The sequence below is a fragment of the Saimiri boliviensis genome, chromosome 3 (genome assembly GCF_048565385.1).
Source record: "Saimiri boliviensis isolate mSaiBol1 chromosome 3, mSaiBol1.pri, whole genome shotgun sequence".
Taxonomy (NCBI): domain Eukaryota; kingdom Metazoa; phylum Chordata; class Mammalia; order Primates; family Cebidae; genus Saimiri; species Saimiri boliviensis.
In genome coordinates, this window is record NC_133451.1 from 74,581,563 (window position 1) to 75,537,500 (window position 955,938).

At 39.1% G+C, this 955,938-nt stretch overlaps 2 protein-coding genes, 1 non-coding gene and 6 pseudogenes across 9 annotated transcripts; 8 read left to right on the forward strand and 1 right to left on the reverse strand.

Moving 5' to 3' along the window:
• Positions 1 to 44,960: 44,960 nt before the first annotated feature.
• On the reverse strand, positions 44,961 to 667,998 carry RASGEF1B (RasGEF domain family member 1B). Of its 7 annotated transcripts, none has more exons than XM_074396343.1 (17): positions 667,626 to 667,998; positions 531,025 to 531,072; positions 440,268 to 440,321; positions 207,558 to 207,641; positions 77,771 to 77,953; positions 75,920 to 76,042; positions 74,417 to 74,554; positions 66,644 to 66,859; positions 66,092 to 66,166; positions 64,316 to 64,411; positions 64,099 to 64,201; positions 60,524 to 60,603; positions 59,089 to 59,184; positions 53,582 to 53,677; positions 52,803 to 52,926; positions 50,624 to 50,696; positions 44,961 to 46,392 (listed from the first exon to the last, which is right to left on the reverse strand). In XM_074396343.1, exons 1-17 carry the CDS (start codon positions 667,692 to 667,694, stop codon positions 46,368 to 46,370), a joined length of 1,683 nt encoding a protein of 560 aa, XP_074252444.1. In that variant the 5' UTR covers positions 667,695 to 667,998; the 3' UTR covers positions 44,961 to 46,367. The 7 variants fall into 7 exon arrangements, with proteins under 7 accessions (XP_074252444.1, XP_074252445.1, XP_074252446.1 ...); XM_074396344.1 differs by having other exon boundaries at positions 66,644 to 66,856; positions 667,626 to 667,995; XM_074396345.1 differs by lacking the exon at positions 207,558 to 207,641.
• Positions 98,546 to 99,028, forward strand: LOC120363553 (small ribosomal subunit protein uS8-like). The gene has a single exon (XM_039468026.1). The coding sequence runs from the start codon at positions 98,546 to 98,548 to the stop codon at positions 99,026 to 99,028; it is 483 nt and encodes a 160-aa protein (XP_039323960.1).
• LOC120363552 (zinc finger and SCAN domain-containing protein 5B-like) lies at positions 178,485 to 179,418 on the forward strand (annotated as a pseudogene).
• On the forward strand, positions 385,036 to 386,412 carry LOC104650740 (large ribosomal subunit protein uL3 pseudogene; annotated as a pseudogene).
• On the forward strand, positions 522,796 to 523,389 carry LOC120363605 (large ribosomal subunit protein eL29-like; annotated as a pseudogene).
• Positions 667,999 to 796,505: 128,507 nt separating the features above from the next.
• Positions 796,506 to 796,609, forward strand: LOC120363746 (U6 spliceosomal RNA). Its single transcript, XR_005579197.1, has one exon. It is a non-coding gene; the product is annotated as a U6 spliceosomal RNA (small nuclear RNA).
• Positions 796,610 to 817,115: 20,506 nt separating this feature from the next.
• LOC101034693 (prohibitin 1 pseudogene) lies at positions 817,116 to 817,932 on the forward strand (annotated as a pseudogene).
• An 83,674-nt stretch (positions 817,933 to 901,606) lies between these two features.
• Positions 901,607 to 902,899, forward strand: LOC101040098 (keratin, type I cytoskeletal 18 pseudogene; annotated as a pseudogene).
• A 24,504-nt stretch (positions 902,900 to 927,403) lies between these two features.
• LOC101035013 (chromatin target of PRMT1 protein pseudogene) lies at positions 927,404 to 928,689 on the forward strand (annotated as a pseudogene).
• The last annotated feature ends 27,249 nt before the right edge of the window (positions 928,690 to 955,938 follow it).

The following is a 955,938-nucleotide window of genomic DNA, read 5'->3' on the forward strand; positions in this document are numbered from 1 at the left end:
CATCAGCATTAATGTGCTCTTCTTCCTTTAGCTCTCTTCTTTTCCTTCTGCACAGTGAGCTTTCTTCATGTCTTAACTCCTATGTTGGCCTGGCAGGATGAAACCTATGGACTTCTTAGGATCAGGAGTTCCTGAAACTCAGGAGGCAAGAAGGAAACTAACATAGATCCCAGGGGAAAGCAGGCATGAAGATAGTGCAAATCTCTCATGTGTCCCTTTTATGGTAAGAATAGAAGCATCTGGTGGACATAGGCAAACGTAAGCAAAAGAGATCAGGGAGTCCCCACTTACAACTGTCTTGGCTTATACCTAAAGACAGAGAGGAAAAACATGTCCTCAAACAAGTCAACCCACTTCTGTATACCAAATTGTCAGATTTTAGTAAAGAGAGTGCATTAGTCTTGAGTATTCTAAATCTATACTATGGCCCAGTATTCAGTGACTGGGAATTCCAAGCCACTCCCCTTCCACGAAACAATTTATAGAAACTTTAGGAAGCACTGAGATCCAGTTTCTCTTGTCTATAGTTACCTTTATACAGGGTAATATTTAGGAGGTTAGACAGCCCTCACGTTCCTCAGTAAGAAGTCTGCTCCACCTTGAAATATCTGCTATATGTTATCACCCACATTTGACTTTGTATACAACTATCTCATCATTAAAACTCTCCCAATCAAGCAACCACTCTCCTCACTCCAAAATATACTTGTATACCCTTTGGTTTCAGCCTCCTACAGTCTGTAGCACAAAACTGACCATTCTGGAGGAGTTGCCTTATGAATTCCATTACATTGAGAATGAATAGGCAAATCTTCACTCAGGCTTCATATTAGTTCAGGAGACATTTATGAATGACATATGCTTATAAAACTTCAGGCATTGTAGAAGGTCTCACTACTCAAGTCACTCACAGTATAGATAAGAAAAAAGTCTTAGGGCCGGGCGCGGTGGCTCAAGCCTGTAATCCCAGCACTTTGGGAGGCCGAGGCGGGTGGATCACGAGGTCAAGAGATCGAGACCATCCTGGTCAACATGGTGAAACCCCGTCTCTACTAAAAATACAAAAAATTAGCTGGGCATGGTGGCGCGTGCCTGCAATCCCAGCTACTCAGGAGGCTGAGGCAGGAGAATTGCCTGAACCCAGGAGGCGGAGGTTGCGATGAGCCGAGATCGCGCCATTGCACTCCAGCCTGGGTAACAAGAGCGAAACTCCGTCTCCAAAAAAAAAAAAAAAAGAAAGAAAAGAAAAAAGTCCTGATCACATACAGTGCCATCATGGGGGAAGAACTCTGATATTGGGGCAGCAAAGGAGAAAATGACTGATTCTACCCTTGAAGCAGAGGAAGTGAGGCTGGAGGAAGGCTTCACGGAGGCTAGGCAAAAAAGAAAAAAGGAATTTTCTATCAAAGAACATTACATTAGGTTGATGCAAAAGTAATTGTGGTTTTTACTTTGCACCACAAAGTAAAAACCACAATTACTTTTGCACCAACCTAATAAGTACACGATGGGGTCATAATAGTAACCAAGACCTGATTGGGGAATGCTAATCTCAAGTGGCAGAGGAGAAACAGAGAAAGTAGATTAAGCCAAAAGTTTGAAAGACTCTTAATTCTCTATTAAGGAATTTGGACTTTATTCTCTAGGCAATGAGTAGTCTTCAAAGATTTTAAAGCAAGAATGAGAGAAGCAGATGCTCATATTTCAAGGACCTGCCCTATATTTATTGTTAAATCCCATAACTGGATCCCACCCACCAATAAAACTCATTCCTGCAGTGTTCTTGGAATGTATCTTTTATTGTCCCACTTTTCCAATTTTGCATACTTTCATCATTTCCCCTAGCTGGAATAACTTTCCCTACTTTTCTACTTTTCCAAAATCCATCCATCTGTCAAAACCCATGTAGATCCTCTTTATCCAAAGAGCCTGCCCAGACCTTCCCCATTTTGCCCCAAAGGGACAGAGAAGACATCCAGGACTATAAGCTCTGGACAGCAGTCAGCAGTTCTTTCACTCACTGGCTGTGGCTTGGAGGTATCCCCTTACCATCCTGGCTCTCTGGGCCAAAGTTTGTGAGTTCATTGGTGTGCAAAAGGAGGCAGGGAAGCAGGAATACTTAGATAATTCTCTAAGTTCACATCATATTCTACCAATCTTTCCTTTCTCTAAATTCATAGAACATGTTATGTACTTCACTCATTTTTCTCTAAACCTTGGGTCCTATGGTTTGCATATTCATCATTTTTAGCACACAGAAGTCAATAATTATCATTGATTGGGTGACTGATCTGTCTCCTAGGAAAACCCCTTTCAAGCAATTTCTTGTATCAATTCTTCTTTTCATTGGCAGCTTATTGTGTCATTTCAAATTGTGGAGCTTTCCTCAGAAGAAATAATTTCACTAAATAGCTTATTTTACTATTTTAAAATCAAAGGAAGGAATATTTCAAAAAGATAGATAATTCTTTTTAGGGTTGGGGAACTGAGCCACGTGTGGACCTAGTCTGGCTATGGTCTTTGGTGACTAAGCAAGGAGGTGCAATTCACTCTCTAGTGAACTCTAAGGATGTGCATAAAAATGGGAGCACAAGCAGCAACTGATCCCGGCCGTAGTGCCCTGGTGCTACTTTTGCTTTCAGTTCAAAGGTCCATGTATCTGTGTAAAAGCAAACATACTAAAACCTGAAGACTCACGGGTCATTAGTGAGCTTGTTTCACAGACCAAGTGACAGCTCCTCATGACTCTAGATTGGTCCTGAAAATGTCTAGAACTTTGTATTAAATTCCTACTACATCACTACACTTACTGAATATGTCCACTAAAAAAGAAAACAAAATGCAATTAAACTCAATGAATGTATTATTATATATCAATTATTATATATTTCCAATATTCCAAACACTATTAGGTACCAGATAAATTAAAAGTATTTTCACTGGAGCTTACCAAGATGGCTGAATAGGAACAGTTCCTTAGCACAGTTCCCAGCAAGCGTGATGCAGAGGGAGAGTGATCACCACATTTCCAACCGAGGTACCAGGTGCATCTCCATGGGACTAGTTGGACAGTGGGTGTAGGCCAAGGAGGGCAAGCCGATACCAGGTGGGGCACTGCCTCACCCCGGAAGTGCAGCAGGCCAGAGGACACCCCCTCCTACCCTACAGAGGCCATCAGGGGGCTTTTCTGGCCACTCCAGCACTCTGGTTCAGATACTGCACTTCTCCTGTGGTCTTTATGGCCCACAGACCAGGATATTCCCACTGGCTGACAAGCGCCATGGGTTTCCAGCACAAAAACCAGCACAAATCTGGGTGGCCATTTTAACTGGCACCTGCTATGCCTGCAAGACAGAGCCACACATTGCCCTGAAAAAGAGGGAGCTGAAAGCAGGGAGGCAGGTGATCTGGCTCAGCAGGTCCCACCCCAACAAAGATCAGCAATCTGAAACAAGTTTTGCAGCCAGCACAGCAGCTTGAGCTCCCTGACCCTGGATGGTCGAGCTCCATGGGCGGAATGGTGTTTGCCATTACTGAGGCAGTCTGCCATTACTGAGGCAGTCCACCATCACCGAGGTAGTTCTAACCTTACTTGTGTAAACAAAGCTGCAAGGATGTTTACACAGCAGCTGGGCAGAGCCTGCTTCAGCTCAGCAATGCCTCTGCAGGCAGACTGTGATGAGATTCTCTCCTTGCTGGGCAGAGCATCTCTGAAAAAAGGCAGCAGCTCATCAGGGACTTATAAATAAAGCCCTACCTTCCTGGGACAGAGCACCTGAAAAAAGAGTCATTGTGAGCTCCGCTGCAGCAGACTTAAATGTCCCTGCCCAGCAGCTCAGAAGAGAGCAATGGAGCTCCAAGCACAGCACTTGAGCTCTGACAAGAGAGAGACTGCCTCCTCAAGTGGCTCCCTGACCCCTGTATATCCAAAGAGGCAGATAATAAAGGACAGCTCTGGCTGACATCTGGCAGTTACCCTCTGGGACGAAGATGGCAGAAGGAATAGGCAGCAACCCTTACTGTTCTGCAGCCCCGGTGGGTGATTTCTAGGCAAGCAAGCTCTGGAGTGGATCTCCAGCAGTCCTGCAGCAGAGAGGCCTGGCTGTTATAAGGAAAACTAAAAACAGAAAGAAATAGCTTCAACATCAACAGCAAGGACATCCACTAAGAGATCCCAACTGAAAGTAACCAACTTCAAAGACCAAAGGTAGATAAATCCATGAAGATGGGAAGAAACCAGAAAAAAAAAAAGGATTAAATCACCAAAAACCAGATTGCCTTTCCTCCTCCAAGGGATCACAACTCCTCACCAGCAAAGGAATAAAACTGGATGGAGAATGAGTTTGACGAATTGACAGAAGCAGGCTTCAGAAGGTGGGTAATAACAAACTTCTCTGGGCTAAAAGAACATGTTCTATCCCAATGCAAAGAAACTAAAAACATTGAAAAAAGGTTAGAGAAAATGCTAACTAGAATAACCAGCTTAGAGAAGAATATAAATGACTTGAGGGAGCTGAAAAACACAACATGAGAACTTCATGAAGCATACACAAGTTTCAAAAGCTGAATTTGATCAAGCAGAAGAAAGGATATCAGAGGCTGAAGATCAACTCAATGAAATAAAATGAGAAGTCAAGATTAGAGAAAAAAGAGTAAAAAGAAATGAACAAAGCTTCCAAGAAATATGGGATTATGTGAAAAGATATAATCTACACTTGATCAGTGTACATGAATATGATGGGGAAAATAAATCCAAGCTGGAAAACACTCTTCAGGTTATGATCCAGAAAAACTTCCCCAACCTAGCAAGGCAGGCCACCATACAAGTCCAGGAAATACAGAAAACACCACAAAGATATTCCTCAAGAAGAACAACCCCAAGGCACGTAATCATCAGATTAACTAGGTTTGAAATGAAGGAAAAAGTGCTAAGGTCAGCCAGAGAGAAAGGCTGGGTTACCCACAAAGGGAAGTCCATCAGACATAGCAGATCTCTTGGCAGAAATCCTACAAACCAGAAGAGAGTCAGGGCCAATATTCAACAACCTTAAAGGAAAGAACTTTCAACTCAGAATTTCATATCCAGCCAAACCAAGCTTCATAAGTGAAGGAGAAATAAAACCCTTTACAGGCAAGCAATTGCTGAGAGATTTCATCACCACCAGGCCAGCCTTGCAAGAGCTCCTGAAGGAAGCACTAAACATGGAAAGGAACAGCCAGTACAAGCCACTCCAAAAATGTACCAAATGGTAAAGACCATCGACACAATGAAGAAACTGCATCAACTAACAGGCAATGTAACCAGCTATTATCAAAATGGCAGGAACAAATTCACACATAGCAATATTAATCTTAAATGTAAATGGGCTAAATGCCCCAATCAAAAGACACAGACTAGCAAACTGGATAAAGAGTCAAGACCCATCATTGTGCTGTATTCAGGAGACCCATCTCATGTGCAAAGAAACATATAGACTCAAAATAAAGGAATGGAGGAATATTTACAAAGCAAATAGCAGAAAAAAGCAGGAGTTGTAATCATAGTCTCTGATAAAGTAGACTTTAAACCAACAAAGATCAAAAGAGACAAAGAAGGGCATTACATAATGGTAAAAGGATCAATGCAACAAGAAGAGCTAACTATCCTAAATATATATGCACCCAATACAGGAGCATCCAGATACATAAAGCAAATTCTTCATGGCCTACAAATAGACTTAGACTCCCACACAATAATAGTGGGAGACTTTAACACTCCACTGTCAATATTAGACAGATCAATCAGACAGAAAATTAACAAGGATATCTAGGACTTGAACTCAGATTTGGACCAAGCAAACATAACAGATATCTACAAAACTCTCTACCCCAAATCCACAGAATATACATTCTTCTCATCACCACATTGCACTTACTCTAAAATTGACCACATAATTGGAAGGAAATCACTCCTCAGCAAATGCAAAAGAATGGTAATCATAATAAAGTCTCTCAGACCACAGTGCAATCAAATTAGAACTCAGCATTAAGAAACTTACTCAAAACTGCACAACTACATGGAAACTGAACAACCTGCTCCTGAATGACTACTGGATAAACAAATGAAATGAAGGCAGAAATAAAGATGTTCTTCAAAACCAATGAGAATGAAGACACAACATACCAGAATGTCTGGGACACATTTAAAGCAGTGTCTAGAGGGAAATTTAAAGCAATAAATGTCCATATGACAAGTGAGGAAAGATCTAAAATTGACACCCTATCATCTAAATTAAAAGAGCTAGAGGAGCAAGATCCAACAAATTCAAAGCTAGCAGAAGACAAGACATAACTAAGATCAGAGCAAAAATGAAGGAGATAGAGACACAAAAAACACTTCAAAAAATCAATAAATCCAGGAGCTGTTTTTTTGAAAAGATCAACAAAATAGATAGACCACTAGCCAGATTAATAAAAAAGAAAAGAGAGAAGAATCAAATAGATGCAATAAAAAATGATAAAGGGGATATCACCACCGATTCCACAGAAATACAAAATACTATCAGAGATTACTATGAACAGCTCTATGCATGTAAACCAGTAAATCTAGAAAAATAGATAAACTCCTGGACACTTACACCCTCCCAAGACTAAACCAGGAAGAAGCTGAATCCCTGAATAGACCAAGAACAAGGTCTGCAATTGAGACAGCAATTAATAGTCTTTCAACAACAAAAAAGTCCAGGTCCAGATAGGTTCACAGCCAAATTCTACCAGGCATACAAAGAGGAACTGGTATCATTCCTTCCGAAATTATTCAAAACAATACAAAAAGAGGGAATCCTCCCTAACTCATTTTATGAGACCAATATCATTCTGACACCAAATCCTGGCAGAGATGAAACTAGAAAAGAAAATTTCAGGCCAATATTCATGATTAACATCGACGCAAAAATCTTCAATAAAACATTGGCAAGCCAAATGCAACAGCATATCAAAAAGCTTATCCATTACTATCAGGTAGGTTTCAACCTGGAGATGCAAGGCTGGTTCAACATATGCAAATCTATAAACGTAATCCATCACATAAACAGAACCAAAGACAAAAACCACATGATTAACTTAATAGATGCAGAGAAGGTTTTTAACAAAATTCAACAGCCCTTTATGCTAAAAATAAAGGGTTTAATAAACTAGGTATCAATGGATCGTATCTTAAAATAATAAAAGCTATTTATGACAAACCCACAGCCAATATCATACTGCATGGGCAAAAATTGGAAGCATTCCCTTTGAAAACTGGCACTAGACAAGGGTGCCCTCTCTCACTATTCCTATTGAACAAAGTATTGGAGGTTCTATCCAGAGCAATTAGGCAAGAAAAAGAAATAATGGGTATTCAATTAGGAAAAGAGTAAGTCAAATATCTCTATTTGCAGATAACATGATTATATATTTAGAAAACCCCATCGTCTCAGCCCAAAATCTCCTTAAGATGATAAGTAACATCAGCAAAGTCTCAGGATACAAAAATCAGTGTGCAAAAATCACAAGCATTGCTATACACCAACAGAGAGCTAAATCATAAGCGAACTCCCATTCACAATTGTTACAAAGAGAATAAAATATCTAGAAATACAACTAACAAAGAATATAAAGGACCTCTTCAAGGAGAACTACAAACCACTGCTCAATGAAATAAGAGAGGACACAAACAGATGGAAAAACATTCCATGCTCATGGTTAGGAAGAATCAATATTGTAAAAGTGACCATACCACCCAAATTAATTTATAGATTCAATGCAATCCCCATCAAACTACCATTGATCTTCTTCACAGAACTGGAAAAATACCACCTTAAATTTCATGTAAAAACAAAAAAGAGCCTGCATAGCCAAGACAATCCTAAGCAAAAGAACAAAGCTGGAGGCATCACACTACCTGACTTCAAACTATTCTACAAAGCTACAGTAATCAAAACAGCATGGTACTGGTAACAAAACAGAGATATAGATCGATGTAACAAAACAGAGGCCCTGGAAGTAAAGCCACACATCTACAACCATCCAATCTTTGACAAACCTGACAAAAATAAGCAATGGGGAAAGGATTCCCTGTTTAATAAATAGTGTTGGGAAAACTCACTAGCCATGTGTATAAAGCTGAAACTGAACCCCTTCCTTACACCTTATACAAAAATTAACTCCAGATTGATTAAAGATTTAAACATAAGACCTAAGACCATAAAACCCTAGAAGAAAACCTAGGCAATACCATTCAGGACATAGGCATAAGCAAGGACTTCTTCACTAAAACACCAAAAGCAATGGCAACAAAAGCCAAAATAGACAAATGGTATCTAATTAAACTTAAAAGCTTCTGCACAGCAAAAGAAACAATCATTAGAGTAAACTGACAACCAACAGAAAGGGAAAAAAATGTTTGCAAGCTACCCATCTGACAACAGACTACTATCCAGATTCTATAAAGAACTAAAAACAAATATACACACACACAAAAAAACAAACAACTCCATCAAAAAGTGGGTGAAGGATATGAACAGGCACTTTTCAAAAGAATAACTTTATATGGCCAACAAACATATGAAAAAATGCTCATTATCATTGTCATTAGAGAAATGCAAATCAAAACCACATTGAGATACCATCTCATGCCAGTTAGAATGGTGATCATGAAAAAATCTGGAGACAACAGATGCTGGAGAGGATTTGGAGAAATAGGAACACTTTTACACTGTTGGTGGGAGTGTAAATCAGTTCAACCATTGTGGAAGACAACGTGACGATTCCTCAAGCATCTAGAAATAGAAATACTATTTGACCCAGCAATCCAATTACTGGGTATATACCCAAAGGATTTTAAATCAATCTATTATAAAGACATATGCACACGTATGTTCATTGTGACACTGTTTACAATAACAAAGACTTTAAACCAACCCAAATGCCTATCAAAGATAGACTGAATAAAGAAAATGTGGCACATACACAACATGAAATACTATGCAGCCATAAAAAAGGATGAATTCATGTGCTTTGCAGGGACATGGATGAATCTGGAAACCATAATTCTCAGCAAACTGACACAAGAACAGAAAACCAAACACTGTATGTTCTCACTCACTCAGTGTTGAACAATGAGAATACATGGACACAGGGAGGGGAACATCACACACTGGGGTCTGTTGGGGTGTGGAGGACTAGGGAGGTATAGCAGGGGTTGGGGAGATTAGGGAGGGATAGGATTAGGAGAAATACCTAATGTAGGTGATGGGGGGATGGAAACAGCAAACCACTATGGCATGCATATACCTATGTAACAATCCTGCAAGATCTGCACATATACCCCAGAACTTAAAGTAAAATTTAAAAAAAAGAAAAAAAAATTTTCATTTATGAGCTTTTATTTATACTATGGACTAGGGTTTGTACTAAGCATTTTGCCTATATTATATAATTGTTATAATATTTTATTAGTGACTTACTATCTTCATTTGTCATGGAAAAAAACAAGGGAAAGGAACTTTTTCAGGGCCACATAGATATTAAAGAGCAGGATTCTTACTTAGTTCTGACTCTAAGTGTGTGCTCCTAACCTCTTTGTCAATCCTCTTTCCACTCCTCAGGATGCTCTACCTAGCAAACGGGTTAAGGAATCTGAAATTTGGATTCAGGGTCCTGGAGGCTGAGTTCAGATGTAGGCAACTACATGAGTGGAAGAACAACCAGAGCAAAGAAAGGAAAACAAAAGCAGAGACACAGATGAGTTCACAGAGCATGGGTTCTAAGCTAATGAAGCCCAAAGTAGTTAGCTCACCAGATTCTAGTTCCTCCTTATCGGCCTCGTCAGGACTAGGGATGGGCCACGCTGCTCAGCCACAGTAGTTTGCATTTGGCACCAGTATCAAACAGGATCTAGAAAGGTCCTTGGACTATATATACAAAGCTGTTTTTTCTGGGTTGGCTCCAGGCATCAGAATTGAGGCTGATTTTGGGAATAAGGGGTAGCACATTGTCCAAAGTGAGGCCTTCTCCACAAATCTTTTTAAGGAAATATATTGACATGTGATATTCTTAAGTCAACAATGAAAAGGAATGAGAGAAGGAAAAGTAAGACCAGTGAGCAAAGGGACACAAACGATGGCCCCATTTTACCTACATTCTCCTCTAACCAACAGGCTCGCTCTTCTTTACATTAGACCTCAAGGAACCTGGGGCTGTAGGCTCTGCGAGGCTTGGCCTCTGCATATTCCATCTGCCAACCTCCGGCATGCTCCCCCTTTATCTCCTGACTGAGAAAAGCACGTTTCAATCTAGCCTACGCAACAGTCCTGACTTGCCTTTGAATCCGCCTTCTTCACTCTTCACAACACAGCTCTGACTCTGGCCTGCTCCGCTGTCTCTGCCCCTTAATCCTTTTCTCTCAGTCCTGCTCATGCCTGAAAGTGTCTACAGTAGCTTTTCCAGAAAAGTGCAGATTCTTCACCTGTTCTAAATAAGCGTCTGCTTCTAATTTGGCTAAGAACTGGGTTGACCTCAGGAAAATCAACGTGGGTGCAGCATATACAGTGAAGGCAAGAGGACTCATTGGATGGCACCACAGAGCTCCAGGAGAGAAACGGTGAGGGCTGAACCAGCATAGGACCCAGGGCATGGAACACGGTAAGAGATATCATGGAGGCCTAACTAACCTTGGCCACTCTACTACACCATAGGATCGAATGTGGATTAAGTGAGCTGATACATGTAACACACTTAGAATAGTGCCTGTTACATAAAAGTGATACAATAAATATTAGGTATAATTTTCATTCACCATATGTACTGCAGTTTGCCTTCGTGTCTGAATAATGTTCTCTATTACTGGTATTCATTATTGAGTCGGGGAATTATGTCTTAATCTCCATAAGAAGCATAATGTAATTTGCTGTAAAATGTTACCACCTCACTTACTGCCCCTACTTAATATCGTACCTACCATAGACCACAAAATTAATTCATATTCAGGTACAGGTTACAGAGACAATTTGCTATATTGCAGTAGAATTTGTAAAAACTAAATTTGTTCAGAGTGAGTACAGGATGGTTCATTCTGGAACTAACTTCCCACATTTTTGGCTTAAAGAAGTTACTCTAACCCGTATCTCTAGTCACCTCTGGCCGGTTATTCAGCACAAGCTCCATATTGTAACACATTATGTAATCACTGCACCACATTCCTGATTTATCTCTCTCTCTCTCCATCTTTAGGAGGTTTTTGTCATCTCCTCAGGCAAGTGACAGGATTTTCTACATTTCCTAAAGAGGTAAAAGGAAGTTGAGTGGCTATGCCATGCAATGCCTGACTTCCTATAACCTTTTGTTATCATTTAGAAAAACAAAAACTGTGGCTTTTGTCTGGGAATAGGGCAAGGATTTTTTTTTCTGCACGTCCTGAAGCCCTCATGTCTGTTTCAGTCAATATTTACCTGTCAGCCCAAAACATGTTGATGTTGAGCTCAGAGGAATTAAATCAATCTATTTTTCATCTACCTTGTTGGACCTTTTGTTAGCTATAGCTCTTTGTGAGCTGAATACTTTTAAATGACATGCACAGCAGAAACCCTTTATTCTACAGGACAAAGGGACTGGATTCACACTTGCCTTAGGAGCTCAACAACTGTGATTCATTAGGCTGTTATAATCTATAGTTGCAGCAATTCTGGGAACATCATTAGACTTACAGGGCATTGAACCCATGTAATCAATAGGTATTATGAGAAGATTCTTCAGTATCTGAGAAAATAATATTTTAAAATGCATTTAGGCAGCTATAACACTGTGTAATCAAACAATTTTTATTGATTTTGGCTCCTGAGATTTCTTCTCCTTTTTTTAGACGGAGTCTCACTCTGTTGCCCAGGCTGGAGTACCCTGGCACGATTTTGGCTCACTTCAGCCTCTGTCTCCCGAACTTAAGTAATTCTCCTGCCTCAGCCTCCTGAGTAGCTGGGATTATAGGTACATGCCACCATGCTTGGCCAACTTTTGTATTTTTAGTAGAGACAGGGTTTCACCATGTTGGTCAGGCTGGTCTCGAACTCCTGACCTGGTGATCTTTCTGCCTTGGCCTCCCAAAGTGCTGGGATTACAGGTGTGAACCATCATGCCCGGCTCTTCTCCTTTCTTTATTGGCATGACATATGTTTGACAGTAGTTTGTCTCCTCAGTAATACATTACATCTTGTATGCATGAATGGGATTCTTTTTTGAATGTATATGGTAACTTTAGTTCTGTTGGGGCTTTATCTTCACTTGTCCTCTTCCTTGGGGTTCTGCATGAATTTTCCAACTTCCGTTTGTTTTCTACCCATTGGCCCTCTGCTTCTTACTATAGTCACATAGTGGTTAGTTGAGAAACATCAAAACAAAATTCACTCCTTCCAGATTCTTCCCCTCTTAATGTTTCAATGAGAAGAAGATCCCAGCCTACCAGTAAAAAAAAAAAAAAAAAAAAAAAAAAAAAAAAAAAAAAAAAAAAAAAGCTACATAAAACCAGAAAATAATTTCCTGTAAAATCTCAGGAGAAATATTCAGGAGAAATTAGTATAGTGAGAAATCATTTCTAATAACTACGGATGTAACAAAAACAACACAGACCTTTCTGGGGTGGGTGCAGCAAAGTATCAATTATATCAATGGTAGTAGCCCTTTCTAATTGTAAAAGCGGTCTAGTTTTATAAAACAGAATCATACACATAAAACATATTCCACTTTCATCTTCCTAAGATGATCACCAAAAATAATTCACAGTAGGGCTCTCAAAATGGTTTTCCCTTGGTGCATCTTAAATGATTATTTTATAAGAATTTAAGTTACACACAATTTGAGAAACATATAACATTTGCTAAGATAAGGCCCACCTAACTGCAGTATAAGATGAGAGATGAACCCAATCTGGAACAAAGAAACCCGTACAACTACAAAAGCAGTAGAGACAAATCAGACAGTCAACATACAAGTGCTGAATGCCTGCTCTATGCTGGACACCTCTGTGTTATGGATACAGAATAAATATGAGAAGGAGAAGACAATGTTACTAATCTCAAGTTTAAATCAGTGGCTACATTACCAATAGAACATTTAATTTCTCATTTTGGGTTTGTTTTACTGTTTTTAATTTTTCTTCCAAGAACCAATGGTATATATTAGTGTTTAATGAAATGGGTCTACCATTAAAATATTTCTCTTTGGTTTTTAGTTTTGAATAAAACTAGAATAGAATAAAACCAGAATAAAAAGAATAGGAGGCATGGTGGCATGCACCTGTAATCCCAGCTACTTGAGAGAGACTGAGGTGGGAAGATTGCTTGAGCCCAGTGTTTCAGACCAGCCTGGACAACATAGTGAGGCCCTACCTCATAAAAAATATTTGGAATAAATAAGATAATATACCCCAAAAGTAAACTCAACCCTCCATTTCTATTAAGGCAGGAAATAACTAAAAATATATATTTTTTAATTTTCTTTTTTTTTTAAATTTGTACTTTAGGTTCTGGGGTACATGTGCAGATCATGCAGGATTGTTGCATAGATACACACATGGCAATGTGGTTTGCTGCCTCCATCCCCCCAACACGCACCTCCGGCATTTCTCCCCATGTTATCCCTCCCTCACCTCCCCACCCACCCCCGCTGTCTCTCCCTTGCCCCCGCCAACAGATCCCAGTGTGCAATGCTCCCCTCCCTGTGTCCACGTGTTCTCATTGTGCATCACCTGTCTATGAGTGGGAACATGCGGCATTTGATTTTCTGTTCTTGTGTCAGTTTGTTGAGAATGATGGTTTCCAGATTCATCCATATCCCTACAAAGGACACAAACTCATCATTTTTTAAGGCTACATAGTATTCCATGGTGTATATGTACCATATTTTCCTTGTCCAGTCTATCGTTGACAGGCATTTGGATTGATTCCAGGTCTTTACTGTTGTAAACAGTGCCACTATGAACATACATGTGAATGTGTCTTTATAAGAGAATGATTTATAATCCTTTGGGTATACACCCAGTAATGGGATTGCTGGGTCAAATGGAATTTCTATTTCTAGGTCCTTGAGGAAGCGCCACACTGTCTTCCACAATGGTTGAACTAGTTTACACTCCCACCAACAGTGTAAAATTGTTCCTATTTCTCCACATCATCTCCAGCATCTGTTCTCTCCAGATTTTTTAATGATCGCCATTCTAACTGGCGTGAGATGGTATCTCAATGTGGTTTTGATTTGCATTTCTCTAATAATCTCTAATAAGTGATGATGAGCATTTTTTCATATGTTTGTTGGCCTCGTGTATGTCTTCTTTTGAAAAGTGTCTGTTCATGTCCTTTGCCCACTTTTGGATGGGTTTGTTTTTTTCTTGTAAGTCTGTTTCAGTTCCTTATAGATTCTGGATATTAGTCCTTTGCAAATGGGTAGATTGCAAAAATTTTTTCCCATTCTGTTGGTTGATGGTTCACTCTACTGATTGTTTCTTTTGCTGTACAGAAGCTTTTAAGTTTAATTAGATACCATTTGTCTATTTTAGCTTTTGTTGCCAATGCTTTTTGTGTTTTAGTCATGAAGTCCTTGCCTATACCTATGTCCTGAATGGTATTGCCTAGGTTTTCTTCTAGGGTTTTTATGGTGTTAGGTCTTATGTCTAAGTCTTTAATACATCTGGAGTTAATTTTAGTGTAAGGTATAAGGAAGGGGTCCAGTTTCTGCTTTCTGCACATGGCTAGCCAGTTTTCCCAACACCATTTTTTAAACAGGGAATTCTTTCCCCATTGCTTTTGTCAGGTTTGTCAAAGATCAGATGGTTGTAGATGGGTGACATTGCCTCCAGGGCCTCTGTTCTGTTCCATTGGTCTATATCTCTGTTTTGGTACAAGTACCATACTGTTTTGATTACTGTAGCTTTGTAGAATAGTTTGAAGTCAGGTAGCATGATGCCTCCAGCTTTGTTCTTTTGCTTAGGATTGTCTTGGTTATGCAGGCTCTTTTCTGGTTTCACATGAAGTTTAAGGTGGTTTTTTTCCAGTTCTGTGAAGATCAATGGTAGTTTGATGGGGATAGCATTGAATCTATAAATTACTTTGGGCAGTATGGCCATTTTCACAATATTGATTCTTCCTAACCATGAGCATGGAATATTTTTCCATCTGTTTGTGTCCTCTCTTATTTCGTTGAGCAGTAGTTTGTAGTTCTCCTTGAAGAGGTCCTTTACAGCCTTTGTTATTATATTCCTAGGTATTTTATTTTCTTAGTAGGAATTGTGAATGAGAGTTTGCTCTTGATTTGGCTGTCTGTTAGCCTGTTATTGGTGTACAGAAATGTTTGTGACTTCTGCACATTGATTTTGTATCCTAAGACTTTGCTGAAGTTGCTTATCAATTTAAGGAGATGTTGGGCTGAGATGATAGGGTCTTCTAAATATACAATTTTTAAACGACATTCTTCTTGGTTTTTCTTCAGAGTTTCTTTTTTTTTTTGAGATGGAGTTTCACTCTTGTTAACCAGGCTGGAGTGCAGTGGCGTGATCTCGGCTCACTGCAACCTCTGCCTCCTGGGTTCAAGCAATTCTCCTGCCTCAACCTCCTGAGTAGCTGGGACTACAGGCATGTGCCACCATGCCCAGCTGATTTTTGTATTTTTAGTAGAGACAGAGTTTCACCATGTTGACCAGGATGGTCTCGATCTTGTGATCTCGTGATTCACCCACCTCAGACTCCCAAAGTGCTGGGGTTATAGGCGTGAGCCACCGAGCCCAGCCCAGAGTTTCTTAAAAACAACAACAAAAAAAACAAACAAACAAAAAGAAGAACAAAAAAAAAAACCTCTGAGCTCCAAATCTTTTCCAGAATACCTGATTATATTATCTCTGAAGAAAGGAACAGGACAGAAGAAATTAAAATGAGACAACTTTAGTGGCAAGAGGGCCCTTGTTAGAAATAATATTTTAAATTACGACTTTAGTGTCAAGAAACTACTAAACAAACACTAGATGAAAAGTCCTCCTCCGGGGGTTTGGCTGAGACAGTCAAGAAAGTCTAAGTATCTTCGAACACAATCAGGGCTCCAGCTCTTCTGGAACCAATTTGGAACACTCACTTTACCGTGGTTTGTGAAGGCAGCTCCAGGTTGGCTTTCTCAGTTTCTGCTCCTGGAATAATGTTACTGAGAGATACACTAAAAAGGCCATGTGTCTGCCGAAGTATTTGGTCCACACTTACACAAGGTATAGTCTCCTACATAGAAGTCCCAGAACCACTTGTTCTGTTTTATTGTGCCACATACAGAACTTCTTATCTGTTCAGCTAAATAAAGGAAACAATTTAAAGACACATATTCGCTAAACTGTCATTGCCATTTAAAGCTTCACCTTTTCCTAAGTGCACATTGGGTTATTCTTTTTCCTATTGAAAAACTGCTGTTTCAAATATCATGCCTTCAGGGAAGGAAGCACTGCATAGCTCTCTAGGGGAACATGGTGTAGAGTTCATTACAGTTAAGGTTGCCATATAGCAACGTTAGATTATACTGTACATTCAGTTGGCTAAAAGGGGCTAGAAAGCTGTTTCCACTTTTGTTGTTGAGTAGATTAAGCCTGGAAGAATGTGATGCAAGCTGGGGGCCCCCTGTACTCCACGCTGGCCAGATCTCATTTCTGTGATGCAGAGACATTTGGCGAGGCTTATAGCTGGAACAAGTGCTTCTTAATCCCCAAGGCGAGGGCTACAGATGTTCCAACTTGAGCAGCCTTCTGGGCATCCAGAGCTTGGTGGGTCTGATCCCAAGAAGGTCATATCTGAAAAGCAAATGAATCTTTGCTTTGGGTCTGGCAGCTACAATAGTCACAGGGCTGCACATCTAGCATATAATGCCTCTTAATACAGTTACAAGTGGAATGTGTCTGTAACACAGTTATAAATTGGTTTGTTTTTATTGAGCCAGATTCCTAGTCTCTGAAGGCAGTAACGGTTCTCTCATAGAGCTTTGGAGGATAAGAATCTGGAATCTGGCCTGGGGTTTAACCTTTGCAGAGCATGAGTGTTTGATTCCTACAGAATGTTGCAGTGGGACTTCTGAAATCCTTCATTCCCACATTTGGGGAATGGTGTTAACTTGCCCTTAGGTAGCAACAGCAGGACAAGCTCAGATCAGCACTGATTTCTTGAGGAGCTGGCTGTGTCACTGAACCATGGAGAGGGCTCAGTTGCAAACTATAGTTGGAGAGGATGGTGTCGAGTCAGGGAATTACACCAGTGCCTGCTCCTCACAGCTATTGGAAAGTTTAAAGTTCTCTGAACATCTCCGACATTAGCATTTGCTGTCATCTGTGGCATGACTTTGTCCATTTATGTCAGCATACCTGCATATACATCTGTGCAGCTTTTAATTCAGAACTATAAGAGAGGTTCAAGCCGTAACCCTGGTAACAACAAAACCAATAACAAAGAACCATACATAACTTTAAATAATTTTCACATTTATCATTCTTGCATAGCTCTGTATTTTTGTATATTTTGCAGAATTCGCAGAACACCCTTTGAGTTATAGTTATTGTATATGTACTCTCATCTGTTCTAGGCTTAAAGCCCCTTGGAGAAAGAAGCCATATTCTAATCATCTTTGTAGCAAACATGAGACAATGAGAAGGATGTAGCCTTTGAAATCAAACTGGCATGGGTTTGAATTCCAGCTCTTCCTAGGTTGATGACCTTGTGCAACGTAATTAGCTTCACCAAGCCTCGGTTTACTCATGCATAAAATAAGAAGAACATCATCACCATAAAGTTCTTAGTTTTTTCTTTACATTCTGCCCCAAAGTGTCTACTATAGTGTTTTACATGCATGTGGGACACATTTGGAATATCTGAATTGAATTCCTGAAAATAAGTACTAACATTTTCAAAGAAGGGGAAAATATCTTACTTAATCCTACACATGAATGAGTGAGAGGGAGAGATAACTAGAGGAACTCAATGAACTGTAGTGCACACTGGTTTCAAATTCCAGGATAAAATCAAGGCTCCTGAACCTTAGTGAACTCTTCAAGGAGATCTGAGGCCTTCTGCAAATGTTTGATTTCATGGTGAGCAATGGTTCATCAAGAAAACAGAAAAGAACTGGCAGGTGGCAGGTCTTCTGGGAATCCTGTCAGAGAGAGTGCACTTCCTGGATGTTCCACACATCAGCTTTGTAGCCTCAGTCAAAGGCATTAGAACAGAGACAGGCCCAGGAATGCCTAATAGGAACATTTTCTTGGCTAAGGGGACAATATCCACATATTCCCTTTGCCACTGCAGGCAAAGGGAAATGGGTTAAGATGAGCAAGAAGAAATTATAGTACCGATAATTTCCCATCCATATCTATTCCTCCATTTATTGGTCTTCCATTTCCATACCACACTGGAAAATGAAGAGGAGAACAGCAAATGCTTTCAGACTAATACCACAAATGATATTACTACAGAACTACTGAGGCGGCTACAGCCAAAGGATTCCCCCACAGGGACTTCTGGTTTAGGTGACAGATTACGAAAGGAGGAGCTCCAGCCTGGGAGCAACGAGCCCCACTGCTCCCTTGCTGTCTTCCTGTCCAACAAGATTAACCTATCTGGGAGCTCTGATACGTGAAAAAGAGTCTATCCCAGGGGTTCTCAGCCCCTTTGGAATCTAAAATGTGATACTTCAAGTAGCCAGTGTGTCTGCGGACACACTGATCCAGACAGTGATAGCATTCTGGTCCCGTGCTTTACCTTCGCTGCCCTCAGTGACCTCTGGTCCTAAAGTTTAAAATTATTGGACTAAGTGATTTCTTTACATGTATTAAAGTACATCCATTATGGAAAATGTAATGAAGAAATTTGTCTAGATAAATAAACATACAGATGAGAGTCACTACCAACTAAAGGTCAACCAGATATTTCAATCAAATATCTGAAGTAAGACATTTGTTTCCAGTGTGAAAATATGTTTTCATTCACCAAATTCACTGGTATGATACATGATTTAGGACACATTTGTTGAACGAAAAGTGGGAATTAAGACCACATGTGTCTGCCGGGCGCGGTGGCTCAAGCCTGTAATCCCAGCACTTTGGGAGGCCGAGGCGGGTGGATCACAAGGTCAAGGGATCAAGACCATCCTGGTCAACATGGTGAAACCCCGTCTCTACTAAAAATACAAAAAATTAGCTGGGCATGGTGGCGCGTGCCTGCAATCCCAGCTACTCAGGAGGCTGAGGCAGGAGAATTGCCTGAACCCAGGAGGCGGAGGTTGCGGTGAGCCGAGATCGCGCCATTGCACTCCAGCCTGGGTAACAAGAGCGAAAACTCCGTCTCAAAAAAAAAAAAAAAAAAAGACCACATGTGTGTAAAGTTAAACATGAGGGAATGGTGGCCACTTCCAGGGCTTTGCAGGTTTCTTTTCAGATATATGCCACCTTCTCCCTTGCTAAGCTTGACCTTCTCCTTTTAATGTCACTGTAATGAGTGGACGCAGCAATCCTAGAGAACTCAGTAAACGCACTTTTGGAGTCGAGGACAGGAACCTTTAATATTACTGTATCTCTCTAAGGCCATCTTCTCCTCTCATTGCCTGCCTCTCCAGACTGGTAAAATAGAAAAGGTGACATGTTGGAAGTTTACCATAATTTTTGTTAAATAAATTATTTGTAAAACAAATCGATCTTCCAATCACTTTAGCCTCAGAAACCTTAACTCAGGACCAGGATATTGGAAATCAAAGAATCAGATGCCCCGTGTCACAGAAAAAGCCTGCCACAGTGGAAGCACCACAATGTCCATGTGTCTTATAGTGTCGAGAAGATGGGGCAGGCATAGATAAATCAAGGTCCCTGGGCTGCGTTTTCACTTCCTCCAGCTTGCCTGTTTTGCTTTTTTAAAATTTATTTGTGAGGTTTTTTTTTTTTTTTTTTTTGAGATGCAATACAGTTGAGATAAAACTGGCAACACACTTTCATGTGTGTCAGGTTGTTCTTTTTCTTTTTAAGGGAAGCACGAGAAAGGCAATACTAACAGACAAGGGAAGCCCTAGCCGGGTTTGCCCTACTTAGTACCCTGGTCCCACAGCATTCAGACACGTAACAGACAGCATAGTCTCCAATTGTCTATCTTTGTCTTTAGTTCTATACTAGGAGAGAGGAGGAAGACAGCAGAGATTAGCCTGAGAGAGAAGGCAAAAGGAGAAATAAAAGCTGTTTATTCTAGGGAGAGAGATCCCATAATAGGGTGAATATGCGAGGCAGAAGGAGGGGAAAGAGGAAAGAAAAAAAAGGGAGATGCCAGGAGTTAAAATTCAGATGTCAAAGGCCCCCAGCTGATGACACAAGATAGGGATGCAGGGGCCAGAGAGGGAGTGGTAAGGACTGCAGGGAACTGGAGAACCCATGCCCCATCAACTCAGCCCCGTGTCCATTCATCAAGAGAGATTGTGGGCTTGGGGTTGCTAGATCTTCTGATTTTCTCAAGGTCAGTTTGAAATCCAAACTTTTATGTGATTTTTTTTCCAGTTTCTAAATATGAACAAAATATTGTTCATCATAAAGAAAATATCTGCAGGGCAGATTCAACCCAAGGGCCACCAGGGTCAAGGCTCTCTAACCAACAGGCTCACTCTTCCTTTACGAGCTGAATACTTTTAAATGACATGCACAGCAGTGAGCGAAGAAAGGGTGAGGGAAGGGGCAGGCACCTCTCAGAGGGGAATGGAGTGATTTTCACAAAGCAGAAGAATGGCTTAAGAACAAGAATGAAGAGACAGTTGGTTAAGAAAAAAAAAGGAGAAGCCAAGCAGGACAAAATACCATCAGAGCACTGTGGTGGCGGCTGGGACATGAGTGTTGAAGCCTGGCAATGCTAGTTTGAATGCCAGCTTTTGCTGGGTATGCTACTTGACCTCTGTGGGCTTCCACTTTCCTGTCTGAGAGCAAGGGAATGATGCTTTCCTTGCATGGTTGGTGAGATTATCAGATGAGATACAGTAAACAGGCATGCCTGGCATATACTCAATGCTTCATAGATATTGGCTCTGTTTCATTTTTTCCTTTGATAAATGAGATAGTTGGGTCCCAAGGGGACCAAATTCTTACACTCTGGAAAGCCATTTAGTAGAGATCTCAAACATTTTGAGGGACTACAAATCTTTTTAAGTACTCTACGAAATATGTGGACGTTCTCCTCCGAAATATAGACATAGCAAAACATACACATGCATGTGGAGTTTACATACCATTTCAGAAGGTTCCGGGTCCTCTGAAGCCCATCCATGAACTCCAGGTCAGGATCATTGGTTTACAGCAATTCTGTCCCAGCACACTGGAAAACAGTAAGCACACAGCAATTGGTCTCTCATGTTCATGACAACAGACCCAGAGTATGAGATTAAAACCTCGGGCATGTGCAAGCATATGTGTTACATGTGCCTTGCTCATGCAGGCTGATTTGTCCTGGCCCCAACGTCCTACAAAGGAAATTGTGCATACCTCCTTCTTAAATGATCCACATCTGATTGAAATGTTTCCAGGAGGCCAGAAGACCACAGGCTGCAGAAATGGAATTGAGTAGGAGGCAAACTGCATTTGTCACTAAATGACAGTGATCTGAGGAATGCTTCCCTATGGGACTTGTGAGTGACTGGGACAGAGTGGGTACTGGGCCCATGGGTAGGCATGCTGTGATGCTTGGAATATCACTCAGGAAGAAAGTAGGAAACTGAGGCAGTAATGGAGGCCAGGTTTCCCTGAGGAGGAGACCGCCTCTCTCCAAAGGCCATGCCCTCTATATTCTAACAAAGCACTACCAGGTAACAGGTGACAAAGCAGGACCACAGTATCCACTCGCCTTGCCCAGAGAATATTCTAACCTTTGTAAAGTAATTTTCTGAGATTTCACATATTCCACTTAGACACTTTCCTTACCTCACAGAAATTCCTATACTTGATACAGAAATGGCTTTAACATGCAACTGCTTTTTCTTCTGAACTTACCTAAAACGCAAGGCTAAGGCTTTCTACTTTCTATACGTTCCATATACATATATATGAAAGGTCTATGATTGTATAGTTCTTAGGTGTTGTCAGTTGAAGAGAAGCAACACTAAGAATCACATGGAAGAAAGATACTGTGAAAACAGAAGTGGGGGTGGGTCTGGGGAGATCCCAAGCTGATGGAAGCACTGGCTCCCAAGGAAGCACAGGCCTCCTCTGCTGGATATTTGGGTGAAGTGAAGAAGGGACATCTCCCAGGACCTCCAGAGCCCCCCAGTCAGTACCCACCAGACAGGGCTGATGTGGGGAATTGTGTTTTTTCTTAACAACCTAATGATGAAAGAAGGCAGCGCTTGAGACCTGTGGAAAATGAGGGCAATCTTTTGGGAAAGTTCAGTCCTGGAGGGATTTCTGGGTTGTGAATTCGGGGTTATCATCTTTAGAGTTATGAACCTTAGAAAATTGAAATCAATGGCCCTGTTTATTATCTGTTGTCAAAAACCCAAAATATCATGGGAGATATTTATCCACTTTGACAATCTATTGCTCCCTTTACCACTGTAAAGAAACAGGATGAAAAGTAATGTAAGCAGGAGTTCCATATTCTTCTTAAGTAGGTAAGATTTGGACTGTGTCCTTGGCCTCTTTATGGAAAATCTGTGTTTTGTGTATCTCGTGGCCTCCCCTGCATTCAGGATCTGCCTTGTGTGTATGGCAAGCATCAAAGGAAGTGGCAACCTGCAAAATGAAGCCTGCAGGGAGGAAGTAGAAGTGGAGGCTTTAAACAGGAGCTGAGTTAAATGAATCTTTAATTTGACCGAACTTCTTGGTTCAAAAAAAAACTAGAAATTGTCAAAGAGAGGGATGAGGAGGATTCAAGGTCTAGAAAAGTATGCTCCTTTACAAAAATAAAAATGTATTTTTGCTGCCCTGCCATGACTATGAAATAGCACAAGGATCGGCATGGTGGCTCACACCTGTAATCCTAGCACTTCAAGGCCAAGGCAGGCAGCTTGTTTGAGCTCAGGAGTTTGAGACCAACATGGGTAACATGGGTAACATCTTTAAGAAAAATACAAAAAAAAAAGTGATCTGTACATGGTGGCACACATCTGTAGCCACAACTACTCTGGAGGCTGAGGTGGGAGACTCACTTGTGCCTGGGGAGGTTGAGGCTGCAGTAAGCTGAGATCACACTACTGCACTCCAGCCTGGGTGACTGAGGAGACCCCATCTCAAAAAAAAAAAAAAAAAAAAAGAAAAAGAAAAAGAAAATGGTATGGCACGGTGGCTCATGCCTGTAATCCCAGCACTTTAGGAGGCCAAGGTGGGTGGGTCACCTGAGTTCAGGAGTTCGAGACCAACCTGGCCAACATGGTGAAACTCTGTCTCTACTAAAAATACAAAAAATTAGCCAGGTGTGGTGGGACGTGCCTGTAATCCAGGCTACTCAGGAGGCTGAGGCAGGAGAATTGCTTGAACCTGGGAGATGGAGGTTGCAGTGAGCGGAGATCGTGCCATTGCACTCCAGCTTGGGCAACAAGAGCAAACTTCCATCTCAAAAAAAAGAAAAGGGAGGCGGGGAAGAAAAAGAGAAACAGCACAGCAGTCATACACACTTTAGTGTGAAAAGGGTGGCAAATGATAAAGGCAAATTATACTTATTTTGTTTTATACATGCTATTATGTCCATTTACCCAAAGTCACACAGAAGTGACCAAACAACAATTCCAAAATAAAATATGCTCTTTGCCTACAAAAAAAAGAGGACAGAAATAGTAAAGATTCATTCTGCGAAATATTAAAGTTTAATTTGCTGGCTTGGCAGTTTTGCTCAGGGATAAATTCCTACTACAAAGAGTCCAAATTTCTCTTCGCAAAATCAATACAGGATTTCTCACTTGCTCTCGGTACTTCTCTTCACATCTCCCGCAGGTGGCAGCATTTCTCCAATGATAGAGTCATCCTCAACTAACGCGACAGGAATTGGAAGATAGAGCCAGAAGTAGAAATCAAGAGAATAATTAATATAGAACTTGTAAATACAGGAAAGGTTCCAAATCTGTGAAGGTACCCAAACTAAATATAGGCTTTTAAACCCAATGATTACTTTGACGTTGAATATCTTCCAGCCTCCTTGCCACTTAGAAAAAAAAATCATATTAAATTCTTTTAGCGCTATCCTTGTTTCCGCCACTTGATGGCAATAAAGACCCCTTAAATATCTAATGTTCATTTTCTTTTTGGAAAGTTGGAAGGCCTGTTTCAAAAATTCAGCAGTCTAGTCCTTTATCAATACTTTCTAGTTTCATCCTATTCAAGTCTGGAAGTAGAATGCCCCAACCATTCCCTGGGTCCATCGCCTTTGCGGGAATTCACAGAATCATACTTTCTCCTTGGTTGGTCTAATGAATTTAGTAATTTTCTACCTCCAATTCCCAACCTTCCACAATAAACTAAACTTTCTTGGATTCTTTCTTAAAATATCTCTACCAACTCATTGCTGTTTGGCCCTACCCCATTCACACATGCAACTCCTATATCTGTACCTATAGTCCAGCACAGGGCTTGAGACACTGATACTTTGTAAAATGCAGCTTCAGTTGGAGGCGGTTGTTCACACCTGTGATCCCAGCACTTTGGGAGGCCAAGGTTGGTGGATCACCTGAGGTCAGGAGTTCAAGATCAGCCAGACCAACATGGTGAAACCCAGTCTCTATTAAAAATACGAAAATTAGCCAGGCATGGTGGTAGGTGCCTATAATCCCAACTACTCAGGAGGCTGAAGCAGGAGAATCTCTTAAACCCTGGAGGCAGAGGGTGCAGTGAGCCAAGATCCCACCATTGCACTCCAGCCTGGGCGACAGAGCAAGATTTTGTCTCAAAAAAATACATACATACATACATACATACATACAGCTCCGAACTGAGTGTCTTTACTGGAGCAAGCAGCACCCAAACGGTTCCTTGAAAACGAGACTGTCTTGGCATTCTATGTGACACCAGCTTTTAGGCTACAGCCAAGAACCTAGCACAGTGCCAGCACTTGATGTGAGTTTATTGAATAAATGTGTGATTGTGGAATTATTATTTAATCCTTAGCCTCAGTGATGTTGATGGTAAATTTCCTAAGCAAAGGGATACTTTCAGTACCTCTACTTAGAAATGGGCTTACCACACTGTCCTGGTGATCCGTGAAGATGGTGACAGGAGGGGTGAGTCAGTATCACACAGGAGAAAGGGAGAATTTGTAAGTAATGGGGAGTCAATGACACAACTGTTGGTGTGCTTTTAGAGCAGTGGTGATGGACTGCACCGAACCACACTCACTCTCTAGGCTGGTATGCCTCCTCCAGGATCAGCAGTGGCTTTGAATGCAATGTCAAGGCTGCTGCGGATTTTTTTTTCCTGAGTTAACTTATACATCATGATGCTATTGCTTTGGCCTTTTTAGCAATAATTTTTTTTGGCTATTATTGGAAAGTAACAATAAAGATGATTCAGGAGGGCCACTCAGGCAATGAAGGAAAGGACAGGATAGAGGCTGAGGCCCCTGAGGTATGAATGGGGAAAGCCAAAGAGCTGGTTGCTTTATAACTCCTTAAGTACTTAAAGTTTACTGAAGAAAGGGATGGAGAACGGATGGATGGATGGATGGATGGATGGATGGATGGATGGATGGATGGGAGTTGTCCTAGGGAAGGAAGTGATCTTCATGAAATCATTTTGATATCTATTTATTTTGGGGGATTTTCTGTGATGGTAATTCAGGATGCTCTATTTTATCTACAGATTGTATCTTTGTGCCAAGTGAAGCAATTTGACGTTTTGGCATTCACATCACACACGTTTGGTGTTTGTAGAGAGTTATCATATCGTTAGTCATTGCCTAGTTAATTCTGCTTTCATGTTTCCACATAAATGAATCCCTCCCACTCCCTCAGTCATGTCTGTCCTTACTCTCTGATCTCCTTCCAGTATTTCTATCTCCTTCAAGCCCCCGAGCATCTCACTGACTACTTATTGTTTCAGGTAAAATACCAGAGTTACCCAAAACTAAAAAATAATGTGCTGTGTGAATTCAGGGGAGAGTAAACACTTTTTATATAGTTCCAAAGTCAGAATCAGAAACAAAGAAACTTCATAACTGGCTCTCATATTAATATAAGATGTCCAAATTGTTTTTAAGTACTTGGTTATTTGCTAGTTACACCCATAACAGAATTTTCGAAAGTATGCCTCCATAATATATTATGGTACATTTAATGCCTTTCTCCCCCATAATACTGAAACAGAGAACATAACCTTTTGTAACAGGAGTTGGAGCAAGATCCAAGAAGAGGAAAGGAAATGAGATGGTGATCACAGGAAGAGGCCTTAAGCTTGGACAGGAAGAGACTGCCCTGAGAACCCTAGGAAATAGTCATGGTGGGGGCGGCCGGAGATAAGGTGGGAAGGAGGGTGGGGAATAGATGGAGACAGATGGAAGATGAGTTAATTTGCCATTGTTGACGTCAATTTTCTTCGTGAATAAGGAAGCAAGACTGTTGGCTGAGACTGAGTAGCAATGAAGTTGGAAAGAGTTGAAGAAAGCAAACGCTGGAATAGCCATGGGCAGAGAGAAAAATGTAAGACCTAACTGAAACTGGAAACCCCCCCTTCGGAGTAGATTTAATCTAAAAATCTAGTGATTTATTTTTATTTGTTTGTTTTTGTTTTCGAGCGTGCCAACTATATTATCAATACATATTCGTTCTGTTAAATATTCTCAGTCCTCCTCTTTTCTCCATCCTACTACTTTCTTGTAACGGATGTCATTCTTTTTTGTCTGCACCTGATTTGTCATTAAATCTCACCTCGCCAGTGCGTCTTCCTCTAGCTGCTGGAGTGACAACTTTCACAACCAAATATTGCAGCCAGCACCATCATCAATGAGTTAAACCCAGCTGAGCACAGACACATGAACAAGCCTAGTGCAGACCAGGAGATGAGGCTGGAGAAGCAGCAGAGTTAGAGCTTACAGGGCTGCCCTGGGAGTGAAAAGAACTGACCAGCTGAGTTCATCCCAAAGTACTAACCCACAGTACCTAAGCTAAACTGTTAAGTTCTAAGTCTGGGACTAAGTTGAGGGAAGTGAAGCACCTATGGTGCAAAATTTAAGGAGGTCTCATTTGCCAGAAGAGTGAGCACCTCTTTAAATTGTATGCCCCTGTTGCCACACTCACCTCAGTGGTCTCACCTGACTCACTCACCACTTGCACGGCCCTGAGAAGTTGGTTCCACAGCATGAATGACTGATACAAGGTTTTTCTTCACCTGGCTCCAGAAAGGCTTATTCTGGTCAATCATGGCACATGGACTATGGCCACTACTCCCTTTCTGACTTTAATCTCCCTGGCATGCCCAGTAATGTATTAATCTATATTCCCAGTGACAGCTGATGGCCAGCAGGCCCAGGCTTTCCAGCAAATTAAGAAATGTGCTGATATAAAATGTTCTTCTCAGACTAGGTCAGTGATGGTTTGCTAGGTCAATCTCAGATTTTGAATCAGGAAAGGTAGAAAACAAAGTCTTCTAGAGAACGAAAATGATAACCCATTGATCCTCCAATGAGATACCTATATCACCTGGACCCTGAATTGCCATCCGGAAAAGCCTCCATGAAGTATCAATGTACTATAGACTTTTCCCCAAGATTTCCTTGGGATTCCCTTCTCTCCTGAGACAACCTACTGAAGGAGTTTTTCCTTAGTACCACAAAAGTTGACCACCTTAGCTCTTTAACGTTTTTCTTCCTATTCACACTTTTATTCCAGTAAAACCGCACCAGTCCCTCTAAGCACACATCATATTCCACACCCTTACTTGGCTGGTACTTTTGCTAGAAGACCTCTCTTTCTTTCTTTCCTTCTTCCTTTTTTTCTTTCTTCCTTCCTTTCTCTTTTTTCTTTTTTTCTTCCTTTCTTCCTTCCTCCCTCCCGCTCTTTCTTCCTTCCTTCCTTCCTTCCCTCCTTCTCTTCTCTTCTTTCTTTCTCTAAGACAGGGTTTTGCATTGTCAGTCAGTCTGGAGTGCAGTGGTATAATCATAGCTCACTGCCTCCTGGGCTCAAGAGATTTTCTCACCTCAGCTTCCCGAGTAGCTGGAGCCACAGTTGCATGCTGCTACACCTACCTAATTTTGTGTTTTTTTAAGAGACAGAGTCTTGCCATGTTGCCCAGGCAAATCTTCAGTTCCTGGCTCAAGCAATCCTTCCACCTTCCACACAGCACATTTTTTCCCCAACGTGCTGAGATTAGAGGCATGCACCACCACACCCAGCCAAGATCCTCTTTCTCATGTCCCCAGTAAAGGACACCGATGGTGTTCTCACCAGATCCCTTGAAGCATGTCATGTACTCACCCTCCAACTTCTTCATGCCTTGCTGCTAATGGCTCACATCCTGTACCTACGACCTTCAGAGCATTGCTCTGGAGATGCCCTGCCCCTTGCATGCCTGAGCATTTTGTATGCCAACCCCACTCCTTCAGGGTAGCCCATAACCATGGATAGACTAGTGTGGCAGTACAAAAGCTCAGCTCCTTTGCTTCAAGGGGAACAAACTCTGAGGTGTAAATTATGCTGCAGATTTCCCCATGGGATCAGGCTGAGTCTGGGACTTCATCTGAAATTGTACCCTGATATAATTGGTCTATGTCCCCACTGAAATCTCATGTCAAATTGTAGTTCCCAATGTTGGAGGTGGGGTCTGGTGGGAAGTGACTGGCTCATGGGGGCGGATTTCCCTTGAGTGATGCTGTTGTGATAGTGTGTGAGTTATCACAAGACCTGGTTGTTTACAAGTGTGTGGCACCTTCCCCTTCTCTCTCTTCTCCTGCTCTAGCCATATAAGACGTGTCTGCTTCCCCTTTGCATTCTGCCATGATTGAAAGTTTCCTGAGGCCTCCCCAGCCATGCTTCCTGTAGAGCCTGCAGAACTGTGAGCCAATTAAACCTTTTCTCTTTAAAAATTACCCAGTTCTAGTTATTTCTTTATAGCAGTGTGAGAACAAACTAACACACCCTTACTTGGCTTCTTCACATCCTTGTATGATATACTTAACTATTTCACTAGTTTCTCCAGGGAGCTTTCTGTACCACTTATCCCCCTGAAAAATTCTTACCTATGCTTCTAAGTTATGTTTAATTATCACTTCTGTGAAATATCCCTGACCACCTAGGGAGAGAGAATTAATCACTCCTTCCTCTGTGCAGCTACAGACTCTTACAGCAACTTCAGTGATTGCATTTAAGCAGGTCAACATTTATAATTGAGCTGTCTTTCTTACTGGTCAGTGAGCACTTTGAAGTTAGGGGCAGGGTTATGCAACCATCTACTGGAATATCTTCTGTAATCATTAGGGATGCAGGACATAATTGTCGATTTAAAAATATTAACATTTACTTGAAATCTGCTCCCTTGTAGTTTTCATATATTGGCCCCAATTCTTCCCTTTTACACAGTAGAGTAAGCTTAAATGAGACAATGATTAATTTTCCAACATCTTCCCTTCAGATTTAACAACTCTGAATCCAGGAGGAGTTTCTCATATGGTTTTAATTCCCCCAATTCACCACCCTTATCACAGTCTTCTTTGTGCTCTTGAGTTTGTAAATATTTCCTTTAAAGCTTGTTATTCATAAATGAAAACAATAGGATGACAAAACAATAGGATTAAACATAAGAGATACAGGCGGGGAGCGGTGGCTCAAGCCTGTAATCCCAGCACTTTGGGAGGCCGAGGCAGGTAGATCACAAGGTCCATAGATCAAGACCATCCTGGTCAACATAGTGAAACCCCGTCTTTACTAAAAATACAAAAAAAAATAATAATAATAAATTAGCTGGGCGTGGTGGCACATGCCTGTAATCCCAGCTACTCAGGAGGCTGAGGCAGGAGAATTGCTTGAACCCAGGAGACAGAGGTTGCGGTGAGCTGAGATCGCGCCATTGCACTCCAGCCTGGGTAACAAGAGCGAAATTCCATCTCAAAAAAAAAAAAAATATATATATATATATATATATATATATATATATATATATATATATATGAGATATGGTTTAGCAGCCCAATTCACCTCTATTCTTCCTCAATCTGAATGAGAGGTTTTTCTTAATGAGACTAGGATGGTTTCTAAAAACACCTGTGTGGTTGATGTCACACTCTGGGTCCACATGAAGAGAAAGGTCAGTTAAAATCACTAAGTTTCTTTACATGAACTTTGGTAAGAAATGTTCTTTCCCAGCTAGGTGGGGTGGCTAATGCCTGCAATCCCAGCACTTTGGGACGCCAAGACTGGCTGATCACTTGACGTCAGGAGTTTGAGGCCAGCCTGGACAACATAGCAAAACCCCATCTCTACAAAAAAATACAAAAACTAGCCAGGTATGGTGGCATACACCTGTAGTCTCAGCTACTGCAGAGGTTGAGGTGGGAGGATCACTTGAACCTGGGAGGCAGAGGCTGCAGTAAACTGAGATCGCACCACTGCACTCCAGCCTGGGCAACAAAGTGAGACTGTGTCTCAAAAAAAAAGAAAAGACAGAAAGAAAGAACTGTTTTCTCCCCACCTGAATTTACAAGATTGAGTTTTGAACCTAGCAAAGTTTAACTTCAGTCTGTAGAGATTTATCTGGTTTGATTTAATTCATTATTGCATTAAAACATTTTTTGAATATTGATGCCAGATCAGTTTTTTTGGCCTTTCCAGTCTTCTTCCTGGTCAATAGAAATGAGAGCAAGACCAGGGCAGAGCCAGAACACTGCAACACTATTATACACCTGTATCGAAGTGGGCACTGACTTAGTAATCCACACTCTTTGGGGTCCATTGCTCAGCAAGCTCTGAATTCTCCTAACTATGCTCTCAGACAGTCCAGTTTTGTTTGCCACTAGGATGATATAAATAATTATTTTTAAAATTGCCAAAATCCACCTTTATTATGTCTTTGGAATCTTCCTAATCTATGGAGCAGACTTACATAGCAATTAAGAAGATAGCTTTAAGAGTCTGACAGATGGATCCATCTGAGTTCTGCTGCTTACCAGCTTTGTGAACTTAAGCTCATTTTAATATCCCTAAGCCACAGTCGCTGTACGTTTTAAATAGGAATAATAGTTTCCATTTCATGGGTTACTTGTAAGTAAATGAGGTTATTTATTATATATGAAGAGTTCAACAGAGAACCGAACATGTAATAGTAACGCTTTCTCTTATTATTCCAAACTAATGGGAATGTTGAAAAGAGAGTAGCTGATTTAGAGGTGACCAGAGGCCTCATGAAGAAGGAAACATATGAGCAGAGAAATGATGAAGAGGGAATGAGCCACTGAGCTGCCTTGGACAGATGTTCCAGGCCAAGGAAACGGCAAGGAAAGGGCCGAGCATGTGCATGAGCTAGTGAGGAGAGTGTGGCTACACCCAAATGATCACAAAGCAGGATTGCAGGAGATGAGGCTGAAGAGGCAGCAAGGTTGGATCTTACAGAGCCTTGGGTTTCTCTTGAAGGGAGATGAGAAACCATTATAGAAATATGAGTAGGCCAGGCACGGTGGTTCATGCCTGTCATCCCTGCACTTTGGGAGGCTGAGGCAGGCAGATCACTTGAGGTCAGGATTTCAAGACAGCCTGGCCAACATGGTGAAACTCTCTCTACTAAAAATACAAAAAATTAGCTGGCCGTGGTGGTGGGAGCCTGTAATCCTAGCTACTCTGCAGACTGAGGCAGGAGAATTGCTTGAATCTGGGAGGCAGAGGTTGCAGTGAGTAGAAATTATGCTATTGCACTCCAGCCTGGGCAACAGGAGTGAAATTCTGTCGGGGGGGCGGGAGATGGGGCGGGGAAGAAAGGAAGGAAGGAAGGGAAAAAATAGAAAAGAAAAGGAAAGAAAAAAATATGAGTAATAGGATGAGTGACACAGGTGGACTTGTGTTCTGAACAGGTGTCCTAGCTGTCCTAGCTGACATGTGACAACTAGAGCATAAGAAAGGCAAGGCTTTGGAAGACTTTTGTGAAAATCCAGCAGAAGATGACAGTGACTTGACGTGGAAGTGGTGAGAAGTAGTCGGTTTCTAGATACATTTGTAGGCACAGTCTCTGGGACTATTGATGTGCAGTGAAAGAAACATAAATGAAGGATGAGATCATGTGATTTGGCCTGAGCAACCCAGAAGATTGAATTTGTGTTTACTGAGCTAGAAAGCCAGGAGGAGACACAGATTTTGGGAGGTATATCTAACAGGATAAGCTAGGTTATGCTGTGGTAACAAACAACTCTAACATCTCAATGGCTTAACCCCCAAAAATCTTTTTCTCGCTCATAGGACTTGTCCATTGCCAGTTGGGCAGGGGCCTTCACTCAGAGGATTCACTTAGGAACCCAAGGTGTCTGAGGCTTCACTTTGACACTGGTTGCCTTCACCACCACAGCAGCAAGAAGGAGCATATAAAATTGCACTCTGGTTCCCAAAATGTCTGCTCGGAAGTGAAGTTGCTTCCACTCACATTTCCTCAAACAAAGCAATCAAAGCCTAACTTCAAAGGGGTTAAATGGAAGCACAACCTACTACAGGCCTGCACATACTAAAGTTGGAAATATTTGGTGAATAGCACTAACGACTGCCACCAGTGAGAAAACCAGGAGTTTCCTTTTTGTGTTTTGGACATGGCAATTCTTGTGGAAGTGTAGTGTACTAGTCTGAAATTCAGGGGAGGACAAAGGATACATCCAGGCTTGTGGAGCCTGGAGTGTATATATTCTAGGGGGAAGCGCCTTTAAGATAAGGAATGCCAGACCATGTACAAAATTAAATGCAGTCTTAGAAAAGCATATGCAAACGAAAAATAAAATATTATACTAAGAAACATACCTAGCCAAGGAGGTAAAAGAGCTATACAAAGAAAACTATAAAACACTGCTGAAGGAAATTATAGATGGCACAAATGAATGGAAACACACCCCATGCTCATAGATGGTAAGAATCAATACTGTGAAAATGACAGTATTGCCAAAAGCAATCTATAAATTCAATGCAATTTCCATCAAAATGCCATCATCATTCTTCACAGAACTAGAAAAAAAAAAATCCTAAAATTCATCTAGAACCAAAAAAGAGATCTCGCAGCCAAAGCAAGATTAAACAAAAAAACAAATCTGGAGGCATCACATTACCCAACTTCAAACTATATTATAAGGCTATAGTCACCAAAACAGCGTGGTACTGGCATAAAAATGGGCACATAGACCAATGGACCCCAATAAAGAATCCAGAAGTAAAGCCAAATACTTACAGCCAACTGGTCTTTGACAAGGCAAACAAAAACATAAAGTGGGGAAAGGACACCCAATTCAACAAATAGTGCTGGGATAATTGGCAAGCCACATGTAGAATAATGAAACTGAACCCTCATCTCTCACCTTTTAAAAAAATCAACTCAAGATGGATCAAAGACTTAAATCTAAGACCTGAAACCATCAAAATTCTAGAAGATAATCTTGGAAAAACCTTCTAGACATTGGCTTAGGCAAAGACTTCATGACCAAGAACCCAAAAGCAAATGCAGCAAAACAAAGATGGACTTAAACTAAAAAGCTTTGCACAGCAAAAGAAATAATCAGCAAACAGACAACTCACAGAGTAGGAGAAAATCTTCTCAAACTATGTATCCAACAAAGGACTAATATCCAGAATCTACAAGGAACTTAAACAATTCAACAAGAAAAAAACAAACAAACCCATCATTAAGTGGGCAAAAGGCATGATAGACAATTCTCAAAAGATATACAAATGGCCAAGAAACATATGAAAAAAATGCTCAACATCACTAATGATCAGGGAAATGCAAATCAAAACCAAAATGTGATACCACCTCACTCCTGCAAGAATAGCATGATTAAAAAATAAAAAAATAATACATGTTGGTGTGGATGTGGTGAAAAAGGAACAGTTTTACACTGCTGGTGGGAATGTAAACTAGTGCAACCACTATGGACAACAATGTGGAGATTCCTTAAGAAACTAAAAGTAGATCTATCATCTGATCCAGTAATCCACTCCTGGGTATCTACCCAGAGGAAAAGAAGTCATTAAATGAAAAAGACACTTGTACATGCATGTTCATAGCAGCACAATTCACAATTGCAAAAATATGGAACAAGCTCAAATGCTCATCAATCAATGGGTAGATAAAATATAGCATAAATATACCATGAAATACTACTCAGCCATAAAAAGGAATAAAATAATGACATTCACAGCAACCTGGATGGAATTGGAGACCATTATTCTAAGTGAGGTAACTCAGAAATGGAAAATCAACATTGTAGGTCCTGACAAATGGGAGCTAAGCTATGAGGATGCAAAGGCATAAGAACGATACAATGGACTTTGGAGACTCGGGGTGATGGGGAAGAATGGTGGGGGTGGGGGTGAAAGATAAAAGACTACACATTGGATAGTGTATACTGCTTCACTGCTTAGACAATGGGTGCACCAAAATATCAAATCACCGCTAAAGAACTTACCCATATAATGAAACACCACCACCTGTTCCCCCAAAACCTATGGAAACAAAACAAAAACAAAAACAAAAACAAAAAAAAAAAAAAAGAAGTTGTGCAAATGAGAAGCCCTATAGTTTAAGCTCCATATATTTAAAGGTGAATTCAACTCTGAGTGAGAAGGTCTAGTTCTGTAAATGAGAAGTCATCAGGTAGTGGAGGATTTTAAAGTCACAGGAATGAATGAAGTCATCTATAAAGTGGATATAAACAAAAGAGCTCCTGAATCCTGGGAGAATCCTATGTTTTGAGATTGAGGTATAATCAGAAATGGAGATTGAGAAATGACCAATGAGATGTATTTGATAAAATAATTTTATTTTCTCTTTACATTTACCTCATGCTTGCTCTCCTATTTATTTTTATTGCACCTTTTAATCGGCTACAGGATGGAGAGTCTCCAATCATTTGACTTTCAGCATCTGTATTTAAAAACTGGGCATAGCATCAAACTAACTCAGTTCAGAATGAAATTCAGCATTAAATCAGCAGTATAAGGAGGAAAAAACTGTCTCCAGGTCAAAAGATTAAGTCTTAACTTCTAGCCCTGTCACCAGTTTGTTAAATCACTTGCTCAAGGTTACATAAATTCTCAAGACCTTTTTGTATGCATCAATAAAATGGAGAAATACACTGTTTTCTATAGAGTCCTTTCTGACTCTGCCATTTGGCCTAGGCATTCCATCTTGAGGTGGGCTGGGCCTCAGGACTAGATCACATCCGTTTCCAGGATGTGTGTTTAATTGCATTCATTGATTTAAGTATACATTTCAAATTCCCTATTTGCTTTACATTGATTAAGATGTGAAACAATTGAAGGTAATAAATGAAATATGCACTCTTCAAAGGATGTTTGGCAAGAACATGGAATGACTGTAGTTGAGGAGTTCAAGGTCAAGTGTGGGAAGTATTGTTTTTAATCCCCTTATAAATCTCCTCTTTATTTCATTAACCAAAGATGTTAGCTAATAAATAATGTATTCATAAAAAACAAACTGTATTAGCTTTTTAGGGCTGCCATAGCAAAGTACTACAAATTAAGTGGCTTAAATAACAGAAAGTCCCCATCTCCCAGTTCTGGAGGCCAGCTGTCCCAGAAGGTGTCTGCAGGGCCATGCTCCCTCTGAAGGGGCTAGGAAATTACCTGTCCTAGCCCCTCTTCTAACTTTTGGTAGTTCTTTGACTTGTCTCGGCATAAGTCCAATTTTCACATGGGTTCTCCGTGTGTGTTTGTGTCCACATGTTCCCCTTTGTTAAGAATACCAGTTGTATGGTTTGAATGCCCACACTAATAATCCTCATTTTAATTTCATTACCTCTGTAAAAGACCCTACCTCCAAATAAGGTCACATTCGGAGGTGAGGGGATTAGGACACCCACATACCTTTTTTTGTGAGGACACAATTCAACCCACAGGACTGAGAAAATGGCATTCCAAGCTGAAGTCCTCAGATGCATTTTCCCTCTGACCTCCTGGCCTCTTATCTCTCAACTCCCAGCCTCCCACCGGCAAGCCATAGAAACTAGAATCCTGTTCTCCAAAGCCAGCCATAAAACCTAAAAATACTACTCTAACCTTCCCCTTGCCTTCCTGTGCAACAGCTGACCATAAAGAAATTCAGACTCGCATTTCAGAGAGGTCCTCCTACCCCATACCCGAGAGGAAGAAATGCTGCACAGAGAGGTAAGAAGAACCTAAACAGACAGGCTTTGTTAAGTTTCTGGGCCCAGTCTATTAGATTGTTCTCTGTTGTCTAATCACCTTTCTACACCACCCTCCCTGCTTCATTGAACTGAAGCGCCAAATCAGAATCTTCCCTCTTACCTTTGGGGTTTCATTCTGAAGGCTCCTGTGTCATGTGAAACTATAATCAGGTAAATTTGTTATGCTTTTCCCTTGTTAATCTGGCTTTGTTAGGGGGGTGTTAGTTGTGGCCCTTGTGGTGAGGAGGGAAGAGATCACCTGCTTTGTGCCCTACAACATAGACCTACCTACAACGGCTTCTGCCCAGCCTCAATTCTTCTTCATCCACAGGGTACCCACACGGTCCAGTCCATCACCTTCACCCAGGGCTTTTATCTCTTTATCTCTACTGCCTGAACATTTTATAAATCCATTTGCTCCTCTTCATCCTCCCTGCTTTAGCTCAGACCCTCCTAGTTTATTTTCTGGTCTAAGATAAGACTCTCCTATCCAGTTTCTCAACTTATTCCATGACCCTCCTTCCCCAACTACCACTCATCCTCTACTGAGCAGCCAGTGCTATCTTGCTAAAATGTACCTCCGACTTTGCCACTTTACTGCTAAAAATCCTTGAGTGGTTTTACATTGATCTTTAAAATAAAGTGCGGTTCCTCAGCAGAGTCCAAATCTGAATACTAACCACCTCTTAAGCCTCAACTTTACTGTGTCCTCAGCCATCACAAACAACAGAAGTTCTTTCAGTAGAGCATTTTTTAAGTGTCCTTTTGCAGGGCTGCTGCTGGTATATCAAAAGTATTTGTGCCAATTAGGAAAAGAACCCCCTCAAGGAGGATGAATTACAATAAAGTACCCTCCCTCTGGTGGAGGCTGCCTCGGGGCAGGCTCAGTACGCAGCTGGAGGACTAGGGGATTGGTTGGATTTCAGTCCCTAGTTGGCCTCCTCCACCTTGGGCAGGATAAAACAATATGCCAACATGTGGCTGCCTGGCCCTGTACTCACATGCAGTAGGAGTTCCCAGGCAAACATTTGTAAAGTCTCAGGTTTGCCTCCACCATGAGAAATCCCTGACCTTCTAAGCCGAGGAAGCTAAGATGAGAGGATTCAGCGGCAGCACAAAGGAGAGATTGATTCTGAACACCTGCTGCACTGCAAGCGCAATTTCCTCAGGAGAAGTTGAGTTCCTCCAACACAGGAGCTGGGTGTTCATCACATTTCAATAGCTCTGACGCTATGCATTGTATGTAGTATACGTAGGTACTCAGTTAATCTCAAACGTAGTCCATTTTTTCTTGATAATTAGAGAATTCAAAATGCTGGAATAGGTGAAAACACTAAGCATTGCTTAGGAGAGTGAAACTGGGCAGAATCCCAGGCAGGCTGGCCTACATTGTAGGGAATCAGTCTGCTTAGCGCAAGAGAGCAGTCCTAGATTGTGGTTCTAGTCCCAGGCCAGTCACCAACCAGCCTGATGGCTAAATGAACCAATCGCTTGGTAATACCTTTAAACCTTTCATAATTTAGGGCTTTAGAGGGTCCTTCCATACACATTTCTCCCCTTGCTGCCTGAATTTTTAAATTTCATTCTATAATATGCCCTAAAACTCTAGCAGCTAGAAAGCTAATGTGAAAGGATTCTCAATCACATTACCTAATTTAGATTAACAATTTTAAAACACCAATTTTTTCAAATTCCTTGCTAAGATGGGGAGACCATGAAGAAACAGACATCTCGATTTGGAAAGAAGATTGATGGGAAGCTTCAGAACATAGAACATGTTAGGAAGTGGGATGAGAGCTGGGAACTTACCAGCCTCATTGGAAATGCTGTCCTCAGTTACTGGCAGGGCTGAGTTGTCTCTCTTTATCCCTCAATCCTCTGCAGATGTGGATGGGTACATGCCCACTGACCTCCTGGGGCCCAGAGCCAGGGAGCAAGTATAATAGATAGGACTCTTTGTTAAAGCAAAGAAAAGAGAGGCTCTCTAGCCATCATATCACACTTGGGAATCATGCTGTAAGGGGTAGCCAATCAGCAGCAGAACTCTCCTCCTTCATTCCTTTCATCTCTTGTAGAACGATGGAACTAGCAAGAGCCTGGAAATTGAAGTTACAACAGCCTACACCTGGGCTTGCAGAAAAACCAGGTAAAGACCTCTTCAGGTTCATTCAAGATTGAAAGAGTCAGCCAGGCTCAGTGGCTCACACCTGTAATCCCACCACTTTCAGAGGCCAAGAAGGACGGATTACCTGAAGTCAGGAGTTCCAAGACCAGCCTGCCTGACATGGTGAAACCCCATCTCTATTAAAAATACAAAAAATGAGCCAGGTGTGGTGGCAGGCGCCTGTAATCCCAGCTACTCGAGAGACTGAGACCGGAGAATAGCTTGAAGCCAGGAGGCGGAGGTTGCAGTAAGCCAAATCACGCCACTGCACTCCAGCCTGGGCAACAAGAGTGAAACTCCATCCATAAAAAGAAAAAAAAGACTGACAGTCAACCTTGAGGAGAAAAACCAAAGAACTGCCTTCACTGTGCTGTGAACTCTCTGAACACAAGAAGTTCTACTAATAAGAATATTTTGGTAACAGACCTGCATTCTGTACACAGCTGAAGGACTCTGTACACCTTCTTATAAAATTTAGTAATAGACCTCACTCTCACCTGCTCTCATAAAATCTAAGAGCAGAGCTAAGGGATCACATTTATTCCACTATAAACTTGGGCCATTGTAGGTTGGATTAATCTTTAAGGAAATTTTGTAAAAATATCCTAAAGGAACAAGCATTTTACAATTCTGGAGCCTTTTAGGGGAAGTGCTAAGAACCCCCTCAGTTATTCTTTGTTCTAAGTCTGAACTGGCTGAGAGAGCAAGCACTCCATCTAGTTCCTCTTTGCCCTTCACAAAGACCTTGCTAATTTTAGAATAGGTAGAAAGGGGTTGCTGACACCTAGTTTCCAGAATTTTATGAAATTCATTTTATTGAGTCAGTTCAATGACTTACTGTAATTGAAAATAACCCCCCTAGTTACCTAGTTCCGTTCATTTACCTAATATATAATTTATTAGCAAGTAACTTGGGATCTCACAAGAGAATATATGTCCTAGCTTCATTATTTTCTTATTAGATTTTAAATGAGTTCAAATGTATCAGATGCTTGAATACTACTAATGTCATATCTCTTCTTAAACTTTCCCTTGTCAAAAGCTATTTGATTTGTTGTTTACATTGCCCTCAACATTTTTCTTCCTCTTATTGATTTTTGTCTTTTCCTTTGATCATTTCTCTTTTGCAGAAAAGGCCTACCTGTAGTAGGATTCAGAGAGTATACAGTCCAAGGAAAGAAGGTGTTCACCCTCTTGGGACTGATATATGCCCTGGTTTCCTTCACTGGAGGACCTTGCCTAACATGTATGTCAAATTCAACAGCTTACCCTGTCTGGGCAGCCTTCAAGGAGGTCCCCGCTCTGGTCTAAGAAGGGAAAGTTGACAAAACGCAGAAGTTGGCTCTGACCATCACTACTCTTAAGTCTTGGTCCTCTGAGCCAAGTAGTGACTCATTTGCAAATGACTAGGTGTGAACAGGCAAGTTATGTGTTATTTTATCTATGTCAACAAGCACAATGACAACAGCTGCTATGACAAAGATGTAGTCTACACAACAAAGCTATTTTTGCAGTCTTCAGAGACTATGTTTTCTTCATCTAGCACCTTTGAAATCATACAACTGACTTTTCCCAAAGGATATTTTCTAATTCCTGGTCTGGGTTACAATCACCCTTTATCATGAAGAACTGTGTATTTTGTGTAACTGCCTGCAACTGGAGGGGTAGGAGTGAGTTAAGCCTTTATCACTCCTTTGTGTCCTACCGAGTAGCAGTTAGCCTCTTATTCCTTTTTCCTTCAAACAGAATTAAACAAAACAGAAGAGTGAGACAGGAAGAGGTTGGAGTCACACGTGCAGGATGCTGCATTTACTTGCTAATTTACCTTTTAATCCAGCAAGCTGAGAAAGTGCTTTCCCAAACCACAGACCCCTGAAGGCCCATTCCATCTCAATTAGTCCAGACGCATTACTCACAGATGAGGACCCAGAAATTCAGAAAGGTGGGAAGGCTTCCACAAAATCACAGAAATCAGGGGAGAGTGTGGTTTAGCGCTTCGTTCTCACATTCTTAGACAACGGTTCTCACAGGATATATTTCAGATTTATCCCATGACCCTAAACCATGTTGGTCCCAGGTTTTTTTTAAATGATGGCTTATGTCATTGTTAAGGTTGGATTTATCCTCTTGATTATTGGTACTAATTATAAACACAGAAGAGTATAACAATCTGGTTAATAATTATAATTTTTAAAAAACCCTCGGTGGCTTGGATTTCCTTTGTTGATTTCTGGGAATAGTGCCACCCATGGCAACTGATTGGATTCACTTACATTTATACTTATTTTCAAAATCCAGATGTTTCACGGGCACATTTGAGATTTGTTACAACATATAAAGTGAAATTTGTGAATCCTCAATGATAACCAGATTAATAATTGCCTTGCTCATGCATTCAACACATATTTACTGAGCACACATTAACTCCTCACCACAGCTCACCTGCACCTAGGAGTACTCCCAAATGCACTGCAGAAACTGTAATAATGCCAGTCTTCCAACTGCCTTATCTCAACCAAGTTAACAGCACATTCTGCTAAACTTACTTTCCCACTATAATTCATCTGGAGAAAGGTGATTTTATGCTGACTTTCATTTTCTCCAGTGTGGGTGAAGAGAAAGAAAGCAAACTTTGTTTCATTGTAGAAAACTCACTGGTTTGACACCCATCAAGAAGTAATTTTCCTTTTCATTTTCAGAAATATCAGTTTCCAGGCCAGGTGTGGTGGCTCAAGCCTGTAATCCCAGCACTTTGGGAGGCCGAGGTGGGTGGATCACGAGGTCAAGAGATCGAGACCATCCTGGTCAACATGGTGAAACTCCGTCTCTACTAAAAATACAAAACATTAGCTGGGCATGGTGGTGTGTGCCTGTAATCCCAGCTATTCAGGAGGCTGAGGCAGGAGAATTGCCTGAACCCAGGAGGCGGAGGTTGCGGTGAGCCGAGATCGAGCCATTGCACTCCAGCCTAGGTAACAAGAGTGAAACTCTCTCAAAAAAAAAAAAAAATTACATAAATAAATAAATAAATAAATAAAAAGAAATATCAGTTTCCTTATTCCTATTCCTTTTTTTTTTTTTTTCGGACAGGGTCACACTCTGTAACCCTGGCTGGAGTGTAGTAGGGCAATCTTGGCTCACTGCAATCTACCTCAGCCTCCCAAGTAACTGGGATTACAGTCGTGCGCCAACACACCTGGCTAATTTTTTTTTTTTTTTTTTGTATTATCAGTAGAGACGGGATTTCACCAGGTTGGCCAGGCTAGTCTCAAACTCCTGACCTCAAGTGATCCACCCCACCTCGGCCTCCCAAAGTGTTGGGATTACAGGCGTGAGACACTGTGCCCAGCCCCTTCTTCCTCTTTAATTTTCTAAAGTATAAGCTACCATTACCTAGAAATCCTGAACTGGGTTATGTGCACACTTTAAGTATTCCAATAGTTAACAGTATTCCAAGACAGTTTCTTCATACTGTCCAGAATGTGATTATACATATTTAGATATTTAACCTCCGGTTACGTAGAATCTTAGAGAAGTAAAGCAGGGTTTCAGCCTTGCAGACCAGAGTTTAATCTTACTAAGGCTGCTAGCAGTATAAAGAAAATTGGCTACCTGGGAATTTCCTCACTGCATAAATTTTAAAAATGCATCTTTTAAGAGGACTTCTTAGTACAAAATTAAGGCAGTATTCTTATTTTGCATGGGATCAGCCTTGTTTGCAGTTTTGAATGACAAGTCCACAAGCTGAAAGGTTTGGTTAATAAACCATAAACCCCAACATCTCTTTATTAGCACTGAAAGAGTCAAGTGATCTCAATTACATGGAACAGAGAATTAAGGCAATTATCCAATCATTCAAGCCCAGGGGGGGAAAAAACTCTTTGGCTTGAATTATACAGAAAGTGCCCCAATTTCCTATTAAAACTTTAGAAGACCAACTCTGACAAAAGTCTTTCCTTTTAAAATGTCTTAAGGGTAAAGCTAACGGAGTCGCCACCAGAGTATTGAGTTTTATATGTTGTTAGTAGTTTCCAGGTCACTTACTACATTTTTTTCCCCCAGGAAATGAATTCAGGAATTTCCTTGAACACTTAGCTCCAGTGGAAAATTAGTCTAAGCTTCCTTTTTATTCCCAGGCATGCATTCTTTATCGGAATAGTAAGACACCTTTGGAACAGGGGCAGATATTGTCTTTTGTTCAGATGAAGGGGTAAACAAAAGGCATCAAAGGAAGGTAGAGGATATTAACAATCTACAGCTCAAAATTCTTCAACAACTGAAACTCTAACTGTGGACTATGTTTTCTTGGGATTCTACACACAGGTGCCATGTGGACAGCAGTTGGAAAAAGAAAGTACAAAAAGAAGTTAAAAGTATGCTAGACAAAAAAAAAAAAAAAAAAAAAGAGAAAATGACAGAGGAGCCAGAGCCAGGTGAAATGGAAGAGGTAAAGCAAAAATCCTTCGAAGACAAAGACAATCAGCTTTCAGTTCTGTAGTCTGTTAGATGAAAGGTGGGCCACTCCTGTGTCTGCAAAATGAAGGGACATTTCAAGTACTAGAAGGTACATTCTCCTGGTATTTTCCTAAGCCCAACCAGTTCTGAACCCTGCCCCCAACTTTCCCTGCAGTCCTAGCTCCAAGCCTGCAGCTTTGAAATGCAAAGCTTTGAAATGAATGGCATGCCTAGACAAAACACATCCTGAATCACGGTCTATCAACTGGCATTGCCCGATGCTGTTTATGCTTGTATTTACCCAGGCTTCCACCCAGCCACATAAATTATAAATTCATCTATACACCCGCTGGGGAATCCAATGCACACATGGCACGAAATATGAAATATTTCCACGGGTAAACACAGGATTTAAATAAAGCTCTGGCTTACCTGGACATTAAAATGAATATGAGGATGTAACCCTTTCTGTAAAAACTTATTGCCTTAGAATCACTTTTTTTTTTTTTTAGGCCTAATACCACTTAATTTTTTCAATGGCTACATTTAGGTATCTAATGTCATAATAGAGCTCTCATAGCATTTTTGCAAACTATTTTTGCAATGCTTAAAAAAAACAGATCAGGGGTCAGTAAACTTTCCATCAACTCCCATAAAGTAAATATTTGAGGCTTTATGAGCCATGCAGTCTGTTACAAGTATAAGACACTGCAGCTGTAGCAGAAAACAGCCACAGGAAAATATATAAACAAATATGTGGCCACGTTCCATCAGAACTTTACATAAGGACACGGAAATCTGAATTTCAGATAATGTTCACATCGTGAAATCTTTTTATTTTTTTTCAACCATTGTTACCTTGCGGGCCAGATCTAGCCAGTTGTTTGAACCATAGCAGATGGTTCAAAGATAAACCTTGTTGCTGTCACAGCAATAACCGAAGTGGCAGAGGGATCAGGGAAAGGCAGTGTAAGGAGAAAGAAGGCAATATTGTGAAGTTGCATTAATCATGGTTTTTTTCTGTATCTTATGATGTTCTAATCTCTTATAAATCTTGCTGGCAGGGAAGAGACTCCAGCACTAGTTAATTCTTGTAGACAGCAAAGGACTGGGCCCCCGAGCATACCCAACTACTGCCAAGAACATAGCCCCAACCTTCCCCTATGTCTAACTCTCACACACCGAGCCAATATAGAAATTGTCCTAACTCACCCCAGGCACCAGGTACCGACAAATGGAGACCACCCCTCCAGCACAGACCCTGCTGGAATTACTCAGACTTGCCAATCTGAAACTCTTGGCTTTGCTCTGCCTTGCCTCCCTACAGAAACCTGTCAAGGCCTATGCTTTCTTGTTGCTCCTGCTTCTGCCCCCGACTGACACCAATGCTTCCCCTGTGGCCTGGCATAGCATGCCATGTGCCCTTCCCTCTTAGGAAACTGAGTAATATAAAGCTTTCAGTGGCATTGACCTGTGTCACCACTCAGCTACCCCCATAAATTAAAATCTCAACAGGTATCATGAGACGGAAGTGCCTTCCTACTCTCAGCGGATCCCAGGACCAGCAGCATCAGCATCCCCTGGGCCCCATCTCGGACCGACAGAATCTGCATCTGCATGTGAAAAAGATCCCCGGGTTATTTGCAAGGATATTGAAGTTTGAGATGCTGTGGTGGTGTGATTTAAAGCTTAGGGTCTGGAATTAGAAGGTCCATTTCAAATATTTGTGCCTCTCATTAGCTAGGTGGCCTTGCATAAGTAACTATTAATGTATACCCCTTTCCACCCCTAATAAGTAGAGATGAATCTATGCAAAACACTTAGAAAATGCCTGGCAAATGATACAATCATTCATTTTTAGAAAACAAATGCCCATGCACACACTGTTAAAGCAACTTCCTCAGATATATTCTTAGCCAGTTTCTTGAACTGATCCACTGTGATTATAGCCCATGCCCACCTCCAACAATTCCATCCATAAAAGCAAAGAAAGACGCCACAACTCCTGGCCGCAGAGTGTAAAATATATTGACGGTTGTAAAGGGACAACTTGAGGATATTTTAGGTCTGCTGACATGATGCACAGCATACATACATGCTCTAGTTTTTGGAACCATGTCATTACGTTTTCAAATACATCTGTTTTAAACATGGCATTTTGTTTTTTTCATTAGCACAAATTACTACTCTACAGTTTCTCCTAGAGTAAATAAATATAATGGCTGTTTGCAGAGCGACTACAGACTTACTTAGATGTTTAACAAGGTGAACGATTTCACAATTAGATAACCACTGAGTTAACAGCAAGGTGTTTTTCATCTGTTTTGTTTACTGCTATAGTGGGGGATGGGTGGAAACTTTTCCAATTTATTCTTTGTTGACATCTTTAGTTACCAACACAGACTCCCAAAAGTAATGAAAAATAACAGTCAGTTAAAAAAAATTAAATTGTTATTAAGCCATGAGTTTTCCCAAGATCCTTAAAGTCAGCTCATTTAAATTTACAAGAGAAAAAAAATTGGCATCATGGAAAACTAAGGAACAAAAAGTTACTGAAAAATACATCTGTAGAACACAGTGGTCAGTTGTAAACAGCTCAGAAGGGCAAAAAAAAAAAAAAGAAAAGAAAAAAAAGAAAAAAGTCCTCCTAGTGTGTTAAGCAGTCCAATGACAAACTCTGCTTTTTTTTCTTCCTAGTGGCTATTTTCCTACCACAGTGTTGAGCTTCATTATTATATTAAATAACTTACATGGGTAAAAAGGAGTTTGCTAACCAGCAGCCAACTCAAAAACCTTGTAGGAGGAGGGCGGAGAAAAATTTACAACACAGCACACACTAAAGGGAAACAAAGTCCACAGTTAGCTTCCAACCAGTCTTACAACCCCTGGTAATACTGATTGAGCTGAGGTTTGGAATCCAAACTGGGGGATGGGTGTTAGGGAGGTTTTGATCCTCTCCCTCCACTCCCTTCTTCATTTAAATTAACAAAAGGAACATGGGCTTCCTCAGAGCCAGCACTCAGCTGGGCAAGTCCCATTAGCAGCAAATGTTCAACCAGATTAACAAAACACACACAAAAGAAAACCCCATCCAGGTGCAGAGCTGTGATTCACATGGAAATTCCAGGAGATGAATCATGTGCAGAGCCGGGATGTTTAGAGGATTCTTTCTCAAGTGTCTTAACTGAACATTTCAGTCTCACAAAATCGGAGTCTATCTGTCAGCTGCAGGAAGTAAGTTCTCCATCTGGTCTTGGGCAAGCTTGCTTGCTTTGCTGACCGGGGCGCTCCAATGACTCGGGGTCTTCGTAAGTGTTCGTAGTACTAGATACCAGAAAACAAAGGCCAGCCCTTCAGTGATCTGCAGGAAGCAGCAGCAGCAGCAGCAGCAGCAGGCAGGCAGCTCCCATGTGTTAAACTCTGCCTAAGAGGCTCGACCTGAGTAATAAAAACAACACAGCCTAAGACAGAATGTAGCAGACTACTTGAACTAGGATGAAAATGCCTTGTGTGATACTCATTTTATCTTTCTTGTGTTTTAAGTTTGATTTTACAAAGTCAAACCAGGAAGGAAAAAAAAAATTCAAGCTTTTAAGTCCTATTGGCTCTCTGGGAAAACTGGTAGTCAGTTAAAAAAACAAACATTTATTAAGGGAGATGGCAAGAGGTTTAACAGATAAATCTTGAATAGGTTTATATTATTATTATTATTTTTTTTTTTTGAGACGGAGTTTCGCTCTTGTTACCCAGGCTGGAGTGCAATGGCACGATCTCGGCTCACCGCAACCTCCACCTCCTGGGCTCAGGCAATTCTCCTGCCTCATCCTCCTGAGTAGCTGGGATTACAGGCATGCGCCACCATGCCCAGCTAGTTTTTTGTATTTTTAGTAGAGACGGGGTTTCACCATGTTGACCAGGATGGTCTCGATCTCTCGACCTCGTGATCCACCCGCCTCGGCCTCCCAAAGTGCTGGGATTACAGGCTTGAGACACCGCGCCCGGCGAATAGGTTTATATTATAAGAAAAACAAAAGAAAGCAAAGATCATTAATAATAAAGAGCTTTCAGGTATGAGTTATCACAGATGGGTTTACTTGGTAGATATAAGCATCTTCACAAAACATTCCATGAACATTGGGAGAGTTTAATAGGTGACATAATGGTGTTTGCCATCAGAGGTGTATTTGTCATTGCTATTGATTAATCTACGTGTCTGCAATGAATGCCGCTAGGTCTACCAAGGAAAACATCTATGTAAATTACTGCCTTTAAAGCTAATGTATAAATGTTTTCAGGTAAGTACAATGAATCCAGAATACAGCCAGCCCTCTCTATCTGTGAGGTTTGCACCTGTGGATTCAATCAACTGCAAATCAAAAATATTTGTAACAAAAAACAAGTGTCTGTACTGAATATTTATAGACTTTTTTCTTGTCATTATTTCCCAAGTAATATGGTATAACAACTACGTATGTAGTATTTACATTATAGTAGATATTAAAAGTAACTAGAGTTGATTTATGGTACAACCACTATTTACATAGCATTTACATTACATTAGGTATTATAAGCACTCTAGAGATTATTTAAAATACAGGGGAGGATGTGTATGGTTATATTTAAGTATTATCTATTTATTTGTTATTTTGAATTTACCCTAATAGGTCATGTTGTATTGACTCAGTAAGATTGATAGCCATACAAAAAGAATATTTCTTAAAACAATCTATTTTATTATACCAGGGACTTGAACATCCTCAGATTTTGGTATCTGCAGGAGGTCCTGGAACCAATCCCCCATGAATACTAGGGATGATTATGCTTCATCTTAGTACCCACTTAACATACGTATCTTGTAAATTATAATAGGCTGTTTGATTTTGTTTTAACTTCTTTGTGGTTGCTATGCTTTGGCCAACACCTGTAATAACCCAGTACCATTGAATGACACTACGGGGGCATGGGCTGGAGAGCAAAATACTGTGTCCAGAGCTGGGCAAACATTAGAGGAAGGACCTGTGCTTGCCCTCAAGGGGCTTACACAGCAATCGGGAAAAGAACCACAAACACTACACAAACCACATGGCTGGTAACGAGAGAGGAAGATTGCCTCCTGAGTGTATGAGTTCTGGAGAAACTCTTTCTAGGGAAAAAACAGGCCAGGGATGGGGGAGGCATTGGAGCTGGGCCATGAGAACAAATAGGATGTGGAAAAGGCAGTGTGTGTGGCCTTGAACACCAACACCGATGGGAGCTATTCTTCAAGACTCCTTAAAAAAAAATTTTAACGTGGAAACTGTGTTTTATACCAAAGAATATAACTTTCATTTCAACCAACTGATACGGGAGTGCTGGCAAGGAAGAGCACAGTCCCTTTTAATAATATGGAATGAGGGAAGGAAGTGCTGGGTACTTGTCTAAAGGCGGGTCCCTGGCTAGGGCTCCACCCCCAAGGACCTAGGTGAGGACAAGCATTTCCTGCCCAAATGTTGCATTTCCCAAGACCACCCTGGACCACCACACCCCCATCCTGGGCCTGTAAAAACCCGAGACCCTAGCAGGCAGACACACAAGTAGCTGGACGTCATGAGGAACACATTGGCAGCAGAAGATGCAAGCAGCTGGTCGTGGAGAAGACATTGAGGAGAGCATATATTATGTTAACAGTACAGATGTGGGAAGATATTATATAGTTCAATCTTTAGCTTTTAATGTCAAACCTTTGACTTACGAACCTTTCCAATCTAATCACTAGTTAATAGTAATGTCATAAAATAACAGGAACTAGAAAATAATTTCATAGGTAGGTATGGATTAATTTAAAATATCTGGAGACCACAGGTAATGCAGATACCAGATATCATTTATGTGTAGCCAATCTGTCTGCTTACCAATTTTTAAAAGAATCTACAAGAAAAGTAACAAAAGCTAAGTTATACCCAGGGAGCCCACACAACTTAATGTTTTTAAAAATATATAAAGGATTAGAAAGAAGACATATGGAAGGCAAAATATATCAAAAAAGGATAACTAAAAGGAGCAATTCTCAAGTCTTATAGAGCAAGATACGCATTCTGAGCTTAGCTCATGTTTTGCACATGAATAATATGAAATAGTACAGTGAAATATTTTAATACAAATGCAAAGTAATATAAAATTTTAATTGAAATGTGCCACTGCTAGGCACAAAATTATATATTTTATTCATATATATATAATTAGGCATTAGCCTGTACATGTAGGAATATATATAGGCATCAGCCTGTATATGTAGGAATATATTATATGTATCAGCCCAACAAACCCATTACATTCCCATGGCTCTAGGCATTGGCCAAACCTTCTTTATGTTTGTCTGGGGATACAAGAAACATCTTCAATCCTTTACCAATCACCATGATGTCCTAAGGATAAGAATTCCAATGCCCCTTTATAACTTATCCCTCATCATGGGAAGGTACAAAGAAGGCCTAAGCTTTCCTTTAAAACAAACCCAACCACACAAAACCAAGTATATCTCAGATATCCTGGTTTGTAAAATCTAGCCTAATATCAAGTATAATGAAGGGTTTCAAATGATTCTTGGACCATAAAAGGAAGAGAAAAATGTGCTTGCAAACTCTAGTACAAAAAGGCATAATGAGTTTCTCATTAAAATATATAATGTGCTTGCAAACTCTAGTACAAAAAGGCATAGTTTCTCATTAAAAATATAATGATAAGGCCGGGCGTGGTGGTTCATGCCTATAATCCCAGCACTTTGGGAGGCCAAGGCAGGTGGATCACCAGGTCAAGAGATCGAGACCATCCTGATCAACAGGTGAAACCCCGTCTCTACTAAAAATACAAAAAATTAGCTGGGCATGGTGGCGCGCGCCTGTAGTCCCCGCTACTCGGGAGGCTGAGGCAGGAGAATTGCTTGAACCCAGGAGGCGGAGGTTGCGGTGAGCCGAGATCGCGCCATTGCACTCCAGCCTGGGTAACAAGAGTGAAACTCCGTCTCAAAAAAAACAAAACAAAAAACAAAAATGAAAATATAATGATAACAATTTTGATTATATTATACTATTTCTTGGGCTGCTTTCTTCCTATTAAAGTATCTCAAATGCTTAAAATACAAATCTAATCCTATTCTAGTTTTGTTCAAAAATACTCATAGAATAGCAAAAGTTGTAAATCTGAAAAATCTCTAGATTATGTCTGAAGTCCCAACTCTCTCAAAGAGGGGACTGAGATCCACCTGGAAGGTGGCAAACCCAACTATATAAAGCCTACCGGTGCATCTTTTTTTTAAAATCTCAGGTCAAAAAAATTTATGTTTGAATAACTATTTGGAAATAAAGTCTGAACTTCTCATGTTTTAGAGAAAGAAAATTAGTTAATGCATTTCTTTTTTTTTTTAACCATACTATGGTTCAGTTCCTCATTCTATTAAATAATAGGAGAGAAAAAAGAATAGTCACTATGTATCTGCCAGTATAAAAATGAAAGGTAATAAAGCAGAATGTCAGCAGTGAGAATTCTGAGCCACAAAGGTTTGGTGTACAAGAGATGAAGTACACATGAGTTGGAACAGATGACAGCGGCTTCCCATATAACGCATGTGGCTTTCTTCAAGTAAAACCAATTTCCTTCAGACTTGGGCAGCAAGGAGAAGAATGAGACCCACCTTAAAGACTTCCATCTGTCTTTCTCTATATGATTTTCAGGTCCTTCACTTTCATAAGAAGCCAAGTAGAGAGCTACAATCAACCAAAAGAAAGTGCAGTAACATTAAAGCCTTCTCCTGATATATTATCTACCACCATCCATCCCTTGTTCAACTTGAGCCAAACCCCACAGCAAAATACTCTTCAAAATATCAAATCATGACCAAGAAGCTTCAACACAGAATATCACTTTGCCTCTGATGGACCATGTCAATGAAATCCCAAGGCCTTTTAGGCCAAAAAGGCACTTAATTACCTAAGAATGTATGAGGCAAAAAAAGCGTATAAAATGCAAGTCATATGATACTATCATACACTCAGACTTACTTTCTTTACAAAGAAAGGCGTGGGAGTTGTTTCCTGGTAGCCTGAGTTGTTTTGTTCTTTTGTTTTTGTTTTTGTTTTTTAAACCCTTTACTGGGTAAAAAGCCAGGTTCTCTAGGCCAATTTTCTATCATTCTCATATTTTCCTTCCTATTTAAAGCAGAAAGACTCTTCATTTAAAAATTCAAATGTTTGTTATTAATCCTCTTTACACAGAGATTAAAAACAATCAAATCCCCTCTGGCATAGGTGATATTAATTCAAAATGTCCTCCTGGCTGGGTGTGGTGGCATAATCTCAGCACTCTAAGAAGCTAAGTTGGGCAGATCACATAAGCCCAGTAGTTGAAGACCAGCCCGGGCAACATGGCAAAATCCTGTCTCTACAAGAAATTAAAAAAAAAAAAAAAAAAAAAAAAAAAAAAGGAAGCCAGGCAGAGTGGCTCATGCCTGTGATCCCAGCACTTTGGGAGGCCGAGGCAAGCAGATCACCTGAGGTCAGGAGTTGGAGACCAGCCTGACCAACATGGAGAAACCCCATCTCTACTAAAAGTACAAAATTATCTGGGCATGGTGACATGCACCTGTAATCCAGCTAGTCAGGAGGCTGAGACAGGAGAATCAACTGAACCCGGGGGTACGGAGGTTGCAGTGAGCTGAGACTGTACCATTGCACTCCAAGCCTGGGCAACAAAGGCAAAACTCCATCTCAAAAAAAAAAAAAAAAAAAAATCAACGGAGCATGGTGGTGTATGCCTGTACTCCCAGCTATCTAGAAGGCTAATGTGGGAGGACTACTTGAGCCCAGGAGGTTTAGGCTGCAGCGAGCTGGGATTCTGCCACTTCATTCCAGCCTGGGTGACAGAGCGAGTTGCTGTCTCAAAAAAAAAAAAAAAAAAAAAAAAAAAAAAAGTTATTCAGTCATTATTGTAAACACTACTAATCTACTATGAGAAATTAATGGGTGCTATTAATTTCTATAATATTAGGATATATAACAAATCAAAATATCTATTTTATGAGCAGACTTCTGATGATTTTTTTCTGTATCTATTCAATCACTGTTTCTGCTTCAACTCCCTGTTAATGTTTTAACAGGTCAAAACGTTCCAGTACTTTCTTCAACAGCAGGGTATAGCAATTTACTATCTTTTTTTTTTTCTTCAAATTACATTGACTATCAACATAACATAAAATACCTTGTCTATTCAAGTAAGCCCAAACAAGAAAAAGAAACTTTTTGATAACCCCATTTGTGCCCATAACTTTGTAGATGTGGTATTATAAAGAATGCTTAAACACAGAAACATACTGTTCGTAGGTGAATATTCAGTGCAAATATTTTAGGGACAAATCATACATTTTCTGTGAAATAGAAAACTCTTAACATGGAACAGATCAGAGGACAGGCCTCATTAATATATGAGTAACCATCCATTTCTTTTTTTTTTTTTTTTTTTTTGAGATGGAGTTTCGCTCTTGTTACCCAGGCTGGAGTGCAATGGCACGATCTCGGCTCACCGCAACCTCCGCCTCCTGAGTTCAGGCAATTCTCCTGCCTCAGCCTCCTGAGTAGCTGGGATTACAGGCACGTGCCACCATGCCCAGCTAATTTTTTGCATTTTTAGTAGAGACGGGGTTTCACCATGTTGACCAGGATGGTCTCGATCTCTCGACCTCGTGATCCACCCGCCTCGGCCTCCCAAAGTGCTGGGATTACAAGCTTGAGCCACCGCGCCTGGCCTGCATTTCTATACTAATTTCCTAAATAAAGGATTTGGGGATGTTAGTGGTAGCTGCCATTGAATGGACTTACCATCTTCACTGAAGACTGGTACTGTGAGTAGATACTGCAAGATCTTCCGGTCCCTCTCAAATGGACACTCCACTTGTTTCCATGTCATAAATTCACTCACTTGTTTGGCCAGTTCCCAAAATTTCTGGAAGGTAATTGTAAAAAAGAATATAAAGGTGATCATAAAAAAAAATTATGAACTTAGGAGAGGCAATTTCATTTGAAATAATTCCTTTTTTCTTTTTTTTTTTGTAAACAGACAGTGTTTCATTCTGTCACCAAAGCTGGAATATAGTGGTGCAATCATAGCTCACTGCAACCTCAAACTCCTGGGCTCAAGCAACCCTCCAGCCTCAGCCTCCCAAGCAGCAGGGACTACAGGTGCAAATCACCACAACTAGCTAGTATTTCAATTTTTTTGTAGAGATAGTATCTCACTGTTACCCAAGCTCGTTTCAAACTCCTGGCCTCAAGCACTGGTATACAGGGTGAGCCACTGCAGTCAGTTCCTTTCTGGTATTTAATCTTCTGGATTATATGGTTTTCTTAATTTAATAAAACTATATTTGTGACATATAAATATTTACTCAAATTCTGCCAAATAGTAATCATCATCATCATAATGGTGCAGCTGCTCTCTTCTATTTGCTATTGTTAATTTCTTGCAAAATAATATAGAAAGAGATAATTTGTACTGAAACTGCAGAACTGGCTTTGGCTGCCTGGCCTGGAATGCAGTGTTGGAAAAGCTGCCCCTATCCTTGTGCTCGAATTTTTGTATCCTACTTTATCACACTCACCTCAAAATTGACATGGCCATTGGGAAGGCGGTTGGCACAACCCTCATTGAGGAAATAAATATCTTTGATTAAGAGACTGAAGAATGGTATCACAATCTAGGGGAAACAAAAGATACTGGTTTGTCTGGGCGAACAAATATTTAGCCTCACGTAAAAGAATACAGGAGATAAATGAACAACATTAAGTTCTGATTATATGAAAGGCCACAAATAATTAAGGTTCAGTGTTTTGTTTCTTACACAACTGCAGTTTCTTTCCTTATTTTGCTTACAATACAACTGCTATTTATAACCAAAGGACAGCAAGGACAAGTATTCATCAGGAAGTGAATAGGTTAGTACTTTTATTACAATTTTTCCTAATTTTTCTTAATGCAGTAGTATGCAATAAAATCTGAAAACTCTAGCTATTATAAAAGAAAAAAATACCTAAAAGAACTCTAGCCTTCATTTAGCAACCCCTCAGCAAGATGTTAATGGAGTATCTATCATTGCAGGCACCAATTTTTATTTTTTTAGAGACAAGGTCCTGCTCTGTCACCCTGGCTGGAGTGCACTGGTGCAATCATTCCTCACTGTAGCCTTGAACTCTTGGGCTCAAGTGATCCTCTAGTCTCAGCCTAAGCAACTGGGACTACAGACACGTACCACCACACCCAGCTAACTTTTTAAAATTTTCCGCAGAGATAGAGTCTCATTATGTTGCCCAGGCTAGTCTTGAACTCCTGGGGTCAAGCAATCCTCTTTCTCACCTCCCAAAGTGGCCAGATTACAGGCATGAATCACCAAGCCCAGCCATGTACCAATATTTTAAGATGCATGATCCATCTCCCTGCTAGAAGCTGTACTACTTATTATTACATGTCTACATTTAAGATAAATGGTTTTTTTAGATGGACATTTTATTTACTCTTGAAGACATTCCTCAAGATAATGTGAGAGCTCAAGGTTTTAGAATAGTTGCTACAAACTTTCTACTGTAAACCTGTCCGGTGTATGACAGAACAAGTTAGCACCTGCTCTCATGGGAAATCACCTAAGAAGTACCTTGCGCAATATGTTTTGAGACAAATGTGCCTCAGGTGGAGGAGGAAATACGAATGTATAAATTAAAATTAATGGTTGTTTAAAAACAATAAACCTTTAAAAATACTTTCCCATCTGAATTCTTTGACTTGATGAGGTGGCATTTAATTAATTAACCTAAAGCAATAATCTCACAGTAAGTACCCCAAATCATACTAAACCCACAAGAAACAGAGATAAAGGCTCACATACAGTAATTTCCACTTTCTCTCAAATTTCAACATATTTTTGAAGACTAAATTTCCTACAATGTAAAAATGCACTAAACACTGATCATGCACCTATCTTTTTTCCCCAAGGTCAGATCTTTGAAGTTTCCTAAGCTTATGACTCAGGTGCTACTTCTATATAAAGTGAACAGGAAAACATACTTTTGGGCTCCCACACAAAAATATTAAGTATCTATTCCCTTCTAAGGAAAAATTCAGATTTTCCCCAAAGTCATTTAAGAAACAAGTTTTGATTACTTTCGTTTCACTGATTTCTGAAAATAACCAAAATGCATCTTCAGTTTCGACATCTCACCTAAATATACTTTTAAACATTTATCTTTTAAAGTCTCTAAAGCCACATTAATAAAAATCTCATTACCTTTCCTTCTAATATGATTGTCTATTTTCCATTATGTTAGAACTAAACAGCACAGTAACAATAATGAAAGTACAACTGAACCTTGCCTCTGTGAAAGACTATTTGTGAATGGGAATGCTGGACTTTGGATGCTGTCAAACAACAGTAAAAAATTTGGCTTCAGAATTTACTGGTGGTATAAGCTAGGAGCTGGCAAACTGTGGCCCTCAGGCCTCTGTTTTATGACCTAGGAGCTACACATTTTACATTTGTAAGTAGCTAAAAAGTCTAAAAAGTATTTCAAGATGCATGAAAATTATATGAAATTCAAATGACAGCAGCCATAGAGCTTTACTGGAAGATAGCCATACTCATTCATCTCCATACTATCTATGTCTGCCTCTGTGCTACTGTATCCAAGGTGAATATGCACTTGGAGGATAAATAAGAATACATCATCGTAAGACAGCCCCAGGGAAACAAGAAAATTATTATCAAGGTGTAATATCTGTATATTGTAGCAGCTTTTAAACAAGAACTTTATTTCTGTTTTCCATTCTTTGGTGCTGAGCTGTGAGATCATGTGGTGTTTCTTATTGATATTTAAACTTCTCATAAATTCATACCATGTGACTATAGCTGGATTATAAATTCTAGGTGGCAGAGGCTATACCTTACATGATTTTTGCATTCAGGGGTGCCTGCAAGATGCTCCACTATTGACTATCTCAATCACTCGTTCACTGAAATAGAAATAAAACTAATCTTACTTAGTTATAACTTTTAAAATATTGTGTTTACTGTTCTGTTCCTTATGCCCATATGCAAGAAAGAAGTCTCACAAGTTTCAACTTCTTATTTATTCATGGATGACTGCCTTCAGATCTGTAGCCCCTATACAAATCTAATATGGTGAAAAATCAGATTTTAAGGACTCCAGATTTCCATGAGCTAAGTGAATGTACATATTATTAGTAGGAGAAAACAGAAGTTTATTTTTCTGAAGGTCTTGTCAATGATGTTTTTAGTGGGAGAACTCCCCAAGTAATAATATTTTCGAATTTCCTTTCAAAATATTCTTACTTCAGAAACCCAGCTACTATACCATAAGGGTTTTTATCAGTTCCACACCTAGAAATGAATGCTGATAAACAGGACCAAGTAAGTTAACAGGAGCAGAATTGGAATGGCAAGAATATTGAAAGCCATGTAATCATATGAGGAATGGTTAAAAATCTGGAGACACGAGTACCCACAAAAAACCCCCCAGCTATTTAAAGGACATTTAAGGGCTGCTGTGTGGAATACACATTTGATTTGTTCTATATTAAGTACCCAGAGATATGCCACTTTGACCACACAACTTGAGATTTAAAAGAATACCAAAGATTCTATTACTCTAGTTATGTAGCCTGCAACCCTGTAAAATAGTAAATTACTTTGAAATAAAGTAAGTCCTCCCTTAGCTTGAAAGAGAAAAAAGAATCTCAATTTTCTTGAATCAAAGACGGATTTAACTACAAATGCTTTCATTCTTACGTCTTTGAGACTAACTGTAAAAAGAGATGGCATTTTAAAAAAATATAGCTGTGATTTTTTTTTTTAAATTTTACTTTAAGTTCTGGGATACATGTACAGAACGTAAAGGTTTGTTACCTAGGTATACATGTGTCATGGTGGTTTGCTGCACCTATCAACCCGTCATCTAGGTTTTAAGCCCCATATGCATTAGGTGTTTATCCTAATGCTCTCCCTCCCCTTTTCCCCAGCCTCCTACTGGCCCTAGTTTTGTGCTGTTCCCCTCCCTGTGTCCATGTGATCTCATTGTTCAACTTCCACTTATAAATGAGAACCATGTGTTTGGTTTTTCGTTCCTGCACTAGTTTGCTGAGGATGATGGCGCCTAGCTTCATCCATGTTCCTGCAAAGGATGTGATCTCATTCTACTTTATGGCTGCATAGTATTCCATGGTATATATGTACCACATTTTCTTTATCCAGTCTATCATTGATGGGCATTTCGGCTGGTTCCATGTCTTTGCTATTATAAATACTGCTGCAATAAACATATATGGGCATGTGTCTTCATAGCAGAATGATTTATATTCCTTTGGATAGATACCCAGTAATGAGATTGCTGGGTCAAATAGTATTTCTAAATTTAGATCATTGAGGAATAGCCATACTGTCTTCCACAATTATGTAAATTACGTTGAACTGATTTACATTCCCACCAACAGTGTAAACGTATTCCTATTTTTCCACAGCCTCACCAGCATCTATTGTTTCTTGACTTTTTAATAATCGAATGGTTGTGATTTCATTTGTTTTATGAACTACAGAGGAAAATTTATATGTTTGTGTAGAACCTGTTTAAAACAAAACTAAACTAAAGCAGATACAATTTATTAAATGATGTAAAGGGTAAATACTTGGGACTTTTTCTAGAAAAAAAAAAAAAAACTTGGAATTCCACAACTGAGATATTTTGGAGGGGTTGCACTTCAGAATTTCTTTGGCCAACGCTGCAGCTCCCCACTCACAGATACGATTCCACAGCCTCCTCACTAAGGCAGAGCCCACCAAGCCCTCACTGAAGCCCATGCAGAGAGAGAGCCCTGCCTGCCCTGCATCACAGAGAAGGGGAATGAGCCACGTACAGCTGCTTCAGTGGACTTACTCATCAGTGTGCTGCAATCCTCCCACATGTGCTCATTGTCTGAAGCTTTAAAGACCTCTTATTAGATTTTTTTCTCAATCTAATCACAAAAGTACTGGGATTGGGCAAGTAAAACTTAAAAGCTGGCAAACGCTATAAGGCTACATAAGACTATCACCTCTGCTTCATACCCTCGCTGATCCTGTAAGTTTCTTTATTTAAAGAAAAAAAGTTGAAGTATTTACAATATCCCTCAAACATTATTAGAACTGCTATTTCAGATCTGATTGAAAACCACACTAGCATTTATAGAAGGTGGGGTTTTGTGTTTATTTTTCTTTTAGATCACTGAGGCTGAAGCTTTTTCAGGGGAAGTGATTGGGAAGCCGTGAAATGTTTTTTTTTTTTTTTACCTCATTTTCTTTTATTTGTGAAAGATATAGTTTAAGTTAAAAGACGGATGGAATCTAAATCAAAAATAACCTCTATCAAGCAACCTTCATTAACCCAGTTACCCTGACCAAGTATTCACTTCTCAAATAACATGACTGCCAAATGTTGAAACAGCTTATCCTTCCTCTGTAAGGAAATTTGACAACAAAACTGTGCCAAGAAACGACCCTCAGAATCAAGAATATGGTAGATGCAGATGGTACTAACTTAAGAGTAGGATAGAGTGAGAAAGGACCATTAATTTCTCAGACATTACCCCTGTACTTTTTCTGCTACCCCTATAATCCAATTAGTAACTGCATGCCTAATGCTATAGTAACTAACCTACTTTCTGAAAATAAATGACTTAACCATGGGAGGTAAGCTAATTCTTTTAAGAGAAAAGGTTACATTAAGTCAGCTACCTTGCAGAGCTTAAATGTCTATTTTCCATTAAACTAAATTACTCTCTAATGCTATTAGTCATCTTAACATATGACTTAATGTATTGCTTGAAACACAATTAAGAGACACTACAGAGTAATTATTTAAGTAATGTAGTAATAACACAGCAATATTCAGTCTAACAAACTTTCTGGTAGCATTCTCCTCTGTGTGGCAAGTGTTATCATATCTAGAGTATACATGTCTCTCTCTTAAATCTCAACAAGTAAAAAACCTTCCTTCAGTGTAGTTCACACAGCACTTCAGCATAAAACGTAGGAAGTCTACCACAAGAAAGACTACCCTAAGTGCATACCTTTTCTCTGCTACTATGAGCAGTTAAAGACCTTTGGGCTGCTCCACGAAGAGCTGTTCGATAATTATAGAAATTGCTTGAAGGGTCCATCTGATGCTATAGATAAAAGAGAGAAGAATATTAACTTATTTATTTATTGTAAACTTCTGTATCACACATTTAGCTATATATAAAATTCAAAATAAGTTAGGAAACTCAGTAGGAATATGATTTATCCTTCTCATACACACAAATGCAAATGACACACATTACACAAGTGTTTTCTTTCCTGAGTTTTGGTGTAATTATGCAAGCTGATGTCAGCTTCATTAATGTTAAACCACATTCTTTCCAGGCTAATTGTTGAGCTTAGACGTAAAACTAATAAGAGTCAAACACCAGCATCAGAAACATTTCCTGGTTGCATCTGAAGGTCAATGGGCCTGTTGATGGTTAGCCATGCATAGTGACCCAACCCTCTGTGGCCACAAATCAGACACAAAAAATCAAAGTACACAGGTTTGCAAGAAGGAAAATAAACATATTAGGTAGTATGAATAGATCAGATATAATATATATAATGATAATTTCCAATTTGGGAGAAAATTTGGGAAAGAATACTTCTCTATTATCTCCAAAGCTAGTGGTTCAAAGCACTGACACACCAAAGTAGTGCTGAGATGAATGTGATTCAAAAACACAAACTCTTGTACACAATTTTGTTTCTTTTTTTTGAGACAGGGTCTCACTTTGTCACCCAGGCTGTAGTGCAGTGGTGTGATCTTGGCTCACTGCAGCTTCCACCTTCCAGGCTCAAGTAATTCTCCTGCCTCAGCCCTGCAAGCAGCTGGAGCTACAGGCATGTGCCACCACGCCTGACTAAGTTTTTTGTATTTTTCATAGAGATGGGGTTTTGCCATGTTGCCCAGGCTGGTCTTGAATTCCTGAGCTCAGGTGATCCTCCTGCCTCAGTCTCCCAAGGTGCTAGGCGTAAGCCACTGCACCTGGCCCAAAATTCTTACTATCCTCAGAAGGTTAGTAAGGGAAGGGCTTTTTTTTACAGGTCAGCTAAATTTGCTGAAAGGATGATGAATAAATGTTACTACAGGGATAGGGAACTCTTGAAGATAATGAAGCTAATAGGCTCACAGTGAAGTAAAACTCTCAACTGCTTAGGACCAAAATTCCATTCTGGCATTTAAGGTGATGTGACTGACAGGTCACTATTTCCCCAGTCAATTAACCTTCAGAATGGACATGTCTACCTATGAAACAACTAGTACAAAACCTGATTTATTTTCCCCTCCAATTCTACCCACTTTCCTTTCCCTGAGTCTGTAAGGATACATGGGCTTTTTCCTCTGTTGTAGTGTCTGATGGAGAGGCAAGACACATAAAAGAATCCCACTTTCCAAGTGTAAAGTGTTACTTACAGAAAAACATCAGTTTTACATACCTCAAGAATGTCAAATTTTGCAGTCTTCACTTTGGCCCAAGTTTTTTTTAGTCGAGAAACTGGGCTCATATTCATACCAGCTTCCCATTTGAAATGGAGGGGGAGAAAAAAGGAAAATTGAAAGAGAGAAATAAGAAAAATCGTAAACATACACTTCTAAAAAGCATTCATTACTAAGTGAAAATTCTAAAATTTGTAAATAACAAACTCCAATTTTGTAACTTTTTTTTTTTTTTTTTTTTTGCAAATTCTCCCTGAATCGAAAACAGCATAAATGCTATCATTTACTCTATACAGAGGTGAACAGACTTTCTCTATGAAGGGAAAGATAGTAAGCATTTAAGGCTTTGCAGTCCATATGGTCTATGTCATGGCTACAAGACATCATCACTGTGGTGCAAAAACAGCCACAATCCAGTTATGTAGACAACTACATAAACAAATGGTCATGGTTGTGTTCCAATGGGACTTTATGTACACTGAAATCTGAATTAATCTTACAGTGACATTAGAAATATTAATACTATTCTTTTAATTTTTTTTTGATCATTTAAAAAGATAAAAACCATTCTTAGCTCACTGGCCATAAAGAAATCAGTGGTGGGCCATATATGACCCACAGGTTGTAGTTTGCTGACCCCTGACCTAGAAACTAATGTGTCAACCATGTTTTGCGTATATTATCTCATATATCCCCTCGACATTCCTACAAGAATATGCTGAAGTTCCAGGGAATTCCTACAAGAATATGCTGAAATTCCAGAAATTTTCCCAAGGATATCCAGTTAACAGGTAACAGAGATGGAAGCTCACACGGAGCCAACACCATAATCCACACTCACTCCAACACGCCATGCTGCCTCTCCTGAATGTTACTTTATGTATTATAACTATTCAGAAAAATATTACAGGGGCTGTTGTACAGAAAAGGATCCCACACTAGCCTAAATGAATACATATACTAATTCCACGCCACCCAACATTCATATTTTAAGGACCAGAATTGGGAGATTTCTTCCTGAGTTACAATTTACATACAAAAAAATATACAGATCTTAAACACATAATTGGATGAATTTTGACTAATGTATAAGACCGTGTATCCCTACTCCAATCAAGATATAGTAGCACATTTCATCATCCCAGAAAGCTCATTTGGACCTTCTTCTAATCAAGCTCCACACCTCCCCACCACCACAGAAATCAGTGGCTGTCTAAAACCACCAATTCTTTTCACCTGTCCTAGAACTTCGGATCAATGAAATCATACTGTACCTACTCTTGTGTCTGGCTTATTTTGCACAACATGATGCTGAAATTCATCCATGTTACTTATATGTATCAATTGTTCATTTTTATTGCTGAACAGTATTTCATTATATTAATATGCCACAATTTATTTAGCCATTCACTTGTAAATGGGCATTTGGATTGTTTCCAATTTTGGGCAATTATGAATAAAGCTCAGTTCTGTTACAAATTTTCCTGTGGACATGTGTTTGCATTTTTATGGAGTAAATAGGTGTGTGCAATATCTGCACTACAGGGCAGAAATGTTTAACCTTGTAAGAAACCACTGAACAGCTTTCCAAAGTAGTAGTACCATTTTTACTTCTGCCAGTAATGTATAATAAAAGCCCCACTTGTTCCGCATCTTCAACACTACTTGGTGTAACCAGTTTATAAAATTTTCTTCATTCTAGCATATGAAATGATGTTAATATTTTGCTTTAATTTGTATTTCTCTGATGACTAATAATGTGGAACCTCATTTCAGATACTCATTAGCCATTATTTACAGTATCTTCTTGCATGGCATATCTGTTTCAGTCTTTTACCCTTTTTTTCACTGGGTTATTTGTCTTTTTATTGATTTGCAGAATTCTTTGTAGATTTTGGATACAAGTTATTTGCCAGTTCTATGTATTACAAGTATTTTCTCTGATGCTATGGCTTGCCTTGACATTTTCTTACTAGTATAAAAGGGAAATTAAGTAATCTATTATCTAGACTGTGGGCCTTTCAGTCCCTGATTCAGATAATCTTTCCACTTGCTATTTTCATGAAGCTAGTCAGATAAATAATGAGAAAATGAGTTGAGACCTGGCCAGTATTTTTAATGGGGGGAGAGAAAAGGAAAATTATATATATATATATATATATATATATATATATATATATATATATATATATTTGGAGACGGAGTTTCGCTCTGTTACCCAGGCTGGAGTGCAATAGCGCGATCTCAGCTCACCGCAACCTCTGCCTCCTGGGTTCAAGCAATTCTCCTGCCTCAGCCTCCTGAGTAGCTGGGATTACAGGCACGTGCCACCATGCCCAGCTGATTTTTTGTATCTTTAGTAGAGACAGGGTTTCACCAGGTTGACCAGAATGGTCTCAATCTCTTGACCTCGTGATCCACCCGCCTTGGCCTCCCAAAGTGCTGGGATTACAGGCTTGAGCCACCGCGCCCGGCCCCGATATATATTTTTAAAATGGAAAAATAAATTGGTAGAAGGGAGAATTTATTAGGTCAAGATGCTTGAATTAAATTTGGTAGACTCTCTAGCTTCAAACTGATCCTCCAAAAAGACCTCAACTCCCTTCTTTTTTTAGACTGACTCTCAATCTGTCGCCAGGCTGGAGTGCAGTGGCACAATCTTGGCTCACTGCAACCTCCGACTCCCTGGTTCAAGTGATTCTCCTGCCTTAGTCTCCTGAGTAGCTGGGATTATAGACACGTACCATGATGCCCAGCTAATTTTTGTATTTTTAGTAGAGACATGGTTTCACCATGTTGACCAGGATAAAGTGATCTGCCCACCTCGGCCTCCCAAAGTGCTGAGATTACAGGCATGAGCCACCACGCCTGGCCTATTCTTGTATTCCAATGTATATTGGGCACCTACGATTTGTAAGATGGCCATATAATTGATCATACAAACTAGGACACTTTTTAATGAAAGAGCTATTATCAAAAGCTATTACCAATAATTATGGCAAGACAACAGGTATAAATTGGGACATCCAAGACATACCGTTACAACACATCTTGTATTTATAGAATGAAAGGAAAGAAACATGGCCTCTTATTTAAAACCTCCATGACATAGAGGTGTGAGTTTGTATACCAGAGTATAAGGTCTTTGGGTGATAAGTACCAGAAGGCCTGAACAGTTAGAAAATGTGCCAGTTTCTTAGCCCACCCTCTTGTCCAAGGAATCAGATAATTTTGTCTTGGATCATTATTTCTATAATACTTGATATGCAAGCTGCCCAAATACTTTTTAAAACTATTTGTTTAGACAAATATCTTACCTATAAGCCTTTGTAGATGATGAATATTTAGCTGAGGTTAACTTAAAACATTCCAGTAATTCTTGCATACTTTAATAAAGATTGTTACAGTTACTTGTGCCCCCTTGACTATTTAAAGCATTTTGGACATTCTGAAATAACTCAGGATTAAAAACTACAGTCTCTATTTAAAAAACCATATTATTTGCAAATTTTCCATTGGTCATTTTACAGGATCTGTAAAGATAAAGGACATGTATCCTCCACAAAATACTCACAGATTATCGCCATCAAGGAATTGAAGTTGCCAATGTTAAAACACTCCCGAGCTACATCAATGAAATACTCAATCATTCTTGCTCGGTGCTTTTTCTTAACGGGCTGTACAGAAAAAGACAATAGAGGGCAGTTACCCAATATGAAGGCCCAACAGTTCTAAAGTAAGTATAAAAATATAATACTAAGAGCTAGGAGACAGAAAACTCATTTCCTCACCATACAGATTTCTGTAGCAACCAAGTAGCTGAGGCGGTTAAACCATTCCACATAAGCTTCTAAGTTTCGTGTTTTCTTCCGTTCACTGTAGCAACTCTTTAGAGAAAACAAAGTAAACAGATGAGTTAGAGAAAAAAAAGAATGGATTAGGCTCTCTCTCATTTTGTAAAATACAAACCTGTATTCTCAGTTTATAGATTAGGAAAGCTTTTTAGAACAAGAGAAAGAGAAAGACAACCACTAGCATTCTTCAATATCCTTACAGAAATACCAAAGTCGTTTAGGATAGTCCAGTGAAACACCTGAGGTCTAGAAATGTACTCTGATGCATTTATAAAAGTGTCCTTACCTCCCTTCTCAAGAAACTAAGTTAGTCTGGATTGTGTCTTCAGAAACACAATTCAGAGGAAGAGTTCTGGCTGCATTCCAAAACAATCTTGACCCAGTTAATAGAGTGCAAATACCGACTGCTATTAACACAGCAAAAAGTGGCTAAGAGTACAGAGTAGAAAACTTTCTCTTAAAATTAAGCATAGGACAAAATTTTAGAACAGGATGTTGCAACAAACTAAATATCTTCCAAGTACATAAACAGAAGTCTATACCATTATGGTCTTTAGTAGGGTGAGTAACACATTGTTCAAGGGCAAAAAAGTTAATCTCAACTTGAAGTTCAAGGGTAGCTTGAAGAGGCTAATTACAGCCCTCTTTCCTTTCTTCCAAATGAAACAAACAAAAAGTCCACGAGCTTTCTACTGCAAAACAAATTCTTCACTTCCTGTATTAGGAGAAACTATTCTAAGGCTGGAAAACAGCTGTTGCCCCTATTCCCAGAAGGCGGCTTTCATCCGCGGGTGTTGGAGTCTTTGCCTAACAATTCAAAATGCTTCCAGGTCACCAGGAGAAAAACATTCTTTTTTTTTTTTTTTTTTTTGAGACGAAGTTTCACTCTTGTTACCCAGGCTGGAGTGCAATGGCGCGATCTCGGCTCACCGCAACCTCTGCCTCCTGGGTTCAGGCAATTCTCCTGCCTCAGTCTCCTGAGTAGCTGGGATTACAGGCACGCACCGCCATGCCCAGCTAATTTTTTGTATTTTTAGTAGAGACGGGGTTTCACCATGTTGATCAGGATGGTCTCGATCTCTTGACCGTGTGATCCACCCGCCTTGGCCTCCCAAAGTGCTGGGATTACAGGCTTGAGCCACCGCGCCCGGCAAAAACATTCTTATACGTATACATTGATTTGACAGTCCATGCCCAGCATTATTTTCTTTAATAGTGGGCTGCACCTAGGCAATACACCTCTCACGAGAGATTCAGCCTAAAACAAGAGGCAAAGCAGTCAAGCCCCTTGCTCAGCAAGCTGGATGTGCATCCTGTCTTTCCTGCCCCTGCTATTGTTGAATCATGGGCAGAACCTTCTCTCTTATTTTCTTTCTGACTTCATCTGCTAAAACCATTATGCTTTCATCGCCTACTTTAATCACCACAAATGCCTGCATCTACTTGCTGTAAAGGTCTTATTAAATTTCCCAATAAGGAGGAAGAAGAGGCTACAAGTCAGTGATGGGGCGATATGATAAAGGAGCTTGGAGATCTCACTCAAGAAAACTGTAATGAATCAGACACGGCTGATGGAAAAAATAAGTAAATAAACTTCCTGATTTTGAAATCTACAACAGAATGTAGTTCTAACTTCTGTCCCTTATACCCACTATCCCAGACTGAGAAATTCCATTTCTGGTTTCAGGGCTGACCTTTGGGTAGACCGATTACCTTGTCATTATCCAAAGGGTCCTTCTGCACGAACGCCTGAACAAATTCTTCTGGCCCAATATAATTGAGCCTCTCCTGAAACACAAATGCAGCAGGTCAATAGTATTAAAGAATATGAAAAGGACTGTCAACTCCCTCTATGACTTTTGGTACCTTTCCCATTTTTTAATGAAGATTATAAAATAAGCCTTTAATACTTTCATCACCTTCAAGATCTGAGCAGAGGCAATTTTCTGCTTGGGTCAGTGTTCCACAAAATAGTGAACGACTGAGTGGGTTTTGGAAAAACTGATTAGAGGCAGAAGGTTAAGGAGATCAATAAACTCTTTGCTCTTCAGCCTTCTTAATATTTATTTACAAGTGAATTACCTGAATATCAGAAGCCTTCATATTCAAATCCATAAACAAAGTATGTTTCGGCTATCTCAAATGATTTGCCATTTGAATTTTTCCGACCTCTCCTGTGACATTACTGCTGCATAAATATTTTGTCTGGTTGCCAAAGCAAAGCACATTTGTGGTTGTAAAGGGCAAGGATGATAACAGCCTTACCAGCTCTATATGAGTCAGCTGCTGGGCCAGCGTGTAAGGGTCGTTGCAGATGGTAATGATATCCCTTTGTATGGACTGTGGCTTGGTCTTGAGAACTGTGAGCCGATCTGTGGATGTGGAGCTGATTTTTGCCAGGACTTCTTCGTACTGACTAAGAGTAGCAAGTTTGCGGATCAGACACTGCATCATCTGCTGGGCATTCTTTCTGTATGTCTGCTAGGGAATAAGCGAAGAATTACATCTGTGCTCTGCATGTGGGGTTTTGCCACTATGCAAACTCAGAGACTATGTCCTCAGATGATGATGATTGTACCTGGACATTGGAGAATAAATTTGGCTGAGGGCAATTACCGGAAGATTCAGCTGGCTCTAACAGTTTGAGACACGTGCATAAGGCATCTGTTAAAACCTGTAAGGTTTATTTCTTCTTTGGGGTTGCCACTGAGAGTACAATTCAGGTTGGGCCACAAAAACACTACAGTGACAATTTAGATTACCTCTTGAGGGAATCCAGTATGATGAGTACTAACTATAGATAGTTATTCATAAGAGGTAGATATTCATATGTAACTAAATATCCTTTGTTCCAGCAAAGAAATACACCTAACCAGTTTACTTCTGGTGGGCTGGAATACACTGATCACAAGTCAATGCATCCTTTTCCCAATGCTTTTTCTTTAGGGCCACCCTCTTGATTTCTCAAGTCCTACCATCCCCAATCTCATCAGTCTGGCTACCTAACAGAAACACACCATTACCTCCCACTCACCCTTCAAACCACCTTCTTCGCTTACACATAAAACATATATTAGATTACCATGAGGAAGAGGTAGATATTCATTTTTGGCATTTGACCTCTACTTGGCTCATATTCATTTCTTTTGCATTCATGACTATTAATGTTCACAACCAAACTCTTCCACATGGCGCTTCTCCCTGCAACACTATTCTCAGGGGCCACCTTGTTTGCTCCTTCATAATGCTATAGCCACATGCTTAAGAGAAACTGGTTTAATAAAGCATTGCATGTAGTTTAGGTAACTGTCGACCTCCTGGTTCTTAAAACATTTGTTAAATCAAGAAATGACTTCACAGTTCATCAATCCCAGGGCACAGTTATCATGATATAAGTTGCAGAGTCCATTTAGGCTTCCTTTTCCAGCCAAAAATTGCCAAAACAATATTCTTCTAGGTAAATGATGATGCCTGTATCAGAAAAAGGTACACAGGCCGATTCAATGCTAACAGGGTCCTTAGGTTAAATCTCCAAAGGAGAATGGCCCCAGTAAACCTACAAAGGTAGAAAGGCCTATGTTTATAACCCCACTGCCTTTAACAAAAATACCACAATATCATTTGCTGAGATTAATTATCTGAAAATTAAGTGGCATTTACCTGCAAGTATAAGAGCCACAGTTTTGTTTTGTTTTGTTTTTTAGAGAGGCAATTTTATCAGAGCATATTACAAAAATCCTAATGAAAAGATACTTGCTTATGAGAATGACAACATATCTGGAAATGGTTAATTCTCTCATAGTCAAGGCATAAAAAGCATACACAGCCTTCTTTTCCTTCTCTTCTCCTTTCGTTAGTGTACATTCTGCTGAGTTCTTTCAACTTGTCCATTAGATGACCTCTAGTTTCCTGTACAGTGATGGACCACCCTAAAATCACTACTGAAACACCTGCATATTTAAAAATGGAACCATCAAACAGCCTACCTTCCATATAGCATTAAGGTTATCAGTTAAGAAAATTCTATTTGGTAATATGTTTGTCACTCAAGGGAAATAAGTCTCTTTTTTGGAATTCAAAGCTGTTCAAGGCTAAGTTGAGGGTTATCTTAAATCTCTCATTCCCATTTCCCTCTTCTCTTTTACTTTTATAAACTTGAGTTACATTAAAAATCTATGGCCAGGCATAGTGGCTCAGGTTTGTCATCCCAGCACTTTAGGAGGCGGAGGTAGGAGGATCTCTTGAGCCCAGGTGACTGAGACAACATAGTGAGACCCTGTCTCTACAAAAACTTATTTATATATTGACTGGTTGATTGACTGAGACAGAGTCTTGCTGTGTCGCCCTGGCTGGAATGCAGTGGTGCAATCTCGGCTCACTGCAACCTCTACCATCTGGGTTCAAGCGATTTTCGTGCCTCAGCCTCCTGAGTAGCTAGATTACAAGCGTGTGCCACCACACCCAGCTAATTTTTATTGCTATTGTTGTTGAGACGGGCTTTTGCCTTGTTGGCCAGGATGGTCTCAGACTCCTGACCTCAAGTGATTGCCCACCTTGGCCTCCCAAGATGCTGGGATTACAGGTGTGAGGCACTGTGTTCAGCCTCTACAAAAATTTAAAACTTGGCTGGGCACCTGCAGTCGCAGTTACTTGGGGGAGACTGAGGTGGGAGGATTGCTTGAGCCAGGGAGGCTGAGGCTATAGTGAGCCCTGATTGTGCCACAGCACTCCAGCCTGGGTAACAAAGTGAGAACCTGTCTCAAAAAACAAAACAAACACATCTACCAACTTAAAATGTTTTCTTCAGTCCATTGTCCCAAATGTCATAAAAATGCCTACATGAGAGTTAGATACTACTTGTAATAATTATGCAAATATTTCACAGTGTATTATATAGAATGGTTAATAAACAACTTGTTGGAGATACTTTGGTTACTGCATGTGCTATCCAGGATAGAATCGCTTCTCAGCCATTTGGCTAAGATCAAGTGCAGAGCAGAAAACACATGTTACAAAGTTGAAGTTTCACAGTCAGTAAAGCCTGTTTAAAAGACCAACCCACAACTGTATGTTACTACTTTACTAAACATAGTTTGATATGAAGAAGGGACTTATTTTCTATGCTAAGTCTTTCTCAGAAAATGCCTGAGATTTCTGTATAAACAAATTTAACTTGTGTCCAATAGGATAGTTTAAAAAAAAAAAAAAAAAAAAAGAAACATGGCCCAATCATATACTGGACTACTGCGAAGCAGCTGAAAGAAGATACAGCTACCTGCACTGGCGTGGAAAAATTTCCAAGACATACCACTCAGACAGCAAGCAGGATCAAGAACACGAGGTAAACACATACGGAAGCAAAAGCCATACACACTACTTTCTATGAACACCTGTATACATAGGAGCAGCTCTAGAAGGATACACACAAAACTGACAACAGCTGTTATTTTAAGAGAGAAGTAGGATTGGTGGAAGTTTTTTGGTTTCTTTTGCTTTGTGTGAATTATTTCTTTTTTAAAAAATCCAAGTGAATATATTCCTATATTACTTAATATGTTAAAAAGAAAATGTTTTTAAAACTTTTCCACAGAACGGGATTTCTTGGATAACACAGTATAAGACATGTAGAAGAAAGTTCTTTTCACTTAAAAAAGCCAACAACTCATTGAAAAATATTCATTATTCTGTGCCTCAGCTGCTATTCCATGCATCTTATCATTCCTACATCCTGCACCTTCTCCCTGCCCCTTCCCGGGATCCCCACAAAAAATACTTTATTCAGAAATGACCACTTCTTTTCAGGGTACCACCAAGGGTACCCACTGAGAAGCAATGAGCAGAACAAATAGCTGAATGGGGGCGGCCTGTGTTCCACCCCAGAGATCTTGATTGACTTGGTCTGTAGTGCACTTGGGTCACATGATCTAGATGCTCCTCAGCTGATCCTTGTACAAGCCAAGTGTAAGAAGCAATGCTCTGCCTGCATATCTGCTGAAAATTTTTATTCTGCTGAAAAGTTTTATTCTGCAATTAAAAAAAAATATTGGGGGAAGAGGTAGAGAAATGTATAGTCAGGTTGTTAGAAAAAAACTGCATCAAAACATAAGGAAAAATGTATGCAATAGAGTATGGGGAAAGTTATTCAACAACTGGTGTGTGAGCATGTGAGAGAGGGTATGTATGTGACCTCTTTTAAAAGTTTCCTGTTGCCATTTGATTCCATTTGAGAAATCAAGCTTTGTGTTGTTAAGCATAGTTCCCGAGTCATGAATTACTAAATATGCACTTATTCTTTTTTATAACTTCAAATGCCAGTGACAGTAATTACCTGGCAAATAAAGATAGAAGTTCTTATTATAAAGACCAGCCCCTTAAGGAAGAGAAAATTGCATTCTACCCACTACAGTCATTTGTCATGTAATTCAATCATTAGTTTCATTTCATGTTTCTTGCAGGCAAGTCCTAATAAACCACTTCATTTTGGGCAAATCCCCAGGGGGGAAACATATTAAGCCAAATTATGTAGAACTGTCCTGGCGGATTCAGAAGAACCTGACTAAATTATATATAGGGCACACCTGGATTCACTGACTGCCAAAAGGGGAAAAAATAAAAAAAGTCCCAGGCAAGAAGCAACAAATCCCAACCCAGGCCCACACTGCTTCCAGTAGAGGGAAATAATTTTTCCCTATTCCAGTAATTCATTTGTTCATTTACTCGTTGATTCACTCATTCATTCAAACACTACTGAGAGACTACTAGGCGCCAGGTACTGAGCTAGGAGTTGACGATTCAGTGGTGAACAAAGATGGTGCAGCATGGGGTCTAGAGGGGAAAACAAGCAATAAAAGTGCAAGTACAGTCATCCCTCAATTTCCTTGGGATGGTTCCAGGACTTCCCTCAGATACCAAAATCTGCTCAGGTCTCTTATAAGATGGTATGGTATTTTCATACAACAACTGCACATCCTCCTGTATACTTTAAACCATCTCTACGTTATTTATAATACCTAATAAAATCTAAATGCTACGTAAATCACTGTGATACTGTATTGTTTAGGGAATAATGATAAGGAAAAAAAAAGTCTGTATACGTTTAGTACAGATTTAATATTTTTTGAATATTTTCAATCCGAGGTTGGTTGAAACCATGGATGGAGACCCCATAAATACAGAAGGCCAAGCTGTAATTACTCATCACAGAGTGCTAGGAAGCACTGTGAAGGGAAAATCAGTGACAGCCAATAATGGGAGGGGGTATGATCATACGTCGGGGTGCTGAAGGAAGGTCTCTCTAAGGAGAAACACCTAAGCACATGACTGATAGGGAGGCTTACAGGCAAAGAGCTGGAGGAAGGACATTGATCACACAGTTTCAGAGCTGAAAGGGCATTAACACAAGGCAGTTACTTCTATGATATATAGAGATGAGGAAGGAATAAGGATTTAGAAGACTTGCCAAAACACACTTAGATAAACCCGCTGGCAAGTGTGGATTTGAAGTCTGAATACTAAATAGAAGCAGCTAAAGAAACAACATCTCCCTGTGAAACCCAAACTGATCAAGGCAGGTGACACCTCTCCACTCAACCCTTCGTTTAATCAATTCCTCAATTAGAACTGGCTTGTCTTCTTATCTCCTCTTTCATGCTCAAAACCATCTGAACTTCTCAAGGTTTCCATCAAGAATATGTTATTAACACAGGAGTGTTGAAAAGAAGCCAGGGTCAGAAGGCTGTTTGGCCCTCCTCTCTGTTCTACCCAGCTCTCAAATGGCTTGCTTCTGTTAAACACAAAGACCGATTCCCATCTGGTAAACACAGATAGAAATGATCTCCCCTTCGACTTCCACAACAAGAAAGACCATCCATTTGGTATTTTCAAAACACCAACATTTTATCTAAAAAGAAAAAGATTGTTAAGTTTTTTTTTTCTTAGAAGAACTAATTTATAAAGGCAATAGAGGGAAAATAAGATGACTGACAAATAATGCTAAGTAGCTGAAGAAAACTTGGCTGAAATGAAAACTGTCTGACTTAGGTCTCAGCCGTCATATAAGAAAAAGCCCTTATGATGTCACTAATCTTTTGAGCAGCTTCACATACATAAACCAAGGACACTGAGCCAGTATTGACCCTTCCAAAAAACTCAACAGCTAACCGCTCTAACATAAGATTTATTACAAAACTGCACTGTGATGCTTAACTTTTGTCTTTGTAAGCAAGGGACTTATCAATTCATACCTGGCTAGAACCTGTAACAGACAAACTGGCAAAATGACTATAATCGTCATAACTTGCACAGTGACTCAGGAAATGACTCATTGAGCCTGGCAGAAATAATGACTGTCTCAAGCACTTGGGTTCATAATAATAGAATGTCATAAAGTAACAGCAAAATGGTTAATCCCATTTTCAGAAGAATGTAATACAGGAAAGCCCATACAAATTTTTCAAGAGCTATCCTTATATAATTTTAGTCTGATTTTTTTTTTAATTGGGAGAAATGGCATTAAAATGTACTCACAAATTTATGGCTGGGTGCAATGGCTCACACCTATAATTTCTGCACTTTGGGAGGCCAAGGCCAGTGGATGGCTTGAACCCAAAAGTTCAAGACCAGCCTGGGCAACATAGTAAAGCTTTGTCTCTACAAAAAATAAAAAAAAAAAACTAAAAACTAGCCAGGCACAGTTTTATGCAACTGGAGTCCCAGCTACTAGAAAAGCTGAGGTGGGAGAATTGATTAAGGCAGAGAATTCAAGGTTGCAGTGAGCCATGATCACACCATTACACTCCAGCCTGAGGAACAGAGCAAGGCTTTGTCTCAAAAAAAAAAGGATAGGGTATCTCATTATACATTGCAGCATACCACTGGAAGAGTGCTCAAGAAAGCTTATTCATAATGGAAAACGAATTTTAAGACGAATGAAATGCAGCATCAGTACAAATGCCAAATGCTTCATCTACTTTTTCCAGGTGAAAGTGTATCTGTGCCTAAACAACTTGTTCCCAGAAGCCGACCTGCAACACAGAAACAAGGACATCCTTGCCCAACAAGTCTCAACACAGAATACTAGCCCTCTGGGCCTGCTTCAGAAAGGATAACACTGAATTTGTCACAGCTAGTAGTTGGTGCTTTTCAAAGGCTCAATTGAGGGAAGTGATATTTATGAAAGACTATCTCAGAGACTTACCTTTAATCTCCACCTATACTAGATTCTATCCTTAAATCAACATCTGGGCACTGGAAGACTTCCCTCATTTTCTCAGTCTTCTCTTCCCTCAAAAATTATCTTTGCTAATTTACACATGAATCTATGAACTCAGCTTCTGTCCAAGAACATGTGTTATAAACACCATAAAGAATAGCTTCCAGGATCTCATTCTATGCCCCCATACAAAGTTCTTCAGAAGATAGTTACTAAATTTTTCATTTAATTCCCTCAAGAATTAGTATACTTTCCATTTTCTGACAGGGAATATCACATGACCAGCTGTATTTCCCTTTCATCTGGAACTTAAACTCATTCCACAGCAGTCCTGACCTCCTCTACTGGTTCTCAACATGAGCATATTCATTTTCTTCCTGCCATGGCCCAGAATGTCTATTTCTATTTATGATTTATTAGTCTACTATGTATCATCTATTAATATATTAATGTTATTTACATTGTATCTACTAGTGTTTACCTCTATTAACATGGCATTTATTATTATCCACCAGCTGTGTCAAACCTTTTTGGAAGGAAAAAAGGTATCAGTAAAACTAAATCACACTTGCAACATAAATCCTGTGCAAGAGGTGACATGAACATAGCCCCAAACTAATCACATAAAACTCTAGATCACATCCCTTTGAAGTGGGATGGTATAATCATTCCCACTTGATATACTAAACAGACCAATATGTGATGTGAAGGGCTGGCCCAAAGGCAAAACAGAAAGCAGTGGAGATTATGATGCATAATTCAGCACCATTTCCGACCCAAGCTCTGCCTGGGAATGTCAGCGGCTGTGCTAAATTCAGGTTACGAACCTCTTCGCCACTGGCTATTCGGTGAGCCAGATCTTTTAAGTTTCTCATCATTCTTTCATCCCGAAAATCATAGGGAAATGTTTCCGTCCATTCAGTGAGGAGCTGAAGGATTTTGGGTGCAATTTTTCTCATCTGGTTCTAGGAAGAAAAAGCAAATCTAATTCAGTGATATTTATCACTACGGAAGACATCAAATAAATAGTAACAAATAGTTTCACTGATAAACTTCTAGTGTAAAGTCTTTAGAGATGAAGCTCCAAAACCTCTCCCTCCGTGTCAATGCCAAGTGCCACCAACTTAAGGCAGGACCTAGGGTTCCTCCACTGCATTTGATTTATTTTTTTTAGAACTTTTTTCTTTTTTTGTTTTTCTTTTTTTTTTTTTTTTTTTTTTTTAATTATTGTTACTATTTTTGAGACAGGGTCTTGCTCTGTCACCCAGGCTGGAATGCAATGGTACGATCTCTCCTCACTGCAACCTCTGCTTCCCAGGTTCAAGCAGTTCTCCTGTGTTACTCTCCAGAGTAGCTGGGATTACAGGCATGCGCCACCACACCTAGATAATTTTTGTATTTTTAGTAGAGAGAGAGTTTCACCATGTTGGCCAGGCTGATCTCGAACTCCTGACCTCAGGTGATCTGCCCACCTCAGCCTCCCAAAGTGCTGGGGTTACAGGCATGAGCCACCATGCCCGGCCTGCATTTGATTTACACTGTGTTCTTTTTTCTTTATACCATTCACTATTCCCCTTACATAGCCCCAATGCCATTTATGCAATTCAGCCTGAGGATAAGCCAGGGTTACTTAAAAAACCAATTCCCCCGGGCGCGGTGGCTCAAGCCTGTAATACCAGCACTTTGGGAGGCTGAAGCGGGTGGATCACGAGGTCAAGAGATCGAGACCATCCTGGTCAACATGGTGAAACCCCGTCTCTACTAAAAATACTAAAAAAAATTAGTTGGGCATGGTGGCATGTGCCTGTAATCCCAGCTACTCAGGAGGCTGAGGCAGGAGAATTGCCTGAACCCAGGAGGCAGAGGTTGCAGTGAGCCGAGATCGCGCCATTGCACTCCAGACTGGGCAACAAGAGCGAAACTCTGTCTCAAAACAAAACAAAACAAAACAAAACAAAACAAGCCGGGTGCGGTGGCTCAAGCCTGTAATCCCAGCACTTTGGGAGGCCGAGGCAGGTGGATCACAAGGTCGAGAGATCGAGACCAACCTGGTCAACATGGTGAAACCCCGTCTCTACTAAAAATACAAAACATTAGCGTGCCTGTAATCCCAGCTACTCAGGAGGCTGAGGCAGGAGAATTGCCTGAACCCAGGAGGCAGAGGTTGCGGTGAGCTGAGATCGCGCCATTGCACTCCAGCCTGGGTAACAAGAGCGAAACTCCGTCTCAAAAAAAAAAAAAAAAAACCAATTCCACAGAATCTAAGCCATAGAGTTAACATTCCTAATAAAACAAACTATAATATTAGAATATTCAAAATATACCATTACCTTATCACTATCAGGATCACTTAGTTGCTGGTGCTCAACACATAAGTGGCAAACTTTGGCCATTAGCTCATACGGATGCATAAATAACCGAGAACTGAGTAGGAAGGTAAATATGTATGTTCTCTGCAGCAAGAGAAAAAAAGTCATCATGGTTACATTCTCTCTGCAATTAATATCTTTCCTTTATACTATAAATCTTGTTTCATTAAGTTCTGATCACGTTAATATGCTGCAGTTTCAAAAGTAACGCCTACTAGTAGTAAAACAGTGTAAGCTAGATTTCTCCTTAACTTCTGATTATGTTTTCCCTTAAACCATACTAAAAATAACAGAAGTACAGGATAAGTTTGGCTCCTGGAATTATTCCGAGCACATTTTCACATCCATCCTCAGGAAGCCAGGATACCAAGACACATAACTCACTTTAGTAAAGAAGAATGAAATTCAGCCCAGAGAGAGAAATCTTACTTGAATATCCTACCCATACAGAACATGGTTCTGTGTCCAAATATGTTGTAACTCAATGAAAACCAAACAAAAAATAACAACAAAAAACCCAACCTACCCAATGCACATAACACTCAAGAATTCTCCAGTGTGGCTAGCATGTCACACTGAACTGTTTGTGTCAGAACATTCAAAGGCAGGCTTTCAAGTAACCTATTTATTTGCTTAAAGGCAAAGCAATTTAATAAAGCACAGTGTAACACTATATACTTTTCTTTAACCACATTGTCTTCCAAGATGCCAGTAATGAAGTAGTGCTTATTTGTTATAATAATTTCAGACTCCCAATGAAAAGAGAAATTCCATGGGACTTTTCTTTTTTTCCTTAGGCGCCTTTACTAGCTCATAAACACTTACAGGGCTGAACAAGGGGTTCCTTTTACTTTTGATTACAAGTTTTCCCTGTATGGCAACACATCTGAAAATGCCATGTAACAAAATACACAAAGAGAGATAACTCAGTAAGAAACACTGTGGTGAATTACTGTGGCAAGCACAAACTATCCTTTGCACACCAAGGTTATTATTAAATTTATAAAAACAAATGAATGCAGTCTCTGGATATTTTAATGAGATCTTTATCAATAACCAGCTGCTCAGTAAATCTCCTACTACTAAGTTCGATTCCATAGAGGCAGCTGTAGCACAAGGGAAGGGGGAAAAATCACTTATCCCAGAAAGAAAACCTGTGTTTGATTGCTAATGCTGGGAGTGAGACCATGAGCAAATACTCAACACTCTGAATTAAGTTTTGTCCTCCCTTCCCTCTTGGAATTACTGCAAAGACTGAGAAAATACACAACAAATTCCCTAGATTAGAAAGCGCTATCTATATAAATGTAGGTTACCAAGGTAAAACAAAGCAAACATGTCATCTGATGTCAAATCTACTAAAGAATTACATCTTAAGCATAAATCTTGTTTTCTCTTCCATATACTTTCCTTTGTTACATTCACTTTTCTTAGCATAGTGATGGTCTTGGAAACAACAACAACAAAAAGGCATTACATATTCTGGGAGCATCCAATGTTCTCTGACATTTCTATTTAAGGACTAAGCTATATGCATGAATCAACTCTACAGATACTTCATTTAGATAGTATCAGACTGCCTACAATGTGGTACCTAACCTGAAAAGAAATTGATATGCACAGTACACCAAAATCTGATCCTTATCCAGGTTCAATGTGATTTCAAAGCAATTGATAATCAATATGCAATTTCTTATTAGAAAAACTCTTGGAAACCTAGATATAATTCTGTATCATCTATGGTCCTTGCCTACTGTACTGTAATTTCTACTCACTGCCAAGGATGTGTTTCAGAGAAACATGAATACCTACATCTGGATAGTAATCCACATTAGGTACTAAGTGCTGGATGAGTGCTTCCAGGGATCCAGAGAGGAGGTTGTTGTCATGGTAATACAACCCTCCACAGCTGTCCTCTGCAGACTGATAGAGGTTTCGATTGTAACCACTGCTGTCAAACATTGCTGAAAAGGGAGGAGTCTGAGGCATGCTTTCCTAAAAGGAATAAAAAAGAAGAAAAACAGTGTCAGCAATATGCAGTATGAAAATAAAGGTAAGCTTTAATAGGCACTAAGATTTAATAGTAATGAGAATAGGCAATTAAAACAATGGTTCAGGTTCTAACACAATATCAGATCCCATCAAGAACCAAATTGCTCTCTGAGTACCACATGTATGCACACTTTGAGTACCACTCTCATTCAATCAAATATCAGACAATGCTTAGGCCAAGGGCCCCATCTGGACTTAAAGTCAAGTCTCTGGCTGTCATATTTAGATGTCACTCCTTCACAGCAGACTGTGGAAGCGGGCAAGGAAACTGAACTTGGATTGCTTTATTGCAGAGTCAAGTATTTTCCTAAGGTGAAAATGTGTACACTGTAAAATTTGGGTGGGAAAAGTTACCTAACACTGAAGAGCTATCCGAAGTACTGGAAGACAACCGAATTGAAGCTGAAAACACTAATTGCAAAATAGGCCTAAAATCAAAGTACACTGTGTGCATGTTTATATATGTATGTGTATACAAACAAGGTTTCCTGCAGATTCCTCAGTTTTCGCTGAAAGGACTGAATAGTCAGATGTTGATTTTTACCCCTTGGTGTTAAATTCTCCTGGGGATGTGGGATGGTTATCTGTAAAGCCTCAGTTCTCAATAAACACGCGGGCTGATAAGGCACCTGATTTGGAAAACAAGGAGTACTGTGACAGTCCTGAGACAAGTTGCTTCTCTCCATCTGTGTACTTTGTAATTCACAAAGGCCTTGTCAGAGGGTGCCTTGCAGAGGCCAGAGGCTATTAAGTTATTACTTGGATTCCTAGGGACAGAGCACCCGGCCCTGAGAACAGATTCCCGGTCTCTGGCACCACGTATGCACAATGGAGGTATTGAAGAGCTGCAGAGACTAGGGGCTTCAGAAGGCAAACAATGAGGGGAAGCCACACTCCAGGCCATGGACTGACAGAGACAGGGTGTGTGGAGGCAGCAGGAGAACACAACCTGGACTAATCTTTCTTTTAAAGATGCCAAAGGATATTTGCATCTCAATGTGGGAGGGGTGTGGAGCCCTGTCTGAGAGTCACATCCATCACTCCTTGAGCATCTGTTCCAGCTACAGCTGAGAGGGGCACACAGAGCATCACAACCTGTGCACATGCCTCAGCAGGGGATGGCCCGGGGTGGGGCGTTAAGAGAAAACACCCATTATAAAGCCAACCTGGCAGATGAAAACAGCATTAGAGAAAAGACGCATCAAGAAAAAGAAATAGGAAATAAAAAACCAACTTCATTTCTGTGTACTTTGTCCCATCCACAAACCAGTGCTGAAGGACAATTTAAAGGGATCCATGAAAATGCCACAAATGGGAAGAAGGTGATGACTAAGAAACACTCTATCCAGGGGGATTTGTCACTACCAGGGTCATTGGCCGCATGGCTCTCCTTTAGGTAGCACATGATCTTAAGAGCCAAAGTGTCAGGCACTATGGGATATAACGTTAACACAATGGTCTGCACACTCCCTTAGTTGGCAAGGCTTCGCCTATAGGAAATGCAGTTAAATAAATTATTCAATGTCAACATTTTATAAGACAATAGACAAAGTATGTTTTTTTCCCTCTACAAATTTTCTGTGCCAGGTTTCTGTGAGTACAATTCCAGTGCAATACAGTCATTGCAAACTGACCATCCTTGGTGGGAAGAAGAGCCAGTCTGCCCTTGCCCTGAGAAACTCATAATGTCCTCAAAGTAGTAGGCAGGGACCTGAGATGAGAAGCACCTAAACGTTCCTTAGGATAATGGAGAGAAAACCCTTTGTCTGGATTTGGTTGCCTCTGGCTTAAAAAAGCTTTAGATGGTTAGAACCACAGTGTCCTTCACATAGAGCATGAGAAGTGTCATGCTCTTGGAATTGGGATTTTTTTTTTTTTCTTTCAGGAACCACACACTTTCTTTCACTGTAGCACTTACTCATTGCTAGTGCAACCATTCTAACAAAGTGCTTTTGAAAGATGGTCGGCCAGGATTCGGGAATTCCAGAAAATCAAAAAATGATAAATATTCAAAGGAACCATAGAAATCACCTGGCCCAGGATCTAGAAAACATTTCTTTTCATTTCCAACTGCAATCAATTAAAGTGGCTGTCTAAAGTACGGATGAGCAAGAAGGATTTGGAAGCTGTAACTCCATGGGAGAATGTGGGTTCTAAGTGATTAGCAATGATTGTCAGGCAGTCACGGAAGGAGCCACAGCCCATGTGCCATAGCAATCTAGTCCAACCTCCTCTTCTTACAAATGTGCACACTGACACCAAGGGGGTAAGGTGAGCAGGCTAGGATGACCCAGCAATAACGCTACAGCACATCGCTGCACTCTTGCTGGATGGAAATCTCCTGCATCAACTACTGTCCCCTCATGGGCCAATTAGCCTAAGCACCAACCCACAGAATGATTATGGGTCACTCAGATTTCACTTTCAAGGAGTCAGCACCAAAAGTCACCAAATATTTGTACTTATTTATTTACTCCCGTCTTAGAGTAGGCAAGGATTCAGATCTGGACAAAGATTCAGATTTAAAGATTCAGAATGAAGCCCTAATGCTGACACTTAATGGCTGTGAAATCTTCAAACCCTCAACACTACCAGGTATGTTTTCCATCTGTTATTTCCAATTTTGCTTATCCCTTCCCAAATCCTAAGTATTAACAAAACTACTTATATTCTTTAGTGCAAGAATCTTCTTAGAGCATTATGATTAGAGCAATGGCAAAAGGCTTGTGTACTGTTCTTTGGAACTATATCACTCAGACTATTTCTTTGAAGAGGTGAGTAATATCAATATTTAGAAAACTTCCTTCAACAAGGCACCAAAAGAAAATAATGCAAATAGGGATAGAAACCAAATTGAGGTAAATGAATAAGGGTTATGGCTTACTGTACATAAAAATCAACTGTAAGTAAAGTTATGTCAAAGGCTATTTTCTGTCCTCTAACTAGCCTGAAGTTATGCTGCTAATTAGCTGATTGTATTTTCCCATGAAACCACCTTGATTGTTGAACTTGCACAGAGCAAAAACCAACTACTGATATTCAAGTCACTTCAGCCCCCTATTTGTTATGCACAATAGTCTTATTTTTCTACCTCCCTATATACTCCAGACAGAATCTTTTCAATTCCTTAATCCCTTCCCCCTTCATTAGTCATAATTCTTCTCACTATGGGATACTGTGTGCTGGAAAATGTCTTCACATTTCACAGATTTTTCCCTCTCTGAATCCCCCATTAAGGTCTCTCTCATGACATCTGTGATATGGAAGGCTCTCAGAATTTCACTGGCTCCATTTGTGTAATGCTTTACTGACTACAAATGCCTTCCTGGATTCTACAACCACCCCGTCTAGCAGGCATCCTCATCTTTTTTTGACTATGAAGCTGAGGTTCAGAAAAACTGTAATAATTCGCTTGGGGTTAGACATGGAGCAAGGGACAGATGGGGTAGGGTTTCAGAAATAAGTCTTCAGATTCTAGGTTCAAAATTTATTACACTACATCATGATATGATGCAAATCGTCTTCTTTGAACTTCTAATGTTTAATCATAAAATGAAAATCCTGTCAGTCTGTCTTGAATTATAGGCTATTAGAATAATTCATATATTTTACATGTTCTACATAAATCCTTGCTCCAAAGACATATTAATACCATTAATTACTCTTATTAAAAAGTCCACCTGTCAACAGCAGTATTTAAGCTACTGGCCTTTGCTATCAAAACATAATCTCATTGAGACATAGAGATTCCAGAGATTTTAATATGGATGTTAAAAAATATTACAATATCCTCAAAACTGGGATGCATGTGAACAGTTGAGAGGTAAGAAAACATGTTTACTTAACAGTCTTTTTAAGTGATATCTGCAATGACAGAACATCTAACAATGGATCGCCTCCTAGATTCAATGAAATACAGTAATATTTGCTTGTGTACTTTATAGATTTCCAGCAAAAAAATTTAATGAGAGAAATGACCAAGAGAAAAATCATGGCTCACAGTATTCGTCACTCATTCCTGGACAACATCTAACAAGTGGCCAGCCTAGCTGTTTCAGAAGCATCAACTGCCTGTGTAACAGAGGCGTTTGATAAACACAAGGAAAAATCAGCACAATGGTACAGAAAGTACTGATTGTGAAACAAGAATTTTAAACACCTACAAAGACAAACATAATAGTTTGTTTTCCCTAAAGTATCTTTTCTCTTATTGGCCACACCAAGAGCTACTGTTTGTTTGGTGTTACTCAGACTTGATGTTTGAGTCTTAACTGCTTCAGTTCTGGAATTGAAAAGAGGAACCCAAAAGATTAAATATTGGTTTAGTTCTTGTTAAGAAAATAAATCCAATATCCAAAGTACTGGACATGAGAATCCAGACAAGTATTTATCCCTGGGCACTATTAACTCCAGGAATCACTTCCTAATGATTTCTCCTGGGGAAGAAAGGCTCAGTGTGAGGCCACTCTTAACCCATAACTTCCATTTATTTCATTCAGTCAGTGCATTTCTCATGCCTTCTTTATTAGCAGCAAATCTTTTCCTTTCAGTTTCCAAAACTAATGTTTTCTGTTTCTGGGATCCTATAAACTCTCAACTTACTCCTCTGAACACTTTGCAACACAGCCTCAAAACCAGCCTCTCCACTGTCTGCCATCTGTCGTCAGTACAAATTCTCCTTAGCTCAATATACCTATCAACGGGGACCAGCTAACAAAAAATTTTGTTTAGGAAAAACACTCTTCTCCAAAATTAGAATATGTGGACAGAACAGCAAGTTAAATATTGGCATTAATTTATCATAAAGTCCAATTTCAAAGTAGCTAATTCCTTCAGAAAATAAGAGATCTGTATGAGATACAAGAAAAAGCTGCTGACTTTATGCAAATCCTTCCAATAAACATAGAGCAGAGAGCAAGTTAATCTCAAAAGCTATTCTCACCTTACAAAGTTTCATTTGTAAGCCAGTTTCTTACAACTCAAAATAAATTCAATTCAGTTAGTGGCTCTTAACTTTTTAGGGAGATTCACAAACCTCTCCCCATCACCACCCTCAGAAATTTACAAACCAGTTTTCATATACTTTCAGGGAGTTTACAGACCTGAGATTAAGAAGTCCATGTGCTGGCTTGTACAGAACCTATATATGATTTCTATTCCCCAAGGAAGGAGAACATGGTGGCTCTGAAAGTAACCTTGGTCTAACACTTTCAAGACTGGCTCCTTAGAAATCAAGGAATTCTTGTATTTTCAGGTAGTACCTATCAAATTGAGGTAGGAGAATAAAATAATCATAATTCTTTTGGTTTGGGTACAGCTATTGAAAGGAGCTTTTTCTTTTTTCTTTTCTGTGTAAATTGAGGCAGCACTTTAGGATGTGAAGAGATGCAGGGAGGTAATAGGAAACAGATCCTGGTTTTAAAGCAATGAACCAGGTGAAAAGAAAGTATAGAGCCACCAAAATTAGCATATAGATTGCATGTTATGCTGGAAAATCTTCCAACAGGAAGTCAAGATATACCCAACCCAGGTACACAAGATGAATGTTCTTTCTTAAAATTAATTTGGGAAGCTGAAAAGTTAGTTGACAGACAAGACATCTTACAGGGGCAGCTAATTTAGTCACAAAGACAGATCATGTTCTTCCAAGGACCCAGAAAAAGTTCAGCCTGACATTGATCCAGCAGCAAGGAAGCAAGTGCTGGGTGATTTACGAGATGAATGGATTTGAAAGGCATGCCTAATGGTTTCAAACCCACTAAAGCACCAGATGAAAAGCTGCCTTTTTCTAAACAGCAGACTGTGTTTGAATTAGCGACTGCTTTTGCACAGTGTTATTTATGATGAAGCAGGTGCACCAGGATAAGGTGGTTTCAGGTGACAATTAGAATTGGAAAAGGGGTTGAGGAAAAGATGAGTATGGGAACTAAATCAAAAGCTGTCCCTCAGTGTCTGTAATAGGTGCTCTGTAAATCTCTACCAGAATGTCAAGTCAGCATTTCCTCTACACTTGGAATGAGACAGAAAATGTAAGAGTCAAAGATAAAAAAGGTGTATTTTTTTCAATCCCTATTTCATCATATACAGAGTGCTTCACTGAAATATTTAGTAAATCCAGTGCCTTGATGTTGGTCATAATATTTTAGCTTCTGTTCAAATGTTGGGCCTGTGTCCCAATTAAAGAAGAAAAAAAAACACACTTAAGTAGACGCAGGCCTCTGTATCACAGCTGAACTTTGAAAGCATATTTGTTTAGTGGGGAGAGGTTTAATGTAATATTCCGGAATTACTGGTTCCTGAATTCCCATCTAGATGCCAGAGAAACTTTGCCCTTTGGTGAGATTCATCTTCAACAACTTGTTTCTTCCTTTTCTCCCTTGAAGTTGCACAGATCTGAATTAGGGGTTCACTTATCAGCTTCTCTCCAGCTGTTATCTTAAGTACTTGCAGCCTGCCTTCTTTTGGTCTGCTAGAACACAAAGATTGACTGCACCTTCCACAGGGTGTATCTAACTATGGATTTGAGCCAGGATGAAAGGCAAAAGTCAAGTTTCTGACACTACCTAAAACATGACTTAATTTAAGTTTGAAAAAGTCTAGATTTTCTTCTCATTTCTGTCCTCAGTCAGAGGAAGTGCTAAAATCAGAGATTTCTAACACCATCTCTGGAAAATGCAGAAATGCTATACCTCTGCTTACCTCCTTAAAAAAAAAAAAAAAAAAAAAAAAAAAAAAAAAGAAATATTGTATTGAGAGGGCAAACAACATAGAGAAGACAACTCAGAATCAACTCACTTCTTTGGTATGTGAACAGAAAGAAATTCCAAGACTCCAAGATAAGTACCTTCTTTGAAACTGAGTCCCAAATACTTAGCAGATTTCAAAGTTAAGGGAAAAAAAATTTAGTATTTTTTGAGGAAGGAAGATCCTATTTCTCTCTGCAATGAAACAGTGCTATTATTTCCTGATTTGACTTATTGGCATCTACACAAAAAGTGAATTTACATTCCGCTTGATTTGTCCTGGATTCTACTTAAAAATTTCTTAATTCCTAATTGATGGAGGAAGCGAATTCTGACTCAAATAGTTTACTCTCTTTGGTTTCCTTGGAAGAAAAACAAAGCTAAGATTTGTCATCTTTCATCTTGGAGATATGTTAGAGCAGTTTGTTAAAACACAAATGACATTTCAGCACATGACATGAACAGTCAATTAAAACTCTTCTATTAAATAAATCTTTACTGTGTGGGAACTGAACACAGGACATACTGAATGTAAAGAATGTATTGCATACATTCCTTATGCATTAACTTTCGAATCATCTACATGTTCCATGCAGTTCCTAAACTGGACGGTAGATGGCTCCTCATTCCTTGTCTTTCAAAGGGTTGACACTAGCAGTAACGGCTGATTTAGGAAAGCAAAGGGACAACTCGACTGATGGGGAAAATATATTGAAAAACTGGTGTTTGTGATCTTGGCATATTATTGAACTATGCAACTCATGTTGTACAGGTGAAGACGTACTGGCTAGTAACGCCATTTGGTCATAATGCCTTACGTCATAGGTGTTTGTCTAACGGGAATTAAATATTTGCCTAGAAGAATAAAAATGATCTCTGGATAATCAAAATCATCATCATCTAATTGAGTGTTGTCAAAAAGAACTTTCTGGGATACTGAAAATGTTCTTTTTTTTTCAATATCCAAATACAGCTATACTTAAAATGTAGCTTATTGCAACTGAAAAACTAAATATTAAATTTTGTTTAATTTAAATAAACAAGTTCAAATATCCTCATATGACTAGTGGCTACCATACTTAACAGCACAGATATAAGTAGCTGAATCATCCTTTATACATGGTAGATCTCAAGACAAATTATATAAATAACATCATGTAGAGAACATTCTTTAACAAAAGGTTTTATTTTTCTACACCTAATTCATCTCAGGAAAACAATCTGATACCTAATGAGGATGTTTATTAAAAAGTAGAGTTTTCTACTTATATTTTAGTATGTAACATGATTACTGGGATAATTTTCCAGCTGCAAGTTTTTGAAAAGCTATATTCATCCATCTCCATTTTTCTCTTTTAGATCAATAGAAAGATACTGTTGGTCCAGGCTAATTTGTACTTTCTCTGGGTCAAGCTAATTTTCTAAGCAGGGTTTCCTAATAAAATTTGAATCAATTGAATGATTTCCAGACATAGGCATACCCTAAAATGAAACAATATATAAACCTAAGAAAAAATGATTGTTCAAAATAAATTTTAAAACTTAGTGGATTACAAGTAATATTGACTTAATAGAAAAAAAATCTGACACATTTTTTATAATTAGTCATTTTTAATATTCATAGAGGAAAAACAAAAAGCAGTTTAATATTACATTTCTATATAAATTCATCAATAAAATGAAATTTCACTCTCCTCTTTTCATTTTCATGTACCCAGAAAGTAGGTGAACATTTAACAGCAAATCACTTCCCCTTCATTAGTCCATCCCTAAGATAGGGTGTAATTGCATGAAGTGATAGTACAACAAAATAATGCAGTTATGACAGACCTAAAGAAACTCATAAATCATTCCATTCGACTCCCCACAGTCGCTTTACAGATACTGTAGGAATAGAGAAAAAAATAAGCCACTGGTTAGGGTTCCAGATCGGTCAGAACCCAAGTCCCCTTATTTCCAAAGCAGAAATACATGCCTACAGCACTAGGCTACAACATCTATCACTTTAGGATAAGCAAAAGTTGCATGTATCTTTTTAGTACTTTTAACTGGAGAACCAAAAAAGACAACTATGGGTCTGAAAGAGTGAGGGGGCTGGGGTGGCAATACCTGACTTCAACTACTACTACTAAAAATCCCATAAATCTTTAACAGCATTTTCAACAGTGCAATTGGCCTCTTTAAGGAGTCACAAAATGTTTCCATAGCTTTTTCATTTATTATGTACGGCATCAGAATCAAGTTTCCCAATCCCTGCTTCAAGGATTCTAGATTCTTCTCCCAAGCAAAGGAAAAGACACCCCTTCCCCCATCTCCTTTCCAAGGAGGTGCTTTCCTGGGGCCACCACAATGTTCCTCCTCAGTCCAATTCTTCCAGGTACTCTGTGGATATTGACAAAGCTGATCCCAACACTTTCGGAGCCATAGGCCATACTAGGGATCCCAGCTTCTCCCCTTCAATTTTCTTACTATTTCTTTTTCCTTTAGAAAGGTGTATTGAATTGTTTTTATTTGGTCTATTGTACTCTTATTAACCAGCAGTTAATTTTAGAGTCTAAGAATAAAAAGTTATATAAGAACTGTGTATTATTCTAATACTTTGATTTAGTCATGTATAAATACATACGTATATATGTACATATATGTATGCATATACACACATATATATGTCTAGATGCTAAGCCGGAGGGGGTTAGCAGGAGACAACATGTGTGAATGTTTTCTGGTGTTTCTCTTCTCCAAAAGACAGTATGATTCCCAAATATCAGGTGTGGTAGTATCAGATAAAATACCTGGAGAAGCACATAAAATGAAGCAAGGCTGAAAATGCACCATAGGAGAAATAAATGCTAAGAATTTAACACTTCATTAGACAACTGGAAAGTACAAGGCCAGTATGCTTAATAGTCAGAAATGTTGCCACCTCCAAGAAAACAAAGGATTGGCGGACATGCGGTGGAAGAATGCCAACAAGAAACTTGTTAATCAGTGGCTGATCTCATCTTCACTAGAAAATCTGCTGGAGAGGCATAATATAACACCGCTTGTAAACCCTGATGTTTGTCGAAAGTGCCCTAAGGTTCTCCTCTCTAGCTCAACCACTGCCCCTCACTTAAAAAAATAAAATTACCTTTAATGATAGGGTTTAACAAGCTGCCATTCTTTTTTTCTGCTATGAAAACCTCAACAGCAAAGAATTTTTATTTTCATTTCTTTTTTCTAAAAGAAATCCATTCTGTATGTGTTTTAAATCTCATGTGACCACAGTTATTTTCATCAATATACCAGGTATACATAGTCTGCTCCGTAAACCTCCTTGTTTCTTAGCAGAGGCTTATCGCCATGGTCTAACTATTTGTTAAATTAAGCCACAGCCATCACATGCCAAGCTCTAGCTACTGTTTTCACGAGGAAAGGGCAATTATTCATCCCGTCTGAGTGTGACTGTGTCAGACATCATTCAAGAGTGCACCACCCTGATCCCTGGACTCTTCCCCTTTATGCACCCAGTTCAGAGACCCTCCCTCGGCCATTAGACCATCTGAGCTAAATATAGATCTACACACACAGTTCCTGATCATCATCACATGGTGCTGCTGACGAAGGACTCCTTGGAGACGCGTTCGACCCAAACATATACAGAAAATTTGTGTGCATATTCAGCTATATACACCATATCTACCGAATTCATCAGGGATGATGGACACATCTACGTTCCGAAGAAAAAAATCGCTGTCTAGACAATCTCCTCGTGCTATCTGCCACACTTGTGCCACCGTCGGCAGCGTCAGAGGACTAAGCTACGCTGCTTTTGCCTGAACTGCGCCGATTTGGCTGGGGCAAGACAGCAAGCAGTACTCAAATGTGTGTGTCCGTACACACACACAAAGGCCCGCGCACCCCAGCCCCCGTCGCGCCCTTTTCCCTGGTGCAGCACTGAAGTTGTTTACACAGCTCCCCTAGAAAGAGCCCCCATCAAGCTGACGTCCCGCGAGGCTCCCAGATACCTCTAGCTTATCTTAGAGTCCCCCGACAGGTGACCCGAGACTACTCCACTGAGCTCCGGCAAAAGCAAGGCGACTCCGTGTCTCCCAAGTTTGCCAGGTGAACACCGAGGGATGACAGCACATCGCCTCGTCGGAGGGGAGGACGTGGCTTCTGTTCCCGTGTCCCTCCCTAAGAGTCAGACTTCAGATTATATGGCACTGACAACAAAAATAAAGAGCTCCCCTACACACACGCGCGCACACAGAACTAGTCAAGAAGTGGAAGCACCAACCTAGGTATTCACACCAAGGAAAGAAGGGATGAAAAAAATGATGGACGCCGACTACAACTCAAGACAAATCCTCAAAAACCACCGATCTCGAGACAAGAAGGCCCGGCTGCGGGGTCGGGGAGAAAGAGGCACAACCCGCCCCGCCCGTCCCCGCCCGGGTCCCCGCGGCTCGGGCTCGCACCTGTTGGGGCCGCGGCGGTCCCCCGAGACCGCAGAGGCCGGCAGGGGCCCTCCTCCCCCGGCCCCGGGCTGCAGCCGGGCTCCCGGCGCCGGCGTCCGCGCTCGCTCGCCTCGGGGTCTCCGGCCGCCCCGGAGCGCACCCGGCCGCCGGTGCCGTCTCAGAACCCCGCTCGCTCCCGGGGGTCTCGGGGGGAGCGCGGCGCGCAGCAGGGTCCCGAGTTCCCGCCGCCGGGAGAACAACCCAGGCCGGGTACAACCTACCCGCAGGTGGACTCCGGATCCTCCGCCTCCCGGCTGCTTCCCGCGGGCCCACAGATGCGACCAAAGGACACGAAGGGAAAGCGCGCGGGAAGAAGAAAAACAAAATCCGCCTAACCAGTCGGGTTTCTTGTTTATACTGAAACTACGGCCGCCGCGGCCGCGCACGCCCCCTGCGCTCGGGCGCCGGCCTCCCGCCGCCAGCCCCGCCCCGCCGCCGCCAGCCCCGCCCCCCGGCAAGCGCGGGCCAATCACCGCGCAGCTCGCCGCCCACGCCGCCCCCCCTCCCCCCCCCGGCCGGCTGGCCGGCAAGTTCCGGTGGGTCCCGGACTCCCGCAGCGCGTCGGCCCCGGCGCCCTCCCACGCAGGGTGTTCAGCCGACTGGTTGCGCTGGCTCCGAGTGCGCGCGTTTCCTCCGGAGTGCACCTGCCTGCCCGTGGCTGCTGTGCAGTCGTGAGCGTGCGTGGGTGTGTGTGGGCGTTCGTGTTCATTCACGTGTATACATACTATCTGTAAATACCGGCCCGACTCGTTACACAGTATCTGCTAACATAATTGTGAGCTAAAAGGTGACTGTTCATGTAACTTTCAGAAGAGAGCGGAGAGGAACCACAGAACATTGACTTAGCAAATACCACTGAGATCCTGGTGCTAAGCACTGTGCAAAACGCTGGAGGCACGCTGTTGGCAAAGTAGGCTGGTCTCTGCCATCGTGAAGCTTACGTAGTCTAGTGGAGGACATACATTCAGCAAATAATCACCCAAGCAAACTGTGAAATTGCGGCTCCTAGAAGTTGCACGAATGAGAAGGGCTTGTTCCCTGAAACATGATTCCGGAGGCAAGGCAGGGAGGCGAGTCCTCAGCGAGGGCTGTGTTGTCATGGTAACCACGTACTCATTCCGAAACGGGATACTTGATAACTATTTCAAAAAAAAGTAAAAACCTCAGTACTTCACTTTGCACATAAAGGAGCCCAGAGGGTAGTAATGATAGAAACATAGGAAGAAAGAGACCTATGGAAAGAAAAACTTTACAGAATTAGGAGACTACCAACTATATGTCCTTGAGTAAGTGATAAAGCTTTTCTGAACTTCGGTTTTCTCCTATATAAAACAACACTGTTCACACCTGTCCTATACTGCTATAATTAAGATTACTGACGGGGGAGGAATCATTTCCCTCCTGCTCCATGGGCCCCTCCCACTCTCCTTCCTGGGATGGAGTCACCTTGAAGCACACTTTGTTTATTCTTAGTTGATTCCTCCTTCATTTCCTTCATTTATGCCTCCTTTTACTTTTCTTCCTCTTTAACATGCTCCTTCCCTCCCTTCTGTAAATACGACTCCCCTGATTGAGTAATTCACTCTAACCTAGCTGAGCCTTTGACTTAACCATCACTTCTCTGCAGTTTAAATGAGAAGCCGTAAGGCCAAGGGAGCTTGGTGGGCCAGCCATGCAGAGTGAAACACAGAGGCTGGGTGGCCCTGCCCTGCAGTTGTGGTTGTGCTGCTTGGTTGATTTTTGAAGCTTACTTTTCCCTGATTTTGTAACAAACGAGCCATATGACATTGGGCCAGTCACTTACGCTCTTGACATTACTTGTCCTGTAGCAAGAAATTAAGAGTTGGACAAAATCAGGATTTCTTAATGGAAATATCTGACATATCCTTTGTAACCTCTGGATATGCACACTAGACCAGAAGATTTTGCCCAGTTTTACTTTCTAAAGTATCCCCCAACAAAGATATTTAGATTCTTTTTTTCTTTTCTTTTTTTTTTTCTTTTTCTTTTTTTTTTTTTTGAGACGGAGTTTTGCTCTTGTTACCCAGGCTTGAGTGCAATGGCACGGTCTAGGCTCACCGCAACCTCCGCCTCCTGGGTTCAGGCAATTCTCCTGCCTCAGCCTCCTGAGTAGCTGGGATTACAGGCACGTGCCACCATGCCCAGCTAACCTTTTGTATTTTTAGTAGAGATGGGGTTTCACCATGTTGACCAGGATGGTCTTGATCTCTTGACCTCGTGATCCACCCGCCTCGGCCTCCCAAAGTGCTGGGATTACAGGCTTGAGCCACCGCGCCCGGCCCAATATTTAGATTCTTAAAGATGTAAAATGGATACCATGATAATATTAATGCATTGCTTTCCAAATAGCATTCCAATTCCCTATTCTGGCAGATTCCTCTGGGTTCATTCTAGCTTTCTGTATGCCAACTATTGAATAAAGAGACAGTTCTGGAGCCAGGCATCCTGATCCCTAATCCTATCTCTCTTACAGAGCCACCTATAAAGCCTTAGAAAAGGCACTGAAGGACTCTGGACCAGTTTACTCATCTGAAAAATAGCATCATGGTTAATCAAAGTAACTTTTTCATAGGGTGTTGAGAAGACTAAAATAAATCCTGTTAGCAGGGAGCTATTTTTTTATTTGCATTTTCATCAATCCTCACCAAAACTCTGAGAGATAAGTAGTATTATTTCCATTTCTGAGATGAAGTAATGAGGCTTAGGAAGGTGAGTCACTGACCAAGGCCAGTCATCTGGAAAGGCTATGAATTAAACCTATATATCTCTGATTTAATCCTCCAGCCTTTCCAATTCATAAAATTCATTCAATTACTGTGGGACTTACAAAATAGTGTTTAAAACTACTAGATATGTGTATTTAAATTAAACTAGAAGCCCGTTTTTTTTTTCTTTGCAAAGCAATATTATTTGTCTCAAAGACACAAGTTTACTTTTCTTCATAGACATGAGTTTAACACTATTATTTGTAGTTTATGGAACACTTGAACCTTCCATGAAAATCTCACAAAGTATTATTGTCTTCAGATATTTAAAATTTATCATTTTAAAGAAGAATGAGGCACCAGAATACCAGATAAGATTTTAAAGGGAATGGTATAAGGGAATGGATTGTGGCTTCAGTGTAAGAAAAACATTAAAAATGTCCAAAGCAGAATGGTATCCTTTTTCAGCATTGAATTCCTGCTCTGTGCATATTAAAGGGCCTTGTGAAATGGCCATGTAACTCCCAAAAACACTGAGATGAGCAGTTCAAGGATATGTAATCTTAGCCTCAGATTGTAAATGGAAAAAAACAAACGCATTGATCAAACCACCTACCAACAGTCAATCTGGACCCCAGCCTAGGACTTCTCACTTTCAAAGCTAAAAAACACACACCTTTTTTTTGCTAAGTCTGATGTACATGGCCTCTCTTGTATGATGACAAAAGATTATGGGGTCTTAGACCAATTAGATCAATCCAGCCACACACTTTAGAGAAAATCCCTTACTTTCCCTTTGCTATTTAAGTATGCTTTTCCTTGACTTCGCTTTCCTCCTCATCTGAGGGCCTAGAGAAAAAGGGGAAGAAGGCTGCTTGGTGTGTTTTGGTTTCATGCCCTCTTCCTGCTGCTAGCGTGAGTAAAAGGAAGGCTGTCCATGGGTCAGACTTTTTGGTTTCTTCTGAATGAGTTAGTTGGTCTTATAATGAATTAAGAACAGGCTTTCTTTTTTTTCTTTTCTTTTCTTTTTTTTTTTAAACAGAGTCTCCCTGTGTCGCCTAGGCTGGAGAGCAGTGACATGATTTCAGCTCACTGCAACCTCCGTCTCCCAGGTTTAAGTGATTCTCCTGCTTCAGCCTCCCAAGTAGCTGGGATTACAGGTGCCCGCCACTATGCCCAGCTAATTTTTGTATTTCTAGTACAGACAGGGTTTCACGATGTTAGGCTGGTCTCAAACTCCTGACCTCAGGTGATCCGCCTGCCTCGGCCTCCCAAAGTGCTGGGATTACAGGCGTGAGCCACCGCACCTAGCCAAGAACAGGCTTTTCTAACTCAGATTCTTATAGCCTTTAATATTAAGTCTGATTATTTTACTAGAAGATACCCTTGGTTTTCACTAATCGTCAATCTATCTCTAGCATATTGAGTAGGAAGGGACAAGGAAGAAAATGAGTAATAAAATAATAAAATTAATAGGGGACCATATTGGAACTTCAGAGTCATTTTTAAAAGTGTATGTATATGTTTAGCATCAACGTTTGTACATACATAGCCTTGAAATGTGATAAGGATGACCACAGCAGGACACAAAGACTTCGGTATTCAAAATTCCGAGTCCCTGTCTAGTGCTATCAATCCCTACATAAGTATAAAATGAGGCTGGGTGTGATGGCTCACGCCTGTAATCCCAGCACTTCGGGAAGCCGAGATGAGCAGATCCCAAGGTCAAGAGATAGAGACCATCCTGGCCAACATGGTGAAACCCATCTCTACTGAAAATACAAAAATTAGTTGGGCGTGGTGGTACACGCCTCAGGAGGTACAGCACCTCGTGGTGGTACAGCTACTCGGGAGGCTGAGGCAGGATAATCACTTGAACTCGGGAGGCGGAGGATGCAGTGAGCTGAGATCGTGCCACTGCACTTCAGCCTAGTGACAGAGTAAGACTCCGTCTCAAAAATAAATAAATAAATAAATAAATAATAAAATAAAATGAACTGATACTTACAAGGAATTTCTGTGATGAAACAAATGACTGAGTCAGCCTTTGAATAATTTCAATAATAATTTCCAACGTTTGTTATAGTTGACAGTGTTCTTTCACATCCATTATCTTATTTAGGAAGAACATGGGATCTGTGAGGGTCATTCAATTCTGACAGTGGTCATTATAGAAGACATATACTTTTCTCTTCTGGGATCACTAAAAATATTATAGATAGCCATTCATTTAAACTTGCTAAGAAGATACTCCTCAACAGAAGAGAACTGGCTAAAAAAGATCACTTCAGGAGGTCTAGTTCACATATCCAAGTGATTCTTCATCACTGCCACTTTTTATCTCCCAGGTCCTAAAGCTGTCTGAAAGAATGTAACAACCGCATGAAAAACCCCACAACAGATAGTAGGTTTTCAAGTCTCCTAAGAACATGGACAAAACTACTATATCTTCATTTATAGACAAGAACTGTTGAAGGCAACTTCAACTGTTGAAGAAAAAACTACTATTTTTTCTTTAATAAGCATCATTATTTTACTCATTTGCCAATACTTATTTACTCTTACAAAGTAATTATTTGTAACACCCTTAGGAAGGTTATTGATAATGAGAAGTAATATAACTTGGCCTGATCACAGGTCATGAGTAATATAACTTGGCCTGATCACAGGTCATGAGACAGTTATCCTCTTCACTGATTATATAATACATAGTAACTTATCTTCTCTGTACTGACAAATAAATATTTAATAATCTTAAACATGCATCATTTTGATTATATATGTTACTATTTTATGTAGAAATTCAAATATGTTTAACATGAATCTATTTAGATAAATATTATTCATCCTAAAAATCTTTACAGTATATATGCATATTACTTTGTGTGTAATTTCTCTCTCTAGCAGTTTTTGGTTTCTGAATGAGTTGGTCTTATAGTGAATTAAGAATAGGTTCTCCTAAGTCAGATCCTTGTAGCCTTTAATGTTAACTCTGATTATTTTGCTAGAAGATTCCCTTGGTTTTAACTAATTGCCAATCTATGTCTAGCACACTGTGTAGGAAGTGACAAGGGATAAAATGAGTAATAGAATAATAAAAATTTAGAGCTGGGAAAGCACTAATGATCATCTCTTTTAATCTTTCTCCATCCCTGTGCCACCAACCAAGGGATTTTTGAATGAGAAGTCTGAGTCCCAGAGAGATTATATGATCTCTCCTAGGCCAACAAGATAATAGCAAAGTTATGCTAGTCAAAGAGCACAGATAATCCCAGGACTTTGAATGCAACATGATTTTACTTCCTAATTATTCCTGCAGGGGTAGATCTATAGAGCTACTTTCACATTATAGAAGTATAATTTGTTTTCAAATATTGATCACAACTATTTTCTATTATATATATTTTGGTACAATAAATTCTCTAGATACTACATTTTATTAGAATGTTCTAAATGTTGCTAATGCCATTTATTATCTTATTTAATATTCAAGGTAGTAAAATAGTAAGCTCTTTAGTGGCTTTCTCATTAAAGTAACCACACTCTAGACTATGAATTAGACTTCATAAAGTAAATTCAAAAAATATGTCAATCAAAAAGCTTCTCTAATTAGCATTTATTATTGTCACCAGGAAAGCATATACCTAAGATATTCCATTTTGTATAACAAAATAATTTTCACAAGACTATTAGAGCATTTCCCTAAAGTCTTCGTATGATTTCTAAATGATTCTATGAAGTTTAAACTTGTAAAATGTCTAAACATTCATTTTGACACACAGATTATTTCAGTAGTAAAGCCAGAATTTCTGTACAATATATTTAGACATTGTTATAGAAAGCATAATGCCAAATCTATTTTCTACACAAAAATAAAGGGAAACATTATGTAATTTATTTAATTGCATTTCACTAGAGAGAGAGCATGGCTATCTCTGGGAATGGCAGTGGACCTTCAATTTTACCTGTAGTATTTGATTTCTTTCCTAAAGAACAACATAAAGCTGATATGACAAAATGTTCATTATTATCTTTTGTGCATCATAGGTAGATGGGTATTTTATACTTTTTTATTTTGTAAATTTCTTTAAAAAAATTAAAGAATTTTATAACCAAAATTGGATATTTTCACGTACCTATACTATATAACCTTAAACTTCTATATTTAAAACTTACATTTTAAGGCAATATATACTGATAATGTTATTGTTTTGCCTTTTTCTTCTCATTGATTGATCACATAAAGCATAACTGTCAATCAACAGTCCAGAGAATTTTATTTGGCCTCACTGTACAAAATTATACTCTCTGTGATATAAAGTTTGTTAAAACATGTTGTATATCTCACATAGCCTATCAGATTAGCCCCCTCCTGCTTTTTGATGTGATTGTGTGTGTCGCCTCTGAAACAGGGATGTACATTGTGACACATGGTTAACACACAAATGAGCTTTGATTCGTGACTTAAACCTGCTTTAAAGTCAAATCTCCCACAGACTAACACCATTAGCACATGATTAATGTTTCCAGGACCTGGATTTAACCAGTGATAATTTTAGAAACTACAATTATCCACATAATTGTCTCCAATTAGCTGTCTCCGAAGAGTGGTCAAGAACCAAAGCGAAATGGAGGTTGAATGTAAGGATATGTCTTCCTATTAGGGAGATGATGCATTTACTTTAGGTCTTTCGTGACAGTCAAGGAGTGTGTTTGGAGATGTATTTGGGAGAGGAGACATGATGGAAGAATATGACTGTTGCTTAAAGTGGAGTTTGGAAACTGTTGATGAGATGAGGCATTTTCTGACCTAGGCTATTGCTCAATAATTTGAAAGAGATTATCTCCTAAGTATGTAAGGAAATAAGTCTAAGAAAGACTAAGGTTTGAATTTAACACCTCTCACAGTAAGAAATTCATAGCCAAGAGCAAAATAAAATCTCTTAATCTGGGTAAGATTCCACAGATAAATAAAACATGTGACTTTAGTCTGTTTGTTTCTTCTTTAAGAACTCACAACAAACTCTTCAATGTCCTGCCTTCTTAAGTTAAAAAGTCAAACACCAGCTGTGTACAAAAGGCAGTCATGAACCCAAATTTCTAAATTCCAAAATGCTAAGAAGTTTCATTTTCCTCCAAAATAGCTGAACTAAGACATACTCTTTTAAAACATCACTAAATAGATACAATTTTGGTTAGTCCTATTCTTGCTCTTGCATTAAGGCTAATGGCAGATATATTGCCATCTTTTGATTCAGAACACACAACAACAACAAAATGAACGTGAATTTTGTTCTGTGTCTTTCCAATGGCAAGAAAAAAAGCATATATCCTGCCAGAACAAACCCTTCAAAGTTTATCACAATGAAAAACCCGAGGCATATCTCACCTGACAAGGTACCTAGTAGACTTCATACCTGAACACAGGAGTTTTTGGATCCTTTCTTAATTCTTATTTTCCTTCCTTCCATCCTTTCTCTTTTAAGATCTGCAAACTACATAGCAGTAGAAATTTTTCACTTCACATTTAACAGTAACAACCCATGCTTCAAGGAGGGAATGTTTGAACCTGTTAAACAATTATTTTAGGAAGAAACAACCAGCACATTGAAATGAGTCATTTGCACAACGGCTGGCAGAACTCATTCCAGAGCACACAGGAGGAGGGAGGAAATGCAAAACAGGACAACCTGTTGAGAGCAAACAGTGAAAGAGACTCATTGTCTCACCTGGGGAGCAAGAACCTTTGGCCGACATTTCAAAGAGACTCTAGTCAGTGTAGAAACAAATACAGGAACCTGTCATACTGGCTTTGCTGCGGGAGAAGCTAACATTTCAGATTCTTGGTGTTCTCAACTGTAAAATGAGGGGATTAGGCTGGATCCTTCTGGATACCTTAGCAGCCTAGAGGCTTGCAGAGCCCCAGAAGTGATAGATTTGACCTAACCACACTGATATTAGGGATTACAGGCATATCTTTTCTCCGAAGCTCAATATCTGCATTATTCTAATCTTTATGATGCCCGAAAGATCCCCTGGGGATCTGCTTTGACTTTTCCCTAAGGTTCTGGCCTATACTAAAGGCAGTGGCTGCAATTAGGTGGACCATCGTGTGATTTAAACAGACTTGAGATTCACCTTCAATGATGGAAGTTCTACTTCTGGACTAATATTTTTATCTCGCAGGTGCATTTCATACAGGGAAACTGACTGTCTTGATCTGCTTAGGACTGGTCTGATTTTAGTACTGAATGCATTATGTCTTAGGCAAATCCTCAGTTCAGACAAACTGGGATGGCTAAATCACCCTAATTACAAATATTTCTTAAGAACCTTCCATGAGCCAGGCTCTAAAAAAAGATATTGAGAACCCAACCAAACAGCCATCCAGGAGGTCAAGACAGACATTATACAAAGGAATAAATAAACAGCCAGTCATTACATATGATGACCATTACTGGGATGGAACAGGATGAAAAACAGCTGTGAGGACCTGCTTTGCTTAGAGGGAGTCAAGAAAGGCTTCTCTTATAGTAAGACATGAAGTGCTCTTTCTGCGCTACCACAATGGTGTGCATGAATGTCCTGGCTGATGTTCTCAAGAGCCTCAACAATGTCGAAAAGAGAGGCAAATGCCAGGTGCTTATTAGGCCGTGCTCCAAAGTCATCGTCCAGTTTCTCACTATGATGATGAAGCATGGTTACATTGGCAAATTTGAAATCATTGATAATCACAGAGCTGGGAAAATTGTGAACCTCACAGGCAGGCTAAACAAGTGTGGCATGATCAGCCCCAGATTTGATGTGCAACTCAAAGATCTAGAAAAATGGCAGAATAATCTGCTTCTGTCCCGCCAGTTTGGTTTCATTGTACTGACAACCTCAGCAGGCAACATGGACCATGAAGAAGCAAGACAAAAACACACAGGAGGGAAAATCCTGGATTCTTTTTCTAGGGATGTAATACATATATTTACAAGTAAAATGCCTCACGGACAAAAAATAAAGACATGGAAGAGGTCAGCCATGAATATTGCCAGGACAGATTAGTTCTAGGTAATTTCTAAGAATGAAGTGGCATCTCTGGAGCTAAGGAGGACATTGATACTCTTGCAAATTATGTTATTTATATATTTATACACTTAGAATACAAATTCTTTTTAAAATTATTATTATGCTTTAAGTTCTGGGGTACATGTGCAGAATGTGCAGGTTTGTTACATAGGTATACAAGTGCCATGATGGTTTGCTGCACCCATCAACCTGTCATCTACATTAGGTATTCTCCTAATCCTATCCCTCCCCTAGCCCCCCAACCCCTGACAGTCCCCAGTTTGTGATATTCCCCTCCCTGTGTCCATGAGTTCTCATAGTTCAACTTCCACTTATGAATGAGAACATGCAGTGTTTGGTTTTCTGTTCCTGTGTTTGTTTGCTGAGAATGATGGTTTCCAGCTTCATCCATGTCCCTGCAAAGGACATGAACTCATCCTTTTTTATGGCTACATAGTATTCCATGGTGTATATGTGCCACATTTTCTTTATCCTGTCTATCACTGATGGGCATTTGGGTTGGTTCCGAGTCTTTGTTATTGTAAACAGTGCTGCAGTAAACATACGTGTACATGTGTCTTTATAGTAGAATTATTTATAATCATTATATATATATATACATATATATATATATATATCCAGTAATTCTGGGTCAAATGGTATTTCTGGTTCTAGATCCTTGAAGAATCGCCACACTGTCTTTCACAGTGGTTGAACTAATTTACACTCTCACCAACAGTGTAAAAGCGTACCTATTTCATCCTCTCTAGCATCTGTTGTTTCCTGACTTTTTACTAATTGCCATTCTAACTGGTGTGAGATGGTATCTCATTGTGGTTTTGATTTGCATTTCTCTAAATGGTGTTGGGAAAACTGGCTAGCCATATGCAAAAAACTGAAACTGAACCCTTCCTTATACCTTATACAAAAATTAACTCAAGATGGATTAAAGACTTAAACTTAAGACCTAAAACCATAAAAACCCTAGAAGAAAACCTAGGCAATACCATTCAGGACATAGTCATGGGCAAAGACTTCATGACTAAAAACAATGGCAACAAAAGCTAAAATTGACAAATGGGATCTAAATAAACTAAAGAGCTTCTGCACAGCAACAGAAACTGTCATCAGAGTGAACAGGCAACCTACAGAATGGGAGACATTTTTTGCAATCTATCCATTTGACAAAGGGCTAATATCCAGAATCTACAAAGAACTTAAACAAATTTACAAGAAAAAAAAAACCCCATCAAAAAGAGGGCAAAGAATATGAACAGACACTTCTCAAAAGAAGACATTTATGCAACCAACAGACATGAAAAAAAGCTCATCATCACTGGTCATTAGAGAAATGAAAATCAAAACCACAATGAAATAGAATACAAATTCTAATAGGACGATTAGAATTAAAAGTACATGCTAACAATAATTTTGTCTAAATCCTAATGAGACAAAATATTTTGCATTTTTAAATCTACTACATGCCTCCCCAAAACTCACTTTCCAGAATTACTCCCTTTTTCTTTTTCTTCATTTCTTTTGTTTTGTTTTTGAGACAGGGTTTCACTCTGTTTCCCAGGCTGTAGTGCAGTGACACAATCATGGCTCACTACAAGATTGACCTCCCTGGGATCAGGTGGTTCTCCTGCCTCAGCCTTCTGAGTAGCTGGGACTATAGTAATGTGCCATCATGTCTGGCTAATTTTTGTATTTTTTGGTATAGACAGGATTTGGCTACATTACCCAGGCTGGTCTCAAGCTCCTGGGCTCAAGGGGTCTGCCTGCCTCAGCCTCCCAAAGTTCTGGGATTACAGGCATGAGTCACCACAACTGAACTTATTCCCCTTTTTTGTAACTACCCTATCCATAAAGAAGATTGAGTTATAGACCCTATGGGCCATGGAAAACCCGTAAGTTTTAGGGTAGGTGTTTTCTGGGCTAGTCTGTGCTTACTGACTCAGATAAACTGTGAAAGCCCTTTCCTTTGTTTTGGGTCCATTTATTGGCTCCTGAAGATGTTAGGTGCCCTGCTCTGCTACCTGAGATGTATCTCATTGTTTTAAGCCTTCAGCCTTATGATGACCTGCCTCTAAAGGTGGCTTTTAGTGTGACTCATTTTAAAAAGGCACAGAGGTAAGATCTAACAAACTCATCATTTCCATTAGGAAATGTCTCACCTCCCCCAAGCCAGGTCTCTCTTATGATTTTCTCATTTCTGATCTTGATACTTTTATTCTCCTGGACACACATGCTTGAAACTTCAGAGTCAGCTTGACCTCTTGTCTCAAGCTGCTTGCCTACGTCCAGTCAGTGGCTATACTCTCTTATTTTGTACCCTACAAAGTCCCCCTACTTTATTTTGCTATTCCTGGTCCCATTGCATGTTGAAATTAGAGAAATGACCACCTACTTGATTACCACACCCCACCACACACACAGACTCACATATTAATATACTGTTCTTTTAGACTACCACTGCTCATTTGCTGCCAAACTGACAGTGGTTTGCTATATTTAAGAAATCAAGATTCTTGGCCGGGCGCAGTGGCTCAAGCCTGTAATCCCAGCACTTTGGGAGGTTGAGGCGGGTGGATCACGAGGTCAAGAGATCGAGACCATCCTGGTCAACATGGTGAAACCCCGTCTCTACTAAAAATACAAAAAATTAGCTGGGCATGGTGGCACATGCCTGTAATCCCAGCTACTCAGGAGGCTGAGGCAGGAGAATTGCCTGAACCCAGGAGGCGGAGATTGCGGTGAGCCGAGATCGCGCCATTGCACTCCAGCCTGGGTAACAAGAGCGAAACTCTCTCTCAAAAAAAAAAAAAAGAAATCAAGATTCTTAACCAAACTTTCCAATCTTATTTATTATTTACACTTTTTTTTTAAGCAGTTTCACTCTTGTTGCCCAGGCTGGAGAGCAATGGAGCAATCTTGGCTCACTGCAACCTCTGCCTCCTGGGTTCAAGTGATCCTCCTTCCTCAGCCTCCCAAGTAGCTGGGATTACAGGCATGTGCCACCACACCTAGCAAATTTTCTGCATTTAGTAGAGAAAGGGTTTCACCATGTTGGTCAGGCTGGTCTCAAACTCCTGACCTCAGGTGATCCACCCACCTTGGCCTCCCAAAGTGCCGAGATTATAGGCATGAGGCACTGCACCTGGCCTCTCTTATTTAGATGTTTAGATACACGGTAATTCAATTGAGTGTACTTTGTGTCTTTGGGGGGGGGGAATCCTAAATTTTCCCATGTCTGTGACTTTCCTCATACTATTCCACTTATCTGGAATGAACTTGCATAGTCCCCAAATAGATTACTAATAACTATTTCTGCCTAAGTTTTAGAAACTCTTTGAAAATATCCTAATTTTAAGTTCCTAGAGGGAAAATTTAACACTTGACACAGCCTTAATAAATAAATAATGACAATCATATTGATGGTTTAACACTAATAAACACATATTTTTGAATAGTAGTTAAGTTCCATTGTAGCTTTCAGGGATTCAAAGCCATAGTCCCTGATGCCAAGTTGACAGTTAATGGTTGCTTCAAGTGACTGGGGGATCCAGCATTGGCAATCACTTTGAAGATCAGGGGATTTTCTGTATAAGCAGGAATTATTTATAGCCATCCAAATTAAATTTCAGGGAAGGTGGGGTGGGTGGGGAATGACTAACATTTATTGAGCACACACACACACACACACACACATATGTGTGTGTGTGTGTGTGTGTGTGTGTGTGTGTGTGTGTATACACACACATATGCGCCAGGGATTGTACTAAGTGCTTTCCACATATATTTATGTCATCTGCATAACAATCTCTATACAGCCTATGTCATCTGCATAACAATCCCTATAATACACCTAGTATTATTTCTATCTTCATAGAAGAGAAAACTGAAGCTCAGAAAAGTGTTTATAAATTGCTTAAGAACAGATATCTAATAAATTACAAAGCCAAGATTTGGACCCAGCTGGGCCTGATTCCAAAGATTATGTTCTTTGTATGATGAGGAGGACACAGTCTATAGAGCAGACACATAAATAATTAGGTGATTGTGCATTGCAGTAAGTGCTGTACTGAAGTAAATCCAAAGCACATGGACTTTCCATTACCTCAGTGCTTATGTGGCAGTTTAGGGTGGAGGCAATGCTGCAGGATGATCAAGATCACCCACAATGGAAACAGGAAGAACTTGGTTCAAATCCTAACGCAGGACGAACTTGAACAAGTGGTTTAATCATTCCAAGCTTCAGTTTTCTCATTCATAAGATTAAAATAATCAAGCTTATTTTTAAAATAAAATTAAATTATGCATATAATGTCATCAGCACATTATCTGGAACACAGAACTCACTCAATAAATTGTAGTTAATTAAATATAATTATCATCATTATTTAGTAGCCTCTTTCATCTTTAATACTTTGGCCTCTTCCAAACTCCTTTAACAAGTGTTTGCTTATCTATATGTGTGATTTCATTTTGTGTTGCTGAAGAACCGTTTGAAAACTGCAGACACCCATAAAAATACCTGTGTGAATCTTTAAAAATAAGGGCATTCTTAGCCAGGTGCCGTGACTCAATGCCTGTAATCCCAGCATTTTGGGAAGTAGACTTGGGCAGATCATGAGGTCAGGAGTTCGAGACTAGCCTGGCCAACATAGTGAAACCCTGTCTCTATTAAAAATACAAAAATCAGCTGGGTGTGGTGGTGCATGCCTGTGATCCCAGCTACTCAGGAGGCTGAGGCAGGAAAATTGCTTGAACCCAGGTGGCGGAGGTTGCTGTGAGCTGAGATCATGCCACTACACTCCAGCCTGGGGCAAGACTCTATCTTGAAAAAATTTTTTTTTTCAAAAAGGACATTCTTGTGCATACATAATGACATAATTGTCACCTAAGATAAGGCAACAATATCTCCTAATATCCTTAATATAATCTAATTTCTAGTACATATTTAAATTTTCTAAATTGTCCCCACAGACATTTTGAACCAGGATGCACTCAAGTTTCATCTGTTATATTTGATTGGTGTTTCTTTATTCTCTTTTAATTTATATATGTTCTTACCTCACTTCCAACCTTTTCTAGTTTTTCTTGACATTGTCTTTTTTGAAGAAGTCAGACCGTTTGGCTTAGTACCAGTTTCTAAATTTGTTTGATAGTTTTCCTCAAAGTGCCACTTAACTTGTTCTTCTATCCTCTATGTTATCTATACATTAAAATGCAGGTCTTTTGCCTCTATTGCTTTTAAGTGAAACATTGTGACAAGAATCTTTCCAAGTTAATGCTACATAGTTGATATTACTTCACATCAAAATTTCCACCACCACTTCCTCTTCAAAATATTGTGTGGTTTCCTAGCTATCTCTGAGGTCTGGCTAGACTGGTGCTTTCAACTCCGGCTTCACTTAGAAATCATCAGGGAGTTTTTAAAAAATATTTGTTCCCGAGTTATACCTCTAGAAATTCTTGACTTGGACAAAGGGATTGGTATTTTTGTAAGCTTCCCAAGTGATTTTCATGTGTTAACTGGAGCAAAAAGGAACTGGTTTAGAATATACGTTCTGAAAGGCAAGGGATATACCTTTCTTATTTACTACTACATATTCTCAGAGTTGAGCAGATGGCCTGGCTCATAATTACTACTAAATAATACATGCTGAATTAATTACTTGTTAATTAATTAACGTTCAGCATACAGGCAACCTCATCTTTCTCCTTTCATACTCTGACTTTTCTCTTTTTAACTACATGGCGTACTGTGAAGCCAACAGGTTAATTTTATAACATCTTTATTGAAATGCAATAGGCCACTACTCTGCAAATTTCTGAAAACTATATATCAAAGGGAAAAGAATCATTTTAAAACTTCTGAAAAAGGAAAAAGAGCAAACAATCATTTAGCTATAATGTTAGATTAGTTTTGCTGCAGACAATTCACTCTCTGTTTTGTTTTGTTTTGTTTTTTTCACACTACCAGTTCTTCCTGTTCTGATTTTAATGATGGGTAGAGTGATTCCAAAATTACTTAAGGTGAAAGAAAGATCAGGAGTTTGTTTTAGTTGTAATTGTTGTTGTTTCAAAGATACTGAGCAAATTTTAACCATGTGGAGGAATGCTACAGAAAGAGAAGGATTTGTGGTATAGTTATGCTTCTGTTTGTTCAAATTCAACTTTGGCCAAATCCTAGGAACAGAATGAAAAAATGTGTATGACTCATAAGTGATTGCCACAATTTTAAACCTGTAGCTTCAGATAAAAAGGAGTCAAGAATGACTACTTTTTTTAAAAAAAGAGAGAACCGTAGCAAATTGAGGAAATGATAACTATACACTTATTTACTGTACTGTTACTAAGTGAAAATCATTATTAATCCAACAGAAAATCAGAAAAAGACACAAACATACAGTTTGTATCTTTTCTTTTCTTTTTCTTTTTTTTTTTTTTTGAGATGGAGTTTAACTCTTGTTACCCAGGCTGGAGTGCAATGGCACGATCTCAGCTCACCGCAACCTCCGCCTCCTGGGTTCAGGCAATTCTCCTGCCTCAGCCTCCTGAGTAGCTGGGATTACAGGCACGTGCCACCATGCCCAGCTAATTTTTTGTATTTTTAGTAGAGACAGGGTTTCACCATGTTGACCAGGATGATCTCGATCTCTTGACCTCGTGATCCACCCGCCTTGGCCTCCCAAAGTGCTGGGATTACAGGCTTGAGCCACTGCGCTTGGCAGTTTGTATCTTTTCAAATGCATATATGTTTTCATAAAATAATACCAACTAAGGAAAAATATTGTATAGATATACTCCACTCATTATGTGAAATAACACATGAAGAATATTACTCATTCCATCATGAGAAAAGATTAGAAGCAACTAAATATCCATCATGAGTGAATTGATGAATAAATTTTATTCATTTAATAAATAAATATAGTAACAGAATCAAACACTTTGCAGTATAATAGGAAACCACAAGGACACTACGTATTGATATGGAATGCTAATACATTGTTTAGTGAAAATAGATAAAGAATCATTATGTAGAGTATCCTACAATATACATAAAAGAAAGAGACCAAGTATGATGGCTCACATTTGTAATGCCAACATGTTGGGAGGCTGAAGCAGGAGGATCGCTTGAGGCCAGGAGTTAGAGAACAGCTGGGCAACATAGCAAGAAAATAATGTTTAAAAAAATTAACTGAAAGCTGGGTGTGACGGCTTACACCTGTAATCCCAGCACTTTGGGAGTCCGAGGCAGGTGAATCACCTGAGGTCAAGAGTTCAAGACCAGCCTGGCCAACATGGAGAAACCCCATCTCTACTAAAAATACAAAAAATTAGCTGGGCATGGTGGTGGGCACCTGTAATCCCAGCTACTCAGGAGGCTGAGGCAGGAGAATCGCTTGGGCCCAGGAGGTGGAGGTTGCAGTGAGCCAAGATCACACCAACATGCCATTGCACTACAGCCTGGGCAATAGAGTGAGACTGTCTCAGAAAAAGAAAAAACAAACAAACAAACAACAACAACAACAAAAAATTAACAGAGCAAGACCCTGGTTTTTTTTTGTTGTTTGTTGTTGTTTTTTGTTTTTGTTTTGTTTTTTAAAGAAAGGAAACATGAAAAAGTATATATTTGTGCTGAATTATTTATACATAAAAAATTTGGGCCGGGTGCGGTGGCTCACACCTGTAATCCCAGCACTTTGGGAGGCCGAGGCGGGTGGATCACGAGGTCAAGAGATCGAGATCATCCTGGTCAACATGGTGAAACCCCTTCTCTACTAAAAATACAAAAAATTAGCTGGGCATGGTGGCGCACGCCTGTATTCCCAGCTACTAGGGAGGCTAAGGCAGGAGAATTGCCTGAACCCAGGAGGTGGAGGTTGCCGTGAGCCGAGATCGCGCGCCATTGCACTCCAGCCTGGGTAACAAGAGCGAAACCCCGTCTCAAAAAAAAAAAAAAAAAAAAAATTGAGGGCAGATAAATAAGGAACTGGTAAGTTAGTTAGCTATTTAGGAGGGGTTTGGGAACTTAGTTGGTGTAAGACAGTGGGTGGGAGAAACAGGAAGGAAACTTTTCACAAGACATTTTGTCATATTTTATTGTGTTTGAACTGCATGAATATAGCACATATTCAAAAATTAAATATTTTGGAAAAGCCCTACCAAAAGTTCTTGGAAATGTATGTTTTTAAGTAGAAAGTATTCCAGGCATTCTTACATCTCTTATTCTTGTTGTGAAGTTTTAGAATCAATTCTATTACTTTCCAGTTTTTCTAAAATTGAAACTGAAACACTGCATACTTCTCATATACTCAGTCCTAAAAATGGACTCCGGGAAAAAAAAACTCAGGAAAAAACCTTCTCATGATAATTTCCAATCTTGATTTTTGTTGCTCTACAGAATTTCAAAGTTTTATATTACACTTAAATATACACTATTTAAAGTCCAAACAGACCACAGTTGAAAGATATCCAAGGCATGTGCTTATGTAACACTGAAGTAAAGTCATCAAAGTAAAATTAGTGTTTTTCTCCCATCGACCTCTCCATGGAATCCACAAGAAAGGGGAATGATATCTCACACAACAACGGAGAAAATTTCATCTAAGAAAAGAAGGAATTATTATTTTTTTTTCACAGACAAATCAATAAGATAAAAGTGACTGTGGTTTACTCATTTGCCTCTAAGCATTTACCACTGTGGGTATCACTTATCTCTGTGCATGCATTCTATTACAAAAAAGTATGGAACTGTTACCATTAGCCCTTTGCCCACTGCAATGCATACAATAGGTGCACCATAAAAGTCTGACCTACCACAGTAAAATATATGGGTTCTCAGATCTCTGTGGCCTTGCCAAGTCAAACATCCTTCCCTGGCTTAACTCTCAATTTCTTTATCTGGAGGTGGAGTGCCTAACTTGGAATATCTCACAATGTTGATTCAGTGGCCAAATAATACAATAAATGTAAAAGGTTTTGGAAAGTATAACTGAAAGTAGTACTACGGTTACTGCAATTATGACACAGATATAAACAGATAGGGCAGAGGGAGGAAAAAAACTGATTCCATAACCTGTTGCATGGAGTCTTACTCCTACAGAAGAGCAAAAGAAAACCTAGGTAGGTTAAGGAACTTGTTCAAAATCAAGTAGCCATCAGAAGTAGAAGTGAAGACAAATTCTCATTCACATGTATTGACTGAATGACTCATGTTTGTACTACTGTAATTCTATTACTCAACCTTGAGAGCTCATGGAAAATGTGAAGAAGGAGAGGGATCACCTGGCGATGCCAGTCAGAGGAAGGCTGGAGAAACATTAAAGAAGTGATCAGAGAAAGCACGAAAGGATAGGAGAGCAGTGATCAAGTCTTGGCTGGGATGGTTATAAGAGAGAGTATACAGGTGGAGGGATTTTGCTAAGCATTTCTGATCTACCAATGTCTCCAGGGCTTTATCTCATGTAACCATCACAACAATCCAGTCAATGTAATCTCCATTTTGAGGAATAATAATAATAATAATTGAGGAAGTGGGACAAGAAGCAGCTACTAGGTGGCTGAGCTGTGATGAATCTGGAACTGCATAAATCCGTTCAGGCCCCTTATCACTATGCCTCATTCCACAACTATTGATAAAGATTGTAGAGGATGTGGGCCCAATGGGAGAATATTACAGACTTTTTTTAGGGAATATATGCTCAAAATGTAAACATTATTTATCTTCAGTAAATATTTCCTTTCTAAACTTGTAGAGTAAAATATTAGTAAAAATCTCAAGATGGATTCATGCTGGGTGTTTTCTTTCTTTTTTTTTGGTAAGACAGATCCTTGCTCTGTAACCTAGGCTAGAGTGCAGTGGCATGATCTCAGCTCACTGCAACCTCCACCTCCTGAGTACAAGCAATTTTTCTTCTGCCTCAGCCTCCCAAGTTGCTGGGGTTACAGACACCCACCACCATGCCAGGCTAATTTTTGTATTTTTAGTAGAGACAGGGTTTCACCATGTTGGCCAGGCTAGTCTCTAACTCCTGACCTCAGAATCTGCCCACTTTGGCCTCTTAAACTGCTGGGATTACAGGCGTGAGCCGTCCTGCCTGGCCAGTGTTTTTATCTTTAAAGAGAAAACACCTTCTTTAAGATTAACACCTTTAGGACCCTCCAACCAGAAGGACCAGAACAGGTGGTTTGAGTCAATGAATAAATGCTATAATGGCCAGGCACGGTGGCTCACACCTGTAATTCCAGCACTTTGGGAGGCCAAGGCGGGCAGATCACCTGAGATCAGGAATGTGAGACCACCTGGCCATCTCTACTAAAAATACCAAAAATTAGGTGGGTGTAGTGGCCAGCGCTTGTAATCCTAGCTACTCAGGAGGCTGAGACAGGAGAATTGCTTGAAGCCGGGTGGTGTCGGTTGCAGTGAGTCAAGATCACACCATTGCACTACAGCCTGGGCCACAAGAGCAAAACTTCATCTCAAAAAAAAAAAAAAAAAAGAGAAAAAAAAAAGAAAACGCTATCACATAGGTGTCTTTGAATGAAATCAGCCTGGGATATTTTATTTCTCTATACCAAGTAAGTTACTGAGTAATAACAATATCCTACATATACACAGAACATTCTACATACTATGTACTATTCTGAGAAGTTGCACATTCATTTAACCCTCATGTCTGTATAAGGTGGTTCTCTTATTATCTTTATGCTGCAAATGAAGAAACTGAGACACAGAGAGGTTAAGGAACATGTCCAAGACCAAACAGCTACATAGTAGTGGAGCTGGGATTCAATCCCAGGTAGCTTGATTAGCACTATTCAGTGTTGCACATTGTGTATTACTTTGTATATTTCCTCACCTAAGGTTTAATTTAAAAAGTAATTTTTTAATCAAAAGTAAAACTTTCAAATTTGGAAGTTAGACAGAGGCAGGTTCACTTATTAATTAAGCCATTCTACTATTCATTCATTCATTCAGTGTGTATTATAATCCTACTATGTAACAGGCTAAGTAATAGCAAAAGTAGAGATAGTTTCTGCTATCTTAAAATTTAAAGCTAACAAGGAAATACACTTAAATAATTGCAAATAAATATAAAATTACAAAACTCTTAAAAGAACTATGAAGGAAAGATACAAAAAGTTATGATAAGATTAAAAAAAAAACAAAACATGTAAGAAGCATATGTCCTAGCTGAGGGTGGTGGTTCTGAGGAAATGACCTTTGAACTAGAATTACTAATTTAGGGTTTTTATGGGTTTTTTTCTTTTTGTTTTGAGACAGAGTCTCACTCAGTAGTAGCCCAGGCTGGAGTGCACTGATATGATCTTGGCTCACTGCAACCTCTGTCTCCTGGGTTCAAGCAATCTTATGCCTCAACCTCTTCAGTAGCTGGGATTACAGGTGCTCACCATCAGGCCCAGCTAATTTTTGTATTTTTTAGGAGAGATGGGGTTTCACAATGTTGGCCAGGCTGATCTTGAACTCCTGGCCTCAAGCGGTCTGCCCACCTCAGCCTCCCAAAGTGCTGGATTCCAGGTGTAAGCCAACACTCCTGGTCTTAGGGCTCTTGAGTTGACATTACTAAACCCTAACCCCCACCTATGGAATAAGGGAAATGGATTGTCCTAAAGTCTTAGTAACATAATAAATGCAAATAGGTTATCCCAGCACTTCATAAGTACTTAATAAATCATAGTCATTGGCTTTGTGATATTATTTTTCTCTTTGCCCCTTGACAGCTATCTAAGTGAAGAATAGGATACAAGAAACATGAAAATCAAGCATAATAGCCATCATAACATTAGAAAGGATGGGGGCAAGAAGATAATATTTTTAGAATACTATAGATTTTAATTTGTAAAAAAAAATAGAGTGATTCCAATGGGTTTTAAGTTTTTAATAGAGTTAGTAAAATAAGCAGTAACCAAATGGGAAAATAAATGCACATGGGAAATGTAATTCTTCATTAAGCTTTTTGTGGCATTCAGAATTTTACCATGATATTGATTATGTCTACAGATAGCATGTTTTTCTGTGTTTTTAAGTATTTCTTTCAGTGTTATTCCCAGATTGACTGATTAATATGCTCTGCCTTCTACCCACAGCTTAATATTGCAGCATGTAGGGGAAAAGGTTAGGTCACCTGTAGTTGGTGTAAATGGAAATGGAGGTGGGCACTGAGAAGCTATAGCTCTAAGGAAGAAAGATATTTCAGAGCTAATGTGTGGATCACAGAGGGTTTCCAACCTGATTGTTCTCTGCTTCAGCTTAGCGAGAAAAAGATGGAAAGCCTTTTGTGTCTTCATAAAAACTTATTTACTCTTTTCTGAAATGTGAGGTATCTCTGGAAGAATTTCCCTGGGGCTAGATTGAGTCCTGCTACATTTTTCTCCCAGAAATTTGGTTATGCCCCCTTGGGGAGAGCACTTCAAAGGTACAGAGGACACTTCAAAAGGCCCGGAGCCTCATCCATGACTGGTGTAAACTGATAAAGGTATGCGCCCTGCAAATTCCATGAGTACACAGGCAGACAGGAAGCTCCTGGGGAGACGGCTGAGCTGATGTGGACCTGAGCACATTCTTATCCAGAATCCGAACTCCACACCTCTTGATCTGGGGGAGGAGAGAGGAACTGTGGACAGGAAGGGCAGTAGAGAGTGAAGCCATGGGAATCTGTCCAGGCCACGTATGAACTTTGGCTTTTACCACCTATTTCACCCAGCTGGTTTTGTCCCCAAAGAGACAATCAAGGCAGTGGCATCTTTCAGGATTCTGGTTGACCGAGTACTCTGTAAAAAAGTTCCCTGTCTGCTAGGCATGGTCGCTCACACCTGTAATCCCAGCACTTTGGGAGGCCAAGGTGGGCTGATCACAAGGTAAGGAATTCAACACCAGCCTGGCCAACATGATGAAACCCCGTCTCTATTAAAAATACAAAAAATTCTCTGGGCATGTTGGCTGGCAATTCTAGCTACTGGGGAGGCTGAGGCAGGAGAATCACTTGAACCCGGGAGGCGGAAGTTGCAGTGAGCCGAGATCGTGCCATTGAACTCCAGCCCAGGTGACAGTGTGACACTCTGCCTCAAAAACAACAACAACAACAACAACAACAACAACAACAACAACAACAACAAGTTCACTGTCCTTGATTCTTGTACTCTTGAGCACCATGAGCTCTGGATATTCCATCAGTATAATATTTGCTTTTCCTTGACTAGTCAGTCTAAAGCTAACTAACAAATGTGACTAACATCCTCTCTTTTATTCCTTCTGGGATAAATTCTGAACTATGAAAGGGAACTATGTTGCAATAGAAGTGGGACATTAAGTAATGACAGCCCTAAAAAAAAACCACCATTAACTATGAATGGAATCGCCATGTTCTCTCTAAATGCAAGGGTGTTTTTCTCATCATCAGGGATGAGTACTGGAGATGTCTCATGTTTCCAGGGCTGACTTCATTTAAAAGCTAAGTTTTGTAACTACGATTGCATCTTTTCCTATATAATTAGACAACTGCATCTGACTACTGACTAATGACAACAGTATTTTTGCTCCCTCCTCTTTCAAGCTAACCCACAGACCCACAGACTCCAGCTTAAGGATGGTTCAACTTAAAAGTTTCAACTTTACAACAGGTTTGTCAGAGTGTCAGTGTATTTTCTATTTATGACATTTTTGACTTATGATGGGTTAATTGAGATATAACACCATCATAAGCTCCTGAGGAGGCTCTCCCTGGAGGGATGAGGTAGAGAGTATAAAGACCAACAACAAAAAAAGAGACAGAAATAGAACTTTCCAGGTATAAGGAGGTAATAAATAGAATCAACATGGCGAACCTGGAACTAAGAAGGGCTTTTAAAGGCAAGATTGCCTTCTCCAGAAGCTCATCCTTCAAGTCCCTTCCGCATGTAAAGACAGGCAGGCGCTGTGAAAGTGACATGGGTGAGATACTACTTCATTCAAATTCTTCATCTTAAAACTGCACAGCAAAGAGGATGTCTTTACCCACCTAGAATTTTAAAAACGTGTTTTAAAAATTTATTTCCTGTGTACATTTAGTCACTGCATTACTGACCACACCCAGCACACAGTAGGTAGGTAAAGCGTTGTGGGATGACATACATAACGTATGGAACACCCTATGTATTGCTAATTCCTGCTGCCATCTCAGAAAAGAGCTTGAATTATTTGTCGGTGTCAAGCAACAAAAGCCCCCTTGTCACCCAGCTCTTATGTTTAAGGTCTCTAGAAATAGGAAATACCTTCTTGTTTATTTCTTGACCTGTGATTGCTGTATCTGAAGTTCAGCTCTAGAAATAAAAAGAAAAAAAAAAAATCTCTAAACAGTTTTTTGAAAGACCCTCCCCCAATGCTGTTTGCTGCCACCCTCTTTTTTCCCTTGGCTTCCTTCTTTCAGCATGACATCCTCTCAAACGCTACCTGACAGACTGCTGCAATCACCCTGTGAATGTAAGTAATTTCCTTATTGACAGCCTCCCATTCTCTCTGACATCTGCCAGCACTCCCTGACACTTGAATAAGCATTAAGACATTAACAGTCTGGCACAGGTTTAAGGGCTGGAATAGCAATGCTTGGCAGGCCTGCTGCACAAAGCCACATGCAAAGAGACCCCCACTCATTCAACTCTGCCGTCCTTCTGGTTGGAAAATGTGGCAGAGCCCACAGTAAATGCCGATTATTCGCTCGACTGCTCTGGCATTTCGGTGTCTCCTTAGACAGGCCAGATCGTACATTAAAGGAAAATAAAGGGAAAACACGAAAACGCCTGCTTGTGAGGCAGCATGAAAAGGGAATATTGATAAAAAGGCAGGTCTTTCTTTGCTCAGTGAGATGAGTTAATATATTATTTATTGATTTTTTTTTTGAGATGGAGTCTTGCTCTGTTGCCCAGGCTGGGGTGCAGTGGCGCAATCTTGACTCACTGCAACCTCCACCTCTCAGGTTCAAGCAATTCTCCTGCCTCAGCCTCCCGGGTAGCTGGGATTACAGGCACCTGCCACTATACTTGGCTAATTTTTGTATTTTTAGTAGAAATGGGGTTTCACCATGTTCGCCAGCCTGGCTTTGAACTCCTGACCTCTAGCAATCCGTCCACCTCGGCCTCCCAAAGTACTAGGATTACAGTCATGAGCCACCACGCCCCGCCAATATGTTAAAGAGATTGACTTCGAATAGAAGCAAAGTTAAGCTCCCCTAACATCACAGAACAATTTGCATCCTACTTTCTTCTGAGAATATCAGATTCTTTCCAAATACTGGCCAGCAAATGTCATCTTTGTGCCATGAATTTCTGAAAGCCAATTTGTGGATCTATATACAGAAAATTATTAGGAAAGAACATCATAGTACTCTTTGTTGCTAGAATCTGTTCACTGAGCAATGGCAAAGCTATTAACATGCTTGACATTAACAAGTGAGTCAGAGACTTGTTTCCATTCTGTTTTAAGTAGAGCTTGTTTTGGATCAGAAACCTGTAATCTACACAGGTAATGCTGAAGTTAACATCAAAATAAGAGGGACAGAGCTGTTCCTGTGAATGTCACACTTTTTCTTGAGTGAAAAATGAGTCAATATGACTGCACTTGGGAAACCAAAGAAGAATTAAAATAGGTATAATGGAAGTTCAAGGTAGTCTGCTGAAAGGGTCAGGAAGATGTTTCCATTGGGCACGTTCTATGACTCATGAATCTTCTGACATCTTCTGGGGCTAAGAGCCCACATCTTTCTCATTCCTCCACTGGACACTGTTAGGACAGGGAGGTGTCAAAGAGAATGGTTGCTAACTGCACAGTGATTCCTTCTGCAGATTGCCTTCATCTCCCTGTTGATCGGTTTGAACCTGAGGTCGTTATCTCTGCTTTGCAAATGAAGGAGAAAAAGAAGCTCAAAAAGGACAAGAAACTTTCCCCAAATCAAACAGGTAGTAAGTGGTAAAGGCCTAAAATGAACCCAGGTCTTGACTCCTGGGTTGGTGTGTTTCAATCATGTTAAACTCCTAGCCCCAGGAAGCTTGGCGAATATTACAAGATACCTGTCCAAGGCCAAAAGAGCTGTCTATGACCTCGATTGTGCTGACCGATAAGTATTTGAGCAGAAGCAGCAAAAATCTGTCCTAATCTACCAAAAGAGGCTGCTGAGATGGGCAGGGTGGTCCCCTTCAGACTGAACTCATGCAGGAGAATCAGGGCCAGCCTAGTGGTGGGTGTGGGAGGTGTTTGAAGATGGGTGGGCAGAGAGAGTTGGAGTTTTTAAACTAAATTAAGTGCCTCTTCTGGATTTGCTCCAAACCTTGAATGTTTTAAGAGCATGGGCTTTGGAGTCGGGGGACCTGAGTTCTGCACCTCACTAGCTGCTTAGGCTGGGCTAAGTTTAGTTAACTAAATCTCATTCTCTTCATTTGTAAAATAGTAGTGACAACCATATCTTCCTCACAGGCTTGTTTTGGGGACAAACTGAGATGAGTCTTGTCAAATGTTAAGCACAGAAAATGCTCAACATCTCTCTCTGGATGTCCTGCAGTTACTCCAAATGCATGTCCCAAGGCAGTTCATCTTCCATGTAACCATAATAATCACAATAAAAAGCTACTGGGAGCTGTCTGTGTTCTGTGCATTACACTTATCTATTTAATCCTGCAGTTAGGAATTATTTTTCACTTTCACAGATAGGGTAACTGAAGCTCAGAGATATTAACCAACCTGCCCAAAATGTCACAGCTTTTAAATGTCAGACCAGATTTTGAAGCTAGGGTTATCCGATGACAAAGCCCACTCTGGGCTAAACCACTTTGCCCTTACCAGAGATGAGGCGGCAAATCACTGGAACTTTGATTTTCTTTTTACCCTTGGTTTCACATTCACACAATGAGGAATTCTTCCCCTGCTCTTCTATCTCATGGGGATCTTTTACATCTTGTCCAACCTTTGCATTCCCTCTCCCTACCCTGCTTCAGGACCAGTTTTGCATCTGCTGGAAACCATGAACTGCTTCTGCATGGCAGGAACTGCTTTCTGAATGGCCCTTCTTCCACCCAAGTCCCTTTCTAGTTCACCTCCACCTACCACGGTGCTGCCTGATTAACCCCCAAAGCCTAGCTTTCATCATGTCCCTGCAGAAAACCTTCAATGACACCCCACTGTCTGCAGAAGAAAAATGATACTAGTTAGCCTGATAATCAAGGTCTGCTTCCTCTACAAATGCACAATTTAGCTTTTCAGTTCTCACTACTTCTCTGGCATACTCAGTAGAATGCAGATCCCACGATGACAGAAATGTGTACCCTTTCTTTGCTGCTACACCCCAACACCTAGAATAAGGCCTTGTTTATAGTAAGTGCTCGTTAAATATTTGTCAAAGTTTGAATTGAATGATTTTTCGCAGGCAAAATTATTGTATTTTCTTCCCACTGTGTTTTACTGTGAAGACACTGAAAGACATGAAATCCGCTGTCTTTTTTTGAAGCTGCTGGTATATTTTTTTAGAAATGAAGAAAAGCCAAAACAAGATTTTAAGAATTTGATATATCTTAAAAGATAACATTTATCAAATTAATGCTTTTAGTGTCTACAAAACACAATGTAATATAATTGTGCTATTCAAAGATAATTACAGGGTCTGTAAAAATATTCATTCCTAGTCAGCACAGGCAGTGTGATCCAGTACTGGAACAGTTTAAAATAGGGCGATGGAGGACTTCTTTAGCATTGCCCGTGTATGCATTACTGAGTCAGGGCATTAACTCTTCTGTGGACCTTCCTGAATGTGTGGCCTGGAACTAATGGCTCTGTGACCCCACCACGTGTCCTTATGCCCTATCTTCATGCATTCCTTTCCTCTCCTTCCATCTGCCCATTTTCATACTCCATCTATCCTTCAAAGACTAAACCAAGTATCTCTCTCCCATCTTTTTCTAGGGCTTTTTTTTTTTTTTACCAGAATAATTCTCTTATTCTTCTGGCTTTCCCACAGCAATTTAATTGTAGGTTCATATGTGTTTATGACTTATTCTTTTAGTTATATATATCTTCACTAGGTACATGGGAACAGAACCCATCATCTATTTCTGATGTATCTTTGTACCCACTCTCTGCCTACTGCTTTGTATCACGTCATGTCCACAGATGCTCAATATATATTTTTAAATAAATAAATGAATGTGGCAATGCAGGTAAAAATAACAGATGGCTAAAGTCTCAGCATTAGGCACTTGGCTGACTTTACCAGTTGGTGGAGGGAGTGGGAGAGAAGGGAACTGTGTCTGACAGAGGGTTAGCAGATGAAAGGCAGTAAATCATGAAAAGCAGCATGGCCTATTGATTAAGGGTCAGGATTGAGGCCTGGGCACAGATACTAGCTCTGTCTCTCATTTGTTGTATAAGCTTTAGATATCAGATGATATTTTTACCTATCTAATCGGTTTTGTTGTGATGTTGTGAAGATCAAATGAGCTAATAAATGTTAAGCGGTGAGTCCCATCATGGTAGATTGCAATATTGTTTCAAACATTTTGCTACTTTTCATGTTAAAACACACACACACCCATACATCTGTCTTAGCTGCTGTTCTGGCTGCTATAGCAAATTTCCATAGACTGGATGGCTTAAACAACAAATATTCATTTTTTAAAGTTCTGGAAGCTGGAAGTCTGAGATCCTGATGCCAGCATACTTGGGATCTGATGAGGGCCCTCTTCTGGGTTGCATACTGCTGACTTCTCTTTGTATCCTCATATGGCAAAGAGAATGAGAGAGATCTCTTGGGTCTATTTAATAAGAGCACTAATCCCATTGATGAAGCCCCACCCCCATGACCTGTTCACCTCCCAAAGGTCCCCCCTTCTAATATTATCATATTAGGGGTTAGGATTTCAACATTTGAGTTCTAGGAGAAATATTTATAAAAATAGTCTGCTGCATTATCCTAGGCAACTGTCATGTGACTTGCTGTGTTCCTTTCATTGACATCAGGCTTGGCCATGTGACTTGCTGTGACCAGTGGCATTTGAGTGGACATGAAATATGCCCTGCCTGAGCAAAGGCTTTCTGGGCCATTGTGCCCTTTTCTCTCTGCCACTGAATGAGGTATCTCAAACAGGGTCTTCTCATTCACCCTGATCCTGCATTGAAGAAGCCATTTGGAGAAGTCTCACCCATCACAACCACCTACAACCACTGTTATTGTCAACCACTAAGATTTGGGGGTTATGGTTATAACACAGTCTGGCGAAAGCTGACTAATAGCCCAATGTAAAGAAGTACTCAATCCATGTAAAGCCCTTAGAACAGCACCTGGAACATGATAAGGGCTCAACAGTGATTATCATGGTAAATGCATAACTTCTAACATACTTCATAATTTGCACTCGCTTGTCTTAAAGTAAAAGCCCCATCCTTGGCGTCTTCCAAATACTCTGTCACAGACAATCATCTGACTAGCAGTTGGAAGGCATGGGTTCCTGTTCTGACTCTGCCCTGTGACAGTGCTCACGGGACATGTTCTTTCTGGGGCTCTGTTTCCTCATAGATGATTGTCAAAGTTCCTTCTAGTTCAAGGAGTTTCTGAATCTAGAGACAGGCGGCTGTTAGAACCGTCCACATCAGAAAACGTGTTAGTTCTACCAGTCACAAAGCTGGGTGATTTGTGCACCTCAGCTTCTCCATCCTTTTCTCGCTTCAGAGGTTTGCACATGAGGCTTTAGCCATTGCCAGTTTGCAAGTCAGTGGCATTTTTATAGGCTCCGGCAGCAGGACAGTGGTTTTTTTTTCATTAGGTTGGGGAACAAAATTCTTAGCCAGAGGGAAAAGGTGGTTCCTTAGAAAAGGGAAATTCATGTTTTACAGGAGTTATGAAAAAATCTTTGGCTAACCAAGTATTCTCTACCTTAAAAGTACTTAAAATAAAAATTTAAAAACAGGGTACAATCAGAGAAGAAAGCAAGGCTGCCATGGTGAGCAGAGCTCCGGCCTGAGAACCAAAGTCTTGGGTGCGAGCCTCTTTCTGCGGTTAGTCGGCCAGGTGACCTTGGGTAATCACTCATTTCTCCCTATATGTAATACTAAAGGATCTCCAGATTCCTGTCAAGCACTAGCTAATATTTTATCACTATAACTCCATCAGAGTTAATTGACAGGGTTGTTTTTTACAGGCATTAAGTGGCAGTTCTCTTAATTTGCAGAGTAGGGAAAATATAATAAAGAGGAAAATGTTTACAGGGGAAGCCCAGCCCACACTAATCTTCTGAATTGGTAATAAATTTTGACCCTAAAGGAGGAATAAAAGAAAGAACTAGATTTATAATCATTTAACAAACAAGCATTATATGATTTATCAGAAGAACAGGTAGTCTGGTATCTTTTCCTGCCCATCCTTGAGGGATTTTCTGCTTCAACTCAGGAGAGCTGATGTCTGCCATATTTCTCCCAGCTCCATTGCAATGTATTCAAAGCATGGCTGAGATCAGCCAGAGGTCTGTCAAATAGAGTGTGGGTACCAAAGCTGGCCCACGGATTGATGTATTGTTGGCTTCAAAACCAGGTCCTCCTCCCATCCCAGAACCTTGGGATGGCAGGTTCCTGCTGTTCCCAAGTCTCTGGCTTCAGCAGAATTGACAGAGTCCAGCTTTTAGGCCCCTTCTTTTCCTAGATTTCCACCATCATGCTTCCTCAGCCTGGCCCACTCTTGCATGTGAGCAGAGGTGGCTCGAAGATTGGCTATGGTAAATATACAATCTAAATAAAAACATATGCTTCAAGACAAGTTCCTAGGGAGCCCCTACCCCACTTTAAGAACATATTATCTTTCCCACAATTCTATGACGGTCAGAACTTTGTGGAAGCCCACCCCCAGCCTCAGAAGGGCATGCCAGAAGAATGGGTCACAAAGGTGCCCTGTTTGAATCTCTCTGTGGGAGGGGCTGTTGTGTGGGACCTAGCTGATTGAGAGTCTCTAGCTGTTGTACCTTGGATTGACTGCAGTGTTGACTTCCAGGCCATACTTCCCCAGGCTGCCCAGTCAATGACTGGGTACAGTGGTGGGTGCTAGAGCTGGGCCATTCCTGCCTAAAGGGGGATTCCTCAAATGGGCATTTTTTGTTCAGGGACTCTCCATCCGGCCACAACTCCCAGAACTGTACTTTGGCCTGAAGCACTTCCTACTCAATCCTTTCTTCTATTTCTCCTTTCATAGGTCTAAGACCTGCATCATAGGCTGCAGGCTTCCTCCACCTCCTCCAGTTCCCTTCACTTTACCCTTTATCTTATCTATCTTACTAAGGTTCTTTTCTTAGTAAACCTCTTGCACATCTAATTCCAGTTGACACCTGTCTCTTAGAGAAGCAGGGTATGATGTTTTTCAAAGTCTGTATGCCTGGCCCACTGTATTATCAAGGGTTCAGAGAAATATAAGCAATATGATATATCTATATATGTAGATATAGCCTGTAGATATATTCACCTATCTATATATGTAGATATGTAGAGATAGCCTATTAGTCTACAGGAGATATATATATATATATATATATATATATATATATATATATATATAGACATACATATAGAGACACCACACACACACACACACACACACACACACACACACACACACACAATAAGGAATTGGTTTATGCAATCATGGAAGCTGAAAACTCCCTAGATCTGCTTTCAGTAAGCTGGAGACCCAGGGGGTCCAATGTGTAATTCCAGTCCAAAAGCCACGAGGCTCAAGACCCAAAAGGACCTTGTGTTTCAGTCTAATTCTGAAAGTCAGAATAGGCTAATGTTCCAGCTAAGGGCAATCAGGTGAGGAGTTCCCTCTCACTCCTGGAAGGGTCAGGCTTTTTGTTATAATCAGGCCTTCAACTGATTGAATGAAGCCCACCCACATCAGGGATGACAATCTGATTCCCTCAGTATATCAATCAGTTTAAATGTTAATCTCATCCCCAGAACATTCACATCCAGAATAATGTTTGGCCAGATATCTGGGAACCCCAGGCCCCATTCGAGGTAATGAATACAATTAATCATCACACTCACATAGTGCAACAGCTACTCAGTTAAATCACTTTTGCTGAAGTCATGCATACCAGTCAAGTTCTCATACTGCAAGATGCATTTATGTTTATATCTGTCTCTAAAAATTCTATGAATGCCTTGAAGGTGGGAATCATGTCTTATTCATTTTTAGATCCTAAATACTTAAGAGTTCAATAACTTTTCTTATTGAGTTCCTACTGTATGACATGCACAAGGTTCTAGGGGTATGGCAATAAATGAAACAAGCTAGGTCCTTGTCCTCAGAGATCTTACATTTAGATAATGGAGACAAACAAATATAAAACAATTGAACATACAATATAATGGACTGGTGATAAGAGTGACAAGAGGAGAATAAAGCCTGGCAAGGGGATAGAGAAGAATAGAGAAGTATCATTTTACATAGGTGTTCAGAGAAGGCTTGAATGAATAACTGAATAGATGACAGAATTTATGAATGAAGGTATCAGGAAAGTTGTGCAAGTGTGTTGGGGTAAGCAGAATCTGAAGGGAATCAGCTCAACTAAATTGTTACTTCTCCCAGCTGTGGCTTTATAGTGTTCTTTGCCTTCCTCACTCCTATTTTCATAACTTCTTTCCCTTTTTAACAGAGTGAGTACAGAGTGCCTTTTAAAAGGGACCTCCTTACTTAAATAAGTTTTAAGTCAATGTTATTGCTACATTGACCTTCTTCAACATGAGGGCTTAGGACCAGTTTCCACTTCTGAAGAAATTCCTCTAAAAGTAGTACTCTGGAGACACTTCAGTAAATGAAGATAGACTTGGCAAAGAAATTCCAAGCCTACAGGCAGATAATTAAGAGAGATTTTCAAAGCCAAGGGGGAAATCAAAGACCATTATGTATGTATGGTTTGCACTAAACCACTTTTATTACAAATTGAGCTCCATACAGCTGTGCAGCAATTGAAGTGGAGACTAAACAACCAGCGAAGGAATGACAGCCACGTGGATGCCAACTTTCTAGTAGCCTACAGAAGCCACACATGTTAGGTTTCATGGCTTGTTATGCGTAATTTCATAAACCAAAGTAGGTGATGTTATTACAAGTCTAGGAAGAAAATGATGATGTAGCAAGTGAGGGGGGAAAAAAAATCAAAATTTTCCCTTCCCCCTTAGACATCCCTATTCAATTCCTTACTCTCAATAGGGATGTGGTAAAAGGAGTAAAATTTTGTGGAGAGTGATCTGAAGTGTTTGAGAGGTTTAATGGAAGAGTCTGGGCTTTGGAGCCAGACAACAGAAATACAATTTATTTCTGCCATTTATGAGCTGTATAGCCTCAGGCAAGTTATTGAGTCTCTCAAGCTCCACTTCTCTTGTCTGTAAAATAGCTACTGGAGTTGTTGCAATGATCACATGAGACAGGGCAAGAAAAGTACCTGGCGCATGATAGGTGCTCAGTGAACAATTTGTTTTCTTGGGAAGGAAGTTACTTAAGAAACTCAAATGAGTACTTATTAGTTTCTCATCAAGAATAGGGATTACAAAATCAAGTGTCTTTGGTAAGTCTACAGTAGAATTTGTGATTTGCATGGGGAGGGAACAGCTGGGCAAACTGGAGGGCCACATCTATCTAAAGAGGGCAACTAAAGGATTTATGCCTCATAAAAGGGGGTCCCATCTCTCCTAAAGGTGGCTGCTGGAAGCCTTGCCTCATATAGAGGGGACAGTTGCTGCTAGCTCCTCTCTGGGAACAGTACAGACCCCATATTGGGAGATTTTCTAAAATGCAATTTAAAAAATTGGAAAAAAAAATCTCCAAATCCGTATTTCCATGTGAAATTTCCAAGTCACATACAATGGTTCCTAAAAATTAATAAAAAACATGTAACTGGGTACGGTAGCTCTTTCCTGTTATTCCAGTGCTTTGGGAGGCCGAGGTGAGATAATCAATTGAGGCCAGGAGTTCAAGACCACCCTGGGCAATATAGCAACTGTATTGGAAAAAAACTTGCTGGATGTGGTTGCACATGCCTGTAGTACCAGCTGCTGGTGAGGCTGAGGCAGGAGGATCACTTGTGCCCAGGAAGTTGAGCTATAATCATGCCACTGTACTTCAGCCTGGGTGACAGAATGAAATCCTGTCTAAAAAAAAAAAAAAAGAAGAAGAAGAAGAAAAGAAGCCAAAAACAGGCAGACCACAAAAAGTATCCCTGCAGGCGTGTGTGGGTTGCCAATTTGCAACTTCTAGAAGAGGAACATTTCATGATTACATTTTCGTTCTTTGTATAATAAAATATTTTAGTTTAAAAATAATTCTTCAAATAATTTCACCCAGAGCAAGGAAGTCAACATACAAATAAATTTCTTCTTGTATATTTCTATTTCTAGGACATTGAGGACCCAAAATAATCTTTAAAACCTACAAAGAAGTTTGTTGGTATTTATTCCTCCAGAGTCAGCTGATTGCTGATGGGAAGACAGTTCAATAGTGATGCATAGGAAAAGACAAATTGATCCCTGCTGATAAAGCTGTTTTCCAGGTAGGTGCTCATAAAATGTGATGTCCCCCCCAACCCCCACATTCTATGGTAGTTCAGAGGGGTCAAAGCATTAATGAATAGTCCATGAGATTGTTTCCTTCAGATTTTATGAGAGAGGGCAGAAATCCCCTAGAAGAAATTATTTTGTGTTAGAAAAATCTTCCTATTGGCTCCAGATTCACTTCACAATGACAAAGAATGCTCCAGAGAAGAGCTGACTGGAAGCTATCAGTGGCTGGAAAGTATTAAGCCACCAGTAGTTTAATTAACTTGTTCCACTCCATTTCTGAGCTTACCACAGAGGAAGAAAAGAAATTGTTTTTCAATATAAATAGTCACAGTAAATGTTAAGCTCCATGTTTGATTGACAGTCACCCGCACACCCACATACACTAAAACTAGCAGCTATAAATTTGGAGCATTTGTAAGACCCAAGGGATTTCTAGAGTGTGTGACAATCCAGCTATATGTGCCTCGTTTACCCACAGAAGCGGTCTCCTGTGGGGGAAATGTACTGTGACATCCATTTTGATAGGTAACAGGCACATTAAGATGGAATTACCTCAGCTGGAATATGACTGTGATAACAGGAGTAGAGAAACACTGGACCAGAAAAACTACAGGGCATCTTTAGGAAACACGCTCAGTTCCCTTAACAACATGTACAGGACTGTGTTCAGAATTGGCTGGGGTGAGTTGAAATGATCAATACCTCTTCCCAAGGTATCTATGTATTCTACAGACATATCTTTAGCAAATAATTGCTCAAAATATAACTGTCCAGACAGTATTGGGCAAGTATTGGATCTGAAGTCAGACTTCAAATTTGCAACCTTAGCGACATGAACACAAAATAATTCAGTATTCTGCTGCTCATTTTTCCATATATCCAATACTGAGTAGCAAACAAAGTCCATAAAGAGGGACCTGAAGAGTTTTGTGTTTATATCTATTCTAGGCATGATGGGATTTCTTTCCCTCTTAAATTATTAGGTTAGGAACCAACAATAAGGATCTACAGAAAAGAACAAAAAATTATTCTACCCAGATGATGTTTCAGGAATATGCTGTAACTTTTTTTTTTTTAATTCTCACTTATTACTGGCAAAAGGCATATTTTGGAAGTTACAAAATTCAGAACCTGAGACACATAAATGATAAAAAAAGGTGTTACTGGTAAAGTATATTGAGATCGTTGAGAGGCAGGCACGAAAATAAAATAGCACTTCTGTAAGGCAGTATGTAAATAGAATTTCTATTTGAAAAACAAATCCTCAGTTGCTTCCCTTGTTTGCCAGTCTTTTTCTTTCTCATGACTCCCTGTCTCTAATGTTATAATGACCCCAATAATTAAAGTATTTGACCTCAGGAATCTACCCATATGGATGGTGAATATATTTCAGTTATGGTTTTGAATACACTTTAGTTTGAGAAAGGCTTTCTGGAAAAGATGAGTCAAATTTAAGTAGATAAATTGGTTTTTTGGCCACCATGTTTCTTGGGACTATAACGTTCCCAAGATATTTAGTAATCTCAATTGAGTCAATACTACAATTGACGTGAATGGTAGAACTCCAAGGGAAGTTGCCATGCTGGATTTGGCACTTAATGATGCTGCAGTTATGTTTTCCCTTGAGAGAGTGCCCCATTATGGGAATGGAATCTCCAGAGTGGGATTTAAGGGGGTAGTCAAGATACCATTTTGCAATGTCAGTGAAGATTCGATTGGCCATTCGGGTGGAAGACAGGACACAAACTCTAACTGGGATAGTGTTAACATTCATTTCAGTGTAGATTACTACATTCTGCTCAAATTCCTGCTGTCATTTCAATTAAAATCAATAGTCTTCTTTCTTACCAATTCCCTCAAATGTGTAGGTTGCTGCAACCTGCCAAGAATGTATTAGATTTCCTTAATAAAGATAGATACATCACAGCAGTGGGTTAAGTGATACGGCCAACAGTTAATTCTTGCTTCAATAAGCCAAACCAAATAATTCTCATTTAAATGAAGAAACCCATCCTGCTTCTCAGTAACTATTTGGTATTGAAGTGGCAATGAGAACTCATGCCATGTAAACCTTACTTCTCTTTAGGGACTCTTAGGGCATTTCCACTAGCACCCCATTGAGAATGATAAACATTCCAAACAAAATGATACCTGTCCAAGGAAGTGTATAAAATAAGCTTTGTGAAACGTCTTCCTAGAGTTTATGTTTTTTAAAAAATGTGTGTGTTCACTCTCTTGTTCAATCATGAAAATGTGAGAATATCCTCCATGGGCCTCCCAGCCATTAGTATGAATTAGAAAATCCTACTGAATAATCTCTACAAATCATCTTGTGGAAAGTGCCTGCGCTTTACAGACTAAGTGCACATTATACATAGAAATCATTATCACTTTGGGGTTGATTAGAAAAGGGCAGGTATTTTGCAATCCTGGCAGTGTGTATGCCTGTAGCAACTGATTAGTTATTTCAAATTAATAGCTTGAAATTAAATCAAGCCTAGGGTTAGAATAAAGGGAAATGGTTTTTCTATGTAAGGAAAGCTTCAGCCTCCTGGGAAAGCACCCTCCTCCCCTTCGCCCTTTCCTTTCCTCCTATTATGCAGCCTCCGAATGATGTCTGTCAGCTAGAGGAATTACATGTGTGTGACTTAGCATGTGAGTTTCCAGATCTCACAGGCAGGAGAAATCATGGGAATAACTGGAAACGACGAAGATGTCAATAAAATGTATTTTTCTGTAGTCATCTCACTAAAGGGCCTTGAAAGTTCCTCAGGGGGAGTTTTCCTGCTGTGAGACAGGCTGAAACCTCCCTTCTGTCTCCCACAGCTCAGGAGATACAGTTGGCCTCCCCCAGCATGCCCGCTACACAGCACAGGTCTCTCCCATTGAGTGACAAACTGAAGAGAAAGAAAAACTTAACTGAGAAAAAAAGATAAAACAAATACTCTGTTCCCAGGGCAGCTGGGGGCACAGGAACAGGGAAATTGGGTAATGTGGTTGAGGTTTATAGGTAGAAAAGGGAACTGGATTTTAATGAACATTTTTATTAAAATTTGCTTTTTTGCTATTTTGACTTCTTAGTATACTGGGCCTAGATTTTGTTTTGGAAAGTATTAGGAATCAAACGTGCATTATCTTACTTTGTCTTCTAAAGTTAAGCAAGAGAGAAATGAAGAAGAACAATGTGGATCTTTGAAAGACACTATTCCAGGCAATAGAAAATATACCTTTATATTCTCGCTGCTTCTCCAAAATTTCTGGGAGCCTGAAGTTTGTCTAAACTCAGGATTTCTTACTTAACTAAGCTGGGCAAGGTTTTATTTCCCTAACTGAAGATTCAGTTTAATTGGTATCCTTAGAACACCTACTCAGTACAGCTAGGTCTGTGGTAGGCATTAGGAGAAATGATAAATAAGCAAAAAACCAAACCTAGGTCTCAAAACAACAGTCCTGTGTTTGAGCAGACAAGATGTATGAATAAAATGCAAGTGGGAAGTAAGTAGAGCACATATAGACAAGTTATTAGATGTTATAAACAGCAGATGCCAAGGAAGATTATGGGAAAGAGATGGGTTTTATATAGGCTCTTTTGAAACATAGAATTTTAATTGGCATAAGCAAAACGGACCACTTTAAAAACAAATAAACTCAGGAGACTTCTTTAATGGAAATAATATAGGTTAAGATTTGAAGGTAGAAATAAACAAAGGATTTGCCTTCAAGAAACTGATCTACTTGGAACAGAGAGCTTCATTGGGTGAAATGGCTCAAAAAGAGTATATTGGGACGAGTTGACAAAAAGCCTTGAATGTTATCCTAACTAATAACCTCTGATCTAAGAGCCCTTCAGAAAAAGAATGCAAGCATAATTTTGGAGAGGTTATTGCTATCTAGGATAGACTGGAGACAAAGTCTGGGGCCAGAAACTCTACTAGGGTCATGTGTGTGGAGGTGAGTTAAGCTGTTTTGTGCTACTTGGATGCTTCTTTCTAGAGTGTGTGTTCCAAGCCATAGGCTCATTGTTTCACCAATTTTCCTATATAGATGGTTCAATCCATGTTTACTAAACTCAGGAGAGACTTGCCTATAAAAGCTAATTTAATAATATAGAAAGTATTATTAAGAGTGGTGTGCATATGTTAGAGAATTTAGCCTATCTATTTTCTGTAATAGGAACACTTTCTGGAAAATCAAACCAGTGTCAGAAAGTTCATGGGACATTCCAGTTTATTGGTTATTGGCCATTCATGTTTATCATCAATTTATCAAATATTAATTAAGCACCTAATAAGTGACAAACAGCATGGGGGTACTAAGACCTACAAGTGGTTTAGTGATGCTGGAGAGGGAAGGAATGACATTAGAGAGTGGGTACAGATGGGAGGGTAGGAACCCTCATCAGAGGACACAGAGGGCCATGGATTTCCTGGTGAGGGAACTTGGATGTGTTTCTCTTACTGACACTAGCCGGTGAAATGTCTTGGTACATTTAGAAAACAAATAAATATATTTTAACTTTCTTTTTTTTTTTTTGAGACAGAGTCTCACTCTGTCGTTCAACCAATTCTCCCACTTCAGCCTTCTGTAGCTGGAATTATAGGCATGCACCACCACACCTGGCTAATTTTTGTATTTTTTTGGTAGAGATGGGTTTCACATGTTGGCCAGGCTGGTCTTGAATTCCTGACCTCAAGTGATCCATCCATCTTGGCCTCCCAAAGTTTGAGCCACTGAGACTGGCCTGTTTTAACTTCTAAATGTCACTATTTAACTTGATATAGCATTGACTAAATAGTCAGTATTTTACCCACCACAGAATACATGTGTTTGCCCCAATAATGCTACTGGTTTGAAATAAATGTATATAGAAAACACATGAAAGCCAGATACAACAACCTCTAGAAAGCTAAGTTTTGGTTACAAAAATTAACTAAAGGCTGATTATCACTAACATCCATAGGAGTTATTTATATAAATAAAATAATTGGATTGTTATGTTTCCAAGTCAAGGAACACATTAATTCCAAACTAGAGGCAAAAAAAAAATGAAATCAAATAAAATAAATATTAGAGGAATCATCATCAAAAAATTGAGTAAGCATATCTACTAGAAAGGCTTTAAATTTTATAGATTCCAAATTAAGCCTCATTATAAATTTGCAATTTCATTTTTTGACAGCTAATACATTTACAGGATTCAAAATCAAAACAACATGAAAAGTATGAATGGTGAAGCAAAGATCCCACCTGTCCCCAGCCTTTTTGCTAACATTTTATTAATTATTGCTTTGCTATTCTGATCTTTGTGTATACCCCAAACATGTTTTTGGTAAATATGAAATTTAATTTGGAATAAAAAAAGAGAAGGAAGCAAATCAACATTCACTGGGCAACCACTACTTGCCAGATGCTGTAAGGTGTTTTCCCACAAGTTAGGTCACTGATTTCTTACAGCAACTCTGTAAAGTTGGTCTACCACAAGATGAAATGTCATGGCAGGTGGGCGAAAAACCTCCCTCTTTGCACTGTGTGTTTGAAGTAGTACTTTCTCTACATTTCCTGCCTCTACAGTCATATTGAATAGACCTCTTGATTTCTGTATTTTAACTAATTGCACCACTTTCACAAGAGCTTTAAAATATCCACCTTTCAGGGCTGTTTTGAGGATTGAGTTGCTAAGTATCTGGCATATAGTAAGAGTTCTATAAATGGAAGCCATCATTATTATAATGCCTCTGGGAGAACTTCCTATATCAGGCTAAGCTCATTCGATATGTGTTGATTTCTGTTTAACTCATGGGGATGGCCCCTTTTTCAATTTAGTTTGTTCTGATGCCAACTTTACTCTTGGTTGAGTAACAACCATATAAACAGAAATAAATCTACGTATTAGGTGACTAGATACTCTTTTGGACAGCCAAGTTTAAGGCCTAGGAACAAAAATGACCACTTTCACCCTATCTCAAGGGTCAGCAAGCTTCTATAAAGGCCAGATAGAAATATTTTAGGCTTTGTGGGTCTTTGTCAAAACTGTTCAACCTTGCATTGTTGAGTTGTTTATGTAGCACAATTATGTTGAATTGTTTACGTTGCATTGTTTATGTAGCACCAAGCAGCCACATAAACAAACAAGCGTGGCCATATTCCAATAAAATTTTATTATGGACACTGACATTTGAATTTCATATTACTTACATGTGTCTGATATGGTTTGGATATCTGTCCCTTCCAAATTTCATGTTTAAATATGATCCTCGGTATTGAAGGTGGAGCCCAAGAGGAGGTGTTTGGGTCATGAGGGTGAATCCCTCATGAATGGCTTGCTGCTGTCCTCATGATAGTGAGTTCTTGTGAGACCTTGTTGTTTAAAAATATGCAGCACCTCTCTCCTTCCTCTCTTGCTCCCATTCTCACCATGTAACACGCTGGCTCCCCTTCACCTTCCGCCCTGACTGGAAGCTTCCTGAGGCCTCACCAGAAGCAGATGCTAGCACTATGCTTCATGTACATACAGCCTGTAGAACTGTGAGCCAATGAAACCTCTTTTCTTTAAAAATTACTCAGTCTCAGATATTATTTTTTAGCAAATACAAAATTGACTAATATAGTGTCACAAAATATTATTATTCTTTTGATTTTTTTCCCCAATTATATAGAAATATAAAAATCATTCTTAGCTCATGGGCCATGCAAAAGGTGGCGGGCTAGATTTGGCCTCCGGGTCATAGTTTGCCAATTCCTATTCCAAATGATAATTTGATAATCTGGTCAATCAACCCACTCTTTCCCCCCACACCCCAATTCCCCAATTATCATGAGCAAGCAGAGAGGGAAAACTGAAGGCCCGTTGGAAGGAATATTCCTACTTAACCAAGGAGCTACAATTTTCTTTCTTTTAAATGCAGCTTAGAGTTTTGTAAATATGAGTAAATTATTCATATACAAATTTGAGTTGCATTGATATCAACTAAATGACCTTGGTGCTGAAAAAATAGTAGAAAATATTTCCAGCTGCTAGGAAATCAAGCAACTTTGGAATCTGAAAGCATGTAATAATTTCATTCGAAAACCAAACTTCAGAATAAGTTAAGGTATTCTTGCTACTGGTGTCCCTTAAAGGCAGGGGGTTTCATGCCATTGAACACACAAGGAAATCCTCAATGCTGCAGGGATCTCAGGAATACCTTGGTTTGGCCTCTGTGGGGGCTCTACATTGGCACAGAGCTTAGAGGTCAGATTTGTTGGGGACACAGACAGCCACTGCCACCTCTCTGAAATGCCAGGCCGCATGCAGCCTCTGCCTGCTCCTAAATCTTCAGCTCTGTCATCTTCATGGCCTGCCTCCAACCACCTTCATCTCTCCCTTCCTCACTACCATGATTTCCTTAAAAGCACAGGCCACAAGAAACAAAAGTCAGGAAGGCAAGTGGAACAATTTTGCTTTCTTCAAACATCTCTCTCCTGAGACAAAGGAGCCCCAAACCTTGCTAATTGCTTGGAAATGGTTGGGGAAAAATACCTTAATAATTCCATAAATTATCCTACAACACAAGCATCTCCTTATCATCTGGGAAGCTGGCCATTCTAAAGAGGCAAATAATCAGCTCCAGTTCACTCAGGAACATTCCATCTGCTCCCGTGGGTTTTTCAGAGTTATGGAGTTTTTGAAACAAGACCTGGAATGCTGGGTTGACAAGGGAGTACTTCTGAATTCATTTTAGAATCTTTATTGTTAGCACAGAAACTAGCCTTTTACAGTGCTCAGAAAATATCTAAATGTTGGAATTTTGCTGAAGAAGTACTTGGGGTTAAAGAATTACAATTGGCAAGAGATGAGTGGGAAGTATGGAATGAACCAAAGCATAAAGAAGTGAAGGCATGAGAAGTTTTAAGCTCCAGAAAAGCAAGAACCTGTCTATCTTATTCCCCTTGATGTTCTTCACCACCAGCCCTTGGAAGAGTACCTGGCTCAGAGAATGTCTGTTTAGTGAATGCATGTAGAGAGAAGAATTAGAAAATATGGCCTATCAGTCAGGTCCCAGCAGAAAACAGAATTTCCCCCAGATAATTCAAAAGAAGAGACTTTAATGAAAGGATGACTTAAAGAGGTACGACAGGGTTAAGGGAAGAAATAAGAGATGCTGAAGCACCCAGATGCCAGCAACAGGAGGCCAATACCACTGCTAAGCCTGAAAGGGCATAAGTTGCTCCTTGGCCAAAAAAGATGCAGCTCTTTGGCCAAAAAAGATCCAGAGAAGTGAAGTGAAGTAGAGAAAACATGAGGAAGAGACCCCCTGACTTTTCTTCTCTTGCCCTTCATTCTCCTGCCAGTGCCTTCCAATGACCAAATCCTTCTAGAATCCAAAAAGCCTGGGAGTGGGGCAGAGAAGATTGGAGGATGGATCTGGGAATGGGAGCAAAGAAAACCACTAGTTCATGGGTGAACTGGAATGTAAAGCTGGTTTAAAAAAATATTTATGCCTTCACTTCCCTATGCCTTCATTCATTCCATACTCTCCAAAGATATGCTCTGGCCCATTCATCTCTTGTCAATTGCATTGATAAGGTACTAGCTATTGAAGGTTTTAGCTGAGCAAGTGGCAAAATATAAAGCTTTGGAAAGCTTTGCCTATGTTCACATTCCAGCTCTGCCACTCCTTAACTATAAACATAAGCTAGTTACTTAATTTCTGTGCCTCAATTTTCTTTTCTACAAAATGAGGGAAGTTAGGGTAGCCACCTCCTAGCATTGTTATACAAATCAAATAAGATAATCTAAGGAAAATGCTTAGGTCTGACAGAGTTTCTTTTTTAAAAGCTTATCTTGAATAAAGATTTAAGCAAATTTGTCTTATATTAAATAATTTACTATCAAATCAATGTCAGAGCAAGGTTTTACTGAATCTGACAATCATAAAGACTAGAGTCTTTTCCTGAGTACATAGCCATGCAATTTCACTCTGCTTTGGTCCACCCAGGCTAAGCAGTTCCCTTTCTTAGGCATTGATTTCTTTCTCCTTTAAGTAATACTAGAATATCATACAGGGTTTAGGTAACACTGGTGAGGTCCACCTACATGCGATCTCAACCTTCAGCTGTGATTTAGCTACCGGTGCATTTCTGAAAATTGCTTCCTTGGCATTTAAGCACATTATTTGAAAGAACAACTGAAGTAGAAAGAAAATCAAGCAACAGGAGCCCCTCATTTTTAAATTCATTACTTGGCAAGCTGAAAAATTTGCTTAGATCAGTTGGGGTTTCAAATGTAAGAACTGGCTTCTGATACAAAAACCAGTAGCTACAGTTAGCAGTCTGAAGCACATTTTCCCCACTCACTTCCTTATTTTTCTAACAAGAGTTTCACATGCCTTTTTAATAGGTGAGATGTGCAACTTATGGAATGCAGGGTATTCCTGCTTACTTCATTATTAAAATTTAAACAGATATACACTTTATGGAAAGATTGGCTCTAATCATAATTTTTATCCCCCTCCCCCATTTCTAATTTTTAAATAAAATTGCTATATGAGAAACATTATTCTGACTGAGTTCTTGTGGAGTATTTGTTGAAATGTCTACAACTTTAAATGCATTTACAATTCTAACAAACCAATTTAACTTGAGTAGGTTTAGTAACAAGAGGATATCAAAGTTTAAAATATTTTGATACCTGAACTTAAAGTGAGCCTTCATGATGGTTCCTAAAGGTAAGTTATTATCATAATATATACTTTATCTAGTAAATATGCCTCTAGTGACTTAGTTTTTTTAATGTACCTAAAAAATAGCGTCTTTTGGGTTATGAAAGCCCTTAAACAATGATTTTCAAGGACTTCCATCATTGCTTAATAATATTCAAAACCTGTAGATAAGCTTCAGAATTACATGTTAAAAATTGTACATGTTGAATATCCCTTATCTGAAATACTTCAGAAGTGTTTCAGATTTTTAAATTTTTTCAGATTTTGGAATATTTGCATCTACATAATGAGATATCTCAAGGATGGGACCCAATTCTACAATAAACACAAAATTTATTTATGTCTTATATACACCTCATACACATAGTCTGAAGGTAATTTTATATAACATTTTAAAACAATTTTGTGCATGAAACAGTTTTGACATTGTTTGGACTGTGACCCATCATATAAGATCAGGCATAGAATTTTCCACTTGAAGCATTATGTTGGCACTCAAAAAGTTCTGAATTTTGGAGCATTTTGGATTGGATTTTCAGATTAGGGATGTTCGACCTGTATATGCAAACTGTATATAATTACAACTATGCTTTAAAAAAAAAAAAGGCAGCAAAACCCATTGCAAAGAAAGATGAAAAGAAATTCACCAAACTCTTAATGAGAGACAAGAATAAAACAAAGGTTTTAAAACAATGCTAATCTCTCCTAAGAAATTCCTTATCCATTTTTTTATACCTCTATTTCACAATATGGTGTCAGAGGTTGTGAGGAAGAACAGGTTGTAATCCTGGTTCCATCACTTACTGTGTGACCTTGAACAAGTACAAAAGTCTCCTTGTGCCCTGGTTCAACTGTCTGTAGAAAAGAGATAATAACAATACTTACTTTGCAGAGTTGTGAGAGTAAATGAACGCAAATTACTTAGAACAGTGGCAGGAACTCACTTGAAATAAGTGAGAGCTATTATTTTGTTATTTGTAATGAATCTGCTTACAATTTCAACTCTACCCGTGGAATGTAACCTCTTGAAAGTAGTGATCACCTATTTATTTATCTTCTGTAGCCCTGGACCCTAAGACCATGTCTAGCAAATAAAAAAATGCTCAATAAAAAATTGTGACTACATTAATGGATGATTTCCTCAAGGCAAAGTGATAAGAGAGTTTCACTAACTATTTAATCAGTAATGATCTAATGGTAGTTGCCTGCCCCTAGTCTCTGATCCTTCTTTCTCTTAGCCTTCACCATACTTAGCTTCTCCTCTAAAAGTGTTCCAAGCCTATCTACACTGATCCAGGCCACTAGCAAATGGTTCAACTCATGATGACATATCTATAGACTAACAAAAAGCACTTCAGAGGAAGAGTGTTACTCTAAAATATATCAGTCTATAGTGTTAGGAACTTTAATCACCTTCCAGATTCTCGCATGGATCATAAACACTAGATCATATCAGTTCGATGGAGTTATCTATGTGTAAAAATCAAGGTTTATACGGCAGTCAGCATTTTTCTCTGCTCTTCAGCAGCTGTAGCCCACAGCCATTAGGCAAAGCTGTACTTGCCTCAAAAAATCTTCTGGGAAGACTAGGAGCCTACATAAATGGCTGGAGTACACCTTCATAGAGAATGAATTTGCTCTTCTGAATTTTCTTCAAACTTCATTTTTCATTGATTTTTAAAACAAATAGCATTTTGTAAATTTGTAATAAGCTGAAGACCTATTCTGAATTTTTTGTGATGAAACAAAAATTGTCATATTCAATTAATGTTCAATTAATATAGGGTAATAGCTAATATTTGTCTTTCCTTACAAGGTTAGTCAATCATAGAAAACAATCTCCTCAGCTTCCTCTGTGCGTGTTTCCACTCCAGTTCTTCCTCTCTTGCTTATGCAGAGGCTGTCCTTAAAAAATACTAAACACGGGCTGGGTGCAGTGGCTCACGCCTGTAATCCCAGCACTTTGGGAGGCCGACATGGGTGGATCACAAGGTAAGGAGTTTGAGTCCAGTCCGGCCAACAGAGTGAAACCCCATCTCAACTAAAAATGCAAAAAATTAGCCAAGTGTGGTGGTGTGCACCTGTAATCCTAGCTACTCAGGAGGCTGAGGCAGGAGAATTGTGTGAACCCAGGAGATGGAGATTGCAGTGAGCCAAGATCACACCATGGTATTCCAGCCTGGGTGACAGTAAGAGACTCCATCTCAAAAAAAGAAAAAAAAAAAAAACACTAAACACACACACACACACACACACACACACATGCACACACACACATACACACACACAAATGCCACACCTATATCTTTACTAATTTGAGTAAAAAAGACATGTATTATCATATCCCTTTTCTAAGATTAGGCACCCAAAAGGAGTGAATAAATCACCTTAGCAAAGTACCTTACAGATCTTCGAAGGGCTGTACCCTAGCATCCCTAACTGCCCTTTAGTAACCCATTATGGGTTATTACTTCATTAAACGAAACTATTAAAATACCCAGGAGATGAGGTGGGAGAAATGGGTTGGACAGAATTAGTAAATATGGTGTAACAGAGGGAATTTAGTACATGAACGAGAGTGAGTGACTAGCTCACATTGACTAATATTTATATAAGGTCTAATAATTTATAAAGTACTCTTATATAAAGGAGGAGAACAAAAAGACATAGTGGAGGAGAGGGTAGTGAATTAGACTAGGTAGGGAGGCTTCACTAACACATTTTCTTTAGACCTTAAAATTACCTTATTTTAAGTTCCATGGAGATAATGGAATTCATGGGGACTACAGGGATACTTACATATGCTTTTAATTACATTGAAATGTAAGAAATAGGTGGATCAAAATCTGGCTTAAAGTTTTGTAAGCTTTGACACCATGACTCCTGTTATTCAACTGAACAAAAAAGTTCATTCTGAATTTTATCTTTTTTTTTTTTTTTTTTTTTTTTTTTTTAAAGAGATGGAGATAGGGTGGAGAGCAGTGAAATAACCACAGCTCACTGTAGCCTTAAACTCCTGGACTCAAGTGATCCTCCCGCCTCAGCTTCCCAAGTAGCTGGGACTACAGGTGCAAGCCACCATGTTCTGCTCTGTTAATTCTAAATCTTCATAGAGTCAGGAGACAGGTTTCTAAGAGCTTTCATTCATCTGTTTCACAAGATTTCCCTGTACCACGAACATGGCAAACTCAGATTATCACACCAGAATTGTAGCACAAGGTAAAAATGACCAAATGCCCTCCAAAGCCTGGGGCTGACCAAGAAGAAAATCCTACTTCTCAGCATATATTCTGAGGCAGGCTTTGATTCAATCAACTGGATGAAGAAGCAGAGCAGTATTTCCGCCCGGAAGACCCACGTGGCCTTTAACTTCATGACAGCTTGTCTTTCAAACCACAAACCAGAGCACAGCCAAAATCCCATAAGGTGCAGTCTCCCTGCTCTGAGGTATGGCATTATTCTGTACGAAATTTAGAAGAAGGAAAGTGTGTTAGTCTGAGTGTCTAGCCTAACCCCAACACAGGAGGCCATTATGGACCATTTTCCTGCAGTTTCTCTCTGCTTTGTTTTTCCCAAGGATGCATTTAGCTACAGCATGTAGAGAGAAACCCTACTCAAGAGAGTGGGGTCATTATCCACACACAAAAGGCCATTTAGAGAAAGAACAGTGCAGTCAGTTCAAGCTATGGCTGCCAGAGTCCAGACCTATTAGAAAAAAAGGTTAGCTGTTTAAGTGGGAATATGAAACAAAATGTAATAATTAGGGCTATCTAGGCACCCTCCCCCATGCCGAGAAAGCTGCCTGGGATCATAAACTAATTCCCCGAAAGTTCTAAGCTTAGGGGAAAGCAAGTCATCAACACTAAGTGACAGTTCAGTTGTTAACCTTTACCCTAGAGGCTAGGTTTTGTTTTTTTTTCTTTCTTTCTTTCTTTTTTTTCTTTTTCTTTTTGGCATGCTTTTTATAGATGTCACTTTTATAGGCTTAGGCTGTTCTTTTTCTAGTTACCACTATTGACAGTTTCAGATCACTGTTGTGTGTGTGTGTGTGTGTGTGTGTGTGATTGTGTGTTAAAAACCACACAAGAAAAAATATAAGTTCTCAAATTAATAGTGGTTACCTTTAGTGATGAAATATACCAAAAAGTTGGGATTTAATTTTTCTCCATTCAACCTCATACTTCCTAATTGCTCTTTTACTAACACATAATGTAAAAAAGAGGAAAAGAGACACATATATTTAAGGCAAAATTTCCTACCATGTTTCACTTAAAAGAGGAAAAAACAATTAGAGTTTTGACAAGAATAATCATGCACAGATAGGAGGTATAAGCCTCTGAGAAGAGGCAGTGTCATGAAGTATGAGAACTGATATGCATGCTAGCCAGACTTCACTCTCTTTTCTTCAGCCATTTAGTGGCATCTGCATAAAAGTAATTTCAGACTAACAGATATTTCATAGTTGTCAGTAAGACAGCAAGTTCTCAGCATTTAGCATGCTCAGAGGTGCAGTGTTCTGGTTAATAAAGCAATGCTAGGATGAGCAAATGCTAGTCGTTTAACAGACATTTCCTGTTGGATTGACTGGCTGGAATATTATGGTTACAAGAGAGTAACAGTGTATACAGAGCATGGATAACCAATATTCAATAAATAAGATGTGGCCTAAAATGCTTTTGAAAATTTAACATGTAATGATTCAGAAGGTTCTTTCAGTTTTGCAGAGCCTTGACTAATCGTGTTGTATATCAATGATGAAAATAACAGAATGGTCAAAGTACAAATTCATAAGGAGTTCCCTTTGCTGGATTACATGGCAAATCTGTTTTTTATATGATATTTCTAAAGCGACTTGGAGATAGAATGGAGACAGAAATTAATTGCTCGGGAAGTCGAGATTCAGCGCTTCACTTACACCTTTACAGACGTTCATTACCACTTGCCTTCATTTTATTGCTCTCATAACAAAGTATTTACTGAGTGCAGGACATTTAATCCAAAAAGCATAATTACTGTGTTCACATTGCTTAATTACAAATTTAAGAATTATGTGTGGTAAGGGTATTTCCTTTAAATCACATGAGACTTCTTTTAAAATTTTTGCATTATAAAGTTTTGCCTAGGTGGAGGAAGGAGCAAGGGAGACTCCTTACATATATAATTGCCTTTTGCCTTGTGGGAGAAGAGTAAATGTGAATGAACAGGTATGGGCAGAGCAAGAGTGAGAAAAGGATACCTATATAATTCATTCATCAAAGATGTCTGAATTCCCACTCTGTGCTAGGCACTGCTGTAGGTGTTTGCAGTACACAGATTTTACTAGGAGAGAAAGACAATAAACAATAAGCGTTGTCAGCATACAAATAATATTAGAGGATGATAACAGTTATCAAGGAAATACAGCAAGGCCCAGGGGATTAGGAGAGAGGGTTGCTTCTAAAATTTTAAATAGTATGATTAGTAGACTTCATTGAGGAAACTGTTGAGTAAAACCTTGAAGGAGATGATTCAGCCCAATGGATATGGGATGGGAGGAAGTCATTCCAGGCTACAAATAAGAGATAATAGAAAGGGGGAAACTATTGGCTGAGAAAAATAAAAATAGCAGAGTACGGGAAGAAGACAGGAGGAGTCATTTACAGCAAGGAGGTGGCCAGGAAATTCTTAATATTATGGAAATTTAAAATGCTTGGCTTTAGAAACTGTGATTGGATGGAATAGTAAAAAATAATCTCTTTGCTCAAAATGTGATTAGCATATGTGACATGGTCATACAAAATAAATAGATAAATGTGGTCAACTAGTATACACCTGTACCTCTAGCTAGGGACTAACAAATTGAATGTATTCATTCTTTTACCAGGTATGTTCTGAGTACCACATATACCAGGCACTATGTTAAGGACTGTGGTGTAGTGCTGAGCAAAACAGACATGATTCCCCCATTCATAGCAGAGACCTACTTCAATTAAATGATGTATTTATCTATTAAAAGGGCTGTGGAAAATTACATAGAAGTAGAAAAGCATATTACTAAGTTACCTGACCTACTTTGAGAGTCAGGAAAAGCTTCCACTAGAAAGTGATATTTGAGCTGAGATTTGAGGGATGAGTTAGGAAAAGAGAAAGATTCATCTAGGTCGAGATGGAAGGAAGCACAGAATATTTGAAGAATTGAAAGGTCAGTGGCTCCAGGAGAGAAGAATGGCTCAATCCATCAGGAGCTGGCAGAAAACAGAGGGCACACTCAACTGGGGCAATTGAGGACACTTTAATAAAGGGGCTCTTTACAATGATGTCTGAATGGTTAAGGGAAAGGAACAAGGAATGAACAGTACTCCAGGATGAGCAAGAATGGAAAGCTACTTCTATGCCTAAGCATAAAAATGGAAGGTGGGATCATTTATCAGAGAAAATGGTAATAGGAAAGAGACATCACATCTTAGCTGTGACCTTCCATAAAGAGGTGCAGCCAAAATGTAAGAAGGCTCTTTCCAAAATGTAAATTGTCTCTTACATAAACATTGTTTCTTAAATATTGTTAAGCTGTTAATCATTTACAAACAAAAATAAAGAGAAATATGAATACTGATCAAAACTACTGAATACAATTTTTAGAAAGGAAAAAAATAATGAAAAATTAAAAATCTATTTAAAGAATTAGTAATTTGAATATTTCCAGTTTTTTTTTTTTTTTTTTTTTTTTTTTTTTACTAGAAATGCACTTGGTTTTGGGCATAGTGAGTATTTGAGAAAGCCAGCTATAGAGGATCTTTGCGGTGTTGCTTTCCCACCTGGAAACCTCTGTGGCCCATGGTGCTTTTGCCCAAGTTTTGCTTGGGCCTGCTCAGTTCACTCAACCCACTCAGCCTGGCAGGAGCTGCACTCAGCTAGCACTACTTGCCTGGATTGCATGCCTGTCAAGGGCAAGGCAGACACACAGCAGCAAGGGGTGTGTAAGTGAATGAGCATGGGGTCCAGCCACTGTGCTCAGTCACGGATGCTGGCTGCAGTGGGGTGAGCAGTTCCAGATGCTAGCAGGGATGCTGGCTCCCTGTGAGACTATGGCTGGACCAAGCATATGGCAAGCATCTTCCATGGCTGGCACCAGGGAATGCAGTGGCCCCCAGAAGCCTGGACATGCTAGGAACCACAGAGCTCCAAAGAAGGTGTCACAGCTTTGGCACAGGGAGATCTTAGATCTGGGCTTTCCAAAGGGCCACAGCAATTCTCTCCTTCTTTCTCATCACCCACAACATGGTGAGCAAGGGGACTGTTTCAGCCCTATTTGTGTTACAGCTCTTTCAGCCCCACCATTCTGCAGGTCCTGAGTTCTTGTCCTGTGTCCAGGAAGAATGAGGCACACAGCCAATTGGAGGGTGAACAAGGTGAAAAGGTGTTTTATTGAGAGACCCAACAGTTCAGAGGAGACCCACAGTGGCTAAGCTCCTCTCTGCAGGCAGGGCCTCCTGACCAGTGTTCAGCTGTCAGCAGAGAGGAGATAACCAGTGGGCAGCTCCTCTTTGCAGGCAGGTTATCCCATCATCTGCCCAAGTCTGGCTGAGTCTGGGGTTTTTATGGGCTTCAGAAGGGAAGGTATGGAGAGAGCCAAGGAAAAAGCACCATAATTTCTCACTCTGGTCCTTGGAACTGGCAGCCTGACCCCCAGGCCTCACTCAGACCATCCCTGGCCTGAAGGTGGGGTTTCACCAGGGATCCACTCCTTTCTACCCGGGAGCCTCTCTGCCTCCTCCCACCATTAACCAGCCATCCATGGTGCCCACAGCACCCAGGCTGTTTGTGCACAGAGTTGTCTGCAAGGCCATGCCAAGCTGCTCTTCGGCCCCCTCAGCTTCCCTCCTGTGCTCATCAGCACCCAAAGCCCAGAGGTGGCTGAGGCAGCAGGAGGGTGGCATATCAGTGCTGCCCCAAGTATGTGCACACCCAGCCAGATTGTGACAACACTTCGGCTTGGCCACAACTTTGCTTTGAAATCAGAGCTGGTATTGGGAGCAGGGAGAGGCCAAACAATGGGAGCAGGCATTTCCGAGCCTGCAGTGGAAGTGGGGTCTGGGTCCCTGAGAGTGCAGACATGCCCAAGACAGAAGCCCAAGTCCAGCTGGGTGGCTGCAGCTGCACCAGGAGGGCAGGGCTCCTGACCCTCTAACTTGGAATGGGTTGGGGCTTCTGCCTGTCCTGGCTCCTGCTAGCTCCATGGAACCTGCAGCTTCAGCCGCGCCTCTCTTACTGCAGCTGGCATTATGGCAGTGACTGCACCAGACAGGCCGCCACTGCCATCAATACCACACAACAGCTGTGACCTTCTGTAAAGAGATGCAGTCAAGCTGAGGCTAGGCAGCAGGGAGAAATTCAAGGGAATAAACACCATACTGTAATCTCAGCCACCTTCCCATCTCCCACGGTTCTTTAATCAAACTAATTGGAAGTCAGAGAGTGAGGGAGCTCTTTGATGCAGGCTAGAAAAATCAGCTCCCAGGGCACAGCACAAGGTGAAGAAGGATAAAGTGCATCTGCAGGGGTAAACGGAAAATACCCTGCAGAGTATGAAGCAGATCATACCATCTTATTGGCCAATTAAAGGATTCAGGTACTAGTTTTTCTGAAAGTGATAGACAGCCAGGGAATAATGTGATCAGATTTGCCATTCATAAAGGAAGGCTATTCTCACATATAAGCAGACTGGAGCCACTCATGGAGGATACAGGAAGCTCAAATGGAGGTATAGTGATGGACCCAGTGAGAGAAGGTGGTAAAATAAATTAATCTGGTGGTTGTGGAAGGTGAGGAGATAAAGAGTTTGCACTGGTTTGGAAATGGGAAATGTGAAAGAGGGTATGGAAGTGTCAGAGAATTCTAGATTTGGGTTTGTGTAACTAGATGGATAATGGTGCCATTTCCTGAAGAAAGACCAGGTTTGGGAGTTGGAAAAGGTCATGAACTTGGTTTTGGGCACAGTGAGTCCGTAAGAAAATCAGCTATAAATTAAATCATCACCTACACTTAAGTAGGTATTTAACAGCCTACTGTATATTACACCCCAACAAGGCTCTGTGTTAGGCATCTTATATATTTCCTCCAATCTTCAAAATACAGAGGCAGAGATTTTATTTTTCTCAGTCTATAGAGAAGAAAACTGAAGCTCAGGGATATAAAATTATCTGCTTAAGTTCATTACTGAAACCCAGACATTTTAACTCCAGCTGGAGTTCTTTCTCCTTTGTAGTGCTAAATCTGCAAGTAATGGATGCATCAGAGAATCCTGTAGAAAGGTTGAGAAAAAGTGAAAGGATTTCTGTAATGAGGTCTTGTTTCATATTGGGGAGAATGTAGGCCTTATCTCACTGAATTCTAAAGTAGGCTCATGTGAATTTCAATTAATCAATCAAATCAGTACTCACTGAGCAATTATTATATGCTTATCACTTTGTTGGCTATTGTAAAGAGATTATAAGTAAGATAAGATGATTCTTGAGTCAATGGCCTAAAATTTAGTTGGGGAAGCAAATATATACACAGAAAACACTCTTACATGTGATAACTTTATGTGCTGATATAACAAAAAGACAGACAGTAGGACTGACAGCTTGAGAAAGGATAGTATACATTATGATAAAGTCTTATTTAGGGGAGAGTTCCATTGTATATACAAAAGGAAATTGATGACAGGGAGAATACTATGTGTTGATGGTCTAAGAAAACAACATCCAGCAATTGAACGTTGCTCTGCATATTGAATAATAAGTGACATTTGTATGGTACCTTATGGTTGGCAAGGTACTTAATATGCTTTTTCTTATTTGACAACTAAGCACAACTGAATTTTCGCCAGAATGTAATACTGGATAACATACTTCCCCAGAGAGGAAAAAATAATGTGTTGGTTTTCAACATATTTATAAACAAATAATCAGTCTTAGGTACTTAGGCAGTAAGAGGGAGGCCATGGTTGTCATATTGTGTAACTATGTAGTTATGTAGAAATGATGACAGTTGTAAGAATAATTAACATGGATCGAGCCTTTTTAATTTATCTGGTACTAGTCTATGTACTTACATGTGTCAAACTGCTTAATACTATAAAAATCCCATGAAGAAGATAAAATTATTTCCATATTATAGATTAGGAAATTTAGGCACAAATGTCTAAATTGCCTGAGGTCACATAACTAGTAAATGACAGACCTGGGCTTTGAACTCAAGAAGTCTGGCTTCAGAGCTCTCATGGTTAAATGCTACTCTTTCCAAAATGTAAATTGTCTCATATAAACATTGTTTCTTAAGTAAAAATTGTAAGACTGCCAATAATTTACTAACAAAAATAAAGGGAAATGTAAACATTGATCAAAACTGCTTAATAAAATCATATAAAAGGAAGGAAGATAATGAACAATGAAAAATCTGTTTAAAGATTTAGCAACTGAAATATTTCTAGCTTTTTGACTAGTCTTCAAAAAGAGAAAGGAAGTTTAAAAAGGTAGAGATTAATTTATGATGTAAATCTAACTCAATGTTATCATAATTATAAAATTCTTTTTAATCCTAAAAATATTTCCAGCTTTACTTAGAGAGGAAACTAGAAGTTCTTTTAATATAGAATGATTCTATTTCCTAAGCAAGAGAGAGAGGGTCTAGAGCAGGCATCCCCAAACTTTTTACACAGGAGGCCAGTTCACTGTCCCTCAGACTGATGGAGGGCCACCACATACTGTGCTCCTCTCACTGACCACCAATGAAAGAGGTGCCCCTTCCTGAAGTGTGGCGGGGGGCCGGATAAATGGCCTCAGGGGGCCGCATGCGGCCCGCGGGCCGTAGTTTGGGGACGCCTGGTCTAGAGGCAAACAGAATATTCTAAGATCTCAGGCACCTCATTGAGGGTTCTAAATTTATTGATCCATTCCTCATACTAGGTGTGAGAGGAGCAAGGGGAAAGCAGCAGCAGAATAGGTTCTTTTAACTCTACTCTCTTTGAAGTGAGGATACCTAGTACCCAGTACCCCCAGCTTTGGAGAATTCTTTCACAACAGGAAGGAATGTTGTCCCTTGAGGCTTGAAGATACCAGTATTTTGAGGTAGAAAATGATCAACCTCCATCAGCTCTGATAAAATCTAAAAAGGAACTCTTAGGACTTCTTTGCTTTTGAGGTTAGATGAAAGAGACTTTTCTCCAATGTTCCCGTCAAGAAGCTAGAATATGGAATTTTCTCCTAAAGTGTCTTTATGCAGTCAAAGAGAGGTGGGTGTAGATCTGTTATCGGTACTTTTGTCTGCTACTTAGAGTTAGAAAGTCACAGGGGAGGTGACGCTCAGGTGTAAGATCTGTGGGTGTATAGCTTTCTTACTCCTAATCTAGAAAGTCACCTACTATTTCCTATTACAAAGAAAATAAAATTTATTTTTCTCATTATGATGACAAAATTTAATTACTTTCCAAAGTAACTTGAAGAATTATTTATCTTGTGCTGGACTTCTTCAAAATTCAATTTAGATAAAAAAGACTCCTAAATATGTGGAACTTTTTTTTCTCATTGAAGAGCTTCACTAATATGGAAGACAAGATCTTATAATCATAGTGATTGTAACAAATAAAAAACACTGTGCATAAATATTTTGTGCATTTTACTACACAGTTTTCTTCTAGTCCTAATAAAATTCATAATATTAAAAATAAGCATGCTATACATTTTTTTTTTTTTTTTTTTTTTTTACCTACTGGAGTGCAGTGGTGCAATCTCAGCTCACTGCAACCCTCTGCCTCCCAGGCTCAAGTTACCCTCCCTGCTCAGCCTCCTCCATAGCTGGGACTACAGGCATGCACCACCATACCTAACTAACTTTTGTTTTTTGTTTTTTTTTTTTTTTTTTTGTACAGATGGGGTTTTGCCATATTGCCCAGGCTGGTAGTCTGTCAAGGGATCTGCCCACCTTGGCCTTTTAAAGCATTGTGATTACAGGCGTAAACCTGGCCAGCATGCTATATTTTCTGACCTTGCAATTCATTTCTGACTGTAAGACTTAAAGTAGTGTTTTTCAATTTGTGATTTGCAATACAGAGGGAAAGAAATCAATATGGTGAGCCTCACCAAATGCTGGTTAAACACCATAAAGTAAAAATGAAATAGAATGGACAAGAATAGAAATATTAGAGTATTTCATACACAGTAAGAATATTATTTTATTAAACTTTGTTAAAATTATTTATGTTTGTATGCGTATTGGGATACAACATAAAATGTTTTGTTTTGTTTTTTGAGATGGAGTTTCACTCTTGTCACCTAGACTGGTGTGCAAAGGTGCAATCTCAGCTCACAGCAACCTCTGCCTCCCAGGTTCAAGTCATTCTCCTGCCTCAGCCTCCTGAGTAGCTGGGATTACAGGTGCCCACCACCATGCCCAGGTAATTTTTGTATTTTTAGTAGAGATAGGGTTTCAAGAAGCTAATCTTGAACTCCTGACGTCAGATGATTGGCTGGCCTCAGCCTCCCAAAGTGCTGGGATTATAGACATGGGCCAACACGCCAGCCAAAATGTATTTGCTTTTTATAACAGTAAAAACAAATTCAAATCCACTGTCCTAGAAAAATTCCTGGACAAGTGCATCAGCCTAGTCTGGATTATTTTTCCTTCACAAATCCAAAATGCCGCTGTCAAGATTCACTAATAAATTTTGATGTAGTCACATAATGGAAATATTATACAGCAGTGAATATGAGTAAATTACAGCTTAAACGACAGTGTAGATGAGACTTAGAAACATAATATTGGAACGAAAAACCAAAATACAGAAAAATGCATACACTTAAGATATCATTTCTATGCTACTCAAAAAACAAGCAAAACTTTTTTTTCATTTTTTCAGAAATAGGGTCTCATTCTGTTGTTCAGCCTAGAGGGCACTGGCATGATCATAGCACACTATAATTTCAAATTCCTGGACTCAAGGGCTCTTCCCACCTGAACCTCTCCAGTAGCTAGGACTACATAAGTGTGCCACTAGGCCCAGCTAATTTTCTTTCTTTTTTTTTTTTTTTTTTTTTTGGTAGAGGCTGGGTCTACCTGAACTCAAATTTCTTGCCTCAAGTGATTCTAGCAGCTCAAGCTCCTAAGGTGCCAGGATTACATGTGTGAGTCACTACCCTAGCCCAAATTTAATGTTTTATTGACTAGTGATACATGCTTATATGATAAAACTATTAAAATTAAGCCATAGAGTAGACAAACATAAAATCTAGGAGTGTAGCTACCTTTGTGTGGAGATTGGGGAGAAGGTGGAGGAGATAAGGGAAGAGCACACAAGAAGTTTCCATAGCGCTGTTAGTATTCTAGTTCTTGAGCTAGAAGATGGGTTTTATTGTTTCAAAACTTAAATATATTCTTAATTTTGTGTTATATTGTTTTGATGGTATCCAACAATAAGAAGTAAACTTGTTGAAATTTGTAAGCAAATAAACTTTTTTTTTTTTTTAAGTCTGGTAACTAAACTTATTCCTAAAACACAGCACCTTTCCCTATGATGGAGTGATCAATAAGCAATATCCCAGATAACTCTCCTAAAAATAAGATTGGCTTTCAACTAGCTTCCTGGAAATGACAGAATAAGTAAAGAGCATTTTCTCAAAATTACAGGCCCTCCTCTATGACTTTGCATAATGTTCTTCTTTTCATTGCCTTAGTTTCTCCAGCTGTAAGGAAAAATTACATGTAACTCTGGATTCTTGCTCTCTCTCTCCTGCTCTAGTCTTAAAAAAAAAAAAAAAAAAAAAAAAAAAAAAAAAAAGACTAAGCATTTCTATAGCAGTGCTTCACAAACTTGCTGTTTGATAGACCTACCATCAAAGGATTCTTGAATGGCTACCAAAATACCTAGCTCCAATCCAAACCCCCAGTTCATTTCACAGCTCAGCTCTTTTGCTATAATGGAGCAAAGTGCTTCTCGAATGTGTAGAAAAGCTGTCTGCAGTTTGCTGTCCTTACAGAATTAATTTCTTTTTAATGTTAATGTTAAAATTTTTTTTAAGCAGAGAGTCTTACGTACATGCAGCCTCTCTTCCTCAATGTAACTACACACAATTCTCAAATCAAACAGTCTGTGTCCAAATTTATTGGAGAGTTAGTTGTTTGGGATGCAAATTATCTTTTCAAAAGGAGATGATGTTAGAAATGATGGAACAGGTCTCTAAAGGGAAAGCGCTGATAGTTGCCCTTCTTGCCTCTAAGGCCTCAGCAGGGTGAACAGATTTGGTGGGGAATCTACAGTCAGCAGAAATGTCCTATAAAGAAAAGCTATTAAATGCAAGGTTGGGGCATGTCCCTCCGGGGATACTGCTCAGTGGCACTCAGCTCTGGGCAGCCTACAGTAAGAGTAGGGAGGATATGAAAAGGAGGGCCTTTCACTGCAGGATGCCAGTGTCAAGAGAGACTTTCAAAGGCAGGCAGACCAGATGGGTCTTCAGTGGGTATCTACAGGACCCGTTTGTACGTACCGAAGAAAAAGTAGCCTCCAGGGGTGTTGGAAATTAAAAAGTATGTTCAAACCTTTGTCTACTAAACTGATCAAAGCTCCCAGAGAGGGAAAACTACTATGTTTAGCTGACATGAACTTATTTTGTTGTTGTTTTCTTTTGCTTCTCTTTAATAAGGGGGTAAATATCCCTGGTACCTACAGCTACAACTCCAATCCTGGTGGTCAGACAGCCCAACACCACAGACCTAAACTAAAAGCAATGAAAGCATGGCCATAGCAGAGAAACAAGAGTGATCCTGATGGGGAGTACCATGGAGAGGACCTGCGGGTCATGGGAAGATTCTAAATACGTGTTAAATACTATTATTCATTATCACCAACATGAAATTGTCTAGCATAAAAAAGGTCCATTCGGTGACAGCACTGACTAAGCATATTTCAGATGCTGAGTACCAGTCCCGTGGCTGCGTAACAATGCCAGGAGATCCTGGGCATTTGTGGAAGCAGCTCTATGCCTAAGAGTTTGCCAAATCCACTTTTGGTGAAAAGGTCCAGGTAAATTTACACGGACAACTGAATAAATGTTAACAACATGCTTTTTATATTTTCTTGTAACAATTCAGAGTAAAACTGTGGTTACTCAATAATTTTCAAAGTTGTCATTTTAAAATACTAAGATTTTGACGATAAGGAAAGAATGAGAAGAACTAAGATAAAATTTAGGTCTACTTCAATACAATCATGCAAATTAGCAAAGGCACTATGATGAGAACCTGAAAAGTATTAGACTATGTCTTTAAAAAATATATTATGGTGAAAATATGTTTTTACAAATTCATTATTGTCTTCAAGCCTTGAGACAATTCTCTAGGTTCTTATTCTGAACTACCAACCAAGTCAGTCTCCCTTCCCCTCCCCGGCCCTCCCCTCCCCTCTCCCCTCATCTTTTCTCTTCTATTTCATATAATAATTACTGAGAATTAATGTAGTGTTTGGGATGATATAAAGAAATGAACAGCACCAGCAAGAGCTATACTCATTTTCTTAAATAAAAAAAGGTGGGCAAGAATTTTGCTGATGCATCTCCAACATGATCTAAAAGCCAAATGTGAGAGTGAAAACCACTGCTCAAGGAAATAAGAGAGGACACAAACAAATGGAAAAAACATTCCCTGCTCGTAGACAGGAAGAATCAACATTGTGAAAATGGCCATGCTGTCCAAAGTAATTTATAGATTCTATGCTCTTCCATCAAGCTACCATTGACTTTCTTCACAGAATTAGAAAAAACCACTTTAAATTTCACATGGAACCAAAAAAGAACCATATAGCCAAGGCAATCCTAAGCGAAAAGAACAAAGCTGGAGGCATCATGCTACCTGACTACAAGCTATACTACAAGCCTACAGTAACCAAAACAGCATGGTACTGGTACCAAAACAGACATATAAATCAATGGAACAGAACAGAGGCCTCAGAGGCAACACAGCATATCTACAACCATTTGATCTTTGACAAAACTGACAAAAACAAGCAATGGGGAAAGGATTCCCTATTTAATCAGTGGTGTTGGGAAAACTGGCTAGCCATATGCAGAAAACTGAAACTGGACCCCTTCATTATATCTTATACAAAAATTAACTCAAGATGAAGATTTAAATGTAAGTTCTAAAACCATAAAAACCCTAGAAGAAAACCTAGGGACTACCATTCCAGACATAGGCATGGGCAAAGACTTCATTACTAAAACACCAAAGGCAATGGCAGCAAAAGCCAAAATTGACAAATGGGATCTAACTAAACTAAAGAGCTTCTTCTCAGCAAAAGAAATTTATTTTCAAAACCAACAAATACCAACCAATTCACTACTCACCCAGTCAACCAAAAACCTTAAAAAATGACTGTATGTAAAGGAGCACAATTCACTGCTGAAATAAGGTTTTAAGAAAGACACCCCTATATTCAAAATGTGGGCCTTGGACCAACTGGATCAGCATCATGTTGGAAATGCAGAACCTCAGGTGCCATTCTAGACTCAGTAAAATGCATTTTTATATGCGCATTTTAGTTTGAGAGTACTACTAGATGTTCTTCATAAAAATTCAAAATGTATGTAGTATTATGTATTGTTTAATTTTGTTTAATTCAATGTTAACCAATGTTATTTGATCATATATTCTTTTTTTAATAGAATACACATTTAACATTGCATGGAAATTGTGGAACACAGTTTGAGTGATGTTGAGGTAATAACTAAAGTCCTTCCAAACAAAGCATGTTATGTCTCTGTTAACTATATAGACATAGATACATACACACACACACACACACACACAGAGGCGCACACGCACACACACACACACACAGGTATACATAGATATATATCAATTAAACTATTATCTATCTATCCATGTATCTAGTAAAAGTAGCCATAATTCTGTGTATACGTTTAATAAAACATAAAAGGAAAATGGATTTATTAGATTTGAGAAAAATGGTGGAATGTAATGTTAAGTTCTTGGTTAAGAGAAGAAATTTTGTGAAAAGTCAGGCAAGGCATCAGTGTCTACTGGGGAACGTTTCTGTGGGGCTGGGATTTCCTTTTACTTTTCAAGATCTTTTCCAAAACATTCATTTTCATTGATAGGGGCTAATTTTTATGTACTTTCTTCCACTTGTTCCTATTCAAATATGTTATTTTTAGAAGGCATGTTGTTTTTGGGGCCGTTAACATTTCCAAGGCTTTTAAGAATGTTAGTTTTTATGTGACGCTTCCTTGGGTAAGTTCAAACTTATGATCAGGATTTGGACTTAATTTGATGTTATTGGAAGTAATCTGAAAACAATCCTTCCTAGTTGTGGTGGTTCAATCATTTAAGCCAATATTTCAAACAGCAAATTATACTTTGCCTTTATATTCTCTTAGTGTCTATTGAAAAGCACAAGAATTCCACCCCTTTCACCCAAAAAAAGCACATGGATCTAGGATGGTGGCTCTTTTTATTCCAGAAACTAAAAGCTTGAGAATAGAAAGGGCTTTGTCATTGCAGATCTCACTTTATTCTACACAACCTTAGGAATGAGCAGGAATGAGAGTGAAACCATGCTATGGCTGTAAGAAAGCGTGGTAGATGAGATACTTTCAGGTGGTATTGGCAGATATTAAAACGGTCACGAATTTATGTGAGAAAAGATATAATCAGTACAGTCTATGTGTCACTTCCTAGATATTATCATTTAGAATGAGGTTAAGTTCAAAAAGTGAGGCCATTTTAGAAAGCAAATAACATTAGAGGTGTGTATACAATAAAAATTAGGACTGTGGTAATGTAAAGACTGCAATGTGGGAAATACTCCTCTAAGCCAATCCTTTTGTTCTGCAGATGGAAATGAAGCCCTCCACACGTGTAAGTTAACAGGATTAGGGCCCAGCAATTTTTACTTCTCAGAATCAAATTTAAATCCCTATAACAGACTCAGATAAAAATACCTTAAGTGTATCTAAAATATCTTTAAGATACAGAAGTCATCAATTACAATGAATGTCTATTTCCCCAGATATTAGACAATTGATTATATGCACACAGCTCATATTTTTCAGGATTCTCCAAAGCATTCAGATGCATTCTAATAGTAAAGTAAAATAACTTCTCCCTCCTTTTGAATGGGTTGGATTTACCTTACTTTAGATATGAACACTGTCATTGGGATTTGCCTCATACCTGTTGCTACTGCTCCGAAGGCTGGTTTTTCCTGACATTTGAAGATGGAAATAAACATGTAAGATTCCACCTCCAATTCATTATATAGAGCATACAGGCAAAGACTCTACGCCATTTAACTTTGCAGTGCCTTGGTTTCCCCATATGTGAAATACCACTTAATTAATTGATCTCTAAGGCAACTTCTAGCTTCGAAGTTCTATAACTTTATAATTATTAAAAAATAAACCCATAAATAGCTGGACTTCCAGAGAGAAATATGTTACTAGATATTAAACTATCATTATTTTAGTGCCCAAAATGTTACAGGTAATCAATAAACCTTGTCTCATTTAATCTGCCCAGCACACATACACAATTCCTATTTCACATATGCAGAAACCGAGGTTCAGAAGGCTGCAGTGACTTCTTCAAGATGACACAGTCAGTAAGTAGTGGAGCTGAGATTTGCAGCCACATCTCCTTTTCTTCAAAGTCTACTCCCTAACCTCATCATGCCAAATTACCTTGCTATGGTCAAAACATTATCATTACCTTTTAGGAAAAGCTACTGGGCAGAATTACAGAGAAAATATTTTTTTATTTGTCAGTTTGTCAATACAGCTAGAAAAACACCCTAAGGACTGCCTAATTGATAAACAATATTGAGAACATATGTCATTTTGAAATGACTTCCTTAAATATATGGAATAGATTATTGATATGAATGCTGATCAAATTTAATTTAGATGTGAATTTTCCATTTGAAAAACCCTAAGCTCTAATACTGATCCAGGCTACGGAGAGTAAGGGATTAAATCTTATTTGTTTGAGAAAGGGTCTTAGTCCATCACCCAGGCTGGAGTGCAGTAGCATGATCAAGGCTCACTGCAGCCTCGACCTCCTAGGCTAAAGCAATCCTCCCACTTCAGCCTCCCAAGTAGCTAGGACTACAGGCATGCACCAGCACACCTGGCTAATTAAAACAAATTTTTTTTAGAATGGGATCTCATTATGCTTCCCAGGCAGCTGGTCTGGAGCTTCTGGGATCAAGCAATTCTCCCAAACTGCTGAGATTACAGGCATAAACCACTGTGCCTGGTTCTAAATCTGATTCTTGAGAAGCAAAAGAATAGAAAACATATGAATATTCTAATACATATAAAAGTATTTCCATAGTTTCAAGGTTACATTATATTTTATTTCATTGAAAATATGCAACAAATATTACTACCACCTGTAAGAAAATAACTGTTTATGACAGAAAAATTGAAATGAATCATAAAATTTTTAAAATGTCTAAAATTATAACAATAATATTTATAAATGAAAAGCTCTATTTTATAGCAAAATAAAAATTTGTGTAGGTATGATTATATAAGCATATATTATATTTAGGTGCTGAGTCAAAAATCAAATATAAAAAAATGTATTAAGTAGCATCTATTTGTTGGAACAGACTTCAAATGTAAACTCAACACAGATTTTGCATTACCTTTTGAAATAACAACTTAGCTGAAATAAATTCTCTTTGAGACCAAACAGTTTGATCTTCAAGGTGATTTTGAGGTGGCAGGAAAGAGAATTTTGGGGGGATACACAGAATCAGCTTAAGATAATGACATTGGCTTTGAAAAATAATTTCAGGAGTAATCTTCATTTCTAGCTGCAGGCTTACTCTTCACCGTATTCCAAACTTAGAGCTCACAGAAATTAACAAAACATAATTTTAAATGCTTGAACTAGCACATTAATACCTCATGACAACAGTAGCTTGTTTATTTTAACTGATATTCATTTAAACAGCAACATGCAAAATGTCAGCATTTCAAGTGGATTAATCAGTTGATATCCCTAATATAATAATCCATTTTGGCCAAGGTGCTGATGAGCACATGCTCAGATTGAAAGTAAAATGAGGGTAACTGTAATTTTCCCAAGGGCCATAAGCTTAAGCATATGAATGAGATCAGGAAATAATCTAATTTTCACTGGCTTCACCTACATGAGGCAGTTTCTCAATAGCCATGTGAAGCATCCCCAGTGTCAAACATTTCTGGGAGTCCCGAGATACTATCTCGTGCTCTCATATGTAATCATGAGTAGATGCCTGCTGGGCATTGCGGCTCCTCTGACAATGCTCAGCAAAGCACCACAGCCTCTCCTACTGCTCCACAAGGCCCAGCTCTGGCTGGTGTGCTTCACTAATACCATATCACACCACTGTGCTGGCTTTTCCAGGGTGCACGACACTCCTCTGCCTCACCCTGTTAGGCACACTGATTTCCTGGGCCTCAACAGTGTACGAGCAGTATCTGGCTTGTATAGGAAATGAGATTATGATCCACCCTGACTCCCACCTGGTTACAATGGATAAGGTACAGACTCTAGGAACTGAAAGCCAGTTTATGATCACTTGTGGGTTTCTTAGTAAACCAGATTTATTTGCAATCTTGGCAAGTGCCCAAGAGGCCCTGAGAACCATAGTAACTTGGATTGGACGATGCAATTTGGATCCAAAGCCAAAGCATGTCATTTTATCCCCACTCACATTAAGGCCCTGGAGTCATCTGGAGCCTGGGTTGACTGGGAGGGTAAGGAAGAAATAGATCTTCAGAGCAAACTCGACATCAAGCCAGGTGCAGGGAACATCACAGTCCTGTCCCATTTGACCCCATTACTGGCTGGCCAGAGTGTAAAGAGGAAAGAGTAAAAGGTTGACTCTCTCTCACTGTGCTTTATTCCATGGAAGCAGAGGGCTGCAGAATGTGAGCACCACTGCTAGCACAAAAGTCATAAAGAGCAAGAGACTTGTACAGAAGCAGTCACTTCTTCCTAACAGGAGGCTGTCACCAGTCCAAGGAGCTACCTTTCTCCTTTGTAGGGAAGCAGGGATGGGGTTGGCAGAGAAGCTAGAAGCTTTCTTGCAAAGCCACAACCCTGAGGGGAAGAAGTTTCCTCTTCAGTAAAAACATGAAGATGGTAGATTAAATTTCTTCCTATGAGACTAGGCCATTGATGAAGTGCTGGTGAAGAAAGAGCAGAGGGAAAATGGCTGAGCCTACTTTGTGTTATATTCTATTTCAGGGATCCCAAAGCACTCTAGTCTATGCCTCCCAAGTGTTAGAAAGTTTATTAAGAGAGTTCTTTCAGCTTTGGCTTATCATCTTCCTGCCTTGCTGGTCTAATAGGCTGGCAGAGAAGACAATCCAAGTGGCAGCCACTAGTGCAGAGAGCCCCCTTTCCTTCCAAAGAAAGAAAGTTTGTGCCATTGGTGCATTCACTGACCTGTCACACTTGCTTGGCTATTTTTCCTTAGAATTAATTCTCTTCCAGTCCCCTTCCTCCCTGAAAACCTTTGCAGCAGACCAAGAATTTACCAAACACACACTATATATGTCTATAATGTCAGCAATAATTATCATTAGTGTATTTTCACCAAGAGTCTCTTCTTCACTCAATACAAAGACAACTTGTGGGTCTGTCCTGCGAGTTAACCAGACTTTGCCAGCCATGTCTACACTTAAGCAGAGAATCTGACCCAGGTCCAGATTGTCATTCCCAACTCTGCATAAATCATAATCTCATTTTGTAAGCAGGTATAGCAACAAGAACTGGTTTACTTAAGGAGAACTGACCTTCGAGACACTTAAAATGTGAAACTAACAAAGAAGATAGAGGAGTTCAAGAAGTCATTTAAATGGAAGAGTCTATTAATTCATCTATTCATTATTTTACTCAGTATTTATTTAATGCTTTTGTAAGTGCTAAAAACAGTGTGTAAAGATAAAAAAAAATAATATTTACTTCCTGTCCTTAGGGATCTCACAGTCTAGATATAAAGGCAGACATGTAAACAGGAAAATGATACCTACCATAAATCCTTTCCCACAAAATGTGGGCATAACACATTTTATAAAAATGAAACATGATAAATGCTAGAACAGACACATAAAGTGCTCTAAAGTACAGGAATAAATTAATTTTTGTAAAAAAAAAGGAATTAATTTTTGCTATAATTTTTTACTATTTTTACTAGAATCATTAGGCAGTCCCTAAATTGGAAAGATTTGTGAACATATAAAAAATGATAAGTACTTAGGCTTAATTTTTTCATGCATGACTATTCTAAGCCTGAATTTCTAGTATAGTATTTCCTGAGTGTACTTATTTTTTTTTAAGTTTATTTATGGAATAATTATGGTAGAAATGACTAGTGATGACCTTTGGGTTATGCAAATAGAGATTTTATAAAGTAAACTCATTTACTGAGAAGTCATCAGAACAACTTGGTCTTGTAGAAAAACAGACTCATTATTTATTGATAAAGTATTTCCTGCTTATGTAACTGACCTGCTGTGTTAAAGCATTAAATTAACATTTTGAAAAATCAAACAAATATCTTTCTACAAATAGAAAGGATCATTTTAAGGTTTTTAATTTGTTTGTTTCTTGCTTTTGTTCAGTTTTCTGAGATAAAAATTAAAGAATTAAAAATATTTCTTATAATTAATAAGTTTTATATTACTTAGAAGTCACTGTAGCTCATTTGATCTATATTACTTTTCTGAACTGGTGGGACAAATCTCTACATCCATACAGACAGCTCCTAAATATCAATGAATTGAAGGATTTGGGAATATGGTTTACTGATTGTATCATGTTGCTTTGCTTTTTACATTGCTTTTCTTTATTCAATCTTACTTTTCATTTCAGTTGCCTTTTTCCAGCCCTGTCTGTTCATGCCTTGGGCTCTTCAGTGGTACACTAGAATCTTGTTTAACTCTTTGGTGAACATCAGTTTCAGTAAGTGATTCTGTGTCTCTCTCTTGGGAAACCTGGTATAGATCTCTCCTTACAGACAATATTCACGTATAGAATAGACACATTTAGTATAAAGTAGAAATTGATACAAACAAAAAAGTAAATGAATCTAATGTTTATGGGAATTCATGTTTCATATAATTAGTGATCATGTATGGCAAAACATCTATTGTTTCTTCTGCTAGTAGCACCCTGGTTTTTCCTTGCAGACTTATCCATCCCTAACTCAGTTCATATTACCAGACAGCCAATGACAATGGTGTATCACAAGAACCACAGTGTGTGCACCAGAAGTGGTCACATGAGCCAGGAAGTGTGCATTAGAGCCAGCCCTGAGACTTCTGCAGGAACGAATGAGTTGGGGTTTCTGTTTGGGTGAGAGTAAGCTCGGAGCTGTTGGAACCAATCTGCTGCCTAAGAATAACACCATCACAAAGAAAGCAAAGTCAAGAGCTGGAAAGAGAAAGACATCCTGGTCCTGATAATATTGTTTAAGCCCCTAGATACAGCTGGTCCTGAGGCTAGTATCTAGCCTTATACATTTATACATGTATACATACTATACATGTATAGTAACCTTATACATTTCGGAATAGTGAGCCTATAAATTGCTAAGTTTATTATAGAATATTATCTTTATGCTTCAAGTTCACCTTTATCATATTGATTTTTTAAATTGTCTCTTATTTGTTTCCCCTACTAGATTTGAAATGCCTTGAGATCAGAATTCCCACTAGCTGGCAAATAACAGATGCTCAATAAATATTTATTTGACAAATAATTAAGAATCTATCCATAAAATAAAAATCACACAGCTAGATATTTAGCAACATTGATAATATATATTAACATTTTTCAGTAAGAGCTAGATTTTATAGTGATCAAATTATCATATTTGTGGGGGAAAATGGAATACTACTTAGCTTAAAAATACCTGGGAAAGACGCACCAATAAAAATTCTGCTAATAAAATTTCAAAAATAAAAGATATGTGGAGAAAAATCACAGCTTTCATTATAATTAAAGTTGCTGGTATTATAAATACTGACCAACAGGATACCTACATGAAGTCTCACAATCCAGTTTCTACTCTGTTTACTTGTATTAGTCCATTCTCACACTGCTATAAAGAACTACCTGCGACTGGGTAATTTATAAAGATTGACTCACAGTGCCATAGGCTTAACAAAAAGTATAACTGGGAGGCCTCAGGAAAATTACAATCATGGTGGAAGGTGAAGGGGAAGCAAGCTCATCTTACCATGGCAGAGCAGGAGAGAGGGCTGGAAAGGAGAGAAGTTGTGGGGGTGGGGAGAAGTGCCACACACTTTTAAACCTGCAGATCTCGTGAGAACAGACTCATTAGCATGAGAACAGCATGGGGAAATCTGTCCCTGGGATCCAATCACCTCCCACTAGGTGCCTCCCGTAACACTGGGAATTATAATTCAACATGAGATTTGGGTGGGGACAGAGAGCCAAACCCTATTACTACTCTAACAAATGAATGGCAACGTTATATAATATGTAACAATTCCAGTATACAATTTCACTTGACTCTATCTCTGTTGGGATGATGTTGCTATAATTGTAGAAATCACCCTTCATTCAACTAAATGTGTATTTAACCATTTGGAGAGTTTCCTTTTGTGTCCCACCCTGAAAAGTCTTTAAAGAGAAGACTAGAAATATTATTACCTGTCACTTCTTACACCACCTGTTGGTGGGGTCTATTTATCTATGGGATTTCTGGGTATATAAGGATTAATAACTAAGATCAGTAATTCACAGAACATAATTTGACATTCATGATAAGCAGTGTTTAGAGTGGCAGGTAGAGGTAGAGACTAATCATTAAACTTTCTTTGAGTGAGAAGTTCTTCATTTGAATATTATAGGTTTTTTCTGTTTTTAAATCAGTAAAAGAAACTGGTCCTAGAAGTTCCAGTGATCTAAGTGACCATGACTTTGTGCATTTTTTTTGTTGTTGTTTGCTTAAATACATTTAAATTAGTGCATTCTGGCACACCTCATTTGCATGAAATCTGCACCATACTTACTTACTCATTGTAGTAAAGTTATACCCCTTCCCGAGGTAGGGGGTGGGAGTAACTACTCTGAAGATAATTTTCACTGAAATCTAATCAAACTTCATTAAGTGGATTGTGACAAGATTATAAATGATATGAAAAATAACAATCTAGGGGCCGGGCGCGGTGGCTCAAGCCTGTAATCCCAGCACTTTGGGAGGCCGAGGCAGGTAGATCACGAGGTCGAGAGATCGAGACCATCCTGGTCAACAAGGTGAAACCCCGTCTCTACTAAAAATACAAAAATTTAGCTGGGCATGGTGGTGTGTGCCTGTAATCCCAGCTACTCAGGAGGCTGAGGCAGGAGAATTGCTTGAACCCAGGAGGCGGAGGTTGCGGTGAGCCGAGATCGTGCCATTGCACTCCAGCCTGGGTAACAAGAGCAAAACTCCGTCTCCAAAAAAAAAAAAAGAAAAAAGAAAAAAAAAAAGAAAAATAACAATCTAACATTTGTTCAACTTTAAGAAAATGGTTTGGCTATACAAATTTTTGTCATTTTTAAAAGATAGTATATTCTACCTTCATACGGTCCTCACAATTAAAGCATAAAGAATGCAACTGAGTGCTAAGGCAGAACATCTTGTGAGAAGTAACTAATGAATGTAGAGTATATACTAAATATCGAGTGCAGAATTTCATTGAGCCAACAGGTAACAGTCTGTATTTTTCTCTTACACAGGTGAGGTGGATTTTGCAATTACCAGCTGTATTAAATGCACCAAACACAATTTCAAAAATATACCTAAAACCTATAATAAACCTACACTCTACTTCCTCTATGATGAAGGACTCATTCCTCAAAGGAATAATTATACAAAAATGAACAAGCATACACTTCCCTGCAATACCCAGCAGATCCCCTTCTCACAATCAACACAAACTTTAGTGATGATTCAACAAAGAGTGAGGCTCAGCCATCAGTAGGTGTGGAATTATTCCAGTCTCTCAAGGTAGTTGACTCTGGGTTTTCTCTCTTCACTTGGTGTTTTTAACTGGAGTCTAACTGAAAGTTAAATGTTGAATGTCTTCTAAACAACAGACCTTCAAGATTGCCTTTAAGATTGCTTGGCTACATTTTGGGAAAGAGACTTTAAAGCATTTTTTATTATATGATTTCCATCATCTTTCCTGGTTTAGAAAGTTGAGTTCTGTGTGATTCTGCGAGCTGACATTTGGCATGCTTTGTTCTTTGGTGGTAAAAATTATTCAGCAAGTCTTTCTATTGTTTGCTTTCTGAATTCTAATTCTAATATTTTAACTTTGGAAGGCAAGACAAGCTTACTGATTTTTTTAAAGTTTCTGCTTCATATGATGTATTTTAATTTTTATAAATGTTTGTTTGCCTGTATGTTTGTTTTTGTGAAATTCTATTTGTCCAGTTCTTCTTAATCCTTTGGGATAAGTCAGTTATTTAGTAAGAGGCTTCTGTGCCACTTCCTTGCAATAACAAGCAGACACTTCTTTTATTATTTTGTTTAATGAATAAACAACACAGTTTCTCACCACCGTTTCAACTGAAATCTTAAAGGATGCATGTGGGTCTCAGTGATCCAGGCTAAAGTACCTTTGAAAATACTCTATGGAAGATGCTCTTATCCACATGAATAGGAAAAAAAAAAAGTCATAGACATCTATCTTGTTCTCCCAGGTATATATGAGTACTGCTGCAAATGCTGCAATTTCTAGGGGCACTTCAGCCCAGATCCTTTAAATATAACCCAATTCTCATTTCACAGTTATATCAGTAGCTAAGATGACTTGATATCAGGTGATAGGAACTGATATAAAGATCTGTGAACTTCATTCTGATAAATTTTGAACTGCATTTGATTTCTTTATGTGACTTTTATCATTAAAGTTAGAAGGAATTATAAATTTAAAAAAATTTACCTGCAATCCCAGCAATCCCTCTTCACATTTTAATATTTATATATCTAGATTTTCTTTATTTAGTAATCTATCTTTACCCTTAAATTAGGAAGAACTTTCCAAAATGTTGTGTTCTTTCAGACATACTGCTTACAGAACCTGCCTCCACAACTTTGAATGTATAAGCAGAATCTCGAGGTAACCTCTCATAGCCTAAGTAGGCAAGGTTATACTTTTTGGAATAAATCCCTCTTGTTTCCTGTTGACTTTATAAGCGCTTTCTTCCTACATATCATGGACAAAGTAGTTTGGAAGCTGCTTCTTGGATTTATGAGTCATTTAATAAAGTCATCTCCCCCACTCAGGTTTTTCCTATATCAGTAAAGTTTTCAAAAGTAATTGATTCAGCCAAAAGAAGCCACTAGAGAGCTTTAAAAAGGACTCTACATACAAGGAACTCTGTTGAATATCAATAATAGTATTCTAGATTCATGTGTGATTCAACTTCATAACAATACCAGTGTCTGGCACAGGGTAAGCCAGCAGTCGCTCCAGAATGAAAATCAAAACAAAATGAAATAAGTAACAAAAGAAATCCCAAATCTACAGTATCAGTGTTGGTGTTGAAGCCCAATAGGCTATTGACAGCTTTTTAAATTTAAGTCTTTGAATAATGTGAGATACTAATGAAAAATTATTTAATATTGTAGCAATTTTATAAAATAGCCTAGAACATTAGCAATAACCAACATTTTAAGGCACTTAATATGTACCTTACATTAATTATATATGACACTGCCCAAGTGGCAAGCTGCAGAGGAGGATAAATCAAGCTTTGTGTGACTTAGATGCCCTTTGCATCATCCTTACAATGCATGTGGCATTCTGCAGATATTTATATGACTCAAGAGCCCATTTAGTTTCTACTAGGTTAAACTTCCTGACCTCTAGCAAAGCAGGACAATTAGATACTCTAATACGATTCATATTTAGGTCCCACCAAAGATCTGTCCAGAGATGTACTTTTTGTGTGGTTCAAGGCACCAGGAAACCTCTAGATTATGAATCCCAGAATGCAAATCAACTGATATTCAGGTTTTTCATTGAGTACATGAAAATAAATTACAACTGCCTTCTCCTTCCTTAAGGAGAACCTTACCTGGCTCTGAAAACATTGTCAATGGGGTATATGAAATAGAAGAGGATAAAGTGAACTGAAATGAATTAATGGAACTTTATTAAAGCTAATATGCATATAACTAGTTTTAAAAGGTAAAGAAACAATGGAAAATGAGCTCAGCAATATATTAGGAGTTACCCAACTTGGAAAATATGACAGTGATAAAACTACTGCAACACTGAAGAGAGAGAGAGAGCATTTCTAAGGATACCCGATGAGTCTTTGAAACAGAAATCCAGCTGGCTCTAACCTTTTAGAAGATGGCATTTTTTTCTAAAATATGGCTAACAAGCTTATATGACTTATTCTCCATCAAAAATGAACTCTGAAGAGCAACCTGACTCTAAGAATAACTTCTAATATCTAGGATGAGCAACCGCAGTTCTGTTTGCTCAGTAACCTCACAGTGTCATTTCCTTTAGGAGTAGATTTGGCATTTTGATTAAATTTATTTTCTTTCTGCTTTTTTTTTCTTGGTGGTGGTGGTGGGGACAATGGGAATTGACCACAGACTATAGTTGCCAGCACCATTCTAGTACCTGAGGGGTACTTACCACAAGTACCTCTCAGGCTGTCTGAGAAGGGAAATGTCAGCAATTAGGACACAGTGACAAGCGCTGTGATGGGCCACAGGTGCTCAGATTTCATGGCTGCATGGTGAAGGGGAGCAGGGGCAGAGTGGTGGTGGGAAAGAAAGTTTCTTTAGAGATTTTGTAAAGCACATGTGTGGTCCAGGTGAACAAGGGGGTAAGGGTTGCTGTAGGCTAATAAGCTTATGAATGAAGGAACAAAGGTGTGACAAAGCGTCCTCGAGGAACTGGAGATAATTAGGTATGGGATGAGTGTTAAGATGCAGATAGTGAGTGCTGGGAGGTGAGGTCAAAGTCTCTCGTTAGCCAGATACTCTGTACCTTCTGCTATTCACAAGGGGATGAACCAACCATTTATGAATAAGTCCTTTTGCTGTTTTGTGCATGTGTTCCTTCCTGTAACTCAGTGGGGAGTGTGTGTGTGTGTGTGTGTGTGTGTGTGTATGACAATATTCCTGCCTACTAAGTTGTTAGCTCCTTGAGGACAGGGACCACATAAGTCAGGAAACATTTTAGACTGAGCATCATCCTTGAAGTCAGGGCAGTGCAAAAGTGGTACCCTTAAGGGAACATAATACATAAAAGCTGAGACCAGTTAGAAAGCATTTTTCAAGTCAATTGTTGAGTAAAAATGAAAGGAATGTAGACTATATTTTAAATATGTATGGATCACAAAACAATGTTAATTAAAAACTGTTTTCCAAAGGAGACACATGCAGGATTTACAGGAAAACATGGACAGAAGTTAACAATGAGGAGCGTTTGTAGTCACATGACTGGGAAGTCTCACACCGCTTGTGGGTGATGGCAGGTGGATTCACTGAAACGGTAGATAGGATAGTGTGACCGGATTAAGTTAAATAGATGGAAAGACTGATCCAGCTAATTCTTATAAAAAGTGTGTAGGGTATAAATCATAAATAAACAAATTAAGATGATAGTGGAAGATCCTGATCACCTGACGGAAAGTAAATAATTGGTTTGAAACCAAAGCAGCTCCTGAGTCTTAGGAAGGAAAAAATATTAGTATCATGATTAAAATAACGTTTGAGAAAGACCTTTCAGCAATAATTTAAATCTCGTCAAAGAATGGAAATACTGAATTAAAAGGGTGGAAGGTTCTTTTAAAAAAAAAAAAAGATCTTGTTTTTAATATGACCAATTCCATATAAAAAGCTGGACCAGCTATAACAAATAGACCAGAGGCTTTAGGTTCTATCCCTGATTTTCCCTGGGCTACCACTTCTCCTTTCCAGTCTGACAACTAGATTTATTTTTTCTTTTATCTTTTAAACTTATTTTTGTCATTACTTTTTTATGTTATCTGGGGCAAGTCACATTAGCTCTCTGGGTATCATTCTTCAACTGTAACATGAGGAGGTAGGTTCCAGATTGTCACTAATGATGGCTTTCAAATTTAAAATTCTAAAAAAGTTCCATAAAATTAATAAAAATACAATCCTAATTTTTCCTACAGTTAAGAAAACTCCCATTTGTCTTATCCAGGGAAAAACATGGGACCCAGAAAGCCTGAGATGAGCCCCCCAGTGAGACTTAGTTCAGTGTTCATTTTAAAAGCAACACTTTTAAAGAAAGTATGTATTTTTCATATTTTAACATGCCTATTAAATGTCACAGAATCAATGGGATTTTATAATAATAATTAGCAGCATTTTTTTCTTTCCTAGCAGCTCAGAAAATTATGGCGTTATACATTTAAATTCTCTTTTAACTCTCAAGTCCAGTTAAGATCAGAGCATATATAGAAGCAGATCTTTCAAACATCCAATGCAACAGTATTTAGATAAATCAGGAACACAGGTGGAATGAGACAAAGAGTCTCCAAAGTGGTTGTCACAGTTTTATTAACTTTCAGAAAATCCTCATATACTATAAAATAGTCCCTCTATATCTCCTGCTTAAAGTCACTCATAAATAACTAATTTTTCTAAAGAAGATCCAGGGTTCTGTTGGTTGAAGCCTTTTATTTTATTATTGTTCACTGTTGTTATATTTATCATAATTATTATTAATTTAGTTCAATGTTTTTTAAACTGTAGACTGAAGCCTATTTGTGGATTGTATCATCAGCATAGTGGGTCATCACAGCATTTTAATAAATAAAGCAACATATGCTAAAACAGGAAATCTCATCCCATCTGGTAAGAGTATCATTTCTTTCTAGATGTACTTTCTTTTTTTTCTTTTTAGTTCTGGAGTACATGTGCATGATGTGCAGTTTGTTACATAAACATGTGCCACGGTGGTCTGCTGCACATATCAACCCATCATCTAAGTTTTAAGCCCAGCATGCATTTGCTATTTTTCCCAATGCTCTCCTTCCTCCAACCCCACTACACAACAGGCCTCAGTGTGTGTTGTTTTCCTCCCTGTGTCCATGTGTTCTCATTGCTCAGCTCCCACTTATAAGTGAGAACATATCATGTTTGGTTTTTTGTTCCTGTGTTAGTTTGCTGAGGATAATGGCTTCCAGCTTCATCCATGTCCCTCCCTGCGAAGGACATGGTCTCATTCCTTTTTATGGCTGCATAGTATTCCATGGTGTATATTACCACATTTTCTTTATCCAGGTTATCCATAGGCATTTCTGTTGATTCCATGTCTTTGCTATTGTGAATAGTGCTGCAGTGAACATACACATGCATGTATCTTCATAATAGAATGATTTATTTTTCTTTGGGTATATACCCAATAATGAGATTGTTGGGTCAAATGGTATTTTTGGTTCTAGATCTTTGAGGAATCACCACATCATCTTCCACAATGTTTGAACTAATTTACATTTCCACCAGCAGTGTAAACTAATTTACATTCCCACCAATGGGAAAATTCCTATTTCTCCACAACCTTGCCAGCATCTGTTGTTTCTTGACTTTTTAATAATCACTATTCTGACTGGCATGGATATATGTACAAGCATACATTCACATATGGGAGTGCTGGATCATGGTTTAGGTATATTTCTTGTGTGGATTGTGATCAAAAACAATTTTAAAATGCTACTGTAGGCCCAGCCTTGGAGGAGGCTGTGGCTATTAAACAGCTTGAAGCATAAGCAACCATGCAGAAAGATGCTGAATTTGGGGCAATGTCTTTGCAGGAGCACCATGTCCGTAACCAAACCAAAAACATGCTTGGCAAAATAAAGAGGTGCTTTGGATTGCCTTGAACTAGCCACTCATTAAGAAATCTTTGGAGATTCTGTTCCCTTTACAAGCCATCTATATCTCCAGTCTCATTTGACAATCTTTCTACTTGATGGACCCTAACTATCTAATTACTAATAGTAAATTGATAGGAATTTATAATGAAAAATTTCAGTTGATCTCTGATAGTTGGTGAAATATTTATTTCTACTGTAAGAAAATTCCTTGGGAAATTCTACTTTGAAATTTGGACTAGATGTTTAATATCTTTTAGGCAATACATTCACCTAAGGAAGGTATTATTTGAGGAAGCAGACATTGTTAAATACCATTTCTTCCAAATTACTCAGAATGATAAAGAGCTAGGTCCCCTTGCAGGCATATACATTCACTTGGTGTTTCCTATATTGTCTGGAGTTTCTGCTTTCACTTCTATTTCAAGCATCCTTCCTGTACGTCAAAACAGGGGGTTCCTACAAAGGAGGACATGAAACCAGCAGCTGTAATCATGAAAATGAGAAAGTATTTTTTCCTTCCAACCTGTATAGGTGGTGGAGTCTACGTCATAGCTGAAGAATATTCTTCCTATTCCTTAGCTTTATCAAATCAACATTCTAATGTTGACTCTCTTTGAGATTCTATCCAGGAGTAACACCCTGTTGCTTATCTGCAATCTCCTCATGTAACCAAATCATTTCATTTTACAAATGAAGAAACTGAGGTCTAGATAAGCTTGTCACTAGCCCAAGTTCAGAAAGCATGTTACTGGGAGATCTGACATGGTAAAAATGTCCCACGGCAGACTGGTTATGTTACATTAACTTACTGCATTTAGACTCTTTTTCAAGGATGCCTTAAAACCTTGAGAGAAGTATAATACCTGACTCAGGTATTTTAAATCTATTATTTAGTTTCCACATGGAAGTTTCTCCTCTTATTGAAAATCATGCTAGATGGGTACAACTCATAAATCCTAATAAATTTGATAAATGACATAATCTGACTTTAAATTTCTTGCTGTCGTTTCCATGTACTTCAGAAACAGTGGAATAAAACGTATATTTTCTGTCTCAAGATATCTGTGAGGAAGATCAGTGGTGAGTAGGTTTCCCTCTAGCATGGACATTCTGTTACCAAAATTCTCTTTATCCATTTGGATGCTATGAAGTAACACATTATCAATAAATATAAAAACAATACACCTGGTTTAAATATAAGGCTTGAATCACTGCTACTTCAAAAGGAGTCAAATGATTTTATGTATAGGTTGGAGAATACAGAAAATTCAGAAAAGGAGTAGCCTTTTAAAAATCATTATTTTAAAGTGAGAAAAGGAAGACCAAGTTTAAAATAAGCAAGATGAGCAAGAGAGAAAAAACTTTTTGACATCTAACTAAGCAAAACAACCTCAGGTGTCTTTGACTAGTGTTCTCACAGAGGTTTCTGTCAAGAAGAAAGTTTCTGTCTAAATAAATTCTACTTTTCAGTTCGTATCTTTGTAAAATACATCTTGCTAGAAAAATTAATTTATCTTGTATAATTTATACAGCGTGGTTAAAACTGACAAAAGAAAATAAAGTATTAAGTCAAAATTAAAATAATCTGGTAAAAAACAATTATGTTCAAATATCAAATACATAAATTCACAAAATAAGTGGAATGTACAATGCCCAATAAATATACATATTGAAGTACACCCATTCAATATACTATGCAATAATTGAGCTGTTCATGGAGATTATGTCGCAAAGCAAAAATATTTATGATATGTAGAGACGTTACAAACTTGTATACAAAATGTACACCATATACACAAAATGATGAGCTATGTAATTCCGTCTTATTACTCCCATTTAAGAGAAAACCAGCAGTCATTTAAATGGTAGTTTCTGAAAGACCATATATTAATAGTGAATATCTTTGGTAAAATTTTTGAGATCTAAAAAATTTGTATTTTAAAAACTTAGTAAAATAGCCAGGAATTAAAGTTTTTAGAGTAATAATTGTGTTTTGATTTTTTAGAAAATAATCTGCCCTCCCTTTCCGCAGAATATTACTTCCACTGAAGTTTGTGTTCAATAAAGCTCAACAACTGGCTAGGATTTCTTCTATTTAGGTTAAAAGTACTCATTTTTCCTGAATTCACCTGGACATATCTGTTAATGACATCATAGATCAGAATATAAAACATACAAAATAACTATAGGCATCCAAATAATGCCGCGAAGTTCACACAGTGAAACCAACAGACTGACAAATCGGACACACTGAAGTTCAGGTATCTTGCTCACATCCTGATTTAGAACCTATTTCCTGTTACCTTATCCATAATTTTTTGTACACATAGCTACTTGACTTCCAAGCCTTTAGTAGATTAGATCCAACAAGTTGAAAGGGGGTTAAGGAAGGGGTGGAGTAGTTACTGATAGTGTGGCAACAAGGAAAGGAACAGAAACCTATAAAAAGAAAACCTTGAACGTTAATATACAGATTGTGCATAGGGGCAAACAAGTCTACATTCTTCAGTAGGTCCCAGATCATCAATACATAATCGTAGAGAAAAATAACTCATTTTAACAACAGTTAACATTGCATAATAAAGGAAAGGCAAAAATATAACCAGAATATACTTTTTAAGAAGCTGAAAAATGAATTACCTTGCTTAATGCAATTCCACATAAAAAGCTAACAATAAAATTAATATAGTGTTTCAAGGGACAAGTAATCAACTATGTTGAATGACTCAGCCCCAGCTGTTTTAGGATCACTTATTTTTATGGTAATTAAAAAGAAAGCTTTTGCTTACTTTTTGCATCACTTGAGAATATCTGCTTTTTTCTTAGTGTTAGCCCAATATTAGGACTATCATGTTAATATTTCTGCCCAACTGAAACTGTATAGACAGGTCATAATGGTACCAAAAGACAAGAATGGGACTAGCTTGTCCCATCCTTGCTTTCTGTGGATGTTCATCCCAGCATCACCGTAGACTAATACATGTCTTATGCTGGCAGACCAGTACATTCATTGTTCCTGTGCAGCTAGTTCTCTTGTTGCCTGGTAGAACTCGCTGGTGTCCTTTCTATGGCACAGCCAGCTGCTTGCAAAGAGCAGATCAGGGTTAGACAGTTCTAAACCTGGAGAATTGGGTTCCAGTTCCCAGATCTTAGCCCTAAAATTGGGGGATCTAGCATCCGGGTGGTGATAACAACACTGACAAACTGGTGACACAGAACCCCCAAATTCTTTATCATCACAGAATAAATAACGCTCCTTAAAATGAATCATAGGCAAACCCTTAGGTCAAAATCCAGTTGGGTGTATTTTTGACTTGTTCCTTTGAGTGAGGGCTCCTCTTCCTACCCTTGTTCCTCCATTTTGGTCCTCAAGTTTTTCTTGTGTAAAAGTGTCACTTTTGTGATTGTCAGTCCCCTCTTTGCCTTTCTCTCTCAACATTTCCATTTCCCTCATCTTCTAGTCTGGAGGTTGCTCTGCTGAGTCCCCACCTCCCACAGCTCTTTGGCCACAATCCGAGGCTGGTGGGTAGAACACTGTCAGGGACTGTCTGGGTCAGAAGTGGCTGGGCTGCTGCTCAGCTGGAGGGACAGACACAGTGTCCAGCTGCACAGCTAGCGGATAAAGGACCCTTTCAGCACCCTCTCTTCTCCTCACAGGATAAGGGATCACAGGAGCTTCTTTTTCCTTTCTTGCTCTTTACCTGCCTGTCACAGCATCCCATTCCCTAGCCTTCTGCCTCCTAGATGGAACATGGGGACAGAAAGTTAGAGAGACCCAACACTGGCACCTGGAAACTACGCAGAATTTATATCTAAAAGGAAAGAGTCTCATCTAAATCAAAATACTTGCTCTCTTATCAAGTGTCACGTCCCCCTCAGTTCTCACTGAATTTCTCTATGGAGATTTTTATTCCCATTTTTCTTGGAGCCAAGGTTAGCAATCCCTCAGTCACTTGCTGAGGGGGCTACTTTTCTTCAATCGACTGTTTTGTTTTCAGCCCAGTTTCTTGTTTCGGTTTCTGTTTTTCTTTCCCCTTTTCATTCCTCCCTAGCCAGTTGCTCTCTGACCCTGCACTAATTCCACCTCCTACTCTCCTGATTTCTTTCCAGATTGTTCTTCCCTCTGTCCCATTTCACATTCTGGCCTCATGCCCCTCCCACTCTCACCCATTCCTTCCTCATTCTCATTTGTTCCCCTTATTCTTTTGGTAATTTCCCTCCCCACAATCCTTATCTTTTCTGTCCTTCATGCTCTGTTTGTCTTTCTTTCCCTCTTCCGATATAAACTGAATCCAGTGAGAAGGAAAGACTCTTCCTGCTTGTGAAATTGTCCCATTCCATTTTAACAAAAATAAGCACTGCCAATAAAATTGCTTAACACTAAAGAAAAATAAATGTTTGTAGAAAGATAGGGAGCAGGACAAAAAGTACTTATTTGCTATGGTTGAATTTAAAATTTGAAACTGTGAACTAAAAAGGAAACATTGTTTCAATAGTTAATGAGACAAAGTTGGGAAACTCAGTGTTAATATGTCTAGGGTTTATTACCAATTCTGTCCTATTGAGCATTTTAATAAAATATTGGATAATTTATTACTTCTTTATATAATTCTTATTTTTAAAAATTATTAATTTTAATAGCATAAATCCATTGTAAAAAAATTAAAAATAGAAAAAGATATACCATGAAAAGTTATTTTACCCTGTACCCGAATCCCAGGCCACTTACAAATGTAAACACAGCTCATTCATAATAATAATGTGTATATGTATGTTTATATAACACACACATAAATAATAATATGTATTTATAACTATGTTTCTCTACATGTTTATTTTCCCCTTTCTATACAAATGGAAGTATACTATACATATTATAATGCAACTTGCTTCATTCACATAATAATATAGGATGGAATAAACATACATACATATAAATCTACTCACTGTTTTTCACTATTGCATAGCACCCCCACTTTTTTGTAGAGTTGTTATATTAAAATCTAGATTCAGGGGGTTGACGTACAGGTTTCTTACATGGATATAATGCATAATGGTGGGGTTTGGGATTCTAGTGTACCCATCACCCAAACAGTAGACACTGTACCCAATAGGTGATGTTTTTAACCCTCATCACCCTTCCATCATTCCCCCTTTGGAAAACTCTATACTATCAATATACCATAACTCAGCAATTTTAAACATTTTTGGTCTCTGAAAACTTTATACTCTTAAAAATTACTAAAGATTTCAGAGAGTTCTTTTTCTATCTATCCATCTATTTATCCATCTATCTAAATGTCTACGTATCAGAATTTAATCCTGATATATTTAAAGAATATATTTATTATAAGTTAATTTATAAGCCCATTGCATATTCACATAAATATAAATGAATTTATGTGAATGAATTTATAAATGAAATTCATATAAATGAATTTCACTTTTTGGTGAAAATTAAAATTAACATATTTTTCAAAATAAAAAGATTTAGTGAGGAAAAAATGGCATTACTTTATAAAATTTGTAACTCTCTTTAATGTTTGACCTAATTAAAGACAATTGGATTCTCATATTTGCTTCTGCATTAAATCTGTAGCAAGACGATGTTTTAGTTGCAGTAAATCTGGCCTAACACAGATATGGAAGTAGAAAAAGGGAGGAGTTTTTTTTTTTTTTTTTTTTTTTGAGACATAGTCTCACCCAGGATGGAGTGCAGTGGCATGGTCTTGGCTCACTGCAACCTCCACTTCCTGGGTTCAAGGGATTCTCCTGTCTCAGCCTCCTGAATAGCTTCGATTAAGGCATGCCACCACACCCGGCTAAGTTTCGTATTTTCAGTAGAGACAGGGTTTCACTATGTCAGTCAGGGTAGTTTCAAACTTCTGACCTCAAGTGATCTGCCTGCCTCGGCCTCCCAAAGTGCTAGGATTTACAGGGGTGAGCCACCTGCCAGAGGAGTATTTTAATAGGCTTTTCAGATAATTGCAAATGTTCTTCTCCAACTACATTGAAATTCAAAGTGGTAGTTTTTTTTTTTTTTTTTGTATTTTTTTTAGTAGAGACGGGGTTTCACCATGCTGACCAGGATGGTCTCGATCTCTTGACCTCGTGATCCACCCGCCTCGGCCTCCCAAAGTGCTGGGATTACAGGCTTGAGCCACCGTGCCCGGCCCAAAGTGGTAGTTTTTTTTTGTTTGTTTGTTTTCAGAGACAGATCTCACTCTGTCTCCCAGGCTGGAGTGCAGTAGTGTCATCATAGCTCACTGTAGCCTGGAACTCCTGGGCTCAAGCAATCCTTCTGCCTCAAGCTTCCCAAGTAGCTGTGACTACAGGTGCACGCCACCATGCCTGAATAATTTTTCAAAAAACATTTTTAGAGGCAGGTTCTCAGTATGTTAACCAGACTAGTCTTGAACTCAAGTGATCCTCCTTCCTCAGCCTCCCAAAGTGCTGGGATAATAGACATGAACCACCAAGCCAAAGTGGTAGCTTCTTTCTTTTTTTTTTTTTTTTGGTTTCTTTTCTTTTCTTTTCTTTTCTTTTCTTTTCTTTTCTTTTCTTTTCTTTTCTTTTTTTGAGAAGGAGTCTCACTCTTGCCCAGGCTGGAGTGCAGTGGCACGATCTTGGTGCACTACAATCTCCACCTCCCTGGTTCAAGCGTTTCTCCTGCCTCAGCCTCCTGGGTAGTTGGTACAAGGGTGGGCCACCACACCCGGCTATTTTTTGTACTTTTAGTAGAAATGGGGTTTCACCATATTGGCCAGGATGGTCTCAAACTCCTGATCTTGTGGTCCACCCACCTTAGCCTCCCAAACTACTGGGCATGAGCCATGGCGCCTGGCCAGTAGTTTCTTAAAAGTCAGTTGCACTACAGAATTTGAAGTTACCTCAATAAACTTTTCCTACTTTGTTATATTAAAATCTACTGAGCTGTCTTACATTTTGAATCAATCATTTACCTATACATGATTTTGTAGCATCATGCATTAACCATTTATTTCAAATGTTGACATATTTTACTATATCATATTACAAAATTATATACATTGATATCAATACCAATCTTCCTAGAAAGTTATTAAATATTGGGACTTTGTCAAGTTTATAGGGCAGATATATGCTTTTCAAAAAATATTTTGAGAAAACTGGCTCTTCACCTAGGCTAGAGTGCAATGACACAATCTCAGCTCACGGCAACCTTTGACTCCTAAGTTCCAGTGAGTGATTCTCCTGCCTCAGCCTCCTGAGTAGCTGGAACTACAAGTGAATGCCACTATGCCCAGCAAATTTTCGTATTTTTAGTAGAGATAGGGTTTTGCCATGTTGGCCAGGCTGGTCTGGAACTTGTGACCTCAAGTGATCTGCCTGCCTCAGCCTCCCAAAGTGCTGGGACTACAGTGAGCCACTGTACTTGCCTGCTTTTCAAAGTTGCTAATTTTCCTTTGAAAGCTCAAATTGTACCATTGTCAAGAAATACGGTCCACTGCTTTCCTTGAAGTGACAAGTTCACTTCATTTACTTTTGAGAAAGTATCTTTCAAATACTCAGTGCTGTCATTTTGTCTGTCAATCATTTTTTTCAAGTAAAATGTTACTCCACTATGGTTTAACTTCCAACAGAAACAACCGCAGAGTGCTTTTTCTTGAGACAACCCCTGCACTTTGATATGCAGCAAAAATGCTTTTTGCATACTTTCCATTTTGTCACATGGAATATTAAAGCACAAGTATTCAAGAGTAGAGTCAAGATTTAATGAAATTGGTCATTATCTATACTGCTTCATTAAGGATATTCTTAAGTAAAATTGGCCTTTTATTTTTTTCAAATGAAACTGTGGTGGTGAAGAATATGACAACTACTAGGATAGTTGGAGCCACTACCATGATTCATGCTAAGCACTGTAAGTTTTACCCTCCATTGCTTTTGCATTTGCAGTGGAAATGTCAAAACAATGAAAAAGGTGAGGAATGTTTTTGTATTACTAAGAAAATAGCTTTGTTATAGTCAACCCCAGAAGTCTATGGGTCACATTTTAAGAACTGCTACCATTATTTATTTCACCTGTCCCACCTTGTTGAACATAAACTGTTTCTGGTCCTTTGCTGATGCAAATATCTCTACAATAAATATCCCTAAGTCAACATTTCTTGATATTTCATTTTCTTTTTATTTTAAATTATTTTCAAATTCAAGGGTATTAAAAGACACAAAAAAATCTTTTATTTTCTGTCATCTTCTCGTGACTACCAAAGTATCTATTGACAGCAAGTATGATATCCTGTTAAACAGAAAGACCAACCAGCTTATGTTATTAAAATAGCATCCTTTGGTATATGAAGATGTCAGTTGTCCTGCATTTAGAGATTCATGGAATGAGTGGGTTTTATTCCATATAATTCTTCACAGAAAAAAAATAGAGAAATTTGAACAGAACTTTGCTATGATCCTCATCATTCTGGTACTTTTGGAAATTTTCAGACAAAATAGAAAATGGAAGTTATTGATTTAGAATATCTGTTATTTGAGAATAATTGGATTGATACAGAAAACAAATTGGTGATAAAAATCCATTTAGTCATTCACAAATCTTTTCTTAGGAATCTACTATGTTAAGTACATTGTACCTATGCCAGCCATTGCAGAGACAGTAAAACTGCATTAGGGACAGGCCCAGACAGCAAGGAGCTTACCAAGAGTTGAAAAGCTTTTGCCAAGTCAACTGAAAAGATCACATCCACTTCTTTCAGTTTAAGAATCATGGAGAGTAATGCATTAGTCCATTTTGTGTGTCTATATAGGAATATCTGAAGCCACATAATTTATCAAGAGGTTATTTGGTTCAGAGTTCTGCAGAATGTACAAGAAGCACGGCACCAGAATCTGCTTCTGGTGGGGCCTCAGGAAGCTTTTACTCATGGCAGAAAGCAAAGGCAGAGCAAGAGAGATGCCAGGTTCTTTTACATAATCAGTTCTCATGTGAACTAATAAGATGAAAACTCACTTATACCACAAAGGTGGCACCATGCCATTCCTGAGAGATCCACTCCCATTACCCAAACCCCACCAGGCCCCACCTCCAACACTGGGGATCACATTTCAACATGAGATTTGGAGGTGGCAAGCATCCAAACTATATCAAGTAGGTTGAGCTTAGGCAATGCAAATATATAATCTTTTATCTTCCAAATAATTAGGATGACTATAGATTCTTGGGCTTACACCAGCTGCCTTAGCACAATTATTAATAGCAAAGTGGACATGGTAGGGTGCTCCAGTAGTCCCAGACGCTTGGGATGCTGAGGCAGGAGGGTTACTTGAGCCAACAAGTTCAAGCCTTTAGTGAGCTATGATTATGCCACTGCGCTCCAGCCTGGGCAACAGAAGGAGACTCCATCTCTAAAAACAAGAAGTATTATTAGAACCTCCCTTCAATTCTCAAAAGTGTCCCACTTTGGACAATAAACTACACAGTCATGTGCTAATAATAGACTTACAGTTCCTCTCCAAGTCTCATTTTGTCACTCTACTTTTTATATAACCCTGGTAGAAAACTTTGGAAGAAAACTAACATTTACTGAATACCTACTATATACTGCATGTGTGTTCTATGCAAATTTTATTCTATATTTACAACAACCCTATGGGAGTATTATATCCTCATTTTACAGATAAGGACACTGAGACTCAGAAAGTGCAGGAACTTGGCTAAGACTACCAACAAATAAATGTCTAAATTAGGATTTGTCTACTTCTGTCCACTATCAAAATCCATGGTCTTTCCTCAATTTTTCAAAGGTGTTTCATGGAGCTGGCATCAAAATCACCTGGCTTCTTACTTTGAAGACAGATTACAAGGCCTCACTTCAAACCTACTGAACCAGAATGTCTCACAGTAGGGCCTGATATCTGCATTTGCAATAAGCCCATTAGATGATTCTCATGCACTGGAATGCTTGAGGAGCACTTTTTAAAAATTATACTATTTCTAGACCTCAGCCACCAATTATTTCTTCAAACAAAAGATATTTTTTTCTAATATTCAAACATTGGCAGTCTAGTTTGTAGACCAAAAGTAACAGCACAGATCCTACTTGGACGCTCCAGTTTTCTTAAATAATAACCAGGTAGTATATCTGTTGGCAACTTTGTACAATTGATCTCTTCTGGTTATTTAACTAAACATTCATTCTCCTTGTAAACTGTTTCCCTTTCCAAGAGATTTTTCATGGGTCCCTCACAAGGGTAAATGGAAGCTTTTCTCTGAGAAAGCCAATTCTATATGTTTACACTGATGCTTGAGCAATGCCAATTATGGCTATATAGTCTCCCAGCTTTAGCAAAGGACTTTGGATATATTATTTTTCTGATTGTTGAAAAACTATAACAAGAATCAACTTTTCCTGATACTCATTACAGCAGAATCGTTTAACAGCTATTACTGAATTTTTTTGAGACACACTGGGCTCTGTGCCCAGTGAATACATCCAATTCATATATTTTACATTACAGAATAATAAAGATTAACTAAGTCCATGTGATGTGACTTTTACAACACACTCCTGGCTTACAATTTAATAAATTTTGCAAGGCATATTTGTTCAAGCTTGACATGCCCTTGAATCTACAAACAGAATGTTAATGGCTACCTTCTGCAGTCTTTTATCTGTAAGAATATCTAAACTGCTCCACATAATTGAAGTTCTTGGAAAGTGCCCTCTCTACCTGTGTGTTATAATATGCATTTCTAGATTTCATATATAGCTTAGCCTAGGTCATGCTCTGATAGAAGCTTTTGCCTGGGAGGAAAGACTGAAGCAGTACTAAGTCAGGGCCCTTGGAAAAGCCCACTAGACAGCAGGGTAGCATTGTTAGATCAAAACAAATATTGAAGGAGGGTGTGAGAAACTCCAATCAAATCTGGGCTAGACTCAGTGGTCAGAGTAAAAAACGAATCTTAGAGGTGTCAGGAAGTCATCTTGCTTGTCCAGATTTTGAGGTATTTGCCCTCAGTAGCCATGGTAGGATTCTCCAATAAGCCTGGAAGCCCAAGGTGAAAACAGTGAGGAAGTCCTAATTCAATGAAAAATGGTCCCATAGAAACTGGCTGAGAAAGTAATGTAGGGCTGAAACGTTAAAGGGTGTAGGCCTGGTAGGTAGGTCAGGCAGGCAGAATTGCCATGTCACAAAGGTCAGGGGAGGCTGTAGCTCAGGGTTTACATGGGCACAAGGCTTCTGCTCACCTAGCAACGTAGAGGAAACACTGCTTTGAGACCGCACTTGCAAGTGAAAGGAGATGGGGAGCAGCCCTAATGCAAAACCTGTTTGGTTCTCATTGGCCAGTGCTTTTTGGTTCTCTTTGGACTGTGGCTTTGGCTGCTCTAAATTTGGAGATAATACCATCATTAATAGCTGTAAATTCATTGGCATGTTTTAATACAGTCTCACTGGCTAGTGCCTTTGGGTTATCAATGTCCTACTTAGATTCATCATTAAGTATGGTAAATTTTGGAGTCTTTTGTTGAATGCTTTATTGAGGTTGAAAGGGGTATTATATCCAAAGATGACATCCAGAACCATCTGGAAAGGTGGACTTTAGTTTATTGTATGCCAGCTCCAACAGATATTTTGACTTTGAAAGCCTCTAGTTCATCTTCCTATGATAATAAGAATGTACATTTAATTGGTAGAAACTCAAATTGATGCATGTCAAACTACGAGAAGACAACAATCAGAGTCCCTTGAAATAATAGCATGATTTCCTCCCTAGAATTTGTCGTTTATGAGCAAGACATTTATACTAATGGCTTGTGAACAATTTTAATTCCTCAGACGTGCATATTCTATCTTGGCCATACTATATGCAAGACTTCTGAAAACTATTTAAAAGAAGAAAATGTTGTAGTCAGAATTTATGACTAACAGTCTGGAGTAAAATTTGAGAAAAATATAAAGGTGCGGCACTATAGTACTGTAGTAAAGTCATAGAAAGTGATTAACAAGCTTTAGGCCAGAACTTACCTGGCTCTTTCAAGTCTTTAGAACTTCCTTAATAATTTTGCAAAACAGCATCACTGCTTCTTGCTCCATCCTCACATTAATAATTACAGCACTGTACATACAGGAGTGGTACCTGGGAATTTCCACAATAAATTTTGTAGTTCCTTCAGTTGACTTTCAGAAATTGTGGGTTTGAAACTTATCTGTGTTGAGAGTATCATGCTGGATGATATGAGCAAGGGCTCAGCTGAAAGGATGGGATCACCTGGTAGTAACAGCAGTACTGAAGATGTTCCATTACATACTAAAAAAGTGGAGTCATTCTTGGAGAGTTATTTACCTGGACCCCCCCAGTTCTGCTTGAGATGAAAACTTTTAAAACAAATAAAAGTCACATGGATCTTTTTGAGTGTGCTCTTATTCTACTCATTTTGACACACTGTTAAGTACTGCAAGGAACTGTGAGTAGATTGATGTGACCTCTGCTACAGTGAATAGTCACAAGCCTGTCTTCCACAAGAGCCAGAGTCCAGATGTAACAGCAGGGGGGACTATGAAGGCAGTCTTTCCAGCATAACCAGGCAAGAGTAGTAACACTAGAAGGAACTCCTCTAACACCGCTCGGCATGGGTATTTCAGCCAACCCCTGCCTGGGGATCACTAGGACTGCAAAGGTATAAATCAGTGCTTCTTTCTGGATCCCAGCCACTGCTGAAGACATCTAGTATTTCTACTTTTACTAATATACACAGACGGCTTTGAAAAGGGATCCTTCTCACATTTTATAAGATTGCGTTAGGTAAGCAGGAAGGTATCATATAATCTGGGGACACCGTAGTTCACCATTATTACTGCAATCTATCTGATTTCCCATAGGTGTGCCTGCCATTGGTGATGGAGCGTGAGTTTAATCAATGGTGACTTGTTTCAGTGCTGATACACGTTGTTCAAACAAAAATAGTATTTCGTTATAATGATTATTTAAAAACAGCCATTGGACATTCTGGAGTAAACCAACACGCAACTGTGTTGTCTTCTGCATTTAAAGGGAGGGGTATTCAGAAAAGTGGTTATTAATCTTTCTAAGAATATGGGTCTCATACTTGAGTCCTCAGAACACAGATTCATTAGACAGCCAACCCTAAGCAACAAGCAATGATGAAGATGTGGCCAGCTTGTTAAGCAGCCTGGCTTTTCTCCATAGGTGAATTAGTCTGTCTTGTCTTTTGCTGAAAAGATGACATTTCAGTTCAAAAGCGCACCATGCAGGAGGCAAGGAGAGGACTTCCTGCTGCCAGAGAGTACTGTCATGAAAGGTGACCCAAAGTCTCCAGGACTCAAGCAGACCTTGGAGAAGGATCTGAATGTAGACAGGGAAGAGAACCCAGGGCTTACATCTCCAGAGCCTCAGCTTCCAGAGGGTCCCACAGATCTAGTGAGAGCAACGGAGGGGAAGGAACCCTAAAAAAGAGCCTCTGTGTAAAATGTGGATGCTGACACAGCTTGTGCCTGCGTGGTGGAGAGAGAAACTTTGACCCACCATGAGAACAGAGGATACTCAGAATCTGAGAAGGCCCAAAAGAAGCAAACTAGATGCCACCTCTGTTTCCCAAGAATGGCCTCAAGGAGTAGCCACACCTGTGGGCAACAGAGAATCCCAGGAACCAGCTGGGATAAATCCAGTTAATTCCCCAGGCCCTGAGGATGCAGGCAGTCACCGCAATGGCCAAGAAGCCATGGCACTGCCGCCCTTTGCATGTGACGTGTGCAGTAAGACGTTTAAGTACTATGGCAAGCTAGTCATCCATAAGAGATCACACACAGCAGAGACACTTTCCATGTAATCTCTGTGGGAAGTGCTTCATGTAGCCCATAGGCCTCCAGCTTCACCAGTGAACTCACACTGGTGAGAAGCCCTACATGTGTGACGTCTACCAGAAGTGGTTCACCAGGAGATTCTCCTTGAAATGTCACAAGAGGAGGCACACAGGGGAGAAACCATACAAATGTAAGTCTGCAAGAAAGTTTTCACCTACAGGAAGAACCTGAAGGCACACCAGTGCATGTACTTCAGAGAGAAACCCTATAAACACTCCAAGTTTCCAAGAGCCTACAGCTGGCTGAAATCGTTAAGATGCCACCAGAAAACACATCCAGAAACCACTTCCTAGTGATTCCATAATCAGGTCTATGTCTTTTGCAGCAAGAAGAAGTGAATGATGATTTTTCTGCAATGTTATCAGATGACATATGACGGGACAAGGATGTCTGGCACACAGAAGGGGTGCCTTTGATATAAATTCCAAGGATAGTTGAGTAAGTATGTATGCTCCCCAGTGAGTTTTGTTTTCTGTTTCATTATGTCTGTTGTTTTCTTATAGGTTTATGTTGATTTGTGTTGCTGTTCTTTCTATAAACAATCGTCTTATTAGTTTTCAATATTGTATAATGAAAAATTGAGTGTCCTGATTGACATGCTGTTACCCACTGTTTTGCTGTAAAGTACAATTGTCCAAAGAGGGTGTCCAGATTAAATACACAATGTCTGGGTAAATTTGTGTTTTAAATAAATAATTTTTTAGTGGAAAAAAAAAAGTAGCAACATAGACTTGGTCAAGGACTTCTCCCCTAGCTCCACCACCCACCGAGCCTACACACCCAGATGGGAATGCGGTGGTTTGGCAAATTGAATGCGTTCAGAGATTGCTTTAAACAACAAAAACAACAACTTGATATAATTTGCAAAAAAAAAAAAAGAGAGAGAGAGAGACAGATACACAAACATACATATACACACATACATACATAAAAAGCAAGCAAGCAAGCAGCTAGCTGCAAAGTAATCAAAGAGCAAAAAACACTGGAACCTAACTTGCCAATTGCCTCATGTCTAAGTGGAAGTCCAGAACCAGTTGGATCCCACTGAAGCCTGCAGAGTTAACCTCCCATTTAACTCTTTTTTGATCTTAGTGCTTAATGCAGGCCAGCATCTGCTCACACATTAACTGTGGAATACTCCAGATCAAAGGGCCTCTAATTATCTGAGATTTCTTCAGAACTTACATTTCACTAGTTTAACTAGTAAGATAAAAAGATATCTTAGGTATAAGCACCTGAATAAACCTGCTAGATATTCAAAGATGGCAGCACAGAGGAAGATGCCTGTAATAAATACTGTTCACTTGTTTTCTATTTCACTTTAAAAGAATGTAGTAAAACCATTTTTCTTAACTGGCATACATTAAAGGGTTTCGCATGAAAGTTACTAAAGCGTTACAAATGGCTCACTAAGGTACATATGTACATGTACATATTCTCCTAAGGATGTCAAAGCATCTAATAAGATGGGGGAACATTAAATCAAGAAAAGTTTAAAATGGAAGTTCATTTTAGTATTAAGAATATATCATCCTGCACATCATTTGGGTTATAGCCCCAAATATACCTGAAAACCATGTCTTTTCCATGTTTGTGTCTTGGACTCTGCCACAGTGCCTGCCTAGTACATGGTAGATGTTCAATAAATGTTTGTTGAGAGAATTGTAAGAAAATAGTTCAGAGGTCTCATTGCACTTCCTCAGGTGTAAGCAAACTCATTACTTATGGAATGCATGGGGTCAAGCTTGACTGCTGGTGTTTTGGCTGTTATTTTAAGTCATTTTATTATCCATATTTAGCCAATATCTACCTTTAAGTAACAAGGCAATGATATATCTTGCAAAAAATGGTAGGAAAGAATATAAAACAATTTAAATGACTGTTAAGTTTTCTATGTACTGAGTCATATCATAGTTTTATGAGAAACCCTGCCATCATCTAACACATTCTTTAACCTCTGCTTCAACTCTTCTAATAATAGTGAGATACTATCTCACATGGTAACTCATTCCGGTTAGGAGGTAGCTTTGACCATTATATAAAGATCCTCCTCATTTGGAAGTGAATTCTGCCGCTGGTAAATTCAATGCTTTGTTTCTACATGAAAGCCCTCTAACTTCATGAAGATCCTTTAAATATCTGAGAAGTATTATTACGTATCTCTTCCCCCCTACCCGCCTCAAACTGAATATTCTCATCCAAAATAAATATTCGTATTCCCTAAGACATGGTTTGCAGCCTCTCGTCCCTATTTTGGGCATCTTCCAGTCTGCTTTTGCCATTTTTTCTAATGTGAAATACTAAAACCTGAAAAAAATTATTTTGGACATTTTTTTCTATGATCATTGTCTTGTGCATGCTTGATATTAACTAACACTTAAGGATGTTTTTATGGCCGGGCATGGTCGCTCATGCCTGTAATCCCATCACTTTGGGAGGTTGAGGTGAGTGGATCACAAGGTCAAGAGATAAAGACCTTCCTGGCCGACATGGTAAAACCCCATCTCTACTAAATGCATAAAAATTAGCTGGGCATGGTGGCATGCGCCTGTAGTCCAAGCTACTCAGGAGGCTGAGGCAGGAGAATCACTTGAACACGGGAGGCAGAGGTTGCAGTGAGCCAAGATCATGCCACTGCACTCCAGCCAGTCTATGGAGTGAGACTCTGTGTTTAAAAAAAAAAAAAAAAAAGGATGTTTTTATGTCATTACTATTACACAACATCAGCCTATCTTTATTTGTATGTCTACTTTTTGTTTGTTTCTGAGTTTAGAGTTTAAATTTATTTATATTTAAATTTTTTCATCTCAATTTTTTTGCGTATTTCAAGCTATCATTATAGACTACTGAGACTTTTTCAGTCTTGAGTCTGTCATTCATGTGACATACATTGTATTAGCTTATCCTCTCCTAAACCAATGGTGAAATAAATACTAAATAAACTGAAAATCAAGTCCAGGAACTTCTATCTGAATCCTATTTTCAGCTTCTCCAAGGCTCGATGCAGGGGAAATTTACCTGTTCTAAGCGCCTTTGAGCCAGAATTATCTTTGAGCATTTTGATGCCCAGAAATGAGTAAATGCCTTAGGGCTTTTGTTTGCTTTAGGTTAAGCTGGAGAAGTTTCAAATTGTGTAAGAAACTTTTTTTTTTTTTTTTGGCCAACTTGAAGTCCTGTTTTCGAATGGAAGCTTAAGAGACTTTTACCTTTCCTCTCCTTTTCTTCCACAGTGTAGATCTCATTTTATGCTCCTCCCAATCTCTACTTCACCCTGACCACAAAAGACTTTATTCTCTTCTGAAGAGATCATGTTAATCCATCAAGAGGAAACACACTGGAGAGTAGGAAGCCAAAACCACCCGGGTAGAGAGACAGACACAAGCATAGAGTGAGACTGTATTTCACATCTGGAAATTCCCTCATTCCTCTTTTGTTTCTCTACTGTTGGTATTATTTTAACATGAAATGAAGCTAACAATTTGAAGTGTATAAATAGAAGCCCTTAACAAAATGTAGCTCACAGCAAAATGATGGTATAATGAAACCTAGAGATTAGAGTTCTGCTGTAAGTCAACAAGGTGTTATTTTAACAAACTTCCAAGCTCTAAAGATGTACAGCACAGTTTACAGGTGCATGGCACACTCAAAGATCTGCTACCTACAGGCTCTGACTTGCAATCAGAGGCATTTATCTCATTTGGTTCAGGCAAGGCAGTATCATGTGCAGCTGAGATCCTTTAAGAATAGGATTGGAAAACTCATAGCTTGGCCACTCCCTTGCTCTGTGATTTTGGGCAAGTCATTTAATCTATGTGGGCTTGTTTCAACTTTTATAAATCAAGGTGGTGCTGAATTATATCATCCTGAAGTCTCTTTCAGTTTTAACATTATCAATCTTCTAAACATGATTTTGTGCATGAAGTTTATAATGTTTGTGATTATAAAATGATTCATTAAAGAAAAATTAGACAATGAGAAAAATCTTTGTAAAATCAATGATGTTACTATTTTTATTTATTTTTCTAATTCTATTTTTATGCATATTTCTACATACTACTTAAGTACTAGACACATGTATAATGTTTGTTAACCTAGGGCTCCTCCAGCCTGAGTGTAATACCTTACACCAATGTGACCTGATCTTTCCGGCCACTGGATACAACCACAGTCCATTCTAACTAACGAAGAACCTAGGAGTTATGGTTTGACTAAAACAAACAAAACAAAAAAGATGAGTTAGACAACACGATTTAGGAATTTGGAATTGGGATACTGAGAGAGAGATGAAATCAATTGGTAATGAGACTGAGATGAGCAGATGCATGGTATAATAGAAGCTAAGAAAAACATTTTGGACAATAAGCATGCTCAAGTTATGAAGACAGCAAAATTATATTTAAGGGGAAGAGGCTGAAGTGATAGAGAAATACGGAATAGGCATGCAGACAGAAGTCCCGAGAGGAAAATCTAGTAGCCTGAGAGAAGACCTTTGTATTCAGCAATTTTCCAGATTCAGTTTCCAAGAGGTCCATCTGTTGTTGACTCCTATGCTGTGATTCTCATAAGGCTCCTGAAACATACTTAAAAGTCCTTTTCTCTGAGCTGGGTCAATGTCACTGGCAACCAAAAGAGACCTGACTCAATTTAAATTTGACTTGAGATATTTTATTGATGATTATAAACTATTACCCCAAGTTATTACATATGCTTTAGATGCATAGTTTTTAATGGCTAAATAATAATTTATAGTGTGGATACATTGTATAAAGAACATGAATGACAGTGAAGCTGACTACTGTTAATGCTGTTAGAATTATTCCCAAGGTATTAAGAAATCTAAGACCTGCAGTTACCCAAAGGATTCTGGAAAAGCTCCAACATTCTTTCAAGAATCCTTTCACCTGCCAGAAGAGACCACACACACACACACACACACACACACACACACACACACACACACACAGCTTAATCAGTAGAATTTAACATGGAGAAATTCAGCCTGACTTAAAAAAATCTCTTGAGTGCTGTTTTCCTAACTTAACCCATTACAAATGTTTTTATGAGGGCACAGTGGGTATTTGCCAGCTTCCCCATGCCATCATAATTCAGACAAAGCCCCACCCTAACCTGATCTTAGTCATGGAACAAGAAAATCTGGGACAATGGCCACCGTGAAGTTCAGATGAGCAGGTTAGGCACACAGGAAGAACATGTGCACCTAAATGATAAATTTACATTTTCTTTCTGATAGAAAGATAAAAAGGATATGAAATGCCATAATTACCTTTATAAGAAAAGTCAAAATGGTATCAGCTCATAGACGGCACCAATGCTTGGCAAAGCCTCCAGCAAGCTATCAAGAATTTAGGCTTCATTCAAAATATGATATTAAATGTTGTGCAAACTTGGATATTGCTGGAGAAAAAGAAGTCTATCCCCTTCCCTTAGACAAATTTTATCCACATGGTAACTTGAAAATTCTCCACTAGCTCTTCTTTCCTAACATAATAGGACAATTAGTCTTTCTAATCTAGGTTTCTCCCAAACCCCTGAACTCACACTAATTCTTTCATAAAATTACACCTATTCAATATTCTTGAATACAGCAGAGAGACACTCACAGTTTTAATTAAAGAGGCAAAGGCATCTCTGAATAGAAAGCAGTCTTTGAGTGCTTTGCTTTGTGTTTTCAGGGAGTGGATGACAGACACTGTGATGTCGCTAAACTGCCTATAAGGTAAGGGATATAAAGTTTTTGTTTTATTTATATGATTTAGAATTTGGGTCTACTTAAACATTACTTCTGAAAAAAATGTAAAATAAAGTATGTACAAGCATGTTATAAAATTTAAATCTACTTACCCTCCAAATGGAGTGCTTTGCTTTTGCTGGAAGGACAAATAGGCAATGAGGTCTTTTGAACACATCAGACTGAAACATCACAGACTTGGCTTCAAATCCCACTACCTGTTTGATCCTTGGCAAGGTCCTCACCACTCCATGTTTTGATTTTCTCATCTATAGCCAGGCGCGGTGGCTCACGCCTGTAATCCCAGCACTTGGGGAGGCTGAGACAGGTAGATCACAAGGTCAGGAGTTTGAGACCAGCCTGACCAATATAGTGAAACCCTGTCTCTTTAAAAAATAAATAAATAAAAGATTTTCTCATCTATAATAGAGCATCATTGATGCATTATGTATTTAATCAAGGTTAAATGTATTCTGTATTAGTGATGCCTCCCTTACTAAGTTAATGAGAATATTAAATGATATTTGTAATGCGTCTGCCATAAAAAGTGGTCTTAATGGCATCAGAGTTAGATAGGAATGTCTCTGGTGTTGCATTATTAGCTATGAGCTGGTTTCTATTGTTTTCCAATATTATAAAAACTTTCCTGGAAAATCTTCCAGTCAAAATATAAAAGGTGAAATTGATTTTATCTCTTTTCTAGATATTTTATTTCTAGCTATACAAAGTATACATCTCTTTAGAAAGCCCAGGAGAGTGAAAAAAAACATTAGAATTAATGTTTTAAAGGTTCAGTGTGGTGATCAAAGTCAAAATGGATATTTAAAGTTCACAAGTTGTTCCATGTACTGTGAACCTTAAATAATGAGATGTAGAAAACATGATTTCTTTTTTTTTTTTTTTTTAGACAAAGTAGAAGTTTCACCCATGCAAGAGTGCAGTGGTGCTATCTTGGCCCACTGCAACCTCTGTCTCCTGGTCTCAAGTGATCCTCCCACCTCAGCCTCCCAAATTGCTGGGACCACAGATGTATACCACCACACTCAGCTGATATTTTTTGTATTTTTGGTAGAGATGAGGTTTCACCCTGTTGCCCAGCTGGGCTCAAACTCCTAAGCTCAAGTGATCCCCGCCCACCTAGGCCTCCCAAAGTGCTGAGATTACAGGCATGAGCCACTGTGCCCAGCCTGGAAAATATGATTAAATATTGAGTTTATAATAAACTCTATATTTAGTAGTCTTAATGGGCATTCTTGTGTCCCTACAGAGTTTATAAAAAATTCAATACTTAACCATCACCCAAAGCTTGAGAATAGCCACCTGATGGCATAGATATAAGTTGTCTTCAATACATACTCTCATCAGTGGTAGTTATAGGTGAGTTTTTTGGGAAAATAGAAGAGGTAGTTCTTAAGGTATTTACCAAAAATTTATATGAAGTTAATATAAACTATTAATTGACTATATATTGGTTGTTATATCACAATTTGCCGGAACATGAAGATAATGGGTGAGGCAGTTAGGAGAAAAAAATGACTTTAAACAATTGTCCCAAGGGATGAATGTGGGGCTGAATTCCCATACTCATGTCTCTGGGCCTAATAAATTTTATATATCCCAGCTCAGACTGCTCTGAGCTATTTTTCTTTTCTCAGTATCATATACTAACAGGGAATTAATTAACTTTCCAATGATGACATTAGAAAAAAATGGTATAATCTGGAGAAAAATCAACCTTGATTCTCACCTCATCCTATACATCATCAAACTCATTCATCCCATCATTGTTTCAGTGTTAAATGTCATTACTGACATTACAGAAAAATTGGAAGAAAGGTAGTGAGATTGGGTCACTCCAATGAACACATACATACTCCTGTAGATTTAACCATATAGAGACAGTATTATATGAGTATCTAATGCATATGTGTCTAATGCATATAATAGACACACATATAACATATACAGATATTTATCTATAATTTGATAATATATGAATATATCTATAATTTGATGTATATGATTTAGGAGTCAGAAATATAATACAGCAGAAGCATAATATAGTTAGCCCTCCATTTAATGAAAGCAGCAGAGGCATCTCTGAATATGAAGTCCTCTTTTTTGAGTGTGTAGCCTTCTCTTTTTTCAGGGACATAGAAGGCCACTGTACTATACCATTTTGTATCAGGGACTTAAGCATACAGCAGGGACCTCAGATTTTAGCATCTGCAGGGGTCCTGTTACCAATCCCGGCTGATACTGAGGTATGACTGTGACACAAGTGACCCAAGTTACCTGCTTCACTGGAAGGGGCCTAGAGGAAGGTTCCTCAAACATTGCTGTATTATATGTGTGTCTAATGCTATATATTTGGTTAAAGAAAATTTATTTCCTAGATAGAAGAGACCCATTTTTCAGTCTAAGTTTTATAAGTTTCTATATCCACCTCCTAGAATGTCCATGGCAATTCTGACTCTAAAGCAGTATTAAAAAAACCTTATTTTTAAAATCTCAACCAATTCATCTTTTACGCCAAGTTAAAAACATTTGCATATATATCATCTTCATAAAGTTTTATGAAAGCCTTAAAAGATGAAACAGATAATAGGGGACATATTTGGTTAAAAATATAATAGGATTATTTACATTAATTATGTGAGTTTAACTTAAATAATAAACTTGGGCTTTTCAAACTCCTGTTAAGGCTAATCCTAGCCCAAGGACACATGCAAACAAAGCACGAACCAAATTCTATGACCTCGAAGAGCACTGTAGATACTTTACTAAAGACTGTTTTGTTTTGTTTGGAGAAGTAGACGTATTAATAGCAGGAAACAAGAGGTTTCACTTCATGAAACACAGTAAAATTGATTAAAAATCCTCTTTTCCCATCCCTTTCATCAAAGCTTCATTAATCAGAGCAGCTGCTGATACTCTTTATCATCTTGTCCCCAAACTGTAGCCCCTTCTGGCTTTTTTCTTATCTTCCTCTTATCCCTCCTGCCAAGTAGCTCCAACCTCTTACTGTTTTCGTAAGTTTCACCCCACCTCTGCCACCAATCAGGTATCTCTATATTTCCACATCTTATTTTAAAAAATATATGTCCATGCCTTTTCTTATGTTTATCAATTTAGCCTGTACTTTCCCAATCCCACCTCACTCCAAGCAGCAGAGTTCAACATTCCTCCTTATAAGCAGGGAAATGAGCAACAGAAAAGAGAGAAGGGGAAAGGTGGAGAGATTACACAATTCCACAATTAAACAAATACATGATTTAATATCTTTTTCTTTTACCCCTGTCATATATATTTTTTTAAAAGCCAGTATAAAGTTCGAATAGAAGAATGGATCAAGGAAATGAATATATATTATACAGGTGCAGAAATAAAAAACAGTCATGGGAAAAAATAAACCTCACTAGTAAATAAAAAATAGGAGATGAAAACAATGGGATTTAATTTATTGAATCAGTAAAGACTAAAAATTATAATATTCAGGTTGGGCACAGTGGCTCACACCTGTAATCCCAACACTTTCGGAGGCCAAGGCGTGTGGATTACTTGAGGTCAGGAGTACGAGACCAGCATGACAAACACGGTGAAACCTCATCTCTGCTAAAAATACAAAAATTAGCTAGGTGTGGTGGCCCATGCCTTTAATCCCAGCTACTAGGAAGGCTGAGGCAGAAGAATCGCTTGAACCCAAGAGACATAGGTTGCAGTGAGCCAAGATCATGCCATTGTACTCTAGCCTGGGTGACAAAGTGAGACTTCTCCATCTCAAAAACAAACAAACAAACAAACAACAACAAAAAAACCCTATATTATTCAATTCTGATTGAGGTATAGTGAGATTGACATTCTTACATAGCACTAGTAAAAACACAGACTGAACATATTTTTAAAAACTAATCAGATAATACATATATATTGTAAAATTTTGTTTCTAATATTTGTTATTTCTAGGAATAATTATAAGGAAGTAATTTTAGAAACATACACAGATCTATGTATAAGTATGTTCATCATTTATTTTAACATTATTTATAATGACAAAAATTAGAAACTACCAGAATTGGTTTTTGGTAAAATAACTTAAACAAATTTAGAAGAAAAAAACAACCCCATCAAAAAGTGGGCAAAGGATATGAACAGATACCTCTCAAAAGAAGACATTTATGAAGCCAACAAACATATCAAAGAGAGCTCATCATCACTGGATATTAGAGAAATGCAAATCAAAAGCACATTGAGATACTATCTCACGCCAGTTAGAATGGTGATCATTAAAAAATCAAGAGACTGGAGAGGATGTGGAGAAATAGGAACACTTTTATACTGTTGGTGGGAGTGTAAATGGAAGACAGTGTGGCGATTCCTCAAGGATCTAGATCTAGAAATACCATCTGACCCAGCAGTCCCATTACTGGATATATACTCAAAGGATTATAAACCATTCTATTATAAAGACACATGCACACAGATGTTTATTGTGGCATTATTCACAATAGCAAAGACTTGGAACCAACCCAAATGCCCATCAATGATAGACTGGATAAAGAAAATGTGGCACATATTCACCATGGAATACTATGCAGCCATTAAAAAGAATGAGTTCATGTCCTTTGCAGGGACATGGAGAATGATGCAGAGCATCATTCTTGGCAAACTGACACAAGAACAGAAAACCAAATACCACATGTTCTCACTCATAAGTGGGTTTTGAATAATGAGAACACATGAACACAGGGAGGGGAACATTACACACTGGGGCCTGTCAGGTGGTGGGGGACTAGGAGAGAGATAACAGTGGGTGGAGGGATAGGGGAGGGATAGCATTAGGAGAAATACCTAATGTAGATGACGGGGTAATGGATGCAGCAAACCACCATAGCACATGAATACCTATGTAACAAACCTGCAGGTTCTACACATGTACCCCAAAACTTACAGTGTAATAATAACAAAAAGTAAAAAAATAACTTAAGCAATAGTAATACATTCCAATACTGGTTATTAAAATTGAGATCTTTGAAATCTATTTAATGATGTAAATGCTTTTGAATATGAATATGCTTATAATATGAGCTAAAATGAATTAGGTAGAAAACTACATATGCTGAATTATCTAAGTTATATAACACAAATAAATGCACACATAGAAAGAAAGTACAGCAAAATATTAACTATGGTTATCTTTGGATTGTAGAAATTTTCATTTCCTTTCTGACCTTTCCTGAATTTTCCAAATTACTCACAATGAGGAAAAATAAAATATTACTCCCATAATCAGAAAAAGACTTTTGTTTTTTTTTAAACCAAGAAAAGATATCCAAATTGTATTGTAAATAATCCAATTATATTTCTATTTTTCCAAACTCATGGATGAAACTTAAAGATTAAATTTCTTGTCCCTGGAAGACACTTTCTTGAAGATAAAAGATACCACTCTGGTCCCAGATAATTTGATAAAGTTGGTAGAGATTAGGGAAAGAGGTAGGAAGAGAAAATTATAGAGTATAATAATAGTTGTATAGTTTCATGAAAAGCCTTAGTTATTTATTCTAAATGATGAAGGCACTTAATTATTAGAAGCCAATTTAGATGAATTATTATTATACTTATATTTCCCATTTGTCTGAGACATTTAATAGGTTTTCTAAAAATAACTTTAAAATAGATTATCTCCACAATTTTATCAATAAATGGTAACATCTTTCTTTGATATTTTTGGGGCATTTTTAATCATTGTTTTTGCATGACAATGGACAACAAATTTTTGAGCACCTGATACTAAGAATAGGATTTGCCCTTGACCAGATATGATTGCTTAGCACATAAGCCTTCTGGACATGTCAATTACAAATTGCTCACCACATCATAAAGCTGAAAGTTAATGTTAGAGAAGGTACTTGCCTGATTTTTTAATATGATAGCTTAATCCAATCATCCATTGTTTTATTCAAGCCTCCCATCTTCCCCTGAAAGAGCTAGGTAGGAAGATTAAAATAATTAAGAATAAATCTATCTTAGAAAGTCATCTCAGAGTTTGCCTATTCATAGGAAGTCCTGAGGACAGTATCTTAATTTATCACATTTAGGGAGTTCTTCTGATCATTAAAAACATCCCATATGGATGGGATTTTAAAAAGAAAAAACAACTTCTCAGAGAATTCTTGGAGTACTATATACCAGTACTAATATTCCTGGAGTACTATATTTTAGAGTGGTTCCAGAATTGAATACCCACACAACAGCCAATAATGCCTCTGGGGAACCCAAATAGCCAAACATGAGTTAGGAGTTCCTCTTGGAAACAGCTTCTACCATATAGAGCCCTCACCCTACTGTTATGCTGGTCTCCATTCTAAAGCAGTTACGTCTACTTTGGTCACTCAGGGTGATTTGGAGCCAACCACCACATAAAGCCACTCAACTCAAGGGTGACCATACTTGTTAAAGTTTTTTTAAAAAATCTGTTTTATAAAATATAATGCATTTAACTAAAAGGGCATAAAATCTGTATGTACAGCTTAATAAGTAGTTATAAAGGAACACCCCTATGGCTATCAACCAAATTAAGAACATTGTCAACACCCCTAGAAACACCCTGTGAAGCCCTTTCTTGTCACAACCCACTCCCTGAGTTCATTTGAAACACCACCTCTCCGACCCAACAGAGATTCTTGGCTGGGATTTTATCACCACTGAAGAAGTGTTAGAAAGATGTTCCCAAAATAGTCCTTACTGTACAGCACATGACACTTTTTTGGCATTTAATAAGAAGGCTGCTACTATTTTCAAAAATGTCTCATTGATCATAGGAAATAACTATTCTCCAGGACATAATAGGCATAGATGTTCTGGAGGACAGCTTGCTTTAGCAGTTCTAAATAATTGAACTTGCTTTTTAATGATTATTTCTAAAAGGATATCTTAAACAATTTACTTTTCTGAATTCTGTTTATATCACTTAGCTATTCTTTTAATCAATCTGCATGTATATGTGTATGCATGTATGTGTATAAATACAGATGTTAATTCTTTGTCTGCCACATTTGTAACTAATATTTTCCCTAGCTTGCTGTTTAAGAAGGCATAGAAGTTATTAATGTCATTTAAATACAATATGTTAACCTTTTCCTTTGTGATTTTTTCCAATGACTGAAATAATTTGAATGGACATTTCCAAACATATACAAAAGTAGTGGGAATATTATAATAAACCCACATGTCTTACTAGTTAACACAATAATTATCAACACTCTGCAATTCTTGTTTCATCAGTTCTATCCCTTTTCCCGAGGGTTCATTTGCTAAAGCATTTTAAAGTAAATCTCAGATATAATGTCATGTCACCTATAAATACTTCAGAATATGTCTCTAGTGGATAAGAACTTTTAAAATACAATAAACACACTCATCAACTTTAATTCCTTCATGTCTGATATCCAATCAGGCTCAGTTTTTTCTGATTTTTGAAAAACATCATTTTATAATTGGATTTTTGAATCATGATTCAAACAGGATCCATGTGCTGTATTTGGTCGGTATGTTATTTAAGCCCTCCCTCCTTTTTTTATTACAGGCCACGTGAGGAATCTGGGTCTTTTGTCCTAAAGAATATCCCACTTTCTGGGTTTGGATGATTGTATCCTTGTGATGTTATTTACTATATTCCTTTATCACTAAATTTTCAATCAAGTGGTAGTCAGATTTACAGATCTGATAAACTTCAGGTTGAATATGTTTAGGCAGAATACATCATAGATGGTGCCATAAACTTCCTCCTGTATCATGTCATGAAACGCATAATTTCTGAGTATCCCACTTTCGGCAACATTAAAATTAATTAGTGATTTCAGGTATTGTTACCCTGATGTATTCTTTATAAAATTCCCAAAGAGCTAATGGTTTTTGTTTTTTTTTTGAGACAGAGTTTCACTCTTGTTACCCAGGCTGGAGTACAATGGCGCGATCTCGGCTCACCGCAACCTCCGCCTCCTGGGTTCAAGCAATTCTCCTGCCTCAGCCTCCTGAGTAGCTGGGATTACAGGCACGTGCCACCATGCCCAGATAATTTTTTTGTATTTTTAGTAGAGACGGGGTTTCACCATGTTGACCAAGATGGTCTCGGTCTCTTGACCTTGTGATCCACCCGCCTCAGCCTCCCAAAGTGCTGGGATTACAGGCTTGAGCCACCGCGCCCGGCAGAGCTAATGGTTTTAATAGTCATTGATAATTGTTGCCAAGATCCATTAGCACACTAGGGCTCCAACATTTTTCTTTTTCTTTTTTTTTTTTTTTTTGTACTTTGGGCTCTGGGGTACATGTGCACATCCTGCATCCTGCAGTGTTGTTGCAAGGTACATAAATGCCATGGTAGTTTGCTGTCTCCACCTCCGCCTCACCCCTCCAACTACATCAGGAATTTCTCCCAGTGTTATTCCTTTCCATCCTCCCCGCCCCCTGCTGTCCCTCCCCTCCCCTCCCCTTCCCCCTCTCACCTAGCCCAGTGAGTGTTGTTCTCTTCCCTGTGCCCAAGTGTTCTCATTGTTCATTACCTGCCTATGCATGAAAACATGTGGTGTTTGGTTTTCTGTTCTTTTGTCAGTTTGCTGAGAATGATGGTTTCCAGATACATCCATGTCTCTACAAAGGAAATGAACTCATCGTTTTTTATGGCTGCATAATATTCCGTGGTGTATATGTGCTACATTTTCTTTGTCCAGTCTATCATTGATGTGCATTTGGGTTGGTTCCAGGTCTTTGCTATCGTAAACAGTGCCACAACAAACATACGTGTGCATGTGTCTTTATAAGAGAACGATTTATAATCCTTTGGGTATACACGCAGTAATGGGATTGCTGGGTCGAATGAAATTTCTATTTCTAGATCCTTGAGGAATCGCCATACTGTCTTTCACAGTGATTGAACTAGTTTACACTCCCACCAACAGTGTAAAACTGTTCCTATTTCTCCACATCTTCTCCAGCATCTGTTTTCTCCAGATTTTTTAATGATCACCATTCTAACTGGTGTGAGATGGTATCTCAATGTGGTTTTGATTTGCATTTCTCTAATGACCAGTGATGATGTGGCTCCAACATTTTTAAGCTAAGAAAGTCTTACTCTATTAAAATATCAGATCATTCAACAATCACTAGTATTTTTTTTCTAGAATTTTACTTATTTATTTATTAACATTCAATTCTTGGAATTCATTTGGTGTACAAGGGAAATTAAGATTTAATTTGATGTCTTTGAGAAAGGATGTGTCCTAGGAAGGTGTAAAGACAAGTAATCAAAATGGCCTTTATCACACCATCCATATAGTGATGGAATTCTAACTAGCTATAGTGTTTTTCTAGGGGGAATCCTAAACTGTTTTCTAAGCATTTAAAAATTTTCCCAATGCTTTCAGCACTCTGGCATTAAAACATTGAGTAGAAAGAGGTTTCATTATTTATGGGGACCCTACACTAAGACTCAGTTTCAGTGAATATCTGAGAAGGTTGGGTGTATGTTGTGTTCTCTTACAGTGAGTAGGACTTCTATATCAGAATGGAAGACTAATACTTTTGTGATTACTCAGGGTTTTGTCGAATCACTAAATTTTTGAATCTTGAAACTGTCAGCTTTTTATTTTTGCAAACCATCATTTTGCCATGGAGGGAAATAACCTTGAAAAATCTGTCCACATGACATACAACTCAAATTTAAGCAGAAGTAGTTACATTTCCTTTTCCCCTTCTTTAAGAAAAGGAACACATTCAACTCTTTCCAAATGTTGGCGCTTTGTGCCTGCTCCTTAAGTTGATCAAAATAAAATTTATTGTGAAAGCAATTATTTGGGCCATTTCTTTTCTACCTTAGGGAAAAACAGTATCAGATGTTTGGTTTCAATTAAAAAAAAAAAAAAAAGCTGTAAGGCTTATTAAGAATGGTTTTCCTGACTCCAAAAACTTCCATTCAAATTAATGCTAGGTTAGTCTTGCAAAAATTTTAATCACATTATGTTTTTGCTCAAGAACTATCTATAGCTCACTACTTACCAAATCAGATTGAAATTCATGTTCTCTCCCTGTAGATCCCATACCACTCACTTAGCCATGCTTTCTTCTCCCACTCATTTTTCAGTTAACTCTCTAATCTTGTCATTCTAGCCCGTTCTCTGATCCTGTGTGCTTTTATACTTGCTAACCCCTAACCTAAACACCTTTCTTCCAATTCAGATTTTAGCCTTTTAAAACATCTAGACCAAGTTTAATCTCATCTAGAAGCATTTTCCTGATGGTGGCCCTGCAGATATTTCTGTCCTTTGAATTATGCCTCTTAGAAACAGAATATTACCATTAACGTACATTTTTTTCTTTTATTGTTACAGTGTATTGGTAAAGGTTGTCTAACTAGATTGTATAAGCAAAAGTGATATGACATAGGACTTTATTTTTAGACATTATTAAATTGAAATTGCTATGAAGTTTTAAAGGGGTAATTTTGATGGTATGCTTATCAAATCCATGAATGACATGATTCTAAGAGGGTGGCAGATTTCAAAAATGACAATCTTCCATGTCTTCCTATGTGTAGGACCTTTGAAAGTGATTTTAGCATATTCTTCCATCAAGAGATAGAGTTTATTTTTCCAGCCTTGAATATTGCTGGCCTTGAGATTTGTTTGGCCAATAGAATGTGGGGCAGGTGATGATGTGACTGTCCTGAGCTGAGGACTCAGGGGGCCTTCTTAGTTCATTTGCTGTAATGGGATCCCTCCCTTTCCCAGGCTAGCCTGTTGGAGAATGGAGGATGAAAGGTCACGTAGAGCTGAGACTAGCCATTCCGGCTAAGGTTCTTCTAAACCAGCTCCCATCTGACCACAGATACATGAGTAAGCCCAGTCAAGTCTAAAAGAACCATTGAGCTGAGCCCAAACTAACTGCTGACACATGGAATTAGAAGCAAAGTTGCGATTTTAAAATTCACTGAGTCTTGGGTGGCTTAATATATGGCCAATATTGATGGATACAAAGGGAATATAAAAATGTCATATGGCAGAACCTCAATCCCAAAAGGTTTCAGCATTCTAGAGTAATAAACCACACAATTAAGACAAAATTAACTGTGATAAGTGCAAAATTCTAAATTCAAATTAAAAAATCAACTTGTGAATACAGGAAAGCAGAGCTAGAGCTTACCAACATAAATGCAAAACATTCAGTCACTTTGACCGACCATAAGCATCTGACTCAACCTTGTGTTTCCATTCTTCCAACAAAACTAATTCTACATAAAAATTAATTTTATTTAGCATTAATTGTATAAGAGGCTAAAATAGAGTCAGTCCAGAGGGCAGTTACCATGATGGTGAAGGGTTGATAAACCATCTTACATAAGGAAAATTGGAAGGCAATGAACTGTAAATTCAGTAGAAAGATGGAAAGGGTCTAGTGGGTTAGATAGGTACCTTCAACTACTTTAAGGGTTACCATGTGGAAAAGAGATTGGACATGTTTAGTGTCAGCCCACCAAAAATTAGGATCCACGAATAGAAGCTAGAAGAAGGGAAGGTTAAGGTCAACATAGAAGGAAGTTGAGTTAGAGAGGCCATATTTGTAGACTGTTTATGAATGAAGACCATGTAGTCAAAACCAGGTCCTCTATTTACCAGCTATGTGTTGTTGAGTAAGCTGCCCAACCTTGCTAAGTATCAGTTTTATCCTTTACAAAATGGAATTAATAACTGTACCACTTTATAAGGTTGTGATAAAGATTAGGAGTTTTGAAGATGCACTTAACTTGGGGTCTGACACATAATACGCAGTCAATGAATTTTATTATTATTCATAATAAGATCTGTATAAATGGGAAATGAGCTGCCTCACAAGGCAGAAAGTTCCCCGTCACTGTAGGTATTTGCAAGAGGATTGGCAGATGTTTGTAGAACAGATTTAAGCAACAGATGGGGAGCTGGAGTAGGTGGCATTTAAATGACCTTCCAGCACTGAATAAGTCTGTCTGTATCCCTTAAGAATGGAATAACTTCTTTAGTATGTTTCAGAATACCTAGCCCTATTGAGCAAATGATATTCATCTAATACAGGCGTCCCCAAACTTTTTACACAGGGAGCCAGTTCACTGTCACTCAGACCATTGGAGGGCTGCCACATACTGTGCTCCTCTCACTGACCACCAATGAAAGAGGTGCCCCTTCCTGAAGTGCAGCAGGGGCTGGATAAATGGCCTCAGGGGGCCACATGCAGCCCACAGGCCGTAGTTTGGGGACGCCTAATCTAATACATCTGATAAAACTTTGTTGGTTATATCATTATAAATGTAGTTTCCCCATAGTAAGAGTTGTTGCATGCTGAAATTAAAGTATGTGAGGATTTTGATTTGTTTGTATCTCATACCCTCTAGAAGTATATCATTAAAGTTTGTTTTGGTAATTATCAGTTTTGACTAAAACCAAAAACTACACATTTTAATGCAATAAGCTCTTCTTTGTGTGATGTTTAAATTCATAGATGCAAAGCTCTTATATTTTTACACTTGGCTTTCCCCTATCAGAATACCTAACAATAAACAGGTCATATATTTTCAAGGTACAGGAAGCCTAGGTTTCTTCTGTGATTGGTCTCATATCAAAAGACCAAGCTGGAGTCAGTAACCATTTTTGCTTCTCTTTAAACATGCAGCATCTGGAAGGGCTAACCACATTTATCACTGTTGCCTACTAAAGGCACAACAGGCAGTTTGAAGTCCCATTGCAATTCTCTTTAATAAAATAGATTGGATAGAATTGTCTTTTATTGTTTAATATGCCTATCTTCCTCTATTATCTCATTGTTACCAGTTAATAGAGAGGAATTCACACTGGCCAAGGCTTGAGTCTTTATGGTGTCAACTGATAAAAATCTTTCCTTTCCTAAGATGAGTTTCAGCACAGTAATGGGCATTAATCATCTATAAGGAAAATAAGTTTCATTTTCCTCATTAATGAAGTTAAGACTCTGATACTCTGGCTGGAGAATGCAAAAATACGTAAGTGAGAAGAAGAGCTCTGAATTCTAGGTTTGAATGAGTTCTGCATTCTGAGTATGCGGTGATGTGAATAGACAAGGTATTCACAGGCACAAGCAGGATTTCTGGACCATACTGTGCCTAGCATGTGCCACACATTCAAGGCAAAGATTAGACATACTCATTATTCAGAGGAGACAATTACATGCTATTTCAACTGAGTGAGAGCAATGCTGTAATAAAAGAAAGTGCAAGGTACACTTTTAACCCAGAATAGAGGTTCTAGCAGTGGAGGAAAAGGAGTGGAAGTGAATTGTAAGATAGATTTTTTTTTTTAAAGAGAAAGGAACTAGGCAAGAACAAGCAGGAGCAGGATGAACGACGGCACCAAGTTGTAAAGTTGAGAGTGGGGTACAGTATTGGAGGGAATAGGCAATGGGCACTGAGGCCAGAGGGGTAGATACATCCCACATGCCTCCCTCTACCATCCAGTGATACAGACCAACTCAGTAGCCAATGGGATGCCATTCCACATCTTAGTGGAGAAATTAAGTTGATCATATTTACAACCTGTATGCAGTGTCTGGATGAGAGATGATGAGGGCTGTGAATTCTTAATGAGGAAGAAGAGAGCAAGATGTTAAAGACCTAGCACTATCTCAATTTGGTGACTGACTGAATGCATGAGAAGGAGGAATTGTGGATGACATGCAGACACCTGGGCTGAATTGCTGGGTACAAGATAGGACCATTTACTAAGGGAGAAACGGAACATTTGTAAAGCAGGAGAAGCAGAAGGAAAAGAGAAGCTAACCAGTTTAGTTCTGAACATGTTGAGTAAATGAACCAACAGAATAAAGACAACTGCTCAAAGAGAGAGAGTTGATTTTTTAAAAAAACACAAAGTGCACAAGGGATGGAACACTGAGTCAAGCAAAATTGAAGATATTGTTGTAAGAGAGAACAAGAAGGTCAGACAATAATTAGAATAGTCTGCTCTCATAAAAGCCAAGAGAGGAACAACTTTCAAGAAGAGTGCAATTGAATCAAATGCTGTGAAGATCAAGTCAGAGAATTGGAATGTATTCTTTGGGTTTGGCAGTTAGGGGATTCCTACTGATCCTGGCAAGATCACTTTCACTGGTGCTGTGAATGAAGGAAACAACTTCCTTTCACAAAGCATGAGAACATTTTCATTTTCTCCTTTCTCTCTCTCTCTTCTTCTTTTTTTTTTTTAAGAGATGGGGTCTCACCATATTGCCCAGACTCTGGAGTGCAGTGACTGCTTTCAAACGATTCTCCCACCTCAGCCTCCTGAACAGCTGGGATTATAGGCACACATCACAGGGCTCAGGTTCTATTTTCTTTTAATCTCAACATAACGTCTCTTATGGCTGATTCGTTTAGAAACGCCTTAGTGTAAAAATGGTAGTTTCTGACTTTTGCAAATGAATAGAGCCTTTTAAGACTTACCATTCTGTAAGCAACTCTCTTTTAAGGCAAAGTTAAATTTTCCAGTAAGGAATTCATTAGAGAGATTTTAGGAGACATGTAATACAAAGCAACCTGAACCCAGTTAATCAGAAAACATAGATCTCAGACTTGTCAGTTTGAGAGTTTCTTTCCACACCTTAGTGGAGAAATTAAGTTGATCATATTTACAATTTGTATGCAGTGTCCAGATGAGAGATGATGAGGGCTGCAAATTCGTAATGAAGAAGAAGAGAGCAAGATGTTAAGGACCCAGCAGCATCTAAATTTGGTGACTGCCTAAATGCATTTTCTTTCCTTTTTCTGCCACTCCCTCTCCTTAACAAGCAGCTACTATGTGGAAAGAATTGTGCTTGGTGCTTCGGAGACATTAATGAATAGGGCACGATCCTTCTACTTCAGCCCCTAGTCAAGGAGATTACAAGCCAGTGCAAAACAGATGTGCAATCAACCAACCTTAAGATAAGGTGGGCTGAAATAAATGTTCATAGTAGTGCAAGCAAAGTTCTATGAGGGCCCAGATGTAATCCCCCGTCTTTTATGAAATACAGGAAGTGACCTTTAAAAACACAGACACAACTGGGGAGTTCGTTGCTCCACTAATTACCTCCCTACTGTTCAGACCATAAACTTTTATGCGATCTGCTCTCTGTTCACCTCATTTGTACTCGTTTATTTTAACAGGCATCCAAACTGCCTATATGCAAAAACTTTACAGGCATTAGTGGTGAGTGGAGATTTTAGCTCCAACCTTGACTTTATTGTGATCCTTTCATTAAACTGAACTTTTAATGATATTTAATAATATCGCTTTGAGTCTTTTCATTGAGAGTGTTAAAGTTCTGAAAATTAAATGCATAACCTCATGGATTAGGTGAATACTAAGTCTTCTTCTCCCAGGGGAGATAAACTGGGACACCTAAATATATGAAATGGCTTCTGAAGAATACTATTTTGATCTGAGTAACCTCACGGTGACATCTTTACAGCTCATACCCCTTTTAAAGTTCTTTGTAAAGCAACTGCTTTTAAAGGATCAGCCTAAGGCTACATGCTCACACATTATTTCCCATTTGTGCACAGTTGCTATTTATAACTGGGGCCTTAGAAAATGAAAATCTAAGGTTGGTTAACTGTAGCCAAAGTGACCCATAATATAAGCCAGGTCGTACTTTTTTGGGCATCATTCTGTGTCCTCTCAGGAAACTTTGATTATATTTCAACTAGCAATATGAAAGAGATTGTCCAAATAAAAAAAATTCTCTAGCAGGTGGGTAAGACATAGGTTCTTGAGTCAGCATGTCTAGGTCTGAATGCCAACTTACCATTTATTAGCTATGTGACTTTGAACAAGTTGCTTATCAGCTAGGCTTCATCTGTCAGATGATTAAATGAGATACTGCTTATAAAGAACTTACGTTAGTGTTTGGCACAGAGTCCTCAAACAATGGTAATTGTTGCAATTATTATTGCTGTTATTATTTATACCAAATTGCCCTGGATTACAGTTTGTAGCACACTGTCTCACACATGGTAGGTATTGAATGTCTGTTTATTTCTTAGTGGATGCTTGGCTAGCTTTTAGCTGAGAGTGCAATATTTCCAAGGAGTGCTTCCTTTGGCTTTCTCAAGGGTACTGGGAAGATAACAAAAGGAACTCAAGGGCAAGGAGATTGGGCAGGTAGCAAAACTACCTTAATTCTATATTAATCTTGCTGAAAATTCAGTGGTGCAGCCTCACAGAGCTCAATGATATATATTTTTTCCTATCTATGTGAAAAGAGGGTATAAGCATCCTATGGCAGCCTTAGGTCATTTTTTTTTTTTTTTTTTTTCGTTTTCTTCAGTAATACACCAGGCTGTCTACTTAGCATTTTTCCATCAGAAGTTCCACATGATATTTTTAAGATGGGTTTTGGAAGAGACATTAGGGTGGTGTTAATGGACAGTATCAGGACATTGCAACAAGGAAAGAATAAACAATATCTCTGTAATACAAATGTAACTCTGTGCCCTTTGATAGTAGCATATTCCATATCGGCAAGGATCTGGGGATGGCGTATGTTGTGTTTGTGTGTGTATGCTGTTAACAAAACATTTATTAATATTTGAACATGAGTACATGGTGATGTGTGTGTGCATTTAGTCCATACATGTTGTACTATATGTTTTAACCTTTATGGAGAAGCAGTAAAGCAGGATCAGAAGAACAAGAATGATACTTGTTTCTCATGTTTACTGTTTCTCAGTTTTATAGGGAGGAGGCATCTATATACTTCTAAACTTAATCAATTTATAAGCCTAATAAATACAGATATTAGTTGTTCATATTTCATTTATTTTCTGTGGACTTTGAGAGCCAATATTAATATTTTTATCCTTACAGGAGGACATAAAATGAACTGCCACTGGCTTAAGCTCATTTGTTAAATTTTATTACAACTCTTCTGAGTTTAGTGTCTATTTATAGTGCCGTCTTGCCTATTAGGAATGTTAGGGTGGATAAACTTCTCACCTTTAAGCATCAGACTGCATTTTTTTACCCAGTTGAACTCTTACGAATGGAACTAATGCAGTAAACTTCAGTCTTGGTTATGCTTGGTTGGTAGTGGTAGTGAGAACTCAGGACTCTAAATTTAAGAGAACTATATTCTCCCCTCTGACTATTTAATATTTACAAGATAGTACTCATAATACTGATTTAAAAAAAATCTTTGTCTTTAGTCAAAATAGTAAGCTACTAACATAGACTACTACTTCAACAACCATCATGAACAAGGATAAGAAGATGAAAAGACCTAACTAAATAACAAACTAAAATTGGGCATTCATTTCACCATCAATAGACAGGCACTACATGCCTACTATGTACATTTCATGGTAGAGAATCCAAACCTGCTTCAGATAATGAAAGAGTAGAATATCATGTGAAATACAGACATGAAGATATTTGTGAATATCTCCAAACTAATGACACCTCCTACACACAGTAATTATCAATGGAAAAATTATTTGATAGACAATGGACTCCACTACAGTGGATATACAGTAAGTATCAATAGAAACATTATTTGATAGACAATGGACTCTTGAGTTTGAGTCATTGCAGTAGAATCTGTTTGCCTCAGTTCTAAGGGGAATTTATTTGAGACTAGATACCTGGGCTTACTACCTTCAGAACTCAAAGACAGGGTTCTCTGCTAAGCAGAGTCCTGCTCACCACCATGTTCTTCAAGCCAGAAGTCAGCTTCTTTGTCTCTTCTGAATTTGGGAAGTGGGTGCTAACAAGTTAGCATCTCCATTCCTTTAGCTGGTAGTTATTGTACCAGTTTCTCTCAGTGACTTCCCACAGAGCAGGCAGCCTACTCTCTGCTCTGTGTAACTGTGCAATAAGATATTATTGCTGCCACAGTAATAATGACCACAATAGTAGTGGTGTAAACCAGATGGAAGTGGATTTCTGTCTTAGGCAATTAGACAGAGCACAAGCAGCCAAGTGTTCTATGGAATCAGAGACCCCAGCTTTTCAATGTTGTCTCTCTGCCCTCCTCTCTTGGTCTCAGGTGGCCAGTCTAGCTTCTGTTATCAGATCTGTATTCCAGCAGACAAGAGGGGCAGGGCTTTCTTATAAAGGCCATGACTTATAAATTACATACATCATGTCCACCCACATCCCATTAGACATAATCTAGCCATATAGCCACATCTAGCTGCAAGGGAGGCTGAAAAAAAATGTGCTTTTTACTTGGGTGGACATATGCCCAACTGAACCTTCCATTATTTTAGAAGAAAAAAATAGACTGTTTAACTGGAAGGTTTTCTTCACCTCATCACAAAAAGCCCCAGAAGAAAATTACTTCACTTAATACATTTTGCCCCAGTGACCAGAAGCTAAATGTATAGAGAAAGAGTTCCAGCCAAATCAGAGGTACTCACACAGAAAAACTAAAATCATGTTCTTCTACACTACAGTAATTGTAATGGCTTGCTTTGCTAAGAATCATAATTTTCCAATTATTCTACACACAAGTTTCATTTTTTTTTTTGGAAGCAGCAGTAGTCTATACCCTAGTTTTTGAGTTGGCTTCTCCATCTTCTTGGGTCACTGACAGCGCTTAATAATGAATATTATGTCCTAAGGCACCAGTAGAATTAGTGATGTCCATCCAGATCTAGCCATAATATAATCATATAACATTCAGTGATTTTGAATAGCCTATGACTTACAAGACAACTCTTTAAATGGTCCCCATTAGTTAAGTTATTCATTCCTTTGCTAGGAAAAATTGTGTAGTGGTAATGGAAGCTAAAGATTAATCTATGAAAAGGATACTTCCATTTTTTTCTTCCCACGGATGCCTCCCAACTTTGAAATAAAGCAGCTCTATGTTTTCTTTATGCAAAGTTCACCAGTTCCTTTCTTTTTAATCTGTTGTTTATCCAGTTGCTTCCACCTGGCTTCTTCAGTTTCCCTTTCACTCATTCAGAAATACAGAACGCTTAGGGAGTCTTGTTTACTTTCATAGATGCTCTTTCATTTAATAGTATTGCTATCCTTCAAAGCAGTTTATCTCTACATTTCCTTCTGGTCAAATGAAATAATTTTATTTATTACTTTTTTTTATTGAGGACAAGTCAATCAGATTAAGCTGTCTCCTAAATTCTTTTGAGAAAGGCAGGTTGGCAGTTAAGGTCATGGGCAGCTCCTTATTCAAAACAGTTCTATCTGCTTGTGTATCTGGAGAACCTGCACAGTTTGCTGAGGTCATGGCATTTTGCTGGGTTGTTTTAACTTGGCATAATATGCACAATGCCTCACCAGTAGCACCAATGAGAATTTAGTGAAGAGCCTGGTAGTCTTCTATGTTATCCTCTAATGTTACCCATCTCCCTAAATCTCTGCTTTTGTCTTCATCATCATTGTCCAATTCCCTTTCAGTAGTCTACTTTGGGTCTTTCATTAATTTATTAAAATCCTGCTTTTCTTTTGCATTTATTGTTGGCCTATTCAACCTCTTGGGAGTAACATGTTTACTGTCAAATATCTTAAAGTTTACTTTGTCTTAATTCATCCTCCACTGTATCTCCTATAAATTACAAAGAAAAGTCTTCTAGTTGTAACATTGTGGGATTTGATGGGATAAGTTCAGCTGGAGATTTCACAACACAATATTTAGCAGCTGCAAAGGAAAGGAAGACAAAGCTGCCAGGTTATCCCCAGGAAATCCCAAGACACATATTTTTAACATTTGCATTCTTATTTACATAAATTTGTATACTCCATTCAAAAGGCACTGACTCCAATTATGTAAAATAAAACATTCAATTTCTCTTTATCTGACGGGTAGATAACCACATATTCTAGTCTTGCTTGCCTGTTGCCCAGAGTGATTTCGCTGGTTTCTTCCTCTCTCCTCTAAGAGTTCCCCTCCCTTATGCCTACCCAAATCATAACCATTAAGGAAGAGAATTATCATTTAGTTGTAAGATTTGAGTTGGCTCCAAAATATTGTTTTGCATTATGTGTTCACATTGAAATCCTCTGTTTTCCAATTGTGGGTTTTCACAAGACCCTCCCTGCCCCAACAACAACAAAAATCCTGGCCCCTGATTCAGCTTGGAGAATCATTGTTTGGGTGGTGAAAATCCCATCCTGAGCCAGCTTTCAGCCTTACACTCAAATTTTCTTGGTAGTGAGGAAGATAGTTTGGATTCTGGGCAGATTAACCATAGGTTTCAACTATCCACCCCAAATGCTGCCTTCCATGGACCCCTATAATTATAGGCTGACTCTGCTTACATTTTGTAGTATCATTTCTCACTTCCAGGTAGCTGAATATCAGAGCTAACTGTAAAATAAATCCATTAGAGTAATTTATAGCAAGCATATTAAAGCCCGGAAGCCAGAGCGATGAGAAAAGAGGAAAGAGAGTGAGAGCGTCCTTTGGGAGCGATCTCACTTGACCCAGAAAAGTCCTGGTGACACCATATGGAAGACCCACTTCTAACTCTGCCCCAGTGGGGAAGGAAGACCCGAGAATCACACGAAGAGACAATATCACGGAATCATGGATGGTCATACTGTGCTAACCTCACTTCCACCCTCTGAAAAGCATTTCAAAAAGTCAGTCACTCTCTAAGATTTGTATACTGTTGCTTCTGTTCTTCATCATGCCTAGGAAACCAGCGAGTAAAGTCAGGACCACTTACTGAATTGAAATGAAATTTAGTCAGGCGACTCCTGAGGGGTTCACTGACTTTTGACCTTAGCCTTTGAAATGGCTTCTCTGTGTCTCCACAGACAAACTGATGATCTATTTAGAGGTCATATAAACAATGTCAAAATATGTGGGGCTAGAGAGGACAGCCATGGAGGCCGGGCCGTGAACACTGGAATAGTTACCAACACATTCTGCGTACCTAGGATGTGTTTTGTTGTTGGTTGGTTGGTTTAATCTTTGGGTGAATGGCTATTCCTCTTACTTGGAACTGATGTCAGCAAAGGGGAAGTGCAGACCTCACCAAACACAAAGTACAGAAACACAGTCCCAAGAAACTTGGATTGCTCCCCTGCTACGCCTGCAAAAAATCAGCCCCGCTAAGAGTGATGGATGACAGGAGGCTTCTGCTTCACCCGGGATTTCACATTCCCCATGCAGCTGCCTTGGCAGGACTTGTGGCCAAGGCAAAATTACCAGGAATTAGCTAGGAAAACAGATTCATTTCCTTTAAAAACTGCAAAAATCCCCCTCTGGTTCTACCCACATATATCTATAAGAACCTTATTTGAAGAATTTTTATTTGTTTGTTTTTGGCTTTTCCTGGCAATGACGATGTTTCACACTAGATGCTGAATTGTGTGTGCTCCAGAGATGCACTGCGGTAGCAAAAGACAGGAAGGTGGTGGGAATCCCAGGGACACTGTGGTCCTTCTGTTAAGGAATACCTGGAAGGTGTGCTTGATCTACTCGCCAGAGTTTGGCTTCTCTTTCTGAAATACAATACCTCCTTCTATTTCTTGAGATAAGTAAATTGGGGATGTAGTCTCTCCAAGCTTACTAGTTAGCTTTTAATTTATTCATGTATTCAATTTATTTGCATAAGTCTTTCAGTGCTTGAATACATAGTGAACAAAATAGGTAAAAAATAAATTTTAAAAAAAGATTCCTTGCTTTTGTGGATTTATATTAAATTATTTTGGTAGGGTGTGGTGGCTCATGCCTATAATCCTAGCACTTTGGAAGGCTGACAGGGGTGGGTTGCCTGAGCTGAGTTTGAGACTAGCCTGGGCAACATGGCAAAACCCCATCTCTACTAAAAATACAAAAAAATGAGCTGGGTGTGATGGCACATGCCTGTAGCTACTCGGGAGGTTGAGGCACAGGAATTGTTTAAACCTAGGAGGTATAGGTTGCAGTGAACCAAGATCACACCACTGCACTCCAGCCTGGGCAACAGAGTCAGACTCTGTCTCCAAATATATATATATACATATAATTTTTGTTATAGCCCCATAAGGCAGATACCATTATGATGAGTTTTTATTTCATTTTTTTTTTTTGGTTTTGTTTTTTACAAGGGACTTGCTCAAGTCACATAGCCAGTCAATGGCAGACCTGTGATTTGAGCCCAGGTAGGATGGCTTTGGGGAGCCCCACACTCATCCCTTAGTGCTCTACACTCCCAGTGGGACTGATGGCTGTGACTGCAGGTCCAGAACAGGAACAGTTCAACCACGTACCTACAGTTTCTACAGGCAAAGTCTTTAAGTCCACAAGATTGTTTAAATGACAAATATTATATAGTTAGTATTGTGGCTGACTTCCACATGATGTCAGTGACTAAATGCACCCTCTTTCTTATAAGTTTATAAGAAAGAAGGTGGATCAGAGTGGAGAGATCAGAGGGGTGAAGGAAGATGGGGAGGATGTCATAGGGATAGGTGTGGAGGCAGTTGCTGAGGCCAGTGACTCTTGGATCAAAGTTCCTCAGGCTCAACATTTTGCCTGAGAAAGTCCTACTAAGGCCAACCAAATAGTGCAAATTTTGGATTATATCAGTTACTTATATGAGATCAATTTTATTATTTCACCCAAATAGCTCAAGACAAAAAGAAATAACAGCCAATTGGCTTGAATCATACTGTCTGATAAAAGGTTCATTCTTACTTTGCCTATTGGCTTCTCAATCAGAGGGCTTGGAAAGCAAACCGGAGTTATGCTGCTGTACACGGAAGGTTTCCATTGCTGTTCCTGCAAGAAAGGAAACAGAGAGAGGGAAATTTCAGGGATGTGACTGGCTTTCCTGCTGCATGGAGCCATTTTCCTCTTACTCACAACAGTGCCCCTCAAGCATTTAAATTTGATGGCTGTCACTTGAAAATCTTGAGTCAGCATTTTTGCCTGTTCTCCTTAGTTTGCAGCCTGTGCAAATCCATTTAACCTTGTGCAGGCACATCATTTATGATATTTTGAAGGAATTAATACACACATGCTGACATAAATTCAGAATACGTTCACCTCTTAAAGACATCTTCCTAGAACATGGATCAGACTATGTGAATCTTCTTAAAAATAACTTTACTAATATATCATTGCATAAAAACAATGACTCAGCTGTGCCTGGTGGCCCATACATGTAATCCCAGTGCTTTCAGAGGCTGAGGAGGGTAGAAGTCAGGAGTTCAAGACCAGCCTGGTCAACATGGCAAAACCCTGTCTCCACTAAAAATACAAAAATTAGCCAGGTGTGGTGTTGCATGTCTGTAATCCCAGCTACTTGGGAGGCTGAAGCAAGAAAATTGCTTGCATCTGGGAGGCAGAGTTTGCAGTGAGTCAAGACTGTGCCACTGCACTCCAGCCTGGGTGACAGAGTGAGACTCCATCTCGGAAAAAAAAGAAAAGAAAAAAAATGACCCCATGTAACCCTCTGTTTTCCAAATCTTTAATTCCATACTGGATAATTTCCAGAGTCCTCTACCTGCTATTCAGAGCCTTCTCAAAGAGCCTTTGTTTTTTCAGTTTTGACTCCAACTCTGCCTTATAGTTTACCCTAAATCTCAAGTCATATCAGTCCATGCGATTTTCACAAATGTCTCCAATTTATGCCTTTTTTATGCCGCTCCTGATTCCTAAAATAGCCTTTCTGCAATTTTATCTGCCTGTGAATTCCTACTTGTTCTAAAAAGCCCAGCTCAAATTCCCTAGGAAACATTTCACTATTTTCCTCTACTTCTTACTGGAGTCAGAATAAATTTCTCTCTACCAAGTCCCATGGTACTATTATTAGAATGTGCTATACAGTAGTTTGAATGTGTCCCCTATAAGTTCTTATGTCAGAAACATAATTGCCATTGCAAAAGTATTAAGAGATGAAGCCTTTAAGAGGTAACTAGGCGATCTGGGCTCTTGCCTCCTAAATAGATTAATGCTGTTATCACGGGGATGCGTTAAGTTATCTTTGGAGTAGTCTCCTGATAAAAGAATAAGTTCAACTTTCATTTTCTTTCTGTCTCATGTGCTCACTTCCTCTCACCTTCCATCATGGGAGGGCCCTCATCAGATACTGGTGCTATGCTGTTGGACTTTCCAGCCTCCAGAACCATGAGCCAAATAAATAGCTTCTCTGTATAAATTACCCAGTCTGTGGTATTCTGTTATAGCAGCAGAAATTGACTAAGACAGAGTACTTATCACGATCTGCTGTGAATGTGAGATACGGAGGACAGAACTCAGGCTTTAGTTATCTTGTATCCTTCATATCTAAAACAGGTATTATACAATGTATGTGCTCTTTTTTTTCAATTAATTTTTTCTTTTGTCAGCCAAATCTTTTTCTTTATATCTTTACTAATTTCTAAAATACCCCACTAGATCCAGCTCTCTCCAACCCCAGCCCCAATTCTCACTACACACATTTTCACCCACTTTTTTCAGTCTTGGTAAAGAAGACATCAAGAGACTTGTTATTAGTAAAAAAAATATAATAAAATAAAATAAAAAATTAATAGTAGGTACCAATAAACCCCATAAAATAAAAATGAACTTCAAAAATTAATCAACAAATATTGACCCATCCCCACCCACACTGTCCACTAATTGGCTGTATTTCTTGAGTAAAAGGACGATTTTTTTCCTGTGGACTTAGCAAGGAATGGAGTATGACCCTCTGGAATCTCTATCCCTGCTGTTACTAATTATCTTACCCCCTTTCCCTAAGGCAAATTATTTGTACTCTCAACCCGGGTGGCCCTGTCTGCAAATGTGGTTTGTGTTATTTACACACATCTCGCAGGGTATTTTGAGACTAATTGCAAAGATATCTGTGGTTTAGAAAGGCAAAGTATAATTCCTGGGGAACAGGCCCTATAGTTTACCCTGAGGAAAAGCCATTCAAACCGCTAACTTCTTCCCAGGGTCTGAAAACAAGGGGTATAGTTGGATTCTGAGAGATGTGGATTCCTGTCCATTAGGAGTTAAAGTGAGACCAGCAACTCATTTCACAGGTCATGTTCCAGCCATCAAAGAGCAATTACCATCAAACCCCACTGGCATAGCTCCCAACAATATTAGTGAATGCAAGCATGTAAGTTTCAAAGGATACAGTTACCAACTCCCACCTTCCAAAGATAAAAAGATACTGAATGGCACCAGAGAAAAAGCCAAAATATATCAACTTAAGAGCGTAACATTTTAAAAATGAAAATAACTGTTCAGTATTGATGACTGTGAAACATGATTGTTTCAAGGAAGTCAATCTGCAGAGGCAGTAGATGAATCTGAAGAACTCTGCCCTTCACTCAGAGGCTCCTCCAGTTGCTATGGCAACACATAACTAGCTTTCTTAGGGTGTTATGCAGCCTAATTTTCTTTAGACCAAACATTCCCCTGATACATTTATACTGGGTATATCTAAGACCAAAACAACTTAGCAGTTGCAAAGCATAGATTTCTTACCTATAAATTATTTATTTGGTCGGAAAATCTAAGTCTGGGTCACACATAAAAGGGAACTTCTGAAACAGTGGGTTCATATGCAAAACACAGAGCAGTGATGGACATATAGTTATTATTAAATAGCATTTCCCCTTTCCTATCCCCCATCCTCATTCCAGGCTTTTCCCACCTGCAGGGTTTTTTATGTACTATGTATGTATGTATTATATGCATGCCAGATATGTATGTACACACACACAGTCTGGGTGACTGGTGCTCAAAAGTGTTTCACACTAACTCACTATTTGCTAAATGTGGGAGTGTGGGTGCTGAGGATGGACTTGGAATAAGGAGACTAGCAGAGAATTAGAGGAAAGTTGTTGAAGCCTCTGACAAACCAGCCATCCTCTCCAGATCTCTGTAAAATGAGGGTACTTGCCCCCTTCTTCCCATAATAACTTCAGAGCTACAGAACTCCAAAGAGCTACAGAACTTCTCAGAAAATCTCCATATGAAAGGTATCTGGTGTTAACTTTCCAGATTGGAGCCCTAAAAGGAGACCAAAGAAGTTGTTATGGCCTTGAACTGTAATTACTACCTTCAGTGTTTATCCTGATGCCTGAAATACAAGAGCAACTTCTGGTGCAAAAGGAAAGAGATGGTCTAGGAATAGTTTTTAAGGAATAAAGATGTGAGGATCATCTGGCAAGCTCAGCTAGTTGACTGAGTGGTGGGATCAGACCAAGTAGCATCTGCTTAAGGCTGAGTCACCAGGCAGCCCAAACGATCCTAATAATTCTGAAAGAAAGAATGCCTCCTCTCGCAGAAGTCTTAATTTTATATTCCATATAAAACAAGGATGTTCACGTCCCTCTAATGCCTGTCCCTCCTCCCCACACTTCAAGGCTAGTAACAGTGTGTTCTGTTTTGAGATGGAAGCAGATTCTACCTTAAAGATTGCCATTCCCGACTCCACCCTCACCCTGTCACTCATTATTTAAGGAGCAAAAATAATTGCACCTTGCATTGGTAGAGTGCTTCCAACAAACTGGTGACAAAGCACCCTGGTCGCTCCTCAGGCTGCTCAAAGGCTACAAACTGTTTCTGGGGCCTAGGAGATGGAGGAAGCGGTGGCCTTTCAAATACTCAGGGGGAAAAGAAGAAAAAGAAAGTTGCTAAAGGGGGATATAATGTAGATAATCACCAGTGCCCTGGCCCCTGCTCTCTCTGGCCTCTCAACCTGGCTGTGGAGACCAACCAATAGGCATTTGGGCTGGCCCCTCCCATCGCAGCTGGAGTTCCTTCCTTGAAAGGGTCGAGCTTACAGACAGAAAGCTGAGGTGGCCTTGGGAAGGGAGGAGAACTGGGTGGAGGGCGATTAAATGTTGACTCACTCAGGCTTGACCAGACTTCCTCCCTTTTATACACTCGAAAATTTTGGTGAACTTAAGTAAACTGTGCATACTGCTACATTTTCCTCCTTCATTTTGGGCTATTATCACAGGCTTGCCAGCAGAAAGAAGGTCACAGGGGAGAACAAACTCACAAGCATTCCGGGTTTTCAGTTTTTTTTTGGCAGGATCTTGCGAGAGTCTGACCTGCTAATGTGTTCTTCAGCACCTCCCTCAGTACCCATTTCCCTTGAATGCTCTGCTAAACTTTTGCATTTAAATTTTTATTTCCTGGATGTTTTACATGCTGATTTTTAAAATGTCCCTTGTGCGGTCACCTTCCTTCTCCATGTTTCACGCATCTTCAGCACCACCTGTGCTCACCACAAGGCAACAATTACAAAGAACATTACAACAAGAAACACTCCACATTGATGGGACTTCTGAAAGAAGAAGGCACCTTCCCTTCACCATACGCACGTATCTTGGAGTTTTCTGCCAGGCTTTATCCAAATGCATGTGTATGAAGCTAGAACATCACTTTGTATTAACCTCTTGTATCCACTTAGCATCACGTGTCACATATTTTGTATTGTTGCATAGGGTCTCTAGAGTTACCATATTTAGTAATCATAAAATGTTCCATCAACATAGACTATAATGTATTTGGTATCTTGATACATATTTTTATCATTTCCATTTTCTCCCTGTAATTACATATGCTCTTATTTTTGTCTTTTGAGTCATTTATTTAGAATATATTTCTAAAAGGAGGATTTCTGGACCAAAAATATAGATATTTTTATGACTCTTTTTATTTACTATCCAATTATTGCTTTTCAAAAGGATTGAACTAGTTTATACAGCTATCTTAAATATATATGCACATGTACTATATATTTATATATACATATGTACATTCATACTATATATATATACATATATATGTATTAGAGGTATAGTACAAATTTATGTACTATATATATGTAGTAGAGATATAGTACACAGGTATGTACATACACACACACTCAACTCTTTTTTGCTTAACAGCAAATCCCTGAGGAACTGCCATCATCAACCTCATATTTATAAGTTAGGACACTAAACACCACAGCAGTTAAATAACTCAGTGTCAGATGACCAATGTCCCTTTTATGGGCTTCACTGGCTTCAAGTGCCTGTACCCAATATGTTCCTGGTTTCAATGAGTAATTGCTGACTATGACCCTATCCTGTAATTTCTTCAGCTTGTGTCACAGTGAAACAGTGAGCATTGAGTCGGAAATATGTTGGCTCCATAGCTTACTACCTCTGAGACCATGCATAAGTTAATGAGCCTTGCTAAGCCTCAGTTTCCTCAAGTGTAAAACGGGATGATACCTATATCTTAGGCTTGTTTGAAGGACTTTAAAATTCAGTCCAGCAAATGAACTTATGTAATAAGTTCTACTATTATATTTCATGTTAATAAAAAATGTTTTCTTGTAAGTCTTCTCTGGTGCCTTCTTCAGAGTAAAATAGCAGGCATCAGTTAATCTCTATTATAATTTACAAATAGATTTCCTCCCCTATCATTAATCAGCAAATATTTTCTAAGTACTGTAAGTTAGCTCTTTGCTAATACTATAAAAATTTTATGTAAAAATATTTATTTATAAGTAACATAAAAGTTTATAGAAATGTAAATCAGCTAGAAGCATTCCCCTTAGGAACAGGAATAGGACAAGGATGCTTACTCTAACCACTCTTTTTCAACATAGTACTGGAAGTCCAAACCAGAGAAATCAGGCAATATAAACAAATAAAAAGGCATACAAATAGAAAAAGAATAAGTCAAATTATCTCTCTTTGCTGACAATATGGTTCTATGCTTAGAAAAGCTTAAGGACTCTACCAAATGCTTCTACAACTGATAAGTGACTTGACTAAAGCTTTAGGCTACAAAATGAATGTACAAAAATCAGTCGTATTTCTATACACTAATAATGTTCAAGCTGAGAGCAAGATCAAGAAAACCATCCTATTTACAATAGCCACAAAAAATAATAAAATACCTAGAAATACATCTAACCAAGGTGGCAAAAGATCTCTACAAGGAGAACTACAAAACACTGCTGAAATAAATCACAGATGGCACAAACAAATGGAAAAACATTCTATGCTTATGGATTTCAAGAATCAATATTATTAAAATGTCCATACTGCCCAAAGCAATCTACAGATTTGATATTACTCCTATGAAATTTACCAATGTCATTTTTTGTGGGATTAGAAAAAAATTATTCTAAACTTTGTATGGAACCAAAGAGCCTCAACAGCCAAGGAAATTCTAAGCAAAAAGAGCAAAGCTGGAGGCATCACCTTACCTAACTTCAAACTATGATGTATGGCTACAGTAAACAAAAGAACATGGTATTTGTACAAAAACAGAAACATTAGCAGACCAGTGGAACAGAATAGAGAACTCAGAAATAAAGCTGCACACCTTTGAACATCTGGTCTTCGATAAAAAGCTGACAAAAATAAGCAATAGAGAAAGGATTCACTGTTCAATAAATGGTGCTGGGATAACTGGCTAGCAATATGCAGAAGAACGAAACTGGACCCTGCCTTTCCCCATATACAAAACTCAAAATGGCTTAAATGTTTACTTGTAAGACCTCAAACTATAAGAATCCTAGAAGAAAACATAGTAAACACCATTCTGGACTTTGACCTTGGCAAAGACTTCATGACTAAGTCCTTAAAAGCAATTGCAACAAAAGCAAAAATTGACAAGTGGGGCCTAATTAAACTAAAGGACTTCTGTGCAGCAACTGAAACTATCAACAGAGTAAACAGACAACCTACAGACTGAGAGAAAAGACTCACGAACTGTCTGACAAAGGTCTAATATCCAGAATCTTTTAAAAACTTAATAATCAAAAACTGAATAACCCCATTAAAAAGTAGGCAAAAGACATGAACAGACACTTCTCAAAAGAAGACATACAAGTGGCCAACAAACATGTGACAAAATGTTCAGCATCACTAATCATCAGAGAAATGTAAATCAAAACCACAAGGAGATACTCTCTCACACCAATCAGATGGCGATTATTAATAAGTCAATAAACAAGTGCTGACAGGGCTGTGGGGAAAAGGGAACACTTACATACTGTTGGTGGAAATGTAAATTAGTTCAGCCACTGTGGAAAGCAGATTAGATTTCACAAAGAACTTAAAACAGAACTACCATTCGACCCACTCATCCTTTACTGAGTATAGGAAAATCCTCAGTATTTTCAAAGGAAAATAAATCATTCTACTAAAAAAGACACATGAATACATATATTCATTGCAGCATTATTCACAATAGTAAAGACACAGAATCAACTTAGATGCCCACTAACAGCTGCCTGGATAAAGAAAATGTGGCACGGATATAACATGGAATACTACACAGCCATAGAATGAATGAAATCATGTCCTTTGCAGCAACCTAGATGCAGCTAGAGGCTATTATCCTAAACAAATTAACACAGGAACAGAAAACCAAATATTACATGTCCTCACTTACAAGTGGGAGCTAAACATTAGGTACCTATGGAAATAAAGATGGAAACAAACGACAGTGGGGACTACTAGAGTGGAGAGAGCAGAAGGGCAGAGGATGGAAAACTACCTATGGGGTACTATGCTTATACCCGGGTGATGAGGTCATTCTTACCCCAAACTTCAGCATTATGTACTACACCCACATATCAAACCTGCACATGTGCCCCTGAATCTAAAATAAAAGTTAAAATTATCTTCAAAATGCTTAAATAAAAAGCATAACAATTATAAAAATTATAAAAGGTACAAAATAGATTCATTTATTAAATAAGTTTAAATGAGTATGTTTACTTTTAAATTGTAAACATATTCAATAATTTTCTATTATAAGCCATAATTATAAATTTTAAACTCATTTAAAATAAAACATACAGTTAAAGTTTCTACAATGAGCAAATACTCTAAATATTTTTAAAAGTAATCAATTGAGTTAATAAAGTAAGCACAGTTTTATAAAAGTAAGTGCTTATGAAATACATTTATGTCTGCTTCTAAGGACCTTATAAATAAGGTAATGATATAGTGAAAAGCACATTGTTGGCCTTGTAGTCTGAAGACCTGAATTTGAAAACTGGCTTTGACACTTACTTGATATGTAACCTCTTTGGGGCTCATTTCTTTAGCAAAAAAAAGTACAGTATATAATTTGCCTATAAATATATATATAAAAGAAGATCCAATCTTCTTTGTTTGTCTGAAAACAAGCAACAATCTTTTATACATCTCTTTGGAATGTCAGACTATGACAAGTGATATTACAGTGCATGATAGTCCATTCATTTGTATGATATAAACTCTAGATTCTATAGGCGTTCAGAAAAAATAAGAAGGGAAATGAAAACAGCAAGTCATTTTTTTAGACATGCGAAAGTATCACATAGAAGAAGAAATAATTTTCCATAGCTCCCATGTATCACTGGAGGTCAACTTCATACATGAAATCCCAGAACTATGAGGTCCAAGGGAGTCCAAATGCAAACAGCTCGTAACAGTGCTTTCAACAAGTGGGAAAGAGGGAGGCAGGGATGCTGTAACCTGCATCTCCGAAGGTGGGAGCTGCTTGAGACTGACAGCAAATTTGGGGAAAGGCATCAATGGGTAAGAAGCACTTTATGGGTTATTTTTCCTCCAAGTTTATATGTCTTAACTCTCAGTGCCTCAGAATATGATAAATATTAACAGGACTGTATTTGGACACAGGGTCTCTAAAGAGGCAATTACTTAAAATGAGGTCATTACGGTGGGCCCTAATCCAATCTGACTGGTGTCCTCATAAGAAGGGGAGATTGATATGTACAAAGGAAAGACCCATGTGAAGACGTGGGGGAAAGACAGCCATCTGCAAGGCTTCAGGAGGAACCAATACAGCCCATGCCTTGATCTCAGACTTGAAGCTCTCAGAAACGCGAGGGAAATAATTCTATTGCTTAACGCCCCCCAGTCTGTAGTACTGTATTATAGTAACCCTAGTCAACAGACACAAGGCACCCTAGGGGGGAAATAAAGCCTCAGTATTGGTAAAAAAGGACTCAGGGCAGAAGGTAGTCAGCATGGGAAAAGTTTTCCAATGAACTGGGGAGAGGCTGTTGCAGTGACCAGCGACAAAACAGATGCAGACATGTAAAGGGGTGGGGATCTGCATGGCAGTGCTGAGCAGGCACTTGGGACATCATATGCCTTACCCTCAAGGAGCTTCCCACAGTGTAGTTGGGGAAAGAGATGAACAAATTCTATTTAAAAGAGGTGGTGCATATTAAGGCTAGAGGTATGCAGAACATGCAGGGGGAGCAAAAACAGGAGCAACTAACACAACTGGGAGAGAAACCCCCTGTTGCTGGCAGGCTTGCAGGAGGAGGTGGCCCCCAGAGCTGAGCACAAGGGGACAGAATAAAAGTTAGGTGACAAAGAAGTGGTGTGCGGTGGGAGAAGAGAGCAGGTCTGAGGATATGAAAAGAGATGTATGGTTTTTGAGGAGGAGGAAATCTCATGAGTGCAAGAAAAAAGGTATGGAATAAAAAGAAATGCTGAGTTTCTTTGTGAACTGCAAATAACTCTGGGGCTTCATCTTTCCAAGTGAGACTGGGATGGTGAGACATGGTGCAGGAAAGAAGTACAAGGCAAGAACCATAAGATACTTTTTAACAATGTTTCCATGGATTTCCTCAGTGGAGAGGAGGATGCATTTGAAGGGAAAAAGACTGAAAACCAGGCAACTATTTAGGTTGCTGGTACCACAACCAGGAAAGGTAGGCTAATGTCTGGATATTGGCACTAGCAAATAGCAGAAAGACGACAGAAGAGCAGGCAGTCTGAAGAAATCAGCAGAACTCACCCATTGGTTGGAAATGGAGGTTGAGCTAAAAAGGATTACTGGCAGGTTTCTAGAAGTGGAGGAGTGAGGAAGTATGCCGAAGAGTACAGAATCTTGCTAGGATTACAAGAAAACGGAAGGACATGATAAGAGTGCAGGTGGCAGGCAGGTGACAGACTGTAGTTAATTTAGGTTAAGGTATGGCTCAGAACCAAAAGCCACAAAGAGCACTCACCAAGTTTAAGCTCTGCTTTTAAATATATTATTATTTGGTGTAAATTTTGCATTGTATTTTGGCCTTAACCTGTCTTCCTATCTCAACTTTAACTTTTTGTTATAGCTAAAATTTTCTACTGTCTCTCATGCATACACTATACTTATTTATCCTTCTGTTCCTTCTCACGCCTTCATCCCCCCTTCTCATTGGTGTCGTGGTGAAAAATGTATTAGAAAAGCTGGAGGCTGTGTGTGGTGGCTCACACCTGTAATCCCAGTACTTTGGGAAGCAGAGGTGGACAGATTGCTGGAGGTCAGGAGTTCTAGGCTATCCTAATCAACATGGTGAAATGCCGTCTCTACTAAAAATACAAAAATTAGTTGGACGTAGACATCATGGAATACTACGCAGCCATAAAAAGGATGAGTTTATGTCCCTTGCAAGGACAGAGATAAAGCTGAAAATCATCATTCTCAGCAAACTAGCAAAGGAATAGGAAACCAAATACCGCATGTTCTCACTCTTAAGCGGGAGTTGAACAATGAGAACACATGGACACAGGGAGGGGAACATCATACATTGGGGCCTGTCAGTGGGTGGGAGACTAGGGGAGGGATAGCATTAGGAGAAATACCTAATGTAGATGATGGGTTGATGGGTGCAGCAAACCACCATGGTGCATGTATACCTGTGTAACAAACCTGCATGTTCTGTACATGTATCCCAGAACTTAAAGTATAATAAAAAATATATATATGTAAAAAAAATTAGCTGGGCATGGTGGTGCATGCCTGTAATCCCAGCTACTTGAGAGGCTAAGGCAGTAAAATTGCTTGAACCCAGGAGGTGGAGGTTGCAGTGAGCCGAGATTGTGCCGTTGCACTCCAGCCTAGGCAGAAAGAGCAAAACTTGGTCTCAAAAAACAAAAACAAAACAAAACAAAAAATAGAGTCTGAGGCTGGAGGCCCAGAGATCAGGCAGGATCCTGGGAGCTAAAATACAATGATGGAATCTGAGTTTACAAAGAGATCAGATTCAGGAGAATCAGTCTGTTTCCCACAGCTCACTGTAGAACAACATTAAAGTTTGCTTTTATGTGACTTGTCTCTGTGCCTGTGCTTAGTGAATGCCCTCACTTCATCTTCTACATGCATTCAGATCCATGTTAGTCTTGTGTCTTTGGAGTCCAAAAAAATAAAATAAGAAGAGCATGAAGGTGCCTTTAGAGTTTGGGTAGAGAATGGGCAAGGAAAGGTACCCATCAAAGGCACAGAAACCTGTACATTGATTGGAGATGCAGAGTTTCATCTTTTAGAATAAGGTGTGCTGCTTTTGTTCCATGCCAAAAGAACAAAATGTGCACAGGTGGTATGAATAAATAATCCAGATATAAATAAATCATGGCAGTATGTCCTTCTGGATGACATTTTGGCAACAAGTTATCTTTGCGATAGTTCATTCAAGGCCAGCTCTATGAATGTTTGATCTGCACAGTAGCACTGAACTTGGTCCTCAGAAGGGCTCCCACTTGGTATAATGCTATGCTGTTGCCATTTAAAAATTCTTAATAACTGCATTCTTAAAATTAGTTTTATAAGTGAAGGTGGATGGAACAATGGTGGATGCACAGCAGCAGAGGAGATGGGCACCACATGCATGTCTGTTGCTCCCTGCCACCCCAGATGCATTTAATGTGTGCAGTGTCCTGTAAGCATAGAACTCCAGTGAATTCACAGTGTGTGGGAGTTCAGGAAGGCTCAAAGTAAGTACAACGTTGTATCTTCAACTGAGTAAACAAGGATGCTGACAGCTCCAAGCGATCATGCTTTACACTTGAACCAGAACTGGCTTCATGTGCAACATGAAGGCAATAGCGTTATAGTAAACACAAACAACGAAGAAACCTTATATACTTTTTTTCATGTTATTTTCCTGTATTAGCTGCTTATGCTGAAAACAATGGCATAGAAGGTTAAAAAAAAAAAGATAAGGCAATCTATAGTCCTTTTCCTTTTAGTCCTTCTTTACTCATCAATATTAGGCAGAAGTAGAAAGCGTTGGTAGAATGTCTGTGTAACAAGAAGTGGAACAAACACCGCTGAGGTAGTTGGATAGTATGTTACTGTTCTGTAAGCATGAAATACAGATGCATGTATAAGCTACAAAATGTAAATTGTACAATTTCAGTGATTCTGGATGTGAATTAAATATTATGTTTACATTCAAAGCTGACATTGTTCAATATGAAGATGAATGATAAAATTCACATTAATAATTTAAATTTTTTCTTAGAATGACAACAAATCACACACACACAAAAACATGACATCCTGAGAGAGACTACAGAGGAATAAAAAACACTTTATGTCTCAGTATGTTGAACGACATTTTTTCCCTTTGTCTTTGACAAAGGATTCTGCATTTGCATTTTGCAAGGGGCCCTGCAATTAATGAAGCCGGCCCTGCAATTAATGAAACCAGTCCTGCTGAAAAGGAAAGCGTTTCCAGATACCAAAGCACGGACAAGACAATCACCAATCCTGTTGGTGAGCAGTTAGAAAAGTTACTGACAGAATTCCGTTTTAAAAACTGGTTTGTCTATATAAACTGCATTGGCATTCACGGTCTACCAAGTGACATGTATATTAATGTTAGAGTCCTGTGACAAACCGTACTTGACACATTGCATCACTTTTCCTAAATCAGGAGCTCAGGTAAAATACAAGTGACAGACATAGTCAAATTGGACCCCAAAATCACCGAAAACAATCTGTCTAAAAACTCAGCAGCTTCATGCGGTCTATGCACCTGTGAATACTCTACAGGCTGAAGTTAAGCTTTGGATTCTGAGACTATACGGACACACAGAATTTCTGTTCTCAAAGAGTAAATCAATCAGTATTAGCATAAATTTTAAGAAATGCTAAAATAATAAAAAACAAGAAATATCCATGCATCTTTTAGTTACATGCTACTTTTAAGGAAAAGAGAAAAAGCCTTTGCTCTCACATTTTCAAGGCTTTCTCTCACAAACAGAAGCATTTTGGCTGATAATCTTAAATCTTTCTTATGGTGACTCTTGGATTCATTTTTTGACTAACTTTTCTTATAAGACAAATAGCTCTGAATATAGTAGTGTGGAAGATACCTTAATTTCCTTGAAGCTAAAACATTGCTCAAAATGACTAATATTTCTAAGAAGCATGTATAGCAGTGACATTTCCAAAAAATATAGACCTTAACTAGTCTTCCTAAAAATTTCTGTGTTACTAGAAATTAAGTGGGGCAAGTTGGCAGATGACATGCCAAATGGAATGATAATCCATTGGCCTAATTCAACCAGCAAGTACAGAGGTGGGGCAATTATAAGTGTAAAGGTTAAAGATGCCCCACCCACTGATTACCTGCACCTGAACTTTCTTGACGGGAGGAGATACTCATGCTGTGATTAATAATTAGCAAAGGGCTTAATGTGCAAAATTCCCTGAGAGAGATAGCACATTGGTTTTTGTTCACAATAAGAAAGTAGCTGAGGGAGAATAAACTTTTATAATCAGGCTTTGGTAGGAAATAGAGCAGAGAGGAGTAACCAGTTACTACAGTTGAGAGGGCAGGTGCAGTGGGGAACCCAAGATTGCATCTGCTCTGTGACTGGGTCTTGGTATTCCGATTGCATATTCTATACCACAGTGATTTATAAGCCAAAAGCAGAGCTTTCCATTTTAATCTCCAGTCTAATAGGGCAAACAAGTAAGTACTCCTAAAAATATTGTCTATATAATTGACATTATTTTAGGTATATTTTAGGAGTGAAAATCGTGTTTTACAAGAGTACTTATTGACCTATTAATAGATGTGCTTCTCTTGCTAACAGGGGAGTCCTCCCTGGACTATTTTTAGAATAAGACTAGAGTCTCCAAAGACTCTGCTGTTCACAAATATACCACATTAATATCAATTAGTTTTAAACCCAAGAGAGAGTTGATTCAGGCCTGGTACAGTGGCTCACGCCTGTAATCCCAGCACTTTGAGAGGCCAAGGCAGGTGGATCACCTAAGGTCGGGAGTTTGAGAGCAGCCTAATCAACTTGGAGAAACCCCATCTCTACTAAAAATACAAAATTAGCTGGGTGTGGTGGCTCATGCCTGTAATCCCAGCTATTCCGGAGCCTGAGGCAGGAGAATCGCTTGAACCCAGGAGGCAGAGGTTGCGGTGAGCCGAGATCACGCCATTGCACTCCAGCCTGGGTAACAAGAGTGAAACTACAGCTCAAAAAAAAAAAAAAAAGAGTTGATTCATTTATAAAGGGTATTTAGAGCAGATTCTATTAACTGTTAATAACCTCAAACATCACTAGCCATGTTCCGCCTTTCATTTTTTCTCAGGTCTGTGTAGAGCAACCTAGGCAAGAGAGTAGATGTGTCATGAGAAAAACAGAACATTCCAGGGAGTGGAGTGCATGACAAACTGTTTATGAATATTCTTCATTCACTGCCAGCTACTGATGCTGCATTCCAATATAACTCAAAACAGAGTATTAGTTAACAAAGGTAACTCATAATCATAAAATATTTTGCATTTCTAACATGTTACAGGTCAGAATGCTGCTGTCACAAAAAACCATGCATTTCTTTACCCTCTACACTCGAGTCTTTTTTTTAAAAGATGCTGCTTTTCATAGGGTGTATGTAGAGAGGAAATATAATTTTGTTTACTGTTATGTTTTTATTTCATTCTCATAAATACAAAATTTGAATCAGCTTATCAAAATACTGTATACATTTAACCTGTAGGCATTTTACATGTTATAGTATTGATGCGTTTTGGTTGGTTGGCAGGTGCAGAAAGGTGCTTGGCTTTGTTGTTGTTATGTTGGTAATGTTATTTGATGTGTGATTGGCATAAAGTTTTACTGGTTTATGACCCCTGACAAATGCCTGAGGGACACTCTATTCAAATAAAGAAGTTCCCTTTGTTGGATGAGATTTCCCTCAATTCTCTTTTTGAGTTTCTATGATTTTTAAAACACATGTGACATAAAAAAGACAAATTTAAAAACTGACCAGATTAGAACACACTAAGGTCAATTTTGCATATCATGTAGCACCTATAAAGTCATGTTACATCAAAGGGCAGCACTGGAATCTACCTGGAAATCAATAGTTACAACCCCTAAGAAAGGAATTCCCTTGGCCAAATAGGAAAGGGTAAAGTAGGGCAAGAAGAGGAGGTTAAATATTTTCTCTTTGAAGCCTGTTTAATTACATTGTTTTATAAACCAATTCTATTTTGAAAGCCTCTCTGTAAAAATTACGATTGAACAGTTACAGTATCATCTGTTGCCTGCTGCTTATAATTTACAAGTGATTGCTACATGTAAATTGTATAATTAATCAGCCTTAAAGAGAAGCGATGACTGTGTCCTTCATTCAAATGCAAAGCTAACTTTTGGTGTTGGCACTGTCTAGTTTTGCAGTTTAGTCTGATGTGAGTGTTTAGCAGCCACATGTATACCAGCTGCTACTTCAAGGAGTGCCACTTTAAGTCTTCTGAATGTGGGCAGCTGACTCCTTTAGGAATGACACCAGGTGAGCCTCAACATCTTTTTTTTTTTTTGAGACGGAGTTTCGCTCTTGTTACCCAGGCTGGAGTGCAATGGCGCGATCTCGGTTCACCGCAACCTCCGCCTCCTGGGTTCAAGCAATTCTCCTGCCTCAGCCTCCTGAGTAGCTGGGATTACAGGCACGTGCCACCATGCCCAGTTGATTTTTTTGTATTTTTAGTAGAGACGGGGTTTCACCATGTTGACCAGGATGGTCTCGATCTCTCGACCTCGTGATCCACCCACCTCAACCTCCCAAAGTGCTGGGATTACAGGCTTGAGCCTCCGCGCCCGGCCTCAACATCTTAATATACTTCATCCTCAGTCACATTCATAGGCAAGGAAATGTCTTCCCACTGTCAGAGAAAGGCAGCCTCTTCTGGAGGAGGGCAGATACTCAGCAGATGCAAAGCCCAGTTGCGCAGTACCAGGAAAATGTACATCCCAGTAATTCAAGTTCTGAATGGACAGTCTACTCTTTTTGAGTGTCCCTAGCATTTAATTTATAATCATAATTTTTAAAAGATGATTTCTGAACCATGAAAATTCACTTGATAGCTAAAGACAGGCTGAGGTATAATTCAGCTCTTGATGGAGAACAATTCATTTAGTCCCTGAAATTTTTTCAAAAACTCAGCTAAGGAATTCTGAGGATGAGTCAACACTGCAGATCTGGAACCTGGTATTTGGGTGTCCTTACTGCCAAAGGTGTCTCCAACCTGGTATTTAGTTTCTCCGAATCACCTACCTTCTAATTCCCATTCCACAACGTATTTAGTGATTTTCTTGACTTAAAGTCTTAGAGAAAGCTAAAAATACAAATAACACATGACAACACAACCATTATATTCTTCTTAGCATTCTCTTTCTAACTTTACAATTTATCTGTTAATAATAATATATGCATATAAATAATTTAAAAAACAAAAACACAAGTTGATCCACTTTAGTTTATTATTACATTTGGTCTATATCTGGACTCTAGTTGACCCGATAAGAATTGAGAAGTTCTAGTACCAATCAAGAAATAACAGAAAGCATTATGACAGAATTCATAGAGTAAGGAAGAGTTATTTTACCAACTTTAATATAGGAGACCTCCCTGCTTTTGACTGAACTTGAACTCTGGTCTCTGTGAAATCTATTTGTTTTGGCTGAAAGTTGGAATCTAGCTAATGTCAATGTTAGCTTTACCATTAGTCAAGAATTAAGCTTAATATTAAATTGTATAATAAACTGAGAGGATTCACTTGCCTGCTTATTTTCTATGGGTGTCATCCACACATTTGAAATGTAGCTATCGATTTTGTTAATTTAGTAAAAATTATGTTGCAGAAGCAGCTGTTTATTTGCTTTTCATAACCTATGATATCAGTCCAATGCATGTGTCTTGATTTGGAAGGTCTGATGCACTCTGAGAGGAACTTTGATTTGAGAATACGCTACACCCAAAGCAGCTGTAGGCTATGGCTGTGCCCATTTGCTTCAGTGTCCTAAAGGTAAATGTGTGTGTGCAGAGAAAAGAAGGTCCCTCTTCTTTACAATCAGGAGTCAAGTCAAAAGACACTGATTTCAATTTCATCTTTAAGTGTTTAATAGTTATTATCTCTGAATAGTACTCATGGGGGCAAGAAGTCTGTTTTCCTCACTGCTGTATCCCTAGCACCTACTAGTCTGCCTTGCAAAACAGAAGTGGTGGTGAAAATATTTTTTGAGTCCTTCTTGGTGAGTTGTGTTCTGTGTGCATTTCTCACAGCACTTAGAATGGCGATCATTAAAAAATCTGTAGACAACAAATGCTGGAGAAGATGTGGAGAAATAGGAACACTTTTACACTGTTGGTGGGAGTGTAAACTAGTTCAACCATTGTGGAAGACTTTGTGGCACTTCCTCAAGTACCTAGAAATAGAAATTCCATTTGACCCAGCAATCCCATTACTGGGTATATATCCAAAGGATTATAAATCGTTCTATTATAAGGACACATGCACATGTATGTTCATTGCAGCACTGTTTACAATAGCAAAGACCTGGAACCAACCCAAATGCTCATAGATGATAGACTGATAGACTGGATGTGGCACATATACAATATGGAATACTATGCAGCCATAAAAAATGATGAGTTTGTGTCCTTTGTAGGGACATGGATGAATCTGGAAACCATCATTCTCAGCGAACTGACACAAGAACAGAAAATCAAACACTGCATGTTCTCACTCATAGGCGGGTATTGAACAATGAGAACACACGGACACAGGGAGGGGAGCATCACACACTGGGATTTGTTGGGGGGGACTAGGGGAGGGGCAGCAGGGGGTAGAGAGGTTGGGAAGGGATAACATGGGGAGAAATGCCAGATATAGGTGATGGGGTGATGGAGGCAGCAAACCACATTGCCATGTATGTACCTATGCAACAATCCTGCATGATCTGCACATGTACCCCAAAACCTGAAGTACAATAAAATATATATATATAAATTAGGGCATCTTAACATATTTCTCTTAAAATAAACTAAGGTGCCCACTATCTCAGAGGCACATGTAGCTTTAAAAAAAAAAGATTTGTAAAGACATGATAAAGTATTTATAATAAAATTAGCCAGATAATATTTTAAAATTCCAATAAAAGGTTTAGAAGAAGATACAATAAAATGTTATTCATTGGAAAAAAAATTAAAGTAGCGCCATATGCACTGCCATGCCAAAAAATGAAAAAGATTATGTAGTGTAAACTTGTTTTCATTTAAAATTACATACATATATGTGTATACTTAGAAAAATAAAAATAAATTTATTTCTGTATTTTCTTTAAAAAATTTATAACCTATATTTATAAAAATGAAAAGAATGGCATTTTATAATGCTTAATATTCTTTCTTAATATTCTCATATAAGTAAATTACGTTTCCTTATATGAGCAATTTATCTATTAGTCTACCCAGAAATTACAATTTTGAAAATTAGAGAGAAATAAGAAATGTCTAATTGTTTCCTGGCACTGCCTACTTTTACAACCACTGCCTACAGACATTTTATAAATTGAACCTGTTCCATGAGGAATTTATAAATTCACCGTGATAAAAACTGGGCCTGTTGACACTGTGCACAGCTTCTCTTCCCAGGCTTGAGTGTTCAAGGTCAGTGACTGGGCTGATATGACAGAATTTCCTTCACAATAAGATAAAAAAAAAAAAAAAAAGCCAGAATCTGTTGTCTTTAGAAGACAGGGGCACTTGCTTGTCTTGCTTAATGGGTCTTAGGGGGTCAGGTCCACATGGACATCTCTATTCAGAAAGATGGACTCTGCTGGAGCAACTTCACAAAAACAGGACCTCCTGCAACCCAGCATTGCATATGTTGTATTGACTTAAGTCACTGAGATTTTAGGGCTAAAATCAAATTCCTTTTCAATAAGGGATAAGGAAATAAGTACTGAAAGGTACTGGTTCAGGTACAAATTTTCATGGTAGGCCAGTAAGTCTTGATTGAATCACCTTAGTGGGCCAATGACTACATCTTTACCTTTGAGTGCAGTTGTTTTCCTTTAATTTATCGGGAAAAAAAAATTGCCTTAAGTACTGTTTATACATGTGCAGTAACATTCATGTAATTATAATTATTTAGTTTTCAGACAGCTTTTGACGTACATGTGATCACTCTTCATTCCTGTGCAAGTAGCTCAAATAAATTATGCAATTCATCCATTTGTTCAACAAGTCATAACTGAACTAGGCATCCTCTAGATGCTGCAAATACAACACTGAACAAAACAGAAAACGTTTTGCCCTCATCGAGCTTAGAGTCCATGGAACTTAGATTCTATGGGTGAAATGAAACATCAGTAAGTGTAATCGGTAGCATTTCAGAAAGTTAAAAGTGCTAGAAACAAAGATAAATCAGGGAAGGGGGAGAGGGAATGTCAAGGGCAGAGAAGGGTTGCCATATTCCTGATATCTATGACAGTGCCTGGCACCACGTCTTCAGTGAATGAGGGCCAGAACATACTAACTGCTTTTGTACAAATGCTAGGCTTCCTTGCAGATACTAGCCTCTGAAAATAAACAGATCAGCCTCCTTTGGTGATGTTTCTTAGACTCCTTCCCCTACTGCTCACTGCCTACTCCTGTCTTCCAAACTTGTCCTTGCTGCACTCTTGAATATTGGTTCCATTTTTTTCCCCAAGCTACTCTCGATTCTTTGAACTTAGTGCTGATAGTTAAACTCCTCAGTTAATTTTCACTCTCCCTTAAGAATGTGTCTCATTTCCCAAATTAGAGAAGTCATTTGATATCTGCTCACCCAAGCTGTCTTTTGAGATAACTTTTGTCCACTCTAACCCCCAATGGCTAAGCAGCCACATTTTAAACACACAGTCCCTTTTCCTTTCTTCCCTCCTCCCACTCTCATCCAAGCTTCAGGTAATTACACTAATGTCACCATCTGAGCCTAGCTAATCCTTGGCTTGCTGGTATTGAAAAAAAGATAAGGATCAGGCATGGTGGCTCAGGCCTGTAATCCCAGCACTTTGGGGCAGTCGAGGCAGATGGATCACCTGAGTTTGAGACCAGGCTGACCAACATAGTGAAACCCTATATCTACTAAAAATACAAAATTGGGGGCGGGGGTGGCGCATTCCTGTAATTCCAGCTACTCGAGTGGCTGAGGCAGGAGAATCGCTTCAACCTGGCAGGTGGAGTTTGCAGTGAGTCAAGATCATGCCATTGCTCTCCAGCCTGGGCAATGGGCAACAAGAGCAAAACTCCATCTAAAAAAAAAAAAAAAAGAGTTTGGACAACTAAGTTTTCTGTCTCCTAAATTTGAATTAAATTATGCAAGCAGACTATACCAGTTGGTGGTATAAATTAGAGCTGAAGGAAAAGCATCATGAAGCAGAAGTGGGTTTACAGCCAGGCACATGAAATCCAAAATCATGAAGCAACAGCAGAAAAAGCCTCAGAGCAAAGAAAGGAAAACAAATCTGACACTGGGTGGTGGAACCAGAAAGAAAAGAAAAGAGAGAAAGAAGGTGGATGAGTGTACTTTATTATTCCCTAGAGTTGTATCATGATAGCTTTCTAGTTTTAGTTCTAATTATGATACTAAATCAATATATGTCCCTAATGTTTATTAGCTGAGCATTGAAGGACTTCCTACCCCAAAGCATTTGCCCTTCCTGTTCCTTCTGACCAGAACACTCTTGCACCCCCTTCCCCATTCATCCCTTCAGCAAATAATGGAGACAAAAAGAAACAGCAAGGGTAAAGCCCCTAAGGCTGTGCCTCATGTTTCTGTACTGTTTCCTCCCTGCCTTCATTCAGGTCTCTGCTTAAATGTCACCTATGACAGAAGCGTTACAAGTTGATGGTTAGAAAATGACATCCTGCCTATCACTTTCTCCCTCTGTCTTCGTTTTGTTTTATTTTCTTCATAGCACCATCCCCACTTGACAAATTGTATAGTTATTTTTGTGTTTCGCCTGTTTCCCCAAGGAAAAGGCGAACTCGGAAAGACAGAGTGACACTGTCAGATTAACTACTGTATCTCCAGCGCCTAGGACAGTATGTAGTAGGGGCTCAATAAATATTTACTTAGTGAATTAATAAATCCAGAGATAGGTGCTAGAGAAGATGAAGCTGTGCTGGGTTACAAACAGTTTTTCATGTAAATATATAGATAGGAAAGGTATTCTAAGCACAGGAAATAGCTTTAACTAAAGCTCAGAATCAAGAAACAAAATAGTATACAAAGCCACAAAAATATAAATAAATTGACGCAGATATAGTGTAACTGAAATAAGGTGCAGGGACACAGTAATTAGAAACAAGTCTAGATAGGCAGGCCAGATTATGCAGTCTTAGATGCCATGCTAAGAAATGTGGGCTTCATCCAGTAGGTGAAGTGCATCCACTGAAATATTTTAAGCATATATTAGGACTATATGGTAGGCAAAATTCTAAGATAGTTCCCCAAATTCCCAGCCCAAGTGACATCCATATTTTCTCTTAGTTATTGAAGTAAACACAAATATATAACATAACATATATAATGATATATTATGATATTAAAATTGATATATGTAATATATATCAATTAGCATAGTATATTAGTATATATATCATATATAAGGATATTAATACACATTATATATTAGTGTATATTACATATAGTCCATATTAGTATATATTATATCATTTATATATATATGTATATAGTAAGGAGATTTTGCAGATGTAATTAAGGTCACAAATCAGTTGACTTTAAGATAGGGAGATTATTCTTGGTGAGCCTGACCTAATCAGGTGAGCCCTTAAAAGGGGCTCAGCTTTCTTTTTTTCATTTTTCTTTCTTTTTTTTTTTTTTTTTTTTTTGAGATGGAGTCTCACTCTGTCACCTAAGCTGGAGTGCAGTGGCACAATCTCAGCTCACTGCCACCTCCACCTCACCTCCTGGGTTCAAGTGAGTCTTCTGCTTCAGCCTCCTGAGTAGCTGGGATGCTGGGATTACAGATGTGTGCCACCACACCCAGTTAATTTTTCTGTTTTTAGTAGAGACGGAGTTTCAATATGTTGGCCAGGCTGGTCTCAAACTCCTGATCTCAAGTGATCCACCTGCCTTGGCCTCCAAAAGTCCTGGAATTCCAGGTGTGAGACACTGCACCCAGCCTGAGCTCTTTTGATAAGTTGGATATAAGGATGATTCTCCATTGCTGGCTGGGGCCATGTGACAAGGAATGGGAATCACCTATAAGAAAAGAGAGGGCCCTTGGCTAACAGCCAGCAACGGAATGGCACCTCAGTCCTACAATAGAAAGAAATTGAATTCTGCCAGCAGCCTGAATGAGCCTGGAAGTGAATCCCAAGTTCCAGATGAGAACACAGTCAAGCAACAGCATGATTTCAACCTAGTGAGACCCTGAGCAGAGATCCAGTGACTCTTTGCCTACAGAAATGTGAGCCAATAAATGGGTATTTCTTTATGACACTGTGCTTGTCTTAATCTGTTATACTAGAATAGTAGAATAGAAAAACTGCTAGGCTGTGTGGAAAGCAGCTTGGAAAGGGTTAAAACTGGAGACAGGGAGTCAGGGAGGGGCGTGCTGCAGTCAACCAGACACAGGAGGAATGCCCAGAATTGCAATGAACATATACCTCTGAAATTCATAAGGGCCTTCCTTCCCTGCTGAAGTGAGCACATCACTGCCTTTGAACTCTACACTTTAAAGCACCATGTAACTTTGGAGGAAGCTACTTTCCATTGATTGGTTGGCTCCACCAGCTCTAATCAGTCCATTCCCAGCTTTTCCATCTTCCTGCCAACATGCAGTACTAGGTATCAACAAGTTTCCCGTCCAAGACCCCTGAGTTATGAATATCAGCCACGCTTCTCACCAATAGCATCCTTTGGCGGCATGGACACATAATAATTCTCAACCTTGGCAGCCCATGAAAATGATCTTGAGAGCTTTTAAAAACATGATATCCAGCCCAGTCCCTCAGAGATTCTCATTCAACTGGGTCTCAGCCATTGTTTGTTTGTTTGCTCATTTGCTTTAACTCTTTCAGTGATTGTCGTGTTTAGTCCTGGTTGGAAACAACTGAAATATAGCCTCAGTTTGAAGGTACAGGATTTGAGAAATAATAATTAATAATAAAATGACATTTCTCATCTATCTTCAGAATAGCATTATAGAATAGATATTCTCTTTTCTCCTCCCTCTTCTCTTCATCCTTCTGCTTCCAACTTTCCCAGTAAGGAAACTATCATCATCATTATTATGTAAAATTTGTTAAATTAACATTTTATTATAGAAATGATTTCAAGTAGTTGATGAGGAAACTAAGGGTCAAAAAAAGTTAAATGAATTGCCTCATAATCACATCATTTGTGGGCTAAGCCCAATCTCAAACCATCTTCATGTCCCAAACCCTATGTTTTCTCCACCAACACCATTCCATAAAGAATTGTAAAGAACATATCTCTCTCTCTTTATATCAGCCACCATCTACTGAACATGTTCTAGATACTGTCAAGTATGTTTTAGATTTCATTTGATTCTCACATTGATGTTATGTGGTGAGAATAAATACTTCCATGGTGATAAAACTGAGGTGTGAAGTGGTTAAAGAACTAACTCAGGGTCAGACAACAAGGGAATGATTAATTCAGAATATACGTACCAAACTTCTGATTCCAAGTTCCTACTGTACTCACTTGATCCTAGAGATGAACGACTCTGGCAAAGGCAGAATATCCTTGGAAAGAACATTCTTCAGCCCAAATAAAATGAAAATCATCCCTACTATTTCTTTGCATTTCTCCTCCACCACTTAAGGTACTCACGTAAATCTCCACTTGATTCTAAGACTGCGCTTTATGAAAAAGCTTGCTGATGACTACAGTGATCCTAATAAGACATTATTTTCTAAAAAATCATGTGGCTATACAGGCACACATTTATACATATGTGAATATGAGTGATAAACACAAGACATCTATGCCACAGAAAGTGAATCATGATTATTCCAGGAAGTGAACAATGTTTTTCCTTCTTGCTTTCCTTCACTTTCTCTTTTTTCTTCCTCTCCCTCCTCCTCCTCGTCTTCTTTTTCTTCCATTTCTCTTTCTAAAGTTTTCACAATGAAAATGTAATATTTTGTAATTAGGAAAGAGTTAAATGATAAGAAGAGAAAAAATGGGTCTCCAAAATTCCTTTTTCCTGCCTCACCCATCCCATTGCTATGCATTAGTACCTAACCCGCTTCCGCCAAAGTTTATTTGGTATTTGGCTCAATTAACTCTCTCCTTATATATTGCTATATTCATTCTCTCACAATGGCAGCTACACATTACTGCTGAGTACTTATATACTGCCCATGGCACTAGAAAGATAAATAATACTCTTCCCTTGTTCCCAAGAACCTTGCATCTAGGGTGGCCAACTAATTGATGGGTTATTATTACATAATTTTGTTATTACACTATAAGAAGGAAAGAACTCCTTTATTCTCCACTTTTCATCTTGAGAAAAATGTTTTCATGGTTCCACTTATCTTTAGTTTGAAAGGGTCTATAACTTGCAGCTGCTCCATTATAGGAAAGTCACACAAATCAGCCTAGAAACAGCCTGTGTATTTACAGAAAGACATAGAAAGAGAAAATATCAGTGATGGAAGACTAGACCTATAATACTGGACTCTAAGTAGGGTGGCCTTAGCATTTATCATTCAAATCTTTGAGATGCTTGTGAGAATGGAAAAGGGTGGCATTAAGAGTTATCCTGGGGGCCAGATATGGTGTCTCACACCTGTAATCTCAGCACTGTCGGAGGCCAAGGTGGGCAGATCACTTGAGGTAAGGAGCTCCAGACAAGTTTGGCCAACATGGTAAAACTTCATCTCTACTAAAAAATACAAAATATAGGCTGGGTGTGGTGGCTCACGCCTCTAATCTCAGCACTTTAGGAGACCACAGTGGGTCAGTAATTCACGGCCAGCCTGGACCAGGAGTTCACGACCAATCTTGTCACTACTAAAAATACAAAAATTAGCTGGGTATGGTGGTGTGCACATATAATACCAGCTACTCAGGAGGCTGAGGCAGGAAAATTGCATGAATCCAGAAGGCAGGGGTTGCAGTGAGCCAAATCATGCCACTCCACTCTAGCCTGGGCAACAGAGAGACTCCGTTTCAAAAAAAAAAAAAAAAAAAAAAGCCAGGCATTGTGGTGCATGCCTGTAATGCCAGCTACTCAGGAGGCTGAGGCAGGAGAATCATATGAACCCCGGAGGCAGAGGTTTCAGTAAGCCAAGATTGTGCCATTGCTCTCCAGTCTGGGTGACAGAGCAAGACTCCATCTCAAAAAACAGTTATCCTCAGCAACAGGCATCAAACTCTAAATTTTTCCAAGAAAACTGGGACAAAAATTCATGCTTAAAAGGGATTAAGAGAGTCAACCCTTTTTTTCCCTTGCATTGAAATGACTTCTTGTGGAAAGTCAAGGATATTTACTAAGACTTTCACATTCAGTTTTGCAGAAATTCTGAGATAATTCCCATTCATATCATTTGCTTCATTCCACACTTGGACCACCTGCTTTAAGAATTTGGGCTGAAGTTGAGGCAGGAATTAATAGCCTATCAACCAAAAAAAGTCCAGATCCAGACGGGTTCACAGCTGAATTCTACCAGATGTACAAAGAGGAACTGGTACCAGTCCTTCTAAAACTGTTCCAAACAACATAAAAAAAAAGAATCTTTCCCAAATCATTTTATGAGACCAACATCTTCCTGATACCAAAACCCAGCAGAGACTCAACAAAAAAAGAAAACTTCAGGCCAATATCCATGATGAACATAGATGCAAAAATCTTCAATAAAATATTGGCAAACTGATTGTAACAACATATCAAAAAGCTTATCCATCACAATCAAGTAGGCTTTATTCCAGGAATGCAAGGCTGGTTCAACATATGCACATGTATAAATGTAATCTACTGCATAAACAGAACAAAAGACAAAAACCACATGATTATCTCAATAGATGCAGAGAAGGCCTTCAACGAAATACATCAGCCCATTATGCTAGGTATCAAAGGAACTAGGTATCAAAGGAACATATCTCAAAACAATAAAAGCTATTTATGACAAACCTATAGCCAATATTGTACTGAATGGGCAAAAACTGGAAGCATTCCCTCTGAAATCGGGCACTAGACAAGGATGCCCTCTCTCACCACTCCTATTCAATATAGTATTGGAAGTTCTAGCCAGAGCAATTAGGCAAGAAAAAAAAAAAGGTATTCAATTAGGAAAAGAGGAAGTCAAACTGTCTCTATTTACAGATGACATACTTAGAAGACCCTATCATCTCAGCCCAAAATCTCCTTAAACTGATAAGCAACTTTAGCAAAGTCTTAGGATACAAAATCAATGTGCAGAAATCACAAGCATTTCTATACATCAATAACAGACTAACAGAGAGCCAAATCATGAGGGAACTTCCATTCAGAATTGCTACAAAGAGAATAAAATACTTAGGAATACAACTAATAAAGGGTATAAGGGACCTCTTGAAGGAGAACTACAAACCACTGCTCAGCGAAATAAGAGAGGACACAAACAGATGGAAAAATATTCCATGCTCATGGTTCGGAAGAATCAACATCGTGAAAATGGCCATACTGCCCAAAGTAATTTATAGATTCAATGCTATCCCCATCAAGCTACCAATGACCCTCTTCATAGAACGGGAAAAAACTACCTTAAAATTCATATGGAACCAAAAGACAGCCCACATAGCCAAGATAATCCTAAGCAAAAAGAACAAAGCTAGAGGCATCAGGCTACCTGACTTGAAACTATACTACAAGGCTACAGTAATCAAAACAGTATGGTACTGGTACCAAAACAGAAATATAGACCAATGGAACAGAACAGAGGCCTCAGAGGCAACACCACACATTTACAACCATCTGATCTTTGACAAACTTGACAAAAACCAGCAATGGGGAAAAGATTCCCTGTTTAACAAATGGTGTTGGGAAAACTCGCTAGCAGTGTGCAGAAAGCAGAAACTGGACCCTTTCCTATCAGACCTTACACTAAAATTAACTCCAGATGGATTAAAGGTTTAAACATAAAACCTAACACCATATAAACCCTAGAAGAAAACCTAGGCAAAACCATTCGGGACATAGGCATAGGCAAAGGACTTCATGACTAAAACATCAAAAACATTGGCAGCAAAAGCCAAAATCGACAAATGGGATATAATTAAACTCCAGAGCTTCTGCACGTCAAAAGAAACAATCGTTAGAGTGAACTGACAACCAACAGAATGCGAAAAAATGTAATCTGCCCATCTGAAAAAGGGCTAATATCCAGAATCTACAAAGAACTAGAACAGATTTACAAGAAAAAAAAAACAACCAAACCCCTTCAAAAGTGGGCGAAGGCCATGAACTTTTCAAAAGGAGACATATATGAGGCCAAAAAACATACGAAAAAATGCTCATCATCACTGATTATTAGAGAAATGCACATCAAAACCACATTGAGATACCACCTCACACCAGTTAGAACGGTGATCATTTAAAAATCTGAAGACAGCAGATGCTAGAGAGGATCTGGAGAAATAGGAACGCTTTTACACTGTTGGTGGGAGTGTAAACTAGTTCAACCATTGTGGAAGATAGTGTGGCACTTCCTCAAGGACCTAGAAATAGAAATTCCATTTGACCCAGCAAACCCATTACTGGGTATATACCCAAAGGATTATAAATCATTCTATTATAAAGATACATGCACATGTATGTTCATTGTGGCATTGTTTACAATAGCAAAGACCTGGAACCAACCCAAATGCCCATTGATGATAGACTGGACAAGGAAAATGTGGCAAATATACACCATGGAATACTATGTAGCCATAAAAAATGATGAGTTTGTGTCCTTTGTAGGGACATGGATAAATCTGGAAACCATAATTCTCAACAAACTGATACAAGAACAGAAACTGAAACACCACATGTTCTCACTAATAGGCAGGTGATGAACAACGAGAACACATGGACACAGGGAAGACGGCATCACACACTGGAGTCTGTTGGCGGGGGCCAAGGGAGGGACAGTAGTGAGGGTGTAGGGAGGTTGGAGAGGGATAACATGGGAAGAAATGCCAGATGTGGGTGATGGGGGGGATAGAGGCAGCAAACCATATTGCCATGTGTATACCTATGCAACAATCCTGCATGGTCTGCACATGTACCCCAGAACCTAAAGTACAATTAAAAAAAAATTAATTAAAAAAAAAAAGAGTTTGCCATGTATTTACAGGACATTTCTACCAGCTCAGTCTTCCTAATGCGGCTCCCAGTTCCTCACCTGCATCCTAGGACAATTCTGCCCAGGAGTTTATTCTTCCAGGTCCTTTGTCTCTACATCCATGCTTCTGAAACTACAGCTGCTGGGCCTCTCTGAGACTCCATGTGATGGCAGAGGCAGGCCTAGTCGCAGCTGCAGAAACAAAGGTAAAAGACCCCCTGAAGCTGGATGCTGGGTAAAGAGCAGTGGCTTAGGCTTTGTTGCTGGTATAGATTTCTCCTGTTTACTGTGGAATACAATTTAGGGAAGTAATGAGGGAACCCTGTTGTGTTCACCATACAGAGGCCTCATCAGTGTGAAATTTCACTCAGCAGATGAACACAGACAGATGCACATTTTCTTCACCAATGAAATATTAAACATGACAGGTGTGTTACTCATCAGGAAAGGCTGCATACAAAATGCATGTGTAACCCACCAGGTCTTCCCCATTTCATCCCTCCTGCTAGGCTAGGGTTCTAGGAAATGATATTCCTCCTGCAACTACGTTCAGGTATTCAATTCCAAAAGTTATGGCCAGTGGTATCTTTGGGAAGATAACTTAAAGACTTTTGGCTTTAAATTAAGAATCCATTAAGATAATAAAATGTTGTCTTCGACTTTATTGTTATTCTGCCTAAGGGATCTGTGGGGGAACACAGGATAAAAACTATGGAGAGAAAGATTCCTGTCGCTATGGAAACAGATTCATTTATTTTTATGGGCTGATTTCTAATTCCTCTCCCTGGGCAAAGCTACCAGTAACTTTTGATGCTCATTCAAAAGAGATTTTGTTGCTTGGGGTTGCATTTCCTGTTTATTTGGAGAGAAGGGTGGTAGGAGAGAAGGGCTCAGTAAAGACGAAAGATGTAATATGAGTATCTTTCCAGTGGTTTGACTTAAATCAGAATAGCCAAATGATTGAAGTGAGAAGCCCATATGCAGAACTCACTTCCAATATAGGAAAAGGAAGCCCCTTAAGAGTTACTATCCTGACATCAACTCTTAAAAATGCAAAATACACAGAGAGCAGTTTCAAGCAAGAAGCATAACTCCTGCACAAAATTCTATCTATTGACTATTTCAGCCTAGAACCTCATAACTGTGTTTAGGGATCATCCCAAAGGGTTGCATTTTTTAGGAACCACCATATGTTTCCAGTCAATTATTTTTAACTACTCATTTCTCACTGTTTGTGAAGTTTACATTCCCTAATGGGATGCCAAATTCTCTCTCTTATAAGCAGGGATCTTGTGGATAAGGAACAGTGTCTTACTTCCCCTATTAGCAACTTCCAAAAACAAATAAGGATTGTGATTGATACCTGCTGTTAGGCTGTTGTACTCTCAGCCTGAGAAGTGTTAGGGATATAAATAGCACCTTGATGATTTAACTCAATCTGGTTTAAGAGATCATGTGTTGCTGTTACCTTGCAACAATGACATCATGCCTGGTTATTCAATGTGCTATGCAATCCAAGAAACTGAGGATGGCCAATCACAGATCTTTGCATCAGAATTTGGTCAAAGGTCTGGAATGCAGGATGAAATAGTGCATGCAGAACTGGTAGAAAGATGGGTGGAGCAATTCATCCTTCAATTCTGACCAAACAGCTGCCACTCCCCTTTTAGGCAACTCAGACATTAACCATCAGTCCTTGGTAGCCAGGGGAGCAAAGCCAGTTAAATCATGATTCAGCAAATTGAAGTTGAAGTAAAGTGCAGTGAAGCAGCGTGTTTGTGCACGTGTGTGGGTATACGTGTTTGAAGAAGGCCACAGGTGTGGTGAAAGTTTCCCTAGATTGGGTTCTCTATTTAATCTCTAATATAGAGGAAATAAAATTTAGAAATTGGTTTTAAAATGTCTATATGTTTCACAATGCCAAATATTTGAGATCAGGAAATACCTGGATGTTTGATCAACCTTCATCCCATATTTGACACAGATACGGTTCTATGTTTGCTTCAGAGCATATAGGCACACAGTCCTTCAGATACCGGTTACCCCATTTACCCCATTTGCCTACCTCTTATCCAAAGGATTCTAAGTGATATTGAAAGCAGGATTCAGAGGTGGGTAAAAATATCTGTAGAAGAAAACTAAGCAACTAAACCTGGGATGGAAGAGTACATGATGTATGGCAGGTGGGGAAGGGTGGTATATGATTTAAGGATTTTAACAAAAGCATAGGCATCCTTCCGTATTATAAATAAAAACTAAGAGATATCCATATAGAAAACTGGATAAATCACAAACTAAAATCTTTATTTCAAGTCAATAACCATATGTTGAAAGAAATGTGCAAGGTACTAGGCAGGAGACAACATTACCATACACAGGCCTTGCCCTCAATGCCTTTACAGTCCAGTGGAGGATTGAGACGCTGAACAATGAATCATTGTCAAAAGGAAGGGGGAAGGAGGAGTCTACCATTATGCTAAGGTTCCTACTTGAGTGACTAGCAAGAAATATGAAAGGATGAGCAATAAAACATTTTTTTTCAAATATTACAAAGGCAACACATGCTCATTCATCCCCACCACACCCCACTCCAGGAAACAACATTAAGTCAGATGACTATCCTTCTACATCCCATGTCCATTCAGACACACAAACACATATATGCAGGTAGAGTTTGTTATTTTTGTTTTTGTGATAATGAGATGATGTACATATTAATTTGCAAGCTGCTTTTTCACTTCAGAACATATCATAGATGTGTTTTCATACTGAAGAGCTACAAAATGGCCATAATTCATTGTCATCTATTCTGCTCTGATGGGAATTCAGCTTGTTCCCAGTTTTCCATTACTACTAACAATGAATATCCTTGCAAATATATCCTTATATAGAGAGGTGCTTTGAATTTTATAAGATAGTGTCTAAAAGTGAGATTGCCGGCTTAAAAGGTGTATCTATCCACTTTTTTTTTTTTTTTTTTTTTTTTTTTTTTTGAGACAGAGTCTCACTCCGTCGCCCACGCTGGAGTGCAGTGGTGTGATCTCAGCTCACTGCAACCCCTGCCTCCTGGGTTCAAATGATTCTCCTGCCTTAGCCTCCTGAGTAACTGTGATTACAGGTGCCCGCCACCATGACCAGCTAATTTTTGTATTTTTAGTAGAGACAGGGTTCACCATGTTGTCCAGGCTGGTCTCAAACTCCTGACCACAAATGATCAACCTACTTTGGCTTCCCAAAGTGCTGGAATTAACAGGTGTGAGTCACTGTGCCCAGCCAGTATATGTACTTTTAATTATAACGAAGTCTTTCAGATTTCTTTTCAAAGAAGGTGAAGCAATTTATGTGATAAATGGAAATAAATGATGAGCAACTCTGAGAACTGGAGTCCTGAGTACAGCAGAAAAAAAAAGAAGGGAACAGTATTTCATTTTATTTTCAACTAGTTAAGTCTAAGATGTCTGCTGGGTGTTTATAGGTTCATACCGAGTAGGCAGTGAGCTATTCAGCTCTGGCACTAATGGATTTACATGGAAGTGAGGGCAAAGGAGTGGACAGAATAGCTCTAAGGAAGAGAATAGAGCAGAGAAGCAGGGTGACTACAGATCCTAAGGTAACTCCTCCATCATGAAGCTGAGTGGAAAAATTCAGAATTAGCAAAGGAGGCTGTGGGTGTTTCTAAGAGGTAGGAGGGAGCAGAAAGAGCGCAAACTAAGTGAAACAGAGGAAGAGCCAGTCTCAAAAAGCTGAGCATGGACTATGGCATCAAACGTGGGGTGAGATCTTTAATCACACTGACCTGGATGTGGCTACTATATCTCATATTTAGGGCACAGAAATGGAAATTCCTATCTCATATTTTTTTTTAAAAATTAATCTGTGCCAGCTGTAAGGAATAGGAAAATACTGACATGTTAAATACAATTTCATCCAAAATCATCCCAGGGCATCCCAACTTTTAGGGATTAGATGCCACACCCGGCAGGAAGTTTTTCAGCAACATTGGAAATGAATTGGAAAAGGGTCATGTTTGAGTTTTATCTCATTTCCCCTCCCCATGCCAGCCCTTTGAAAGAAGCGCTGGCAGTCACAGAATAAAAGTCCCTAAATCATTCACTGAGCAGAAAAACAGCCTGTAAATTATCAAAAGCTGATTGCACTCATTTTGACAGCACATAAGCTATAAGGCTAAAATTTCACTCTCAGCTCTCTCTGGACAATGGAAATGGAGTCTTTACCTGCCTAATTCAAAAGTCCTCTTGATGACAAGATCTAAATATGTTGCTGCAACACATCATGTGATTATCTACCTTGTATACCTCGTGACATTGTCCTGTGTTTGCGGAGGGAATTCAGGGCAGGAAGTGACTCTGTCATAACTTACACACACACTTAAAATGTGTAACCTCCAGGGAACACTGACAATCCCCTCCCTCTGCTTGCTCATTTCTTTTGCTTAATGATGGCCCTATTGATAAGCAGCATATGTAGGAAACACTCCAGAGGAAAAGAACAGCCATTTTACCCTATGACTAGGCCATATCTGCACTGGCCTGATGAGAAGGACAGCAAGCTTTTCAACACTGGCCTCATGGAGTCAGGTGATGCACAGGTATCAAGTGCTATTCCTCAGACAGGTTTTAAAGAGGACAGTGTTTGCACAACAGTGATAAAGGCTACCATGGGAATTGCAAATTCGATTTGACTTACAGCAGTCATGCTTGCCTCTGGAGACTGAGAGGATTTGAGCTGCAGGGGGAAAAAAAACACCCAACTCCTTGCACTGCCTGAAAATTAGTATGGATTGACAAAATGAAATAGCATAGCAGACTGGCAGAGAGATGATAATTGCAGTGGGACAACCAGGGCTGGTCAAGCCCAGAGGAGGAAATTATCATTTTGATTATGTTCAGGAGAATCTATTTATGAGTACAGGTTTCCTAGTTGAGTCAGATTAAATATTTTTCAGGATCTAAAACACAAAATTTCTATAAAAATAAACTTAGGTAAATTACTTGACCCAGAATCTTTTCAATCATTTCTGCTTGATGAAAAACAGTCATACAGGGGAAGGCTCCTCATTTATCTCACAGATCATTTACACCTGCAAATTGGCAGCGGTCTTACCAAGTGTCCTCCTGTCCACATAGCCACCCACTATACCTGAGTCTCCTTTTCCTCATGCTTCTTTAACCCATTAGCTCACCCCACATGACAAAGAACACAGCCTCTGTAACAATGAGGAAGTAAAAGGACCGTGCAAAAGAAAAGCTGGTACATAAAAAGGCTGGTGCTAGGTCTGCAGGAAGCAAACCACAATGCATTAAACTTGAAATTCGGACAGATCTGAGTTCAAATCCATCTCAGCTACTTACAAGGTGCGTGACAGTGGGCAAGTTACATAACATTTGTTTCCTTATGTAAAAAGATAGGAAAAACAATATTCACTTCTTAGGATTGTGGTAAGGATTGGGGGGGGGGAATTAATAAGTAAATACATGGATCCAGGCATGCACATGTTTAGAGTCCCTGGCATATTGTAGGCACCATTACAATGTAATGACTCTGTGGAGAATCCATAAAATCCTATAAAAATTTGCCCGAGTTGTTGACTTCGAAGTAATAAACTAGTTATCTTTAATGTTAAATGCCAAAAGCATTACTCAAGACATATTCTTTCTTGTTTGTTTGTTTGTTTCCTCATAAAACCCACAACATTCTTTCCTATCAAGTTGGCTGGAGAGTTTTCAAAGTTGGGGACCCCACTGGATCCAGATTTTACTCTAATTTAATTGCATTAAGGCTAGAAAGGAATAAATGATTTAGGAAGCTATTTCTAATTCCATATGTGGCCCCAGGGAGTCCACACCACCACAGCTCATCTTGTCTTATAGACCCTGCGGTGGGACCACAAATTTCCTGCCTGCTTTCTCATGGAAACTTCTGCCTTCCTTCTCCACTAGTGCTGTTCCCCGCTTCAGGCTCTGCTCAAGTTCTCCACTGAGAGCTGGCCTGGCAGGGGGTCTCAATCAAGAAGGCAGGTTGTAACCAGAGGGCTGGGGCTAGAAGAAGGTATCCACAGGAGCCACTCTTGGAATGGGGAGAGCCAGAGGGGTGAGACCAGGTGCCTTCTTCACACCCAGAAGCATCTGTGTAACAACTGAATAGTGTCAGGCCACAGCTAGGCATCAAGGACACAGTGCCCAATAAGTCACAGTCCCTTAGCACCTTAGAAGAGGCATAGACACATGAACAGTACTTATAATATTGTCATTATTCCTAGTGATTGAGGAAAGAGAGGGTGCACCAAGATGAGTCTCCTAACCCTGAATGGGTTTCCCAAGGAAATGAGGTGAAAGATATAGTAGGAGTTAGCCAGGCAAAGGAGTCTGGGATAAAGGATCAGTTATTATTATTAATAGGAATTTTTCATAGGAACAACCAGATGGACATTAGGTTCAGCTGGCAGGAATGAGGCTATGGGAGGAAGATGACACCAAGAGACAGAGCTCAGCTGAATGTAGATCCTCAGGGAAGCAGGAAGGGAAATGAGCACCAAAGACCCAGGTGATGCTATGACTGCGTTAGACCATCCTGTGATTCCTCATTATTGATTACCAGACCCTCTCAAAATCACAGAGACGAGACTCAGGCTCAGGCAAATGATCAGTTTCTCAGTGCAGGGGGTCCTCTTCACATTCTGGGTGGGAAAGTTCTTTTTTGTGCAGTGTCTCATATTGAAAGCCATTTAGCATCTCTTGCCCATTCATCAGATACCAGTAGTCCCCTCAGTCTTTGTGACGGCAACACCGTTCTAAACATCCTCCAGGTGTAATTCTGCTCATCATTAGGAACCACTACAACAGCTTTTTATCCACATATATTTTGAATTTGAAAGCGTCTCCTAGGAAGATTGCACACTTTCAGCCTAGCAGGTGGAAAGGGATCTAGAACCTCAAAGTACTAGGCTCCAGTGATGGTAAGTGCTCTAGAATACATCCACGTTACAAGTTCAAATTGATAAATACACAGTTCTTCAATGGAAAATCCTAAATAGACAATACTCATGTTACTTGTGCCTTTCTGTCCTATATTCTATTGTAAAGAAGTAACCTCTGTAAGGATAGAAAGTTCTGATTTTCCAAGTAGGGATAAGCCCATTCTACGTCTCTGGCACATACCCAGAATGAAGCAGAAGTTGACACAGACTATGTAGATGGAATAATTATAGGTGTCTTTGAGAAATGTGTATAAAAAATTTCTCTGACAATTTAGTTTTTCAGACTTAGTGTCAGAGAAAACAACACTTAATTTCTTACATCATCTCACAAAAATGATTCAAGGCTGATCAGATTTTGTTTGTCTATTCAGTGCCCCTCCTGGGTCCATGTCCCATGTCCACCATGCTCCTTCCTGCAAGGGAAGGATGAGACACCATAGCCTCCACAATTAAGGAGAAAACCATCTTTTAAAAATTTACCAGTTAATTTTTAATTGACAAATAGCACACAAAAGCTTGTACACAACTGTTGATGGCAATACAATTTTAGGAGCCAAAAAGTGGAAACAACCCAAATATTCATCAGCTGAGGAATGGATAATGAAATGTGTATTCAATGGAATAATCCACTATAAAAATGAAGGCAGCACTGACACATGCGATAACATGGATGAACCTTGTAAACATGCTGCCAGAAAGACGTAAGACACAACAGGCCACATACTGTATGACTCCATATATATGAAATGTCCAGAATAGAAAAATTCATAGAAATGGAAAGTAGCTTCATGGTTTTCTAGGGCTGGGGTTGGGGGAGACTGCTGGGAAAATAGGAAGGGATTGCTAATAGTCCAGGATCTTAGTTTGAAAATATATGCAAACTTGAATATATCAATGATAGGTTTATACTGGGAGAGCATACAGGCTGGCTGTATATATACATGTTATTTTAAAGGGACTCCAAACTAACTGTCAATGTCAATCTCTGCATAAACCCTGCTGGCTGCCTCTCCTCACCCTGTCCAGTGACTGCTGCCACCATTTGTTCCCGCAGGGACTAGGCATGGGTATAGGGAGGATCCAGATCGAGTATGCGGGCCCTGGCATCTCAGGACAGGGCGTGGCTATTGCTGTCTCCTCTCCAGACTGGCAGGACCATGCATGCTTTGTGGGTGGCTGCAAGGGGTGGGGTGGGGATGGGCCAGGAAGTGAGAAGAGGGGAGGGTAGGTAAGTCTCTCACCCACCTGGATCCATGTACCTGGTTTGGAGGATGCAATCCCCTTGGGCCACCAGTCACTGTACCTTGAGATAGTAGGCCCATGGGAAGCGCAGATCAGCTCCTCCCACCCCTCAACCCCCAGCCTCCTGCCAGGACACAGCTGTTGGCAGGCCTGGCATCTAGAGAGAGAGGAAACCTGGAAGCTGGTGAGCTGAGTTGCAGGGTGGGATCCCTGGGCACCTGTGAGGGTCCAAATTATGTAGTCGGCCCTGCCCAGGGAGAGTATGATCTTGCAAATTGAGCACAGCAAAACTCCAGGGTTTGCCATAGATCATGGTGTGGATGGTGCGTAGAGTTGCATAGTGAACAATATGAATAGCCACACATGATAGCCCTATCTCAGTGACTCTACATCCTACTGATGTTAGGTTAGCACAGATTCTCAAGGGGAACTCTAGGTTAGAAAATCAGGAGTCCGAGGACTTCTTTGACTTTGAAGTCTAGTTCTAGAATGGGCTTAAGGGAAATAAGAATGCTCTTGAGCAAGGCCTAATATGGGAGAATTTCCTGAAGAATTATGATTTTCTGTCCTGTCGTCTCTTTCTCCTATTTCTATAGATGGCACCACTAGGCTTCTGTTTCTCCTTTGTTCCCTAAATAGCAATAGTAGTAATTCTGTATATGAAATGTGTTAACAAATTTAGTGCTTACTATAAGCTAGACACTATGTGTGAAGCAGGGGTTAACAGGAGGAACTGAAGCCAAACAGTCTTGGCCTGCTATAAACCAGTTGTGTGACCTTGCGCAAGTTACCGAACCAGTTTCTGTATCTATAAAATGGGGATGGTTGGAGAACCATATTAATAGGTTTGTGATGATTAAAGGAGCTAATATATGGAGACCACTAAGAACATTGGCTGGCACATCATAAGCATTGTGTGTTTTCTATTATTCTCAAAACTCTTGATTCATTAAATATTTTATTTGACAAACATTTAAGGAGCCTGTATTATGTACCAAGCACAATCCTAGGAGCCCTATGAGGTAGAGAATATGACTCCCACTTTATATATGGGAAAATTTATGTTTAGAGAAATTGTGCCCCTTATCCAAAGTCTATAATTATCAAGGGGCTGAGCTAGGCTTAGATCACTACTCTGTCTGCAAAGAGGATGTTATTAATCAGTCAGCTTTTAAAAAATTCTCTATAGAAATGAAAACATAGATTGCTTTTACTGAATACTTGCTCGCTGCCATCCAGTACTTTTATACGTGATCTCATTTATTCTTCACCATACCTCTGTAAGGTCAGGATTATTATCTCTATTTCCAGCATGGAGATCCCATTTAAAGGAGGAGTTAGAGTGCTTGCCCAATGCTGGAAGCTGGGCAGAGCTGAAATTCAAACCCAATTCCATCCACCTCCAGAATCTCCATTCTTCCTCCTAAATCTTGCTGTCTGTTTATCAGGTTCTTGGGATGATTCTTTAATGCATCTCTGGGACCTGCCCTCCTTCTTCCTTTATCATGGGCACAATGCTATCCCATTGCTCTGAAAACTCATGCCAGGATTTCTCTGCGGATTTCTATTCCCACTCATTTCCAGGAGCTCCACCCTTTCTCCAATCCACTTTCTATTATCAGCTTGCTCTCTCTTACAGATCACTTCCATTCTATGTTTCCATCACTTAAGAATATGCAATGCCTGTGGAACCAAATCTAAATTCCTCAGCTTTGAATATGTGGGTCTCCCCAATATACCCTCTAAATCTAGCTGTATACTAGAGCTTTTAAAAATCCCATTGCCAAGCCACACTCCAAATAAGTTAGAATCCTTAGGGGTGGGACCCAGGCATCAGTATTTTTTAAACCTCCCTAAATGATTCCAATATGCAGTCAAGATTGAGAAGCACTGAAATTAACCAGCTGACTACAACTTAAACCTTTCTCATAACTACTGGGCTAATCTCTATTGTCCTTCATATCTACCACCTCTTTCCACAATGTTAATCCTTCTGTTAAGATTTTGCTCAGGAAGAATGCCTTCTCCTTCCCTCTACTAGTTAAGTCTCCTAACCTGTCAGATCTTGCCCCATCTCTCCCCACTCCAGGAATACTTCTTTAAACATGCCAACTTCAAAACGCATTCTGCAACTAAGTATGCATTTACAGTCCAGACAGTTGAGCTGGGCACATGATATTACAATACTTTTTCTTGTTCTCTAACTACTTTACAAGTATTGGTCTACAGTTCCTCCAGTTGTATAAAATATTAGTGCCAAGATTTTTTCCTGTATACTTTGTTATCCCACGTATGTTCCCATTTCGGACTTCTCAGTACCTTGCAACCTTTAAGATCTAACTTGTGAGTGTGTTTCCCTTCTCTGAAATCTTGCCTACTCACCTTTGTCCTGGTGCCTCTAACTCGTTGCCACTAGACAGGTCATTCCTTCAACAGACTTTCATTTTCGCTCCTCTGTGTTGTTGCCTTTGCCCAGATTTCCCCACCCTTCAATCTGGCAAGATTCTGCTCTATTTATCTTTCAAGGCTTCCTTCTTTCTCACCTCATCTGTGATTCTTCCCTTATCAGGCAGAACTGATGGTGTCTCACTTCATGTTCCTATTGCCCATTATTTATACCAGTCATTTAGAGCTTATCACAATGTATTAGAGTTGATAGGCCTCTGTGCTGATTTTAAATTTAAAAGTATAAATGTGCATGTTATAAAATAGTGGATCATTCAAACATAAAAAAACAACTTCTGACACTTGGTTTTCCTTATCAGCCTGACAACAAAGTGCTGTTGATGTAGACCATTTTCACAAATCAGAACATCACTGGGTTGGGGTTAGTCTTTGGAAGGCCCTGGCCCAGGAAACCTGTTATTTTGTGTTCATGTCACGTGTGTAGGTGTGTGCTGGCTTCCTTTCACTAAAAGATATATAGAAAGGAACTGGCAGAAAGGGAAGATGTGCAAAATGTGTCCCTCTCTTTGAAGTTCACCACTGATCAGAGATTTAAAAATCATTTATATGGCATAGGAGACCTGAAAGCATGATGCCTTAATAAGCAGGTTCACATAGTCACAGTCTCTCTTTTTTTTTTTTTTAAATTCCAGATTCAAAATAACCTTGCAATAGTCAATTTTTAAAAGTCAACAAAAGAAGCTGTGAAAAATAAGAATTCCATACTCAAGAGGATTGTATCAATAAGGGACTCCAGATCTTGCCTCGGAGAATATGCTTTTTTAATAGAAGACTAAGAAGTTAAATACACAGTTCAAAATCAAATTGAGGCATGGTTGCCACTATAAAAGTGGAAGAGCTTTTTTTAATCTTGAATTTGCCACTCTTCCATCTCCATACTAGCACAATATAAGGATGATAGGTAGAGAGGAAAAAGCACATAGCATGTGACCTTAATTCTGTTGAAAATATTTTTCTGTTTTTTTGTTTAGATAAGGTCTTGCTCTGTTACCCAGGCTAGAGTGCAGTGGTGCAAACATGGCTCACTGTAGCGTCAACCTCCTGGGTTCAGGTGATCCTCCTGCCTTAGCCTCCCAAGTAGCTGGGACTACAGGCAGGTGCCACCAAGCCCAGTTTATTTTTTATTTTTTGTAGAGATGGAGTTTCATCATGTTGCCCAGGCTGGTGTCAAATTCCTGAGCTCAAGTGATCCCTGCACCTCAGCCTCTCAAAATGCTGGTATTACAGGTGTGAGCTACCACACCCAGCCTGTTGAGAATTACCTGATCGGGAATCCAACATTACACAAAAAAGTGTCCAACCAATTCTTCCTTTGAACTAAAGACTCATTTTCCAGCTTCATATGCTAAAGTCCCCTTAGGAGATCCCAGACTGAACTCCAAGTTCTCCTCAAGTACCCCCTTTGACATGTAACATGGATGAATTAACACGCAGGTTTTAGTAGACTTCAGATCACATTCCCATCTCTGCATGATTAAGCTTTCCCCCACTTCAGCCAAAGTTCATTAAAATTAAAACCCCAGTTTTGTCTAAACAAGCATTCATACTGTGTGATTTGTCATGATTTGTCTATAATATTTGTCCAGCTCTAATCAAGTTTTCCTAGGCTGACAAATCTTCAATGATAAAGATGCATGCGTATGAATGGAGGCAGAGTTCAACTGAAATGGGTGGGGAAGATGAGGAAAGGTAAAAGCGAAGACTCTCAGAGTCCCATTTGGATCCGTTTTGAACAGTGAGTGTATTTTAAATGCCTAGAGAGGAGATGATGATTTCCTATAGGAAGGAAAGCATACACAAGGGTTCAAGGGTGCGTAAAAGGAAACCTGTCTGTATGACAAGCAAAGCTGTTTGTCTATTGTTATGGGCTGATATGTCTCCTCTAAAAATTCATACATTGAAGTTCTAATGCTTGGTACCTCAGAATGTTACTCTGCATGAAGATATTGTCTTTAAATGGGTGGTTAAGTTAAAATGAGGCCATGAGCCCTAATTCAATCAGACTTGTGTCTGTATAAAAAGAAAAGACCACATGAAATGAGGAACACCCACAAGCCATGGAGAGAAGTCTCAGAAGAAACCAACCCTGCTGGCATCTTGATCTTGGAAGTTCGGCCTCCAGAACTGTGAAAAAATACATTTATGTTGTTTAAGCCATTTGCTAGGGTACCCCCAGTAAACTAATATACCTACCAAACAACCATTCCTCCCTTCCTTTATCCTACCTAGCAAAGCCCCACCCCTACCACAAAGTCTCCCAATTGCCTTTGAAGCCAGGGCATAAACAACTGCACCCATCCTGACACAAAAGGGTAAGGCTACTGATGGATTCTGAAAAAGGTTTTCATCCATCATGGATAAGAAATGACATACACGGGTCTGTCCTCCCTAGGACTAGGTCCCTATTCTGAAGGGACATAATCCTTGGAGTTATGGTTGCCACTTTGTACCATGAAGGAGACACACAAAAATTATAGAGAAGCTGCCCCAGCACCATTAATGATATTGAATCATTGAATGAACTCTATAACTGCCTTCCTTGGGATTCCTGTCATGTGACACAATAGTGGCTATTGTCAAAGCCCAGTTTGGATGGATTTATTACATGCTAGGTCCAGTAAGGAGAATGACCTGACTAATGGAAGAGATTAAGTTAGTGAAACCAAGTAGATCCAGGTCTAGGAAATAATCTTTGAACATTCTGTAGAAAGTAATGCAGGAATGTGGGCAAGAGAAAGAAGAGTTAAAGATAAATTCTGGGTTTCTAAACTGGGAGCCCATAAGAATGGAAAGACCTATGAAGAGTATAGTAACTTTCTCCTTTGGAGAGAATTTATTAGTTTTATAAGCCCATTGTATTAATCTGTTCTCACACTGCCAATAAAGACATACCCAAGACTGGGTAATTTATAAAGGAAAGAGGTTTAATTGACTCACAGTTGCAAGTGGCTGGGGAGGCCTCATAATCATGCAGGAAGGTGACTGAGGAGCAAAGTCACATCTTTTTTTTTGTTTTGTTTTGTTTTGAGATGAAGTTTTGCTCTTGTTACCCAGGCTGGAGTGCAATGGCATGATCTCGGCTCACCACAACCTCCGCCTCCTGGGTTCAGGCAATTCTCCTGCCTCAGCCTCCTGAGTAGCTGGGATTACAGGCACGCGCCACCATGCCCAGCTAATTTTTTGTATTTTTAGTAGAGACGGGGTTTCACTATGTTGACCAGGATGGTCTCGATCTCTTGACCTCGTGATCCACCTGCCCCAGCCTCCCAAAGTGCCGGGATTACAGGCTTGAGCCACCGTGCCCGGCCTGCAAAGTCACATCTTACATGGTGGCAGGCAAGAGAGCTTGTGCAGGGGAACTCCCATTTATAAAACCATCAGATCTTATTCACTATCACTGGAACAGCATGAGAAGAAACTGCCCCCATTGATTCAATTACCTCCCACCGGGTCCCTGCCACAATACATGGGAATTATGGGAGCTACAGTTCAAGATGAAATTTGGGTGGGGACACAGCCAAACCACATTACCCACTTCTCAAAATGTGTTTAGTGGATTAGCAAGAGTTCGGTCTATTGGGAGAGATTGTTCTCTAAGATGATGACAGTGAAACTGAGAATGGGGTAGCAATTAAGAAGAGACTAGGATGGGTATCCTATCAGTGGGCCTGTTAGATAGATATTAATATATACTGTTAAAGTAGGTATATTTATTGTTTATATCAGACCCCAAAGCATAAAAATGAGTGCTTGAAATATATTTTTGTGAGCGGTTGCTATCTGGTGCTAGTTTATAATAATTCAAGTAAAAATTGTTTAGAGCAGTGAAGCCTTGGGAACTATGAGTTTATACAAGTTTTGCAGTGATAGTCTGGGATCTGATGTCTGGGCCTAAATCTACCACTAACCAAAGACCTTAGACAAGTCATTTCACGTCTCTAACCTCAATGGCTTTGGCAATGGAAGGAAATTTGACAACAACCAGAGTCTTTTATTTCCCTTCCACAGTGGAACTCTTCATTGTTGAGATAAATCACATTCAAACCTCTAATATCTAATAATAAAAATGGTACTACTACTAATTCAAAGCTGTTATATAAATAGAATCTGCCAGGCTTTGTGCTAAGTGCTCTAGGTGAATTACCTCATTTAATTGTCATTCTTAATAATATTATAAAATAGGACATTTTATTGTCATTCCCCCTTTACAAATAAATATACTGAGGCACAAAGAAGTTAAGAATCTTGGCCAAGGCCACACAGCTAGAAGATGACAGATAAACTGACTCTCTTGCTTTGACTAAATAAAAGTCTTGTTTCGGTGTGTGTGTGTGTGTGTGTGTGTGTGTGTGTGTGTGTGTGTGTATTTGTACTTGGGGAGGAGGCATGTGAGGTTGTTTAGACATCACATTGCAGAAAATTGGGCCTTTCCTTCAATGGACTTTATGGCACCCTCCAGGGACCTGGAAAATCACAGAACAAAAAAACTACTAATTCATCTGATCACCAAAGCAATACTTTATTTATCGAGTAGGCAGAAGGGAGGGTATCTGAATGGGTTTTGTGAAGGGAGAGAAAAAATATGTGTTACAGGTTGAAAACAAAGCAGCATATTTTCCCATTGTTTTAATTACACTCGATTTTATTTTAGATTTCAACTAGCATTAATGTATTAACAATCATATGAGGATCACACACATCTATGTAAAGGAACATAGGCTATGCAAGTGTTAAGAAGCACTGATTCTGTGGCTCTTTAGATCTATGGATTTTAGTTTCCCTGGTTCTGCCATCTGATTATTTTCTACTCATTTTCACTACTCCTTTTCCAACTTCCTAATCTTATGACAGGGAACACTGGTTATACTCCCTAATTTAGATCAGCCAATAAAAGATGAACACCCATGTGACACATCAACCACTGGCTTCCATAAGGATCCTAATCATTACAAGAGCTACAATCCATTGCTCTTTACTATGTGCCAGAAACTACATATAAGCTGATTTAATTATCACAGAATCCCAAGCATATACTGCATGCTAGGTAGCATTTCTTCAAGGGATCTTTCCTAAACTCCTGGCTTGAGAAAAGTGGTATCCTGAGAGTTTCCATTAAACAGGGAGCTTACTTCTAACAAAGCATGTGCCTAGTAATATCAATTCATTTAACTCATATCTGCCTCCCTGAACAGAATATAAACTCCTAGAGGATAAGAACTTTGTCTTACACATCTCTATCTCTCTAACACTAAGCACAGGGGTTGGCATATAGTAGGCACTTAATAGGTGCTTGCTCAACGCTGGAAAACACTTTCAATTAGCTACTCCAGATGCTTTCCAAGCCTTCCCACCTTGGTTAACTCCAATCTAGAGACTGGGAAAACTGGGTATTTTTCCAGTTTGCTGGAAAGACTCTTGGAAAAAACTATTCTTTCTGACTAAATTATAAAGTTGTTTGACAAGAAAGTTCTGTTAGAATTTGATGCTTAGAGCCACTGCAGCCATTTTGTAACAATGAAAGAAAGACCAAGAGAATCACAGGAACCCAGGACAAGATCCTTGATGTCTTTGAGCCACTGAGTCCTTCCTAGAATCACCTCTCTGCAAGACTACCTGCTGTGCAAGACAAAGAAGTTCTGTTTGTTAAAACCCCTGTGAGATTTCCTGTTGCTGGTTGTTTAAGACTCTCCCTCTTATACATATGCATTTTGAAATCAATAAAACCTGGTCCCTAATCTTGACAAAAGACCTCAGAGATACAGTTTTCAGATTAAATACAGGATTTGTCAAAACAACAAGTCATTTTTTTAGGACAACAATGTCCATTCAATATTTGGGACATGTATGTTTAAACCAATGCTTATGTTATATCTAAAATACAAATTTAATTGTATAACCTTTATTTGTATCTACTAAAGCTGGCAACTCTTCCTGGATGGTAAAAAAGACACCTTCTAAGAGAAGCAGAAAACAGTCTTCAATCGGAACATATGATTTAGCAAACAAAACTGCTTTCCAGATGAGATAACAACAATAATAACTTAAATTGTATTGGACTCAATGATTTTCAGAAAACTTTTTTTTTTTTTTTTGAGACAAAGGTATGACCAGGCAGGAGTGCAGTGGAGCAATCCTGGCTCACTTCAACTTCCATTTTCCAGTTTCAAGCAACTCTCCTGCCTCAGCCTCCTGAGTAGCTGGGACTACACCAGCTAATTTTTTTTAGTTTTAGTAGAGACAGGGTTTCACCAGGTTGGCCAGGATGGTCTTGATCTCCTGGCCTCGTGATCTGTCCCCTCTCAGCCTCCCAAAGTGCTGGGATTACAGCACGCCCAGCCAATTTTCAGAGAACTTTCATTGGCATTACTTATTCACTAAACAGTTGCTGGGCTTATGCTGAATAAAAGACACTTAATCCTAACAAGCTATTTATTCAGGGTGGCACTTACTCCACTAAGTATAGGAGTGGAGACCTGAATTTTTCTCTTCTGGTTTCTGGCTTAGTGCTGGTTCTTAACAGCAGAGGTTCTTATACTTTAATATGCATCAGAATCACCCACAGGACTTGTTAAAAATACAGATTACTGTACCTTCAACCAGGAGTAGTATGAGACAGGGCCCAATAATATGCATTTCTTACAAGTTCGCAGATGATACTGATGCTGCTGGTCCTAGAACCACACTTTTTGGAAACCACTGCTTTATACTATACCAAGGCATCTATTTCTTAGTAGGACAGAATCTAGAAACAGTTACTGTCTTTGGAAGAAGAGAAAAACCAATGTGTTATATCAATGCCAAAGATCTTTTGACAACACACTAATTGTCGAGACAAATAGCTAAACATTTTTTTTTCTTTGAGTTGTATTATTTGGAGTTTGGAAGTTAAATGCACATGAGGAAGCACTTTGAAATGACTGTGATGCCTCTACTTCCCTCTCTTGAACACATTGGTTTCTATTCACAGATAGAGATGCTGTTCAAACCAGCTGACGGCTTTACCAAAGTGTAGGAGACAGGAGTGGAATTTTGCGCATGCTCGTGTGTGTGTGTGTGTGTGTGTGTGTGTGTGTGTGTGTGTGTGTGTGTGCATGCACAGCATTTCTGAAGGACGGGCTGCAAAGAACTTAAGGATCTCTACAAAACTGCTCAGGCACCTGGAAGTTAGAATGCCCAGTACCTTCATCTCTAAAATCACATTTCCTTCAGATCATAAAACTTGATCTTTTGAACGAAAAGCCAAGAAATACTCTTCTTTATCTAGAGTCAACTACATTCTCTTTCTTTTCTTCTTTGCTTGCCTCCTTCATACTCCCACGGCAACCACCTACCAGACAGGAAGATAAAATAGAAACCGAGAGGAGCAGCCAACTGTAAAACAGTCGAGTGTTGCTGCCAAACCACAGGCAGGCGTAAGGTGAGAAGGGGGATGTGGAAGAGAAGAAAAAGAGCTATTTGTTCTCTGGGTCTCTGACTGGTAATTTCACTGTCTACATAAACAGTAGCTGAGAGCATTAAAAACAAATACAATTATATTACCAACATGGTTCATATTCTTGGGGTCTCCACTCCATGGGTGAGTCCTGAAAGTCTTTTGAGGATCTCCTATACTCCCCAGCCAACCCCAGAACCCCCAGTCAGTAGATATACCAGTACCACTCATTGCACTCCTGTTAGCAACCACCACCTCATCCACCCAAATAGGGTTTCTTCAGCTACACAACAATGAAGGGTCATTGATTTCCCTTTAAAATTTTCAAAAGCATGAATATTGCAGAAAACCATAAAGAAAAATATAACAACAAGCAGTTGTAGCTCTGTGGTCCATATATAACAACTGTTAACATTTGATTGCATTTATTCCAGGTTTTGGTATTTTTTAAATGGAATAAATAACAGATATAGTCCAACAACTTTTTTAGCCCATCCCTTTTCCATTATCTTTCTCTGACAACAAATATCATAAATTTTGTATAATTCTATGTTTTAAAAATGGCACGTATATAACATGAATCAGAAAACAATATGTTACTTTTATTCTTTTGTTTATATAAATGATTCATTCTGAGTGTTTTTCACCTTATTTTCACTCAATGTAATATTCTTAAAGTGTAATCAGTTGATGTAGGTCTTTACTTTCAACTGCTCGTTTTATTTAACCATTCCTCTAAAAATGGACACTTAGATTGTTTCCAATTCTTTATTCTTACAAACAATGCTACAATACCCATTGTATTATATGACTATGTGCACATATACCAGAGTTTCTGTTGGATATGTATACAGAAGTAGAACTATGGAGACTTTAATATTAAAGCTTGAATTTTACTAGATGATGTTCAGTATATCTTGAAAGTGGGTCTATCAAATTACATTCCCAAGAGTAATGCAGGTGACTACCATTGTACCCACATCCTGAAAACTCTCAATATTGTCAGACGTCTTATTTTTTGCCAACCTGACATATTACAATAAAAGATGTCCTGTGTTGTTTTAATTTTCATCTTCTTGTAAATTACTGAGTTTGTCCTGGTTCAGATTACCTTCTTTATGACTTGCCTGGTCACATCCTTTGCACATTTTTCTAGGAGGTTATTTGTCTTTGCTTACTGATTTGTAGAAATTCTTTTAAAATATATTGTGAACTATAGTACTTTATCTACTATTTATAAGCATTACAAATTTCTTCTCCCTGTCAATGGCTTGTGTTTTAACATCATTTATGAGTAACTAGTTACTAATTACAGAAGCGAAATGTAGTGAGCACAGGCTCTGGACTTGACACTATCACATGAATCCTTCAATAAGCTAAAAGGTGAAAACATTAAGACTCAAAAACAAAGTTGTAACTAGAGGAACCAACATTTAAAGTTGTGTCTTTCTGAAAACGACAAATCTGGTATTCACCACAAACCAACATGCTTTCTCATGAGTTTCCTCTTGCAGAAACATTGTAAAGCCATATCACCATTAAAATGTGAAAAGATAGAATTTATGGCATCAGAAATATTTTGGAAAGCCTGCTAAAAATCCAGAGATTTTTTTATTCTTTAAAACTGGGATTAGTCCTAGAAACATGCATTGTAAACAAGTTTCCCAGGAGATAATGATATAGCCTGCCAGTGTGCCAGACTTTGAACACACTCTTGACAGACAGTTGAGAAACCAGAGTTCTTACTGAAGCTGGTGGAGGCCCATAGAAAGTCTGGTGGTCCAGCTGCCAGGATAAATATTTGATGTGCCGCCCTCCTGCTGATCTATAGACTCCATGAGGTCAGAGACTGGCCTCTTCTGTTTACTCCCAGCATATAGCACAGTGCCCAACTTGGTAAATACTTGTTGAATGAGGAAACGCTCTACTTACCACATTCTGTAAGCAACTGCCCATGGCTAGGAAGAGTTTTGGGAAGTCCTGAACTTTGCCTCAAATCCTCACCTTATCTATCCTGCTAAAAAGGAGACAGGCACCAATGATTCATTCCACATGCCAAGTGCTCTTGGCCTCAGTTATTGACTCTCTGCACTGACAGCCATCATCTAAAAGTACATATTTCAAAAACAAATCTTCCTAATTACAGTAGTATCTATGAAATGACCATCAATTCAGTTGAGAAGCAAATTTATCTAAACTCTTTACTCTGTGAAACCAAATACCCAGTTACTCTGTAAGCTAATGCTTAAAAGGTACTTATTGGTTTCCCTTCCATATCTCTCTTTTCACGTTATCCTGGTGCCACAAAGTAGAACAAGTTCCTAAGGGCCCCATACTTCATCATTTCTCTTTGAGGCAAGCATGATTCATTGGGCCTAACCTTTTAGCCCTGACAATTACCTGCATCCCATTTAGACCACCCATGTCTTTGATCACAACTGTCAGCATTTTCCTTCCTCTATGCGTTAGTCACACTCTATAGAGAAGATCAGTGGGTCTTCTCCCCAAGGCAGGCCAGCAATGATGCCTTTAACTAGGTAAGAACGTGCCATGGCAGATCTGGGTGTAATGCAATGTTCAGAGATGTTTAGCAGGGAAGATAAAAAGTAAGCATTTCTGAGAGGTTTGTCACCTCCACCCACTTCCAGTTGCTTAAAGGGGTAGATATCTCTGAATATTCTCAAAAAGTACAATGAAGAGAGGCCCAGAGAAGTATATCTGAGTGAAAAGTAGGATACAGCCATGAGGGAATACAGTTCAGGGAGGTTCATTTATCTTGGATATTTTTATTTTTAGAAATAACATTAAAATTTTTTTAAGTATAAAGATGTTAAAACTCCTTATAGGATTAATCAAGAAACACATGAAGATGTTACTGAAAGACAGAATGAAGTCATCTTCTACATAGCTAGAGGAGGTGATACTGGGACACTTATCTTCTCATTCCTAAAGTTTGCTGAGATCAGTGGCATGAGCTGCAGGTGGCAGCTGAACAGAGGTGGGTGGAATATCTTCTCTGGAGGAGGGTATGGAATTCATGCTTTCTCTTCCACAGGCCAGCAGCCAAGCACAACCCTCTTCTGATCTTCAGAACAATTGGCCTCTCTTCTATTCTTCCCTTAAAGAGGCAGACTGAAGGGGGATCCACATAGAACTGTTGTTTGGGCCTCCATTTACTGTGGGTGTGTGTGGGAGACACTTACAAACATAATGCACACAGAGTATAGGAATTTTTTGGCTGGTTTCATCAACTGACAGTAGTTTCTACAGCTCAGATGAACGAATCCAGTTTTTTGTGTTTTTTTTGCCTGAAAAGTTATATATAGCCTCCTGAAAATATTTTAAGACATATAATTCTGATTAATTTGCACCTGAGTCATAAAATCATTTTTTCTATGAGCTTAATATTGTGTGATAATTATTTTCTGAGCTTTTTAAAGATCATGGCCATGGAAACAGGAAGTAGGAAACCAAACTGGAAAATAAAAAAGTTCAAATTTAGGGCAAAATCCAAGAGTCATGAAAATTCTGGCACTACATATTTTCTGATCTTGACATCACAAATAATATCAGTTTTGCAGCAGTTGTTTTGAGAAGAAATAAAGACTAGAGTTAAAATGTCTGTGGGAGAAAAACATCATATCTCAATTGTTTTCTTAACTTTTTAATATATAAACTAGTGTTTGATGGGAAAAAAACAAGATGGAAAGGTGACTCTTGGTTTTCTTATGACAGGTTGACTCATACTCCCCTCATCTCAAAAGCTTCAAGCTCCTCTAGCCTCTTTCCCATGATCCAATCTTTCCCACCTATTATTTGCTTCTCCCCTCTTCCCACAAGTGCAGGTATGTGTGTATGCATGCATGCATGTGCATGCATGTGTTTGTGTGTGTGTACATATGTGTCCTTCACTCTTATATCTTATTTCAATGTTCCAGAAGCCAAGACATTGTGGCAACCCTTCTTGGACCAATAACTTTCTCTTTTCCCTGGCCCCACGCCATTCCCCTGCCTTCTGCCTGCCATCTCACAAATGAGTAATTATGATTTATGTGATCATAATTGATTGTCATATCTTGAGTGCTGCCTATACCCCCCAATATTGCACTTGGTACTTTACATGTCTCCCATTTAATCATGAACATACGCTTATGGTGTACACAATAACATCTCCATTATACAGCTAAACAACCTGAGGATCACAGTATGGAAGTCTCGCATCTAAAAAGGTTTGGTTTTAAGTTGTCAAACTCACGTCTCAGTGATTCCAAACCCCAAGATGTTTCCTCTACAAGACACCTTTAGGAAGAGAAAAGTCCTGAGAATGTAATAAACATTAAGGCACATTTTATCTAATTGTTTTCATCAAATTATCTGTAATGGCAGAGAAGAGTGAATGTATGTGGTAGAGTGGGTGAATGAATGTGTTGGAAATGAAAAAGATATAGCATGATTCTGAGGATGTTAGTCTGAAGCACTTGGTTGCAAGCACATAATTTCTTTGAAGACTTCTCTTTAACAATTTTATTCTAATTTTGCATTCTACTCTATAAATATTGATGTTTGCTATAATGTTAAAAAAAAGGTTAAAAATACTTGCCATTGACTAAATTAGTGGTCTAGGGAGATGTGCCATGTTTATCCTGCTAGTCTATGGGTGCTAGGCACCTTGCCATTGCCCTTGGGATTACTCTACCCCAGGCTGAAAAAGAGAAAAAATAAATCCATTTCCACTATGGAAAATATAACTAAAAAGTACCTTCCTTATAACAGGTGTGCCAATAGGGTAACATTTGCACCTAAAATGCAGTTCATTACTATTAAGGATCATAAGGTAGATTTTGAAAACTTAGAAGGTGACTACAGATACAATGGTAAATAAGAGCAGTAGAGCAAAAACAATGATGACAGGGAATTATTTCTGCAGCTTAAATCAGTTTTTAAAACCTAGGATGGAGACTCAATTAAATGTTCAATTCCCAGCAAGACACAAATAATTAAGATATACAGAGGCAACAAGGTAGCAAGAGAAGGGAACTGGAATGGAACTCAAGACCTGAGTTCTAGACCCTGATGTGCTACCAGCTAGTTTGGATATGAATTTTGGTAGGTGCTTAGCCCTTATGCTTTTTCCCTCATTATATGTTAATAATATTTGTTTTTTAATTTTTGTGGGTAAATAGTAGGTGTGTACATGTATGGGGCACATGAGATGTTTTCATACAGGTATGCAATGTGAAATAAGCACATCCTGGAGAATGGGGTATCTGTCTCCTCAAGCATTTATCCTGTGAGTTACAAACAATCCAATTATACTCTAAGTCATTTAAAAATATACAATTATGTTATTATTGACTATAGTTACCCTATTGTGCTATCAAACAGTAGGTCTTATTCATTCTTTCTTTATTTTGTATCCATTAACCATCCCCACCTCCCTCCCTGAAACCCCCACTCTCCTTCCCAGCCTCTGGTAACCATTCTTCTACTCTCTATGTCCATGAATTCAATCAACTTGCTTTTCAGATCCCACAAATAAGTAAGAACATGCAATGTTTGTCTTTCTGTGCCTGGCTTGTTTCACTTAATGATCTCCAGTTCCATCCTTGTTGTTGTAAATGACTGGATCCCATTCTCTTTTATGGCTGAATGTACGTCATTGTGTATATGTGCCACATTTTCTTTATCCATTCATCTGTTTGTGAATACTTAGGTTGCTTCCCAACCTTAGCTATTGTAAACAGTTCTGCAACAAACATAGGAGTACAGTTATCTCTTCAATATACTGATTTCCTTTCTTTGGGGTACATACCCAGCAGTAAGACTGCTGGATCATATGGTAGCTCTAGTTTTAGTTTTTTGAGGAATCTTCATACCATTCCCTATAGTGGCTGTATTAATTTACATTCCCACCAACAGTATACAAAGGTTCCTTTTTTTACCATACCCTCACCAGCATTTGTTATTGCATTTGTCTTTTGGATATAAGCCATTTTAACTCAGGTGAGATGATATCTCATTGTAGTTTTGGTCTGCATTTCTCTGATGAACAGTGATGTTAAGGACCTTTTCATATGCCTGTTTGCCATTTGTATGTCTTCTTTTATATTCAAATCTCTTGCCAATTGTTTGATTAGATTATTAGATTTTTTGCCTGTAGAGTTGTTTGAACTCCTTATATACTCTGGTTATTAATCCCTTATCAGAGGGATAGTTTGCAAATGTTTTTTCCATTCTGTGGTTTGTCTCTTAAATCTACTGATTGTTTCCTTTGATGTGCAGAACTCGATGTGATCCCATTTGTCCATGTTCACTTTGGTTGCCTGTGCTTGTACAGTATTGCTCAAGAAATCTTTGCCTAGAGATTTTCCACAATGGTTTTTTTAGTAGTAGTTTCACAATTTGAGATCTTAAAGTTTTTAATCTGTTTTGATTTGATTTTTATATCAGTATATAATGAGAGATAGGGGTCTAGTTTCATTCTTCTGAATATGGATATCCAGTTTGTCCAGCACCATTTATTGAAGAGACTGTCTTTTGTCAGTGTATGTTCTTGGCACCTTTGTAAAAAAAAAAAAAAAATGACTTCACTGTAGGAGTGCTGATTTGTTTCTGAATTCTAGATTCTGTTCCATTGGTCTCTGTGTCTGTCATTATGCCAGTACCCTGCTGTTTTGGTTATTATAGCTCTATAGCATAATCTGAAGGCCAGTAATGTCACTCCTCCAGTTTTGTTCTTTTTGCTTAGGATAGCTTTGGTTATTCTGGGTGTTTTGTGGTTCCATATATATTTTAGAATTGCTTTCTCTATTTCAGTGAAAAATGTCATTGGCATTTTGATAGAGATTGCATTGAATCTATAGATTGAAAATATCTTTCCATTTTTTTTGTGTGTCCTCTTCAATTTCCTTCATTAGTGTTTTATAGTTTCCACTATAGAGATCTTTTACTTCTTTGATTAATTCCTATATATTTAATTTTATATGTGGCTACTGTAAATGGGATTACTTTTTAAATTTCTTTTTTACATTGTTTGCTGCTAGCATATAAAAATGCTACTGATTTTTGTATGTTTATTTTGTATCCTACAACTTTATTGAATTTGTTTTTCAGTTCTAGTATTTTTCTTGTGAATTCTTTAGATTTTTTTCCAAATATAAGATCATATCAGCAAATAAGGATAATTTGGCTTCATCCTTTCCAAGATGTCCCTTTATATCTTTTTCTTGTCTGATTGCTTTAGCTACGTCATTCAGTACTATGTTGGATAACAATGGTGACAGTGGACATCCTGTCATGTACCAGATCTCAGAGGAAAGGCTTTCAGCTTCTCCCATTCAGTATATTAGCTGTCATATATGGCTTTTATTATGTTGACATATGTTCCTTCTATACCCAGTTATTTTTCTAAGAGAAACTCTCACTAGACTCAGGCTAGAGTGCAGTGGCATGATCTCAGCTCACTGCAACCTCTGCCTCCTGGGTTCAAGCAATTCTCCAGCCTCAGCCTCCCAAATATCTGGGATTACAGGCATGCACCACCACACCCAGCTAATTTTTGTATTTTTAATAGAGGCAAATAGGGTTTCACCATGTTACTCATGCTGGTCTCAAACTCCTGACCTCAAGTGATCTGCCCACCTTGACCTCCCAAAGAGCTGATATTTACAGGCATGAGCCACTGCACTCAACCTATACCCAGTTTTTTTAGGGTAATTTTTTTTTTTTTATCATGAAAGGATGTTGAAGGTTGTTTTTCAACATCCATTGAAATGATCATAGAGTTGTTATCCTTCATTCTTTTCATATAATATATCGTGTTGATTTATTTGGCTATGTTGAACCATTCTTGCATTCCAGGGATAAATCCTACTTGGTCATGATGAATTATCTTTCTAATGCATTGTAGAATTTGGTTTGCTAGTATTTTGTTGAGGATTTTTGCATCAATATTCATCAAAGATGTTGATGAGACGGAGTCTCTCTCTCTTACCCAGGCTGGAGTTCAGTGGCGTGATCTCAGCTCAATGCAACCTCCTCCTCCCGGGTTCAAGCGATTCTCATGCCTCAGCTTCCTGACTAGCTAGGATTACAGACATGTGCCACCACGCCCAGTTAATTTTTGTGTTTTTAGTATAGATAGAGTTTCAATATGTTGGCCAGGCTGGTCTCAAACTCCTGACCTCAAGGTGGCCCACATCAGCCTTCCAAAGTTTTGGGATTATAGGTGTGATCCACCATACCTGGCCTAGTTTTCTTTTTTGATGTGTCTTTGTTCTGGTTTTGGTATCAAGGTAATACTGGCTTCATAGAATGAGTTCAGAGCGATTCCTTCCTCCTCTATCTTTTGGAATAGTTTGAGTAGGACTGGCATTTTTTCTTTAAATGTTTTGCAGAATTTAGCAGTGAAGTTATATCAGGTCCTGGGCTTTTCTTTACTGGAAGACTTTTTATTATGGCTTCAATCTCGTTACTTATGATTGGTCTGTTCAGGTTTTGGATTGCTTCCTGGTTCAAGTTTGGAAGGTTGTATGTGTCTAGGAATTTGTCCATTTCTTCTAGATTTTCCAATGTGTTGGCATATAGTTGCTCATACTAGCCACTAATGATCCTGTGAATGTCTGCAGTTCTCAGTTGTAATGTCTCCTTTTTCATTTTTGATTTTATTTGGATATTCTCTTTTTTTCTTAGTCTAGCTAAAGGTTTGTCAATTTTGTTTAACTTTTCAAAAAACCAACTTTTTGTTTCATTGATTATTTTGTTTTGTTTTTTTTTTTTTTTTCATTTCAATGCCATTTATTTCTGTTCTGATCTTTATATTTTTCTTCTACTAATCTTGGGTTCAGTATACTCTTGATTTTCTAGTTCTTCAAGATGCACTGCTAGATTATTTATTTGAAGTTTTTCCTCTTTTTTGATATAGGCACTGGTTACTTACCAGCTTCCCTTTTAGTACAGCTTTTGCTATATCCCATAGGTTTTAGTATGTTGTGTTTCCATTATCATTTGTTTGAAGAATTTTTTCAGTTTCCTTAATTTCTTAATTGACCCACTGGTCATTCAGGGGCATATCGTTTAGTTTATATGTATTTGTATAGTTTCCAAAATTCCTTTTGGTATTAATTTCTAGCTTTATTCCCTTGTGGTCAGAGAAAATACTTAATATTATTTCAGTTTTTTTGAATGTTTTATTTTTGTGTGTGATGTAACATGCAGTGTAGCCTTGAGAATGATTTATATGTCAAGGAAAAGAATGTGTATTCTGCAGCTCTTGGATGAAACGTTCTGTAAATATCTATTAGATCCATTTGATGTACAGTGTAAATTAAGTCTGATGTTTCTTTGTTGATTTTCTATCTGGAAGATCTGTCCAATTGCTGAAAGTGGGATGTTAAAGACTCCAGCTATTACTGTATTAGGGCCTATCTCTCTTTTTAGCTCTAGTAATATTTCCTCTATATATCTGGTTACTCCAGTATTTGGGTGCATGTGTATTTAAATTGTTATACCCTCTTGCTAAATTGACCCCTTTATCATTATATAGTGACCTTCTTTGTCTCTTCTTACAGTTTTTATATTGAAATTTTTTTTTCTGATATAAATATAGTGACTCCTGCTCTTTTTTGGCTTCTATTGGCATGGAATATCTTTTTCCATCCCTTTATTTTCATCCTATGAGTGTCTTTATAGGCAAAGTGTGCTTCTTGTAGGCAATAGATCAATGGGTTTTATTTTTTCATCCATTCAGCCAGTCTATGTCTTTTGACTGGAGAGTTCAGGCCATTTACATAACCTTTGTTTTGGTTTCTAGAAAATGGGTTGAGTAGTGGGCTAGATGATTTCCAAAGTGCAATCCAAGGTGAACTCTCTATGAATCTATGATATTTGTCTAACGTATTACAGTGAATAGAATACAGGCACTGGGATCAGATAGACAGGATTTGAATCCCAGTTGGGGCATTTAATAGCTCCAGAAGCCTTATAAGTTCATTGTGAAGGATAACTGAGAAAACATTTGTAAAAATCTTCCATGGTACCATGACAGATATTTGGCACTCAATAATGGTAGCTATTATTTTGATGACATTATTACATATAAAAAAGAGATGTAGGAGAAGCATCCAAGTTTTTAGTTGCACTATAAATTCACATGTTATATCTTGGTTTGTATTAGATCCTGTTGTCATAAGCTCTTAGCACCATGTACTTTTCCTTCAAAGCATTTACCACAAGTTGTCACTTATTCTAAGATTATCTATTTAGTAGGTAGATTGTCTATTAGGATTCCAAGGCTCGAAAGTTATAATGTAATATCTTCCTCCTCATGCTTCTGTAAGCCTCATAGAGGCAAGAAACACATATGTTTTGTTCACATCTATATTATCAAATTCCAGCATAGCACCTGAGACAAAGTAAGTGGCCAATAAATATCTGTTAATTAATGAATGTATGGATGGGCCTGAAAAATTCTAGTCCTTAGGTCACCTACTCAACAGACATCATGAGAAGAAATGCACACATTACTTGGGGTCCAGGAAACTTATTTGTTCAGTCCCATCTCTATTATTGAGTCTGATTATTCTACAATAGGTCGTTTCCTATACAATATAAACATTCAATTTTAGGTCATTCTGCTATTGATTCATAAGTCTGCCAATGTTTGGAGATTGTACCAAACTTCTGTACCACATCCCACGTTCTGTCACACATACCCACCTACATGGCTGCCCAATAATACACTTTTCACAACTCATAGCTGCAATGGGGAAAGCTGTGTTTCTATTCTGTTTACAGAGTAATGACAGGGTGTTTCTTGCATTGTACTTTTTTTTAATGTTCTAAATGTATGGTCCTTATTCTACAAAGTATATCAGTGTCATCTAGGAACCTATTAAACATGTAGATTCCTGGATCCTACCTCTACATATTTTATTCAGAATATCTAGTGTGAGGTCCAAGGATCTGCATTTCAGCAAGTTCTCCAGGTAAGATACTAAAAGACTGGCCCATGCTTTGGGAAACAATGTTTTAAGTCTACAATGAAAATAATTACCACAGATTTTCTTAATGACTTTCATTCAGACAAAATATTTTGAACCAACATTCCTGAGATTTAAGTGGACACAATGTGTGTAAACTGTTCTGAACTTCTCAGTGGAATCCTAAAGGACTGACAGAGATAGAATTCTACATTAAGCAAAATAGGACAGAGAATTAAGATTTTTTATCTTTTTAAGAATTTGGATATAAATTTCTTTTGGAACCTCAAGGTATTAAATTATTGACTGTTATAAAAGTTGCGATTTAATTCAACAAAGAAGTGACCATTAACAAATACTCAGGCCTCCAAAGTGGCCATTTCCAATGACTAAGGACATAACACACAATACAATACTGAAGGCTTGCTCGTGTTGTTTTGAAAGGCTTTGAGGAGTAATGAGGGTACCTGAGACTCTCATACTTGGTAGAGATAATAAGATCAAGCAGAAAAAGTGCAGATCAAGATGATCATCTCACCCATGCCAATGGGACATTCCATACGGAATGTGGAGTCACAAAAGAAGCAAAAGTTCTCACACTTGAGAGAGTGTCATCAGTTGTGCCTAAATTGCTTCAAGAGGGCAAGGACAAACACCCATGTTTAGTTTGATAAGTTTAATAGACTGAAGGGAGTAAATCTCTGAAAACTCAAAGCACAAGGCATATTGCTCATTTAAAATCATACATGTGACTTATCTTTCAACTTGAATAGCTCCACTCTATAGGTGCTAAAGCCATTTTGTTCCAAACACTTCCCACACACCTGAGAATACATTATCAAGCTACATAATGGAATTCTGCCTCTAATTTAGAACCTGAATTTCACGTCTTTGGAAATGTATAAGAGGCCTATGTCAACATTTTGCTTTCTGCACAAATAATAATTTAGGCTCTTGCCAGACAGCTGTCTAACCTGTAATTTTTTTCTTACTCCATTTTATTTTGTCTCCATGAATATGCAGATCACAGTGGTTGCCAGAGTGCTAAAGTTCAGTACAAAGGAACATGCATTTAATTATTTAGGTGGAGGTGAAGGGAGGTGCTCAAAGGTGGTGAGTGCTAGCATTGGGATCAACCGTCCTTCTTCATTTCACCCAGATAATTAAAGACTATCTATTATACTTGGCATGGAAAGCAAGGATCCCCTAAAGGCAATTAGAGAAAGGAGAAAAAAGGATATTAATGTAGCTGATAAAAGAATAACAGGGACTGGCATAAAGAAGGCCAACAGAAGGTATGTTCATCAAAAGAAAGTCCTCAATTGACTTTTTCCCTCTCATTTATTCAGAAAGAGCAGCAAAGGCAATATTATCATCTAGTAATGTAAATGTTACCATGTGTATTAAGCAATGGAAAGACTCTCAGGTTCCTTGAGGTCTGTTTCAGAGAGATCAAGCAGAAGCACCCAAGTTGTTCTGCCCAGTTACCAGGTGCACTATAAATTTAAATGTTACATCTTGGCTTGTATTAAATCCTGTTGTCAATGTGGGCATTCATTCATTATTTTACTAATTTAGAAAAAGCATTTATCAAACACCTTTTACATAATTGGGATTTTCCTAGGCACACAGAATGCAGCAGAATAAGACACTTGCATCTACAATTAGTTTAAGTCTACTGAGACAAACTAGTGAGCAAGTAATTTCAACTCAGTATGTCTTCCAGGTAGGATCTGGGGGTTAAGGAAGGTTTCCTGGAACTGATAAGCTATAATTCCAAGGACAGCAGAAGTTGAGAGGACACAGTGAGGGGGACTATGGAAGAAATGGATAAGGATATTTCCAGGTAAATGCTTGCTTATAATAGAGAAAGTAGGATCAACAAAGACATGGGAAGGAAGGATACTGATTGGAGGTAATTTCTGCAGAAACAGAAGAAAGATCTGTAGAATAGAAAAAGGTTTTTACTTTTTTATCCCACTGTTGCTAGACACAGTAAAATTCATATTCCTTCCTGGCACCTCGAGCTGTTCCCATCAATCAGTCAAGCTTTGAAGACCGACTTATGGTAGTCTTGGATCCATTTACTTGTAGCCAAGGTAAATACAAATTATATTTTCTTAATCTACCTACATATATCAAACCCTAAGGCTCTGTTTCCATTTGGCCTTTCTTCTTTACTTCTTTCATTTCACACACAATGAACAATGATACCTACAGAATTGCCTTCCCAGACAGACTTCATACTATCTCTCTGTGTTTACATTGTCTAGATTAACTTTGTAAAAATGTATCTCTCCAAATTCTTCTGGTTTCATATTTCGTTGTGTTTATTTTCTTTTCAAAATTTTAGAATCTATTCGATGTTTTCAGGAGTGGCCTATCTGGCAAGCCTGGTCTCCTCACTCTTTGCTGTTGATATGATCTAAGCATTAAGTGCTCAAATGCCAGGCTTTCACCTGGCACTAAATAAAACACATTAAATGGACACATCCCTGCTCTGTAATTTATTTTGCACAGGGTAAGGGTTTATAATGACTTATAATTCCCTGTCTACCTTTTCAAGAATTCCCAGGGAATTAATAAACTTTAGTCCTGAAAATTTTGTGCAATGGTGTGCTGGAACCAGTCCATACTCGCTCATAAGAACCAACTGTTAAATTTTCAGGAATTTTGTGACCCAGTTGCTAAACATAACTGTCACTAAAAATTAAACTATATGAATGAACAAATGAATTATGTGTAAAACAGGTAACACATACTCAAAACTCATCACTTTCTAATTATTTTGCTACATTTTACTATTATCTATTTTCTTTTGTTGTTGTTTGTTTTTTGAGACAGAGTCTCACTTTGTCACCCAGGCTGGAGTCCAGTGGAACAATTTCAGCTCACTGCAACCTCCACCTCCAGGTTCAAGCGATTCTTCTGCCTCAGCCTCCTGAGTAGCTGGGATTACAGACGTACGCCACCACACTCAGCTAATTTTTGTATTTTTAGTAGAGATGGGGTTTCACCATCTTAGCCAGGCTGGTTTCAAACTCTTAACTTCATGATCCACCCACCTTGACCTCCCAAAGTGCTGGGATTACAGGCATGAGCTACTGTGCCTGGCCATTATCTATTTTCTTAAGTTTACTTACATGTATTGCTTTTGTGTGATGGAAAGACCATAGAATGGTGTGCTGCTGGACTTTTCCTCTCAACCTTGTGTTTAATGATGGCATGTTGGTAGCTTAAAAACAGCCATGGTGAGAGTATTCACCCCACAAAACCTGGAAAATCTCATAAATTAGGGCTCCTTTTTTTGTTTAGAGATATAATGGTTAAAGCTGTACCCTCACACCTGTGCTCATATGGAAAAGAGAAAAGGAAAATTGGTTGAGAAGGAGAAAGAACAAACATTGGCAGAAAAACAGTAGCCAGTTCCAGTAATATGAAGACAGTTCACTAAGTTCATAGTTCAGGAGAGGATCAGTTAAAATAAAATTGTATTCTCTCTGAAGATGTGTGGGTCTGGCCTCTGGAAGTTAAAAGATTTTCAGGAAAGTGCAACCATGACACATGACTCCTGTTTTTGTTTGTTTTTGCCTTTTACAAAACAGGTGAATGTCAGAGAAGAAAGTACAGAAGGCCGAAGGATGTAAAGTCTGCTTTGGTCACCTGCCAACACATGCTTATGCCCTGGTAGCAGCTTTTGTTGCTTAAATTATTCCAGATATTTGAGAAATCCCAAAGTGGGTAAACTTGTTTTGTGGATTTAGGTAAAAATTACATTAGTATTTCACATCCAAAATGACTTCTTCCAATTCTGGGCACTATTACTGTTATCTCTGTGCTTAAGAGAATACCTAGGACTCTTTAACATAAAAGCTCAGGGTAGGTAACAAGCTCGCTGACATCAAAAACGCTAATAACATGGTGAGTTTCACCAGATAGACTTGAAGGACCTCCTGGAATGTCTATGATTCCTGCAATATTCTTGAGGTAGAGTCAAAGGGCAGAACTAAATATCCCATTGTTTGAGAAGCAAAGTAGATATACGATGCTTTAGCAACTGGTCTAAATTTAGGAATAGATCCAGTTAAATAAAATAGGTCCAGAACCCCAAATTCCAACTGCTACTCAAATATAAAGTACACTGCCAGATGGTAATGAACAGTGATTTCAAATCACCAGCTTTAATTCAAGCAAATCAGCCTCACGGGTAGGTAGACAATGGTTCAAATCTTCAAAGAACCTTCTGAGGTTCTTAGGACCTTGGAATTCTTTATTAAATTAGCAGACAAAAGACAGATTTTTATATCTGAAGCTCTTCAGGGCACTTATAAATCCCAAGGCATAGAAGTCAACATTATAATTATATAGCAAACTTTCGCCTTAAGATTGGATAGCCTTGAATAATGGTATGACTTCTGCCTGATTTAAAGATCTCTCAGAGCTGACTCCATCAAATGAAAATTATAAAGTTTCCAGTTTACAACTAGCTCTAAGCTCTTCATACCAATGCATTACAAGTTGATGGACTAGTAAACAAAGTAAACATTCCATGTCCTGTCTAATGAGAGTGAGGAAGAAATGTCTGGGTACTTTCATTCATTCCCCAGACAGGGTATATCATCTGGCCATTTGTTCCAACTGGTTACAGATAATCAAAAGCAGATTATGAGAGGCTGGGCCAAAGCATTAGAAAGAATCAAGTTTCTAAAAACTGATCTTGGTCAAGAGAACTTCTATTTCTGCTTTACAAAATTACAGAATACTCTTGCAGCTTCTTCAGAAAGATGCATTACACTTCTCTAAAATAGAGATGAAATGCACCATAGAGTATATTTCTAGCTAAGGTTAATAAAAGGCATTCCTGCCATTGCCTATCCAGCACAGACATAGCTAATCAATTAGGATAAGCCTGGATCTGAATCAATAGATCGGGCTCTTCATTCCCACCATGCCTGCATTCAGTCTTATAATCTTTCTCCACACTCTCCAGCATACCACCTTCAATGAATCTGAATTGGCACTTGAGAGAAGTCCAGATATGATCTGATTTTATACCACTGAAAATGAGGGCAAGAGAGGTTAAATAGTTTGCTTCATGTCACAGTGGCAAACCAAGATTTGAAAATAAGGTTTCCAGTGCTCTTTCTATTGTGATGTACTACCTTACTTATGGCACAGTAGGTTTGGTCTGTGGGCTGATGCAAGTTGAATTCCCAGCCATAGGTCTAAGTATTTTTGGATAATACCAGGGCAGACTCTTTCTGAAAGGCAATGCCAGACATCTGGTAGATGGAACTGGTAATGAGTTGCTGCTCAGCAAAAAACTTTAGTCAAACAACATCCTTTTCTTTCCATACATGAATTATCAGTGTTTATGATACAAAAGTCAAGTGGAGAAATTAAATGTGCCAAAGACAGAGCTCTAGGATTAAGAAACTCGGCAATTATTTATGAGTGTATTTACTTAAGAAGAGCTATGAATTTAATTACAAATAAAAAATCATTTTACATCTTACAGGCTTATCCTTGCCTTACAAGCTGTGAAGACACAAGGTAGATACATAGAGAACTGGAAGAAAACATAGGATACAGAGATGCAGAGTAGTAAAGAGGGAAATTTGGCCTTGCTTTTGTTGGAAGCACTATCTGTGTTCATTTTGGGTAGGTTTCATCAGCAAAGTTCAATCCTCTGTTATTCTGTTATTCTCAATCTAAAGTTCAGATTCAGTGATGTGAGTAAACACTTTCAATATGTCTAACAATTCTAAAACAATCATTAGAAACTCTTGGTGTGAAATTACTATTTCTACTTCTCCTGTAACATGCTTTTTTTTTTTTTTTTGGCCTGTTTTAGGTTTCAAGACATGCATATGTGATAAGGAGGGACTAGTTCCATGCATCCAGCAAACCCAAGAGCAATAATTTTAGATATTGTTGTAAAAGGTCTAGCAACTACCAGATGCATGCAACTATGTGATTGGGACAGAGAAAAGGAGTCAATATTGCAGCCACAGCAATACTCTGAGAAGAGTTTCAATGTAACAGCTGCCTACACAATGTGAATAATACCCTGTTCGGCCTCAGAGGCACTGACCTAGTTTCTACCTCCACCCTTGGCAATAAACCTATTTTGAAAGTGCCATTTTGGTTTGACACTTGCTAACGTGGGTAAATATGACAGGAATTTCATATTTCTAAAACCTAGTTGAAATTCAGATGTTCTAGAACAAGAAGAATTCAGAAGCATTGAGGTCTCTACATCTTCTTCCATTTTAATACTTCAGCAGATAGTGTGACCTTCTTTACCCAACAGGTGACTTGAAGAGTTGTATTAGACTCTTGGTTAAAACTATGAATGTAGACATACAGCCTCATGGCCCCAGATTAATCTCATTTATTAGAAATATAACATTCAGTTGATATTTTTATCAATGGAATTATTGTGAATTTTATAAACCAACTATGGTAGTAATATAACTTACTAGTGCTATTTTACAAATCTTGTCCCTAAAAAAAAAAAAAATCCACATTTCATTCAGAGAATACCTTGGTAAATGTGATGTGGATCAGCCTCTCTGGCCTTCTCATTGTCTCCTTATATCTTAGATATTTTTATTTTGTGTCAGATTATGTATATTATATTCAGCTAAAAAAAAAATGAGTCCAGGCACAGTGGCTCACACCTGTAATCCCAGCACTTTCTGAGGCGAAGTGGGGCAAATAACCAGAGGTCAGGAGTTCTACACTAACCTGGCCGACATGGTGAAACCCTTTCTCTACCAAAAATACAAAATTGGCCAGGTGTAGTAAAACATGCCTGTAGTCCCAGCTACTTGGAAGACTAAGGCAGGAGAATCACTTGAACCTGGGAGGCGGAGGTTGCAGTGAGCCAGGATCTGCTGTTGCACTGAAGCCTGGGTGACAAAAGGGAAACTCTGTCTCCAAAAAGAAAGCCAGGGGAGGAGAGAACACAGATCAGTGCAGACAGTACTAAACTAGGAGGCAGAAGATTGAGTTTTAGACTAGTAAACTTCCTCAGTGTCTTTGAACTTATATTTACCCAGTCCTAAAACTATCCATGGCCTGTGGGGATGCATGTGAAGAACAGTGAAATCATGTTTAAGAATATTTGGAAATCATTACTCTCTTACAACACTGAACACTATTTTGGCTCAGGAGATAATGAGAGGACCAGTGAGGGTGGTCCGCATTTTTCACATTTAAGATATAAAATATTTACGAGGGATATAGGCAGACACAGTGTTTTATTTTAAGCTTCTCAGAAATTCTCTTCTTGCAAGATTTCTTTTTAACTGATAATAGCCTCATTCCTGGTCACAAACATCCTCCCAGACAATGTTCTTCCCAGAGCTATTTTAGCCCTTTTGTACTAATTTACTGTTACTAGTTTTATAGTAATAAAAATTAGGAAAAGCCCACAGTCAAAAATGCCAAAAGGAAACCAATGCAAAGAAAATCTCTACATGAGGGCATCATCAGCCTGAGGTTGGCAACCTCCAGACCACAATCAGTGATGAAGCAGAAGTGGCAATTAAGAATGGAGATCAAGAAAGCAAACAACAGAGAAGTCCTGACTTTCAGGCATAGCTGATTAGAATGGAGGAGTTGAAAGCAGACATAAAGGGAAGGAGGGTTTGTATGTCTGGGCACATCTACAGGTATTTCTACCAACCTATATTCTACATTCCTAATACCACCATTCCTAATGTGGCAAGACTGGGCACATTGGCTCACCCCTGTAATCCCAGCATTTTGGAAGGCCAAGCCTGGAGGATCAACTGAGGTCAGGAGCTGGAGACCAGCCTGGCCAACATGGTGAAACGCTGTCTCTACAAAAAAATACAAAAATTAGCTGGGCATGGTGGCATGTGCCTGTAGTCTCAGCTAATGGGAGTCAGAGGCATGAGAATTGGTTGAACCCGGTAGGTGGCAGTTGCAGTGAGCCAAGATCACACCACTGCACTCCAGCCTCAGTGATAGAGCGAGACTCTGTCTCCAAAAAAAAAAAAAAAAAAAAAATGTGCCAAGATTGATTGCAACTTCAACAGCAGGACTATCCAGTTCAACATTTCCCAAAGTTTAGTATGCTTATCACTACTGTTACACAAGATGATTTTAAGTAATACACATATTTTAAATTTAAATTTTAGTTGTCATGCGTTTCTTTTTTATGTGTTAGGAAAGTAGAACATAAAACCTGTAATTTCTTTCTTAAGACAAAACTACAATATGTTTTTTTAAGGTACATTCATTTAAAGAAGAAATCCTTGAAGTAATAGAAGAGGTATATAGACACAGAAACAAATCATAAATGGTCTTTGAGTAAGCTAGATTTGAGAAAAGCTGAGGCCGTGTGGCTGATATTAAAAAATGTTTGTTTTCTTGCTCCTCTTTGTGTCTCTATGTTCGATTCTGAGCAGGGCTTCTTAGGTGTGACGCATTGCAGTAAAGGTGCCCAAGAGAATGTGGGAGTCACAAGTGCTTGCTCCTTTCCTGTTCCTGGCAAGATGTCATCTGCTGCCTGATTGGAAGCTCACCACTGCTTTGCCCCTCTACAGAAAATGTTTTCCACCTTTTCACCCCATATCTTTTATAGTACAAAGAGTCAAGAGTTTATAGTATAATTCACAAAAAGTCAGAGAACTGTTCCTTTACATTCTGGTATTTGGAAGGAATCTCTCCTAAAATGCTGCTTTCATTAAAAAGAAAAAGGAAAAGGAACAGGCACCAAGTTACAAGAGGTTAAGAAAAGGAAAAGGCACAGGAACACGGCTGAAGTAAGGAATGTTGCATTCTTATACATTACAACATCAGATGAAGGCAGAGGTTTTTAAATATATTTAAAACTATTTTAGCTATTTATTCTATAATCATTTATTCCTTTATTCCCTCCATTCCAGCAGTGAAAATGAAACTTTATCTCACTCCAAAATGGTTCTTAAAATTGCATTGCTTTTTTCCCCCTTAGAACATGGAATTTATTTAACTTGAGGGATGTATCAGTTTAAGGCCAAACATATGTCTCACAAGTTTTCCCCATGCATGCTAGGATTTTTGTGATAAAGTCTAACAGGGAAGTCCACCTTGGCCTCATGAACAGATAATTTCAAAATCACATAAAGAAAGAATTAGAGATTGGAGTTCTTAGGAAGAAAGAAACTTCAAACACAATCTTCTTAAAATATAGCATGTTTTTAAAAGACAGTGTGGGCCCGTGAGCCTCCCAACTTCAACAAGATATCACAGACTGTCCTAATCCACTATCTTTCCTGTTAAGCTGTCTTGTAATCAGAGAAGTCTATCAAGAGGCAATTTTGGTCAAAGTAAAGGTATGGCCAACAGATCTAGTTAACCTTGGTCCCAACCAGTATCAGGTACTCCTCTCTATCATAGAGTAACTGAGAATGCAGGAGAGAGGCAATGAGATAACGATGGGTACAGAGCTGTAAGAAATACCTATTAATTATTACTAAGTAAAAAGTACAGAGGCAGGGATATGTGAAATACAGATTTGTAAAAGGCACAGATAAAGCTTTTATTTTGCAAACTATGAGTCAAGCACAATATTTAGTAATTTCCATATTACAGCTTGTTTGAGAATAACAATAAATGCGTGAGGTAGGTATTATATAGATGAGGAAAATCAGATGAAAAGATGCTAACTACCTTGGCTAAAGTCATATAATTAAATCAACAAGGAGGTGAATGTGATGGAATTGGGTGGATCCTAAGCCTGTCTAACTCCCCAGTTCTCAAGTGTTTTGCTTATCTTTATCTGCTTGTTGTTTTTGCTATTATTTCTTAACTCCTTACTACATACCGGGTATTATACTAAATGCTTACATGGATTATATTAGTAAACCTTCACAAAAACCCTATTGCATAGGTACTGTTTATTTCAGAACTTGACAGATGATAGAACTGAAGCATAGAAAAGGTGCATTACTTAGGAGAGGTCACACAGCTAGCCAATGGTGGATCTATGACTTGAGTCCAGGCAGTTTGATTGCAGGGCCCAGACTCTATCATAACAGTATCTGCCTTTTTGGCATTGTTGTGTCTGACTCCAAAGTATTTTTGAGAACAAGACCCTGAAACTACACTGAGCACTGGTGCTAACACACACACACACACACACACACACACACACACACACGCACACACGCATGCACACACACACAGTGTGGACTGTTATCCTGATGATAGGTATAATAGGAAATCAGGAGACAGTAACTGACTGTAGCATGAAGTAGCTAGTGAATTCTATTGCCCTCATTAAAATGATTCCATTGTGAAAAATCATCTGATTCAGTAGACCTTGATATTCACTATGATTAAGATGTTTTAATACAATGAGTCTTATTATTTTAGATTCATACATCACACAAATTAGACAAGCAAAATATGGGTAGCTGTCTTAAAAACTACTTTTTGCTAACTAAGTTCAAAACAATAATTGCTACTCTTAATATCATTTTATAAAATGAAACACAATATGAATTTAAATTTGTGAAAAAATACCTACCCTGCAATTATTTTACACTATTGGAATGGTGAAGATGATACCAAAGATGACACTGGCTCACAAACTCATGCTTGAGAACCATGGTTCTAACTGCAAACAACAGCTTCTACATAACAGGAGCATTGTATACATTATGCTGAATCCCTATCATAACTCTACAAAATAGATGTCATTACCCCCACTTAAGAGATTGGGAATCTATGTTTCCGAGAATTTAATGATCATGACCAGAGCTGTCCACCTAGTAAGGGGTGCTATCTAAACACAAATCCTAACTTCAAAGCTTATGTTCTTTCTCTTGCATATGTCACCAATCAAAACTTTGGTACTGCAGAGAGTTACCTCCTATATCATCAATGGATTTATAATTTTCAAATAATTAGAACACACTATATCCTGAATATATGGTAAGCATTATAAAAGCAAAAATACATGTTAAATGCACCACCTATTCATTGACTGACTACAAAGACTCAAATCTGTGTATGAAGCCATGGTGTCATCAGGAGAACAGGAATCTTTATTCAGTGATCACCAATTAGTACCTCACCACCAGCTGGCTGTTTTGCTCCTGCCCAGTAGCTAAGCTGATATCTAACGCAAGCCAAGCCCCTAAGAGAAGGGGTATAGGAAATGAAGACTCTGGGTGCATGGAAGTGCTGGGAGCATGTGGGAAGACCCAGTTGAATCCATTTAAATCTTTGACATATTCTCTTTTAAAATATTCTGTCCACATACTCCAGAATATAAGTGTGAGATGAAAAGAAAGTTAGAGCCCAGTCAAACCCACCACTTTAACATTTTACAGAAGGCAAAATTGAGACCCAAAGGGATTTCAGTGACAACCCCAAATCACCCAGCCAGTCAGAGCAGTAAAAGGACTAGAGGATGAGAATTACTCAATCCCATGTTAGGAACACTGGTCCTTGTAGAGGGTAAGTTCTGGGAAACTTCTACTTGTTATGAAAGAAAGAAATACTGTAAAAGATAGGCTTCCTAGAAATTGGTAAGGGAATAACTGTTTAAATTACAGGACTCAGAGCACAAAGCACAGTCTCCAACTCCAGAAAACCACTCTTGGGAAAGAGGGTCCCTTTCAAGCCACTAATACTGAGTTAAATGTATAACGTTTAGGCTAGAATATATTTTTTGCATTGGAAGTTGCTTGGAAACTGACTTGTAAGATGACATTATAAATGTGAATGTTCTAATTAATATAATTTAATTACTTTTTTATGACTTAGATTTTTAGGATCTCATCATTTAATTTAATCATTTAATCGGATTATCATTAAAAATACCAGTTATAGATCTATTAAATATGCAGAGGTTCTGGTTAATGAAGTTTGGCTAGTAATTGAGTGCATGCTCACAATAACCTTATCCAGTTTTATAGTGAAAGCACCTACTGCAATGCTTGGCATGTAGCAGACACATAATGGATTTGGATTTCTCTCTTTCTTTTCCCTTAATCGCACACGTGGCTATTTTTGACACAGGCAGGAGCATGTGTGTATGATAGCACGCACATGTGCACGTGTATGTGTGTGTATCTATTGATGGAGAATTAAAGACATGACTGCCACAAAAGCCCAGACCTCAAAGGAGCTACCTTACAGCTACCCTATCAGTGGTGGTAGTGAAATGGTAACCAGAATCCGCATCAGACACTTTACTTGTGTGTTGTCAGTCCTATTCTATAACCTGTAGTAAAACAAGTCTCCCCATTCACAGACCAGCCCCAGTTCTAACCACAGAAAACTATAGAAGGACCCTGGAATCAATGTCATCAGAGAAATCCCCACTCCCTTTAAAGTAGTGATTCTTCTCTGGAGGGAAAGACCCATTAGACTCAGTAAATCAAGTAATTTACAAACTTAATATGCATGTAAATTCCTTGAGGGACTTGTGAAAACGCAAGCTCTAATTTTTTAGGTCTAAGATGCGGTCTGAGATTCTGCATTTCTAACTGGCTTCCACATAATGACAAATGCTGCTGGTTCATAGACCACACTGTAAGTACTGAAGCAGGGATCTAGGAAGCAACTGCAAACTCTGTATTGCTGCCCAAGGCCACCTCCTTTTCCTGCAGTCATGAGTTCTCATACCAGTGGAGAGTGTTAAATCCTTCTGGCGAGTTAGAAAAGAAAATTATTTATATTGAGAAAGCTACAGAGTTGGAATGAGAAATAAAAACAGGAGAGAGGGAGAAAAGAGGAGAGAAGGAGAAGGGAAGATGGCAAAGGGAAAGTGCAAGTTTTTAGGTCTTTAGAGACATTCATAGTCATTTCTTATATGACAACATCCATTTTGCAGTTTTCTTCCCCCAACAGTATTTTTCAAATCCTGATATTACAATTTTCCTAACTAAGTGCATTTCTGAAATTCTGTTTCTAAATATTCATCATACAATAGACAATTATGTAAGGTTCTCTCCCCAAACCCTAGCCACTAAGAAAATCAACAACTACTAACCTATATCAAGATAAAATTTCAACAAACTGAGATTAAAGATCTAATTGGTTTTTATTAATGATTCATGAATTGGGCAACACTTCATCCATAAAAAAGTCAGGGCTCCATAGAGCATGGCAGAACAGTTGGTTTTTATAAGACAGTTTAAGCAGGAACAAAGAAACAGACTAACAGTAAAAGCGGGCTGGTTAATAACAGGTTACTTTCTTTTAAGGGTTAAAGCAGAGAGGATATCCATACTCTGCTGGCTCAGGTTAACTGGGCCATTTCTAACTGTTTGCTGTGAATCTCCTGTTTTTAGGAAAAACTAGTCTGTTGAAGGATTTTCCGTCTTCCTTGAAATTTCAGTTTAGTCATATAGCACTTAGCATGAGTGACTCCATTTTGGTTTGGTCTTTGGGGCATGGTACAGGAGCTCAGTAAAATTAAAAAAATAAAAGGCCTCCTATCATTTTATTTAATACCTGTTCTGCAGAACTGTGGTCCCCAGCCTTTTTTGGCACCAGGGACTGGCTTCATGGAAGACTATTTTTCCCTGGGGTTAGGGGTGGGGAGTTGGTTTCTGGATGATTCAAATGCACTACAATTATTATGCACTTTATTTCTATTATTATTACATTGCAGCATATAATGAAATAATTATACAACTCATCATAATATAGAATCAGTAGGAGTCCTGAGCTTGTTTGTCTGCAACTAGATGGTCCCATCTGAAGGTGATGGGAGACAGTGACAGATCAACAGGCATTAGATTCTCATAAGGAGCTTGCAGCCTAGATCCCTCGCATGTGCAGTTCACAACAGGGTTCACGCTCCTATGAGGATCTAATGCTGCCACTGATCTGACAGGAGACAGAGCTCAGGTGGAAATGCTCGCTCGCCTGCTGCTCACCTCCTGCTGTGTGGCAAGGTTCCTCACGGGCCAAGGACTGGTCCATGGCCCAGGGTTGGAGATCCCCCCTAGAACATGGTGTGAACGTATCTGTGTATGGGAAAGGGAAGTGCAGCAGCACCTATTTCCATTTGGCTTCCAGCAGTTAAGGAGCAACTGGTGTAAGAAAGTTTCTTACCTTTCATTCGCTGCATATGAACATAGTCTATGGAAATTTTTTAATCCGGTAAACTATGCAGCAAAGTGGAAAGAGCCTGGATTTGGAGTCCAACTTTCCTGGGCTTCCACCCTCACAATTTGTGTAGCTTTAGGAAAATTACTGAAACTCTCTCAGCCTCTACTTTTGCATCTATAAAATATGGATAATTATGTTCCATCATATAGGTTCCTAAAAAAAACTAAATAAAATAATACATGAAAGTGTCTATTATAGTGCTTAACACAGGATAGACGCTGAACAGATAGAGGCTAACATTGATATTTTCATTTTAAAAAGGAAAATCATTATTTTCTTTTAAAAATGTGATGTGATGACAAACAAAAATTATCATTATAAATTATTATTAATTAGCCATTTTAAGGTTACATTTAAAAGAAAACAGAATAAATCTTAAACATCATAATTAACAACGTGATCCATTTCAAGCCCTCAGAATCCATCTGTGGTAGGCTTCCTACAAAATGTCTTCAAACCCGTCAAAACAATATTTTAATATTCTAAAAGATTTAGGGGAAATAGGAAGAAATGCTAACATTAGCAACTTTAGCTTTTATAAGTATCCTATAATTTAAGGAGGAAGATATAGTTTCCATTTAAGGGTTAAGAACATTAATGATAAAGCCTAACTCCAAGGTGAATATATAGTCACTGTAATTATTTAAATATCAATTACTATTAATTGAATACAGACAATCCTGTGTCATTCCACTTAATTCCTATCCACACCATCTGAACATGACGGCTATTCACTTTTAACTTCACAGAGAATTTCTCTCCCACAGAAAAGATTGACTTTTAGACCATCTGGATCTCATCAGAAATGAAGATCAGAAAGACTAATGTACTGACTGAACAGACACTGAAACAGCTAGTGTGGTGGGTGACAGGAAGCCCATGTTTTTGTTTTTTTAAAAAACATTTTTGTCATTTGGCTCATATGTATTTCACATTTCGAAATATTTTGGAACAAGCATCTAAACTGTGAGATTAAATTTCATCATTATGGAGAAAGACGCAGTCCTAATGGAAGCCACTGCCAAGTCACCCAGACGACTGACCCCACTTCCAACCTTGTTGTCTGTTTCAGGAGGGAAGTTCAGGTCTGAAGATACATGTGGAGTGAGACCGTCTGCAAGGCAAACAGGGAGGTAATCATGCCTGAAAGATTGGAAAAGCTTAGAGTTGAGTTCTGTCTAACTCTGTGAGCATCCCCATGCTGCTTTGGGTGATTCTTTCACTTCCCAAATCTTGCTCAATCTTTTCTGCTACCAAATGTAAAGAGAAACTATTCTAGGTCCCTGATTCCTTACCAGGCAGAACTGGTTAGAAGGAGAAGGATATAATTCATGAAGACTTGTAAACTACACATATAACCTGGGACACACAAAATATTCACCCAATCTGATAGTAGAGAAGGAAGCAGCATTGAGACTTGGAGCTGCCATGAAGACAGGTAGTATGCGGAGACTGCAGGGTCCAGGCACCAGTTCCCCTCTTAGCAGTCAGCAAGGCAGAACCAACAAATGCAGTCCCAGTTGGTAAGAAAGAAAAGGCTGAAGCCTAATGCAGAACTGCGCCAATAGGGGCACATTACGTTACGCACATTCTGTTAAGGAAACCATGCCTTTTGGAGCAAGGTCAAAAGCAGATTATGACATGTCTGGGAAATGTCAGGCCTTTGAGTTTTCCAAGATTTCCCCTCCCTTCCTCCTTGCATTTATATTGCAGTCTGTGGCTGCCTCAAAACCCCAGCTTTCTTGAAGAGGAGAAAGAAGAAAACCTATACCCAATCATTAGTAAGTAAAACAAATATTCAAGTACATTTGTACTTAATTAGGTTTCTTCATCAAGGTCTTTCACATGGGGACCTCACTCTCTGAGGCAATTCGAAGATGCTGTATTCGATGGGTGAAAATAGAGCAAGAATAACTGATGGTCATCATGTGTATAGTAGTGTACTCTTGCTATTCATGGGGAACTGGTTCCAAGACCCCTTGCAGATACCAAAACCCATGGACGCTCAAGTCCATTATATAAAATATCATAGTATTTGCATATAACCTATGTATATCTTTCCATATACTTTATTGATTAATTGATTGATTGATTCAAACAGAGTCTTGCTCTGTCACCCAGGCTGGAGTTTGGTGGTATAATCTCAGCTCACTGCAACCTCCACCTCCCAGGTTCAAGTGATTCTTGTGCCTCAGCTGCCTGAGCAGCTGGGATTATAGATGTGCACACCTGGCTAATTTTTGTATTTTTAGTAGAGATGGGGTTTTACCATGTTGGCCAGGCTAGTCTCAAACTTTGGGCCTCATGTAATCCGCCTGCCTCAGCCTCCCAAAGTGCTGGGATTACAGAAGTGAGCCACCATGTCCAGCCCTTCCACACACTTTAAATCATATCTACATTACTGATAATGCCTTATACAATGTCTATGCATGACTTCATTTCTGTGTCTTCAGTATAGTAGACGGCACGTGGCAAATTTTCAATTTGCCATTGGTTGAGTTGACGAATAAAGAACCCATGAATGTGGAGGGATGACTATCTTTTTAATAAACACACCACAATAAGGGCACAGAGAGACAGGAAGCTCATAGTTATGACAGCTGTTCTCAGCCCTGCTTGTCTTTCACCTTTTTAGCTCAGAAGGTCTGGGATCGGGCCTTGGCACAAACATATTTATTTTAAATCTCCACAGAATAGAGTTACAGATTTGAGAACTTGGCTGCAGAATCAAACCAACATCTGTTCAATCACTAATTACAACAATCCCTGTCACTCCACTGTTCCCCACAAGATGCACAAGTTGCTTCATTAAAATATGTTTAATATTATACTTGCATCAAAGAGTTACTGCAGAGATTAATAAGCTTAGGATTGGCATAGCATATACATTAAATAAACTATTGCCTACCTCTCACTATTTATCATTACTGCTTTTCTTCTTATGACTAAATTAGATGCAGCTACATTCTTCTAGAAGGTTGTCAAAGGACAGTATCACTGTTCTACAATATTTGGGTTATATCAAGACTTTGCTCTGTGTTCTTCCTTGAGTAAATAAGTTCTGTCCCACATGTAACTAATAGTGAGCTACTCTATAGGTGGCTTCTAAACTTTGCATGTGTAACCTGGTTTACAATAAGTGAAATTGCCAAGTCAGAGGGAATGCGTATCTTACATTTTGATATATGTTGCCAAACTGCTCTCCAAAAAATTGTACCAACAACAAACATGCATTTTCAACTGAGCACCTATTATGTTCTGAGCACTGTGCTATATCTCCTTTTATTCTCAATACAGTTGTGCCAAATAGATTTTATCTTCAGCTACCATATGATAAAATGAAGCTCAAGTGTATCCAATTATGTGTTGAAATCATACTGGCAGTAAGTGGCAGAGAAGAATTTGAACCAGATGCTTTCCAACTGAACAACGGAAAAAATATAACCCAGGATAAAAATTAATTTAGGGTGTTGAAATATACCTATAAATCTACCCGATTTATAACTGAATGATGCTAATCCGTGTATTTGTTTAGTTATCTGTACAATGAGAAAGTTCAATTTAAGTAGTGTCTAAGGTTTCTTCCAATTCAGGGAGTGTGAGTTTGGAAGTACTGTTTGGCATCAGTCCTGAGAGAGGATAGGACATCTACACGTAAGTATTTTTAGATCATGACTGTGTTAGTTGTCCTCCATGTTTACTAAGTACCAAGCAAAAGAAATAGATCCTATGAAAAGCCCAAAGGTTTTCGTTGACTTGAAAGAAGATCACCTAGGGATTATCTGACTGTCTCAGTGATCAAATCCAGATATATTAACAGGTTTTCTGTCCTCAAACATCTTCAGTAAAGAAACAGATCATTAGCAGTCATGTGTGGTTTGGGTATAAATACGTCAGAAGCTCAAAGTTTAACTAAATGACCTTTTAAGGTTCTTTTAGCATTATTTCTATGACTTCTACCATGCCAGAGAAACAGGCTTATTCCAAGGTTAGGGCTGACACTGTGACCTTACAGATGAAGGCATGAAAACTTTGTAATTCTGTATTCCCCAAAGTTAACATCATTTTGCCTGTTGTCAGGTCCTATACCTTTTCTCTTTTGTTTCTCTGCCTTGATGATTTCATGCTTTAGCCACTCAGACCTCCTTGCTAGTCCTTGAGTGCATATGTCTTTTTATCACACGATTTTCTCTTTACCTTCTCTTTCCTAACAAACTCCTTCAAATTCTTCAAGTCTCAGATTTAACTTTTTTTTTTTTTTTTTTTTTGAGATGAGGTTTTGCTCTTGTTGCCCAGGCTGGAGTACAATGGTGCGATCTTGGCTCACTGCAACCTCTGCCTCCCAGGTTCAAGCAATTCTTCTGCTCAGCCTCCTGAGTGACACTAAGCTGACAACTTTCAAACGTTGGGTTCTTGTTAAAAACGTGGTTTCCTAGTCCTCCTCCCTGAGAGATTTTAATTCACTAAATGTTTGATGGGAGCAGGAATCTGCACTTGTACCAAAAACCCCTGGAGATTCTAAATAAAGTGGTTCCTGTGCAATACTGTAAGGAACAAACATTGCACCCAGCTGATGTAGCAGAGGAGCAAAAGCTCTCATCTTGCAATTGCTCAATATATAAAGAAGAAAAGTCATTATGAGGTTAGAATAGGTAGTCTGGAAAAGGAGTTCCTTTGGGTATATTTTTCTGCTGCATGTCATTACTAAGTTATCAAATACCACATATATTGTATTTTGTTGTTGCTTTTTCTTAAATTATATTGTGAAGTTAAGCTCTATTTATTGATAACAAAATAAATCAAGAAAAATGGTATAAATAAGTATCAGCATGAAACTTTTTATAGTCTCTTTTGAGAGGCTTGTCATCCTTAGTTTTACAAACAACGTACAATTTCCTTCACTGACGTCACTATTTTAAAATACTATTTTAGCATTTCTCAAGAGATAAAATTTGTCCACTGTTTCTTTGGGAGATATGTTAACTTAATCCTATCCTGTAGAAATATATGATTCAATCAGTCAACAATATTTATTGATCACTTAGTAGTAGAGATATATATGTTAACGAAAGAGACAAAAGCACTGCTCCCATAAAGCTTACAGACTACTAGGGAAAGCAATCATTAAATGTAAAATGTGAAGTATGAACAGTATTATAAATACAAGGAGATGATGCGATGAGAGGATACAGTGGTGAAACCCAACTATTCAATGCATGAACTCATGAGATCATGTTTTCCTGAAGAAATACATTAAACTTTGCCTATAATCCCAGTCCTTTGGGAGGCCGAGGTGGGCAGATCACCTGAGGTTGGGAGTTCAAGACCAGCCTGACCAACATGGAGAAACCCCGTCTCTACTAAAAATACAAAAAATTAGCTGGACATGGTGGTGCATGCCTGTAATCTCAGCCACTCAGGAGGCTGAGCAGAAGAATTGCTTGAACCTGGGAGGCAGAGGTTGCAGTGAACCAAGATCGCACCATTGTACTCCAGCCTGGGCAACAAGAGCAAAACCTCATCTCAAAAAAAAAAAAAAAAAAAAAAAAAAGTTAAATCTGAGACTTGAAGAATTTGAAGGAGTTTGTTAAGAAAGAGAAGGTAAAGAGAAAATCGTGTGATAAAAAGACACATGCACTCAAGGACTAGCAAGGAGGTCTGAGTGGCTAAAGCATGAAATCATCAAGGCAGAGAAACAAAAGAGAAAAGGGTCATTATTAAGGTTCAGTTAAGGATTATAGACTTTACCTCAAATTCAGTGTGAAACCATTGAAGGGTTCTAAGCAAAACAAAATAGATCTGATTTGTTGTTTTAGAAGATTTTAAACTTTCAGCTACAACACAGTGGTAGAATTGTAAAAGGGCAAAAACAGATGGATCAGGTCAAAGGCTCCTGAAGTGATCCAGTGTATAATATTGGTGGACCCAAGTATGATAGTGGCAATGGGATGGGGACAAACAGGTGGATTCACACAATATTTAGGAGATAGAATTGGCAGAAATTTTTGGATAGATTGGATGTGGGGAAAATAAAGAGTCAAGAATGCTTAGGCCTGAGTGTTGTTCACCAGCCTGAGAAATTGTATACCATTTCCTGAGACAGACAAAGGGAGAATAGGAAAAGATGGTGACAAAGGGATCATGGATTTAGACAAATTACTTTGAGATGTCAATTCAGGAATATGGGAAACGTAGTTAATTGGTAAGTAGCCCCATGAGAATCAAGCAAAAGAATATCCACCCCTCCTATTCAGTTCACTCCAATCATTATCATCTCTAAAATGTCATTTAAGATGAAGCTCTTGATGTAACATCCAATAAATGGAAAGTCTCACAGCAATTTCTTGCCCAATCTTTGACGTACACAGAATTCTGAGCTTTAAACCAACAATTTCCTAAGCTAAACCACACTTTAAGTCAAATGGTTTAAGGAGCCTGTCTGTAATGATACTTGATCTGCTTTTTTATTCCATCTATGATAAACTCTTTCAGAGAGGCCAAAATTGAATTAATTGACCACTGTATACTCATCATTAAAATATCTCAAAAAGAAATAAGGAAAACACTATTGGAGGTCCCTTTACTATTGGGGGTCTCTTTGAATATAAATATTTCTACACTTACTGTACAGATATTCATTGAATTTTTCAAATAAATATTCTTAATAATCCAAACTATAATCCAGTAGGATTTCGAGTTAAATTGGGTCAGAAAATATCTAATAATATATGCTATGTACTGCATATATTGTCTTTCAACAACCCTAGAGACCATTTGATGGTTGTGAAAAGTGGAGCTGGGTAAGGCTGAGCTGCCCAAGGTCACACAGCTAGCAGGTGTTGGAGCTGGAATTTATACCCAGGCCTACCTGGTGCCTGTGCTCTTCCCACTTCTCAGAGCTGCCTTTTGTGAATTCAACCAACCAACAAAGTCAGATGATATTTTCAGGTTTTGAGAAAAATGTTAGGATTCTTCCCAAACCTGCAATTGGGAAACAGGTTTTTAGGACTCTCACTCTTCTTTATTAGAAGCATAAATGACATCTAGTAACCTCTTATTACACATCATTCATTTTTCTCAACGAACAATTGAGACATTGGTTTTAATGATAATACATGTGAAAAGGATATCCTTGATTTATTTCAACCTAATTGATGAAGAGTGTGTGTAGCAACATACCATTAAAAATGATACTAAAATTGCCCCAAATTGAAAACAACCCAGTTGTTCATCTACAGAAGAAAAAAAGTTGTGAAATATTTAAGGAATTGACTACTCTATAGCAATGAGAATGAACTTAGTCTAACTGCAGACAACAACATGAATGAATCTTATAAACAATGCTCAATGAAAGGAGATGAAAACCACTATCTACGATATAATTCCATGCATCTAAAGTAAAAAACAGGCAAAACTAATCTATGCTGCTAGAATACAGAATAGTGGTTACTTTTGAGAGGGCAATGACTGGAAGTGGGGACACAGGATGAAAGGGTTCTAGGTGCTTGTCATGCTCTGTGCTGGTATATAGGAGTCTTCACTTTGTGAATATGTATCAGGCCTTCTATTTGTGATTTGTGCACTTTTCTGTATTACTTTAATATAGTTCAATAAAAAATTTAAAAGATAACATTGAGATCTTAAGATATTTAGAGGACTCTAATGAATACAAATATCAAAAAGTTTCCTATGTTTAAGCTCTGACTTAAAATTTAACAAAAGCACAGATAAAAAAATTTTAAAAACACAAAATGCTGATAACAAGTTGTTGAAAATACTTTTCATCAAAGGTTACCAAGGCATTTAAAATACTCCAAATGAAGGATAAGACCACAGAAAGACTTCAGCTGTATGGAATACTGAATGACACTTCCCATGGCGATCCTAGATAAATTACCAAACTCTTCAGTTTCAATGAAATCATATCTAAGAGCAGGATAATTCCTACCTTCCTCATAGGGTGTTGTGCTGCTTAATTAACGTCTGTAAAGCACTTTCTGTTCCCCGGGTGAAAGGTACCTCTAAAGAGCAAAGTATAATTATGTTTTAATTGCAGGTCTAATTTTGAAGACGCCAATAAAATGTGCCTATGAATAGTAATTTAATCTGATCACTCCATTAGAACTACAGCCATAATATCTGTCTTCTGACTCAAAATATCACCTGCTATGCTTGAGAAATGGCTTTTTGTTCATTTGCTTTTTTTCTTTCTTGGCTTCTCTATCTGTAAAATGGGGTAACATGCTTTCTGCTATCCTCAAGTATTTCTTCATTCTTTGCAAACCACTGAGTGATCCTTAGATGAAAACAAGGCATGTACTGGTACAAGAAGAAATGAAGCCTCCTGCCACCTGGGGAGAATGGGATTGCTTTTCTCTGGGGGGAAATAAAGTGCCAACTGTCCAGCATAAAGGCCGCTGAAGGATGGCCCCAGAGAAGGCAAGGCTGAGAACAGCCTTGGACTTTTGGAAGACAGTTTGTGGCATTTGGGGTTATATTTCATTTTCTCAGAGACAGTTGATTCTACCTTCTCTTTTGCTGAGGCTATCTTTATTTCTACTCTTAATCCAAACAGTTTACACTTACACAAAACTAGACATTAGAAATCCACTGGTAAGTACAATTCAGACCATACCCTTCTTGTATTATGAGATGACCAACCAAATTGAGCTGTGATCTTGCTTTTCTAAGCCCTGAGCCTGGGGTCTTTCACGGATCCTGACTTGGAGAGAGCAAACAATTATGTCACTATGGATTCCATATTTTAGAACAGAAGGCACTTGTAAAGAAGAAATTCCAACAATATTTTTCATTTCTCCTACTTAACAGGCTAAAACATAAAGAGACCCACAAAAAGGTTTTGAATTTCTTGATGAAAAATTTTAAAAACTTCAAATTATAGATTAAGAATATAGAGCTTTTCTAGCATTTATTTCCCCCAACATGTGGACTTTAGTAATGTGTCTTTTTTTTTTTTTTTTTTTTGAGACAGTCTTACTGTGTCATGCAGGAGTGTACTGGTGCGACCTCGGCTCACTGCAACTTCTGCATCCCAGGTTCAAGTGATTCTTGTGCCTCACCCCCTCAAGTAGCTGGGATTGCAGGCATGCACCACCATGCCCAGTTAATTTTTGTAATTCTAGTAGAGATGGTATTTCTCTATGTTGGCCAGACTAGTTTCAAACTCCTGGCCTCAACTGATCTGCCCACCTCAGCCTTCCAAAGGGCTGGGATACAGACATTTAATTAAAATATAGAAATATTTCTTAACACCCCACCCCTCTTCAATAAAAGTAAATAAATGCCTAGTCAGACCAGATAACTCCAAGCTGCAGGTCACATTTTGGGGCAATACAAACATGGAAGTATCTGTATAAAAAATTTTAATAAATAACCTTCTTCTCTCCACAAAGACAAATCATATGGAGGTACTTTAAAAATAAAAAGCAGTGTAAATTTTGTTGACAGCAGATGTGACATTTCAGTAGCTAAAATTCCCCTGAAAGACTAAAATGTCTGTTTGAATACCTTTGAGTAACCATTAAAATATTTCAGGGAACAATACTGATGCATTCCCTTAGGAAAATACAAACCAGTCAAGTGTGCTGAGTTAGTGATGTATATAGAATATACACACATATAAAGAGATTTATTTATTATGTCATACACACACACACACACACACACACACGATCTCTCTCTTGTTGACTCTGTTCTCTGGAGAACCCTAATACAGCTAACATGAACAGTCAAGTTAGTATGAGCTCAATTCAAGGCAGACTGATTCAAATTTCTTCTATAGGACCAATAAATTAAGAGAGATTCTAGAAGTTTGTATTGTAGTCATTAGAGCCATCTACCAAACATTTCCAACTCTGACATCTGGGCATGATTTAATTACAAAAAGTATAATCTTTGTAGTTAGGCAAGGCCTTGTGACTTGCTTTGTCCAACAAAATGTGAGCAGAAATAACGTATACTACTTCTGAGCACAAGTCTGAAGAGCCAGTGAGCAGTGTGCCATGGCTCTTTTGCTACACTACAGCTACTGGCAACGCTCCAGGTGGCGTCTACTTTGTTGGCTGAAGTGCTAGAGGGATAATGCCATGAGGCAGAGCTCCTGGCTCACACACAATGGACATGCACATAGTGTAAGGAAATAATAAAACCCACTGCCTTAAGACACTGAGATTTGGGGTCTGTTAGGGAAACCATTACACAACCAAGCCTCTTTGATTCAGATTTTTACCACGGTAAAGATCTCCTTAGAACTTCTGGGAGGATGTCAGAGGGTGCATGTTATTCTTAAAATTGCACCCTCCCCTCAGACTCATACAGACTGGTCCTAGGCTGTGAGATCCATTTCCTTTGTACTCTGTGACCCCCAGAGAGATTCTCAGTACTACTCTGTTAAGTCCCCAGCAAGGTCACCACTTCAAATGACTACCAGCCCAGGCAGGTGACCTAAGTGAATAAGCAGACCAATGCTTACATATCAGACACTTCTTAACTTCTCACCTCTTCCTCAAGAAAATTCCTTTCTTGAAACACTAGGTCCTTGTGACCTGGCATTCTCTTCTATTCAAAGGAGCAGTGCAGGTGTGACAATGAATTGTTAATGCAACTGTATACCAGTGTTGGGGAAATAATAGGGACCAAGGGCAGCTACAGACCACTTCTGGTATCTGGTGTCCATACTGGAATGAATACCAAATGTTTTCACATTTTTTAGTAGCCAAAATTCTAGATTTTTATTCTAAGTCTCCTACTATCCATGCAAAAAAAAAACCACAAGTGGGCTGAATTCATTGCTCAGGCCCACTGTCTGCATTCCACAGGCATCTGCTGGTGAACTTTGCTTTATGCCTTTGTGGGGACAATGACTGTCATCCACTTTCAAGAAGCTCTAGATCAGGCGTCCCCAAACTATGGTCCGCGGGCTGCATGCGGCCCCCTGAGGCCATTTATCCGGCCCCCCGCCGCACTTCAGGAAGGGGCACCTCTTTCATTGGTGGTCAGTGAGAGGAGCACGGTATGTGGCGGCCCTCCAACGGTCTGAGGGACAGTGAACTGGCCCCCTGTGTAAAAAGTTTGGGGGCATCTGCTCTAGATGGTTGAGCCAAAATCCAGGCCAGAACAAAGCTCAAAGCTGAGGAAAAATTGTCAGTGCCCTCTTCTTCTGGAAGAAATGTCCTTACCTTGCTAGCAAAAATGAAGCTTCCCAAGCCCAAGTCAAGTCAATACTCTGATTTGACATGTCTGTTAGTTCCACTGACTTATCAGCTCTTGAACTCCCTCTGTCTCTCTTTTTTCAGATTATTAAAGTAATTCATACCCACAACTGAAAATACAGCAAAGTGTTAATAAGAGAACAAGAAGTACTCATATAAGTCCATGACCCAAAGACAATTTATGTTGCCATATTAGCATAATCCTTCTGGTAATAAATAACCTTTGAAATATATTTCTGTTTAGAACTCTGATATTTTTATTGCTGTCCACAAAAAGAGTCAAACTCTGTAAAATATGTGAAGAGACTTATTCTAAGCCAAATATGAATGACAATACCTATGACATAGGCCTCAGGAGATCCTGAGAACATGTGCCCAAGGTGGTTTGCGCATAGCCTAGTTTTATACATGTAAGGAGACATGAGACATCAATAAAATACAAGTGAGATTTATACTGATTTGATCTGGAAGGTCAGGACAACTCAAAGGAGCAGAGGCCTGGGTCATAGGTAGGTTTTAACATTTTCTGGTTGGCAATTGGTTGAAAGAATTATTATCAATAGAAAGGACTGTCTGGATTACAATAAGGGGTTCTGGAGATCTAGGTTTTATTACGCAGATGAAGCCTCCATGTATCAGGCATCAGAGACAATAGCCTGTCAATGTTTCTTATCAGACTCAGGATCTGTGTTGATATTAATGCTGGTTGTTATTTCCCTGAGTTCTGAAAGGGAGGAAGGTATCATGAGGAATGTTCACACCTGCTTCTGTTAAGGCCTGAACAAGTTTTTCAGGTTAACTTTGGAATGCCCTTGGCTGAGAGGAGGGATCCATTTAAATGGAGGGGCCTTAGAATTTTATTTTTGGTTTATATTACCATCTTTCTTTCACTTCTTCATGAACTGGTTAAGTTTTAGATTTGGGTTTTTTTTTTTTTTTTTTTTTTTTCCAGTTTCCAGAAAGAGAAATCTGTTCTTAGAATGTTTCTTCTCAAAGTGCTTTACCAAATCTTGTAATCCTATGGCAGGGCTTATTCCAAAAGAGGTATTAGGAAGTGTCCACTGATCTGTAATGAATCATTTGTAGATAAATAATTTAATAATTTATTTTTAAAATTTTAGTAAGCCCAGTTTTTTCATTAAAGGGTAATTCATGTTAATTACTATTCAATAAATACTAAAATATAGAGAAAAGAAAAAGATATCCATAATCCCACGACCAAAGGATAAGTAGCATTATTTATTTTGGCATATTTTCTTACAGTCTCTTTTTTTCCACACATAAGGTTTAAGTGTGTGTGTGTGTATGTGTGTGCGTGTGTGAGTGATATGTGTATATAGTTATAATCACATATTTTTGTAATGTGCTTTTTCACCTATTACATAAATGTTGGTTGAGGAACATACTCACACCACTCATACTTCTTTTAAGAGAGAAGTTCTTCCTGACAGGGGAGAATATAGGAGAAACACTTCAAGCATCACTCTACATCTCTGAAGCAGAAAGGGTAATATATATAATTGTGGAGATTGTGAATCTGACATCCACTGTTCCACTGGTTCACATATCCATTTGGGTAAAATTAATGGGTTAATAACTTTATCACACAGTGGCCTTTCTCTGGGGTCTATGTGCCTACGTCACACTCTCTAAAGAAAGCCTGCTGGAAGAGGATGGCCTATAATTCTGGGTAGAATAGTTTAATTTAGGAAGGGAATTAATAGGAAGCCTGATGGTGGCCATACATCAAGCTGCTTCCTCTAATCTAGCTTAAACAGTAATGTGACTGACATTTCCATGTTATTACACATCATTGTAAATAGCTTTTTCAATGACTGGATAAGACCAAGGAGAGAGTTTTTTTAACCATTTCTCTGTTAGCATCAGATGAATAATAGTATTCATCTTCAAGCCTCTTTGACATTCCATGACCAAAAATAATTCTGTATAATATCTATTGATTGCATTGGTTTGATTTTTTTAATGGCAGCTTTCATTCTCCAGAGAAAGCCACAGTAATAACTTCCATTCCACACTTTTCACATAACAGGTATGAGTACTACTCCTCATCAAGTGAAGGAATCTAATTCTTTTCTTCTTGGATTTGGGCAGGCCTGTGAAACCTTGATCAGTATAATATGCTGTAAGAGCCTATACAATAGGTTATTTTGTGGCATTATGTCTGAGGCTGGGTAATAAAATGTGATGAAGCTTCTGCTGTGTTCATTGGAATAGTCATGGTTGGAGCCGTAAGATAGATGCAAAGATGTCTAATGATCCTGCAGCTGTGAGGACTGTCATATAGAAGGCCTGTACATAGGTGCTCCAGTTGGTATTGCTGAGGCAGCCTTGACCAGCTGCAAGGTATGTGAGTGAAAAAATTCTAACCATCAAGCCATTGCAACCTTTCAAATCTTTTCAGCCATAGTTCTGGGTATGTGCAGCAAATGTAAAGCATCTTCTTTGTGACTTGCTGGAATTTCTGACCCATGGAACCCGTGAATAAGAAAATAGTTATTGCTTTGCATGACTACATTTGGAGATCATTTATTATGAAAGTTATTAACTGAAATAGCACCAGATTTATGTATTGGCATCTCACTTTCATTTCCATAAACATTTACTGAATATCTGCTCTTCACCAGGCAATGAGCTAGGCTCCTAAGGTTTATAAGTAAATCAAACACAGTCACTTCCCTTAAAATGTCCACCATACTAGAAGAGACACGATGAGTTGCCCTTTAGAAAGATGAATTCGGGAGAGAGGAAGATGGCTGTTTAGGAACAGCTCGGAGTTGCAGCTCCCAGTGAAAGCACAGAGGGTGAGTGGACGCTGCATTTTTATTGCCCACGGACTAGGAGATTCCCAGGCAGAGGAGCCCCACGGGTCACCAGTGAGGCTATTTTGGCTGACGGGGTTCTTTTGGTTGGTGCAGTTGCTTTGTCAGCACCCCAGCCGGTTCTCCGTACAAAATACACTGGTCCGGGTGCCCTTTTGGCTGGCAATTGGAGCACCAGGAAGTTGCCCTTTCATCTGATTAAAGAGGGGACTGAACAGGGAGCCAGGCCAGGAGATTACTGGGCAAAAAAAGCACCATGAATCTCAGCACAGTTGTTTAAGCTGGCACAGTGAGTCGCAGCAGGGAAAATTACACAGATCCTGGTGCCTTGTCAACAGGTGACTGGAACACTTGGGATAGAGTCGACTTTTCAACTAGAAAAGAAATAAAAGGCTCTGAGGCAGGGAACCAGGTGATCAGGCTCGGCTGGTCCCACCCCCACAAGAACAGCAATCAGAAACTCTCTGGATTGAGAGTTTCACAGCAAGTGCAGCTGAATCTGGTTCAGTTCTGTGGGGGAGGGACGTCTGCCATTACCGAGGCACTCCACCACTACAAAGGTAGTCCACCATTGCTGAGGCAGCCTGCCGTTGCCAAGACAACCCACCATTGCTGAGGCTGCCTGCCATTGCCAAGGCAACCCGCCATTGCCAAGGCAACCTGCCATTACAGAGAGACTCTGCCAATACAGAGGTGGGCCACCATTGCCGAGGCAGTTCTAACTACACCCATATAAACAGGACTGCAGGGAAGTTCACATGGCAGCTGGGTGGAGCCCACAGCAGCTCAGCAAAGCCTCTGCAGGCAGACAGTGACTAGGCTGCCTCCTTGCTGGACAGGGCAGCCCGGAAAAATAAAAAGGCAGCAGCACAATGGAAACTCATAAAGAAAGCCCTAACTCCCTGAGACAGAGCACCTGGGAACAAAAAGTGGTTTATGAGTTCTGCTGCAGCAGATGTAAACGTACCTGCCCAGCAGCTCTGAATTAACAACAGAGCTCACAGCTCAGCACTTGAGCTCCTATAAAGGACACACTGTCTCCTCAAGCAGCTCCCAGACCCCCATATATTCAAAGAGTCACCTCATAAAGGAGAGATCAAACTGACATTTAGCGGGTATCCTTCTGGGACAAAGATAGCCGAAAAAGAAACTGGTAGCAACCGTTACTGATCTGCAGCTGCTGCAGGTGATCCCCAGGCAAGCAGGGCCTGGAGTGGACCTCAGCAGTCCTACAGCAGAGGGGTCTGACTGTTAGAAGGAAAACTAAGAAACAGAAATAACTTCATCATCAACAAATAGAACGTCCACTCAAGAAACCCAATCTGAAAGCCAGCAACTACAAAGACGGTAGATAAATCCATAATGATGGAAAGAAACCAGCACAAAAAGGGTGAAAACACCCAAAACCAGAACACCTCTCCTCCTACAAGGGATCACAACTCCTCACCAGCAAGGGAACAAGGATGGATGGAAAATTAGTGTGATGAAATGACAGAACCAGACTTCAGAAGGTGGGTAGTAAGAAACTTCTGCGAGCTAAAAGAACATGTTCTAACCCAATGCAAAGAAACTAAGAACCTTGAAAAAAGATTTGATGAAATACTAACAAGAATGGACAACTTAGAAAAAAATATAAGTGAATTGATGGAGCTGAAAAACAAAACACGAGAACTTCGCGAAGCATACACAAGTTTAAACAGCCCAATTGACCAAGCAGAAGAAAGGATATCAGAGGTCAAAGATCAACTCAATGAAATAAAACAAGAAGGCAAGATTAGAGAAAAAGGGGTAAAAAGGAATGAACAAAGTCTCCAAGAAATGTGGGACTATGTGAAAAGACCTAATCTATGTTTGATAGGTGTACCTGAATGCGAAGAAGAGAATGAATCCAAGCTGGAAAATACTCTTCAGGATATTATCCAGGAAAACTTCCCCAACCTAGCAAGGCAGGTCAATATTCAAGTCCAGAAAATACAGAGAACACCACAAACATAGTCCTCAAGAAGAGCAACCCCAAGGCACATAATCGTCAGATTCACCAGGGTTGAAATGAAGGAGAAAATGCTAAGAGCAGCCAGAGAGAAAGGTCGGGTTACCCACAAAGGGAAGCCCATTAGACTCACAGTAGATCTCTCAGCAGAAACCCTACAAGCCAGAAGAGATTGGGGGCCAATATTCAACATCCTTAAAGAAAAGAACTTTCAACCCAGAATCTCCTATCCAGCCAAACTAAGCTTCCTAAGTGAAGGAAAAATAAAATCCTTTGCAAACAAGCAAGTACTCAGAGATTTTATAACCACCGGGCCTGCTTTACAAGACCTCCTGAAAGAGGCTCTACACACAGAAAGGAACAACCAGTACCAGCCACTCCAAAAACATGCCAAATCGTAAAGAGCATCAACACAATGAAGAATCTGCATCAACTAGTGGGCAAAACAGCCAGCTAGCACCAAAATGGCAGTATCAAATTCACACATAACAATATGAACCCTAAATATAAATGGACTAAATGTCCCAATCAAAAGACACAGACTAGCAAATTGAATAAAAAGCCAAAACCCATTGGTGTGCTGTATCCAGGAAATCCATCTCACATGCAAGGATACACAAAGGCTCAAAATAAAGGGATGGAGGAAGATTTACCAAGCAAATGGAGAGCAAAAAAAAAAAAAAAAAGCAGGAGTTGCAATTCCCATCTCTGATAAAATAGACTTTAAAGCAACAAAGATCAAAAGAGAAAAAAAAAGGACATTACATAATGGTAAAAGGATCAATGCAACAAGAAGAGTTAATGATCCTAAATATATATGCACCCAATACAGGAACACCCAGATACATAAGGCAAGTTCTTAATGACTTACAAAGAGACTTAGACTCCCACACAATAATAGTGGGAGACTTTAACACCCCATTGTCAATATTAGACAGATCAACCAGACAGAAAATTAACAAGGATATCCAGGACTTGAACTCAGACCTGGACCAAGCAAACCTAACAGACATTTACAGAACTCTCCACCCCAAATCCACAGAATATACATTCTTCTCAGCACCACATTATACCTACTCTAAAATTAACCACATAATTGGAAGTAAATCACTCCTCAGCAAATGCAAAAGAACAGAAATCATAACAAACAGTCTCTCAGACCACAGTGCAATCAAGTTAGAACTCAGAATGCAGAAACTAACTCAGAACTGCACAGCTTCATGGAAACTGAACAACTTGCTCTTGAATGTTGACTGGATAAACAATGAAATGAAGGCAGAAATAAAAATGTTCTTTGAAACCAATGAGAATAAGACACAACATACCAGAATTTCTGGGACACATTTAAAGCAGACTCTAGAGGAAAATATATAGCAATAAGTGCCCACATGAGAAGCAAGAAGAGATGTAACATTGACACCCTTTCGTCAAAATTGAAAGAGCTAGAGGAGCAAGATAAAACAACTCAAAACCTAGCAGAAGACAAGAAATAACTAAGATCAGAGCAGAACTGAAGGAGATAAAGACACAAAAAAACCCTTCAAAAAATCATTAAATCCAGGAGCTGGTTTTTCGAATAGGTCAACAAAATAGACCGCTAGCCAGATTAATAAAAAACGAAAAGAGCGAATAACCAAATTGATGCAATAAAAAATGATAAAGGGGATATCACCACAGATTCCACAGAAATTCAAACCATCATCAGAGATTATTACAAAAAACTCTATGCACATAAACTAGTAAACCTGGAAGAAACAGATAAATTTCTGGGCACTTGCCTCCTCCCAAGCCTAAACCAGGAGAAGCCGAAACCCTGAACAGACCCATAATAAGGTCTAAAGTTGAGGCAGCAATTAAGAGCCTGCCACCCAAAAAAAGCCCAGGTCCAGACGGGTTCACAGCCAAATTCTACCAGACATACAAAGAGGAGCTGGTACCATTCCTTCTGAAACTATTACAAATAATCCAAAAAGAGGGAATCCTTCCCAAATCATTTTATGAAACCAACATCATCCTGATACCAAAACCCGGCAGAGATTCAACAAGAAAAGCAAACTTCAGGCCAATATCCATGATGAACATAGATGCAAAAATCTTCAATAAAATATTGGCAAGCCGATTGCAACAGCACATCAAAAAGCTTATCCACCATGATCAAGTAGGATTCATCCCAGGGATGCAAGGCTGGTTCAACATACACAAGTCTATAAACGTAATTCACCATATAAACAGAACCAAGACAAAAACCACATGATTATCTCAATTGATGCAGAGAAGGCCTTTGACAAAATTCAACAGCCCTTTATGCTAAAAACCCTCAATAAACTAGGTATTGACAGAATGTATCTCAAAATAATAAAAGCTATTTATGATAAACCAACAGCCAATATCATACTGAATGGGCAAAAACTGGAAGCATTCCCTTTGAAATCTGGCACTAGACAAGGATGCCCTCTCTCACCACTCCTATTCAATATAGTACTGGAAGTTCTAGCCAGAACAATAAGGCAAGAAAAAGAAATAAAGGGTATTCAAATAGTAAAGGAGGAAGTCAAATTGTCTCTATTTGCAGATGACATGATTGTACATCTAGAAGACCCCATCGTCTCAGCCCCAAATCTCCTGAAACTGATAAACAAGTTCAGCAAAGTCTCAGGATACAAAATCAATGTGCAAAAATCACAAACATTCCTATACACCAATAACAGACTTAAAGAGAGCCAAATCAAGAACAAACTGACATTCACAATTGCCACAAAGAGAATAGAATACCTAGAAATACAACTAATAAGGAACGTAAAGGACCTCTTCAAGGAGAACTACAAGCCACTGCTCAACAATATAAGAGAGGACACAAACAGATGGAGAAACATTCCATGCTCATGGTTAGGAAGAATCAATATTGTGAAAATGGGCATACTGCCCAAAGTAATTTACAGATTCAATGCTATCCCCATCAAGCTACCAATGACCTTCTTTACAGAACTGGAAAAAAACACCTTAAACTTCATACAGAACCAAAAGAGAGCCTGCATAGCCAAGTCAAATCTAAGCAAAAAGAACAAAGCGGGAGGCATCACATTACTAGACTTCAAACTATACTACAAGGCTACAGTAATCAAAACAGCATGGTACTGGTACCAAAACAGAGATATAGACCAATGGAACAGAACAGAGGCCTCAGAGGCAACACAACATATCTACAACCATCTGATCTTTGAAAAACTTCACAAAAACAAGCAATGGGGAAAGGATTCCCTGTTTAATAAATGTTGCTGGGAAAACTGGCTAGCCATGTGCAGAAAGCAGAAACTGGACCCCTTCCTGACACCTTACACTAAAATTAATTCCAGATGGATTAAAGACTTAAACATAAGAGCTAACACCATAAAAACCCTAGAAGAAAAGCTAGGCAAAACCATTCAGGACATAGGCGTAGGCAAGGACTTCATGACCAAAACACCAAAAGCATTGGCAACAAAAGCCACAATAGACAAATGGGACCTAATCAAACTCCACAGCTTCTGCACGGCAAAAGAAACAGTCAGTAGAGTGAATCGGCAACCAACAGAATGGGAAAAAATTTTTGCAATCTACCCATCTGACAAAGGGCTGATATCCAGAAATTACAAAGAACTAAAACAGATTTACAAGAAAAAAACAAACAAGCCCATTCAAAAATGGGCAAGGGATATGAACAGATACTTTACAAAAGAAGACATACAGGAGGCCAACAAACATATGAAAAAATGCTCATCATCACTGGTCATTAGAGAAATGCAAATCAAAACCACATTGAGATACCATCTCACACCAGTTAGAACGGTGATCATTAAAAAATCTGGAGAGAACAGATGCTGGAGAGGATGTGGAGAAATAGGAACACTTTTACACTGTTGGTGGGAATGTAAATTAGTTCAACCATTGTGGAAGACAGTGTGGCAATTCCTCAAGGACCTAGAAATAGAAATTCCATTTGACCCAGCAATCCCATTACTGGGTATATATCCAAAGGATTATAAATTGTTCTACTACAAGAACACATGCACACGAATGTTCATTGCAGCACTGTTTACAGCAGCAAAGACCTGGAACCACCCAAATGCCCATCGATGATAGACTGGACCGGGAAAATGTGGCACATATACACCATATATACACCATGGAATACTATGCAGGCATAAAAAAGTCATGATTTTGTGTCCTTTGTAGGGACGTGGATGAACCTGGAAACCACCATTCTCAGCAAACTGACGCAAGAGTAGAAAATCAAACACTGCATGTTCTCACTCATAGGTGTGTGTTGAACAATGAGAACACATGGACACAGGGAGGGGAGCACTACATACTGGGGTCCGTTGGGGGGAAATAGGGGAAGGACAGTGGGGGGTGGGGAGTTGAGGAGATATAGCATGGGGAGAAATGCCAGATATAGGTGATGGGGAGGAAGGCAGGAAATCACACTGCCACGTGTGTACCTATGCAACAGTCTTGCACGTTTTTCACATGTACCCCAAAACCTAAAATGCAATAAAATAAATTAATTAATTTTTAAAAAAAGAAGAAGAAGAAAGATGAATTCAACAGCACTGATGTGAGGAGACTGGAGATCTCCCTCTGCTCGATAGAGGATGCTGGTAAACAGACAGAAGCCCTAGCCTGATATATATGTGGACTGCTGCACAGTGTCAAAATTTTTTGCTCATAAATGGAACTAAGATAAGTGTGGTTCTTATAATGTGAGAGGTTCTCATAAAGAGATATCATTTAAATTAAATTCAAATATAAAAAACACATATTCTACACATTGTTTATTGTTTTGGGCTAAATTCTGTTAACCTGTGCCAAATCTATATGTCTAAGTCCAACTCCTAGTACGTTAGAATATATCTGTATTTGGAAATAGAACCTTTAAAGGAGTAATTAAGGTAAAATAGAGTCATATGGGTGTGTCCTAATCCAATCTGATTGGCATCATCCCACTTCTTAAGTCACATGGCTTCTGTCTTGAAAATTTTACCTTTAGAAGATTTTTAAAGACAGGAACCAGGAGGCTTGGGAATAGGGAAAGTAGGAAATTTTGTATTATGTGGGTCTTGTGGCCTCTAACCATCAGTATAGGGTTTTTTCTTTCCTTGACGGCAGTAGAAAGACCTCATTTTCATAACATAACTACTCTTGATACTTTCTTTAAAGACACTTTTTATTAAAGATTCTATCATGAGGTATTTGGCTAGGAGCTGGGAGGCTAAAGTGCTCATATCCTGTCTCTTCAGTGAATTTAACTGTGTGACCTTGGGCAAGTCATTTAACCTCTCTGTCCTTCAGTCTCCCTGTCTTGTAAAATGGGAGTAATACCTACCTCACAGGGTTGTTGGGGGGATTAATTAGAGATAATGTCAGTAAAGCATTTAAGGTTCTTGAAGAAGGCGCTATATAAATACAAAATATTACCTATTAAAGTTGGTTTATTTGTGAAAAAAAGAAAAGAGCTGACTCAAAAGAGATGCACAGAGGAAAGACCATGTGACGGCACGTGGAGAAGATGGTCATTTACAAGACAAGGAGTGACGCCTCAGAAGAAACCAGCCCTGCCCACACATTGATCGCAGATCACCAGCCTCCAAAACTGCAAGAAAATTAATTTCTGTGTTTAAGCCCCAGTCTGTGGTATTTGTCTTGGCAGCCCTAACAAATTAACATAGTCATCATAGGAAAACTTTCATGCTCCATAGCCGAAGGCCACAGGAACAGGAGCAGTGGTAGAGGTGATGGTGGGGATAGGGTGTGGGAAGACCTGCCCACACTCTTCCCTGATGTTGCCATCTTATCTTATGAAAGGTAAGACAAGCAATTATTGATAAAGAGGCCAAGTTAACTTTTATTTATACAGTATAATTGACCTCTCTGTCTTTAATTGACGATATAGGAACTTCACCTTGTACCTGAATCATTGATATAAACATTACTTTATATAGGAACTTTAGCCCTAACACAATTAGCCAAGAGTGTTAGAAAAAGGAGCATTTCCCATACCATTTGAAGAAGCTACATGTCAAATAACAAATTACGTAAAATATAAATTTTCTTAATGATTCTAAGATAATTTGAATAAACACACCACTTTAAATAACAGGCAAAAGAATACCAGAACATATCACTAACATTTTGCAAATGCTGAATGTTTGTTAAATTAATCAAGAATAAATGAATAAATGGTTATATGAATGAATGATGTTTATATCGGGGGTGGCCAATTTTTTTTGTAAAAAGGTCAGAGAGTAAACAGTTAAAGCTTTGCAGGCCATTTGGACAGATGTTTCTGTCACAACTACTCAGCTGTCTCATGTGGTCCAGAAGCAGCCATAGACAATACATACATGAATAGGACATGCTGCGCTCCAATAAAACTTTATGGCGATTCAAATTTGGGCCACCCGCCATAGTTTATCAACCCCTGGTTTAAAATATTCACTCCCTTGATGAAAACCTTTTCCTAGCACCCTAATGCCTACAGATTTCAGGACAAGCCACACATTTGGAATCCAATATTCTCCACGGCCTGAGCCCTCCCCACCTCCCCTCCTATTTCTCATAACTACATAGGTAATCTTTACTTTAAATAAACTGGACTCTTACAGCTATGCTCCAGGGTTTCCTATGTCTTTACCTTTGTTCATGCAGTTCCTCTCTCTACTAAAATCTTGTTTATCCTTCAATGTCATTCTCAAAATCTACATTGTCCAAGAAGCTTTTTTGAATTTTTTCTGTCGGATGGGAGCTTTCTCTTCTCTGAACCCCATACAGGTATTTTCTCATTTGCTAATGGCACTGATTAAACTCAGCCTCACATTAGAGTCATCTAAGTGAATTCTTAGAACCTATAATACCCCGAGCTTCTTAATAGCAGTGACTATGTTCTCTTCGGCTTGGTATGTCCTGCCGTACCATGAACATCCTACGAGTTCAATAAACACTTGATGAATAAACTAAATGACACCATTTTGAATTTCCTGCCCCAACAGGGCAGAAAAAGAGCACAGATTGGTCTCTGTTCTCAATGGAGCCCAAGACTTGCCATCTCTAGAATACTTGTATAGGCTGCTTCTCTGTAGGGTCATTAATCTGGCAGGAATTGAAATAACCTTGTTTGCTAAAGAACTTTAAAAATGCATTAGGGAACTAGAATTCTTGGAGCCAGCTGTCCTTTTAATTAACTTTGGTCTGGGAGAAGAAACTAACGACCTCCTCAATTGCTAAGCACCTAAAGAGGTTAATAGGAATTGAGATTCTACCTGTTGTATTCCTAAGGACTTGATTACATATTGTTTCTTTATGACTGCAAGCGAGGAGTTCTTTTTGACTCAGACACTTCCTGAGTGCCTGCCTGCAATGCAGAAAGCACTATGAGAAATGAAAAGATAAATAAGACATGAGCAGCCCTGACACCCAGGAGTTAACAGTCTAGTCAGGGAGACAGACACAGATCCAAGGCCTAAAATACAAAGCAGGCTGTGGTAAGGGTTACCGTAGGACACAAGATGAGACAGTATCACAAAGAAATTAATGTTTATTGGGGCAGGGTAGTCTGACCACAGAGGTCTCTTGCAGTGGATAGGATTTGAGCAGGAACCTGATAGGAAAACAGTAATAAAATGTGGATATTGTGATATCTTGGTGTGTCAGAGTTCGACAATGACCTCAGACAATTCTCATTTATCAGATAAGGAAGGTGAGACCAGGGAGGAACTGCAACCGGCTTAATAGCAGGCAACTCACTTGTTCTTCTTTATACCTGCTATGAGCAACTTCAAATTCACATGAGAGGCAGAAAAAGAATGTTAGGCTAGAATATCTTCATTCCTGGGCATTTGTGACAAATATCAGATGCAGTAATTAGCAGTCTGACCACACAGCATGCCCAAGGCCAATTACAGCCCCTGTTGGAAGCCACTGCCTTTGGTAGTTATCAAGGGACCAGATTTAGCTGCTAGCAAAATTGCACCTGCATCCTGTAACTGAAGGCTACAGAACCAAGCAATGGAACAAAAGATTGCAGGGAACTGGGGATAGATCAGAGCGAGCTTTAAACTCTGGGTAGAGAATCTTACGGAACAGTCCGACTTCGGCTCAAAAGCACAGGTCTCAAAAGTAACCAAAGGAGTTGTGATTTTGCCCTAGAATTACAGCGTACAATATATTACAGGGGAAGGCATGTACTTCCCTGATGGAGTCTGGGAGGGTACACACAGGTATCTCAAGACTCCCTCTATGCCTCACCGCCCCACACTCACTGCCTACCCCTGAAGTGTACTGCTACCATCAAGGACTATGTGATCCTCAGGAGTGGACTGATGCCAATCCAGAAAGTAAACTTTCCAGGGTGAGATGAAGTAGCCAAGGCCCCCAAAAATGCAGGGTGGCAGTGTAATTTAAATAGATTATTCAGTTCCCTTCACTCTCGTCACTTACAGGGAGAATGTAGCTGAACAATTAAACAATTCTTTATTTATTAATTTTAGATTCATAAGAGCAACTGTGTCTTTTTTCCCCCCCTAAAAGAAACATGGACTTGATTAGTATCCTTTTTGCTTTTACTTGGTTCTCTTTGCACTGTATTCAACTCTGCAGCCCAACGTAACCACCCCATTCCCACCATGGAAAATTTGGTGTCCATATTAACCTATTGAATAAAAATCATAATTTTTCCATAATTTTTTAAAAATTCTTTTGCCTCCAGAGAGCAGAGGCAATAAAACAGTCAGTTTAAACTCTGTAGTTTTATTCCTTTTGAAAAAAAGTTACACTTATTTTCCACACATGAAACTCCCAAGATAAAAGAGGTATGAAGGGAATATTACACAAATAATCTATTCAAGTTTATTTATTTTCCAATGATGGGGAAAAGTGTGTTTCTGAATGGCGGGCAAAGTAACTTTTACTAATGTTATCAATTTAATATAGTTACATCAATGTATTATGTACACTGAAGGTATAGGAGTTACCACTTTTTCCTAGCAAAAGTTAAATAGAATATAACAATGGAATGCTGGAACTGGGGGGAAGGGCATAGATTATAAGCAGCCTCTAGCCCAACTGTTAATTCATAGATGGGAAAACAGGTATAGAGAAACCAAAAGATTTGCCCAAAGTCAGACAACCAGGACAAAGCCTCACAGCAGGCTGGGAAAATCCTGGTGGAAATCCTCAGTTCAGGCCCCTTCACTACATCCTGTCTCTGTCTCTTTAACAGTGTGTGTGAGATACACACAGACACACACACACAGACACACATACACGCGCGCACACACACGGTCAAACCTTGCATTTCTACAATAGCAGTAATAGGTTTGTAAGGTACCTTCAGAAATGGTGCTAGTCAGGCTATGATGGAGTAGTACAAATTGTCCTAATAGTGATATCTACTTTTCTGAAAGATGATTGAAAACTTTATACATCCTCATAATAGAAATCTCGATGACTAAAGAACTCTAGTCCCTACCAGTCCCACGCCACGGCTCGAAAAAACACCATCACCAAACAGGGCAGAAAACTAGATCCAGTGATTTTGTGCTGCTGTTCTTATAGCAGAGAAACACACTGATCAACACTGGAAATGTCACTTAGATAAAAGCCACTCATCAGGTGTGTAGTCTCCCTATCTCTTATTTAATAGCTCACCTCATCAAATTAACTTGATGATTATACACAAGCCAGAAAACTCCTGCGATGTAACTACCCTCTAGTTCTGTGTTCCTCCAGGATTCCAAATGCTTTCAGAGAATTGTCTGGCTGTCTGAAAATTCAATGAGCCAAATCTGTGTCAACTAAACTGCCTTCCAGCCTTAAAACTGAATCACTTTGTATTCTCCCTTTCTTTATCATCAACCATGTCCATTTCATTACTAAGAACTCTGTGTTTTTCTTTTTGTTTGTTTGTTTTTCTTTGTTTGAAGATGGGGTCTCTGCACAACTACATGGAAACTGAACAACTTGCTCCTGAATGAACACTGGATAAACAATTAAATCGAGGCGGAAATAAAGATGTTCTTCGAAGCCAATGGAATGAAGGCACAGTGTACCAGAATCTCTGGGACACATTTAAAGCAAGGTCTAGAGGAAAATTTATAGGAATAAATGCCCACATGAGAAGTTAGGAAACATCTAAAATCGACACCCTATCCTCAGAATTGAAAGAGCCAGAGGAGCAAGCTCAAAAAAAACCTCAAAAGCTAGCAGAAGACAAGAAATAACTAAGATCAGAGCAGAACTGAAGGAGATAGAGACATTAAAAAACCCTTCAGAAAAATCAATAAATCCAGGAGCTGGTTTTTATAAAAAGATCAACAAAATAGACAGACTGCTAACCAGATTAATAAAAAAGAAAAGAGAGAAGAATCAAAGAGATGTAATAAAAAATTATGAAGGGGATATCACCACTGATTCCACAGAAATACAAACTACCATCAGAGATTACTACACACAACTCTATGCACATCAACCAGTAAACCTGGAAGAAATGGATAAATTCCTGGACATTTGCACCCATCAGACAAAGGACTAATATACAGAATCCACAAAGAACTAAAGCAGATTTACAAGAGAAACAAACAAAACAACCCATTCAAAAGTGGGCAAAGGATATGAACAGACACTTTTCAAAAGAAGACATATATGAGGTCAAAAAACACATGAAAAAATGCTCATCATCACTTGTCATTAGAGAAATGCAAATCAAAACCACATTGAGATACCATTTCATGCTAGTATCTGGAGACAACAGATGCTGGAGAGGATGTGGAGAAATAGGAACACTTTTACACTGTTGGTGGGAGTGTTAATTAGTTCAACCATTGTGAAAGACAGTGTGATGATTCCTCAAGGACCTAGAAAGAGAAATTCCATTTGACCCAGCAATCCCATTACTGGGTATATACCCAAAGGATTATAAATCGTTCTATTATAAAGACACGTGCACACGAATGTTCATTGTGGCACTGTTTACAATAGCAAAGACTTGGAGCCAACCCAAATGCCCATCAATGATAGACTGGACAAAGAAATGTGGCAAATATACACCATGGAATACTATGCAGCCATAAAAAAAAACGATGAGTTCATGTCCTTTGTAGGGACATGGATAAATCTGGAAACCATCATTCTCAGCAACTGACACAAGAACAGAAAACCAAACACCACATGTTCTCACTCATAGGCGGATGATGAACAATAACACATGAGCACAGGGAGGGGAACATCACACACTGGGGTCTGTTGAGGGGTAGGGGGTTCGGGGAGGAACAGCAGGGGTCAGGGAGGTTGGGGAGGGATAACACTGGGAGAAATGCCTGATGTAGGTGATGGAGGGATGGAGACAGCAAACCACCATGGCATGTGTGTACCTAAGAAACAATCCTGCAAGATCTGCACATGTACCCCAGAACTTAAAGTACAATTGAAAAAAAGAAAGAGATGGGGTCTCACTCTGTCTCCCAGGTTGGAGTGCAATGGCACGTTCACAACTCACTGCAGCTTCAAACTCCTGGGCTCAAGTTATTCTCCTGCCTTAGCCTCCTGAGTAGCTAGGACTACAAGCATGTACCACCATGCTCAGCTAAACTTTTAAAGATTATTCTGTACAGATGGGGTTTTACCATCTTGCCAACACTGGTCTTAAATTCCTGGGTCAAGTGATCTTCCTGCCTCAGCCTCCCAACTTGCTGAGATTATTGATATATCCTTCATTTCGACCTTTACCTCTCCTTGTACATCATCCTCTTACCCAACATTTAAATTCACACATTGGCTATTACAACACAATTTAGTCAGCCTCTCTAAACTCTCAATCCCAGTTCAACATCCATCCTTGGCTAGGCATCATTTTTAATGTATCACATTGCTGCTCACAACTTAAAAAAATCAAATCATCTAATTTAGTTCCAAAGGCTCTATATTACCTCTGAAATCTTATTCCTTGCAAATTAGTTTGTAGAGTCTTCTGATCCAAGCAGGCAAATCTCCTCATCAAATCATGAACTTGTGATGTCTTTCACTGTTTATGTTCTGACTCTTGGGGTTCTGCTTAAGTTATTTATCTAACATTCCAGAGCCTCAATTTCCTTAGCTATAAAATGAGGACTCTGGTCCTAAACGGGGCTTTGTTTGGTGAGGCTTGAGGAAGAATAACTCATTTGCAAGTTCTTTCTAAATTGTTAGACTCTAAAGAAGTTCAGCTATTTATTAACCCTGGTCTTGCATTCAACCCAATCACTACCCACTGAAATCATTCTACTATTGATAAACATGTATCTCCACCAAACTTGACTGCGATATATTTGAAAACAGATCTACATTTCATCACTAATCACCTCAAGCCTTTTTTTCTAAACAGAAATATTTGGTGGGATGAAGTTTAGCTAGCTTTCTTTGTCTTTTTCAAGACTCTATTATCAGGCATCCCCAAACTACGGCCCACAGGCCGCATGCGGCCCCCTGAGGCCATTTATCCAGCCCCCCACCACACTTCAGGAAGGGGCACCTCTTTCATTGGTGGTCAGTGAGAGGAGCACAGTATGTGGCGGCCCTCCAACGGTCTGAGGGACAGTGAACTGGCCCCCTGTGTAAAAAGTTTGGGGATGCCTGCTCTATATGAAGTAGACGACAAGTGTATATTTGTCAGTTTCTTTAGTTGAGCACTGAGAATGAATAAGGGTGAGCAACAGAAGTTCATCTCACCAGTTCCATTTCTCTGTTAAGGAACAACAACAATAAAAATATATGATGACTAGTGAGAAAGTATCTGTGAAGTGCTAGAAATAGTTTGAGGAGCATTTGAAATTATGATTTCCAAATAGTGATTTGAAATCCAAATCTTGCATTTTGCAGTTTATAAGCTCAAGAAAGGCACATGGTTATACACAGGCAACAAAATGTCATGAAAGACAGGAACTCTCAATGGGCAGAATGTTCTGATTTTAAGGTAGTTGAGACCCCTTAAATTTTCGTGGCACCTTTCCATGTGTTTTTGATCTTCTGCCTTAACTTAGAGGAGTATGCACACATCTCTCTCTCTCTCTCTCTCTCTCTCTCTCTCTCTCTCTGCGTGTGTGTGTGTGTGTGTGTGTGTGTTAGCTGAAAAAGAGAGTAAGCTCCTAGCAACATTCTCTAACAGTCCTTTGCTAATAAAACTATAATGCATAGTTAGCAAAATTCAGTGAGCTCCTCCTTCTCTAGACCACCCAACCTGCTCCTTAATTAAATCTTTCCTTTCCTTTCTTCCTGGGGTATGGCAACTCCCATCTCTCTTCTAAGATGTCTGTCATTCCTTCCACATAAAGATGACACATCCCATATTATTTATAACTGTCCATTTTTGAAACATGATCCTGCACCTTGTAGATGGGAATAATACTCAGGGTAGCCTAGAATTACAGAACTATCAGAACACTTAAAGCCATCCATAACAGACTTTAATACAGTTAGAACCTTTCCAGGGAGATGAAGTCTCTGCCAATCTTGATTTCCTAAAGATGTGTGAGGAAACAATTGTAAAAATTCTATAACTGCCTATCACCTTAGCAAATTAGTGTTAATGTTCACTGTTAGAAATGGTGTAACAAAATGGTCACCTTCATACATAACAGGAAGGAGTATACATTTGCAAAACTCTTGGCAAAATATTTGAAGAGCCTCCAATTATTCATATACTTTGAATTCTACATCTAGAAATGGCTTAAGGATATAAACTAAAAATACAGGGAAAATGTTGGATTTTTTTCTTTTTTTTCATGCTTTTTTTTTTTTTTTAATGCCTTTAGAAGAGGACAGATGTTTAATGCTGCAAATATTTATTAATTACAACAATTATAATAGTTAATTTTTTTTTAATTTAAATGTTCAATATATAAACTCAACATAGAATTGAGCATGTAAAGTATGCTATTTTAAGTAACAAAGAAAAATTGTAGCCACATCTCTTATCATAGAAAAGAGAAGAAGAATCAGTATGCAAAACGTATTTACTGTCCTAGCTGATGAAGCACACATCTGAAATCCCAAAGGATTTTTGTGACTGTAATGATATAAAGATACAGTGGGATAAGATTTATTCCACCTCATCTTTTTCAAGCTCTAACACAAAGTAGACAACAAATACTGGTTTGTTGATTGCTTTAGGTGGTCAGTGAAAATGAATAAGGTAGAGAAGCAGAATCTCATGAGAGAAACTTTACTATTAAGGAAAAAAAATACACGATGATGAGTGAGCGACAAGCACACATACCAATGGTGGGATTCGAGATGGGTGCTCACAGTCTATTCCATTCACCCCCAAATTCAATCCCTACAAAGACCTAACTGTAGACCCCTGGGACACCATACCGGCTTCAGTGGGGAAAAATATTACATCTATCAAAACACAGTAAAGGATAACCTTTTGTTAAGATATTTTAATGTTTTCTTATGTTAACGGATTACCCTCTCTTTCTCACTATTAATTGACATTACAGCAGGCTCCTTTCTTTTTAGTTTAACACAGGGTTCCCAAATTATAGGAATGAGAACTAGTAGGAGGGGGAAGAAACTCGTCCCACTACAGATTGTTATGTGGTCATTAAACTGAGAAGGAAAACTCAAGATAAAATTATAAATGAAAACACGGATGACTTTTTATCATTTTTTGTTTCTACTTTTCAATTTTTCCCCAAATTTTCTATAAGGAGGAAGTACTACTTTATAATTTTTAAAATTTAGAAAAAAATACATTTTTAGTTAATTTAATTATTAGTAGCAAAAATTTAAGACAATCTGCTTTTCTTGTTTCAACAAACTGTTAATCAGCAGGTACTGTGCTGGTTAAAAAGATGAGAGACTTTTAATGTTCCCAATAGCCCAAAAAAGTGATAAATGTTTGAGGTGATAGATATATTAATTACTTTGATTTGATCATTATACATTGTATATATTAAATATCAATATATTAAAATATCACTCTGTACTCCATAAATATGTATAATTATTATGTGTCAATTAAAAATATTTTTAAAGATGAAAAAAAATGGGCCATGTTCACAAGGAAGTCACAGATACTTGAAGGAAAAAGAAGTGCTATGCATTCAAGTGATTATAATATGCAATATATTTTGAAACCTAAGAATGTGCAGAATGCAACAGGAGCAAAAGAGAAGGAAGTGTTAGCTTTTCCTGGAGCAAGAATGTGAATAACAGCAGATGTACCCAAAAAATGAACACTCAAGGCTGAGCTTAGGAGAAAGTTTAGTTCACTATCAGGGGACAAAAGTGGGAAGAAAATTCCAAGCAGAGAGAATAGAATAAAAAAAAAAAAAACAAGATCAGGCTAGAACCCATGAAGCTATTACAATAATCTAGAAAAAGATGAGGCTGTGATCGATAGCAGCAAAAGAAAGAATGACAGGCAGAGAGGACTTGAATGGCAAGTGGTAAAATCACAGGACTTAGGGATTGATTGGTTGTAGAAAGCAAAGGACTGAAAGGTAACCCCAAGTTTTGTAGTGTAGGCAAGATTAACTAAACATCCCTATATTTAGTGAGGTCATTAGATAAATCCAGTAAATAAGAGAAAGGGTAGATTTCGGAGAGAGAGGACATAAAAATAGGAATGTATTCAGGGCATGCGGAGTTTGAGCTGCCTCCACAACTGACTTTCCATTTCTAATACAGAAAAATAAACATGATGCTGAAATCCAGGACAAAGATCAAGGGTTAGAGGTTGACATTTGGGAATAGAGGTTATTTTCAATAGTGGTAAAGGCAGAAGAACAGAAACAGCCTCCTAACGATCCTCCCTAGTTCCAGATCAACTTTCCCACTCCTACCCTTCTCAGCTTTCCCTGTTGTAGCCCTACTGATCTTTCAAACTGGAAATTTTACTATTTAATGCCCCCTCTCAGAACCTTTCAATGTACCCAACCTCGCTGGCAGTCAGAGAAATGTCAATTGAAAGGACAATGAGATTCTATTTTTTGCCTGCTGGACTGGAAAAAAATTGAAGATTAAAAATATCCACTGCTGGTAAGCACATGGGGAAATGAGCACTCATATATTTCTGGTATGAGTGCAAATTGCTATGATATTTCAGGATATCTATTACCATTTTAAAATCTCATGACTTTTGATCCAGCAATCCCACTTTTAAGAATGTATCACTTAGAAACAGAGCAACATAAAAAGGATATACATACAGTGGTCTATTGCTAAATTATTTGTAAGAGTAAAAGCTTAGAAACAATCAAATGCCTACTAAAAATGTAGTGTTCAAACAACTGGTGATCCATATTAAGCAGCATTAGGCAGCTGTTAAAAATTAATGATATCTACATATACTTGGATTTGAATCTAGAAAGGATGCCTGTTGATGGATCCAGTGGGGGAGGGAAACATAAGTTGCCAAGTTCTATAAATGATATAAGAGAAAACAAAGAAAAATATAGCATCTCATTATAGCTATGTTAGTAATAGCTAATATGAGAATAGTACTAACTTTGTATTATTTTAAGTGTATTATGTACTATGCATTTACTATAACAACTGCATAAGGAGAGTAAAAGAATGTTCCATTTTACAGTTTCATTTTGCAGATAAGGAAATCGAGAACAAAATTGGTTAAATAACTTGTGCAAGGTCACACCGCCAGCAAGTGGCAAGCAGGATTTATATCAGGAAGTCTGGCAAAGAGTTTGCATGCTTGGCCTCTGCCATACTTGTTACTAGAGAAAAGTGGCATTGGAGATAGTCAATTTTTTTTTTAAACCATTGTCTCATTGGACTTGTTTTTAAAAAGTGTTATTTCTATAATTAAAAAGATATTCAGTAGAAATATGTGGGGAAAGAGACTACCAAAACTCCCCATTGCCTTTACATCAGAACTTCATACTTTGCTACATGCAGTGCCGTACAAGGTCATTTTTCTAAAATACTTGGTAACTGAAGTCTAGGGTCTAGCCAGCTGGTAATTTAACTGCCTGCATAGCTTAAAAACTCATTTTGTACAAGACAATGGCTATCTATGTTCATAAATGGCTTCAAGAGCTTCTAAGGATACAGCCTTCTACAGGGAGAAGTCGGAAAACAGGAGCCCAGCTTACCAACTTGGTTAGTGTTTTCAGAGCCTGATGGCGCCTCAGAAAGGAAATCCATTATTAGCAAACACAAAGGGTGCTGCCTTGTCAGGCCTGACAGGGAGCAGACTGGATGTAACAAAGCCCTGGGCCTTATTTATGTCGCAGCTCACAGCTGCCAAGGATGGGCCCTCCTGTTCCCCAGGAGCCAGCCAGGCCTTCAAGAGGTCATTCTCGGGCCTGCTGCTTGGGTCACCTATAACCAAAGATGCAAGGATGAGACCCAAAATAAATACCCAGAATGCTCTTCCTCCAATATTCACAGGACTAGCTGCCTCCCCGCATTCAGGTCAAGTCTCAAATCCCCCTTCTCAGAAGATTTCCCCCAAGGGAAAGATCAGCCTCTCTCATACTTTATCCCTTCACCCTGCATGGTTCTTCCTCATAGTATTTACCTCTATCTGATACAGCATATGTTCACCAGTTTCTCTCATCAACACCTCCTCTCACAGGGCAGCCATGAAGCCTATGTAAATGTACCCTCTTGAGTCATGTAATGGGGCAGCTGAACTCTCTCAGGAGAACACTGTCTTGTTAGGGCAGGGGCCTGTCTTGTCTAAAGGCACAAAATAGGTATTCAGTGGATATTTATTGAACAAACATCCTGACTTTTATAATCCCTTCCCTGCTAGATTCTAGCAGAACTCTCTTCAGTCTTTTCCTCTTTCCAATCCAGGCTTTCTTGACTTGGATATTGAGACACATGTGGACACATTGTAGCACAAGCAATTTTTCCGGTAATTACTCATAACCAATATGGAAATAATGCTATTGTCAAGCAAGTGCATTCCAGTATGCTTAAATTGCATGGCAAGGGATAGAATTTTATAATGTTTGTATTATAAGTAGAGTTATTATATACATGTACATACTCATAATCTAAGAATACATGCATTTATTAAGAGTCTTACTGAGGTTTTTAGTATCGGTAGCGGAAAACAATTTTGAAAGTTTAAAGACTAGTGGTTTAACAAGAGAGTGTGAGAATAATGCTGACTTGTTTCAAGAAACACTCATTTCTCACATATGGGACTCACTTAGAACCCAGTACTGGCTACAAAGAGAAGAGAAGGAATGATCCTTTAGGCAATTGCTATTAGAGACAAAAAATCAGAGGCACCTATCATCCTGTTTATTCAGAAAACTGCAGGCCCATCTTTTCCTTAGAGTGACTGTGCATTGGCTGCTATTTCTTTCTCCTTTTCAAGTTGTTGTCCATTTTCTGACTAGTGAGAACCGAGCAGGCTCCGGGTTCTTCTGTGCAGCAGCACCAGCACCCTGCCCCACTCCCATCCCCAGAAGGGCATAGAGAAGAAGCTTTGTGAATTTATGTGAATAACTTCTGCCCCAGGAAGCCATCACTAAACTAAACCCAAAGATTTTTGGTTTTAAACCAATCATCACCTAAGATCTCCATATAATAGATTCTATGATAGGCATTCAGTAAAGGGCAGAAAATGGGGGCCTATTCTGATTTGGGGTTGGAGAGGGTGCACTTGTTGCACTTGAAGAACATCCTTCATTAAAGACTGAAGAGCAATTTCCTGCTGAGAACAGCTGCATGTGGGCAGCCCCCTTTTGGTGAACAGGGAACAAAGAACTGCACAGGCATAATTTATCTTCCCCATCAGTTCTGCAAGCAGATTTACTGAATACATAAGCTTTGAAACATTCGTTCTGCAGACTCGTAAAAATGTCAGCAGCATCTCCCCTCTCTCTTGATGTCACTATCAGTCAGCTCCTTTGATTGGTACATGATGCCAATGGGACCGATGCTGTCCATCTAATGTCCATATACATCAATTAGTTTCACACAGAAAATTGTCCCATGGACACAAACTAAACCAACAATGCCAGTCAGTGATGTCACAAATGCTGGGTGAAAGACTGTAAATGAATAGTTGTAAATCCATCACTGCTACTATTCAGAGCTTGGCCTCCCAATGAGAAAGGACAGAGAAACCAACTTTATGTATAAACGTTTATTTTGTATAAATGCTATGGATGAGAGTATCTAGTGACTCTAGATAACAGCTTCTCAAAGTACAAGATCAGGTTTTCAAATATTATTTAAACTGTTTAGTTCTCTGCTACATGTGGATTGCCTGGTTTCGATCTAGTTTCTTTTAGGCTCAGAGTTCTCTCCTAAATTCCAGAACCATATACCATCAGCTAACTGAATATCTCTACCTACATATCCCAAATTGTCCTAAACTGCACTCTTCCTGACCTCTTGATTTTTTTTCTCCCTCTGCTGTTCCCCATCATAGTGAGTACATCATAAGGAGTGGTTTGTGTCCTACCTTCAATGCACTTCTCACCTCCAGTCTATCAAGTGCAGTGCAGGATAGAGTGGTGGTGAAGAATTCAAAACCTGTCTCTGCCACTTACTAACTGTGTGTCCTTGGGCAAGTAGCTTAATTACTCTATGCCACATTTTCTTCATCTGAAAAACACAAGAATAATAAATATGAACCACATATGGTTGTGAAGATTCAATGAAATCTGCATGTGCAGAGTGCTGAGAACTCTGCCTAACAAATTGTGAGCACTCAATAAACATTGGTTACTACGAACTGCATCATTTACACACAGCTTTTCCTCTCCAGCCTCACTACCACTACTCCATAGCCTCCAAGCCCGTCTTTTAAAATTCAAACTTCAACTGCATCTTCCTCCTTGGTGTTCTCAGATTGCTGCCACAGCGATCTGTCTAGGAGCATCCCTGGGTAGCGAAATTGGGTACTGCCCAGGGCCTATGCTTGGGGAACAGGGGAGGGGGTATCTTCAAGCATAGGCCCCAGGATGGGGATATCCCAAGAGGATCACAAAATATGCCAACAGCACAGCCTTCTTTCAAGTACAAATATCTTGAGATGCTTCTGTACTCGTGAATTTGCCCTCTTCTCACAGCCCCAATCTTCTAGTCTACTAAATAATGAACTAACTAAAGGCAGAGTCTATATCATTTATCTTTGTACCTCTCCAATATAGCTCAGGGCCTGGCATGCAGGAGGCTTTCAAAAAATGCTTCTTGAACAGCTACTTGGATGGCTACCATGCATTCTATAGGTCCAGGCCAATTCACTATATTCCGACCACAGAGCAAATCAAGCCAGAGGGCAGAAATTAAACCAGAGACATTTGGTTCCTAAAGCTTCCACATACTGTTTATTCATACCCTCTCTGTAAAAGGAGGATAATAATCGTACCTATCATGCAACACTAGGTCACACAACCCCACCCCTGTTTCAGTGTCACAACCAGGACAACTAGAAGAAGGTTTGCTAGAGTCTAGCAAGGAAATGATTATGGAAGCTGAAGGGAGCTGCCAGCACATGTACCCAACCAGAAAATATTTATTTAACACCTGCTATGCGCCTGGCACTGCTGTCACGGGAGATCGGGACTTCTGCACTGTACAGCTCAAGGGGGTGCCATTTATACCCCTGTGGAAGGTATGGGTTAAAGCTCAGTCTTGTTTACACACAGCACAGCACGGTATTTGGAAACTCTGGTTCTTTCTGATAAAGAATTTGTTTTCTTCGAATGGAATTTTTCCTCATTATTTCTTCTAACAGTTGATCATAATACATCCTTTTCATAATATATCACACAATGCTTCATATTTGGACAGTCTGACTTTTCTGTTTCAGTCCCACAAAGACAATCATATCTTCCTGAACACCAGAACTACATAATTAAGAAAAATGGAGTGTCAGATGCCACAGAGACGTATCCATCTTTGAGGGGAAACCAGCTTGCTTTCTGTCCTGGAAAATTGGGTTTTCAAATGAATAAAGCTTCAGCTGATGTTCTAGGTCCTAAGCTGTCATTGACTCCTGTGACCTTTGCTGGATCAAATGTCTCCTCTGGGCCTTGAGGTCCTTCTCCCTAATAGGTAATTGATATTCCCACCCCAGGGCTACAAACAAGGGGCCACCTTTAGACCAATCACTTGCATCAGGGAGAAGATTCAAAGGCTTGGTTTAGAAATGCCCAGGACTTTGAAATGATCTAAAGATTATGAGAGAAAAAATGGCTTTTCTGTAAAGACCTCTTGGTTTTCTGTGGGGAAAGAAGGATCCTCCTCTTCCTACATATGTCTTTCTTGACCTAAGTTCTAAATATTTTATTTAAAATACTCAGACTTCCCTCCTCCTTCCCCAACACATACACTCACACAATTACTATCCATTAATTGTCTAAAGCAGTGTTTCTTAGCCATTTTAATTCCACAAAGACGCAGTGGTACTGTTATGCACTACATGTCTGTGTTTTATACATCTATATGTGTGTATATATATGGGGGTGTGTGTGTGTGTGTGTGTGTGTGTGTGTGTGTATGTGTGTGTGTGTGTGTTTTACTCCTAAGAAACCATTTTCAGCCTCTAGAAGGTGATATGGCCCTTAGTGAGATTTTAGGCCTAGAGAGGGCAATTAATCAATGTAATATTTTAAAACTAAATTTCATTTTCTGTATATCTTAATTCAATGTTTATTTGATTTATTAGAATGTTATTCAGTTCCCTCAGACTCAGAGTCTTTGTTGGTAGAATGAACATTTGCTGCAGAATGAACAGTGCTACAGAACTGGGGGGCTCACTGTTCTAGCAACAGGGAAGGGTGTTCATTGATGCCCTTGGCTCTGGATGCCTTCATCTCCCAACACTCACAGGGAATTGCTGCCTCACCCAAGGCCACATTCTTTCCAAGGCAGTCTGTATCCAATGACTGGTCAATGTGGGCTCTAAAAGCTCAACCCCTGCCATCCCATCTTGAAACAACTCTCAAGAGCTATCCCATTTTCAGAGAACCCTATGTGGTTTGCTGAGGCCAAGCAACCACCCAACTTCTCCCTCTGTCCAAGGTTTGGACCTCAAGAGCCCTTCCTAATAAACTTGCTGCATACCGATCTCCATCTCAGAGTCCATTTTTGGGGAAAGCTAACCAGGACATTTGCACAACCACTTCTATTTTCTCATGTTAGTTCATATCCCTTTCTGTCATCCACTCTCCTGAGCCTTTCCCTTTATTGTCTCAGGCCCTTCTTGAAAAATCCCATTCTATTTTCTATAATCTATACATCAAACTCTTCTCATTTTAAAGCTATAGTCTTTAAAGTAGTCAGCATCCCAGAAAGTTTGAAAAGTATTCATTACTTTATGAAAGAAAAATATTAGAATTTCAATGTCTATTCATTTTTATCCAAACACAAAAAAAGAAATTAAGCTTGACTGATACCATATATACAGAATGGCAGTGGCACATTCTCACAATTGGTTGCATATCTAAAAGTTAAATATGGGGCATGATGAATGTGGTATCCCAAGAATCAAGGAAGTTCCAGGCTCAGAGGAGCTGATAGTGGCATCCTTAATCACTGATTTTCTTTCAACATACTGCAAGTATCTATCACATTAAGTAGATTTATAAAATATTTTATCGTAATAGAATACTTACAGTATTTTATAATGGAATGGTTGTATGAAATATGAAATATGAAACTCATGTACTCCAAAGAGTTTCATCGGCTATCTCATGACAGTATTGAAGAGCTGTCAAACTTAAAGATGAGTTTCATATTGTTTTACAAAAATATATATGTTCAAATTTTATGAAGCTTTATGTAATATAACAGACTACCAACCCTAGAAGGTATCTAGAATATATTTTTTTGAAAACAATAAATCCACTGATTAACTTTCTAAAGATTTGATTCTTTTTTCCCCTTTTGAATATATTCTTCCATGAGAGGTGAGTATTTTTTACAATGAATTTTAAAAATCACTTAAAAAAGAACATTTTGAAAACAGATGTCTGCAAATATTTCCATGATTACATGATCTTGTTGCCAGAAAACACTATGTCTCACTGAAAATATTCTCTTATCTGCTTTCTTTAGAAATTTGGAGCTATTTTTAAACATTTCAGATAAAGATATTCAATGGGGTTTGAATCTATTTGTTAAAAACATATGGACTTAGCCTGGGCAACATGGCAAAACTCTGTCTCTCCAAAAGTTTAAAAATTAGCTGGGCATGGTGGCATGCACTTGTCACCCCAGCTACTTGGCAAGGGCTGAGGTGGGAGGATCACTTGAACCTCAGAGAGTGAGGTTGCAGTGAGCCGCGACCATGCCACTGCACTCCATCCTGGGCAACAGAGTGAGACCCTGTCTCAAAAAAAAAAAGTTTGTTGACTTGATGTCATCTGATTCGTTCATAAAAGCAACTGATGGACAAGATGGTTAAGGTAAAAATTTATTAACTGACTGTGATTTAAAAAATTATCTGCATAATTTGCAAATAGAATTAGAAAATAAAATAATTTCCTGATTTAGTAAAGATAGTCAAGGATGTACTGCTTCTTTTTGAATCTGCATATCCTCATAATGTATCATTCTTAGCCACATAATCATTAGAATGAAATATCTAAATAAGCCAAACTTTGAAGCATATCTTTAAGAAATAGTTAAAGATTTTCAAACTATGCAGCATACTGATCACACTGCTTTCACTGTAAAACAATCATTTTTAGGAGTAAATGATTTTTATACCATTAGTAATATAAAATTACTTTTAGATATTCATTTCCCTTCTTAGCGCTTCATTTAAAATTTTTGTTTTGTGTGTCTTATAATGTATAAATTGGTAAAATGTTATGTAAAAATATTTATGATTCAGCATATTTTGGATAAGGCGTTCAAAATATTTTATTTGTATTTGTAAAACCAAACAATTGGAAGGATGCTGCTTGTATTAGTTGCCTGGGGCTGCTGCAACAAATTATCATTATTTGGTGACATTAAATAACAGAAATTTATTCTTTCACAGTTCTAAAGGCCAGAAGTGCAAAATCAGTATCACCAGCCCAAAATCCAGGCGTTGACAAGAACTCTCTCCTTCCAGAGTCTCTGGGGAGAACTGCCTGCCCCTTGCCTCTCCCAGCCTTTAGTGTCTCTCCTTCCAGCGTCTCTGGGCAGAACTGCCTGCCCCTGGCCTCTACCAGCCTTTAGTGGCATTCCTTGGCTTGTTGCTGCATCATTCCCATGTTCAAGGCCAGTATCTTTAAATTTCCCTCTGCTCCATCTCCCATTTGCTTCTCAGTGTGTGTGAAAATCTCCCACCATGGCACAGGTTTATCTGTGTAACAAGCCTGCACACCAGCACATGTACTCTGGAACTTCAAATAAAAATTAAGAGAAAAGAAAATCCCCGCCCCCCAACTTCCTTCTAATAAGAATACAAGTGACTTCATTAGGGCCCAGGCAGGCAATCAAAGTAAACCTCCGCATTTCAAGAGTGTTATATTAATCACATCTGCAAAGACCCCTTCCCCCAGCATTTTTTCTTTGCCACATAAGTTAGCAATCACTGGTTTCAAGATTAGGATGTGAATATCTTTGAGGGGGAAGCCATTTTTTCAGCCTTCCTCGCTGCTTTATTGCAAAGTTCCTCAATCTCTACTGGGAATAAGAATCACCTGAGAAGCTCGCTTAAAGTATAGACAAGTGTGGCTCACTGAGAGATTCTAAGACTGGGAGTGCAGATGCATCTAAGAAATTGCATTGTTGAAACACCAGCTGATTTTGGTGAAAAATTTTGAGGTGCGAGAAACACTGCTTTAAAAGTATACTGTTCCCCATTCTTAACTGTCTCTCAATTCACCACATTTGGAATAATAAGGTATTCATAATGTGCTTTTAATTTCTTTAAAAAGATTATTATTTCCGCTAACATACACTTACATAGCTCTTACCATGGCACTATTCTGAGTTACTTACAAATATTAACTCATTTAATTCTCCTATTCACCCTATGAAGTAGCCACTATTATTATTCCCATTTTACAGAGGAAACTGAAGCACCTAGTGTTAAACAATTTGTCCCGGGTCACATAGCTACACATCATAAGAGTCTAAATTTGCACCAGTGTCTGGCCTCCAGCCTATGTCTTCACTGGCCAAAAAGCTATTTTACTGTCTTAAAAACCACACTTCTTTTGTTACCTGTTTTCAGAGTCTTCCAAATGAAGTTTCAGTACAGTATGAAAATGGTGTTTAAAACTATAAAAATATCTCCCTCCAAATCTCTAATTATATTGAATGTTTAAAAGTGGTTCTTAAAGCTAGGCTTTGATATTAACAGAGATTTTATGGGACATATGGTGAAATTGAAGAAAGTTTCATTATTATGGGTAAATCCCAGAAATATCTGAGTCTACAAAAAGTTCTCAATATGCTTTATTTAAACTTGAGTTAAAACGTAAGATTAAACAGATGAGAACGATGAACAACAATGAATTACAAAATAGTGTTGAGGTCTGCAGTTAAGATCTGTCCATTTCAGTTTGTGAAAGGAGTGGTTCTCGAAGTTTCACACATTTCAATCCCTAGGGGAATTGTTAAAACACCGTTTACTGGACTTTACCCTTAGAGATTTTTAATTCAGTAGGTCTGTGATGTGCCCAAAAGTACATATTTAACAAGTTTCCAGGTAGTGCTAGCTAATGTGGCTGCCCTGAGGCCAAACTCTGGGAACCACTGCAGGTAACACATATGGAGGGCCTATCATGTCAGAAACAACAAGGTAGGCACCAGGGGAGCAAAATGCATAAAACACGTCCCAGGGCTCCAGGAGCTAATAGCCTTGAAAGCCTAATGGGCAAAGAAGACATGTCACAAGCTCATTTTAATCTGCAGTAGATGTCTGATGATCTAGTATTCAGTACCCCAGATACTCCAATAGTTCAACTTCAGTCAGAGGGAAAGTTATTAGAATATCTTTATGTTTTACAATCTTGATAATCACATATGCAGATTGTAAGGGTGAATTTCCTTAACTGGACAAGTGAATCTATCATTAACTCAGAAATCTTCTAAGAAATAGAAAAGTAAGAAGAAAACCCTAAGTAAATTAATCTGTCACCAACTACCGTTATAAAACAGAATTACTCGATGTTATGAGCCAGCCATTACTCTATGCCAGAAATAAAATATCAGAAACATGATCAAGAGGGCGTCAAACCCCCTCCTACATCTGTACTAGCTACTGCTTCAACTTCAGATGCTCCTGAGTCAACCTGGATGAAGACATTGTTGAAGATAATGTTGATGAATGTGCTCATAAGCATTCAGTCATTCAACAGATATTTACTCTACACTATTTGACCTTGCAACTAATGTTCTAATGGCCTATATAGCTAACTAGTTTAAAGTCTGCTATGATATACCAGTATATGGATTCTCCTTTTCCTTTTGGCCATGATGTCTAAACTACACTTCCCTCTTACTAGGGTGTGTTTGTATGACCAAATTATAATCAATAAAGTTAAGCGGATGTAAGTGGGCTCCTCCTGGCCTGACCCATAAAAATCTTGGTGCATAAAATTCTCTCCTTTTTGAATGCTGATACACCACTGGTGGGAATGTAAACTAATATAACCTTTATGAAAAACAGCATGGAGATTTCTTAAAGAATTAAAAGTAGAAATACCATTTGATAAAGGAAAATGAAGTAAATATATATATTTTTAAAAACCTGCACACATACATTTATTGCAGCACAATTCACAATTCATAATTACAAAGACAGGTAACCAACCTAAGTGCCCACCCATCAACCAAAGAGTGTATACAGAAAATGTGGTATATATACATGTGGAATACTACTCAGCCATAAAAAAAGAATAAAATAATGTATTTTGCAGAAACTTGCATGGAGTTGGAGGCCATGATTCTAAGTGAAGCAACTCAGGAACGAAAAACCTAATACCATAAGTTCTACCTTTTAAGTGGGAGCTAAGCTATGGATACGCAAAGGCAGACAGAATGGTATAATGGACTTTGAAGACTCAGAAGAGGAGGGTGGAAGACGGTAGGAGAGAAAAAACTACATATTGGATACAATGTATACTGCTTGGGTGATGAGTACACTAAAATATCAGACTTCATTACTATTCAATTCATCCATGTAGCCAAAAACCACTTATACCCCAAGAGCTATTGAACTTAAAAACAAAAATTCTCTGTTTTTTCATTCTCCAGCTGAATGAACAAGACGCTAAGGATTTAAAAGTGGGTAGAACCATAAGATGGAAGGAACTTGCGTCTCTGAATGAGACATCTCTCCCTCCCATCTGAACAAGAATATAAATTTTTATTGTATCAACCTACTAAAATGTGGGGTTTTCTTCATACAGTAGTTAGCCTGCTTGGCTAATGAATATTATTATCACCAACTAAAGCCAAAGTTTTAATAATGTAAGGAACGGTATTTAAATTATAAATATATGTTTACTTTAAGTTTCATTCCAGTGAAAATAAGATAGTTGAAGATATTAATAGAACAATGTCTGGAAAATCTGGCATGGACCTGTCTGTATTGCAGTTTTAATAGAGACAGTCACTGTTTGCCAGGGCAAGGGAGAAAGGAGATACTTCCCAATCTGAGCACTCAGGGTAACATTAACTTAAAATATAATTAATCATATTAATTTACATATATGTGATATATTAACATATTTATGTATAATATATATTTACATGTTATAATATTTACCTATATGTTATACATGTAATTTTTAGAAGAATCATCAGTATATTGGAATAGCATCTTAATGTTTTACTCAGTTAGCCAAACTTAAAAGAAATCCAGCTGTTCAGGCCATAAAGATAATAATTCAGACCCTGTTATTCATCTGGTCATTGACGATGATTATGGGAACACAACAAAGAGGAGGAAATAACACAGCTCCTAACCTTCGAGTCTAAAATGTCTAAACCTATAATGTCCCACAGCAATGTCCCTTTTTCACTTACATTGTCCTACCCTATCTTGCGTGAGTGAACAGAGATGTCAATACCACAAGATGTCAATACCACCGTGGTAAACACAGACAAAAACTGACTGTACTGACACCAGCAGAGAGAAAGTCTGTAGGCACCATCTTAGCAGTATCACAAAGCATCAGGAGTTGTCAGGACCCTGCCACTGCATCATGGTTTCCTTACAACTCCTCAGGATACGGGGAGAGGGAAGGAATCAATGGGCAGGTCTTTGAGTCTTCATCCAGGATCAAAACCTGGTCCCTTCCTTGTGTAAAAGTCACTCGCTGAGACTTTGCCAAGAGTCAAATGCCAGTCGGTGTTCCTGGGAATGAAAATCAGTACCCTTGTCAATGAGCTTCCCCTTCCTGGGTTGGTGAACATGGATATTCCCAATTCTTCTCAGGATTTCATTGCTTTCCCACCTCCCCACCCCACAACATACACACAACTGTTTTCCTTTGTCTCTTGTCAAATACAAAGAAACTACTTCTTAAATTTCAGCTTCTATTATGTGAACATCTGTGAGCAAATAAACTGTGAATATGGTTTCCATCTTTTTCCCTGCTTGAGACCCCTCATTTCACTTCCAACCCATTGAGGCCCAGTGCATCTGGCAGATGAGCCAGTGCTCAGAGGGGGGGCTTTAAATCTATAAATGATTCAAAGGCAATAAACAAAACAAAGACTCCAACCCTTTCACTGCGAAAGGAGACTGTAGTTAGAAGATTATCACCTTAGGCTACAATTTAGAAAATTATTCTCTAATCCCAAAAAAGCTAATAATGTAAAGGTAATACAAAACTTTCCTGAATATTATTAGAAAATGTTCTGCCATTTTCTATTCTGATTCCATGTTGATTTTTAGTAATATGGTGCTAAAGGAACTTAACTAAAGGGCCACACTGGAAATTCTAGCAAGCTTTTTGAATATAAATATATACAAAATTAGAAACAAAATAGCACATTAGCCTAAGAAAACACATTTTAAGTGATCAATAGAACATGAATATTTTGGAGGAGTTATTTTCCACAGTGTGCTCCCATGGTATTATTGCATAAATCGAGGGGAAATCAAGGTACTGGGGACACCTGGTCGGTTGGCATCTGGGTCATCTTTCCTTTGTTTTAAGGGGAATTGGAGGATTATCAGGCTGAGCCAAACTATAAGTTATCCTAAATGTTTGTAGACTTGGTGAGACTACTCCTTTGCTTCTAAGGTTACTATGACAAAATCTGGAAATAAGCCCCCCAAAAGGGTTCTAGATATGATAATATGTTTCTAAATATGGTCAGCTCTGGGAAAGAGTGATGCTGCCGTCGGGGTGACAGCCTTAAGAAGGGCTACATCCCAATTATCCACCCCAATTCAGTCACAAGCCTCTTGTAGGAGCAGATAAAAAAAGCTATGAATGAGAATCTCCAGATTCAGGAGTGAGGATCTCCCAAGTTCATTCTCATTATACTTAGAGCATTCAAACTTAGTCTAGCCATCTCTGGCTTGGAAAAGCTATAGGACTTGGCAGGAAAGGGGGGGCAGACTGGGCGGAGGCGGCAGCATATGTAGAGTAGCATTGGGACCTTTGGACCTCACCTCTGCTCTCAGGCAGGGCTCTCTTAAAAATAAGAGCTGTCTTTCTCTTGGGAACTAATGGCTGGTGTGTTTGCCGATGTGAGGGGCCACACTATTCACTTGGGTAAACAGAAAAGCTATAAACCATTGGTAGAATCTTGTTGATACATTGTTCCTATTAGGTAACGATTACAAGGAAATTGCTGTGATTGTTATATATTCATTCATGTATTCATTTATTCAGCATATGTGTATGAAGCACAGGTACATGTGAAATGCTAAGCGCCACTCTGTGCTGAGAATACAGCTGTGAACAGATGAGGACCCTGTCCTCATGGTGCTTACATTTCAATAAGAGAAACTGAGAACCCCCGAAGTTAATGAACGAAGTACTTGCTGACTGTGATATGTACTGAAGACCCTTGAATAACATCATTTTATTCAACATTGTTTCTTTATAACATTGAGGGGGAAAAAAATCAATTCTTGGCAGGACCACTGTCTGTGTGGGGTTTACACATTCTCTCCATGTCTGCGCATGTTTTCTTCAGGTACTCAGGTTTCCTCCCACATCCCAGAGATGTGCACATTAGGTGATGGGCATGTCTACATGGTCCCAGTGTGAGTGAATGTGGGTGTGCATGAGTGTGCCCTACAATGGGCTGGTTCCCACCTTCTGCCCTGAGCTGCAGGACCAGCTCTGGCCACTCGCAATGCTGAACCAAATTCGGATAAATAACTATCTTAGTTGTTTTGATTAATTTTTTAAAACATATGTATAGCTCACATATATTTCAAAATTCAATATTAGAAGTGTTTTGGGTCTTTAGGAGTTTAGTGATGTTTTTGTAACCAGAAATACATTGTGGGAACTTAACTCTTGTTTCCATCAATTAGCCTATGGTAAAACTGGTTTCATTACACATTGTTTTGCTTAAAGATATAGTTTTCACGGCATGTTAAATGAAGACTTTCTTTAAAGGAATGAAGCAGGGTGCAGAGACAGAAAGTAACAGGGTGGACATAGTTCATATGGAGTGTTCGGGGCAAGATCTCTCTGACATTAAAGGTGACATTTAACCATCTAAGACTTGGGGCATGAGAAGATGCCAACCATGCAAAAACCAAGAGAGGTTCATTCCAGACAAAGGAAGGAACAAGCTCAAGGCCCTGGGGCAGCACAGCACTGGGCACTGAGCAAAGGCCAGCAGGCCTGGAGCAAGGCTGAAAGCAAATGGGAGCCAGAGCCTACACGGGGTAGTGAGCCCTGCTCAGGCATGCACCACAATTTATTTTAAGGCCGTGGGAAGACTTTGAAGGATTTTAAGCAAGAAAATGACAAAATCTGATTCATGTTTTCAAAAGCTCTCTTTGGTTGCTCTGTGGAAAATGGATTGGACAGGGTAAGAATGGAAGGATATTGCACTAAGAGTCGAAATGAGTTAAAACATGGTCCATGCAACAGAGAAGTTCACAGTCTGATGTGAGACAGGTGAGTAAATATGTGACTGTAGTGGGATGTGTGCAGTGGAGTGCATGTGCTCCAGGCACCAGGGCGGTACAAAGAAGGGACAACTTGGTTTGATCTCCTGGCACCTATCAAATGAAACCATGTTAAAAAAGTCAGATGTATGTAGATGACTTTACCTGGTATAATTAAGATGTTGATTAATCTTCATGCAAAAAAAAATGGTACAACTGGAAAACCACCGAACATTTGATCAGAAACTGAAGACTATCTGTGGAGAAACATGAGATTTTGCTAGTGATCCCTAGTTTATAAAAAGAGCCTATTCCAACAGTTAAATCAGAAGTCTTTGGTTTAGAATACATTTTCTTCTGACAAATTCTAGGATGAAGTTTCTCTGGGTGTAGTGATGTCTCAACTGTAACCCTTGTACTGGGATACCAGAAAACAAAACAAACAAACAAAAAAAACACCTCCCTTAGTACTTAGGAAAATTTAACCCTCAGATTTGTCATGCTATGGAGCTTAATGCAGATTACCAAAGGCATTTTCTATCTTAAGGAGTCAACAGTGGCGTAGCTGCTTTCAGGTTCAAGTGAGCAGTAAGGATCTCTGCAGGATGAAAAGCACAGGAAGGAGGTGAGAGAGGGGACTGTGTCATAAGAGAAGGATCTAGAATGGGGAATTAGGAAACAAGGGTGCCCACCCCTTTCACCCGCCCTGCTGCCCTCACCCCCTCCTATGTCAAAGAGACTGGCACTGGGTATGGCAGAAAAGCAAAGGAGGGAAGGGGGCTTTAGCCAGGCAGAGGGATGAAGGTTTTCCTTCCCTTTCTTCATCTTAATTGCCAGCTGGTGCTAGAGATACAGTGACAATGGAAATGCACTGTGGAAAACATCACTCTGGATGTCACAGCTTGTCTATAAATCCAGTTTTGACACTTGTTGTGCGCTCCTGACTTACCAACTTTTTAGAACTTTAGTTTGTTTCCCCATAATAAAGTGAAAATAAAACTCCTACTTAGTATTGTTTTGAAATCAAACAGGAAGTGAGTTGATTCTGCATCTACTCTCCCTTCTTTTAATTAACCCACTTGAAAACAGCTATCGGTGTCTCAAACTGGGAGAGACCCATCCTCACAATAGGAAAAAAATGGCTAGAAGAAGAGAGGCTGCATGTATGTTTCCTGCTGGGACAGTAGTTACAAAGAAGGGACAAGTCAGCTGCTCCAAAATCAAAGATTGCTCACTGTGTTCAAAAACCATAAAGATATGCCAAAAACTCTCCAGTCATTGTTCTGACATTAGCATCTGTCATTTCAGCCCCTCCCCCAAAGCAATCTCTGTGACCTAGTTCTCTTACCTCTGACAAAGAATGAATGATATTCATACCTTTGCAGATTTCCTTTCACCTTTCAATGACAGTTTTTAAACTCCTAGTTATTAATAGTTTTTATAGTAGGCATCAACAGCAATTCCACTTGTAAGAACTCCCTTCTCATAAGTTTATTTCATTGACCACCAGTCTTCCATATTTCTTATAACAGTATCTACTATAATTCACAAAGAAACACAGCACAAGATTGGAATTCTGTGAGCTTGAGGACATTCTCTACATTTTCCACAAAGATATGTACAATTAGGCACATAACTTTCAGAGGTTCCCAGGGGCCTCAGAGTATTACTGTGGCTCTTTATCCTCAGTTCCCTTGGGATGCACTATCTTCAATTAATTTTTCAATCTAACTGAAATCATGTTCTAACCTGGGACCAGCCCAGGTAAAATGCCTACTCTCTTCTCTCTGCTAGTGACGCAGCCTAGTACAATGGTTAAGAGGGTAGATCCACAAACTGAACTGACTGAGTTTGAGTCTTGGTACCACATTTACAAATGACATTGTAAATGTCATATGTAGGCAGGTCATATGCATATATTCCTAGCTGCTCAGGAGGCTGAAATGGGGAGATCAACTAAGCCCAGGAGTTTGAGGCTGCAGTGAGCTGAGATTTTGCCACTGCTCTCTGGCCTGGGGGCAGAGTGAGACCTTGTCTCCAGTAATAATAACAACAGCAGCTAGCATTTACTGGGAGATTTTACTAACTCTGTAAAATGGAGACAATTTTAACCTACTTTGTGGGTTAAGAAGAATAATTGGTGGCTGACAAGATGGCCAAATAGGAACAGTGCCGGTGTGCAGCTCCCAGCAAGATCAACGCAGAAGGTGGGTGATTTGTGCATTTCCAACTGAGGTACCTGGCTCATCTCATTGGCGCTGGTTAGAAAATAGGTGCAGTCATTGGAGGGCAAGCTGAAGCAGCGTAGGGCATCACCTCACCCAGGAAGAGCAAGGGTCGGGAAACTCTCTTCCTTGCCAAGGGAAGCCATGAGAGGCTGTGCCATGAGAAATGGTGCATTCCAGCCCAGATACTATGCCTTTCCCATGGTCTTCACAACCTGCATACCAGGAGATTTGTTCAGGTGCCCGTACCACCAGGGCCCTGGGTTTAAGCACAAAACTGGGCAGACTGTTAGACAGCCACCCAAGCTAGCTGTAGGAGTTTTTTTTTTTTTTTTTTAATACCCTGGTGGTGCCTGGAATGCCAGCAAGACAGAACTGTTCACTCCCCTGGAAAAAGGGCTGAAACCAGGGAGCCAAGTGGTCTAGCTCAGAGGATCCCACCCTCATGGAGCCCAACAAGCTAACATCCAGTGGCTTGAAATTCTCTCTGCCAGCACAGCAGTGTGAAGTCAACCTGGGATGCTCAAGCTTGGTGGGGGAAGGGGTGTCCACCACGAATGAGGCTTGAGTAGGTGGTTTTCCCCTTATAGTATAAACAAAGCCATCAGTAAGTTCAAACTGGGCAGAGCCTACCATAGCTTGGCAAAGCTGCTGTAATCAGACTGCCTCTCTAGATTCCTCCTCTATGGGCAGAACATCTCTAAAAGAAAGGCAGTAGCCAGGTCAGGGGCTTATAGACAAAACTCCCATCTCCCTGGAACAAAGAACCTGAGGGAAGGGGCAGCTCTGGGAGCAGCTTCAGCAGACTTAAATGTTCCTGCCTGCTGGCTCTGAAGAGAGCGGCAGATTTCCTAGCACAGTGCTTGAGCTCTGTTAAGGGACAGACTGCCTGTTCAAGTGGGTCCCTGACCACCATGCCTCCTAACTGGGAGACACCTCCCAGCAGGGGTCGACAGACACCTCATACAAGAGAGCTCTGGCTGTCATTGGGCAAGCACCTCTCTGGGACAAAACCTCTTGAGGAAGGAACAGGCAGCAAACAGGTGGCAATGCTCACTGTTCTGCAGCCTCCACTGGTGATAACCAGGCAAACAGGGTTTGGAGTGGAACCCCAGGAAACTCCAGCAGACCTGCAGCGGAGAGGCCTGACTATTAGAAGGAAAACTAATAAACAGAAAGGAATAGTACCAATATCAACAAGAAGGACGTCCATACAAAAACTCCATCCAAAGGTCACTGACATCAGAGACCAAAGGTAGACAAATCCACAAAGATGAGGAAAACCCAGCAAAAAAAAAAAAAAAGGCTAAAAATTCCAAAAACCAGAATGCCTCTTCTCCTCCAAAGGATCACAACTTCTTGCCAGCAAGGGAACAAAACTGAACAAAGAATGAGTTTGACAAACTGACAAAAGCAGGCTTCAGAAGGTGGGTAATAAAAAACTCCTCTGAGCTAAAGGAACATGTTCTAATCCAATGCAAGGAAGCTAAGAACCTGGAAAAAGGGCTAGAGGAATTGCTAACTAGAATAACCAATGTAGAGAAGAACATAAATGACCTGATGGAGTTGAAAAACACAGCATAAGAATTTCGTGAAGTATATACAAGTATCAATAGCTGAGTCAATCAAGCAGAAGAAAGAATATCAGAGATTAAAGATCAACTTAATTAAATAAAGCAGAAAGACAAGATTAGAGAAAAAAGAATGAAAAGGAACTAACAAAGCCTCCAAGAAATAGGGGACTATATAAAGGGACCAAATCTACTTTTGATAGGTGTACCTGAAACTGATGGGGAGAATGGAACCAACTTGGAAAACACTTTTCAGGATATTATTCAGGAGAACTTCTGCAACCAAGCAAGATAGGCCAACATTCAAATTCAGGAAATACAGAAAACACCACAAAGATATTCCTTGAGAAGAACAATATCAAGACACATAATTGTCAGATTCACCAAGGTTGAAATGAAAGGGAAAATTTTAAGGACAACCAAAGAGAAAGGTTGGGTTACCCACAAAGGGAAGCCCATCAGACTCAGAGTGGATCTCAGCAGAAACCCTATAAGCTAGAAGAGAGTGATGGTCAATATTCAACATTCTTAAAGATAAGAATTTTCAACCCCAGATTTCATATCCAACCAAACTAAGTTCCATAAGCGAAGGAGAAATAAAATTCTTTTCAGACAAGCAAATGCTGAGAGATTTTGTCACTACCAGGCCTGCTGTACAAGAGCTCCTAAAAGAAGCACTGAATGTGGAAAGGAAAAACCGGTACCAGCCAGTGCAAAAACATACTAAATTGTAAAGTACATAAACACTATGAAGAAACTGCATCAAGGGCAAAATAACCAGCTAGAATCATAATGACAGGCTCAAATTCAGACATAATATTAACCTTAAATGTAAATTGGCTAAGTGCCCCAGTTAAAAAGCACAGATGGCCAAATTGGATAAAGAGTCAAGACCCATCGGTGTGCTGTATTCAGGAGACCCATGTCACATGGAAAGACACACATAGGCTCAAAATAAAAGGATGGAGGAAGATTTACCAAGAAAATAGAAAGCAAAAAAAAAAAAAAAAAAAAAAAAAAAAAAAAAAAGCAGAGGTTGCAAACCTAGTCTCTGATAAACCAGTAAAACTCAGACTTTAAACCAACAAAGATCAAAAGAGACAAGGGCATTACATAATGGTTAAGGGATCAATGCAACAAGAAGAACTAATTATCCTACATATATATGTACCCAATACAGGAGCACTCAGATTCATAAAGCAAGTTTTTAGAGACCTACAAAGAGACTTAGACTCCCACACAGTAATAGTGGGAGACTTTAACGCCCCACCATCAACATTAGACAGATCAATGAGGCAGAAAATTAAAATTATATTCAGGACATGAACTCAGCTCTGGACCAAGTGATCATAATAGAAATCTACAGAACTTGCCACCCAAAAACAACAGAATATACATTCGTTTCAGCACCGAGTCATACTTATTCAAAAATTGACCACATAATTGGAAGCAAAACACTCCTCAGCAAATGCAAAATAATGATAATCATAACAAAAAATGATAATCATAACCATCTCTCAGGCCACAGTGCAATCAAATTAGAACTCAGGATTAAGAAACTCACTCAAAACTAAATGGAAACTGAACAGACTGCTCCTGAATGACTGCTTGGGAAATAACAAAATGAAGGTAGAAATAAATAAGTAATTTGAAACCAATGAGAACAAAGACACAACATACCAGAAGCTCTGGGACACAGCTATAGCAGTGTTTAGAGGGAAATTTATAGCAGTAAATGCCCACAGGAGAAAGTGAAAAAGGTCTAAAACTGACGCCCTAACATTACAATTAAAGTAACTAGAGAGGCAAGAACAAACAAATTCAAAAGCTAGCAGAAGTCAAGAAATAATTAAGATCAGAGCAGGACTGAAGGTGATAGAGACATGAAAAACCCTTCAAATAAGTCAATGAATCCAGAAACTGGTTTTTGAAAATATTAACAGTAGAGACTGCTGGCCAGACTAATAGAGAAGAAAAGACAGAAGAATCAAATAGACACAATAAGAAATGATAAAGGGGATATCACCACTGATCCCACAGAATACAAAATACCATCAGAGAATACTATAAACACCTCTACATAAATAAACTAGAAAATCTAGAAGAAATTGATAAATCCCTAGACACATACATCCTCCCAAGACTAAACCAAGAAGCAATCGAATCCCTGAATAGACCAATAACAAGTTCTGAAATTGAGGCAGTAATTAATAGCCTACCAACCAAAAAAAGCCCAGGACCAGAAGAATTCAGAGCCAAATTCTAACAGAGGTACCAAGAGGAGCTGGTACCATTCCTTATGAAACTATTTCAAACAATAAAACAGGGAATCCTCCCTTACTAATTTTATGAGGCCAGCATCATCCTGATACAAAACCTGGCAGAGACACAACTAAAAAAGTAAGTTTCAGGCCAATATCCCTGATGAAGATCATGGGAAAATCCTCAATGAAATGCTGGCAAACCAAATCCAGCAGCACATCAAAAAGCTTATTCACCATGACCAAGTCACCTCCATCCCTGGGATGCAAGGCTGGTTTAACATATGCAAATCAATAAACATAATCCATCACACAAACAGAACCAATGACAAAAAACACATGATTATTTCAATAGATTCAGAAAGGCCTTCAATGATATTCAACATCCCTTCATGCTAAAAACTCTCAATAAACTAGGTATTCATGGAATGTATCTCAAAATAGTAAGAATTCTTTATGACAAACCCACAGCCAATATCGTACTGAATGGGCAAAAGCTGGAAACATTCCCTTTGAAAACTGGCATAAGACAAGGATGCCCTCTCTTACCACTCCTAGTCAACATAGTATTGGATGTTCTGGCCAGGGCAATCAGGCAAGAGAAAAAAATAAAGGGTATTCACATGGGAAGACAGAAAGTCAAATTGTCTGTGTTTGCAGACGACGTGATTCTATGTTTAGAAAACCCCATCGTCTCAGCCCCAAAACTCCTTAACCTGATAAGCAACTTCAGCAAAGTCTCAGGATATAAAATCAATGTGCAAAAATCACAAACATTCCTATATGCCAACAGACAAGCAGAGAGCCAAATCATGAATGAACTCCCATTCACAATTGCTACAAAGAGAATAAAATACCTAGAAATATAACTAACAAGGGACTTGAAGAACCTCTTCAAGGATAATTACAAACCACCACTCAAAAAAATAAGAGATGACACAAACAAATGGAAAAACCTTCCATTCTCATGTATAAGAAGAAATAGTATCATGAAAATGGCCACACTGTCCAAAGTAATTTATAGATTCAGTGCTGCCCCAATCAAACTACCATAGACATTCTTCACAGAACTAGAAAAAAAACTACTTTAAATTTCATATGGAACCAAAAAAGAGCTCATATAATCAAGACAGTCTTAAGCAAAAGAACAAAGCTGGAGGCATCCCGCTACCTGACTTCAAACCTACAAGGCTATAGTAACCAAAACAGCATGGTACTGGTACCAAAACAGACATATAGACCAATGGAACAGAACAGAGGCCTCAGAAATAACACCACACATCTACAGTCATCTGATCTTTCACAAACCTAGCAAAAAAAAAAGCAATAGGAAAAGGATTCCCTGTTTAATAAACAATGTTCGGAAAACTGGCTAGCCATATGCAGAAAATTGAAACTGGACCCCTTCCTTACACCTTATACAAAAATTAACTCAAGATGGAGTAAAGACTTAAACATAAGACCTAAAACCATAAAAACCCTAGAAGAAAACCTAGGCAATACCATTCAGGGCATAGGCATGGGCAGACTTCATGACGAAAACACCAAAAGCAGTGGCAACAGAAGCCAAAATTGACTAATGGGATCTAATTAAACTAAAGAGCTTCTGCACAGCAAAAGAAACTATCATCAGAGTAAAAAGGCAACCTACAGAACGGGAGAAAATTTTTGTAATCTGTTCTTCTGACAAAGGGCTAATATCCAGAATCTACAAGGAACTTAAATAAATATACAAGAAAAAAACAACCCTATCAAAAAATAGGTGAAGGATATGAACAGACACTTCTCAAAAGAAGACATTTATGTGGCCAACAAACATATGAAGAAAAGCTCATCATCACTAGTCAGAGAAATGCAAATCAACAACACAATAAGATACCATCTCACCAGTTAGAATGGCGATCATTAAAAAATCAGGAAACAACAGATGCTGGAGAGGATGTGGAGAAATAGGAAAGCTTTTACACAATTGGTGGGAGTGTAGATTAGTTCAACCATTGTGGAAGACAGTCTGATGATTCCTCAAGGATCTAGAATCAGAAATACCATTTGACCCAGTAATCCCATTACTGGGTATGTACCCAAAGGATTATAAATCATTCTACTATGAAGACAAATGCACACACATGTTTACTGCAGCACTGTTCACAATAGCAAAGACCTGGAGCCAGCCCAAATGACCATCAATGATAGACTGGATAAAGAAAATGTGGCACATATACACTATGGAATACTATAGAGCCATTAAAAAGGATGAGATGATGTCCTTTGCAGGGACATGAAAGAAGGTGGAAACTATCATTCTCAGTAAGCTAACACAGAAACAGAAAACCAAACACTGCATGTTCTCACTCATAAGCAGGAGTTGAACAATGAAAACACATGGAATGAGGGAGGGGAACATCACACACTGGGGCCTGCCAGGTGTGGGCGGCTGAGGAGGGATAGCATTAGGAGAAATATCTAATGTAGGTGATGGGCTGATGGGTGCAGCAAAACACCATGGCACTTGTATACCTATGTAACAAACCTGCATGTTCCGCATATGTATCCCAGAACTTAAAGTATAATTTATAAAAGAAGAAAACAAATAAAATGCTTTGAACACAATAACCCAATAAATGCTAGTTGTTACTATTATTTTTTGGAGACAAACTCTCACTCTGTCACCCAGGCCAGAGTGTAGTAGCACAGTCTCTGCTCACTGCAGCCTCGAATTCCTGTGCTTAAGTGAACCTCTCACCTCAGCCTTCCAAGTAACTAGGACTACAAGCGCACGCCACCATAACTGGCTAATTTTATTTTATTTTATTTATTTATTTTTTTTTTTGAGACGGAGTTTCGCTCTTGTTACCCAGGCTGGAGTGCAATGGCGCGATCTCAGCTCACCGCAACCTCCTCCTCCTGGGTTCAAGCAATTCTCCTGCCTCAGCCTCCTGAGTAGCTGGGATTACAGGCATGTGCCACCATGCCCAGCTAATTTTTTTTGTATTTTTAGTAGAGACGGGGTTTCACCATGTTGACCAGGATAGTCTCCATCTCTTGACCTTGTGATCCACCCGCCTCAGCCTCCCAAAGTGCTGGGATTACAGGCTTGAGCCACCGCGCCCGGCTTATTTTATTTTATTTTATTTTATTTTATTTCATTTTTTGTAGAGACAGACTCTAACTATGTTGCCCATGTTGGTATTGAACTCCTGGCTTTCAGTGATCCTTCTTCCTTGGCTTCCCAAAGTGCTGTGATATAGGCAGAAGCTACTATTCCCTGCCAATTCTAGCCATGATTGTTAGACGGTAAGCTGAAAAGCTTTGTGTCCCCTCCCAAAATATGCACAGTTGCACACATCATAAAAAAAAACAATGTCCATATTCCCCTGTCTTCGTCCCTCCAGCAAAAACCTAAAATAATAAGTCATGCTTAATTTTAATGCCTAATTCAAAACAAAATTTAAATCCACTTTTTCTAAGTATCCCAGACAAGTATTCAAGTAATATGTGTCTCCTCTGTCAGGACAGCCTGTCTTGGGGCTCTCACCTTCTGCCCTTAGTACAAGAGACGAGAATGGCAGGCCAAGGTGTCCTGGGAGTACTTCATCCCTGAGTGACAGCTGGTGCTGTCAAGAGTCATTATTGCTGGTGTGCACAGACCTTCTGGCAAAGCCAGGCGCAACAGAGAAACTGCAGTCTCCCTGCCCACCTGTCAGCCTCGTCCAGGAACAGCAGAGAAATTTGCTCTTTTCTTTCTTCAAAGGGTCCAGCAAGCCCCAGCACCCTCATTAATGCATGCCTCTTCAATCCCAGCCTGCCTCCCTCCCCTCCCTGAACACAGACTTCCCAACCTATTCTTCCAAGCAGGGGATTAGCTCAATTAATCTCTGGACAAATGTCAAGGAGTCTGGGGGAGGGGGCACCTTTCAAGTGCCGCGCCCCAAATAGCAAATAAAGCCAGACATGCGCCGAGGCCGCACCGCACAGGGTGAGCTGGAGCAGCTGCCAACAGGATGGCACCAAGTCCTCTTAATCTCAGGCTTAGCTTCCCAGGGGCTCACTTTCTTGCCAGCCTGTTCTGACAGACCATAAGCACCACGTGCTCCAGTTCTCCTCTCACCATCTGGGAGAGGGATTGTGGCAGGAAAGCAGCTTCAGGATCAGAATCCATTTCTGAGGCAAACGTTGCTATCCTCTCGTCTCCCGTGTTGCTGCCTTCTGTGCTTGCCCTCTCCCCTCTGGGCCCACCTGCCTCCCCCACCTTCAGAGGGCAGATACTCCCCTCCAAAGCATGGTTAAAAAATGAGAGCTACTAGGTTCACAGTAAGAAAACCAAGTAGGCATAGAAAAAATCACAGGGAGAGAAGCCAGGAGTGTGTGGGAGTGGAGGAAATTCTTACTATCTAAACACAAAATTATTTTTCCCCAACCATAAGTTTCGTCAACCTGATCCACAGAATTTTGGGGAAAGCCCTGAGAGTGCTTCCTCTTTAATTCCCAGAAATACTTCACTCAGTCCATCCAAGGGAGTGGCTGAACTGGTAATAATTCTTTAGAATAGAGATTTCTCAATTGCTCTATGCTCATTCAACTTTTTAATTTGTAAGGTATTTTCTAGTAGTTTAATCCTTCTCTCTTTCTCCCTTACTCTTTCTTTTCTCCTCTCTCCCTCTCCCCGCCCCCCCACCCCCCCGCCCCGGCCCCGCTCCTCTCCTTAGCCAGCAAAATCTGGCCTAACCAGCAGGCTATTAAACAGCACTTCCACATGCTACAGTCCAATGATTCAGTAATTAATTTTCATAATGATGATCTGGAAGGATTTCTAGAGCCTCTTGAAAGATCCAAGACTATATATACCCTACTGGTTATACATATGCTTTGAGTGTGAGAGGTAGCCTGGATGTCCAGTTCTGGTGGTGCCACTTCCTAGCCATGTGGCCTCAGGCAGGTTACTTAACCTCTCTGCCTATTACCATTTCCTCATCTGTGATACAGGATATAAAGTCTATTAAGAAAGATAATGGTTAACACTCTAGTTATGAAATACGTCCTATGAACCAGACACTATGCCAATTGATTTGCCTGAATTATTTTATTCAACCTTCACAACAACTGCTGAGTCAATATTAAAGGCATTTCATCACATCTAATTTTTTCAATATTAGCAATACATATATTGCACCTATGGTGACTATAAACGAGAATATCTGATTAATGTAAATACCTCACTTTCTGGCTAAAAGAAGACACAGGCAGTCTACTTCAATTTTTATCCAAAACTCTTTGGTTTAGATGTGATTTTGAATACATAAAATTTTTGGACTTTAGAAAGACAATATGGTTCATATAACAAATAGAACACACTGGTCTGAGGCAGCATCCTGTAATTGAACACATTAACATTTCTACTCTAAAACATGAATCTTCTCCCTCAAGAGGACAACAAAGATCTTCCTGTCAACTCCAAACAGGTTTTGTTACCAAAAGTCATTCAGAACAGGTAGTTTTGTCATCAAATGAGTTAGGAAAGAAAACAAATAAATAAACTTAGGCTATTGTTTATATTTCAAACTTTCAGATAGGACACTGTGAACTTTATTACACAAAATCACTAATTAAAGAACTGAGATTCTAGTCCCCTCTCTGGTAGTAACCACTGTGTAGCGTGGGCAAATTGCCAAGCTGCTCTTGTTTCAGATTCATCATCTACAAAATGGGTGACTAATGCTTTCTCCTAACTTATGCAGAAGTAGCTGTGAAGATCAAATGAGATAGGATTCATTAAAATACTTTGAATAAGCTGTTTAGTAAGTTCAAGCAGTTAATTATCTTTTAAAATTATTCTTTTAATGATTATAGATTTAATTATGCACTACTGCTTCTTGTTTGAAAGGCACAGTATTGCCTACATGGGAAAAGATTCCCCAATTAAATCTCCTTTTTGCATGCATCACTGTTGTTGTTTCTTATACATCAACAAAGATCAGCAAATACATGATGACTGCACTACTGAAATATTTCTCTGGGTTAAACTGCAAGAATCACCTCTAGGAAATAATGACAAGCTGCTGTGTCAAATCACTGCAGTTACTGAATACCTGAAAGACCTTTTTTGTTTTGAAGAAGCAAGCTGTTCAAGTGTCAGGTTGATTTTAACCTGATTTTACAACTTCTTAAAAATCTGCTCATGTCTCCCTTCTCTGTGCAGTCTATGAAGACAGCAGTGGCCTGGGAGTTTGATGATCCAGTTGCTAGTCCCAGCCTGATCTCTAATGTTCTGTGTGATCTTGGACAAGTCACAACACATCTGAGATGAACTCTCCAGTCCCTATGCCTAGTTACACTTTGGGTTGCAAGAGAGGGCTCACTGCTGCTACTGGGTGTCCCCAACAGAAGATTTTCTTGTTACAGGATTCAAGCCCTGGTTTTCCCTGCCACATACTCCTGTCTGGGAGCTGTCTTTGCACTGATATCAATCACATGTTGCTGATGTCAGCCCAGCTGTGACAGCTGAGGCCACCACCACCCACAGCTGACCGAGTGAGTCACATCTGCCTGATTTCTCTTTGACATGAACCTCTCAAAAACCCAGGGACAGAGCCCATGACCTGCTTCTCCCTTTGCATCTCTTTATACTCTGTCAGCTTGCAAAGTCTCCGTGGCTGAGTGATTTGTCCCATTAGCCATGATTTTACAAAATTAACCATGAATGTTCTCCAGCATCCGTGGTAACCTTTCTGCCAAGGAGCAATTATAACTATAAGCTAGCTTCTTTTGATGTTGACTTTTACAAACAGAGGATCCCTGGCAACTAAAATGTAATAAGGTGGGTATCTCATTAAAAAAAAAAAAAACTATAAATATTCCCTTTCATAGAGAAGAAGGACACATAAAGTAACATTTACTATATAATAAAGCTGGTAATTATTATTGATAAATGAAGGATATTCTGTGTTTTAAAATCCAAGGTCCATGACATATGTGAAATGGTAGTGTAAATGTAATATAGAAAAAAACCACTAGACTTAGAACCTGAACTTTCCTTACCCCAGGGAGGCTGTGATCAAACAGATGAGGCAAAATATAAAGCAATGATATTATATTTATTATATAAAATAATACATAGGGGTGGAACAAGATGACTGAATAATACTCTTTAGCAATTGTCTCCACACAGAAACACCAAACTGAACAATTATCCATATAAGAAAGCACTTTAGCAGGAAGACTAAAAGATAAACCTACCAAAAATAATAACTATGACTGCTTTTTAAGAGATAGACAATATAAAAGACATTAAAAGAGACAAGAAAAAGTCTAAAAGCAGGATAGGAATTAAAATGTAGAGTGTTACAGTGTTCTCTTTGCTTGTTTGTAACCAGAGTTAAGTTGTCATCATTTTAAAATAATTGATTATTTGGTTGGGTGTGGTGGCTCACACCTGTAATCTCAGCACTTTGGGAGGCCAAGGCGGGTAGATCACAAGGTCAAGAGTTTGAGACCAGCCTTGCCAACATGGTGAAACCTCATCTCTACTAAAAAAGAAAAATGCAAAAATAAGCCAGGCATTGTGGTGCACACCTGTAATCCCAGCTACTCAAGAGGCCAAGGCAGAAGAATTGTTTGAACTCAGGAAGCAGAGACTGTAGTGAGCTGAGATCACCCCACTGTACTCTATCATGGGTGACAGAGCAAGACTTCACCTCAAAATAAATAAATTAATTAATTTTTTGATTTTAAGATGTTATTTGTAAGCCTCATGGTAACCACAAGACTGAAACCTACAGTAGACACACGAAAAATAAAAAGAAAGAAATTAAAAATATACTACCAGAGAAAATCAGTTTTACATAAAGGGACCAGAAGAAAGAAAGAAAGAGGACCAAAAAAAAAAAAAAAACGAAAACAAAAACCGACAACCAGAAAAGAAAATGGCAGTAGTAAAGTCCTTACCTTCAATGATAACACTGAATGCAAATTAACTAAATTTTCCCTTCCAAAGACAGAGTGCCTGAATGGATCAAAACAAGACTCAATCATATGTTGCCTACAAGAAACTCACTCCACCTATAAAGACACACATAGACTGAAAAGAAAAGGTGGGAAAAAATATTTCATACAAATGTAAACCAAAAAAGATCATGAGTAGCTCTACATTTATATCAGATAAAATATATTTCAAGGCAAAAGCTGTAAAAAAAGACAAAGAAGGTCATTATTAAGTGCAAAAGGAGTCAATTCAGCAAGAAGATATAACAATTCTAATTATATATGAGCCTAATGCTGGAGCACTCAGATACGTAAAGCAAATATGATTAGAGCTAAATAGAGACATAGACCCCAATGCAAAATTAGCTGGGAATTTCAACACCCCATTTTCAGCATTGGGCAGATCATATACACAGAAAATAAATAAAGAAACATTGAACTTTATCTACACTATGGATCAAATTTACCTAATAGATATCTACAGAATATTTCATCCAATAACTACAAAATATGCATTCTTCTCATTGGTGCATTGAACATTCTCAAGTATAGATCCTATCTTAAGCCATAAAATAGGCCTCAAAAATCCAAAACAAAATCATATCAAGTATCTTTTCTGAATATGATAAAATAAAACTAGAAATCAATAACAAGAGGAACTTTGGAAACTCTATAAACACACGGAAATCAAACAATATGTTCCTGAACGACCATTAGGTCAATGAAAAAATTAAAACAAAAATTTAGAAAATGTTTTGAATCAAATGAAAATGAAAACACAATGTACCAAAATCTATGCAATACAGCAAAAGCAGTGGTAAGAGGGAAGTTTATAACAATAAACATCTACATCAAAAAGGGAGAAAAGCGTTAAATAAACAACCTAATATTGCACCTTAATAAAGAACTAGAAAAGCAAGTGCAAACCAAATTCAAAATTATTAAAAATAAAGAAATAAAGATCAGAGTACAAATAAATAAAATTGAGACTAAAAATATGCTAAACACCCACAAAATGAAAAACTGTTTTTCTGAAAGCATAACCAAACTTGACAAACCTTTAGCAAGATTAACTAAGAAAAAAAGGAGAGCAGACCCAAGTAAATAAAAACAAGATGAAAAAGAAGACATTACAACTGATACCTCAGAAATTTAAAGGATCATTACAGACCATTATGAGCAACTGTATGCCAATACATGGGAAAGCCTATAAGAAATGGATAGATTCCTAGACACATACAACCTACCAAGATTGAACCGTAAAGAAATCCAAAACCTGAATAGACAAATAACAAGCAATAATAAAAAGTCTCCCATCAAAGTAAAGCCCAGGACCTGATGGCTTCACCACTGAATTCTAACAAACATTTAAAGAATTACTTATACCAGTCCTACTCAAACTATTAAAAACAAAAAAATCAAAGGAGAGGGAATCCAACCAAACTCATCCTATGAGATTGATATTATCTTAATACCAAAACCAAACCAAAGCACAACAATAAAAGACAACTAGAGGCCAATATACCTGATGAACATAGATGTAAATATCCTCAACAAAGTACTAGCAAACTAAATTGAACAAGACAGTAAAAACAGCATTCATCATAATCAAGTGGGATTTATACCAGGGATGTAAGGATGGTTCAACATAAGCAAATCAATCAATGTGATACATAAAATCAACAGAATAAAGAACAAATGCCATATGATCTACCAGGTGTGATGACTCATGCCTGTAGTACCAGCTCTCCGGGTGGGGGGCAAATTGGGCAGATCACTTGAGCCCAAGAGTCTGAAACCAGCTTGGGAAACAGTGAAATTTTGTCTCTAGAAAAAAAAAAAATACAAAAATTAGCCAGGCATGGTGGCACATGCCTATAGTCCCAGATACTTGCAGGCTGAGGTGAGAGCATCACTTGAGTCCAGTAGGTCAAGGCTGTCATGAGCTATAATCACACTACCACACTCTAGCCCAGGTAACACGGTGAGACCCTGTCACATAACAAACAAACACCATAGATCATTTCAATAAATGCTGAAAAGGCATCCAATAAATCTCAACATCTTCATGATAAAATCTCTCAAAAAACTGGGTATAGAAGGAACATACATCAACGTGATAAAAGCCACATAAAACAAACCCACAGCTAGTGTCATACTGAATGGGGGAAAAACTGAAAACCTTTCCTCTGAGATCTGGAATGAGACAAGAATGCCCACTTTAATTACTTTTATTCAAGACAGTACTGTAAGTCTTAGCCAGAGCAATTAGGCAAGAGAAATAAAAGAAAGAAATTTCCAAATTGGAAAGGAAGAAGTTAAAATCATCCTTGTTTGAGATGATATGATCTTAGATTTAGAAAAATATAAAAATTCCACCAAAAAATGATTATAACTAATAAATTCAGTGAAGTTTCAGAAACAAAATCAACATACAAAAGTCAGTAGAATTTTTATATGCCAACAGTAAACAATCTGAAAAAGAAACCAAGAAAGTATACTCATTTTTAACAGCTACAAATAAAAATAAATACCTAAGAATTAATTCATTTTTGTTTGTTTTTTTGAAACAGAGTTTCACTCTTGTTGCCCAGGCTAGAGTGCAGTAGCACAATCTGGCTCACTGCAACCTCTGCCTTCCCAGGTTCAAGCTATTCTCCTGCCTTAGCCTCCTGAGTAGATGGGATTACAGGTACTAGCCACCACGCCTGGCTAATTTTTTTCTAAGTTTAGTAGAGACAGGGTTTTATCATGTTGGCCAGGCTGGTCTTGAACTCCTGACCTCAGGTGATCCACCCACCTCAGCCTCTGAAAGTGCTAGGATTACAGGTGTCAGCCACTGTGCCCGGCCATACCTAGGAATAAATTTAACCAAAGAAGTAAGTTCTCTACAACAAAAACTATAAACATCGATGAAATAAATCAATGAGGGCACAAAATAGGAAAGATATTCCATGTTCATGGATTGGAAGAATCAATAATGTTAAAATGTCCATACTACCCAACATAATCTACTGATTCAATTCAATCCCTATCAAAATACCAATTGCATTATTCACAGAAATAGAAGGAAAAAATCCTAAAATGTATATAGAACCATAAAAATCCAGAACAGCCAAAGCAATCCTGAGCAAAAAGAACAAAACTGGGGGAATCACATCAATTTCCTCACTTCAAATACCACTACAAAGCTATAGTAACCAAAATAGCATGGTACTGGCATAAAAACAGGCATGTAGACAGATGGAACAGAATAGAGAATCCAGAAATAAATCCATGCATTTACAGCCAATCAATTTTTGACAAAGGTGCCAAGAACATACATTGGGGAAAGGACAGCCTCATCAATAAATGATGCTAAGAAAATTGAATATCTATATGTAAAAGAATGAAACTAGACCCTTATCCCTCACCATTTACAAAAAGCAAATAGAAGTGGAGTAAATACTTTAATCTAAGACCTCAAACTATGAAACTACTACAAGAAAACATTGGGGAAACTTTCCAGGACATTGCTGTGATCAGAGATTTCTGGAATAAGAACTCAAAAGCACAGGCAATCAAAGCAAAAAATGGACAAATAAGATTACATCAAGCTAAAAAGCTTTTATGCAGCAAAAGGAGACATCAGTGAGGTGAGGAGACAACCTACAGAGTGGGAGAAAATATTAATATTTGCAAACTACCCATCTGACAAGGGATTAATAACCAGAATATATAAAGAACTCAATAGAAAAAAATCCAATTAAACATGGGCAAATATACAGAAAATTGAAGCTGGACCTCTTCCTCACATCTTATACAAAAATTAACTCAAAATGGACTAAAGACTTAAATGTAAAATCCAAAACTATAGAAACCTCAGAAGAAAATCCAGGCAATACCATTCAGGACATAGGCATGGGCAAAGATTTCATGATGAAAACACCAAAAGCAATTGCAACAAAAGCAAAAATTGTCGAATAGGATCTAATTAAAGTAAAGAGCTTCTGCACAGCAAAAGAAACTATCATCAGAGTGAACAGACAACCTACAGAATGGGAGAAAATCTTTGCAGTCTATCCATCTGACAAAGGTCTAAGCAGAGTCTTCAAGGAACTCAAATGGATTTCCAAAAATCCAGCCCCATTAAAAAGTGGGCAAAGGACATGAACAGACACTTCTCAAAGGAAGACTTTTATGCAGCCAACAAACATGTGAAAAAAAGCTTAACATCACTGATCATTAGAGAAATGCAAATCAAAACCACAATGCGATACCATCTCATACCAGTCAGAATGGCAATTATCAAAAAGTCAAAAAACAACAGATGCTGGTAAGGTTGTGAAGAAAAAGGAATACTTTTACACTGCTGGTGGGAGTCTAAATTAGTTCAATCATTGTTGGAAGGCAGTGTGGCAATTCCTCAAGTATCTAGAGGCAGAAATACCATTTGACTCAGCAATCCCACTATGGGGTATATACCCCAAGGAATATAAATCATTCTATTATAAAGATACATGCACATGTACGTTCACTGTGACACTATTTAAAATAGCAAAGACATGGACTCAACCCAAATGCCCATAAATAATAGATTGGATAAAGAAAATGTAGCACATATACACCATGGAATACTATGCAGCCATAAAACAAAATAAGATCATGTCCTTTGCAGAGGCATGCTTGGAGCTGGAAGCCATTGTCCTCAGTAAACTAATGCAGGAACAGAAACTAAACACCATATGTTCTAACTTATAAGTGGAAGATGAATGATGAGAACACATGGACACGTGTAGGAGAACAACATACAGTTGGTCAAAGAAGAGAGAGAGCATCAGGAAGAATAGCTAATGCATGTGGAGCTTAATACCTAGCTGATGGGATGACCTGTGCAGCAAACCACCATAGCACACGTTTACCTACGGAACAAACCTCCACATCCTGCACATGTACCCCTGACCTTAAAATAAAAGTTGAAGATTAAAAAAAGAAGATCCTTTTGCCACATTAAAAAAAAAAAAAGAAAGAAAAAATGGGCAAAAGATGTGAATAGACATTTCTCAAAAGCAGACATACACACAACCAACAGTTACATGAAAAATATTCAATAGCACTACTTATCAAAGATATGCAAATTAAAACTATACTGAGATATGATCTCATCCCAGTTTAAATGGCTTTTATCCAAAATATAGGCAATAAGAATACTTGTGAGGATGTAGAGAAAGGAGAACTCTCATGCACTGTTGGAAACATAAATTAGGAGAGCCACGATGGAGAACTGTATGCAGGTTCCTCAAAAAGCTAAAAATATAACTATCATGTGACCCAGCAATTCCACTACTAGGTATATATCCAAAAGAAAGAAAATCAATATATGGAAGAGATACCTGTACTCTTTCTTTTTTTTTTTTTTTTTTTTTTTTTTGAGACGGAGTTTCGCTCTTGTTACCCAGGCTGGAGTGCAATGGCGCGATCTCGGCTCACTGCAACCTCTGCCTCCTGGGTTCAGGCAATTCTCCTGCTTCAGCCTCCTGAGTAGCTGGGATTACAGGCACGTGCCACCATGCCCAGCTAATTTTTTGTGTTTTTAGTAGAGACGGGGTTTTGCCATGTTGACCAGGATGGTCTCGATCTCTTGACTTCATGATCCACCCGCCTCGGCCTCCCAAAGTGCTGGGATTACAGGCTTGAGCCACCGCGCCCACCCTATCTGTACTCTTATGATTATTGTGCACTATCCACAATAGATAAGGTACATAATCAATCTAAGTGTACATTGACAGATGAATGGATAGAGAAAATCTGTTACATATACACAACCTAATATTTTGCAGCTGCTAGAGAGAATAAAATCTTGTCATTTGTAACAACATGGATGGAACTAGAGACATTATGTTAGGTGAAACAAGCCAGGCACAAAAAGACAAATATTCCATGTTCTCACTAATATGTGGGTGCTAAAAAACAAATTAAACTCATGGACATAGTGAGTAGAATAATGCTTACCAGAGTCTGGGAAAGGCAATTGGAAGCGAGGTGGGGTAAAAAGGGGATGGTTAATAAGTACAAATATAGTTAGATAGAAAATATACCTAGTGTTAGGTAGCACAATAGGATGATTATAATAATAATATATATTGTATATTTCAAAACAACAAAAAGTATAGAATTGGAATGCTCCTAATCCAAAGAAATGCCAAATACTTGAGGTGATAGATACCCCAATTACTCTGATTTGATCATTACACATTATATGTTTGTATCAAAATAACACATGTACCTCATCAGTATGTACAGCTACTATTTATCTATATTGAAAATAATTTTTAAAAATAATATGTAGTATAATAAAGATAGTCGCAAATTGCTATGGGAGATATAACAATGCTTAATTTATCCTGAGTTTAGAGAAGACTTCTTGAAGGAGGTTATTTATTGATGCTAAGTTACTTAAACTCTCTAAGTCTCAGTTTCATCATTTTTGTAGTGTAATTGAAAAATACCTACATCTACATTTACGATGAAAAAATTTAACACATAGGTAGAAGTTGCCCTAACATTTCCAGATCAATAAACCTGCTGGTCTCTTGTACTAATATAGAAACTACATTCTTAAATCTAAATTCTTAAAGCAGAAAACACTTTTTACCCAAATGTCCCACCAGTAATTTCTTGGCCTAAGTCATTTTCTATTGTTCTAAAACACCAGAATCTGAAGATGAACTGATCATTGTTCTGAACACCTTTGCTTTTCAGTAACTTCTAGCAAACAAGTTCACCCAGGTCAAAGAAGAAGTTGTGTTTCAAAATGCATTTTTCTTTTTTCCCCTCCCTCCTTACTACATATCTGGAATTCTTTTTGGTCACAGCATTCTTTTACCTGGAAGAAATGTTTCAGTATTCAGAACCTGTACTGCATGTCCATATTTTTTATGGCAATCCAAAAGCTGAAGAAGAAAGGTAACCAACAAGAAGATCAAGTAGTTAGGAGCAGATAGGCAAATTTTTCACACCAAATTAATTATTCAACAAGTATTCACTCCACACAAAGCATCAAGGAAGATAATGAAGAGTAAGAAATAGTTCTTCCTTCAAAGAATTTGTGATCTAGTTTGAAAGATAAGACTAACACAATTGGAGAAATTAAAAGATAATAAAATGTAATATATCATAAAGTATAAAACAAGGTGAAATATGTACACTGTGATTGTTTAAAGGAAAATAAATTATTTAAGAGGGTGTGGGGCAGCAAGCAGGAGGCACTCAGGCTCTGCAGGCTTGGGGAGATTTGACTGGCAGGGAGGAGCAGGTCCTGCAGATGAGAGGACTAAGACTCAAAGGGCAGAAAGAGCATGATCTGCCCTCAGGGTGGTGCATAGACCAATCTGACTGAAGTGGAGGAGTATGCTAGGTATGAATATCATCCTTCATGGCTTAGCCATCACCTAAGGTGACTCTGAGGTAGACAATTTCTTCATCCCTTGCCTGACCCTGTAGAAAATTCTTACCTTATAAGGATATACCAGAAATCTAAATATATCTGTAGGCTTCCATGGATTTGTAGCCATTCACTGTGTGATAAGTAAGTGAATAAGAAGTATTATTCTGGTTTAAGAGGCAGTGGAGTTTTGAGAGGGTTTGCTGGGATGCAGTTGGCTGGGTCTCCTAGGAGGTCAGGTGATAATACACTAGTCAGGAGGAGCAGGACAAGTAGGACTAGGCCTAAAATATCTTTAATCATGCAATAAGGGTGAAATGGGGTTTTATCAGAGTCTGATGAAATTTCCAAAGGGTTGTTGGATCCCATTCATGTAGGAGTAGGAGGTGAACAGCCACTAGGGCTGTAATAATGAAAGGTAGAATAAGATGGAAAATGAAGAATTGTGTAAGGGTGGCTTTGTCACTGAAAAGCCACCTCAGATCCATTGTACTAGGTCGGTTCCTCGTACAATTTTTTTCTACTCCCTCATTCCTAACCCAATCCATTATCAAATGCTATCAGAATAGCTGATAGCAGGTTTGTGATTACTGTTGTTTCTCAGAAAGATATTTCACCCCATGGAAAGACATAACCTATGAATGCTGTTGCTATTAGAATGTTAGCAATGTTTCCAGTTTCCAGGAAGGTGTAGGATCCATAATACAGACCTCGTTCTACACGTAAACACAGGCAGATAAAGGATATTGAAGCCTCGCTGGCATGCAGATACCAAATTATTTAACCATAGTTTATATCCTGACAGACATGTGTGACTGAGGAAAAGACAAAGGGCAGAAACAGCATGGTCTGCCCTCAGGGTGGTGCATGGACCAGTCTGACTGAAGTGGAGGAGTATACCAGGTAAAACGCCCCATTTACTTGCCATCCTGTGGTCTCAGCACAGGGTCAGCATCCTGATGACTGCAGAAGTTCTTGGGTACCCTTTTTACTACACATGAAACTACAGCACTGGGCTCTTTGCTCAACAAAAGGAAGACTGAGTACCAACCAGGTTCCCCTAGTAATATGAAAATTCCATAACAGTATAAACAGTTACTTGGATTGAAAACTATATGAAAAAAGAAAAGTCATGAAGCTTCAAGCCTCAGAATCATCTTCAATTTTTTTCTCCTCCCTCCTTCCTAACCCAATCCATTATCAAATCTTACCAATCCTACATCTTCATCACCTTGTGCATCCACTTGTAGCTGCTATTCCAAAGTCAGGGAGTTCAAGTTTTTGTTACTTTTCTCCTGAACTATATGATAGCATTATAATATATATATATTGTATATTATATACACTATGTATACAAAATACATAATAGCATAATAAAAGCATCCTTCATCCAGACCCTCTTCCTTATTGCTATGTTCCACCAACACATTTTTACCTATGTTCCTTAACATATGATTAAGTCCTTCACTCTTTGATGGCTTCTCATTGCATCCCTCCCCCTACACACATGCACAAACACACATGCACACACACACATACACACACACCCATTCACCTAAACTTCAATACTCTCCACTATTATTCTTACTGTTTCACAAAAAGAGAGAAATGGAGATTATTCTTTTACTGCTGGTTCAACATTTTATTTGTTCTTCTTCAACTACCAACTTCTTCACATGAGTCCCTATAAGTAAATTAATGCTATGCTGGATTGCTTCAGTTGTTCAGGCCAAAAACATTTTGGCCTATGATTTATTCTTATAACAGGAGCCTAAAAATTAAGCCTAAAATTATGTTAAAGTCCAAAATATTTGATCGTGGGTGGGATTTAATGTTAATTTAAGAGTAACTCACCAGCCACCGTGGCTCATGTCTGTAATCCCAGCACCTTGGGAGACTGAGGCGGGCGGATCACAAGGTCAGGAGTTTGAGACCAGCCTGGCCAACATGGTGAAACCCAGTCTCTACTAAAATGACAAAAATCAGCTGGGTGTGGTGGTAGGCACCTGTAATCCCAGCTACTCAGGAGGCTGAGGCAGAGGAATCATTTGAATCCAGGAGGTGGAGGTTGCAGTGAGCCAAGATCACACCATTGCACCCCAGCCTGGGCAACTGGGTGAGACTCTCCCCTTTCCCACCCTCACCACAAAAAAAGTATCTCTGTCCAGATTTTGAGTACATTCAAGGTCAGAAACATCTCAATTTTCTATTCACATTGGAACAAAGGGAATTGCATCCAGCCATTTTTGCATTGCTAAAAAGAAATACCTGAGGCTGGGTAATTTATAAAGAGGTTTAATTGGCTCACGGTCCTGCAGGCTGTACACAAAGCATAGTGCTGGCATCTGCTTCTGGTGAGGCCTCGAGAAGCTTATAATCAAGGTGAAGGGTGAAAGGGTGCCAGAATGTCACGTGGTGAAAGTGGAAGCAAGACAGGAAGGAAGGAAGGGCCATACACTTTTAAACAACCAGATCTCACAGGAACTCAGGATCACGAGGACAGCACCAAGCCATTCACGAGGGAACCACTTCCATGACCAAAATACCTATCACCAAGCCCCAGCTCCAACTCTGGGGGTTATATTTCATCATAAGATTTGGAAGGGACAAACATCCAAACTATATCAGAAATTCATCATCTGTCCTAAATGAGTGGCCAGAACTTGGTGGCTCCGTGGATCTGTGGAGGATTTTCTGAAAGATCAAATTTCAGTAGACATACAAAAGAGCACCTTACTGATCTGCTGCCTGAGGGTCTAATAATTCTTTCTCTGGAGACATGTCAGATATTGACCTTCAAACTCATCCTCCAGGTCTTCAATCCCATGGGACTAACACAGGACTGTAGGAAAACCCATCATGATACTAATGAACCAAGAGGGATTTCCCTATAATAAGATTTCTCCTTTCTAGATAGTTATAAAGACACTAAAGCATGTAGAAAAAGTATGTTTGAGTTTAGGAGTATGAGAACTTTGATTTAAATAGTAGATTTGTGATATTGGGCTTAATATTGTGACATGTAGCCAGTATAATCCTCAGTTTCCTCTTCTATTAAAAAAGCAGCTACAATTAAGCATATGAAACTTTATAAATTAGGGTCTGAACAAGAACACAGACATTACTTTGAGTATTTTTAATAGAGGGAATGTAGTGCAGGGAACTGGTTATACAGGTGATGGAGATTATAAGCCAAATAGCAGACAATGAGCTAATCCAGTCATGAGCAAGACCAGGAAGTTTCACCATCCCTTGAATGGAGAGACTAAGGGAAGAGATAACCTTAGTTATTTTGGAACCTCCACTGGAGACACCAAGTGGAAGCTTGAACCATGGCCTGCCTGTCCTATGGGAGCTGAAGCCATAGAGAATATGCAGCCCAAGACAGAGCAGAAGCAGAGAAATAGACTGGCTCCTCTCTCCACCCTCACCTACACCGGTGCCTGAATGCCTAGACCCGGCCTGGAACCAGTGGCCAGGAGAGGCTGCAGTCTCCCTGCAACACTGACAGAGCAGAGGGAGGGTGAGGTGGGATACAAGAATAGTGAGTCCAAGGCCTGTCCAAGACTCCATAAAATTACTGTGAGAATTAAAGACGACATCGTATAAAAGTATCCACCACAAGGCCTCATGCATAGTGAGCTTTCAATAAAATGTTGTTAATTTGATTATATAGTGCCACCCAAATAGAGGACATGATAACTCACAATGTTACCAAATCTGTTGGTACAAAGTAAGACTGCTATTACTTTTTCAGGAATAGCGAAAAATAAAAACAAAAAGCCCTTCAGCAAAAACACATTACCAGCTTCCAAATAAGAAGCTGCAGATGGTATTTGTGATTTTCACAAAAGTGTCTCAGCTAAATTAATTACTTATCTATTAAATGTTTAAGCTGGCAGCTCTTTTTGTCTAATGTGATCACTTCATGCAGAAACCAAAAACCAATTAAATCAGAACAAATGACTAACTAATCTCTAAGGTTGCTTCTGGTTCTACCATTCTGACTCTTCAGTTGCGTCCATGATAAAATGACGAAAGGTTTTGAGTTCTGCCATTCCTCAGTCCAGAGTATTACCTGAATCAGCATCAAGAACACACTGTCTTTCAAATATCTCAAATACACACTAGGCAGAGTAGAATTTATTTTAATATTCGCAGCTTTGGAGAGGACTTTCCCAAGATTATTTACTTGAGAAACTCATTTTTCTATACCATAAATAAACACCAAAGAGATCTACAGTTTGTTTTAGGTTTTCTCTGCTCGTAATGCAAACATTTATATGTTCTGTATATGATTTGGTATGGATTTCTTATTCATAAACGAATTGGGAAATATCTCCTGAATAGTGATGCTCTTTATTATCATCAACATCATCACACTACATCATATTTATATGGTGCTTATACTTTACATATATAAACTCATTTAATGTCAAGTTTATGAGATAGGTACTATTATATTCCTTATTTTACAGACAAGGCAACTGAGGCACAGAGAGGTTAAGTAACTTGCTTATGGTCACAAAGCTTGTAAGTAGGAGAGCTGGTATTTAATCCCGGCTGCTGCCCGACTCCAGAATTCAGGCTCTTAACTATGGTAACAAGCTGAGGAGGCAAAGAGGATGTATACATTCTAACAAAGACAATGATCAGCCAGCCTCCTCTCATTTTCATAAGGATGGCTTTTATGACTGACCCCTGCCTACTCCAAAATTAACTTGTCTCCCAATCCCCTCTCTTTCCACTTGAACCACAAAAGTCTCCATTCATCTCTCATCACCAATATCCTTTCCTCCGCAGGGCCTTTGCACAAGCTGCTCCCTCTGCCTGGAATGCTCTTATCCCCCCCTTGCCTGGTTGAACTCTACTTCTCCCCCAGATCACCGAACAAGCTCTCTCTGGCCATGGTGAACCCTCATAATAGCTCTTGTGGTCCAGGGCACCTTTCTGTCCTAGCCATCATTACAGTTACAATTTGACATTTGTTTTACATAACTCATATCTAATTAGCTTCCTGTATTATCCCCTGTGCCTAGAACATAATTATCATTCAATAAATACTTATTGACTGACTTATTGATTGAGTAAATAATACTTGTCACCTCATTGAACTATTAACCTCATGAAGGAGGAAACCATGTTTATTCTTCCACTGTATTCTCAGCACCCAGTAAAATGCCTGACACATAAGATAATATCTACTGAGTAAATGTCTAAACCAGAGCACAGTTTTGTTACCTTGATGACAATTATTTTTCAGGACCCTTTATAAAAATAAACTTTGATTCTTTTCATTTCCAAGCAAAAACTCCAATATGAATAGAAGGCAGGGATTTCAACATTATCTCCAGGTGGCCAAATCTGAAAGAACACGCAAAAGCTAGATTTCAGCAGGGACCTCCAGGACTCACCCATCTCCTCCACAGGCTGCCTGCCTTCCTGAACAGGAATTCAAGGACTACATCAGTGCAGTTGGGTTTGTACCTCCACGTGTCATCCTCTGACCCCACTCCTACCACCATCCTTCACCTCTTTGATGTCCATCTTAGACTACACATGTGCTTCTAACAAGTGCAATTCTAAAGAAAAGAGAAGAAAAAGTGTCATGTGGCATCACTGGTTTTCATAGCTTTGTGCATGTTAATCCTGGTGTATCTATTGATATGATATTTCCATAGAATAGAAAAGAAAGGGAAGGAAAAGTAATCACCAAAAAGGGTAATAACCCCCAGACAACTTCTGACAAGTTACTTTTCTTCAAGCAAAAAGAATGATAAACAAGACTCCCTCTGTCTTTGATGGTGTGCCCATTGTCACAACCCCTTCTGAAAGCTAGAACTATCTGCTGACACTGGGCCAACCTTTGCTACTAAAAGAAATCAAAACTGCCTCTCACCCTCAATTTGTAGATTATGGCAATCCTTTCCTCATATAAGCAGAAGGCAGAACCTCATCATGCTGGGTTTGAAAGCACCCTTAATCCCTGACCCAAGGGAAGCACAGGGCTTGGAACTTGCATTTTAGCTGGGAAGGGTTGCTGACCTCTGGCCTAGAAAGCATGAAGCCACCTCAACCTACAGCCAGAGTCAGCCCTTATGATTCTTGTCATCCCTCTTCTTCTTGGAGCAAAGACTGTCTTTGAAATAGCTAGACAGATATAGGAGTTGCCAGCAAAAACTGAAATCTAATCTTTTATACCAAAAATGAAAAAAAAGAGGATTTAAATAAGCCAGACACAAAAGAACAAATATTGTATGATTCCACTTATATGAATTACAAAGAGTAGTCAAAATCGTACAGACTGAAAGGAGAACAGCCAGGGGCAGGGGTGGGGTAGAGAGTGGGAAGAGGGAATGAGGCATTATTCTATTATGGGCATGAAGTTTCAGTTTGGGATGATGAAAAAGTTGTGGAGATGGGTGGTGATGATGATTACACAACAGTGTGAATGTACTTAATGCCACTGAGCTGTACACTTAAAAATACAATAAATAGTAAATGTTATAATATGTACATTTACCATAATTAAAAATAAAATAAAACAGAGGCTTTATGGAGCTTGTCCTGGGCATGATGACACTTTTTTTAAGGTCCTATACATTTACTGGCCCCAACAGTTGTTAAGATTAAAACAAACATACAAGAAATCTTCAAGTCCTTGCCTCTTCAGGGATTTCCTTTGTCAACATTGCTATTACACTTTAATACAGGAGCTTTAACATGATTTCCTTACCAATCAGACTGTGTGGATAACCGCCAAATTCAGTAGCTTCAAATAACAGATTATTTCTTGCTCTCTCTCTGCACGTCCATAGTAGATCACTAAGGAGATTCCATCAGGGACCTGGGCTGATGGAGCAGCCCCATTCACCACGCTAGCAGAAAAGGAGAGTGTTGCAAAGCACACGCTGGCTCTTGAAGCTTCTGCCCAGAAAAGCCCTGTTTCTTTTCCATGCCCACTTAATTGGCCCAACAGTCATAAGGCCACACCTAATTCAAGGGAGTGTGGGATGCAGTTCTATATTGCACTGCACACCTGGAAGGAGAGCGAGCTGTGGAGTGCCCTTGTGAATCCCACAATGTCTTTATGACCACTCTAGCCTCTCTCTAGGTTTTGTACCTATCATTGAATTTGATGAAGTTCATTTTAGTTATAGTTTATATTATAGTATACCTATATATAATTATACATATGCAATGATATAAATTATAATATATATTATAATCAGAAAGAAACAAAACCTGGTCCCACCATCAAAGGACATTCCCAGCATTCTGCCATGTGCATCTTCCTGAAGTTCAAGGACAGTGAATTCATGGGCTGCTCTGTCAACAAGGAGGAGGAGCATCTGCTCCTCCCATCGCCTCCTCAACTCTGTTCTGTCCTTGAGCCCAGAAGTCAGAGGAACCCACAGCATTAAAAGATAGGTTGCTGAATGCTTTATTTGGAGAAGTGAAAATGCAGTCTTGGCCTCAGAGGAGAAAAAGATTTAAAAGAAGATAAACCTATCTTCGACATTGATTTACTCTAGGCTTACTGGTCTCTTAAGACTGAGAAGCTGCAACATATTTTAGAGGGGCTAGAGATTCCATAAATCCACATGGATGGCCTTCACCCACTGACACTGAGTTCAAGTGCAGAGCCCCAAGGAAGAAAAGCCCTAATGGCTCTACAGTGGCCAGTTAAACATCCCTGTCATAGAAGAGCCTCACATCAGGACCCTCAGAAGAACAGGAAACTCAGACAGCAGTGAAGTGCAAGCCACTCACTCAGAGTGCACTGAAATGACAGGACTTCTCAGAGGTAAGAGCATCACACTAAATGTGCAGAACAGAAATTAGTGAAAGCCATGTACACCGGGACCTGTCTACATATACATATACACACACAGCCAAATGCAGATGAACAAAACCTTCATTTACTGACTTCCTGTCCTCTGTAATTGTTTACTTGCATTGTAGCAACATAGTCAGTGTTAAAAAACCTCACACCATCATGCCTCATGTCTTCATCCAATATACCCAAATATTAATAGGCAGAGAAACCCTGCCTATTTAAAATAGGTTTTATATTGCTTGATAATTATAGCATTGGGAAGATTTTCAGGTATCTCTGGCACATGAGCAAAATGTTATAACAACTATTAGCTAAAGCAGAAAAATAAATTTTATAAAGTATTAAATTTGGCCTTTGACGCGCCAATAATATAAGTCAAAACATGAGCATATTCAGCAACTCTTTTAGTTTTTTGTTTGTTTGTTTTTGGGGTTTTTTTGGTAGAGACAGGATCTCACTTTGTTGTCCAAGCTGGTCTCAAACTCCTGGCGTGAAGCAATTCTGCCTTAACCTCCCTAAATGCTGGGATTATTAGCATGTGTTACTGTGCCCAGCCCCAGAACTGTTTATTACTTTGGATTTTATTGTTTTTGTTTCCTTCTTGGGATTTATTAAATTGCATAAAGAAACATCTCCATCCCCCGTCATAAACTCAGCTGTTGTTTGAGGGTTATGTATGCTCTGGCAAACTCTTACCAAAAAACCTAATTTTTAAATAAATCAACCAAAAATTGTATTAAAATTCAATTAAATTTTTAGGGAGGGATAATCTAAGGGTCTGAGAAATAAGCAAAATTGAATTATCTTATCCTGGAGGTCTACAAAGCAAAGGGAACAGTAATAAGAATTTGAATTTTGAAGTCACAGATCTAGGCTTAAATCACTGCCCTTACATTTACCAATAGCAACATAACCACATCATAGAGCCACAAAAAGCCTCCATTTCTTCACCTGTGAAATAGAGAAAACAGCATCTAATTCCTACAATTAATGTGAAGATTAAATAAAATAATCCACACATAACCCTCAGTAGAATGCCTAGTACATAGCAAGTGCTCAGCAAAGACTACATGTTACCACTGATAGTATTTGATAGATTTACAAGGAAGGGAATTCTTTAACTACAATCAAGAGATGTCTTGACAGTTACCTGAGTGTCCCAAGATGCTGAAAGACATTGTGAATCTGACTGACATTCTCTTTTCCAAGTCCCCAGTGGCATAATTTTCTGGCTTCACAGTCTATTCACCCGGAGATTGGAGGTGACAAATCTAAAACTCTTGGCTTTGATGTCTATTTGATGTTTACTGAAAACAGTGAGTTTTTGTTCGTAGAGATTATTTTGTTGCTTGAAAACCAGGGAAAACCAATGGACACATTGCTAATAAAGCTGCACCTCTGGCCTGCAGGTTTCCTGAGTATCGGTCGGTATTAAAGTTTAAGAGAAGGGGACCATAACTTTCATGGATACAAACAGATTAATGACAAGAAGAAAACTTGGGAGCGATCAAGTGTTTTCACTGGCCTCCTCTAACAGACTCCTAGCCATGGATGCTGCTGTTTTGTAAACAGAAAGACTTACATTTAGATATTTATTTTCAGTGTCTTCTCCTTTTAACTAATGATGTCCCTATAGCATGTCCTTTCATCTGACCCAATAGTCTGAGGAATCTTCCTAAATTTCTCCTTAGAAAGTAACTCTAAACCTTCAGTTCTTAGCCCTGGTTCTTAGCCCCATCCTCGAATTAGAATCACCTGGGGAGCTTTTGAAATTCCTGATGCACAGGCCACACCCAGACCAATTGAACCTGACTCTCTGGAGGAGGAATCCACCCATCCGGAAGTTGTAAAGCTTCCCAGATAATAACAGTGTGCAGCCAATATTGAGAACCACAGTTAAGCTAAACAACGTAGATATCACTATGTCTCACAATACATTGAGAAAACAAAGACAAGCCCAAATAGAGGCTGGTAATCAGTTAATCCCAAAGATTTACCCAATAACTTGACAAATCAGATGTTGCTGTCAATCAAGTTGATGAGTGCACACACACACACACACCGTTCCTTCTGCCTGCCCCAGTTTGCTATGATTACCATCTGAGAGAGGTATTTCTGCCCCTCTTTCTTCTCAGGAAGATTACTGTCTGTACACATCTCATACCCTCAACATGATGATTTAGGAGACTAACTCCTCACTAAAGAGATGATAACCTTTGAGATACAGGAAAATAAGCAGGTAAGGACCTTTTTCCTTCCTCCAGTAGATGAGGGGCAGAATAAGCAGGTCTGGGTGGTTTCAAAGTCACATCAGAGCAGAAAGGAAATTAGGAGCGATAACCCCACCTTCTGTATTTGTTATGTAAAGCGCTCAAAAGATAAGCTACATCAGCCATCTTATGAAATGAGAGAAGATAAATTTTAACCTGACTTGTATTTTAAGGACTCCAACTAGATAAAGTTGAGAGTATTCATGTTTTATTTTTCAGCTTTCAAACTTATCAAGGACACAGAAAGCAAGAAATCCCCTTCACTTCCATTTTTTCCGAACCATGGACAATCACAGGTAATCCCTGACTTCCCTCCCTCTGCTCTAGTTCAGAAACTAAGACTGTGGATTTGCTTGACACCTCCCTTCAAACCAGTTTGTTTGCATAGTTTTGCCTGGTTGAAAACCATCTTTGTATTTTCTCTGGCCCAGTTCTTGGCAACAGAGTCTCCTCCATGACTGGGGTTGAGAACAGTGAAGCAGAAAAAGCCTTTTGCCTGGCACATGGACTTCCAGTCCATAGGACTCCAGGTGAAGGCACCTGCTTCAGAGGCAGCAAGAGGAGCTGGGGTGAAAGACAAGCAAATGCAGTGACAGGGAAAGAGGCTAGGAGTGGTCTTGAGCCTCTTGTGGTTGGCTGATTCAGCTTGCATATGCAGAAATGAAAAACAGCTTCCCATGGAAAACGGGGTCTCAATTTGAACATATGTGTAACAATAGACTGCTGTGCCAGGGGAGTGGGAGCCTGGTTAATTTTTCTCTGAGGGCCCCACAGAAGATGGTTTGGGAGCCAAAGCCCTGAGGCTCTACGGACCATGACAGATGGCCATCCCCATACAGTCCGCAGCACCATCCTGTGTCCTCCTGTGCCTCCTCATCTGTGCTCTCTTCCCCATCTCTTTCCTTCCTTTTATTCCCAGGGCTTGTTCAAGGTTTATAATAATCAGGCTGAATATGTAGCATGAATGTATTTATTTTCAGGCTTTAGAGAGTGTCCTCAGTTCTAAAGACCCTTTAGAATATTAGTGAATATTAGTAAAATATTCACCGAATTTTACAAACTTTAGGTCCAGTTCTTATCTTCTTTCAAGACTAGTCTCTTTTAATCCCCTTTAATTTGTTCCTCTAGTTTCTTCCCACTTCTTCTGTTTCCCTTCCTACCTTTTGTCTCCAGCTCTTGGTTACTGTAACCATCAGCAATATTTTCACAACAGTGGTGCTATTTCTTTGTTCCCCTATTAGGTGTTAGGTGCTGGGTATTTTATTGTTGTTCTTTTTATTTTTTATTCGTCAATTCCCTCTCTGAGACTCAGTTTCCTTATCTGTAAAATAGGGATAATAATAAAGAGCTATTGTAAGGATGAACAAGTTAACTTTTGTAAGACACTTAGAACAGTGCCTGTATGCAGTAAGTGCCAAACAATGTTTGCTGTTGGCATTGTTATTTACAGTAAGTTGTTGGCTTGGAAATACAAGTGGGGGTCACGGGTGAGTGGAAGGAGTGGAAAATAAGGAGCGAGCAGGAACCTTTGAATGTCTACCTGTTAAATACAGTCCATAGTGATTCTTATGTAATTTTACTGAGTAAGAAGTTCAAAATTCAAGACACATTATTAGACTCTTTTCACATTGCCATAAAAACTACCTGAGACTGTGTAATTTATGAAGAAAATAGTTTTAACTGACTCATAGTTGTGCAGGCTTAAGAGAAAGCATGACTGGGAGGCTTCAGGAAATTTACAATCATGGGGGAAGGCAGAGGGGAAGCAAGCACATGTTACCATGGCAGAGCAAGAGAGAGACAGAGAAGGGGGAAGTCACTATCACAAGAACACCAAAGGGAAAATCTGCCCCCATGATCCAATCACCTCCCACCAGGCCCCTCCTTGAATTCAACATGAGATTTGGGTGGGGACACAAGTCCAAACCATATCATATATTTTGGATTACTTTCCCAAAGGGCCATTACATTGTATTTATCCAAATTTTAGCAGCGTTCACTCCTCACACTTAACCTGGAGAGACTTGCCTTGTAACTCAAACCCCTAAGTTTGGTGTTTCATTTTCTGGAGGTGCTCAATGTTATCAGGTTATGTTGAAGTAGGTTTCTCCATATCTTTAATGCTGAATGTGTCTTTGGAGCTACCAGTGTCCAAAGGGTCAACTGAGTCCCTAGAGGGATATCTGCCTTTCTTGATTGAAGAGACCTTTCATTAGACCCTGACAACATCTAAAATGTGCTCCTTTAATTCTTTCTTCATGCACATAATTTGTGGTCTGTCTGCAGCCTCCCACACATCGGGTACTTTCCTGTGACCTCCTGTAGGCTAACACTTCATTTTTTGGAAGATGTTTTTCTCATCTAATCTGATGGCCAGCTGCCCACAGCCAGGTAGCCACAGAGGGCTGTCACCCAAACTCTGTTTTGATCTGCCACACACATTTTTCCAGGCCTTACAATAAAGCTTTAAAAAAATAGTGGTCAAATATTCCTTCTAATTTCCTCTTCTCAGTGGTTACGCCCATTGCCTCTTTCTGTGTTTTTAGGAAAATCAGATCCACAAAGAACCACCCTCAACCCCAAATGAGCAGACTACTGAGCAGATTTGGAACACATGACATTCTAGATTTTTTTCCAGCTCAATTTAAGTGAAGTTGCTACATTATTTCTTGCCTATGATCGCCAATTAAATGAATACCACATTTTTCCCAGCTGTTGAATGTGCCAGCAGTCTCTCATGCAATGTCAACATGGAGCTTCCTGTATGTTCCAGGAATGGTACCTAGGAACTGGGGATAACCTAGACACAGTCTCTGCATACCTGTAACTTAGAACACTATCTTTTCCTAAAGATAACTTTGATAAGAGATAAATATGGAAATTATTCTCTACAAACTGCTTGAACCTGGGAAGCAGAGGTTGCATGCAGTGAGCTGAGATCATGCCACTGCACTCCAGCCTGGTGACAGAGCGAGACTCCGCCTCAAAAAAAAGAAAAAAAAAAGAAGAAGAAGAAGAAGAAATTGTTCTCTACTTCTAATCCGCATTAGAGAAGTCCCGTTTAAAAGAAACATTTTTTTTTTCCGAGGCTAGCCTTGAGGTGTGGAGCACAACTGCAATATTTAGGTAAGCGTTGCCTTAGCTGTATGTGTACTACGTGTATTGGATTATATTTGTGTCTAGCCTAAAAGGCAAGTCTGATGCTTCAAATTTGCGAGGTATAATATTACATCCAACAGACCCCTGGTGTAAACTGATTGGACCTACAGCTTTTGACTCTCTAAGTAATTCCAAATAGTAATTAACAACTTAGGAGTTGAAGCCAAACAGCTTGTGGCTTTAAATCCTTCTTTTGACACTTGCTGACTTCGGCAAACTTATTCCTTATTAATCTTTCTAAAATTCCTCTTTTTTTTCCTTCTCTCTGAAAGGCAATAGTGCAATAGTGCCTTTCGGAGAGAAGGGGAAAAAAAGGAACTACAGAGTCATTATAAATATCTGATATTAATATTTTTCAGATACAGTGCCCTGGCACTCACTGGGCAATCACTAGAGGTAGTTAATAGCTGTGACTATTGTCATCATTACAATGTGTGATGGCATGTCATCTTACCCAAGCACATTTTGAATTTCACATGCTCTGGGAGTGGTGTACAGGAGGAACTCAGTATCGATTTAGTTACCAGCTCAAACAGCTTTGCTGAGTTGCTACCTATTGTTAGTAACCCTTGAGTGGCAAAATCTTTGTCTCTTTATTAAGGAAAAAATGCATCACATGAAAAAGATAAACAGAGATATGATTTAGGAGAATGCCAGTCAGCTGTATAGACATTTCAATATTTATAATTTCAAGGAATATTTGAACATCTTAAATGTATTTATTGTACATACTATTGTTTTAATCATATTTTATTATTTTTACAATCCTTGTAACAAAAAGGACAGATTTTACTAAGTGAAAGTGAAACACTGTTTCCTACTAAATGAAGAGATAAGAGCAGGGGTCAGCTGGCAAACAAAAAAAGGGTAGCTGGCACTTCCTCCTTTTCCTCAAGGATTGATGATAGACCTTGATTGATCAAGGCCACCACAAACAACTCAGAAGGGTGAGCCACAATTCTAGGAAAGAGAACTGTCATTCTAATCTTCTAGCTGCTAAGGAATATTCAGTGGCTCTGTGAATGGCCAGCTTTGATAGCACAATCACAATTCATAACTGATCTTTAGTGGATCCATGAAGACATTTCCAAAGATTCTTGTGGTTATCATGGAAGTGTAAGGTCAAATTGTCTTCAGGAGAACGTATTGTGGTGGAACATGATTGGCTTGTAGGTTCCAGCTGCCATCCTTTGAATTTACCACTCTAAAGCCATGCTTCCCCCAGACTACTCACAGCCAGCAAGTGAGCATGGCAAGAGGGCAGGTATGAGCACCAGCCCATTGCTGCCCAGTGAGAATTCTTCTAAGAGACACTTCTGCTCAGGGAACCCATCATCCTAGCTGAAACTTTCTTAGAGCTGTGCTACAGTCTGGGACCCTATCTCCCAATTCTTCCTTCTCTCTCTCCTTTTATAGGTGTCAGACCTGCCTTGTAGTCTGAAAACTCTCTGTGCCTATAATTGCTCCCTTCCTCTTTTTCTTCCCAGGCATTTCCTCCAATAAAACTGTTGTAAGTCTTAACCCATCTTGGTTGCTTCTTGGAGGATTTGAGGTGGCATTCTGTCCACCAGATGTGATTCACAAAATAATTGGATATATTAGCCTCCGAGTGGAAAATCAATTGGTAGTGACTGCCTGGAGCACTCTCTTGGGAAAGTCTCTGAGAATGTGTGCTACAATTGATTATCAATGTCCGCAATGGGCATAGAAGGAAATAGAAAGGCACACATGCCTTTTTTTTTGTCCATCGTGAACACAGTAGGTAGGCCATGCTAGCCTAGACTTTTAACCTTCTTCCTATCTAGTTATTCAGTGTTGTTAAATTTTAAAACTTGAAACATTGTAAAATTGCTGTTAAAATGCAGAACCCTAAGCTAAATATCAGTACCTCTAAACTTGACATCTTTTTGAATGGCAAGCTAAAAATAAAGCAAGACACATGTTTTTATTCTTTTTTATTTTTTAATTTTGTGGGTACACAGTAGGTATATATATTTATGGAGTTCATGAGATATTTTGATACAGGCATAGAATGTGTAATAATCACATCAAGGTAAATGGATATCCATCACCTCAAGCATTTATCATTTCTTTGTGTTATAAACAATCCAGTTATACTCTTATTTTTATAATTACTGTTTATTATAAAACAGTATAATAGTCACCCTGTTGTGCTATCAAATACTAGATCTTATTCATTCTATTTAGGTACAATATATTTTTGTACCTATTAACCATCCCCACTTCCCCCATCTCCACCACACCACCACCACCCTTCCCAGCCTCTGGTAACCATCATCCTACTCTCTATCTTCCTGAGTTTAATTATTTTAATTTTAGCTCCCACAAATAAGTGATAACCTGTGAATTTTGTCTTCTGTGACTTGCTTTTTTCATTTAACATAAAGTCTTCCAGTTCTATTAAGGTACACAGTTTAAGCCTCAATTTCTTCATCTATAAATAAGATCTAAATACTTACTACTTCCCAGAATTATTGTGAAGTTTAAATTACATTATATTAGAAAAGCTTGCAGCAAAATATTATGCTATTTTACAAAAACTCAGTAAGTGTTAGTGTTTAATACTGTGGTGCCACTTGAGACATAAAACCATAATTTTAAGGTGCATATCTTTATATATAATACTGATTAATAGTTAATTCAAGACAGCACAGCATGGCTTGCTCAAGCATTTAACTAAAGATTGTAACACACTCAACCAAAGTAATAGCATGGTTGGGTTCTTCTCCCTTCTTTCTGTAATGTGGGCATCTCACATGGATTGCACTGTTATTAGAAGTTCAGGTTGTTGACATGTATAAATAGCTAGAAGATGAGACAAATAACATTCATTGAATTCTGGAAGGACTGTCCTTTAAAAATAATTTGTCCTCAGTGAGAGACACTGAAGCATAATGCTATAAATCAATAATGACCTCAGAGAACTCCCTATATATTCAATAAAAAGTTCTCGTCAGAATCAATACACCTTTACAATTCATAAGGGACACTAATTTTAAAATGATGCGACTTCCTTTAGAAAAATAATAATGTATTTTTGGTCAGCTCCATCTGCCGAGTCTTCCAAGTCACGTCACTCCCCTCCAGGTGTAAATTCCCCGGGCCTCTCTCCCTGTCTGAGCCACCTCCTACACACACAGCTTCATTCCAGGTAAACGTGCTATTTCACTGGGAAAATTAAGCTATCAATATTCAACTCCCTAAATAAGCTTCCTCCTCCCACCCCTACAAACTTGTCTATATCCAGCTCATCTCTGCCCCTTCCAGGCCCTGTTCCATTTCAAGCTTAATCCTTCTTCATGAAGCTTGACCCCTTTCCTCTATGCTGGAAGCTTGTTCAGTTATCATTGCTTCTCCCTCCTTCTTTACATTGAATTTTTTATTATGTCAGGCCATATTGAACAGCATAGCATATGCATTTCAAGTCATCTCTCACTTCAGAGAACCCTCTCCTGAACTACATCTCCTTCTTCCATCCTTCCTGTCATGGGACAGTTCCTCATAGTTTTAGTCTCCACTCTTTCACCTCCCACCTGTTCTTCAAACTCTACAGTCTGATTCCTATTTTTAGCTCACTCCACTGAAGCCACCCTGATAAAGGGCATCACTGACCTAATAGTCAAATCCTATAAGTATTTTAATTCTTTATCTCACAGGATTGCTTGGAAGCTCTCAATATTACTGTTTCTTTCTAGAAACTTCCTTTATTGGTTTCCATGCTACCCCTCTCTCTTTATATTCCTTCTACTTCTACTATCATCTTTCTTATTGCTCCATTAGCAACGCTTCTTCTTCTGAATTTTCATTCAGCGATTAGTTATTGATCATCTGCTATGTGTCAAGCACCTTTCCAGGACTGAGGTGAAAGGTTGAACTAGACACAGACCTTACCAGCAGGAACTAAGCACAAACGGAACAGAGAGACAAACAGTCCATTTTATTTAGTACGATAACTCTAAGAAAGCATCTAGAAGGGGTACTCTTCCTGGGGAGGGGATTGCTTTAGAGGTGGGTTTTGAAGGATCAACAGGAGTCTGCTAGGCTCAGAGTGAGCAAGGAATGTTTCTGGCAGAGCAAAAGCTTGTGAAAAAGCTGGAGGTTAAGCCAGAATGTGTATCCAGAGAATCTCAAGTGGGTTAGGTTGACTGGTATATGTACTGCTGAGAGGAAATGGTATCAGGTAAGATCAAACAGATAATATTAAAGGCCCATGAAAATATCTGCTGTTACCGACATTTCTATACTCAGATCTCTTTCCAATTTCATCCATTCTGGTTGCTTCACCTCCCTGCTGGATGTTCATGACTCCTGAATCCATAACACTGGTCAGGACCTCATTGCTGAGCACTGGGTGCATAGCTCCAGCAGTCAATAATAAGCACATTTCCATCTGGATGTCCCAGAGGAACTTCTAATATGTTGGAAACAAAATTCATAATCTAGCTCTCTCACTGCCTAAAAACAAAACAAAATGCCTTGTACTCTTTCTGTATTCCCTATTTTAATGCATATACTGCATTATATTGCTAAAGCAAGAAACCTGAGAATCATCCCTTTATCCCATACAATATCCAGGTGGGGACTAAGTTTCCATAAAGTAAACTTTATTTTATTTGTTTTATGTCTCCTTTTTTCCTTTACTTGTGTTAATTTATTTCGGATTCTGCCATCATTCCTCACCTGGACAATGGCTCTTTACTAATTAATCTCCCTGCATGTAACTGGAGAGCCTCCAGTCTACCCTCTATAAAGTGAATTGAGTGATGATTTTAAAACAGTGCTTCTTCAATCTTAATACTATTCAAAAAGTCACCTGATTTGCGAAAACATGGGCCTTTTTCCTGGAGACTCTTATTCAGTATCTCTGGGTGGAGTCTGAGAATTGATTCTTCTAATAGAGCTCCCAGGCGATGCTAACACAGCAAATACATAAGCCACACCTGGAGCAGTGCTGATCTAAAACAATCTGATACAGTTACTCTACTACTTAAATTCTTCAATCATTCTCTGTTGTTTAGGGAACTTCAAAGGCTCGACTGGGATTTAAGATCCGCCATGATCTAGCCACTGCCAAGCCCTACCACAGGGTTTCTCATCACGCCCCTGACCTGTGTGTGCCATATGCAGCTCTTCTGAGCTACTTGCAGCTTCCTAAATTTATTCTGCCTTTGTTCATGCTCATAAATCTCTTGCCAGCACCCCTGACCTCACTGTCCTCTTCCTGGCAAATACCTAATCACCTTTTCAAACTCACCTCAAAAATAGCATCCACAGTAAATCCTCGTGCAAGCCACCTCCCAGCTTCATCCCTCTAAAACTGACAATCCTCTCTTTTGCAATTGCACTATTCGAGTACATGTATTTATTATTAATCCATAAAGACTTCACTTTACACACTTATGTAACCGTCTGCTATTTGTCTACTTGGCAACTGCATGCTATTCAAGGACAGGACGATGACTCATTCACATTTGTATCTGCATACACAATGTAGTACCCTTTACCTAGCAGGTGCTCAATAAATGCTGAATGAACAAATATCATCATAGTTACAAATTCATTAGGTATTTACAATATGAAAATCATTGTGCTAAACACTGTACATACATATACACACATAATATATACATATAAATTCATTTAATCCTCACAACAACTTTAGGAGGTACATATATTATAATCCCCACGTTACAGGAAAGTAAATCAAGGCTTCTAGAATTTAAGAAACTTTTCTGGAAGGTCACATATCTAGTAAATTACATATCTAGTAATTAATAAAATCATAAATTAAAGTCATCTGATTTTAGACTCCAATTACTTCACTACTATGCCCTCCTAAAGTGCAACTATGTCATCAAATCAGCACGCTGCCAAGGATTCCACCTTGGCAACATATTGTTCTATAGTTAGGAACCTTAAACATTAAATTAAGAAGAAATAATCTAGATATAGAAGACTCCGCTAAATAAATCCATAAAACACCATTGCATTGGCTTATGAAAATATTCATTGCTTTTGTTCCTAGTGCAGTGACACTTTGGATTTTAAAATAAGAAATTAAGAATACCAGCAACAAATATCTAGGTCTTTGCCCTGTATATTTTAAGAGGAAACAGTCCTTTCTAATAATTATTATTATTAATATGGCATAATTCTACCTCAGCATTTCTCAAAGAAAACTAGCTCTTGGGGATGCTCCAGGAAAAATAAATGGTCAAATAAATTTGGAAACCCTCTACCATAGAGTCTGTGTCCTGGAGATTCATAATGCAAGTATGTTAAAAAAAAAAAAAAAAAAAAAAAAAAAACCTTCTAGATATCCTGCAGTTTAGGTCTGAAAAAAAACTACATGTATTCCTTGAGTGTCTCAAATGTATTTTATCATAGAACCCTTTACAAAGAATTAATGTTCTGAAGAGCACACTCCAGGGAACACTGGTTTAGCCATGTCTTTTTGGCTTAAAATAAATGGCACAAAGCTTCACAGCTGACATTTTTTGCCATGTATATATACTTTGAACTGAGCCAGTGCCACTCAGGGGATCCTTAGTCATGAGCTCATTAATTTCATTGTCTTTGAGCACCAGGAGCTGTATTTTTACTATTTTACTTGCAAAGCTTTGAGACTTTGTATCATAATTTTTTTATGTTAGAAATGTTATTGGTTTCTTACTATACGGATCACAAAAGGACATGCAATTCTTAAAGGAGTTGGTGTAAAAGTTAAAGTGGATGAGAATATAATGAAGGGTAAAATTAGCATTATGGTTTTTAGAGCTATGTCCCCAATTTAGCTCTAACTTTCTAATGGCTAAAGCAAAAATGGAAAAAAAAATGTTACAAAGATACATCATATCCTTAAAAGGAAGACAAACCAACCACTAAAAGTAACATGAGTTTTCCTGGTACTGAGATATCAGAGCAATATATGTTGTGGGACATTAGGGGTGTGGTGGACAAAGTCATTAAACACATCCCACAGTAAAATCAATTGCAAAGGATGCTCAGCTGTTGTTTAGGAAAGCCTGTGCTAAAAACCAAGAGGAGTTCAAACTGAAGTGCAATGAAGCTAAAGAACTTCCACAGAGGTAGACAGTTCTCTGATGGTCTTCTTAATCCAACAGAAAAACTTCTCTAATCTAGAGGAGGGTATGGTCTGTAACATTCACAAATGCTACTTCATAATTATTTCTTGCAATGAAGATTTTGGATGGAAAGAAATTGGATGGAAAGAAATCAGGGACTAGAGGTTAGATCATCAGTATTGTTGGTTAAGAGCAGATCCATATGCTTTGATATTCAGCGGTGGTCTGGGGGAGAGGTGAGAATAACAGCCAGTTGTAAGAAATATTGGTGCACCTTTCTTGGTCTGTTTGGGCTGCTATAATAAAATACTGTAAGCTGAGTAGCTTAAAACCAACAGAAATTTCCTTCTCCCAGGTTTGGAAATGGAAAAGTCCAAGATCAAAAGGCAGGCAGGTTCAGCAACTGGTGAGAACCATATAAGGCACCTTCTCACTATATCTTCCCTTGGTGGAAGGGTCTAGCAGGCTCTCTGGGTTCCCTTTTATAAAGGCCCTAATCTCATTCATGGAGGCAGAAACAGCTCCCAAAGACCCCACTCCAAATTCTATCACCTCAGTGGTTAGTATTTCAACATATGAATTTTGGGGGGATACAAACATTCAGACCATAGCATCAGCCATATGGAATATCAATCTATTTGAAAAGATTCCAGAATCCAAGATACCTGCAGGATTAGAGGGAAGAGAGTACCACACAGCTTGCAGGCCAACATGTGCTGGGCCAACTTGTCCCCTTGGCAGCCCATGAGTCAGCATTTCTGGCTCCATCGAACAACACTGCATTGGCTTTCCAGTGTTTCTTCTGTGCAACCTGTTTGACTAAACTCTTTAATCTAGACCAGTACACAAGAATCACCTGAACCCAGAAGGGGAAAGTTGCAGTGAGCGGAAGGATCGTGCCATTGCACTCCAGCCTGGGGAACAGAACAAGACTCCGTCTCAGAAAAAAAAAAAAAAAAAAAAAAAAAAAAAAAAAAATTCTGACAGTGGCATCATTGGCAATGTATAACATGAAATCAGGCAAAAGTAAACAATAGCAGGCTATTTTCCAGCCCTTCAAAGTTAAGTCTGCGACACTGATGTTTCATGGTACTCTGGCAGTCTCATTTCCTCATCAGCCAACCTAAGCCACGCGCAGGTAAAGTTGCTATGGCTTTTTCCATACAGTGTTTAAGACAAAGCTATGAGGAATAAAACTGCACCATAAATAATTTGGAAAGTTCTTAATGCACAATTTCCAGGGCACAATCTAAGACCTAATATGCTTAACAAATCACTTAAAAGTAAAGTAATTGAGTCTTAGAAAACAAATAGATCAGCCTTACAGACTTTTTAAATTTACATTATTTTTAAGCTGTCTTATCTCTTTTCTATGTTCCTATCAACTTTGTTCTCAAAGTAAGTAAATAGAAAGTAACACAAAATGTAAAGACTGCTATGGTTTGAATGTAAAATTTAAAAATTCATGTGTTAGAAACTTAATCCCCAATGCAATGGTGTTGGCAGGTGGGACATTATAAGAGGTGTTTAGGTCACAAGGGCTCTGCCTCATGAATGGATTAATGCTGCTATAAAAAGGGCTTGTGGGAGTGGGATCCCCTTCTTCTGTTCCTCTGCTCTTCTGCCATGTAAGGACATGTTGTTCCTTCCCTCTGGAAGATTTACCATTCAAGGCTCCATTTTGGAAGCAGACAGGCCAGGCCCTAATCTGCCAGTGCCTTGATCATGGACTTCCCAGCCCCCAGAACTATAAGAAATAAATTTCTATTCTTTACAAATGACCCCATTTCAGGTTTTCTATTATAGCAGCATGAAACAGACTACAACAAAGATTAATCTGAGCTGGTTAGGTAACGGCATTTCACTGAGAGACATCTTTACAGATTTTAAAACTTTCCATGACAACTGTCATCCAAAATTTTAATTTGTTCTAGTCATCAATCTTGCTTTTAGTGGCTTTGGTGCTTGTAGAACTGAAAGGTAGAGCCTCCTACTCTCTTCCCTCAGTGCTGGAAGGCAAAACTCTCTAAATGCATTATAAATATAATTGTCATATCTTATGACATTTATGAGGGATTCAAGCATAAAGCTTTGATGAGCAGAAAATAGATCCTATGACATGCATGAAAAGGCTAATAAAAGGCCTGGTATATCAGCAAACAAAAGTTTACTATGTTGCTGAGAATATGTTAATAAACATATTTTTATTAAAAGAACAATTCTAAGTGCAACATGACTTATGTGAAATTTGGTAGCACTGAGGGAGAATTTATTATTCAGAGCAGCAATCACATGTGTGTTGCTTTTTCTTCAGCTCCTAGAGATTTGACATTTTAAGTGAAAGAAAAACCACACTCTCCATTTCCTTTATTTAAGTAACCATGCACAAAAATAAGCAAATAAAAAAACACTCTTTCCTATGGGAAAAGCTTTTCATAATTAATCATCATTAAGCAGATCTTCCACAACTTCAGTCCTAGCTGGTCACTTCTCATAGAGATTTCACTTCATTCATTTTCCACATAAATAGTGATAAAAATGAACCTTTTCATTAAAAAAACAAACAAACCATCAATTGCTTTTACCCACCATTTGGCTGGAGTAGGCAGGCATTTCTTGTGGCCATGATCTTTTCTTCACCTGGAATGCTTCATCTCCAAAATCTTAAACTCAAAACTTTTATTTTCTAAACACAAAATGTGATCTCACCAGCTCTCAAATTCCTAAATCTGAATCCTTTGCTTTTAAATTTCTTTCAGATCTCATGTGGCTTGACTTGTGATTTTTCTCCTCTTAGCATCAGCTCCTTCTCCCAGGACTAAGCCAACAAGTCATTCCTTCAACTCCTCACCAGCTGGAATATTTAACTTCTTCACCCACTTAACCTTTTTGCTGATATCTGTTTTTCGAATTCTTTAACCCTTTCTCCACCTACTTCCTGTGTTCCTCTTGCCAGATCATAAATCACCTTTGCAAAAGTCTACTATCATATCAAGTGCTAGACCACCTATCAATTCCTTGTCCTGAGCTGGTCAATTTCCTCTTGTATTTCACAAAGGGGATATTTCAACCCTGTCTTAGAGCCCTTTACCCTACTCCTTATTTGCTGCTCTCAGGAGACAAGTTTGCCTCTGACATACAGAAAAATAGAGACAATTCATAATGACTATTCTCAACTTCCTCCTCCTTGCCATCACCAAGTTTATCCATAGTCATGCTTCTTCCCAACCTCATTCCCTGTCACCACTAAGGACTAGGCATTCTCTTTCTGTGCATCAATTTTCATCTTTTCCCATATACTTTGGGGCTTCTCTATGCATTTTCTTCCTGTATTTTAACCTTTTGATTTCAATAGCTCCTTCCTCTCAACCTCCAAATTTTCTCATTGCTTTTCAATTAATAAAAACCTTCCTTTAATTCAATGTCTTCCTCCGGCCAATTTCCCCAGCTTGCTCTTCTTCTCCTGAGCAACCGCTAGAAAGAATACTCCATAGGCACCATCTCTATTTCTTTATCACAGATTTATTTCTCCATTCACTTAAAACTCTTCTAGTACTTTAACCACTTTCCTGAAACTGTCTTTCCGAGGTCAACTAAGGGCCTCTTTATCAACCTATCCAATGACATTTCTCAGCCCTAATTTCATGGGGCTTTGCTGCACCCAGTGTCACAACAGTTTGTGTCTCCTTCCGTGTGAAACTCTCCTTTAGATTCTGTTCTTTACTGAGAGTAAATACTATCTTTTGGCTATTATTTCTCAGACCTGCTTCTTTACTGTTCCGGTTGGATGTACTTGGAAAGAACCCATTGTAATCATATTTTCTTCTACATACCGGGCGAGGGGAGACTCTTTAGGTTTATTGCTAGCCCAGTTCCTGTAGGTAAATATGTAGCAGAGCTGTGTAGTAGCATTTGGTCTAGTCCATCCTTTCCCTTTCCTTGAGATGCATCCTCATTTGCATTCCTCACAGTAATGCCTGAAGAACACATTTTTCAATGAGCTAGTTAGTAAGCCTGGGGCCTTCATTTAGCATGATACAAAGGTCGAAAAATTTTAAAACAACATAGAGTGTTTTGCACATTTACAGGAAAATGAGAGATAATTATGGGGATGTCATTTTCTTAGCAATCTGAATAATAAATTTATTTTACTTGAATGCATTAATAGCAGGCCTGTTTTTACAAAACACTTGAAAGTCTATGTCATTAGCTCCTGAGGATCTACCTTCAGGGAAGAGCTGCCAGAGGGTTCCATTCAGAAATCAAAGTGTAGCCCCTGTGCTTTGTGTATGGATCCTTCCCCTTTGTAACCACCAGGCTCACTGCCAACAGGGTGACGGACTCACAGCTCTTCTCCTTTCCTTCCCAAGCAGCAGCAGCCTCTCTGACAAGAACCCTCTTTGCTCCTAAGCAGCCTATTTGAGGGCAAGCCCTTTCCTGTGACACTGTAACAGCAGTGAAGAAAGCCATACCTTAGAGCTAGAAAGCCCTGAAGCCCTTTTCCTGCTCCAGCCCCCTTCCTACCCCACCCCAACAAAGGGAGATTTATCTACATCATGAAAAGTACCTTGAACGGTAAGGAAAGATATTAGCAAGATTTTCTACCTTTTCTGTATGAGATTACCAAAATATGAACATATTGACTTTAAGGGGATAATGTGAGAAAACAAAGTGGCAGAATCAACAGAAACCCGTTCTTCCTGCACAATAACATTTTATTTTTCTGAAACAATTAGGCAAGATAGAAATGCACTAGTATTCTGGAAATACAGAGTGACCTTAAAGGGAAATGTCTAAAATCTGTCCTTTTGAATATCTGTGAACTTTATTCTGAGCTGTTGATTTTTATTTTCCATTTCTAATCCACTTGTCCTCAATATGAATTTGGAAAAAAAAAAAAAAAAAGCTACTTTTTCAGTGCTACTATAGATCATCAGACCTGGAACCACAAGCATAGATTTTTTTTTTTTTTTTTAACATAAGTCCCCTCTCCCCCACCAAGGGCATGGTACAGGAATACATTCTTGCTGCCTAGATGGTGGGGAATCTATTTCTTATGCCAAGACTGCTGACACAGCAATGCAGAGATGAGCGCTCACAGAAAAATATGACAGAGAAGGACAATAAGACAGATAAGGACAACCTTTGCCACACATAATTTGCATGAGCAGCTCCTGAGGGGATGGTAGGCCCTGGAAAATGTGTGGAAAGAACAAGCTGTTTGTTTGCCATAAGGAACAGAGGTGCAGGAGCCCAGACATGTGACAAGGCAGGCTGTTATAAAAGGGCCCTTTCTGTCCCAAATCCAGCAGCTTTTCCCAAAGGCATTCTTCAACCCCAACATGCTGGCACACACCAAGGGCAATAGATCCCCCGGGCCAGCTCAGCCTTACTAAAGGCAGAGGGATCTGACTAGGCCTGGAAAGAACTCTCTCTAGGAAAGAAGATGGCCACAGAGGCAGTGAGAAGGATGTATGTGTGTAAGCGACCACAGTCAAGAGGTTATGTGCTATAGGAAGATAAGCATTTGCAGAACAGAAGTGCTTTCTAGAGTTATTACTATTTTTAGTGTCACAGAAAAATATTTACTGTGTTCAATCACCAAATCTATTGAAGGCAATTTATGTTCATTAAAAAACAAGCTCATCATTTAAAATTGTAATGAGAGACATCACAAGTATGCACGCAGATGTGATTGCACAGAAGTCTGCCAGATTTGGAACTATCCAAATACTCCCTGCCTTATCCTGGGGATCTCCTAGGATATTTACAGCTGTGTGGAGCCCTCTTTAAGCATCCTTTAGCTCGTGGGACACCAGCCTACTGATCATTTCCAAACAGAAAACTCTAGTGGACAGGACAGCATTGCTATATGCTTTAGTCCTGTGCCATTGAGTACTCCTCATTTGGGGAGTGGGGAGATGGAAAACAGGGCCCATTTCATTACACAGCTTTTCTTTCACCCGCTTATTGCTTAATATATGCTGTCCACTCTGGGTGTGCCAAATTAGGCCCTCATAGAAAGAATGGTGAAGTCTCTATCGAGAGAAATGGATATAAGCAGGTAGAGCTAAACTTATTTGTAACCAAGGTATCTCTGTACATTCTACACAAACACAACACATGTGAGTAATCCCTCAGCATCCATAGGTGATTGGCTCCAGGACCCCACAGCTAGCAAAATCTGCAGATACTCAAGTCCCTCATATAAAATGATGTAGTATTTGCATATAGCCTATGCACATCCCCCTGTACACTTTACACTTTAAATCATCTTAGAACATCTACTACAATGTAAATGCTATGTAAATAATTGTTATACTCTATTGCTTTTTATTTGTATTATTTTTATTTTCTATTCAATTGATTGATTGATTGATTGATTGAATATCTTCCATCCTCACTTGGTTGAATCCTCGAATGTGGAACACATGGATATAGAGGACTGATTGTATTTTTTAAAGTTCCACATGACCCTGAAATTCAGGATTGGTTCTGCTCTTCTCCAGGGATCACTCCCTGGATGACTATAAGCTCTATTCTAAAAGGAAATGGAAAGTAAATGCACAATTATTAAGCAGAAAATCAATGTTTAATTGAGACAGGGTTTCTCAGCCTTAGCCCTATTAACAGTTGCAGGGCTGGATAATTTTTGGTTATTGGGCCTGTCCTATGCATTGCAGGATGTTTCTGTAATATCCCTGGCTCCTACACACTAGATGCCAATAGCACACCTCCATACCCAAGTTGTGACAACCCCAAATGTCTCTAGATGTTGTCAAATATACCCTGGAAGCAAAATCACCCCTGCTTGAACCACTGGCTTAAGAAGACTACTGGGGCCTTTTAGGAAACTTTTTTATTTTTTTTATTTTTTTATTTATTTTATTTTATTTTATTTTTTTTTAAGGTGGTTTTTTTTTTTTTTTTTTTTAGAAGAGGAAGAAAGAGAAAGAGGAAGAAGGAGAGAGGATGGGGGTATTGCTTTATTGCCCGGGCTAGAATGCAGTCTAAATATGGGTATGCCTATAATTGTCCTTAATAATGGAGACATGAAAGAAAATGAGGGAAGAGAATAGCAAACAAGGAGCCAACCAAGATTTCTTTTAAACTTCTAAGTTGATATGATGTGGTACTGATAAGAGTGTATATTTTGTATGTTTAAAGTGCAAAGTTCTATAAATGTTAATTACATTTACTTGTTCCAGATCTGAGTTCAAGTCCTGAATATCGTTGTTAATTTTCTGTCTCATTGATCTGTCTAATATTAATGTTGAAGTCTCCCACTATTATTATGTGGGAGTCTAAGTCTCTTTATAAGTCTTGTATGTCTGCGTATTCCTGTATTGGGTGCGTATATATTTAGGATCTTTAGCTCTTCTTGTTGTTGCATTGATCCTTTTATCATTATATAATGTCCTTCTTTGCTTCTTTTGATCTTTGTTGCTTAATTGTAACTTCTGCTTTTTATTTATTTATTTTAGCGCTCTGTTTGGTTGGTAAATCTTTCTCCATCCCTTGTTTGGAATCTTTGTGTATCCTCGAATGTGAGATGGATCTGGATGCAGCATACTGATGGGTTTTAGTTTTTTATTCAAATTGCCTGTCTTTGGATTGGGGGATTTAGTCAATTTAAATTTAGAATTAATAATAATATATGTGAGTTTAATACTGCCATTAGCTGGCTATTTTGTCCATTAGTTGATGTAAATTCTTCATTATATTGATGCTCTTTTTGATAATTTTTTTAGAAAGGCTGATACTGTTTGTTCCTTTCATATGTGTAGTGGTTCTTTCAGAAGCTCTTGTAAAGCAGGCCTGGTGGTGATGAAATCTCTGAGTGCTTGCTTATTCACAAAAAACTTTATTTTTCCTTCACATGTGAAGCTTAGTTTGGCTGTATGTGAAATTCTGGGTTGAAAGTTCTTTTCTTTAAGGATGTTGAATATTGGCCCCCACTCTCTTCTGGCTTGTAGGGTTTCTGCTGAGAGATCTGCTGTAAGTCTGATAGGCTTCCCTTTGTGGGTAACCTGACCTTTCTCTCTGGCTGCCCTTAGTATTTTCTCCTTCATTTCAACCCTGGTGAATCTGACGATTATGTGCCTTGGAGTTGCTCTTCTTGAGGAATATCTCTGTGGTGTTCTCTGTATTACCTGGAGTTGAATATTATCCTGCCTTACTAGGCTGGGAAAATTTTCCTGAATAATGTCCTGAAGCGTATTTTCCAGCTTGGATTCACTCTCTTCGTCACATTCAGGTACACCTATCAAGCGTAGATTGGGTCTTTTCACATAGTCCCATATTTCTTGGAGACTTTGCTCGTTCCTTTGTATCCTTTTTTCTCTAATCTTGTCTTCTTGTTTTATTTCATTGAGTTGGTCTTCGACCTCTGATATCCTTTCTTCTGCTTGATCAATTCGGCTGTTAAAACTTGTGCATACTTCACGAAGTTCTCGTATTGTGTTTTTCAGCTCCATCAATTCACTTATATTCCTCTCTAAATTGTGTATTCTTGTTAACATTTCGTCAAATCTTTTTTCAAAGTTCTTAGTTGCTTTAGATTGGGTTAAAACAAGTTCTTTTAATTCACAGAAGTTTCTCATTATCCACATTTTGAAGCCTGCTTCTGTAATTGGAACACACTCGTTCTCCATCAAGCCTTGTTCCGTTGCTGATGAGGAACTGTGATCCCCCGCTGAGGGAGAGGCGTTCTGATCTTGGGCATTCTCAGCCTTTTTTGGCCGTTTTCCTCCCTTCGTTATAAATTTATCCATCTGTGGTCTTTGAATTCACCGTCTCTGTAATTAGGTTTCTGAGTGGACGTCCAACTTACTGATTCTCAGCGCCGAAATCTGAGCAACCCACTGCACCGACCAAATCAGCGGCGTTAAGATTGATGGTGCTTTTCCGACTCTGCACCAAGAACCGTCGCTCCAAGGCGCGGGCAAAACCGCCTCGCCGGTCACAAGAGTCGCGCTGGCGACCCGTGGGGCTCCTCCGCTGGGAATCTCCTGGTGCGTGAGCAACAAGAATTCATGTGAAGGTGTGGCGTCCTCTCATTCTTTGCGCTTTCACTGGGAGCTACAATCCCGAGCTGTTAGTGATCAGCCATCTTCTTTATTTTTTAACATAGTGTTCCTCTAGCCAGGTTTTATAACATAGCTAACAGCCTCAAACAAAAATACAAAACTATTCATTTCCTTTATGTAACTATAGTCCATGTCAACCTATTTCATTCCATCTAATGTACCTCCCTACCTTTCCTTCTTACATTTACTTAACATTTTTACAGACATAGCATGCCATTTAAGCTCTGAGAACACAAAAGTGAATAAAATACAATCCCTTCACTGAAAGAGTTCAGAAATTCGAGGAAGAAACAGACTGCTAAACAAATAAATACAAGAAAGCCCAAATGCCCTGCCACACTTAGTCTATTATCATTCCTCTGTATCTCTTCCCTTTTGGTACCAACCCAAACTTCTGAGTATTCAGAAGTTTTGAAAATTCAGCATTCTATCCATCCATCATCCATGATTTTATTTCTCAGAATATGGAATATGGAATTGTCATTGGCGACTGTGCAAAGTTCACATGTATAGTCATGGATAGATTTTTGACCCACCTGTGCTCTGTACAGCTGTGCTCTACTCAGGCATGTGGTATAAAAAAGAATCCAAGAAGAAGGATAAAAAGATCAGATTTTAATTTTGCTTTATTAGAATTCTTTAGGGCACAGGCCTGGGCTGTTTTTTATTCTGTATCTCTACCTTTCCCCGTTTGATTTCATGGGTTTACATAATGGACATTGAGGTTGGCTTTCCAAATTGGTTGTACTCCGGGTACAAAATACGTTATCTACGTCAATAGTGGAAATCCTACGATCGTTGTCAGTGACTGGTTCAGGAGTGGTCAGGCCTAAGCCAATTTGGATCAATAAGACATAAGCAAAGGCTTGCTGGGGGTTTTTGGAAAATCAACTTTTCTTGTTCTTAAAGGAGAGCCATAGTTAGCCAGTTCACCCCCCTATTCCTCCTCTTCTCCCTCCCTTTTAATCTGAAAGAGGAAGTCCACGGTTAGCCATTTTTGTTCTTAAGAGAAAGCCATAGTTAGCCTCTCTCTCTCTCTCTCTCTCTCTCTCTCTCTCTCTCTTTCTCTCTCTTTCTCTTTTCCTCCTCCTCCTCTCCCTCCCTTCCAATATGAATAAGGAACCCTGTAGCTCTGACTTCAGCTATGAAGCAACAAACTTTGGCATACAGAAAACACTACTGCAGTATAATGATGAGAAGGGAATATTTGGGTCTTTGAAGATCTCATTGAAGTACTGTATGAGGCTGGGTGCAGTGGCTCACGCCCGTAATCCTAGCACCAACTTTGGGAGGCTGAGGCGGGTGGATCACTTGAGGTCAGGAGTTTGGGACCAGCCTGGCCAATATGGTGAAACCGTGTCTCTACTAAAAATATAAAAATTAGCTGGGCTTGATGGTGGGTGCCTGTAATCCCAGCCACTCTGGAGGCTGGGGCAGGAGAATCACTTGAACCTGGGAGGCAGAGGTTGCAGTGAGCTGAGATCATGTCACTGTACTCCACTCCAGCCTGGGTGACAGAGCAAGACTCTGTTTCAAAAAAAAAAAGGAGTGCATGAACTCACCCAGAAGCTTATGTATATCCAGGTTTCCTCTTACGTGAAATAACAAACGCCCTTATCATTTAATCTAGTTCAATTTGGGTTGCCTGTTACATGTAGCAGGAAATAACCTAATTGACATAATTACCTACATGCATGTAACCGAAATTTTTATCTCAGTTGTAACTTCCACCTTATAATCCAGATTTAGATATCTGTCTACTTGACATCTCCACCTGATTAAATAATGTTCAGGCAAAACTAGCTTTTCCAAAAAAGAGCCCCTGATTGCCCCTTTTCCTCCCAAATCTGCTTCTCTCCTGGACTTCCCCATCTCTGTAAATGTTACCATACGCTCAAGCCAAGCCATGGGAGTTCTCTTGACTACCCTCTTCCTCTCAGCCATATTCAAGCTACCCACCACTTCTGTCTACCCTATCTACAAAAATAAAATCCCACAACTTCACACTCCTTTTCTCTCTACTCTAACTTCCAGGCCAAACTACCACGTTCTCTCACTTGGACTCATGCACTGGCCTCCAAACCAGCCTCCTTCTTGCCCTCTAGTCCCTCCTGTAATCTCCTCAGAGCAGCTGGAGTAATTATGTCAAACAGCAAATCAGATGACTAGCTTTCCTGTTTTAAACCCCCAAGCATCTCTCACCATACCTAGAATAAGACTGTAATCCTACGTCTTGGCCTAAAAGGTCCTCTGTGCTCAGCACGCTGGCTGACTCTGTAGCTGCCTGCCTGGCCCTCTCCGCACTGGGCTGCATATCCCTCTGGCCAGGCTCATTCCCACCTCAGGGTGCCACACTTGTTTTCCTCTCTGCCAGGAACTCCTGTCCTTCCAAAACTTTCTTTGGCTGGTTTCTTCCATTATTTGTATCTCAAATTGAGCATCACCTCTTCAGAGAGTCCTTCATGGGCCAACCCAGTCATTGTCACATTGTCTCATCTTACCTCCTTCACTTGCTGCTGTGGTCTTTGTTTACTTTCTTACTTACCCAGCTGGCTGTGCTTACTAGATGACAAGTCCCATGAGGGCAGGGTCACGTCAGCCTTGTTTACTGCTGTGTCACCACTTCTAGAGCACTGCTTACCACAGAGGAGGCGATAAGTAAATATTTGTTAACTTGGTTGAATGAATGAATGAACGGATCTACGGGTGGACAGATGGCTTATGAAGAAGCACTCTTTGGCTTTATTAACTCTTTAATTTTGCTGAAAGACATTTACAAAAATCATCTTGGAAGCACGCACACAGTGAAGCTGACTCTCTGAGTTGGAAGACCCACTAGGATTCTACCAGTCAGGGGGCTGTGGACAAAACAACTTTTCTGTGTCTATTTCTCATCTGTGAACTGAATTACTAATAATATCTATCTCACAGAATTACTATAAGAACTAAATGAAATAATATTTCAGAGGGCCTTAGAGCAAGGTCTAGCACACAACGAACACTGTCTAGGTTTTACTATTATTTCATATTCTCTGATTATTATTCCAGAGCCCCTCTCCAGAGCAGGAGTGGGTAAATTATGACCCAGGTGTCAAATCCGGCCCTTCACCTGTTTTTGTAAATAAAATGTTGTTGGATTGCAGTCACACTCATTCATTTATATATTTTTCATGGTTATTTTTGCTTGATAATAGCAGAGTTGATAGGCTGGGCATGATGGTGCACACCTAGTACCAGCTACTTGGGAGGTTGAGCCCTGGCCAACATAGTGAGACCTTGTCTCCAAAAAAAAAAAAAAAAAAGAGTTTTATTGAAACAGAAAGACAACAGTAGTACTTAAAATATGTACTATGTGTCACTTTACAGAAAACGTTTGCCAACCATTGTTTCATAGTATATCCCTGAGATTTACATACATGTATACATAAAAAGAGCAAGGTTGGTTCTTTATGTCTTGCTGAATTTAAAAACAAACAAACAAAAACCCTACATACAGCCCTTAGCATCTGGACCCTGGTTTGATCTCTCAGGCCTCAAGTTGTCTGACATTATGTAAAAGCAGAAGTGCCAAAGATAAGAGGAGCTGCTACACCTACACAAGATTGATCAGGAAGTCACCTGACACAGAGGAGCTGCCAATGGTTGTGTTAACTTTCCTAGCAATCCCCGTTTTAAAGTGACAGAATCTCAATAATTACTTATGGTCCACTGGTGGGACAACCCATAGAAAAAGGGTTTACAAAGAATTTCTGAAGCTCAAAAACAAAATGGTTACACAGATATTAACTAATCAAAGCCTTCAACATCAGCATCTCAGCTATGTCTCCAGTTTCTTCTGGCACACACTGTAGGCTGGATCACATAAACCTCAGCTTCATTTCAACTTTATTCCCTTTTCCTGCCTTTGCTATAGAGAATAGAAAACAAACACCACAATATAATTTTCCAGCATCTCTTTGAATAAGAGATATTTATATGTCACAATTCTGGACAAAAGGATGCAAATGAAAAGCTATTGGCATCACCTTTCCAGTTCTTATCTTTTTGCCCTGAATACAGACACAGTATATCAAGCTGCCACAACTATGGTGATCACAAGAGAATAGAGATATCAGTCAGAATCATTCAGAGCCTTTAATCTAAACCAGCACCAGCAGTGCCTACCTCTGCCCTGGACTTGACGTGTGAAGAATAAACCACTCTTTATATAAGCCATTGTTTGTGTTTTTTCTTACTTACTTCTAACAAAAATCCTTCCTAAGTGATGTATTCCCCAAATGGCAAACTGGGGAACTAGGGAAAGGCAACATATCTTAAGAGAAAGGATGCAGGACTAGACATGAAAAGATCTGAACTCAAACTCTGACCCTTCCATTTATCAACAAGAGGACTTAATGACATTAAGATCATTTGCCTTCTCTGTCATTCCAAGTGTTTACCTACCTCAAAGGGTTATTTAAGACTCAAATCAGGAAACAAATGTGAACATGCTCACAGATGAAGTATAAAGCTTATGTAGAACTATGATTGAACACATGCCACCAAGGAAAATGATTTCAATTTTTAATCACACATTTGCAATACTCCATTGTGAGGAAATATGGGTTTATTTTATCTTTTTTTGGTAGTGTATTGGGTCGTCAACAGGCACAGCTGGTCAGAGAAGCTAAACATCCCTGTTAGCTGAAAGAAAAGAAATGGATGTCTGTCGGGCACAATAGCTCATTCCTGTAACCCCAGCACTTTGGGAGGCCTAGACAGGTGAATCATCTGGGGTCAGGAGTTCAAGACCAGCCTGGCTAATATGTCGAAACTCCATCTCTACTAAAAATACAAAAATTAGCTAGGCATGGTGGCGCATGCCTGTAATCCCAGCTACTCAGGAGGCTGAGGCAGGAGAATCATTTGAACCCAGGAGGCAGAGGTTGCAGTGAGCCAAGATCCTGCCACTGCACTCCAGCCTGGGTGAGCTGACAGAGCAAGACTCTGTCTCAAAAAAAAAAAAAAAGAAAAAGAAAAAAGAAAAAGAAAAGAAAAAGAAAGAAACCGATGTCTAAATGAGAGTTAATCACGCTCGCCCAGTGCTTGAGACTTTACCTGCATTGAAATAGACTGTGCTCTGGGTTCTGCCTAGTGCTGAATCTGCTTCTCCATTTTTCAGACACAAAATTTAGTTTATTTTAATGTATCAAAAAGTGCATTAATATAGCATTAATATTGCAATAAGGAATTATGTACCATTTCCCCAATTCTCATAGAAAATGTCTGCTTAAATAAAAAAACAAAACAAAATACCATGCAGACATCAGACTGTATTTAAAGAAAACACAATTTTCTCACACCGATTTAAAGAGGATGTACTTTCCCAATCACCAGATGTAGAAAACAAAAATCTGTTCTTTACTCATCTTCTATGTGTTGATTCCTGTAATTCTTGATTGATATACCTTAGCTATACTAACTTTAACATGCCAAAGATTTTCATATTTGAATAGCTAAGTACCTACGTGGTAACAAACCAGCTTAAGAAATAGAGTAAGAACCCCTTTAAGTTTCCCTGTATACTCTTTCTCAACCCACCTCCCTCCCTCCTCATTAGAGTGAACTCCATCTTGAATTTTGTTAATCATTCCCTTGCTTTTGGGGGGGCTTTTGCCACAGAAAGGGGTGTGTGTGTGTGTGTGTGTGTGTGTGTGTGTGTCCCTAAATGACATTGTTTAGCTTGGCTTGTTTTTGAGCTTTACTTACTAGAACCTCACAGTATATATGCTTGACATTACATTTTTGATCATCATCCATGTTGATATATGCAAGTATATTTCATTTACCTCTACTGCTATATGGTAGTTTATTATTTACAAAATTTATTTATTTGTTCTTCTATTGATTGACATTTGGGTTGTTTTCAATGTTTTGCTGCTGTGAACTGTTGCCAGGTTGCCATGAATATTCTTATACTTTTCTTTTGATATTTAGATACAAGTTTCTTTGTTTGTATACCTAAAAATGGAACTGTTATGTTATCATCTTCAGTCTGACTTAGAAATGCCTAAATATTTCCAAAGCATTTATAGCAATTTATAACCATCCCACCAACAGTATATGAGTTCCCATTTCTTCCTATCCTTGCCAAAAATTGGTATCCCCAAATCTGTTAGTTATTGCTGGTATTGTGGATGTGAAATGCATCTTTTTGCTTTTCTGGAACACACCAGAAACCCCCTGACCTCTGTAGGGACTGCTTCTTCACCTCCTTGAAGTCTGTGCTTGTGTCACTTTTTCACTGAGATCTTTCCTAACAACCCAACTTAAAATTGCAGCCGCTAGAGATTTCTAATCCCCTTTCTCACTTTATTTTTCCTACAGCTCTTATCATCTTTGGACTTTGTTATGGGATGAATTATGACTTCCCAGCCCCCAAATTTACATACTGAAGCCCTAACTCCTCATGATTCACAATGTGACTGTACTTGTAGGTAAGTTCTTTTTAAAGATAATTAGATAAAAATGAGGTTAATACGGTAGGCCCTAATCCAATTGACTGATGTCCTTATAAGAAGACTTTGTACACAGAGACCCACAGAGGAAAATCATGTGAAGACACAGAAAGAAAATGACCATCTGACAAACAGAAAGGCCTCAGAAGAAACCACTGTCAATGCCTTGATCTCAGACTTAGCCTCCAGAACCATGGGGAAATAAATTTCTGTTGTTTAAGCCACCAATTCTCTGGTACTTTGTCATGGAGGCCCTAAAAGCAAATACAGATATATTGTGTTTTTAATTATTTGTTTACAAGTCAGAAACATACAAACATACACCACTGTTGACTGATTCATTCTTGCCCTGGGGGAGAATACAAAGCAATGATTGTGGTCATCTTCGCCTTACTGTTGAGAGTAAAATGAATACCCTTAACTGTTTAATTATATATATATTTAACATCTGATCATTTCAGGGCATAGTGGCTTATTTTCTCATGTCTATAAGCATTTTTTATATTATGAATGAGTTTATCTTACTTGGAACATCATCTGTGGGAATATTTGAGGTCCTGTTTAAAGTACATACCTTCAGGGAGAATTCATTTTGCTTCTACTTGCCACCCAGAGGCCATACCAGCCAGGGCCATCTCACATTAAATACACAGTTTGGAGTGTTTTGGCACCTCCAAGATGTGTATATTCAAGTCCCAAGCCTATGTGAGTGGAAGCTTGTGCTAAGGAATTATCAGAGGAGGCAATTTTTATTTTTTTTGTTCCAAACCTGAGCCAAAACTAAAACAGGTGCATATTCACATCATCTCTGGGGCAGAAAAATTTCTGGCAAATCCACTAAGCATATTGCCTTTGGGGGGTTATGGGTTTACATTCAAACCCTGATCTTACCTTCCAAACTGCTTGGGCCCCTAGGCTGTTTCCTACTTCAGTGTACATGTGGCCGATTAAAATCCAAGCTTTGACCAGCGGGATTTGACGGTATGATGTCTCACAGAAAGTTCTCCACTCCCAGACAGGGGTCCCTTGGCTTCAGAAGTGCAGCAGCAGGCATCGTGGGAAGGTGAAAAGCTTCCCCAAGGATGGCCCTTCCTAGCCGGTCCACCTCAAAGCCTTCATGGGATACAAGGCTGGCATGACCCACATCGTGCAGTAAGTCGACTGGCCAGGATCCAAGATGAACAAGAAGGAGGTGGTGGAGTCTGTGACCATTATGGAGACACCACCTATGGTGGGTGTGGGCATTGTGGGCTATGTGGAAACCCCTCGAGGCCTCCAGACCTTCAAGACTGTCTTCGCTGAGCACATCAGTGATGAGTGCAAGAGGTGTTTCTAAAAGAACTGGCATAAATCTAAGAAGAAGGCCTTCACCAAGTACTGCAAGAAATGGCAGGATGAGGATGGCAAGAAGCAGCTGGAGAAGGACTTTCAGCAGCATGAAGAAGTACTGCCCAGTCACCCGCATCATTGCCCACACCCAGATGTGCCTGCTTCCTCTGCACCAGAAGAAGGCCCATCTGATGGAGATCCAGGTGAACGGAGGCACTGTGGCCAAGAAGCTGGACTGGGCTCGTGAGAGGCTGGAGCAGCAGGTACCTGTGAACCAAGTGTTTGGGCAGGACGAGATGATTGACATCATCGGGGTGACCAAGGGCAAAGGCTACAAAGGAGTCACCAGTCATTGGCACACCAAGAAGCTGCCCTGCAAGACCCACTGAGGCCTGAGCAAGGTGGTCTGTACTGGGGCATGGCATCCTGCCCATGTGGCCTTCCCTGTGGCACGTGCTGGGCAGAAAGGCTCTAATCACCGCACTGAGATCAACAAGAAGATCTGTAAGGTCGGCCAGGGCTACCTTATCAAGGATGGCAAGGTGATCAAGAACAATGCTTCCACTGACTATGACCTGTCTGACAAGAGGATCAACCCTCTGGGTGGCTTTTTCCACTATGGTAAAGTGACCAATGACTTTGTCATGCTGAAAGGCTGTGTGGTGGGAACTAAGAAGTGAGTGCTCACCCTCCACAAGTCCTTGCTGGTGCAGACCAAGTGGCGGGCTCTGGAGAAGACTGACCTTAAGTTCACTGACACCACCTCCAAGTTTGGCCATGGCTGCTTCCAGACCATGGAGCAGAAGAAAGCACTCGTGGGACCTCTCAAGAAAGACCGAATTGTTAGGAAGAAGGAGTTTAATGCCAGGAACAGATTTTGCAGCTGGTGGGGTCTCAACAAAAGTTACTTTCCACTGGAAAAAAAAAAAAAACCCAAGCTTTGGACCACCTGTGATCAGCATATACCCCAGATCAGGGACAGCTTTGAAACTTGGCTTAATTGTATGGAGTCAAACTTCTGTACCATACCTTAATCCAAAAAATTCCATTATTCTGTTTCCAACTCAATTACACATATAATATAAATATATGTAAGTTTTAATATCTTATTTCACATTTTTAAATGTGTTTCAGGAAAGTTTTTTCTGATAATCTAATCTATCCTATCACCAGAATTTCTTACAGCCATTAAATGTTTAGTTTTTAAAATATTTTATATATTTCTTGAAACAGAAAAGAGAAATGTGTTCTAGTTCACCCTTCAGCTCCATGGGAAACCAGTTCTCACACTCTGCTGAACCACTATTGTGTAACATGTCCTTGGGAAGTCTGCTGGGGCCTGTGGGCATTACAACCAATCTTAACGAAGATGAAAAAAAAAAGTTCATAATGTCTAATGGAGCATTAAGGGCACAGAAAAACAAGAGCTCTACACTTAAGCCCTATGATGAGATGATTTAGGCCAAGAGAACCAAATAAAGCCCTTCTTAGATTCTAAGGAAACTATTTCTATGTATAGAAAAGGATAGGAAAAGGTCATAGATTGAAATGGTTTGAGGTAGTTTTTGAAGAGACCAAATATTTTTTTCCACAGCTCATGAAGAATTGTAAAATTATAGAATTGTTTGGATTTAAAACTATACACAGACATTCTCTGACAGTAAGGAGAACTACACAAAGATTTATAAACACAATCAGTGGTAACAATTTAATTCAAAATGATATCACTCACATTAATTATGGGAAGACCTGATTAGCTATTTTACCAACTGATCTGCAAATGCTGCTTAGCTGAAAGGTTCCTTGTTACAGTGTCCACCACTATGTTTTGCTGCCTTAGAAAACCTGTTGCAGCCAATGCACTTACAAACATCTTGACATGCACTAGTATACATATAATCAGAGTAAATGACTTCATTTCTTTTCTTTTTCAAATTTAAAAATATCTATCTCTAGCACCCACCACCCACGCTAACAGTTTACTAAAAATTCATATTCTAAATGTCTTGCTTCAAGAAAATCGAAAACTCTGCTCAGCCCATTCAGCCCAGTAGTCATTTTCATTTCTCAGTTAAAGTTGCTCTAGTGGTGACCACACGACATTGATAGTGAAAATTCTCACAGCCCACAAGGCCCTTCCCCACTGTTTGAGGGCTACACCAGCTAGCTCAGATCCTTGCACAGGCCAAGCCAGTTTTCCCAAGGAATGAGATTCTGCTCCATTCAGGTTAACTCCTTGAAGTCCAGGGTCTTTGTTCTCTAGCTACAGTAACATAGCCAGCCATTGTTCCTAAAGCAATGTCAGGGTAATAGGTAGAGTAAACCTGTTAGTTAATGTCAGCTCTCCACCCAGACCTATAAGTCCAGCTGTTGAGCCCATTTTGCCAACTAAGACTTCTCTTTTGCTCATGAGTTTCCTTTAGGCTGGGAAAAGAAAGTGGCATCCTAGAGCCATCTTAATCCACCAAAGAGCTTTCCAGAACAGTGAGCTTCAAAAAGTATAGAGTTCAAGCTTAACATCTCCTTGGCTTTTGTCAAGCCATCCAAAGAAAGGTTGTAATTCCTTTCCTCCAGCATAATTATCCTCAAACAAAGCAATTTCTGGGCGGCTTTTCTCCATCTAGTCGGAGAAGTGACTTCCATAGTTAAATAGCATTGCTCCAAGGAAAGAAATTTCAAATCCTCATCTAACCAGGCATTGTGCTACATATTCATTTGAGTCCTAACTGCAAACTCATGATTTTTTGCAAATTGCATCACCCTCTTGCTTCCCTTTAAATAGTTAAACAAGGAAGCTGTTGTGGCTAAGAAATTTCTATCTTCCATTAACAGACTCCTTGAAATATTTTTTTACTTGCTTTGAACAAAAAGTGGCATAGTTTTAATATGGACAATGCTCAATGGTATAGTGCCTACCCGAATGAAAATAACTTATTCATATTTTGCCTGGAAGAAAATCTATGTATTATCAGAAGTGTGTTAATTGAGGTAAAAGTAAAAAAAAAAAAAAAAAGCAGATGTGGATTCTTTCTATAAAATTGCACAGGCTAATTATCCTCTACATTTGATGTGCGAAGGTCAAAAGGCTAATATGTAGATTAATCAGAAATTTATGTAAATTAGCACAAATAAAGCATATCACATAACCCCCATAATCAGTAAAATATGTAGTTCACCTGCAAATTAGATGAAACTTCTAGCTATCTGGTGAGTAAAGAAGGAAGAGGAAAACCCCAAACATGGACAACTGTTGTATCTCAGGTCACAATGATTTTAACATACTAATAAGAAAATATAGCACTGAAAAAAGGATATACACTCAAGAAATAAATGGAGATGACTTGGGAGGAAATTATTAGAATGTGAGTACTATGAAGGCAGGGTGTTTTTTGTTTATTGATGTATTCCTATTACCTAGAACAATGTCTGGTACGTAATACTGAATAAATATTTGTGAATGAATACTGAGTGAATTATAAGAATAAAAAATGTCATGAGAAAAAGAAGATAATGCAGGTTTCAAAATAAGAAAACACAGCTACATATCACAATTTCATGTATTTCTTCCTAAAGTTATTTTATATTCACTATGCTAACAATCTTCCTTTCTTTACCAAAAAAAAATAGAAGAAATATTGAAATAATAGTAGCCATATTAAAAATCAACTAATATTTGTGTTAACAGAAATAGCTATACTGAAGACAATTCTTTTTTTAACTCTAGTAATGTTAAACACCTCTCATAAATATTTGGAGACATATCTTACGTCAAAATCCACTCCAGAGATGAGAAGAAGACACAAAGAGGTGGAAGAACTTTTTTCAAGAGTCATTGAGAATTGAAACTCAAATGCAATTGATTATACAGGGTAAGAATCTATCCATTTCAAGTCACATTTTATTATTAGAAAATATTTTCCTTATCATATTTCACATTAACACCATTGTAAAAGTACTCTTTTGTATCTCTGCATAATGAAAACACCATCATTGTTCTTCATTTCTCCAATTTTACCATTACTTTAAAAATGCCTCCCTTATATGTTCCTAGATGGGAACATGATATAAAGAAGAAGTAACTTTTTAAATAGGTAATGTATGGGTATTACCATATTCCAGAAAAAAACTTAAGGAAGCTTACAAAATTGTACATTAGGACAAAAAATCGAATGCTATTTAAAAACAATAAGTAGGTGAGAAAATGAAGGTGGAGGGAAATGAGGTGTAGAAGATGAAAGCAAAGATTAAGTTATTACTCAAAATACAAAATTGAGGTTCAGTAGTTAGTCATGTTCCCAAGCTTCCTACAACCAAGACAAAGAGGGTGACACAATCAAATGATTCTGAGAGATAAACCTGGTAAACTGGTCAAGAAAACACAGCCATGTTTGGTACTAGAACAAACAGAAATATCTTCTATTGACCTTCATAGTAGGAATAGTGGATAATGTTATAAACAATACCCTCAAGATCTTTCCAAATACACTTAGGAGTGTCACACAGTCTTTTTTAGACATCCTTCAATACGAGGGCTGCTTGCCAAAAGCAATTCAATAAAGCAATGGGAAATAGAGAGTGAGAGCAGCAAATGATGAGGTCCAAACACTATTAGTACCCAGTCTGGCTTAATCCAGAAATTGATTTTAGCATGTTTAGAAGAGTTTGGAGAGGCCACAAATCCTTCAGACAGTCTCTTCAAATGCTTTTTATGAGATTTTGATAAAAACTAAGGGATATGTTCAAAATTCTATTTCCTGATCTAGACCAAGAATATAACTACTTGATGATATCAGACCCAGATAACTACAGAATCTTATACAGAACCAGCAATATGATGTGTGGGATCTTGTGTAAAATGAAACTGTGGGACTCCTTGCTCAAAATCATTAAGAATTTCAAAATGGCTATAAAAGAATATTTAACCCAGAGAGGCCCCTCTGAGAGTAGGGGTGTGCATGAGTGCATAGATTACACATCTGTGAAGCCAGTGTTGATCATATGCTTTAACAGCCAGTCACAGTTTTCTTAGACATGATCTTGGATGATCTGGAAAGAATATCCTCCTTAGATAGAGCTTCCCTGCTCCCTTAGGGAAGTCCAAGATCCTCCCATTTTAACTCACAGATGCATCAACAATCTCAATGACATAAAGATGAAAACATAGCCCCAGTATTTTAAGCCTGGACAGTTAAAAAATAGATATTATCAAAAGACTACTTGGCCACTTAAATATATATATCAGTAAAACACCAGCAAAATACTTACCCTTGATTAATAAACTTCTTTGTATATGCACCAAAACGAACTGCTTGCTAAGTGTATCAGGAATGTAACCAGATAAGTTACATTCCTGAATGGGTTAATTATAATTCAGTAAATATTAGATGTCAAATCTACCACGATGGCTCTATTTTTGAGGTCCTTCCTTCTGGCAGCTAAGAGGTAGCAGGGCTATTAGGCCCTTCTTAGGTTATTACTAGAGCCAAGATATTTGTGGGCAAGAGCACATAGGATCTTCTGCTCTAGGGAGAGAGGGAATGTACCCAGGACACTCAAAACAAGCATCAAGTCATTAAAGCAGAGGTTGAGAAGAAGAATTGTAGTATATCTCTGGTATAGCCATGTAGAAATTATACCTCTCATTTTCTTTCTTCTCCTGCTTTCCTAACAAATACATTCCATCCAAAGGAGGAGCCGTAACAATCCATGATCCAGCTGGTGCTTGGTAGGATGCATTATATATTTTAGGACACAGGGTACACTAAATATGTCTTAAAATGACTTAAATAATACATTTTCTAAATTTTTCTAATTACAAGGAATCTAGAGATGAGGCAGACTGGGGTTGATTCAGTGGCTCAAAGATGTCATTCAAGACTCAAGACTCTCTCTCTCTCTCTCTCTCTCTCTCTCTCTCTCTCTCTCTCTCTCTGTCTCTTTCTCTCGTGTGTGTGTGTGTGTGTGTGTGTGTGTGTGTGTGTGTGTTCTGCCCTTCTGGTGTTGCTTGCATCCTCAGGCTGCAGCACTATTCACAATAGCCAATAGGTGCCATAATTCCAGACAATACAAGTAGACATAGCAGTATCCAAGAGGACATTGTGTCTCAATCTGAGAACTGAGGAACTATTTCCAGAAGTTTTCCAGAAAATCCCCCCTCAGGTGTCATTGGCCAGAATTGGGTCACATGTCCATTCCCAAACCAACTACAGGCAAAGGGAATGGAATTACCACGATACCTGAGGTAGCTAGATGCTAGGCAGTCAATTGCAATGATTCCTACTTAGGCCCCCAGCCACTAGTAAATAAACGAAATTTGGATAAAAACTTCAGAGGAACCAACCCACAGGCACATTTGAGTCAATGAGATTCTTGTTTTCTAAAATCTGAACTAAGGAACATAGAACCTGAGAAAGTTTGGAGCTAGCTGATATTAATGGCAGAATACTGGATTAAAATTCCTTGAATTTGAGCTGCTGAGATCCTCAGAGTCACCCTGAGTTTCACCTTTCCTGGAGTGTGATTGCTCAATTTTTCTTCGGTTTCCGTAAGACTTCTTATAATAAACTTTCTTTTCTTAAGCTAATAAGTAGGTGCCTATTTCTTGCAAGTAAAATGCTATGCTTAAGCTAGCTTCACTAGAAATTAAGATCCTATCATCTAAAACCACATTATGGCTATTTGATTACACAGGCTCTGTTTAAGCTTTGAAGTTCGGGTGACTAAATATTCTAGTCTGTTCAAGACAGAGAGGTTTCCTGGGACCAAGGACTTTCTGTGCTAAAACCAAGATCATTTGTCACCCCAACTTTAATGATCAGGATCAATACCAAATGCTAAATTCCCTCCCGTATGTATTACCTGTTCTTAGACTCAGAGTTTGAGAGATCAACAAAAATGATATAACTTCCTTAACTACCTTATAGTCTTTCTTCTAGACTTTGCTGAGTTTAAAAGCACAGAATAAGGCAGCTACATTCAGTCCAGAGCCCAACATGGCATAAAATTCACAGTGGTAGTTCAACCGACATTGAGAAAATAAATCCAAATGAGTACCATTATCCCTAACACAAAAGAACAGTTTTCCTAAATGAAATATACTATTATGTTCAAGTAAAGAAACATTCTCTGAAGTGAAAAGAAACATCTCTAAAGAGGCTCCTGATCTGAAAGCAAGAGTCATCCTTAGCAGAGCCCAGGCCCTTCCAAAGCAGTGTTGGCTTATAAATAAAATAATCATGATTAATAATACATTGAATTTTCTCATGAAATAGGATAAAAGGCCTCTTGTTGTCTTTAAACACACACACACACACACACACACACACACACACACACACACACACACAGAGGAAGGAAAACTGGACAACATTAAGCACTGATTATAAGTTGCCCTGAGAAACATCCCAAAAGTGTGGTACAAAATGACAAGAAAATGGGATTCAGCAACCAAAGGTTCTTAATCTATATTTACTCCCTGTCTTTAAGAGCACAGTCAGGGATGTGACAAGATAAAATTCAATCTCTTTCCTCACAGATATGAAAGGATATCTTATTTGTACCTGTTGTAGAAAAGGCACCAAGATAACAAACAGAAAAACTAATTGCACCTGAGGCTGTGGGCAAGCTAGTGGAATCCCATCAGATTCAGCAATAATGTCAACAACAAAAAAAAGCCCAGATCTTTCTCCTAGGCTATCATTTTTCCATCAAAATTAACAGCATGGTTATCAAATTTTAAACTTTTTAAATGGAAAGCAACTCTGATCTCATTAGGTCTGTACTTCCTCTCAAGAGTCCATATCCCCTAATAGGACATAAGCTTACTGATGATAATTTGCTTCATTTTTATGGAAACCTTGCCTACCTAAAATCCAGCCCATTTGTAGCTTTCTTGAGGAAGCGTCATACTGTTCTCACAATGGCTGTACTAGTGTACATTCCACCAATTGTGTGTAAGAGCCGCCCTTTCTCTCCAGCCTAGCCAGAACTTGTTACTTTTTGTCTTTTTTGGTATTAGCCATCCTCAGCTGGAGTCAGATAATACCTCACTGTGGTTTTGATTTGCATTTCCCTGATGATTAGTCAATATTCAGAATTTTTTTCAAATATTTGTTCGCCATTTGTATGTCTTCTTTTGAGAATTGTCTGTTTAGATCTTTTCCCCATGTTTTAATCAAGCTGTTTGGTTTTTTGCTGTTGAGATATTTGACTTCCTAGTATTTCCTGGATATTAATCCCCTGTTGCATGAATCGTTTACAAATATTTTCTCCCATTCCACAGGTTGCCTTTTCTTTTTTCTTTTCTTTTCTTTCTTTTGTTTGTTTGTTTGTTTGTTTTGAGACAGAGTTTTGCTCTTGTTGCCCAGGCTGGAATGCAATGGTGTGATCTTGGCTCACCGAAACCTTCGCCTCCTGGGTTCAAGAGATTCTCCTGCCTCTGCCTCCTGAGTAGCTGGAATTACAGCCATGCTTCACCACACACAGATAATTTTGTATTTTTTTAATAGAGACAGGGTTTTTTCACCATGTTGGTCAGGCTGGTCTCGAACTCCCGCCCTCAGGTGATCTGCCCACCTCAGCCTCCCAAAGTGCTGGGATTACAGGCGTGAACCACCATGCCCAGCCTCAGGTTGCCTTTTCACCCCACTGATTATTTACTTTGCTGTCCAGAAGCTTTCCCACTACTAAGCATTTCTCTAAAGAAAAGGAAGAAATGGATACATGGAAGAGACATCTGCACCCCCATATTTACTGCAATACTATTCACAACAGCCAACATACAGAATCAACCTGGGTGTCCAAGAATAGATGAATGATGAAGAAAATGTGGTATGCATTTACAAAGGAAACTATTCATCCATTAAAAAGAGTGAAATGCTGTCATTTGCAGCAACATGGATAAACATGGCAGACATTTTGTTAAGTAAAACAAGCCAACAACAGAAAGTTAAACATCACGTATTCTCACTCATATGTAAAAGCTAAAAAAGAAAGTTGATCATATAGAAGTAAAAAGAACAGAGGATACTGGAGTCTGGGAAGGGAAGGGAGAAGGTGAGAATGGGAAGAGATTTATTAAAGGATACAAAACCATAGCCAGATAGGAGGAATAAGTTCTAGTGTTTTATCGTACTGTGAGATGACTACAGTTAACAAAAACCTATTATATAGTTTCAAATAGCTAGAAGCAGCATACTGAATGTTCCCAACACAAAGAAATAATACATGTGCCAGGTGGTGAAATCCAGGGTAATATGCTAATTACCCTAGTGGATCACTATTCATTATAGGTATTGAAGTATGACTATTTACCCCATAAAAATTTTTGTCACTTAAAAAATAAAACAAAATTTAAAAATAAAAATAAATATGCCATCAGTTTGGACACAATAAATATTTGTTGAACAAACGTGAAAGAAATGAACAAAGGCAAAAGAGAGCTAGTTGGATTAAGGGGGTTGCCGACATCAAAACTTAAAGTTGTGGGTCAAACTTTCAAATAAAAATTAACAAAACAGTTCGATATAAGGATGTGTATGCATATGCATACATATATTTTTTTCTGTCTCACCTCTTTCCCAAAACTATATGAGGCACAGCAAAAGTAAGGGAAAAAAATTACTATAATAATATTTTTAATTGGAAAGAAGAAGAAAAAGGTGAATATTCAAAATACAACGAGTCAGGTGGTTGTGATTGATTGAAAAGACCAACTACAATGTTCCTGACAAACAAGACTACGGAAAATGTGATTAAGTTGTATAAGTCATTTTGATCTGAGAAGGGGAAACCCACTACTTTCCCAAGGGAGATAAAGCTTTTCCCTAGAACTAAGCTCTGATAAAAATTTCCCAGATGAGGGGGTGCAGGGATCACACAATGACATAAGGACAACATACTTAAATTTTCAGAGAAAGTACAGAAACATATGAAAAGATGATACCTGAGGAGGTTAAAACAACACTTAGTCACCTTACATACCAAGAAAAATTTTCTATAATTAGTGAGTCCAGACACGTTCACATAATTTGTTCAATAAATAAGTATAAAGAATGAGAAGTTAATAAAGAAGACAACACAATCTTACATAGATTTTTCAAAGATTTTTTTTCCTACAACATAAAAACATATAATAATGGCCAAAGTAACAATTCAAGCAAATGTACATTTATGAGCATTTACCTGATTCTTACATGTCTTTTACAAATATTACTCATTAGCATTTGCAACAATACTATCTAAGCAGTATCATCTGTTATTTACTGAAAACAAAACAGACTCAGAAAGGTTAGAAACTTTGTCCAAGAAACTTGTCACACAGCAAAGTCAGAAATAAATCTTAGGATTCTCTGACTTCTAACTACTATAATCTTTTATTATTATTATTATGATTTTTTGTTGAAGTTCTGGGATACATGTGCAGAACATGCAAGTTTGCTGCATAGGTATATATGTGCCATGGTGGTTTGCTGCACCTATCAAACCATCATCTAGGTTTTAAGTTCCACATGTGTTAGCTATTTATCCTGGTGCTCTCCCTCCCCTCCTCTCACCCGACAGGCCCAGGTATGTATTGTTACCCTCTCTGTGTCCATGTGTTCTCATTGTTCAGCTCCCACTTATGAGTGGAAACACACAATGTTTGGTTTCCTGTTCCTGTTAGTTTGCTGAGGATGATGGCTTCTAGCTTCATCCATGTCCCTGCAAAGAACATGAACTTATTCTTTTTTATGGCTGCATAGTATTCCACTGTGTTTTTGTGCCCCTTTTCTTTATCCAGTCTATCATTGATGGGCACTTGGGTTGATTCCAAGTCTTTGCTATTATTAATAGTGCTGCAATAAACATACGTGTGCATGTATCTTTATAGTAGAATGATTTATATTCCTTTGGGTATATATCCAGTAATGGGAATGCTCAGTCAAATGGTATTTCTGGTTCTAGATCCTTGAGGAATCACCACACTATTTTCAACAATGATTGAACTCATTTATATTCCCACCAACAATGTAAAAGTGTTCCTATTTTTCCACAGCCTCACCAGTAACTGTGGTTTCTTGACTTTTTAATAATCACCATTCTGACGGCATGAGATGGTATCTCATTGTAGTTTCAATTTGCACTTCTCAAATGATCAGTGATGTTGAGCTTTTTTTTTTTTCATATATTTATTGGTCACATAAATGTCTTCTTTTGAGAAGTGTCTGTTTATATCCTTTGCCCACTTTTTGATGAGGTTGTTTTTTTCTTTCAAATTTAAGGTCCTTATAGATTCTAGATATTAGACCTTTGTCAGATGTGTAGATTGCAAAAATTTTCTCTCATTGTGTAGGTTGCCTGTTCACTCTGATGATAGTTTCTTTTGCTGTGTAGAAGCTCTTTAGCTTAACTCGATCCCATTTGTCAATTTTAGCTTTTGTTGCAGTTGCTTTTGACACTTTTATCATGAGATCTTTGCCCATGCCTATGTCCTGAATGGTATTGCCTAGGTTTTCTTCTAAGATTTTTATGGTTTGGCGTTTTACATTAAGTCTTTAATCTATCTTGAGTTAACTCTTGTATAAGATATAAGGAAGGGGTCCAGTTTCAGTTTTCTACATATGGCTAGCCTTTAGGTATTATAATGACATTTTTCCCCATCTGGTAAAATCTGCTCTGTTATTTAATTCACAGGGCAAGGTATAATTAACAGAAAGGCACCATGTGTTATGATCCTTGGAATGAAGGTGGTACATTTTGCAAATGTGAAGAGTCACCATTAATGTTTTATCCTTAAAAATTGAATGGTTTCATTTTATTTGAGAATTGCCATTGAGTTTTGTTCTAGACAATGAAGTACAATGAGACTTTTCTCCTACATCCAATTATTTCATGCTTTGTCTATATTCTCTGATTTAATCCTTGATTTAGTGAACTTTCCTATTATGCAGAAAAATTTAACAGTCAAAAAAGAAACAATACCCATTGCATTTCTATACTGAAGCAAATAACATCTTGTGCTGTGTTTTTGTTGTATGTGAGAAAGACAGGCCTTTCTTAAAATTTTTCATTAAGATATCTAATCCTGCCAGGAAAGTAACACTCCGTCACTATTCAGGTCATATTTATTTATAAATCATGTTATGCATGTGTGCTTATCCCCATCAGTACATACACAAGCTTTTTTTAATGAGCCTAGTTCCTGACTCTTGAAGCAAAAGTCACTTCGTAATCACCAAAATTGCCCCTCTAAATGTGAGAAAACAGGTTTTTGCATAGCACTCACTTCACGTTTGTATTTAGAAGCCCCCAGACCTTCTAACACAGTTGTGCAGACTTGAAACTGAACTTCAAAGGTTGTTGAGTGCCATCAACTAGTAGCATTTCTCATAGTGCATTCATTATGATACTTGACACAGTGCATTCCTAGAGAACTATTTTTTAAAAAAAGAAGTCATTTACATAAGGTTTCCTCACCAAGAAAATATTAAGCACACCTCCAAGTTAGTTTGCCACTCTCACATAGTGCCTGGTTGCTATGGGTTACCACCTTCATGCATTTATCTCTGGAGGAAGAATGTAAGATACCCATGAAGGGATCTATCACTGACTATACTGACTATAGTGTAAACTGACTACAAAAGAATAATACATGCAAATAGATTCCAGTGTGAAGTCATTTTTAAGCCATAGCAAGGGCTCTTACCTTCCATTTCTTTTTCTAATTTCTTTTTTCCTTTTGAGGGCAAAGTTTTGCTATTGTAATTGTAGCTGTTCTATCAGAAACAATTTTGCTGATTCTTTAAAATAACTCATCCAGCCACCATAATTCCTGTCTACCAAAGAAAAGATTATTAGTTAAACATCAGGACTTTCAACATGAAATGAATTGCTCCAGAAAAAGAAAGTTGACAGCACAGATTTAAAAAAAAAAATTGGTACTAAAATTGAATTGTCCTTTTGGGTCTATGGGAGGTGTATTTGCATATGTGTGTGTGTGTGTGTGTGTGTGTGTTTCAAAAGCATTTGAAGTCCATATCTCAGAAGTAAACACTGTGAACATTCATTGTACTTGCATTTAGTGACTAAAAATGGTTATAAATGTTCCAAACTCTTGACACATATTTCCACATTGTCCTTTAGAAAGGCTATGCCTTTCATACTGCCAGTGTGTCAAAATGTCCATTTCATTGAACCTTTTTATTTTACCAAAATCCTTTAATCTAATTTTTTTAAGACAGGGTCTCCATCTATCCATCTCTCAGGCTTGAGTACAGTCGTAAGATCGCAGCTCACTGCAGCCTCAACCTCCCTGGCTTAAGTGATCTTCCCACCTCCCAAGTAGCTGCTCGCGCCTATCACCGTGTCTGGCTAATTTTTTATTTTTATTTTTTGTAGAGATAGGTTTTACCATGTTGCCCAGGCTGGTCTTGAACTCCTGAGCTCAAGCAATCTGCCCACCTTGGCCTCTGAAAGTGCTGGGATTACAGCATGAGCCACTGCACCCAACCACCAGCCAGTTTTTATTGCAAGTAATCAAATCTTGCTACTGCACATTGAAAGCAGCTATAGACAAGAAGTAAAAAAGTGGGTATACTTGTTCAAAAAACTGTGTTCTAATAAAACTTTATTTACAAAAACAGGCAGCTGGCCACATTTGGTCCATGGGCTATAGTTTGCCAAAACCTCTCAGGACTACATAGTCTTACAATTTTAAAAATGAAGATTTTCACATTCATAGGAATCTACAAAGAATCATGTGTGTGTTCTTGCTGTAAAACCTACAAACAAATTCATGCATCATAAGTGAGCAAAAAAGGAAAGGGCAACTTAAAACTGACAGTGCAGAGACTCTCCAAAGATTATATTCACCATCATCATAGCTAAAGCTCATATGGCACTTTGCAGCCTATAAAGCGTGTTCTCATATATTATCTGATCTTTTAACACTGAGGTAGCTATGATTATCCCAACTTTACAGATGGGGAAATCAAAGCATAGTGCATTAGCTGTGAGACAGAAGCCCAGAGATGACTTTGTTATCACAACTGCTGGTTAAAGTGTACACCAAACAGAAAAGTGAGTGCTAAAAATTCTCCTGATAGTGCAAACCCAGCGAGGCAAAATTACACACATATCTTTCCTCTGCTTTTCAGGTAAATTGTTTGTTTTCTCTTTAAGACCCGAAGATTTTTGTCAGCAGATATGGGTGGTAATTAGTAAGATAAGAGATTGATCTTGTATTCTAGTCTGCTAATGTTTGTTCTCTGCCAGAATTGTCCCAGTGGCACTGAGCCAAAAAGAATGAAGCAGCTATAAATGTCTAGGCAGAGGCCTAAAAAATAAATAACAAGAAAGAAAATATACAATTAGGAAACTTAAAATTTGAAGATATTCACAAGCTCCATGAGTGTTTGCAGTATGAAGAGAGATTCAGATACCAAATAGCAAAGAAGAATCATTTTTTTTCCTTCAAAGAAAGACACCAGGAAGAGTGCTGAAGCATATTGAAAGGAAGAGGTTAGTAATTTTTCTTTAACTATAGAGGAAATGTTATTCTGTGACCACAAAGAACATTGTGCTGACATTGACCATTTTTCCTCTCTTTTCCTCTCATCTATGTGCTGAGCTCTATGCATAGCCCTCAGGCAGGCACAAAGCAGAGTCAGGCATAGCCCTTGCACTCCAGTGCTTGTTCTCTGAGACTTAGAGTCAGTCTGCATCTTTGTGGGTAAAGGACTCTTCCATCCACATTAGTTAAGAGCCAGGCTGGTCAATGGCCACATACTGCCCACTTACTCCCTGTAGTTCTTCAGCACTCGAGGCATAGCTTTAGGAAAGCCCTCACAAATCTTTCTTCTCACATTTTCCAGTTTCCAAATACAGCTTTCTATACAACAGCTACAGGGGTGTCCTGATGTTGTCTCCTCTCTGAATGCACTAGGTAAGTGAGGTTGCATCACAAACAGCTGGCTGCCATGATGCCCTGTTGCCAGCTCAGATGCGTGCAGATGGCTGGGTTTTCAAAGTGCCTACATGTTTTGGGCAGTTTGCAAAGTCAGCACTGTGTTTAGGAAAAAGAACAAGCCCAGAGTCAGCCAAGCTCATTCACTAGAACACAGCAGTGAGCTGCTAAAATTTTCTTTAGAAACACAGCCCTGAAAATGTTCACAGAATCCTGCTAACCTCCGCAACTTGTGGCCCGGTAATGAGTTGATCCACATAATGGGTAGAGCTGAACTGGAAGGAGAAGGGCAAGTTGCAGGAAAGCTGGCAATCAATTCCAAGGGGGTAAGCAGCAACTTTTGGAGTGGTTTATAGTTCTGGCCCCTGCCATTATGTTACCTTAGCAAGTAAGTTCAGCTCTCTGGACTGCATCCTCTCCATTATAAATATGGGAAAGACAATGTATTCTATGGTGTTTGTGCAAAGATGAAAGGAGAATGAGTTTCCTAAACAGTGAAATGCTATCCAAATGTCAGGAACTGTTACATAGTTATAGATCTTACTCTACGAGTCACTAGGGATGTCATAAATTGCTCTTATGCAGGTTTATCAATACCACCTCAGAGACATACTGAACATCAACTGGCACTTAAATGGAATCATTGTAAACACCTGGCCCATAGCCAATCACCATAGCATGGAATTAAAAGGGAAAAGAGAGGGTGACTGTGATTTCAGGTTGTTTCCTTGTGCTCAAAAGAAGAGTCGAAATTTCAAGATCTGATGAAATATAAAATCAATCACCCTGCCCAAGTTTGTATATCCTTCACATAAAGTATTTTATTACTGCCAACTTATAGTTACCTTACTGGGCCTAGAATGACTGATTCCAGATCAAGGAAACTATCTGGGTGGGAAGTAATCTAAAAATGCTCTTTCTTGACTATTATATAAAAATGTAATATATTCCTACTAGATTGAACCATATGAAAATGGTCCTTTTAAATAAGTCAGACACACTCAAATATCAGCAATTTCATATGGTTTAGTCTGACAGACCAGAGATTGGACTAAATATGGTACATAGGACCTTGTCTTCCACAAATTTACAATCTAATACTTGTTAAATTATGTCCCATATAATCTACTTCTTATCACAGTTTTTGTTCCAAGTCATTAAGTGCTTGCTTAAATAAAACACCTTTTAAATTATTTATAAATTTGTACACTCAAGACACAGTATTTTAAAAAAAATGGAGTCTCTACCATTTAAATAAATTTTTACAGGAAGCTATCTTAAAGGAAGCTGCCTCTTTTTTTTTTTTCATTTTCTCCTTCTATATATTTTCCTTTAAATAATGGAACTCAATCTATTTGTCAGAGTTCTCCGAGAAACGGACCAATAGGAGGTGTGTATATAGACACACACACCAACAGGAGGTGTATGTGTATGTATATATATACACACATGTATGTATATACACACACACACATATATATACATACACACACGTGTCAATAAACATGTGAAATTAACTCTCTATAAATATATATATAAAATATCTTTTTCCCAACACACACACACACACACACACACAGACACAGAGGTGTGTGTATGTATATATATACATACACATATATATATATATATATATACACATACACGCAGGTGTCAATAAATATGTGAAATTAAATCTCTCTCTATAAATATATATATTAAATATCTCTTTTTCCCAACACACACACACACACACACACACACACACACACACACACAGAGAGAGAGAGAGAGAGAGACAGAGAGAGAGAGAGAGAAAGACAGAGAGAGAGATAGGGAGAGAGAGAGAGAGATTTCATTAATTGGTTATTCTATTATGGAGGCTGGCAAGTCCAGAATCTGCAAGGGAGGCCATCCTGCTGGAGTTCCAAGGAGGAACTGAAGTTCAAGCCCAGAGGCCCTTTGCTCTAGAATTCCCTTCTGTTTGGAAGAAGTCAGTCTTTTGTTCTACTCAGGTCTTCATTGCTTGGCTAAGGCCCACCCACATTATGGAAGACAATCTGATTTACTCAAGGTCCCACTAATTTAAATGTTTATCTTATTCAAACGCACCCTCACAGAAATATACAGAGTAGTATTTAACCAAATATATGGACATGATGGCCCAGCCAAATTGACACATAAAATTAATCATTCCAACCTCAGACAGGATATTCTATGTACAATACAGGCTAAAATTACAGACAGGATATTCTATGTACGATACAGGCTAAAATAATACTATATTTCCTATTAGCATTAAATTTATATTTTATATGTACCTTATTATAATAAAATTGTGGCTGTTTTTCAATGAATCTTTAAAACAGACGTTGCTTCATTCACACCCTTAAGAAGTATGGCAGGCAGACAGCAAGCAGAATTATCCCCATTTCTGGTAATATTTCTGAAGGAGACTCCGTTCCACCTCCTCAAAAGATGGATGTGACATGTTTACCTTCAACATTCAAATTCAGCTTTGAGAATTGTATCAAACATCTTGAGATAATTTTTCTTAAATAACCAAGCTTGGAAACCACCAATACACTGAAAAAAATCACACAGCCTCTTCCTGTCAAAAACCAATAGAGATTTTGCTCTGTTGAGCTACATATAAAAGAAGGAGAAAATGACCCAGAGCCAGGAAACACGAAATTATTTTTAAACCTATTGATCAGCTTTCCCCACAAACCTCTAAACTCATTCATTCAGATTCCATCTGCTTAACTGATCTTTATAGGGCCCATTGAGAGATGAGTAATAACAGTAACTATGAAAAAACTCACTTTGAAGTTCACCCGCCCTCACCCAGGAGCTCACAGTGCTTCAGAGGCTTCGAAGCACTAAGGGGTGCAGGCTCTAAGAGCAGCCGCAAAGCCCTCTGGGAGTAGGGAGCAGGGCAGAGATAAAGGCAAAATTAACCTTCTAGCAATTTCCCGGTTTGAGGACTTAAGTCAGCATTTAATCTCATTGGGATGTGGTTTTTCCTGTTGGCTTTTTAAAATTAAATTTCTCAAATACAATTCACCTAATCTTATATGTACTATTCTTATTAGGGTATTACCATGTAAAATATATTATCATTACAGGACTATTACAAAGGCTAAAGCTCAGAAAAATAGAGCAATTATCATCACTCATAGATTCATGGAGAGCGGTAAGGCATAATGGAGAAAGAAGTACAATAAATTTGATTTCAAAAACCACATCCACCTTCTTCCCAGCCAGGCATTTCTTAGGGCTTCTGCCCCAATCTCACTGGCCTTTCTCCTGTCTCTCTGGGGAAGGAGAGGGAGTTATACAGGGTGAACCTTGTCACCTCTCCACATCTGGAGGACTGACTCAGCAGGTGCACAAGAGGCCCAGGAGAGAACAGCACCCCAAGTATTTTACTCATCAGGAACCTTGTGATACTATATGTATCACACTGATATGTTGTATTAAAAAATTAACCTGATATAGTCTTATCTTCAATCTTGCACTTTATTCTTACAATAGATAACAAGCACTTTTGTTTCTTATGCTTCCTTTGTTTCCTCCATATTGATTTCCACAAAGCTGACCACATAGGAGGACTAAATGAACATATAATAACCTGTTTTGTTTTTAATTTCTGGGATAGGCAGATTGACGTGAAAGAGGAAAAGGTGGCTGCTTAATTCAATGTGTTATTATGGTTTTTGGTTGGTTGATTGGTTCGGGGTTTCTTGGAATTGTTTTTAGAACTAGGGTCTCACTGCGTCACCCAGGCTGGAGTGCAGTGGCACAGTCACAGCTTACTGCACCTTGACCTCCTGAGCTCAAGCAGTCCTTTCACCCCAGCCTCCCAAGTAGCTCGGACTGTAGGTGCAAGCCACCATGACTGTCTAATTTTTTATTTTTTATGTTTAGTAGAGACGATGTCTTGCTATGTTGCTCAGGCTGGTTTCAAACTCCCGAGCTCAAGTAATCCTCCTGCTCCCAAGATGCTGGGTGGTTTTACTAAAGTGGAAAAACCAATGAAGCATACTACCTGTTTTTTATTGAATATTTCACTATGGATCTCAGCCATTATAATATTCTAGGGTTATGAAAATAAGACCCACTTCACAGGTTAGGGAAAAAAGGAAGATAACTGAGAATTTCACGTGTGGCCACAGGTTTATGATATGCTCAACATCCTCCTTCTCTTTCTGTGCCCTTCCCTGGGGCACTCTAACTAGCCCATGACCCATCTCTCCCACTAAGGACTTGAAAGCCTTCTACCCCAAGCCCTGGGCCATAGTCAAGTGAATAGGGAAGTCACTTGATTTAAAACAGGCAATCAGATTTGAAACTTGGATGGTCTCTCTGTATGGCTGCAGCAATAATTAGCTCTGAGACCAACATTCCACAATGCAGCAGATATTCCTCCAGGTGTATTGGTGAGCAAAGAAAGCTGGTCCCAATGAGAATGAAGCTACTGGGCAGAAAGGAGAAAAGGAGAGATACGGTGAAAATCCTCGTGTCTAGGCTCAGCCCCTTTCTGAGGTCTGCTTACCTTCCAGCCTTTGAGTCAATGATTCATTCATGCCTTTTTACAAATAAGTTATTTTTTGTTCAGCCAGTTTGTATTGATTTCTGTTTATTACAACCAAGAGTCCAAGTTAATACAATGGGGATCTATTCTGGAAGGCAAAGGGAAAAAGAAGAAGAAAACAGAAAACATAACCTGGTGTCTTTTTGGACAGATAAATTTATAATAAAAATTATTTCTTTTCCGTGGAGCCTTCTGAGCCAACTCAGGCATCTGGTATTTTAGTTAACCACATATGCAATGCATCACTGTCATCTTCAGGCTTCTTAAAGCTGGAATACAGTAATCCTGAAGTGTGCATAAATTCTATACAGCATGTTCTTTTTCCTTTAGCCTAGTAGATGCACAGTTGCCCTCTGAGACTGTGCTATTTTTTATAGATCATAACAAAATATTCATTACTGCTGGTGGGATCACATACACTCTTGAGGGAAGCCACCCATCATGAATATGGAAGAGGAAACAAACATAGAAAAGGTTACCCCTCCCATGCTTGCCTACTTTTAAACTTTATTTTGATTCTTCTTGTCTTTGTCAAACTTCTCATACATGCCAAAAATTCTCACTGATCCATCATCTGTTTCTATACCTTTAATAAATGGCTCATTTCCACTTTTCTATCCTTGTCATGGCTCTTCCTTACTGTTCCCACAGTACATATACTTCTATGATATTGGATTGTAAAACACACAAGTTTGTATGTATTTTTAATTCCCTTATCTCTCCCACCAGGCTGGGAGCTACCTACTAGAAAAGGCTGTGCCTTAATTGCTATAACTTCACTATCTCATACATTGACTAGAAACATGTTTGATGAATGGATCAGCGTATGAGTAAGTGAATGAATAAATGGCTTTGCTCCATCTAACATTTCTAATAGTCCAGTCCTATATTTTAAATGTCTTCTCCCTTTCTTTATATCAGAATAAATGACTAGCATGCTCTCTGACTGAGATTCTATAATTACATCCTTTTTCATTAACACTCCAAGTTTTCTTAAGATACTATGATGATCTTTTGATGTGTCAATCCAGCCAGGCTACAGTCCCAGTCATTCAATTAAACATTAATGGAATTGTTGCTGTGAAGGTATTTTGTAGTTGTGATTAAAGGCCATAATCAGTTGACTTTAACAGAGATTTTCCCAGATGATCTGGGTAGGACTGATTCAATCTGCTGAAAGTCTTTAAGAGCAGGACTGAAAATAGAAGAGATTCCTACTGTGGGTAGTGGCTTCATCCCATGCATTAGAGTTCTAGCTTTCCTTTCTGGACAGCTTGACCTATGGATTTCAGAATTGACCAGGCAGACCCATGATTGTATAAGGAATAGAACATAGCAGGCAAGACAAGGCTTGATTCTATAAATAGCTTACTGGTTTTTTGTTTGTTTGTTTGTTTGTTTGTTTGAGACGGAGTTTCGCTCTTGTTACCCAGGCTGGAGTACAATGGCGTGATCTCGGCTCACCACAACCTCCGCCTCCTGGGTTCAGGCAATTCTTCTGCCTCAGCCTCCCGAGAAGCTGGGACTACAGGCATGCGCCACCATGCCCAGCTAATTTTTGTACTTTTAGTAGAGACGGTGTTTCACCATGTTGACCAGGGTGGTCTCCAACTCTTGACCTCGTGATCCACCCGTCTCGGCCTCCCAAAGTGCTGGGATTATAGGCGTGAGCCACCGCGCCTGGCCAAATAGCTTACTCTTAATCTCTGTATCAGTCAGGGTTCACCCAAAGAAAGCAAAATCAGTAGGAGACACAGATTAAGAGATTTATTGCAAGAAGGTTAGACCACTCAGTTGTTGCTGTAGCTGAACTTTCAATGGGTATTTTATTCACATTACATTTCACATCTATTGTCATTTTTGTGGCACTTAACTATTGTTAATACCATTTACAGCTTCCTCGTTCTATATCCATACTGTAAACTTGATCTGAATGTTGTGCTTCAATCTCATCTTCTGGCTGATTTATTCCAAGTAAATTCATATATCAGAAATTGGTTGCTGTGGGCTCCACCATTTTTTCTCAAAATATAAATTAAATTATTCCCTCAAACTGTCATTCTTACAATGCAGAAAGATGTATATTCTTAAATAATTTTTCCATTCCACATATCTTTTGAGGAGGATGTACATTCACACTTTTTTACGAACATCTTCCAACTCAGATTCCACGCAAGAGAAATTTCGCCTGTGTACACCTCTCCTTTCCTCCTTCATGACGGTGGGTTTCCACTTTGTATCTAGCTTTATTGTTGGAACTAAAATTACATCACTTCTCTTCTGTATTAGGCCATTCTTGCATTGCTATAAAGAAATACCTGAGGTTGAGTAATTTATAATGAAAAGAGGTTTAATTGGCTTATGGTTCTGTAGACAGTCCAAGAAGCATGGTGCCAGCATCTACTTCTGGTCAGAGCCTCAAGGATCTTACAATCATGTTGGAAGATGAAGGGGGAGCAGACACATCACATGGTGAGGGGGGTGGCAGGAAACTGTCACACACTTTTAAATAAGCAGATCTCATGAGAACTCACTATCATGCGTTTAGCACCAAGCTATGAGGTGTCTGCTCCCATGACCAACCACCTCCCACCAGGCCCCACCTCCAACATTGGGGATTACAATTCAACATGAGATTTGGGCAGGAACAAATATCCAAACTATGTCATCTTCTCTCCAGCCACATAAACTACACTGTTAGTCTTCTACAATTTATTCTTCATTCCCCTTTACATTCTAGAAAAGCCACATACTTTATTGTTTTTGTGTGATATGTGCCTACTGTAACTTGCACATATATATATTTTCCTAAGAACATGTTTTATCCATTCACATCTCTCCATGTCCTAGGTAAAAGCTTACTTTTCTACTATTATATTTCCCCTCTCTCTTCCTTGGTTCCCCTTTGCTGCCTCTTCTAGTAGTTTCAGTTTGCATTTATTGTCCAGATCCAGCTTGCTTGGCTTAGCTTAATTTTTAAAATGTTGATCAAGTAATCAGTATATGACAGACAGAACACAGAGGTAGATAAAGAGTGTCTTGTTATTTAAAGAGCGAAGAGTAAGGAAAGGATTAAAAACAACTATGTTACAAAGCATGCTTTTAGTTCTGGCTTGCACTAATACAGTAGCATCTTGCTTTTAGTGCTAACCAGTTCTAAATATATTGCATGAGGCATTTATTAGAGAAAAGATCTTTTTCAAATGTCAATCTCCTGCTTAAAATTCTTCAGTGAATATTCAGTCTGAAGGATGGAATTCAAACTACTTAGGAGGTCATTCATCATCCAGTCTTCAACTACTACCTGTGCCTCATCTTGCATCATACTTCCATTGGCCTGTGTCTCTGTGTATACATGTGCATATCTGTGCCTGCATGTTCAGGTACAGGTGGGAAGTGGGGTGGGAGAGCTAGGCCAGAAGACTCAAAGGAAAATAAAAGTCTGAAAGCCTAATGAGAGAGGTAAAAAACATGACCAAATTTAGAAATGGGTGCAGGTGGTTGTTGAAATCAAGTATGAGTCAGATTTTGGAGACAGAGTGAAGGCAAGTGGGTCAGAATCAAAGAGTAGAGTACTAGTAGAAGCGCTGAACTCTATCAGCTAACCTCTGCAGCTTATGTTCACAGTTGTCTTCATTTTAAAAGACTAGAATAAGGTGAAGGTTGGTACATGGCCTTCTCCTGTAATCCTTCCCTGGACGGTGGGTCTCAAGGCTATTCTGGATTTATCAGATTGTATACACCAATATGGCCAAATAATCATTCAGGTGAGGGGTAGGCTGAGGCCCACAGCTTTCCCTTGAATTAGGTGTTGGAAAGGACTGTTGTCCTCTGGGATGGTGAAGTCCACTCCTATATACTCTGTGTCTGCCTAAGGCTCTGAGAGCTAGGCTGAGAATGGATGTGAGGGCAGAATTTCTGAGGGGTGGATGTGATAGCGAGCAGTGAAAGCCAGAATGAGCAAAAAAGCACAGGATATTAGAAACAGAATGCCATCATTTTTGTTTGCTTGTTTTAAAATGGCTCAAGAGTGGTCCCAGATTCTTTTATAGGACAGATTCTGTATTTGTGCTTGGAAAATAAGGTTTCTTCTATTCAGACTGCTTTCCTGATAATCAGGTCTGTAAGAATTAGCACCAAATTGCCTCTTGACATAAAAAGGGTATCTTGCAGATCTTCTTGAGTAACTGGCAGTTTTTCTAGGTATCTACCAGATATTGAAGTTGCAGTATTTGGAAGTGCAATAAAAAATAGGGAGAGAAACTATAGGGTTTTCTGTATTGAGGAGGGTTTTAAATCATTATATGTTAGATTTAACAGTGTTGAGATACATGGAATGGCAGGTTGTACGTAGAAGGGGCCAGGATTCCACTAATATGTTACTTTGGATCATCAGCATGAAGATGAGGATCCCAAGATGGGTGATTCTGGACACACAAAATTTTGAAATATGCCTTCTAGATTCACCATATAAATTGATACCTCAAATCAGAGTTCAAACATTAATTGTTGAGGGAAGAATCTCCCTAAAGAACAGAGTAGGAAAACTCCGTAACTATTATATTTTCCTCTGTGTTCTGCCGTCTTAGTAAGGGCAGACCCATTGTAGCTGTGGGACAGGGTCAGGTTCATGGTGTCCATCATAATGGCAATCTATCAGTCCTTTCGGATTAAGAGCAAATCTATTCTCCACTTTGGGATTTTGGGTGTATCTGGTTCATGCATATTTGTCCCAATAACTGGTGTGTAGGAATGGGTCTTATCATTAATAGGGCTGCCAAAAGTCCCTATAGTCATGCTCAGGGTCTTGAATGGCTATTAAAGGTCAGTGAATGATAATATGGCAATAAGGCAAACCTGTAGTATTTGAGTTTCCTGCTCATATATACAAATAACTAAGTGACAATTCATTAGACAAGATCCTCCCATTTCTGTATTTAATATCTTTTGGGGGCAATTCTTGGGTAAGTTTGAATTTCAGCAAATTCTCTGCATCTTTTGGCTGCTGGAAAATCTACCCCATTTCCTCCAAAAAAAAAAATCTGCTATAAAAACAAACACACACACACACCATGGGAACAGAATAGAGACCCCAAAAGTAAATCCACGCATTTACAGTCAACTGATTTTCAACAAAGACACCAAGAAAATACAATGGGAAAAAGGAGAGTCTCTTCAATAAACAGTATTGGGAAAACTAGATATCCACAGGCGGGAAAATGAAATTAGACCCTCATTTCTCATCACATACAAAAATCAACTTAACATAGATTAAAGACTTAAACATAAGAACTGAAACCATGAAACTACTAGAAGAAAATACAGTGGAAATAACATTGATCTGGGCAATGATTTTTGGGCTATAACTCCAAAAGCACAGAAAACAAAAGCAAAAATAGACAAATGGAATTACATCAAACTAAAAAGCTTCTGTACAGCAAAAGGAAACAGTCAACAGAGTGAAGAGACAACCTACAGAATTAAAGAAAGTATTTGCAAACCATACATCTGATAAGGGATTAATATGCAAATATATAAGGAACTCAAACAACTCAATAAGAAAACAACCCAATTTAAAAATGTGCAAAAAACCCATACAGATAATTTTCTTTTTTTTCTTTTTTTTTTTTTTTTTTTTGAGACGGAGTTTCGCTCTTGTTACCCAGGTTGGAGTGCAATGGCGTGATCTTGGCTCACCGCAACCTCCGCCTCCTGGGTTCAGGCAATTCTCCTGCCTCAGCCTCCTGAGTAGCTGGGATTACAGGCACACGCCACCATGCCCAGCTAATTTTTTTTTTTATTTTTAGTAGAGACGGGGTTTCACGATGTTGACCAGGATGACCTCGATCTCTTGACCTCGTGATCCACCCTCCTGGGCCTCCCAAAGTGCTGGGATTACAGGCTTGAGCCACCACGCCTGGCCAGATAATTCTTAAAAGAAGATACACAAATGGCTAATAGGTTTGTGGAAAAAACTACTTAGCATCACTAATCATCAGGGAAATGCAAATCTAAACCACAGTGAGATATTACATCACTCCTGTCAGAATGGCTATTATAAAAAAAAGAAAAGATAACAAGTGTTGGTGAGGATGTGGAGAAAAGGGAACTCTTGTACACTGTTGGTGGGAATGTAAATTAGTACAGCCATTATAGAAAACAGTATGGAGGGTCCTCAAAATGTTAAAAATAGAACTATCGTATGATCTAGCAATCCTACTTCTGGGTATATAACCAAAGGAAATGAATGAAATCAATATGTTGAAGAGACAGCTGCACTCCCACGTTTATTGTAGAACTATTCACAATAGCCAAAATATGGAATCAACCTGAGAGTTCATCAACAGATGATAATGAAAATGTGGTATATATATATATACACACATATATAGAATACTACTCCACCATAATAAAGAACAAAATCTTGTCATTTTCAACAACATGAATGAATCTGAAGTACATTCTGGTAAGCGAACTAAGCCAGACACAGAAAGACAAATACTACATGATCTCACTCATATGTGGAATCTGAAAAAGTTGGTCTCATGGAAGTGAAGAGCAGAATGGTGGTTATCAGAGGCCAGGGTACTTAGGGAGAGGAGAATGGGGAGATGTTGGTCAAGGGATATATAATTACAGTTAGATAGGAAGAATAAGTTCAAGAGATGTATTGTAAAGCATGGTGACAATAAGTTGATTATATATTGAATTCTTGAATAAAAAAAGCAGAGATAGTAATAAGCATGTGAAGTAATGCATTTGTTACCTAGATTTAACTATTCTTCAATGTATATGTACATTAAAACATCATGTTACACACAATAAATACATGATTTTAAAGTCTGATTAATGGCAGATTTTGCAGCTGCTAAGTGATTTCAAAGCCATAAGTTAAATTTTTGATCTTCAGTGGATTATTCAGAGTTTGAGACTTCTAACACTCCCTGATATTCTGGTTTATGAGCAAAGGCGGTTGACTACTCTGGTGTCAGATATAAGGTGGATATAGAGTAGATGTAAAGCTCCATGCTGGATGGCTGAAGCCCTTCTGGCCCAGCTTAGTCAAGTCACCTGTCTGCTCTATGCTCTATTGGTATCCTGGAATAGTCATATTAGATAGGCTTCTCTAAGGTAGTGTCTACAACCTTTGGGAGAGTTAACACAACCTGGAACCATTTGCTTTGGGGACAAAAATGTTGCCACTGCATTGTTGGCGGCATGAACTTCAGTCAAAACAATCAAGGTAAGACAAGATCAGGCAAAAATTGTATATTATTTAGGAACAGAAGCCCATTTTTCTCTCGTGTATCAGTCTGGGGTGAGTGTTTCAGGTTGGCTGTCAGCTGTGCTTCATGTGTTCTTTCAGATGCCTGGGCTGACAACAGTTCTGCCAGCTTCAACATGTGGCTTCCAAAGCTGCCCTGGTCAGCTGGCAGGAAGGGTGTAGGGAAGCCACAGAGAAGGCTGTTCACTACCCTAAGAGTCCCAGTCCAAAAGCAGTAAACATCACTTCTATTTTTTTTTCCTTTTTTTGAGACAGAATCTTGCTCCATTGCCAGGCACCAGGCTGGAGTGCAGTGGCACGATCTCGGCTCACTGCAACCTCCACCTCCCGGGTTCAAGCAATTCCCCTGCCTCAGCCTCCCGAGTAGCTGGAACTACAGGCACATGCCACCACGCCCAGTTAATTTTTTATTTTTAGTAGAGATGGGGGTTTCACCATGTTAGCCAGGATGGTCTCAATCTCTTGACCTCATGTTCTGCCCGCCTCAGCCTCCCAGAGTGCTGGGATTACAGGCGTGAGCCACAGCGACCGGCCCACTTCTACTTTTTATTAGTAAAAACTTAGTCTTGTGAACCACAACTAATTGCAGGAGGAGTAGAAATTTAACTCCTGTCTAGGTAGACATGTGCCCAGCATACCCAATTACTATGGAAAAAGGGATAAAGAGGTTGGGTGGGCAGATAGCCTAGCAGTTTCTATCACTGACCGAATACATGACAGAAGTTCAAATACTTACTGATGTCTTCCAGGTAAAATTCAGATCATTTAGCAGAGGATCTCAATCAGAGTCTGGCCTATTAGAATCATCTGGGAAGTTCTTCCTAACCGCAAATGCACAAATCTGACCGGATACAATGACAGACCCTATATTTTCTTGAGAGTTTAAGTAAGGATGGATATGTGTATTTTGATGTGCACTTGGACAGTATTCCCCAGGGTATTGTGAACCAAATAGGTAACTTCAAGTTGGCAGTCTCTGAAGCCCAAATGAGCTAGTTTGAGAGAGACAACTTCATGACTTGAGCTTTCTAATGAGCACATCTAAGAGATGTGAGTCTAGTTTAAAGAATCTCAGACAGTTACAATGGTGAGGCCATATCAGAGGTGGTGTCAAACAAAGATCAATGAGGGCGGTGCCACAGCTTTCCAGATCCCACAGCAGTGAGGATCTGGAAGCAGCACTCATGCCATGGAGGACATCAGGTTGGTAGCAAGCTGGATCCACTTAACCAGGGTCAGTGCATCAGAAAATGCACTTCGTAATAGGAAACCACTCACTCCCTTTAGTTCACTGGTTCTCAACTCTGGCTGCAAGTGAGAATCCTCCAAAGAGCTTTCATATTTGCCATTGCCCAAACCTCATGTCAGAATAAATGAATTAGAATCTCAGAGAGAAGGTGTAAACTCAGAAATCTCCAGTTTATTCCATTTCCTCAGGTGTTTCTGAGGCACAATAAAGACTTTAAACTGTTGCCTTAGCTTCTAACCTCAGGAGCAGAAACACATACCATTCTGCCTCTTTACTTGACCTCTCCAGCCTCCATGGCCATCAGCAGAGCCATATGCTGCTCTGTGCCTAAGTCTGTGTTCTCACCCAGGTCCGTGTTTCCTAGGTCCGGGCCGTAAAAGATGGTGGCAGGAGCTCCATCCAAGTAGGTGATGGAAAGCCCCATCTCTTAGGAGGATTGTGATACCACCTGAGGAACAAGGCAAGGGTGGCTACCTGTCATGTTAGAACCTAAAGGGAAATCAGTTCACCTGGAAGAGATCAGGGCCTGAAGAGAAAGCTAAGCCAGTAGCAGCATATGAAAGGAGGGTCACGAAGTGTTGATTATCTAAGAGAGACCCCAGAGGCGGACATTTATTTTAGTGGATACAGGGTCAGGAATTTAAATCTAGAAGATGAGAGCAATCAGTAAAGCAAATGGATCTGGATCAAACAGAACTGAGTTGGGACAGGGTTGGCCAGGGTTCCACATGATTTTCTTGAATGCCATTTAGCGTGTACTGTTTAGATCAGCAGTCTCCAACCTCTTTGGCTCCAGGGACCAGTTTCGTGGAGGACAATTTTTCCATGGACCAGGGCATGGGAGGAATGATTTCAGGATGATTCAAGTGCATTACATTTATTGTATGGTAATATATAATGAAACAGTTAAACAACTCACCATAATGTAGAATCGGTGGGAGCCCTGAGCTTGTTTTCCTGCAACTAGATGGTCCCATCTGGAGGTGATGGGAGAGAATGACACCCGAAATGTGTTGCTTATGTCCAGTCTACTCCCTAAACTCATTTTGGTTGCTCTCACTGCAGAAAACCCTGCTTTACAAAGATAGAATGTCGAAAATGGAAGCAGCCTTTTCAGTACTTTTTGTGGCAATCTCAGGATATTCCACCTTGACTTTAATTCAGAATGTATGGAGATTTGAAACTGTCTCAAACATACTTGTAAGTCATCAAATGCAGCTGTACTGTTGAAATACATCAACTTACTTGCCACTGTAAAGCCTGCCACCAACTTAATTGTCACCTCCCACTCAAAGATAGCATTTTGATATGAGTTTGCAAGCACTTGATTTATCATGGTCTCTGTGCAGTCAAACCTCTCTGCTAATGTTAGTCTGTATTTGCAGCCACTGCCCAGTGCTAGCATCACCACCTCAGCTCTATCTCAGATAATCAGATGAAGCTTCATTCACTTACCCACTGCTCACTTCCTACCATGTGGCCCGGTTCCTAACAGGCCACGGACCAATACCGGTCCATGGCCTGTTAGGCCTCCAGGGTTGGGAGATCTCTGGTTTTATTACAGATGAATCAGTTTAATTCCAAGAACTGAAAATGAGGTTGACACATTGAACTCCCGGTGATGCTAGAAATGCAAACCACAGGCATCTCAAGTTTCCCCAGGTTTACCTGAGCTGTTCTCAACAAAATAAATGTCTCAAAAAAAGACATTTATGTGGCCAACAAACATAATCAAGTAAAGCTTATCATCACTGGTTATTAGAGAAATGCAAATCAGAACCACAATGAGATACCATCTCATGCCAGTTAGAATGGCTACCGTTAATAACTCAGGAAACAACGGATGCTGGAGAGGATGTGGAGAAATAGGAAAGCTTTTACGCTGTTGGTGGAAGGGTAAATTAGTTCAACCATTGTGGAAGACAGTGGGGAAATTCCTCAAGGATCTAGAAATAGAAATTCCATTTGACCCAGTAATACCATTACTGGATATGTACCCACAGGATTATAAATCATTCTACTATAAAGATACATGCACATATGTGTTTACTGCAGCACTGTTTACAATAGCAAAGACTTGGAACCAACCCAAATGTCCATCAATGACAGACAGGATAAAGAAAATTTGGCACATATACACCATGGAATACTATGCAGCCATAAAAAGGATGAGTCCATGTCCTTTGCAGGGACATGAATGAAGCTGGAAACCGTCACACTCAGCACACTATCAAAGGAACAGAAAACCAAAGAGCACATGTCCTCACTCATAAGTGGGAGTTTAACAATGAGAACACATGGACACAAGAGGGGAATATCACATACTGGGACCTGTTGGGGGGTCGGAGACTGGGGTATGGATATCATTAGGACAAATACCTAATGTAGATGACGGGTTGATGGGTGCAGCAAAACACCATGGCATGTGTTTACCTATGTAACAAACCGGCACATTCTGCACATGTATCTCAGAACTTAAAGTATAATAAATAAATAAATAGTATTTCCTCTCCCCACCAAGTCATTCTCCACAGTACATCTTTCATACCCTTAGATTCTTATAAGGAGCTCACAACCTAGATCCCTCGCATGCACAGTTCAGAATAGGGTGTGTGCTCCTATAAGAATGTAATGCTGCCGCTGATGTGACAGGAGGTGGAGCTTAGGTGGTAATGTGAGCAGAGATCAGCTATAAATACAGATGAAGCTTCATTCACCCATCCATTGTTCACTTCCTACTGTGTGATCCAGTTCCTAACAGGCCACAGATCAATACCAGTCCATGGCCTAGGGGTTCGGGACCCCTGGTTTATATTACAGATGAATCAGTTTAATTCCAAGAACTGAAAATGAGGTTAACAGTTACACATTGAACCACCAGTGATTCTAGAAATGCATCCACAGGCATCTCAAGTCTCCTCAGGCTTACCTGAGCTGTCCTTTCCATGTGAAATGGTCAGTATTTCCTCTCCCCACCAAGTCACCTTCCACAGAACATCTTCCACACCCTTTGGGTAGTTTATTTGCTGCAAACGTTACTTCCTTTACTGGACTGTGAGACCCTTGCAGACAGCAGTTTTGTCTTATGCATATTTGAGTTCACAATGCTTGTCACATGAATTGCTCATGAAGTATTTGTGAATGTGTGCTGCAGAAACGGAGTACATGTCCAGTGAATGAGTGCTACAGAAACGGAGTACATGTTCAGTGAATGAGTGCTGCAGAAACAAAATACATGTCCAGTGAATGAGTGCTGCAGAAACAAAATACATGTCCAGTGAATGAGTGCTGCAGAAACGGAGTACATGTCCAGTGAATGAGTGCTGCAGAAACGGAGTACATGTCCAGTGAATGAGTGCTGCATAAATGAAGCACATGTCCAGTGAATGAGTGCTGCAGAAATAAAATACATGTCCAGTGAATGAGTGCTGCAGAAAGAGAGTACATGTCCAGTGAATGAGTGCTGCAGAAATGAAGCACATGTCCAGTGAATGAGTGCTGCAGAAACAGAGTACATGTCCAGTGTTCTGGGAAACAAACAACAGAAAGCAGCTCGGCGAGTGGTGGAAGTCTTTGCCACCAAGGTCACGTGTGATAGGGGCCTGCTGAAGCGCTTCCTGGCAAAGTAGGGGGGAAAGGTAGAAGAAACAGCATGTTGAAAGACACAGAGCAGTAAGAGCTCTCAACTAATTCAAGTGGCTTGGCATTACCAGTATTAGGGTCCCTCTTTCTCCTTTACTTTAATCTCCTAAAACTAGCTAAGTGTTTGGCATTTGTCTATCTCACAGTGTCAAGCTTTTCTTTGCATAAAAGTATCCTCCCCCAGAGGTGATTCAAGAAATTCAACTATTCCCATTCTTTACCACTAAAACACATTTCATGACTGAATATTCTTGCTTAAATAATTTTCAGAGTTATTTTTATATCTTGTTTATCTTTGGCTGTTTCCTATGCCTGATACAATTCTTTGTTCTTAAATGAAAAATATAGGCCTACAGATAATCTCATTCTCCCATGCCAAGTCCTAACCCTATCTGTGAATAAATCTGTTTAAACACTACATTTTCTTCCATTTAGATGACCCACTATTTTTCCAATCTCTTTAGAAGCTAGTATTTTAGTAAGCAAAACAGAAGAATAGAATAGAAGGTTCTAAAAGTCCTGATCCAATTTCCCTTGATTCGCTCATGCATGCAACAAACATAAACAGAGTGTTGACAGCATGCAAAGAAGGCCCTAGTGGGTTTACCGTTCTTTAGCATCTAAATTTTCAGTAAATGCTTCAAGGTCAGACTTTAAAATAATTTATTAACACAGCTGTATTTCCACAAATTCACCCAATTTTACAGGGGCTGCTCTTTTCTAATGCACATTTTACGTAACATTGTCTGTATGGCAGCAACAGGGGATTTTCCATTGTCTCGTTTTCGGAAGACAAATCTTGAGACTGAAAAATGCAAGAGATACCTTTATTACTTGGAAGTCCCAAAACCGTATTTACATGGTCATTTCCTTTATCACATAAACAAATTCCTAACCATCCCTTGCAGCTGCAGCAGCAGCAGGGGTTCAAAACAGTCTGCCTGCTGTTTCAACAGTGTTTTGCACTTTGTATTTTGAACCCTCCTATTGGTGTACCCTACAGTCTTCAAATTAATCTAAATTGCACAATCATCAGATAGAAATTGCACATTCACTTATTCATTCAGCAATCATTCGTCTAGAGATTGCTTTGTATCCCCACGTGGTTATGTTACACCTTGGATTCATTCATTCGTTTATTCACCATTTAACAAGCATTCATCAAAAACCTGCTCTGTTCCAGGGTCTGGTCTGGGTGTGCTGGGAAGACAGGAATAACAGTATTGCCATCCCTGCTGTTCAAGAGTTAGCAGTATATAGGGTTCATCATAGTGTAATTTGTGAAGATGGACACTGCCCCAGCTTGTCTCATTAGAAAGGAATGGAACAGCAAAACAAATTTTCCCCAATTCGCTCTTTCTGCTCTGTTTCTCCCTTCATAAAACCAGAACAACTTTTTAAATCTTCCCGTCCTGTCCTCCCATGGACCTCACAGAAAGGTCTTCTTTTAACCTCCTTTTCTTTCTCCTCTTTCCCACCCTCACTAGAGGAAACCACATTAATGCCCCTCCAGCAAATATACAAGTAACCCTCACAAAAAAAACTGTACATTGGGCCTAAATACTATTACAATCATTTGCCAAATAAGAAAATAGATCCTGAAATTAAAATACTTCCTCCAAACCACACAAGTCCATGATGAAACCAGACCCAAGGTCTTGATCTTGATCATTTAACTACATCATGATGACTGGAACATGATTTCCCTTGAATCAATCAATATTAGTTTGAGATAGCATACATAGTTACAAGTAGCTAATTTTCATAGGACCAATCTGATTTCAGTTTTTCTTTTTCTCTGGAGTTGTGCCTATTCCTTCACATAAAGTATATATATTTTTTAGATTCTGCTACAAATAGCAATAAAACATTAAGCCAAACTGGCAGGTTTTCCTGACCAGGTCATGAATTTACCTGGTATTCGCTGATCCCACTAGAAGGAATTTGCAGGCAAAACGCAACTTTTTAAATGCTGAGGTAGCAAGCTTGGTTTCAAGGATTGTTCAATAAGTGAACCAGCTTCCTTTTTTAAGAATGGAGGTAAAGATAAGAATCTATAGACACTCTGGCTCTCTCCATCCTTTCAATCCAGACACTGTTAAAATGAACAATATAACAGAGATAAAGAGCATTGAAAACACAGAATGAATTTCCTCTACCAACTGATTAGTGTCTGGAGGAACAAAACGACAAAAATTTTACTTAATTACCCTCACCCTTTTCTAGAACTCGAAGTCTTGTGAGCATCAACTTTGGACAGGTTATCAAAACATCCCACCTAGTCAAGATTAGGATTCCCAGGCTCCCTGTTTATGAAACTGGACCACTGACGATCTGAGTATATATATTTGTAAACTAAGATACCTAACAGCTGTTCTTGGATGAAAGACAGGGTAGAAATTTTGGTGCAAGGGAGTTCAGGAGCAAAGAACAAAATAGACAAGAAGGGGTAGACAAGCACAACAGAGGGGAATACTGTGGCAAAAATCTTTCCTCTTAGATTTGAAAATATGTCTTGAGACCCACTGGGGAAGATGGTAAGAACAGACGCTGACAGGACTGTGTTCACGACGGAGTTTGTGAAACTCTGAGCACAAGCTGGTTTGAGGCCTAAAGGCCCAAGTTCTTGGTAGAGCTGGGGGGAGCAACGTGTTCTTCCATCTCATCACCGAAGCACAGCAGAACTTTGCAGGATTACAGAGCACAGCCAAGCAGCAGTGTGGCACCACCCACCAGACCCACAAGGGAGTAGTATTTTCACAGAACTCTGAAGGCCAAGGCAGTAACAATCTTCCTCCAAGTAATTCGAGTTGGCAGATTTCCGTGAGGAAATCTGAGAAGTACCTGTGAAAAACTCTTGGAGACTTCCAGAAATATATGATGTGAGAAAACTGGCCAAGAACTAAGTTGACTACATCAGCAGGTGGGTGCTAGGAGTTGGCAATAAGATAGTATTCATTCTTCACAGCCTGATGAGACCTGAGGCATGCAGGCAAAAGACACTGGATAAAGCCAGAAATGCCATAGTTGATTTTTCTACAATTTAATAGGAAGAATTCAACTCAAATAAAAAAATAGTAAATGAAAGGAGTAAATGTAGTCCTGCTTAATAGCACAAAGATTCTGGGTTCCAACCTTCCTCTCAACCAGGCTGCCTTAAGAAATTAAAGGTCACTCCTCAAAATTTTCTTGGACACATGTGTCCACCCCTTCTGCCTTTAAGTAAGATCAACCCAACTGTAGCACACAAAACTGAAGCTGCATTTCTAAAAGCTCCAGGTAGACCACACTCCAACAGAAGTCACTTGATAGACCAGTACCATCTGCTTCCTTCCCCTTGTTTAGCTCCATCCCCGGGACTCCCAGGCCCTTGGCACAGGCAGAAGATGAGAATCTCAGCCATGATTCCTCAGACACTTTGATGTTGGAGCAAATCCAATCAATCCAGTGCTTAATGAGAATAAACTGGAAGACAGATGTGATACTCTGACTGCTTCCTTCCCCAAGGAAATCCTTGAATGAGTCAAAGGATGAGGTGAAATTCCAGCCACCCTGCTTGGGCACAAGGTTAGTGCTGCTGGCCCCTAGAGCTTATGAAGAAGCCAGCTGCAAAGAAGAGGGAATGCAGTGACCTGCTTTCTCCCAAGGGGTCTCTGAACAAAGAGGGAGCTTATCTGTCAGAAGTGTTCTTGTAGAAGTTCTAGAACCACTGTTCACTTAGGACAGGGACTCCAAGGCTGTCACTGATAATGTCTAGGGAATGCAAGGGGAACTAGTGGTCCTTCAAAGACCTGAGGGCAGATGCAGTCCAAGAGGTACTAGCAGCCATTGACGAGGTGCAGCTCAATCAAAAACCCCAGAAAAAGGACCAGAGAGCCAACACACCTCACAGAACCCTCAGCAGACTTTGCCTTCCCCTTCCCTGAAGGGAGTAGAGCATCCTAGAAGTGGAAATAGCTCATGCCAACAAGGGGCTCTTGTCAAAAAGATTCTTTACCCAGGTTCTATGAACCTCAGTGGAGAATGGGGCAAAACTTATTATAACTGGCATAGAGCTTGCAACCTCACAGAGCTCTAGATTATACTACTTATCTCTTATAGGCTAGGAAAAGAAGTGAAACATTATTATGGAAAAAAATTAAAAACGCTGTACTAAAGTGAAAAATAAATACCTATGCCTTATGGCCTAGAAATTCCACTCCTATACAAATGCCCAAGTGAAAGAGTGCTTGTGGCCACACACACACACACACAAAAATGTACAAGAATAATCATAGAAGTGTTATTCACAATAGTCTAACATGAGAAGCAACTAAAAAGTATACCAACAGTTGAATGGATTAATAACTGTGGTATGTTCTGGCAAAAGAATACTGAACAGCCCGGAAAGAAAAGAACCATTGCTACATGCAATACCACAGAAACTCTCACAGGCATAATGTTAGACAAAAGAAGTCAGAAGCAAAAAAGTATATATGGCATGATTCCATTTATTTAAAGTTCAGAAACAGGCAAAACTAATCTATGGTGATAGAGATCAGAAAAGTGGTTGTCTTACTGGGGGGTATGAAGGAGTCTGCCAGGGTACTTGGAAAGTTCTAGATCAGATATGGACGGTGGGTACATGGGAATATGCAAAATGTATTGAACTAGTATACTTAAAAGCTGTGTATTTTCAATATGTAGGTTATACTTTAAATAAAAAAGAGATGGAATTTTTAAAAAACAAGGCAATTATGAACATGTCTATTAACATATGAAACTAATTGGAAACCAAAGGAGAACGCCAACTAAGTTTTTGAGAGCGCTAGAGAGCCTAAGACAAAAAGGGACTGTGGCTGTTCAATGAGCAGGTAGTAGGCTGGGAGAGTAGCTCCTTCCCTAGGAAGGGCATATTCTCCAGTGCCATCTTCACATGTGGCCAAGGAGAACAGTGAGAGCAAGCCCTCTCAGAGGAAGAACCAGTGGCCTGGGAAATTGTCTCCTGGAAACAGAAGTGAGACCTAATCAAGGGTCAATGGCCTGCACAAGTTATCAGGACTGTACAACCAGCAGCTGCTGCAAGTGTCTAAATTTCCCCTTTCTGATGGGAGTAATTCCACCATTATATGTGGCATGTATGCAGGTTAGATAATTTACCATGGAGAAGTTAGGTGGATCTGTCTCCAAATCAAGAGAAGCTACATCCAGAAATGATGTAGATAATCTCATAAGGTCCTCATCTTTGGATTCGATGTCATGACTGGATAATAATTCTATGAAGTGGATACTATTATTATCTCCATTTTAAAAATGAAGAGATGGAGGCTCAGAGAGGTTTAGCAATTTCACCCAGCATTACAGAGCTAATGAGTGCTGGAGGCAGAATTTTATACAGACAATTTGGCTGCAGGGTCATCTAGTGCTTACAGATGAACTGAAAATTCTACCATCTGGTGCTTTAAAAATAATATTTAATAAATATTACATATTATATAACACTTAAATATTAAATTATTTAATAAATATTACATATTATGACAATTACATATTACTATTACATAACTCATGTTCACCAGTAAATACATAACTAATAACCTCATTTGATGTGTGAAAATACATCATCCTGTTCTTAAGATACGTCAAAGATTTTTAGAAATACTTGAGAGAGCAAGGAGCATCATTGAGGAAATAATCATAAAAAGAATTTTGCCCACTAAGATGAAGAGTGGCCCAGGATTAAAGCCAGAGGAAGGAAGCCAGATACCCTGGGGTGGTAGGACTAGAAGCTTCACAGGCGATCACCCTCTTTGCAGTTTTATGACTTCTTTCCTAGTATAACTCTGTAAAGGAAGGTGGGCACATTCTCTGTCCTTTCTGAGTAAAGCAAAGCACATGTTCCAAAGGGCATTCTTTGCAGCAACATGAGCAGAGGGTGCAGTATGGAAGCACAACAAGGGCACACAAAATATTGCAAATCTACAGGATGCTTCCTCTGAGACACCCGGCAACAGCACTTGCCACAACTGAGTCCCCAGTCACCTTAAGAGGTAACAAGAGATCTCCCTCAAAACACCAGATCACCTTGAAAGCACTTGAACAATCTTGAGATTTCCAGAGCCAATGCACAATAACAAACTCTGATTCAGCAAGGACTGCCGCCTTGTTAGACACCTTCTGCTTGCTCTAGGTGCTGACTTCCGTGACTCTCCAAAAGAAAAGTAAAACAGTACTTTTCTTTTCATCCTTGTTCCTCCTCTAGGATTGCATGGAAGAAAAGACTGCGCCAGGAACATCTTTGCAAAGAACACCAACTGGAAACAGATTCCTCATCAAAAGAGCATGGCACCTGTCTTTCCCATGGAGTCAGGTGGATGGTTGCAGCAGGATTTGGGGAGCAGCAGGTTGCTGGCAAGGGCCCTCTGCAGTTCTTTTCACAGGCAACTGTGTTCAGGTGCTTTCATGGCAAGCTGCCAGCCCAAAGTGCTAATTAATTGAAGGGCTCTCCTTGCCAGAGACAGTGGCCATTTTGACATCTCAGTTTGACAATTGAGCTCATGAAGGCTCAGCTTTGGAAGAGCAGCTCTGCCTTTATCACGTTTGATCTCCCCAGTGGGAAAAGCTAAGTGCCCAGAGTTGCAATAATCATGTTAAGTACCAGTTTCCTTTGCCAAAAAAATAGCGCACTCTTTTCTTTATCCTTCCCTTGAGGAAAGCTCCCACTGAGTCATTTACTGGGTTCTCTGCTTATCTTGCAATTCTATACCAGCAACACCATTTTTTTTTCCAACATATGTAGGGAGTTCTGCAAGTCTGCATGGTCCGTGGTTTTAAAAGAAAGCATTAAATTTAGATTGAATCCCAAACAGAGCAGGACACAGTTCAAGACCTTTTGTGACAATATTTAAAGCACTAGCAACTTGGGAAATTATTCCACTTATTTCCATGGGGCAGGCAAGGCTTGAAGAAGACCTCCCTCAAGCCCCTGACTCAGAAATAGTCCACCAAGCAGCCAAAATTTATTCAGTATCCCAGAAATGCATTTAGATGTTGCCCCAGTAACAGTATAAAATGAAACAGGTAGAACAAGTTAGTGACTCTCCCAGGGAGGGTTATTCACAACTTTTTCTCTGCTATCAAAGTATTTCATTTGTATATTTATTATAGAGTTTACCCTATTGTGATTCATTGATCCAAGTAATTTTATCTCCCCCAAACTAAACCATGAGCTCATTTATAACAGAGAGTCATTTGTCTTTTACCTTCCAAATAATCCATGAGAGGCCTTCAATATGTATTAAATAATTAATTTATTGAGTCTAGGTGAATCCAAACCAGCCTCTCAGCCAGGGCCTAATAAATTTGGTGTATCCGTGAGGGTAAGGGTAGGGAGGGGACATTAAAACAACTTACTTTATTACTTGATGTATTAAATCAAAAACAAAGGAAGGAAGGAAGGAGCGAGTAGAAAAAGCTCAACAGAGAAATGAACAAAAAGCAAAAGAGAAAGGAGAAAAAAGAGATTAAAGTTATTGAGATGAACAACCTAGAAATCATAATTGCAAAAATACCTTATAATAGGTTATGCCTATTTTCAAAAGCCAAATATAGGCTCTTTCCCCAACATAATGAACATTTTGTTGTTAAAGCCTCAGTAATAGCAAAATGATAAAATGCCAAATCTTTTTGTTAATCCTTGAAATGAATATATTTAAGCAACTACAATCTCCATAAATATAAGCAGGCTTCTGGCATCACACTAAATTTGCCTAATGTGACTCTTATCTTTGCTTGGGCTGAGTAGAAACATAAACCTTAAACTATCAAAAACAGTTTGAGTAAGAATTTGATAATAGGTTTGGAGCTTGTCCAAATGACAGGTAGAACTTCAGGATCTCTGGAGGTTTCAAACTTCATGAAATGCCACAAAATATACCTCTAGATGCCCATATTTTAAAAATAAAATAGCAAAATTAGCAATGCTTTTGTGACTTTAGGGTAAGTCCTAAAATCCTCTATCTTTTTGATACTGTTAATATTACTGACAGAATTAAGAAAAAGCAACATGAAACATAGCCCAAATGGGAAACATCACAGATTCAGTTCAGAGTAGACTTTCACCAATGCCTTTTACGAGAGTCAGATAACACTTTTAAAATATCATTATGTAATCTAACAGAACCCATTTTCTATACATATTTCAGCAATCCCATATTCTCAAGCACTTTGCAATTGCTTACTTACCCAATTTATTATCAATATTTGAAGACCAACAGTATGCAGAATGCAATCTATGTTAAATACTTTTCACGCTTTTCCATAACAAAGGCCCAGTCTCTATGAGAGCTTTGAAAGACGATATGTTGAAATGGCACACATGGCACTCTATAAATTACTGTATATTTTTCTTCAAAGATTGTTTTCAGGCCAGGCGCAGCAGCTGACACCTATAATCGCAACACTTTGGGAGGCCAGGGCAGGTGGATCATTTGAGGCCAGAAGTTCAAGACTAGCCTGGCCAACATGGCAAAACCCCATCTCTACTAAAAATACAAAAAATTAGCCAGGTGTGGTGACACATGCCTGTAATCCCAGCTACTCAGGAGGCTGAGGCAGGAGAATCGCTTGAACCCTGGAGATGGAGGCTGCAGTGAGCCGAGACTGCTCCACTGCAGTCCAGCCTGGGAGACAGAGCAAGACTCCATCTAAAAAAAAAAAAAAAAATTGTTTTCTACCATCTCAACTCCAGTATCACTTGTGACTTTTTTTTTCATACTTATAATTCTTGCCTTATCAAGTAAAAGAAGAAAAACTAAGAATATGTGAGAAAATGTAAAGGTTAAGAACCAAAGGACATGAGAAAAAATTAGAAAGGAAACAGGGTAGCAAAATACCATTCCTATGGCAAGTAGTGGACAGCTGTTGCTTTTGCCTGCTTGGTATCAGTTCATCTCCCTTGATTTTCCTCTAGAGAGCCAGCACTTCCTACTTTCAGTCCAGAGGTTTGAGTGGTCCTGACCAGAGCCCCATCTCAGAGGTAGATACGTAACCCAGGCCTAGTCAATCAATATATTCCAACTCTCCAGACATCGTGATTTATTCATCAGTGCTGATTTGTCCAAATCATGGCAAAAAGGGTCAATTCTGAGATATTTCTTTGAATTATAAGTTATTCTTCCAATAGTCAGTCAGTAGCTATTTTACTACTTCATGGAAAGATCCTATTGAAGAACAGGATCTCACAAAAGCATAAAGTATATAACCAAAGAAAGGCAGAGAGATTCCAAATGACATCACTTAAGATCTGGATCCAAACATACCTGAGTCAATTATTCCTGGAGTTTTCCAATTACTTAGATCACTTTTCTGAGGCCAGGTTGAGTTGGCTTATGCCATTTCAACTACATAGAGTTGAAATTCCCACAGTGCAAGTGCCCCCATGTAAGTAGATTCATACCAACCCTTCTGAAAAAGAGCAAGTATGTGTAGCACCATTTCACTAGTAACAAATAAATAAAATTAAAAGCCATTTCTTGGGCAAGGGCTAAGTCACCTTCAGGGTCACAGTGCTTGGCCCACTCAATTTGCCTACATTGTCTTTCCATTCAAGAGGAAAGTTAAAACTCCACATAAAATGCATGACCTAACAAAATAAAATAATGCCATGACACGCAAAAATCTCAGCCCTCACCACTTTCACCAGATTCAGCCATGAAGCTGGACATTTGGTTTCCAGTAAGCAAATCCTATCTCCCAATAGCAGGCACTTCCCTCAATTTGTCTGAGCAAAAGAAAAAAGAAAAGAGAATAACCTGAGGAAACCTCTGCCAGGTGGTGTTTAATTCAACTCCTGCCACATAACACATATTTCAAAATGAATTAACAAGCAATATTAATATAATTAATTAGTGTTCACTAATGAGTTGATCAATAAATAACGGAGAGCTCTCACATTGACCTGGAATGCTATTAACTATAAGTGAAAACTACTTTTGTTATTCTCTTGTGCTCTTTATAAGTGGTAAAAAAAAAAAAAATAGCTTGAACTCTAGAGTCAGACAGCGTAGATTTGAATCTGGGCAATCAGCATCTGACTACTGGGTGACTGTTAACAGGTTAATTAACCTCTCTGTGCCTCCATTCCATTATCTGAAAATAAAGATGGGAACAGAACATGCCTCGTAAGGCTATTGTGAGTATGAAATGTATTCATCCCTAAAAAGGGTTTATTATAGTCACTGGCACATAATAAACCTTCAATAAATGTTAGCCTTTATTATTTTTATCCACCCAGCCACACTGGCCTCCTTACCCTTCTGTATATGCTCCAGGCACATTCTGGTCTTAGTGTTTTGCACTGGCTGTTCCCACTGTCTGTAGTGCTCTTCCTCCAAAGATCTGTGTAACTAACTCCCGCATCTCATTTGGTCAAATGACAGCTTCTGAACAACCACCCTATTTAAAATTGTAACATGTGCCTCACCAAGAGCCTCCAAATCTCCTATTTTTTCCTTTTACATTCAAAGATACTATGCAATTAATTAATTAATGTTTTGTATATTATGTCTCTCCTGCCAACAGAATATATTCTGAGGTGACAGGATTTTTTGTATCTCTTTTAGTCACTGATGTAAACTGGTACTTGAACGCAGTAGCTCCTCAAAAAATACACACTGAAAGCCAGCTCGGTGGCATGCTTGTAGACTCAGCTACTCAGAAGGCTAAGGCTGGAGGGTGGCTGAAGCCAAGGAGTTTGAGACCAGCCTGGACAACATACTCCATCTCTTAAACACACACACACATGCATACACACACACACCCTGTTAAAGGAATTACTGGCACTATTATTACCACCGACACTATTTTCCATCACAGCAAGTTAATGAAACCATAGAGTTTTAGAACTAGACATGACCACAGAGGTCATCTCTAGGACAACTCCTTTTGTAAACACAGAAATAGCCCTCTCTCTGAGACACTGCATCCTGTTGACTCTGCCTTGCCTAAGCGTGCAGGAGAATTCACAGGTCCAGGTGCGCAGTCCATGGCAGGTATGTCTGGGTCACGTGGTGCAGCCACCACACTGGCTCCGTAGTCTAGCAGATCTGAGGTCACCATTGCATAACTGTTCTATCCAGTGGTTGGCTTAAGCAATGATTTAGGAGATTATAGCAATGAAAAAGGATGGAATTAAAATAATAAAGAAAAACAGTAAACAGGAGGAGAGAAGGAGGGATTGCTTTTGACTCCACAGATCATTTATGTAAGTAAACAAAAGAAAAATCACAAAGCTAAGCCACTGAATCAGAGGTTGCAATTAGCTCAATTGTAGAGGAGTGACTTGGTGCCATTTTGAGCAACAATAGCTAGAGTGATCACTCTTAATTGAGGTAAATTAAGTATTCTGACTACTCCACTTCTATGAAAAGAGTTGCAAGCCAGTACAGAGATCCAATTTACATGAACTCTGCTCCATTTCTCATACTGAGTCATATTTTAATTTTTTTCTGCTTCTTTTCACATCTAGCACATTTTGCTGTAGACTAAGAAAATAAGATAAAACACAGCTGGGCCTCCTCCATGGGTTCTGCATCCACAGATTCTACTAACAGTGGATTGAAAACACAGTATCTGAGGGATGTGGATTCTAAGGATCAATTTTTCATAGCCATGGTTTCCTCAGGGTAGACTGTGGGACTTGAACCTCAGTGAATTTTGACATCTACGGAGGTCCTGGAACCAATACTGAGGGATGACTGTATCTCTATGAAAGCTCACCCTCCAGAATACATTATGTAAAATTAAATGCATGTATGTGTATATGTACACGCACTTTAATAACTACTGCCCAGTCTCGATTATGCAAGATTCTGAAAAATCTGAAAAAAAAAAAAAAAATAGGTGAAAGGAAGGAGAAAAAGTTGCTACAGTGCCCTTGAAGCTCAATTATATAGCAACCAAGCAGAAAAACTCAAGGGAAACACAATTTACAGCCAAAAGCACAGCATAATATCTTTAGCACTTAACAAAGAAATGAGGGAAATCAAGTTAGTGATTATGCAGCTGAACTAAATAGTTTGTAGCATTTGCCCACAAAAAAAATGGCAAGAAAAAGTACTATTGTTAAATGCCCTTTCATGCACTGTTTGCAAGATTAGCAACACTCCTTTATTTCTGCTCCCCCTTTAAACTATTTGGCTGGCTGGAATTGCTATGAGAAAAATCCATGTTTTATTTGTAGCTCAAAATAGCTTTTTTAAAAAGGTGTATGTGTGGGGAAGAGGGGGTTGTACTGCTAATTATTACTGTTTCCAATATATCCCTGAACCAGACACTACAAAGGTCATAATCTTGAAACTTGTTTTCATGCAGATGCAGCCACAATAATTATAGCTCAAAGAGGATCAGAGCAACATATTCCATGACATTTGCCCTTAACTACCTTTCTTCTTATTAGCAACGATACAGCTACAGACAATGACTATATTGTACATCCATAGATCTAAATGTGCTGTTAATTCTGAAGTGACAGTGACAATTATAGCAGCTGCCAGAAAGGAATAATGGGTATACCTAGCAGTGGCAGTGATATGGTTAGCAGTAAGGCCAATTCACAAAAAATACCACACCCCAAAAGGCACCAGGTAATGCTACTGATGTGATTCTGTTGCTAAATTTTAAAATTTGAAGTTGTTAAACTGTAAACTTACGATCACTACATTTTACTCAATGTAAATTTTACCTTAACAAAAATAGGATTATTATTTGTTTCTTGATTCTTGCTCAGGGTGTTAAACAAAAGCAGGCATTGCATTTCTTCTGGCTATGAGACTATTTTCCACAACCAATTTTAATCCTATAAACTATGACTACTTGGTTTGACCTTGGGTATATGTGACTTTCCATATGAAAATTTCATTATCATAAGCCTAAGGATAAGAAATTCCTAGCCTAGGGATAACACTATAACATGGAAGAACTCACCAGTATTCACTCTACTCAATTATCTCCATAGCTACCTACACCGCAAGCAAAGAAGTGCACATTTCCATAGTACTTCATATTTATCAGCCCAAATCCTCCATATGTTGAAATGCTTCCTTTCAATGAAAAGAAAAGCCCACAAGTCCACTCCACCCACAGTATTGACTCCACCTGGCCCATACCACATTAATAAATAATACCTCCTCTAACATATTATAATACCAATGGTCAAAAGAGATTAACATTTAGAAAAGGCAATGGATATTTATTTATTTGTGGAAGAGATATTTTGTAATTTATTCTATATCTCTAAGCAGGTAATAAGGTACTTTTTTCCTACCTGTGAATGTTCCAGGTGCTGGCACACAAAGACATACCAAAAGGGGACTCCTCCCCTTCCTTTCTCTTCTACCTCAAGCCTTACTTTGGAAGCCTTCAGTGAAATAATATCATGCCAAAGTTAAAAATTAACAAGCATTATTGAATGTCTACTATGTGCTCAAAATTGTGTTCGGTGTTGGAGATACAGAAAAGTACATTCATTGTATAGTACTGTTTGGAAGGTTTTATGCTTCATTTATTAAGAAATGCATCGCTTCTACAGAACTGGAACTTATAACAATACTGAACTTGAGTTTATTTCAATTATTTAGAATTATCTTAAGATTTAAAGAACCATCTGAGGGTCTTTCTCCAGTGCAACTATGGTCCAAGTTTTTTCCAAATGCTAATGTTGGCCCAAGTCTACTGATGTACTTTCCTTGATATTGTTGCTCTGTTCAAGCTAAAAAGAAAGTGGGACTCAAAGCTACCAAGGCTCAAATTATTCTCTGTGAGCACAGAGATGAAATAATAATGACCAACACCTACTGAGACACTGTTCCAAGAGTATTACATGGCTCCAAAAAAAATTCAATCCTTACAACAATTCTACAGGTCAATATCATTCTTTGTCTCATTTTATAGATGAAACAACTGAGGAATAGAGAAGTAACTTGGATGAAGTTGTAGAGCTCATCAATAGTAGAGTCACAGAAATAAAGCCCTCAAGCCTGTGCTCTTAACCCCTCTCAGGAGAGGAGGATGGAGAAGTGCAATGATAAAAACCAAAGCCAGGCAATAAGGTCTAAAAGGGCAGGGCATGGCATCCAAAGCCACAAATCCTTTTCCAGAACACTGCTAGGAGCTCTTTCCTTGCAGGGAGAGTGACAGCAAAAGAGAGAGGGAAGGAGGGATATAGTGGGGGGTGAGGGAAGGGGAGAAGATTGCAGCAACTCCCTTCTTTCAACAGTGATGCAACTTTCCATAAATTAGTGCCCTGTGTTGGCACATATGAAAAAAGATAGGAACTTTGCAATGTGTATATATCATCCTGTATCCAGCAGAGAGCCCTACAGCAAGTCAGCAAAAACAGCACTCTGCCAGAAATGAACCTTCACTGCTTCCAAAAATCTATTTTAGAAGTAAACAGTGTTTAAATTTGCTGGAAATGATATTCTTTGCTGTGACTGCTCCAGAACATGGCATTCTGTCATTCCAGAGAAGAACTGAGGAATTTCCTCCACGCTGACAGGGTTGACTTTGTCTTCATGCCTTTTCTCAGGGCATGGGAAGAAGCCTCTGTGACCTACCAGCATGAAAATTCTGCCAAGAGGCTGGGAGTCATGGGAATCTGACCAACCAGCTTTGTGGAGGTCACTGAACACCATCTAGACATTAAAATGGGAAGTCAGACACAACACAGTTTCAAAGGACTATGAGAGCAAATGTCTTAACCACTGATATTATTACCTTGAGTTGTGATTACCTAGAGACCTATTCATCAACATTGATGAAAAGGTTGACTCTTTCAACAGCCCATTACATTCTTTATTCTTAGTTATCTCTTCCTGAAGGAAAATTACTTTGTCTATGTGAACGAAGCATTACTGATGTCTAGGAAAAATAAAAATTTCATCCAGTGGGCCAAAGGACCACATGAGCACATTTGCCACAAATTCACACACTCACATCATTAGTAATAGCGAAGAGAACCCAAGTGAAAACCAACAGTTGAAAGGAAGAGATAACACAGCCACCGATAATTCCACAAAATTACTGTGGCCAACGGACAGATTTTCTTTAGGAAGTCCCAGATATTTTAAAACCAATACTTTTTTATATGATAGGAATACATTTTCTAAATGTTGTTTTTCAACTATTTTTTAAAGGCTTTTAAATGAAAATTTTAAGCTATTTTTAAAAAGTTGTCATTTATATGGATTAAGATACCAGAAGTCCAGGGAGAGAGAGCAAGGGAAGACACACAGAGAGAGAAACAGAACCCCCTCTCCCCAGAAAAGATACAATAAATCATCAAAGTGGTAGCTGAATTTTAAAAATAAGCTTCCAACCTCAGGAACCTATTTCTACGACTACATACAGGGACTCCAGATGGAATTCTAGGTTACCATATGTAGATAGAAATTACAGCAGGATGAAGCATGGCATTTTGATGCCAAACTGGAAACATCACTATTTTTTTTTATTTTGAGTAATTTGTGAATCAGATATCCCTAAACTTTAACCCATCCCTGGGATTCACTTTTCCATGACCCTCACCCCATCTATCACACATACCTGTCTATCAATCCTTTCCTACCTCTAACCTATACCCCTGGGGTGGGAGTCATGAGACCTCGGAGAAGGGGTGAGGATATCCCTTTTGCACCTTCCCTGTACTTTCAAATAATTAAAACGTTGGAGGTTTAATAATGCTATGTCAGAATGTCCCTGCACAAAAATTGCCGAGTCAAAATAACTAGGTCCAAACATCCCGCACCAAGAAATGTAAAAATATCAAGATACAAAGATTTAAACATCAATAATAAAACGGGGCATGAGACGCTATGGAGCAGGCTTGAGGAGCATTCTCTGGTGGCTTATCAATGCAACATGCATCTCCTAGATGTGAACTTTAAATAGTCTAAGATGCAGAGGTTGTACAGGGAATAAATGAGAAAATATGAATTAGGCCTGTTCTCTAAGAGTCTGATTGAAGCTTAATATGTGCCCTGGAGTAAGTCACTTCATGTTTCAGCACATTAGTTTTTTCCTCTGCAACCTGTTAACAATAACAACTGTCTTGCCATAGAAGGCATTCAGTAAATGATTCTTAATGAAGGAATGAATTCATTTATGTCCCTTAGATGTTCCTAGGTTTTCCAAATTAAGGAATAAACTAGTCTTTGGCTGAAAATAACAACAAGGGTTCTTCTAACTCTATAAAGTGGTGTTTGGAGGCAGGCCTTGGGGGATTTGCTACCTCAGGCTAAACAAAACACTTCCATCTCCCCAGCTATCCATTAACCCCTTATGTTAGTGTGGAAATTCCCTTCATGAGTAAATCCAGAGTATAAATATTCTTTTCTCAACTCCTATAAAAAAGGGAATAAAAGATTATTTCTAATAACAAACAAAATGATACTAGAATAATCTCACACCAATTGATAATCATGTGTATAGCAAATCCATTCATTGAATAAATGTTAACTGAGTTCTTACTACCTGTGAGGTATTGTTTTACTATACCTAACAGAACCAGCCATTGTTCCTTTCCTCTAAGAGCTGATAGTTTAGGGGGAGGCCAAACTCATAAATAAGCATTAAAATCCAATGGGGAAAGGAGATAGTAAAACACTAAAAGCAATGTTTCTGGCGTCAGACTGCCCAAATTCACCTGGTAGCTCCAACACTTATACTGGAGTGTCCTCAAGCAAGTTCCTTAATGTTTGGAAGCCCCAACTGCTTTATCTGTAAAATGGTAATAGTAATTGCCTACCTTAAAGGGTTGTTATAAAAATCAAGTGAAATAATCCATGTAAAGCACTTCTCACAGGGCTGGGGACATGGTAAACTTTGGACAAGGTGTGTGACTGCTGTTAGATTTTACACTAAGTGCAAAACATGAATCCAGTAGGCAAAACCTCTAGTCTTTCCTGAAGAAATAGAGACAGTCTTTGCAGAGAAAGTGACAATGTAAGGAACGTCTCCAGGAAAACAAAACGGTTTTCCAGACGAGGAAGAGGAAAGCATTAACAGTTTATACACCAGGCACAGTTACCCAAGAGTTTCACATTCTGGAGCAGTCTGCTCAAGGCCTTTAGACTTCAGCATCCAGTGCTGTACCAGGAGATAAGGGTGGAGAGAATGGGAATGACTTCTTAAGTTAAGTTGAGACTGTAGACAACAGGAATAGGAACAACTTTGCAAGAGGAGTTGGAATTTATTTTGAATAAAATTGAAATCCCTCAGATATTTTTTAAGTACAGGTTTGTGAACACAGAAAATCTGAGAGAGGTCTTAGTTAACTTAAAAAACTTATTTTCCCAAGGTTGAGGATGTGCACCTGTGACACAGCCTCAGGAAGTCCTAAAGACATGTGCCCAAGGTGGTTGGGATGCAGCTTGGTTTTATACATGTCAGGGAGACATGAGACCTCAGTCAAGTACATTTAAGAAATACATTGGTTTGATCCAGAAAGGCTGGGACAACTCAAGGGGTAGGAGGGCTTCCAGGCTATAGATAAATTTAAACATTTTCTGGTTGACAATTGATTGAGTTTGTCTGAAGACCTGGGATCAATAGAAAGGAATGTTTGGGTTGTGATAAGAGGTGGCAGAGGCCAAAGTTTTATCATCCAGATGAAGCTTTTAGCTAGCAGGCTTCAGAGGAAACATGTTGTAAAATGTTTCTTATCAGACTTAAAGTCTGTGTTGATGTTAATGCAGAGAGGTATAATGAGGCCTGTCCCACAGCAGTTTCCTTCATGGCCTGAACCAGTCTTTCAGGTTAAGTTTTAAGAGCGCTGGCTGAGGAGGAAGTCCCTTTAGATGGTTGGAAGGCCTTAGAATTTTATTTTTGGTTTACAGGTTTGATATAAACAGATGTGTTTGTTGTTTATTTGTTTTCCAGAAAGTAACTTTCATAGCGTTTTGGAAAATGGAGTCGATATGGGAAACTTGGTATAAAGGAAAGAGTGAGGAGGGAGTTGTTGGAACCTTCTAAATGGGGGGTGAGGAGGAAAGGGAAGAGATGACAGGGATATTCCAGGAATGTTTCAAAATGAAATTTACAGGATTTGACAGTTAGTTGGATGTGAGAAGTAAGGGAAAGGGAGAAATCAGGAATGATATTGAAGTATGGTGAAGTCATTAACCAAGGTGGTGAATATAAGAGAAGAGTGTTCAGAATGTAGAAAAAAATCATGTACATTGGACATGGTCTGTGGGATATCAAGGTGGAAAAGACCTCTAGTTAGTCAGCAGTATGGATCCTTGGCTCATAAGATATTTCATTATTTGGGACACAGGTTCATTAACAATTTTCTTAAGATAGATCTCGTCTGAACAAACTAGATTGCCCAGAGATTGTTGATTATGTGAATGATGCTTTCTATGTAAAATATTATGGGAGAATAGCTATAGACTAAATAAATACTGTGAAAATAGCATAACTTGACATTAATAATATATTTACCAAAGTCCCTCTTTCTTTTTCTGCCCATAAAATAGACAAATAATATTTCTGTAAACATCTTTAAATGTTTCTTTTGTAAATGTTCTACCTCATGAATGGATAATATAGTTGTACAGACTCAAAGAGGTTGAACAATATCCTACTTCCCTACAAAAAAAGAAAAAGTGACCAAAGTCATCCGATGCTGTGGCCACATTTTAGTTTCCTGCTTCCATAACTCCTTTTTTTTTTTTTTCTTTGAGATGGAGTTTCACTCTTGTTGCCCAGGCTGGAGTACAATAGTGCCATCTTGGCTTACTACCACCTCTGCCTACCAGGTTCAAGCCTCAGCCTCCCAAGTAGCTGGAATTAGAAGCATGCACCACCACACCCTGCTAATGTTGTATTTTTAGTAGAGATGGGGTTTCTCCATGCTGGTCAGGCTGGTCTTGAACTCCCAACCTCAGGTGATCTGCCCACCTCAGCCTCCCAAAGTGCTGGGATTACAGGCATGAGCCACCACACCTGGCCTCTTCCATAACTCTTAACACATAAATTCTAGCCCTTCTTCCTTCTTTCCTATTGCAGGACAAAATATTTCCCTCCATCAAAGGGGTAATTCTGTGCTTTAGAATCCGAAGTCTTCAATCTTCTCAATGATCTCACCCAAAGAATATTCCCCTCCTTCCTTGTGGATCCTTACCCCACTTTCCCTTCCTATTATTTTCTTTCTAACAGCATTTAAACATACTCAGATGTCTCATCACTGTAAAATACTCTACCTCAACCCATAAACCTACCCAACTACTCAATTCTCTCCTTCCTCTTATAACAAATTGCTTTTAGAAGACTCTATTTTACCATTTTTATTTTTTTATCTCCACTAAGTCCATCTTGCCCTACAATAGGAAGGAAGGAAGGAAGAAAGGATAGAATTCTTGTGGGTGAAAATTATCCAAGCAGGGAGACATTTTTATTTCTTTATCCCAGCTAAGTCCCAATCCCACTACAATCTGGCTTCTGTGTCCATCACTTCCATCTCAATAAAACCATCAAGTCTATGGTATTAAGAAAGCCAGTGGATACTTTTCATTCTTTACTCAATCACTTAGCACCAGTTTTGATACTTATGACTACCTCTTTTTATTCACAACTATTGACTTGACTTCTCAGACATCACATTCTTCTGGCATCTTCCAACCTCTGTGCCTTCTCAGTTTCTTTTTTCCCTCCAATATCCATAGTTTTCTCCCAGCTCTTACATGTTAACTTTCCTCAAGACTCTTGAAAAAACTCTCCTCCTTTTCACTTTACATACCCTCTCTGGGAAATCTCATCCATTTCCACTCTTTCAATCATTCTCTCTATGTATATTCCTCTCAAGGCCATACATCCAGCCCAGAATGCTTTCCTCAATTACAAATCCAAATGTCCAGCTGTCTGCTAGTCATCCTTACTAGATCTTACACACACCAACAGATTGATATATACCAATGTGAACTCTCAACTTCTTCCCTAAATATGGTCCTCTGCTAGTAGTTCCTGTCTCAGAAAATAGCACCAATATTCTCACACTGGCCCATGTCAGAAATCTAAGAATCGACCTTAGCTACTTCTTCTCCCATATATCCAAACTGTCATATACTGTTGATTTTAAGAAACATTCAAATGTTTCTTGATTCCCCTCTGCTATTATTCTGGTCTGGCTACTACCATCTCTTGCCTAGATTATAGCAGTAGCCTTATACTTAGACTTCACGTCTAAATCTTGCTTCTTCCGTCCTTCAGTAACCAAGTGATTTTAAAAATCATATGTCACACACACCTACTTTCCCAAATTCAAGCCCTTAAAAAATGTCTCATTACCCTTAGAATAATTTAAACTCTTAATATTGTTGTATCAGGCCTTCGTTGCTCATCTTTTCAATTCAAATTGTAATTTTTCAGGCACTCTGAACTTTGTGTAGTTCTTCCCCTCATCTGTAGATATTCACACCTGCTGTTCTGTCACCATTTTGTGCTGATGCAGCCAAATCTCATTCATTCTTTGGATCGCTGCTTGAATATCATTTCTTCAGGGAAATTTTCCCTGACCCCTGGATTAGGTTCTCTGGGGATCCCATGAACTCTCAACTTTATTAATGAATATCAGTAAGTTCTATGTAGGTAAAGATCATGCATATGTGACTTGTTCATCATGATAGTCCAATGCATGTCACATAGCAGACGTTCTGTGAATACTTGTTAACTGATTAGACAGATAAAATTGAAGTTCTAGAAACTGACTATGCTATGCTGATTTGTGCATGACATCAAACTAGGAGAAATAGTGAATAATCTGCGTAAAAATTTCTAGGTAATTTAGAAAACTGATTTTGATTTAAAAAAAAAAGTTCTTTTTTTAAGACAGAGTTTGGCTCTTGTTGCCCAGGCTGTAGTGTGAAGGCACGATCTCAGCTCACCACAACCTCTGCCTCCCAGGTTCAAGCGATTCTCCTGTCTCAGCGTCCTGAGTAGCTGGGATTGCAGGCATGCACCACTATGGCCGGCTAATTTTGCATTTTTAGTAGAGACTGGGTTTCTCTATGTTGGTCAGGCTGGTCTCGAACTCCTAACATCAGGTGATCTGCCCACCTTGGCCTCCAAAAGTGCTGGGATTACAGGAGTAAGCCACCATGCCCAGCCCCTGATCAAAATTTTAAAAACAATAGGAATAGCTAAATGTCCTATGTTCATATTCAAGGAATCATTTACATAAATATAAAAGAAAGTCCTGTTAAAATATAAAAGAAAGCAGCTCATGTGAAAATGTCTTAAGGCAAGGACTTCAAACTTCACATAGCCAACAGAAAGATATGACTCATACTGTAGAAACTGATGCCATCTTACACTGCAGTAGTGCTACACGTAAGAAAAGCTATAGCTTGCTTCACAACATAGCCCATACCTTACAATGTACTGGCATACACCAGGTGTGTAAACAGAGCTTGTTGAATGTAGAGTGAGAAGTCCCATGATGCTTTATGCCAGACAGATCTCATCTCATCTGGAGATAACACACACTTCTTGACATCAATAACAAAGATTGTGTGAGCAAAACAAAACAAAAAAGATAAACTTGTCTAGAGGCAATAATAATATTGGCAATATAATATTCACTATGTGTTGGGTAATTCTGTAATCATTTTTATATATATATTTATTTATTTATATTTATATATATGTAAATTCATATACAAGATAGGCACAGTTATCATACCCATTTTGCAGATGATAAAAATAAGGAACCAAGAGGCTATACAACCAACCCAAAATCACGTAAGTAGTGAGTGGCAGAGCCAGGTTTCAAAACCAGACACATGATCTCATAGTCCATGCTCTTGGAAATCAATCGCATCAATGTCCCATTGAAATGAAAAAAGGAAAATTGTTAGCCTGGAGATGAGGTGAAAAGGAGATTCAGAAAAATATTTTAACTGGCTTCATACTTAAATATATAGGAAGAAATCTAAAGGAGGCAGCTATTGGTTCAGTAGAATAAAGAACTTTCTAATACTTTGGATTGTCTCACTAGTGCACATAGTGAGATTGACTACGTGTCATTGGGTTCCCTGTCAATAGCATATTCAGTTGAGGGGTAGGGGTCCATCCATAAATAATGTCAACGGCAATCCCACCCCAGTAGAAAGGCGAGTTTAGAGATCCCAGAGAATTCCTTCATTCTTTAAGATCTATAATTCTAAAAATAATACATGGTCTCCATTCTCAGGCAGCACACAACCCATTTCAGAGAACAAGACAAATGTAGCATAATTCAACTAAGATGGAAATTTAATAAAACATTTTTAAATGATCAAAATAATGAAATGAATGGTACTTAGAGCAGTAAGCCCTCACACTACCTTTAAAGGTAACCCTGCTACCCGCTTCCATATCAAGCAACATTAGAAACAGAAACTGGATAGCAGACAGTGACATAATGTAAAATTCTAATAAATGCCAAGGAATCATATATTATGCACAGGTCAACTCTATATGCACCTGGTTTTCTGTATCAATAGACAATGTCAAAGAATTTGAGTTGTTTGGACTATGAAGCTACTTCTCTTCACCTCAAAAGGAGAATATCTAGCTAAATCTGAGATTAAAGAAGTGGATAAACATGACCCCTGGCCGGCAAAAGCCAGGAACTAGACATGAGGCTATAGCAGGCAGTCTTCAAACTTGATCTATTACAGGGATGTCTTCCATCAAAGGCTGGTGAAGCTAATCCTTTTGCAAAGCATGACAGCTTCTCAAGCTTAACAGTGGTGAATCCAAACTAGATTTTTATGCTATATGATCAGCTTTCAAAATAAAAAATTATTTTTACATTGCATTAGGTTTACATTTATTAGATTTAAGTTTGCAAATAAATATATAAAAGCCTGCAATGCAGTTTATACAGCATTCCCTGACCTCCCCTGATGTTCATCTGGCAGGATAAAGTGTCAGATAATAGTGAGATAGAAATACATGGAACCAGAGCTCCTCTATAACGAAATGCTGTCGAACAATAACGAAGTTTACCACATCCTTAAAGTGAACCATTTACATTTCCACCTCTGAAAAAAGAGAGCCATAATATTCCATCAGAACATTCCCACTGATATCACAGCTTTTCATTCAAGTATCACCAACTGTGAAGGCTTTATTACTCTGACAGCATGCTGGAATTCTTGGATGCTGACTTACCTTTTTGCAGTCAGATAAGGACTTCTCACTGGCCAATGCGCTGAAAATGGTGCTCTACAAAATAGGAAGATGGAAAACACTTTAGAATTGTCAACATATAATGATACTGACCCTTCCCTGTTCATTTCCAATCCAAGGTAGGCATCACCTTCTGCCCCCAACTGATTTCTCTGAATTTTAAAATCTGTCTGCGCTTTACTATTCCCAAATCTACTCTACGCAACTTGAAACATTCATTATGGCCCAACTACCATTCAGTGAGGTAAGGATTCTTAGTTATCTTCATTTTACAAACAACATAACGAAGCACAATTAGGTTAATTGCTATATACCTTGAACATAGTTAGGTCAGGAAGCAAAGCCATCTGACTCCAGAACCCACCTCAAACCACACATGATCTTCTATCTTGAAGAAATACGTGCATAATGTTGGAGTCAGCTGTGCTCAATCTTTCAAATGACACCTGTTATGAGCCCAAGTGGGAGAGTGGAGCTTCTGCCTATGTAAGAGATTTGTGAGTCTGAACAATACCAGGGCTTGCTATCTCCTTTCTACCTTCTTTAATGCACTCACTCTCCCTGTGGTTGACTTCTTGCACATTTGTATGTATATTTGCTTGGCCTGATGAACCACTCAAAAGGCACTGCAACATTCAAGGCTATAGGGATTTATATGCAAATGTGTTCCCTTTGGTCAATCCTATGAATAAATCCATAGCCATGGTCAGCCATACAAACAGTATTGAGTTTTTTTAAGTAAACGTTTTCTACATTTCCTTTAATTATAAAACAAATACTTATTCTTAATGGGTTAGTCTCTTTTATACCCTTATCCTCCTGAGGTAAACAATAATACACATTTATATTCATCCTTCCACACTTTCTCTATTCCCATGCAAATATGTGTGTACATACTACACAGAAGACTCATTCTTATGATCATACTGTCTTAATTAAGAATACAATTACATCTTTCCAGTTCAGCCCATGCAGATTGACTCATTCTTGTTAACACCTATACAGCATTTCATAATATGAATGTTTTTATGTTTTTATGCTGTCCTTTATTGATCAACAGGTTTTGGTTCTTTTGTGTTGCTGGTTTTTTGTTTGTTTACTTTTGTTTGCTATTACAAAGTATGCTGCAATAAACATGCTTGCATATGGTTTGAAAAATCTAATGTATATAAACTTTCTCTCACTCTCTGCTCATATAACATCTTAAAAATATTTACCACCTCACCTAGGGTTTGGTTTGCTTTGTTTTTTGTTAGTTAATTTGTTTTGCAATAAGCGTATGAGAAAGCTAAGGATCTAAGTCAGCACATATTCTGGTTCAAAACAACATGCAGTTGACAGAAAAGACAGAATGTGAATACAGATACAAAAATGCATCTTTAATTTAAAAAATTAGGTTCAATGTTTAGGTTAGATGTAATCCTCAAGTTTGGTTTGCTGGCCATTTTTATTTTATTTGAGAGGTAAGGGATAAATGTTACTGAGAAAGTTTGAATTAAAAAGGAAAAACACAAGGGAATAATTCTGGTAGCAGAAGAAAAGAGCAAAGGCAAAAGACAGAAAGGACAAGATGAAAAGTCCACAAAAAACAGGCACAAATAGCAGAATTGTCAAAAAAATTAAAAAGAAGAAAATGGTTTCAATCGAGAAGCAGTCATCTTCACTGAAAGAGAATGAAGGCACATGACGCATCCTTGTTATTATGATCTATCCTGTTGACCTAATTTCAGCCCTGACACACAGGTGGTGAAAGCACAGGCATAGCCCTGCAAATTTCATATCCTCTTGCTCTTTGTGCTGCCAGGTATATCTTAGTTTCTCTTATTTCTGTACTGCATGGAGATGTAAGAAGTAGTATTCTTGCTGACTGTTAAAAGATTAGGCCAGGACAGAGAGGAAAAGCCAAAGAACCAGGTAGCTCTCCACATGCCACCATGAACCACCCCATCCACAACCTTCCCATCAGATGTCTTCCTCATGACTTTTCATCATCTTTACTCGTTTGTACACATGAGCACTGTGTCATGAGAGAGGCCTCAGTGTTGATTCCCAGGTTTCTTCTCCAGGAAGCTAAAGGCCCACTGAGACTTGGTCATTGCATTAGTCCTATTACCTAGCCCAGTGCCTGGCACAAAGAAGATAACCAATAAACACGTACTGAGTAGATGCAAAAGAAAATAACATCTGGAAAACTGCAATCCTCATCCCCAAACACTGCTTTGGAAGCACCATACTAGAAAAGCAGCCTTACACAGAACAGCTATAAAGTGAAGCTCAGGGACATAGGAAAGAAGAGAGATAGAAGTAAGAAGTGATAAAATACATCTTATCTCTATTTAGCATAAAGCTGTTGTCTATGATCTGCTTGGTCTGGCTGAACTAGGCTTTTTCAGGGATGGCCCTGTGAATGTTTTTGGACTAGATAACTCTGTTTCGAGGGCATGAGGAAGCACACTGTGCACTGTAGGAGGTTTTGAGATATGTGTGGCCTCTACCTACCAGATGCTAGTGACAATCTCCACCTACCTCAGCTGTGACAAACAAAAATGTCTCCAGACCTTGCTAAATGTTCTCTAGGAGGCAAAACTGCCCATATTTGAGGAAACTGGTCTATACTAGTTATAGTTTATATGGGACTAGTTATAGAAATGACCCTGATTCCCTGGCTAATGCAACTAAATTTTTTTTCTAGAAAACACAAGTCTAGTGGTGAAAATTTATCTTCTCAACCCTGAATTAGAGTTTCATTCTCTGTCTGAAATGGGATTCAGAATATAGGGAGGACCCAATCTCCAGCTACTGAAGACTCCATGTGGGGGCAACTCAAGAGACCATAGCTGCATTTTTAAGTAAGCTTAAATGCACCAGCACTGCCACCCTGGGAAGAGTAAATTAAGGAAAATGTCTAAAAATTCAGATATTAGTGCCATAGCCCCAGGGGAAATTATCTTCAATTAAACAATACCATTTAACCTTTGAGAACAGTCTCAGGTAACATAAGAAACATATTTGGAGGAAAATTTAGAGTCAGAGATGAGTGAAATTAGCTTCAGTTAAAAAAATTAATGTAAGTAATTTTAAATGTTACATTTGTAGCGAGAAAACACTTTAGCCAAAGGGCAAAGTATGCAAAATCTCAATACTTGGAATGAATGTGAAAGAGGGATGGCACAGGTCAATGACAGTCCATCTCCTTACTTTAGCCATTTTCTAAGGGGAATTTACGTATATACGCTTGGTCAGTCTCATTTCATTCTCCACTTCAAAAGACTTTAACTGGCATTCCAGTTTACTAATTGCAGCTATTGTGAGTGACTTTGGGTGGGCTTTCTAAACTTCCCAATAATATGTTCACTTTAATTACTAAAAACGAAAGACTCAAAACATGGTGACTTGGCCATGCTATGACTTTCTTGATGATTGCATCAATATTTGTCTACCAAAGAGGAAACTCCTAATGAGTCACCTCCACCAAAGCTGGCAGGATGCTGGGTTTGTCACAGGAGCACAAGCACAATAAAGCACAGTGACTTTTTTAGAGCATCGACTCCTAACTTTGTTAGTGGAGTGACTAGCATAAAGTGAACAGTATTATACACAGACAGTTTTAGCAATTTCCCAAAAAGAATTTAGATAGGTGAGAACTCTCTTTTGACCATTTATATACTAATACCTGAAATTTCACCTATTAGAGCTCTGTTTTTAGTATAAGACTTTGATTCATAATAGACAAACTCCATGAGGGATGTTAAGGTATGTCAGGGGGAGGGGATCCCCTGCAGAAGGGAAAATTGGATACTTCATGTATTATATAGTTCATTGGTCTATTACACCTGAAAGGGAATGAGTTTATCAGATGCCTTCCAAAAGCATATTTTTATACCTTGGAGTTTTTGGGGGGGTTTTAAATGATTTCTTCTTTATTTTTTTTTTTTGAGATGGAGTCTCGCTCTGTTGCCCAGGCTGGAGTGCAGTGGCATGATCTTGGCTCACTGCAACCTCCATCTCCTGGGTTCAAGTGATTCTTCTGCCTCAGCCTCCCACATAACTGGGGTTACAGGCACCTGCCACCATGTCTAGCTAATGTTTGTATTTTTAGTACAGGGTTTCACTACGTTGGCCAGGCTGGTCTCAAACTCCTGACCTCAGGTGACCCGCCACCTAGGACTCCCCAGTGTTAGGATTACAGGTGTGAGCCACCATACCCAGTCTGTTTTTTTCTTTTAATAATTTCAAAAGCAGATTTTGATAGGTGAGAAATGAAGACTTAGGTCATTAGGATATTGGACACTCATAGTGATGGTAAGCGATCTAAAGACATAGGTCACAGGTTAGGTTCCCTAAAAAGCAGACTGTGAGTTGGAAATTAGCAAGCAGAAGGTTTATTAGAAAGTATTCCTGAGATCACTGTTTATAGAAGGATATGAAAGAATGTGGGATGGAGAAGATAAACAAGTTGGACCATGGTGCAGACTCAACAAAGATCTCATCCAACAAAACGGAGAGCTCAGAAGCTGGGTAAACTCATCCGAAGCTGGAGTGAGACAGAGGGCTGCCCTGGGAAGGCAGCATGATCCTGGGCAACATGACTGTTTCCAGCCAAGAGCAATTTCCTGGGAGGGCTGAGAACTGAGGGCAGGAGCTGGCAGGACTCCTGGCAGCAGGGAGCTCTGTACATAGCATCACCAAGTCTACAATCTACTTTACTTTGACACATTTTTACCAAGGGCAGATCCTGGCTGTGGCTGATTTACTCTAGTTGAACATGACCCCATATTATAGCTAAAATCTTGCTGGCCTTTTATGATAGAGCCTTTGGACAGAAAAGCAAATCTGCTCAGGCGTCTAGGACCTAATTCCTATCCCTTCTTAATAGACCTCCTTGTGAGCTTAAGGTGGATCACTGGCATTGGGGTCTTGAATTCTTCACTATGAAATGAGGAAACCCATATTCATTTCCTTTTAGGTCATGAGAGCCTCAGCTAATTTGAAGAAAATGGGCCTGGTTTTATCAGACACATTGTTTGGAAATCAGTGAGCATACTACCTACTTCCTCCATCCTCTGACAAAAGAACATGTCTGACTAAATAACATGGCCGGCTCCTGCTTATCTACAGAGGTGAAGGCAATTTCACAGATGTATTTGGATTCTCTAGAGAAACAGAACCAATAGGATATGTAGAGATATACAAGAGGAGATCTATTATGAGAATTTGTTTGTGTGATCACGGCAGCTGAGAAGTCCCACAATCTGCCATATGCAGGCTAGAGACACAGGAAAGTCAGTGGCGTAATTCAGCCCCAGCCTGGAGGCCTGAGAACCCACAGACAGAGGGAGAGAAACCACTGGCATAAAGTCTGAAGGCCCAAGAATCAGGAGTTCCAATGTGTGAGGGCTGGAGAAGACAGATGTGCCAGCCCAAACAGAAACCAATTCCCCATTCCTCTCCATTTGTGTTCTATTTGGGCCTTCAATGGATTGAAGGATGCCCACCCACCTTGGTGAGGGCAGATCTTCATGCAATCTTCTGATTCAAATGTTCATCTCTTCCAGAAACAACTTCACAGATATAGCTAGAAATAACATTTTACCAGCAATCAGGGCATCCCTTAGCCCAGTCAAGTTGACACATAAAGTTAACCATCACAACGGGTGATTCACAAAAGCTTAATTTATAAAATGTCTTTACATTTGACTTTGAGACATATTAGTGGTTAATTTAGAAGGCAGGTACTTCAACATATCTTCCCTAAATTAACATTAATAATTGTTTGTAGAAATATTCCAAGTGGGCAGAAAGGGAAAATTGACCTAAAACAAAAAGTGAACTGGGATTAAAAACAAACATACAAAAAACTGCCCCTAATAAGTCCTTGGCCAGAGAGCCCACAGATAGGAGATCAGTAATTGGTGGTTCATTTAGTCCAGCCTACAAAAAGAGACTTCCAGAATATGTACTGCTTACCCAATTCTCACTGATAAGAATGTTTTTGCAAAGTGATTGAGCACTGAAAAGAGATCTCATATATTCTTTCTAAATACGAATTAATTAGTATATTTTGAGACAGAGTCTCATTCTGTCATCCAGAATGAAGTGCAGTGGCTCAATCATGGCCCACTGTACCCTTGATCTCCCGAGCTCAAGCAATCCTCCCACCTCAGCCTCCCAAGTAGCTGGGACCAGAGGCATGCACCACAATGTCTGGCTAATTTTTTCAAAAAAATTTTGTAGAGATGGAGTCTCACTATGTTGCCCAGGCTAGTCTACAACTCCTGGGCCAAGTGATCCTCTCACCTCATACTTCCAAAGTGCTGAGCACTTTTGATTGCCAGTGTGAGCCACTGCAACCAGCCAAATCCATATGTCCTATACTCCTTCTTAGGGGAGAGTTTACCTCTGAGAGTTATTATAATGATGTTTATTCCTATTAAACTCTATTTAGAGAAAGAAACAGAAATAAATCTATCTCAACTGAGTCAATTTCTGTTATGTAATACTTGTAACTAAGACTTACATTTTTAAAACAGCAAACATCTGACACTTGATTAAACTGGAACAGTCATGTGCAAGAGAATTGCTTAAGTATTGAATTATAAAATTTAAGAAATTAAGAAATTGAATCTCTAAGATAGCAATATTATGAAATTTTATTTCAAGGTGTGTATCTCAAGTATTATTTGTTCCTTTATGTATGTATGTTTGGGTGTGTTTTTCACTCTCAGCCAGATACCACCAGACAGAGGCCCAGCAGGTCTGATGAATGGTCAAATATAGTTAAAAGCTAAGAAATATTTAAAGGAATGATGTCTGCACAATGCATCTCCACTTGATACCTGCAACTTGCACCTCATAGACACAATAGATGATTTCTTACTCATTGGTAGATGTCAAGACTAGACCTATCACATTACTAACAATCTGGAAGTCTCTTACACTTAAATCAGTGAGTTCCCAAAGTGCACACTACTTGGATGCCTTCTTAGTTTAGCCAGCCAATTGCAGGATTTCTAGACAAAATACGAATTTCCATTAGGTCTTCATGCTTTAGTAGACTAGTATTAATATATATACACTGGATACAGTGGTATTCCCTGCAGGCAAAGGGTGGCATCACATTTTTTGTTGTTGTTGTTGAGACAGTCTCACACTGTCACCCAGGCTATAGTGCGGTGAGGCAATCTCGGCTCACTGCAATTTCCACTCACTGAAATCTCTGCCTCCTGCGTTCAAGCAATTCTCCTGCCTCAGCCTCCCGAGTAGCTGGGACTACAGGCATGCGCCACCATGCCCAGCTAATTTTTTTGTGTTTTTAGGAGAGACGGGGTTTCACCATGTTGGCCAGGATCGTGTTGATCTCCTGACCTCGTGATCAGCCCACCTTGGCCTCCCAAAGTGCTGGGATTACAGGCATGAGCCACAACACCCGGTGTCACATTAAAAAAAAGGAAAATCTGCATAACTATAAAACACCAGCCAAAAGAAAAAACATACCACCAAACAAATTATAAAATTACAGTGTTTTCTTGTAGTCCATCGATACTGAAAATTTCAATTAACCAAGTGAAAAGCCACTGAATGTGCCAGCAGGATTTATATCCCAGACTAATGACCATCATCTGCATCCTATTTAGCTAATGAAGGCTTGGAACACTTGTGGATAATTAAGGGCAAGCTGATGGGAGGAAATTCAAACTACTGAAAGATCAAATCTATTTATGTCTGCATTTAAAACTAAACATATCTAATAGTTCACTCAATCAAGGCATAATGTCTGTTCATCTGGGATAAGATAGATGTTCAGAAGTTAAGTAGCTTGGTTAGCTCCCCAAACTCCAAATTCATTCTTCCTTCATTCATTCAATACCCATCTATTGAATACCTACCACATGTCCCTGCCCTTGTGAATCAACATGACAGCACCATGATCCTCCTACTGTTTTTCCCACGACTTCCCCTTTCCACCTTCATTAAATGTACCGCTCTAGTTTTCACTTCATCTAGTAACTACTGTCCACTTATCATAACAGACATGGCATGGCTGCAATCCAAGGGCATGATGGGAAATACAGGGTGTGCAGTGAACACACAGCTTTTTCTCAGACCTGGCAGAGCAGGGACAGGCCCCAGTCTGATTAAATAGATGGGTGTTCATGTGAGGAACAGAATAGTTTATGAGCCACCTCATCCAACTGTTATTTTCTCACTTAGGAAGCACCTTAAAACCCCCTCTCTAAACCCCTACCATAATCCCTGATTCATTTATGTTTTGCAAAGGTGTTGCTTCAAGAATGTACAATCCTAGAATCTATTCCTATGCTGAAAAATGCCAAACATCAGCGGTAGGCATGTTATGACAGCTCAATCCTAGGGGCACACATTTATGCCTACAGAACTCCTTCCATATAGGAAAGGAAGCTCACTTGGAAAAACATCAGCACATCAGAGCCTACCCATACCCAGCTGGGCACAGCTTTATCTAAGCCAATGGAGCTCAAACTTTAGAGGCATAAGAATCACCTGCAGAGCTTATTAAATCACAGATTGCTAAACTCCTCCCCTGGAGGTTTCAACTTAGAAGGGATGGGGTGAGGCCAAAGAATATGCATTTCTAACACATTCCTAGGTATGGCTGATGCTCGCAGTCTTGGAACCTTACTTTGAGACCCAGTAGTCTAAGCTATACCTAAAGCAAGTTAACACCGATGATAACTACACTTTTTATGACTCACAAAACAAGAAAATGTCTCTGGAATTCCCAGAGCATACTTTTAATTAGTAACAATCCCAATGACACCTCCTGACATTTTTATAATACTTTCCATTTCTAAAGCCCCTTGACACTCCCCTTTTTTGTGTGAGACAGAGATTTGCTCTTGTCACCCAGTCTGGAGTGCAATGGCGTGACCTTGGCTCACTGTAACCTCTGCCTCCTAGGTTCAAGCATTTCTCCTGCCTCAGCCTCTGGAGTAGCTGGAATTATAGCCACCAGCCACCATGTCTGGCTAATATTTGTTTTGTTTTGGTTTTTTTTTTTTTTTTGAGACAGAGTTTCGCTCTTGTTACCCAGGCTGGAGTGCAATGGCACGATCTCAGCTCACCGCAACCTCCACCTCCTGGGTTCAAGCTAGAATAGCTAGAATAATTTTTGCATTTTTAGTAGAGATGGGGTTTCACTATATTGTCCAGGCTGGTCTCGAACTCCTGACCTCAGGTGATTCACCCACCTCAGCTTCCCAAAGTGTTGAGACTACAGGCATGAGCCACTGTGCCAGCCAATACACATTGTTAAACTTGAACTTCCAAAAAATCTTATAAAGTAGTTATTAATCTCATTTTAGGACACTAAGAAACAGATTAAGTGACTTGCCCACATTTTATTAACTAATAAGTACCCCAGACCCTGGCAAGGTCCTGTGAGACCAGCAGGACACTAAGCTCTGGGGCTAGAAGACGGGAAGCTGTCAAAACACATGTCTTGCACTTCACAACAGTGTTTGAATGTGGCCAATTAGTGCCAGGAGGAGAGAGCAGAGCAACAAAGAGCCTCAAAGAAGACACAATAAAAAGCCACATATTTGGACAAAAGGCACTGAATGGTAATAGGCTCTATCTCACAAAGCTGCAGACCAAGTCTCTCTAAAGCCATCAACATTAATATAACAAACCAGGGACAAGGCCTCTACTCAGGCTCTCAGCTCAATGCAGGATATCCTAGTCTGACATTGTAAATGCTGCAAGGAAGAAGGGCTGAAAGAACTGAAGCTAAGAAGAGAATAGAACGTTTCTATGCATTTTGACTTCAAAAGAATAGTAAGGAAACTGTACTGGAACTGGAGGCCATTATCCCAAGTGAAATTACTCAAAAACAGCCAAAAACTACACGTTCTCACCTACAACGGGTACACCCAGACATACAGAGTGAAATAATAGACACTGGAGACTCCAAAATGTGGGAGGAATAGGGTTAAAGGAGGAAATACTACCTATTAGTACAATGTACACAATTTGGGTGACGGGTACACAATAAAACTGCAGACATCATCACTGTGCAATATGTCCACATAAGAAAACTGCACTTACACCCCCTAAATCTATAAAAATTAAAATTCAATGTATATTAGCATCTATAATTTGTTGAGTCACAGCTGTGGTACATTAAATAATAGGATTATCAATGATTTCAAAATATTAATACTCAATATTTAGGAATTTAAATCTTTAAGATCCCTCTAAATTTCTAATGTACTTTATACAAACCCCTTTTACAAAATTCACCACAGGTGATTTATCTTGTGCACTGCACTATAAGCTCACCAGGACCAGAGACCAACTGTTAGTCATCTTTCTACCCTCTACTTCATTCAGCACAGTGTTGGGCATAGGAATGAGAACACAGTAGGGATGTCATAAACGTTTGTCAAATGTATAGTGAATAGGGCAAGGGAGGCAAGAGGAAGGAGAAAGCGAGAAGGAAAAAGGAGGAACAGAGGAAGGTAGGCAGAAAAAGACCAATGATAACAAGCGAACAACACACTGCAGTGGAAAGGGTCTTATGCATTGAATTGTGTCCCCTAAAAAAGAGATGCCGATGTCCTAACCCCTGGAACCCTGGAACCTGTGAATGTGACCTTATATGGAAATAGGATCTTGGCAGACGACCCAGTTAAGATGAAGTAATTAGGGTGAGTCCTCATTCAATAACACTGGCGTCCTTACAGAAACACAGACACACACAGAGGGAAAATGAGGTGAAGACAACCATGTTGGGACAGAAGCAGAGATTAGACAGATGCAACTACAAACAAAGAAGGCCAAGGACTGTGGCCACTGCCAGGAGCCAGGACGGAGGTGAGAGAATTCTGCCCAGGGTCTCAGAGAAAGCCCAGCCCTGCTGGCGCCTTGATTTTTGACATCTAGACCACAGAACTATAAGACGATAAGTTTCTGGTATTTTAAGCCACCCAGTTTGCAGTACATTTTCCAGCAATCCTAGCAAACTAATACAGACTGGGTTCTCTATTGATCTATTTCAGTGGTTAGTAAACTTTTGCTGTAAAGGGCCAGGTAGTAAATAATTTAGGCTTTGAGGTCCATAAGGTCTCTGTCACAACTACTCAACTCTGTCTCTGTAGCTTGAAAGGATGTATAGACAATATGCAAATGAATAATCTTGGCCATGTTCTGATAAAGCCTTAGAGACACTGATATTTGAATTTCATATAATTTTCATGTGTCATGAAATATTACACACTTTTTAAATTTTCTTTTACAACTATTTAAAAATGAGAAAACCACTCTTAGCTCACAGACCATTAAAACAACAACAACAACAAAAAAAAAAAAAAAAAAAAAAAAAAAGACAGGCAATGGGCCAGATTTGGCCTGCAAGCTTTAGTTTGTCTACCCCTGGGTACAGATTTAGGAATCAGAAAAACCTCGCTATGGTCCTGGTTCTACCAACTATTCTCATAAATTTGATTGAATCACCACATTCGGTCTTCAAAGGAGCATACTATTTTTTTTCTGCTCACCTGGAATTTTATTATGAGGATGAGATAAATATCATAAGTTTTAAATACATTGCATAAAGTAATAGTATTGAAAACTTGAAAGATTTAGCTCTTTCTTACTCATCCAGAAATAAATATTAACACTAAGACCAGGATGATGATCAACTGACTTTGAGTCATGGAGTCTGTGTTGGAGTGTAAACCAACACATAAGCCTGCCAATCACCACATCTTCAGACGGAATCAGTAAAGAGGACAAGAAGATGCATACCACACACAAAAGTGTGAGCAGCCAAAGGGCCTTCTGAGGTAAACAAGGGCAAATGGTCACTATCTTTGGTCACATTTGACCCTTGGGTACTGCTGAACCAAAAATTCCTTCTCAGGGGCAATGTTCTGGACTAGAAGGGGACTACTTCCCAGATGCTGTACTGTAACTTGGGTCCTTAGATCATCATTCCAAATAAATATTCATCTTCCACTAAAGCTTCTTTGACCATCTTGAGCTCATGTCTATAGTGCCAACAGCTGACAAAGCCATAAATATTACCCTGCATATAGAAATGTCTTCACACTCACCGCCATAAGGAATTGGAAACCTGCCACTGTTCTCTGGAGGGGGCTAGACTTGAGCTGACGGCTCCAGGTTTTCAGGTCTGGCACAAGGTAAAGCCAAAAAAAGCAGCAAGGAATAAAGAAAATAGTTCACAGGAAAAAATATCATTTACTAACACTGCTTGGGGTTATAGACCCCCTGGAACTAAAGTTAATGTCCCTTATGAGAGTAGATTCTTCCAAATTACTGGTATAATCCACCATGGTCATAAGTTCTTAGAAAGAAGGGCTTTTTCTCCAAATTAACTATCTCACTTCCCCTTCATCCTTAAGACCGTGTTTCAGTGATGTACACAGAAGTGTCGCACTAACCTTATTCTCAGTTCCTGACTCTTCAGACTCAAGTTTTAAGTGAACAGAGAAAATCCACAGTCTTACTCAAATCTTGGCTGCTACTCTCTCCAGAGTCTCATCCTCCATCACCTCCTTCCCCATTCCCTCCACCCTAGCACATCACCACCACCTACTTTCAAAGAACTGAAAAGAAAGCCATGGTTGCTGAATGTCTCTTAGCAATTTGACATCCTTCCCAAAGATGCTCACATAAAAGTGTGGGGTGGGCAAAGGAGTCTCTCTAGGGAACAGTCCCTCTAATGAAAGGGAAATGGAGCAACCTCAGCTCTGCCGCTTGTAGTATGGACTGGGATTTATCATTGAAATCTCTAAGCCTGAACTTACTCTCTGTAAAATAGGAACAAGACCATCTACTTTACAGTATTTTGTAAGAGTTTAAGATGATGTGTATTATATAAATAATAGTGATTCTCATAATAAGAATTTCTGAGAATTCTGGATATCTTCTACATCTCCATCTCCAACCACACTTGCCCTACAGAGTTCACAATTGCCTATTTACAGGGATATCTCTGTGCCACTGAAGCACACAATGGTGGCCTGGGACGCAAGGAAACAGCTACAGACTTATTTAAAGCTCAAGTTCTAGAGCAACCAGATGACAGCAGGGAGGAGGGACTGGCCTTCTCTTCTTCAAATGATCTTTGTGGGGATGTTCGTGTGTGTGTGTTTGAGACAAGGTCTCACTCTATCTTCCAGGCAGGAGTTCAGTGGAGTGATCTTGGCTCACTGCAACTTCTGCCTCCCAGATTCAAGCAATTCTCATGCCTCAACCACTCAAGTAGCCGGGGTTACAGGCATGCACCAACATACCAGGCTAACTTTTGTATTTTTAGTAGAGACGGGGTTTCACCACATTGACCAGGCTGGTCTTGAACTCCTGACCTCAAGTGATCCAACCATCTCAGCCTCCCAAAGTGCTGGGATTACAAGTGTAAGCCACCTTGCCCAGCCTGATCTTTGAATTAGTATATACTGGTAAACTCTCAGCTCTTGGTTAAGCTACCTGAATAACTTATACAGTGAATACCATGCAGTGCCTTAGAGGAAAGAAAGGTGCTGTGGATGATCATTTTCCACACATACCCGCGCATTCACACACATACACATATGCCCATACACATGTGGTTACGCTTGCAATTTTGAGTTATTGAGACAAACACTCAAGGAGCTCCCACAGCTCACCCTCCAGAAAGCCATGATCTTTTTTGCAGCAAGAGAGAAAATATAATCAGGAAAAAATATTTTTTAAGTTGAAAAACTAAATGCCAACTAGATTAAAAAAATGAAAAACATTATACCATAATCACAGTTATTTGTGGGGTTGGGGGTGGGAAGGTTAAAAGGTACATTAGTCTCAAGCCTAGCTGTGCGTGCTTGATGATAAGATTTCTTCCTTCAAAATTCTCAAAAAAAATTGAGAATGAAACAGATGACCAACCTCAGGCAATGAAGTTGAAGGTGCTAAACCCTGGGAAAGATCCTTCCTGTTGGAGTGAGGGAGTGGAGTAGGGGAATATATTTTATCATAAGGCTTTTACCACAATGGTTTTCTTCCTTTTTCTTTTTCATAGTAATTCTGCATATTAACATATACCTAGATAGATCCATCTTATAAAACAAAACAAAACAAAACAAAACAAAACACCAAACCATGTTCATTTGTAATCCAAGCTGATAAAACACAAATGTGCAACTTTGGCAGGTGGAGAAGAAAGGAGGGAGAAGGTCAAGGAAGAAAGGCATTTTCATAATTACTAGCTATTACAAATCATTTAAACAACAAGAATGGAGGTTGCAAGGCCCAGTATGATGGGTTCCTGTTTAAAAGCTCAGCACTGTCATTAGTAAATGAATGGTGATGTGGCATTATCTCAGACTCTCTAAGTGATGGTTTGAGAGAAAATCGATGGCTACACAATTTTACTGCACACCAGAAATAAAAATAAAAAGGTCTTGTTTGCCATAAGCACATTTTGTAATTAGAGCACTGACGGATGCAGTCCTTATTCTGGTTCTAAATTGCTGCATCTTCATTTCTTCAGAGTTTATTTTGAGTTCTACCTGCACAAGCTTTCCAAGTGAAAGGCTAACAAGACATGATTCACATGTTTCCCAGGGCTTGGGGAAATCCCATGCTTCTTTTTGTCTTTTTCATCCTCTATCAACTACCCTGGGCCCATTTATTAAACAAACAATACTGAGCATTCATGTTCCAGGATTAGGCTGGGTACTGCTGGGAGGATAGAGATGAATGAGATACATGTGTGCCTTCAAGAGATGATGAAGCTGTGAAGTTTATTCTTTGAGAAGTTTGACTAAGTTCTGTTTTGGTTTTCTTCCCTTTTCTCTTCCTTGTCTTCCCCATCCTTCCTGTGATCTCATTTTTCTTTGTGCCAATTCTATACTTGTACATACTTCTATAATAACCTTCATTTTATTTATTTCCCTTTATATATACATAACTATATCTTAGTTCATAATCAGAGGAATGCCTAGAGTAGACACGGTACAGAGCATGAATTAAGGAATAAGCAGCTTATAGTTGGAGGAATGTCTGGAGCAGACACAGTGCAGAGTATGATTTAAGGAAAAAACAGTTATACCAGGACAAGAATCCATGGCCCAGGCGGCAGTGTTCAGCATCATAAAGATACCCGATGTATGGCAGGCTTGGGGCAAGAGCCACTCCTCCTGACAAAGGAGTTGTAGGACCTTGCTCCAGTTCTTGTGGAAGGTTGCCCTCAGACCGGCAATCCCTCGAGCATCTGAGGGCTCAAAACCCCTCTGGATAATCGCACCTTGGTGACTATGAACTTTATCCGCTCTTGCTACTGTGCTAGTTCAAAAAGCATCCTCCTATAGAACTCACTGGAAGCTGCCGGCAGGTGGCGGTAGACCCTGACAGCTCTGTCACTGCTGTGTGACTTAAGCATCCTCCTATAGATCTTTTTAGGAGTAGCATGCCCATAGATAGAGGTATTGCACACTGCACCCTCTTCACTACACACGGGCCACCTCCATGCCTCGGTGACCTAATGGGGGTGGATCCCTTACTACACACAGCCCACCTCCTTGCCTCAATGACCTAATGAGGGTGGACCCCATGCTGCGCACTGTCCACCTACTAGCCTAGGTGACCTACTGGGGGTTGGACCCCTTGTTTTATTGCTCATGACCCTATCACTGTCCTTAAAGATGACTTCACTCACTACCCTTCCCCCTAACCTATACCCAATAAATACAGACACTTCTGGACTTTCAGGGACTCACCTGTCTCTGCTTATAGGTAGCATGGCCCCCCTGAGCCCAGCTGTGTTTTCCTTGTACTTCTGTGTCCTGTCTCGTTATTTCTCAGATCCTGTGCCTCAGCACAGCATAAGGGATACCCCACGACCCTATGGGGCCCATAGCCCTACAACTGATATTTTTAAAATATATTTAAATAGTAGATATTTCTAAAGATTTGTTGAATATAAACATAACCATCCACTTTTATGGCTTCCATTACTCACTAAATGATATTCATTTTAAATATGTTTGTCCATCCCTGGTCCCCCTTCCAAGCTTCAAATTCATTATTCCTCATTGCCTATTACATATCTCCACTCAAATGTCCCATAAGCATCTATAAGTCAATTTGTCCAGCACTGAACATATTATAGTCCTCTACTCCAAATCTGTCTCCGATTGCTCATATCTTGGTTAATGGTGAGACCATCTATTCACTCTTTCAACCAGTGTCTTTTTTGACTCTTCTCCTTTCCTTACCTTTCTCTCAAATCATCACCTCCTAATGATGCTACCATAGAAGATTCTCAAATCATAAAGCTTTGTTTTCTCATTGTCCTTGCCACTGCCCTAGTTTGGACCCTAGTCACCTCCTATTTAATTTTCTACCAGATATCTATGCTACCAGTACATCCTCTATATACCTACCACAATGTCTACCTAAATCAAATGTGATTCTGCAATTTGCCAGTTTAACTATCTCTGCTGGCTTCCCCATGCCTAATGTACTTGCATCTAAAGATGGTGTCTGTTGACAATCTAACTACACCTTATTTTGTCAGGCTATATTCTTACACTAGATCTTTACAGTGTAAGAATCCTATAAACTAGCCACAAACCGATAGACTGTTCTCTGGACAAGCCAAGGAGACTACCAAGTCCTTGCACATACTAATGAATTTCCTCTGCCTAAAAATCCCTTCCCCTAATCAACTGGTCAACTGCCATTTCCCTCTGAAAAGATTTCTCTGATTCCCCCAAGAGTAGTTAGTTAGTGGTGTCCCTCTCTGTGTTCCTAAAGTCCTTCATTCTCATGTATTTTATAACATCTTATGCAGTTCTTGCTAGCTAGACTGAAAACTCAGTGAGTGCTAATGAAGGCAACTTTATACATCTCTGTCACTCCAAGTACATGATATATAGCCAATGGATGTTTGATAAAATACTGAATAAATCACTCTAATAGTTTAATAGTGTAAGGCTCATTAGAGATATAGTTATGTGTATAAGGATAGTGAAAGCCGTAGATAACGACTGAGAATGCCTAGGAAAGTGTTTTAATTATAAGAAATAAGGAACTGAAGCAAGCCCCAGAAAGCACTGATATTTATTAAGATGAAGAGAAAAAAGAACCAGCCAAGAAAATTGAGAAAAAGTAGTTGGAGGAGTAGGAGAAGAGCCAGACGAGAATCTTGTCACAGAACAAGCCCTGGAGAGTACTTGCAGAAACAATCCCTCCCAGTCTCCCAAATCAGGACTAAAATCTTCTATCTCTTCTCACCTCACACCATCCTTATCCCTATCATAGTGCTTATCACCATATATTTAACTACCTATTTATGTGTAACTCTGATAGAATATTAGTTCCTCAAAGACAGGAACTCTGTCATATTCACAGAATATCCTCCATACTTGCATAGTACATGACATATAGCCAGTGTTCATATAAATATAAATATTTGACATATAAATACATGACACATAGCTAGTGTTCAATAAATATTTGTAGAATGATTGAAGGGATAAATGATTAAATAAATGAGATGCAACTAAGAAATCGCATAAGGTAAGAACTAAAAGAGGTCCCCAATTTTAGCATTCAGAAAAATATTGGGTGACTCTGGTCTTACGTTTTGCCACACATACCCATACTCTCATTGGTTTCACACTGGAATGTCCAAGAATTTAAAGTGAAATACAAAGCCTCAGGGCTTGTCACTTGGCCATCCTTCCCAGAGTGATCACTTTGAAGATAGATGGATGGCTCTGAATAGGTGCAGTTTTCATTCAATGGTTTTCAACCAGATAACACATAATAGAGTCATTATGTCCCTTAAGTGATTGAAAGTTAAATGTATCATTTCAAAATTGCTTCAGCAAATATAGTCTCATCTTTAAGCCAAAGAAACTTTAAACAATGGCAATCACCTCATGCCTTAGTGATCTCGAATTTTTAACTATTATTTCCTATACATGTTGTAATCATATGCCCACTATTTGAGATATCATTGTGAAATGGGACAACAGAATATTTATCATCATAAAATCCCAAGTTGCTGATACAAAAAGTATTTTGATAATAAATCCCTAGACAAATGAATGGAACAGAACCTCTGACAGATTGCTAACGTTTCGTTTTTACATTTACAAATGAGGGGAACCTGAAAGAGGAGGATTGAAAATGCAAAACATAAGTACATCCTGTAGACAAACAAATGCCCTTCAGGACATGTGGTAGGGAATTAAAAGGCAATGCATTTCAGCAATTTCTGAGAGTTGCTGGGAACTGAAATTTAGCTACCTCTGGTCTGTGCAAACATAGTGATGATCAGTAAACTGCTTTCTTCTCTCTGCCCTTCTTGTCTTTACCAGTCAGTGCCATTTGCACACAGAGGACTGTCAAAGCAAAGAAGATGTACAAAAGGAAGTTGCTCTTCATTTCTCAGCCTTGGCCCTTGGGAAGTAAAGGGACATTGACTAAGTGTTTCCTATCAACTGCATCTGGCCTACAGCTTGGATCTCTAGGACACTTATGGACTCCAATGGAAACCGTAACATAGAGCTGATAAACTAGGTTTCTGTAAGGAAGAGACTTGGAGGAAATACTTCTTGGACTTTTTTTTTCTGGTTGGGGGATGGGGGGGTGTTTGTTTGTATGTTTCAATTCAAGGCATTTTGAAAACTGTTTCCTAAAGTAGTCTACCAAAAGACTAAGGGGATCCAAATGCTATACATGAGTTTGACACACCCCATGGTGTTTCTTGCAGAGCACCATTTACTCTCTGGAAAAGCAATTCACCTCTCAGAGACACCAAGTCTTGTTCCATCTTTTTGATCACAAAGATTGTGACTGGAGTTCAGAAAAATGTTTTTAGGTTGTTTAATCAAAGATTTTTAATCGACATTTTTAAACGATTGTCAGAAAACTACATTATTCATAGAGGGCTGAGTTCTATGTTAGAAAAAATGTTCTGATGTTAAAGGGAAGTAGTATATCCTAAAATATCAATGGAACACAGTAGGAAAAATGTAAGATTTGTAGTCAGAAATGCACCATTCCAAACAGTGACCCACACTAGTAGTATCACAAGTTACAAATTGTACAAGTTACTGACCTTTCTAGGACTTGGTTTTCTCATCCATAAAATAGAAACCAAAAAAGCCCATTTTCCAGCACATGAATATTAAATATAACATAGCAAAGTGTATAGGTCAGACATCTACTGGACATTCAATAAATGTTACTCTCTTCCATTCTTAACTCCCTAAAAAATTTTATTAGAGGTCAGGCATGTTAGGTCATGCCTGTAATACCAGAACTTTGGGAGGCCGAGACAGGTGGATCACTTGAGGCCAAGAGTTCAAGACTAGCCTGGGCAACATGACAAAACCCTGTTTCTACTAAAAATACAAAAATATATCATTAGTGATGACACACAGCTATAATCCTAGCTACTTAGGAGGCTGAGGCACAAGAATCGCTTGAACCCAGGAGGTGGAGGTTGCAGTAAGCCGAGATCACACCATTGCATTCCAGCCTAGGCAACAGAGTGAGACTCTATCTAAAAATAAAATAAAATAATTTTTAATAATTGATTAGAAAAGGAAGTTCATCTGTCAAACAACTCTTTAAAACATCCCTGAGCTCTAATTCAGATGAATACATCATATCAGATGCAATATTTTATCAAATTAAAAGTTGATTATAAGATATTACTAAGAAAGAGAAGTGCTACCAATAATTGCATGTTGCTATTAATTATATAAAGCATAATTTCAGAAATGTTAAAATATGAAAATATGTGTATATTTTTGTAAAGTCAATAAAATAAAGTGTCTAGGATTCTAGATAAGCTTGGAAATAGACACAAGAAACAGAAAACAAAGAGACCCATTTTCCTCCTATTGCTTAATCTCTTATGTTTGGAGGAAGAAAAATCATTAAGGTGCAGGCCTGAGAGTCAAGCAATTGCTCACTTGAGAGTTCCTTTAAATACCAGTTTACTTGGTTTATACTAGTGACTAGATATGCAGAAACAGCATTTGGGGAAAAAGGCATAAGGAAGGAAGAAATAAAGAGCATTTTGTGTTTTACAGCCTTCTATAAAAATCTTAATTTCAATTTTAAGGTTTTTTAATGCTTGAGTTTAAGTACCTAAGGTACGTATTTCTAAATCTATAAGGCGATTAAATGGTAGTTTTCGAAGCTCGTAGACACTAACAGAGCACTCCTGACCACTTAGTTATGTAACCTATAGCGACATTTAGTGGTGGTGCCTGCAAATTACAACTAGGTGTCCCAAAGGGGTAGGACAATTGTTTGGATAAAATGACTCAGCAAAATTCTCCTTTATCATAGTGTAAGTGATATCACAAAATCCAGTCTTGTGGAGGTGGTGCTAGAGGTGGTGGCAGCTAATGTCATCGCAATCTTACATTGAGAACTAAACTCTGACCTTTTTCTTTTCTTGCCCAAATTTGTATCTAAGGGGCCTGGGAAGTGATACCCTACAATCCAAAATGTCCCATTAAAAGGGGTTTTATTTAACCCTACATAATGTGGCTCACTTTCCAACCTGACTCTGACATAACATCACATGACAGATAAAGAAAGAAATCGAAATAGTTTAAGCCCAAGTATGTTTTATTTGTCATGTCCTGAAATAGTCCTGCCAAGCTGACTGTTGTGGGAAAAAGCTATATTTTGAAGAGAATCCCCTTCCTTTTCCTTCCCTTTTCTGGTCAAGGAGAAAGAAATCAACTCTGATAAATATTTACAATCTATTCTCTCTGAAATCTGCTACCTGGAGACCTCCTCTGCATAAGATAAGGGTTGGATGGTCTCAGCAACCCCTTATCTTAACCCAGACATCCCCTTCTATTGATTTTATCAGCATAATGGGAACCCTGATCTCCACAACCCCTTATCTTAACCCAGACATTCCATTCTATTGAGTCAAGGTCTTTAGGCAATAATTTAACTCTTTTTTTAAATTATTATTTTTATTTTTAGAGGGAGTCTTGCTCTGTCACCCAGTCTGGAGTGCAGTGACACGATCTCAGCTCACTACAACCTCTGCCTCCTGGGTTCAAGTGATTCTTCTGCCTCAGCCTCCTAAGTAGCTGGGATTACAGGTATGCACCATCACACCCACCTGATTTTTGTATTTTGAGTAGAGACTGGGGTTTCACCATGTTGGTCAGGCTGGACTCGAACTCCTGACCTTGTGATCCACCCATCTTGGCCTCCCATATTGGTTTGTTTCAAAAAGGCAGGACAACTGGAAGGGAGGGTTTCCAGGTCATAGGTAGAAATTGCCAATCAGAAAATCTTTGAATCTACTTAGGACCCGGAAGCCCTCCCTTCCAGTTGTCCTGCCTTTCTGGACCAAACCAATGTACATCTTACATATATTGGCTGATGCCTTATGTCTCCCTAAAATGTATAAAACCAAACTGTAACTTGACCATCTCGGGTCCATGTTCTCAGGATCTCCTGAGGGCTGTGTCACACATCATTGGTCTTGGATATTTGGCTCAGAACAAATTCCTTCAAAATATTTTAGAGTCTGACTCTTTTCATTGACATATTTTATATAGTTTGGTATTTTCTGTATATGCTTTTCTTCATAATAGAATCGTAGTGCTAGAAGAGATGCTAGGGAGTATCTAATCCAATTCTCCCATTTGCAAATGTTAAAGCTGTGACTTAAATATGCTAGTCCAAGCTAGGCAGGGGCAGTTCCAGGCCTTATCAAGAATTCTAAATGCATTGCTCTTGCAATTAAATGGCTTTGTTATTCACACAGTGCAGATTAGAGTATTGGCTACTGTTTTCAACACTTATTCATTAAGCACTTAATATAAAATCAAGTGTATTACAAAGATATTTACAGCTCTACGAGAAAGTTTAAGATGAATTAGAGATTGGTACATAAAAAACAAAGTCCATGATAACTAACAATTAAACTTATATAGTTTTGACTACTTTATGAGATAGAGTTGTTATGCTCATTTTACAGTTCAAGAAATTGAGATAAATAATTCTAGGTAATTACTAAGTTCGAAAAAAGAAAAAACTATAAATGTTACATAGAAAAGTAAATGCAATCATATTATACTATGTGGCTCAGCTGTAAATGATAGTAACAGGCTCAATGATAGAAGCTGCAGCTTTCAAACAGTCTTATTTGGAAGACAGGAGGGAAGTGTGTGTTGAAGAAAAGGGTGAGGAGGACACAGACAGGGGATGTAAAAAAAACTCAGCAGTTTCTGTAGAAGGCATGAATACACATCTAATATTAGCTGGACATGGTGGCTCATGCCTGTAATCCCAGCACTTTGGGAAGTCCAGGCAGGAGAATCACTTGAGCCCAGGAGTTTGAGACCAGCCTGGGCCACACAGCAAGACCCTCAACTCAATAAAAAACTAAAAAATTAGCCAAGCATGGTGGCACACATGTAATCCCAGCTACTCAGGAGGCTGAGGTGGGAGGATTGCTTAAGCCCAGGAGGTTGAGACTGCAGTGAGCCATGATCATGCCACTGCACTCCAGCCTGTGTGACAGAGCAAGACCCTGTGTCAAAATAAGAAAATATCCAAAATTGAAAAACTGACACATAAGCATAGAGACATTTGTATAGAGATGAATCCAAATGAAAAATGGAAAAGGGAGTTGAAGTGATTGCCTACAGAGAATAGTAGGTATTAAGAGCAGGGAGAAATTAAAAACTACTGTTTTTAATTATAAGGTTTGTAGGACTGTTTGATGCTTTAGAATATGTCCTTTTATGATATGAGAAAATATAATACCAAATTTAAAAACTAAAACATAATACAGGCAAATCACTAAAAATACTGCTTTCAAATTATGTGTAAGAAGACAATGATGTTTCATAAGCTGAAACAAAACATTTAACACAATGATCTACTTAAGTTATCTGCACAAGATGTAAAACATCAACCAGTGGCCCATACTTGAAGGCCTTGTTCCTGTAAGTAAAAGACAAATCAACTCATATTCCTATATTTTAAGTTGAAATAGAGCATTTGTGGCTGTATATATTTTTTTATGATTCTCCTCTTTTTGAATTCACCTACCAACACCCCAATGGCATTAGTGTAGTCTTGGCTGCTGTGGTGCCCTGCCCACATCTCCTCCTCAGGACTGGAGCACTCACTCCTCCAGCTGCTGGGACTGTTCGCAGAATATGGCTCTCAACTGAGTTATTCTCCAGTGATTGCCCCTAGCCAGAGTGCTGCCTAGCCCAAGGTCATTAGGCCTTTCCAATAACAGTCAATGTGGTAGTATAAAAACTCGGTCTTCTGACCCAAGGCAGAGCAACTCTGAAGTGCTGCCCGGTTTCAGAACTCTCCCACGGATCAGCTGGGACCTATGTTGGAGCTGTTCTGCCTGCTTCCTGCTCCCTCTCTTCTACAGGTGTTGATCCCAGCCTCAGAGCACTCCCCTAGAAACTTCTTGCACACAAATCCCCATGTCAGTGTGTGTTTGCAGGAAATCTGAAGTAATATAGTCCAGTAAGAGCCTTTTTACTATTCTACTACGTACAATAATATTATTTTAGTTTAAGAGATACTAAAGACGAAGTCTCTTGACTTGTTTACCTTATTTTATTTAACTTCCCTTTTCAGAGTTTTAAATGGCACACGCCATGTGCATTAATCTTATCTTACATAGCAGAGTGAAATTTATCTTTAATGTTAAACTTATTTAATATTTAAGATAATTATTTGAATGTCTACTATAAACAAACTATAATGAAAAGTGAGGAGGAGGAGGGCAGAAGAGAATCCATAATTAGTAGGCAAATAACTCAAATGTGGGTTTTCCTCCTTGATGAGTTTATAATTTGGTAGAAAAGATAAAAATGTACACTAATTACTGTAATCACTGGAATGTAACAAAGAAGTAAAAAGTGCTATAGATGTTCAGAGAGAAAATAATTTTGTTAGTTTTGTATTTGGTTGGGGTGGGAGAAGTGAAGTATTGTTAAAATTTGTTTTCCTTTCTTTTTTTGAGATGGAGTCTTGCTCTGTTGTCCAGTGGTGCCATCTTGGCTCACTGCAACCTCCGCTTCCCAGGTTCAAGCGATTCTGCTGCCTCAGCCTCCTGAGTAGCTGTAATTACAGATGCCTGCCACCACGCCCGGCTAATTTTTGTATTTTTTTTAGTAGAGACAGGTTTTTGCCATGTTGGCCCCACTGGTCTCGAACTCCTGACCTCAGGTGATCCACCCGCCTCAGCCTCCCAAAGTGCTTGGATTACAAGCATGAGCCACTGCTCCCAGCCAAAATTTCCCTTCTTAACCTACTTGACATCAACTAGACTTTCAACACTGGATTGGAGTTTGGTGGATGAAAAAGGTAGGAAAGTGATTTGAGACAGATGTAACAGACACGGGTAAAGCCTCAGAGGTATAAAGGGTGGTAGTGTTTGGGGAGTAACTATTACACAACAGAGTTTGACTGGAGCACTGTAGGTACAAAACAGATAAGCGCAGTGAATGCTAGAAGGGAGAATCTGCCCAGAAATGCATCCTCTTCTTCTGTTACACCCACCAAATCAGACAAATCTTCTTCTGTTGTATCCACCCAATTAGACACTCTAGGACAGGACCAGTGGCCAAGCCAAAGATCATCACATTTCATGTGTCATTAGGAATGATGGGGACTGCCCTCTGGGCTCCAGGCCATCTGAGCAGCCAGGAGGCCCCTGTCTACTACAGATGCATTTGCTTTTCCGTTGAGCCACTGGTGAAGTCCCAGGGGGATTCTCATTCAAAGAGAGGGATTTTCAATTCATTTACAAAGAATTGCTTTTAATACACTATTACATTATAATTTTAAAACTAGAGCCTCTTGTAGGGTAAATGCACCTGACAGCAATAACTGAAGCATACTTTTAGAATGACCCTGTACGATAGATGCATCTGAATGTGTGTTCCAAGCTAGGGAATTAGGGAGTGGCCAACCTGGATATTAGGTTCCTGTCTATGAAGAAAACCAGAGCCCCCAGGCCCCATTCTGTGGAACACAGACCATACAGAGAATTGAGGCCCTGAATTTTGGGCTTGATGAAAGTTGCCAGGTGGAGGTCATTAGCAGGAGTGATCAGTGAAAATGCTGTATGAATGGCATGCTGTTTGCAAGTGTCGTGGTTTTCCTATCCAGCCCACTACCATTGGGTCAGGTGGGTATGTTGTCCAGTCCACCACCATTGGACTGTTTCTGTGTGTAAGGGAGATTCTCCTGTCCAGCCCACCAACACTGAACTGTCTCCCCTGTATGTCATCCCTTAGCAAAACTCCATGTCTCCTTTGCTGGTTCCAGGTCTCTTCTTCAGCCTCTTGAACCTGGTGCCTTTCCTGTTGAGGTTAATATTTGTTAAACACAACACCTCTCCAGGAAAAAAAAAAAAAAGTTTTAAACTTCATCAGCCAAATTTCTACAAAGTACCTTTTAGTACCTGCTATCCTAAGATAATTTTCTCTTAGAATATTTTGACACTTGACTATCTATATTTCTAAATGTACTCTTTGGTAAAGATCTCCGTAATTTAACTGAGCAAAAGCTGTTTAATTCACTGTGAATGAACACTCTTCTCATTCAGTGCCCTCCTTTTAATTTTACACTTCTACCAACTTCAGCCCAAAAGACTTAGGAAAACCATGTTCCACCTTTTATTTACAAGGCAGTGTGGAGGAGAGAGTCAGACTCTCTTCCCTTCCTGATAATTCATAGTCTAATTAGCAATCAATGTTCTACATTTTTCTTAAATATCTGACCATTTTTAAAATCACAGGAATATTTATTATATGAAGACATCATATTTTTATAATTTTAGGCTTAGATACATTCACACTTGGATAAATATACCCTGAAACAAAATTATTTCATCCTAAACTTCTGAACATAAACTGTCCAGTGACCATTTCAGACCACTGCATAGTAATGCTACCAACTGGCTAACTGTTCAGTTCCAGCAGTGATACCTTCTTTGCTTGTGTCACAATATCTTTTGTGGGCAGTTTTTTGGATATTTTATTTTCTTTTGTCCTGTTTTTGTAAAACCAAAATGAGACAAAAATAAATTCACATGCAAAATTAACGATAAGAATTAAGGATCTATGAAAATCATACAAAAGAGAAACAAAGCAGCAAATTCTTAGCTCTCCCAAAAGTGGAAACTCCTAACTTTCAATCAAGACATGATGGAACTTAAGCTTGTCAATCATGTGTTTAATGGGAAAGAAAAAATTTAAAGAATGTGTATGAAATGAGGCACATATATCAATGAAGAGGATATCTAAAAGGAGTAATTAGGATTTTAGAATATATTTTTAGCTCTCTGGCACTAGCTCCCTATCCCACCCTATGGCACCTTGAAATTTTCAAATCTGTTGATCATCTTTATGCATTCACCGTTCATGCACATTTTGAAGATTTCCTGGAAATTGGCAAACATGCTAATTCAGAGCTAATCTTATTTCAACATAGCAGTATAGGCAGGTATTCAAATAAGGACATTATTTATAAGAAAACATCTATGTTATACAGCTCATAACTAATTACCAGAAAACAAAAGCTACATTATTTGAAACAGAGCAGATTCATTAATCTCTGCTAAACAGAATTTTATAACTGGAGGAAAAATAAACAAGACCTATGAATCATGCCTCCATATAATGCAGTTCTAAGAAAACCTGAAAAAATCAAGAAAAAACGAAAACCTAGGGAAAGAAAGTCAAATGTGAGTGAATGATTAAATACATACACACTCAAGAGGGACACTAATCCATTCAAAACATGAAGCGGGTAGCACAAAGATTGGACCAGGTTTGGTCTGGATGACAGAGCTGTTCAGCTTATAGCAGTCCATGCCAACATTACATAATTTGCTCTCCTGATGGAAATCTTCCTCATTTTTCACCAAGGAAGAATCAAGGGCTTTTAATTAATTATGCAAGTGAAGAGAACAACCTGTGGCTGTTCAAGTTTTCTGACTTTACAGAGAGGTTCCCATTGGGAGCAAGAAACTTATGAGATAATAAAATGGTCATTAATTTTATATTTTCACAACCAGTTATTCCTATCAGACTCTTTACTCCCAATATGTAGGAAGAAGTTTTCCAAACTCCATCATCAGAAGTGCGTAGAACATTCTAAATTGCCCCCAAAATACAGAGCTTAACTTTTTTTTTTTTTTTTTTTTTTTTTGAGATGGAGTCTTGCCAGGTCGCCAGGCTGGAGTGCAGTCACTTGATCTCGGCTAACTGCAACCTCCACCTCCTGAGTTCAGGCAATTCTCCTGCTTCAGCCTCCCAAATAGCTGGGACTACGGGCACGCGTCATCACACCAAACTAATTTTTTTTTTTTTATTTTTACTAGAGATGGGTTTCACCATGTTGGCCAGAATGATCTTGATCTCTTGACCTCATGACCGCCCACCTCTGCCTCCCAAAGTGCTGGGATTACAGGTGTGAGCTACCACCACACATGGGCAGACTTTAACTTCTTAAGCTTAACTGAAAACAGAGAGAGACTCTACCAATTCTCTCTTTAGAAATAACTGAAATTCACTTGGAAAGTATTACAGAAGAGCAGTTTGGCTGAATTCAAATTAGCTTTCATTTGTACCTATTTATAGAGAAATTAAGTATGAAACTATATAAGAACAAGATGGGTAAAAACAGAACTTTATGCCTTCTCCAAAAGATGTACCTTAGCCTTGGATATGCGATTATTTTCAACTCCCAATGCCAGACTCTGGGCCAGTTTGTTCACAGGAGTTGGCTAGGAAAGCCTTCTTAGGTGCCAAGCTTCTCAGGCCAAATACCAGCATGAGGACATCCCTATGTGTTGGTAATCTCTAACTAATTTACCAGCGGCCAGAGATTCCATATTCAGTCAAAATGGCTCATGTCTGTTCCCAACCAACAGAGAGTCACAAACACCATCTTCTCTATCTCCAGGAAAGTCTTCAATGTAAAGTTACACATAAATGATCATGACCCACATCTGCATAAAGTCAACTGGTACCTAGTTCAAAAAAAAGGTTTAGGTTTATTCCACACTCCAGCATATGTCTGTCTGACTGCACAGTGGGACAGAAATCTTGCCAAATAACCTGGCACTCTTCATTCTGGCTTTCAGAAGACCTAAAACCATAAAGCCATGGTAAGTAACCTGCCAAGACAATAAATTGGTACATCTCCCAAACAATTTCTTCACTCAGGATGAAAGTGGACTTGGATAATTTCTCAATCTTCAGTAATATCATATTTTTTTAAACAAATATATTGAAGGCAAGGAGTAGAAAACTTTAAAATCTCTCAAGTGACAGTGTAGAAACTGCCCACCCATATGCTATATGACAGGTGTTCTTAAGGTAGATTAAATGTATCAGAGTGATAAAGAGTGTTTTTATTCTGTTTAAATCCAGATCTAACCACCAAAATTTCTGTTTCTAAATTTCTCCCTCTCACATTTCATATATTTGTACACAGTGACTAGAACAATATCTAAACAATACTCAATACATATGAATATGTATTAAATAAGCAAAAAAAAAACACAATTGTTAATCTCTAGAAGGAGCTTAAGGCTCTCCCCCATTCTCCTACACCCACTCCTAGGGAGACCATATATGGTGGGTTTGATGGGAACAAGGAAAATATTGGGTCACATTTTTGGTGTAATAAAGATTAAAGATCTGGGGCCATAGCATTTATTTTGGGTTTAATCATTAGAATCCTGACTTCCTTTTGAATTCTCTCTCCTGTACTTCACTCCCTCAACTCCTTCCCTACCCACAGCAGGAGAAAACGCTACTGTCATTCTCCTCATTTTTCTCCTTTCCTTCATTGCCTCCATATCCTCTCTATAGAAAGGCAAGCAGAAACCAGGTGTATTAGTCCCTCTTCATGATGCTGATAAAGACATACCCTAAACTTGGCAATTTACAAAAAAAAAAAAAAAAGGTTTAATGTTCTTAAAGTACCACGTGGCTGGGAGGCCTCACAATCATGGCAGAAGGTGAAAGGCACATCCCACATGGCAGCAGACAAGAGAAGAGAGAGAGCCTGTGCAGGGAAACTCCCATTTTTAAAACCATCAGATCTCAGGAGGATTATTCATTATCATGAGAACAGCATGGGAAAGACCTGCCCCCATGATTCAGTTACCTCCCACCAGGTCCCTCCCACAAGACATGGTAATTCAAGATCAGATTTGAGTGGGGACATACCCAAACCATATCATTCTGCCCCAGCTTCTCCGAAATCATGTCCTCACATTTCAAAACCAATCATGCCTTCCCAATAGTACCCCCAAATCCTAACTCATTTCAGCATTAACTCAAAAATCCATAATCCAAAGTCTCATCTGAGACAAAGCAAGTCCCTTCAGCCTATGAGCCTGTAAAATCAAAAGCAAATTAGTTACTTCCTGGATACAACAGGGGTGCAAGCATTAGGTAAATATACCCATTCCAAATGGGAGAAATTAGCCAAAACAAAGGGACTATAGACCCCATGCAAGTCCAAAATCCAGAAGGGCAGTCAAATCTTAAAGCTCCACTGACTTCATGTCTCACATCCATGTCACACTGATGTAAGAGGTGGGCTCACAGGGCATTGGGTATCTTCTCCCTCATGGCTTTGCAGGGTATAGCTGCCCTCCTGGCTTCTTTCACAGGCTGGTTGAGTGTCTGCTACTTTTCCAGGTGCATGGTGCAAGCATGGTGGATCTACCATTCTGGGGTCTGGAGGACTGTGGCCCTCTTCTCACAGCTCCATTAGGCAGGGCCCTAGTAGGGACTCTCTGTGGGGGCTCCAACCCCATATTTCCCTTCCACACTGCCCTAGCAGAGGTTTTCCATGAGGGCCCTGCCCCTGCAGCAAACTTCTACCTAGGCATCCAGGGCATTTCCATACATCCTCTGAAATATAGGTGGAGGTTCTCAAACCTCAGTTCTTGACTTCTGTGCCCCCACAGGCTCAACATCACATGGAAGATGCCAAGGCTTGTGGCTTCCACCCTCTGAAGCAACAGACCAAGCTGTACCTTGACCCCTTTTAGTCACGGCTAGAGCAGCTGGGATGCAGGGCACCAAGTCCCTAGACTGCACACAGCAGAGGGACCCTGGACCCAGCTCACAAAACCATTTTTCCCTCCTAAACCTCTGGGCCTGTGATAACAGGGCTTGCCACAAAAGCCTCTGACAAGCCCTGGAGACATTTCCTCCCTTGTCTTGGTGATTAACATTCAGCTCCTCGTTACTTATGCAAATTTCTGCAGCCAGCTTTAATTTCTCCTCAAAAAATAAGATTTTCTTTTCTATCACATTGTCAGGCTGCAAAATTTTCAGACTTCTATGCTCTCTTTCCCTTTTAAAATTGAATGCCTGTAACAGCACCCAAGTCACCTCTTGAATGCTTTGTTGCTTAGAAATTTCTTCTACCCAATACTCTAAATCATCTCCCTCAAGTTCAAAGTTCCACAAATCTCTAGGGAAGGGGCAAAGTGCTGCCAGTTGTTTTGCTAAAACATAACAAGAATCACCTTTGCTCCAGTTCCCAACAAGTTCTTCATCTCTATCTGAGACCATCTCAGCCTGGATTTTATTGTCCATATCATTATCAGCATTTTGGTCAAAGCCATTCAGCAAGTCTCCAGGAAGTTCCAAACTGTCCCACATTTTCCTGTCTTCTCAGCCTTCCAAACTGTTCCAACCTCCACCTGTTACCCAGTTTCAAAAACGCCTTGCCTTTTATACATGTATCACTTTAGAAAACAAAAGCTTAATTTTTAGTAAATGGCTAGTTAAATGTTTAGAGCTTGATCATGGTAAAAATCATCTTGACATAATCAACACATAAATAAATAGCTCAGCAAGAACTGCCTTCAATAAATGAAATTAATCCATGACCTCCCCCAAAGATTTCAGAGTGGCGAATACAATATAATATCTATAGGGCATCACTGTAAAACTATACAGGGTGAAATGGGGGAGAGGGCAGGATTCAGTCCCTCTCAAAGGCTGAGAACAAGACAATAACACATACAGCCTCTGAAGAAGCAATAATATAAAGTTCATTCGCATCCTCGGTAGAATGACAAGGACATATCCAAATGACCTACCAGTAGGGGAATAGTCTAGAGGCTGTCCTCAAAAGGCCTCAACCTCATCTATAGCTACAGCCCCTTCCAGACCTCCCTTGGTCCATTATTATCCTTCTTTCTGGGGGATAAATTAATATTTATTATAACAGCTAATCTCTAATATTTTCATTCTAACACTACTGGCAACTAACTTTGCATGTAAAGAAGATTTATAGTTGCCAGATTATTTAACTCTATTCCATCTTTTGGAGAAGTCTAAGAAAAGTCAAAGCTTATAGAGCCCAGTAGTGGTTCCTTTCCATCACGGACTAAGCTGCATGATAAATTAGACAGGGCAGATGGAAAAGAAGACATTCAAACTACTAATCATGTTCTCATAATGCACTTCATTATTATTTTATTTGAAAAGAATTCTGCAAACAGTAGTCATTTTCTTTCTTCTCCCTCTCTCTTTTTTTTTTTTTTTTTGAGATAAGGCCTTGCTGTCGCCCAGGCTGGAGTGCACTGGTGCAATCACTGCTCACTGCAACCTCTAACTCCTGGGCTCAAGTGATCCTCCTGCCTCAACCCACCGAGTAGCTAGTCCAGGCACATGCCACCATGCCAGGCTAATTTTTATATTTTTCACCGAGATTGGGGGTCTCACTATGTTGCCCAGGCTAATCTCGAACTCCTGGGCTTAAGCAGTCTTCCTGCCTTGTCTTCCTGAAGTGCTAGGATTATAGGCATGAGCTACCACACCCAGCCCAAAGTCATTTTTAAATGTGATTATAAATGCTACAATGTATACAATTTTACATCACCTTAATATGAACTTTTTATACTAGATTTTGTTATAACTCAGGACTGCTCTACTTCTAAAACCCTAAATTGTAATATAATGGTCCACTACCACAACCATCTACCCCTCCAGCTTTAGTATTCCATTTCTCCTAAACGTTCCTGTTCTGTATTTTAAACTCCCAAATCCATATTTCCATTCATAAACTTGCTATCATTCCAAACCCATACACAATTCTCTTATATCTCTTCGTTAGAATGATTTACAGACATACAGACTCAGTATGTCTAAATTAAATTTATATTTTCCTACAAACCCTGCCCTATCCTTGATCACCATGCTTCACACAGACCAAACTAATGTCCACTGAATGGGTTCTTCTGAATGTCTCTTATGTATTTGCTAACATCTTTGCCTGAACTTATATCTCACATTTCTATCCAATTCCTTCCCAGTTCTCCCCCAGAAACATGCCTACTCAACACTTACTCTCTCTCAAGACACATTTCAAGTATTACTTCTTACTAGCTCTTCTTGATTATATTTCAAACAATCCCTTCCACACGAAGATAGCTTGGCCACTTTTCTTTTGAGTTTCCACTGATTTCTACATGTTCCAAACGCTTATGCAATGAAGCAGAGATTATTATTATACCTATATGAGTTAAAAGACTTTGGAAAACCACAAGCCATTTTCAACTTCAAAGGAAATCTCAGGAACTGTTAGGTCTATCATCACGTTAACCTCTTGAGTCTCCCTGCCCATCAACAGTAAACAGAAATGTACATACAGTCTCTAATTTGGTGAGGGCTAGGAAGTATGGGAGTAAAGACGGTAATATCGGGCTCAGATAAATAAGGTAGAGAGGTGAGCATTGTATTGGAAATATGCCTCTGCAGCTATCCTTGCAAAACAGTGACCCCCAAATTAATGTAATCACGGTTTTCCTCCTTCCTCTACTTTGCCATAGAAATAGGTCTTTGTGACTAGGACAGTCACCAGGCCTGGACCTTATGCTGAATTGATTTGAGGTACAGGATGAGTTGAAGAACAAGAAGAATCATAAGAGCTAATGTGATCGGTACTAGAAGAAGAAAAAAGAACAGGAGGTAGGTGAAGAAAAAAGAGAAGAGATCCAGAAATGCAGAGAAGATAGTGTGAGAGACAAGAGCTAGCTGGGACATCTGGTGGTGGAGGAGTCCTTTGAGGTGGATGCTTTGCAATTCTTCAGTGCCCTGCTTTGAGCAGGGCATGTGAGAAGTCCTCCTCAGTGTGCCACATGACATATCCTATTTCATTGAATCTAGGATGCTATTTCTCATAAGAGACATTATTATTTTATTTATTGATAAAACACAGAATTGAGAGAAAAAGAGTTGGGGAAAAGCTTTTTATTTCCTGCTTTGTACTGCAAAGAAGGGGCTACACTACAGGCGTTTTAAAGGAATTTTTAAGAAACTTGTAAATTTTTTTTATTGTTTGTAGCACTTTTTAATGGGATATTAGACAGGTGTTTCAGGGTTTTGTTTTGTGTTTTTTGCTTGTTTTAACCTCTAAGTGCAGAGGTTAACTTAAAGGCAGTTCAATTTTACAGTTATATTTAACTCTCTAGAGCTTTTTTCAACATTAAAAAAATACAGATTTTTCAGATGCCTCGCCCTATCTCCCTTTCTGGTATCAAGTTGAAAAAAGCATTGGTGGGGATCCCAAATAATGATAATATCCATAATTTTTTAAAACTTTGACTTAAGATTTTTTAAATTAATGAACTCATTTAATTTTTACAACAACTCTGTAAGAAGATCGAGTTTATTATCACTATTGAACATAGAGAGCTGAGTAATTGCCCAAGCTTATATAACCAATAAGTGACAGAGCTGGGGTTCGTATCCAGTTATTCTGGATCTAGTGTCCACATTCTTCATTGCCATATTCTACTACCTCACACTTTTAAAATACAGCACATTTTCCCTAAAAGAAAGCCAATTAGTCCTCTTCCACGTAAATAAAGTCAATCGTACTATGAATTTATGTCATTATACTTCTGTAAGCAGGTGTACACCCAAAAGCCTAGTGTAATAAGAAAAACAGCAACTTTTAAGACAATTGGTCATTGAAACATGCACAGATAAAAAGAAGATTATTAGACAAAGTGAAGATTGGATTTCCTGCAACTATAGTTGTGTTATCCTAGAAACTAAAGAGCAAGTAAATCAAGAAACACAGTTCAAGTTATTTGGAGGAAAAAATACAGACTAAAAGACACTGGTAAGAAAGTTGCAAAGACTAAAGATTCTCTTCATTTTGACATTAAATTATGCAAATCACATGCAAACTATGGAAATCTGCATGACGATAGGAAAAATCTGTGATTGTTTTTTCTTTCATTAAGCCTTATGTAAACACCTTCCAAAATGAAGAGTGAGGGTACTGAATATGAATTTCACAATGGCATGATGTTCCAGGTACATTAAAGTCTAGCCCATAGAAAACTGAATTAGCTTCATAAGAACCACAAATAAGGTGAGGAATCACAGTGCCTGGTCTTAACATTACATTAAAGAGGCATTACATTACATTACATTACATACATTACATACATTACATACATACATTACATACATACATTACATACATTACATACATTACATACATTACATTAAAGAGGCATTAAGAGGGTAGGAAAAACAGTCTTGAATTGCCAACACCTCCCCCCACCACTACCTTCCACTGTAGCAGTATGGTGTGGAGAGAATCTGTATACTTGGAGTAGGGAGAGTGCAGTGATTGTGGGACTTTGCATTGGTACTCAGTACTGCCCTGTCACAGCAAAAAAAAACATGAGGCAGAACTCAACTGGCACCAACAAGGGAGCATTTAGATCAGCCCTACCCAGAGGTGAATCATCCATCCTAGCAGTTGGAACCTGAGTTCTGGCAAGCCCCACCACTAGAGCCTAATGTACTCTGGGGTCCTAAATAAACTCAGAGGGCAGCCTAGGCCACACAAACTGCAATTCCTGGGCAAGTTCTGGTGCTGTGGTGGGCTCAGAGCCAGTGGACTTGGGATGCATATGACCTACTGAGACACCAGATTGGGTGGCCAAGGGAGTGCCTGCACCACTCTTCCCCCCAGCCCCAGGCAGTAAGGCTTACAGCTCTGGGAGCGATTCCTTCCATCCACTTGATGAGAAGAGAGGGTGAAGTAATGAAGACTTCGTTTTGCAACTTGGATACCAGCTCAGTTACAGTAGAACAGGGCACTAGAATAGGGTTGTATCCTGTGGCCCCCATTCCAGGCCCCAGTTCTTGGACAATATTTCTAGACACCCTAGCTCAGAAGGGAACCCACTTCCTTGAAGGGAAGGACTCAGTTTGGGAAGAATCTATCACCTGCTAACTAAAGAACCCTTAAGTTCTGAATAAACAGCAGTGGTAGCCAGACAGTACTTGTTATGGGCCTTGGGTAAGACTCAGAGCTGTGCTGGCTTCAGTGTGACCCAGCACACTCCCACTAATGACTGTGGGAGTGGTCCCTTCATCTTGAGGAAAGAAGAAGGACGAATAAAAGGGACTTTGTTTTGTACCTTTGGAACCAGCTCAGCTACAAAGGAAAAGAGCACCAAGGGGGCTCCTGGGGTCCCTGATTCCAGGCCTTAGCTCCTGGACAGCATTTCCGGTCCTGCCCTGGGCTAGAGGGAAACCCAGTTCCCTGAAGGGAGAAACTCAGGACTGGTTTTCTGTTGGTTGGGAACAGAAACCAGCCACTTTGACTGAACATGGAGTCTGTGGACTACTGATAAGTTAGCTAGAGATTACCAACCTATAGGGATGTCCCTATGCTAATATTCCCAGAGCAGCTTGGCATCTAAGAAGGAAAACTGACAAACCTTTAGCCAGACTAGAAAAAGAAGGGGGTGGAGGGAACAATACAAAAATATAAAATCAGAGATAAAAAGGAAATATTACAACTGAAACCATAGAAATTCAAAGGTTCATTAGCGGCTACTATGAGCAACTACATGCTAATAAAGTGGGAAACCTACAAGAAGCAGATGAATTCCTAGACACAGACAAACTACTAAGATTGAGCCATGAAGAAATCCAAAACCTGAATAGACCAATGACAAGCAATAGACCAATATCAAAGCTGTAATAAAAAGTCTCCCAGCAAAGAAAAGTCTGGGACCCAATGACTTCATGGCTGAATGTTAGCAAATATTTAAAGAACTAATACCAATCCTACTCAAATGATTAAAATATATATATAGAAAGAGAGAGAGAGAGAGAGAGAGAGAGAGAGAGAGAGAGAGTAGGATAGAATACTCCCAAACTCATTCTGCAAGGCTAGTATTATGCTGATACAAAAAACAAAAACACATCAAAAAAAGAAAACTGCAGGCCAATATTCCTGCTGAACACTGATGTAAAAAATCCTCAACAAAACACTAACAAACAGAATTCAGCAACACATTAGAAAGATTATTCATTATGAACAAGTGGGATTTATCCCAAGGACGCAAAGATGGTTCAACATATGCAAATCAATGTGATGTATTGACAGAATAAAGGACAAAAAATTCATTTCAATTGATGTTGAAAAAGCATTTGATAAAATTCAACATCCCTTTATGACAAAAACCCTAAAAAGGCTAGGCACAGTGGTTCACACCTGTAATCCCAGCACTTTGGGAGGCTGAAGTGGGTGGATCATGAGGTCAGGAGTTCAAGACCAGCCTGACCAAGTTGGTAAAACCCCATCTCTACTAAAAATACAAAAATTAGCCAGGCACAGTGACAGGCGCCTGTAATCCCAGCTACTCAGGAGTCTGATGCAGGAGAATCACTTGAACTGAAGCAGCAGATATTGCAATGAGCCAAGATCATGTCACTGCACTCCAGCCTGGGCAACAGAGTGAGACTCCATCTCAAAACAAAACAAAACAAAACAAAACTGAGTATACAAGGAACATATTTCAACATAATAAAAGTCATGTATTACAGACCCCCTAACTAGTATCATACTGAATGGGAGAAAACTGAAAGTCTTTTCTCTAAGATCTGAAACAAGGCAAGGATTCTCACTTGCATTACTGTTATTCAGCATAGTACTGGAAGCCCTAACTAGAGCAATCAGACAAGAAAAATAAATAAAGGGCATTTAAATTGAAAAGGAAGAAGTCAAATTATTCTTCTTTGTAGATGATATAATCTTATATTCAGAAAAAAACTAAAGATTCCACACAAAAAAACTATTATTCCAGGTAAAAAACATTTAGTAAAGTTGCAGAATACAAAATCAGTGTACAAAAATCAGTAGCATTTCTATATGCCAGCAGCAATGTGAAAAATAAAGCAAGAAAATAATTCAATTTACAATAGCTACAATAAAATAACTAGGAATAAGCTTAAAGAAGTGACAGATCTCTACAGTGAAAACTATAAAACGTTGATGAAAGAAATTGAAGAGGACATACCAAAAAAAGGGAAAGGTATTCCATGTTCATGGATTGGAAGAAACAATATTATTAAAATATCCATACTATCCAAAGCAATTTACAGATTCAATGCAATTCCTATCAAAATACCAATGACATTTTTCCAATAAATAGAAGAACAATACTAAAATTTATATGAAACCACAAAACACTCACATAACCAAAACTATCCTGAGCAAAAAGAACAAAATTAGAGGAATCACATTGCCTGACTTCAAATTATACTATAGAACTACAGTAACAAGACAGCATGGTACTGGCTGGCATAAAAACAGACACATAGACCAATAGGAAACCCAGAAATATATCCATACATTTACAGTCAACTTATTTTGGACAAAGGTGCCAAGAACATATATTGGGAAAAAGACAGTCTCTAATAAATGATGCTGGGGAAAACTGGATATCCGTATGTGGAATGAAACTAGACCCAATATCTCTCATCATATACAAAAATCAAATCAAACTGGATTACAGACTTAAATCTAAGACCTCAAACTATGAAACTATTACAAGAAAACATCGGGGAAACTCTCCAGCACATTGGTCTGGGTAAAGATTTCTTGAGTAATACCCCATAAGCACAGACAACCAAAGCACAAAGAGACAAATGGGATTATATCAAGTTAAAAAGCTTCTGTACAACAAAGGAAACAATAAACAAAGAGAATACCCACAGAATGGGAGAGAATATGTGCAAAGTATCCATCTGACAAGGGATTAATAACCAGAATATATAAAGAGCTCAAATAACTTCATAGAAAAAAAATCTAATAATCCAGTTTATTTAATGGACATCTGAATAGTCGTTTCTCAAAAGAAGACACATGAATGTTCAATGGGTACCTGAAAAAAATGCTCAACATAATGAATCATCAGATAAATGTAAACCAAAACTATAATTAGATATCATCTCACCCCAGTTAAAATGTCTTTTATCCAAAAGACAGGCTATAATGAATGCTGGTGAGAATGGGAGAAAAGGGAGCCCTTACACTGTTGCTGGGAATGTAAATTAGTAAAAGCACTATGGAGAGGAGTTTGGAGGTTCCTCAAAAAACTAAAAATAGAGCTATCATATGATCCAGCAATCCAACTACTAGGTATATACCCAAAAGAAATCAGTATATGGAAGAGATATCAGCACTCCCATGTTTATTGCAGTACTATTTACAATAGCCAAGATTTGGAAGAAACCTAAGCATTCATCAACAAAAGAATGGATAAAGAAAATGTGATAAACACAATGGAGTACTACTTAGCTACAAAAAAACGAGATCCTGTCATTTGCAACAACATGGATGGGACTGGAGGGCATTATGTTAAGTGAAATAAGCTAGGTACAGAAAGACAAATTTCACATATTCTCACTCATCCATGGGAGGCAAAAATGAAAACAACTGAACTCATGGAGTAGAGAGTGGAAGGATGGCTATCAGGGGCTGGGAAGGATAATGGGAGCTGGGCAGGGGAAGTGAAGATAGTTAATGGGTATGAAAATAGTTAGATAAAATGAGTAAGATCTACGATTTGATAGCACAATAGGGTGACTACAGTAAATAATTTATTGTACATTTTAAAATAACCAAAAGAGTATAATTGGATTGTTTGTAACACAAGGAAAGGAAAAATGCTTGAGGTGACGGACACCCCATTTACCCTGATGTGATCATTATATATGATATACCTGCATCAAAATATCTCATGTACTATATAAATATGTACACCTATGTACCCATAAAAATTAAAATTAAATTTTAAAAAAGAAGATTTTTATAATCCCTTTATCACTATGGTAATTTTAAAATGGGTTTTATGTGCCTTCTAGGACTCTTTACTTCCAGATCTCCAATCCTTATACAATATGCCATTGCTCTTTTGCATTGGTGCTAAAAGGCAAAAGTATTACTTACATCAAAAGTTAAGCATGTTACATCAGAATTGGTATCATTAAATTCAAAGGACTCAGTCTAACCATGAGTACATCCTAATCTCTGATTTACAACAAACTCTAGTGCACAGGATAAAAAATTTCCAAGTATTTGATTATCTGAGTTAACTTGCATTGACTAACACTTTACTGAGGAACAACTATTTCGACACTACATTATTCTTACTTCAGATGAAAACCATTATAGGAAAAAGCCCACTCTTCAACCTATTCTGGTAACACAGAACAGCTGTTTCACTGCCATTTCTACTGAGTCTGTAGTCCTTGAGATAAATGAAAAAGAATTCCTCAAGCTAAGTAGAAAATTAGATGCATAGAAAATATGGTAAGCATGGAGAAAGCCAATTAAAAGGGCCTAAAAAGATTTCTGCTACTTACCTCTTTAGAAAGAAAATCTACAAAGGATAATGGAGCTGCATAAATAAATAAAATATGATTTCTGCCTTAAATCTTCTCAGATTTTTAAACTTTCAGTTGGAATCCAAGATAGGAAATTTTAGATTTATCAAAGCATATAACAGTATCAGATGGGGCTGAGGAGTGGGTAGGGAGATACTTAAAAGAGGCCCAGCAATTCTTTATTAATCAGAGTAAATAAACTATCCTATTCTTAGGGAATATAATATGTCCTATTCTTCATTGACGAGAGAAAATTCTGCTTTCCACTCAAGTTCTCTTAAAAAATATGGTAGGGAGGCCAGGCACAGTGGCTCACACCTGTAATCCCAGCACTTTGGGAGGCCGAGATGGGAGGATTATGAGGTCAAGAGATAAAGACCATCCTGGCCAACATGGTGAAACCCCATCTCTACTAAAAAATACAAAAATTAGCTGGGCGTGGTGGTGCACTCCTGTAGTTCCAGCTACTTGGGAGGCTGAGGCAGGAGAATTGCTTGAACCCTGGAGGCAGAGGGTGCAGTGAGCCAAGATCGTGCCACTGCACTCCAGCCTGGTGCCCGGTGACAGAGTGAGACTCTGTCTCAAGAAAAATATATATGATAGGGAAGGAAACTGAATCCACTGGATGACATCCATAAAATATTAGTATTTTAAGAGACTTCATAGAATTTGTTCAACTGCCTTATTGGTCAGATAAGGAAACAAGAGGAAGGAGGCCAACAGAAGTTATTTTTGTCACAGTTACCTGAGACAATGGAATAAGGACTCAACCTGACACCCATTTTTTTACTTATTATGCCAAACAATTTTCATCTAAGGATTCCAATTATTTATGCTTTCCTAGACCCAACTTACAAATAATTGGCTACTGACCACATATTCTCATCCCCTTAAAATTAGCAAGTAATATCTACTCATAGATCACTTCCAGACCAGTCTTCCCAAATATATTGGTAATCATGTCACTTGTCTGCTTTAAAAATCCTTTCATTCTCAGTGGATAAATTCCAACACAGGTTCTTTCATGACATAATCACTCAGCCTAGACCTCAAGATCTTCCACCTCGTATCTTACATTCCAGGAATACCACACTGCTTGAAGTTTCCAAAATGAGATTGTTTGACACTGTCTTGCTTTGCACAGGCTCCTCCCTCCACTCGACACACTATTCTCCCACTTGTTTTCCGGAAGAACTTCTATTCGGTGAAGAAGTACTTTCCCAAAGACTACCCCATTCTACCTTTCAGGATGAAATTGATCACAGCTTCCCTTGTATTTTCAACATTGCTCTGTTGTTAACTAATCACATCGCTCAGCAACTATATCTCTGTCTATTAGACTGTGACTCTTCAAGGGGATAGTCTATAGCTTTATGTCGCTACATTTCCAGCTTTGACCACATAAGAAGTATTCAGTGAATATTTGTTGAATTAAATGAGTGGGTGGGGCTAAAACAGTGCAGTTATTTCTGTCTCCCTTTGTTTATATGAGACAGAGCTCTTCGAAACACAGTTGACAACAATCAAAGAAATTCAGTAAAGTGAAAGATTACCACTTGCAATTATTACTTATTTGGAATTAGCAGAAAAATGTTTGAAACCTGATTTTGGAAAAGCAGCTGCAGCACAGAGAACAATCTATACATAATGTACATTGATTTCAGCAGGATTTTTGAAAGGAAAGCTTTCTTGAAACAGGTGACCTTTATTACCACTTTGCTTTAATTGCAAATACTTTTAGTACCTCATGCCTATTAAATTGTCAGCCTGCCAGGAGCAAAGCCAAGAAACCACAACAAAGGAAAAATAAACCTTTAAATGCAGGCAATAAAGAACTGGCTCTAAGTAACAATTACCTTGGGTAATGCAGAAATGTTAAGTAGCCAGTACAGTTCACTAAATAAATTTCATTCTTAATTATAGAAAATAAGGATGGCAAAATAAAAACTCCATTATTCATTGTAATTCGTAGGAATCCAAAGGGAAGTATAGATTACTTCGTTTTATTTTATTGAGTAGAGCAGTTCAGCTTCACTGAGGCAATCACACCCAGCAGAAAGGACCTTGCCTGTTTGTTCATAGCAATATGTGTGCAACCAAGGGGCAGAGGATCCAGATATAAACTGCCAAGAAATTTCTCTCCAGTCATTCTAGAGGTCATTCCAATGATAGCAAGTCGATATAACTAAAGAATTATTTGGCTAGTGTCTAATTCTTCCTGAAAATTGACTGGATGCTAAACCTGGCATCAATAAAATATTTGGAGTTTCCATAAGGCTTTGATGTTGCCATATGGCAGAAGATAAATATTCTAAGCATGCAAATATTTCCCTGGAAGTCAAAGTTCATGTGAGTTTCTGACCCTGGTGTTTCAAATCTACTGACTGGCTATGAAATCAAGTACCTGCTCCCAGAGGCAGAGAAAAGGGAGATGAGAAAGGAAATGTTTAACCCTGTCTTAGACTGTTTGTGCTGCTATAATTTAAAAACACCTGACACGGGGTAATTTATAAACAACATAAATTTATCTCTCACAGTTCGGAGGCTGGGAAGTCTAAGGTCCGAGGCACTGGCAGGTTTAGTGTTTAGTGAGGGCCCAGTCCTTGCTTCCGAGATGGCACTTTGAACACTTTATCTTCACATAGCAGAAGTGGTAGAAAGACAAAAAAGAGGTTCACCTAGGTCTGTCCAGTCCTTTTATCAAGTGTTAATCCCATTCTTGAATTGGAGCCCTCAATGGCCTAATCACCTCCTAAAGGCCTCACCTCATAGTACTGTTGCATTGAGGATTAAGTTTCAACACGAATTTTGAATGCAAACATTAAAACCATAGCACCAGCCAATTAAACAGTTCAGGAATGAAAGAAGAGATTCCCTAAAGAAAAATTGGAAGCTGTTAAAATAAAAGAGAATGGGAGAATGTGGTGGGCATTGTGGCTTACGCCTATAATCCCAGCACTTTGGGAGGCTGAGGCAGAAGATTACCTGAGCTCAGGAGTTCAAGAATGCGGGAATGGACACTGGGCAGATAAAAATATAAGGTTTACATTTCAGATGCAAGAAAGTTAAGAACTGCTAAATGTAGGTCAGAGAATAAAGATACAACAACATACTCAAGTACTTCAACTCTGCCAAAATAATTTATAGATTTATTCCATGAGTGTCAGGAAAACAGAACTAGGACCAAAGGTAGAATATTTAAAAAGCAGATTCAACTTACAACAAGGAAGAACTTTATCACAAAAGGAGATGTTTTTAAAATAAACAGGTTGCCCTAGCAAGGAGTCAGTTCCCCATGACTGAAAGCGGAGATTCTTCTTTCAACACTTCTGCCTTGGACCCACCTCTCTCATTTTAAGAGACCTTCTCTCTGTCTTCTCTTCTTACCCTTATATGATCTACCCTATGGGAAGGGGAGAGATTCCATACCATGTTTAGACAAGGATATCTTGAGGCTCCTTTTCAGAGCTGCCTGCACACAGATCACATCCATTCCCCCCCATTTCTGTCTCCTCTTTATAGGAATGCTCCTCAGGACAGGCCCTGGTCTTACAAGGGTAGAAAAACTTGTCATTATTTAGCTGTATAGTCTACACCTAAGTGAGTGGGCTCAATCCAGGACATAAGAAATCAGAAGCCCACTTTGAACATAAGATTCTAAATCAACTTTGCCTGCATTACAGTCAATGTTTCATTCTCACCTAACTTGTCTATGTATATTCCAAGTGGATCACAATTTAAAAGGAAAAGAGAGAGTGATTAATTGGATTCCTTAGGCTCTAACATTTTTTAGAAGGAATTCCAACATGGAATACAAACAGCATGTTTGGAATGGAAATGTTGTTTGGAATAGTCCACTAGCATTCCTCCCAACCTATGATACAAGTTAGATAAAGCAACAAAGACCACTGACAACAGCTGGTAACTACTGGCACATATTCATACTTCAGAAATAATCTGAGATTTTCACCTGATGGCAGACCACTAGAAAATCTAGTGCCCTGCTTGTATTGAGAACTGATACCGATTACCTCAGGCAGCATTTTCTAATGGAATTCACTGTCCCTGAAAGCAGAAAACCTAAGTCCTACTTCACCAAATAATTACATGGCATCTACCAATTAACCCATCTGATCCAGTTACTCTTTGTATAAAATAAAATAAGATTTTGCCACAATGTTGGAAAATTTCTTAGTATTTATTATAAAGTATTCATAATACGCTACATGCCAAAAAGAACTTTTAATGTTCAAAAGTAGACAAGCCGTTACTGCTACATTCTCAGACCAAAATTAGCAGAAAATATGGAAAACTACAAGCAATGGACCTAGAATATCCAAAGCATTCTTGGAAAAGAACAAAGCGAGATAACTTAAATCTACCTGACTTCAAAACTATTAAGCTGCAGTAATCAAGATAATGTGCTGCTAGTATAATAACAACAACAAAAATCAATACAACAGAGTAGGGAGACAAAAAAAAAAAAAGGACAAACACAACTTTAGTTTTCTTTTTCTTTTTTTTATTGCATTTTAAGTTTTGGGGTACATGTGAAGAACATGTAAGATTGTGGCATAGGTACACACATGGCAGTGTGATTTCCTGCCTTCCTCCCCATCACCTATATCTGGCATTTCTCCCCACGTTATCCCTCCCCAACTCCCCACCCCCCGCTGTCCCTCCCCAGTTTCCCCCTCACAGATCCCAGTGTGGGACGCTCCCATCCCTGTGTCCCTGTGTTCTCATTGTTCAATACCCACCTATGAGTGAGAACATGCAGTGTTTGGTTTTCTGTTCTTGTGTCAGTTTGCTGAGAGTGATGGTTTCCAGGTTCATCCATGTCCCTATAAAGGACACAAACTCATCATTTTTTATGGCTGCATAGTATTCCATGGTGTATATGTGCCACATTTTCTTTATCCAGTCTATCATCGATGGGCATTTGGGTTGATTCCAGGTCTTTGCCATTGTAAACAGTGCCCCAATGAACATTCATGTGCATGTGTCCTTATAGTAGAACGATTTATAATCCTTTGGATATATACCCAGTAATGGGATTGCTGGGTCAAATGGAATTTCTATTTCTAGGTCCTTGAGGAATCACCACACTGTCTTTCGCAACTGAACTGATTTACACTTCCATGACTTTAGTTTTCCACAAAGATAATCTAACGAGGACAGAAAAGACACAACAAATGTTGCTATAAAAACTGGTCATCCATAGGCCAGAAAATCAACTTTGACCTCTACTTCACACCAAATACAAATATTAATTTGCAATGGATTACACATTAATCTTAAAAGTTAAATAATAAGACTTTTAGAAGAAAAGGTAGGAGAGGAGAATATCTTCAGTACTTGGAGATAGACAAATGTTTCTTAGACAAACCTTCCCAGTAAAAAATAGGCAAGATTTCAACAGATCCTTTCACTATCAAAGAGCTATGAATGGCCAATAAGCACATGAAAAAGTGCTCAACATCACTAGTGACCATAGAAATCCAAATCTAAAATTCACTAACACCTACCAAGATAGGTAAAATGAAAAGAACTGGCAGAACCAAGTGTTGGCAAGAATGTAGAGCAATTGGAACTCTCACATACTGTCAGTGGGAATATAAATTAGTACAAGCAGTGGTGTGCAGAATCCACCTGGTCTACAAGAGAAAATTACATACCTGTCTTCCCATCTCAGCCCTCAATGACTCCACACTGGAAGTTTGAAACTGTCCATGGTGGGAGTTACATGATGGAATTGGCAATTTGGCATTTGATATTGCTGGTGGTGATCATTATTGACACCATTACCTCCTCCTCCTCCTTCTTGGTCTTCTTCTTTTGGGGGGAGTCTGTTGATAAGCATTTACCAATACACCACTGGACACAGCCACTTTGGGACAGTTTGTGATTATTTCTTTAAAACTACATACTCTCTGATCCAGGATTTTTACAGAAAGAATTCTGCAAGAATGTTCATAGCAGCTTTATTCCTAATAGCCAAAATCTTAAAAGAGTCCAGGTGTCCATCAATAGAAGAATGGTAAAACATACCATGGCATAGTTATGCATGAAGCAGTTTTCAGACATAAAGCCAAAGGTACTGTTGAACACTCACTAATAAGAATGAATCTCAAAAACATGCTGAGTAAAACAAGCTGCACACAAGAGTATACAGAATATGGTTACATTTATATGAAGTCATAGACCAAGCAAAACTAACCTAAGTTAAAAAAAAAAAGTGCCTCTGTGGGTGAAGAATGGGGGTGAGATTGACTGGGAAGGAGCATGAGGGTATCTGGAGGCAATAATAAAGCTCTGTAACTGTTAGGAACTGTGTGTCTCTGTCTTCCCAGAATTTGTACGTTGAAATCTAATCCCCAATGTGATATATGAATCCTGAAATGGCCAATTCTTCCAGATGAACCCTGAGTGGCTAACTTGGCCTAAATTCAGAATGGAAGCAAGTGGCCATCTGCTGACTAGATGCCACACACATACTCTGCATTCCTCAGAAAACCACACATTTGTATAACTTAAGGACTTTTATAGCTGTGTGTTCCTGTTTATACCACCTGAACCAATTGATGGTGGTGGTGGCGCATATGGAGCAGCTGCTACAGGGATGCCAGCTGCAGCAGGGGAGGTGCAGCCAGGGCTATGCACTCCATGGAGTTGGCAGGGACCAGGAACAGGTGGGAGCCCCATCACCTACTGAGTTGATGGAGTGGGAGCCCCATGCTCCTGGATGCAGCTGCAACTGCCCAGCCCCAGCTCCAGACCTGGGCATCCCTGCTTTCTTGGGGGCCCAGGAAGCCCCTGGCCCCTGCAGGCTCAGAGATGCCTGCTCCCAGTGCCCATTCTGGTATGGAGCAAGGTTGTGGCCAGAACCAGGAAGTGTCACAATCCAGCCAGGTGTGCATACATTCAGAGCAGCACTGACACGCCAGCCCCCTAGCACCATAACCCCCTCCAGACTTTGTGCACCAATGAGCATGGGAGAGAGGTCAGATAGGGGATGCTGAGGGCAGCACAGTGCAGGCCTGCAGGCACGCTCACCACAAACAGCCTGAGTGCCATGGACAGCATGTTGATGGCAGGAGGCAAACAGGTTCCTGGGTAAAAAGGGACGGGTCCCTGGTGAAACTCTACCTTTTAGCCAGGGATGGCCTGAAGCCTGGGGGCCAGGCTGCCAGTTCTGGGTGGAGTCCACAGCCTGGAGTAAAAAGTTATAGTGCTTTCTCCAGGCATGCCCATGCTGCCCACGCACCTCCTCTTTGTGAGCCCATAAAAACTCTGGACTCAGCCACGCTTGGACAGATGTCAGGACTACCAGCTCCAGGAAGGAGCTACCATTTTGGGTCTCCTTGACTCTTCAGGACAATGTGCCCACAGAAAGGAGTTATCCACCATGGGTCTCCACTCCACTGAGAACTGGACACTTGTCAGAACAACCTGCCTGCAGAAAGAAGCTATGAACTTCAGGTCTCCTGAGAGCTGTTTCATTGCTCAGTGAAGCTCCTCTCCCACCCTTCAGTTATCCACATATCTCATTCTTCTTGGACATGAGACATGAACTCAGGAGCTGCCAAATGGTGGGACTGAAAGAGCTGTAACACAAACAGGGCTTAAACACACACTGCAGGCAACAAGAAGGAGAGAAGAGCTATGGTCCTTCTAGGAGCCCCAAGGTCTGGGACCAGGGCTGTGACATTTTGAAACACTCTCTTTGGGGCTCTGTGATTCCTGGTGTCTCCAAGCTTTTGAATACCACCACAGTGTCCTTGTCCAGACATTGGTGCCTACAGCAGAAGCCACTTGCAATACATCTGGTCCAGCTGCAGCTTTGCATGGAGCCAGCACCTGTGCTGGCAGCTGGAGCTGCCCTCCCAGGTCCAGCTGGTGCACCTGGCTATATGCAGTGGCTAGACCCCATACTCACTCAATTATGCACCCCCTGCTACTCCATGCCTGGCTCATCCTTGGCAGGCATGGGATCTGTACCAGTAGTATGAGCCAAGCGGTGGAACGAGCCCACCAGGCCCAAGCAAAACTCAAGCAAAGACAGGCCAGGCATGGTGGTTCACACCTGTGATCCCAGCACTTTGGGAGGCTGAGGCAGGTAGATCACTTGAGGTCAGGAGTTCAAGACCAACCTGACCAGTATGGTGAAATCCTGTCTCTACTAAAAATATAAAAATTAGCCAGGCATGCTGGTCAGCACCTATAATCCCAGTTACTTGGGAGGCTGAAGCATGAGAATTACTTGAACCTGGGAAGCAGAGGACCAGCCACAGAGGTTTCTTGCTGGGAAAGTGACACCCTAAGGATCCTGTGACACGATAGCTGCTGGAAAGACTCATTTGGCCACCTTAACTTAATCAATAGACTATTACCTGCAGTCAATCTTAATGTCAACCAATCAGAACCAAGCAATTAGTTCACATCCCTCATTTGCATAGCCAACTGTAGCAAGAAACTGGGTAGAAACTCTTTCTATAAAGGACAACTCTTCTCTTTGTCTTTGTTTTGTACCAAAGGCTGCCTCTCCCTGGTTTATAAACTGCTTGCTGGAATAAGAACTCTTTAAAAAAAAAAAAAAAATCCTTTTCAGTGCTTTCATTAACAGATGGCATTTGGAGGTGGTAATTTTGAAAGTAATTATGTCATGAGGGTGAAGCACTCATGAATGGGATTAGTGGCCTTATAAGAAGAAAGGTAGCTAATTTTCTCTCTCTGTATCATTTGAAGATGAAACAAGAAATCTGCAGTCTGCAAGCAGAAAGTGAACCCTCACCAGTATCTGACCATGCTGACACCCTGATCTCAGATTTCCAGCCTCCACAACTGTGAGAAATAAATTTCTGTTGTTTATCAGTCACCTAGTCTATGATATTTTGTGATAGCATCCCAAGCTAAGACTGTAAGTTAACAGGAATTAGGGTTAAATGAGTACAAGCATTTGTCCAAGCTCAGAAAAAATACACTTGAGATTTGGGGATTTCACTGCCTTACCACAAAATAAAAAATTGTAATAAATATTGCTTGGTGCAGTGACTCATGCCTGTAATCCCAGCACTTTGGGAGGCTGAGGCAGATGGATCACCTGAGGTCAGGAGTTCGAGACCAGCCTGACCAACATGAAGAAACCCCGTCTCTACCAAAAAAACAAAATTAGCCAGGCATGGTAGCGCATGCCTATAATCCCAGCTGCTAGGGAGGTTGAGGCAGGAGAACCACTTGAACACGGAAGGCAGAGGTCATGGTGAGCTGAGATCGCACCACTGCACTCCAGCCTGGGCAATGCGAGTGAAACTCTGTCTCAAAAAAAAAAAAAGTAACAAATATTGAACCCTAAAGATTTTCATGTTTAAATGTATAGGGGAAATGTACTCATGTCTGCAATTTACTTTGAACTGTATCAAAAAATAAGATGAATTTGTGTGTGGACAGGGAGATCAGTAGATGAACAAGTATACAATAAAGTATGCATAGTATAATGTTCATGGCAGAATCTAGGACATGGATATTAGTGTTCATTATAAAATTCTTTAATTTTTCTGTATATTTGAAAATTTTTATATTAAAATGTTAGAGATATGTGAATGTCTCCAAATATTGGAGTAAAAGAAAATTTATAGCTCTTATTTACTGAGTGCTTGCCATGGTCAGGTACTATGCTAGATGTTTTATAAGCATTACCTAATTTACTCCTCACAACCAGGCTGTGAGTCAGATGCTATTATTATTCCAATTTATTAGTAATGAAGCAAAGGCTTGGGGAAATAAAGTCGCTTGCTCAAGTCACACAGCAAGTAAATGAGGAATGACCTCAGCTCAGACTGTCTCAACTATACATTATACAAATTTTCTATCTGTGTGGAAAGAACAAAAGGAGAAAAACAGAATAAGAATGAAATAGGAAAGTAATCTCAATTGGTAATAAACTAGAGATTGGAATATTTGGTCACAGTCCTCACATCACCCATCTTTTAATTCTAAACTACAAGAAATACTATCTACGTAATTTGTGGAGCTTAGTGCAAAATAAACATGGAGCATCCCTTGTTCAAAAATGATCAATTATTGTAAAAAGACAACAGTAGAGCATTAAACCAAGTGCAACCTTCTGACAGCCAGCTCTGTGTGACCACATAGGTCACAAGCCCATGAAGCAGACCCTGAGTTCAAAAACATGAAGTGCTCCATGTGCTTATGATTACCACAAATTTCTCAGAATATCAAACAACTCTTTCTGTGATTACATCTTTTTTCTTGTCTTCCTCTCCTGTACTTAGCATTTTTGTACCAAGAAACATAAAGACCAAGCTCGAACCTTGGTGGTCATGATGTCTGAATACCAAAGCTGTAGTAAGTCTCTGTAAAAGACGTGTTTGTTTTCTTCCCCCAAATCAAGACATATTTTAGTCATAAATGGCACTGATCTTCCTTTCAAATTGGTTGTCACAGATACAGCTGGGAAATGCTGATAGATCATCCTGTGAAGGTAAACAGGTTTCAAAGAGGCAAGCTTTGTCATTAGTGGAATGAATCAGTTATCCACCATTCTCTTCCAACTCCAAAACTGACCCAGGCAGTCAGAGAATGTCTCCTGCCTTTATGTAGCTGCCTTTTACCCTCAGGATTTCTAACCAAATATCTTATTTATACTTTAGAAAATGGAGACCATGGCACCAATTGAAAGTGTTCTAAAAAAAAAAAATAATAAAGCTCCCATCTAATTTCAGGCCACAACAATTCAGCAGCAGCTTAGTTGCTTCCTGCCTGGGCTGTTGCTGTAATCAGTAATTCTCAGACAGACATAAAACACTGTAGTTTTGCTATGGATAATAGGCTGTTCACCCACTGAAAAGACTTCTATATTTTTTCATGTACTGTACAAAATGCTTCATTTCGACTAGAATCAAAATGACAAATCCTTTCACATCAGAGTTTTGCTGGCTGCCTCGAGAAGCTAAAAAATACTGTCACTAGAGAATAACTGGACAGATTTTAAGAAGTCCAGGATAGGGAAAAGGCACAGGAGACATGATTGCCCCCCCTTTTCATTCTATACCAGACACTGCAAGGGCTATTCAAATTAAAATGATCAATCTGTAAGCTTTGATAACTCCACATTCAAAAATGATGCCCCAAATTACTAGAATGTAAGACAGGTGTCCTCAAACTACGGCGCGCGGGCCACATGCGGCCCCCTGAGGCCATTTATCTGCCCCCCACCCCCCGCACTTCAGGAAGGGGCAACTCTTTCATTGGTGGTCAGTGAGAGGAGCACAGTATGTGGCGGCCCTCCAACGGTCTGAGGGACAGTGAACTGGCCCCCTGTGTAAAAAGTTTGGGGATGCCTGATATATGATCTCTATATAAGAAAGTCCACACAAGATGCAGCATAAGAATGAGTTGTCTTGAGGACTTTCAGGAAGTCCTTAATTTTAAAGTGGAGAAGCCACTTGAACTGGGAACAGGGGAAAGACATTCAATATGCTGATTCTCTAGCAATTTCTGGGGCTGCTGCCTCATTAAAGGCTATAAAAGCCACTTTGCAAAAATGCAGAAAGCCAGCCTGCTTCCACGGTGACTGAGAGGCCCAGCTGCCTTCCTTTTGGAATGTGAAAAACAGTATGCATTTTGAAGTGAAAAGAGATTCTCCTGTCCTTTGCAGACTTTCAACGCGCCTGGAAATATGTCAAGAAATTCTGCCTTATAGGGATGGCTAGGCTATTTGAATCAAAGTCTGTTTTGTCTTCATAGGAAATGAGAACAAGGACAGGTAAAATCAGCATGGGTTTTTAATTTGGAGAATTCACCAGCATTAGGGCACTTGCATCCAGCAAAGGAAATCACTACAATGAAGACGTAGGGTAGACTTCTTGCCGCCTGTGTTTACCACAGAGATCAATGCACTCAAGTCATAGAGTACGAAGCTAGGGAAGCAGCCAAAGACATGTATATATTTATACCTCCAAGCAAAGCCAACCCCTCCTTCAAATAAAGTGGACAAATAGGTAATTTCTTAGACCTGGACATGTAATAGATAATGTATCTGAATACAGATAGATCAATTTTTCACTACTCTTGTATTTTTTAGACAGCCAATGATACCTTTGGAAACCACTAACCTTTTTTTTTTTTTAATTTACCTCTATTACCACTGTCAACTAACCTGAGCTTGGAGAGAAAGAGAACAGCATTATTTTAACTAGGGTGGGAAATATTTATTTTAAAAATAAATGTGTTGATCTCTTTTGATTAAAATATTTCTGATACTTTTAAAATATCACCATTTGTCCCTCCTTTTCTTCAAAATGCTAAGTTGGGAAAAGGATGGGCTTTAAGGTTAGGTAATCCCATATGGAATCCTGCCTCCATCGTTTAGTAGTTAGCTCCAAACCTTGTTCTTTCCTCTTTTGTAAAGCAGAGGAAATACTACCTAATTCATGTGTTGTGAAGATTAAATAAGATAATGTATGTAAGACACCCAGCACGGGTCTCACACATAAAAGGTGTTAAACACACATTGGTTCCTTCTCCCACCCTCCTCCCCTCCCCTCATCAAGTCACTGGAATTACTATTTTGGGTGGCCTCCTCTTACATGCATGCTAATGATTGCCTGAAGGTGATTTGAGAGCAATTTTAACAATCTCAAGTTATTCTACTTGTTAGTGTAGTTACAGTGAATAATAAATACAACTTGTTAATCATTCTGGACCGTTTCTGCATTGGAAAAATCACACTGGCAGCTTTGCATAACAAAAGATTAAACTATGAGCCTTGAAGGGAATGATGCTTGATAATTCAGATCAAAATTCAGTATTTTATACTTTTGCCTTTCAAATTGAGTCCCACTGAAGTGCCTACAATTGCCTTTTACTAACATTTAATCCATATTTTTCTCTAACAGGTAGCAGTAATATTGTAAGATCCTCCCTCAAAAATAGTGAAGACTCAGGCTCTGGGACCAGACCACCTGGGTTGCAATCTCAGCTTCTTTATTTAGTAACTGTGTGAACTTGACAAATGATTGATCCCTTTCAAGAGCTGGTTTCCATAACTTTAAACGAGGATGACAATAGCATCACTTTCATCTTACCAAATTATTGTTAGAAAAATTTATAAGCACATAGAATAGTATCTGACACAAGAGTAAGGGCTTAAAAATTAATTTTTTTTCCAATCCAACTAACATATCATTTGGAATTCTTTCTGGGAATGAGGGCATTGGATGACTTTCTTCAAACAGAATGTTATCACCATTTTCCTGAGAAGGCCAATTTCTCCATCTGTGGCTCTACAGGGTACTGGAAAACTCTGGTTAGGAAATGGAGAAGGGAAAGTAGGACTGAAGATATCCACAGATCTGCTCTGGCTTGGGTCTAGAAGGCATACCCCACACATATAGGCACATACAAATACTTTAGACCACTGCCTCCTCATAGAGAAATGGAATTTAAGGAGAGATTAAGTGGCTAACTCAAAATCCATATTCACTTTCAACCTAAAAAGCAAAAAAAAAAAAAAAAAAAAAAAAAAAAATCAAGTATTTAAGTTAGCCCATTTACTAATAATGATTTCCAAAACAGATTAAGTGAAAAAGAAGATCTCTTTTGATTTCTAGGTAAAAGCCAAGTGATTCAGTGCTGTCCTTCTCAAACTTTATACATAGAAATCACCTGCATTAATGTGCAATTTCAGATTAAGTAGGTTGGGTGGGCCTTGAAATCCTATTCCCAGGCAATGGCAATAAGATGGCTCCCACGGACAACACTTTGAAGAACAAGGATTCAGAGACCCACTCCAATACAGTCTGTTAGTAAAGAACAACACTTTCAAATTCCTCTTTTCTAAGAAAAATCAACCCAATATCCAAAGAAAATTGATCTGTACAAACACTTGGCTAGAAGGATTACTTACTTGGGCTTTTGATGGAGATATTCCACGAAGTAGCTCATTTAGTAAAAATATGCTACTAACAGAGGTCTAGAACTTGGCCTTGACTTCATCAGCCATTTATCAGCATAGTTCTTTCTTTCTTGCTTGCTTTCTTGCTTTCTTGCTTTCTTGTTTTCTTGCTTTCTTTCTTTCTCTCTTTCTCTCTTTCTTTCGTTTTGTTTTTGAGACAGAGTCTTGCTCTATCGCCCAGGCTGGAGTGCAATGGCATAATCTCAGCTCACTGCAACCTCTGTCTCCTGTGTTCAAGCGATTCCCCTGCCTCAGCCTCCCAAGAAGCTGGGATTACAGGCATGCACCAACACACCTGGCTAATTTTTGTATTTTTCGCAGAGACCAGGTTTCACCATGTTGACCAGAATGGTCTCGAACTCCTGATCTCAGTTGATCCACCCAGCTTGGCTTCCCAAAGTGCTAGGATTACAGGCGTGAGCCATTGTACCTGGCCATCATAGTTCATTTTTAAGACTGTTGAGTGACTCCTCTGTGAGCAATACTGTTCTAGGAACTAGGGAGACAGCAATGATCACAACAAAATTCTTGCTCTCATGAAGCTCATACTCCAGTGAGGGAGGCAATAAGCAAGTAACCAAGCAGATAAACAGCATGCTGGGGGTGATAAATGCTACAGAGAAAAGTAATGCAAAATAAAAGAGGTCAGCATCAGGCCTTGGATTTGAGATAAGTGGAGTATTTAGCAAAACATGGTCAGAAAAGGCTTCAATCATAGCTAAACTTTGAAAAGAAACTTGTAGGAAGTGAGGGACAGAACCATGCAGACATGTTGTGAAAGAGTGTTCAAGGCAAACACCAAGTTCAAAAACTGAGACGGAACAAGAGAGCCAGGATGCGTGGAGTACTGTGACTAAGGGGCAGAGAAACAGGAGATGAGGTAACGTTCTGAAATGTGCTGCAGAATTACTTGGAGTTAAAATCATGCCAAAGTGAAAACAGGAACAAATCAAACCTATAATAATCTAACTTAAGATGAAAATGAACATTTGACATGGAACACTTATTAGCGGGCTTTAGTTAGAAATTAACGGTGGACCACCTTCTCTACTAGAAAAACAGGTAAATCGGTGTCCTTCTGATAAGGCGTTACAAGAGAAAAAGTAATAATGTCCTTAACATGAGAATGATCATTCCAAACAGTTACATCATTACTGAGATGCATTAGAGTATGGGAGAGTAAATGTTTTGCCATTTGGTCAATGGCGTATCACAAATTAGTTTTTCTACCAAAATTACATTTCCTAATGGATGCACCTAAATAAATGCATACCCATCCAAATGTGCACCTAGAGGATTTTGAACAGAATGCTGCCAAGCCAGGACTCCTGCTGTCGTTTCCAATAAATGCAGATGTGTCTCTGAGTGAATATTCAGATACTCATATTGCTAGATCACGCATTCATTGTTCCTAGAATCCATGTTCTCTCAGAAGCTTCAAATGAGCACCAATGCAAGTAGATCACAAATCACAAGTTTATGACAAGCCTTCAAGCAATGCTTTTGCACTGTGTTACACTCTCTAGGGAATACCCTGCACCAGCAGGAGGGAGTTAAGGGTGGTCAAGGAGAAGGGAAGGAGCTTGGAGGCACTGGCAGGGCAAGAGCAGAACAACTGGCCATAGTTATAGTCAAGCTGTGTACCACCTCAATCATATGGAACCTCAACATGATTTCAGGAATAATACCACCATTGGTCAGGCATTCTCCATGGCCTGCTCTGCTCCTCAACATATCCTACTTTTTAAATGAACAAACAAACATACTTTATATGATTTTTCATCACAATTAAAGTAAAATCCAGTCATTTTCATGGCCTACAAAGTGTACACATCCTACTTAACTTCCATTACTCCATTCCAGCCACACTGAGCTTCAGGATCTCCCGGAAAACACCATGAACAGCCTTTCTCAGGGCCCTTGTAAGATCTGTTCCCACAGCCAGGAAAGCATCCAACAAACATCCACATGCTTCATCCCTGTACTTTACTCAGGTCTCTGCTCAAATGTTACCTTACTTCCCTAGCCCAGCTAGGGGGGCACCCATGTGACTCCATCACCTTATCCTGCATCACGGTTCTTCACGGCACTGCCACTGCCTGACATGACACTGCAATATGCTCATTCAGTGCCTGTCTCCCCACTAGGATGTGGCTGAATCTTGTTCTCTTTTATTCATCATGGCACCATTCAGACTAGAAACATCAGGTGTAGATTAGGTGTTCAACAAGTATCTGCTGAACAAATGAATACACAGACACACATAAATTTTTAATTTTAAATTAGAGGAGCTATATTGGCTTTCTTTGAATATTTTACCAAAATAGTGACTATAGGTTTATGTTTATTATGTAGACATGCACTTCGTTACTAAAGGATACATTTTTCAAGCCAAAAGAGAAAAAAGATGATACAGATATTAGTGCATCAAACAACACACTGGAGGACAAGAAGGAAATACGGCAGAACCAGGTCCCCCAAGAACATGGAGAAGATAAAGAAGCCTAAATGTTGGAGTAAATAAACAATTTGAATGATCACAGGAAGGACCAGACAAATAAATGCCCTAATTACAAAATTATTTTACAAGTTGGTGCTCAATGAATGCTGAATAAAGAGAGTAATGATAATGTAGTATAGCTTATACTTGGTGAATGTTCAAACTCTGCATAGCTCAGACCATGAATTGAAAAAAAAAAATTCCCAAGGAAGATTACATTATAAATATAATTTTAATAACCAATAGTTGGATATTAACATCATGATTTTTCAGAGGACCCTGTATTTCCAGTTATAGGTGAGAATTTTTATTTATTCAATCATAAGCCATAACTTGGGCCATAAACTTGAATGCCCATAGGAGTCAGGCAGGCAATGTAAATGAGAGAAATGGCCAGCGCATAGGCTGAGGCCACCTGGAGATGGCGAGCCATGTCCCTTCCAATGGGACAGCCAGATGAGCACCCGCATTACTGGGAAAACTGGGCTTTCTGGTAAGATCTCTCAATTTTTACTGTTGGCAATGAATTCAAGCATTTTAGAGAAGCCATGCAAATGAAACACATTTGCAGCCACCATCAGTCTTCAGTTTGTAATTTCTGATAAACTGCTCAAATATAAAATCCAACTGGAAGGCCAGAAGCAGTATGTCTACTTTCTAATTATCTGACCAAATTCCAGAAAAAAATATTTGCTAGCTACACAAATCCAGATCTTTGTTAGCTTTAAATGAGGCAAACTGAGGAAAATCTGAAATACTCGAGGCAAAAGATAGCCATTAAGGGCTTTATAAATGAAACATTAATAATGAAATGGCTTCAATTTTGTCCATAGACTACTAAGGTTACATGACTGATAATTTAGTTATCAGGTATTTGTTAAATAACAAGCTTCCAATCAACACATGAAGTACTTAAAAAGAAAAGTAAAGATTTGTCTGGCAGATTTACTTTCTAATCTATTAGTTTAACTAAAAAACAAGCCTACAATTAACATACAAATCGCAGACCATTAGTATTGATGAATTTAACATCTGTGCTTTCAAATGCAAGTGAACCTTAAAGGGCCATATCTTGCAAAGATCACTCAGTTTGTTGAGGATGGACTTGGTGAGTGAATCTAGCAACTGCCTAGCATGCTAGTAAACTAGCATCTCTCTGCAGCTTTGTTGTTTTCTATTCCTCATCACATACCAAAAAATTTTTACCAAATATCTAAAAGAGGAGCCAAGCATCGTGGCTCATGCCTGTAATCCTAGCATTTTAGATTGGGAGGCCAAGGCAGGCAGATCACTTGAGCTCAAGAGTTGAAAAACAGCTGGGCAACATGGCAAAACTGTGTCTCTAGAAAAATATTTTTAAAAAAAATTATCCAGGCATGTGACATGCACCTGTACTCCCAGCTACTCGGGAGACTAAGGTGGGAGGATCACCTGAGTCTGGGGAGGTCGAGGCTGCGGTGAGCCATGATTGTGCCACTGTACTCCAGCCTGGGTGACAGAGTGAGACCCTGTCTCAAAATAAAACAGGTTCATTAAATTTTTCAGTCATGCTTTAGTGCCCTCTGTGATCAGATTTAAATTTTACGACAGTAATAGCATATTGGGGGATTCACAAAATGATTCGCATGTTTTTCTTACTAATGCCAATGTATACCTCCCCTATTGGCATTCAGTGAAAGCAATCCTTATCTTCACAAAGACTCCCAGTGCCAGGAGGCATTTCCACCCTCCCCAGATCTGTCTTCACCTAGTTTCACGTGTCTTCCTGCCTGCCTATGAGCCATCTCCACTTGCATTTGTGCCTTGGTTCCTACTTCCCATTGAATCTACTCTCCTACTCATCAAGTCTGACAAAACTCAGCTGTCCCTTTCTTGACTTCCTAGCTCAGCCTGCAGGCCTGGCAGGATGCTATACCAGTTTGGGTCCACTTGTAAATGACAGACACTATGGTAGCTGGTGTAAGCAAAACAATATTTTATTGCCAGGTATTAAGTGCTTAACACAATCACTAAAGAAAAAGGCGGAATAAACTAAGCTAAGCTTCCAGGAACAGCTCCCATTATCATACATCCTTTCCTGTGATCTAAAAAGCTCCTCTCTCCAACTCTGAAAGTTGAACCATACCTCCTGCATCAGGTCAGGCAGAGCACTGGAGCCTGCAGGAAGCCAGCAAATCAGGAAGTTTGGACCTCTCACCTCCCTTCTAGCTCCTGTAATAGATCAAGTTCCTCACTGGTGGTTCTTACAGGAGCAGTCATCTTATTCTTTGTAGTTTTTGACTATTGCCCACTGCCGTTCTCCTGCCTAAAAGCCTCCTATGGTCCCACATGCCTGTTGTAAATCCCTTAGGCAATCATATATAGCTTCTTTACAATCTCTATATACCTTCTTGGATACAGAACACTTTTCAAATCCACAAGCATCCCCCTCTGTGTTGTATCTCCTGCCTTTTCATACTTTGTCCTTTGTCAAGAGTGGTCTTTGCTATCTTTCTTCACTTTCCAAACTCCTATTTATTTTTCAAAAACTACTTTAAATGCCACTCCCACTGTGAAAGTACTTCAAGTTGACATGCTTAAGGCTCCCTTTCACTTTCTTCCCTACTCTTAGAGCACTTAATACTTAGCGTTGTACTGGGAATTCTAGACTCCATGTATTTTCTTATACGTATGACTCCTTCATTTCACTGTAAATGGGAATCATGACTTTTAAAAGCATACCTTTTTAAATCCTAAGTCTTTGGACTAACTCCACATAAAGCTATACTAAATAAATGATCAGAGTACCAGCCAGGTTTGTGGCATTTCCAACCAGGGGGAAAAAAAAAAAAACCTTCAAATTCCTAAATATAATCAAGACAAGCTATTTCTCAGGCCCACGTTTTTAAAATTCAGTAAACTTTCAGAATATGCAAATGACAATAAAACTTCCCTTCCGCACATTAGAGTGACAGTTACAAGAAAATGACATAAAACTGCTCCCTGAGGAACCATCTCAAGATAACATTAGATACTCAGGGTTGTCACTATGAAGGGTACCATCTAAGTCATATTTTTTTCAGCTTTAGTAACAAAGATGGCACAGTTACCAGTATTTTTCATTATCATCCTTGCCTTCAGAACTTTATTTGGCCTGGCCCTGAGAGCAGAAAAGAATCTGTTATGAATGTTAAGCACATGATGGTAGAGGACTACTGAGTTTCAAGCAGATACGTATGAGGACATGGATTTGTAGTCCATGGGGCCCCACCTTCTCTGGGATAACAATGGAGCTGCTCCATCCCTGAATTTCCCTGTGTAAGCAACAGCCCTATCCCAGTTATTGAACACAGGATGAGCTACTTGCTCAAGTTCCATTCAGTCTCAGAGTCTGTCCCAGATACTCGGGCTAATGAGAGCTTTTAGAGTCTGTGAGAACCCTGAGGCAGGTGGGAGAAGTCAGGGTACTTCCACACAATTGATATTGCTGGAGTTTCCTCAGGTATATGGTATTGTAGGGACATGAGGCAGTCATGTTACTCTGCATGCTTATAGGAACAACTCTGGGTCAAATTAAGGTCCAAGCAAAGTCCATTGCCAATTCTGCAGGGCAGAAAATCATTCATCATCGCCAGTAAAAAATTTCCTACTTTCTGGCTTCTGCATGTATTCAGCTAGTCAAGTGTCAGCATAGAGCCCAGAAGTCATATGCTTTGTGGCTTTCATTTGACAACTGCATTTCTAAGCCTATGGTTGCAGGCAAGACAACATTTGTAATTGTCTTGTTGGCTCAGGGTAAAACAAATACACATTTAGATCACAACAGATAAATGTTTCCTCTGAATTAATCACACAAGGGAGGCCAGAAAACACACATCTATCAGGGAAATTGAATCTCACAGTGGCAAACCCACAAAGAAAACAGAACTTCTTGAAATAGAAGGAAATCATAGAATATTAATGGGAGCTCTTGTTAGGAAACCAGTCCATAAATGGCAGCAAATAGGTGAAGCTAACTGAGAATGCCTGAAGGGGAACGGCCGTCTCAGAGTCGTTGTTTCTGGTGAATCTGTCCCATTCCAGCTAGTAAGACCTCGCTGATTACAGTGCCAATATGATTTATTTTAAAATGTAACCTTGCAGGCCCACTGTATGCTTGGCATAGAAGACCATGAAACTGACTTCCATATCCTACTAGCAGGAGAGAGAAGCATAAGCTCTCTTGGTGAAAGGTCCTCACTATAGAAGCCATAAGTAGATTTTCCCCTTTTCTTCTAACACATATATTTTCTTCCGCACATCCAATGTTGTTCTGTTCAGAGAAGAGCTGGTTAAGTTTGAAGATGGTGGTGCAGAGCAGGGAGAGAATGGAGAAACCAGGTTTTGTAATAAAGCAGACTCTGTGTACAGAATTACTACCTAACCCCAGTACTGGCCCTTACAGTGGAAGGTGAGTAGAATAATCCATTATTAAATAATCTCAATGTTAGCTTAGCAAGCACATCAAGGGAATCCAGAAGAAGGTACAAAGAGTCCTTTACTTCAAGTTGGAGTAATTTGTCTAACTATACTGAGTTTTTCTGGAGGTTAACAGAAAGTGGTCTTTCAATTTAGAGGCCTTCAGGAATGACGGCATATGATTGTCCACAGGGAAAAACTCCCTCTCCTTTGGGTTCTTGCCCCTTCCTTTTACTTTCCTTACTTTCCCTTTGCTTCATTTCCCTTCCCTTCTCTATTCTCATAGGTCCACCTCTCCAGGGAAAAGACTCTAAGATGGAGATTTGCATTCAGGAACTTTATTGGGAAGTGCTTGAAGAACCACAGCTGTAAAGGGTAAGAGAAACAGGCCTGGGCAGAAGGAGAAGCTGAACTTGAGCAACAGAAGCCTCAGACAACTCCACAAGGAACTACCAAGCTGGATGGCCCTTCAGTAATGCCTCCAGTGAGTCCTGGCAGTGCCAACTTGATTAGAGAAGAGTTGTAACCTTGGGCTAAGTTGCTCCCTTCAAGCAAGGGCAACTTCTGAGAGAGGACTCAGCTGTGAGCCTTCAGCAGCCAATGCACTGTTAGCAGCTGGAGACGGAGTAATCCTGTTCTGAAGGGGAAATCTCAGTGGCCCATCACAGCTCCATTTGCTTTCCTTACTTTTCCCTTCTGTTTCCTTTCCTTCTCTTCTTTTCCCCATGATCCTGAGCCCTTGCATTCCTTTGATCTCCTTTCCCCAGTGTCCTGGTTCTTATTCCCTTTGGTTTATGGGACAAGTTTGTAAAAATTCCCTTCCATCTAGCTCCACTAGGATGGAGAAAGCCTACAGCCCAATCAACCTTTCACAGTGTTAATATGTAATTTCTCTTAAGAGATCTGCAGTAAATTTTCAAAAGAAAATTCTTCTTTTTACAAGAATATTCACTCTCACAACTCCTATTTGACATGATATTAGAAGTTCCAGCCAGAGCAATCATGCAAGAGAAGGAAATAAAAGGCATCCAAATACAAAAAGGAAGTCAGACTATTTCTCTTCACTGACAGTATGATTCTATACCTAAAAAACTCTAATGACTCTACCAAAAGGCTCCTTGAACTGATAACTGACTTCTATAAAATTTCAGGATACAAAAACAATGTACAAAAATCAGCAGCATTTCTATACACCAATAATGTTGAAGCTGAAAGCCAAATCAAGAATGTAATCCCATTTACAATAGCCACACAAAAAATAAAATATCTAAGACTATATCTAACCAAGGAAGTGAAAGACCTCTACAAAAACTACAAATGACTGCTGAAAGAAATCATAGATGACATAGTGGGAAACCATTCTATGCTCATAGACTAGAAGAACCAATATCATTAAAATGTCCCTGCTGCCCAAAGCAATCTACACATTCAGTGCTATTCTTACCAAACTACCAACATCATTTCTCAAAGAATTAGAAAAAAAAATTCTAAAATTTATTCAGAACAAAAAAGAGCCTGAATAGCCAAATAATTTCTAAGCAAAAAGAACAAACCTGGAGGTATCACATTATCTGACTTCAAACTACACTATAAGGCTACAGTAAAAAAAAGAGCAGGGTACTGGTAAAAAAAAAAAAAAAAAAAAAAAAAAAACCAGACACATAGACCAATGGAATAGAATAGAGAACCCAAAATTAAAGCTGCACATCTACACCCATCTGATCTTCAACAACATCAACAAAAATAGGCACTGGAGAAAGAACTTCATATTTCATAAATGGTATTGGGATAGCTGGCTAGCCATATGCAGAAGAATGAAACTGGACCCCAACCTTTTACCAAAAACAGAAATTAACTCAAGATGAATTGAGTATTTAAGTGTAAAATCTCAAACTGTAAGAATCCTAGAAGAAAAAATAGGAAACACCATTCTGACATTGGCCTTGGGAAAGAACTTATGACTCACTCCTCCAAAGCAATTGCAACAGAAACAAAAACAGACAACTGGTACCTAATTAAACTAAAGAGCTTCTGCATAGAAACAAACACACAAACAAAAACAAAACAACAACAACAATAACAAAAAACCTGCCAACAGTATAAACAGACAGCCTACAGAATGGGAGAAAATAGTAGCAAACTGTGCATCTGACAAAGATCTAATATCCAGAACCTATAAGGGACTTAATTCAACAAGCAAAAAACAAACAACCCCATTAAAAAGTGGACAAAAGACAGTAACAAACATATCTCAGTAGAAGACATACAAGCAGCTAACAATCATATGACAAACTGATCCACATCAGTAACCATCAAAGAAATGTAAAGCAAAAACACAATGAGATATCATCTCCTGCCAGTCAAAATGGCAATTATGTAAATTAGTTTATCCACTGTGGAAAGAATTTTGGAGATTTTTCAAAGTACTTGAAACAGAACTATCATTTGGCCCAGCAATCCCATTACTGAGTATATATCCAAAAGAAAACAAATCGTTCTACCTAGAAGACAAAGGCTCTTGTATGTTCATCACAGCAGTATTCACAATGGCAAAGACATGGAATCAACCTAGGTGCCCATCAGTGATAAACTGGATAAAGAAAATGTAGTACATATAATCATAGAATACTATATAGTCACAAAAAAGAATGAAATCATGTCCTTTACAGCAATTTGGATGCAGCTGGGGGCCATTATTCTAAGAAAATTAATGCAGCATCAGAAAACCAAATACTGAATGTTGTCACTTAGGAGTGGGAGCTAAACACTAGATACTCATCAGCATAAAGATGGGGAAAATCGACAGGGGGACTACTAGATGGGAGAGAGAAGGAGGAGATGGAAGGGCTGAAAAACTACCCATTGTGTATTAAGCTCATTACCTGGCTGAGGGGATCATTTGTACCCCAAACCTCAGTGCTATACAATATACCCATGTAACTAACCTGCACATGTACCTCATTAAACTAAATGTTTTAACTTATTTTAAAAAAAATTTTTTAATTGTAATTTTTATCTAAAGTCCACACTACCAAATGGGTACCATACATTACCTTAGCCTTAGTATACACCATGGGCCCAGTAGGAATTATTAATCTAAAAGTCTCCACTTCTTCCATCTTAAGACAAGAAACTACATGTCCTCTTTGAGTTGCCCTAACTTTGCATGTGCCATGATCATGGTTGAAGAAAAATAAGTGTTAACACATTAAGTGTCTTAAGTATCTTAACTGAATCAAAATATGAAAAGTAACAATATTATAACAGGTCTCATATATTAAGCATATGCTAAGCTCTGCTGCTGGATACTTCTAATATACTGTATCATCTAATATTTACAATATCCTTAACAGGACTATATTATCCCCATTTATAAGTAAGGAAACAGAAACTTAGAGATGCTATGAACTTGCCTGAGATGACACAGGTAGGAAGTGCTAAAGGCTGGATATGGAAGAAATGACTGGCTGTCACTAAGAGCCATATATCTCATCCATATGTTGAGCGGTCTCTTTGAGAAAACTGTCTAGTCAAGGGCCATATTCCTGTCCTCTTTGTCCCTAGGTAGGTCATGTGGCTAGTTCCACTTAAATGAATGTGAACAGAAGTGATAAATGTCACTTGGGCATTTGGCATTCTCCATTCTCTGCCTGCAAGCCATATGCAGTGGTCTCAGGACTTAGGGGAAGGCACAGCCATGAGACAGGAGTCCAGATCCATGAATCACCAAGTAGAGGAAAGCCAGCATCAACCGTGAACATTACATTAGCTATTTAAATGTGGTAACTATACTTTTGCTGTGCAAAGTCACTTTAATTTTGCGGCTTACTTCTTGTAGCAACTAGCATTACCCTAATTAGTACAGGATAAAGCCTAGACTTCCATCTATATAGTCATTTACTCATTCAACTAAACATTATTTGAGTAACCTCTACCAATCAAGTATATATTCAACACTGGGGATATAAAAATGCACATAACATAGTCACTTTCTTCTAGAAGTTCACGGAATAGTAAAGAAGAGATTATTCACAACATTATGGAAACGTTTGGTCTCATTTCTCCCCTATGTAGACATTCATAGGCTGACATTCATGTGGTGATCTTATTTGTACTTATTTTTCTAAACTTATTTTATTAATACAAATTCTTATGTGGATTTTCTGATAGAAAGACTTATTTAAGAAAAAAAAAAATCCCTGAAATCAATTCTGGAGAGGTGTTGCTTAAAATGTAAAGTCAGGCAATGTATTCAGTAATTACTAGTAACTGTCCTAAAAATAATATTTTGAGAGTTGGTTACTTTCATCCTATGCCTTCAAACACTGGTTGGTAAATAGGTTAAAAAATACATTAAGTGTAGGCTCAAGAAAAAGTGGCAATGTTTTTTTCTTAATCTCACTTTAAATTATACCTTCTTGTCAAAGGGAAAAGCCAAATAGAACAGAAGAGATAAAAGAAATGTATGTATACATATGAACGCATTCCTTACTCCCTCCACCATTTCACCACTTCCCCAATCTCTGAAGCTGGCCCAGAATACTCCCCTTTCCTGTTCTAATTGTTGCCACTGGTAGAAAACCCTTTTTTATCCTCCTATGTCTCATCCATCTTTCTACCTCTATCCATCCCTCCACATCCACTTGCATACCACCCTGCCTATACTCCAAGTACTCCAGCCTGTGCTATTCTTTTTCTTTTTTTTCTGGCAATTCTACATTTACCACACAGCTGTGATTAAGAACTTAATTGTTCTCCAAGCACTTTTTTTTATTATTACATTTATGTCTTCCAACGTGACTGCAGACTCCTTAAAGACAGAAAATGTGATCTGACTTTTTTTCTCCATGTGCCTAGGCATACACTGAGCACATAAATAGTCTAAAAAGAAATGCCTAATGAGCAACCAGCTGATTAACTGACCATTCCTGGGTGATCTCATGGCGCCATGTAAAAAGAAGTGTTTTAATAATATGCTGTTTTTAGCAAACGTTTAGCAACAGGACCGATGACAAGGGCTGAAGAAAGGCTGAAGAAATCCTAATTAAGAGCAAGGCAATCTTAGTTCTACTTCCATTTCAACACCTGTGTGGCCTTAGGTATAGAATTTACATAAGCATCTCTGAGTCTCACTTTCTTAGTCTTTAAAAAGGTAATAATAATACCTTCCTCTGAGGATCAAAACAGGTTTAACAGAGGTAAGCCCTTCAAAACTTTGGCTTTGTTTAAGGGATTTCCTTCTGTATTGAATTAGTGAGTAACAGAATCCAGTCATTCTTGTCCAAAGTAATTCTAATAAGCATCCTAGTAATGAATGACCAAAGAGGGATTCCCTCTCAGAACAAAGGAGCACTCCCTTCTAAATCCATACTTCTCCCAAAAGCAATTGACTAAATAAATGAAAGATGTGACGCATTTAAATTTGTGCCCTTTGCTTTTGCAACCTGATTCTGCTAACTGCTGAAAAGGCACCTCTCTAAGGGAACCAGGAGGGCAATGGTGGATTGTCTGGTCACAAGCCCAAGCTACGAACAACATGGAGAAGTATCTCCTGCCATGGCATTGCTCATTAATTGTCCCATATAAGGCGAGTCATGGGGGGAAGAGTGAGCTCTTCCAAGATGCAGCAGGGAGGCTACAGTGGCAGGGGGAGCCCAGCAGCAGGGGTCTCCTGCTGCTCTGTCAACAAGCTCCAGGCCTCACTGGGGGCCCTAGTCTCCCTCAGAGAGCTTTATTCTTCTGTAATCTGTGAGTCCCCCTCCTCTCATTAATGCATGTCCTGGGGTCTTCTCTTCAGAAGCTGAGGCAGCATTCTTCAAGACAGTTCTCCTAATTGATGGAGGAGCGCTGGGAGGTGCACATTCAAGCAGAAGCAAATGTTGACATAGTTCCTTTCCTTACCCCTCTTCTCAGCAATACACGCAAGACCCCTGGGGCACAGTTTCCTTGGATGTGCATTAATACTGGCTGCCTCCCTTTTTTATATTCAGTATCTCCATGGTCTCTTCATCACCACAGAGTGGGTTAGTAGCAGAGGCTCCAGGGTAAGCCTGCCAAGAATTAAACCCTGATCCTGTGTAAATTTGGGCAAGTTACTTCATTTTCTGCCTCCTGACCTATAAATTCAAAGTAACAGCATCTTCTGCACAGGGTTATTATGATAATTAAATAACATAATGTATGTAAAGCACTTCCAAGCACAGGCCCTGCCGTGTAAAATAAGTACTTAGTATCATCAATTATCCTCTTTGATCACTTATAATCTGGTTTCTGTTCATATCAATCCCATACAACTGTTCTCTCTCAGAAAATACTTCCGTATCCTCTTCCCATCATAATCCTACCATTTGATCCTTCTACTATTCCCTCTGCTGCTTTTAACCATGATGCATCAGTTTACATGACACCAGAATATGGAGCACTCTTTCCACAGGTCAAGACCGTACTTGGGACTTTTGTGCAAAAATTCAGAGTACTACAGACCACTTGGAAAATTCACCACTACCTTCCATTGTATTCTAACCTTGATGTGATCTGAAAGTATAAATCTGTATGAAAATCAGGGAAAAAATCCCCACTCTATCAATGACGGGGGAAAAAAATGCTGCAATGCGATTTTCAGCCACAATCAATCACTTCCATTGTTTCCCAACTGTCCTCACAAACTTAAGAAAAGAGCATACTTTGATCTGCTTTTAGCAGATACAAAATTTAAGATGAAAAAAGTGTTCTTCTACACATTTACTTAGCCACCACCAATAAATTCCCATTATAATTAAAGTGATAACTACTGGATTTTCCATTTCAAGACAATAGGTATGTCCAATATATTTCATTTCAAGACAGAGTCTTATTCTGTTGCCCAGGTAGGAGTGCAGTGGTGCAATCATGACTCTCCATAGCCTCAATCTTCTAGGCACAAGTGATCTTCCCACTTCAGCCTCCTGAGTAACTGGGACTACCGGTGTGTATCATCAAACCCAGCTAATTTTTAAATGTTATTTGTGGAGACAGGATCTCGCTATAGTTCCCAAGTTGGCCTCAGACTCCTGGGTTCCAGCCATTCTCCTGCCTAGGCTCCTCAAAGTGCTGAGACTTCAGGCATGAGGCACTCCACCCAGCCCAACCTCTCTCATCTTAAACATTACCCAAACACTTAAGGAAATAAGAATCAGAAATAGAAAGTCAACTTTCATTCATTTTGGAGACAGTTTTAATTGTGAACTAAATCATAACATGGCAGAAAGCAATAGAGAAATGGATGGCTCACCACAGAGGGGTTGGGACACAGCTAAGTGCTTGCAAAAAGAGGCACTAATGAGAAGTGAGTTGTGGAAATGCCCACAGAATCCAGACAGGCTAGGAGCACAAATGCCTTTGAAGGCGGGAAGAGGCTGGGTCTGGCTCCTGCTCTCTTAGCCCTTCAGGAGGAGGTAAGGGTCCAAACACAGAGAAAAGAGGTAGAAAGAAGGTCAAGTGGAGGTGACATATATGAGTGAAAACAGGGAGAGGAAACGAAAGTCAGCAGACTGCACAGAATGAGCCGCCAGATGATTGGAGGAAACTTCTCTAGCAATACAGAGCACGCTTCAGCCAAAATACTACAGATTCTGACATTTGAAAGTTCCTAATGAAAAAGCCATGTCATCCTAATGGCCCTTCAGTGAAGCCCACCAGTTGAAAAGTCCAATGAATGGACATAAAACCTCCCCCTCAGCTTTCCAAAGATTTTTTCTTAAATATGAATAGATAGTCAAGGACTCCAGATATTGGGAAAGTCAGCAATATTAAAGTGAGACAAGCAAATTGATAATTGAGAAAATAAAAGAAACTCACAAGAAACAGATACAATGCAGGAAAAAAAGAAAACTTCCAAGACACTCAAAAGTCTCAGGAATTCTGACTTTTCTCCCCAACATGCATAGGGATAGACACACTCTTGGCACCAGTCCAGTCCTGCATGGAGGATGTATTAGCATGTCTACTGGGAAAGGAAAAAAGTAAGTAGTTTAAAAGTAATTTTTTTTAAACTTGTATCTATGAAATTAAAACATGCTGCTATAAAAAGACTTTTTTCATAAAGTTATTTTAGTGATCTTCAAACCCAGCTAATTTTTAAATGTTTTTTGTGGAGACAGGATCTCGCTATCTTTTAAAATAGTGCTGAAATTTAAAAATAAGAAATAGCAAAAAGGGAGCAAGATCAGGTCAAGGAATTTACTCAGAAAGAACAACAAAATGACAAAGCAATAGAAAATAGGGCAGAAAACTTAAGAAAGTTAGAGGTTCAATCCAACCAATAAAAGTTCCAGAAGAGAGAACAGAGGAATCATTGATGGAGAAATTCCTAAATAAACAATCCAAGGAAATTTACAGAACTGAAAGACATTAAATTCTTGATTAAAAGATGAAACAAATAAATGAAAAGGTAATCCATACTGAGGACAGCACTGTGAAATTCAAGATTATCAGAGATAAAGAGATCTTAAAGTTTTCCAGCAAGGAAAAACAGGTCACAGGCAAAAGACGAGGAATAAGAAAAACATCTGTCTTCTTAAATGCAACAATGCAAGCTAGATGTCAATGTAGTCATATCTTCAACATTACAAGCTATATGTCAATGCAGTCATATCTTCAACATTACAAGCTAGATGTCAATGTAGTCCTATCTTTAAAATTCTGAGAGAAAATTATTTGCAACCAAGGATTCTCAATTTAGCCAAACTATTAATCAGGTATAAAGGTAGAATAAATACGCTTTTTCAAACATTGGAGTCTCAGAACATTTACCTCTCATGACTTCTCAGGAAGGTAAAGAAGGATGAATACAATACATACATACAAAAAAAAAAAAAAAAAAAAACCCACAAACACCCAAAAACTAAAAACAATGAATACAATACATACATACTAAAAAAAAAAAAAAAAAAAAAAAAAAACCCACAAAAAAACAAAAAGTAAAAACCCGGTGTGGCATCCTGAACATAAGAGACAGAAGCAAAGTGAATTAGGCAAACACCAGTCTGTAACATGATCCAGGAGAAACTAATCTAGGATGAAAGAGTAGCTGAAAGGTACAGGTGTCTCCAAAAAAGTGGATATGATAGATTATTTGACAGGTTTGATTATCAGAAAAATTTTAAGAAAGACATTTGACAGTGCTGTTGTAGGGTATGGGAAGAGTTGGGCCAGAGATTTAAAGGCAGTGAAGCAGATTTTCAAAAAGAATAAGGCAGTTATTACATCCAGGAAAAACAGAACGTTATAAAATAAAGCTATGAGATCATAGCCTATTATTTACCTCGTAAAAACAAAACACAAAATATCCCCATGAATATGGATTTAACCAAATATTTTTAAATAACTATATTTAAAGGATATAGGAGGTGAGGGATAGGGTATGACACTAAAGATTCCAACTTCATAATATAGGAAGTCAAAGAACAAGAAATGAGCAGTAAGCAGTTTATTACTGTTGGAGAATGGTCTTGAGTTGGGACAAGGAAGAAGGTGACTGCTATTTTTGTATTTTTTTTTTTTTAGTACTTTTTGGCTTTTATAACCATGTGCATGTCTTTGTATGATAAATTTTTAAATTTAATTTTAAAAATTGGATAAAATTATAGTATAATTACCCTTGTACCCTTTCTTTTCTGCTACTTAAAAATTTCTAAAATGTACTGCAGAAATTTTTTGAAACCCTCTCCATTGGAACTAAGCTATGCATTTGTACTAAGCTTATTTCATTTAAAAGATTTAGTTATAAATTATTAATTCCTCCCCTCATCTATCCTTTCTACCTACAGATTACCAAAGTCCAAAGCTCTCTGTAGCCATCTTTCTTTTTTATATCATTATTATTCACTCATGACTCTAGGTGTTTAGAAGTGACACAGAATACAGAATATCTTTAAGACAGAGGATCACAGAAATCACATAAGAAATCTCCTTCCTCTTATTCCATTCCCCATTGCTAAATCAGGAAAGAAATGTTGGCATTTGTCCAGAACCATCTACCACATGACCTTAAAACTTTCAGCAGTGATGCTTATCATTTTTATCATACTATCATTAGGATTAATTATACACTCTAAGGACTGCGATAAATAAATACTGGGAACTAGCAATTTTCTAGGTGCCATGGCTAACATGAAGTTAGAAAGGATTCTCCCAAGAATTTATCAGAAGGACAAAAAAAAAAAAAGTAAAGGTTAAATCAGGGATTCTGAACTACTTTTCTCCCCAGTATGGCTAAGGGATAGAGCACTCTCCATGACTCAGAGACTCACCAGTCACCTCCCCTTACCCAAGTGGGGCATAGTCGCCTCTCTTCTAGTGGAAGAAGAGAGCTAAATAGCCTGAAAAAAACCCCCAGGTAATTCTAGCAGGCCCTGTGTCCTGCTGCCCTCCACTCATAACTGTTTCCTTTGCTCGCCTTCCCTCTGCACTTTGCTCCTCTCATTCAACTGAGATAACTCATCTAGAAATCAAATTAAGAAGAAGGTATGTGTCACCATGGAGCAGAAGATAAGAGCTCAGAGCAACTAGGACATAGAACATTTTACAACCTGCCTCCACCACCTCATGCCAAGACTGATGTTGAGACCATGGAATGATTACAAAAAGAGGGACTATAGCCTGCAGGAGACAACTTCTGACAGTTGTCCCATCATCAGCCCAGACACAGGACTCCCATTTCCCTTCCCCAGCCCAAATCCAACAAGGGACTCAGCACTTTCTCACTCTCTCTCCCTAGCCCTTCCCATACCTGCTTCCTAAACATACTTGAGTGCTTTGGTTAATTATTAAAATAGTAATAATAAGAGCCAACATTGACTAAACTCTTACTACAACTCAACATTTTGTGAAACAAAATTTCACGTCATTTGAGATTTCGTTCACAACATTTAGATATATGAAGAACACAAACATAAGGTGGAAGGTTTTCCAGCACTTTCACAGATTCGTGTTCTAGCCTAAGGCAAATCATACACAATTTCACATGGCTTTTTGTTTTTTCACCTGCTAAACAAAAAGAGCAAAGAGACACTCAGATAGGTCTCTGGCCCCCTTCTTTACAGGCCCCTTCTTACCCTTTACCCTCAATGATTCTATCAGAATAACTCTGACTTTTAGACCATGCTAACTTCCACTGTAAGACTGCATCTGAAACACACTTGAAAATGGCAGGTAAGGCTCCTTTCAACTCTAACAAGACCTTCACTCCGACACTGCTTGTCAACCAGTCACCTCTTGGCTTAATGTTTCTCCTAGGCTGACTGCATGGTCTATACACTTACGTCTATGTTAGATATGTCTGTCTGCTCTGATTCCTTAGAATATAATACAGGGCACTGCTATCCAGCCTGGTTCAACCTTTCTCTGCATATTCTACCCCATCTAATTATCCCCACCCCACCTCACAACATACCCTTTGCATTAGTCACTAAAGCACCTGGCATTAGCTCATCATTCCAGGTTATTTCATGTCTCTATGCTTTTGCTGATGCTATTTTTTCCTACTCGGCATGCCTTCTGTCTACGAATGTCCGTTTTGAAAACTCATACTCATCTTTTAATGGTCAACCCAAATACCACTTCCTATATGAAGCCTTTTCTGATTTCTTCTGGAAGGATTAATTACTCTTGTTTTTGTACTCTCTATATTAAAATTATCAATTATCAAACACAGTTCACTGCTTATATATCTGTTTCCTATACTACTTTAGATTCGGGGAGTACATGGGAAGGTTTGTTACATCTACCGATTGCATGATGCTGAGGTTTGAGGTCATCACCTAGGGTCCCATCACCCAGGTAGTGAGCACAGTACCAGTAGGTAGTTTTCAGTCCTTGCACCACTTCCTCCTTCTCTCCCTGCTTCTACCAGTCCCCAGCGTCTATTGCTCCCATCTTTACATTCATGAATACCCCATGTTCAGCTCCCACTTACAAGTGAGAATATGAAGTATTTGATTTGGTTTCTACTTTAATTCACTTAGGATAATAGTCTCCAGCTTCAAAGCATATTTATGAGTGACAATCAAAGTAGTTATTATTACCAACTCCCTGACTTTTTTATTTTTAAAACAGATTAAAAACCTGAGGCTTGGAGGGGCTACGTATCTTGACTGGTACCAAAAGCTTTGTAAGTGATAGGCACTATGTTTCTTGGTATCTACAGCAGATGCTGTGGCTGTCTCACACATCTCTCCTTTATTAGGTCAGTTTATCCTTCTCTCAGCAACCTGTGGCTGTTGCTGCTAACAGCCCATAGCTGGACTTCTCTCCAGAGAATTTCTCTCTATGTTAATCCTTGGGAGATTATATATATATATATATATATATCTACCCCAAGGGCCTCCCACAGTGAATGACTGGCTGATACAGGGGTACCAAAGCCCAGCCACCTTGGTGACATTCAAGCTCCAAAGTTCCCTGTGCAATCAGGCTAAGACTAGACTTCAGCTGAAACACATCTTTGCTTATCTTGGTTCCCTCCCCATCCTATTCCCTCACTTCCTCACAGGTCCTTGCACATCCCTGTCTCTATCAAACCTAACCTCAGACAAGAACTACGTTTTATGATTCCAAGTCCAGTGGCTTTCCCACTGCAGAGTGCTGTGTGGCTAAGCAAATGTGGAAGATGCTGGATACTAGTCTTTTACTTATCAATGCTGGTAACCTGATTCAGGATAGCCATTTTTTCTCTATCTCAGAAAAATCATGTAAATGTGTTTCTCAGTCTATCTTATGGTTATGTCTGTGTCAAATAAGGACAATGATGTTATGCTGTTATATACAAACATTTAAGTATTTCAATTAATATGTTGTAGTGGGATTTTATTTCACATTAGATCATTTGCTAATTATAAAAATGTTATAAATCCAAAGTGCATATTAAAGAAACTCAAAGGTCTCTGAAATTAATGTCTCATTTTATGGCAGTATATAAAATAATTCATCAGCTCAGAAATAGCTGCCTACAAAATGATATCATTATTACCTTCTAAGTTTTCCCATACTATTCTCTTCCTTCAGGTCTAAAATGAAGTAAATTTTATAAACTTTAATTTTCCAAAAATTTTCATGAAAACCACAGTTTATTCTGTTAGCAAGTATCCCTGGGAAATGATACCTGTATCAGCCAAGGTCTAAGTAGGAAATCAGAAACCACTTTACATCTAAAACAGAGACTTTAACAACAGAGAATTGGTGGTACAGGCAATGGATCAAATAGGAAAAGTCAGGCAGCCCAGAGATTATCAGTAGCAGAAAGCCAGTACCTCCTTCCCAAGCTACAGGCATAAAGGGAGGTGGCAGACATTGAGGTCATGCAGACATTGAGGTCACCTGGAGGAAGCTGGGGGGCCCTGGCTTCTCTCACCCTCCCACCTTCCAGGACCTTCCATTGGTTAACTCCTGCCAGAAATCAACTGACAAGGAGGAGGATGAGAATCAATCTAACCTGCAAGGTTTGATCCTACTGTTAACGGGGGCAGAAAAGAGGAAAGGCAAGGCAGGCATGTGCAGGCAAACAGGACCAGGATTAACACATTGCCAAGGTGCAATTGCAAGAAAGAGCATCAGAAACAATAAAAGGCCCCCATCGGAGAAGCAGCATACGTTGCTGGTTGCCTGGAATTCTAGCACCAGAGAACAAAACAAGGGGGAGTCTTGTCTTTGATTTTGCAGCTAATGAAATTATAAATCAAAACCACAGGGCAAGCCTTCCTACTCAGGTTTGTAGCAGCACTCATGAGTATTTCAGGAAAGCTCACTAGCATCATTAGGATCAGCTTGAGGAACAGTCTAGGCAGCTTTGCATAAAAGTGTATTTCCTATCAAGCAGAAGAAAAACGTATCCAGTTTTTTTTTTTATCACTGCGTTCTTTTTTTCATCAGCTAACCTCCAAGCCCTTCCATAAAAATGTAAATATTTGCTGCCTATCTGCTATGGTAAGCTTATTTAAAGGATTACTGATCTTAAAAATATGTTTCTACATTTTTTGGGTGAAATTCATAGTGTGAATACTACATATTATAATTAATGCTTACAATGATACCCCTTATTAAAATAAAAGAGAGTTGCTTCAAGCATCAATTTTTGAAGCAAAATATTAAATTTAGTAGAGAAAAGTCTATTGTGCAAACTGGAAATGTACTCATTAGCAAAATAAATCTAATGCTTTTTTGAATTAATTTTTACCTGTTTTTATTTCATAGGTAATATAATCAGAAACAGAAATGTAATTAGAAACTGTGTTATGAACAATCAGGATTTGTGGAAAGCAGAAAACCTGAAAAATACAGCAACTGTCATAATCCCACTAGCACAAATACTGTTAGCATATTCATGTTCTAGTCACAAATCATTTATTGACATCCCCAAATGAACTAAGTCTGGTGCAAGACAATGCACAGTCTCAATTTGATTCTAAGTCTAAATTAAAATCTCAGTTGTTGATAGCACATGGGAGCCGTAGGGAAGAGAAGCAAGAAAAATAACATATTCGCTACCCTTCCCACCATACTTCAGTTGACTCAAGAGTCTGGGTCCAAGGAAACCCACCACATCTGTGGATGCCATATACTGTAAATCAACTGTCTGGTTTCCAACAGAGATTCCCATCTCCAGTCAGAATCATATTTCGCAAGCTCCCTAAGTAGCCTCCTAAGAGAAGGAGATCCCTACAGGAATGAGAACTGAAGTTCCATTAAAGAAAATCTTTCTCACCTTCTTACTTTAGTTCTCCTGCCTTATCCTTAAAAATGTTTGAATCTAACAAAATTACTTCTAAAAGATGAAAGCCCAAAGGTGTCCCTCAAAACCTAGAATCCGTGTCATATAATTTAGTGTCAAATAATTCCGTAATGTTTTACTATTCCGTATTTTTACATGTGTATTTTTTCTCAATTCTCATCAAGATTATAAACAAGGTGGCCAAGGTCAGGTCTCAGATTCCCCTGTTATCCACCCCAACCCCACCCACCAATCACCCAGTACATGCTCAATAGATATCTTTGATATGAGTAACTCTAATTTCAAAATAAAACCCAAATTGCTACATAAAAATTACAAATGACACTCTGCAACACACTTCACTGGATGTTTACATGGCTTTTTTCCTGACTTTACCCAGGCCCATGCTCACACACCAGATCCCCAGAGAGACCTCCTTTGGCTATATATCAGAGACCTCCCCACCATTCTCTACCCTTACCTTGCTTGCTTTCTTTTCATAATACCATGGCTGCCTGCTAGAGTGTTGAACACATTCCCCATTGGAATGTGAGATCACAGAGCCAAAGCCCTCGTCTTTCTTATTCACTGCCATACCCTATGCCTAGAACCGAACCTGGTTCATAGTGACACTCGAGTAAGTATGTATGGAGCTAATCAGTATGTGAATGAAATTTGTTATTTGCACATGAAAAATTATATTTAAAAACATAAAAGCAAGGAATTGGCCTAGAAAATATTTTAAATACCATTAAAACCTTTAATTCTTTTCTTTAAATTTTATATATGAAGGTCAAATAAGTTAGACCCCACTAATTGACTATTGTAAAAAGTTCAAATGACACAAAGGTATAAAGTAAGCCCAGGCATCCTGAAGAGTTTGGGGTATATTCTGAAAACTTTTCTCTATGTACATGCAAACATAATAAATGATAACTAATGGGTAAAAGATTGTAAACATCTAATCCTTTTAAAGATAATCCTTTGAAACTCAATCTTTTATAAACATCAAGGTTTCTAATAACAAGATTCCTTTATTTTTTAATCCATAAATCTTAAATATTTACTCTTTGGGTCTCAGTTTCTTCATTATAAAGTGAAGATAAATAATAATTCATAGGATTGATAAAGAAGATATATGACAAAATATATTTAAAGCACTCAGCATAGTGTTTGCACACAGAAAAAACAAAGTAGGTAAAAGATAAAAGATATGTAAGTTTCACCTCGAGAAAGTAGAGGTGAAAGATGCTGCTTGGAAAATAAGGCACCTCAGGTGAGTTCTGAAGGACCATTGAGCATCAGCCAAACTCGGGAACTAGAAGCTGAAGGTCATTTTAGGCTGAAGGAGGAGCAACTTCCTCATACAATAATTTTAGCAGCGGGCATCCTTGAGGAAGGAACCAGGGTTGTGGAAAACATCTTAAAGGGCTGCTCTGCAAAGGCAAGGCAAAGCCACAAGGCCATTGTCTGCAAGAAGACCTCAAAAGGAAGCTAAATTGCTTGGCATGAAATATAAACCAAAAACTGCAAGTGGGTGAGAGCAGAGAAGAGAGGGGACATAAGAATGAGAAAACAGAAGACTTGGTAGGCAATGGAAGGAAAATCCTGATAATTATTTGAGTCTAGAATCAAGCTTTGTTTTACATATAATTACAACATATTTTTGCACACTTTGAATGCATAATGAATTTTTAAGAAGGAAGCTATCACATAAATTTTATAAAGTACTTTGATAGTTCAGAATTTTCCAAGAGTTGATGGCTGTATTAGCATCCTATCGTTGCTGTAAGAAATCACCATCACCACAAACATAGGGGCTTCAAACAACACAAATTTATTCTCTTACAATTTTAGATATCAGAAGTCTAAAGTGACCCACTGGGCTGTGGTCCTTCAGGAATTTTTAAGGATAATCCCTTCTCTTGCCTTTTGTAGCTTCTAGTGGATGCTGGCATACACTGGCTCATGGCCCTGGTTCACTCCAGCCTCTGCTGTCGCACTCCCTTCTCTATATCTAACACTCCTGCCTCTCTCTTACAAGGACCCTTGTGATTCATTAGGCCCACCAGACAATTCAGTATAACCTCCCTATCTGAAGATCCTTAACTTAATCATATCCAAAAAGTACCTTTGGCCATGTAAGGCAACGTATTCACAGGTTCCAGTGTTTGGGACATGGACATTTTGAGAGGAACCATTATTCCACTTGCCACAGTCACCCTTTCAGGCAACCATGTCATGGAATATAACAGTACTCACATATTAACCACTCATTGCTCTGAGGGGCTAATATAAAATGCCTTATCAGACTGCATTATTCACAGTCCCAGCTAAAAAGAGGTAAAAATACCTGATAGACTTATATTTCTCTGGTAGAGTCCTGCCCAATATTGATATTTATTTATTTACTTAATTTCCTGTTATTTTTTCTTGTACAGTTAGAGAATTTTTAAAAATATGCATAAATAGGTTATATAATCCACACAAGTAATAAAGGAGTCATCATTACAAAATGTTAAATATTTATTGCCAAATGGGTTATTGAGTGTGACAGGACTGAGAATCGCTGAGTTAGAGAGTTAAATATTTTTAATGAGCTAAGTGGAGCTGGAAAACCTACCAAATGTATTTTAAATCTGGTTATGGCAGTAGCAGCAAATCTGAAATTGAAGGTAAATATTCTACAGGAAATATTCCTGTAAAATAGACAGACATGCTTCCAATGTACTGCAAATGTTACAGAACTTCGGTCTTAGCTCTGCATTCCTTCCCTCTCAGACCTGCCAGCCCTCTCCTCACCCTCTGCTTCAGGCCCTGAAGGCATAGAGAAACTGACAGATAATGAAGCACTCCCAGCTGCAGGAGCACAGACAACTGGGTTCTTTACTATTTCATGAAGCATGGCAAAGGGAAAACATGGCTTGGCTGATAAAGGCTCTTATATTAGCGTAATGATGGGTAGGGAGGCAGAGGCCAGGGAAAAGGGGAGGTCAGTGAAAAGACAGGAGGATAGATACCTCAGATGGGGAATAGGGAGTCCTGAAAGCAAGAATGGGGCCCACTGGGCTCTTCTGAGTTGCATTAAACACCTTAGGCTATTTTTATTAATATATGAACTGTCAATTTAAAAAAAATTTTTTTAATTCAAAATGGATTTTTAGGGAAGGATAGGAGAAGAACACAACAAGGAAGCCAGAAAACAACCTCGAGTAACTTCAGACACACTCCCAGAGACTGGAAGGTCATCTCAGTACAGCTCTAGTATGAGTTATGTGAATTCTCTTCAGCTGCAGGATGCCCCTGTGCTCTCCATTCTGGGCTCAAAGTTTATAGTGAAGCAGTCCCTTCCCCACTGCTCTTGCCTCCAGCAACCACAGGTATCTGTTCATCATTTTGGTCTTTAGGTTCCAGTCTCTCTCTGTGTCTATGTATTTCCTGATTTGTTCCCGTTCCTTCTCTCCCTGCATCCTTCTCCTCCCTCTCCTCCCTGACACTGCATCGAACAGAAGGCGTGAAGTACAAGAAAACCAACAGGTCATATCTTCCCACTAAATTAATTCAGCTCCCAGCCAGTCTATGTACGGCTGTACTGAGGTCATGAACCTCGTAGGTACCATCAGGATAGTGGAGTCACGTCAACATCCAATGAGCGTGACGATCTAACTGTGGGCTGAGTCAGCCAAGCAGTACTAGACTTTATAGTTCATGGACATGGGTAGGTTCTGGAGTCAAGCTGTTTGGATCCTGCCTCTGTCAATTATTAGCGGTTACCTTGGACAAGTTATTCAATATCTTTAAGCCTCAGTTTGTTCAGCTGTAAAATGGGGAGGATGGGAAATAATAGATCTTATTAATAAATTATTTGCAGAGGTAACTGAGATTGTTGGAACCCTCTTAAATTCTGTGCCTGTCTCACTTACCTTACCTTAAACCCAAACCTGGTCATGGTTCTGGAGGTTCTGGACCCATCAATACAGAATCCTATCATTTACATGTTCAAGTCCAGATTTTCCTTGCTACTTCTCCCTTTTGTGAATATATTAATATTTCTCCCTCCTATTTAATCCCTACATTGGTTGTTTTATGATTAGGTATGGATGTTTGAGAATGTATTTTGGCCTGAAAGATTCATGTTTGGAATAATATATGAACTTGGACTAACGTAATTATGTAGGAAGCCAACATATTCATGTGTTAATATCTATCCTTCATTTCATCTTAATAGAAAATTATTCTTAGCTTAAATAGAATGTAGAACTGTCATTCTGTAAGTCCAGGAACTCTTTGGAAATGCAAGATTGTATGAAATGGAATTATCATTTACTAAAAAGTATTAATGTCATAATGCATTGCAAGAAAATAAGTTTAAAACAAGGAATATTTGTTCAAATTAATTTTGTTGGAGCCTAATATGTTTCAAAGAAAATCTGAACCATAATTAATGAATTTGCCAAATAGAATATGTTTGCAAGACAGCCCAGGGTTGAGCTCAGGTAAAACATAAGGACTTTGAACTCCTTAGTGAAAATAGTAGCATAGTATCCCATAGATTACAAGTCAAAGACTTCAGTGCTACTAGGGGCTGGGAAGGTAGTGAGAGGCTTGAGTTGGAAAGGATCAGGAATATAACATGAAAATGTGAGGACTGTGGTTAACTGCAGGTGCCTTGCCCTGTTTAGAGGGAGTAGGTATCCCTCATCATGGTTGATCATTAGCATTTGGAAATCCATGATAACTTTCCAGATATTCCAATTTTTTAAAACAAGCCAGAAATACAGGTATTTATGTGAAAACACTCACATTTAAAATATTGGCTCAGTATTTTTTAAAATCATTCAAATGGGCAAAATAAAACATAACTAAATTGTGAATTTTTTTTTTTTTTTTTTGAGATAGGGTCTCACTCTGTCACCCAGGCTAGAGTGCAGTGGCATGATCATAGCTTACTGTAATCTCTAACTCTTGGACTCAAGCAATCCTCCCACCTCAATCTTTCAAGTAGCTAGGACTACAGGTGTGCCACTATGTCTGACTAATTTTTTTAAATTTTGTTGCAGAAATGGGGTCTTGGCTATGTTGCCTAGGCTAATCTTGAGCTCCTGACCTCAAGTAGTCTTCCCACCTTGGCTATCCAAAGTGCTGAGATTACAAATGTGAGCCACTGCGCCCAGCCTGATTTTCTAATCTCTGCACAGAGAATGATATTTGTCATAAGAAGTGGGAGAAATGAGATGGATTTTCACTCTTCTTAAATCTTATCTTGGACATTTATGAGGAATTGAAGATTTTCTTTATGAAAACCTTTGTTTTAATTAACCTAAAATAAAGGAGGTAGAGACACAAAATTAAAATTTTGACCTCATAACAGTCTGACCAGCTTTTCTGAGTTGTGACATGAGTTTTCCAGTTGTCAGTCCCTTCAAGAAGAAAAAAAAGTTGCATCACATTTGGGTGGCTTTACAGCTCCTTTCCAACATTTCCCAGCAAAACCTCACCTAGATCCCACCTCCAAGAGTGACTGTCATTCCAAAACACTGGGTTTAACTTACAGTTTAGAAATGCACTCTAGAGGATGAGCTTGAAGAAACTTGCTGAAACTCAGAGAACCACAGGGGAACTGGGAAGTGACTATGTTGAATATTTAACAAGGTGAGCTGTACTCTGAGGCACTATTATTTTTCCTTTGCTCCAGAAATACAAGGTAAATGCTTAGAGCAATCCAGCTTGGGCCTTCTCACAGAATTTACAAGAATACACCTGTTCTTTGCTGAAGAGGACTTCTAAAGCCATTGGCCTACACCATTCCTGAAGCCCACTCTTCTGAGTTTGAGATGCCTCGCTGTAACTTAAGCAAATCTGAGCATGCAGTCTATCTTTGGGATGTCTCAGGATATTTGAAAATTAAGGAAGAGAAGATGGAAGTGAAGGAGATCCTTGATGGGAGCCAGTGGGATATGCGGGGAGTACACACCTCGGTAAGATTTAGGTTGCTCTTTAGCAAGGCAAGGGAAGAGAAAAGGTATAAGACAAAAAGTGAAATGACTTTAATTTCCATTTAACACATGCTATCACATTAAAAAATCTATGGCACATTGGACCCTATAAAGATATACAATTATTATTTGTCAATTACAAACAAAATTTTTTAAAAATGTATGATGTATTCTCAAAGTCTCAGACCCAGGCTCATAGTCTCCAAACACTAGTCAATATAACACAAGTTCAAGAAGAATAAAAGCACTGGACACTGGACAGCCTGTCCCCTGGAGCTCATGGCAATAGAACTTGACTTACATTGCTAAAATGCCAAGTTTGTCCTTTTGGGTCTTTTTATGGCTAAAATTCAAAGAGATGACTGTAAAAATTAGTGTCAGTCTGTCTAATACATAGCCTTTGTTCTTTTGAATAATACTTGCCTCAAAAATTTCCCTCTATCTAGAAAAGTTAATTAGTATTTTTTAATTAACCAAAATATTAACATGTTAAGTCAGCATTTTTTCTGGGAAAAAAAAATAGAAATAATAGACTCTCCTAAAGTCCCTATTGTTGTGAGTCTGTAGAGAGGATCTCTAACTTTTAAATTCAGCTTGCTTGTTTTATCACTTTTATTCAGGCAGCATCTTCCAGAAAGCCACTGGGCACCTTTCACAAGCCGCAGAAAGATAACATTGGTCTAAAGATAATATAGGCTCTGCTCTAGGGAGCCTGATTCGCTTTCTATCTCCTGTCAGGAGCTTTAAGGGCAATTGTGACCACCAGAAAGCTGTGACTTTTATTTTCTTTTAAGGTAGATTCAGTGTTAAGACCCTTATAGTGATGAAAAAGGCCCAAATTACTCTTTCTAATGACAGTAGGAACTGCAAGGAAGGACTGGAATTTAACTCTTGGGTGCTATAAACTCATCCCTGCAAGGAAAGACTTGAATTTAACTCTTGGGTGCTATAAACTCATCCTCTGGTTTCTACTTCTTGACTTGTCCAAATCTAGTTGCTACATTAAAAACTTCCCTGAAAAAAAAAAAAAAAAAAAAAAAAAGCTCTTCCGGTCTTAGGAGCTTCAGGAAGCGCAGCTTAGGTGCAGACATGGCCAAGTCCAAGAACCACACCACACACAACCAGTCCTGAAAATGGCACAGAAATGGTATCAAGAAACCCCGATCAGAAAGATACGAATCTCTTAAGCGGGTGGACCCCAAGTTCCTGAGGACCATGCGCTCTGGCAAGAAGCACAACAAGAAGGGCCTAAAGAAGATGCAGGCCAGCAATGCCAAGGCCATGAGTGCACGTGCCGAGGCCATCATGGCCCTCGGAAAGCCCAAGGAGGTTAAGCCCAAGATCCCAAAGGCGTGTGTCAGCCGAAAGCTTGATCGACTTGCCTACATTGCCCACCCCAAGCTTGGGAAGCATGCTCGTGCTCGCATTGCCAAGGGGCTCAGGCTCTGCCGGCCAAAGGCCAAGGCCAAGGCCAAGGATCAAAACAAGGCCCAGGCTGCACCTCCAGCTTCAGTTCCAGCTCAGGCTCCCAAAGGTGCCCAGGCCCCTACAAAGGCTTCAGAGTAGATATCTCTGCCAATGTGAGGACAGAAGGACTGGTGCGACCCCCCGGGGCTGCCATCTGCATGGGGCTGGGGTCCTCCTGTGCTATTTGTACAAATAAATCTGAGGGAGGAAAAAAAAAAAACTTCCCTGCATGGGCCAGGCATGGTGGTTCACCCCTATAATCCCAGCACTTTGGGAGGCTGAGGCAGGTGGATCACGAGGTCAAGAGATGGAGACCATCCTGGCCAACATGGTGAAACCACGTCTCTACTAAAAATACAAAAAAAATAGCTGGATGTGATTTTACATGCCTGTAGTTCCAGCTGCTCAGGAGTCTGAGGCAGAACAATCGCTTGAACCCAGGAGGCAGAGGCTGCAGTGAGCCAATATCACGACACTGCACTCCAGCCTGGAGACAGAGTGAGACTCCACCTCAAAAACAAAAACACTTCCCTGAATTACTGTTATATAGCATCTGACTCTTTCTTACATTCCTCCAAGGGAACATGGATTATTCTTGGACACTCTGGAGGCTTAATGCAAGAAACACATGGCCAAAACCAAGGAAGCACAAGTGAAAAAGCACAAAAGTTGGATCAGATACTTGAGAGAAATAGAGCAAAGGCTCTGAGTCATTTGTGATGGAAAAAAGGTAAATGAAAATTGATTCGGTAACTGTGCTCCTTGGTTTTTACCCAAATGAGTTGAAAACACATCCACACAAAAACCTGCACATAGATGTTTATAGTAGCTTTACTCATAACTGCCAAAACTTGAAAGACACTGAGACGTCCTTCAGTAGGTGAATGAAAAAATAAACTGTGATGTATCCAGAAAACAGAACATTATTCAGTGCTAAAAACAAATGAGCCATCAAACCGTGAAAATACATGGAGGAAATCTAAATGCATATTACTAAATGAAAGAAGCCAATCTCAAAAGGCTATATACTGCATTATTCCAACTATGTGACATTCTGGAACAGACCAAACAATGGAGACAGCTGGGTGTGGTGGCTCACGCCTGTAATGTTAGCACTTTGGGAGGCCAAAGCAGGCAGATCATTTAAGGTTGGGAGTTCGAGAACAGCCTGGCCATCGTGGTGAAACCCTGTCTCTATTAAAAATACAAAAATTAGCCAGTTGTGGTGGCAGGTGCCTGTGATGCCAGCTACTTAGGAGGCTGAGGCAGGAGAATCACTTGAACCCAGGAGGTGGTAGTTGCAGTGAGCCAACACCACACCACTGCACTCCAGCCTGAGTAACAGAGCAAGACTCCATCTCAAAGAAAAAAAAAACAAAAACAATGGAGACAGTAAAAAGTTCAGTGGTTGTCAGGAGTTGAGGGGAGGGGAGATTAACAAGCAGTGCACAAGAGTATTTTGGGCAGTGAAACTACTCTGTTTGATACTATAATATTAGATAGATACATGCCATAATACATTTATCAAACCCCTAGAATGTTCACCAAAAGTGAACCCTAATGTAAACTACTATGGACTCTGGGTGATAATGAAGCATCGACATGACTTCACTGATGATAACAAATGTACCACTCTGGTGCAGGATGCTGAAAGTGATGGAGGCTGTGCATGGTGGCAAGGGACGGGGAATGAGTGGAGGGATTAGAAGGGCAAAAGAACACTGCTGATGGAGCATTAGAATCAAATGAGAAAACATGAATAACATTAGAAATGTTCAAGAGCCTTTTTCAGTCCTTAGCAGGAAAAATCAAAAGCTACTTCTCCAGGGACCTGGGACTAACATTAGGCATCACCACTGCCCATGGCATTGTTTGCTCTGCTGTAAAGTGGGTCGCAGGGTGTTCTTACCACGATTTATGAAGCTCTCAGATACTAGAGAGAAGGAAGTTGGGAAAAATTACAAATATTAATAAAATACAACCTCTCTTTGGAGGAAAGTTTGCAGTTGAGTGGATATGAAGGACACTACACTCCTAAGTGAGGAGGTTCATGGGGAATTGGCATAGGAGGAAGATCATGGACTGCATACAAAAGTGCTAGCCTCAATGCTCCAAACTGGAGTATTGGCTCCCTACCAATGATATGCATTCTGACCCTAGGCCATCTAACCAGTTAATGTTTCCTGCCAAATTAATCTTGAAGGTAAACGATGTAATTTTAAGAGCAAAGATAAGATCTTTCTACCAACCAAAACATGTGCACTGCTTGCTAACATGTACCCTTCTGCAACCTATTAAAATGCAAATACCTTTAGGAAATATTAGACTCCAAGTCATATAAATCAAGTGTAACTTACTGTGAGTGTATTTACTTGATCTGAGAAGATGGCTTTGATAGGAAAAAGGATATAGTAAATTCAAGATCACTGAACACCATGGCATTGTGAAATGTTTGACTGGGGGACTGAGGATATTTAAAACACTCTATTAACTATAGACTTTAGCAAATCAATTTTCTTTCAGAAAAAAATGGAATGAAAACAAGAAGACATGGTCCATGAAAGAACTGATAAGCTGGACTTTATTAAAATTAAAATTTTCTCCTCTGTAAAAGACACTTCAAAAGAATCCAAAGATAAGCCACAAACAGGGAGACAGAACTTGCAAAAGGCAGATCTGATTTTTAAAAAAACTGTTATCCAGAATATACAAAGAACTCTCAAAGCTCAACAATGAGAACGAAAACAACCAGATTAAAAATTGGCCAAAGATGTTAGTGGATACCTCACCAAAAAAGATATACAGATGGCAAATAATCATATGAAGAGATGCTCCATATCACATGTTATCAGGCAAATGCAAATTAAAACAATGAGTTACCACAGTATACCTATCAAAATGCCTGTAATCCAGAACATCGACAATACCAAATGCTAGCAATGATGTGAAACCATAAGAATTCTTTCATTGCTGATGAGAATGCAAAAGACAGTTTGGCAGTTTCTTACAAAATTAAACATCTTCTTACCATACAACCCAGCAATCACACTCCTTGGTATTTACCAAAAAAAAAAAAAAAGAGTTGAAAACTTACATCCATCCAACAGGAATAGACATAACTGCCAAAACTTGAAAGCAACCAAGATGTCCTTCATTAGACCAATAGATAAACTGTGGTACAGCCAGACAATGGAATATTATTCAGTGCTGAAAGGGTCAGAGCTATCAAGCCATAAAAAGACATGAAGGAAACTTTAATGCATATTACTTAGTGAAAAAAGGCAACCTGAGAAGGCTACATACTGTATCATTCCAACTATGTGACACTCTGGAAAAAGCAAACTATGAAAACAGTAAAAAGATCAGTGGTTGCCAGTGGTGGAGGGAAGAGAAGGATGAAAGCCAGAGCACAGAGGATTTTAGGACAATGAAACTATTCTATGGTAATACTGTAATGACACATATCATTATGCATTTGTCAAAAGCATATAATGTAATGCACCAAGTTATATAGATTGGATGTTATCCCCTTTAAATCCCATGTTGAATTGTAATCCCTAATGTTGGAGGTGAGGCTTGGCAGGAGGCTACTGAATCATGGGGGCAGATTTCTCATGAATGGTTAAGCCCCATCAGTGTTGGTGCTGTTCTCGTGACAGTGAATTCTCACAAGAACTGACTAATGAAAAGTGTGTGAAATCTTGCCCCTTGCTCTCTCTCTTGCTCCTGCTGTTATCATGTGACATGCCTCATCCACTTTGCCTTCTGCCAAGCTTCCTAAGACCTCCCCAGAAGTGAAGCAGAAACCAGCACCACACTTGTACAGCCTGCAAAACCACGAGCCAATTAAAACTTTTTTCCTTATAAATTATCCACTCTCAGGTATTTCTTCATAGCAACACAAGAATGACCTAACACACCAAGAATGAACCTTAATGTAAGGTATGGTCTTTGAGTGATAATGATGTGTCCATGCAGGCCCATCAATTGTAATAAATGGTACTACTTTGGTAAAGGATATTGACAATGCAGGACGCTTTGCATGGGTAAGGAGCAGAGGGTATATGGGAAATCTCTGTACCTTCCACTCAATTTTACAGTGAATCTAAAACTGCTCTTAAAAAATAAAGTATAATCTAAAAAAAATTTTTTTAATGAAAACAATGCAACCACTCAGTGTTTGCAAAGCAACCAGACCATTGACTGAATATTATTTTACTATTGTTATTACTCTTGAAAAGATACTTAGGGAGTAGTGAGTAGATTTTATGGAAAGGAGACAAAAGAGTCTTCTATTTCTCTCAGCCTAGCTCACTGAAGTTCTACATTAAGAAAGCAATATTCATGTGCAAGTTTTTGTCCTGTATTTATTTATTTTCCTCTGATTCTCTTGAGCCACAGGGATCAAGGACAGGTTTTGGATATTCCTATATCCTACAGACTATATCTCCACAAAATCTAATCTCTTTGATTCTTCCAGAATTTCCAGAAAACACTACAAGACCCTGGGCACATGACTATGACCTTGGAATTTTCTCATGATGATCCTGGACACCACTACTACACCTTACTGGCCTCCAAGGCCAGCCTCACCTTAAAGTTCTGACTGAAGTGCCCACACAAAGCTTTTCTGTTAGTTCACTTAGGGCTACTCAGGCAGCTGGCACTTTTAGACAAAAGAAAAGTAAACATAGAGGGGGAATAAACAGTTTTTAAGAAGTCTGACTTATATAAAAGAGGTTCCTGAGCTGATCACATTTACCTACTACCAAGACTCTAAGGTCTTGGCTGTCCTAGGCCCTGTCTCCCAAGCTATCAACCACATTAGAGCAAAAAGGCCCATTAAGCATCATGGCATTCAGCCTGGACTCTTTAACTCTCACATCCCTGCATACAAACTTCTTATCACCTACCACCAGGAACCCAAGAGATTTCCAGTGTGCCTGGCCTCCCAGCCTTTCCCACTAATTCCCAGTATCTAGTTTGACACTGTCTCTTCCCTAGTTAATTATCACTGACCTTCGGGGGAAGCAACTGCCCTCCCCTCATACCTCCCTACACCCGTTAATCTCCCTTGGACATAAGTCAACTCGGTCATAGGCCTAATAGTATTTTACTCACAAGATAGCATTACACCTATGTAGTGAGACATACACACACATAACACACCTGCCAAGATGAAAAAGAGTGAGGAATTATGTGCAGCTGAGGTGTTGCATCATACTCACTACTAAGCTGTAAGAAACAGACTTGAAAGCAGGGCCCGTCTGTCAGTGTTTATATCACCCTTGATGGCCAGCAGAGCATCCAGTACAATTAGGCACACAATAAATAATTGTTGCATTAAATAATGAATATGTTTAATGATTTCTCTCACTGCTTAAAATCTGAAGTGAAAGACTCATTCTGTGCTCTGACATAGCCCCACATAGCCCCTGATAAATTTTGAGTTTTTTTTTTTTTTTTTTTTTTAGAAGCGGGTCTTCTGTGTTTTATTTTTTTTTTAATTTTTATTTTTTTAATTGCATTTTAGGTTTTGGAATTTGAGTTTTTAAAGCCATCCTCAACAAAGCCTCCATTGACCAAGCTCCAGGATTAACTTCTCTCTGCTGTTTACTTTCCAACAAAGGAAACTTTAAAATATGTTAAGTTGGAGGAATAATAATCAGCTAAATAAACAACCCACTGGTGATGGAACCACTCCAAGGCAAAGGCAATATAGATACTTTCATAAATACACATAAAGTGACCAAGGCAAAATGAACTTCTCATACTTAAAACAAGAAAAATATATTTAACAAGAATTAGTATTTACTGAGAACCTACTACATGCCAAGAAGTATAATCGGTACATCATTTATATTGTTTTGTTTAACCCTTACGATAGCCCTACACATTAAGAAGTATTATTTCAATTTTGCAGATTTTTAAAAAAGACTCAGACAAGTGTTTCTGTCCACAGTCACTTGTTTAAGGGGTTAAAGGCATAAACTTTTGGATCCAGATTGACTAGGTTTAAATTCTGCTTCTGCCTCTTCCTAGCAGTGTGACTCTGGACAAACACAGCTTAACATATCTGTGTGTTGGTTTCTTCATCGGAAAAATTGAGCTAATAATTTTGCCAGTTACTAAATAATAGTCACTCACCTCCAAGCCCACCTTTCTATAATCAGCTTTGTGATGCTGGGTCTGGAACTCTGTGAGCCACCTAACCAAATTTCCAGAGCTGCTGCTTCTTATATCTGCCAGTGTGGGGTGCTAGCGAGAGGGGCAGAGCCAGAGGGAGGAAGATGGGACTTGCTCTTTCCTGCGTGCTTCCCGTGAGCTTCTCCTCAGCAATACTATCCTTTCTTTCCTACAGAGCCACTGACCCAGTTTCTAGTTTTTCCAGAATCAGCTTCATTATGTGCCCCCCGGGACACTGGCACCTGCCTCTTCCTCAGAGGTCTGACTTTCAGCTGCATGGGGCCCTTCCTCTAAGTGTCCAGGAAGCGTTAGTAATCCCAGGTCTTTCCTTTGCTCCCTCAGCCCTGGAGATGGCAGCTGCTCCCTGGAATTGCTTGGTACCTACCTGATACCTTACAGCTCTCTTTCTACCCTTTTCATTACCAGTTAAAACATTACAACCAGTTAACCAGTTATATTCCCTGTTCCAATTATTGGTGTAATATTCTCCTGATAAGCCCTAAGAAACAAGTGCACCTACCTCATTAGGTCACTGAGAAAAAGTGCTCCTATTGTACCTGGAGCATAGGGCTTGCTATAGCAATGTTAGCTCTTATTATGCGATAAGTGTTGGAGCTGGTTGGAAACCTCGGTCTGTCCATCTTCCTAATCAATATGTTTCTCTAACAAAAACAGCTACTGTTTACACAGGCACAAGTTTAGTGCTTCCACATATGTTGCCTTTCTTAATTCTCTTCATCACCTCTTAGATGCTTTGAATTTCTACAGTGTTTCTTTCTCTGACAAACTGGCATCAAGAAAGGTATTCTGAGTTACTATGTTTATTATCCTGAAAGGCTAGGCAAGTACTCCCATCAGTGCAAACTTCTACTGGAAGAATAATATGTAAACATGAACCTCTCTTAAATTAAACATGAACTTCTCCAGACTTGCCCCATGTATCACCAGGAATTAACATAATTTAAATGTGTATGTGTGTATTCATGTGTGTTTGAGAATATTTTGTAATTTCAATTTTTCTGTTGTTTGAATTTCTAAACTATCAATGAAATATAGAATCTAAAAATTATTAAAAGGCTATTTTGCACCAGGTACTGGAATATAAGTGTTTTCACATATATTATCTCATTTTATCCTTAATGTGTACTACTCTAGTGGGCATGATCATCTTCTCGGTACAAATATGTTCAAGGTCACATAGCAAAGTGGCAGAACCAAGAATTGAAACCAATTCTTTCTGACTCACAGAGCTCATGTTTTAACCAATTCATCACAGGTCATAAGTGAGGGTCATTCTCCACAACAGATGCTGAGACAATCAAGTTGAGTAAAAATATGAACTGAGATAGGAACACATTCCTTCACCATGAAGTGCTTAGAAAATAAAAGAGCTGAATATCATGCTGTATCTTCTGACCTTGCTTTCAGAATTGCTTGTAAGCCATGGGAAAATTCTCAGGTTCTGTCACTGGGTTTCAAGAGTCTCCCTCAAATTATATTTCATTTCAAGGATTTCTCTCCCATTTCAGTTTTGCTATTATGAAGGCAAAGCAAATGAGAATAAGAACGACTTTGTTTCTGGGTATGTCCCGGCCACCCAAAGACAAGTCATTCTTTTCAGCAGAAAAACCAAAAATAATGAACAATGCAGAAGAAAAAACATACCTTTTGCTTGGTGCTTGATTTCAGGCCAACTCGGGAATGGCTTTTGGACTAGAAGAAAGAATGAGAAAGAAATATGAAAAACATAGTATAATAGTTTAATATAACATATAACATAGTGTAATATAAATAGAACTTATTTTGAAGTCATTTCTTCAATAATAGGTGTAAGTTTTAAGTTAAAATCCTTTCCCCTAAACTTCCTTCACAGCCTCTAGAAATCTAAGACTAGAAACACAGCACAGGTTCCAGTGCTGAAACTTGAAATTTACAAACTATTTGAGTCCTAGAGCTGAAAATGCAAAGACTGACCTACACTTTGGCAATGCCTTGTTCATATTTACCAAGTCAGCATCGTTTCTTAGAGGACACTGGCAGAAACTAAAAACTGCAGCACATGAAGAAATGCCCACAGCTCTAATAAAGGAAAGGGAAAGAAGGAATAAAATGGGTGAAAAGTGAGGCAAGAAAGAAAAAAGAGAAGGAAAGTAAAGAAACAAATATCCTATGAATTGGAACACAATAAAACAGGCAGAATGAAGAAAACAGCATGCTTATGCAAGATTTCCAAGGGCAGATTTTAATCTGTTAATTCAAATAAAATTTCATTACATTGTAAAAAGCTCTCAAAAACATTAGTTCTTATATAGGGCTTTCCCCCACCCCCGCCAGTTTGTTCATGATTATCTAAACTGATCTGGGATTAGCAAAGGTAAACCAGGCATTAAGCCATACATGAGAATATTTTTATATGGAGCATTATTATGATTTTTCTCCCAATGAGAAAAAAAGCAAGTCAGGCTTACTATATTTAGTATTCACATAGTGAATATATATATATATATATATTTTTTTAAGCATACTATGAATCAAAGTTAACTCTAAACCATTTGTGGCAACATAGCTAGAAAAATGTCTTCCTAAGTCAGCAGTCCTCAAACGTTTTGGTCTTAGAGTCCATTTATACTTTTTAAAAATGCTGAAGTTCCCAAAGAGCTTTTGTTTATATGGGTTATATCTACTGATATTCACCTCATTAGAAACTGGAGTTGAGAAATTTTTAAACACATATTTATTAATTCATCTTAAAATAGCAAGAATACGTTCATTACATGTTAAAAAACATATTTATGTATATACCAAAACAGAAAAAACTAGTGAGATGACATTTAATATTTTTGCAAATTTATTTAATGTTTAGTTAAAAAAGAAGATACCTAGATTCTCATACCTGCTTTTGATTTCATCTATTTTGACAGGTTTTGCTTTCAGTAAATGAAGAAAATCCAGCCTCACTCAGATGTGAGGTTGGAAAAGGAACAAGTATTTGTAATGATCCTTTCCGAAAACTGTGGATATTCTTCTCTGATAATATACCAAAACTTGACAAGTGGTCATTTCTTAAGGGTTAGTTGCAATATATAATTTGAAATCATATCATGAACATTTTATACTCTGCTACATTAAAATGTGTTGGTCTGTCTTACACTTTGAATAGATCTTTTGCAGCATCTTGCATTGGTCATTTTGAAAACATTGGCTCAGTGACTTATGCAGAATTCCCGAATGTTGACCCATTTCATTATATAATATCCAAAAAATCACATTTGTTAATAACCAACCTCCCTGAAAAAAATCTTCAACTACTTGTAAGCTATTAAGCTCATAATAACAGATACAAGCTTTCTAAAATTCTAATTTTCTCTGGAAAGCTTGAATTTTATCACAGGCAACAAACACTGTCAGTTGCTTCCTTGAAGTATTACGTTTATATCATTCATTTTTGTAAACATGTCTGCCAGCCACCTGAATCTAAATAATCATAGTTCATCTCTTGTTCTTTTAAGATAAAATGGTCATTTATGAAAAAAGAGGCTAGTTCAGCTCACAATTCAACTGCACAGTGCTCCTCCTCAAAACAGTCACTGAATCTTTGAATGTACCAAAAGTGATATATGCATACTGTCCATTTTATCACACAGAATACTAAAGAGGTATGTACTCAAGAGCTGAGATTTAACAAACTTCATAATTTTTGGTATTTCAGTAAGGACACTCTTAAATGAAAAAAGCATTTTTTTTTTCCTGCAGTGTAAATGCCAGAGGTGAAATTATAAAGATTACTATACAGTTTGGTGCTACTCCGCTAAGTCATGCTAAAGCACCAACAATTTTAGCTGCCATTGCTTCTACACAGTCAGTGCAAATGTCACCCAGTAAAAAAGGCAAAGAATGTCCTCTTAATATTATAATGAGAGTTTTTATTATTATTTTTATTTTAGAGACAGGGTTTCACCATGTTAGTGAGGCTGGTCTTGAACTCCTAACCTCAGGTGATCTGCCCTCCTCAGCCTCCCAAAGTGCTGGATTTATTGGTGTGAGCCACCACGCCTGGCTTTGACAAGAGTTTTTACTTCTGAGATTCCCTTTGAGAATTGCCACCCTTAGTCCTAGCAGTTGAGCCTAAAGCAAAGAAATAGATCTTTTGAGAAACAGGCCAATGAAAAGCAAGTTGTTATTGTCCCTACTTCCCTTCTGCTGCCTTAGACAAGAGAAACAAATCAGTAGTAGACTCCCTTCTAATGGACAGAAGCCAGGATGGGGAAAGAAACTTGAGATGATATCAAGTGTTCATCTTTTACTTATTCATATCACATTTTGAGATCCATCTAGAATGTTATGAGCTGAATTATTTCCTACTAAAATTTATACATTGAAGTTCTAATCCCAGTACCTGAGAATGCAATTGTATTTGGAGATAGAGGCTTTGGAGATAAATAAGGTAAAATTAGGTCATATGATCTGGCGTCCTTATAAGACTGGCATCTCTATAACAGGAGGAGATTAAGACATAGACAACACACATACACAGAGGAGGCCTCCAAAGGAAATCAACCCTGCTGACAGCTTGATCTTGGACTTCTACTCTCTCTCAGAACTGCGAGAAAATAAATTTCTGCTATTTAAGCTACATAATCTGTGGTATTTTATTATGGCAGCCCTAGAAAACGAATACATAGGCCCTGACAAATCTAGTCCAAAGAAGAAGTCAAAAATCCAGAAAATGGAGGTCCAGCAAAACTAAGCCCTGAATCAAATTAGACTGTTATCATCACATTCATTGTCAACTGTGTAAATCCTGAGAAAGAAAGTCTGGATCAATGCTTCTCAAACTCTAGAGTTCAGAAAGATCAGTTAGGGGGCTGTTAACCATTCAATTTCCCCAACTCCAACTCCAAAAATTCCAAGAAAGAAGATGTAGGTTTAGGATATCTCCCTGCAATGTGCATTTTAACAAGCACCCTAGAGAACTGAAGTAGATATACAGTCTACAAAGAATAATCTGAGAACCACTTGCCTGCCAAGGACAGTGGTAACTTGGGCTAGGAGAATAGAAACAGTGTAAATGTTGGCAAATTATTCACACTAGCCCAAAAGCAGATCTACAACAGTTCTTTAACCTCTCCAATTAAAAAATAATAATAAGTACACAAATCGTGTGTTTATTTTTATTTTTTGGAAATTTAGCTGGGCTTCTATACCACATTAAATCCCACAAATATCTATAAATACGGCCTTTGCATACAACTTATAGTCATGACAGTCAATATGACTTAAAGGAAAAGCCCTCAATTTCTATGGGGGATTAAAAGTCAATTTAATTCTAAAGAAATACCTTTTTTTATTTGACATTAAATGAGCTCTTGGGTCTTGACAGAATGGATGGTCAACTTAATAAAGATCACCTGCGTTGCACATATCATACTATGGAATGGGTTTCCTATGTACAATCTGGCGGCCTTCTAAAGATTTCTCTCATAAGTTAGGTGTTAAAGACCAGAGTTTATTTTCTCCATAGAGATAATTTTATAGGCTATCTACCACACTACTGACAATTAAAGCAGAAAATAATGAATCTGTTTTACTTTTTCCATATATCTTGAACAATAGTGTAAATCAAAATGTACATTTAATTTGAAGAAGATGAAAACTCAGGTAGAAATTCTGGAATTCTGTAGAGGCCTTTATAGAAATTTGAAGAAATGGTATTCACAGCTAATGTGTCCGATGCCCCTCGCCCTCCCCTCCCAAGTGGATGGTTTTGCTTTTCTCCATTCAAGTGCATCACCAGCACTGCTGTGATCTTTAGCAGCTATGAATAGGGTCACTCAGGACGCCTAGTGGTAAGGAGCAGCAAGGGAACTAAAAAGTCTATTAGACGGTTCCCTGAAGCACGCACAGTGGCCCAGGCCAGCTCTCACCAGAGATGGACTATTGCCTGCTTTCACCGGTGTCCTAGCTTGGAAAATGCAAAAATGGGAAGAGGATATGAAAGGAAAAAAAACTTGCTTTTCTCAAAAAATTGAGAAAAAATTTGAAAAGAAAGGAAAGATAAGGCAACAAAAACTATGCTACATGAATAGCTGCCTCAAAAGAAAGAAGGAAGTCATGAAGAAGAGGTAAGTAGGTCAGAAATTTGCCTAAGTCCGACTTTAACTGGCATTAGTAGCCAAGGACGCCAAGATTGGTCTCTGGAACCAGTGAATGTCAAGAAGAAAAGGAGAGCAGAATAGCTTGGCAGTGGGGAAGGTAGGAGGAGTTACTGTGTGGTGACTGGCACCACATATGCAAGAAACTTTTTATGGGAGAAGGATCCTACGCAACAGCTAGTCTTAATCGGAAAGAAGAAACTTTACGGCACATTTTGAGAAACTTAGTGCATGGGCTCAGTGGGCCACCTGGTGGGGCACCAGCTTATAATAGGTTCACAGCTAGGGCATTGATGGGTCTTGCCTTCATGTAGCCAAAGCCAGATGACAGTACCATTGTCCTCTTCACAGATGCAGCCCACTATACTCTTGTTGGTGATGGAGAAAACTAAATTAGGATCTTCCTTGCTGCCTAAAACTGCCTTTGGAGGTAATATATAAGTTCAGTCCCTTCCTTGCAACCATCATGACCTCCCTCTCCAATCCAATCATCTGCTCATCATCACTAGAAACGCCACCTCCAGATGTCATGGAGCACACCACAGCCTCCCTACTGGGACCACAGGCCCAATGGGCCTGCACGGCCAGCGCTCCAGCTCCGTAAAGTAATCTTGAAGGCAACTTGGGGAATGTCTGTGTAATGTTTTATTGCAGACTTCAACACATTTAAATAAGCGTAGCCTACCTAAAAAGCTTACCTTGACTCCCACATACACACACATACTCAAAAGAGGACGGAACAGCAGCAGAAGAAAACCTTATAAAAGAAATTCCCGATTTCCTTCTATAATTGAATCATAACAAGCTGTCTAGAATTTTGACCTTAACTTTTATAAGTAAGTATTAATTAAAATAGTGTGTTCTCTAAAGTTACTCCAGAGTTCAAAACAGCAAGGGTTGAATGTGATTGTGTTTTCCAGGCTTATTTATGAAAATGAGTATTCTGACATCTAAGCCTGCAGCTGTGATTGAGTACAATGCATGCAGGTCTTTAATGGAAACCAAAAGGGAATTTAAGTGGCCTCTCCTAGCAAATACCACGCATTTTCCCCACCAGTGATACTCACATGGAGAAAGGGGCCCACCTTTATGATCCCTCTGCTATTTTTAGCTGAATTAGGAAATGATTCAAGTTGCTCTACCAACATTATTCAATTTAAACTCCAAGTTGAAACAGAGAAGCCAGCACTCTTAAATATGGGCTTTGGTCTAAGCTCCCTTAATTGAACACTGCAGGGTAATGTAATGGGATCACTCCGCAAATGGAGTGATTAGCAACCCAATTACTCATGGGAATAATAACCTGTTTGAAAGTGTCACCCCATGCTCAGAGAGTGACACAAGGGACATCTCTGAGCTGATATGACATTAAGAAAGCCTCCCACTTCATATCCATGTGTTGCTTGTTTTCTAGAATGACAGAAGAAATGGCTAAAATGGAAAGTTCAAAAACAAATGTGTCTGTCACTTAACAATTTGCAGGATACTAACAATGCAGTCAAGACTGACTATACAGCATTGACAGAAGATACTCCTTTGATTTGGGAGTCGTGTTTCAATCCAATCTTCTTTAAAAGAAATCTTGAAGATATTTTAAATTAAACAGTCCTATGACGCTCTGAACTGCAATTCTTTTAGAATGTAAGACCACCATCTCCTTGTCCTCACTAGGGAAAGAGAAAGCATCTGACTTACCAACAGAAATGCAAGGAGTCCTTCCTTTTAGAGGATTATCTGTACAAATGTTTAGGGAAAAACTCCTCTCTGGTCATTCTGGGCTGCTATCAGGGTCTTCTAGATTCTCTTTTTCCAGTTTTATTCTCTTCCCACATCTGGGATAACTGGACAGCTGTGGACCCAATCCTGTCTTCAGGGAGTGACTGGAGAGTTATAATCCAGGGAGCCACGGTGGGTCAGCATCAGTTGCTGCCAGACATCTGTTGTTATCACTTGCCCTGCATCCATCCCCTTCTTTCTGGTAACAGCACTGTATCACTGCACCAGCCAGGAACCCAGCAGGAAACACAGGGCTCTCTGGAGAGAGTTTAATCAAGCGATGTTGTACAGAGGTCCAAATAGGTTTAATGAAACCAGTAAGAGATGGGGAGACACCCCAGGCTAACAACAGTAGGAAGTGATTATCATCGCTAACCCCACACAGGTAATCTCTGAGAGAGCTTTAGCCACAGGAGAAAAGTACTGCGGGTGCACAGTGGCTGCCAGGATGCAGCCCAGCAGGCGAGGAGCTGGAGGATTCTCTCCTGTCACCCTCCTATCACCTGCTGCCAGTGCCCACTGGCCAAACCAAAGTAGAAGGCAGTTACGGTCTATAGTTCATCTGGTGATGGACACTTGAGTTGCTTCCAAAACCTACTGTTCTGAACCACTACACTTAATCATCTCCCAGATGCCTTTCTGCCTGCTGTCTACATCTACACCCTCTTCCATAACTGCCTCATGACTGCTTGGGTGCTGTGGTCTGCCTCCTTGCCTTGTCCTTTCTTCCCACCACCAGCTCATGCCTCTGCCTGGCCCACGCGTAGCCTCTGTCTAACCCTGGGGTGGGGATAGAAGGGCTTTAGTTCTAGGCTCCAGTTTCTCCCTGTCTTCCCTGGTTGCCTTGATTCACTCCTGAATGCCAGCCATATCATGAACCATGTCAGCAACAAAGGGCAGGGTTTCTAAGGAGTGGTACTCCAAGCATACAAATTACTTAGATGAATTCGTCTATCTCTTTTGAACATCCCTCTCAGGCATGTCATTGAAGCTGGGAAGCTCCCATTTCTATTAATAACTCTGTATTACAGAGGGGAAGAAGGAGCTGTGCTCAGAATAAAACAATGAACTCAATACATGAACAAGTCCAAGATGAATGACTATAATGTATTCTGGATTCATATGTCTCTAAGGCTAATTAACGTAGGAAAGTCTAATACTGAGCGTTCTCTGAAAACACAGTGCCACAAAGAAAGTATTAATAAAGACCAGATATTTTCACATGATAATCTCCAAATCAAGGGTTATGTCTTAGAGGTCTCTACCATTCTCTGAAGACACATAATAGACACTTATTTATTTATTCATTCCACAAATGTTTTCAAGTTTCTACTCTAAAACAGGTGACAGATAAGTGCAGGGGATGCAATGGTGAGCCAGGCAGATACAGCCCTGCCCTCAGAAAGCCAAATAAGCCAGCTATGACTCAGTGTGATAGGCATATTGATGTCTGTAACAAAGCAGTTATGAAACTAACAAAAATCCAGATGGAGAAGCTTCTTTTCCAGCTTATTACTTTTCAACTACTTTTTAGCTAGAAAAAAAGACACAAAGCCTGAGAGGCAGACATTTTATTTGCCACTACAGAAATAGAAAGATAATTAAAATTGCAAAACATTTAGAAATACACCCCTACCATGACCCACTCCCCATCTTACATTCTTAAAAGAGCTTCATTTTTTTTTTCTCTCTCTCTTTTGGTTCTGAGATCTTGTCCTCCTTTGCACCTCCTTGCAATAACACATTAAAAATGACACAGCCCCGAAATGTCAGAAGCAGAGTCCATGAGGCCTTTTCCTCTTCTCTCCTCTTTCTAGAGTTTTCAAAGGGAACCAAAACATATACTTGCACTTGGAGAACTCTCAAAGCTGGTCAGTCTGAAGGTCTACATGTTCATTTACACATTCATGCATCCCCACATTCTTACAAGTAACCATGGAACCCAATCCATGCCAGTTGCTGTTGGGTACCCAGTGCTGGACAGGGTCAGTACAAGTACTGCAGACCTTCATGTGCAATGAAGCCATCACTAAGCCCTTTCTGAACCCCACATATATAAAGTGTGCCCCCTCCAGAGTTTGACAAATCTTCAGTTTGTTTTTTTTTCACACTGGGCTGTGTTTGGTTTTTACACTTAATTACTCAATCTATTTGGTATTTATTTTACTAGATTCCTCCATCTGCCCCCAAAAATGCTAACCAGACATCCTAACAATATCTATAGAAAAATTCTGCCCTTTGTCTCTGTTTTGTGTTGTGTCTGGAATAATATAATTATTTTTTATGTAAAGGGACCATAATTTTTCAAAAAAGTACTTCCCAATGCCGTTTCTTTCAGAGTAATCCAGCTTCTTGCCCTGTTGTGTTTGGGAAGGCAGGGAAAGCATATTAAAGCTTTTTTCCACCATTGCTTCAAATGAAGACTCAGATCAAGATGAGATTGTTTCTGGGCATTTTTAAAATTTGCATTATAGTATAATATAAAATATGCATGCATACATAACAAAAGAAAAATATATTTTTTATTTGTGAATGAGTACTAAAATATTTTAATAATTGTAGCTTTTTAAAGGCTAAATAAAGTAGCCTCTCACAATATACTTTTTCAGAATTTCCTCTGTAAATTCTATTTATTTTTTCTGATAAATTTGTCCCCACCCCAATCAGATTTTAATTGCTATTGTATTAAGCCTACAAATCACTGCAATTTGGGGAAATCTCTACATGATCTAATCTTTCCATCTGGGAGACATTTACTTTTAATGAACTTGGACAACTACGCTTCCCAAAGTTGCCCTTCAATTCCAAAATCCCTGACCACAGCCATCCTGACCTGTCTCCATGAACAGCATCCTCACAAACACGCTGCACAGTGACAGAGCCTCGGCATAAAAACGTGTTCCCCAAGTCCTCTCAATCACACACCAACATGCATTAAGACTCTACATAAAGTTTAGAGCTGAAAATATAGCTCTGCCCTCAAGAGCCTTATAATTTAGTTGACTAGGTATATAATGTGCCCAGAAGGAAAAATAACCATAAAGGTAGCATTTATTGAATATCAAATGTGCCATACCTATAGGAAGTACTAAAGTGATGGGAACTGAGACCATGGATTAGAAAAAGATGCAAGTGTGAGTAGGACTGGAGGAGGCCTCAAACGGTGGAGTCCTGTTTAGGAAGGAAAAGATAAGAGCCCAACACAATGTCAGACACAAAGGTAATCAATAACTGCTAAATAAACAAGGAGGGGCTTGCCAGACAGAGGCAATGCCAAGGACAAAGGCCCAGTGGAAAGAATAAATGCATATGATGTCCCTAAGGAATAACAAGTTGACCAGCTTCTCAAAAGGTTATGGAAAACAGGCAGAAGAGGTGGACGGACAAGGCTCGTTTCAAACTGGTAAGGGCTCATAGGATATACTCTTATCTAAATATTCTATTAGAGACTCACAATTCTCTGGATTTGTTGTTAGTGGTCAATTCAATTCTATAAGCACTTACTGAATACTATACATACCAGGCATTGTACACTCAGGATGCCAAAATGGTAAAATCTCTCTCTGTACTCAAGGATCTCCTAGTTGAATAGTCAAACATATAAGCAAGTGACTGTCAATCAGTGTAGCAGGTATTATAACAGAAATGCAACTGCACAGAATATGGGAGCACAAAGGGAGAAGGTGCAGGAAGGCTTCTGGGAGGCGGCAGTATGAAGCTAAATTTTGGAGGATAAACAAGAGTTAAGCACCATGGAGGTGGACATGACTCCCAGGAAGAGACCATAAAAACGCATGAAAGAAGATGAGTCCCAGTACTGTACATGGTCAAGTAGAGCATGAGGATCAGTGATTGAGTACATATGACCAGAAAAATAGGTAGGGGTCTGGCTACTATTCAGAGGAGTCATTGAAGACTTTAACACGGAAGGAATGATGCAATCAGACTTGCTTTTAGAAAGAAAACTCTAGCAGGATTAAAGAGGTCTGAAGGAGGAGTTAGACAAATTGGTAGTATTTTAGTCATATTGCTTTTTTTTTAATTGCCAGCAATAGTAGCAATGTGAGGTTTCACCCCGTTGGAACTACCTTAGTTCTTTTCCCAGCACTGACGCTAACAGTAATGCACCTTGGAAAAGTCATTTCTCCTCTGTGGCTCTAAGTTTCCTCACTGCAAAATGAAGACACTGTACTAGATGACCTCTAAGCTCCAGATGGCAATAATTATTCAGGTCTTCTTACTTATCATCAAGGAAAAACTGAGTATGTAGAAAGAAAGACAGGTGGAGTTTTAACTTTACTTTGATTTTTATTGAAGGTAAACAGTTTAAATGAGTGTGCTATCAAATTTATCAAAGATTTTATACTGTTAAGTTTTATCTAAGTTGCAGAGAGGCTTAAAAGTCCCAGAAAATTGTGCTTTATGTACTACATGTGCTTGCATAGACTTTAAATTAAACTGCATTTATAAAAACCCTGTGAGCTTTTTGGATTAAATACTATATTTCAGTCCTAAGAATTATGCCAGTGCACAAAGTGCACCCAGAGGAACACTAACACTCTCTGATTGCTTATGCAAACTCCTAGTCCTAGCTCAGCCCAGTTTTATTAAAATTTCTATTAGTGCAACTCAGTTATGATTAAATAGTCTTCCTACTTTTTCAAGAAGAAAAGAATGCAGCTAACTCTTGATAGCTTGTGTCAACTGGGGACATGGATCACAGGGATAAATTAAATCCATAAATAATCCAGAACCTTAATTTAAGCCAAGAGCTTCAATCTCCTTCCTCAACCAACCTTTTCTAAGAGCTGTTAACAAAGTATTTAAATTGCCTTAAGTAAGATTCCTCTGTACAGGGTCAGCTCTAGGTGAAATTGGGAGATGGCTATTTGCTATCCTCCACCCCTAGGACCCTCACTGCCTCCTTGCTCTGTATTGCATTCATAACTATCTAAGTGTCAACTTGCAGTTTTCTTCTTATTTGACCGTTTTGCAGCTTTTGACACAGTTAACCACTCCTAGTTTCCTCAATCTCTACCCTTGGCCTCCACGGCTACCCTCCCCTGGGTCTCTTCCTACCTTGTCAATCATGCTATTTTTGGCCATCTCTTACGTCAGTTCCTCTCCTCCCCACCCTGCTACAGTTTGTTTTTTCTCTGCATGCTCTTCCTGAAAGATATCATTCACACCCATGGTGATGCCACATAAATATAGCCCTGTATTACCACTTTTTAAACACATGTTAAATGCTCAGCAGATACCTGTGAAGTTGGAAAAAAAAAAAAAAAAAACAAGTTATGTGCTTCTAATATGAAATTAAATTAGACTGTACAGGGAATGTGTCTCTGTCCAGGTCATCTCTCCCATGTCTCTCTCTCTCACATACCTTTCCTCCATTATTGCATGAATTCCTGTCCACCTACAGCTGCCCCATGAACAATAAGCAAGTTCCGCTCTAACTTTGCAGACGGCATATCAGCAGAAGGCTGGCTCCCACCTACTTCATGCACCAGACATAGCAGTTGTCTGATAGGCTGTGGCTTACAGGTCCAATGTAAGCTTTACTAATTTCTTCATCCCCTTTTCAACCCCAATTCACCTTCCAAACCCACTTCCAATGTTAGGGCTTCTGTGAAGTATTATCCAGCTCTCTCTTTCTACTCAAGCAGAATTGCTCACTCACACTACTAGACTCTGAAAATGCACTTCTCTTAACCAATCTGTAATAGCATTGAGCAAACTGAAAAATAGTTGATGGTGAACTGGTCCATCTCCTGAACTAGATGGCAAACTCCCTAAAAGTAGGGACCATATTCTATTCCATTTTGTATCTTAAGTGACTAGCACAGTGCCAGACACATGGGGATCATATCACTCCACTTATGTAAAGGGTTTTGACTAGACAAAAAGAGTGGGAACCTATGGATCATGAAAGCAGGCTTTAAGTTGGGGTCTTTATCTTTCTTTCATCTTTTATGTCTTTTTTCTTTCACTTAATAACAAACAATCTTCAAAAAGTGTGGAAACTAATCCCATTTCTCATTCCACAGCCAAATACATATTATACCAGTCTAAACAGGAATACTTGTAATTTAAAAAATAAGGTCATGGATAGCCTCTGTATTATTTATAAGTGACTAAAATATAAGAAACACAAAGTTCCAAATATAACACTGAACTCACCTATAAAGAAACATGTAAAAATTTCATAAAACATATGTTATATAGAGGCAAGTTACCATTATTTTTCTACTTGATAGATTGCCAATGTTGAACACTGATTTGAAATTACAAAAACAAATGCTAGATGACTATCTTTGGGGCAGCCTTCTTACCCAAGGAGGGGATACAAATTGTCCCTGAAAGCTGACTTCCCATTGTTGACAACAATAGCTGTGGAATCAACTACGTAAAAACACTAAGACAAAGAGAAGTGATCATCGACAACATTACACGATACAAGTATGCTTGATAAGTTACGTCTGTGAGAATTTTTGTAAAACAAATCCAGTTTTCCAATTGACTCATATTTTGCCTTAAGAGAAGTTTATCTTTGTTTCTGATTGCTCTCCAATTGACAGCCAATTAAAGTGGCTTCTAACTCTTAACATGTGTATCCCTTTTCTCTTTAGTCACTTCAAAATAATTTGTGATGTATAAATGTGTGCTTTAATAACTGTATTTAAAAATTCTACAGTGAATCTTTTCCTTAAAATGCAAGATTCTTTGAAATAAAAATATCGATTAGAGAATGCGTCTATTTGACAGATCTGGGGCAGTTATTATCTACTACTATGGTTTCCACTACAGATGCAAGAAAAGAGTGATCTCCACTTTTCAAAAGAAGGCATCTATGAGGCCAACAAACATATGAAAAAATGCTCACCATCACTTATTGTTAGAGAAATGCAAATCAAAACCACACTGAGACACCACCTCATGCCAGTTAGAATGGTGATCATTAAAAAATCTGGAGACAACAGATGCTGGAGAGGCTGTGGAGAAATAGGAACACTTTTACACTGTTGGTGGGAGTGTAAACTAGCTCAATCATTGTGGAAGACAGTGTGGTGATTCCTCAAGGACCTAGAAATAGAAATTCCATTTGACCCAGCAATCCTACTACTGGGTATATACCCAAAGGATTATAAATCATTCTATTATAAAGAATATGCACACATATGTTCATAACAGCACTGTTTACAATAGCAAAGACCTGGAACCAACCCAAATGCCCATCGACAATAGACTGGACAAGGAAAATGTGGCTCATATACACATGAAATACCATGCAACCATAAAAAACGGTAAGTTTGTGTCCTTTGTAGGGACATGGATGAATCTGGAAACTATCATTCTCAGCAATCTGACACAAGAACAGAAAATCAAACACCACATGTTCTCACTCATAGATGGGTATTGAACAATGAGAACACATGGACACAGAGAGGGGAGCATCACACACTGGGGCCTGTTGGAGGGCGCCAAGGGAGGGACAGTGGGGGGAGTGGGGAGGTTGGGGAGGGATAACATGAGAAGAAATGCCAGATGTATGTGACGGGGGGATGGAGGCAGAAAATCACATGCCATGTGTGTATTTATGCAACAATCCTGCATGATCAGCACATGTACCCCAGAACCTAAAGTACAATAAAAAGAAAGAAAGAAGAGTGTCCTCAAGCTTTCTGATTGTGACAGCCAAAACTGAATGTGGGAATACAGGGAAGAAACAGAATTTTGCAACTCAAAACTAACCTTGTAAACAGTGAAGAGCCTGCTTTCCTCCAAAGAAGAATCCAAAATTTAAGTTTAAAATGTTTAGTTGGACAATTTAATATGAATAGCAAAAAACAGACCCTATATTTTCTTAAAATGTAAGAAGACATAAAGGCTATGGCCAGTATTTCTGTGCTCTCACTACATTAGTCCCTTCTTTCAACTCTCAAGATAATGGAGAGAAATACGCAGAAAGCCTAGACCTTAAAAGTATCTAGTAAAAGCTGTGTTGTTCTTTACAACATTCTATTATACGTTATACATCTATCATTTACAAGATGTTCTTTTCCTAAGTTAGAGTAGTCCCCATTACTTCACAAGAAAGTCTTAGAGACGTAAAAGTAGAATAAATTCCTCTTAATATAAAGTATATCCCTCCACACTACCTACTCTGTTATAGAACTTCAAATTGGATTTCTCCAATCATATGTCTCAATGTCAAGAGACCATCACTCCTACCCAAAAGGCAATTTCTGAGAGTCTGATGTATATCCACCACTCCCTCCAAATTCTATTTGTTAGTCTATTCCAAAGGCCTAAAAGATGATTCTACTTTTCCTGGATTAAAAACACTTTGACTTGGTTCTAGGGTCACAACTGTCCCTTATCCATCCCCATCTAAGACCTAGGCTCTTAGAGGAACTGTAGCCACTAACCAGAAATTTTTCCAATTGCATATTTATATGCTCCATTTTCCCAGACATCCCACTTGGTACTTCCATGACACCACTCTAGATGGGTTATAAGTTTAGTGATGCCCATTTCACTTTTAGGTCTTACAGAGGCTATTCCCACATACACTTAGATGCTTAAACTGGAATTTTATTAACATATGTTGCTGAGTCAGAGAGATTTGTCTTTAATTTTTTTTTTTTTTTTTTTTTTGAGACAGAGTCTAGCTCTATTACCCAGGCTGGAGTGCAGTATGCAATCTCGGCTCACTGCAACCTTCGCCTCACAGGTTCAAGCAATTCTCTGCCTCAGCCTTCTGTGTAGCTAGGATTACAGGCACCTGCTACCATACCCGACTAATTTTTGTATTTTTAGTAGAGACGGGCTTTCAACATCTTGGCCAGGCTGGTCACAAACTCCTGACCTCATGATCCACCCGCCTTGGTCTCCCAAAGTACTGGGATTGCAAGCATGAGCCATCATGCCTGGCCACTACATAAGCTTTCTAAGCCTTGGTTTCTTTGGCTATGAAATGGGAGTACTAATAATAGCTATTTCAGAGAGTTTCCATAAGGTTATGAGAAAATGGCATAAATCACTTAGCACAATTTCTGGCCCAGTAAAAAACAGACAAGAAGGTATAGTACTACAGTAGTGATAGTAGTGGTGGTGGTGGCAGTAATGGTTAGCTAAGGTGTAATTTTCATGTGTCATTGTGTTGTTTCTTTAGCCAGTTCTTGAAGACACAAGGTTCCACAATCGTAACTCGTGTGCTATGTTCTAAATGACAGAAATGCTGTCCCAAGACATTAGTTAATTTTGTATAATTTAATGTTGCATTGTGAAGACATCATATACCTTTTTTTGCTCTTCGTTTGATTTCTCTGCTCTCTCCCCAACTGTCAACTAAATTTTCTAAATTACTATCAATGGGCATATGAAAATCCACACAGCTCCTCCAACATGAAGGATGAGTTCCTACACCATGCACGGCTTCCTACAGGAAAGAGAAGCACAATGCTTTGAGGTCCTATTTATGGAAGCAACATTTGTCACATTAGTGTGCTGCTCTCACCCACTTACGGGGTGTCTCAAAATTGAGCTAACTTTGAGAAGGGGCACAAGGCAGAGGAGGTGCTCCATTTGGTTCAGGCTGCAATGCAATCTGTTTTGTCATCTATGACTCAGTGGATCTAATGGTGCTCAAACTGTTGATAGCAGATTGGAGAGACGTACGCTATCAGTGACAAATCCTGTTAGGAGAATCACAGTGTCAACTATAAGGGTTTTAGAACACATACATGCCTTATTTGTCAAATAACTATTTTTCTTTAGGAGAATCACAGTGTCAACTATAAGGGTTTTAGAACACATACATGCCTTATTTGTCAAATAACTATTTTTCTTTAGGAGAATCACAGTGTCAACTATAAGGGTTTTAGAACACATACATGCCTTATTTGTCAAATAACTATTTTTCTTTTGAGAAAAAGAACTGGCTTGCTCCCAAGCTATGGAAGAGACTGAATGGCTCATCAAGAAGTCAAATTACCACGAAGTCTGAGCTGCTCATCTTGAGCTGCATGTTATTTTGATCCATCAAGCCACCAAGTCAGGTTCACCAAAACACCCAGCTCCACTGGAGACTCACAGCATTCAGGTGGACGCGTTGACCTGCCCTGGGTATATGACATCTTCTGACTCGAGTTAACCCACTGCTTATTCAATGGGCTCATGGACACAGTGACCATGCAGGCAGGGACTGTCTGCAGGTAGGGACCATGCAGGCAGGGACTGTCCATTTTTTAAACAATCTAGACGTCCTTGCCAAGGCTGACCTGGCTTTTCATAAGCATTGTCAGCCAACTCTGAGCCTTCCAAAAGGTACCAAACTCAGGGGAAGTCCTAGACAACAGCCACCTGAGAGCAGATTATACAGACTTCTCTCTCTCTCTCTTTTTTTTTTAGACCAAGTTTCACTCTTGTTGCCTAGGCTGGAGTGAAATGGCACAACTGCGGCTCACCGCAACCTCTGCCTCCTTCCCAGGTTCAAGCAATTCTCCTGCCTCAGCCTCCCAAGTAGCTGGGATTACAGGCAAGTGCAACCATGCCTGGCTAATTTTGTATTTTTAGTAGAGATGGGGTTTCTCCATGTTGGTCAGGCTGGTCTTGAAACCCCGACCTCAGGTGATCTGCCCACCTCGGTCTTCCAAAGTGCTGAGCCACTGCGCTCAGGCGTGAGCCACTGTGCTTGGGCACCTAGCCAATGTAGACCTCTTTAATCATGTAGGATAACAGTATTTTGTCCTCACTGTAATAGGTAATGCTTCTGAACTTGGACTTTGTTTGACCTCGTGCCTGCATTATTGTCCCAGGACTATCGGAATGCCATGCTCACCATCATAGTATCTTATACAATATTGCTTCTGACCAAGGACCTCACTTTACACTGAAGCACTTTGCAAAGAAGCAATGTGATGGGCTAATTTCTGCCCTTCAAATGGCAGCTGGCCTTATCCAGTGCTGGAATGACTAGTTGCAGACTTAACTATTATGCCTGCAGGACAACCTTGCACAGAAAGGTAGCACTGGTGTCCTAAAATCTATAGCGTTTCTTTCAAACTCAAAGCTGACATACGGTGCTATTTGTCCTGGAGTCAGGATACATTGCTACAGGAACCAAGAGAATGGCACCTTTCAGTAACACTCAGAGACTTACTTGCATATTTTTGTTTCCCATTCCTTCACCTCTAGCTTGGCTAGTTTGAAGGTCATAATAATCAAGGAGGAACTCTTCCACCCCAGAGGATTCAAGTGTGGTTTAATTGAAATAAAAGTTGAGACCCTGGCTGTTTCAGACTCCTCATGGCAGTGGGTGAATTGCAAAGAATAATATGATGGTGTTGGCTGTGATGATAGTAACCATTAAGGAGAAGGAGAGCTGCTGTTACATGATGAGCACAAGGAGGTGAAAGACAGAATTCAGTCACGGTAGTGCCTCTTGCTACTGGCATGTCCAGTGGCAAACATTAACAAGCTTAGATTCCTCAGAAATGAGGGCTACACCTGACTAGCTGAGATGCTTGATGAAGGGAAAGGGGGATTTTGTAATGTCTATTAAGGAGAGCAGTCATAAATACCAATTACATCTTTATGACCAGTCACAAAAAAAAAAAGAAAAGAAAAGAAAATCCACACAGCTTCAGATGTCACAGGCCAATACAAATATTTTGCAAGATTCTGGAGTACCTGGACTGCCACTCCCGCCATGGGAAAACAAAAAGATCTGGGAGAGGTGCTTGCATCAAGGGCACAGAAACAAGAGAAGTAACCATGAGGGACCTTGCATCAGGTACAAGCTTCACTAGATATACAACTTGTCTCCAGTATGATAAAAAGAAAAAAGGTTTTAGACAATTATTTTTGCAGCATATGCAACCCCTTGACATATTTCAAAAAGCCCTTAATTAATTGGAAGCATAAATGAATTCTCAAGAGAAAAATTATTTCATTTCTAAGAAAGTATTCACTACTTGAACAGGTAGTTGTAGTTTATTAATATGGTGCGTATTTGGAAGCCGTCTTATTTCCACACAATTTTGACATATTACTTTGGGGGGGTTGTTTGTTAGCTTGCTTTTGTGGAGTTTTTTGAGTTTTGGTTTTTGGTTTCATGTTTTTGTTTGTGTTTTGTTCATTTTTTGCTTTATACCTATCTAATGATCTCAACACAAGTTTCATTGTGTGATGCTAAACACTTCTAATGGCACCAAAATGTTGCAATGCTATTTGACAATTAAATAGAAGTATTTTCACCAAAAGTTGAGTATTGTGTAACCCCTAATGAATATACTGTTTTATGGAAGAAAAGCATACTGATTACTACCCACGATTGAACAGAAACTTCTTACTTTGGTAAAAAAACTAACAGTTACTTTCAGGATTGTTTCGGAGTCACGGTTACTATATAGAAAAAGTGAGATTGAAGTGGTCAACCAGTTTCCCCACCATTTTGCATTCCCTGGCAGGAGAGCTGCTCCTGCATCAACCAGGGGGAAACATCATGAGTGCCTGAAAGGAGAAAAACTTCCAAGGCCAGCCAGAGACCAAGAGAAGGAAGTGGGACAAGCATCAGCAGCCCAGAAGATGCTACTCTGTATCTGGACCAAATGAGACATCACATCAGAGTGGCTGTTCAGCACCACTCTGTAGGGGGTCATTCCATGGATTCTCTGGGTATGAACCCCTACCTATCCTCCCTACACTGCAGGGATATAGCTTTTGGGACATCCCCTATTGGGGACAGACAGGGCTCCAAAGTTTGCCAGAGCCAAAACAAACCTGGGCATAAGGCACTATCAAGTACTTAAAAGAAGGCAGTGATCAAGCTGAAAAGATATTAAACAGATATGTTGCAATGAAATCTCTAAGCACACATAATGAATAAAAACCAAAACAAGCCATGTAGAGAAGACTGAAATAACTAATCCTTAAATGTGAATACAAAGATGTAAATTCACAAGAAACAATAGCAAACAGGGAAACATGACATCACCAAAAAGAAAAAGCAAGGAATGAGTGATCAACCCAAATGAGACAATAATAGGTGAGCTCTCTGATAAAAACTTCAAAACAGCAGTTATAAGAAAACTCAGTGATCTCCAAAATAGGACAGAGGCAACTCAAAAATTTATCAGATAATTTTAACAAAGAGATTAAAATAATTTGTAAAAATCGAACAGAAATCCTAGAACCAAAAAATATATTTTCTAAACTTAAAATTTTATTAGAGGCTCTCAAGAGCAGACTGAACCAAGCAGAGGAAAGAATCAATGAGCCTGAAGATAGGCTGTCTGAAAATATACATCAAAGGAAAAAAAAGAATAAAAAATAATAAGTAATACCTACAAGATATAGAAAATTACCTCAAAGGACCAAATCTAAGAATCACTAGTGTTCAAGAGGGAGCTAAGCAAAAGCAATGGATGGAAAGCTTATTCAAAGAAACAGTAACAAAAAACTTTCCAAAACATGAGAAAGACAGAAATATTCACATACAGTTAGATCAGAGATCATTAAATAGATGAAACCCAGATAAAACTATTCCAAGGCATATGATAAGAAAACTTTCAAGGTCAAGGGCAAAGAGAAAAGCCACAAGAAAAAATAAAGAAATAATACATAAAGGAGCTTCAATCTGTCCAACAATAGACTTCTCAACAGAAATCATACAGGCCAGGATGATATATCCCAAGTGCTGGGGTAGGGGGTTGGTGGCAGGTACCAAACTGTCCACCAAAAATTCTATACTCAACAAAACTACCTGAAAGCAGACCTCTACCTCTCTAAATAAATAAATAAATAAATAAGCTCAGGGAATTCATCACCACCAGATCCATCTTGCAAGAAACTTTAACTAAAGAGAACTGCTCGATCCGGAAGGAAAAACAACACTAACTTGCAAAAAGAAAACAATAAAAGTATAAAACCCAGTGGTAAAAATAAGTAAACAGGCAAACTCAGAATACTCTATCACTAGAATTGTGATATACAATCCACTCATAACTCCACCATGAAGACTAAAAGACAAAGCTATCAAAAATAATAATAGCCATAGCAGCAGCCAGTTAAGAGATAGGCAATATAAAAATATGTTAACTGAGAAAACAAAAAAAACTTAAAAATGTGGAAGGGGTAGAGTTAAACTGTAGAGTCTTTTTAGTTTTTCCTGTTTGTTTGCTTGTTTATATTCTTTATGGTCAAAGATAAATTGTCATCTCTTTAAAATAACTGTTGTAAGATGTTTTTTCTAAATTTCAACCACAGAGTAAAAACCTGTAATAAATATGCTAAAAATGAAAAGAAACATATTAAAACATACTACCAGAGAAAATCAAATCGCTTAACCACAAAGGAGACAGGAAGAAAGAGAGGAGTTACAAAATAAGCAGAAGACAAGTAACAAAATGGCATTAGTAAGTCCTTACCTATCAACAGTAACATTGAATGAAATGAACTAAATTATCCAGTTAAAAAAATAGTGTAGCTGAATAAAGAAAAAAGACCCAACTATATGCTACATACAAGAAATTCACTTCATCTATAAAGATACACATAGACTGAAGGTGAAGATATTGAAAAAGATATTCCATGCAAACAGAAACCAAAAAAGAGTAGAAGTAACTATACTTATATAAGATAAGATAGACTACAAGTCAAAGACTATAAAAGTACCAAAGAGGGTCACTATAGAATAATGCAGTCAATCTGGCAATAGGATAAAACAATTTTAAATATCTATGCACCCAACACAGGAGCACCCAACTATATAAAGCAAACACTAATGTATCTAATGTGAGAGATAAATTGCAATTTAATAATAGGGGACTTCAACACCACACTTTCAGTAATAGACAGATCACCCACTCAGAAAATCAACAAAGAAATAACAAAGTTAAACTACACACTATAGTACAGATATGGGCCTAACTGGCATTTACAGAACATTTCACCCAACTGCTGCAGAATATACATTTTTTCTCATCAGCACATGGAATCTTGTTCTCCATAATGGACCACATGTCAAGCCACCAAACAAGTCTCAAAAACTTCAAAAAAAATATGAAATTATATGAAGTATCTTTTCTGACCACAATGGAATAAAACTGGAAATTGACAATAAGAGGCACCTTAGAAACTACATGAACACATAGAAATTAAACAACATGCTCCTGAATGGCTGATGAGTCAATAAAGAAATTAAGAAGGGAATTTTAAAATATCTTGAAACAAATAAAGTAGAAATACAACATAATAAAATTTATAAGATACAGCAAAAGCACTAATGAGGGGGAAGTTTGTAACAATAAATGCCTACATCAAAAAAAAAAAAAAAAGCAGAAAGATTTCAACTTGCCAACCTAATTATGGACCTTAAAGAACTAGAAAAGCAAGAACAAACTAAGCCCAAGGAATAATAAAGATTAGAGCAAACATAAGTGCAATTGAGACTTTAAAAATATGAAAAATCAACAAAACAAAAAATTGGCTTTTTGAAAAGGTAAACAAAATGCAAAATTTTAGCTAGGCTAAGAGAAAGGTAAGAAAACCCAAATAAATAAAATCAGAAGCAAAAATGGAGATATAACAACTGATACCACAGAAACACAAATAATCATTAGAGACTATTATGAACAACTATAGGGCAAAAAATTGGAAAACCTCGAAGAAATGGATATACTCCTGGACAAATACAACTTACTGAGTCTTGAAGAAATAAAAAACCAGAACAAACCAATAGTGAGTAATGAGAACAAAATCATAATAAAAAGTCTCTCACCAAAGAAAAGCACAGAACCTGATGGCTTCACTGCTGAATTCTACCAAACATTTAAAGAACCAACACCAATTCTACTCAAACTCTGCAAAAAAAATTGCAGAGGTGAGAATACTTCCAAACTCATTTTATGAGTTCAGCATCACCCTGATACCAAAGCAAAAAAAGCGACACAACAAAAAAGAAAACTACAGGGCAATATTCCTAAACAACACAGATGTAAAAATCCTCAACAAAATACTAGCAAACCAAATTCAACAACACATTAAAAAGATCACTCACCATGATCCATCCCTAGGATGTAAGGATGATTCAACATACATAAATCAATAAAAATGATACATAACATTAACAGAACCAAGAACAGACACCATATTATCATTTTCATAAACGCTGAAAAGAAATTTAATAAAATTTTATATCCCTTTATGACAAAAATGTTCATACATTGGGTAAAGAAAAAACATACCTCAAAACAACAAAGGCCATATATGATGGACCTAATGTAAAACCATACTGAACAAGAAGAACCTGACAGCCTTTTCTCTAAGATCCAGAACAAGAAAACGATGGTTACTTTCACTTTTATTCAACATAACACTGGAAGTTTATGCCAAAATAACCAGACAAGAGAAAAAAATAAAAGGGATCCAAATAAGAAGGAAGAAGTCAAATCACCCTTGTTAGCAGATGATATGATCTTATATTTAGGAAACCATAAAGACTCCACCCAAAAATTCTTAGAACTGACAAATAAATTCAGTAAAGTTTCGGGATACAAAATCAACATACAAAAACTAATAGCATTTATATATGCCAGCAATGAGCAATTTTAAAAACAAATCAAGAAAGAAATTCCATTTAAAATAGGTACAAGACATATAAAATACCTAGGAATAAAGTTAACCAAATAAGTAAAATATCTTTATAAGAAAAACTATAAAACTCTGATGAAAGAAACTGAAGAAATGAAAAATGGGAAAGTCATTCCATGTTCATGAATAGGAAGAATAAATATTGTTAAAATGTCTGTAATACCCAAACTGATCTATAGACTCAATGCACTACCTAACAAAATAACAATGACATTCTTCACAGAAATAGAAAAGACAATCCTAAAATTTATATAGACTTACAAAAACCCTGAATAGCTAAAGCAATCCTGACAAAAAATAACAAAGCTGGACACATCATACTACCTGACTTCAAAATATATTACAGAGTTATAGTAACTAAAACAGCACAATATTAGTATAAAAATAGATATGTGGACCAATGGAACAGAATAGAAATAAATACATGCATTTATAGTGAACTGATTTTCAACAAAGACACAAAGAACATACATTGGGAAAAAGACAGTCTTTTCAAAAAATGGTGCTGGGAAAACAAGGTAACCGTATGAAGAGGAACTAAACTAGACCCTATCTCTCACCATTTACAAAAATCAAATAAACATGGATTAAAGACTTAATAAAAATACCTCAAACTATGAAACTACTACGAGGAAACATTGGGAAAATGCTCCACAGCATTGGTCTGGGCAAGGAATTTTTTAGTAACACCTCAAAAGCATAAGGAACCAAAGGAAGAATGGAAAAATGGCATTACATCAAACTAAAAAGCTCCTGCACAGCAAAGGAAACAATCAACAAAATGAAGAAACAAGCCACCAAATGGAAGACACTATTTGCAAATTATCCATCTAACCAGGGATTAATAATCAGAATATACAAACAACCCAATAGCAAAAAAGAGAGAGAAAGAAACTAATTTAAAAATGGGGGAAAGATCTGAATAGACATTTCTCAAAAGACATATAAGTGGCCAACAAGTAAAAAAAGTGCTCTAATCATCAAGGAAATGCAAATCAAAACCAAAATGAGGCCAGGTATAGTGCCTCATGCCTATAATCCTGGTACTTTGGGAAACCAAAGCAAGAGGACTGCTTGAGCCCAGGAGTTCAAGATTAGCCTAGGCAATAGAGCGGAACTCCATCTTTACAAAAAATTAAAAAATTAGCTGGGTGTGGTAGCTCATGTCTATCTCAGCCAGTCTGTCTGGAGGCTGAGGCAAGAGTATCTCTTGATCCCAGGAGGTCAAGGTTGCAGTAAGCTGTGATCGTGCCACTGCACTCCAGCCTGGGTGACAGGGTGAGACACGCATATACACACAGACATGCACATATACACACATACACACACAATTATCATCTCACCCCAGTTAAAACAACTTTTATCAAAAAGACAGGGAAAATCAAACGCTGGTGTGGATGGAGAGAAAAGACACTCATACATTGTTGGTGGCAATGTAAATTAGTACAGCCATTATGGAGAACATTATAGAGGTTCCTTCAAAACTAAAAATATAATTACCCTATGACTAGCAATACCTCTAGTGAGGACTTATCCCCTCAAGCAGGAAATTAATATATTGAAGAGATATCTGCACTCCAGTGTGGACTTATCCCCTGAAGCGGGAAATTAATATATTGAAGAGATATCTGCACTCCAGTGTTTAGCACTACTCACAATAGCCAAAATATGGACTTAACCTAAGTGCCCATCAATAGAGGAATGAAAAATTTTAAAATGGCATGTGTGTATGTGTGTGTGTGTGCATGTGTATGTGTATACTTTTTATATATAAATGCCCATCAATAAATAAAAGTGCCTACCAATAGATGAATGAAAAAATTTTTAAATGTGATACACGTGAACAGTGAATATTATTCAGCCGTAAAAAGAATGAAATCCTGTCATTTCCATGCAACTGAGATCATTATGTTAAGTGTAATTAGACAGGCATAGAAAGATAAGTTTCACATGCTCTAACTCAGATTTGGGAGTTAAGAAAATGGACCTCATGAAAACAGAGATTACACTGATCGTTACTAGAGGCTAGGAGGGTAGGGGTGAGGTGAGTATGAACAGAGGTTGATTAATGGGTACAGAAATACAGTTAGATAGAACAAATAAGACTACTGTTCAATAAATAAGTAGCAGCACTAAACAATAATCTATTGTATATTGTTCAATAGCTAGACGATAATTATTCAAATGTTCCCAACATAAACAAAATTGTTTAAGATGGTAGATATTCCAAATACCCTGATTTGATTAACATGCATTATATAAATGTGTCAAAATATCACATGTACCCCCGAAATATGTATATCTATTATGGATAATGAAATTAATTAATTATTTTTTAAGTAGGAAGAATCCTAGATGCCATGGTTCAAAGACTCCCAGTTGAGTCAGACCATGACACCAAAAGTAAAGACCAAATTGGACAGACAGTGGTTCAGAATACAGCTGCTTAAGATACAATATTGTCCTCTCAAAGGGGTATGTGCTATTTTAGAGAAAGAATATTTTAGTTACATCCATGCTGGCCTGTCTTGGATCTTTAATAGCCTGAAAAAGACTCAGAAGCAAATAAAGAAAATTCAGTAATGTGGCTAATAAACCCACATGTAGTGCTGTGGGAGCTTTCCATTTAGTATGAGATCTCATCTCTTGGTTTAATATGCGCTGTCTTGGCTCCTAGCTAAGGAGGTCACTACAAACTCTGATCATAATCCTTCTCTTAGTATTTTTGTCACAATGTTCAGATGCATGATCTCTAGAGTTTTAAATGCTGCTGTGTAGTTTCTGTCCTATGATGTGATCTAACAAATTATCATCAAACAGAAAGAGCAAGAAAACTTGAACTTACAGTGGTAGAAACAACAACACCTAGATACTTATATGCGATTGTGACACCTCAGACACTGGTGAAGATCTGGATTGATTGATCACACCCCTGGATCAGCTCACGTGGGGGCACTGGGGGACACTGGGAACCTAGACCATCTACCTCCATACGTAGCTTAGACAACAAGGATCTACCCTGGAACTACCTTTTGTCTCTCTCTCTCTCTCTCTCTCTCTCTCTCTCACACACACACACACACACACACACACACACACACAGAGCTAACTGTCTACATCAACATGACGGTAATCTGCATTACTCTCTCTCTCTCTCTCTCACACACACACACACACACACACACACACAGAGCTAACTGTCTACATCAACATGACGGTAATCTGCATTACTTTGCCACTCCAGGACACTCTTGCTGAGGAACGTACTTGATTGTTCATCACAAGGATTTCCCAAAAGACCATTAAATCTTCAATAAGAAGTATCAACACTCTGTAATTCTAGCACTTTGGGAGGCTGAGGCAGGTGGATTACTTCAGGTCAGGAGTTTGAGACCAGCCTGGCCAACATGATAAAACTCATGTCTCTACTAAATATACAAAAGTTAGCCGGGCAGGTTGGTGCATGCCTGTAATCCCAGCTGCTCCGAAGGCTAAGACACAAGAATTGCTTAAACTTGGGAGGTGGAGGTTACAGTCAGCCAAAATCGTGACACTGCCCTCTAGTCTATGTGACAGAGTGAGACTCTGTCTCAACAAAAACAAAAGCAAAAAACCCTAAAACTTAGGAAGCTGAATCCAGCAACAAATGAAAAGGTTTATACACTATAACCAGATGGGATTTATCCCAGGAATGCAAAGTTTAACGTGTGAAAACCAATATACCACATCATATTAATATAAAGAAAAAACACATGCTAACCTTAACAGATACAGAAAAAGCACTTGACAAAATACAATACTCTTCCATGATAAAAACAAATACACACAACAAACTAGAAATAGAAGATGTTAGGAAGTGAATTGTGTTCCCCCTTCAAATTCATATATTGGAGCCCTAACCTCCAATGAGGTTGTATTTGGAGACAGGACCTAGCCTGGTTAACATGATGAAACTTCATCTCTACTAAAAATACAAAAATTATCTGGGCGTGTTGGTACACTCCTGTAATCCTAGCTACTTTCAAGGCTGAGGCAGGAGAATCACTTGAACCCAGGAGGTGGAGGTTGCAGTGAGCCAAGATCACACCACTGCACTCCAGCCTGGGCAACAGAGCAAGACTCCATTTCAAAAAAAAAAAAAAAAAGAATGGCAACATAACAATTCAGGACTGGTAGAAACAGCAAGATGAGGAGTCCTAAGAGTTTTGCTACTTCTTTTCTTTTCTTTTTTTTTTCAACTTTTATTTTAGACTCAAAGGGTATATATGCAGGTTTATTCTTGGGTATATTGTATGATGCTGAATTTGGGTTAGGAATGATTCCATAGTGAGCATAGTACCCGATAGTTTTTTGATGCTTGCCACCATTCCATCTCCCTCTAGTAGCCCCCAGTTTCTATTATTCCCATCTTGATGTTCATGAATACTCAATGTTTAGCCCTCACTTATAAGTGAAAACATAAAGTATTTGGTTCTCTGTTCCTGCATTAATTTCCTTAGGACACTGGCTTCCAACTGTATCTATGTCACTGCAAAGGACATAATTCCTTTCTTTTGTATGGCTGCATAATATTCCATGATGTATATGTACCACATTTTCTTAACCAATCCATCTTTGATTGGCACCTGGGTTGATTCCACGTCTTTGCTACTGTGAATAGTGCTTTGATGAAAATGTGAGTGTATGAGTCTTTTTGGTAAACATTACCACATAACTATTCCTTGTGAATCAGGTATCTAGGGAAATAACTACATTTTACATAAAAACAGACCATGATTTATTCATTTATCTCCCTGTTCACAAAGAGATTCATTTTTCTTCAAGAATTTTGGCTCCTTGACACATACACTAAAAGGCAATTTTCTTGTCTTTTTTTTGGAAACAGTTACTTTCTTGACACTGCAAAATACTCCCAAATCTACCTGGCTTAAGATAAGAACTGATTTCTTCTCAACTATAATAATCATTGGAAAAGCACTCCCAAAAATAAAAGAACCCCCCACAGAGGGATGGTGAAGTAACAAAACAGTCAAGAGCCAAAAACAGACCTGTATTCATGGAACCCAGGGAAGAAAGACAAGATGTTCTTCTAGTAATACTAGAAATGAAAGTTCGATTACATTTGAAGTGAGTCATAAAGAATAAATAACCAATGTTTGGGGTTGCTAAGAATTTCATTGAATTTTTATGAATCGTAGATTAACTCTGAAGGAAAACTGAAGGCATCTGGCAGCATGCAGTTAAGAGCAACCAGCACTACCTGCATTTATTCCTGTGCCCTGCCAATACTAATTCTTAACACCTAGACAGCTGGCAGTTGGTTGTCGCCCTGTTGTTCCTCCACATCCATGTGCCATCCTATTCTGTGTCCTGGAAGCTAAACCATAGTGACTGCATCAGTGGCTCTTTTGCCCTTTAACTTCCAGTGGGATTCTGCCAATGAAAGACACCAGCAGGATGCCGGAGGGTAGGAGAGTGAGGCTAGATATTTATTATTACTCCAGCTCCCTGCAGAGTCTCTGAGCCTGGCCGCATACCTCTCTCCAAATCCACAGACCCCATCAGGGAGTCCTCTTTGTAGAGCTCTGGATCCAGGAACTGTTCCCTTTCCTTGTCCCCTTAATTGTATGGATAGAGCTCACTCCGATGTTGCTAACTCCTTGTTGTTCCTTGAACCTTGCTAACACCCTCATAAATAATCTCTTAAGTAAACTCTCCTCCAAATACTCAATTTGAATGTGTTTCTTCACAGGACCTTGACTGATCAAGTTATCTAACTTCTTTGGGCTTTGATGTCTGCATCCGTAAAATCAGTCTAGTCAGAGTACTGCTTTTATGGTCGTTGTAGGTGCCTAGCACACAACAATTACTCAATTACTCTAAGTATATTACATCTCCTGTCATTGTTCAAACAGTGTGGATTTTTTATCCAGGCAGAAATGCAATTTATTTTGCCTAATAATACTATTTTGCAAAATGTCCATGATTCTTCTGTTTGAAAATGAGATTTTTTTGCTATTGATTGCTGTAGTCTTGCTATCTTGGTACCCCCTTAATGTTCATCTTTTATCTCCTGCTTTTTGTAGTGAATAAACTAGCCTTTTTAGTCCAAATACAAGACATAAACAGAAAACAACAAGAAATAAAACAAGGTTCAACATTAATCTATCTCTTAAAGATGCTCTGGGGATAAGGAAAGGAGAAAAAAGTTTTTTTTTTTTTTTTTTTTTGTTTTGTTTTTTTTTTTGTTTTTTTTTTTTTTTTTTTGAGACGGAGTTTCGCTCTTGTTACCCAGGCTGGAGTGCAATGGCACCATCTCGGCTCACCTCAACCTCCGCCTCCTGGGTTCAGGCAATTCTCCTGCCTCAGCCTCCTGAGTAGCTGGGATTACAGGCACGCACCACCATGCCCAGCTAATTTTTTGTATTTTTAGTAGAGACAGGGTTTCACCATGTTGACCAGGATGGTCTCGATCTCTGGACCTCGTGATCCACCTGCCTCGGCCTCCCAAAGTGCTGGGATTACAGGCTTGAGCCACCGCGCCCGACCAGAAAAAAGATTTTAACAATGACTAAACATGTTTCCTGAGGGACACATGCCCACCCATTTGAAAGGTTTTATTGGCAGTGTAAAAATTCCATTCATGAGCACTACACACTGGGGTCCGTTGGGGGGAAATGGGGGAGGGATGGGGGTGTGGGGAGGTGGGAAGAGACAGCATGGGGAGAAATGACAGATACAGGTGAGGGGAAGGAAGGCAGCAAACCACACTGCCATGTGTGTACCTATGCAACAATCTTGCATGTTCTTCACATGTACCCCAAAACCTAAAATGCAATAAAAAAAAAAATTCCATCCATGAAAAATAATGATCATTAGATTTCTCATGACAATTGTGTTTTGCCTACAATATCTATCATGCTCCTGGAGACCATTGTTTTTCACAATTCCAGTACCTTGGTGCACAACATTATTGAGTATTGATGCTATTTTAATTGTTTCTCACATAAAGTCCACTGCTACTTGTCACAAAGTCCACATACACTAAAAATCATTATTGAACTTTTGAGAGAACTGTATATATGAAGCAATTCTGAACTTGCCCTGCAATTTTAACCAGGTCATACAAGTGAAAGCCTTGGCAATTTGGTTTGATTAACAGGGTCAATTTAAGTGAGACCCCAGATTAAAAAAGATTTTTTTAAGTGGCAGATCTGTACTAAAATGTCTACCAAAAAAAAAAAAGGTAACAGAAGGACATATCACAGAAAACAAATCACTTTTACTTAAATTATTTATTTTACTAAAGATCCTCAATTTCAGGAGTCAAAATAAGTATTATTTTTGAAGCCTGAAATAGCTTAAGCCCTAAGAACATTACGATGGACTTCTGTTTCAGTAATTTCCAACATTTAAAATAAGCCTAAAAGTATAGCAGTCTCAGATTCTAGCTGTACAGAAGAAAAGCAATTTTCTGTACTTTCTATATAGAGTATCTACAGCCTTCCAGACAGAGTCTGACTTCAAATATATAGAAACATAGCTTTTAACATTGTCTATGCATCTGAATGGGTATGTACAAATAAATCTATGTATTAATTTAGTCACATATCTACACACACATACATGTACACATAAACATACAATGTGTTTTAGCAATTATAAAGTGCAATATTTTTTCACATGTTAATATCTCTGAAAATGGGATGCATCATATATATGTAATATACAATATATACTATATAATCATAACATAATAACGTATTTTGGTGCTGCATGTTTTCAATTGTAGCAGCAGTATATACTATGGGACATATGCATTGAAAGATGACACCATCTTATAATCAATGGCATCTTGGATTGTATGTGTGTGTAGTCTGTGTATATGTCTTACTTTTACTGACGTCTTCTGTTATTATTTTAGCATTTTCATCTTTTATGTGTTTCCTATATTAATTTTAAGCTTAAACTCACAGGTTTATAAATCTGGTAAATAAACACTAGTTACTAAGAGAATATCAGTAAGGCCAATGATGAAACATCACATCAACACTCACCACACAGAAATTAAAGCTTGAATTTGTTAAGCTTATTATAGTGTAACCAAACTTCAGGAACAAAGTTCCAACAGAAAACAGCAGGTGAGCTGCACCATTTCCACAGCAGAAAATAATGACCCATGAAACCAACTGAAGGTTATCAGGCTTAAACTTTATGGATACCTTATTACACTTAGCAATGATTAAAATGACTTTTCAATGCATTGAATGCGTGAAACCAAGTTTTACATATTAAGATACACCAGGAGTGCCTAGTTTCAAATCCATGCTATTAAAACCACAAATACTAAAGCTAATTTCATCTTTTCTATGCTTAACCATGGGTAGATTTCAGTACTTCCCAATCATTCCCATTAATCTTGCTTTCCATTTGCTGTGTTTAGCTCTTACAGTCTGTCATTTTTGTGATTTAACCTTTTCTTTTCTTCCCTTTATTTAGGTCAAATTTGGACTATATTAAAGATGGAGTTCCAGTTTTCAGAATTATTTATTCTTATTATTATTTCCTTGAGTTTTTTTTTTAAAGGAATCTTTCACTTGGTGAAAAAAAAAAAAAATACAGAACAAAACAAAACATTATCCAAAATCTTCAACAGAAAGTGCCAGGGCACCCACTCTGCCAGAGACCAAGGATATGAAGGTGAATGAGACAGTATCATCCTCCCTCCTCACAATGTGGCCCACTGCACAGGAGCATCAGCATTACCTGGAAACTGGTTAGAAATGTACAATCTCAGGCCCCACTCCAGACCTACTAGATTAGGGCTATCCAGAGAAACAGAACCAATAGGTGATTGATTAATATCTTTTAACTATATATAGATCGATTTATTATAAGGAACTGGCCCGTACAGTTATGGAGACTGACAAGTCCTACGATCTGCTGGGTGAGTTAGAGAATGAGAGACCCAGGAGAGCCAATGGGCTAGTTCTAGTCATAAGGTCAGCAGGCTCAAGACCTGGGGGCCGGGTGGTTGGGGGGCAGCGGGGCAAATGTTTCAGTCAAAGTCCGAAGCCATGAAGAAACTGATGTATCATCTTTAGAAGCCCAAACTTCGGCATCACTCAATATACTCCTGTGACAAACCTACACATATACCTACTGCATCTATAACTTTTCAAATGAAGAAGCTGATATTTCAGTTGAAAGGCAGTCAGGCAGGAAGAATTCTTGCTTACTCCAGGGGAAAGTCAAACTTTTTGTTCTATTAAGGCTTTCAACTGATTGAATGAGGCCCACCCACATTTGGAAGGACAATCTGCTTTATTAAGTCTACTACTGATTTAAACAATAATCTCATCCAAAACACCCTCACAGAAACATCAAGAATAATGTCTGAACAAATATCTGGGCACTCTGTGGCCTGCTCAAGTTGATACATAAAATCAACCATCACACCTACTGAATTGAAACCTGCATTTTAACAAGATCTCCGGGCTATTTATAAATATATTGAAGTTTAAGAAACATGAGATAGTTAGTCTACATGTACAAGGAACTCATAGAAATACGAACAAATGACTACAATACAGTGTGGGTTCCTGCTACAATCAAACTGCTAAAAAACAGAGTGGTAGCTAGCATAGGTAGCAGTAAACAATCCTCCCAAACATAGCATGAAAGACTTCACAGAAGATATCACAAAAGAGAGGCCCCTCAGCTAGGTGCTAAAAAAGAGCAGGGGTTTTCCATGCACAGCCTCTGCAGCCAGACTGTCTGGACATGAAGCAGTAACTCTGCCACTTTACTAGCTGTGTGGCCTGGGGCAATTTAAACTCACTGTGCCTCAATTTTCCCATCTGTAAAATGAAGGAAATAGTAATGTCTAATATATAGGATTATTGTGACAATTACATAAGCTAACATATGCAAAATTAAAACAATGCCTGACACATAGTAAGCATCATAAACTATTATTAACACCACTGTCTCCTAATCCACCAGAACTTTGTGCTTGTGATTTATTTTTTTATATTGGATTTGCTTCTGTCCCACTACCAATGGCATTCCCCTTCATGTAAGAGCTTTGCTGGAGATGGATACAAGATAGCCGATTAGGAGCAGCTCAGGATTGCAGGTCCCCAGCTAAAGTGCGAAGGGCGAGTGGATGCCGCATTTCTAGATGGATTTTTATTGCCCACAGACCAGGAGATTCTCAGGAGGAGAATCCCCACAGGTTGTCAGGGCGGCTGTTTTGGCCGGCGTGGCTGTTTTTGCCAGAGCGGCTGTTTTGGCCAGCATGGCTATTTTGGCCGATGCCCCGGCACAGCAGTTCTCCGTACAAAATATGTGGGTGGGGGCACCATTTTAGCTGGTGATTGGAGCTCCTGGGAGACAGTCACCCATTCAACTGATAAAAAAGGGGACTGAAACAGGGAGCCAGACCAGGAGATTCCCAGGCAAAAAAGCAACAGGAATCTCAATGTTGCTATTTCAGCTGGTGCAGTGGGTCGCCGCATGGGAAATCACCTGGTGCCTTTTCAACAGGGGACTACAACACCTGGTAGACAGAGGTGACCATTCAACTAAAATAAATAAATAAATAAAAGGGATCTGAGGCAGAGAGCCAGGTCATCAGGCTCAGCTGGTCCAAACCCCACAAAAAAACCGCCAGCAGTTGGAAATGCTCTAAATTGAGAGTTTCAAAGCAAGCACAGCTGAACCGGGGATGGTCCAGCACTGTGGGGGAGGGGCGTCTGCCATTACCAAGGCAGTCCACCACTATGGAGGTAGTCCGCCATTGCTGAGGGAGCCTGCCATTGCCGAGGCAGCCCACCATTACAGAGAGAGTCCACCATTACAGAGGTGGGCCGCCATTGCCGAGGCAGTTCTAACTATACCCATATGACCAGGACTGCAGGGAAGCTCACAAGGCAGCTGGGCAAGCCCACAGCAGCTCAGCAAAGCCTCTGCAGGCAGACAGTGACTAGGCTGCCTCCTCACTGGGCAGGGAAGCCCTGAAAACAGGCAGCACAACAGAAACTCATAAATAAAGCCCTAACTCCCTGTGACACAGCACCTGGCAAAAAAAAAAAAAAAGCCGGGGGTGGGGGCGGGTTATGAGGTCTGCTGCAGCAGACTTAAACGTAACTGCCCAGCGGCTCTGAATGAACAATGGAGCTCACAGCTCAGCACTTGAGCTCCTATAAATAACAGACTGTCTCCTCAAGCAGCTCCCTGACCACCGTATATCCGAAGAGTCACCTCATAAAGGAGAGCTCAGAATGACATCTGGCGGGTATCTTTCCAGGGCAAAGATAGCAACAGAAGAAACTGGAAGCAACCCTTACTGTTCTGCAGCTGCTGCAGGTGATCTCCAGACAAGCAGGGCCTGGAGTGGACCTCAGCAGGCCTACAGTAGAGGGGCCTGACTGGCAAAAGGAAAACTGAGAAACAAAAAGAAATAACTTCATCATCAACAAATTGGACATCCACTCAGAGACCCAATATGAAAGTCAACAAGTGCAAAGACAACACGTGGATAAATCCAAAAAGATGGGAAGAAACCAGGGCAAAAAGGATGAAAACAACAAAAACTAGAATGCCTCTCCTCCTACAAGGGATCACAACTCCACACTAGCAACGGAACAAGGCTAGATGGAGAATGAGAGTGATGAATTGACAGAATCAGGCTTCAGAAGTTGGGTAATAAGAAAACTTCTGTAAACTAAAAGAACATGTTCTAACCCAATGCAAAGAAAATAAGAACCTTGAAAAAATATGTGATGAAACACTAACCAGAATAAACAACTTAGAGAGGAATATAAGTGAATTGATGGAGCTGAAAAACACAACACGAGAACTTTGCGAAGCATACACAAGTTTCCACAGCTGAATTGACCAAGCAGAAGAAAGACTATCAGAGGTCAAAGATCAACTCAATGAAATAAAATGAGAAGGCAAGATTAGAGAAAAGGGGGTAAAAAGGAATGAACAAAGTCTCCAAGAAATATGGGACTGTGTGAAAAGAACTAATCTATGTTTGATAGGTGTGATGAAGAGAATGAATCCAAGCTGGAAAATACTCTTCAGGATATTATCCAGGAAAACTTCCCCAACATAGCAAGGCAGGCCAATATACAACTCAAGGAAATACAGAGAACACCACAAAGATATTCCTCAAGAAAAGCAACACCAAGGTACAAGCTCGTCAGATTCACGAGGATTGAAATGAAGGAAAAAATGCTAAGGGCAGCCAGAGAGAAAGGTCGGGTTACCCACAAAGGGAAGCCCATCAGACTCACAGCAGATCTCTCAGCAGAAATCCTACAAGCCAGAAGAGAGTGGGGGTCAATATTCAACATCCTTAAAGAAAAGAACTTTCAACCCAAAATTTCATATCGAGCCAAACTAAACTTCATAAGTGAAGAAAAAATAAAATCCTTTGCAAACAAGCAAGTACTCACTCGAGATTTCATCACCACCGGGCCTGCTTTACAAGAGCTCCTAAAAGAGGCACTAAACATAGAAGGGAACAACCAGGAACAGCCACTCCAAAAATATATCAAATGGTAAAGAGCATTGACGCGATGAAGATCCTGCATCAACTAATGGGCAAAACAGCCAGCTAGCATCAAAATGGCAGGACCAAATTCACATATAACAATATTAACTCTAAATGTAAATGGGCTAAATGCCCCACTCAAAAGACACAGACTGGCAAATTGGATAAAAAGCCAAAACCCAACAGTGTTCAGTATCCAGGAAACCCATCTCACATGCAAGGACACATAAAGGCTCAAAATAAAGGGATGGAGGAAGATTTACCAAGCAAATGGAGAGGAAAAAAAGCAGGAGTTGCAATTCTTGTCTATGATAAAATACACTTTAAACCAATAAAGATAAAAAAAGACAAAGAAGGACATTACATAATGATAAAAGGATCAACACAACAAGAAGAGCTAATGATCCTTAATGTATAGGCACCCAATACAGGAGCACCCAGATACATAAGGCAAGTTCTTAATGACTTACAAAGAGATTTAGACACCCATGCAATAATAGTGGGAGACTTTAACATCCCATTGTCAGTATTAGACAGATCAACGAGACAGAAAATTAAAAGGATATCTAGGACTTGAACTCAGACCTGGACCAAGCAAACCTAATAGACGTTTATAGAACTCTCCAACCCAAATCCACAGAATATACATTCTTCTCAGCACCACATCACACCTACTCTAAAACTGACCACATTATTGGAAGTAAATCACTCCTCAGGAAATGCAAAAGAATGGAAATCATAACAAACAGTCTCTCAGACCACAGTGCCATCAAGTTAGAACTCAGAATTCAGAAACTAACTCAGAACTGCACAGCCTCATGGAAACTTAACAACTGGCTCTTGAATGTTGACTGGATAAACAATGAAATGAAAGCAGAAATAAAGATGTTCTTCAAAACCAATGAGAATGAAGACACAACATACCAGAATGTCTTGGACACATTTAAAGCAGTGTCTAGCGGAAAATATAGAGCAATAAATGCTCATATGAGAAGCAAGGAAAGCTAAAATCAACACCCTATTGTCAAAATTGAAAGAGTTAGAGGAGCAAGATCAAAAACACTCAAAAGCTAGAAGAAGACAAGAAATAACTAAGGTCAGAACAGAACTGAAGGAGATAGAGACATCAAAAAAACCCTTCAAAAAATCAGTAAGTCCAGAAGGTGGTTTTTTGAAAAGATCAACAAAATAGACCACTAGCCAGATTAATAAAAAAGAAAAGAGAGAATAAAAATAGATGCAATAAAAAAAATGATACAGGAGATATCACCACAGATTCCACAGAAATATAAACCATCATCGGAGATTATTACAAACAATTCTATGCACATAAATTAGTAAACCTGGAAGAAATTGATAAATTCCTGGACACTTGCATCCTCTCAAGCCTAAACCAGGAAGAAGTTGAAACCCCGCATAAATCAATAACAAGGTCTGAAGTTGAGGCAGCAATTAAGAGCCTACCACCCAAAAAAAGCCCAGGTCCAGATGGGTTCACAGCCGAATTCTACCAGACATACAGAGAGGAGCTGGTACCATTCCTTCTGAAACTATTCCAAACAATCCAAAAAGAGGGAATCCTTCCCAAATCATTTTATGAGATCAATATCATCCTGATACCAAAACCCAGCAGAGACTCAACAAGAAAAGAAAACTTCAGGCCAATATCCATGATGAACATAGATGCAAAAATCTAAAATAATACTGGCAAACCAATTCCAACAGCACATCAAAAAGCTTATCCACCATGATCAAGTAGGATTCATCCCAGGGATGCAAGGCTTGTTCAACATACGCAAGTCTATAAACGTAATTCACCAAATAAACACAACCAAAGACAAAAACCACATGATTACCTCAATTGATGCAGAGAAGGCCTTTGACAAAATTCAACAATCCTTTATGCTAAAAATCCTCAATAAAGTAGGTATTGACAGAACGTATCTCAAAATAATAAAGGCTATTTACAAGAAACCAACAGCCAATATCATACTGAATGGGCAAAAACTGGAAGCATTCCCTTTGAAATCTGACACTAGACAAGGACGCCCTCTCTCACCACTCCTATTCAATACAGTATTGGAAGATCTAGCCAGAGCAATCAGGCAAGAAAAAGAAATAAAGCGTATTCAAATAGAAAAGGAGGAAGTCAAATTGTCTCTATTTGCAGATGACATGATTGTATATCTAGAAGACCCCATCATCTCAGCCCAAAATCTCCTGAAACTGAAAAGCAACTTCAGCAAAGTCTCAGGAAAGAAAATCAATGTGCAAAAATCACAAGCATTCCTATATACCAAAAACAGACTTAAAGAGAGCCAAATCAAGAATGAACTGCCATTCACAATGGCTACAAAGAGAATAAAATACCTAGGAATACAACTAACAAGGAATGTAAAGGACCTCTTCAAGGAAAACTACAAACCACTGCTCAATGAAATAAGAGAGGACACAAACAGATGGAGAAACATTCCATGTTCATGGTTAGGAAGAATCAGTATTGTGAAAATGGCCATGCTGCCCAAAGTAATTTACAGATTCAATGCTATTCCCATCAAGCTACCAATGACCTTCTTTACAGAACTGGAAAAAAACACCTTAAACTTCATATGGAACCAAAAGAGAGCCCACACAGTCAAGTCAATTCTAAGCAAAAAAAACAAAGTGGGAGGCATCACACTACTGGACTTCAAACTATACTACAGGGCTACAGTAATCAAAACAGCATGGTACTGGTACCAAAACAGAGATACAAACCAATTGAATAGAACAGAGGCCTCAGAGGCAACACAACACATCTACAACCATCCGATCTTTGAAAAACCTGACAAAAACAAGAAATGGGGGAAGGATTCCCTGTTCAATAAACGGTGTTGGGAAAACTGGCTAGCCATGTGCAGAAAGCAGAAACTGGACCCCTTCCTGACACGTTACACTAAAATTAACTCCACATAGATTAAAGACTTAAACATAAGACCTAACACCATAAAAACCCTAGAAGAAAATCTAGGCAAAAAACATTCAGGACATAGGCGTAGGCAAAGACTTCATGACCAAAACACTAAAAGTATTGGCAACAAAAGCCAAAATAGACAAATGGGACCTAATCAAACTCCACAGCTTCTGCACAGCAAAAGAAACAGTCATTAGAGTGAACTGGCAACTACAGAATGGCAAAAAAGTTGTGCGATCTTCCCATCTGACAAAGGGCTGATATCCAGAATCTACAAAGAACTAAAACAGATTTACAAGAAAAAAACAAACAAGCCCATTCAAAAGTGGTCAAAGGATATGAACAGATACTTTACAAAAGAGGACATATATGATGCCAACAAACATATGAAAAAATGTTCATCTTCACTGGTCATTAGAGAAATGCAAATCAAAACTACATTGAGATACCATCTCACGCCAGTTAGAATGGCGATCATTAAAAAATCTGGAGACAACAGATGCTGGAGAAGTAGGATCACTTTTACACTGTTGGTGGGAGTGTAAATTAGTTCAACCATTGTGGAAAACAGTGTGGCCATTCCTCAAGGACCTAGAAATAGAAATTCCATTTGACTCAGCAATCCCAATACTGGGTATATATCCAAAGGATTATAAATCGTTCTACTATAAGGACTCATGCACATAAATGTTTATTGCAGCACTGTTTACAATAGCAAAGACCTGGAATCAACCCAAATGCCCATTGACGATAGACTGGACACGGAAAATGTGACACATATACACCATGGAATATTATGCAGCCATCAAAAACGATGAGTTCATGTCCTTTCTAGGGACATGGATTAACCTGGAAACCATAATTCTCAGCAAACTGACACAAGAACAGAAAATCAAACACCGCATGTTCTCATTCATAGGTGAGTGTTGAACAATGAGAACATATGGACACAGGGACGGGAGCATCACACACTGGGGTCTGTTGGGGGGAAACAGGGGAAGAACAGTGAGGGGGTGGGGAGTTGGGGAGAGATAGCATGAGGAGAAATGCCAGACATGGGTGATGGGAAGGAAGGCAGCAAATCACACTGCCATCTGTGTACCTATGCAATAATCTTGCATGTTCTTCACATATACCCCAACACCTAAAATGCAATTTAAAAAATAAATAAAAGAGCTCTATCATCTCACATAATAAAAAAGAAATCTATCATCTGACACACACAAAAGAACTTTGCTGCATTCTTATGCTATGTGAAAATAAGCACAAATGCAAAGGTCTTTAGAAGTACTAAGCTAAATCACAACAAAGCCCTTGAATAATTTCAAGAAATGACATTTATTGTGTGCTTACTGCAAGCCAGAAAACATCTTAAGCACTTAGATTTATTAATTCATGTAAATCTCCTCACATTCCTCTGAGATAGGTAGTGTTATCACCAGCATTTTGTATGTGGAGAGACAAAGACATCGAAAGGTTAAGCAACTTGCCCAAGCTCACAAAGACAGTACGCAACAGAGGCAAGATTTACACCCATCCGACTCCACAGACTACACACAACCACTATGCCATGCTTCCTCTCAATGAGCTAAGCATTTGAGAGAATAATTTGGGATTTATAAATCTAAGGAACACTAGTTTCATTCCTACATCTGTGCCCACCTATAGATGTTACAAGCACAGGAAATGTAGCCTAGTCTTCTCTTTTTACTATGAGTTCAGATGGACAAAGGATTTTTCAAAGACACAATAAATATAGAGTAACAAGGTCAGAGGTCTACCCAGGGAGTAGATTTCCTTTTCTAAGATAGGGTAATGTTAGCTCATTCAACACATAGACCTACAAATGTGTAACAGTTCAAACACAATAAAAAATTATTTCTTGCTCAGGTAAGAATAAAAGGTGGGTGTTATGAATTGACAGGTGGCATTCACAATGGCCCCACCATGCCCAGGTGGAATCATCTGTGTGCAGCCAGTAGAAGAGGAAACAGAACAAAACAGTGGCATCCCTGCTTCTTAAATGCTATGGCCAAGATACAACAGACATCATTTCCATGACCATTCCACTAGTGAGAAAAAGGTACATGGCCACACCTAGGTGTAAGAAAGATTGGGAAGTTTAGCTCCTGCTCGGTAGCTATTTATCAGAGATGACTGTCTACTATAAAAATGGAGCATGAATTTGGTGGTATGTCTGGCCACCTCTGCCACACTCATCCCATGGAGATTGTGTGGCCTCTCTACCACTCAGACATACATGACAGTCTATGCCAATGGCGGACTCTACCAGGGAAACTGATGGGAAAATAATAGGACACCATTTTCACAGCTCATCTATGTCACTGACAACTGCAAGGGCAGTGCTCCTTGAGAATGCTAGATACATAGACAGACCCCCTTTCCTAAATATGATTGTAAAACCAAGATTGAGGCTCTTTCTTGTAATCCCTACCCATCCCCTAGTATGAAAGAAAAAAACATGTGAAATCAATACCTGTGTTTACATAACTCTTGCTGATTGAAAATATCTGGCAGCAATACACAAATATCCTGAGTAATTTTTAGATGAAGAAAAAGACCTGAAATAGTTAAATCTTAAGTGATTAAAATGCACTATACTAAACAAATAGCATGAATTTGAGCTCCTTAAAACCAGCAATTCTCTAAATTGAGCTCCAAATGACTTTCAGAATAGCAGAAAAAAAGGCTCTGATGTATTCAGTGACAGTGTATTTTCACAAAAATATTTCCCAAGGATGTAATGGTTATGGTAACTACTGCTAAATGTATGGCCAGCACAAAGAATGGCCTAACCGAGATCATCTATTTCAATGAATAGAAAATAAAAATCAACTTCAACCATACCTTTTGCCCCTTCTAGGGATGCCCCTTATTTCCTATGAAAGCATCTCCAGGCAGAGCTGAGAAAGCACAGCAAATTGTTTTCCAGCCCAATAAATGGTTTTACAAAGTTAGATTTAAATGTCAAGTATGTTAAGCTCCAGAGCCTTCTCTATCTTATTTATGTAATTATATAATAAAATTAAAATTGTATCAAATATTTCAAGCTTCAGTTTGGCAGTAAGTTTACCATCCTCAAGGAAATCAAAATTCTGCTGAATAAATACATATATTCCAGAAGAGAAACTGTATCAGAAGTGAAAAGACTGGAAATGTCCACCACTTTTTTTCTTGTAAACTAAGTCCTGGTATTACAAATCCACAGCTCTTCACTGAGAAATCAAAAACCAGGGACTCAGTCAGCAGAATCCCCAATGATTGTGAAAACTCTATACCAGCCATGGTCTGTCCATATTTACATAGAACGGAAGTACACCTCTAAGGGCCTAAAAAGGTGAGCCCATTCATTACCAAGGTAGCTGTTCTGCTCCCAGATCTGCTGGGTTTCTTGCCCTTTCTCAAGTCTGAATCTTAAGCCTCCTGCAGATTGTATGGGCATTGCAGCAATTTCCAAAACATGCTCTTCTACTTAAGGTGGTGAGAGTTAGTTTGTGCTGCTTAGAGACAAACTCTAACAGAAATACCCGCTTTTTCACCTGAGAACACTGAGGCTCAAAACAGTTCTATGTATTGGCAAAGGTTGGTAATAAAGAATGGAGTATCCAGTGTTATTTCTGCTTTTCTGAGTGGTGTCACTTGTAGGAACTCTCAGTTACAGATTTCTTTCTCTATTTGAATGTACTTGCCCTGATCTGGGATGTTTCCCCGAAGGCACTGTTCTCACTTCATCCCTTTCCCCCTCCTGGGTTACAGCTGGCAAGTGAACCTCGACACTGCACCATGGAAACCTATTGTGCTCCCACCTCTTAGGGCACCTTGATTAGACATGAGTTCTGAAAGCACAATTCTATGCCACCCACAAAGTCAGAGGTTTGTCAATCATTTTGATTTGGGCTGAATATGCACAAAATCTAGATTACTAAGGAGGATATAGCTGAAGATTATTAGAACAACTGTTTCTTTACAAGTGTTCCTCCACAACTGAGGGTTAAAATAATTACACTTCTGAATTTGTATACTAAAAATGTCACAAATAAAAGCCACCACCTGTTTTCCTGAGCGAGAATTTTGCCAACCCCACTTTCCCTCTGACACAATGAGAGGGCTCAGCACTATGGAGCAGAGGCTAGTAACAGGGAAGCCACCAGAAATGCAGTTAAGAAGTGCTACTCTGCCACTCCACAAAGGGACACTGTCATTAGAGAAGAAAAAGCCTGGCCCCTTTCAAAGGTCTAAGTCCTCCTCTTCAAACAGAAAGGAATGCTGTTTTATCAGTACATCTGATCAGGAAAGAATTAAGAGATAACCCCGAAAACATTGTAACAAAGCAGGAAAACACCAGTGTGCTCCCTTATATATCAGAAAGGCTTATTTTCTTCAAGCAAGCCAAGACTTTGCTTAAAATAAGAAGTACTCCATCCAGTACAGGAAGATCTACCTTGAATCTCTGAGAGGTTTCCACAAATATTATCTTCCCTCAAGTAAAGTTTCTAATAAAGCTTGATTTGACTCACTGGAAAATTAATTCTCTGCAAAAAAATTCACATAGATTGTGAGCCAGTTCTCTGAAAATGCTGCTGCTTGCAGCCTGCATAATTCATTGGTTAGACTTCGAAGAAACATATCAGCCAGGAACCTGAAGAGAAAACTAGAAATCCTCAAAGGGCTTGTTCTTGCCTAAATGTATGCTCCTGAAAGTGGGGACATTTCAGGAAAGTGGTATCCAGATACATAAAATTCTTGTTGGTTCTGAACACAATCCTCTGTCCATAGAACTACCAGAATTTTTCACCACCCTTAAAACTCAGCTTAACCAACTTTATCATAGGTGTATGCATGTGTCCAAACTCATCAAATCATGTATATTAAATATATGCAGTTTTTGTATATCAATTATACCTCAATAAAACTAAAAAATCAATTCCTGTTGAAAATCTTTCCTATTTGAAGTCAACTCCGCCGTTCCACTCTCCCCAAGCTTATTTTACATCATCCTTCACATTAACTGGCTCTCTGATGTCGAAAACATCACTTTGCCTCTCGGGGTCTAATGCCCTCATTTGCAAAATTCTGAGAGGGTTGTTTTGGTGACCTTGATTTAGTTTCCCAAGTCTACCATTCAATGAATCTAAGTAAATGGACTTGGGAATCAAGTGGTATGGAATATGGTGCTCTTTTAATGGGAGAAGTTATAATTGAAGGAATTCAAAAGAAATAGAAGATTCCTGGATATGTAGTGATTAAAATGGTGGATTTAAAGAATAATAACACCCTCTAAAATACTATCTATACAGCATGTATAATCATTTTAAAAGTCATTACATTGAATACGGATACCAAGTCCCTGTCTCAGGTGTCTTAGGACCTCATCAAAACTCAAAATTGACACAATCTAGAGGCACACCATAAGACTGCCTGTCATGGTGTGCCAGCCAGAGGGTGGTGGCCATGACTGGACTCTCCATTCCAAACATCTCCATTCATTATTTTCCATTCAAACATCTCACCAACACTCCTTTTCATCTCCATCTCGTAAGTAGCACAGATGTAACAGTCATCATATACACTATGCTTTGAATTTTTTCCAGTAATAAACTAGTGTCTACTCCTGACTTGTTTCCCTTAGCCCCTCTGAGCCTCAGGTCTTGCACCTATAATACGTAGATGACAATATCTATTCTTCTCAGGAGGTAGTGTGAAGGGCAAATCAGAGCACACATTGAATAGCACTTGGTAAGCTTCATAAAACAGTACATAATTATGACTATTGTTATCAATAATAATATAATAATTTTTCTCCTTCTGGATTACTCAAAGGTGGCTTACCTTAGATAAATACAACATAAATTCAAAAAAATTTTATTAGAAAAATAGGCAACAGACTTACACAGCACATCATAAAAGAGGATATCCAAATAGCCAATACCTGCATGAACTCAGAGGTGCTCAACTTCCCTAGATATCAGAAAAATTCCAATTAAAACCACAAGGACACAGCCAGCAACAATGAAAATAAACAAATCACATAGTATCAAACTAAAAAACTGCACAGCAAAGAAAATTATTAACAAAGTAAAATACTTTGTTAATAGTTTTAGACAAACAATTAGACAAAACACGCTAAAACTACATATTTGATAAACAATTATATATCCAAAATATATAAGGAACTCAAACAACTTAATTAAAAAATGGGCAAAGGATCTAAATAGACATTCCTCACAACAAGACATACAAATGGCCAATGGGTACATGAAAAAATGCTCAAACTCACTACATGAAAAAATGCTCAGCCTCACTAATCATTAGGAAAATACGAATTAAAATTTTCCACTGTAAGGTATCACTTCACACTTGTTAAAATGGTTTTTATCAAAAAGATGACAGATAACAAGTGTTAGAGAGGATATGGAGAAGAGGAAACTCTTATACACTGTTGGTGAGATTGTAAATTAGCAAGTCTTTATGGAAAATGGTATAGACGTTCTTTAAAAAACTAAAAGTAGAATTACCATATAATCCAGTAATTCCACTTCTGGGTAAGATATGCATAGGAATTGAAATCTATATGTTGAAGAGATCTCTGTACTTCCATGTTCATTGCAGAATTATTCACAAAAGCCAAAATATGGAAACAATCTAAGGGCTCTTCAACAGTTGGGTAAGAAAATGTGACGTATAAAATGGAATACTATTCAGTCTTTTTTTTTTTCTAGATGGAGTTTCACTCTTATGCCCAGGTGGGAGTAAGGTGGCATGATCTCAGCTCACTGCAACATTTGCCCCCCAGGTTCAAGCAATTCTCCTGCTTCAGCCTTCCGAGGAGCTAGGAATATAGGCGCCCGACACTATACTCGGCTAATTTTTATATTTTTAGTAGAAGGGATTTCACCATGTTGGCCAGGCTGTTCTCAAACTCCTGACCTCAAGCAATCCACCCACCTCAGCCTCCCAGAGTTATTCAGTCTTAAAAAGAAATTCTGTCATTTACAACAATATGGATGAATCTGGAGGATATTATGCTAAGTAAAATGTGCCAGGCACAGAAGACAAATACCACATGATCTCACTCATATGCGGAACCTAATAACATTAAACTCATGAAAGTAGAGAGTAGAAAGATAGTTACAGGAGGCTGGGAGGGTAGAAAGGAGGGGAATGGAGGAGTTGCTGATCAAAGGGTAAAAAGTTTCAGACTGACAGGAAGAACAGGTTTTGAGATATATTGCATAGCAGGGTAACTATAGTCAATAGTAATGTATGATGTATTTCAAAATAATTGAGCAAATTTCAAAAGTCACACCATAAAAAAGATAGGTAAGTAAGGCAATGGATATTAATTAGCTTGATCTAATAATCATACCACATTGTACGTATACATCAAAACATGAGAAAATACCCCATAAATATATATAATTATTTAGCAATCAAAAATAATATTAATAATACATTTTTTAAAGAAAACCACAAGGGACTATGACTACACAACCACCAGAATGAATAGAATTTAAAAGACAGCAAATGCTATGTGTTGGTGAAGATTTGGAGCAACGGGAACTGGTGGAAGTATAAATCAATGCAACCTCTTTGGAAAACTGGCAATATCTTCTGAGGTTGAATAACCTCGGACCCTATGACCTTGCAATTCTACTCCCAAGTATGTATTCAACAAAAAATAATTCAATATAAAATCATATACTAGAATATTTATAACAATTATTACTTATAATAGCTCAAAACTCAAAAGAACCCAAATTCGCATTAATACCGGAACAGGTAAATCATGGTATATTCATACAACGGGATGCTATACAGCAATGAGAATGACTAACCCACAACTACATGGAATAATATGGGCAAATCTCACGAATATAATTTGAGAGAAGCCAGACACAAAAGAATACAAACTGCATTATTCTATTTAAATAAATAACAAAAACAGGCATAACTTCATTGTGTTGTTAGAAATCAGGATACTAGCTACCTTGGGGGAGATGGGGTACCTACCCTTGCAGGAAAGAGATCTGAGGGAGACTCCAGGGATGCTGGTAATGATCTGTGTTCTGCTTCCACCAGTGAGTTCAGTTCATGAAAATTCATCAAGCCATAAACGTAGGATATGTGCATGCATATATATGTATGTATGTATGTATGTTTATATATAAAAAAACTTCAAAACACGTGTTTTTAAAATCATGTCCTCATGAAGTTTATATTCTAGCACAGCCAATGATATTGTACTTCATGGAAGCAGAGGGCTACCACTGAATTGAGCAAATGCATCATTTCTTAGCCTGAATTTTCCAGGTTCCTGGGACATGCACAGCAAGCATCCTACCACTGTTAAACTGTATTCTGGCTACACTTCTGTACCTTCATAGTCAAGCTTATATTACCATTGCCCTATAATTTAACAATTGCTGAACTTACATTTAAAGTGAGCATTCTTAATGTGAAATTCTCAGACTCCTATGGAGCCCCTGGATAGAATTCAATGCTCCCTGTACCTAGATGGGGGAAAGTTATATCTTTACATCACAAACCCTAACTACAATTTAGAATTTTCTTCAGTTAGGAATGTAGGCAACAAAACGTAATAGTGCCAGAAGCACCTAAGTAACACTTTATCACCAATAAACACGAGAGATATTTTCACAGGCATTTCCGCGTTGCAGGTATCTTGAAATATCACTTACACTTATTTAGAACATTTGGTCATTGTTAGATTTTATAGTTTCGTGTGTTAATAAACAAGCATCTATACTACTTAATCCCAATTTCACATTTTTACTATTTTGATAACTGTATTTCAATGTAATTAGTTTCCTTTGTAATCCTCTTTGTTCTATTTTTTTAATATTTATTAAGATTATTTTTAAAATGGACCTGAGAGTTTTCCAGACTGCCCAAAGGGGGTTCATGGAACAACAAAATAGATGTTTATATGCTATTTTCTATTTGCCCTCACCACCGCTGACCCTGCATCCCTGCCCTTGGGCCATGCACACTCTGTGCTTCCCTGACTTGCTCTGTGTTCCGGAGTGTGACCCTGATGGAATCATCACCTGAGCTTCCTTGCCCCTTGTCTCAGCCTCTGGTTGGGAGTGGCCCTGGAGAGATACAATAGCAGAAGAATGGCAGTTGGACGAATTTCCCTAACTCGCTGGGCTTCCAGTAGACAGCTGCATTTTGACAGCTCTCTTTCTCAGTGACATCTCTCTCAAGGCATCAATAGCAGTCTTCCTGTGCCTTGCCCATTCTTGCCATCACCAGTCCCTGCGTATTTTGCCTCCTGTTGGTTCTTAAACTCACCCACACTGCTGGAAATTACCCCTCATTAAACTCTTGCCAGTTAGGTGTTCAAAGAACAACATCCGGGCCAACCTGATTCTATTTACAAACACTGGGCTTACCTGATTTGTAGACTAAACCAGCAAGGATATGGTCACATTCTCTTTTGGGGTAGGGTGGGTGGGTGGGTGGGTGTGTGTGTGTGTGTGTGTGTGTGTGTGTGTGTACACTCACATGTATTTGTGTTGGAATGGGACAGAAGATATCAGAGTCAGTGCCCAGGGACCCGTGAACAATAACTTTCTCCAGCCTTCAACTACCCTGAAAAACTCTTAAGACTTTAAACTCACAGTCTAAGATGGGAAGCCAGGCAAGGGCTATTGAGAAAAGGTCATCCCTGAGTTGAATGTGTAAATAGTCAGCAGGAGGTAGCCAGGGGAAGTCCAGAGTAAGCAGGAGAGAAGATTCTTAAGAGAGGGAGCAGCATTTTCCTAGCCTCAAACATAGAAGAGCTGCTGCCCAAGGTCTTCCTGTACCTGTCACATGTTAACATCACCTGGAGCAAGCCCAGGCAGCAAAAGGAAACATAAAGGAAGTTGTTCTTTCAGAATATAAAAGATGAGAGACGGTCTGCTTGAAGGAGATCCACTGCTAGAGAGAAGCACAGTCCAACTTTCCCTGCACATGCTGGATATGCTCCTAGGTATCTCTGATTTCCTAAGGCTTAACTGACAGGGAAAAAGAAACTAGATAAAGTCCTTCTTGCAAAGATCATTTCTCCTAAGATATTTCTAGGCATTTGCCCTCCCCTCTAATTCCCCAGGACAACACTGGCAGACAGCCCTCTGATATGACAGAATGAATGAAGGAAACTGGCCAGGCAGAGAAGGAAGAAAGGAAGGAAGCCTGCCAGAAGCACACTTCCATATATCAGTGTAAGCTCAAGATAAATAATCCCAGCCAGCCCATGCAGCTATCAAACCAAAGGGCATGTTGCAGGTAGCAAGATAAATCGCTATTGTCAAGGATGTCTTTGTTTGTTCCCAACAACCTCTTACTATATCTCCCTCTCCTGACAAAGCAACCCCAGGAATAGGTTTCTAACATACATTGGCCTCTGGAAATGACAGTGCTTTTAGGGAGAGAAAAATGAGCTTGAGTTCCTGGGTCCAGTAGCCAATACACAATTGGCTGTGGGGACTACTCGCTAAATACTGGTTAGAAGCAAAATCTATTGTAAACAATAGCTACATGCTGTTTTCACCAAAGGTCATTCTATCAATCCAGCCTAGCAAATCTGAATTACCAATGCTCCATCGACTGGCTCATTTCATGAATTTTACCCACATTGGCCTTTCATGGAATTCTTCCTGACTCCGTCATAGGGATCATATTCACTGACAACAGAAGAGCTCCACATAAAGAAGATTATAAGAAAAATAAGTGGTCAGTTTTTAAATCTAAACAAAAATTGTTTTAAAATATTTCCAGAAATTTCAAAAGTAGAAAAACTCTTTATTTGGGATAATAATTACAACTATATTTGTTAAAAACTTTCCAGATATGTCCATCAAGATTTCATCTAGGTAATTTGGGGAAGGGAGTCTCAAATTATCTCTGTACCAGGCTCTCTCTGTCTACCACCATTTCAAGGTTTACTTGGGGTTTCTAATTATGTCTGAAGCAATAGAAATCAAAAGTAACACTCCAGATTTCATAATGGGCAGCTTCAGGATCACAGAACCAGGCTTTGGCAGTGATCACCCTCCAGGAATGAACAAAAACTGGCTGAATTCCCGTAACACTCAACAAAAATTCCCCTGTTTACATACCCAGTTTCTTTCTTTCTCTCCCTCTCTCTCTCTCTCCCTCTCTCTCCTTTTCACACACAACAGTAAAGGTCAGAAAAAGTTAAGATGAACCTTTTTCTCTTTATGTAAATGCAACAGGAACATAAGTTACTGTATTATCACAAAGCAAGGTGCCTATCTGCTTTTGGTAGAAGCTTCCTTGCGTTTGTATAAAGATAGCCCCTAGGAGTCCAGGTGTAGCTGTGTCTTTCCTATCTTGAAAGCCCAAGTCCCTCATCCTTTCTTTTACTCATCAACAAGAGTTAACATGGTGAAGGGATTAAGAAAATGCAACTGAGCTGTCTGGGTTTCCATCCTGGCCCTATCTACCACTTACCATGGGTCCTTGGGTAAATTATTTGTTTGTGCCTCAGTTTCCCATCTGTAAAATGGAAGTAAAAATAGTTTTGTTATGAGAATGAATATATAAAACATATGGAATAGCATCCACTACATAGTGCTAGTACTTGTTAAATAAACAAGCACATAACAAACAGATCAAGCCACCTCTTACCCATGTCCAGTTCTATTCTCATATTGCCAGTAGCTCTTATTCTGGAGTGTCTCCCTGTGCTTGGCTGTGCCCATCCTGGCCTCCTTCAGAGGCCCTTGTGGTGAGGATTCTAGAGAATACTGTCCTGTTAGCATCAGATCCTCACACACCTCTTTACTTCATAACTAACACATACTCATCCATCGAGTTCCCCCTTACATGTCTCTTCCTCCTGGAGTCTTCTCTGAGCAATCAAGCCTCCCTATTACATGCTCCCATATAGCAGTGTTTTTCCTCTCCTTGGTCATTAATTCATCCATTCAGCAGAAAACTGTAGAAGGCACTATGCTAGGTTTTGAGAGCTTACATTCTAGAGAGAAACACACAGGAGGTCTTGATAACTTTCTGATGAATGTATGTATATGAATGACTCACCCATATATCTGATCCTTAGCATTTTCTCCCCACTGGAACAGAGAAGAAACTGTGCATATTACCAAATAATTCTGACTTTAGCCTACAGCAAAAGGATGTAAGCAGGTTAACCCCATCCCACTCTGGACCCAATTTACGTGGAGTTCCTTCTGAGCTGCCGCACTTATTTTGAAGCAGCTAAGTATGCAGCACAAAGCACCAGCCCAGTGCACACAAGCCTCGACTATTGCTAGATCTGTTGAGTGGTCTGCAGTGTCCATTCAAGTGGACTGTCAGACTAAGACAATGGGATGACTGGGGAAGGGAGACATACCCCAGAGAAGGGAAAGGCAAAGAGAAAACTAAAATGAGTCCAAAGATCAAACAAAAGTTACTTTTAAAAATAAGTGAATTTTTCTTTTCATAAAGAGAAATTACCCCATTGACTCTTTTGTTCTAATCAACTGCATAATTTGGTAAATTTTTATTCACGAATTGAGACACATAAATAGATACCATGGTGCTCTAAGTCTTTCTCATAGATTGAATAGCTACCAGTTCTCAATTTATCTTCCTTCAAACATGATCAAGTTACTCAGCATAAACCTTAAAGAGTATTCAACATAGTCATCATTCAGCTCTTTAATGAGATATAGAATGTAGGACATTGAATTCATAGATTTGGAAAATTGCAAGACAGAAAATTTTAAATGTGAAAGAAAAGCTTTTTTAAGCATTAAAAAAGATATTTGTAAAGCAAGAAAGCTAAAAGCAGAGTCTGAAGGCCTCAGGCAAAGGCATTTGGATTGCCATCGTGTTCAGCCAGAATTCTGGAACAGCAGGGTAATCAGCAGAGAAAATTAAAGCAAGGCAGAGGGGAGTGACAGGGTGGGAACTGGGAGAAAGGATTGGGTTTTAGGTCGGAAAGCCCGGATTTCATTAACAGTCTTGATTTTCCTTTTATTAGCTAAGTGATTTTGAGAATCATTTATCCTCTCCAGCCTCAGTTTCCACATGTATCAAATGGAAATAATATTAGTTTCTGCCCAAGCTCTCTCTTAAACTTGGCACTAGGATCAAATTAGTCATGGGTTATATAAACTCTCAGCAGAGGGCCTGATGTACAGTGAAATGCAGTAAAATATTTTGTTTGTATTTTTAAGTTAGAACAAAATAAATCACTAACCCAAGTGATCAGCTTGTGTGTTTCTAATTTGGACTATGATGAAATATAACAGTCCTAATATTTTACCATCACTTTTTAAATCACTAAAAATGATGGCAGCTAACACTTACGAAGCATTTATAAAGGAGATGCTGGGAACTATGCAGAATGCTTTAAATATACACATGTATTCCTCACATTATAATGACAGGTATATTATTATAGATGAGGAAATGAGAGTGCAGGGAAGTTCAGCCACACTCCCAAAGTCTTATAGCTAATAAGCAATGGAAACGTTTCTTATAATTTTTATATAAAAAGCAAAGTAGAAAATTTGATCAGGAGAGGAAAGATATGAAAAAATATTCAAATTAATTTGAGGACACATATTCTTTATACTTTAATCACATCTCCTACCAAAGAGAGAAGCATGCCCCTCCCAGGGCTGTTAATTTTCCTTCCATCCCTACTACTGTTAAGGCTTCTCCCGCTGTTGCAGGGCCCTGAATTCCAGGCACCAGTCTTGACAATGCTTGCAGAGTCAGCTAGTACCCTAAAAAACGTGCTTGTTTAGTCTTTACTTTGCTTTTTAGATCATAAAGAGATTTCTCAAAAACAGTATATTTTATTGATAGATAATATTCGTACATATTTACGGGGTACATGTAATATTTTGATACATGCACAGAATGTATAATGATCAAGTTGGGGTATTTAGGAAATCCAACACCTTGAACATTTATCATTTATTTGTGTTGGGACCATTTTAAATCTTCTGTCTACCCCAAAGTATACAATATATACAGTATATTAACTACTATGCTATTGGACACTAGAACTTATTCCATCTATCTAAGTGTATGTTTATATTCATCAATCAACCTCTCTTCACCACCCCCACACACGTAAATGCCCTTCCTAGCCTCTGGTAACTATCATTCTATTCTCTGCCTCCATGCAATCAATGTTTTTAGCTCCCACATATGAAAACATGTGATATTTGTCTTCCTGTGCCTGGCTTATTTCACTTAATATAATGACTTCTAGTTCCATCCACATTGCTGCAAATGACAGGATTTCATTATTTTCTGTGGCTGAATTGTATGTAAGTACCACATTTTCTTTATCCATTCATTTGTTGATGGACACTTAGGTTGATTCCCCATCTTTGTGAATACTGCTACAATAAACATGGGGGCACAGGTATCCCTTTCACATGCTGGTTTCCTTTCCTTCGGATAAATACATAGTAGTGGGATTGCTGGATCATATGGTGATCCTAATTTTAGTTTTTTAAGAAATCTCCATACTGTAAAAACAATATTTTTATCAAGAAGGCAATGCACCTGTGATTCTGGCTGACAGATTTATTTTTATTTTTATTTTTCAGAGAATAAATCAGTACTCTAATACTATGCATATGTCATACATTCTAGAACCAGTCTGCACACCTTCCAATACTGGCTCTTCTGCTTGTTAACTATGTGACATATTGATGGGCAGGCCACTTCCTCTCTTCAGGCTTCACTATCCTCATCTGCATTATGGGTGCAATACAGTACCCACCTCAATGTGTTGTTGCAATACTTAAATGATTGAATAAATAGGGGGTGGAAGAACAAAGTGACAGTGGTAAACTGATCAATAAATATTAGCTGTTATTATTCACAGAAATCCAAGGGACCTAATGTAAAGGTGTTGTTGAAAGAGTACTGAATATGGAGAAAGAAACCTGGGAGCTAGGCCTGACTCTGCCACTTAAAAGCTTTGTAACTTTAGAAACATTATAAATAAGAAGCCATGGTGACCCACAGACATGTTTTCAGAGGCCAGCTTAAGGTTTTTCACATTTTTAGATCTAAGCATTTTCAGACCAGGCAGTTTCTTTGCAATTATTTCCCCCTCCCTATTGTCTCATAACTGATGGGGTTTGAGTTTGCAACACTGATCACCCTCCACGGGTTTCATTCCCAACCACAAAAACAGGGAGAACACCTGCTCTTCTACTTAGCAAAATTGTCATTTGGCTAAAATGAGATTATGTATGTAAAAGTACTTCATAATCATAAAGCACTACGCAAATGGGTGCTTATTTGAAATGCAGGACATTGTCAGCATTACATTTGCATATTGTAGAAAATAGTCGTTTGAAGGTACATGAAAGCTGGTGGGTGCTGTAGTTGTTTTTAAACACTTCTTAGTGCCAATTTTGTTCAAGCAATATATCCATCCCAATAATCCTTTCAGGGAGGAGCCCAGGGAATATGTCTCAATCATTCACAATTAGGGAATTAATTCATCTAGACGCCTTGGGGTGGGAAAATCCTATCTATCACTTAGAAAAATATCCTCTGAGAGCAGGAAAATAAGCTCCCCAGTGACTTGGAAAGGCATTGAGACCTCTTTACTCACCCGCCCAGGTTCACCAGAAGCTTTCTCACTCTTTGACTTTATCCCAGTGTTGTCTTCTCTCCAGTTCATAGATAACATTTTGGGATCTGAAGAGACTATCCAAATACTAAAAAAAATCATTTTGTCTCTGATTATAGTTTTCATTTCTCCCTGAAATGAGCACCACGTCACAAGATCAGTTACACTAATTATTTGTTGAGCTTTAATACTTTTATAAGATTAAAAGGCTATGTGCCTAAAATGTAAGGATGTCTCACAGAGTTTATTAACAACAACACAACAGTGTCACAGAAACTTGGTGTTGTCATGGAAAAAACAACAAATTCTGAATCTGGGTTTCAGTCCATCATTAAAAACCTCGGGTTGGGCAGCTATAACAAGAATACTGTACACTGGGGGATTTAAGTAACAAACACTTATTTCTCACAGTTCTAGAGGCTGGGAGGTCTAAGATCAAAGTAGTGGCAGATTCTATATCAGGTGTGGGTCCTCTCCCTGCTTTGCAGAGAGCTGCCTCTTGTTCTGGCCACTTCCTCTTCTCATAAAGGCATTGATTCCATCATTGGGATTTAACCTTACAATCTCCTCTAAACCTAATTACTTCCCAAAAGCCCACTTCCAAATATCATCGCAGTAGAGAATAGAGCTTTCAATATGCATTTTGGGGGAACTCACACATTCAGTCCATAGCAGCCAAGTTGCTTCCCTCTGTGAGCCTGTTTCTCAACTGCAAATAATAATGAGTATAACACTAGCTGTCATTTAGCATTTCTATGATGTGTCAGGCACTATCTATTAATAGGTACCTTTATCTATATTTATTCATTCAACCCTCACCCAGAACTGTGCAAGGTAAGTATTAGTATCCCCACTCTTTGGAGGTGAAGAAACAAGCTTTATGAATTTAAGTAACATGCTCAGGGAAACACAGTAGGACCAGAATTCATAGGTGTGATACTGTCATGGGGAAGATGCTGTGTGATCTGCCTGCCTCCCTAAAGTGTTGTGAAACTGAAATGAAACTGTGTTTGTAAAAACATTTTACTAAAATGGAAAAGCACCATAAGTATGAAATGTATATCCATTTGGAAGTGACAGGTAATGAGCACAATGTTTCAGTGCTGCAATTAATTAATTCAATCAGCCCAAATTAAATGCGTAGACCCTGACAAAGGAAGAAACCTAGATTTTCAGATTATTACACTGAGTCTATTTCCACAGTGTTAATGAAGCAGCTCTCCATCTTCAGCAAAATTTCCCCTTTTATCACATTTCAATGGGGTAAGCAATAGAAATCCAAGAAGGATATGGAACCCCAAAAGACCCCAAATAGTCAAAGCAATCTTGAGCAAATAACAAAGCTGTCAGCATCACACTTTGTGAAAATTCCTTACAAAGCTATAGTAATCAAAACAATGTAGTTCTGACATAAAAACAGACATACATATCAATGCAATACAATAGAGAACCCAGAAATAAACAGATGCATTTACAGTCAACTGATCTTCAACATAAATTCCAAGAACACACAATAGGGAAATTATTATGTCTTCAAAAAAAATGAAATTGAACCTTATCTCACAGCATGCACAAAATCAACTCAAAATGAATTAGAGACTTAAGCATAAAACTTGAAACAATAAACTGAAAACATAGAGAAAAACCTTCTTGATGTTGGTCTTAGCAATAATATTTTGAATATCCACCAAAAGCACAGGCAACAAAAGCAAAAATAGGCAAATGGGGAAAGCTTCAGCACTGCTAATGAAACAACCAACAAAATGAAAGGCAAGCCACAGGATGGAAAAAAATATTTGCAAGCCACATATCTAACAAAAGATTAATATTTAATACATATAAGGAACTCATACAACTCAGTATCAAAAAATACAAAAACCCAATTTAAAAATAAGCAAAGGACCTAAATAGATACTTCTCTGAAAAAAACAAATCAGATGTTCAACAGCATACAAAAAGGTGCTCTAACCATCAGCGCAATGCAAATCAAAACCACAAGCTATCACCTCATACCTATTAGGATGTCTATTATCAAAAAAGTCAAAAGAAAACAAGTGTTTGTGAAGATGTGGAGAAAAAGAAACCTTTGTACACTGTTGGTGGAAATGTAAATTAGTACAGCCATTATAAAAAACAGTATGAAGCTTATTTTAAAAAATCAAAAATAGACTACCATATGATCCAGCAATCTCACTTCTGGGTATATATCCAAAGGAAATGAAATCACTGTGTCAAAGAGATCTCTGCACTCCCATGTTCACTGCAGCAGTATTCACAATCGCCAAGATATAGAAACAATTTAAATGTCCTTTGACAAATGGATAAAGAAAATCTAGTATATATACATCCATATATTTATTTACTTATTTATACAGTGAAATATTATTTAGCCTTAAAAAAGAAGAAAATCCTGCCATTTGTGACAACATGGATGGAGCTGGAGGCTTTATGCTAAGTGAAATTAAAAAGGCACAGAAAGAGAAGAAAGAGGGGATAGGCGACAAGGGGAAATGGGACGATGTTGGCCAGAGAGTACAAAGGTTCAGTCAGACAGGAGGAATAAGTTCTAGAGGTCTGATATACAACACAGGGACAATAGTTAAAAATACCATAGTGCATACTTGAAATTTGCCAAAAGAAGAGATCTTAAATTTTCTTGACACACATACACACACAAATCGTACCTAGATGGTAACTAGATGTGATAGATATATTAATTAGAATGTGGTGAACATTTTACGATGTATATGTATATCAAAACATCAAGTTGCACACCATATATAAATAATATATATAAGAATATATAAATATATATGATACATGCTATATATATCACTTATATGTGATACATATGATAAACTGATGTATCTGTGTGTGTGCGTGTCCATGATAGCTCAATAAAGATACTAAAAAATAAAAATAAATAGCAAACCCAAAAATGATGAGGAAGGTGGACTCCATGGCTACCCAGAAAGAAGGTGGTAGGTACCTAGCAGAGTTTTTTAGCATGGAAACAGGAGCAGCACTGACTGTTACACAAAATTAATCCTGCCACCAGCACTCTCCTCTACATACAGATACGTAGTTTTGGGGTTTTTTTTTTTTTACTTATTTTCTTTTTAGCTTGCTCTCTTTAACTAGAATGTAAGCTCCATAAGACAAAGATTTCTTTTCCTGTTTTTAGAACAGTGTTGAATGAAGGGATAAGCCATGAAATGCACAAGCAGTGGAGAGCAGAGTGGTAGAAAGACCCAGAGGAAAGTCCAGAGCACAGACATCACAGCGAGACAGAGAGGCAATACAAGGAGATTTAGAGCAACGCAAAGAAAGAGTGAAACTGAAATGCACAGTGTCTAGGCCTCAGTGATGAACCAGTCCCAGCTGAAGCCAGGTTGGAGCCTTGGAAGTGGGTTGCACTTCTCACAATCCACAGATGTTTGTACTGCTGTACCAGAGTACTGTGTAAAACACCTTACTAAGAAGACAAGTGAGTGTAGTGCATTAAAATGGATACGGTATACTCAAACATAGCTTCTACTGAAATGTGGCTTAAAAATTAGAGAATATGAATTTGGACACATTGCAGAGACGGCCCCTGGAAGTTGGGCTTTTCCATCTGTGAGTCTGTAAATAATCACTGAACCACGATGGCAGGTTCACATCAAGAATCAACCAGCCTTGGAAACAATGGCACCAATGTCTCCTCCATGACCCAGAGCCATGAAACTTTTCCAAGCTCTCAAAGGGTGACAGGAGCCATCAGCATAAGAGGTCTACCAGAAAGGTCCCCTCAATCAATCTAACCTTTCCACACACCAAACCAAGAAACTCTCTCATCCTCTTCTCCAAACTCCTTTCAGGTCATCCTTCCTCCCAGTCTCTCTGAATAAAAGACACTGCAGAGAGGAGGAAATGGCTCAGTCCTACAAAGTGTCCTATATCTTGTGAATTAGAACACAAACAAAAAGCAAATGAAAATTACCTTTGGCTTATTACACTTGCAATGGAGCACAAAGCACTGCTCTTTGAGCCTTCTCACTGTATAGAAAGATAACTTTACATATTTTTTTAGCCATCCAGGGCATCTGCCACAAAAATACTACAAAATACAGTTTATCACAGGCTTTATAAAAGCTCTGGGATAGGAATAATTAAAGCTATCTATGCTGCTGGGGACATTCCATTTTACACCAACAAATGTTACATCATCTGTAACCATGCCAATTTCCATTTAAGAACATCCAATTATTCATATTGCTGGGGGGTGAATTCTGGCTTTCTTGCTGATGGTTCCATTACCTCTTCCCCATCCGCCTTCACAAAAAAAGACAGATTGTAGACTTTTGGGGGTGGGTTAGGGAGGGGTTAGATAGCCATATACAAACTGCAAGGTCAACTTCCCGGTACTGCAAAACTGGGTACTATTTTCCATAGTTCCGAAAGGCCTCTTCAAAACCACATGAAATAAACCTATTTCATTTTTATACATACCACTATTTCCCTGCAGGTTGTAGAAATGTATTTTCAGTTGGTCAGCAATTATTCCATGTGACTGCAAAGTTTTCCTTATTGTCCTACCACCAGAGCACCTCAGACTTGGATAGGGAAGGAGGAGGAAACACTGGAGAGTGTGGAAAGGGACAAGAAAGTTAAGAGATGGTCTGCAGATCCCATAGGTGGCCACTGTAGTCACGGAGGCTGCACCTGCCAAGAGCCCAAAGGTTACAGAGAGGCAGCTACATTGGCTGAGAATCAGACAGATTACAGAACTTGCTTCCCAGGCTCCTGATGGCACTGTGCATAAATTAACATCTCATTCCCTGCAATCACTGCAGTGGCTGGAAGACATGATTGATCTAACATTTGGCCTCCCTAGGAGGGATGTGTTAATTCTTTCTTCCAGCACTCCCCACTTCCTTATAAGCTCAGCCTTTCATCACCAAATATCTGGGATGGAGAGCTGGGACCATCATGCAGCAGGCAACCTGCTGGGGTGGTTTCTCCACCTTCTGTCTGTACAGCAACACTTAACTGAAAAGGCAAGGTTGGCAATCTGTAGTCAGTGGACTCAACAGCATCAGGAACCACAGCAGGTCCACTTTCAAATTACTAACCTTCCTCACCCTTGAGGACTTTGTTAATATTTTTCTATGTAAACTTGTACATGCCTGAGCAAAGTTGCCTTACTTTACAGACAGGGCTAAATTTAAATTATTTTGGCTTATTCCCCTTGAAGTAGCTAATTAACATTTGGTTTGTTTCTTTTCATAGCATCATTCTTAAACCAACAAGCATTTCCAAGAGCTTTTCTGTTGTCAGACCTGATTTGCTGGCTTGTCTAAGAGTGATTCCACTAAGGCATTTGATAGAGAAGGGCAGGGGCTTCCTAGAGAGCAAAGAGGACTTTTCTAGGAGTCTACCACAGAGGGAACATTTTCATACTTTGCACAAGGACTTTATATAGATGAGGCTGCAGCTCATCTATATAAAGTCCTTGTGTAAAGTATGAAAAGTAATACCATCATGTCACTGCAGTAAAATGTACACATGGCCTCTCAGAGGTTACAGGAAGTTTGTGTAGTTGGTGCAAAGTAAAGGCTCAATACATTTTAGCTAGCAATTGAGAGAGTTCTGTATGTGTGAAATGCAAACTGGTTTCCTTTTTTGGAAGAGTAGGAGGAGAGGAATTAATTGAAGTAATTCTTGGTGTGCTTTTACTTACCAAAAAAAGGTAGATCACTTTGTGACACACTGAAGGAGTTAGAAGCAAAAGTGATGTGTTCACCTCTTCTAATGAGGACTGAGACTTGGGAAGAAAATGACATGAGAGGTACTGAAGAAATTGTTTTTCTAAACTGAGGTTTACAATACTAGATGTATATTCTATAGGGTTAGCTAGAATATGCTCTTCCATGTAACAAATATATATCAATTCCCTGCTATGTTCCAGGCACTGAAGGAATGCATTTCATAAAGACTGTGAAGAATAGACTTGCCTGGAACCACCACTTAAGACAGTCATGTGCAAAACAAGCAGAGGGAGCAATGGTGTCTGGGAAAGAGTGAATCAGTTTAAGAAACTGGAGGTGGGGAACACTCAGAGGGTGGAGGCAAGCAGCAACGACAACTGTGTTCAACAATGTGCAGAGCTGTTCTAAGAGATTCGATTAGTTTTGTATGACCCTTAGGTATAGGACCACGGGTGAAAGTGTTGAGGAGGCAGAGTTTGAGTCTCAATGGAAATAAAAACTTTCAAACCACTATTAACTGAAGCTTTGAGTACTAATGACTTTTTCATCACAGAAGGTGTTCAAGCAAGAGTTGAACAGCTACTTGTCCTGGATGTTAAAGTTGAAATTCAAGCAACACAACCGATGGTGAACAAATTTAAAGTCCTTTATGACCCTTATATTCCATGAGATTCTGAAAGAAGGAATACTAGTGCTTTTCATGTCAATTCTAGGGACAACTCTTTCTCCCTATTCTAATAAATTCATTTAATTTTAATAATGAATGTGTTGTTAATCACATAATTTGGGTTATCTCCTAACATTTTTGCTGTTATTTATATTTTATGCCCTAACATTTATGCTATGCCCTAACATTTTTGAAGTGTTTGGTTCACTTCTGTTTAGCTTATTTTATAAATAAGAAAACTGGGAACATTTGTTAAACAACAATCAAGGCAGAGTTTATACTATGCTAATAATGCTTTGATTCTCAAGCTTTAAGGTAAGTATGGATGACTATTCTATTTCTTTATCTGACTAACTGGAAGGCTGCAACTAAATTAGAAAGAAAAACAACTAACATTAGAATGCCTAGATTCTAACAACTAAAGTTAGAATGCCTCTGACTTTCTACTTTAGAGCCCATAACTTACACAGCATCCACATGTAAGATTAAGAATATATAACCTAAGGTAAAGAATTTTTCACTTGGCTTCTGGATATCTGACCTCATTAAAAATGTCATTAATTACCACTCAAATTGGCATCAGACTCATCCACATTTTTCAGTGCCCCTCTCTTGGCTTAGCGACTATGCCTACCTTTCCTCTTCCCTTCCCCAAACCACCCAGGGTATTACTAAATGAAAGCAAAAGCTAATCAATCTCAAATATAATCAAACATACCATCCTTCTCAAGTTGCCCTGATTTTTTCTTTCTCCCCCCTCACCCTGATTCACCTAACACCCTTCATTGCATGCATATACACCACACACAGACACAGACACAGACACACACACACTCCTCTGGAAAATTCATTGCCTCCTAGAGGCTCTGAGCACTGGCAAATTGCACAACATCAGAAAATCCATACACATACACACACACCAGTAGGCTATGAAAAAGAATTTCCCCTGAAATTTTATGAGATGACCACCCAGAATCAGAGTAACACTTATTTGAGACATTTAAAACACACCAGACAAAGCACTAGAGATTATAATGTACAGATCAATTCTCCCATAGCAGAGAAATGGATGTGATTTAATGTACCTTTCTCATTGTTAATTTCTATGATCTTAAGATTAATTTGAATGCAGATGGAATCCATTTGAATAATGGCTCAAGAAAAGAGCTTGGTTGCTAATTCAATAGGTGCCAGAGTGTGAAAAATTATTACCATGATTATAGTAACTGAAACTGAGCTTGTAAAAATATTTTTGCAGAATATTAATCAGTTCTGTAGTGACTAGGGCCACACACACATACACACAACACAGCAGGCTTTTATCATGAATTAATATTTTTCCTGAAGCTAATTGTGCCAAGATACTGTTGGATTAGGATTGTCTTTGTACATCTCACTATGATTGGTCATGGTTGTGTAAGAGATATGAGATAAATAAGAATATTTAAATATCTAAATAAGAATATCAGTTAGGATTGAAAGGTCACTGAGAGCTAGAACAAATACTTAAAACTATAATGTTGAAGGACATGGCAGGGATGGGGGTGTGGGAGGAAGACATCCCCAATATTTGCATTTTGGATTTCTTGTGTCTTCTAAGACACAGGTTTGCTTCTCTCAATAGTATCTGTCCATCAAAGGCTCATTTTGCCCCTCCCTGTCTATCAACTAAATTCCCTGACAGCTTAGGTAAAATGCTGTAAGCCCTATAGCATATGCCTCAATATTTGCATTTGCACTTATGGTGTACGTTGCCTCAGTGATAAAATAATAAATGATAAATACTTGCATAATCAATGAATAAAGATACTAAAAATACAATGCATCACAATGATTTTATGTTTTATTTTATGTTTTGTTTGTTGGTTTTTTTTTTTTTTTTGATAACGAAAAGGTCAGAAAATAATAAAGATGAGTAAGAAACAGTTCATCTCCTACTTTCCAAAAACAAATTTTAAAATGTAGTAATAACATCCATACTTCACTGGGCGTTTACTACATACTGTAGTTTATGAGCATTGTCTTAGATCCCTATGAAAACATGTATGCAGGCATTGTTATTTTCATTTTACAGATGAATAAACTGAGAATTACAGAGGTTTATTACCTTGTCCAAAGAAGTCAGTGACCTAGTAAACATACCATTAACTACAAAGCACATGCTATTTCACTTGCATGTGTTAGCATCCAACATGAATATCTGAAGGGTGATGGCCCCTATGGATAAATGGTAATTGTGAGGGAATATGTTCTCTTTCTGGGTCCATGAGGGGACATGGTTTTAAAGGCAAGGATTTCCCAGCACCATGGCCCCCTCCCACCTGTCTCCATCCTGGAGATTTAACGGTTTATGTTTGAATTTCGTGGTTGCAGGAAGAAACTAAGAGTCAGTCACCCCAGCAGAAGTTTAAAGGAACTCCTTTCATTGGTCAGAGGAACTTGGGAGGGTGGGAATTTCTCCCAGGATAAATCCCCCTGCTCCTTCACCCACACTGGATTTCCAGCTCTCTGGAATCCCCTCCCACGTGGTGGGAGCTCCCTTTCCCCTCTGCGATTTCCCCTCTGGAATCCCCTTCCACACTCTTCAAGGAAGTCTTTCTCTTCTTCTCCTTTCCTTCTCTTTTCTCTACCTAAATAAAATCACCTTTCTGCAACACTTCTTGGGTCCAACATTTACTTTTACGAGCATACAGTGCACCTGCAGTGGTCCCATCGCTTATTCTTTAAGAGATTGGAGGCCGAGAACCCACAGCATTCTCTCGGGGGAGCTGTGTCTCACCAGCACCCAAGAGAAAAACCCAGTTACAATTGAGCTTGACATTTTAGGGTTAATATTTTTCATTTGGACACAATTTTCCTCTCAAATTATTTTGCAATGCAAAGCTTAACTGCACAGACCTTAGAGAAACAGTGTTACTTTTCTTTTTTTTTTTTTTCCTGAGACAGGGTCTCACTCTGTTACCTGGACTGGAGTGTAGTGGTACAATCTTGGCTCACTGCAATCTTCACCTCCTGAGCTCAAGAGATTCTCCTACTTCAGCCTCCTGAGAGGCTGGGACCACAGGTGCACACCACTACACCCAACTAATATTTGTATTTTTTTGTAGAGATGGGGTTTCACCATATTGCCCAGGTTGGTCTTGAACTCCTGGGCTCAAGCAGTACACCCACCTCAGCCTCCCAAAATGCTGAAATTACAGGCATGAGCCACCACAACTGGCCAAGAATCATCATTTTGATCTTGCAAAACACAAGAGTGATAATGGTCTAATGTAAATCCTCCAGAGGCTAACTATATTTTAACATATACCCTTATGGGCTTAGCTCAAAGGTACAGGTAAGTACTACAGGAGTTTCAGACAAAACGAAAGGCACATTGAGGTGAATGGAGGGTTTGTGGGGACATACCTGGGATTCTTGGTGTCTCACCCTACAGAGGTAGTGAGAATTTGGTACCGTGTTTCCTTTCTTAGGCCTCATAGCTGGCAGCCCAGACTCTTCTTCACACAGAGTTTCAGTATGAAAAACATCCCATTGGTTGAATTCTTTCTAATTACTTATGACACATTGAGATTTGCAGTTTACTTCTTACTGGTGTTATCTACTTAGACAATGACTATATAAGACTGATGTGCAAGGACAGTCAAGATTTCATCTCACAAAGATATGCTTTGAGACACAATCCTCAGAAATACTTTTCTTCTAAAGCAGATGCCACATGTACCAAGAAATAGCAATCAATTAAATATTTATCAAGTACCTAAGACAAGTAAGGTCCTGAGGAGAATACAAAGAAGCAGCAGGCCTGGTGTCTTTCCTTGAGAGCTTAAAATACACTTGAGCATTTTAAAAGACAACTAATAAGAGAGTAGGTGGCAGGTGATGGCTCTGGCCTGGTGCTATGTCTCTATAGGTTGCCCTGTATCTAGACCAGGAATGGATCTACTCTGAGGCAGAAGGGGTTACAGAAGCTGCCTCTGAAATAAGAGCAAGTCTGTAAAGCACTAAACAGTCCCTGGCACACAGCAGATACCCAATGAAGCCTGTTTTCCCTCCCTTCCCGCTTTGCCCCAATCACTCTAGGGAATAACATCAAGCTCTCCTTGCAGCTAACCCTCCCCAGGCCTGATAAAGAGACCTTTCTTCTTGAGTGTCAGTCTCCACTTGATAGCCCATTTCTGGAACTCTGTCCTGCTCCCCATCTTGGTAACCTTCCCACATCCTGTTACCTTAACAGGTACATGATGTCTTGCTTTTGCTTGTCACTCTCCAAAGGACTAGCATTCCAGGCTAGTTAGTTACTAAGAGCTTGCTCTTAGCAACAATGCCTGTGAACTGTCTGACTGCTGTTCCAGATATTGCCTGCTCTGTGATTTCTTAACACCTAGATCTGTCTGCTATTTGAGTTGCCCAATTAGACTACAAGGATCAATTCATCTAAGTGTACTGGCTGACTAGAGCACTTTGTTGAAAAGAAGTCCAAGGCCACATTCAGGTTAAAAAGAAAAACAATATCATGATCAATTAGTGATGCCTTTCAATGGTGTAGAAGGCTAGGGCTGGTAAGCATAAAGTCTATACCCTTTCTAGCCCTACATCATGAGCTACTTTAAATTTCCCTCCTTACTAGGTACCATGTTTACCATGCCACACTTACTGACTTCCCAGCACTAGCAACTGGGTATCTCCTTCCCATCCTACTACCAATATCCCAAATGAATCCAGATCCAAATGCAAATATCCTCCCTGGCTTCACCATCCTATTGTTGAAGACATCACAGGCTTAGCACAATAAAAGTTACATAGTTCAGATTGGAGAGGTCAGGGAAAAAGCAGTAAGAGAATACGACAATGATGTTCAAAGATGTGGCAGCCAGAAAATGCAAGCATAAGCAGTCCACCATGACTGACAGGAAGCCATTTATTCAAATCTACCTTTAAAATATTATACATCACAATTTGAACTCACTTCTCCAGAACACAAGTATCAACAAAATTACTAACTCATTTCTAACTCCTCCAAAGGAATTCAATATAAGATTTTTACCATTGAGCTGAGCTCCTAATTAGAAATATTAATTTGCCATCTAACTTAAATAATGTAAAAATGCAGACATTTTGTAACCAATTTTCAAGCGGCCTTATATAAACTTGCTTTCCCATTGTCCTTGGCTAATTAAGAACCATAGTTTCCATGTATATTTTATTTTGCAGGTTGGTTAGGAAGGTTAATTGCCTCCTACCCTGATTTGTCTTTTTCTCCTTAATGGAACGAGCCATCAGTTTGTCTGAATTGAGATACAAAATTACCAGGGTAAAAAAAAAATCCACACTTAATGGTGGGCAGTTTCAAATTGCTGTCGATTTTCTTTGGTCTGTATGTCATAAACAATTTTACCACACTGAATTTAAAAGAAATAAAATACAGAGGAACCATACAGAAGTTTCTAGGGATTCATTTTCTACATTTTTCTAGCATTCTTTTTAGTTCATTTTTTAGGGAAACAAGTTGATAGACCAAAAAAGTGAGTATCCTTTTAGAAAGTTCTAAGGTCTAATCCATCACAATGAATCCAAGATATATCTCTATCAAAGCAGACTTGCTTCATTCATGTTCATTTCCAACTGTGTATTCTATTTCTGTTTGTAATCTTGTGCTGCAGAAAAAGGAATACTATCATGTTGTCCCTGTAATCTTGGAGATATCCTTTGGAGGGGAGGGAAAATGATGTCCTGTGATTAGAAAGAACATTCAAAATCTTAAATATCTTGGGACAAAGGATATTTCCTTTTAAACTCTTGTTTGGTTACAACACGGTATTACATAACTATTAAACTACAATCTAACTATAGTTACCATTATTAGAAATTTATACTCCAGGGATAGTTAACCACCATGTAATCACAGGCAACTACTACAAGCCTTCAGCTATCGTTATCTCTGATCAACACCAGAGGCTTTGACAAGTGGCTTAAGAAAGGCTGAAAAGGGTTTTCAGGGTGCAATTAGTGGCTTGTAATTAGTATAACAGATTCTAGAAATGGGTTACCATAGATGAAATTAGAGGGATTCCAAACAGGTGGATTGGGACACTCCTTACATGTATTAATACTTGAAAACAGTATCAAAATATAATAAGCCTTATAGCCGTAGTTTAATCACTAAACATCTTGTGCCCAGCCAGTGGGTCGGCAGATTTTTGGTTTCCCAATAGTTTACTGATTCCTGACACTGAAATAGGACGGCGTTGTCTCAAGTGAACCTTACCTGCAAGACGTTTTGGGAGACCAAAAGGGACAGAACTGTGGCTTCATTCACCTGCAGAACAAGTGTTATAACTGTGCTTGCTAATAAGCACCTGCATGAGTGGAAAAATTTAATCTAAGACTTGCTTTCATTATAACCTGATGCCAAGGATGTGTAGGTTTGGGAGTGAGGAGTGGATAGCTAATCATTATGCCCTCTAATTATTAGGGGGCTACTAAGATCTACCCAAAAGCCTATCCAAGTTTGTTTAGGCCTGTTTACACCCACCCTCTGAGCACACCTGAACACAGGTTCTTGTTACCAGATAATTCTATAATCTCTATTCCATAAAATCCATCCTTACACTAATGGGATTAATTTAAACAATAAAACTGATGTTGAAATTAAAAGATATAAACATGATGGAGCCTCTGAAGGACAAAACAGACTACATGGTTGAACAATCATACTAAGCAATAATTTCACCTGCTATATCATCACTACATCTATAACCACACTGCATTTGAGAAAATCCTAGAATTACATGTTTCCTGTGTGAAAAGGAAAAATCAAATCAAATTGTTACCAGAATCAAAGTGAGCCGGTTCTGCCCGGTGGGCACAGATGGGGGCTGTGTGCATATGGGCATATCTTGAATCAGTGAGGACAAACGCTCTGCATGGCCCTTCCCCCTTTAAAGGCAAGTGGAGGAGGGTGGAAAAGGTCAGTATTTTTCAGAACACATTAATGGGACTTTAGTTTGAAGAGAATGGTGCCTGGAGCTGACTTTGGCAGCAGTTGAATAGAGAAAACCAGACAATGAAATAGAAGAACTTTCTGGGGACAGAAAAGAGAAACTGAAAACAAAGAAAATGAAAATAAACTAGAGTTTGGGTTGGAGGAAATTGCGACAAGGCTTTTTTGTGAATGATAATAACAAAAATTAAATTTCAGTTTCAAGTTACTGTTATTGAATAATGTAAGCCCCTTTGACTCACTATGAAGTCTGATCCAGATGCAAAGATCTTAAGTGAGTGGTTTTGGTGCTTGTTTGGCATAAGGTGAAGCAGGAGAGGCAGACAGCATTAGAGGTGTGGAGCTATCAAGAAAAGGCTTTTTTTTTCTGTTTGTGTAGACTGTGCAATGCTCAAATAGCACATGTGAAATAGTGAGATGATTTACAAACGGTACTAGAGGTGATGGGAAGCAACTTCCTTCAGGGCACATGTGAATTACATACTACATACATTAAATATGAATTATACTTACATATTAATATATATTTACATAAATATATATTTTGGTTGGTCCAAAAGTGGTTGCGGTTTTTGTCATTAAAAGAATGGCAAAAAAAAGACCAAAAAAAGATAAAAAAGAAAGAAAGCAATAGAAAAAAAGAAGTAAGTAATGGCAAAACTGCAATTACTTTTGCAACAAACTAATAGATACCATTGTGGGTGCTCTGAGTTTGAATGTTAAATAAATAGTAATTACAGTTAGTTATAATTTTCTTGGTAACAGAATCTTATACCTAAATCAGAGTCAAGGCTTCCTTAAAAAAGATCATTCATTCCTACATACTTAAGTCTCTACCCAAAGAACAAAATTTCAACATCAAGAGGTTACTGAGGGGCATATTACCTTTACTTGTTACATTACATATTACTCATAGCTCAAATGATGGCGATACCCTGCACTTATGAGATGTTGAGTTCAAGTTACTCTCTGGGGCTCATGGGCAGATGAGCAGACATGTAGAGGCACTCCTAGAAAATTGAGGTAGAAGTGGTCCAGAAAGCTGCTCCGGTTAGATAACATGTGACTCACAGCCTGGGCTCTCAGTCCCTGCTGGCAGACCCTACCCATCATCCCTCATCTGTCCACAGGGGCTCTCCACCCTCCATTTTCTACTAGAACACTCACTCTTGGGATAGTTTTTACTTACCCTAAGACATATTCCCCAAAATGGACACAATCTTAGCCCCCATATGATGACCACTTATAACCATTATCTTAAATAATTTACAAAGATGAAGTTACATATAAAGATATAAAAATATAGATGAATTACAGATTAATACAATTTTCTACTTTATTATTTTCACACTCAATGAGCTCATATCAATAAACAATATATCCAGCAAACGTCTGAACTTGAGGTGAAACCACTACTAAGGCTGAAGGTGATTGTGAAGTGTGTACCAGCATGAACTCTGACACCAGTTTATTTGTGTGCCCATCCTGGATGCCCTACTTACCAGCTTTGTCACTTGGATAAGTTAATTCTCGCAGTGCTTCAGCTTTCTCATCTTTGAAATGTGGCAGTTAAAGTATCTAAATCATACAGCTGCACTGAGTTAGTACATGTACCCATCTAGCCAGTGTTGTTTTGAAGTTGACATCTATTTGTCCACAAGAGCCTACTGGTAGCATGTCTTTCTAACTTCCCAGCTCCCTTCAGTGACAGCACATTCGTGGCTTGAAACTGATGATGGTGGGAGTATTTACACCACAGAAACTGGCAAAGGCCACAAATTGGAACTGTTTTTGAGAGCCAGTTCCTAAACATTTACCAGTGCACCAATATATGTAGCACAAGGGCTGGCCAATATTAGCTCTCAAGAAATATGAGCTATTAATAGAAAAGGCAAAAGGACCCTCTGGCAAGTTTAAGGATTTTTCCCTACCACAAACAATTCTTTGCAATTACAAAAAGAAAATTGAGTCAAACTATTCTTTATTGATAGGGAAACTTAAAAACAAATCAAATTTCCACATTTGATTAGCTAGATTCATCAAACTCTATGTTTTAGGCTGAAATCACCTGCCCATTTCAATCTAATACATGGCACTAATGTGCCTTATAAAAAATACAACAGAATGCTGGGAAGATGGCCGCCCAAGAACAGCTCAGGACTTCAGCTCCCAGTGAAAGTGCAGAGGGTGAGTGGACACCGCATTTCCAGACGAACTCTTATTGCCCACAGACCAGGAGATACTCAGGCAGAGGGTTCGCCAGCGTCGCAGTCCCAGCCGGTGCGGCTGTTTTGGCCCCCGTGAGGCTGATTCCACCCACGCGGCTGCTGTGACCATGCCCTGTTGCTGTGGTTCTCCCTACAAAAGCCACTGGTCTGGGAGCCCTCTTAGCTGGCGAGCAGAGCCCTGAGACGGCAGAGTTGCCCACTCATCTGAAATAGCTAGCCAGGCCAGGAGATTCCTAGGCAAAAAAATCCGCCAGGAGCCAGCGCTGCAGTTCGAGCCCACTCAGTGAGTCGCAGCACAGGAGATCCCAGCGCCTTTTCAACAAGCGACCGGAACGCGGGGGTCATTCAACTTAAAAGAAAAGACTCTGAGTCAGGGAGCCAGGTGATCAGGCTCGGTCGGTCCCACCCCTCCACCCCCAACAACAACGAAAACAAAAACAGTAATTGGAAACCCTCTGGGTTGAGCCCTTCAAACCAAGCACAGCTGAACCTGGATGGTCCCGCTCAGTGGGGGAGGGGCTTCCGCCATTACTGAGACTCTCCACCTCTAAGGAGGCAGGCCGCCGTTGCCGAGGCAACCCACTGTTGCCGAGGCAACCTGCAACAACAAAGAGAGTCCTCCATAACAGAGGCGGGGCCACCATTGCAGAGACAGTTCTAACTACGCCCATATAAACAGGATTGCAGGAAAGAGCTCAGGGCAGCTGGGCGGAGCCCACAGCAGCTCAGCAAAGCCCCTGCGGGCAGGCAGTGGCTAGGTGTGCTGCTAGCTGGGCGGGTCAGACCTGAAAGAAAAATTTAAAAAAGGCAGTAGTGCAATGGAAACTCATAAAGCGCCAACTCCCTAGGACAGAGCACCTGGGAACAAAAAGTGCTTTATGAGTTCAGCTGCAGCAGACCTAAATATACCTGCCCAGAAACTCTGAACGAACAACGGAGGTCACAACTCAGGACTTAAGCCCCAATAAAAGATAGACTGTCTCCTCAAGTAGCTCCCTGACCCCCATAGATCCAAAGACGCACCTCATAAAGGAGAGAACGGACTGACAGTAGGCGAGCATCCTTCTGGGACAAAGATAGCAGAAGAGGAAACTGGTAGCAACCCTTACTGTTCTGCAGCTGCTGCAGGTGACCCCCAGGCAAGCATGGCCTGGAGAGGACCTCAGCAGTCCTACAGCAGAGGGGCCAGACTGTTAGAAGGAAAGCTTAAAAAAAAAAGAAGTAACTTCAGCATACACGAACTAGAAGCTCACTCAGAGACCCAATCTGAAAGACAGTAATTACAAAGACAACAGGTGGATAAACCCACAAAAATGGGAAGAAACCAGTGCAAAAAGGATGAAAACTCCCAAAACCAGAACACCTCTCCTCCTAAAAGGGATCACAACTCCTCACCAGCAAGGGAACCAGACCGGATGGAGAAGGAGGGTGATGAAATGACAGAATCAGACTTCAGAAGGTGGGTAGTAAGAAACTACAGTGAGCTAAAAGTACATGTTCTAAGCCAACGTAAAGAAAATAGGAACCTTGAAAAAAGATTGGACGAACTGCTAACGAGAATGGACAGCATAGACAGGATTATAAGTGAATTGATGGAGCTGAAAAACACAACATGAGAACTTTGTGAAGCATGCACAAGCTTCAACAGCCGAATTGACCAAGCAGAAGAAAGGATATCAGAGGTCGAAGATCAACTCAATGAAATAAAAAGAGAAGGCAAGAACAGAGAAAAAAGCGCAAAAAAGGAATGAACAAAATCTTCAAGAAATGTGGGACTATGTGAAAAGACCCAATCTACATCTGATAGGTGTACCTGAATGTGATGAAGAGAATGAATCCAAGCTGGAAAACACTCTTCAGGATATTATCCAGGAAAACTTCCCCAACCTAGCAAGGCAGACCAACATTCAAATCCAGGAAATACAGAGAACACCACAAAGATATTCCTCAAGAAGAGCAACCCCAAGGCACATAATCGTCAGATTCACCAGGGTTGAAATGAAAGAGAAAATGCTAAGGGCAGCCAGAGACAAAGGTCGGGTTACCCACAAAGGGAAGCCCATTAGACTCACAGCAGATCTCTCAGCAGAAACCCTACAAGCCAGAAGAGATTGGGGGCCAATATTCAACATCCTTAAAGAAAAGAACTTTCAACCCAGAATCTCCTATCCAGCCAAACTAAGCTTCATAAGTGAAGGAAAAATAAAATCCTTTGTGAACAAGCAAGCACTCAGAGATTTCATCACCACCAAACCTGCCCTACAAGAACTCCTGAAAGAGGCTCTACACATATAAAGGAACAACCAGTACCAGCCACTCCAAAAACACACCAAATGGTAAAAGAGCATCAACACAATCAAGAATCTGCATCAACTAACCAACAAAACAGCCAGGTAGCATCAAAATGACAGTATCAAATTCACACATAACAATACTATCCCTAAATGTCAATGGACTAAATGCCCCAATCAAAAGACACAGACTGGCAAATTGGATAAAAAGCCAAAACCCATCAGTGTGCTGTATCCAGGAAACCCATCTTACATGCAAGGATGCACAAAGGCTCAAAATAAAGGGATGGAGGAAAATCTACCAAGCAAATGGAGAGCAAAAAAAAAGCAGGAGTTGCAATTCTCATCTCTGATAAAATAGACTTTAAAGCAACAAAGATCAAAAGAGACAAAGAAGGACATTACGTAATGGTAAAAGGATCACTGCAACAAGAAGAGCTGACGATCCTAAATATATATGCACCCAATACAGGAGCACCCAGATACATAAGGCAAGTTCTTAATGACTTACAAAGAGACTTAGACTCCCACACAATAATAGTGGGAGACTTTAACACCCCATTGTCAATATTAGACAGATCAACCAGACAGAAAATCAACAAGGATATCCAGGACCTGAATACAGACCTGGAACAAGCAAACCTAATAGACATTTACAGAACTCTCCACCCCAAATCCACAGAATATACATTCTTCTCAGCACCACATCACACCTACTCTAAAATTGACCACATAATTGGCAATAAATCACTCCTCAGCAAATTCAAAAGAACGGAAATCATAACAAACAGTCTCTCAGACCACAGTGCAATCGAGTTAGAACTCAAAATGCAGAAACTAACTCAGAACCGCACAGCTTCATGGAAACTGAACAACTTGCTCTTGAATGCTGACTGGATAAACAATGAAATGAAGGCAGAAATAAAGATGTTCTTCGAAACCAATGAGAATGAAGACACAACATACCAGAATCTCTGGGACACATTTAAAGCAGTCTCTAGAGGAAAATATATAGCAATGAGTGCCCACATGAGAAGAAAGGAGAGATCTAAAATTGACACCCTATAATCAAAATTGAAAGAGCTAGAGGAGCAAGATCAAAAAAACTCAAAACCTAGCAGAAGACAGGAAATAACTAAGATCAGAGCAGAACTGAAGGAAATAGAAACACAAAAAACTCTTCAAAAAATCAATAAATCCAGGAGCTGGTTTTTTGAAAAGATCAACAAAATAGACCACTAGCCAGATTAATAAAAAAGAAAAGAGAGAATAACCAAATTGATGCAATAAAAAACAATAAAGGGGATATCACCACAGATTCCACAGAAATCCAAACCATCATCAGAGATTATTACAAACAACTCTATGCACATAAACTAGTAAACCTGGAAGAAATGGATAAATTCCTGGACACCTGCATCCTCCCAAGCCTAAACCTGGAAGAAGCCAAAACCCTGAATAGACCAATAACATGGTCTGAAGTCGAGGCAGCAATAAAGAGCCTACCACCCAAAAAAAGCCCAGGTCCAGATGGGTTCACAGCTGAATTCTACCAGACATACAGAGAGGAGGTGATACCATTCCTTCTGAAACTATTCCAGACAATCCAAAAAGAGGGAATCCTTCCCAAATCATTTTACGAGACAAACATCATCCTGATACCAAAACCCGGCAGAGACTCAACAAGAAAAGAAAATTTCAGGCCAATATCCATGATGAACATAGATGCAAAAATCTTCAATAAAATACTGGCAAACCGATTGCAACAGCATATCAAAAAGCTCATCCACCACGATCAAGTAGGATTCATCCCGGGGATGCAAAGCCTGGTTCAACATACGCAAGTCCATAAACGTAATTCACCACATAAACAGAACCAAAGACAAAAACCACATGATTATCTCAATTGACGCAGAGAAGGCTTTTGACAAAATTCAACAACCCTTTATGCTAAAAACCCTCAATAAACTAGGTATTGACGGAACGTATCTCAAAACAATAAAAGCTATTTACGACAAACCAACAGCCAATATCATACTGAATGGGCAAAAACTGGAAGCATTCCCTTTGAAATCTGGCACTAGACAAGGATGCCCTCTCTCACCACTCCTATTCAATATAGTACTGGAAGTTCTAGCCAGAACAATCAGGCAAGAAAAAGAAATAAAGGGTATTCAAATTGGAAAGGAGGAAGTCAAATTGTCTCTATTTGCAGATGACATGATTGTATATCTGGAAGACCCCATCATCTCAGCCCAAAGTCTCCTGAAACTGATAAACAACTTCAGCAAAGTCTCAGGATACAAAATCAACATGCAAAAATCACAAGCATTCCTATACACCAGTAATAGACTTAAAGAGAGCCAAATCAAGAACGAACTGCCATTCACAATTGCTACAAAGAGAATAAAATACCTAGGAATACAACTAACAAGGAACGTAAAGGACCTCTTCAAGGAGAACTACAAGCCATTGCTCAACGAAATAAGAGAGGATACAAACAGATGGAGAAACATTCCATGTTCATGGTTAGGAAGAATCAACATCGTGAAAATGGCCATACTGCCCAAAGTAACTTACAGATTCAACGCTATTCCCATCAAGCTACCAATAACCTTCTTCAAAGAACTGGAAAAAAACACCTTAAACTTCATATGGAACCAAAAGAGAGCCCGCATAGCCAAGTCAATTCTAAGCAAAAAGAACAAAGCAGGAGGCATCACACTACTGGACTTCAAACTATACTACAAGGCTACAGTAATCAAAACAGCATGGTACTGGTACCAAAACAGAGATATAGACCAATGGAACAGAACAGAGGCCTCACAGGAAATACAACATACCCACAACCATCTGATCTTCGACAAACCTGACAAAAACAAGCAATGGGGAAAGGATTCCCTGTTTAATAAATGGTGTTGGGAAAACTGGCTAGCCATGTGCAGAAAGCAGAAACAGGACCCCTTCCTGACACCTTACACCAAAATTAACTCCAGATGGATTAAAGACTTAAACATCAGACCTAACACCATAAAAACCCTAGAAGAAAATCTAGGCAAAACCATTCAGGACATAGGTGTAGGCAAGGACTTCATGACCAAAACGCCAAAAGCAATGGCAACAAAAGCCAAAATAGACAAATGGGACCTAATAAAACTCCACAGCTTCTGCACAGCAAAAGAAACAGTCGGTGGAGTGAATCGGCAACCAACAGAATGGGAAAAAATTTTTGCAGCCTACCCATCTGACAAGGGGCTGATATCCAGAATTTACAAAGAACTAAAGCAGATCTACAAGAAAAAAACAAACAAGCCCATTCAAAAATGGGCAAAGGATATGAACAGATACTTTACAAAAGAAGACATACAGGAGGCCAACAAACATATGAAAAAATGCTCATCATCACTGGTCATCAGAGAAATGCAAATCAAAACCACATTGAGATACCATCTCATACCAGTTAGAATGGCGATCATTAAAAAATCTGGAAACAACAGATGCTGGAGAGGATGTGGAGAAATAGGAACACTTTTACACTGTTGGTGGGAATGTAAATTAATTCAACCATTGTGGAAGACAGTGTGGCGATTCCTCAAGGACCTAAAAATAGAAATCCCATTTGACCCAGCAATCCCATTACTGGGTATATATCCAAAGGATTATAAATCATTCTACTACAAGGACACGTGCACACGAATGTTCATTGCAGCACTGTTTACAATAGCAAAGACCTGGAACCAACCCAAATGCCCAACGATGATAGACTGGATAGGGAAAATGTGGTACATATACACCATGGAATATTATGCAGCCATCAAAAACGATGAGTTCACGTCCTTTGTAGGGACATGGATGAACCTGGAAACCATCATTCTCAGCAAACTGACACAAGAGCAGAAAATCAAACACCGTATATTCTCACTCATAGGCGGGTGTTGAACAATGAGAACACATGGACACAGGGAGGGGAACACTACACACTGGGGTCCGTTGGGGGGAAATGGGGGAGGGGCGGGGGTGTGGGGAGGTGGGAAGAGATAGCATGGGGAGAAATGACAGATACAGGTGAGGGGACGGAAGACAGCAAACCACACTGCCATGTGTGTACCTATGCAAAAATCTTGCATGTTCTTCACATGTACCCCAAAACCTAAAATGCAATAAAAAAAATAAAATAAAAATAAAAAATACAACACATATAACATGTCGGTTCTTTTTCAATGGTCCTGCCAAACTCCAGGACGTGTAGATTACATATTCATACTGAAGCCTGTAAATGAGTTCCTGCTTTGGAATCAGTTCAAGGGCAAAACTCTTAAGTACTCCATGAACAACATGAATGTCTCAAAGTTACAGTTTTAAAGAAAGGACTGATAGACTCCTTCTTTACCCCAACTAAGAATGAAACCAATGGAACAAAATCTTGTCAGCAGTTCCACTTTTATTTTAAAGAAGATGGACAGAGAGTGAGAAAAATGAATAAATGTGGTTTTCTTTTCCTTTTTTACATTTATTGATAGAATTTAAAATTAAGTTAAGGTACCTGGAGCTTTAACTCCATAGCATTCCTGGGTAGTACAGAAACAAAGATAATGAATTTTTGTGGCCTTAATTTTATTTATTTTACTTTTTAGTGTTAATAAGAAAAATGAGCAAATCTATAAAGGCAAACTCAAATTACCAGTGAACCAGAAACCTGGAAACTATTTCCCTGTCATGAGAAATCCTAAGTGTTTCAGAAACATTGTTAATAATATTCTAAAATCTCCTTTTGCCATCTCTCTTCAACTAAGAATTTGATTGTGTGATGCAGGCCCACACTACATAACAAGCCAATAACTCACCACTGTATCCCACAAGTCTCCACCAAATATTTAGTCATTCACACATCAGAAGTGTAGGGTTTTGCCTATAGTTCTGGGCTAGATGCTCATTACTCTTCTCAGACATCCAGATATTCAGAAAAAAATAAAAGTAGTCATTACCAGCACACTATTTCTGAGCTACAACAATTTCAAGTGTCTCTTAAATCAAAAAGCAACTTGCTGTGCATATGGTAGTCAACATGATGACTTTGTCTAGGGCACTGCTCCAGGTAGATGGGATTTGAATGACAGGTTACCTCAGTATTTTGATTAGAGGTTTGGGACATGGCTGTAGATGGAGTGGAACACACAAGCCTTCCAGAGATGAAAGTAATAGATGTTTATGACATTATTCACCAGGAAGAAAGTGAAGGAAAGCATTCTGCTCCAGAGACAAAGATAATCAGGAAATCATGTATCTTCAGAAACAAATATGCATGTGCACAGCTGCCTACTCCCCCAAAGAGAAACATAGAATACTCTATTGTCCTTCTCCTCCTCCACTAACAGCAGAGAATCCCTTGTTGACCATGGCGCAATGAGTTCTTAGCAGTGCAAGTGCAGATCCCTTGAAGCATATGAAACTTACTTAAGCAATGAAGTAACTTCCTGCAGGTCAGCTTAGGCAATGTCACAGGGCAAGGGTCTAGGCTGATAACAAAACCTAGAATTAAGCCAAGTTGCTTAAACCATATCCATTCATGAGGTTGCCATTCCCTCACAATTTCATGTTTAAATGCTAGATGGACAGAGGAAGCCCAAGTATATTAAAACACATTTAGTCAGCCGGACGCAGTGGCTCAAGCGTGTAATACCAGCACTTTGGGAGGCCGAGGCAGGCAGATCATGAGGTCAAGAGATCGAGACCATCCTGGCCAACATGGTGAAACCCCATCTCTACTAAAAATACAAAAAAAAAAAATTAGCTAGGCGTGGTGGTGTGCACCTGTAGTCCCAGCCACTTGGGAGGCTGAGGCAGGAGAATTGCTTGAACCCAGGAGGCGGAGGCTGCAGTAAGCCGAGATTGCACCATTGCACTGCAGCCTAGTGCCTGGCGACAGAATGAGACTCTGTCTCAAAACACACACACACACACACACACACACACACACACACACACACACGTTTGGTCTTATAATCAAATAAAATTTCAAAGAAAACTAAGAGAACCCAGATTTATGATATTTTTGCTCATTACTATACATGTGACAGTAGTCATGGTGATATTTTCTGCCAGTTATTCTAATTAGTATTACTTAGATATAGCCAGACCAGTTTTAAGTTCTCCACTCTTTTTGTTTTCCAGCATCCATAAATACCATTAAGATAAGTTGTCAGGATCCTTGAAGGGGGCCTGTTAAATAAAACCCTCTGTCCTTCCTGGAGGAGGGAAAGGAAAGAGGAGCCTAAAAAGGAGGAGGCCTTTTGGAGTCAGTGACTGAGAACCACTCCTGAAAACAGTAGGTCAAGAAGCTACGCAACTCACTGTTTACACACCTGACTCTCTCTGCCTCAGGGTTCCCACCCAAAGGTAAATCAAGCCTCTTCCAAGTCCACATCCTACTATGTGCAGGAAAGCTGTAACACTTAACGCTGCAGCCTTCTAGCTTTTAACTTCTCTACATGTAGAGTTGGGGGTTAGGAGGACAGATGCCCATATTAAGTGCCTTTTCTCTTACCTTTCCTCTCCCTTTCCAGAGAGCTCAATACCCAGCTACACTCTTCACCATTCTTCTCCTAGGAAAGAATTACTGACGTAGCCTTGCTCACTTTACAGAACATGATAGATACATTTCACCTGTTTCAGACCTAGCCTTCAACATTACCAAAACCACAGAAATAAGTGCTTGGGGTTACCAGCTTCTTTCGGTCACACCCCTTTTATAGGCTTTTGGAGTGAAGAAACATAAGTTAGAATTCTATTTTTACTACTTACTATCTCTTTAACCATGGATAAATTACCCTCTCTAAAAGACAATTTTGGCTTCTATAAATGAGAACAAATCCTATTCCTAATGCTTGTTATGGATGAATTGGGATAATGTATATAAAATGACTAGCATATGACAAGCTACAATCCCAATGAGTAGCATTAAATAATGAGATTTTAAAATAATCAAATCATTTAAAATAAATACAGAAGGGAACCTCCAGAAGCATGAGCCCAGTGACCAGATTTAGTGCATGCAGAGGAGGAACAGGGGTAGAAGAGTGGATAGAGGAGGTCCACAGTTGTTTTAAATCCAAGATCATGTCTTTGGATGATAGTGTGGTTGAATCAGTATATAAACAGATGATTAAACTGTACAAAATATGAAAAGAACTGTTTATGCATTAAAAGGAACACTCCTTTGCTTTTGATGAAGTTTTCCACATGGAGGGTGCTTATTTAATGTAACACCCATGAGCTAAGGGAGTGACTTGCCTAAAGGATAAATTTAAAGGAGTAAACTGGACACGCTCAGCTCTTCTATCTCCTGGTTCTTTTGTAGTCCTCTAAGAGCAAGCCTGACATCTGTCACCCCAACCCACGGAAAATGGGCCTTGGTCTAGCACAGCCCATGACTAGGTAGGAACGTCTGATTAAACACATACTCCAAGTGATCCTTTAGGAGTCGTAAAGTTGGCATTTTTAACTCTCATCTTCTTTACCCTCTTGCTTTAATTCTTACCTTCCTAAGCACTCAGTTGGACAGCAGGTGTTATTTGACAGGCCTCCTTTAGGGATCTTGACAATTTGTCTTAATTGGTTTTATGGATTCTGGAAAACTACCAGAAAGAATGGAGAACTTAGAACTGGTCTGGCTATATCAAAGTAATACTAACTAGAATAACTGGCAGAAAATATCACCATGACTACTGTCACATGTATAATAATGACCAAAATGTAAAAAATGTGGGTCCTGTTAGTTATCTTTGAAATTTTATTTGATAATAAGACTAAATGTGTCTTAATATACTTAAGCTTCCTCTATCCATCTAGCTCTGAAACACTACAAAATTGAGAGGGAATGGCAACCACATGAGTGGATACAGTTTACGCAACTTGGCTTAACCCTAGGGTTTGCCACCAGCCTAGACCCTTATCCTTCAGGATTTCCTAAGGTTACCTACAGAAGTCACTTCATTGCTTAAGTAAGTTTCATATGCATCTAGGGATCTACAACTTCTACCCTAGAGAGGTAGTAATTTAGAGAGAAAGCAGTTAGGATGTAAAGTTCATCAACAGTAGAAACTCTCAGGATGACCCAGATGGCCTACTTCTAGGATAGAAATAAGGATTTTAATTGACAGATCCAATCCCAGGTTCCTCCCAACGGCTTCCCAATAGAGGTCATGAACTGTGATGCAACTGCATAGTTTCAAACCACTTTCAATTCTGTTCACACCAGACCCCTGTGGAATGCATTTCAGCTAGCAACAACATTCTATAACCCAATTTCAATTGCTCTGTCCCATCTCCCTGCTGTCCTATGCTTATGTCCTTAATACAAGAAGTTTAAGTTGTGTCCATCTCTGTTACTGATTATGTACCTGTCTTCCAGAATACTTGAGACCTTTCCAAAATGCATCAGCTCTGTCCCCCAACATTGATGTCTCTGATATAAATGGGTGAGTTCTTTCTGCTCAGGTACAGACACAAAGACTTCACTTTCTTGACCCAATTAGAGTCAGACTGAGAATCTGACAAGAATCTATCCTTGAAACCAACCAAGAATCCTAGCAGTTCAGGGGCTCTATTTGGTAGTAAGATCTTTAAACTTGGGGGCTGTTGTTTTATTCAGTTCTGAATCCCCAGTGCCCAGCAGAACAGCTTGCATGAGTAGGTGTTTAATAAATCCCAGCAAGTGAATAAATGAAGTACTTGACACTTTAAAAGCAAATCTCTGCACTGAAAGCCTTAGGAAATACTCCATAAATTAACAAGATGATGAGCAAGGATGATGATTAAAGGAACCTGCTTATAAAGGTACAAGAGACCCTGACTCCACTTTGCCAGATCTCATTGCCAGGGAGAAGTTTCCTCTTTTATACCCCAGATGGGCTGAGCTCTTTACAGTTTTGTTGGGTTTGATGCTCAGAATAAACTTCTCCCACCACACACGCACACATGCACAGCCAAAGGTGAACTCTAATTGACTTAAGTTGATCAGCAACCGCTTTTCCTTGGCCACTGTGACTGGTCCAGGGATGACACAATAGTCTGAGACTCGATCTAATGAGATGTGAAGAGAGGCCTCTTCGTTTTTAAGAAAGCTAGTTCTTTACTCTTCTATGACTACCACTGAGTTTTTTTATCCTGCAGGACAGAAGCAAGGAAGCAAAGAGCCCTAGAAACTGCTAGCAGCTGTCTTGTGGTAAGAGAGGCCAGCCTTAAACTAAAGCAGACATAGTGAAAACAGAGAAGAGAAAGGTAGGGACAAAATGATGGCATTGGTGAACTGCTGGCCCCAAGCCTGACCTACCTCTGTGACTTCTCAGTTACAAAAGCTGATAAACATCTTATTGCTTTAACCTATTTGAGCCTAGTTTTCTGTTACTTGCACATGACTAAAGCCAAATTCACTGAATTGATCAAGGCAGCTCTAAAAAAGTTGCTATGTCTTTGCTGGGTTAAGAAAATTTAAACACAGCAAAGTTAAGCGGCCTGCCAGGGTACTTTTGGTGCAGCAAAAGGACTGTGAGAATGCAAAAGCCTTACCACTTCCCAGCCTCTGCCCTCACCCCTGGCCACTTCAGCCTCCTTGGATTCATTCAGTAATTCGCCTACATTCACTGCATGCTATTTATGTTCTATCCAGTGACTACAAAATGAACAAAGACATTGTCCCTACTCTCTAGAAGCTTGCAAGTAACTAGAATGTTTATAGGCAAAGGCTTAGAAGTATTCAAAAATCAAATGATTATCTTAAAATTAGTATGGTAGATTCCCCCATTAGATTTCCTTTAATTGTAAGCCATATTGTTTTCTACAATTACAACTTTGATTTAAAAGAAGTTTAAAATCAACTAGAGATGTATTAATAGTAAGAGCCATACTGTGAATATAAACATTATAATATCTGTGAAACCTTGTGGAGCACAGAGCCCCATGTTTAATATTTATTGGACATCTACCCTATGTCATAAACTGGCATATGCTGAGCACTTTGTATACGGTATCTCAGCATCTACCATAAATTATTATTTCCATATTACAGACACAGATGCCAAGAGGCAGATAATTTGATTCACTTACTCCAAATCATACAGTGAGGAAGGAGAAGGTTAGGACGTGAACTCAGGCAGTGTGACTTCAGTGAGCCTCTTGCCACTGTATTATTCTGCTAAAAGACTTCACAGAGTATGCGAAGTAGAATAATTATCCCCTCAAAGATGTACACGTCCTAGTTTCCTGCACTCGTAAATATGTCAGATTATGTGGTAAGGGGGAATTCAGGTTGCAGAAAGAATTAAGGTTGTTAATCGGCCAACCTTGAGATGAGAAAATTATCCTGGATTACAAAGTAGGAAAAAAGTATTCGAAATAGAGTCAGAGACAAGCGATACGATGGCAGAAGCAGAGGTCAGGGTGATACAATGTGTGAAAGACTAAACCAGTTGTGGCTGGCTTTGAAGATGAAGAAAGGGACCATGAGCCAGAGAACTGGGGCAGCTTCTAGAAGCTGGAAAAGGCAAGAAAACAGATTCTACCCTATATCCTCTAAAAAAGAATGCAAGCCTGCTGGCACCTTGATTTTAGCCCAGTAAGACCCATTTTTGAACTTCTGACCTCAAGCAGTGAAAAATAATAAATTTGTTTTGGTGGTGGTGGTGGCGGTGGTGGTGGTGGTGGTGGTGTTTGAGAGAGTCTCACTCCGTCACCCAGCCTGGATGCTGTGGCCATCTCAGCTCACTGCAACCTCCACTTCCCAGGTTCAAGTGACTCTCCTGCCACACTCAGCCTTCCCAGTAGCTGGGATTATAGACACCTGCCACTATGCCAGACTAATTTTTGTATTTTTAGTAGAGACAAGGTTTCAGCATCTTAGCCAGGCTCGTCTTGAACTCCTGACTTTGTGATTCACCCACCTCAGCCTCCCAAACTGCTGGGATTACAGGCATGAGCCACCATGTCCAACCAAAGTTGTTTTGTTTTAAGCCCCTAAGTTTGTGGCAGTTTGTTGCAGCAACGATGAGAAACTAATACACAGAGAATGTGTATATTTTCATGTCATGTAGTATAAGGGAAGAAAAATAATTTTCCTCTACCTATCTTTAGGTTCACTAGTGGGACAGACCCCATAACAAAAGATAGATTAACAAGAGAAAAACGAGCAGTTTATTAAAATGCATATTTCATATGCATACATGGGAGACACTCAGGGAATGAGTAATTCTCTAAGAGGAGGTTTTGAATCCCAGCTTATATAGCATCTTCAAAAAAGAACAGTACATTTTTAGAAAAGTGTCAAGACAAAGGAAAAGAACATTTGAGTCTCTAGGGTGGTAAGACAAATAAATGATAAAGACTAGTTAGGTAAAGTGTGTTATGTAGTTAACTCTGTTGTCCTCTCCAGGCTGATAAGGGTCTAGAGTTGTCTTTAGCAGTTAACCTTTGTTCTCCCTGGTAAGGAAGGGAGGCCAGACACCTTTGCCTTTGTAAACACAGGTCCTGCTGTAAACATATGTACAAGAGCAAAAAGGGGGGTGATGGGTTGAGGAAGAGCAGAGAGCCTTTCCTATGGCTGCACCCTTCCATTAGCCCTCAGCTCAAAATGAGTTTTATGTCAAAGAGGCATCTTTGGAGTGATATATTCTGGCTTCCTTCAGTAGATGAAAGATTAATAAAATGCGTTATCACCAATACCATCTTAATAAGTGATATCAAAATTTATTTAACCCTGTAGGGGAAAAAAGTATTTGGGCCTTGGAGACACCAGACTTTGGTTCATACCAGTAAGTTAGTCAAGCTTTCTGCATTTCCTGCTATAAATTGGCTATAGTGCTACAGAAAGACTAAAAGAGAGGTTTTAGGAAGAAGCAAACACAATGCTGAGCACTCAGCTGAGAGTCTCCTGACCCTTTCTTCTCATCAGTTCCCAAAAGAACACTGAGAAAAACCAAGCTCATCTTTAGAAAAGCTGTAACTTGTGAATATTAAAAATGTCAAATAATTTAAATATCATTAATACAATTTGCTAAATGGAAATGGCATGCCATTTAATAAAGAGATACCCACATACCCAAAACATTAGGGCAAGGAATTTCTCATCCTAGGGGTCATTCTAGAGTTTTGTGCACTCTCTCTGCAGAGATCAAGTTAAAGTATAATAGTAATCAAATAAAAACAAGGATATAAAAGATTGATTTATGCTCATTTTGCTGAGCAAATAACTAGCACTGCATTTGTTACATAGCCTACTTGTCAAGAGGAATATGTATTTTTAAAACATCTTTCTCTGGGGGCTTCGATTCAGATCTGTGTATCAAGGTTTTACCCTTTCCTCCAGTGACCTATTTGTCTGAGGGAGGCATTCAATTAGACTGCCAGCACAAATTGATTCAGTATTGACCAGGAAACCCTTCTCACTTGAAAGACATATCACGCAGAGGTAGAGGTGTCACTGCTACAAGTCAATACTCCAAGTGCAAAGGCCCAGATGATTCAGGAATATGAAATGAAGAAGGGTCCTCCCCGGGCATTTGGAACAGAAAAGCCTCCTCTTCCTCTTATAGAACAGCAGCATGAGAAAAAGAAGCTCATTACAATGTTTTCGTAAAGGCAGGAAACTGATTCCCATTCTCTGCTAGTAGTAAATGGGAGTAAAGGAATAAGGCAACGGTTTCCTTGCCTCAAGAAGCATCACTGGAATCTGAGGTTCCAATAATCTCATCTCTCAAGGTCACCACTCTTTAGGGAAACACCCCTGCTCTTTCCAAACCCTTTCTCCACGGGCCTTTTCCTGATGCCCTGATTCTCCTCCTCCTCTAGATCCCAGCCGTAAAGCCCCGGTCTGACAAATTTATCAGAACTCTTTCAGCACCCTCCACACATTATGTTTATCATTATAAACAAAAGTAACTCAGTTATTTTAGACAAGAAACTGAATCTTCTGACATCTAGAGCATCAAAAAGCACTGTACACCCAGTGAGATCACAATAAGTGCTAATCAAGGATAAGTATGCTTTATTTAATGTAAAACTGCTACCTGGATTAAAGGACAGAAAGGATGCAGGCTGGTGGCATCCAATGCTGGCTTTTAATCTTTGTTATTTCTCAAGTGATGGCTTTGATTTGTTGAAATGTTTTAGAGCCCTGAACATCTGACAGAATAAATTAAGCCCTTCCTAACGGCCTTCCCTTGATTATCCAAAGTACCCACTATAGATAAGATTGTATTTTACATCCAGCTTGAAAAAATATCATAAAATTGGCTCCATTAAAATAATTAGAACCCCTTACTTTCATTTTAAGATTTATCCTCTACATATTTACAGCATTCATTTTTATTTACATTTTCACATTGTTAGAACGGGGTAATCATTTTTATTATGTGGCACACATGCCATTTAAGATATGTAGTTTCCAAATGTCACTGGTAAGAACTGAAATCCATTATCATTTACTCGCAGAAATGAAGTCCATCATGCTGTGCTCTCGCAGAAAAGAATAAAGAGGTTTAAACCAGAATCTGCATAATCCCAGGTAGAGGCAGCAGCAGCAGTGGGGGCGGGGCAGGGGGAAGCATCATCTCTGATATGCAACCCATGGAAAAGAATGGCATATATTACAAATCAGGCCATCTGAATGCAGAGGACCCAAGAATATGCTCAAATAAGTACACAGATTGTAATCAATCAATTGGAAGCATTGATGATCATTTGATAAGATGTTTGATAAAGTTCCTCAGACATATATGCATAATTTTGCAGTTAACAAAATAGAGCTTCAGTGTCTTATTTTCACTTGGAATGAAATGTCAGATAAAAATGAAAACCTCTGCCTTTGACACTATCCAAAGTGTGAAGAAGATCATCTTCAGAGACCACTTCTTTCACTCATTATTTCATTCTAAATAAGTTTCCAATATTATTCATGTATACATGAAAAATTATTCCAAGTATTAGCGAAAACAGGAAAATAAAAGCAATAAAGAAATGTGTGCACATGGCCCAGATGAAGAGGAGAATGACCTTTGTATCCCAGAACCCTGCTCAAACCACAAACAAAACAGAAGCAGAAATGTTTCTCAAAGAATCAACTTCTTCTAACTATAACTCATTTTGCAATCATCACTTTAACCCAGTAAAACAGTAAACAGCCACTAAAGTGATAAATATGAAGATTATGTAAAAAAAAAAAATGGAAAACAGTCTACCAAATGTAAATTTTAAAACATGCAATGTATTTATGCTATTATTGCAACTATGAGAAATTATACCAATAGAAGAAGTTCACAAAAACCATATTATACACAAATATGATGACAGTAGTTATTTTCGGGGCAGAGTGGTAGTTAAGGGCAAATTTTTTTCTTTTTATTTCCCTGTTATTTCTAATATTTTACAGTAAGCATATATTGCTTCTTAATTTAAATTTAAATTCTGTTTTTTATTTTAAAGATCCAGCCAGGCATGGTGGTTCACACCTGTAATCCCAGCACTTTGGGAGGCCAACTCAGGCAATCACTTGAGGTCAGGAGTTTGAAACCAGCCTGATCAACATAGTGAAATACCATCTCTACTAAAAATACAAAATTAGCCGGGCGTGGTAGCAGACATCTGTAATCCCAGCTACTCAGGAGGCTGAGGCAGGAGAATCGCTTGAACCTGGGAGGCAGAGATTGCAATGAGCCGAGATCATGCCATTGCACTCTAGCCAGGGCAACAAGAGCAAAACTCTAAAAAAAAAAAAAAAAAAAAAAAAAAAAACCCAAGAGGCTGAAAACTCTTGATGGGTTTCAAGAAAACTCCACCCCAAAATATGACTGTAGACCAGAATATGCCACCCCAAAATATGCCTCTTTAGTATAACGATTATTTTGAGCTGGTTATTTTGAGAAACTACATAAGCACATCTCTAAACAGTTGTTTTTTGTTTTTTTTTTTTAATTAAAAAAAAAGTGTATATCTTACAGAAGGAAATCTCCATTTGTAAGGCCATTTCCCTCTCTGATAGATGAATAATACCATTGTTCAGAAAATAATGGTATGTGGCCAGGCACACTGGCTCACGCCTATAATCCCAGCACTTTGAGAGGCCAAGGCGGGTGGATCACAAGGTCAGGAATTCGAGACCAGCCTTGCCAAGATGGTGAAACCCCATCTCTACTAAAAATACAAAAATTAGCCAGGCGTGGTGGCATACACCTGTAATCCAGCTACTCAGGAGGCTGAGGAAGAAGAATCGCTTGAACCTGGGAGGCAGAGGTTGCAGTGAGCCAAGATCATCAAGATCATGCCACTGCACTCCAGCCTGGGTGACAAGGAGAGTCTCCACCAAAAAAAAAAAAAAAAAAAAAAAAGGAAAGGAAGGAAGAAAGAAAGAAAAAGAAAATAATGGTATGTAAGCCTGACAACTCTTTAAGATCTACTCTAGATATTTACTCATTTCTCTGGGTTACCCCCCAGACAGGAGGCATACACGTTATTAAACTTCTGCTTGTTTTCTCTTGTTAATCTGTCTGTCATTACAGTGGTCTATTCCAACTAAGAACTACAGAAGGTAGAAAGGAAATTATTTCTCCTTTTCTATACTCTAAACTGGGTCCCAAAATTTTTGGTAAAGGAAACTATTTTCTCAAAATACTGAATTCGCAAAGCCAGGAGGAAAGACTGCCAATAGGGGCTTAGTATAATATGGCTGCAAAATAGTACATACTGAATTTTTTAAATTATGAATTTTTAAAATTAAATTCACAAAGGCCATACCTGCTCAGGAGAATTTAGAAAGAAAAAGAAAGAGTAAGAGAACCCAAGAAGGAAAGTGCCAGGTACAGTTGTGGCCACTGAGCTTTCCTGGATATTTACTCACAGCATCATGATGAAAACTTACACTAATGGGCCAGGAGTTTGAGACCAGCCTGGCCAACACAGTGAAACCTGTCTCTACTAATAATACCAAAAATTAGCCGGGCATGGTGGTGTTCACCAGTAATCCCAACTACTCAGGAGGCTGAGGCACTAGAATTACTTAAACCTGGGAGGTGGAGATTGCAGTGAGTTGAGATCATGCCACTGTACTCCAGCCTGGGTGACAGAGCTGTCTCAAAAAAAACAAAAAACAAAACAAAACAAAACAACTACACTAGTGAACCCTGTTAAGTCTAAATCACTTTGGAAAAATTTTAAGTCATCAGAAGAAGGGACTCATCCTTTGCATTACTACAGCATCCTTCAGCATTGGTCTACACCAGATTAAGGTAGCTTCTTTCCTCCCAATAAAAATGTTCAGACTCAGGTAGATGACACCAGAGAGCCTGAGAGGTGGGAGGTAATAATGGAGGCTTTACCAACATCTGAATAAATATGAGTGAATGCGCTACTTACAAAACTGAAAAATTAACAGCAATTAGGTTAGACCAGGCACTGCAGGATAATGTGTTCAACTTCTGTTAGTGTTCATATCCTTTTGCACTATCACCTTGATAACAAAGACAAGCATATCTCTTCAACAGGGACAGTCAGTTGTGCCAAAACTAGGGAAGATTTCTTACCTCTTAGGAAAATAAACATGGTAAAAGACAGTATTTTTGATGTCTAGAAAAAAAATAGAGTTGTTCTTTGAGTATCTAGACACACATTAACCAAACAGACACAAAGAATAAGAAACACTGAAATGAATGATAATGATATGTAAACAAGATGCCAAAATGCACAGAAATCTGATAACCAAACTCAATCCTGTCTGCCTATCGCACAGATTGAACAAAATGTCTGAACATGTAGTACTGACATACATTCTAAGAATGAGCTAGGCAGAGCCTACTGATACTTTTCAACGGCTAATTCACAGAACTGTAAAAATCTTTTGAAGGGAGATAAAAATATATAGCTTGTTTTTATTTTATTTTATTTTATTTTATTTTATTTATTAAAATAAAACCAAAGGACAATCAACATATTAGGCAATATTCCTGACTTTTCAATATAGATGTGGTAGAGACAGTAGGGCTCACCAAACATTCCCACTGCTCCCCAACATAAGAAAAAACTGCCCCATCACTGGGTCACTACTTGAAGAACTGTGTCCCCACTCACAGCAACTTTTGTGTTAAGCAGCTTCTTTTATGTCAAGACACTAACATTTAGGGATTATGTGTTCCCACAAAATGACCTAGCATAGCTGAACTAAAACAACAGTCGGCAACTTTTCTTTCTCTTAATACAACAACAAAAAATGATCATTGAAAAATAAGCCTTAATCTTTTACACATATGAGGATAAGCAAAGAGGTATCCTAACTATTTAGGATTTTAGTTAGCATTATATCCATTGATATTAATTGGTGTTCAAGGCAAAAAAAGGGCTCCACAACTGAGTAAGTTTGGGAAACAGAGATACACTATCCCTTCCTAAAGATTTAAAATGTAAAGTCATGTGTTCAAGACTCTGAGATCCAGCATTTTTCAAGCAAATTATCAACATTTCCAAGAAAGGGATCTTGGGAAATAATACATTCTATTCTCCCCACCCAAAAAGACCTGATTTGCACATTAATAAAATCTACATCCAGCTACTATTAAAATTTATTTACATTCCCTGAGCAATTATCACCTGGTGAGTGGGAAAAGGTGATACTGACAGGGGCGACAGTCAAGATATTAAACAAAAATATATCCTAGACACTGACCAATCAAAATGGACCCTCAGCCCTGCAGACATCTGTTGTGCCAGGCTTCCATCATTTACTTGCTGGACTGTAGACAGCCAGGGTACTGGGGGCAGTGGAACGGGCAGGTGTTCAGAGCAGTGGCTATACACCAACTGATATAGTTTATGTCCAATACCAATTAAATATCAACTCTGCCTAAAAGTGATAGGTAACTATTATCTACTTTATTATTTGACTATCTCTTCATTTGCCTAAAAGGCTGAAGTCTTATTTGATATTTTAATTCTTAAGACTTATTTTATAGTGGGCAGTCATTAATGAAATACAAAAAAAATGTTTATTAGTTATCTAATATATGACTGGCACTATGGTAGGTGCATTCATAAAATTAAACAAGAAAACATGATTTTTTATAGTCCAGGACATATTGAGATATTTGATTTAACATATATCTGTAGACTGAAATATTGACAATAGTCTTAACTATATCTTTCCTTATATAGAAGACCATTTGACTTTGTTGAAAGAATATCTGAAAGTAAATCTCATTTTACTGGTAAAAGAGGTTTATTGAAAGGATATTGTTAAGGATTACTTATCAAAAAAGAAATATGCCAGAGGATTCTTTAGTAATTGATTTGCCTCATCACCAGATATCAAGTTATTGAACTGTAAGAGGCATTTTTAAATGTGGGAGAGTGTTCTGTTATTATCAGAACAAACTCATTATATCATGACTCTGGAATGGAATGTAGAGGGAGTCAATTGAGCTAATCTTCTATCTGTATCCTTTCCTTCACAACCAAAAATTCATATCTGTCTACCTACAAAGTATTTAAAACGCTATGTTGGATCTAAACATCCAAGAAAATGTACTGTTTGTGTGACACTTCAGGACCCTACTCTAAACAGGGTACTTTGGGTGGCTGAATTGATCAATGAACTAAAACATTTCTCAAAAATCTCAGATACTACCAAATGTAATTTGTATAAATGATAAACATGATCAAGTTGATCCAAGAATTATTCCTAACTTTTAGAAAAAGCCGTTGTCAGTGTTTACTTCTATATCCTTTAAAAGGAAGGTAGAGATTTGAGGCATTAGCCCAAAGAAAGACAAGCCCTGGATTTTTGCAAACAGGAATTTAATCCTGCTACTTCTTTACTTCATTTATATCTCCTTAAATTCTAACCAGATTTTCATTTTTCACTCAAATGGCTTTGACAAACAAAAGAAGTATCCAATCTTGATGTCTGAGTAGTTCCATCATCATTTATTAATTCTTAACTGGTTGGAAGTTTTATTCCACTGGGGTTGGTCTTAAATATTCCAATTTATAACTCCTTGGTCCAAGATACAAGGTCAGACCATGCTATGATAAAGGATGATGAAAAAGCTCTCAACTCAGTTCATATGGGATCAGCTAGTCAGATATGTTGTTTTTCCATGGTCTGTAATTTTTTTCTCTTTAAATTACAACTCACTTATAGTTCGGAAAGCACTTTCAGACAATGTTGAATTCTATTTAAAATCTAACTGCAGGGCACAGCCCTGATGTAATTTGCTGTAAAAAATCAATATGGATCCCTATTGTTAGGTGATTACTAAGACAATTCTCAGCTTAAATGCAATATGGTGGGTGAGGTAGTTTTCACTTAGGTAATTTATTCTCTATATTGTGAATTATTTTCCTTTGTTGGATTTATTTAATATAGTACTGCTTTACAACCTTTAAAAAGTACCAAGGAAACACAGCGTATCTATTTACATAATAAATCAATAGTTCCATCATCATTTATTAATTCTAAGTTTGTTGGGAGGGACTGGGATATTAAGGTGAATTGAATTTCTTATTGACTGAAAGGAAATGAGAAGATAATTAGCTAAGAAAGATCTTGAAAACCTTTCTAAAATGTATGCATTTACTTCCTGTTAAACATGATGCATTGAACACCTCTGATACTCCACTTTTAAGAAAGGCCAACCAAAAAAATTAGAAGACAGAAACAAAGTATTGGAAGAGGGAAAGGAGACAACAGACAGACAGGTGATCCTGATTTAGCAGAGCTAAGAAAGTTTAATCCTAAGTCATCAGTGAAAGAAACCAGTTGATTATGTCTTCAGAATCATGAAAATGTTCAGTAATTAGAATTACTCTGTACCTCTACATACAGTAGGAAATTGTGCAGGTCTGAAAACAGGAAGATTGACTGGGCATCTGCATGAAAATTCCTTTGACCTCTAAACATTCTTCCCAACCTGCAAGAGACTAGATTCACTAAATCTAGTGAATAGGAGGCATTGTGGGCTGGGGATGCCAGGGGCACAGAAAGTAAGGAATATCTGAACTAATACAGTAGTCTCCTATCAGAAGTTTCACTTTCTGTGATTTCAGTTACCTGCTGTCAACCAGGTACAAAAATAAATAAGATACAATAAGATATTTTGAGAGAAAAAGATAGTGAGATCACACTTACAGAAACTTTTATTATAGTATGTTTTACGTCCAATTTTAGTATTAGTCCTTATTGTTAATCTCTTACTGTGTATTAAACTTTATCAAGGTATGTATGTAGAAGAAAAAACAGTATATATGGGGTTTGGCATGATGTGCAGTTTCAGGCATACGCTGTGGGAGGGGGTCCCAGAATGTATCTCCTATGGGTACAGGGAGATTACTATAATAGGGCAATTATACAAAACCACACATTTAAAGGTGAGATTCCCAGATTCTTATCCACCCTTGCTTCCAGAACTCACTTAACTTTGCACTTGTCTCCCCCAACAAGTAGAAGCTTGGGAAATTTCTTTCTGGAGAAACTAAACAGCCCCTCAGAAAGGAGGAGCAAGTATTCATGGGGGAATGAAGAAGGAGGTAGAGGCAATGAAATGGCTTAGCCCAATCATCCTGAAGTAAAGGCTACCAATTGATAAGTATTCACACATAGAAGTTCCAATCCAAATAGTGCCCCATTCTTAAACATAAAAAGCAGAAAAACAGACATTTCCTAGGGATTAAAAAAAAAAAAAAAAAAAAAAAAAAAGCCTCTCCAAATCTGTAGAAACAAAGCAGAAAAAAGAAAAGATTTTTAAAAGTCACTAATATTGTCTGGTTCATAGGAGAAGATACTACAATGACAAAAATAAGGAAAAGAATTTATACAAAGAAACACTGTCAAAGAGAAATTGCACCAGACTAGTTAAGCAAGCAAGAAAGACTATTCAAGATCATTGCAATAGGGTCGAGACTATTTTAGAAGAAACAGGTTGAACTCAACTCTAAATACAACAGGGACAGTTGGAGATGTACATCCAATGGGCAGAATGAGTGAGTCACTGGATGGAAAATGACTAAGAGAAACTTTGTTGGGAATCAAGCCTGGGAGAATGAGGAACTTGATTGGATATTAAGAATGCTGGCCGCGCGCGGTGGCTCACGCCTGTAATCCTAGCACTTTGGGAGGCCAAGGCGGGTGGATCATGAGGTCAAGAGATCGAGACCAACCTGGTCAACGTGGTGAAACCCCGTCTCCACTAAAAATACAAAAAAATTAGCTGGGCATGGTGGCGTGTGCCTGTAATTCCAGCTACTCAGGAGGCTGAGGCAGGAGAATTGCCTGAACCCAGGAGGCAGAGGTTGTGGTGAACCGAGATCGCACCATTGCACTCCAGCCTGGGTAACAAGAGCAAAACTCCGTCTCAAAAAAAAAAAAAAAAAAAAAATGCTGTGGTGGGATTTGTGGGGGATTGCTGGCAAGATGGCCAAATAGGAGCAGCTCCAGTCTGCAGCTACCAGTGAGATCAATGCAGAAGGTGGGTGATGTCTCCATTTCCACCTGAAGTACTGGTTCACCTCACTGGGACTGATTGGACCTTGGGTGCAGCCCACAGAGGGTAAGCCAAAGCATGGTGGAGTGTCACCTTACCCAGGAAGCACAAGGGGTTGGGGAGCTCCCTCTCTTAGATAAGGGAAGCCATGAGGGACTGTGCCATGAGGGACTGTGCCATGAGGAACGGTGCATTCCAGCCCAGATACAGCACTTTTCACACAGTCTTCACAACCTGCAGACCAGGAGATTTCCTCTGGTGCCTACACCACCAAGGCCCTGGGTTTCCAACACAAAACTGAGCGGCCATTCGGGCAGAAACCGAGGTAGCTGCAGGAGTTTTTTGTTTGTTTGTTTGTTTGTTTTTCATAACCCAGTGGTGCCTGGAACACCAGCAAGACAGAACCATTCAGTCCCCTGGAAAGGGGCTAAAGCCAGGGAGCCAAGTGGTCTCGCTTCATGGGTCCCACACACACAAACCCAGCAAGCTAAAATCCACTGGCTTGAAATTCTCACTGCCAGCAAGGCAGTCTCAGCTTAACCTGGCACACTTGGTGTGGAGAAGGGGCAACTGCCAATGCTGAGGCTTAAGTAGGCATTTAACCTCACAGGGTAAACAAATCCACCTGGAAGATCAAACTGAGTGGAGCCCACTGCAGCTCAGCAAGGCCACTGTGGCCAGACTGTCTCCCTAGATGCCTCCTCTCTGGGCAGAGCATCTCTGAAAAAAAAATGCAGCAGCCCCAGTCAGGGGCTTACAGATAAAACCCCCTTCTCCCTAGGACAGAGCACCTGAGGAAAGGGGCGGCTGTGGGTGCACCTTCAGCAAACTTAAATATCCCTGCCTGATGGCTCTGAAGAGAGTAGTGGATCTTCCAGCACAGAGGTAAAGCTCTGCTGAGGGTCAGACTGTCTCCTCAAGTAGGTCCCTGGCCCCCGTGAATCCTGATTGAGAGACACCTCCCAATAGGGGCTGACAGGCACCTCATACAGGAGAGCTCTGACTGGCATCTGGTGGGTGCCACTCTGGGACAAAGCTTCCAGAGGAAGGAACAAGCAGCAATCTTTGCTGTTCTGCAGCTTGCACTGGTGATACCCAAGAAAACAGGGTCTAGAGTGAACCTCCAGCAAACTCCAGCAGACCTGCAGCAGGGGGGCTTGACTATAAGAAGGAAAACTAACAAACAGAAAAAAATAGCATCAACATGAACAAAAAGGACGTCCACTCAGAGACTGCATCAGAAGGCCACCAACATCATAGACCAAAGGTAGATAAAGTCATGAAGATGGGGAGAAACCACCGCAATAAGGCTGAAAAATTTAAAAACCAGAATGCCTCTTCTCCAAAGGATCACAACTCCTCACCAGCAAGGGAACAAAACTGGACAGAGAATGAGTTTGATGAATTGACGGAAGCAGGCTTCAGAAGGTGGGTAATAACAAACTCCTCCAAGCTAAAGGAGCACATTCTAACCCAATGCAAGGAAGCTAAGAACCTTTAAAAAAGGTTAAGACAAATCACTAACTAGAATAAGTTAGATGAATTACTAGAGCTCCATCAGAATATAAATGACCTGATGGAGCTGGAAAATATAGCATGAGAACTTCATGAAGCATACACAAGTATCCATAGCTGAATCGATCAAGTGGAAGAAAGGATAACAGAGATTGAAGATCAACTCAATGAAATAAAGTGAGAAGACAAGATTAGAGAAAAAAGAGTGAAAAGAAACAAAGCCTCCAAGAAATATGTGACTATGGGACTATGGGACTATGTGAATATGGGACTATGTAAAAAGACCAAATATGGGACTATGGGAATATGGGACTATGTGAAAAGACCAAATCTATGTTTGATTGGTGTGCCTGAAGGTGATGGGGAGACAGAAACCAAGTTGGAAAACACTCTTCAAAATACAAGGCAGGCCAACATTCAAATTCAGGAAATACAGAGAACACCACAAAGATACTCCTCGAGAAGAGCAACCCCAAGACACATAATTGTCAGATTCATCAAGGTTGAAATGAAGGAAAAAATGTTAAGTGCAGCCAGAGAGAAAGGTTGGGTTGCCTACAAAGGGAAGCCCATCAGACTCACAGCAGATCCCTCAGCAGAAACCCTTCAAGCCAAAAGAGAGTGGAGACCAATATTCAACATTCTTAAAGAAAAGAATTTTCAACCCAGAATTTCAAATCCAGCCAAACTAAGCTTCATAAGCCAAGGAGAAACAAAATCTTTTACAGACAAGCAAATGCTGAGAGATTTTGTCACCACCAGGCCTGTCTTAAAAGTTCTGAAGGAAACACTAAACATGGAAAGAAGACACAGTTACTGGCCACTGCAAAAACATACCAAATTGTAAAGACCATCGACATTATGAAGAAACTGCATCAACTAATGGGCAAAATAACCAGCTAGCATCATAATGACAGATCAAATTCACATATAACAATATTAATCTTAAATGTAAACAGGCTAAATGCCCCAATTAAAAGACACAGACTGGCAAATTGGATAAAGAATCAAGACCCAACAGTGTGCTGTATTCAGGAGACCCATATCACTTGCAAAGACACACAAAGGCTCAAAATAAAGGGATGGAGGAATGCATACCAAGCAAGCAAATTGAAAGCAAAAAAAAAAAAAAAAAAAAAAAAGCAGGGGTTGTAATCCTGCTCTCTGATAAGACAGACAACAAAGATCAAAAGAGACAAAAAAGGGTATTACATAATGGTATAGGGATCAATGCAACAAGAAAAGCTAAGTATCCTAAATATATATGCACCTAATACAAGAGCACCCATATTCATAAAGCAAGTTCTTAGACACCTACAAAGGGACGTAGACTCCCATACAATAATACTGAGAGACTTTAACACTGAGAGACTTTAACAACCCACTGTCAATATTAGACAGATCAATGAGACAGAATACTAACAAGGATATTCAGGACTGAAACTCAGCTCTGGATCAAGTGGACCTAATAGACATCAACAGAACTCTCCACCACAAATCAACAGAATATATATTCTTCTCAGCACTGTGTCACACTTATTCTAAAATTGACCACATAAATGGAAGTAAAACACTCTTCAGCAAATGCAAAAAAACAGAAATCATAACAAACCATCTCTCAGACCACAGTGCAACCAAATTAGAACTCAGGATTAAGAAACTCACTCAAAGCCACACAACTACATGGAAACTGAACAACTTGCTCCTGAATGACTACTGGGCAAATAACAAAATTAAGGCAGAAATAAAGAAGTTCTTTGAAACCAATGAGAACAAAGACACAACGTGCCAGAATCTCTGGGACACATTTAAAGGAATCTCTAGAGGGAAATTTATAGCACTAAATGCCGACAAGGGAAAGCAAGAAAGATCTAAAATCAACACCCTAATGTCACAATTAAAAGAACTAGAAAAGCAAAGCAAACAAATTCAAAAGCTAGCAGAAGACAGGAAATAACTAAGATCAGAGCAGATCTGAAGGAGACAAAGACACCAAAAAAAAATTAAAAAAAAAAAAACCTTCAAAAATCAATGAATACAGGAGCTGGATTCTTGAAAAAATCAACAAAATAGATAGCCAGACTAATAAAGAAGAAAAGAGAGAAGAATCAAACAGACACAATAAAAATTGATAAAGGGAATATCACCACTGATCCCACAGAAATACAAACTACCATCAGAGAATACTATAAACACCTCTATGCAAATAAACTAAAAAATCTAGGAAAAAAAAAAAAAAAAAAAAAACAGATAAATTCCTGGACACTATGCCCTCCCAAGAGCATGGAGGGCTCAGAAGAATACAGGAAGATAAGGGAAAGTTTGGAACTTCCTAAGGACTTAATTTTTATGACCAAAATGCTGATAGTGATATGGACAATAAAGTCCAGTCTGAGGTAATCTCAGATGGAAATGAGAAACTTATTGGGAATTGAAGTAAATGTCACTCTTGCTATGCTTTGGCAAAGAGACTGGCAGCAGTGTACCCCTGCTCTAGGGATCTGCAGAACTTTGAGTTTGAGAACAATGATTCAAGGTATCTGGCAAAAGAAATTTCTAAGCAGCAAAGCTTTCAAGACATAGCCTAGCTGCTTCCAATAGTGTATGTGTGAGCAAAGAGATGTTTCAAAACTGGAACTTCTATTTAAAATGGAAGTAGAACATAAAAGTTTGAAAACTTTGCAACTTAACCACGTGGTAAAAAACAAAAACTCATTTTCTGGTGAGGAATTCAAGCCTGCTGCAGAAATTTCCATTAGCAAAGAGAAGCCAAATGTTAATAGCCAAGAAAATGGGAAAATACCCCCAAGGCATTTCAGAGACCTTCCTGGTAGCCCTTTCCAACATAGGCCCAGAGGTCTTAGAGGAAAGAGTGATTACATGGACCAGTCCCAGGGCCCCACTGCCCTGCACAACCTCAGGACACTTATCCCTACGTTCAAGTCACTTCAGCTCCAGCCATGGATAAAAGGGCCCCAGATATGTCTCAGGCTGCTGTTCCACAGTGTGCAAGCCCTAACCCTTGGCACTTCCACACTGTGTTAAGCCTGCAGGTACACAGAGGGTAAGAGCTGACAGTTGGGAGCCTCTGTCTAGCTTTCAGAGGTTGTGTGAAAACACTGGGAGCCCAGGCAAAAGTCTACCGCAGGGGCAGAGCCCTCATGGAGAATCTCTACTAGGGCAGTACAGAGGGGAAATGTGGGGTTGGAGCCCCACACAGATCTACCACACATGGTAGTCCTCTTCTCACAGCTACCATGAAAGAGGTACTGTGAGAAGAGGGCTACTGTCTTCCAGACCCCAGAATGTTAGATCCACTGACAGCTTGCACTGTGCTCCTAGAAAAGCCGCAGGCACTCAATGTCAGCTGTGAGAGCATCCATGGGAGCTGAGCTCTGCAGAGCCACCGCCGTGGAACTGCACAAGGCCTTGGGAACCCACCCCTTGCATTAGTGTGGCCTGGATATGGGAGATGGAGTCAAAGCAGATTATTTGGGAGCTTAAAGATTTAATGACTGCCCTGCTGGGTTTTGGACTTGCACAGGGCCCATAGCCCCTCTCTTTTGGCTGATTTCTTCCTTTTGGGATGAGCATATTTATCCAATGCCTGTACTTCCACTGTATCTTGAAAGTAACTAACTTGTTTTTTCACTTTACAGGCCTGTAAGCAGAAGGGACTTTCTTTGTCACAGATGAGACTTTGGACTGTGGACTTTTGAGTTAGTGTAGTGCTGAAATGAGTTAAGATTTGGGGAGCTGTTGAAAACAGATGATTAGTTTTATTCTCCTTGAGACAGAATCTCACTCTGTCATCCAGGCTGGAGTGCAGTGACGTGATCTTGGCTCACTGCAACTTCTGCCTCCTGGGTTCAAGCAATTCTCCTGCCCCAGCCTCCTGAGTAGCTGGAACTACAGGCATGTGCCACCACACTCAGCTAATTTTTGTATATTTTTAGTAGAGATGGTGTTTCACCATGTGGGCCAGGCTGGTCTCAAACTCCTGACCTCAGGTGATCCACCTGCTTTAGCCTCCCAAAGTGCTGGGAGTACAGGCATGAGCCACTGCACACAGTCGATTACTGTATTTTGCAATGTGGGAGGACATAAGATTTGGGAGAGGTTCAGATATGGAATTATATGGTTTAGATTTGTGTCCACACCAAAATCTCATGTCAAATTGCCATCCCCAATGTAGTAGGAGAGGCCTGATGGGAGGTGACTGGATCATGGGGCCAGATTTCCTTTTTGCTATTCTTATAACATTGAGATCTTATGAGACCTGGTTGTTTAAAAGCGTGTAGCACCTTCACTGTTTTCCTCCTGATCCAGCCATGTAAGATGTGTTTGTTTCTCCTTCATCTTCTGCCATGTCCTGAGGACTCCCCAGCCATGCTTCTTGTACAGCCTGTGAAACCATAAGCCAATTAAAACTATTTTCTTTATGAATTACCCAGTCTCAGGTATTTCTTTACAGCAGTGCAAGGCCAGATTAACATAGCTTCTATTAAATCTGAATCTCTAGTGAGCATTAGAATCATCTCAGATGCTTATTTAAAATGTAGGATCCCAAATGCTACCACCAGAGATTGTGTTTAGGTTGGTCTGATGGGGATCTAAGGAAACTGTATTTTTAACATGTGTAACAGGATGCTAAAAGAGCAGCATCTCTATGCCAGTGTCAACTGAAGTGTCATATCAAATAGGATCCCATCAGGAAAGAGATGACACACTGAAGCAAGATAACTCAGGGATGTTTCATAAAGGCAGAATTCACAAAAGATGTGAGCAGGGTATAGGGAAACCACAAGGGGTAATGCAGCACCCTAGGACTAGTAACAGTAAGGCTTCTATTAACTTCCTTAGACCCAAAAGGGCAAGGAAAGAGACTAGTTACCAGAATCAGAGGGTACGGGTGGTGGGTGGAGAGAACTGCTTGACAAAAGCTGTGCTGTTTGTTGAGGGAGGCAGTCAGCCCAAGGAAACCCAGAGAAGGAAGCCAGGGAAACAACACCCCTACCTTACTCTCCCCATTTCTTCCTGCTTCTTCTAATACTCTCAATTGACAAATCTCAACAGGAAGTCAGAGGGTTCCCTTGGGAGCACATTGATACAGTCTATGCAGCTCAGCCTCTTGGGCTGCACAAGAGGATAGAGAGGACTTGAGAGAGATTCTGGAGGGACAAAATGAAATGTCCTGCACTGGCACTAATATGGCAGATATCAAAGTAAGTGTGAATCCCACCCCTCACTCACTCACTTCTCCCATGTGTAAAATCCATAAAAGAAATTATTAAAACTAGTTTAACAACATTGGATGCTTCATCTAAACAAGGATATAAAAAAGGGTCAGAGTATGAAAAGAGAGGGGACTCCCACAAGATCATTCATAGAGCCTGAAATGTGTTCCTGGCCATTGAAAGACAGCAGGCTCAACTTACTGCTAAAAAAGTGACAATGTCTGAGGATATATACATATGAAAACTTGACTATATCCTTTACCCCCATAAATTCTGGGAACACAGACTGAACTCAGCCCCACCAGCTTAGTTTAGTCTGTGCTCACAGAATTTATGGGGGTAATGGATATAGGCATGTTTACTCTATACCAGATAGGTCTTATAGGACAGTGAGCAGGACTTAAATTGTTTTAGATTCTGCTGCAGAGAACTTCCTAATGCACGAGTCAGTGTGGAGTGGATCTCCAAACAAAACTAGGGTAGTGAGAGAAAAAAACCAAAGCTGCACTTAGATTACATCCACTTGACAATGTTTATTCAAGGAATCAGTTATACAATATAATGATTCTGATGCTGGTTATCAAGAAAAAGTTTTTGTGTTCTGGGCTATTGAAATCTGCCTAGGTATGGTAAAATGGGCAGGAAAAAAAAGATTTTTATCGTGGTGTTCTTATTCTTGGAATTAGGATTGAATGAAGTAGTTAATGTAAACTCTAAATTCAGATGCCTGTAAAGAAAACACAGGTCTACCATTTATTGCCTGAGTAATCTTCCACAAGTTATCCAGCTTCTTTAAGTATCAAGATCACCACTTATAAACCAAGTGCAATAATAGTACATACTTCCAAGTATTGTGAGACTAAACAGGATGGTCCAGATTCCTTGGCAGAGTGCCTGGCACACAGTAATATATAATTGTTACACTTTTATAATTCAAAAAACATTTATAGAGTTATTACTACATGCTATATTTAAGTTCTGATATACAAATAACTAAGTTCTACTATGAAACCTAATTCACCTAAACTCATCCTCCTCTAGTTTTCATAGAATATTTGTTTTGTGCTAAAACACTCAAATCCTGAATAAAAACTTTTGATACGTGAAGCTAACCTACTGGTTTTCCCACAAGGAAAAGTGATAGGTTAGTTAGTTAAGAATTATTTATTAAGCTCTCAGCTTGCACTGAAAGCTACATTAAATGCAGTGAGAAGCATTATTATTTAAACTGAATATACACATGCTAGAGGGATGTTGCCCCAGTGGCACACTCAGAGGGAATACAATTTATAGAAGGTTTCCTGCAGGAATAGAGTTTTGATCGAGATAAGAATCGACAGATTAACCCTTAGTAATATAGTTGATGTGGGAGGCTTTTCAGATGGTGGGAAATAGCCTGGCAAAGGTGAAGAACTGGGCATTAAGTAGTCATGAACTGGGCACCACATACAGCAAGCCTCCAGAGAGGAGCAGATGGGCTGTGCTGGGACAAGAAGTGAGATCAAATAAGGAGAAAACCTCTCCTGTGGTAAATCATCCAACTCCAGTATATCAAAGTCCATTTATGCACCCCCAAAAATGTGTATAATCAGTAGCAATTTCTACAGTTCCCAAAATGAGGGTTTTCTGCATGTCTCTGAAAATTAAGTAAAAATTGGTATTGTAAGAAAAACTGTAGGTAATCAATGATTATTGCTATTGAAAATTCAGGCATTTCTATAGCTGAGCATAAAACACAAGGAAGAAGTTTGAGAATTAATTATATCTTCTTGGTATTTTAGAAATTTCTCAGATTCATGGCCGGGCGCGGTGGCTCAAGCCTGTAATCCCAGCACTTTGGGAGGCCAAGGCAGGTGGATCACGAGGTCAAGAGATCGAGTCCATCCTGGTCAACATGGTGAAACCCCATCTCTACTAAAAATACAAAACATTAGCTGGGCATAGTGGCGCGTGCCTGTAATCCCAGCTACTCAGGAGGCTGAGGCAGGAGAATTGCCTGAACCCAGGAGGCGGAGGTTGCGGTGAGCCGAGATCGCGCCATTGCACTCCAGCCTGGGTAACAAGAGCAAAACTCCGTCTCAAAAAAAAAAAAAAGAAAGAAAGAAAGAAATTTCTCAGATTTCCATTTTCCTCTCCTGTGAATTAGGTAAAATTGCTAATACACTCACCTTTCATGCTAAAGTCTAACAACACACTCACAATAATCATTCTTCAGAAAATGCCCTTAGAGTGTGATAGATCTAGGGGGATAAAGAATTCTGCTTCCTTCCTTCCTTTCTCACTCACCCCTGATCACTAACAGCATCACTTCTAATCAATTTTAAACTTGAATAAAAATTCATAAGGTTTCAAATGATCAAACAACATGTTTATTTCTGCAATGATTAATTTCCTGAAAAAGGAGGCAAAGTTCCCAAAGAAATTACTGACACTAGGTTTGAAGCCAATGAAAACCCTAAGAATGTTTTCACCTCCTTTATTCCCAAACTGAATGGTTTTTAAGAACAAGAAAGACATGAGGTCAGGGAAAGAAAAGAAAGCAACCCTCTCTCACTGGAAGACTTAAAAAAGAACTCAACATGGCAAAAAGCAAAATCTCTACAATTCTGGTGATGGAGAATAGAACCAATACCTGAATCTTAAGCTACTGGTGCTAAATCTATTTTTTAATGTGATTCTCATGTTTATAGAACAGGAGAACAGAAATTGACTCATGGCATATCTGAAATGCATAAAAATGATATATACGCTGCCATTGTATTTGCAAATTGAGTAATAAGGAAGTAATGTATCCCAAGCCCCAGACAGATACATCCAGAAAAATTAAACTCCTGCATTAAAAGAATTGTACCAGCAAGCCTCCTCCGGCAAGGCTAGTTTCTTTTATCACAATCTAGTTTCCATTTAATTAACCTGTGGGTCAACATTTCCAGAAAACTGCTGGCAATATCTCAAATAGAGAGATAAATGTGTAAAAGGGACTGCTCAGGGAGGAATTCTGGGAACATGATGGCAACCACAATATAGTTTTTAAATCTCCCCAACCCACTCCATAAAAACAGACAAAGCAAGTAGAATATCAAAACCAAAAACTCATAGCCAATATTTACATTATGGTAACAATGAGGTGCTAAAACTTCCCCAGCAACCTGAAAATATGAGCAAATAAACCACCAGCCAGCCACAAGACCTATAGGGTATCAGCTACCATGTAAAAGATAAGAGAAAGAAGCAGAATATCTAAGGGATGTGAGAACAGGAAACTCAAAAATTATCAACCAGTGGTCACTGGAAAGCACAGCAGGCCAAATGAGGACAGTGGCTGAGACTCAAAAGAAGCACACATTCCAATTTATAGTGCAAAAGGTTCTCAGTAAGGAAGGGCTGAAGGGGCTGAAGGAGGGTGGCTCTTATAAAACCTCAAAATTAAGAAACAAAAGCTTCCTTCCAGGACAAAACCCCATGGAGAAACTGCTGGGTATGGATGCCAACTTGAGCAGGACAGGAATAACAGGGATAAAAAAGGAGAGTGGTTGAGAGAGGAGACTAAGATTAAAAACCGTGAATTGAAGTACACATAAATACAGTTAATTTAGTCAAAGTTGTCTGGTCAATTCAGCATGACCATGAAAATGAACAGTCATCCAAAGCTAATGCTTTTTCCATTTTTATTAAGAAGTTTGTTATCATATGGGCAAAGACTGAGAATATGAAACAAAATAAAGCTTACAAAATAAATAAATACAGGATTATACTCGAATATAGTTTTTTCAGTTATAAGATTCTGAGAGAAAAATGTATAGTTTGATGTCAGAAGGCTGAATATTACAATTCTTTTCTTACTTCATCAAAACAATGAGTTTATTTCACATGTACGTATTTGTCTCCCACCATTTCCATGTCTGGCCACTGCAACTACTATATCCTAGCATACGTTTCATACATACTTAAAACCAAGCAAAGGGTGGAGTTCTATCTTTAAAAACCAAATAGGCATTTTGGAAAACACATTCTTAGCAGTGGAACCTGGACATTTATCAAACACAGCAGGGAAAGTTCTTAATCTGTGTTATCAAACAGTCATCCAGAGATCAACTGTTATAGAAATCAAAGAAGGGAAACTTTTTTTTGAGAGAGTCTTACTCTGTCCCCCAGGCTGGAGTACAGTGGCAAGATCTCAGCTCACTGCAACCTCTGCCACTGGGTTCAAGCAATTCTCCTGCCTCAACCTCCTGAGTATCTGGGATTACAGGCACCTGCCACTGTACCCAGCTAATTTTTGTATTCTTAGTAGAGATGGGGTTTCACCATCTTGGTCAGGCTGGTCTTGAACTCCCGACCTCGTGATCCACCCACCTCAGCCTCCCAAAGTGCTGGGATTACAGGCATGAGCCACCACACCCAGCCTAAGAAGGGAAATTTTTAACAAACTGTTTAAACTATTTTCTTAAGGAGTCTTTCTCCACTGCCAGAGATCTTGAATCACCTCCTGGTTATTCATCCAGAAGCAATTATTTATATAACTGATGAATTGGGCTCCCACTTTGGGAAGAGAACCACCTTTTTCTATACTTGCTTGCATTTTGGCTTTCGTGTCTTCCACAGAACTAGGTCCCTTTGGTGTTTTGAGAGTTTTTTTCCTTCAGATCTCATGAGAACTCAAAAAAAAAAAAGAGAAAAAAAAGGGAGTTTTTATTCCTGTTTTTTGAAGAATTCTTGACCTTTAGATCTTCTAGTTAATGGCTTTTAGTCTTTTTCCATTCTGATTTGATTTTGGCAGGAGTTTCTCATACAGATTTGCTCACTGGAGCTTTATCTGCAGTTTCCTCATTATCAAAATCATCATCATCATCTTCAGCAGCAGCAACTTTTACTTTTCTCTGTGGAACCTTGCTATCACCTCCACAGGTGAATTGCCTTCTAGATATACTTAAAAGTTTTACATCCTCCTCCTCTTCATCTTCTGACTCTGCATCTTCCTCCATAGCTACTGAGTGCTGTCCACTAATAGGCACTGGCCCTGAACTATACTTCAACCAGAAGACCACAGGTAGTGTATTTCAAAGCCCTCAAGGGGAAAAAGCAAAAACTGACAAAAAGGATCTAATTAAATTAAAGAACTTCTGCACAGAAAAAGAAACTATCATCAGAGTGAATAGACAACCTACAGAATGAGAGAAAAATTTTGCAACCTATTTATCTGACAGAGTTCTAATATCCAGCGTCTACAAGGAAACAAGTTTACAATAAATAAACAAACAACCCATTAAAAAGTGGGCAAAGGACAGGCTCAGACAGTTCTCAAAAGAAGACATTTATGCAGCCAACAAACATAAAAAAAAGTTCAACGTCACTGATTATTAGAGAAATGCAAATCAAAAACACAATGAGACACCATCTCAAGCCAGTCAGAATGACAATTATTAAAAAGTCAAAAAACAACAGATGCTAACAAGGCTGCAGAGAGATAGGAATGCTTTTACACTGTTGGTGGAAATGTAAATTAGTTAAACCATTGTGGAAGACAGTGTGATGATTCCTCAAAGACTTAGCTCCAGAAATACCACTTAATTCAGCAATCTCATTACTGGGTATATACCCAAAAATATGTAAAGCATTCTATCATAAAGATATACGCATGTGTAAGTTCATTGAAGCACTATTCACAATAGCAAAGACATGAAATCAACCCAAATACCCATCAGCGATATAATGGATAAAGAAAATGTGGTAAATATACACCATGGAATACTATGCAGTCATAGAAAGGAATGAGATCATGTCCTTTGCAGGGACATGGATGAAGCTGGAAACCATCATTCTCAGCAAACCAGCACAGGAACAGAAAACCAAACACTATATGTTCTCATTCATAAGTGGGAGCTGAACAGTGAGAACACATGGACACAGGGAGGGAAACAACACACACCGGGACCTGCCAGGGGTGGAGGTGGCAGGAGGAGGGACAGCATCAGGAAAAATAGCTAAGGCATACATACCAGGCTCAGTACGTAGGTGATGTGTTGATAGGTGTAGCAAACTGTCATGGCACACATTTACCTACATAACAAACCTGCACATCCTGCACATGTACCCCAGAACTTAAAATAAAAAATTTTAAAAGCCCTTAAAGGAAACCATTGTCTCTGAAGACATTTTCAAAGTTGCCTGTGTTGTTTTAATTAACCGGCCTTCATCATTCATTGCCTCTGCTTCAACAACATATAATTAATCCTTTGCATTAGCCTCTAAAGTGAACATTCTTTTTTTTTTAGAATCCAAATATATGTTCATAGGATTAAATTTGATATTAATTTACAGACAATTTGTGAGTAAGTGAACAATTCAGTTTTTAAAGTTTTATTTTATTTGGAATTTTCACATAATAATTGTACATGTGTATAGGGTACAGTGTGTTTTAATGCATGTGTACATTGTAAAATGATCATTTACACTAAATGCTCAGAGTATTTAGCGTATCTATTATTTTAAACATTTATCATTTCTTTGTGGTGATAACATTAAACTTTCTTCTAGCTACTCAGAAATACACAATACATTACTATTAGCTATAGTCTCTGTAACAAACCTACACATTCTGCACATGTATCCCAGAACTTAAAGTTAAAATAAAATATAAAAAAAATGCTCATCATCACTGGTCATTAGAGAAATGCAAATTAAAACCACATTGAGATACCATCTCATGCCACTTAGAATGGCAATCATTAAAAAATATGGAGATGGAAAGGAGCAAGATGGCCAAATAGGAACAGCCCTGGACTGCAGTTCCCAGCAAGAACAACAGAGAGGGTAAGTGATCACTGCATTTCCAAATGAGTTATTACTGCCCACAGAACAGGAGAGTCCCAGGCTGAAAAGCGCCATGAGTTTCCAGCATGCTGTTTCAGCCAGCACAGCAGGTCTCTACACAAAAAATCACACAAATCTGGGTGGCCATTTCAACTGGTGCCTGGAATGCCTGGGAGACAGAGCCACCCATTTAACTGAAAAAAAGGGGCTGAAACAGGGAGCCAGGTAATCTGGCTCAGTAGGCCCCACCCCCACAAAGACCAGCTAACTGAAATGCTCTGGACTGAGAGTTTCACGGCAAGCCCAGCTATACCCAGGACAGTCCAGCTATGCAAGGAAAAAAGGGTCCACCATTACCGAGGCAGTCCACCACTACCAAGGCAGTCCATCATTACCAAGGTAGTCTGCCATTACCAAGGCAGTTCGCCATTACTGAGGCAATCCACCATTACTGAGGCTGTCCACCATTACAGCGACAGTCCACCGTTACTGAGGCGGACTGCCATTACTGAGTCACTTCTAACTAAATCTCTATAAACAAAACCACAAGGAAGTTCACCCAGGAGCCAGGTAGAGCCCATGGAAGCTCAGCAATGCCTCTGCTGACAGACTGTGACTAGGCTAACTCCTTGCTGGTCAGGGTATCTCTGAAAAAAGGCAGCAGCACATCAGGAACTCATAAATAAAGCCTGACCTTCCCAGGACAGAGCACCTGGGGGAAAAAGGCGGTTATGAGTTTTGCTGCAGCAGACTTAAATGTACCTGCCCAGCAGCTCTGAACAGAACAACGAAGCTCACAGTTCAGCAGTTAAGCTACTATAAGGGGCAGACTATCTCCTCAAGCAGCTCCCTGACCCCAGTATATCAAAAGAGATACCTCATAAAGGAGCGCTCAGGCTGAAATCTGGCGGGTATCCTTCGGGGATGAAGATAACAGAAGAAGAAACTGGCAGCAAGCGTTACTGTTCTGCAGACACTGCACATGATACCCAGTCAAGTAGGATCTGGAGTGGACCTCCAGCAGTCCTACAGCAGAGGGGCTGTTAGAATGAAAACTAAAAAACAGAAATAAATTCATCATCAAGAAAAAAGACGTCCACTCAGAGACCCCATCCAAAAGTCACGAACTACAAAGACCACAGGTAGATAAATCCACAAAGATGGAAAGAAACCAGTGCAAAAAGGAAGAAAACACCTTAAAAAAAAAATCCATAATCCTTCTCCTCCTCCAAGGCATCACAACACCTCACCAGCAATGGAACAGAGCTGCATGGAGAATGAGTGTGATGTATTGACAGAAACAGGCTTCAAAAGGTGGGTAATAACAAACTTCTCTGAGCTAAAAAATCATGTTCTAACCCAATGCAAAGAAACTAAGAACCTTGAAAAAAGGTTTGATGAAATGCTAACAAGAATAAACAACTCAGAGAAGAACATAAATGAACTGATGGAGCTGAAAAACACAACATGAGAACTTTGTGAAGCACACACAAGTTTCAATAGCACAATTGAACAAGCAGAAGAAAGGATATCAGAGATTGATGGTCAACTCAGTGAAATAAAATGAGAAGGTAAGATTAGAGAAAAAAAAGAGTAAAAGAAATGAACAAAGCCTCCAAGAAATATGGGATTATGTGAAACACCTAATCTACATTTGACCAGTGTACCTGAATGTGATGGAGAGAATGAATCCAAGCTGGAAAACACTCTTCAGGATATTATCCAGGAGAACTTCCCCAACCTAGCAAGGTAGACCAATAATCATGTCCAGGAAATGTAAAGAACACCACAAAGATATTTCTCAAGAAGAGCAACCACAAGGCACATAATCGTCAGATTCACCAGGGTTGAAATGAAGGAGAAAATGCTAAGGGCAGCAAGAAAGAAAGGTCAGGTTACCCACAAAGGGAAGCCCATCAGACTCACAGCAGATCTCTCAGCAGAAACCCTACAAGCCAGAAGACAGTGGGGGCCAATATTCAACATTCTTAAAGAAAAGAACTTTCAACCCAGAATTACATATCCAGCCAAACTAAGCTTCATAAGTGAAGGAAAAATAAAATCCTTTGCAAACAAGCAAATACTCAGAGATTTCATCACCACCAGGCCTGCTTCACAAGAGCTCCTAAAAGAGGCACTAAACATAGAAAGGAACAACTAGCACCGGCCACTCCAAAAACATACCAAATGGTAAAGGGCATCAACACAATGAAGAATCTGCATCAACTAATGGGCAAAACAGCCAGCTAGCATCAAAATGGCAGAATCAAATTCACACATAACAATATTAACCCTAAATGTAAATGGACTAAAGGCCACAATCAAAAGACACAGACTGGCAAACTGGATAAAAAGCCAAAACTCATCAATGTGCTGTATCCAGGAAACCCATCTCACATGCAAGGATACACAAAGGCTCAAAATAAAGGGATAGAGGAAGATTTACAAAGCAAATGGAGAGCAATAAAAAGCAGGAGTTGCAATTCTCATCTATGATAAAATAGAATTTAAACCAACAATGATCAAAACAGACAAAGAAGGACATTACATAATGGTAAAAGGATCAGTGCAACAAGAAGAGCTGATGATCCTAAATATATACACACCCAATAAAGGAGCACCAAGATACATAAGACAATTTCTTAATGACTTACAAAGAGACTTAGACTCCCACACAATAATAGTGGGAGACTTTAACACCCCATTGTCAATATTAGACAGATCAACCAGACAGAAAATTAACAAGGATATTCAGGACTTGAACTCAGACCTGGACCAAGCAAACCTAATAGGCATTTACAGAACTGTCCACCCCAAATCCACAGAATATACATTCTTCTCAGAACCACACTGCACCTACTCTAAAATTGACCACATAATTGGAAGTAAATCACTCATCAGCAAATGCAAAAGAACAGAAATCATAACAAACAGTCTCTCAGACCACAGTGCAATCAAGTTAGAACTCAGAACTGAGAAACTAACTCAGAACCACACAGCTTCATGGAAACTGAACAACTGGCTTTTGAATGCTGACTGGATAAACAATGAAATGAAGGCAGAAATAAAGATGTTCTTTGAAACCAATGAGAATGAAGACACAACATACCAGAATCTCTGGGACACATTTAGAGCAGTCCCTAGAGAAAAGCATATAGCAATAAATGCCCAGATGAGAAGCAAGGAAAGATCTAAAATCAACACCCTATTGTCAAAATAGAAAGATCTAGAGGAGCAAGATCAAAGAAACTCAAAACCTAGCAGAAGAAAAAATAACCAAGATCAGAGCAGAACTGAAGGAGATAGAGACACAAAAAAACCTTCGAAAAATCAATAAATCCAGGAGCTGGTTTTTCGAAAAGATCAACAAAATAGACAGACCACTAGCCATATTAACAAAAAGAAAAAGGAGAATCAAATAGATGCAATAAAAAATGATAAAGGAGATATCACCACAGATTCCCCAGAAATACAAACTACCATCAGAAATTATTACAAACAACTCTATTCACATAAACTAGTAAACCTGGAAAAAATGTATAAGTTCCTGGACACTTGCATCATCCCAAGCCTAAACCAGGAAAAACTGAAACGCTGTATAGACCAATAACAAGGTCTGAAGGTGAGGCAGCAATTAAGAGCCTACCACCCAAAAACAGCCCAGGTCCAGATGGATTCACAGCCGAATTCTACCAGACATACAAAGAGAAGCTGGTACCTTCCTTCTGAAACTATTCCAAACAATCCAAAACGAGGGAATCCTTCCCAAATTATTTTATGAGATCAATATCATCCTGATACCAAAACCCAGCAGAGACTCAACAAGAAAAGAAAACTTCAAGCAAATATCCATGATGAACATAGATGCAAAAATCTTCAATAAAATACTGGCAAACCAATTCCTACAGCACATCAAAAAGCTTATCCACCATGATCAAGTAGGATTCATCCCAGGGATGCAAGGCTGGCTCAGCATATGCAAGTTCATAACATAATTCACCACATAAACAGAACCAAAGACAAAAACCACATGATTACCTCAATTGATGCAGATAAGGCCTTTGACAAAATTCAACAGCCCTTTATGCTAAAAACCCTCAAACTTGGTATTGACACTATGTATCTCAAAATAATAAAAGCTATTTATGACAAACCTACGGCCAATATCATACTGAATGGGCAAGAAATGGAAGCGTTCCTTTTGAAATCTGGCACTAGACAAGGATGCCCTCTCTTACTAGTCCTATTCAATATAGTAGTAAAAGTTCTAGCCAGAGCAATCAGGCAAGAAAAAGAAATAAAGTGTACGCAAATAGGAAAGGAGAAAGTCAAATTGTCTCTATTTGCAGATGACATGATTGTATATCTAGAAGACCCCATTGTCTCAGCCCAAAATCTCCTGAAACTGATAAGCAACTTCAGCAAAGTTTCAGAATACAAAATCTATGTGCAGAAATCACAAGCATTCCTATACACCAATAACAGACTTAAAGAGAGCCAAATCAAGAACGAACTGCCATTCACAGTTGCTACAAAGAGAATAAAATACCTAGGAATACAACTAACAAGGAACATAAAGGACCTCTACAAGGAGAACTACGAACCACTGCTCAACAAAATAAGAGAGGACACAAACAGATGGAGAAACATTCCATGTTCATGGTTAGGAAGAATCAATATCATGAAAATGAGCATACTTCCCAATGTAATTTACAAATTCAACACTATCCCCATCAAGCTACCAATGACCTTCACAGAATTGAAAACAAAACACCTCAAATTTCATATGGAACCAAAAGAAAGCCTGCATAGCCAAGTCAATTCTAAATAAAAAGAACAAAGCGGGAGGCATCACACTGCCTGACTTGAAACTATACTACAAGGCTACAGTAATCAAAACAGCATGATACTGGTACCAAAACAGAGATACAGACCAATGGAACAGAACAGAGGCCTCGGAGGCAACACAATACATCTACAACCATCTGATCTTTGACAAACCTTACAAATACAAGCAATGGGGAAAGGAGTCCCTGTTTAATAAATGGTGTTGGGAAAACTGGCTAGCCATGTGCAGAAAGCAGAAACTGGACCCCTTCCTGACACCTTACACTAAAATTAACTCCAGATGGATTAAAGACTTAAACATCAGACCTACCACCATAAAAACCCTAGAAGAAAATCTAGGCAAAACCATTCAGGACATAGGAATACATAAGGACTTCATGACCAAAACATGAAAAGCATTGGCAACTAAAGCCAAAGTAGACAAATGGGACCTAATCAAACTCAACAGCTTCTGCACAGCAAAAGAAACAGTCATTAGAGTAAATCAGCAACCGATAGAATGGGAAAAAACTTTTGTAGTCTACCCATCTGACAAAGGGCTGATAACCAGCATCTACAAAGAACTAAAACAGATTTACAAGAAAAAAACAAACAAGCCCATTCAAAAGTGGTCAAAGGATATGAACAGACTCTTTACAAAAGAAGACATACATGAGGCCAACAAACATACGAAAAAATGCTCATGATCACTGGTCATTAAAGAAATGCAAATCAAAACTACATTGAGATACCATCTCACGCCAGTTAGAATGGCAATCATTAAAAAATCTGGAAACAACAGATGCTGGAGATGATGTGGAGAAATAGGAACACTTTTGCACTATTGGTGGGAGTGTAAATTAGTTCAACCATTGTGGAAGACAGTGTGGCCATTCCTCAAGGACCTAGAAATAGAAATTCCATTTGACCCAGCAATCCCATTACTGGGTATATATCCAAAGGATTATAAATCGTTCTACTATAAGGACACATGCACACGAAAGTTCATTGCAGTCCTGTTTACAATAGCAAGGGCTTGAACCAACCCAAATGCCCATTGATGATAGACTGGACAGCGAAAATGTGGCACATATACACCATGGAATATTATGCAGCCATCAAAAACGATGAGTTCGTGTCCTTTGTAGAGACATGGATGAATCTGGAAACCATCATTCTCAGCAAACTGACACAAGAACAGAAAATCAAACACCGCATGTTCTCACTCATAGATGGGTGTTGAACAATGAGAACACATGGACACAGGGAGGGGAGCATCACGCACTGGGGTCTGTCGGGGGAAAATGGGGAGGGACAGTGGGGGGTGGGGAGTTGCAGAGAGATAGCATGAGGAGAAATGCCAGATATAGGTGAGGGGGAAGAAAGCAGCAAATCACACTGCCATGTGTGTACCTATGCAACAATCTTGCAAGTTCTTTACATGCGCCCCAAAACCTAAAATCCAATTAAAAAAAGAAAAGTACCTCGAAGTCAGTCAGAGTTTTATGAAGGCCTTCAAAAAACTCAAAGGTGAGAAATAATTCAGAATTTTTTTTAAATTCAAACATGATTTAAGCCCTCAAAAGGATTGTTACAAGCTGGTGACATTTCATCAGTGTGGCCAACACAGAAAAAAGAGTCTCTCTGTATTTTCTTGTATCCAAATAGTTTATGAAGACTCATAATACAGTAACTCATTTTTTTAATTGAACCCTCGAATTTTACACATTTAACTAACTCTCGTTGGGATCCTCCAGGTTTGAAGGCAAGTTTGCCAGCCTTGAGTAATGGGGAAAGCACATGGATTCTTCTCCTGATCAGCATTACAAGCTGTAGGTTAAGCACTCCATAATATTCATTGAAAATGAGGGACTTAGAATAAAATTTTCTTATGTCACCATCATTTTGTGAGTATGTCTAAAAAGACAGTATAATTTCAGCACCATGGACAGTCACCATGGGTAGGAAAGGCCACTGAAAAGGAGAAAAGCTAAAAGGGTTGTTTTAAAAGTTATTGTAGTAAAAGTTCATGGATAGTTTTGCCTTTGGTTTTGTTTTCTGAGGCAGGGTCTAACCTGTCACCCAGGTGAAATGCAGTGGCAAGATCTCAGCTCACTGAAACTTCTGCCTCCCAGGCTCAAGTGATCCTCCCACCTCCGCCTCTGGAGTAGTTAGGACTACAGTCACACACATCACCACACTCAGCTAATTTTTTGTATTTTTTGTAGAGATAGAGTTTCACCATGTTGTCCAGTCTGGTCTCAAACTCCTGGGCTCAAGTAATCCACCAGCCTCGGCCTCCCAAAGCGCTGGGATTACAGGCATGAGCCACCACACCTGGCAGATATTTCAATTTAATGTCATGTTTATGGTAATAAGGATATTTTTCTATTTTCATTGCTTGTAATACCTTTCAAAATGATCAACATCTTGGAATAAAACAGAAACTAATTTCCTTGAGAAGAAAACCTCCTGTATTTACTATCTAACTGTTCTAATTAATGGTGATTAAAGATTTGTACAGAAAATAAACAGGAAGTAAAAATGAACACGCAAAAAATTCCCCAAAAAAGTGAAGTAAATGCATTAAATTTTATGTTTCTGTACTCCTCAGTTGAATGATACTAGTAACTTGAACAGTTTTAACTGTATCAATGTAAAAAGTCAGATATACACAAATATTTTTAATCAATTTAAACAATATTAAAGTTGCTTTCACAATATATCTTAGAATTTACAATCAATGCCACCCTAAAATATTTGAGGGTCCAGTGCTTTTCGAGAGAAGGGAAAATCATATTAGAAATACTAGCATTCCTTCCTATCCACCCTCAATATTTAAAGCAAATGTAATCAGGTTAATATGAGAGTCAAATCTGAAAACCTCCAAGGCCAAAGAGAAAGAGTGAAGGAACCTATCAAAAAAAAAAAAGAAAGAAAGAAAAGAAAGCATCTTGGTGCCTCATACCTGTAATCCCAACATTTTGGGAGGTTGAGGCAGGCAGATTACTTGAGGTCAGGAGTTCAAGACCAGCCTGGCCAATGTGCTGAAACTCAGTCTCTGCTAAAACTTAGCCAGGAGTGGTGGTATATGCCTGTAATCTCTGCTACTTGGAAGGCTGAGGCAGAATTGCTGGAACCTGGGAGGCAGAGGTTGCAGTGGGCTGAGATCACACTCCAGCCTGGGCAACGAAACAAGATTGTCTTAAAAAAAAAAATCTTATATCCTTAAGTGTGTACACTCATGAAATAGAATATTATTCAAGTTTTCTTAGTGATGATGAAAGAGATAGTAGAAGGGAAGATGTGGAAAAAAAGAATGTATAGTCTTATGCATTCATTCATTCACATATTCATTTTACAAGCTTGCTCTCTGGAAAACACTGCTATGTGCTAGGGATCCAACAATGAAAAAATAGACATAGTTATGACTTTCTAACATTGAGATTCTTGCTGGAACAGTAACTTCACATTTGTTGAAGTGTGGAAGGAAGAGAGTGAATCTAGGGATAGCAAGAAAGCTTGCCACATCTTTTCTGAGAAAGCTTTCTACTCAAAATACAGAAAGGAAAAAGAAAGAGTAAAAAAAGAAAAAGAAATACCTGTGCATTTTTACAGGTGGGAGTTTTTCCTGGCCCTTATCAGTTTAGAAGAAAGAAAGGAAGAAGAAAGAGAGACAAACATAAGCATATAGTGACTTTACCTACTCTCACATATGGCCCAACCTTAGCCCTGCAACCTGTTAGGTCTGTATTCTTCCACCTTTGGGTCCAATAGGGGAAGAGAACTAATTTGATAAGATGAAATGGAATCGATCACCCTCCCTACAGGATAATGGTATAACTTTCTATTCAACTTTCTTTTTAAAGGAAATGCCTTTAAAATGATCATAATATAATTTTTACATTTGAGTAAATATATGCTTTCCCATTATCTTTTCTACAGATCTTTCTTAGAAAGCTTCACCATTCAAAATATAATCAAGCCAGTGCTGATATTAAAAAGACAAGAACCCATATATGATGTTTTAAAGGAAATAGAACATATTTGCATTACACAAAAGCAAATTTTAGAGTTTAAAATTCTAACACATGCATTTAATATAGTAACGTGTACTCTAATGTTAACTATATAATTCTGCACTAGAAAGCAGAATTAGAGCAAAGGTCATCTTAGTACATTCTAAAAATGCAAGAAAACTAGCACAACGACTGGTGTGAGTGACTGTTGTTATGCATCAGGATAAAAGTATAAAAACTAAACCCAATATACAGATTATGTTCATTAATTTTCGAGGTTTTATGCACAAGAAAAGTGATTGTTTCATAGTAAAATTGATTTAAACCATCATGTTATCGATTCATTTACCTAAAGAGTTTCACTTTTTAATTTATTAAAGAGATAATATTGAATTAATAATCCAATTAGGTTTTCTAGATACAAACCCAAATAGAAAAAATTGTAACCGCACTCTCACACAATATATAGCAAAATCAAAGTCCCAGTGCATAAGCCATCTAGCCCAGCAACTATGAGCTGGATAAAACACAAATTAGACCGAACCTGCCTACCTACCTACTTTCTCCTTCCTTCCTTCCTTCCTTCCTTCCTTCCTTCCCTCCCTCCTTCCCTCCTTCCTTCCTTCCTTTCTTTTTTTTGACACAGGGTCTCTCTTATCCTATTGCCCAGGCTGCAATGCAGTGGTGTAGTGGTTCACTGCAGCCTCAACCTTCCAGTCTCAAGCAATCCTATTACCTCAGCCGTCTGAATATCTAGGACTACAGGCATGCACCACCAGCCCCAGCTAATTTATATATATATATATTTTAAGAGATGGGGTCTCACTACATTGCCCAGGCTGTTCTCAAACTCCTGGGCTCAAGCAGTTCTTCTGCCTTAGCCTCCACAAGTGCTAAGATTATAGACATGAGCCACCATACCCAGCCCAAACTCCCTTTCTTATTCCTGAAATACTGAAATAACACCTACTGTGGTTTCATTTATTTATTTGCCAAATATTTACTAAACAAATATCATTTGCCCTGCCTACATGTAAAAGGTAGAAGAGACTGTTTTAAAAATGTAAATTTTCATCCTTGACTTCAGGGCCCTAACCTTTCACTGAAGGGGTTATCTAGTAGGGCCTAACAGTTGGTTTAAACAGAAAATTTTACCCTGTTTACTTTTCTTTTATCTTTTTTTATTATTATACTCTAAGTTCTGGGGTACATGGGCAGATTGTGCAGGATTGTTACATAGGTATACACATGCCATGGTGGTTTGCTGCATCCATGCCCCTGTCATCTACATTAGGTATTTCTCCTAATGTTATCTCTCCCCAATCCCCCCCACCCCCTGCTATCCCTCCCCTAGCTATCCCATCCCCCAACAGGCCCTGATGTGTGATGCTCCCCTCCCTGTGTCCATGTGTTCTCATTGTTCAACACCCACTTATGAGTGAGAACATGTGGTGTTTGGTTTTCTGTTCTTGTGTCAGTTTTGGGTATCGTCTCTACCCTATCTCCCTTGCATTAGGCTGTTATGTTAAGGGCAGAAACACTGACACTTTCTGTGTAATAACCACTCTAATTCTCAGGGTGCACATACCACATACACAATAGAAAATATAGTATTTTTCTAATATTAAAGAGTGAAGCGAGACCAGTTCCCTAAAAACTCTTTAAATAATAAAATATATTTGGGAACTGGGATTCTTTTCTAAATGTTTTTATAATTTATCACTCATCACAAGTATAAGTTACATTTTTCTAAAGCAAAAAGTACTATGCAGCAAAAAATTATCTTATGAATAAACAAATTTAAAAACAGTGTTAATATCATCATAACATTGTTTTGTTTGGTCAAGTTGACATGACAGGTGATTTATTGTAAACTTAAGTTCCTCACTTGCACTTAATTCCCCTTTCAAAAACAAATCAAAATCCATAACCACTACCTTTAGAGTCATGAGATGAGATTTAAGACCCATATTTGCCACACACTAGTTGCTATGGTCTGAATATGTAAGTCCTTCCAAAATTCATATGTTAAAATCTTCTACCCCAATTTGATTGAGAGGAAATTGGGACTTTGGGAGGTGATTAGGTCATGGGATCAGAGCTCTCAGGAGTGGCATTTGTGCTCTTACAAAAAAGGCCTAAGAGAGTCTCCTTAACTTTTCTATCAAGTGAGGTTAAACTGAAAGACAGCTTCTGTGAGGACTCACAGAATCTGTTGGCACCCTGATTTTGGACTTCCCAGCCTCCGGAGCTGAGAGAAATAAATTTCAGTTAATTATAATGCTAAGTTTATGGTATATTTTGTGGCAGCAGTACAATGAACCAATATATTAGTCATCTGACCTTGGGCAACTCAATATCTAACTTCTTGGGGATTCAAATTCCTCACTTGCTAGTTAAGAAGTAGGGATGCAATGATTTTGTGTTCTACTACATCTGTAAACACTCTACTGTTTCAAAACTGACATTTACAGAAGCTCTAATAATATCCTCATTCAACCCAAACCACTTTTCATTTAACTACAAACTGCAACCCAAACAAGTTACATCATTATATATCATTCTTGTGAATTCATGTTGTGAATTTATCCACTTTTACATGCATATATAATGAAGCACACAGCATTTTAATGAACTGACGGAATTGTTGACAAACCAGTCATTCAGATCATCACTTAGATCTTTCAAGAAGTTGCTACTGTTCCTCTATCATTCAATATTCTGGTAGGAAACAGATGTTATATTCAAATTAGGTAACTTAAGGAAAATTCAATAAAACTTTGACTCTTTACAAAGATACAGGAAAGACATAGGAAAACCACAAGACATTGTGCAATATTTTAAGGCGAGTAACATGTCCAATTACCAACCCTAAAGTAGCAAGAGATGGGAGAATAACAGGAAACTGGAGAGAGGCTGTGTAGTGAGGACCACCTTACAAGAGATGTGATCTTAGGTAGAGGGACACAGCCAGCCTAAGGAGATCCCACATGTAGGGAGTAGTGGTAACAAATGTCTTGCCTGCCCAGTCTTCACTGCCTCCAGTCTCTCTCAGCAAAATTCCTCATTGGCCAAACCCAATTAGAAACTGCAGCCAAGAGAACTCTACTGCTGTATTTCATGCAGGTTGTCTTCCTGGAACTTGTGGTGGGGAAGGTCAAGAACTGCAGTGCTAAAGGAAATACCTAACACAATCCTCTTCCCTCTACTTATAAATGGGCTAGATTCTCCAAGAGCTTCTTTAATGATGTCATGAGTGCAAACTGCTTGTCCAGTGAGCTCATGTAATGTGTTAGATCCCTTCCAAGTTCTGACTATATATTTAATGTTCAAATAATCTTTATTTTAACACCAAGAGCCTATTAGAAACCTTTAAGGTAGTCATCTGGGATAATTTTAGATCTCCACAGGTTTGCACAAAGAATGTAAGCAAACCAACTGCTTAAGTTGGAAGAAATGTCAACGTTACAGTAAAGATTGATTTTCTGTACTCTCTCGTTCTAATTAGTTGCTCTGGACATCAATGGGTTGCACAAAATGAGCTATAATGATTTCTCTGATTAAGAAGCTCCAGCAAACCAGAAAGGTTGAAGCACAGCATTATTAACTCTTTGAGGGGCTATGCATAAGGAGCCATGACAAGCTGTAAACAACATCAAAATGCTCTAAGGGATAGCAAAATAAAAGTGAACAACAGGAGGAGGGACTCCAAAAGCAAGTTTCATTTAAATCTCTAGTCTAGGAAAGACAAGGAGCATATTCATCAATATAGAAAGAAAAATATTGCTGACTGCATATTGCTACCATGTGCCTGGCGCTGAGTGAAAGCTAAGTGCTTTCACATCATATCTCATTTAACGTACAGCACAGTCCAGTGAGATCTTTTCATTTAGAGCATTTTACATATGCGGAAAGTAATTTGCCTAAGGCACTACAAAACAAAATCAGAAAATCGAATAAAGAACCATTATTTGAAAAAGGTTTTACAACCAGATACAACCTCAGACATAATCTCAATTTTTTTGAGATTTTTTAATCATTACTTGTGTCTTAGAAAGTAGCAAGATACAAATTTTTTAATCATTACTTGTGTCTTAGAAAGTAGCAAGATACAAATGATAATGTATTCTGCCTATTTATAGCATCAATTTGGAAAAGCATTGTTTCTTCTGTAATGAACTCCTTTTGAAGAAATATTTTAAGTGGTGTCACAGCACTTGGAAGTATGTTGGGAAGAGTAAGTTAGCTCATGAAATCTTTACGCTAGAACATACATAGTGGTTTTCTACCACACCTCAGCTCAGAATAGGACGCTATTTTTGTGCTTAGAAATCAAGCCTCCTCAAGTAAACTTGGGGCAGAAACCACATCTTGTTCTATTTGTAATCCTTACAGCAACAAGCACACATATGGAACACATAATTGGGACTAAGTAAAAACTTGCTCAACGAACTATCAGCATAGCACATTGTATGTGGTGAGCAAGAGACTTCACAAAGAAAAACAAACACTGGTTTATTTACCAAGAAAAGAAAATCAAACCAATCTTCTATCACCGCAAGTGCTCTGGAGTCTAATTTGGTTTCCATGAGGGCTGAGGACAAAGTCTATAGTAGGGGTCTTCTCCTAGGCCTTTCTCACTCCCATCACATGTCCACTGAATATCTGCCCCTCCAAAAATGTTAATACACTAGGAACCTGGCTAAACTGTAAATCAAGCCCAGTCATAAAGTAGAAAACAAGAAAAATAAGAAGAGAGATAGCATCTAATGTTAATTACATGCCAGGCATAGTGCTTGACACTTTGCATTATTTCTTCATTAAACCTTCATAATAACCACTGTCCCCACCTTACAGATGAAGACACTGAAGCTTAGAGATGTCCGGTAGCTTGTCTATGGTCATATGGATAGTAAGTGTCAGGTGAGAATAATGATTCAAACTTAAGCTCTAGAGGATAATCACTAAAGGGCAGCCTTAGATACAGGAAGTGGGAAGTGTCACATCTTTGCTTTGGTGATGTTGAGGTCATCACTGAGATGATAAATGTGTATGAGTCTTGCTTGCCTCCTTATACTGGTGAGAGAACACAGTTAACACCTAGGTTACCCTAGAAGGAATGGAAGAACTTGGAAACAGAAGACCTAGAGCTCAAGTCCTAGCTCCATCAGTTTCAGCCTGTTGTTATGTCAGTACATTCACCTTACCTCTCTGGACCTCAGCTTCTAAATCTATCAAATGGGAATAATAAAGTAGCAAAAGCTGTTAAGAGAGATTTGGTGAAAGTGCTTCAAAATCCACAAAGCCCTGTGCCATAAAATGTGTTGATTATTCTCTACCACTGATAATCCTCTCAGTCAGCAGAACAGAAGATTCCATAACATAAAATCCTGGGTCATCACCCCAACCAGCTGCACCTTAGGAATGATTTGTCCAGAGAGAAAAATATAACTATTCTCTACAGTTCATAGCTTGGGTACTCTTTACACAGTGATATACTGAAATCAAAGGAAGAGATGGGGATGGTCAGAAATGACAGATGTGATTTATACTAATGTTGTGAGAAAGAAAAGCCTTGGGAATAATTCTGGAAACATATCATTAAAGCTGCTCCTATTTGTATTCACATAAATGTGCAAGGCCAGAAATGTAAAGGCCCTTTACTAATGATGAAATTTTTCATTTAAATAACAATAACATTTTATGGCATTTAGCTGCACCCTGCATTGTCCTAAACTCTATTTGAGATAGATACCTTATATTTTTGTAATACTTTATGATTTTCAAAACTTTCATATTAATGATTTCAATTGGCGATGATTTTCTAGTGCTATTTTTTTCTTGAATATATGTAAGGCATACAACATGATGTTTAGATGTATTTATACATAGTGAAATCGTTACTGCTTTCAATCAAATTAACATATCAATCATCTCATACAGTTACCCTTTGTGTGTGGGGGGAGGGGGTTAGAGCATGTAAAATCTACTCTCTTCACAAAAATGCCATTATTAACTATAAAGGCATGTTGTACACTCAGTCTCTAGACTAACTTTTCCTACATATCTGCAAGTTTGTATCCTTTGTCCTACATCTTCCCATTTCCTACTCTCACCCAATCCCTGATAACCATTACCCTACTAAGAAAGAAAGCTTGGCCGGGCGCGGTGGCTCAAGCCTGTAATCCCAGCACTTTGGGAGGCCGAGGCGGGTGGATCACGAGGTCGAGAGATCGAGACCATCCTGGTCAACATGGTGAAACCCCGTCTCTACTAAAAGTGCAAAAAATTAGCTGGGCATGGTGGCACGTGCCTGTAATCCCAGCTACTCAGGAGGCTGAGGCAGGAGAATTGCCTGACCCCAGGAGGCGGAGGTTGCGGTGAGCCGAGATCGCGCCATTGCACTCCAGCCTGGGTAACAAGAGCGAAACTCCGTCTCAAAAAAAAAAAAAAAGAAAGAAAGCTTACATGGAAAAAGGTGGTAAATTAATTATCTGCAAAACTGGTTAAACAATTTTAGACTCAAGCTCTTTTCCAATTGCTAATATTTCTTATTTCCTTGTTCCTTAGTTTTCCCTCTGTACACAGGATAAAATAGCTCCTTGACATTTCTGTTTCTAGTCAAATAATGTATGTAAGACGCTTTGGTAAATTCTAAAGAACCATTAATATTGTTTATTGCCCATCAACTCTGCAAAATGAGAGCATTTCTTAGTCACTCCAACCCACAGCAATTCCAAATCAAAAATGCAACCCAAGGTAGGCCAAGAAAAGTCCCTCCATTTGTCTAGGAAGTATTCACATGTAAGGAAAGTCCACACAACATGCAGAGAGATGGAGCTGCATTGACTAGGAACCCCAAGGGTCTGCCCACTGCTTGGACATACAAACCTGGCACCAAGCAAATAGACTCCTAAAAATCACAGGAGGCGTAAGGAGTGCTCACCCAGCCATCTGACATATTCACAGCATCTGGGCATCAGAAAATTGTATTTCCCAAGTCCCTCTTCCCTGCCTCCATCTTCCCCAGCCACACATACAAACAATCTGGATAGTCCATAAGGTGGAGGATAATTTTAGGGAGTTCCCCAGGGCTTGACTGGATGCTTTCCAATCATTTCTTTCTGGCCTGCGAAATCAGATGCAATTTTTCTTTATACATGAGAAAAAATGAAATCAGTTTCTATCTGCAGAGTAAGATGGAAAAAATGAAGTTGCACATAGCTATGTCACAGATTCTTAGAAAGGAACTCCCTAAGCTGGAGGACAGGAAAAAGGCACGAGAGAAACTCCCTTTCTAAAGGAAAGTAAGTTCAGTTTGTTAACCACTGAGAAGTAACCTGTGAGGTTGGCTTCAGGTACACAAGCATGTTTAAGGTCTGGAGCAAAGTTGGTAAATAAAATCAGTGAGGTTTCTTGAGTCACTTTACTAGCCATGATGTGGTTTAATCATCATGGCCATTTCAGGCGCAAATCATTGTGTGTCTGTCTGTCTTTCTATCTGCATGTGGCTGTGTGTGTGACTGACCTCTCTATACCACCCCACTTTCTCCTAACAGACAAACAATACTTTTAACACATATAAAATGTGGTTGAAATGAACATCAAAAGTAAGCTCATTGTGAGAAAAACAAAGCCTTGGTGGATGTATTAGTCTGTTCTCCTACTGCCATAAGGACATACCAGAGACTGGGTAATTTATAAAGGAAAGAGGTTTAAATGACTCACAGTTCCAAGGACTAGGGAGGCCTCAGGAAGCTTACAATCATGGTGGAAGGGAAAGCTAAGTCCTTCTTCACGTGGCAGCAGGAAGAAGAAGAATGAGCAGGGATGGGAGTGTGGGGGTGGGGAGCCCCTTATAAAACTATCAGATCTTGTGAGAACTCACCCACTATCAAACAGCATAGTGGTAACTGCCCCCATGATTCAATTACCTCCCACTGGGTCCTTCTCACAACATGTGGGGAACTAGACTTTAAGATGAGACTTAGGTGGGGACACAGCCAAACCGTATCAGTGGAGGATTCAATTTCACAAAAGACCAACCTGTAACCTGTGGGAAACACTGATTCAAGAATAGAATCGGAAAGAAGGAAGTTGACAGTATTATATGGATCTATTTTATGTACACAAATACAATTACAAAGGAAGTCACCTTATCACTTACACCCAAATATTGTTAGGCACAGAATCTCACTCCCACCCTAAGAATATAAAATTCTCTTCCAAGGATCCCTCCTCCCTCTGGTGTCAGGAGGTGTCCTCTGGGGGAATTACGTCATGTAAGCACTTGAAACAATCCAGGCAGCCACTGAACCAGACTGGCTCCAGGTGGTCTGTGCACCCCTCACCCCTGCAGCAAACTGCCCATGACTGCTCTGCCCAGGCCACCAGTGCTCCCTTGCATCGAAAAAGCTGCTTCCTTTGATTCTGCTCTCTGAAAGGGCACTGTGGCAGGGTTGCTTGGGTCATGATATGTTAAGCTGTTTTTCCTAGCACAGGGCACTAGACTCAGGAGGCAGAGAGAAAGAGGAGGGAGTTCAAACACCAGCCACTATCTGTTTCTGCAGTCTATAATCCTAGACCCTCAGACTCTCTTTCTCAATCTAGCCCAGCAGCCCTTCCAATTGGTCTTCTGTCACTGATTATCTCTCCTCCCCTATGCTGATAGAATTTTATTCTTAAACCTAGTTAAAGTTGAGTTCTCAGAAAGTACTTTAATATCTATGTACCTATCTGGCTACATATAGACTCCAGAGGTTGTCATATAATGGACATAGCCAAATCTCAGCTCTGACATGGCAAGGGGGGCCTCCATTATAAATGCATTATATACCTCTGGGAAATTTTTTAATACCGTCTAGGAACAATTGCCTCTGTTACTTCTACTTACTGATCCTTGGGATAGTTCTCATTTACCAGATAGGGACTGCCTGGAGAATGTCGAGTGTGTTATTTTTCCTTCTAGGCATCAGTAGTCACAGATATAAAAGCTTAAGTATGGAAGTATTTTGAACTCTTAGAAGAAAGTTTTAACATGGTTCTAATAACAAAGTTGGCATTACACTTGGAACAAAGAATGAAATGGAATTTCTGACCCAACAATTCAGATTTTTTTTTAATGCTCACTATTCCTTTTCTCTATACTTTCTATTCCCCCCCCTTCCCCCTGGCTATAATACAATTGTGCCCATTGCAAGTAAATAGCACAATTCCAGATAATTACTAATAAGAATTTTAAAAATTGAAACCATGGGATGCTCAAGGACTAGTTTAGTAGATAAATTATTGTTGTTATGAATAACTATGTCACAGACACTGAGCTAAATACATTACATACACTACCTTACTACCTCATAAGGTAGGATCTCATTAAACATCAAATTTACAGAGAGGAAATTAAATCCCAGAGATGTCTATGCCTAACCCAGTTTCACCAAAGCTAAGTATGAAGATTCTCAGGGAAAAAGTAAGAGACATATGAACCTGTCATATGTTTTGGTGGTTACAGCCATTGTGGGGACCTACATATAAAAGGGGAATGAACCACTCAAGCAGTCACGCTTCCCCATCTGTCTACGGGCTCAAGGCTGGGCTAACCTTACCCTACTTTGTTTCTTCCATAGGGCTCCCCCAAGGCAGGATGCACTGCTTAAGGTAAAATATACTAGACATGGTGAGAAACTAAAAATAAATCAAGTACTTTCTCTAGAAAAGTAGACTCCACCCAAGGCAAACTGTAAACTCCACTGACCAATAGGAATCCATTCAAGCCTGCAGGCTTCCTCTGAGGTCTTAGTCATGGTCAGATTAATTCCCACCATATCCCTTCACAATCATATTCTAAACTGAATAACATAATTCTGGGAAAGAAATCTCCATAAAATAAAACCATAGTATCTTAAGGCTGCCTGAAATTCAGCCTGTCACCAAAGTTCCTAAGCATTTCAAAACACCTTTACAAAGAAAGATGAGAGGCCTGTTTGGTGACCTAAGCATTGGATTCATAAACCTTGAGTCTAGTTGAAAATTCTGACTATTTCATCTTTCCTTCTCTACCCTTCAAACAGAAACATTTCGATCCTTCATCATTTATACCACCCAACAGTCCATTCCCCAGCAAGCTCCTGCATGCCCAGGATGCCAAGTATACACCTTATGTTTCTGTTCTCATCATTACTGAATCAGTAATGACGATTTACATTTGTATAATGCCTGACATTTTATAAAGGACATTTGCATTTATTACCACACTAGAGCCTCACAACATTTATGTGAGTGAAGCAAATCGAATATTGATACTTTGATTTTCAAGCTATGAAAGTTGACACTAGAGAGGCAAGGAGATTTCCTCCAATAGCTCACAACTAGTGAGGAGATGGTCTAGACTCCGAATCCAGGTCTTAGGACTCCCCATGCAGGTTATTTGCAATTGGTAACACTGTCATTCTTTAGTTTTCAGCCCCTTGTGGCTCCCTGCAGGTACCCTCACTTGACTTACAGTCAAGTTTAGATAATCTCCATGAAAGTAAATTCCCATGTTTCCAGGCACCCAACAGAGCTTCCAGAGAAGTAGGGCATCATTACTTTCCCACTGGAAATATGATAAGGAAACCCACTGGCTAAGTGTTCCTTGGAGTAAATTACTTTTGGGGTAATCTAACCTGACTTCCAGCCAGAATGCTCCACCAATGGCATGGAAAATAAAAGTCTGATTAATAAAATCTTGACTTATGGCATGGATTCGCTTCACTTGACCTATATTGAGGATACATGTTTGCAACCCAATTGAAAAATAAAAAATACTCTGTATTTAATTATATTGCAATCTGTGGTTGAATTTCATTTAAGTGGCATTTATAATTGGCACATTTTTCAAGTACTGCTTCTGCCACAGTTGTATATAAAAGTACATTATCATCATTTGCACAACTGCTGCCTAAGTTAACATTAATATACATCCCATAGATCAGAGATGGGATCACTAAAGGACAGTGGCTGTCACATTTTCATGAAACATAATTAAATATATTCATAAATAAACTGGTTCCTAGATTCTGCTACAGCAGCACAGGGAATGTTTTCAAAATTAATAAGCATTGATTTAGCACCTACGTTTTGCTCAGCAGTGCAGAACATTCAGAAAAGTATACAATATGTTCTAAGATAGTCAAAGAAGAGGGATAATTCAGAGTCTGGAGTCAAGGGGAAATTTTATAATAATTATTATACATATTATTTGTCAATTACTATATTCCAGACACTATGCTAAGTATTTGAACTACTTTAATTCTTATGACAACTCAATGAAGTAGTTGTTATTATTATTATTATTATTATTATTATTATTATACAGAAAGTAAAACTGAGGCACAAAGAAGTACTTACTTTATTAAGGTCACATAGCTAAGAAGTAGAGGAGACAGGATTGGAAGCCAAATATATGTTCCTCAGCCTGCATGTTCTGAGTTTCTTTGCCTTATTGGGGAATGCTTCATGGAGAGCTGCCTCTTTGATATGGCCCTGAAGATTACGTAGGGCTCAGTTAAGGAAGAGCAGAAAGAATGGACATAAGTCATGTTAGAGGACTGCCAAATAGCATAAACAAAGGCAAGAATTTGTATTTGAACATGTAAGGATCCTTGAAGAAAATCAATGGCAAGAAATAAAGTTGACTAGGCAAGGTGAGAGGTTTACTAGAACACCTTAGAAATAATCTAGGCAGAATTTAAGGACTTGACCCTTTGGAAATAGGAAGTCATGTAGACTCTTACGTAGGAAAGTGATGATGAAAAGGCATTGTGGTATAATAGCAGTTTATTCAGGAAGAGTCCAGAGAAGTGAGACTTGACGAAAGAAAAACAATTAGTCACTTATTGTGAAATCCTCTCTGGGCCCTACTGCTCCTAGGTCATAGCAGACATTCAATAAACATTTGTCAGATCAGTGAATGAAGAGTTATATGGATAAAAAGAAAGATATAAATCCAAGAAAGAATCTGCAGGAGTCACTGACAAATTGTCCATGGAGGAAAAGGAAGAAAAAGCAAAGATGGCATGAAAGTGCTACTTAAGTTGAAAGAAAATGGGCACTTTTGGCTGACAATGGAGTTGGAAAGGAGAACTGGGTTTCAGGTGGATGCCAGGAGGAAAATGAGGCTTCCATTTTGGTTTGAAAATGTAGGGGCTTGAAAGGAATATAAGATACTTTTAGAATATTATAGGTATTTGGAGAACAAAGCCTAGACTGCATTTAAGGATCTCGAAGGGTAGAAAGCACAGATTCTACTCATCACAAATTCAGATAAATAAAAGTTGCCGTTTTACTTATGGGCTACCTCAGTAGGCAACTCTAGGTAGGTAGAACTTTCCTAATGTGAGTGTCACTACTGGACCTACTACATCTTATCAAAGACATGCAAAGTAAAGAAATTTATAATACACAAGAACACCACTATAAACTGAAAAGAACTAAGCAAAGGGAAATACATCAAAGAATTAAACTTCTATCCCTGCTCCCTATGACATGCTCTCAGCACTGGCCATTTGGCAGATTTGAAACACCAGCCTTTCCTTATCAAACTAAAAAAAGGAAAAAAAATTATATAACAGTTTCTCAGCAAGAAACCATTAGACAGATGTAATCATAATAGGACCAAATATTCTTATAAATGAAATGTGAGCATTTAGGACCACATGTGGAGTTTAAAAGCAGCTAACACAAAAGGTAAGTAGAGTTGCCCCTGCATATACAATGGCTCAGATGTGGCAGAGCAATCCAATTGGCCCTCAAACAAACTGAATTGTGAATTTACAAGACAAACCCAGTATCCATTAGCTTAAAATTCAAATGACCCGCACAGAAAGCCCAGCTGTGGCAATAGGAACTATTATTCTTGAAGTAAACTTCTCTCTTCTGATCATCCACCAGCATTTAATCAGAGAAGCTACAGCCATACTTGTCCAAGCTATTTGCTTTCAAAACAGTCTGATCACGTTTCATCCTCTAGATGCTTGAAGCCCATCAGAATGACCAAGTGGATGAGAGTGTACAAGATTCACTTGGACAAAGGAACTCAGCTACTCAATTGTAATGGGCAAAATTAAGGTCTTTAACAGGCAAATGACAGTGAAAGAAAGAAAACTGCTTGAAAGTATATCCATTTTAAGGAGAGAAGGGATGAAGTTAACTGAAATATAAAAATTGAAAGATTTATAAAATGTAGTCCTGGAAATCAATCCAACCAGTGGAGCACATTTGTCATTAGTGGGTGCTAAGAGAGAAATCATTGAAATTCAAGCACATTGTTTAAATTAAAAACCATACCATAAAATATGTTTGGGTAACATGCCAAATCTTTTACCCAAATGCTCCCCAGTTTAGAGACAGGATATTTGTCAAATGCTGTTTGGCAAGTCAGTAGTTTGAAACTCTGAAAACATTTTCTCCCACCAAAAATAATGTTATTACATGGTGACTGGTTTCCCAAGACAGATAACAAGAATCTCCCAATGTATAGCATAATGATGTATAAATATAGTACTTGGATAATGGAGTAATACAAATTGTTTAATAAAAATAGAATCTTATCCTATATAGCAGTGCTCTTCAAATTGTGGGTCATAACCCATGAAATCAATTTAGTGGATCTTTATCAGTTTATTTTTTAATAGAATGAAAAAGAATAAAACTGCAAAGATCAGAGGATATCCCATGTCATAGGAAAAGTATTATTCTTGAAAATTAATTTCATTGTTATAAATAGCTATGTGCATCCAGGATTGCAATGTAAAATATATTTCTTTTTTTTTTTTTTTTTTTTTTTTTTTGGAGACGGAGTTTTTTTGCTCTTGTTACCCAGGCTGGAGTGCAATGGTGCGATCTCGGCTCACCGCAACCTCTGCCTCCTGGGTTCAGGCAATTCTCCTGCCTCAGCCTCCTGAGTAGCTGGGATTACAGGCACGTGCCACCATGCCCAGCTAATTTTTTTTTGTTGTATTTTAGTAGAGACGGGGTTTCACCATGTTGACCAGGATGGTCTCGATCCCTTGACCTCGTGATCCACCCACCTCGGCCTCCCAAAGTGCTGGGATTACAGGCTTGAGCCACCGCACCCGGCCTGTAAAATATATTTCTTACCATAAGTCCCAGTCAAAACAGTTTGAGTGTCTCTTAACAAGGCTTCCATAGGGTACGTAGCACAAAGAAAGCATTTAAGATTTGTTGAATAAATGAATGACTGAATTGGTGAACACATTAAGAATGAATAAATAGAATGCTAGTTACACACTTCTCAGTCACAGCCCTGACACTGCAATAGGAAGCTTGCTCACTCCCGCATTTTCATACTAGTGAGGCAGTGTGGACAGACAGTTGACCCAACTGCAATTCCCTATAAGTGGCTCCCTTGGCTTGGAACAAGATCTTGGGCAGAGTAGGAGCTATAAAGAGAGAAGGATAAGAACAAGGATTCCACAGGCAAGTGGGATTGGACTCTAGGAACAGGGTTCTAGAGGAAAGAGGGAGAAGGTAAGATGGGGTCACCAGATTTGGCAAATAAAAATACAGGGTACCACGTTAAATCTGGATTTCAGATAAACAGTAAATAACGTAAAGGCAAAAAAAAAAATTATGAACGTTGAGGGTTAGAAAATCACTTTGATCCATCAGACATTTATTTGATACAAAACTGTGTCCAAAATACATGCCAGGTACTAGAGAATTAAGATATACATGGTTCCTGACACTGAAGAGGACAGAGACACATGCAACAGTCTCAACAATTAACACATATTGAGCACTAATCTAAGTAAGTGCTTCACAGGCAATAACTCGTTTAACAGTCACCACCCTGCATAAGCACTACTGTTATCCCCATTGAAGACATAACTGGAGCTTAGAGAAATTCAAAGAGGAAGTTGTCCAAGGTCTCAGAAAACACACACACACACGTAATATTCAGTGGGCCTCTGGTAGAGGCTGGATATTGTTCAAGATGGGTGGATCTGGAAGTAAGATTTGAGCTGAACCTTGAAGAAAGATACAACTTCAATAGATGACTATTAGGGGAAGAATATTCTGGGCAGAGAAACAGCTTGGAAGTGAGAGAACATAATCAAGAAATGGGAGTAAATTTGCTGGAATATTAGGGATATAGTGATAGGAAGGAAAGATTCGGCAAGTTAACCAGGAAGTGACCATACTGTGGAGGAAGTCTGCATACCCTGTTGAATCTGCACAGGTGGTGAACCATTAATGGAACTGGGGTAAGTAGCTGGTACAGTGGTGCACGCCTGTAGTCCCAGCCACTCCAAAGACTGAGGCTTGAGGAACCCTTGAGTCCAGCAGGTTAAGTCTAGCCTGAACAACATAGCTGGATCTCATCTCTAAAAAGTAAGTAAATAAAACTTTAAAAAACTGAGTTTGAGGCAGGGTCTCACTATGTCACCAGGCTGAAGTGCAGTGCAGTGACACTATCATAGCTCACTGCAAGCTCAATAACTCGTGGATTCAAGCAGTCTTTCTGCTTTGGCCTCCCATGTAGCTAGGACTACAAGCACACACCACTATGCTTGGTTATGTTTTTTTTTTTCTTTTTTTTGGTAGAGACATGGTCTCACTATGTTGCCCAACCTGGCCTCAAGTAATCCTCCTGCTTTGGCCTCCCAAAATGCTAGAATTGTAGGCATAAGCCACCATGCCAGACTTAAAAAAATTAAGTATTTGAGGAAAGTAAATGGGTACTATGTTGAGTTGGGCTTTTAGAAAGATGATTTTGGTAATAGTACTAAAGATAGAGTAGATGAGACAAAAAATCAGAGGCTACAAACCAGGTAAGTCAATACAGATAGCTGGCAAAGCACTGTGGCACCAGAATCCAGGATTTACCTTCCAGATCAAAACACTTAGTAGGTGAGTGACCTTGGACAATTCATGTAGTCACTCTGAGCCTTGGCTTCTTCATTTCCAAAACAGGGATGACAATACCACTTACCACATTATTGGGGCAATAAAACAAGCCAATACACAGAAATGCTCAATAAATAGAAGCTATCTATAAATCATCATGGCAATTGAACTTGAATCTGCCCTTAACAACTTCAAGTTCGATCAGCTTTTGATTAAATGTCTCTGGGAATAAGACATTTGTGCCATCCTGATATGATTTGGCTCTATGTCCCCTCTCAAATCTCATCTTGAATTGTAATCCCTACGTGTCAAGGGAGGGTCTTGATGGGAGGTGATTGGATCATGGGGGCGGTTTCCTCCATGCTGTTCTCATGATAGTGAGGTCTCAGGAGATCTGATAGTTTTATAAGGGGCTCTTCCCTCTTTGCTGTCTCTCTCTTTCCTGCTACCTTGTGAAGAAGGTGCCTGCTTCCCCTTCCCCTTCTGCCATGATTGTAAGTTTCGTAAGGCCTCCCAAGCCATGCAGAACTGTGAGTCAATTAAAACTTTTTTGTTCATTAATTGCCAGTTTTTGGTACTTCTTTTTGTTTTTTCTCTTTTTTTATTTTCTTGTTCTTTTTTTTTCTTTTCTTTTCTTTTTTTTTTGTTTTTTTTGTTTGTTTGTTTGTGTGTGTGTGTGTGTGTGTGTGTGTGTGTGTGTGTGTTTTTGGGTACTTCTTTATAGCAGTGTGAAAACTAATACACATCTCTATGGTAACATAGTCAGGGCAGTGAGAGAATGGGAGATTATCTTTCCTTCTTCCAAAAAGAATATATCTAAGAATGAAGTTAAAAAACAAATGGTAAAACAAAAAGCAAAACAAAACAAACTCCAGAATATCAAGTAACTACAGTTGGAGAAGGTGAGTGAACTTTGAGATAAAGCAGACTTGTGTTTGCATCCTCTCTCCAGCATTCATTACAAGAGTGATCTTAAGCAAACTAAGCTCTCTGAACCTTAATCTTCTCATCTGTAACACATGGTTGTTAACACCTCTATCATGAGACTATGTAAAGGATAGCTGCGATCATGGATAGTACGTCTTCAGAACAATGCTGGCCTAGAGTAGGCAATAACTGATAGTTATTATGTATTGTCACAGTTAGGCAGTAGTACAAGTGGAGATAGAAAACAATGCAAAAACACATACAGTATACATGAGTTTGTCAATTCTGGAGACCATAATCACGAACAGTGGTATGGAATTAAACATCCCTTTTCTATGCGTTCAGCCCAATGAATTTGGCTTCTTAAAGGTGTACCACCAGGTAAGATGATGAAGAATAACAGGGATTTTAAAATGCAGAACTGGCCAGGTGTGGTGGCTTACGCCTATAATCCCAGCACTTTGGGAGGTCGAGGCAGGCAGAACATGAGGTCAGAAGTTCGAGACCATCTTTGCCAACATGGTAAAACCCCATCTCTGCTAAAAATATATAAATCAGCTGGATGTGGTGGCACACACCTGTAGTCCCAGCTACTTGGGAGTCTAAGGCAGGAGAATCACTTGAACCTGGGAGGCAGAGATTGCAGTGAGCCAAGATTGTGCCATTGCACTCCAGCCTGGCAAACAGCAAGACTCCGTCAAAAAAAAAAAAAAAAAAAAAAAAAAAAAAAAAAAACCCGCAAGAAAATAAAAATGCAGATTTGTGGACTGAGGTTACTTTTTCATCTTTTCAAATTTTCATCATTTGAAAAGATGAAAAAGTAACAGCCTCTGACTATATTATTTTCCCACCACTTCCTGTCCTGGAACTCAAACCCCATCACTGACTAACTACCACCCCAAATGCTACTCAGGCACCATGAAAAGCAAGACTGGGGCTGGAGGGGGAGGTCAGGTTCATAATTCAGAGCTTCATGGGGGAGGAATGGATGCCAGGGCCAGACATCTATCCATCCATTCAAGCACACAGGTACCTGCGAGGTCTGAAACCCACCTGCCTGCATGCTTCTGGACATCAGAATACACAGCAAGCCCACTCTTTCTGTAGGTGCTCTGCATTGGTGTGGCACAACCATTATTCCAAATATCCAGAGCAGTGCTCAGGGCACAGCCATGGTCCTGGGGTAAACTTAAGATCCTTTGCTTTTTTGTAGAAATTTAATTGTTCTCAACAACTTGGTGTGCGAACTGAAATACTTTACTAAGATAAAGCAAAAGGATAATAAAATGATCATTAAGACACTTTGTGTTTCCAGTATACCTGCTCTGTCCCTAGCCCATGAAGATGGTGCCGCAGGGCACACACTGGAGCTGCTTTTCAACCAGTGACTTTTTTTGGCCCTGTTTTCTCTATAACCTGTCATTTGCTCCCTCTTGCCAGACAACTGCAAACATATTAAGAGGTCCCAGATTCAGTTCTCAGGGTGAATATCCTCTGTGCAAACCTAAGTGGCCTGAGTGGGAAGAAACTACATTCTTGTCCACATTCTAACCAAAATGAAATCAAAGGCCATTCATTAGAAAAACATCCATCTCTTCTCCTGATCTCTCTGAAATTAAAGATAACCAAGTTAGAATTGGAGCATTTGGCGAAAATGAAAAGCTGCCTAAATTTCTCTCAAGTGTCCTAGCACTTTCACTTTTGGAAATGAATATTTAGAAAGGTTTAAGAATATCTTTCTTACACATTTCTCTCTCCTTCCTTCCCAAATGACTGCCTCTTCATTTATGAGTGAGAGTGTGTTGAAGGGGCTATTGCCTGAGAACCCAGCATCCTCAAGCACATTCCTAACTCAGTTCTTCATCTTTGGGCACTGATTTTCCCCAGAGGTACGAAAGGGATGATTACCTAGATTGTCCAGCAATACTGATTAAGAACGATACCTAGGTGGGATGTGTTAGGTCAAGTCAGCCAATAATGACTCAATCCTTTGTAGAAAGACAGAGAAGGCAAATGCTAAAAATAGCTCCTGCCTCTAGATGGGTGGAAAATAACACAGAACAAGACATGAGGTGTGACCAAGGACTGAGGGAATTCCCTTTCCTGGGAACTCTTCAAAGACAAAACACAGCCTCTCATTTTTTTAATTGTCTAAATATGTCTGTGCCTAATTTTTATAGGCTGCCTCCTCTCTGGAATGATTGGGAGCCAATCATTCTGAAAAATCAAGATGGGGCATCTATTGGCTGGAGGATAAAAGCAGCAGGAATTATACAACCAAATATATAACCAAAAGGCAGTATACACAACCAAAATCAATTGGCATGTTTGGTGATTTAAGAACAAAAATCCAAACACAAGTGAAGAGAAAGCCGAAGAGAAAAGCAATTTAAGGGAGTATCTCAGGTCTCCAGACTGACCCCCAAATGCTATATAACACTCCACAAACCAGCAAATGGGCAGTGATGTCGCATGCCAAAGGTGACAGCTAATTTTCCCAGCAGGTCTGGAAAACAATTTTTCCAGGTTCTTCATTATTTTACAGGTTTCAGGCTACCAAATGCCCAGGCCTTCCCACCCCACTCTTGTTCTCCCAGCTCCTCCTTATCACCTACTATTGGGATCTCCCTGCTTAAAAGCCATTCTGTCACACAATGGAGGTTATGGGTTGGGTAATTTGAGCTTCAAAATCAAAGGTATGTGACCATAAAATCTCCGAAGGTAAGAACAGCTACAGGTGCCAAAGGTGAGAAGAGACTCACCAGCAGCCAGGAAACATATTAAGAGTCTGGAACCTGAAGAGGTGCCTTGCTGAAGGACAACTCCTGCCTTCACCAGAGAAGAGACCAAGTTGTGTTTCTCTGGCCAGTCAGGAAACTGCAGACAGGGAAGGCTGGGGCAGCTCCTGGAGTGGCTGCCCGGGAAAGCCGTCAGGCTACCGTGACTGTGACTGGGGGAGGAGCGCAGTGCAACGCGGACTGCAGCACGGGTTAACCTGGCCGAGTCCCTCAGGCCGGCGTGTCAGGCAGTCTCTTGAGGAAGGGCAGGGCGGAGAGACACAGGACACTCTCTGTTCTCACGGCAGAGATAAGGAGGCCGGGGAGGGGTTCCACAGCATGAAACTCTCCCTACTGAGTGGTCAGTATAGGAACGCCAGCCAGCCCCTCCTAAATGATTCGTGCGGAGTTGCCTCACCGCAGCAGCACTGCCACCGCAAGCAGGTGTGAGCAATTAGACGGACCTGCCTTAGGAACTGCCATTTGTTCACCTGATTTGGCAAATCTCTTTTTAACCCTCCTCATCCCTAGTGTATCTCACTCACAGAAGACGCAAGTTAACTTAAATGGAGTTTGCGCTGTGCGGGAGATTGGGGGAGGGGAGCCGTTGGAGGAGGTAAGAAGGTGGAAACCTTTTGACCGGAAGATTTTTCTGTCGTTTTTCAGACTAAAAGGAAAAAAACAAAGTAGGCAGCAAAGAGGACTGCAGGATACTGCTCATTTTTAGACATCCTGGCATTTTAGGTAAAGAGCAACTGGCAGAACTCAGCCAGATTGACAGAAAACGTGTTCACCTGTCAACTGCGGAGGGGAAAAAAAACGAAACCCGAAAAAGATTCACTGAGGTTCAGGAGCCAGAATCCGGGCTCCTAAGCTCCGGGTCTCCTCCTCGCCCTCCTCCCCTGCTCACCCCGCCCCCATGGCCAGGTGGAAACCAGGCAGGTGAACCTGCACACGTGTCAACTCGCGGGGACCCCGGGCCGGCCAGGGGTCCCTCAGGGGACACACCCTCCACCTACCTCAAACATGGGAGAGGCGCCCTTGCTCGGCAACGTGCAGCCCAGGAGCTCGGCGAGAAACTTTGCCATATACGAGCGGGGAGGCAGGGTCCCTCCCGACGCGCCGCTTCTGTCCTATCCCCGCGCCAGAGCCCGAGCGCCGGGGTCCTGCCCGCAGCCCGCAAGCCAGCCCGGGCCGTGGCTCGGGGGCTGCCCCGCGGGGGTGGCTGCGGGGCCGGGCAGGGCGGGGAGAGAGCGGCGGCCGCCCGCCCCCGGCGTCCTACGGTGCGAGCGCGCGCAGCCGGGTCCGCGGCCAGAGCCTCCGCGCTGCGGGAGCCGGGGCGCCGCCGCCGCCGCGCTAGCCTTTCCCGCTGAATGTCACTATTACCATCGCAAAGGGAAGGGCCCCGCCGAGGGGGTGGCGGGCGGGCCGACGGAGCCGCAGGACGGGCGCCGCGCACGGGCAAGGGCCGCCTGCGGGCGCAGCGCCGCGGCGCAGGGACCGGCCCGCCCCGCCCCCGCCCCTGGGCAGGGCCACTCGGGCGACTCCGCCGGGCGGGAGCAGACGCCTGGAGCTCCGGGGGAGGGCGGGCGGCCGGGGCGGGGAGGGTCTGTGGGTGGGAGCCGCCGGGCTGACCCACTTCCCCAGTTTTCCCCTCGGCCGCGCTCACGGAGGTGGAAAGGCGGCCGCCTGGCTCCGCTGACTGACCCGGGAGCAAGCCGCCCTCAGGGGCTCCCGCGCCGGCCGGCGCCGCCCCGCCCTTCCTTTGGGAAAGGGAAAAGGCTCCCGAAGCCTCGGAGGAGGAACGCCCCCTCCTGTTCTCACATTATCCCCACGCCCGTGAATCGGGCAGGCCCAGGTAAGCCCCCAGAAGGGAAAGGTGACTGTAGGCACTAGGGCCTGGGCCGCAAAGCTCCAAGATCACAGCTCCCTCTCTGTCCTTAGCTCCGGCAAGAAGAGCCAAGGACCGGCAGAGCCAGGTGACAGAGACAGGTGTGGCCCTGTTTTTCCCTCCAAAATGGGGAGGGAAAAAAACAAAACCTGAAAAAGATTCACTGAAGTTCAGGAGCAAGAATCCCGGCTCCTGAGCTTGTCTCAAACGTGGAAGGCTTGTCTTTTCATTTAAAAAGACATTTTTAGGGCCAGGCCTATATTATGTATTTATTCGGCACCCCCATAGCTGTACATCTCAAGCTTTAACGTGCATAAGAATGACATGACCTATAGAGCATGTTTAACATGAGAGGTCCTGGGTCCCCAACCTATGTTTCTGATCCAGTGATTCTGATTCTGATCCTGGGCCATCTCAGGAGATTCGGATGTAGATGGTACCCCAGGCTGTACTTTGAGAAACATGGCCGTACTATGTAAAAAATGATGACGTAAACTTATGAGGACTGAGAAAACACTAGATTTGGTGACAGATACAACCCTAGAGAAAGTTGTGTCAAACCACCTGATTTTATTTGCAAGGAAACAGAACTAGAAAAGTTTTTATTACTTCAAGTATACTGTATCAGTGACACCCAGGGCATGGAGTGGACACTCCATAAATACCTGTTGGACAGGATGAACAGAAGATGGATGCTGATAAATAGCTGGGTCCCGATTTCGTTAATTGCCGTTCCAGAATTCTAGCTGGGGCAGCAAATTCACTGTGAATTTAAGGGATAAAAGAGGAAGGAAAGATGTCAAACTAAATTAATTTGAATATGCCATCTCAGTGTTTCTCAAACTTTTTTGGCTATCTAGTTTTATCTTCTGCATTCTACCCTATGAAATATTCAGGCTTGTTATAAAACAAAAAGACCTACCCCTCATGAGTAAAACTAATGCTCTAAGTATGTTATTTTTATTTATTCTCTGTTTTCCAGAACGCTGCCACAACACAAGCTAACCTCCAGCAGCAAAATCAAGAAATGTGGCAGCAAGGTACCCCCAGGCTGGCCTAAAACGGAAAGAGAAGAAAACTAATGTGTAATAAGTACCTATGAATGTCTCAAGCACTGTGTCATGGGCTCTGGGGGCAGACTACTTCCATTTAAATCCCATTTCTGATGCTGCTATGGATTGAACATTTTCATTCCCTCCAGAATTCAGGTTGAAATGTAATCCCCAATGCAACAGTACCGGAGGTGTGGCCTTTGTGAGTCATGGGGGCTCCACCCTCATGAATGAGATTGGGTGCCCTTATAAAAGGGGTTCATGAAGGGAGTTCACCCCTCTTCCCCTGTCTTCTGCCATGTAAGGATGCAGTGGCATTTTTCCCTTCCAGAGGATACAGAATTCAAGGCACCATCTTGGAAGCAGATAGCAGCCCTCACCAGATGCCAACCTTGAGCTTGGACTTCCCAGCCTCTAGAAATGTGAGAAATAAATGTCTGTTTTTATAAATTACTCAGTCTGTGGTATTCTATTATAGCAGCACAAAATTGTCTAAGATATAATTAATAAATGTGACACTTAGAAAAGTGACTTTGCTTCTCTGTACTTCAGTTTTCCCATCTGCTAAATGGGTTGAATAACAAAGGCAAGTACCACAAGTGGTTTATATTAGTTTTCCATTGCTATCATAACAAATCACTATTATTTCGCAGCTTAGGATAATGCCTATTTATTATCTCATAGTTCTGTAGAAGTCTGTGGGTTCAAGTGGGTTCTGTGCTTAGAGTCTCACAAGGTTAAAACCAACCAGGCTGGGCTCTTACCTAGAGTCTCTAGGAAGAAGCCACTTCCAAACTCATTCAGGTTGTTGGGAGAATCTAGTTCCTTGCAGCTGTAAGTCTGAGGTCCTTCTTTTCTTGCTGGCTATCAGCCAAAAGCCACTCTCTGCTTCTAGAAGCTGCCTGGCCTCCTTATGCAGCCCCCTTCATCTTCAAGAAGAAACCGCATTGAGTCCTTCTCATGCTTCAAATCTCTCTGACTTCCTCTTTTGCCAACAGCCAGAGAAAACGTTTACCGTTTAAAGGTCTCATGTGATTACATTGGGCCCACCTGAATGACTTTTCTATTCTAAAGTCAGCTGATTAGTCACCTTAGTTGCATCTTCAAAGTTGCTTTTGCCACGTAATATCACAGAAGTCATTCCAGGGTGAAGACCATGAGAGCTACATAGACTCCTGCTTCCTGCATGATTATCTTGAGGAATAAGTAAAGGTGTGTATTTAAAACATTTAGAACAGTGCTTTATTTTGTGATACCGATAATAAGAACTCAATAAAGTTTCGCTATTTCATTTGTTTACACATGGCATTTCATTTGATTGACACAACTCTGTATTATTTTAAAGGGGAGAAACTGAGAATCAATCCAAGATCACACAGAGGGTTAATGGCAGAGCCAGGAATCAAACCTAAAACAGCCATCAATCAAGTCTGTGCTGAGCACTAGGAGGTAGGGCAAAGGACAGATGATGTTCATTTGAGAGAGAGGGACTTGAGAAGGGGAGTGCAATAATGAGGAGCACAGGGAATATTTACAAATAGTCACTTGCTGTATATGAATAATCTTTGGCATGCAAGGGAGACTGTACTAAATGCTAATTGAAATTTTTTAAGTCTTTAGTCTGACTCTGGGCACACCGCATAGGAGTTAGCCCTCCTCTGCAAGGAGCAGCTATTAAAAAAAAAAATCTCTAACTGAACCTGGTGATTTTTACTGAGCAGATGCATTTTCTTGTGGTGACATTCATCTTAAGAGAGTATAAATTACTTGCAATCTAGACTCATTCCTTTGATGGCTTCTTCCTCTCTGTGCCCCCTCCTCTGTGATGTCTCGCATCTTGTAGAGGAAATAAACACGTCTGAAAGGCAGCAACCCACTGACCCTGCCTCAAAAAAGAAAGCATTGCCCAGACTTTCTCCAGGGCATGCCCAGGCCTGAATCACTACCATGTCTATTTCTTCCTGTCACTGGTAGAGCAAGGACAGATACCCAGGACAAAAAAAGAAAAGGAAGGAAAGCACACCAAAAAATAATCGTATCATCTACAGTCTTTCGCCATTTAGGACTGTGACTGCAGTATTGTTTGCTAGAAGCATTGTTCATACTCTTTGACCCAGTATTTCTATTTCTAGAGTTTATCTTAAGAAATAATCTGAGAATCACTCAAAGGTTTTGGCATTTAAAATTGTTTCATGTCTATAAGGGCAAGTGAGTATCTTTTCTACTGACACAGTAACCACCATAGCTAAAAGACTGGGACTGAACTCGGGCTGCCTGGGCTTGAATTCTGGCTCTCCCAATTGCCAGCTGAGTGATCTTGGGCAAGTCACTTCAATTCTCTAAGCTTCCATTTCCTCATCTGGAAAACAGGGATAATAATACCTCATAAGAATTTAATTAGGTAATACTATTATACTCAGTTATTAGAATGATTATATTCATATAATTATTATACTAATGAAGGTCCTAACATAATAGTAATATGTTAACTCTTACGAGGGTGATGATTAATGATGTATCCTCAGCTCATGGCCCAAAGCCTGGCATGCAATACTCAATAAAAATTGGTTAAATAAATGAATATATGAACAAATGATCAAGGAGACTTGTTACAGCATTATAAAGCTAAAATTTGTAAACCGTAAAAACAACAGGGTAGTGGCTTAATATAGTGTGGTACATATCGTCAAAACTAGTGTGTTTTAAAAGAATAATTATTGACCTAGAAAATGTCTTTATGTAATGTCAAGAGGGGAAAGCATACAGTATATGTAGCATATCCTAAATTTGTAAAATACTTACAAGTATATGTATACATTAGGGGCAAAATAGAAGGAAATACACCAAAAGGCAATGATAGTTCTCTGTAAGTGATGAAATTATGCATTATATTTATTTTCTTCTTTACACATTCTTTAATTTTCTAGATTCTCTGCCATGAACTTGAGTGTAATATCAATTTAAATACTTTTTTACAATCTCATAATTAAGAACCTAGACTTTTTTTAAGTAATCAAGTTTAACTTAATTAAGATCTTATCACTTTAATAAATCATTTAGGATGGACCAATTAACACAACTAAATCTACTGCACTGACAGTCTCTTGAAGAAATCTCTGGTGTTTGTGAAAAGGCTCTACTAAATATCATCCAAAATTTGATTTTAAAGACACTCACCATTGCTGCTAAGAGCCAACAGTCATCAACAATAGCCTTAATAACTAGAAAGTCTTAAGAGGCAAATAAAATCTATGTTTATAATCTATGTTTAAAACATACTTATTTTCTCTTCTCATTTAGTTTACAAGAGAATATTGAAATTGAAGAATCAACCTTTGGAAATTGTCATTAATGAATGATTAATTCTGGGTAATTTGTGCCTGTCAAGTCACAAAGAACACTTTCATTTACCCTGCTTCCTTTGTGGTTCTTAAAGGGAGATCCTGTGTTACAGTTATTGTAAACTCTGTACTTCAGTATGGTCAGGAAATAGGGCAGTCTGATTAAGCAACTATTCTGACCAATTATTGTCTCTGCAATATATTAATTACTACTTTTCAAAAAATTAGACTGTCTTAAATTGCAATTAACATTCAAAGTCTACTGAAGGTTTCATAATTATTTGATGATTCAGAAGGCACCTCAGTGTTCTCAGGGTGTCAGGTTCACCAGCATAACAGTCATTTATCCTAGTAGGACGGATGAGGAGAGACACTGGTTAATAGGAATTTTCAGCTGAGAGAAATGCAAGCAAGCCAGGTTTTACTATGTTTACAAGGTTGAATGAATGTCTATTGAGCTCTTTAAGCACCTTCTGAGAAAAACACTCTATTTGTGTGAGATGTTATAATTATTATTCTACAGAAATTCAATGGTAACATTCTATTTTACAACAAAGAAAATTAGATTACAAGTTATCCTACAACTCTCCCTCCTCCCAGCGAAGATCACACACCGTATAGAGTTACAATGGTGCCAATTACAACAGCTTTTCATGCACTGTATGTTGCTTTGGCTTTTGATGATCTGAATGGATTGCATACCAAATAGCAGCTACTAGCAGCAATCAAAACAATTTGGGGGAAAATAGTTTTGTCTTCCGTGTTCACGTAATGCTATTGATTTAGTATTTGCTTCATTTCTTTCTTGGTACAGTAAGCAAGCATGTGGTGTCTGTCTGGGCCCCCATTCTGCCTTAAAGAAGGTGGGTGGCAAAGCCTGTGTATACCAGGCATTTTCCATCACTAGTTGCTAGAAGCCAATATCCATTCAAAAGAGTGTTTTATCCAATCCCCACTACATGTACATATTCTCTCTCTCTCTCTCTCTCTCTCTCTCTCTCTCTCTCTCTCTCTGCCTCTCTCTGCCTCTCTTAAATCCCAGTTTACGATTAAGAATCAGAGGCACAGAGAGGTTATGTTTTTTGCCCAAGTTTACATGGCTATTATATTGGTAGAGCTGGGGCCAGATTCTAAAACTCCTGATAGATAGCACATATCCTTTCCATTGAGTCATTGCCCCAACACCATGTTGGACTGAGACTTTGACTGATAAATGAACTTTTCTCTGAGCAAGGTGAAAAAAAAAAAGAAAGAAGGAAGGGAAAGACAGATGAAAGAAGGGAGAACTCAGCATCATGGATTTGGGGTACCACTCCCACATCACAGTCAAGTTTACTCCTCTTATGTAATAATTTGAGGTCCAGGCACAGTGAGCCTATAGTGCCTGGACTTATTATAGTGTTTCAAATTATTATTTAACTTATTATAGTGTTTCAAATAAGCTTCCTTATTTGAAACACTATAATGGGACTCCCTGGAAGAATCTTTGCACTATATCTTGAAACTGATGACCAGACATTCTTTAATGAGCAAACAGACACACATAACCTTCCAACCCATGCCCTGGCTGTCCTGGATGGGAAGGACACATTCTCTAATACGGGAAAGATTCAAGATTCAGGTCAGTCTAACCAGCTAATGGTCAGCACCAAAGGAGGTTAGGCTGTTTAAGGACTTAAGCCATTCAATATGATGCCAGTTCCCTCCTAATCCAGCCCAAAAGGGAACTTGTATTATGACTCACAGGAGAGGCACAGCCTGGAGAAAATGAGCTGAGAGAAACTGGAGAAAATTGAAAACTTACAATATTACAGCTGTGATAATAAACTACAAGAATAAGCCACCCCCTCCTCAGTATGGGATTTGATGTAAGAGTCATTGTGCTGTGGCAAAGGACCCGGTTCACCATGGTGATAGTGGGAGTGCCTGGGCCAACACTAATGACAATGAAGAGACTGGTACTGTGTGACAACCACAAAACCCACAATGGCATCAAGGCTATGCCACCGCTTAGGAACCACAGCTCAAGAGTGGAGAGCCAGTGTTCACTTGGGCGGGAAGTGAAGCATCAATCTGGAGCCCCTGGAGCTCAGTAGGCAGCAATGAGTAGGATCATAGCTAGACAGCAGGTAAGGAAGCATCCAAGCAATGACTGTGCACTGCCAAGTGAGTAATGATGGCTGCAGAGATCAAAGAGCATAAAGGTCACAGGCAATGGAACAGAGAGAGGGAGCCAGCTGCTACAAAGCAGAGGTGCAGGAGGTATAGTGTTGAACAGTGAGCCAGCCTGGGTCCTCTACGGGAAACAGAGCCAGAAACCTAAAGGTCAAAAAAAATCACCCAGAAGGGACTTGAGGCAAGTATCATTTTTATTTGCATTTCATTGCTTCCACCCCTTCTTGGACTGGTCCATCACCTAACTGTTGTGACCTGTGTCAGTGGAAGTTCACATGAGAGACACCTGGGACAAGTGCTGCACAGACTCTTGCCTCTGGCCAGATCCACCCCATCCCCTAAACCAGGCATCCCCAAACTACAGCCTGCGGGCCGCATGCGGTCCCCTGAGGTCATTTATCCGGCCCCCCGCTGCACTTCAGGAAGGGGTACCTCTTTCACTAGTGGTCAGTGAGAAGAGCACAGTATGTGGCAGCCCTCCAACAGTCTGAGGGACAGTGAACTGGCCCCCTGTGTAAAAAGTTTGGGGACGCCTGCCCTAAACTTTGGCTCAGTTCTCCCTATCTGCCAAGGTCCAGATCTGCTCTGTGTTTGATACTTGGTTAAAAGGTTCTAGACAAGGTCACCCCTTTGTCACCATTGATAGAGGGCTCTAGCAGTCTAGCAATCAATATACGTCAAAAATGACTCGAGTCAGACCAAATCTAAACACCTGAGTGTATTGGGGAGTGAGCAAAGCTACTCCTGCACCAGCCTGAAAAGGAGAGACAGTTTCCATCCAATCACACACCTCCATGAGTTCTATAGCAGCCACATACTTAAACCAAAGCTTTTTCTTTTATGCCATTTCTATTTTCTCATTCTTCAGGACCCCTCAATTCTCCATGGACAGAGGTGTGTTTCAGTCATCTTCCAGAGCCAAACAGAACAAGTCATGATCTGGAATCAACAGGTCCATTTTTCTCAATGTTTCATTTCTGTAGTATAGTAACAGTAACAATAGCCAGCATGTTACTATTTGGGAGGCAGTGTGCTAAGCCCTCTACATATATTATTATGCATTATTACATGTGATCATGTCATCAACTCCTTTGGGTGATACCTTCATAATCCCTCCTTTACAACTGAGGAAAACATTGCATGAGATGCTAATTACCTTCCCAGGGTCACAGAGCTAGGAAGAGATGGAGCCTGAATAGGCATCCAGGCAGTCCTCCATACCCAAATCCTCACCTGGCATCCTATCATCTTTAGACTAGAAAAGCAGCAAGGATTGGGCTTGCTCAGACTCACCAGAGAGTCAGAAGGGAATGTGGAATGAGTTTAAAGAGGAAGCAGTTTTAATTATTCACTGTCTAATGCAAAACAATGCCAATTTCGCTGACAGAATAAAAATGAGCAGACCTGAAGAATTTTGATCCCTATGCTTTTAAGCCTGCACAAGAAAGCATTCCAAGTTTACTTTACTATCATCCCCTGCCCACACTTGCTGAATAATGCTAGGAGAGTTGCAGTGGTATCCCCACCCAACTTTCATGTAAATTAAAGAGTTTTCCAAATTCTTCTACCAAATTTTTCTAACCTAAGTGAGGTTTTAAGATAAGAACTCCATTTGATTGGTTCAGCTTATATTCTTCTCTTTAGGAGCTCAAGATCACTCATGTCAATTACCTTTTTAAAAAATGAGAAAAGGATTCTAGTTCAAAGACCCAATAACCAAATAACTGTAGTCGTACAGTGAGCTACAGCTACTAGAATAGGCCCATCAACAGTCACAAGATTTCTCTCAAAGGAGGAAAAAAGCTAAAGTTTCATCCCTCAGGAAAACAGCGCTCAGATTTAGCCTGGAAAGAATTTTCAGGTGTCCATGGTCTAATCTGTCCCCACTGGGAATACATGTCACTTAATCCCAATCACCTCATGGGCTCATCACAAGATTTTTATAGATGTTTATTTCAAGGATATCCTCTGTAGGGGCAAGATGGAAATCAGGAAAAGGGGGATGATTTATTTAAATATGCCAGAGGCATCGGAAAACAAAATGAGAGTAAATGTGATTGCAGAAAGGGTGACCCTAGTAACCTATTACAAAAGACAAAGAAAATACAAATGATCTCAACTAAAAGGCTTTGAAAAAAAATGAAAATGAAAGGGAAAAAATAGGCTCTTTGTGTTTGATTCTGGAAACATATATTATGCTCACACTGTGAGTTGGCGGGCAGATGGTTGAAGCTCATACAAGGAATATTAAATCTATTTGGAACCCTGTTGCCCTCCTGATACAACACTGCTGATGCCTAGAGGGCAAGACAATGAGCACACAAATGCCTACAAATCACTCAGGCTCTGTCACTGACTGGGAAATCCTCCCCACATCCCAAAGCACAGGGAGCTTGAGTGGTTTGCCCCATCCCTCACAGCAGGTCAAACAGAGGGTCAGAAGAGAAAGCCAGGCTTTACACACACACACAGCATCTCTTTATATTCAGACTGGTTTCTGCTGTTATGGCCAGACATGAAATGAAATGGAGCAGGAAAAGCACCCAGTGTAGAGCCTGTTTGTGGGATTCCATGTGTTCTTGCAATCTCCTCAGAGGAATAAAAATAGATAATTCAATTTCAAAGGCCAGGAGAAATGAAGAGTCAACAAACTTTCACCCTGCCCAGTTGCTCTTCACTTTGTGTATTTTCCAGTGGGCAACACAGTGAAGGTCGCACACATGCCATTGATTCGGCCTGGTAAGAGCAAGGCATGAGATAGAAGAAAAATCATTCCAAAATAACAGAAGAGACCGTTTCAGCCTGTCTAACCTGAGCATCCACATCTCAGTGGCTTATAAATATTTGGAAAGCAAGATGCTTTAAAGGCTGACTACTGGAAGTCCAGTTCACAAACCACAAGCTCCCCAGGTGATTTGTCTGCTCATGAAAGCACTGTTCAAGGGCAATAATCTTCAAAGTGTGATATGTGGTCTATTACCATATGGAAAGACATTGTTCAGCTTCTATTTATTTTTATTTATTTATTGTTTATTATTATCTTGAAGAAGAAAATAATCCAGCTTCTCTGCAATTTAACATTTAGCTTAATGGTGGTGCATGTATAAACTTATAAATAAATATACATATACTGGAAGTACAAACTCAAATTTTTTTTAACTAATGGAATTTTCCATTAAAAGTTGGGATGGGTGGGGTGCAGTAGCTCACACCTGTAATCCCACCACTTTGGGAGGCCAAGACCAGCAGATCAAAAGGTCAGGAGTTTGAGACCAGCCTGGCCAATATGTTGAAACCCTGTCTCTACTAAAAATACAAAAAATTAGCTGGGCATGGTGGCAAGTACCTATAGTCCCAGTTACTCGGAAGGCTGAGGCAGGAGAATTGCTTAAACCCAGTAAGCCGTGGTTGCAGTGAGCTGAGATCATGCCACTACTCTCCAGCCTGGGCAACAGAGTGAGACTCTGTCTCACACACACACACACACAAAAAAAGTGGGATGATACATCTCCTGGCTAAGCACTTATCTAATCAGGCCATCATCTCTCTGTCCAAGAAGCTTCTTCTACTATTACATATTGACTAGATGTCCCTGCCTCTTCCAGTTTCCTTATACATCTGTACAATGGTACACAGTTACATCCCTCTCTTGGAGCACTTCCCACAGTATGTCCAGATGTGCCTAGCCCAGCTGGCATCTCAGCTAGTCAGCCAGAAGACAGATCGTAAGAACACATGCACCATGATAACCCTTTTACCTGTAATTTCCAATAAACCTTACTTTATATTCATGCCATGTGATACTAGTGTGTTCAGGTCCTTTGCAAGACCCACATATAAACAGATAATCATCCTTATAATTAGTTGACTCATGTCATTTGGAGCATGTACCATGAAGGAGAGCACAGGAGGATGATGAAAAGTTATTCATAGTCTGGAGGGCGGGAGGAAGTCTCTATGAGGAAGTGACATTCAAGTAGGGACCTAAAGGATGACCGTGACAGGAGCATTCTGGCAACAAGTGAAAATGCCTATGTCAAAGAAGAAATGGGGAACAGATTAGTTTCTGAATCATGGCTGGTGTAGTTGACGCTGGTGAGCAAGAGAAAAGGTAGCAGGAGGGAAGCTCAAGGGGAAAACAGTGTTCATATGTTTGGGCTTATGTTAAGGATTTTGCACTTCATTACGTAAGACTCTTGAGGCTATGGTGATGTCCTAGTTTGAGTTCATCCAAAAACAGACCATGAGACAAGGATTGAGTGCAAATGCTTTACTTGAGAAGTAATCCAGGAAGCATGGTGAGTTTTGAAGAAGTAAGACAAGGAAGGAAGGTGAGCCAATAAGAGGGTCATTGATAGGTGCCATGGGCAATTGGGTTTGGTCTGGAAGATTACATGAAGCATGCCTCAAAATGTTCCCACTGGGAAGCAGGGAAGCTGGATACTTATGCACCAACTCTCACTCTTCACTGTTTGATAAATGTTTCTGCAGTGTTAACTCCCACCGTGTCTATCTGAAGGGGAGGGGCTACAGCCAAAGAACATCTTCATCATATGCATTAGCCACCCCATGTTCAAGTAGAGTGAACAACTCATCTCTGCTGCCCAGGAATTTCATGATTTTAGTTCAGAAAGTTCTGCATCCTGAGAACTCTTAAGTCCCAGGCAAACTGAGATGATTGTTCATCCTATTATAGGAAATAACTACAGGTGACCTCTGATGTAGAGCAAGAGGATATGACTGGGGCATTTTCAGCATCTGAAAAATGGCATCAAAAGATTCCACAATTACAACCTGTTTAGATCCTGAAACATCAATGGCATTTTGTTACCAGAGATAAAATCAATAACTTATCAATGTACAAAAAGATTATAAAACTGGACATTAAAATTTCCAGAATGCAACATATCCTAGTGCTTGTAATAGCATGTTTGTATTAATTTCCTATTGCTGCTGCTACACATTTCTACAAACTTAAAACACTACAAATTTGTGATCTGATAGCTCTGGAGTTCAGAAATCTAAAATGGGTCAGCAGGGTTGTGTTCCTAATGTAGACTCTAAAGGAGAAAGAAATCCTTTTTTTGCTATTTCTGGCATCTAGAGGCCTATATTCCTTGGCTTGTGGCCCCACATCTCTCCAAATTCTACTTCAGTAATCATATCTTCTCTAACTCTGACCTTTGTACCCTTTTCTTTTAAAGACCTTTGTGAATATGTGGGCCAACTAGAATAATGCGGGATAAGCTCACTATCTTAAGATCCTTAATTTAATCACATCTGCAGAGTCTCTTTTGACAGGTAAGGTGACATATTTACAGGTTTCAGGGATTAGGACGTGAATATCTTGGGGGAAGGCAGTAATTTTTCTATCTACCACAATGTTCTTGATTCTAAGACACATTTAATTGTATAGCAGTTTAGTAGCAGATTTGAGGGGTGGGAACCACTGCCACATTAAATGTGTGTTTTTAATGTGTACCCTGATTTTAGAAATGTTAAAGTGTGGGAAACTGCACATCTGAGAATAGAGGATCCATGATAATGCAACAAGCAGAGGAGAGCTGCATGTTTTAGAGGCTCAGGTTCTACATTCTGAGGCTAAGGTGGAAAGTGAATACACTCATCCAATTTATGGTTTCTGAATCTCTATAAGGTACTAATACCTGGGGGTAAAGCAGTAAGAGACACAGTGCCTGTCCTCATGGAGCTTCCTTTGTGGTGAGAGAGGCAGACGATGCATAGCATAGAGGAATGAGTGCCACAAAGAAGTATGGAGCAGAGTCAGGAGGCTGAGGGTGTCACGGAGCAGGGAGGGGAGGAGCTGTATAGACAGAGCAGGTCAAGGAAAGTAGGTAAGGAGGTAACGTCTAAGCAGAGTCCTAAAGGACGGCCTAGGAATAGGAGCTTAGACCAAGGGAAGCCTGTTCACAACAACTGTAAGGCAGAAAGCAGCTTGGTGCTGGGACATTCATCAGCTCCACAGGAAAGAGACTTTCCAACAACCACTGTCCCTATGCTGAAGCAGAATGTTCCTTAGGGAACATTAAACTGTGAAACTTCATACAGAATACTTATTTTCCTCTTTTTCTTAAGATTGGGTGAGAGATGTGGAGGGACAAGAAGGTGAACAAAGTTGAATGTGAGAAAATTATTTACTATAAAAATAATAATAAAAACTACCATAGTGTTCCTAATTTAAATTTAAGTGCCTACCTCAATTTGCACCAAGGCCCAGAGGATACATAATGCTCTCAACTTCCTGCTTCTATTCTCTTTAAAACTGATTCAGTTATTATTAAAGTTTAATTAGGCAATTTTTTATTTTTTACTTCTGTTGGTACATAATAGGTGTACGATTTATGGGGTGCATAAGATGTTCTGATACAGGCATGCAATGTATGATAATCGCATCATGGAGAATGAGGTATCCAACCCCTCAAGCATTTATCCTCAGTGTTATAAACAATCCAATTATTTGTACATTTTAGTTATTTAAAATGTAAAATTAAGTTTTTATTCACTATAGTCATTCTGTTGTGCTATCAAATAGTAGGTCTTGTTCTTTCTAAATATATTTTTGTACCCACTAACTATACCCATTGGCCAATTGTTTTTAAATTCTCACTCCCGCTGGCTCCAATATTTCCACCATCTTTATACTAAAACACTTCACGCCTGCGCTCCTATAGCCTTGTTCCTTCATCAGAAAAGCAAAATTCTGGCAAGCATGTGACTTCTGTCTCAACTGTGAGTCAAGGGCCATGACCAATGTCTGTTGATTAAAGCCCCATCAAAGGGAATAAGCACAGGTCTTAGTCCTTCTCAAGAGAAAGGGAAAAGCCATCTGGAAAATCCCCAGCATCATTATGACAGCTGCAAATTGCCAATTATTAATGGCTCCCAATGTAATAGCCAGACTGCAACAGGGACTCACTTGATTTGTTACAAAAAGGTTGTAGACAACCAGTTCCCCAAACAAAAGAGCAAACACACAGGCACAAAGACACCCCCACCCCTGGAGCAGTTCAAAGGTTCAGAATCTTGTAGCTATAGAGGAAAATCTGGAGGCAACTCATTAGTGGTAGGAGGGTGATGCCTCAAGCTGTGGCTCATGACTAAATCATATAAGAAAACACCTTCTTACTGACCTTGAATTATACATCCAAACAATGTGTCCTGACATTAAATTTGCGATCAATGTAAATACAATTAATATAAGCACTATTCAGAGTTGTGTGGGAAATAGAAATAGGATTTTGGGGGTCTCATATTGTTCATGAAAGCATTTTCAAAAATTACTCACCTACATGCCTGTGAATTTGAAAATTATTTTATAAATCCTTAGAAAGTCAACTATGTATAGTTTATTATATATATGTAGTTTGGCAACTCATTTGTCAAGGATGTGTAGCTTAAACCTCTAGCTTTTAGAACTAAACTTATATGATTCCATTATTGTTAGCACAGTCACTCAAAAGTCCTACTATTCCACATATAGAGTATCTTGACCCAAGTCCTACAGGAAACAATTAGGTCCTGGAAATTTATAATTGTATTTGACCTGAACATGAAACTATAATCAAGAAATCAGAAAATTTTCAGTAACAGTCTGGACTAAGCTGAATACTTTCCAAACTATAAATCATGGGTTTGTTGGACAACCTTACGGGTTAAATGATGCAAGCAATTTTAGTGCAGGCTGATGTGATGCCCATTGAAATGAAATGTGAACCAATGCCTACAGGGAGATGTTCAGGCTGATCCATGAAGATTTAACCATAAGTCACTCATTAGTGTTAATGGCGCATGACTCTCAAATTCCAAATGACACCTTAGACTTTTACTGCCCACAGAAAAGGTAGGTCAGGCAGCAGCATCTGCTGTGATCTGAAAAAAGACAAGTAAAATGTTTTCAACTACTGTTATTGGAGGAGACAAAAAGGCGTGGTCTCTACTTTTACCAAACTGTCAATACAGGATATTTTATACAAAAATTCATCTGGCATTCATCATCAAAAACTACCTTCTATTATGGCTCTTCCAGCCCCTGTATACAAGTAAACTGCCCAAGCAGATAGGGAGGGCAGGGATTCTGTCTTACATCTTTGGATATTTCTAAATTTGGCTTAGTGTGCTGGCCATAATAGCTGCTCAGTAAATAATTCTTGATAAGAATGAAAAGGAAAAGGAGGAGGATGTAAAATATGCTCAGTTGTAATCTTGAAGAGGCAACAAACAGGCTCGAGTGCAGGCTCAATTTTAAACTGTGTTTCTCTTGTGATATGAAGAAAGAATGCCCAACACCTCCAGTAAAACTCAGGTCTAAGTTTAGAAAGTGCCATTTTGTCATTCAAAATTGGCGTTCCTCAACCTAGATGGAGTACTTCTTGTGGCTCATTCAACTGAGGTTGGTGTAATACATTGAACCTTAATGGTGCTTACCCTACACTTGCTCTGCTAACAGCAAGACACAAGTGGATTTTTATTTATATGTTCTCCTGGATAGCATCCTAGTGAGGTAAGATCAAAAAAGACATAAAGTCTGCAGGCACACATTGCTAATGAGGGATAAAGTTAATTGGCATGTGGCCACGATACTGATTCCTTGCAGAACCATTCAGTGCTATTAACAAGGTTCTAAACCCCAATACTGTTCAGCCATAGAAATTCATAACTTCTTGTCAGAGTTGGGAATTATTCTTGGAAAGGATTAGCTTTCCTAAATTAGGTAGTCAGGGATATTAACTTATCTGAGGACTTTTCCACCCGTAGACAACGTTTTCCTGTTACAATAATAACTACATGTCCCAAGCACAGGGTAAATGTTTTATGTACATCATCTATTTACAATAACCTTGAAAGGTAGAAGTTACCTGCCACATTAGTATACCTCTTAAATGAAAAACTCAGACAGGCTAACTAATTTGTTAAAGCTCATACAGCTTTCCAGTGGCAGAGTTAGGAACTGAAATGAATGCTTGGACTTCAAAGCCCATATCTTTATTGGTTATAAAGCACATATCCTAAAACCTCACCCCACTCTCATGAAGCCAGCCTCAACTTCCTGTCATTGTATTTGGAACCACTTACTAAGTTTCTCCTATTCTGGGGATCTGGAGTTGGGGTGGAAATCATATTGGCAGATGGGAATCTGATTTCCCTCAAAAGTCTTCATGACTATGATCTAGCACTTTGCGAAGATATTGTTATTATTATTGTTGATATTACACTAAATCACAGGGCAGCACTATACTGTCAAAGTTGGATTAAATGGAAAGGATCAAGCTAAGTTTTCCACTGGATCAAACTCACTTAAAAGGACCTGAAGAGTTAGGGTTCTAAAGAAATATATGAAACACCAATGTATAAAACAAAATGAGCCAAAGATGTCTCCATCTTGAATGTGAATGGGTTGTTTAAAGGGAGAGTTGAGACCTGCTTTGAAAGAAAAGTCCTATCTATGGAAAACATCTCAACCCATGAAATTATTTAGCATTTTCTATTACTGTAGTTTCTAAAACATTCTATGTGCTCATTTTTGAAAACTTAGAAATATAGAAAAGATGTAAACAAACACAAACCTCATGACCCCAGTACCCAGAGACAAACTTGTTAACATTTTGTTATAATTTCTTGCTTCCTGTCTATTTTCTATGTAGCTTTTATTTAGTTGATTTCATATCACAAATATAGCTTTTAATTCCCAAGGAGATTTGGGGAATGTAAACATACAGGAACTCAGTTTTAACTTCAGCATATTAAAATAATAAACATTGATCAGAATTTTAAAACATACTATATATAAATTTAAAACATACCATATAAACATACTGCATAAAGGTTGACTTTTAGAATATTTATCAGTTTAAATTTATTGGTCTCAAGGAGCTGACCCATAGGGCCCTACATTTATTCAGATATTATGTTGGAGAAGTCCCTCATGTTTACTGGGCTGCATAATTTCATAAATGTCCCTTATGACAGGAAAACCCGAGTGAGAACTACAGAATTCTGCAAAGTTAGGATAAGCAAAACAGAAATTAAAAATTATAAGGAAAAGGACATTAAACAGACTGTTCATTTGTTTAATTAGTATAGCTGAATTTTAATTATCACAATTCTTCACCAGCTACTAGTAAATGTGCTGAAATCATCTTGTAAAATTAGCAAAGCTTTAACACTACAAGGCCTTGTTTAATTTTTGTATTATTCTTCCTTTGCAATAAAGAAAAAATAAAGCGATTCAAGTGAAAAGGTAGGGCATTTGGAGCAGACAAGTAAAACAGAAGTTTTGCAATATTTAAGTAATTAATTTAACTGTAATGACCATGAAGGCAGAGAAGTGTCTACCCTATTTGTTGTTTTAGATATCGCATCTAGTATAGTTAATAGTTGCTGAATGATTGAATATAAAAATGAAAAAATGATTGTTTCTCTTGTCTCCTCAAAAGTATTCTAAAATTCACAACGGCAGATTTTAACTTTTATTTCTTCTTCACACATAAAACATCAGCAGAAGTTTGAGTAATCAGGAATTAGTCTCAACAGATACTCCTTAGAAAACACATATTCTGGGGTGGAACAGCTTTCGCTAACCCTCTTTGCAAAAAACAAAACAGTCTAAACATAATCCAGCCAAATTCATGTGATCCTAAGAGAAGTGGAACTCTGCTGCTTCTCCCCTCACCCCCACAGGAAAGTTGGTTTTTGTTGGTTTTTGTTTTGTTTTGTTTTGAGTCAGAGTCTCACTGTTGCCCAAAATGGAGTGCAGTGGTGCAATCTTGGCTCACTGCAACCTCTACCTCCCAGGATCAAGAGATTCTTGTGCCTCAGCCTCCTGAGTAGCTGGGATTACAGGAGTGTGCCACCACACTCAGTTATTTTTGCATTTTTAGTAGAGATGGGGTTTCACCATGTTGGCCAGGTTGGTCTCTAACTTTTGGCCTCAAGTGATCCACCTGCCTCAGCCTCCCGAAGTGCTGAGATTACAAGCATAAGCCGCCATGCCTCAGTGAAAGGTTTTTGTTTTGTCTTAGCAGAGTTGTCCACAGACTGTAAGAAAAAATATCTTGTTATTCTCTGTGGTAATATAATCATGAGGTTAACACCAGGGATATAAATACAATTGGAGCAAAGGTCTGCCTGCACTCCCTCATCCATCACATATGTCCTCAGGCCTCTTCTTATATACATTTGTGTAGCTCTTTCTCTGTCATGGGGATTAATTTTCCTACAGATATGAAAGTTTGGGGGAATGAGGTAAAAAGCTGTCTCATCTAGGAAAGTCTCTCAATCCTAGCACTGTCTCATCTGACTACTGATTCCTTTTGTTTCAGCTCCATGACCACCATCTGACTAGATCTTGGATTATGCTACCTGCCTGAGTCCTTGATTTTATCACCACTTAAAATAATTTTATGTTCATTTAATTCAACCCATTGCTTGGCTGAATTTGATGTTAGGCTTGTTCTGATATGGATAGTTTCAGACCCCATTCTCACTCTGAAGCCTAACATTTCCGTCCACTTACAGCCGTGGTTGTACCTGCAACCACCTGCCTCCCACAGCCACAAATATTAGGTTCTGCCCAGAAAAAAGAAACAACTCTATTTCTGAAAATGAAAACCTTTGAATTATTATGAAAGTAACATGCACACACATTTTAACACAACTTAAGACAATACAGAAAACCACAAAATAGGATATAAAGCTTCCTTATATTGAGACTCTCAAAAATGGCTGCTAGTATCATCTTACTGTGCATTCTTGCAAAATCCTTCCTGTTTTAACATCTTAGTTATGGGAGAAGAATTTTGTTTCATTTGTGTGATCCATCAATATGGATTGAGAGTCACCAGAGGAAGACACCACAGTGTTATAAGCACACAATGTAGTCAATAAATAGCCTTTGGCATTAATTGTAGAGTAAATCAATTGCCAAGAACAAAAGTATGAGGGATCTGTCACAATTCAGCTCCTGTTTGTTTCTCTGGTTGGATGCTCATAACATTTTCATTTAGAATGTTTATAGGAGATATACGAAGAATAGAGAGAGGCGTAAGAACGGCTTGGCATAATGGTTCAAATCGAGTTCTGCTTCCTTCCAATCAATGTTTTCAACCTACTGGGCTTCTTCCTAACAATGAAAATTTGATTCCTTCTATAACCTACTTGAATTACAATCCTTGGTTTTTGTAAGTCAAGTGCGCTATGGATTTTAAACTTTATATAAATATGGCTAAGTCTGAAGTTAGATTAGTCTTTACAATACAAACAGATTTCAGATAAGCTCTCTATCCAAGTGCTTATATTGCACAAGCAAGGTTGAATTTTACATATATGTATGAATACCCATAAGTCTTACAAAGGTCAGATACAACTAATAGTTTTATCTCACCTGTGTATAAACACCTCTAATCAAACTTAAAATCCTGTTAGACTAATAATGAACTCTAAAAAACAGAAAAGGCAACAATTATTATTAGTAGATATACATGTTAGCCTTTCCTGCTGGGAATCAAAGAACTGTGTTCAGTCTTTTGTCTATATATCTAGATGTCTAAGGATACGTGTGGGGATGTGTTATATACCTTTATATGTACTTTGGGTAGCATTCAAGGAAAATAAATATCACCCCCATCTAAAATCAATGTATATTAGAAGATTTGGAATATAATCAAATCACTACCCCTGCTTCAAGGAATCACTGCAGGATGTAAAATAAGAGCACAGAGCTGCACCATTTTGCCTTTTTCTCTCAGGAACTGAATTTGCATTACCCTTCTGCCATATGTTCAGGTAGCTTTCAATGGTACCTCATGCAGCTGTGTCATTAAATTCCCAAACCTTAATGAATAAACTAATTACAGTCTGAAATGAACTCTTGCACACTAGCTGTGTCCTGCCATAGATCAAGGAGAGAACTTTATTCCCACAAGTATCTGCTAATTTGCATTAGCCATAAAAAGTGCACCAGAGCATTCTTCCCTACGCCAACTGGGCAACCAGAGCTGTATCAATAGGATACCACACCATCGGTATTAATTACTCACAGTTCAAGTTTGCAGCAATAAATATGCCACCACCACAACAATCCTCAAGTACAAATGCAGCTAGGAAGCTATTGATTTACTTGAGTTGGGTGGCAGCACTGATATAATTGTAAGTTTCGCTGCATTAAATTTACAGTTGAGCACTATTATTCATTTGGGACTTGGAGTTCTGTTTATTTACAAAAGGTTTCCAAGGAGGTCAAAATAAAGGTTTTCCCATTTGAAGCATTTTAAAGTAGTAAAAGCAACTTTATCAAATACAAATACAGCCAAATCAATGTCAAAAGTTACCAAGAACCAGCATTTATTCTCTGAATTCAATGTCTATCCTCTGCTACCAAGGTCCTGCTGAACTTGTTAATTATAACAAGGTGCATTCGAACCACATAGTGTTCAGATGAATAGAACCTTATGGTGGCAAGTCACATATTTTTAAGAGACTGACTGGGCTGTTTGGTTTCATTCTCCCTCAATGTGCTCACAAATTTCCCATCAAAATTGTAGCATTTTAAAGAGTGGAAGCAGGGGCAACATGTCATAAAAGTAAAAGTTAGGAGGCCTAGATTATATGTCAGTTTTGTACATATTCACTTGGGGTCCCAAACTCAAACAGCTTCTACTTCCTTTTCCACAAAATAGGGGGAAGCTCCATTAAGACCGTGCACAGGAGTGGAAACTGCCTTTGAGACCTACATGCATTTAAGACATTAGTGGAATGATTTGCACTTCCCATCTTTACCTAGCTCAGACTTCCTGTTGCTTATTCTATTCACAATGCATTCAGATCCTCTTATGAGAACATTCGATAATTAACATTATCATCAAAGTGTGATGTGTAGAATAAATTTCAGATTTCCTTTTGAGAGCTAAAGCATCTTCCACCCATTATGTCTTACGTCTCACAGAAGCACAAGGTTGTAAGATAACTAAGGAGATCATAAATTACTTGCAGCAGATGAGATTAAATTAAGCCATCTTTACAAAAAACAATGGTCCTGTAATAGGTGTGGACAGAATATCCTAATAATGGTAGAATATTGAAAAATAGGATTACTATTGTAGTAACTTTCATTTATGTAGCGTGTACAATTTGCAAAGTGTTTACTGTATATTTGTTTCCTACTCAATGCCTATTTTATGTAATCCCTCTGCATATTCTAATATCATGTGATGAAATGAATGGGTGTTTGGTTTTCATATAATGTATTTATTTACTTATTTATTGTGAGATGAACTTTCACTATTGTTGCCCAGGCTGGAGTTCAATGGCATGATCTTGGCTCACAGCAACCTCTGCCTCCTGGGTTCAAGCAATTCTTCTGCCTCAGGCTCCCTAGTAGCTGGGACTACAGGCATGTGCCACTACACCAAGCTAATTTTTTTGTCTTTTCAGTAGAGACAGGGTTTCACCATTTTGACCAGACTGGTCTTGAACTCCTGACCTCAGGTGATCTGCCTGCCTTCAGGTGATCCACCTGCCTCGACCTTTCAAAGTGCTGGGATTACAGGCATGAGCCACTGCACCCAGGCAAGTGCCTTTACATTTTTGATAACATACATCCAGATCTCTTTTTTCAATACTCATGCCTAAGCAATTTGTTTTTCCTTCCAAGACTTGTAATACCCTGAAGTATGCATTCCCAGGCAACTTTACGTTTGTTTCTCAATTTTTCCCTAATTTTACTTCACCTCTAAAAAAATAAAATTTACAAGCTCATGTAGTATGACCAAGACAGATGGAACTGTGTTATGCATTTGGTTAATTTGACCAATACCGTGCTTTTGGTCTGTCACATCCTCTTGCAGACTCCAGGAATAGCCAAGGACTTGCACATAGGCACAGAGCTGTTCTCCCCTCCAATATAATATCTAGAAGCCAGCAGAGCTCCTTTGATGATTTAGGACAATCTTCTCTCTCCTCTCAATGGGAAAAAAAGAAGGAAATCAGCAAGGAATAGAACCATACCTGTGGCTAGCAAGATGATGGTGGGTGAGAAGGAAAAGATGACCACCCAAGACCTGAATAGGACATGCAGTATCAGAAGCCAGAGAGAAAACTTTTTCAAAGGGGGCATGCCTGAGTCTGAAGCTGTGCCTTTCAAGAGACGGAAGCAGCCAACCTCTGTGGCCCAGCAGAGTAAAAACAGGACTGCATACTCCTGCCTCTCTTAGATGTCCTCTCAGTTCCCTGCATTGGCAAAACCCAACCAGAAGCCAGAAGGCAAGGGGTCTCTAGTCCTGATAGGCAAGCTTCCGTAGTCACTCATCAGGTTGAAGAAAACCAAGAACCTGTCTTTAGGGCAAGCAGGAAGAGAGACAACAAAGTGGATTAGCCAACAAAATTTCATCAATGGTAGGTAGCATGTTTTCTCTAATGGCATTAAAAAATAGACAAATTCTTTTATACTAATACTTTGCATTAGTTTCCCATGTAATTTATTTACTTTCCCATGTAAACTATTTTCTTGTTTTTTATGTAATAATTAAGAATTTTAGAAGTTGGGACATCATAGAAATAAAATGAATGGATTCTTACAGAGCATGTCCTCAAAGTCAACTTTGGAGCATTTGACTTGTTTTGCCTGTAACAAATTGTCCGTCTGTTTTAGTCTGCTTGACCTGTCATAACAAAAATACCATAGACTCAGTGGGTTAAACAACAGAAATTTAATTCTCATGGCTCTGGAGACTAGAAGTCCAACATCAAGAAGCCAGCATCGTCAGTTTCCATACAGGGTTCTCTTCCTGGCTTGAAGATGGCCATCTTCTCACTGTGTCCTCAGATGGCAGAGAGGGGTTGGAGATAGCACTCTTTGATGTCTTCTCTTAAAAGGCACTAATTCCATTGTGAGGACCCTGCCTTATTCCCTCATCTAAGCCTATCTCCCAAAGGCCCCATCTTCAAATACCATTACCTTGAGGGGTAGAGCTAGCTTCAACATATGAATTTGGGGGGAACATAATTCAGTCCACAGCAACATCCAACCCAACATAAAGAAGAAATGATCAACAGTGCTTTTGAAATGGCTCAGTTGTCCAGTCTACCCATAGTCTTTTTCCTATCTACCACACTGCTACTACAGTTATATTTTTAAAACATATATCTGGTCACATCACTTCTCTGTTTAAAAGTCTTTAATGGCTCCTAGTTGTCTAGCATAAAGTTTCTGTGTATACCATTGAAGTCCTTGAAGTCATATAGCCCAGTCTCTAATTCTCATCATCCACTACTAAGCAGATCACATATACCTTATGTTTAAAAACAAACAAACAAACAAAACAAACAAACAACAACAACAACAAAAAAACATGTCTCAGGGCAGGCACACTGGCTCACACCTATAATCCCAGCACTTTGGGAGGCCGAAGCACTTGAGGCCAGGAGTTTGAGACCAGCCCAGCCAATGTGGCAAAATCCCATCTCTACAAAAAGTACAAAACTTCGCCAGGCATGAGGATGCCCACCTGTAATCCCAGCTACTCAGGTGGCTGGGGCACAAGAATCACTTGACCTCAGGAGGGGGGTTTGCAGTGAACCGAAATTGTACCACTGCACTCCAGTCTGGGCAACAGAGTGAGATTCTATCTCAAAATAAACCAAAAGCATGTTTCCACCATGCATATTCACAGATATTTGCCTTTTTTCACATCGTTTCCTTTCTACCTATAATGTCTTTCTCTGATGACCTCCTATGCATCCTTCAAGGCTCACTTCAAATGTTCCCTACTCTCTGATGCTATCCCCAAAGCTGTTAAGGGGAGTTAACAGCTCATAATATAGAAAAACTATTATTCTATTTTAATAGAATCAGCTTTTTACATATCCATCTTTTCTACTAGATTATGAGCTCCATTGGGGCAAAATAAACCCTCATTAATCTTTGACACAATGCTGGTCATAGAGCAAATTAAAGGCTTTGCTAACTTTCTCACTACCGTGGATAGTGAGCTATACCTCTAAAGAAGAATCTTCTTGAACAATAAAAACTTGGATAGGAAAAAAAATACTAAAAACAAACAACAACAACAATAACCAAAAACCTTGGATAGATATAGAAAAACATTACATAAGATGTGCAAAGTCAACACCAACCAATTAAGCCTTGATCTTAGGCAGAATTAGCACAAAGGCTAAGAACATAAAATTTCAAACAACTTAGATTTGAATTTACAGATAAAATACAGGAAACTCACTTATATTGAAACTGGAATGTCAGATAAACAATGAATTTTTTTTAGTGTTAATATGTCTGAAATATTACAAAAAAAGGACAAGTACCACATGAGTGTTCCGTTTTTGTGTGTTTTTCTCCAGCATCAAAACCATTCTTAGGTTCAATTCTCGGTTCTGCAGTTTCCTGATTGTTTGACCTCAGACGAATTAGTTCATTTCTCTGTACTTAAGTCTCTAGTTCTTAAAGTGAGGATAACATAAGTACCAACCTCACAGACTTGCTGTGAGGGTTAAATACATTTATACTCATCTTTGTAGCACAATTTCAGTTGTTTCTAAAGTCTCGAAAATGAGTCAAAAACTGGTGATAAATTTAACCCTATGCAATCCAATGGCATAGAGTTACATTTCTAGTGATAGAAAAGAAAAGCAAGTGACCTCTAAAAATCATGTTCTAATGTCAGGGAATGACAATCTCATGTTCAGTCATGAAAATGAAAAACAAAATTTAAGATTAATCACTTCACTCATATATTAATTTATCAGCTCCATGACAGCAACATATTAGAGTTATGATGCTGAACTTTAAGCCCACCCTGATGGGGATAACTAAAAATAATATCACAGTACTGGACCATCCACCAGGTGTGATATTATACAGATTATGAGAGCATGTGTATATTTCAACATTGTCATTATTGTTTTGTCATCGCCTAGAGAGTCAAACACAGTCCAAGTCCCCTTAACAAAAAGCACAGCCAAGTGAAGAGAGAAATGTGTCAAGTAAGAAGTGGCTTCAAAAGCTCATATTAATATGCTCTGGTGGGAAATACCGTCCTATGTATCACTATTAAAAACGTAAGTGCACACACACACAAACATACACACACAGAGGCACATCTCAAAGCAATAAAGGGCCTGCAGAGACGGAAGGTGAAATATGATTGCTGAGCAATCATTACCAAATGCAGGGAAGCCTGAAATCAACAAAGGACTAGTCATAGGAAATTTATAAGTTAATATCAGTCACACCTGCAAATTACTACAGTGAGACCCCCTAACCAAATCGAGAATACCATTTGATGGATTTGGTAAGATACTTATACATCCCTTGAAGTCATCAAAATGCTCTGAATCTAAATTTGTCAGTTACCCCAATTAAATGCAGTGGAAGTAATATCCATTACAGTCCAGATGAAGCAAATTTAACCGTACCACTCAAGAGCAGAATTTTCCTTGGGAATCTGTAATGCATTTATTCACACATCTTGTGATTCAGGATATAAATTCACTGTTTATTTTTAATGATCAATTCAGATTTTTTAAAACCCTTATTGCTTAAAAATAATGAGACTCTTACATGCCTTAGAAACCCCAAACACAAAACATGCCTACTAGTACCTTCTAGGATTTTAGCAAAGCATATATTTTGAACTGTTGGCCAAAATAACCCCATTTGAGTGACAATTTACACACATGTCACATCTTTTCATCTCCCTTGTTTTCGTGGAAAAGGTCAAAGCCATCAAGACGACATGCTCAGCCAGAGTCAGGGAGACTCATCATTTCACAATTGTGAAGTGGAACCCACACAGCAAATGAGGCTAATCATTCAGCAAGTACAAGGAAAAGAGATTATGAGATCATAATTTTCTCACCAATTGAGAATCACTGTGCATAAAAATAGGAATTACTAGGAAAAATTTAGAATACGTACCAAGAAAATAAGAGCACTAAATAAAATGATCTCTCATCTGGAAAATGACTTTCCAGGCAAAACAGAAAGCTCTGAGTTATACAAAAGATAAGATTTCAAGAAAGCAAATCCCACTGAAAACAATTTAATTCTGTTGCTTTATTCTCAAAATATGATTTGTCACACAGAACGCCCTGAGTGACCTTGTAGATGCCACTGACCTGGCGTCATGAAAACTCTTTTTGCTAGCAAGTGGGAAATAATTCTGATTTCCTTTATTTGGCCACAAATATAAATGATGTATTTTTTAATATGTTAGTAAAAGTGTCATAAAGGCTGATGAGATTAGTTGAGAGGCCCTGATGTGTACTTGCCTTTTAAAACCTTACAAAAATTTTGCTTAACTTTTTCTAGATGACCATCTCCGAACAAAAAGATTCTTTGATAATGTAGGAAGGAAAAACTCCTTCTCAGCTTTTATGCATTTGGGAAAGCCAACATGGAATTAATTTTTCCACTGAAGAAATATATGGTAGACCTTGTTATATAGAAATGTATTATATATTCTACATATTATATAGAAATATAAAATAGACCTTAGGAAAATGCTATTTAATCCCAAAATTATATTCTAAGGAGGATGGATTCTGTTAAAGAAAGGACAAGGTAGGTAGCCCTTTTATGTGACAAAGCACCTTGGTTGGTGTTTGCTCTGGCGGGAGTTTGGGAGTAGGAGCTCAAACAAGTATGAGTTGATGTTTTCTGAATAAAAGAATGATAAGAACTTGGCAGTCCTAAGACCAAGCCTGGAGAGGTGACAGAAATGAAGGAGACCAAGGAGCCAGAAAGAGAGTGGCCAGGATATGATATGAAGTGGCTTTGACTGGTGAGACATATCCTGTGATGAGATGGCCAAAAACACTGTCAAGGCCAGAATTGTTTAATATATGATTGTAAGTTGAATTCTATGCTGTGTGATACGGCACTGTGACCAACTACTTCCCTTTGATTCCTCAATCCTCTACAAAAATTATGTTTATGGCTGGAAAGATCAAGAAGAAGGAGTCTACCACACTGGGAAAGAGAAGATAAAGGGTCATCTCTAGACAGAGCACAAAAAAAGGGATCTTCCAAACATAACCCTGGGAAGGTTAAGTCTCACAGGATTTGCAAAAATCTTGCAGTTTCACCTTCCAGCTGAATATTCATTTTGTGCTTTAATTCTCATAGTAATTTTCAGTGTAGTCCCCTGCACCTTACCTTAGAACTAAATCTTAAACGTCCTGAGCCATAATCTATTTACCAGTTGTTTACTATACACTTTAGAAATGTGATTATCATTCAGATCACTGATTTCACACACAGGCAAAACCCAACATAACCCACACACAAAATCACAAAGGTATACTTTGAAGCCAGCTGGTTAGAACCAGGAGTACATTTTTCCTGTAGAAGAAATGTTATAAATCAGATACTCAAACGTTAATGTACATAGCATAGGAGACTCGTTAAAAATAAATTCCTGAGGTCTACCACCAGATTCTGGTTCTGGGATAGAATGCAACAACCAGCATTTTGACTAAATACCCAGGTAATCTGATGCAGCCACACTTTAGAAAATATGGGTATTTGTAGTGATGAGTTTCTTTCATAACCCCACAAAACTTAACCTAGAATGTAACTAAAATAGTTGGGTCTTATCTGTGTGTGAAATTAGTGGTCTAGATGACAATCACAAGTAGTAAAACAGTAATAATGATCATTGTCAGCCCTGAATACCCCTCTCCATATATCAGATCCTTAGACTTTTTATCTCAACAGCTCTGAGCACTGAGATGGGTGGTTCAATGAACCAAGAGGATGCCTCTACAGGAGGGGCTAAGGCAATGGAGCCAGGCAGCAGCAATTGCCATACAGAAGGGTTGCCCATAATTGCAGTTTTTGTCCTCTGAACTTTTCACCCCATACAGAATTCTAATTAAGGATCTTGTGATGTAAAAGAATCAAGATATCTCCCCAACTTAGACACAGCCAAGCAATAAAATTGGGAAAAAATCTGGCTTCATTCATTTCTGTATAAAGATAGTGTTTCCAGAAGAGCACAGCATATCTTAGGATTTTTTTCCCATGGAAATTAATTGAAAGTAATATTCAATTACAGTATCCAAGATCCAAAACAAAGAGTAAATCAAATGTTGATTTTTGAATAAATACCCAGGAAAACATACCACAGGCTTAAGGTAGAGAGGCTCTCTCTGGCATAATGTCCAAAGTGGTAAAGAAAAAATATGTGAAGGACTGGAATTGTTCTAAGTGGCTGAAGGATTTCAGGTATCTTTTGCATGATAGCCTGCCAGAATCTTAGTCTAGCAAAGGTTACTAAAAGACGCTAGACAGGAACAGGACAACTTTTAACTTAAAAAAAAAAATCCATCAAGCTTCTAGCATAGTAACTTCTAGACCTTGAATGACACAATATGACAATTTTATTGGCTGACCTTTCAAAAGGGAGAAGATCTAATTAGACACTGTGATGGTCAGGTTCTGAATTATGATGAGCAAGCAGAGGTCTCTAATCCCCCCACTGCATCTAAATATTTGGGAGTAATATTGCTAATTAGAATGCAGCATTCCAACCTGAAAGCAGAGCTCTCTGCTCAGTTCTATATTGGCTGAGCCTGCTGTTTCTGCTGCCTCTTCCCTAAACACTACCTACAATTTTCCAACACAGAGATTCTCCTTATTGCAATTTTCAATGTATTTTTGTAACAGATGCAATGTGTTTACTTGGGTGCCTGGAGACTGGATCTCTTCAGGTGAGTAATCATTAGAATGAGGAAAGTCAAGAAATCACTGTAATCCCCACCTCACCTCCTACACAAAATAAATTCCACATGGATTAAAGATTTAAAGCTAAAAAATAAATCCACAGAAGACTATGAGGACAAATGAGCATGTTTGCCTCAGAGTTTATAATAGTAAAAACCTGGAAAAATTGTAAATCCTGACTGTTCATCAATAGGGAAACACACAAACATAAATGATAGTTTATTCATTTAGTGGAATAGTGTGTGGCTAAAAATAGCTCTTTAAAAGAAGGAGGTGGAATTCTATAAACAGATGCAGAAAGGGGCCTATGACATTGATAAGTGAAAAGAGAAATTAAAGTATATACTGAATAACAACAATATATGTTTGAGTGCATGCTAAAATAAATCCCAGGGGGAAGAATACACAAATCCCTAACATTTGTTGTATGTGGGGACAAGAATATCTTGGGGCGATCATCTCTTTATGGTATACTCTATGCCTTTTAGTATCATTTGAATTTTTGCTACAACAAGAAAATCTCATCATTAAAGATGTTTAAGTTGTTAAATTCCATCCTCCCTAGAGAGTACAGGGGAAAAGATCGGTGAACTAGTGCAATCATGGTGAAAAGCATAGAGCAAAGCAGTTAAGAACAAAAGCACTGGAGCTAGACTGCCTGAGTTTGAACTCCACCTCTGCCACCTTCTCACCATGCAAGTCGCTTGACTTCTCTACCTCTCTGTGCCTCAATTTTACTTTCTATAAAATGGGTAGAATGATGACACTTTCTAGTTTTTTATAAGGATTAAGTGATTGTGTATGTAATGTGCTTTAAAGTATCTGATAAATGTTAATTTCATTTTATTACTTTTACTATTATTTCATGGAAGGAGTGAATGTACCCCATTTTTTCCCTTAGTTGGCTTCTGTTTTTCACTTCTCACAGCAGGAACCATCTTGGTAGATTCCATAGGATTATTGAATCTAAAGCTATATTTCTGATATAACATGGCCCCTAAACACAACTACTTTTAGCAGTCAAATAAATAGTAATTTGTTTCAATGCTGGTGGAAAATCCAGCTATGTTAGATTTACTAAAGGATAGTACGTCAGTCATGATTGTGACATTAAATACGGCCATCTATATTTATCTATGAGCAATTTAAGAGAATTTCGAGCACTCCTTGCTTATTTTCATTATTTTTCTTTATATGTTGACTTGAGAATTTAGTCACATACAGGATACAATTCCTTCCCAAAATCAAAAAAAGAATAAACTCCCCAAGTTTGGCATATTACAGACACAGTGATTAGAAAGACTACCAGACTTTTCACATTGCTTAAATTTACCTTTTAAAAATTGCGTTTATCCTATACACTCTTACATTATAAGGAGTTCAGAATTATAACTTGAATTATTTTGTACTTTGGCTTGGATAAGGAAGGAATGAGTGCCTAAGAAGCAGAACAATAACAAAATTATAATATTTTGCCCTTTATGAGATGGAACATCACAGGGCCTCCAAGCCCTCATGCTGGCAACTCTGTGGCCTTGAAACCAGCACTCCTAGTACAGACAGCAGGGCCTTGACATCAGACTTTGGCATCCTGTGCTTCCTGGGCACAGGACTTGGCTGGCATTAGCAGCAGAGGCATCAGCTTCAGCAGCACCTTCAGTGGACATCAGCCATGTAGGAACCACTCTCAGGACAAACAGCAAACAGAAACATTGCCACAGTGGGACAGAGTAATTGCCGTGAGACAGACAAGGTGCCATCTTGTAATACCAGAGTAAATGTCACCAGAAGAATGAAAGAGACCTAGTACCTGCAGCATAATGAGGAAATCTCAAGGGCATTTCAAATTGAAATCTAGGTTTGAGTTCCCACTAGAATTTTTAACACATTGAAGAGTAGAATGTCAAATTTGGCAATAGACTTGGATCTAGGACTTAAAAGAATCAGTATGCTCTGTATGAAGATAGGGTAGAAAATCCTGAAGTTTCAGTGACTGCTCTAGCCAGTGGGAAAAATACCCTTTTTGTGAGGTAATTATATGCCACAGAAGTGTTTGGTATGCGGAAATCTGGGGATTCTTGAATGTCTCCAGAGACGGTCACCAGAAATGTCAAAGGTCCGTTGTAGGTTCAGAGAGCCATGGTATTCAGACATTTGACCATCCAACAAATATTTATGCCAGAAATTATAAAACTGTACTGAAAATATTCTGGAAGAAACTCTCTTGGGGATATCAGAGAGAACCTAGAAAAGTTAGTGCCCCAACTGAGGAAGGCTGGAATAGTCAAAAGCACCCAATCACACTGCCTAGTCAGCAGATCTAGACTGGATGTGAGCTTCAGTAGACTTGCTCCTCAGTCTTTACCCTCAAACTCAAAAGATGTATTTATTTTAGCTATGTAGAAAATCCCCGATGAGAATACACACTAACTTTTATTTGGGGTTTTATTTTTTTAGTATTATTTTGAATGTTATTTAATTACTGAAGCAAGAGAGAACACTACACAGGTTCTGAAATACTGTCTCATTAGGGGAAGTGAGTGTCCATTTTTCACAGCTTACAGATTAGGCTCAGAGTTTTTAGATAGGGTATGAAGAGCAGGTACATCTTTGGAAGGTTGATTTCTTAAAGTGAATCAATACAAGCAAGGAAAGGTTCTGAGCAAGAAAGCAAGGCAGTCTAAGGTTATAATTACAGAGCTTATAGGACAGTTCCTCTGATTCCCACTATTGAAAAATAAAAATAATGAAAAAGATAACAAAGTCTTGCATTATAGATAAGAAGTAGAACAATCACATCCATCAATTATTCTACACTTTTAAAAAATTTTAGATAACATGTATCCAAAAGACAGGACTGGGGCCTCTTTCTTTGAACACTACTTAGAAACCAACCAAGTGCAGTTACATATTTATCAAGGCTTTCACATTTCGTTTGCAACTAATGCAGTTAGGATCAGCCCTGCCAAAGTCTTTTTCACTGTTCCTATGAAGACACTATCTCTGGAAAAGTCTTTCAAAGGGCAAGGAAAGAAATTCTAGACTGAGTTACTCAGTTAGGACTCATCTAACTTTAGGGATCTAGAGTAAAACATGGTTCAACTTAAAAGTATGCTATGTGTGCATAAAATGAAGATTTTCCTCGGCAAATATACCAGAGAAGGCAATCACATGAACAAGCAATGGATCTACCACGGCTCAGGGAAGCAGAGAAAAAAAGGTAAAGAAGCAAGTGGCAGTCAAAGCTGATATGGAGACTCACAGTGCACATCCATCATCAACACAGATTCTTCCACACTCACCCAAGCAGGATCTGCTTTCCATACACACATCTAAACTTCCTTGCTACTTCTTCAGATTTGTTCTCCATTTCTTTTCTCCTTCCAAGCAGTATTAGTAAAGGCATTTCTTCCATATTAAAATACTCCCACATAGAGAGTAGATAGACATGGGTTTGACTTTTGGACATCTAGACCATAGAATTTGCATACTCTTCTTTTTTTAAGGAGATGCTGTAAGAATCCCAGATACCTCTATCACATTCTACTGGATCTTAAATCCCAGACAGAAACTTTTCTAAATCAATAAATAGCGATTGCTTATTTAGTGTACAGCTAAAGAGAAAAATGTAATGATCATTTCCCTGGGTCTTCACCCCAGGAACAGCATCTGTCTCTAGTGATGAGGTAAGGATCTTGGACAGAAGGCCCCGCAGGAGTAAAGATTTAAACATACAGCCAATTCAGAGTCGTTTATGAGAAAGCAGGCCATGATTGTAAAGCTTTCTGTATTCACCTCTCCTCAGGGCTGGAGGGCTTGATCCCCAGGGGTACAACACACTGCCCCTTTAATACCACAGGCTTCTAAGTCCATAAAAATCAGTAGGCTGGATACTATGCAGGACAGTAAGAAAGATGTTTACTATACGTGAAAGGAGAAAATATGTAAATATGCCAAGGTACCAATATCCCTGTTTTTGTGGAAGGATGTGAGCAGTCAAAGATCCTGTGGCAGACACCATTAATTACTTTCATAATCTTTCAGGCTAAGAATTCCAACCCTGTAAAAAGGACAAAATGCCCAACCACAAGCAACAGACCAAGATTGGTCCTAGTCAGTCTTGACAGTCCTGTTCCTCACTTTCTCAGCCTCCTTTGTGGCTGGAGGGAAAGGGTGAGGATGTCATCTGACTCAGGACTGAACAAGGGTTTAAGAAGAACTTGTTTTAGAAGAATGTTTCTGACAACAAGCTAGAATCAAAATGGCAGGATCAAATTCACACATAACAATATTAACCTTAAATGCAAATGGGTTAAATGCCCCAAACAAAAGACACAGATTGGCAAATTGGATAAAAAGTCAAGACCCATCAGTGTATTGTATTCAGGAAACCCATCTCACATGCAAGGACACACATAGTCTCAAAATAAAGGGATGGAGGAAGATTACCAAGGAAATCGAGAGCAATCCTAGCCTCTGATAAAATGGACTTTGAACCAACAAAGATCAAAAGGGACAAAGAAGGGCATTACATAATGGTAAAAGGATCGATGCAACAAGAAGAGTTAATGATCCTAAATATATATGCACCCAACACAGGAGCACCCAGATACATAAAGCAAGTTCTTAAGGACCTACAAAGAGACTTATACTCCCACAGAATAATAGTGAAAGACTTTAACACTCCACTGTCAATATTAGACACACCAATGAGACAGAAAATTAACAAGGATATCCAGGACTTCAAATCAGATGTGGACCAAGCAGACCTAATAGACCTCTACAAACCTCTCCAACCCAAATCCACAGAATATACATTCTTCTCAGCACCACATCGCACCTACTCTAAAATTGACCACATAACTGGAAGTAAATCATTCCTCAGAAAATGCAAAAGGATGAAAATAATAACAAACAGTCCCTCAGACCACAGTGCAATCAAATTACAACTCAGGATTAAGAAACTAACTCAGAACTGCACAACTTCATGGAAACTGGACAACTGGCTCTTGAACGTCAACTGGATAAACAATGAAATGAAGGCAGAAATAAAGACATTTACAGAACTCTCCACCCCAAATCCACAGAATATACATTCTTCTCAGCACCACGTCATACCTACTCTAAAACTGACCACATAATTGGAAGTAAATCACTCCTCAGCAAATGCAAAAGAACAGAAATCATAACAAACAGTCTCTCAGACCACAGTGCAATCAAATTAGAACTCAGGATTAAGAAACTAACTCAGAACCACACAACTTCGTGGAAACTGAACAACTGGCTCCTGAGTGTCAACTGGATAAACAATGAAATGAAGGCAAAAATAAAGATGTTCTTCGAAACCGAGAAGAATAAAGACACAACATATCAGAATCTCTGGGATGCATTTAAAGCAGTGTCTAAAGGAAAATTTATAGCAATAAATGCCCACATGAGAAGCAAGGAAAGATCTAAAATTGACACCCTATCATCAAAATAGAAAGAGCTAGAGGAGCAAGATTAAAAAAAAAAAAAAAAAAAAAAAAAAAAAAAAAAAAAAAAAAAAAAACTCAAAAGCTAGCAGAAGACAAGAAATAACTAAGATCAGAACAGAACTGAAGAAGATAGAGACATAAAAAACCATTCAAAATAGTCAATAAATCCAGGAGATTTTTTTGAAAAGATCAACAACATAGACATAACGCTAGTCAGATTAGTAAAAAAGAAAAGAAAGAAGAACCAATTCGATGAAATAAAAAAATGATAAAGGGGATATCACCACAGATTCCACAGAAATACAAACTACCATCAGAGATTACTACAAACAACTCTATGCACATAAACCAGTAAACCTGAAAGAAATGGATAAATTCCTGGACACTTGCACCCTCCCAAGCCTAAACCAGAAAGTTGAATCCCTGAATAGACCAATAACAAGGGCTGAAGTTGAGGCAGCAATTAAGAGCCTACCAATGAAAAGAAGCCCAGGTAGAGATGAGTTCACAGCCAAATTCTACCAGACGTACAAAGAGGAGCTGAAACTATTCCAAACAGTACAAAAAGGAGGAATCCTTCCCAAATCATTCTATGAGACCAACATCATCCTGATACCAAAACCCAGCAGAGACTCAACAAAAAAAGAAAACTTCAGGCCAACACCCATGATGAACATAGATTTAAAAATCTACAATAAGATACTGGCAAACTGATTGCAACAGCACATCAAGAAACTTATCCATCACAATCAAGTAGGCTCCTCCACAGGGATGCAAGGCTGGTTCAACATACAAAAGTCTATAAACACCATCTACCACATAAAGAGAACCAAAGACAAAAACCACATGATTATCTCCATAGATGCAGAGAAGGCCTTTGACAAAATTCAACAGCCCTTTATGCTAAAAACTCAATAAACTAGGTATTGATGCAACGTATCTCAAAATAATAAAAGCTATTTACGACAAACCCACAGCCAATATAATACTGAATGGGCAAAAACTGGAAACATTTCCTTTGAAATCTGGCACTAGACAAGGATGCCCTCTCTCACCACTCCTATTCAATATAGGATTGGAAGTTCTAGCCAGGGCAATCAGGCAAGAAAAAGAAATAAAGGGTATTCAATTAGGAAAGGAAGAAGTCAAATTGTCTCTATTTTCAGATGACATGATTGTATATTTAGAAGATTCTATTGTCTTAGCCCAAAATCTCCTGAAACTGATAAGCAACTTCAGCAAACTCTCAGGATACAAAATCAATGTGCAAAAATCACAAGCATTCCTATATACCAATAAGACTCACAGAGAGGCAAATCAAGAGTGAACTCCCATTCCCAATTGCTACAAAGAGAATAAAATACCTTGGAATACGACTAACAAAGGATATAAAGGACCTCTTCATGGAGAACTACAAACCACTGCTCAAGGAAATAAGAGAGGACACAAACAGATGGAAAAGCATTCCATGCTTATGGTTAGGAAGAATCAATATTGTGAAAATGGCCATACTGTCCAAGGTAATTTATAGATTCAATGCTAACCCCATCAAGCTACCAATGACCTTCTTCACAGAACTGGAAAAAAAACACCTTAAACTTCATACGAAACCAAAAGAGAGCCTGCATAGCCAAGACAATCCTAAGCAAAAAGAACAAAGCTGGAGGCATCACACTACCTGTCTTCAAACTGTACTAGAAGGCTACAGTAATCAAAACAGCAAGGTACTGGTACCAAAACAGAGATATAGACCAATGGAATGGAACAGAGGCCTCAGATGAAACGCCACACATCTACAACCATCTGATCTTTGACAACCCTCACAAAAACAAGCAATGAGGAAAGGAGTCCCTGTTTAATAAATGGTGTTGGGAAAACTGGCTAGCCATGTGCAGAAAGCAGAAACTGGACCCCTTCCTGACACCTTACACTAAAATTAACTTCAGATGGATTAAAGACTTAAACATAAGACCTAACACTATAAAAACCCTAGAAGAAAATCTAGGCAAAACCATTCAGGACATAGGCGTAGGCAAGGACTTCATGACTAAAACACCAAAAAGCATTGGCAACAAAAGCCAAAATAGACAAATGGGACCTAATGAAACTCCAGAGCTTCTGCACAACAAAAGAAACAATCATTAAAGTGAATCAGCAACCAACAGAATGGGAAAAAAATTTTGCAATCTACCCATCTGACAAAGGGCTAATATCCAGAATCTACAAAGAACTAAAACAGATTTACAAGAAACAAACAAATCCTTTCAAAAGTGGGCAAAGGATATGAACAGACACTTTTCAAAAGAAGACATATGAGAGGCCAAAAAGCATAGGAAAAAATGCTCATCATCACTGATTATTACAGAAATGCAAATCAAAACCACACTGAGATACCACCCCACACCAGTTAGAATGGCGATCATTAAAATATCTGGAGACAGCAGATGCTCTAGAGGATGTGGAGAAATAGGAACACTTTTACGCTGTTGGTGGGAGTGTAAATTAGTTCAGCCATTGTGGAAGACAGTGTGGTGATTCTTCTAGGATCTAGAAATAGAAATTCCATTTGACCCAGGAATCCCATTACTGGGTATATATCCAAAGGATTATAAATCGTTCTGCTATAAGGACACATGCACACAAATAAATGTTCATTGCAGCACTGTTCACAATGGCAAAGACCTGGAACCAACCCAAATGCTCATCAATGATAGACTAGACAAGGAAAATGTGGCACATATACACCATGGAATACTATGCAGCCATAAAAAATGATGAGTTTGTGTCCTTTGTAGGGACATGGATGAATCTGGAAACTGTCATTCTCAGCAAACTGACCCAAGAACAGAAAATCAAACACTGCATGTTCTCACTCATAGGCAGGTGTTGAACAATGAGAACACATGGACACAGGGAGGGGAACATCACACCCTGGGGTTTGTTGGGGGGCTAGGGGAGGGACAGCAGGGGTTGGGGAGGTTGGGGAGAGATAACATGGGAGAAATGCCAGATATAGGTGATGGGGGGATGGAGGCAGCAAACCACCTTGCCATGTATGTACCTATGTAACAATCCTGCATGATCTGTACATGTACCCCAGAACCTAAAGTACAATTTTAAAAAAAAGAAGAAGAACAATGTTTCTGAGAAGGACTGACTTTTCTTTTCATTTTTCTTTGATATTTTTTCCCAATCATGTTCCTTATAAGAACTGAGCTTTCTCAATGTGAAGGACAGAGGTGGACGGTGCTCTTTCTTCCAAAAACAAAAACTAAACCCAGAAAGACATCAGATCTGACCACACTGTCACTGAAACAACTCCATCAGTGGTCACTTCCAGATTTTTTGCAATGTGAGAAAAATAAATCATCACTTGCTTAAGCCACAGTGTTATGTTATTTGCTGCCAAACATATTCTTAACTAACATGGTTCTTCTCATTAAAACTAAATGGTTCTAAACCAATAATAATTGTAAAAGGCACACCTCCTCTGAAGAACAGCCAAACCTCAGCTCCTGATTTCTCTCCCACCTTCTACCCCATCCCAGGGTCCCCCACGGTGTTTCCCAGACCCAGGAGGAGGGTGAGGCAAGCAAGGCACTTACCCATCGTGCAAAAGGTAAGGGTGTGCCAAAAAAAACCTCAGTAACCAAGATAAACACTATTTTAATACCATAGTTCTTAAAAAACAAAAGATAATGATTTCTCTTTTTATTTCAGGCTCTTTTGTTTCATGGCTCAGAACGACACTGCTACTCATCCTGTCTTTATTTAAAATTTTAATATTTTGGCCAGGCATGGAGACTCACACCTGTAATCCTAGCACTTTGGGAGGCAGAGGCAGGCAGATGACAAGGTCAGGAGTTTGAGAGCAGCCTGCCCAACATGGTAAAACCCCATCTCTACTAAAAATATAAAATTAGCCAGGCATAGTAGCGCACACCTATGGTCCCAGCTACTTGTTTAGCTGAGGCAAAAGAATCGCTTGAACCAAGGAGGTGGGGGTTACAGTGAGCTGAGATCACACCACTGCACTCCAGCCTGGGTAACTAGAGCAAAAATCCGTCTCAAAAATAAATAAATACATATTAAATAAAATTTTAATATTTTGTTCATCATATATTTGTGTTAATTGTGCTTCTTATAATAAATAGATTTTTTTAAAATCTTGACTATTGTTTTGGGGCCCTCCCTACATTTTGTGCCCAAGGGGAGTGCCTTACTCAGTTACCCTAGTTCCAGTCTTGGCACCACTTCATATAAGCAAATAAACATGCAGTATAATGACAGCTGATGCTCATACTAAGCATGACTTTTTATTTTATTCATTTTTTCTTAATTTCAACTTTTGTCTTAGATACAAGGGGTACACATGCAGGTTTGTTACATGGGTATATTGTGTGATGCTGATGTGAGGTACAGAGTCTGTCACCCATGTAATAAGCATAGTACCCAACAAGTAGCTTTTCAACCCACACTCCCCTCTTAACCTCCCGCCTCTAGTAGTCTACAGTGTTTCTTGTTCCCATGCTTATGTCAATATGTTTTCAATGTTTAGCTTCTACAAAGACATGGAATCAACCTAGGTGCCCATCAATGGTGGATTAGATAAAGAAAATGTAGTATATAATATACCATGGAATATTATGCAGCCATAAACAAAGAACAAAATCATGTCTTTTGCAGCAATACAGATATAGCTAGAGACCAACATCCTAAATGATTTAATTCAGGAACAGAAAACATGTCTTTTTATTGTGATGCTTTGACATCTGGGGCTGTACTGATTCTGGAGAGACTGCTCCTCCCAGAGCTGGCCAATTCTTAGAGTGTGTCTTTCATGTGCAAACAAGCCAACTGGAAGCCCATACTCTAATCACCTCCTTTATTGGGCTCTCACACTCAGGTCACTATTTCCCTGCCCTAGTCATCCCAGAACCAGGTACCAAACAGCTAGGGACAAGCCCTATTCCCCAAAGCAGTGAAATTATTCAAACTAGGCAATCCTAAATCTGCTCACCCTGCTTCTCCTGTTCCTTCCCACAAAAACCACAATAAAGGCTCCTGCTGATGTTGGTTGCTCACTCCCCTCTTCCTCCTGACTGACTCTGGGTCCTTCCCTGAGTGACACCCTGCTGCCATCAGCCTCCCATGGCATGCCATGCCCCGTCTTCTTCAGAACTGTCAGTAACAAGCTACCTTTTTGAGGGCAGCTCTCTCCTAATCTGTTGATCTCATCATATCTGAATAATACTAACATCTACATTTTAAAACAGTGCTCAGGGAAGGTGATAGGAAGTGATGAAGGGTTCTGTTCTAGGTAGGTGGTCTGGGAAGACATCTCCGAAGCAAGGTCTTTTGAGCAGAAACCTGAAAGCAGAGAGGGAGAGGAATGTCTGGAGAAAAGAAAATAACCTCATTCCTGACAAATTTGCTCATTTCCAAACCACCTTCCCCTCCTTTCCCCCGGCTTTTACAGGACCATTTTATCCTGCTTTTCTCTTGCCTTTGTGACATCCCAGACGTCCTCCTCCCCCAGTTCTCCCAGGTCTCCAGCCTCAGTGATGTTTTAGGTGCTGATCTGTCTCCTCAAGCAGTTCTGAGGACTTTTTAGCCTTCTTGCAGATGATCTCACCAACACCTTAACTTTATCCTGTCTAAAACCAAATGCATTATCATCTTCTTCCCCTACCCAAACAGAACTTTCCATACTTCTCACCTGGATTATAAAAGTTTCACAAATGGTCCTCCTCCCTCAATCTTTCCTATAACCAAATTACGCTTTTCAATGTTGCCAGAGTACACTTATTATGATCCCTCTGCCTAATAATTTCAATGGTTTTCCATCTATAACATAAAGTCCAAAAATATGAGCCCTGACCCATCCTTCTAGCTTCATTTCCAACAACATGCTTGACAATCGAGCCTCTGCCCCACCTCTGTCCCCAAACACCAAAGCCCTAAGTCTGCTGACTTCTTTCACCACAATAACCTTCACCTCCACTACAGCCAGGCTCTGACAACCCTACCCCAAATATTTTTAAATATTCTAATTATGAAAGAAAGACATGTTCACTGCAGAAAGTCTAGAAAATATAGACGAGCCCAATGAATAAAACTGAAATCACTATGTATAATCCTACCACCCACTACCATTCATTTACAAGTATTGATTGAATGTCTACTTTGTGCAAAGAATAAGATAGAAGCTGGATATAACGGAAGTTGAAATTCTTTAAGATATTTGAATGACACAGAGAAATTTTTTTCATATGTTGTTCCCTCTGTCTGGAATGTTCTTCACCCCTCTATCAGGTGGCAAAATTTTCTTATTCCTAAAGATCAACTCAAGCTTTTTCTTTTTTATGAATCCTTCCTGATTTCCCCCTAGATTGAGCTAATTATCACTTGATTTTATCACTCTGTACCTTGTATATTCATCCATTGTAACCCTATCACATACTTAAAGAGTTTTGACTGTTTGTATATCTGCCTCTTCTTCTACTCCATGGGCCTTTGAGGCTGGGAACTATGGTAACACATCTCCAGCACCTGACACACAATAGGCTCTTAACAAATGAATCATGCTTCACAGGGCCTCCCCTGAGTCAGAAAAACCCAAGTGGTTTTTGAAGATGCAACTCCCTTTGACAAAAGCTTTGTATATTTCCCAAATACCTCTTTTTATCTTATAGCATTTTCCCAGGTCATGTTTTAATGTAATAACACACATAACTCATTTTAATGGGGCATGTTATACAATAAGCAAATTCTATTAGATACCAAAGCAAATTAAGAAAGTCATTTTGTACAGTTTGTACTCCCATTGAGCCTGCTAAAATTATTTAGCCTGCCTTTCTTACTAACACTCTGCCAATTTCAAAACATTTAAAATCATCAATTAGCTGATCCTTGCAACACCTCTCAGGGTTTGGCAAATGGTCTCATAATATTTTAGAGATTTTTTTTTTTTTTAGAGACAGAGAGAGAAAAAAAAGCTATCCTCTAAAGCAGTTGGATTGCCCAATAATGCATAGTATCTGAACAGTCAGCAGCAGCCAGTGCTCAGAATGAAGACACCAGCAAATGACTTCTACTTCACCAGGGACCCCTGCTTCCACCACTCACCATCTGAAGAAGACTCATCTGAAAATCCCACAGACTTGAGGTAAGATCATCAGAGCAGTTGCCACCACCCGTGGGAAACATAGTGCCATTTAGATAAGCAGGAACTTGTGGGGCATGGTGGGTGGAGGGGGTCCACATAATGTGAAACACAAACATCAGCAACGCAAAGTGTGGAGGAGCTAAAAAAGAAAAAGAAAAATGACGGCTTGGGCCTGGCATGGTGGCTCATGCCTATAATCCCAGCACTTTGTGAGGCTGAGATGGGTGGATCACCTGAGGTCAGGAGTTCAAACCAGCCCAGTCAGCATGATGAAACCCCATCTCTAATAAAAATACAAAATTAGCCAGGTGTGTTGGCACACGCTTGTAGTCCCAGCTACTTGGGAGACCGAGACAGGAGAATTGCTTGAATCCGGGAGGTGGAGACAGCAGTGAGCTGACATAGTGCCACCGCACTTTAGCCTGAGCAAGACAGAGCGAGACTCCATCAAAAAAATAAATAAATAACTGCTTGGTAATTTACCAGACCTTACCAGTAGGTAAGGTATTCAGTGTATATTGAGGGGGAACTTAACCATTATATTATTATAGTATACTATATTATATTATATTATATTAATTACACTTTGTTATATATATTATATCCAAACTAATATAATAGCATTTTTGATATCTCATACATATTTTTGTAACAATTCTGTAAAGTTGGTAATATTATCCCCATTCTAAATTTGAGAAAACTGAGGCTCATAGTGGTTAAGTGATTTCTACTCGTAGTTAGTAAGTGGTGAGGATGTAGTCAAACCTAGATCAGTCTTTCTTCAAATGGAAGTAACCACTATACCCTACTAATTCTCAGTAATATGAGTATCATTGAATTAGCTTATCTATCAGGACCTGTATTAGTCTGTTCTCATGCTGCTAATAAAGACATACCTGAGACTGGGTAATTTATACAGGAAACAGGTTTAACTGACTCACAGTTCCACATGGCTGGGAAGGCCTCACAATCATGGCAGAAACAGAATGAGGAACAAAGTCATGACTTACATGGAGACAGGCAAGAGAGCTTGTGCAAGGGAACTCCCATTTATAAAACCATCATATCTCATGAGACTTATTCACTACCATAAGAAAAACATGGAGAAACTGCCCCCAGGAATCAATTATCTTGACCCTGGCCCACATGGGGATTATTACAATTCAAGGTGAGATTTGGGTGGGGATACAGCCAAACCATATCAGGACCCCTGCAAAAAACTGATGGCAAACACCAGTTGGAAAGTGTAATAAAAGGCCTGTCTACAGTGGGGTTGCTAGCAGGTAGGGAAACCTTAAGAGACAATGCAGAGTTAGTATCAGTGGAAAATACTTGTAAACCTAAAGGGGCAATGTGGCTACTATAATTTAGAGACAAAGAAGGTATGTGTCTGGGGACATTTTTCAGAAACTATAACCCAGTCCAGAAATACAGCCAACCCATGGAACACTACAAAGAGAGAGAAAGGAGGTCACCTTTAGGCCTCAGGCTCCTTCTTCCCTCTAATCCCTGCCAACAATCCCAATGGCCAAGCCAACCTAAAGCCAGAGTGTGAGGTTAGCCTACTGAAGTTGTTCAACTGTCAGGGTACAGAACATGTTGGGAAAATGCAAAGAGTAGGCCTGAGAAAGCAAACAGATTGACCAAACATGAATTTAAGTAAGAATTGGGGTGTCATGAGGTATCTTCAGGGTCAGCAACAAAAGGCAAAGAAAAGTATATTATTCCAAAAGATACAAGGAGGAGGTGGAGAGAGAGAAAGTTTGGATTAAAACATAATACAAATTACAATTTAAGATTATAGAAAAAATATATTACATCCTTGAATTTTAAATATCTGATAAATTAAGAATAATCAAAATATGACTCTAAGTGTATATAGTTTGTCCTTGCTTAACTTGATGGCTTGATGACTTAAAGGAAAGGCAGAAAGAGTTAAACTAAACTCTCTAGGGAAAAAAAAATGGACTGGAAAAGTAGCCAATTTCTGCCAATTCTTTTTTCTATATTTTCTAATGACTAGCAGGCTCAGACAATGCCCAACCACATGGTCTAAGCTGCTCCCTTTTTTGAAACGAGAAAAATCTCAGGAACTGAAGAAGAGACAACAGAAAGGAAAGCAACAAAGAAAATACAGAAACAAATGAACAAATGGAGTCCTTTTATTAGAACATGAGACTAGGAATCTGCACATTTCTTGAATTTAATCAACAGGTACTGTGTATCAAATATTTTTATCTATAAGTTCTTCTTTCCATTTTCACTATGATGAATTTCTGTATAATGAGGAATAACTCTATCATCAAAGAATAAATGGACATTGAAGCAAAAGCCTACTATAAAATAATATTTAAATTGAGATTAAATACAAACATCAGTACCAGCCCCATTATTCCTTTAAGACCATTCTCAATATTCAAAAGCAAAGAGATTTTGCTGCCTTGAACAAATTATGCAACCTGCTAAGAGAGCAGAACTCTATTTAAAAGCAAAGATGGAGAGATGTGCTACACTCATTGTGTTTTTTTGATCGATGACTGCATAAAAACTGTAAGAAGGCAGTTGAATCCCACAGATTTCCCCTTCATTGTACTTCCTAGTCTAAAGAATGCCCCACCGAGAGCAGAGTCTTGGTACTATTACCATACACATCCATTTGTCACTACCAGAACAGAGATGACTGAATTATCAAATAGTGATGACAAGAATTCTCTGATTCACCATCATGAGGGAAAAGACCCATGCCCAAGTGAGCAGGCCTTTTTAAATGCAGGCCCCATTCCATGGCTTTACTTCTCAGGCAGCTGCAAGCTTAGCCTAAGAAAGCCTCTGCTGGGGCAAGGGCGACCTCCTCAGATTATCAAAGCTACAGGGAAGGAAGAGCTACTCTGGTCCACACCCCTCACTTTACAGGTGAAAGGAAGCAGAACCCCAAAATACTAAGGTAGAAACCTTTCCACACCAAAGGGAAACTTCTAAATATTTTTTCTGTTTTAGCAGATCTTTAAGTCTTTCAGGCCCAAACTAACCACATTTAGCACAATAGCAATAGTAAATAAAGTAACTTAAATAATCACTCAGAAAAGTAACCAGATTACCACTCTTCATCCACTTAGGTGTAAAAGGAAAACTGTTGTCATGAGTAAAACTGGGGCAGGAGCTGTGCTAGAATTGGAAATGAGTACGTGGCCAAAGGCAAAATCTGCATGAATATGGAAACATAGCAAAAACATGGAGAGCAACTGAGTTTAAGGGCTTGCATAAGTCCATCATGGTTCAGTATCCATCATTTACTTTAAAAGTCATCAACACAGACAATGGAACACAAGAATGTGTTAGTATGTTAGCCCATTTTCATACTGCTCTAAAGATATTACCTGAGGCTGGTCAATTTATAAAGAAAAGAGATTTAATTGACTCACAGTTCCACATGGCTGGGGAGGCCTCAGGAAACTTACAATCATGCAGAATATGAAAAGGAAGCAGATATCTCTTCACAGGGCAGCAGGAGACAGAGCACAAGGGAAATTGCTACTTTTAAAACCACAAAGTCTTGTGAGAACTTCCTCACTACCATGAGAACAACATGGGGGAAACTGCCCCCATGATCCAATCACCTCCCACCAGGTCATTCCCTTGACATGTGCAGATTACAACTTGAGATGAGATTTGGGTAGGGACACAGAGCCAAACCATATCAGTTAGCTTAAGCTCTACTCAAAGACAGTCAGTTGTCCCAATCAGGAATCCACATTAATGGGATAAAAGTCCACACACCAGAGGGACTACTGCTTGCACTTCTTGGCCATCACCTGTCCTTTGTTAATTACAATAAAGAATTCCAGAAAGAGAGTTCTTTTGGTTAAATTAGGGGGCATCTTAATCAGCACCATGAATGTAGAAATAGGATCTTGCTACTGAATATAGTGGTATTCAAGATACTGTAAGATTGGTTACAATATTTGTCACCTTCCCTAAGGTGACAGTAAAAGACAGTAAAAGAACTGATCGAGGCCTCCATCCTGAATGCTTTGTGTGAGGCTTCATACCTAAGTGGTCCTGTGCCCTTCCCTTGCATTAATAGAAATGCAAACAGAATGGAAGGAAGTGTTGAAGGGAGAAATGAACAAACTGGCATTCCAGGACAGAAATGCTGTGATGCTTTGCTTTTGACAGCAGAATTTCTTAACTAGGCAATCTTCAATTTTTAAGATTTTGAATGCATTTTTTTTTCAAATACATACAGTAGGAGAGACTACAGGTTATCCTAAAGCCTACATCATACTAAAAGAACCAATTTAAAGGAGAACACATGTTACCCCCAACCCCTATCCAACACAAAAATACACTTCCCAACCACAAATACAAAATCTCTCAATTTATGCTATGACTTTGTTCTTTGCATTGCACTGAATAATTTACCTAAAAGTAACTGAGTCTGTTTCACTGTCCAATTTTCATATGGTAGCACATTGTAGCAATCTGTTGATAAATACCTACCCTGTAGTGCTTCTAGATTACATTTTAAAAACATACCTCTAGAGATTTTTAGTGATTTCCATTTAAATCATTTTCAGATTTCTGCAAAACCCCAATTTAAGCATCTTCAACATGTGGGTGTTTGTCTGACATAAATATCTTCAATAATTATTTAATATTAAATTATTTGTCCACTTTCAATATAGTATGTCCATTTTTTTAAAGTACCCAGCTAATTGCTTTTCCAAACTCTATACTGAACAACAAAGAAGAAAACATTACAAATCAACGGACAATAACAACAGCAATTGCTGGGGCTTCCATAATATTAAATACTGAAGATGAAGCAGCCAATTGTGCAGACCCGATTGAGGTTTATCTGCATAATTCCTTAATGAAATGAGACTGCTACACGAGAAGTTGGGCAACCCTGACCCAGATTCTTACAGTAAGAGTAGCTGCCCTAGATGTCTGTCAAGATTGTGCATTAGAGTGTATTCTTAATCAGTGAACAATCAAAACAAATATTTCACTTCACTTCATAAATTCATGTCGTGTGATTGCATCTGACACATCTAGGAGAAGATAATCCCTTACAGTTCATTTCATCCTGTTTCTAAATGTAGGCTGCATTGACTTAAACAGTGTTCTCCACTCTGTCCTGTATTGGAGTGAGTGTTCAGAGGATCTGGTGAAACAAGAATTTCTAACTGGTCCTTGGAGCAGTAATTATGAGAAATAGGACCCCTTGCCTAACCAGGACTGAGACTGCCAGAGTGGGTAGAATACTCTCAAATTAGGCACAAGAAGAAATCAATGTGATACTCTTTTCAACAGAAATAAGGGTATCAGTACGTATTTTGACATTGTTTATTTCAGTGTGGTTTATTTCAGCATCAATGACAGTGGCAAAAAAAAAAAGAGAGAGAGAGAGAGGAAATCACCTCAATCTCCAATCAGTAGGGAAATGATTGAATAAATTATTTTCCCCTCATTCATGGATTATTATGCACTTAGAGAAGCAACATAACTCAGCAGTTAAGAGCCAGACTGCCTGTTTCTTGCTCTACCACTTTCTAAGCTAGGTGACTCACAAATTATTCAATTTTCATTCTCAAACTGAAAATGCCAATAATAATAGTATCTACTTCACAGAGTTTCTGAAAGGATTACATATATGTAAGTCTTTATAAGAGTACTTCAGATAGCCTAAACATTCAATAAAGGAAGCTATGAAAAATTAAAAGACTTAATTAAGCCTAATTAGATCCAATAACTGAATTGGAGGGATGTCCTTGGCAAAGTAATGTTCCAAGTAGAATAATGTGAAAAACTAACCTATGTATCTGTATATATTTGTCTTGTACTGAAAAAGGTATGGAAGAGTACACAACAAATTATTAACATTGGTTACCTTAGGGGTGGCCTTGGGAGAAGATGAAAGGAAAATAACCTTTTTTCTATGTATACATTTGTGTTTGATGTATGATAATAAGCATGACTTATATGATTTATTAAATCCAGTAAGGTAAGAAAAAATATGTATGTATTAATATCTAAGCATGTGTTTGGATACTTAGTCAGGGGACATTTGGCCTTGGGCCTACATATGGAAACCAGAACTGGAGTTGGGAAGGAAAAAAGGCTATGTCGCAGGTCAGACCTGATACGGCATCTCCTTCTTAACCATTCATTTGTGTAGCAAGGTGGCAGACCCCTAGAGGACAATGACTGCATTGGTCACCTTAACTGTGTCAGTACCCACAGATATTACATGAATGGATGTCTCCATCCCAGGGCATATGATTTTCTATGTGTTGGTGAAGATGGTCTAAGTTATTCTTAAACAACACAGGTGTTTTTCTCATTGCTGCTACATCTCCAGTGCAGATCAACCAGAGCTCTATGTCAGGCATCACTGGGGACCCAGGAGGCAGGACTCCAGCCTTCATCTGGAGCATTGCTGTGCTCATGGCAGAAGGAAAAGAGAGAATGGAGAGCTATGTATTGCCTCTTAAAAATTTGTATGACAGTGGTTCTTCTGTTTATATTTATTTGCCAAAGAAAGTCATATGGGTGTACCTGAGACCAACAGGGTATAGATGTTTAATCTTCCACAATGGAAGGCACTCATGTGGATGAAAGGTAACGTAGTCTACCCTATTGCACTCCTCCACCGTTTTGTGTCATCCACACCTATCTCCCTCTTCTTCTTCAGAACCAGTCTAGAATCTCTTACCCAAAAACCTTGGGGCTAGATGCATTTCAGAATTCAGAATTTTTTGATTTTATGGTACAATCATAATTAGGTAATACCCTAAACAAGATTTGAACAGCACCTTGTACTAGTATTTCTGTAGCAAAATACATAAATATTCACATTCAATGAAATAAATAATAACTAGAAATAGCCTCATTTTAGTTTAGGTCTGATATTTCCACCAAATAAGTTTGTACCAAACTTACAGAAAAATGGAGGATTTTCAGTGCTTTCAGGAATTCAGAATTGCAGGTAATGGACCCTGGGCAAATATAACCAAGAATTCACTATAGAGTAAATCTGCTTTAATGTCTCTTTCTCCAACAGAAAAAAGGCAAAACTCAAGTGAGTAAGGAATTTAAAAGGAAAATGACATATTTTGGCAGTGCCATGAGACTTTCATTCTACTTCCTGTCAGGAACTGTGAACTATGTCATCACTTAAACCCAACAACAAAGCATCCAAAGGAAATCAAACCAAATTTGAACATCCTTCAAATTTATTTTTATTGTAGGTGTGACATAATTTATATCAAAGATAATAGTTTATTTGAATAAACTCCAAGTAGACAAAATTCCAACATTTATTCCAGAATATGGACCAAATAAGCAATGGTATGCTAGGGCAATCGTCCTAAATACATGTTAAAAGAAGAAACTTGACAAGGTGGAGTGGTTCATGCCTGTAATCCCAGAATTTTGGGAGGCCAAGACTAGCAGATCACTTTAGATCAGGAGTTTGAGACAAGCCTGGTCAATATGGTGAAACCCCATGCTCATGAAAGGATGGTCAGGATGTCTCTCCTGGAGCAGACTTTTGTGCTTTCAGAAGGAATGACCAGCTGGGCAGCAGAGATTACCGTGCTCCAGAGACTCAAGGAGGCAGGTGCATGCTGTGAGCAGGGGGCCAAGCTGGAGGGTCAGAGGTCAGAGCAGGGGCCACATGGTGTAGCGTCATCATTCCTGAGGCAAGGGAAGCTCAGGAAGCGGTCTGGGTAGAAAGCAGCCTGACAAAATTACACCTTAAAAGCCCACTCAGAGCCAGGTACAGTGACTCACATCTGTAATCCTAACTCTTTGGGAGGCCAAGGTGGGTGGATCATTGGAGGCCAGGAGTTTGAGACCAGCCTGGCCAATATGGTAAAATCCTACCACTACTAAAAATACAAAAAAAAATTAGCTGGATATGGTAGTGGGTGCCTAGTAATCCCAGCTACACGGGAGGCTGAGGCAGGAGAATCACTTGAACCTGGGAGGCGGAGATTGCAGTGAGCTGAGATCGCACCACTGCACTCCAGCCTGTGATACAGCAAGACTCAGTCTCAAAAAAAGAAAGAAAGAAAGAAAAGAAACTCCCCAAAAAACTACATGAAAAGTAAATATCTCATACCAACCCCAATCTTCAGGCCATCCATAGCTAACAAAATTGGTCAGCCTCCAAAGAACTACAGCAGTCACTATCTCAGTACGTGGTGTGTGGAAATGAGCAAGATGTATGATTTGCAATTCCACTGCTTACTTACTGCTAAGATTTATAACATCCTGAGCACCCATTTCTTATGTATAAGATGAGGTTAGGAAACAAGATTGCTTATCCTACCACACCACAAGATTGTTGAGAGGCTGGGATGGGAAAACATTTGCAAACTTACAGCTTCCTACAAGTACTAATCACTATGATGATGGTTGCTCCTTGAAACTGTCATGAGAAAGATAATAGAATCCCTTTTCTGTCCATCTTTCTCCACATAAACACATACAGAGAACAACTTAAGGATTCACTGGGCTCCTCTTATCTTAAGGTACATTCTGCTCCTCTAAAATTGATGTAAAAACGTATGTTCTTATTGAGGTTTGGTTTGTCTTAAGAGTCTGTTTGCTTTCTTTAGTTCCCTCTGTTTAAGAAGAATAAAATTTCTAATTTATTTCATGAAAAACTTGGTTGTGGTATCAGCCTCAGTCCATTTGCCACGCTGCAGTGACCACCAACAAGAAGGCAAATCCAATCAATTTAAAACATAAAAGAAAAAAGGATGAATTATGTTAGTTCAGCTCAGGCTTTAATTCAGAAAAGATACTAACATCCCAATATTAGGAACATAGTGGCAAGAACTGGACTTAGTTAGGGCAGCAAGGTCATAAGTGATTTTTCCTCTCATTTTACAATATATAAGAACTGGGATAAAAAAAAATGTATCATTGGTTTCACTTTTCAATCTTGTTTACCAAGAAGTTTTAGGTGGAAAAGGTGGCTCTTATAATATTTGAGCTGGGGGAAGGGATGAGAGTGTTTTTTTCGGAGTCAGAATCATCAATTACAGTGGCCTCTTCTAGATTTTAAGCCACAGTACTATTCAACTTAAGTCTCTGATTTAGAGAGTTTTTTTACCCTTCTGTGTATGTTCATATTACAGAGGGCATGGAAAGGATAATGCTATTAAGTCAGTATTTTGGAATGGTAAAGGTATTTTTTGTTGTTGTTGTTGTTAGTCCTAAGAGCTGAAAAGAATGTAGGAAATATCTCTTGATAACTATAAGGAACTATAGGAATTACTGTGAACAAAAATGGAATCATAGCTTTCATGTTCTTTTATTCAAATGATTTTCCTACAAGGTTCCAAACCCTAAAATGTAGATTTCCTTTTTAAAATGCCATAGTCTGTACACAGCTTCATTCCACACTTGACCAACAATAATTGAGTACTACACAGGAAATATGAGAATGAGCAAATCAACATAATGCCTGCCCACATAGGGCCTAAGTCAGATTCTCAGTAGGATCTAGGTTCTGATGGAAATGGAAGCTGGAGAGCCAGGAGGAGACAGTACCCAAGGCCTGGTTTCCCAGGTGGGGATCTGATAGATACTGCCAGCAAGAGAGGCGAGGGCAGGTAAACACGGCTGCAAGATTCAGCCTTGATAAAAAGGGCATCCCATGAGCAAAGGAAACAGTCAAAAAAGTGAAGAGACAACCCACAGAATGGGAAAAAATATTTGCAAACTGCCCATCTGACAAGAGATTAATAATCCGAACAAATAAGAAGCCTAGGCCGGGCATGGTGGCTCACACCTATAATCCCAGCACTTTGGGAGGCTGAGGAGGGTGGATCATTTGAGGTGAGGAGGTGAGGAGTTCAAGACCAGCCTCGCCAATATGGTGAAACCCCACCTCTACTAAAAAAAAAAAAAAAAAAAAAAAAAAAAAAAAAAAAAAAAGCCAGGCCTGGTGGCAGTGCATACCTATAATCCCAGCTACTCCAGAGGCTGAGGCACAAGAATCCCCTGAACCCAGGAGGCGGAGGTTGCAGTGAATCAAGATCAGACCATTGCACTCCAGCCTGGACAACAAAGCAAAAAAAAAGAATCAATATCTTGAAAATGGCCATACTGCTGTAAGCAATTCATAGATTCAACACTATCCCCATCAAGCTACCAATGACCTTCTTCACAGAACTGGAAAAAAACCACCTTAAACTTCATACGAAACCAAAAGAGAGCCTGCATAGCAAAAACAATCCTAAGCAAAAAGAACAAAGCTGGAGGCATCATGCTGCCTGACTTCAAACAATACTACAAGGCTACAGTAATCAAAACAGCATGGTACTGGTACCAAAACAGAGATATAGACCAATGGAACAGAACAGAGGTCTCAGAGGCAACACCACACATCTACAAACATCTGATCTTTGACAAACCTCACAAAAACAAGCAATGGGAAAAGTATTCCATATTTAATAAATGATGTTGGGATAACTGGCTGGCCATGTGCAGAAAACAGAGACTGGACCCCTTCCAGACGCCTTACACTAAAATTAACTCCAGATGGATCAAAGACTTAAACATAAGACCTGACACCATAAAAGCCCTAGAAGAAAACCTCAGCAATACCATTCAGGACATAGCATAGGCAAGGATTTCATGACAAAAACACCCAAAGCAATGGCAACAAAAGCCAAAATAGACAAAAGGAATCTAATTAAACTCCAGAGCTCCTGAACAGCAAAAGAAATAATCATTAGAGTGAACCAGCAACCAACAGAATGGGAAAACATTTTTGCAATCTACCCATCTGACAAAGGGCTAATATCCAGAATCTACAAAGAACTAAAACAGATTTACAAGAAAACAAACAAACACATTCAAAAGTGGGCAAAGGATATGAACAGATACTTTTCAAAAGAAGACATTTATGAAGGCAACAAACATATGAAAAAATTCTCATCATTACTGGTGATTAGAGAAAAGCAAATCAAAACCACACTGAGATACCACCTCACGCCAGTTAGAATGGCGATCATTAAAAAGTCTGGAGACAACAGATGCTTGAGAGGATGTGGAGAAATAGGAACATTTTTACACTGTTGGTGGAGTGTAAATTAGTTCAACCATTGTGGAAGACAGTGTGGTGGTTCCCCAAGGACCCAGAAATAGAAATTTCATTTGACCCAGGAATCCCATTACTGGGATATATCCAAAGGATTATAAATCATTCTATTATAAAGACATATGCACTTGTATGTTCATTGTCGCATTGTTTATAATAGCAAAGACCTGGAACCAACCCAAGTGCCCACCAATGATAGACTAGAAAAAGAAAATGTGGCACATATATACCATGGAATACTATGCAGCCATAAGAAATGATGAGTTTGTGTCTTTTGTAGGGACATGGATGAATCTGGAAACCATCATTCTCAGCAAACTGACACAAGAACAGAAAAATCAAACATCGTATAGTCTCACTCATAGGCGGGTGTTGAACAATGAGAACACATGGACACAGGGAGGTGAGTATCACACACTGGGGTCTACTTGGGGGGCTAGGGGAGGGACAGTAGGGGGTAGGGATGTTGGAGAGAGATAACATGGGGAAAAATGCCAGATATAGGTGACGGGGGACAGAGGCAGCAAACCACCTTGCCATGTATTTACCTATGCAACAATCCTGCATGATCTGTACATGTACCCCAGAACCTAAAGTACAATTTTTAAAAAGTGGGCAAAATATCTGAATAGACATTTCTCAAAAAAAGACATACAAATGGCAAGCAGGTATATATGAAAGGTACTCAATACCACTGATTGCCAGAGAAATGTAAATCAAAACTACAATGAGATATCATTTCACCCCAATTAAAATGGCTTTTATCCAAAAGACAGGCAATAACGACTGCTGGCAAGAATATGGAGGAAAAAAAAAGGGAACCTTCATAAATTGATGGTGGGAATTTAAAGTAATACAACCACTATAGAGAATAGTATGGAGGTTGCTCAAAAAACTAAAAATAGAACTACCATATGATCCAAGAATCCCACTTCCGGGTAGTTGCTAAAAAGAAAGGAAATTGGTATATGGAAGAGATACCTGTACTCCCATGTTTATTACAGTATTGTTCACTATAACCAAATTTAGAAGTAACCTGAGTGTCTACCAACAGATGACTGGATAAACACAATGTGGTGCTTATACACAATGGAGTACCATTCAGCCATAAAAAGAACTCGATTCAGTCATTTGTGACAACGTGGATGGAACTGGAGGTCATTATGTGAAATGAAAAAAGCCAGGCACAGAAAGACAAACGCTGCACTTATTTGTGGTTCTAAAAATCAAAACAATTGAACCCATGGAGACAGAGAGTAGAAGTACGGTTACCAGAGGCTGGTAAGGGGAGTGGGAGGGGCGATGAGGAAGTGGGGGTGGCTAATGGGTACAAAAAGGTAGTTAGAATTAATAAGGTCTACTATTTGATGGCACAATCAGGTGACTATAGTCAATAATGACTTAATTGTACATTTAAAAATAACTAAGAGTGTAATTGGATTGTTGGTAACACAAAGGATAAACCCTTGAAAGAATGGATACTCTATCTTCCATGATGCAATTATTTGCAATTCCATGATGCAATTATTACTCATTGCATTCCTGTATCAAAACATCTCATACCCCATAAATACATACACCTACTATGTATGCATAAAATTAAAATTTAAATTAAAATACAAGTGCATCCCAGGGAGGTCAGGTAAGCTGGGAGGCACTAATAGACATCATAGCTCTAGACAGACAAGGCCCAGAGTCTAGCAATATCAGAGAGACTCAGCAAGAAGGCAGGAACCAGTGGGCAACACTGTCACAGACCCTGAAGACAAAAGCCCTTTACTATCTGCCTTATTTTATCCTGCCTCTCAGCTCAGTGTAGGCAACCTTGCTGCGTCCCCTAAAAGTTTTGTAAGTACCACAATCTGGAGGTCTGCAAGAATGTTCTAGCTTTGATTGGCACAGAAACAGAGCTTCTGGGTTCTCTATGAGATCAGGATGGTGGCATGTCCAAGACCTCACAGTGCCCAAATGTTTTCTCTTGTCACCAGAAAGAAACACCCAGAGTTTAAACAAGTGAGCCATAACCCTCTCGATCCGCTCATGACGAATCTGGGCAGAGCAGTGGAGAAGCAACAGCTTCTGAGTTAGTAGTGAGTGTTCACATACTCCCAGTGCTAGAGTAGCCTGAAAAATTTTTGCAATAAATCTGATACCTTTTTCTAAGATGTCATATAAGTATATCATGGACAGTGATGCTTCTATTAAATAAAATAGAGGGTCCCTTTTTACTGATATACTTTATTAGGAATTATGTTGCTAGATACAGGAGTTATATAAAAGAGTGCTGTTCAAGTTGTCAGAAGAAGAAATGGATCAGAGCAGGAAAAATGTGTTTAAATGCTTCTGAGATACCGCCAAATGGGTTGGAAGCCATGAAGACGGATCATGATATGACTTTCTGTTTCATGCACAAAGGAAAAGGGGCTGACTGCATATGCATCTGGCACTGCAGTTTTACTGCAGGCTTGCCTCACCACAGTGGCAGAAGGGCTGGCTAGCTGAAGACCCAGGAGCTGTACAGAGCAGCAGATGAAACTGGCTGTGGCTCAGATGCAATTCACAGCCTACAAAACAGCCCACTTCCCTGTGCAGTTTTGTTGAAGGTCAGGACTGTGCTCAGAAAAAATCTCCTGTGCATGATTCAGGCAGCCAAATACAATTGTGGTTAAGACTCTCTGACAGTGGTTAAGATCTTGACCTCCTGGGTCATGACACTATTTGAGCCCCTGCTTTGTCATCTCACTACATTAAGAGTTTCCCGTGGCCACCCAGGAACCCTTCCCCACCACTAAGTCAGCCTCCTCAAAGCTCACTAGTTTTGCCATTTGTCTGGCACAAAGAGTACCACATTTATACTTTCTAACTCCAATTCAGTTATTTCTGGCAGCTAACTATATCTTCCGTCCACCATCACTTGGAGCTTAAGGTATGTTTCATTGCTTCAGTCCATGCTACTCTGATACCAGCCATCACTTTCATAATGCACAATCAGAAGACTCTAAGTGAGCATACATGGAAAATGGGCCCTGATGGGCTTTCAAACAAACCACAGAGCCCAGGACCTGCTCCCTGCTATTCCGATCTTGTAGCTCTGAGGTGGAGCCCAGGGATCAAAACGACATTTCAGGTTATTCTAATGCAGGTCAAAAGACCATACGGTGAAAAGAGTCTAAAATGATATCCTGGCCTTTGGACATATTTTAAACTAAACACAGAAAATGCAAGAAAAAAATGCCATAAATTCAATTTCATCAGATATTTATGTGGTCTGACTGGTGGTTTTATCTGCAGTATAAGTGTTCTGAAATCTAGTATTCATCTTGAGCATCTCAAACCATTGACAAAAAGTCGTAACTATTTTATGCCAATTGTGATCCACAAATGACCGAAAGAACTCAATACCTTACACATGATGGACAGAGGCTGGGGGAAATTAAGCATTGTACCATATCACCTAACCCAGGCGTCCCCAAACTTTTTACACAGAGGGCCAGTTCACTGTCCCTCAGACAGTTGGAGGGCCGCCACATACTGTGCTCCTCTCACTGACCACCAATGAAAGAGGTGCCCCCTTCCTGAAGTGCGGCGAGGAGCCAGATAAATGGCCTCAGGGGGGCACATGCGGCCCGCGGGCCGTAGTTTGGGGATGCCTGACCTAACCCCATGTATTTTCCCATTGGGGTTCACAACTCATCATCTTGAACATGTACTTTGTTTTAGCAGCAAGAATAATACTAGACTGATGCATCAAGGCAATGTGCTTTGTGTAATGCAGTGCTTAATTTGCAGTTGATTTTAAATCTGGTGATGCCAAACCTAATGAACTACTTTATTTTCCTTCATTTTAATTTCAAACATCTTTTTCAGCCCAAATTTATTTTGTACTTCTACAGATGTTCTCTACATTTTTTAATATATCACTACCATTAAAAGGTCATTTGGAACTCGAAATGTAGTATGTCTGCAAAACTAAAGGAAAAGGGCAGAGGAAGATGAAGTGAAAAGAATAATGCAAGAAAAAAGAAGGAAAAGAAGAGGAAGAAGAAAAAGAAAGGAAGGAATATGTCATCTGAGCAGTCCCTTCCATGCAAAATTTGCTACTGTTTTTTTGTACACCAGCAGTGCTCAATAACATTTTGTCCCATCTTCACCCTTCCCTTCCACTTGCCCCATGACATGAAGTCCATACTATCTCTCCCAACTCCAGTGATCTAGCCCATGTGATCCCAAGAGGCTCTCAGAGATTTAGCAAGTACTCAAACATACCTGGAGCGCAGCCCTCCACTTCCTTCTTAGAGAGGGGACCTCTGCAGGTAAGGCAAAGGCTTATGCTCACGCCCGTGTTGGGCATACTCCCCTTGTCTCACTGATGTTCTATTGAGCAACAGGGAGTTCACACACTGCTAAGATCTGGCCACACTCCTGGTTTCTGAAGAGTAATTCAACCTCTCTCCCACCTGCCCTGACCTGGCATTCAATGAACTCTTATAAGGACAACTAAATGTAGGTACTGTTTTTGATGCTGGGATGCAGAGTTTAATAAGATTCAGAGCTTACAGTAGAGTAGGAGGGACAGGCATAAAAACAGATAGAGAGCCCCACTGAAAGAGATGATGGAAGATTTCCTGAATCGCCAGCATTGAGTCTCGAAGCATGAGCTAGCCAACTGAAGTGGTCAAATCTAGGGTTATATTACAAGACAAAAAAAGAGGCCTGATGAAAGGCATGGAGCTGTAAAATATTTGGGGGTGGGGGTACACAATCAGTTCAGCATTACAGGAATATAAAGTATGAGCCTGGAGAGATGGTGCATGAACCTGAAGACCAGGCGGATGCCAGAAGGCAGAGGGCTAGAGCCCTCCCTGGGGACATGGGGGAGGGCTTAGATTTAATTAAAGAGCAGTGGAGAACTGCCAAGGAGTGTTTCTGTTTAAGATATGCTCCGCCAGATTTGCATTTTGGGAAGCACCTATGGTGGTGGTGTAAACCCTGCATGTAAGGTGGGGGCGGGATGGGGTAGGTAGCAGGGGAGCAAGATCCAAAGTATCAAGGCCATCTGGAAGTTTCTGGAATAGAACAATCCAGAACTAATGAGGGTCCAAATAGACAGAAGTGAGCATAAAGAGGAAGAAAGGGATTTGAACAACTCTTTAGAGGCTAAGTCAATTGGCCATGCCAGAGAAGAATTCTAGGAAGAGTCCCAGGTTTCTGACTCATGTGACTCAGCAGTGGGTTTACTGGAACAGGGAAGGAGGAGAAGATATTTACTCAGGATGTGTTATGCATGAATTCATTATGAACCCCAAACCCCTTTACACAAGCCAAACAATCCCCGTAAATTTTGAAGACTCTAAAAATATTACTGGCAGTATCATAAAAGAGCTATTTTCCCAAAGGGTTTGTTCACTGAAGTTTCATTGTCTAGAATTCGATTTGTACCTTCCTAGCTCCATTATTATTGAATGTCCATATTCAGAAAAGGTGTGTTTTGCTTTCAACACTGATTTCATCACTCTGCTCATTTGATGCTAAAGAGTAAATCCCCAGCCTTGGCTCCTGCCCGCGTTTACCCATCAGTGTTCTTCATGTCAAGGATCTGCTGCTGTGCTGGCCAGTGATTCAGCCAAGCTCTGGGAGCAGAAAGAACAAGGGCTTCAAAGGGTTGTTAACAGAAAATCTTAAGTATTGTGTCTGTAATATCTTATTTCATATCTTTAAAGATCAAATATGACAATTTTTAAAAACCATTAATTCTAGATAATAGGATCTACAAATATTTATTTTCTGTATATTTTTTTTAATCCTCAGATATAATTTTCGCAAAACCAGCTCATAAATATCTTCCATCTCCTTATTCCCACCAAACATCCTGCCCTTCTCCCAAACACAGAACCCAGGGAGTTTCCTGCCCCCTTTGATAACTGTAAATTTTTCGCATAAGGAAAGGAAAGAACGCCAAAAAAAGAAAAAAATCTAGTAAATTAAGAGAATATATTGTTTCCAAACTGTCCCAATTGAAGTTCTTATTGACATGTTGCAGTATTACTAGAAATGTGTGTGTGTATAAACTTGTAGATAACATATCTTGTATATAATATGTTATAGGCTAGGTGCAGTGGCATATATCTGTAATCCCAGTGCTTTGGGAGGACAAGACGGGAGGATCTTTTGAGACCAGGAGTTTGAGACCAGCCTGTGCAATACAGGGAGACCCCTGTCTCTACAAAAGCAACAATAACAACAACAACAAAAATAGCTGAGTGTAGTGGCACATACCTGCAGTCCTAGTGACAGGGGAGGCTGAAGCAGAAGGATTGCTTGAGCCCAGGAGTTGGAGGCTGCAGAGAGCTATGATCAAGCCACTGCAGTCCACCCTGGGTGGCAGAGCAGAACCCTGTCTCTAAAAAGAAGTAATAACAATAGTTTATATATATATATATATATATATATATATATATATATATATATATATAATATGTATTCATATACATATATATTGAAACTTGAGTTAACTTATCACTTTTATGTTTACTCTCCAAGAAAATTTACAAAGAGTTTGAGACATCAGTTCGAACTTCTTGGTACAATTTTTTTTTTTTTTTTTTTGAGACAGAGTCTCGCTCTTGTTACCCAGGCTGGAGTGCAATGGCGCGATCTCGTCTCACCGCAGCCTCCGCCTCCTGGGTTCAGGCAATTCTCCTGCCTCAGCCTCCTGAGTAGCTGGGATTACAGGCACGCGCCACCATGCCCAGCTAATTTTTTGCACCTTTAGTAGAGACGGGGTTTCACCATGTTGACCAGGATGGTCTCGATCTCTTGACCTTGTGATCCACCCATCTCGGCCTCCCAAAGTGCTGGGACAATTTTTTAAAAGACCCAATTAATCCAGAATATCCTTCAAAGGTTTGTCTAATGCCCCAGTTCAGCTCCCTGAGAAGCAGGCTGAAATGGAAGTTGCATGCAGGACATTTATTGGGCAGTGCTCTCAGGACCAATGCCTGGAGGGGAGGGAGGAGAGCAGCACTGGGCAGAAGGAGGAGTTGGGTCACAATGCAGGGACAACTATGGCTTCAGCTGATCCTACTGACTTTTCAGAGTTGTTCCTGTTAGGGCTGAAGACACCAGGCATTTATACCGTTGCATCAACCAGACATCCTAGTCATTAGATGCAAAATGCCTTGGGGATAGGAGGGCGACGTTGGGTAAAGAATCAGCAAGTTCAGCAAGGGTCTGCAGCCACGGGCAAGTCCCAGAGAGGGACTCAGTTGGGTGCTGTCCAAGGCCAATACTCCTACAGCTGGGGTAATAAGTCCTTCTGTAATAAGTCCCTCCATAGTAACATAATAACAGAAGGCTTCTGATAAGCATACCACACTGCACCTAAGTTCTAAGAAAGGCAGCAAAACTGTCATTAATTAGGCCGGGCGCAGTGGCTCATGCCTGTAATCCCAGCACTTTGGGAGGCCGAGGCGGGCAGATCACCTGACTTTGGGAGTTCGAGACCAGCCTGACCAACATGGAGAAACCCCGTCTCTACTAAAAATACAAGATTAGCTGGGCCTGGTGGCCCATGTCTGTAATCCCAGCTACTTGGGAGGCTGGGGCAGGAGAATTGCTTGAACCCGGGAGGTGGAGGTTCTAGCCTAGGCAACAAGAGCGAAACTCCGTCTCCAAAAAAAAAAAAAAACTGTCATTAATTGCATCTGAATTAATGTAAGCATGGTGACCTTAAGGCTATAGGGTCATTTCCCTTATCTATCAAATGAGGCAGGATAGATCTTTCTTAAGTTTCTTCAACCCTAAAGGTGTAGATGTGGCCAAATTTCTCACATTGTAGAGATGTGTTTTTATAGTCTCTATTTATACTTCCTATTCATATTTGGGGCCTTTTAAATAAACAACACATGCCATACATTTATGCTTACTTTATATGACCTGAATTAGTGGAGCCACTTGGGGGCATTCAAAGGAAAAATTTGTAGAAAGATATTTCTTGTTTTAATGACATATTATTTATCATACCTTCAATGTATTTGATTCTAAGACAATTGGTAGGAATACGTAGGTCTTCAATTGTGGTGTTATTCTCATTAGAAATTAGGAATTTCTTCAATCTTTTTGAGGACACAGTCTCCATGAACATGTTGTGGGGAAAAAACCAGGATTTCTGGTAGTATATTACCAATGAAGAGGACACAGCTAGAGTAATGATGAGAATAACAATGATATCATGCTCTTTATCAGTACAGTAAGAACTAAAGGGACATCCAGAGGAAATACAGGCTACTTCAGAAAATAGGCTGCTAAGATCATCTACCATCTCATGAAATAAATAAAGGCTTTTGGATTTGTTAGATATTTCCAAGGCTGCCACTAGTCAGGACTGTCAACAGCAGAGAAGGAGAAATAGGAGGATTTTAAACATCTTAGAACTCTGGGTAACAAATGAAATTGGCAAAGTAATAGCGATGTTGGGTTCTCTGGAGTTAGTGTTAGTGCCCAGATACTGTTCACCTTAACTCAAAGGGAAGGTTTTATCTTTTCGCTACCTCTTATCAACATTTATCTCTATATTGTCATATATTTTTAATTGCCTTATTTAGGGACATACAGGAGATAGGTTGAGAATAGATTGCACCACACACCCCTTCCTAGTAACCTCCAGTCTTGGAGGAGATGTAGAGGCGAAGGCTCAGAGTACAGACAAATATCTCACTGTGGTACTGAGCACAGGCCACACTCGGTCCCTGAGTGATTCAAGCCACCTACTCATTTCCAAGAAACATCTCCAGAGATGAGAAAAAATGGCTGACTTCAATTGCCCGACTGAAGGCATAAATGTAATGAAAGAGAATACTTTTACACTGCTGGTGAGAATGTAAACTAGTACAACCACTATGGAAACAGTGTGGAGATTCCTTAAAGAACTTAAAGTAGAACTACTATTTGATCCAGCAATCCTGGCTATCTACCCAGAGGAAAAGAAATCATTCTATGAAAAAGATACTTGCACATGTCTGTTTATAGCAGCACAACTTGTAATTGCAAAAATATGGAACCAACCCAAATGCCCATCAATCAATGAGCTGATCAAAAAGTGTAGTATACCATGAACTACTACTCAGCCTTAAAAAAAGGAATGAAATAATGGCTTTCGTAGCAACTCGATGGAATTGGAGACTATTATTCTAAGTGAAGTAACTCAGGAAGGAAAACCAAACATTGTTATGTTCTCACTCATAAGTGGGAGCTAAGCTAGGAGGACACAAAGGTTTAAGAATGATACAATGGACTTTGGGGACTCGGGAAAGGGTGAGAAGGGGGTGAGGGATAAAAGACTATATATTGGGTACAGTATATCCTGTTCAGGCCATGGGTGCACCAAAATCTCAAAAATCGCCATTAAAGAAGTTATTCAAGTAACCAAACACCAGCTGCTCCTAAAAACCTATTTGAATATAAAATAAATTTAAAACAAATAAATAAATTGTGCAACTGAGTCACTGACCTAGGGAGTCTGTCTAAGACATGATACACCCTGAAGGGGAAAAATATTGCCATCTTCTTTCAGGGAGGATTTTTAAAAAGGACACTGTGGGCCAGGCATGGTGGCTCATGTCTGTAATCCCAGCACTTTGGGAGGCCAAGGCAAGTGGATCACCCAGCCTGCCCAACATGGTGAGACCCTGTCTCTACTAAAAATAAAAAAAAATTAGCTGGGCATGGTGGTGGGCACCTGTAATCCCAGCTACATGGGAGGCTGAGGCAGGAGAATTGCTAGAACCCAGGAGGCGGAGGTTGCAGTGAGCTGAGATCGCACCATGGCACTCCAGCCTGGGTGACAACAGCGAGACTCTGTCTCAAACAAAAAAGGACACCATGAAGTGGCATGTGGACATATCTCACAATGACTTTGCTTACTGAATGAAAAATTTAACAAAGCAAGTAATCATCCGGGAAGGATTATGAGACAGGAAAGTCTCCTCTGCATTTGGAAGCCCATCCTCTCTTTTTAGCAAAAGTCAGGAAAGTCTTTCTGCTGGAGAATCACAAGCAAAAAGATGCAACCACACTAAGTCACAGTGAGGCCACCAAGAGCCCCAGGTGGGTGGAGGGGTCTGAGCAGGTATGCTGGGCTGAGCTGCCAGTCTTGCCTGGCCTTGAGCTGGATGTTCCTCCACAGGCCCTTTCCTATAGAGGGCCTGGCCAGGCTCCCTCTTGAAGTTGCAGTGGCTCATACCTGTAATCCCAAGGCTTTGGGAGGCTCAGGCAGGAGGACTGCTTGACCCCGGAAGTTTAAGACCAGCCTGGGCAATGTGGTGAGATCCCATCTCTACAAAAAAGAAAAAAAAAGAAAAAGGTTGGGGAAGTGAGAAGAACTTTGAAGTCTGTGGCAGGTGTACCCAATACAAGAATTAAGAAATATGTTTAATGGCATGCTGTAAAAAATGCCACCTTACACCCGTTAGGATGATTGCTATCAAAAAAAAACACATATACACAAGCACACATACACACACAGAAAATAACAGTGTAAGCAAGGATATAGAGAAGTTGGAACCCTTAGGCACTGACAGTAGGAATGTAACTATTGTGGGCACTGTGGAAACAGTATGGTAGTTCCTCAAAAAGTAAAAATAGAATTGCCACCTGATCTAGAAATTCCACTTCTGAGTATATAACCCAAAAGAATTGAAGGCAGGGACCCAGATATTAGTATATCCATGTTCACAGTAGCATTATTTACAACAGTCAAAAGGTGAAATCTACCCAAGTGTAATCAATGAATGAATGGATAAAGAAAATGTGGTATATACGCTGAAATCACATTCAGCCTTTAAAAGGAAAATTCTCACACATTCTACAACATGGATGAATCTGAAAGACATTACACTAAGTGAAATAAGCCAGTCACAAAAAGACAATGCAGTGTTAATCCACTTATAAGAAGTACCTAGTGTAGTTAAATTCTTAGTGACACAGAGTAGAAGGGTGCTTACTAGGGGCTGATGAAGGGGAGAATGGAGAGTTGTTTAATGGGTATAGAAATTCAGGGTCACAAAACGAAAATGGTTCTGGAGATAGGTTTCACAACAATCGGAATGTACTTAACATGAAACTGCACACTGAAACATGGTTAAAATGGCAAATTTTATGTGTTACGTGTGTATTTGCAATTTTAAAAAATCATTACTTCATGGGGAAAATTGCCGATGGGTACAGAGCTGAATGAGTCTTTCTGCTCCTAACTATTGGCTGGAGTCTGTGGTTAGACTCAGTACTGCACGGGTTCCCCAGAGAACTTGTGCAAATCAGGAGGAACCCTAGGGAGCCTGTACCAGCCTGAGTGAGGCAGGAAGATCATAGCTGATCAAGTTAGACAGCAGGGGTGATCCCAACTCCACCATCCTGCTATGTTGCCCTGAGCAAATTACTCAGCTAGAGCTGAATTCTAATTGTAAAATGAGGTAATAACAGCTATTCCACATAGGACTGCTGTGAAGATTAACTAAAGACAAAGCACAAAGTGGAGAGCAATGTAGAATGTGTTACTATGTGTGCCATGAAGCAAGGGAAAAAGATATAGCTCTGTGTGTGTGTGTGTGTGTGTGTGTGTGTGTTTGTGTGTGTGTGTGTGTGTGTATGTGTGTGTGTATTCATATTCTCCTGTCTATGTGTAAAACGCCTCTAGGAGTGTATACAAGAAATGAAAAGCAGTCATTATTTATTTATCTGGGAGATGGTAACTCAGTAGATGAAAGGAGGAAAACTTTTACTAAACATCTCTTAAATTTTTTTAATTTTAAGCCATACAGATATAGTACTTATTCAAAATAAACAACTATGTCAAAAGACAAGATATACGGAGTACACATCATTCAATGTATATTATTACAATGATAATTATCATTAGAACCATTATCCTTTCACCTAAATTTCTGAGCCAGATAGCACTCCTAGGTTTTGCTTTAATTTTAGATTCAGGGGGCACATGTGCTTGTTTGTTACATGGATATGACGTGTAATGATGGGGGTTGGGCTCCTAGTGTATCCATCACCCAAATATTGAACATTGTACCCAGTAGGTAATTTTTCAACCCTTACCTTCCTCCCACTCTACCCGCTTTGGAGTCCTCAGAGTCTATTTTTGCCATCTTTATGTCCATGTGCACCCCTTATTCAGCTCCATTTATAAGTGAAAACATGTAATATGTGATTTTCTGCTTCTTCGTTAGTTCACCAGGATAACGGCCTCCAGCTCCATCCACATTGCTGCAAAGGTCATGATTTCATTTTTTTGTGGTTGTGTAGTATTCCATGGTATATACATATAAATATACACACACCATATTTTTTTTAAATCCAACCAACTGTTGGTGGACACTCAGGTTGGTTTTATGGCTTTGCTATTGTAAATAGCAGTCCTATGTGCAATAGCTGTTATTACCTCATTTTACAACTAGAATTCAGCTCTAGCTGAGTAATTTACTCAGGGCAACAAAGCAGGATGGTGAAGCTGGGATACGCCCCCACCCCCTCTAACTTAATCAGCTACGATCTTTGTCTTTAGGCTATCCTGCCTCCCTTAAGAACTTCCCGGGTTCTTGCTGATTTGCATTTGCACAGGTTCTCTTAGTTTATTTAACAAAAAGTCAAACCCTTGGGAGGAACCCTGGAATCTTTTCAGAATACGTAAGATTCAAGAGTCTCCATGGCTTGTCCAGAATTCCTAAGACATCATCTACATGTAAAATTCTGTAATGCTAAAGTATAATCCCACTACTCTCAAAGATGAAATCTAAGCACATGATTAGATGACAACCAAACAAGAATACAAACTCAGTACACATTGGACAAGGGGAAAGATGGGGAACTGGAAAGCAGGAAGGAAGAAAGAGAAGGGGACAGGGTGAAGGGAACGGACAGGAAACAGTCTGCATGGGTATGACCTGTTTTCCACTTTTGCTCACCTAACTCCACTCACAGTTCCTTCCACCACACTGCTTCTGGTTAAACACAGGCGCTATACAATTCAAGCAGCAAAGAGCCTAGACCCCTAAAGAGTAAGATTAAACAGCTTCATCAAACAAACCGAATCACATGATGCTAGGTCCTGGAAACAGAATATCCCTGCAGCAGCAGGTCTGTCCTGCTTCCCCAGCTGTCTGACCCCACCAAGGCAAAAAAAAAGAAAGCAAACTCCCCATCTAGATCTACTAGTGCTGACATACCAGATTGTCCTCTGGGGTGAGCCAGCCCTGTCTGCAAAACCCCACAACCTCTTCAGAGAACACAGCCACCTGACTAACAGCACCATTTCCATGGCTTTGATTTCCAGATCTTGCCGGCATCCATTATCTGGTCTCCGTGTCACTGCCAGTACAAAAGGACACAAAAGTTATTGAACAGCATCACAGTCACAACTCTAAGGGTGACATGAACCAGACAGCTGCTTATGGCATATTCTCATGTACTACACAGGCTGCCTTGTTGGGCAGTAAGTTATTTAAGCCAATCTGCATTTTTATATCTTATCCTGTGCAGAACTATTGGTTCCACTTGGGTGCACAGGAATATAGAGAAAGAAAAAACATTGTGATGTTACCATTGGGAGCATTCAGAGTCCCAAAGATTGATCAATAGAGACACTATATTGGATGTGAAATTCTTCCCTAGCAGCCAAGTTGTCACTCATGGCAGTTTTCAGTCCATATTCTGTACTAACCTCAAAGATTTATTTAATTATTAATTCTCAAAGATTTATTTAATTATGTAGGATCAAGGCTTTCAAAAAATAATTAATTACAAAAGCTACTTAATATTCAGAGGTGTCACACAAGCAGATAACTGGCATTCTCTGTTGGTAGTTTAATTAGACAAGAAGATGCAGAAAGCTGTCACTTGAGGGTGGGGGCTTCAGGGGAGGGAAGCCCTGGTAAGCACTACCAGTTGGCCATCTGTACCAAACACAAAAGCACCACTCTTCAGCTGGCCTCCCTGAGAGCAAGCCCTGCCACGTTTCCCATCTCATCCACTGGTAACTCCTTTCTGCAGCACATAGCTGGAAGGCAGAAGATATTCATGACCTATAATTTCAAATTTGATGTTTCATGGATGTGGAAGGTTGGGAAAAACAATTAACCACTTGGTACCTCAGTTTCTCCATCAGAAAAATACAATTCATAAATGTCATCCATCCATCTGCCTCCCAGAGCAACAGCTGCTAAACATTTTCTTTACAAATGGCCGGGAACATGCCAAGTAACAAAACAGGCTCCATGCTACACACTTTGATATAAATATGCTGGCAGGAAATAGGAAACCTTCTTAATTTTACCAAGCAATTGATTCTTGATTATTTCAGAGTTGATTTTTCAAGTTGTGGCTTTTCTATGCCATTCCCCCACCCCCATTTTTAAAAATCATCCTTGACAATCTGTTCGCTAGATAATTCTCTTTCCTTTAGCATCTTCACTAGACAATAAGTAATAATAATAGCAACAATCACTACTGTAGTTTATTGTATATTCATATTTAGTCCTTACAACTCACTGAGATAAGTATTATCATTTTTATTTCTATTTTACAGAGAAGAAACTGAAATTTAGAGAGCTTGGGTGATTTAATCAATGCCCCAAAATTAAGTAGCAAAATAGAGATTGAAATTCCGGTCACTTAAGAAAAATTCAGGTCACTTTGATTCTAAATCCCATAAATCCCAAAAGATTACTTTTACCATTGTTCCATACAGGAGGAAAGAAAAAAAATCCAAGCATGCCCGCACGCACGCGCACGCACACACACACACACACACACACACACACACACACACACAGCAGTCAAGATTTCTGCTGCTTGGCAATTATAATAAAATATGGGAACAATAGAAATGACTAAAATAAAATGCACTGTAAATGCAATGAGGTATCTTGGCTTAACTCCTGGAACAGAAAAAAGACATTAGGAAAACTGATGAAATCTGAATAAACTCTAAGTCAGATTTTTTTTAAAAAATTAATTCTATGGAACTCTTGACATCTGTATGCAAAACTGTAAATACTATTTCCATTAGTAAGGTTAGAAGTTGATAATCATTTAGTCTTTTAGCATTGTTTTGAGTATTTCATGTAATGTCAAACCGATAAACTTTTTCCTAAGAGTCTTGTTAGGAAGAGAAAAACATTAATTTTGTATATTTGTGAGTTTTTTTAAACTTAAATAGCACAGACAACTGCAGGTTAATTAAGTGACAAAAAAAATCAACCAGTACATTGAAAGGGTTTTCATATTTAAGAAAAGAAAAAATATATTAATATACTGATACTGACTTAATTTATCCAGTATAGGATCTCTAATTCCCTTCTTTAAATAAGTTTGTTTTATGCATTACATAGGTTTATTTCATACATTAATGAATCAATTTGTTTTAAGTAAAATTAGATTTTGTTAAAAATTTTTAGTGAGCAATTAATTTCCAGAAAAAAAATTAAAGCAACATAGGCTCAAAAGTACATAAATTTTTGTATGAATAAAAAGACAAAGAAAATGAAATACATTGGTATAAAACTACAGACCCATTAAAAGTTTATAATTTAATTTAAATTTTTCTGGTATATTTGCAAGCTTTTTTTGTTTTACTGTATTTCTGGCCTGTGTACAGAATTTTGATGTAGCTATATACTGCAGAATTTTATATGATTTCAAGTTTCACTGTATTCTTGACTAAGCATTTTAAATTTTGTTTTGACAATAGACTTAAATCTCAATGAATTGTAAAGCAAAAGTTAGAACTACATAATGTCTCAGAACACTGAAATAAAATGAACCCAAATATTAATTACTTTTCCTCACAAACCCTTCCAAGGTGTTGTACTAACAAAACAAAAAGTGAGAAACTGGCCTCAGATGGACACATTCATTTAATGTACCAGAAAAAAAAAAATCAGAATCATTCAAGTATTTTCGGCGCCAGGTCCAAACATTAATTCAAGTCCACATATTATATAGAAAGCTCTATTGATATGGTACAGGGCCCATCTCAAGCTCACTTCTATAAATGCTGACTTTAATTTTTCCATCTTCTTTGTTTACGAACGATAACAACGCTAATGATATCTTAATCCTCCTTATTTTCAGGAACTGATTAGAGGCCCAGCCCCAGGAAATCTGACGCAGCTTCAAGTAATATTAAATTCCTTTTAAGCCTCATGCATTGATGGGTTCTATATGGAAAAAAGCCTCAAGTGGAATGTCTACCCAATTAGCCAATATTTCTCTTATCTACTACTAACCAAATCTGGACCATACCTCATTGGAGTTCCAGATGTAGCCAAGCATAGCTGCATCTCACCCTTAATAGGCTCAAACCCAGGGAATGCCCAAAAGCAGGACTGTCATCCCTTACGATTGATCAGTGCTTAAAATCTGGCTTCAGGAGACATCTTTAGAAACTGAGAGAACTGCTCCAGTCATTTGGAAAAGCTGCTGACCTATGCTTAGACTTCAGTTTCGCTGGAGTAAGGATGAGTTTTACAGGACTGCTTTCAGTTTCTTCAATTATCAATATTCAGGTGAAAGATATAAAATTGTAACTTAGTACCAATGAACTTTGCTTGCTAAGTTGTGTGACTTACGAAGAGCTAGTTGATGAATTTGATCACTGAATTCCCTGACTTCGTGGTTTTAATAGCATTTGTACCAGGATTCTTAATCCTAGGGATCCATAGAAAGAGGGTTGAGGATGGGGATAGCTGTTTGTAAACTCCTTGATGTGAAACTTAATATATATGTGCTTTTTTTCTGGGTGCCATGCCCCTACTTTTCATTTTCAAAAAATTTCTAACTCAAAAAACGTTAAATACTACTATATAACGTCCACTATGTGGTTATAGAACTAAAAGGCTTCTCAACAGAAAGGGAACTTTTTCAGATGTTGTAATGGGTTGAACTGTGTTGCCCCAGCCCCAAATTCCTAGGTTGAAGTACTAACCCCGGTATTTCAGAATGTGACCTTACATGGAGATAGGGTCTTTACAGAATTAAGCTAAAATTAGACCATTATGGTGAGTCCTAACCTAGTATGACTAATGTTTCTTTAAGAAGAGGAAATTTGACACAGACACAGGCAGGTGAAAGACTACGTGAAGACACAAAGAGAAAATGGCCTTCAATATACAAACAGCCAACAATCATATAAAAAAAAAAGTGAAACATTACTAATCATCAGAGAGATGCAAATTAGAACCACAATGAGATACCACCTTACTCCTGGCCATAGTGGCCATAATTAAAAAGTCAGAAAACAATATATGCTGGTGTGGCTGTGGTGAAAAGGAAACACTTTTACACTGCTGATAGGAATGTAAATTAGTACAACCACTATGGAAAACTGTATGGAGATTCTTTAAAGAACTAAAAGTAGAACTACCATTCAGTCCAGCAATCCCACTACTGGGTATCTACCCAAAGGAACAGAAGTCACTATATGAAAAAGACTCCTGTATATGCGGGTTTATAGCAGCACAATTCACAACTGCAGAAATATGGAACCAAATAAGTGTCCATTGACCAACAAGTGGATAAAGAAAATATGGTATATATACACCAAGGAATACTACTCAGCCATAAAAAGGAATGAAATAACGTCTTTTGCAGCAACTTGGATGGAGCTGGAGGCCATTACTCTAAGTGAAGTAACTCACGAATGGAAAGCCAAATATTGTATGTTCTTACTTATAAATGGGAGCTAAGCTATGAGAACACAAAGGCATAAGAATGATATGGACTTTGGAAACCTGGGGGAAGGAGAAGTTTAAAGAGGGTGAGAGAAGACTCCATATTAGGTACAGTGTGCATTGCTCAGATTATGGGTGCACTAAAATCTCAGAAATCACCACTAAAGAACTCATCCATGAAATCAGAAACTATCTGTACCCCCAAAACTACTGAAATAATTAAAATGAAGATGGCCTTCAGAACGAATCTGCCAACACCGTGATCTTGTACTTCTAGCATCTAGAACTGTTAGAAAATAAATTTGTCGGCCGGGCGCGGTGGCTCAAGCCTGTAATCCCAGCACTTTGGGAGACCGAGGCGGGTGGATCACGAGGTCGAGAGATCGAGACCGACCTGGTCAACATAGTGAAACCCCGTCTCTACTAAAAATACTAAAAAAAAATTAGCTGGGCATGGTGGCGTGTGCCTGTAATCCCAGCCACTCAGGAGGCTGAGGCAGGAGAATTGCCTGAACCCAGGAGGCGGAGGTTGCGGTGAGCCGAGATCGCGCCATTGCACTCCAGCCTGGGTAACAAGAGGGAAACTCTGTCTCAAAAAAAAAAAAAAAAAGAAAGAAAGAAAATAAATTTGTCATATAAGCAACTCAGTTTGTAGTACTTTATTATGGCAGCCCAGCAAATTAATACAGATTCTTAATATACTCATTTTGGAATGCAAAGAATTCTGCTCAGGAAAAACTGAAGACTATTTGCAAGTAGAAAGTCTCCAGTGTTCACAGGTTTTTTTTTCATATACAAGGTCATAAAATTTGAAAAATTAAGTATGTTCACCAGCTTAAATAATCCATTTCTAGTAAGAATAAAAGACATAAAAATTATTTTTGCTCAACTCCCTTAAGAATCAGTGAAGGAATAAAATCATAAATTGTGAGCCAGCATCTCATACACTCTCCACGCTTTTCTTTCTCTTTCCATGGGGATTCCCTGAGCTCTGTTGAAAAACACACTGTGTTTAAAATATTATTTATTTTTTAAACAAAGCCATACATGGTTATTATTAATAAATTTTTAAATATAGGTAAGCAAAAAAATAAAAAGAACTCCCACTATCCAGAGGTAACAATTGTTAATATTTGTTACCATATTTTCATTGCTATCAGATCTCAATCTAATATTTTCCACAAAACCATGAATGATCATTTGAACTTGTCTTATCCAAGTAAATAAGCTCATTATACAGATTGTTTAATAATATATGAAATGTAAAGCTGTCAGAATTATTTTGAGAAATCATTACTGAATGTTCATAAGGAGTATAAACAATAACAATACTATTTTTTCTACTTACAAATTTGCTAAGAGAAGAGATCTTATATTAAGTATTCTTATCACAAAAAAATAATTTTTGTATTTTTCAGTAGAGACAGGATTTCACCATGTTGCCCATGCTGGTCTCAAATTCTCGACTTAAGTGATCCACCCTCACCTCCCAAAGTGCTGGGACTACAGACATGAGCCATCACCCCCAGCCCAACAGCTGTATTCTTATAAAGTGATTTTTTAAAAATAATGTGAATGTTAATTACTTATAGAGATTATGTTTTATAAATCAAAAGAGTTACATAAGATCACATCTGACTTTAGATACATTCTTTACATTCATAACAGAAATAATAAAATTAATCACATTAAGTCTTATAAATAATTATTACTTTGACCACTAATCATGCACATTGATAAAGCTCTACTGATCAAGGAAAATACCGAAACATTTGAAGATAACATCAGTGACACTATCATTGAACTAAGATAGGCAAATATGAAAGCATGCAAGCATGAAGGCATCCACAATTCACACAGCAAATAATTAGGCAGTACCTGAGAAGTGGAGAAAACAAATAACTTCTAAAGGAAATGAGAGAAAGTATTCAACATGATTAAAAGGGAATTAAATCAGGGCAATCAAAAGGAACTCAAAGGAAGGGAAATGAATAGCCAACAAAATATGTGATTAAAATATTAGAAACAAAGCAAATACACACAGGAACAGAGCAAATCAAATGCCGCATGTTCTCATCTATAAGGTATAAACATTGAGTACACATGGACTTAAGATGGCAACAATAAACACTGGGGAATACTAGAGCAGGAAGGAAGGGAAGGGAGGCAAGGATGGAAAGACTAACTATTGGGTACTATGTTCAGTGCCTGGGTGATGGGATCAAGTTTGCCCCAAACCTCAGCATCATGCAATATACCCAGGTAGCAACCTGTACATGTACCCCCCTGAATCTAAAATAAAAGCTGAAATTATTAAAAAGATAAATATTAGAAACAATCTCCTAAGGAAAATTTTGTAAGAACTATGACTCAAAAATGGAAAACAGAGAGACTTAATGTCCACTTAGCCTATTTTCTGAAATAATTCTGATTTTTAGTAATTTCTGAATTAGCATCTCATAGACCTCTGCTTCTAGGAACCTGGTGTAGCACTCTGGTTTGAAACTAGGCAAATTCAATCTATTTTGTGAATGATTTTTAACTGAAATATGTATGTTAACCTTTCCTCTATGTTTGTATACACTGTCAGTAAGGAAATGAATTGGCATCATATTTTGAGGGCTCTTGGCACTATCTACCAAAGTTTTACATGCACATACTTTCTATTGCAGGAATTTACTTCAGAGATTTTATCCACAAATTTCTTGACCAATACACAATAAATATAAATACAGTTGACCCTTGAACAGTGAAGTGCTGACTGTCCCCATGCAGTTAGGGGTGCTGACTCCCCCATGCAAAAATTCATATGTAACTTTTTTTTTTTTTTTTTTTTTTGTTTTTTTGAGACGAAGTTTCACTCTTGTTACCCAGGCTGGAGTGCAATGGCACGATCTCGGCTCACCGCAACCTCCGCCTCCTGGGTTCAGGCAATTCTCCTGCCTCAGCCTCCTGAGTAGCTGGGATTACAGGCACGCGCCACCATGCCCAGCTAATGTTTTGTATTTTTAGTAGACACGGGGTTTCACCATGTTGACCAGGATGGTCTCGATCTCTTGACCTCGTGATCCACCCGCCTCGGCCTCCCAAAGTGCTGGGATTACAGGTTTAAGCCACCGCGCCCGGCCCATATGTAACTTTTGACTTGCCAAAAAGCCTACTGTTGACCAGAGCTTTACTGATAATATTAACTATTAATTAAAACATATTTTGATTTTCACATGTATTATATACTATGTTTTTACAATAAAGTAAGCTAGAGAAAAGAAAATATTAAGAAAATAATGAAAAGAGAAAATATATTTACTGTTTATTAAGTAGAAGTGGATCATCATAAAGGTCTTCATCATCATCATCTTCGTGTTGAGTAGGCTAAGGAAGGTGAGGAGGTCTACTGTCTCACGGGTGGCAGAAGTGGACGACAATCTACCTATAAGTGGACCCACAGAGTTCAAACCTGTGTTATTTAGAGTTAACTATACAATAGGCCAGGTGTGGTGGCTCATGCCTATAATCCCAGCACTTTGGGAGGCCAAGGCAGGTGTATTGCCTGAGCTCAGGAATTTGAGACCAGCCTGGGCAACATGGCAAAACCCCACACCTACCAAAAACTACAAAAAATTAGCAGGATATGGTGGCTCACGCTTGTGGTCTCAGCTACTCAGAGGCCGAGCTGGGAGATCTCTTGAGCCTGGGAGACAGAAGCTGCAGTGACTCAAGATCATGTCACCACACTCCAACTGGGTGACAGAGTGATACCTCATCTCAAAAAAAAAAAAAAAAAAAAAAAAAAAAAAAAAAAAAAAAAAAAAGGTTAACCGTACAATAATCACATTGCAGCAGCTTTTCTTAGAACAAAGATATGGAACCAGGGCCAGGCATGGTGGCTCATGGCTGTAATACTAGCACTTTGGAAGGCCAAAGTAGGAGGATCACTTGAGGCCAGGAATTCAAGACCAGCCTGACCAACACAGCAAGATCCCATTTCTTTAAAAAATAATAATAAAATTTTAAATTCTGGAACCTGTCAAATGAGCATCTAAAAACACCTAGTAAAATAAACATGATTTATTTATAGAGCATATTACTGTATATAGTAAAGACTAATAAGTCTTTATATAGGGATGTAAAAAGAGGTCTAAAATTTGATGTTAATTAACTGCAGAATTTTACATTCATTATTATCTCATGTCTGTATGAAGGAGGTATTTTAAGGGATATTCTTTATTTTTGTGCATATGTCAAAACTTTCTAAAAGGATACACAAGAAACTATTGGGAAGAGGTCTTGCTGTGTGAGAAGGCCTCCATACGACCTTCTTAATTTTTTACGAAAATTATGTTATTACTTTCATAGGTGAGAAACCTACATCTAGTTTATTTTTAACTTCCAAAAGACAGGAAGCAATTCCTTCGTGGCATTTGTTCAGTAATTTTTTTTTTTTTTTTTTTTTTTTGAGATGGAGTTTCGCTCTTGTTATCCAGGCTGGAGTGCAATCTCGGCTCACTGCAGCCTCCACCTCCTGGGTTCAGGCAATTCTCCTGCCTCAGCCTCCTGAGGAGCTGGGATTACAGGCATGCACCACCATGCCCAGCTAATTTTTTGTATTTTTAGTAGAGATGGGCTTTCACCATATTGACCAGGATGGTCTCGATCTCTTGACCTTGTGATGCACTCACCTCGGCCTCCCAAAGTGCTGGGATTACAGGCATGTGTTCATTAATTTTTAAACATTTCACATATGTTCTATTGTTGACTTTCGTTGCCGAGCTCATATTTGCCTACATCATCCCTAATGACATAATCATCCCTAATTATGTCATTATCTAGATAGAAGCTTCTTACAGAACTATGAGTTTTATGAAACAGAACATTCTTAGGCAATTCTTGGCAATTCTATTTGGGCCTTTCTAAAATGTATGAGCCCACTTAACCAGTATCTTGCCTTTTTTTGAGAAAGAAGAGAGAAGGGGTAAGAGAGAGGGAGGGAGAGGAGAGAAATAAAAATACAGACAGAAAGCTGGATGGATAGAAGGAAAGAGGAAAGAAGGAAGAAAGGAAGGGAGGAAGGGAGGGAGGGAGGAAGGGAACACAGACTAGCAACTCCTCTGGTCTGGGCACTTGCTTGGTGAGATGGCTCACATCCACACTCTTGTGGTGTCTAAGCCCTTTGTTATGATGTCCATCTAAGACTATAGCTGTTGTATTTGTCCACTTACCTTTAACACTGGGGATGATAGCATCAAAAGGCGTGCCAATGGGACACTGGAGAGCAAAGCATATTCTTTCTTGCCTTCATTGTGTAACAGAAGCACTATTACCTCCTGAAGATTAGGTGTCACCAGTATGATAACACCGTTCCTTGCCTGCTAGTCACAGTGATTTGAAAAGAAGGCTAATGAATTGTTTGCTTGTTGGTTTGTCTTTTATCAGTTTTAATTTTTATGTTATTGTAATAACCTAACCTAGGTTAGCCTAATTGACTCCATCTTAGCCACAAGCCTGTCAAGCTCTCTGGAGCCTGTCCCTCCCTGCTGCAGCCCCTCAGATGCTTTACTGGGTCACGCTGCACTCAAAGCTTTGAACAGTTGAGAGTGTGGTTCACACTGTTCACAGCACCTGTAACCACTGTAGCCGCATACTGCTCGGCTAGTCTACCTGCTATTGTGAATATCTTCCTTGTGATTGGTTGTATTGGAAGTTCCCCCTGCTACCCCTCTTAGTGATTGTATGGAAATACCCTTAGCAATCAACAATCCTGGGTACCTCCTGCCCCCTGGTTACCAGCCTCTTCCTACTAACTTGCTTGTTCTGCTTCTGTAAACTTCTGCTTCAGCTAGGCTGCCCCCTCCCCTACCTAAACCAAGGTATAAAGGGAAATCAAGCCCCTTCCTCAGGGCCGAGAGATTTTGAGCATTAGCTGACTCTCTGTCACCCGCTGAATAAAGGACTCATAATTTGAACTCAGAGCATGGCATTTTCTTCTAACTTGCTTGGTTATTACATTACGTTCATTTATTCTATTTTAAGTTCTGGGATACATGTGCAGGATGTGCAGGTTTGTTACATAGGGAAACATGTCCCATGGAGGTCTGCTGAACCTATCACCCCATCACCTAGGCATTAAGTTCAGCATGCATTAGCTATTTTTTCTGATGGTCTCCCTGCCACTCTGGAGTTAATGAATTGTTGCACCATATATTCAAACATATTCTAAAGCTACAATAATCAGTGTTGACTTTACAAATAGAAGTCAATCATGAAGTCTAGAAAGAGATCCAAATACAAAAATATTTAATATAGGATAAAGAAGACACTTTTAGTCAATGGGGAAAGGATGTAATCTGTATCAGGGTAACCACTGACCATTTGGGAAAAAAATAAATTTCATCCAGGGCTGATATTTGGTAAGAACTACAAATCTGGCCACACTCAGGTTCCATGGCTGGCATTCATTCTGACTGGCCAGTACCTACAACAAATGGTTGTTAAATACTTTGAACATTGTCCCTGGTTTGATCTCTCCATAATGAAAGAAATTCCTCATGGAATTAAAGTGTAAATTAAAAATAAAATTCTAGGCTGGGTGTGGTTGCTCACACCTGTAATCCCAGCACTTTGGGAGGCTGAGGTTGGCAGATCACTAGAGGTCAGGAGTTCAAGACCAGCCTGGCCAACATGGTGAAACCCCATCTCTGATAAAAGTATAAAAATAAGCTGGGCATGGTGGTGCATGCCTATAATTCTAGCTACTAGGGAGGCTGAGGCATGAATCACTTGAATCCTGGAGGTGGAGGTTACAACGAGCTGAGATCATGCCATTACATTCCAGTGTGGGCAACAAAGCAAGACTCTTCTCAAAAATAAATAAATAAAAATAAAAACAAATAGTAACATTCTAAAAGCATGGGAAAATATATAGTTGAATATTTACATAATATTGGAGTGCTGAAAGACTTTTAAAGTATGACCCCAAGAGCAGACACCATTTACTTGAAAGACAGAAATTTTCATTAACTAAAAAATTTAAATTCTTCAGAAATAAAAAAATGAAATAAAAAGGGAAACAGCAATTTGAGAAAAATATTTCCAACATAAATAAGGAATATGTGATTTTATCCTTAATTAATAAACAGCTACTGTAAGTCAATTTTTAAAGAAGTCTAACAACCCAATAGAAAAATAGGCTAAAGATGTAATTTTATCAGGAGAATACATGTAAAAAGGTAATAACATATAAACAAATCTTCATCCTCTCTAGTTATCAAAGAAAATCAAGTTAAAACAATTAAATACATTTTAAATATGAGATTAGTAAAGCTTTTTAAAATATAAGACCCAATATTGGTAAGAGTTCAGAGAACCGGGAACTATTATTCACAGCTAGTAGATTAAAAGTTTTCTAATCTTTCTGGGAGTCAATTTATAAATATGTATTTCAAAATCTTCTAAAAGTATATCATTTTAGATGCTAAAAATCTACTAGGAATTTATCCAAGGATATTGCTTATTGTAGGATGCAAAAATCAGAGCATTTATATCAGCTTTGGTAATTAAAGTGAAAAGCAAAACCTGCAACCCATTAGAATTCCAATAAAGGAGCACAGATTAAACAAATATATATTAGTTATATAAATATATAAAATATTATTTTTTCCCACTTTTGTATAACAGACATTGTCTTGGTCCATTTTGTGTTGCTATAACAGAATGCCAAAGAGTAATTTACAAAGAAAAGAAATCTATTTCTTACATTTCTGGAGTCTGAGAAGTCCAAGGTTGAGGGGCCTGCATCTGGTGAGGGCCTTCTTGCTGCATCATCCCAAGGCAGCAGGTGGAGAGCAAGAGAGCATGCTCAAGAGCCAGAGAGTGAGAGGGGGCCAAACTTGCCATTAGAGTAAAGCCTCTTTCACAATAACCCATTCCCACAAGAATGACATTAATTCATTCATGAGGGCAGAGCCCTCAGGACCTAATCACTTCTTAAAGGTCCCATTTCTCAACACTGTTGCATGAGGGATTGTTTCCAATATGGACACATTTAAACCATAGCAGGCTTGTATTAATTGAGTAATTAGATATATTGTTACATTTTGGGGGTAAAATTTAAAACTTTCCTGTTTTCCAGTGATAAAACTTCTTTCCAAAGAAGGCCTATGGGAGAGGGAATCTAATTAATGGGAGCTTCTGCTTCAGCAAGTTTCCTAAGAATTAAGGTTTTATTATTTAAAAAAAAAAAATACAATCAGTAAGTTATTAATACCTGTCAAGCAAAACCAAACACAGAAACTGAAAATGCAGTGAAACATCATAGCTCAGAGGTTTGATAATGAGATATGAACACATCTACTTCCAGCAAAATTCCATGTGTCCATCCCTACTTGATAATTTGAAAAAAAAGTTACATCTGCAGGGACACAAATTTTACTCCACATGGACCCTGCAAACTTGAAATGTCTTGGATTTCATCATTAAAAATGCACTCCTGCAAGATTCATAAGGTGAAAGAGGTGAAGAAGACATTCTTTTTTCTAAATCCTCCAGCAGCACTGGCAGACAAATATGTGAGTTTCACAGATAATGTTTATTCAGTGGCCTCTGTTTCCTTCCCATTTCAGCCCCTCAGGGCTGAAGAAAGCTGTGAGGCCACTGTCAGCATTCCTGCAGGTTCCTGATTCTGAGCAGCAATAGCTCCCTGCTTTTCTGTAGCTGTAAACCCGAAGCCAGTGGCAGTCCCTATGATTTTTCACTCTTCCAGTCTTTCCTGTGGTTTTGTAAACACCTCAATACCTATATTAAATCTCTCCATATTTAAAATGCCTACAGGGGTTTTGTTTTCCTGACTGAACCCGGCATGATACAGCCTAGTTACACCATGAAAGACTTATGTCACATCTCTGCACTAATGGCAGCTATCACAGTCTTGAAATGAAAGGACATAAGTGATCTCAGAATTTTCTTTAAAATACTTTCAGAGATGCTTTTTAAGAGGCTTCTTCATAATTCTGTAATTGGTTTAGAAATGACTTGGGAAATTAGTTACAGAGAAGAAAAATAGACACATAAACCTGAACATAAGGGATATTTTCTTGAACATAATAGGATATTTTCCATGAACATAATAGGGTATTTTCTTAGGCATTCTAAACATGGAAGCAGAATGCTTGTTTAGTTGGAGAAAACTCTTACAGACTCCCTCTAGAGAGGAGAAACATCAAATCAGAGTCCATACAATCATTCTGGGTTAGGTAAATTATCCATGCAGGGAAATGCTCTTGAAATACCAGCTTCCTTCTGATCTCCTAACTCTCATACCTTTCCACTACTTCATGGCTCTTTTCCAAAGGATTTGCACCTGCCTCAGTCACTTCAAATCCTCCTTCCTCCATGTGTTCCTTTTCTACCCGGTCACCCTAATGTCTTAGCATTTAAGTGTTCTAAGTGCTCCAGAACCTAGACATACCAAGAACCCCATCCAGTATTGTGAAGGAAGAATATATGTCACATACATAAATTTTCTAATAAACTAGAATGATGGGGTTTTAATTTCAAGTATTTTGAAGAAAATCTAGCATGTGTTAAACTCTCTTTTTTTAGGAAAAAAATCTGAGACAATAGTATATAGTTGAAAAAACATATGGCTTATTCTTCAAAGACAAACTGAAGTCTGAAATCTGCCACCTGTGTGACTTTGGTTAAGTAATTCAACTTCTCTGAAACTTCATTTCTCCTATGTAAAATAGTTACAATAATAATACACGAAGCCACACATGCCTCAGAGGGCAGTGGTTCTCAAAGTGTGGCCCCAGCCAGCAGCAGCAGAGTCATGTGGGAAATTGTCAGGAAGACTGATTCAGAGCCCCACATCAGACCTACTGAAATAGAAACTCAAGTTGCAAGGAGGTAGGGACAAGGAAGAAGCAATGAGTGTTTTAACAACTTTCAGTTGATTCTGATGAATGCTGCCATAGGGACTTTGCATTGATTTAATAAGACAATATAGTGTAAAGAATTGTCTTTTTTTAAAGCTATGCAAATAGGAGCTAGTGGCATTATGCCTGTTAATTATTGTGCTGTTTAATGCAGTACTGCTCAGAACAAAATGGCCTCAAACCACTGTGCCGAAGAACCAGAGAAACTCAAAAGAAATGATTCTGCTTTCAAGAGTTCTTCCGTCCCCTCCCTCTGCTGTCAGCTGTCATTTCTCACTGAGGTTGGTGAGTCCTGCTGCTATCATCTGCTGCGTTATACACACAGTGGTTCTGAGTGACTGCCTGAGGGCAATTCTGTCTTTCCTGCAGAATAAGGTCTCTACCCCTCTGCAGCTTCTAGCCTCCCTTATGACCCTTTTCCAACTTGTGTTCTGAATGTTTGAGGCCACCACCAGTCTGACCTCTGGGTAGGAGGAGATTTTCTAGGATAATAACATATACACACATCTTTTATATAGAAATATGCATACATGTATAGCACCAAAGCAGTGCCTGCTACCTCGTGCATGCACAATACGAATTTTCAGTTGAAAAAATGAATATGTGTATGTTTGTATCTCAGAAAAGTGTGAGTATACTTCATCACCACACAACAAATGCAAGTAAAAAAAACTCCACTTATATTCCCCAAATCTATTAAAAAATTTCTTTTAATTCAAAAAGTGTAAGGATATGGACAATACATGGTTTCACTCTGACATCGCTGACTCCTGTGGTTTATCATGAGACTGAAAAGTGTGGTTTAATCTAACAAGTCTATAAACACTTCTGGGAAAACAATGCAAAGGGCAAGAGCTGATGGGAAACCACTGGCATTGTCTCCCCAGGGAAAGGGCAGCACTTTATACACGTGTGGTAAAAGAGGAGAAAGCTCTCTGAAGCATTAAAAGCACTAAATAAATGAAGATGCTCCTATTATTAATATGATTCCATCCCTGCTGGATGCCCGTTAGCTCCAGGTACAGGGCCTCTCCCACCCTGAGTTCAGGGTCCCTTTGAGACCCTGCTCACTGGCTTGACTCCCAGGGCTGTCTTCTGCAAAGGGTGGCACCTCCCCTCACCGCCTGTCAGGGCAACCCACCTCCCAAGAGAAATGCTGGCTACTTGCCTCTGACCTTGATATATCTTCTGCCCCACCATCTGCTCAATTTCCATAGCTTTCATTCAAGGCTTTAGGACTACATGACTGCCTCTTCTTGGTCTATTGGCCACAGTACCAAGCTTCACTCCCTGCATCTACAACAAATAATCTTCATTCCTACCCCTACCTTGGCTTCCCTGTGGTGACCCTCGTGTCAGGTCAACTAGCATACCCAGCCCTGCACCCTCCATGGTGTCTGAGCACTCACCAGCCCCTTTCCTTAAATCAATAAATTGACCCATCGGCCAGATCCATATTCCCCTAGTACAGCCGGCCCGAACACCTAAGACAAGCCATCTGTAGCCTTCTATTTACTATTAACTCTGTTGCGTAGCGCTCAGTAGCACTCAGTAGACGGTGGGTGCTCAATTAATGTTGCTGTCTGCATGAAATGGTAAAAGTTTAGAATACTGATTCCCAACTAAAATCAGAAATCTGCTTGAGGAAAGCAAGTCAACACTCTCCTGAAATAGTGATGCAATCAGCAGAAATTTTTACTACATCAATCAAAAGGGCTCTCAGCAAGTAGTCAGTGAACCAAGTAAAGTGACCTTCATACCCTCTCTCACTCCTGCCCCACTCCATATTCTTGTTAGCTACTGGTGACTGATGGCTTCCAGGAAAACATGATCCATCACTGTTCAGACTAGTGAAGCTTCTGCCACTATGTTCAGGTTACTCCTGCATTTTGTAAAAGTGAGACAAAATATAAAGTCTGAAAAATGCCAACTCATGGAAAAATAAGAAAACCTCAAAATAGCATAATATTGCCAGGAATCAATGAAATTAGCATGGGTAGAAGATGGATAGATTCTTTAAAAATATATGTAACAGTGTATGATATGTTACAAACACATCAAGAGGCCTGTGATAGGGTTTTCAATTCCATACTGGAAATTATTCACTACCAGAATCACTACTGCCCAGGGCGAGTAACAACTACCACTTAAACTGGGCTCTTATTCGTATCAGGCACTGTGCTAGCTGCTTCATATATGTTATCCCATCCAATTCTTATTTTCACAAGGGTGTGATATGATTTGGCTCTGTCTCCCCAGCTAAATCTCATGTTGAATTGTAATTTCGAATGTCAGAGGTGGGGCCTGGTAGGAGGTGATTGGATCATGGGGGTGGTTTCTAATATTAGCACCATCCCCCTAGTGCTGTCTCATGATAGAGTTCTCACCAGATCTGGTTGTTTGAAAGTGTGCAGCACCTCCCACTTCATTCTCTCTTCCTTCTGCTCCAGCATGTAAGATCTACCTGCTTCCCCTTCGCCTTCTGCCATAATTGTTAAGTTTCCTGAGGTCTCACCAGAAGCAGAATATTGTACAGCCCACAGAACCATGAGCCAATTAAACCTCTCTTCTTTCTAAATCACCAGTCTCAGATATGTCTTTATAGCAGCATAAGAATGAAGTAATGTACAGGTAAAAATCTCTATTTTGCCAATGAGGACTTGCTGTTGGTCACAGAGCTGATAAATGACAGAGCCAAATTTAAACCAATGGCAGTCTGACTCCAAAGCCCATACCCTTACCATTCTATGTGCAGCTCTTCTCCCTATCTCCCAGATTTCTGGAAAGGAAGAATCAGGTTTAAATGATCCTGACTAAAAAATGAGAGGATGAGTCTGAAAACATATGTACTAGAAGTGTGTGGGATGGGAGAGAGACAGCCTTGCTCTTTACATTGCATGACAGTCAAAATGTGTCTAGACTGTAGAGCACTTGGGAAAGACACAGAAATAGGCTTGAACAAATGAAAAGGCACTTTGTGTTTCTGTTAAGAAAACTCAACGTCATGAAAATGTCAGTTCACCCTAAATGACTTTATGAATTTAACATAATCCCAATGAAAAATACAGTCATACCTTGTTTTAATACACTTCACCTTATTGCACTTCTCAGATACTGCATTTTTTACATATTGAAGGTTTGTAGCATTTTTCAACAGCATGTGCTCACTTCGTGTATCTGTGTCACCTTTTGGTAATTTTCATATTTCAAAAAAATTTATTACTATATCTGTTATGGTGATCTGTGACCTATGATCTTTGACATTACTAATATAATTGTTTTGGGGTGCCATGAACTTAGCCCGTACAAGACAATGAACTTAATCAGTAAATGTGTATGTTCTGACTGCTCCACTGACCGGCCATTTCCCCATCTCTCTCCTTCCTCAGGCCTCCCTATGCCTTGAGACACAACAGTATTGAAATTAGACCAATTAATAACACTACAGTGACCTCTGAGTATTCAAGTAAAAGGAAGAGCTGCACATCTCTCACCTTAAATCAAAAGGTAGAAATGATTAAGCTTAGTGAGGAAGGCATGTTGAAAGTCAAGATAGACTGAAAGATAGGCCTCTGGTGCCAAACAGTTAACCAGGCTGCGAATGCAAAGGAAAAGTCCTTGAAGGAAATTAAAGTACTGCTGCAGTGTACACATGAATGATAAGAATGTGAAACAGCCTTCTTGCTGATCTAGAGAAAGTTTTAGTTGTCTGTGTAGAAGATCAAAGCAGCCCCAACATTCCCTTAAGCCAAGGCCTAATCCAGGACAAGGCTCTAACTCTCTTCAGTTGTACAAAGGCTGGAAGAGGTGAGGAAGCTAGAGAAGAAAAGTTGGAAACTAGCAAAGGAGCAGAGGTTGATTCATGAGGTTTAAGGAAAGACGCTGTCTCCATAACATAAAAGTGGAAAGAAAAGCAGCAAGTGCCGATATACAAGCTATAACAACTCATCCAGAAGGTCCAGCCAAAATCATCAATGAAGGTAGCTACACTAAATAACAAAATGTAAACGAAACAGATTTTTATTGGAAGAAGACACTACCTAGGACTTTCACAGCTAGAGAGAAGAAGTCAATGCTTGGCTTAAAAGTTTCAAAGGACAGGATGACTCTTGTTAGGGGCTAATACAGCAGGTTGAATTAGTAGATTGAAGTTGATGCTCATTTACCACTCCAAAAATCCTAGGGCCCTTAAAAATGATGCTAAATCTTTCAAAATTGAGGTAAAACCACTGCCCCGGTGCCCCCAGCCAGCTCCAGCCATCAGTGTCACCACCACGGTGGGGAAGAGGGCCATGATCCAAATGAACCAGAGCAGTTGAGAAAACTGTCTGTTGGTGATCTGAGCTGTGAAACCACAGATGATCATTTAAGAAAACATCTTGAGAAATGGGGCACACTCACAGATTGTGTAGTAATGAAAGACTCCCAAACAAAACGTTCCAGGGACTTTGGTTTTGTAACTTACTCTTGTGTTGAAGAGATGGAGGCAGCAATGTGTGCTCGACCACAAAAGGTTGATGGGCATGTAGTGGAACCAAAGAGAGCTGTTTCTAGAGAGGATTCTGTAAAGCCTGGTGCCCATCTAACAGTGAAGAAAATTTTTGTTGGTGGTATTAAAGAAGATATAGAAGAATATAATTTGAGAAACTACTTTGAAAAGTATGGCAAGATTGAAACCATGGAAGTTATGGAGGACAGGCAGAGTGGAAAAAAGAGGATTTGCTTTTGTGACTTTTGAGATCATGATACAGTTGATAAAATTGTTGTTCAGAAATACCACACTAATAATGGGCATAATTGTGAAGTGAAAAGGCCCTTTCTAAATAAGAGATGCGGTTTGCTGGATCACAGAGAGGTCGTGGAAGTGGATCTGGCAATTTTATGGGTCGCAGAGGAAATTTTGGAGGTGGTGGAGATAATTTTGGCTGTGGTGGAAACTTTGATGGAAGAGGGCACTATGGTGGTAGAGGTGGTGGCAGCAGAGGTAGTTATGAAGGAGGTGATGGTGGATATAATACACTTGGAGATGATGGTGGCAACTATGGCAGTGGTCTTGGTTACAGTAGTAGAGGGGGCTATGGTGGTGGTGAACCAGGATATGGAAACCTAGGTGGTGGATATGGTGATGGTGGTGGAGGACATGATGGTTACAATGAAGGAGGAAATTTTGGCAGTGGTAACTATGGTGATGATGGGAACTATAATAATTTTGGAAATTATAGTGGACAACAACAATCAAATTATGAACCCATGAAAGAGGGCAGTTTCAGTGGAAGAAGCTCAGGCAGTTCCTGCAGTGGTGGTTATGGATCTGGTAGTGAAAGTGATGAATATGATAGCAGAAGGTTCTAAAAACAGCAGTAAAGGGCTACACTTCTTAGCAGGAGAGAGAGTGAATAGTTTTCACGAAAGCTGCAAGTTGAGACAGTTGTTCCCAGTGCATCAGAGAAACTGTAAAAATCTGCCACAGAAGGAACGATAATCCATAGTCAGAAAAGTTACTGCAGCTTAAACAGGAAACCCTTCTTGCTCAGGACTGTCAGCCACAGTTTGCAAAAACTGCAGCTATTGATAAATGCAATGTAGTGTCAATTAGATGTATGTTTCTGAGGTCTTTTATCTGTTGTAGCTTTGTCTTTGTCTTTTTCTTTTCATTACATCAAGTATATTGCCCTGTAAATTGTGGTAGTGGTACCAGGAATAAAAAACTGAGGAATTTTTAACTTTTCAATATTTGTGTACTTCAGTCTTTCTACACATTAGTACAGAAACTTTAACAAAATGCAGTTTTGAAGGTGTTTCCTTGTGAGTTAACAAGTAAAGAAGATCATTGTTAATTACTATTTTGTATGCATTTTACTAAAGTTAACTGTAAAGAAATGCCTGCTGACTTGCAGTTTAAGGGGAATCTATTCTCCCCATTTCCAAACCATGAAATGAATGGATGCTGACATGTGAAGAGAATAGGTATCTGTGTATTTGCAGTGTGTGTTTTAGATAAATAGGATTGGGTATTTAAATTAGCATTTGTGAATTGAATAGCATTAAGATTACCTTCAAATAAAAAATCTCAAAATTTATATTTTGTTTTTGCACATTTTCTTTTAAAATGTAAACATATGATTTAAGTGTGTTAGACTTGTTGAGTCCTAGCTGTGTTTAGAACATCTCCATTCTACATTTGCCTTGGTCAAATTTGAACTGCTGCCATAGGTTTTGGGTGTAAAGAATGTTTATTTTCCTCCATTTAAAATTCTGAAAAGGGATAGTGTATGTTTTCCCTCTCCTGTGTTAGAAACCATTCTTAAAAACTTTTCAAAATATAGGACCATTAAGCCTGCTATATCTGAGCAAATTGGTGACTGCCTTTTTTTTTCTTTTTTAAAGCATAAGAGGTCCATACATCTTGAGTTATTTTCCTTGGTTTAAATTTTTTTATACAATCAGAGCAAGAGAATAAAAATAATGCGTTATTAAACCCCTAACTGGTTGGCATGCTTTCCTGTCGGTACCCTATACATTTTTCTGGATAAAACCAAGGATAGTTTAGGTATAATTGTCCAAAATAACCTAGCTGCAGCAGAAATGTAGCACAGTTGCTTAGTACAAGCTTCTCACTTCCTACAGACATGAATTCAAATTTGGATAGTCTGAGTTCTTAAATTCCCAAAGAACACACTATATTTCCTGTGTATATTTTAACATAAATCATGTTGTTACCAATTTGTTTGAAAGGCCCTGGTTGAGAAGAGTTTTGGATAATAAGGTCATATGTATATATGGTATATATACACCAATGCCTACTGTTTTGCACCAGCTAGTGCTTACAATTTCATTCAGGCCCTGAGTATGTGCCCTGCCATTACTTTGGCAGTTGAACGGTGGATTCAAGACTCTTATTTTTGTTTTAAGAAGTACTAAGCAAAACAAGCAATAAAAAGGGGAATGAGGCATATCTGAATATGCTCTCTTGTTGCGCTAATTCTGTGCCTCTGTGCATTAATATTTGGATGCATGCAATGCCAGCATGGAAATTGGTCTTCACCCATACTGCAGATTTCCAGAAACACTCACAATCCAATAAATGTAACAGATATTCCATTTGTTAATGGGCATATATGTGAAAAGCAGTTAGAAAATGGGCTAATACTAGAAAACGGTTAAGTCCTTAATAACTTCAAGTGTGGTTATATAATGGACACTGTCAATGTTCATAACTTAAACCTGGGTACCTGGTCAAAATAACGCTTGATAATATTTTGCTATAATTGAGCTAAATTGTCTCAAGTTCTTTTATTCACATAAATAAAGTTTAAAGGAATTGGGGGAAAAAAAGAATGATGCTAAATCTACACTTTCTGTGCTCTATAAATGGAAGAACAAAGCCTGAAATTACATTACATCTGTTTACAGCATGGTTTACTGAATATTTTGAGCCCAATTTTGAGATCCATTACTCAGGGGAAAAAAAAAAATCCTTTCAAAATATTTCTGTTTATTGACCGTGTGCCTGGTCACACAAGAGTTCTTATGGAGATGTACAAGAAGATTAATGTTGTTTTTACATCTGCTAACACAACATCCATTCTGTCGGTCATGGATCAATCAGTAATTCAGTAATTTCAACTTTCAACTCTTAATTTTTTCTTTTTCTTTCTTTTTTTTTTTTTTTTTTTTTGAGACAGAGTTTTGTTCTTGTTGCCCAGGCTGGAGTTCAATGGTGTGATCTTGGTTATACTCCTCCTCCCAGGTTCAAGCGATTCTCCTGCCTCAGGCTCCCTAGTAGCTGGGATTATAGGCACCCAGCTAATTTTTTGTATTTTTAATAGAGACGGGTTTCATTATGTTGGCCAGGCTCGTCTCAAATTCCTGACTTCAGGTGATCCACCCACCTCAGCCTCCCAAAGCGCTGGGATTAAAGGCTGAGCCACTGTGCCCAGTCAAGTCCTAATATTTAAGAAATATATTTTGTAAGGCTATAGCTACCATAGATAGTGATTCCTCTGCTGGATCTTAGAAAAGTAAATTGAAAACCTTCTATAAAGAATTCACCATTCTAAGTACCATTAAGAACATTCCTGATTCACAAAAGGACAAAATATCAGCATTAACAGTAGTCCGGAAGAAGGTGATCCCAAATTTTATGGATGATTTTGAGGGTTCAAGACTTCTGTGGATGAAGTCACTGCAGATATGGTGGAAATAGCAAGAGAACTATATAGAAGGGGAGGCTGGAAATATGACTGAATTGCTGCACTTTTACAATAAAACTTGAAGAGGTGAGGACTTGCTTCTTATGGATGAGCAAAGAAAGTGGCTCCCTGAGATGGAATTTACTCCTGGTGAAGATTCTGTTAACATTGTTGAAATGACAACAAACAGTTTAGAATATTTCATAAATTTAGTTGATAAAGCAGATGCAGGGTTTGAGAGGATTGACTCTAATTATGAAAGAAGTTCAACTGTGGGTTAAATGTTATCAAACTGCATCGCATGCTGCAAAGAAATCTCTCATCAAAGAAGAGTTCATTGATGCAGCAAACTTCACTGTTGTCTTATTTTCAGAAATTGCACACCTGCCTCAACCTTCATCAACCACGTCCCTGATCAGTCAGTAGCCATCAACAATGAGGCAAGACCCTCCGAGCCAGCAAAAAGGTTACCAAGTGCTGAAGGCTCAGGTGGTAGTATTTTTTAGCAATGAAGTAATTTTCTCATTAAGAAATATACATGGGCCAGGAGCGGTGGCTCACGCCTGTAATCCCAGCACTTTGGGAGGCCGAGGCGGGCAGATCACGAGGTCAAGAGATAGAGACCATCTAGCCAACACGGTGAAACTCCGTCTCTACTAAAAATACACACACAAAAAAAAAAAATTAGCCAGGCGTGGTGGCACGTGCCCATGGTCCCAGCCACTCGGGAGGCTGAGGCGGAAGAATTGCTTGAACCCAGGAGGCGGAGGTTGTGGTGAGCCAAGATTGCACCACTGCACTCCAGCCTGGTAACAGAGCAAGACTCCGTTTCAAAAAAAAAAAGAAAGAAAGAAAAGAAATATACATGGTTTCTTCAAATATAATACTATTGCACACTTAGACTATACTATAGTGTAAACATAACTTTTATATGCATTGAGAAGCAAAAAAAAATCATGTGACTTCCTTTATTGTGATATTCTGTTTATTGTAGTGGTCTGGAACTGAACTTACAATATCTCTGAAGTATGCCTGTATATAACATTTTTTTCTCAGAGCTAGACAAGTTAACTATATATTTTGTATGAAATAACAAGCAATAATATCAATGGAAACACTAAAAAATAACAATGGGGAAGGGAGGCTAGCCACTCCCCCCCCCAGATATTAAAACGTATTATAAAGCCTTCAGTATAAGCATACAAATTGATAGATAGACCAATAGAAAAAGAAATTAAAATCCAAAAGTATACTACACTGAATACAGAAGTTTAGAATGTTATAAAAGCAGCATCTCAAATCAGTAGGGAACAAATGTACTATCTAAAGGACATCTGGTTAGTTATGCATAAAAGTATAAAACTGGAGTCATTTCTTTCACTATATGCCAGAATTAATTCCAAATGAATCTAAATGTTAAATAAGTGAACAAATAAATGATATAAGTATTAGTAGAACGCATTGGTTACTCTTTTGTTACCTGGAATTTGAGAAAACTTCTTTGACTTAAAATCCAGAAGTGATAAAGGAAAAGTGACAAATTTGACCACAAACAAAAAAGAAACTTTTGTATTGAAAAATAACACAAGCAAAATCAAAAGACAAACATAAACTTCTGTGGAGGTTTCTGGGGAAAGATTTGCAACATAAATCATTTGTAAGGTCTTAACATCTCTAATAGAGAATTGTTAGAAAAGAATATGAAGATACCTATAGAAAATTTCACAGAAAAAGAAAAGTAAATGTCTCTTAAACATATGGGCAAACTTCCAAATATTTAACAACATGCTCTTGGTGAGGCTGTGAAAAAACAGACACCCTTATACTTTGCTGTTGTAAAGTAGTACAATCCCAAGGAGGGGAATTCAGGCAATATCTGGAAAAATTACATATACTTCTACAAATTGACTCAGCAATCCCACTTCTAAGAATTCTACCAAAGATACACTAGCAAAGAAGTAAAATGATGTAAGTAAGCATAAGGGCATTTATTGCAGCACTTTTTGTAATAGCAAAAGACTGGAAACAACTCAATGCCTATCAGTAAGCTACTGCTTGAATAAACTATGGTACATGCACAAAATGGTATGATGCTGAAATGAGAAAGCTCTCAGTATTGTTATAGAGCACTATTCTCAGCTGGGGATCATTTTGCTGTACAGTTTTCTCCAAAATATATTGTTAAGTGAAAAAAAACAAGGGCAAAGCAGCATGTATGCACATGTATAAGGCTTGTGCCTTTTAACTAAGAAAGAAGAAAACACAAATACATATAATTGTATGCTTATATGAATATATTTTTGATTAAATGGAAGGATATCCAAATATAACAACATGATCATCTGTAAGCAGTGTTTCTAAATTTCTTTATTACCTTCCTGAAGGAAAAATTAAAGTGTTTAAATTCTCTCTAATGACAGAAATTAAATACTAAGAAACAAGATTTCATTGTGTAAATTTGAGATTTGGAGGGCCACAAACCATTATGACTATTCAAATTTTTTCACACAACACCTGAACAAATTTTTACCCCCTTGGGAAGAGTATCACCTCCATTGAGGGTGCATGCTCTAAGAAAAGGGAGGAAATAGAGTAGAGGGGGCAGAAATGGAAGCAAGACTTCTGCTATAATCTGAATGTGTCCCTCCAAATTCATATGTTGAAACTTAATTACCAGTGTCATAATATTAAGGGTGGGGCCATGAAGACATAGAGGTGATGTCCTCAGGAGGATGTAGCAACAAGGTGCCATCTTAGAAGCATAGAGGAGGCCTCACCAGACACTGAACCTGCTGGCACCTTGATCTTGAACTTCCCTGCCTCTCAAACTGTAAGAAATAAATTCCTATTATTTATAAATTACTCAGTCTCAGGTATATTGCTACAGCAGCATAAGCAAGCAAATTCTCTGATTATTTTTTGTTTATAGGACTTATTGAAAAACCAAGTAAATGTTTTACATAATTATTAAAAATTAATTTAAAATGGAAAATAAAACTAAACTCTAAAAACAAAAAGTGAATAAAACAATCTCTCTCCCCAAAGGTATATAGCCTAAGAATAAAAAAACTGCAAGGAAATCCTAAATTACATTCAATAATAATAATGATATTATTTTGTGTATTATTATATATATATTATTGTACTTTAGATTCTGGGGTACATGTGCAGATCATGCAGGATCATTGCATAGGTACATACATGGCAATGCTGTTTGCTGCCTCCATCCCCCCGTCACCTATATCTGGCATTTCTCCCCATCTTATCCCTCCCCAACTGCCCTACCCCCCACAGTCCCCCCCCAGTCCACCCGAACAGACCCCAGCATGTGATGCTCCCCTCCATGTGTCCATGTGTTTCATGATTCAACATCTGCCTATGAGTGAGAGCATGTGGTGTTTGATTTTCTGTTCTTGTGTCAGTTTACTGAGAATGATGGTATCCAGATTCATCCATGTCCCTACAAAGGACACAAACTCATCGTTTTTTATGGTTGCATAGTATTCCATGGTGTATATGTGCCACATTTTCTTTGTTCAGTCTATCATCGATGGGCATTTGGGTTGGTTCCAGTTCTTTGCTATTGCAAACAGTGCTGCAATGAACACCTGTGTCCATGTGTCTTTATAATAGAATGATTTATACTACTTTGGATATATACCCAGTAATGGGATTGCTGGGTCAAGTGGAATTTCTATTTCTAGGTCCTTGAGGAACCACCACACTGTCTTCCACAATGGTTGAACTAATTTACACTCTCACCAACAGCGTAAAGGAATTCCTATTTCTCCACATCCTCTCCAGCATCTGTTGTGTCCAGATTTTTTAATGATTGCCATTCTAACTGGTGTGAGATGGTATCTCAATGTGGTTATGATTTGCATTTCTCTAATTACCAGTGATGATGAGCATTTTTTCTTATATTTGTTGGCCTCATATATGTCTTCTTTCAAAAAGTGTCCCTTCCTGTCCTCTGCCCACTTTTGAATGTGTTTGTCTGATTTTTTCTTGTAAATCTGTTTTAGTTCTTTGTAGATTCTAGATATTAGCCCTTTGTCAGATGGGTAGACTGCAAAAATTTTCTCCCATTCTGTTGGTTGCCAGTTCACCCTAATGATTATTTCTTTTGCTGTACAGAAGCTCTGGAGTTTAATTAGATCCGATTTGCCTATTTTGGCTTTTGTTGCCAATAATTTTGGTGTTTTAGTAATGAAGTCCTTGCCTATGCCTATGTCTTGAATCCTTTTGCCTAGGTTTTCTTCTAGGGTTTTTACAGTGTAAGGTCTTATGTTTAAGTCTTTAATCCATCTGGAGTTATTTTAGTGTAAGGTTTCAGGAAGGGGTCCAGTTTCTGCTTTCTGCACGTGGCTAGCCAGTTATCCCAGCACCATTTGTTAAACAGGGAATCCTTTCCCCATTGCTTGTTTTTGTCAGGTTTGTCAAAGATCAGATGATTGTAGATGTGTGGCATTGCCTCTGAGGTCTCTGTTCGGTTTCATTGGTCTATATCTCTGTTTTGGTACCAGTACAATGCTGTTTTGATTACTGTAGCCTTGCAGTGTAGTTTGAAGTCAAGTAGCATGATGCCTCCAGCTTTGTTCTTTTTGCTTAGGATTGTCTTGGCTATGCAGGCTCTTTTTTGATTCCATATGAAGTTTAAGGTGGTTTTGTCAAGTTATGTGAAGAGGGTCAAAGGTAGCTTGATGGGGATAGCATTGAATCTGTAAATTACTTTGGGCAGTATGGCCATTTTCACAATATTGATTACTCCTAACCATGAGCACGGAATGTTTTTCCATCTGTTCGTGTCCTCTCTTATTTCCTTGAGCAGTGGTTCATAGTTCTCCCTGAAGAGGTCCTTTACATCCTTTGTTAGTAGTATTCCTAGGTATTTTATTCTCTTTGTAGCAATTGTGAATGGAAGTTCACGCTTGATTTGGTTCTCGTTTAGTCTGTTATTGGTGTATAGGAATGCTTGTGATTACTGCACATTGATTTTGAATCCTGAGACTTTCAGGAGATTTTGGGTTGAGACAATGGGGTTTTCTAAATATATAATCATGTCGTCTGCAAATAGAGACAATTTCACTTCCTCCTTTCCTAACTTAATACCTTTATTTCTTTCTCTTGCCTGATTGCTCTGGCTAGAACTTCCAATACTATATTGAATAGGAGTGGTGTGAGAGGGCATCCTTGTCTAGTGCCAGATTTCAAAGGGAATGCTGCCAGTTTTTGTCAATTCAGTATAATATTGTCCATTCAGTTTGTCATAAATAGCTTTTATTATTTTGAGATATGTTCCATCTATACCTAGTTTACTGAGAGTTTTTAGCATAAAGGGCTGTTGAATTTTGTCAAAGGCCTTCTCTGCATCTATTGAGATAATCACGTGTTGTTGTCTTTGGTTCTGTTTATGTGGCAGATTACATTTATAGACTTGTGTATGTTGAACAAGCCTTGCATGCTTGGGATGAAGCCTACTTGATCATGATGGATGAGCTTTTTGATTTGCAGTTGCAATCAGTTTGCCAGTAGTTTATTGAAGATTTTTGCATCTATGTTCATCATGGATATTTGCCTGAAGTTTTCTTTTTTTGTTGAGTCTCTGCTGGGTTTTGGTATCAGGATGATGTTGGTCTCATAAAATGATCTGGGAAGGATTCCCTCTTTTTGGATTGTTTGGAATAGTTTCAGAAAGAGTGGTACCAGCTCCTTTCTGTAAGTTTGTTAGAAGTTGGCTGTGAACCCATCTAGAACTTGGCTTTTTTTTTTGGTTGGTTGGCTATTAATTGCTGCCTCAACTTCAGACCTTGTTATTGGTCTATTCAGGGTTTCAACTTCTTCCTGGTTTAGGCTTGGGAGGGTGCAAGTGTCCAGGAATTTATCCATTTCTTCCAGGTTTACTGATTTATGTGAATAGAGTTGTTTGTAGTAATCTCTGATGGTAGTTTGTATTTCTGTGGAATCTGTGGTGATATCCCCTTTATTATTTTCTATTGCATCTATTTGATTCTTCTTCTTTTTCTTTTTTATTAATTTGGCTAGCATTCCATCTATTTTGTTGATCTTTAAAAAAACAACTCCTGGATTTATTGATTTTTTTGAAGGGTTTTTTGTGTCTCTATCTCCTTCAGTTCTGCTCTGATCTTAGTTATTTCTTGTCTTCTGCTAGCTTTTGAGTTATTTTTGTCTTGCTCCTCTGTCTCTTTCAATTTTGATGATTGAGTGTCAAACTTAGACCTTTTCTTGATTCTTTTTTTTTTTTTTTTTTTTTTTTTTTTAGACGGAGTTTTGCTCTCATTACCCCAGGCTGGAGTGCAATGGTGCGATATCGGCTCACCACAACCTCCGCCTCCTGGATTCAGGCAATTCTCCTGCCTCAGCCTCCTGATTCTTGATTCTTATGTGGACATTTATTGCTATAAATTTTCCTCTAGACACTGCTTTAAATGTGTCCCAGAGATTCTGGTATGTTGTGTCTTCGTTGTCATTGGTTTCAAAGAACATCTTTATTTCTGCCTTCATTTCATTGTTTGTCCAGTCAACAGTCAAGAGGCAGTTGTTCAGTTTCCATGAAGTTGTGCAGTTCTGAGTTGATTTCTTAATCCTGAGTTCTAATTTGACTGCACTGTGGTCTGAGGGACTGTATGTTATGATAATCATTCTTTTGTATTTGCTGAGGAGTGATTTACTTCCAATTATGTGGTCAGTTTTAGAGTAGGTGTAATGTGGTGCTGAGAAGAATGTATATTCTGTGGATTTGGGGTGGAGAGTTTTGTAAATGTCTATTAGGTTTGCTTGGTTCAGGTCTGAGTTTAAGTTCTGGATATACTTGTTAATTTTCTGTCTCACTGATGTGTCTAATATTGACAGTGGAGTGTTAAAGTTTCCCACTAATAATGTGCAGGAGTCTCAGTCTCTTTGTAGGTCCTTAAGAACTTGCTTTATGTATCTGGGTGCTCCTGTATTGGGTGCATATATATTTAGGACACTAAGCTCTTCTTGTTGCACTGATCCTTTTACCATTATGAAATGCCCTTCTTTGTCTCTTTTGATCGTTGTTGCTTTAAAGTCTATTTTATCTGAGACTAGGATTGCAACTCTTGCTTTTTTTCTCTCTCTCCATTTGCTAGGTAAATCTTCCTCCATCCCTTTATTTTGAGCCTATGTGTGTCCTTGCATGTGAGATGGGTTTCCTGAATACAGCACATTGATGCATCTTGACTTTTTATCCAATTTGCCAATGTATGTCTTTTGAATGGAGCATTTAGCTCATTTACATTTAAGGTTAATATTATGTGTGAATTTGATCCTGCCATTTTGATGCTAGCTGGTTATTTTGCCTGTTGGTTGACACGGTTTTTTCATTGTGCTGATGGTCTTTACCATTTGGTACATTTTTGGAGTGGCTGGTACTGGTTGTTCCTTTCTATGTGTAGTGCTTCTTTCAGGAGCTCTTATTAGGCAGGCCTGGTGATGATGAAATCTCTCAGCAATTGCTTGCTCATAAAGGATTTTATTTCTCCTTTGCTTACAAAGCTTAGTTTGGCTGGATATGAAATTCTAGGTTGCAAGTTCTTTTCTTTTCTTTTCTTTTTTTTTTTTTTTTTTTTTTTTTTTTTTTTTTTTGCAAGTTCTTTTCTTTATGGATGTTGACTATTGGCCCCCACTCTCTTTTGGCCAGTAGGGTTTCCTCCAAGAGATCTGCTGTGAGTCTGATTGGCTTACCTTTGTGGGTAACCTGACTTTTCTCTCTGGCTGCCCTTAGCATTTTTTCCTTCATTTCAACCCTGGTGAATCTGATCATTATGTGCCTTGGGGTTGTTCCTCTTGAGGTATATCTTTGTGGTGTTCTCTGTATTTCCGGGACGTGTATGGTGGCCTGCCTTGCTAGGTTGGGGAAGTTCTCCTGGATAATATCCTGAAGATCGCTTTCCAGCTTGGATTCATTCTCTATGTCACATTCAGGTACACCTATCAAACATAGATTAGGTCTTTTCGCATAAGCCCATATTTCTTGGAGGCTTTGTTCATTTCTTTTCACTCTTTTTTCTCTAATCTTCCCTTCTCATTTATTTCATTGAGTTGGTCTTCGATCTCTGATTTCCTTTCTTCTGCTTGGTCGATTCAGCTATAGAAATTCATGTATGCTTTGCGAAGTTCTCTTGTTGTGTTTTTCAGCTCCATCAAGTCATTTATATTCTTCTCCAAGCTCTTTACTCTCATTAGCATTTCATCAAACCTTTTTTCAAGGTTCTTAGTTTCTTTGCATTGGGTTGGAACATGTTCTTTTAGCTCAGATAAGTTTGTTATTACCCACCTTCTGAAGCCCGTTTCTGTCAATTCATCAGACTCATTTTCCATCCAGCTTTGTTCCCTTCCTGGTATGGAGTTGTGATCCTTTGGACGAGAAGAGGTATTCTGGTTTTGGGTATTTTCATTCTTTTTGCACTGGTTTCTCCCCATTGTGGATTTATCTACCTGTGGTCTTTGTAATTGGTGACTTTCTGATGGGATCTCTGAGTTGACATCCTTTCTGTTGATGTCGCAGCTATTTCTTCCTGTTTTTTGGGTTTCCTTCTAACCATCAGGCCCCTCTGCTGTAGGCCTGCTGGAAGTCCACTCCAGACCCTGCTTGCCTAGGGATCACCCACAGGGACTGCTGAACAGTAAGGCTTGCTGCCAGTTTCTTCTTCTGTTATCATCATCCCAGAAGGGTATCTGTCAGATGTCAGCCTGAGCTCTCCTTTACTAGGTTCTCTTTGGATATACAGGGGTCAGGGAGCTGCTTAAGGAGACAATCTGTCCCTTACAGGAGTTCAAGTGCTGAGCTGGGAGCTCCATTGTTCCATTCAGAGCTTCAGGCAGGTACGTTTAAGTCTGCTGCAGTGGAACTCATAAATGCCTTTTCTCCCAGGGTCTCTGTCCTGGGAAGGTGGGGCTTTAATTATAAGTTCCTGATATGCAGCTCCCTTTTTTCAGAGATGCCCTGCCCAGCAAGATGGTAGTCTAGCCACAGTCTGCCAGCAGAGGTGTTACTGAGCTGCTGTAGGCTCCACCCAGCTGCTGTGTGAACTTCCTCTTAGAACTGCCTCAGTAATGGCAGACTGCCTCAGCAATGGCGGACTGCCTTGGTAATGGCAGCCTGCCTCGGTAGTGGTACGCTGCTTCAGTAATGGCTGACGCCCTTCCCCCTACTGAGCTGTACTGTCTCAGGTCCAGCTGTGCTTGCTGTGAAACTCTCAATCCAGAGCATTTCAGATTGCTGGTCTTTGTGGGGGTGGGGGGTGGGACCTGCTGAGCCAGATCACCTGGCTCCCTGTTTCAGCCTCCTTTTTTTCAGTTGAATGGGCAGCTCTATCTCCCAGGTGTTTCAGGCACCTGTTGAAACAGCCACCCAGATTTGTGCAAGGTTTTGTTTGGAGACCCATGGCACTGGTTGAAACAGCCATGCTGGAAACTCGTGGTGCTTTTCAGCCCAGAAATATCCTGGTCTGTGAGCAGTAAAAACTCGTTTGGAAATGCAGTGATCACTCACCCTCTGCATTATTCTTGCTGGGAACTGCACTCCGAAGCTGTTCCTATTCTGCCATCCAGTAAGTAATTATTAAGTCATTAGAAACAAAATGTTTAGTGTAAAAGAAATGAAATGCAAATAGTATATCAAAGGAATGAAATAAAAATCATTATAGTATTAAATTTGATTAGAAACATCAGTGAGAACTCATTGAATTTTTTCCTTTAAAAGAAAAAACTTATGCCAGATATAGGTGAAGGGGAGGAAGGCAGCAAATCTCGCTGCCATGTGTGTACCTATGCAACAATCTTGCATGTTCTTCACATGTACCCTGAAACCTAAAATGCAATAAAAAATTTAAAAAAAAAGAAAAAGAAAAAAAAAGACTTACTTTCAAGCTCTATTCTCCAGAAAAACCTAGAAACAAACTCAAAATCAGTGAGCACCCCTAGCACATAGATCATGATCACTAAATAAAAACTACCAGTGAAACAAACCAAGACTTCTTAGGAAAATGGCTGACTTCAAGACTAGAAAAGGGAATTGTATGAGATGATCCTATAACACCTTGTCATACCAAAAAATTGAGAACTTACTAAAGACCACACTCTTGTCAAAAGAGACAGGAGCAAACTTTAAGGGGCTCATATTTCCCACAGGGCAATTTGAGCATTGGAAAAAAATAATGATCACAGTGGATTAAAATGCATCAAATATATTTTTAAAGCCATGCATTCACAGTTACACTTTAAAAAAAAAAGACTCATTGGACACAAATTCATTTTTCAGAAAAATGGTAAATAATGAGAATTACCAAATTTGTTCTCCCAATCCTGTAGAAATTGTTTTATGATGATCAGATAGTTAATGAGGAAAAGTTCTGCTATATAGAACAATTTCCAGAAAATAAGTGCTGAAAAAATATAAAATTGGAAATTCTCTCCTGCAATCCCTAATAAAACAATTGACCTAGGCAATGATCATCAACAGCAGTTGAAATCCTTTGGCATAAGATAAGTGGGAAACTGGCTGGGCATGGTGGCTCATGCCTGAATCCCAGCACTTCGGGAGGCCAAGGCAGTTGGATTACTAGGTTAAGAGTTCAAGACCAGTCTGACCAAAATGGTGAAACCCCCATCCCTACTAAAACTACAAAAAGTAGCTGGGCATGGTGGCAGGCACCTGTAATCTCAGCTACTCAAGAGGCTGAGGCAGGAGAATCACTTGAACCTGGGCAGCAAAGGTTGTAGTGAGCCAAGATGGTGCCACTGCACTCCAGCCTGAGCGACAGAGACTCCATCTCAAAAAAAAAAAAAGATAAGTGGGAAACTTAATGAATCATGTTCCTAACACTTGGACCCCTGATCAAAACAAGATGCTTGTAATGTGGTGCAATAAGAAATATCAATGGTGAAATATTTTTGCCAAAATATTAAATATCAGTGGTAACTAATCCCATTCAGTGGCTCTCAACTGGGGTAATTTTGCCCACAGGGCACATTAGGAAATGTCTAGAGGCATTTTTCATTGTCACACTGGAGGCCAGTGCTATTGGCATCTAGTAGACAGAGGCCAAGGATGCTGCTAAACAACTTAGAACATAGAACATTGCCCCCCACCCAACAAATAATTATCCAGTACTAATTGATAAGAGTGCTAAGGTTGAAAAACCCTGCTCTGAATTTACCAATTTGCAGGAAATATGGGGCCCAAAGTACATACCAACCAAATGCAACCTTGTTTGAATCCTGAATCAAACCACAGGTGGTCCCTGACTTACAATTTTTTTGATGTGCATTGAGTAGAAACCATACTTTGAGTACCCATACAACCATCCTATTTTTCACTTTTAGAAGAGTACTCAATAAATTACATGAGCTATTAAACACCATTATAAAATAGGCTTTGTGTTAAATGGTTTTACCCAACTGTAGGCTTATGCAAGTGTTCTAAGCATATTTAAGCACTTAGCTAGGCTAAACTATGATGTTCATAGCTTAGGTGTATTAAATGCACTTTTGACTTATAACATTTTCAACGTATGGTCAATTTACCAAGACATAACCCTGCTGTAAGTTGAGGAGCATCTGCAATTATAAATACACATTTATGATTCAGAGAAATTTGAACACTAACTATATGGAGAAATTGTTCAGTTTTAGGTATATTAACAGTATCATTCTTAGGCTAATAGGAAAACTCTTATCCTTTGTTAGAAATATACACTGACGTGCTTTGAGATGAAATGCCATTATATCTGGGATTTACTTTTAAATAATGTATCTGATGTAAAGAGCAGGGAGGAAAGTGAAAGGGAGTTAGAGATAAAGCAACTTGGTCATATACTGATATTCACTGAACTGAGTGATCAGTACAGCTTCTACTTTTGTGTGTGTTTGAAAATAAACAACTAAAATACAATAAAATATTTTTATAAAATATTTTAACATTATGGATTTTTCATATGTGCATGAAACTTAGATTGGTTTTAGAAACAGTTACTTGAGAACTGGGATGCTACTGTTCTCAGAAGCAATTCATCCACAAAGCATAATCCTCAAGGTCCTAACTTTCTGGTGAAGCTGGTAAAGCCTTCTCCAATTTTTCCACCAAAGCACACTTAAAGGCACATATTATTGTATCTATATATTTTTTACCCCAGCTTTATTAAGGTATAATTGGAAATTAAAAATGCATATGCTTATGGTATACAAAGTTATGTTTTAATATATGTATATATTATGAAATGATTAAATCAAGGTAATTAACATATCCATTGCCTCACAAATTATCATCCTTGTTATGGGGAGAATATTTAGTATCTATGCTCTTGCTGCACACTAGATTATCAGAACTTATTTATCAGGTGTAGCTATAACTTCGTACCCTTTGACCAACTTATCCCCATTTTATTTTAATATTCTTTAGTATAGATTGTGTGTGTCAATTACAGCTACGTTCTTGTTACAGGATATTGCCCTGATCATATATCTACTCTTAGGGATGATTAGCTAATTTTATTAGAAAGGTCATACACTAGGAAAGACTAAAAGGTCTTTAGTCATTATTGTCTTCCTTCAACGTTGGAGCTTTTCTAATCAGCATAATGTTAGAAGTGGGTTTTTATTGGTGGGATTTGTGGCTGGTTAATTGATAAAAATTCAGCTTCCATTTGGGAAATTAGAAATATTTTATGGATGTTCTCCATGCTTACACAAAGAGGATGAGAGATTCTAGTGAGCTCTGGAACCTACATACTTAGGAATAGAGCCCTAGGCTAGATCCCTAAACTATGTTTATAGAGTAGTTCAATATTGTTTTGTGCCTGCTTTCAGACATGCTACTCTATGTGAATAGTAGAATTTGGTCTGGGACTTGCTTTTCTAATAACCTGATACAAGGTTATGAGAGAGTAATTAACCCTCATTACCTCCAATCATTAACAACTCCCAATATATACCAAAAAGAAGTGAATAGTTCTGCATACTAAACTGGCTTGGACTGGTTCTCAACAACAGAAAAAAGGAAATGCACTATCCAGTATAGCTGAGTCCTGGCCCACCATAAGAGTAAAGTTGTCTTGAAATTACATGCTTCATCTTTAAAATTCATGGCACATTACTCCATTGCTGACTCCCACTGAATCATGTCTTCTGTATTCAAGCCCTTTACATGTTAACTCTAGGCGGGGGCATGTGATTTCCTTTGCCCAGTGGGGCATTAGCAAGTACAGTGCAAACAGAAGTTTAGTAAATACTTTCACAATGAGCTTTGTCTTCCTGGAATTCTCTCTCTTGATGTCCTGAGCCACCATGTAAAAAGACGCAGCTACCCTAATGGAAAGAGTGTGTGGAGAGAGACAGAGATGCCTGGCTAACCACCAGCTCCTGCTGCCCTTGCAGCTGAAGCACGAGTCACGTTTGTAAGAAACCATTTCAAACACTCCATCTTTTTTTTCTGTATATTTACTTTTTATTGAATTTGTTAATGTTACAGAGTTCTTGCACTGCCAAACCATGCCTGAGAATTCAAACAAATGGTACAATGGACAGCCTCATCCACCTGTTATGCTGTATTTTAAAACTTGATTCATGTACATTTTCATATTTTCACAATCTTTTGAAAAGTCATAACAAGAGTTGGAATTTAAATCTGCTGCAGGTCTTCGTTTATTGAGTACAGTATGCCTTTACATAATACCTCCACTTACTCATCTCTGTTCATGCTTCCAGTAACATAACCCCCAACAAAATTTTGCTAGGGAAAAACACATACTTTTCAGGAAAAATACACAGTTCAGCGATGAATGAAAGGTTTTTGGTTTTCAAGTTTTTTGGTTCCCAAATGCAGTCTTCAGTTTACCAAGGATCCCATTTCTGATTTAATCATTCAAACACTCCGTCTTACTCTAGCTCCAGTGGTTACCAAGTGGAGCAGCAGAACTACTCGCACTGAGCCCAAGCTAAACTGCAGAACTTCAGGAAATAATAGCTTAACTTTTGGGAAATGATACCAACTTATCTTGTGGTTTTATATATCCCTTGGAATGCTATTAAATATCTTCTCTATACCCTAGCACCAACCACCACAACATCACAGACAGGAAAGTCCATGTTATTCATTGCTCTAATGCTGTGGAAAACTTCAGAAACTGAGGAAAAGTTAAGAAAAGAGACATGGCCAGGCATGGTGGCTCACACCTGCAATCCTAGCAGTTTGGGAAGACAATTGTGGGAGGATCACTTGAGCTCAGGAGTTTGAGACCAGCCTGGGCAATATAGCAAGATTACACCTCTATAAAAAAAAAAAGAAAGAAAGAAAGAAAAGAGACAGTAAGTATAGGGTACGAGGTGCCTCCCAAGTTAGGCTATCCATTATTTAGGAAACACCACTGATATAAGGAGGAGTATAAGAATTCAGAGAGTGGATATGGGTTAGGCCAAACCAGAAAAAGTTCCCCCACATGCTCTAGAGATAGTCTTTACCACCTTCTGGACAACTGGATTCCTTCTATCTTATTTTTATGTCCAGGCAACTTAGATCTCTTGGAAGTAGGGCTCCAAGCGAGAGCATTTGGAAATGTGGTCAAGAAGAAGGCAATAAGCTAGTATTAGCATGAATCAGTTTATAAAAGAAATAACCATCTTGTACTGGTACCAAAACAGAGATATAGACTAATGGAACAGAACAGAGGCCTCAGAAGTAACGCCACACATCTACAACCATCTGATCTTTGACAAACCTCACAAAAACAAGCAATGGGGAAAGGATTCCCTGTTTAATAAATTATGTTGGGAAAACTGGCTAGCCATGTGCAGAAAGCAGAAACTGGACTCCTTCCTTACACCTTCTACAAAAATTAACTCCAGATGGATTAAAGATTTAAACATAAGACCTGACACCAGAAAAAACCCTAGAAGAAAACCTATGCGATACCATTCAGGACATAGGCATAGGCAAGGACTTCATGACTAAAACACTAAAAGCAATGGAAACAAAAGCCAAAATAGACAAATGGGATCTAATTAAACTTAAGAGCTTCTGCACAACAAAAGAAACAATCGTTAGAGTGAACCAGCAACCACCAGAATGGGAAAAAATTTTGAAAGCTACCCATCTGACAAAGGGCTAGTATCTAGAATCTACAAAGAACTAAAACAAACATACAAGAAAAAAACAAACAACCCCATCAAAAAGTGGGCAACAAATATGAACAGACACTTTTCAAAAGAAGACATTTATGTGGCCAACAAACATATGAAAAAATGCTCATCATCACTGATCGTTAGAGAAATGCAAATCAAAACTACATTGAGATACCATCTCACACCAGTTAGAATGGTGATCATTAAAAAATCTGGTGACGACAGATGCTGGAGAGGATGTGGAGAAATAGGAACGTTTTTATGCTGTTGGTGGGAGTGTAAATTAGTTCAACCATTGTGGAAGACAGTGTGGCAATTCCTCAAGGATCTAGAAATAGAAATACCATTTGACCCAGCAATTCCATTACTGGGTATATACTCAAAGGATAATATATTGATCTATTATAAAGATACATGCACACATATGTTCATTGTGGCACTGTTTACAATAGCAAAAACTTGCAACCAAATCAACTGCCCATCAAAGATAGACTAGGTAAAGAAAATGTGACACATATACACCATGGAATACTATGCAGATGAGTTCATGTCCTTTGCAGGGACATGGATGAATCTGGAAACCATCATTCTCAGCAAACTGACACAAGAACAGAAAACCAAACATTCCATGTTCTCACCCATAAGTGGGTGTTGAACAATGAGAATACATGGACACAGGGAGGAGAATATCACACACTGTGTCTGTTGGAGGATGGGGGGCTAGGGGAGGGATAGCAGGGGGTTGGGACATTGGGGAGGGATAACATTAGGAGAAATACCTAATGTAGGTGACGAGGGGATGAAGGCAGCAAACCACCATGGCATGTGTATACCTATGTTACAATCCTGCAAGAGCTGCACATGTACCCCAGAACTTAAAGTAAAATTTTTTTTAAAAAGTAAAAAAAAGAAAGAAAGAAAGAAAGAACCATCTTGGTAAGGAGCTGTATGTGTATTAAAGCATGCATACCCCCAAAGTCCAACTCTACCTGACAACTCAATCACACAGGATACAGAAACTACAGCTGTACAACTACAGCTGCATTCTTTACCCAGCTGCCCAAGAGTCTAATAGAAGGTCTACCTTGCTCAGGCTCAATTAAGATTTGACTTAGGGGCTGGAGAGACTGAGCCTATACGTTGAAGATATCAGTACCAGTACTGGTATTCGCTGGAGAAGATAGAGTCAACTATCCTGTAGCCTAAGTCCTAGCAGATATTTCAGGAGGAAAACAACAACAGCAAAAACCATGTGCTGTAGTAAGATATTTTCACACTTAAAAAAATCCAATTAAAAACAAAATACTCTTCATACTTCAGTTGGAGAGATTATGAATGGTTACTGACATTTCCATCTGCCACAAGAAAGATTAGCCAAAATTTATAAATTAAGACAGTTATTTCTTCTTCAGGTTTATAAGAATAGATTATTATAAGGTTTGGTCCAAATCAGTTATTTTCCAGATAAAGAGGATATCTGGAATATGTTCTCTATCTTTAGAGAATCAATAAACCTTTTACCCACTGAGGAACAATAGGATGGAGCAAGTAGATTTGGCTGTAAAAGTATTTTAATGTAAGACTGAAGAAATAGATGGAATCTGAGCCATAAAAACACAAGGACTTCTAGGGCTGGTCACGAATATCTGCAGAAACAGTAATTATCCAATATGTCAGAGAATAGAATGCAGCCTCCCCAACCCCCAAAAATAGTGAGTCAGGTAAACAGTCTGTTATAGGCATACACACCCATAAAGCAAACTTAACAAGTAAACTCTGCATTACTTTCTGTCAGCATTTCTCCACCTAGAGTCTATTCTAAGTCTCCCTGAGGAAACTGAACAGACCCTTTTATCATAATTCTAGTAATCAGATTTTCTCTTAAGAAATTCCAGTTACCACTTATTTTCAAAGTATTACATATCTATTAAAGGATAAGTTTCTTAGTAGCATCAGACATAAATGGTTGTTAAAACCATTAACATGTAATAAAACAGGCCAGGCACAGGGGCTCATGCCTGTAACCCCAGTACTTTGGGAGGCTGAGGCAGGCAGATTATGTGAGCCCAGGAATTCAAAATCAGCCTGCACAACATGGCAAAAACCTCACCTCTACAAAAAATACAAAAATTAGCCAGGCATGATGGCACATACCTGTGGTTCCAGCTACTCAGGAGGCTAAGGTGGGAGGATTGCTTAAACCCAGGAGGCTGATGCTGCAGTGAGACACGATCATGCCACTGCATTCCAACCTGGGTAACACAGCGAGACGCAGTCTCAAATAAATAAATATAAAATGTAATAAAACAAAAGAATAATATCAGTCTTCATACTGCTAAAATTGTACACCGATAAATATACATCATACTAACAGCATATGTCCAAGAAAATGGACAGTAATAAAACATGGGTAACTGATCAAGTAATATTTTATTAAAGTAAATATTAGGCTGGTGCAAAAGTAACTGCAGTTTTTGTTGGTAAATGATAGTTCAAACAGGCAAAATCAGGCAAAGAACATATTCTGATAACTATTTGTATAAAACAAATATAACTATCTGTATCTAGAAAAGTAATTTTAACAACTATGGAACTTGAGAAATAGCATGTTCATTTATTGTGAGATTTTTGAAAAATGCTATGGTCTAATTGATGGGTAGATAGTGGTGCTAACACACAAGAATCGGAACACACAAAAATATAGTAATGTCCTGTTCTTTTCCAATATTGACCCTGTGATGGATAAAGCATTCCCTATAGTCAAAGAGAAAAGATATAGGGCCCTACTTGAGAGAACTCATCAAGCGCTTGTGAATTCCCAGAGGGTTTGCATTAGCAGGAAATAGCATGACTTTCACACAGTGGAGGTGTCACGTGAATAAAGATTTACATATCAGCAAACAAATAAAATTAGAAGGCAAGTAAGACAGAGTTACAGTCTACTCCAAGACTAGCATTCATCCATTTTTTATTTATCTTAGAGATATGTCCAAAGAGAATACTCCACACAATTATTTTCAGTTATTCACCAAAATAAAAACGTAAACCATTATGTGCATTTCTATCATGCACAAGAGTTGTAATGGGTTTAAATGTTCAACTGAGTTACTTTTGATCTTCCTCCAATGAGCTTAGAACCCAAGTGAATTAGTAAACAAGCTGTAAACAAGATGCAAGAAATATGCTGAGGGGAGAGATGATCTTGAACTGGACAGGTGAAGATAAACTGAGTTGGGTTCATCTATTGTTAAAAAAAAATAGCAGCAAAAGTTTATGAATCACATTCCCTTCCACAAATATGACTAGATACTAGAAATATGAGCAAGTAGACTGTTCTCAAATATTTACTATTATTTTCCAGGATCATTAAAATTAGATTGAATTATTATGGATTTTTCATGAGGCAGCATTAGACTGCTGCTAGTGTTACCATCTAATAAAATCAGTGATTTGCTACACAGGAATACTTCACGCCAAAGAAGGTGTCTGCTAATTTATCACACCAGCTAGTGCGTTGTTTTACTTGAGAGAAAACCTTTATGGAATACCAAGGGAGTTTATAGATTAAAACGTACATTTTGTTCTTGCTAATTTTTAACATAATGTAAAGGCTTTTTCTCTATTCTTCTAATTTATTTTTTAGTGTTTGCAGAACCACATGGTTTGTTCACTTGCACGTTTGTACCACTGTTGTTTGTTGCTTCTGTGAATTAAAAGATTAAGGTCTCCAAGAAGGCCTTAGTGGATCCCACATGGCCTAATAATTTGGCTCATTGCTGTGGTCTAAATACCATCTTTGGGACGAAAGAGACCCAGTAAACACTAGCTCTACTCACAGACGCTGTTAGTAAACCTTAACATATTGGGGTACAGAATCTTCCGACCATGTTCAATTCTCCTACAGGCATTTACCTGTGACCATCTTGCTTCACGTGATGCCTAGCTTAGTAACACATGATAAATAATATTCAAAATGTTATTAAATGATAACCTAATTTACCAAAACCTCCCTAAGTTGCTTCTTCTTGAAGTTTTATTACCAAGCCAGATGTGATTACATAAAACAAACAACTCTAAATTTTTCTCCCTACTTTAAACTTTAAAATATTTCCACTTTGCATTTAGAAATAAATTTCCTCCCCACTTTGGGATACAGTCTAGAGGTTCCCATTAATGATTTGAAAACAGTACATATTCTTGTGCTGGATACAAGAAAGTCTCCTGTTAGAAGCAACACTGAAGAGTGTTAACAAGAATGATTACTAGAGCTATGGGCCAGCTATACCTTTGGCTGCTTACATATTTGGCCACTGAAAAAAAAAATTCAAAGGTAGAAATTGTAGAAATGTATCTTGAAAGTGTTTTCAGTCTGGTCAACCCTTGATTAACACCACTAATAGAAGGGAAAAGAGGTATTGCTATATACAAATAATGTATAATCAAAATTCATTTGCCTATTGATTAAAATTTAAAAATACACTAGGACTCATAGTTTTTGAGAATAATAATTATCTATAATGAGTTCAGAAAGAATAGGCGCTTGGGCATAGGTATGGGATGGAGCAACTTTGGGGTGGATTAGAGTCAAAGGATAGAACAGATAAGTGAGAACTAAATATTGGCTTGTAAATTAAGAAATAATAGGAAGCTAGATGTGATAAAACTGGAACTCAGAGAGAGAACAGTGATGAGCTGAAAAGGTGGGCCAAATATTTTTAAATAAATATTCTAAACATAGGTAGAAAAAAATCAATAGCAGGAAAAAAGCTCAGGGCAGGTGCAATGTCATTTAACAGTTGTACATGGTTTTTTAAAATGCTCCCAAAGAGGTGTTAATTATAAACTCAATGAGTCTTCTGTGCAATTTGCCAGATTTAAGCAAAAATATCTTCCTTGATTATTATCCTAAGGTTGCAACTTCCTGAGACCTGAATCCAATCATTGGCCAGTGGTAGGCTTTGGTTTTGGGTTTCCATGTGTCCAGACCCCCTCAGTTAGCAAGAAGACTATCTATGGAAGTCAGGGTTAGAGTAAGATCTATAACTTATTGTTTGCATTTTTTCCCACACCCTACTGATCTTTCTCTGGCCTAGCAGGTCATGTTGTCATTATTTATTTAGCTACCAAAAATACGTATTACAGCAAAGTATTTGTCTAATTATCATCTTACCCTTTTAATTTCTTGACCCAGTATAGGCTAAGGATTAGCTGCAAAAACAGCAAAGATCTACCCAGCCTGCTGGACATGGCAGTATCAAAGAATATGAGAGCAGTACTCTCGCCTGGGGCAGAGTAGGCCCTAAGTAATAATTGTTAAATACTGAATGGATAACCCAGTGGTCATGCTTCTGGTACCACTCAGTGAACAAAATGGAGAAAAGTCTCTGTCTTCATGAAGCTTGTGTGATAATGGGAGACAGACACAATAGAGATAAACAAGTAAAATACCCAGTCCATTAGGGAATAACACGCTTTCTAGCAGATACTGTCAGTGCCCTTCTCAAATTCCCTTGAGATTCCCCATTCTCATCCACTCTGACCCCAAGGCTTCTACTACAAAGCAAAGCAGGGGGCTTTCTCGGACAGCTGGAAGACACATGTCCAAGCACAGAGAATGGAAGAGTTGGGAATTTAAAGCTCCTATCCCCCACACAGTAGCCTTTGACCACAGAGTGATGAGAGTGGGTAGATAAACACGCCAGCTTCCTTTGCCTCACACACGTAGCAACTCCAAGGCATACTGTGCAGGCTCCCAAAGATCCCCGGTGGGACTGAATCCCAGCTGTCTGCGGCAGTAACCTGCTGATTGACACACCCTGAACTGGCTTCCCTCCTTTCCCTGTCTCACCCTCCCATTTCCCTACTGGGCTTCCTGCAGTCACCTCCCAAATAAACCACTTGCACTCAAATCCTTGTGAAGAGATCCTTCTTTGTATTTTATTTTATTAAGTTCTAGAATACATGTGCAGGATGTGCCAGTTTGTTACACAGGTAAACGTGTACCATGGTGGTTTGCTGCACCTATCAACCAACCCATCACCTATTAAGCCCAGTGTGTACTGGCCATAATATTTTTCCTGATGCTGTCCCTCTACCCACCCGCCCTCCACAAGACCCAGTGTAAAGACAGGCCACACTGTCTTCCACAATGTTTGAACTAATTTGGACTCCCACCAACAGTATAAAAGAATTCCTGTTTCTTCACCACCTCATCAGCTTCTGTTTTTTGGTTTTATTTTTTGTTTGTTTGTTTGTTTGTTTGTTTTTTGAGGCAGAGTCTCACTCAACTCTGTTGCCCAGGCTGGAGTTCAGTGGTGAGATCTCTGCTCACTGCAACCTCTGCCTCCTGGGTTCAAGCGATTCTCCTGCCTCAGCCTCCCGAGTAGCTGGGATTAGAGGTGCCTGCCACCATACCCAACTTTTTTTGTTGTTTGTATTTTTGGTAGAGATGGGGTTTCACCAAGTTGGCCAGGCTGGTCTCAAATTCCTGGTCTCAGGTGATCTGCCTACCTTGGCTTCTCAAAGTTCTGGGATTACAGATGTGAGTCACCATGCCCAGCCCACATCTGTTGTCTTTTGACTTTTTAATAACTGCCACTCTGACTGGTACAACATGGTATCTCATTGTGGTTTTGGTTTGCATTTCTCTAATGATCAGTGATGTTGAACTTCTTTTCATATGTCTTTTGGCTGCATAAATGTCTCCTTTTGAGAAGTGTCTGTTCATGTCCTTTGCGAACTTTTTAATGGAGCTGTTTTTTCTTGTAAGTTTGTTTAAGTTTCTTGTAGATTCTGGATATCAGACCTCTGACAGATGGATATATTACAAAAATTTTCTCCCAAATACCTAATGTAGATGACAGGTTGATGGTTGCAGCGAACCACCGTGGCACGTGTATACCTGTGTAACAACCTGCACATTTGGCACATATATCCCAGAACTTAAAGTAACATTTTTTAAAAAGAAATATTTCTCCCACTCTGTAGGATGTCTGTTCACTCTGATGATAGTTTCTTTTGCTGTGCAGAACAGATCCTTTTTCTGGAGAAAACAAGTATTAAGGAAAAACATAATTCATAGAAAGAGAAAATGAAATACTGCATCATGTGAGATTTTACATTGGGTGATTGGGAAGCATTTCACCAAGGCAATTTAGAAAAAAACACTTGAATGAAACAAGGAATGAATTATAATTCCAAAGTAGGGTCATTTCCAAGCCTATCATACCATGTTATAACCAGAGGCATGGTGAAGCACTTGCTAAGTTTGGGGGGGGGCACTTTTTTCTTCTCTCTAGTGTTTGAAAATAAAATGTTCATCCCTAGTAATTTGGTGATGTTTGAATTTTCACTGCCAGAAGCAAAACATTGATTTTCCTTCACAGCATTTTGATATAAATGTATGTGAAGCCCGTAGGGCATCTTGCCCTCTTATTCTTATTATAAGATGTCTCGTCAACTGTCTCAGTTCAAGGCCACAAAACTGACGCAATACTGAGACATTCTCCCTCAGAGGAATTCTCAACAAAATTTCATGAGTGCCCATGTGAACGTGGTGAAGATTCATGTCACTTTCACTTAGAGTCTCCAAAGAATAAAATGTCACTCCTTCTATTCACCCTAAGCTTACTGAATGACACAAACACAGACCCTGTGTATATGCTGGCCTACAATACATGCATTAAATATGTATATGTAGAAAGACAACAATTTAATGGAATTGCTGACTTCTAAAATGAGAAGCTACCTCAACAGTTAAACTTTTTACTCAGGACAGGAGTCCCTGTTCCACCATGCTTCATTGGGGGTCACCCAGGTCCTCCCCACACACTTCTATTAAAGAGTGCTCATTCTAAACAAATCTATTCCATTTTTTAATAGCTGGTAAAAATTATTCTTTATATTGATTGAAATGTGCTTCCTTAATCCCTCATTATTCCTTCTGGAACTAAAAAAACAAAGTTAAATCCCTCTTCAGCATAGCAAATAGGTTCCCCGCAAATATCATCTCTATGTGAAAGTATTCACCACTCTGTTTTGACATGGGTTCCAGATTCCACACCATCCGACGGTTTTCCTTTTGACACACTGTGATTATCGCTGCCCCTTGTAAAAGGCTGGCACTCAGAAGTAAGCACTGTATCTGCAGTGGTCTAATTTATTGATTGATCAGACCAAGGACTCTATTTCCCTTGGTCTAAACCAGTAGTTCTGAGGCTATCCTATTTTTTCTTGGTTTTCCCTCAAGTTTCCTTTGTTCACCTGTTAGATGGCAGTGCTCCCAGGCCTGCTGCTGTCAGCCCTGTAATACCCTTAGTAGTCTGTATGCCTTCTCAAGATAGATCCATCACAATTCATGAGCTCAAAAGCCATCTGTATGCTGGCTTTGATGACTCCAAAACCCATATCTCTAGCCTTCACCCCTAAACTTACCTAAGTCAAATGCTGAATGAACACTTCAACTAGGTATCCCATAGAACTCATGCTCAACATGCTCCAAACTAATCTCAATATTTTACCCTATAAACTAGATCTTCTGTCTACATTACCTACTCTGGATAGCAGCTCTATTTCCTCCCTAGACAGAAATCACCAAAATATATCTTAAACCTTTCAATTCATTTCTATGTTCTTTGCTGCTGCTCTAGTATCACCCTAGTCCAAACTATCAACATCTCTTTTCTGGACAATCCTATGGTTTCTAAATTGATTTCCCTACTCTTCCCCTCCTCTCTACTCCAACTAAATCCCAACTTATTCTTCAAATAACAGTCAGAGCAATCTTTCTAAAATGGAAGTATGATCACGTCACTCCTCTGTTTAAAACCCTTTGATGGTAGAAATGTGTCACATAAATGAGGCTGTGGCGGGAAGAGACGTTGGAGAGGCAAATGTTGGACACATCAAAAGTGATGCTGAAAAAAATGAATAAATATAATTTTTAAGTGTTGCTAAGGAGAATTATGTCTTCATATGCACAATTCCTGGGTCTCACTGTGCAGATCTTAAAAATGGGTGACAAGGAGAAATCAGAAAATCCTATATTGGCTTGACTGGTTTTTACAGGAAAGGACCAAAATTTACTCTAGGCAAATAGACTCAGAAAATAATAGAGTAGGAACAAGAAAACAAATGCCAGTAAGGGCTGCATTTGAAGTTCCAAAGAATTTGGAGAGAGTAGGAGTGATTCAAGTCATCTACCATACCCTGATACATGAGACTTTAGCAAGATAGGTAAAAGGCTTTTAGAAGTTTTGCAGCGTGTTATGTCATCTTTGTTTGGCATTGTTGAAGAGATTATAGTAAAAATTGTAATTGCTTTGCAATTGTTTTTAGATGTTAGACTGGTACTTCTGTGGCTAGAACAATGAACAGAGAAAGGCTCTATGGTTAGAACAAAGAAGCTTAGTGTCGCTGGAATTAAATACATAATAGAGTCTGATATTCTACCTGCAAAATCCACCTAGTATTTAGAATGGTAATAAATACATCAGTGCTTTAAGTTGTCATATCGAAAGTGTTATGACTTCCACATGCTCTATTTTACCCTACCCCCAATTCTCAACCAAGCGTGAAAACCATTACTCTTGACTTGATGGTAACTATTAAAAGAAAGTACAAAATATTTTCCTATCTGATTGCAAGCTTATAATATGCTACAACATGAATATCATAGATCTCTCACTGCAAAAGTTTATTTGTAGCATAACACAGCCCCAGTATAGATATTTTACCTTTGGAGTGCAAACCAGCCATAATGATCTCTTACTGGGCCTACTTAGAGATCATTTAGGAGCCAGCTTTATTATCACACCTAACCAAGCCTTTCCACTGGCAAATTGCTTCTATCACAAAAGCTTCCACTTTCAGATGAGAAGGACTCAACAGGTTTTCCTGAAACTGATTATGTGCCTGGACTAATACTTTTGTAAAACACAAAAGTAACATGGGAATTAGAGAAGGCAGGAAGTAGTCTATGAGTGAGAATGAATCTTCCACCAATAGATCTTCTTCTTAGACATTGTGTTGAGATGAGAACCTAGCAGAGAGAAGAACCATTTGATCTGTATTCCACAACATGGAGGTGACCATGGCAGGCATTTCGGGCCCCAGGCATGAGGATTTAGATCAGATTGCATGTAGAGGATCCATTCTAGCAGGCTTGGCCTATGGAGGTGTGCTCTAGGCTTATAAATCAGAGAACTTTGAAGAGCGTGACCACAAATGGTGAAATTTTAAAATAGATCTGGACCACAGGAGAGCATCTCTGTAGCTCTCTTATTAGATCAAATAGGCCAAGGGGTCCTTGAAACAGACCCTACGGGTGGTCCTCTGGATAATGAACCACTTGGGTTTAAAGTGGACCTCCTTTCTCTATCAGGAGAAATAATCTTCGCTGAAGTAAACAACCCTTAAACTGGCATGAACAATTATGGAAATTTATTAGCTCACAGCTCTAAAAGCATTGGTCAGATATGGTCTGGTCAGGGTTCTGGCCTATTTCTCTTCCTTCTTTTTCCATATGTCTTCTTCAAGTTGACCATAGTAGTTTCAGGCTTAACATCAAAAACATGTCCAGAGGAAAAGTAGGCATCTCTCCTGGAAGCCCTCTCTTAAAGATGAAGAAACTATTCTATCCAAGATCCCCAGCAATCATCTGTTATTGTGACACATGTCTATTCCAGAATCAATCACTGTGGCAGTAGAGACAGAATTATGTTGATGTCATTCAGGGATTCCCAGCAAACAGAGATGTACTCAGCTTCCCCTAGAGCCCATGGACTGTGTTGACAAAAGTTGAATTCTTGTATTAAAAGAACGGTGCTTTGGGGAAAGGAGAGAAGAATGAATATGGGGAGAAGACTAATGATAGCCTCTGCATTTCCTTGGGCAGCTTTGTGCTCCCTGGCTTTGTTCTTTTCTCTGTCTACTTTCTTGGGATCCAGGAAGTATAACAATAGCCAGATCAACAGTCCAGAGACATATTGGGTTCTGGTGAGAGTTCTAGCCAGGGCTGTGGACTTGCCTGGTGCAATTTATATAGAACTGAAAATCACTGACCGATTTCATTTATGTGCCCAATTGTTCAGTTCTGCATTCTGACGCAGGCCTTTAACAGCTCTGTGCTCAATTATTTGAAATTGAGAATATAGAGTAATACCAATAAGGAAGTCATATCTTTACAACCCTATCTTCATTCTTCATTTTCTTTAAACAGGAATATTCAACTACTTAATATGATGATCATTTCCAGCCTTTGATAAGATTTTTCCATTTTTTCTCTCTTTCAATGCTTTTGAATTGGAATAAAGCTTTAAAGACTAAGCTACCAATAGCTTCATTTGTCTATCTTTCAACTATAATGAATACAGATGGGCAGAGAGGAAAAGAAATCCAGGATTTGGTCTAATCCTATAATCTTTCTCATTTGTTTGTGAAAGGTTGAATAATTCCAGAAGAATACCTTACAATGCCAGTGTTTTCTCATACCAATGATTTATTTTCTCATCAACACTAAAGAAATATTTAATATAATGTGCATATATAAACTATAAAATGATAATAACCCCCAGATGAAAAGTTGTAAGTAACCAATATAATCAGAAGTAATGTGTAGGATTTTATGCATATATACATATCATTAAATACAGGAATGTTTTCTAGAAAATGGACCACAAACCTTACTAAATAAAAAAATACTGTGAGCACATTTTCTGCCCCATAGAATATGAAATTATCTTGTTTTTCTTTCTAACCATAGCTGTTTAAATATTATGGGTGATATACCCATATGTGATAAGCTATAACATTAAAATTCTTCCATTGAAACCCGCTTTATACATTTCATTTTACTTCCCTCCATTTTATCCAGTCGTTTGCAGTATAGTTATATAACATGAAAAGAAATTGATTTTGGCTCACTCATATCTCTGGAGAATTGATGCTTTCTACATAAATTTTACATGGTTTTCCCAGTCCAAAAACACAAAGTGTCAAACCCCAAGTGTTCTAGGTTCAGGAGAGCAGGAAGAATTACTAAATCAGTTCCATTTTTCTCGGTTTGGGGGTACACTGTGGTACAATGCTTAGCTAGGACAATGCAACTAATAAGTGGGGATGAAATAATAATATGGCATACATGATGATAACTAATGATAAAATCCACACTGCGCTTTGTCTACTGAATGAGAGAAAACGCATGAAGGTGACAAAATCTTTACAATGATGGAATAGAAACGAGCTGTTGGAGGAAATTTTCTCAGTGATGAGTAGATTTGTAGGAAACTTGTTTATTTCCTATTGACTTTCATCTGTCTCTTTCTGAAAGAGTCTGTTATTCAAATCCACCTTGTTGTCAACACTCTGACATTCAGGAGGATATTATTTCCTCTTTAATATTCTGGCACAAATATGAACAGAAACTACTTTATTTGTCCACAGACCAGAAAAGTTAATTTCTAAATTGGATTAAAAAACATAAGAAACCTAAAAAGACTTAGACTTACAAAGTATAGTTTCCTGATCTCAGCTGACTTACATAGATGGTTCAGAAGCCCTGTTTATTTAAAATCCTATCTTAGATGTGCTGAAAGACTAAGGAAAGGACTTGATTTACTCACACTGTACCAAAAATAAATGTGCCATTTTAGGGGAAAAAAAAGGAAAGAAATTTAGGGTCATTTTGCCTATAATCAGGGCATGTTTAAAAGGAAACTTGGGACATAAAGGAGACAGATAGTTCAATTGTATAATTATTTTATAAATTGGCACATCTTTTCATTCAATCTCAAACATATTTAAATGAATATTCTCATCATAATTTAAAGTAGTCACTGTGTTTACTCCAGAAATTCTTGAGTACCAAGAATATAGTTCTTTGAGAATTAAAGGCATATGAAAGAGGGTTCATTAATGCATACAGTGATCAGACCAAATATGTTGCTGAAAACTACTTGAAAAACTGAATAAATATTTTTAAAATCTGTTTGAAGGCATAAGAAAGACAGTAAAGCATTGGAGAATTACATAGCCATCATACAGAAGAATAAGGGAACCCAAGCACTGAGCCTGGACTTCGGGGCTGCTTTTCTAACAAAGAACTCTGCCAGTGTTCCAGTAGAAACAGCTGAGAGGCTCCAAAGCTGATCAGAGGTTTTAACAGACTCACAGGGCTATGACAACAAGAACTGGAATTCAGGGTCCACTAAGAAGTGTAGCGGCTGACAAATCCTCTGACACTGGGTTGAGATCCTGAGGACCTACCCACTATGAGTGTGAGTAAGAATAAACTAAAAGCAAATCAGCAAGGTTGAAACTCAACTTCTTGTCATTTCAAATGTTGATTTGATTAAGAAGATCTGGGATTGCTAGTGTACCTAGCCTACATAAATGCAAATATAAATTTTCCCTGAAAGGAACATAACAGCTAGAGCTACAAATTATCTCTAGTTTTTCATAATCTTTAGCACTCAGTCAAAATTACCAAGAAACATGAGATGACAAGACAATGTGACTGAAGACAAAAGTAAGCAACAGCGAACAACCAGAAATAAAGAAATGTGTTCTCATTTAGCTCCCACTTACAAGTGAGAACGGGTGGGATTTGGTTTTCTGTTCCTGTGTTAGTTTGCTAAGGATAATGGCCTTCTGCTCCATCCATGTCTTTGCAAAGAACATGATCTCATTCATTTTTATGGCTGTATAGTATGATCAAGAAAAATAACTAATGAGTACTAGGCTTAATACCTGGATGATGAAATACCCTGTACAACAAACCCCCACAACACAAGTTTATTGACATAACACTCCTGCATAAATGTAAAATAAAAGTTAAAAAATAGATGGAGATAACAGATCCAAACTTTAATATAACTCGGAGGTTTTTTCTTCCTGACACGCAGCCAATTCTGATACCAACTGGGTGTCCTGCAATTCAATTCATTTCTGATGCTAAATAACCAACTTTTGCATCATGCTCCGCAGGTGTAACGGCTCAGTCCCACAAGACTGCCCTCACCTCAGATGCCAGTCACAAATGTCAGATGTCAGGTTACCTGCACTTCTGTCAACTTGGTTACAAAGTTAGAGGATTCTCCAATGCCCTCCTTCAAGTTCAATAATTTGCTAAATGGCTCACAGAACTCAGGATAGAGCTTTATCTACTATTAGCAGTTTTGTACAAAGGATGCAACTCAAGAACACTCCAATGGAAAAGACGCAGAGAGCATGATACAGGGATAGGAGAGTAGAGTGGAGCTTCCAAGCCCTCTCTGAGCACACCACCCTTCCAGGACCTTGATATGTTCAACCCAGAAGCTTTTCAAAACTGTCAGGACTTTTTATGGAGGTCTCTAATGCAGGAATAATTGATTAAATTATTGGCCATTGTTGGTTAACTCAATCTCTAGCCTCTCTCCCCTCCCTGGAGATTGGGGGATGGAGCTGAAAGTTTCATCTCCATAATCCTTCCTTGGTCTTTCTGGTGACCAGCGAACATCCTGAAGCTATCTAGGAGCCCCAGCTACCAGTCAGCTCATGTCTCACAAAAGACATTCTCATCACTCCAGAGATTCTAACAATTTTAGGAGCTGTGTGTCAAAATGATAACTATGCTTAATATGCTCAGAGAAATAAAAATAGAATGTTTAATTTGGGGAGAGAATAGAAAATATAAAAAAGAACCAAAGGTAAATTATAAAATTGAAAAATAAAATAGTTGAGATGTAAAAATGACCTATATGAGCTTAACATTACACTAGATACAAAGCGAGAATTAATGAATTGGAAAATAAATCAGAAATTGTGCCAACTGAAAGAAAAATAAACAAGAAGATTGACTGGGGTTAAAAAAAAAAGGAAAGACATATAGGGGCTGTAGTGAAAGGTTAATTTGAATTTAAAAGAAAGAGGATAGAAGTAATGGGAGGATAATGGCAGGAAATTTTTTCCAAACTGGTGAAAGATATTAAGTCAAAATTTCAAGATGCCTTATCAACCCCAAGCAAGATAAACGTAAGTAAAATACACTTGGGAAAATCATAATGAAAATACTGAAAAACAAAACAGAGAAAAATCTTGAGAGCAGCTGCCCCCAAAAATGAAATACTACCTTCAGAAAAAAGAAAATACCACTTTTTGACAGAAACCTGGGGGGAAAAAAAGAGTATTATTTTTTCAAAATGCTGAAAGAAGAAAACAACTGCCAAACTATCCCCAACACAAATATCCTGTAACAATGCTAATAAAATAAGGACATTTTCGTACAAACAGAAAAATAAGAGAATTTGCCACTTCTAGATCCACACAAAAGGAAATACCAAAGAGTGTCCTTCAAGCAAAAGAAAATAATCTCAGGGAGAATATTAAAGGTACAAGAAATAAGGGAATGAAGATTTAAAAAGTGGGAAATAAATACTAATTGTATAAAACAATACAACTGCTATTTTGTGGGGCTTAAAATACAGAAAGAATTAAATATATAACAATGATAGATCCTGATATGTATAAACAGAGTCAGTGTGTTCATAGGTCTTGAATTTCTTAGAATAGGTAAAAGTACTCATTTACATTAAACTTTGATAAGACAAGGATGCAAACTTAATCTAGAATCAAAGGTAACCAGAAAAGTATAAGGACTAACTTGCAACTCCTACTCAGATGAACAGAACAGCATGTGAAGACTCACATTGCGAACTTTTGCTCCAAGAACTGCTGCAGGAACATACCAAGGAAACTGAAAGAATTCACAGACCCTTTGAAAGAAGTAGCTTGTTGCTGCAAACTCTGTGAGACAGTCAAAAAACTGTGAGTATCCAAAGAGTGAGAGAAGGAATGTCTACCTCCAAACACACATCCTCACTGGGGAGCCTGAAAAATCTAGATCAGGCGTCCGCAAACTTTTTACACAGGGGGCCAGTTCACTGTCCCTCAGACCGTTGGAGGGCTGCCACATACTGTGCTCCTCTCACTGACCACCAATGAAAGAGGTGCCCCTTCCTGAAGTGCGGCGGGGGGCCGGATAAATGGCCTCAGGGGGGCGCATGCGGGCCGCGGGCCGTAGTTTGGGGACGCCTGATCTAGATCATGGGAGAAGAATTTAATCTTACCTAGAGATGAAACAGATTGAGAGAGCTGAGAGAAATATAAAAGTAGAAAAAGCGGGCCGTGTGCAGTGGCTCATATCTATAATCCCAGCACTTTGGAAGGCCAAGGCAGTTGGATCACGAGGTCAGGAGTTTGAGACTAGCCTGGTCAATACGGTGAAACCCCATCTCTACTAAAAATACAAAAATTGTCTGGGCATGGTAGTGCACACCTGTAGTCCCAGTTACTCGGGAGGCTGAGGCAGAAGAATTGCTTGAACCCAGGAGGCAGAGGTTGCAGTGAGCCTAGATCACGCCACTGCACCCTGGGAAACAAAGCGAGATTCCATCTCAAACCAAAAAAAAAAAAAAAAAAGGGAAAGAAAAGAAAAAGCAGCAGGAAGAGCCCCACCATTTCTCACTCTATCTCCTAAGGGTCCTTGGAATGTGGGGGGGCGGGGGGCGCTGCCAGTGAAATTCGGGAAGAACCACAGGGAGAAAGAAACTTCAAGCTGAACTTTTTAAAAATTTCGACCAAGAATAAATTTACCTGGGCAGAATCAAGGGTAGGGTGAATGGGAAGTACAAATAGGAGCACAGAAGCCACAGCAGGCAGGGAGAGGTGGGACCTGAAAGCTCTTCTTGCTTTCTTAGCAGGGAGGCTTATCGCCTGGGGCAAGTTCTCAGCCTGCTCACCTGCTGCCTGCATATAAACTTGATGCTGTTGGTGGGGCATGGTGGGAGAGAGACTAGCCCTGCTGGCTGTGTGGGAGCTGGGTGAGGCCTATCACTGCTGGCTTTCCCTCACTTCCCTGGCAACATGTATAATGCAGCAGAGGTGGCCATAATCCCCCTGGGAATAAAACCCCATTGGCCTGAGAACCACAACCCCATACCCCACAATGACTTCAGCAAGCCCTACCAAAAAAGAGTCTGAGCTTAGACATGCCTAACCCTGCCTCCACTTGATGGCCTTTATCTAACAACCCTGGTAGCCAAAGACAAAAGGACACAACCTCTTGGGAGTTCTATGGCCCTGCCTATCACCTAAGAAACCCAAATACTTATCCAGGTAACCTTAGAGCAAGCCTGTATCTCTCCTGTACTATTACTGCTGATGCTCTCCTGAAAGTGCCACCTGCTAGCTGGAGGCCAATGAACTCAAACCATTACAGCAGCTCATAAAAGAACAAAGGTGCTCCAAGAAAGGAGAAAACAACAGCTAACTCCATCACCTATAACATCCTGGCTAACCAGAGGTCCTGAGTCTGTCCATATGACAACTTCACTGCTAGTACAACCAGCATTTGAGAAAACCAGTACACTAAACAAAACTGCAACCAAGTACCCTCACAGAGTCTGCTTTGCTCCCCTGCTACCTCCACCAGAGCAAGTGCTGGTATCCACAGTTGAGAGACCTGAAGAAAGATCACATAACAGGACTCTGCAGACACTCCACAGCACCAACCCAGAGCCCAGTAGCTCTGCTGGGTGGCTAGACCCAGAAGAGAGATAATAATCACTGCAGTCCACCTCTCAGGAAGCTCCATCCCTAGGGGAAAGGGGAAAGCATCACATCACGGGTCACTCCATGAAACAAAACAACCCGATGAGGAGCCCTTAAGCTCTAAATCTTTCCTCTGACATACTCTACCCAAATGAGAAGGAACCAGAAAAAATAATTCTGGTAATATGACAAAGCAAGGTTCTTTATCATCCCCAAAAGATCACACTAGCTCAACAGCAATGGATCTGAACCAAGAAAAAAAATCTCTGAATTACCAGAAAAAGAATTCAGAGAGTCAATTATTATTAAGCTACTCAAGGAGGCACCAGAGAAAAGTGAACACCAACTTAAAGATATTTTAAAAAATAATATAGCATGTGGGCAAAAAAATCTCCAGAGAAATATATAGCATAAATAAAAAGCAATCACAGCTTCTGAAAATGAAAGACACACTTAGAGAAATGCAAAGTACACTGCAAAGTTTCAATGATATAATCAAACAAGTAGAAGAAAGACCTTCACAGCTTCAAGACAAGACTTTCAAATTAACCCAAACAAAGACAAAGAAAAAAGAATTTATAGAAACATGAACAGGGGATCTGGCAAGATAGCCAAATAGGAACAGCTCCAGTCTGCAGCTCCCGGGGAGACCAAGGCAGAAGACCAGTGATTTCTGCATTTCCAACTGAGGTACCCAGTTCATCTCACTGGGACTGGTTACAGTGAGTGCAGCTCACAGAGGGTGAGCAGAAGCAGGGTGGGGCATTGCCTCACCTAGGAAGTGAAAGGGGCTGGGGAACTCCCTCCCCTAGCCAAGGGAAGCTGTAAGGGACTGTACCTTGAGGAACAGAGACATGCAGCCCAGATACTATGCTTTCCCCTAGATTTTGCAGCCCAAAGACCAGGAGATTCCCTCCTGTGCCTACACTACCAGGACCCTGGGTTTCAAGCACAAAACTGAGCAGCCATTTGGGCAGATACTAAGCTAGCTGCAGAAGTTTTTTCTTCATTTCCCAATGGTGCCTGGAACCCCAGCAAGACAGAACCATTCATTCACCTGGAAAGAGGGCTGAAGCCAGGGAGCCAAGTGGTCTTGCTTAGCGGGTCCCACCTCCAAGGATCCCAGCAAGCTAAGATCCACTGGTTTGAAATTCTCGCTGTCAGCACAGCAGTCTAAAGTCAAACTACGATGCTTGAGCTTGATGTATGTGGGGGCAAGCAATTGAGGGCAGGATAACTTAAGTGAAGGAAACAAGAAAAAAAATCTTAAGTCCTTACCTGAAAATACGAAGGACAAAATCTTGCTTTTGTCTGCTTAATGGCAAGGTGCATTGGTTTCATTGCTCGGGGAAGTTTGCCCAAATAAACATTGTTTGCAACCTAAAAAAACCGTGTGTGTGTGTGTGTGTGTGTGTGTGTGTGTGCACCTGCACACACGCGCATGACAGAGTGTGTGTGTTACCATATTAAAAACTGAACTGAAATATGAAGTAATTTAAAGAAAGTGATGAAAATAGAAGGGACAGTAAATACCCTGCACATAGTTTTAAAAATCACGGAATCATTGATCTTCAGAGAAATGCAACTCAAAACCACAAGGAGATATTATCTCACCCCAGTTAAAATGTCTGTAATCCAAAAGACAGGGACCAATGAATGCAAACAAGGTTGCGGAAAAATGGGAATCCTCTTACCCTGCTGGTGGGAATGTATATAAGCACAGCCACCATGGAGAACAGTATGGACATTCCTCAAAAAAGCTAAACATAGACTACCATATTTTCCAGCAATCTCACTACTAGGTATATACCCAAAAGAAAGGGCATCAGTATATCATAGAGGTAGCTGTACTTTCATATTTATTGCAGCACTATTCACAATAGCAAAGATTTAGAAGCAACCTGAGTGTCCATCAGCAAACAAACAGGTAAAGAAAATGTAATGTAGTACCTATAAACAATGGAGTACTATTCAGCCATAAAAAAGAATGAGATCCTATCATTTGCAAAAGCATGGATGGAACTAAAGAACATGTGTTAAGTGAAATAAGCCAAACTGCACATGAGCTAAAAAATAAAACAATTGAATTTATAGAGCTAAAGAGTAGAAGGATGGTTTATCAGAGGCTGGGAAGTGTGGTGGGTGGCAGGTAGGGAAAGAAGTGGAATGATAATTGGTACAAAAAAAAAGTTAAATAGAATGAATGAGATCTAGTATTTGATAGCACAAATGGTGACCACAGTCAACAGCAATTTTTTGTATATTTTAAAATAACTAAAAGAGTATAATTGGAATGTTTGTAACACAAAGAAATGATAAACACTTGAGGTGATGGATAACCCATTTACCCTGATGTGATTATGCACTATATGCCTGTATCAAAATATCTCATGTACTCCATAAATACACCTACTTATGTCCATACAAAATAAAAATTAAAAAAGAAGTGCATCCCAGAGAGGTCACGTAAGTGGGGCAACACCAGTAGGTGCCATGGTTCTAGACAGACATTGTCATGAAAAGTTCACCCGGTGGGAAACGGTGGCTCATTTCTGTAATTCCAGCACTTTGGGAGACTGAGGCAGGTAGATCTTGAGGTCAAGAGATCAAGACTATCCTGACCAACATGGTGAAATTCCATCTCTACTAAAAATACAAAAATTACCTGATTGTGATGGCACATCTCTGTAGTCCTAGCTACTGGGGAAGCTGAGGCAGGAGAACTGCCTGAACTGGGAGGTGGAGACTGCAGTGAGCAGAGATCGCACCACTGCACTCCAGCCTGGCAACAGAGCGAGACTCCATCTCAAAAAAAAAAAAAAAAAAAAAAAGTTCACCTGTGGCAAATGCATTAGGTATCTAGAGTCTTCAGTCCCAATGACTGGACAGAAGACTACTTAGATACCAAATCTCAAGTACTGTCCATAAAGATTGAGACTATGGACTTAGCTATCTCCTTACACTCTGTCTTGTGAGGGAGAGGAGTGTCTCGGAAGTACATGTTTTATTCGGTAAATACCAGTAAACTCTCACTAATTTCTCCATTGAGATCTCATTGCTAACATCCTCTGGGCTATTAATTTTATCAGTGAAACTCTGTTTTTAATATTCATTATGTTAATTATTACTAAAGCTCTGGTGTTAATCAAAGAAAAAGATTGGGAAGTACGTCTACTAGTACATTTGTATAGTGCTGGAGCTGGGCTTCTTGATTAGAGCACTAGCTGACCCCACTTCAGATGCTGATTTCTGGTTAGGGCAACTAATAATACTTAAGGTGCCACCTAAATTTACTAATGCAAACATACATTCAACCCTGTCTTAAAGTACAAATATCCTAATTCAAATCCAATAGGCAACAGGATATTTGAATCTGGTGCTTGGGGAAAAAATCTGAATTGGAAATCGTTTTAGGAGTTTTATGGCTGGCATATTTATTTCTACCCTTTTTCTTTTATAGCACAATTTTCCTCTTGATTCTTACTTTGTGAACTATTTCATATGTATCTTTATTCTTCCCTCTAAGCTACTTTAAATTCTTTTTGGAGAGTGGAAGGTTTTAATTAATATCAGTAAATAAGACTTTTACCCTTCCATATCATTTATTTTAAATTTCTACTAAGAACCATTTTTTCTGCAAGTAACTTTTACATTTTTTTAAGTTTTATAAATACATAGTAGGTGTCGTGGTGACAGCTAATAGGACAGAGTGTAAGGTTCCATCAACTTTACAAAAGAGTTGATACTAATGATTTTTGTGACTGCTTGCTAATAAATTCTTATACATAAAATCTGTGTGTGTGGAGAAATTGTTCTTAAGACTTGGACTTGCTGTTAATGTAACCTGATACCAGTATATAGGAGTACAGCTGGTCCTTGTCTACTTTAGACTTTTTGGTGGTTACTATTATCAACCCCTCCCCCCCACACACAAAAAACCTCACAGTTATGCAAAAACAAAATGGCTTAGGTCAAATCACAGCTTGTAACTGATATTATATTAAATGCAAAAGCTAAAACTAAACTCCAGCCACCCACCCCCAGCATTGTATTCCTTCTGGGGTTTTTGCTTAATTAATTAATTTTCTAATTAATTTACCTTGTCATCTGTGAAAGAAAAAATTGTTCATGACACTTGGTAAAGAACAGGAAGATAGACTTCATTCAGGACCATCATGAGAGATGTAGGGACCACTGCAATGGGGTTTTGCAGTGGAGGAGAGAGACTGGGCTCAACTCCAAAAACAGCAGAGAAAACTGGAGACAGAAAGAGGAAGGAAGGGAGGGACGGAGGAAGGGATAAAGGGAGAAGAAGGAAGAGGAGGGAAGGAGAGGGGAGGGAAGGGGAGGAAAAGAAAGGAGAGGGGAAGGGAAAGAAAGGGGGGGAAGGGGGAAGGAGGGAAATTAGGAAGGAAGAAAGGAAGGAAGGAAGGAAAATAGAAGGGGGAATGGTGGGAAGAAGGAAGAAAAGAAAGAGAAAGAAGTACACATTATTATACACATTAAAGTACACATTATAGTAATTTTCTGATAAAAGATTGCTATAAAAAACATCTATAAATTCTGCTTCTATATTTTCTATACAACTGTTTCTTAGCTGCGGTGAAAGTAAAGAGTGAAAGAGTCAGAAGATTGAAATTGCCATCAGAGTGTTTTATGTTAGTATCTGAGATTTCACAAAATAGTCTGGATAGGACTCCCAGTGACTCCAGCATACAAATCACTGGACAGGAACTCCCAGTGATTCTTACACCGCTGTTGAGATTCTTTCCAGTCTCTGTGCTGGATCCAAGTTATACCTCAATAAGCAAAAATAAACATAGGTCCTACCCTCAAGGAGTTTTCTGCTGAATCGGAGGAGAGAGAAGGTATATATCAGTCAAGGTCTAATCAGCAAAACAGGAACCACTTCAGATCTTTTCTACAGAGGGAATTTAATGCAGGGTATTGGGATGGAGTAGCTAAGAAGTCAGACAGGGCAGCAGGTACCCAGAGAATAACAGCAGGAAGCCATTATCACTCCTAGGTAGAAGGACAAAGGAAAGAGACTATATTAGTGGGGCCCAGAGGCTGGGACCACCTACCAGAAGATTGGTCTGTGTAGAGGAGATGGATCCACAGGGAAGAGAGCTGCTGCTGGAGCTACAGTCCAAAGCAGAAAATCAAAGCAAAAAATAATCTTCCTTCTTTTTCCCAGTCCCCAATTTATTGCCATTGCCTGACACTAGGCAAACCCAGCCTGACGCTCACAGAGTCAGGAGCCTGGGAACCATGGCCTGCAGCAGGGTTCAAAACAAGGAAAGTATAAGAAATAGATCTGAGGGCAAGCACTTCCAGATATGCTAGAGGAGAAGACAAATATTAATCAAAACCATGCAAATGTTCCACTGCAGTTTGTTCTAAGTTCTGGGAAAAGGAAGTGTATTTCCAGAGCCTGTAATAGGAGCTCCCATACAGTCTTGAGAGTCAGGGAATTCTTCCTTAATGGAGAGATGATTCAATGGCTCCTGAAGTATGGAGCATGTATTGACTAGGTGATGAGGTGGGGGCTTATTAGAGAGGGAGAGTAATGGGCATGCAAAGACAGCAAGAGGATCATGGAGTTTTCAAATAACTTAGAAAGTCAGTACAGTCAGAATGCAGAGTACACTGTGGGTTAAGGGTTTATTCTATATGTAAAAGAAAGTCACTTAAGAGTTTTAAGCAGGGCAGGAAAGACATCCTCTATGCCTTAAGAACACTCCCAGTGCTGCAGAACAGGTTTGAGTGGGGTGCCTGTGGCTCTGGAAAGGCAAATGCAGCTGTCCCAGTGAGAAATAGAGTTGGCTTGACCTGGAGTGAGTAATGATGATGGAAAGAACTTGCCTTAATCTGGGTGATGAAGAACTCTGAAGCCAATGTGTTGTCAACTGGGTCATTTACATGGAGAAGTTGCCTAGAATGGGAGCAGAGCTAAACAGAAGAGAAAGACTTGTGTGTCAGGGGTCAGGGTCCCAAATGAATGTGAAGATCTGACCAGGAGGTCAGGGAAAAATAGTGGATAACAGTGACAAGAAGGTTAAAGGTCCACAGGAGGAGCCGCTGTGGAAGAATGAATCAACTGGGACAAAGTGCAGTAAGGTAAACATGTAGAGGTGGCTTAAATACCACATGAGCAAATGGGACAGGAGTGGGAGGCTAGGTGGGATTCAGCGACCTCAAAGTTCGCAGAGGAACTCTGACTACAGTGGATACTATGACGTACCACCCCGGTAAGCCTTCAGGATTAAGGAGTTTATTCCCCCAGCTGCTGGGAGTACTGCCAACATTCTGTCCTCAGCTGCCAGACCTCTTCCAGAACTACCTTGGATTCCAGAACCTTCTGCTTCCAAGGTCACATAGGCCTCCTGGGGAAGCCCACAGCCACTGACTGGTTGATTCAGGAATATAAAGGCCTCCACCTCCAGCCCCAACTCAATACAACTCTGAAGGGCCATACCAGCTTCAGACTCCCATGTGGCTAGCTGAGGGATTTGTTGAGACAACATCACAGCCCAACTACTCCCTCCACCCAATCTGCTTCTTCCCTTCCACAGGGGATAATCCCAAGAACAGTCCCTAGTGCTAATCTCAGAACCATTCCTGCATGCTAATCTCAGAGGCTTCTTCCAAGGCAACTCAACCTGTGACATTAGCATATAATTCCTTCAGAATAGACTGAGGCCCTAGAAGTCTCCCTGAGACCCAATGTGCTCACCACCTTTGGACTGTGTTCAAGGTTCCAGATAGAAACTAATAATAATCACAAATATTTACTGAGTAATTACATGTGCCAAACAATGTACACAATGTTAATTCATTTAATCTTTACAACTTTATTTCACAGATGAGTAAACTGAAGCACAGAGAGATTAAGAAACTTGATCAAAGTCACACAATAGAATATAGAGGTATCAGCGTACAAACCCAGGCAGTTTCTGGTACAGGCAGCCTTTCTCCTAATCTCTTCTCTATACTACCCCTTGTGCCAGTGAGTTTGGTAAATGGCTGTTTTCCCATGTTGATAAATATCCAGTCCCAGGTAGGTACCCATGTTCTCTTTGTGAAACCAGATTATTGGAAGCAAATTATAACATGTTTCCTATGAATAAATTCCTTTTTCTTATTGTGTTCAATTTATGCTACCAACACTACTTTGCACTAAATAGAGACACTGATTAGAAGCTGGTGAAACAGACAGGCCTAGAACAAAATATCTGTTGAACCTAAAGAAAAGATAGTATCCAAGCAGATCATCAAGAAGTAAATTTGCAGAAACAAAACTATTCTTGTGCTCATTTTGGCAGCACATATACTAAAATTGGAATGATACAAAGAAGATTAGCATGGCACCTGCACAATGACGACACTATTGAAAAAATATTCTTAATCTTTTGATTGTAATAAGTAACAGATAAAAGTGAATCATTTTTCAAACTCATGGCTAGAAGATACGGGTCACAGATAATACATTCTAAAGGCCAAACAATCATACATTTACCATCAGTTGTCTATTTCTTAAATTTCCTTCCTAGAAAAACACAAACTTAACAGAATTCAATAAAAAAGGAGTTAGTGTGTCAGATACAAAATAGTAAAGCAAACCTACTAGGAAACTCTAATTGGCTTCATCTTTAAGGTTCAGCTTCTTTTTGTGGCCAGGACAGGGGCCTAAAGACATTCTTTATTATTCATTTAATTAAATGACAAATAAAACAAGTTCTCTTTTACACGTGTTTTCTTTTTCAGCCTCTATGGTGTGAAATAAACATGAAGCTGTCAAACAGAATAAACTGAGACAGGCTAAACTAATTTGCCACTGATGATAGTCATTATAAACAATCTGAATGCTGTTCCACCTCACTGGGATTTAAGTAATCTGTCAAAAATCCCGATATTCTAAAATCTGCATATGTAATCAGGAAACATGGGGAAAAAATGAGAATAGTTAGTTCAATCAACAGAAATATCCTCATTCCTGATATGAAAATAGAAGAGTCCCTTCAGGATTAATTTCTTTAGGCCCTTCTCTCTTTCTCATTCAAATGTCATCCCATGCAAACAATTATTGTTAGCCTATTCCTTCCTCAATATTTAGAAATGTTGCTCAATATTGTTAGAAAAGTCGGTCTTTTCAGAGCCAGCTAGAGGCAAAACTATTAAACAAGATGAGCTTGTCTTTCAATTAAAAAGAATATCCAGTGCTAATAAAGACCTGGTTAAATGTACAGTCTCAAAAATTCCTGGGGAGAATTTTTAATTCTCTTAAAAATAAAATTTTAATTATATTCTATTTATGAGAATATATTCTAGTGTAATCATCCTAAAGATGGAATAAAAACTTTATACACAAAGATGTTCATTATGATACTATTATTTATAATAAGAAAATACAGAAATAAAGCAACTATCCAGCAATACGGGAATGGTTAAATAAAATATGATGCACACACAGGGAAATAGCATGAGCTGTTTTAAATGTCAAGAGTTTTAATAACATTTGAAAATGCATATGTTATCAAGTTAAGTGAAAAGTAGCAGGTTATGAAATTATATACATAACGTTCTCAATTATGTTAAAACATGCAAAAATATGGCAAAAGGCGAATAATAGTCAAGATAATTTTAAAGAAGTTAGAGGAAAAGGGGAATTTTACTGTTCTAGATATCAAGGCTTACTGTTAAGTTGTAATTATTAAAACTGTGAGTATTAGGGCAGAAATAGACAAACAGATCAATGGAGAGAACAGAAACTTTATTTATGTATTCAATTTGCTTGTTTTGCTTTTATTATTATTCTTATTTTGAGACAGTCTCACTCTGTCAGCCAGGCTGCAGTACAGTGATATGATTTCCGCTCACTGCAGCCTCAGCCTCTGAGGCTCAAGTGATCCTCAGCTCCCAAGCTGAGACTACAGGTACAAACCACCATACAAGCCTATTTTCATATTTTTTATAGAGACAGAGTTTCACCATGTTGCCCAGGCTGGTCTCGCCTCCTGAGCTCAAGCAATCTTACCCACCTCAGCCTCCCAAATTGCAGGGATTAAAGTGGTGAGACACCACACCCAGCAACAGACAATTTACATAAGATATAATTTATGTATATACACACAAGCACACACACACATACATATATACACGTTTATACATGTATACACACACATGCACACACTTACATATAAAGGTGGCATTATAATCAAAACAAATAATTCTAAAACACAGATTCCAAATGGAAATACATATACAAATAATTTATATCCCTACTTTATATTGTATATAAAAACTAAAATCCACATGGATTCAAATACTTAAATATAAAAAAACTCTGAAACTTTCATGGGAAACTATAGTCGTATATCATTATGATAAGATTTTCACTAAGAGTAGAAAACAATTTATTAAATGAGATACAAAAAGGCAAAGCATAAAGAAAAAAGATTAATAAATTCAATTGCATAAAAAAATAAAATTCCACATAACCCGTCCTTAAAAAAATAAAGTGAAATGACAAGCAACTGACTGGGAGAAGTTATAGCAACATCTATTTGTATTATATATTCAGGAATACATAAAGAATTTCTACAAATTAAAAATATGAGAAACCAAAATTGCACAAACAGAAAAAGAACAAAGGGTATTAATAGGAAATTTGTAGAAGAAAAAAACCGAATCATCAATAAACATATGAGATGTTTAATCTCACTAGCAATTAAGAAAATGTGAATTAAAATCAGAGTAGGAACCTATATCTTACTTAAAAGAGTGACACAAGATTAAAAAGTCTAACACTATCAGCAGAGATGTTAAGATGGGCATTCTCAAACATAGCTAAGGTGTGCTGGGAGAGAGCTTGAGAAAGCCCAATCTAGGCTCCACTTTGCTTTCCAGAAACCAGATTTGTAACATACTGAGCTCTTGTTAATGGTGAGAATTTGACTGGTGAAGAGGTTAGGGTATCTTTGGGCATGTAAGCTTTTAGCCCTCCTTTAAATCTTGCCGCATCATCAACTGGCAATGCAACTCCCAAGCAAAGCAGAGCTTCCTCTGCCTGCATCTGTGATGGAACTAGTTCTTCTCTCTCACCCCTTCTGACCAGAGTCTCACTGTCCCAGTCAACTGCGTGAACTGGAAAGTAAGTCAGTCACCTGCCTTCTGCCTTGTAAAACCTAGACTAAAATTTTAATGGAATCCTTCTCAAGGCAATAATCTCAATACTGATCTTTGGGTAACTAAGGGGAGAGCCATCTGGAGCCCAATGGTTCAGCACTAGACCTTCTGTTTCCAGAAGACCCCAAAAGGGCACAATCTGGAAGGGAGAAGAAAAGAAAGCAATCTGCACTATTTGGCATAATAGCACAGCTGCCTGACTCTGTGGAGAGCATCACACCTTGCAAATTACAAGGCAGCTAAGGATGGGTTTTTTTCTTCCTCCTATGAGTTCAGACTGCACTGTCTCTGAGAATTCACCTGTACCCCAAAAGGAGTGTGTGTGTGTGTGTGTGTGTGTGTGTGTGTGTGTCCGCTCAGGCACTCACGCATGCATGTAAGTTCAGAAAATAAACAGACACGATTGCACGCATTCTTTTGTGAGAGCTTAAAGAAGACACAAAAGAAAGATTTCTATTCACCCTGAACGACAAGGTGAGACTGCCAGAGTCTCCATCTCCATCTGGACACTTTTATTGTGCTTTAATCCACAATTGTATCTCCCAGAGTGGGATGGCCACCATTACTTTAGGCCCAGCCACTCAGACTTGGGAAAACTGACTCCAAGAGGAAAGAGAAGAGGAATGGTGACTTAAGAAAACACAAATGTTGGCCGGGTGTGGTGGCTTACATCTGTAATCCTAGTACTTTGGGAGGCTAAGGCAGGCAGATTGACTGAGCTCAGGAGTTCAAGACCAGCCTGGGCAACATGGTGAATCCCAGTCTCTACTAAAATTAAAAAAATTAGCTGAGTGTGGTAGTGTACGCCTGTAATCCCAGCTACTTGGGAGGCTGAGGTAGGAGAATTGCTTGAACCTGGGAGGCAGAGGTTGCGGTAAGCCAAGATTATACCACTGCACTACAGCCTGGGCAACAGAAAGAGACTCTGTCTCAAAAAAAAAAAAAAAAAAAAAAAAAAAAAAAAAAAAAAAAAAAAAAAAAGAAAGAAAGAAAGAAAAAGAAAATATGAATGTTTCCTCTCACAGTTCTGGAGCCCAAAAGTCTGGAGTCAAGGCATCAGGAGAACGCTGCTGCCTCCAGAGGCTTTCAGGAAGCACCTGGGCCTGGCCTCTTCGCTGCTGTTCACACTCTGGCTTGAGGCTGCATTGCTCCAGTCTCTGCCTCCATCTCCACATCAGCTTCTCCTCTATGTGCAAAATCTCCTGTCTCTCTTTTAAGGAAACACGTGACTAGATTCAGGGCCCACTTGGGTAATCCAGCATAATCTCCCCATGTCGAGGACTTTCAAGATGGCCGCCTAAGAACAGCTCAGGACTTCAGCTCCCAGTGAAAGTGCAGAGGGTGAGTGGACGCCGCATTTCCAGACGAACTCTTATTGCCCACAGACCAGGAGATACCCAGGCAGAGGGGTCGCCAGCGTCGCAGTCCCAGCCGGTGCGGCTGTTTTGGCCCCTGCGGGGCTGATTCCGCCCGCGCGGCTGCTGTGACCACTCCCTGTTGCTGCGGTTCTCCGTACAAAAGCCACTGGTCTGGGAGCCCTCTTAGCTGGCGAGCAGAGCCTTGAGACGGCAGAATAGCCCATTCATCTGAAATAGCGAGCCAGGCCAGGAGATTCCTAGGCAAAAAATCCGCCAGGAGCCGGCGCCGCGGTTCGAGCCGACTCCGTGAGTCACAGCACGGGAGATCCCGGCGCCTTTTCAACAAGCGACCGGAACGCGGGGTCGTTCAACTTAAAAGAAAAGACTCTGAGTCAGGGAGCCAGGTGATCAGGCTCCGTTGGTCCCACCCCTCCACCCCCAACAACAACGGAAACAAAAACAGTAATTGGAAACCCTCTGGGTTGAGCCCTTCAAACCAAGCACAGCTGAACCGGGACGGTCCGGCTCCGTGGGGGAGGGGCTTCCGCCATTACTGAGACTCTCCACCGCTACGGAGGCAGGCTGCCGTTGCCGAGGCAACCCGCCGTTGCCGAGGCAACCTGCCACAACAGAGAGAGTCCGCCATAACAGAGGCGGGGCCACCATTGCCCAGACAGTTCTAACTACGCCCATATAAAAAGGACTACAGGGAAGAGCTCAGGGCAGCTGGGCGGAGCCCACAGCAGCTCAGCAAAGCCCCTGCGGGCAGGCAGAGGCTAGGCGTGCTGCTAGCTGGGCGGGTCCGACCTGAAAAAAAAAAAATCAAAAAAGGCAGTAGTGCAATGGAAACTCATAAAGCTCCAACTCCCTGGGACAGAGACAGACAACAGGTGGATAAACCCACAAAAATGGGTAGAAACCAGCGTAAAAAGGATGAAAACTCCCGAAACCAGAACACCTCTCCTCCTAAAAGTGATCACAACTCCTCACCAGCAAGGGAACCAGACCGGATGGAGAAGGAGGGTGATGAAATGACAGAATCAGACTTCAGAAGATGGGTAGTAAGAAACTACAATGAGCTAAAAGAACATGTTCTAACCCATCGCAAAGAAAATAGGAACCTTGAAAAAAGATTGGACGAACTGCTGACGAGAATGGACAGCATAGAGAGGAGAATAAGTGAATTGATGGAGCTGAAAAACGCAACACGAGAACTTCGTGAAGCATGCACAAGCTTCAACAGCCGAATTGACCAAGCAGAAGAAAGGATATCAGAGGTCGAAGACCAACTCAATGAAATAAAAAGAGAAGGCAAGAACAGAGAAAAAAGCGCAAAAAGGAATGAACAAAATCTTCAAGAAATGTGGGACTATGTGAAAAGACCTAATCTACGTCTGATAGGTGTACCTGAATGTGATGAAGAGAATGAATCCAAGCTGGAAAATACTCTTCAGGATATTATCCAGGAAAACTTCCCCAACCTAGCAAGGCAGACCAATATTCAAATACAGGAAATACAGAGAACACCACAGAGATATTCCTCAAGAAGAGCAACCCCAAGGCACATAATCGTCAGATTCACCAGGGTTGAAATGAAAGAGAAAATGCTAAGGGCAGCCAGAGAGAAAGGTCGGGTTACCCACAAAGGGAAGCCCATTAGACTCACAGCAGATCTCTCAGCAGAAACCCTACAAGCCAGAAGAGACTGGGGGCCAATATTCAACATCCTTAAAGAAAAGAACTTTCAACCCAGAATCTCCTATCCAGCCAAACTCAGCTTCATAAGTGAAGGAAAAATAAAATCCTTTGTGAACAAGCAAGCACTCAGAGATTTCATCACCACCAAACCTGCTCTACAAGAACTCCTGAAAGAGGCTCTACACATATAAAGGAACAACCAGTACCAGCCACTCCAAAAACACACCAAATGGTAAAAAAGCAGCAACACAATCAAGAATCTGCATCAACTAACCAACAAAACAGCCAGGTAGCATCAAAATGACAGCATCAAATTCACACATAACAATACTATCCCTAAATGTCAATGGACTAAATGCCCCAATCAAAAGACACAGACTGGCAAATTGGATAAAAAGCCAAAACCCATCAGTGTGCTGTATCCAGGAAACCCATCTTACATGCAAGGATACACAAAGGCTCAAAATAAAGGGATGGAGGAAGATCTACCAAGCAAATGGAGAGCAAAAAAAGGCAGGAGTTGCAATTCTCATCTCTGATAAAATAGACTTTAAAGCAACAAAGATCAAAAGAGACAAAGAAGGACATTACATAATGGTAAAAGGATCACTGCAACAAGAAGAGCTAACGATCCTAAATTTATATGCACCCAATACAGGAGCACCCAGATACATAAGGCAAGTTCTTAATGACTTACAAAGAGACTTAGACTCCCACACAATAATAGTGGGAGACTTTAACACCCCATTGTCAATATTAGACAGATCAACCAGACAGAAAATCAACAAGGATATCCAGGACCTGAACACAGACCTGGAACGAGCAAACCTAATAGACATTTACAGAACTCTCCACCCCAAATCCACAGAATATACATTCTTCTCAGCACCACATCACACCTACTCTAAAATTGACCACATAATTGGCAATAAATCACTCCTCAGCAAATGCAAAAGAACAGAAATCATAACAAACAGTCTCTCAGACCACAGTGCAATCGAGGTAGAACTCAGAATGCAGAAACTAACTCAGAACCGCACAGCTTCATGGAAACTGAACAACTTGCTCTTGAATGTTGACTGGATAAACAATGAAATGAAGGCAGAAATAAAGATGTTCTTCGAAACCAATGAGAACGAAGACACAACATACCAGAATCTCTGGGACACATTTAAAGCAGTCTCTAGAGGAAAATATATAGCAATGAGTGCCCACATGAGAAGAAAGGAGAGATCTAAAATTGACACCCTATCATCAAAATTGAAAGAGCTAGAGGAGCAAGATCAAAAAAACTCAAAACCTAGCAGAAGACAGGAAATAACTAAGATCAGAGCAGAACTGAAGGAAATAGAGACACAAAAAACTCTTCAAAAAATCAATAAATCCAGGAGCTGGTTTTTTGAAAAGATCAACAAAATAGACAGACCACTAGCCAGATTAATAAAAAAGAAAAGAGAGAATAACCAAATTGATGCAATAAAAAACGATAAAGGGGATATCACCACAGATTCCACAGAAATCCAAACCATCATCAGAGATTATTACAAACAACTCTATGCACATAAACTAGTAAACCTGGAAGAAATGGATAAATTCCTGGACACCTGCAACCTCCCAAGCCTAAACCTGGAAGAAGCCGAAACCCTGAATAGACCAATAACATGGTCTGAAGTCGAGGCAGCAATAAAGAGCCTACCACCCAAAAAAAGCCCAGGTCCAGATGGGTTCACAGCTGAATTCTACCAGACATACAAGGAGGAGCTGATACCATTCCTTCTGAAACTATTCCAGACAATCCAAAAAGAGGGAATCCTTCCCAAATCATTTTACGAGACAAACATCATCCTGATACCAAAACCCGGCAGAGACTCAACAAGAAAAGAAAATTTCAGGCCAATATCCATGATGAACATAGATGCAAAAATCTTCAATAAAATACTGGCAAACCGATTGCAACAGCATATCAAAAAGCTCATCCACCATGATCAAGTAGGATTCATCCCGGGGATGCAAGGCTGGTTCAACATACGCAAGTCCATAAACGTAATTCACCACATAAACAGAACCAAAGACAAAAACCACATGATTATCTCGATTGATGCAGAGAAGGCTTTTGACAAAATTCAACAACGCTTTATGCTAAAAACCCTCAATAAACTAGGTATTGATGGAACGTATCTCAAAACAATAAAAGCTATTTACGACAAACCAACAGCCAATATCATACTGAATGGGCAAAAACTGGAAGCATTCCCTTTGAAATCTGGCACTAGACAAGGATGCCCTCTCTCACCACTCCTATTCAATATAGTACTGGAAGTTCTAGCCAGAGCAATCAGGCAAGAAAAAGAAATAAAGGGTATCCAAATTGGAAAGGAGGAAATCAAATTGTCTCTATTTGCAGATGACATGATTGTATATCTGGAAGACCCCATCATCTCAGCCCAAAATCTCCTGAAACTGATAAACAACTTCAGCAAAGTCTCAGGATACAAAATCAACGTGCAAAAATCACAAGCATTCCTATACACCAGTAATAGACTTCAAGAGAGCCAAATCAAGAACGAACTGCCATTCACAATTGCTACAAAGAGAATAAAGTACCTAGGAATACAACTAACAAGGAACGTAAAGGACCTCTTCAAGGAGAACTACAAGCCATTGCTTAACGAAATAAGAGAGGATACAAACAGATGGAGAAACATTCCATGTTCATGGTTAGGAAGAATCAACATCGTGAAAATGGCCATACTGCCCAAAGTAATTTACAGATTCAATGCTATTCCCATCAAGCTACCAATGACCTTCTTCACAGAACTGGAAAAAAACACCTTAAACTTCATATGGAACCAAAAGAGAGCCCGCATAGCCAAGTCAATTCTAAGCAAAAAGAACAAAGCGGGAGGCATCACACTACCGGACTTCAAACTATACTACAAGGCTACAGTAATCAAAACAGCATGGTACTGGTACCAAAACAGAGATATAGACCAATGGAACAGAACAGAGGCCTCACAGGAAATACAACATACCCACAACCATCTGATCTTCGACAAACCTGACAAAAACAAGCAATGGGGAAAGGACTCCCTGTTTAATAAATGGTGTTGGGAAAACTGGCTAGCCATGTGCAGAAAGCAGAAACAGGACCCCTTCCTGACACCTTACACCAAAATTAACTCCAGATGGATTAAAGACTTAAACATCAGACCTAATACCATAAAAACCTTAGAAGAAAATCTAGGCAAAACCATTCAGGACATAGGTGTAGGCAAGGACTTCATGACCAAAACGCCAAAAGCAATGGCAACAAAAGCCAAAATAGACAAATGGGACCTAATCAAACTCCACAGCTTCTGCACGGCAAAAGAAACAGTCAGTAGAGTGAATCGGCAACCAACAGAATGGGAAAAAATTTTTGCAGTCTACCCATCTGACAAGGGGCTGATATCCAGAATTTACAAAGAACTAAAGCAGATCTACAAGAAAAAAACAAACAAGCCCATTCAAAAATGGGCAAAGGATATGAACAGATACTTTACAAAAGAAGACATACAGGAGGCCAACAAACATATGAAAAAATGCTCATCATCACTGGTCATCAGAGAAATGCAAATCAAAACCACATTGAGATACCATCTCACACCAGTTAGAATGGCGATCATTAAAAAATCGGGAAACAACAGATGCTGGAGAGGATGTGGAGAAATAGGAACACTTTTACACTGTTGGTGGGAATGTAAATTAATTCAACCATTGTGGAAGACAGTGTGGCGATTCCTCAAGGACCTAAAAATAGAAATCCCATTTGACCCAGCAATCCCATTACTGGGTATATATCCAAAGGATTATAAATCATTCTACTACAAGGACACGTGCACACGAATGTTCATTGCAGCACTGTTTACAATAGCAAAGACCTGGAACCAACCCAAATGCCCAATGATGATAGACTGGATAGGGAAAATGTGGTACATATACACCATGGAATATTATGCAGCCATCAAAAACGATGAGTTCACGTCCTTTATAGGGACATGGATGAACCTGGAAACCATCATTCTCAGCAAACTGACACAAGAGCAGAAAATCAAACACCGTATATTCTCGCTCATAGGCGGGTGTTGAACAATGAGAACACATGGACACAGGGAGGGGAGCACTACACACTGGGGTCTGTTGGGGGGAAATGGGGGAGGGGCGGGGGGTGGGGAGGTGGGAAGAGATAGCATGGGGAGAAATGACAGATACAGGTGAGGGGACGGAAGGCAGCAAAGCACACTGCCATGTGTGTACCTATGCAACAATCTTGCATGTTCATCACATGTACCCCAAAACCTAAAATGCAATAAAAAAAAAAAAGAAAAAAAAAAAAAATTAGATTTAAACTTAAAAAAAAAAAAAAAATCTCCCCATGTCAAGATCCTTAGCCTAATCATATATGCAAACACATGTTTTCTTTATAAGGTAACATTTACAGGCTCCAGGGATTAGAATCTGACATCTTTGGTTTAACTATTAATTGGCCTACAACAGGAACCCTACTGTGAAGCATTTCATTTCTTGATGTTTCCCTCATAGACCTTCTTAAAGGTCATACTTATCACACAGATTTAAGTTTTCAATTCACACCCTTTAATTGTCCCTCAATTTTGCAGCAAAGTCAGTCAGATACACTCCTATTGCCTTGTGTGTGGTGTTGATGTTACAATGGAGAATAAAGGAAGACAGCAGCAATGGAAAGGATGCCTCATCCATATCAAACTCTCTGCATGTCCTATGCATGTCCCCACATTCCTTCCTGTCTCTGTACCAGTGAGATGTGCCTAAGGGTTCCAGCAGTGACCAGCAGCCACAGGGCGAGTGAGGGTTCATGGCAGAGCTGAAAGCAACAGAGAAAACACGAGACACTAAAGATCATTTTCCAGGTTGATATCCCAGTAGTGGCCGCAAATAGCAGCTTCCAATTTCCCACCCGAAATTTGTTTGAGCCAACTGGCCCTGGAAGGGGAAAACAAGTAAATTCTTATGTGACATAAGGATCCTAAATGGCTTTTAATAAAGACTTTTACTTTAAAGCTTAATCTCTTCAATAATAACATTGCTTCCAACCTCTTTTCCCTCTCCCAGTTCCCACTTCCCACGTCTCTTACTCTTTCTCTCTTTCTGCCTCTCTGTCTGTCCTTGTTTCTCTCTCTCTCTCTCTCTCTCTCTCTCTCTCTCTCTCTCTCTCTCTCACTTGCTCTCACACACACACACACACACACCCCTCCACAGCCCCTAGCCTCCCGCCAACAACAGTTAACCAAGGCTATCCAAAATTATTATCCACTCCTTCCTCTCTTCTCACCACCACCATTACAAGCATCACTCAGAACCAAAAGAAAAAAAAATAGCTTGATTCCACACGATACGTAACCACCGAAAATGACTGATTGAGAGCGCGTGATGTGTGCTGCCAATGGTGATATTGTAAGAGTAAATTCATCATCCTGACACATTCATAATGTGTGACACTGCTGTCCTATTATGTCCCGTGCTACAGGGCTGCAGCCCACATTGTGTAACTCGGGGAGACACATCGCACGGAGCAAAGCAGCCTCACCCCTTACCCTCACTAAATGCTCTATTTATCCACCATGTGCTGGTGCGACTGGAACACTGCCGGGTGAGGAAAAGGAAGTGCACAGGGACAAGGTCAAAGGGACACTGGGACCTGATTAAAATGGAAACTAAATAGCTTTTCTCATCTGGGCTTTTCTGAGGAGGTGCTCTGAGCAATGCCATCAGTATCAGCTGCGCCCGAGCTGATGAATAGGCCCATGGCAAAGGACTCTGTGAAGCAAAGGAGATTTTCCTGTATGATGCAGTTACTTGTAGACAAGAATGCCTCTCACCCCCTCAACACGAATGGGTTAATAGCCCACAGTAAGCCAGGGAAGTCAAGTGTCAAGGGAAAGCCATACACCCCATCCCTGTTCCTCCATTACCCACCCCCAACACAGCAAAAAAGAGCACACACACACACACACACACACACACACACACACACACACACACACAGAGCAGTTTTTAAGGTGTCCAATCTTTTGGCTCCCCTGGGCCACACTGGAAGAAGATAATTTGTTTTGGGCCACACATAAAATACACTAACACTAATGATAGCTGACGAGCTAAAAAAAAAAAAAAAAATCACAAAAAATATCGTTCTGTTTTAAGAAAATTTATGCATTTGTGTTGGCCCGCATTCAAAGTTCTTCTGGGCCACATGCAGCCTACAGGCGATGGGTTAGACAAGTTTGTTTTAAATGATAATCACAAATTACTTGTGTTTACTGAGCAAAACCCACTGTCTTCATTTGGATTCTCTGTGACATTTGGTTCCCCTGCCACTCATTTTCTCAACAGACCCCACAGCAAGAATTCAAATGCAAGAAGTTTCTGGAGGAGGCACAAGAAGCACTACCTGCAGTAGGTGAGTGGAAAGTGAGAGAGGGAAGGAAAGCCTGCAAATAAAGGCTGTGTTCTCAAGCAGCTTCTACTGGGAGTGAACGGAGCTGAACCCTATGGGAAAATGGGAAACAGTACAAAACACCTACCTAAGGTGCTTCCCCAGAGAGGCAAGGGGTCTGGGGTGTTTGTCCTCAGATTCCCATCACTCATTGGTTGAGGACTACTCCCTGGAGGGATTAATTTCTGATCATTTCCAGTCTAGCACTTCCAGTTTGCTGTGGACAGGCCACTAATTCCAGCTTACTAGGTTCAATGAGCATTACCTCACAACAGTTCCCTAGGAACTGCAGATTAAGTCAGTGAAGTAGATGGCTGCTAACTCCAAATCTTAAAAACAAGTCATAGAAGAGAAAAAGAAAAAAAAGAAAAACAGAAACTCTGCCAACACACAAAACTGAAGTACTCTGCCAAGACTCATTTTCCAACAAAGGCTTCATTATTGTTGATAGTATTGTAGTTCTAGGTAGCATGCTAGGCACTTCTGACACTAGAAAGACTTGTACCCACTGGCTTAATTTTGCACAAGAATAAATTTATGAGATTTTTCTCATGTTGCTCAAACAGCTCCATTTTCAGCTAGCCAAGGTTAAGTTGACTGTTAGGGAAATTATGAAAGACACAAAGTTTGCTTTAGTGTTCTCTGTCTCTTCTCTCTGACTCTTTCCCCTTTTTCCTAGAGATCTTTCCTCACCAATTAGGCACCCAGACACATTTCTGTCAAAAGCAGCTATCAGGGAGAGTTCTGGTATCAGTCATTTTTTCCATTAATTCAACGAATATTTAATAAGCAAATTATTTTAGGCCTGACAGTGTGCTGGATGTTGCGGACATGGAAGTATAACTTGCAGTTCCTGTCTGCACAGCATGATATGTGCCAGGATTGAGACAGGGAGTGGTATGAGAGTATCTGGGAGTTGCTGCTAACAAGTGTATCTTCTATTTAGGCTTTTGTTGCCATTGCTTTGGGTGTTTTAGTCATGAAGTCCTTGCTCATGCCTATGTCCTGAATGGTATTACCTAGGTATTCTTCTAGAGTTTTTATGGTGTTAGGTCTTGTGTTTAAATCTTTAATCCATCTGGAGTTAATTTTTATAAAAGGTGTAATCCAGTTTCAGCTTTCTGTATATGGCTAGCCAGTTTTCCCAACATTATTTATTAAACAGGGAATCCTTTCCCCATTGCTTGTTTTTGTTAGGTTTGTCAAAGATCGGATGGTTGCAGATGTGTGGCGTTATTTATGAGGCCTCTGTTCTGTTCCATTGGTCTATATCTCTGCTTTGGTACTAGTTTCATGCTGTTTTGATTACTGTAGCCTTGTAGTATAGTTTGAAGTCAGGCAGTGTGATGCCTGCAGCTTTGTTTTTTTGTTTTGTTTGTTTTTTGCTTAGGATTTTCTTGGCAATGCAGCTTTTTTTTTTTTTGGTTCCATATGAAGTTTAAGGTGGCAGGGACATGGATAAAGCTGGAAACCATCATTCTCAGCAAATTGACACAATAACAGAAAACCAGTCACTGTATGTTCTCACTCATAAGTGGGTGTTGAACAATGAGAACACATAAACACAGGGAGGGAAACATCATGCACCAGGGCCTGTCAGGGGGTGGGGGGCTAAGGAAGGGATAGCAGGAAGTGGAGTGGGGGGCTAAGGGAGGGATATCAGTGGATGGGGAAATAGGGGAGGGATAGCATTAGGAGAAATACCTAATGTAGATCATGGGGTGGTGGATGCAGCAAACCTCCATAGCATGTGAATACCTATGTAACAAACCTGCACATTCTACACATGTACCCCAGAATTTATAAGAAAAAAAAAGATGTGTATATTCAATTAGTGATTGAAAGTTTTTGTCTCTTGTTAAATGCATTTCACACATCAGTAAATAGGCAAAAAAAGATGGTGGAATGGAAGGAAGCCCACATCCCAAATCCTTAATCTCACATCGTAGCTACAGAGAAGTCAAGCATTTGGGCCATTTTCTATCCCACCTACATATAGAGCTGGCCTGTCGCCAAGGCCTGCAAAACAAATAGAAAATGAACAAAAAAACAGCAAAGTAAGCAACTGCTCCTGAAATTCGTGCTACTCATAAAGGATGTTTTTTAATTTGCTTGCACACTCCAGAAGAAAAATGAGATTTCCTATTTATATGTGAATTCGACATTCCAATAATAATGCTCTCCTAGGTTATTATTCATTGTAGAGATTTCCCCTGTGCTTCTGCCTAACACCTGTTTGGTTTCCCTATCCCTGCATCACATGTTGAAGAATCAGAGCCAAAGCTCTAAGAAAAGTCTCTGTGTCTTGTATTTCTGCATCTGTAAAAGGACGATAATAATATCTCACAGGGCAGTCAAGAGAATTAAATGAGACCATGTAAAGGACCTATGCCAACATCCGATATGAGGAAGTCAATCAGTAGTGGGAGGAGTTGAGGAAAGTAGGTTTGGAGAGTTTATTTTTCCTAAAAAGCTCCAGGCTTGTCTGAGATATTACAATAAAATCTTAATGCTATGTTTCCTAGATATAGTTATCAAGTGCTCACCGATTTCTTAGGAAGAAAATAAGCAGGCCCTTGAAATACAGATGTGCTACAGGGGGGATGTTCATCTAAATGCCCAACTGCAAGGAAGGCTCAAGTAGGCTGGTTATCAGTCAATAATCAGAGTCCAGGGACTGCCATATTGGGTTACACTCAAACACAACTGAGAGCAAGATCCCAGGCCTTTGCCTTATACACACACACCCCCATCCAACAAACACATCTTAATTGAGTTTTTATGTTTTACTTTTTTAAATTATGTTTTTGTGATATAAACAAACATGACTGCACTCCTTTTTATTGGTGTAAATTGCAATGTTTGCATTCTCTTCTATATCAGAAGAACATTTTAGGTTTTGCAAGCCAAGAGACAATGTCCTCAGTTCTTAAGCAAGTGTTCTGATAGAAAGGCCAACAGTCTTTTCATTTTATATTTAACATTGTAAAAAACCATTCATAGCTTGAGCCCAAGATTTTGCCCAAGGGCCCCTAATTTGCTAAGACTTGTACATATTTTTTTGTGTTTTATATTATTATACTAAAAAAGATGACGCTAAATATTTCAACCGTTGTATTACTGTTCAAATTTCAGTGCTAATGAGAATGTAGTTCCTTTCTAACAGACATTCTCACCAAACAGACCAGGAGATATATTGTACTAGCACTCACCCATAATTGCTAATATGGTTCTAGCCAAACATATCTCATTTCTACCTGAAATGGCCCATCTACTATTGCCTAATTCCCCTATTCCAAACTTCACTTTTTAGTACTAAATAATTTTTTCTTAAGAAACCATCTAAAGGGGACAGTACCTTAAATCACTAAAATTTTAACAATAATTTTTATTTTCTCACATGGAAATCTTTTTTTTTTTTTTTTTTTTTTTTTGACACAGGGTCTTGCTCTGTCACCCAGGTTGGAGTGCAATGGTGCAATCTTGGCTCACTGCAACCTCCTCTTCCTGGGTTCAAGTGATTCTCCTGCCACAGCCTCCTAAGTATCTGGGACTACAGACGTGTGCCACCAAGCCCAGCTAATTTTTGTATTTTTAGTAGAGACAGGGTTTCACCATGTCAGCCATGCTGGTCTCAAACTCCTGACCTCAAGTGATCCACCTGAGTCAGCCTCCCAAAGGGCTGGGATTACAGGCATAAGCCACCACACCTGGCCTTAGATGGGAATCTTGAACAATATATGCAAAATAAAAGAACATCAAAAGAAGGGAGAGGAAACAAGGGTTGTTCGCAACAGAAATTTGGAATGTTTCCTAATTCCAGATCAATTTTTAAAAAAAAGGTTAGTGATGGGGCAGTGCTATTCTGACACATCTGTATTTCCTACCTGCTCTCCCTAAGGGAAACAGAATAAGCATGTTAAGCATGCAGTCTCTGGAGACTGTATCTAGTTCTCACCAGCAGGAGAGGTTCAAAGACCTCTGGGCAAGTCTTTGAACCTCAATGAACTCTGTCAAAAAAAAAAAAACTATCGAAAAATGGCAGTAATTATAGGAGTTACTTCAGAGGGTTGTAGTAATGATTAAATAAGGTGCATATATGAAGAACACTTGGAATAGGATTGGCACATAGGAGAGTCTCAATGAGTGACAGCAATAATTGTTTTAACAGTTGTTCTCAAATCTTAGTGCAAAAGAATAAATATAAAATTTGTTTTAAAATTTTCACTTCCATCCCTAATGGAAATTTCTACTTCTACCCTTTCAGAAGGTCTGAAGTGGGGCCCACGAATATGTATTTTAATAGGAATGTAATATGATTTTGATATCAATGATATAGGACCACACGTTTTAAAAATAATGCCTTACAGAACAAATCAATAATGCTTAAAGTTGAAATAGGGATCATAACCAGAGGATGTGGGAGACCGCAGTGATTAGGAGAAAGTTCAAGGACTCAAGGAGACCATAAGGTGCAGGTAATGGTCTATCCCTTGGCCCAGGTGTTGGCCACATGGATATGCTCACCTTGTGATAATTTATCAAGTTACACACACAATTTTCTAAATATAAGTTTTTTCTTTAATAAAAAATACAAATATAAAACCAACCAAAACAAGTGATAACAGAATCAAACCAGTGCTGTCTGGTTCTTATCTCTGATTGAACATTAGACTCACTTGGGGAATATATAACAAACATCCTTGCTCCAATGTTAATAAACATCAAGTACCCAAGTCTCAGAAATTCCAATTTGATCGATCTGGTTTGGGGTCCAGCCATCAGTGTATTTTAAAAATCCTCATGTGATGGTATCCTTTGCAGCCAGAGTTGAGAACAAATATGCTATACCAGTGTTCTCAAACCTTAGCATACATCAGATTTACCTAAAGGGCCTATTAAAATACCAGTGCTTAGCCCCCATTTCCAGAGTTTCCGAATAAATGGGATAGAGCCTGAGAGTTTGCATTTCTAACATCTCAGGTAATGCTGATGCTATTGATCCACAGAACACAGACCACACTTTAAGAACCATTGGCTTTTGCTTACCTTTCTAACAAGGTTAAACCTGTAGCACCTAGCCCTCTCTTCCTCAATCCTCTAATATTCCTTATCAATAAAGAGTTAATATTCCTCAAATATTTAAAAACCTATATCCCAGGAATAACTGAACTGTGTCTACAATTATCACATGCAGGTAGTTCTGACATCATAACTTTCAGTTAAACTAGCAAACATTCTTTCACTTGAATATTCATACATTTCATAAGCAGACATTAGATGTGCCCCTAAAATATACCAGACACTGAGCTGTGTGCAGACCTTGCTTTCTGGTCCTCACACTAGAGCAGAACTCCTGAGTCTCATACATACAGGAACTGTGTTGACTGAGGACTGCTGACTAATCGTGCCTTCTAGGTTATTCTTGGGATGGCTATCTCTTTCTTTCGATGGACACAGCAAGAGGCACTGGAAGAATCTGGAGGTCTTTGGGCAATAAGTATGGTGATCTCAAAAGGATACATACACTTCCATACAAATGTAAGGGATGTTTTTAAAATATTTTTAGGTGCTCACAACATATTTGCCCTGAAGGCTCCAGTAGGAACTTTACCTCTCACCAGAGGCAGAGATTCCACTGTGAGAAATCTAGCGGCAATCTTAAAGACCACTCTACATGTATAGCCCCAGATTATACAATGCAGAACAATCCTCAATAGTAACACAGGCATAACCCTTATATCATCACTCAAACTGATTTACTCCTAAGGACTTTGCTCTGTACATTTTCATTCCCCCATGCCCTTTTTTTGTTTACATTACTTAAATTCTATTGGGAAGAAAGGCCTTGATATTGGATTGCAGAGCCCATGTAAAACATCTAGGCTATTGCATTTGTCAACTCTCAAGGCAGGTGGAGTAATTGAAGTCCATTTATAAAGCTTTCCATAACTCACTAGTAGAAATATAAACTGACAAGTTCAACAAAAAAGGAAGGGAAATTCTTAAGAAATTATATTCACTATGAATTTCCCATGTTTCTAAGGACATTTCTATAAAACAGAAAGCTTTGGCTTAGTGTCAGTTAGTACTATAGCAATAAAACAAATCACCAATTTCCTTCAATTATTACAGTCTTACTCTTAGTCTTAGTTTTAGATTTAAAAAACTGCTCTACATTACACCTTGCATCTCACTATCTCTTTCAACAGAACTAATGCTATGTGAAATCCTATGTGATCCATACCCAATTTTATGTAATAACTGGTACTTTAGTCAGAATTAAACCCAGCAATATGTAAAGAGTAAAACACCATGTTCAAATGGGGTTTGTCTTAGAAACAAAAGATTTAACATTAGAAAAGCAATCAGTGTGGCTAGGCGAGGTGGTTCATGCCTGTAATCCCAGCACTTTGGGAGGCAGAGGCAGGTGGATCACCTGAGGTCGGGAGTTCAAGACCAGACTGACTAACATGGTGAAACCCCATCTCTACTAAAATTACAAAAAATTATCCGGGTATGGTGGTGGGCACCTGTAATCCCAGCTACTCTAGAGGCTGAGGCAAGAGAATCACTTGAAACTGGGAGGTGGAGATTGCAGTGAGCTGCGATCACGCCACTGCACCCTAGCCTGGGTGAAAGAGTGAAACACCATCTCAAAATAATAAATAATAAAAAGAAAAAGAAAAGAAAAGCGATGAATGCAAATTCACTATACTAACAAAAAAGGAGAAATATAGTATGATCCTCTCAATAAATACAGAAAAGGCATTTAATTAAAATCTAAATTCATTCATGTTAATTACTCTCAACAAACTAGAAATAGAATGGAACTTCTACAACTGACGGATGAAAAATCATACTTAATGGTGAAAAATTGAATACTTTCCCCCTAAAATCAGAAATAATGATGCCTTCTCTCACTACTCTTAACATTCTGCTAGCAGTCCTATCCCAGTGCAATAATGTAAGAAAAGGAAATAAAAGGCATACAAATTGGAAAAGGAGAAGTAAATTTTCCTATATTAGTAGACATGACATGCTAACGAACATAGGATATCCTAGGAATCTAGAAAAAAGCTACTAGAAATAAATGATTTAGGAAGGTAGCAGGATACAAAAACAATACCTAAAATCAATTCTATTTCTATATTCTAGAAGCAATTAGAAATTGAAATTTTAAAATACTACCATTTATAATATCATCAAAAAATATTAAATAATTAGGGACAAATATTTTAATGAATGCAAGGCCTTACACTGAAAATAATAAAATATTGCTGAGACAAAATAGAGGCCTATAAAATGGAGATATAACCTATATTCATGTCAGAAGACTCAATATTGGTTAGACATTAATTTTTTACCAAAATGGTCTATAGATTTTTCATAATATCAAATCCCAGCAGGCTTTACTGTAGAAACTGACAAATTGATTATAGAATTTATAAGGAAAGTAAAAGACCTAAAAAAGCCAAAACTATTCTGAAAAATATAAACAAAGTACTCATACCACCTGATTTTAAGACTTAATTTTGCAACAGTAGTAAAAACAAAGTGACATTGGCATAAGAATAGAAACGTAGATTAATGAAACAGAATAAAGACTCCAGAAAAACATCCACCCATACATGGTCAATCTGTGTTTGATAACAAATGGTGCTGAAACTATTGGATATCCAAATGAGGAAAAGTGAACCGGGACCCTTACTTCACTATTCACAAAAATTAATTTGAAATGGGTTATAAACCTAAACATAAAAACAACACTATAAAACTTCTAGAAAAAAATACATGTATCTGGCCAGGTCTTGTAGGTACAATACATAAAGAACTCCTATAACTCTATAAAAAGAAAACCAATAACCCAATTAAAATGGGAAAAAATATTTGAACTAAAATTTCACAAAAGGAGTATATAGAATGCCAAAAAAACGTATATAAAGATGCTCTCCATCTATAGTCGTAAAGAAAATACAGTTACAACCCCAATAAGTTACCCACTCAAATGGTTAAAAATGTAAAAGATAGAATATCAAGTGTTAGCAAGGATAGAGCAATTAGAGCTCTTAGACATAGCTGGTAGAAACATAAAACAATATAGCCACTTGGATAAGCTATTTGACAGTGGAAGCAGATGTAAGAGGGTCCAGCAGAAGAAAATATGACTACCAAAGTGTTTGAGTCCATTGGCAAGTTTGGCCTGGCCTTAGCTGTTGCAGGAGGCGTGGTGAACTCTGCCTTATCTAATATGAATGATAGGAACAAAGTTGTCATTTTTGACCGATTCTATGGAGTACAGGACATTGTGGTAGGGTGAGAAACTCACTTTCTCATCCCATGGGTACAGAAACCAATTATCTTTGACTGCCGTTCTCGGCCACATAATGTGCCAGTCATTACTGGTAGCAAAGATTTACAGAATGTCAACATCACACTGTGCATCCTCCTTTGCCTATTGCTAGCCAGCTTCCTCACATCTTCACCAGCATCGGCGAGGACTATGATGAGCCTGTGCTACCATCCATCATGACTGAGATCTCAAGTCAGTGGTGGCTCACTTTGATGCTGGAGAGCTAATCACCCAGAGAGAGCTGGTCTCCAGGCAAGTGAGCGATGACCTTATGGAGCGAGCAGCCACCTTTTAACTCATCCTGGACGACGTGTTCTTGATGCATCTGACCTTAAGGAAGGAGTTCTCAGGAGTGGGGGAAGCCAAACAGGTGGCTCAGCAGGAAGCAGAGAGGGCCAGATTTGTGGTGGAAAAGGCTGAGCAGCAGAAAAAGGCAGCCATCATCTCCGCTGAGGGCGACTCCAAGGCAGCTGAGCTGATTGCCAACTCAATGGCCACTGCAAGGGATGGCCTGATTGAGCTGCACAAGCTAGAAGCTGCAGAGGGCATCACATACCAGCTGTCACGCTCTCAGATCATCACCTACCTGCCAGTGGCGCAGTCCATGCTCCTCCAGCTGCCCCAGTGAGGGCCCACACTGTCTGCACCTCTGTGGGTTGACTGGGCCACAGCCCAAATGATTCTTAACATTGCCTTCCTTCTGCTCCCACCCGAGAAATCACTGCGAAATTTCATGATTGGTTTAAAGTGAAAGCGATAAAGGTAAAATCACTTCAAAAAATAAAAAATAAATAAAATAACTTAAAAAATGTAATTGAGATGTTTGAAACTCAAAGGAAAAATGCTTGAGGGGATGGATACTCCATTGTCTTTGATATGTTTATTTCACACTGCAGGCCTGTATCAAAACATCTCACATACCCTATAAATATATACACCTATTATGTACCCACAAAAATTCTAAAGAATAATTTTTAAATTTTTGTAAGAACACTGAAAAAAACTACAAACTTATTTTTTAAAGTACACATAGGTTTATAGCAATGTTAATAATAATAATAGCCAAACGCTGAAAACAACCCAAATTTAGTTACCAAGAAAAAATTAAAACTACCGTTCTATGCCACAACATAGATGAATCTCTAAAACATTACATTGGAGGGTAGGCAGGAGGGAACCTAACACAAAAGAGTGCCTACTTCATAATCCCATTCATATGAAACTGCAGGAAAGAGAAATATGACCCATAATGATAGAAAGCAGATCTGTGGTTGCCTAGGACTGGGATTGAGAGATGGGGATTATAGGAAGGAGAACAGGGGGACCATTTGGGTGGACAGAAATGTTCTATATTTTGATTGTGTATACATTTCTCAAAACTTACGGAAGAGAGACAGGCAAAGCAAGATGGCTGAATAGAACTCTCCAGTAATCGTTGCCCAACAGAAACACCAAATTGAACAACTATCCATGCAAGAAATCACTATCATAAGAACCAAAAATCAAGTGAGCAATCACCACACCTGGTTTTAACATTCTATCAAGGAAAGGGGCCTGAATCAAGAAACAGAGGCCAAAAAAAAAAAAAAAGAAGAAAAGGAAAGGGGCACTGAAAATGGTAAGAAAGACAGTCTTGTATGGCATCTCACCCCCAACAGTAGCCTGCAGAGAGAGAATTTGGGTACTTAGAGAAAGTAAGGGAGTGTTTAAACTAGCCTCAGCCAGAGGGGAATCTTCTGTCCTAGGGAAGGAACCTGAGTGCCAGTCAGCTCCACCACCAGCTGACTACAGAGCCCTGAGGTCCTGAATAAATTTGACAGGCAGTCAGGCCACAAGGAGTGCAGTCCATGGGCAAGTCTGGGAGCTGCACTGGGCTGGAAGCCAGTGGAATTGGAGTGCACGCAATTCATCAAGATACCAGTTGTGGTGACCAAAGCAGTGCTTGTGTCACTATTCCCCCAACTCCAGGCAGTACAGCTGGGGAAAAGATGCCTTCCATTTGAGGAGAGGGAATAATAAAGAGGACTTTATCTTGCAACCTGGGTACCAGCTCAGCAGCAGCAGAAGAAGAAGAGGAAGAAGAAGAGCAAGAAGAAGAAGAAGAAAGGAGGAAGAGGAGAAGAAGAACAACCACCACCATCACCACAACAACCACCACCACCACTACCACCAAGCAGATTTCTCAATTGGCCCAATTCCAGGCCCTAGCTCCTGGATATCATTTCTAGATTCACCCTGGGCCAGAAGAGAACCTGCTCCCCAAAGAGAAGGACCCAGTCCTGGAAGGATTCACCACCACCTGCTAACTAAACATTTCTGGAGGTTTGAATAAATATCAGTGGTAGCTGGGCAGTAATCACCATGGGCCTTCAGCAAGACCCAGTACTGTGCTGGCTTCAGATGTGACCCAGGATAGTCCTGGCTGTACTGGCCATAGGAGTGTTTGTGTCACCCTGCCCCCAACTCCAGGCAGCCCAGCACAGAGAGAGAAGGAGAGAAACTCCTCTTTGAGGAAGAGTGAAGAAAGAAAATGAGAAACTGCCTCATCAGGGAATTCTCCCCATATTACCCAAGCCCACCAAGGCAGTAGAAGTCTGCAAGAATAATAACATTACTGGACATGGGCTGCCCTCTAGTGAAAAATATAACTGCAGTGACCAAAGACTTAGATCACGATTCCTTTGAATACCTGAAAAGCCTTCTCAAGAATGGGTAGAAACAAGCCCATACTGAGAGATTAAAATAAACACCTAATTCTTCAATGCCTAGACATGGATGAAAATCCACAAGCATCAACATCAAACAAGAAAATGTGACCCAACCGAATGAACTGAGTCTCCACTGACAAATCCCCCAGTGACAGAGATATGTGACTTTACAGGGAGAAAATTCAAAATAGCTGTTTTGAGGAAGTTCAAAAAAATCTCATGAAAACACAAAGAATAATTAGGAAAATCCTATCAAAGAAATTTGACAGCAAGATTTAAATAACTAAAAAAATCAAGCAGAAATTCTGGCTGAAAAATTCAGTTGACAAACTGGAAAATACTTCAGAGTCTCTCAACAGCAGAATTGATAAAGCAAAAGAAAAAATTAGTGAGTTAGAAGACAGACTACTTGAAAATATGCATTCAGAGGAGAAAAAATAAAAAACAAAAAGGAATAAAATATGCTTACAAGATTGAGAAAATAGCCACAAAAGGACAAATCTATGAGTTATTAACCTTAAAGAAGAGGTATAAGGAGAGATTGGGGTAGAACATTTATTAAAAGAAATAATAACAGATAACTTTCCTAACATAGAGAGGTATCAATATTCAGGTACAAGAAGGTCATAGGACATTAAGCAGTTAACTCAAATAAGACTACTTCAAGGCATTTAATAAACAAAACTCCCAAAGGTCAAGGATAAAGAAAAAAATCCTAAAAACAACAAAAAAAAATAACATATAAAGGAGCTCCATCTTGAATTAATTGCTTTGAGCAATATATATATATTTAGACAGAGTTTCACTCTTGTTGCCCAGGCTGGAGTGCAATGGCACGATCTCGGCTCACCGCAACCTCCGCCTCTTGGGTTCAAGCAATTCTCCTGCCTCAGCCTCCTGAGTAGCTGGGATTACAGGCACACGCCACCATGCCCAGCTAATGTTTTGTATTTTTAGTAGAGATGGGGTTTCACCATGTTGACCAGGATGGTCTCAATCTCTTGACCTTGCGATCCACCTGCCTTGGCCTCCCAAAGTGCTGGGATTACAAGCTTGAGCCACCGCACCCGGCCTACAAAAAATAATTTAAAAAAAAACAATAAAATAAAAAAATAAAGGCACTCCAATACATCTGGCAGCAGACTTCTCAACAGAAATCTTATAGGCCAAGAAAGAATGGCATGATATATTCAAATTGCTGAAAGAAAAAAGAAAACAGTACACAAAAAAATACAGACTACTGTAACATTATAATAGTGATATTAAACCACTCATATCTTGAATAAGACAACCAAAAGACAAACCAATCAAAAATAATAACTATAACAACTTTTTAACAGATAGATAGTATTGAAAGATAGAAACAGAAATAGCAAAAAGTTAAAAAGTTAGAGAAGGGTGGTATTAAAGTGTAGAATTTTTATTAGTTTTCTTTTGGCTTATTAGTGGAGTGCTTTTTGGTCATAGTGCTAAGCTGTCATCAGTTTAAAATAACGGGTTATAAGATGTTATTTGCAAGCAAGCCTCATGGTAACCTAAAGTCAAAAACCTACACAGATAAATTAAAAATAAGAAATTAAAACATACTACCAGAAAAAATCACTTTTACATAAAGGAAGACAGGAAGAAAGGAGGGACACAGAACAGCCAGAAAACAAATAACAAAATGGCAGTGCTAAGTCCTTAACTATCAATAATGACAGTGAATGTAAATGAACTAAACTCTACAATCAAAAGACATAGAGTGGCTGAATGGATTGAAAAATAAGACCTCAACTATCTGCTGCTTACAAGAGACTCACTTCACCTATAAAGACACACAGACTGAAAATAAAAGTATGGAAAAAATATATTCCATGCAAATGGAAACCAAAAAGAATAGGAGTAACTATACTTGTATTAAATAAGATAGATTTTAAGACAAAGAAGGTCATTATATAATGATAGAGGGATCAATTCAGCAAGAGCATATATTATTTGTAAATACATATGCACCCAACACTGGAGCACCAGATATATAAAGAAAATATTATTACAGCTAAAGAGAGACAGATCCCAATACAATAACAGTTGGAGATCTCAACACCCCACTTTCATCATTGGACAGATCATCCAGACAGAAAATAAACAAGGAAACGTCAAACTTAATCTGCACTATAGACTAAATGGACCTAATAGATATTTACAGAACATTTCATCCAATAGCCACAGAATGCACTTTTTTCTCAGCATATTCATCTTCTCAAGGATATGCTATATATTAGGCAAAAAAAAAGTTATTAAAAATTCATATGGCCGGGCGCGGTGGCTCAAGCCTGTAATCCCAGCACTTTGGGAGGCCGAGGCGGGTGGATCACGAGGTCAAGAGATCAAGACCATCCTGGTCAACATGGTGAAACCCCGTCTCTACTAAAAATACAAAAAATTAGCTGGGCATGGTGGCGCGTGCCTATAATCCCAGCTACTCAGGAGGCTGAGGCAGGAGAATTGCCTGAACCCAGGAGGCGGAGGTTGCGGTGAGCCGAGATCGTGCCATTGCACTCCAGCCTGGGTAACAAGAGCGAAACTCCATCTCAAAAAAAAAAAAATTCAAATAAATTGAAATCTTTCACCTGATCTTTCCCTGGTATTAAAAAAAGAAAGAAAGAAAATTGAAATAACATTAAGTATATTCTCTGCCCACCATGGCATAAAACTAGAAATCAATAGCAAGAGAAACTTTGGAAACTATACAAACACATGACAATTAAACAGTATGTTCCTGAAAGACCAGTGGATCAATGAATAAATTAAGAAGAAAATTGAAAAATTTCTTGAAACAAATGAAAATGGGAACACAACATACCAAAATCTATCAGGTATAGCAAAGGCAGTACTAAGAGGAAAGTTTATAGCAAATAAGTTGCCACATCAAAAAAGTAGAAAAATTTTAAATAAATAACCTAATGATACATCTTAAAGAACTAGAAAAGAAAGGGCAAACGAAACCTAAAATTTATAGAAGAAAAGAAATAATAAAGATCAGTGAAGAAGTGAGTGAAATTGATTGCCAAAAAAAAAATACAAAAGAGCTATAAAATGAAAAGTTGGTGTTTTGAAAAGATAAATGAAATTGAAAACCCATTGGCCTAACTAACTTAAATAAGAAAGAAGATCCAAATAAACAAAATCAGAAATAAAAAAGAAGACATTACAACTGATAGCACAGAAATTCAAAGAATCATTAGAGGCTACTATGAGCAACAATATGCCAATACACTGGAAAAACCTAAAAGAAATGCATAAATTTCTAGACACATATAACCTACTGATTGAACCATGAAGAAATCCAAAACTTGTATAGGCCAATGATAAGTAATGAGATTGAAGCAATAAAAAATCGCCTAGCAAAGAAAAGCTCAGGACTCAATGGTTTAACTACTGAATTTTACTAAACATTTAAAGAACTAACATCAATCCTACTCAAACTATACCAGAAAAAAAAAATTAAGAGGATGGAATATTTCCAAATGCATTCTACAAGGCCAGTATTACTGTGATACCAAAATCAGACAGAGATATACACACAAAAGAAAACATCAGGCCACCATCTCTGATGAACATAGATGAAAATTTCTTGACATAATACTAGCTAACCAAATGTAACAACATATTTAAAATATCATTATCATGGCCAACTGTATTCATCCCAGGAATGCAAGGATGGTCAAACATATGTGAATCAATTAAAATGATATCTCATATAAACAGAATCTAATAATTTCAATTGATACTGAGAAAACATTCAATAAAATTCAACATTGCTTCATGATAAACACTCTTAAAAAATAGGCAGTGACAGAACATATCTTAACACAATAAAAGCCATATATGACAGATCCACATCTGAAAGCCTTTTTTCTGAGATCTGGAACAAGATAAGGATGCCCACTCTCACCATTGTTATTCAACATAGTACCAGAAGTCTTAGTTAGAGCAATCAGACAAGAGAAAGAAAGGAAGGGCATCCATATTGGAAAGGAAGAAGTCACATTATTCTTACTTGTAGATGATCTGATCTTATATTTAGAAAAACTTAAAGACTCCACAAAAAAACTATTAGAATTGATCAACAAATTCAATAAATTTGCAGGATACAAAATCAACACACAAAAACCTTTATGGCATTTCTTTACACCAACAGTGAACAATCTGAAAAAAGAAATCACAAAAGTAATCTTATTCATAATAGCTACAAATGAAATAAAATATCTAGGAATTAACCAAAGAAGTCAAACATTCCTACAATGAAAACTATAAAACACTGATGCAATAAACTGAAGAGGATACCAAAAAATGGAAAGATATTTCAAGTTCATGGATCAGAAGAATCAGTAGTGTTAGAGTGTCCATACTACCCAAAGCAATCTACAGATTCAGTGCAATCCCTATCATAATACAGATGACATTCTTCACAGAAATAGAAAAGATAATCCTGAAATTTATAATAACCACTAAAGAACCAGAATAGCCAAAGCTATTCTGAGAAGAAAAAAAAAAAAAAAAAAAAAAAAGCCTAAACCTGGAGGAGTAGCATTATTTGTCATCAAATTATACTACAAAGCTATAATAGCTAAAACAGTATGGTACTGGCATAAAAACAGACAAATAGACCAATGGAATGGAAAACACAGAAACGAATCCACACATCTACTGTAAGCTCTTTTGACAAAGATGCCAAGAACATACATTGGGAAAATGACAGTCTCTTCAATAAAAGGTACTGGGAAAACTGGATATCTATATGCAAGAGAATGAAACTGTTGCCATATATAAAAATCAAATCAAATGGATTAAAGACTTAAATCTAAGACTTTAAACTATGAAGCTACTAAAAGGAAACACTGAGGAAACTCTACAGGACATTGATCTGGGCAAAGATTTCTTTAGTAATACCTCAAAAGTACAGGCAACCAAAGCAAAAAGGAACAAATGAGGTTACATCAAGTAAAAAAAGCTTCTGCATAGCAAAGGAAACAATCAACAAAATGCAGAGACAACTCACAGAATGGGAAAAAAATATTTTCAAACTACCCATTTGACTGGGGATTAATAACAAGAATACATAAGGAATTCAAACAATTCAATAAATAATCTGATTTTAAAATGGGCAAAATATCTAAACAGGCATTTCTCAAAAGAAGCCATACAAATGGCAAACAGGTATATGATAAAAGATTGAACACCATTAATCATTAGGGAAATGCAAATCCAAATCACAAAAAGATATCATCTCACCCAATTTAGAATGGTCATCAAAAACTAATAAAATCCCAGAGAGGATATGGAGAAAGAAGAACCCTGATACACTGTTGGTGGAATGTAAATTAGTATAGCCACCATGAAGAACAGTATGGAGGCTTCTCAAAACACTAAAAATAGAGCTACCATATGATTCGGCAATCCCACTGCTAGAGTTATATCTAAAAGAAAGGAAAGCAGTATGTCAAAGAGACACCTACACTCCCATGTTTATTGCAGCTCTAGTCACAATAGCCAAGATTTGCACTCAACCTAAGTGTTCATCAATTGATGAACAGATAAAGAAAATGTGGTACGTAAGACACAAGAGAATACCATTCAGCCATAAAAATAATGAAATCCTGTTATTTCATGTCAGTTTCATGGATGGAAATGGAGGACATTATGTTAAGTGAAATGATCCTGGCACAGAAAGACAAATTTCACTGTTCTCTCTCATTTGTGGAAACCAAAAATTAAAACAATTGAACTCATGAAGATACAGAGTAGAATGATCATTATCAGAGACTGTGCAGGGTAGCACGGGGGGAGGGGAAATGGAGAGGGTGATTAATGTGTGCAAAAATATACATAGATAGAATGAATACGATCTATTATTTGATAGTATAATGGGATGACCATGGTCATTAATAATTTACCATGTATTTAAAAATAACTAAGAGTAGAATTGGAATGTTCCTAACACAAAAAAAATTATAAATACTTGAGGTGATGGATATTCCATCCATCCTGATATGTTTATTACACATTGTATGCCTGTATCAGAACATCACATATATCCCATTAATATATACACCTATTATGTTCCCATAATAATTAAAAATTAAAAATAATATACATATACACTCATGGAAGCATTTTATTGTATGTAAATTATACCTCAATAAAGGTTAACATCTTTTACATTTCTGACTATATTTTGACACTGTTGGGATAATAAAAAAGAAGCAATGAATATGAAGCATTGAATAAAAAGAACTACCATCTGTGCTCAGCATTTGAAAAAGATTTTTTCACTTAATTTTTCCATAAAGCCAATGGCTTGACTTTATTTCTAGTCTCACTTAAGAGATGAGAAAAGTTGACATTATAATAAGCAGTGTGGTTGGCTTGGAAAGTCAGAGTCATCGATCTCCAGTAGTCCATGCTCTCAGCACTACATTATGATTTTTCCCAAAGGAGGAAGATACTGTATCCTCACTACAATGAAATGCTCTTAACAAGATGCCAACAAAGAGGAAAATAAGTGGGTTTGTCACCTGGGCAGAGCAAGAACATAATAATCATCAAGAAGCTTTTCAGAGACCACTAATGTCAACAGACCATCAAGTCTGAACTGATGGAGCAGCAAATGTAATTATTGCACCAGGAAAATTCCAGTTGAAAATACTGCTTAATCTCAGAAGTACAAAGGTCCTTGTTATTATTTTCATTTAAAAGAAAATTAACTTGCAAAGAAGGGCAGACATTTTCAAAGAATAAAAAATATATACCAACTTTCCTCTCCCACTTATCTATTTATCAGAATGCTTACGTTTCCAGCTCATCATATTTTACAGGTAAATTCTTTTAAAATTTGAGGAACATATAGTATCACATGAAGTAACTTGATCCAGCACTGAAAAGAACATAAGTAAAAAATGGAAAACAACCTCATAAATTCTAGAAAAGCAAATATAGCCTGAATACTAAAACTTCACAAAGACAGCACAAATTGGAAAGGCTAAGGGACAGGGAAGAAAAGGGAAGAGAAAGGAAAGAAAAGAGCAGAAGGAAACTTAGAAAAATGTCATTTAAGAGTGTAAGAGTGAAATTACAAATAAAATGTTAGCAAATATAATTCAACAAAATATCACCTATGATAACCAAATAAAATTAAGGACAGAAAACAAAAATGACCCAGTAGTGAGAAACTTTTGAATACAATGTGCTGTTAATGGAAAAAGCCAAACAAAAAAATTTGTAATTTGCCATTTAATCCTTTACCCCAACTTGTCATTCGTATTTTTATCTTAATATATGAATACTTAGAAGTCACTGAAATACTTTCTTTGAATAAGGAAGAATATCAATTTATACTAAAGATGAAACATACGTTCATAACATTATAACATCAATACATAAAAGCCAGATGCCAAAAAGACATTTAATAAAATCAACCTCCATTCCTGATTTTATTATTAGCTTTAAAATAGAACAAAAAGGGCCAGGTGCGGTGGCTCGCACCTGTAATTCCAGCACTTTGGGAGGCTGAGGAAGGCAGATCATGAGGTCAGGAGATCGAGACCATCCTGGCCAACATGGTGAAACCACTGTCTCTACCAAAAATACAAAATTAGCTGGGCATGGTGGCTCATGCCTGTAATCCCAGCTACTCAGAAGGCAGAGGCAGAATCACTTGAACCAGGGAATCCGAGGTTGTAGTGAGCCAAGATTGCACCATTGCACTCCAGCCTGGCGATGACAGAGCAAGACTCCGTCCCAGAAAAAAACGAAAAAAAGGACAAAAAGGAGAAAAGACTTTGAAGTTAAACAGACCCAGATCAAATAAAAATGCCACCATTAACCTCACGTATACATAGCACAGTGTCTGGCACATAATAAACACCCTATAAACAGAAACTAATTTATATATCAAATAAACAATCAGCTTCATGCTTAATAAATTATATAGGCATAGTATTAAAATTGGGCACAAAATAAGGAAGCTTTCTATTACCAATATTTAGTATTATATATATGAAACAAAAGTCATGAATGCAGTAAAGAAAAAGACAAAATTATCATTATTTGCAGATTAGTGGCTACCTTGAATATTCAAATAGAAAATTCCAATAACTAGCAAAACTAAAAAAAGAGTTTAAAAAATGCCATGATACAACATAAATATTTTTAATCAATAACATTCCCATATAGTAGTCTCATTAGATAATATAATTTTAAAATAGATTTTATTTATGATAGAACAAAAATTTTAAAGGGAAAATTTCCATGAGAGATACATACATCCCGAAAAAAAACAAAAATAGGCCGGGCACGGTGGCTCAAGCCTGTAATCCCAGTACTTTGGGAAGCTGAGGCGGGTGGATCACAAGGTCAAGAGATCAAGACCATCCTGGTCAACTTGGTGAAACCCCGTCTCTACTAAAAATACAAAAAATTAGCTGGACATGGTGGCGTGTGCCTGTAATCCCAGCTACTCAGGAGGCTGAGGCAGGAGAATTGCCTGAACCCAGGAGGTGGAGGTTGCGGTGAGCCGAGATCGCGCCATTGCACTCCAGCCTGGGTAACAAGAGCGAAACTCCGTCTCAAAAAAAAAAAAAGAAAAGAAAAGAAAAAAACAAAAATATTTATAGAATAATATTTGAATAACAAGAATAGGAAAATTATTATAAATAAATAAAGGCTTCCAAAATGTATATTTGTATATAAAATCCCAACAGGATTAAGAAGACTTTAAATGTTTTGAAATTCATCTGAAAGAATAAGCAAGTAAGACTATTTACTTACAAATAAAAGTTTGTAAGTTACTGAACTGGATACATGTAACCTCTCAAAAAATTTGCTGAACCAACCACAAAATTAAGGCAGTTAAAATAATATACATACAAAGAATAAGAGGCCCATATGCCTAAATTCAAATAAATAACCAGAATTATATCCTGTGGCCCTAAAACCTAGACCCTAAAAATTAACAGTATGATATTGTAGCCATTATAAATCAGGAGAGGAAAAGTTACTTAATAAATGATGCTGAGAAAATGAGACAAGAATGTGAAAACCAGCTGGGCACAGTGGCTCATACATGTAATTCCAACAGTTTGGGAGGCCAAGGTGGGAGGATCACTTGAACCCAGGAGTTTGAGACCACTCTAGGCACCATAGTGAGACCCTGTCTCTATAAACAATAGAAAAAATTAGATGGGCATGGTGCTGTGTGCCTGTAGTCCCAGCTACTTGATAGGCTGGGGTGGGGATCTAGAGAGTCCAGGAGGTCAAGGCTGCAGTGATCCATGATTGTGCCACTGCATTCCAGCCTGGGTGACAGAGTGAGAACCTGTCTCAAAAAAAAAAAGAAAGAAAGAAGGAAAGAAAGAAATAAAGACAGACAGAGAGAGAGAGAGCGAGAGCGAGAGCGAGAGAGAGAGAGAGAGAACAACAAAATAAAATAAAAATGTGAAAAACAAACTAATAGAGAACTTCTTTTGCCATAAGTATAGTCATCTCCAGGTGGATCAAAAAGTTGAGTAGTTATAGCTTTCAGCATAGAAAAACTCTCAGTGGGTGGAAGGGGAAGGTGCTATGTGAAGGAGTGCTGATTCTATCTGTCCCTTCTCTTCCTCTGCTGCAGAAAGGTCCTGGTCACAGATCATGTCTCAATGCACGTGCTTATGAAGTACCACCTGCCCCTTAAGTACCAGCTGCTACTCACCCCTTGTGCATTCAGTGGAAACTGTCTTCCCTGCCCAGTAGTAGCCAGGCATCAGTATTTACCCTGTCCCTACCTGGGGCCCTTTACCGGTACATACTCCTCCAGGTCTCCCGCCCCCCAGCATCAATTAAGTGGGACAAACAGAAAAAAGAAGAAGAAAAAACAAAAAACCTCTGGAAGAAGATATTCCTAGGCTCAAAAACAATAGCCTTACTGCATAAAAATTGGAAATCTCTCCAAGTCAAAAAAAAAAAAATTAAAAGGCATAAGGTGAGAAAAAAAATTAGCTTATGTAGTAGATAAACAATTACTCTTTTTACAACTTACAGCTTCACATACACAATACGGGAAACCTGATAGCCTCATAACAAATAATCCACAAAAGAAACTACAGCTCACAAACCAACACTGGGAAATGTTCTAACAGAAATTAAAGAAATGCAAAATAAAAGTACAGTAAAAGTGCTACTTTTTCTCACAAAATTAGCAAGTGCTTTGTTGAATGATAATAATACATACTGGCAACAATGTTGTAAGCCTGATTTTGTTTGTTTGTTTGTTTGAGGCAGTCTCGCTCTGTTGCCAGGCTGTAGTGTAGTGGCGAGATCTCAACTCATTGCAACCTCCACCTCTTGGGTTCTAGCAATTCTCCTGCCTCAGCCTCCCGAGTAGCTGGGACCACAGACCCGTGCCATCATGCCGAGCTAATTTTTGTATTCTTAGTAGAGACGGAGTTTCACCATGCTGGCCAGGATGGTCTGAACCTCTTGACCTCATGATACGCCCACCTCATCCTGGGATTACAGGCGTAAGCCACCAAGCCCTTCCAAACCTGATATTTGTATATACCCCTATTCAAAGTACACATAGGCATAACCATTTTGAAAGTAGTTTAAAATATTTATCAAAGGCCTATCATTCATTCATAACCATTTACTCAATAATTCCATTCTGAGAAATTTGTCTTAGAGAAATAAATATAGGAAATGCTTTATGTGCAATGATATTCATTGGAGTATTTATAATAGCAACATTTTGAGGAAAAATCTTAAATACCCAATAATAATGAAAAAACTAAGTAAATTATGGTTATACCAACTGAATGGAATAATAAGTAGTTATTTCAAATGATGAATAAAACAGCTAAACGTGTTATCTCTTGGAAGTAAAATTATAAAAAAATTTTCATTTGGTACTTAATGCATTTCTAAATGCTTGAATTTGTTATATATTTCCTATTATAACAAGAAAAGGGATGTAAAGATATTTCCATTTTGAAAAAATAGTTAAAATAATAGTTACAAAGCTTGTAATAAATAGAAGATGTGCTTGTTATCCTTTCAGAAAATAAAATATCTGGAATGACATTCCTCTAAACACTAATAGTGGATGTGTTTACTGACAAGAATGTAGATATTTTGTGTGTTTTCCAAATTATCTTTGATTTCAGCAAACATTTATTGAGATCCTAAGTAAAAGGCACAGACTACAACAAAGATGTATAATTCTTGTAATATTCTGAACAGTCATGTTCTCCCTGCAAAAGAACTCTTAGGAAAAACTGTATGATCACAAAACAATCTGCTAAGAGTTTATTATTATACAGCATTTGTGGTATAAAATTATAAAATCCATTTTCAAATATGTATGAGATAATACTACTAAGATTTAATAATTTTAATTTATAATAACTTCTAAACATCCAATCACTCTATCAAATGTGAGAAAAGAGAGATAGAATTTGATTTCTGTTTCTTCAGATCCCTGAGAAGATTATTTAAACACCTACCTTGATTGCAGAAATTGAAAGTGAAAATTTTTCAATGCTGGGTACATGCAGTAAATATTTTCTATCAGCCTCATAAGTGACTTTGAACATGTCCTGGAATTTTAACGAAATATTGACCAGATTAGCATCTGCCCAGATGAAAGGCAGTTTCTTCTGTTATCTTTCCTAACATTCATTCATCTGTTAAATTAACTGAGCTAGTGCATATAAAGCACTTAAAATAGTGTCCAGCATATTGGAAGCACTCTGCAAAAGTTAAATATTACTTTTAACAATTTAACAAATATTGGGGCAACTACTATGTGCCTGACATGATGCTTTAAATAAAGCACAATCATGTAACTGAAAAGCAGCTCTGAAGAATGAGGAATCCTCTTTTCCCTTCAACATGTGCCTGGGCCCACATCAGATCTCCACAATCAATAACAAAATGTCAGTAACAAATGTGGGCAGAATGTCTATACCATTGAAGAGAAAAGAGAAATAATGTCTTTCCTTTGTGTCTTTTGAAAAAGAGTAGGTCCTTGATGTAGTTGTTACCTGTTCACACTTGAAGCAATCAAAGAGTAGTCAGGGAACAAATATGTAAAAGCCATCGTGGTAACAGAGAATGATGTTGAAGTCTCTGGAAATAATATGGGGGGAGGGGGTGTTCACTGGCTGAATATGAGGGGGCAATGATGACCAAGTTGGTATTGTGTCTGCACAGACCACCCCCAACTTCAAGTTCTTTCTTGACCTCTCTTAGGACCACTTCCTTACTGACACATGCTAATTAATGGCTGAGCAACAGCTCATACCAAGGACAAGCTATTTTCTAAGACTCATAGAAGAAAAGGAGAATAAAGAAATCATTTGCAAAGGCTATTGGGGTTGAACAAAGGGCAGCTTTGCTAAAGAAAACTGTCAAATGTCACCGAAGAGTAACCACAAATCTTAGTTAGAATCTATTTTCTGAAAGGAAGCAGATCCATAGTCAGGTTGCACGTCTTAATAACCAATACTCATAAATAGCTACCACCCTGCTTCCCTTCCCTCCCACACACACAAAAAAATACTTTCTAATAAGATAAACATAAAAGTGCTTAACTGATAAATAAGAAAAACAAACAATCTGATCAGTACCACAGGAGGTGAATTTGTGTTTTGACAGTAACAGAATCCAAAACTCTGAACAGTACTACTAAAAACACTTAAACAATTTTATCAATTTCATGTTTCCCCTGCTTCATTACCACACTGCAAGTTGATTAGGGGACTACTATATATGTTTTTTTATAACACAAATAAGTTTCTAGGCATTTAATTGCAGCTTAACATCCATCTCCCTCCAACAAAAGCTGGGGGAGGAGAGGGTGAGTAGCAATGAGGCAATACCCTCAGCAGCAGGGAAAGTGAGGGAAGCCTGAAGCACACCAGAGGTGTTTCTCAGCCTCCTTCAGGTACAACCGTGCACAGTGTCTTTCCCAGAAAAGGAAAGGAGCCTCTCTGATTCCTCAGGCAGGTTTCCGAAGCAACAGCCTTGCAGTTTCTCGAGCTAATATTATAAATAAAACATTAATCATTATTAACCCTGCCTGGAAAAAAAGACTGCTGTGCTAAGGAACAATCCACATTTTTCTGGGCCAAATTCAGAATTGTTTACTCTTAAAGAAAACTCTTTGTTCCTTTCACTGAGGTTTTTTGACTCAAGTAAAATCCTCAAAGAATCTTCAAAGTTGAAAAATGCCTTGGCTATCAAGAACACCAGAGTCAAATACTTGAGTGAAATGAAACCTTGTCTTAACCTGCCAAACAAGCAGTGTCTTATATTACGTAGGCTGTAATGTCAAATGATAATGCTTAACAACTTGTTTAACTAAAGATTATTTCAACACACAAGACCCAACATTCTGCCAATTCCTATCCAAACCCAGGCATTCACTCTTAGGTTAAAATAAATACACATGTATTTATTTATCCATTTTATATATATGTATATTTATTTTATATGTATATATATATATATATATACATCTCCTTTAGGAAACACTCAAATCACTCGCTTGGCTTTCTGGTCATCCAGTAAGTGAAATCTTGATAATCATGAAGAAACAAAATGCCCACTAGGGACTTATGCCTAATTTACCTAACAATTTAAACCTTGGCACTGACTAGTTCTATCTATTATTGATTTAAAAATTCCTCATTATTACAGCCCCTCCAGGTGACATTATTCTTTGCACAGCAAAAGTCATTCGGCAGTGTCAGAAAGGGTTGACGGGTCTGAAATTACACTGCACATTTGCTCCTTAAAAGTACGCAGTGGTCATGCATTTTTTTGTTGAAAATGTAAAAAGATGAGCACACATAAAGAAGTTAGACAAAATGAGTTCATTTATCAGTCAGATTCACCAGCCCTCCAAAGAGGCAAGATAAATTAAACTCACACAGCACCCTTTACACATTATCTCCAGAGCAGCATAATTCAAATCTCATACCCTGCAGCAGGAAAAGTTTCACTAATTTCAATTAATATTATTTTAACCTCTTCAGAATGGATGACTCAGAAAAAGGCTAAAGTGATAGATTTGACAGAAAAACACGACCACAAACAAAATGTCTTCAACTTTCTAGTCCAGCAAATAAGAATAATTATTATAATTTACACTAGTATCATATTTTATAATTTGCTAACAATATTTAAATATATTACTCTATATTTGATTCTCACAACAGCCTACTTAATATTAGCCCATCCTATAACAATTATGGAATATTATACAGTGAGGCAAAAGAATAATGTAGAACTAATGGGATGGAAATATATCCATAATATATTGAATGTAAAATGCTGACTTCAAAACAGAATGGATCGCTTGGTCACATTTTTCTAAAAAGATGCATGTAAATATCTATATACAGATATATACATCCATACACATACATACCTGCATATGCATACATAAAGAGAGAAAATGTCTAAAAAGAAATCAACCAATCGTGGTCTCTGTGTTGTAATTACTATCTTTCCTCTAGTTTATTTTATCTTCTGAGATTTCTGCAATGACTATATATTACATGTATGATCAGGAAAAGATAATCATATATGATAAGGTGGTCATCTTATTTTTCTCAAAAAGAATTTTTTTGGTGAACTTCAATAACCATAGCTTAATATCTCAGAGATATAAGACCTTAGTTTGAACTGCTTTTGAAACAAGCATTTCTGGAAATATCAGAGTTCACTGAATCTTACAATCATCCACAGTCTTAAGGTCTGCTAGTTAGGATAACCATCACAAAAGATACATTGAATGATGTCTTAGCACGAATCCTTCAGGAAGCAGAACTTGAGGTAAGAATTAAAGTGCTAAATATTTATTAGGAAGTTGTAAGCCCAAAAAGGCTTCAGAAGAAGAAAGGAAAGGGAGGCAAAGAAATATGTGAAGCAATGTATTGCTGTGTCACTTAGGCAAGTGAAACCAGCCACTGGCCACTTCACAACAATCTTCAAAGACACAACAGTTCACTCAGCAGGAGTTCACTTAGTACAGGGACTTCTCTGTAATTGGCTACAAAAGTAACCATCCTGGAGCAGTCCAGTAAAGGAAAAAAAGAGGAGGGCTTATTTGTCCAGTTCCCTATTGTCTCCAGCATCCTTTAATTAAGGTCCACTTGGAACTGACCATCCCACCCCTCAGAATCTGCTCAGGAGGCTAGATACTATGCCTTGAATGGTCTTGTAGCCAAATATGAGACTAAATAAGCAATTCCATTCAGATAGGGCCCAGAATTTGCATTGTGAGTGCCAAACAGATCCAAAGTTTCAACTCAGATTCCAAGAAGCAAAGGAACCAGCAAAGGCAGAAGCACTGAAACGAAGGTGACTCCTTCAAGAGAAGGAAAGTCTTCTCAAGGAACTTGAGAAATGGTTAAAGGCTTATTGAAAAAGGGTTAAAGGCTTATGCCCAATATAAATGTCTTGCTACGTCTTGGAAATAGTTCATCATTTTATTACATCAAATTCCCTAAATGACATATTTCCCCATATTTGTCAATAGTCGATTGACTACAAGGGACTGATATTGTTTGGATGCGTATCCCTACCCAAATCTCATGTCAAATTGTAATCCCCAGTGTTGGAGATGGAGCCTGGTGGGAGGTGATTGGACCATGGAGATGGTTTTTCATGGTTTAACACCATCCCCCTTGGTGCTATCATCATGATACTGAGGTCTCATGAGATCTGGTTGCTTAAAAGTATGTAGTACCTCTCCCCTCCCTCTCAGTCCTGCTCCAGCTTTACCTTCTGCCATTAGTTAAAGCTCCCTGAGGCCTCCCTAGAAGCTGATGCTACCATGCTTCCTGTATAGCCTACAGAACAACAAGCATATTAAACCTATTTTATTTATAAATTACCCAATCTCAGGTATTCCTTTATAGCAGTACAAAAATTAACTAATACAGAAAATTGGTACTGAGGAGTGGGGCATTGCTATAAAGATACCCGAAAATGTGAAAACAGTTTTGGAACTGAGAAATGGGCAGAGGTTGGAACAATTTGGAGGGTTCAGAAGATAAGAAGATAAGGGAATGTTTGGAACTTCCTGCAGACCTGGTTGAATGGTTGTGACCAGAATGCTGATAATGATATAGACAGTAAAGTCCAAGCTGGGGAGGTCTCAGATGGAAATGAGGAACTTATTGGGAAATGGAGTAAAGATCACTTTTGCTGTGCTTTAGCAAAGAGCCTGGCTGCATTGTGCCCCTGCTTCAGGGATCTGTGGAACTTTGAACTTCACAATGATGATTTAGGATATCTTGGAGAAGAAATTTTTAAGCCACAAAGCATTCAAGATTTGACCTGGCTGCTTCTAACAGCCTATGCTCATACATGAAATTTACATTTAAAAGGAAGGCAGAGCATTCAAGTTTGGAAAATTTGCAGCCTGGCCATATGGTAAAAAAGAAAGCCCACTTTCACAGGAAGATTTCAAGCAGGTTTCAGAAATTTGCATAGGTCAAAGGAAAGCAAGTGTTGCTAGCCAAGACAATAGGGAGAAGGCCTCACAGGCATTCCAGAGACCTTTTACTCTTTTCTTTTCTTCTTTTTTGTTCCTCTTGTAATAGATGGGGTTGTGCTTTTTTGACCAGGCCGGTCTTTAACTCCTGGCCTCAAGCGATCCTCCCATCCTGGCCTCCCAAAGCGCTAGGATTACAGGCATGAGCCACCATGCGAGGCATTCAGAGATCTTTGTGGCACCCTTCTCATCACAGGCATAGGAGGACTGAATGGTTTCTTGGGCCAGGGCCAGGGCCTCACTGCCCTGTGCAGCCTTGGGACACTATTCCTTACATCCCAGTCACTTCAGCTCTAGCTGTGGCTCAAAGGGCCCCAGGTACAGCTTAAGCCACTGTTTCAGAGCCTGCAAGCCATAAGCTTTGACCGTTTCCATGTGCTGTTAAGCCTGCTGGTGCAGAGAGTGCAAGAGTTGAGGCTTGAGAGCCTCCACCCATATCTCAGAAGCTGTATGAAAAAGCTTTGATGTCCAGAAAGAAGCCTGCTGCTGCAGGGATTGGGCTCTCCTAGATAACCCCTACTAGGGCTGTACAGAAGGGAAATGTAGGATTGGAGCCCCCACACAGGGTGCCCACTGGGCCACTGCCTAATGGAGCTGTGGGAAGTGAGCCATCACCCTACAGACCTTGGAATGGTAGAGCCACTGGCAGCTTGCACCCTGAGCCAGGAAAAGCCACAGGCACTCAACACCAGCCTGCAAAGCAGCCTTGGGGGATGAATCCTGCAAAGTCCCATCCATGTCTTTGGGAACCCACCCTTTGCATCAGTGTGCCCTGGATGTAAGACACGGAATCAAAGCCCCTTTTAGAATAGAAGTATTTATCTAATGCCTGAACCCCATTGTATCTTGGGAGTAACTAACTTCTTTTTTATTTTACAGGCTCATAGGCAGAAAGCACTAGCCTTGTCTCAGATGAGACTTTGGATTTTGGACTTTTTAGTTAATGCTGGAATGAGTTTAAGACTTTGGGGAACTGTTAGGAAGGCATGATTGTATTTTGAAATAAGGTAGGTGTTAGAAAAGTTTGCAGGGCTCAGAAGACAGAAAGATGTGGGAAAGTTTGGGACTTCCCAGAGACTTGTTGAATGGCTTTGACCAAAATGCTGATAATGTGTGGACAATGAAGTCCAGGCTGAAGTGGTCTCAGATGGAGATGAGGAACTTCTTGGGAACTAGAGCAAAAGTCCCTCTTGCTATGCTTTAGTGAAGAGACTGGTATCATTTTGCCTCTGCCCTAGAGATCTGTGGAATTTGAACTTGAGAAAAATTATCCGAAATTGGAACTTATGTTTAAAAAGGAAGCAGAGCATAAACATTAGGAAAATTTGCAGCCTGACAATGTGATAGAAAAGCAAAACCCAGTCTCAGGTATTTTTTTATAGCAGTGTGAGAACAGATTAATATACTGCTGCTCCAACTAACACATCACCGGGGACAAAGAAGTAGCAGCATCAGTTTTGAGAAAGCAAAGACTTCCTCCAAAACCCTCAGCAGACCTCTGTTCACTTTTTATTAGCAGAATAGTGTCAGAAGCCCACACCCCTGTAAAGGAGTCTGGGAAAATCAGCATTCCAAGCTCCATAGCAAAGGAAGCAGATGTTGAAAGGTTGTTGAATGCACCAGTCTAGAGAACATCCTTCAAATACCTATTCCTGACCAATGAATCCCTATGGTCAACCAGACTTCGGTCTTAATTTTTTATCTCAGTGTCAGGAGACAGCAGTGTTCTGTGATCAACTCAAGGACCACATGAAATAGAAGTGCCACTCCCAAAAACACTAACCTTACCAAAGAAAGGATATAGAAAAGCACCCTGTAAAGAAAGCATTAACATTACCACAATGATTAAAAAGATCAATAAAATGCACACACATATACACACAGACACACACATACACACACACACACACACACACACACACACACACACACACCAAGCTGCAAAACATTGGCAATTCTTTAAAAATCACACCATTGTTTCTCTTGTAAGGTAGAGGTACAAAGAACAGAATCACTTTCCTTCTTTATGTATCTCCCCAAAATGGCTGAACAGTTGCAGGTGATTTTATTCTTTTCTTTGGCTTTTCTTTCAGTATCTTTTAACTAGCAAAGAACATTTTAAATTATTAATAGTAATAACAAATTTTTGTTAAAGGAAGATATGGGATTAATGCAGATCTTTTTAAAATGATGATCCTACAATGATGCCTTATCATCATGAGGCAATATTTATTAGGAAGGGCATCAAAGAGAAAAAAAAAAACTGGAAAAAGAAAGAATCATGAATAATGAAAACTAATCTCTCCCATTTAATTTTCCCTACCTCTGTCTGGGTGAAATTACACCTACTAAATATTGACTTTGCTTCTAAGGCATGTGACGTATTTTATTTGACATAGACCACTACATTTAACCTTCGGATAAGGATGGAGCCAGCACATCTCATTCAGTGGCACAGCAGAAAGTGATGCATAAAGAAGTGACGTCATGAACCTGGGCTCAGTTGTCACATAGGAATTGCCTCACGGATCCCTCTGCCACCTATGGGAGGCCTGGGTGACTGAGTTTGCTGTGGCTTCTCAGCAGCCAGTTTATACTCCTACCCAAAGAGAAGGGGTTCTTTACCTAGAGCACTGTGAACAAGGATGAGGAAAAAAATTATTCTCTTTTTTTTTATGAACCCCTAACTTAAGTTTCTATCATAACACAGGGCACAAGCCACAGTACTTTTAGCAGCACCAATGAATCTGTCACCAATCAAAAGGCCAAATATTTCCATATCACATCACATTGTTGTTGGATCCTTGCCATATCATTTACTAACATCTCTACTTCAAAATCACAGGAGCTATTAGACCTACTGTAATGCAACTAGATTTCAATTAAATTTGTTTTCTTTGTAATCCTATATATTTCATTTTATGCTTTCAAAAATGTTCTTCTGACTTCCAAAGGCATCCATGGCACCAAAGAAAGAAAAAAAGATGAAAATCCTCTACATAGAGTTATCTCAAGTACTGGGGCATCTGTAGGAGCCTCTGAAGACCTTCCTAACACCTTCCTTAGGTCTTAGGGGAAAAAAAAAAGATTTTTGTTTCAGGCCTGCCCTGGTGTATGACCACAAAACATCAAACTTATGGCTTGGGGTACAGGTTTGTCCCTTGTTATAAACATATGATGAATCAAGTCTTGAATCTTCATTTGGTGCTTTTCTTCTTCCAGGGGACTCTCAAGAGAACTCTCTACTCTCACTGCCATCGGGGAGCATCACACAATGACTGGGTCATACACAAAGCAATTGTCATTTCTCCAATGTAATCACAGATGCTGCAGCAATACAATAGCTCACAGTCAACATTCCAAGATGCAATCAATAAAACTAGAAGCCACGTGAAAAGGTTAAAACCTATCAGTATTTCCTCTTCGCCTGTTGAAATATTCCCTTCTTAAAGAGAAAAATTACAGGTATTTTCTTTTTTTCCCCCGAGAGATAAGGTCTCTCTCTGTCACCCAGGCTGGAGTGCAGTAGCACCATCATAGCTCACCTCAGCCCTGACCTCCTGGGCTTAGGCCATCCTCCAACCTCAGCCTTTCAAGTAGCTGGAACCACAGGCCTGCACAACATACCCAATTAATTTTTTTAAGTTTTTGTAGATACAGAGTCTGGCTGCATTGCCCAGGCTGATCTTGAACTCTGAACCTCAAGCAATCTTCCCACCTTGGCCTCCCAAGGGTATTTCTTCCACTACACAAATTAGCTGTCACTTTCGGTGTTTTCCTATGGGTTTTAAAGTCAAACAGAACTGGTTTTGAATACCAGCTCTTTTACTATGAATGACCTCAAGCAGGTATCCTTCCTGATCTTTGGATTTTTTCATCTGAACAAGCTTCAATGGGTTATATATTCATTCATTCATGTACTCATTAGTAAATACTTTTTCAGCAGGTGCTATAAGCTATGTCTATGAAGGTCCTTAACAGATAATATAGAAACAGAAGGAACTCAAATAAACCAATATCACACTATATGAACTTGAACTCTCAAAACCTGAACCTTGAACTCTCAAGACAAAAATCCACAAATCATTCAGAAATAGTGGGCCCATTTTGTTATGTCTCAGAACCTGGTATAAGACAAAACAGGGTTTCACAGCAACACAGAGCAGGTAGGGAGGAAAGGGATTAAATATTCAGCAGATAAGCTGGGCATGGTGGCTCACGCCTGTAATCCCAGCACTTTGGGATGCTGAGGCAGGCAGATCACTTGAGATCAGGAGTTCAAGACCAGGCTGACCAATATGGTGAAACCCCATCTCTACTAAAAATATAAAACTAAGCTGGGCATGGTAGCTGGCACCTGTAGTCACAGCTACTCAGGAGGCTGAGGCAGGAGAATCACTTGAACTCGGGAGGTGGAGGTTGCAGTGAGCCAAGATCACGCCACTGCACTCCAGCCTGGGTGACAGAGTGAGACACTCGATCTCAAAAAAAAAAAAAAAAAAAAAAAAAATATATATATATATATATATATATATATATATATATATATATATATTCAGCAGATAGGCCTCAGAACCAGGTTAGGACAGCCACTCGAAGACAGACCCAGCCAACATAAGGACATGGGCTTGGTACAATAAAAATAATGTCAGTTTTTGAAACAAAGTCCACCAAGAAAATCCAAAAGAAGAGTGGAAGAGGGTTCTCAGCACACAGGTAAAAATAGGAGCTATAAACACAGGGAAAAGAAGAGTGACATTATATCATTTGTCCAGGGTAAAAGCAGAGCCTTCATGACCCAGCTCAGAAGTCGAGGCAGGGTCCTGGCTCTTGGGAAAAGGCTTGGCAAGAACAAGGCAAATTAAGAGGCACCAGAGCTGACAAGCAGAGCAGGTAGCAATGCACACAGGAGTAGACAGGATGAGGCACAAGGAATAGAACTGGAGCCCAGTAGTCACTGGAGCTTGAAACCTGGGCTTAGAGTCAGGCAGTCTGGCTGAAGCCCAGAGGTATAGCCAAATCCCAGGTTTAGGAAAACAATTCATGCTAAACAGAGAGTAAGGAACCTAAGACTGTGATGTCTGGCCTCCATGAGAACTGGCTTTGAACCTGGGTCAAGATGAGCTCAGTAGGTAAGAGGCTTCTGTTACCAGCTGTGAAACACCAGAAATGGCAACGTAGAGGAAGTGATGATGGGAAGGGGTTAAGTCAACCAGTGGTTCAACTTTAAAATGTGGTCAAGTAAAGATGCACATGAGGCTCCCCTACCACTTTCGTAGTCCACTTACTCCCAATCAAGGTCCTTCCTACCTTGGAAATATCCAAGCACCCAAAGGTCTACTGGGTCAGGGTTTGCCAAGAAAAAATGCATTAGCCTGATTACACTGTGAAAGCTTTTAAAGAAGCTCTACGTTAGCGACTAATAGATGTTGCCAAAGAATATCCTGTGAAAAATATTAACATATCAAAGATGAATCCATTTCAAAAAGCGGTTTATCCTCAAAACTAGCACACAAAAATAATGAGAAGCAATATAATTTGTTATATCTAATAATATGGTTTGCCTGTGTCCCCACCCAAATCTCATCCTGAATTGTAGCTTCCATAATTGCCACATGTTGTGGGAGGGACCCAGTGGGAGATAATTGAATCACAGGCAGTATCCCCCATACTGTAGTGAGTAAGTCTCACAAGATCTGATGGTTTTATAAGCGGTTTCCTCTTTCCATTGCTCTCTTTCTGTCTTTGCCTGCCACCATGTAAGATGTGCCTTTTACCTTCCACCATGACTGTAAGGACCCCCAGCCATGTGGAACTGTGAGTCTGCTAAACCTCTTTCCTTTACTATCACCTAGTCTTGGATATGTCTTTATTAGCAGCGTGAGAACAGATGAACACATCTAGACTTAAACAATTTGGGTAAAACATTTGCAAACCTGAATCATGAGTTTGTACTTTAAAAACTCAGCCTATCTACTGGGTGCAGTGACTCATGCCTGTAATCCCAGCGCATTGGGAGGCTGAAGCAGGCCAATCACCTGAAGTCAGGAGTTTGAGATCAGCCTAGCCAACATGGTAAAAATCCTATCTCTATCAAAAATACAAAAAATTAGCCAGGCATGGTGTGCATGCCTGTAATCCCCACTACTTGGGAGGCTGAGGCAGAAGAATAGCTTGAACCCAGGAGGTGGAAGTTGCAGTGAGCCAAGATTGCACCATTGCACTCCAGCCTGGGCAAAAAGAGCAAAACTCCATCTCAAAAAAAAAAAAAAAAAAAAAAAAAAAAAAAAAAAAACCTCAGCCTATTATCCTTCCCAAGGCCAATTAATGTCCTCTGTTTCAACAACCCAACCTTATACACCATGCCAAGCAATTTCTTAATATTTTTATTGTGATCTTTTTATATGACAGGCCAAAGTTGAAAATGTCTTTTAAAGTTGGATGGCCTTCACTTTCAAAGAAGGAAACATATTGAATTGAAAAAAATATGCTTTACTTTATCGTAGGGAAATCACCAACCTTAAAATAGTATGTCACTGTGCTACAAAAGAGTTGGAGGTTGTATGAAGAAATGAACATATTTGCATAAGGTTTCTGAGATTATGGTAATTTTAAATTTTTTCAAAAAATTTTTTTCAAATTTTCCTTTAATGCTGTTATGTCATCTTTCCAAGAATATATATATTCAAACGCCCTTTTTTTCTGGACTCAGTGTGAATTAGAAAATTGACCTGATCTAGCCTATGATGAACTATACCATGTGATACCAACCCCATAACTTAATTGCAAGTGTTACTTGGACACCTTTGCTGTTATTTTAGGGTCTTGTTACTCATCTACACTAAACAGTTCTTCTGACTTTGTTGTCTAAATGCTCCCCTAAACTACTTTAAAATTAAAATGCTTTTTTAGAGCAAAAGTTCCTGGAAATTGTGTAACATCCCCACACACACACTTCTTACGACACTGATTCTAAAAGTCACTGAAGGTGCTATGAGGGATCCCTCTGGGACTGCAGAGGAGGCCTTCACCTGACCATCACATCTGAGGGTCTAACAGCAATACTATTATTTTCTTTTAAAGGAACAATTTACCTTATGGTCAGAGAAATATAAACTTCTGCTTGATTAATACAGCAGTCCTCAGAGCTTTCTCCTTCTAGCATGAAGTTTAGGCTGCTGGCTAAACATGTAAGCTTAAATTCTAGAATCCCACATAAAAATGTCTATCCGTTCTTTCAAAAATGAACATCTTTCCAATCAAAAACTGATTTTGGCAGTATCTGCACTTGTAATTGGCAAACAGTAAAATGACTTCAGTAAAAGTTGCATTCTAATTTTTAACATGCAACGAAGGATATTAGGCAAGCATGTCTGTTATAGGTTAAATTGTCTCTCACAAAAAGATGGGTTGAAATTCTTAACTCTGGTCCCTGTGAATGTGACCTTATTTGGAAACAGGGTCTTTGCAGATATATTCGAGGTAAGATGAGGTCATTAGTGTGAACCCTAACCTAATATGACTGTTGTCCTTATAAAATGAGGAAATGTGATATGAAGAGAGACACACAGGAAGCTTGCCATGTGACGAAAGAGGCAGAGATTAAAGCGCTGTAGCTGCAAACCAAGGACAGGAAGGATTATTTGCAAGCCACCCAGAAGTCAGGAAGAGGCAAGTAAGGCTTCTCCTCCATGTTTCTGAGGGAGCAGGACACTGCTAGCACCTTGATTTCAGGACATCCGGCTTCCAGAACTAAGACACAATAAATTTCTGTTGTTTTTGAGCCACACAGTTTGTGCTACTTTGTTTCAGCAGCCTTTGGAAACTAATAGAGTATTTCTACTTCTTCATGCCATTTTTGCCATCTAGGTGAGATTCTTGGTCCACTTTTCCTTGAAAGTATCTTGTTCATTCAACTACTACAGTTGGAGTGCTAAAGAAAGAACCTCATATAATACATGCAATTAAGGGGTTTAGTATTTAATATGTATAACAAATCGTCCCTGTTGCTAGGATTGCCAGATTAAAAACAGGATGCTTCATTAAATTTTAATTTCACATCAACAATGAACAATATTATAGTGCAAGTATGCCCCAAATCACGCATAGGGCAGACTTATATTAAAAATTATTCATTGTTTATCTGAAATTCAGATTTAACTGTGTGTCCCACATTTTATTTGTTAAATCTGGCAGCCCTACATATTACTTCATGGACGGAAGGCCTGATTCTGGACCATTCACTTACTTGCCATTTGTTTCCAGTGCTGAGCCAACAAGACAAGCTACCACATTTTGAATGCTACATAGCCTACCTTTCCTCTTCAGATTCAAGTTCCTCCAGTTTAATTTGTGGACACTGTTAACAATCATAGATGGATGATGATTGCTACAGTGAGTTTGCTTTGGATAAGCACCATGACATCCATATAGCTTTTATAGAATGCTACACAATCAATAAAAAGAAATTAGAACCATCAATTCTAGGTGTAAAGATGTAATCAGCTTACAGGGGCAATTTTAATTCCTTATTTCAATGTTGTGGACAGCATTAGAATATAAAATGAGCATGAAAGGAATTTTTAAGCTTTTAAAATCACTAAATTAATTATTTTTTACAAAAATATAATATATCCCTTCATGGATAATGCTGTTATTATGAGACTTCGTAATCTTCTACTTCAGTCTGATTTCTTATTCTCCCCAGACCACTGCTCCTTCATCTGTAAAATGAGGGAGGTAGAAGACACAATTCCAGGGCCCGTGTCAGGATTCTGGAGTTGGCCGCAGGCTTAGTCTGCCTTCTTCTCTATTTCCTTTTCTCTCCCCTCAGAGGTCACCCCACCTCCCAGCAAAGTTCCTCTTCCCTTGGGTGGGAGAAGGCCTTTTCAAGCATAACAGAAACCACAGAAGAAACTTACTAAATTTGACTGTGCACATCAAAAGACTCTATGAATAAAATTAGAAGGCAAATGACAAACTGGAAAAAATATCTGCTTCATAAAATATAGAAAATTTTTAACATGCCAAAACAATTTGGACAAAGGGCATAATTTACATACACACACACACACACACACACACCCCAAAGAGAGAGACAATAAGCATGAAAATATCTTTCATCTATTGGTAATTAAAGAAAGATAAATTAAAGAAAGCACCATTTGCCTATCAAATTGACAACATTCTTTTAAGAAAACAACTCAGTGTTAGAAAAGTGTACTTTACACATTGCTGCTGTTTAAGGCGAAATATTCATTTTAGAAACCAATCTCACAATTCATATCAAAGCTCTTAAAATCTACAAATGTTCTGATTCATCAATTATACTTCCAGGAATTTTGTTTAAAGATTTGGCTAAGACCTCATTTGCTATGTCATTGGTGACAGCAGTAATTCAGAAACAACCTGAATTTATGTTTGATTCAATGAATTATAATACAACCACATGGTAGAATACTATGCAGCTATTTAAAAAGTATATGATACAATGAGATACCATCTAACACCAGTCAGAATGGCTATTATCAAAAAGAAAAAATAACAGATGTTGATGAGGTTGTGGAGAAAAAGGAATGCTTATATACTGTTGGTGGCAGCATAAATTAGTTCAGCCATTGTGGAAAACAATGTGGCAATTCCTCATAGACCTAAAGATAGAAAACCATTCGACCCAGCAATCCCATTGCTGGGTATATACCCAAAGGAATATAAATCATTCTATTAGACACATACACGCATAGGTTCACTGCAGCACTATTACAATAGCAAAGACTTGGAATCAACCTAAATGTCCATCAATGACAGACTGGATAAAGAAATGTGGTACATATACACCGTGGAATACTATGCAGCCATAAAAAATAATGAAACTGTGTCTTTTGCAGGGACACAGATGGAGCTGGAGGCCATTATCCTTAGCAAACTAACACAGGAACAGAAAACCAAAGATTGCATCTTCTTATAAGTGAGAGCTAAATGATGAAAACACATGGACACACAGAGAGGAACAACACACAGTGGGGCTTTTCAGAGGGTGAAGCGTGGGAGAAGGAGAGGATCAGGAAAAATAACTAATGGGTACTAGGCTTAATACCTGGGTGATGAAATAATCTGTACAACAGACCTCCATGACACAACTTTAACAGAAACCACAAACATGCACTTGTACCCTTGAACTTAAATAAAAGTTTTTTTAAAGCATGTGATAGAAGAATACTTAATGACATTAAATATTTTCATAGTATATTAGAACATTTTAAAGAGCTCACCAACAGTATGATTCCACTGTTCTAAAAGAATATATCTATACATAACATATAACTCCAGATAAAAGAATAGAGCAATATACAAAATAATCATGATAAACAGTTAAGTATTTCTAGGCAGTGGGATTATGAGCTTTTCCCCCTACTTTCCAAGTTTTCCACAATAAGTAAGTACTACTTCTTATGTTAAGAAAAATAAATAACAAATACTATATTTCTTAATTCATTTATCTTAAAACCTGCTCTTTGTTGGGCTGCAGTTGGTTAATCTAATAAAGCATGCCTATTAATATACTGGTTGATAAAATAACACTTTAACCTAGTGAACTACTTTTGAATGCTTCATTGCAAAAAGCAGAAATCCAAGTTTGAACTAGATTAAGCCAAAAGAGGAATTATAAAAAGTAAAGTCATATAAGAATATTGGTTCTTAACAATAAATAATGTCACTGGGGTCACAGGGAATGAAAGTTGCCAAAAGAAGAACAAGTTCCAGAAAAGAGAAGGCTTACTAGGAAAAATATAATCGATACCCACCGCACCAGTTAAAGCAGAGTTTTCATTAGCAGGGCACTGAATGGTTTCTCTGGCAAACTTGCAGTCTTAGACGGGTTCCCAAACAGACTCTGAGGTGGAGAGCTGAGTGTTTTCAGGAGCACTTTGCTCTCCACCTCACTTGTAAGGAGGTTAATAAGCTGCTTCACCTGTAAGGAGTCGAGTACGGCAGGAGGGGTTAAAGGGAGGAGCTGACAGCAAAGCAGTTGCAGCTGAGATACTAGCCCATCTACAGGGAGCTCTGGGTTGGGATGGCCCTGCAGAAGTTGCTCCAAACTGAAGCAAGCAGGTAGACATAAATGTTTATTAAGTTTAGTTGTTCCGGATCTGAGTTCAACTAAACTTAATAAACGCTTATAGAACTCTCCACTTCAAATACACAAAATATACACTCTTATTAGTACCACATCACACCTACTCTAAAAGTGAAGTAAATCATTCCTTAATAATTGTATAGCATTTCACAGGTTTAAATGAAATATTGGTTGGCTGCTTGTTTGTTATTTTCTTCCCTCATTTCTTCCTGTCTCCATTATTTAGCACAATTATTGGCATAAAAGAGGTTTTCAATACCCATTTTTAGACTGCATTCTAGCCTGGGCAATAAAGCAACACTCCCGTTCTCTCTCCCTCTTCCTCTTCCCCTTTCTTACTCTCCTTCTTTTTTTTTTCTTTCTTTTTCTTTAAAAAAAAAAAAAAAGAAAGAAAGAAAGAAGGCCGGGCGCGGTGGCTCAAGCCTGTAATCCCAGCACTCTGGGAGGCCGAGGCGGGTGGATCACGAGGTCGAGAGATCGAGATCATCCTGGTCAACATGGTGAAACCCCGTCTCTACTAAAAATACAAAACATTAGCTGGGCATGGTGGTGCGTGCCTGTAATCCCAGCTACTCAGGAGGCTGAGGCAGGAGAATTGCCTGACCCCAGGAGGCGGAGGTTGCGGTGAGCCGAGATCGCGCCACTGCACTCCAGCCTGGGTAACAAGAGCGAAACTCCGTCTCAAAAAAAAAAAAAAAAAGAATATCAATTAGGCCATGTTGTTTGATAGTGTTGTTCAAGTCTTGTGCATTTATACATCCTGGTTTTTTGTACACCTTTTCTACCAATTTCTGGGAGTAATGTCGAAGTCTTCTACTAAATATATATGTGTTTATTTCTTTTTTGTAATGTATCAGTTTTCTCTCATGTATTTTCAAGGTGCACACATATTCATGGTGCTTCTGTCATCTGTATCAGAGCACTTCTCTATGATTCTTATGGAATGTCCCACTTTGTCCCTTGTAATAAACAATTAGAACACATAGACACACAGAAGGGAGCATCACACACTGCAGTCAGAGTTGGGGGTGGGTTACGGGAGGGACAGCAGGGGTGGGAAGGGTGGGGAGGGATAATGAGGGGAAAATAGCAGATATAGGTGATGGGGGGATGAAGGTAGCGCACCACCTTGCCGTGTATGTACCTATGCAACAATCTTGCATGATCTGCACATGTACCACAGAACCTAAATTACAGTAAAATAAATAATCTCCACAAAAAAAAAAGAAGTATAAAGTAACAGCCATATTGATTCATTTGTTTATTCATTCATTCACTCAACGACCAAGAAATATCCTGTCCTATTCTTCGTCTTCCTTCTGTAACAAGGAGATATGTGCCTTGCTGCTATTAGGATCAGTCTTTCACTGGGAACTGCAATAATCCTAGACCAAGTTTTCTTCATTGACTTTGCTCCTGTGATTCTCACTCCCTCTTTCCTATTTCATAAAAAAAAAAAAAAAAAAAAAAAAAGCAGGTAGACATTTGTACAGCCACATCAGCCAAAAGGAGGCATAAGCTTGGGTGAGGCAATAACCTGCGTCCGAGGTAAATCGCAGTGAAGGACATAGCTGTGAGCCTGGGAGCCAGGGGAGTGCCATCCCTGAGGAGGGAATCAGGCTGGGGCACCACAGTGTGTCAATATAGTAGAGCAGAGCTGATCTCACTCCCACCTCCTTTCCAAAAGCATAGTAATGAGAAATTTAAAATATTTCAAAGGTATAGCAGTGCTGAAAAATAAAATAAGTTTATCTGTGACCCAGAAAAGAAAATCTAAAGACGAGTAACAGTGGAAAACAAAGACCTACCTACTGGGCTTGAAGATCAAAAACAGGCAACGCTGTCTACAGCCATGAGGGCAGGGAGGAATATGTGTGGAACCAGGAGATGGTGGCTCCTAGCACTGCCATGTCCATTGGTAAAATATGAATAAAAGACTTAGCCACTTGATTCATTCAAGAAAACTAAAGGCTCACATGCAATAGAAATAGGAGTTTGGATCACCCACCAGGTAAAAAAAAAAAAAAAAAAAAAAAAAAAAAAAAAAAAAAAATCACAACCTGCTGGCTGAGAGCAAAGGGAACACAGAATAAATGGTAGAAAAAAAAGGATTGTAAATACCAACTGTATTCTTCTGGCCAGTTGCATAAATGAGGACTGTAGTAGCAATATATTATATATTTTCTTCTTTACTTCTTAATCTATACATTTTTTGATCCACTTTTTCCCCATTTTATATAAGGTATGTTGTGTGATTAACTTTATAATATAGTCTTTGAGATATAGGATATCAAGCTAGGATTCTAACCAAATTAAAACAGGTATGATCATCACTCAGAATCAATGATGAGAGTGTTTCCTGAACCAAGGAGGATGATGAATGCAATTCTGCAAGCTGGATCTAAAGGGGTTGGGTGGGGGAAACCAACATCCCCCAGAGGTGGCAGCATTGACTGATAGGATGCTGTATTTCGCTGCTCTGGGGAGAAAATGTGTTTCCACTGGACCCAGAATCAACTGTGAAACCTTAGACAGGGACATGTGATTGTTGTGGAAAACGTAAATCTGGGTAGAAGTGTGTAAATAAATGCTAACCACCTAACATTTCATCAAATGGATAGACCACGATTTACTCTTACAACGTGAAACTGTACAATATGGTCCCCATATTTTTAGGCTGCGATTTAAGTTCTTTTTAGTACTTGCCATTACAAATTATGTAGTGATAACATTGTCCATGTTTTGTCACTTTTTAATAGATTCCTAGAACTGAAGTTTCTAATCTTCTCAGCCTTCCTCTCTGCAGATGAGCTCTCTTTTTCTTCTTGGCAGAGTAGTCAATGAAATGTTCATAGCAGCACTGTTTACAATAGCAAAGACCTGGAACCAACCCAAATGCCCATCGACGATAGACTGAACAAGGAAAATGTGGCACATATACACCATGGAATACTATGCAGCCATAAAAAATGATGAGTTCGTGTCCTTTGTGGATGAATCTGGAAACCATCATTCTCAGCAAACTGACACAAGAACAGAAAATCAAACATCGCATATTCTTACTCATAGGCGGGTGTTGAACAATGAGAACACATGGACACAGGGAGGGGAGCACCACACACTGGGGTCTGTTGTGGGGGCAAGGGAGGGACAGTGGAGGGGTGGGGAGGTAGGGGAGGGATAACATGGGGAGAAATGCCAGATGTAGGTGACAGTGGGATGGAGGCAGCAAACCACATAGCCATGTGTGTACCTATGCAGCAGTGCTGCATGATCTGCACATGTACCCCAGAACCTAAAGTACAATTAAAAAAAAAAAAAAAAAAGCCCCAGGGTCAGGAAACCATCTGCTAATGGCACTTTAGTGCCTCAGTCTCAACACTTGTTCATTGGAGACTTCCCCAACTCTTCATGCTAAAATCTTCATACTCAAAAGAGGGAAGGAGAGAAGGAAGGAGCTTCTGCCCACACGGGCTATTACTCTTAATCACTCATTCAACAAACTTTTATGGGAAACTATTGAACATCATGCTAACAGTGTTTCTTTCCCACAAAATAAAACTTTAGCTTTCTCCTAGAAAGTATACAAAATTTCACGATATACCTTCTGTGTATTAACATCAGTCCTCTATCTTCTTCTCTTTTTTTTTTTTTTTTTTGCCTCTTTTTTCACCTATTCCAAATTTCTTTAACCATACTGCATTGTGGCATACCTTAAATTCCTTCTAAGACAAAAAGATGAAAAAGTAAAGTAAGAGTATACCTGTATACGGGGCACAGTGGCTCATACCTATATCCCAGCTACTCGGGACATGGGAGGCTGAGAAGAGATGACCACTTGAGCCCGGAGTTAAGGCTGAAATCAGCTGTGATTGCACCACTTCACTCCAGCCTAAGCAACAGAGTGAGACCCTGTCTCTTTAAAAATAAAATAAAATAAGAGAGAATATTTGTATACCTACGACCGCATTAAGGTAGTACCAAACTTAGGGTCATTTAAGCAACAAAGACATCTAATTATTTCAAGTACAATGAAATCTGAAGGCACGTAGTCCAAGAATTGGTCCAGCAACTTGTGATGTCATCCAGGACCTAGGCACTTTCCATCTTCTGGTTCTGATGTGCTCACCATATTGGGTTTTCATCCTTTGGTTGATTGTCTCACAGAAGTAAGATCATTGCAACAACTCCAAATATCATGTCCTCACACCACAGAGCACAGAACAGGAAGAGAAAAAAAAATGCCCTCCTCATACAAATCTAACAGGGAGAAAGATCTTCTCCCAAAACACCCTGGAAGAATTATTTTTACATCTCATTGGTCAAAATGGAGTCATATAAATACAATTCACTGTTGAAAAAAGGGAAATCTGTCATTTTCAGCTTCACTTAAGAGGTATGTTTTCCAGAAGGGAAGAAGTAGTAGAAAATGTTTACTGAGTAGACAACCAAGCATCTGTTATGGATATAGGCTAGATGGATGGGGTTGTAGTGAATAGATGGGTGAATACATACATGCATACATACATACATACCTATATATAGATAAAGTCTTTTTCTAAAACTGTAAAGCCCACATTTCTACCTTCAAGATTTCTATCAACTATGTATCACATGGCTTATAATATCCACAGACATTCTGCCTCACCCACCCGCTTCTCTCTCACACACAGGAAGCCTCAAACTTCCTGTAATATCTTTCCTAATATTTTTATTTCAACATTGTCAGTGATGCAATACCTAATTGTTCTTTGTTGGGTATGGTTGACATGCCCCAGACATATTTACAAAATCTCATTTCTCGGTGATACACCCTTTGTTAAATAACTACCAAACTTGTCTGGAAGTCTAATGAGTCACAGTGAATAAGTTACTATATGTAATTCGGTAAGAAATAAAATTCAATAAGAACCTTAATATTTCAACAGAATTATAAAATACCTATTTATTAATATATGATACTCTACCATCTGTTAACCACTTTCATATTCATTCTCCTATTTAATCTCCACAATGACCCTGTTCAGTTAGCATCACTATTAGCATTTTACAGATGAAGAAATAACTGCTTATTAAAATTAAGTGACCTTGGCCAGTCACAAATAATAAAGGACAGATCAGGACTTTAACCCACTGTCCAGAGACATTATACCAATTATTTTTTGGTTCTACATCAAGTAGGAAATAATCCAGTAATTTCTCATAGTTTGCTGTATGCCTGCATTTTTAAGAATTACGAGACTTTAGGCAGATCACGTAAAGTCTCTGTGGTCCTTAGTATTTTGTTCTGTAAAATTACGGATGTAAACAGGTTAAAGTCACCAGCCACTAAGATAACAATCAGAAGACAAGGATCATCAGCAAATCTCTCAGCCTTACCTGAACAATGTTGGAACAATTACCATTGCCACAATTCCTTTTCTTCCAACCATTACCCCTCATTCACACATTCATTCAGAACAGATTTATGAAGCACCTGCCATGAACAAATAATTTTCAGGGGAAAAGATAAAGCAACAGGAATAGAGTTTTTCCCTTATGCTTAAGACTCCACTGCCAATAACTTCACCCCTGCCCAGATTATCACAATTTCATGGAAAGATTAAAAGCAGTAGATTTCTGAGCTTTCTTCGTGTCCTAAAAGGCCATGAATCTATGGCTTCAAACATGATAAATCAAGTTAAGAGAGTGATTATAAGAAAGGGAGACCTGTAGAGAGAGAAATAATCAGGGAAAGGGAGAGACCAAGGCCAGAGGTTACAGCTCACTCTGTTTCCCATTAACAGTTCTTCGATTACACAGAGAATTTGAACAGGCTCCAGGTAGAGCCAGCACTTTCACAGACCCAAAAGTGGCCCCATCCTGTCAGCCACAAGTCCCCACTGGCCCACTGTGTCTTGCTCACTAGATTAATTCCAGAGCCTTATGGTCTGGCCACAGCCTGGATTACGGGACCTGCTGAGGACCTTGGATACAGCCCTGCACCAAGCCTTTGAAATTCCAGATTTCCCAGTGGCAAAGATGGGTGGTGATGGATGTTTATGACTCCAAAGGACTACTGTAAAGATTAATGACTTGTGTTTTGCAAATTGTTTTCAAATCCCCAGGTGAGAGCTGCTCCTACAGCTGGCTTCTGCATGATTAGCATTTGCTTGCTTTAAATTGGTTACTCCTGCCATATTTCAAGACCCAAAAAAAGACCCATATTAAGGGCAATGCCCAGGAGCCTACTGAAGGCTTTTAGATTGTACTTCCCCAGAGGCTGATGAGCTGACAGAGATAGAACACTCCTATTCAGCACCACCTTTTGAGAGACACATTGCATCTTTACTTTACAAATGTGGGATCAAGAGCATAAAAGTCACATTTGAACTAACATCTGATGTCTCCCTTGATACCATGCTGCAGACTGCCACCACACTGTTAGATTTTTGGAACATTTCCAGGCTAATAGCAAAATGATTTCTTATGGGACCATCAGAGGGGAAAAGACTGTATGGAGATTTATCTTCCTATTTAGAAAAATAATTAGTAAATAAGTTTGAGTGATAATCACAGAAAATCCAAACTGGTTTAAAATATGTGGCTTCTAATGATGTATAAATTGATTAGAAACTATATTTAGAATTTGATTATCCTTAAAAAAAAAAAAACTAGAACAAAGCCTAGTTTGAGAATTCTATATTGTTGTCTACTTCAAGACTGATTTTTTTGATAGGTCAGTAATTTGAGTGACTTACACTTTAAGAAAACAAAATAAATTACAGATTGGATGCAGTCTCACACCTGTAAACCCAAAACTTTGGGAGGCTCAGGCAGGAGGATTCCTTGAGTCTGTGAGTTTGAGACCAGCCTGGGCAACATAGTGAAACTCAACCTCTACAAAAAAAAGTTTAAAATTAGCAAAGCATGGTTGTGAGTATTTACATTCTCAGCTACTTAGGAGATTGTGGAGAGGGGATTAACTGAGCCCGGGAGGTTGAGGCTGTAGTGAGCAATGATTATGCCACTGCACTCTAGTCTGGCCAACAGAGCATGACCCTGTCTCAAAAAATATATATATTATTTCTTACAAAAATTTTTAATAAAGAATAATTAAAATAAATTAGTATTGATTCAATGAAGAGAAAATACAATTACTATATTGTTTTTCCCCTGTGAAGCATTTTTCCTGCCCTTTCAAGTTTTATTTAAAAATACCAAAAGTATCAAAATGAGCAAGAGGTTATAATTTATACTTATATGACCTGTGCACAACATTAAAAGGTTTCCATAGTACCACTAGGACAGATTTGGAAGCCAGCCTTGAAGTGGTTACAGTGCACTGAAAATCCATATTTGAAAAGTTCTGATGGTTTCTAGAGTCAGAGTTTTCAAAAAAGAGACAGAGAAAATCCTTGCCCTATAGATAAATTAGTTTTTAAATGAATAAACTAGTAATAATACATGAAGTAGTCACATTAATATTATCAACACTATTGACTATACACATCAAATGTAGAAGTAAATTAGGAAAAAAGGTGACTTCATCAAAGCTTATTTTGAATTTTCAATTTTCTTCATATTTGGTTAAGGTGTAAGTGGCTTGAGGAATAACAATAAGTTCTACAGCCTTTGGCTTCCAGGCTATTCTCAGGCCTTCTCCTTGAGTCTGTATTGAAGAATAAAAAGACAAACTCGTGAAGGTCACCCTCTGGCAACATCTCCCTATCTTCTTAAATAAATTTCACCAGTGACTACAGGTAATATTGAATGGCTTGGTCTTAACAAGAAATTCAAAGAATATTCTTCTTTTGATTAACTACAAAGGAACAAGGGATTTTCTGCCATAGTGATATTCGCCATGCAACATCTAGAAGTAGCCACATTCACCAAGACACAGAAGCCTCAAGAATGAGGGTCAAGTCTACACCTGTTGCAATGTCTACTTGACTTCCTACTCCCATTTAGGGTGCTGGTCCATAAAATGGGTAGTGCTATGGGACTGATAGATAGGACTGGAGTAATCCAGGAGGTACATGGACAGCCTTAGAATGTGATTATTAGGAGCCCAGTGGTAGGGCTTGGATACCTAAAAACCAAGTTGCTACTAAGCTAGAAGCCCTGGGAAATGGTCAAGTCAACTATAATAATAATTATGTCTACCATATGACAGACTCTTTGCAAACATTATTAATACAAAAACTCCACAATATCAAAATTATTGTACCCATCTCACAAACAAGAAAACTGAAGGCCAGGAAATTAAGTCATTTACCAAGTACATGTAGTTAGTACAGTACAAAAAAAACATAATCTAAATAGACCAGTCTGACATCCAAGTCAATGTGCCAGACTTCCCCACAAACCCACTCACCTTAAGTGTAGAAATGCAAAAGTATCTTTATGCATCCTTGTAAACTTTTTTTTTTTTTTTGAGACAGAGTCTCACTCTGTCGACCAGGCTGGAGTGCAGTGGTGCAATCTTGGCTCACTGCAACCTCTGCCTCCTGGGTTGGAGCAATTCTTCTGCCTCAACCTCCCTAGTAGCTGGGATTACAGGTCTGCGCCACCACGCCCAGCTAATTTTTGTATTTTTAGTAGAGACTGGGTTTCGCCATATTGGCCAGGCTGGTCTTGAACTCCTGATCTCAAGTGGATCAGGTGATCCACCCACCTCAGCCTCCCAGAGTGCTGAGATTACAGGCGTGAGCCACCATGCCCAGTCCCTGTGAACTTCTTGTACACTTGGATCTGTTTTATGTATACAATCTTTAGAAACAAAAACACAGAAATCGTCTAAGATGGTGGTCATATTTTACATAGTACATATCAAGATATCATCTGAGAAATTATTTTGTGTCACTTTCTGGATGTAATATCCAATATGTATGATATAATGTAGATTTGCAACGGAATTTTTTATGGTGTTCATAGAACAACAAGAAGGAAATTTTAAATCATTTCAGAAAATAAAATATAGATAAATAAATAACGATGAGTTAGAGTCCCTACTTCTAAGACACTTTCACACAGAGGAGGCAAAGCATTAAAAAAATTAAATTTAAAAAAATACTACATAGCATGTAACTAAGCTAGCTTTTAACTGCACTTAAGAGCCAAATAAACAAAAGTGTTGGATTTCCAATTCTAGCAACCTGGATAACTAAGTGCTATGGCTAATACTACCATTGTAAACAATAGACAATACTGAATAAAATATTTTTAGTCTTCTAAATGACAAGCTGAGTATTCCAATTAGTAATAAATGTTCAGAGAGAAAACACTGGGTGGAAATGGTGCCCAGAGAGGAAGAACACAGAAGCTAGTTTCACCTTGAGGGATTCACTGAACTGTAGGAAGCTGAACCATAAGAGTTTCAAGCCCTCACAGGCTGATTTGGCTTGGCTTTGTGTCCCCATGCAAATCTCATCTTGAATTGGAGGAAGGGCCTGATGGGAAGTGATTGAATCATGAGAGCAGATTTCCCCTTTGCTGTTCTTGTGACAGCAAGTGACTTCTCACAAGATCTGATGGTTTAAAAGTATGTGATATTTTCCCTCTCATTCTCTCTCTTTCCTGCCACCATGTGAAGAACGTCCTTGCTTCCCCTTCGCCTTCCACCATGATTGTGAATTTTCTGAGGCCTCCCAGCCACGCTTCCTGTAAGCCTGTGGAACTGCCAGTCAAACCTCTTTTCTTCATAAATTACCCAGTTTCCCATAATTCTTTATAGCAGTGTGAAAATGGACTGCCCCATAGGCCATAGAGGATAGAAATCAAAGCCATCCCAAAAAGTGAGGCACATAGAAGATGGTCCCACACAGAGCAGGAACTGCCTATCCCCAAAGAAACTACATCCTCAAAATTCATGTGGAATAGAAAACCAAAACAAGGTCTCTAAAAAGGAAATTGCCCATTTCAATCCTGGTGTTGAATATCAACCCTGAGAATTTTTGTATCTACTAGTTGGCCCTCATAGCAGCCCAAATTCCTGCCTAAAAAGTTCAGCTTCACTCAGAATTTAAAATAGCCTCAGGCTGGTGATAGCTGCAGCTACCTGATACAAGGGCAAATTCTCCCTGAAGTAAGATACCTTCCGCCTAAACTAAAAGGAATGATCACAAATAAGTCCCAAAAAATATGAGTTCACTGTACAAACAAAAGAGACACTGAACACATATGGGAACAACATATGCTAGAGGCAGAAATAGCTGTTGGCAGAATCAGACCTGCAAGACTTCAGCTATTAGAATACTCTGATGCATCTTGCTGTAAGTATAATACAGCCTAGTATAATATAACATAAAGAATAAATGAAGGCATTGAAAATATGAGTAAAGAGCAACACACTATAAAAATATCCAAGTAGATTTGAAAAAAACTATCATCGTTGACAAAAGAATTAGTGAACTAGAAGATGAGTCTGAAAAAAATTATCTAGAATAAAAAACAGTCAAAAAGATGGAAAATATGAAATAAAATTGAGTCATTGGAAGAAAGAATGAAAGGGACTAAAAATAAACCTCTAATAGAAGGGTTTTTTTTAAGGAAGAGGATAGAGAATAGAGGCAATAATTGAAGATATAATAGCTAAGAATTTTCCAGAACTGATAAAAAGATACCAATCCACAGACTCAAGAATTCCAATGAGTTTCAAACAAGATATATAAAACACAACTAAACAAATTATACTGAAACTACAGAACAGGAAAGAAAAAGAAAATTTAAAAAAAAAAAAAAAGCACCCTAACAAAAGGCAGATTATTTGCAAAGGAATGGCAATTGTAGTGTGAGCGCACTGCTTGACAGCAGTAATGTAGACAAGAAGACAATGGATTGATAAGCAAAGTGGCAAATGCATGCTTAAATTTAAACAAATGCAGACTATAAACACAACAATTAAAAAAAAAGCTTGTGTGGTAAAGAAAAACAGCAATGATATCATGTAAGTGAAAGGGACTGAAAGAAGTAAACTGCTCTAACATCCTTATGCTGTCTAAAGGAAGGTAAAAATATCGACTAATTTTACACTTAGGTCACTTAAATATACATATTTGTGTTACAGGTTGAATTGTGTCCACCAAAAAGATATGTTCAAGTCCTAACTCCTGATACCCATGAATGTGACCTTACTTGGAAATAAGGTCTTTGCAGATGTTGAGATGAGGTCGTACTGAGTTAGGGTGGACCCTAATCCAATGACTGATGTCTTTAAAAGAAGAGATACATTTGGGTACACGAACAGGGAGAGAATGTCATTTGATGAGGTAGGCAGAGATCAGAGTGATACATCTACAAGCCGACTCATTTTATTATGAGCCTAGCAAAACCTTGATTCTAAAACTTGTTGAGGGCAGAAGGACAAAATAAATTACAGCCCAATATTTCCAAGGGACACAGATGCAAATATCATACAGAAAATACTGATGAACAATAGAACAATGCATAAAAAAGAAAATATGTCACACAGAAGTTGGTTTTACCCCGGGAATGAAAACTTAGTCTAACATTAGAAAATCAGAAAATATAGGTTACCACATTAAAAATTAACGGAAGGAATTATACAATTACCTCGACAGATGCAGAGAAAGTATTTGATAAATCTCATAGCAACAACTTTTGGCAAACTAGAAATTCTTACCCTAGCAGAAAATATCTATAAAAATTTGACTCCGGCAATCCATTACTTGGTATATACCCAAAGAAATGTAAATCATTCTGTTACAAAGATAATGCACGCATATGTTCATTGCAACACTATTTATAATAGCAAAGGCCTGAATCAACCCAAATGCCCATCAATGATAGACTGGATAAAGAAAATGTGGTACATATACACCACGGAGTACTATGCAGCCATAAAAAGGAATGAGATCATGTCCTTTGCAGGGACATGGATGGAGGTGGACGCTATTATCCTCAGCAAACTAATGCAGGAACAGAAAACCGAACACCACATTTTCTCACTTGTAAGTGAGAGCTGAACAATGAGAACACATGGACACAGGGAGGAGAACAACACACACTGGGGCCTGTTGAGGAGTGAGGTAAAGGAAGGGAGAGCATTAGGAAAAATAGCTAATGCATGCTGGGCCTAATACCTAGTTGACAGGTTGATAGGTGCAGCAAACCACCATGGCACATGTTTATTTATGTAACAAACCTGCACATCCTGCACATGTGCCCCAGAACTTAAAAATAAAAATAAATAATTTCTATAAAAACCTATAGCAAACTTTTCACTTAATGATAAAACACTGAAAGTGGCCAGGCATGGCAGTTCAGGCCTATAATTCTGGCACTTTTGGGAGGCTGAGGTGGGCAGATCACTTGAGGTCAAGAGTTTGAGACTAGCCTGGCCAACATGGTGAAACCTTGTCTCTACTAAAAATATAAAAATTAGCCGGGTGTGGTGGCATGTACCTGTAGTCCCATCTACTCAGGAGGCTGAGACACGAGAATCACTTGAACCCAGGAGACAGAGGTTGCAGTGAGCCAAGGTCACACCACTGCATTCCAGCCTGAGCAACAGAGCAAAACTCTGTCTCAAAAAAAAAAAACACTGAAAGAATTCACAATTCACTTTAAGGTTAGGAACAAGACAAGAGTGCCTGCACTTCCACTCTTACTCAACATTGGTTGGGTATCCTAACCAGTGTAGTAATGCAAGATAAATAAATAAAGAATCAAAAGGCAAGCAGTCATGTTTACAGATGATGTAATTGTCTATGTAAAAAATTAACTGATAATCTATAAGAGAATTAATAAGAAAGTTAATAATTTATAAGAGAGTATAGCAATTGAGCAATACGAAATCAAAGTATAAAAATCTAATGCGGTTGGACTTTCAAGATGGCCGCCTAAGAACAGCTCAGGACTTCAGCTCCCAGTGAAAGTGCAGAGGGTGAGTGGACGCCGCATTTCCAGACGAACTCTTATTGCCCACAGACCAGGAGATACCCAGGCAGAAGGGTCGCCAGCGTCGCAGTCCCAGCCGGTGCGGCTGTTTTGGCCCCCGCGGGGCTGATTCCGCCCGCGCGGCTGCTGTGACCACTCCCTGTTGCTGCGGTTCTCCGTACAAAAGCCACTGGTCTGGGAGCCCTCTTAGCTGGCGAGCAGAGCCTTGAGACGGCAGAATAGCCCATTCATCCGAAATAGCGAGCCAGGCCAGGAGATTCCTAGGCAAAAAATCCGCCAGGAGCCAGCGCCGCGGTTCGAGCCGACTCCGTGAGTCGCAGCACGGGAGATCCCGGCGCCTTTTCAACAAGCGACCGGAACGCGGGGTCGTTCAACTTAAAAGAAAAGACTCTGAGTCAGGGAGCCAGGTGATCAGGCTCGGTTGGTCCCACCCCTCCACCCCCAACAACAACGAAAACAAAAACAGTAATTGGAAACCCTCTGGGTTGAGCCCTTCAAACCAAGCACAGCTGAACCGGGACGGTCCGGCTCCGTGGGGGAGGGGCTTCCGCCATTACTGAGACTCTCCACCGCTACGGAGGCAGGCTGCCGTTGCCGAGGCAACCCGCCGTTGCCGAGGCAACCTGCCACAACAGAGAGAGTCCGCCATAACAGAGGCGGGGCCACCATTGCCCAGACAGTTCTAACTACGCCCATATAAAAAGGACTACAGGAAGAGCTCAGGGCAGCTGGGCGGAGCCCACAGCAGCTCAGCAAAGCCCCTGCGGGCAGGCAGTGGCTAGGCGTGCTGCTAGCTGGGCGGGTCCGACCTGAAAAAAAAAAAATCAAAAAAGGCAGTAGTGCAATGGAAACTCATAAAGCTCCAACTCCCTGGGACAGAGACAGACAACAGGTGGATAAACCCACAAAAATGGGTAGAAACCAGCGTAAAAAGGATGAAAACTCCCGAAACCAGAACACCTCTCCTCCTAAAAGTGATCACAACTCCTCACCAGCAAGGGAACCAGACCGGATGGAGAAGGAGGGTGATGAAATGACAGAATCAGACTTCAGAAGATGGGTAGTAAGAAACTACAATGAGCTAAAAGAACATGTTCTAACCCATCGCAAAGAAAATAGGAACCTTGAAAAAAGATTGGACGAACTGCTGACGAGAATGGACAGCATAGAGAGGAGAATAAGTGAATTGATGGAGCTGAAAAACGCAACACGAGAACTTCGTGAAGCATGCACAAGCTTCAACAGCCGAATTGACCAAGCAGAAGAAAGGATATCAGAGGTCGAAGACCAACTCAATGAAATAAAAAGAGAAGGCAAGAACAGAGAAAAAAGCGCAAAAAGGAATGAACAAAATCTTCAAGAAATGTGGGACTATGTGAAAAGACCTAATCTACATCTGATAGGTGTACCTGAATGTGATGAAGAGAATGAATCCAAGCTGGAAAATACTCTTCAGGATATTATCCAGGAAAACTTCCCCAACCTAGCAAGGCAGACCAATATTCAAATCCAGGAAATACAGAGAACACCACAGAGATATTCCTCAAGAAGAGCAACCCCAAGGCACATAATCGTCAGATTCACCAGGGTTGAAATGAAAGAGAAAATGCTAAGGGCAGCCAGAGAGAAAGGTCGGGTTACCCACAAAGGGAAGCCCATTAGACTCACAGCAGATCTCTCAGCAGAAACCCTACAAGCCAGAAGAGACTGGGGGCCAATATTCAACATCCTTAAAGAAAAGAACTTTCAACCCAGAATCTCCTATCCAGCCAAACTCAGCTTCATAAGTGAAGGAAAAATAAAATCCTTTGTGAACAAGCAAGCACTTAGAGATTTCATCACCACCAAACCTGCTCTACAAGAACTCCTGAAAGAGGCTCTACACATATAAAGGAACAACCAGTACCAGCCACTCCAAAAACACACCAAATGGTAAAAAAGCAGCAACACAATCAAGAATCTGCATCAACTAACCAATAAAACAGCCAGGTAGCATCAAAATGACAGCATCAAATTCACACATAACAATACTATCCCTAAATGTCAATGGACTAAATGCCCCAATCAAAAGACACAGACTGGCAAATTGGATAAAAAGCCAAAACCCATCAGTGTGCTGTATCCAGGAAACCCATCTTACATGCAAGGATACACAAAGGCTCAAAATAAAGGGATGGAGGAAGATCTACCAAGCAAATGGAGAGCAAAAAAAGGCAGGAGTTGCAATTCTCATCTCTGATAAAATAGACTTTAAAGCAACAAAGATCAAAAGAGACAAAGAAGGACATTACATAATGGTAAAAGGATCACTGCAACAAGAAGAGCTAACGATCCTAAATATATATGCACCCAACACAGGAGCACCCAGATACATAAGGCAAGTTCTTAATGACTTACAAAGAGACTTAGACTCCCACACAATAATAGTGGGAGACTTTAACACCCCATTGTCAATATTAGACAGATCAACCAGACAGAAAATCAACAAGGATATCCAGGACCTGAACACAGACCTGGAACGAGCAAACCTAATAGACATTTACAGAACTCTCCACCCCAAATCCACAGAATATACATTCTTCTCAGCACCACATCACACCTACTCTAAAATTGACCACATAATTGGCAATAAATCACTCCTCAGCAAATGCAAAAGAACAGAAATCATAACAAACAGTCTCTCAGACCACAGTGCAATCGAGGTAGAACTCAGAATGCAGAAACTAACTCAGAACCGCACAGCTTCATGGAAACTGAACAACTTGCTCTTGAATGTTGACTGGATAAACAATGAAATGAAGGCAGAAATAAAGATGTTCTTCGAAACCAATGAGAACGAAGACACAACATACCAGAATCTCTGGGACACATTTAAAGCAGTCTCTAGAGGAAAATATATAGCAATGAGTGCCCACATGAGAAGAAAGGAGAGATCTAAAATTGACACCCTATCATCAAAATTGAAAGAGCTAGAGGAGCAAGATCAAAAAAACTCAAAACCTAGCAGAAGACAGGAAATAACTAAGATCAGAGTAGAACTGAAGGAAATAGAGACACAAAAAACTCTTCAAAAAATCAATAAATCCAGGAGCTGGTTTTTTGAAAAGATCAACAAAATAGACAGACCACTAGCCAGATTAATAAAAAAGAAAAGAGAGAATAACCAAATTGATGCAATAAAAAACGATGAAGGGGATATCACCACAGATTCCACAGAAATCCAAACCATCATCAGAGATTATTACAAACAACTCTATGCACATAAACTAGTAAACCTGGAAGAAATGGATAAATTCCTGGACACCTGCAACCTCCCAAGCCTAAACCTGGAAGAAGCCAAAACCCTGAATAGACCAATAACATGGTCTGAAGTCGAGGCAGCAATAAAGAGCCTACCACCCAAAAAAAGCCCAGGTCCAGATGGGTTCACAGCTGAATTCTACCAGACATACAAGGAGGAGCTGATACCATTCCTTCTGAAACTATTCCAGACAATCCAAAAAGAGGGAATCCTTCCCAAATCATTTTACGAGACAAACATCATCCTGATACCAAAACCCGGCAGAGACTCAACAAGAAAAGAAAATTTCAGGCCAATATCCATGATGAACATAGATGCAAAAATCTTCAATAAAATACTGGCAAACCGATTGCAACAGCATATCAAAAAGCTCATCCACCATGATCAAGTAGGATTCATCCCGGGGATGCAAGGCTGGTTCAACATACGCAAGTCCATAAACGTAATTCACCACATAAACAGAACCAAAGACAAAAACCACATGATTATCTCGATTGATGCAGAGAAGGCTTTTGACAAAATTCAACAACCCTTTATGCTAAAAACCCTCAATAAACTAGGTATTGATGGAACGTATCTCAAAACAATAAAAGCTATTTACGACAAACCAACAGCCAATATCATACTGAATGGGCAAAAACTGGAAGCATTCCCTTTGAAATCTGGCACTAGACAAGGATGCCCTCTCTCACCACTCCTATTCAATATAGTACTGGAAGTTCTAGCCAGAGCAATCAGGCAAGAAAAAGAAATAAAGGGTATCCAAATTGGAAAGGAGGAAATCAAATTGTCTCTATTTGCAGATGACATGATTGTATATCTGGAAGACCCCATCATCTCAGCCCAAAATCTCCTGAAACTGATAAACAACTTCAGCAAAGTCTCAGGATACAAAATCAACGTGCAAAAATCACAAGCATTCCTATACACCAGTAATAGACTTCAAGAGAGCCAAATCAAGAACGAACTGCCATTCACAATTGCTACAAAGAGAATAAAGTACCTAGGAATACAACTAACAAGGAACGTAAAGGACCTCTTCAAGGAGAACTACAAGCCATTGCTCAACGAAATAAGAGAGGATACAAACAGATGGAGAAACATTCCATGTTCATGGTTAGGAAGAATCAACATCGTGAAAATGGCCATACTGCCCAAAGTAATTTACAGATTCAACGCTATTCCCATCAAGCTACCAATGACCTTCTTCACAGAACTGGAAAAAAACACCTTAAACTTCATATGGAACCAAAAGAGAGCCCGCATAGCCAAGTCAATTCTAAGCAAAAAGAACAAAGCAGGAGGCATCACACTACCGGACTTCAAACTATACTACAAGGCTACAGTAATCAAAACAGCATGGTACTGGTACCAAAACAGAGATATAGACCAATGGAACAGAACAGAGGCCTCACAGGAAATACAACATACCCACAACCATCTGATCTTCGACAAACCTGACAAAAACAAGCAATGGGGAAAGGACTCCCTGTTTAATAAATGGTGTTGGGAAAACTGGCTAGCCATGTGCAGAAAGCAGAAACAGGACCCCTTCCTGACACCTTACACCAAAATTAACTCCAGATGGATTAAAGACTTAAACATCAGACCTAATACCATAAAAACCTTAGAAGAAAATCTAGGCAAAACCATTCAGGACATAGGTGTAGGCAAGGACTTCATGACCAAAACGCCAAAAGCAATGGCAACAAAAGCCAAAATAGACAAATGGGACCTAATCAAACTCCACAGCTTCTGCACGGCAAAAGAAACAGTCAGTAGAGTGAATCGGCAACCAACAGAATGGGAAAAAATTTTTGCAGTCTACCCATCTGACAAGGGGCTGATATCCAGAATTTACAAAGAACTAAAGCAGATCTACAAGAAAAAAACAAACAAGCCCATTCAAAAATGGGCAAAGGATATGAACAGATACTTTACAAAAGAAGACATACAGGAGGCCAACAAACATATGAAAAAATGCTCATCATCACTGGTCATCAGAGAAATGCAAATCAAAACCACATTGAGATACCATCTCACACCAGTTAGAATGGCGATCATTAAAAAATCGGGAAACAACAGATGCTGGAGAGGATGTGGAGAAATAGGAACACTTTTACACTGTTGGTGGGAATGTAAATTAATTCAACCATTGTGGAAGACAGTGTGGCGATTCCTCAAGGACCTAAAAATAGAAATCCCATTTGACCCAGCAATCCCATTACTGGGTATATATCCAAAGGATTATAAATCATTCTACTACAAGGACGCGTGCACACGAATGTTCATTGCAGCACTGTTTACAATAGCAAAGACCTGGAACCAACCCAAATGCCCAATGATGATAGACTGGATAGGGAAAATGTGGTACATATATACCATGGAATATTATGCAGCCATCAAAAACGATGAGTTCACGTCCTTTATAGGGACATGGATGAACCTGGAAACCATCATTCTCAGCAAACTGACACAAGAGCAGAAAATCAAACACCGTATATTCTCGCTCATAGGCGGGTGTTGAACAATGAGAACACATGGACACAGGGAGGGGAGCACTACACACTGGGGTCCGTTGGGGGGAAATGGGGGAGGGGCGGGGGGTGGGGAGGTGGGAAGAGACAGCATGGGGAGAAATGACAGATACAGGTGAGGGGACGGAAGGCAGCAAAGCACACTGCCATGTGTGTACCTATGCAACAATCTTGCATGTTCATCACATGTACCCCAAAACCTAAAATGCAATAAAAAAAAAAAGAAAAAATATATATAAAAAAAATAAAAAAAAAGAAAAAAAAAATCTAATGCATTTCCATTCACTGTCAACAAAAAGGAAATATTTAATGAATACATACCATATATAATAGCACCAAAACATATAAAGTCCCTAATAATAAACCTATTCGAAAATGAGCAATACTTTTCTGATAAAACTATAAAACTTCATTTTTTTAAAAAATTGAATGTAATGCTAATCAAATTCTCAAAAGATGCTCTTTTTTAGATCTTGACAACATGATTCTATAAGGAACATACAGAAGAGCAAAGGGCTGAGAACAATCAAGAAAGCAATAAAAAAGAACAAGTTGGAGGTAAAGAAGCTTATCTTACCAGATACCAAAAAATATTACAAGGGTTTCAGATACTGGTATTGGTGAAGGAACAGACAGTTCTCACACATATGGAAATTCAATATGATGGAGCTGGTACAACAGATCAATGAATAGGACAGACACCAATAAATACTCCTAGGATATTTGGTTAACTGTATTTTAAAAATAATAATAAAAGCTGCACATGGTGGTATGCACCTGTAGTCACAGCTACTCAAGAGACTGAGGCAGGAAGATCACTTAAGTCCAGGAGTTCAAAGGCAGCCTGGGCAACGTAACAAGACCTGGCCTCAAATAATAATCATGGTAATAAAAATAAATTGGAGCTCTTTCCTTACACCAATTCCAGGTGGATTATAGATTTAACCGTGAAAGGCAAAACTATAAAACTATTAGAAGATAATGTGTACTCACAGTAAGGATTATTTAATAAGACACAAAAAGCAGAAGCCCTAAAAAAATAATAAATTTGAATAACTTAAATTAAGAAGTTCTATTCAACATAAGTCACAATAAAATGAGTCAAAAATTAAGTCTACACTGAAAGCTCTGTGTAGGTCAAATAACTATTACAGAATTCACATCAGAAATAGGAACACTTTTACACTGTAGGTGGGAGTGTAAATTAGTTTAACCATTTTGAAAGACAGTGAGGCGATTCCTCAAGGAACTAGAAATAGAAATACCATTTGACCCAGCAATCCCATTGCTGAGTATATATCCAAAGGATTATAAATCATTCTCTTATAAAGACACATGCACATGTATGTTTACTGTGGCACTGTTCACAACCACAAAGTCTTGAAAGCAACCCAAATGCCCATCAATGATAAGACTGGATAAAGAAAATGTGGCACATATACACCATGGAATACTATGCAGCCATAAAAAAGGATGAGTTCACATTCTTTGCAGGGACATGGATGAATCTGGAAACCATCATTCTCAGCAAACTAACACAAGAACAGAAAACCAAACACCACATGTTCTCACTCATAAGTGGGAGCTCAACAGTGAGAACACATGGACACAAGGATGGGAACACCACACACTGGGGCCTGTCGGGGTGGGGGACTAGGGGAGGGAGAGCAAGGGGTGGGGGGATTGCGATGGGAAAGCCCAGGGTTAGGCTGGTTCCAGGGCTGGTTCTTCAGAGGCACAATGACATCATTAAGGACCAAGATCCTCTCTACTCTTCTGTTCACTTTGCAATCCTCGATTTATCAACAGTCTTTCCTTCTGCTCACAATCTAACCACAGAGCCTCCAGACATTTAAAAAAAAAAAAAAAAAAAAAAAAACAGGAATATACCCAGCAAAGAAGGAAGGTCTCCATCCATGCATGTGTTAGTGAGACAACCCTTCTACAGGAGACTTCCCCTCAGTGCCATTAGCCAGGATTGGGGCACGCATCCATTCCTAAATGAATCCTGGGCAAAGAAGACTGGATCATGACTGGCTTAGACCATTGATTCTCTAAGTTTGGTCCTTGGGCCATCAGCATCAGCATTCCCTCAGAACTTGATAGAAATGCCCTACCCAAGACCTATGGAATCAGATATTCTGGGGGTACAGATCAGCAGCCTGTGTTTTAATACATTCCCCCAATTAGTAAAAGAATTTCGTGCATGCTAGAGTCAGGCTTAGACTAATTCAAACTTAAGGTATGAAACTAGAGAGATGATCACATTCCTGACGATACAGGATGGAAAGTGAACACCTAATCAAAATGTGGGGCTGTCACAAGAAAGAAAGACATTTGCCACGGAGTCTCCCTGTAGAATCCTTCAGGGTGTCAAAGAAGGGTTAGAGGCCTCAAGCAAAGTGAAATGTGACTTGGCTCAGCAGGATGAGAGAAGTTCATAGGAATGGGAAGGAAGGGCATTTCAAAAAGTAGAAAGAAAATGAGAAAGAAAGTCGCTATAGTTCCTTTAGCCCAGAGCCACTTAACTAATTGTGATTCATATATTGCAGATACAGTAAAAATTCATTTCCCCAAATGTCAATTTAATAATATAAAAGCCCCCAACACCTTGTTTTTCAATTATAAATATGCCTAAAGGGGAACTGTAATGTTAAAGTATTGCAGTGTGAACAAAGTGACTAACTCCCCTGTGGTTATTTTTCATATTTAGATTAACTTAGTAAGACTGTATTACCCACATCAGAATTTCTCTATAAACCTAAATTGTCATCACGATTTTCCTCAAGTATGTTTTAACAACAATATTTGGGGTCATATTTTTTACTACTTTGAGGGTTTTCTATTGTGAATAAGAAATGAATATCAAAAGGTGGCAAATAAGTAAGTTAAAGACAAGTAACAGACCAGAGGGAATATTCGCAACATGTAGAATAGGAAAGAAGTCAATATTCATAATGTATACAAAGATCCTACAAATAAAAAAGAAAAAGAAACAAAATTCAATTAAAATGAGAAAGGATGTAAACAGGTCATCCATTTATTCATTCACTCAACTACTCATTTTTTAAAATTCCATATCATTCGTATCCTGGCTCCCCTATTTCTAGTTGTGTGACCTGGGATAGTTTGTTTAATTTCTCTATGGCTCAGTTTTCTCACCAGCCGTTAAGTAGATAATAATAGCACCTACTTCATTGATACTTACAATATTCTAAGTATTAAAAGAGTAAACATATGCAAAGCACAAGAAGCCTCAGAAATGCTAGCTATCACGTTATTATCTTTCATATAATAAGACAGGCAATCTAGGCACAAAAATTCTCAAAAGAAGAAAAGCATATGGTCAGAAAATAGCAAACGATGCTTACTATCAACAATATGCACAGGTTTGTGGTGATATAGCATTCTCATATTTCATCAGTGTAAACTCAGTGCAAAGATTGTGGAACAAGTGAATAGCATCAACTTTAAATGCACATACCACTTGATGCTCGGATTCTATCCAGAGGACTTTACTTGAGGGTACTCACAAAAGCATGAAAATGTTTATCGCCACATTTTTGTAACAGAAAAGAAACTAGAAATATCCTAAATGTCCATATACGGGGACTGGTTAAAAGAAACATGTTACATTAAATTATGGGAAATCCATTAAAAAGAATAAGATAGATGTATATATACTACATGAAGACATCTTCAGGATATAATACTAAGTTTTTCAAGTGAATACAATATGATTCTTTTGTGAACATCTTAAAGGATTTACACATGTATTGCATATGCATGAACATTTTCTTGGGAAAGAAAATGTCACTGTGGGGAAAAGAACTAAAGATCAGAGATGGTGGGGAGTTATTTTCACTTTTCCTTTTTATACTACTGGAATTTTTCTATAGCTATTCTTTGTAATGTGGTGAGATTATGAGTCATCTTTTTTCTTCTTCATTTTTTCAGGGTTTTAAAAGCTAATACTTAAAAAAAGCACAGGTGCTTACTATCTCACAGTTTTTAGGGGTCAGAAATTCAAGAGCAGTTTATTAGCATGGCAGAATGCTGCTAGCTCAGGATCTTTCATGAGTCTGCAGTCTCAGCTGACGGCTTGGTTGGGGACAAAAGACTTGATTGCAAGGTCACTCATGTGTCCATCAGCCAGAGGCCTCAGTTCTTCACTCAGTGGGCCTTTTCATAGGTCTGCTCACAATATGGCAGCTGGCTTCCCCAGAGCAAGTGATCCAAGAGAGAGAGAGCAAGAGAACAAGGAGGAAACCACAGTGGCTTTTATGAAATGGCCTCTGAGTTTTATTCCATCGCTTCTGTTTTATTCTATTCATTAGAAGTGAATAGTATCCATGAATTTGTAGACATTTCAAAACCACAAATGACAGAAGAGGAATATTTATGAGGTAAATATAGAAAGAAAGAGAAGTAGGACTTGATGTATTGAAGTAGATACGTGGAAAGAACACTAGCCTTGAATCAGAAAAACTGCGGTTTATTTCATCACATACAGTAAGTACTTAATAAAGGTTTGGGGCCACTTGCAGTGGCTCAAGCCTATAATCCCAGCACTTTGGGAGGCAGAGGCAGGTAGGTCACTTGAAGTTAGAAGTTCAAGACCAGCCTGGCCAACATGGTGAATCCCTGTGTCCACTAAAAGTATAAAAATTTGTGTTGGGTCTGGTGGTACATGTCTATAATCCCAGCTACTTGGAAGACAGGCAGGAGAATCACTTGAACCCGGGAGGCGAAGATTGCAGTGAGCTGAGATCATGCCACTGGACTTCAGCCTGGGTGACAGACTGAGACTCTGCCTCAAAAATAAATAAGTAAGTGTTTAGTAAGTGTTCATTAAACAAACTAATATAGAAATTATGGTTTTTCTGAGACCGTTTTCAAGTCTTTGATTATGCGCATAAGCGCAGTTACCACATTACGAAGGCTCTCCAGAGGGTAGGGTGGGATAATGGGTATTAGAGGTCTTTGTAAATTTAACACTTGTAGCCAAATTCTGCGTGGACACAAATGTGGTCTGGGAAAAAGTGAAGAGGCTGTGGCACAGTGGAGTCCTTGCCCATGCCGAGTGTCTTTTCCACCTGGGAGGGTCCCAGGACCTGGGGCAGCACTCTGATTCCAGCTCCATTTGAACTCTCAGCCCAGTCCATTCCTTGCCATGTCTTACTTCCATTTGTTGCTAAAAACGCATTTTATTTTATGACAGCACCAAACTCATTGGCCTTCCCTATCTCGATAAATAGCAACTCGATTTCTCCCATCACTCAGGCCAACATTCAGACTCATTCCCAACACCTCTCTCTCTCTCTGTGTCACTCCTCACATCCAACTGATCAGTAAATCCTTCTAACTATATGCAGAATCCAGCTTCCCACCACTTCTATCACTACCACGCTATTCAAACGGTCCCCTACCCTACCCTCAACCAAACATGTCACCTGGTACACCAACATGATTTCTCTCTAAAGCAAAATCTCTTTTCTTTCTTTCTTTCTTTTTTTTTTTTTTTTTTTTTTTTTTGAGACGGAGTTTCGCTCTTGTTACCCAGGCTGGAGTGCAATGGCGCGATCTCGGCTCACCGCAACCTCCGCCTCCTGGGTTCAAGCGATTCTCCTGCCTCAGCCTCCCTAGTAGCTGGGACTACAGGCGTGTGCCACCATGCCCAGCTAATTTTTGTATTTTTAGTAGAGACGGGGTTTCACCATGTTGACCAGGATGGTCTCGATCTCTTGACCTCGTGATCCACCCGCCTCGGCCTCCCAAAGTGCTGGGATTACAGATGTGAGCCACCGCGCCCGGCCTAGCAAAATCTCTTTTCAACAAGCCATTTGCCTGGATATAACATCCAAGTCTGGATTCAATTTCTGACCCTGCTATCAGCATCATTTTGCAACATTTTCCACAGATTATATAATCTAATATTATAAGATAAGTGTGATGCATGCCTGGTGGCACCACATTGCAGCCCTGTCATGACTACCAGTCTGTATCATTTGTCTTCTGCATCACAAGACCCAGGCCTGACTAGGGTCTACCATGTCAGGTGACACCTGAAGCTACTAAGCTGTATGTGACAGGAAGGGGAGATTCCACCAAATACTGAGATTTATAAAGCAGAAAAAATGAGTATACATGATCCTCTATGATATCACACCATTGAATTAACCTATCCTGGAACTGCCAGACTTCTTGTATTAGATAATAAAACTCTTATTGCTTAAACCACTCAGTTTTTCTGTTGCAGCCAAAACCGTCCTTTATCCTTATCAGTACATCAGCTATTGGTAAGTGTTCATTAAATGAAGAGCTAAAACTAGAAAGGATGATGGCAATTTTTTAAAAATCAAATACAATCTGTCAGTTAAAATACAATAATGAAATGATTCAAGAAACAGCAGAGAAATAGGATACATGATGCTACTGAAAATCTCAGATTAGATAGTCATTAATATTAAATCTAAAGTTCCTGACTCCAGGGGAAAATAAAAAGTATGCCAACACTTTAGGAGAGAAAAGCCTTTTCCTCATACTAATTCTACGCAAAATCCACCATGAGAAGATAAAGGATACAGAATAACATAAAGAGGTAATGTTTCTGTGGCAGAGATTGTTAATGCTCACTGAATATCCATGTGCTCCATATCCGAGACCCCATGAATCCCAGTGGGCTCATGTCACTAATTCTTAATGGAATGTGAGCTGAAGTGATGGATCACTTGTGATTCAGGAAGGATGCACTTTCCCCACACCTTCTCTATCTCCCGTCCATACAGCTGGAAACAAAATGCTCTCAAGGTGACAGTTCCCAAATAAAAGCAACTTGGATCCCTGAGTTGTCACTTGATGGAAAACCAAGCAGACCAACCCAATCTACATCAGGTTGTGATATTAAAAAGAAATAAATCTTGTTGTGTTAAGCCACTGAGATTTTCAGGTTTATCTGTTCCACTGAATAGCTCAGCTTAGCCTGGCTACTATAGTATCCATCAATAACTTTACACTGTACCTAAGATTTTGGAATCAAGAATGCCATTTGGAAAAGACAGATGGTTGAGGTTTAATTCTTCTAAGTTGAGGTTTAATTCTTCCTTTTACATAACCATCCTCAGTTCCTCTCCCAAACACACGCAGAAATGCACACCGTGATTTGGTATCTTCTTGAGTCCAGTAAGTTTCTTATCTCTCTAAAAGCTGTCCTTTCTTAGGAAACTCTTTTTCCCATCCATTCTATTTCATACTTTCAATGCAGCATTTAAGAAGCTGAAAACAGAGAAGGAAGACAAGGATAAGTTTAAAACACCAACTTCGTGATGGTAAGGAAAAGAACATCACTGGAAGGTTTTATACATATTGGGAGAGTCATCTTTTTTCAGCACTAAAAATCATATCAATTGTATCATTTCAAATGCTCTGGAATTCAATAATCCACTGCTATAAAAAGTGCGCCAAACCAGAAATATCCAAGATCTCCAAATGAGCACTTTCTTGACTAGAAAAATCCTGGGCACCTACATCATCTCAAATGTATAAAATTAAACTGTAAAAGAGTAAAACACAGGGGGAGGAAGGCAAATACTTGTATTTTATCATTTCAGGTGCCAATCTGTAGATTTTTCCACCTCTGTCTTTCTGGGTGTAAGGCATGGACTGATCCGAGTTTCCCTCAGCTGCTCCAGCACTCAATCTGGGGATGTTTCACTCTGAGTCATCCTTCCTATTAGGCTGCTTAGGGAGGGAATTACTGGGATTCCCAATGTAATCTGAGTGTCCTTTACTGCCACTGATACCAAAGATGCTCTATCCCAAAATGATAACTAAGTTCCTGTGTGGACCCTGAATCTCTCCTCCTACCCTAAGTTTTTATCATTAAGCTCCTACTTTTGACTTTATGGTATTTATTCTTTGGTCGCTATTTCAAGCTATTGTTCCTAAAATTATTCTTACCAGTCCTGCCCTCCTCCAAAATACCCTGGTCCCTGAAGTTGGGGCCTATGACCAAGTATGTTTAATAATACTGGGTATTTGTCATATATCAAAAGTAAATACATGATGTGTTATCATTTAAGGTAGGGGTCACCAACCCCCAGGCCACAGACCAGTACCAGCTCGTGGCCTGTTAGGAACTGGGCTGTTCAGCAGGAGGTAAGTGGCAGGTAAGTGAGCAAAGCTTCATCTGTACTTTTAGCTGCCCCCAATGGCTCCCATTACTGCCTGAGCTCTGCCTCCTGTCAGATCAGCAGCAGCATTGGATTCTCACAGAAGCACAAGCCCTATTATGCATATGCGAGGGATCTAGGCTGCACACTCCTTATGAGAATCTAATACCTGATGATCTGTCACTGTCTCCCATCACCCCCAGATGGGACTGTCTAGTTACAGGAAACAAGCTCATGGTTCCTATTGATTCTACATTATGGTGAGTTGTATGATTACTTCATTGTATATTACAGTGTAGTAATACAGAAATAGAGTGCACAATAAATGTAATGCACTTGAATCATCCTGAAACCATCTCCCTGCACCCCACCTCCATGGTCCATGGAAAAATTATCTTCCACAACACCGGTCTCTGATGCCAAAAAGGTTAGGGATCACTGATTTAAGGAATTAAAGAAAAATGATTGCTAAAAGTTAATAAACATTTTTTTTTTTGAGACGGAGTTTCGCTCTTTGTTACCCAGGCTGGAGAGCAATGGCACGATCTCGGCTCACCGCAACCTCCGCCTCCTGGGTTCAGGCAATTCTCCTGCCTCAGCCTCCCGAATAAACATTTTTTAAAAGACTGAAGCCACAAAGTGCAAAGTCAGTTAGTTTCAAAGGATAGTCTAGACATAATGATCAGGCCATAAGCTAATTGGTTTTCCTATAGAAAACTTTAAGGTAGGTACCATTATATTAGCCCTACTCTGTAAAAGAGGAAACTGAAAACTAAAGAAGTTAGGTAACTTGTCCAGAGTTTCCAGGCTAGGAAGTGGCAGAGTCACTGCTGTCTGACACTATTTAATTTAAGGAATCAAATATTCCAAGTTATAATGGGTTTCAATAAATTAATATATTGTCCAAAGGCAAGCCAGTGAAAATGCTTAATGGGTTGACAGGGCACAGTACGTTCCTATGCTATCTAGAGCCTCCCAGGCTTAGGGGGTACAACAGCACCTGCTCAGGAGAGACACTCGAGTGTGTGTGTGTATGATGGTGGATGTGGGGAAGAAGGTCCAGCTAGGAAGGCGTTACCCATGTCAGTCCATAAATGGGCAGCTAGGATACAAAAGCAGAACCTAACGGTAATTTTTCCGTCAGTAAATCAAGAAGGACAAATGTACACTTCAAAACTTTTGTTGTCAGCCAAAAGTTTAGGGAAGCTAATCTAAGAACTGAGGGTTTGCACAAAGGAACCCTATTACATGATGCATGGACTGCTACGCCTGGATTGGGAGAAGAGGGTGAGAAGGGCTTTTTAAAGGCGTTTCCTCAGCTGCTTACCATTCTCAGTGCTGGACAGATCCAGACTCCCTTCCCATATTCCCACACTCTCCCTCCAGAACCAGAGTTAAATCAATCTGATCTTTGGAAGGTTCTTTACTATTTTAAATCTATACTGTGGTGTCTTCAGAATAAGGAGGAGAGTTGAGATTCCAGTTCTTTGCACAGGTTTGAAAAGGGGGGAAGGGCTAAACTAAATACTCTATTTGGTCCAAGATAAACATACTCACACACTCATTTACTTAAGCAATATGTGATGTTATGAACTAGACTGAGCATCAATTCTCAAATCATGCATTGAATAAGAGCACCCTCATCAGGCCACAACTAATTTATTGAGTTATAGTAACTGTGCTAAATGATCATTTGGCTTCCAAAATGAGAAAGTGATGCAACAATACACGAAAATCGCAGAAGCATATGCCCACTGTCCCAAAATTGTCCCCCAAGATCATCTTACCCAATTATCATTTAATAAAGGCAATTGCTAGACAATGTCATGTGTATTCATAGGGAAAAGAACACTAAGGTCAAAATGTTTTTGTTGAAGATCTACCACTGTGTGACCTTCACAAGTTGATGAACCTCTGTTAGCCTCTATTTACTCATCTCTAAAATGGGCATAACCTTATTAAGTCTGCCTCGCTAGGATCAAATAAGATACATTTCAAAGTCCTATGAAGGAAAATATAAATCAATTAATAAAACAGTTATAAATTCAGGTATTATCAGTATTATTTTTACTGAATATGATATAGCATAAAGAATCACCTCATTTTGTTCACATCACAAAAATAACACTTGACAAAAAAGACATTTGTTATTTCTGTATTATAGGTATCCACATTTTTTATTATACTTTAAGTTCTGGGGTATACATGTGCAGAATGTGCTGGTCTATTACTTAGGTATACCCATGCCATGGTGGTTTGCTGCACCCATCAACACATCATCTACATTAGGTATTTCTCCTAACGCTATCTCTTCCCTAGCCCCCTAATCCCCGACAGGCCCTGGTATGTGATGTTCCCCTCCCTGTGTCCATGTGTTCTCATTGTTTAGCTCCCACTTAGGTATCCACATTTTTTAAAAGTAAATGAAGTATTTAATTACAAAAAAAAAGCACTGGCTATACAGAGGACCTTATAAAAATGTACACTTCAGACTCATGTCTTTAATGATCTACTTTTTAGCTCCTTGTCAAGACTTGGAATCATTTAAATTGGAGGTCAGTATCAACAAAGATTCATTTAAGTACCACTGTTAGGGCACTGTGCTAGGCTTTCAAGAAACACACTAATTTTCTATGTAGATCTTAGATCCTAGGAGACACCTCAAGAAGCCATCTACTGTACAGAGTAAGTTTCCCTTACAGCTCCTGTGTCAGAGAAAGATTTCAAAGGATAAAATCTGTTAATTATGGTGACCCCTAGAAAGTGTAGTTAAAGGTAAGACCATCATGTCTGTACTGTTCAAAAGTTTTAAATAATAAATACATGGCATTTTGTCATTTAGGGAATCAAACAAAAGTGTCTTGTAAAGCTAACAGACATATTTTAAAGAATGAAACCAGAAATTATAAAGTCAATGGCTTAGGTTCCCAGAACACGTCTCTACTAAAAATACAAAAATTAGCTAGGAGTGGTGGTGCATGTGTGTAATTCCAGCTACTCAGGAGGCTGAGGAAGGAGAATCACTTCAACCTGGGAAGCATGGGAAGCAGAGGTTGCAGTGAGCCAAGATTATGCCACTACACTCCAGCCTGGGCAACAGAGCAAGACTCCATCTTGAAAAAAAAAAAAAAAAAAACTCTTCTTTAAAAGTTGAAAATTCTTCTAGGTGAAGGGGAGGAAGGCAGCAAACCACACTGCCATGTGTGTACCTTTGCAACAATCTTGCATGTTCTTCACATGTACCCCAAAACCTAAAACGCAATTTTAAAAAAGTTGAAAATTCTTCATCATTCATTTTTTTCCTTTAACACTGACTGAACCAGTTAGGGTTCAGTACAAGAAACAGAAACTACTCAAGGCATTTTAAGCAAAAAGAGATTTAATATAGAGAATTGGGTTTTTACAAAATCACCAGAGCAAGCACTAAGTAGCCTTCCAAAGGTCCAGCATAAGTGAATCCACAGAAACGGAAAGTAGATAAGTCGTTGCCTAGGGATAGGGGCAAAGGATGGGAGATGGGGGTTATGAGTGTGATGGGGGTGATGAGGAATGACTGCTAAAAGAGTACGTAGTTTTGTTGGAACACAGACCTGTTTATTCATTTATGTACTGTCTGTGACCACATTCACACTGCAGTGGGAGAGCTGAGTAGTTACAACAGAGACTGTATGACTCTCAAAGCCTGGAGTATATACTATTTCGTCCTTTAAGAAAAAGTTTGGCAGCTGGGCATGATGGCTGATATCTGTTATCCCAGCACTTTGGGAGGCCGAGGCGGGCAGATCACCTGAGACCAGGAGTTCAAGATCAGCTTGGCCAACATGGTGAAACCATGTCTCTACGAAAAATACAAAAAAAAAAAAAAAATATATATATATATATATATAGCTGGGTGTGGTGGTGGGCACCTGTAATCCCAGCTACTTGAGAGGCTGAGGCAGGAGAATCGCTTGAACCCAGGAGGCGGAGGTTGCAGTGAGCCGAGATTGCACCATTGCTCTCCAGCCTGAGTGACAAAAGTGAGATTCTTTCTCAAAAAAAAAGATTGCCAACCCCAGCCTTTATTCAAAGATGCAATGTTGAACTGTCAGGAATAAATATGTAACCTTTCACCTTCTCTTCCTTGAAATAAGGTTAAATGAGCACCCAGAACACAGAATGAGATGCTGGGGAAGAAAGTCTTCACCAAGCTGTTTCTCACTGAGAAGTGTAAAAATTCAGAATGGTCCACCTTGTAGATTGGTATTCCCCAGCATACTTCTTACTTTATTCTATGATAAATAAATGATAGTTTTACTTTCAAATGGTAATATTTATAGTATACCAGAAATCATATCCTTTGCAACTATTTCAACTTATGATGAAAAATTGTAGATGTCAACTTTAAAATGTATGTGGAATACATAGCTATTTTTGTGTGTTTGTTTTTTCAAAATGCTTGAAGAGGGCATGCAAGCAAAAATGTTGAAAGATCACTGGCCAAAAGAAGAAAGTCCATCTTTTATTTTGGCAAGAGTTTCAGGTGGATGTATAATCTCCCTCCACCCCAGCTAGAATTGCCCTAACAATGAGCTATCTTTTTTTTTTTAATTTATTAAGATACTTGGTGTCTTTGTTCATTTTCTGTTATCCCCTTAAGAAGTTTGCAGAAGTAACGCTCTGCATACAAATTATTTGGGTATTGACACAAGTGAAAAGAAAACTAACATCTACTGAGCATCTATCACTTGCCAGACCCTCTACATAAATTCTCTTATCAATTTCTCACAATTTTACTTTGAGGTACATGTTATTATTATGTTAATCTCATGTTAGAGCCTAAAAAAGATACTAAGTGATTTTAGGTAATACACTCAAAACCATATAACTAGTAAACAACAGAACTAGTCTTGGAAACCCAAGACTGACACTAAAGACCATGTGCCTTCCATTCTCTGCTCTGCCTAATTCAACTTTCTGTTACCTCAGTTCTACATAGACACGAATCTGAGTCCGTGACAAGCAAGCACTCTGGAACTTATGATGGTGACACTTAGTCCCTAACAGTCCCTGATATGATGGTGATACTTAGTCCCTAACAGTCCCTGATACTTAGCTCCCTTATAATTACTTCTTATATTTAGAAAAAAAAAATGTTTTTAGACAGTCTCTCTCTGTCACCCAGGCTGAAGTGCAGTGGCATGATCACAGCTCACTGCAGCCTTGACCTCCCAGGCTTAAGAAATTGCCCCATCTCAGCCTTGGAATTACTGGGATTACAGGCACACACCATCACACCTGGCTAATTTTTGTGTTTTTAGTGGAGACAGGGTTTCACCATGTTGCCCAGGCTGGTCTCAAATTCCTGGGCTCAAGCAATTTGCCCACCTCAGGCTCCCAAAGGGCTGGATTACAAGTGTGAGCCACTGCGCCACGCCTTAAAAAAAAAAAATTTATAGAGACAGAGTCTTGCTACATTTCCCAAGCTGGTCTTAAATATCAGGGCTTAAACAAACCTCCCATCTTGGCATCCCAAAGTGCCAGGCTTACAGGCAGAGCCACTGCACATGGCAAGTTCCTCTATAATAATTGTTTGGAAAACTATTTAAACCACCCAACTACCAGTAGGTCACCGGCACCACCACTCCAAACAAAACCTAGTCTAAAGATGGGGACAGAGCCACCTGCATTTACCAGTTGACTATCAACCCTACCTAAAAGCATAGCATTTTCCAAAAAACTGAAAAGGATGAACTTGCCCAACCATCTCACTGTTTTCAGATAAGGAAGCTAAAGACTCAGAGATTAATGCCCTACCAAATGTCACACTATCATGGCTGGCTAGGCCAAAATAGAATCTCCCGTATTTTAATGATTTATTGATAAGTCGGTGAATTAGTGACATACTCTGCTTTCTTTCTTTTAGAATCTAAAAGACCTGCAGGTGGCTTCTTGAACACAATCTCCAGTGCAGGCGTATGGGCAATTGAAAGTTCAGAATAGATCCCTGAATACCTGTTAGATGATTCCAGTCCTGACATGTGTCCCACTTTTCTTCCCTTTATACCTCATCATCCTCCGTTTGCATTCCACCAGTGGAGAACAGTGCGTGTAAAACTATACTCAAATCACCTGGGGATCATCCTTGTCAAATTTCAGTCTGAGGTTCAGTAGGTGTGGGGTGAAAGCCAAGATTCTGCATGTTTTTAACAAGCTCTCAAGTGATGCTAATGTTGCTGACCACAATTTGTTTTTTGTTTTTTGTTTTGGGGGTTTTTTTTGAGACAGGGTCTTGCTCTGCTGCCCAGGCTGAAGTGCAATGGCATGATCACAGCTCACTGCAGCCTCGACCTCCTGGGCTCATGGGCTCAGTCAATCCTCCTGCCTCAGCCTCCCAAGAAGCTGAGACTATAGGTGTGCACCACCATATCTGGCAAATATATATATATATATATATATATATATATATATATATATATATAGAGAGAGAGAGAGAGAGAGAGAGAGAGAGAGAGAGAGTAGATACAGGGTTTTGCCATATTGCCCAGGCTGATCTTGAACTCCTGGCACACTTTGAGCAGGAAGGACTAATATAACATAGTAAGAATATTAAGAATAGTGTTATTTCATATGAGGACTTTTCTAAATTTAAAAGGAGGGGGAAAAAAAGATTAAATGGTACTAAGGAATACCCAAATTAAGACAATCTCTAAAATCTATATTTCTGAGCACTGAACTCTAACCAGTAAGCAAGTAGCTTTATTTGATGTGGTGGGAAACAGAATTATCACTACTCCTTAAAAAAATTAAAACATTGCGCCGGGCGCGGTGGCTCAAGCCTGTAATCCCAGCACTTTGGGAGGCCAAGGCGGGTGGATCACGAGGTCGAGAGATCGAGACCATCCTGGTCAACATGGTGAAACCCCGTCTCTACTAAAAGGGCAAAAAATTAGCTGGGCATGGTGGCACGTGCCTGTAATCCCAGCTACTCAGGAGGCTGAGGCAGGAGAATTGCCTGACCCCAGGAGGCGGAGGTTGCGGTGAGCTGAGATCGCGCCATTGCACTCCAGCCTGGGTAACAAGGGCGAAACTCCGTCTCAAAAAAAAAAAAAAAAAATTAAAACATTAAAAACTTATTATATAAACACACCTACCCTGGATTACATTATCTTTTATGCCTTAATAAAAATAATAATGCTGATCAGAATACCTATTTAAAACATATGCTGTATTTTTCTCCTGGCTAAGAATTCATAAAATTCTATTTCTCTTTAACTTGGCTCATTACTCTTCACACTACTTTCTGAAAACAATTCTACCACCAAGTGGACAATACAAAAATTAGTTTATATGATGTTCAACTTTCTCCATTTCTATTCTCCAACTTCACATGTGAAGCATTCTTGATTTGATCTAGTTAATAAAGCCCCAGCAAGACTCACTACTTGAAGATTGACAGCCTTAAAACATAAGCCAGATTTAAAAACCATGTTCCAGTACCATTTAAACCATGGTATCTAACACTGCTGATAAGGATGTGAAATAGTAGGTAAATATTTCCTCCGTGGACACCAATGACTAGTACACAACACTAAAGCAGTTTTCTGACATATGAATTCATGGCATGTATTAATTCACAGCTACAGACCTTGGATAATGAAAGCAACATAATTTTCACTGCTTTTATCTTGGGTTTTTTAAATTTTACACCTAATTCAAAAACAGAAACAGGTAACATTACAGAGAAGAATAACAGTGCCCTTCCACCAGTGCCCTTCCACTATGGAGAGTGTGTTTGCCCCAGTCACATAATTTATTTTGGCCAATAGGGTGTCAGCAGATGTGACATCAGCACACACTTGGAAAGAGTTTGCTCATTAAGCTTATTTGGTCTTGCCTCTCTGTTATCACCATGAGAACATGCCCTGCATAGTCTTCTGGAGGACGACAGGCACATGAATCAGAACTATGCTGCCCCAGTAGTCCCAGCCAACAGCCAACTGACCCCAAATGTACAGGCAAACCCAGGCAAGAACAGACGAGCTGCTTTATTGACCCTCCATTGAACTCCGGCACTTAAGTAATAAATTTGTTTTTTTATGTGCTAAGGCTTTCTGATTATTTGTTATGCAGTATCGTTGCGTTAATAGCTGATACAAGGTTGGATATAATGTTTCATTGGTGAAATGAGTGATGTTCTTGATGTGTAGTTTAGCTTAACAAATTGTGCAGACACTTCTGCCCTTTGATGAATGGGATATAAGAATCAGGCAAGGCTAGCAGCTAAATATGTTTCGAGTTGACTCTAGAAATAGAAGTGCATTCAATGCTATGATTCCCCCTACCTACATCAAAACAAAGAATTTGATTGCCTCACCCAACTGGAAGGCTAGCTGATCCTGCTTTCACAATATTTTTTTGCATTGGCCTTAGAGTGAATTTTTCATGCAAGCATCTTGCTCAGGAACCTAAAAGGAGAGAGAATGAAGACTTCACTGAATCTTATAGGAACTGGCTATACAATTGTTTTAATGCTTGCGGAACAATAGATATTTGTACCTGAGGCAAAATTTGATTCAAAGCTTGCTTTTATTGAAACAAATAAAGCTCTGGCTAGCAAGGTTGTAGCAAAGGAGATACAGCTTCCACCCACCTCTAATAATCAGAGGTACCAACCTTTACTGAGGGTATCCACCCACTGACACTGGCCAAACTGGCTTAGGTCAAGTTGCAACACAGAATATTTCACATCTGGTACAATAGGAATTATATCTTATTAATGGTAGGACCTTGCCTTGCAAGTGCTAAATTTGTTGAAATAGATTTTATTGAATCCAAATGAACTGCTTTTTTTTTTTTTGAGACAGAGTCTCACTGTCACCAGGCTGGAGTGCAGTGGCATTATCTTGGCTCATTGCAACCACTGCCTCCCAGATCAAGCGATTCTCTTGCCTCAGCCTCCCAGGTAGTTGGGACTACAGGCACATGTCACAACACCCAGCTGATTTTTGTATTTTTAGTAGAAACTGGGGGACTGCTTTAATTTTAAAAATAAGAACTAAAACCTAAGAAGGTTAAGGGAAATTCTCAAACTCGCATTAGAAATTTATTAACAGATTTAGGTCTCAAATCCAGTTTTCCAAAAACGTAAATAATTATTTGGCCAGGCACAGTGGCTCACACCTATAATCCCAGCACATTGGGAAGCTGAGGTGGAAGGACTACTGGAGGCCAGTTCAAGAACTAGAGACAGTGAGGCCAGGAGTTCAAGACCAGCCTGGACAGTATAGCAAGACCCCCATCTCTACTAAAAATTTAAAAATTAGCCAGGTGTGGTGATACATGCCTACAGTTCCAGCTATTCAGGAGACTAAGGAGAGAGGATAGTTTGAGCCCAGGAGTTCAAGGCTGCAGTGAACTATGATCAAACCACTGCACTCCAGCCTAAGCAACAAAATGAAACCATGTCTCTAAAGATAATAATTATTATTATTTAACTTCCAATCCGTTACTTTTTCATTCAATTTTGTTGGTCTTTTCAAAGAACCAGCATTTTGTTTTGTTGATTTTCTTTACTGTTTTTCTATTCTCTATTTTATTATTGCCACTCTAATATTTTTCTTTCTGTTTATGTTGGGTTTTATATTGGGTTTCATTTGTTCTTTCTCTTTCTTTCTTTCTCGCTCTCTTTTTTTTTTTTTTTTTTTTTTTTTTTTTGAAACCGAGTCTTACTTTGTCACCCAGGCTGGAGCAGTGGCACAATCTTAACTCACTACAACTCTGCCTCCCTCCCGGGTTCAAGCAATTCTCCTGCCTCAGCCTCCCAAGGAGCTGAGATTACAGCCATGCACCACCACACCTGGCTAATTTTTGTATTTTTATTAGAGAAGGAGTTTCACCATGTTGGCCAGGCTTGTCTTAAACTCCCGACCTCAAGTGATCCACACACCTTAGCCTCCCAAAGTGCTGGGATTACAGGCATGAGCCACCACACCCTGTCTTGTTCTTCTTTTTCTATTTAAGATAGAAGATCAGATTGTAGATTTTAAAAAAAAATCTTTACTAAGCTGTAACTTACATACCATACAATTTACCAATTTACAGTATACAACTCAATGATTTTTAGTTCACAGATTAATTCACAGATACATCCAACCATCACCAATTTTAGAGCAGTTTTATCACCATCACCTGAAAAAGGTAATATGTCTTTTAGTTATAATTATCCCTTTGGGCTGCTATCTCTCCTGCAGCCCAAAGCAATCACTGTGTTCTGTCTTTGTATATTTCCCTATTCTGGACTTTATTATAAATAGAATAATGTAATATGTAGACTTTTTGACTGGCATCTTTCACTTAGCATATTTTCAAAGTTTAACCAAGTTGTAGCATTTATCTGTACTTTATTTCTTTTTATGGTTTAATAATGTTTCATTATAGTATGCACCACATTTTATTTTTCCATTTGTCAGCTGATAGACATTTGGGTTGTTTCTACCTTTCAGCTACTATGAATAATGTTGCTATAAAGATTCACATACAAGAACACACAATCTTAAAATTCATAATTCACATGGAACCACCAAAGACCCTGAATAGCCAAAGCACTCCTGACCAAAAAGAACAAAGCTGGAGGCATCACACTACCTGTCTTCAAGATATGCTACAAAGCTATAATAATCAAAATGGCACGGTACTAGCATAAAAACAGACACATAGACCAACGGAACAAAACAGAGACGCCAGAAATAAATCCAAATATTTACAGCCAACTGATTTTCAACAGAAGTGCCAAAAACATATATTGGGGAAAGAACAGTCTCTTTAACAAATAGTGCTGAGAAAACTAGACATCCAGATGCAGAGGAATGAAACTAGACCCCTCTCTCTCACCATATACAAAAAGCAACTCAAAATGTATTAAAGACTTTAGTGTAAGATCAAAACTAAGAAACTACCAGAAGATAACAGGGGAAATGCTTCAGGACCTTCATCTGGGCAAAGATTTTATGGATAAGACCTCAAAAGTGCAGACAACAGAAGCAAAATTAGATAAATAAAATTCTAGCAAACTAAAAAGCTTCCGCACAGCAAAGGAAACCATCATCAGAATGAATAGACCACCTGCAGAATGGGAGAAAATATTTGCAAACTATTCATCCAACAAAGGATTAATATTCAGAATATACAAGGAATTCAAACAATTCAACATAATAATAATTAATAATAATAATATGATTTTTAAAAGAATCTGAACATTTCTCAAAAGAAGACATACAAATGGTCAAGAAGTATATGAAAAAATGCTCGACATTACTTATCAGGGAAATGCAAATCAAAATCACAGTGAGATATCATCTCGGCCTAGCTAGAATGTCTTATCAATAAGACAAAAAATAGCAAATGCCAGAGAGGATGTAGAGAAAAGGGAGTTCTTACACACTGTTGGTAGGAATGTGAATTAGTAGAGCCATGATTATGTTCATAAGTGAAACACACCAGGCAAAAAAAAAAAATAACACATATTGTCACTCATATGGAATCTTAATTTTTTATTTTTTTATTTTCCATCATTTACAATGTTGTTGGATGGAATCTTTTTAAAAATGATACAGAAATAAGAAATATAATAGTGATTACACGAGGCTATAAACAGTGGGAAGACAGGGGAATAAGGAGAGATTGGTTAATGGATACAAAAGTATGGCAACATAGGAGGAACAAGTTCTAGTGTCCTACAGCACTGTAGGGTGACTACAGTTAACAATATTTTATTTTATATTTTCAAATAGCTAGAAGAGAGGATTTTGAATATTTCCAACACAAAGAAATAGTAAATGTTTGAGATGATGGATATGCTAAATACCCTGATTTGATCATTGCACATATATGTGTGTATTGTATACATGTATTCAAATCTCACACTGTACCCCTTAAATATGTACAATTATTATGTATCAACTAAAAATAATTTAAAATTTTATGTACAAGTTTTTATGTGTTTTCATTTCTCTTGGGTGGAACTCCAGGGTCACATGGTAACTCTATGTTTAATCATTTGAGAAACTATCAGCAGCTGCACCATTTTATATTCCTACTAGTAATGTATAAAGGTTCTGATTTCTCCACAACTTCAATAATATTTATTATTATCTGACTTTTTGATTCAAGCCATCCTACTGGGTTTGAAGTGATATCTCAAAAAGATTTTGATTTACAAATAACAAATAATGCTAAACATCTTTTCATGTGTTTATTGGACACTGTATATCTTCTTTGGAGAGATGCTATTTAGGTCCCATTTCTTAATTGAGTTACTTGTCTTTTATTACTGAGTCGTAAGAGTTCTTTATATATTCTAGGTACAAGTCCCTTTTCGGATATATGATTTGCAAATATTTTCTCCCATTCTGTGGGTTACCTTTTTCTTCCTTGTTGGTGTCCTTTGAAGCACAAATGTTTCTAATTTTGATTAAGTCCAATTTATCTATCTTTCCTTTTGTTACTTATGCCTTTGGCATTATATCTAACAATGCTTTGCCAAATTCAAGGTCATGAAGATTTACCTATTGGCTGTGTTTTCTTCTACAAGTCTTACAGTTGTAGCTATTACATTTAGGTCTTTTATCCATTTTGAGTTAGTTTTTTATACAGTGTCAGGTAAAGGTCAAACTTCATTTTTTTGTGTATAACTATCCAGGTGTCCCAGCAACATTTGTTGGAGGAACTATTCTTTCCCCAGTGGATGGTCATGGCACCCTGGTCAAAAATCAGTGGATGACAAATGTAGGACTGATGTCTGTACTCTCAGTTCTACTCCATTGATCAACATGTGTATCCTTATGTCAGTACCATGCTGTCTTGATAACCATTGCTTTGTAGTAGGTTTTGAAATTGGGAAGTGTAACTATTGTACTTGTTCTTCCTTTTCATGATCATTTTGTCTATTAATATTTCTGGACATATTTTAGAATAAGCTTGATAGTTACTATAAAGAAGTCAACTGGGATTCTAATAGGAATTGTATCATATCTGTAGATTAATTAGGAGCATACTGTCATATTAAAAATGTTCAGTCTTCCAATCCATAAATATAGCATTTCTTCTATTTAGATCTTTAATTTCTTTCAAACATATTTTCTAGTTTTCAGACCATAAGGTTTGTACTTCTTTTGTTAAATTTATTCCTATCTTTTTAACTATTTTTGATAACATCATAAATGGAATTGTTTTCTTAATTTTATTTTGGATTGTTTATTGCAAGTATCTAAAACTATAATTAATCTTCGTATATTGACCTTTGTATGTTATCTTGTATCCTGCAATCTTGCTGAAATAATCTGTTAGTTTTAACAGATTTTTAGTGGATTTTTAGGATTTTCTACTAAATCTAAAGAGTTATTGACTGACTGTTTAATTGATAGAATTTGCATTTAGAAATTTGTATTTCTATAAATTCCCTCCAAGTACTATTCAGCTGCATCCTATATTTTGGCATGTTGTGTTTTCATTTTTATTCATCTCAAAGTGTGATTGAATTTCTCTTGTGATATTTTTCTTTGACTTCTCAGTTATTTAGGTGTATGTTGTTTAATTTTCACATGTTGAATTTCTCCAAATTCCTTCTGTTATTGATTTCAAATGTCATTGAATTGTGGTTGGATAACATATTTTGTAATAATTTCAATCCCTTTAAATTATTGAGGTTTCTTTTATAGCCTAATATATGGTCTACCTGGTAGGATTTTCTATAGGTACATGAGAATATTATGCATTTTGCTTTTGGAGTGTCCTATGGTTATCTATTAGGCATCATTGCTTTACAGTGTTGTCTTCTATTTCCTTACTTATTTTTTGCCTAATTGTCCTCTCCCCTTCTGAAAGTGAAATCCCAACTACAATTTTTTTAATTTTCTATTTTTTAAATTCAACTCGGAGTTCTTAGTTTGTGTAATCTGGGACTCTGTTATTAGGTGCGTATATGTTTATAAATTTGTCTTCCTGGTGGACTGATCTTTTAAGCATGACAAAATGTCTTCCTTTGTCTCTAGCGAAGTTTTTTGTCTTGAGTCTACTTGTCTCATATTGGTAAAGCTACTCCATCTCTTTGGTTACTCTTTGCATGGCATATATTTTTCCATCCATTACTTTCAGTTTACTTGTGCCTTTAAATCTAAAGTGTGTTTTTTGTAGATGGCATACAGTTGGATCTTTTTTTTAATCATTCTACCAATCTCTGCTTTTAAACAGGGAGCATAATCCATTTATATTTAATTTAATTACTGATAAGGTAGGATATAAGTCTGCCATTTGGCTGTTTTCTACATGTCTTTTTTGTTCCTCAAGTCCCCCAACATTGCCTTCTTTTGTGTTAAATAAATATTTTCTCATGTACCATTTTAATTCCCTTGTCAATTCTTTTATTATCGATTTTTGAGTTATTTTCTTACTGGCTGCCCTGGGAGTTACCATTAACATCTTAGTTTATAACAATCTAGTACTAATTAATACCAACTTAATTTCAATGGTATACATATATGTGTGTGTGTGTGTGTGTGTGTGTGTGTGTGTGTGTATAAATTTTTTTTGAGATGGAGTGCAGTGGTATGATCTCAGCTCACTGCAACCTCTGCCTCCCGGGTTCAAGCAATTCTCCTGCTTCAGCCTCCCAAGTAGCTAGAACTACAGGTCTCCACCATCACGTTTGGCTAATTTTTATATTTTTAGTAGAGGCAGGCTTTCCTCATGTTGGCCAGGCTGGTCTCAAACTCCTGACCTCAAATGATCCACCCACCTCAGCCTCCCAAAGTTCTGGGATTATAGGCATGAGCCACCACACTGGCCCAATGGCATATTTTCTTAAATACTGTAAATAGTTCAACTCCTCTATGCTATTATCATTATGTGCTCATCAATACAGATCTATAGTTATTGCCCCATGCAATTATCTTCTAAGTCAGATATGAGAAAAAAGAGCAATAATAAACCACAAATACATGTATATGCCTTTAATATTTACCTACATGATTACCTTACTGGTGTTCTTTATTTCTTCATATAGATTTGAGTTCCTGTATAAGGTTCTTTCAATTCAGCCTGAAGGACTTTTTCTTATTTCCATCTGCTATAACAAAAATACCATAGCTCAGGTGGCTTACACAACAAACATGTATTTCTTACAGTTCTGGGAGCTGGGAAATCTAAGACCAAAGCACCAGCAGTTCCAGTGTCTGGCAAGGGCCTCTTCCTGGTTTGTAGACTCACTGGATCCTAACACAGTGGAGAGGGAAGAGGTAAATTCTCTTACATCTCTTCTTATAAGAGCATTTTAATCTCAGCATGAGGGCTCCAAGCTCATGACCTGCTCATCTCCCAAAGGCCTATCTCCAAATACCATAATAATAACATAATAATAATATTGGGGAATAGGGTTTCAACATATGAATTTTGGGGGGACACAAATATTTAATCCACAGCATTTTACTCCAGGTCCCCCAAAATTTATGTCCTTTTCACATGCTAAATATATTTATTCTATTTCAACAGCCCCCAAAATCTTAACTCATTCCAGATTGACTCTAAAGTCTAAGGTCCAATGTCTCACTTAAATATTTAAATCAGGCCAGATGCAGTGGTTTATGACTATAATCTCAGCACTTTGGGAGGCTGAGGCAGGAGGATACCTTGAGCCCAGGAGTTTGAAACCAGCCTGGGCAACATGGCAAAACCCCATTTCTACAAAAAAAATACAAAAATCAGCTGTGCATGGTGGCACATGCCTATAGTCCCAGCTACTCAGGAGGCTGAGACAGGAGGATTGACTGAGCCCAGGAAGTCAAGGCTGCAGTAAGCCATGATTGTGCCACTGCACTCCAGCCTGGGTGACAGAGTGAGACTCTCTCCAAAAAAAAAAAAAAATTAAAATCAGATATGGGTGAGACAAGTGACAAGTCTTCCTGATGCAAAATTCTTCTCTAGCTATGAACCTATAAAACCAAAAAAGTTATGTGCTTCCAAAATACAATGGTAGGACAGGCATAGGACAGACATTCCCATACAAAATGGGAAAAATAGAAAATAAGAAAGAGTAATGAATTCCAAGTAAGTTCAAAACTTAGTAAAGCATACTCATTGTTTGTTGAAAACTGGACATTAAAAATAATATAATCTTGGCCAGGCACAATGGCTCACACCTGTAATCCCAGCACTTTGGGAGGCCGAGGCAGGCAGATCACCTAAGGTCAGGAGTTCAAGACCAGCCTGGCCAGCATGGTGAAACTTCATCTCTACAAAAAATACAAAAATTAGCTGGGCACAATGGCAGATGCCTATAATTGCCTCCTAGCTACTCAAGAGGATGAAGCAGGAGAATCACTTGTACCCAGGAGACAGAGGTTGCAGTGAGCCAAGATTGCGCCATTGCACTCCAGCCTAGGCGACAAAGTGAGACTCCATCTCAAAAAAAATTAAAAATTAAAAAATATATATATAATGTTACAACTCTTATAATCAAATTTCTTTCCCATCTTCTAGAAGATTTGTTGTTTGTTTTAGTGACTATTCTGAACTAATTCTGCAAAGTCTGTATTCATTGCCATGTTCCTGTCTTTACTTGGTTAACTTTTTACAAATTAATGATTAAACAGAGATTTCCTTAAATACCTGGATCCAATACATCTCCCAGAGTTTTCTGAGCAACTTTGTGTGGGTACTGGGGCATGCCTTTAAAACTAGAATATTTTACAATTCCACCTTAGCCTTCACTTCCTGCTTGTACAGAATCTCAAGCTAAACTAGAAGTGAGAGCTTAGCTTAGAGTCTTCTCAGTTCTTTTCTAAGCACACTTACAGCCCTTCCATGTAAATGACCTTCAGATTACCAGGAATATATCAAAGCTTTTCAAAGCCCCTATGCATATTCCATTCTCCAGTTATTCCTTTTAAACTTTTTGTTAGTCTATTTTGCCCCAACTATTGTCCATCACCTCAGGCAACTTTGTAGGCAAAGTTAAAATACTTGCCTACAATTATTTTTTACAATGCCCCCCACCCAAGGCAGAAAAGGGCTTAATATTGAGTGAGTTCTGAGTCAGCCTTATAGGTGGGGTCTTCTAGGGAACCATCAGACAAGTTGGACGACAATTCTTGGAGAACGAAGCTTTGAAAGAGTTACGGATCCACTCTGTTGGCTGCCCCAAAAATACATATTGTTATTTTTTAAGGCTACTGCATAGCTGGAAAGTGGAAGGTAGGACTGGGGTTAGTTAAAAATGCCACAGACTTCACTGTTCTTACTGAGATGCAGCCATTGTTCTTACAAAAATGATCCCTGGCTTGCTACAAGCTGTTGGTTAATTTCTAGAGTTGTGAAAGTGTTAATTCTGAATATTTTTGCCAGTTTTTTCATTGCTCTTATGGAAGGGAAAATTTTGTGAGGTCCTTACTCCGCTATTTGTGCTGACATTCTCCCGCAATCTTTTTAAAGCCAAAAATAATCCAAATAATAACTAAGTACAAAAGCACTAGTAGCTAGGTACCAGCATGATGGAAATGGAGGGCTAGAGGTTGCAAAATAATGAAGATGTAACAAAGTGCCCATGTCTTCTACGAAATTGCCCCATAAGGCCCATTCAGAATACCCATGAATTTCTAATACCGCTTCATCCTCTTTTAATTAAACCTACTCTTCCTTAAAAACCAGCACCCCAAGATAAATGAGAATAAACTAATTCAGCCTTATTGATTTCCTGTTTTGTTCAATTACTAGAGTTCTGATTTGTTTAATCGCTAGAGATTGCTTTCTACTATTTTTATGGCAAATGTGCCTTGAGTTAGCTACAATATTTCTGCAGAGAAATGTTCTCTACACTCCAAACCAATCAACTTCATAAACTTTTGAAATCAAATAAATTTGGTAACAAAGAATTGGCTGTATGCAATTAATGACTAAAACCAGTAATGTAAAAATTAAGTGATATAGGCATAGATTACCAGGGACCTCAGAAGGAAGTAAGGCTTAAGTAAAATGTTGAAAGATGGAGAAAGAATTAGGAGAGCATGGGAAAGACTGTATAACCAGAAGCTTCCAGTCTGTAACTAGCATAATATAATCTCAGGTAAGTGAGTAAACTAAATTGGCTATGGTCGTGGTTAATAGATTGTGTCTTACGCGATGAGTATCTTATGAGTGGTTAATGTGGGGAAGAGAAGGTGAAAGAAAGGAAGACACTGAAGCTGGAGAATACAATAGAAAACCTCAAACAACATGCGGAGAATTTTGGGTTTTATTTATTATTTTGTTGTTGCTGTTGTTGAGGTGGGGTCTTATTAAGTTGCCCAGGCTGGTCTTGAACTCCTGGACTCAAGTTATCCTCCCACCTCAGCCTCCCAAAGTACTGGGATTATACGCATGAACCACTGTGCCCAGCCATGTAGAGAATTTTTGACTCGACTTGTATAACAATGGTTTACAACTGCTTTCTTTCCTCCAATACAGCTGAGAGATGCAGTCATTTCCAGTAATAGCAGTGGCTCACTATTCAAAAGATCCTCAAACATAGTGAAGAGATAGTGAGAATGTTATAGAAATAATTGAGAGGGAGAGATTTCAAAAAGCCCCACTCAGGATTCTGATATGCCTCCCTTCACCACACCTCCACACCTCTCTGGGAATTAAAAGCCACAGGAGACCTTAAAAAACAGTGGCCTTTTGAAAGTGTTATGGCTAGACCGGGCGCGGTGGCTCAAGCCTATAATCCCAGCACTTTGGGAGGCCGAGGCGGGTGGATCATGAGGTCAAGAGATCAAGACCATCCTGGTCAACATGGTGAAACCCCGTCTCTACTAAAAATACAAAAAATTAGCTGGACATGGTGGCACGTGCCTGTAATCCCAGCTACTCAGGAGGCTGAGGCAGGAGAATTGCCTGAACCCAGGAGCCGGAGGTTGCGGTGAGCCGAGATTGCGCCATTGCACTCCAGCCTGGGTAACAAGAGCGAAACTCCATCTCAAAAAAAAAAAAAAAAAAAAAAAAAAAAAAAAAAAAAAAAAAAAGTGTATGGCTATATTTCGTGGTTTAGTTACCTAATTTCCTAAACATTAGGCAAATTTGTGTCAACACTTTCCAAAATGTAATTCATAGAACACTCGTCTCATAAGATACAATTTATTAAAAATTAAAACAGGCATGGTGGCATGCACCTATAGTTCAAACTACTCAAAAAACTAAGCAGGGAGAATCGCTTGAGTACGGGAGTTCAGGTCCAGTGTGGACAAGATAGTGAGACCTTGTCTCTAAAATAAAATAAAATTCAGTCCACATAAGTTGGGAAAGCCCACATAGCATATACCCTTCCATCAGAAATTCACAAACCATATTAATGTGCCTAATAAAGGATCTGAGAACTTCCACAGTAAACTGTTTAATTTTTTTAATCCATATAACATATTTGATTATAAATCTTATTCTTACATAATACCTATTAACACTCTACTATTGCAGAGAAAAAGTTGAGAAACTCCAGCCTGCATTAGCTTCTTTGTGGCCAGGGACATGTCACATGTGGTTCTGTGCCTGCCACAGATCTGCTTATGTGAGACGATGTAACAGGAAGTGGTATCTTTCCTCTCTCCAGAAACTCCACTCCCTACAATACTCCCCGGCCAGCCTTCATTTGCCTCTTTAAATCCTAGTGCAGAGATGAGCTAAGGCCAGTCCTCTCTCCCATCCTTCAGGTCCCTACATGGCTTTATTCGGTACAGATGTGTGATCAAGGCTCCTGGGTTCCTCAGTGTTTTTCTGGGAATCTCAGCAATACTCACCCACTGCATCTGAGCTAAGTAACTGAGCTCACCCAAAGAGAAACCAACATGAAGAACATGGTGGCACTTGTGGGTCTCCTTGTGTAATTAACTAAAGGATAGGGATGGGCTGTGGAAAGCTGCAGTGCAGGGGACAGAAGATGAGAACTGGCCTGTCTGAGCCTGAAATAATTACAAAAGAGATCAAGGCAGACAAGAATGAAGATGAGAAACCACCTTCTTCCCAGCTCTCATTTCCTTCCTCTGTAAAAGCCCTGAGTGGCCTTTCAATTCTTCCCTAGCACAACTGTAGGCTGCTTTCTCCCTCAAAGCTGTGCTCTGTGCTCCCTCTGCTGGCTCTCACATGCCAACTACATTTAAAACCAACTACAGGATAGTACAGTGCCCACATTTGGATGGCCTTTGGCGATGTTTGCCACTTGTACATGCTCTCTTAAATTTGGCTATACTTCCTAGAACAAAATTAGAATTCAACTGCTTATGTATTATAAAAAAAAAAGTGGAGATAGGAGGGGAATGATTAAATAAATTATTGTACTTCGTACTACGAAATGCAGCCACTTAATTTGTGTCCAAAACTGTGTGAGGTACTGAGGATAAAAAGATTTGATAATACATGATCCCTGCCTTCTGGAAATTTATAAGCTAGCAAGGGGAGACTGATGGATAACACATTTTTCAAAAGGAAGAATTGTAGAAAATTTCTGTAACATGTGCCTTAAATGATGACTGAAACACGTCCTCTGAATGTATAAAAGGCATCTCACATAGTCCAGGCTGGGCTTTCTTTAATATGCATCTTGGGCTGGTGCGGTGGCTCACACCTATAATCCCAGCACTCTGGGAGGATGAGGCAGGTGGACTGCTTCAGCCCAGGAGTTCGAGATCAGCCTGGGCAACATGGCGAAATCCCATCTCTACAAAAAAATACAAAAATTAGCCGGGCATGGTGGTGCACGCCTATAATCCCAGCATTTTGGAAGACTGAGCCAGGCTCATCACTTGAGGCCAGGAGTTTGAGACAAGCCTGGTCAACATGGCGAAACCCCGTCTCTACTAAAAATACAAAAATTAGCCTGGTGTGATGGTGCATGCCTGTAATCCAAGCTATTTGGGAGACTGAGGTGAGAGGACAGCTGCAGTGAGCCAAGATCATGCCACTGCACACCAGCCTGGGTGATAGAGTAAGACTCAGTCTCAAAAAAAAAAAAAAAAAAAAAAAAAGAAAAGAAAAGAAAAGAAAAGAAATTTTAATGTGCATCTTATTGCATAGATTTGGTTACAAGACAATATGAAACCATCATGATCATGACTGCCATCTGCTATGGCTACCCCAATTATGGACACCTACTAGGGACCAGTCACTATACGCTTTATGCTTTTTATGCCTTAGCTCATTTTATGAATTAGGCACAGAGATGAGCCTAAAGAACAAACTAGAGTTCACAGATGCAAAGGGAGGATTCAAACCCAGGTCTGCCTGGTGCCAAAGTCCCTTCAATGTCTTCTTACTACACTACCTTGAATCATTATCCAGTTTCCACGAATATTGTCATCTGAGGTTTCCTCCACTGGTTGCTAAGCATAGTGGAAAAGTCTAACATGACAGTCAGCAACAGTATCCTATGTCATGTTCAGATTGAGCAGCGCTCTTTGGGCTCTAGGGGAAGCGCCAGCCTTAAAAAATTAAAATATAATGGAGCACGGACTATATGCAAATAATTAAATATAGCTAATAGATTTTCTACATGCCAGAATTATCCAGTTTGAAAACATTGTGGAAAACAAATTCCGTTAACAAGAACAACCAAAATATCCTAGAATAAACAAAAATTGGTCAAGCCTTTATGAAAACACTCACAGAGCTTTCATAGGAAGTCAGTAAAATAAACAGAAAGACAACTCATGTTTCTAGATGAGAAGACTCAATGACTGAATACTGTTAATATATTAATTCTCTTGAAATTGTTAAATGTAGTCATTTGCCGGGCGCGGTGGCTCAAGCCTGTAATCCCAGCACTTTGGGAGGCCGAGGCAGGTGGATCACGAGGTCAAGAGATCAAAACCATCCTGGTCAACATGGTGAAACCCTGTCTCTACTAAAAATACAAAAAAAGTAGCTGGGCATGGTGGTGCGTGCCTGTAATCCCAGCTACTCAGGAGGCTGAGGCAGGAGAATTGCCTGAACCCAGGAGGCGGAGGTTGCGGTGAGCCGAGATCGCGCCATTGCACTCCAGCCTGGGTAACAAGAGCGAAACTACGCCTCAAAAAAAAAAAAAAAAAAAAAAAAAAAAAAAAAAATGTAGTCATTTAAGCTACCATTGCTGAATCATTGTAATATTAGCACAGAAATCAACCCTAAAGTCCAACGAAAAACAAATATGTGTATATATATATATATATATATATACACAAATATAAACAAATATGTGTGTGTATGTATATATATATACAAATATAAACAAATATGTGTGTGTGTGTATGTATATATATATATATATATATATATATATATATAAAGTCCCATATATATATATATATATATATATATATATATATATATGGGACTTTATATATATATATATATATATATAAAGTCCCGTGTATATATATTACGGTAAAAGTGGCATTTCAAATTACTGTGGAAGCCAGGTGTGGTGGTTCATGCCTGTAATTTCAGCCACTCGGAAGGCTGAGATGGGAGGGTGGGGCCAGGAGTTCAAGGCTGCAGAGAGTGATGATAACCCCACTGCACTCTAGCCTGGGCAAAAGAGTGAAACTCCATCCCTTAAAAAGAAAAAAAAATAGTGGGAAAAAGATATTCAGTAAGCGTTATGAAATAGTCAGCTGTCCATTTGGGAAGAGCAAAGTCCTACCTCACAAAGGGCACAAAAACAAATTCCATTAACAAGATTAATACATTAATGGTAGATTAAAGATTTAAACATTAAGACAAACAGATGAAAGTAACAGAAAAAAATAAGACAATATTTACATTTGGGGATGGGGATAGAAAAAGAGGCCGTGCCTAGCATGACACTACAGTCCGACAAAAATGTCTACAAAAAAATAGACACCAAAAAGAAAAAGAAAAATCAAATTACAAAACTCAGAGGAGAGATCTGAAATATATATGACAGTCAAAGAAACATTGTTAATTTTAAAAGCAGGCCAAGCACTGTGGCTCACACCTGTAATTCCAGCACTTGGAAGGCCAAGGTGGGCAGATCACCTGAGGTCAGGAGTTTGAGACCAGCCTGGCCAACATGGTGAAATCCCATCTCTACTAAAAAGACAAAAATTAGCCAGGCACGGGGCACACACCTGTAATCCCAGCTTCTTGGGAAGCCGAGGCAGGAGAATGACTTGAACCTGGGTGGTTGATGTTGCAGTGAGCCGAGACCGTGCCACTGCACATCATCCTGGGCAAAAAGAGGAAAACTCCATCTCAAAAAAAAAAAAAAAAGGAAAGAAAGAACAGGTTGGGCACGGTGACTCATGCCTATAATCCCAGCACTTTGGGAGGCCAAGGCAGGTGAATCACTTCACTACAGGAGTTCAAAACCAGCCAGGGCCACACGGTGAAACCTAGTCTCTACAAAAACTACTAAAATTAGCCAGGCATGGTCACATGCGCCTTTAGTCCCAGCTGCTCAGGAGACTGAGGTAGGAGGATCACTTGATTCTGAGAACTTGAGGCTGCAGTGAGCCAAGATTGTGCCACTGTACTCCAGCCTAGGTGACCAATGAAACCCTGCCTAAAAGTCAAAAGAATAAAGTTAGCAGGGCATGGTGGCATATCTATACACCCAGATACTCAGGAGGCAAAGGGAGGAAGATCACTTGAGATCAACAGTTGAAGGCTGCAGTAAGCTATGATCCCGCCACTGCACTCTAGCATGGAAAACAGAATAAAATCCTATCTCAAAAAAAAAAAAGTTTTTTTCAGAAAAATGTATACGAAATGCACAAAAATGAAAAGACAAATGTAAGTAAGATTATTACAGTGGTTCTTTTATGGGTTGGTAAAACTAGAATTTAGTATTGTTTGATTTTTTTTTTTTTTTTTTTTTTGAGACAGGGTCTCACTCTATTGCCTAGGCTGGAATGCAGTGGTGCTATCATTACTCACTGCAGCCTTGACTTCTCAGACTCAAGTAATTCTCCCAATTCAGCCTCCCAAGTGGCTGGGACCACAGGTTGTGCACCACCACATCCAGCTAATTTTTGTATTTTTGTAGAGATGGGATTTCACCATGTTTCCCAGGCTGGTCTTGAACTCCTGGGCTCAGGTGATTCTCCCACCTGGGCCTCCCAAAGTGCTGGGATTACCAGTGTCAGCCACCACACCTAGCCTGAATGTTTACAGTGATCACATACTTAAAGAAAAAAAATTATAAGAATTTTCCATTTTGAAGAACAACAAGTAAAAGAACAACTCTCTATGAGAGAACTTCAATACCTAATAAGACACATCTTGAATTAGTGAGTGCTTGAAAGTCTCCAACTAATAAAACACTTAAAAACTCTCTAGCGGCCTAAGAAGTCAAATGACTAAAAAAATCAGTGGCTCTTCCTACTGGAAAGTTAACCTCTAAAAACCAATGATAATCCAGACACAGTGGCTCATGCAAGTAATCCCAGCACTCTGGGAGGCTGAGGCGTTCACTTAAGGTCAGGAGTTCAAGACCAGCCTGGCCAACATGGTGAAACCCGGTCTCTACTAAAAACACAAAATTAGCCAGGTGTGGTGGCCCACACTTGTAATCCCAGCTACTCAGGAGACTGAGGCAGGAGAATCGCTTTAACCCGGGAGGCAGAGGTTGCAGTGAGCCAAGATTGCACTACTGCACTCCAGCCTAGGCAACTAAGACTCTGTCTCAGAAATAAAGCTACAACATAAAAAGCAATGATAGTAGTATTCACCAGTCAATGAAAGTAGTGATGAGTCTAAAAGCATGTTGTGAAAGAAATTAACGACAGTGAAATGTCCCATTTTGCCTTCCCAGGATCCTAGCTTCTCACCTGCAAGATTGTATCAAACTATCAAGGGAAAGGTGGAATGTCTGTGATATTTTATATTACCTGCCATGGTTTTCATTCTCAATTATTCTCTTTGGCACAAAAACGGAGAACAAACAAAACGGAAGAGGAGGAAGGAGAGATGGAGGAAGAAGAGGGTGAGACAAAAGCTTCTCATTCTCAAAACTTTCAAAATAGATTTTGGGAACTGTCTGAAAACAGAGCATATGGGGCAAAAAAGGGTTTCAGACAATCAATGTTCATAGTATAAATTGGAAGAATACCTAGGGTGGTCAGAGGTTCCCTACCTAGACTTGCTGGAATGTCCACCCGACAGGTCAGAGAAGGACAGAATTGACTTTCCAAGAAGCACTCCAACTAGCTAAAGTCCTCTCTAGGAGGTGAGGGGTGATGGAGTGTGGTGATGAGAAGACTCCCAGTAAATTGGAGATTTGAGGGCTTGCTTCCCAAATAGGTAAGGTCTAAAAGCTGCTCCCCACATCAGTGACACAGCATGACAGGAGAAAGCGACAGGAGAGCATGGTGTGATGCAACCTCTGGAGCCTCCCGCAGCCTTGGAATGGCATGTGGGAGCAGTGAGAATTTTTCTTCACCCCCAAGAGGACCAGAAAAGTGGCTGAGAGAACTGGAGCACCTAATAGGGTCTTGGGGCTCCAAGTGGAGTGTGTGACTGATGATCAGAGACAGACAGAAAACAAACAGCAGCTGCAGATGCCACCTTAGAGAGACAAAGGTCACGAATTGGAAGATCTTTCCCTCCACCAAGTTTCCCACACTCAGAGATGCCACCCTATGGAGAAAGAAGGAAAGGGAGAAATCCTGAGTTAACTGAAGGAACCTGGCATTGACTAGAGTAAGCCTTGGCTATGAGGGAGAATACAGCATACAGGAAACATTCAGGAAGGAAAGCACAAGGGACAGTGTGCAACTGGAGGGGAGGATTAAAGGCTTAGAATGACTGCTATGCTGAAAGCTCACCAGGGAGAAGGGGCTCAAAAAAGATAGATTTCTGTTATGAATTAAGTTTTGCATTGATGTAGGCCTGAATATATGGTCTATGCAATGTGCACCCAACACACCTGCTTCACAGGATGACTTTAAAATATGACAAGGGGAGAGCAAGATGGGGAGGTCCCAAGGACACCTCTCCAATTATCAAATGCTTGGTGTCATTACTACAACTTACAATCTTTTTGCCCAGTCACTTTCAGCTCCACTGTTTGCTAAATGCCCTACATTGTGATGAGGTTTATTTGGCTTGTTTTTACCGTAACCAAGACTATACAAAAGCATTACCCTAGAGTTAACAAATTTCCCCTTCCCAGGTATAAGTAATGTGACCAGTGCTTTTAAACAGTCACCCTGCCTGTAACACAGACACACTTATCAAGCTGATAAGATACACTGATTCAAGATTTCCCATATATAGGATACATGATTCAACAAGGCATTTTTCTCAGGAGCTATAGTACCATCCAGTTTTGCTCCTTCCTTTTCAAATCCAATTTGATTACACTGTGTTAAAGGAAATAGAGTCGACTACCTGCCTTCACTCCCAGACAGGCACCCAGAAGGATATTGATTGTCTTTAAGGTTACACCATTGCGTTGAGGTGCAGTGACTCACACCTGAAATCCCAGCACTTTGGAAGACAAAGGATGGTGTATCACTTGAGGTCAGGAGTTCAAGACCAGTCTGGCCAACATGGACAAACCCCATCTCTATTAAAAATACAAAAATTAGGCATGGTGGCACACACCTATGGTCCCAGCTACTCAGAGGCTGAGGTAGGAAGATCACTTGACTCCAGGAGGTGAAGGCTGCAGTGAGCTGGGATCATGCCACTGCACTCCAGTCTGGGCAACAGAGTGAGACTCTGTCTTAAAATAAGAAAAAAAAAAAGGTTACAGCACTGGTAGCAAGAAAGTAATATGTGTACTTATCACAAACGATTGCAATTGCATAACTACTGTCTGCTATTTTTGCACAATTACTTCATTTAAACTTGACAGTTACCCTCATTTTATAAATTAGAAAACTGACTCTCAGAAAGATTAAGTTACATAAACGCTGTTGTCGGCAAAGCCTGAGTCCTATCACCTCACTCTCCTCCCCGACAGCATGAGCTTCACCACTGGCTCCACCTTCTCCACCAACTACCGGTCCCTGGGCTCCATCCAGGAGCCCAGCTACGGCGCCCAGCTGGTCAGCAATGTAACCAGTGTCTATATAGGTGCCAGGGGCTCTGGTTCCCAGATCTCCGTGTCCCACTCCACCAGCTTCTGAGGCGGAATGGGGTCCAGGGTCCTAGCCACAAGGATAGCCAGGGGTCTGACAGGAATGGGAGGCATCCAGAACAAGGAGATCATGCGAATCCTGAATGACCACCTGGCCTCCTATCTGGACAGAGTAAGGAGTCTGGAGACCAAGAACCAGAAGCTGGAGAGCAAAATCCGGGAGCACCTGGAGAAGAAAGGACCCTAGGTCAGAGACTGGAGCCATTACTTCAAGACCATCAGCGATCTGAGGACTCAGATCTTCGCAAATACTGTGGACAATGCCTGCATCATTCTGCAGATCGACAATGCCCGTCTTGCTGCTGATGACTTTAGAGTCAAGGATGAGACAGAGCTGGCCATGTGCTGGTTGGTAGAAAGTGACATCCATGGGCTCTGCAAGGTCACTGATGACACCAATGTCACTCAGCTGCAGCTGGAGACAGAGATCGAGGCTCTCAAGGAGGAGCTGCTCACCAGGAAAAGGAAGTAAAAGGCCTACAAGCCCAGATTGCCAGCTCTGGGTTGACTGTGGAGGTAGATGCCCCCAAATCTCAGAACCTTGCCAAGATCATGGCAGACATCCAAGCCCAATATGACTAACTTGCTCGGAAGAACCAAGAGGAACTGGACAAGTACTGGTCTCAGCAGATTGAGGAGAACACCACAGTGCTCACCACACAGTCCGCCAAGCTTGGAGCTGCTGATATGAGTCCAGTCCTTGGAGAGTGACCTGGACTCCATGAGTAATCTGAAGGCCAACTTGGAGAAAAGTCTGAGGGAGGTGGAGGCCTACTACACCTGCAGATGGAGCAGCTCAATGGGATCCTGCTGCACCTGGAGTCAGAGCTGGCACAGAGGGACAGCGCCAGGCCCAGGAGTATGAGGCCCTGCTGAACATCAAAGTCAAGCTGGAGGCTGAGATCACCACCTACCACCACCTGCTGGAAGATAGTGAGGACTTCGATCTTGGTGATGCCCTGGGTAGTGCAACTCCATGCAAACCATGCAAAAGACCACCACCCGCCAGATAGTGGATGCCAAAGTGGTGTCTGAGACCAATGACACCAAAGCGTTAATGTCTAAGACATTAAGCCAGCAGAAGCAGGGGATCTTTTGGGGAGCAGGAGGCCAATAAAAAGCTCAGAGGTCAAAAAAAAAGTTATATAAATGCATAGAGTACACGGCAATGCCCATATTTTAATCTAAGTTTGTCTAACGTCAAAGGCAAACTCTTTCCACTCTACCATAATACCTTGGTGATAAAAATATGTAAGAACACACTTTTAAAAAATTCTTGTCAAGGCGCTCAAGGTCTAAGACAACAAAAGTCATGCTACCACTCCTTCACTGTGCCCTCCTACCCACCCCCCATACACCTTTTCTCTGCTGTACTGATGCCACACTCATCCCCCAAACCCACCTGCCTTTTTTCAAGCCTTTACAGAAGCTATTCCCTCTGCCTGTCTTTCTTTCCTCCTCCCCACTTAGAGAATGCCAACCCATCCTCTAAGTCAGCGACTTTGAAAGCTTTGCTAGCTCTCCAACCCAGCTTCTGCAACTTTGTTCATCTTTACCTGACAGCACACACGTATCACTTGAGACTGTTTGTCTGCATGTGCCTTGGTAACCACTACTAGAATATGAACTCCTCAACGTCAGGGTCAGGGCCAACCTATTTGCATACACAGGAATCTAAGGCATTTACCGCACAGCCGGCGTTCAATAAATGCTTGGATTAATGACTGTATTTTACTTAAAATCAAGGTCTACATTTCACATGCTCTGGATTAGGAATGAATCATAAGGAGGTAAACACTATGAAGTACACTGGCGCTCGACAAATGATTTTAAGAAAACTGTCACCCAAAGCAGGCTTCTCCAGAGACCCCGCCCCCGTCCCGTCAAATGCACTTCTCGGGTCCGGAGACGGCCCCGCCTCTCGCCCTGCCAATCAGTCCCTCTTCGCGCCTGCGCACGCACCGCTCTCTCCCGAAGCCCCGCCCCGAGGTTGTCGCGGGCGGTTAGGTCTAAAGGAGCCTTTCCGTCACTGGTCCGCACGCTCTGACGATCGTCTACAGCTGCATTGCTAATGGCCGAACGGTCCTAACGGAACTGACCCGGACTGGGGGTTCTTACCAGGTACCTTGGGATCTTCGCCTCCGCCCCCGCAGGTTCAGCCCCTCGAGGGTGGTGCCCGCCAAGCCCGCCCCTCAGGACGCGGGGCTGCGAAGTCGTCCAGAACCGGCTCCGGGGACACAAGCCCCCGCCTCCGCGAGAGGCTGGGTGTCCCGGCGGGAGCCGCACATGCGCCACCTAGGGGTCAGGGTTGGCGCTTCACGTTCTGGGTTTGATGACTATTTGTGCCTAGGTCCAACTCCAACAGACCCTAACATTTTTTTCTCCTGCAGAGAAATGACCTGCAGTTCGGCACACATTTATCGAACATGTCTTTATTGCAAAATCCCAGAGTAAACAATGTCAGGGATTCAGCAGTGAACATGAGCTTGGCGTTATCCCTTTATATCCAAGGGCTATAGACAGTTGTCCTTGAGTATAAAAAGCATTTCAACGGAGGTAGGTTGCGAATGTTCCTGTAGCATTCAAGATGGATGCTTGGCTTATAAACTTTGTAAGAATTAGTCCTGGCCTGGCACAGAAAAGGGCAATAAGAACTCCATGCAGAGGAAAGAGCATGATATGTTTGGGGATTCCCACGAACCTCAGTGTGGCTGGAGCACAGGGCTGCAATGTGTAGAGGCTGGAGATAAGGCCAGGAAAGTGGGCAGAAGACAGCAAATGAAGGGTCCTATATACAGTTGTTTTCTCATCCCAGAGAACCTGGGGAGCAACTAAGATTTATAAATAGAGAAATAGCAAGATCTGATTTACCTTCTGGTAAGTTTCGTCCGGTTAGGGAAGATAGATTGGGAAGGCGACATCCATTTAGAATGGTATTGTTATAGTTTATAGTAAAAGATCTATGGGCCTGCACTACGACAATGATGGTGCAGATGAGGAGATTTTCTGAACCTCATTCTAGGGAGCTGGTAACTGGTTGAACATGTCGGATGCGGGACAAGGTAATGAATAGGATGATTCTTAGAATTTTTTCATAGGTGGCATTGAACTACAAAGAGAACATAGAAAGAGGAGCAAAATGGTAGGAGAGAATGTAGGGGAGAAGAATAGAGTTTGAGACTTGTTGAATTTTGTTGCTTGTTGAAAATGGCCAATCTGTTTGTGTATTTATTTTTCCACCTTGTTTCCAAAAGGTCAGAAAAATGTGGGGTAGGTGTGAATATATTGCTATATCACTCAGAGAGTCCAGACTGTTCAAAAGAGTAGAAATGGATAAGATTGCCCAGGATATGTATAGAAAGTGAGAAAAAGAGGAGGACCAAAAGCCGTAACATAGTTTAAGAAGAGAGTAGAGAGATGGGTCACTAAATGTGAACTGTGGTGTCCTACAAGCCAAAAGAAGAAACTTACAAGAATTTCTCATATCCCCAGTAAGTTGAGCGTGTCCCCGGTAAATTCATGTCTAGTCCAGTCAACACCTTGAGTGAGAAGTAAAAGGTGTTCATTGGACTCTACAATGGGAAGATGACTGATGATTGTACTGTGAGCAGTTTGGGAGAAAAGCAGAGGCAGAAACCCAGTTGCTTTAGGCCAAGTGAGTGAGAGATCGGGAAGTAGGGAGAATGAGGTTAGACAGTTCCTTCAAAAATTTAGAAAGGGAATAAGATGGAGTGAAAGCTAGAAGCAGCATGATCCAGGAAGGCACCTGGATCTTTCCCTACATTTCTTTAATATAGGGAAAACTTTCACATGTATGTTAAGTTAGTGGAAAGAAGAGGTAGCAGATATGAGAGAGGAAGGGGCTGTTGGTGGAGTAAGGCTTGAAGGGGCACAAAAGGATGGAATCCAATTTGGCAGTAGGGATGTGAGCCTTGGATCAGGGGAATACCCTCTTTGTCTTCAGGAAAGGAGAGTGTGGATATAGACATATGACTCAGTTTCCTCCTGGGGCTCTCGTCTTTACCAGTCCCTTACATGCTGTGTTCCATAAAGTTCTCATCGTAGTCTTCTTTTAACTAGACACACTCATTCACATCCATGGACACCTTTCCTCTGATTACAGCCAAACCCACTTCCAAAGTTCTCTCTGCTGAGTTAGATTGCCTCATAGAACATGTCATGTCCAGAACTAAATTAATTGTCTTTCCTAACAGATTCCTCCTCATATACAGTCATGCACTGACTAATGACGATTTGGCCAGTGACAGGCCACATACATGACAGGGCTTATAAGATTATAATACCACATTTTTACTGTACCTGTTCTATGTTTATGACATTTACATATACAAATACCATTGTGTTAGAATTGCCTACAGACCTGAGTACAGTAACATACTGTACAGGTTTGTAGCCTAGGAGCAATAGATAATACCATATAGCTTAGGTGTGTAGTAGGCTAGACCACTCAGGTTTGTGGAAGTGCGTTCTGTGATGTTTGCACAAGGAAATCGGCTAATGACTCATTTCTTAGAACGTATCTCTGTTGTTAAGTGACACGTGACTGTATTTTTGATCTTGCTTAGTAGCTCTCCTAAGCAATTTAACCTGGAAACTGAGAGTCACCTTCAATTGTTTCCCTTCTTCCCCTTCACATCTGTTCATACATCACCCAATTCTATCAGTTTGGTATCTCCTAAGTATATCTCAACTCTGTCTCCTTGTTTCTGAACTGTGTCTTCATCCCAGCCCCTCTCACCAGGCTTATTGAAAATGCCTCCTAACTAATCTCTCAGACTTCAGTCTTGTCCTACTAAAAAACGGCTTTCACACTGCTGCTCCAGTGATAGTTACTAAAAGCAAATAGGATCATATCGCTCCCCTGCTTAAAATAATTTGGTGGCTACTGATTATATTACCTACTCTCCTTAGCCTGGCACTCAAGACCCTCTCTGATTATCTCCCTCGCTTCCCCACATATCCACGTCCTCCATTTATCCCAAACTTCATGCTGTTCTCCAATCTCACCAAGGTTTCCCTTTGCATCTCCTGTTCCCTCTACCTGGACATTACTTTTCTCCATTTTGGGGCAGTATAATGTCTATGCTTTGAGACTCTTCTCAGTTTTTCTCCTTGAAGCCTCCTCTGCACACAATTCAATATACATTCCTCTACCAAACTACTTACCAGGCTGAATTAGAATCTTTTGGTTGTCTGTCTCTGCCATCAAACTCGAGGACAGGGATAGTCTTCATCTCTGTCTTTCCAGTATACAATGCCTAATACATAATAGGCAGTAAGTTCTCAATAAATGTTTGTTTAATTTGTCAATTAAGGAAGGAGAGAGAAAGCTAAAATCTTTCATAAGCCTTAAGTGGCCTCTCTTGGTGAAGCATACAGGAAAGGAAGAAAGTAGAGGGGGTAGGGCAATATATAATTGGAGGAGAGGATTAAAGTCTTGGAATGACTGCTGTGCAGAAAGCTGGCAAGGGAGGAGAAAAAGAATAGCAAGGAGCTTCAAGGGATAGTTCAGGTTAAAAGGAAAGAAAAGGTATCATGTTTTCCTTCCATGCCAAGGATATAAAAAAAATTTATATCCATTTGAAAAATGTTAGTACCAAAGTTTAATCATGAGATCCAACTAACTGCTATTCTAGAATCCTAGTGCTGAACAGGGTTCTAGAGCTCATCTGTCCAATCTCTTCATTCTTCCCACAAGTAAACAGACCCAGACAAGTCATGAAGTCATGCAACACATTAATTCTAGAAACACTACTAGAACCCACTCTGTCACTCATTTACCACCTCATGTTGCCATTTGTTTTGTTTCAGATTTTGCTAAGATACCATGTTTCTGCTATACTCTAAAAAAGACACTTGGGGGAAAAGGTGGGGATATGTTCCATTACTAATAACTGCGAGTTTATGTATTTCTTAAATTTTTCAAGTTTTTTAGGAAATCCTTCCCTAGAAAATATTACCAAGACTTTACAGGCAATACCAAGAGTTTCAGGTTTTACTTTCTATGATTAATAATAACTTTTACCCTTCCATGAAAGTTTTTATTTCGTGTTATTTGTGAAAATGGAAAAGCTAATTGGTATTATGGCCATTCAAGGCTCCTTGGGTAACTTTCAGATTTCTTTCACACTTCTAAAGTAAATTAATGGGACTTCATATAATTGACTACATTTAAGGTATTCTGGATAGTCATAGTATCTTGCAAATTTCTCCCCAAAGAATGAACCTTCTAAGAAACAGGTGTAAGAGTTCTTAGCAGTTGTTTGGTTTTAGAAAGAGATCAGTGAACAATAGTGAATAGAAAATTTTATCTTAAAAAATAAGGTAAGAAGACTGCTCAGGGTATTCAGAAAATAAAAGCTGAATATCCTTAACTGTTAACATTTTATTTATAGTTTCAGTAGCTAGTGGTTACTGAAAAGATGTTTGATTAGATAGTGCTTCCCAGCCTTGAAACCATGTGTAAGATATGACTATAAAAATAAGATTATGTAGTGCAGCCTATATTTGCACACATACATGTATATACATATACTATGTGCATATTTATATGACTTTAATATTTTTCTTCAGACTCATAGGAATATTTCAGGATTACTTGACTATTATCATGCATTATGAATCCCTGTTCATTAGTTCTCCTAGTGAACTGGTTTTTCTTAATAAACTAATCAGAACATTGGTAAATATAGGAGGAGAATAATGAAAGACACTAAAGTCTTCTGCAAAGTAAATGCTGACAATTTATTTTTAGGAAGCAGCAGCAAAAGTGCTTAGATTAGTGCTTCTTAGAGCTGAACCAAAGACCATAATTTAAATGGGGAGGTAAGGTAAATTCTAATACAAATCTGCTTTGAACAATTACCAGAAAATAATTCTGATGATGACATAAATACTAGTTACACATACTCTTGATTGAACCCTCAGAAAGGAGAACTTCTATATGTAAAGTATAAAATCACGAATGGGGATAATAAATGCCAAATTAAGATAGTGTTTACCTCTTCAAATGGAAAAGAGAAAATAAATTTGAGGAAGGGTATACAGGAGATAAATTAACAGTATCTGTAACTGGGTAGCGTGTCTAAAAGTGTTCTTATTATCTTATTCTTCATTCTTTTGGGTATACCCAAAACATTTCATTAATAGAAAAGGAAACATCTACCTTAAAATATATTTAAAAAGAACAAGAACAGTGGCTGACTGGGCATGGTTGCTCACGCCTGTAATACCAAAATTTTGGGACGCCAAGACAGGCAGATCCCTTGAGCCCAGGAGTTTGAGACAAACCTAGGCACCATGGTGAAACCTCGTCTCTACAAAAAAATTAACCATGTATGGTGGCAAATACCTGTATGTCCCAGCTACTCGAGAAGCTGAGGTGGGAGGATTGACTGAGCCAGGGAGGTTGAGGCTGCAGTGAGCTGTGATCTCACCACTGCACTCCAGCCTGGGCAATTGAGCAAGACCTCATCTCAAAACAAAACAAACAAACAGCAACAACAACAGCAAAAAAGCAGTGGACATCACTCTTAAGCTTCTCTTAGGACATTACATGGTATGGCCTAAATCAGCCTTGAAAACAGTTGCTAGTAAAGGAAGAATTGAGGGAAAAGAAAGCTTCTATTATTTTTAAGGCTCTTCATTTTTTTAGAGTAGGTTTGTTTTATAAGTAAAACAAAGATACAAAGAAGTCAATCTAATGAATGTATAGCTTTGTGAGGTGTTATCCCCCAGCAGCAACTCTCACCTAGGCCAAAGAAAACGGAGTTCTGCCAGCCACCCCCACCATATGTCCTGTCCTCTCTCAATCTCTGCTTCCTCCATCCCTGCAAAATCAAACACCATCCCAGCTTGTATAGTAGTCATTTTCCTGTTTCTTCATTGCCTCAGCACCCAAATACACATCCTCAGATGAGAGCCCAGTCCTGCCCATTTTTATATTCGATGTCTTTTAAATCTCTTTAAATCCACTTATTCCCCCTTCATTTCTTTTTTTTTTTCCTTACAATTTATTGTTGAAGAACAATGTCATTTCTCTCTCACACACAAAATATCTCATTGCATTTTACTCACCTATTCTGGACTGCAGTTGATCATGAGTAACAAAAACCACAGAAAGTGAAGCCACAAATAAGACGGACTACTGTATATATGTTCGAACTTCCATATAGTAGCTTATGATGTGTTAGATAAATAATAGCACATCATGCACACTTTTCTCCACCTGGCTTCTGTCAATTAATGATATATCCTGAACATCAGATTTTCAGTGAGAACACATGGACACAGGGAGGGGAGCATCACACACTGGGGTCTGTCAGGGGGATCTAGGGGAGGGACAGCGGGGTGGGTGGGGAGTTAGGGAGAGATAGAATAGGGAGAAGTGCCAGATATAGGTGATAGGAGGAAGGCAGCAAATCACACTGCCGTGTGTGTACCTATGCAACAATCTTGCATGTCCTTCACGTGTACCCCAAAACCTAAAATGCAATTTTAAAAAATGACTCAAGATTTTCAGAAAGAAGAATTGCAAATGTAAAATAAATAAAAAAGTCAAGTAAAACTTATAATCCCAAATTTTAATTGAAAATTAGGGCCAGGCACAATGGCTCATGCCTGTAATCCCAATACTTCAAGAGGCCAAGGTGGGCATGGATGACTTGAGCTAAGGAGTTCCACACCAGCCTGGGCAACATGGTGAAACCCTGTCTCTACAAAAAAAAAAAAAAAAAATGCAAAAAAAAAAAATTATCTGGACATGGTGGTATGTACTTGTTGTCCCAGCTACTCAGGAGGCTGAAGCGGGAGGATGGCTTGAGCCCAGGAGGCAGAGGTTGCAGTGAGCAGAGATGACAACACTGCATTCCAACCTGCAAAACAGAGCCAGATCCTGTCTCAAGAAAAAAAAAAGAAAAGAAAAGTACATACTGTAAAATATTTAATTGAAAACATATCACATGAATGATATATTTTCTCTTAAAAAAAAATTCCTACCCTATCCACTGAAAAAGCCTAGAAACAATGACCAACCTCAACAGTAGTGAGCCACCTTGGTTTCTAGATTACAGTCTCTAAATACTTTTTTCCTTCAGCACTTTCCTTCAGCACCCTCCCCTCAAAGAAATCAAGCCTGATTCCAAATATGGGAAAGGAAACATATAAGCCAGAAATATGTTGTCCTATCAAACACGAGGATGATATGAAAGTCTCTGCTCATATCTGTGCTCATGTCAAAAGACTTTAGGAGACAACTTGAAAAGTTGCTTCTGGCCAGTAATAGAATCATTTGAGCATCAAAAAGGGCCCTAACTACAGTGAATTTTAACTCATTAAATAGGTTGAACTCCATGAGTTCCTAGATACTACCAAAGGTGGAAAAATTTTTTATCAGTCAACTTTGATAAGTACTACTGATCCACCTCATTACTCAGAAAACATAAAAGGAAGGAATCAAGCATTTATTCTAACGTTCCTTTATAAACTGTACCTCAAACGAACCAGATAGTTGATAAGGAAAAGTCATTTTTCTTTATGGAAGTATTCTAGCTAATAAATGATGAAGAGGTGATAAAATATCACCATTGTGCAATCCCTAATGAAATAATGGACCTAGACAATCATCATCAATAGCTGATAAAAAAAAAAAATTAGGTAAAAACCTGATACAGAACTTCATAATGGATGAAACAGGCTCAAAACACCTAAACCCACTAATTTTTCTTAAGCCCAAAATAAGAGAGACGGGAGGATCCAAGATGACTGAATAGGAACAGCTCCAGAGTGTAGTTCTCAGCAAGAACAACACAGAGGGTGAGTGCTAACTGCATTTCCAAACAAGTTTTCACTGCCCACAGACTAGGAGATTCCTGGGCCAAAAAGTGCCACACATTTTCAGTACAGCTGGTGCCAGGGGTTGGCGCACAGAAACCCACACAAATCTAGGCAGCCATTTCAAGTGGCACATGTAATGCCTGGGAGACAGAGCTGCCCATTCAACTGAAAGGGAGGGGGCTGAGACAGGTAGCCAGGCAATCTGGCTCGGCAGGTACCACCACCACAAAACAAGCAAAATGCTCTGGATTGAGAATCTCACAGCAAGTGCAGCTGGACCAGGGATGGTACAGCTCAGTGTGGAGAAGGGCGTCTGCCACTATCAAGGCAGTCCACCAATACCGAGGCAGTTTACACAGCAGCTGAGCAGAGCCTGCAGCAGCTCAGCAACACCTCTGCTGACAGACTGTGACTAGACTACTCCATGTGGGGCAGGGTATCTCTGAAAAAAGGCAGCAGCATGACAGGAACTTATAAATAAAGCCAACCTTCCTAGGTCAGAGCACCTGGGAAAAGAGGCAGTTAAGAGTTCCACTGCAGCAGACTTAAGCTTACCTGCCCAGCGGCTCTGTAAAAAACAACCAAGCTCCAAGCTCAGCACTTGAGCTCTTATAAGGAACAGACTGTCTCCTCAGGCAGCTCCCTGACCCCTGTATACCCAAAGACACACCTCATAAAGGAGAGCTCAGGCCAACATCTGGCAGGTACCCTTCTGGGACGAAGATAACAGAAGAAACTGGCAGCAGCCCTTACTGTTATGCAGCCCCTGCGGGTGATCCCCAGGCAAGCAGGGTCTGGAATGGACCTCCAGCAGTCCTATAACAGAGGGGCCTGACTGTTAGAAGGAAAACTAAGAAACAGAAAGAAATAGCTTCAACATCAACAAAAAGGATGTCCACTCAAAGACCCCATCTGAAAATCACCAACTACAAAGATCGCAGCTAGATAAAGCCACTAAGATGGGAAGAAGCCAGCACAAAAAGGATGAAAACACCAAAAACCAGAACACCTCTCCTCCTCCAAGGGATCACAACTCCTCACCTGCTAGGGATCAAAGATGGATGGAGAATGAATCTGATGAATTGATAAAAACAGGCTTCAGAAGGTGGGTAATAACAAACTTCTCAGAGCTAAAAGAATTTGTGCTAACCCAATGCAAAGAAACTAAGCCTAGAAAAAAGGTTAGATGATATGCTAACTAGAATAAATAGCTTAGACAAGAATATAAATGACTTGATGGAGCTGAAAAACACAGCATGAGAACTTTGCAAAGCATACACAAGTTTCAATAGCTGAATCAACCATGCAGAAGAAAGAATATCAGAGATTGAAGATCAACTCAATGAAATAAAATGAGAAGGCTAGAATAGAGAAAAAAGAGTGAAAAGAAATGAACAAAGCCTCCAAAAAATATGAGATTCTGTGAAAAGACCTAATCTACGTTTGATAGGTGTACCTGAATGTGGTGGAGAGAATGAATACAAGCTGGAAAACACTCTTCAGGATATTATCCAGGAAAACTTCCCCAAACTAGCAAGGCAGGCCACCATTCAAGTCCAGGAAATACAGAGAGCACCACAAAGATATTCTTCGAGAAGAGCAACCCCAAGGCACATAATCATCAGATTCACCAGTGTTGAAAGGCAGGAAAAAATGCTAAGAGCAGCCAGAGAGAAAGATCAGGTTACCCATAAAGGGAAGCCCATCATATTCACAGTGGATCTCTTGGCGGAAACCCGGCAAGCCAGAAGAGAGTGGGGGCCAATATTCAGCATCCTTAAAGAAAAGAACTTTCAACCCAGAACTTCATATCTAGCCAAACTAAGCTTCATAAGCGAAGGATAAATAAAATCCTTTGCAGATAAGCAATTGCTGAGAGATTTCATCACCATCAGGCCTGCCTTATAAGAACTCCTGAAAGAAGCACTAAACAAGGAAAGGAACAACTAGTACCAGCCACTCCAAAAATGTACCAAATGGGAAAGACCATCAATACAATGAAGAAAATACATCAACTAACAGTCAAAACAGCCAGCTAGCATCAAAATGGCAGGATCAAATTCACACATAACAATATTAACCTTAAATGTAAATGGAATAAACGCCCCAATCAAAAGACACAGACTGGCAAATTGGATAAAAAGTCAAGACCCATCGGTGTGCTGTATTCAGGAAACCCATCTCACATGCAAGGACACATATAAACTAAAAATAAAGGGATGGAGGAAGATTTATCAAAGAAATGGAAAGCAAAAAAAAAAAAAAAAAAAAAAAAAAAGCAGGAGTTGCAATCCTAGTCTCTTGATAAAATGGACTTTAAAACAACAGATATCAAAAGAGACAAAGAAGGGTGTTACATAATGGTAAAAGGATCAATGCATCAAGAAGAGCTAATGATCCTAAATATGTACACACCCATTACAGGAGAACCCAGGTACATAAAGCAACTTCTTAATGACCTACAAAGAGACTTAGACTCCCATACAATAATATGGGGAGACTTTAACACTCCACTGTCAATATTAGACAGATCAACAAGACAGAAAATTAACAAGGATATCCAGGACTTGAACTCAGATCTGGACCAAGCGGACCTAATAGACCTCTACAGAAATCTCCACCCCAAATCCACAGAATATACATTCTTCCCAGCACTGCATTGCACCTACTCTAAAATTGACCACATAATTGGAAGTAAATCACTCCTCAGCAAATGCAAAAGAACAGAAATCATAACAAACAGTCTCTCAGGCCACAGGACATGACATAAGAACTCAGAATTAAGAAATTAACTCAGAACAGCATGATGTCATTCAGAAACTGGCTCTAGAGTGTCGACTGGATAAACAATGAAATGAAGGCAGAAATAAAGATGTTCTTTGAGGCCAGGCATGGTGGCTCATGCCTGTAATCCCAGCACTTTGGGAGGCTGAGGCAGGTGGATCACAAGGTCAAGAGATCGAGACCATGGTGAAACCCTGTCTCTACTAAAAAATGCAAAAATTAGCTGGGCGTGGTGGCACATGCCTGTGGTCCCAGCAACTCAGGTGGCTGAGGCAGGAGAATTGCTTGAACCCGGGAGTTGGAGGTTGCAGTGAGCCGAGATCACACCACTGCACTCCAGCCTGGCACTTGGCAACAGAGCAATACTCTGTCTCAAAAAAAAAAAAAAAAAAAAAAAATGTTCTTTGAATCCAATGAGAACAAAGACACAATATACCAGAATCTCTGGAACACATTTAAAGCAGTGTCTAGAGGAAAATTTATAGCAATAAATGCCTACATGAGAAGCAAGGGAAGAACTAAATTTGACACCCTATCATCAAAATTGAAAGAGCTAGAGGAGCAAGATCAAAAAAAAAAAAAACTCAAAAGCTAGCAGAAGACAAGAAATAACTAAGATCAGAGCAGAACTGAAGGATATAGAGAAACAAAAAAAACTTTCAAAAAATCAATAAATCCAGGAGCTGAGTTTTTGAAAAGATCAACAAAATAGACCACTAGCTAGATTAATAAAAAACAAAAGTGAGAAGAATCACGTAGATGCAATAAAAAACAATAAAGGGGATATCACCACTGATTCCACAGAAATACAAACTACCATCAGAGATTACTACAAACAACTCTTATGTATATAAACCAGTAAACCTGGAAGAAATGGATAAATTCCTGGACACTTGCACCCTCCCAAGCCTAAAAACCAGGAAGAAGTTGAAACCCTGAATAGACCAAAAACAAGGGCTGAAGTTGAGGCAGCAATTAATAGCCTAACAACCAAAAAAAGTCCAGTTCCAGACGAGTTCACAGCTGAATTCTACCAAACATACAAAAAGGAGCTAGTAACGTTCCTTCTGAAACTATTACGAACAATACAAAAAGAGGGGATCCATCCCAAATCATTTTATGAGACCAATATCATCCTGATACTAAAACCCAGCAGAGACCCAACAAAAAAAGAAAACTTCTGGCCAATATCCATGATGAACATAGATGCAAAGTTTTCAATAAAATACTGGCATACCAATTGCAACAGCATATCAGAAAGCTTATCCATCATGATCAAGTAGGCTTCATCCCAGGGGTGCAAGCCTGAGTCAACATACACAAGGCTATAAATGTAATCCACCACATTAACAGGACCAAAGACAAAAACCACATGATTATCTCAATACATGCAGAGAAGGCCTTCGACAAAATTCAGCAGCCCTTTATGCTAAAAATTCTCAATAAACTAAGTATCAAAGGAACATATCTTAAAAGTATTAAAGCAATTTACAACAGCCAATATCATACTGAATGGGCAAAACAACAACCTACAGCCAATATCATACTGAATGGGCAAAAATTGGAAGCATTCCCTTTAAAATCAACAATCTACGATTCCACTTTGGGAAACTAGAAAAGGAAGAACAAATTAAACCCAAAGTAAGCAGAAGAAAATAAATAATAAAATTGGAGCATAAATAGACATTGAAATCAGGAAATAATATCAATTAATCCAAAAGCTAGTTCTTTGAAAAGATCAATAAAATCAATAAGCTTCTAACCAGGCTAAGAAAAAAAGAGAGAAGGAACAAATTTCTAATTTCAGGAATGAAAGAGGAGACACACAGATCCCTTGGATATTAAAAATGTAACCAAAGAATTCTATGAACAACTCTATGTTCACAAATTTCATAACCTAGATGAATGACTAATTCCTTGAAAGCTATAATTGCCAAAACTGAATAAGCAATGTATCAAAAATAGATAATCTGATTAGGCCTATATCTATTAAAGAAATTGAATCAATAATTAATAACCTTTCAGAACAGAAAGCACCAGGCCTAAATGAGTTCACTCGTGAATCCTATCAAACATTTAAGGAAGAAATGTTATCCATTTTCTACAATGTATTTCAGAAGATAGAAGCAGAGGGAATCCTTTTAACTCATTCTCTGAGGACAACATTGCCATAATATTCTAAACCAAATACATTATAAGCCAAGAAAACTATATACCAATATCTCTTGTGAGCATAGATGCAAAAATCAACTAATATTGGCAAGTTGAATACAACAATGTATCAAAAAAATTATACCCGTGAAAGAGACTTAAAAAAAAAAAAAAAAGAAGAGGAAAGAAAAAGAAAAATAATCACCAAAACCAAGTGGGATTTATCCCAGGTATAAAAGCTTTGTTCAACATTTGAAAGTCAATTAATATAATTAGTATAATTGATTTTCAAATCAATTTTGAATTGATATCAATAAGCTAAAGAAGAAAAATCTTATGATCATATCAATAGATGCAGAGAAAGCATTTGACAAAATCCAACACCTATTTTTGATTTTTTAAAAAAAGCTTGAAATGGTGTTTAACTTCCTCAAGTTGATAAAGAATATTGGCTGGATATGGTAGCTCATGCCTGTAATTCCAGCACTTTGGTAGGGCGGGGCAAGTGGATCACTTGAGGTCAGGAGCTTGAAACCAGCCTGGCCAACATGTTGAAACTCCATCTCTACCAAAAACACAAAAATTAGCCAGGCACGGTGGCATGTACCTGTAATCCCAGCTACTCAGGAGGCTAAGGCATGAGAATCGCTTGAATCTTGAAAGCAGAGGTTGTAGTGAGCCAAGATTATGTCACTGCACTCCAGTCTGGGTGACAGAGTAGACCCTGTCTAAAAAAAAAAAAAAAAAGAATATCTACAAAAAACTTACAAATATCTTACTTAGCGGTGAGAAATTCAAAGCTTTTCCACTAAAATCAGGATCAAGGGAAGAAATGTCCGCGCTCATCACTCTTCACTGCTTTTCTTTTCTTTTTTCTGTAGGCAGAGTCTTGCTCTGTCACTAGGCTGTAGTGCAGTGGTACAATCTCAGCTCAGTGCAACCTCCACCTCCAGGGTTCAAGTGATTCTCCTGCCTCAGCCTCCCAAGTAGCTGGGACTACAGACACGCACCACCACATCTAGCTAATGTTTGTATTTTTAGTAGAAATAGGATTTCACCATGTTGGCCAGGATGGTCTCAATCTCTTGACCATGTGATCCACCCGCCTCAACCTCTCAAAGTGCTGGGATTACAGACATGAGCCACCATACCCAGCTCTTTTTCTTTCTTTTCTTTTTTTTTTTTCTAAGATGAAGTCTCACTCTGTTGCCCAGGCTGGAGTGCAATGGCATGACCTCAGCTCACTGAAGTCTTCATCTTTTGGATTCAAGAAATTCTCCTGCCTCAGCCTCCCAAGTAGCTGGGGTTACAGGCACATGCTCCAACACCTGGCTAAGTTTTGCATTTTTAGTAGAGACAGGGTTTCACTATGTTGGCCAGGCTGGTCTCAAACTCCCAACATTAGGTGATCGACCCCACTCAACTTCCCAAAGTGCTGGGAGTACAGCCATGAGCCACTGGCCCAGCCTCCTCACTGCTTTTCAACATTGGACTAGAAGTTTGAGCTAATGTAATAAGACAAGAAAAGGAGATAAAATGTGTACAGATTGGAAAGAAGAAATAAAGCTGTGTTTGTGGATAACATGATCATGTTATACATAGAAAATCCAGGCCAGGCACAGTGGCACACACTTGTATTCCCAGCACTTTGGGAAGCCAAGCTGGGCAGATCACAAGGTCAAGAGTTTGAGAAAAGCCTCACCAATATGGTAAAATCTTGTCTCTACTAAAAATACAAAAATTAACCAAGCGTGGTGGCACGAGCCTGTAATCCCAGCTACTTGGGAGGCTGAGGCAGGAGAATCACTTGAACCCTGGAGTCAGAGGTTCCAGTGAGCCGAGATCATACCACTGCACTCCAGCCTGGGAGACAAAGCAAGACTCCATCTCAAAAAAGAAAAGAAAAGAAAAAAAAAAAAAAAACAAAAGCCAAAATCATCATTTAAAAAAAATCCTGTAACTAATCAATGATTATAGCAATGTTGCAGGATATGAGATAAATACAGAAAAGTAAACTTCTTTCCTATGTATCAGCAATGAACAAGTGGAATTTGAAATTAAACACAAACACCATTTGATTTAACAGCCAAGAAATGAAATACTTAGGTATAAATCTAACAAACTATGCACAAGATTTGTATGAGGAAAACTACAAAACAGTGATGGGAGAAATCAAATAAGAACTAAATAAATAGAGGGATATTCCAACTCCATGGTTAGCAAAACTCACTATTGTCAAGATGTCAGGTCTTCCCAACTTTTGATTCGGATATGTAGTCTCAATCAAGGTATTATAATATTTTGTGGATATCGAAAAAGTGATTCTGAAGTTTATACACAGACGTCAAGACCTAGAGCAGCCTACGCAATATTGAAGAAAAAGAACAAAGTTAGAGGACTTACACTACCCACTTTCAAGACTATAAAGCTACAATAATCAGGACAGTGTGGTATTAGTGAGAGAATAGACAAATAAGCCAATGGAATCAAATAAAGAGCCTAGAAATAAACCCACGTAAATATAGTCAAGGAGAAAATATATAGTTGTTTCAACAAATAGTGCTGGAACAACTAGACATCCACATTCAGAAACATAAATCTAGACATAGGCCTTACACCATTCATAAAAATTAACTCAGAATGGATTGTAAATCTAAATGTAAAATGCAAAACTATAAAACTCCTAAGAGGTAGCATAGGAAAAAATCTAGATGACTGTATTAGTCCATTTTTACACTGCTGTATTGCCCTAGACTGGGAAAGAAGTGTAATTGACTCACAGTTCAACATGACCAGAGAGGCCTCAGGAAACTTTCTTCTTCTTCTTCTTCTTCTTTTTTTTTTTTTTTTTTCAGAGAGAAAGAAAAAAGAATAATAAGAAAAAGAATAAAGAAGAGGAAGAAAGAGAAAGAGGAAGGGGGAGAGAGAATAGTATTGCTTTATTGCCCAGGCTAGAATGCAGTCTAAATATGGGTATGCCTATAATTGTGCTTAATAATGGAGACATGAAAGAAAATGAAGGAAGAGAATAACAAACGAGGAGCCAACCAATATTTTGTTTAAACTTCTAAGTTGATATGATGTGGTACTAATAAGAGTGTATATTTTGTGTATTTAAAGTGAAGAGTTCTATAAATGTTAATTAAGTTTACTTGTTGCAGATCTGAGTTCAAGTCCTGGATATCGTTGTTAATTTTCTGTCTCATTAATCTGTCAAATATTAATGTTGATGTCTCCCACTATTATTATGTGGGAGTCTAAGTCTCTTCATAAGTCTTGTATATCTGGGTATTCCTGTATTGGGTGCGTATATGTTTAGGATCTTTAGCTCTTCTTCTTGTTGCATTGATCCTTTTATCATTATATAATGTCCTTCTTTGCTTCTTTTGATCTTTGTTGCTTTAACGACTATTTTATCAGAGGCAAAAATTGTAACTTCTGCTTTTTATTTATTTATTTTTGCTCTCCGTTTGGTTGGTAAATCTTTCTCCATCCCTTTGTTTTGAGTCTTTGTGTATCCTTACATGTGAGATGGGTCTGAATGCAGCATACCAATGGGTTTTAGTTTTTTATCCAAATTGCCTGTCTATCTTTGGATTGGGGGATTTAGTCAATTTAAATTTAAAATTAATAATGATATATGTGAGTTTAATACTGCCATTTAATATTTGCTGGCTGTTTTGCCCATTAGTTGATGTAAATTCTTCATTATATTGATACTCTTTACTTTTTGGTATTTTTTAGAAAGGCTGATACTGTTTTTTCCTTTCTATGTGTAGTGGTTCTTTCAGAAGCTCTTGTAAAGCAGGCCTGGTGGTGATGAAATCTCTGAGTGCTTGCTTATTCACAAAAAACTTTATTTTTCCTTCACTTATGAAGCTTAGTTTGGCTGGATTTGAAATTCTTGGTTGAAAGTTCTTTTCTTTAAGGATGTTACCCCACTCTCTTCTAGCTTGTAGGGTTTCTGCTGAGAGATCTGCTGTAAGTCTGATAGGCTTCCCTTTGTGGGTAACCTGACCTTTCTCTCTAGCTGCCCTTAGTATTTTCTCCTTCATTTCAACACTGATGAATCTGATGATTATGTGCCTTGGCGTTGCTCTTCTTGAGGAATATCTTTGTGGTGTTCTCTGTATTACCTGGAGTTGAATATTATCGTGCCTTACTAGGTTGGGAAAATTTTCCTGAATAATATCCTGAAGCGTATTTTCCAGCTTGGATTCATTCTCTTCATCACATTCAGGTACACCTATCAAGCGTAGATTAGGTCTTTTCACATAGTCCCATATTTCTTGGAGACTTTGCTCATTCCTTTTTATCCTTTTTTCTCTAATCTTGTCTTCTCAATTTATTTCATTGAGTTGGTCTTCAACTTCTGATATCCTTTCTTCTGCTTGATCAATTTGATTGTTAAAACTTGTGCATACTTCACAAAGTTCTCATATTGTGTTTTTCAGCTCCATCAATTCAGTTATATTCCTCTCTAAATTGTGTATTCTTGTTAACATTTCGTCAAACCTTTTTTCAAAGTTCTTAGTTTCTTTGGATTGGGTTAGAACAAGTTCTTTTAATTCACAGAAGTTTCTCATTATCCACATTTTGAAGCCTGCTTCTGTAATTGGAACACGCTCGTTCTCCATCAGGCCTTGTTCCATTGCTGATGAGGAACTGTGATCCCCTGCTGAGGGAGAGGCGTTCTGATCTTGGGTATTCTCAGCCTTTTTTGGCTGTTTTCTTCCCTTCATTTTAAATTTATCCATCTGTGGTCTTTGTATTTACCGTCTTTGTAGTTGGGTTTCTAAGTGGACGTCCAACTTATTGATTCTCAGCGTCGAAATCTGAGCAACCCACTGCACTGACTAAAACAGCGGCATTAAGATTGATGGTGCTTATCTTACTCTGCACCAAGAACCGATGCTCCAAGGCACCAGCAAAACCGCCTCGCCAGTCACAAGAGTCGCGCTGGTGACCTGTGGGGCTCCTCCGCTGGGAATCTCATGATGCATGCGCAGCAAGAATTCATCTGAAAGTGTGGCGTCCTCTCATTCTGTGCGCTTTCACTGGGAACTACAATCCCAAGCTGCTAGTGATCAGCCATCTTGGATCTCTCTCCTCAGGAAACTTTCAATCATAACAGTAGGCAAAGGGAAAGCAAGGCACCTTCTTCACAAGGCAGCAGGAAGGAGAATGAATGCAGGAGGAAATACCACACATTTAGAAAACTATCAGATCTCATGAGAACTCGCTCACTATCATGAGAATAGCATGGGATAGACTGCCCCTGTGATTCAGTTACCTCCAACTTGTCTCTCCCTTGACACATGGGGATTATGGGGGTTAAGGTTGCAATTCAAGATGAGATTTTGGATGAGGAAACAGCCAAACCATGTCAGTGACCTTGAGTATGACAATGACTTTTTATTTACTTATTGAGACAGGCTAGAGTGCAGTGGAACAATCACAGCTGACTGCACCCTCCACTCCCCAAGGTCAAGTCATCCTCCTACCCCCCCTCCCAAGTAGCTGGAACCACATGCATAATGCCATATGCCTGGCTAATTTTTTGTTTTTTATAGAGACAGGGTTTCCCTATGTTGCCCAGGCTGGTCTTTCACTCCTGGTCTTAAGCAGTCCTCCTACCTTAGCTCCCCAAAGTGCTGAGATTACAGGTGTGATCCACCATACTTGGCTGGCAATGACTTTTTAAACACAACATCAAAGATATGATCAATGAAAGAAATCATTGATAAGCTAGACTTTATTAAAATGACAAACTTTAAAACTTTAAATGATCTGTGAAAGACACTCTCAAAAATTAGAAGACAAGCCACAGACTGGAAGAAAACATTTGCAAAAGATTAATATGGCTGGGCACCATGGCTCATATCTGTAATTCCAACAATTTGGGAGGTTGAGGTGGGAGAATTGCTTGTGCCCAGGAGGTTGAGGCTGCAGTGAGCTGTGACTGCACCACTACTCTCCAGCCTGGGCAACAGAGTGAGACCTTGTCTCAAAATATAAATAAATAAAAAACAAAGAAAAGAAGGACAAATCTGACAAGATTTTTATCCCAAATATATAAAGAACTCTTAAAACTCAACAACAATAATATTTTAGAACCTGATTTTAAAATAAGCATCAAGTGGCTAATTGAGAATGATGGTTTAAAAAAAAATGAGCCAAAAAATACAAAAAAAAAAAAAAAAAAAACCTATACAGACATCTCACCAAAAAAGATATACAAATGGTAAATAAACATATGAAAAGATGCTCAATATTATATGTCATTAGGGAATTGCAAGTTTTAACAAAGAAATACTATAGCTATTAGAATGGCCAAAATCCAAAAGACTGGCAACATCAAGTGCTGGCAAGGATGTGGTGCAGTAGGAGCTCCATTCATTACTGGTGGGAATGCAAAATGGTACAGCCAAATTGGAAGGCAATTTGGCAGATTCTAACAAAACTAAACATACTCTTACCATACAATCCAACAATCACACTCCTTGGTATTTGCCCAATTGAGTTGAAAACATGTCCGTACAAAAACTGTCACAGATGTTTATAGCTACCTTACTTGTAATTGGAGGCAACCAAGATGTCCTTCAGTAAGTGAATAGATATAACTGTGGTAATTCCAGACAATGGAATGTGATTCAGTACTAAAAATAAATGAGCCAACAAACCATGAAAAGACATGGAGTAACCTTAAATGCATATTACTACTTGATTGAAGCCAATTTGAAAAGGCTACACACTGTATGAGTCCAACTATTATGACATTCTGGAAAAACAATCTACAGAGACTGAAAAAGTCAGTGGTTGCCAGCGCCTGGTAAGAGGGAGAGATGAATGGGCAGAGCACAGAATTTTGAGGACAGTGAAACTATTCTGTATAATACTGTAATGGTGGACACATGTCATTTTACATTTGGCCAAACACATAAAAAGTGCAACACAAAGATTGAGCCCTAATGTAAACTATGGATTGTGGGTGCTAATGACTGTGGGTCATCAGTTGTAACAAATGTACTATTCTAGTCCAAGATGTTGATAGTGAGAGAGGCTGTGTGTTTGTGGTACCAAGAAAATAAATATGAGAAATGTGTGTATTTTCTGCTCAATTTGACCGTGAACTTAAAACTGCTCTAAAAAAAAAAGTATATTTTGTAAAATAAATACATTTAAAAATTTTTAAACTTTTCCACTGCAGATTGAATACTTTGATATACCCCTTCCCTCTGCCTTTTTTTTTTTTTGCAAGATTAAGGTGGGACAATATGAAATTTAGTTGATTCCCTATACTGAAATACAAGTGAGATATGCCTTTCACATTATCCTTCCAGTTTGTACAGCATATTATAATGGATTTTGTTTCTAAAAATAAAATTTCTACATTTCATTTCTATATAAATAAAATACAATAAAAATCAAGGTGACAGCACTATTTCCACAATTAGCCATCAAGTGGCTGATGTAAAAAATGTTATGACACAGAATATTGAAAAAATTTTGGATAAAGAAGAAAGATTGAATACTTTCCTTGATAGAACGGATGATCTCCAAACAACTGTAAGTGATTCACACCTGCGTTGATGTCCCAACAGTGCTGTAAGTCATAGGATTGTGGCCCTTGAGACAAATTGTCAAAATCAAAAACACAGTAGGCAAACCTTGGGATAATCCTATGTCCCCAATCTATGACTTCATCAAAAAATTCTTGAAATGCAACTAAAATATTAAAAGAATAATTATAAAACAATCCAAATTTTAAAACCCACGGCAAGGCACAGTGGCTCATGCCTGTAATCCTAGCACTTTGGGAAGCCAAAGCCAGAGGAGAGCTTAAGCTCAGGAGCTTCAGACTAGCCTGGCCAACATAGTCAGACCTTGTCTCTACAAAAAATTAAAAATTAGCCATTCGCAGTGGTAAGGCATCTGGGGAAATCCCAGCTACCCAGCTATTTGGGAGGTTGAGACAAGATGATTGCTTAAACCTGGGAGATTGAGGCTACAGTGAACCCATGATCATGCCACTGCACTCCAGCCTGGGTGACAGAGCAAGACAGTCTCCAAAAAGAAAACAAAAGAAACCCACTAAATTAAACGGTTCTTATTTGCGTAATAGAAGGAGTCCTTACATTAAGAAAATACAGATTTGTCAACAAATAAATTACAAAGGTAAAAAGAAGAGAAGGAGAACTGATTTTAAAAATGAAGTTAAAGCCAGGCACAGTGGCACAAGCCTGTAGTCCCAGCTACTCAAGAGGCTGAGGCAGGAGGTGTTTTTTTTTTTTTTTTTTTTTTTTTTTTTGAGACAGAGTTTTGCTCTTGTTACCCAGGCTGGAGTGCAATGGCGCCATCTCGGCTCACTGCAACCTCCGCCTCCTGGGTTCAGGCAATTCTCCTGCCTCAGCCTCCCGAGTAGCTGGGATTACAGGCACGTGCCACCATGCCCAGCTAATTTTTTGTATTTTTAGTAGAGACGGGGTTTCACTATGTTGACCGGGATGGTCTCGATCTCTCGACCTCGTGATCCACCCGCCTCGGCCTCCCAAAGTGCTGGGATTACAGGCTTGAGCCACCGCGCCCGGCCTAGGAGGTTTTTTTTGAGCTCAGGAGTTTGAGGCTGCAATGCCCTATGATTGTGCCTGTGAATATTCACTGCACTCCACCCTGAGCAACACAGTGAGATCTCCATCTCTGTAAAATGATAGTAATTTTTTTTTAGCGAGAGAGAGGGTCTCACTCGTTCACCCAAGCTAGAGTGCAGTGGTGCAATCATAACTAACTGTAGCCTTGACCTTCCATGTTCAAGCAATTCTCCCACCTTAGCCTCCTGAGTGGCTGAGACTACAGGGGCTCGCCACCATGCCTGGCTAATTTATGTGTTTTTTGTAGGGGTGGGGTCTTTCTATGTTGCCCAGGCTCAAGCAGTCCACCCAAAGTGCTGGAATTACAGGCATGAGCCACTATGCCTGGCCATAATAATAGTTTATTTTGTTGTTGTTGTTTATTTATTTTGAGACAGGGTTTCGTTCTTGTTGCCCATGCTGCAGTGCAATAGCCCAGTTTTGGCCATCTGCAACCTCCACCTCCCATGTTCAAGTGATTATCCTGCCTCAGCCTCCCAAGTAGCTGGGACTACAGGCATGCACCACCATGTCTGGCTAATTAATTTTTTGTATTTAGTAGAGACAGGGTTTCACCATGTTGGTCAGGCTGGTCTTGAAATCCTGACCTCAGGTGATCCACCTGCCTCAGCCTCCCAAAGTGCTGCGATTATAGGGATGAGCCACCGTGCCCAGCCAATAATAATTTTTTAAATGGAATAATTAAAAGGTAGATCAATTGCAATGTATGGTCCTTATTTGGATTTTAATTCAAACAAACTGTAAAAATGAAAATTTATAACTTCATGAGATAATTAGATATTTGAACTATGGCTGGAGATTAGATGGCATTCAAGAATTGCTATTAATTTTTTAGATGTAATAATGGTATTGTGGTTATTTTATTTTTAAACTCTACTTATTAGAGATTTATACTAAAACTTTCATGATTGAAATGATATGATGTCTAGCATTTGCTTCAGAATAGCTGAGTAGCAATGTAAAAGTAGAATGGGATATAAATGAAGCAAAATTGGCCAGAAATTGGCAATTGTTAAAGTTGTTGAGTGTATTGGGTTTCACTATGTCATTCTGTCAACTTTTGTGTATGTTTGAAAGTCTCTATTAGAAATTGTCTGAATACTAATTTGGACAGTTCCCTTAAAGCATTTTCAATTTATTTTTGTACATCTTTTCTAGAAACACAGCCACTACGTAAAGCAAAATGTGCCCATACCAAGTTCTATTGATTCTACCTCCTAAATCTTTTTTCTTAGCCCTGTTTTTTCACTTAAAAAAAAATTAAGGTATTATTTACATATGATAATATTCATTCATTTTAAGGGTAGCATTTGATGAATTTGGTAACTGTATACAGTATGCAATCATAATCAAAATATAAAAGAGTTCCTTCGTCCTAAAATCTTCATGCCCTTTGACAGCCTCACCAACCACTGATCTGCTTTCTGTCACTACAGTTTTGCCTTTTCTAGAATTTTATATAAATAGAATCATATAGTACATAAGCTTTTGCGTTTGACTTTTTTCACTTAGCACAATGTTGTTGATATTCATGCATGCCACTGTATGTGTTAATATCTCATTCCTTTTCGTTATTCAATAATATTCCACAGAACAGCTGGATCATGTTTAAAATTCCCCTCCTGCTCACCTCCAGACCACTCACGGTCTCACTCCAAGCTCTGTATCTCTTGTCTGACTGTGGTAATCCCCAGATTTAAATATGCTTGCACCACACTTTGGAGACCTTACTCTACAATATAAACGTAGAAATAGGATTGCTGAATCTTGAAATATGTGCATCTTTAATTTTACCAGATATTTCAGAATTGCTCTCCAAAGTGTTATGCCAATTTATACTTGAGAGTTCCTGTTGCGCTCTGCATTCTTTTTCTTTTTTTTTAAGATGGCATCTTGCCCTGTTGCCCAGGCTGGAGTGCAGTGATGCAATCTCCACTCACTGCAACCTCCACCTCCTAAATTCAAGAGATTCTCGGGACTACAGGCATGGGCCACCACGACTAATTGTTTGAATTTTTAGTAGAAACACAGTTTAGCCATGTAGCCCAGGCTGGTCTCGAATTCCTGAGCTCAGGCAATCCATCTGCCTGAGCCTCCCAAAGTGCTAGGATTACAGGTATGAGCTATACCACACCTGGTCTATTCTTTCTAATACTTGGGATTGCCAGGTTATAATTTTTAACAATGTAGTAGGGAGGCTTTGAACACAGACAGAGCTGGAGGCCGCTTCAGACGAAAGTCAGGAAAAGGCAGGCCGGGTGAGCAGACGGATTTGCCGACTAGACAAGCCAACCAGTAACAGCAAACTAAGTTGACGAGACAAGCCAACCAGTAACAACAAACTAAGTTCGCATACTACTGCTTACACATCTAACCAACCGCCCATCTAGCTAACCCGAGCCCCTCCACGGTCAATTCAGGTTCGGCCGGTCCCCGGCCCGCCTGCCGGAGCTGTGGTGGCATCCCCGGGAGGAACCCTGGCGTCTGTTTCCTTCGATTCTCGGGATTTGAAGATGGCTGCACAGTCAGCGCCGAAAGTTGTGCTAAAAAGCACCACCAAGATGTCTCTAAATGAGCACTTTACTAACATGCTGAAGAATAAACAGCCGACGCCAGTGAAAATTAGGGCTTCGATGCAGCAACAATAGCAGCTAGCCAGTGCCAGAAACAGAAGACTGGCCCAGCAGATGGAGAATAGACCCTCTGTCCAGGCAACATTAAAACTTCAGCAGAAGAGCTTAAAGCAGCGCCTGGGTAAGAGTAACATCCAGGCACGGTTAGGCCGACCCATAGGGGCCCTGGCCAGGGGAGCAATCGGAGGACGAGGCCAACCCGTAATCCAGAGAGGCTTGCCCAGAGGAGGACTACGTGGGGGACGTGCCACCAGAACCCTGCTTAGGGGTGGGATGTCGCTCCAAGGTCAAAACCTGCTTCGAGGTGGACAAGCCGTAGCTCCCCGAATGGGCTTAAGAAGAGGTGGTGTTCGAGGTCGTGGAGGTCCTGGGAGAGGGGACCTAGGGCATGGAGCTATGGGTCGTGGCGGAATCGGTGGTAGCGGTCGGGGTATGATAGGTCGGGGAAGAGGGGGCTTTGGAGCCCGAGGCCGAGGCCGTGGACGAGGGAGAGGTGCCCTTCCTCGCCCTGTTACTGACCAAGGAGCAGCTGGACAACCAATTCGATGCATACATGTCGAAAACAAAAGGACACCTGGATGCTGAGTTGGATGCCTACATGGCGCAGACAGATCCCGAAACCAATAATTGAAGCCTTCCCACCCTCCCGTGAGAGACTCTTGTTAGTCGACACATCTGTAAACAACCTTGAGATAACAGATAAGAAGAAATCTGATTGATGCTGGATGGACCTATCACAATAGGCTGTGGGTTTACTTGCCACCAGCTTGTGCATTTAGTGTGTTCCTTTTACTTTTTGATACTGTATTGTATGAAGCCCTTTTGTCCTTTGATTTGGTTTTTTGTTTTTGTTTTTTTGGGGGGTGGGGTATTTTCCCCTCCTTTACCCAGACTTCTCTTTGAACACAAATGCATTAGCCTTGTGGCTAGAACACCCTCTTCCTACCTCTGCCTTCCCTCACTTGTCAAATGCTCTGACATGCTAATATTTCTTTTGTTGATCTCTGTTGCTCCCACAGAAAGGTCCCAGGAAAAAAACAGTGTTCCTCCCTGACGTTTAGATTTCTGAGGTAGGGTTCTGTTATATCCTCTTCAATAGCCTCTTTAAAATGTAAGTTGGAAGCTCAAAAATGCATTCTTCCACATTGATAATTTAGTAAATTGAGAACATTGACATCGCTACAGGGCAGCATAAGAGATTGCTGACATGTGGTAGCAGCTCTGATTTGATCCAAGTTGCTACCATGTACATTGATACCGCATATAACCGGCGTGCTGGGTTGAATCATACTAGATTTCTACCCTTGTATGAGATTTACACACTTTCTCTTGGCTTTGTATCATGTCCAGAAGGGTACTATAGGGTTGGTTTATACCTACAATATAGAGGAAGGAGCCATTTGATTTGGCAGGTGTGTCAGAATGGAGAATGATGGCGGATGAAGTGCCGGAAGAGGTCAGAAAATATCCATACTAAAATGTAATTATCCTCATGTTTATCCCAAACAATCTCGGACTTTTCCACTCATTAGCTTTATTTCACCCTTATTTCCCTTGAAAGTTTAATTAAGTTCAACCAATTGTCAACTGTTCCAGTTTCAGTGGAATCTTGTATTTCTGGTTCATTATAACAAATTGCTCAAAAAAAAAAACAAAAAACAAAAAACAAAAAAAAATTGTGGTAGGGAAAAAATAATTTTTAATAAATAATTTTAACTTTGTGCATAGTAACGTTTTATGACAAGACCATTTAAATTTCATATAATCAAATGTGTCAGTCTTATCCTTTATAGTTTGTGCTTTCTGTGTCTTATTTAAGGACTCTTCCCTATCCCAAGTTATAAAGATACTCTTATATTGTCCCTAATAGCTCTAAATTCTGTTTCTCAAACAGATCTTTGAAACACCTGGAATTTGTTTCTGCATATGGTATGTAAGATAAGAATCATTTATTATTTTCTGTATAACCACTAGTCCAAACATCATTTTTTAGCTAGATTATCCCTTCCTACTTAACTTATAATGCCAACCCTGTCACATATTAAGTTTTCATAGACAAAGTGGGGTTTTTACTTGTTTATTTATTTTTATTTATTTATTTTTTGAGACAGAGTTTCAGTCTTGTCACCCATGCTGGAATGTAATGGCACAATCTCGGCTCACTGCAACCTCTGCCTTTCAGGTTCAAGCAATTCTTGTGCCTCGGCCTCCTGAGTAGCTGGGATTACAGGTGCACATCACCACACCCGGGTAATTTTGTATTTTTAGTAGAGACGGGGTTTCACCATGTTGGCCAAGCTGGTCTCGAACTCCTGACCTCAGGTGATCCACCCGCCTTGGCCTACCAAAGTGCTGGGATTACAAATAGTTTTTATCCTTTTGACTTATATATCCGATTCTACTGGTCTATGTATGTATCATTGGGCCAGTACTATACCATTTTAATTACTATGTCTTTAGAAGGATTCTTCATATCTTGTAGGATAAGCCTGTCTACTTTATACTTACTAAAATTTGGGTTGATAAGGCTTGTCTTTCAATGAATTTTAGAATCTACATCTCAGGTCTCTCTCACACACACATACACACACTAACACTCACACAAATATTGATATGTTAATGGGAATTATGTTAATGTAGGGAGAATTGACATCTTTAAAATATTGTTTCCCATCTCTGAACATGCTACTCCTGTTTTTCTAGGTCTCTTACAAAATCTTTCAATAGATTTTTATCATTTTTTCCATAAAGTTCTCATGCACCTTTTGTGAGGTTTATTCCTTTATATTTTACAGCTTCTGTTGCTATTGTAAATTAATATTTTTTATTCATAGGACTCTGCTTGATAGTAGTTTTTTAAGTCCATATTAGTTTTTTTTCTGAATAAGAACACATCAGTTTTTTCTTTTTCTTTTCTTTTTTTTTTTTTTTTTTTTTTTTTGACAGGGAGTCTTGCTCTGTCTCCCAGGCTGGAGTGCGGTGTGCGGTGGCATGGTCTCAGCTCACTGCAACCTCTGCCTCCCTGGTTCAAGTGACTCTCCTGCCTCAGCCTCCCGAGTAGCTGGGATTACAGGCATCTGCTACCATGCCCAGCTACTGTGTGTGTGTGTGTGTGTGTGTGTGTGTGTGTGTGTGTGTGTGTTTAGTAGAGATGGGGTTTCACCAAGTTGGCCCATGCTTATCTTGAATTTCTGACCTTAAGTGATCTGCTCACCTCAGCCTCCCAAAGTGCTGGGACTACAGGTGTGAGCCACCACGCCCAGCAGAACACATCAGTTTTTACAAGGATTTTTTATAACCCAAATCTTGCTGAACGCTATTATTGTAATATTGTTGTCTACAAGTGTCTTTGCATTTTCTACATAGAAGTCATACCACATATAAATGACAGAAGCCAGGCACAGTGGCTTATGCCTGTAATCTCAGCACTTTGGGAGGCTAAGGCAGGAGGATTGCTTGAGCTCAGGAGTTTGAAGCCAGACTGAGCAACACAGCAAGACCTTTTCCCTACTAAAACAAAATTTTTTTTAATTAGCTGAATGTGGTGACATACATCTGTAGTCCCAATTACTTAACAAGCTGAGTGGGAAGATCACTTGAGTCTGGGAGGTCAAGGCTGCAGTGAACCATGATTGCACCACTGCACTCCAACCTGGGCAACAGAGCAAGGACCTGACTCAAAAAAATAAAAATTAAAAATAACAATACAACAATTAAAAAAAAGAAATAAATAATACAACATAACTGTTTACATAATATTTTGTAGTAAGTATTCTAAGTAATCTAGAAATGATTGAAATTATACAGGAGGATGTGCATAGGTTCTGCAAATGCCATGCCATTTTATATAAGAGACTTGAGCATCCTTGGATTTTTATATTCTCAAGGGTTCTGAAACCAAGCCCTCCTCTTTCCATGGATACTGAAAGATGACTGTAATTCATTTAGTCCATCCTGCACTTATGGTCTGTTCTGTTTTCCCACTCCTAATCTTTCTTTATTTGCAACAACCTTTAGGCCACTAGGTTTGAGTAGGAAGTTTACATACACAATCTGCTCTCTACTGCAGGGCAGAATATATTTTTTTGATCAAGGTAAAATCCACATAACATCAAATTAACACTGTAGTGTACAATTCAGTGGCAATTAGTGTACTTACAATGTTGTAAACCCATTGCCTCTATCTTGTTCCAAGACATTTTCATCACCCCCAAAAGGAAACCCCATACTCATTAAGCAGCCCCTGAAAACCAGTAATCTGCTTTCTGTTTCTATGGGTTTACTAAGTGTGGATATTTCATATTAATTGACTTATCTGTGATCTTTTGTATTGGACTTCTTTCACTTAGCATGATGTTTTCGAGCTTCATCCATGTTGTAGCACTTAACAGTACTTCATTCCTTCTTAAGACTAAAATATATTCCATTATTCCAATATCTCATATTCCACAATTTGCTTATCTTGTCATCAGTTAATAGACATTTGGGTTGTTTCTACCTTTTGGCTATTGTGAATAATGCTGCTATGAATGTTTGTGTACACGATTTTTTGTTTTTTGAATAGAACTTTGCTCATAATTGAAAACCAGTTTTCAATTCTCTTTTGTGTATACAACAGAGTAGAATTGATGGATCATATGATAATTCTATGTTTAACTTTTTGAGGAATTGCCAAACTGTTTTCTTTGTGACTGAACCATTTTATTTCATGCTAGCCATGTAAGAGGGTTTCAATATCTCCACATTGTCTCCAACACTTACTAGTTCCTTGCTTGTTTTTTATTTAGCCATGAAGGATGGAACCTCAGTGTGGTTCCATTGCACTCCTCATGAGAGCCTGGGCTTCGCCCCTTGTCCCCTGTGAGCACCAAAATCCTAAGCCATGGATGGCAGAGGCCAACATCTTTATCACTCTCCCAAATCCAGAGAAGCAGCAGCATCAGTGTGAATTTTCACTGCTTTCCTAGTTTCCTGCACATGACCTTACTCTTACTTTCTTTTAAGTTTAGTTTTGCATTTAAAAGTTTGCTCCATGTCATTTATCTAGTATTTCTGGGTAGTAATAGTGGTAGGATTATAGAGATCCATAATCCACCATATCAATGGATCTATTCATTTTTTTCATTAGATACACAGTCATGCATCACTTAACAACTGGGATGCCTTCCGAGAAACACATCAGTAGGTGATTTCATAATTGAGTGAACATCATGGTGTGCACTTGCACAAACCTAGATGATCTAGCCTACTACATACCTAGGCTATATAGAATAGCCTGTTACTCCTAGGCTGCAGACCTGTACAGCATGTTACCATACTGAATATTCTAGGCAACTGAAACAAAATGGTATTTGTGTATCTAAACATATGTAAACATAGAAAAGGTACAGGAGAAATGTGGCATTATAATTGTATGGGACCACCATTGTATATGTCCATGATTGACCAAAATGTCATTATGCAGCATATGACTGTATGAAGTGTCTCTTACCGGAAAAGAGGCAACATCTAAATCTGAGAAAACTATGGCAAAAGAACATTTTTAAGATATTTTATTTCACCCTGAAACTGGATGTCTGTTGTTATTAGCCTCAGTAGAGCAGACGAAGCATAAGTTTATATCAGGAAGAGGCATTAAAATGCAAATTATCCAAGCCATAGAACCTTGGAAAGGATGAAGTTGGAGACACATGGTACATCTAAAAGTAGACATGTAGACATACAGTATGAGTCTAGAAATAAAAAAAGTACACGTAAAGTCTTTAAAAGGAACATGTTACCGAAAGAGCCCCTTCCCTATTTTATACAGCCATGCTGCCTCCCCGCCTTATCCCTGACAAAGGATAAGAAATTTTATTCTCAAAGACAACTCAGTAGAGAGGCTCTAAACTCAGAAACGAGGTCCAGTTGAGTCCAGAGTGATGAGTATATTAACATCAGATAACCTAAGTGGAAGTCTACAACCTGAATGTGGTGATAACTCCCCAGCATCTACCCTACCCAGTTTTACCCCAGCAAGAGATTAGAAAATTCCTTTCTAGAAAAGCTGACTAGTCCAAGGAAAAAACTTACAGATACCCTAAATGAAATGGCTAGATCCACACCAAATGATTCTACAGTGAAGCTCACCAAATGACAAGCCTCACTCACTCATACTGTTTCCAGTCATCATTTTAGTAAATCAACAATAAAGATCATGGGATATTTCAGAAAATTCTTTATAATTAAAAAAAATGGGAGAAAGGAGCTCAGACAAAACATATAAAGCAAGAACAAAAGAAAGTTTCGAGACCCAAGGAAGATGGCCGCCTAAGAACAGCTCAGGACTTCAGCTCTTAGTGGAAGTGCAGAGGGTGAGTGGACGCCGCATTTCCAGATGAATTTTTATTGCCCACAGACCAGGAGATACCCAGGCAGAGGGGTCGCCAGCGCCGCAGTCCCAGCCGGTGCAGCTGTTTTGGCCCCCGCGGGGCTGATTTGGCCCGCGCAGCTGCTGTGACCATGCCCTGTTGTGGCGGTTCTCCGTACAAAAGCCACTGGTCTGGGAGCCCTCTTAGCTGGCGATCTGAGCCCTGAGATGGCAGAGTTGCCCATTCATCTGAAATAGCGAGCCAGGCCAGGAGATTCCTAGGCAAAAAATCCACCAGGAGCCGGCAGCCGCTGTTTGAGCCGACACCGCTATTTGAGCCGACTCAGTGAGTCGCAGCGCGGGAGATCCCGGCACCTTTTCAACAAGCGACTGGAATGTGGGGTCGTTCAACTTAAAAGAAAAGACTCTGAGTCAGGGAGCCAGGTGATCAGGCTAGGTCGGTCCCACCCCTCCACCCCCAACAACAACGAAAACAAAAACAGTAATTGGAAACCCTCTGGGTTGAGCCCTTCAAACCAAGCACAGCTGAACCCGGGACGGTCCGGCTCGGTGGGGGAGGGACTTCTGCCATTACTGAGACTCTCCACCGCTATGGAGGCAGGCCGCCGTCGCTGAGGCAACTCACCGTTGCCGAGGCAACCTGCCACAACAGAGAGAGTCTGCCATAGCAGAGGCGGGGCCACCGTTGCAGAGACAGTTCTAACTACGCCCATATAAACAGGACTGCAGGGAAGAGCACAGGGCAGCTGGGCGGAGCCCACAGCAGCTCAGCAAAGCCTCTGCGGGCAGGCAGTGGCTAGGCATGCTGCTAGCTGGGCGGATCAGACCTGAAAGAAAAATCAAAAATGGCAGTAGTGCAATGGAAACTCATAAAGCTCCAACTCCCTGGGACAGAGCACCTGGGAACAAAAAGTGCTTTATGAGTTCAGCTGCAGCAGACCTAAACGTACCTGCCCAGCAGCTCTGAACGAACAACGGAGCTCACAACTCAGGACTTAAGCCCCAATAAAAGATAGACTGTCTCCTCAAGTAGCTCCCTGACCCCCATAGATCCAAAGACTCACCTCTTAAAGGAGAGAACGGACTGACAGTAGGCGAGCATCCTTCTGGGACAAAGATAGCAGAAGAGGAAACTGGTAGCAACCCTTACTGTTCTGCAGCTACTGCAGGTGATCCCCAGGCAAGCAGGGCCAAGAGAGGACCTCAGCAGTCCTACAGCAGAGGGGCCAGACTGTTAGAAGGAAAGCTTAAAAAAAAAAAAAAAAAAAAGAGGAAGTAACTTCAGCATCCACGAACTAGAAGCTCACTCAGAGACCCAATCTGAAAGACAATAACTGCAAAGACAACAGGTGGATAAACCCACAAAAATGGGAAGAAACCAGCACAAAAAGGATGAAAACTCCTGAAACCAGAACACCTCTCCTCCTAAAAGGGATCACAACTCCTCACCAGCAAGGGAACCAGACCGGATGGAGAAGAAGGGTGATGAAATGACAGCATCAGACTTCAGAAGGTGGGTAGTAAGAAACTACAGTGAGCTAAAAGAACATGTTCTAACCCAATGCAAAGAAACTAGGAACCTTGAAAAAAGATTGGACAAAATGCTAACGAGAATGGACAGCATAGAGAGGAGAATAAGTGAATTGATGGAGCTGAAAAACGCAACACGAGAACTTCGTGAAGCATGCACAAGCTTCAAAAGCCGAATTGACCAAGCAGAAGAAAGGATATCAGAAGTCAAAGATCAACTCGATGAAATAAAAAGAGAAGGCAAGAACAGAGAAAAAAAGCGCAAAAAGGAATGAACAAAATCTTCAAGAAATGTGGGACTATGTGAAAAGACCTAATCTACGTTTGATAGGTGTACCTGAATGTGATGAAGAGAATGAATCCAAGCTGGAAAATACTCTTCAGGATATTATCCAGGAAAACTTCCCCAACCTAGCAAGGCAGACCAATATTCAAATACAGGAAATACAGAGAACACCACAAGGATATTCCTCAAGAAGAGCAACCCCAAGGCACATAATCGTCAGATTCACCAGGGTTGAAATGAAAGAGAAAATGCTAAGGGCAGCCAGAGAGAAAGGTTGGGTTACCCAGAAAGGGAAGCCCATTAGACTCACAGCAGATCTCTCAGCAGAAACCCTACAAGCCAGAAGAGATTGGGGGCCAATATTCAACATCGTTAAAGAAAAGAACTTTCAACTCAGGATCTCCTATCCAGCCAAACTAAGCTTCATAAGTGAAGGAAAAATAAAATCCTTTGTGAACAAGCAAGCACTCAGAGATTTCATCACCACCAAACCTGCTCTACAAGAACTCCTGAAAGAGGCTCTACACATATAAAGGAACAACCAGTACCAGCCACTCCAAAAACACACCAAATGGTAAAAGAGCATCAACACAATCAAGAATCTGCATCGACTAACCAACAAAACAGCCAGGTAGCATCAAAATGACAGTATCAAATTCACACATAACAATACTATCCCTAAATGTCAATGGACTAAATGCCCCAATCAAAAGACACAGACTGGCAAATTGGATAAAAAGCCAAAACCCATCAGTGTGCTGTATCCAGGAAACCCATCTTACATGCAAGGATACACAAAGGCTCAAAATAAAGGGATGGAGGAAGATCTACCAAGTAAATGGAGAGCAAAAAAAAAAGGAGTTGCAATTCTCATCTCTGATAAAATAGACTTTAAAGCAACAAAGATCAAAAGAGACAAAGAAGACATTACATAATGGTAAAAGGATCACTGCAACAAGAAGAGCTAACGATCCTAAATATATATGCACCCAAAACAGGAGCACCCGGATACATAAGGCAAGTTCTTAATGACTTACAAAGAGACTTAGACTCCCACACAATAATAGTGGGAGACTTTAACGCCCCATTGTCAATATTAGACAGATCAACCAGACAGGAAATCAACAAGGATATCCAGGACCTGAACTCAGACCTGGAACAAGCAAACCTAATAGACATTTACAGAACTCTCCACCCCAAATCCACAGAATATACATTCTTCTCAGCACCACATCACACCTACTCTAAAATTGACCACATAATTGGCAATAAATCACTCCTCAGCAAATGCAAAAAATGGAAATCATAACAAACAGTCTCTCAGACCACAGTGCAATCGAGTTAGAACTCAGAATGCAGAAACTAACTCAGAACCGCACAGCTTCATGGAAACTGAACAACTTGCTCTTGAATGTTGACTGGATAAACAATGAAATCAAGGCAGAAATAAAGATGTTCCTTGAAATCAATGAGAACGAAGACACAACATACCAGAATCTCTGGGATACTTTTAAAGCAGTCTCTAGAGGAAAATATATAGCAATGAGTGCCCACATGAGAAGAAAGGAGAGATCTAAAATTGACACCCTATAATCAAAATTGAAAGAGCTAGAGGAGCAAGATCAAAAAAACTCAAAACCTAGCAGAAGACAGGAAATAACTAAGATCAGAGCAGAACTGAAGGAAATAGAGACACAAAAAACTCTTCAAAAAAATCAATAAATCCAGGAGCTGGTTTTTCGAAAAGATCAACAAAATAGACTACTAGCCAGATTAATTAAAAAGAAAAGAGAGAATAACCAAATTGATGCAATAAAAAACGATATAGGGGATATCACCACAGATTCCACAGAAATCCAAACCATCATCAGAGATTATTACAAACAACTCTATGCACATAAACTAGTAAACCTGGAAGAAATGGATAAATTCCTGGACACCTGCATCCTCCCAAGCCTAAACCCGGAAGAAGCCGAAACCCTGAATAGACCAATAACAAGGTCTGAAGTCGAGGCAGCAATAAAGAGCCTACCACCCAAAAAAAGCCCAGGTCCAGATGGGTTCACAGCCGAATTCTACCAGATATACAAACAGGAGCTGATACCATTCCTTCTGAAACTATTTCAGACAATCCAAAAAGAGGGAATGCTTCCCAAATCATTTTATGAGACAAACATCATCCTGATACCAAAACCCGGCAGAGACTCAACAAGAAAAGAAAATTTCAGGCCAATATCCATGATGAACATAGATGCAAAAATCTTCAATAAAATACTGGCAAACCAATTGCAGCAGCATATCAAAAAGCTCATCCACCATGATCAAGTAGGATTCATCCCAGGGATGCAAGGCTGGTTCAACATACACAAGTCCATAAACGTAATTCACCACATAAACAGAACCAAAGACAAAAACCACATGATTATCTCAATTGATGCAGAGAAGGCTTTTGACAAAATTCAACAGCGCTTTATGCTAAAAACCCTCAATAAACTAAGTATTGACAGAACGTATCTCAAAACAATAAAAGCTATTTACGACAAACCAACAGCGAATATCATACTGAATGGGCAAAAACTGGAAGCATTCCCTTTGAAATCTGGCACTAGACAAGGATGCCCTCTCTCACCACTCCTATTCAATATAGTACTGGAAGTTCTAGCTGGAGCAATCAGGCAAGAAAAAGAAATAAAGGGTATCCAAATTGGAAAGGAGAAAATCAAATTGTCTCTATTTGCAGATGACATGATTGTATATCTAGAAGACCCCATCATCTAAACCCAAAATCTCCTGAAACTGATAAACAACTTCAGCAAAGTCTCAGGATACAAAATCAACGTGCAAAAATCACAAGCATTCCTATACACCAGTAATAGACTTAAAGAGAGCCAAATCAAGAACGAACTGCCATTTGCAATTGCTACAAAGAGAATAAAATACCTAGGAATACAACTAACAAGGAACGTAAAGGACCTCTTCAAGGAGAACTACAAGCCATTGCTCAACGAAATAAGAGAGGACACAAACAGATGGAGAAACATTCCATGTTCATGGTTAGGAAGAATCAACATCGTGAAAATGGCCATACTGCCCAAAGTAATTTACAGATTCAACGCTATTCCCATCAAGCTACCAATGACCTTCTTCACAGAACTGGAAAAAAAACACCTTAAACTTCATATGGAACCAAAAGAGAGCCCGCATAGCCAAGTCAATTCTAAGCAGAAAGAACAAAGCAGGAGGCATCACACTACCAGACTTCAAACTATACTACAAGGCTACAGTAATCAAAACAGCATGGTACTGGTACCAAAACAGAGATATAGACCAATGGAACAGAACAGAGGCTTCAGAGGAAATACAACATACCCACAACCATCTGATCTTCAACAAACCTGACAAAAACAAGCAATGGGGAAAGGATTCCCTGTTTAATAAATGGTGTTGGGAAAACTGGCTAGTCATGTGCAGAAAGCAGAAACAGGACCCCTTCCTGACACCTTACACCAAAATTAACTCCAGAGGGATTAAAGACTTAAACATCAGACCTAACACCATAAAAACCCTAGAAGAAAATCTAGGCAAAACCATTCAGGACATAGGCATAGGCAAGGACTTCATGACCAAAACGCCAAAAGCAATGGGAACAAAAGCCAAAATAGACAAATGGGACCTAATCAAACTCCACAGCTTCTGCATGGCAAAAGAAACAGTCGGTAGAGTGAATCGGCAACCAACAGAATGGGAAAAAATTTTTGCAGTCTACCCATCTGACAAGGGGCTGATATCCAGAATTTACAAAGAACTAAAGCAGATCTACAAGAAAAAAACAAACAAGCCCATTCAAAAATGGGCAAAGGATATGAACAGACACTTTACAAAAGAAGACATACAGGAGGCCAACAAACATATGAAAAAATGCTCATCATCACTGGTCATTAGAGAAATGCAAATCAAAACCACATTGAGATACCATCTCACACCAGTTAGAATGGCGATCATTAAAAAATCGGGAAACAACAGATGCTGGAGAGGATGTGGAGAAATAGGAACACTTTTACACTGTTGGTGGGAATGTAAATTAATTCAACCATTGTGGAAGACAGTGTGGCGATTCCTCAAGGACCTAAAAATAGAAATCCCATTTGACCCAGCAATCCCATTACTGGGTATATATCCAAAGGATTATAAATCATTCTACTACAAGGACACGTGCACACAAATGTTCATTGCAGCACTGTTTACAATAGCAAAGACCTGGAACCAACCCAAATGCCCATCGACGATAGACTGGATAGGGAAAATGTGGTACATATACACCATGGAATATTACGCAGCCATCAAAAACGATGAGTTCACGTCCTTTGTAGGGACATGGATGAACCTGGAAACCATCATTCTCAGCAAACTGACACAAGAACAGAAAATCAAACACCGCATATTCTCACTCATAGGCGGGTGTTGAACAATGAGATCACATGGACACAGGGAGGGGAGCACTACACACTGGGGTCCCTTGGGGGGAAATGGGGGAGGGACGAGGGGGTGGGGAAGTGGGAAGAGATAGCATGGGGAGAAATGACAGATACAGGTGAGGGGATGGAAGGCAGCAAGCTACACTGCCATGTGTGTACCTATGCAACAATCTTGCATGTTCTTCACATGTACCCCAAAACCTAAAATGCAATTAAAAAAAAAAAAAAAGAACAGAAGAAAGTTTCAGTTTTCACGAAAAAGTCTCTAATGTCTTGAGAGAAGTAATAGAAGAAAATATATTCCTGGCCGGGCGCGGTGGCTAAAGCCTGTAATTCCAGCACTTTGGGAGGCCGAGGCGGGTGGATCACGCGAGGTCGAGAGATCGAGACCATCCTGGTCAACGTGGTGAAACCCCGTCTCTACTAAAAATACAAAAAATTAGCTGGGCATGGTGGCGCGTGCCTGTAATCCCAGCTACTCAGGAGGCTGAGGCAGGAGAATTGCTTGAACCCAGGAGGCGGAGGTTGCGGTGAGCCGAGGTCGTGCCATTGCACTCCAGTCTGGGTAACAAGAGCGACAATCTGTCTCAAAAAAAAAAAAAAAAAGAAAAAGAAAATATATTCCTAAAATGAGAACAGAAAGCTTATTCACAGAAAAAAAGAGCTTTTTGAAACTAAAACAATAATAAAAAATCAAAATTCAGTGGCCGGGCGCGGTGGCTTAAGCCTGTAATCCCAGCACTTATGGAGGCCGAGGCGGGTGGATCACGAGGTCAGGAGATCAAGACCATCCTGGTCAACATAGTGAAACCCCATCTCTACTAACAATACAAAAAAATTAGCTGGGCATGGTGGTATGTGACTGTAATCCCAGCTACTTGGGAGCCGGAGGCAGGAGAATTGCTTGAACCCAAGAGGCGGAGGTTGCAGTGAGCTGAGCTGAGGTCGCGCCATTGCACTCCACCCTGGGTAACAAGAGCGAAACTCCCGTCTCAAAAAAAAGAGAGAGAGAGAGACCATAAGACTCAATATAAGAGATCCAACATATGAATAACAGGAGTTCCAAAAAAGAAAATGAAGAAATCAGGGTAATATAAGAAAAATTCCTACAACTAAATAACATGAGTTTCTAGATTCAGCAAACAGAAATCAGGACCACAGGAAAGCCTGTAATTTTGAAATTACAGAACATGAAACAAGAAGAGAGGACTGTGAAATCTTCCAGAGAGAGAGGCAAAAGAAAGAAAAGTTTTGGCAACTGGAATGCTATCGAATTTCTTAATAACAATGCTGGAAGCTAAAGAAAAATGGAGAAACGCTTTCAAAATTGAGGGAAAATGATTTCCAAACTAGATTATATACCCAACCGAATTACCAATTCAATGTGAGAGTAGAATAAAGACATTTCTATGCATTTACATTCTCAAAAATAAACCTCCCATGTATCCTTTCTAAGAAAGTTTTTAGCAGGTATTTTCCACCAATAAGAGTGAATAAATCAAGAAAGACATGAGATTGAAAAAATAGAAAACAACACCAGAGGGGGACATTACCAGGATATTAGTCATGATCCCAAGATGAAAGTTCTATATCCCCAAACTTTTTACACAGGGGGCCAGTTCACTGTCCCTCAGACCGTTGGAGGGCCGCCACATACTGTGCTCCTCTCACTGACCACCAGTGAAAGAGGTGCCCCTTCCTGAAGTGCGGCGGGGGGCCGGATAAATGGCCTCAGGGGGCCGCATGCGGCCCGCAGGCTGTAGTTTGGGGACGCCTGGCAAACCTGTATGGAGCCCCACCAAACCAGACTACAGCAGTTCAGAAGTCTTCATTAAGGACTTCTTCAAGATAAAGCAGAAAGATCCAACACAGGAATGAACAATAGAGGGATATTTTTCAGCTCCTTTGGAGAGTTTCGGAATGAAATAATGGTTGATGGATTGAAAACATCTTATTTAATTATAGGTATATTATTAGCTCTAGAGAAGCAACATAACAACCAAATTAATAATAGGTACATGGCTATTCTGGGCACAGTGCCTACGGGGTAGCCCTGCTCTGCAAGGAGCAGTGTTTAAAAAAAAAAAAAAAAAACATATTATTAGCTCTAGAAAAACCAAAGAGTTATGCATTAAAGTGAATTTAATCCATGGCTCAGTTAGTATTTACAAAGTTTTGATTAAACAGAAAAGAAGGAAAAGATGATGTTTGAGGAAGGGGAATATGGGAGTATGGTAAGAGTTAAATCCTCTTTTCCATAGATGAAAACAGAAAAATCAATAAATATATATGCTTTCTAGAAATGCAGAGGAAAACAAACTCCAGGGAAAAAGTAAACCTCTAAATGAGTTACATTTACAAATATTTATTGAGCACCCACTATATATCAAACACTGTTCTAGGTTGAGATTTCTTGACCTTAGCACATTTTGAACTGAGTACTGTGGGGAGGGCCTGTCCTGTGCATTGTAGGATATTTAGCAGCATCCTTGGCTTCTATTCACTAGATGCGAGTAGCACGCTCTCTAGTTGTGAGAATCAAAAATGTCTACAGGCTTTGCCAAATGTCTCCTGGAAGGCAAAATCACTCCTAGTTGAGGGACATTGATCTAAATAATAGGGATACAGCAATAAACAAAACAGACAAGAAGAACTAAAAGTAGTTACCTCTGAGGAACAGGTCCAGGGGTGGCAAGGAGTAGGGCAAGAGACTTCTGTGTTTACTCATAAACTTCGTAGAATTCTGCCTTTTCAACCTATATATGCATATTTCATTAATAAAAAAGAAAGTGAATCATCTAAGAGAATATAAAATCCATTTATACCTTAGTTAAAAATTCCTACAAAAAAGAAAAAAAAATTCTACACACAACAGTATAAGCAATGCAATTCTGGATTTGAATTCCATCTCCACCACTTACTAGCTATATAACCTTGGGCAAATAACTCAAACCTATTTGAACTTCATTTTCCTCAACACTGTAAAATAGGAATATCCACAAGATTATGATGAGTATTGCATACAATGATGTGAAAATACATGTGTGTCACATAGTACTTGCATCTAAAGCATTCAATAAATTATAATGTCCTGCGAAGTACACTAAGTCACCTTGCTTCCATATGCCAGATCCTTGCAAATAACCCATAGTATCTTGGATATATAAATCTAGGGCTCCCATACTTATATACATTAGAATTGTGATTTTAAGTAAAATCGTACAAGAAGATGAGGAAATTGAGGCTCAAAGAATTATAACTTGTTCAAGGTCACAGAGTTAATAAAGCTAATAAAATTACAGCTGAACACAATAAGGCAGCCACCTGGAACCCTGATGCATCACTTTATAAAGATCTGTTGAATCCTATTAAGAGGTTTTAGGATTGGTCAAATTAAGCTACATCTGTTCTTTCAGATAGCTCTGAGAAGTAGTAGAGTGTACACATTAATCCAGAAATGAAAGCAAAACATGACATTTGTATTTATTTTTATTTCAGGCCAAAGAATTCCACAAAACAAGAAAGATTCCTAGGAGGATTTGGTGGAAATACTTCAAAAAGATCGTAATTATCACCATTGCAATTCTCCTTTCAATTATTATCATTCTTTTAAGTAAAAATGTAATACCAACGTGACCCTTTTCCTCCCCATCCTCAACAGGCACCAATAAATGGCTATAGGTAATTATAGATTTCTACAACCAGCAGTTATGAAATAATTCTCCAGTGGTAATAAGACTAGAGGAAAAGGAGGTTGGAAGTATTTCCTTGTCCCTTAACTCTTGTCACTGTTCCTCTCCCATTTCTGTAATGTTAACAGACTAATTAACCTGTGCACCTTTTCCTCATCTGTAAAATGGGGCGGTTCATAATACTTAATGAGTAGTTAAGTCTCTCACATAGTAAATGCTATTTACATGTTAACTGTTACTTAATAGAAAAAGATAATTGCATTTATGGTATTGATTAAATTATCGTAATCTTCCTGCTTACCCAGAAGTGAAATGACCTTGACCTTAAAATGAGATTTTAGAAATGAGAATTTTAACATGAGTACAGTTCAGAGATACACATTTACCTCTTCTACAATTTTTTCATTTGAAATGAAAATACTATGTATTTCCTTGTGTAAGGATTAAAAAACTAACAGACTTAAATGACTACATCATTTTCTGTAGCAAATCATAGGTCCTCTCCTCCTATTTTACCATCTTAACAGCCTTTAAAAGAAATACACTACCTCCAGTAACCTCAACTTACTAAGATTTCTAATAACTAAACTTTACTTTGCAGTTAGTAACGAGGTGTCATGAGTTCTGTTTCCCAAGTGGGAAACTGAGGTCTGAAGCCTGTTTTATAAGTCCTTTAGTGATTCCTGGGGAACAGACATCCTGACTTCTAGATAAGTCATTTTCATTCTGGTAATGATCAAATATCAGCATTTTAAATAATCACCAACCTCATTTTTTTCCCCAATTCAGTACCACCTTTCCTTTCACAAAATATTTTTTAAAGGATCTTAAATGTTAGAAACCTTGGAGTTTCTGTACTTTAAACACAGGAAAAAATAGGCAATATGTTGAATGCTTACTCTGTTACAATGTACTAAGTATTTTGGAAGAGGGGTGTCTCATTTAATTTTACAATAATACTAATAAGTGAGTTAGTATCACATAAAGCACACAGAACAATGGCTGGCATAAAAGTGCTATGTATGTTAGTTCATATTATCAGCTTTATTTTACAGATGAGAAAATAACAAAGTTAAATGGCATGTTCAAGGTCACACAGCTGGAAAGCTAAGATTTTACTGACTGCTAAGATAAGCCCTACTGTGGCATATAGCCATGGAGCCCAAAGAGTAATAATTAAGACCCCTTAATTATGGGTCAGACAAGATACACTGTATTATTTCGCTTGTTGCCAGTTTAGTAGGTTGTTTTGGCAGGGTAGAGACAAGAGTAATGGGAAGAGGAAGTCATGTATTTTGCTGCCATTACTTTTGAAACCCTATAAAACTTGCCTCTTACCATCTCTGTAATTTATGTGTAAGATAACATATTTGTATCCTGATCACAATGAGTACTAGTATAATTATTGATAGAAAACTGTGAACTTAAAGATCACCTAATCTAACCCCTGCACTTCACATATTAGGATACCAAGACCCAAAAATCTAAGTGAATCATGTGTCTTTGCAATTTCCTCTTCACTAGTAGCATGCTTAAAGCCAGGCTATCACCCTAGTTCCAAGCAAGAAGTCCCACATACTTGTTTTCTAAGGCAGCCTTTAGAATTTAAGAGTTTTCAAAATAATTTATATTTTTATGAGCTGTCGAAAACTGCCTAGTAAGGATTGTTTCCCTGGTATTTATGCTAGAACTGTCAGAACATGGCAGAAACAAATATTAAGCGATCTTAGATTTTTCATCTATTTATGCTTTCAAATATTATTGAGCTCCTACTCTGCACCAAAACAATTCTAAAACATTATGGTTTATACTAAGCCCCTACATCTATAGAACTGATGTTTGACAAATAAAATGATTGTATATAGACGTGTAAGACCTGGCCAGGCGCGGTGGCTCAGGCCTGTAATCCCAGCACTTTGGGAGGCCGAGGCAGGCAGATCACCTGAGGTCAGGAGTTTGAGACCAGCCTGGCCAACATGGCGAAACCCTGTCTCTACTAAAACACAACACAAAAATTAGCCGAGCATGGTGGTGGGCGCCTGTAGGAGCCTGAGGTATGGAGGACTACTTGAACCTGGGAGGGAGAGGCTGCAGTGAGCCAAGATTGAAAAAAAAAAAAAAAAGTGTAAGGCCTGTCTCTAATCCTTTAAGAAAGTTTACATTCCAGTTGAGGGAGGAAGTTCAATGAATATCATAAACAGGTTAAAGCAACAGTGTCAATATTTAAGTGCTACGTTGCATGGCAGAGAATAAATTAAGAGATGGTGATCAACATAGGCTCAAATAACTGAGGAATATTCCATTGGTTATAAGTGGGATGGGAATTGGATCTTAATAGAAATCAAATTTCTACCACAAAGTGTCATAAATTGAATTTATATCAATAGATAAAGGCAGTGCGGTTAACAACAACTAACTCATTGAGCATTTGTGTGCCAGTAATTGTTGAAAGTACTTTAGAAATTCCTTAATCCTCACAACCCTGACATAGGCGCTACTATTATTTCCATTTTACACATGAGAAAACTGAAGCATAAATTGTCACAGGCCCAAGTCTACCGTGCTAGTAAGAGAAAGGAACAGCTTGCTGTGGGGGTGGCGCAAAGTGGACTATGCATTCGTGGAGTTCAGTTATGCAATCTTTGAATCATTCAAGTGGCCCACAGCAGAGCTTTGGTTCTCTTCATTGCCCGCTTTCCAAAGTGCTCGTATTCACTCGCATGCCATTACCCTCCCCAGATCTAACCCCTCTTCTGAATGCCAAATCATTTTCCGATTCTCTACTAGATAAACCCATTTGAATATCATGCACACACTTCAGTTTTAGATACTCAAACTATATATTCTTCCTTTCCCCCACAAAACTTGCTATTGAGTTGCTAATAATGACTTGATTTCCAGTCTCAGTAAATGGGATCACAGCTGTCCTGTAATCTACAAACTATGTTAGCCTACCTTGACTCCTCCCTTCTGCTCATCTTCTTTCCTAATAGTCACCAAAATCATAGGGCTTCTACGACAAATCTCCTTTATCAGCCAGGGAAGTCCAGAAGAGCTGCAGAAGCAAAAGTAGGGAGTCTCCTGAGGGTGCTCAGGCAAACTTTGAGAAAGGGGACTCATCCCATCATGGTTGATGGCTGTCTCTACTCCCCACAAGCCTGGCCACAACACACTCCTCTTTGTATTGTCTGCCCAGCACATCTAAGTATTAACATTTGATGTCTTCATATGCATGACTTCCAAAGCTTTTAAGCATGGTACTATCAACAAATGTGAAGCTTTCCTTTTCAGTCCTCAGCATCAGTCACCTAATGATCTTAATAATACATGTTCCTTGGCTCCACCCCTGAAGATTCTGCATAAGCCTGGGATAGGGCCCCAAAGTGTGTGTTTAACCTCACAATGAGGTCGAGAACTGCCCTCAAAGCACTTTTTACTTGACTATCATTTAATCTCCGTACCTGAGAAAGGTAATATAATTTTAAAACTGGAAAAACTGAGGCTTGGAGATTAATCTACCCAGTATCCCTGGGCAAACAACAGAGCTGGGCCACAAAAGCATTCATTCGAAATAATCTATTCCACTGATTGTATTAAATTGGAAACTTTGAAAAATCTGCCAAATAGAATGTCCCACACATTTTAATAAGTCTGAAAAGGATTATTTTAAATTGTTTTGAAAGTTTATATTATGCCATTATAGAATCAAGCCACTCATAGAATCTCATTATGGAATCATGGCAGAACATAGAATTTAAAAAAACACTATTTAATTCTGGCCTCTGATTTTTTAGAACAAAAAGGCAAATCACAAGCTGGTTACAGACAAAGGGGTCATTTGCTGAGGAGCAGACCTGCTTATCACCACACCATGACCCAACATAATGGTGACTTCTCTCTTAGCAGAGCAGCACTAAGTGACCCACATTCTTTTAAAAGTTCTCAAGACACAAAAGTGAAAAATGGAATAGTGAAACAAAGTGCATTAAGGAGGAGTATTTTTGTTAACATTATTGCTCTGAGCTATGAAATTCAATTTACCATTTTCCAAAAGCATTGTAACATAAAATGGTAAACACCTACCAGCACTTACAGTGGTCTCACATTCAACAGCAAACTCAGCAGATGACAAAGATTGAACATCCACACAAAATCTTCCTGCCCTCAATATCCTGCCTCATAAACATTCTGGAGAAAACTGGAAATTGCCATTTTTCTTCCATCAAATTCAGTGATCAATTTGTAATACTACTTGTGCATAAGCTATCTAACTTTCCAAAGAATCCCATCATTAAAAATGTTATGTGATGTGTCAAACATTACAGTAGTTGCCTTACCTTTTGAACTAATAAGTCCTTTGTTATTTAAAGGCATTGATCCAAGAGAAAAAAGCTTAAGTCAAAAAAAAGACAGTGCAAAAAATGCATGAGTGCTATAAGAGTTTAATTGTAAGACAAAAGCACTACTACATTATACTTTAAACATAAGTAATCTTTCAGGAAAAAAGATTTAGTGCAAATTAAAACCCTATGAAAGCCCAAGGTAAATTTCATATGAAGACTCTAGAAGTAAGCTTCTAGAACTGGAAACACTTGGTTCCAACAGAATTTGCTTGGGGAGAATATGTCTTGAAAATGTTAAATGGTACAGAGAACATCATGTTAAAGTCAACCAGATACTAAAAAAAAAGACATGCTGATAGGTCTTAATACATAAAACTAATTGATTAGTACTAGCATGCTTCATATATTAATGATTATAAAAGCAATTTACAACAAATTTGAGCATTTCTAAGTTTTATTTACTGCCTTAGCCAATCAACTACACTGTAATAAAGTGCCATTTTTCCAATTTTTAAAATAAAAAGGGTTTCACTTCATCAGTCTCAGACTGGTGTTTTATATAAATGTTAAGCTCTGTATAATCCAAGGCCATCCATACAACAAAAAATAAATTATAAAATTCCTTTTATCAAGTGTTTATTCAAAGCATAGCTTCCATGCCAAGTTAAATATCACGTTTAGGTACTGGCGTTAACAGACCTCTTAAGTTTCTTCCAATTCTTTTTTTCCTGAGAAATACAAAAGCCAGGAAAGCAACCTTCCTAATTCTAGAGTGCAAACAGAATACAGTATCTTATAACAAAATTAAATCTATATAAATTAACCTTGAAGTACTCCTTCCCCAATACCAAATGACTTAAAGCTTCCCAAAATAGAATCCAATAACCTCTATTATCACTCTTTAATAAATTAGTGCCTATCTCTACTTTCTTTGAAGACTTGACACCATGCTCTTACTTAGGCTCTAAATCCTATAAAGCATTTCAGATTTAAATATAATAATTTTGTAAGGTCCTTTTTCCTTGCCCTTATGAGAACACCTGTCACCTCTCCAATTCCCTGCCTTTATAGGGCTTACTGAGGAAATTTATTAACATTTAGGAATGACTCTACTGCTTTATCTTCCTAAATTATATAGTCTCCTGGATACTATTCTTTATCTCAGCTACTCTATACTATTGCCATTTATAATGGAAGGCTGCTGGAATTATGCAACCTTCTTGAGAATCAAAAAGGTGCTAAGGACAATAGGGCAATATATAACCCACCCAACTCTAGAAAATTGCAAGTCAATTTCTATCAGAGTTGTTGATTACCAATTCATAATGCAATGGATGGCTAAGATCAGGTCAGAGGCAAGATACAGACAATAAGGGAAGTGTATTGGCTGTAGAGAATTTTAAAACAATACCAACCAACTCACCATGTTCCCAGCCTGCAGCCACTCCCACCATCTACTTTCCCTGACTTAGTACATTACTGTTGCTCACTGTCATCTTGTACTCATTAGAATACCAAAAATTGTTTCAATTTTTTCAAGCTAGACTTAAGATCCATAATTAAAATGTTGAGTGGTTTTACTAAACATACACCTTTGTTTTTACAGAAGACATAAAAACAAACCTTTAGGAAACTTTAAACAGTGTGTTTAACTCTGTCTTAAAGAGTTAGCACATTAAAGTCCTTAACACATTAGTGTAACTAAGATCACTTGGGGTGTGTGAAATACAGAATCCCAGGCAACACTTACAAACAATTCTAAGTGATTCTGATGTAGATGCCTACAAGGGTCTTTGAAATGCTAACCAGATTATAATCAACCCTTCCTCAATTTACCAGCTTACAAGCAACTGTTAGCAACTAACAGGACAAGCAGACTCCATTTGCACAACTGAATGTTCATCTTGCTAGAATCATTTTACCCATGAAAATCTTCAGGCAAGACTCCTAAACTATGCTTAATAATAATTTGAATATGGCCAGTATTAAAGAAAAGATATGCCCTTCTCAACCCTGTCAAAAGTATCTTAGGCTGGGCACGGTGGCTCACGCCTATAATCCCAGCACCTCGGGAGGCCAAGGCAGGCAGATCACTTGAGCCCAGGAGTTGGAGACCAGCCTGAGCAACATAGTGACACCCCATCTCCACAAAAAAATGTTTAAATAAGGCCAGGTGCAATGGCTCACGCCTGTAATCCCAGCACTTGGGGAGATGGAGGCAGGAGGATCACCTGAGGTCAGGAGTTTGAGATCCATCTGGTCAATATAGTGAAACCCCGTATACAATAAAAATACAAAAATTATCGAGGTGTGGTGGCATGCACCTGTAATTCCAGCTACTCAGGAGACTGAGGAAGAATCGCTTAAACCTGGGAGGAAGGTTGCGGTGAGCCAAGATTGCGCCACTGCACTCCAGCCCGGGCGACAGAGCAAGACTCCGTCTCCAATCAATCAATCAATCAATAAGCTGGATGTGGTGGTGCCTGCCTGCAGTCCCAGCAACTCAGAAGGCTAAGGTGGAAGATCACTTGAGGCCAGGAGGTCGAGGCTGAGGTGAGTTGTGATCACATCACTGCACTCCAGCTTGGGAGACAGAGCAAGAAGACTCCTTCTCCCAAAAAAAAAAAAAAAAAAAACAGAAAGGTAGCTCTAAAAAAAAAAAAAAAGAAAAAAATCCATTTTTATGAGTAGTTTAGGATCATCCTTAAATGTTAGTTCATTGATATATTAGGAAACTGCTCCCAAATAAACTTACTTTATTGAGATGTGATGCTATATTATAATCCTAGGTTTTGACATTTCACGTTAGACTCCAAAAAAAATAAACTCAGACATTTCAGGATCAACACAAATACTGTGGTAAAAAGATTATAACCTTCCAGTTTCCAAAATCTCTAATACCTCAAAGGCCCTATACATATGTTTGAAGTACTAATGTTAACTACAAAAAGAAACTTTCCCAAGCACTAAAATAGTAAAAGCACAGACGAAATTAGTTTCTCAAGTATACAACATAGGGCTTAATAATTGGATCCTAATATTAATGAGACTACCTTTCAAAACTGTCAGCATGAACTGACACCTGGACAAGTGTTCCACACCAACACGTACTCTAAACTGTGCGCAACAGTAAAGCAAATGACAACCCAAGTTTAAAGAGTGATATGCTTACATGACTTGCAACCGTATACACATTGAAGGTTAGGAAAGAAACAGAAAAAAGGAAACCCAGGACCCACGGAAGAGAAATTAACTCACCTGATAGCAGATGCCTACTAAACCAAAAGTATCAAAATCTGATTCTCAACAGACCTAGAAAGCTTATTACTTGAGAAAAAGTGGGATTCTAACCAGAGTCTACAAGACTGTTTTGAGGATTCAGATCAAAGCTACATAACACTACCCATTAGTAAATACACGTTGATTTGATAATAAACCAGCAAACTACTTACTTGTGAATTTTACTTTGTTGGTCAAATTCTAGTAGAGTACTGAGCTCCCTTTAGTATTTCAATTTACCTGTCCTTTTTTGTTCCCCTAAACCTTACACCAACCACCCACCTATACAAAAAGGCTGCAAAAAAATAAGTCTGTCATGCCCAGTCTCTTCTGAAGTCACACTAAAAACAAGTAATCTAAAAAACTGGGGGAAGCGGGGTGGGTAAGACAACATTTCAGGAGATCAAGACCATCCTGGCCAACATGGCAAAACCGTCTCTACTAAAAATACAAAAATTTAGCTGGGCCTGGTGGCATATGCCTGTAGTCCCAAGCTACTTGGGAGGCTGAGGCAGAATTCCTTGAACCTGAGAGGCAGAGGTTGCAGGGAGCTGAGATAGCACCACTGCTCTCCAGCCTGGGCAACAGAGCGAGGCTGTCTCCAAAAGGAAAAGAAAAACAATATTCTGCCAGCTTTCCAAAGTGTGGATAATCACAGATTACATCACAGAACCCTCTTTACTCCCTCGAAAGAAGTAGGAATTGGCAGCCCAAGTACCTATAGAAACACAGATGAAACAAGTCAAAAGAGGATTGACTGAAATTCACTTAATCAGTTAAACCGGCCGGGCGTGGTGGCTCACGCCTGTAATCCAAGCACTTAGGAGGCCAAGGCGGGCGGATCACCTGAGGTTGGGATTTCAAGACCAGCCTGACCAACATGGTGAAACCCTGTCTTTAAAAAAAAAAAAAAAAAAAAAAAAATCAGTTAAACTTCCAGATCCTCTGTTCTGCCGGCAGCTGACTCCCCAACCCTGGCAGAAAACTGGAGATGTACTCTTAAGCAAGAAAGGGCTGTTGGATCAAATAGGCACAGTGATGAAAAAAAAAAATTACTTTTTGAGATCTCTCAACCTCTTTTTCCTCCACTAGGATCAGAAACTGACCACCTTTTAAATCCTTTACAGAGGAGAGTGTAAGACTTCTCTGGTGAGCCTGACTAGCTTGAGAAAACAAAACAAGGGACATATCAAGTAATTTATCAATAAAATAGCACAGCCAGATCACTCAACAGTGAAGTCAATGATTGAAAAGCTCCCCTGCTATCCCTGCTACCCCTCCCCTGCTACCCCCACATAACATCCAATTAGCTTTTAAAGTGCTCCACTCCTAAATACGAGCCAAGGATCAGCAAACATCTAAGGAAATTTTCTAACATGAAAACCAGAAGCCAAAGCAACAGGAAAACAAAGTATCTTGGAAACAAACGTTTATACAGGTTATCATTAATCTTAGAGAAAAAGGTATGTTGGTATGTCATTTATAACAGATGGGGGGTGGTCTTAGAAACTGATACAATTGGCCAGGCATGGTGACTCACACCTGTAATCCCAGCACTTTGAGAGGCCAAGGTGAGTGGATTACAAAGTCAATAGATCAAGACCATCCTAACTAACAAGGTGAAACCCCGTCTCTACTAAAAATACAAAAATTAACTGGGCGTGGTGGCGCACACGTGTAGTCCCAGCTACTCGGGAGGCTGAGGCAGGAGAACCCAGGAGGCGGAGTTTGCAAGCCGAGATCGTGCCACTACACTCCAGCTGGGCAACAGAGTGAGACTCCGTTTCAAAAACAAAAAGGAAAAGAAAAAGAAATGGACACAATTGGCCATGCACCGTAGCTCACGCCTGTAATTCCAGAAATATTCCATATATAAGACCCAAGATCTAAAATGAATTTCTGGGGCCAAGTGCTGTGGTGCACGCCTCTAATCCCAGCACTTTAGGAAGCTGAGGCAGGTGGACCACTTGAGGTCAGAAGTTAGAGACCAGCCTGGCCAACATGGCAAAACCCGTCTCTACTAAAAATACAAAAATTAGCTGGGCATGGTGATGTGCACCTGTAGTCCCAGCTACTCAGGAGGGTGAGGCAGAATTGCTAGAACCCAGGAAGCAGAGGTTGCAGTGAGCCAACATGCCATTGTACTCCAGCCTGGGCAGCAAGAGAAACCCAGTTCCCCTTGCCACTCCCAACCCCCAAAAAATAAATTGACACAATTGAAATTTTGGGATATTTCTAAAAGTTGAAAGATAAGGCAGGGTGCCGTGGCACATGCCTGTAATCCCAGCACTTTGGGAAGCCAAGAGTTCAAGACCAGTCTCTAAAAAATTTAAAGATTAAATTACGGAAACACATGTCCAGGTCTTATACCCAAGTAAGAACTCCAGAGAACAAAGATTGAAGTGGGAGATGGGGAAAGAATCAATTCAGTAATATTTCCCATATCTGAAGAGCAAGTTTACACAATGACAAGACTCAGAGTGCCCAGTACAATGTATGAAACAAACCCAAGATATAGTTGTGAAATATAAGAACACTGGTAAAATCTCAAGTGATTTCAGAGTTAAGAAAGATTCCATATGTAAGACCCAAGATCTAAAACGAATTTCTGGAGCCAGGTGCAGTGGCGCATGCCTGTAATCCCAGCACTTTGGGAGGTCGAAGCAGGTGGATCACCTGAGGTCAGGAGTTTGAGACCAGACTAATATGGTGAAACCCCATCTCTACTAAATACAAAAATAAATTAGCCTAGCGTGGTGGTGCGTGCCTGTAATCGCAGCTACTCAGGAGACTGAGGCAGAATTGCTTGAATCTGGGAGGCGAAGGTTACAGTGAGCCAAAATCATGCCATTGCACTCCAGCCTAGGCAACAAGAGTGAAACTCCATCTCAAAAAATATTTTAAAATTTCTGGCCAGGCACAGTGGCTCACGCCTATAATCCCAGCACTTTGGGAGGCCAAGGTGGGTGGATCACCTGAGGTCAGGAGATTGAAACCATCCTGCCCAACATGGTGAAACCCAGTCTCTACTAAAAAACTAGCTGAGTGCAGTGGCATGCACCTGTAGTCCCAGCTACTCGGGAGGCTGAAGAGAATCACTTGAACCCGGGAGGTGGAGGTTGCGGTGAGCCAAAACAGCAACTACTGCACTCCAGCCTGGTGACAAAGATAAAATAAATTTCTTAAGTAATCCAGTGCAAAACAGAACTTTACAGACAGGAAGGTCTCAAAGCTATTGGAAGATGTCTTGCACCCAAACAACAAAGCCATGGGATCTGGGAAACAGATCATAAATCAAGAGGCAGAGAACCCCAGAACAATGGCAAAGCCCCAACTTAACAGTACTCAACAATTCAAAAAGAGCAAACAGTTCACATTAGAATACAGATAACTATCAAGAAAAACATGAACCTCATTAACAAATTAACATATACAAAAATAATTTTTCAGGTAAAGCTCAGTGGCTCACGCCTGTAATCCCAGCTCTTTGGGAGGCCAAGGCAGGCAGATCACGAGGTCAGGAGATGGAGACCATCCTGGCTAACAGTGAAACCCTGTCTCTACTAAAATTAAATTTGCTGGGCATGGTGGCATGCGACTGTACCCCCAGCTGCTCAGGAGACTGAGGCAGGAGAATCGCTTGAACCTGGGAGGTGGAGGTTGGACCGAGCCGAGATTGTGCACTCCAGCCTGGGCAACAGAGCAACTCTATCTCAAAAAAAAAAAAAAAAAGTTTCTCTTCAATTCTTGTTAGTTCAAAAATTCATGTCTAGTGGACATTAAATTATCTAGGCCAAGAGGTAATGCTAAAAATGGCTGAGAATTGCAATTTAAATGAGTCAGACATACATAAAATAGTACAAAAATCAGATTACAAGTTATTTTTCAAGAATAGGTTTGATCTCTAAAATTAACTGTAAAATTAAATCTAAGTAGTGTTGGTCTCTCAGTACCTACTACTTATCTGCCAAATGTGTAGCCTGTGAACATTTTAACTAAGAATCAAAATTAATCTGGGAGCATGTTTTCAGTCACACTGAAACCAATTTTAATCCAATCTGTTTTTACCCCCTCCCCACACTTTGTTTTTGACAGTGATGGACTGAC

Coding starts and splice junctions, on each gene's coding strand:
- LOC120363553 (XM_039468026.1), top strand. CDS start 98,546: ATGGTGTGCATGAATGTCCTGGCTGATGTTCTCAAGAGCCTCAACAAT.
- RASGEF1B (XM_074396343.1), bottom strand. CDS start 667,694: ATGGCAAAGTTTCTCGCCGAGCTCCTGGGCTGCACGTTGCCGAGCAAG. Junction 64,412..66,091: donor ACCCTTTGGATAATGACAAG/GTAATCGGTCTA, acceptor TTTTCTCTAAAG/AGTTGCTACAGTGAACGGAA. Junction 46,393..50,623: donor GACAGATGGAAGTCTTTAAG/GTGGGTCTCATT, acceptor TTTATTACTCAG/GTCGAGCCTCTTAGGCAGAG.